At 41.3% G+C, this 1153433-nt stretch overlaps 12 protein-coding genes and 1 long non-coding RNA gene across 21 annotated transcripts; 7 read left to right on the top strand and 6 right to left on the bottom strand.

The window, feature by feature from the left end:
- Window positions 1-57016: 57016 nt before the first annotated feature.
- Window positions 57017-160408, top strand: KNDC1 (kinase non-catalytic C-lobe domain containing 1). Its single transcript, XM_050959785.1, has 30 exons — window positions 57017-57235; window positions 61972-62170; window positions 71077-71135; window positions 90730-90876; window positions 92216-92333; window positions 92768-93783; window positions 101539-101653; window positions 110779-110850; window positions 110949-111010; window positions 119535-119693; window positions 120043-120120; window positions 123086-123179; window positions 123376-123538; window positions 123633-124510; window positions 124596-124740; window positions 127279-127370; window positions 129871-130265; window positions 143275-143368; window positions 143480-143577; window positions 143876-144087; window positions 146488-146601; window positions 147311-147458; window positions 147731-147910; window positions 152003-152215; window positions 152535-152617; window positions 153950-154100; window positions 156133-156255; window positions 156379-156438; window positions 158279-158436; window positions 158978-160408. The coding sequence occupies exons 1-30, from the start codon at window positions 57137-57139 to the stop codon at window positions 159207-159209; spliced, it is 5757 nt and encodes a 1918-aa protein (XP_050815742.1). The 5' UTR covers window positions 57017-57136; the 3' UTR covers window positions 159210-160408.
- Window positions 160409-175997: 15589 nt separating this feature from the next.
- LOC127054048 (homeobox protein vent1-like) lies at window positions 175998-182593 on the top strand. The gene is made up of 4 exons (XM_050959701.1): window positions 175998-176058; window positions 180424-180675; window positions 181276-181517; window positions 181599-182593. Exons 1-4 carry the CDS (start codon window positions 175998-176000, stop codon window positions 181905-181907), a joined length of 864 nt encoding a protein of 287 aa, XP_050815658.1. The 3' UTR covers window positions 181908-182593.
- Window positions 182594-196676: 14083 nt separating this feature from the next.
- Window positions 196677-198662, top strand: LOC127054047 (homeobox protein vent1-like). Its single transcript, XM_050959700.1, has 3 exons — window positions 196677-196932; window positions 197186-197418; window positions 198303-198662. The coding sequence occupies exons 1-3, from the start codon at window positions 196677-196679 to the stop codon at window positions 198660-198662; spliced, it is 849 nt and encodes a 282-aa protein (XP_050815657.1).
- A 5204-nt stretch (window positions 198663-203866) lies between these two features.
- Window positions 203867-207902, bottom strand: LOC127054034 (homeobox protein vex1-like). Its single transcript, XM_050959679.1, has 3 exons — window positions 207548-207902; window positions 206805-207046; window positions 203867-204238 (listed from the first exon to the last, which is right to left on the bottom strand). Exons 1-3 carry the CDS (start codon window positions 207900-207902, stop codon window positions 203867-203869), a joined length of 969 nt encoding a protein of 322 aa, XP_050815636.1.
- Window positions 207903-289562: 81660 nt separating this feature from the next.
- Window positions 289563-292676, top strand: LOC127054107 (uncharacterized). Its single transcript, XR_007775184.1, has 3 exons — window positions 289563-289726; window positions 291231-291448; window positions 292589-292676. It is a non-coding gene; the product is annotated as an uncharacterized LOC127054107 (long non-coding RNA).
- Window positions 292677-295780: 3104 nt separating this feature from the next.
- On the bottom strand, window positions 295781-299783 carry LOC127054525 (40S ribosomal protein S15-like). The gene is made up of 2 exons (XM_050960762.1): window positions 299668-299783; window positions 295781-296218 (listed from the first exon to the last, which is right to left on the bottom strand). Exons 1-2 carry the CDS (start codon window positions 299781-299783, stop codon window positions 295849-295851), a joined length of 486 nt encoding a protein of 161 aa, XP_050816719.1. The 3' UTR covers window positions 295781-295848.
- Window positions 299784-308638: 8855 nt separating this feature from the next.
- LOC127054033 (heparan sulfate glucosamine 3-O-sulfotransferase 1-like) lies at window positions 308639-423790 on the bottom strand. 3 transcript variants are annotated; one of them, XM_050959675.1, is made up of 2 exons: window positions 423554-423790; window positions 308639-311059 (listed from the first exon to the last, which is right to left on the bottom strand). In XM_050959675.1, the coding sequence occupies exon 2, from the start codon at window positions 310954-310956 to the stop codon at window positions 310027-310029; it is 930 nt and encodes a 309-aa protein (XP_050815632.1). In that variant the 5' UTR covers window positions 310957-311059; window positions 423554-423790; the 3' UTR covers window positions 308639-310026. The 3 variants fall into 3 exon arrangements, with proteins under 3 accessions (XP_050815632.1, XP_050815633.1, XP_050815634.1); XM_050959676.1 differs by lacking the exon at window positions 423554-423790 and adding an exon at window positions 422945-423037; XM_050959677.1 differs by lacking the exon at window positions 423554-423790 and adding an exon at window positions 422847-422910.
- A 3280-nt stretch (window positions 423791-427070) lies between these two features.
- LOC127054524 (uncharacterized) lies at window positions 427071-693908 on the bottom strand. The gene is made up of 4 exons (XM_050960761.1): window positions 693776-693908; window positions 440545-441859; window positions 429394-429551; window positions 427071-427133 (listed from the first exon to the last, which is right to left on the bottom strand). Exons 2-4 carry the CDS (start codon window positions 441428-441430, stop codon window positions 427071-427073), a joined length of 1107 nt encoding a protein of 368 aa, XP_050816718.1. The 5' UTR covers window positions 441431-441859; window positions 693776-693908.
- LOC127054065 (uncharacterized) lies at window positions 502599-696163 on the top strand. The gene is made up of 2 exons (XM_050959750.1): window positions 502599-502794; window positions 695616-696163. The coding sequence occupies exons 1-2, from the start codon at window positions 502661-502663 to the stop codon at window positions 696109-696111; spliced, it is 630 nt and encodes a 209-aa protein (XP_050815707.1). The 5' UTR covers window positions 502599-502660; the 3' UTR covers window positions 696112-696163.
- Window positions 665658-823978, bottom strand: DNTT (DNA nucleotidylexotransferase). The gene is made up of 11 exons (XM_050959508.1): window positions 823776-823978; window positions 814426-814600; window positions 804153-804281; window positions 778122-778292; window positions 776801-776872; window positions 770328-770451; window positions 767127-767259; window positions 713879-713981; window positions 708130-708393; window positions 704280-704363; window positions 665658-667385 (listed from the first exon to the last, which is right to left on the bottom strand). The coding sequence occupies exons 1-11, from the start codon at window positions 823976-823978 to the stop codon at window positions 667299-667301; spliced, it is 1545 nt and encodes a 514-aa protein (XP_050815465.1). The 3' UTR covers window positions 665658-667298.
- Window positions 823979-882090: 58112 nt separating this feature from the next.
- Window positions 882091-1044618, top strand: BLNK (B cell linker). 6 transcript variants are annotated; one of them, XM_050959463.1, is made up of 26 exons: window positions 882091-882179; window positions 883635-883785; window positions 892591-892653; window positions 930451-930497; window positions 999821-999886; window positions 1005654-1005710; window positions 1008243-1008292; window positions 1009518-1009558; window positions 1011151-1011307; window positions 1012851-1013002; window positions 1013536-1013614; window positions 1016845-1016934; window positions 1020249-1020274; window positions 1020906-1020931; window positions 1021233-1021331; window positions 1022400-1022442; window positions 1025172-1025202; window positions 1026223-1026295; window positions 1026921-1026951; window positions 1028524-1028566; window positions 1029161-1029239; window positions 1029538-1029569; window positions 1030387-1030466; window positions 1037262-1037345; window positions 1038411-1038566; window positions 1042231-1044618. In XM_050959463.1, the coding sequence occupies exons 2-26, from the start codon at window positions 883711-883713 to the stop codon at window positions 1042348-1042350; spliced, it is 1800 nt and encodes a 599-aa protein (XP_050815420.1). In that variant the 5' UTR covers window positions 882091-882179; window positions 883635-883710; the 3' UTR covers window positions 1042351-1044618. The 6 variants fall into 6 exon arrangements, with proteins under 6 accessions (XP_050815420.1, XP_050815422.1, XP_050815421.1 ...); XM_050959464.1 differs by having other exon boundaries at window positions 882120-882179; window positions 883638-883785; XM_050959465.1 differs by lacking the exon at window positions 1005654-1005710.
- A 2524-nt stretch (window positions 1044619-1047142) lies between these two features.
- ZNF518A (zinc finger protein 518A) lies at window positions 1047143-1059906 on the bottom strand. Of its 2 annotated transcripts, none has more exons than XM_050959283.1 (3): window positions 1059675-1059906; window positions 1057080-1057208; window positions 1047143-1054586 (listed from the first exon to the last, which is right to left on the bottom strand). In XM_050959283.1, exon 3 carries the CDS (start codon window positions 1054459-1054461, stop codon window positions 1049803-1049805), a length of 4659 nt encoding a protein of 1552 aa, XP_050815240.1. In that variant the 5' UTR covers window positions 1054462-1054586; window positions 1057080-1057208; window positions 1059675-1059906; the 3' UTR covers window positions 1047143-1049802. The 2 variants fall into 2 exon arrangements, with proteins under 2 accessions (XP_050815240.1, XP_050815241.1); XM_050959284.1 differs by lacking the exon at window positions 1059675-1059906 and adding an exon at window positions 1059081-1059422.
- Window positions 1059907-1130223: 70317 nt separating this feature from the next.
- CCNJ (cyclin J) lies at window positions 1130224-1139342 on the top strand. The gene is made up of 6 exons (XM_050959597.1): window positions 1130224-1130334; window positions 1130937-1131060; window positions 1133550-1133760; window positions 1136126-1136425; window positions 1136513-1136672; window positions 1138235-1139342. Exons 2-6 carry the CDS (start codon window positions 1130992-1130994, stop codon window positions 1138644-1138646), a joined length of 1152 nt encoding a protein of 383 aa, XP_050815554.1. The 5' UTR covers window positions 1130224-1130334; window positions 1130937-1130991; the 3' UTR covers window positions 1138647-1139342.
- Window positions 1139343-1153433: the final 14091 nt, after the last annotated feature.

Raw genomic sequence — 1153433 nt, 5'->3', positions numbered from 1 at the left:
CTCATTTCACCTATATAGTTGTTGTTAGGGCATTTAGCACACTGGGTGAGGTACATTACATGTTGTGATAGGCATGTTTAGTACCCAAGGATCTTTAAAGGTGTAGCGAGGGGGAGAAGGGGACAGTGGCAGTGGAGGGGTGGTGATCCAGGCAGTTTCTTGTATGTAGTTGTCTGTAGGCTTCCATTACTGAAGCTGATCACTGTGTCCCAGAAATTGATCCTAGTGTGAGAGTGTTCTAGAAAGAGTTTAATGGATAGGTGGTGAGTTTGCTTGACAAGGTCATCTGTCCACATGATGAAAATATCATCGATATATCTCTGCTATATCATTGGTTGCATGATGCATTTATCTAGAAATTCTTCCTCATGGTGGCTTGTGAAGACATAGGCCATACTAACACCCAAGGCTGTTGCTATGGTTTGAACAAAACATTTGTTGTAGGTGAGAATGAAATGGATGAGTTTGGAGATGTGTTTGGGGTGGATGGCTGAGTGTTGTCCATTTTCTTGTAGATATTTGAGCCAGGTGACAAAGCCATCATTGTGAGAGATGTTGCCATTATGGATGTCACTTCCCTGTATACGAACACCCCTCACAATGACTGCATCACCGCCTGCCTTGAATATCTCTAAGAGAATGCACAACATGCATATATTTACCCCACCAACAATAAACACATTGTTCAAGCCATTGGAATAGCCATGGGTACTCAGACGGCTTCCCAATATGCCAACCTTGTGGTCCAGTAAAAGATATTACCTCACAGATCTTTTATTTATGTATGTGACCTCCATCAAACTGACATTTTATGAATGTTCATCTGAAATAATTCTTTGTTAGCTGAACAATACCATTTTCGCACCTGGGATGATGGGTATTATTGACAAGATCTATTTTCTCCCACAATTTGCCATTCATTAGGGGGAAAATGAAACATTATTTTGACACTCTGAATTGCAACTATCTGTGCCCCTGCATCACAACATTTTTAATGTTCTATTTTAGCTGTTACAGTTGGCCTCAAAAGAGATTAAAATCTGGCAAAAGAAGTACAAATATTTAACTATGAACAGAACATATTATTTGCATGTTAATAGCACATTGCTTGCTCTCTAGGTCTTTAACAGCTGCATATAATGACATGACCATTTGTACACACAAATTTTCATAAAATAGGTAACATGGTTATTACGTAGCAAAACAAATGCTTCGATTCGAGGGTTGCTGAATAATTTTAAAATTTTTCTTGTTTTTGCAAAGACCACACATTGCCATTGCATGGACCTGCAGTATAAGGCAGATACTATATTAATGCATCCAATATAATGATGCATTTTATGGCATTTGCAAAAACATTGATTTGATTTCGTTAATCTGAATCTTTTCTCACAATGCTGAGTTAAGAGTTCCATTTTAGTCGTTTTGTACAGAAATATCTGGTATGTAATAACAACAGCAATACCCTTTAGGCAAGAGTGAGGAATTGGCTTTCAGATGACCTATTTCAGAGAGAGACAATAAGATTACTAAATTGAGGTGCAGCTGATATCAGTGCCCAAAGCCACTCCTAAGCTTCTTTGCAGTCTATGTGATGAAAGGTCACCTTGCTTCATTTTTGTTTTGTTTTGTTTTGTTTTGTAAATGATGGAAAAAACAGAGGCAAAATTCAATAGTGTAATAGGCCTCATAGAAGTGTCTGTCTGTCATAGCATTCCCTCTCAGATCTGAACCTTCGAGTTCAGAAAATGAGATACTAGCACCTGAATCCTCTAAGCTTAATTACCAGTTTAGATCTGATAGCACTGCCACCACCCAAAAATATAGTGTTTTGGGGCACTCTGACCGCCGCAACCTTCCCTGGGGACCCCAAGAACCCAGATCCCTTGGGTTCTTAAAACAAGGAGAAATAAACCATTCCCCCACCTTTCCCCCTCCCAGAATTTCCCTCCCTGGGCTATCCTGAGAGATACTGATCCAACCTCTAAAATCACCATACAGAGAAGCATCTCCCTTCCCTTCCACAAAGAGGCAAACAGATTCAAGGAAAACAGAGAGAGATTCTATCTCTCTTCCCCCCTCCCGTCTCCCTCACCCGTCCTGGTGAGTTATCCCAATCCTCTGGAATAAAACAAGGGAAACAAGGGAAGAAAAATCAATCAGGTTCTCTAAAAAGAAATCTTTTAATAAAAGAAAGGAAAAAATAAAGAATTATCTCTGTAACTTCAAGATGTAAATATTACAGGGTCCTATAGCTTACAGACACCAGAAAGAGACTTTCCCCCCAGTACCAATACAAATCAAAATATTCCCAGCAACTACACATATAAAAGTTAACCAGCCAGATCCACAATTGCAAATAGAGTAAAACAATCAAAAAGCCTAAACCGCCTGTTTTTACTTACTATTTGAAAAGAAACTTAAAGAGCCTGTAGTAATGTCTGGTCTCTCTCAGACCCTCCGAGAGAAAAACACACAACACACAAAGAACACACACAAAAGCTTCCCTCCACCTAAATTTAAAAATATCTTGTCTTCTGATTGGTCTTCTGGTCAGGTGTCCAGTTCCCTGCTTGTAACCCTTTAGAGGTACAAGAGACATTAACGCTTAACAACCTGTTTATGACACTGTCAATGAGACATTTTGGTGTCAGTCTGTTATTAAAGAGGTCATATATTCTATCTAATTTTCCATTCAATGCTAATGAATATTGGACACATGGTCTGGACATGTGATTTTTCTACAGACTGATGCTAAATATGCGATTTAATAATACAATTGTCATAAACAGATGGTTAAGGGTTAATGTCTCTTTTACCTGTAAAGAGCTAAGAAGCTCATTAAACCTGGCTGACACCTGACCAGAGGACCAATCGGGGGACAAGATACTTTAAAATCTCGGTGGAGGGAAGTCTTTGTTTGTGTTGTTTGTTTTGTTCTTTGTTCGCTTTTGGGGCTAAGAGGGACCAGACGTGCACCCCAGGTTTCCCCAATCTTTCTGAAACAGTCTCTCATGTTCAAAATAGTAAGTACTAGCTAGAAAAGGTGGATTAGTCTTATGTTTGTTTTCTTAACTTGCAAATGTGTATTTTGCTGGAAGTATTTTTACCTCTGTTTGCTGTAACTAGAATTTCAGGCTAAGGAGGGGGAAGTTGCTCTAGTCTATATGAGCTGAATACCCTGTAAACATTTTCCATCCTAATTTTACAGAGATCATTTTTACTTTTTCTTTCTTTCTTTTTTAAGAACCTGATTGATTTTTTTCCCCTTAAGACCCAAGGGGATTGGATCTGAACTCACCAGGGATTGATGGGGGGAAAGGAGGGGTGGGAAGGTTAATTCCTCTCTGTTTTAAGATCCAAGGAGTTTGGATCAATGGAGCCTCTCAGGGTAGCCCAGGGAGGGGAAAGTCTGGGAGGGGGAAAGGAGGGGGGATGGTTTATTTCTCCTGGTTTTAAGACCCAAGAGGTTTGGGTCTTGGGTTCCCCAGGGAAGGTTTTGGGAGAACAGAAAGTGTGCCAAACACTATATTTTGGCTGGTGGCGGTGCTATCACATCTAAGCTAGGAATTAAGCTTAGAAGTGTCCATGCAGGTCCCCACTTTTGGACACTAAAGTTCAAACTGGGGGAGAAATACCTTGACAACAACCATGTGGATGCTGAACTTAAAAACATTACAGAAATAAAAGTAATCAGAGTGCTTCTAAATACAGAGACTACAGTGGTGTAGTTGAGTTGACATAGCTATTTTCTGTCGGTGTAGTTAAGTTGACGGAAGCTCTGTTCTGTAGCTTTGTCTACACTGGGGGGTGATGCTGGCATAACTACGTTGGTCAGGGGTATATTTTTTTCACGCCCTTGACCAATGTAGCTCAGCCAATGGAACTTTTCTGTGGAAACCAGGCTTCAATCTACTGGGTGAGCAGCTTGAGAAAGAAAAATAACTTCTATGCTCAGCTCTTCTATATTATCAGAGTATTGTTATCCTAGGAAAGTTACCAAGTGCATTCAGCATTATCCCAATTACCAGGCAATGTCTAAGCTTTCTACTCAATAAGAAATTATGTATTAAAGAGAGTCTTTTCAAACTTATTTAAACTACACTCTGTATTTAAGAGATTATACTCTACCACATTGTTTGAAATTACAGAAACTGTCATATGAATGTGAGGGGCTCATTTGGTCCTTTTGGTACAAATGTGAGTTCTTTGCAACTAAGAATTGCTGAAGTTATTGTAAAAGGGGCTCATTTATTAGAAGATTTCTTCATCACCACCATCAATTTCTATTTCAAGGGATTGTTGAGAACTGATTGGTATTCATTGCTGTCAGCTGAAAGGTGCATTTAATGGAATTTTCCAAGGCTCTGAGATAGGAAGAAGAATGGATTGCTTTATTTCTGTGGAACAACAGAGACTTTAGAAATCTTCTAATATAATTCCTAACATTTCAGTAACTGCACCACAATCCACACACACACACCAGTCCTGCAGTAGGTACAGTTGGACTACAGTTTCCTGTTACACAATGAGCACCAGTTAGTTTTGAAATGCAGCAAAATCTGGTAAGTAATTTCTGAAACAAGAACTAGACTCCATTAGACTTGTTTTGTTAGTGCCTTTGGGAACTCAGAAAGGGTTCTCAAAATCCAATTCTGAAGAAAATACTGGCTGCCGACCTTCTCAGTACAGGAAAATAATGGCAGGCCGAGGTACCTGCCTCACATAAAACAAAGGCGCAGATGTCACTTCCTGCCTTTCTCTTAGACTTAGACTCAGTGGGCACACGTGCGGCCTGGTGAATAATTTTTGTTTTTACTGCTTCCTGGTGCCAGGCCGCATTACCATGAGCTTGCCCCTGAACCTTCCTGAACAGGCTGACAAAAAAGTTGGTGCTGGTGAAGCTGAAATTGGGGGTGGAGTACAATGGCTACCTGGTGTCTGTTGACAGCTCCATGAACATGTAGTTTGCAAACACAGAAGAATACATAGATGGTACATTGTCAGGACACCTTGGTGAAGTTTTGATAAGGTATAACAACGTCCTCTACATCAGTGGTTCTCAAAGCCGGTTCGCTGCTTGTTCAGGGGAAACCCCTGGCGGACCAGGCCGGTTTGTTTACCTGCCAAGTCTGCAGGTTTAGCCGATTGTGGCTCCCACTGGCCACAGTTTGCTGCTCTAGGCCAATGGAGGCTGCGGGAAGTGGCCCAGGTCGAGGGATGTGCTGGCTGCCCTTCCTGCGGCGAACTGTGGCCAGTGGGAGCTGCAATCAGCCGAACCTGCGGACGCGGCAGGTAAACAAATTGGCCAGGCCCACCATGGGCTTTCCCTGAACAAGCTGCGGACAGGCTTTGAGAACTACTGCTGCACATCAGAGGAGTAGGAGAAGAAGATGGAGAAATAAGAGAATACGTTTATCTGTTTCTGGAAAATAAAGATCAGTTTTTCACAACTTTAAAAAAAAAAAAGGACAGCAGCTCATTGAATTCAATGGGAGTTGAGGAACAGAGGAAACGTTCAGACCATTGCATGATGAGTACCTATGTTTTGATAGAATAAATCCAACAGAGCCCCAGGTCAAGCCTCTGAGAAGTTACTGTCTGGATGAAAGGGTGCTGTCATGCTTCCTGAAGTGGCTCATGACAGAGAGCTCCAGCCTCAAGGCTGACTGTCAAAAGCAAGGCAGATACCCCAAATTGGTGGTATGTTCTATAATTAGATTTCACCAATCAGTAACAAATGTGAACTCTTACATCACTGTAAGTCACAAGGCGTCACAGGCAGTTCCCTTGGGCACTCCAATCTATCTTTTCACCCAGGCAAGCTGGATTTAGGAATAAATGGTCACTTATATAAAAAAATCACAAAATGTTCAGGTTGCTTCTAGGCCCAAGAGACCAAATTAATTTGTACCTTAGATCTCACTCCGAAGATAATGGTTGTTGTCAATCCTGTAATAAATTAACTAAGGGTTTATTAACTGGGGGAAAATAAGGGTTATTTACAGGTTATAGCAAGCAAGTATATATACACAAATGAGCTTCAGTCTGTGATTCAAAAGTTGACAGAAATGGAATGATCTGTCTGCACTGAATGTCTTTTTAGGGCTTAACCCAGGTCAACCCTGGATATCTTTGCTTTTTGTTTCTTAGCTCTAGCCCTTGTAAAAATCCAAAAAAAAGAGATGAAAAATCTTTGTTGTCTATTTTTATTTCCCTCTTCCAGCATTCAAACTAATGGGACAAAGCCTTCTGCATGTTTTCCCCATGGATGGATGGTGCAATTAACAAAGCTGTTGTCCTATGATGGCCCACTTAATGTTGATAGTCATCCCAGGTAGGCAAGGGGGAGCCACCCTTCCTGTTTAACTTCATGAGTTCAGAGCAGGCATTTTTACAATTATAAAACAAATTCATACTGTACCTTGTAACATGTAATACAGACTTTACAAGTGAGATTAATGCATGCAGCAATTTGCAAGCAGTTTATAGAGTCTAAGCATTAAACACATCCTTACAAATCTAACGCCGATTTTGAACAATATCAGCATATAGGTGAGCTGGTCTGGTTTCCAGCTATGAATTTGTCAGCTCAGCTGATGCCTACAAACTTGGCAAGACCTGGCACCTGATTTACCAGAGTCAAAAGTATACAACCCTAACTGCTTGACAATATTGTGCACCTTCAAATGGAGCTAAAATGAAAGCAAGCCTTTCCCCTGTGCAAAGTAATTTCCAAAACACATTTAAACTATGCTAAAGTCAAAGGCAAAACAGTACAAACGAGGTTTATCTGCCTCTTCTTTTAGTGTCATGACTAGAAGTAAGTCAACATAGCAGATTTTAATAATTAAGACCAAAGCCAGATCTGTCTGTCTGAACAAAATATTGCCAGCCTTTTTAATCCCATAAGCCCAAATCAGGAATACACTGAACAGGTTCTTAAATCCATCCCCTATTCAGGAAAGCACTTAGAGCCCCTTCAAATGCCACAAAAGTAACTTCAGTTAGATTTCAGCGCATGCTTAAAGTTAAACACATGCTTAAGTACTTTCCTGACTATGAATGCTGTCTTGAATCAGACCTTAATTTTGAAAAGCTAGTAACATGACACATTTTTCCTGAGGTTGCCAGTGATTAAGGCATGGCAGGGAGATGGGCTGTGGATTGAGAAGGTTATTTTTGAGTTATGTTCTGGGTGTTATGATGAGTTTGTACTTTGATCATTCATAGATGAGTCAGCATGTCATCATCACTGAGAGTCTAGATGTAAGGTGGGTATATATTCAGCCCCATGCTAGTCACGACTCTGAAGCTAATGTCCTTTATTGGAGCAGTGAGAAAAAACATTCAGCTTAGGAATCAGATTTGGGCTCTAAGGCAGTCAAACAAGCAGCTCAGCCAAGGCTCTGGGGAAGGAAAGTAAATGCTGGCCTGAAAAATTATGAAATATAAATAACAAAAACATTTCATGTTGGATAAACATCACACATGAGCATATGCTGAATGGCATGTGAAAAATACACCCTATGAAAGCAAAAGGATACATTTCCCTAAGGCAAAGCCATTTATGACCATTTGAGATCTATCTTGTCTTTCACAAGACTCTGAAATACCTGTAAATGCTATCTTTGCTGACAAACGCTCATTGCATCCGTGCTGCCAGGACAGAGGGACATGATTGTCCAGTCTATTTGTTTAGTCAGCAGCTTTTAGTTTTATTTTTTTCAGTAAATATCTACCTACATTACCAGTGTAAAAACTGAAAGCTCACTAGGGATGGTAGTAATGCAAATTTTATAACTGAACTCAGATGTCAGCTAAAGACTGACTTATTTACAGTTCTTCAAGGTTCTGCAGAGCAGTCATTTCACTGTAAAGGAGCTTTCCACAGCAATTTGCAGACTTTGCAAACATACCCTGCAAGATTTTTTTGGAGGGAAAATAATGTTTTAGCTGCTGTGATCGTAATGGGAATCCCTGAAGTGTTACCTAACCTACAGTCATATTTGTCCAGTTAATATTTCAGAGTTGGAAGTTTCTTCTCAGTGAAAACAGTAGTATTTTGACAAACTGTAATGAGTGCCATGACTGAGGCATTGCAGAGAAGGAATCCCACTGAAGTCACAGCAGCTGTGGCTGAGTAGGGATTGCAGGACTATAAGATGATATACACAGAATGAGGCATTTCTCAACAAAATATTGTATTTTATCAAAAACAGAAGAATACTTTTAAATACTGTAAAAATTGAAAAGGATCCAGTTACAGAAATTATGAATTTACAGATAGCTTTATTTTAATTAAATTCCTGGGGTGCGAGGAAGAGTTCTGTGATTGATATGAGATACTGTACATGGCAAACCTACAAATCTCATTTGCTTACAAAAGGTCTGACACTACAAGTAAAACTCCCATGGCCTTCTCTGTCTGTGAAATGTCCTCCGGGTTGACTTCAGTGATGGATTTGCCTGTATAAGGATTCCAGGCGCTGCATCTTGGAATTTTTAGGTTGCATATAGACATAACATTTTTGAAAGATTGAGATACTATTCTGTATTATTTAAATGTGTAAAAGGTGCCTTCATTGTGATTACAGCACATTAAAACAAATGGAACTATGGTAAAACAATGTTGAGGGTCTGATGCAAATCTGACACCTGCGGAAAATTAAAGTTAAGGATAAACTCTGTGCCGAAGCTCAATCCTTAACCTTGGCCAAGAAAATACATGAGCTGGTACTTAAACAAAATAAATCAGTTTGAGTAAATGACAGTGTCACATGATTTTTTCTGGTTTCTTTATCAAGGTTCTCTTTTGATGGTAAGATTCTTATAAGAATGGATAAAGATTATGGACTATTTAGAGTGATCCCAAGCACAAACAGCCACAAATGTACATGCACAGTTATTGGGATCCAAGCAGCAGTAATGATCATTCTTTCAACACAGTATAAATCTGCCTAGTCAAAATCTAAATAAATCTAAAAAGTCAGCATGAATTTTTAAACAAATCTTTGACTATTTTTGCTTTGGGAAGTATTGGGAGATTATAAACATTATTTTAACCTAGTTTTTATTTGGTTTAGTGTGCTTTGTTGTTCCATGAGGTTCTTTAAAAATGTCTGTTTATGCAAAAAAAAAAATGGAAAATTGGTTTTACAACTACATGACAGCTGATAACTGTTTTGGAATTTCTAAAGCATAGAATATTTACTCTGTAGTATAATTCAAACAATTCTGATTCTCATGCATAGTAAATATATAATAATAGCCATTTTAATTAATAGTTTCTTAGGGCTGGATCTTGGTCCCTGCTAAGGCTCCTTTATTCCACTCCAGTGGCACAGAGTAGCCTTAGTACTTATTCTAATTCTAATCCTGGCAAAACTCTCTGAATAATAAGCAGAGAAGCCTAAATAAGGATGGCCAGATTTGGCCAATTCATTCTCTACCAAAACAACATTTCTTGTTTCACTGTCTGCACAGAGAACAGTAAATCTTCCCAGGGTGATTCTCACTATCATTTACAGCTTCTCTTTACTTGACTTCCAATTCTTCTCTTTTGCCTGTTTAATTAAACAGATAAAATAAAAATTCTACTCCCATGTCAATCTTCCAGTTTTCCTATGCACAATTATCAACCTAGCAACTTGTCTGCAGGACAGCACTTAGTGCCTACTCTTTCTCCCATTGATAACATAAAGAGTTTTGTCATTGACATCTGCCAGATCAAGAGGGACTCCCTAACCCTAGCACACCTACAGGTAACCTATAAATGTATCTCACAACCTACTTGTAGTACATGGAAATCTAGAAGCTGTATATGAAAAAGCCCTATTTACTCATCTAGTCCAGCATCCTGCCACTGCAGGATTGTCCCCTATGGACCAAAGATCTGGGTCCTAAGTGGCACATTAGACCTAAATTATGCAGTAGGGATCCTGGAACTATGTAGTATTATCCTTCCTCAACCTTCCCACTTTCTTTCCTACTTCCAGTTCTATCCAGTACAATCAGCACACTATCCCTTGAGTTAATCCGTTTGCTATTAAATTCAGTTTATTTTACTCTGCCCCTAAATGATCAGTGTGCAACAAACAGTTGTACAACACTACATAAGTGCAATATAGAAGCTATCGAAGTAAAGCTGTAGCTTTTGACAGCTGGGATAGCAGATATTTAGGGCTTTTGGCATCCAGGAGGGCATGGGATTGTAATGAAAGCTGCGATTCTGAAGCACAATTATCTAGCAATTTCCAAAAAATGGTAAATTAAGTAGTCACATAACTGCATTTTAGACACTGAGTGCAGTGCCAGTGATCCTTGAGGCACTGAAGTGTCCAAGGATTCATTAGTATAAACAATGCAATACAAAAAATAACTTCTACTATGTTATATATCAAGGGCTTTAAACTCTGATAAACCTTTAATGCTCTATACCTGGATTAGCTCTGCTATTAGAGTTTGTCCAGTTAGTGATAGAGATGGGCAATCCTTAGGCAAAATAATAACCTAACCACTCTTTCCAGGTACAAGCTTGGTACTTCTTTATCCCAGTGCAGTTCTTGGTATGCAACCTGGTGACTTTATAACCTCCTCCTCTTGAAAAATCATGTAGGTATGGGAAAGGTTCCCATGTTTCCTGGATGCCAAAAGGTTTCTGGTTTCCTCCACACCTTTTGGAAGGTCTTCCCTAGTCCAGGATCAGGATCCATGGATGCCAGGTTTGTATAATTTTTGGTGGTGCCCAGAACGGGTCCAAGCAGAGCCGTCCTGTCCATCGGACGGACCAGGACAACCACTCCGAACCCTGCGTTTTCAGGGGCCCTGCACTTCAGGGGGATGTGGAGTTCAGGGCAGCATGGAGGTTAGCGGGGGGCCTGGCACTGGCCCACCCCTCCCCACCAGCTCCTGGAATTGCTTGAGAGAGGGAGTGGAACCCAGAATGAAGCAGGGCAGGGGCGGGAGCTTGGAGGAAGGAGTGGAATGGGGGCAGGGAGGAGGTGGAGCAGGGGTGGGAAGAGGCGGTGTGGGGCAGAGCAGGGGTGGGAAGAAGTAGAGTGGAGCTGCCCTGGACCCCGGGTCCCCCTGCAGTGTGGGGTCCCCCAAAGTGTGAGGCCTGGGGTGATTGCCCCAGTCCATACTATAGACAAGATGGCTCTGAAAATATAAGCCCAAACATTGGTGGTGTCGGGACCATGTTTCTGAATATTGGTGGAGCACAGGCACCACCTATGTCGGAACCCATAACCCTTCTATCATGGCTTCGTTCACTCTCTCTGCACCATTTGGGGTTTTCCAGTATTTATACCACGAGAGTGCACTACACTTCTCAAACCCCAGAGCTAATGGTGCCAGCTTCCAACTGGGCTGTCCTGCTCTGAGAGCCCACCTTGATCTTCCAAAAGCCAGGCATTCAGAATTCATTGGGAAAGCTTCAAAACTAAGAAACTGATGGCTGGAGAGAGAAGTTGTATTTCTTGGACACCCGCCAGTAAATCATCAGTGAAAGCACCAACAGAACCTATTGTGCTGTGTTTTGGAGGGTTGTTTTCTGCTATGCACATAAAGTGGGTTCAGTATTTGTGACCATAAGGGATCGTCTATGACAGCATATGAGGTACAGGCTCTGCATTGCTGTGGCATGCCACACAGAAGACAAAATAATTTTTTCAACTTTGGGATCTTAAATCTTACTCTGTCATTTGGTAGGGATTTATTTGCCAAGAAATTCTAATTCAGGTTGTATTGATAGCGAAACTAAAAAGAAAGGCCTTTTCTAAGTTGCCCCAGCTGAATAGTAAGATATAATTTAATATGCAATAACATCTGTTTCATAAAACTACAGGGAGGGTTGAATGTGTGCTTTTATTGATGCTTTAGTAGTGATGTGATCAATGGTATTTTGTTAAGTGCAAAGTGGTAGAGAAGAATAATTAACATTATGTGTTCAACTTCTCTCTCTCTCTCTCCCCATCCCCCCTTCCTGCTTTAAATCTAATTTAATAGTCTGGCTACTGAAGGAAAAAGAGAGATCCCTTTTCTGGTGCCCTGGATGTGCGGATTTTTTTTCTTTTTATTTGTTTCCTGGATGTGAATTTGGACGTGCAGAAGCAGTGTTTTGACAGAACCATTTTCAATACTTGGTTTAAACTACAAACACCAGAAGAGGAATGTAATAACAATTTGGCTCACAGGACTGCTGCTAAGAGACAATGGAACTTTATGTCCTGGTCTCAGTTACTTGATCTGGGTCAGGATTACTAAGGCCAATAGCCCTGTAATATAACAGAGGTCAGTATTCACTAGCACCGCTGGTTCCTGTTACAGGGAATAATGCATGTGGGTGTGGAGTGTGGTAAATAAAATACCTAATAAAATTGTATATTCATTTGTTCCTACTTAATCATTTTGTAAAATGGCTGGCATTGGCCAATTTTTGGCTGTCTTTCATCTATTAGGATCGTCTCTGTAAGTCACCCAAACCCTCTCTTGCTGCTTGTTGCTATTCTGCAGTAGACTGCTACCATTTCTGTCTTCATCTTCTCTTTCTCCAGTAACTAAGGGCTTGTTTATGCTTAAAATGTTACAGCCATGCCACTGCAGTTGTGCTATTATAGCATTTCTGTGTAGACACTACCAATGCCGATGGAAGGAATTCTTCCATCAGTGTAGGTAATCCACCTCCCCAAGAGGCAGAAACTAGATTGATGGAAGAATTCTTCCATTGACCTAACACTGTCTACACAAGGACTCAGGAGGATTTTTCACACCCCTGACAGATGTAGTTAAACCAATCTTATTTTCTAGTGTAGACCAAGCCTCAGTAAGAAAAATCCAGGAAGTGGTTAACAACAAAGGAGACCAGTGCTGCAACCCTAATGGAGGCAAAACTCTGATTGTCTGAAATGGGAGCATGTCTTTGCAAGGACTGAAGTATTGGGTTCATTGGTGAAAAGACACAATTAATATGAATGATCTGGAAAAAGGGGTAAAGAGTGAGGTGGCAAAAATTTGCAGATGATACAAAACTACTCAAGATAGTTAAGTCCCAGGCAGACTGCGAAGAGCTACAAAAGGATCTCTCAAAACTGGGTGAGTGGGCAACAAAATGGCAGATGAAATTCAGTGTTGATAAATGCAAAGTAAAGCACACTGGAAAACATAATCCCAATGATGGAGTCTAAATTATCTGTTACCGCTCAAGAAAGAGATCTTGGAGTCAGCGTGGATAGTTATCTGAAAACATCCACTCAATGTGCAGCAGCAGTCAAAAAAGTGAACAGAATGTTAGGAATCATTAAGAAAGGGATAGATAAGAGAGAAAATATCATATTGCCTCTATATAAATCCTTGGTACGCCGATATCTTGAATACTGCGTGCAGATGTGATCGCCCCATCTCAAAAAAAGATATGTTGGAATTGGAAAAGGTTCAGAAAAGGGCAGCAAAACTGATTGGGGCTGCCATATGAGAAGAGATTAGTAAGACTGGGACTTTTCAGAAGAGACGACTAAGGTGAGGGATATGATAGAGATCTATAAAATTATAACTGGTGTGGCGAAAGTAAATAAGGAAGTGTTATTTACTCCTTCTCATAACAAGAACTAAGGTCACCAAATGATATTAATAGGCAGCAGGTTTAAAACAAAGAAAAGGAAGTATGTTTTTCCACACAGTGCACAGTTAACCTGTAGAACTTCTTGCCAGAGGATGTTGTGAAGGTGAAGACTATAATGAGGATCAAAAAAGAACTAGATAAATTCATGGAGGATAGCTCCATCAATGGCTATTAGCCAGTATGGGCCGGCATGGTGTCCCTAGCCTCTCTTTGCCAGAAGCTGAGAATGGGCGACAAGGAATGTATCACTTGCTGATTACTTGTTCTGTTCATTCCCTCTGGGGCACTTGGGATTGGCCACTGTTGGAAGACAGGATACTGCGCTACATGAACCTTAAGTCTGACCCACTATGGCCGTTCTTATGTTCTGCAATAGAAAGTTGAAGGACTATTAGTCATTTGTAACACACTGGAAGGTCACGTTCATGGTGATGCACGAAAAGTTCAAACTTTTGACAGGAGGCTTCAGAAGATGGTGAGCAGAGTTTAAAACAAAAGTGGCTTTCTGGGGTTGGCTGAAAGGGCCTAGTGTAGCAGCCAGGAGGCTGGGTCATTTCAAAAGTTGAGTGAATTTCAAGAATAACACTGCACTGCTGGCTCACAGAGACTTGGTTACATGTGTGGAAGATCTTGTTCCTAAAGCTGCTAGAGTTACCCTAAGTTCCTCTTGCACTTATCTTTTCTAGATCTCAGTCTAAAGAAACAGGCTGGACAAGTTTGATACAAATGGGTCAGTTATGTAACTGGTGTCTGGGACCCCCCTCCCCCATGTTAAGGACTCTATGTAAGAAAAAAGAAAGAATGTTCTTATGCCAATAGCAGAGTGCTGTTGTTTCTCTCTCTTCCCCCAACATGCACAGGCTCATGCCTGACAACTTAGAGGCAAAAACAGGATGAAGAAATTTTTTGGAAGGACAGGCTAGAGATTTGCTTATTTTACCCAACAGAAGAGTATAAGTAATGGCACAACTTTAATCCTTCAGCACTGTAAATAATTTTCCCAAGAATGTCAAGTGAGATAAATTGTATAGGGAATCAGATACAGTATGGACAGAAATATGGATACCAGAAGGAGAGATATTTTCTAACTTGTTTACACTTTAAACTTGAGCCATACCATTAAGTGGGAGATTTATTCTGTAGTTTTCCTACTGATATTATAAATAGAGTTGGTCAAAACTTTTCATTAAAAAATTCCTAATAAAAAGTAACTTTTTGACAAAATGGAAATTTTTGCCAAAAAAAGGCGAACTTTTTTTGGTATTAGGGTTTTCAATGAAAACAACAAGTTTAGAAGAAAAATTTTTGTTTTCATTGAAAGGTTTCACAGAAAAAAATATAATTTCCATGCAGCTCTACTTCTGAAAGATAGGGGGCACTCCTCTCTCACTGAAGTTTTTGATTATTATAAGATCATTTTTGTAGAGCACAAAAGAGGTTTTGCATCAAGAAAGTCATTGTTCTAGAAATAATTAAATCTCTGATTGATTGAAGGTAAATGTGGGCCACTGTGTCAGTGCAATGGTGCCCCCCTTTAGCCAGGCAGAGCATTGCAACTGATTCCACTCAGTCTGGTGGGCCTATCCATCAATTCCTGGTGCCAAGAGGGATCTGAAATCCCCTTCTGTTCTTAAGTTCCTCGGTGGGTTGGTCGGCAAAACCAGGCTCACCCACTCCACTGGGTTCCAGTTCAGTTCAATAACATTATTCTTCCTCGCATTTTCAAAGATCCTAGGAAGGTCCCAAATTTAGTTTATTATGGGCCTAATATTCAGAGATCCTGAGCAAAACCAACTCCAGAGGAAGTCCATAGGCATTGTATGTGCTGAACCCCTCTGAAAAATCAAACCCTCTGTTTTCCAGCATTAAAAGATGCCTCCATTCTGTTGGTCCATGTTTCTTAAAGGTGGGCAAAGTCCTTGTTGGAGTGGTACATAATATAAATGCTATGGTCTAATTATCTTTATTGACATAGAAAGGTGCAAATTATCCTGATTGCTTCCTTAAATTACAAACCCAGGATGTTTTTTTAATCAGAGGAGTAAAAGAAATCATGTAAAACAAATTTTGGAAATGGAAATATAGAAACTTTCATTAAATGGCACCTGTCCCCCCCAAAAAGCATAACCAAATTCTGCTTACTCTTCCTTTAACACTGTGTGCTGTACAATTAAAAAATAGTCATCAGGCTTTTCCAAATATCTTGTGGATAACAGCATTTCCTCTGAGGCTCAGAGCATTTTATGATCAATCTTAGCAAACTGTAAACTACTTGTACAGACCAATTGTTACTTCCTGAGAACAGCAATTTATAATGGCATGTGATCTCATTGCAATCTAAATCCTAGTTTCTCCATCATCCAAATGATCAAATGGCTTGATAAGGTTTTGGTTTGTAGAACTTCCAGACAGTTTCTCTTGGGCATTTTGGCTGTTTTGGGCAGTTCTGTTGATGCTAGTTGCAGTATACAAAGCCAGGACATCAGTTATAATTTGAACACACAGTCAACATATTTCTTGGGGAGGAAATTACATCTTAGATTTTCTTATTTGCAATTTGTCTTCATTTTTCAATGAGATAGGGAGAAGCTTTTGATACTAGGGTGGGGACTCAGAAAAAGATAAACAGCTACACATGAGCTCCCAAAGCAATGCTGTGGCCAAAAGGGCTAATAAGATCTTTGGCTGTATAAACAGGGATGTACCAAGTAGGGAAGAGAGGGAGGTTTATTGTTGCTTCCTTTTGACCCAAGAGGGAAGTCAAAGTTTGAGGGCCTGGGGATGTTCCAGTTGCAAGTAGAAATTGATGGAGTCTGGGGTTTTTGTATGCAGTTTTATTTATTTACAAAGGAAGTGTGAAGTCCTGCTCCTCCCAATGCAGAAGGAAACAAGGATAAAAGGAACACTTTCATAGGGCATGTCTACACTTAAAATGCTACAGCGGCACAATTGCAGTGCTGCAGCTGTAGCACTTCTATGTAGATACTCACTATAGCGACAGGAAGGGTTCTCCCATCACTGTAGTTAATCCACCCCTGTGAGAGGTGATAGCTAGGTCAACGGAAGAATTCTTCCATCAGACTAGCACTGTCTACGCCGGGGGTTAGGTTGGCATGGCTATGTCTCTCAGGCATGTGGATTTTCTGCACTCCCAAGAGACCATTTTGCCAACGTACTTTCCCAGTGTAGACCAGCCCTTAGCTTACACCCCCTAAATCTCTTTAGCTTACAGACCAAAAACTTTCTCTCAAGCTTTTTCCAGGGTCACACTGGGCTCACTGGCTACTGCCATCTTTCTTGCTTTTTGCCTCTGCCTCTGTTCTGGCCACATACACATCTATTCAAAACAATACTCAGCAAAAACTCTTGAGTTGCATGACAGGGCTCCCTTCTCCACTCTTTGAATTCCTACAAACAGGCTGAATGCTTTTGAATTTATAAATACCAGTGTGTTATTTATGGGACTTTCCTCCCCTGTTCAGGAGTAGAGCCTTGTGCAGCCATATACAATTGGAAGTAAACTTTCTCCAAACCTATTCTCTAGAAAGGCAGAGGGTAAGATCTCTTCATCTTGAGACCCTCATATCCTCTAATCCCTGCCAGCCTCCCCTGTGCATCTCCTTCCTGTCTTTTAACTGGTCCCAGAAGATGGATTGATTGCATTTATTAACTCTGTGATAAATGGTGTGGGGGGAGGGTAGTTCCCTTTTATGGATACCCAGCTAGCCAGTAGCTATAAAAATCCTTCTTAGTAGCTGTTCTCTAATTGCTCTACTTGTAAACAGTTAAAAAGTCTCACTGCTATGCATAGATAAAAAGAGGTGATTGGGCACCTAGCCAAAAGAGCCAATGGGAAGGCTAGAACTTTTTAAAATTGAAATGACTCCCCTTTCTTCTGTCTGTTGTTGTTCTTGGGGAGAGGCAGACAGGGAGCAGTTATGCTGTGAGAAGCTTGGGCCAGGTATGAAAAATCATCAGTATCATGCGTAGAAACCACTCATCTAAAACCCCAGATATGCAAGATCAGGAAATGTTTAGGAAGACGTAATTAGGTTTATCTCTTTTATTTCTTTATGGCTTGTGGGTTCCTCTGTGCTAACCCCAGGAGCTTTTGTTTTGCTTGTAACCTTTAAGCTGGACCTCAAGAGAGCTATTTTTGATGCTTAATACTTGTAGTTTTTTTTAATCTAGCAAAAGCCTAAATTCCCAGATGTATTTTTTCCTTTTTTATGAATAAAATTTACCTTTTTTAAGAACAGAATTGGATTTTTGTGTCTTAAGAGGTTTGTGCACGTATTATTTAATTAGCTGGTGACAACAGCTGATTTCCTCCCCCCCTTTTTTTCCTCTCTCAGCTCTTCCCTGGGTGCAGGGGGGTGAAAGGGCTTGAGGGTACCCCATAAGAAGGAATTCCCCAGTGCACCTTCCTCGGTTCTCAAAGGGGTTTTGCACTTGGGTGGTGGCAGCATCTACCCATCCAAGGTCAGAGAAAAACTGTAACCTTGAGAGTTCAATACACACCTGAAGTGTCCAGTGTTAATTTTTAGAATCCTTGTGGGTTGCCACATTCTGCACTCAAAGTTCCAGAGTGGGGAATCAACTTTGACAAGTTCATCAGCCTGCTGCCCAATTAATCCATTAAGAGCCATCCCCCAGTTATGTCCACTCCATAGTGGAAATAGTGTAGTACCTTATTGACCATGACCTAAGTACCGGGTCAGCTCTAGGCTCCTAGCACTCTGTCACAAGTGGGATCATTTATTCCTTTTTCACTTAGGTGGGGGCTTATCTTTAAAACGATGTTAATTAAGGTGAGTTCACACTTCTCCGTCTCAATGAGGTTTTACCGTAACTTATAACGAGGTTTAACCCCGCTCATAGCACTATATTAACTCTGCATTTGGTATTTGAATACCCATGTCCAGTTCTGGTGTCCATAGTTCAAAATGGATGTTGACAAATTGGAGAGGGTTCTGAGACCAGCCACAAGAATGATTAGAGGATTGTAAAACATGCCTTATAGTGAAAGATTCAAAGAGCTCTATCTATTTATCTTATCAAGGAAAAGGTGAAGGGGTAACTTGATTACAATCTATAAAGATTTACATGGAAAACAGATATCTGATAATTGAGGGCTCTTCAATCTATCAGACAATGCTATAACAAGATCCAATGATTGGAAATTGAAGCTAGACAATTTAGAATAGAAATTAGATATATATATTTTTAACAGTGAGGGTAAATAACCATTGGAACAACTTACCAAGTACTGAGGTAGATTCTTCATCACTGGAAATTTTTAAATCTAGACTGGATATTTTCCTAAAATATATGCTCTAGTTCAAACAGGAATTAATTCAGGGAAATCTTATAGCCTGTGTTATGCTGGAGAGCAGACTCAATGATCACAGTGGTCTTTTCTGGCTTTATAATCTATGCACCTTTTCCTTTCCTCCCCTGTTTGAGTAAAGGTGGAGATAACTTCACATTTGGAGAGGAGTGGGATTGAATTCTTCATTCCATACCCTTATTATAACTCAGATAAACTAGCTACCCCATTGCACCTCACCCCTCTATCTGTCCCATCAAACAACAATATATGGGCATATTCAAAAGATACTTCTGCCAAAATTATTACTAGTGAAACAGTTAACAATTCTAATATTTGTATTTCATTTTCAAGTCTCACAGTTAACACTCCATTAAGATGAATTGGAGCAAGTTACTTTTCTTTCACAGCTGTTTTTCCAGTCTGCCTGCATGCTCAGCAGCTATAAGTGCATCATTTATGTTTTGAATCAATTCCATTTTCAAGGTTATCATCACAACAATAAGGACTTGAGACTTTTTAAAATGGAAAGCCTTTTAGATACTGGAGCATAATTAAGTAGCTGTTCCCAAATATCAGGAATTACATGGACGATTATATGGCCATCTAATTATGTCATGCATTAGACCATGATGATTTATAACTACTCATTACATAGAATTATATTTGTAAATGTTAAATATACAAAGACACTACTGGCTAGATTTTCAGCAGGGCAGATTCTCAGAGTCCTTTACAAAACCAAGAGTGAATTTCTGTGCCCAGTTTGCACACTCCAGTCATTGTGTGTGCAGGCTGGATACTTCAATATGCAAGTGGGCCTGTAGAAGCCTAACTGGGCACTTACATGCATAAATACTTGTATTGTATGCACAGTTGTTATCCCTGAACAAATTAGATACGTTTTATATGAGGCCCAGAGCCTCTCTTCTTTTTTAAAATCTGAACTTTCAAACATTATTTGCATATGTAGCAATTATTAACACTATCTTGCACATGTTTGAATATTGAGCATTTTTCTTTTTCATACACATTACATCCCTTTCCACTATATCTTTATATATAAATACACACACTCGCTGTATTTTTTGAAAAAAATAAACATTCTGAGCTACACTGTGTCAAGTACTTTTGCTCTTACATGTATTTCTGACCTTCATGGTAGTCAATGGGATTGTTTCTTTTTGCAAATTTTTGTGGTGTTCAGGGAAAAGAAAAAAAATCTAAATTATTCCACTTCATACTTTTCAAAAGCAAAAATTCTGTCTTCAGTTAAAGCCTATATTTTAAATCAGGCAGGATTTTGGCCTCTGGTGTATTTTGTCAACATAATTCCCTTTTAACTTTTATTATTTTCAGAGGGGATCTGGAACGAATACATGCTGATACACATTTGAAATTCTTCTAATCAAAATAAACACATCTAACATTTGATCTTGCACTTGAGACATTACATTTTCTGAGTTTGCAAACTTTTTTTGCCAAAATTAAATGTTTCAGTCCATTAGTTGCTCACTTCAGTTTGACCCAGCTTTAACTGGATTGAAAATTATGCTAATGAGCTGGATTGGAAATGGCCTTCAGTAGAATGAGCAATTTGATGATCACCACTAATTTACTATAGGACAATGGACACATTAGGGAGATTTATTTCTTTTGCCTTAGAAAAGACTTGAGGCTAGATGATGATAATTTTTTTTAAAATGGAACTGACTGTTGTTCCTACTTGAGCTCTTTAATCCAACTATGTTGCTAAAACATGTGAGGAGAGTTCTTTATGGGCACAAAGGTAACGCGCCATACTGATTTATATCACATATACATATCTCCGCTCTCTCTGTCTCCAGCTTTCTAGCTACTTATTGCTGTAGGATAGAGGTGAGCAAATGTTTTGGCCCGAGGGTCACATCTGGGAATAGAAATTGTAGGGTGGGCCATGAATGCTCATGAAATTGGGTTTAGGGTGCTCTGGTTGGGGGTGCGGACTCTAGAGTGGAGTCAGAAATGAAGAGTTGAGAGTGCAGGAGGGGGTTCCAGGCTGGGGCAGGGGAGTATGGTGTGTGGGGGGGAGTGAAGGCACTATCTGGGGCTGCAGGCTCTGGGATGGGGCTGGGGATGAGGGGTTTGGAAGGAGGAGGGGGATCATGGCTGAGGCAGGGGTTTGGGATGTGGGAAGAGATCCAGGCTCCAGCTGGGGGTACAGGCTCTGGGCTGGGTCTGCGGATGAGAGGTTTGGGGTGCAGGAGGGTGCTTTGGGCTGAGATTGAGGGGTTTGGCGGGCAGGAGGGGGATCAGGGCCGGGGCAGGGGGTTGGAGCACAGGGAGAGGCTCAGGGGTGCAAACTCCAGGCAGTGCTTACCCTAAGTGGCTTCCAAAAGCAGCAGCCATGTCCCCAGCTCTGCGCACTGCCCCATCTGCAGGCGCCACCCCTGCAGCTCCCAGCCAATTGGAGCAGCGGGGGTGGCGCTTGGGGCGGGGGCAGCATGCAGAGCAGAGCCCCCTGGCTGCCCCTACACATAGGAGCCGGAGCAGGACCATGCTGATGCTTCTGGGAGCAGTGTGGAGCAGCCCCCATCCCTGCTCCCTGGCTGAAGCACCGGAGCAGGACAAGTGCCAGACCCCGCTCCCCACCGGGCACTCAAGGGCTGGGTTAAAACAAGTGGTGAGCTGGATTTGGCCCGCGGGCCATAGTTTGCCCACCCCTGCTGTAGGAGAACCTGCACATTAGATTTTCATTTCAAAACCTCCTTTGGAAAATTAAATTTTAGATCCATCTCTCTAATATTCTGACCCCACCAGAGCTGCACATGTGTCTGTGCAACAACACTACTTGGCCAGGAACCCTCCTGCTGCCTCACAGTGGTACAGACTCCTTAGGTTTCCAGCCTATTCATGATCCAGTTCTTCCCCAAACCTTGTTCCAGCCTTGCCTGAGCCCTATTCTGACCATGCTCCAGCCCAGCACTTGCTTCCTGACACCCCTGGCCCTTGGACTGACTCCCACCAGTTTTGACCTTTGGCCTGCATCTGGACTCTATGCTCCTGATTTGGCTTGTCTATGGATGGTAACCCACAGCTTGTCACCAACCTCAGTTTCAGTGCTGCCCTTGGCCTGGTCCTGACTCTACAGCCAGCTTTGACCCTTGTACCTGTTTTTGACTGTAACTCAAACCACCAGGCCTTACATCAACTGTCATAGAGCAGAACTAGACAGCACAGTGATTAAAATTCTGATGCCCTAGGCAGCTCCCCTACCAGGGTTGCCCAGAGGATTTAGGGGGCCTGGGGCAAAGCAATTTCTGGGGCCTCTTCCATTAAAAAAAAAAGTTGCAATACTATAGAATACTATATTCTCATGGGGGCCCCTGGTGGGCCTGGGCCCTGGGGCAAATTGCCCCACTTGCCCCCCCCCTCTGAGCAGCCCTGGGTCCTACCACTGATGAAGCCACACCAATTGATAGCAATAGTGGGAAATGTTAGGAGGAAAGTCTAGTGTGGACAACACTCCAAGTGACTTTACCCCAAAATACTCCCAACCGGCTCCTAGTAACAATCTCCCAACAAACAGATTTGCAGTAACACCCTCCCTCCACAGAAAGCTTCCAGTAACTGAATACACCTCCCTGTCCTCCACTAACATGCTCAGCACAACTCCTAGTGACACTCAAAGTCCCCTTACATTTGGGATTTATTTGTGGAGATTAGCATCAACGTCAGCAAGATTGCTCCCGAATTAAAGCATAATGCATCTGAAGGCATCCCTTTATGGAATGTTTTGCAATTCAGGACACACAAGCATTCCAGTCATTGGTATTCATATCCAGCAGAGTGTCTGACATTGCTGTAAACAAATAATTGGTGATGATGGGGGTGGGGGGAGGAAAGGGACTCTTGAGAGGGGCGCTACACTTACCCAGATTCATCGGGACCATTACAGAGAGTTTGGTTCAGTTGAGATCAGGGTTGAACTGATAGGGAAGAAAGGGGAATGCAGTTCTGCTTAAATAAAATCAATACATTAGTGTAATCTGGTGATAGGATAGAAGGGATGGGATATTCCCCTTATTTGAGCACTGGGAATGAGCAGGTGCTTGAACTGGTTCTTATCTGGTTCATGCTGCCATTGCTTGTAACCATAAAATTATGGAATAATCTTCTAAGAAAAGTGATATAAGCCCCATCCCTGGAGATAGTTGTAAAGGAGAATGGACAAAGCATTAAAAAAATGTCTGATAGGGACAATCCTGAACTGACAGGGGGATAGACTAGACAGAAGACCCCTCAACAGGGTTTTTCCTCCCTCTCTAATGTCTCAGTCTATATCAACTGAGAACTTTTGAAATCTTTATTGTTAAATTGTCACAATGTAGTGATTTGGTGAATTCAGCCAGAACAAATTAGGTCTAATTTGTCCCTCTCTTATGGGCTCATAAATCCACACATAAATAGGAGTCATGAATTGATGAAGAAAAATCAAGTAACCCTTTATTGTGTCTTGGTTAACTTAACAATTCAAGAAGCTAACAAAACATTTCTAACTTGCTTTTAACCTAGTTTTATAGGCACCGTATCACTTTTTTCAGGAATGAATTCTTCTTTTTCTTTTTGGATTTTTTTTTTAAAAAGTCTGGACTGTTTTGGAGTCAGATTTTCATTTTTGAAAAATTGAAGTTCTTGCTGCTGGTATTTTGGTAGGAAATATTTCAAATTAATTTAAAAAAAACAACAAAGTGGAAGTTACAAAACACTTTAGCACATTTTCCTTAGAGTCCATATTTTTATTCAGAAAGCCATAAATCTGACCAGGATATTTTTCAAGCACAGTTGTTTTCACTCTTTCTAATTTCATCTGATGTTTAGACCAGGGTTTCTTCATTCTTGGGACCATGTCACACCAAAGAGATCCTCCCACAGACCTACTTTCTGCCATTGTTATAGAAACAACAGTTGTAAACTTCTGTGGCTTTTCCTCTGAGCCATGTTGTCCCACAATTCTGTCTAGGAGATTTAATTGTGAAAATGTATTTCTTTTCTGGGTGCTCTACTCTCACTGTAACATTCTGCTGTATTCAGGAGCCTGCCATGTTGCAGCTTTCTATGTTATGTAGCATTTCAATTTACACAGCTGTTCGATATTTAGAAAAGCACTTGAGAGAAGTCAGGTTGGTGGAGAGAAGGCACTCCACTTGATTAATGGTGTGACTACCAGGAGCAATCTGACTCTGCTCAAGCTTCTAGAAATGTCTAATTTACAGAAGATAATGCTCAGATGCCTGATGCAGGTATTAGAATAGTTATCTCCACAGAAACATGCCATTATTTGCATTGCCCCTTCCATGCTAGTGGTAACATTATACCCAACTTTACAAGTAACTCAGCATTATCACCACTAGCATGAGCCTTTGTTTTAAAACATTAGACTATTGATTTGTATCACTGATATATCATTAACTAGACTAATGGACATACTATATTTCCTTAGTAGGCTTATCCATTTTAAAAATGTTTTCCTCATCATTCTCAGAAACGACATTAATTTCTATTTGTGACTAAAAAGTCACTTTTAGATTTCCCTGTGCTGTTAACCAAAGTCTTTTAGCCTATTGGATGCCATGTTTGGCTTATATTTCAAAGCCATTTTCATATGCCTTGGGAGCTGTGCTTGGAGTTGCCATTCAAGCTTTGCAAAGTCCCAGAGGGTGCACATTGGAACTGCCAGGAATGGGATCACCTTTTAGCTCTTCTCCTCATTTCAATAAGAAATTGAGGTTGCAGATGTTTAAACTAGTGCTCGTGGTCTTCCTCATCTGTTCTATTTATTTATTATTGCACTGCTGCACTAATGCCTATGGGATGGGCTCCATTTGTTTTGCATTTTCTGGCACTTTGTAATAGCAGCTTTCCTCTCTCACAGATGCTATTCTTGTAAATTTTCTGCATTTTTGGTAAAATATTTAGAGACACAATTCTTCATAGCTTCCTCCTCCCCCCACCCCCCGCCAACTGCATCATAATATTTCAACAGCTTGTTTGCTCCTGTAAACAATTTTAGTTAGTCTGTGTCTTTGTCAAAGTAACAGTTGCCACTGAGCATATTGGATCAAATGAGCGTTTTTTGGTGGCTAATTTCAGCTTTATAATATCTCATCACTTTTGCTCATGTTGTTTCTTCATTTTAAAAAGTTCTGTTAACTTTTTTCCCTCATTGTTGCCATTATCGATTATCACTTTTCTGAAGCAAAAGCAAATCTCTGATTTTTTTTTATTTTTATTTTTTTAATTCAAGTATAAAAGTCATGGCCCCTAACGCTTCCCTCTGCCGGTGTTAGCTGAGATGCAGATGATGGGAGTGGGGAAGACAAAAGAGGAATGGTGCTTCCATACCATGCTTACCATTTCCCCAACCTCATGGAACTTCTTCTGTGGGTGCTCCCTGGTGAGTGGGTAGGTGTGAATGGTATGGGGAGGAGTAGGCTGGCAGGTGTCCACTGTGCCCTTCCCTCATCTCAAGCCTGCAGGGATATATGCACTGCCTCCCCTTCCATGCCATGAACTTCAGTCCATGGGTTCCTACAGTAGCTATATTAGGGAACCCTGGCACTGTGGCTCCGTGATGGGATGTACAAATCCCACCCTGGAAAGGAAGGGCCCTACCCCGGGCTCTCGTGGCCTTGCTCCATTGCACCAGAAAAGCCTGCACAGGCCAGAGGAGATACTTAAAAGGGGGACCAGAGTAGTGGAAGGCAGATAGTGGAGGTGAGCTGACCTACACAATAAGCTCATGAGGAAGAACCCCGCAGTAGCTCTTGCTGCCTGTGGCCTGGCTACAGTGACCTGACCAAGCCTAACCTGTGGCTTTCTGAAGGTTAGAGACTTTACCCTTGTGTTTTAGTTGTTTATTTCACTGTGTGGGAGGAGCAGGGACTGGTATCCAGGGAAGCAGCCATATAGTACCCCAGAATGCAGGACATTGGGCCCTGGATTGGATTCTAGTGGAGTGGTGGGGAGAGGCTTCCTTACCAACCCCTAAACATGGACAGCTATAGAGGCCTATCCCTGATGCAGGGAATGTAGTTGAGGGGACAAGATAAAAGGGTCTGGGCTGTGAGATCTTGCCCCAAAGAGGAAGGGGTGCCCTGAAGCCTCCTGCTTAATCCCAAAGGCTCCCCCATTGTTGGACTCTTGATACATCCCCTGAAAGGGATAAACTTGAACATGTGACCTGGCTGAAGGGCAGAGGCATTGGAAAGAGAGACCAACGTAGGGCAGAGTCACAGTAAGAAAAGGGTGATGCTTGGGAAGACAACCTGCCACCCTCACCACCACTAGGGGGTGACAGTGGTGAGCATCCTCCTTCACAGACTCCTATAGCAGCTGTGCTGTCAACAGGCTGCAGGGAGCTGGGAGGGCAGTGGCCAGGGAGCATCTGTGAAGGATGGGCAGGGTGTTGAACCTCACATCTGGTTAGAAGAATCAGAAGGGAACTTTGCAAGTTGATACTTGCACTAAGCCATCTCTTCCTCCCATGTTTGGCAGTTGGGAAAGCTGCATGGTAAGTTTCACATTTTTGTCTCAAGGCCTCACAAAGATCATGCCAAGGGCTCTAAGAAAAGGGGTGGGGAAAGTGAAAAATCTGCAGCCCTCTCACTACATCTTGTAGAAGCATGAAAGGGTGAAAACAATGCTTTTGCTCTCCATTTCACCTTTAATGAAATGTGTGAGTGAATTGGTACCTAGATTAGCCCCAAAGTGAACATCAGAGAGCCTGCATTGATGACAATGGGGTAATGGCCAATATGGGGCATGTCCTGCTGAATATCTCCCCTTGAGCCTGGACACTGGCATTCAACACATGCTCTTTTCCCGGTGCCCACAATGTAGACTGAACAGGGGTTGAACAAATCATATAGCACCTTGAATTGCACCTGTTCCACTGGGTAGTCACTGGACAGCCAGAGGCAGTGAGCAAGGGCTCTGTTGCTGGGAACTTGCATAAGGTACCACTGCATATATCAGATGAGGCCTTAAGGGACAGTGATGATTTTCCCTTAGTAAATTGGTTCAGAGAATCTACATGTGTTTGGATCAAGCCCCAGCCCTTAAGTATGATGTGATATAAAATATTTTAACCTTGCTTAATAAATCAATGTCAGAACATCATGACACTTGTGAGAGCATCTACTTTATCTTTATCTTCCCTACACTACACTGACCAGTGAATGCCTTGTAAAGTCTACCTGAAATGCTCAGGAAATGTTTGGAGAGAATTCTGAATGGAGAGTTTTGACAGGAGAAGGCTTCTTAGGGTAGGAGGGAAAGAAATGGAGACTGAAGTATCACACAGGAGTATGAATGCTTCCAGTGTCTGTGCATAAAATAACATAGATTCAGGTAGAGAGACCCAAAATGTGTTTTGTTTGTTTCTATGTGTTTGAGCTGGCAGAGAATGTTAAAGGGAGCATAGCTGATCTCTGGGTATGACTGTGAAAAAGGTAAGTATTATATATTTCTACATCGTCTGTCTACATATAATAGTGTACGTTTAACATTCTTTATTCAAATATTTCTCTTTGCATCATATTGTTGTGGTTCTTTACAAAGATTGTCAAATGTTCAAATATTGCATTTGAAAAGCTAATTCATGAATTGAGAACTGACCCCTTATCCACCTCTAAAGAGCTGGACACAAATGTCAAAGGGCTAAGAGCTAGAGTTTCACTCTTACATGAAATAAAGACCTTTTAAATTGAAAGTTAAGAAACTAGGGTGTGAAGGGATACACCCTCACTTTGGTGGAGAGACTAACAAGCTCTTTTGGGCCTATTCACCTCTAATGTGGTGCCTCTGGAAGGCTTGTTCTGCCTAGATGGGGAGGAGCTTAAAAGGAATTCTATCTGCCACTGGAATGGGTGGTAAACAGGAGGAGAGTTACTCCACCTCAGAGGCTGCTGACAACAGAGATGGGTCAGCTGAGAAGGAGACAGTTGCAAGGCTCACTACCAGTGCTTAATTTGTAATGAGAGAGGTGCTGGGAGTCAAGCAATTTTGTTACTTTCATAACTGATGTGATAAGACCAGAGGGGCTGAGGCTATAAACTGCCAAGCTTAGAACTGCCGGTGCTCAGTCTTGGCAAATCCTGGCATAAATTAAGCACTGCTCCCCAAGCTGCACGGCCCAGCAGCAAAGAACTATTCTCCAAGAGGATGGTAAACCCCACTCAGGGGCAATAGACCTTGATTGACCAAGCTCAAAGAACTGAATCCAGAAAGACTGCCTAAGAGACAGACCACCTTTGCCTTTCTTTGTTTTCATTCAGATTCCACTTGCATAAGAAAAGAAAGGTTCTCTCCCCTTTCTGTTTGCTTGACTCGGAGAACCCCTCATGTGCTGAGAACTGGGGGAAAGGACAGTATAAAGGGCTGCCAGTGAGGTCTGGAGAGGGTTTGAGGGAGCCCTCCTTGTGTATTGGGCTAGCTCAAGGCACAACTTAAATCCACTTACACACTATTTGGAGGTTTTAGGTAAGACTTAAGTGATGCATAGGTCTTGAACTGAATTTTCCTCTCAGAGAGGAATTCTATATTCAGAGAGGAGAGTAGGGGTTCGCTTATTTATTTAAAATAAAGCTTGAGTGGGAAATATTTTCCTCTACATTTTGTGACTTGAACCACCTATATTGAGATCAGAAACAGGGTAGATTGATTTAAATCAATTTAATCATAATTTAAGTTGGCAAGCAGGAAATCTTTATTTAAATCATCGTGGGAGGTTTTCCTAAAAAAAGATTGAATCTCATTGATTTGGTAACTATTGAAACATATTGATTTGCAACTAAATATAGCCTTCATGCTAAATTGGTGCTTCTTTTTTTCTAACCAGAAGGATATATGAGATCTATACACTTACTTAAGCAATTATATAGCTTAATTTATATTTATTCTTATTCTTAATTTTCACATTTTTATGTTAGAAAACATAATGATGCATTTCTTTTTTAATAGATGATTAGTTCTTTACTTGTAACTTATCTCAAGCTCTATTTAGATGTATATTAAATTAAAAATGCAGAAACAACATTTTAAAGAAATTAAATAAAACTACATCCAGACACAAAGAAAAAAAAATGATCAAAACGTGCACATAAAACTAACTGATTTATTAAAACAAAGGATGTATTATCTGTAGGTGGGGGATTGAACTGATTGAATTTGTTTCGAGTTGCCATGTCTTTCCAGATTTTAGAGCTAGTAGACTTCATCCTCACACACCTAGTTTTTATTCATAGATTAGAAGAAAACAAGTTTTCCTGCTTTTTAGCTCCCAGTAGGTGTACTAAACTTCGAATAAACTAGGCATTGAAGTGAACTAGCTGAATAAAGTGAAATACTACATCAAAAGCTGGTTTAACACTTCAACAAATTCTGGGTCCAGGTGCTTAGCCAGTGACTTCCACCCATTCAGTGGTCTGACTCTCTTTAAAATTTAGCAGCAAACACGTACTGCTTAATGTTATTTGTATATTTAATTTAAATGATTTTTATAGAATATAGCAAGTTTAGGCCTTAATGTAGGTTGTCAATTTCAAAATTATTTTAAAATACATTTTTAAAAATAAATCTGTATTAAATTTAATTTTTTAATCTGATTTTTAAAAAAATCAACTTCTAAAGTTTTCTCTTCTAACTTTTTTCTCCACCTGATCAGAAATCACAGTGAGTAATTGAGAGTGCCATCTCAACTCCTATGGATGAAGGTAATGCTATGTGACACTAATGCATCTGCTTTTTCAGACAATAATCCTCCAAAGAATTCATTTATTTTGTATGATTATACTTTTCATGCAAAATATATAAATATTCTAATTTATTTCTCTTGGATAACATCAAGGAATGTATATATTTTCATTTACAAACGAGCTTAGATTCATTTTGAATAACAATCAATGAGGTCAAAGCAGTATATCCAAACGGAGATATTTTAGTTGTGCAGAATTATTTTTAAGTAGACTTTTCCACATAAGTTATTCCTGATATATACAAATCCTTTCTTTTCTTTTTTTAAGGTATTACATTATTCAATATGTTTTTCTTGTAACATTTTGATAAGAGGTTAGAAAGTGCTCAATGTTCCTGTTTCTGGGAATTTCATAATGAAGTAAAAGAGCAGGACAGGCTGACAAAAATAATATTTTTTTTAAGATATGGAATATTGACATCTAACGGTAACCTAATGTTGAAAGAGCTATTCTGATAACAGCCCATGTAGATGGAGAGGGAGAAGGAGGAGGACTAAAGAGTTATTCATGGAGATGTTGTCTTTTCAGTTATACATTAGAATTCCTAAGTTTTGTGTCACCTGCCAATTGTCTTTTGAAACTAAAACAAGCACCAAGTCATTTTAAAATATATTAACATAATCTTATATTAGTAAGAGCTATGGAAGATTGCTTTCTTCCTCCACCTGTTTCTGACAGGAAGTGTGTGCAGTCTTTTCTCACTAAGGTGGGTCTTGCCAGTTTTGCCTTTGACACATGAGGTTATGCTACTGTAAAGTGCTCCACATGATGCTATGCATTGAAACCACTCAGAAACTAAAGCTAGTGCAGAAAGCTGCAGCCCTGTGTAAGTGGATTTTCATGTTGGCAATCTATTAAGATATTTATTGTGAATAGTAAATTATGTAGGTGCTCCCAGAACATTGGGCAGGCACTTATTTATGAATCTCAATGAATAAATAACTACTGGAACATCTAGTAACTGTTTATACATCTGCACATAAGTTTAATCTATGCCACTGCAACACTGAGCCTTGGGAAGTGTCCTGTGTACAGATTTGAATGTATCCAAGGGAATGCATTTTGCATGGTAAAGATTAAGAAAGACACCAGAGGAGCTACTGTGTAATATAAACAGACAGAGCAAAAGGGCTACATGATAGTCCAGGGAGAGAGAGAGGGAGAATTTTGGATTGTGTTTAACTGTTTTGGTGCCATGGCAGGTGGCTGGAGGTGAGGAAGCTTGGGGGTGTACATAGCTTACTTCAGGTTTACTGCAGTGTGCAACCATGGTTATGATATTATACTAGCTTTTGTTAATAAAAGTACTGTTCACAGGATCATAGAGGTAGCCTTTCTAGGAATATATACTTTACACACATATGCAATCGGAATTAAAGTAGAGAGACGGAAAAAAAACTGGGGATGGAGAGGAATTAGGATGTGTATTGTGTCTTTATATCAACCATCTTTTCCAGAAGACAGAAATTAAAAATTCATTAAAAGGGTGTGTTATAAATTGCACTCTGTTTCTGTGCTGGCCTCTATTTCACAAGCTACATTTAAAGGTTTTCCTGCTGAGAAATAGTCATGCAAGAGGGCATGTTAATGAAATATGTTTTGGATTTCTTGATCTCATGTGTAGCTGATACCCTTGCTGATCTTTATCAAACTATGCTAGAAAACTGGCAAATGGGCTGCCAAAAGGGAGATGAAAGAGCACTACAGAGACTGCAGAGTATGGTAGCTGCAATCTAATCCCAGCCACGATTATATTGTTGTTTTATTTATTATTTGTTATGCGCTGAGGTGTGCCTTGCACTTTACAAGACAAAACATAAGATACTATCTGTACCCTGAATGCATTTTGCTATGAAGCACACACCCTGCAGCTGTGCCTTTTGGAAACACAAAGAGAGGCTGTCTCTTGCGTCTGTGTAGCATAAGCACTTCAGAATCAAGGAGAAATCTCCAGAATTTCAGTGATGTTACCTGGAAGACAGATGGCTTATTTTATAGGGCTGAGTGAAGATTTTCAGTCAGTACTGTTTGACAGCAAACTGGATTTTCAATTAAATAATTTTTTGCAAAAATTGTCTGCCTTCCATGGAAAATTTTGACTTGTTGTGGCAGGGGCTATGGGTGAGTGTGCTTCCTCCAGTGTTCTGGAGATTAATTTCTTCTTCTGCTCTATGCAGCTAGAGACTACCTCAGCTCTGGCGTCACATTTTTTCTTCCTCTTCTTCACAAGCTATAATTCCTGGAGCAATAATAAGAGCCCTACCAAATTCACAGTCCATTTTGGTCAATTTCACGGACATAAGTTTTTTTTTTTAAATCATAAATTTCATGATTTCACCTATTAAAATCTGACATTTTATGGTGTTGTAATTTAGGGCTCCTGACCAATAAAGGAGTTGTGTGTGTTGGGGGAGTTGGGTTTGCAATTTTATAGTGGGGCAGGTTGCGGTACCTCTACCCTTACTTCTGTGCTGCTGCTGGTGGTGGCACTATCGTCAGAGCTAGGCAGCTGGAGAGTGATGGCTGCTGGCCGGGAACCAAACTCTGAAGGCAGAGCCATCACCAGCAGCAGCACAGAAACAAGGATGTCATGGTGTGGCAGTGCCACCCTTACTTCTTTGCTGCTGCCTGCAGAACTGGGCCCTCAGTCAGCAGCTGCCACTATCCAGCCACTCAGCTCTGAAGGCAGCAGCACAGAAGTAAGGGTGCCATGGTATGGTATTGCTACCCTTACTTTTGCACTGTTGCTGGCAGGGTGCCACCTTCAGAGCTAGGTGCTGGAGTAACAGCTGCCACTCTCCAGCTGCCCAGAGCTGAAGGCAACGCAGAAGTAATTGTGGCAATACCGTGAATCCCCCTAAAACAGTGGTTCCCAAATTGAGGTTTGCAAAATGTTACAGGGGGCTCTCGGGGAAAAAAAACCCTAATGGCGGACAGAGCTGTCCGTAGGGACCCCGGACAGCACGGGGCCAGCAGCCTGGAGCCCCTGGACTTCCAAGAGCTAAGCAGATCAAAGCAAGCATATCTATCACACTGAGGAGATTTAAACTTCAAGACTCCTTACAAGAAATGGAAAGGAAGGTAGATATTTTTTGCTGTTTTTAAAATTAAATAGGCAGCTAGTATTTTTTTTTAATTATTATAAAGAACAAGTTTAAGCTTTGTTGTAATGTGCATTGTTTGCCAGGACTGCTCAAGACCTGAATGCTTGTGTAGGAGGAACTCTTTGAGTTGGCTTCTTAAATACTCTCATGCTGTTTCACATCCTTGATGAAACATAGGAGCCTTGTCTTATAACAGGCTTGTTCAAAGTAATACAAGCTCTGAAAGTGAGATCTTGGAAGAGTGTTGCTGTTTTCATAATGTAATAAAAATACAGTAATGATAAATAATAATTAATAATAAATAGTGTGTAATAAGCATGTCATAAAAACAACTTTTATATTTCCAAGATCACTGCTTTTATAATTTATACTCAAGTAAAGGAAAAAATCCCTGGAAAAACTCATTTTTAGGAGCGGGTTTGCAGGACTTGACATTTTAGTGAAAGGGGTTCACAGGTTGTTAAAGTTTGGGAACCATTGCCCTAAAATAACCTTGTGACTCCTGTGCAACTCCCTTTTGGGTCAGGCCCCTCAATTTGAGAAACGCTGGTCTCCCCTGTGAAATCTGTATGGCATAGGGTAAAACCGCACAAAAGATCAGATTTTAGGTGGGAGAGACCTGATTTCATGGTCTGTGATGCATTTTTCATGGCTGTGAATTTTGTAGGGCCACAGCCATAATAGAGCCTTTAAAGTCCTGATTTTCACCCTCTATCCAGGCTAGTTTTTTAACTAAACTGGTCTGTAGATTATAAGGCCAGAAGGGACCACTGTAGTCATCCTGTCTGACCTCCTGTATAACACAGACCTGAATTAATTCCTGTTTGAACTAGAGCATATCTTTTAGAAAAACAGTCAATCTTGATTTTAAAACGTCCAGTGATGGAAACTCCACCACAACCCGTGGTAAATTGTACCAATGGTTAATTACCCTTGCTGTTAAAAATGTGCTCCTTATTTCTAGTCTGAATGTGTCCAGGTAACTTCTTTTGGAGCAAAATTAATCTGAATTGCAATAAAATGACAAAATTAGTAACCTAAAAGTGAGATAAACTTACTTACATTCAAGTATCAGAGGGGTAGCCGTGTTAGTCTGGATCTGTAAAAGCAGCAAAGAATCCTGTGGCACCTTATAGACTAACAGACGTTTTGGAGCATGAGCTTTCGTGGGTGAATATCCACTGTTGCATCTGAAGAAGTGGGTATTCACCCACGAAAGCTCATGCTCCAAAACGTCTGTTAGTCTATAAGGTGCCACAGGATTCTTTGCTGCTTTTATTACATTGTAATCTTTTCAGTTCAGGGATGTCTTTTTGTTGTTTGTACAGTACCTTGCACAATGAAACTCTAATTCATGGCTGTGGCCTTACCTGCTACTGCAATACAAATAAATAAGGTAACTTATGGCAGTGACTTACTAATGGGTTTTGAGGGATAAAATAAAATAATGACCCACATAGGCTATGATTATTGTGCCTTTGAAACCCATTAACATTAAAGATCACATGAAAAGCAAAATGGTCCCTCCTGAGAAAACACTTCAGTAGGTAAGTAAGTAAGTAGACCCAGGCAGAGAAGGAAGCACCAGACACAGCCAAAGAAGCACTTGTAGCATGACCCTCAGAGCAAACCTAAAGTGTGTTTTTGGGCACAGTGTTGGCTGAAAGAGGCTTGGAACTGTGAGCAAAGAAACTGCCTCCGGCTTGAGTCTTACTGTGTTTAGGGAAGCGTGGCTTTGTACATTCTTTGTAAATAAACAGGATTGCAGCAAAGAAATACCTGAATCAATCATCAGTTTTTTTTATCCCTGTGGAAACGACCCACAAGACTCCAAAATATTGGCTAACTGCTTGGGTCAAAAAGGAGTAACAAGGCATTAAGGTAAGTGAAAAATTTGAAAGAGAACTCAGTGAGTAGTGAACCTTGAAAAAAGCCTTCATGAGTTTTGTAAAGCTCATTTTTAAGTGATTGCTAAACCTCTAGCTTAGAGGCAGACGACTGATGGTACATATTTATATTAAAGCCTCAGATGAGACTATTGCTATGCTTCCCCAATCCTTCTGTTACATGTTAATATTTGGGATTTTTCAAAGAAAGGCTCTGTTAAATAGATGCATTAAGTTAAGCACTGAACAGCTAGCATGACATTGTTAAATTATCTTTATAAATATATTATTATATGTTATGTCTTTTAAGATGGACCTGTGAATTTAAAGTTTTGTTGATATTAAGAGTCATCAGATTACATTCTAGGGAATCACAGCCAAACAGCTTGTATTTTGCATATCCAGATAAGCATTAGCAGAATCCTCAGGTTTAGTGGGAAGAAATGAATGAGTGGGCAACTTACTTATCTTCCCAGGTTCCAGTAATGATATTTGAACCCCCACTTTCTCTCAGAGGGAGATATCATTAACTTACACCTGTGGCTCCATAGCAGATTTGCTGGTGGAGGGTGTCTACCAAATGTGCTGAGTCATTGCATCCCAAGGAGCCCTGACCAGGACCTCTTCTTGGCAAATACTACCCCTCTTCCCTTTTTTTTAATTGCAGTGGGGGGAAATACACCCAAAGGCCTTTCTTGAGTCAGTTTTACCTTGCTCCATCCACCTCCTTCATCAAAATGGTTTCAGCGATAGTAAAACCTGACATAAAGGTAACACTTCCTTGTTCCTATTTGGGAAGATGAGCCTCTTACCATTGTTAATGTTGCTTGTTTGTCTCTTTCATAAAGAGGCCCTGGGGGGTTTTCACCTTCCTCTGCAGCATAGGGCACGGGTCACTTGCTGGAGTCTTTAAACCACAAATTAAGCTCTTCAATAGCTCAGACATAGGTCAGGAGTTTTTTACAGAAGTGGGTGGATGAGATTCTGTGGCCTGCATTGTGCAGGAGGTCAGACTAGAGATCATAATGGTCCCTTCTGACCTTAAAGTCTATGACTCTAAAATAAGAGTGGTTGTTAATCTGACAGATTGTGTGCAGCCAACAGTGTACTTTGGGAGACACCACTGTGTTCATTCCACTCTTTAAAAAATATTTGAAGGCTAATTCATAAGGTCCAATTTGGCCCTCAGTTACACCAGTGTAAATCCAAAGAAGCCAATAGTTTAGGTTCTCACCTGGTATAAATCAGCTTTAGTTTCACTGGTTTCAGTGGAGCTACAACAAATTACAAGAGCTGAAGATTTGGCCCATGAAAATGGGTTAATTTTGGTGTTAATGAGAGCAGAAGTTGGCGGTCAGATGTGGTGTGAACAGAGGCCATAGAGATGTCACCACATATAGTGGCCCTGCTAAAGGACATCTATCCTGACTTGCAATGTTCTAGTCCACTCCTGGATCCCTTCTGCGCAGACTGATAGTCATGTAGTGCTTTTGTGGCATATGAAAGGGGATGAGAATGAGATCTCCAAACTTATTCATAATGCAACTTAGTACTTCGATGGCTTTTCTATATTTGCAGACCTTAATGTGCTATAAAGAGGTAGATAAACATTATCCGTTTTACGGATGGGATAATTGATAATCATGGTCTTTTGACTACCAGCTCCATGCTTAATGCATTACATCCTAGCTGCCTAATGTGCACTGGGGACTTAGGATCTGGTCCTACTCCCATTGAAGTCAATGACAAAACTCCTATTGACTTCAGTAGGGCAGGATCAAGCCCACAGTGAACATGTAAAATCAGGTTTCCAGAAAGGAATGTGGTTGCTCTGCTCCACGATTTATGTGAATTTTGCCAGGATGCTGCTAGATAACCACACTGAAACGGAGACTGCTGTACTGTATGCCTTCTTGTTCTAGTCTTCTGGATCATCTAATTCTACTTATGCTTAAATTTTCTCTCCCATATCTCAGTTTTTATTGATTGTTGCTTATGATTGCTCAAGTCATAATATGGCTCTCAGAAAATGTTTGTTGATATATTAGGATACTGACCTTTTCTATGTGTTAAATGTAGCTTGTCTGGCCTTTTTGATATTCACAAGAATTTAATATTGTTATACTGAGAGGTACTAGTGACCGCATCAGTCACAGACTCTCTGAGATTGGCCATGAACACACATTTCAATTAACATAACTTTCTGGATAAGTTAATCATGGGCCCCTCACTTATGATGAAAGGGATTGTGAACCGACCCAAGAGTTTTGGACTAAATGAGTGGAGGGTGGGTTTTGCTGAGTGGTGGGTTGTGGGGGCACAGAATAAGGGAGACTCAGGACCAGAGTGAGAGATCCAAGCTGCAGCCTGTACGTGTGATGTGACCCAGGAGAAGCCTAGAAAGAAATGTGAATGCAGGCTGAACAAAGCTTGGGGCCGTAAGCGAAGAAACTGCACATTTTGGTTTTGGTCCTTCCTGCATTCAGAGGAACAGGACCTTGTACATTCCTTATAAATAAACAAGGTTGCATCAAGGAAAACATGAGACTCCATTGTCCAGTTTCTACTGCTACCTGGAATGTCACCAGAGTCCTCAATTTTGGCTAGCTGCTTGGGTCAAAAAGGGTAACAATATTCTTACCTAGTACAGTACTATTTTTCCAGTTGCTCTGTGAACACACAACATGGACAGCATATTATGTGTGGCTCTGTAATATCTCTGCTATGGAGCAATACTTAGACTCATAGAATATCAGGGTTGGAAGGGACCTCAGGAGGTCATCTAGTCTAACCCCCTGCTCAAAGCAAGACCACTCCCCAGACAGATTTTTGCCCCAAATACCTAAATGGCCCCCTCATGGATTGAATTTATAACCCTGGGTTTAGCAGGCAAATGCTCAAACCACTGAGCTATCCCCCCCATGCTGTAGTAGAATTGGGGTAGGGCAGGGGCCACAAATGAATGAGCCACTGATTAAAACCATGACATTTACAGCCCGTGCACTTCAGCAGCAGCCATATAGCTCTGAATGCCTTGGGGACTTGGGGTGGATCAGAAAGGATTCCATCCTCCCCAATTCTGTGGTTCTTGCCTATAAAAAACCTGTATACCTTGACTTTGAACAGAGGAAATATGAACAGAAGAGCTGTTGTGGAGTAAGCTATTCTGAATTGCTGTTCAGAATAGCTTTCATTGTGTCCCATGTAGATATTCTATTTCTGAATACAAATTACTTTTTCCCAGAATAATTTGTGTGCTCTCACAGTGCACTAATTATTCTGGGAAAAGTTATTTTTATTCTGAAATGGAGTGCCCACGAAGGGAGGTATAGCTTGTTTTGCAATAGCTGTTTGGGTCAATTTGCCCTTGTAGACAAGCCAAGACAGGAATTTTTGCCTTACATTAATATTCTTATTTCAGTAAGAACTTATTTCCCTCACACTTCTCAAGCAATGTTTTTTTTGCATAGAACCTTGCTCTATGACTTTGATTATATGTCAAGTGCCTTTGCTCCTTTTTTAAAGTGGAAATTTGTACTAAGTGCTGTAGTTTATGAATAAAAATTATTTCACTGTCTCCAAAACAACTGATGTAAACTCTGATTGTAACTTTTTGAAGAGCAGAAGAAAGTAAAAGAATACACATGTATTAAGGCTGATGTGGCAAATTTTATAACCAGATAAAGTATAGTTTTGTAAGGAATAAAACATACATTTTTCATAACCTTGAAGATGCCAGAAGGTTTTTAGAAGCAAATTTATCACCATATCAAGCAGCAACCAGTGCAGAAGAGGACAGCCTATTAGGTGATAAAGCAAAAAAAGAACTCCATTATATGAGATGTCTAAAATCTTTGCTATAGATTTGACATGGCGAGGAATCTAATTGGAATTTCTGATTGACCTTTTTTTCTTATTTAAGCTTTAAAACTTTAAGTATAAAAAGAACATTTGATTAAATTCATGGAAAGTTGCAAACTCTCTATTTCATATTCGACATCAGTGAATAAAATTATTGATGGATAATATGTAATTTGTTGGTGTATATCAAGAAACTCATGCATGTTTTCTCTACTTATATACCTGATTCATTGAATAAATTAATTTTCTTTATTTAATAAGGCAATGAAGAGAAAAATAGAGGACTGAATACAAATAGACAAAAGGAGCTATACTATTTGCAGGGTAATATTTATATTTTCTAATTTTTGAACAGCAGTGATTGATGTAATTATGTAAAATTGATATAAAAATGTGATAGAAGACTACAGTGAAACAAGATAGCATGCTAACTGATTCAAAATAACTTCTCCAAAATAGAAGCATGATGAATAATGTGTCCAAAACATAAGCATGGAATACCTTAGAGGTTACTGAAATCAATTTTCAAATAAAGAACAACTCATCCATCTTTTCGCTTTAGTAAGAAGAAATAAAGGTAGAGTGTACATTCTTAGATGCTGTAGAGCAGTTTTAGAAGTAACAAACTTCAAGAGAAGTTTTGTGTCTCAAATCAATTCTAAATTACTAGCACTACAACCTGGACTGTCAAGTTTATGCTTTAGGAGGTTGCATTAGCAATAATTTTTCACTGGGCTTTTGTATGTATGGCATTTTGGTTGTTTATAACTATTGCAGTAATTAACTTTTATTTACTTTGATTAAAACATAAACTGGAGACAATGACTTCGACTAAGATAACACCTAAGTTATTAAATTCCTATTCCATACAAACATCTGTTGATAATATATTTCAAATCTCAATAATTGTAAGTTGTAGCTGAGATACTTCAGGCAGCTTTAAGCTGTTTTTCACAGAACATATTTTTCTTATTGGTGATGCCAAGGTTTCATGGGTAATGGGGATGCTATGAGTCAGCTGAGTATATATGGAGAGGGATAGCTTAGTGGTTTGAGCACTAGCCTGCTTGAACCCAGGGTTGTTAGCTCAATCCTTGAGGGTCCCTCTTAGGGATCTGGGGCAAAATTAGTACTTGGTCGAGTTACTAAAAGTGGGGGGCTGGACTCAGTGATCTTTTAGGGTCCCTTCCAGTTCTATGAGATAGGTATATCTTCCTACATTTTTGGGTGAAGGATAGCTCAGTGGTTTACACATTGGCCTGCTAAACTCAGAGTTGTGAGTTCAATCCTTGACAGGGCCATTTCAGGATCTGGGGCAAAAATCTGTCTGGGGATTGGTTCTGTTTTGAGCAGAGGGTTGGACTAGGTGATCTCCTGAGGTCCAATCCAAGCCAGAGATTATATGATTCTATAAAAAACAAGAGTTGGAGGTAAGCTGTTAAGTTTGAAGTTGTTCAGATTCAAGGGTTTGGTTCTGAAGATGGGGGGGTTGCTGTAAAGTTTGGATGCCAAGCTGAATCCAGTTCCAACATCTCCAAAGTTTGGGGTTGGTAAAAATCTGGGCATTTAGCCCACATTTTAAAAAAATACAGTAGTCTAACAAGCGAGAAGGTGACACGTGCTACCAGCCCATTCTAAAAAAACCCAACCCCACAATAATAACATAGAAGCCATAATGATACTTTGCCTTGCTTTAGCATATTTACAGCCATAGATCTTTAGTGCTGTAAAAAGGTTGGGGAGCCTTTTCATACCATTTTACAACTGAGGCACAGAGTGCATGACTTACCCAAGATTACATCACAATTCAAAGGTACAGTCCCTAATAGGATAACTCTGTTCAGTTCACAAGACAGCAGCAAGGGGGGTTACCATACATCCCATTTTGGCCAGGACAGTCCCTTTTGTAAGCCCTGTCCCAGTCATCCCAACTTTTTTGATGAAAGTGGGCATTTGTCCCATTTGTTCTTGCCAACTGAATCAGTTGGCAAGAGCAAATGGGACAAATGTCCACTTTCATCAAAAAAGTGAGGTGCGGTGCAGAGGAATGCTGTGGAGTGGGGAGGCTGGCATGGTTTGAGTGACAGCCTCGAGTAGGGGGCTGGCAAGGCTTGGGTGGGCAGCTGGAGCCAGCCCTGTGGGGAGTGGGGGGGACACAACTGCAGGTGGCTGGTGGGAGGGGCTTGGGCCAGCCCCACATGGTGTCCTGTTTTCCCTTTGGGAAATATGGTCACCCTAAAAGGAGTCTCTTAAAAGTGAGACAGGTGAAGTGAGACACAATAAAACTAGGTGGGAAATGGCTTTCCCCTCCCACAAACATTTAAAAAATTCTGTTCCACAACAGGATGAAACTGATGTGCTTTTTTGGATGGAAGAGGGAGAGAGGGGGTTGGATGAAAGTGTCTCCCTCAAAATAGCCAATTGCCTGCTGGTGAGGGTACTCACCTGAGCAATAGAAGAGTTAAGTTCAAGCTGAATCAGGTCTGCCCTATCCCAGGTTACTGCCCTCAGCACCAGACTATTCTGGGGTAGGAGTCACTCTCTGGTTTGATTTGTTTCTTTTTAACCAGAAATTCCATCCTGGACATGAGAAACCTTCTTGTTCGAAACGGATCCTTTCTTGAGGGGAAAAAATCTATTTCAATCATCGCTTTTTGATTTAAAAAGAAGGCGAAAAAAAATCTTTGTCAACAAATTCTTGACTCTTTCTAATCCTCAGCCTACTCCACACAGTGGTGTCATAAACAGATAGTTAAGGGTTAATGTCTCTTTTACCTGTAAAGGGTTACAAGCAGTGAACCTGGACCACCTGACCAGAGGACCAATCAGGAGACAAGATACTTTCAAATCTTGGTGGAGGGAAGTCTTTGTTTGTGTGTTTTCTTTGTCTGTTGTTCTCTCTAGGTTCTGAAAGTAACCAGACGTACCTACAGACAGGCTCTCTAATTTTCTGTTCAAATAGTGAGTACAAGTAGAAAGGTGGTTTAGTCTTTTTGATTGTTTTCTTTATTTGCAAATGTGTATTTTGCTGGAAGGATTTTAATTTGTATTTGTGCTGGGGGGAAGGCTTCTCTCTAGTGTCTATAAGCTAAAAGACCCTGTAACATTTACCATCTAAATTACAGAGACAACTTTTACTTTTTTCTTTCTTTTATTAAAAGTTTTTCTTTTTAAGACCTGATTGATTTTTTCCCCTTGTTGAGGCTCAAGGGAATTGAGTCTGTACTCACCAGGGAATTGGTGGGAGACAGGGAGAGAGAAGGGAGGGGGGAAGGTGGAATCCCTCTGTTTTAGATTCACAGAGCTTGAATCTGTATTACCTCTTGGGGAGGGGGAAAGAGGAGGGGGCAAGGTGCACTCCTCTCTGTTTTTAGATTCAAGGAGTTTGAATCACAGTAATCTTCCAGGGTAACCCAGGGAGGGAAAGCCTGGGAGAGGCAACGGTGGGGGAAAGGGTTTACTTTCCTTGTGTAAGATCCAGGGGGTCTGGGTCTTGGGGTCCCCTAGGAAGGTTTTGGGGGGACAAGAGTGACCAGGCACTGCAAGTCCTGGCTGGTGGCAGCACTACAAGATCTAAGCTGGTAATTAAGCTTAGGGAGATTCATGCTGGTACCCCATCTTTTGGACGCTAAGGTTCAGAGTGGGGATTTATACCATGACAAGTGGTAAAGATAAAATAATGTTCTGCACTGAATAACAATGTTCAGAGGAGGTATATGTTTCCGCTAACCCACAAGACTGTTTTTAGCCAGGGTTGCGTTGTGGGACCTGCCATCTCAAAAGTTCATCAGAGATATGGGGGTAAATTGGCTCTGCTAAAGTGAGGTGTGGCCTACATGATCTGAAAAATGCCCAAGACCAGGTGCCAGACCTTTATGTTGCAGTCCTGCACCTACACCGGCCCTTCAAGAGGTTTACACAGATATAATTTAGATTAGATTGGAACTGAGTAAACAACTCAGTCAATGATGCATAAGGAATAGAATTCAGCTCCCTCCCTCATAATTCATTTGGCTCTGCAGAACTAAAAGGAGTAAAAAGCAGTAAACATATTTTAATTACTAAAATAAGCATAAATGGTTCATTATTAGATAACCACTTTTTCAGGGCTGATCAATGCTTTTTGAAATCCTAATGGAAAAAGCAAATGACAAAGGATTCCTTTTAACAGCCATGGATGTTCTGGTGGCAGCCTTTTCAGCTGTTCTTGTATCATAGCATCTTGTGTGACTCTGTGCTGCACCACTGAAAGCACAGACTCATTTCATATGCAGATGTAGACTAGGCAGGATGTATCATTACTGAAGTACAGGTTAGGGCCCTATGTCTCCAATCACCCTATGTCCAAAATCTCTTGGAATACTGTCCCACCTCATGGTGGCCTGCCTTTTGGTAGGCGTTGACTCAACCTTCTGGTTAGGTCACCAGTTAGCCTTCTATCTCTCTGGGATAACAGAGCTTTAAGGAAGATATTGAGTTCCCCACCCTCATGATTGTGGGGAACCTGTCATCCATCTATCAATCCTGAGGGTGTCTAATCCCAGCTGCAGAGTTTCCAATGTCTATCCTCATGTCGCTTGCCGAAAGGTTGGTGGGGATGTGTGGAAACAAGGGTTTTCATGCACTTCATAATAAGGGTGCGTGACAGCAGAGTCTGGGCTCTCCCATTATGGTTTTGTAATATACAAAGCAATAAAGGCTACTGAGAATGATTAATAGCCAAAGCAAAGCTGAGACATTTTATTGATTGCAAAAGCCATTTGTTGCAAGTATACGAAAGCAATAGAGATTATTGCTATTATAAAACAAATGAGAAAATCAAAAATGAGAAAACAAGAAAAAGACATCTTTTACTTCTCTTTGGAGGGTGGCAAAGTGCTTTGTACTCTTTCTTAGACTTTCCAGTGACATACACCTTGGAGGTATAATTAGGTTCAATGACTCAGCAGACACAGCTTTAAATACTGATTGAGTGATGAGAGGCAGATACTGTTCAATGGTGAGACTTTAAGGTGAATTGTTGGTGTGGAATAGGAGTGATATGACTGGACGATGACTGTTTCATGTGCTAATACTGTTTAATTTTCCTGGCTGAAATTCTTTGCTTGTTGCATACTCTGTAATGATTAAGTGGTATTTGCTAGGTCTATGTCTGCAGCTCAGATATACTTGGCAGAGCTGAGGAGGATTAGGGTATCAAGTTGGCTTTAGGCATCAATACCCCAATCCTATACCAGTCTGTTCCCTGGGTCAAGTTAATGGGCTTCTCTAACTGTGACGGCTGCCCAGATTATTGCAGCCAGGGATCACTAGGGCATGGAGATGCCTCTGCCATACTTTCTTACCCATCGTGTTTGCCCCAGGAAGGGATAATTTAGGCATCACTACAGTGGCTCTGTGACACCTGAAGTTCCCTTTATACCAGGGGAATCCTTCTGGTGGGCATCTTTGCATTGATAGAGCCACCTTGACGTTACTCCCATCTTAGGCCTTGGCTACACTCACACTTTACAGCGCTGCAACTGGGGTGTGAAAAAACACCCCCCTGAGCGCTGCAAGATACAGCGCTGTAAAGAGTCAGTGTAATTAGGGCAGCAGTGCTGCACGCTACACCCGTAAGGGATGTGGTTTACATGCAGCGCTGGGAGAGCTCTCTCCCAGCGCTGCTGCTCTGACTACACTCACACTTCAAAGCGCTGCCGGGGCAGCGCTCTGAAATTCCAAATGTAGAAGGCTGCTCCAGCAGTCAAGAGTTAGGAGCATGTTCCTTGGTTGTTCTCCCTTTTTTCTTCAGCTGTCCTCCTACACAAGGGGGACTTGTGTATGGGAGCCACTTCACTGACCCTGTGCCACTCAGATTCTCTCACGTCAGGGGAATCCCCAGGTTAAGCTGGTGTAATAGCTCTACAGGAACAACACAACACAGAACTAATTGCCCAGTGAATTTGGTCATATATTTATGGATCTTAAAATAAGGCTATCTTTACATGGGTGTGAAAGGGGGAGAAATGGTAAAAGGAGCCTTTCCCCTGGCCATGTGAAAACAATGACTTCCTATGATTCTTTAATGCTGCTGTGAACTACATGGGAGGTATCTGTATTAAGTTTATGGCTGTCATATAGATGAATAGATCTCTGAGGGTTTGATTGTTATTGTGTTGCTGGCTAAGATTAGCTAAGGGTTAAATCAGTTAAATTAGTCTAGGTTAGCCATGTATCTGCAGGAACCAAAGTCAATGGCTGTAGACAGCCCCAATGGCCAGTATACAAACAGAAAATGTATGTATGTGGAATCAGAGGTCTGGTTGATCCCATGAGCACTGGGGACGGTTTGAGCTTGAAATCTCAGGGGCCTTTAGGCAGGAAATTTTAAAGAGCTTGAAAGTGGTTAAAAACTGAGCATTTGTGACACAAGACACACGGTCAGCAAAAAGTAGCAGACTGTAATGTCCCCAGGAGTACAAGGTAGGGACTACTGAGGTAAGTTGGGCATACCTAAGTTGTGAGAGGAATGCTAGCTTAATATACATATAATTTTTTTCCTTTGCTATGCTCATTTGGATAAATAATCTTTTGTTTTGATGGAGCTGTGTTGAATCCTTGCATTTACCTACTGGCTCTATAGCCTGGTGACCCTGCCTAAAAGTGAAGTGACTCTCAGGATTCCATTCCGAGAGAAGTGCAGATTGGCTTGTCACCTGAAGAAGGTGCCCCCAGAGAAGCTGCTTGTGGGTCAGAAGCACACCTCACCCTAGAACCACGACAGCTTCTTTCAAATGCTAAAAAGCTATTAGGAAAGCAGGGTTTGGTGGGATTCACATTAAATGGGAGCTAGGTGCTTGAAAACATTTGTGAATCTCATCCATTGTGTCTACATTTATTTTGGCTTTTTCTTTCTATGTAGGCTCCTGCCTAGGACATTCCCCAGTCCTCATTTTCCCACCTGCCTGCTATAGACTTAAACAATATATCTTTTCTCCTTTTTTCCTTTATATAAAACAAACTTTAGCAAGAATTAATATTTAACACCACATTAAAGGTCCAAATGAGTCCCTGGCTTCTACAGATCTGGGCAACTTCTAGATTTAAGGAGGCTTTTATCCAGCTGACTCATTTAGATTATCAAATTCCTAAGGCGTAGACTGATTCAGTAGATTTTATGGGGTCTGGAATGGCTGTAGTTTTATCCAAGAGATAATTGCCATTGCCTAATTAATGACAAATATCTGAAACACGTCTCCTCTGTGCAGTTGATAACCTCCCCTGCTAGAAGGGAGAACTGCACATTTCCCTCCTGCTGCAAGGATAAGGGTTTAGTCTCTTCTCTGTATTTGCTTATTTTATTTATATGGTGCACACAGCTAAATTCTCTCCCTTGATTTTTTCCCCTATAATGTGTCACTCTAGCAGCACAGTGGGGTCAGCACTGATCTCATCTCCTCACTGGAGGGAAGTCCCCAGCGGCATAGAGCATAGGCGTATAACTGATGCATCCATTACCAAATTATCAATGTGCCAATACAAAATGAAGACTTGCATTTAGTTTATAAAAGACCCTGCTCTTCGCCTTTTGCAAGGCCAACTGATTTCGGGGGAGCGGGCAAGGGTTGACCCTCTTTTGCTTCTTTGTTGTTGACTAAAGGTTTCTGTAGAAAGGTGGTTTTTTTGTATCATTCCCTGACAATGATCAGGCTCATTCTAATCACCTCTGGAAAAGAGTCCCACAGTCTAGGATCTTTGCTGAGAACATTCTGACACCTGCTTCTGAGAATTTCACACTGGACTCCAGCAACCATTGAGCTTTCACTGATAACAGTGGCATTGAGAGAAGACAGATGAAGAATCAATCTCTGAAATAGCCATGTACTTATGGGGCCTTAAAGATTACAGCCAGGCATTGCATTATAATCAGTAACGAATGGAGAGGCAAGGAATGTGGAGAGCACCCATTTGGCATGAACGCAACATTTTTCCCTTACTCAAGAAGTGAGCTGCTGCATATTGCGCAAGCTGGAATTTCTCTACACCTTTTGGCTTTAGTTTCAGGTAGGGGAAGTTACATGAAGCACAGTAGCTAAGTCCTCACTGGAAAGACATTAGCATAATATCCTGGGAAGCTGAAGGTGCGAGACATCATATCTTGTCTCTGTTGATAGCAAGTTATAGTTTTCTAGTCATCGTCTTAATGTGCGCACAACATGCCTCAGGTGGCTCATGACCAGTATTCATCACCAACTTTGGTCCACTGGTTGGATCATTAGCTTTCCTAGCCTGGGCCAGGCACTGGTGAGGAGTGCAATGTGAATGCTTATCCATGCCTCCCAGTTTGCTAATGAACTATAGGCATCTGTGCTATTGGGGAGGAGGGGATTGGAAGAAGGTTGGGGGATTTATATCAATTGTTGAGGACACCAGATAATTGCATAGTTCCACCAGACTATCCATTCATTGGTCTTGTAGCAGAAGGACATTCTAGCAGCTCACCAACTTTGTGAGCCTTGGGGATAAACCAATGTAGTTGGTTTCATTCTCACATGTGTGGGGGAAGCCTTTGGTTTACCAGTCTTTATGTGATTGTGCTCTAATTGTAGTGACACCATAAATCTCTGTAGAAAGTATATTAAGGAAATAGTTTAATGTGTGAGATATACAAGTATTTTCAAAATAACTATTGTGCCTGCACATCAGTTACTTTTGCTTTTTAAAATTGAGCTTTAAGATGCAGACAAATTACTGTGAGATGCTATTTTGATGGCAGGCCAGTTACTAAACTGTGAACATATTTTACAATGTGAAATTGCAAAGGGTATCTTATTATACAAAAGCATGCTGTTTTAAAATAATCATGTGCATCCTTTTTTCAATGCTCTCAAGTGAACACTATTAAAATGGGTTATAAAGGAAAAGAAATTTATATGTGATCTTACAAATATCCAATTACAAACTAATTGAGGCAGGATGGTTTGGTGGATAAAGCACTGGACTGGGATTCAAGATACAAGTTAAATTCCCATTTCAGTCACAGAATTCCTGTATGACCTTGCAAGTCACTTGATCTTATAGTGTTTCTCTTCCCTATCAGTAAAATGTGAAGAGTGACACTTCCCTGCCTCACCAGGCTGTTATGAAGATAAATCCATAAATACTGGGGAGGCATTCAGGTACTGTGGTGATGGAGGGCATATAAGAACCCAGGAAGATAGAAGTTATGGATCTCTTTAAAAAGCAAACGATATTAACCAGACTTATGACAAGCAGGATGGTCTAGTGGACTTACAGTGGGAGAGAGAGCCCGGGGCTCCTGAGTACCAAACTTGGCTCTGCCAAGGACTTGCTTTCTGGACTCAGGCAAATCATTTCTCCTCTCTAGGACTAATTCTTCACTGGAGTAAAGGGGACTGTACACTGTTTTGAATTCCCATTGGTAGATTACTTGATAATCTGTACACAAACAGAAAGACTATTGTGCTGGCTCTGTGTATTTGCAACTGAGGCATCAGGCATTCTCCTTCCAATCACAGTCTTGTGTCAATGGGGCCTCTTCTGAGGCAACACGGATGTCAAGCGGGATTTCACCTTTGATTTCAGAGGTTACTTGATCAGGTCCATGCTACTGTACTGCTTGAGTGGTAGAGTCTTCAACACCTCGCCCCCCAGCCAGGAATAGTCTTCTTCATACTATGTGCGGAAGGTAATCATGAACAGAATTTTCCGATGCTTTTCAGAAAAGCCCAGTCCATCAAGGCTAGCACAGCCTCAGTTCACCAACCTCTTCAGACCAACAAATAGATGGTTATATACAATTAGTAACAATAATGGGGTAGGTTTAAAAATTCTAGTGTCCTTCATTCTGAATTTGATGGCAGAATGCTAATGTCCAGCAACACTATTTACCTTTTTCTAAGATGCATTTTCATTGCTGCCATATAGGCAGTTTAGTCAGCTGTTAGCAGAATGCTTTCCCTTGTCTTAAAGGCTATAATTGCTATAAAGGAGCAGTAATTTCATAGACAGAAACCGTATTAGAGCACATGTAATTAGAAAAAGCTCTGTTTAATAAAAGCAATGTGAATAGGGTATAAATAGTAGAAACACATGCAATGACTAGTTATTTACAGTGACCCCTCCCACCTGCCTTGGATCCTGCAGTATCACCCAAACTAAATTGAAATGAGATCTTTCAGACAAACTGCCAGTAAACAAAGCTTTTAAAAACAGAATGCATCATCTAATGCTGTAACAATATATGCTTTTATCTACTATGCTGATGTTCCTAAATTTTAATACAGTCAATTATAATTATGTACTCTATAAAGAATAATAACCAAACAGCTATAATGAAAAGGAAAAAAAAGTTAGTAATTTACATGAAATACATAACTAGTGACACAATGTGCCATAAAGGTAATATATCGGATTTCGCTCCTCCAGCTATTTGTGTTCAGATTATAACTTTTGACAGTGTTCTGCAAGTCCAGGCGTTTGAAAGGATGAAGATGTGAGCCCCATGATGACTAAATAAAAAAGGCTTAATGAAGTAATGGTAATCAGAATGGCTTCTTTTTGAATTTGCAGATAATTAATAACATCCAAAGGGCGGAGGGGAAAGTTTGAAAATCAGTTTCTCCATTTACTTATCACTATCTTAGTTCAAGGTTCTGGTTGTTTTTTTGTTTTTGTTTTTTTTTTGGGGGGGGCAGGAGGAAGGGGTTCCCTATACTATTTAATGGTGCAATCACTAATGCCTAAAACACTGCAGAGGATTCTTGTGACAGAATGGCAGAGTATACAACACATAGGGCTGTATGGTTCTTCTTTTGATCCTACTTAGAGCTATTTTCCCCTGGGAAAAAATGATATGCTCTAAACCCATTTAGCTAACTCAAGGTAAAATCCTCATGAAGAAAAGGAGAGAAAGTAGTTAAGGACATAGAGGTCAATGGTAATTGTGACGAATTGCAACACGGATTTACTAAAGGTAGATCGTGCCAAACCAATCTGATCTCCTTCTTTGAGAAGGTGACGGATTACTTAGATAAAGGAAATGCGGTAGATATATTTACCTAGATTTCAGTAAGGCGTTTGACACGGTTCCGCACAGGGAGCTGTTAGTTAAATTGGAAAAGATGGGGATGAATATGAAAGTTGTAAGGTGGATAAGGAACTGGTTAAAGGGGAGACTCCAGAGGGTCGTATTGAAAGGTGAACTGTCAGGCTGGAAGGAAGTCACCAGTGGAGTCCCTCAAGGATCGGTTTTGGGACCGATCTTATTTAACCTTTTTATTACTGACCTTGGCACAAAGAGCGGGAATGTGCTAATAAAGTTTGCGGATGACACAAAGCTGGGGGGTATTGCTAACACGGAGAAGGACAGGGATACTATTCAGGAAGATCTGAACCACCTTGTAAACTGGAGTAATAGAAATAGGATGAAATACAATAGTGAAAAGTGCAAGGTCATGCATTTAGGAATTAATAATAAAAGTTTTGGATATACGTTGGGGGTGCATCAGTTGGAAGTGACGGAGGAGGAGAAGGACCTTGGGGTACTGGTTGATAGCAGGATGACTATGAGTCGCCAATGTGATACTGCTGTTAAAAAAGCAAATGCGATTTTGGGATGCATCAGGCGGGGTATTTCCTGCAAGGATAAGGATGTGTTAGTACCGTTATATAAGGCGTTGGTGAGACCCCATCTGGAATACTGTGTGCAGTTCTGGTGTCCCATGTTCAAGAAGGATGAATTCAAACTGGAACAGGTTCAGAGACGGGCTACAAGGATGATCCGAGGAATGGAAAAACTGCCTTATGAAAGGAGACTCAAAGAGCTTGGCTTGTTTAGCCTGGCCAAAAGAAGGCTGAGGGGGGATATGCTCGCTCTGTATAAATATATCAAGGGGGTTAACGTTAGGGAGGGAGAGGAATTATTTAAGTTTAGTACTAATGTAGACACGAGGACGAATGGGTATAAACTGGATATTAGGAAGTTTAGACTTGAAATTAGATGAAGGTTTCTGACCATTAGGGGAGTGAAGTTCTGGAATAGCCTTCCGAGGGAAGTAGTAGGGGCAAAAGACTTTCCTGTCTCTAAGACAAAGCTTGATAAGTATATGGAGGGGATGTTATGATAGGATCGTTAATTTGGGCAATTGATCTTGAATTACCACCAGACAGGTCTGCTCAATGGTCTGCGGGGAGATGTTGGATGCGATGGGTACTGAGTTGCTGCAGAGAATTCCTTCTTGGGTGCTAGCTGGTGACTCTTGCCCACATGCTCAGGGTTTAGCTGATCGCCATATTTGGGGTCGGGAAGGAATTTTCCTCCAGGGCGGATTGGCAGGTGCCCTGGAGGTTTTTCGCCTTCCCCTGCAGTGTGGGGCACGGGTCACTTGCTGGTGGTTTCTCTGCAGCTTGAGGTCTTCAAACCATTTTTGAGGATTTCAATAACTCAGTCCTGGGATAGGGGTTGTTATAAAATTGGATGGGTGGGGTTCTGTGGCCTGCCTTGTGCAGGAGGTCAGACTAGATGATCAGATTGGTCCCTTCTGACCTATGAGTCTATGAGTCTATGAATCTAAAAGGCACTTTCTGGTTTTCACAGGAGTTAGCAGGTTGAGTTAAAGACTGTGGAGGATCCAAGCTTACTCTTTAACCTGGACTATATGATGAGATAACACACTCAAGTGAGTTCCCACTATAAAAACACACTATAACCTGCCTTGTCTTCGCTAGGATTTCACTTTTAGTGGTTAATTCAAACTGAGAATGCACCTTTTTTCCTAGGGAAGACACAACCTAAGGGCTATATGATACACTTTCACAGGTGAAACAAAAAAAAAGTGCACCTAATAATGGTAACTTTTGTTGCAGCATGTCACCAAACCAGTTTGTTGCAGATTGAAGTGTATATGTCATTTTCTAAGACCAAAATCAAGATAATCTGCATCAGTGACATGCATCCAAGGAAGCATATGTCTTTAAGACTTTGGTCCAGTTCCTCAGCCTTGGAGCAGAGCAAAGGAGACTTAAAGTTACCTCAAGCAAGGAACGGGGCTTGGGAGACCAAGACATAAAGCTGCATATCTGGGACTTTCTGTCACCTGCACCCCACCTAGGACATAAAGCCCAGAAGCTGCAGGGTAGGGATAGTAGGCCCATCTTCCCAGTTCCTCATTCTCAGCTGCACATCTCTGTGTACCTATTGAGTTCTTGGGGGGTTGGGTGTTTGTGTCTGTAAGCCCACCAACATTTAATGCCCCCTCCCCCAGCCTAAGGGGAGGAGCCACTGAGCCCAGGGCTCAAATGAGGTTGGAGAACAACTAATGAAAAACAGACTTGAGTGAGGTCATAGGGTTAAAATCAGGGTGCTAAGGGGGGACACCAAGCAGATAACCCTAAACAGCACCCACTGCTCCTCAAAGGCATGCAGGGCAGTGGATGCATCCCAGAGGAACTCTGCCCAGATATGTAACCTGAAGAAGGAGCAGAAATAGGTCCCACAGTCACAGCGCACCTCCCCCTCCAGCATCCTCCTTCTGGTATGATGGATGGCTGCCTTGGCAAACTTCAGGATGCGGTGAGTGTAGATCAGGAGGTGCAGGGAAAAGTGCAGCCAGAACCTAAGAAGAAGGTTCTGGAGAAGCCGGAAAAGAGGCTGCAACCTGGTGCACTCAATGTAAATTTGCACCAGAGTCCCCCTCACTCTGCAAAATGGGCGAGTGTCAGGGAAGGCAGGGTGAACCACTCCAGGTACATGCCTGTGCTCATGTGTCCATGAAGGAGTCACCAACTAAGATCCTTGGCAGGCCATGGGACCAAGGCAGAATACAGACTGGCCCACCAGGGTGCAAAGTGTGTAGCTGAGGAGGCAGCCCACCATCTAAAAAGAACATTTAGAATTTTCCTGTGACAGGGTAGTTTGTTCTTTAAGTAGGGCCTCAGAGGCATCCCAGTCCCTGTCCAGTGGTGTGTCCCTTTTAAGATTTGGTAACCCAGCAGTCTAGAAAAATGAAAGGCAGATATTGGAAGATTGGAAGCAGTCTTGGGAGAATAGTTTGTGCTCTCCTAGCCATTTCCTGTGTTTGGTGGCGATCTCTCTCTCTCCCTCCCTTCCTGCCCCCTGACTGGGATAGCTTCAGCCTGCCTTCACTATGTTATTCCCAGCAAAGAATGGGGTCCCTAAGCAAGCTTCTCTTCAGAATAGAGTAATTGCCCACCATTATAAGGTACAACACAGCACTTCTTATCCAAGTCTATTTTTTTTTAAGGTAAAAGTGCTACAGAGAAAACATTTAAAACAATAGAAGAAGCTACATGTATGCTAATAAGCTTACCAGAGATCAATCCACCCCTAACATGGGCTCTGGCAGGTGCAGTCCTTCAAAACCACTCCTGGAGTTTCCTTGTGGTGTCAGATTCATCACTGCTTCAGCTCAGACCAAGAACACAATCTCATGGGGCCTCAGTAAACCAAATCCTTCCAACCCTTCCCTAAGGATGGGGGCCCTCCATGGACCTAAGGTCCTGTCCATTTGCTGGATCAGGAAGAAGGCAGGGAACTGTTCAGCCTAGTGATGCTCCGGTCAGAAGGGAGAGCGATGTAGGCCTCCAACCCAGAGAGATGGCAGACAGGGGAAGATGGAGAGTGGATGCCCTTGCTGTATCATAGAGGGACAGTATAGATACAATTACCCTGAACTCTGATATGGGTCTTCAATGGATATGTCACATTAAAGTACGGAGCTACTCTAAAAAGAGACTATCAATGACACCTTGACTCTCAATTAGTTTGGAACAGAGTGAGCATATGGAATAATACTTCCACTTGGTGAGGTTGAATGCTTTCTCAACAGCTAAAGATAATCCAGTAGTAACACTATGTTATCCATTTGACATGTAAGTAATATTATGTGGGCAGTATCAGTACCAAATTGGTTCTTAATAAATCCAGCCCAGTGCTCAGACCCTACGTACAGAATGACTAAAGCTTGTTCCAAATGGATAGTCAGAACCTTTGGCAATCCTTCTGAGGCAGCTCTGGTCAGTGAAAGTAAAATGTGTTGAGCTGGTCTAGGCCTGGATTTTCTAATGAGTCAGTGAAATTGTATCTACTTTCATCAGATCTGAATTTGGATATTAAATTTAGTGGGACTATTCCCAGGACTAAGGGCTGCAGGATCAGACTTCTGTGGGCTTGGCTACACTTGAGAGTTACAGCACTGGTGGTGGCTTTACAGCGCTGTAACTTACTCCCCATCCACACTGGCAAGGCACATACAGCGCTGTATCTCCCTAGCTACAGCACTGGTTGTACTCCACATGGACGAGAGGAATAAAGAGAACAGCACTGGTGCTGCAGCACTGGAGTGCCAGTGTAAACAGTGATTAATCTTATTACACTGTAACTGACCTCTGGAACCTTCCCATAATGCTTTTTAAGTAAAGATAACATTCAGGATTATTTCAAACTGTGCCATGTTGAATGAGGGAAATTTGTGTAAATCTTTAAATCTAATTCAAATACATTGCAAATCATTTGTAATGGGAGTGTAAAAACTGCCTTAATATTGATCCAAAGTGAGGAATTCTTCCTCCAACTAAGAATTGGTACAACTTACAATTGGTTGGATTATTTGCTTAACAATCACATTAGACAATCTAAATAATGTAAGTAGAAGATTCCACACATATAAGAAACTTGTTACATAACAACAGAAGTAACCTATTTTGGAGTGCGATCTTCTATGCTCCTGACTTTCTCAGGGTTTCTGGTTTTTATCTTGCTGCTGCACTCCAACAGCTGCTTGTGTAGATTGTCCAACGCTTCTCTTATTTGGCTCTGGTTTTTTTCAACCTGTGCAAGTTAGAGCAAGGAAATCAAGAGGCAGCACAGGTGAACAAAGGTTGCCTGCGTTTCCACATAGCTGCTTGAAGTCAGGAAGATTCCCCAGTCCTTACTGTAGTACTAAGGATGCAGAACTGTTGTAGTGTGGTGAGGAAAGGAGTGAAATCACAGCAGAAAGCAGGCTTCCAATAATCATGTAAAGGGGAAGTGAGAGAGAAAACAGAACCCATAAGAAAGCATCCTTCTTTCCACCTTTTAAAGCTTAAATGGTATGAGGTCAATTTATATGTTATGTAGGAAGATATACTAACATTTCTATGATTCCCCATTACCACTATCTTAGGGCATTTCTACATAAGCACTTACTGCCCACCAAAGTGGGGTGTAAATCCAAGTATTTGTGTAGACATGCCCTAAGCTTAGCCCCCATTACTATAATACTGTGATGCTTCTTGGGTTGTGAGGCACCTTGCTACTGCCTGCCCTTAGTGTGAGGAAGCCTTGTCTTGCCTGCCATGAGTCAGATCCCTACCTCCACAGGCAATACAAGCACTTCCCTCTCAAACTACCTGAATCTGATGTCCCTCTGCAGGTTAGCAATAGGCCACTAAGCCCCCTGGAGCATCCCCTCAAGTGTCCAGTCCCTGCCCTGTTTCATTGAACATGCTCACTATTCACAGATTGACTGCTCCCAAAGGGATAATACACTCCAGTTTATCAGTTACACCTCAGATCACTGTTCCTCGTAACACACAACACTTAGAGATAAATGTATAGTGGTAAAAAAGTAAAAGTTTATTTAACACAGAGTTTCAAGTGATAGCAAGTAAAAATATTGGAAACGAATGGTTACTTATAAAATCATAACATGCATGCTGGAGCGTAGACTTGTTTGTTACTGTCATGAGTTATAGGACAAAGCTCAACCCAAATCCCTGCAGCACATTACAGCCAGGCTTGGCTGTGATCTTCCATTCATGAGACAAACCACACTGTCTGCTTGCCTCCTCAGTGGAAAAAATTCAGGGTGTCTCCCTGCACCCCTATTTATACTCCCCAGATCTGTTGTCTTTACCATAAACAGGAGTACCTGGCTGCTTGTTTTTTCCTGTGTGCTTTCTTGTCAATTTCACAAACTCTTGATTAGCATTTGGCTCAGTCTGTACAGTGGCCTCCATCCTTAAGCAGACACTTCACAATAAACCCATGACCACCCAGATGGAGAAAAGCATCTCTTCCCTCCTGCTTGCCAGGAGCATGTTTATCACCTTCTGCTGACCTGCCTTAACTCACATACCTTGAGAACACCATTTTCAGTTCAGATATATAATTCCTTAAACATTATCCAAACATACATTTCACAATTATCATGGTAAGTGGGTTATTGATTCTTGGTAGAGATCTTCCCATGCTACCCTTTAGCATATCATTATGCATATATCTGACCCAGGGGAGTCTTATAAAACTCTAAGCACCCAATCTGCCAGTTGGCATCAAGAGGTCCCTGGGTCACAAGTACCTGGACACCACAATCTGTAATGTATTTAGCCTCACAACACCTGTGAGGTTGGGCAGTCCTCTTCTCCCATTTTATAGACAGGGAATTGAGGCATAAAGAGGCTAAGTCAAACAGGAAGTCTGTAGCATGACAGGGATTTGAACCCTGCTGTCCCAACTTGTAGCCTAGTGTCCCAACCACTTTCTCTCAAGGTGAAGAGTCCCTGCTGGTAGATCAAATTGCAGCAAGGTGTGTGCATATGGGGGGGATGGGACAAAATTAAACTAAATTTAATTGAATGTCCAAGTCGAGTGAAAGCAAACAGAAAATGTTGTCAGTGTTAAGGCCCTGATCCCGAAATCCATTCCCCGATCGCACATCCTTGCAGCCCCACTGAAGTCATTAGGGCTCCACGCTCCACTTCCATGAAGCTCATTGCAGGACTGGAGCGCTCGGTTTGATTGATAACATTCAGTTTCGATCATCAATATCAGAGGTGAAGGTTTTGGAAAGCCCTGGCAAAGGGCCACTCTGCCAGTGCATGCGCCAGGCTTCGCTCGCTGAGCCCGGCAGATCAGACACAAACCAACCCTGGTGCATCAATCAGCCTACGCGCTGACAACCGCCCCGAGCCACGCCGCTCTCCGGCGGTGCAGAGGGAGCATTGCGGCAGCGGCGCGGCTGGCGTGGGGTGGGGGCTGCGCTGGCGGCAAGTTGCTGCCTGAAGTTTGCTCCGCGGTAGTTCGGAGAACCAGGGATGAAGGCGGATTAGCGGGGGGTGGGAGTGAGTCTCAGGGCAGGCACCTGGCTGCGCCGGGAGGGCGCTAGGGCTCAGTAACCAGGCCGGAGCGAGCGGGCCGAGGCCCCTGCAGTGGCGGAGCTGGGCTGTGCGGGGAAGGAGGCGCTCAGGCGGAGCTGCAGTCCGGCCTGCGTCGCTCAGGCAAGGCGCGGCCGCCGTGCCCGTTACTATGCGATCGCTTCTTTAGCGAAGGGGCAGGGCGTGCCCCGGGCAGGGATTGCAGGGCGCGGGAAGCGAGCGGGCCGGGGGAGGAGGGCTCGAGGCGCTGCGGGGTACAGCCAGGGGCCGCTCCGGAGGCACGAGCAGGCGTCGGGAATGAGCCGCAGAGGGCTGGGCTTGGAGCACGCAGCCAGGCTACTGGGGTGAAGCCTTCGCCTGCCACTTCCTCCCCAGGCGGCATGGAGGCTGTGGACGCCGCGGTGGCTGGGTTTCCCGAGGAGGAGGAGGAGGTGGGTTGCTATGACTTCGAGCCGCTGCCGACGCTGCTGGAGGATGAGGTGAGTGTGCCAAAGTGCAGCCTCCCCCACCCCTCCTTGGCAAGAGCACCCGCTCGTCCCTGAAGAGCTCTGGCTCCTGCGTGCACCTGTGGGCGAGAGCGACCCTTCCCAGCTGCGGAGAGTGGCTTCTCTGGATGAACTTGTTTTGTGTCAGCAACTCAGCTGCTAGTTCTCTGGTCGCTGTGCTGCTCGCCTGTGCTCCCAGTTCCTGGCCTGCCCTTCCCGGCCTTCGCTTTGTTTGCAGCGGTGCGGTGCGCTGCGCTGCGCAAACTAGGGGAGAGCGGAAAGTGTTGACTTAACGGGGAACTAACCCTGTGGTGAAGGCGAACTGGCCAGTCAAAGGGATATAAATCAACTTTCACAGGGACCCGATCGTCTTAGTTCGGTTGTAGGGAAAGGGGCGGATTCTCCTACCATTTAAAACAGGGGTCAGCAACCTTTCAGAAGTGGTGTGGAGTCTTCATTTATTTACTCTAATTTAAGGTTTCTTGTGCCAGTAATACATTTTTGCTTTTTTAGAAGTTCTCTTTCTAAAGTCTATAATATATAACTAAAGTATTGTGGTATGTAAAGTAAATAAGGTTTTAAACTTGTTTAAGAAGCTTCATTTAAAATTAAGTTAAAATGCAGAGCCCCCCTCCCCGTGCCCCTGGACCGGTGGCCAAGACCCGGGCAGTGTGAGTGCCACTGAAAATCAGCTCACGTGCTGCCTTCGGCACATGTGCCATAGGCAGGGGCTGCTCCAGGCACCAGCACGCCAAGTGCGTGACTGGGGTGGCAAGCCACGGGGGGCGCTCTGCTGGTCATCGCTAGAGCAGCAGGCAGATTACCTTCGGCGGCATGCCTGTGGAGAGTCCGCTGGTCCTGTGGCTTCGGCGGACCTCCCACAGGCTTGCCGCCGAATCCGCAGGACTGGGGACCTCTTGCAGGCAAGCTGCCAAAGGCAGCCTGCCTGCCATGCTTGGGGCAGCAAAATACCTAGAGCTGCCCCTGGCGATAGGTTGCCTACACCTGATTTAAAAGCTGTGGGGGCAAATTGCTTTTGCTCTTCAAAGCAGTAAGTTATAAAGGAAGTGTTCTGAATGTCTTCTTCCTGCAAAACTGTAGCATGCAAACATCTCTGGGTAAGGATTTAAGATTAGCAGCTATCAATAGTCTTGGAAGTCTTATTACATAGGAACTGGGGGACCATACAAAGAAGCATTTTTCATGTCAATAAGATTCTCTTGCTCTCCTTTTCTTAATAATCCCAGAAACCTGTGTTCCTAATGGATTTACTCCCTCACACCCCACTTCTTAATACCCCATATTCATTAATATGATTTAACTGTTGTATCATAATTATTATCATGTCTGCAGACTAATGTCACAAATGTTGGACTATGAGTTTGTTGTAGCATTTAATAACAATGACTCTTAATCAGACAAAATCACATAAATCAAACAAAATCCCCTTTGGTAATAAGCAAATCTTTTTTTCTTCTGTAAAAGTTTTGTTGCTGCCACGTAAAAGGCCTTTAACAGGCAGCAGGAAAGGCTGCTAAGTCTGTTTATACTGTTATATGTTTAAATTAGTCATTAGTTGTGCTAAACAAACACATAAAGATGGAGCTGACTCTAGTTCTGAGTTGTTTTGTCATAGATAGTTCTACTCTTGCATTATTGATCTCTTCCTTCATAACTCAAGGAATGATTTGGAGAGTGTTGCTTGCCTGGTTAGTTAGCATTTGGATAACATGAAATATTTTAACTAGCAGTTTAGTGATGGATACATTTCACATATTGGGTTCAGTTGTTAAATAGCACCGTCTCTTTCTTCTTACATCTCTGCCAGTTTCAGGGGTAGACTCCATCAAGTGGTAACAGTGAAAAGGGAGTACCCATAGAGAGAGCTCCTAGCAATGTAAATAATTTGGAGGAGGGACTGGCTACAGTTCTTTTCACAAACTCAAGTAGGATCAGATAATCCATTTGTGGACGTTGTCCGGTGACCTCTGTTTCCTGTAGCCTGTCACATGGTGGAGAAGATCTGGTACAATCATTTTTGCTCTCAAGAGAGTTAAGCGTGAATCAAAATCCTTTAGCAATTTGGAAACCAGTTGGGGATACCTTTTTATTCCTCAGACTGAACAAGATTATTGTGGGCTGCTGATGTATGAGTCATGATTCAATAAGTTTTCCATGCCTACCCTTTGGAAGATCTCCCAGACTGCTCTCGGGATATTAAAGGTGCTTACTGACACATTTATAGCATTCTTAGGAATATTCAAGAAAAGTGATTAAAAGTTGGAGACCTAAAAGTATGGGTGGTGGAGGGGAAAACAATCTCTTAAAGCACCGTAGAAGAGCTGGGTATTTATTAAATGGAGCTTGACTGCCATTCCTGGCAAGCTCCTAAAAGTCCCCATTTGAATAGATACTCTATAGTCTTGTTTTGAGAAATGGCTTTTTTGCTGTCTGGTTTGTCTAGGAATATTTTATTAATTCTTCACTGCTCATTCTGTCAGATGCCTCTTTATATTTAAAATGCTATCTTTCACATTTAAGTGTGTTTTATGGTATTGTTTACTGGTGACAAACATCCAGGTTGGCCCTGGACCACAAAGCATGTGCAGAGTCTGCAGAATCTAAGCTTTCATTTATCTCCCTCAAAGGCTTTCTAACCTTGTGATAAAGATCTTCCAAATAGGATCTATGTGATAACACAAGCAATGAGTCTACAAATGACCATAAGAAATAGCTCTAAGAGTCTGAGCTCTCCTTGACCCTTTCATTTCATTAAGATGTTAACTTGAAAGCCTGATGAGCCTTGAACTTGAAGGAAAGATTTTTCAAAAATGCCTAAGAGATCTAAGAATGCAAATCCCACTAAAAGCAACGGGGACATGTGCTCCTAAATCCCTTAAACTTTTAGAAAATCTCTTCAAGATTTAGCATTAACTATTTGATTTCTAGTATCAAAGGGGTAGCCGTGTTAATCTGGATCTGTAAAAAGCGACGAAGAGTCCTGTGGCACCTTATAGCCTAACGGACGTACTGGAGCATAAGATTTCGTGGGTGAATACCCACTTCGTCTGTAAGGTGCCATAGGACTCTGTCGCTTTTTATTTGATTCCTGATCCTTTTAAGAGAAGGGAACGTGGGGGTGGAAGAGGAGCCCAATAACATGGAATTGGGAGTTGTTACAGAGAGGGAGATGCTGAAGGAGGAAGTAGAAGAGACCGACTGGGAAGAAGAGAAAGGAGACTCAGAAGACCAAAATGGTGGTGCTTCTAATGTTGGGAATACTTTTCCCATTAAGTGATGCTGAATGCAGTGATAAGTAACAAATATTAACGACTATGTTAACAAATTTGCTTTTACTCCATCCCAAAAGAAAAACAAACAAAAATCAATTTAGGTATTTGTAAAACACATATTCTGTAACCCAAAACGCTTTGGTTACTTTTTATAGCTAAACTCCGTTCTAAATATCTGGAATTTTGGAGGTCTGAGAAATGTCAACTACTTATTAGAGCTTTGAGAAAATTGCTATTATGGCCTTTTCTTGACTAAATTGTAATCAGTATGTATCCAGCTTGAAATTTTGCCCGAATTGTTTCCATTTTTTTAGAGTTGCTTGGAAAAGGCAAATACATTTCTTGTGTTTACTGCCCTTATCTTGGGATCATTATGTTGTGTAGGATTGTCAGTTTTGATTGGACATATTCCTGGAGGTTTCATCACAGGACACAATCTTTAATTAAAGACTAATCTTTAATTCCTGGAGATTCCAAGACAATCCTGGAAGGTTGGCAACAGTAATTGTTGTGTGATAATACCTCTACTAGGCATGTCACTTCTAACCGTAATCTTTTTATCCAAGCAGCTTCCTAAAGCATACAGTCATAGAAGTTAGAAAATGAAAGAGCCTGTCAGATCTTCCAGTGCATCATCCTTCCAATGTAAAGTTATTCTCTAGTCTAAACTAGACTGAGCAAAGCAATACTAACTTCTAAATGTCTCCAACAGAGCTTTTGCCATGTTTCTTGGAATTCTCACATGTGCCTAATAAATATCACAGCTGTGAAGACAGCCTTTAGCTGTAAGTCATATGTTACCTTGACCATTGGGGAGCACTGGATAAACAAAAACCCGAGGCAACCATCAGGCACCTGGAGCTGTTTATCTAAAATTTTGACTTATTTCCAGCCCCCCCCCCCCCCCAAAAAAAAAGAGAGGCCATAACATGTGTTGCGCTACCTGAGGCTCACAAAGAAGTTACAAACACTAATCAAACCTTGCAACGACCCCTTTCAAGAGACAGGTGCGGGAAACTGAGGCAAAAAGAGCTTAAAGTGACTTCCCCAAGGTCACACAGAAAACTTGTGGCAGAGTCAGAAAATTAATCCATCTCATGTGACCCAGTCTCTGTGCCTTTACCTCATGATTATCCTTTCATTTTAGTGTGGTGCGGGAGTGTCTCAATTTAAATATATCACAGAAATACCTGTTTTCTGATGTTAATATGAGATCTTTGCACACGTTGACTGTTTCCCCTAAGGCACTCTTTGTGCTGAAAGTTCTTTACATTAAATACTTGGGGGGTAGAAGTTGGAGGTTAAATTCTTTGTCCTAGGAAGTCTGAGAACTTGCTGGAATCACATCAGGTTGTGTCTTGTAGATGACATTTGACACAATTGTCTACAAGTAATGTCATCAAATGCAAAGTAATTTCTGAATTCATGTCTTGGCAGGAGAATGTGTCCCTTGCTGATATTCTTTCACTGCGGGATAGCTGTCTTACCGAGCAAGATATCTGGGCAATTTGCCTGGAGTGTAGCCATTCTATGAAGAGCATCTCCCATTCAGCAATCTTCCAGACACTTTGCATTACTCCTGACACTTTGGCTTTTAACACCAATGGCAATGTGTGCTTCATGGAACAGCTCAGTGGTAAGTATTTATGCTTCTAGGCAATTTGTTAAGAAGTATGCAAAGTCATGCTGAGAGAATGTAATAAAACATTATATTCTTCAAACTTTTACGTAGATTTAATTAGACTGCAAAGCAGAATTTCTTGATAAATGGATGAATTGCGGTCCATATGAAACTAAATTAGATTCAGGAGCACTGTACATTCACTAGTTATACTAATACTGAATAAAGATTTCCGATTGAATTTAGTAAGATCTTGGATCCACTTGTTTTCACATATTTTTTTTCCACATGAATCTGTTGCACTTACATTTTAAACATAGTAAGTTATGGACTTGTGCAGATATGCGTTTGCATGTCTGAAAGTATGGGCAAAGCATAATCATGGTGCTGCTTCTCTCACCACTTAAAATATGTCCGTGAAATTACAGGTATGGCTAAAGAAGATGGCTGTTTGGCTGTAGATCTAGCAGTAGAATAGATGTGACCTGATAAAGCTTTCCCAAAATGGAGGACTGAATGGTGTCTGCATATGGCAGAATGTAAGATCTTTATGTATCATTGGAGACATGGGGATGCTGACATTCACAGAAGGACTTCTGATTTCATTGTGAACGAAAGTTTATTATTGGATAAGATGAAATCAGCAAAAATCTCAAGAGCCTTAGTCCCTCACATTGCAAGAAATGACAGCTGAGAAAATTGCAGTAGGGAATGAGGAAGAAGGAACCTAGTGCCAAGCTGTAGAAGCCTCAGAGATCAGTTCTGTGCCATGCCTATTCTCTTTAGGCTTTTTATTATGTCTTTTAATTTTAATTTATTTTTAAAACAACGTCAGAATAACTACATCTGTCAGTTTGCTTCCAGATTGCATTAAATGAACCGTGTGTGTGTGTGTGTGTGTGTGTGTGTGTGTGTGTGTTTGTGTGTTAGCCATAATTTTGGTCCATCTGTTGAAATGAAACTATATCAGGTTAAAAATCAGAGTTTTAAATCAAATGTCCTTACTTGAGAGGTCATAAAACATGACATAAACTGAAAGTATATTTTAAAATGTATTCATTATTTGTTTATTTCTCATCATGAACAACTTCAAAATAGATTTGACAGATTTGTGTTTGTTTTTAAGTATAATACATTTTCAGATTCCCATGTACTAATCCTGTGCTGCCGTAGTTGGTTTAACACTGCAGGGGAAATTGGTTTTTGTGTTAAAAGAATTGTTTGTATTATAACTTCAGGAAAGAAACACTTTTCTTCAGTTTTGTAAAAGTTGACTCTTACAAAATCTAAATCTTGGATCGAATTTGACCTGATGTTTCTTAAAGAAACATCCAGGAGCCTCGCTAAAGGAGAATATGTTGACTGGACAGAAGTTCTTTGTACTGCCAAAAATTAAGATCTTGGGGAAAGAAAGGAAGTGCTCACAAGAGGTAAAAAAATCTAAGCTTAGTTCCTGATTGTCAGCCATCAGTTAAATATGGCCTTATGCAAATAACGGAGTATGGGTTTTTAGTGAAGCAAATTATGTGCATGGACATAATTCATATTATTGGAAAGTCTTGATTAGGATGTTTCAAAATTCAATTATAGTTAAAGAAACATTGCCTGTGTCTAGAAAACTCTAAGAGAAACTTCATAATGAAAGAACTTGGTATGCAGATGCATATTTTTTAATGATTTTTTTCCCCACAATTCTCTGTGCTTCTCCCACTTTGTCCCTATTTTTTTGTCCTGTGCAACTCAGTCAAAATCAGACAACACGTTTTTTTTACTATCTTGTCATTTCTGGAACTTTATCACGGTCATATTTACTCTGCTAGAAAAGGTGACTGTCTCTTTTTTTAAATAAGAGGAAATGACTTGTAAGCAATTCAGGTTGTTACATTGGGCCTTTCCTTTCCTTCTAAAGAAATGACACTGTGGACTCCATGCAGCAGGAAGCAAGAATACAAAAATTGTATTGCACCATGTGCCAGTAACTGCAAATTGCCCACTGTCTCTTGGAGAGCTTCATGATTTGAAAAAGTATAAACTATAGGATTACCGAATCTAAAATAATACTCCTCTGTGACCTTCAAATGCTCTGAGACTGGTGGAGTAGGAGGAGGAGGAAGAAAGAGCATAATAGAAAGAGTGGAAGCTGGTTCCTGCAGAAAGCCACACTATTTTGTAAACTAGTTAAAAGGATTCTGTGACCAAAGGCGGCAACAGCCTGTGTAGCCGGAGCCAGCTGTTGATGATGAATAAATATATGTGAACCAGACTACTTAGCAGCTTTAGAGCACAAGAGCCATTGCTTCAGCCCTCTACTCAAGATCTAAGAGAGAGAATTTAGTATCTGCTTCTGTAATAGAGGAGTTTTGTGTGTCTGCTCACTACCAAAGCAATTTTTCCTCTCTTGGGATTGACACTTCCTCATCAATTATTGGGAGTGGACCACATCCACCCTGATTTAATTGGCCCTGTCAACACTGGTTCTCCACTTGTAACTCCCTTCTCTTCATGTGTCAGTATATTTATGCCTGCATCTGTAATTTTCACTCCATGCATCTGAAGAAGTGGGTTTTTTACCCATGAAAGCTTATGTCCAAATAAATCTGTTAGTCTTTACAGTGCCACCGGACTCCTCGTTTTTGTTATGCTATGCCTTTGCCTCTTCCATATTAGAGTAGTCTACCTGGAGATGCTCTGGAAGGCAGTCCAAAAGCTTCAGCTCATGTAGACTGCTTGTTTCACAGTGTTTCTCACAAGGCATGAATTACATCAGTACTTCATGATCTGTACTGCTGAATACAGTACAGCTACTAGATACATATTAGTTTTCTGGTGCAAGTAAAGGTGATGGTTGCTTTGTTCCCCAACAGCTTAGATCAGCTGAGATGTTCAAGGTATCACCTAGACAACTGGAGGAAGAAAGAGCTCTTAAAATTCTTAGGCTCTAGAATTTTGCTTTCCTCTGCCTCCCACTGCTCTGATAGAACTTCAGCTTGACATATTGGACTCCTGTTCACCCAGTCATTTGCCTGGAAGGATGGGTTGGAGAAAGAGATCTTTGGGGTGAGGATTTATAGCTTTTAACATCTGTCTGATTTGAAGTCTTCATTTAACATTGGGTGTGAGGCATTAAATTTGTTATATATGTGATCAACTCTAAGAGCATTTTGTGAGTCTAAAAATTAACAGTTCTCCACTTCTAAGGATATGTCTACACTACAAAATTAGGTCGAATTTATAGAAGTCGATTTTTAGGAAGCGATTTTATACAGTTGATTGTGTGTGTCCGCACTAAGCGCATTAAGTCAGTGGAGTGCATCCACAGTACCGTGGCTAGCAGCGACTTTTGGAGTGTTGCACTGTGGGTAGCTATCCCACAGTTCCCACAGTCTCCACTGCCCATTGGAATTCTGGGTTGAGCTCCAGAGGCATTGTTGCGGGTGGTTTTGGGTACATGTCATCAGTCGCCCTTCTCTCCGTGAAAGCAAAGGCAGACAATCGTTACGCGCCTTTTTTCCGTGCAGATGCCATACTGCTTTCAGCAGACGATGCAGTAGGACTGCTAACCATCGTCATCCAACCACTGATTTCACTGCAGCTCGGCTCTCCTGGTGCCATGAATTGACCTCGCAGATCCTCTCGTTGTTCTTTATAAATATCTATTCTAGTGGCATCCCGTCATCATCCACCTCTTCCGCTGCAACTCTGCTCTCCTGCTCATGTCTTGATTGCGAATTTCTCCATGTTGTCTGTCATGGGCTCCTGGGAACATGTGTTCTTCCTTGGGAAATGTGCGTGGTGCTAACCGTCGTCCTCCACCACTTCTGCTGCAAATCTGCTCTCCTGGTGCCATGAATCCATCTCGCAGGTTGTCTCATCATTTGGTATAAATATCTATTCTCGTGGCATCCATCGTCATCCACTGCTTCCGCTGCAACTCTGCTCTCCAGCAGACGCCATACCACAGCAAGCATGGAGCCCACTCAGCTCACCGCTGCTGTTGTGAGCATTGTAAACAGCTTGCGTGTTATCCTGCAGTATGTGCAGAACCAGAACCTGCAAAATCAGGTGAGGAGGCGATGACAGCATGATCACAATAGTGATGAGGACATGGACACAGACTTCTCTTAAAGCATGGGCCCTGGCAATTTGGACATCATGGTGGTAATGGGGCAGGTTCATGCTGTGGAATGCCGATTCTGGGCCCAGGAAAAAACCACAGACTGGTGGACAACATAGTGTTGCAGGTCTGGGATGATTCCCAGTGGCTGTGAACCTTTTGAATGTGTAAGGGCGCTTACCAAGATGAGAGCAGCCTTCACAGTTGAGAAGCAAGTGGTGATAGCCCTCTGGAAGCTTGCAGTGCCAGACAGCTATTGGTCAGTCGGGAATCAATTTGGAGTGGGTAAATCTATAGTGGAGGCTGCTGTGATCCAAGTAGCCAATGCAATCACTGAGCTACTGCTATCAAGGGTAGTTACTCTGGGAAATGTGCAGGTTATAGTGGATGGCTTTGCTGCAATGGGATTCCCTAACTGTGGTGGGGCGATAGACGGAATGCATATCCCTATCTTGGGACCAGACCACCTTGGCAGCCAGTACATAAACCGCAAGGAGTACTTTTCAATGGTGCTGCAAGCATTGGTGGATCACAAGGGACGTTTCACAGACATCAACGTGAAATCACCGGAAAAGGTGCATGACGCTCGCATCTTCATGATCTCTGGTCTGTTTGAACAGTGCAGGAAGAAACTTACTTCCCAGACCAGAAAATAACTGTTGGGAACATTGAAATGCCTATAGTTATCCTTGGGGACCTCTTAATGCTATGGCTCATGAAGCCATACACAGGCACCCTGGACAGTAATAAGGAGCCGTTCAACTATAGGCTGAACAAGTGCAGAATAGTGGTAGAATGTGCATTTGGATGTTTAAAAGCGCACTAGCGCAGTTTACTGACTCTGTTAGACCTCAGTAAAACCAATATTCCAATTGTTATTGCTGCTTGCTGTCAGCTCCACAATATCTGTGAGAGTACGTGGGAGACGTTTATGGCAGGGTGGGAAGTTGATGCAAATCGCCTCTCCGCTGATTATGCACAGCTAGACATCCGGGAGATTAGAAGAGCACAGCAGGGCACGCTGCGCATCAGAGAAGGTTTGAAAACCAGTTTCATGACTGGCCAGGCTATGGTGTGACAGTTTTTTTTCCCCTCCTAGATGAAAACCACCCCCTGTGGTTCACTCTACTTCCCTGTAAGCCAACTACCCTCCCCCCTTCAATCACCACTTGCAGAGGCAAGGAAGTCATTTATTGTTTCAAAATCATGCATTCTTTATTAATTCATCACACAAATAGGGGGATAACTGCCAAGGTAGCCTGGGAGGGGTGGGGGGAGAAGTAGAGGAGGGAAGGCCAAGGCCACACTGCGCTTCAAAACTTATTGAATGCCAGCCTTCTGTGCTTGTGCAGTCCTCTGGGGTGGAGTATTTGGGTGCCCAGAGTGCACCCTTTTTCCCCTCCCTGGGGTTCTTGGGCATCTGGGTGAGCAGGCTATGGAACTTGGGGAGGAGGGCAGGTGGCTATTCAGGGGCAGCAGTGGTGGTCTGTGCTCCTGCTGCCTTTCCTGCAGCTCCATCAGACGCTGGAGCATATCAGTTTGATCCCCCCGTAGCCTCAGCATTGCATCCTGCCTATCTCATCTTGCTCCCGCCATTTCTCATCTCATTCGTCCCTCCTGTCCTCGTGTTCATTTTCTGCTTTCTTGGACTTTGGCATTGTTTGCCTTCACGCATTCAGTGTGGAAGGACTGCATGAGCTCAGAGAACATTTCATCACGAGTGTGGTTTTTTTCACCTTATTATCTGCACTAGTCTCTGGGATGCAGATGATAGGGGGAGCGTAGAAACATTTGCAGCTGCGGGAGGAAAAAAAAGGAGAGTAGTATTTAAAGACACATTTTAGAGAACAATGGATAGACTCTTTCACGGTGAACAAAGCTTTTAACATTACGTAGCACATGTGCTTTTGGTATAAGGTCGCATTTTGCCTCTTATATTGAGGGCCTGTCAGTTTGGTGTGAGAGATCACACATGCAGGACCGGGCAACAGGATTCAGCTTGCAGGCAGCCATGGTAAGTCACAGTCTTTCAGCTTCTTCAACCTTCATAACATGTGGGAATGGTTTCAAACAGCCGTGCCCTCCTTTCCCATACCAAGCACCCATTGCGTTGGCCATTTGAAAGGAGAGGCTGTACTGGCCGCGAATGCAGCCCAAGTCTTCAGGGCAAATTAATCATTAAATACTCTTGCTTTTAAACCATGCATTATATTTACAAAGGTACACGCACCAGAGGTGCCATCTCTGGTTTCATGGTCTGTGAGCTCGCCTTGGAAAGATATTGGCTCCAGGGTGATAAACAGTTCCTGGCTGTCAGGGAGAATGGTTTCTCCGCTTCCATGCTGTGTGCTATCCTCATCCTCCTCCAACTCCTCATCTTTCTCATCCCCAAAATCCTCATCCCTGTTGTATGAGACTCCCCCCTTGCAGGTGTCCACGGACAGGGGTGGGGTATAGGTAGAGGCTCCCCCTAGAATTACATGCGGCTCATCATAGAAATGGCATGTCTGGAGCTCTGACCTGGAGTGGCCGTTTGCCTGTTTGGTTTTTTGGTAGGCTTGCCTGAGCGCCTTAATTTTCACACTGCACTGCTGTGGGTCCCTGTTTTAGCCTCTGTCCATCATGCCCTTGGAGATTTTTTTCAAATGTTTTGGCATTTCGTCTTTTGTAACGGAGTTCTGATAACACGGATTCGTCTCCCCAAACAGTGATCAGATCCAGTAACTCCTGTTCAGACCATGCTGGAGCTCTTTAGAGATTCTGGGACTGCATGGTCACGTGTGCTGATGAGCGCACCACGCTGGCCAAACAGGAAATTAAATTCAAAAGTTCCCGAGGCTTCTTCTGTGTACCTTGCTAGTGCATCTGAGTTGAAAGTGCTGTCCAGAGTGGTCACAATGGAGCACGCTGGGATAGCTCCCGGAAGCCAATACCGTCATATTGGATCCGTACTATCCCAAATTTGACCCAGCAATGTTGATTTCATCACTAATCCCCTCATTGGGGAGGAGTACAGAAATTGATTTTAAGAGCCCTTTAATTCGACAAAAATGGCTTCATCTTATGGACAGGTGCAGGGTTAAATCGATCTAACGCTATTAAATTCAGCCTAAACTCGTAGTGTAGACCAGGGCTAAGGGAAATTACCCAACCTTTGGAGCCAGATCCCTCAGGCAAATGGTGCAACACCACCAAAACACCACCATAGTTATACCTCCAATGACTGGGTTGCCAGATAGGCATTAATACAGCATCATGCAGCATTGCTGCTGAAGTAGTCCACTTATAAGCTGTCGTCCAGGCCCAACTCCTCTAATGAAGAGCTTCTCTCCTGATCTCTCCATATGGATTTGATTGGAAAGTGGAGTGAGCAGCTATGTTGGCCTGCTGGTTGGAGAGGCCCACAAGGGCATCAGTCATATTTGTGGTGTGAGCAGGTCAGCCGTCAACTAGGTTGCGTACCTTGGAGATGGAGATTTGGTTCTTCCTCATCTCAGAAGATGGTAGTTAGAGGTGGTGGCTGTGGAGACTTATCTACATGTACTTGTTTTGTAACTTCTAAAAAGTAATACAAGGCAAACTCCTATAAGCTTTCATTAGCTGGCCCTGGGAAATCTCCCTCCTTTGGTTACTGGCTTGGAGTTTTGATTCAGAGCTTCCAAGGCCAGAAGGGACCATTGTGATCATGTAGTCTGACCTCCTGTATAACACGAGCCATGGAACTTCCTCAAAATAATTCCTAGAGCACATCTTTTAGAAAAATATCCAATTTTGATTTAAAAATGGTTGGTGTTGGAGAAACCCCACCACAACCCTTGGCAAATTGTTCTAATAGTTGTATCCTTGCTGTCAAAAATGTGCACCTTATTGTCAGTTTGAATTTGTCTAACTTCAGCTTCCAGCCATAGGTTTGTGTCTATAGCTTTCTCTGCTATACTGACTGTGTATTAATAAATATTTGTTTCCCCATGCAGGGACTTACATGTGTAGTCAAGTTATCTCTTATGTTTCTCTTTGTTAAGATAAATAGATTGAGCTCTTTGAGCCTTTCACTATAAGGCAGTGGTCCCCAGACTGTGGGGTGCCCCCCGCTAGTGAGGCATGGAGGAATCTTTGGGGGGATGTGGTGGGGCCAAAGTCAGCCCTCATTGGGGGTGGGGAGGGAGCACCACCCAGCCCCACCCTACTCTAGCCCCAGCTGTGCTCCGGCCGTGCGCCCAACCGCAGCTTCTGGCCTCGGTTTCTGGCCCCGGCCCCAGCTCCTGACTCCACTCCCGGCTCCACTCCTGGCCACAGCCCTAGCTGCAGCCCCGTTCCCAGCTCCCACTCCCAGCCACAGCCCTGGCCTTCTCCTCCGGCTCTGTTCCTGGCCCCAGTTGCAGCCCTGGCCTCAGCTCCTAGCCCCAGCTGTAGCCCTGACCTGAAAAGTTTCAGGTTCACAGAAGGAAGGGGATTAAAAATATTAAGTTGGTAGTTTGGTGTCTCAAATGGTGGTTGTTTCTTTCTCTGAATTTAATCTTTTTGTTTCTTAGTGGGGAGAGTGATAGTTTGCTTCTTCAGGATGGTTAGAAATAAGGTACAGAAAGGCACATTTCCATATGTAATCATTAAGGGTCCTTTGGTAAGAGTTAATAGTTCCCTTACAGCACTGGAACAATCAGCTTTGTCCAGAGTTTTCTTTGTAGCTTGGAGGTGTGAGAACCAACAGGCTTGTCAATTAGATTTCATTTTGTAACATCAAACTGTCAAAACGTGCTATATGCATATATAATTGTCAATTTCTTAATCTGGCATTCTTTTTTTATAGACGATCCAGAAGGTGCCTTTGTCCCACCAGAATTTGATATCACTGGTAACACATTTGAGGCAAGTAACAGATAAAGATATAGATCTTGTTGTTGTTGTTGTTGGTATTTTTACAATACTGAATGCTTATAGTTTTTCTTCAGCATACAGTTTTAGTTTGTATTTAATGCTCATGAAGGAGTATAGTGTTTTGGGAATGCAGACTATGTATTAAATAGAAATTTCTAATGAAGTAAAATGGTATGTTTATAACAATTTTCTATATAAACAATTCTTCACTAACTGAAAACATGTAAACCCTTTTTTGCAAGAATGGTATATTGGTCTGCCTTAAACCACAGCTGGTCTGAATTGTTTTATGTATCCTTCATTGGTTACATTTGTTTGTTCAGAGACTAGCCTTGAATTTTTATACTAAATATAACATTTGTTTGCTATCTTCTTCAATAAAATAATTCATGGTGGGGCAATCAACAATTTTATCTTTGGCTTAATGAAGAAACAAATGGATGTCTGTTGCCTTGCAATCCACAAATGCTCTACATTGTTAAATTAAATTAGTGCTAAATTGTTTACGCTAATTCATTAGTCTCCCAAATCAGCCATCCCATTGCTGTATTACAACAATGTTTGGTTTTGTTCCTTTCTATTGAAATTCTTGGATACACTATTTAATGTTGTTATTGGCTTGTATTCTAGGTAATACCTAAATTGGTTTAATGGGAAGCATGTTTTGTTGTCAGTCAAGATACAAGAGAATCTATTTTGTTTCTGCATAATCTAATATAAATAATTTTATTTTGATGCTTGCTTATCTTTTGTATAATCTGGTTTATAATTATCTCTTGTTCAGCAAATATATATGTATGTGTATGTGTATATGTGTGTGTGTGTGTGTGTGTGTGTGTGTATATATATATATATATATATATATGTATGTATGTGTCTGGTATAGTACAGTTTTGGAAGCTTTAGGGACAGGAGTTCCTATTCATCTCTACCCACCACCATGAACACTTGGCAGTCATTACAATTATGTAGGCAATCAGAGCTCAAATGGCTTGACAGTCTCTACTTTCAGTTTTTGGCACACACTGCTTTAGGAGGGCAGTGATAATGTTCTTTATATTCTGACTTGTTTTGGTTGAGCAACATATACTTGGTGGCTATTCCTTCCTGAGAGGCACTGAAACTTTTAGTTTTCTCCTTTAGATTGATGTCCCTGCAAGCTCCTTCAAGTCTGGAGTGATAAATATTTTCTCTACTCCTGATGCCCAGATAGGCCTCCTGCATCTGATCAAGTCTTACTCAAGTCTTGCATTCTCATTCCAGCTCTTTGAGATCTACATCCTTTTTCCTTTCCTACACAAGCCTGTCTTCTCTCCATGAGTCCAAAGGCCTTTACCTCTGGTGAGCGTGGTCTTGTATGCCATCATGTGTAAGCCTCTGGCTGGCCAGTAGTTTGGAAGTGAAAGATTTTGAGCTTTTCTGGCCCAGAGGTACTCCAGAATGCATTATGGATATTGAACAGGTACTCCAGCCTAAAGACCTACCCCCAAAATGTCAAACATACGTTTTACAAGGACACTGCTCTGGTTCTAGTGGACAGTAGCATTTCTGGAAAAGAAAGTATCAAGTGCACATTATTATAAAAAAGGCTGAAAAATAAACTAATTTCAAGGGACTTATTACTTACAAGTATTGTTTATATTCCTGATCTGGTCTTTTGCTGTCTTTCAATATTTACCTGCTTTTGTATTAAAAAAAATGCAGGTTTACTCAGCACGATAAAAAAGACAGTTTAGATTCTATATGAACTAATATTGAGACACATTTCTTTTCTCTAAATCAAAAGTTTGACCTACTGTACATTTTCCCAGCTCCCCCTATCCCTCCTCCCCTTCCCTTGTATCACAGTTTGCTAGCATGGTGATTAGTGAATTTTGACCGATAAGAGAAGCACAACAGAAATAGTTGAGTGTTACTGAGAGTTCTTCAATAGATTTGTTTCCATCACCAACTCAATATAATAGGAGTTTGCCTTGGGTTAAAAATGTTGCTAGTTTCAGCCAAGTTTCAAATGGCTGTTTGTCCATATCACAAAACTACCCTTCAGTCTGGGGCAGTGGATCACTGAAGCACAGCCCCACATTTCTAGCATATGATCTTGCATTTAGATGCAAGAGTTAGATGTCTGCTATGTGTGAACATGGTTTATAATTTTTTAATAGCACAGCTGTTCATTTCACCTATGTGCCAACTAACTGATCTGTTTAATCCAAATCTACATGTGTGTTTGGGACTTCTTGATGTTTTTTTTTCTGCCTATAGCAGATTTAACATTTAGCACAAATATTGATGATAACTCTGTGATCTCTTCCTTTTTAAGAGACGGAAACAAAGTGTAGTCGTTTATATTTTATTTTTTACTCTACCACACTTTGTAACTATAGTGAAGTCTTGAGAATAAAATCCCCAGTAGGGTAGAGGGCACAATGTGATGGCAGAGGTAGGAAGAGGGTAGGGGGAGAGTTCAAGGTCTGTGTGCTGGGTCTTCCAGTGTGGTCTCAGACAATATCCTGATGATGTTGTGGCTTCTACCAGGCTGCTCTCCCTAGACCTTGCTTGGGGCTCTAGCTTTTGTGTCAGCCTGAATGTAGGTGTCTCTCTAAATTTGAAATTCTACCCAGTGACGCTTTGGGATTGAATCCAGACAAGGTTGTGACATCACCTTCCCTGCAACTCTGAGTGTCTTAAATGCTATGGTGCTGTGGCTCACAGCCCTGACACCTACACCCAGAATATAGGCATGTAAGTCACACCCCAGCTTTCACTGCCTACTTACTTTTTGCAGGGTGATCCCAACACCTCCTCTGTCCTAAATTTTCCCCAAACTGTCTGCTCTGTAGTGTTCAGCGAGAGAGCTGAACACAGAGACAGTATGCAGCTTATTAACTTAACTGGCATCGATGAACCCTCCACTTCAGTCAGAGCATTTGGCTTATGATAAAAATGTAGCAAGTTTATTAACAAAAGGATATAGGGTTAAGTGATGCTAAGTATAAGGAATAAGGATAGAAATGACTACAAACAAATAAAAGTTAAATATGCTGCTAAAACCAAAACTCAATTTAGCAAACTAGAGTCTTTTGTTCAAAGAAGTTTTTCTCACCTATATTCAGTTTTCAGAGACTTTCAACCCCCTTGGCTGAAAGGTTCCACTTTTCTCAGGTGTAAAAGAGCCCTGGTCTCTTGTATCTGCCCTATAATGGATGCCAAAATGGCTTTCTGTGCTTGGTTATATCTTCCAAAGTTCAGTGACTTTGCTTCAGTAGGCAGGAAGGTTTTCTGCAACTGTGACTTCCATCCTCTGCCAAGAGTGGCCATCCTCCATTCTAGTTTGCCTTGCATGTAACTGTGCCTTTGTTTGTCTCTGCCTGACAACCAGACTGATCAGACAATTAGATACATATTCCTTTGTCTAGGGCAGATTTGGCTTATACATTGCTAGCCAAATACATTTTAAGAACATAGCTCTAGCACAGAGTTGCAACTCATCATATACATCCTGTACATACACCATGCAATGATTTGGGGACCAGAGTGTTTCCAATTTGCATATGATACCATAGGTGACTCCTTTTAGATACAGATTATAACAGGAGTGAGTTAGTTGTAGTGAGTATGTCATGCCTGACAAAAGTTGCTGACAGAGTAATGAACCATCAATGGGCCTCTGTCACATTCACCCTCCCACCCCCCATAACTACTGAAAGTGTGAAGAAGCTTTGTCTTGTTACTTCCCTGTCCTCTCCAAAGCCACCTCCTTTGACTGCTGTGACATGTAGGATATCTCTTTCCTTCCAAGCTGCATGTGTGTGTGGCGGGGGCACTGGAAGGAAGAGGCAGAAGTTATTTTGTTCATTCTGTGGAACACTTTTTCTGATAGAAGGTAAAGCAAGGAATTTTTCTGATACTCTAGCCCTCTGACAGTTCCTTGTGGGTTCTCTTCCACAGTGGTTAAATGCAGTATGCTTCCTGGTGAGGCTCCTCCAGCAGTAACAGGAAATTCACATGATCCTTGGTAGTTGACTGCTGTCCAGAAATCTTGAATAATATAAGTGAAACTGATCAGTCTTGTTAAATTCATTCTGCTGCTTGGTGAAGAGAAGTATTGTAGCTGTCTGTCTCCATTCTCCACAGTTCAGTTTCCTGTATTTTATTCAGAGTTGTGTCTGCTTCCCTCCCTGACAAAAATAACTTGCAACTTTTGTTTTGGTTCACTATAATAGCTCTGCAATGCTGTGGAAGAGGGAGTTAGATTGTGTTCATGCATAAGATTGTTAACAAAGTTCCAGTAACCAACTCTTCTTACTAACATATTCTGTCATTGTTTTTGTGTTGGTTTTGCACAAATATAACTGAAGGCAGAATACAAGGCCAGCAAAATAACAGATTTGTAATAAAGTACATCTTGGTGTTTCACTTCCCAAATTGAGATTGTACGGCTGTTGAATTTGGATTTTCAAACTGGCCTTTAAGCATATTACATGGTAGTTTACTGTATATGTCTACATGTGAGATTTGGCTGTTAAGGGAGTCATGTTCAAATATTAGGCTATTCATATTTATCAGTCTGTATCTTTTTCTTTTTGCAGAGAAATGCCATCAAAAGGCAGAAAACTGCATGATCAGATTTTCTTAACCCTTTTTGACAGCCTCTTAATCTGTCGGGAGAGCTCTTTCTGTGCAGTAGTAGTTCTGTTTGTGCAGTGAGGTCTAGAAGAAATTAGTTTCTCTTGGTTATCTGTTGACTGGAAGAGACTGAACCTTGCCCTGGGTCTGAGAAGCTTTTCTCAAGCTCTGTTTTAATGTGAAACTTCCATCTGTTTGGTGAACCATATGTGAGGGTAACACCTCAGAGCTTGAGTTGATGGACAGTTCAAGAAATGTGGGAAATGTAGCTGGAGCTTTAACATCAAATTTTTATAGAAAAGGACAAATGTATCCTATATCTGGGATGAGAGACATTGTATGGCCGTCTCTCTTTTCATATCCAATGACAAAATGTAAGGTTGCAATCCTTAATGCTGGATTTTGGCTACTGGGATCCCTTAAAAATGCACTATTTAATACTATGGCTAGGTCAAATTTGAAACGTTTATTTTCCCTAAGAATCAAAAAGTGTGTGTGTGTGTGTGTGTACACATGCACACATACACGTGTGTATGTTCAAAAATATTTTTCTTTCTTGAGGGTTTTATTTATAATGTGGAGGGATATGTGAGGGGTTAGATGGAGAGGATTTCTTAATTCACTTGCTTAAAATAGAACACTAATCTTAATGTAGGTTGCACAAAGAAACTTGTCAATATTAATCATTTTTCTTTTATCATTTCAGTGGTGTGTCTCCTACGTAAAGGAATTCAGGTTTTATTAAATCAAGCTTGAAATAGGCTACTTGTCAACACAGATAAATTTAACTTTTCCCTGTTTCAGGGTTGTCTTTGCACCACATGGACCTTGGTGGGATTTTTTTTGTATTGATAAATGTGTTGTGTAGGTGTTTTCTTAATATTTTTTGTAGATAGCTCTAATTTTAACTTTTCCTTGCACAATAAAAAAAATCTAATTCAGGTATGAATTTGAGAGGTAATATAAATATTTTCTGCTCAACAGTTGTAGAACTGCTTTCTAGGTCCCATTCTTACTATGTCAATTGGGAACAAATTGTGTTTGTTTGTTAATTAAGTGATAACAGTTTCACACTGTAAGAGTCACCTTGAAAGTAGAGAGGAAGTATTCTGAGTAATTATTGATACATCTAAAGAAGTAGATGTGAAGCTCACAATTTCAGAGTGAGTTTAAAGTTTGAATGTAAGAAGCTTCTAAAATGAGTTTTCTAATTTTTCCTGTTTGGTCTTTCAGGCATCCAGATGTTTTATTGTAATGCTATTCCCAGCAGTTTCTTAATTACTCCTTGGATTACTCTTTCAAATCCTTAGCAGGGAAATCGATAGGGACCTTATTCATCATAATTTGAGGTGTATACACAATTTTTGCTGGCTGGAAGGGTACAGTCAGAATGGTGGCATAGGTAGCTTTTTCTACACTTTGGCCCCAAATGTGCAAATACATGAGTGAGTAACTTTACATAGCTGAGTAGTGCCATTAAGTCAGTGCATCTAGTTAGTAGCATATGTAAAATTATTCAAGCTTAAGTATTTGCAGGCTGAGGACCTCTCTTGTGTGTATACCCTTCACAAGAGGGTTTTAAAGTGAAGTGAATGCTTTGGAAAGTGACTAATAGCCATGCCCTGAGCCTGCTTGGACCTATGCACAAATTTTGACTTGTAACAGTTGGGTTTTATTCAGTCGTCTGTCTCTCCTAAGCAAAAACTGTCAAGCACACTGAATTGTGTGGTGGCTTTTTTGTGCGCTAATGGCAACTGTAGAATGGCATCAAACTAATATTCATTTTGACTTGAGGCAGGATTAGAACTCTAATTACTGGAGATGAAAGGCTGGCAGATTTACCGTAAACTAAGCTAAAGCTGTTTAGTGGCTATGTCCCTCCAGTAAACCGTGTTGAATAGTTTGAAAGAATACCTTTTTTTTTTTTTTTTTTTTTTTTTTTTTTTTTTTTTTGGTAAGTAGTAAGACATGTCAGTCTCCCAATAAATGAAAAAAGTGAACTAACTTTTATGTGTTTGACCTTTCAGCCAGCTGTCAATATGGCTTCCATTTTTATGGGTGCAGTTCTGAGCCCACAATAGCTGTTTTACTAATTCACTATTGTCACTAAATTAGTAGTTAGTCTGTGGCTTTCAGGCCCAAACTATGAAGAAGTCTCTGTGGTATGTAACGTTATAACTTTTGGTGACATTTTAGTGTACCACAGCTTTTAGTCTTTAGGGCTTTGCCCATCAGTGAGGTCAGCTACCATTGGGTGAGGCAGAGTTGATTCAGCACGTTAAGAGGAAAAACACTCTGCTCTGTAATGGAGGTTTACTTTTGTTCTTGGTTTTATTTCCATAATGTAAAGTAAATCATTAGAACTGAAGATACATAGTGGCTCTTTATGCCTGGAAAGCATAAGTCCAGGGTTTCTCAAACAGGGATCACTGCTTGTGTAGGGAAAGTCCCTGGCAGGCTGGGTTGGTGTGTTTACCTGCCCCGTCAGCAGGTCCAGCCGATCGCAGATCGCTGCTCCGGGCCAATGGGAGCTGCTGGAAGCGGCGTGGGCCGAGAGACTTACTGAGAGGAAGAGGTCAGAGAGACCAGGGGACCCAGTGGTGACAGTTCCAACATCCTTCATCTGTCCGTGATCCCCTTTCCTCCCTCTCCCCCTACTCCATGTTCTGCTATGTGGGGTGCTCCCTGTGAAACTTCAGTCCATACTGCAGGTATCTAAGCTATAAAGAGGTCCCTCTTGAAATATTTATTGCCTTTCTCCCTCATTGGTTCTGTTACCAAGAGGTCCTTTGTACCCCATTTGCCCCTGAGAGAATATGGCAGTCTGTGTGATTATTGTAGGGACTTAGTGGGTTAATGATGGGCACCCACAGTTATTAATGTTTGCAACGCTTTTTTTCTTTTAAAATCCTATTGCTGTTGTTCATGCGTGACTCCTAATGTTAATGGTGGAAGATCTGCCTCACTGAACAGAATAGCATTTTGAAATGTGACAACCATAATTTTGTATAACTGAGTCTGCTTAAAATGAACGTGTGTATAGACTAGCCTGGATCTTATAAATCAAGACAGAAATGTCTGGCACTTCATTGTACTCCAGATGGAAAATCTGAATAAGGTGTATTGGAAAAGAGTTGGCACATTGAAACATCTTAGTTTTCATTTGTAGATATCACTTTCTGTCCTTCCGTATCAGTCTACCCACTGCATCCAATCTTCTTGTTCTTCCCCTGCCCAGGGTTGCCAACTTTGTCATATTTAAAAACTAGAGACTCCAACAGTGCTGCCTCTTCCCCTCTTTTCCCCCGTCACTGGCTGCTAATGCCTGTCTCTCCCCTCCCCCTGCCCCAGGTCAGGAGGGTCTCATCCGTGGAGCCAGCCAGGGCTTTGAGCCGCAGCTGCCTGACACAGGTAGGTGGCGGCCCTGGCTGAGTAGGGGCTGGTGGAAGTGATAACCCGGCGCCTCCACCACCTGCAGTAACCGGACTTTGGGTGTCTGATCAGTACATCTGACTGGACAGAGTCAGGTCCCCATCTCAACCAGACTTTTCAATTGAAAACTGGGCACCTGGCCACCCTGCCCCTGCCTCCAGACTTATTTAGATTTTTTTGTTATACTCCTGACTTTCAGATAAAGTTATTGAAATTAAAGAAATCTTTAAAAATAGACCGCTTTGTAAATGCATAGGACAATAGAAGTATTAATAGTGAAAAGTGTCAGAACCTTTTATAAGGCCTTAAAACCAAAGGAGCTTGACTCATCAGCTATGATATTGAGTGAATACGCAGGGACTACTTAGTTTAGGGGCAATTGAAACACAACAGTATTATGTGCCTAGAGATCATGGTATGCACTATGTAATTCACAAATATATACCATATATGTTCTATAACTTGTCAGTTAAACTAGGTTGTCTCATTTCTCTTTATTTTGTTCCAGCTCTGTTTTTAGACTTTAATGACTGCAAAGAGTTACTAATGTTGTGCAATGCAAATTGATTGCTTGACATTTCACAAAAGAACAAGTTAAGACTTGCAAGCTTTCATTTAGATGTTAGGCCAATAAAAAAGTCAATCTGAGTAGTGAAATAAATTGCCTGTAAATTTCAACCACTAGTGGATTATTTGATTAATCCTAGGCTGTAATTCCATATTTTCCCCCTGCAGAAATATTTTTTGAGTAAATAGCTTTCAAATACTTTTTGGACACTTCAGCTTTTTGCAAACAAATTAAATCTGAATGATTACCAGAGTAAATTTTTAAAAAAACACAACCCTGAATATAGGTATACAATTATCCTACAGTTTGTTTCAGCAATTCAATAACTAGAAAGTAGTTTGAGTATTCTACTGTTTAGGATTTTTATTTGCAGACTAATTTTGTATCACATCTAAGGTGCAAAATATATGATTTTTTTTTATTCATAATACAATATTTCAAAGTAATTACATTTTGCTTATGCAGGAAGCCTTTTGTTCTCTCTGTTATGAAACAAGACTTAAAAATAATGGGACTATTACATTACGTATGATGCTGAGGGACTCTGTATTTCTTCTCTTCTAAATTCATTGTAGGTGGCCTTATTTCTAAGTTCCTTTTCTTGTAGAATTTGTTGCGGTTCTAAAGAAAGTATGTATGCAGGGAGGAGCAGGGCAGTGGAGACAACTGGTGGAGCAATGACCAGGACCTGCTAAAAGTGTCTGGATAAGGCAGGCCAACTGGAGAAACAGGCCCTCTGCCCGACAGATGTGTAGATGAACATAAGAATGGCCATACTGGGTCAGACCAAAGGTCCATCAAGCCTGGTATTCTGTCCTCTGACAGTGGCAGGTGCACCAAAGGGAATGAACAGACAGGTTATCATCAAGTGATCCATGCTCTGTTACCCAATCCCAGCTTCTGGCAAACAGAGGGCTAGGGACACCATTCCTGCCCATCTTGGCTAATAGCCATTGATGGACCTATCTTATTTATTTTTATTTATTTATAGTTGGAGATATACCAGTCTCCTAGAACTGGAAGAGACCTTGAAAGGTCATTGAGTCTAGCCCCCTGCCTTCACTAGCAGGACCAATTTTTGTCCCAGATCCCTAAGTGGCCCCCTCAAGGATTGAACTCACAACCCTGGGTTTAGTAGGCTAATGCTCAAACCACTGAGCTATCCCTTCCCCCATTCATCTTCCATGAATCTAACTAGATCCCTTTTGAACCCTATTATAGTATTGGCCTTCACAACACCCTCTGGCAAGGAGTTCCAGAGCTTGACAGTGTGTTACGTGAAAAAATAACTTCCTTGTGTTTGTTTTAAATCTGCTACCTATTAATTTCATTTGGTGGCCCCTTGTTCTTGTATTATGAGGAGGAGTAAATAACACTTACTTACTTTCTCTATGCCACTCATGATTTTATAGACCTCTATCATATCCCCCCTTAGATGCCTCTTTTCCAAGCTGAAAAGTCCCAGTCTTACTAATTGTTTTTCTTGAGTGGTAACAGCTAATTTAGACCCAATCATTGTAAATTCGACCTAAACTTGTAGTGTAGACCAGGGCTAAGTTCCTTTCCTTGTAGAATTTGTTGCGCTTCTAAGGAAAGTATGTATGCGGGGAGGGGCAAGGTGGTCGTTTGTTGTTCACAGCTGGGATGGAAACAATGTTCATCTATTGGGCATTTTTAATGCTGTCTTGTATCCTTCCTTCTCCCTTATTCCCACCCTATTTATTTATTTCTATTTCAGTAGTGCCTAAAGCCCCAATTGTGATTGGGGGCCTATAGTATTAGATGCCATACAAACACATAGTAAAAGATGGTCCTTGCCTCAAAGAACTTACATACAAACTTCAGACAAGCTGCAACAAGTGAGTCTGACATGCAAAAGGGTCAATAGGTCTCTTTCAACTCTAGGTTTCATGAATCCGATGTTACAGAAATTTTCTTTTTGAGACTGGGATTTTTCTCACCGTCCTAGAAGAGCTGAAGTATCTGAATGAGTGACTGTTAATCTGTTTTCACGACCAAGAGTCATTGTTCAAAGCTGAAGCAGTGACCGAAGTGTGGTATGCCTAATTGCCATTCCATAGTGATTATACTGTACCATGTTGCCACCACTGGCTGGACACAATTTAATACAGGGTTTTGAGACTTCCAGTGAAACTTGCAAAGCAATTCCTACTGCAGGCAGTTTATGTTGAGGTTTTTGTTAAAATAATGCATGCATGATGACTAGTAGATTAAGATTTTTCAGTGTCCTGTGATGAAAGATATGTGATCAATGCTTTACATACCTGTGGTGATGTGAATCTGATGTCACTTACTTGCATTCACAAATATTTTTTCACAAACAGCTTCAAAAAGCTGTTGAATGGTCATTTTCAAGAAATGTGTCAGAGAAGAGCTGAAACTTCATGGATCAACTGGAATTTGATTTAATTTGATTAAAAGTTTGCCGGACATCTCATTAAACTCTAAAAGTCCACACTAACACTTTTAATCTTCTAGAGCTACACCATTGGTAATATGTAGCATGCTTAGTCCATATAAGTCCATATTGCCAAATGACATTTTGCACACCTACTGTATTTTTGTTTGTTAATTCAACCTCAAATGTAATCTCTCTCTCTAAGACAACAGGCAGTCTTTCACCATGTGTAACTGAACAGGATTATGTTATGTTCTGAAAAGGAAACTGAGTGCACAGATTTTTAGTTATCGTGACAATGCTGTTATGGTACTCCTCGTTTCATGTCATCTTAAGCAGGTAGTGAGTTTACTAAATGCTAATATCCATACTCATTCTGGGTAGAAGTTAGTGACATACTCTTTTATATCTATTTTAATCTCGGAACCAAATAGCTAGTCTTCAGAAAAGAAATGTACCATATTCATATCCTATAATAATTGTTTATGTTCATAAATCAGTCTCTGCATTTACCTATAAAACTTTTGTTAAGAAAAATCTTCAGTGAAAGTTCTTAAAGCCAGTAAACTCCCAAAGTATAAACTAGGGGCCTAAATTTGCCCCCAAAGCACCAAATCTTCTGTCCATATCCTTTATGAGAGTGGTTCTTATAAACTTGGGGAAAACTCCATCAAGTGGATGGATGTAAAAATGCATTCTATTACCATTTTACCCCAGATCTATTTCCAAAAAGAAGTGGTACGCTTAATATGTGTGAGTGACAGTCTGGCATATGTACTCTGACAAAGTAGACACTAGGTTTTAGATCCTTCCTTTGCAAACCAAGTAGGATCTTTAAAGATATTTTATAAATACAAATGGAGCATACCAACATTTGCTAATATCTCAAACTTATGGAAAAACTTTACAATGGAGTTCTGTGAAAGGGGGTGTGATACACAATACATGCAATTCATTCAAACTAAATACCAAATACAGAGTAGTATAGTATTAAGGCTTTATTGACAATTTTGCATTTGGAACAACAGATGCCTTGTTAAGGACCCAACAACCCCTTACTCTTCAATTAAAGTGTCAGAGTTCACAATAAATGTCTGAAGTCCCCAGTAAGGCCTTCACCAAAATCAGGGAAAACCAGACTTGATGCTTCTAAGGTGAAACATGAGATTGTTTATAAAGAATGAAGGCGGGTGGGAGGACAGTTCTAACTGGTAGATTTTTAAATCCTTTGCAGATTACCTCTTAAACCTGCAGCTTAGTGCTTGACTGATGATTGCTTACCCCAACCTTTGGCCCAGGATAACTTATTTCTGGGGGCAGAAAGGAAAGGGTGGTCTCGCATTTGTGGGTCAACACTTTTGTGGATGGTTGTTCTTAAACCAACTTTAATCCTGGAGTACAGGCAGAGTACAGGTGATATGGCTGAAGATGCAAGATAAATGCAGTTTCATTTGCCTCTGCAACTTAATTCCTGGATGATAATGCTTCCACATATGTGATGCAATACATGTTTTCACTTCCCCTGAGATTTTCTTATGAAGGTCCTTTTTATAGACTGTATATTAAGCATTTGTCAGATACAGCTGCCTATTCCTTGTTCGGTGTTTGAATTCTATGAATGCGGACACATAGACACAGCAGTATGGGTTAAATGCAGTGGCTGCAACTTCTTCATTTAACTAACCATTAAGTTAATTTACAGTCACAGCACCCCAGTGCATAAGTACTTAGCTGGACACTTCCAGTATAGATTTCAAGCAGAGGGATCAAGATACCCAAATATGGAGAAAGGTCTTATTCCTCCTTGATGCATTTCTTTATCGTCGTTACCTCTGGATAGCTAAAGTGTCTGCCCTGTTTCTGGTGTTAGATAGGAATTTTAAGATGAGAAGAGCCTCAAAATGCACAAGACAGAATGGCACCCACACTGTTCTAAATTAATGCCCAAACGAACGCCTTTGAAAAATCCCTACATGGAGTGAAAGGCCCCAGACTGACTTATGTTAGGTTGCAATTGGCACAGGAAACTCACCACAATTTGCAACAATTAAAACTGATGTTTTAAAAACCAGACTCCTGTGGGTGGTGGGGAGCAGCACAGCTGTGCCAATTGTAATATGTGGAGGGGAAATCCCTTCCTGACCCCAGAGGGCGATTAGCCCAGCCCTGCCACTAGAGGACATGCAGCACACCTATGTAAAGGGAGGAAGAGGGAAAACTGTCTGAAGGGATGGAGCCAAAAGGATGCCAAATACTGGCCATCCACATCTAGAAGGTACCCATTATGCACTTTAAAGGAGAAGCCAATGGGTATCCTCTGTGAATCCCTCAATGATGAGTTGGTGGAGGTGAGGCTGATGGCCTACCCCTACACCCACCTTGTGCTCCCCCATCTTTCCCATCCCCACCAGACACAGGAGAGGCTTCAGGTGGGAAAAAAGCCACAAGAATATCTTCACTTTGTACCTACTACAGTAACTCCTCACTTAAAGTCATCCCGGTTAAGTTGCTTTGTTGTTACGTTGCTGATCAATTAGGGGACATGCTCATTTAAAGTTGTGCAGTGCTCTCTTATTACGTTGTTTGGCAGCCGCCTTCTTTGTCCATTGCTTGCAGGAAGACCAGCCGTTGGAGCTAGCAGGTGGGGGCTTGGAAACACGGTGGACCGGCAGCCCCCATATCAGCTCCGCTCCCCTAAGTTCCCTGTGCAGCAGCTGCCCAGCAGGCTACCACTTGCCAGCAGTTCAGCTGTCCCTCCCCCTACTGCCATGTGCTGCTCCTGCCCTCTGCCTTAAAGCTGCTCCCAAGAGCCTCCTGTGCAGGGGAGGTGGGAAGACACGGGCTAATGTCAGGTTGTCCCCCTCTCCCCTACTCCTGCCCTCCGCTTACCCTTTCTCCATATAGAGCAGGGTGGGGACATAGACTCATAGACTCTAGGACTGGAAGGGACCTCGAGAGGTCATCGAGTCCAGTCCCCTGCCCTCATGGCAGGACCAAATACTGTCTAGACCATCCCTAATAGACATTTATCTAACCTACTCTTAAATATCTCCAGAGATGGAGATTCCACAACTTCCCTAGGCAATCTATTCCAGTGTTTAACTACCCTGACAGTTAGGAACTTTTTCCTAATGTCCAACCTAAATCTCCCTTGCTGCAGTTTAAGCCCATTGCTTCTTGTTCTATCATTGGAGGCTAAGGTGAACAAGTTTTCTCCCTCCTCCTGATGACACCCTTTTAGATACCTGAAAACTGCTATCATATCCCCTCTCAGTCTTCTCTTTTCCAAACTAAACAAACCCAATTCTTTCAGCCTTCCTTCATAGGTCATGTTCTCAAGACCTTTAATCATTCTTGTTGCTCTTCTCTATACCCTCTCCAATTTCTCCACATCTTTCTTGAAATGCGATGCCCAGAACTGGACACAATACTCCAGTTGAGGCCTAACCAGCACAGAGTAAATTGGAAGAATGACTTCTCGTGTCTTGTTTACAACACACCTGTTAATGCATCCCAGAATCACGTTTGCTTTTTTTGCAACAGTATCACACTGTTGACTCATATTAAGCTTGTGGTCCACTATGACCCCTAGATCTCTTTCTGCCATACTCCTTCCTAGACAGTCTCTTCCCATTCTGTATGTGTGAAACTGATTGTTCCTTCCTAAGTGGAGCACTTTGCATTTATCTTTATTGAACTTCATCCTGTTTACCTCAGACCATTTCTCCAATTTGTCCAGATCATTTTGAATTTTGACCCTATCCTCCAAAGCAGTTGCAATCCCTCCCAGTTTGGTATCATCCGCAAACTTAATAAGCGTACTTTCTATGCCAACATCTAAGTCGTTGATGAAGATATTGAACAGAGCCGGTCCCAAAACAGACCCCTGCGGAACCCCACTTGTTATACCTTTCCAGCAGGATTGGGAGCCATTAATAACTACTCTCTGAGTACGGTTATCCAGCCAGTTATGCACCCACCTTATAGTAGCCCCATCTAAATTGTACTTTCCTAGTTTATCTGTAAGAATATCATGCGAGACCGTATCAAATGCCTTACTAAAGTCTAGGTATATCACCGCTTCTCCCTTATCCACAAGGCTCGTTATCCTATCAAAGAATGCTATCAGATTAGTTTGACACGATTTGTTCTTTACAAATCCATGCTGGCTATTCCCTATCACCTTACCACCTTCCAAGTGTTTGCAGATGATTTCTTTAATTACCTGCTCCATTATCTTCCCTGGCACAGAAGTTAAACTAACTGGTCTGTAGTTTCCTGGGTTGTTTTTATTTCCCTTTTTATAGATGGGCACTATATTTGCCCCCTTCCAGGACATGACAGGGCTCAGGATGGAGAGAGTTGCTGGCCGCAGCTGCTGTCTCAACTTCCTGATCTTTTAAAGGCAATGTACTTAGAGTGGTGTCAGCAAACTTAAAGGGGCAATGCACCTCTCTCTCTCTCTTCCACACACAGGGTGTGTGTCTCTGTCTCTGTCAGCCATGCTGTCTCCCCTTCCTCCATTCGTGCTGCCTTGTAGAGTGTGAGGCTACATTAACAACAATGTATTAACCCTTGAGGGCTCAGCCAAATGCTAGTTCATCATTTAGCAATAAGGCATTCCCTGAGAAATATCCCACCCTCTTCCGCCTTCAAACTTTACCACCTCAGCCAAGCTTCACAATCATCATTGCTATGTACAGTATTAAATTGTTTAAAACTTATAGTGCATGTGTGTGTGTGTGTGTGTGTGTGTGTGTGTGTATAGATATATAAAAATATATAGTTTTTTGTCTGGTGAAAAAAATTTCCTTGGTATCTAACCCCCCGCCCATTTACATTAATTCTTATGGGGAAATTGTATTTGCTTAAAGTCGCATTTTTCAGGAACATAACTACAACGTTAAGCGAGGAGTTACTGTACAGCAAACTTGAAAGGAAACACTGTAGTTGAAAAGTAATGTTCTTGACCAGTTTTTTTTAGTGTTCAGTTTAATACTGAAAATATTTGCTTTATTAAAGGCAAATCTTCTACTCAGTCGACCGCTTCCTCATTCTTGATCCTGAAGTGGAATCTTGTGGGTATGTCAGTCTGCTTCTATGGATACCGTTATGGTATAACACTTGTGGTTTGTTTGGTTTTTTTTATTTGAATGTAACCTGGGCATTCATTTCTTTACAAAAGACATGCATGAACACACTCACCCAAGGACTTTATGTTCTAAATTAGACAGACAATCTAGTGCATTGTGTATTTAAATTTCTTTAATAGGAAATGATCTAGACTCCTCTCTGTGGCCTATTAACTTGGTTACTGTGCTGAAAGGCACTGTAGTTTAAATGTGGCGGGAGAGGGTTCTCGGAGCTTTCTAAGAGGGCTTTGCTTATGTGTTTATTGGGCTGAACAGCTAATCCAAAGACGCAAACCTTTCTGGCAGTGTGGGTTGAAGACTTAGTGTAAATAAATTGTCCTTCCATAGCTGTAGCTCTGAAATAAGTTTCTTTTTTTTTAAAGAACGTACTGAGTGCTACAGATTCAGGTAATTTTAGAATATTGTTACTATTGTAGCTTATTCATTATTTACAGGATGAGTAAGTAAGTGCCCAAGTTATTTCCGCAAGTGCTCTCCATATGAAGCTTTCCCCTAACCATTGCTGCATTAATGAGCCTTAAAACTTATATAAATTGTTAGAACTATATTAAATTAATTCCATTCCAGGATCTCTTGAAATGTGTTGAGCAAAATATGTTGTGTTAAAATTGACTTTCACTAGGTAGAGGAACTTAAAATGCCATTTGGGGGGTGGGTTTGTTTGTTTTTGTTTTTTAAATCTTGCTTCATAGAATTTTTTCATTGGTTGTCCCAGTTGCTAGTGCTTCCTGAATGATAGGGCTTCCTGCCCTACACACATTAGTATCAGTTTCTCTAATATTCTGACACACTCACTTTAGAGTGACAGTAACTTGCTTTTATTGAGATTCCGTAATTGCACAATTAAATCAAAGTCCATTGAATGTAAATATGCGTATGTTAAAGACTTTCCAAATTTTAGAGCATAACTAAGCTGTTCTTGTAAAACTGCTAATTTTGAGGAAGGCCATACTGAGACATGCATTATGAAACACAATGGTGCATTGTGTTACCAATTGTTTGGTATTCATGCATACAGAAATGTATAGAATAACTTTTTTATACTTGTGATTATTTACTGGGTATTAATCTGCCATTGTATATTGAATGTTCAGGATATCCAAAAAGACCAATCTATTGCTATGTTCCAAACATAACAATATAAAAAGGTGAAGGATTTACCTCAGTATTTTCTTGTTCCTTTTTGGTGGTATTTGTTCAGTTTCAGGTGTTCTGTTTTCCAAAGAGAAACATAAAATCATTTTTACTTTCAGAAATGAAACATCCAACCTCAAAGTAAAGGAATAAGTTTTACAGCTTGATATATCTTATGCTGTTCACTGGTTTGTAATTCAGTCTACAAAACTGGCTATAAAACCAAATTCTAGGCTAGTAGAAAAAATACTTTTTTCAGTGGAAAAAATACTTTCTTCAGAAGACTGTTGTTCCTTGTTTCTTCTACAGCTATTTTGACTTCTAAGAATGCTACTAAGAGCCTGATCCTGTAAACATTTACTAAAGGATATATCACTTATACTGGGGGTAGTCCTATTAGTGTTAGCGGGGGATTCATCCTCATGTTTGGAAGTGGAGTAGTGGTATGGCTGGGAGACTCGTGAGAGTTCAGAAATGATTGCTCCCATCATCTTGCTATTCATGTTTTAGGCACCCAGACTTCTTGTTTGCGTAACTTTTTACCAGTGTTGTCAGTGTTTCCCATCTTATCACAGGGATTCTACCAAACTATCAATGATCCTTAGTACACATTGTGCTTTTTCTTGGTTACCTAGCACTAACTTTAGTCCGTGCCAACTTGAGTTAAGTGGCAGAAGGAGAGTGAATAGAGCCAGTTCTTTGTGTTTAGCTGCAGCTTCTCCCTCCATTCAAAACTGTAAATATTTTCTAATATTCTTATGTCTGAGCTGTTCAAAGCATTGTTTTAGGCTGACGTTATTCTCATCCATTTAATAGTGCAGTGGTGGATTCAGGGGGAAAAAGGTGTGATGTTTCTAGGTGTGATGGAAAAGATAGCTAATTGAGGCAATCTTCTGCAAAACAGTGGAGTAAATTCTAAGGAATGTTCAGTTCTCTTAGGTCAGTGAATTGCATATGATCTAACTTTTGTCACAACTATAATGTTTGCTTACAAAAGGGGATGGTACCTCTCAGTTAAGCAAACAGATCAAGCCCCGTCCATACAAGTCTGCAGCCCTTATGCACAGTCAGGCAAGCAGTCCTCTGGTTTGTACTTGCATGAGTTCGGCTGGAGGAGCCAGGCCTGTTCTAGCTGAACTACCTTGGCTCAGGTTTGACTCTGCCTTCTGTTAGAGTAGCTCCTTCCTCGCTTGCCTAAAATGAAGGCAATTCTGCCATTTAGGAAGATCAGAAAAATGACTTGCCTAGAGGACTGGCTGAATTGTAAAACATGGTTAACTTGGTCAAAACAAGGCAGTTAGGACAAGCTCCTAGTCTGTAGCTTCACTGTATAGTGTACAATTTGGTCATGCTTTTTAACCCATGAAGGCAATATTCAGCACCAGCAAATGCCTGTCTACATAACTTCCTCCTCCAAAGCTATACTCACAGTCAATTGTGTACTTGGTTAGAAATGTTACTATATTAGAATAGTGTGCTCTAAACAGAATTTGAAAATATAGTACAGTCTAAATCAAATCTGAAAGTGCTGGCTTACTGTTTCTGGTTCCTTTTTTTTTTTCTTTTTATTTTAACTAGAAAAATTAAAAGGTTTCTATTTTCTGGATTATATGACAAATTCAGTAACTTTCAAGTCAGATTTTCAAAAGTACTCAGCATTGGCCTAGCTCTACTGTTACTGAAATCAGTGGGATTTTGCCATTGACTGAAGTAGGAGCAGAGTTAGGCCAGCACTGAGCACTTTTCAAAATCCTACTCTAAAATTCTCATGAGACCATAAAATGAGGATATCACATTCCTGGTGTATGGCTTGTGTCCATTTATCTGAGGTGAATTACACCTTTTACCACATTACCAAGGCCTGTGTCAGAAATCAACTTGGGCACCATAAAATCTTCCCATAGTCTTCTGTTTTGTTAGGTTTCATACACAAAGGAGGGTACAAAGCTTTTGTGTACAAAATGTATCTGATCTAAACTTGACTCTTAACCATGAAAGGTCATAAAAGAAAAGCTTATAAGCATGAAACTTGATATTTCTTTTTTATTTTTGTTATAAACATGTTCTTCCATAATATTGCTAAAATAATAGTTCAACTTTTGGACACTATAAAAATAACACTAAAATACGTTTTTCACTTTCAGCTTCTGCTAGGATAGAAGTTGTTCACATAAAATGAATGGGGATATGGCTCGTTTTCTTAATGGTTAATTGATAAGATATTATATAACGTTTATTCTGAACTTCATGCAGGCACATATCTATTCTTTGGGTGCAACACTGAAAGCAACAATTGAGTATGTGACAGAGCCTGAGATGGAGTCAGAGTTTGGGCAGGATCTACAGACTCTGCTGGAACAAATGCAAGAAGAGAATCCTGACGATAGGCCAGATATTGAGGTAAAGTATCCAGCTATGATTTTTTAATTTTTTTAGTAAGCTAACATTTATCTTACATATGTATAAGACATAGAAGATTTTTTTTTAATTTCATATGTCCAGGTTGTATAATTGACCTGAAATGTCTTCTGAGTTAGAAAAAATTTTTCATTTCCTTCATCTCCAAAGCCTGAGCTATAAATGTAGAGAAGAGAGGAGAAATTACTTTATGGTAATTGTAGTTCCCAGAAGGTTGTACATGGAAGATGTGGATCCAAAGTCTCCCATATGCACTATTCCTTGAGACATATGATTAGTTTCTTGAGACATCTACTTTTGAAAATGTTAGAAATAAGTAAGAAAAGAGGGTATTATACTACAAAGGAACCCATATTGTGGCTCTCAAATGTTACTTTGAGTGTATACAACAGGAGGATGAGAGAATCAAGCTTAGGGTCATTCTACTTCTGGACATTTCTGGAGCATTCTTTACTAAAGTACTAAGTACTAAATAAATAAATCTGTATTTGATTACCGATGATTTTTTCTGTAATTGTACAGCTGTTTTGGCAAACTGTCTCTGATTAGATGCCTTTTTAACATTCTAAATGTTTGTTTTACCATATCTGTTTGTTTCTAATTGTTTACCAAAGCAATTCATAGATGTGGCTCTCAACCTTTCCAGACACCTGTTCACTTTCAGGAGTCCGATTTGTCTTGGGTACCCCAAGTTTCACCTCACTTAAAAACAGCTTGCTTACAAAATCGGACATAAAAATACACAAGTGTCACAGCACACTATTACTGAAAAATTGCTTACTTTCTCATTTATACCATATAATTATAAAATAAATAAATTGGAATATAAATATTGTACTTACATTTCAGTGTATAGTATATAGAGCAGTATAAACAAGTCGTCTGTATGTAATTTTAGTTTGTACTGACTTTTTTCTAGTGCTTTTAATGTATGCTGTTGTAAAACACAGGCCACAATTTAGAGCCATTACAAAATAGCATACTTATTTTTATTTTGAACATACAGAGTAAATTATTTATAGAAATTAAATTTTAAAATAGTTATCTTTACCAGTCATTACTAATATCTCCTATGTCTAAAACTGTTATATGTAACTTGAAACGTGACTTTAAGTATTCTATAGTAGCCCATGCTAGAAATAAATTATAGTTAACAATGTAATATACATACAAGATATTGCAAAATGTAGGTCCTATATACTAATATCTCGTTAAAGAATTCCAATGTGCTATGTATGATAACATGATCATTTTAAGCCAAAACTTGGAGAATGTATTTACCTTAAGTAACCAGTAAAGTTTTAACTTTAATTGTCTATAGAGTATCATCTCATTATGTGAAGAAAAATTGAAGTTTGCTTCCTCAAGTAATATTTGTCGAAATCTATCCGCTGTTGGAAGAAGGGTGCTTTCAATAGAATCATTTGGTACTTTTCAAGGTAAACTTAATGTATTTCAGATTAAAATAACATATTTCAGACAGTCCTAACATGTGAATAGTGAAATCCAAGAACATGATATGCAAGTCTTATATTCTGTTGCTGTACTCATTTTCTTTTGTTTAAAAATAAAATATAACCTATTAATAACACTTGGATTAGAATATATGTGAATTCTCTTTTATTAAGAAAAAGCTAAACATTCAGTGACAATAATAAACTTACACTGAACAATTTTCCATTATGATTTATGGTGACTCTCTCTAAAATTTTGTCCTTTCTGATAAAAATGACATGCTCAGAGAATCTTGTTTCTATAATGTACTTTAAAATGTACTATGAGGGCAAAAAACTGCAAAGCATAAAAGAAAAGTCTTAGAAAAGATGAACGATTTTAAACACTTTTTAATGTGAACATCTGTTTTTGCATCTAGACAACTGTGATAACATGTGGAAGGGAAAAGTGTGCCAGACAAGTGTGGGATTTAAATTATATACAAATGAAAAAAACAACATAGAAGGTGATTCCTCTACAATTGAAGACATGACAACAAGCTATCACGGAGACTCTTCTGTAGCCAACGTGGCCTTGAATGCAAGAGAATGTGGTTTAAAGGAAATGCAAATTGATCTGAATAATGAAAGATCTCAACATTCACAACTTGCAACTGAGGTTAGAAAGAGCAAAGAGGAGGACAAGCATGTAATATATAATGAAAGATTTGCTAACATTGTTTTGGAGCCAAAACCATTTACTAATGACAGAGAGAGAGATGTTTTTAAGAAAAGTTGTTTGAGAAAAATGAAAACTTTTCCAAAGCTACCACTTGACGTTACAGATACAAGTAATGTTTTCACATCTCTAACTAACAGTGGACTACTGGCTCGTAAAAAACAATCACTAACATATGAATCAGTACCTCTAGACAATAATCAGGTTGCTGCTTCAGAGGGAAAACGTAGTCCATTCAATGTTAATAATCCACCAGGAATAAAACCAAAGAATTACCAGGTCTCTGATCTTCAGGTAGATGCGTCTTGTGTGTGTACGCAGGTCTCTGGCATGTATTTAGAGGAATATATGCCATCTTTTAGTGGTAAAAAGAAAGCTGCTCTTTCATGTAATCGTATAGAAGAATCTTCCCATGCTACCTCCGAAACTCGACATATCACTAATACATTAAAAAACCCAGATCAATCAGCTGCTGGAGCAGAAGTGGTAAATAACTATATGGCACTGGAGGACTCTACTGAAACTTCTCAAAGATCAAGTGAAAATTGTTTAGCACATTTTAATAAGATGGCTTCAGTGTTGTCAACAAAAACCAATAGGAATGGATATGGGTCAAGCCTAATTAGTTCTCCAGAATTACTTACTGGTGTGATGAGTACAAACAATAATGAAAATCACTGTGGAAGCAGAGAATCAGAAGTCAAAAGTAATGAGCAGGTAGTAAAAACAAAATCTTCATTATATAGTTGCTGTAGTCATTTATGTGGAGAGGAAATGACTTGAATACCATGTGTTATCCACGTTTTCCCCCATATTAACATAGCTATATAGAGTAGAACCTCACTAATCTGCATGCTTTAAAATTCACATGAATTTGATCTGTCCCCTTTTCTCACCAAAGGTTTATAAGTAAGGCCTGAAGTAAGGTGTCTTGATTGCTAAGCCTTCATCATTTTAACATTTTTTCAGGCTGTACTTGTGTATGCTGGTATATTACAAAGTGGCAGCATATAATTTAAATTAAACTCCATTTGTTGGGATAAAGCACAAAGTGTATTTTGATGGATTTTCTTTGGGTGTTTGTTTTGGGGTAGGGTTGTTTTTAGGAGATTCATATGTTTTGCTGACTCACAAAATTTGCTAAGTTGTAGTGGACCTTCCAGGCATTAATAAGAATTAGAGTACTTGGGTGAGCGCCTGGCTTTACTGAAATCTCTGACAAACATGCCATTGACTTCAGTAGGACCAAGATTTCACTCCTTTTTGTCTTCTAAAGCCACAGACATATTTAAGTTTATTTCAGAATTGTATAAAAATTCTTGTATTCATCTTTTATTCTAAAAGGCCCTTCTATATATGTGCTACGTTACATTTCATAATATGCATGTATTATATGTGTACATTGACCAAAAATGTTTTGCTTCTATGAACAGCCAAATAAAAGAGGAGGGAGAGGAGTCGTAGATTCCATCAATGTACTCTGCTAGACAGTTGGGGCAACGTTGCCTCCTTCCCCTCAAAGTTCTCAGGGTGGACAAGTTTGATCTCTGACTAGATGGTTTTCTCTTGTGTCACACTTTAACAATCATGAGCAATCCATGGAATAGGAGAATTTGTGAATACCTACTCTTGTTGTTTAAGCTTCTCAAGTTATGCTGTGACTTGTACAGAGTGAGCATCATGAATGTTCAGGTCTCATGCTTGATTTGCATAATTTTGCCTAGGCTCTTTTTTTATTATTATTATAAATAAAATTATTCTCTAAAGGAAAGATTGATCAACCTGCCCTCTGTAACAGAGTGTCTGCTGCATATCAGGTCTCAATTCTGAGGTGTCTACCCCCTCAGCCTGAATAATAGCAAATAACTAACAGATATCTAACTGAAGAGCTTGTGATGCAGGTAGGCTCCTGAATTATCAAAAAGGAATTCCATGTTGGAGATTTTATACCCTCACTTCCACCCCCACATTGTTCCTGCCTATCAAGATCACAGTGCAAGCTCCATAGGGTTCACTTTGCAGGGAATTCTTCTGACTATAAACACAGTGTCCCCTGTGTTTTATTCAAACCCCATTAATTTTCATATTCTTGGACTCTTGGAAAAGGTATGTTTGTTGCAGGTAATTTATTTCAGTTTCTTCTGATCTTCTGTTCTCACCCATTTATTCTACATACTCTTTAGGGGATGGGGAAGGTCGGATTGAAAATCCATCTTGTATCTTTTTTTCCATGATGAAGTGATTATCAGTTCCTCTGATGAGTTTCCATGTGCCTACTTTATTTCATAGTCACATTTGTGTGTGTATGAGAATGTATAGCCTGCTCATTCTGGACACAGATTTAATAAGTGTTTATTACTTTTCACCTCCTCTCTTCTGGGTGATGAGTAGAATCCTTCCCCCCTTGAATTCAGTGACAAAACTCTCATTAACTCTCATAGGGTAAGGATTTCACCCTGGATGTTGCTCCAGTTATTCTAATCCTCAGAGGGTAGTAAATATGATCTGAGCAGAAATGACAGACACCAAGCTTGTGACAAAGAAGGCCATGGATCATAGAGACGTACTGTAAGTAGAAGGAAGGGTTCTATTGACTCAGGTTCTCAACTTCCTGTCTTAGTGAACAGTCCTACTTAAAACTTCAGGCTCCAACGCACAAACAGTTAATGCTGAAGAGACCCTTTTAAAATCCAGAAGCTCTTCTAGGTCTTTGTCTAACATAGGGTCTAGAAGAAATTTTACTATTTAAGGAGAGGGCCATTAAAACCTACCAAATTATTTCTCATCAAGTTCTAGGTTTTTTTACAAACAAGCTGTTGACAAAGGCGTTGCCATATGTTCTCTAAGGCATTGTGGCACAGCTCTGGTGACAGTTAAAGGGAGCCATTGACAACAACCTCTGTCCAAACAGTTCCTTTAAGTTCTAGAGTTAAGCTGCCTTCTTAAGCAAATGTTTTCCCACCTACAGACTAAACACAGAGTTGAGGGCTCTTCGTAAATCCTCCTTTTGAAGGAAGTTCTTTTAAAGCTTCTAGCAACTGTTTTTTTGCTTCTAACAGCAAATGATTTTTCTCCTCCAGTTTCTGGCACATGGTAGCCTTTGTCTACAGGCTCTCCTCCCCATTTTAAAAACTCTGTTCTTACAGAGTAGCCTGAAGTTCTGTGACATACTTTGTGCGCATGTGCCACGCCTGATTTCCCCAGTGTCAGAATTCTTATGTCCTTTTTCCAGCGGGGCCAAAAGAAACTTCCAGGTTTCTATATAACATTTTTGTCTTGGTATTGAACACAAAATTTGAGTCAAAGTTTTTTCATTTACTGCAAGGGAACAAAGAGGATGTGATTCCGGTAAGAATGTACTTTGCCAGTTTTTCCCCTGAATAGGTAATGCTTATGTGAACAGATCTGCAAAGCTACTATATACCAGGCATTATATAATAGATATGCATATGTCTTCAAATGCAGTTTTCAACAGAACTGTTCTAGCATCTCCAAGTATTCTCTAATTAGAAAGAATACTATATAAGTCCCATCTAGTTAGTGATTAACCTTGTCCACTCTGGAGAATAGACAGGTTTTTTTTTCTTACTTGTCAATAGTATTTTTCCAGAGGACATCATCTGTCTGTCTAATACCCTAACACTGCTTCCTATGTGCTTTATAGCCAATTGGCGGTACTAAAGATGCTCATTTGCTGTTGTCCTGCTTCTCCAATGTATCTTGTCAGGGCACTTAGTGATAGCTTGCTGTTCCATAAATAAACATTTATCACTTCAAGGTTGAGTGGGGATCCTTTATTTCTCTAATCAATTTCATTCCAATCAGGTGTCTCATATCTGTGCTTTTAAATATTTTTTTCTACAAATATTATGGCTTTCACACCAGAGAGCCACTAACAGGCACCTGGAGGTAGACTGTTTTAGTGCTCAAACATCTGTGTTCTGTTGGTCACTCATATCTAATCAAGTGTGACAGAAGTGAAAACCCACCTAGGTAGAGAATGACATTGACCATTGGTGAAATATCATTTACAGGTAAGGAAAATTGTGTATTCCCAGAATGGTGTTCCCTAAGAGAGGACTAATGTGTTATTTATTGCCTCATTATGGCTGTTCATAAGATGCCAGTGTATGTTCGCATAATATAGTACTATTCTTGGCCTAAAAGGCAGGCATAGTTCAGATATTTATTATTCCCAGATGTTTGGGTATATAAAACTGGTATCAACAGTGAATTATAAGAATATTGCTAAACATTTTTACTTTAGTCCTTTTACCAACATCATTCTCCTTAGTAGCGAGAAGGAGCATACAATACATACTAAAGAATTTTCACATTAAAGTGAAAGTCATTAATGCCTACAATATATATTAATCTATAGTATATAGTAAAAGCTGTTTTATCTGGCACTTCACCAACCGGAAAGCTCTATAAACCAGCATTTCTGATCTTCATTGAAATGCTGGTTTATAGTCTGGTTGGCACAGGGCCAACGTGGGGGTTGGGCACGGGAGTGGGTGTGGACTGTGGGCTCTGGGATGGAGTTTGTGTGCAGGAGGGGGCCTGGGATACAGGAGGGGGTGCCGGATCTGGGGGCCACTCACCTTGGGTAGCTCCCTGCAAGTGGCAACCTGTCCCGGCTGCTCCTAGGCAGAGGCGTGGCAGGCGGCTCTGCGCACTCTTCCCCTGCCCTGAGTGCTGGCTGCACAGGTCCCATTGGCTGGGAACTGCGGGCAATGGAAGTCGCGGGGGCTGCGCCTGTGGGTGTAGTCAGTGTGCAGAGCTGCCTGCCATGCCTCTGTCCGGGAGCAGGCGGAACAGGTCGCTGCTTGTGGGGAGCTGCCAGAAGTGAGCACCCCCTGGATCTGGCACCCTAAACCTCCTTCTGCGCCCCAACTCACTGCCCCGAGCCCCCACCCACATCCAAACTCTCTCCCAGAGCCTGTGTTCTGCACTCCCCCTCCCACACCCAAACTCCCTCCCCATAGTTAACCAGCATTTTCTACTTAGCAGCACCCTCACTTCCCCCAACATGCTGGATAAAACAACTTCTACTATACCTTCATATTTCTCATCAAAGCTACTCTGATTAAGAAAGTGTTTTCTTAAAAACTGAGCTCTTAAACCATTTCTAATATGAAAAGGATACATTTCCAAAAAATTGATACAATTTGAGAATTTCAGAAATAAATAGAGAAAATGAGGATTTGCACAGACTTATGCATATAAGTATATTGCTGATGGTGCAGTACTAAAGAAGTAGGGATGTTGGATAAAGTTGATATCAACAGCCTAGAGGATTCAAAACTTCTGAAACTTGCATTGCTGGAAGTCTCTAGTGCTATTTCTGAAAAGCTTAAATAGGCTTTTAAACTTTTTTTTAAAATGTCCCACTGAATTCAGTGGAACATAAGTATGTGCCTAAAGTTAAAACATGCTTAAATTATTTGGGGAATTGGAGCCTTAAGTAAAAAAGTTGCCTCATAGCCATAACTAAGGAAAGCAACACTGCTTACCAAGTAAACTTCATTTAATTGGACTTGGTGCAATTATTTTGCTTAAACAAGAGTATTGAGTATTTACTGATAATATGCATAGTGCTCATACTTAAGAATTTGCACAAGGAGTAGGGCAAATAAAGCCCTGATAGTGGACTCTGGAGGGGCCTTCCTTTTCTTTCCTGTTTCCCCTCTCTCCATAATGACAACATTTAGGCATTGCGTACCATCTGGAATAAAAGTAATCTTTGTCTAGCAATATCTGGACAACAGCCACCCAGAAGAAGTAATAGCAATATAGGTAGAAACCAAGGTAACCTCATTATGGAACTACAGGATCCTCTATAGCCAGTGAAACTAATACTTCTAAATGACTATAGTACTTATTTCATCCCTCTTTCCAAAACAGATCTAGGACATTTGCCAGGGAAGTGTCACTCAAAAGAATACCAATTAAATAAAATTAAGTAACCTGTAACTTGCCTGCATCTTTTCTTTTCTTTCCCCATCCCTCCCACTTCTATTTTTTTCTTATTCTCCCCTTGTGCTTATCTGATTCACTCAGTCACAGATAATGGTGGTATTTCTCTTGTCTAGTATTTACTTTGTTACATCCTTGTCTTTGCTGCCTTTCTCTGAAACAGCATTTCCATTCCTATGATTCTTCTCACCTCTTCATCCATTCTGTTGTCCACCATTGCTTGCACACACTCTCCTGTGGTAAGCCTTTCCCCTTTGCTACCCTTCTTAAATTCTGTCAACTTTCCTGCTCCAGTCAATGTTCCTTTCTTTCCTTCCTCTCTCTCCTTCTCCCTGCACGTAATGAGAAAGTACAGGATGTCTCTTTCTGCTCCCCTACTAACTTGTGTGTTTCATATTTACTCTCCACATCACTGGAGCCTTAAGGGTGAATGCTATTGCTAAAGATGAACATGGGGGACTGGGCCATCTTCTTCCTCCTTCCCTTGCCAGCTATTCATTAGCTCCTCGCTGTGGTCAGAAGCACCTGATATGTGGAGCAGAGAAAGCAGTCAGGTGAACAAAAGGAGAGGAGGTAGCATCAGCTTTCTGTGCAGATCTTTGAGTTCCTCTAGAGGCAGCAGACTGCAAGTATCAGTGAGGAAGGTTTCCTCTCTGCCCTAGTAGCTGTTCTGATGTAGAACAGAGTAGCATGGCCTCAGAGGGAAATGTGGGGAAGTTGGCATCACAGTATTTGTTGACTTGAAAGACTCTCTGAGACCAAGCATCACTCTCAGACTGTCTGAGAGTTTCTCCAGCTCTGGCAGTTTTATCCCATGGCTGAATTTGAACTGTTAACACCTGTTTTCGTTTTGAAGCCTCTCCAGGAGGAGGTCATAGGCACAGCTCAGAGACTTGTCAGAAGTATCATTGTATGAAGAGGGTAACAAAAAGGGTAGCCAAAAGGGACATCAAAAATCCTTCATACCAAATGTTGACCACTTTTCAAGTGAGGGTCCTGTAGCTCAGTTAGTGTCTTGTTTTTGCTGTCTGGCAAACTTTGAGAAGTTGGCTCCTTTTAAAAATTATTTTTAAAGAGTCATGTTTTTATGCAGCTGACTTCTCTTAACTATTTAAATAGCTTTCATCAGCTTTTTTTTTTTTTTAAACAAGATCAAGAAACAGAATTGTGGTTGAGCTCTTGAGCTCTGTGTCAGGCGCAAGAATGCTGGTGATGGCAAAATTTGAAAATGAAACTTAATCTGATCAGGTTGGATGACATTTACCCGTAGTGAAGTTAGCGATGCTTTTTTTTATGCAACATGCTACACGCAGTGTTTGGTAGAGAGAATCTAACACAAGGAAATGTATGTTAAGAGCAGACTACAAAAACATAGCACTTTAAAAAGTTATTGTTGACTGTACTTCTTAACAGTTAATACAAAGTTTATACAGTTCACTTTTTAAAAGGATGTTTAAAAGGCATTAGGCCGAAGTATTTACCTACCTTGATTGCTACCTTATGGTGAAAGTCAGTGTACCTGCAGGATTCCAGGTATGAATATAATATGGCTTCTTCCCCCAAGGCTACTGATCCTTGGTCTGATGAGAATGTTGTTTTTAGCATCCGTGACTTGCATCAAACTGTTGTGACTGAAGGTAATAAACCTCTGTTATAGTTATGAAACTCCAAAGCAAATATTCATAAATTATAGCCTAGAAAGCCCCTATGAAGAACAGTAAATATTCTCTTGCATTTGTACAATAACACTTCTTTATACTAGGGTGATGGTCAAGTGTAAACATCTAGCTTGATAAACAAGCTACAACTTTTAGTGATACAACATGCCACTCGTGTAAATTAAATTGTCAACAATTATTAAAAACAAAATAATGTTTTTACTTCAAAATAATTCTGACATTTCTGTTGTCGATGTTATGTAACTTGTTTCACAGAAGTACAAGAAACTTTGATGCAATCTTTAAGGTAAGACCTATAATGCTGCTGTCAAGATAGATCAGGATTTCTGCTCTTTGTAGGCTAGGCAATAGAGCCCTTGATGGAACTATTCTTTTAAACTATTCTATTATGCCAGTGGTCCTGTGGGACCCACAGGATCCCAGTCCTACTGCAGGGCTCTGCTAGGCAATGTCTCTTTTAATTATTTCTGTCATACTGCAAAGAATCTTTGTATTGTGATAAGCAAAAAGATTTTGAACAGATCAGCTCTCCAGAGATACTTTTTTCCCCTTCCTGTGAAAGCTAATTTGAATTACAATTTTTTCTGTATATTTCAGAAGTTTAGAATTAATTCATCTTGTTGTTGTGCAAAGATTTTTCTATGAGAAGTTACCAGTGACATTTATTAACATTAACTGGAATAAAATGCCTAAGCCCCAATGCCTTTAAAATGTGTGCATTTAGTTTAAGGTACTTTTGTCAAAACATCAGTAGATATTTTATTTTTAGAAATGTATTGTCTCATAACTTTTTTTTCTTTGATTTTATTTTCAGGGGGTCTCTCTGAAACATCTTTTGTCTTGGTATGGTAAGCCATTGAAAGACTATGAACTCTGGGCATTATGTCATGAATGCTTGTTTACTCTACAGACTTGCATAGATTATCCAGGTAGTGCCTTCATGACTTCTAAATAGTCTATATGTATATTCACTTGCATAGATTATTGTTGTATATCAGGATTTTTCACTGCATATACCTATTTAAATGTTTCTTCTGCAACTCAAATGAAAACTGAAATTTTAAAATACTGTGATTAACTTCAGTTATAGAGACTCTGATTGAAAAATTTTAGTACACTTCGAATTAAGTTTCATACATTTCATGGGAAGACTATATCTCTTTTTTATTGAACTTTTGGTATGGCTGAGGAAGTGTATAAAGTAAAGAGATTGATTTCCCTGGATGAGAGTCTGTGTGTTACCTTTAACAAGCCCATGGGGACCTCTGCAAGTTCCAGCAGCCTATAGGATTTCATAGTGTTCAGGATCTACACAGAACTGTGTGCTGAGGCTGTTCCCCCAACCATGTCCCCATACCCGAGGATCTGACACGGGGGGGAGGGAGGGAAGGGAATCCTTTCCAAAGCTGGAACTTGAGCATTTAAGGCCTCTTTGTACTGCTGTGCCCTCTAGCATAAAAAGGTGAGGTGGGGGGTGAGGATTTCATGTGTATCCTGAATTTTAGTAGGAATCTTGAACATGATTGGTCCAGCTTACGCTAATGATAAACCTGAAGAAGCTCTAATATAAAGAGAGCTGTTTTTGGTTTGGGTTGGTTTGTTTTTGCTTTCTGTTTGTTTAAAAATTCTGCCTAAGGATATTTGGTTAAATCAGTAGCGAATGAATATAAACAAATCACTACTAAAATACAATAATTTCATAGCATTTTTTAGGATTGTGTTGATTCAGCCATTTTTATCTTTTTATAGTATAAAAATATTACAAAGAAAATTAGCTATAAAAGTAGATTTTTGTGCACTTAAGCTATGCTGCTCTATGTGATTTCAGAACCATGGTGCATGTCCCTAATGTTTGGAAAAACTCCAAATTACTGCATATAATGAGCTAGATTCTAATTTAATATGCCCAACAAACCTCTGCTACTGTGCATATACATGTGTCCAAAGCAGCTGAGTTTCAACATACTGATGCAATCTGAGATCTGAACTTTGTCTAGCATTTGAAAATTAAAAACTGTTTAAATAAATATTAAGGTTGTGACACAAACCAGTAAATGGGAGGATATCCTTTCTAGCATCTTCATTTTGGGTCTTCTGCCTTTCAGCGTGAAACTTTTGAGCTGAATATTGTTCACTTTAGAACCGTTCTGATAAGGGGGTGTGTGTGTGTGTGTGTGTGTGTGTGTGTGTGTACCTCTTCCCCGATATAACGCTGTCCTTGGGAGCCAAAAAATCTTACTGCGTTATTGGTGAAACCGCGTTATATTGAACTTGCTTTGATCCGCCAGAGTACGCAGCCCCGCCCCCCCGGAGCACTGCTTTACCGCGTTATATTCGAATTTGTGTTATATCGGGTCGCGTTATATTGGGGTACAGGTGTATATGTACTCATTATAAAACAGTTTTACTGTTCATTTGCTACTTAAGGAAAAACTCTTTATCTTACTGATTTTTTTTTGAATACCCCCTTCCCAGCACAATCTTAAGAATGATTGATTCATTTTACCCATTCTTGAGTCTTTTTTTTAAAAAATGTGTATTTTTTTAACCTACTTTGTCTTAATTATGGCAGTGAAAGACTGATAAAGTGAGGAATGATGACTGTTTAAATGGCAATAGGAATCTGTCTGGCTTGATTAACTGTTCATTTCCAGACTTTTTAAAAAACAGGGTTTCTGTAATTAAATTCATTTTAACCAAAGCTTGCTTTTTTTCCTTTTCAAATTTGGAAATGTTTTTTAAGTACAGGATCACATTTCAAATTAAGCTTATCAGATGTATGCCAGACAGTACATGAAATCATTATGTGAAAAACTATATAGTAAATAGTACTTGCACAGTGTACTTCATTTTGGTATTAGTATGTCAAATGAGGGAGTTAGGTATGTTAGATTTCTATACATATTATATGCCCCCTCATCAGGTAATCTATTTTGATGTTAACCTGCCTGACTGCCAGAAGTTCAAAAGAGACCATTGACGAGAAACTGCAGGAAATGAAACAATGACACAGATAAGAGCTCTTTGATGAAACAATGGATGGGCTTTTAATGGGGATGAAACTACCTGACTTTCTCCATCCAGGCTAGAATGGTTTACTGTTCCCAAGGGTGAAGCCTGGGATAAAAGTGTATCTAAGGCCATGTCTACACTACTATTTATGTCACTCAGGGGTGTGGTATCGCATCGGTGGCAGTGTGCACAGCACTGTGTCGGCAGGAGAGAGCTCCCGCTGTCATAGTTACCAGCACTTGTTGGAGGTGGTTTAATTTTGTCAACGGGAGAGCTCTCTCCCGTCAGCATAGAGCGACTACGCAAGCGATCTTACAGCGGTGCAGCTGCATCAGTCCAGCTGTGCTGCTCTAAGGTCTCTTGTGTAGACATAGCCTAAATCTCAAAGATCCTAGAAAAGGGAGGTGTTTTGGATAGCTAGAGGAGACGCCGAGGGTGTCAGTGGAAGCTGACAGATTGATAGACATGCATGTGCTGTGAGCAAGCCAGGTTGTTTTCTGCCTGCCAGGAATGGAGTTAGCTGGGCTGAGGGGAATTTACAGTGGTTAATACCCTTGTGGGTTGGCCTCTTGTTGTTTTTTATTCTTTTCTCTATCTGTTTTGTACCTTTGGTGAAAGAATAAATAAAGCTTTGTTTTCAAGACATTGTTTGTGTCACTGCACACGTCACAGGCTTCTGAAGGGAAACTCTTACAGTTGCCAAAACAGAGTTGGGGCTGTGTCAACACAGTGGAGAACCAGCAGGGCTGCAGCCAGAGATCCAATCTGAGTGTTTGGTCTGTGTGGTTCTATCCAAAGTGAGGTGCTGGAAGCCAGACTTGTCATCTAAGGTGTGCACTTGAGAGGCACAGTTTGCCCTGTAACCATGACAGTTACATAGAAGAAGAATAAACTTTTTGTTGGCATGTGTAGGCCCACCTAAATTTGCAGCTTAGGCCTGGTCTACACTACGCGTTTAAACCGAATTTATCAGCGTTAAACTGATTTAACCCTGCACCCGTCCACACAATAAGGCCCTTTATATCAATATAAAGGGCTCTTTAAACCGGTTTCTGTACTCCTCCCCGACGAGAAGAGTAGCGCTGAAATCGGTATCGCCATGTCGGATTAGGTTAGTGTGGCCGCAAATCGACAGTATTGGCCTCCAGGCAGTATCCCACAGTGTACCATTGTGACTGCTCTGGAAAGCAATCTGAACTTGGATGCACTGGCCAGGTAGACAGGAAAAGCCCCGCGAACTTTTGAATTTCATTTCCTGTTTGCCCAGCATGGAGCTCTGATGAGCACGGGTAGCGATGCAGTCCCAAATCCAAAAAGAGCTCCAGCATGGACCATACAGAAGATACTGGATCAGATCGCTGTATGGGGAGAGAAATCTGTTCTATCACAGCTCCGTTACAGAAGATGAAATGACAAGCATTTGAAAATATCTCCAGGCTATGATAGACAGAGGCCACAGCACAGTGCTGTGTGACAAGCGTAATGGAAAGCCAAAGAATCAAATGAACGCTCATGGAGGGAGGGAGGAGGTACTGAGGACTCCAGCTATACCACAGTCCCCGCAGTTTCCGAAAAGCATTTGCATTCTTGGCTGAGCTCCCAATGCCTGTAGGGTCAAACACATTGTCCGGGGTGGTTCAGGGTATATCTCGTCAATTTACCACCCTTCCTCCCCCATGAAAGAAAAGGGAAAAAAATTGTTTCTTGACTTTTTTCAATGTCACCGTATGTCTACTGCATGCTGCTGGTAGATGCAGTGCTGTGGCACTGAATAGCAGCATCCTCTCACCTCCCCTGCCCTGTGGCAGACGGTACAATATGACTGCTATCCATTGTCATCATCAGCCCGTGAGTGCTCCTGGCTGGCCTCGGTGAGGTCGGCCGGGGGCACCTGGGTAAAAATAGGAATGACTCCCGGTCATTCCTGGCAGATGGTACAGAACAGCTGGTAACCGTCTTCATCATAGCAACTGGGGGCTGAGCTCCATCAGCCCCCCACCCCTTTCATGTCTAAAGAAAAGATTCTGTACTGCCTGGACTATCATAGCAGCTGGAGGCTTCCTCCCCCTCATTTTATCTCACTAAAAACTCAGTGTTTCTTATTTCTGCATTCTTTGTTACTTCATCACACAAATGGGGGGACACTGCAATGGTAACCCAGGAGGGTTGGGGGAGGAGGGAAGCAACGGGTGGGGTTGTTGCAGGGGCACCCCTTAGAATGGCATACAGCTCATCATTTCTGCGGGATCTGACACGGAGCAGCTGTGCTCTCTGGTTCTCTGGTACACTGGTTCTCTAGTACACTTGCCCCATATTCTAGGCAGGACTGACTCTATTTTTAGATAAAACATAAAGGAGGAAATGACCCGGGGAGTCATGCCCATTTTTGTCTTTGCGCCCCCGGCTGACCTCAGCGAAGGCCAGCCAGGAGCACCCATGACAGCAGCAGATGGTACGGAACGACTGATAATTGTCATCTCATCGCCAATTTACAATGGCACGGCAGGCGGTACAATAGGGATGGTAACCGTCGCTGCTACCTTGCAAAGGCAAATGAATGGTGCTGTGTAGCACTGCAGTACCGCGTCTGTCAGCAGCATCCAGTACACATACGATGACAATGACAAAAGGCAAAACGGGCTCCCTGGTTGTCATGCTATGGCATCTGCCAAGGCAATCCAGGGAAAAAGGACGCGAAATGATTGTCTGCCGTTGCTTTCACGGAGGAAGGATTGAGTGACAACATTTACCCAGAATCACCCGCAACACCGTTTTTGCACCATCATGCATTGTGATCTCAACCCAGAATTCCAATGGGTGGGGGAGACTGCGAGAACTATGGGATAGCTACGGGATAGCTACCCACAGTGCAATGCTCCAGAAATCAACGCTAGCCTCGATACATGGACGCACACCACCGAATTATTGTGCTTTGTGTGGCTGCATGCACTCGACTTTATACAATCTGTTTTACGAAACCAGTTTATGTAAAATCGGAATAATCCTGTAGTGTAGACATACCCTTAGTTGCTTAACTGACTTAGTCCTAAAGTGCAGTGGAAGAAAGCTGTGTTGCTGGTTGAAAATAAATGCTAGGTCATGGGTGTTCGCAATTATTAAAATACATACCTTAGAACTTACCATGTAAATAGCCTAAGGCCATGATCCCGCAAGGTACTTCACGTTTGTAGACCCCCATTGACTGCAGTGGAGACTTGCATGGGGGTGGGGCGGCCCACACAGCAGCTTGCAGGATTGGGTCCAGAGTTAATAAAAAGATGTACCTCTGGACCACTGTGATAAAATAAATAGCATATGTGTAAAGTACTATATGTGGTTGTGACACCAAAGTGTTAAAGTCTGTGTTGTAATTCAGACAAGGAAAGAGTGAATTTGCACATGCAGCTGGAAAAGGGCACTACCAACCTGAAAATCACATTTCCATATGAAAATGTTGAACCAGTAACCCTTAAGGCTACTATAACTGAAAAAAATTACAACAAAAAGTTAGTGTGTTTTTCCTCTGTGTTTACTTTGACAGCACATTCAGTATAATCGACTTCACTGGTTTTTTGGTCAGTTTCACTTCTTGTCTCTTGCATGAAAGCGATTATATCACTTACATACTGCTCTAGGGCAGCTTGTATGGCTCTTCCTGTAGTCCTGCAAGAAGGTGTTTAGCACCAGAGCAGAAGTCAATCTGAAACAAAAGAGACTGCAGGCAGCTGTGTTCATAGGGAGCGAGAGCAATAGTGAACTGAGTTTGTTTGATAGGGACCTTCTTGAGTTTATCCAAAAGACTGTTCTAAACATACGTGATTCTGCTGTGTTACTAATACAGTAAAAGTTGTGTTTTCTGGCACTTTATAAACAGGAAAACTCTAGAAACTACCATTTCAAGGTACTAGATCTGGGTGGTGCTCACCTCGGTGGCTCCCCACAAGCAGCAACATGTCCCTGCCACTCCTAGGCGGAGGCATGGGCAGGCAGCTTTGCATACTGCCTCTGCCCCAGGCACCACCTCCGCAGCTCCCATAGGCTGCGGTCCCTGGTCAATGGGAGCTGCACAGCCAGTGGGCGGGACAGGGCAGTGCACACAGCCGCCTGGCTGTGCCTCTGCTTAGAAGCAGCAGGGACATGTTGCCGCTTGCAGGGAGCTGCCCGAGGTCAGTGCTGCCTGGATCTGGCACCCCAAAACCTCTCTGCACCCCAGCCTCCTGCCCCGAGCTCCTTCCCACATCCAAACTCCCTCCCTGAGCCCCCTTAGTTATCTGGAATTTTTGCCTAGCCGGCAACCCCCATTCCTCCAACATGCTGGATAGCATGTCTTTTACTGTACTTAATATACAGATATAGATATAAAGTTAATGACACACTGTATACAGGATACTCCTGTTATAAAATTGATTTTTAATTATTTTTTTAAATATCAGTATCCCTTTTAATTTTAATGCTTCCTGCCTTTCCCAATGCTGTCCTATGTGTAGGCTGCCCTTCTTGAGCATATTTATAAAGACATCTTTTCCTCCTTCTGAATCATTCTCAAACCCACTTTCCAAATAATTAGCTAACTAAGAATTTTTGAGGTAGCTCAAGTGCATTTAAAACACCTTCTAAATGTATGTATTTTGAATCTTACCCACACTGCATTCTAGTACTATGGATCCCTACATGCACACTGAGTCCTTTATTGGGACTTTGATTATTTCCTATCCTCTTATCCTTTATATATTGTTTCTGGGCTTTGGCCCAGATCTTATGACTGGATACATGCAGGAAGTTCCTTCCACTCTTGCAGTGAGGCTCCAGGGTTGCCGTGCATGGATCCAGTTGGAGGTTCAGGGTCTTAAAATCTAGACTCGTTGGGGCAAGGACAACATCTTATTTGTTTGTAAAGCACCTAAAACAATGAGGTCCTAGTCCTGATGGTGCTTCTGGGCACTGCCTCAGTTGATATAATAAGTAATGCCCCCCCCGCACCTGCCACTCCAGGAAAGCATCCCTCTTCAGAACAGTACCAAAGAATTTGATTTATATCTTATTGAAGACAATGGGACTTAAGCATGTACTTACAGTTAGGCACAGTTTAAGTGCTCTTCTGAATTGTGGCCAATAACTTTTAATTTCCTCGCTGTTCTTCTTAACCTGCTCTTCATGGATTTGTTGTTAACTAAAGAAGGACTTTTTCACCATTTTCTCAGAACATATTCGAACTTCTCTCTCTTTTTTTTAGAATTTATATAATGTAAAATTATTACTCTAATACTTTTTTCATAGGAAAAGGGTTTATTTGATGCTTGCCCACTGAGAAAGAACCACATTAATCAGATGGCTTATCATATCAAAGCGCATTAAGTCAGTCTGTGCTTTTAAGATATCTAATGGAGAGAGTCTTACTCATCTGTTTTGCATGGTTGAATTTTTATAAAATGATCTTACATTCTTAATGTTAAATACAGGAAAATTAGTTTCTTGAGATTTCACGTCAGTTAAAATATTTATACAACTCAAGTATTTTCTTAAACAGAGTAGGGCTGAGGGTCTGAGCCAGCAAATGCTTATGCAAGTGAGGATCTTCTTCAGTGAGCCTACTTAGGTAAGTAAAGCTACTTGTGCACAAGTGTTTGCAGGATTGGGCTCTGAATATTAAAATTCCCAGAGGGTCCTGCATCTGGCTTGCTGCCAAACATGTCAAGGTGTCAACCCCACTCTGAACTTTAGGGTACAGATATGGGGACCTGCATGAGATAACCCCTAAGCTTATTAACCAGCTTTTATCTAGTAGCTGCCACCACCAAATAGTTTAAACAAACGTTTATGGGAGAATTATTTGGAAACTCTGTCTTCCACCCAAATATTTCCCGTCTTTATCCCCCTTTTCCTGGCAAGATTGAGACTGATTCACCTCCCACCAACTGCTGGTGAGCCCAGATCCAAAATACCCTTGGATTTTAAAACAAGGAAAAATCAATTAGGTTCTTGAAAGAAGATTTTTAATTAAAGAAAAAGGGTGAAAGGAATACCTCTGTAAGATTAGTATGCAAGCTACTCTCACAGACAACAGATTCAAAACACAGAGGATGTTCCTCTGGGCAAAACCTTAGTTACACAGAGAAACCCTATTTGATTCTCCCTCTATGCAAAAACAAAGTCACAAAAGAAAATAAACATAATCTAATACATTCCGTCTCTAAACACTTGCTACTTTTAAGAAATGTTAGATGGCTGATTCCTGGATTCTTCACTCCAGCACAAAACTTTTATGAACAGACAAAAGACTGATTTCCCTCCTCCCTCTTTGAAAACATCTTGTCCCTGCATTGGTTCCTCTGGCCAGGTATCAGCTTCTTAACCCTTTACAGGTAAAAGAGGAATTAACCCTTAACTGTATGTTTATGACACATGCCTTCAATTCCTTTCCAGATAATGGCCCTTCTAGCTCTGTGTTCTATCTCCTTGACGATATTCCCTCTGCAATTATGGTCAGCAGTCCCAGTTAATTTCACTTTAGAAGGACCTTAGCTGAGCGTTTCTTACATTTAATCTCCATGGTATTGTCACTTCAAGGTTTGGAAGAAAAAAATTCTCTTAGGTTAGTAATTTCATACCTTCATGTTTACCTTGTGAGGAGACTAGGGCAGATCCAGCCAGAGCTGCTGCTTTTGTTCTCATCTGACATCACTCTTCTGCACTACATGAAAAGAGACGTTACATAAAGTATTGTGATGTTATTACGAAGTCCTTTCTATTCCTAAAGGTCCAACTTTGTCTTTCTTGCTTGTTTTTATTCTGCAGTAATAGGACATCTTTACCTGCAGGTCTGGGTAATTTTATCTTCTTAATTTTTATTAGCCAGTTTGTGTCTCAACTTTAGTTTTTATTTAACTATATCACACACAAACTTAATTGGTTACATGATTCATGAGACTGTTAATATTAAATATTTTTCAAACAAATTCAGTCATAATTATTCATGTTAGAATTCATTCTTCAAAGGATGCACTTTGATATAGCTATGATTCTCTTGTAACCTATTTTGCAGTGTTTTTATGTTTGGATTGTGTGCTGATTGACTGCCATGGAAATGTTCTCTTTGCTGCTCCAAAAGATGAAGGTAAAATAATAATAAAAGCAATGTTTCCTCCTTGTTGTGGAAGTGAGGAAAGCAAATATGTTACCTCTTTGGTTTTGGTTTCTCTTCTCTTTTTTCAGGATGTTATGATACATTTTATCTGGCTCCTGAAATTGAAGAAATGGATTTTGTTACTGAGAAGGTAATGTCATATGATTTGAGGCATGTCTGTGAGTCTCTTACATGTGAGTAGTTATTCATTTTATTTAGGGGGGGGAAAGACTGCTGCATACTTCTGCTGTTCAGTGAGGCTTGAGGCGGAAGGCTAAATATTTTCAAGATTCAATGAGTACATCTATCATCCATCAAATGTTTGATGTTGCTCTCATGAATAAATAGTTGCTTCTTATGAAGCACTTCTCATTTTTCCCAAGTATTGAAGTGTGAACCCAAAAATCTATTTTCAAAAGCACTTTCATAAAGTTTGATTTCTTTTAATCCATTTACAATGGAAATGGCACTGGAGGCTACAGCATTCTGAATTATTCATTTGATGCAGAAACAAGCACTTCAAAGCTTGGGCTTCAGCCTAGAGTCTCTATGCGAGTAATCTACTGGCAGAACTGTGCTGGTATAATTATACTGCTCTGCTTACACTGGTATAACTCTGCATATGGACATTTACTCTAGAATAAGTGTCCAGGTGGGGAGTTATATCAGTACAATGACAGTAGTATAATTATACCAGTATAGTTCTGTGGATAAATTTCTCCATATAAAGAAGTCCTAAGGAACTCTCAACCCAAAGATGATGATAGTAATGAAGAGCACTATGAGTGCTACTTATTATCTTCATAATAGTTGGAAACAACTAAGTACTGTATTTTCTGAGAGATTGGTCATCATCTTGTGTCCTTCCACCACAATCATAAGTTCATCCAATGTTGGGCACAATATATGGCTTGGTCTGTACCCCTGGCGAGATCTTTGATGGTGTGCAGTTCCTCTAGGAGCCAGCAGACGAATAGATGTTCCACGGTTTATTTTTCTCTTCCGTCACATGTTTTCTGGGTTACTGGAATAGCCTCACTTCCCCATATTGACTTTTGACCCACCAGTTCTTGTTCGGATGCTTTGATAAACAAAATGGGGGGATAGCTCCTTTGATGGACACACAAGCCAGCCAGTTAGCTGTAAAATTCCTTTTGGTAGCTGTTCTTTACTTGCTTTACCTGTAAAGGGTTAAAAAGTCCCCCAGGTAAAGGGGGGAAAAGAGTGAACACCTGACCAAAAAGAGCCAATGGGAAGATAGAACTTTTTAAAATGGGGAAGGAAACTTTCCCTTTGTCTGTTGTTCTCTGGGCTGGAGGGACAGAGCAGCCATGCTATAAGCAGCTTTAAGCCAGGTATGATCATAAATCATTAGATCATGCCTAGAACTACTTATCTGAACTCCAAATGTGTAAGTAGATCAGAATGTTTAGCTAAACGTGATCAGGTTTATGTCTGTTTATTTTTTAAGACTTGTGGATCTCCCCTGTGCTAACCCCAGATGCTTTTTGTTTGCTTGTAACCTTTAAGCTGAACCCCCAAGAAAACTGTTTTGGGTGCTAAAATTTTGTAATTTGTTTATTTTAAGACCTAGCAAAAAGCCTGAGTTCCAAATGTATTTTTACCCTTTTTGTTTTTAATAAAATTTACCATTTTTAAGAACAGGGTTGCATTTTTGGTGTCCTAAAAAGTTTGTGCATATTGTTTGATTAGCTGATAGCCACAGCTAATTTAATTTGTTTTCTTTCCCAGCTCTTCCACCATGGGGCGGCGGTGAAAGGGCTTGAAGGTACCCCACAGGGAGAAATTCCCAAGTGCTCCTTCCTGGGTTCAAAGTGGGTTTTTTGCATTTGGGTAGTGGCAGCGTTTACCAAGCCAAGGTCAGAGAAAAGCTATAACCTTGAGAGTTTAATACAAGTCTGGAGTGGCATGTATTAATTTTTAGAATCCTTGCAGGCCCCACCCTTAAATTCTGCACTTGGAGTGACAGAGTGGGGATTCAGCCTTGACAGAGGCGATTTAAACATCTCCAAGTTGACCAATCCTTTTCCACGCCCGTGGGAAGGTGTTTAGCAAGATTGATGTGCATTTTGACATCCTTCATGAGTATTTTGAGCCCTGTACACTACCTTTCCAGTCATGTTGCTGTCAGTGATTTTGTTTTATAAGCAGTTCTGTTGCAGCTAGGAAGTTTTTTCCATGACTTCAGGTGGATAACTGCTGCATAGTGGCCCTACAGCAGAAGTCCAGTATCTTCAGCCTGACAATTGTGCCATTTTGATTGTTACCACTCTCTTAATATCTGATGGAGTGATTGTGGCAAGCACATAAAGGCTGTTCGTGTTTGTTGGTTTTAGACTCCTGTGATGTAGTGGCAGCTTGTGACGCTCTATACCTCGGGGGAACACCCTACATCCCCATGTTCATACTTGTAAAATGATTGTGTAGTATCCAGTGCAAAGTTTGTCATGTCGGGTGTCTTTGGAAGGCTGATGCACTGAGCATTGTTGTTACAGTAATGTTATAGGTTATAATTTCATGTGTGTAGTTATGAGGCTGTAAATGTATCCTCGGGGCTTAAAATAAGTCCAGTCAAAAACCCAGCCCAGTCTCACAGGAACAAAGGACACTGACCTAGTCAGCAACAAAAGAATCTGTTGGATTTTTGAGTGAGTCACCCTTCTTCCTTTGGCCAGTTTGGGACTGCGATGAGGTAATGCTCACCTGACTCTGAAGAGTGAGGGGGGCAAAGCCAAGAGGGAAGAAAGAACATGATAAAAGGGAGAGACATTTGCCATGCTCTCTCTCTCTCTTCCACCTGCATCTACAGACACCACCACACCAAGCGTCTGAAGCGCTGATCAAAAGGGAGAAGCTGGCTGAAGGGCAACCAGCCAGCCTGTGGTGAGAAGCATCTACGTTTGTAAGGGCATTGAAAGTGTTAAGATCAGCTTAGAACGCTCTTTGCTTTTATTTCATTTGACCAGATCAAACTTCTTATGCTTTGACTTATAATCACTTAAAATCTATTTTTATAGTTAATAAATTTGTTTGTTTGTTCTACCTGAAGCAGTTCATTTGGTTTGAAGCGAGTCAAAGACTCTCCTTGGGAAAACAAGCCTGGTACATATCAATTTCTTTGTTAAATTGATTAACTCATATAAGCTTGCAGCATCCAGTGGGTACAACTGGACTCTGCAAGATGGAGGTTCCTAGGGTTGTGTGTGGGACTGGAGATATCAGCTAGTGTCATTCGGTTGCACAGTCTAAGAAGCAGCTTAAAGGCTAGAGGCTGTGTGTGGACAGCCCAGGAGTGGCGGTTCTCACAGCAGATCAGGGTAAGGCTGGCTCCCAGAGTCAAGGATTGGAGTGACCTAGAAGATCACCGGTATGGATAACACCACAGGGGAACTTCACACAGCTGTTATTCAACACAGGGTCCAGCTTCTTTGTATGAACCAATCTTTCCTACACCAGACATGCATATTTGGCCATCGATGGCCAAAGTGCAAGTGCAGTGGCTGTTAGTGTTGGGTTGGTTCCCCATTTTTAACTTCTAAACTTCCTGTGTAAGTTGTTCTAGATCAGTGGTTCCCAAACGGGGGTTCATGAACCCCTGGGGGTTTGCAAAATGTTACAGGGGGTTCTCAGGGGAAAAAATCTCTAATGGCAGACAGAGCTGTCCCTAGGGACCCCAGGCAGCAGGATGGGGCCAGCAGCTCGGAGCCCCTGGACTTCCAAGAGCTACGCAGATCAAAGCAAGCATATCTATCACACTGAGGAGATTTAAACTTCAAGACTCCTTATAAGAAATGGAAAAGAAGGTGAATATTTTCTGCTGTTTTTAAAATTAAATAGGCAGCTAGTATTGTTTTTAAAATTATTTTAAAGAACAATTTAAGCTTTGTTGTAACATGCATTGTTTGCCAGGACTGCTTAAAACCTGAATGCTTATGTAGGAGGAACTCTGAGTTGGCTTCTTAAATACCTTAATGCTCTTTCACATCTGATAGTCCTTGATGAAACGTAGGAGCCTTGTCTTATAACAGGCTTATTCAAAGTAATACAAGCTCCGAAAGTGAGATCTTGGAAGAGTATTGCTGTTTTCATAATGTAATAAAAATACAGTAATGATAATAATAATAAATAGTGTGTAATAAGCATGTCATAAAATCAACTTCTATATTTCCAAGATCACTGCTTTTATAACTTATACTCAGGTAAAGGAGAAAATCCCTGGAAATATTCATTTTTAGGAGGGGGTTCGTGAGACTTGTCATTTTAGTGATAGGGGTTCACAGGTTGTTAAAGTTTGGGAACCATTGTTCTAGGTGCTAACTTTGCATTTTGTCTTTTCCATGTGTACCTTAAAAGAGAGAGTGTGGTCTAGCATTATTCCAAGATAGACAAGATTCTAGCAATGGGCAAGTGATACCCAATTCCAGATGATGATAACTTTTCCATTGGCCTCACAATTGTGATGATGGAAAAGTCACTTGCTTTTTAGCTGGGTTAGCAAGCAATTGGTTCTTCTTGTGATAAACTGAGAGCCTAGATAGCACCAATATTAACATAGGTTCGATCTGGGCCAAATCCTTGGCCTGAGCAGCAAAGCATAGGTCATTGACATAGATAAAACTTCTTGTGCTGAGATGGATTGGTTGATCATTGATGCAGATGTTGAAAAGTATTGGCGAGAGTACTTCCCTTGTGGTACAGCATTTGGTACCACATGCCTTGTGATATGCCTGTTTTTTGTTGCCACCATTGGCTCCACTTCCCACATAGTTTGACATACAATCTGTACTAAAAACAACATTTTTATCAGTCATCATGAGGTGATGATCTTTCATCATGTTATTTATTTTAGTGAGGAGGCTACAATGATTCACTGTGTCATATGCTGCTGATAGGTCGGCAACATTGATGTTGGAACTATTTTTATAGTGGGAGTGCTCAAAGTCATTGAACAAAACTGTAAACCTGTATATCACAGAAACCACTTCAAGTCAGGGGGTGTTACTGCACTTCCAGCACCCCTAGTTCCAACACGGCCCATTTTCAAAGCCGTCTTTAATATATTGAGTGATGTCCAGCACTTGATTGGTGCATGACTTGCCTGGGTGGAATTCAGCTTGCTCTGGAATTAGGTGCTTTTCAACAAGTCATGATAGATGGTTTACAATTAGTTGCTCGTATGGTTTGTAGAAATGACTTAGTAGTGATACAGGCCTAAAGTTCTTCAGCTCCATTGCATTCTTTCAGGAATGCCACAATACGTGCTTGTCACCAGATCTTGGGTACTTAATATGAGGCTGAGCATGTGCTAAACAACTTGATTAACTAGTTCTTTGCTGCTGGTCTGAAGTGTTTGGTTTGTTCTGTACAGATGTCACCTAGATTGGTGGCTTTGCCATTCTTGAGGGCATTAATTCTGGAGATTAATTCACTCATGTGCCCTAAAATTATAATTGTATTATCACCTTATGTTCTTGCCACTCAAACCACATCTTGGATTGTTTGTTTGGCAATCTGTAATTCTCTGGGAGTTGATGTGTATGAACTGGTCTGCAATTACATTGTAGTGCTGTTCTGCTTCCTTTGATCATTAGTTATTCATGCTTTCTTGCTGCTTTGGGTCATGTTCACACACTCTGTGAGATTCTGCCATGACTTTTGCTTTTCATCCTTTAGTACAGAGACCAGTTCTTTGTTAGCTGTGATGATATCCTCAGCAAATGAGTCGGCTTCAAACTTCTGTTTATATTTTGTATACCGATCCAATAACTCAGATATTAATCCTGGCACATAATTTGTAATGCAGTCTTGTAGAATATGTTTCCTTGAGACAGTATGCACCACACTGACAAACTGATGAGAATTTTCTGGTATTGGGGTCTATCTTTCTAACAGTGGCATTGAAGTAGTTGGTGAAGACCTTCTATTCAGCTTTCTTTAAGTTAAAGCTGTGCTGGAATGGTACTGAGTTAGGTGTTATGGCTACATTGATCTGGATGGTGATAGGCTGGTGTTGTGAATGTGGAACCAGACCCATATTAAGTTTGTTACACAAACCAGCTATGTTGTTGCATGATAAATACCAGATTAGGGAGGTGTCCCCATTTCCATTATCTGCTGTTGAAAGAACTGGAAGGCGTGGAGTCATGAATTAAGTTCAAATTGAGTGCATCTGCCCACAGTTCAACTAATTCACTATTTTATCAGTTACACTATAGCCCTGTTTAACTCTGTGATTGTTGATCACTGATGATCACCCATGTTTTGTAATGTTTGAGGTGACATGGGCTAGCAACCATGAATTGTTTGCATGGCAGTTTGTAACCAGACATGATGGAAATGCCACCACTGTCTACAATCAGGACATCAATGTCATTGGTGAGGCAGGTAAATAAGTAGCACTGTGGTATTCTTCTGTGAGGTAAGTAAGTAAATGGGGGTAGATGTAAGAAACAGACTACACATAAGAAGTCAGTGGCAAGACTCCCACTCCCAGTCCCATGCACTTCAGATTATGACCTATTGTTTTAACGTGCTGATCTACTCTGAAAAGTGATTGTAAAAATAGCACAGTGGATTTGTTTTATTGTTTTCAATAATATCTGTAATCCATGAGCTCAGATAACAAGTGAGGTGTGTGTTTGTAACTGTAATACTGCACACTCTTACCTGGCTCTGAGAATCAAAATTACTTTCTTCTATATTATGGATCAACAGTAATAAAAGGTGATGCAGTTCAAATTATGCTTTCACTGACACCTGTGCAAACCCATTGCTTTCAATTCTGATGTGCAAGGTGGCATAGAATCTGCAGTTCGTACTGTTTTGTCTCTACCATTCTAAGAGATGTAAAATACATAATTTTATCATTAGTCAGCATACATGACTGATACCCAACAAATCTTTTCTGTGTGTATAAGAAAATGCGCACTTTTCGGAATAGACCCACACTCTGAGGATGAAAAATTGATGCCTCGCAATCTAAAGGAAAATCTGGTTTTCAAATCTACTTCAAGCCAATTTTGACTTGCTGTGGATTTGGCTGTGAGTAGAAAATGGCAGTTTTAGCATAAACTGGAAATTTTAAGCATCCCAAGACCTGCAATCTTCTTATTGATTTTTAGATTGTTTGAAATTAACTATGTAATGTGTATAAAAGTTTTAAAAATTGGAGAGCAATCAGCATGTCTAACAAACTCCAGATTGTGATGGTGTTTTCTCAGTATTCACGCAGCTATTTCACTGATAGAATTTTAGGGCGCATTATCATTTCCCACCTTGTTTGTTGATCACAGAAAACCTCTCTTTAGGGAACTGGAAAATGCAACCCCTGCAATCTCAAATGCAGGGGGGCTTTGTTTGAACGGGTGAAGGAAAAAAGGATAGTGACTCCTTTATAGGTCCTCCCTTTCCTCAGGAGCTGGGGGCAGAGGGTACAGCTGGGGTGAGGGAGGCATCACCTGAGCATGAGAGAGAACCGGTGGGTCCTGTGCATGTGTGGGAGGGAACATAAACTCTGTCCCTCCAGCCTGAGCCCTCTTTTATGAGTGAAGTGGAGGATGTCTATCAGCTTTGGTATGTGTATGTAATATAACAGATGCTTATCACCTTGATATCTGTGTTCCTAGCCTTATTATAAGAGTAGCTTCTTGACATATTCCCTTGAGGATACTGATTTTCCCCCGTTCAGTACATTTCCTTATTTCAGCAGCTAGCTTAAAAAAAATATCTAAAAGGACAATGCTTTCTTCATCCATGAATCCTTGGCATGACTGTGTTTTTGTAAATAATCTATACTACTTTTGTAACTTGCTTCTTTTTTTAGACTATTTCCAGGAACTTCTGCTCTAGAGAGAAGGCTTGTTGTTTTCCTTTAGGTCCAGTATCCCGGAATCTTAAGGATGTTGATTTTTCTCTGTGCTTATAGTTAAGTCATCCTGGAAGTAGATAAACTCTCTGTTAGAACAGTTCAGGACAAAATGGAAACATTTTCTCTGTGCTATAAAATTCTGCTGCATTAGTATTGCCAGAGTTCTAACAACACTGGCAAGGTAGGTATATTCTGCTAAGTGAGCAGAATTTGTCTCTCTGTTTTAAAATATGAACATACTTTAACCAAAAATGAAAATCATTTTAGGTCTTTTTAAGGTTCCTCACTGTGGCAACTTCAAGTGGTCTAACTGCAGTAAGCACAATTCCTAGAACAAATTTTCAGTACTTAGTTTTTCTAATTAAATCTATCATCTCTCTAAACGTAGGATTCATAATGGAAGGCTGTAATAGTTTCTGACAATCAGCTTGTTGATTAAGTAAGTAAGCCTGTTCTTAAGTAAGTTGCTACTGGCAGGGTTTTGGGGCAGGATCCCAAAGCCTGCAATTACTTTAGAATTATTTTTATATGAAAGACCTGCTACAAAATAATGAGAACATTTTGGTTTTTTCGCCCCTAAATCCTCTTGCATATATTAAGAGGAAAATAAGGAGTGTTGACCCTGGCTTGAAAACCAGCTGCTATTCTCATGCATAAAAGCTACTTTCTGCAATATGCTGGGGTGTACAACAGCATATTTGAGGGTAGGATGCAGTCAGTTCTTTGGAAGTTCATGTTTCTTTACAGCTTTCCTTGCCTTTACATTATATATTTGCTTTTTCAACAGGTCTGTATTTACTGTGTTGCTGCAATTTTGTGGACAGCAGCCAAATACAATTATCCACCTGATCACAAACTAGTGTTGCCAAGGAAACTAAAGACCCTTCTTCTGGATATGGCAAAAAGAAACTCTGAAGAAAGGCCTTCTATAACTGATGCAATTAAGGTGACTTGATGAACCTGTTTGATAATATTAAGTGTTCAGTCATAGCTAGAAACCTATTTAATAATGAATTTGAATATCAAAATATTAATTAATTTTTGGTTATGGCCTGATAGCTCACTAAATGGTAGCCAATCACTTTTCTGGTTTTGCGCTTTAATGGTGTCCTTTAAGGTTAATGGGTGTGTTTTAATCAATATTGAAGTTGTCAACCAGAGAGTTGGAACAAGTTAATAAGACTTCCTGAATTGGATTTAAAAAAATGTAAATACTTTATCTTGACAGTGCTCCTCTATTACGTATCTTAAGTGAGTGGAAATTTGTCTTAATTCAAAATGTTTAATACTTTTAGATATGCAGTAGTTATCTACTTGAACAAAGTATAAACAGCAAAAAGATTCTGGCATTTTTGAGTAAATCTGCCTTCAAGGTAAGAGGAAATTTTTTCCAATGTATTACATTTTTTCCAATTATCTCCGTACAACTTGTTCCAGTAAGATTTTTTTATGCTGGCTGTGTAATTCTTTTGTTCTTTCAATTTTGTAAATTCTTGTAAATGATTAGGTGGTTACTCCTGTGGGGATATCATTAATATAAAAGTATTTAAGTATTGCTGAGAGTGAATATTTTTCATTCCATGTAGGCATATGAAATAGATATGAAAATTGTATTCTGTTTTTAGAAAGCTTTGCTGATTTCTAATGCCTGCTTGTAGCTATATATTCTAGCAGCTACATTTAAGTTCACTGTATGTGAATAATTGACTTCCAGATTCTCTAAGTCTTCAAAGCAATGTTGTTAAAATCAGTTCTAAATAGAGCACAGCTTGCCGAGAAGTTGGGTATTCTAATTTAAGACATTGGAGGAGTCTAATGTAGAATCCCTAAAACCCAGTTTAGGAGAGAGCATTTTTTTACGCTTTTGTTGTAGTTGTTGCAATGGAGCAATAAATTTGTATGAAGAAAAATATTTTGAGCCAGTGAAATATACCAGTGTGTCAAACTTCAGCAAGAATTATATAAAGCTAAAAATTCAAGGAAAAGAGAGAATGGTGAATCAAATATAAAGTTTCTCTTTTCTTTTTGGGTGCCTCTCTGCAGACTTAAGTTCTCCCCTCTTCCTGTGCATACCAGTACAAGAAACATTTGATTTGAATACTAAAAATATTGGAATTGCAAAGTAGTTTTAAAGCATCTAAAAATGGCCTGGGATCTCCATGTCATACATGTTGTAATTGTGCTCACTCTCATGGTAACCCCTGTTAAATAGAGAAATCTGGTTAGTATATTCTTGTAAATATCTCTGTGAATGAAAACTCACTATTCTAATGATTGTTTTGTTTCAGATATTTACATGGCAAGGATTTGTAAACCTCTTAGTACTTCCTAAAACCACAAAACAAACACATACACAACTCCCTGCAAAATATCTAGTTAGGATCTCAAAATATGGTGATCTACATCAGTCTTCATCATCAGAAATGAAAGAATAGTAGTTCTCTGTAGTTCTGTGTTTGATTATACAGCTTTAGATCAATTTGCTTTCTATTTAACACAAATATTCTGAAGTGCCCTCTTAAATATAGATTTTTAACATAAAAATATAATGAAATATAATCATTAAAATATTGCTTAAATGAATGTTGTAACAAAAAAGCTTATGCTAAAAATATTAAATAATGTTTTCTATTTGCATGTAAATATACCAATTAACAGATTACAATTTTCAGTTATCCCATAGCTATTATCAGGAGTGCTAGCATTTTGTACCTAATAATTTTTCTCTGCAAGACTTCACATAGCTCTAAAGCTGCTTCTTATTACTGCAAAGAATTGTAATGTAACAAAATTGCTTAACCATTGCTAAGTTCCTACCCACTTAAAGATATCTGCAGCCTTCCAAGTCATGCAGGATATGGAAGACTGTAAACCTGCACCTGTATTCTCCTTCTGTGATCCAACAAGGGCACCCACACTCGGCCTTCTAGCTCCCCAGCTATCACTTCTTGGGCAGAGACATGCATCTTTCTCCCTCCTGACCAGGATATTTCCACACTGCACAGTTCCCTGCCTAAACTGCGAATTCCCCAGTAGTGCCAACTGTCTCTGCAGGCCTGCTCTGTTTTTCTCCTCAGAGGCTATAAACAGTTTAATTACCCACATTATGTTTCCATACAGTTCTTTCCAAGCAAGTACATTTATTCTTAGGGTACAATCATTACAAAGAAAACATATTAAAAACAATAAAAGAACCTATACAAATGCTAATAAGTTTATCAGAGATTACCCCCACCATCACCATAAGGGTTCTGGTCAGTGTCAATCCTTCCAACCCTTCTCTGAGGACTGGGGTCTCCCCTGTGAAGGAAGATCCTGTCTGTTTGCTGGATAAGAATGAAGGCCCTGAATCAGATCAAACTCAGATTATTTATCCAAGAGTCCTTTCTTTGTCTGCTGGTCTCTAGAGAATCCAGTTTGAACCAGTATATGAAAGTCTGTCCAGGTGATGGTGCCTCTCTGGGAGGTATTATAATCTGAGTGAATTTGCCTAATCAGTCCCCACTGTTTTAGTTCCTGAAGGGCTGTGGTTCTCTTTCCCCCCCCCCCCAAATACAGTTCCTGGCTTACAGTGATACATTTCGTACAGTACACATTAACTAGGATATTGTAGCAAATTGCCATATCTGTCATACTGGACCATGCAAGAGCCCTGGCCACCAGGCAATTTTCTAAGACAAAGCAGAATCTGTCCCATTCTTTCTGGCTAGCACTGAGCATGTATGTGCCCGATACACTTATCTTGTGTGCAAATTACAAGAAAAATCATTTTAAATCTAAGCCCCATCTAGAGTATTCCGATAACCTAATCTTTCTAGCAGTGGTGTCTCAGGCAATGCCTGGCTTCCATGGCCCAGAAAAGAAAAGATTTAGAATGTCCTAAAATTCCTAAATCCTAATAGCCTGCCTCCACAATCTACTGCCATCATTGCCCAGAAATTCAAAGGGCTATTGACTTTTCAGACTTTCCTTCTTTATTTCACTTATCCTCATCCTTTCAGGGAACAGAAAACAATACTAACATGACTGTCACAGGGCATGAGTGTGGAATACTGACAATAGAATTTTCAAACAATCCATAGTCTTGAATTTGTTTCGATAAAGTGCTCAGTTTGTATGAGCTTGGTACAAATAGTTTTACCAATCACAGGAGTTCTGCAACCCCTCCACCTTTACCCCTCAACCCCCACACAGCTGGGTCCTCCTTTGGAGATTACAGGTATGCAGAGCAATGAAACACTGTATTAAAGATAATTTTAGTAATAACTTGCTGAGGACTGTTGGAGTAAAGTACATGCATTATTTGTTCAAACTCTGGAACTCACTTTTTACTCTTAGGCTTTCAAGGAAGAAATAAACTCTTCTCAAGATAATGTTCCTTTTGAGTTTAAAAATAAAAGAAACAAAATAGATGCTTCAGAGTCTAGTGTAGGTAAGTAATTCAGTTGTTACATGGTTATTATTTTGTTCCAGTGTCAGAATTTACGTTATCGCATGAGACTGGCCAAGTAAAGTGCAACAAAACTCTGGAAAAAATGTCATCATCTTTTATTTAAACAGATGATTTACTTTGTCTTTGTATTTTCTGGGTATTGCTTATCTTTGACCTAATCCTGTTTGTCTTTCAGGATTTATGCCCATTACTAGTGAAAGTAAGCTGATAGCAGTTAAAGGACCAGTGCCTTCTCAGACTTCTTTAAACACTGAGACATGTACATTGCCTGTTGCATTCACCTCTTCTGCAACTCACTTTAAGCCTATTATACTGCAGCAAAACACAGAGCTAACAAAGTATGTATGTCCTAATACAGCGCAAGTTAAAATTGAAACTTCAAACTTAAATCTAATATAGATGTCCTTACAAAATGCTTTTGCTTTTTTTCAGAGGGACACATGCATCCACTCCTGAGCAATTTGATAGATATGTACAAAAAGAAATGCATATGGATGGTAACAACAAATCAGTATTTGTAGATGATATTGAAAACCTTGCTGATGAGGAAGTTGTAGCTGCACCTGAGATACCCAAGCATGATTTAGACATACAAAACCATTCATCCCAAATACCTTCAAAGGAACAAAATCCAAGCAATATGGTTACATCCACAGTTGAATCGCCATCGCCATCCGATTCCTTATGCAATTTACATGAAAAGAACATGTTATCTGCAATTTATTCAAGCTCCTTAGCTTGTTCTACACCACAGAGGCTGCCTCTTATAAATAACTCCCTTCTCAAACAGGACCCAGAGACAAGAGTGTTGACACTTGTACCAATACAGCTAGCTGTATCAGAGCCAATACCAAATAAACCTCTTGAGTCAAAAATGGCTTATGATTGCTATGATCATTTGCCTGTACTCCTTTCAAATAAAATAGCAAATTATAACAGTGAGATAAATCTACAAAATAATTCCTTCCTTGGCCAGCTACAGAATTATGAGCCCACTAAGGTACAGACCAAACATGATAAAATGAAAGCCAAATTTTTCAATGTATCATTGTCTTCACCTAATCAAATTATTCAGACCAGCTATCTAGAAAACAAAGAATGTAATAGTGACATAGGCAGTAGTTCACCTTTAGCAGGACTCACATCACATTCATCAGTGAATCAAAATGCATCTTCTCCCTTCAGTGTAGAAATTTTATCCCAGCAGCATCAGACAAATGACACTTTATTACAGAAAGCAGTGCATCTTATACAAGAAGAGTTTGCATTTGATGGCTATCTGGAGTATGGGGTTGAAGTTCTTGCTATGGGTATGTATACATTTATCTTTATATAGAAATATATTCTTATATACAAAAAAAATCCTAAATAATCATATTTTATTTTTTTAACAAGGTAACTATATTTTCACCTTAAAGGATCTTAAGTTTGACGCTTTCTGTGATGCAGTCTCTGAGAAGTTTTGTGACCTTTATTGGGATGAAAAATTACTAGAGAATCTTTACAAGGTACTAAGTGGGAAAACGACTCCACAAATAGGGTAAGTGTATACTTCCATTCCTCAAGCTTGAGGTCTCATTTAGTGCTTTTTCTGCGTCCAAAGTCCACCAGCTTGCCTCATAGTCTGCAGCTAAAAATGGGACAGAATACATCCTCTATCCATTTGTACTTTTACTTACTTCTTTCCCTTTGCATTATATAATCTTCTCCCATTTTATAAGACTCTCCCCACATCAAACACATCAATCATCTGTCTCAACAGGGGGAGCTCTTGACTTCCCCTCCAGCTCTATATTTGTATGACTCTGTAAATGCTCTGATGTATAGTGGTAGACTTAAGCAAATCCGTGAAGTTAAGCATGTGCTTCAGTGTTTTGCTGAAATGTTACTAATTTAAACTGTCCCTCATCTCCGCTCTTACATAGCTGCAGAATTTCTCTGTATTGCATTGTCACCTAAATACTTTTCCCTGTTTGCATAAATTGACTTGAATGGCCTGTGGAGTACTCAGTGCTTCTGTTTGAAAGATGCTGTACAGTTAAAATTCAATTGTATTGTTCCTACAGTGCAACTTGCACATTTTAGTTTAGTTGTGCACATTTTAACGTGCAAGCTCAAACTTCTGGCTTCTCCTTCTTGTTTTAGGCACAAGAAATCCATTGCAACATGGTTTAGATTCCTCTGCACAACCTTCTATACTTTACAGGAGATTGTAAACTGAGAAAACACAATATTGATATATTTCATGTGGTATTTCATCTCCAATATCTGTCTTAAACGATCAAACCATTCGTGTTTATTGCATCTTTTAAAAGAGACATGTTTGTTTGTAAAAAATCTATATTGAGGATCACTGCAGGCAGCATTTAGTGCATTCACATCAATAACGTTTTTCCCTTGTGGTAGGGTTTTGGATTTTTCGTGTTCCATGCCTATGGATTAGACATTTGATCAAGAAGTTTACATACCTTTTATAGCTGGACTCTAGAACCTTGTATCCTTGAAAGACTTTAGTTCTGGAAGGCCTTGGCTCAGAGAGAGAGAGGATTTGAAGACCTCTAGAGTTGAGGTCTATAAGACATGCTGGTCTGATTGTCTGCTTGGGCTAGGATTTTCAAAGGTATCTAAGGTAACTATGCACCCAGAAACCACTGAAAATCCATAGGAGTTGCATTCCAAATTCCCATGGTGTCTTTGAAAATCCCAGCCTTGAATGTTGTGGAGGCAGCATACTGATCCATTGTGAGTGGATTCTTGAGGTATCTGAATCAGTCATCCTCAGCATGAAGTGTTGATGTGATGTGTAAGGCTTTGGAAGAGGAAGGAGAACAGAACAAGCATCATCCCCTTCACCCAATAGAAAAAGATAAGCTCACATTTTGGACCCCAGTGAAGAACTGCCTACAATCTCTTCCTAAGATACTGCATTTCCAATAAAAGACCTTCAGCTGCAGAGCATGGCAATTCTGAATTAATGGTTTAGGCATTCCTGTGAGTAGTGATACCTTTTCCAATACATTTTAGCAGATTTCATAATTGAAATGTATGGTAAGATCCTCCCTTGTGGATAGGGTGGTGACATGTCCTAGCTTACTGGAATATTTCCTATTTCATATAACCGTTCTGATATCGTAATTTTCAATATATTCCTTAGATGATTTTCATTTCTGTGTCTCCTATAACTGCTAGGCAGCTGGTCCAACCATTCATTGGCCATGCCTTAGCAGTTCAACAGGTAGCAAAATATAAATTCTCTCCTAGCTGAATTGCTGAAAGGCATGCAGATGATGCCATCAATGTATTAAGTTGCTGTAGAAGACAAACTGAAGCGGGAAAGAGAGTGAGGAGGCAGATGAATAGAGGAAGGCAGGAGGGCAGATAAAAGTGGACCTGCCAAGTCTGTCTTTCAAACCTTGTTGGGTGAGACAGAAACGTGCAGTTTGGAAAAGAAGAGTGAGTAGTAGTGGTACAGTGAGAAAAAGAAACAGTAAGCAAAAGACTAGAACTCTGATAGGGGATAGAGAATACGCATAGAAGAAAGAAGAAAAATATAGTAAGAACTGAAGGTGTGTGTGTTGGAGGTTAAAATGAATAAAAACAGCCACACCTGCATGGTATAAGGTAGAAAATACGCTGGAGGATGAGAAGCAGAATGTGTGGTTTGTTTTGTTTTAACAATACCGTGTTTAATTCATCTCAGAATCATGGTTATCCTAAATAGGAATGACTTGGAGTCAGACTGCTGCCCAAAGTATGACACTATGATCCTGATTGAATCCTGAGTGGAGGACTGCATTGATACAGTTTGCCGTTTAGTGTAATACTTGGTTTAAACACAATCTGATGTTCTTCGGATTCTGTTAACCGTTGTGCAGCACAATTGGTCCTAAAATAATTACTGCATCTTACCCAGCATAGTTTAATGCCCATAAAGCCTTCAAAGTAGATAAATGTGACAAAGTTCTAGCACACACCGTGGTTTGATCTGTAAGATCTCAGTTTTATATTTAAGCTTTTCCAGACATCAATATTTAAGAATATGAAATGTTAATTGTTCCCTGTCCCATTTTATTTTCAGCGTAACTGAACCAGATGGATCAAAACCTGGCAGCATTTTCCATAGTTTGAAGACATCTGACAGTTTTTTGGTCAGCAGCAAACAGACAAAGGGTGAGAGAAGAACTTATGTTATTAGGTGTTTGTGTGAGTTGAGACTCCACAAAGGACTACAGCCTGTAGGGATTGGTGTTTATAGAGTGCCTGCAGGACACTTGCCTCTGAACTTGTGACAAAGCAAACTACAAAGTATCTGAAAACATGCTACTGTATGGTGACACCCTGCAGGGCTCTTGTCTACAATATCTAGCCTACATCACACCAAATGTCATTTAGCGGGTTACCAAATTTAATTTCATTACTTACTGAAGCATGTTATGAATGTTGAAAAACTCTCGAAGTTCCAATTACTATATGTGCTTATATGCTTGTTCTTTTAATAGGTGCTCTAGTGGTGTACTTTGATGGGGGAGGGAATCTGTGAGTTAGAATAGTTTCACTGAATCAGTTCAACTCAGTGTGTCAAGCAGGAGCGATTCTAGGTATTTTGCCACCTCAAGCATGGCAGGCAGGCTGCCTTCAGCGGCTTGCCTGCAGGAGGTCCGGTCCTGCGGATTCGAGGGCACGCCTGCAGGAGGTCCGCCGAAGCCGCGGCACCAGCAGACCCTCCGCAGGCATGCCACTGAAGGCAACCTGCCTGCCGCCCTCTCGGCAACCGGCAGAGCGCCCCCTGTGGCTTGCTGCCCCAGGCACACGCTTGGCGTGCTGGTGCCTGGAGCCGCCCCTGGTGTCAAGTTTAGTTCCAAGGAGAGCTGAGAGCCTTAGTAAATGCGTGAACTAACGCTGATTCTTCTCTAAAGTCTCTGATCCTGTTATTGGCTTGTCTGCTCAGCATGACTTATCAGAATTAAATGTGTTGTTCTGAATAGTAAAATAAGTGGCCTAGCAAGGAACATTTCAGTTTAAAAACACAAAACAAAACCCCAACCTTTTTACAAGGTAATCTAGGGGGTTTTTGTGCATAATTTATAACCAGCACTACCTAATATATCAGACTTAAAATGGCCATTTCTTACACTTTGGGTAAAGGGCCACGTTCATGAAAATACCAGTTAGAAAGCAAATGTGTAAATTAGAGAGGAGCTACAGATGTTGATGATTACATACACTGTGTGTGTGTATCACATGCCTTCTTCTGTGGGTTGAACCACAGAGGGTCCTTGGACTATGGAGCGCCATTTAAAGTATGCGTGGGGACATAGATTTGCCACACACCTGACCTCCTCTTCCCCTTTTCAAGTGTCCCCGTTAGCAGCCTGACCCCAGTCCCCAATCCCATGAGTTCCTTACCCAGTGGCTCCAGATTTGAGTTAGTGGCATTGTGACTTGGCACAATGCCACTTGGTGTCGCAGTGCCACAATGGCAGGTCTGAGTGGCACTGCGACACCCCTTTTCCCCCATCATGACAGAGGGGCAGGTGTGCTAAATTTGAGTCAGTGGTGTTGCGACCTGGCATATGGGGTTGCAGCACCACTCGGGATTGGGCCAGCCAAAATATGGTCAAGCTGTGACATGGGTGCACTAGAGCCTATGGGTCTATTACTAGTGTCAGCTAAGGGAGGTGTCCTCAGCTCAGGTGGTTATGGAACTGTTTTCTGGAGTCCAACATCCATTTCTGCAGGTCAGGTGATTGTCTTCAGCACATGGATTCACTGAATTGACTTTTTGAGAGAACATTGGCCTGCTGCAGAAGCCACAGCCTCACTCCTACAAACTCCATTCTTCATGGTCTCAAGTTGGGAAACCTCCCAGACTTCAGTACTCCTAAATGTCTGTTCTTCCAAAACAGTGTGCAACTGCACACTGGGATTGCAAAGCATCCACAAACTAATCTAATCATTGACTGTCATTTCAGTCTCTTGAGGCTGTTAACAGCTGTTGTAAGGCCCAACACGGTTTAGGGGATTGGTCCTGTGTCCAACATCAGTAAGACCTGCTGAATGCTAAAGTAAGTTTGGTGCCCAAAAATCCCCTTTGTCAACTTGCTCTGTGTTCAGTTTGGCTCTAGCAGAGGACGTGGCCTGCTATGTATGGCCTCTGTGTCCTTTGTAAAAAGCTATTGGACTTATAGATGAAAAAGCATTATATAAAAGCTAAGCACTTATTTATTAGTGGGTGCATATGTTTATGAGCCACATTTATTTTTGTGTGCAGCCTCTATCCCAGCCTATATATTTTAGAGCTGCTGTACATGTTCAGCGTTCATGTTTATTGCATTTTACAGAAACTCTTGAAGTGAGGTTTAATAGTTCCACACTTTGACAATATTTTTGACCTTGGGCATTTAAAAGTATAGTTACATAATGTTAGTCTTATGCCCTTTAAACTTATGAGTCACCTGTTTTTTGTCACTCTATTTGCCAGCAAAGTGCTAGTAGCCTTAGATTACTAAGTGGTGGTGGTTGTCATGACAACTGTCAGTGCCACAGTCACAGGGCATAGGTGGCTTGACAACTGCTTTTCATATGCCTGGCATTTAAATCTAAAAAAATAAACCGAAATTTAGATATGCTCCTATGTATGACTGTTTTGTTTCTTTGTTCTCTTTAAAAGGGAAAGAGAGACAGGTGGCCTCTGACACCAAAGCAATGCCCACTACAGATATATCTTGGGCTGAAATGGACTTGGATGAGCTTCCACGAGATAATTTTGAAAAAGAATTGAGGCTGCAGAAGGTTATATTAAGAACAGAAAAGGGTGGAAGTTGTTTACAAAGTAATGATTGTCTCAGTCCTGACTTCACAGAAGAGAATAGAGAACAAGAAGAGGAGACTTCTGAAAATAATTACCCTGTCTCCCCCAGCTCATCTGACTTTCAAAGTTGCAGGCCTGGTTGGAGCAGTGCATTCTACGGGGGAGAATGCTTTAGTTCAGAAGTTTACAATTATATGAAAAAACTTGGAAAGCAGGAAGTAAATAAGTCACAAAATATAGATTCAAAAAGAGTGGTAAGTACTTTGATTTATGAAAATTCAAGATGTATTGTAATGCTTATTGATAAAGGTGGGATATTTAACAATAAAAACCAGGAGGTGATGGTCCTCTTTTTCCTCAATGTTAAATTAATATACAATCCTTTATCCTGCTTACAGCAGGTCTGAATTGGGCCTAAGTGTCTTCGGGCATTAATGTCCAATCATTGGCAGACCCTGGATCTCCATTTGGTTATACAAGATTCTGCAGTTCTCTTTGAGACAAGGAAAAAGAAATTGTAAAGGTTTATAGACCTCAGGTATAAGTTGTAGTATAGTGTGACTCTCCCCCTTGCCATATGAGGTTATGAACATAATGAAATTGCATCGGCCTATTGAAGTCTTTGCCTCTTGTTGATTCTTAAATCATAATCCAAAATGCTGCATTATTATATAAATGGTATAATAGCTTGGTCGTTTAAAGGGAGTTGTACCGAGGGGGAGGGGAGGATGGCGTACATACGTAAATTAAATGCCACGCTGAAAGCTCTGACCTCAAAGCAGGGATGCCTTTAATATGGAATGAGTTACATGGTCTTTATGTTAACACAGGCTTCCCTAAATGGCTTGCAACCTAGTTTTACGAGTAGCATCCCTGACACCTAGGGATTCAGGGCTTATCTTCACAGTAAAGTTAACTCAAGTTTTAACTTGAGTTTTTGGCCTTAACCCCAGTTATTTCCATACCAAAAGATCTTTATTCAAGTGTCATGCAGCTTTTAACTCGAGTTGGCTGGCTGGTATAGGCTAAACCTCAAGTCAGCATAACTCATCAGCTGCTAACACAACCATTCTGTAGTGTGGATACAAACTAGCTCTGCTTGAACCCTGCTGTGGGAAAGCAGTGAAGGAGCACAATGCCTTCCTGTGCCCAGAAAGGACCAAACTAGCTCTCCCACACAAAATTCACTTTGAAAGAGTTCACAGAGAAACCTTGCTTATTGCAGCACAAAACCATGGGATATGCCTCCTGAAGTCTTAGCGACAGACAGAAGTGGTTGAGGTACCATTGTGGATAGAGCAGTTTGAGTGTTATTTTGCTGTGTGGCCACTCTCACTTGAGAGATGTAATTCGAATATAAACAATTCTAGTAAACTCATCAGTGAAGACATACTCTGTGGTCTGAAAATGGGTCTACCCATCTAGAAAGTGCTATTAATCCTGCTGTCTGATTTATCTTTGTATCAGTTCACCGTGAACAATCTATTGGATTTGTCAATATATTTCTAAATAAATGTAATGAAGTGCAACCAAGTAATCAGAAATAACAGATATAGACCCTTTTGCTTCCAAGTAATTAGTTGAAATACCACTTGGACCACTCTCATTGATGGTTTGGTGTATGTGAAACAAATAATAATCTCATTCCAGTTCATTACAATTGGCACCTTTGTTTGCAGTCTCGGCAGGGAGGTTAAAGATTGGATGAGTATGGAGGTTCAGTTGTCCTCCTTAGCCTTGATGTCAAGTGCAGGTACATTACTGAAGCAGCATGGGAATCTTGACTTATGATTGTTGTGTGTCAAAAAAGAGAACAGACTTCTTCAGGGCTGTCAATCTAGCAATTTGGGCATATAATTCTATAGCAGCATAGAATTATATATGGTCAGTTAAATACTGCTTGGGCATATCAAGTACAAAAAGAAGAAAAGGATTACATACTCTCCATTGCTCAAAGGACTATTTCCTGACTGCAAAATTGTAAGGAGTTATTTTGAGTATCTCCAGTGTTTTTTTTTCCCCCCACCCCTACCCTACTCTGACATCCACTTTTTTTTTCTGGGGCTTTATAGATTATTAAATGATTTAGTTTGATCCTAAAAGATATTTCTGCTCTTTGGCAGCGATTTTATTATTATTATTATTATTATTATTATTATTTATTATATAACTTGCTAGAGTACAGTATAAATGAAGCAAGGTTTAAAGTAATTTTGAGTGTGTCCCTTTTGATTTTACTTGGAAAATTAGTGCATATTAGTGTATGTTGCTGCTGTTTGCACTACCTACATAACTGGTAGACTTACACAAACACCTTCTAACTTGCATTTTCCTTATAATGTATGTGGTAACATTTATCATGAGTTAGAAAAGAATATGGGAGGAAGAAGTTAGTTTTGTGAGGAATCCTTACAGAAAGTGATACTTTGGTGCCTAAGACATTCTTTTTTTAACTCTGTTATACTCCATGTGTATTGTGAAAAGTATAACAAACATCCTGTACCGAGTGTAGGTACAGTTTAAAATTGAGCAAATGCGTCGGGAATGCACATGCTTACCTCACTGAGAATCTGTGCATTATATTGATACTTTTATTAATTATAAGTAGCTTCAAAAGTCTTTGTGGACAGAAGTGAGCCTGATTCCGATCTTGCTCTGTCGACTCAGTGAAGTTACATGGATGTCCAGCTGATGCAAATGAGATCTGAATTGGGAACTATTATATGTTTGGGCCATATTTACACAACCAACTTTGCTCGATGGAAGTTACATTGGCATAAAATTTGTATATTGCTTGTGCACATGCATGCTCAGTGGCTTGCGTCGTCACTTTGTGTATTCACCATGTGTGCTTGTACCAATCCAAAGTGCAGTGTCCCATGGGTAGGTATCTCAGTGTGCCAGGCACCACCCTCTGTCGCAATGAGTTTTGGGGGATTTTTGCAATGTGTACAGGGTAGAAATGAGCTGCTCTGGGAGCTGAGTGTCAAGTTCCCATCAAGCAACTTTCTCTATCCCATAACGCCATCCCTATCCCATGACTTTCTCACCTTTTTAAAAATCCCCCAAACCACATGGCTTTTCTACACTAACTTTGTACTGTAGACTAGATCTAAATGTATAAGCAGGGGTAAGATAATGAATTACAGATAATAGAAACACGCAGTAGATTACAATGAAAGTCCTGTATAATATTGTTGTGGAAAAATTCACCCACGCATCATTTTGATCAGAGACTCAGCCTGAGGCCCGTTTATTGACGAACACACCAACGCGTTGGGGGTAGCAGTTGTCGGAACTGCTCCCCCAATGTTAAGCACACAGCAGCTTTTAAAGCTTCAAACCACAAACAATTACACACAGTTAAGTAATAAGTGACCGTATTCGGAATCAAATTGCACATACTTGAGTAACAGTGACCTTATTAGGAAAAATAGAGTTAGGTTCTTTTGGTACTTTCCAGCCATCTGTTGCAACCTTGCCTAGGATGGGTGCAATGTGAGTAGAGGGCTTTTTGGTGGTTACAATCTTGCCTTTTATGGGGTTCTTATTACACAATTGTCCTTTTACAGGGTCCAGTTGCACAAATGGGGTAGGGGAAGGCATGGTTACACACATGGAGTAGGGGGAGGTATGGTCTATGATTGATTCACATCTATAGGTTACCTTATTTCTTCACACAAGCGGCTATTCTATTTTAATAGCAGTAGGCACATATTGCAAATTGTTCCTGTTTTGGGGGCTTTACATCGCCTGCCCTCTGGCCCCGCGTCCGAACCCCTGACTGTCCTTGTCAGGGAGCACAATACTTAGCTTAGCTCAGGTTTTGGTTCTGTTGGCCGGGCCCAGGGCAAGCAAAAAAGCCTAGACCCATAATTTTCCCCCACAATTTCTAAAGTCTATTTGTAAATAATTTAAAAAAAATTAAACTCAATGTGGACTTTTCCAAATAAGGAATAATGTAACCTGATGTGTTGTGATAGATACAGGGTCAAACTGAGTTCTAGTGTACGTTCTGTTCACTTCTTGTACGATATAAATACCCTTTGAATGCACTGCAAAAGAAAAATCCATTTTCTAAGTAATGCATACATAATTTAAGACAATACATCCTGCCAGATAATATTTATGTACAGACAATCTCTAATATATTTTGAAAAGTATAGAATCTTAGATTAATTATTAAAAAGACTCCATTTGAATCTTTGTTGTCCTGCTGTTTTTTCTATTTTTTACATATTTTTGTTGTTAATACCCAACAGGATATTGGATTAAAGCCTTGAGCAGTTTTCAGTCTAGTGCCTTTTTTCCCCTTAATGCCATGCTGTAGTGTACCAGCAGAATGATTGATTGATGCTGTTGCATTGACTTTCTGTAAAGCCTGGCATCTTCCAAAGGTCACAAAATAAGGACCTAAAAAGTTGGCTCTAAATATAAAATTATTAATTTAAATCTTTAAAATTTGCTACAGTATAGAGAAGGTTCTTTCCTAAAATGCTGACTTTCCATGTACTCCGTGAGAAACATCAATGTCAGAAAATTAACCATTAGAGTCCTTGTAGATAAAGTTACTGAAACTGCTACAGAATTTTAGTTTTATATATGTAAAATATTAAATTAGACTTCCTCTGTTTCTTTTTACATTTTTTGTGAGTTATATCAGTATTCTGGAGTGTGTGATACTTAGCTCTGAATCAGTCAATTGCAGATGTGTAAAGCTGTCCAACACTTACATCTCCCATCCTTTACTTTTTATTAACAGTCAGGAGAAAGATAATATAACAAAAGCAATTGTGTAATAACATAGCATAATTTTAATTTCAGTATCAGCTACTGACAAGGGAGCCAATCCTTCCCTATTGTGATCAGTGTGGATTTTGTTGTTAATTTAAAATCCAGAGATTTGTGCCTTGCTTCTTAACAGTCTGCCCTGTTAGGAGCAGGATTGGGGTTAAATTTTTCATTTTAATGTTATCTACAGTACCGTTTTATTTCAACACAGCAAAAAACTTTATTTGTGTCATCTGAAAAATGTAGGGCCCGATCCTTTGATTTAAACGTTAGTGTAAGTTACACATGGAGGGCATGTTGTTTAGGCAATAGGTGTAAGTGGGGAAAATGTAGTGCAAGTTGACATTAATTATGTGTGCAAAATGGGTGTAACTTACTAGTGATGAGCTAAAATGCTGAAAGTGTAGGGTTCCCTCCCCACCTCCTGTGGAGGCTTGCTCCAGCCCCGCTGCATGTCCCGAACATTCCTATGTGACCCCAGAGGGGCGCGCCTCACTGTTTGAGATCCATTGTGTTACCATGAGTTAACTATTTATGCTAAATAATCTGTTCTACCTTGTATTGTGCTGTGACACTTTGAATCCCTTTCCTAGAGCTGAAGAAGAGCTCTATGTAGCTTGAAGGATTGTCTCCTTCATCAACAGAAGCTGGTCCAATAAAAAATATTACCTCACCCACCTTGTCTCTCTAGAAATCTAAATACTAAGATGAGTGAACTTCTGTGCCTACTATTAAATGAGGATATTGATATAATAGGCATCACAGAAACTTGGTGGAAGATTGATAATGGGACACAGTAATACCAGGATACAAAATAGTTAAATGGAAACTAAGAAGAATAATGTCAAGAGTGAAATGTCTGCAAGTTGCATGGAAACTGTTTTAAAAACACTATAATATTTGCTCGAACTAAATCTGGTGGTGAGGGCTCTGCTTGAAGCCATTTGAATCTCTCCTTCTCCATTGTTTAAAGATAGAGCTGATTAGACTCAATTGAGAGTCTTTGTTCTGTTAAGTAATCACTACAGCTGAAATCACAGATAACCAGGTCTAGCTGCTGTATGTGGGACAATGCTGCAGTGAAAGAATGCTCGGCCTGCAGTGATGTTACTCACTACCTGCTGATATCACTGAGAGCTGGTTTGAGTGGTAGAACCTCAGAATGTAACGTGGGAGTGAATAGAGGTGTAGCAACACCGGAGTGAACAGCACCAGGCAGTGGCACCAAAATGAGCAGTGGCAATCGTGAGTCAGTTGCAGAGGTGACAGACGAGCTTGATGACTCACTTCCCTCCAACTCCCCACCACCTCTCCGGCTGGGTGGCGAACTCACCTCTGAACTCTAGACCTTCGCTGACCAAGTCCAGCAACTATTGAGTGGGATGCAGTGGAGGGAAAAAGCAATAGCAGGTTGAAGGAATATTTTTTTGGACTTTCACACTGCAAAGTGAGAAACTGAGGCAAAGGACATTGCCCAACATACTCTGGGGTGGTGGTTGTTTATGGTCACATGCTTTCGAATCACGGTGATGGTGTTTTCCCAAATAAATGCCATGTCCCTTTTTCCTCTTTATTAAGTTTTCTTCTGTTATACACAGACTCATTGCTTGCGAGTGGGGAAGTATTCTTTGAGGGAGTCAACAAGCATGTGGATAACTATATCCAGTTGACATAGTGTACTCAAACTTTCAAAAAACCTTTGACAACGTCCCACACTGGTGGATCTTGAGCAAAGTAAGGAATCATGGCATGTGAGGGAAGGTTATCTCATGGATCAGTAACTGGTTAAAGGAAGCAAAAGATAGGAATAAATGGTCAGTTTTCACAATGAGGAGAAGCAAATAGCGGGGTCCCCCGTTTCTGTAGTGGGACCTGTGCTATTCAACATATTCAAAAATGATCTGGGAAGGTTATGAAGGGTGAGGTGGTAAAATTAGGAGATGATACAAAATTACTCAAGATAGTTAAGTCCAAAGCTGACTGAAGTGCTACAACAGGATCTCACAAAACAGTGTGAATGTGCAACAAAATGGCAGATGAAATTTAATGTTTATAAATGCAAAGTAATGCACATTAGAAAACATATTCCCAGCTATACTTACAAAATAATGGGGTCCAAATTAGCTGTTACTGCTCAAGAAAAAGGTCTTGGAATCATTATGGATTGTTCTCTGAAAACATCTGCTGAAGATGCAGCAGCGGTCAAAAAAGTTAACAACGTTATGAACCATTAGGAAAGGGCTAGATAAGACAAAATTTCATAATACCACTGTATAAATCTGTGGTATGCCCACCCCTTGAATACTGAATGCAGTTTTGGTTGCCCCATCTCAAAAAAGATTCACTAAAATTAGAAAAGGTACAGAGAAGGACAACAAAAATGTTTAGGGGTCTGAAACAACTTCTGTATGAAGAGAGATTAAAAAGACTGGGACTGTTCAACTTGGAAAAGAGACTGCTAAAGAGGAATTGATAGAGGTCTATAAAATCATGAATGATGAGGGGAAATTGAATAGGGAAGTGTTATTTACGCCTTCACATACTGCAAGAATCAAGGGTTAGCCAATGTAATTAATAAGCAGCAGGCTTAAAATAAACATAAGGAAGTACTTCTTCACACAATGCAGTCAACTTTTGGAACTCATAGCCTGAGGGATCTTGTGAAGGCCAAAAGTGTAACTGGGTTTAAAAAAGAATTAAGTAAGTTCATGGAGGATAGGTCCATCAATGGCTATTAGCCAAGATGGTCAAGCACACAACCCCTATGATCTGGGTATCCTTAGCCTCTGACTGCCAGGGGCTGGGACTGGACAATAGGGGCTGTGTCACTCGATAAGTGCCTTGTTCTGTTCATTCTCTTTGAAGCTTCTTGCACTGGCCACTGTTGGAAGACTGGGTATAGGGCTAGTTGGACCATTAGTCTGTCCCAGTATGACTGTTCTTAAAAAGGTCTTGATGAAAAATAAGTGTAAATTTGGTTTCTCCATGCAAGAACTGAACAAGTTCTTTATCTCAATTTTTTACTTGTATACTAGACACAACAGGATAAAATGTTAAGTGTCAGCTAAAATAGTGGTAGTGTCATTATCTGTTATTCATCTGCTTCATTTGAACTGATTGCTATTTATCCCAGTTATTTGTTCAAGATCAGAAGTCTTCTTAAATTATCCTATAGTTTCTAAACACCAAAAGTGATTCTTTTTCTTTTTCTGACAGTGATTGTATACTGGTCATCAACTTTCTTTCACTTAGGCACTTGGTTTTTTTATTTAATCAGGTAATTTTCAAATTGATAAATTAGCTGGATACTGGTTTTCCCATTTGTCCGTCACTCTGAATCTGATGAATATGTAGTTATAAATCTTCAGCTAAGTGCACAGAAATTTAGTTGTGTGACTCCTATTAATGCTAATGAGCTAAACCTTTGTACACTTGTCAAAAACATACCCCTTAGTGATAGGATTTTTTGCTCAAACTCAACTTCTAGTAAATCTTTCCCATTAAAAGTGAATCTATTTACCAGGAACTTGTTTGATATATTAGCTGTGAACGATGTGTTTGCTGATCCTGCTTGCTCTCCTCACGGGAGTTCTGTCTAATGCTTTCAGTGAACTTGTCCCATTTAAAATGCTTTCTACTTCATATAACTGGGTCACCAATGATTAGCTTTGGACCCAAGTGCAAAAGCCACCACTTTGAAAAACTGTGTCACACTTCATGCTTTAACATTCTTCTTTCCTAATGTCTCAGCAGATCTCCTTTTGTGATTCTCTTTGGTTTGCAAGTTTTAAATTGTATGTATCAGATTGTAATTACTGTTTCTCTTTCTGCTATGAATTACTTTTCTCTAGTCTACTAATTGCACTTGTACTGTTCCCATTTTGATCATTAAATGTAAAAATGTGCTCTAACTTTAATATTCTTGTACTTTTCTGTGACTTGTTCAGCTGTACCACGCTGCTTTTGGGAAGTGTACTCTGTAACCATAGCATATATAACATATTTTTGAAGTGTCATTCCACATTTTTAATTTCGTATATGGCCCATAACTGTGATATATGAATATCTTATGGAAAAATCCTGTGGTATTTAATAGGAAATGGTCACTTTTTTATAGGTGTGTTTGAAGTCTATTGAACTCTGTTGGTTTAATCCTTATAAAATTCTATGAGACTTTCCCATAAGCATTCTTGACAGTCCACTTCTTTTGAGAAATGGCCAGGCCACCCATTCAGTCTTCCCTTTTGGTCTGTAATTCATCTGGGGATGACGCCTACCTTCTCAGGTATGTGAGGTGGGAGCTACTATTGTTGCCTCATTTGCCTTCATTTTTACGGTGGGTAAGGTTGGAGGTCAGACTTCACCTTGAGGAGGAGGTATTTGAATGCATGCATACGCCGTGAAATCAAATTCCCTTCACGAGCCAAGTAATGGTCAATAGAATATAGCCAGATTAAGCATCTTTCACACGAATAACATAAAAAAAATTGTAAATAAAAAATGTCACACTCATATTCTAACATAATATAATGTAAAAGTTAAGAATCTGAAGAGCTTCTCCTGTCAGTGTAGTTAATCCACGTCTGTGAGAGGTGGTAGCTATGTCTATAGGAAACGCTCTCCTGTTGTCAAAGCTCAGTCTACACCAGGGGTAGGTTGGTATAACTTTGTCACTCAGGGATGGGGATTTTTTACACACCTGAGCTGCATAGTTATACTGTAAACTTGCATTAGTATATCATAGAATATCAGGGTTGGAAGGGACCTCAGGAGGTCACCTAGTCCAACCCCCTGCAGGACCAATCCCCAGACAGATTTTTGCCCCAGATCCCTAAATGACCCCCTCAAGGATTGAACTCACAACACTGGGTTTAGCAGGCTCAAACCACTGAGCTATTCCTTCTCGCCCAATGACCTAAAGACCTGGCCTTAATATGGCAGATACTTTTTGTTAAATTTGCAGAGTGCAAAGCCCAAGAAAACCTATATTGCTCTTCAGGGATTTCAGTTAACCTGTATGTATTTTAAATAATGGCTAATAAAGCCCCTGATTCTACTACTTTTCCTCTTACTGCTTTGAAATTTTTCTCAAATACTAGAAGAGGATCATTGCACACAGTGAAAGATACTAGGATTGCAAAAGAGTTTATATTTTTTAAAGAAACATGAACATATGTATACTTAGATGTATAAAAATTCAATAGCACCTTTTTTTTCATTTACAAGACCATTCTAGACAGTATGGAAAATGTATCTATCATGTTCTTCCTCATCTTATTCTAAAGTGCTTTCTAGTGTTTCATTGTCCCCTGGTGGCATGAAGAATTTCGGATATCCTTGTAGCTATGCCCCAACAATGTAAGTACGATTTCAGTAGTTTGATATCCCTGTACGTTAAACTAACATTCTCTTCCTGAAGCACATAATGACCTATTAGGACAGGTCTCGTGGTTAATAGTGCTGTCCTCTGGGGCACCTCTTGGCTTCAAAACCTTTTACTTCTGATTTTGAATGGCTTCTGAGTTATGTGCTTAAAGTCAAATGCATCGTGTCACGAACAGCAGGATTAGTGCACTTGCAACTTAGTGTCACTATCAGAAATCTGAAAAATAGCTTGAAGGGGGCTCTTGCTTCAAGAAGGACTAGTTGGCTTAAAGTAAGGACCATATTCTTTTGTCTATGAGGCACTTTTATTGAATTAAACTATAGTTTGATTTTTTCACCAAAGAAGAATACAAGTTATTGTATTCTTAGAAATGCTGTATCTTACCAATGTTATTTTTGTTCAGTATTTAAATTAATTTATGTACTTACCATAGCATTTCCTCTAAATATACCACTTTTAAAATGTAAGGCAGTGTCTCAAAGAAAAACCCAGTGTCTTAATTATTTTAGGTTAAACAAGTTATAGTATTTCCTATTCCCCTTTTTTAAAGTAATCTCTCTCCCTTCTCTCTCTGATAAAATTGCTACTTGCAATTGTGCTCTTTCATGTCACTTAGGAGAATTCAAACTATCATGTTTTATTAATAATCTGAGATAGTCCTACTGGTATAATAGGTGAATGTGGTATTTTTCCAGGAGCCCCCTTTAATATCTCTGTTCAGTAGCGTATCAGTCTAGGACTTTTACTATCATACTCATTGCTGTAATTTGGACCTGATCCAAAGCTCAGTGAATCCCAAGGAAAGATTTCCACTGACTTCGGTAGGGTTTGGATCCAAGCCTTTATTATGGTGAAGTCAGTGAGTGTCTTTCTATTTACTTAACTGAGATTGGATTGGGTGTTATCTGAGCAGTTTACAAATTTAAAACAAAAAGCATGCAAATACATGAGTCCCACTTCTTGGTTGGCAAAGCTGAGATGTGGTGCAGAGCCTGTGGGTGGTGCCACTTTTGCACTTTGCCCAATACTGCTACCATTTGGCTTAATTTGGAGGAGCTTTACAGATGCTTTATGTCAGCTGGTAATCATCCAAAAAGAGCCATTATACCAGCTAGGAAACAGCTGGAGTACAGCAGTGGTTGAGTTAGGTTCCCTTCTCTCTGACATGCTCATTACCTGGGACAGGGTGGAAGTCGGAGTGGTGAGTGTCTTGGAGACAGCTACCCTGCCCAGGAAGGAATCACTATGTAGCCAGTTACTCTGGCTTTAAAGATGTGGCCCATGTTTCTAATCACTGGGCACCTTTTGCATAAAATGTATAGGAAAAAAAGTAATGGTGAAATTGACCACTTCATGCCCATAGAAATGAAGATCATAAATACATCTAGCACAAGGGTGGGCAAACCTTTTGGCCCGAGGGCCACATCTAGGTATGGAAATTGTATTGCGGGCCATAAATGCTCACGACATTGGGGGTTGGGTGTGGGCTCTTTTAGAATGGGGCCAGAAATGAGTTCAGGGTGAGGAAGAGGGCTCAAGGCTGGGGCAGGGGGTTGGGGAATGGGCTCCAGCTGGGGGTGCAGCTCTGGGGTGCAGGAGGGTGCTCTATGCTGGAACCGAGGGGTTTGGAGGGCGAGACAGGGATCAGGGCTGGGACGGGGTTGCGGTGCAGGAGGGGGTCAGTGGTGCTTACCTCAAGCAGCTTCTGGAAGCAGTGGCATGTCCCGTCTCCAACTCCTATGCAGAGGCGCAACCAGGCGGCTCTACATGCTGCTCCATCTGCAGGCACCGCCCCTGCAGCTCCTATTGGCCATAGTTGCTGGCCAATGGGAGCTGTGGGGGTGGCGTGGGGAGCCCCCTGGCTGCCCCTCCACGTAGGAGCTTGAAGAGCAACATGCTGCTGCTTCTGGGAGCCACGCAGAGCCATGGCACGCATGGAGCGAGGCAAGGCCTGGACCTCACTCCCCAGCAGGAGCTCAAGGGCCAGATTAAAACATCTGAAGGGCTGGATGCAGCCTCTGGATAGTTTCACACTCCTGATCTAGCATTACAGCATTTGGATAGTTTTGCTCAGGTTGAGCTATATATCTTGTTTCATTGACCTTCACGGAATTGTGGTAGACTATGGGTGTTCACAATATACCAGTGTGTAAGAAATTAATTTAAAGGATAGTATGTTTATTATTTGTACACAAGGAAGAATGCAACATGACAAATCATTAGGCAAAAAAATGTGTTGAAGTAGAAACCCTGCACACCTTTCTGTATATACCACTGGGGTGCAGCATCTGACCACTGTAAAATCTTATATACTGATTTTAAGCGAACCACAAATTGAACTTTAGTGTAAGATCAAAAACACATAGGGACTGTTCTGTAGTATTACACAAATCCACTATTTTAAAGAATGTACATGCTGCATGCAGGTTAATAGATGGAATTATATCTTTGTTTTTAAAATATTCTAAATAACTTGAACAAAACTTAGATCTGGCATAAATGGATTCAACTTCCACTGGTTTTCAATGAGCATTATTTCTACATATTGTAAGGCTGAGTGCAGCCACCTAATTTTTTTTGGTTTTTATTATTATTATTATTATTTATTTTATTAACTATTTGTATTGCTTTAGGGCCCAAGAGCCCAAGTCAGGGATAAGACCTCTGTACAAAACAGAGTGCTGTTTAAAACAGTAAGACAGTCCCTGCTCCAAAAACCTTACAATCCAAGTATGAGACAGGAGACAACAAATGGATACAGACAGACCAGAGAGAGCAAGTAAACAATGAGACAATAGAGTCAACACGATAAGCAGTGGTCTTCGTGGTTTCTGAATATTCAGTTTTAATTTTACATCAGCCCTCTTTGCACAGAAGTACAAAGAGGCTTGGTGTAACTTTCTCGTCTAGCAAAGATAAGTGTTAATATTTTTTCTTGGTGAATTTCCTGTTCCTATCTGTTGGATGTTCTTGCCTTTGTGTTATGTGAACCAACCTTTTTATTTAATATAATCAAACTGCTTATCAGAACTGCCCAGTAGTATAGTTTTTAACATTCAAATCAGAATGTTTTCCTTTTTTGATAGGAACTTGAACAAATACTAATGATTGAGACAAAAAATTATAGGAAAACTATAAAATTCTATCAGAAGCTTTTACAGAATGAGAGAAGAAACAAAGGTAAAAGTACAACTGATATGCTAATAAAGGGATTTGCCTTAAGTCATTTCATATAAATCTCACAACTGCATCAAAATGTGCTTTTGTGCTAAATGTATTTTACATCTTAAGGTTCCGAGGTTAAAAGTATGTTGCCCAAATTGAGGGGACAGCTACAAGAAATGAAATCCAAGGTGCAATTTCTTGAATTGGTGAAGAAGTATCTACAGGCAAGTCAGCTTTGAATTCACGTTATTTGTTTGTTATACAGGTGGCTATAATAGTGTAACTGGATGCCCAAGTCAGTATATTAAATTTAAAAAGTTTTAAACAAAAGTCATAATTTTATAAAGAACTTTTAAGAATTACTGACTGAAATTCAAGTAACTGTTAACTAGTCTTGTTAAAAAGAATGACTTTAAATGTGATTGTGGTTTTAAGTTGAATTGACTTTATTTCCTCCGATTTTTCATTTTCATCATTTTTCAGTTATTTCCTTTTACATTGCTTTGACTCTTCTTCACACAGATCATGTATGCAGAGCAGTGGGGAGTGGAATCATGTGCACTTCCTACAGTAGTTAACATTACAAGAACTGATGTGTTGGACGTCAGCCCTTTGGATGAGTCGTCATTGCTCATTTTCTATAATATGATAAAGCACCAATGTAATAATCAAAACAGGTCAAGGATTCTACAAGCTGGGACGCCACTTGGGTTAATGGCATATCTATACTCTAGGTATGCTGTATTCTATAAATCCCTAATCTACAGGGCAGAACAAACATAATTCTGTTTAAAAATACAGGATTCATACAAATCTAGCTTCCATAAATAATGTTTGTCAGCATTGTATAACTACTCCTTTGCTTGTATTAACTTAACAGTATGCAGAAATAGTATTTAATTGCAGTCATCAGCGTCCAAATGGCAAAAAAGGAAGCCAGGTAATAATAGGCCTGGTGGAAGGCCTGAGACCTGATCCAACCCCTCCCCACCATATTAAACCAGATTTCCCTCTTTCCCACCCTAATTAGATGGGGGCAACATGATTCCTCCCCTCACACTTCTTCCTGGCACTCTGCCCAGGTTCTTGAACTAGGCACTAGATTTGGGTCTGAGGCCTAGTATGCACCTAAAAATTAGATCAACCAAGCTACATGACTCAGGGCTGTGAAAAATTTTGCATCCTGTATGCCGTAGTTAGATCGACCTGACCCCCACTGTAGATGCAGCTAGATTGAATAGCTGCTACATCTTGCAGAGGTGGATTAATTACATTGATGGAAAAACGCCCTCCACTGGTGTAAGAAGCATCTATGCTACAGCAGCGTAACTGTGCGACTTTCACCACTGTAGTGTTTGAACAGATGTACTGTCATGATGGTATGTAAACTCATGTCTTGGCCCCTGAAAACTCTCAGAGGCATCATAGTCTAGCGGATGTGGCGCTGGATTGGGACTTAAGAAACTTGGGTTTTGTTCCCAGTCCTGCCAATGACTTGTTTAGGACTCCTTTTCCCCATCTGTAAAATTAGGATAATAATGATGCATATCTCCTTTTTGAAGTGTGTTTGCAATTTATTGGTGAAAAATGCTACATAAGAGGTAGGAACTATCACCATCTTCCTCTCCAGCACTGGATGAATATCAATATACTTGCACATTTCATCAGCTTCTCTCACAGAGTTTACTCCTGGAGGAATTTTGCACCACTGTGGAATGCAGAATTTTACAGACTTCCCTGTTTCCCACCCAGAATTTCTGCCCTTCATTATGGACCACTGGATTCTGCAAAGCCCAGCTCACAGTCACAGGCTGGGCTGGAGGCTGCATGCCTTTTTGATCCTCATTCTCCCAGGGAAGGGAGAGGGCCTGGGAGACCCAGCCAGCTCTGGCAAAGGATGAAGAAGGACAGAGCCTCACCACACTATGTCCCCCAGTGGGATAGTAAAGAAGTTGGGCAGAGTAAAGGCTCTGGGGGTGCCGGTGTCTGGGCAGGGGGCTGCCTCATGGCTGGGTTCTGTGAGGAAGAGGGTCTGGTGTCTGGGCTGGGGGCTGCCGCATGGCTGGACTCTGGGGGGATGGAAGTGCAGGTGTCTGGGCTCTGGGGGTCCCATACAGCCCCCTCCAATACCCCCCCCCAATTGTAACTGGGTTGTTGTAGATGTTTCTTTAACTCTCTACTCCTGGAGGCATCTTTTTTGCTGTTGTCTGTATTGTTGACAGGTATTTTGAAATAAATTACCAAAATAATTGAAACTGGAGTGATTATATTGCATTGTATTGACAAATAAAATATGCAGAATTTTGCAGAATTTTAAAATATTCTGCACTGAATTTTTAATTTTTTGGTGCAAAATTCCACCAGAAGTAAGAGTTTTAGCTGATTTCAGTAGCATTGTCCAGAATATTGTTTCTAGGGTTTGTTTCTAGCCATGGTACACATAATATTTTAACAATAGATGAGCTAAAGTTTTTAATAAAGAAACATGAAGTTCAGGAATTGAAGTTACTGCTTCTTAACAAATAAAAATATGAAGAATAAGAATATTTCAGTTGTAACTAGATCAGGCTGGAAACTTTCCAGAAGAACAGTTCCATCACAAACTGTTGTTTTGAGAGAGGTGAAATGTTCTACAGGAAATTAAAATGTTGATGAGCCCCATGCAGGATTCCAGTTGAAACCAGTCTGGTTTCTTGCCAGCTCCCCAGCCTGCCTCTCTATCATCCTGACTGCACCAGACAGAAAATATCAGTACTTTGAACAAGAAAATAAGATCCCTCAAGCCGTACAAATTAGAGTAGCAGCTTTTAAAATCATTCTAAAACCACAGAATACATTGTATACAAATTAAATTTAAAAATAGGAATGTGGAAATTGAGATGGTTAATTTGGAAATTTTCTAATTTTGAAAAGTCAGATAGTTTAATGTTTAGAATTCCCATTCATGGGAAATTCCAAATTTTATTTTTTTATTCCAAAATTGAACTTTTTTTTTTTTACTTAAGAATTTTCCATGGAATGGGAATTCAGACTTTCAATCTGCTCTAGTTGTAACTTTTTTTGTTGCTATGTTTTAATACAAGAAAAAAACTATACCATTGCTTATCTGAAGCTTTTTTTCTTATATCCCACAGAAATGCATTTTTAGAAGGTTATGTACAGCAGTTCCTCTACACATTTCGTTATTTCTGCACACAAGAAGAATTGTTGAAGTTTCTTCTTGATAGAATCAGCAGCACTTTATCCAGGTACAGTAAGTTCCTGTGAGCAAAACTGTCCAAGTTCTAGAGACTTTTCTCCCCAATGTGAAAGAAGTATTTCTAAAAAGAAGCCCCTAATTGAATTGAATTTTGTTACTTTTTTTTTTAAAAGAGATTTTCTTGTGAATAAAGGAATGTCTGCACTACAAGCGCTGCAGAGGCACAGACACTTTCTACATCGACAGAAGGGGTTTCTCCATCACAATAGTAAATCCACCCCTTCCAGGGGTGGTAGCTAGGTCGATGGAAAAAATCTTCCATCAACCAAGCTGCATCTGCAGCGGGGGTTGGTTCAACCTAACTACATTGCACAGAGCACAACATTTTCCACTGCTTTGAGTTATGTAGGTAGGGGTCGACTTAAGTGTGAAGTGTAGACCAGGCACAAGAGTGGAACACAGTGAAAACAGAGTAAGTTCTGTACTGGACAATATGCTTTCTTCCTACTTCCACTCTGAACTGCTATTGACTTCAGTGGGCGTTTTGTCTCAATAAGTAGCTGGGTATTGGGACATTTTTATAAATGAAACTTTTGTTCCTCTAGAGGTGTAGATGCCAAAGAAAGGGAGACTTGGGGTTTTTTTGTTTAAGTAATACAACTGGCAGAAAATTCTTGCACTTTTCTCTCTCAGCCTCTTTTTAAGATTAGACTAAAATGACAGTTTCAGTGCACTCACTGCCTTTCTCATATTACCAGTGCAAATGGGGATCCCGCCTCTCTGCTTATCAAAATATACAATCGGAGTTTCTACATTCTGCAGGCTTGGATTGAAGACTGTTATATTGTAGACTTTGCAATAAAAACTGATCTTTTGTGCATGCTACAAGACATTATTTCTTCCAAGGTAACTTATTATAACTTGTTGTTATTTTGGTGAAAGCTTTAAGTAAAATGTCATTTAAATCAAATGTAGTTATGGTATATACGCAAACCCTATTATTAGGAGCCTTGTCTTTCTGAGTAAAATTAGTGTGAAAAAATTATGCCTAGTGACACTTTCTTGTTACATGGCTGTAATAAAATATGTGAATTTTCTTATAAATGCTCTTTACTTCATCACTAATCTTTTAAAGAAAAATCAATAGAATTGCCTACTAAAACCTACTTTCCATTTAGATTGCTCCATTAAATGGCTATGGTGAACGTTTGCTGGCAGTGCTTCAAAATGCTACTGGCGGGAAACATGGCAGTGCTTTCCAGTGCTATAACTGGGATGAGTGGAAGGAGGAAGAAGAGGATGATACAAAATCTTTACATTCATTATGCAAAAAGCTCTCTGAAGATGTCAACCAAAAGGCATGTAGTTTCTTTAGCTTACTTTATATAGAGAGCTGTCTTGTATATTTTTCTTGCAAAAATAAAGGAATTTTTAATTTAACACTTTAGGCCCCAATTCAGCAAACCTCTTATATATGTGCTTAAGTCCCATTGACTTAAAGTTTAGCATGTGCTTATGTGATTTGCTGATTCAGTACTGATTTGCTACAGTCATACTAATTTTAGAGGCTGTAAAATGTTTACTTCTGTTCCATTTTGAGACTCATAATTGCTGAAAATATTTTTCCCTATGAAATTTGCTACTATTGTAAATAACTTATTGTGATGCTCAGTACCTCGGGGGAACACCATGCACCCCCCTGTTCATCCTTATAATATGATTGTGTGGTATCCAATGCAAAGTTTGTCATGTTGGGTGTCTTCAGAAGGCTCATGATACACTGTGTATTGTTGTTATAGTAATGTTATATGTTAAAGGCTGTAATTTCATGTATATAGTTATGAGGCTGAAAATGTGTTCTCATGGCTTAAAACAAGCTCAGGAAGACTCCCCAGGAGCAGAGTGGCAGTTCACACCTCATCAGGGCATGTATGGGACAAACCCAGCCCAGCCTCACAGGAACAAAGGACACTGGCCTAGGCAGCAACAAAGGATCTGTTGGACTCTCAAATCAGTTATCCCCTTCCCTTGGTCAGTTTGGGACTATGATGAGGTAATGCTCACCTGACTCTGAAGGGGCGGGGCGGCAAAGCCAAGATGGAAGAAAGAACACGATAAAGGGAGAGATGTTTGCTATGCTCTCTCTCCTCCATCTACAGACACCACCACAAAGCGAGTGAAGCACTGATCAAAGGGGAGAGCTTGGCTGAAGAGCAACCAGCCAGCCTGTGGTGAGAAGCATCTAAGTTTGTAAGGGCAGTGAAAGTGTTAAGATCAGCCTAGAATGTGTTTTGCTTTTATTTCATTTCACCAAATCTGACTTCTTGTGCTTTGACTTATAATCACTTAAAATCTGTCTTTTGTAGTTAATAAATTTCTTTGTTTATTCTACCTGAAGCACATCAGAGACTCCCCTTGGGATAAGAAGCCTGGTACATATCAATTTCTTTGTTAAATTGATGAACCCATATAAGCTTGCAGCATCCAGTGGGCATAACTGAACACTGCAAAATGGAGGTTCCTAGGGTTGTGTCTGGGACTAGAGATATTAGCTAGTGTCATTCAGTTGCGCCATCCAAGCAGTGGCTGGCCAAAAGTGCTCACTCATGTAACTGCGAGCAGTTTACATGCTAGAGGTTGTGGGAGAACAGGGGTTCTCAGAGCAGAGCAGGGTAAGGCTGGCTCCCAGAGTTGAGGATTGGAGTGACCTAGCAGATCACCAGTCCAGATAACACCAAGGAAATCTGTATAAAAAAGTTTAAAATGAACAGAAGAAAAAGTGCTTTTTGCCTACAGAATTTCAAAACTTTACTGCACCTTCCTCTTACACTACTGACTCTCATAAATCAGAATTAGAAGACATCAGCTGGTACAAAGTAACTTCGGAGTCCTGAGAATCCAATAGACTTTGCTTGAAAAAAAGCATCCTCACAAGAAAGAGTCCAAAGTGCTTCACAGATCAAATATGCTAGTTGAATAGCAGGATCCCTGTCCCAATGAGCTTACAGAATGTTACTGCCTTTATACAAAAATCCCATAGAATTTAATGGGGTTAAATCAACAGAGCTCTATGGAAACTCTGGATAGTTTATAGCAAAGATGGGGCATGAAGAAGAGAGGAAGGGAGACTTGGATAAAGGAGCAGGAAAATAAGTGGATTTTTTTATGTACTCAGAGGAGGAAAAGAAATGGAAATGAACAAGGCTACAGACCAGGCAGTTATAGTCATCAACTCATTACGTAACTAGAGGCTGAACTAATATCACAACAATGAAGTTCATGAAGAAGGGACAATAACTCAAGATACCGAAGGGGAGAAGAGGCAAAAGTATGCCTGCCACACACACACACACGAAAGCAGGAGTCTAGGATGAGAGCCAGGATGGGAACTCTGGAACAAGAAAGATACTGTTGACAGTGACATGGTGAAGGTTTAACTATGCAGTGCGTTTTGAACATAGACGACATACAGTAGGTCTAAATGTCCAAAACAGTAAGTGAGTACAGCTCCATGAAGGTCCTTGGCGACACACCCCGTGACACAAGGCCTGATTGGGATGTTTTGAAGTGGACATGTCAGAGGCAGAAATTCACGACTAGTTAGTGAGAAGTTATCCATGTAGAGGGGAGAACTCAGCCTGTGAGAATGTATAGAGGGAGAAAAGGAGGAAGTGAAAGACTGAGCCCTAGTGGGGCCACCAGCTGTGTGGGAGAGGAAGAAATGAGAGTTCCCAAGAGCAAGGCAGAAGCTGAATCCATCATAGGACAAAATAAACCTCCATATGTATTTTATAAACTCAAACTATCTCTATATCTTTTTTAGGCTACCTAGAAATAAATAAAATGGTTCCATTTATAGGTTTAGTTTTCTTGTTTTTATACCTACATTCTCAATGCTGTGTACATGCACACTAACAAATTAGGTTTGTTTATATTACTGGCAGTTAAATGGCAGAGCAAGCCTAACATAAATTGGGTGTTCTCTCCCGTCTCCACTCAATAGTTTGTCAGCTTGGACAGCATGGGGCAAGGGACAGTGATTATTATAAAAAAAAAAATTGAAGTCTAGGGTATGTATTCTCCTTTACCAGTTCATACAGTGTTATGGTAGCCTAAATCTGGGGCCCTAAATTCATTCAGTTTCTTCTTAAATGAATTAAGTTCAAGAGAAGAATTGGATAGTCCGAAGAGACAAGAATGATTATTTAACACAAATAACATGATGTAATGTTAAATTAGCTGTAAACTTATTACTGGCAACTGTAATCCTGTATAAGTTGATCAATTATATGATGCATTTATTGGAATGTCTAATTTTTATATCCTCAGGCACTGACGTGGTAGAGTAGCAAAGATATTTTAATGAACAAATAACAACAAGGGCACATTGTTGACTCATATCCAGCTTCTCGTCCACTGTAAGCCCTAAGTCCTTTGCTGCAAATCTATCTGCTATGTCCTTCATGTTTGCATGACAACAGTTCCCAAAGTGGATGTCCAACTCCAAAATGATTTCCCATTGACTGGTAGCAATCCAGCATTGCAAGTTGCAAGATAGTGAGTGCAATTGCCACTCGCTTCTCCACTGTCAGTGCAGCTCTCAGTCTGGTGTCCTTGCACTTGAGGGTTCGGGCAAGCTCAGCACACCGATCCAGGATTGTGGCTTTGCACATCTGAAAGCTCTGCAGCCATTGCTCATCATCCAAAGTCTGCATTACAATGAAATCCCACCAGTTAATGATCGTTTCTCAGGCTCAGAGGCAGCATTCTACCATCTGCAAATGCTTCATGAATGCCACCATCAACCTTGAACTGTTCTTTGCTATGTCCCACAGAAATCTATCCTCCACAAAACCATCATGTTCCCTGATGATTTGGTGGTTCTTGGAGCTCTGCAAATACTGGAGGATTGTGTGTCTTGTGCTTGCAACACTCATCACAATAGTCCAGTGCTGTGCAGGCTCTATGCTTCTGTCAAATGGCAGACAGTGAAGAATGCTACATGGGTGCTGGGAGATTTTTTTTTTAAAAGGTGAAAATTATGGGATATAATTGACATTATGGGATGGAGAAAGTTGCATGCTGGGAAGTTGACCCCTTGCTCCCAGTCACCCTTGGATGACTTGTTTCTACTCCATCATGTATTATCCAAACTTCCCAAAACAGAGTGCTCTGAATGGTGGCAAGTTGCACTCTGGGATATCTACTGATGATGTACAGCGTGGTGCACCAACACAAGCACTACTGGTACGTATTCGCAACACCAATATAAGGAGCCAAGTATGCCTGCACAGAAGCAATATACTAACTGTGGTGGCTCTATGCCTACATAACTTGCATTAGCAAAAGTTTGCAGAATAGATGTTCCCTCAGTAAGTTATATTGAGAAGAGACATCATGTAGGCTTTAGAAAAGTTACAGCTGTAATAAGCTACTTTTTTCTTGTATAGAGCTTTAACTGGAAACTCGCCAAAGGAAATGGCCCTATTACACATCATCAGAAACAAAGACCATACACAGTTGGGTCAGCTTTACCGAAGCCATGCTATTACAGTTCTACAGAAAAATTCTCTGGCTCTTATGCTAAAGCAAATGAAGGAGGATCTCTCTTAACTGAATATAGTGCACAAGAGCTTTGCTGTCAACTGACACTGTTACAACAGGTAAAAAGACTGGATTCTATTGAGAGTGGGGACAAATCAGTGTAAATGTTTGTTGTGTAGTCATCCTTCTTCCTTCCCTCCCTCACCTCATGTGTTGATTGCTGTTTATTCTGAGGTTCACAACACCTATGGAAAAATAGGCCAGTTTCCTCCCCAAGTCCCTGCAATGTCTGGAGTCACTAGTATCAGGAGTTCTGGTAATGGTTTCTCCTGAGAACCTTAGAGAAGAGAAAATAGAGGAAGAAAAAGTATTTCTTGTGATACCTAAAATAATTGCCAAGCCTAATGATCACTATGATTTAAATTTTTGTCTGTGCAGGAAATGTTTCATAAATGCCATCCAGTACACTTCCTAAATTCAAGAGCACTTGGTGTCAAAGATAAGTGTACCACTGTACAAAAGTAAGTGGGTTACTTTTCCTGTCCCCCACATCCCTGCTGATGCATTGTTGATTTTTGTATTACACCCTATGTATATAAGGAAAGTGGGAAATGGAGAATCTACATTGTCTTTCAATGTAAAAAAAAAAAAAAATTCACAGTAAGGAGTAATGGAGTTTTATCCTTCCAATGACTTGTAAAATGAAGTTCAGCAGACCAAAAAATTTTCTTTAGGCCACATTGTCCAGGTGACTTGAAATCCAGAGTAGAGCAGGTCAAAAAATATTTGCTGAATGTTTTTGAAAAATATCACAATGTTTTTCAAGTATATTATGTTGTACTTATATCCATATAGATGGAAAAATAATGAAATTCTATCTTTTAGTACTGATTTGAATAATTCTTATATATTTGTAAACATATAGGAATTTTATTGCAGATTTTAAAGAAAAGTGATTTCAATTTTTATTACTTGCTCAGCTCTAATCCAGAATAAATATTAACATTATCACCAGTTCACACACAATCTTCATTATCCTTTTTTTTTGTTTTAATTCATCTTAATTGGTATGTGGATTCAGGGGGCCTGATGTCTTTGGCGGGGTGGGGAATTGCCGCAGGTCTTCGGGGACCCACCGCCGCAGATCTTCGGGGCAGTCGGCTTCGGGTCCCAGCGTGGAAGGACTCCCCCACCGCCGAATTGCTGTGGAAGATGCTCCAGGGCTGGCGAGAGTTTTCCAGGGCCCCTGGAGCAAGTGAAGGACCCCGCTCCAGGGGCCCTGAAAAACTCTTATGAGGGTCCCTGCGGGGCCCGAGGACTGGGACAAATTGCCCCACTTGCTTCTCCCCCCTCCTGGCGGCCCTGCAAGCTGGATCTTTTGCCCTACCATTTAAAATCCAATAAAAATGCCATCTAGCTCCTACTGTGTTGTAGTGCAGACAGGACTCTGTCTTTTAGAATCTCACTTTTTTGTGTTCGTGTTCATATTCCACAAAATAAAAGACGGACTAACTTTTCGGTGAGTGTGGCCCTTTGACCACTGTTTATGAGGGGAGAAAATGCTTTGTTATTGTTAGTCAAACTAAAGAGATGGCTCAAGTTGCAAAACTTGGGACTACTTAAAAAAAAAATCACATCTGCAGATGTATGTTTGTACTGGAATTATAAAGTCTACACAAAGAAGAGAAATTAATATAGGATAGAATCCAAGCACATGCCCTTTTAAAATGTATTCATCAAGATTGTAACTAAATAACATATTGTACATTTTTAAAATGATTAGAATGTTAACATCTTTTCCTTCAAGTTTTGTAGCTGTAAGGTCTAAATTCCCTATTGTTTGTGTTTCACAGAGCTGTTCCCACTGAATCACTGTCACTTAAAGTCTGTAACCTCTTTCTGCCAAATTGCATACAAGACAAGTACCTCTTACAGCTTTTGAGAAATGCAGACGATATCAGCACCTGGGTTGCTGCTGAAATTGTGACAAGTCATACTTCCAAGGTTTGCTATAATTTTTATTTGGTTATTAAATTAGGAAGTAGTTAGTTATTTGCTATTGTTTACTGTTTCTGGATAGCAAAGCTACACAAAATGCCTGAAATATGCCTGCCACTGTGTTGGCAACAGTTTGTTGCACTGTTGTTGGCAGATCCGCTTAGTGTTTTGGATCTGTTCTGGTGGTGGGGTTAAAGACTTAATAGAATATAAGAATTAATTTACCATGAGACTGCGGATGTCTGACTTTCTGCTATTAAAATGGCCTTCTTACCACTGAAAGATTTTCTACCTAGAACTTTGAGAGGCAGGGTGCTGCAGTCCTGCTGCTGTTTTAGCTCAAGTAACAAATCCTAAAACAAAATGTACCTTTTTTTTCTCTCTTCTAATTTCATTTTCTCACATTTCTAGTCTACTTTTATGGTCAATTTAACTAATACTTTCCTCAGAATTAAAAATAAAGCTTGATGGTTATTAAACATGAAGTCATTTTGTGCATTGGTATATGCATTCTGAATGACTTCATCTGAAATCTTTCCATTAACTTATTAATACAACATTTTCTAAATTAATCATGATAAAGTCAACAGAATCCAGTGGTCCCATAACAACTCATAGTGGGTGTTGATAACAACTTTTGTATAAAAATTTGTGGTGACAACAGAGTTCAAGTTCCCAAACCCTGAGTCGTTATCTGCCAAGTAAATAGCATCACCACTGGCAGTGCAAGAAGTACTTAGGCTGCTCCCAATGCTTTAATGGTCAATTCCTTTCTGACCATGATTCTAGACCTGGACCTGAATCTGCCCATGCAGATTAAACCAGTCTAATCCAAATCCAAATGGTCACCATACATTTAGTGACCATCACTGTGTGCACAATTTCTTTTCTTTTTATATTAGAGACCTCCCTGGAGCATGTCTCCATAAGTGAGAATCATTAAGATAATATCTTCAGATAAGAGCCAGTTGCTCATTTGTTGGTTTTCTGAAACGGTCATCTCAGTGAATTACCCCTCACCCTCTTAACTTCTGAACAGAATATTTCTGTTTTGTCTATCATTGGCTATTATGGGAGTATTTTTACTTCCCACATGAAGAGAGATGAGCACTGATACCTCAGTAGGGGTAGTGTGTAATGTGTCTTAGAATAAGAAGTTATGGGAGCTCCATCCAAGTCTGCAAATCCACCCCAAAGTGGTAATCCATAAAAATGGGTACCTTCAAAGAACAACAATTACAGGTGACTGATTACCTCATATTCCTCTGTGTTCAGTCAGAATATTTGTGCAATAAAGAACTCTAGTATAACAACTTTATTATGGACTTTTGATATTTTCACTAACCTTAAGAGAGTATGAAAGGTTTGTCACCAAACACCCAAATTGGAATTGCCTTAAACTGTTGCTGTTGTTTTTGTTTGTCTGTCGCACTTCTCAGAAACATACAAATTGGAGAGCAGCTTTTACTGCTTTTGAAAACAAAGCTTAAGATGGGGTAATTTATCAGAATATGGCAGCCATAACATACAGTTCTCTAATCCTCTGTCAATTTTGAGCGTAGCATTATTCAGTTAGTTGTAACTTAGCCAATCAGAATGTAACAAAGTCAATTTATTTTGCCAACTTTAAAAATGCCGGTTTATACAACTGGTACTACACTTTTAGATGAGTGATTTTCATTTAGTGATTTTCAAGTCCCTCACTTGTTCCTGGTTGTTTCTGTCCTTTCGCCTCCTTAGAATTAATTACTGTGTGTCTTCCCAACCAGTTAAGAGTTTTAGGATCAATTGTTTTACTGGCAGTAGAGTTGCAATTTGGCCTTTGGACTATGCCCTCAAATGGAAATAAAATGGTATCCAGCTTAAGTTTCTTCATAGCAATTGGCTTCATGTGATGACTCTCAAACATATTATTTGTTTTAGCTCCAGCAAATTACTATTAGTTATTATTTGTATTACTGTAATGCCTAAGAGCCCTCGTCATGGACCAGACCAGTGTGATGTAGTAGATTTTAATATTTAACTGTATTTTTTCCAGTTGCAGGTGAATTTACTATCAAAATTTCTCCTTATAGCAAAATTTTGCTATGAACAAAGAAATTTTGATACCGCAATGCAAATCTTAAGAGGGCTGGAAAATCTTGTAGTACGACAGCTACCAGTAAGTGAAGACTTTTAGACTTTTTTCCCCCATGTAGCTATTTTGTTTTTAGCAAAAGTAAGTCTGTTCCATTACGAAGATTGATATCTTTTCAGATTAAAGTATTTTATTTACTTTTTTAAGGCTTGGAAAATTTTACCATCAAAAGTGTCTGAAATAATGGAAGAACTCAAGGCTGTTGAGGTACAGTATGAGTCTCTCATGTGAAATACTTATGTGACACTTCATTGGTTCTCTTTGCAGGATTGAAGCCAAAATACAGTTTATACTGTATAAAAAAATTGTTCCATGTTTAATGACTCCCACATAAACCTGATTACTTTACACTTGACTGTTTGGGTTTTTCGACCTTCCAAGACCAAATGCCAACCTGGGCTCTGAAAGTCAAGTTGCATTTTTTTCTGGCTTGCATCTAATTGCCAGAAATTAATATTGTGAAACTAGCACTTAATTAATAATTATTTTGATGATAGTCAAGACAGAACAGTTCACTGTCCCATAAGTGGTTGATAACAATAAGAGCTGTTTAGAATTTTATAATGAAATTTTGTCTAAATTTGGCCTATTGGAAAATGGTTAGGGTTTTTTTGTGTGAAAAGACTACAGTTTTCTTCAATTTCCTTTTTTCAATAAAAAGGAAAATTAGAGCATTACAAAACATAACAGACAAATGCTTTTGAATTTGCCAAAAGCTTTTGCAGAACTTTCCTTTTTTCAACCAGATCCATTAACCATTTATTTTAGTTAATAAATCAGCAGTTATGACCAAATGCACACAGGGAGCAAATATTTTGTGTGGGAAAGCTGCTGTTTTAACAATGACTTTTCTGATCATAAATCTTTAAGAATACAAAGAGCCCAAATTATCAGATAAACCCAAAAGAAAACTAAATAAATTGAGCCTTGCAGTGTGCAAGATCTCCAAGCCCATGGTGAGCAACCTGTGGCCCATCAGGGCAAGCTGCTGGTGGGCTGCCAGACCATTCCAGTGGATAACCCACTGCTGCTCTAAGCTCAAGCTTTAGCTGACTGCCAAGGGAGAAGAATGCGAAGGCAGGGATACTTAATTCAGTCTTACCAAACAACACCTGGGACTATTTAGCCCAAAACAAAGGCCAGTCTGCTTAGCCACCAACAGACTCAGTAATACCTCAGTTGTCAGCAGTACCCCAGACTGCTGGTAATGCTAATAAGACCATCTTGGACATCTCATCTTGCTCCATTATTTAGGCTTTTGATGCAATACCTAACCCACTGCCACTTTTTAAAGATGCCACATACCAAGAGTTAAATGTTAACACTTTCACTCTAGTATTTTGTAAAACTCTATTTTGAATTACTGAAAAACAAGGGCGGAGATTTTCAGAGCCTGCTAGGAGATTGGCACCCAGCTCCTATTAATTTCAAAAGGAATTACATGGCTGTATCCCCTTGTAACCTTTGAAAATCTCAAACAATATCTCTCTGTAAAAAGAACAGGAGTTTTTATGGCACCTTAGAAACTAACATATTTATTTGAGCATAAGCTTTTGTGCATCCAAAGAAGCGGGCTGTAGCCCACGAAAGCTTATGCTCAAATAAGTTTGTTAGTCTTTAAGGTGCCACAAGTACTCTTGTTCTTTTTGCGGATACAGACTAACACGGCTGCTACTCTGAAATCTCTCAGTAATTGTCATAACATTTCATCACTAACTTTATGTACTTGTGAAACTGAGTTTGCTTAGACCTAAGGTGCATTCTGTGATTCCAGCTACAACATGGTTGTAAATTAGAAATGTTTATTAAGAACTCCATCTGGGCTATCTTCTAATTGAAGTAACTTTTGTTCCATACTCTACCTCAATTGAGCTGCCACCAGGTTGATCAAATGCATTATCTCCTTCATCTCCATTTTAACTTCTATACTGTACATGAAAAAATTACTGTAAAACAAAAATGTTTGTTAAAGACATAAAACCAAGGACTACTTTATGAAGCCTGCTCTGACATTTCTCATGGGCTTTCCTTGTGTAAATTATACCAGGTGTTTTTAAAAAGTGACAGTTTGTGTTTGATGGAAGGAGAGAGATTCAAAACACTCCCTACAATTCCATCAGCCTATGTTCTGGCCATGCACGTCCAGCAGCTTGAAACTGGAGGATTTACTATGACAAACGGAGCTCATAAGTGGACTAAACTTAGGTAATTATTTTAATTATACATGTGTCACCTATATTGTCTAGTGCAGGGGTAGGTAACCTATGGAACATGTGCCGAAGGCAGCACACGAGCTGATTTTCAGTGGCACTCACACTGCCTGGGTCCTGGCCACCAGTCCGGGGAGATCTGCATTTTAATTTAATTTTAAATGAAGCTTCTTAAAGATTTTTAAAACCTTATTTACTTTACATACAACAATAGTTTAGTTATATATTATAGACTTATAGAAAGAGACCTTCTGAAAACATTAAAATGTATTACTGGCATGCAAAACTTTAAATTAGAATGAATAAATGAAGACTAGGCACACCACTTCTGAAAGGTTGCCGACCCCTGGTCTAGTGAGTCATAAGAAGTAACGCATCAGTGCACTTTTGACAGTTTAAAACACTTCAGTCGTTTTGGCAACTTATTAAAGAGACAAATACTGTACAAATAGATGCTGCGTGCCTTTGAATTTCCTTTTAACATTTTATCATCAGCACTAAAAGCAGACTAATGTTTTTCTCTATTTTCTTTAAAGAAACATTGCAAAAGTTGTGAGCCAAGTTCATGCATTTCAAGAAAATCCCTATACCTTTACTACAGATTTCAAGCTCCAATCTTACCTCAAACAAAGAATAGCTCATTTTAATGATGCAGACATTTCTGCTTTAGCAGCTGACAACTGTGCCAACTTCCATCAGATACGAACTGAAAAACATTCCCGAAAAATTCAGGACACATTGCGCAGAATGAAGGCAACATTTCAATAAATGTTTACATCTTACCTGCTTGTTTAATTCTAACTCCAGAGTATAAAACTGTGGATGAAAATGGCTTCGACTCCTGTATCAATTCCCAAGCAAACACTCGAGTGAAAGTAGTTTTAAAACATTAGCTCTATCTGAAATGGATATATTTCTTATCACAGAATCATAAAATGCTAGCTAATGAAAAATCTTAGACCTGAGCAACGGGAAAAAAGGATGACTAGTCTCTAGTATGAAAATAGTCCTTAGATGATATCACAAGAGAAGTAATGTGTAAAGAAGCTAATGTTTCAACTTTCAGTGCTGTTTTGGCCTAAGAGAATTCAGATTATAATTGACAACGTATAGATTATATTTTTTATGTAATCACTGTACATTTGTATCCTGTCACTATGTATTTGAATTTATGGCTATAGATCATCTGCTAGCCTTACATTTTTGATGGGTTTTGCTTTCGTCTTAGTTTTAAATTATAAATGTCAACACTACACTCTTGATTTTGAGTGATGGAGAATCTTCCCATTGGACATCAAGACAGAATAAGTAAAAAGGGAAACACTGCACTGTGTATTTTTAATGCCCTTGAGCCAGCCTATCTCCATATAAAACTCAGATCTGAATCAACATTTTACCACTGTGTTGACCTGCTTCTGCCTTCATGGCCTAAAGAAAAGAGTAATTTTTAAGGCTTGCTTGCTTCGTCTCCAGTTGTGATAAGCAATAGTTGTAAAATTTGCATGTGAGTTTACATAAACATGATTATGCCTTGTGCTGAGGTTACTTTCCTAGTATTGTAGTGTTCAAAAATATGATCAACACAAAATAACTTTGCATCAAATTTGTAACTACATCATGCCAAAAGTTGGTATTTATAATATTTTTACAGTGAGCTGTGCTTATAAAACACTGACTGGCAATGAAATGTGGTGTGATAGCTAGAAAGTTCAGTAAGGTACCTCAGGCTTATGCAAGATTTCTAAAACGTTGTCTGTATCTTGTTGATAAAGTTAAGTATTTCTATATTGTTTTCAGAGGGGTAGGGTCTTAATGTTACCAAAAAAAAACCAGCTAAAATAAACAAGTAAAATGCATTTCTCAAATCAAAGTGGTGGTGTCGGAACTGTGTTTCAAAACCGAGAAGCATCCTGTTGAAATCCCAGGTATGAATTGATTGCATGGAAATATTCTTGTAATTGGAGTGTTCTCATAAATAGTGTTTAAGAGAAAAAGATCCCAATCTGATGGCAATATATGATCACCAACTTCCTGCTCCCCTTTTCCTCAGAGTGTGCTAATTCTTTTCATTAACTACTACAATTATTTTTTCACACTGTGATGTATTTTCAACACAAGGCCAAATATTGTGCTCTGTTACTGGTGTAACTGAGAACAGATCTGTCTGTGATCAGGGAGTTTTTGCATAAATCTTTGTCATTTAAGAAACAGTTCTGTGAATCCTGAATCACAACTAAGGAATTTGTTGCTATCTTTTGATTGTGTTCATAGAATATTTTTGCAACATAAAAAGTACTGTAGTTTGAAGTATTCTTACATTACTACAGTATATGACGCAAGATGGCAATGACATATGTAGAATTGCCAGACAAATCTTTTTATAATAGGTTATCTATCTTATTTTAACCTGTTCTTAATTATCTTTAGTTGTTGGCTTTTTCTCAATCACAAAATATTGTGTTTGTTCCATGAAAATGACTGATACTATTCAAGCATCTAAAACTCATTTCATACCTTCTATATATTGCTTCAATATATTACACTTTGTATTGCTATAAATGTATAGAATTACTCTTGCAGTACTTTTATATGGTGGAAAGTTATGTTCTTGCCAATCAGATATTAAACTTTTAGATTTTGTATTTAATAAAGATACCATCATCCCAAAATCAGAAATAAAATATTTAATGTAAATAAAAATTGCTGAAAATAATTGTTTCACAGGCAAACCACTCTTTGGCATTACTATAAGCAAGTTGATTATATGTTGCATGACAGTTTTTTAAATAAAACTGTTTCTAGACAGGTTTCATTTAGTTGTATGCTAGTTGTTGACACAAATACATGACCGATTTGTGGGCGGGGTCCTGGGGAAGCTAGAGGATCCTGCATGCATCCCCACTTTGCAGTCAGACGTGACTCTCAGCCAGCCTGTAAAACAGAGGTTTATTAGATGACAGGAACATGGTCCAAAACAGAACTCATAGGTACAGAGAACGGGACCCCTCAGCCAGGTCCATTCTGGGGCCCAGCAAGCCAGACAACCCCGTCTGCCCTCACTTCCCATCCCCAGCCTGCTCCCAACTGAAAATCCCCCTCCAGCCCCTCCTTTCGGGCCTTTGTCTCTTTCCCAGGCCAGGAGGTCACCTGATCTTTTTGTTCATCTTTAGCTATTCCCTTGCAGGGGGAAGGGCCCTGGACATTTGTTGCCAAGATACAGAGTGTCGACCATTTAGCACACTGGAGACTTAAGAAATGCATAGGGGAAACTGAGGCACCCACACAGTATTCAGAGGAAACATTAAGAACAGTCTCATTATATCACACCTGCATCCTCAGTTGTGTTTTCAGCCCTTTGTGGCTGTTACATAGGGAATGTCTACATTACAGAAACACCCATGGCTGGCCTGTGTCAGCTGATTCTAGCTTGTGGGGCTACAGAGCTGTTGAATTACAGCGGCATTTCGGTGGGGACGCCTCTCGATGATGTCGCTTGTCGATGGCAAGTGATGTCATCGAGAGGCGGTGCCGCCAAAATTTGGTGGCATTTCAGCGGGTGCTCCACCGCCGCAGTGGTCCTTTGGCTGGCGCTCGCTAGCCGAAAAGGTTGGGGACTACTGGTGTAGATGGTCCTGCCAGAGCCCACAAGTGGAAAGAGTCCCAGAATCCAGGCTCCAGCCTGAGCCTGACAATCTACACACAATTACACAGCCCCAGAGCCTGATCAGCCACAGGTGTTTAATTACATTGTAGACTTATGCATATGTTACAGCAGCCTTCAGGCTATCTGTGTGCTAGTGCACTTCCCTTGATTTCTGAGTAGTTACTCCAGACTTATTCCAGTGTAAGTGAGAGGTAGATTAAGCCCCAGAAACCCATGAACAAACTGCATTTGTGCAATAAAAACTGAAAAATAGGACACATTAAATATTGAACCCAAAGTCTGTGTGGTCTGAGGTTGTTTAATAAAAACACTAGAAAAATCATTTGAAATCTATGCCTGGGAATTTCCAACTTGTGTGTGTATAGAAAGACACAAATTGCAGGTAGTCTCCTGCAGGATTTTGTGATTCTTAAAGGGAGCAAATTCTGTATATAACCCGGCTGAGATCTTTGCTTTTCTGGTTTTTCTACTTTGTTCCTCCCGTTTTGAATTGATTTCAGGGGTCTCATTGAGACATTTTGGCTCCTGTTTTTGAGTTTTGTATATAATGTACAGGCTTAATGCAATATGGGACCCTTTTCTGAATGTCACATTGAAAAATCTACAATTATTTGTGGAAAACTCATAATAATTTTGCAGTGCTGAATATGCACTTTAAACATACACATGGATATATGCATTGACTATAATGGTGGTGGGATCAGGGTCAAGGAGTATTCTTCCTATATTTGCACAATTATAGCAATTTGTAATGTGTGGAATGCTCTGTCTGAGGGTATGTCTACATCTACAATTTTGCAGCGCTGGTTGTTACAGCTGTATTAGTACAGCTGTATAGGGCCAGCGCTGCAGAGTGGCCACACTTACAGCAACCAGCGCTGCAAGTGGTGTTAGATGTGGCCACACTGCAGCGCTCTTGGGCGGCTTCAAGGGGGGTTCGGGGAAAGTGAGAGCAAACCGCGGGGAAGGAGACCTGCTTGCTCGGGGGTTCGGGGAACGCGAGAGCAAACCGGGGGGAAGGAGACCTGCTTGCACGGGGGTTCGGGGAACGCGAGAGCAAACCACGGGGAAGCAGGTCTCCTTCCCCGGTTTGCTCTCGCGTTCCCCGAACCCCCGAGCAAGCAGGTCTCCTTCCCCGCGGTTTGCGGGGGGGTTCGGGGAACGCGAGAGCAAACCGCGGGGAAGGAGACCTGCTTGCTCGGGGGTTCGGGGAACGCGAGAGCAAACCGGGGAAGGAGACCTGCTTGATTACCAGAGAGGCTTCCTCAGGTATGCTGGGATACCTGCTTATTCCACGGAGGTCAAGAAAAGCGCTGGTAAGTGTCTACACTTGATTACCAGCGCTGGATCACCAGCGCTGGATCCTCTACACCCGAGACAAAACGGGAGTACGGCCAGCGCTGCAAACAGGGAGTTGCAGCGCTGGTGATGCCCTGCAGATGTGTACACCTCCTAAGTTGCAGCGCTGTAACCCCCTCACCAGCGCTGCAACTTTGTGATGTAGACAAGCCCTAAGGAACTTTTCCATCACATTTTTTTTCAGTTGAAGGGATTAGTCCGTAACTTGTGTTCTTGAGATTAAAACAATAATGAAACACTTTTAAAGGCCAATTTTACTTTAAAGGACTCTCCAGGCTTTTGGAAATGAAGTTAATGGCAGAAATATATCAATCTTGGGATTAATAGGACACTAATATCCAAGCACAAGTTGTCTCCCAACCCCTGCAAAAGGGGATGAGAAGCATAACTTTTAAAAACAGATCAAAAATGTAGCTTTTGTAAGGGAAAAATCCCTTCAGCGTTCAAAGGAAGTAATTTCATTGTATTGCATTTATGCTGTGAACAGGTATCTCTCTACCACTGCTAGGAGGCTGTGCTGGATATCTTGGGATGGAGTTTGGTTAGGACTAGCAGAGTGATAGGTTTAAGAGAGAGAGTTTTACATATTTCTCCATGTAAATGACTTTTTTTCATGAACATGAATGCAAATATGAAAAACTTAAGAAATTCTCAATTATACCTCTACCCCAAATAACATGACCCGATATAAGGCAGGTTTGCATACAAGGTGGTAAAGTCTGACACGCTGCTCTGAGCAGCATGTTAAGGGTGCCGGGCCAGGCCAGGGCCGAGGGGTTTGATAAGAGGCAGAGGGTCTCAGAGGGCAGTCAGGGGCTTCCCCCCCCCAGGATCCAGGGGGCAGGAGCTGTGGGAGGGCACTTTTGGGGATCCCACAGTCCCAGACTGGCCTGGGGGATTAGTGGGGGGGCTAGGAGCAGCCCGCTCTGCTTCCCTTTCCCTGACCCCAGCCATGTCACTCGGGGAGAGGGCTTTGGGGAAGGGATCGCCCTCGCCCTCACCAGAAGCAGCAGAAGTGGAGCAGCCAAGTCCCAGCCACAGTGCTCCGCTTCCCACCGCAGGCGAGTACAGGGGCCGTCCTTTCCCCAACCTACCGGCACTCACCGACAGCAGGAAGCGGAGTGCTGTGGCTGGGAGCTGGCAGAATGGAGCGAAGTGGGCTGGGGCCAGGCTGCTCCGCTTCTTGCCGCTGCCGGTGAGTCCCTGTCAGGGAGCGGAGTGGGGGGGATGGATAGGGGTTGGCGCAGTCAGGGGACAGGGTGTTGGTCCTGGGGGTGATTAGGGAGTGGGGTCTCTGGAGGGGGCAGTCAGGGAACCAGGAACGAACAAGGGCCAAAGCAAGTTAGATATAACACAGTCTCACCTATAACGTGGTGAGATTTTGTTTTTTGTCTCCTGAGAACCGCGTTTGTCTCCTGAGGATCCGGGTAGAGGTGTAGTTGTCTACAGTCTACTTAATTTGCTCACTAACATCTGCATTACAATGGTCTTTATTTACATGATGACAACATACACACAGTGATACACAAATCTCTGTTTTCCTGGATTTAATTGTATTGCTTGCTAAATAAATAAATGTCACTTTACCCAGTGCTAAGGGATCTTGTAATGAAAGACCATATTATAAGTACTCGTGGGTGAACCTCTTCTATTAAGGGCGGGAGGCTTCATTTCGTTTAGAAGTGATTTCATTTTCACCCACATTCAGATTAACTCACTCTTGTGTACTGTGTCTTTTGTGGTTCATCCTAGTCAGCCTCCTGTTGGGAGGTCCTGAATCAGAGGGGCTGAAGAGCTTGTCTTCTTTTAGCCTGGCTGCCTTTATTCTGGCATCCTCCACCTCATTAAACCTTGACATCTGTCATCCACAGGAATTTTCTAGAGAGAGAAAAGTTGGTAAGGTAATATATTTTATTGGACCAACTTCTCACCCACCTTGTCTCGGTAATATCCTAGAACCAGCACGGCTACAATGCCACTGCGTACAACAATGGGGTTTTCATGAGGCAAGGTCTTTAGCTTCTCATGCCGTTGCTTTTGGAAAAGGCTATATGCTTTCCAACTGCTGTTGGATGACAGTCCTCTTCTATAAGCTGCAGTGGGCTCTCACCTGCTGCTGCCCAGTTGCGGATGTCATACAAAGTACACCAAATTCATAAGCACTGGATGGACTGATACGCAAGCACATATGGTAAGCGGGAAATCCTAGAAACATAGGAATTGCATGCTGTATCAGGCCAGTAATATATCTTTTATAGTACATTGTCTAACTACTGCACCAGTCCCCTTGCCCACACCCCCCAAAAATGTAGATAAAGCCTTAGTAATTTGTCCGCCAAGCATTGTAGCAGAACAGGTAATTGAACCCTGTTATCTAAATCTGTTCAGTGCATTAGGCACATGTCTATCCTTTTATTCTAATTTTCCTCTTTCATGTTTTAATGCTGGCTTCACTAGTGTGAGGGTACCATTGTGTAAGCTAACTTGATTTTTCACAGCTTAGTACCAACACAATGAAATGTAGTAAGGAAACATAGGTTACAATTCTTGAGCAGGGACAAGGAGGGACTGTGAGCCTGAACATTGTAGTTTCTGGAAAATGTGTATTCTCTCATGGCTTGCCTACACTGAAAATGCTATATGTGCCTCTGCAGAGCTTCAGTGTAGACTCAATTTACTCCAACGGGAAGGATTCTTCTGTCAGCATAGATAATCCACCTCCACAAGAGGCCATAGCTAGGCCAATGGAAGAACTTGTCTATTGACCTACTGCTGTCTACATGGGGATTTAGGTTGTCTACCCAGCTCAGGAGTATGGATTTTTCACACCCTTGAGCAACTTTGCTATGCTGACCTAGTTTTCTAGTGTAGGCCAAACCCTAAAGTCCATTGCTAAAAGCCTTCACAGAACAAATCAATGTAAGGTCTTGCAAATAACATCAAAGATGTAAACTCTACTCCTGATGCACATGGTCTCCATAACAATGAGAACAGGAAACTTTGCTTTGTCCATCCTATTCAGCTTGCTTAGGAGTAAGTTTAAAAGTGTAGTTGGACTATTTGTATGGTAATAGTAAACACAGCCAATTTAAAGTCCTATCCACAAATAAATAGCACTGCCTGGCCGTAGGTTACAATATAGTAAAAGAATAGCATTGTTTTTGCAGTGATCTTGGCATCAAACCTTATGTTAATGCCTTATCTCAGTAATGCGATGTCTCTAGAAAGTCCATCATATTTAACAGTGCTCTCAGTGCGTTCCCTGATACCATGTTCTCTACAGTGTAGGTAGGACCCAAGAAGCATTCAGATGCAGTCATGAGATTTTTTTAATTTCATTTTCTTCTAACCTTTTCAATTTCAAAGAGGGCTTTTGCTGTGCATTTTTTCCATTGTTGCCTAGAATTTAGTCTCGTGTAATGTAATTAAAATATTAGGAAAAAGGAGCTGTGGTTGGATCTTTGGGTCTGTGGATGTTGTGCCTATGCAACGGATGGGATATGTGAGTCCCTGACCTCTAATCTAAAAACACAAGTATCAGAGGGGTAGCTGTGTTAGTCTGGATCTGTAAAAGCAGCAAAGAGTCCTGTGGCACCTTGCAGACTAACAGATGTATTGGAGCATGAGCTTTCATGGGTGAATACCCACTTTGTTGCAAAACACAATAAAAACACAACAATTTCCTGTGGATAAAGTGTTTGAGCAGAACACAGTAGAAAACAGGGCACACGCATGCAGACAGGATGCTGGAATGGGGTGAGACCTATGAAAAGAAGGGAGGGATTGAATTTAGGATCTCTCTGGAGAGAAAATGCTGAATTCCTTATACCTCCTACAACTTGTCAACCCAGGGTTAAAGAAAAACTTAACCCAGTTGTTGAATGCCTTTGTTCAATATTTAGTTCCTCCCCCTATGCTCAGTTTTTTCTTATTATGAATTTCCTTCAAAATATTCTGTTATACAAGCAGTTGGAAAAGGTGAATTTTTTTGAAGTCCCCTATTCTTGCAGTAGGTACTGAAGAACTGAATATATTTACTAGCCAGTTTCACAGTGGTTATAGCTGCAGCACATTTTCACCCCCACATCCTGCTCTGTGTGGCAATATTTTCTGTATGTGATCATGTATTCTAGTCAGAAGGTGTCACCAGAGAGCCTTGCCGTGTAGCTTTTTCAAAACTTAAAACGCAATACAGGACTCCATAACAAGTATGGAACAAAAAGTGTTTGACCTTCCCAGTGTCAGGCTAAAATCCCTCCATGTAAAAAGAAAACCTGCTGCTGTCTAATTTTGTTAATTTCCATTTTAAAATGAAATATTAAATACAGTTCTAATCATGGGCACTTTAATGTTTAGAGGGACATGCCACATAATTGCACAGTTAAAAGTGTGCAAATTACCTCCCTGCCTATTGCTTTTTAAAGCACTTGTTTCCATATATGAAGGTGTTGAGAGCAGTCAAGATAAGGAGGCAATGAGAACTTTTGGGGAAACACTGGAACAAGATGGCAAATTATAGGTATAGCGTATAGTCGTGGGCATAGTTAAGTCACTTCTCACTCCCTATTATCACTTTTTCTCTTAGTTTGGCTGTACCTTTCTTAGACCATGTCTATGGCACACACTTCTGCCAGCAGACCTATATCAGTCAGGATCCCTGACTGACCTAGCTATGCTGGCAAAATTCTTAGTGTAGGTACAGATATATCAGCAACGGCCCCCTCCATGGTGTAATGCAAAGGTAACACTGTGTCTTCACCAGCGGTTGTCACTGAGGCTTCCCACAGGTGCAGCAATTAGGGTTGCCAACCCTCCAGAATTGTCCTGGAGTCTCCAGGAATTAAAGATTAATTTTATTTAAAGATTAATGTCATGTGTTTAAACCTCCAGGAATACATCCAACCAAAATTGGCAACCCTAGGCGCAATCTACCGCTACACTAAAAATGTAGGCCTTAATGTGTACTGGCTTGTGCTGAAATGTGACATGCTGCGGGCCTGTCAGGGGGCTAGATTTGGCTGACAAAAAGAGTCATTTTTCCAGAGCTACTTGATTGTAAAATAGTGGGTTGTTTCCCTGTATAAAAAAGTATATATATGCAACAATGTGTGCACATACATGAGCTGTGGAAGTGTTTGAAGCACAAAAGGCTGGCTCCATTAGTCACATAACATTTTTTTCACATTCTTTACCAGCTTCTGCAAGCAAATGCTGTCACTTGCCTGCTGCTGTAAATTAACTTTTGCTGCCTTCAAAATAAAATACTCAAAGTGTTTGCAGATAACAGCAGCAAATTTACACCTATTTTTAGCAATTCCCTAACACATACTGTAATGCAAAGCAAGCATTGTTGGTAGGTGCTTTTTGTGTATCTGACTTGAAAGAAAATATATATAGGTTAGGTTTGTTCTCTTTTCTTTTCCCACTCTTCACTCCTTTTTCCTTTCCCTCTTTTAGATCTGTTCCCCCCCCCCCCTTGTCCCTCACTGGCTGCAGTTGTTTGGTGATTGTTGTTGCATGTTTTTGCTGCTCTCTCTAACACTGCCCCTGGATATTTCCATTACATGCATCTGAGGAAGTGGGTATTCACCCACGAAAGCTCATGCTCCAAAACGTCTGTTAGTCTATAAGGTGCCACAGGATTCTTTGCTGCTTTTATAAATTATTGGTCTCCCGCACTATTACCTGCTCCCAGACACCCCTTCTTCCTTCATTAAGTATTTTTTTCCTCTTCACTACAGAAGCCTAGGAGCTCATGTGTGGTTCCTCTTCAGCCATCACCGAACTGCAGGTATCCATGCCTTTCCTTCTCCTGAACCCAAGGTGCTTCTGATGTTCCCTTCAGCCCCTATAATCTAATCTTGCTATAGAAGGGAGATTCTCTTCAGACCTAGAGATTTTGTGGGTCTGAAACCCCTATGCATACCAGACTTTCCTCAGAAGGCGGGGCTATAGGGCTGCAAGAGGAGACTCCCAGAGCTTCAGGTTTTCTATTGCTACTGGGAGATGAGTGTGGAGTGACCAGGAGGGTCAACAATAGTGAGAAACTGAGAAATGTCCCTAGTGCAGACAAGGCAGTTGAGCAGGGTTGTAGCAACCAACAGAAGTGTGTAACAAGGTTGAAGGTGACCCACAAAGTAAAACAAAATCAGGCTGTATTCCTTTATACAATATCAGAACGAGGGGAAGATCAGTGGCTGAAAGGTTTTCTTTCCCCTCACCCCAGAACAGGGTGACCAAATGTCCTGATTCTATAGGGACAGTCCCCATTTTTGGGTCTCTCTTATATAGGCTATTACCCTCCACCCCGTCCCGATTTTTCACGTTTGCTGTCTGGTCACCCTACCCTAGAAAAAGAGAAAGAGGGCAGAGATGCTTTAAAATGCATGCACTAGAGTCTCAGTCTTGAAGACCTTGACACTGCTGTACTGAGTAGTTAAATGTTTGGCGTTGCAAGAGATGAAAACCTGAGCACTGTGGGGTTTGGTCAGCCTGTATATAATTTTTGAGGGGCTTGGAGGAGGTTAATGCCTATTTAATTCAAATGCCTAAAAAACACTTGGATGAAAAGATAGGTCAAAGTTCCAACACCTCTGCCCATTCATTTCAGGTGTGGGTGGTTGCCAGAAATGCCCTTGAGGCTACCCAAGAGTTTTCCCCCAACAATTCCAAGTATGGGTAGTTTTGCCATTGCTCATATCAAAAGGTTAAAAAAACAACAACGAGGAAGAAATTAAACCAAACGAACAATAATAACTTTGTTCAGGTTGCCTTGAGACAGGGACTGTGTATGGATAACTTGAATAAGTTTAATTTATTTGTGTGTGTGAACTGTCTGATCAGTTTAAAGCTAGTTGTATCAACTTAGCAGGCACCTGTAAATTTTCCTGAGACAAGCTAAACCAATATAAGTATGTCCACACACAAAGTGGGACCTCTAACCAAATTGGTATAATATCATAACTTTAATTAAGCCAGTACAACTTTGAGCATCACCCAGGCTTTAGTATATGTTTGCATAATGTTCAGTTCAATGAGGACTTTGGCTACTACTTTAAACACACACAAAAATAATAAATTTGTCAAAGAAGCAAAAAAGGCAGAAATCCAGTGTTTTAAACATTCATTGCAGGTCACCTCTAAGATAAAGCATCCCTGCTTCAACCTCAATCTTCTAACTCATAAACACATCAGTTACACCATTTATGCTTATTTACATCTGTAAACATCCACTGTTGGGGTTTCACCCCTCCCCGGGGCGGCTAGAAGCCAGGCCGCCTCACTACACGAGTCCAGTGCATTAGTGAATTAGCTAGGTGGGTCAGGAAACAGCCAGGAGCTCAGGCTCTCAGGCAGGGGCTGAGCAAACAGTTCAGTAGTTTAAGAAGCCCAGGCTCCTGGGTCTGAGTGTCGGGGCAAGGGGGAGACTGCTACCCAGGAGTGAGGTGGCAGGGGGTATGCAGGCCCACCCACTCCTCTGCATCCCAGCCTGGGGCCCTAACAGCAGCAGGCAGCCTGTTGCTGTGTCAGTAGGGATCCTGGCCACAACATATTGACATTGGCTGCAGCACACCCAGAGCCAGACTAGGGTCGGCTCTCCCCAGGCTACTTCCAACCTCCCCCTCTACCAGTACCAGCGTCTCAGCAGCATCTTCCACAGTGTCCCACACCATGGCTCATCAGGATACTGAGCAAGGGGTAAGCTGGGCAGATCCTCTTGGTCCCTTTGCACCGGTCAACTTACTGGCTTTTCCAGCATCTGGTCAGCATCCTGCCTCCACAGGTAGGGCCAGTCCTTGGGTCGGTCACAGGTGGCAGGAGTCTCCCCAGTGGGAGCTGGGGCATCAGCATCTGGCCTCTCCAGCAGCCAGGCCCCTTCTGAGCCCTAGGGTTGGGCTCTTATACTTCCTGCCCTGCGCCTTGACCTCTGGGGGGCGGGTGCAGGCTCCAGTGACTCTGCCCACTTTGGCATCCGTAAGGGCTTGTCCCTCTCTGGGGCAGCTGGGAGCCAGGCTGCCTCACTACAACATCATTTATGTTGCCTCTGAATTTGGCATTGAGAGCAGAGTGCACCCAGGAAGATTGAGAGTGGATGAGTGGGAGGAGATAATTGGAAGAGGAAATAGAAACAGAATATGGTAAGAAAGAGAAAAGAATGGGTGGGAGGTGGGGAACCAGAAAAAAAAAATGGAATGAAGACAAGTGAAAGCAAGAAAGATGAGAAAAATGAACTAGAAAGATAACTGGAAGATAAAAATGTATTTTCGTTTCATATGGCTATATGCTAGCCTATGATTTAGGGGCAGCTCAAGGATAAGATTTATCATTGGGGAGAGAAGAGAAGAGTCAATAAAATGTTTTAATCTATAGGACCAATGCAATTTAAAAGAGCACTGGCTGATATTGGCCAGCATGGGCACAGGGAGTGATAAATGACCTAAGCAGTGCCAGATCTGGCTGCATGCTCTGTGGCTGACTTCCTGTTGCTCAAATGCTAGTTCTAAACTCAAGACAAATGAAAATTAGTACTGAAAGTGGAAAGTTACTTTCAGGGCTGACAAATGTGTTACTAACTGCACAGCTATATTTCTGTGTAATATTCTCTTCTTAAAAGGCAATTGGGTGAGTAACTAAAGAATATATTTAATCTTATTCAAGCCACCAGGTGGATCTATCTTAAGGTACTTTGCTAAATGTAATTTTGGAAGAATTTGTCATGGAAACTTTGATCCTTCAGCAAATACTGGCAAAACAAAGCAACCAACCACCACCTTGATTTAACACATTAGCTGAAGGAAGACTCTTTTTGTTATCCCTTATAAAAGATGTCAGAGGATGAAAGTGAAATTTGTGGTCTCTCATTCACATTCCTAGTCCATGTCCTCTGAATTGTTAATAGACTGGGTGGGATTTTTGTGTGTAAATTTCCCTTTGTAGATACATCTGATATCACCATCTGGAAACCAATCAAGGTACAACCCAGTTCCTAATGCATGGACGTGCACACAACAATTAAACCTCATGTGTATTAGGAAATGGATCAATTTCTGACAATTGTTTTCTTGCTGAGCCAGTGCCAGTTCCCCCTGAGCCAGTGCTGAAATTGTTTAATTGATAGTCTAGACACACAGAAACTAACTCCATGATTTTGACAGCATATGGAAAACAGGTGTGTCCTGGCTGTGTGCTAGCATAGAAGCTCTGTCTGCTCCTGCCCTCCACCCCCAACTACACAACAATAACTGTGTTTAAATACAGTCTTAGCCCTAGCATGTTATAGCTTTTCTTCTTCCTTTAAAAAGAACAGGAGTACTTGTGGCACCTTAGAGACTAACAAATTTATTTGAGCATAAGCTTTTGTGGGCTACAGCCCACTTCTTTGGATGCTGTAGCCCACAAAAGCTTATGCTCAAATAAATTTGTTTGTCTCTAAGGTGCCACAAGTACTCCTGTTCTTTTTGTGGATACAGACTAACACGGCTGCTACTCTGAAACCTTCTTTGTTTGCAGTTTAAACAGAAAAAAAATGCCTGCTACTTTAAACCAAGGAGGTAGTGGATTCTCTGTCTTCTGATGTCTTCAAATCAAGAGTGGATATCTTTCTGGAATTTGGGTTTAGCTAAACCCAAGTTTCTGTGTTCAGTGCAGGAGCAACTGGGTAAAATTTAATGGCCTGTGATATATATGAGGTCAGACTAGATCAATGGTTCTCAACCAGGGGTACATGTACTCCTAGGGGTACTTAGAGGTCTTCCAGGAGGTACATCAACTCATCTAGTTATTTGCTTAGTTTACAACAGGCTACATAAAAACCACTAGCAAAGTCAGTACAAACTAAAATTTCATAGACAATTTGTTTATACTGCTCTATATACTGTACACTGATTTATTTTATAATTATATGGTATAAATTAGAAAGTAAGCAGTTGTTCAGCAATAATGTGTTGTGACACTTTTGTATTTTTATGTCTGATTTTGTAAGTTTTTAAGTGAGGTAAAACTTAGAGTACACCAGACAAATCAGACTCTTGCAAGTGGTACAGTAGTAATATAGGAAGGTTGAGAGCCACTGGACTAGATGATCTAATGGTCCCTTCTGGCCTTCAACTCTATGTAAAATCATGTTTGAATCAGGGATTAGCACCACCATGTTGTGTGATGGACACTTGGCAAAATTACTGGGCTTAGTGACAGACAGTGGTGGGGGAGCAAGAGGGGGCTCCTGGCTCAGGCAGGGGGATGGCGTGTGGGAAGGGGTATGGGCTCTGGGCTGGGGGGCTGGGTTCTAGGGAGGGGCCATAAATGAGGGTTCAGAGTGCAGGAGGAGGGGGCTCTGGGCTGGAGCAGGAGGTTGGGGGTGTAAGGGTTCCAGCTGGGGATGCAGGCTCTGAGGTGAAGCTGGAGATGAGGGGTTTAGGGTGCAAGCAGGTGCAGGCTGGGAGCTGAGGAGTCAGTGCTTGGGAAAGGTGCCTACAGAGTCTCCTGTCCACGCCGCCGGCTGCTGTAGCAGGGACGGGGAGCCATCTGAGGTGAGTGCCCCCACGGACCTCACATTTTTTACCATGCACATTTGTGTCCATGTACAGACACGTTGCCAACCCCTGGTTTGAATCTTGGTAAATGACTAGGTCCAAACACACGCCCATGTTGGTTGTTATATTTACAGTGTCCCTGGAGGAAATTTTCCCACAGGTTCCCCTTAACCCCTGGAAGCAACACCAAGAACCTTACAATAGAGAGCCCATTGGAGCTGATGACATTTTAAGTAGGATTTTGATATAGATCAGTTACAGTCACAGTGAAGTATCAGGGGTAGCCATGTTAGTCTGTATCCCCCAAAACAACAAGAAGGCGGGTGGCACCTTAAAGACTAACAGATTTATTTGGGTATAAGCTTTTGTGGGTAAAAAAACCTCACTTCTTCAGATGCACCTGAAGAAGTGAGGTACGGTGAGACATTTTAATTATCATCTCTCCATTGGCATTTGGTTTGTCTCCTGGTATTTCTGTCAGCATTTGGTCTGTCCAATGCCCTATGGAAAACTCATTCTCTTTTTGTTCAGGAGGAGAGATCAGACAAGTGACTGGTGAAGGGGAGGTCAGTTCAAGGCCCCCTTGTCCCCTTTAGTGACATTCAAATCTTTTCACCATACTTATTTCCTATGGGGCTAGTCCTCAGAACTAAGTGGGGCTGGAGAATGATTCCAGGTCAGAAGCCGCAGCGATTTACTAGCGACCTTAACCCTGCAGCCCCATGTAGTCAGGCTGCAGAGGGGAAGATTTTTCCACCCACTGCCCACCATGCTTGGCCGTACGCCCTACGCCTGCACCACGCCCATGGATTTGCCGGGGAGAGGCACAAAAGAAGGCGAACGCCTCGCACTGGGCCTGAACGTGCCCCTGTATCTGCATCGTTGCAGCTCTGAGCAGCGCTGCCCGGAGGGGGCCCAGGGTTTAGCTGTTGCCCCAGGGATTACACGCCGCCGGTGGTGGGCAGCGGGTGAGGAAATCGCTGCTCCCCTCTGCAGCCTGACTGCGGGGAAACCTGGCACAGCCGAGCTGGTCCCAGCGGCCCCGGGCCCTTTGCGGGTCTCTTTGCAAGGGGCGGTCCTGGGACTGCTCGCGGTACTGGCCGAGGGGAGGTTTCCCCGGCTCCGGATCTGGCCGGCGTAGCGCTTTGTTGCTCCGAGGAGGAGGCTTTTCACGCTCCCTCCCTCCCTCCAGTCCTGGCTGCGGCTGGAAGACCGGGGGGTGGGGAGGGTCGGCTCCTTCAAAGCTGCAGCCCAAGCCGAGATCAAAGAGGTCAGCCTCGCACCTCAGCCGGGCCGGGGGTAGCCCGTGAAGTGCCCTGGTGGGGCGGGGACCTGTGGGCTGGAAGCTGGGGAGCCCATTAGCTAACAAAGGCCGAAGCTCTTGTCCTTGGGCCTATCATATTATCAGCCGATTAGTAGGAGGCCCAGGGAATAGCCACTGCCAGGGAGCCTCGGGGTAATGGCGTTGGAAAGACAAAGGGGGGCCCAGGTGCCCTGTGCTCAGACGGGGCGGTGGTATAGCAATTAAACAGCTTTATCCTCTCAGTAACCCTGCAGCAAGCGTCCCCCAGAGGGGGATCTGGCTAATCTCACCTATAACTGTCCGCCTCTAGCACAGCCGCTGCTCCCAGTCTCAGATCCCACAGACCTCTGAGGCCAGAGAATGGGGCACCCAACGTCCTAGGTAGTAAAGTTAAAGATGCTGCGAGGCTCCCCATTTACCCCCAGACAAAAGGGCCCTTGGTTTGGCTTTGCATTGCGGATCCCAATCAGTGCCTTTGATCTGTGGGGCTAAAAGGAAGTTGGCTGTTAATATTTTTCAGCAGCGGCGGCGCCGACGTCCCGGAGAGAGCTGTGGGCTATTACATGACCATCTGCATAAAATATTGGAATCGTAGCCATGAAAATGAGCCGCTCTTTCGTTCCTGTACTCCGGAGAATGACCATGCAGCTTGGAGACGAGCATAAAGGAGGGACCCAGTCCTGCCCTCATTCAAAGACATGGCAGAACTTCCATGGGAGCAGGATCAAGCCCCAAGAATGATTCTGAGTGTAAAGATAAGTCAATTGATGGAAAACATCTCGTGTAGCGTCATAAAAGCCACCAGTTAAATATTCAAAACAGGTTGCATTTGAATGTTGCCAACTGGTACACACACAAAAAGAGCTAAACGTGCCAAATAATAAATAAAAATAGAACCAAGGTGATTTTTAATAAATTACACAGTATAAGCAACAAGTTCAGCAGGTGGCCGTTAACTGTTGTAATATTCATTATACCTGGAAGTCATCCAAACTGTAACTAGGATAAGTAAGCACCCTTCCTGTAGGATGTGCATTACAATGTATTTAATATTATACCTTTGTTCCAATTGACTAGTTTGTGCCCCTTTGCACACTCTGCATTTAACACACAATCTTTTGGCTGAAACAGTTGCTTTAATAGATTTAAACTGCATTTATAAATGTAACTGGTGTTAAAATTTGTAAACAAAACAAACCAGATACATCTGGGGATGCTAAAAGTCTCACTCAACTGTCATTTTAAATTCCATATAATATACAATATGTTGTGTGCTCTCCAACAACTTACCATTGTAATTATGATTTGACAATGGGCAGGTTAAAAAGAAAAAGGCTTGCATATAAAACACATGCAGTGTCTGGAGAATGGAAATATTTCTCTTATGGGGCCAGGGATTAAATAGCTTCATGTCCTAACTTGCCCCATTTGTGAGGCACAATGAGGGTGAATCACTCAAAGCGGGGGGGGGGGGGGGAAGAGAAGAGAGAGATTTAAAATGAAAAGTAATGCCAGAAAAAAATACAACACTTTCCTTTTTAATTTTCAGGTGAATTTTGTCGGAGTGAAAGAAGGTGTCCTACTGAGACTCTCAAAGAAAACTAATTATCCCCAGGACAGGTACACAATACACAGTAACAGTCCAGGCTTTCCCAACCCTCACTTCCAGAGGCCACCTCTGGTCCACATGAATTATTAAAACTTAATGAAGGGACTCAATTTCAATACTATCATATATAGCTCGGTTGGCACCTCATATTCTTATCTGTACTAGCCTCCACCTCTGCTTAAAATTTCCTTACATTCATACTCTGAGCGGGTTCATGTAATACCATGGTGAAATGTTGGCACTAGAGCTGGTTGAAAAATAAGTATGTCTTGTGAAAAATGTTAGCATGACAAGGTTGATGAGGCAATAGCTTTTATTGGGCCACCTTCTGTTGGTGAGAGAGAAGGAACAGTTGGTACAATACAAAATCCATCACTCATCCACCTAGGCTCTCTTAACATCCTGGGACCAACATGGCTGCAACAACACTTCATACAACAGTGAAAAATGACATTTTCTGATTTTTTGATTGAAAAATCTCTTAATTTTTTGGTTTTTGCTTTTCCCCATTGAAAAGGGGGATGGAAAGGAAAAAAGGGGGATGGTGAGATCTGAAATGTGAGGAAGGGGGGAAAGGAGGCAAAAAGAGGGAGGCAAAAATTTGCAGATGAGGGTGTTTTTTCTTTTAAAGAATAGTTATGTGAAGATATTTGGTTTGTGAAAAAGGCCATTTCTCACTGAACTGGATTTCAAGGAATTTTGGCCAGCTGTAGCTGGCACCCAGTCTCACAATTGCTGTCACAAGTTGAGAAATTTAGGTCTGGAGAAAACTAATGTAGACACACGCTAAAGCCCTGTCTATAACAGAAATGTTCATAATCATCTTTAGTATGTATGTAATAGGGGGGTGCCATTGTTACCTATGTTTGAAGCTGTAACGTAGGCTGGGTTTAAGCATTTGAATACTGTTCCAGTTAGCCTTTCTTAGGAGGCAGATTCAGTCTATCTAGTTTTAAATATGGATTGAGTGGAGATTAAGGAAGATGGTAAATGATGCTTACATAGATCCCTACCTAAGCTGGAGCACAGGCTGTTGTTTGCCCTGAAGGTTTTGTGGAAAACCTCCCACTTATTTTTCTTCTTTTTTTTGGTCATTTTCACAATAATTTTACATTTGCCATTATGCACATCGTGTATCCATTTAATCAAGAAAAATGCTAATTAATTCAACCCTCAGTAGAATATTTGCTATCAAAATGCCCTTGCTGTGGTCTGGTATCCACTTCTCTGCCTACATTGTGTTTGATACACCTAGCCAAGCAAGTTTTGTGTTCCCATCTTTGTTGTAGCACTGGTAGATTTTAAAGTGAGAGATGGGATAAATATTATCCAGGCTGTACAAAGATGGGAGAATCCAAGGCATAGAAAAGTTTGAGGGCTAGATTGAAGAACTTGGCCACAGAAGCCACAATTAAAATCTGGCCCCAGTGCACTAGATGGTCTAAAAAATGTACAAAGACACAGTTCCTGCTCCAGTGAGTTTATCGTTTAAGTAGATAAGTGACCAAGGGATAATGATGCAATCAAGTAGAGAAAGTATTTTAAATTTTAAATATATATGTAAATTATGTATATAGCATATTAAATAGATAAAGTGTCAATGATCCTCATGTAGCCAGCATTGATTGGTACAATTAACATAGGCAACTTAGCAGAGGTGAGTCTTGAAGAGTTATTTGAAGGAGAGTGTACAGGCCTTAAAGAGTGGTGCAGGATAGGAATTCCTTGCATAAGGAGCAGTGTGGAAGAAAACAGAGATTTGTGTGAAATGCTGACAAACCAGCAGAGCAGAGTAGGACAATGTGAACAAGTAGGGAGGGGCAGAGCTGTGAAGGGTCTTAAAAGTCAAGTTTGAACTTCATGCAGTGAGTTAAGTGGAGGGATTCAAAAAGGGGGGTGAAGTGCCAGGAGCACTGGGAAAGGAGAATGCTTTTACCAGCTGTTCTGAATGGACTGGAAGGTGTGCTGTAGATTTCAGGGAGGTTGCAGTAAATAAGATATAAGATGATGGTCTGGGCAGGAGTCACTGAAGATAAACCCTTCCCTTACAGATTTGTTTGGCGGAGATGGTGGCATTGTCAACAGTGACAGAAATGACAGATCAGGAGATGTTAAACTGAAGTGAATAAAGAGAAATCCAGCAAGTGTGTCAGAGTAACAGGCCAAGTTTCAGGATTTAATGTAGAAATTGGAAGTGGAAAGATACATTGGAGTGAGGGTAGCTATTGAAATTGAGCAGTCAGAGGAGAGCCCACAGAAGAAGGGTATAGACAGAAGAGCAAGAAAACAAGGACAGTGGGGGAGGGGGAGGTACAGAGGTCCTTCCCAAGGAGTATCTGAAGGGACAGGTAAGAACAGAAGGAGGAGATGAAGCTTCTTAAATGTTTTAAAAACCTTATTTACTTTACATACAACAACAGTTTAGTTATATCTTATAGAAAGAGACCTTCTAAAAACATTAAAATGTATTACTGGCATGCGCAACCTTAAATTAGAGTGAATAAATGAAGACTCGGCACACCACTTCTGAAAGATTGCCGACCCCTGTGGTAGACCATAGAAGTCAAAAGGAATGAAAAGGAGTTCTGTGCATGAAGAGTGTGTAGAATTGGATTTAATCCCGCAGCTAAATACTAATGGCTGTTGTAGCAAACAAGCACTATGCCCAGCAATAAGATGTGTGTACTGGGCCCACCCTAAAGCCCCAGCCCTGCAATTTCTTGTGTGTGTGAGCAAATCCCATATTGAAGTCAATAGGGCTCTGTGAGAGTGCAGCAGTCTGACTGCACAGAGTCAAATCCAGGATCAAGTGTTTAGATTGCCAGCCCTTTAGGGCAGGGACTTTTTCTTATATATCCATAAAGCAGTGTGTTCCCCTCCACCCTGTCAAAACAGTCCAGGTAAAACAATGGCTCATAATTAGCTGTTAAAACATATACGCATAAAACTTAACAGACCTAATTTCTGGACTTGTAAAATCTCAAACTTAAATTAGACCTGTGGAAACCTTAATTGGTACTCCGTTGTCTGCAGAAAGTAGAAATTACCAATTCACTCAAGTATAGTTTTCTTAAAATATGAATTGAATAAAGTACATTTCTAAACACCCGATACGTTTAGAGAAAAGCTCTTTAAATTCCCGATTGTCTTTTGAAGCTTCTGTGAGTTCAAGCAATAAGTGCCATTTACATAGGGATAGGATGTAACAAGTATTGTAAATCACTTACAACAGAGTTCACTAATCTATTGGCAGACATTGTGGAGCCAACCCTAACCGAGCTTTGGAAAATGTGTGAACAACATCTTTTGTGGGGGAGACCTGATGGCAATTAGACGATACTTATCTGGGCCTTTGATGTTTGTTTACATAAACAACATTTTCCTTGAGACTCCCTTTATAAAAGAAGCAACCCAGAGAGAGGAATTCTCTGACTCTGCTGCTCAAAAATCCATCATCTCCTAGCTTGTGTTGAAATAGAAGACTGCCAGGATGACCAAGGCTCCTTTCTCTGTAGAGTGGCTTTCCCAGAGCAGCCAGGACACCTATGAACCACAGCAGAGGCCCGGTAGCTACGCAGAAGACACTCGGGGCAGGACTTTTGCATCACATGGATTGCTCATCCGGGTCGGAAATCCAGTCTGCAACTCCAGAACAAACCCACAACCGCACCAAACAGGGAAGAAGGATGAACGTATAAAGACCTTGGACACCTCTTCTAAGAACGACCCCAGGAGTGAGAAGCTTTTGGATTCTTCCTCCTCTATAGGTGATTATAATTGCATCTAGTATTGTGCTTTAAAGACCATCCCAATGAATGCTTGCCCTTGTTATCTGTTCAGTGAGTAGAGGGAGGGAGGAGAATTGTGCATTATTTTTTGCTAAGTGTATTGGGACACAAAGGGTGAAATCCTGGCCCCACTGAAGCCCGTGGGAGTTTTGTCGCTGACTTCAGTAGAGTTCGGATTTGACCCAGGGGATGGTTTTAAGTGACCGAGCATAGGACAGGGAGTCGGGACTCTTGAGTTCAGTTTCCCCGACTACCACAGGTTCCATATCTGACAGTGGGCAAGTCATCTGATCTCCCTATGCCAGCCTCCAAGGGGAGGTTTTTGGTTTGACCGTGGTAACACGCTTGGGGGCCTATGGGGCCAGGAGATACGTGGGTGCAAGGCACTAGCTGAGCCCTTCCATTTAGGAGATAAGAATCGCCCCGGAAAACTGCTGATTTCCGTGCCAGGAAAAGCCTTTGTCATCTGCCTGCAGCTGCGTCCTTCAGTGGTGTATAATGGCCGAGGGATGCGTGAGCCCTGCAGCCCCCCACTGGAGTGCTCTGAGCGGGGCTGACCTGGTTCCTCTCTGTGCCCAGCAGCAGCACCAGCCGCAGCCAAGCGGGCGTGGAGCGCCGCGGAGTCCGGTTCCGACTGGGAGAGCGGCCGCTCGGAGTGCCTGTCCCCCGAGGAGCCCGGCGGCAGGGGCAGCCGCCGCTTGCGCACCGCCTTCAGCGTGGAGCAGATCAGCACCCTGGAGAGCTCCTTTAAGCGCCACAAGTACCTGGGCTCCGCCGAGCGCCGCAAGCTGGCCGCCAAGATGCAGCTGTCCGAAGTGCAGGTGAGCGGGCCGGGCGGCTGGCTAGAGGCTGGGCCGGGCTCTCCGGGGGCGCCTGGGTGACACTCTTTCTTCTCCCCACAGATCAAGACCTGGTTCCAGAACCGGCGCATGAAGCTGAAGCGGCAGCTTCAGGAGATGAGGCCCGAGCCCTTCTACAGCCCCGTACCCTTCGGAGCGCGGCCCCTGCCCCTGCACTACGTCTACCCGGCTCAGCAGCAGCTCCTGGCTCACCTCCCCAGGCAGGAGGCCGTTCCCGCCAGCTTCGCCTTCCCAGCGCTGCCAGCCTCTGCCTTGAGCCCCGCCAGCACCTTCCGGGCGGAGCCAGGCTTTTGGCAGGCGCCCTGCTTTGTGGGGTACAGAGACTCCAGGGCTTTCTTGCTGCCCATTTGAACCCGCTGAGCTGGCCTGTGACTTAGAAAAGGATTTGCACTAACTCTGGCTCTGCGGGGTCGCCTAGACCTGTACCTGCCTGCTGTGTTTATGATGCGATCCTCTGGTACATAAGGACAATATTTTATATGGACACTTACATGAGGCTAATGAGGCCGAGTATTAATATAATGTGGAACCATCCAAAAAAACCAAACACTTGCCAGCTTTCACTCTACTTCCTTGCACAAGACCTCCGGAGCCCTTACTTACCATAACCCTGAACACGGCCTCTTTCTTTCCTTCCTTCCGCCCTGCCTCCTAAATTCAGGATATCAACTAATCTGCAAAGCCCTGACCCAAACCCAACTCTTCCCTTCCATGGGCCCAGAATAGGCTTCTGTATAGATTTGCAATTTGAGCTGGTTTAATAGTCTCTGCCTGGATACCACCTTTTAAGGAAGTGGGTTGAGAGTTTAAGAATAATAACCTGGAGAAACTCAATACCCTGCCAAACCACCCAGCAGCCAGCAGAGTGTTGAATCTTGCAATATGCACACAATGGGTGAAATCATGTGCTCATGGCAAAATTCCCATTGACTGCAATGGACTTGGCCAGGATTTCACACTATGTTGAGTTTTAGTGCTGCTGCCCGATCCTTGTTACAGAGGCACCTATACTTGCCCTGTTCTGGTTAAAACTGTTAGTATTCTAAACACTCCATCATTATCCAATTTAAATCACTAGGAGTGAAATCCTACGTCCATTGAAGTCAATGGCAAAACTCCTACTGAGTGACTTCAGTGGGGCCAGGTTTTCACCACAGGGAAGTTTGCTACTGACACAAACGGGAACAAGATTGGGCCCTGTGTCTTCAACTGCTCCCTGGGTGGCTCTGCTTCTATTTTATTTAATCTGACAGCACTAATATGTAATGACTATAGGATTCATTTTCAGATTTATTAATGCATGTAAAATAAGGTGTTAATATTTGGGAAATCAGCTTCCTACATTTAAGCATACATTGATAAGTCTAAGAGATCTGTCCAGAATCGGGCCTGCAGCTGTTATTCACATGAAAAGCAAATAGCTACATCAGTAGGATTACTGTTGTAACCTTGAGCAAGGCCTGTCAGGATCAGGCCAATTACAGTAGTGACTGACCTGGAGGAACTGATATGTTTTACAAGATCAGAAAGGAATGGAAGACATATTTACATGAGAGGCCCTGACAGTCTGTGGTGGAACAAATATGACACAGACAAAAGTACATATATGTGTGCAAAGCAGACTGCCTAGTGCACATTAATTTTTAATATTTATACACTAGTGCTACATTTTAAATGTATTTTTGTGCTAGCCAATCAGTTACTGGGGAATACCTTTTAAAAGACACAGAGTGTATAGACAAATTAGATAAGCAATTAGTAGGAATTTTAAAAAATATATATAAAATTTTAACTCCTCACCCTGAAAAACACCACCCAGCCCTTTGAGATTTCTTTGATACCAAATACCATGAAAGGGTAGAGTATTTGTCTTTTTGTTTGTTTTTGTTTTAACAAATGAATATGCAAGAATAAATAATCCCTAGCTCAACCAAGTGTGGTTAAATGACAAATGTTCAAATTATAGGTGTTCCTGGAAATGTTGTGCCTCTGGGAAGCCTTCTGAAAAAAACACCATACTCACCTGAACTCATCCCACCCAGATTAATCCAGATTTACTTTTCTATTTACTCTTATCATTGATCCAGCCTTGCAACTTCGTCAGCTTAGACTCCTGTCAGTCTCCTGTCAGTCGGTGGTCCCACCATAAATGATATTCAGAAACTCCATGGTATCAATCAGGTGTAAGGTTGCCTTCAATAAAATCCAAAGATAAAACATTGGTTAGTCTGTCCCATTTATATTTTGCTGTGAGATTCACTGTTGGTTTTTTTACATTTAAATAATACCTTAAATAAGAAATTTACACTCAGCAAGGGCCCATTGGCAGCCCAAGGAAATCAATGGAAATGGGGATGGGAGGACAGGGGTGATAAACTGGAAAGGATTATTCTGGTTTCATTGACTTCAACTGAGCTATACAAAGTTACACCAACTGAGGATCTACCCCAAGATATTTGAAACACTTCCATTGGTTTCAGATCAGGTCTCCTACACTGCATGCTTTTAAGCTGCTCTGACCCCTTGGCCCAGGCATATGCCTTTGTTTTGCTTTCTCCCTTGTGCACTCCAAAATAGGCTGGACTGGTGCTGAGCTAGAATGTATGCAAGAGACTGTAAACTTGGTCTTCTGAACAGGGTCCCTAGTATGGAAGCTAAACCCATATTTCGAGGGGTTTTTTTTAAATATGGCTCTTAATATTCTCTGTAATGTTCAGCTCAGGGAACATGTCAACATTTCAAGTTTAAAACTCCATCTTAATATTTGCTGGGGGGGTTCAAAATAGATGTGCAGGAAAAATAGAGGTTTGTGGTTTTAAATATACTTCTGGGCCATAAGAAATAAGCCTAGGGGTTTGCCTGCTATTAGTGTGACCTTTTAAGAAATCAAAAGCAAAATGAGTGGATTTGATTGAGGAAAGTGTTTTGAATGCAACCTAAATTAGTTGTAGATTTAAACATTATTTCTGAAATGCAAAATTTGTCCTCCTGAAGTAGCTACATTGACTTTCATCTTCCTTCTGTTGATCAATCTTCTGGGATTATGAATTGTACCTCTTAAATGCCTGAATGTATTAAGATATCTCCAAGGAGCTCTCATATGGTAGATTTCTTATCAGGGCTAAAGCGGCCAAATTTTAAGGAGGGTCAAACAGTCAATGTCTATAAATATGTATGTTTACATGAAAGCCTCTAAATTTATCTGCTTTATTGTGTCTGTTATATATGTCATGGGATTATTGCTTTACAGGCAAAGATTGGAGTAACTCACTAAAAGCCATACACTATAAAACGGGGCATGGAACTCAGCTTCCAAATGCTTTTTTTGGACGGGGGTGAGTGGTTTCTGCTTTTCCTGCCTGGAAAAGAACTGAAGTTTGAAGGTGTTAGTGAATGGCATAATTCGCCTGCCCTCTGCCCTCAAGATGCACTCACCTAGTAATTATTTCCCCAGTCTCATCTGAAGGATGGGGAGCCTCCTGGCTGTTGGTCTGACTGGCAGAGAGGAGATAAAGCATCGTTGAAAGAAGAGGGAAAGGGGAAACAACTGAAAGGAAAAAAACATGAGAGGAGAAGGTGATGAAGCAAAGATGAGTCAGAAAACCTGACTGGAGAGGGAGAGCAGGCAGCCTGCCCTAAACAGGTAGTGCTGCTAGGGGAGGGGAAGACATGGGAGTGGTAATCAGGAAAGTCCATCACCAGGGCCCATAACACAAGTTTACAAGGCCCTTGGGAAGAAGTGACTGCGAGGGTCTCAGATTTCTTATTTTATGAAAATGCCCCCAGGCTGTCTGGCTATCACAAAACGTCTTATGAAGAAACAAGACTCATGGAAGCTCCCCTAGAAATTCAAAACCTGGAGCAAATCCTCCTTCCCATAGCATCTCCCTCCCCATCCCTTCCCTTCCCCCACCCCAATTTCACTCAGAAATAGCTGCCCTGTTCACAGCTCCTCCCATGTACTTTGTCCCTAGGGTTCCATCCCTGGGGTTTGGGAAGGCACCTCAGGCACAGGGCAAGACGCAAAGGAGGAACCTGCACTGCCTCTATCACTTCCTTCTAGTTGGGCTCCTATTTAAGACTCTTTATTTCAATAACTGGGCTTAGGACTTTCCACTTCCAAGACAACTGCTGAGTTAGCCATTGCAGTAGCTACTGGTTGCAATGGCTTCTGAAGAGCAATACAATAATTGCAAGGTCCTAGCTATTCAGTAGCTGTGGAATCTGACTGCTTATAAAGGTATTACACTTTGTATGTTATCTTCCTCATCTCCAACATTTCACATACAGGGCAGTAAAGCTACTTCTTCAAACAGCTCCTAGTTAGCTGCCTCTACAGCGCCTGAGGCCAGAGATGCTGGAACAATTTCTGTAGTGGGGGTGCTGAAAGCCATTAAACCAAACTGTAAACCCTGTGTATGATGGAAACCACCTGAAGTCATGGGGTGCCGGAGCAGCCCAGTGCCAGCACCTATGCCTAAGGCCTCCTTTTACTGTGTAATGGGCTTTTGACCTTTGTCTTCCTAGGAGGGCCCCTTTAGAAGTAGGCTTGAGTTAGAAACTCAGGAGAGTTTGATCATAGTGCAAATAATCACATACAACCATATCTGGTTTTATAATGAACGCACAATTCTTCACAAACTAATTAGTAACAACTGCTCAGTCCCAGTTTCTCTGCCCCTACCAGGACCTAAGACTATATCATGCAGTAATATAACCCCAAGCATATTGCCTTGCTATGGGGTGCATACATATAATTACATTCCCAGCGTTCTCCCTTCAACGACAAAATCATACAGTTGGGATAACACCCCATTGTTCTCGATTCCCTGTGTGTGTGTTGCATAAACGCACATTGTTTGCGCTTGTGGTAATTACATCCAGGAAGCTGGAAATATTCATATTTAATAGATACGTTTCAAAGTTTAGCTGTAAGGGTTAGGCCTGGGTGCGTGAAAACAACGCAGCATATCATTGTGCGCTGCAATGATTCCTGAACGAGAGTCCTTTTGTCGTTGTTCTGGGGCACTGGGAGGGAACTACCGCGGAAAAGAAAGGGCAGAAACACCCTGTCACCAGTTAAAAAGGTGCTAATGAGCACTTTGCATAATAACTATTCAACAACCGCCTTGAAATCTTCTAGCATTTGGCAACATTAACTAGAAACGGTGACCCGATTTATGCCAAAATCTGCCCGTATGAGTATGTGAGATATTTTTACCGGGTTAAACTTCCAAGGGTAATATAGTAGCTCTGGCATCCACCTGACAAATACCGGTTGTATCTGGCAACATCTGTTTTGACTAAACATCTCGAGAAAGAGTGAGTTTACGTGAAACAGAACGGTGCAAATAAGTTTTATTAAACGTGATTATATGGTATATGTTGCATCTGCAAAAACATATACCGCTCTCCTTTGTTTTTGCAAGTTTTTTTTCCCAGTCATAGTGTAGTTTGATAGTAACACGTTTAACGTGTAGTATACGCTGTAGCGAATTCCATCCCCAAAGAACCCACCGCGCTTAATAATTATATATAAGCTTGGGTTGGGACACTGAAGTGCAACAACTTCGGGGATGGAGGGAGATGATCAATTGCTATGCAGCACACTGGACACCAAGTAGACAGAGTCCGCAGCAAACTTTGGGTCCGGACTTCCAAGCGGCCAGAGAGATAGAGAAGTTGAGGTCACGCCTTAATACACAAAAACAACTAAAATGTGTCTGAATTACGCTGCAGAGGAGGGTTGGGTGGGTTTTTTCCACCAGCAGATTTGAGCAAGTCCCTTATTTCAACATCTCCTTTTGCCTCTTTAATCGCAGGTGGGGGTCAGGCACAATAAGCGATCAGTCCTTCCTGAGGACAGCGTGATGCCAGTGAGTCAAGTTTTCCGTTTGTACTTTAGAAAGTAACCTATTTGGGGAGTGGAAGCGAGTTTGCTACTTGTTCCCTTGAAAAAGCAACCCAGTGAAACTGCTATTATAGTTCCGCCGTCGGCTTTTTACCCCACATCTGATGGGTAGTGGGATCTGCGCGGAGAGATTCGATACTATGGAGAAAAAGCGCTCGAGCAGTGACTTCAAAGTTCCCCTGCCAATCATCTCTGCCCCTGCAGACTGGGGAACATGATTTAATTAGCAAGGCAATAATGTCAGAGATGTCTGCAGCCTGCGCTTGCTTAATCGCCTTTATCCAATTTGGCCAGAATAGTTTGCCAGGATAGTAGCGGTTTGGCGAGAATATTTGGACCCCTGCTGCTCGCAGACTCTGTGGAGCCACTCAAGGGACCTGTTTTCAAACCAGGTGAAGCAATTCCTTGCTGTGTGCTAATCGGGAGAGAGCTCACACTGCAGGGCCATTAGAGCTAATTGCTGCCCATTATCTCTCTCTTTGATAGGCAATTAGATGACAATTAACTTGGAAAAGCCCTGAGGGCTTGGAGTAGAGAAGGGGGAAGGAGAGTCCTTCAGGTTTCAGTACATGCTCTGTGCAAAGTCTGTTAACTTTTCCTTTCAGCTGCATACAAACAAACCTCGTGGGGGAAAAGGATTTCTTCTCCTCCCCCCGAAAAAAATTCTGTGCCGTGATTTTAATGAACCCCAAAGCAAAATATTTCTGTAATCAAAAAGACAAGTTTCAGCCTTTCCCTTTTGCAAAGATCTATTTCTAACCCAGGTAACTTCGTATTTATTATTTATAGTAACTATGTTTTCACATTTGAACAACATACTGTAAAGGTGTCGGAGTTCTTTGGACATTCCTCAGCTGTTTTGAGAAGGATAGACTTTAGGTTCATTACATTTTCTTGCTTTATTTGGTCATCCTTTGGTATTAATTTTCGAAGAGCAAAATGAGATTTTTCAAAATCCGGTTTTAAAATGATTAATCCCACAACTGTGATGTAATTGTCCAGATCGTTTTCAAAGTAGAAGACCTGTTAGTTTGTAAATTTATTTATAATTTGTTAGTCTTTAAGATGCCACAAGTACTCCTGTTCTTTTAGTTCAAAAAGGAAAATTGACATATTGCAACATGCAATCGAATTTTAAAATTGTATTTTAAAACTGGGGATATTTTAAAACGGTTCTGCAATATCCCCATAATTGTTACCAGAACTCTGCCTCCAGCTGCAACCAAAGGAGTGAGGGGGCAATGGAGAGGTTAGTGTTCACGGGTACTTCAAGTAAAAAGGCATTTACTCTTAAACAAGTAATCTCGTTGATGCCTAATTGACTATCTAATAGCATGTATCAGTACATCAAAGCCTCGCTGAATAAACTTGTTAGCATTTCTAAGGGGGTCAGTGAGCGTTACAAACAGTGATCAATTCTCTTATCAACCATACTTAAAAGGAAGCTGTCCCTCTGAGCAGATAACGATGTGTGTGCCTAAGTGAAGTATTGGGATTCATTGTCTCCTATGGAAAGTCTGAGAACAATAAAAGCTGAAGAGGCTGACGACAGTGAGAGTTTCCCCAGTTTGGGTCCCTTTGATCAGCAAAACCGGCCGCGTGAGATGCTCCTAGACTCCTGGCGCCTTCCAGTGGGAGGGGTATGGTTTGTGCCCGGGCAAAGGTCTATGGGTGGAAATATAACAGTTCTCTCCAATAAAACTATTATGCCCTTGCATCAGTAGAGTGAATCTTGGTGTGCATTTAAATAACATACATGGATCTTATCCAAAATATATACCCTCCTTCGGGTATATGTCATTTAATCAATCCCCTTTCACTTCAGTGGCCTTGGGTATTGGTGCACCTTAGTCCTTCTTGTTCTCTGCCTGTTACAGACAATAATTTAATCATCGAAAGGTTGTAATACTGTGGCTAGTTCTGGTTGTTGGTTAGGTGTTGGGGTGACTGGGTGGCAGTTAGTGGCCTGTGATATACAGAAGGACAGACTAGATGATCTGATGGTCTCTTCCTGCCGTGCGTCTAATGAACCTAGTAGCAAAGCACCCGTGAGAGCAGCATGAGGCCCAATTTCTCGAAGGCTGACTCAGCCCTTCCACCCTTGAAAAAGAAAGTATCACAGAGTGTGTGTGTGACCTTTCCTTAACATAGCCCTGTCTGTGTGAACTTTGGATGCCAAGGTATATGGAGATCAGCTGCTGCTGCAGCTCCTGGACATATTCTGGTTGCCTCAGACACTGCTACCCTGGGTTCAGTGTACCATGCAGCAGCTGTGATCAGACAACTGATGCAGAAAAAGGAACCAAACAGAGGTTTATTTCTTTCATTACATGGTTCCACCATATAATGTCCTTCTGGGGGATCTTATTAGTACCGAGACCCCCAAACTAGGGGTTTGCCCCAGAGTTCTTGGTCAAAATTTCCCTTCCTGTTGTTGCACTATTTGCCTCTTGGCTAGTGTCCTCCACCCCAGATATGATTGATTTTTCTGTAGTGTTGTTTGCCTCTAACTGAGGACATCATTATGGAACCCTGGGAGCTGAAACATGTTTTATATTTGTAAGGTATTACACCTTATGAGAGAGAGCAGAACCTCTGAAGCAGAACTTACAGTGACTTAATTTCTTCATCATAAATATTGATAACATGGAAAATAGTAGGGAAATATTTAGTGTCAGTAAGATATTTACATTTTCTGTGTATGCCGAGGTTATATGAAAGTTTTGGATTCTCTTTTTCAAAAATGAAATTAATCAAATTATCATAGTTTATTTTATATTTATGAATAAAAATGGAAAAGTTACAACAAAAATCATGGAATTCAGAAAATGGGTACATCCCGTCCCATCCTATTGGCTTTAGTTACAAACAGATGATTCTAAGCATAAGTGGACTAAACAATTGCTTAGGCCCCTGAGCTGCTCAAGAGGGTCCCTTATTAATTAGTATGTGTTGGGTGGGGGATATTCCTGCTTAGGGTGCACAATGGGGTAGCACTGGCACTGGTCTGGTTATAAATTCTATCCCTTGTATGTATTGTAAGCTCCTCAGGACTAAGATCTCACTCCTATTACACATGTGTACTATTAGTAGTAATGGGACAGGTGGGGGTAGGCCCTCCTCCTCAGCTAAGATGGTAGAACCCCTGAACCCAAACTACTGTTGAATTCTGGGAATGACAAATGAAAAAAACAAGCAAGGGAATGAGGTCAAAGGTTAATGACAAGGGATCTGGGGGGACACCAAGCAGAGAATCCAAGACAATGTCCAAAGCTCCTCAAAGGCATCTAAGATGTCAGTGGACACTGCCCTCAGGAACTCTGTCCAGAGGCATGAACGTATAAGGTGCCAGAAGTCCAGAGTATCCCATATCCAGCTTCCTCCTCCTGGTATGAGGAATGGCTGACTTGGCCATCCCCAGGAGGCGATTCATGAGGAGGTCTTGTGACTTTGTGGGGCCATGGATGAGGGGTGCACAGAGCAGGAGACATGAGGAAAAGTGATGGTGTATTTGGAGGGTTCAGTGATGGTGTTGGGGGGGTTCTGGAGGTCTGTGTGTGTACTGGGAGGGGTACCCTGGGGGTGTTGAAGAGGATACCGGAGGGGTATGGCAGAGGTACGAGCATATTGGGGGGGGGTATCTGGGGAGTGATAGAGGGGTTATCTGTGGCAGACATAATCACTGGAGGTGGTGGGCAGTGTTGCTCCCTATCATGATGGCAGGGTGGCTGGCGCAAGCTCAGGGCATAGTGCCAGCCATCCATCAGTGCCTTCCTCTGGGACCTCCCACCCCAGACCTGGGATCCAGCCACTGTGACTGCAGGGAAATGGACCAGTCATCTGCAGATGTAGGGAGGGACCAGTCAGGCAGCGGACCAGTCAGGGCTCTTTCTGAGCTGCAATGACTACTCTTCAAAAATCCCAGACATTGCCTGTTATTTGAAAAAATCTGCCCAGACAGCAGGCAGATGATCCAAAAACAGAGCAATGCCTGGGAAAACCCAGATATATGGTAACTCTAACTGAACACCAGCCAGACTGACTGACTCCAGACCATACCCAGGAAATGCCTGTCTATGCTCATGCTTCATGCCATCCACTTCCTCACCCACATGTCCTACCTTGACACCCAGAGGCAGGACAGGTTGCTACCAAAGAGGGTGAGGAAGTCCCATTGGCTAGTTGGTACTCCACTCAGGTCTCATGGTCCACCAGAGATATTAGCTGGTGGCTCCTTCATGATTCATGAACTCCAGACACCCGTATTTTCTACATCCAGAGGGAGATCCTCACACACAAATATATAGAATGCATCAAGCTGCTGCTGCTCCTCTTGTGGGTCCTCCAGAACCTCTTACTGGGCCATGGGAGCATGGGTCATGGCCCTCCCACTTTCTGAAAGTGGATGAGCCTAGCCTGTCTGCTTTTCACCACAGGTCTCTCTGCCCGTCCTTTTCCCCTTGAGACTCCACCCCTCGGGCAAGGACAGGGGCCAGAGCCTGGCTGGGGAGCCCAGGCAGCATGAGGTGCTGAGCTGTGGACCCTCCACCTGCCCAGGGTGGGGGTTGGGGAGAGAGCAGTCCCCAGCCTGTGTCCCTGTCCCCCAGACCCTCCTCCCAGGGCAGGTGGAGGGTCCATGCCTCCTGGCAGCTGCACAGCTCTTACTATGGTTGGGCTCTGGCTCTGAGGCCCTGTCTCCTGGCCAGAACTGGGTGGGGGAGCTGCAAACCCCCTACCTACCATGGGAATAGGTAGCAGGAAACCCTTTGCAAACCCTCTACCTGCCACTGAGAACAGGGGTGGGAACACAGGTGGGGACTGCTCTTGGCCTCCCCACCCAGGCAGGTGGAGGGTCTGCTGCTCCTGGCCTGCCGTGGCTTGTCCGGGAGCAGGGCCTCGGATGGAAGTGGCAGAATGGGGCCATGGAGGGGGCAGGGGTCCCTACTGGCCCCCACACTTTTGGGAAGGCTCTGTCACCCTGTCCTGGGCCCCGAGTCAGAAGGAGCACATCAAGAATATGCCAACAGGCCCACCCACAAATCCAGCTATGACATGTCTGTAGAGCAGTGGTTTTCAATTAAGGGTACCTAGGGGGTGGGGGTGGGATACGCAGAGGTTTTCCAGGGGGTATATCAACTCATCTAGATATATGCCTAGTTTTACAGCAGGCTACATAAAAAGTACTAGGGAAGTCAGTACAGACTAAAATTTCATACAGACAATGACTTGTTTGAACTGTTCTATATGCTATATGCTGAATTCTAAGTACAATATTTATATTCCAATTGATTTATTTTATAATTATATGGTAAAAATAAAAAAGTCGTGATTGTGGCTGTGACACCTTTGTATTTTTATGTCTAATTTTGTAAGAGAATAGTTTTTAAGTGCAATGGAACTTGGGGGTATGCAGGACAAATCAGTCTCCTGAAAGGGGTACAATAGTCCGGAAAGGTGGAGAGACACTGAAGAGCATCTAGCACTCTGTTCTACTCAATTAGCCTCTGCGACAGTTTCACCTGCTTATTGCTGATGCAGAAGTGAATGGAGCGGCCCAGGACTTTCCCTTTTTATTCTGTGCAGCTCCCCGGGTTATATGTGTGTCTCTTTGGAGGGACTTCAGGGACTCTAAGATCGGAATTACCTGCCCAGCTGGTATTTCTTATTGCAAGCATCACTTCCGTCAGCCACTGACCCCTCCGTGCGGAGAGCCTTGAAATGGGCATGGGGCCTCTGCAGAGTTAAAGCATCAGCCTCGCAGAGCAGTGCCACTTCGCACGGGCGGCCCTTCGGGATTTAGAGCTGTCTGAGCCCAGCCTGCCTTGTACGCTTGTGTAGGGGTTGCTCTCTTGTCTCAGGGCCGTGCAGGAGCTTCGCGAAATCTCTCCCTTGCTCAGTGCCCCTAAAGCTCGGCCATGGAAAGCCCCAGGCAGCCCTCATTGTTTAAACCGTCAGAGACGGGGTCCGGGTGTTTCCGAACAGGCCACCCGCAGTGGAGCCGAGTTCGTTGTGGAGGTTTCCAGCTTAGAGGTAACAGCAGCTGCTCCAACGTCCTCTGGAAGAGGAAACGCCGCGAGCAGGCAGGTGTGAGGAAGCGGCGTGTAAGGCTCGGAGGGAACCAGCTGGAGCCTGTTCCCCTGTGATAACGTTGGGGGTGAAGAGCGTCACAAAGGCACAGATGTGAGCGATCGCAGCACAGCGCTGGGAAGAAGAAACGCCAAGAGTCAGGGAGCTCGGGGAGACGGGGGGTCAAGCACTCCTGGGGCGGAGCGGAAAGGGACAGCAGGCGTAACCCCGCCCAGCAGCAGCAGCAGCAGCAGCAGCAGAGGCTGGTCTGGATGTGTTCAGGGCTAACAAATAGAACAAGCCCCAGTCTGGGAGCTGTGGATGAGAACGAAATAGCTGGATGAGTGCCTGGCATGGTACAATCACGATTGTAGCTAACCTGTTTTCTTACCGCGACGCTGCCCGGTCATGTCATGCCAAGGACAGGGTGTGTGCCATGATAGCTGGTGTGTTGAATCACAATACTTTACTTGTAATACAGCAAAGGGGTGGGCACAGAGAGCCTTTTAAGCCTACTTCTATCTGGGACTGGAAAATAAATAGAACAAAAACAAGTGTCTTGTTAAGTATGAGTTACAGGGAGAAAGGAAAGATGAGGAAAAACAGCATCCTAAGGGCTGCTGCTGCTTTATTTCCACACACAGTGGAGCCAGAACCTGTAAGTTCTACTGAGCCCACCACTCCCATGCCAGCTCAGCCAGCGTTTCTCAGAAGGCCTCTTAAGAAATTAGGTTCATGTGGCCTGATGTTCAGCCGTGTTCAGCATATGCAGCTCTCCCGAAATGCGGGTGCTGAGTAAAACCTGTTCCTAAGGGCCTGCTGCCCTCCTACTTGGATGTAATGGGGCAGGTTGCAACTTTAGTAGATTCTCCGAGCTTTGGTAGGATTAGGAAAGACTCTTACACTTTTCCTGGAAAGTTCTGTGCTTAAATGGCCCCTTGCATCAATTAAAACAACTGATTGGCTACTGTTTCTAAGATATTTAAGTTTTTACATTTTATGTCTATGTATATTGTGTAGATAGTAGAGTTTTAATCATAAATTGTAAACCCAGGTCTTTTCATGTGTTTATGGTTGCTTTACATGATATTTCACCTGTCCTGTTTATGTAACACTTTAAAAATCAGCAAAAGGGTTATATACATAAAATTTATTATGGAAAAAAAATTAGGTAGTATAACTCTGTGATACAGATCAGTACAAGTTCATAATCTGCTGCAGCTCCCTGTGTTAAGACATCGGTAGCAGAGGATGAGGGTGGAATTGGAAACCAAAAAAAGCAGCCTCACTCACATACCATTGCATTTTCAGTGAAACTTGCCTTTGGGGAAAGGAGGCATTTATGTTTTTTCCTTCTGGAAAGAAAGATCAATAATCTAATTATAGGAAGAAGAAGAAACAAATATGCTACTCATTAGATCCGAGTTAGAGTCAAATCCTTCAGTTCTGGCTGGTTTCATCGGGGGCTCAGCGAGTTCACTAAAAGTTTAGCCCCTGTGAGCACTGTAAGAACAAGACCCTGGTAACAAGGTTCAGGGTTAGAGAGGGAATATTTCAGTTTTTTCTCCCAGTTAGGAACAATTTTAATATATGGTGTCCCGGTGACTTTTGTAGCCGATTCATTTGTGCTTTGTGCTAGCTGTGTGTTTTTCCACTGGCTTATCTAAACGCAGAAAATGCTTGAAACCTCAGCGATAGGTTTTCTAATAACGTTTATTACACTTGCAGTGATTAAACCTCTGGGCGGGTCTTAGCATTATCTGCCCCTTGCATCACAAAGGCGAAGCTATGCTTTATAAATAACGTGTAAATTGGGGTAGTCTGAAGTTGATGAGGTGTGAGCTTTCTGGTCCTGTATTGCTTTGATCGCTAAACTTCCAGGAGTTGGTTGGAGATTGGCTATATTTCTGGCTAGACAACTGGAGCCAAATTCAAGCTGAGAGGAGTGCAGGGTTGAATTTGTACCCATTAAACCAGAAACAGAGCAATAATGCAGCCAGGAGCTGGGAAATCCAAGCCAACCCACACTTTTGTCGTCTCCGTATGACCTTTACAATGGACTTGGATTTCTTCCGCTCATTAGTTTACAGTAGAAGGGATTCTGATGTTGACAGGGAACATAGACGGAATTCTATAGGAAATCGATCGTGACTTTTATTGACCATGTAGTACCGTTTTGTGTTACATGATTGCTAGACTATCCCTCCTTCTCCCCTTCAGCGGGAGTCCCTTACGTCTTTTGACGACTTGAAATATACAGTTTGCAGTGTTGTAGCCTGGTGGGCTCAGGATATTGGACAGACAAGGTGGGTGAGGTCATATCTTTTATTCGGCCAGCTAGAGAAATTGGTCCAGTACAAGCTATGACCTCACCCACCTTGCCTCTGAAATATATACTGCCAGTCTAAAGAGGACATTTCAAAGGATTACCTGGTAGCGTCATTTAGATCTGCATTTTGAAAGGTAAGGATTGGTGTAAAAATCTCTGTTATAACAGAGTTCTGAATTGTGTTAAGCGGGGATAAATGTTCTCATACATAGAACCGGAACCTCGCATGTTAAAGATACTAAAATCCTGTTCCATTCACGTCCCTGCCCTAAGGAGCTCCCTGATTATGGCTGTAATGAGATGCGGTTGCTACTGCTTGGAGATCTATGCGATTTAAAATATGTCGTATGTGCCTTTTGTGTTAGTCCATCGACGTTTGGAAGGGACACGATTGAACCCCATCGTTGTGCCATTATCTGGCGTGTAACTGTCTTTAAAAGCCCTTTTGCTGGTCTTTTGTTTGGTGTGGCTGGAATTGTCCGTGCCGCCCCTCCAGGGGAGAATCAGGAGGGGCCCAGAGCAGGTTTGCACTTCAAGGGGGTAGAAACAATCCTGCAGACTCTCCGGAGCCAGGAGCTGCAGACATTTGCCAGACGTGTGAACTCTACTCCTAACTGACAGCTGTTATCTCTTTTCTCTTCGTACTTTGATGAGGATTCACACTTGCAAACGAGCCCGCGAGGGAGGGCCCCCTATAAATAAATGGAGGCACCCACCCACCCGCTTGCCCTCCCTTCCAGCCGAGCAGCGCTAACTAAGCCGAGGGAGCTGCAGACAGCTCCTGTGAGTCCCGCTCCTTCAGCCGCCACTCGCCATGGGTGAGGCCGCCTTCTCCGTGGACTTGCCGGCCCAGCCTGCCAGCGAGGAGCAAAGGCCAGCGGGCAGGCCGCACATCTGCTGCGTCCCTCCTCCGCGGGCCCCCACCTGCTTCAGCCGGAGTCCCCACCTGGCCAAAGCAAAGCCCAGAGAGGGAGCCGCTGCCGGGGGCCAGCTCCACCCCAGCAGCCTGGGCCGAGAGGAGCTGGAAGACACCAAACCCCAGAAGCTGCCCAACGACCGAGCAAGTCCCGGTAAGTCAGAGGCGGGCCCAGGGGGAGGTGGTGGCTGGTGCTGGAGCGGGAACTAGGGCCCTGATCCGGCCCCGAGGAAGAGCCTCCTGCTGGCTGGGGGTGCGGCAGCGGGTGCTGTGGGGTGACCCCTGCTGTTGCCCTGGCTGGGGGAGCAGGCGAGGGCTGGCTCGCAAGCCAGTGGGCCGCAGGGCCCGATCTGGCTGCTTTGCCCCCGCTGGGCACCCGAGCCCTAACCCACCCTCCGCCTTTGCAGCTCCCGAGGGCGGCTGGGTGAGCGCGGACGAGTCCTCCGGGTACGAGAGCGAAAGCGCTTCCTCCTGCATCCCATTCTCGCCGGGGGAGGACGAGCACCAGCAGCGCAGGGCGCGGACCGCCTTCACCCAGGAGCAGGTCGGCAAGCTGGAGAAAACCTTCAAGCGGCAGAAGTACGTGGGGGCGGCGGAGAGGAGGAAGCTGGCGGCCGCTCTTCAGCTGTCCGAGATTCAGGTCAGTCCCGCGGCGCAGACACAGCCGGGCTGGGGGGCTTTGGGCCGCTCGCTGGTCCCCTAGCTGCAGGGGCGTGTGCAGGGACGCCGAGAGCCTCCAGCTGCCCCTTGGCTTCAGTCAGGCCCAGCGCGTGCATCGGTCTTCCCGGACGGAATTCACTTGAGCAAAGAGAGCGCTGAGCGCTGCCCGCGTAAACCGCACGGGTCCTGAGCATAACGATAACTGGTTATGATTTCTTGTTGATGGGAACTGGTATTCAAATTGCTTCCTACAGACTATAAACCCAGGGCACGGCATGTTGTCCATTAAAGAAAGTGCCTAAGCCCATGCTTCCATGCGTCCGAAGAGTATCTTTAAACACTCTTAAACATTTGTACTTAATATTTTTTTAACTTAAAAATACAACCGGGATCTGATGCTGATAAATGTTAGTTTATCTGATATTCACTTGGTCAGTAAAATTATTTAGAGTTAGTAAATAAGGCCCCTATCCTGCAAGCTTTTGCTATTCACTGGTTAACACCTTGAGTAGAATCAGTCAAGGGCTGCTCACAATTAATGGAGTTAAGATTTGGGTCCCTAACATGCTTCCGTTGCGATCAGTGACTTCCCATTGACTGAAATGGAAGCTGGATGAAGCCCCTGATTAGGTCTTTACAGTTGCTATCGCTGGCAAATGCTAACAGTAAATAATAAATTATGCGCTTACGCAATCTGGAAACTTTCCCGCTGATCAGATCAATGCTTTAATTCAAATTATTTTAACTCCGACTATACTGTATGGATCACAAGTGAGTTCAGTTACAGATGCTCTGAATACATGATAGTTTCTAAATTATTCTGTTAGGACCCTGATTTCTTTAACATTACTTTTTTTTTCCTAGGTCAAAACCTGGTTCCAGAATCGCAGGATGAAACTTAAGAGGCAAATACAAGACCACCATCATAATCTCATATCTTCAGATCCCTTCTATGGCTATAAGCAAGGGACCCCACCAAATATGTTACAGGATTATTCCCGCTATCCTAGTCCACAGCAACAAAGACTTCTGCCTTTTACTCCTAATTGTGCTTTACAATTCAATTCTTCCTTTCAAATATATGAGGCCCAAAACCCATCATACCCCATTAGGGCACGTGATCTGCCTTTTTTCCACCAACACTTTCTACCACAATTCTCTGTCCATCCATTTATACAGAACAAAATGGAAAACAAACAATTTAATCCTCTTCAAACATTATAACTAAAGCAAAGTGGAAGATATGAGGTATAATATTAATACGCTATATATGATTCAACTGTACATAAAATGTTTGTCTGTAGAAGTGTCTATTTTTAATATAAAGTTTAAATATAAAGATTCATACCTAAATTAAGTATAATTGTATTTAATTGAGTTTGAATGCTGTTAGAGGCACTTTAGTCCTAATTCTTGGGTTTATGCTCAACCTATGTAATTCGAAGCTTACTGATCTAAAGGATTCTGACAGACTATCTTCCTTTAGTGTGTGGATGCTTAAAAGGATTTTTAGCTATAAATTCCCTACTGACAATTAGTCTGTCCACCGGAGGAGAATTCCACTGGAACTACTGCTGGCACTGGTGAGAACCCTAATGTAGATGTCCTGAAAGCAAATTGTGTACAGGTTTAGTCACTCAGCCTTGTCTGCACTAGGATTCCCACCATGTAGGCAAGGCTATGAGATAAAATTAATTGTTGTAGAGGGGCACAACCAACCCCTGGAGTCCTATACTTTAAAATATTATGCAAACATTTAACCTATAGCAAAATCTTATCAACAATGAAGAAACCATCCTTCTAGAGGCATTGTTATAGTAATGTTATTAATCTAATAGTTTTTCCTGTGTATATGCACCACAGAAACCAGACACAATTAGGTTTCAAGTTTGCTTATTGTTGGTTGGGGTAGTAACACTCTGCTTATAATCAGAAAGCTGGCAACCGGCTTCTGATGAGATGATACACATAGAATGTCCAGTTAGGAGCAGGAAAGGATGACAAGACAATTTATAAACTCTTAGTTCCAATGTACCACATAATCCTGAGTTGGCAGTTATGCAATTTGTGACTTTTGACCATGTTCACTTTTCCTATTCTCATCCAAGTGTTTGCTGGCCTTTTTACACCAGTGAATTAAAACTTTTACACTATTTATTTAAAGAGAATCATAAAATGTACTTGTTTTGTGACCTCAGTACTGCATAGTGCTTCTATAATAGGATTCTGTGTAAATTAAGGGGGGTAGGAGGGAACAAAGTGTGGTCATTGAATTGTTTTGTGAACATAAATTACCATTTTACACTTCCATTGCATCTTCCTCCCAAGAACCTCAAAATGTTCTGCAAATGTAGAACATAGAATAGCTGCACTGATCAATTGATTTATATTGATTTAACTAAATTGGTAATTTACTGAATTAAACTATATTGCTATAAACAACTTCTAAATAAATGTGTATGTGCTCACGCAGGCTTTATCAATTTAAATCAATTACAAAACTTACAGTGGAAATGATGCAACTTTTCATGTACCTACAAGCTCATGAGATAGGTAAATATTTGTTACTATTTCTCCTATGGAGGAAAAATGAGATAGATGCTGGGATTTGCTTCCAATTGACTTCAGTGGAAATTGCTCAGTACTTAGCCTATTTAGGAACTAAATTGGGATTTTGGAGCATAACATATATTCCTGAAAGTCTTTGCCTTAAAGTATGACTAAAATCCCTTTTTAAATGAATTTTAATTTAAAAATCTGGCACAAGGACTTGACAGAGCACTATTGCATGTTCCATGTAACTTTTAATGGCTGTACTCATTTCTTCCTGAAATAAGGTTTTGAACTGACTAATCTTGGTTGTATGGGGGAAATTGGAGACAAGAGCCCCCTGTGTCTGTGCTAAGGCATCAGTAGAGCCACAATGAGTGTGTCTCTGCCTGTAGCATGAAATAGTTTAATCTCAGGCCTGTAATACTTAGTCTAATTCTGGCTGTTGGGCTTGGTGTGGAGGTAGCTGGGTTGTGTTTAGTGACCTCTGATAGACAGGAGGGCAATCTAGGGGTCCCTACTCTCCTTAAACTCTATGACTACAATGAGCAAAGGGTGTAACACAACTGGAAAGCCTTGTTAAGATACAGGCTACATTAATTGAACCTCTGTTGCTTAGGCATATTAGACTCTCCTCCTGCCTCCCTGTTCTACTGCAGCTAGTTAACATGGCTTTATATGTTAGAGTGGGGTTGGGTCACAAGGCTGTTACATGGGGGTGAGGGTTGATTTGCAAGCTGTCAGCCTCCACCCCAAACCCTGCTTTACCTCCAGCATTTCATAGAATATTAGGGTTGGAAGGGACCTCAGGAGGTCATCTAGTCCAACCCCCTGCTCAAAGCAGGACCAATCCACAGACAGATTTTTATGCCAGTTCCCTAAATGGCCCCGTTAAGGGTAGAGCTCACAACCCTGGATTTAACAGGCCAATGCTCAAACCACTTAGCTATCCATCCCTTCCTATTTATAATGGTGTTACAAATTTTAAAACACATTTTAATATATTTAATGGGGAGTCTCACTCAGGAGCTTGCTATGTGAAAGGGGTCACCAATAAAAAAAGTTTGAGAACAACTGTGTTAGATCTTAATAGGGCTTTTCAATTGTTTGAACTAACTTGATTAGAAAACTGGCCCTATATCAATGCACAAAAAGGTGTGTATTTTTAATCAAGTTAAATACAATTGAAAAAGCCCATTGAAGCATGTCCATATACAGCTGCCATATGAATCAGTGGTGCAGGAACTAAGGGTGCTGCTGCATCCCCTTGCTTAAAGTAGTAAAAACAGACACCAAATATATGGTTTCCATCATCAGCACCTCACTATAAAAATTGTTCCAGAACCCATGACAGCACAATGGGTAGGAAGCCCAGCATGCCACAGGTGCCTCTGTCTGTTGTTAGATTGGGCCTTAATAGGGCTTTTTTTAAGTGTGCTTAACATAATTGAAAAACACACCCTTTTGACCCTTGAGACAAGGCCACTGTGTTGCTGCTTTAGCTCCCCAGACACATGGTATCTGTATCAATGGCTACCCCCAAATATTGCTGCAGACAGAGGAGCAAAACATTCAATTTCTTGTGCAGATGCCTGAGCATGGAGACACTGAGTTCACCCCAAGCCAACCCTTTTCTCTCCCTCCACTTCCCTGAAAGTAAAGACTGCATTTGTTTGTGTCAAAAGTCTCTCTGAACCAAAAATAACATTTCATTTTAAAAACTGAGCAAATAGAGTTGTCCATACTGTTACCATAGGCAAAACAAAAAAGGAAAGAAGTGTTGTGAGCCATAGGTGACCTCTAATGTCAGAATGCTGGTACTTCACAGTCATGACCCTGGATGAAAAGAATTGCACTTTGCAGCTTCCCTAGGCTGAGGGTATTCATGCAAGAGAGAATCCTTTCATCCCACACAAGCTCCCTATGTGCTACCCTCCCATACTCTATTTCAGGGACTTTATGTAAGCCTCCCTCCCCCTTGGTCATGACACGTTCTGTGTGTTTGCCATGGTCCTCTCCATCACATGCCAGAGACAGGTCCATGTTTTTCACTCCCAATCTCTATCTCCTCCACTCTGGGTCCTTTCTTACTCAGCAGCCCCATTTTTTCACCTACTTGGGTCCCTGCTTCCCTCACCACTCCCACTTTCTCCTCCCTCCATTATCTTTCCTCTGTCCCACCCATCCACTTTCTGTCTCTAGTCCCCACTGCTTCCCTACAAATCTGCATTCTTGCCCCTCTCCCAACCTCACCAGCCCTCCTTGTAGGTCTCTCATTTCAGTCCCCAGGCAGAGAGTGAAGCTGGCTCTCACTGATAGGTGCAGGTAGCAGTACCTATTGAGTGTCTGGGAAGTAGGCGGGCGAAGCCCGCCCACTGCTAAAGGATCCTCCCCCAGCCTAAGGGGAGGAACCACAGGGCCACAGAACCCACTGAGTGCGGGGGACAACTAATAAAAGAACAGGGACAGGAGTGAGGTTAAAGGGTCAGAAGGAGAGAACCTAGGGGTGAAGCTCCTTTGCCTGCATCACCAGCGTGTCTTTGTTAATCAGGTTTTTCTGGGTGTTCCATTTTGCACCACAATCAATAGTTTTGTGCATATCGATGTCCAGACCATTCCTTGAAATTGATCACATCCAGCCTTCTAAAGTTATATTACAAAACACCTGCCATGAAGTTGAGAGTAATAAAACAAATCACCTTTTATTTTAAACGCTCATGCTGAGTCAGTTTATATTTATCACATACACAGATAAAATTTGTGAGTAACATCCTGAAGTTAACTGGTCTTGAATGACACTTATACAGGACTAGATATCTATGGAATTTGAATATTAAAATTAGTGTAAAATGTAAATTTTGCAACGCTCAGAAATCTTAAAATTCACAAGGCAACAGGCAATTATCTGTGATTACATTGCAGAACACATCCTGCAGCCCTTATTTAGGAAAGGATCCCTGAAATAGGAGTTTTGAGTACAAGATTTCATTCCATGAAATATAAGAAAACAAGTATTAATTACATGAGACATTTCTGGCTTGCCTACTGGTAGCTATTTCACAGAAAATGGATGTTAGTTCTGACAGTTTTCTTCCTCCCCTCAAAAGATTTAATCACAAGGTGCCTCTACCCACAAACGAACTTGTGAAAGCCATGATGGTCCCTAGTCCCATATAGTTGTTTAAACTTCTGTGTTACCATTCACAAGCACACACCCTTGTTCAATCAAGTGTTCCCATTACTATATTTTACTGTAGTTATTACAAGAGTTTCCTTAGAGGTAGTTTGACAATGTTTGTAAAGGGACATTGTCAAGTGTTAGTATTAAATTCTGGTAAAGTTATTAGTCTTAGAAACTAAAAACACCCTATTGTCCACCCCCCCCATGCACTTGTTAAACAATTCTGCCACCACCCCTGCCACACACTCTTATGAACTACATGAGCTATTATAATAGATTAGTACTTCTGCAGATAGGATTCAGTAGATAAGTTGGACAGTTAACATTTATTGATAAAGTGTTGGGTTATTATAAATTAATAATCAGCAAAAATCACTCCTATAGTCCCACACCATTATTCCCAGTTATGAGTTTTCATTGAAGTTTTGATGGCAATATGTCTGCAGTTGGAGGAAGGGAGTAGAATTTTTGCAATATCAACTTGCTCTACCATTTGTCAGCCTATTCTAATTACCATTTTGAGCCTGTTCTTGATTGTGTCCCTTTAACAACACTGCTTTAAAGACAAAATAACAAAAAAAAATAAAGTTTTTTAAATACTGAATTAATATATTTAATAACTAATAAAAATAAGTTAAATAAGTACTCCATGATTTCAGGTAGTTCATTTTGCAGCTCAGAGCACTTATATGCATGTTTAAGAGGGAGGAAGATATGGTTGGAATCTCAGTCGATTATGATCCTGGGTTAGAGGGACCGTTGGAATTGTAGACTGATAAGAAAATCCTGGAGCAGCAGACACCAGCAGAGCTGGCGTTGGCACAACTGGCTGAAGAGATTGAGTTGGAGCAGGAGGTAGCAGCAGGGCTGGGTTTGGCATAGCTGGGTGAAGGGAAAAGGTCACAGCAGCAGCGGAGGAGACATTCAACTCCATCCCAGGGGGATAATTGGGTGTCTGGATCTCTGGGTAACGATAAGGTAGAAGTAAGCCTGAAAAGAGAGCTTCAACCCTGGCATCTTGGGTCTGTCGTTTGAACTTCATACGACGGTTCTGGAACCAGGTTTTTATCTGAAAAATAAACATCCAAGAGGTTATTACTAATTCATTTGCCAAATAAAGATGTGCACATGGTTCTACAAGTTTTAGAAATGCATTAAGTGTTGGTGATTATTGGCCAAATTCTGCTGTTACAAATTATATGAATCTGGAGCATTTTCCCTGACTTCAACGATCCTCATACAACAGTCAATGTTCCCCCAAGGATGCAGTTTCATACACAATGTCCAAAAGGGAGTGATGTGGCCAGAGCATCATGTCAGATCACCTTTGACTGCCCAATGTAGCAGGTAACCATTTTTCAGCTGAATGCACTGGAGGTGGCCTTTCAGTATGAGATCAAGATAGACTCGGACCCAGACCTTCAGGATTGTAGCCGAGTGCCTTAACCACTCACTCAGTCACTGCACCTCCTTCATACTATATAAGTACCAAGAGAGAGAGGACAGCAGAATTTGGCCCCTATTTTTCCAGGTAACTTAATTCAAATTTAATGCTGAAAGAAACCACTTTACTTCAGAGGAAACACACTAAGGGTATTAAATTGTGCAATCTTTTTTAGCTTGGAAATTCAGTTAAGGTTCCACTGTAAAAAAAACAACCACCAAAATTAGATAGTATGGCAGTGTGCAGGAAGCTTACTCAAACCTTAACTCTGTTCCATGCTACTCTCTTTCCCTTCCCATGTTTCAGCTATCACATTTCCTATATTGATCTTTTGACCCTTCACTACACTATGCTTCTACCATTAAGAGATTTGGGGTTGCAGGAGGTTTGCATTTGTAGATAGGGTAACTGTGTCCAGCAGCACTTGCATTTGGCAGCATATCTTTGGTGATTAGTACATTAATGTTTTTCCCCAGTACACTCTTGAATAATGAAGTGGCCAGATATTTTTAATAGACCGTATGTAATCCTACATAGTCATTAGTTATGTGCATTTGAAAACTCTGGTGGACCTTTGATTCAATAAGACTTTAGTGTCATTAATTTTAAAATTCAAACTAAAGTTCCAGTCCTGCATATATTTAGGCATAGGATCAACTTTAAACACAACTACTCCTGCTGGCTTAACTGGCCCTAGAGTAGTCTAGTAAAATAGGTTTTGGGAGTCATTGATCATATAAGCATGCAATGTTATTTGCTGTTCATATTGGGCCAGAGTAGACACAATACAATAGATTTTAGTAGACTTATACCCACTGCAAGCCAGGAATAAATCTGGCTCATTGTGTAAGTGTTGTCACACTGATGTAAGAGAACATGGAGTGATCTTAGATATGCATTTCTGTGTTATAAAAATATTAGTTATGGTATTTCCAGTTACTCTGATGTAATTTGTTTAATTTCCATTGTCTCTTTTTGGGGGAGGGGGGAAAATGATCTTGTTTTAAGGCTTATTTTTCAGTGTGGTGATATAGGGTTCACCCCTATCTCCTATTTAACAAAGTTTGTATCTGATTTTTTTTTTTACAGTTCAGAATTACTAAATGTCAGACATGTATTTTTAGCACTATAGTGCAAGCCCTAGTCTGTAGACTCCCAGCTCTGAGATTTGCTACAGTGGGTTTTTGTTTGTTTTTGTCATTTAGACATATCAAAGGCATTCTTGGTAAGTTCCAAACTCTGCTTATATTGATGTGTTTTAGACCCAATTTCTGTATCTTGGCAAGGGTTAGACTAGATGCCTCTTGTGGGCCATTCTAACCATATGGTTCTATCATTCTAGGTGGGGCTCAGAAATTGCAGAGCCTACCAGTGTTGTGCAGGGACTCCTAGCTTGCAAGCTGATGATCCATGGACTTCCTTTGCATTCCCTTCTCCTTCCTTCCTGCCTGCTGCTCAGCCCTCTTCCTTTCTTACAGAGGAGCTTCTCACTGGTTCCCCATGTGATTTCTTGGCTGCTACTTTCTCTGTTGCGGCCACCTCATGACAGTCATGAGGTGGGTAGATGGCCCATGGGGATTGCGGATATCTATTAATCTAAAAACACTTGAAACTATCAAATTGTGCCCACAGCTAGCCTACATAAGTATGTCTTCCTATCACGGATGCTTGTCCTCTGTCCCATTCACTTTTTGTAACGTCCATTCGTAACATCGTGTCAAATTCGATTCTGATCTTTTCGGGACAACCTATCCGCTGGTGCGGTGACTAGTACTCTGCACCCCCACCCACTCCTTTAGGATCTGTGGGAATTAATAATAGCAATGCTGTGGAGCAAGCATTGACACGATGAGGACTCCATATTACACATGAGGCGCTGCATAGGAGACACCTACTCCCAGACAAGATCAGGCGGATTGAATTAAGCTGGGAGAAGGCTGAGGGTAGAATCAATGTAGGGCTAGTACCTGCCTTAACTAGGGCTCGCGGAGCTCCAGTCCCGGGACTAGAAAAGGGTTTACAGAAGATACGAGCCCATGACTCTCTCTCGCACACTCTTGGCCTCTTTCACAATAGAGGGGCGGCTTCACGTGAATATATTTCCCCCCCCCCCATGGAGAACAGGTGATCTCGCGTGGAGTGTAATCCTGAGCGGCTGGGCACCCCCAGTTCCTCCTGGCGTGTCCCTCACCTGGGTCTGGGAGAGCTTCAGCACCTTGGACAGCCGCCGCTTCTCGCTGGCCCCAATATAGCGCTGCTCCCGGAAGCTCCTCTCCAGCTCTTGCAGCTGTGAGGCTGAAAACTTGGTGCGGGGCCGCCCCGGCTGGCTGCAGCTGGCGCTCTCCGAGCCGCTGCCTTCCCCGCCCGCCTCCTCCTCCTTCGGGCTGGACGCGGCGCTGCTTGGGCCAGTTTCCTGCAGCTCCCTCGGGGCAGCTGGAATAACGGGAGCAAGGCGTGAGAAGAGAGACCCCCGCAGCCCCACCCGCAGCCAGGAGGGGGCAGCCTCATGCCCCAGCCGGCCCTGGGCACGTGGCATTACATGCTGAATTCAGCGGGCCAGGCGGCACCCACATGGGGCCTCCATGTCCCACCAGGGCCCTTCTTCCCACGCCTGGCCTCTGTCAGGGAGGATTCATAGTGGCCTCACCACCGGCAGGCCGGATCAGCCCAGCCAGTGGGTGGGAAGGCCAGGGCAGCATCTCTCAGCCAGCTCTGGCACAAGCGTCCACATTACCTGGAGTTTTGGGCTCAGCTTCTTAAAAGGTCTCTGCCCCAGCGGTGGGGTCCCCCTAGCCTGGCCCCCCTTCCATAAACTGCGACTGTCCCCCAGACTCGGGGACCCTTTTCTCGCGGGCTGGGACAGACCAGGATCCCGCCCCGAGGACTCTGTCTCTTGCCCCACTCCACATGTGGGTGGGAAGGGCTGGCACTCACCTTGGTCTCCCGGGCTCCGCCGGGTGCCCTCAGGCGGCCTCTCCCGGCTCCTAGTGCTTGGCTTGGTAAGCGCTGGGTTTTCCTTCTCCTGATCGCTGCTGGCACTGGCTGCATTCTTGGGCAGGGACTGGTGGCCCCGCGTGGGGTGGTGGGTGGAAGACACCCCGCTTGCAGGTTGGGCTTTCTCGTGGCTGCTCTGAGCGAGCCACTCCACCGAGAAAGACCCCTTCTCCATCCTCCGTGCCCTTTGCCCCTTTGAGCCCTTCCTCGCCCCAGCAGGCCGACTAACCATCCCCCTGGGCCTCCAAATATTTAAAGCTCCTCTGCGATGTGATTTGAAAAGGCCCCAAAGCATCAAATGAGACCGAGAACAAAGGATCCCATTGAGACCCTTTAATCTCCCCTTTCAGGTGATTGTTACATCCGACTAATCTCTGAACACAGTTGTTAACAGAACTCAAGGCTACCTGACCTGGCGCCAAGTTCATCTCGGAATGATACAGCTGGTAATAATTACATCAGGGCCTGCACTTTTGTTTTACTCACCCCAGCTACTGCAGCGTTTGAGCCATCCGAGGAGTTTAAATCTTTATCTTGGACGATCAAGAACAAAGATTCAGAACGTGGCTGTCAGAAAAAAAAAAGCTCCCAAGATTCTGCCTGATGGCTTGCCACCGAGCTGGAAACACCCACCCTGGCTGCTCCAGCGCTTGCAAAAGTTCCCCAGCCGTTCTAACCAGGTAAGGTAATCCTGGGGAAGGGTTAGAGCAAAGCAGACTCACGGGCCTGGGGCGTAGGTAAACTTCATCAGGAAATTAAAGTTGCAATATTCTTCCCATTATGTAGACAGGCTGTTGGGATATGCCTGGCCAGAGGGGGATAAAAGCGTCAGTGTTTGTTGTTTGAACTAGGCGGTGTGGGGAACGTAGTAGAATGCAGTTTTCTGTATTCTTACTGCTCTTAAAGTATGGTTAACTATATGGCAAATAAACCTGTCTTGCCTACACATTTAAGGCTTTTTCCTGCTTCCAGAAAAATCCATCCCAGAAGTCGTATTGACCTTAGTATGCAGAGTAAGTTCCTTCATTAACAGAAGGTCAGAAACTATATCACGTTTTCTCCTTTGTTTGGCAACATGAGCTAATCCTTTTGATCCTCTAGTAGGCAGAGACAATTAATTTATCGTGATTTTATTTTAGAATTAAACTGGTCAGTGGGGGAATATGTGTCAGGGCCTTGGGCAGAAAAGAAAGGAAAACCCCGAGGAAATAGCTGCTGGTTTCGAATGTAACCGTTAATGTCTGGAAGAAAACAAAAAAATAGAGAGAAAAGAAACGAGGCTGGTGCATTTCAAAGTAAACAGCCCTAATGTTTTTATAAAGTAGATCAAAGACGAGGAGTGTAAACTTCTGTTAAAGAGGCAAAGTCTGTTAAGGGAGGATTCAGATAAGAGTGAGAAAAAAGCCACTTTTACAGTCTGAAGTGCGTCTGGGACAGCAGAGTCCTTAGCCTCCGCAAATACTAGCTAACACTTTTACAGGTTGTTTCAGTAAACAGTCGCCAACTGTATGAGTTTATACAGCCCAGAGATAATGAACTAGCTTATGTTCTTCCACTTCTCCATGCTGATCTGAACATGTTTGAGATATGTTAATTCTTAGACTTGAAAGGATTCTTGTCAGCCTATTATGAACTGTGCTATATTTGCAGTGAGATGGTGAGTGTCAGATAACTCCACTCTCTGAGATGTCTGTTCCCTCGCGGCTTTATGCAATTTCCCAGCAAAGCAATGGAGTTCCCCATCATATAATATAACGCGCTTTACATAATTTTGTGCTTAATGCATTACAGCATGACATGAGTCAGCAACTTTGAGACCTCTATGTGACTGTCCACCCGGAATAAATTTCACAGGTAAATCTCTAGTTATTTTTCCACGTTTTAGTAATTTGGAGAAAACCCTGTCTAATTATCTAATTACTGAATCTGCATATCTTTCTCATCAGCACTGCATATTTTGAGGTAATATTCATGCTGTAAAAGAAAACAAAAGATCAGCCTTTTTAAAATTTGTACGCATTTTACAAAAATGTTAAATGAGCAAAATGGCTCGGAACTGAAGTTCCATTATTGTAGCAGAATATTCCTTTCCCATTGCACTGAAACTGCAGGGTGTAGTGATATATGGTAATATTCGTTTGGCCAGTGTAGACAAAGGAAGGGAACAACCATGTTATAATAAACTGTTCTACAGAACTAACCAAAGCCCTCATCTGTAAATAATCCCTAAGTGGAAAAGGCCTCAAAGTCTATAAACATATATCTATATTAGACCTGGCCAGCAGTTTTTTTTGTATTTGTTTAATTTTAATGTAAAACAATATTAATTTTAATGAAACTGGTGAAATATTAATTTTAATGAAATTATTCCCATTTGTAACAATCTCTTCTATAGATATGTTTAAAAAGAAAGGGAAAATATGACTGACCAAACAGCATGTTTTTGTTAGTGACAAGGGGTGATCTTGATCCTAGTATGATGATATGGAGTAATGGCTATGGGGGAAAGATTTTTGTGAGTGATTTTTTCCACAAAATAAATGTTAAAAATATATTTTAAAATAACATAGATCCCAGTCCTGCAAGCATTTACACTTGCTTAATTTTGCACCTGTGTGTAGTCGCATTCAACTCAATCCACTACTCTGATGAATAACTGTTTGCAAGGTTAAGACCTTGTGGCTCATTAATCAGAAAAAAGTTGATGTACAGAGAATGTAAAATAATTTATAAACTGAAGCAAGTTTTGAAAACATCAGTGGTTGATTAGAGAAAATGATATAATCCAATAATAACACAATCATTTTCTTAATGAAAATCCAACAATTTACTTAGCATGGGATCCACAAAGGATTCAGGTGCTGCAACTTTTCCTCATAGCTACTCCTGTTGTATTCCGGTAAATTCATTGACTTCAAAATCCTCCCAATTTACACAAGTGTAAGAAAGTCACTTAACTAAACTGTGCCATTTCTATTGCACTCATATTTCTAAGCACACGTGAACATATACTGCACAATGCCTAGTGCTACTCAAAGCACACATTACTTGTAATGAAATAGAAAATAAAATCTTATCAATACGGTGTACTAATAGTATCTTTGTTTTGTTGTATGCACACATGCTTGCTGTATAAAATGCTCTACTCTGCTATTACCTTATTATTAGCTTTTTTAAAAAAAATGCTTTGGTAGTCTGAATACCCAAAATGAATTCTTTCCTTAAGATTTTGTTCTAATATTTCATCTGTATTGGTTTATATATTTCACAATACAAATGAATTTGGGGGCTTTTTCTGTTCATGTTACAAACTTTGACTCACAAATTAAATAACATTGCTTCAGGCTGATACTATATGAACTTTATTTCTGGTAAGCAAGTCAAAGGAAGCCATAATAATAACTACCATGCACAAACTGGAAGGTGGGGGCAGGGAAATCTATGGAATCGACTATGTCCACTGCTTTGGGGTAGATACTCAAAAACCTAGAAGAAAGGAGGAAATATACATAAAATGCTTTGTACATTATAAAAAGGCTGAATTTAAAATACAGAACCAAGCTTAAGACAAAACTCCACATTTTGAAACCAAAACTACTTTGATCAGTAAACTGCTAGGGTGCTTTAAGTATACACCTCATGAAAGCAATCCTAGTCGAAGAAGTCATTGCTACTTTGTGTATTTAACAATTAACAGTTGTCAAGTGCTGTGATGAAACAATGTCCACCTCCAGTATTCAGTATCATCTGCTTATACATAAACATATTAACAACAAAAGTAAATAGCACAAACTGAGCAAGTGTGTGTCATGTACACCACTGGCTAGGTGAGCTCCCAGAGGCAATGCAACTGAGAGATTACTACTGTGATCTAAGGATACCCTTTTATAATGGAGATCTCATTAAGGTGCTTTGTACTAAGTATAGCTCTGCTTCCTTCGTGCTATTTCAACTTCTCTTAATGCATGATATATATTCTGATAGTAGTAAGCATTGGTTTTGGTCATTGCTTTATTGCATCGTTTGGTACAGTTGCTCTTTGGGCGTTGCTCCTGGTATGGAACATAGCCAAGATCCCAGCTGAACACTAAATTGTGACTATATTCTAACAGAGTTCTCTGATTTAGATATATTTGTATCATAGATGGGCCCTCGCCTTGCAGATCATGAGAATGGCATTTTGAAGCCATGTCACTGTATAGCAAGAATACTTTCTATCTTCATAACAGTTTTCAAAGGTGGGAATTAATTTAATTAAATTTCACAATTGCAAAATGTGTCCTACAGAAATGAATCAAGCGGCTAATTTTCCATTGCCATCCACCTTGTGTAGTCATTTGGATCACTGTAAAATGCTGCGTCTGTTAGTCTATAAGGTGCCACAGGACTCTTTGCTGCTTTTACTTTACATTGGTGTAAATGACTACATAGTTGCAGAGCAATGGGGAATCAGGACCAGAGAGGATTTTTAAGTGGTTAACATAGAGGAGGCTATGTATGACCATTTAAAGATGTACTCCTAAGAGGACTGCTAATACCAGCCAATTTCTGGCCCTGATTCTTTTAATCTTCTACCCTGGTGTAACTTGATGGAGTCAGTGAAAATCAAATCAGTTGAGCAAAATCAAATAAAGAAATCAATGAAGTTACTCTGGAATGAAATTGATGTAATGAAGTGGAGAATCAGGCCTCCGACCCTAGTTGTGCTGCAGCATGCTGTGCAATGTAGGTTAAATGTACATTGTGAGACATAGTGCCTTTATGGAGATAGGAAAAAAAGATGCTTGGGTTGCAGAAGCAAAATTGCTGTTATTAAGGCCTTGCCTACACTAAAAATGCTTTGCTAGTATAGTTACTTTGACAGAACCCCCTAGTGTAGATACCACATACCCTGACAGAAAGTGGTTTTTTATAAAGAGTGTGCATTCCAGGAAGTGATGGACAAATAATTCATTATAAATAACTTATCTGATGAATTTTGACTCTCCTATTTGCAGAGTGTCTCTCAGCAGATCACAATATTCTTGAATTTATTGATTATTCCAAATCACTTTCAAAAAATTGACAATAATTCTTGACCTGTAGCAGGGCTAGATAAAACTTGATCCCATTTGAGCCAGGTTTACATTATAAGTTCGACTGGAGCTAAATCTGATGGCATCTACAGGTCCAACAATTCCTAGAGCTGACAAGGCCTACCTTAATTTAGTAGGCATTTTGCATTAATAAGGACAGTAGAATTGGTCCCAGACCATAATTACCATAAATGATAATAGATGTTTAGTGTGTAAGGTCCTGTGTAGAGAAAGTTTGTCTCTGGGCAAGCTGTTGTCAAACAAATAATAGCACCAGCAAATAGTGTGAATTCTTCCTCCCACCTCAATTTATCTTAGTGAGATTAGGACTGTTCTAATGCTGTTGTTCAACAAGATAGTTTGAGGTCTGGTCTACACTAAAAAGTTAGGTCGACCCAGCTAAATCACTGAGGGGTATGAAAAATAACTCCCCTGAGTGATGTAGCCAGTGTAACCCTTTGTGTAGACAGCGGAAGAATTCTTTTGTCGGCCTAGCCACCGCTTCTCAGGGAGGTGGATTACCTGTGCTGATGGGAAAAGCCCTCCTTTAGGTGTAGGTAGTGTGATGTGTCTACACTGAAGTACTACAGCCATGCAGCTGCAGTGCTGCAGCTGTGCCACTGTAGCTTTCAAGTGTAGACAAGCCCTGAGAAACAAAACCCAACAGTAATGAGTTACAGAACATTTCACTGTTAATGGGCCATACATGTGTTACTTTTAACAGCATGCCCATTCAGACTGATAGAATGTCAGATCATAGCATATTATTTGGGAACAATAGAGGGGAGTACTTCTCACATTCCTGGTACATTCCCATACTTGCAGAACTGCGGAAGAGCAAAAGCAGATCACTGGGCCTTCATGTATGCAATAATCAGGAAACAGCTCTCTTGTCTCTATCCTATATCGTTTTAAAAAATGTTGCCAAGAGGACTGGGGATCAGTGTGGGATTGTATTGCTGATGGCCCTGACCTCTGTAGAGTCACACAAATCTCAAGTTTGGGACCCTAGATTCCCTGTCACTTGGATGAAAAGCAAACCCTGCACTCAAAAGAAGACTTCATTAGAAAACCAGCAGGCTAGATCCTGGCCCTCAATATGGCTGCTTTGCACCAATCTGCTGATACAAAGGTGCTGCCAAGCCATTTTAGCCAGCTACCTGAATAGGGCTAGCACTTCTCACCTGCGCACAGGACATGGCTAAGGAAAGAGTGTGTGGCTGTGCTTTTGTGGCCCTATGAAAATTTGAGCATCTCTGGGACTGCTTTACCTAGTACTTGACCAATACACTTATTTTAAAAGCCCACTATTTTCATATTCGGAAGTCTCAGAAGTCACCTTTTAAATAGATAAGAAATGAAATGCGCTACAGCTGGCTTAAGGCGACTCACCGAATAAGCAATCGGAAAGCGTTTGAGACAGCATGAATTACTATGTATTTGAGAGTAAAAGCAAAATCCTTAAAGTCAATCAAATTGCCACCTATTGGATGAACACATATTTGTGATGGGTGTGAGGGTGAGAAATGAAGTCTAATTTACAAAGGAATGCTAGCTTCATCAATAATGCTTTGGTTGGTTGTAAAAGTCACATCCACAAAAGTGTTGATCATGATGATAATGGAAAACACTTGGCTTTTAGAATGATGGATTGTGTTCATTGTTAGATTAATGCTGCATACTTTTGAACTTTTTCCAAATGTCCCCTCAGGACCTAGGCTTGCCTCTATTGAAGTCAATGGCAAAACTGTCATTGGGCTATTCTCTCTATCCTGTTTACAATGCAGGGGCAGTGCAGAATGTAGGCCTGACTCCCCTACTAAGAGTATCTCCAGATTCAGGAGGAATTTATCAATGGGCTCAGAGCCAAGGTAGCACAAGGAGTATGATGCAGATGTGGAAGGGCAGCAAGGAGGTAGTGTGTGCTGCACTCTGGCTATCCTTATCTGGCAAATGATCATTGGAAACTTGCCAACTCGTGCAGGCTTGAGAGTGCTGAGGTTCCTCTAACCAGTACCAGACGGACAGAGAATCAGGGAACTGTAACTAGTGCTCTGATGATGGCCCCCACTTTACTGTGCCAAGTGTAAAGCCAGTGCAGCAAAGAAACTAAGACATTGCCTTAATTGGAGCAGGATCTGGTCCTTGGAGACAGCTTAGAGAGACACTTAGATTTTATTTTCCAAAATGTAAGTTTTCATTTTTAAATAGCATTGTAAATCCCTCTGGATAGGAAGCTTGGTATCACAGTGGTGGGCATACTGAAGATACCTGTGTACAGGGATCATGTTTCCCTTTAAATCTGTACTGTGCCAAGCGCCCTGCCCATGATCAATAAATAATATATTTGTTAATTTGTATTACGGTAACTTCCATAGGCTCTGAAAAAGATCCTTGCCCCATTGTGGTAGGCATTGTAATGAATAATAAATGGAAGTTGCTAGCTCTTCTAATTGCAAAAAGAGCTGTTATAATGTAACAGTTTGGTTTTCTTTTCTTTTAGTACACAGCCAAACAAATCAAGCTGAAATAACAGCTGCAAGAGAGGTGTGAGCTTCCATTCACATGTTAACATTGTGGCTATTTAGCACTTGTCTAGATTAGTGGAATCTGTACCACTATAATAATCTATATAGATATACACATAAATCAGTGCAAACCCGTAGTGTAAACATATTATGCTGGTGCAAAACAAGTTTGCCCCAGATTTCTCTAATCTAGACAGTCCCTTAGATGCCCTGACTTCTAATAGCTTATTTGCTGAAGGAAATATCAGGACATGCCAGAAACTACCAGCAAATGAACTTGCTTGGTGCAGCTCAATGAATGTGCTCTAGTATGGCACTAATTAGAATAGATCTGCAAAGGAAAGGGATGAGTACCATATGTATTCCGTAAGCAGTGGAGGAGCAGTTAACTCCTTTTTAACAATGAAACATAGTGGGACTGCGGGATTCTATCTTTACATCAACTTTGAGGAGTTATGCAAAATAGAAGTAAAATAAATAGTGATGAGCCAATTTAATACATTTAAGTAAAATAATAATTAAAACTACTTCTGTTTTTATCTATGTTAAACTGTATAGATGTCAATTCCGTAAGAAGGTATGTAATTACATATTCTTGATGGGAATGTATATGTATTTTAGCCATACATCTTTGATATCAAGAAAAGGGAATGCAGAAAAATATTGGTCATGTACATTTTTTGTCAGTTTTTTCTTGTTCTTCTCCCAGCCCCATCCTGTTTTCTCCAAACTTAACATTTTTCTTTAAAGCAAAACTTTTCTCACAACAATAAAATGATGAATATAGAAATGTTTAGCAAAGCCTTTCAAACCCACCTTCTCATGCTAATTTCTACTGAATGTATGTTTTTTCTTGTCCCCTTTTCCTGGATTATTATTATTATCAGCCATTAATAATAATAATAATAATAATAATATTTATTAGTACTTTTAAGACACAAGGCCAGATTATGATCCCTTTACTCTTGATGTGGCATCAGGTCCTTTTTCAAGCAGTGCCAGTCAGTGGAACTACTGGTAGAATAAGGTGTTATTAAGCACTGAGGCATTAGTCTGCCCTCTTGTGCTGCACTAATCCACCTCCAGCAGCCATATTACGTTGACTATTTTCCCTCGTAGATGGCAGTATTTTGAAGCTGATTTTACATTATGAAATCTAAATCAGAAGTTTGCTGGTATTTGATTCCACTTTCCCCATATGGAATCATGCCTGGAGCCTCACTTAAGGGAAAGGTTAAATATGTAACATGCCAAACTGAACCATAGTCTGTCATCAGTGTAGCTAAGAGTCTCACTTAAGAACACAGGCAGCCAGTGTTCTATCTAGCCTATGTCTACACTTAAAACGCTACACCAACACAGCTGCAGCTGTGCCACTGCAGCGGTTCAATGTAGACATAAGAACATAAGAATGGCCATGCTGGATCAGATCAGTGGTCCATGTAGCCCAGTACCCTGTCTTCTGACAGTGGCCAATGTCAGATGCTTCAGAAGGAATGGACTTAACAGGGCAATCATCAAGTGATTCATTGCCTGTCATCCAGTCCCAGCATCTGACAATCCGAGGCCTAGGAACATCCAGAGAATGGAGTTGCATGCATCCCTGACCATCTTGGTTAATAGCCATTGATGAACTCTGTGAACTTATCTAATTGTTTTTTGAATGCAGTTATAGTTTTGGCCTTCACAACATCCAGTGGCAATGATTTCCACAGGTTGACTGTGTTGTGTGAAGAAGTACTTCTTTATGTTTGTTTTACACCTGCTGCCTATTAATTTCGTTGGCTGACTCCTGGTTCTTGTGTTACCTAAAGGGCTAAATAAGACTTCCTTATTCGCTTTCTCCAGACCATTCATGATTTTATTGACTTCTATCTTATCCCCACCATAGTTGTTTCTTTTCCAAACTGAATAACCCCAGTCTTTTTAATCTTTCCTTATATGGAATCTATCCATTCCCTTAATAATTTTTGTTAACCTTCTTTGTACCTTTTCAATTTCTAATATATCTTTTTGGAGAAATGGCAACCAGAACTGCACACAGTATTCCAGGCCTGAGTGCACTATAGATTTAAATAGTGGCATGATATTTTTTGTCTTATTATCTATCCCTTTCCTAAAGGCACCTAACATTCTATTAGCTTTTTTGACTTTCACTGTACATGCTTTTAGAGAATGATCCACAGTGACTCAAGATCTGTCTTGAGTGGTAACAGCTAATATAGACCTCATCATTTTGTATGTATAGTTGAGATTGTTTTCCAATATGCATTACTTTGCATTTATCAACACTGAATTTCATTGGCCATTTTGTTGCCCAGTCACCCAGTTTTGTGAGATCCCTTTGTAACTCTTCACAGTCTACTTTGGACTTAACTATCTTGAGTAATTTTGTATCATCTGCAAAAATTGCCACCTCACTGTTTTACCTATTTTTCCAGATCATTTATGAATATGTTGAACAACACTGGTTCCAGTACAAACCACTGGGGGACACCACTATTTACCTTTCTTCATTCTGAAAACTGACCATTTATTCCTACCCTTTGTTTCCTGTCTTTTAACCAGATATTGATCCATGAGAGGACCTTCCTGCTTATCCTGTGACTGCTTACTTTGTTTTATGAACCTTTGGTGAGAGACCTTGTCCAACGCTTTCTGAAAATCCAGCTGCACTACATCCACTGGATCACCCTCATCCACGTGTTTGTTGACCCCCCTCAAAGAATTCTAATAGATTGGTGAGGCATGATTTCCCTTTCCAAAATCCGTGTTGACTCTTCCCCAATAAACAGTGTTCATCTGTTCTTTATTAGTTTCAAATGGTTTGCCTGGAACTGAAGTTAGACGTATGGGCCTGTAGTTGCCAGGATCATCTCTAGAGCTTTTTTAAAAAATTGACACTACATTAGCTATACTCCAGTCATCTGGTACAGAAGCTGATTTAAGTGATAAGTTACATACCACAGTTAGTTGTTCTGCAGTTTCATATTTGAGTTCCTTCAGAACTCTTGGGTGAATACTATTTGGTCCTGGTGATTTGTTACTGTTTAATTTGTCAATTTTTTCCAAAACCTCCTCTACTGACATCTCAATCTGGGAGAGTTCCTCAGATCTGTCACGTAAAAATAATGTCTCAGATGTGGGAATCTCCCTCTCATCCTCTGCAGCGAAGAACAATGCAACGAATACATTTAGCATCTCCACAATGGCCTTGTCTTCCTTGAGTGCTCCTTTAGCATCTTGACCATCCAGTGACCCCACTGATTGTTTGTTTGGCAGGCTTCCTACTTCTGATGTACTTACAAAATGTTTTGGTGTAAATTTTTGTCTTTTGCTAGTTGCTTTTAAAATTCTTTTTTGACCTGTCGTCTTATACTTTTTCACTTAAACTTGCTAGAATTTATGCTGCTTTCAATTTTCCTCAGCAGGTTTTGACTTCCAATTTTTAAAGGATGCCCTTTTGTCTCTAATTGCTTCTTTTACTCTGTTTAGCTATGGTGGCATTTTTTTTTTGTTATCTTACTATTCTTTTAATTTGGGGTACACATTTCATTTGAGCCTCTATTATGGTGCTTCTTTGGTATTTCACCACCTACAAGAATGTTGTATTTTAATTAGGGTTGCTATTAGTGAGCAGTTCTGCTATATTCACCTTTTGGACCAGATCCTGTATTCCACTTATGACTTAATGCCTCTTTCCTTGTGAGTTCTAGGACTAGCTTCTTCAAGAAGTAGTCATTAATGGTGTCTGGAAACATTATTTCTGCATCCAGTCCTGAGATGATGTGAGGAATGAAGCTAGTTCATATGGGGGCAGTTGAAATCCCCCATTTTTATAGTTTTCTATTTTTCTTGGCTCTCTAATGTCCCTGCGCATTTCACAATCACCATCCTAGTCAGGTAGCTGGTAGTGTATTCACTGCTATACTCTTATGATTCAAGTATGTAATTTCTATCCAGGTCAATTTCTCACATCAAAGACAATGCTTGTAGGCAGTGAACTACGGGTTTATTATCTAGGAAAAAGAAGTGAGTTATTTACAAGTTAAAGTGGGCAATATATATAATCAAATGAGTTAGTCTATCATTCCAAAAGGTGACAGAGTTGTAGTAATGTGTCAGCAGTAAACATCTTTTACAGCTAATTCAGGTTGACCCTGGGGATCGCTGTTTCTGATTCTTAGCTCCCCAGCCCTGTGAGATTCCAAAGAGCGAAAGAGAGAGAGAGAGATTTTTCTTGAGTCCATGTTTTATCACCTTCTTCCAGAATTCAAGCTGATGGGATGGGCTTTCCCTCAGGTAGCAGCTTCATGTCTTTGAGAGGACCATAAGCCAAGTAATTGTATCGTGATGTTCCGCAATGATACATTTAGTTTTGATAGTCTGCCTTGGTGGGCAGTGGATCATTCCTCCTGTCTGGTTCAGGGAAAGAATTTTTACAGATATAAAGCAAAACTTACACATCACCTTATGGCATAGAATACAGACATTACAAGTGAAATTAATGCATGCAGCAGCTTACTTATCTTGCAAAATACTAACGTACAGGTGAGCTGGTCTGGTTTCCAGCTATGAATCTTGTCAGTGCTCAGCTGAGGCCTACAGCCTTGGCAAGAACTGGCACTGGTCTGTCAGCATCATATGCCTAACTATGGCTTCATTCCTTAATGTACATAGATATGCTGATGTAACTTTTCCAGGTGGACCAGCCCCTAATGTATGTTAGCTTGTCTTCACAGGTGACAGTGATCTATTAAAAATACTCAGGGGAAGGCAGTATTCCAATACCCCTCTCCCCATGTTTAAGGCTATATCTTCACTGCCAAAAAATAGTGTGTGTGTGTGTGTGTGTGTGTGTGTGTGTGTGTGTGTGTGTGTGTGTGTGTGTGTGTGTGTGTTTACAGCAAGACAATGAACAGAAATTAGTTATCTTGCCGTAAAATACTAGTGGAGACAAAGCTGTGTAGTTTTTACCATAATGTAGCCAGGTGAGGTCAACCCCAGGAGTGGGGTATTACATTCCCATTGCTGCTACTGCCAGCTCAGGTCCACCATGGTAGCAAGAGCGGGAAAGCTAATGTAAACAAGGTGTCGCTGTCTGCCAGCATGTTACCCACGTGCTGTTTGGAGCCACTCTAATAATTAATGGATTCTTTAAAAATAATATTAAAATCCATTCTGAAAATGTGCCAACATATTCTCAAGCATATGTAAGTAATGCCCACCGCACCCCATTGAGATACACTGAGAGCATTTCTTTAAGAAATTACTCTGTGGCTGAACAGATACAGTATAACTTGATGTGGCAGTTTCTATGGTAACTGTACTTTACTGGGGTAATGTGCAAAAACCTATGTAAGTTACTGGGAAATCAAACAAGACTTCTGCATTTTCATGGCTTCCTCTTTGTCAGCTTTTGTAGATGTCTTGATTGGAAGAGTTTGACCTTGCAGTGTGTCCCTTTCGCTTTGCTCCAATGCTTTATTGAATTGAATCTGGTTTATTTTTGCTGCGTAAAGGTTTTTGTAACAGTGCTGAGTTATGTCACTGAGACATGGGTAGTGATCTGCAGCAGAGAAGCTATTAATGGACTGAAAATGTGCCCTGTGGTTTGTGAAGCACCTATGGCTCAACAGAAATAAAAAGAATGTGTGCACAAACAGTGCATTTTGCTTCACTAAGGGCAAACCCTGCTTTTGCTTGCATTGTTTTAGCGCTTCTCTGAATAGAGAACCAGTGTCATTCTGCTGTGCAAATGAGTATCATGATAACGGGAAAGGAAGGGTTTTTCCTAACACTAAATAATTGATTTTATTAGAATTACATTTAACACCCCCTCCAAATAAAGTGAAATCTAAACTCAACCCTCTTGTGTGTCTTCATTTTGATGTCATTAACTAATTGATCACATACTATTTTTTCCCCCACAGATCTCCTGCCTTCTTCAGTGAATAAGTAGTTAACCAACATTTCTTTTCATTCAGTGTGTGCCCCTACCTAGTTAAGAGACACCATCCAAAGTGTGCACTGAATACAAATTAATTTCCTAATGGTCATTTGGCTCCAGGTGTCTTACATTGGGCCCCTGTCACCCACAAGTGAGGAACACACAATTAGTGGCCAAATGTGAGCATTTTGATTTTAAGTGACTTGCCCAGCATCAGGAAGGAACTCTGTGGCAGAGGCAGGGATTGGCTCCAGGGCAGCATTCAACTGCCTTAAACACTGAACCCTCCTTTCTCTTCTTACTATCCCCCTACTCATTTGCTGCACATCTGTGGCTCTGGGTGGGGTTTCCAGTACTGTTGGGGCTGCTGCTGGGGCTGCACCACCCCTGCTGCTTTGCTGTTGTTGCTGCTCGGGAGGAGGGAAGTGGTGTGGAGCCCTCTGCTTCCAAAGACCACCTGTGGACTGCCTCCACTTGGTTGCCTCCCTCCATCTCTCCAGCCTGGGAGTATAGCAGCAGAGACTCTGCAGTCTCACAAGCACATGTGGGTACCCGTGCTGCCCCTTCCCAGACTTTCCTTTCCTGCTGTCCTTCAGTTTGCAGTGGGCTGATGGGCCTCTCCCTCCCTTCCCCCACCCCCACTTCGCTGCTTGCTACTTGTCCTGCCCAGCCCCCATTTCATTGTTTGCAACCTGCCCAGCCTCCCCCCCCCTCCGCACCCATTCCTGTTTGTTGCCTGCCCAGGATGTCCCAGGATGTGGTATCTGCTTTCTCCAGCCTCCCCTGGCTGCTTCCCTCCTGCCTTTGTGTACCTGTGCATCTCTGTGCGGGTGAGACTCCTCACCCCCAACTTTTGTTTGTTATCCCATTCAGAGCACACACACCACCCCACTTACATCTGCCCTTCACTCCCAGTGCAGCTGGGTTCCCCCCACATGTGACTCCCTTTCTTTTTTTCTTGTTTGACTAATCCTCCGGTTTCTGTTTGCACCCTCCTCCCGTCACATGCAGCTCAGTGGGGTGGTGGTGAGGAACCATTAGCCTCCGTCCTCCCCACCTCCATGTTTCTATTTATTATTGCTATTCTGCTCCCTGGTGGCTGATCCCATCACCTGACCTTGATAGTGGACCATGACATGGCTGTGCACGGAGCTTCCGCTCCAATGGCTTTGTCTATGTGAGATGGAGGGATACTGAAGGGGGAGACCCTTGGCCACCATTGTTGCCCCACCTCAGGTTTCTCCCCCATCCACCCCCACAGCTACCAGCACCTCCGCTAATACCATCAACGCAGTCTCCTGGTGGCTGCCTTGCTCTACGACAAAACCTACATGCAGCTGTTGGCCCAGGTGGTGGAGTCCTTGGCCATTGTGGCAATTCCAAGCTGTACAAGAAGGTTGTCTTCTGGGATCAGAGGCTTTGCCCAGGAGGTAATGGAAAAAGGCATCTCGGTGGAGAGGTCAGCTCTACATCCCCTTTGAGTGCTTGAAGGACTTGGGGCTATGGGTGGTCCTCACCTTCATCGTGCCCTTCCTCCTAAAACTGCCATTCTACTTCCCCACTCCACCCTGGGGAAGCTGGTGCCAATCATCAGCCCTCTCCTGCTGAGCTGTAAGGACCCTACCCTCTGTCACATCCCCTTGTTCCTCCAGCAAGTTACCATTCAGCTGCCAGTGGTGCTCTATAGTGGAGGGAGCTTGGAGAGATCCTTCCAGGTGCCCCTCAGGGAGCCTTATGCCAGGTCCACTACTCATCAGGGGAGGCTCAGTGCTTCCCCTGCAAGGCTTCAGGGCAACCGATGATCCCATTTGGGTGCCAGGGGTGGTCTTCCATCACACCCATATGAGTGAGTGGGCCCCTGCTGCTGATAAAAGCTGTCGGGTGAGGTCCCTGGAGGAGGGGGTAGCCAGGGCCGGCTTTAGGCCAATTTGCCTGATTCCGCCGAATCGGGCCCCGCGCCTGAAGGGGCCCTGCGCTCGCTGTCTCCCGGAAGCAAAGTTCTGCGTCTCCTGGAAGCAGCAGCTGTTGCTGCTAGGCAACGAGAGATGCTGGCCGGCAGAGGGCTGAGGCAGAGGTGGCTGTTGCAGGTCAGGAAGGGGAAGAGGAAGGGGAAGGGGGAGGGGGGAGAAGGCACATGTGCTTTGCAGCCTTCCTTCCCCTCCCCTCCCCCCAGCACTTACCTGGAGGAGAGGCCAAGGGAGCTTCGCTTCTAGTCTGGTGGGAGGCAGGAATCTCTGCAGTGGACCTCACCTACCTGAGCAGCTGCTAGGGCTCCCAGCGATGAGTGTTTGACCCTGTGATTCCTCGTAGGTTTGTAATATTGGGTTGGTGTTGTGGTTTTCGTGGTGTTGCTGTTTGAGGGTGAGTTTGTGCCTGCCTGTATCTGTTTTGAAACTAAAATTGGGATCATGTAATGTAACCCAGGAAAAAAGCCCCCAGCCAGTACTTAGTGCTGTGAACTCCAGGTGAGAGAGAGAGAGAGGGAGGTTTGGAGGAGAAAATCAAATACAGCAAGAGAGAATGCGAAAGGTCTGCAACATGGCACGGCAAGCTGAGACTTTTATCTCCCTCCTACCCCACCGCAGAAGGGGAAACTGAGGCACGGTGTGTTCTGATTCCCTCTCCAAATTATTTTGCACAGGAAGGGGACTAGGGCTCCTATCCAAACCAGTTCCCTTCCCATCAACTCTGCTTTCCCTGCTGCAAGACCACTGTAGGGGCTGAATATTTCCATTAAATTATGGCTTCTTCATTTGCCCTGCAACAATAAAATAGACCGGCTTTTGGGGGGGGTGAATAGCCCCCCCCAAAGCTGTGTGGATATTAAGGTGTTTTTGAGGAGGGGCATGATAATATTCTAGATCAATCAAATGCCCAGCTCAGCTTTCTAGCCATCCAGCAGCTCTAGGGCAGGGAAGGAAGGTGCTCTTGGTGCAGAGTGGTAGCAAAACAGGTGAATTTAGCCGGAGGTTGGCGGGGGTCCGCTTTAAATCCCACCCAATGCAGCCACACACAATCACTGGCAGCACTGGGAGAGGCCAGGAGTGGAAGCTGGGGGTGAGGGGACATTGCTCTCAGTCCTGGGCTCTGGGATGGACTACTAGGCTGGATGGTGGGTTCAGTCTAGTCTTCCAGCCTGTTGCTGTCACTGGAGTTTGTGGTTTTCATCTGGCTCCACCGAAAAGATCAAACAAGCCCAGTAGAAAAGGGGAGTGAGAGAGGCGGGAAGGAGTTTGTAAGGGGTTTAAGTGACCCATCAGCGAAAGAGTAAAACCAGAGTTTGACTGGGTTTCCCCCCAGCCACCACTCCTGCAAACACTGGGGAAGGGGCAGCTCCATCCCCCACTGAGGCTACGGTGAGGGGCATCAGGGGAGGAAGGAAGCCACATGGCAGTCCCCTTCCCCCAGCACACCCCTCCAGACCCCAAACTCTGTCCCAAAGCCTGCACCCACCCCTCCACACTCCCTCCCAGAGCCTGCACCCCTCCACCCTTCCTGCACCCCACCCCGGAGCCTGCACCCAGCACCCAAATTCCATCCCACTCAGCCCTGGGCAAAGCTCCTTGGTCTGGCTCCCAGCCCCTCTCCAAGGGTTGCAGTTGTCTGGAGGTGCCTGCCTTCCACACCTTCCTCATTCACACCTCATTCATTCAATAGGGCAATTGATTACAAAGTGGAGGAAAGATCTTATTCTACTTCTAGCAAAAAGACATTTTTCTTTTACCTTATATACTACCTTAGGGGCCCGCTATACCATATTACCAAGGTTCATGGTACAAAGTCATGTAAAAGTTATACAAAAATGCATAATGCAGAGATTTATCTACAACTGCATTGACCTGTGTGCAGTAATATAGTGACCCCTGGATCTCTGAATGAGGCTATATACTCGGGGGAGGGGGGGCGGTGCAGTGGCGAGTCGGGGGCGAGCGAGTGGGCAAGTGGCAGATGGGCAAAGAGGCAAGCAGTGAGCCAGCAGGGATTCTAGGGGCAGGCATGGGGGTTTCTGGCAGGGGAGGGAGAAAGTGAAAGGAGGCGAGTGGTGGGTGGGGGACTGACTAGGAGGAATGCAGCAAGTCAGTGAGGACTAGGAGGTGAAGAGGGGTGTGATGGTGGGGCTGAGCGGGGAGGGGGAGGGTCCTATTTTACTGCTGTGATCTGGTCACCCTGTGTGTGCCAGGTTTCAGAGTAGCAGCCGTGTTAGTCTGTATCTGCAAAAAGAACAGGAGTAATTGTGGCACGGTAGGCCTGGTCCACACTACAGCGTTAAATCAATTTAAACAGCGTTAAATCGATTTAACGCTGTACCCGTCCACACTACAAGGCACTTCAAATCGATTTTAAGGGGTCTTAAAATCGATTTCTGTACTCCTGCTGAACGAGAGGAGTAACCCTAAAATCGATATTACTATATCGATTTAGGGTTAGTGTGGATGGAAATCGAAGTTATTGGTCCCATTCTTTTACTGAGCTACCCAGAGTGCACCGCTCCGGAAATCGATGGTAGCCTGGGACCATGGACGCACACCACCGAAGTAATGTGCCCTAGTGTGGACGCGTAAAATCGATTTTATAAAACCTGTTTTATAAAATCGATTTTATTAATTTCGATTTTACTCTGTAGTGTGGACGTGGCCTTAGAGACTAACAAATTTATTTCAACATAAGCTTTCATGGGCTACAGCCCACTTCTTCGGATGAATAGAATGGAATACTTCTTTTTGTCTATGTGTGCCGTTTCTCTCCCCCACCCCCACCTTCCTCTTTGGCCCACAGCTGTTTCGACAGGGTGGCGCTGAGGAAGGAGGGTTTGTTTCTGCGAGGTGGGCAGTGCTGGGGAGAAGGAGGGGGCATAACAGCCAGGGTCAGAGCCTTCCAGGGCACATGTCCCCATCTTCCAAGACAGGACAGTTGCTCCCAGATCAGCTGAGGGGCCCTGACTCAGTCTTAAATCTGATGCCAAGGCTGCAGGTGTCAAACCCATCCTGGCACCCAGGCCCAGTGTCATAGAAGAGCCCCCTACATCTGCCCCAATGACTTCTGTGCCTAGAGAGCTGATGCTGCACCCTGGTGGCTCAGCTGCCAAGGACCTTTATTCACCTTCCACCTCCCATGCTGTGGCTGCCCCGGAGGTTGTCCTCTTTCCTTTTTCAGGAGGTCATCCTTGGAAGGTGGTTGTATTCCCTTTCCTTGCTCCACTGGGGGCTGATGTACTCCCTCCACCGCTCCTGTGTTGGGAGCTCAGGTGGACAATGCAGTGTGGGTGATGCTGTTCAGGGTTCAGCTACCATTGAGGTAGGGGTATGTATAGTCATGCTGTCTGGCACTCAGTTGTGAGCCGCTCCAATCTCAGGTCAGACTGTCAGAAACTTGTCAGGGCAGGCACCCCAAACTGGTGGTATATTCTACAATTAGGTTCCACCAAGCCAGTACCAATTGTGCACTCCTGGATCACTATACCAGTCTTAGCATGGAGTCCCAGACAGTCCTGTTCGGCGCTCCAGCCTATCTTGCCATGCAGACATGTGGAACTTTGTGATTAAAAAGATTATTAAAACACAAAATCGCACCACATCAGGTTACTTCCAGTCCCAAAGGATCAGTCATTTACCCCAGATCAATTGGTGCTCCGGATCTCACAGCAAAGACAGTGCTGACAGCCAGTTCTATAAACTAACAATAAGTTTATTAGCTAAGAATGAGAATTATTGAGAAGTTAAAGCAGGTACAATATAATAAAAGTTTGTAGGTCCAAAATCTTAGTGGTTGATATAATACACTGCTAGTTTCCCAAGTCTTTTCAGGGTCCCTAGATGTTTCTGGGGTGCTCCACTTTGCATTTGGTATCTTCCTTGTAAGAGTCCAAACAGTCAGAGAGATACAGGATCATCCCTTGAAATCTATTTGATAGCTTCTCTAGAAGATAATCTGAACACTGTCTTTAACCATGTGGGTTTTGATTATTAGGAAATGCAGACTGAGTCTGTGAATTCCCATTGTTGAACACAAGAACCCTTGCTTTGAAGTTCGCACTCTTCTTCATTTACATTTCCAAGGCACCACTCCCGATTGATGAATAACTTAATTACATGGATATACACAATGTAAAAGGTAATGTAATTGCAAACAACAATCCTTCATTAATTTTCATGAAATTTACACATCAGGTACGTTCTCAGCTGAACACTACCATACACTTTTGATCTAGGGATACCTAGTTACAGGGATATACAAAATGTAATGCAATAGCAATCAACAGGTTATAGATAAGTGAAGACAATACCATTAACATTTCCTTCTAACAAAACAACATACAAGTGAATTGGCCTGATTACCTTTTGACACTCCTGTGGTTTCTATTAGCATGTGAGTTAATTAGCCTGCAGCCCTGTCCTGAGCTGACACTTGGGCAGGGACACATGTCCCAGCATGTCCCTGTTAGGCTGCAGGGCTGCTAAGGAGACCCAGATGAAGTACAGCTGGGAGTCTTTGGGCTTCATTGAGGCTACGGAGCTCTCTGCCTCAGATGCTTTGTGGGATGAGCAGTGCCAGTTCCTGGCAGACACGTAGCTCTAGGGGAAGGTGCAGTTTGCTCTCCAGTGGTGGGGAGACTTCAATTTCATCCTCCAAACTGTGAGGGCCTTGATGGGGGAAAGCAAGAGGGCCAGGAAACAGGATGCCAGGTCACAGTCTACCAGTGGGCCTGCAGCTTCCACGATTACCTGATTACTTTTGGGATCAAATCAACTATGGATTGCTGTGTGGCTCAGTGAGGGCAGGTGGCACTCCTGGCAATGAAACTCACCACCTTTGCATCATCACTTAACATCAGAGGCTGCAGGGCGAGTTTCCACAGGAGCCAGGTACTCTGTGATCTTCTTGCAGGAGACTTTCACCAATCCAGCTACCAAAGCCAGCTGGAGGCTGAAAAGGGGAGATGGGATGTACTGCAAACACCTCACTGAGGTTTTGGTATAGGGGTTAGCCACCCTGTTTTCCCCAGACCTACAGCCCAAGGTGCAGGGTGCTGCCAAGGCCATGCCAGGATGCCTGCTTCACCTCCGGGTCTGTGTGGAGGGGCTGACTCTTGACCTGGTTACCCTGATATCAGGCCTGGAGTAGGTGCACTTCCATGGGTAGATGTCTGCCTTCCTTGTCACTTTGGATCAGTCCCACCTGAACAGATTTGGCCCCTTAATAGGTTTGGTGGAGGGGTGGCTGGGCCAAATTTGAGTGGTGGTGGGGGTAGCACACTGAAGTTTTGCCCTGTCTGCATGCTGGAGTGACAGCCAACAGGCCAGGGCAAGGAGCAGACTCGCTTTCCAACCTCACCCTCCAGGCATTCCCCTCCAGGAGGCAGATCTCAACCCTCACCCCACCGGAGCCACCCACACTGCAGACAGGGCCCGACCTCCCATCCAGGGCCTCTCACCCTAAGGAAGGTTTGGGGGGGCAATCTCCATAGTGCACAGGGCCCCAAAATTCTTTAATTTGATGCTTGACCTTATGCTTCTCCAGTTGAAAACTTGGCCATGATATGTTGTTTCTGCATGTGATCTTGCATACAACATAATGCAGTTGTTAGAATTACAGGGCCTGGCTCATTGTTTACACCAGTGCAAAGTGGGTAATGTTTTGAGTGAATTGGCTGTACAGTGCATGTAGTGGCTGAGGGGTGAAAAAATTATCTAAAGTTGTATCTGTCCTGTCTATTTAACTTGAAGGATACTGAATGTTAATTAAGATATGAATGTTTCAGGAGCTCCTCTGGGATCTCTCCACTTTTCTCTTTATTCCCCTCCACTTCAAAGACAATTCTTTTCTTTGGAGTGAGTCTGTCGCTGCTCCTCCTGGGTAGGAGAGAGAGAGTAACTACAGAGAAAAGTGAGCCTCCTCCTTCCCCAGAAGAGGAATGTGCCCAGCATGCTGTAAGAAAATAAAGGACTGAACTATGTGATGTGGTTGGTTTGGCTGGCTTCTACTGGTATTGCTTGTTAGGTTTTTTTTTTTTTAAAAGTGCTCCTAGCATAGTTGAAAAACAGAGGAGTTATTGCCTTTCACCCCAGTTATATGAAAACTAGTACAGGCACACATGGAAAAATGTGTTTACAACTGTGAAAATGTGCTAAGAGGAGAAAGCTGCATTCAAGTAATCAGTTAGAGTTACCACTGTTTCTGAGAAGGCAACACCATTAAAATCAAGATATTCACTTTGAATTAATAGTATCAGTAGCATTCAATTCCTTAGGCAGCATTTTTGCATCAGAAAATTGTATTATCTGTTTTGTTTTCCAGTTATTTGACTAAGCTGTGTATGGCAACTGCTAGATTATTTTCATAAAGCTGAATTTATGTAATTGACTGTGATTTTCAAGACATGCAGGACACCATCAGTGTTGTAATTTTGTGTGTGTGTTTGTATGCAGTGTTGTCGTAGCCATGAGAGTCCCAGGATATTAGAGAGACAAGGTGGGTGAGGTAATATCTTTTATTGGACCATCTGCTGTTGGTGAGAGAGACAAGCTTACAAGCCGCACAGTGCATGTGTGTGAGAGAGATATACACACATGCCCTCCTCTGGATGGAACTGGAAATACTCAACTGTGTGGCACCGATACTGGTAGAGTTACAGCCCCATAAGCCTGGTCTACACTTAAAAAATTATCAACTCAACTATGTTGCTCAGACCTATGAAAAATTTTGCCTCCTGAGTACGGTAGTCAGGTCAACCCAACCCCTGATATAGATGTGGTTAGCTCAACGGAAGCATTCTTCCATTGACCTAGATACTGCCTCTTGGAGAGGTGAATTAACTGCATTGATGGAAAAACCCTTTCCATCGATGTAAGAAGCGTCTACACTACAGCAGCACAGCTGCAGTGACATAACTGTGCCTTAACAGAAGTGCCTATGGATGTGCTTTTTGAATAGAAGTGTCTGTTTTATCCTTGCTGTTACTTTAATGTCCCAGGTGGCAGAGGTGGATTACGGTTTTGTAGGGCCCTGGGCCAGAGCAAGTGGGGGCCCCTCACCACCCCTTCTGCCTGCAGTCCCCCCAACTCTCCACCTGGCGCTTCTGCCGAGGAGCAGGGTAAGAGTGCGGAGACTTCTCCTGCTCCCTGTCAGGTGCACCGGGCCAGTAGAGCAGGGCAAGCCCCCGCACACTGACCCTGCTCCTCGGTAGAGCACCGAGTGGGTGGGAACAGGTCGGTATGCAGGGGCACTCATTTTTCCAAAGCCCCCCAGTTGGCCAGGGCCCTGTTGGGCATGGACTCTGTTGGCCCAGTGGCTAATCCGCCACTGCTAGGTGGTAACAATGTTGAGCATCATGACAATTATGAAGTACTAAGTGACCAAACATTTGGGAAAGTGTCAGACACTCTGCCTTAGATTCAATTCATTTGCTTGCCCAGTTCTATGAAAATTCTCCATTGTTTGTGAAAGCAGCTATTTAGCATTTAAAATATTTGACATTAAAATTAAACACTAAATTATATTTCTTAGCATTCTGTCTTGTAAATGGACTTGTCAAGCTTTGGTATCTGGGTTGGTTTGTTGTTTTGTTTGTTGAAACCCAGAAATATTCATGGAGTATAAAAAATTATGTTGCTAGGTTTTTTTCATGGTGTCAACTGAATGTCCAAAGCTCCAAATAATTTTGTAGCTATATATAATTATGACTATATTTTTTAGAATGGTTTGAATTTCAAAAATGGTACGATTTTAGTCCTTTTTTTCTGTTTGGAAGATGGTTTATGAAACAGTTTTGTGTTATGAAATGTATTAATTTATGTTATGAAATGTATTAATTATTCAAATGTGTGTTCTAAACAGCATAGAATGACCCTTTTCACCTTTAGGTTGCTCATGAATTGATCACTTTAGTTATTTGCTTTTTGTGGTGTATGATTGATCATCACCTAAATCATATGAACTTGTTTCTGCTCCCTGATTGGACTACTGAAGGTTTTTTTGTTTTGTTTGTTTTTTTTAACAAAAAAATATATGTGCAAGTAATACATAGCTAATGCTCTTTTTTGGATGAGAATATCCAGGGTCTCTTGTGGTTATGGACATTCATGTGGGGTGAGATTGGTTTGTTGTGGTCTGCAGGATCAGAGTAAGTCTCTCCACTCTACTTAAGCCCCTGTATAGACTGTACAGAGGAAGAAGAATGGATGAATGAAGATGAATGCTGGAGAGAAGGCCACAGTAGGGATAACCCAGGTGACCCAATCCTCAAGTGACTTGAGCAGAGCAGCTGTGGCTAGTGTAGTAGCCTTGCACATTGGCCTTGGGTTGTGAGGTGAATTTAATCTCTTCCACATGCCACTTGCATAGAGGCTAATGCTTGGGCTTTGTGTGGATGGAGTGGATTTCACCCACTGGTTTCCATTGGGCAGCATGTGAGTGCAATGATTTGCTCAGGTAGATCTGATTGCCAAATCGGGAATAAAGTTTGTAAAAATATCTTGCATAAAATATTTTATATAAATGTAAGGCATTAATGCATAGATCATACAATATATTCCAATTAGACAAAAGAGGTATCAATAAATGAAAGGGGATTCATGTAACAAAGTTAGGTTTAGATGAGCTACAATGGCTTAGAAAATAGATTTTAATATCTTCTTAATTACATACCATACAATGCTTTTACAGGGGAGCTATTGCTTAAGTACACAATGATATTAACTGCATTCCTGCAATTGTAATGCAAAACATCAGTCCCAAACCTTGTTATGAATGACCTCTCTTTTCTTTTAGAGAGATAATGGTCTCATCATGTCCCTGGTGCTGCAAGGAGAGAAACTCCATCTGTTAAAGGGAAAGTTGGACTGAAGATTAGCAGCAGGCCTTGAACTAGCAGACTTCACTAGTCTGCTTGATTTATTAAGGCAGAATTTAGGATCATCTACAGTAAGAAAAATCAGATAAAAGTAAGTACAGTTACAAAATGGGAGCATATACAAGTCTTAAGAATTAGGCTTAAGATGCTTGGCATTTCAGGGTCTGGTAACAATGAGCTGTATTTTGGCTGCACTGTGAAGATTGATACTGGTAGGACAGGAGGGGTCATGGTTCAAAACAAATATTTAGATACTGTGTTTTCTAAACAAAATATAAATACAGAGCTCGCAGTGAGCAAACTCCCCACATCACAAAGCAGTGTGTATGCACCTGAGAGCAGGAAAAGTTATGTCAGTCAGGGATCGAGTTTCCTTTTAAAGTTTCCAAGAGGGTTATTTACAAATAATGAGAAAAATGATTATGAAAAATTCCTTTGTCATTTAAAGTAGGGGCTGATCTATTGGGAGACCATAGTTCAGATTTAACAGTGAATATGATTTTTGTATATATATGCTTGACCTGGCCTACATTTTATTGTAGCGCGGCAGCTTATGTTGTTCTTATGAGTTTCCATTTCTATATTTTGTTTCTGAAAAATGTCCATCAGAGTGAAATTAGGACTCAAACTGTGTTCACTCCTCATTGCTGTTACATCCACATTAGGTATCAAAACTAGGCCCTGATCCTAATGTAATAATGTGGAAAAATCATGACCTGTTACTTTTTCAGATTTTATTATGAAAAAGTATTAAAAAAACAAGATTCTGTGCAAAATTCTAGAATCACCCTGGTTTGTAATCTTGAGACCCAATGCAAATTAATTTTTCTCCACAAAATTGTTTAACAGGACACAGAATCATAGAAGAATAGAACTAGAAGTGATCAGCCATTCAAAACTGTGGGGTACGAGGAAATAAAAGCTGAGTGTATAATTTATAGTGAATGATTTATTAGATAAATTGAACTTCTCTTGCTTTTGTGAACTGCAGGTAACGTACTTTTTGAAAAATGATTCATTATTTAGAATTGCATAGTTTCTATGAAAAATTGTTGGTGTGTAGTTTTGACTGAGCAGTTGACTAAGAGTGCTAGGCATCTAAAATTCAGGCTGTATTGGTTAATTTTTTTATTATGATTTTCCCTGATATTGTTTCTGTTCATTTTATAAAGTCCTGATTCAGTGTTTAAAATTAAGCACCTGCCTGTGTATTCTTTTGAATCGTGGCATGAATGAGCAGAACCTTTTACAACTGGTCTTAGGAAAAGTGTAAGCAAAGAGAGCAGTCTTGGGGAATCAATGGAATTACTCTTGTGAGTAATGTCAAATGCATAAGTAAAGATTTGCTGGATCTGCCCTGTAGCTGTTCAAAAAATAGCAGCATATAATCAAGATGAGTGCTGTTCACGAAGCAATGCTTCCACTTTTCTCTCCTTTACTTTCCCTTTTTGAATGGGATGGGATGTAGGTGGGTAAAATGATGTTTTTTGGCAAAGGGAATAAGAAACTTGACACTGATGATTCTGAGTAAGCACTACTCACAAGAGGAGGAGAAACCTGTAAGAATTGCCCCATCCCCAACTAAAAAGCAGCAGGTTCCAGGGAGGAAGAGAGAAATACCTTGAGGACATGGTGATGAGAGTTAGGGATACTGGGTGGGGGTGGGGGAGGGAGAAGTAGGGAATAAAATGGACAAGAGGGAAAATAGGAAGAGAGAAGACAATTAACTGAGACAAGAGAATAGAGAGGAAGGGCAGAGGAATGGGGAAAATCCTCCTTGATGGAAGCAGTCCTTGTCAGTCACTGTGAGAGGAAGAAAACAGCAGAGGTCTGAGTCACCTCAGCTAGGACAGCCAAGGTAGGAAATACATTGGAGCAGACTGGTTCCACCTAGGATACTAGGGGGCACTGCCTCAATATAGCCAAACCATAGCTTTTGCTTTATTTTTGTTTGTGGTAAACTTAAAATACAGACGATTTTGTTTTACTCCCTTGTTCCCCTCATGGACAAAACAGGAGTGAGTAGTTTATGATCATTACTTACTGAGCTCCTTGGCAAATTAGAAGCAGCTTTGGAAAGGGGGTTTTAGTGGAGGAAAATTTCCCCAGCTCTTTCTTCACCTGATATGTACTGTATGACAGAGAGACTGGTGCAATGTGTTCTTTAGGACTGAGAAGCCCAAGAAAGAGACTGATTATAAGGTTTACAGGGACAGGCATCTGCAGGTACATTTCAGGAATTGGGGTTATGTAATAGAACAGTTTTTCCCTCTGTGCAGCTCCGGAGTGGTTCTTTCTGCTTCTTTCTTCCTTTCTTTTTTTCTGGGTCTAAGATAAAATCTTTGAATAGCCCTGATCTATGCTATCTGTTGCTTGGAGATTAATGATTCCACAGAGTACATGGTAATGCAGATGAAGATAACATACACTGTATGGTATCTTTAAACTGCAGTAACTGGCTGTGATGCAGGTGATCAGTGTCTTGTATCTATAGAAGTAGGCATCATAAAAGTCTTTCCTTTCCCTAACAATTGCCCTTAAAATGACAAATTAAATGAGCTCTGTGAGTATAGTCTTGCAAAGGAATTTTGCTAAAGGCTTCTACTTCATCTTTAAGTCAGAACATTGTGCTAAAGTATTTCAACACTCTGAACTCTGCAGTGCTGATTCATAATAGGACAGTAAAAGACTTAACACTGAATTTCCTTTCCTTTGTATTTTTCAATCAGACCCTTAATATTGCCTTAATGTGTGTTTAAATATTTGGCTAAGTAGCATATGCCTCTATGCACGTTGTATTCCTCACATTCGTTTATCAGTTTCCCTCAATCTGTCTTTCTGGAGATGAGTGTAGGGGGGTTTCATGAGAAGTTTTTGCACCCCTTCCCCCCGTTCCCCCATTTTTTTTAAGGTTGGGGATGGCTGAATTTTCTCATCCCCCTCCCCCACTAATCCCAACGGAAAAGCTTCCATTTCACTTGGCAAAAACAGATTAGTTTAACTCTTGCATTAACCCCATTAACAAAGTCTTTTTCTAATTAGAGTTGATTAGCTGGAGTAAAGTTTGGATTTAGTAAGGTCATGAAGAGACAGGGAATTTACTGCAGCTTCTTGCCTGCACCTATCTCCTTCTCCAGCCACTATACTCTGCTCCTCCCTCTTCTTGCTCAGGCCCCCATCCAGCCAAGCAGGTAAGCACAGTAATATGTAATGGCTTGTGAAGCTTAATTTTGGCCCCATGACTGGAATGCTAGTCAATGATATTTGGAATGGTGAGTTAGACTGACACAAACAGAGGGATTTTCTAAAACATCTAAATGACTTTCAATGAAACTTGTGCTCCTAAGTCACTTAAGTGATTTTGAAAATTCCACCCTGTATTCTTAGATACCAGCCTGTTTAATGATTTCCTTAGCCTCTAAGGCCTGATCCTGTGAGATGCTGAGGAGTGATAGCTTCCACTGACTCTGAATTGGGAGTACTTAGCTCCTCTCAGGAGTGGAGCCCTTACACTCTGCCTCTTATTTCCTAGCAGGATAAATGCCTTTGAATGGATATGTATGAATGAACTGAACTCCCCTGCTCTGATGACCCCATAAAATGTCAGTGAGTGAAACACATTCATTTTTTGCTGCAGGGAGTGCATTACATTGGTTTTTTGACTTTCAAGCTATTACCAAAATCTCAACTGTTCTAATTTGCTTTTTTTTGAAAGCTGTTAATCTGAATTTCAAAAGAAAAGAGAGACTATTCCTGTTTTGGGCCCCAAGGTTTGGATTTCTCTCCCTGTTGACATGCACTTCAGTGCTTCACACTCTACCTTTTAATCTTCTCCCCGTACAAAATTTTTAGTATGACTGCTCTTGGGCCCCATATTTATTACTGGTCCCTTCCCCCACACTTTTGTCTCTATATCCTTTAATGGGCTAACAGTTCACACACACCCATGTCTGATTCACTTTGACTTTTAAGATGGTGTTCGTTTAAACTTTGGATTTACTTGTATTTTTTGTATGTGGTTTTAATTATATTGAACATGTGTTTCTGAGCACCCTGGTGGGATGCACTTTGGATATAAAAATAGATAATAATTCTTACACAAGGGAGCTTTCTACAAGCATCATACCAATTCCATAGTCTATTTAATTGCATTTTTATATTTTGATTTCTAATACAAAATCTCCTCCTGATTTGAGTAGCCCATATGTTGTATGGAGTTTCCCCTCTCAGCAACAAGATTGTCTTGCATTCCAGATTTGTTTCCCTTTTGTTCTTTAATTGTGGTGGTGCATTTTGGTTTAATTAAAGTGTTATGAAAAACATAATTCAATTATTTTATTCCATTCAAACACCCTTCAAGCATCTTGCAAACAGATAAGAAAATGCATTGTTACTAAAATATAGTGTTTAAATTACCTCTGACTCTCCCCTCCACCCAGCCTCAATATGAAATAAATGAATAATACACAGAGTTGTGGGTAGAATATTTTTATTATACTTTAATATATGGAAAACAATTACTCACAAGTAAAATGAAAGTTCTCCAAAACTCTACATGCTAAAGGCAATAGAAAATATGGCATTTTATCTCTATATTGACTTAGTTTGTCTTATTTTAAATTAGCCTGTATTGTGTGGCATAATAACAGTATACGTTAGAAACTGAATGCCATGTAATATGACATGATCCTGCTTTATATAAACATTTAGCAATAAACGAAGTAGTGTTATTAGAATTTGTGATACAGTATTAGGCAATTTTCAGATTTATGAGTAAAATATTAGATTTCTGTTTCACTTGTAGCACATATAATTCAAATTTATTTCATTTTCTATGGACCCTTTTCCCAGAAATCACATATCTGTATCAAAACTAAATAAAATGAATCAGACATAAAAGCACTGCAATGAATGGCTATTTTCCTGTTGAGTGAAAAATTGGAGTCAGGTTACAGGTCGTACTTCCCAAATACCTGTGGATGAAACAAAGGAAAAACTGAGTCTTATCTTTCTTTACTTGTTTCAGACTAATGGCCTGATCCTGCAAGATGACTTCAGTGGGAGCTGAGAGTCCTCAGCACCACACAAGAGACTCGGCATTTTGCAGCATCGGGCCCTAAGAAGCCTGTGATCCTTATTCCCACGAATAGTCCCACCAGCATTCGTAACAGTGGCATGACTGTTCTATGGGCCTCATCCAGGGTTCACTGAATGCATTAAAAAGAATCTCTCACTGATTTCAACAGGTTCTGGATTTGATCCAAAGTGCCCACTTTTGCGGTCTTATTGCAGCAAAACTCCCATTAATTTAATGGTAGCTTTGCTTGAGTGAGGACTACAGGAGTGAGCCCTAAGCAATGCATTTCTTTAAGAAGGAACCTCTAACAAATTAGTATTGATTCTTCTAATTGAATAAATAGGCGTGTGCTAAATATTGTTACTCCCATGACAAGACATTAAAATAAATGTATTAACATGAGACAAACATTCAGCTACTGTATCTGAGTAAATATTATGTAAATTATTACACATTACTATTAAAAAACATTTTTCTACCCTTAGAATATCACAATTAACCTGTTTGTTAATACCAGGTACTTACTATGCTTTCATGTTTTCCCCCACATGCCTCCCAATGATGCTTTGTAGAGTGAGTGGTGGAGTACCTCAGTCGCCCCATTTTCCCATGCCCTATGCCTCTTTAGTTCCAATTCTCAAAGAAGTATATGCATAGGAAAAAGGAACAACGAGCAGAATCAAAAGAAATCCAACAGTTGGCAAGGAAACCTAAAGTGTAAACATATATGTTAATGAGAATAAAAATCAGTAATTATCCTTGAAACAGTATGTTTTCTTGAAATATCCCCCAGTGGATACAGGTTAGAACAGTGGTTAAAACACAAGAAAGTGGTGACTAAATATATCAAGCATCAATATTGTTTTAATAGTATTCAGTATATAGAAAATGAATCAATTTAAGTTAGCTATCTTTAAAAACAAATAAGGTATGGAGTCTGCAGAAGGAAAAAGTCAATAACAATTTCTCCACAAATCATCTAAAGATGAATTTCAGGTCATTAACAAGATAGCATTCTGATTAGCACGAAGTCAGAATTATTGTACAATACTAAAGTTTTGTTTGATTTTACAAAGCCATTAGACCAGTATCACAAACACAAGAGAGTTAGAAAAAACATTGTATGTAAACTGCAAAGTACTGTAAAGCCTTCTCTGCAAACAACAAATAAGACTTACCTGATTAGCCCTCTGAAGCTCTGCCTGCATCAACTTCTTTTTCATCAGCATTTATGCCTTGCTCAAGACCTTGAAGAAGTATGGACAATACAGTGTAGCTGTTTTCATAAGTGATAATCAGCTTGCCCCTTGCCAAGGACTCTGGTGCACCTGCAGGTGGGGTGCACAAAAGCATTGCTTAGTAAAAGTGCTGAAAACTTGGAAAGGATGACTTGTGGGCCAGGGGAGGTATGTAAGGGAGTGCAACTGACAAAAGGAATGATTAGAAGATATGGCCTGAAATGTGCTGTGAGGATGAGAAGTTTATCGCCTGTTTTTTTTTCTTTCACATACGTCAATGGGTTGGAAAATGTAAACCTGAGAGAGAACTTCTCGTTCTGGAAAGTTGCACTTCATTTTTTTCCCCGTGTCTTTTTTTTTAAATCTCTATCAATGTCCTTCACTGCAAACATGGCTTTAGTGAGGAGATATCAAGGTCTGTGTACAAGGCTTTTCCCTGCTTATCCAGGCACCAGCGAGGCTCCCCTACTGGGTACCAAGGCTGAGAATTCTCTTTCACCATATTTAATCCTTATTGCTAACAAATGCTTTAACCATTTGTTTTCTAGCTGCTGCTTTTCCTTCAGCATGTTCCAACACTTTCCTGAACTTTTTACTCCATCAACTCTTTCCTAAATGTGCCATATTATGGACATATGATGAAATAGATCTTCTTGCAGTTAGAGGAAGGCTGGGTGAACTACTGTAATTCAAAATGGATCAGAATGCTACAGCATCTGCAGTTTTCCTCATATACTAAGTAACCACAATGCTAATTGTTATGTGCTGCTGAGGATTGACTGCTGTAGCTCACTGAGAGGCACTGTTTCAGCTGCTGAGGATTTGTTGGTGTTCATAACAGAGCGGGACTTTTCACTTGTGCACATGAATAACAATTCAGATGAAAGGTCCACAGTGAAGTCAATAGGTCTGCTCACTTTTGAGTAGAGTTATTCATGTGCCTAAGTGTTTGCAGGATCAGGACCTTAAGCTTGCAATTTATAAAAGGTACTGGATGTTTGTGTAACCCACACACCTCTTGGGTGCGGTGTTCTGTCACCTCTAGTGGCACCAAGACCACTTAGAGAGAGAAAGTTAAATGAGTCTGCTCTAGAGCCGTAGCTAAGAGCCACCTTGTTTTTAGTTCATGCTGTATAGGCTCATGCACTAAGCTCCAGAGGTCCCAGGTTCAATCCCGCCCTCTGATGAACAGGGTCTGTGGGCATTACACTTGTATATCAGGGAAATACCTAATGCATCTAACCTATAGCTCTTTTCTCTTTGGGTCAGATTCTGCAATTTTTGCTCAAACCAAGCTCCCATTACTTCAGTTGCAAAGCACTAGGCCCTTTGTTAGTGTGTTTTGCCCAGGAAGGTAAGTATATTTTACAACTTGAAGCAATTTTTAAGCATGAGCCACTATTTTTTTCCACCCCAGAAATATTAAAAAGTCCCAATCTTTTGTGATTTCTGGGCTCAGTTACTGCATAGCACTCTGGTCGGGCTTTCCCTTGAAAGCTACACAGAGTCTGCAGCTAGTGCAGCATAACTCTCTAATGTCTCTAAGGACTAATTATGTGAGTGCTTTATGAGCAGCTTGGTGGTCTCCAATTCAGTGAGTGCACTTCAAAGTCCTGCAAGCCACATGCATGTACTTAGCTTCATGCACACAAGTAGACCTGTAAGGTTAAGCATGTGCATAAGTCTTTGTAGGATCATAGCCTCAAGCTGTTGTTTAAAAACGAAAAACCTACTATCTAGGATCAGTATATCTGAGGGGAATGTCTGCTGTTCTAACCCTCATCATGGCACCTACAGTCAGTGAGGCTAGAATTGCTGATGATCCCATGATATATTCTCCAGAGGGCAGAAGGCAGAGCACATATAGCTTTGGAATGCTCATCTGTGAGCTGAGGTCTTTCATGGCAAAGAAGAAGACACTTTTATTTCACTTCTGGGGTGTGTGTTGATAAGGGTTTATTTATGGGTAAAGGGACATTTTTTGCTTGGGAAGTGTGTTTTATTTTTATTATGACGTGCTTTACACTGTCCTGCTGTAGATTTTGTCTGAAACCACATTGCCATGTAAACCTTGTGGTTTTAAGGTGTTTTGGAGGGTTATCAGCATGAGTGCACATAAATACAATGTTGTGTATGTTATGAGGGAAAAAGAGCTTTTGTTTTTTTGTTTTCCAAATCCATGTTCAATGTTGCTGTGCTGCTTTCCAAATAGTTGATGAGACATTCATCGCTAGGTTATTGGTTCTAGCTTCAGGAAATACTGCACAATCACAAGTGCAGGTAACAATTTCTAACACAAGTACATGAATGGATTGTGCTTTGAGGGTATGGAGGCCTGACACAAGCCTCTGCACCACATAAGCCCTGCAGTGAGGTTGTGCTGGAGAGGAATAGGCAAACTGTCTATGATGTGACTGTTTCCTGTATGCCGTGGAGGGGAATTCCATGCCAATTTCAAATAAGCTGGTGCATAGAGGATATTGTAGGGCAGGCTGGGGCAATACTGTGGGATCTGCAGTTACACAGACCTAATAACTCTGTCTGGAGGGTATAGAATGGCAATACCTATTATTCCACCTATATTCTAGAACAGTGAAGAGCAGAACAACATTTTCCCTGGCCTTATTGAATGTGTGAATCCTGTCTCCCTCAGTCCCCATGGAGATCCCCTTACATAGCCCAATTACTAGGAGGTTCATTGAGCGGGAGGGTACATTTCACCTTAATGAAACTATCCTTTAAAAATAACCTGTATTGCCTTATTTATCAAGAGATTATTCAGGAGCTTACCATATTCTCATACTGGTAGGCTCATGATAAATTCCAATCTAATCTCCAGCATTATCTTTGAATAGTCCGATGTTCTAAATAGCTGCAAATGGGGAACAGGAATTATTCCTTAGTTAATATGTGAACTCTCCGTTTTGATGTTGCTTGATAGCAGTTGTTAAATGTATTTATTTGCAATGCATTCAAATGCCGTCAATGAGTGGATTATTGCTGGCTATCTTAAATATTTGGTGCTCCATAAAACTGAAGAGATTAGGTTTCCAAAAATGGATACTGATCCTGCTCCCATTGAAGTCAATGACCAAACACCCATTGACTTCAGTGGAAACAGGATTGGGCCCAGTATGTCCAAACTGGGTCAGAGATTGAATCCCCAATTGTCAAGGAGGCACTTTGGAAAACCTATAGGTCTTCTCAACTGTCTGCCATTCTGTATGGTATGCACAGTGGAGCACACTTTATTTTTAGATAGAAGTGAGTCAGTTTGCTGCTGAAAAAAGTTGGCTAAGGTGACTATTTATTTACTTTTAAAGATAACTTTTTGGTTTTCCAGTTACTGGAAATGAAAATATGATCATTATACAGGACTTGTATTGAATCTGCCAAGGCTAATGAACCTGGCAAGTTCAGCTTAAAAATTGTAGAATTCTTTATACATTTCATTTTACTCCCCAGAGATGATCTCTTGATTGCAAGTATTAATGTTCTCTCTGTGACTAATTTACAGGCCAGTAACAATGTATATAACAAGGGAGCTTGTGTGGAAAAAACCTTCCACAGGTTTAAAGGGACAGTTGAGGATGGCCATCCAAACTAAGCATATAATTCATTGTGTCCTTCTGTCAGTCCCTTTGAGCTTCCAACCATTTGACCAACCCTTTTTTAATGTTAACCAGATAAATTGCTCTATTCTGGGTTGCCTATCTAAAACAAACACTTGTGCCCTGTCCCTCTATGCATGGATGTTCATGAACAGCTGCAGCAGAGAGAGGGAGTGCTCCCAGGGAAATAACTCTTGCAGCTGACATAGACGTCCTGGACTGATCCTCCACCAACCACATGATTTATAGGGGTTGAGGCCATAATTGTGGTTGGGATATGATTCAATGGGGCCAGGAGGCCAGCTGGAGGAGGGTAATTAGGCTGGAGGTATAGTTCTTAGAAACTGGGAATAAAGCAGCTGTTGGGGTGCTTGGGTCAATATATGATTTATGGACCCTGAGAGGAGGCAGCTGGGAAATCAAGTAGAGGCCAGGTTTCTAGAAGAATATTTTTCAGAAAACTCCATTTTGTAAAGACCATGTGGTCAGGCATTGTGCTTCTCTAATGAATATCCCTAATACATTCTTGACACAGTGGTGATATTGAAGCTTCTAGTGTCCCACATGAGATTAGATTAAGGTCTCCAGTTGAGTTAAAGGTTGGGAGAGTATTCACCCATGAGTGCCCTTTCCATGTTGGTGCCCGGGTGGAGAAGGATGATAGATTAGCTTGTTCTTTTAAAAGGTGTATATGATCATCTTCCTCTGATGTTTCTCACTCCTGGGCTCCTTTTCTGAGTGCTCACTGAAGAGGACTATTAACAGAAAAAGGGTATCTATGTGTCCCAGAGTGGATGCAGTTGCATCATACAATGTCCCTCTTCTCTGTCATATTCGTTTTTCGTTCCCTAAATGTGTAATGGAATGAATTATCATTCCTCTTAATGCAGGTGTTTTTCTGAGAGGGATTGAAAATGTTAGTGGAATGATCTCTTAGTGATCTTTTCTCTTTGATGCTAGTCTTTACTTTGACTAACTTAACACCTGTTAAAAGTAGTGTTGTTTGTCTACACTGGACTTTAAAATTGTGTTAGCTAATACATGCAAATATCACAACTTGAAAGCAATAGTCATTCTCCATCCCTCTGCTGCCTTCAACAGGGTGGTTCACCCTCTCTCCTTGGACATCCAAAATTCTGTCCTCTCCTCCTACTTGGGCGATCATACTTTCAGCATTGTCTTCAGTGGTTCCTCTCCCTCTTTCTGTAGGTGTCCCTCAGCATTCTGTTCTTGGTCCCTCCATTTCTCCCCCTAAATTTATTTCCTTCATGAGCTGTTTTTTTTTTTTTTGTGTTTTCAGTTATGTATATGCTGACAATTCTTGAAACTACAATATATGATGCCTCAGTACACACCCTAACTCCGTATTTATATGCACATTGTAAATTAGAGTTGTACCTATGCACACTCTTTCAAATCTGGTCATATATATTATTTTGAACTTTATGCACAGAACAGACCTACAAAGGCAGAGAGGTGGTGGTGGAATGAGGCAGGCATGAAAGACAAATCATCTAATTAAAATTGTTTAGGTTTGCCTTGATGCTCATAGGCTCCAGTTGTATTGTCCAGCTTAGATTGTAAACACCTTGTGGCAGGAACTTTTTGTCGCTTTTTATTTCCATTTGGCAACATTCTGCCAAGTTCTTAAATAGATGCTTAACTTTTTAAGAATAAGTCCCACTGAAGTCATTGGGGCTACTCACATGCTTATGCCAGTGAATGGGGGCTTTGCTAGATTAGGATCTGTGAGAATTTATGCCAGTGAAAAATGCATTGAATGTAAAAGGATTTATATTTGTATTATTTCTGAAAAAAGGACATCATAATACCAGTGTATTTGCATAAAATTTTTCCATGTTTTAAAAACAAGGAGGAGTAGGATGTTCACCTTGCAAGTGGATTCTGATAACGGGTACAAGCCACACAGTTTTCCCATTCTTCTTTCCTATTAAATCGTCTTAAATTGCAGCTATACAAAATGTACCCAAATATTTGAAACATAAACAGAAAAATATGCCAGTGACATAAATGCTGAGAGTCTAAAGGTCTGGAAGAAGAGTCAGTGTATTGTGTATCTGAAATAACAAAGTTGGCAGACATTTTCAGTGTGAAAAGAATGCAAGATAAAGTGGGTGTCCTTCAAGTCTGTATCTTTCTCGACCAAACAGGGTGAACAAAGTTGACTGTGTGCAAGCTGCAGGAAGCAGCTTGTTACAAAGTGAACTGGAATGAACAAATATGCAGGGGCCTGATTCAAAGTCCATTTTAATCATAGAAGGAGTCCTATTGATTACAATGGACTTCAGATCAGGCCCCAAACCCTTATTATACTTGTTCATTTTCCACTGTTAGTGAGAACACTGGTTGCTGTACCAGTGTTTTAGGTAACATAACTCAACAGTTAGCAATTAGTACAAACTCAACATAGCTACAAGATTTGATGTCCTAAAACATGAATTAGGAGGCAAATTAGCACCTCTGTTTCTGTTTGGTTTTATACAATGCCTGTCACAGTGGAATCTAAGCATTGCACAAAACTAAAGAGCATAAATGGCCAGAAGAAAAGGGTGGATTTCTCTGTTTCTCTTTGCAGGGGAGTTGGGCTTTCTTTTAAAGACCATCTGCTCTGGTATATGTTTTTATTTGAAAGGGGTGTTTTTACTAAACACAGCCAGCTTGGGCTCAGTCTAATCTCTTTTGGCAAAAAGCCCCACAGCTATGGTTCTCTATTCCCAGCGCACAGTAGTAGGAAACTTTGTTCTATGCAGGAGCTGGGTCCCTGTGGAGCAGAGTTGTCTTGAGGGATGCAGAGGATAAGTGGTCTGTGGGGCACTTATCATAGAACTGGAAGGGACCTCAAGAGGTCATTTAGTCCAGTCTCATGCACTCAACGCATGACTGAGTATTATCTAGACCATCCCTACGTCTCAGCCTATTAAATATCTTGAAGATTGTCTAAAGGAGAACATGGAAGAAATTAGGCCCCAATCCTGCAAACATCTAAGGTTTAACTCCACAGTGAAGACAACCTGGGCTGTTACTTGGGAGTCGCCCTTCACCCTGCTCCAATCACCCAGACAAACCACTCAGCTGGGCTAGTTGGCCTGTTCTGGACTATCAGCTAAATCCCAAGTGCTGCTTACACTTGAGCTGGTAGCCTGTCCATTTTGCAGCAAAGGCTTAGCTTAAACCACTTGAGAGCTGATAGTCCTCCATTGTCTTCCGCCAGTTCCTCCCATTGCCCAGAAGAACAAATGAGTTCTCCCACTATTCTCTGTGAAAGAATCATAGAGCAGCTCGCTTACTGCAGTGCTAAGGCCCACAGGATATGGTTCCAGATAGACGAGTGACTACAGCATCAGTGTGGATGCACTGGAGTCTGACTTTGGAGTGTGGCTGGTCTCACTGAGAGAGGCCAATCTTAGTGCTCTCACTCAAGTGCCAATCATCCAGGCTAATTCAGTAGTGAAGACCCTTACATATATGTAACTTTATAAACTTGAGTAGTCCCATGACTTCAATGAGACTACTCACATGTTTAAAATTAAGCATGTGTGTAAGTATTTGCCAGATTGGGGCCTTATATTTCAGTTCTTTTAAAAGGTCCATGTGTAATCAATTAAGTTATTTAGCACATACCTTTCATTTTGGCTGTAAGTTTTCAGTTACTTTGTACTGGGATTCATCACCTAAATGTGACCATGGTGGCACAGGGTGGGGGAGGTCCCAAGTGTCCAGAATTAAAGCTCACCCTCTGAGTTTATGGAAATATTAAAGACAGAAACTGGCAGACCCTCAGCTGGTGTAAATTGTCATGACTCTATTGAATTCAGTGGAGCTCTGGCAATTTGCAACAGGTGAGACTACATTTCTTCCCCCTCCTCCAATGGTATTTTGGCCCTCTTAATTGAACTCCAGGACAGACAGACATGGCAAGTGTGGATGTGTGTCAAAAATGAAAAATATTGGGAAAATTGTAATGAATCATTTCCATAACCTTCCAGAAAGATTCCCTTTGAGCTTATACCTAAAAATGAATAACATTTTGGGAGCCAGGGCTTCCATATTTTTTATGTACCAATTTGCTAAATCCTTAATAAGCATAAACAAATTCATGCACTTCAAAGATAGGTCAGAAGAAAATGTATTCAACAAGCCAAAAGTCCCAAGCAAATCATTGGCATCTGAATAATATGAGAACTTCAAAGGCCTGTCCATATCTGTGTTACAGGCCAGATCCCCAACTGATGTAAATCAGCAAACCTCACCTGGCCTCACTATGCCTACGCTGATTTATAGCAGCTGAAGATCCACCCCTGCAACTTCCATACTGTGTTGAGGAAAGAACCACTTTTGGACTCTGCTATTCATGGCTTAAATGTATTCTACAGACTTTTAGAACTGTTTGGAAATTTGTGCAAATCCTGACAGTGGGTATTTCCAACATAGGTTTGTTGACAGGGCTTTACAAAGCCATTGCCTACAGTAAACAATGTGGATAAGGTAATGTCTTTTATTGGAAGTTGGTCCAGTAAAATATACTATCTCACCCACCTTATCTCTATAATATCCTGGGACTGACACAGCTACAACTACATTGCCTACAGTAGGTCTTTTTAGAAAAAAATCTCATAAATGCTAAATCAGTTCCACTTATCTTTTGTTAACAGTTAAATAGGCTGGGTGCAGACTCCAGATGAAAATTGTGTAGCTGCCACAAACTGGCATGACTTATAGCTCACTGCCATCCTTGTATCCTTATGGTTTTCTTTATGGTTTTCGTTTGCATTAGTGGTAAAATTATTATCATCATAGAGGCAAATTCTGTATCTAATTCCATGAATGGACCCACTGATTTTAATAAGAGTGTTTGAGGAGTAAAGTAATGCTCAGCATTAATAAAGGTGGCAGAATTTGGCCCTTTGTTATTTCTCTGTTCTTGACAGAAATATCTTATCTTATCCTAAAGAGTTTTTATCCTAAAGTTTCTATCCTAAAGAATTCACAGATCCTCAGTTGGTGTATATTTGCATACCTCCATGACATCAGTGGAGCTACACCTATTTACAGCTGCTGAGGATTGGGCCTTAAAGTCCCAATCCTGTAAAAAATTATTTATGCATGACATTTTAAAAGAGAATAAAAGAGAATAGTCTATCTATTGCAATGAATATTCTGTTGATTTCAATGGGACTACTCAGATGAGTAAAGCTAAGAATTGCATATTTTCTGCTAGATAAAATCTGTAAATGAAACATACTGGTTTATTCTGTGTCAACAGACATCAAAATATAACCCAAGGAGAATTTTCTTCAATCCTCTTTATATGACCGTTACAGCATATGAACATTTTTGATCAATGGCTTATGCAAAACCACTTCAATTTTAATTAGTCAGAAATGAACACTGCCTAAAGAGATATTTAAGATATTACTCTTCACAACAATCTGACTAGCTTTGATGAAGTAACCTACAGGTTTTCTACAAGTGATCTTTCTTTGAAATGTTACAGTTACCTTTAGAAATACTGTAGACAGAAAAATCCGAACTGGTGGCCTTGAAGAGAGATGAAAAGTTCACATAGTGTTGGTGCATGTTACTGATATCAAACAAGCTGAGAGAGAAATTAATAAGGAGACAGAATTATCTTCTGATTTTGCAAGAGGGAGTGGCAGCAAAATGAACCTTGAGAAATGTTTGGAGAATTGTGGGTGTCTGCCTTTCATGTACTGCATTTTCATAGCATGATACTACAGATTTTCAAAATGCAAAAGCTTCCCACTTTCTATAACTTAGACACTGTGTTGTTTAAAATTTCAGGGACAAGTATCATGCCACATAAGTTTTGTCTGTGAATACTGTGTTGGTAACCCTCCTTTTGAAAATCGGGCCTTTTTAAGGTATCTCAAATTGGGCACCCTAAACATGAGGAATCTCAAATCACTGGTCACATTCTAAACTGCCACATTTTTTTCCCTCTGTGCAACCCAGAGCAGTACCAGGTTTACAGTGGGCCAGGTTTATTATGGGCTACTTCTAAGCCACCACTGACTACATGCAGCCCAGAGGGGTAAGGGTACGAGGGCTCTTTGCTTGCCCCCCTCAGTCCCGAGCTCCCTCCCTTGCTCTCCTGGGACAGCAGCAGCTCTGTGTCTCCTGGCATGCAACCCCCCGGAAACCCTGATGCCTGGTTCAGGGCTTTTGGGCATTATGTCAATCCTGCAGCTTTGCACCGACAGGGGGTGTGAGTGTGTGTGTGTGTGTATCCTCAGCTACCATCAGGCCAGCGCAGGAGAAGCTGGTTGTCTGAGGCCCCTGGGGCTGGGTGGGGGGCAGTGACAGTGGGGCTGGCTGCCGCACCCCCTGCAAGTGGCAATGCCTAGAAACTTTGCCACATACTCTGTGGAGTGGAGGAGGCAAAGCGCGGTTTGGGGGACGGGGCATTGTGGGGCAAGTCCGGGTGTGATGGGGGAGCTGGCAGTGACTGTGTGTGTGTGTCTGTGTGGGGAGTAGGAGAAGCAGGGTGTGGGGGTAGAGGGAGGAGGGAGAGTCTGGGTTGAAGGTGGGGGTTGGCTCTGTGTGTGAGGGGGGCAGAAAAAAGGAGGGAGGTGACAACCCTGGGGTGAAAGTGGGTGGGGGTGGGCAGTAGCAGGGAGAATGAGGAGAGCCCTTGTGTAAAGGTGCAGGATAATTGTGGGGGGGGGGGGGAGATGAGGGGCAGGACAGGAGGATGGGCAGAAGGAGAAGAGCCCAGGTGTGAAGGTTGAGGTAGGGGCTTGAGGTGGATTGTGGTAGCCTTGATGGTAAAGTGTGTGTGTCTCAGTGGCCTTTTCTCCCTGCAAAAGATGGGCACCAGCAATTTTCCTCCCCACGTTTCTCCCCAGTAACTTTATTGTTTCACTTGAAGTCATGGGGGGGAGAGGGGAGGACAAAAGGAGAAACCAGCTAAAGAAAGTAACGTTTAAAAAAGTTTAGTAAATATTATTGCACCAAAGTAGAAAATCCAGCATTCAAAAAATGTATTTATGAATGTAACTTTGGGTGGAGGAGGTGGTGGTGCGGAGATGCAGGTGCAACTCGACTGAATCTAGCAGTCAGTGTTAAGATGGCTTATAAATGTGCTAGTTAAGCACTTGTGTTCAGGGACCCAAGCAGGCCCTGAGTGCTTACACAAAAAAGACAAAACTAACAACCAACCCCCTCCCAAATAAACAACCAACCCCACACAAATAAACCAAATTCAAGAATATTCTGGATATATTGATGCTAGCCCAGTTTGTTCTCTAGGGGCTGAGTGGAGGTCTAAATCAAGCGTGGCTTCAAATATCTTATTTTGTTTTTGAATAAAGGTTTTCATCCCCATCCCAGCAGTACCGGGTATGCTATGGTGTCCTCGTGCGGGCCCACATTCGGAAGCGGCCCATAACGACTACATGGGGGACCACAGATATGCTTTTTACATCTTAGTAGGTCTAGATAAACATAAAGTGAACGCCAAATTTTTAAAAAATCATGTGACAGTGACCTGGCAGAGCCTTTACTTAAATGTTAAAAACAGTGCACCTTTTTGGTCATTATGCATGTTTTCTCAATTTTTAAAAAATGGTTTTTAAAGTGTGTCTTCTGTGTGTTTAGCAGCTAAATTCTCTTCAAATATTGGGTGCTCCTAATTTCCAGTTGAAAAGCAATGAGTTATGGAATAACTTGGCATGTAATTACAATCAGTGTTCTGCAGAGCAGGAAATTCTAGGATAATTAACCAATAATTATTTGGTGAAAGCAAAAGCTGAAATCTCTTTATTTAAAAAAAAAATGAGGATTTTATGTTAAGTACGTTGGGGAAAGAAAACAAGCACTTGCTTTCTCCCCTAATACACAATTCTTCTTCTACAAATTATTGGTATGTTTACATTGAATATTAAGTTGTGCTTTCACATGTTTTAGTTAATTATAACAACTATAAATTCAGCTGTAAGCAGGATAGTAGAATACTTCAGCCTACGGTTAAACACAACTGGGATAAATATCTATGTAGGGCCTATGTTAGAATCTGCAAACATTAAAATGCAACTAAGGCAAAGACATTAAAAAGTGGCTAGTGATTTTAGAAGCCTCAACTGCAGATATCTTCTGAAAATCAGAACCTTTTAAGGTGCTGGTCCAGCATTTTCTGAAAATCTGGTCTCATTAAGGAGTTTCTAGGTGAAAATTCGAAAAGTGAGACACCCAAAATCATGAACTTTTATTCAAGTGGGTACATGTGCTAGGAGAAGCTAATGCAAGTTATAGCCATCCTGTGGCAGCTGAAATAGAACTCAGCAAAATGACTAAGGTCCAGTGTTTGTGTTTTCTCTTTCCTAGACTCCTCCTTCAAAGACATCCCCAAACTTCAAGTTCAGCTCTGTTTGTCTGAATTTTGGATTAAAATATTATTCTGGGCAGAGCTCTGGTTCAGGCCAGATAGCTGGATTTGAAGAAAACCCCTCCAATTTATTGAATAAACTAGAATAGTCTTAAATCCAGAAGCTACCACACTTGGCAGTCAAAAACACGTGCTTTATATAGATCTGTGATTTCACCAGTTGTTTCCAGGTTAATTTTCTTTCTTCCGGGACCTTTAAAGAAAACCTTTGTCAATGAAGTACAGTGAGAACCTTTCCCCTTTTGAGGACGAGGGAGGAAAGTTGATAATAAAGATTGGACTCTGAACACTCCCCTCAGTCCATCTGGTAAGTGGTGAGGAATTTTACCACTCAAATGAAAAAAAAGAGGTTTTGTTGTTTTTTTTTTTTTTTTTTTGTTTGTTTGTTTTCTCACAGCACTTGCCAGGCTTCTACACATTATTAAAACACATGGAGAATGTTACAGTGATGAGGAGTTTGTGTAAGGAGGAGAAAGGGCAGTAGGGGACAACAGGTGGGACAAGTTAGGGCAGCAATATGTTTAACAATAAAGATTAGATATTACAACCCATCTGGGAGATGCATAATATCTAGAAGCTGCTCAGTATCACTTTGAGAACTAGGATCTAAAAGATATAGAAGAATGAATGACACTAGGGAACTTCAGTGAGAGCTAAATTCCTTCTCCTGGAATAGATGTACTCTGGAAACAATTCAGTTCTCACTGTAATTCCCTGTGACATCCCTCTACTTCATTTTGTAGATCCTCTCCCTCAAACCAATACTGGGTAGTTTCACAGCACTCTGACATCTCCTAAGGTAGATATTAGGTCTAATATTTACTTACAAAGATCATGGTTCTGTTCTCTATTTCGTCCATGGAATAAATCTTAAAAGACGCTCCCATCTAAGTGCTGTCTGCATCCTTCTAATGAGACAATTGTGTGGTCACCTAACTTCTCACAAGAGACAAAACTGATCTCACATATGTTTCTGCTAGCTTATTTGCTGCATGGTAACATGCAAAAATACACCACATAAGTGTTACTAATGTTTATTGATGGCAGCTGGGAATGGATGGCCACAGGGGTGAAATCCTGGCTCCTCTGAAATCAAAGGTAAAACTTCACTGACCTCAATGGATCAGGATTTCACTCCAGGTTTTCACATTAATTCATTAAAATATTTCAACTGTGTTTCATACCATTGCCCACAAGCAGTTTCTGATTCTCCTGCAAACCTAAGCAGGGGTAGATGGAGTTTGCTGCTTTCCCTCATAGGGCCCTAACTGGTAGTATTAGGTAAGTACTCAGATGTTCTATGGGAGTCTGTTCTTCCATAACTAGTTCAATGGTAACAAAGCTATGCCCTTCCCTAATTTTTAAGTAAGCAAAGAGAGAGAAACAAGCAAGCTTCAATTTGTTTTCCACAGCTTTGGAATGAAAAAAATCCCATGCCTGGCACTACCAATGGCTGAGAATATACCTAGATGGCTGATATATCAGCCGCAGAAACCCTTTTCTGGAAAGAGAGAGAAAAGGAATAGTTTAAAGAAAAATATTTCCTAATTGTACTATGAACATTTTTTTTAACTGCTTTCATTCTTAACTCGCTGCATCAGCTGCCTGGCATGTGGTTTGTCCGCCAGATATAACAATAAACCACATCAACAGTGCTTCAACTATTTGATTTTAAAGTAGGTTGCAAATCTACAAACAATTTGGCAAATAATTTTGAATTTTCAAAGTAATTTTCCCATTTTTCAGGGTTTGAAATTGACCTGTATCCCATTTTTTCATAACGTTTTCCACAACATTTTTACTTAATTCTTCAGCCAAATCATTTTTGAAATGTTTCATGAGGAGAAAACCACATTTTCTTATTGAAATCAGATTTTCTGCAAATGGAAAAAATGTTGAATAAAATTTTGGTCAAATTTCACACACAAAGGAAAACCTGGATAATGTCGACTATTTGTTATTAAAAATTTAATTTTTGCAACAAAAAAGCACTTCATTTTAAACAAAAAAAATAATTGAAGAAAATGTAAACTAGCTCCATTAATAATCTTACATCACATATATTTAGTTCCCTTCTTGCTGAAGGATTCCAGAACACTTCTCAAACCAGATGTAAGAATCCCTTTCCCACTATTGAAATACAGGAGCTGTTTAAAACTGAACAACTAAATTACTGTCCAACAATTTCCCCTCTGCGTGGGTTGAGGAGCCTCTGAAGGACTTCTCTTTGGCCTTGTCTATTCTAGGAAAATTCATTGTATAAATGTGTTAAACACCCTTAATGTTAGCTGATCAGAGTTAACCTTTGGAGAAGGGGATCCTATGGTGAGTCCTCCCTCCTTTTCCTCTTTTATCAGGTGAAGTTTGAGGTCTCATTTCCTTCATATGAGGAGATATCCCCTCTTTGTCTCTTCCTCCCACATTATAGTTACAATGGATGGATTCAAAGCTGCATGATTTTGTTTTGATGCAGATTATTGTAAAATTATAAAGGAGTGGACACTCATAGAGTTCAAGACCTGAGGGTATCATTAAAGTAGATCATCTTTCTGGCCTCTTGTATAACACAACCCATTACATTTAATCCAGTAGATCTTGCACTGAGCTCAATTACTTGTGTTTGATTAAAGTGTAACTTCCAGAAAGGCACCCTGTCTTGACTTTAAAAATATCAAGAGATGGATTATCCATCACTTCCCCTGGTTTGTTCCAGTGGTTAATCATCCTCGCTGTTAACAATGTGTTCCTAATTTCTAATTTCAATTTGTCTGGCTTCAGCTTCCAGCCATTGGTTCCTGTTATGTTTTTTTGTGCTAAAACAAGAGCCCTGTAGTTCTCAGTATTTTCTTCCCATGAGAGAGTGTACTGCGTGAAGCCCAGACTGGGAGTGATGAATGCCTCACTTTAGTATTTGTCTGAATATTAAATAACTGTTAATATATCAGTCTGCGGGTGTTAGAAGTTAGAGTAACAAAGAATAGTCATGTCCCATTTGATCATTGGTAGCAGAACAGAGTTAGCAATCAGAACCAATATCAATACTAAACTCTTAACCTCAAATTTCAGAATATTACTTTTCCTGTTTTGTCAATAACTTGCTTTTGATTAAAAGGTGCATTGGAATTTCAGTACAGAATCCCTATTCATCATTAAAGGTCCTGTTTCCATAAACATCTTGTCAATTTTCTTCTATAGTATCATTTTTTTGTTTTAATTTCTATGAGTAAAAGTGGACTAATGTATCAGAAATGAGATCAGTCGCCTCACTGAGGTCTGTGGCTCTGATTTTAGGTAGGCCTTTACCTGGTCTTCAATATTGTAGATGCTGTTTTGTGTGCATAACTAAATGCAGGTGAAAAATTGAAAGCGTAGCTGTTTCATCATGCAGTTGCACCTACTTATCTATCCATTTTGCACGTGCAGTCAGACAGGTAGGGTGATATTGCTGACAAATAGGTGAGTTTTCAACTTTGCACCTTATATTTAATTTCATCCATCGCTTTAGAAGCCTTTTGAGAAAAATCAGACTGGTGGGTGTTCCCTGAACCTGCATTACTCAGAAGCTCCTCAGTTCACTTCCGAGCAAGTGGGGCCAGGTCTGATAACAAAGATATCAGTAGGAAAGGAACATTAGTAAAAGGGTCTGATGTAAACTGGCTGTAGGAGGAGTGGAGCCAAAGAAGTGATCAGTGATGCACATTGTAACCAGCTGTGCTTCCACTTAACTTCTGCCCCTGCCATAACTATTCTGGCTCACCATCCCAACAAGTTCTGGGGATGAGAGAAAAAGACGCATCTTAAATATGTCACTTTGAATATTTTTGGCCAAAAGTCAAATAAAATCAGAATTTTGACTAGAAATTGGCTTTTCTAAATTTCAGTGCAGCCCTTAATAATTACAGAAAGTTGTTAACGCCTGACTGCTGCTTGGTGGTGAATGTAAAATAATTTGGTGGTATCTGTCCAGTACCAACTGGATGCAACCACTAAGCACTAACTGACAACTTTGTTAGCAATCTCAGCAGAGATCTGAGAAATTAATGGTCATATAGTTTGAATGAGCCTTCTCACCTCTAAAGATGGATGCTGCAGGGCAGGGTTGATGCTCATTGGTGGAACAGTAGGGCAATTTGTTGCTCCATGCCCTGTACTTGTTCTGTAGCTAAACAGAAGTATGAAGTTTCCAGGATTGTCAGTTCAACACTTTTCCTGAACATTTTCACAGAATGAAACGACCAGTAATTTACCATGTCTCTGTCTCCTAGCGCATAATTTTTAAAGTCTATCAGATGCACCACACTAAATCCTTTCTCTTTTCAGACTTGTTAGTATGTATGTTTTTTTGTGAATTATTCACAAATATTCAAGCTTTTCCCAAGTTGCCAATTATTCCTGTATGTTTCTGCAATTTTGTCCTTTATGATATAGGGAGATTGACAGACAAAAAAACTTAGCTATATGATGATGAGGGTTTTTTTTAGTTCTCATGGATATTTTTAAAATAGATTTTAGCTGAGGATAATTTTAGCTCTGTGTTTAATTGCTGGATTCCATATTTTAGGAAACAATTATTTATAATTAATGGCATATTAGTTATAAAGGGCTTCCATGATTCATTATTTGTTGCACTGAGGAGTTTCATTGAATTATAATATCTTGGAACCTTACACTTAGCTCCTATCTTGTTTTCAATTAGCCATGTTGAAGAAACTTGACTGGAAAAGTTTTCTATAACAGTCTTCGAAAGCAAAATGATTTGAGACACTTATGAAGTACTGCTACTGAGGAGATCAAACTTCAGGCCTCTGATCGTTTTCCAGCTGTAATAAACCTCTGAGATACAGAAATGGGTAATAGACACTAGGCTGGTATGCCGTCCAGTAGCTTCTGGGCAGGGTCGGTGCAAGCATATTTCACGCCCTAGGTGAAACTTCCACCTTGCGCCCCCACCTCTGGCGTGGGGATTCAGGGCTGTCCCTAGCTATTTTGGTGCCCTATGCAGCCCCCCCATAGGGGGGCTGTGAGGTGCCCCAGGCCTCCACAGGAGAGCTGTGTGGGGCCCTGCCCAAGGCCTCTGCGGGGTGTAGGGGGTGACCCAAGACCTATGGGGGTGAAGAAGGGGGGGAGGGGGAAAGGCCACTTCTTGTAGGAAGTGGAGTGACTCGGCCCCAGCCTGCTCTGCTCCCCTGGCTCCCAGCTGCGCCCCAGCAGGTACTGGGGTGCGGTTCCCCCCTCTCTCCCCAAGCCTGGGAGCCAGGGAAGCAGAGCAGGCTGGGGCCGGGTCACTCCACTTCCGCAGGAAGTAGCCAGCCCCCTCGTCCCCCACAGAGGCCTGGGGCCAGTCCCCCCCTTTCCCTCCTGCAGAGGCCTGGGGCCCCAGCCTGTTCTGCTCCTCTGGCTCCCGGGCTTGGGGGGAAGAGGAAGGGGGAACCAGGGCCAGTGCAAAGATGTTTCACGCCCTAGGTGAAACTTCCACCTTGCACCCTCCCGCATCCCCGAGCCCTGTGGCAGCTTCCTGCTCTCCCTCTACCCTGAGACGCCCCCCCCAGCAGATCCTCCCCCGCCCTGAGGTGCCCCCCGCCATGGCAGCTCCCCTCCCCCGCCGGCCCGGGGAGCCATGTGGCAGCTGCCCACCTCAGCTCACCCCTGCTTCGCCTCCTCCCACAAGCCTGGGAGGCAGGAGAAGTGAAGTAGCCACAGCATTCTCAGGGAGGAGGCAGAGCAGGGGTGAGCTGGGGTGGGGAGTTCCCCTGCGTGCCCCCCCCTTTACTTGCTGCAGGGGGCCCTCCCTGCATCCCCCTGCCCCAGCTCCCTCCGCCTAAATGCCGGTGGTGACTGGAGTGGCTGAAGATCCAGCTGCCACGGTCACTGCCAAAGAAAATGCCGCCCCTCAAATCCTAGGCAACTGCCTAGGTCGCCTAATAGGTTGCACCGGCTCTGCTTCTGGGAGTGTGGGAAGATGGAAGCTGTTGGGAACGAGAAAGTGGAGAGCAACTGCTATTACTTCCTAGTGATTCCTTCTGCAGAAAATGGTGATTCCGTCTGGCCCCTGTATCCAACTAGTGTTGAAAGGTTGAAACTGGAGAAGAGATTGCATGGTACAAGACCTCTGTATGCAGGCATTGGAGTGAAAAAGAAAAATGGTATATGGGGGAAATCCTTCAGGTTTCCTCTGAGAAAACAAGTATATCGATAGAGATCTTAAAATTGCAAAGCAAACACATACATGTGGAATCTGATTTCTCTCTGTGAAAGACCTCGGAAAATATTTTGGATTCCACCTGTTGTGCTCAGATTTCATGCTCCAGAGGCTCTTCTGACTTTTGTAAGCTTCAGTCATCCCTCTTACTTCATAACATTTTGACAACTATTTTCTGGTAAAGTTTCTGAGCTACTTTATTTATTTAATTATCAGGCTAAACATTTGCCTTTGTTTGTTGATCTTGAACCAATGCTGAGAAATGTGCTCTGGCCCTGGGACCATATGTACTGTCAAACTGCTGCAAATTCTGGTAGTCTCCAGTGAGCCTTCAAGTACCATTGTCTGAGCGCCATCTTGCACTTCATTCTCTGCTTCAGTTTGTGATTTTATTACCAGATGGCACAGCAGAAACGGATAGCTTGAAATTAATGATTGCTACCATTTGAAAGCTCTTATACCACTGGAAAGCTGGTAATAAAGTATTTATGTTTAGCTCTATTGGGTTTAAAAAAATACCAGACCTTACAACTGTCATTAGTTGCTCTGACTAGCCAAAAAAAAAGAAAGGGCAGGAGGGCATTGTCTGTGACTCAGGACTGAATATAGTAAGTCGCAGACCTCCAAGATGTATAACCTGAAAGTGTTGTGTGTTTAATTAACAATATCTAACCCTCTGTGACTCTAGCACTAGTTTTTACTTCATCATTTTCACTGAAGTGGCAGTGACATCAATCTTGAATTTTTGCCCACATACTTGTGTGAGCTGTAGATGTGCAAAACATGTCAGTCTGAAGACATTGCCTGAGGGACCCAGTATGCAGGACAGGACAAGAAATCTGCGCATACATTTCCTCCTTGATGATTTCAGTAGTCGATATTATTCTCAGAGGGTCCATGAGGGGTGTGATGATATTCATCTGGGGATGTTCAAGATGAATATTTAGAAACAGAGCCTCTTCAGGATTGCAGCATTTAGCAGGTTTCATGGAGCACTCTGAGGTAATTTTATCTCTATGACAATAGAATTAGCTTAGTGTGCAAAATTATCATGTTTTATATTGTGTATATAGGGTCATTTAAGTACCAGGTCGGCCTAATTGGTTAGACCTGTTTTAGCTTTAATTGTAATAAATTAAATTAAAAAAAAAATGAAATGGAGGGATTCATTGTGTTCATTAGGAAATGTACTGTTAATAGGGCTATAACTTGTCAATCTGAGTATTCATCTGCTCATGAACCCATAGATATTCAAGGACACTTCCTGTATTAGGCCCTGATTGAATGAAGTACCTAAGCACATGGTTACCTTTAAGAGTATTAATAGTCCCATTTGAAGAGCAGTGTGGTTATTCACGTGCTTAAAGTTAAGTATGTGCATAAGCTAAATACTTTGCTGGATTGGTACTGGTCACAGAGGTGGGAGGGATGGATCTTAAAGGAAGTTGGGCTCAGTGTCACCTGTGCCTTGTCAGCTTCCTCCCTAGAGGAATGACTTTGAGACAGATAAAGTAGAGCCTGCTCAGCTTAACTGGGGAGAAAGATTCGTAGGGAGCAGGAAGGTTTTCTCTAGTAGAGCTATTTGGGTTGTAGACGGTGCAAGGAAACTCTGCAGTGAGCCCAGGAATGAGGCTTAGAAACAGAGAACCTAAGAAAGGCCTATGTAGGAAGTGCTCCAGGAAAGTGAAGTGGGAGGAGGTCAGAGTGAATGGACCTTCTTTGTTTTCTATAAGGTCCCTGGATTGGAACCCAGAATTGAAGGAGGGTCTCGGTTCCCCTACAAGGCTACTAAGGAAGGTGGTGTGAAAACCCCCGGTCATGAGGGACAGAAGAATTCCCCCCCACCCTTTTTCAGGGTTGGAAGGGACCTCAGGAGGTCATCTAGTCTAACCTCCTGCTCAAAGCAGGACCAGTCCCCAGACAGATTTATATCCCAGTTCCCTAAATGGAACACTCAAGGATTGAACTCACAACCCTGGGTTTAGCAGGCCAGTGCTCAAACCACTGAGCTATCCTTTTCCCCTGAAGTTGGGCTGAAGACCGACTCGGTGTGAGTTTTCTGGATATATGTTTGCTTATGATGGACCTCTGTTAACTTGGAAGGAGTGGACTCTGGTGATACAGCTTGAGGTCTAAATCACCTCTGTGATCCAACAATGCTGCAAATTACAGGACTACCTGGGGGACAGAGTGAGTTGACTTAGGGAAATTGAGACACATACATCTCTGGAAGCACAGGGAGATATGACTTGTTGCACCCTTTATTGACTTGCCAGTTTGTAAAGCAACATCCATGTTGCAGCTTGTAATTATTTAGCAAGACAGTTAGGGCTACATTTTGAATGTGTTGACTCTGAATATGTGTATGCAAGATTATGAGCACAACAACGTCTGTGCACACAAATGCATTAGATTAATAGATTTTTAAGACCAGAGGGACCATTATGATCATCTAGGTCAAACTTCCTTCATAAACAGACCATAGAACTTCACCAGTAATTTCTGCATTCAACCCATAATTACTATTGAGTTAGAACATATCTTTTATAAAGAGATCCAGTGTCAATGTAAAGACTTAATTTGAAGAATCCACAACGTCCCCAGGCTAAGTTGTTCCAAGGGCTAGGTACAATCCATGTTTGAAAATTTGTGCCTTTATTAGAATTAGTCTAACTTCAGTTTCCAGTAACGCTCCAGAAACTCCCCAGCCAGGATCCTGTTGTTCTACTGTTCAGTTTTTTGCCTGGTGAGTCCATCACTTCACCAGTCAGAGAAGAGAGATATGAAGAGGGGGGGAGCCCCTCCTCCACTATGCTCCACATGTGCCACTGCTGTCCCCTGTCCCCTGCAGCCCTCTGATCATCCCTGGAGTCACCCTGACCACTCCAGACTGGAAGCATCCGCCTGACTGATTTGCAAAGGGTGGGGGCAGATTAATGGCGGGGTGTCCCCTCCTCCCCACCACTCGTGTACCAGATTTCCACTATCTGGGATGATGGGACAGGGGGAACCTATGTGTGCTGCTGCCTCTCTGGGTCCAGAGTTGCTGGCAGCTGCTTGTGTCTGAACCAGACATAGCTTTATCTGAGCTAATAAGTTCTAAAACTTCTACTCTAAGAGTATTAGAATTTAGAGCAAGAAATGATTTTTTCGTGTTTTTTCACTCTAAACTCTGCTATAGCATTATGCATTCTTTTAACATTACCAGTATCAGTGTTTGCAGTTGTGATTTTGTTAAAATTAAATGAGTACACGAGTAGGAAATTGTTTTATTTCACTATCTACAAATTTTGTTTCATTTACATTTTTTTTAAACAGTCAAAAAACAAATTGCAAAGTGTAAACATGTAAAAGCCAAAAAAGGGGGAGGGGTGGCCAGATATTTTTTTTGCTTGGAGTGGCAAAAAACTAGAGCTGGCCCTGAGTCCAGGAGAGGGAGAGGTAACAGAACTTTGTCTCTGCAAAAAGCAGAGGAGAGGACCCTGAATTCCCTTTTACTTTAAACTTGGTTGCTTCCATTATTTACACTGATTGTAAGTATGAACTGTGAATTGTAATTTGATCATACTTACTGTTCGAACAATACTTGGACCAAGCATTACTCATTTAAGAAATTAATGAATAATTTCAAACAATCAATACAGTCAAGAATTTCATGACTTCTTTGTGGGAGATTTGTCAACAGGAGGTGTATATGGGAGAGCTAAATCTATTAAAACCATTGTGAATTACTTGGCTCTGAAGGCCAATTCCTTTCCAAACAGCTACACGTAGGTGTTCGCAAGACCAGGGTCCAAGTGAGTGCTTCTAATGACGCCAGTGGGACTACTCATGTATCTAAATTTACATGCATCAGTGTTTACAGGAATGGGGCATTAAACTATAAGCTAAAACAGGGCAGGGATACTGGTGATAGTGGTATGTGTGCTGCAAATTCCATGCACGTTTGTGGAGCTATATAAATGTTAAAAGCACACAAGTAGAAATTTATTTTGAAGTTTCTGATGTAACTATATTATTTCAACACTAGATGGCAGTAGTAGCTAAGTAAAATGGAAAATATGATTTTTAACACACAGTCTACAGTATTCCTAGAGACTTTATATTCTCATAATTATCTTTTATTGTAGGCCCTAGAAATAAACTTGACCGTAGAGTTCTGAAGTGTCCAGATCCAGGGATAGGGCTTAGACCCATCTCTTGCTATAGAGTGACTACATAGTTAATATTAATACTCTTCCACTAACACAAGAAAAATCTCAGATTTGTGTGACTTTCAGAAAGCTTGATTATGAGCCAGGTAGAGCATTTTGCATGTAGAAGTGTAGGACAGGGAATACAGAGTAACCTTATCCTGCAGGAGTAATGTCAAAGCGGGGAGTCCAGAGCTAAACATCCTATTTGCATGCTGGTGATCATGCTTAAACTTACCTCTTCTCACACATGTCCTTTCTCTGCCATGCACCAGTCTTATTCTGACCCTGAACTTTTGAGACATCTATCTTTTTACTTATATGGACAAACATCACTGAAGTATCTGTGTACCTCCCAAGCATTTAACAGATTTACCTCATAATTCTTCTGTGAGGTGGGAAAGTGTTATCCTCGTTTACAGGTGGGGCACAGAGGAGATTGATTACCCCAGATCTCTTAGGAACTTTGGGGCAGAGCTAAGAATTAAACTCAGATCTCCAAAGTCCTATTCAGTGCCTTCATGACATGATATCATTATTCCACACTAGGTAGGAAATAAACACTAGTGCTTAAGACAGTGTGCAGGAGGGAGTGGGGTAGGTGCTCCTGCTGTACACTGCAACAGAGTTGTACAAATGAAGTTAACTAGTTCAGAATCATCCAGTAAAGTGGAAGGAGGCATTATTGTGCAGACTGAGATTTTGTCGTTTATTTAGAAGTCCATTCAATTTTTGCTTAATCCAGACCATAAGGGACGAACATTTTGGGTTCCTTCCCACTCCCACCAAAATAAGCTTTTGAGATTCTTCCAGAGAGACACCATCTTTCAGTCACACTCCTTTCAGAGACTATTTCTCTCAGCTCCCCCTTTTTTAATCTCTTTATTATCTTTTACCCTCTAGGAATATCCATGCCAAGATGGCAATATTTGAACTTGCCTCCAGGGAGAACTGATTGATTATGGTCACCCACTATAGTGTGAGTGTGTAAGATCACTGTGCTGAGTAGGAGGAAAAGTGAACTATCTTCTATCCTTGTTGGTCTCTATGGGACTACGTCCAGACTACCCGCCGTATCGGCGGGTTAAAATCGATTGCTCGGGGATCGATATATCGCGTCTAATCTAGACGCGATATATCGATTCCGGAACTCCATCAACCCCAACGGAGTTCCGGAATCGACAGGGAGAGCCGTGAACATTGATCCCACGTGGTGTGGACGGGTGAGTAATCCGATCTTAGATATTCGACTTCAGCTACGTTATTCACGTAGCTGAAGTTGCATATTTAAGATCGATTTCCCCCCCGTAGTGTGGACCAGCCCCAAGTATTTGCAAAGACTTTCCATTTGATTTGGAGTTTGAGAAGTTGTCAAACTCATCCTGATAAATATGGTTACATTTTTAATAGTAGTTTCCGCTCTTTCAACTAGAACTTGGTATTTACTCGCCATACTAATTATGTGGCTGGGATGAGCATGAAGTAATCAAGTGCATTTCTTCTTTATGGGGGGAGAAGAGGAAATGATTTTAAAAAACGTTCACATATATTTCAAGGGATACAGGCTGAAACAAAAGGCCATTAGGAACTCTGTTTAGAGCCCCGAGGAGCCTCTTGAAGAATATTCAGATTGTTTTTGTGACTGGCCTGAATAAAATGTGAAAGGCCAGAGGGTTAGATCACCATCTGCCTATTGTTTTAAATGACTGGTCTTTATCAGTATCAGATCGCACAAGTCAGGAGCTGGACTAGTGGATATAAAGGAGATAAAGGTCAGTATTATGAGGGGGAGAGAAATTGCACTGCTCTGGATTCTTAATGAACAGCATATAAATTAACACATCTGAAGGAGTCAGTACAAACCTGTGAACATCAAATGATGTCAGTGCAAGAGAACTGCGATGCTAATTTCTGCTGCAAAGAAATGGTAAATGTGGTAATTGTGGAAAACAGTATACTGGAGGGAAAGGGAGCCTGAAATCATGAGATGAGGCAACATCCGATGTGATTGCAGGGGAACTGGTATTTGTACATGTTTATTAATCAGTAGTCATGCTGCATAATTGCTGTTAAGGGAAATAAAATTTCAAAGGTGTCTGCTATTGCAATCATCCAATGGCATAAAATGGGTTGTACTGCTAAAGGGGGCATAATGTGTCCACCAATCCACAGCAGAGGTCCCGTGTAATTGTACTGGATCTGGTTTGTGGCCCTGTTTCCCTGCTTCCCTAACAGAGAGATGTCGCAGAAATCACATGCTAAAGGGAAACACAGAGAGGGTAGGGGAAAGGGCATAACACAAGTGTGGTTAAGGTGGTGATGGGCACTGTAATGTTACAGAACACAAATGTAACTAATACCACCTATACACACAATCTTCAAAACATTCCCAGTTATTACTGGAAGTTACAATTAATATTGTTAGAAATGTGCTTTATATAATTTACTGATTCATTATTACTATTTTTTGATTTTTAGTATTTCCAGCTTTCAGTAGTTAGCACTCTAGGAGCTCTGCCCTATGCTCATCTCATTTTTGTTTTAATGTTTTTTTTATCTCTTCTGCCCACTTTTCCTTATTTTTTTAATGGAACATCCCTATAAAAACAAACACAAAAACTCTGGATCCTCCCAAACTCCTCCTCCTCCTCCTTCTCTACCAAGCCAAGAGGTATGTTATCTCCTTGTCAGAAAGGGCAAAGACCCACATTTTAGGCTTCATTTACATCCTTCTGTATTGGGGAAACTGTCTTAATGCGGTTTTGGACCTTGGCAGCTTCGAAGGGGTCAAGAGGCTACTGGCCCTAAATTAACATCTTGATTTATTAAAAAACACATAAACTTTTTTTTTTTTTGCTGTAGAACTCCTTATGTCCGCTATTCAACACTTCACTGAGGAGTCTCCCATGTCCTCATTGTGTAACAACCACAGCGGTTCCCAAATTTTTCGTCTGGCAGGTGCCAGATGATGAGCCATGGAGGACCGTAGTAGCAGACAAGCACCTGCCAAAATGCCTCCAACAAATGGCAATGTCAATAGGCATCACCACCACCAAGCAGCGTCATCCAGAGGGGTCACCACTGAAATGCCGCCGAAAATAGGTGGCATTTCAGCAGCAATGCCTATGGATGAGGCTGCTTGTCAGCAGCATTTTGGCAGTTGCTCATCCGCCAGCCAGTATGCAGGTGCACTTAGATGCCCCGGCGGGTGCCATGGCGCCTGCGGGCACCACTTTGGGGACCCCTGCTCCAAGCACTTTCCTTTTGCGGTAATAATGATTGGCACATAGATAACACTCTTTTATGCACAGATCTCAAGCATCCTCAAGGATGTGGGGGAGGGAGATGATCAGATAGGTCATTGTAATCCTTACTGTATAGATGGGGTAACTGAGGCACAGTGGGATTAGGAGCCAGATTTTGTTCCCCTTGCTCACATTTGAGTAGTACTTACTTCATAAAAAGCCTCAGTGAAAGGTTTTACTCAACATGAATAAAGGAGGCAGAAGAATCAAGTTTCAGATAACGTAGCCAACATGCCACAGGTCTAGACTCTACCCTTCTTTCTCCCCTCACTTGACCACACAGTGTGTGTGTGTAAGAATAAGTGACCCTCATAGGAACCAGGCAGAACTTTGTGTAGGATTTGAGCCGAAGTTCTTCTAGAAGAAGCTGAGAGTGATGAACTACAGGCTTCCTGCTGTGGGAATTCCATAGAGTGAATAGCTGTATAAGTGAGCTTTGAGATAGATGCACTGATGTAAAAAGTCAGCAATATACTGCTAACTCGTCCTCCTGGAAAACGTTCTGCTGATGCTACACTAAATGTTCAGTTTGTGGGTTAATTCAACTACTGTTCTTTGCTCAAGTGAATTCAGAATCTGCAAAAGAAGAACAAACATTGCATGCTAAACCTTTGGTACTGAAATAATAAAAATACTCAGTCCTGCACCTCTAGTTTTCCATCTTCTCAAAGTAGCAGCTGAGTGGAAGTCAGAAGTTAAAAGGATGTTGGGCATTCTCTCCAGAGATTCCTCTTTACATGTGGGTGTGCTCCCATAGGTTTACACTTGAGAAGATGAAAGCTGAAAGCTAGAGGCTGTTCTTATTGGTAATGCACAGCTTTTCAACTCCCTTCCCTTTGAAATCTCCCAGCCCCATGCTGTGGGACCCAGGGGATTCTCAGGCTTTTAGACCATGTCTTAAAGAGCTGGCTCCCCACACACACTTGCAATCTTACAACAGCCTTGCAGTACCTATAAAGCTCAGTTACACAAAAAGTTATTAGGACAGCTTTAGGGACATAAACTGAAAATAAAACTGGTTTAATAAGATGAGTGCAGCTGCTTGGTTAAATTCCTCTTTGTTCTGTTTGGAATTTGGGTTTTGTTTTTAATGAGTTGGTCTAGAAATCTTTGGGAAGCCTAAGAAAGAGTCTTTGATTAGGCTACAACTAGGAGGAGGTGGAGGATGGAGAAGTTTCCTATTGTGACGCAAGTAGCTCTATGGAATACAGTTTAAAAGTCCTGGGCTAGATTCCAGAGTACACAGCTGTACCTTTAATTTGCAAGTTAATATCCTGATAGTTCATCTTGTTCTACCTGGGCAAATGTCCATGCCTGGCTGGGAATGCTATTGAAGTCAAATTGCAACAGGGGAAGGGGGGCGATAACATGTTATCTGTGAATAAATAATTATATATTTGTTTGAATTGTCACTTCTATTGTACTTTTCTTTGGAATCTGTTGATGGTTTTTATGTAGCACCATTCACTGTTCTATGTAGGCACTAATAGAGTCACACTTCAGAATAACTGTCCTTTTTCTGAGAATGCCAACAACCAAATAGAGCAGAGTGTGAGGAGAAGCGGCTGGTTTGTTTTTGTTTCCAAAAAGCAAATTCTTCCTGGCAATACTATTTTAGTTTCTCCCTATGGAGGGATCCATTAGTTTGAACTGACTAAATCATCATCCTATCTGAATATTGCCTTTTATTTGGTACTGAAGCTTTAGATTACAATGGATCATGTTTCCTGAAATACATTACAAATTAATTTTACACTTTATGAAATCTGGCTACTTTAATATCATATCTTCAGAACATGAAGCTAATCAATTTTTTAAAGAAATAGTTCTTTTGCTTCTGATGCCTTGTGTATATTTTCAGAGTCTAACAAAACTTCATGGAAAAGATCTGAACTCATCCAGTGAATCTGCTTTGATGCCAATAAAATGACCTTAAGAAAAATGAAAGTGCTGCAAAGCAAGCTTTTTAGAGGGCATTTTTCGAGTAAAAAGGCATCTTGCCAATTTTAGATAAGAAGGCTAAGCACTGTCAAGATATCCCTCCTAAAAAAGCAGTCAGTAATTACCAGCCCTGAACCTAGCAGCAGGAAGTAACATTTCACAGATTTTCAAAATGCAACTTGATTAGCCTTTCAGTGTTAAAATTAAAGCTGTGAGAGCTCAGGAAAATCTGCCTGCTCAGCAAACTTCAGTTTTTGTTTGCTTAAAAACCAGGAAAAATATTGCTTCTACTCCTACAAGCCTAAGGAGAACTTAACTAAAGACAATGGAAGAAATAAAAACGGCTGGTTCTAGGGGAGCAAGCAGGTATTTTGGGGCTCCTGCATGTCACTATTTAATAAAGAAAGAAACCAAATTCAGGAGCTAGATAGATCCCTGGAAAAGCTTGGATTTTAAAATAAGAACGGCCATGCCAGGTCAGACCAAAGGTCCATCTAGCCCAGTATCTGTCTACCGAGTTTAAGAGTTTTTAAAATAACAAAATTTGGCAACTGTCAGTAATTTGCTGTGATTTATAATTTCTATAAAGGATGAAGACTCTAATCTGCTGCTGTTCCACTGCTTAAAGTTGGATAACTTTGTATATATTTTTCCTTTCTGACAATCTGGGGTCCCTTGAAAATCATTTGGGAGGGCAAATGTCCCCTTTTGCTCCCCTGGTAGCACTGGGCCTGATTAAAAATAGACAAAATTAGGACAGTTTGGATTGTGCCTGTGTAACATTGACAGACCCTACGTGTTGGCTGGCAGGATGGAACCAGGGCACTCTGGAGTTAGATGCATGAGCCTTTACTGCATGAGCTAAAAGCTTCATGCCCATTAGCAAAGGCTGTAGTGTAAGGTTCATTAATCTCTCTTGAAATGGTCTCTGTGCCACTAGATGGGATAGAACACCACACCCAGCAGGCGTGTGCGTTACACCTGCATGAACTAGAGCAGCCGGAGAAGAGTGAGAAGAAAAACAGGTTTCTTAACATGCTTGAGCAAAGTTTGCTGAGGGCTCTCTCCCTAGTAAATCAGCCTCTGCAGCAGAATGATATAAAATTGGAAGAGCAGGGGTGCACATCCAGGTCTCTATATGGGATATATAGATTGCTGCATAGAGGCATTAGCTCACAGGCACTCATCTCACTCCACAACAGGCTGAGTGTCTGAGGCATAGCCAGTAGTACTCCCACTTCTATTCACCTTGACTGTCGGCCAGTACCAGATTCTTTGTCATTCGTTACAGCTGGGCAGAAGACTGTTTTGGCTATGTCTAGACATAACTGAATCTCAACCTATGTGTTTCATTGTAATGCCTGCTGTGCAGAGTCTTTCATGGTTTTACTTTTTCAGAGAAGCTGAGCGAGAGAGAGAGCCCAGTCTGAGCATTATGTTGCACATTTTCTCACCTTTCCAAGGCAGTGATCTTGGCCAATCCAAGCAGCATTATGAAGTTTTCTGGAAAATCATATTCTCCAGCTGCCACCCCACTTTCTGTTCATATACCATGGACCGGATCCTGGAATCCCATACTCCCATGGGGTTAGGCTGTGATATACTCTCAGCCCCGAATAGGGTTCAGTACAAAGCCAATTGGTTCAGGGGAGCTATGTGAGAAATTGTGACTGGTGTGCACCATCCATGTGACAGGTTCTGCTCCATCTATGAGGATGGGGTTGACTTGTTCCCCCAAGTGCTCCTGTTCTGTGAGTATAGGAGCACAGGAGATGGGGCTAATCTGATCCATGAAGTGAGTCCTGAAAGTTTTCACACTGGAGTACGACTCCCTCAGCTAGATTGCGGGTAAAATTCTGGCTTAATTGAAATCAATAGCAGAATTCCCTTTGACTTTAGTGGGGCTAGGATTTCAGTGGTGCTGGAACAATTTTTGGAATGGGGGTGCTGAGCTGCACCCCTCTTGCCCCTGTCCGTGCCCCTCACCACTCCCTAGCTGGGGCCAGGATCAGGGCCATGTCTCCAAGAGGGGGGGATGCAGACAGGGGTAAGGTGGCAGAGACTGGGGCCACAGCTAGGAGTAGGTGCGAAGCCCCAGGTGTTGGGCTGGCAGCAGAATCCCTGGGCGTGAGGCTGTCAGCTGGGCAGGACCTTGGGGCCAGTAGCAGAGCCCCCAAGGCTGACAGCTGAGCAGGATCCTGGCTGGCAGCGGAAACCGCAGCCATGGGGCCGGTGTCCAGGACCCCAGGTGGCAGGGGTTTGGGACCGGCAGCTGGGACCCTTGGGTCGGCAGTGGAGCCTCCAGCGCTAATGGCTGAGCAGGACACCGAGCCAGCAGTGGAGACCCCGGGTGTGGGGCTGGTGGCTGGGACCCTGGGCAGCAGGGGTCAGAGCCAGCAGCTGGGATGCCGTGCACAAAACCTGGGGGTGCTGCAGCACCCCCTGCACTTATACTTCCCACGCTTACGTAGGATTTCAAGTCTAGATCTTAGTTCTTTAGACTCTAGATTTCATTTCACTGAGGCCTGGTCTACATCTAAAAATTAGACTGATCTAGGTGCATCACTCAGGGCTATGAAAAATGTCATGCCCTCTGCACCATAGTTAGGTTACCCCCGACCCCTGGTGTAGATGCAGCTCACTTCTCGAATAAGTGGATTAACTACAGTGATGGAAAAAACTCTTCCTTTAATGCTGAAAGTGTCTCCCATGATCCTGTGGCATAGCCCTCAGCTGGTGAAGATGAAGGGAAAATGAGTCAGCCCTGATGGTACTGCCATTAATTTTTTCAGGATGGAAATTGGAAATAATTGCATCTTTTTTTTTTCTTCCCTTTTTCTGGACAGCTGAAAACATACACCAATACACTCATATTAGGTATCCAGTTTCTAAGACAACCTTCCAGATAATATAAAAACACACGTCATTTTCATATGTAGGTGGAAGACATAGCTCTTTCACTGCAGCAAGTTATGAATGTTGAATTAAATAGAAATCTCTTGCCTGTTGGATGTTGAATACAGATATAAGACAATAAAGTATATCTTAAGGGAAATAAATGCATTTTAAATATGCTCCTCTTATATATTTTCCCATGTGTGCAGAGATGAGCCCTTGATTGACTGATCATTGACTAACAATATAATCATGTCTCCTCCTTCCAGAACCTCCCACAGACACACACAAAAGCAATAGGAAGCCAGTCCTACATGCCTGGCACACCCCAATTTCCCAATCACTTAACAGGAGTGTAGGCACACAAAGAGCACACTATCAGACTCCCAGGGTCCTTATCTCACATCTTGACCAGTGTTTCCTCTAATTTCTCCCACACATGAATTTTGTTATGTGCACCAATATGGAGGTAATGTGTGACACATCACCTCCAATTGGTGCACATAACAAAATTCATGGGGTGGGGGTGGGGTTGAAGGGTTTGGAGTGTAGGAGTTTGGAGGGGGCTCAGGGCTGGGCAGAGGGTTGGGGTGCAGGGGGTGAGGACTCCAGCGGGAGGTGCAAGCACTGGAGTGAGGCCAGGAATGAGGGGTTTGGGGTGCAGGCTGCCCTGGGCTATAGCAGGGAGAGAGGACTCCCCCCAGCTCTCTCCCCACCATGGCAACTCTGTGGCTGGGGCTTCAGGATAGACACCTCTCCACCAGCTGCAGCATGTCTGGGCTGGGGCTGAGTTGGGGCTGCCCCTCCCTCAGCGGTGGCAGGTCTGGAGCTGAGTTGGGTCTGGGAGAAGGTCTCCCCAGCCATGGCAGGGCTGGGCCAGGGCTGGGTTCAGGCCACCCCCTCCCTCGTCAGGTCCGAGGCTGAGCTGAGACCCCCCCTTTCCCTGGCCATGGCAGGTTGGAGGTTAGGCTGCAGCAGTTTCCAGCTGAGCGGGTTCCCTGAGTGCCTCTGCAGTGCTTAATAGGCTGCTGCATGGCCATGCAGCTTACAGGGAACTTAGATCTGGACTCCTGTTGTCTCCTGCTCTCTGGCCTTCCCAACACCCATCTCAGTCCCTTCAGTTCATACATAATGCCAGGGCCGCCCGGGGGGGGGCAAGAGGGGCAATTTGCCCCAGGCCCCGGGCTCCGCAGGGGCCCCCACGAGAGTTTTTCTGGGCCCCTGGAGCAAGGTCCTTCACTTGCTCCGGGGGGCCAGGAAAACTCTTGCAGGGCTGGGCCCCAGAGCTTCTTCCGCTCCTGGTCTTTGCCGGCGGGGGGGACCTTCCGCTCTGGGGGGAAGAACCCCTGTCAGCGAATTACCGCCGAAGCGGGACCTGCCGTCGAAGTGCAACCCGGTCTTTGGTGGTAATTTGGCAGTGGGGGGCTCTTCCGTTCCAGGATCCGCCGCCAAAGTGCCCCGAAGACCCGCGGCAGGGGTCCCCCGCCACCGAATTACCACCGAAGAGCGGGCTGCACTTCGGCGGCAGGTCCCACTTCGGCGGTAATTCGCCAGCGGAGGGCCCCCGCCACGGGTCTTCGGGGCCCTTCGGCGGCAGGCCCCCCGCCACCAAACCGGGCCGGCTCTAGACATTTCACCACGTGGGGGGCACCCTGCTGCTTGCCGGTCCCGCGGCTCCGGTGGACCTCCCGCAGGCATGCCTGCGGATGCTCCACCAGAGCCGCAGGACCAGCGGACCCTCCGCAGGCACGCCTGTGGGAGGTCCACCGGAGCTGCCTGCTACCGACGGCCCCAGGCCCCTGGAATCCTCTGGATGGCCCTGCATAATGCAGCTGCTAATGTCATTCTTGCTCATCATTCTGGCCACATTACATTCTTATTTGAATCCTTCCTCTGGATCCTCCTTAACAATAGCCAACTCAAGCATTTTTGTCCTACCTTTTAAGAGCCTTCACAATACTACTTCTCCCAGTCTTGTCTCTTATTATGTTGTACTGCTTTTCCTTGCCCCTTTTCACTGCCATTGATGCCAGTCTTGAATGTTCACTTCTCTCGCAAAAGCCTCTGTGCTTTCCTACACATTTCCCTTTGTGTATGGAACAACCCTCATATGTCTAATTCTTCTCCTTCAAATCCCTCCATAAGATGCAGATACAAGAAATCAGCAACTGGAGACAGCTGATATTGTTAATTTCTTTTTACCAGTAAATAATGGTTCAAATTTGGAAGCAGCAACTTGTGTTTCTAGCAGGGGCGGCTCCAGGCCCCAGCATGCCAAGCGTGTGCTTGGGGCGGCATGCCACAGCAGGTGCTCTGCCGGTGCCGCGGGGGTGGCCGGTAGGGTGCCTTTGGCAGCATGCCTGCAGGAGGTCCGCTGGTCCTGCGGCTTATGGACCTCCTGCAGGCACGGCTGCAGGAGATCCGCTGAAGCCGCAGGACCAGCGGACCTCCCGCAGGCAAGCTGCTGAATGCAGCCTGCCTGCCGTGCTTGGGGCGGCAAAATGCCTAGAGCGGCCCCTGGTTTCTAGGTAGCCTGTGCAACCAGTTGATCTTACTGCTACCATATTTGCCCTCTTTCCTGTATTCCTGTCCATTGTTTATTATGTTTGCTTATGATGCCTTGTTTCAGTTTATATGGTTACCTTTTGGGGTTTGGGCTTGTCTTCCTATATGCTTGTACAGCACTAGCATAGTAGGGTCCTGGTCCTGTTTGGGTCTCTGAGGACTGCAATGTAAATAATAATAATATTACCACAGAACAAGGTGGAAGAGAAACTCCCCAGATTTCGCTGTGAAAGAGCAAGTTCATTTTCTTACTTGGTGCTTCTCTTTCTTGCAACTTTTCCCACTGTAACAGGAACACCTCAACAGTCAGATTGCAGAGTTCCTTCTGCTTTTCTGTGTACAAACACATGGCGTTTTCCCACAAATATTTTTAAAGATTTCTGTATGTTTCCACATTTCGTGTTACAATTGTACGCTTAGAAATCAGTTTAGGTCACTTTCGTCATGGATGGTTTTCATGTGCCAATTGTCCTATGAAATTGTAATCTTTGTAATCTCAACACCAAGACCTGAGTCCTAGTTCTCCACTGGTTTGCACCGTGTGTAGTCACTTGCACATCCGCAGACTGCAAGCAGGTGCGGAATGAAACTATTCTGCTTTGGTAGCACATCACACACACTTTCAATAGGTGTAAATGACTGCACAACCTGCAAGGCAGTTAAGAAACTAGCTCTCTCTATCACAGTCAAATCACTTGTCCGCTCATTTCCTCATCAAATAGAATATCTAATACATTGTACTTAGCATATGTTTATTGCTTTCTGTCTTTATATATCTAAATGAATCTGTGTACACCTTAGATGGCACTGACAAAAAACAACAATAAAACAGAACAAAAATACCCACGCATTTTGGGCCTTGGAGTCTCCTCTTTCCCCTACTATAACTTCAACCCCCTTCCATTTTTTATAAGCCTCTTAAAAACTAAACGAACAGCATTGGAATGGGGTTTACCCCTCACTTGCTGTGAAAAGGTTAAGATGAACCTGAGAAGCCCATGAACCAGACTGGGTATACCTGAGGGTTGGCCAGGCCTAATTAAAGATAAAGCCCAGCTGGAGGGGAAGGAAGGAGAGGAAGCTGTTTTTGTTTGTTTGTTTTGTTTCCTCATAAAGAGCTGGGTGAGCTCAGTTGGAGCAGGGAGACCCACAGGAAAGTTCCCTCTCTCTGGCAAGCAACCTGAAAGAAGGTTGAGAATGAGAGAGTGCAAACAGGCTTCTGCAGGAGTGAGCAGGAAGCATGACTAGATACAGGGACCCTGAGGAGCTGTAGCCAACCTGAACCCCTGTGTGAGGGGAGGAGTGTTGGGGTTGATGAAAGCATGGAAACCTATGGCTAGGCAGGACAGACTAGAGCAGCAGGGGCATGCCTGTGTGAGATGGCTGCCAGCTGAGTCCAGCCAGGCTGAAGGTTTGCTTATGTACACATTACATTAGGACTCTGGTAAAGGACTCTGTAAAGCAGCCTGGCTGGAAGGCTGTGGCAGGAGTAGGCTGACGGGCAATGTGTGTAAGTGTGTGGGTGCACATGTGACCACAAGGAGATGTATTGGGGCAGCAACTTTGCTACAAGCATAATAATATTGTGTCAGAGGCAATATTTCCACTCAAATGTTAACAGTTCAATAAAAGTTCCACTAGTCAGACAGAATTCTCATCACATTTATTTTCTTTCTTTGAAATAATTAACCTTAATCACCAAACAGAAGTGGGCTCAATCTGACTAAAATGTAAACATATGAAGGAATTTTTGTGGTTCTTAATTGTTACAATTCCTCCCAAGCACCCTAAGGCATTAAATTGGGCTGAATTCCCCAGTGATGTAAATTATTCACCAGATGTGCCACGTGGCAAAAAGTTGCTTTCTTCTAACATTGAAGAAGGAACTTCATTAAAATAAGGAAAACAATATTACCCCTAAAGCTCCTCTGCATTTCTCTTTGCTTCACAGCAGTGCATCTGCCTACTCTCTTCCTGATACAATTTTAAAGAGACATTTTCACAGTATGCAAGTTAGAAACTGGATGTAAGTCTCAAAGGAATCTAACTTTCATTAATTTGGAATTCATTAGTAGTACAAAAGGAGCATCACTCCTCTCAGGGCCAGCCTACACACAGTTTTTTGTACCACTCTGACTATATTGGTTGAGAAACTCACACATTTACAGGAATAAGTTGTACCCAGACATAGACTTTGATATTAGTCTTGAGAGTTATTCTGCTTTAATCAGTTTAGAAACAGTTAGAAATATACTTAAAATGGTACATCTCCAAAGCCTAGATGCAGTTACACCAGTATGAAGGTGTATATCTCTGTAAAGCTTATCACTGTAAATGTGTTAGTTTCTAAACCAAAACAGTAATTTAAAAACTGGGTAGAAAACCCTTTAATTCTAATCAGATAAGAGGGAGTGTAGGTGGAAAAGGGGTGTGGTGATTCAAAATAAGGTGTTCCAGGAGTGTCCAGGGGAAGACATAGTAGGGAAATTCATTGGTGGTGCAAGCAGTTGACTGGTGTGACATTGCACTTCATGCCATTTTATGAACATATTCTAGTGAGTGTGAATATAATGTAACTGGAATATGCTTCAAGCAAAAGGTCTCTTGTAACGTATCATTACAAATCTTATTATCTACTGACTGTGTTCATCCTATTTGTATAAATGTATCATTCTTGTATCTGAAACTAGAAATATGAAACAGAACTTTGAGATCCTATTGTAATTATGCAAAGTGTGGGCCACTAATGGTGGTTTGGAATCTTGATGGCTCCCATCAACTAGGACAATTGGTTGTAAATGGCTCTGTTTACTTGCGAGACTTCCTGTGAGTCAGGCCAGGAAGAATGAAGGCCTGGGGCTCTCACAGGACATGTGACCATGTCACCTGGTACTGGAATCCATCTTAAACCTGGTGCTTTTCCATTTAGAAGGAGGGGTGGGGACCTAGAGAGACAAAGATTTCCACCATGTGCCAAAGCTATCTAAGTGGGTGGAACAGAACAAAGAAGGCTGCAGTCATGAAAAATACCCTAGCTACCACCTGAGCTGGAACAAGGACTGTACCGGGGAAAGGATTGGGCCCAGACTAGGAGGGAGTCTAGTCTGTGAATGAAGCTTGTTGGAACATCTCTGAGGGTGAGATTTATCTGCATTTAGTTTCCTAATGTATTAGGCTTAGACTTGTGTGTTTTTGTTTTATTTTGCTTGGTAATTTACTTTGCTCTGTCTGTTATTACTTGGAACCACTTAAATCCTACTTTTTATACTTAATAAAATCACTTTTTGCTTATTATTGAACTCAGAGTTAATGACTAATACCTGGGGGAGCAAATAGCTGTGCATATCTCTCTATCAGTGTTATAGAGGGCAGACAATTTATGAGTTTACCCTATATAAGCTTTATAGGGAGTAAAATGGATTTTTTTAGGGTTTGGGTAGCATTGGGAACTGGGTATATGGGTGCTAGAGACAGGAGCACTTTCTAAGCCGTCTTCAGTTAAGTCTGCAGCTTTGGGGGGATGTGGTTCAGACCTGGGTCTGTGTTTGTAGCAGGCTAGCGTGTCTGGCTCAACAAGACAGGGTACTGAAGTCCCTAGATGGCAGGGAAAACGGGCTTAGAGGTAGTCTCAGCACATCAAGTGGCTGTCCCATGGGGGTTTCTGTAACCCAACCTGTCACAAATAGTATCTAACAGGATAAAGTAACTCTTCTCCTCCCCACACACTTTTTAATGAGTTGTACCAAGATTATGGGAAACATCCTTACTACTCCTGGCAGAATAAAGAAGGTACCATATGAGATTCCACCTTTGTGGGCGAGGAGCTGTTGGAACAACGAGCATTTCAACATGATAATATATGTTTTAAACACTAAATAGCCTTTTTATAAAACTTACATAATGCATGTTTAATATCATTATAAGAATCTTATTTTATAAGATGCATGTTCATATATAACTGAAGGAATGTTTAACATTATAATTTTTAGCATGGATTTTATCCAATAATTGTCTTAATATGCTGGAAAAACAATCTGTATAATATTTTTAGATCAGGTTAATATGTAAATATTCTACTATTGATGTATTGTACAAAATATATGGTTCCATAGAAATTTTTTTCAATAATAGTCCTTTATATTTAAAGTATTATAAAGGTTTTTATTTTGTAATATTTAAAATATGATTTTAATATCCCCAAATATTTGTAACATTAGTTGATACCTACTAAAATTTTGTTTAGTTTTCCCATATGAGGACTGTAAGCAAGTATTATTCCCACTTTGTGTTTCTCTAATATAGTTCTTCTTTTTGACTGCTCATGGAGGGCCCTTCCAGATGTTCAAGAAAAAGAAGGTGCTGAGATGTGCTCTTTGGTACTCAGATCACACTCCCTCTTTCTTAGTGTTTCTGGTGCTCAAGCAAAGGCATGGGGGACAAATCCCTTTGGAATTTGGGAAGAGATTATAGTGTAATGACTCCATTTTTGAACACTACACTCTGATTCAGCAGCTCCTTTAACTTCTGTATGTGGGGTGGTTTGAATTTCCCAGTGGTGTGAGTTTTGGCAAATGTGTACAGTAACTGTTAATAGTGAAGCCTAGTAGACGTTAGGAGGCGGCATAAGTTTAATCTGCAGTGTGACATTTAATAGACAAAGGATATTGAGCTCACAGGGTAAAGTCTGCAAGATCAAGTGTAGGCATAGAAGGGCTTATTCTTCATGGCTCACCCCTTGGGAAATAGCTTGTAGCAGCTTCTGTGCAAATTCATTGTAGAAAAGTTGAAATTGGAAAGCTGTGTGATTAACTAGTGAAAGATCAGGCTTCCCAACCTGGTATGGATGACTATGGTACATCCAGCTCCATACAGTAAGGACTCCTCCTGAATAGGGGGCTGTGCTGAGCTCCACTGGAGAGCAAAGTTCCAGAAGAAGCTTTGCTGCTGTTAAGCAAGTTCAGCTTCAGCTAGGGCATCTATTCAGATAATCAGTGTGCTCTGCTTGGGACTGTGGGGTGGAGTTCAGCCACTTCCCCTTTCTACCTCTCCCCACCACCAAAAACCTTGCAGAGAGGCTTGTGCATGGTGCAGCAATGAAGGGGAGGGTGCCAAGGGGACAGGATGGGGCAGAAAGGGACACTTGCATCCCACTCACTGAAGTAGAGGAGGTGATGTAACCCAGGTGTTTTATGTTTGATTATCTACAGTGAAGTCAGTGCAGAAAGGATCAGAGAGACATGACCCTCACCCCCACAGAGCTTACATTCATATGAATCCATTACAGTGTTGCCAACTCGCATGATATTTGGTACTTTTCTTAGAGCTCCAGCTCCTGTCCTTGTGTGAGAATCTCAGCTTTCATTTAAAATAAAAATTAAAAAAGAAAAATTTTAACCCTCTTCCTTGCAGAGGAAAGTTTGCAAATGCTTCAAAAGCCAAAGGACAATTAAAAAGAACTCAAGAAATATTTTTAAATCTTATGATTCTAGGGGGCCTGGAGTCATAATTTTCCTGCCCTTGGGGTTAATAATACTGATGTAGCTACAAGGGTCTGCCTAGGCAGATACAGTGACAGGATCAGGGCTATTTTAGATTATCTATTTCTGACTCATAAACACCCAGTAGAAGTCAGCCTTAATATAGCACACTCTTAAAACAAACAAGCAAGCAAAACCATATGGCTTTCTTTGCTAGAGTATCATTGAAATGTGTCATGAAAAGAGTACATTTTGCTGTGTGATTTGGAGGAGGACAAAATGTTTATTTGGCATGAATACAATGTGATTTTAATAGTAAGATTATTTTTTATTCATGCTGCTGTATTAATTTCTGGTCTCCAGTGTTCTTCAGATCCACTCATGTGGAGTTTGCAAGCACAACAATACAAACATTTTTGTTTCTGTTTTAGCAACAGTGAAATGTCATAAGATGGCACAATGAAAGATTTTACAATATTTCTTTAACTACACACTATATGGCATGGCTCAGGTTAAATACACCAAGTCAAAGATGGAATAGAAGGCCACTGTGTTTGTATGCAATACTGTTAAGAAGGACATAGTACAATAATTCTATTTTATTAGGATATGCTTTCTGAGATTTAAGACTAAAAGGTACTAGATGAATTGCAACACTGACTGCACACAAGAAATTCTGTAGCCAGAGCACCAGCGTGGAAGGGATGCTTTTCTACAGTAATGCTGCAGATGAAAGCAAGCTCAAAGTAGGAATGTATTGTTTGCTCCATTCTACCTTTATTCTGTTTTGTAATATATTTTTCATTATTATTTTATTTATATCGTCATACAATGAAATTGCTAACATGGGACCATTCTTAAGACAGCAGCATTTAAATGTCATGACTCTTTATTGTTCAGGTTTTCTGAGTGACAATGTTGTTATAATTTTGGGGATGTTAGTGTCCAATGTACACATTTAATGTACTGTACACACTGCTTTGGATGCACTTCCTTTGCCTTCATCTTCCTGCCCTATGTTTTTACTGGTCAGGTGCCTCCAGGCTGTGCTTCATTTTTGTTTTTTACTTCCAGTCCATTAAAAAAAGGGCTGATGTCTCACTCATGCAACATGAAGATAGACAATCACATCTTGGAATTGTGCAATTCACCCAGTAGCTTGCCCCAAAAATAGAAGAGCAAAGCTATTCTGAAGATAATGGAGAGCCAATAGATTGTCAAGAAAGAGCTGCACTGGCAATGGTGAAAGCAAGGAAGGTGGTGGAGCCACCAAGAATGAGACAAGAACTAGGATACTTTGTAACAAAAGGAATTAGTGGATTATTCATTGGAGGTACGTGGAATCTTACAGGATTGAGACATTAGCTATGACTTGACTTCCTTCAAAGGAATAAGGGGCCCACCATAGTTCACAGTTGCCTATTATTAGGGTATTTCCTTTTTCTGAAAGGAAGTAATGACCAATGTAAAATCCTTAATACTGCTCCTATTGAAATCAATGGGGTTTTGCTCTGGATTTCAGTGGGACCCCGCTCAGACCTTTCATTTGTAATTAAATCTCAGTCTTTATTGATCTTTATTGTTAATATTGTAACACTCTAACATGTCATATGGAGAACCGTGCTGTAATTAGGGTCACCAGATGTCCCAATATTATCAGGACCATCCTGATATTCGGGGCTTTGTCTTATATACAAAACTATACTCCCCCTACCCTCCTGAAAAAAAAAATAAGTGTCCCAGTTTTTCACAACTGCTATCTGGTCAGCCTAGCTGTATTGTATATCTTTAATTATTTTAAGACCCTGAGCTAAATTCATCCCCGATTAATGCCAAATAATATGTCATCTAAATAATTTTAACACTCTTCCTATGTGAACAAGTGGTTGGATTGAAAACTTTACAATAAATTGGAATATAAGTACAATTTTCATGTGTCTCCTTAATACTGTTAATATCACAGATTTAAATGAAGCAGGGTTTCATGCCTACCATCTAGATGACATTCATTAATTCCAGGGTCCTTGTCATTCCGAATCAAGTTCAGTGCTGAAACCCCAGAGCTCAAGAAAAGCAAGGTGACTGTCTTGTTAGAAAAATCGCTCGGGGCATGAGAGTGATGATCAACCTTTGAAGGGCAGCCTAGTTCCTCAGAGAATCTAGAAGAGTATCATGCTTAGGGCCTTACCGAACTTCTTCAGGAATTAGCCACAAATGTGCCTTTGCAAGCTTCATAGCCAATGTAAACATCTTTCTAAGAGCTGATCAGAGCTTTCAAATCAAAACATGACAAGATCTCTTAGTGCAGTTCTTGATAGAGAGTGACAGCTTCATGTTATTTGATTATTCTGCTGAAGGTATTAGTTGACAAGCACACAGGGTAGAATCTGCTACCAAGGCAGAGCTTAGAAGCAATCCTGTTAAGTTTTATGAGGCATCTTCAGGCTGCTTAACCTTTTGTAGGATATTTAGGGTGGGCACGGGGGAAAGAGGCTTACATTTATCATCCAATGCACTTATATGGACATTACCTTGGGGAAGCAAGGGAAGGTATGGATGCAACTGGCAGGGCTATGACCCATATTATTGTCCATACTAATGTTGTAGAATCTATTAACATTAAGCATCTAGGTCAAGGGCAACATTTTCAAAAATCAATGAGAGCAGCTCAGTGTTCAGCACCTTTTGGAAAATACGCTATTTAGATGCCTACATATAGATTGAGGAGCCTGGCATTAGCTTTGAAAATCTTTGCCAGAAGGCCTGAAAAAATTAATATCAGGAATGTGACATTGCTTCTTTTTACTCTAAGAAGCTTTACTGTGATTAATAATACAGAATTAGAGAAAGGTGGAACCATATAGGTCTATATTCTTCACTGTCATTGTGTGTGTGTGTGTGTGTGGGTGTGTGCGGGGGCAAGAGCTGCAATCAATGAGATTGCAAAGTGTGTAAATTAGTGGAGAATTGGTCCACAAATCAGATCGGGCAAACAGTAGTAATGCTCTCCTGAATTGTCCCAAAATTCATCTCTAGACTGTAATTTTTGCTGTTTTGTATTTGGAGATAAATGGAGAGGCCTTGGAAGAGAAATCTTACTTCCATATAATTTTGAGAAATATAAACTTCAATAAATTAGACTATTTCTAAAGATGAAAGCTAGTTAACATGTTTTTCCTGTCCAGCCATTTAAACATTTCCAAGCTAAATACCACATTTCTGTAACTCTTTTCCAAGATCAAGCTTCAGTTCAACTTTCTTCTTGCCTTCTTCTGTAAGAGCCACTGCTGCCTTATTGTCTCTAAAATCCATAGTATGAGTGTTCTTTTTAGCTGCTGTAATCTTGATTATGTGCCAACAAGACTCTTTTAGTGTATGTTAGTATCAGAGAAATATTTCTCTCCTGCCAATGAAAATTTGAAGAGCTAAGTCTAATTCTTCAGATGAACCAATGCAGTTGAAAGAAAACTATAGATGAATTCCAGAAGTGAGACATTGTTTTCAGAGCATTAGATTTCCTTAATGTGTATATATAACCTTACATCCATCTTGGGTTCTAAGTAGAGAGTTGTTTTGTTTTGTGTTTTTGGTGGTGGTGATCTTCCTCACCATTAAACACACAGCTGCATGTACAATTCTTGGGTAAGATCATGGAAACATACTGCTTAATAAATACTTTGTGTAGTAATGATTTTCCTTTATCTCTTTCAAGCAACAGTGAAGAGAGAAACTGCAATGTGCTAAAGAGTTTTCCATTTCATAGGCTTGCTTGCTGTATTACTTAAGGAGATTATTCTATAACCAGAGTGCTACATCAGTTCCTCACATATAATCATGCCTAGGAGATTTGTCTAACTGAATTTTTTTATCAAATTGTGTGTGTCTCTGCCTTTACACTGACCTTCCACAAGAGCTAATCTGTATCAAGTTAAGACAGGGTCCCACAGGGTCAAAAAGAATCTCCTGTGTTTCAGATTGGTTTTGAAAATTACTTGAAAGATAAACATTAAGGACAACATTCTGCAGTAGATTTGGAAGGAGCTAAGCAAATGTTATGTCCTTCAGGTGACTTTTTTTTTTTTTTTTGGGTGGAGGGAATGGGTAGAGAGAGGAAGTTCTTCCAAAAAAAAGTATTGAAACTGACACTTTAGTCAAAACTGAGTTTAAAATAGAGGAACAAGCAAAAAATTATCCCTTTAACATATTGGAATAACTTACTAGAGAAGATCTTATGACTGCTCACAGAAAAAATAGAGTAATTGGCCTGAGTAACCACTTGGTGTCATCTAGGAGCTACAAAATTCAGCTAAAAGGCATTTATAAAACCTTGTCTCTTAAAGAAAGTGATTTAGAGATAACAAGTCCAGAGAGTTTGACACATTTTTATTCTTAAGGGTTTTTTCTTCAGTGCTCTACAAAACTTTGCTAGTTTTTTTTTTTTCCTAGGGTCATGCATCATCTGTTTAAAGAAATTTTCTGACAGAATACTTAAGCTGATCTCTCTTCCTCCTTGACTGAAACAGAGAGCTGCAAATGTCACTAGAAATTGAACCATATTCATCCCTGGTGTGACTGTATTAATTTCAATGGAGTTACATAGAGATTAATTTGACTCAAAGTCTTTCTCAGTATTATACATGAAAACGTGAGATTTTTTTTTATATGTTTGACCATTGGTTTTACTTGTAAGATCATTTATCTGAGTTATGCTGACTTTGCAGTTTGTTTTTTCTGTCAATATCAAAATTTTACACAGACCCTTAAATTGGAATTTAACTCTATTTTTCTGCAGTCCTCAAGAAAGCAGAAAAAGATCCCCTCTGGACCAGAGATTTGTGTTAGCAGAAGTTTCAGTTTTGCTGACAGATACTGACTAGAAGAAAATATACCCTCACCTCTACTGCTGAGCATGGTTCACTCATTGTGAATCAGTCTGAAAAGGGATTGAAATGTGATCCAATCTTGAAAGAAATAAGGGAACTTTTTAAGTTAATCCTGATTCTGTAACACTGAACAACTATGAATAGTGGAGCAAAAATGACTTTAACCCAGCTCTAGAGCAGAATAATTTTTGTCATCCATTATCACTGGTTGTTAATAAGATAAAGGGCGTCAAGCATATCTGTGGGCATTTCGTGAGTCCTTTATAAAAGGATGGGTTCCAGGTTGCAATCTACTATGCCCTTTCAGAAAGGAGAGTCACATTTTTTTGCTACCGGTATGTCACAGGTGGGGCTTTTCCTGTGGAGTCAAGCAGGGCTGGCTCTAGGTTTTTTGCCGCCCCAAGCAAAAACAAACAAACAAACAAAAAAACCCTCCCTGAATGCCGCCCCTGGAATTGTGCCTCCCCAAGCACTCCTTGCCTTAGTCCCCAAGTCATGGCTGCCTCCTTGCAGCAGAATGGCTAACAAATCTCAGAATGTGTGTGTTTAAAGGCACATACATCCTGATAAAACTCAAAAGCAGGTTCATAGTTGCAGCACTTCAGGCAAGGCCCTGACCTGGCCCTGGAGTTCTGGGCTGGCATTCAGCTGCTCTTCCTCTAACCCAGCCTCACCCTGCACTGCCCCTGCAAGGACACAGACATGTCTGTTGGCTCCTGACTGGTCAGTGTTTCCTCTAGCCTCTGAAAGACTCTCTTTAGTAGTGGTCTGAGTGGCTTTTCCTTGAGCAGCAGGGGAAGAGTCAGGGTGCCCTAGTAGGGGACAGAGAAGGCAGATAGACTCTATCACATAGTGCAGAAGTTTTCAAATTGTGGGGCACCCCTTCCGAAGGAATATTTGAATGGATGAACGACAATGCCAGGCAGATCAGACCAGCCATACAAAGTGAGACTTGGGGAGGGACCATCCCCTCCACGCCCGACTCACCTCAGCAGCGCCTCCTCCCCCAAGCCATGGGTCAGTGTCTGATTTCTGCTCCTGGCAGCCTCCATGCCCAGTGCAGGCTCCGCCTCCAGAGACCATCGCACACATCTTTCCTCACCTTGAAAACAGGAGGGGGGAGGGCTCTGCCCTAACGGTGCAGCCTGCCTGCAAGGCAGAAACAGCCATCTGCTGAGGTAATTTAATTTAATTTGAGGTAATTTAATTAAAAGTTGTGTTAAGTCTATGAGTAGGCTGTCAAGCATACTTTTGCATGTGTCTATTTTTGTCTGGGCATGGGGGGGCGCAACCAAAAATTGTAACTCAAACTCGGGGACTCAGCTCAAGAAGTTTGAAAACCACTGACGTAGTGTAATTCCCCCTGCCCAAAATAGTTATGCCAGTACAACAACTTATGTGGATGCAGTTATGCTGGTATAAAGCTGCCTTATACTGGTACAGCTTATTTCTCTTCCAGTATGGGAATAGCTATACTGTTCTAAAGCATCTTTGTACTGATATAACTGTACTCACATTGGGGGTTGTAGAAAATTAAAGCAATACAATTTATGTCCGTAGACAAGTCCTAAAAAGTGGATGTCGGTAGAAGGCATGGAAATCTCAGCTGAACAAAAGCTCTGTTCACCACCGGCAGTTTTACAAACAGCCTTCTGTTTGTATATGTGTGTCTGATGCCTTTATCAAATACAGCCATGATCCAAAGTCGTGCAGGAGAAAGGCAAGACCAAAGCAATTCTGCAAAAAATATACAACTCAGAACTGTGGAATGAAAATGAAGAAGGACTAAATTCCTTTAGAGGAAAGGGAGCGCTTTAATATTTACTCATTGATATAGCATGGCTTAAGCTCTAGTAGAGGAGTCAAATGCTTTATTTGATCATTGTCTACTTTCTTTTGTGAAGGAAATATGGTTTCAAGAATTCTGTCTCATGTGTCAAACTTCACAGGGACTAGATTGATGAAACTTGAAGGAACCTTCAGTGTGCCAGTGACTAAAGCTGGGTATTTTATATGGATGGTGCAAAAATGCTGTCATTTCTCTTCACTCTTTAGATGAATTCCAGCTATGTCTAGTTAAAATACTTCTCACCTGCAAAAACCCCTGGAAACACCTGTTCCTCCTGGAGTGGCATCTCCTACCAGCCTTCCCTACTTCTTGCTGGACCAATTCCTTGTTACCATGCCCCAGGCTCCTTCCCATTGGATTGGCTTCCCCTGGGCTCTTGATTTTCCCTCCTTCATCTGTCCCACTGGGCCATCCTCATGTGGCTACTTCTCTTTGATCCTGGCTCCCCCTCCTGGCAGGCCCACATCATTACCATGTAATGCATAATATTTTTCCACAGCATGTCCATGAAATTGGAGAATATTTGCTGTGAAAAATACTTTGCCTCTGTGTCTATAGGTTCCTGCACCTGAAATATATTTACAACAGGCTGCAAGTTTGGGCTGTTTTGTAATCTGAAACTTTCACAGATTCCACCTTGCATAAAACCTATAAAAAAGAAGAGCATGTACAGAGCATATAAATTAAGAGGAGAACACATTGGGTTTAAATTCAAGGATTTTGCACTTACTTGGTCCATCTCACGAGTATGCTGAGAGACCCATTGTGAAGCACTGTCATTTGTATTTCCATCTTTATGCACAATTTCCCCAAGCAAATATGATCCCAATGGTTTCTAACAGCTGCTCAAGCAAGATAGAGCTGAGACTGAAAGGGTCTAGAGAAGGGTACAGAAAATGGTTAGTGGTGTGGCAGGATAGCCATAGGAACATGGAGTGATTGAAAACACTGGGATAATTTAGTGTGAAAGGTGAATCAGAAGGATTTGATAAAGGGCTTAGTTAGAACTGCTTAGTATCTTCCTTTTAACCCTATCTTAAAATAGAAAACTAAGAGGACAAGATGAAATTAAAGCACATGACATTTTAACAAATATAGGGATTCTTCCCCACCCCCCAGAGTATAATCATTTGGTGGCATTTACTGCTGCAAGAAGTCATTGAGACAAATAAGTCGGTGGCTGGCGTTAAAATCTCTGTTCTAACCCTTCCTCCCCCGAATAGTACTGAACAAATTAATTAGGTGGAATTACAGCATTTTCATTATCTTCTGAAGAATGCTATATTGGCTGCTAGCTGGGAAGAAAACACTGGCCTAGACAGAACTACAATTTGTCTGATCCAGCGCAGAAACTTTTCTGATCTTATGTTTTATTCTAAAAGAGGCTAATTTCATCTGCTGGAAACAAGGTATCTGCTGGAATTGAACCTGATTATTGAGGTTCATGTCCCAAGAAGCACCAGTTAACTGTCCCCTCGTTTCTCTTAGGTAGTTTGTAGAACATCTTTGAGTAGGTCAAATATATCTTAAGAAACAAGGACCACCAATATGAGCAAGGCAAGGTATAAAGCATAAGAAAGAAATTAAATTAAGGGCAAGATTTTTTTAGAAACTGGATTCTCTTTCTGCACCTGCAATTATTTATTGCTTGAATGCCTAAAATGGTGCTGAATATGATTGTACTTGCCCATGCTTCCAGCTCAAAGTGTGCTCAGAACAACTTCAATAGCAGCCATTGCTGACACTCATTGCTAGTATTGTTTTCTGTTTTTGTAATTGGGCCCTAAGGAGGGAGAGTTAAAAGATTATCTACAACCTCTTCTTATCTGGATTCTTGGTCAAAAGAGGATAGAGTAGGGGGTCCTCGCCCATTATGTGTCTTTCTTACAGGCCTGTGGACAATAGAGACAGAGGAAACACCTAGTAACCATGGACAAAAAGCAATTTTCAGTGAAAAAGGTGACAAATGTCCTTTCAGAGCAGATTTTGGGGGCTTTGTAGTGGGTCTGTTTCTTATTAGAGGAGAAAGCAGTGAAACAGACTGGGCTAGTCTACACTGGCAATGCTAAAGTGCTGCTACAGCTGCACTTTAACATGTCTTGTGTGGTCGTGGTGCAGCACTGGGAGAGAGCTCTCCCAGCGCTCTAAAAAAACCACCTCAATGAGGGGTGGAGCTCCCAGCGCTGGGGTACTGTTTATACTGGCGCTTTACAACACTGCAGCTTGCTGCGCTTAGGGGGGTGTTTTTTCACCCCCCTGAGCAAGAAAGTTGCAGCACTGTTAATTGCTAGTGTAGACAAGCCCTCAGGGTATTTTCTCATAATCTATTTTTATTTAGAAGATGCACACAATTCATGCTTACCGACCAGAGATGGAAACAACAGCAAAACTATATACAAAGAATTCCACTTGCAGAAACTCCAGCTAACATTTCATTGGCTTTGTCTTTGTTGAGAGAGAGAGATGTGTGTCCTTAATTTAAAATAGTTAATTTGAGGTAACATCCTAGTAAAGACAATGCAGTTTGTCAAGTATCAGAGGGGTAGCCATGTTAGTCTGGATCTGTAAAAGCAGCAAAGAGTCCTGTGGCCCAATGCAGTTTGTAGTTTTCATGAGTTAGCACAGGTTTAGGCAACCTATGGCACGCGTGCCAAAGATGGCACTCAAGCTGATTTTCATTAAATTAAAATGCAGAGCCCCATGGTTCTGGCCACCGGTCTATGGGGCTCTGCATTTTAATTTAATTTTAAATGAAGCTTCTTAAATATTTTAAAAACCTTATTTACTTTATATACAACAATAGTTTAGTTGTATATTATAGACTTATAGAAAGAGACCTTCTAAAAATGTTAAAATGTATTACTGGCACGCAAAACCTTAAATTAGAGTGAATAAATGAAGACCCAGCACACCACTTCTGAAAGCTTGCCAACCCCAGAGTTAGCAGGTTGAGTCAAAGCCAATGATCTTCATGTCAACCTACACATTTGTGTGAAAATTACAAACTGCCTTATCTAGGATTTTACCTTGAGTTAGTTAACTCATTAGCTAACTTGAGTTAAGAACACAACTTTTTTTTTTAATACAGCGTGGACAAGGCCACTGTAACAAGAAAAGCTGCTCCTAATCTGATCCTTGGTTTCTGTCCTGCAATCAGCCTATTAGCTATTCCACTACACTCTTGCCTGAGGACATCCCTGTTTCAGAGTCACCTGGCTTTTATTAGTCTCAGTAGGAAGCACAGACTAGGTCAGATGCACTTGGGCATCAGCCCTCCTTTTCTGTTGCAGAGCAGATGCATAAAGGAACTTCTCAAAAGGAGTCTGCTATAACTAGTGTCGAGTCTAAGGCCATGGCTACACTGGTGCTTTACAGCGCTGCAACTTTCGCGCTCAGGGGTGTGAAAAAACACCCCCCTGAGCGCTGTAAGATACAGCGCTCTAAAGCCTCAGTGTAATCAGTGCCACAGCTACACCCGTAAGGGATGTGGTTTACGTGCAGCGCTGGGAGAGCTCTCTCCCAGCGCTGGCGCTCCGACCACACTCACACTTCCAGCGCTTTGAAATGTCAAGTGTAGCCATACCCTTAAGGGGCTGTTTGGTTGTGGTGTAGACATTCGGGCTCTAGGAACCTCCCACCTCACAGAGTAATTTACTACTTACACTGCCAGAGTGGTATAAAGAAGCTTTAGTGAAAATGAGAATCTGACCCTTAATGTGGACAGGCTACTAGCTGCCAAGGGCCTTTTAAGGACCAACTTGGTCAGACCTGAGCAGGATTGGATGACACAGTGCTTAACACACTGGCAGCTGCTTATGTGTCTAATCTTAGGTTTTGTATGTATCTGAGAACCTCACAATCTTTAATATATTTACCTTCACCACACCCGTGTGAAAGGGATCTGGGAGTCACAGTGGCTCACAAATTAAATATGAGTCAACAGTGTAACACTGTTGCAAAAAAAAGCAAACATTCTGGAAGGTATTAGCAGGAGTGTTGTAAGCAAGCCACAAGAATGAATTATTCTTCTCTACTCTGCTCTGATTAGGCCTCAGCTGGAGTATTGTGTCCAGTTCTGGGAGCCACATTTCAGGAAAGATGTGGACAAATTGGAGAAAGTCGAGAGAAGAGCAACAAAAATGATTAAAGGTCTAGAAAACGTGATCTTTGAGGAAAGATGGAAAATATTGGATTGTTTAGTTTGGAGACCAGAAGACTGAGGGTGGACATGATAGTTTTCTAGTACATAAAAGGTTGTTAAAAAATGTTCTCGTTAACCTCTGAGAATAGGACAAGAAGCAATGGGCTTAAATGGGTGATTTAGGTTGGACATTAGGAAAAACTTCCTGTCAGGGTTGTTAAAAACACTGGAATAAATTGTGTAGGGAGGTTGCAGAATCTCTGGTATTGGAGATTGGACAAACACCTGTCAGGGATGGTCTAGATAATATTTAGTCCTGTTTTGTGTGCAGGGGACTGGACTAGAAGAGGTCTTCTAGTGCTATGATTCTATGATTGTGGAAAATTTTTGCAAAAGTTTGCTAGTGTAGGAAAGGCTTAAGCTTACCCCCTTTTATGAAGAGTTTTATATCACACAAAAATGCACAATACATAAAAATATTTATATAAAAATTCAACCAGATGCGTTTCATTACTAGCATTGCCATTACAACAAAGATTATTAAAAAAGATTTAAAGTATGTTTTAATTCATCAAATGAAAAAGGTAAAGAAAAGGGCACATTTTTAACTTAGTTAATTTAAGCTTTTGGATGAGTTAAAACAGTTAAAATATACACCGATGTCCTCATTAATACAAATTTGAAATAAGATAAGAATTCCTTAGGTTCTACAAAAGGAGAACGAAGGCAGAAAAATGACAAACTGATATATGAAAAGCAATATATGAGATGTGACTGATAAATTATCTTCTGATATTTTAATGAGTTTCAGTTAAAGAAGATGGCAATATGATGATTTGTTGAGATTTTAATAAAGTAAATTGAAAACTGAAAGGTGATCTGAATGAAAGAATCCTTATGAAGAGTTTGAACATTTAGAGGAACACTAACACACACACATATATAATATAAAATTTGAAAAGCCTACAGAGGTACAATAGCAGCTCTCTGTTCATCTGAACTTTGTTCACAATTCTTAAGACTTCCCCCATTCGGGGAAGAGGGTGGGGCGGGAAAGAAGTGCTCCTGGTACATACTTGTACCAAATATAATTTGATTCCCTTCTTCCAACCCCATGGGTTAAATATTTAAAAGCTAGACTCAGTAAATGCACACACAAACATTTTCACTTGCATTTTTAAGTACTAAAAGCACAAATCTATTTAAACAAATTGGATCTTCATGATTAAGACCCACTTTGCATTTGCCATATAGCTAAATGGTTCAAGCCTGGATATTTTCCAAGAGTAACAATGTTGGACTCTAATGTTGTGTTGTCTGCAATAAAAGAGGAAACGATTTTCTTTTCCTGCATCTTAAGATAGCGACTTTAGAGAAAATGAGGAAGTTATTACCATAGCAGTCTAGGCATTTGTAAAGAAAATACAATTGCTACAGTATTTGTTTGGACTAGTTGAGTGTAACTGAGACATATCTTTAGAGACAAAGAAACTGCATCATATTGTTCAATATCTGAAAATTACTGTGATTTGCTCAGCTCCAAAAGGTAAACAAGACTGGGTTCATTATTGTTATAATCATAGTGGTATTTGGTATTATAAGAAAGCACACTACAGAAGATAATTGATATCCATGTGGTACTGGGGACTCTCTGACACTAATGTTGCTCAGCATAAATTAGGTATACCATCATGTAAGAGAATGTCTGAACTACTCTTTTGTTGTTCTACTACAGTGATGGGGAGATCCTCTCAGGTTAAAAAGATATGTCCAATTCAACTGCTGCCGAAGAAGGTCACTAGCTAAGTAGTTGGTCTGAGATTCCAGAGTCCTGAAGGAAAAGTCTGCTTCCTTTCCCTACAAAATGGTTTGGAAGATGATCCTGTTGTCCTTCAATGACAGGGATACAGTGAATGAGGTATGGATGAACTGAAATATGTCTTTCGTGGGAGGGGGAAAGGATTAGAAATCAACATGCTGTGAGGTACTGAACAATATGCTACATTTTCCAGTGAAAAGAGGAAATCTCTGAAGTTGGGATTGCTTAATATGTGCCCCAGTACCTGTGTTTGGCTCAGGATAGTAATGCAAGTACACAAGCATCCACAAATTCTTGCCTCTCAGGACCTTTTTAAAAAACAAACAAACAGTTCCTCTATGTGAATTGAGTTTGCATTGATTAGTGAAATTTCTTTAATGAAAGCAAACTTGACATCATTTCCATTGATAATAAACCTATTAAAAAGAAGCTAACTTTTGAGACTAATGATTGAGAGTGTTCAAGAAAGTGCCCATGTACTGAATTTAGAATAAGGCTTCCAAGAGATTAATAATTTGGTGCTTAATGCCAAATTGGTGCAACATTGCAAGCTATTTACGTATGTCATAACCACACCTTTGTACATAATTATGTGGAAATGTTTCCTTGTGAATGAATAGCAAAATCTCCAAGAGCCATTAAAATTTCTAATTGCCAAGGAGCTATCTGTTATCAACAAAATAATTTATGCCAAACATCACAAATAATAGCCTTACACAAAATTTGCTTTGACCATTTCACACTTCTGATCTGATCCAAACACCGTTGAAGTCAGTAGAAGCCTTCCTATTGCCTTCTGAAGGCTTTGGATCAGTCTTTACACATTTAAATTCCTTCAGAACACTTGGATGAATATCATTTGGTGACTTGTTGCTGTTCAGTTTATCGTTTTGTTGCAACACCTCCTGGATACTTCAGTCTTAGACAGTCCCTCATCCTAATGAACTGAAAAGAGTAGGTTTGTGATAAATACTCCCAACATTCTCTGTGGTGAAGACTAACAGTGTTGCCAGCTCTTGTGTTTTAAGTACAAGTCTCAAGATAATTGCTTTTAAAGTCCAAGTTGCTGGAATTGGTAAATATATGAGAATCTCTGCTTATGTTTTTTGTTTTTAAGGAAAATATATAGACCTCATTGTTAGAGAAAAATGTGAAAATATAACCTGAGTGTGCCATAAAGGTTTAAATACCAGAAGGCAAATAAAAAGACCCAAATATATTTTTGTTTTTTAAAATCTCATTATTTTTTAAACCAATCTTGATTCTTTGGGGAATGACTCACAATTTGTTTACTGTCTGGGGTAGTAGAAGAGCTCTGTGTGAGCTCAGAAGCTTGTCTCTCTCTCCAACCGAAGTTGAACCAATAAAAGATATTACCTCACCCACCATGTCTCCCTAATATCCTGGGACCAACATGGCTACACCAACACTGCAAACACCTTCATATGAATGCAGATAGATAGATAGATTCTATGCATGGAATGCATTAGCAGAAAATTTGTGTGTGTATGCATTGATTTAGAGTTAGATGGTATTTAACATGAAAGGAGGCAAAATAGAATTGTGATCAATGGGCTAAATCTTGAGGAGGTCCTTTATTCAGTTTTTAGGGGAACTCCTACAGTTTAGGGGAAGAGTTTCAGTCCCTCAGGAACCACACATGGAGCGTCCTTTCTCTGCACTTGAGTGGCAGAAAATGAGGAAGGACTGAGAGGAGGTAGCAGTTGCCTCTACAAAACCATGTCCCCACGTGCCCTGAACTCAGTGAAAGACCGTCCACTTGTGTAAGAAGGTAAAGGAGCTGAGTCCAGCAGTGACAAGGTCAGTGATACTTCCCCCATGACCAGCATTAAATCTGCAGATAAGTATCAGGGTGTCAGTTATTTTTCTGTTCTCCTCCATGTGGGAGGAGGGAAGCGTCATGCTGTCAGAGTCTGAAAGGGCAGGAGTCTTGGAGTTGTGCTCAGAAGCACAAGGTCTCTGCACAGATGGTTCTGTGCCTCTGCAATATTCAATACTATGTATCATTGAACCTTTTCTCATTCTGCAGTGAGAAGAGACATTCCTGTCCTGTCCTTTCCCAGCTTCATAATCCAGGGGGAAACATCTGTATCGAGCCTCAGAAACCCCTCCCTCCACCCCACTACACTCCCCGGTCTCTTCCCATTTTTTTCTCATGGGGGATGAGGGCAATTTTGTCTGTGTTAGGACCTTAGACTTTGGCCCACAGTAAACTGTTGGGAATTAGACATGAATCAGGCTTGTGTATTGACACTAGAGTTTTATTTTATGCTCTGTATTTCAGCACTGGGCATTTCATCCTTCTATGACAAAGTTACATATTTACAGCCAAAGAATTTACTGGATGCAAGACATTCTAGGAAGATACTAAGGGAAAGTAATCTCTACCTTTCCATCACAAAGATGCTAAAAGAACAGTGGACATTTATAATAATGTGCTAGCTACTGTGTTAACTCCATTTGTGCCCTAGTTTGATTTTGTTCTACACAATGTAAACAGTGCTGGTGTAGGCCCATGCATTTGGGGCAAGACAATCTAAATCTACAGCAAGCTTTTCATTTTTGGTATAACTGAATGCAAATGCTGTGCTGGGGGCAATAGAGGCAGATTTGGTATGGTCTCACTGGTACAGCAGTGGATTCAGGCATCCCAGCCAACGACAGGAGAATTCTAGGCTTATGTATGGTGTGTCTCCCCAGATCGGTTTGAGCACGAATACATGTAGCTGTAGTCTGTCTTTTCAAGAAGCTTTTCAGAAGGATGGCCTGGACTCCCATGTACAGGAGATAAACGGCTGTGTGCTTTTGTTGTAAGGGGATATGCAGTATCTGAATAATTTAATTTACTGACCAGAGATTGGCTAAAATTGAACTGCTGCATAAATGAGATTATGCAGATTGGTTCAGGCAGGAAATGTGAAGAAAGTGTCATTTCCCTAGGCCTTCTGAATTGTAATGAGGAGCTGCTTCTCCGGACCAGCATAGTGTGATCATTGACCTAAGGCTGAATTGAGGACATCTGGATTCAGCTATGGTAAGGGCTGTTACTTTATGATGTTAAGAATGCCCCCCAGACTGTGGTATTCCCTGGTGGTAACCATGATCCATATCTTTGTGATTTGATGGTAGTACTGCTGTAACGTGCTATATGCTGGGCAACCTTAGTAAGAGATCTGCTGCCTGCAGCTGGTTCAGAATACAGTGTCTGATTGTCACAGGGGACGATTAACAGAGGTCAGTCTGACTGCTCACTGTCTTGCTATCTAGTTCAGCTGCCTGTTAGCCCAAGTATCAAGGTTAAAGTTTTTAATTTTAATATTTAAAGCTCCAAATGGATTCTATCCCAAGTGTCTTTCTGAACTTCTGATGTCCTGTATTCCATCCCAGCCTCAAAAGTTGGAGAGAAAGACAGCTTTTTGACCTGAGGGCTTTTAGTGATGGACTAAGCATAGGTTGTACTTTTGCCTGTGGAGCTCTAAGTCTGTGGGAATGCTTTCCTTCCAGAGCTGAGAACAATCATATATTTGGTATTTCTAAGAGGTCTATACACCAGCATTCAGAAATGTGAGAACCCCTGCACTGTAACTGTTTAAACTGTTTCTAGATATGCTCTGATTGAAGTGTGCACTTGTGCATTGCACACTGATTGTGTGAACCCTGCTGGTGCTCACTAAAAGTTCTCTAGTGTGCACTGACTCAGTCCTGTTTCAAAGACAGTTGGTGCATGACACACTGGGACAAACTAGAATTTACACCCCCGTTGGTGCGCACTTATGCAGCATGTAGATAAGCCCTTGGCTCAGGCAGAACACCCATTACATTCAGTAGGAGTTTGATGGGCTCCAGAATCTGTCATTTAGTTCATACTGTCTATTTTGATCTACCCATCAACAGGATTCATACTGTAAAGGCGACAATATTTATTCAGGCATTCTGTATTTTTAACATGAAAAGCATGGGATAGAATTTAATACACACAGATTATTTGAATATATTCTTTTCATCCATAAAGTTCTACAAATGAGCAAATAAAGGAAGTAAAGAACACTACACTTAAAATGAATTGTGTTAACTTTGGCAGACACTCTGTTGCTGAGTTCATTGCAGTAGCATTTGCAAAAATGATACTAGATTTTCAGTCCTATGAGCTTTATATTAAAAGTAAATTATCACTATTAAGCAACAAAGGAATTGCCACAGAGCATAATTTTGAAACAACAGCTACAATAAGTTACTTTGATAGCTCAGATAACATGTTATCTAAAGTAAAACTAAATAGCTATTTAAAAGAATTCCTCAGTGTGACTGCTAGTGTTGCAAATACTATATTTCTATTTTATACACTGGTGGCTTATCATCTTTGAAGGCATGCTGGAGAGTGTTAGAGTTTATTCTATCATTTAGATCAGCTTTAGGCAATTATATATGTAAACATAATGACATTCTTACTCTTTTTTAAATGGATTGATCTCAAGTCTGTGATGAATGAATCTGCAATGTGTTTTCCTGAAATCTTGTTTGAATTGAATTAATCCAATATTAATTTATTTTACATGTGCCAGAAGCATCATCCTATTATTAATAAGTTGAAACAGACAGCAGCAAAAGGAGGTCCCTCCTTAGCATTGCCAGAGTGCATCTCTGTGTGTATCCAGCAATCTGTGTGATATGTTGACAGAATGAGGCCAGGGATGCAAATAAAGGAAACTTTTCCCCCACTCCTAGCAGTAAATATATTTATTTATATATGAAGTTAGAAAACACAGTTTATTGCTTGTCATTGATTAACGTACTGAATGGTAGTTCTACTGATAAATTAAATTGAGAGAGAAATGGTTTACATATTATTATTATTAACATTACTACCATATGTTTAATTCATACATTAAGAGATACTGTATTTGTATTTTAGCAAGTACAGTCATTCTAGCTGGCTTATCAACCACCAAAGACTGAAAGAACATTTTTTGCACACACTGATGTATCAGTGATTGTAATGTAGCTCTTCATTCTCAACATTCCATAAAATCTCTGCCAGAGCTATAATAAATATTTGGGGGAACATTCACTGAAGATGGATGTTATGGCTGGAAATGGAAACTACGCCAATTTCAGCAGCTGAAGTTCTGTCTCTATGTAATTTTGCTAAATTATTTATATATATATATATATATTCAGTTGAAGATTAATTGGTTTTTCTACTTTTTAAAAAATAGCAACCCAATCACTTTGTTTGATATGACTGTTAGGGAAGGGTATTTTGGTTTTGTTTTAATTGTTTTCAGGGTTGCATGTCTGGTCTCCGGAGACACTAATGGAACATAGCGATAAAACTGTTCAGTTGTGAAAGCCACAGAAAAGGGAAATGATTCTGTTTTTACTTCTCTCAGTCCAGGGAGGTGCAATTTAAGGTCAAAACTATTTACTCCATGAATTAGTAAAATCAGGACTCATTCAAAATTTAAAAACACAGAGGAGAATCTACAAAAAGAGAAGGAAATCAAAGACGGCTTGTGAGTGATAGTGAAGATGGGCTTATGTAAAATAAACACCTTGGGCTTTAGTGTTAAACCTGGGTAATGCATTCCTCCTCCCTATGATCATAATATACAGGTAATCAAGAGAGGGGTTCATAAAAACTAGAACATGTGGAACCCAGACAATACCCAGTTCTTATTTGTTTAAAAAAAGACTAATGCACTAAGGGCCTTATCAAGGTAAGAGGTGCCTCTGCAGTTGCTGGCCCATTGAAACTAGAAGTTGCAGAAAGCTGATTAGACACTCTGGGCTAGCTCTTCAAAGGGGACTTAGGCAGTGCAATTCTGAGCCTGACTTCAGGTGCCCTACTGCCTAGTGGAATCCAGAAGCCTGAGTTAGATGCCCAGGCTCCCTATGCAATGGCCAGGGAGAGTTAGGCACCTAAGAATGGGATTCCCAAATACTAGCAGGCTGAGCAGACAGCCACCTAAACTAGTCAGTAGGAAAGGTTTACAGGTGTTAGCTACATAACTCTCCCCCTATAATGCATGGGGAGCCTGGGCACTTAACGCAGGACAGCAGGGTGCCGAGGAGCGAGGCACTGCAATGTCTTAGTGCCTTTGTGAATCTAGTCCTAAGTGACTTAAGCTTGGATTTTTTTTTTCCCCAGGCAGGAGCATTTTCTTTATTTACATATAGAAAACATTTTCCCAAAGCATGATTTACTTCAGAGGAATAAACCTAGATGAGTGGGTGGCACCGATACCAGGTCTGCCGTGTTTCACTGGCTTGTAGGTGATGGAAAACTCGCCCAGGCAGTGGCCAATCATCTCGGGCTTGATTTCCACCTGGTTGAAGGTTTTGCCGTTGTATATGCCGATCATGCTGCCCGCCATCTCAGGGAGGATGATCATGTCGCGCAGGTGAGTTTTGACCACCTCTGGCTTCTCCATGGGAGGGGCCTCCTTCTTGGTCTTGCGAAGGCGGTTCAAGAGGGAATGCTGCTTACGATGCAGGCCGCAGTTCAGACGCCTGTGCTGGCAAGCACTGTACAGCTGCATCAGCTGCTCGTAGCCAGTTAGACTCCTGTCCCTATGAGAAAAGGTAGGTAATTGTTATATAGGCCATTGATGGAGGGGAGGAAGTATCTCGAGTTAAGAGCCTGTAGCAATGAATTAGTTGGGTGTAAAGCAGTTACAGTTCACCAAAACATCAGTCCCACAACACTCGCAGCCCAAGGGGAATCACAGATTAAATCCTTCTTGTGTGTAATAATTACTTCAATGGAAGGAAAATGTCCTAGCAGAGAATAAAATAAAAACTTACTGCCTCATCCAGCATCATATGATGGGAGGGGGGAAGATTGGCAACTCAATGAACCCTGCAACAATAACAAAAAGGCTCACCTCTGTAGATGGCAGTTGCAGAGTTGCCTGTGAGAGGACAGCCCGTACCAATGAGCTCTGCCTGCTGTGTTGCTTTACAGAATAGGATGGATGGCTGTGGTCCTGCTGTATAGACTGGGATTTTTTTTAATGACTACCTGCAGTCCTTTCACCGTGTAATGGGCAGGGTAGTCACCTTTCCAGCAAACTGGAGCCCACCCATCATTATGGGAGCGGCCTCAGGAGGCTTCCTCCAGTTATTGGTTTTATGTGCAGCGAGGGACTGAACTTCTGGTCACATGGCATTCCCCCCTTTCCCCGGTGTGACCTCCAGAATAGAGCTACACAGGCAGAAACTCCTTTCAGGCTCTTCTGTACCTGATTGACATGCAATCCCTCATTAATTCCTCCACAGAGCCTGATTGCTATAGCTGTTAATTGGGCTAAGTGGGGGTCACAGACAGAGCCTCTCAGAAAAGTACGGATACAGAAAGCTAGTTCCACAAAGGGAGTTATGCACCTAACTGCCATGTTAGGCACCTAAATAAAAAATTTAGATCCTCAAAACCCCCCACTGAGCTGCCTAAGTTCCTTCCCAGATTTCCTGGTGCCCTACACAGCTGTGTACTTTGCATATGGGTAAGGACAACCCTGCCTGTCAGAGTTCACAAACTAGGAGTTTGCCCTGCCTAGCTCACTTGTGGGGCCCAATCCAATTGATGAGCTCTGAGTTAGATGCCTAACTCCCATTGATCTGGGTCTTGGGCCCCCCTCCCCCAGATTGATGGGTGCTGCATCCTTCTGTTTGGGATGCTCAGCCATGAACCATCTTGTGGAGTTAGGCACCAAAGCCAACAGACCTTTCTCATTAGACGCACTCTAATAGCCCTTTTGGTTAGAGCACTCAGCTCTGATGGAAAAGCCTTGTTTTCAGTTCCCGCTCATTTGGAACAGAGACATCAATCCAGGTCTCCCACAGCCCACATGAGTGCCCTAACCACCAGGCTATTTGGGGTGGGCAATAGTTATTAGGCTAGAGAGAAACAATGTGTGATGCTATAGCCCTGCCATTAGGGCAGTATAGAATCAGACCCCCACTTGTAAACTTGGAGTTTGGGACCTCTACCAGGGCTAGGACTCTGAACAGCTCATCAGATGGGAGTCCTCCTGGCAGAAACATAGGTATCTACAGGTAGCTCCACAAAGGCCCTTAGGATATGTCTACACTGTGATTAAACACTTGAGGCTGGCCTGTATCAGCTAGTTTGGGCTATTTAATTGCAGCATCTAGGTTTGGGCTTGGGCTGGAGCCCAGGCTGTGGAACCTTCTTGCAGTTTTACAGCCCGAGCCTTGTGTCAGTGGATGCAGGCCAGCCCTACACTTACATGACTAAGTCCAACTAAGTGCCACTGACAGTCATAAAACCACCACTCAGCTGCTGCCTAAGTTTCTGCCACTACATATGCACAAAAGCCACCTAAGTCTTGAAACTGCTTAGCTACTCACAGCGAAGCTGCTTGAAGCCTTGGGTTCAAGTCTCTACTCCTCTCAGTCAATGTGATGATTTGCACTGCATCCCAGATGAGTGCCCTCCTAACCACTGGATAATAAACGCTAATTCTCATTATTATTATTATTATTTATTTTTGTGGTGAGAAAGGGTTGCTCGGGCTTAGGCACCGAACTTAGGGTTCATAGTTGTGAATCAGTATAGGCAATAGGTGCCTTCCTCCCATGTGTCAGCTAGGTATCCAATGGGAGTTAAGCATCCTTAGGTGCTGGACCCTAAGCACCTGTCATTCTTTTGCATTGCCTACAGGCTAGCTTAGGCAGCACCCTACTTCACTTGCTGACTGAGCATCCATTTTGGGGCTGTGACTTCCACTGTCCAGAAAGAGACCCAAGTCCCCCTTGTGAATTTAGCCTTAAGATGGCTTTTCAGAACTTTACCTCTAATCCTTTTCTGGCATGCCTCATGCCCTGGAAGCAGAGGGTGGGATTTTCAGTCATGGAGGTGCTTTTGAAACCCTCCATCTGTAGAGAACAGATTGATTCACCTTATGTGTATTTCAGAGCTTGATTGACAACAATCAAGTTGGAGTTGGTCCTGCTTTCAGCAGGGGGTTGGACTAGCTGATCTCCTGAGGTCTCTTCCAACCCTGATATTCTATGATTCTATGATCATATATTGATATGGTTTTCCTAATATGCCTGATACCCCTTCACCCTCCTCCCCTCAATGCACCACCTAAGAGTGGAAGGTATCAGCTGGCAGCGAGCTTAGTATTTGCCTCACATTGTTTAATTCAGTCAGTGACTAACATGAGCTATTGGTTGCCTGCTTCCTCCTAGCACAGGGCATTTATTATTCAGGCAATCAGTGGAATTACACTGATAGCATGCTTTGGGCTCTTCGGCTTATAGAGGAGATTTGGGATGAGGGTTAGAGGAATGGTTTTGGGGAGGTGAGTGCCCAGCCTCCCACCCCCTTGCTAGTGATAAAATGGGATCCCCTCCCTTCCCACCAGTTTTAAACACCTCTTTTGGTGGTTTATTTTCAGTAGATGCCTGGGTCTGTTCGAAGGCATCAGCAAGAGACGCCATCTCATCCACAGACTTTACATCTTTGTCCCATAGACTCTGCTTTACATCAGCCTTACATATGCCTAGGAAATGCTCGAGCCACAAGACCAAACATTCCCCTCAAAGCTTGTAACACCTTTGCCCCTCACCCACTTTCTCATCAGATCTTTCAGTTTGTTCACGTATTCCCCGTTAACTCATACAAATATCTCTCTTACGATTCCTAAATTTAACTCTCTGTGTTTCAAGAGTAATCTGAAACCTTTGTAAAACAGTGCTTTTGAATTTGCAGTAGTCTAAAGCATCCTCAATGGGCATTTCATTGAATACACTTAGAGCTTTACCAGTTAATTATGAAATCAGGAACCCTCTTGGCATCAGCGTTCTCATGCCCTGCATGCAGCCTTTCAAGGGTAGTCAGATATTCAGCAATATCATCTGTCTCTTTGTATGCAGGACATACATGGTCCCAACTGTGGATTTCTGGCATGATGGGAATCTCTGGGGTTCTGGTTCTGCTTCTCTAGCAGGTCCAGTTGGTAGTTTTGCTCTTTCTCTCTCTTTCTTCCCACTTCTCCTTTATCTCCAGTTCTTTCAGTTGCAGTAGTCTCTGGTGCTCCCACTCCTTTTCTACAACCTGCAGCCTAAAAAGCTCCAACTTCTCAATTGCTTCACTGCTTTCAGTCATTGTCCTGATTTTCTGTTCCTACTGCCCTTTTCCGAAACAAGCAAAGAGAAAATAACAAACTGGAAGCCTCCTCCTGATTGTCATTAGCCACCACACTTAAAATCTTTACACCAGTCTATGAAGTGCAAATCTTGCTCAGTACAACAAACTGTGCATTTCACCCTGCTCTCTGGACCACTGTGACGAGATCCCCACAGGGTGCAGCCTGGGACTGAGGGACCGCTGTGCCCCCTTAATTATCTTCAGCCTGGGCTGTCTCTCACAATGCCTTGCTAGTGACCAACAGCAAGCCCCTCCAGGGGCTGTGATCACTCAGCACAATGGCACGTGGAGCCCCACACCCAGCTAGATTGCATGAATGCTTCCAGAGCCACTCATGAATCACACAGAGAAAGGCATCAGAGCCAAATCCCCCTAGCTCCCCGCATTGTACCTCAGGAATATACCGTCTTGCACTGCTCAAGGTGGGCAGTGAAAATGTATTAATTGCTTCACCACTTCAACAATGGAAAGTGGACATACATCAGCCTTTGTCAAACCAGAGCAGATTTGCCCCACACTTCATGTAAACTCACTGGTAAAGATGAACAATAAAATGTATTGACTATAAAAGGTAGATTTTTTAAGTGACATTAAGTCACTTAAAAATTCAGAGTTAGTTACCAAAAAAATAAAATATAAGCATGCAGTCTAAACTCTCAACCCTATTAGACTGGGCAACAACTAGATTAGGCAGTTTTTCTCACCTCACTGGATATTGCAGGCTTTAATATACAGGTTTGTTCCTTAAACTTGGGCCAATCTCCTCTGTTGGAGTCTTGTCTTCTTCTCAGTGTCTTGGTTGCTTGCAGTGTAGATGGAGGCAGGAGAAGAGCCAAGCATGGGGCCCCTGTGGTCTCTTTTATACTCTCAGACCCATGTGTTTGGAGAATGCAAGTCCAGGCATGTCTGGGGGCATTGATGAATCCCTAAGCAAGGTTGAGCAATTCCCCTGGTGCGGCCTCATGCAAGTGAGTCACTGAATTTGTAGCTTCCCTGCTAGACAATGGCTGGTGATTTCCGTTCAACAGCACCAACCCTGGTGTTGGTTACCCCCTTTGTCATTGTCTCTGTAGAGCCAGTATCTGGGTGCCTCCCAAACCCACAGCATATTTTAGTGACAACCATACAACACAATTCTCTTAACTTCATATGCGTTAATGATACACATAGTTAGATAGAACAATGACTTTCAGCAGATCATAACCTTTCTCCTGACACCTTACAAGGCATATTTTTATATACAATTATATGAAAATGAGGAATGGGGGGTTCCATGATGTTCCCCCAAGGTATAGAATGTCACACTAGGAAAGATTAATCAGGAGGGATGAAAGGTGTTTGCTCATGAGGAACTCACTGGAGCATAGCCCTAGAATGACTGAAGTATGTGAACGTAACAGTAAATTAGAAACATTTCAATAGCTGCCCATGCTACAGTCCACCCCCAACAGGATATTCATTTTAGTGCAGAGCTTTGGATACAATCTTGTTTTGTATTGGAGCAGGGTAATTTCCAAACAGTGCAAGATGATTTTTTTGCACAGCTATAGCAGACCTCCTTTGAATCTTAACTATTTTTTCAGTCGTCTTACAAACCAATCAAGACAAAAATTCATCCACCATTCAGTCTGTGATGGTCTTTGTGAGACTTGCTTTTTGTTGTACTAGTGCAGGTGTGTGTGTGTGGGGGGCACGGATATATATGAAAGAGGGCATTTTAGTGTTTACAGGGCATGGTTTTTCAGGAGAGATAAAAAGAGCCACTTCAGTAGGAAGGTGTTTTACTTCTCAGATCAGGCAACTCAGAATTTTTGCCTGACTCAGACTTAGATCATGTTGCTCAAGGCCATATGTCAACAGAGTCTAAGGTCACTGTGCTTCCCTCACATCCTTCCTATTTCATTTGAAGCCAGAGATCTGTGCTTTACTAAAAGTTTACAGCAGTATATGCCTGTGCAGGACAAAAATACTTGATTACTTAGCTGTATTTCTGAGTAGAGAAAGAAAAATGAGGCGAATTCTATTCTAAAACTACTTTCAATCCATGACTAAAGAGAACCATCAGAATTCTTGCCATTTAATCCCAGCATGTTTCATGTCCTTCTGCTCCATTGTAGCAACATTTGAACTACCGTTAAGAAAAACTGTTCATTCTCTTCTGCCAAAAACACCTCTGCATTTCTTCTAAAGAGTGTGCAGTAAGACAGTTTTTTCTTCAGAAAGCTGGTGGTCGTTATTTGTACTAAGAATAAAAGGACAGACAGGATAAAAGTGCGAGTCAAACCCGCATCAAAAGTATAACACAAAAACATACTAAATGATATTTGCTACACATTTGTTATTTTACTAGATACTATACATTTGACATGACATGCCCTTAGAGGACTACAGTATGTTCATAATACAATGTGCTATTTTTACCTGTATGGAGACAAAAATCACAGAAGATTTGAATAAGGCACTAGCGTGAAATTCATAGTCCTGAATCCAACTATTTTCTCTCTTTCCATTAATTTGTCTATATGATAGTGCAGACGCATTTTTAGCCACTACTCAAGATTACCTTGGCATTTGGTTTATGAAATAGTAACTGAAATTTCATGTCACTTACACTAAAATCCCATATAACCAGGGGGCAAAGTATTTGGCCAGTAACAAACATTGGTCATTTAACTATTGGTTTAATAGGCTAGTTACTATTGATTTTAATTCCAATGTGTCTGCATTTTTTCCTCCTGATGCAATTCAAACTTTGGACTCAGGGATCAAATTTACAACTGCAGGAAAAAGTCTAACCTTCATCTTCATAATTTAAAGGCTTAGTTCCCTGCACATTAGTCATATTTTTCAAGCCTTGGTGTTTGGATGCCAGTTTCTCTTTTGTTATATTTTTAAAGTGTAATTGAGTAAGGGCTGGAGTTTCTGTGGCTGCATGTAGGGTTAGGAAAACATTTCTAACTAGAAGAGTAGTTAACCTCCAAGGGCGGGTGTGAAATCATCCTCACTGGAAATTTTTAAGAACACCATGTTGGTCAAATATCTGTCAGGGATGGTGGAGGTTTACTTGATCAAGATCTTGATCTTGCCACAGTGCAGGTGTAACCAACACACCTCGTGGGTGTGGTGTTCTGTCCCATTTAGTGGCACCCAGACCCCTGAGAGAGAGAAAGAGAGAGAAATTTGTCTGCTCTACAGTCTTAGCTAATACCCAGTTGCCTTTTAGCTCATGCTGTAGCCCTAGAGTGACGAGTGTGAAAAATTGGGCTGGGGGGAACTAAGCGCCTATAGAAGAAAAAGCCGCAAATATCCGGACTGGCCCTATAAAATAGGGACATCTGGTCACTCTATGTAGCGCAGAGGTGGGCAAACTGTGGCTGGCGGGCCACATCCAGCCCATGGGACTGTCCTGCCTGGCCCTTGAGCTCCAGGCCAAGGCGGCTAGTCCCCTGGGCCCTCCCTGCTGCCCCCTCTCCCCCACAGCCTCATCTCACCATGTTGCAAGCGCCTGCCCTGGTGCTCTAGACTGCGCAGCAGTGTGGTTGGCTCCGGCCAGGAGGCATGGTTGCCAGCCCTGGGCTCTGTGCGGCATGGTAAGGGGGCTGGGAGCGGGGTGGTTAGATAAGGAGCAGGAGGGCCCAAGAGGCAGTCAGGAGACAGGGAGGAGCAGGGGGTGTTGGGAGGGAGTGGGATCCGGGGAGTGTGTGATTAGGGGGTGTGGTGGTTCTGGGAGGGGGTGGTCAGGTGACAAGGAGTGGTGGTGGATGAGGCGAGTTCTCAGGGGGACAGTCGGCGCAGGAAGTGGGAGGGGGTGGATAGGGGCCAGGGGCCAGGCTGTTTGGGGAGGCACAGTCTTCCCTACCTGGCCCGCCATACAGGTTCAGAACCCCAGTGTAGCCTCTGCCAAAAAGTTTGCTCACCCCTGCTGTAGAGGTTCATGCTCTAAGCTCCAGAGGTCCCCAGTTTGATCCTGCCTGCTGACAACCGGGGGTCTGTTAGTGTCACACAGGGACCTGGCCCTGATGTCTTTGTGAGGTCACTTCCAGCCTTATGTTTCATCCATGACCTTAATACATTTTGTAAAATAGTCAAATTATTGTTTTGAAGGCTAGAACACAGGCAATCCCTGCCTGCACCCAAATCAGTTCATCTTTCTGTCTGTGTCTCTCACAGGAGTAACACATAAGCTATTTGTGAGTTTTTTTGAGTTTGTAAACTGGAATAGACTGCCAAAGCAGATTCAGTATTTTGAACAAGATACAATGTAGTATCGTGACACTACTCAAACTTTTATGCATCAACTGAAAGTGGCAAAGATCTTGTAGTGGTCAGGGGGGTAATTATGAATTAAAGTTGCTGTGGGAACCTTTTGAATTTTTGCATTTTTTTCTTGTTTACGCATGCCCCTGAAATATGTGAATGTTCCCCCCCTCCTTCACTTGCAAGGATGGTTCAGCCTAATCATAACCATTTCCCAGGACCCTGTTTTGGGAGCTGCATGGGTTTGGGATCTACATGGAGGGGAGGAGGAGTGGAAAGATGTAGCCCTGCTGTGGGGGTGTGTGCAGTATTTTGTGGGGATGGGAGGGTGATGTGATATGCACCCTCTAGGATTTGGGGCTCTGAAGACTCACATGGGAAGGAGCTGCATCCTAGGGAGGGTCCACAGAGAGTCTTCCTATGCAAGGAATCCCCCCTTAAGGGAGATGGTGGGGGGAGCCCTCTCATGTGGCTCCATCAAAGCCAAGCTATCAGTGAGTGCATTCTACCACAGGAGGCCACTATGCAGCCCATAATGAAACTCAACTGGAAAATTATTAGTGTGTGTGAGACACCAAGCGCACCTTAGCAGAATAACTTCAGGACCTTTCAGTGTTAGGCTGTAAAGTAAAATCTTTCATTTGAGGTGCATGGGGGCACAAATGGGGACAACACAAAAAGAATTCACACTGTTGTGGCTGCTGCTGTTTGACTGGTGACAGTTCTCTGCAAGGCTGAATTAATAAAAGGCAACAGCACAGCTGTTTCTAGTTTGACAGCTGTATCTTGCCAACTGAAAAAGGAGGGAAACTATAGTTAAAGTGAAAGCTTAAAATGTACAGGATGTTGCAGAATGCTGGAGAGCTTCTGAAATCCTCAATCTCTGCAATACAGAATTTTTGTTTTTGATGTTAGTGGCAGGGCTTAAAACAATCTCCCCTGTGAAAATGGCCTCTGAAGCATTTTCTCTGGCTGGCAGAGCATGTCAGAAGAATGAGCATTTGGATGATCCAAAAGTTGGGGGGTTTTGGGGGGGAGGGAAGGGAACGGGAGTGATGATATTTGTCACTCCTGCCCTTTAAGAATTCCTTGGATAATAGTTTCTCCCACTTGATGGTACACATACTCCTCAATGAGCATTATTTAAATAGCAGGTTTCAAATTCAACCATTTTTGAGTTGTGTATATAAAATAAATTGGATTATGTCACCAGGGGAAATTATTATGTTTAGTTTCATATGGCTAAAAGAGAGCTGCATGGATTTTCTATTATACGTATGGGGAAAAGTCGCCTTTCACTTGAGCCCATGTATGGAACATTTCAGTCCTGCAGGAGACGGAAATGGGGTCTGTCATTGAAATTACAGTTGCAATCTCTACTACAGCCTTTTCTGCCCCGGGAATACTGAAATGCAAAGGTTAAACTGGCTCTTTTAAAATGGATTCCTCAATCCAAACTTCGGAGGGGTTTAGATAAATGAAAAAAGATGATCAACAAAGTTAAACTATGCATAATATATTTCTCCTGCTTCTAGTAAATTGTAAGGAGTTCATTGAATTCATTCCCTTAGCTGTTTTTCCCAGAACTGCTGAACAGAAATGGATGAACACTTTGCTGACAAATCAGGTAGATTTATGCATCACTAATCCATATAGATCAGCACTCCTTGAAATGTAAATTTCAGAAACATTTTCACAGATGCACACAGGTTTCTGCCAACTGGTGTGCCTGCATACTAGTCACTTAAACCTCAGAGAAAAAACAAAACAAAAAACCTGTATCGATGCCTACAGGCAAATGTATAGAAAGATACTTGCTTTCTTTCAGAAGCCTAAAGGAATTTGATGCAGCCTTGTGAAATCAGCTGTTATTGGCAACTACTATAAATAAGCCTTTGTGTTCAACTTACATTTTTCACCAAGGAAAAACATTACACTTGCTTGATACAAGTAAATAGAACTACCCTCAGTCAAAACCTTGCCAAAAGAAAAACAAAATGTGAAAAATGGTACAACTAAAGTATTAGAACGCATAAGTAATAGAAAATAATACTGGGGAAAAATGAATGCTATAAGTTAATGGTATGTACTCTTCTGGAATACAGTTTTCACTTCTGGTTTGACTTTAGTGGGACACTCTAACCAGACCCTTACTCCAGTGAGGCCTTTCATTATAAGAAGCTACAACTCTGACTTTGGTAAAAATGTTGGACCATAATTATTTATTCCTCTATAACAGAGATGGGCAAACTACGGCCTGTGGGCCACGTCTGACCCATAGGACCATCCTACCCAGCCCTTGAACTCCCAGCCAGGGAGGCTGGCCCCTCCCCTGCTTTCCTCCCCCAGCCACACTACCTGGCTTGCAATCGCCCATCTCCCAGGCTGTCCAATAAGCCTGTCCTGCTGCTCTGAATGGCATGGTAAGGGGAAGGAAGCCCCAGGGGGTGGTCAGGGGACAGGGAGGGTATGGAGGTTCAGGGTGGGGGGGTAGGGTGACTAGATGTCCCAATTTTATAGGGACAGTCCTGATTTTTGGGCCTTTTCCTTATATAGGCTCCTATTACCCACTTCTTGTCCCAATTTTTCACACTTGCTGTCTGGTCACCCTGGGGGAAGGGGAGGGGGTCGGTCAGGCGACAAGGAGCAAGGGGGTTGGGGTCCCAGGGGGTGGTCAGGGGACAAGGAGCAGGGGGCGTTGGATGGGGTGGGGGTCCCGGGAGGGGACATTCAGGGGACAAGGAGCGGGGGGGGGGGGTTTGGATGGGTGCGGGACAGCCAGGTGGTGGGAAGTAGGCAGGGGTGGATGGGGGTGGGGCCAGGCTGTTTAGGGAGGCATAACCTTCCCTACCCGGCCCACCCTACTGTTTCACAACCCCAATGTAGCCCTCGGGCCAAAAAGTTTGCCCACCCCTGCTCTATAAGTACATTTCAGATGTAGTTACCTACTTTTACAAATCAGAGATTTACTAAGTGATTGATACGCCAGAAAACTAAAATAATTGGAAAATCTCAGAATGATGAATGAGCAAGTGGCTCTTAATACAGAAATTATTATATGTACACACACACAAAAATAGCAAAAGTAGGTAATTTAAATATTAGTCTGAAAATACAAGCTGCTCTGCACAATTTTTAACCGTCTGCTTTTTTATTGGAGAGGTTTTGACTAAGGATATATTTCCTTTTAACTTTGTTTGGGGATGATTCTATTTAACCTCAAGAGGAGTTGGCCGTGGATGTAAAGAACACACTAACTGACTGCAGAAGGATTGAATAACTTCAGTTCCCATTTACTTTAGTAGGATTTCAAGGCACACACAATCTCGGTGCAGAAAGCACTAGATTCATCGATGTTAGGGCCAGAAGTGACTATAAGATCATTACTCTGACCTGCTGTACAACAGACTACAGAATTTCATTCATTAAAACTAAACTATGTCTTCCAGAAAGGCATCCCCTGTTATTGCTCAGTAGTCAACATGTCTCGTAGAGTGGAGGTTTGTGGTCACTAGGGAACAGGCTGCAATGTGGTACTAGGAACATCTAAGGGATAACATTTCAAAGTAATACTGGATGAGTAGCAGAACTCCCATTCATACCAATGTGACCTGTGTGCAGGGGTGGGAGTAACTTGATGGACTTGCAGGGCAGCCGGGATCCTGGGCAAGGTGGGGTGGCTCTGGGCCCCCAGAAGGGGTGGGGCCTTGGGCAGAAAGGGCAGGGATGGCACCGATTTAAAGGGCCTGGGGCTCTGGCCGCTGGCGTGGTACCAGTGGTTGGGAGCCCTGGGCCCTTTAAATCACCACTGGAGACCCAGGGCTCCTGGCCGCCGCTACCCTGGGGCTCCAGCAGCGATTTAAAGGGCCAGGGGCTCCAGCTGCTGTCGGAAGCCCTGGGCCCTTTTGTTGGGCCCCAGGGCAGCTCCCCTTTTGCACCCTCCACCCCCATCAGCAGCTCTGCTGGTACGGTCGGCTTTCTTACTGGTATGCCATACTGGACCGTAGAAGCTTACGTTCACCTCCACCTGTGTGCCTGAATCACCACTTATCACTATGAAACTGGAGTTCCTGAGTAGCAACATTGCACCTGATCATGAAGATATTTTCTTCTTCTCTCCTGCCTGCCTGGAACCATGGTTGTTGATGGATATAGAAAGTATTTTTAAAATCCCACTATAGGATCTTATTTGTACACTGGTGGGTGATTATTAAGAGATTTTTCATATTATGATAATTAAGACCAAAACCCAAATGCAACTGCTAGTACATTTCTCAGGATACCTGTAACTGGCAAAATAACTCCTGTCAGAATGATTAAAGTAGGGTTTCTTTTTCACTATTGATACACCTGAGAAGGCTTAGAACCTAAAAAAGACTAGCATGATGCTGTCAAAATTATAATGAACAAACAATTCCTAAAAAGAGCAACAAAGAGTCCCGTGGCACCTTACAGACTAACAGATGTATTGGAGCATAAGCTTTTGTGGGTGAATACCCACTTCATCAGACGCATGACTAAACAATTCCTAGTACATGAATATGGATTGACATGATTTTATAGAAAATCTGAGTAAATCATACTTGATATCCTGAATCTGATAACTTGTGACTGATATACAATATTATATACATGTTACATGAAATTTCTTTAAACTCTGAGTACATCTCATGATTTGCAAATAGAAATTACAAAAAAAAAAAAGTTATTCCATGCTTTGGAGAGCAGGCAATTAATTTTTTTTCAGTAAACAATGTGTCAACTTAGATACGTGAACTAAATCTAAGAGAGCAATAGAACAATTAGTCACAGAAATACAAACAATAAGGTAGTATTGATGAAAAATTGTTTTCCATTCAAGAGGAAAGTGACAATTTATGTAATTAAATAAACATTTGTACAATTGCTGACATCTAATGACTTTGTTTACAGATTTACTTTTTATTAAGCAGATCAATTTTGCTATGTAAACCAAGGGTGTTTTGGATCCTTGTCGGTTTGCCTCCTGAACCCCAACATTTTAAGTTTCTCCAAATAGTTAATTTTCTCCACCAGTTTGAAGATTTTGCACCAAGTAATAAGTGTGTTGTTTAGTACTAACATTCTATATAGAAGGAGCCTCATCACAGAGCAAGCTGGTAGGTATTCAAAACCATAGTTGGACTGGAGCCCCTTTATCATATGTTAGTTATTTAAGTAGGAAGTACTTTACAATAATAGCTACTTTCACAAATTTTGAATTGTTTAAAGGAAGCATGTTTGAAATCCTCTGTATTAACATATGTCATTATTCTACTGTATGAAAGTTCTAGAAATCAATGTCATTATCATAGCGCATGACATAAAAAAAATACTACGAACAAACATTACAGAACAGTTAGAATGATACCATTTAAGCTATCTACATTTTGTACACTGCTTAAAGCAGTCTCATTTTTCCAAAGAGACTTAACTCTGATCTCAAGTATCAGAGGGGTAGCCATGTTAGTCTGGATCTGTAAAAGCAGCAAAGAGTCCTGTGGCACCTTATAGACTAACAGACGTTTTGCAGCATGAGTGGGTATTCACCCACGAAAGCTCATGCTCCAAAACGTCTGTTAGTCTATAAGGTGCCACAGGACTCTTTGCTGCTTTTACAATTCTGATCTCAGTCATACAGGTGTAAATCTCAAGTTTCTCCACTGAAATTAATGGATTTGGAGCAGTGAAACTGAAATCAAATTCTGGCCCACAGTAGTTAGTTATACATAAATATAGCAAACTTATTTCTCCAATGTTTAAAGGGTACTGCTAATGGATAACTATCCCCAATGAAGGCTTTGTTTTCAATATAACAACAACTTCTGAAGTTTTCAGTCTGAGCTACCTCAGATTGCTTACAAAGGTAACTTTGAAAATAGTTTATTTCAGGACATTTTAAGAAACATTTATTTCAACTGTATTATTAATGCCAGTCAAACGAATGATTAACCATTCTGTAAAATTTTGCATTGTGCTCTCTGAAGTAGGAGTAAAGTTGCTCTAAAACAGTGATGTTGACAACAGGGTGGGGACGCCCTTTGGACTCATGTAAACATCTCTCTCTTCCATCACTTCTAATGCAATAGAACCCCTTGGTTTGGTTAAAATAAAAATTTGAAGACATAATTCTGGAAGGAAGATTAAGAAATGTTTCCACTTTTTGTAACTCAGGAAGAGGGTCTTTGATTAAAGTATTGCCATCCACTATGTGAATCTGATCTAAGTTGAAATGCTTAAGCCACTTTTCCATATGGAGATCATAGAGACTTCTCTGAATAGCTTTGTATTTGGTATTAAGTGCTCCATTTTTAATAACAATTTCTTCAAAGGGCTGAACACGCTTGTGACTTTCTAGTCTGTTGTAATATACTTGGGTATAATCAGATATTACTCTCTCAGTGGGGTCTCTTAGAATGAGCAGCAGTTTAATAGAGCTATTCATGTCATGAATTCTTTCTGGAGCCTGTGGTGAGGTAAAATAGCCTGGTGTTTTCTCAATAGTAATTTGATTTTCATAAGAAAATGGCATCAGACGCCTATACCAGTCTATTCCTTTAACATAATTTTCATCCCAGTCAAAGAAGTGGACTTCTGTAGTTGCTACCACAATATTAGGATGAATATCCAACATTTCCAATAAGGCTCTGGTCCCTCCTTTGCGAACTCCTATAATGATCGTCTGAGGTATTCGTCGGTTTGTGCCAGGAGGTCTCACCTGTGCAGAATAGTGTTCACTTTTATTACTGAAAAATCCTACTTGCGACTTCAGCGTCTCCAGCAGTGCCTCATTCTGAACAAGAGCACCCTGAGTGTGAGTCAGCAAAAGATAAGCTGACACCAGGAGGAAGGCCATGTGGAGAATAATTAGTTCAAAAAATTAGTTCAATAATACGTGATTCTCCACTTGAGGAGCTGGTTGACAGAACTGGGGGCGAGCAAACAACTTTCTGAAGCATCTGCAAAATAAAGTGAGATTAATCATTATCTCTGTGTATATGCATGAATGCATCATAGATAAAGTCTGACTTCTCTGTAATTAGTACCATATAGAAAAATTATCTAAAGCAGTTTACTTCCTCTCCCCAACCCCTCCGCCACTCTGTTTCAGGAGAGAAAAATGGTGAATTGACATTTTCTTGCTCAGTGCTGTGATTAATGGTGGATACTAAATCAGCGAGAACATTTGCTAACTCAAAACACTGGACTAGGCTATGAAGAAAGAAGAGGAGGATCTACCTAGTTCTATATTCCTAGCTATCATTTCCTTCCTTTTACCTTTTGCTATTTAGCACATGCCATTAATAGGGCTGTCAAGCAATTTAAATAATTAATCATGATTAATTGCGCAATTTAAAAAAAATGAAGCATATCATCTGGAATGGTGGCCAAAGCATGAAGGAGCATACGAATGTTTAGCATATCTGGCATGTAAATACCTTGCAATGATGGCTATAAAAGTCCCATGTGAATGCCTGTTCTTACTTTCTGGTGACATTGCAAATAAGAAGAGGGCAGCATTATCTCCTGTAAATGTAAACAAACTTGTTTCTCTTAGCCATTGGCTGAATGAGAAGTAGGACTGAATGGACTTATAGGCTCTAAAGTTTTACATTGTTTTGTTTTTGAATGCAGTTATGTAACCAAAAAAAGTCTACATTTGTAAGCTGTGCTTTCATGATAAAGAGATTGCACTATGGTACTTGTATGAGGTGAATTGAAAAATACTATTTCTTTTGTTTATCATTTTTACAATGCAAATATCTGTAATAAAAATAATATAAAGTGAGTACTGTACACTTTGTATTCTGTGTTGTAAATGAAATTAATATATTTGAAAATGTAGAAAAACATCCAAAATATGTAATAAATTTCAATTGGTATTCTATTGTTTAACAGTATGATTAAAAGTGCGATTAATAGCTATTAATTATTTGAGTTAACTGCGATTAATCAACAACCCTAGCCATTAATAATGATTCCATGACATTTTGGAGTATCAATTCACCTCCTCAAATTCACTGCTAGAATCTAAATGGCAAGTGTCATTTAGTTGATGCCTTAATTCGGTCTCCAATGGGCTGTGGGTTGAGAGTCCTGACTTGTAGCAAAGAAAAGATGTGTCTAGCAAGAGCAGGAGTGAAATAAGGCCAAATCATTGGATTGCAAGCCATTTGGATCAGTAAAGAGACAGACAGAAACAACAATGCATCAGAGCAGGAAAAATGGAATCTGCATCAATTGAATGTGGAATGAGAGGATAAACTAGTCTGGGTGGATTAGTTGTGGAAGATCAAGGAGCTAGGGTGTGTGCATGCATACATGTGTAGCTGGGGTGGTTGCTGCAAGGGCAGAGCTTTAGAATTAGAGCAGAGAACATTAGTCTTTCCAAGGAGTGGCTAATGGTTGTCTTCAAGAGATACCTAGAATACATTCAGGGGATCCTAAAAGTTTTTGTTGCGGGGGTGAGGTAGGGGAGCAGGGGGTAAGATTGGATGGATCTGGGCTCTATTTACTATTCATTCATTCTCAAACAGAAGAAAAAGAGCTATTAAAGGAGAGTAGAGGTTCTCAATCTGACAGTTGCAACTATCCCGCCCTCCCATATTGCTAAACGGAATGCAGGTCCCAGCTAGATGGGACAGGACTCCTGGGGATGGGGAAGGGATATATATATATATATATATATATATATATATATATATACACACACATTCCTACTGTTTTACTAATATTTAAAATGGACTTTGTGTGAGGCCCCTCTATATACTATTTGGAGATTTAGCTACAACGGAGCTGGCATCACAGAACCACTGATAAAAATAATCTAGAAAAATACAACATCTGCACCCGGATAATCATGCTAAGTGCTCTGGACTGGATGTTTCAATCCTTTAAGTCCTTACTCAGGAAAAATTTCCATGGGAAAGACTTTAGGATTTTGCCCTATTTCTGGGCAGCTAGAAGATTTCAATTGGTAATAAGCATGTGTAATATATACACCATATTTTTCTTAACGTGATTTATTTTTTAATCCTAATAAAATGTAGTGTGAAAACTAGTTCATTTGACAAGCTCTGCCTATAAATAGTGAAGTTATCTTATACAATGAAGCAAGTCACTTAAAACAAGAACTACCTATTTAGATATAGATTATCTCTATCTCATTCTCCAATTTTAAAATGATCTCGGTTACTGCTACAATAGCTCCTTTTTCAGATTCTAGTTTCAGTGATTTGCTGGGCTTTTTTTGAACATTCATCACATTAGTTCAGTAATAACTTCTCTTACATAGTACCTTAAAGAAAGCAGACACTTTCTATTTGTCATGGCTCTGAAGAGGATTCACAGCTTCCCTTTCTTATATTTCTTTTGGTAATTGTTTAGTATGAGTTATTGGCAGCTTACAGGCTTCAGTTATCACAGTAATATTGTCAAAATTTGATGGTAGTTCCTAATACTGTATAAGTAAAGCAGCAGATTCACTAAATGACAATTCTAAATCTAATAATTAAGGGTCAAATCCAACTGCCTTGGAAGTCAATTTAAAGACTCCCATTGACTCTAATGGGAATTTGATCGGGCCCTAAATTATAGGTAGCATTCATCAGCAAGATTTTTGGACTGACTGAATATATCTAAAACTTTAATTTTACTTATGAACAGTGCCTCCTGTTGTGGAACTAACTTCACTCAAGACTTGATCCACATTAAAGCATGCCCCAGAACTCCCAGCGGAAGACCCCAGGGGCAGCAGCCTATTCAAAAGGAGCAATAGATACATAAATATATACATATATGTCCATATTTAAATACTAGAAAAATCCAATCTTTAATCTAGTCTGAAATTTTAAGCCAAATCAAACCCAAGCTAAAAGTCCAAAGCAGAATGCCGCTGTATTCGCAACTAGACTAAATATTGTTATAGTTTTACCACTGGAAAGAAAACTTCTATTTAAAGGGTTCATATGAGTTTTCCATTCAAGTTTTATTTTAAATTCTCAAAGACAACACAGGGGACACCAAAGGCAAGTTTTTATATTAGGACATTATGGCAGACTATATATATTCATACCAGGAGTCATTTGCTTGCAACCACATTTTCAAAAAAATGGCTATTATTTTTTGGGTGTCCATCTTGAGAAACCTTGGACCTAATATTCAGCTGTGCTGAGCACCGAAAACTGCAATGGAAGCTGAAGGTGCACAGCGCTTTCTAAAGATGGCTTAAAACACCCTAAGTACCTAAAAACAGTGGCTCTTTGTGAAAATTTTGGCCATAGGATTTGAATGCAAGTCAGATGCTATAGTCTGAGAATTTCCAACACAATTTTACCTCTGTGGCTCTTGATATTTCAAAATGGTTTGCACAGTGTTATGAATCAGATTTAAGGACACATTAAAAAAGGTATTTTAAAAAATCCCCTTTTTTATGAAAACCATAACAAACATAGAAGCACTATGAAGTCTATATACCTTAAATACCATTTTTTGTTTAAAGATGTAGTGGGAACAAGAACACATTAAAAGAATTACAGTATTTATAAATGAAAATGTGATTAGAATGTAAATCCACCCTGTAATAGCTAGGCCCAGACTTGCCTTTAGAACTAGGTATAAAAGATGAAATACTGCTTTCTTCTGGCTTTCTGCCTACAGGCACTGCAGGCAAGGAGTATAGCAGAAATCCCACACGCCATTGCACAGGACAATGTTGGCCTACAGAGAGACTCCACAAACACCCAGTGTACTGTGGAATCTAGTTACACCATGGGTCCATCAGAACCAAGTAAGAAAGGGATCTGAGACTCATAAGGACACTTACTGATTAGGACAGTGGATATTTCTATATTTATTTAGCGCCAGTGAGAATATTGCTTCTCATGAAAAATTCAGCTCATATTTAAGTTATCCTATGCTCTTGCTTATCTCTGACCTTTTTATTTGAGATCCCAAAATTCTGAGAGGTTTTCTTAAGCTTTTCATTTAGCTCCAGTGGAAAAGATTTCTACTCATATGTCAGCAGAGAAGAAAGGCAAATTAAGAGGTTTATCAGTTGTAGTCTCCTAGGTTGCATAATCAGCCAATTACCTCTTTGAATAATTAATAGTATAAAATGATTCTTTTCTGATATTCTTTACAAAAACATTGTTAGGATATTTAATCTATTATTGAAATGCACTTCATTTTTTCCCTCTTCTTCAGGTAAGCCATATGAAGAATGAAATAGGCTGTTACCCAAAAGTGAAAATTTACTTATCAGGGAAAATTATACTGATATACTGTTTCAGCAACATAGAAACAAACTGTTAAAAAAAAGTGTTTAAATCCCCACCAACTTTGGTGAATTAAAATACAAATGCTTTGGTTCATGCTGTAACATCTAGAATCCTGATTCTGCAAACAGACATGCACAAGTGAACTTCTCTGCACACATATTCAGATGCAGAACTAGGGTCCATAGTGTGGGGTTTTCAATTAATTACAATGCGAGTTGTCCATCTATCCCTCATAGGTTCCACTGAAAAATCCCAGCCTTGATTTAAAACACAGTTTGACTATTAAATATTATTTCTTTATATTACGATGTTCCCAATAACTTTGACCAAGATTGAGAAACCACTGTGCTAGGCATGGAACCAACACATACTTAGCTCTTTAAATTTTGTAGATATAAGAACAAAACACTGTAGATGAACTATTACACAAGCTGTTTATTTATTATGCCCAAGCCCTGAGAGACTTGTTTTGTTTGGTCTTGTAGTTACTTTGTTTCAAAATGTGGAAACAAAGCTAAAAATGAGGTTAAACTGTCAAGAAGTCACATTATGGACAATTAGGTGCATTCTGTTGTTCATTCGTCCTATTATTTACAACCTCTATGATCATTAAAGTTAACATACACAGTGAAGTTCAACTGATGTACGCCTCTTAGGAGGCGGCCATAAGTATAGTAAGCTGGTAGTTTAGATGTTTCTCATGCTTTAGGTCACAGATTCCCAGACTCAGGCTCATACAAAATGTCAGCGCAAAGAATCTCTCATCTGTTATTTTGGGAAGGTTACATTTTCAATTTCAGCAGGTCAGGTTGAAACTATCTCTGAAGGTGTGAGACAAATGACAAGACAGCTGTAAGTAAGAGCTGACTAGGTTTCAACCATGTGAACAACAGTGCACAGAGAATGCCACGCTGTCATGGAGAGAATCATCAAGGTGTGCTTGAAGTTTATATATTCATGTTGAAAAAGGAAAAACAAACAAACAAAACAAACTTTGAAATGGAAATAAATGGATTTTTAAAAAAAAAAAAGAAAAAAAAAAGGCCAAAATATCCAAATGCATGTTCATTGACTGAGCTGACTTTAAAAGAAAACATGGAGAAAAGCATGCAGGTAGTTCACAAAGTGCTAATTAACACTATGTAAAGGCAAATCATTACAGAAGAGAAAACATTTGACTATCTGGATTTGCCATTCCAGAAAAATTCAGAGTAACTTAAAATCTGGGCTATTTTAGTCATATGCTGACAGTCCTAAAACAAGTTTTGGGAAACATTCAAACATATCTACATTTTCTTTTTACTAATGATGATTGCTCATTTATTACATACATGCTACTAGAAAACAAAGTCCCAAGTAACATCTGCAAAGAGACAGGGCAGTGCTTATTTTTATATAAGTATTTAATATTTCAACTGAGCAGAGTTTAGAGTTATTACATCTGTTTTGATACACAGGTTTTTACAGCAAACTCAGGTAAGAACACTTAAAGCTTAATTCTGCTGCGCTACATCTACAATCTGTGCTTTCATTTGTGACTGGAGAAAACTGTAAGCTGTTTTAAAAACATCAGAAACAGTGAAAAAGTTTTTTTTTTTTTTAAATGGCTAGCTAATGATCTCAGCTACATCAGAGTAAGTCTGGAATAACTATTACTTCAATGGAGTTATTTTGGATTTAAACCAGTGTAACAGAATTCAGAGTCTGGCCCAAAGTCTTTTACTACAATCAGGCAACAATCTGTGTTGTACATCTGTCAAAGTATTTCTAGTCACAATAGTCATATAGGGCCCTGTACCTCAGTCATTAAGCTTAGCATTCTTTGCAATGTAGTATCATGCACAGGGCCCTTTGAATCTGAGATTTCACAGCTGCTGTATTTAGGGCATCTATTTCTTGTGACAGTTTTGCAATCAACTGCTATTTTTGCTACCTGCATCTCCATCTGCCCCCTTTGATCTAAATATTGTTAGGTGGGACAGGCATCCTTCATAGCTGGGTGATTTAGCATGAGAAATGCTCCCAGAGAGGTAGGCTTCTGACTGGGATGCTGAGACCAGGGTCCTGCACACCACAATCAACCATCCCCAAGGGCCTTGGGTTAAGTTTATGCTTCTCCTTCTCATGGGGCTGGCCAAGGTGTAACCTGGAGCCTCAGGACTGACCTAAGTTGCTCATAGCTGCAACAGCTACTTCCAGCAGCTTCAAACCACTTGAGTGCAGCAGTATTCTGGCCACATCCCCTCTCTCTTAGCCATACTCCCGATGTAGCACTGATGGCTAAATCACCTGGAGCTCTCTCTTAGAAAGTGCTTAGATTGCACTTTCTTTCTGGGTGCTTTGTTTTAGCAAGCAGGCAGAGCTGGGGATGAGAATGTGCTTCATAACCTTAAAGATGCTGTGACTTGTCATCTCTAATCTAACCCACCCTAAGTAAAGCAATTGGATGTGTCTTTCTGCAGAACAAAACACATTCCAATATCACATAACCTTTGTGTAGCTTGTTGAAGGGTTTGACCAGGCCTGGGGAAGAGAACACATGGGTCTGGAACTAGTAAAGTAACATGAGACTGTTCTTGCAAGATTTTCTGCCCAAGTTTGCAAACAATTGCTTGTGGTAGCTTGAGTAAGCTTTGTGTAGCTTCTAAAACACATCAGGTTTTCCCATTGCTAACTTTTCAAGTTGTGTTTTTTCCTGCAGAGTTCCCCAAGTACCAGTTAATGCAGCAGCAGCCACAACAGTATCAGAAACCACCTTGATTTATGTTCTAGAACATGTAGTGTAGGACCATGGCAATAACCATAGCTACTGATTCTCTCCTTAGTGATTTCTCCACTATAAGAAGTCTAAATCTATTTTTAATTGCCTGGGGAAACTATCATGTGCCCTAAAAGAGTTTTGCACTATTGCCAAGACATCACAGGCAGTTACTCATAATACATTACTAGTGTATGTGCTCAGTTATGTGGCATCAGGTATTTTCTCTTAAAGACTGCAAATACATTTACATATGTGAAGAACTCTACTTTGCTTGGACTCTGCACTGGATATTCCTGTGGCAGGAAGGGTAGGGTGCAAGGAATATCCTTCCTAACTCATACACACAGCCTAGCACAATCACGATTCCTCTCAGCACAAGGCTTACCAAGTTTATCACTGTTGCAAAACTGGACTCTTCAAAAGATTAGAGAGGGTCTATGACCCAGCCAGTCTTCCACAAAAGGTCATCAGGATTGGCACAACATAAGGCAAAAGAAACAGCATAAATTAACCCTTTCCAAGACCACAGAGGGGTGCAGGAGCTATACTCTCCTAACTTTGGAAGCCCCATTCCTGCCTGTGGCGCAATCCCTTAGAAGCTACTGCTGGGGTAATGTCCACATCATTTCCTACCACGGGTCATGTCTTAATTCAGAGCACAATTAGGCCCTTATGCTATGTATCTGGGAACTTGAACACTTAAAAAACAGTATTTGCCAGAGCTATTCTGGCTCACCTTCAAAGAACATTATAAGTGTTAGAATAATTATGAAAAGATGCTCAGCGTATCCAGTCTATTTTTCTTACCAACCTCACAACCAAATAATTTCATCAGGCCATCATTATATCCCACATTGACTATTGCCTCCTCTGTGGCCTCCCAAAAAAAACAACAAAAAACCCCCACACGTTTCTCCCTTTAGCCACTTTAAAAAAATCCACCTGCTAAAGCCATCTGCTTTACCTGCTGATTTGATCATGCTTCTACCCTCTTCAAATCCCTCCTTTGGCTTTCACATCTGCTATAGCATCAAATTTAAGCTTCTTTGCACAACATTCAGAGTTCTTTATAACTCTTCCTTCCTACTTATCCTCACCTGTTGAGCTTCATGTTGCCCTAGTTCAGGGGTTCTCAAACTAGGGGTCAGGACCCCTCAGGGGGTCACGAGATTATTACACAGGGGATTGCGAGCTGTCAATTTCCACCCCAAACCCTGCTTTGCCTCCAGCATTTATAATGGTGTTAAATATATTAAAAAGTGTTTTTAATTTATAAGGGGGGAGTGGAGGGTGTCGCACTCAGAGGCTTCGTATGTGAAAGGAGTCACCAGTACAAACGCTTGAGAACTACTGCCCTAGCTCCTTCTGCTCCATGCAGTGTTGCCATCCTCCATCCCCTATGTGTCACCTTCTTGAATCGTCATCTCCATGCTTCTTCTACGTGGTCTCATATGCATGGCCTGACTCCAATTACAAGGCCCCTACCCTGTCCATGTTTAACTCTCCCCTTAAAGACCTACTTTTGCCATCCTGCCTAGAGTGAATCAGATTGTTGCAGTTGTTAGTTACATTGCTTATTACTATTACTGGAAGGCATTCATATACTACAGTGATGAGGGCAGTATAAAACACTCATACAGAATAGCAGTTGACTTGTCACTTAAAAGAAAATCCATATTGATTTCCTTTCCTCAACCTCTGTCTACCTGTCTGTACATCCTTAGACTCTGAGCTCCATGGAACAGGGACTGTCCTTTCTTTAATATATTGGGGTGCTACCATAAACAAAAATTAATAAATGATGATGCAATTTATTTTGAAAAAAATCCCCAAGCTTGAAAGAGTTTATAGACTGGTTCCTAAAAATTATGTCAGGTAACATGGTTTAACCAGCAGGAACCATCATCTTGTGTTAGAAGGGTTTCTGGAAACAACCCATAAGACTAGCTAAGTTAGCACCCTAAACAACTTTTTGGAAGTTTTTCTCATTTGGCATAGTTTTGCTTCTTGGTTCCAGTCTGTTTCTAAAAACCTAGAAAAGTGTTTCAGATTAGGGATAGTTTTGTAATGTAGACAGATCATAAGATCATAAAAACGGTCATACTGGGTCAGACCAAAGGTCCATCTAGTCCAGTATCATGTCTTCCGACAGTGGCCAATACCAGGTGCCCCAGATGGAATGAACAGAACAGGTAATCATCAAGTGATCATTAGAATCTGAATCCTGATTAGGTTCTTCCCAGCTCTGGCCACAGGCACGGAGAAGACCAAATTGTCCCCACTCAATGTTTTATTTATTTATTTAATTTAGTTGCCTTTTTATCCCATGAGTAAGTGACAGATATGGTTTCATTCACTCATAGATTCAGTCACATGTATTGTGATTCAAGGGAGCCCAGAAATTGAAAGACAAATACATGATCAGTCGTACAGAAAGCTTGTACCCCTTTTAAGCAGGTCCACACCAAAGGATTCTCAGGGTCTGGTTTGCCTATTGTTTGAGATCAAGAGTTGTTACAATTACATACAAAACAAAACTGGTTCTGCACTTTCTAACAGTATTAATAATGTCTCTGAGTACAAATACTCCAGTTTAGCTAGTTTACAATTCATTTATTATTTTACACGATGGAAATTTCTTAGACTTATTGCCAGAATAAAACATTACCTTGAAAATATTACCAGGGATAATCTAATTCAGAATATGCTGTAAAACTGATGCCTAAATAGATCAAAATTGCCTTTGGGAGCAATTCCATCAGAACAACATTCCAGGTTCAGCCTAAGAAATTTGATTGATTTTGATGAAGCTCTATGATGTTAGATCCTGTGGTTAGGCTATAATTGCTACATAAATGTGAAAAGGATTTAAAGGATTTAAATTGGAATACATTATTTCAAAAATTTGTATTTTGTTGTCTTTATGCAGTTAAATGCACATTTTTAGAAGACAATATGAACTGTTCTGCATAATGAAAACACTAGATTTTAAATTGCAGCATCCTGCACTTCCTGAATCTCAGCACATTCCTATTAGCTTTATGGTACATAATTAAAAAATTAACCCCATGATACAGCGTCAAAATTATAGCACCATTACATGTTATGTTTTCTACTATTTGGTAATGTTGGCGTTGCTTAGTAACATCAGTAGACTTGGTATATATTCGACAGAAGTGAGGGTTAGACGGAAATTCATGCTGCAGAGAAAACCAGGGTATTTTTTAATTTTTGAAAATCTTAGTGATGACATTTTCAGCCAATTTATTAGACCCTTTAGTAAATCATTTTAATTTAGTTGAGTGTGTAGCAGTTAAGGGTCTATTTGAACTCTTATAAAACCTATTTCTGAGGGAGTTTATAATTTATCTCGCTTCAGTCTTAAATAAAGCATTATAGGGTCAATTTAACCAGAGTAATGACATTATAATGAATACTACTACTTTCCACTTCTGTAGTGCTTTCTGCATGAGGATTTCAAAGTACAAAGTGAGAGGCATGAATTAACTCACCGCACCCCAGTGAGGTGCAGTAGGTATATCATTCCCATTTTACACAGGGAAATTGAGGCACATGCTTAAATGCTTGGATGAATCCAGGCTTATGTGACCTTCCCCAGGCTGTATAGCAAGTCTGTGGCAGAACCAGAACCTAGGGCTTCTGATTACGACTTTCATGCTGTTACATGACAATTGCTCCGTCTCTCATGGCAACAGAAGATTTATGTTGATCTTGAGAGAAAAGACTCAGTATCTCAGGCTAACAGCCAATTCTTCTACAACATTTGGCTACATAGTTAAGTTGGAAAGGCAATAAAATAGTAATATTTGGCTTCAAGCTTTCACAGTCTGTAACACAGCTCTGCAAAAATAGTCCCTTCACTGGGGAATCTGGAAAAAAAAACAGCAGCAAAACCAAACATTTTCATGGGGGTTGGACTGGGACCAGAGGAAGGAAACTGTACTTTGTTCCTTCCTTAACAATTTTCTTGTAAATCAAATGCCTTTTTTTGGAAGTGAACAAATATTATTTCACTGTGAAATTCTGTTACACTAAGGATACCAGCCCATTCCAACACAGGCTACCAAGCAGCCTTAAGATGATATCTTTCAGACATTACTAAGGGCTTGTCTACACACACAAGTTGTTTCACTTTAGCTATACTGGTATAGTTGAAGTGGTACAACCTTCCTAGTATGGGTGCATTTATATGGGTATCAAGGTTCCTTATACTGGTATTGCTTATACCTAGGTATGGAAGGCAAGTAAGCTATACCACCAGAACAGTTTTCACACTACAGGTTGTAGTTGTATAACGATTTCAGTAAAGAAATCACTCTCCTAACTGAAACAGTTATATCGATACAAAAACTGCATAGACAAGGCCTTACCTGGGCTGGATTTGAACTGGTGAACTCCCTTTGCCAAGCACCTAGAGGCCCCAGTGAAGGCCAGAGCTCCACTGTGCCAGGAACCCCACAATCAAAAACCAGTCCCTGTCCTAAAGAACTTGCAGTCTAAGTATGTGACATGAGACATCAGGTGGACACCACAAACAGACTTGCAGGCTAGGGTTGCCAGGTGTTCAGTTTTCGATTGGAACACCCAGTCAAAAAGGGACCCTGGGGGCTCTGGTCAGGGCCGCTGACTGGGCCATTAAAGATCCAGTCAACGGTGCAGCTGGGCTAAGGCAGACTCCCAGCCTGCTGTGGCTCCACATGGCTCCCAGAAGCAGCGACATGTTCCTGTGGCCCCTAGGGAACTGCGGCCAATGGGCGGTGCCTGTGGGTGAGGCAGTGCATGGAGTCACCTGGCCCCTCCACTTAGGAGCTGCAGGGACATGCTGGCTGCTTCTGAGAGATGCCTGAGATAAGTGCCACTTGAAGCCCGCACCCCAAATACTCTCACACACCAACCCCTGCCCCAGCCCTGAGCCCCCTCCTGGAGCTCTCCTCTCAAACCTCAGCTCCAGCCCTGAGCCCCCTCCTGCACCCTGAACCTCCCAGCCCCACCTCAGAGCCTGCACCCCCAGCCAGAGCCCTCACCCCCTGCCGCACTCCCACCCTCCCCGTCCCAGCCCAGTGAAAATGAGCGAGTGAGTGAGGGTGAGGGAGGGCAAGTGATGGAGGGAGGGGGGATGGAGTGAGTGAGGGGCAGGACTTTGGAGAAGGGATGAGGCATTCAGTTTTCGGTAATCAGAAAGTTGGGAACCCCACTGGGGGCACAAGGTGACAGTGAGACAATTACGATTAGTCAAACAGGCAGTGGTCACAGCACATCAGATGTCTAGCCATTGCCTAGTGTTTCACAGGCATCCTGGTGGAAGTGAGTTTTGGAGAGCTTTGAAGCAAGATAATCTATTAGCTTTGCAGATTTTTATAGGGGCTCCTCTAATGCCTAAGGGTTGGTTTGGGAGAAAGTGCAAAGGAGTTTGCAGGAAAAGTACCCAGTAACATCTGATATCACTGGCAAAGTAGAGAACCTAGTTCTTAGGGGAAAATAAACCAAAACATTTTCTTGTCTTTAAATTAAAAAACACAACACAAGACACAACAAAGGTGTCTGACAAAACTGAAGTGGACAAACTTTGTAGAATGCACAAGTTATCATAGATGCTGGTATGCTAGGTGGTGAAAGTGGAGCTAGTCACATTAGGTAATAAATGCAAATCTGTTTTCACTTAATATTTTTTATCCATTTCAACAAAACAGGCAACCCAATAATCCAATGCATATAAGACCCATTGCTTAGTATAATTAAATATGAATTTATTCAAATCCAAAAAAGGGAGGAATAAATCTTTTAATTCTTAGCAATGAGATGTAAAAGTAATGGGACCATCCAACGTCATCATTGCAATGCCTTAATCTCTCTCTGTAGAATAATCTGAGAAACTTCTGAACTAGTCAGCATGTGTGCAAGTGTTACAGCAAAGAGTGCCTATCTTTGGTTGATTCCTTCCATTCTTAAATTCAGCTACCCTTATGTGCACAGCTCAGAGATGTCGAGTTCAGTCATTCAGGAGGAATGAAAGGCAGCATTAAAGAAATAGATTCTTAGTGTGAAAAAGCAAATGCTGCATAGAAAGAGAGAAAGAAAGAAAGAATCACAATGCTTCTAGTCAAACTTTCACAAAATTTTCCAGATCAAAAAAGGTGAGTAAACTTTAACTCCAGTGAAACCAATGGAATTACTGCAGCTTTATACTGACAAAACTGAAATCTGAATTTGGTCCGTGCTCTTCAGTTTTAATAACTGTAAATTTTTGTCTTAACAGTTTCACTGAGATTTGGATTCAGATACAATTTAAATGGAGTAGAAACTTTCACCAGGTTTTACAACACAACCTTATGTGCAACTGCAAATATCACATGATTTCAGTTCAAATACATAGCACGTAGGTGTTCTTTGAAAACTTTACCCCTAAAATAAGTAGTTATACATAAGTGAATCAAATAAAAATCCTATAAAAACAATAATAAACAACATATCACAAGGAGAAAAATATGAAATGTGATTTGCTCAAGTATCTCAGTGGTACTAGATCTAGGGGTGTTGCCGGCTTGAAGTAGTAATAGAAAACTTATCCATAGTTTCCAACATCAGCACCCCTGAAGTATCTTTAGATTTTAAGATACAAATCTTCTTGCTTTACTTGGGCAAGATTCCCATTGGATCACTGAGAGTTTTGCCTGAATAAAGAAGGTGCTGAATAGTCCCTAGAAAGAAAATCCTGCGAGTTGCTGGCTTTTTTTTTTTTTTTTTTGGCATAGTGAAAATTAAATGCCCAGTATGACAGTTATGGGTTTTGCGGAAGCAGAGGAAAAACTATTAGAGGGATGTAATTGTGTAAGAACTAATTGTGCTCACTGATACAACCAGCTGTGTATTCACCCATATTATGAAAAATAAACATAGCAGGATATATTTAGGCAAAGAAAGTTTTAGGAATGGAGGGTAAGTAGCAGGACAGAGCAATAAATGCTGCAGAGTAATTTGAGCAGTGACAGGAAGTGGACTGGGAAAATAAATGAATAACATGGAAGCTCTAAAGAGAGTCTCAAAACAGAGTTTCAGTAAGGAACACATGAAGGAGCTAGACAGGTGAAGCTGAAGTCAGTGCTGCAACATTCTAAGCAGAGCATAATTTCTCTGGAAGAATGAATGAGAAAATGGTCAATATTACTAACTTTTTAAACCCAACTATTCCACGAAGCTAAAAAGAGGGACAGAGTACTCATAACAGCACATCTTTCTGAAAGAACTGGTAATTATGGCCAAGATCCTCAAAGGTATATAAGCACCTAGCATCCACTGAAATCAATGAGAGTTAGGTGCCTTAATACCTCCTAGGATCTGGGCCTATAATCCCACGTGTTTGCTCAATACTCCATCACCATCTTAATCATAATGCTACTCCCATTCAATTCAATGGGAAAACCCATTGATCTCAAATGGTGCAGACTCAAGTCCTTAACTCCCATCAACGCTGATAGGATCTTCGAGAATCAGACCCAAAAGGAAAGAAGCATTTGTATGGTACAAGTACGGTACTTTCTATCATAGATTTCATTGCTTTTTTCTAACTATGTTATGGCAGAGATTTATCATAATTCTGAGGTTATTCTTGTTTCCATGTGCACTCAAAAACTAGACAGATAGTGGATGGGAAAAAGCCTTATATGCACGATTTTTGGAATTCCTATTCCCTCAGTATCAATGTCAGTTACGGAATGTATGAAAGCACTGACCAGGAAAAAAGGGCTAGTACTACTTGCTAAAGGGAGTAATTCTCTAATTTTGGACCTGAGGCTGCTTTCCTGGACTGTCACTCAGTTTGGGTTATGCAAGGAATACAGGACAAGGTGAGGACTGAGGACTACAGATCCCTGTGATATTCAGAGTAACAGACAGAGATAGCAGAAGGTCACACCATTGCTAGTGTTAATCTTGACTACAACTGCACATCATCAATTCCATTCTACTTAAATTAGAACATGTGTGTACTTAAATTAAGGGGTGATGGGGGGAAGCATTAATAAAACATTTTCTTAAATGATGCATTTCCAATAAATATGGCATAAAAGAACCCACTAAAATGCTTATCAGGAGCCATAAGCCATCTTAACACATCTCCTGAGAACGAAAAAAAGTCAAAAGGTAAATATTTAAACACAAATTACTGGACATAATATATATTTAACCCAGAGCAGGGTGAAGAAGTAAACTTTTACAAGTTCTAACATTAGCAGTGAATTTATTTGGTTGGATCATTTGTTAATGAGGCCGCATTTCCATAACATCCCACAATCACCAACTTCCAGAAATAAAAAAGAAAATAGCTATTTTGTGGCTACAGATAGGCGCTGCAAAGTAATTGCAATTGGCTGCAGGCTTCCCTCTTACCAGGTACACAGACTATAATGAATTTTTAAAAAAAGCTATAGAAGGTTAGCATGAACTATAAATATATTAAATAGCTGGCAGGTGATACTAGCAGATTGGAGTTCTACAAAGTTTACTTCCCTGAGACTAGAATTATCTTTTTCTAATTCCTTTTTCTGATAATTTAAGATGCAAAATTACCTGATATTATAACTGCAAATTTTATATATATATACACACTGCAATAGGTTTCTGGGCTAAGTGTATCTTTTATAACCTAGTCATTTTTATATCACTATGGTATTTTGAAGATGAAAAACAAAATCTTCCATGTATGTATTGTTGTATTCTAGTCTTGGTAAATTCCATTAATGTGCTTAATTCCACATAACCATGCAAGTACAAAACAAGTCTTCATTGCCTCTAAGTGGGGATGAAAAAATCTCTTAATATGCTATAGCCTGTGGTCAGACTAATACAAACTGACAAGGTCAGTTTGAAATGTTGGTCTAAACCAGAATGGGCATATTTCAAGTAGAATTATAGTCTTGTTTAAGTTTACACCTGTAACTGTCAATTACGCTTCAGGACGAATGCTTTAATTAAGCAATAAAACATGTCAGGCAATGCTTTCAGCAATATAGTAGTACACATCAAGTGGAAGATGTGACCATGTTCAGCTATACACTGGCTGTGGTTTTAGGGCCCAGTCCTGCAGTTCTCACTCAGGAAACCTCCCTCTGAGTAAAGATTGCAGGATCAGGTCATTCTACCACTGGCATGATTAATTATATTCACCCACCCTCATTCTGAATTAATACAAAGGGCACTTTGACATTACCCAGTTTTGGAGGAGAGAAGATATCATGTGGGAATCACGTGATATACTCTGCAAATCAAAGTATAAATAATTATTAGAATCACAAAAGGGTGTCAGTCACTGAAGGCTCACAAGAAGAGGCCAGATGGGCTCCAGAGAACTACAGGACACCAAGAACCCAATGCGCCTCCTCCCCAAACCTATGAAACTGAAGACCTCCAAGGTTTCCCACAGAGGCTTTTAAAAAGGCCTCAGCTCCCAGGGAAGGAAGAATAGAGCACAAACTTTCACTGCTCCAAACTGCTGGGAGTCCTGACACATCATTGGGCAAAGGTTCAGAGAAGTTTCTGGAAGGGAGGTCCTGGACTCTCCAGGAATGGGGAGGAGTTGGCTGTAGGCAGGGCTGGGTAGAATGGAATAAACACTTCTACTAGGGCAATTACAAAAAGAGATGGGTAGAAACTTGTAAGAAAATAATTGCTTGTTAATGTTTCTACCCCTTCACTTTGTATGCTATGTGCTTTCAGCAATAAAAACCTAATTTACAGATTTATAGTTGAAATCACAGTCTCAGGACAATTGCTTTCCTTCTCCTTTCCATCTAATATTGATCCCAATTTATGCAGTCCTGCTGGCCTAATTCCAGAACTTAGTGTGCCAAGTAGGAAGAGGCAAATCAAATAATTAATGTGTTAATTAAATATGAATCAGCCATATTAACTGAACCAAGTACTTCAGAATATGGCTAATATTTGTGTGAGTAGTATCCAAGAGCAGCAGACAGAAACAGCAGATAGCACTCTTAGTTCTGCCTGGCTCAGCCTGGCCAGCAGTTCCTATCTGAGCTGACATTGGCTGGACAATCTCTCTCCCCTGGCCTCCTTGGCTTCCTTCCCCTGGAAGCTCCCTTCCCTAAGGACTTTGGGAGTAAAGATCACCCAGTGCTCCAGGAGGGACATGAAGGACCCTGTCAAGAAAAGAAGTAGGTCAGGCCAGACTGGACTCTTTCTTCCCTCCACATAAACCATCTCATCCTCTCAACAGGTTCCAAGTATCCCAGTGCCAACACAATACCTCTCTCTCATACACACAGACTCATCTTTAGTTATCTTCTTAGGGGATGCCGGATGCCTTGATGCTTTTCACCCCCACTCTGTTTGGCAGCCATCTGCCCCCTTTTTAACTCAGAATATTGTGGTACTCTCATCCACCCTGCATCTTTGGGTTAGCAAGGTAGGCTGCTTTCCCCAATCCACTAGGTAAATATTTTTAAGTTACTCATAGCAAGACCTATATAATCACTACTGGATCCAGCTGCTATCTTTGTCCCTTTATACCTCATCTCATTAGTCCATAGAGTGCATCAATGCAATTTGGGACATCTCTCAGGTATAAAGTTGAGAGTCAGTAGCAACAAATTCCTAGGTCCTGCTGCTGAAAATGGGGAACAATTGGATGCTCTGAATTAGAGATTTTTTCTTTGTATGTTGGCATCTGTGCTCTCTTTGTAACCCAACAAGACGAGTCAACATCATATCCTTGGTGTAACCCATCTTCAGTATGTGGCAACTGATGGATGGCTCATTTCTTGCCTTCTACAAGTCAAGGGAGTATAGCCCAGAGTCTGAACTCCATGGAATTACTGTGGAAAAACATCTGGCTCCTGAACTGGACTTGAAGCCCCACAGAGGCTGTGCTGATTGGATTTTTGTGCAGCACTGGCCCATCTGTCAGTTTTAACTGAATAAGATGAAGGAGATGCTGATACATACCTTGTAGACTAGTGTGAGCAAACAGACAAGAGAATATACAGGACTTTTCAAACTTTAAAGAAAAAAAGATCAATATTTCAAATGCTGGGCTGTATTCAGAAAACAGCTCTACTGCTGGAAAAATAAAGTAAGTTAAACACAAAAACCAGAGGCTTTGATGCCCCATCTTTTCCCAGAAATATTTTGCATTACTGCTGCTCCCTTTATTTCTTTTAAAAGTCCTAGCAGATGAATTAATTTATCTGGTTAATTATAATGTTATGCATATATAAGAAAAAAAAGATAGCAAGGAACACCACATAATATAATATAATTTGTGCAGGATAAATATGTCTCATGTATTGTAAGACATGATGTTGAAGACAAAGTGTTCCTACCATCAAAGTTATACAGTCACATAATCAGTTAAAAAAATCCTAAAATGATTTTTATAAGATTTCTAGACTATATCTTAGTATAAATTATTTCACAGGCTTTAAGGCACTCAAACAACCTAAATCCTGCAACACCTTTAAGTATATTGGCTACTTCAGGTATTCTTGAAGTATGTACACACAGGTTCACACGTTATTTTAGGCAGTATAGGCAGTGACACAAATAATCAAGGCTGCCTGACACTTCCTATTATAAAACCCTATTTTCAGTTGCTTATAACTTTGCCAAACTTTAACTGTTCATGCTGAAGTTTTCCATGCTCAGTGTCTGCTTCAGGCTGAATTTTTGGGTAAGTTTAAGCAAAAATAGTTTAATAGTTTTTCAGAAGAAGACTAAAGAAATGTATCAGTTTTGCACACGTTGATGAACGGGTGGTGATGGTATTACTTAGAAGCTCTAGCACCTCTCTGGCTTAGCACAGGGACTTGAAATTTGGTGGCGGGGAGGGGCTGCCCTGGTGTCAGGGATGTGTCTATTGTCATTCCTGTGAAATAGTATCCATATATGGCCAAGTTACGAGAGCCTTTGAACTCTCAAAGATCATTCATGCTCAGTAGGGAGTTGTAGGTTTTGGCAAAGAAATTCTGTCTGCACGGGTATGCCCCTACAGGGCTCCTTCATGTGACTGCACTGCACATGTACCATCCCCACACAGTGACTCGAATGCTCCATCTTGGGTATGGGCAGGATTTCCCCCTGTAATTACTCTGGGCTGCTGTGGCTCCAGGCACCAGAACTGAGGGCAGGGAGACTGTCTCTCTTGCATTCTCAATGCTGTCCCTGCTGATTCCCAGGCAGTGAGGAGAAGATTGCAGCCAGATTTAGAATCCAGGGCAGTGAGGGGGATAGAGAAAGAGCCAGAGGGGATGTGGACAAAAGGAAAACAGTGAGTGCCAGTAGTGCTGGGAGCAGAGGGGGAGAAAGACGTGGCAGGGAGGTTTAATAGGAGCAAAGGAAGGAATTAGGCAGGAGCAGGGATGTTGGGGGCAAAGAGAGGTCTGGAGGGGCAAGAGGTTAGACTTGACACTTGATACACTCCCCTCCAGATCCTGGAATTAAACTGAGGAGTCTTACTGCTGAGTGTCAATATTCCTCTATGAGCAAACAGCTAAGAAAGTGTATGTCTGATACCCTTCTATCTGCTCCACATACTCAGCCTGCTACTACTACTATCCACATGCTCAGCCTCCTCCACTCTCTCAAGGTCTGTGCCATGGATCTAGAGGTCCAAACCCTGTTGGTCAGTATATGTCTCAACATGGTGGAATTTCTATTTTTTTCAGTTTTTGTAGAAAAGTAAGAAATTTACATTAAAGAAATGGTAACAGAATGTTAAGGTTGCAAAGTCAATGATTCAAAAGTTAGGAAGTGTCAATATTAAGGTTGCCTGTGCAATGTTAACCCGTACCCCATATGAGAGTACATTATGAGATAGTTTTATTTGTTTTTTTACACAGGGTCCCTATCACAAAACAGGATAAATCACCATCTTTCCATGGACATATTATCTTGAGGCTACAGGATGTAGCTCAATGGTTCTGAACAGGGAAAACAGATTTTTTTCTTAACTTGAAATTTATTTGCTTTTGTTGCTTTATCAAACCAGATTATTATAGTAAGGTTACCAATCTAGCATTTACACTGAAATGGGGGTGGAGGCATTAGCCATCACTCAATAACACTAATAAGAGCCCAATTAATTAATTTGGTGTTAGGCATGCATGCTTAAATTCCTGTTCTTCCATTCTCTGTGACAGAGGTTGCAGCTAACTCCTTGCTTATCTCATGCAGTTTAACTACAGGGACTCTGGCACACATGTTTGGGAAAGCAGAGTTTTCCCTTTGGGTACATCTACACAGCAATTAAACACCTGCAGCTGGCTTGAGTTAGCGGTCTTGGGCTCACAGGCCTCGGGCTGCAGGGAGTAAAATTGCGATGTAGATTTTTGGGCTCTGGGACTCCATGAGAGAGAAAGGTCCCTGAGCCCAGGCTCCAGTCTGAGCCTGCATGTTAACACAGCAGTCTTTAACCTCACAGCCCAAGCCCCATGATCCCAAGTCAGAGGATACAGGCCAGCTGTGGCTGTGCCTGAGGTCTTTACTTCCAGTGTAGATGTACAGTTTGATTTGCAGCATGTATTGAAAGATGGACCAGCGTGATAGCCTACAACTTGGGAGAGACAGATTGCCTGCTCCATCACATACTTCCTGTGTGGCTTTGGGAAAATCACTTAGTTTCTCGGTGCCTCAATTTCCCATCTGCAAAACAGGGATAATAGCTCCGTTGCTATAATGTCTGAGGCCCATATAAGTAAGTATCTAAGGTAATAAAAGTTATCTAACTAGCATGCAAGCCAGATGCACTTTGTAGTCTTAAGTTAGATATTATAAAATGATCAGAAAAGTAAATGACCTCTGGAATTGAAAAAATAGTTTTATTTCAAAAGGATATCATCAACTTGATCTAGAGAATTACACTCTGAACAGTTAAAGTAATTTCAAGTACTATTTCTGTCTCTGAGTCCCCGCTAAATATTGTGGTATTACAATCACATTTTCCTTTTTTTTTTTTAATCCCACACAACAAGAGGAAGATGACTGATCTTTTCCTCAGGAGAAACAGTAGGATCAAGTATATATCAAGCATTGTCAAATGCACAAAGGAAACACATCTAAAAACATATTTCTCTCTCATCTTACAGTTTTAGTAGTTGCAGAAACAAATATGAAGTAAAAAAAAATAATAAAAAAAGATGGAAGGAAGGAAATTTGGACAGAAAAAACAGTTACCCACCTTTTAGTAACTGTTGTTCTTTGAGATGTGTTGCTCATGTCCATTCCAAGCAGGTGCGTGCGCGCCGCGTGCATGCCAGCCGGAAGATTTTCCCCTAGCAGCGTCCGTAGGGTCAGCCCTGGTGCCCCCTGGAGTGGCGCAACTATGGCGCCCTATAAAGGGGCCCGCCGACCCTCCACTCCCTCAGTTCCTTCTTGCCGGCACTCTGACAGAGGGGCAGGAGGGTGGGTATTGGAATGGACATGAACAACACATCTCGAAGAACAACAGTTACTAAAAGGTGGGTAACCGTTTTTTCTTCTTCGAATGGTTGTTCATGTCCATTCCAAGCAGGTGACTCACAAGCCTGAACCTAGGTGGTGGGGTCGGAGTTCACTGCTGACTGGAGTACTGCACGACTGAAGGCTGCATCACCTCCAGCCTGGTGCGTGATGGCATAGTGCAACGTGAACATGTGGATGAAGGACCATGTGGCCGCTCTACAAATCTCCCGAGTCGAGATCTGAGCCAAGAATGCCGCAGAGGAGGCCTGCACCCTAGTGGAGTGGGCTGTGACCGGAGGGACAGGGGTCTTAGCTATGCGGTAACATTCCCGGATGCAGGCCGTGATCCACGAAGATTCGCTGAGAGAAGACCGGGAGCCCTTTCATCCTATCCGCCACCGCAGTGAAGAACTGAGTCGAGCGTCTGAATGGCTTGGTACGTTCAATGTAAAAGGCTAAGGCCCTTAAACTAACTATATACATGGACTATACACGCGAGGATAGGACACTGCTAACTTGCTATCCGCAAGAGAAGTTCCAGCTAGCCGTCACCGGCAGTAAGAAGCAACTGAGCGGGTGGAGGATTGGCGGGCCCCTTTATAGGGCGCCGTAGTGGTGCTACTCCAGCGGGCGCCAGGGCCGACCCTACGGACGCTGCTAGGGGAAAATCTTCCGGCTGGCGTGCACGTGGCGCGCACACACCTGCTTGGAATGGACATGAACAAACACTCAAAGAAGTCACAGTTTTAAATTTGAGGAAAGGAAGTCAGGATCTAATACCACTGAAGTATGTTGCTGTTGCTGCATTTAGAATTTTAAATTTTGTTTAACACAATTGACATCTGGGCTATTTTTCGTGCAAAAGTTCAGCCAAGTTTGAATTAAAATATCGGCATTCCAAACCCCTCCAAAGCAGTTTTATTAATGGAGACATTGATGGACCAGTAGCTGTAGCAACACTGCTGGATGCCAAATAATTAGAGCTTGTAAAGTCAGAGCTTTGACAAACCTTTCTGCTGACTCTTACTTCTCAACTTTTGTGGGGTGGGGAGGAGAAGAATATGCTATTAAACTGTGAATTAGGTAAGAAAGTTTCTTAGCTACTCTTAGCTTCACAGTACATCTAAGGCTTGTTATTTAGGAAAAATTTCTCTATCACATCGTCAGGGTGCAGTTAGTTGTTTTGCTTGTTATTGAATTTGATGGGGGTTGAGCACATGTATGCAATATGATATACCTTTTACAGTTAAATAAGAACTTAAAGATAGAATTGTATGCTATGCAAGCTAAAAACAAAATTAAATCAGAATTAACTGTTTTTCCTGTGGATTACATTTGACTTCTTTTTTTAAATGTTATAGTTTTAAACAGAGGATTAAGAGTAAACCAAAGCACATTTGATGAGAAACCTCCAAATTATCCAATGATGGTTTTAGTTTTCCACTTGAGATGCATGCGTATATAGAAAGGAAAGGTTCACTTCACTGCAATGTGAATCAAAAGTGGCAAAGAATACATCTATACTCATAAATGGCAAAGAATACATGCTTGATATCCAGGTGATGTAAAACATAGCTCCATCCCTGGGTCTTTTTGAATGATAAATTCACTGCACCTTGCATAGGGCAGAACAATTTGGTGGGAAATGTTACCTTTTTCCACTGGCTTTTTATACATTTCTGTGAGGGAAAAAAATAGAATTTAGAAAAAAACTCTTTCTGGGCTCAGATCCTGCAAATATTTAAGTACATGCTTAACTTTAAGCATATAAATAGTCCATTGAAGTCAATGGTATGCACACATGCTTAAATTAAGAATGTACAAAAATGTTTGCAGACTCAACACATAGTGATCAAGCTTTCCTTTAAAAACAAATCCAAGATTTTAAACTGGGATTTTCAAGAGTCTGAGGGAGGTAGGATCCCAAGTTGAATTTACTTTCAATGGTAATTAGGTGTATAACTCACCTAGGTTCCTTTAAAAATCCCACCCTAAAGTCCTCTGGACTATACCCAGAAGAGCCAAGGTATTCTTTTGTAAGACAAAATAATGAACTGAGTCCTAGGAAGAAAGCAGGTAACTGTCAGAACTTAATTTTTCCTTGGTGGTTTTTTTTGTTTGTTTGTTTTTTTGATAACTTGAGAGGAAGGATGGTAACCTTACTAATTGATACTCTGAATATGCTTGGAGGTCACTGAAATCTGGAAGGAGCCTCTGAAGTGTGCTACTGTCTATCACAAACTTCCTGGCAATACTGGAGGATTGTAAATAAAACAATGACTTGGGTGTTACTAGTACATTTTGCCTTGTGCCAAACATGTTTATGTTCATAAACTGAAGGTTTCTCAATAGCTGAACATGAAATGTTTAATATATGTTCTATAATTTATGAGCACTAATGCCCAGATCCTAAAAGGTATGTCAAGTGGGTTGGGTTAGACCTCATCTAAACTGTTGACCTCCACCCCTCTTAAACCAATAGTGAGATCAAGCTAAACAGACCCACTTAAACAAAGAGGGTATGTGACCCCATACAAGAATTTGGACTTTGTGCTCCATATTGTATGTGTCTGTATGTGTACACACATATATCAGAGACAGAAACAGAGACACAGCCAGGCAGGCAGCCTAGAAGCACAGTAACATGGTCCCGTGACAAAGGAAAGAGAAAAAGCTTTTGGGGGTGTAGAGTGTTGGCTGGAAAGACAGGCTTGGAATGGTGAACAAAGCAACAGTCTCCTACTATTTGATTCCTACACTGTTCAGAGGAACAGAACCTTGTACATTCCTGATAAATAAACAAGACTGCATCAAAGAAAGTACCCAATTCCATCATCAATTTCTACACCAACTGCAACAATGCACGTTTGACTAATTGCTTGGGTAAAAAGGAGTAATGAGTAGTTAGGCACCTGAAGTCCACAGAAATCAATGGGTATTAGGGGCCTAAATATCATTGGGGATCTGGGCCTAAGCCTCTTTAGGTGACAATTACCTGTACCATCATGCCTGGTCAGGTCAGGTCAGGATTTAAAACCTGCTACCACTATGACCTTAAGTGGTACAATCTGATTTGGTCAATGCCAAGTGCTGGGTGGCAATTAATTAACCCCGAAACCTCAGGAAGCACCAATGGCTTTGGGCTGATGAGCGCTAAGGAGTTTAGTGAAATCCTTGCTGGAGGAAACACCATCAAAAGGCAGATGAGCAAATTCACTCAGTGTTTTTGCCAATAACATCCATGCAGGACAGATTAGGTCCTTCAGCTGTGGCTGATAACCAATCTAGGAGTGGAGCCCCGAAAGGCAAGCAAATGGAAGATCTCCTTTGCTCTGGCAACTCCGGCAGCATAGCTGGTTCCAAATGTATCGACTCCCATCCTTCCTTTGGTCCAAATCAGTAAAGTCAAGAGGAAGATGCTGACACTTGGGCACCGCCTCCATATCAACTGCCCAGGCTATTCCAGCCACATCACATGGAGAGGATACTCCATCCTTGCTGGCAATGTGGACACAACACGGAAGGTGGCAGCTACAAGTTATAAGCTCTCACTTAATTGGAGTAGAGGGCACCATGGGTCACGTTCAACAGTGGGAGGAATCACTGCATTCCATTGGTCAGCACCACCCACCACAAAGACGGGCAGCCCTCAGACAATTTGGTGCTGACCCACCACAATCTGCCTGCCTCATGGGATTTGTGGGGCTAGACCAAAATTTGAATGTCAGATGGAAACCTTGCACCTGGTAAAAGTAAGAAACCAAGAACTTTCCGGCTTGGCAGCAGGAATATCAGGACCAATAGACTATGACGACCTACAATACACAAGCAGAACATGGAAGTCAGCTTTGATAGACAGTAAGCTGTACAAACTCAATGTTGACATTGCAGCATTTCAGGAAACAAGACTTGCAGATGCTGGTTCTGTCTAAGAGGCCAATTACACCTTCTTTTGGCAAGGTGTGTTTACAACAGCTGACAATCACATCTACCCTGAATCACAGTGCAGATTCAGGGCTGGAAGATCAACTGTAGACATGATATTTTCTCATCAACTCCAAGAAAAGGGCAAAGAGCAAAACCAACCATTGTACATTGCCTTTGTGGACCTAACCAAAGCATTCAACACAGTCAGCAGAGCAGGTCTAATTGCAATACTAGAAAAGATAGGATGCCACCAACCCTGCTAAGTCTTATATGTTCATTCCACAACAACATGAGAGCAACTGACCAGTTTGATGGGTCCGCTTTGGACAGCTTTGAGACGAAAAGCAAAGTGAAGCAAAGATGTGTTCTTGTCCCTACACTCTTTGGAATCTTCTTCTCAGTACTCTTAAACTGTGCATTTAAGGACATGAAAGATGGAGTGTATCTCCACACAAGATCAGATGGGAAACTCTTCATCCTGTTTTGACTTAAATCAAAGACCAAAAAGGTGCAATCAGGGAACTTCCATTCGCTGATGTTGCTGTCCTCATAGCCCTCAATGAAGATCTATTACAAGAACTCATGGACAGCCTTTCAAGTACCTGTCAGGCATTTGCTCTCACCATCAGCATCAAGAAAACAGTTTTATTAGGATAGGGGGTTCCACAAGATCCTTCAATTACCTTAAATGCAAACCAGTTAGGAGTAGTCCAATAGTTCAGCTATTTAGGTTCTACAGTGACTACCAACCTCTCACTGGATGAAGAACTAAATGTTCGCATTGGAAAGGCTGCCACCACCTTTAGCAGACTAAAAGAGCATGGAACAACTCAAAGCTTACCATCAAGACCAAAATGCTAGTGTACCAAGTTTGTGACCTCAGTATTCTCATGTATGGTGAGGAAACAACTAATGCTCATCAGGAGAAAAGGTTGAACAGTTTCCACCTACACTGTTTATGCCGCATACTCAACACTAAATGGCAAGATAAAGTCACCAACGCAGAGGTTTTTCAAAGGGCAAATTTACCAACTGTGACAGACTTACTCAAGCAAAGATGAGTGCGCTGGCTGGGCCATCTGAATTGGTTGGAAGATGGACGCATACCCAAGAGCTCCCCGTATAGCATGTTATCAGAATGAACAAGAACAACAGGCCATCCCAAGCTTCTTTATAAAGACACATGCAAGTGAGATAGGAAGGAATTTTGAATTGATCCTGATCAATGGGAAATCTTGGCAAGTGATCGTAACAAGTGGTGCGATTGTCTCCATCAGGGTATCAAAGTCCATGAGAGGAGCTGGCTCCTACAGCTTGAAGAGAAAAGAGCTCGTAGGAAGCAAGCATTTCCCAACCAAGATACATCATTTGTAATAACTGCCAAAGATCATGCAAATCTCAAATTGGCCTATTCAGTCACATGAGACATTGCAGAATATTTACATCATAGGCTGCAATTCCCACCATCTCTCACAGACGAAAGGATGCCAAGATCATGCCTACAAAGTCCAACAGTATGTTTAATTTCCTTTAGCACATCTTCACTTCCCTCAGTAAATCTTTTCTGCCTTAACAGATAAAAATAATTTATGTTTATGGCTCAAATCCATCCCCTAATATAGTCTGCCCCTTCAAATTTATTTAGTACTGCTTCCCTCCAAATCAATTAATGCTGCCACTCAAATCAGTTACTTTCCCTCTACTTTTTAGAAGGGCTGAAGAAAGAAGAACCTTTCTTTCATTGCTCTTTTGGGTAAGTTTGAGGCCTTTGGCCAGTTCCTCCTCTTCATCTTAGCCCTTTGCTTTTAAGTCCCTGTACCCCTGATCTTAAAGAAACAGCTTTTCAGATGCAATCCTATTCCTATTTCTCATCCTGTGAGAAATGTAGCAGACTCCAATACTCTGCTCCTCTTCTCATTTCATCAAAAAAGAACTAGTGACACTTAAATCTCTCTCTGCCCTGTTTCCCCACTTCTCTTCTGTTCAAGAAGTAACAATACTATAGCTGCTCTGCTCTTGTCTTCTCCAGAGGAGCAGGTTGAGTGTCAGAACTTCAGTTCCACAGAAAATTCTCAAACACACTCTCACTTCACTCTGGAACAAAAAGTAGATTTTTCAAAGTTTCCTATGGAAGGAGAAAGCCAATTATTTTTGCTTTTGTTTCGAAACAATCAAAATGTTTCAATTCAAATTTTGAAAAGAAATAGAGCCTGGGAGTCCAAGATCCAAGACTCCCAGCTCAGTCATGGCTCCTAGGGATATTAGGCTCCCAGATCCTCATCAGCCATAGTGGACAGATTAGCAGAATCTATCGCATTGAGGGGAACTGAGTGCCTAGAAGCCCTGGGAGCCATGGCTGAGCCAGGAGCATAAACTTGGGAGATCAGGCTCCCAGATCCATGGCAGGAAATCTGGAAGCCCTGAAAGCCCTGACCTCAGGCAAGATTCTCAGAGCTTTAAGGCTCACTGCTGTCCCCAACCTGGAGCTGCAGACTCTGGGAAGCCTGGTGTTCCCAGCAGCTTGCCAGGAAAGTGGGAACCTGCCTATGGTTTGTCAGAAGTTTGTGTCAAATACACTTCCGAAAAACATTTCTGGTTAGAGGAATTGGCATTTTCCAAGGAGCCCCATTTGGTTGGAAAATTCCTGGTCAGCTCTATTCTCCAGAAGAGCCTGAGCCTGCCTCTCAGCATTCTTGCCTGGGTAAAATTTCTTACCTATGTGAGCAAGTGGACAAATGGGGCCAAATTCTCAACTAGTGTAAATCATCACTTCAATGGAGTAATGCCATTTACACTAACTGAGGACCTGACCCATGATCTTTTCAATACTCCTCGTTCTTTAGGCTATGATTTACGAGCCTCTTTGAGTGGGCTGTGAGAAGGGATGCAGTATTGCAAAGCCCAAGCATTGAAAAATGACGAGATTTTAAAAAAAGGGTCTTCTGGTTTCTGAGGTTTAACTGTGCATTTTGAGTTGAGATTTTAAGCTTTCCTTTGCAACTATGAGGAATAGGAATATTTTTTTAAAATGAAATCTGGGATTCTCCCCTAATCACATGAATGCAGGAGCTGGGGCTTTCAGAAAAATCTCAAATATGGTGAGACTCAATAAAAATCACAAGAGCTGGCAATGGATGTCAAGGAGGAAAGGGATGAGGCATAGCAGATGGGAATATGTGGGCATCACAAGATAACCTCCTGCATTGAAAAAGCTGCAATAAATATACTGAAAATGATATTGGGTTAGGGTGACCAGACAGCAAGTGTGAAAAATCAGGACAGGAGGTGGAGGGTAATAGGATCCTATATAAGAAAAAGACCCAAAAAATCAGGACTGTCCCTATAAAATCGTGACATCTGGTCACCTTATATTGGGGAATGTGTCTTTCACAACAATTTCACATTATACTTCTTGCTTCAAATGTGAAATTACATGCTACTTTGGCTATACGTGGCACAGTGAACTTTAACTCATTACTTTTCTTTAAACAAAGTAGTCTGGGAGATGGAGACCAGGTGCTATATTATAGACTTGATTAACAGCGGGAGTGGGGGGGAGGGAATGAGTGCTTTGGATTGGTCATGGGTGAACAAGGTTTGATAAATACCACTGTAATTAATCTGCAAAAACGTGGCTGTCATGTTTGTTGTTCTGTTACCAGCAGTTTACAGAGTACATAAATCTGTTCTTGAACCCATAGAGAACTTAGAATTTTCATGCACACGTTCAACAACTACAAAGTGGTACCATAATAAAACATCAGACGGACATCATATTGATGTGACATCCAAAAAATGCCCAAATAACAAACCTTAGACATGATGTAATGTTATAGAAGTATTCATGCTTCTTAGGTAACACAGAATTTTATAGCATATTTTTTTTCCATAGTGAAGTAACAGAGTTGGCAAAACTGTCAAAGCAAAAACAAACGAAAAAAAATCAAAGCACTAAAATGTTTTATTTCTGTTTCAAGCTAACAAAAGACTGTTGCTCTCCATGACTGGCATTATATGCAACAATGTCTGGGGCCGAGGGAGAAGAGAGAGAAAAGCACACTTGAAAGTGCTGTTCTATTTTGGTCCTGTCCTTCTAATCCAGCATCTCCTCTACTTTTCCCCTCAGTTTTCAAATAAAATGGAAATTAAACTATTAGAAAAGGTTGAAGTGTAGGTTTGTGATCAATCATTCTTTCCATTTTTCATTAGGTATTTAATAAGGAATGGAACTCCATTTTTTTTTATTGTATGGATCTCAAGCCAAGCATTTCCTCCCCATTTTGGTCTCTTTTTTAGGTTGCTCAAGAACAAGAAAATTAAAAGATTGATTTTGAAGATCAGCCCCTGCTTCTCTTTGTAGCCATTTTTTTCTGTTGACTATTGAAGCCTTGTCATGTGAAATGGAAAAAAGGTCATGGTTTTAAATGTACAACCTTCCTGTACCTCTCACTCCTTATCTCTCCCTCTCCATAATCACAACAACATGCCCCCATGTTAATGCCATCCTTGTAGTGTGCCATCTCATTCTACATGTTACCTTTGAGCAGGTCATTTTCCTCATGTTCTCAAAGCAATCTGAGTTTTCCTGAAGGGTTGACGCGGCAGAGCTATTTTCACCATGGTTGTGGTGTCAAGTATCAGAGGGGTAGCTGTGTTAGTCTGGATCTGTAAAAGCAGCAAAGAATCCTGTGGCACCTTATAGACTAACAGACGTTTTGAAGCATGAGCTTTCGTGGGTGAATACCCACTTCCTCAGATGCATGTAGTTGAATTTTCCAGGGGCAGGTATATATATGCTAGCAAGCAAGCTAGAGATAACGAGGTCAGTTCAATCAGGGAGGATGAGGCCCTGTTCTAGCAGTTGAGGTGTGAAAACCAAGAGAGGAGAAACTGGTTCTGTAGTTGGCAAGCCATTCACAGTCTTTGTTCAATCCTGAGCTGATGGTGTCAAATTTGCAGATGAACTGAAGCTCAGCAGTTTCTCTTTGAAGTCTGGTCCTGAAGTTTTTTTGCTGCAGGATGGCCACCTTAAGGTCTGCTATAGTGTGGCCAGGGAGGTTGAAGTGCTCTCCTACAAGTTATTGTATATTGCCATTCCTAATGTCTGATTTGTGTCCATTTATCCTTTTCCGTAGAGACTGTCCAGTTTGGCCGATGTACATAGCAGAGGGTCATTGCTGGCATATGATGGCGTATATTACATTGGTGGACGTGCAAGTGAATGAACCAGTGATGGTGTGGCTGATCTGGTTAGGTCCTGTGATGGTGTCGCTGGTGTAGATATGTGGGCAGAGTTGGCATCGAGGTTTGTTGCATGGATTGGTTCCTGAGCTAGAGTTATTATGGTGCGGTGTGCAGTTACTGGTGAGAATATGTTTCAGGTTGGCAGGTTGTCTGTGGGCAAGAACTGGCCTGCCACCCAAGGCCTGTGAAAGTGTGGGATCATTGTCCAGGATGGGTTGTAGATCCTTGATGATGCGTTGGAGGGGTTTTAGTGGGGGCTGTATGTGATGGTCAGTGGAGTCCTGTTGGTTTCTTTCTTGGGTTTGTCTTGCAGTAGGAGGCTTCTGGGTACACGTCTGGCTCTGCTGATCTGTTTCCTTATTTCCTCGTGCGGGTATTGTAGTTTTGAGAATGCTTGGTGGAGATTTTGTAGGTGTTGGTCTCTGTCTGAGGGGTTAGAGCAGATGCGGTTGTACCTCAGTGCTTGGCTGTAGACAATGGATCGTGTGATGTGTCCGGGATGGAAGGTGGAGGCATGAAGGTAGGCATAGCAGTCGGTAGGTTTTCGATATAGAGTGGTGTTAATGTGACCATCACTTATTTGCACCGTGGTATCAAGAAAGTGGACCTCCCGTGTAGATTGGTCCAGGTTGATGGTGGGGTGGAAGCTGTTGAAATCGTGGTGGAATTTTTCCAGAGTCTCCTTCCCATGGGTCCAGATGATGAAGATGTCATCAATGTAGCGTAGGTAGAGAAGGGGCGTGAGTGGACAAGAGCTGAGGAAGCGTTGTTCCAGGTCGGCCATAAAGATATTGGCATATTGTGGGGCCATGCAGGTGCCCATAGCAGTGCCACTGATCTGGAGATATATATTGTCATCAAATTTGAAATAGTTGTGTGTAAGGATAAAGGCACAGAGCTCAGCAGCCAGTTGTGGTGTGGCATCATCAGGGATAGTGTTCCTGACAGCTTGTATTCCATTTGTGTGTGGGATGTTTGTGTAGAGAGCCTCTACATCCATGGTGGCTAGGATGGTGTTTTCTGGGAGGTGACCAATGCATTGTAGTTTCCTCAGGAAATCAGTGGTGTCACGGAGATAGCTGGGAGTGCTGGTGGCATAGGGTCTGAGCAGAGAGTCCATATATCCAGACAGTCCTTCAGTGAGAGTGCCAATGCCCGAGATGATGGGGTGTTCAGGATTTCCAGGTTTGTGGATCTTGGGTAGTAGATAGAATAACCCTGGTTGGGGCTCTAGGGGTATGTTGATTTCTTCTGGTGTTAGTGTAGGGAGTGTCCTGAGTAGATGCTGTAGTTTCTTAGTGCATTCCTCAGTGGGATCTGAGGGAAGTGGCCTGTAGAATTTGGTATTGGAGAGTTGTCTGGCGGCCTCCTTTTGGTAGTCAGACCTGTTCATGATGACAACGGCACCTCCTTTATCAGCCTCTTTGATGATAATGTCAGGGTGGTTTCTGAGGCTGTGGATGGCATTGCGTTCTGCACGACTTAGGTTCTGAGGCAAGCGATGTTGTTGTTCCACGATTTCTGCCTGTGCACGCCGGCGGAAGCATTCAATGTATAGGTCCAGACTGTCATTTCGACCCTCAGGAGGAGTCCATGTGGAGTTCTTCTTGTGCTGTTGGTGGGAGGGCACCTGTGTATCAGTGCACTGGTTGTGGTGTCACTCTTCATCACCTGCCTAATAGTTACTTTCAGACTTATAAAGAGCAAAGGCCAACAGGTGAATGGCAGTTAATTTCAAAGCTTGGTGAGACAGAGAGAAAAGCACAAGGCCAACATTTTCAAAGTTGGCCACTTAAACCAATAGGGAGAAATTCTGCCTTCCTTAGTCACGCTGAGTAGTGCCTTATGCCAGAAGTAGTCCCATTAAAGAAAATGGAGTTAGGTAAGAGAAGCAGAAGCTAGTCCATATTTAAAAGCTCCTGTATAAAAGTGGCTGGCTTTTATAGATGCTGAGCACCTGCAGCTTTGATGGCCTAAGTATGGAGGTAGCTGTCTGACTTTAGGCATCCACATTTGAAAATAGTGACCCAATCTTTACACTGACCATTTCAAACAAGTGTATTCAATTTGACTCTTTGGGAAATCCTTTGCAAAAAGTCAAAGTTTCATTAGGTTTAGGTAACTCTTCATTAAACAGTTATGGCTGCTGAGATTAGTAATACCTGCTCACTGGGAAAAGCTCGCCATCACTGCATGCTGGTATAGATAAGTAAAGATTTCTGTGGGAAGTGTTATCAGTGGGAACATTAATCTATAGAAAATGGCAGAGGTCAAAGAACTACTATACAATTCCTGTTCAGGTAATTCTCGAGCAAACAGAATTTTCAAGTATTGTTAGATTAAAAAAAAAACCTAACCCTTCAGATGGCTACCTATCAGTGTAAGAGAAATCAGACTGTCAACTGGTGGGGAGTATTTTTGATTAATGTTGAACCTGAAATAATGTGTTTACTTGTGTTTGTGAACCTCTTAAATATGGATTCAAGGACTGAGTACATACCAGTATTGGACTTTGCAGTGTGCCACCAGGAGGGGGCAGTGGTTTGCTACAAGTGCAGTTCCCTGCTATTAAAGCTTTTAAAGAGTGCTTCCTTCTTTCTGTCTCTGGTGGCTACCCAGGTGGAAGTTGCATTAATTTCAAAAGGGTTAGATAACCTTGGTTTCCTCACAGTTCACATTCTCTCCTTCATTAAAACAGGTTCCAATATCTCAGATGTCATGTGAGCTACTTGCTGAGGGTGAGCTGCTGCGTTTGTCTGCACAATTATTGCATATTAACTCCCTATTGGTAGCTAACTCATTATTGCAAAGTGCTTTCCCATACGGGCAATATGAAGAATTTTTTAATAATTTCCAACACAAACATTTTTCTTTGGGTGGGTTTTAAAAGCACCATCCCAAACTCAAGGCCCAAATTCCATGAGGTGCTCAGGGAACTGAGAGTGCTGAGCATTTTTCAGGAGACATTGAGCACATCACAGGATTGCACCTGGGGTGCAGAGAACAGGTGATCAATCAAATTCTGTGTAGGTTTGATCATTTTTTGCTTTGCATAATATTCTCCTCTTGAACTGCATTGACTCCCATTAATGACTAGAAGAGGAATGTCCGTGCACTGAAAAGAATATTCCTTATAAGCAGCAACTGCACCATATGTTTTAATCTAAGACAGTCACCCAATATTTCAGAAAATTCTGCTGTGTTCTGCTCTTTTAGAGATAATAAAGGAAAATTTAGCTTTCCATTTTTTGCTTTGCTCTATATCTGAATATTCTTTGTTTGCGTTGAGCTGAAATTCAATTTACAAATCAGAGAGCTATATTTTTAAATACTTGTTATTTTATTAATTGGTGCTGCAGATTTCCCCTCTCAGTGGGAGGAAGTATGGCCCTGTTATTAAGGCACTGGATTGGGAATTGGGAGACATGGGCTCATTTGTCAACTCTACCACAAATTTCCTGTGTGACTTTGAAAAAGTCACTTAATCATCTTTGTGCCTCAGTTACCCACCTGTAAAATGGGAATAATACTATTTCCCTACCTGTCAGGGATGGTGAAAGGATAAATTCATTGTTTGTGAAGTGCTTAGATATTGTGGCCATGAGCAGACAGAAACAGGCTATAAACCAATGATTGCTCTCCATATGACCATTTCTTGAAGTTCATTACAAATGGCGTTTTACCTTACAAAGCTTTACAGCAATATATTTTTAGATGCCTGCTCAGCAGTCACTGTTTCAGTTTGTGAATTGGATCTAGCTCTGAAACTGCTCTCCAGTTACATTTTAAGAAGTACTTACTACTTCACCACAGCCAGGGTGTGGATGGGACATTTTAAAATGCTAACATTTCCTCCTCTCCAACTGACCCAAAGATTCTTTCCCCATCCTAGCAATGTGGCAGATCTCACAAGATATTTTGGCGCATTTCTAATGAGTCCTGCAGAGGAGCTGAATGTCATGGTACAAACTGGTATCAACTGGTAACAATGAAAGGCACAAAAGAGTGGTGTCTTGGAAGCTAAATTTAGAGGGTCAGGAAAAGGATTTAAGACAAGGGCCTCATATATTCTCTGCAAGGCTCCTCATCCTACACTCAGGCCAGCTAGGCAGGGGAAACTCAGGGGCTCTCAATGCCTGGATGGAAAGGCAGTGTAAAGAGGAAGGGTTGAAGTTCATTCAGCACTGGGAAAGGAAAATCTGTACAGAAGGGATGAGCTCCACCTTAACTGAAGTGGGACCCGGCTGCCAGAAGAAAAAATTAACAAGTTTTAGATCAACTATTTAATATAGGAACTAGAGGGAAAGCTGACAAGTGGAGAAGAGCAGTCAGGTCAAAGACATCTGCCAGTTAAGTGAAAGCAATATTATATCTGTTAATAAAAGGCACGACAAATCAAAGCCGAACTGGAGGAGGGAACAGGTTGAGATCACAGAGATATTTGCTAGAAAAATAATGGGGTCAGTTAAGGAGTTAACTAAAAAGAGGCAACTGCCAAATAAAACAAATAAATAAATATGACTAGAAAAGTCTGTGTAGCAAAGTGACAAATATAAAAGCAGAAAAGGAGAAGGGTAAGCGTTCTTGATTTATGTATGTTTTGGGAATACATGAATCCTTGTAACAAACCACAGTCTTATTACCTCCTGTAAATTCACTTAGCTTCTACCTAACCCCTACCAGGGACACTGGTCTTTCTACCACCTCCCAGGAAGAGTTCATGGATGGTTTGTTTTAAATTCAGAGAGATGACATTCCATGTATTCATATGTTTAAAAAAATTCAAACCAAAGTCATTTAGCAGTGGATGTGCTTCTGCATCCCTTTGGATGGTGTGATACATGAAGGGGGGTGGGGGAGTAGCTCTCTTTGATGGACACCCAGCCAGCCAGTTAGCTGTAAAATCCCTTTTGGTCAGGTGCCCACTCCTTTTCTTTTACCTATGGGAGCTACTTCTCCTCTTCCCCCCTCAAAAAAAAATGTATCACAGATGGCCAAATGCCTTACTGCATGCAGTATGTTCGTACAGTTGGATGAAGCATAGTTGTAACTGTGTTGATCCCAGGAGACAAGGTGGTGAGGTAATATCTTTTACTGGATCAACTTCTGTTGTTGAGAGACGCAAGATATGCCCTGAGGAGGAAGTCCAGGATATGCACCTCAGCACACTTAAAACCACCTTCACCAAACAAGGACACTCCACCAGTGAAGTGGATCGCATCAGGGAACAAGCCACCCAAATACCCCGAGAGAACCTGCTTTAATAAAGAAATAAAAACCCTTCCAACTGCACACCCGTTTGTCACCTACCATCCCACACTGGAACCCATATGGGGTATCATCAAACAATTATAACCCATGCTCGATGGGTACCCCATCCTGAACTGCAAACCCTGCAGATATATCTCCACTGCTACAATGATCCAACATCCTCCACAACACACCTTTCAAGATCCATGGATTCTACACATGCCTATTACAACATGTTGTATACCACATCCAGTGCACTAACTGCCCCAGTAACAATTGTGTGGGTGAAACCAGACAATCACTACCCTCTCCAATGAACTCAGACAGGATAATGATAAAAGACAAAAACACCATATCACCTATGGGTGAACACTTTTCACAAAGTGATCATTCTATATCTGATTTATCAGTCCTCACCCTCAAAGGAAACCTGCACAACACTTTCAAAAGATGAGCCTGGAAGCTTAAATTCACAACTCTGCTAGACACTAAAAATCAGGGACTGAGCAGACACACTGAATTTCTGGTTTATTATAACAAATTGTAAGCCACTAACCCACCTTTTTGTTCTATGACTGCAAAGGTATTAACACACCAGTGTACCTTGAATGGTCCCTTCCAATATTTGCCAACTACTTATTGTGCTAAACAATTTTTTCCATCTTGCATTTAGCTGTGATGCTTAGAATACCTCCTCCAGACTTCAAGAATCACTCCTTGTGGCTCAAAAGCTTCCCTCTCTCTCAACAAAAGAAGTTGATCCAATAAAAGACATTACCTCACCCACCTTGTCTTGATAGTTGGAGACCTACTCGCCAGTGTAGTTCTCACACTTACCAAGATGTGTGTAACACAGAGCATGTGCACTGATGCTATAGGTGAAAAAAAACCTGAGAACTAATTTTTTGCAGCTGGTGACATATTTCAAAATATTGCTGTGCTCTGTAAGAGCCTTATTTATATTTTTAGACAACAAGGAAACATTCACTTGTTTGGAAAGATTAATGTGAAATCTATTTAGGTAAAAAAAGTATCTGCACTGAAATCCTAGTATCATTGATCATATCGTGTCTGCTCTTCTTACTTTTAATGAGTTTTTAGTCCCTCACTGTTTAGTCATTTATACACAAAGTGCTTTGTAAACCCCGCAGAATACTATTTCAACATTTCAGTCAAGTCTGGTGAGAAAAGCATTTACTCATTACAGTGATGTCAGGTTTAATTTTGCAGCTACAAATAATAACCTTTTCTGAATTATTGATTATAAATGTTTAGTTCTTTTACCTAAAAAAAAAATGTATCCCAGGGGATAATAAATCTAGATTTGAAATTTAATTGGGAACTATACAAATATGGAAGAGTTATTTCTGTTTATAACATACTTTAAAAAAAAAAAAGGAATGAAAGAGTATGTAAGCTATCAATTACTGATGCCAGCACTTTTCTCTTGGAAAAACGGTAATAGCTTATCCTCTTGAGAGAGGACAGTATTTTATATAGAAAACATAAATCCTATACTTTCCTTTCTATTTTCTAATGCTGTATTTTCATTTTAGACACATACCCTAGCATTATGCTTTTTTCAGCTAAAATATTTTCATGCTCATGTCCTACTTATTTCTCTGGGTTTCTATCTACATAAATGCAAATGTTTAAGCCAAAAGCAACTTTAATGTTAAGAACAGGTTAAATTTTCTTCAGAACTTTTTGGTCAAGGGGGAAAGTCTGACCTGAGTGTACTTGGAAAATACTTGTCACACCTACAAACTCCTTAGTTGCTATACGGAATCTCACATATCTGATGTATTTGTTTAGATTACAGAGGTTGAGGATAGGTCTCATCCCTCCAGGGGTGAAAGTAACTTAAAGGACATACCAGTATGCCAGAGTCCTCAACTAGAAGAGGCTGGGCCTTTAAATCAAGATTTAAAGGCCCCAGGGCTCTGGCTGCAGCTGGGAGCACTGGGCCCTTTAAATCACCCCTGGAGTTACCAGCTGCAGAGGCAGCTGGGAGCCCCGAGGCTCAGGGGTGATCTAAAGGGTCTGGGGCTTCATCTGCCGCTACTGCAGCAGAGCCCCGGGTCCTTTAAAGCGCCGCCCAAACCCTGCTGCCAGTATGCTGGGGCTCTGGCAGCCAGGCTCGGGCAGCACTTTAAAAAGCCCTGGGCTCCCTGCAGTGGCCAGAGCCCCAGGACCTTTAAATCACCACCGGAGCCCTGCAGCCGCTACCCTGGGGCTCTGGCAGCAGGGCTCTGGAGGTGATTTAAAGGGCCTGGGGTTCCGGCCGCTGCAGGGAGCCCTGCGCCCTTTAAATCACCAGCCTGGGGAAGCTGATCCGGCACGGCATACTGGACCGTACTGGCTTACTTTCACCTCTGCATCCCTCCCTTGGTCCTGGGAACCAGGAAATACTGGGAGTAGAATCCCGGTCTCCGATGCTGCAGGGTGACCTCCTCTACAGCCTCCAAAGCCAGCAGAGACTGAACTTGCTCAAGGAGCAGGTTCTCCTGTGAGGGGCGGGGTGAGGATGGAGAGGGACTGAATGGCATAACCTGACCTGAGGGTGTTCAGGACCCAGTTGTCTGTGGTAATCAAGTCTTAAACATTAGGAAAACAAGCCAGCCTGTCCCCGAACAGAGGGAACAAAGAGGAGGTTACCACTGGGTCATTGTCCTGGACACACAAGTCAATATAAGCACTTGCTGGATGCCGTTGTGTGTAGGGGGATAGGAGGCAGGGGAGAGATGATCTGGCTGGGTAACCCCAGAACTGGAGGATCTCCTCCTTTTGGATCTGTGGTCCTTCCAGGAGTAGTCCTGCTGCCTTAAAGGAAAGGAGGAGGACTGTCCAAAAAAATGCTGAGAGGGGTATTGCTGTGTTGCTGCTGAGTGTTATAGTGGCATCTCTTCATGATCCGAGTATATACTCCCAAAGAATGTAAAGTAGCTCAGGAGTCTTTAAAAGAGTGCAGGATTTCATGTTCTGGAAACAAAACCTGGCCATCAAAACAGTAAATCCTCAAGGGTTTGTTGCATATTGGGAAAAATGCCCAAATTCTGCAGCCATGGGGCCCTCGTCATGGTCATAGCAGGCACCATAATTCTAGTCATGGCATCCCCCATGTCCAGAGCTGAAGTCTTGGCCACCATATAGCCTTCCACAACGAATGCCATAAACTCTTCCCTGGAGGGCTCTAGCAATTTGTCTGAGAACTCAGACACAGTCATTCAATTGACAAATTCATTTGTAGAAAGAGCAACACCTGCTAGTTCGCGATGCACATTTATAGAGAAGAGAAGGTATAAAATTTCCTCCCCATTAAGTCCATTCTTTTGTACTCTTTGTCGTTTGAGGTGGACTTACACCTGTCCTGTGAAGCCCTGTCATTTGCTACAGTCACAATCAGGGAGTTTGAGGCCAGATGGGAGTACAAACCCTCAAAAACCCTGCATAAGGACAAAGTACCACTTCTCCAAATGTTTTGCCATGGGGGACATCAAAGCTACAGTATTCTAGAGAACCTTTGTATAATTAGCAGTGCGAAACTGCAATGTGGAAGAAGTGTATACCTTACGTGCAAGTAGATAAGAACATAAGCACGGCCGTACCGGGTCAGACCAAAGGTCCATCTAGCCCAGTATCTGTCTACCGACAGTGGCCAATGCCAGGTGCTCCAGAGGGAGTGAACCTAACAGGCAATGATCAAGTGATCTCTCTCCTGCCATCCATCTCCATCCTCTGACAAACAGAGGCTTACTGTCCTTGTCGGAAGGGGTGGAGCAGGGAAACTGGTGTTTGTTCTTTTGGTTAACTGCGTCTACTACCAGCGAGTTTGGCACTGGGTGAGTAAACAGGAATTCCAAGCCCTTGGAAGGTATAAGGTACTTATGGTCCGCTCTCTTACAGGTAGGCAGGCTTGCAGCCAGGGTTTGCCAAATGGCCTTGGCAGGTTCTAAAAGGGCTGCTTTGATAGGTAATGCAATTCTAGAAGAAGAAGAGGGCTGCAGGATGTATGTTAGCTCATGCTGCTGTTCAGGGACTTCCTCCAGGTTAATTCGTGGCTCATTGGCAACTCTTTTAAACAGATCTTGAAATTTTGAGAAGTCGTCCAAAGACTTCAGGGGAGGAGGAAGCAATGCTTCATCAGGCAGAACAACTGGTTCTACTGGGTTAGAGGCAGGCCGTGCTTGCTCTTGCGGTTGTGACAGGGCTGTCTGGGGTCTGGAGTCAGTGGCAGGGTTGCCAGCTGGTGGTACCAAGCTGGTCTCACATCTAGCTGCAGTGGTATAACGAGTGTGCTATAAGGAGTCCATGAAGCCTAATATTGCCACTGTGGTGGGAAGGGCATGGGCGCTGCCATCCACGGGTTCGTGCATCATGGGATAGGACACTTGGAGTAGGACAAGGCAGCTTTTCTATGACTTCTCTTGATTGGGGTCTGTGGACGGGAGATCTGATAAGGTGAAAATTCTCCCTGCAGCCCAGATTCCTCATCACTGGAGGAAAGCTGTGCGGATCTTGTCTGAGTGTCTGGAGAGAAGTAGGCGTTAAGTAGGGGTAACACCAGAAGCTCCCTTGACTGTGTGAATTGCCTGCTGTAGTGCCTCTGTGAGGGGAAGGCTGAACGAGAGGAATTCCTCTGCACTAGTGTCCTGAGTGTTCTGTCACTGCTGGCTAGTGCCGGAGAGTGAGAGGAGCCTGCGCGGGGTCAGACAGACTAGTATGCATCGGCACTGCTTCGATTGTGGTGCTGAACGTGTCCTGTGAGAGGCAGGCAACTGAAATCCTGAAGCCTCGGCACTGGAGGTTAGCACGACCAGGGCCGATGAGGGGGCGGGGTGAAAGCCGGTACAAATTACCAGGGCCTGGCTTCCCCCACTTCGTTGGCCCTGTTTAGCCTGTCCACCCTTGCTGAGGGGCCCGAAAAAAAATTTTCACCGGGGCCCAAACCTGCTCTCGGCGGCCCTGAGCACGACTGCTGCAGCCGCAGGTGGGTTTCACGTGGTACCAAAGGAGCCTGGCGCATCAAAGGTACTCAGCCAAGGGAGTGCAGGGAGGGAAGCAATACCCGTAGAAGGCATGTCCCTGCGAATACCCTTTGCGAGTGAAAGAGACAGATTTTTTTTTTTTAAGTTTTGTCTCTTTGATGTGAGGGGGCTGCGGTGTACAGCAGAGTCAGAGCCCGGGTCTGAGGCTGGTCCAAGAGATTTTTGCAGCAGGAGTAGTTTTAACCGCAGCTCCCTGTCTTTGCATGCCCTGGATTTCAACTTGCTGAAGTGGGCACATTTTTGAGGGATGTGGGACTCCCCCAAACATTTAATACATTTAGAGTGGCCATCTGAAAGAGGAATGCCATCTTTACAGTTAGAGCAGTGCTTAAAACCTGGAGAGCCAGGCATGCCAGAAGCTGCTGTCGTGACAGGAACAAAAAGGCTTTTTTTGATTTCCTTTCTCTTTAAAAAAACAAAACAAAACAAAACAAAAAACAGAGAAGGGAAAAGGCTACCTAACTAATACTGGTAAGCTAAACTAAGAGGGGAAAAAGGTTGAACACGGAAAGAAGAAATTCTCTAATGAGTCTGCTGAGCTCTGTCTCAGGCCGGGGACAGTAGAGAAGGAACTGAGGAGACTGGTCACTCACGTGCACTATTAAGGTACACTCGGAGTTTGGGCGGGGAGTGTGTGTGGCAGGCTCTGCGCATGCACGACCGGTACAAGTACTGCTGTAAAAATCTCTGAGCGAAGGCACAGGGACACACCAACACCTGGAGTGGAGCACCCAAAGGGACATCTCTCAAAGAAGAACCTAATGGTACGTCTACATTGCAAAAAAGACCCGCAGCAGCAGGTCTCAGAGCCTGGGTCGTCTGACTTGGGCTTGCACTGAAGAACTGAAAATAGCTTTGTTGTCTCAGACTGGAGCCCAGGCTCAAGATCCACTCTCTTCACTGGGTTTCAGAGCCCATGCTCTGAAACCTGGAGAGGGGAGTGGGTCTCAGATCCAGGTCCAGCCTGAGCCTTAATGTTTACACTGCTCTTTTTAGCCCCTTAGCGTGAGCCTTCTGAGCCCGTCTGCTGACCTGGGCTCTGAAGCTCGCTGTCACGGATCTTCTTTTGAAATGTAGACATACCCTAATGGAAGATTCTGTGCCTAATTCCTACTGAATGTGAATTTGAATAGGAGATGGCACCTAATTCCCTTTGGCTCCTTAGAGAGTCCCAACGATAAGTTTCTTTGGGGAAAGTTCAATGAAAACTTCAGCTCAATGCACAGTGGTGGTCAAAAGGCAAACAAATCATTAGTATGCAAAAGCAATCGGACAGAAAATATCAGAGCTATTATGTCATTTTGTAAGTTAACAGTCCAGACTGACTGAGAATAGTGTGCTCAGTTCTGGTCAATTTATCTCAAGAAAATATAGTAGAAATAGAAGAGGTTCAGAAGTAGGTGACAAAGATTACAGGCACAGAGACATTTTCATGTCAGGAGAGATTCAAATGACTGGTACTGCTTAGTTTAGAAAAGAGAGACAAAATAATCTATGTCAGTGAGAGAAAATCGGTACACCTATTACCCTCTTACAAGTCCTGAAAAAAAGGACACTCTCGGTGAAATGGAAAGGTAACAAAATAAAAATAAAAAATGATAAAATTAAATGCTTCTTTAGTGATGCTCAATTAATTTGTGGAACTCAGTGACACAGAATATCATTGAGGATTTATCCAAAAGCAAAAAACAAAACAAAAACACAACACAAAAAAATCACCAAAGCTAAAAAAAAACCAAAAAACAAACCACCAACAAAAAAACCCACCAAGTAATAGATAAGGCAGTAAAGGATTTTGGAATACAAGAAAGTAAAAATTTTCTTAAGCAAACAAGTATCCATTATAATAATAAAGTAGATTTATAAGAAGTTGAAGTGAAATTGAATTGAATGTACAAGACTATTTCTCTGATCACAATACTTGGGAATGGCATATATGAACATTAATTTTCCATCAGTGGCTCAATACCCTCTTCATAATTTTTTTTTAATTCAGTGCTCTTTTATTTAAAACAAGATATCAGCAACTAAAGCATGAATTTCTTAATAGGTTAGGATTTATTTGTTCCTTATTGTCCTCTCAGGGGTCTCTGTTTCTGAACAGCTTAGCAGAGCTTTCATATCACCGCTCAATGCAAAGCTTTTCATATTTCACTAAATAGTCATAAATATTGGGAAGACCAGAAACTTTATTATTAAAACATATAGTTCATGATTTATAGTGAAAGCATAAGCAAGATCTACAGACTTTTAGAAGGCCTCAAAAGGACACTAAAAGAGCCTGCCGTGATGAATGTGGTTCACAGACTAAAGATGTAGTGAGGAGACAGAAGGTATAAAGTAGCAGCAAATTAATGGAGAAAGTTAAAGTATTGCATGCCCTTTAAAGAAACCAAGACATTAATATCAAGGCCAATGGGAAATAAGATAAGTAAATCATGCATCCCGGAATATGGGTCCTTTCTGCATTTGATTAAAAAAAATGATGCTATATGAAAAAGCAAACAAAGTTTTCATTTAGAGAAAACAAAACCCATGGGTAATTAGAACTGATCAGAAAAAATGGAGTTTTGCTTCCATGGAAAATTCTGAATTTTCATCAAAATAATGAAAACTGAGGTTTCATTTTTTTTGAGCAAAATGCTTTCCAGGTAAAATTCTGATATTTCATCAAAAAAATTAGACACTTTTCATTTAGTTGAAAACTCAATTTTTTTTGGTCAAGAAGCAGTTTTGATGAAATTTTTGTGACCAGCCCTATTTGTAGTTATTCCTGCTGTCCAAGTAGACTTCTCTATAGTAGCCATTGCAGCACTGTCCCAGTAAGTCAGATAGTGATATGTACAACTCTTCTTTATAGTCTCTTATACAAACTACATTCCAAAATATTTATTACAATTTAACAACAAATGACAGCAGTTGGTATTTGACAAACTATAGAAAACAGTCGTGTGAAAAGATACAGGGAATAATTAAAGCATGACCAGTCATAAAAATTGACAGCAATAGTAATGGTTTCCATTCACCTAAATGGAGGTGTTAATTTCAAAGCATTTCAAAGGAACTTTTTAGATACCCTCACATCAGTTGAAACATACAAGTTCTTTAGCAGTAGTTTTCAAGGGAACTTTCATTAACTTTCTTGAGATGTTGGCTGCACTTCAGAAGCAAGTTTCTCAGACATACTAGATATATTGTTGAGCATTAAAGAGATAAAAGATTATTTACATCTATCATCACTTTCAGGTTTTCTAGAATGGAATCTATTTCACCAACCTTTTCCTTATGCCATACATTTCTGACACATACCATAGGTGAAAGCTGGAAAGGAATATCAATATTTTCTATCCTTCATTTTGCAAGGCCAATAACTTTTCTGCAGCATTAAACAAACCCATGGTATAACTAAACAATATAGCCGATAGGGAGAACAAGCGACTATTGGCTGTGCTCATGTAAAGTAAAGGAGAAAAGCCTGGATCTAGAGCAGGTGTAGGCAACCTATGGCACGTGTGCCAAAGGCAGCACACGAGCTGATTTTCAGTGGCACTCACACTGCCCAGGTCCAGGCCACCAGTCTGGGGGGCTCTATATTTTAATTTAATTTTAAATGAAGCTTATTAAACATTTTAAAAACCTAATTTACTTTACATACAATAATAGTTGTTATATATTATAGACTTATAGAAAGAGACCTTCTAAAAATGTTAAAATGTATTATTGGCATGTGGATCCTTAAATTAGGAGTGAATAAATGAAGACTCGGCACACCATTTCTGAAAGGTTGCCGACCCCTGCTCTAGAGGAGAGAGTCACCTCCTTTATACTGATCCAGCCTGTTTGGGAGGAAAACCAGTTTACAGTGGTTAATTAGTTCAACAAGGTTTGTAGGAAAAGCAGCTGCATTTCCCTATACTGATTGGTTGAAGCCTTCTTGTTAATCAAAGCAGTGGAGGTTTTGGCTGAAATTTACAAACCGTTTCAGGAAGATCATCATCATTTGAGGTATTCAAGACTGGCCGAAACGGCCATCTATTAGGGATATTTCAGAACTAATGAAATCAGTCCCTCTATGATACAGGGAAATGGACTAGCATAATTCCCTAGGGGTCTCTTCCATCTTAAATGATTTCATGGTGAAAGATGAGCAAAGTGGTTCCATTTAACTGCTGCTATGCCTGATAGGTACCACAGACTGAAAAGGTATGCTCTTGTTGAGATTAAGCAGTATTTCTGCAGAGCCTAAAAGTTTCTGATACAAGATTAATAAACCCAAAAACTTCATGAATCTGAGGCTACAGAGTGAGCCATGGCTGGCAGAGACTGAGGTGGGTGATAGCCTCTTCAGCACTCCCTGTGCGTGCAAGGCCTGCCCAGGCAGTCTTTCTAGCCACACAGATCTGGTGGCCTTGCTGCCTCCCAAAGTGAGTGAGCCAGGTCTGTGGCAGCCAGGGCATCCTGCTCCCTAGTTCCCTGATGCCAGATGTCAGGTCCCACCAGCTGCCTGGTAAGGGCTGTCTTCTGGGGCAAACTCCAACACCTCATGTGAGTGGTGAGCTACAGTGTCCCAGCTGCATTGGTGGCCAAGGACTGGGGACTCAAAGGATTCAGGACCCTTTCTCCAAAGGGGAAAGACCCACTTCCACCACCAAGGAAGGGGGCAGGGAGGACTGCTCTCAGAGGGCCCCCCAGCGCTACAGTACAGCGAAAAGTATTCTGACTAGAACCTTCAACCACCCATTGCCTCAGGGGACCCAATTACAAGTGTTGGGTTTGGATGGATTGTGTCAGATATGTTTTTTCTTAACACTCTTGGGCAAAAGTTCAGCTTCAAAAATGCTGATTTGACACTTTTGACAGACACCTCATGGGGAATCAGGCAGCTTGGGGAGGCAGCTACCTGGGAAGTATGGTGACCAGAAACAAGCTAAATAATTCTGTTTTTGTTCACCTGAAAGAATTTTTTAGAGTGTTTCCTCTGGTTAAATTTTTTACTTTACCTTTTACTTTTGTCCCATTTTGCAATGAAAATGTTACCAAAAAAAACCCACAATTTTTCATGGGAGGGAAACTGTGTTAGAACTGGGCAGAAAACAGAAACACTGAAGTGTCATCATTGAGTTAACACTCCAATGAGATTAACAGGGTACAGAAGAGCTCACATCTCTGCCACTGTTTGAAGCTGGCCACTTCTGACTCTGGAAACATCACTGAATCAGTTTACTCTCGGTTCACATGTGAAAGATATTGTTCTCAACCACAAGGGCTAAGAACGTCAAAATACTCTTTGTGGGCCAAATAAATGTACCAAGTGAGCCAGATCCAGTTCACGGTCCACACGGTTGACTTCCCTGACTCACAGGCTTCACTAGCCAGCCCCTATAAGAAGTAATGATGTAGTTATGCAGTCTCCTGATGCCCAAGGCTGCAACAACCACCCCAGAGCACGAGAGGTTTTATCCCCTCCTGTGCCCCCCAGACACCATAGAACTTTGCTTCACACTGTCTTTGCTTCACACTGCACCAAAATTAATGGAAGCTTTGCCATTGACTTCATTGAGGCCAAGGTTTCACCTCAGAATTAGACCCACTATAGAGGATTTGAATGTTAGTCTTTAACAAAGTGAATTTACTTTTGCTTCTGTCCTCTACTCATCCAAGGTATAGAACTTTCCTTATATTCAACCCCTCGTTTGATGTTCCATTCTTACTCAGAACTTTTGTATAATGTTCCCAATACTGTAAGATACTTTATGAATTTATGTTCTGATCATTTTGTTTCTGTATGAATTCTATAATGTACAGGACTTTTCAGACAATGAACCTTGCTTTTCATAAAGCTGAAACTACTGTATTAGCATAAGAATATTGAAACTGATCTCTGGATTTTGAATCACAAATCATAAAGACCTGAAGACAAATAGTACAGAAAATAGTTGTATGTGTAGTTTTCTTTAGACTCCCAGCGGCATACTATACTTTTTGCTACACCAACCGTATAGTTGGGAAGCAGATTTGCTCTAATTCAGTAACTGGATTTTCCTGGTTGCAGGGGAGGGAGAAAGGATTAAATAGCATGTCTTTAAACATCATCTGGGAAATTGTATAATAAATCCCCACAGGGATTTCTGTAATCCTCCTGCCCAAACTCAGATACTTTCTTCAGTTCTGAATCACTTTAAACCTGCTCAACATTTCTGCCAAATATAAATGGGACACTTGGAAGGTTCAACCTTTATTCACTCTATAATTAACATTAAGAAAAACAAATCTTTGTAGATTGCTTCTTCACTTATCCTATGCAAAAAATCCTCACCTCCATTGAGAAAAAACACCCTAATCAAAGTTCATTTTCTGTTAATTAAATAGGATTACACAGTTCCCTAAATTAAACTATTGTATTATTTCAAGCAATGCAATTCAAATTTTGCATCTAAGTAGCAGTAAATTACTGAACATGGTTCATTGGTAAATTTGACTAAATTTACCAGCTATAAAAGATTGAGATGCACCAAGTAAATACAACTAGAGAAAAGAGCTATTAAATACAGTAGTCTATCATAAAAATAAAGCTTGCCTAAAATGAAGGCCATCTCTAATAATAATAAAAGATTCAATGTACTTTAGTCAGTAGAAACAATACAGTATTCATTGGCTTCCCTCCTAAAATGTCAGAATGTAGTCTGTTTGATAGTATTAAAAGGTCAGTAGTTTGCATCTTTATCAAGAACATCATACTGCTTATGGGACTGTTCATGCTGTTTAAACTACACTATAATATACTCTTGCAGGATGTTGATGGTCAGAATGTAGAAGAGGGTGTTGAACTGAAAATGTTATTCAGCATGAATAATTATTACCTAATATTATGAGAGGTACAAAAAAAAGAAAAAAGACTAAAACGCATAACATGAATTTAAAACACATATCCCTGAATACTGCTGTTTTGACATAGTAACCTAAAGCAATTAAAAAAAGCACACTTCTCACTTTTTAGATCCATATTTCTGTTTCTACCTAACTTTGAACCACAGTTAGGCAAACATTCAGGAGGACAGCTCTTATGCATGTACTTAAAATTAAGTATATGCTTAAGTTCTATTGAGGTCAGAAGCAAGTACTTAAGTCCTGAAGTGATTTCCTGAGTTGGGACATTATTTTGTTCCAGTAAAATTAATCTGTTAAGAAGCTGTCATATGAAAAAACATACAAAGATATTTCTACATCACAGTGTATTTCCTGACATCTCTTCTTTGGATTGTGTATCTTCTGAAATCAAGGGTTAGAATATTTTGGCCTAGAAAAAGTTATGTCTGACATTTGGGGCTGGATCCTGCAAGTTCTAAGCACTATGGCCTCATGCTTAACTTTACATGTGCTGGTGGTCCAATGAACTTAAAAAGTTATAGACTGTTAGGAACCTCAGGGGGTCATCTAGTCCAACCCCCTGCTCAAAGCAGGATCAATCCCCAGACAGATTTTTGTCCCAGATCCCTAAATGGCCCCCTCAAGGATTGAACTTACAACCCTGAGTTTAGCAAGCCAATGCTGAAGCCACTGAGCTATCACTCTCCCCTCTTGTATGTATGTTTCAAGTTAAGCACATATTTAAATACTTGCTTAATGAGCTAGAGTGCTTAGTACCATGAAGGAGCAAGACCATAGTCTTCTTTAAGAGCATTTAGAAACACCTTTGAATTAGATTTTAAGACTCTGATAAGATGGAAATTTAGGCCAACTTTTTCAGAAGTGTCGAATAATTTTGGCTACTTCCTTTTGTAAGGGCCAAACCTGAAACACCTAGTGCCTGTTTCTTCAAATCAGGCCCACAGCTCTGCAGCCTCATCACTCACAGAATTTTGTCTCCAACAAAAATTAAGATGTAAGAAGGTACAGAACAAGACTCTATCTTAATAAACACAGTTTGGAAATATAAGATGTGTTCCTTTTTGTCTGTCATTAGTATGTAGATTTTATTCTGTACAAACCACATAAAAATCAGCATAATTTTACATTTAGCCGCTGAAGTTTATTTAGAGGCACAGTTCATTCTTTTTAATCACTATTGGATTCTAGTGCTTCTATCATAAGAAACAAGATTTTTTTGTCTCTCTGAGAAAGTTTTAACAGGCCAGTTGAAATTTCAATAGTGGTAGGCAGTGAAGAATCTTGCTGTTATGGGAAAGTGACTGTTCCAAGGCTTCAGTGCTAATGTCAAAGATGAAAAATTACCTGATGATCAGAAAATGTTTAAATGGACAATTCTTTATATTTTTAGGGTTCTTGCTAAGAAATTATTTTTAATCCATATAGTGTTGACTATACAGCACTGATATGATTTTCTTGTTAAAAAACAGCTAGAGCATTAGCAATAGATTTTAGCACACTCACCAGTCCTATACCCACATCTCCAGTAAAAGCTGTTGTCCAATATATAAAGCTGAATAATTCTGGGATACTGAGCACATTTTTTTCGTGGCTGTTTTAAGCACACTAGTTGACGTTTGTAGCGTTTACATAGCTTTCTTGTCTATACCTGCTGGTCACAGTTGGTGGAGAAGCAGTTTCTCTCAAGAGGTACTTGTTAATTAAGCATGGCAGAAGCCATTCAAGGTGAAAATTTCAACTCTATGCACAAAAGAGAAAAAAAAATAAGATGTATCCTCGGAAGGCCCCAGTCTGTAAATAGATTGTTTGGATTCTACAGTGACTGCAACTCATGAAAATCTGTAACAGCTTAATGCACACATTGGGTGACTTTTTTTTCTGAACTGTAACATAGTACAAGGAAGGAATTTTTTCTCCTGGAACGTTAGTGTTAACACAGTCAATTCTGTAAAGAAAGAAAAGTTCAAAGATTTTGAAGCTATCAAACAACTTTCAGCCAAAGGCCTGCTCTGTCTTCACTTGCTTGTCTTAATTTTCAAGACCCTTGAAAGCCTATCCCTGCCTTATCATCTCACATTCACTAATGAAATGTTGACTCTTACCAGCCCATGATACCAGCCTCCACTTTCTCTCGTGCTGCCCCTCATGCTTGGGAAGAGCTCCCCACAAATATCCGCAAAGCAACCTTATTATCCTGCTTCAACACCCTCCTTAAAACTCTCCTTTGCTGTGATGCTTAGAAAAAGCTTGACAGCAGATAAGCTGCAGATGTGTTGAGATCCCTGCCTATCATCAAAACCACAACTAGGCATTTTAGCACCTGGAGCGAGCAAGCATAATTGCACCCTGTACTGTTTTTTCCCCATAAATTTTCTGCCCCATTCAGAAGTGACACAATTGTTAATAGTGGGTTGGGGCACAATGTAAAGGTTCTGGGGGGCATGTGACCACCCCACAAAGGTTTTCCAACTGTGGAATGCACCCCAGAGTAACGTTTAGGAAGGCTTGGTCCAGCCACCCCCACACAGTGGGACTCAGGAAGGGAGTGCCATCTCCACCCCCTGACTTACGTCAGTGGGCCACCCAGCCTGTTTGGGTTAGGGGTGAGGACGCAACAAAAAAAAAAATCAGGGTGGTGGTAATGTGACCCACCCCCCATGCCCTTCCCCAGCATCACCTCTGGCCCCCTTTTTCCACTCCTGTGGCTTTGTGTCCTGGGTGGCTGCCCCACTTGCCCCGCTCTGGTTAGAGCCCTGCCTATCATGCTGACCAATATTGTCTCATTGTTTCCTTATACTCCTTTCTTTGTCTATATGTATCTGTTGTCTCTTGGCCTATACTTGGTTGTAAACTCTCTGGGGCAGGAACTGTCTTTGTTATTTATTTATCTATTCATTCATTCATACATACATACAGCACCTACACAAAGGGATCCTGGTCCATGACTGAGGCTCCCAGATGACAAAATAATATAAACAGACAACAATAACTGCAGGTTTTGCACAGCCATTACTATTCACATAAAGAAATAGAAACAAAAGCCATGCCCAGTGAATCCCAACTGAAACATAATATCCAAGGTTGCCTGAGCCAGGAGTCTACAGTATCTGACAGCTGAGAAGGATCATTTGTTTCATTTGTGAAGGTAAACTGAAGATTAAACTATTAGCAGAATCCTTTTCAGGAAAGGCTGGTTAAGCTGTAGCAATAGGACAGACAACTGTAAGGCAGCTACTTATTTAATGCCAATCCCATTCCTCACAGGGAAGGATTCCCTAGAAACAGCATGGCATCATCAGATGCGTGTGGGTGGGAGGAACTTGAAGTTGACAGAAAAAGAGGCCTTTAAAAAACACCCTCATCCACTAAACCCCAATGTTCATAAATCAGGCCCAACAGTAATCAAGAGAATAAAATAACAAATCATTATTTTTACACATACACACGCACATCCCACAATGCCTCAGCATTTTAGATTCTTTTTATATGCCTTCCAGTTCTTAATATTCGGGTTCACAATTTCAAAAACTTTTTCTGCAATAAGTACTTGTAACTGTCTCTCCCTAGGCACCCTGGGCCTAAGCTGTATCAATGCAAATATGCTAATAATGAGAGCAGCATCCATTCGCTGTAAGTGATGAAGGGGTACACACCAAAACTAATAAAGTGTTATCAAATAGCAAGTCAATGAATAGCAAACAGAACTTGACTTACTGTAGCAAATTGTTTTAAGAAAGCAACTGCTTTACAACACACTGGCTTAATTAGTCTTGATTTTTAGTTTGGATACTAGAGATGCAAGATAATTTTTTAGCTTTTCTGTTCAGATGTCATCAGCTGGTATTAAAATTTACAATTCCTAGAGTGTTTTATGGTACACTTCTGCAGGAAAATATTTATTGTAAGCCTGCTTTTGCAATAAAGAAATTATTTAAAATATTTTATTTTAAAGCTTGAATTAGTAACAAAATAAAGATCCACTGGACAGACTATATAGCAATAAGATACACCTCTACCTCGATATAACGTTGTCCTCAGGAGCCAAAAAATCTTACCACGTTATAGGTGAAACCGCGTTATATCGAACTTGCTTTGATCCACCGGAGTGCGCAACCCTGCCCCCCCCCGAGCGCTGCTTTACCGCATTATATCCGAATTTGTGTTATATCAGGTCACGTTATATTGAGGTAGAGGTGTAATTAGAAAAAAATATGAAAGATTTAATTTTAAATTTAGTTCTTTCCTTATCCTTTGGCTTATTTTTTTAAAAAAAACAGTATATGAGGTTAAGCTGCTAAAAATGTGTGGAGAGGCCAGGGGATATAGTTAAATGAAGAATTACGGTCTGGATCTCATGATAAAAAGACAGTCAAGACCTGGCATGAAAAGTCTTGCGAAATGAATTAGAGTGTATTAAAAAGTTTCATCTGATACAACTAACCAAAGAGAGCCACAAAAGCTCATCTGCTTTGGTACTACTAGATTTAATATATCCATTGTGAACTATTGCTTTGAAATTCTTAAATACAGATATATAATTCATGTCATTGTTATTTTTAAAAATGTACCAGGCTGAGCCTCTGTGTGTATTTACAATTAATAAAACATTAATTGACCTGGAACATTGATGGCATGCTTCCAGTGATTGGCATATAGAAAGAATCTGTAGTCTTCACCTGCCACCATGGCATAGTACAAGGAAAGTGCAGACTTGAAACATCCCCAGACAGTTGCCTCACTAATTCCCTAGGCAATACCCCCAAATATATGTAGCCTCAGGCAAACACTGAGCAGACATGAACATGGAGACTAAATAAACTCTTTTCTTTCAGGAATAAAACAATTGAAATGCTGTATAAATGGTCAGTCATAGCAATGGGTACTGAAATCACTGGAAGTCTCTGCCCTATGGCCTCAGAGGTCTGCACGATCAGAGGAAAGAAAACACTTGGTCCCTTTTAAAGGAGTACACCCCCCTGAACACTTCTTTTTGGGCATTCAGCCTCCCTCGTGGTTATGACTCTGAGCTGATAGGTAGGGGACAAAGCTGCAGCAAAGCCTAGCGGCTCCCACTGCACTTAGTGGAAGAGTTTGTAATACCTTCCTCAAAGTCTGGGGGCCATTTCACACAGGAAGAAAAGCTCCCCCCTTGGGTTTATAATGGGACCAGGTTTTGGGGCCTTGCAGTGGGTATCGTGCTCGTTGCCTGTTGGGGCTAGGAAGGAATTTTTCCTCACTGCCAGACTGGCCAGGGTGAGGTGGGGTTTTAAACTTTCCTCGCAGCAGGCCAGGGACCTGGTGGGTAAGTTACGCTGTAAAATTATTTTTTGTTGCAATTTAGCAGGTACCCAGGGCAGGTAATCGATTAACAGGAGGTCTGGTTCCCTGAGAAACCATAATTGGAAGTGGATCAGGAGACTGCATCTCTGAAAGAGTGGAGAATGGAGCTGGAAGTAATGTGGAAATCTCAGTTTCAATATGAAACCAGTGGAAGGTAGGTGGCTTTAGCAAAACTTTACTTTGTTTTTTCTTTGAAAAATAATCTCAAACAAACAATGATTGTTCAATGGATATTGGGCTTTAAATATTCACCATTGTGTATGCACAGTATCCTTTTTCCAACCAAAAAGGTAGATTTGGAGAGTTGGTTTTTTCATTTGTTTTTATGAGTATGTGATAAATCATGAAGATGGTAAAGTTCACACATCATTTGCATTCAACCAGTTCTCCATTCTAGTATGTTTCCTGCTTAATTATCAAGCTGGAAATTTAGGGCATGTGGGACATCATGTCACATACTGTAGTTAGCTAATTAGTTTCTTCAGTAAAGTATGATTAATCAAGAACAAGTGTCACAAAAATTATAAATATGTCATTCTGTCTCTGAAAAGTATTTAGTTAATTTTATATGCTGCATTTGTAGCATCCCATGATTGCTTATAGCAATTTTGCATATTTTGTTGATTATAACTGTTGTCGTCCATGGAATGTGTATTAAAACAAATGAATATAAATGAAACAAAAACTATTATATGCTGTTACTATTTGTATTTATATTGCATGAACATAGCTAATAATCAGAAACAACATAGTATGTATTTAACTAACAAAATTACAAAGATCCAGGGTAAACTGCTTGTATACTACAGTTTTAGCAAAAATAATTCATACTTGGCATTTTAAAAGAAAAAAGTTAAATTAATTCATTATGGACTTTTGGTCAATAGTTCCTGCTATCAAGATGGCCTGGACCAAGGAAAAGTCTGCACTAGAGTTCACTTGTTGATAGGAGTTAGTTCACAAACACACTATCATCAGGGAGAAGGAATAATAAACACTGTTTATTTACTCAGAGGAGGGGGAAAGAAGAGACATCAGTGGAAGGGCTGAATTTGCTGGAAGTTCAAGTCCCATATGTAGGTGTGAAATGGAGGGTTCTCAGAGCCCCCTGAAAAGTCTGAAATATAAATTCATGTTGAAAGTATTTCTAATAGCCCTGTGCTAAATATTTGACTTACCATCATTGAAGGCCTAAAAATAAGCCTGTAGAACATTTGTTTTAGTCCATAAAATTACCAAAGCTTTTTGTGAAACTGCTTGCAGTATCTGATTATCTGTGAACTGCTGGAGTTTTGACTGTGTTGGATTTGGTGCATTTAGCACTAAAGCATACATCTTAGGGAATAGCACATGGTATTCCTTCAGTATCTCTGTCTGCCAAAAAACTGCTCCCAGGGGAACAAGAAGATCTACTCAGCAGAAGCCATTTTAATTTGATTTCTCAGAAATAAGAAATAGGATGGATATGGTGAGGAATGCATGATAACTGATCCCAGTTGGAAGGAGGGTCTATCAAAATGTAAGAAGTAGTGTGGCCTAGAACATAAAAACCTTCTTTAATTCTCCTAGTTAAGCAGGAACTGGCATCATTAAATTTTGACTTGTATAATAAAATCATGGGGATTTTCTCTAGTTTTCACTAACATCAGAGTTTCCTGGTTGAATCAGAGCTAAGGTCTATTCCCACTTCCAGCAAACCCATGTGAGTAAAGCAAACTCCTCCACCACAAGCCTTGCCTACGTGTTTGCAATCAGATTAGGATATTGGAAAACCTGGTTGAAACCTTAAAGCCTGTAAATTCAGTTCTGACCAAAAACAAACAACTAAACATCAAAAACTCACAGCCAACATGGAGATAACACAAACAGGTTTGCACAGCTCTAACTTTAATCATGTTACTCTTACTTTTCACCACTGTCATCTTTAAATCCCCTCCAACCTACTTTTCCCTAAATCAGGTGAGTTAGGGTTCCCTATTGTTCCAGCCATTTCACAATACCTTAATTGGCTTTTCTGGAAGCACTATTTTCATGCCTACCACTGACAAATATTTCTCACATTATAAACTTTCTGTCTCTGCTTCTCCTCCTCTGTGCTCTTATCCCTTTATTTTCAGCTATTTGTTATCCTCTTCCCCTGTCACAAAATCTCACCCCATTTTCTGGTTTCTCTTTCCTTACCCCCATTTTCTTTCTTCTCCAATCAAACATCATGTTGTCCTTGTCATAAACAGATAGCTAAGGGTTAATGTCTCTTTCACCTGAAGCACCTGACCAGAGGACCAATCAGGAAACCGGATTTTTTCAACTTTGGGTGGAGGGAATTGAGTGTCTAAGGTCTTTGTTTTTCTGGCTGCCTGCTTTTCTCTGAGCTTTGGAGAAGTAGTTCTACTTTCTAGTCTTCTGTTTCTAAGTGTAAGGACTAAGAGATCAGATAGTAAGTTCTATGGTTTCTTTTCTTTGGTATTTGCATGAATATAAGTGCTGGAGTGCTTTGATTTGTATTCTTTTTGAATAAGGCTGTTTATTCAATATTCTTTTAAGCAATCGACCCTGTGTTGTATCATCTAATACAGAGAGAACATTTGTACTTATTTTTCTTTCTTTTTATATAAAGCTTTCTTTTAAGACCTGTTGGAGTTTTTCTTTACTTCAGGGAAATTGAGTCTGTACTCACCAGGGAATTGGTGGGAGGAAGGAATCGGGGAGATTTGTGTGTTGGATTGCTAGCCTGACTTTGCATTCCCTCTGGGGGAATAGGAAAGTACTTTTTGTTTCCAGGATTGGGAACAGAGAGGGAGATTCACTCTGTTTGGATTCACAGAGCTTGTGTCTGTGTATCTCTCCAGGAGCACCTGGAGGGGGGAAGGGAAAAAGGATTATTTCCCTTTGTTGTGAGACTCAAGGGATTTGGGTCTTGGGGTCCCCAGGGAAGGTTTTTCAGAGGGACCAGAGTGCCCCAAAACACTCTAATTTTTTGGGTGGTGGCAGCAGGTACCAGGTCCAAGCTGGTAACTAAGCTTGGAGGTTTTCATGCTAACCCCCATATTTTGGACGCTAAGGTCCAAATCTGGGACTAAGGTTATTACATGGTGGCAGCTGGTGGGAGATAGACAGAACCCAGAAGCCAGTAGAAATATTATATTTTTCTTTTCTCTGCTAAGGGCTTTTTAGCAGAGAGAAACAGTTTGGTTTTAAAAGGGAACCAGAGAGAAATTTTTTTTTTCTGCTCTCTCTGGCAGTTTGTGGCTTGCATGTTAAGCAGAAGTCGTTAAGGACTATTAACAGTCTTTTGTCACACAATAGCACTCCCATTGAGAGTCATACCAGCACTATATGAATGCAAATAAAGTGGTTTTTCAGGTTTACTTGACATTGAAGATTAGCTAAAGGCACTGTTGCTAGGCAGACTTCAGGAGGCAACAGAGAACCTGCAGTTCAGAAGATAAACACCGGAGGGCACCCCAACACAAGAAAACAGGAATCATGACTTCTAAGGCAAAAATTGAGGCCCAAGAGCAAGTCAGAGAAGCTGAACACAGGCGACAACTGGAAATAAAACAAACAGAGATGGAAATAAGAGAAAGAGAAAGAGAGGCGGCCCACCGCCGAGAAATGGAAAAGCACCAAAAAGAAATGGAAAAACAACAAAAAGAGAATGAAGAGAAGGAAAATCAGAGAAAACATGAACTGGAGTTGGCAAAAGCTGGGCTGCATGTGCCAGCCAACCCTAACAACCCGGCGCCAAATATTGCTCCACAGCACAGGAAATTTCCCACCTACAAGGCAGGTGATGACACCGAGGCCTTCTTGGAAAATTTTGAAAGAGCCTGTCTTGGGTACAGCATTCCCGAAGACCAGTACATGGTAGAATTGAGGTCACAGCTCAGTGGACCTTTAGCAGAGGTGGCAGCTGAAATGCCTAAGCACCAAATGAATGACTATAAACTTTTCCTAACCAAGGCCAGATACAGGATGGGGATAACCCCAGATCATGCCCGTCGGCGTTTCAGAAACCAAAAGTGGAAACCAGAGGAGTCATTTCCCAAACACGCCTACTACATTGCAAAAAACTATGAGGCCTGGCTAACAGGAAACAACATTCAAACCTTGGAAGAACTGAACCTCCTCATACAAATGGAGCAGTTCTTGGATGGTGTTCCTGAAGACATCACGCGGTACATACAAGATGGAAACCCCAAGAATATCGCTGAGGCGGGGGAGATTGGAGCCAAATGGATGGAACTGGCAGAAAGCAAAAAAGCTACTGTCAAGGGGAACGATTACCCCAGGGGGCACACAGACCATAAACCCTACCACCGAGGACAGCCAAAGACCCCACATACCACCCAAGTAAAGCCACAGATACCCTACCCTTCAACCTCACCAGTCTCCAGTAACTCACCTCGGCCCAGTGACCCATCAGATGGAAGATGCTTTAAGTGTAATGAACTGGGACATATCAAGGCCAACTGTCCCAAGAAAACCATGCGAGTGCAATTCATTACACCACCATCACACCAAAGATCCCCAGGCCCGGATGCCTCTCAAATACCCTTGGAGCGAAGGGAAAATTTGAGAGTGGGCGGAAAGAAGGTTACTGCGTGGAGAGACACGGGGGCACAAGTGTCAGCTATCCACCAATCCTTCGTTGACCCCAAATTCATCAACCCAAAGGCCAAAGTTACAATTTACCCCTTCATGTCACAAGCTGTAGACTTGCCTACAGCTCAACTGCCAGTCCAGTACAAAGGCTGGTCAGGAATGTGGACTTTTGCAGTCTATGACAATTATCCTATCCCCATGCTACTGGGGGAAGACTTGGCCAACCAGGTGAGGCGGGCCAAGAGAGTGGGAATGGTTACACGTAGCCAAACCAGGCAAGCTTCCAGACCCATTCCTGTTCCTGAGCCGTCCACAGAGGCCCCGTCTGTGTTACCAGAGACCCAGACAGAGGTAGTGGACCCGGATTTCATGCCTACCACTGAAACAGCCACAGCATCTCCAGTCCCAGGCCCAGAACTGGAACAACAATCAGCACCAGCAAGGGCAACTACATCTTCAAACTCAACGCCCGAGGGCGCCAGCGAGCCAAAACTGGCAGAAGCAACAGACAGCCATACCCAAAAGGCTCAGCCAGAGCCTGAAATACCCTCAGGTGCACCAGCGGAGAGCGGTTCACCAGCAACGGAAACAACCCCATCACCTACATCGCTTCCAGAGGGACCAAACCCAAGTCCACAGTCTGAGGAAGAACTGGTGACCCCAGCCTCAAGGGAACAGTTCCAGGCTGAGCAGGAAGCAGATGACAGCCTTCAGAAAGCTTGGGCGGCGGCACGGAGCACCCCACCGCCTCTCAGCTCTTCTAATCGATCCCGGTTTGTTATAGACCAAGGACTTTTATACAAGGAAATTCTTTCTGGTGGACACCGGGAAGAATGGCAGCCGCAAAAACAGTTGGTGGTTCCAACTAAGTACCGGGGGAAGCTCTTAAGCTTAGCCCATGATCATCCCAGTGGCCATGCTGGGGTGAACAGAACCAAGGACCGGTTGGGGAAGTCCTTCCACTGGGAGGGGATGGGCAAGGACGTTGCCAAGTATGTCCGGTCTTGTGAGGTATGCCAAAGAGTGGGAAAGCCTCAAGACCAGGTCAAGGCCCCTCTCCAGCCACTCCCCATAATTGAGGTCCCATTTCAGCGAGTAGCTGTGGATATTCTGGGTCCTTTCCCAAAAAAGACACCCAGAGGAAAGCAGTACGTACTGACTTTAGTGGACTTTGCTACCCGATGGCCAGAAGCAGTAGCTCTAGGTAACACCCGGGCTAACACTGTGTGCCTGGCTTTAACAGACATCTTTGCCAGGGTAGGTTGGCCCTCCGACATCCTTACAGATTCAGGGTCTAATTTCCTGGCAGGGACCATGGAAAAACTGTGGGAAACTCATGGGGTGAATCACTTGGTTGCCACCCCGTACCACCATCAAACCAATGGCCTGGTGGAAAGGTTCAATGGAACTTTGGGGGCCATGATACGAAAATTCATCAACGAATTCTCTAATAATTGGGACCTAGTGTTGCAGCAGTTGCTGTTTGCCTACAGGGCTGTACCACATCCCAGTTTAGGGTTTTCACCATTTGAACTTGTGTATGGTCACGAGGTTAAGGGGCCATTACAGTTGGTGAAGCAGCAATGGGAGGGGTTTACGCCTTCTCCAGGAACTAACATTCTGGACTTTGTAAGCAACCTACAAAGCACCCTCCGACACTCTTTAGCCCTTGCTAAAGAGAACCTAAAGGATGCTCAAGAAGAGCAAAAGGCCTGGTATGACAGACATGCCAGAGATCGGTCCTTCAAGGTAGGAGACCAGGTTATGGTCTTGAAGGCGCAACAGGCCCATAAGATGGAAGCATCATGGGAAGGGCCCTTCACGGTCCAAGAGCGCCTGGGAGCTGTAAACTACCTCATAGCATTTCCCAATTCCTCACTAAAGCCTAAAGTGTACCATGTTAATTCTCTCAAGCCTTTCTATTCCAGAGACTTACAGGTTTGTCAGTTTACAGTCCAGGGAGAGGATGCTGAGTGGCCTGACGGTGTCTACTACGACGGGAAAAAAGACGGTGGCGTGGAAGAGGTGAACCTCTCAACCACCCTGGAACGTCTGCAGCGGCAACAAATCAAGGAGCTGTGCACTAGCTTCGCCCCATTGTTCTCAGCCACCCCAGGACGGACTGAACGGGCATACCACTCCATTGATACAGGTAATGCTCACCCAATCAGAACCCCACCCTACCGAGTGTCTCCTCATGCCCAAGCTGCTATAGAACGGGAGATCCAGAACATGCTACAGATGGGTATAATCCGCTCATCTACCAGTGCATGGGCATCTCCAGTGGTTCTGGTACCCAAACCAGATGGGGAAATACGCTTTTGCGTGGACTACCGTAAGCTAAATGCTGTAACTCGTCCGGACAACTATCCAATGCCACGTACCGATGAGCTATTGGAGAAGTTGGGACGTGCCCAGTTCATCTCTACAATAGACTTAACCAAGGGGTACTGGCAAGTACCGCTAGATGAACCTGCCAAGGAGAGGTCAGCATTCGTCACCCATGCGGGGGTGTATGAATTCAATGTCCTTCCTTTCGGCCTTCAAAATGCACCCGCCACCTTCCAGAGGCTGGTAGATGGTCTACTAGCTGGACTGGGAGAATCTGCAGTTGCCTACCTCGATGATGTGGCCATTTTTTCAGACTCCTGGCCCGAACACCTACTACACCTGGAAAAGGTCTTTGAGCGCATCAGGCAGGCAGGACTAACTGTTAAGGCCAAAAAGTGTCAAATAGGCCAAAACAGAGTGACTTACCTGGGGCACCAGGTGGGTCGAGGAACCATAAACCCCCTACAGGCCAAGGTGGATGCTATCCAAAAGTGGCCTGTCCCAAAGTCAAAGAAGCAGGTCCAATCCTTCTTAGGCTTGGCCGGATACTACAGGCGATTTGTACCACACTACAGCCAAATCGCTGCCCCATTGACTGACCTGACCAAAAAGACCCAGCCAAATGCCGTTAAGTGGACTGATGAGTGTCAAAAGGCCTTTACCCAGCTTAAGGCGATGCTCATGTCTGACCCTGTGCTCAGGGCCCCGGACTTTGACAAGCCATTCCTAGTAACCACCGATGCATCTGAGCGTGGTATAGGAGCAGTGCTCATGCAGGAAGCAACAGATCACAACTTCCATCCTGTCGTGTTTCTCAGCAAGAAACTGTCTGAGAGGGAAAGTCACTGGTCAGTCAGTGAAAAGGAATGCTATGCCATTGTGTACGCCCTGGAAAAGCTACGCCCATATGTTTGGGGCTGGCGGTTCCAACTACAAACTGACCATGCTGCACTAAAGTGGCTTCATACTGCCAAGGGGAACAACAAGAAACTTCTTCGTTGGAGTTTAGCTCTCCAAGATTTTGATTTTGAAATTCAACACATCACAGGAGCTTCTAACAAAGTAGCTGATGCACTCTCCCGTGAGAGTTTCCCAGAATTCAGTAGTTAAAAAGTGTTCTTAAAATGTAGAAGTCTGTTAGTTATATACTTAGGAGTATATGTAAGGGTGTATGTGTTGTATTAATCTGTTTATTTTCAAGTTCTAGAAGGAAATCGCCGCCAGTGAGCTTCCCCACTGTCTGCAATTTGGGGGGCGTGTCATAAACAGATAGCTAAGGGTTAATGTCTCTTTCACCTGAAGCACCTGACCAGAGGACCAATCAGGAAACCGGATTTTTTCAACTTTGGGTGGAGGGAATTGAGTGTCTAAGGTCTTTGTTTTTCTGGCTGCCTGCTTTTCTCTGAGCTTTGGAGAAGTAGTTCTACTTTCTAGTCTTCTGTTTCTAAGTGTAAGGACTAAGAGATCAGATAGTAAGTTCTATGGTTTCTTTTCTTTGGTATTTGCATGAATATAAGTGCTGGAGTGCTTTGATTTGTATTCTTTTTGAATAAGGCTGTTTATTCAATATTCTTTTAAGCAATCGACCCTGTGTTGTATCATCTAATACAGAGAGAACATTTGTACTTATTTTTCTTTCTTTTTATATAAAGCTTTCTTTTAAGACCTGTTGGAGTTTTTCTTTACTTCAGGGAAATTGAGTCTGTACTCACCAGGGAATTGGTGGGAGGAAGGAATCGGGGAGATTTGTGTGTTGGATTGCTAGCCTGACTTTGCATTCCCTCTGGGGGAATAGGAAAGTACTTTTTGTTTCCAGGATTGGGAACAGAGAGGGAGATTCACTCTGTTTGGATTCACAGAGCTTGTGTCTGTGTATCTCTCCAGGAGCACCTGGAGGGGGGAAGGGAAAAAGGATTATTTCCCTTTGTTGTGAGACTCAAGGGATTTGGGTCTTGGGGTCCCCAGGGAAGGTTTTTCAGAGGGACCAGAGTGCCCCAAAACACTCTAATTTTTTGGGTGGTGGCAGCAGGTACCAGGTCCAAGCTGGTAACTAAGCTTGGAGGTTTTCATGCTAACCCCCATATTTTGGACGCTAAGGTCCAAATCTGGGACTAAGGTTATTACAGTCCTATCCCAAGATTTGTTCTGAAGTGGCTGCACTGGGAATAGTGTCATCTGCACAGGAAGAGAAAGTTTTGGATCTGGAGGTTCCCTTTATTTCTGGACTTCTGTGGCAGAAGAAGTTCCCTTCTATTCAAGTAGTGCCCTGTATAGTTGAGCAGCATTGAGTGTGTCCTCACAAATGTGATTAGATATTTTTAGAGAGGAAAGGAGCGAGTAGGGCTCATCCAGAGACAGATTAAGGTTTCTCGGGGCCCTGGGTCAGAGCAAGTGGGGGGGCATTTCCCATCCCTCCTGTCTGCAGTCCTGCCCCGTTCTTCTCCTCCCCGCTGCAGCCCCGGTTCCAGCCATGGTCCCACCCCATTCCACCCCCCACCACTGTGGCTCCAAGACCAGAGAAGCTTTGTCTCATCGCCATGGCCGCAGTGGGGAGTGAGAGCTCGTCCAACCTGGGGCCACAGCAGGGGTCTGGGCTCTGGGGCTTTCCCCCCTTCTCCCAGCATTTCTGCTAGGGAACAGAGTCAGGGTGCAGGGGCACCCATTTTTCTGGGGCCCCTCAATTGGCTGGGGCCCCTGGGCACACGCCCTGTCAACTCAATGGCTAATCCGCCACTAAGTTAAGGTTACCATATTTGAACATTGAAAAAAAAAAAAAAAAAAAAAGGACACTCCACAGGGGCCCTCAGCCTCGCCCCAACTCGGCACCTTCCCTGCTCCATTGGATCCCTTCCCCAAATCCCCACCTCCTCCCCTGAGCGTGCCTCATTCTCCCCTCCTCCCACCTGAAATAGCTGCCTTCTCCCTAGGCTCCAACTTTCCCAGCTCCCGCCACTCTCCAGCCTGTGTGCCCTCAGCTGGGCGCTTCCCCCGCACAGCAGCAGCCGGAGCCGGGGGGGGGGCAAGAAGTTGCTTCGGGCCCCAGGCCTGCCTCCGAGCTGGACATCCCAGCCCCAATGCGCTCCCACCTGCAAGGCTGCATCCGAGCCACAGGCTCCCTCTCTGGCCAGGCTGGAGCAGAGAAGTGCTCTTTGCGTGGCCTGGGCCTTGCCCCTGGGCTCGGGGGTCCTCCACCCCATTTCCAGCTGGAGCCAGCCAGGCTGCAGCAGCTCATGCAGCTGCGGAAGGCGCTGCAGCGTGGGTTCTTCGGGGCGGGGGGGTGGGGAGGGGAAGCTTGGGCTCCCGGGAGCCGCCACCGCACACTGAGAAACTTTCCCCTGTACCGGGACCCTTCCCTCAGGCAGCAGCTCCGCAGGCCGAGTAGGCAGCCCCGGCTGCATGGACCTCTGGTGGGGGTGGGGTGCTCCTTGCATGGCTGGGGGGAGGGGGAGACTGAGGCTCTGCCAGAGCCGCAGGGGATGCTTGGAGAAGTGGCCGCGGGTCCCCCCACAGCTGGCTGCAGAGACGCCACCACTCCTAGCCGTGGAGCCGGCAGCAGCATTGGGGGGAAAGGGAGGTTGCAATCCGCAGGCTGCAGCGAGCTGACACCCCAAGAGGAGAGAGGGGCAGTGGGTAAGGTTATCATCTGTCCATATTTTCTGGACGTTTTTATATATTTAAAAAAATGCTCCCGGACGGTGATTAACAAAAAGTCAGACATGTCTGGGAAAATACAGACATATGGTAACCCTACACTAGGCCCATCCCTCCAATATCTGCAAACACAAGTGTCTGGAGTGGCAGAGTCTGGGTCAAGGCAAGATGACCCTGAAGCCTGGGTACAGCGCTAATTCACTGTCTAATTTAACCCTCTCCTATTTAAAGACCCATGTCCCAGCGACACTACAATGTTTGCAATCCTGGGGAGTCACTCATATCTTCCAGCCCTAATGACATGGCTAGGGTAATTCCCTTATTAATCCATTCACCCCAAATACTTTAATATGATCTTCCGTGAATGGTATGTCAAGCTACACGTTTTATCTTCGGGCATTTCAGAGAGTTGGTCTATGCTATACCATGGACAAAAATTAATAAAAGGTGGCAAGTTTTATAGCAATTTTGCTTAAACACTAGTCTTTCACATGTGTAATAAATACTACATTAACACAGAATGAAGAAAGAACATACAGATGGTGAGTTCTTTGCAGCAGGGACTGTCACTTCTAATATTTGTGCCTAGCACGTTGTGGGCTGTATAGAAAACATGCAAAAAAAATAACAGGAAAACCACAGGAAAGCCATCTGTGAACTGCAGTTTTCTCTGTTCACGTTTTTATGTACTTTTGTTTATAAAACTGACACATAAAAGGCAAATTTCATCTGTGAGCACAGAACAGCACCTATTGGTGAGGACCTGAGTAGTATCGAGTCCTTGGCACAGAAGTGAATTTCACTCAAAATGAGAAATTTATAACATAAAACTAAATTTAAAAGCACAGCTGTTTGCAGGAATAGCAAGAGAAACACTGAAATCAAAAGCATGTACTCTTTTCTTTCTGCACTTATACTTGCTTTGAAAGAGGAGATACAGGCACTTTTACAATTTTCAGATTGCCTAATTCTCATGTGATCCAGGTCTAACTCCAAGAACTTTCCGTACTAAGGCACCAGCTGTGCAACATGGGCTATTTTAGAGCAGTTAAGTGGACACAGCTATTGAAGAATGCAGTTAGATGGACAAGATCTTTATCTGAAAGTATTTTTACTGTGCACAGTTCATCTTCAATACTTACAGCTAAACTTAATGTTTATTTGCCGCTTTCTCACCCATAGTGAAGTCACTCTACACTGTTGGTATTTATTTGCCTATAAAATATTCCTAGAAGCATTCAAAAAGTGAAAAATTTGGCTACTGCTGTGTAAGACAAGAGAAGCAGGTGTAACTGTGTGCCTGTAAATAAAGATATTATCTTTAAACATCAGATTCATTACCCATGGTAAATGCAAAAACAGCCTCTATCTAGTTCTCAAACACTGTTGTCTTTGGAGAGGCTATTTAGTCATGGAATTACATTTGTATTCCACATCTATGTTTTCAGAAAACTGCAATCTTGTATCAGCATAAGGTACAATCTATTTGTAATGAAATGAAACACCTCTCCCTTTCTAACCCTGTCAACATGCACTGGACCAGATTCTCTAGTGCGATCAAGGGGTGCAAAGGGGCTGGATTTTGGCCATCAAGGGCCAGTGGAGAATTCACTTTGTGGAGGGAGAAGTGTTCTGTAGGTGTAATCCCAGTAGAGGTGTCTCCTTCACCAGCTACCACCTCCCACACAATGTAAGGGGTGGGTCAGGTTGGGGTAACAGAACCAACACAGAATCCTCCTGTGCCATCCAACTGTCCCCCTCCCTCATTGTCTCTTCACCTCTGCTTCACTCTACACCTGCCTTTCTTACGTTGTTCTCCCCTACCCTGTTCCCTTCTGTTTTCTTTCCATTTAGCTGATCCCTTCCTAACTAAATCCCACCCCCCAAAAACTGTGCAACTAATATGATTTTTGCTTCCATCACATTGTTCACTCTGCTTATGCGTTCTATCCCTTCCCCGACTGTGTCAGTCTTGTCAAATAGACTGTAAGCTCTTCAGGTCAGGGGATTTCTACTACTCTGTAAAGTGCCTAGCACAATGAGGACCCATTCTTGATTGGGCCGGAGGCACTACTGTAATAAATATGAATAATAATAAAAACCACGCAGGGCCTCCACTAAAGAAAATGCACCAGATATCCTCTTTATAAATATAGTTTATTTGCAAACTGAGAATTTAGCAAAATTGTGCAGAAGTCCAGTAACATGAAGGCCCAAATCCGGCACCCACACACTGGGGCTCCATGTAGACACAGGAATCTACCACTTGCATCTATTCCAGGATTGAGGTCTAACATTGCAAAAATTATCCATGAACATTGTGAATATTTTCAGGTTGGAGTGAAAGACAAGTTGAGGAAGAAAGCATGGAAAAACACTCTCTGTTGGGAGACTTTGGCAAAATAGCTAGATTGGAGTTTGGACTTCAACTTGGAAATTCTGTGCTTTGGTAGGTTTGGCTTAGGTCCTTAGTATTATTTGAACAGATTTTTTGTGCTGTCTGTTAAGTTCTGTTTCACAAGTATAGCTTCATAATGGATGGTACACTTAGTATTCTGCAATGAAACTAACAGTATTTTCATAAGGTTATATGAATACTGATTTCCTTTCAGCCTTTAATACTTCTGCTTGGGAAGAAGTATAAAGCAGAAAGAAATTCAGAAAATAATTGTTAATATAAGTTAGTTTCATCAGAGATCAAAGTTATGAGAAGAGGTAAAAACAGAGGCTTCTCAGAGCAGCTTTTAACAAGACCCTTGTTGTATATATTATTCATATCATTGTACTGAATTAAAAAGTCTTTAAATTAAATTTAAAATTAAAAATTGCTAACCTTATAGATTACTGTATTAAGGATAGCCCATTTATCATTGATATAGTATAAAGATATGCATGCATATTTTGTAAGGTTTCAAAATTACAAGAGAATCATATGCAATTTTGGTCCCAGGAGATGAGAGATGCAAGGTGAGTGAGACCAACTTCTGTTAGTCTCTTTCAAGCTTCTCTCTTTCACTAAACAGATGTTGGTCCAATAAAAGATATTACCTCACCTCACATTGTCTGTCTAGCAGTTACAGTTGTGAGTTAGTGTATCCTTACAGTTGTGCCTGGTTTTCTGTGTGGGATTCTACATAAGTCTCTCAAGAACACTTTCACACCCTAGCAATAACTGTATATGTAATCACAGGCTAGATGAGACAAAAAGATAACTTAAGAGAGTACATGGAATCCAAGGAATGAGCATATATAATCAGGTAAAGTTTTTATAATTTCATGTCAAAAAGTCATGTTTTCCTACCTTGTCCTACATTGAACCATCACAAAATAAGTTACTGTATACTAGAAGTGATACATTCACCTAGCTTTATCTAGTATACTATAATTTAATTTGAAAGTTTTAAAGTATGGATGTCTATATAAATAAAATTACTATGTAGTATCTAGAGTCTAGCTATTAGGTTTATTGACCTAAAATCTTATGCTTTACCAACATTAATATCAGTGAATCATTTTAGAAGCAAATTTTGTAATCAAAATTAGTCATTTGCTTGGGTTTATGAATTCTACCGCCTTTGTATGTCATGATTCAAATCATATCATTAATATAAGCAGCACAGGGTAAACAGGTCAGCGCAAAAGGCCTGTAATTAAGTGATAAATAAATCTTTATAAATAAGTGATAAAAATATGAAAATACCTGATGAGATTTTAAGAGATTCTGGGTGAAAATTAGAGAAAATAGGTGATACTCTGATGTTTTTAACGCAAGGCAACAAATCATCAGATTTGCGGGAAAGTTTATCTAAAGTCTTCTACCAGCAAGATATTTCTCACATAGATGCTTAAATTCTGGAGTTATGACCAAAGAACCTTAACACATACTATATTTTAGCTTTTCAAAAGGTCACTCCAAGAAACTTTCATTTTTTCCTGCTCTTTCCTTGGATGAATAGCAGGTAAGGATTATTGGCTGTCACAGTTACTGCCAGAGCTCTTCATTTCAAACAAAGCTCTATCAATGTCTATGTTAGTCACTAGCAAGGAGCACAAGACTCATTGTTATCACATTAATGGATCTCAATATGTCATGTCAGTTTTCAACATCATCTGCTCATGTAACTCACACTCTTGTAGCACAGGGTAAACAGGTCAGCGCAAAAGGCCTGTACTGCACTGATTGATTTTCTTTAGTCTAAAGAGGGGAGAAAGGCAGTTGGGAGAAGACATGGATTTTCAATTAATCATCTTGTCTCTGCACACATGCAGAGAGGAAAGTCTCTCAAGAGGGAGGGCACTTACAACGGCCCAGAGGCATCTGAATGACATAGTTACTGGTTTGTTCAGTAGCTGTCTCTGAAGCAGTGCAAAGGATTTCCTTTAAGGGCAAGCAGTCTAGCAGGTTACACACACCCACCATCAGAGAACTGAGACAGCTGGACCTCATTAGGATCAAAGTTACAATAGGAAGAGCTGAAGACAGTTCTGTGGACTCAGGGGCTGAACAAATACAGGACTAAGATGTGTCTGCTGTGAGGACTACGTCCCAGAGCCTGTGCCTCTGGATCCAGATTGCAGGCTACCTATCTCACTGGAAGCTCAGGATACAGCCAGCAATTGGCTATGGGACTAAAACTGCATCTGGTGAAGATGTGCTATGTCAACAGGAGAGCACTCTCCCATCAATGTCATGACTGCACCTCAATGAGAGGAGGAAGCTATGTGGGCGGGCAAGCATCTACTGCTGACATAAAGCACTGTCTACACTGCGCTAAGTCAATGTAACTTATGTTTTTGGTTTTTTCACATCCCTGAGCAACATAAGTTACATCAACATAAGTTACATCAACTTAAGCGGTAGTGTAGACAAGCCCTTCATTTCCCAGACCTGAAGAAGAACTCTGCGTAAGCTCGAAAGCTTGTCTCTCTCACCAACAGAAGCTGGTCTAATAAAAGATATTACCTCATCCACCTTGCCTCCCTGAGGAAAACATTACTAGTTGTGAGCATTTTTCACAACTATTATGCCATAAGTATTCCAAATCCTGGTTGCAGATGTTCATCTATATTAAACGTTATTCCTTCAGAAATGGTGTGGCATGCTCTCTTGGTGCTTTAACCCTGTCATACTTTTTATTTATTTATTTTTTAAGTCCTGTAAAAACTGAGCTATGGCCTGTACTTCAGCAAAGAAGTAGGCAGAGCTGCAGGAAAAAAAAGGAGTGTATATTAGAGTTATACAGAATACAACACCCTCCAACACGTTACACTCAAGCACATCTGTATCAAACAGATGCAGGATACAGGTGTAAGTATCCTTATGCATATGTCTTTACATACTCCTTTCTGATGTTCATTTTAAAAAATAGATTGCATTCTCTGTTTTGTTTTTTGTCACCAACTTGCTAATACAGTACTGGGAAGATGCTTCCTGAAGCAAAACCCAGAATACCAAAACGTTAATCAAAAAAAAAATAGAGGAGAAGATTAAAAAAAATAAATCTATAGAGAATGTGTCAGTTGGCTTTCTGTGGAATAGGAGGCATTCTAGTGAGACTATCTAATGTTAATGGAGCACATTATGTCCAAATGATTAGCTTGAAGATGTAAAATTTTTAATTAAAATAGCTTAGACTAAAAAGCCTAAGCTATTTTTGTAAAAACAAATTTTAAGAGATAAAGGGACCCTATTATTTAAAAAAAAAAGAAATAATTTTATTTTTAAAGTGGGGAAAAGGGAACAGAAGAAACATTCCCAGTAACACGTGCTATCCAAACATTACATCATTCTGATACTGTAGAAGAACCAGAAAGAGAAACTTACTAGAAACAAAAAATGTCACTCATCTGTTTTAGTGGTCTAAAATGGGGCAAATGCATAGCATAAATTAACAGTATAAAAAGATTAAATTTGATTATTACAACGGTAATTTGGTTAATTAGAGAGGAAAGATGTATTTCTCTGGAAGGTAATCACCTAGAGTAAAATTTTCTAAAATGTGTATGTGATTCAGGAGCCTAAGTCCCATAGACTGTAAGTGACATATGCGCTTGTGAAAAATGGGACTCAGGCTGCTAAGTCACTTAGACACTTTAGAAAATTTTACTCTTACCCTTTAAGACATTGGATGAGGGCTAAAAGTTCACTCGCAGCCAATTATGAACTAGATGCATGTAAGAAAATGACAGATCAGGGACACCATCAGATATAACAGACCAGATCTAGTCATGATGTACCTTTATAACAACATTGAGGTAAACTTTGTTGCCTCAGTCAACACATCTGACTACAAGAGAAATAAGGTTTTGAAATGCCAAGTCCCAAAGCAAATGTTCAGCAAGTGTCATCATATTGGGTCTTATTAAGATAGAAAGACTGTCACATTGGATTCATGCCTCTCAGGTAAGAAAAGAATAATGGAAACTTACTGTCTCCTAAACAACTGCTGCTAAAAATTAAGAAGTAGTTTATTTTTATACATCAGGAAGTGATTCTATTTTTCCACTGATGGGAGATTCCACCTTCTAGTAACACAGATGCACAGGTGTAACCCCGTGTTTCACATCTGGAATATAACCTAGTCCATTACTGTACATACACTTCAGCCTTACAGGAATTTTGCTGCACTCACAGCTCAGATCAATGTATTTCTGAAGAAACACGGGAACACAGACTCTATCTTGTCATCTATGACAAGACAAAGCAAAGCAGGGTTACAATTTTGCTGATTTTTTTAGTCTTCCCAGAGATGAGGTGTTTGTACCCTACCAGATTTTTCTTCAGCTAGGGATTACTTGTTTTTAGTAGAGGCAATTCACATATCATGGTGGACCCAAGTAAGGCTAAGAGACAAGCCAATTTAGCAGCTATATACTTGTTGGAGGCCAACAGTAACATTTTAGTTAAATGATTCTGGGGTCCCATTGTTGTATGCAGTATTGGTGTAGCCGTATTGGTCTCAGGATATTAGAGAGACAAGGTGGGTGAAATAATATCTTTTATTGGACCAACTTCTGTTGGGGAGAGAGACAAGCTTTTGAGCTTACGCAGAGCTCTTCCTCAGGTCTGGGAAATATACTCTGAGCGTCACAGCTAAAAACAAGGTGGAACTGATTGTTTAGCATAAGTAATTAACACATATTTTGAGGGCCCATTCAAGGACAGGTGGCCCATTATCCACCCAGTCATAGGGGAGAAAGGAAGGAGAAGACTGGGGTGTTATTAGTGGGTTATAGATTGCTGTAATAAGCCATAAATCCAGCGTCTCTATTCAGTCCATGATTTTTAGTGTCTAGCAAAGTTATGAATGCTCCCAGGCTTGTCTTTTGAAAGTGTTGTGTGGGTTTCCTTTAAAGATGAGGACCAATAGGTTAGATGTAGAGTGATTGCTTGTCTCACTCACCAACAGAAGTTGGTCATATAAAAGATATTACAAATCACCCATCTTGTCTCTTTGGAGTCCCACTGACTTTCAAGACAATATCATTTAGGCACTTTTTGGAAAAAAAAATGTATTTAATCTCTGGTCCTTTTAGTGTAACTGGCTCCATTTTGTACACAATTGTGAAGTATATGCTATTTACTTGCAATTTGCCCCTGAGCTAGATGATGAAATCTGCAAACAGATATTATTGTTTTCTTTAGTGATTACAAACACATCACTTAGGGTATGTCTACATTATAGGATTACTCCAATTTTACATAAACCGGTTTTGTAAAACAGATTGTATAAAGTCGAGTGCACGCGGCCACACAAAGCACAATAATTCGGCGGTGTGCGTCCATGTACCGAGGCTAGCGTCGATTTCTGGAGCGTTGCACTGTGGGTAGCTATCCTGTAGCTATCCTATAGTTCTCGCAGTCTCCCCCACCCATTGGAATTCTGGGTTGAGATCCCAATGCAGGATGGTGCAAAAACAGTGTCGCGGGTGATTCTGGGTAAATGTTGTCACTCAATTCTTCCTCTGTGAAAGCAATGGCAGACAATCATTTCGTGCCCTTTTTCCCTGGATTGCCCTGGAAGACGCCATAGCATGGCAACCATGGAGCCTGTTTTGCCTTTTGTCACTGTCACCGTATGTGTACTGGATGTTGCTGACAGAGGTGGTACTGCAGTGCTACACAGCAGCATTCATTTGCCTTTGCAAGGTAGCAGAGATGGTTACCATCCCTATTGCACTGTCTGCCATTGTAATTTGGCGATGAGATGACAGTTTTCAATCATTTTGTACCATTTGCAATTGGGAATTGGTGATGACGGTTATCAAGCATTTTGTACCGTCTGCTGCTGTCATGGGTGCTCCTGGCGGGCCTCGCTGAGGTCGGCCAGGGGCGCATGGACAAAAATGGGAATGACTCCCCAGGTCATTCCCTTCTTTATGTTTTGTCTAAAAATAGGGTCAGTCCTGCCTAGAATATGGGGCAAGTCTACTAAAGAGCCAGAGAGCACAGCCGCTCCAGGTCAGAGCCCCAGGGATCCCGCCGAAATGATGAGCTGCATGCCATTCTAAGGGGTGCCCCTGCAACAACCCCACTCGTTGCTTCCCTCCTCCCACACCCCTCCTGGGCTACCGTGGCAGTGTCCCCCCATTTGTGTGATGAAATAATAAAGAATGCAGGAATAAAAAACACTGACTTTTTAGTGAGATAAAGTGAGGGGGAGGCAGCCTCCAGCTGCTATGATAGTCCAGGCCGGAGATTAAAGAGTAGGGGAGAGAGGAACGCAGCCTCCCACTGCTATGATAGTCCAGGGAGTACAGAATCTTTTCTTTAGACACAAAAGGGGGAGTGGGGGCTGATGGAGCTCAGGCTCCAGCTGCTATGATGAGGACGGTTACCCAGCATTTTGTACCGTCTGCCAGGAATGACAGGGAGTCATTCCCATTTTTACCGAGGCCAGCCAGGAACACTCACAGGATGATGATGAGAACGGCTATCAGTCATTTTGTACTGTACTGTCTGCCACCAGGGAAGGGAGGGGAGAGGATGCTGCTGTTTAGCGCTGCAGCACCCCATCTACCAGCAGCATCCAGTAGACATACGGTGACATTGAAAAGTGACAAGAAACTATTTTTTTCCCTTTTCTTTGAGGAGGCGAAGGGGGGGGGGTAAATTGATGACATATTCCCTGAACTACTGGCGACAACGTTTTTGACCCTTCAGCCATTGGGAGCTCAGCCAAGAATGCAAATGCTTTTTGGAGAGTGCAGGAACTGTGGGATAGCTGGAGTCCTCAGTCCCCGCCCCCCTCCATGAGCATCCATCTGATTCTTTGGCTTTCCATTACGCTTGTCACGCAGCACTGTGCTGAGTCCCTGCTGTGGCCTCTGTCTATCATAGCCTGGAGATTTTTTCAAATGCTTTGTCATTTCGTCTTCTGTAACTGAGCTCTGATAGAACAAATTTGTCTCCCCATACAGCGATCAGATCCAGTATCTCCCATACGGTCCAAGATGGAGCTCTTTTTGGATTTGGGACTGCATCGCCACCCGTGCTGATCAGAGCTCCACGCTGGGCATACAGGAAATGAAATTCAAAAGTTCGCGGGGCTTTTCCTGTGTACCTGGCCAGTGCATCTGAGTTCAGATTGCTTTCCAGAGTGGTCACAATGGTGCACTGTGGGATACCGCCCGGAGGCCAAAACCGTCGATTTGCGGCCACACTAACCCTAATCCGACATGGCAATACCGATTTCAGCGCTACTCCTCTCGTCGGGGAGAAGTACAGAAACCGGTTTAAAGAGCCCTTTATATCAATATAAAGGGCTTGTTGTGTGGACAGGTGCAGGGTTAAATAGGTTTAACGCTGCTAAATTCAGTTTAAACGCGTCATGTAGACCAGGCCTTAGTGCTGAACATACACAAAACACAATCCTTGCCTCAAAGAAATTACAACCTACAAAAAAACAATAAACCTCTATGGTGATGGAGAGTTTACAGATCTATGTAACAAAAACTAAATGATTTAGCAAAACATTAATAGCCCTAAAGGAGTCATACTGGGCATTACATTATTTTGGCTAGGGAGGGAGATCTGACTAGCATGCCAAATTCTCTGGTCCTTTTCGCCCTAAAGGAAAACAAAAGCCAGAGCAGAGATATAATTCTTAATGGTGGCAGTAGATTAACCATCTGCCACCTTGCTCGCCAAGTAATCAAGGATTATAAGCTTAACTTCTGAAAGGGAATTTTTTATTACCTGGCTTTGACTATGCCCCCAAAACAAAGTCCCTATAAAGCCTATTGCATGCTCTACTGGAGGCATAGTTTGCAAACTTAAAGCAGGAGCCTGACAATTTGTTCTCAAAAACCTGCATTTTGTAAGGAATCCCAATAGCATAAGTGTTATCATCAGAAAATCCTTCAATGCAGAGTTTTCCCTCTTTCCCCACTGCATCTGGGTTGTGATGCCTAGTTTTGCTCAAGACTATGCAGAAATCTATCAAGAATTGTAGAACTGAGCTGAACCATGACTTGACAGGAACTGGGGTAAGATCAGAAGGCTTCACACTGAATGACTCTTGATTACATTTGCTAACACCTGCCCAAGGGGAGAAGTGATGCTCAGGCATTGACGGCATGCCCAGTGGCTTGAGAAGACATCTCTCACTACAGCCATTTTGCACAGGAATCTCAGAAGTTTTTTTTAGGTTTTCTTTTTAGGATTGTTGTTTTTTAAAGAAGTGAAACAAATCTGTCTCTTATGGGGAACCCTGCGGATAGTCTGTGAAAGACTCTGATCTGAGGGAGAATTCCTTGCAATCAGATTGTCAGCCAGTCTGACTCCCTCCCTCCCTATACCTAGAGCAAATAAAACAGTAGAGTGCTAACATCTTTGTGGGTGTTCCAAGTTATCACGAAGTTGTGAACTTTCCTGACTGAAAAGAGATCTAATTTGTTTATGCTTATTGGGGCCTCTCATATAACTATTCCATGACTCACTTTTTGGTAACAGAATGAGGCTTCAAGCCTGTTTGCAAGAAAGTGTGCCTTGAAAGGCTGTGATGGCTAAATATGTAATATGGAAGCCTGAAACTGAAAACTGCTTCTCTCTGACAGGGCTCTGTGGGGGTGACATTCTCCTGCCTCAGGAAGATGCAGTGGATGCTCTTTGGAGCTGGTAACTATGAGTTTTTATTCTTTCTTCCTGTGCTTGAGGGGAGACTGCTTCCTATATCCCTGCTTTAGATTTACAGCTGTTGCTCCACTTCATCTTGTCAACGGAATTTTGGCCAAGGAAGTCACAAGTGACCAAACTGAGGATGTCCAGGGAACTTGAGGACATCCCAAGTACTTTAAAGAACCTAGTCTATGCTGTTAATCCACAAATGAATCAGAGCTGCTAACAGAATAGATGTTCTTACCCTGCCGTGTAAGAGACTTCCTCCTTCAGCTGGGATTCAATAAGAGTAGCTCACACGACAAATCAAAACAATCTAGGAGCCTCACAAACAGCCCAATCTATCTACCACCTTCCATTTTGACCTGAGAGGAGGAAGGAGCACCTCAATGCATCCACACAGCAATTGGCATCAGTTGGAAAAAAACTGCCAATTCCTAATTAAAATTGGGATGTCATCATTCACACTAAACAGCAATACTAGCGTTCCCTATATTATATATAAGCAAAGGATTTTTACAGGGCTCTCATCTTACATGTCAATAACTATATTCTCTCAATGACTAGAGTCAGGTGAGGGCCTACATGACAGGAATTACTAAGGTCATGTTCCAGTTCTGACATGGATTCTTATTATCTTCACAGATCCTGTACTAACGTACTAAAACGGATAGGCAACCTATGGCATGCATGCCGAAGGTGGTACGTGAGCTGATTTTCAGTGGCACTCACACTGCCCGTGTCCTGGCCACTGGTCTAGGGGGCTCTGCATTTTAATTTTAAATGAAGCTTCTTAAACATTTTAAAAACCTTATTTACTTTACATACAAAAATAATTTAGTTATATATTATAGACTTATAGAAAGAGACCTTCTAAAAAAGTTAAGATGCATTACTGGCACGCAAAACCTTAAATTACAGTGAATAAATGAAGACTTGGCACACCACTTCTGAAAGGTTGCAAACTCCTGTACTAAAATAAAGTACTAAGAGCATGGCTTCACTCTTAGAATGAAGGAAGAGAAAAGATCTTGGTTTTGTTCTTCATATTTAATGTTACTATCTAGAACACAACACACATTGTGGAAGGTTGTAATGTAGCACCATTTTATTTCTTAAAATCTAGACCACCACAAAACCCTGAAATAGCAAGAGACAAAGCAGGAATCTCCCTAAGACAGAGGCACAACTCACCCCCATCTTACTGTAAGCTTGCTTGCTGCAGACTGACTGCTGGTAGGCCCAGATCACACGCTTCCCTACGGGGCTCCCTAATCTGCAAGCAGGACCACAAAAAGACACTGAAATTTAAAGTGGCAACCTACACCTTTAAAAGATTGTTCAGTACACCATAATTCCCTTTGTGGCTTTGGATTAGTCCCAAACACTCTGCCTCCATTTTCTAATATTTAGAATGGGATTAAACTCTATTATAGGCGTATTGTAGGATTAAATGAGCCAATATTTCTAAAGCTAACTGAAGATAAAAAGTTTCTGTTCACAAGATCATTATTATTTAGATTGCAGTAGTGCTCCACAGTGCACCAGATCTACACAAACTCAGCCATTGTTCTTGTCTTTAAGTCTACATTTTAAAACAGCAAAGGCAGACAAGGGCTGGGGCAAAGTAAATACAGCCTATAAGCAAATGAGAGCCACATAGGGTATGTTTACATTGAAATTAAACGCCTGCTGCTGTTAGCTGACCCCAGCTCATGGGGCTCAGGCTTAGGAGCTGTTTAACTGTGGTGTACACGTTCAACCTTCGGGTACAGCCCGAGCTCTGGGATCCTTTCCCCTTCGCAGGGTCCCAGAGCCTGGGCTTCAGCCTGAGCCTAAATACCTACACTACAATTAAACAGCCCCTTAGCCCGAGCTCAAGTCATCTGACATGAGCCAGCCAGGGGGTTTTAATTACAGTGTAGACATAGCCATAACCTGCTAGATAGATGGACGGTGATCAGGGTGACGACAAGCACACATCTTAGTTATAGGTTTGTTTGTTTATGTTGTTGGTGTGGCTAACTTCTCCAATCCAGTCTCCGTTATTCATCCCGTTCATATTTCCCCAAAGCAACTCCCAACTTCAAGTCAATTTATCCTATGCCTTCCTTCTCAACACTTGTCCCCTTGCCTCCACATAAATGAGAGATCAGCAATGAATAAAGGAGAAGTACAGTCAGCAAAAGCATCAAAGTAGTCTCTTCTAAAAGTATATGAAAGATGACTAGAAACATACAAGAATCCTGCCCATCTTGAAATGCTGACTGAAAGAACTGACTTAGAAGTCAGGAATTAACCTAAGAAGGGAATTACCCAAAACACCAGGGAATTTAGGATTCGGTGTATTGGAATACAATACAAGAGTGGTTTCACTCCGATTGAAGAAAGAAAAAAAAGATCTTGATTTTGTTATTCCCATGCAGTATGACTAGTACCTTAAACAAATAAAATGTGACCAAAAAAATTAAACCCTACAAATATTGTAGAAATCTTTTGCTTCCTTTTACTATTGCTGCTTTTGCAATTAATCTATAATTCTACTTATCTTGTATTCCAGACTACAGATATGTTTTATAGGAGGACTGGATTTTCTGGGCTGCCAGGTTCACATTGACTTTTTCAAAAACTGACTGTTTATAAGCATTGAATTTAGTAGATAGAATGACATTTCTGTAATGTCAAATGAGGTTTTATCCATATAGGGTTGGAAATTCCAACTAGGTTATCACTGAATGGATACTTTATAATGAGAATTGAATAAGGGAAGATTAAAACTTTAAACAAACTTTAAATTTATCTTCCCTAGTTGCTTTTAAAAATTATGGACCTTATCTAAAATCATAGCCAAAATTTCTACAGAAGCCCATGTTTCACATTTTTAAATAATTTGAATTAAAAAGGAATAATGCATTATGTGTCACACATCCAGTGAAATCTATAAGTAAATAGATCTATTACCACAAGTAAGAGGAAATGTAGAATTAAGGCCTTTTATTCTTGTTATCCTGGATACATGCAGATAGTGAGTAAACGGCCTTGAGTATGAATGCATAGCTGAAACAACATAACACTTCCAACATTGCTTTAGGTACCACTCAGTCAGGGTACATTCATCTGTATCACATTTCTTTGTCACCTGGGAAAGCCATAATGTATTTCAGTGCTAGATGCACATTAATTGTTTAGCTTGTAGGTGAAATCTTGGCCCTTTTGAAATTAGTGTAACCCCCCTCCTAAAATTTCAGTGATGTGCGGGCTAAGGGACTCACCTCTCCAAAAAGATAATGTGTTTCCTTTATTTCTTTCAGAATAGATAGTTATTAAAAGGGTAATCTCCTACTGGCTGGCTGATTACATAATTTTAGACATTGGCATTTTATATTTACAGGCAAAAATTCAAGTCTAGGGCCATGTCTACACTAGCACTTATGTGGGTAAAAACTTTTATCACTCAGGGATGTGAAAAACGCACACACCCCAGAGTGACATAAGTTTTGCCGGCATAAGCACTCATGTGCACAGTGCTACATCACAGAAACATTTTCCCACCAACATAGCTACTGCCACTTGTTGAGCTGGTTTTATTATATCGACGGGAACACTTTCTCTCATCAGCATAACACAGCTACACAAGCGTTCTTACAATGGCACAGCTGTATTGATACAACTGTCTTGCTGTAAGCTTGTAAGTGTTAACATGGCCTAGATCAGCTAGAAATCATTCCTATTTGAGCTCAGATTTCACCTGTTGTAAATATCCCATTTTTTTTCTGTTGAGACTTGCGAAGAGTTTTCTTGTACTATACACAAGATTCAGGTTGACACAAAGTCACAATATAAAAATGTTCAGCATTGTAGTATCATTGGGTTGGATTTTGTCATTTTGCAGCATGTCATCTTTTATTAAGTCAAACTGTAGAAAGACTTCACAGCCTTGCAGCAAAATCTATGAGGTACAAAAAGCTGTCACATTGGTTGTTACTAAGTAAAGGTTGCTCTAAAATAGAAGTTGGGAGCCAAACAGATTGCATATTGAGGCACCTACATTCTGCACTGCAAAGCACAAGTGGTTGGTGGAATGTCACACTCTGCCCCACTGTTTATGATGAGCATGTAAATGACATAAAAAACCAAGCAGAAATCATCATTTCCAAGACAAGACTTTTTATAACATTCTTGTATTTGTTATTTGATATGTAAACTGCTGATCTTCCTAAAACAGACTTGTGGGTTAGGGTTGCCAGGTGTCTGGTTTTCAACCGGAAAATCCAGTCAAAAACAGGACCTGGGAGTGTCTGGTCAGTCAGAGTAACTGCAGTCAGCCTCCCCTCTGAGAGGGCAGGAAAAGCAGCAGTTGCTGCCTGGAGGAGCTGCTCAGCTCCTCACAGAGAGAATTGGCTCGCAGACCCGCAACTTAAGCCTCCAGGGACCATCCACCCCACTGTGCCCTGATTGCCCTCACTCTAACCCCTTGCTCCATGGACCAACCCCATGCTGGCCCCTCGCTCCATGGCCAACACCCTGTCTCTGCCCCGCAGTGCCCTGATTTCCCCCAGCCCCTCGCTCCGGGATCCAACACCTCCTTCTGCCCCACTATGCCCCAACTGCCCCCAGCCCCTCATTCTGGGGACTGACCTTTCCTGAACCAGAGCCCAACTGCTGTACCCTGATTGGGCAGGGAGGCTCCACATCAGCTCCTCCCAGCTCAGCTCTCCAGGGGGAAGCAACTGATGGGGGTAGGGAGGAGAGAAGGAAGCGGAGCAGAGGAAGAGATGAGCTGGAGTTTCCAGTTTTCAGCAATTAGAGTGTTAGCAACCCTATTTTGAGTTGATAGGTCAATTGTCTTTATGCTTTCAACATATTACAGCACCTCCATATGGGGAAGATGACAGCACTTTCACTAGTCAAAACTGTTTTCCGGTTATGGTGAAAGCAAGTGAAACTGCGACAGTGGAAAACGACTTTCCTCACTAAGCTAAATTTGTGACTGCTTCTTTGTATACAAGAGAGACAAGGTGGGTGAGGTAATATCTTCTATTGGACCCAGAGGCGGATTACAGTTTTGCTGGGCCAGAGCAAGTGGTCAGTTTTGTGGGGCCCTGGGCCCTCCCCATCCCTTCCACCTGCCATTTCCCCAACCCCAGGTGATCTTGCTGGGGAGCAGGGTCGGGACGCTGGGGTTTTCCCCACTCCATTCATCTGGCACTCCTGCTGGGGAGTGACGTCAGGGTGTGGGGGCTTACCCTGCTCCACCTGCCTGGCATTCCTGCTAGAGAGTGGAGTCGGAGCGTGGGGGCTTACCCCGCTCCATGTACTCATCGTTCCTGCAGGGGAGCGGGGTCAGAGCGCAGGGGGCTTGTCCCGCTCCCCAGCAGAAGTTCCAGGCAGGTGGAACAGGGCAAGCCCCTGCACGCTGACCCTGTTCCTCAGTACGAGTGCCAGACGGAGCGAGGCAAGCCCTGTGCCCTGACCTCGCTCCCCGGCCAGAGTGCTGGCAGGCAGAGCGGGACAAGTCCCAGTGCCCTGACCCCACTCCTTAGCAAGAGCACCAAGGTGGGGTGGAACAGAGCAGGTAGGAGCCTGTCATAGTATAATTCCCCACTCTGAACCTTAGCGTCCAAAAGATGGGGTACCAGCATGAATTCCTCTAAGCTCAATTACCAGCTTAGTACTTGTAACCTGCCACCAACCAGGAATTCCAGTGCCTGGTACACTCTGGTCCCCCCAAAACCTTGCCCGGGGACCCTCAAGACCCAGTCCCTCTGGATCTTAACACAAGGAAAGTAAACCCTTTCTCCCACCGTTGCCTCTCCCAGGCTTCCCCTCCCTGGGTTACCCTGGAAGATCACTGTGATTCAAACTCCTTGAATCTTAAACAGAGAGGAAAATGCACCTTCCCCTCATCCTTCTCTCTCCCCCTCCCAGACTCTCCCTGAGAGAGGAAGTAATCCTAACACAGAGAGAAACTAGCTTCTCTCTCCCCCTTCCCTCCTTTCTCCCCACCAATTCCCTGGTGAATCCAGACACCGTCCCCTGGGGTCTCACACCAGAATAAAAAAAAACAAACAATCAGGTTCTTAAACAAGAAAAGCTTTTAATTAAAGAAAGAAAAAACAGTAAAAATTATCTTTGTAAATTTAAGATGGAATATGTTACAGGGTTTTTCAGCTATAGACACTGGGAATACCCTCTCAGCCTAAGTATACAAGTACAAATTAAAATCCTTTCAGGAAAATACAAATTGGAACTCCTTCCAGCCAAATAAACATTTGCAAATAAAGAAAACAACCATAAGCCTAACTCGCCTTATCTACCTAGTACTCACTATTCTGGACATATAAGAGCCTGTATCAGAGAGATTGGAGAGAAACCTGGTTACATGTCTGGTCACTCTTAGAACCCAGAGAGAACAAGAACCAAAAACTAACAGCACACACAAAAACTTCCCTCCCTCAAGATTTGAAAGTATCCTGTCCCTCGATTGGTCCTCTGGTCAGGTGACAGCCAGGCTCACTGAACTTGTTAACCCTTTACAGTCAAAAGAGGCAAGAAGTACTCCTGTTCTATTAACCCTTAACTATCTGTTTATGACATCTTGTCTCCTCCACTTGTGAAAGGAAGCTACCTGTATACCTCCCCCATATATTGTGTGAATAACTCCTGAATTAGGTAAACCAATTTTTTTCTCAAAACACTCACCCTTTTATTATTTTCTTTTAGACTTTTCTTCAAAAATTATGGAGGATACAATATGAAGGAGCTTACTAGCTACTAGCAGATTAAAAAAAAAACAACCAAAAACATGACACTAATTCAAATATTGGTTCCATTTGGTCCTTTCCTGGTGCTGAATTACACTGCATACACCACGGTGCCCTTATGCATATGATCACACTATGCTACGTAAAAGTAAACTCCATGGTTGAAAGCAACTTCCAAATAAAATGAGAAGCTATTTCATGCTGCAACTATATACATACTTTTCATGTAGATGTAAATGAAAGCCAGCAGGAGGAATATTCTGAAGGACCAATAGTTAAGCTAAGTAATAGTTTGTGAAAGAGAACAATCTCTAAGCTTGGACCAGCCAATGCAAAGGTTCTATAAAACAGGTCATATTCCACCCAAAACAACATCTGCTGCTGTAAGATTTCATTAAAGAGTCCAGGAGGAGCTAACAAAATATTGTGCGAACTTCAGTCCTTAGAGTAAAAGAATTGAATACATGCGGAAATCTAATACATTCAATAGAGTTATTATAGCCACTTATATCAGTCCTGGATTTGACACACTCTTTCTGTCCTAGATTTTTGGGAACTAGCAAAGTAGTTCTTTAAACAAAATGGGTGCACACAGAGACACTAAAGCAAAGAGGATTAAATGTAGAGTTTTGCTGTCTTTACAGTGTCAGAACCACAAAAAAAATGCAAAGGTGAAATGTATATTTTTTGTAAGAGAGTTAGAGTACTTAAATGTCTATGGTGTTAAACAGGCTTCCTGCTATTAGTGACAGGAGTTCCTGGTATTGATGCTTGCTCATCAATGAACCAGGATAGAAATATTTCTTCTGAACATTTAATTCCTCAGAAATTAATTAAATCTGAATAAGCCCTTTTGGAGTTATGTTGTGAAAAGTTTTCTGTTTACTAGAATTGTTCTTCAGAAACTAAAGCTATGGGATTCCCGTTTTTACATATGTAAAACTTGTTCCCAGTGAAGGCACCTAAAGTGATTGATCTTTAAATTAACATATACACCTCTACCTCGATATAATGCTGTCCTCGGGAGCCAAAAAATCTTACCGTGTTATAGGTGAAACTGTGTTATATCAAACTTGCTTTGATCCATCAGAGTGCACAACCCCTCCGGTCCCCCCACAGAGCGCTGCTTTACCGCATTATATCTGAATTCGTGTTATATCAAGTCGCATTATATCAGGGTAGAGGTGTATTCCTAAAATAATTGTTTGGGTGTAGGGAAAAGGAAATTAATACAACTAGAGAAAAAGACAAGATAGAGGTGCTTTATCAGGCTAATTTTAAAACTAATTTTACCCACCCACATGTACAGAAAGCAGAATGAAAATGGCATGGATCACAACACAGGTTTGGTTGCTACACATTATTATTATGCACACCACCTACAGAACAGATTTGAAAAATCTTTCACTTGTTACCAAGATCAGCTAAAATCCATTCCCTCTATGCCTTCATTATAGCTATCTGAGCCATGCACAGAACACATGCCAAAGTAGCATCCAGTTTGAAAAAAGTCATTTCTTAACATTTCAACATGTGTTGGGTTTCCTTGGCTGGTTATAATTCCTGCTGCACCAGTGTGTGGCAACAAATCAGGTGCAAGGGGCTCAGTCCTGCTCCCATTCAAGTGCCTGGCTAGACTCCCATTGATTTCAATGGGAACAGGTCCTTCAAAGACTACTAAGATTGCTGTGACTAGTTTTAACATAACCTTCTTCCCAATAAGCTACCGTTGTCCTTGGGCCCTAAGGATGCCTCCTAAACTGTTCTTTGTAGATATGTTGTAGGTTCTCTAGAGACAATTGCTTATGTAAGCAGAATCAGGATGAGCTCTACCCTGACATCTGGTGGTGAATTATGGGGAAAGTGGAAAGGAATTTCAGGTATTTGCACTGGCACACCCACCCAACCTAGCATAGCCCAGGGCAGCCTGGGATGGTTATTTTGACAGCTCTGGGATCCCCAATTTCTTTGATTATTGGGGCAGGAGGAATAAAGTGTTGTCACCCTGATTATGTGAATGAGGAACTATGAGACTGCTTTATGACAGAGATGTCTCACTATCCATTAAGGAGCACTTGCTAGACAAGGGACATGGGTGCTAACTCCCAGTGAATGGAGAGAGGTTGGAGACTGGTATGTGTACCTGATGGTATGGGCCCCTTTTGAGGGCCTGGAACACCAATTGCACATCCTTCTCTCTACAATGTTGAAGTGCAGAGCTAATTTTGAATCCTTTAGGAGTCCATCTAGAGGCTGCTGACCTGAATTCACGTTGGGCCAATGGTGCACCAGCACCAGGGCTCCCCTACTACAAGCTGAAATCACCAAGAGCTGAAATCACTAAAAGAGCTAAGCTTATTGAGCTGAGAACACCAAGTGCTGTGTTAACTAGTGGGGGAGCCTGAAGATCTATTGCTATGCGGCTGGCAGAGTGGAGCAGTTGGCAACATGTTGGAACAGCCCATGGAACAGTGAGTGGAGTGGAGTGGAGCGGTTTGAGGGGACGGTTGAAGCAGTTCACAGGTTGGCTGGAGGACCAGCACAGCTGGTGGAGTGGAGCCAGTTGTGGTGAAGGCTGCAGCAGAACTCCACGGAGAGGCACAGCAGTTGGCCCCAGCCCATGTAAGATGTCCCTTAACACCCTATGTGCACCCCCCCCATTTCCACCCAGGTTGTGGGGGTAAAACTCTGTAGATAAACTTTTGAACTCCGGGGTGGCACTGACCAGAGACAGAGACTTTGGGGTTGTTGGACTTTGGGGTGATTAGACTTAAGATCCTAAGGGGGAAAGGACATTGCCAAATGTACTTGGGGGTGGATTGCTTTTTTTATGGTTTGTGTTATAATCCGGTTTGTGCTGTTTCTCCAATGTGATGCCGCATTGTTTCCCCTTCTTTATTAAAAGGATTTTGCTACACTCGGACTCCGTGCTTGCGAGTGGGGAAGTATTGCCTCCTAGAGGCGCCCGGGGGGGGTGGTATGTAATTGACCCAGGTCACTGGGTGGGGGCTGGAGCCGGTTTTGTATTGTGTTATTGAAATGGAACCTCTGGATACTGAACTTGTTGCTGCCAACTCAGAGGGGCAGAAGGGTTACACTTAGATCCTCACTTCTTTGAAATGTTCCAGCTCTGACCTTGTTTCTTCAGTTATCATCTTGCTTATTGTAGCATGAAAAAACTGGTACAGTAACTCCTCACTTAATGTTGTAGTTATGTTCCTGGAAAATGCAACTTTAAGTGAAACGATTTTAAGCGAATCCAATTTCCCCATAAGACTGAATGTAAACAGCAGGGGGGGAGGGAGGTTAGGTTCCAGGGAAATTTTTTTTGCCATACAGTACAGTACTATAGTAGGGAAGTGTCCTTGCCTTACCCCACACAGGCACAGCCCACTGGCACTGGAGACAATGAGGCAGGCATGGGAGATGAAGGTGCTGTAGGCTAGGAGAAGCATGTTACACAGCAGCAGCAGCTTCCCCTACTCTGCAAGCACCAGGGGCAGGAGGCTCAACCTTCGGCCCGCCAACGCTACCCTTCCCCCAAGCTCCCACCCTTAACCCGCCTCTTCTTCCTCCTCCCGCCCCTTTACTCCGCATGCTGCATCCTCCCCCCTCCCTTCCCTGCCTCCTGCCCGCAGCAATCAGCTGGTCTGCAGTGTTCAGGAGGCAGGAGTGAGGACATTGCTGCAGGCAGGAGGCAGGGGAGGAAGGGGGAGCCTGCGCGCCGAGTCCTCGCTCTTCCCCCGCCCCAAATGCTGCAAGCCAGCTGATTGCCGCGGGCAGGAGAGGAGGAGAGGTGGGGGAGGCGCTGATCTGCGGGGTCTGCCAGAAGGCAGGAGGCGCTGTGGGGGGCATACCGGAGCTGATGGGGGGCTGCCAGCTGTGGACAAAGCAGGCAGCCAAATCATGTTATAGTGAAGCATTGCACAACTTTAAATGGAGCATGTTCTGTACTTGTTATTTTCTCCAGCCCATCTACAATTTGAGATCTTCCCCACTCACATGAACTTGCTCAGATACTGGGTCTGCAAATCCCCCAATATAAAAGTTTGCATTCATTCAAGAGCTGCTGTATCTTTAACTCAATCTAGTGGAAGAGAGACATCTATTTTATCAGAAAGATGCACCATATCTTTGAAATATCATCTGTTGTTTAAGATACTTTTCAGTATCATCGAGATGTGAACCAGATTGCATTCTGGTTTAATGCAGGCTATACATAGCAAAATTACACAGAATGGGGAAAGTCTCAAGGGAGTAAAATACTAGATCAAGATTCTGTTACAATTAGATTTTGATTAGAGTGAATATCATTGTGCCTGTCTATATTAGCACTTGAAAAAAAGTTTTACTCAGTACTTCACCCCATTAAAACTTTAAACAATTTACAACTTTGATGACTACAGTAAGGATTACTGTAGGAGTCCATCTAGAGGCTGCTGACCTGAATTCACGTTGGGCCAATGGTGCACCAGCACCAGGGCTCCCCTACTACAAGCTGAAATCACCAAGAGCTGAAATCACTAAAAGAGTGTCTATCCATCTGTCTATCCATCTAGCTACTTATTTTGCCCTCCATCACCACAATACGTGAATACGCAATACTACTGTAGTGCTTGGTGACATAAATGACTGTCGGTTTTGGCCTTTTACTGCTGATACGCATACAGCGAAAAGCTGATGCCATTCATTTTGTGAAACTATTTTTTTCCTCTTCACCATTAGCTTTTTGAAGAAGTGCAGTTTTCCCTTTGTTAGGGTTAGGTTGCTTCATTTAAAAATGAAGAACAGAAGCTTCAAGGCCATGGAGATACATTGCTTCCCCTAACCAGCATTAGAGTGCTAAATACAGAAATTATTCAAGATACCAACAAGCCCAGAGCAGAGACAGAGGGGACAAACAATAACATCAGTGAGCTCTGATGAGAGAATCTACCATAAAACACTGAAAACCAATTCCAGGGTTAAAATAAAAATAGTGCATAGATGAAGCAGGATCAACTTTATTGCTTTAGGTTTTGTTTTTATTATTAATAGTAATAATACTGAGGTAGAATTGCTTCTGTGTGCCCTGTGCAGCTGGCAATTTCCTTTCTCCTTCTACCCAATTTAACTGAATACAGAAACACACAGCAGTTTAGGTAGGCAGAATATAATTACCTAAACCAAAACTTAGCCAGAGCACTGCGGTTAACACTTGAGCTATGAAACCCCCAGAGCACACTGACCTCTAACATCCTGCTAAGGCATTCGTTCAGTACTGAGTCAGGCAGAGATAATCCATCACTACCACCACCACTACTTCACTCCTACATGCTGCCTTCCTGTCCAGCATGTCCAATCCAAGTATTGTCCATGCCTGACCCTGCTTTGCTTCTGCAATTGTCGAACTAGTCCTAGCTATGGCTATTGCAGATGTGTGACTTCAGACTGATTTCAGCAATCAAGCATGGAAGAATTAGATTGTGAAATCTATGTTTACCAACATTTACCACAGAGCAACAAAAAATATTGTCGTCATTAATAAAAATCAAAATATACAGACAGGAAAAGAAAGATGCTGCTTGAGAATGTTAGAGTTTGACTTGATATATAAACTTTGTATATTTTGACTTGTAATATAGACAATTTGTGTTTTAATGGTTATAAAACTACCTTTTTGAATCTCAGCCTCTACTGTCATTAAATAATTATTGTCTGACCACCTATAATTCCCCCAACTGTGAAAATTTGATAAAATTTGAAAAAAATGTTTAAAACCCATAATTTTGTACAACTGTGAAAATTTTAAAATCAGTAGAAATAAAAATATTGCTTAAGATAAATATTGATATTATCCATTGCAATTTTACAAAGTATCAAATTCTGCCCCGCTTAATTATACTGATAACAGTAACAGGATGGCAAGGCTCTTCTGTCGATCCATGCTGTGATGGAATCCTGCATAAAACTGCCAGCTAATTCCTGATTACTCAATATGGAAGATCTAGCTCGTTAAATCACCATATGGAGGAGGTGGGAGCAGCCCTTTAGGCAGATTCTTTCCAAAGAACCGGCCAAGTTTTGGGCATATGTTTTCATTTGAGTTACCAGTAAGTGCCAGTGAGTTTCTCTCAATACAGAGGCCCTGATTCTCAATTGTTCCATTTCTGTGCACAGAAATGTGGGGAGAGTAAAGGAGTCCATAGGCACCTTAGAACAGAAGGAGTGCAGCGTCCTCTGGCCCCTCTTCCTATGCTGAGGGCTGTTGGGGAACAGATGCAGTCCTTACGCCTGCTATGTGCCAAGCACAAAGGGTATGTCTCCACTTCAGCTGATTGCAAGCTTCCCAGCCCAGTAAGCAGACTTCTGCACTAGTGAAGCTTGAGGTAGCTCACTAAAAAATAGCAGTGCATTGCAGCTCCAGCACAAACTCAGGCTACCCACCTGAGCTCAGATCTTGGGAGTGGGGTGGGCTTAAGAATGCAAGCTGGCAGCTCCAGCACAAACTCAGGCTACCCACCTGAGCTCAGATCTTGGGAGTGGGGTGGGCTTAAGAATGCAAGCTGCCACCCAAGCCACAACTTCCACACTGCTATTCTTAGCATGCTAGGTCAAGCCCCACTAGCATGAGTCTCTCTACCTGGTCTGAGCATCACTCCCTCACCTGCCATGCAGACATACCCAAAGGTCCTCTACATTGGTATGGCATAAAGCAGCTGGATTGCTAAGGAAAAATCAAGCTCACTGTGCTTATACTTTGGTCAGAGCAGGGTCAGAACATATATAACCAGACATTCCGGGTTAATTCTTGTCACTCATCTTAGCTAGACCTATTAAAACACCAAAACTTAACCCAGGAAGATGGATGATTATTTGTTCTGTATCTTTTGCTGTGAAATAGCAGAGAAAGTGTCACCTACCAGAGAGGCCAGTACACTCTTTTTGTATTATATGTATTATTTGATTTACTCTCCATCTCACCTCTTGAAAAGGAATTACACACAATGGGCCAAATTCACCTTTGGGTTAAGGGGGTACTGTCTCACTAAGTTATCTCCTCTTGCATCAGCAGTGAATTGAATTGACTAATTACTCAAACATACAATAGTACACAGTTTCTAGCACTGTAGGGGGCTAGGTAAGGCCTGAGGGCATGTACAGGCAGGGACACTCAAGAAAGTTAAGTTGAGGTGCATTGGTTAAAGTGCATTAAATCCATGTGCGGATGCTCCAATTCAGAAGTAAAGTGGCCACTTTGTAAATTAAGCTAGTGAACTACAGCCACTTTATTTCTGAATGTGCGAGAGTCCACACAGGGGGTTAATTAGCTGTATATTCCACTTTCAGTAAATTTGGTGCAACTTTCCTGAGCATCCCCATATAGACATGTCCTGGTTATCACCGTAATAGCCACTTATCACTTCCAACATACTCTTCGAGGCATTTCTCTGCCCCCACCACCATAGAGCTGTAGTGAAATAATGCTTAATACATTAGAGATTTTTCTACCGAGCCTTCACATCCTTCTTCTGGTTAGTATGCTCTAATATTTTCCATTTAGATATTTTTAATCTTTGACCCAAGAGTCATTCTATTCCATATCTGCATCTGACAGCTCTTAGCCTGTATATTTAACTGGCCTAAAATCTTTTGTTCAAAATGTGACCACATTGTTTCTCCTAATTTCTTTCAATTCTACAATCCAAGCTTCTTCTAAAAGTTATTAAAAGCTGATAGATTGTTCCCAACCTGAAAAGATTTTGGAGATGCTGATTTTCTGCCACTAACTTCTTTTTAATTTGATGTGCCATCCTTCTATTTTTCCACAGGTTTAGATTTTCCCCTTAGCTCTTTATACAGGGGTGAAAGTAACTTAAAGGACTTACCGGTAAGCCGGAGTCCTGGGCAGGGGCTGTGGCCTCAACCCGAAGAGGCGTGTTTTTTTAAGATTTAAAGGCCCTGGGGCTCTGGGCTTTGGCTAGGAGCCCCAGGGCCTTTAAATCACCCCAGAGATACCAGCTGCAGAGGCGGCTGGGAGCCCCAGGGCTCAGGGGCAAATTAAAGAGTCTGGGGCTTTGGCCGCCACAGAGGGCTCCCGCAGTGATTTAAGGGGCCCAGGGCTCCCTGCAGTGTCCGGAGCACCAGGCCCTTTAAATCCCCGCCCGAGCCTGGCTGCTGGAGCTCTGGCAGTTATTTAAAGGGCCTGGAGTGCTGGCCCCTGTGGGGAGTCCCGGACCCTTTAAATCACTGCCAGAGAAGCCGGTCTAGTCTGGCACAGCGTACCAGCTCTTGCTGGTATGCTGGACCGGACCAGCTTACTTTCACCTCTGCCTTTATAGAAGACATCACATTTTGTTTAATACAGTTTTGGCATCAATTCCATGAACTGTATAAATTTAATCACATGAATAATTCTACTTACTTATATGGGCCTATTTACATGCATAAAATTATGCACATGCTTAAGTATCTCAAAAGGAATCAGGTGCTTTATTAATTAGCAATGATTGCACCTCAATTATAAATCTAAAGAGGGGTTTAAGCAATCAATTAGCATTGCCTTACTTCAATGAAAGGTAGAACAGGGGTACAACATTCCAGTAAAATAATTTCTGCTATTTACATGTAGCTGATCAAGTCTATGAAAACATGTTAGAAAATGCAAAAAGTCCAATATTAATTAAAAAAGATTTAAAATGTATAGTTATATACATTGTGCAAAGTGCAAAAGTACATAGTTCAAAGCGCTCCACTTAGGAAGGAACAATCAGTTTCACACATACAGAATGGGAAGAGACTGTCTAGGAAGGAGTATGGCAGAAAGGGATCTAGGGGTTATAGTGGACCACAAGCTAAATATGAGTCAACAGTGTGATGCTGTTGCAAAAAAAAGCAAACGTGATTCTGGGATGCATTAACAGGGTGTTGTAAACAAGACATGAGAAGTCATTCTTCCACTCTATTCTGCGCTGGTTAGGCCTCAATTGGAGTATTGTGTCCAGTTCTGGGCACCGCATTTCAAGAAAGATGTGAAGAAATTGGAGAGAGTACAGAGAAGAGCAACAAGAATGATTAAAAGGTCTAGAGAACATGACCTATGAAGGAAGGCTGAAACAATTGGGTTTGTTTAGTTTGGAAAAGAGAAGACTGAGAGGGGACATGATAGCAGTTTTCAGGTATCTAAAAGGGTGTGATAAGGAGGAGGGAGAAAACTTGTTCACCTTAGCCTCTAAGGATCGAACAAGAAGCAATGGGCTTAAACTGCAGCAAGGGAGGCTTAGGTTGGACATCAGGAAAAAGGTTCCTAACTGTCAGGGTGGTTAAACACTGGAATAAATTGCCTAGAGAGGTTGTGAAATCTCCATCTCTGGAGATATTTAAGAGTGGATTAGATAAATGTGTATCAGGGATGGTCTAGACAGTACTTGATCCTGCCGTGAGGGCATGGGATTGGACTCTATGATCTCTCCAGGTCCTTTCCAGCCCTAGAATCTATGAATCTATAGGGCTACATTTTAAAAAAAAATTGATAATTTTGGGTTCCCAACTTGAGACACCTTAAAGAGACCTGATTTGCAGGGGGATAGTGCTGAATACTTCAGCAGGCCAGGCCCCTTTAAGGTGGCAGTTGGCACCCTAAAACTGAAGCATCCAAAAAAATCAGTAGTCACTTTTGAAAATGTAGACCAAGATATCTAAGTCTTGTTCTTTTCCAGTGACAATACTGTCAGGCAATCCAAATAATTAGTCTGACCTTTCTTTGACAGTTCTCACATTGCTTTTCCAAATGTCCAATTCTACTTTTGTCAAGTCTTTCCCCAAAGTCAATGTTAAATTACTTGTTCTGTAAAAGAAGTAGACCTAGGCCCAGATCCACAAAAAGACACAACTCCCATTTCAGGCACAACTGAGATCCTCAAAACTCCTGCTTGGTTGCCCCCTAAATCTGGAGGTGCCTTAAGTCCCTCAGCACCTCCAGTGCCAGTGAAGTCCCTTATGTGCCTATGTTTCTGCTGCTGCCATTGGGCTCACAATGTCTCAGTCTAGCCACCTAGGCATCTCTCTCTCTCACCTAAGCCCCAATGGGATCCTCAGACAAGGTGAAAATAGCTGTTCCCGCTGGAGATCGGTGTCTCCCTCCAGCCTAGGCTTACTCACCGACTCACAGAGGGAGGGGTGGTGGGGTGACTTAGGATACACCTCTTTCCTCAGCATCTGCTACTGGCTAGCTTTTGTGATCCCTCCTCCTACACACTAGTTTTTGTGGATCCCATTCTTAGCACATCTCTTCCCCGCAACCCCCCCCCCCCCGGTGTTGTATAGGGAGCCTAGGCCCCTTAGGGTTTGTGGATTCTATCAGGTAGTTAGGTGCCCAAAAGTTCAGTATCACAACAGTGAGCGTTGCAACACCTAAATCCCTTTGTGAATCTGGGCCCATCTGCCTCCCCACTATATCCAGCAAGTCCACTGAAAATGGACAAGAAACTGCCTTCTTTGTTTGCTTTTCACTGTGTGTGCATCTTCTGGAATGGCCTGCAACACCAGTAGTTTTGTACTTTGGAGTCTCCTGATAGAAGACTGGAAAAGCCTATGGTGGTATTTTCACAAATTACTGCAAGAACGTATTGATTTTATAGTTTAAAGTTGTTCTTATACAGTTGAAAACCCCAGGTGGAATTAAACTGAGACACGAGAGTAGGAAGCGATCTAACAACCAGATTTTTAAAAGGTATTTAGGAGCCTAAAGATTATTATGAAGCCAGAAGGGACTGAGCTCCTGTATAATGCAAGCTGGGAGACTGGAAGATAGTGAAGGATGGCAACAGGGAATCAAAAGAGGAAATGGATTGTAAAGCGTCGAGAGAAATAGAAATGCAAGGGAAATAGAAAAGCACAAATAGGTATCAAGTGACTGAAGAAATAAGGACAAAAAACAAACAAACAAACAAACAAACGGTGACAGTGTGTAAGTACACCAAAATGGTGATCTGGAAAAAATTTCAGCTATAAATAATAGAAAAACAGCAAATAAGCAAGAAAGAAAAACATGTCTTAGAAAAATGTCAAAACAATACAATTGTACAATATTATGATTAACTTATTACACTTTCCCTCAATATATTTACACCATGCAACATCTACTAAAATGTAACTACATATTTAAATGCATGGGAATTAAACAAAAGTATTATATTTAAACTACAAAACCATCCCTCCTCTCCTGTAAAGAACAGAACTGGAAGCTCTGAAATCGTTACTCTATTCCTGGTTTTGCCATAAATTCCAGTGTGAAGTTGGTCAAGTCACTTAAAGGTTTTTTTTTTTTGTTTGTTTGTTTTAAATTGGGCTTCTCTCCTCCCCCTTTTGCTTCTTTTTTTCTGATTTATAAACACAGCCTGAGCTTCCTCTCCTCCCTATTCTCTTACTTTAGAAAAAGTCGCATCAAGTCTGGTCTTCCTTGGTTTTTCTTGTGGGATCATAGTGCGGTCTGAAAATATGTTTATTAAGAGCTCTAACACCTTAGCTGAAGATATGCACGTGTTGAATCTTTAACAGACTTCCTTTTATTCGGTATCAGTCACTGAAGGGCTAGACAGGTGTTTAATTCCCTCTCCCCAACATACACCATAACAGTCTTAAACAGTTGAAAACTGCCTCTTTTTTCAATTAACTTTCAGCTCTCTTGCTAACACGATGTCACTATCGCACTTGTTCTCCAATCTTCACGTCTACTGCCTCAACAAGAGCTGAATTTCTAATGTAACCAAAAAAAACAAAAAAACAAAACAAAACAAAACAAAACAAAAAAAAAACAAAAACCAACTAGCAGAAATTTAAAAAAAAATTAAAAAACAGAACCACCTCTCAGGCCATCTTTATCCATTGCAAAGTGGCAAAAAGGACAAGCACAGGTTTTTCCTATGCAGGCCACCTTCAATCTCAGCACTATCCTTTCCCCATCTATAAATTAGAAAGAATATTTTTTTTTTCCTCTCTCAGGGTGCTATGAAGCTTAACTAATCAACATTTGCAAAGCTCTTTGTGTTTCCATAGTACTTTCCATGGAGGGGGTCACAAAGTATTAGTTTACTATTTAGTCTCCTCTTTTCTGAAACTGGATTTCACATTTAAAACTTTCAATAGCAGGATCCAAATCTTTTGAGAGAGTCTACGCAGAGACAATATCCACATAATATTACGCTTCACACTTCTTCCAACCCATCCCAGGGTGCTTTCTTATAAGTATTTCTTTAGGCACTGAAAATCTGAAGCTCCCATTCCATTAGCTCTACCTCATTATGCATATGCATTATAATTCAGCCTTAATATACTGTACATGGTCACATATTATACTTTCCCCCAAAGGACCCCTGCTAACTTCAAGTGCACTGGCTGGATAGTGAATAAAGCAAGGCTTGTGTAGTAACGAGGCCCACAACCACTCATTTAACAATAAAGATGAAAGTACTGAACAGCTGCCACATTCATTGTGAATAGAGCACTATACTTGGGTTCTGTTACCTGTCTTGTCTCCAATCTGCCATGAGACCTTGCACTGCTTGCTTCCCCTGTCTGTAAAAGGGGAGTTCCTAAAGCATTTTAAAATCTACATTGAAGCATGCTATATAAGAGCCAACCATTTGTTGTAATTATTATATATGCACAACAACTGAGGTAGGAGTCCTGTGGGAAAATATAGTATGTAGGAGTTAAGTTAAAGATTGCATCATAATATCAAGACACCAGGAGTTGTGCGGACAAACTTAATCTGGCATTTCCTGACTAATTTTTATTCTCATTGAAACCTAAACATTCTTTTTATATAGGCTTCTGTATAACTGATTTGCGTGTGGAATACTTTATAAATAGAGGAAAATATCTCTGAAAGAAACAGAACTTAAATAGTGTTTGATATACTTATCCTCCGAACATCCCTGTTATGGAGGCAAAACTGATAATCCCCATTTTACAGATGAGGACAAGCTCCTTTGGTGCTCTATAAAACCACAAAACAAGTTGATAGCAGAGCAGGCACTAGGAACTCCTGAGCTCAGATTCCCAGTCTCTGATTTTTCATGCACACTATAGAAAAAAAAATCATCAGTAGTACAAATGAGTGGATTAGAAGAATGTGGTTTTTGTACTGGAATGTCAATAGATTATCTGAACACTAAAATGTAATATAGAATATGATCTAACATTTTAGAAACACAACAACAAGTATACAGTAACTGCTGGAGTGGGATGAGAACATTGTATTTTTCCTTTTTTGGGGAGGGGGTAAAAATGCTTTTACTGCATTTCCTTCTAGTGCAAGCCAGCACTAATCCAAATATCTCCCAGTGGGCAAAATAAAACCACGTTAGATGTTTGTGTATCCCCATTGGCTTTCACTTGATTAAAGGAAACTGATTCATTATAGAAGCAAAGTAGAACAATTCCTTGGAGTATTAAAGCACAATTTTCTATGTGTATTACCATGCAGGAATGAAAAAAAGATGCTGTACTCTTTTCTGAATACCCTGGCATCAGGATTGGATTTTATTGATATTTTGATGAGATTTAGAATGCCTGACTCTTCATCCAGCAAAGATTCACATTACAGGCAGTTCTATAAAAACAGAACTGTAATCTTAACCCCCCCCCCATCCCTTTTCTCAAGGAAAAAAAATCTAGTCTGAAATTTTCCATTTTGTATCACTGAGATATTGTTTGAACTATCATTATTTTACATAGTCTATAAAGCAGGAGCTCATGAGAAGATGTATATATTAACTTTTGCTAGCTATATTCAACTTCTATAATTTGAATAAAAGATGGAGGGAAAAAGGGAGTTGGAAACACAGTGAAAACTCAGACATCTGGCCTGTTATCCTGACTCAATTTCTTGTTTTTTGCTGGATACACACCTGGGTCTAACTTTAAGATCCAGAAACTTAGCGCTACCATGAGGATGCAGTAGAGTATGAAAATAATAAGCCTTTTCTTTTTCTTCATTCTCCAGTGCACATGTCAGTTTCTGAATTTAGAAACCCCTAGAAGTACACAGGAGGCTATACATTGCAGAGAGACTTCATTAATGTTGTATCCCTGGGAACAAAAAAAAAAATATTACAACCAGAAAGTATCAGTAATGCATAGATTATCAAAAGTAGGGCCAAGACAGAAGCCTCAGCATTTAATAATGTGGTGCAAAACCAAAGCAGTAAAAATGGAATTCTGTAAATATAAATGAATATACAAAAAAATTCAAGTAACTAGATTTAAAATTATTTTTCTTCTATTCCACCTTTGTGAAGTCCAGAAATAGGATGCAAAGTCAGATCAATCCTGCAGAGGTTCACACACTCTGGCTTGATTCAGGAAAGAACTTAAACACATGCTTAGATTTAAGCATGACAGTAGTCTCACTGAAGACTATGGAGTCTTTTCGATGGCTTCACTGGACACTGGATAGAGAGAGATGGCAGCCACATCAGAATTAAAGATTGCAAATGAGTTTCCATTTTAAGCATGACATTGGCTCCACCATACCATGCCCAAATCAAAAGGCAAATTTTTATAGTTTTTTTTTTTAAAAGTAAATCAGTAGACCTTTTCCTTGCAGAGTTGGACTTCAATATGTCAATTGAACACGAGGGACTTATCAACAGAAAAATAAATTGATGTTAAATTGGACAAGCTGTTTGTAAATTAAGAAACATTTTTTTAAAAATTGGCATTCAGCACAGACAACCAACTCTAACCTTTGTTCACCAACTCTCAGCTTGTGAACACAGATGGGAGACAATGAAATGTAAGTTTACGGGACTCATCTAATACTTGGATAGGAGTGGAGGAGAATAAGGAAAGGAATACCAAATCACACTGCTAGTCCCACCATCCCCTGTCATGAGGACTCCTCAACTGCTCACTTCCTAAAGAAGGCTGCAGAAGTCGTGCCTTTGGAAAGGCTGGAAAATGAGGATGAGGATGAAAACAGAACAGGGGCATTGTCAGAGAGGGAAGGAGGTTGCTGTCAGAGTGGGACAGATAATGGATAAGGGCAGTATGAGAGGCAGAGCATACCAACCCAACCCATTATCACTGGGGGGCAGGAAGGGGGAAATCAAACCTAACTTTAAAGGTCCCAGGTCTAAAAATTGTTGGCTTTAAACTGTCCATCTGTAAAACAAATATATCTACATGCTTTGCAGGGATGTTAAGATTATTAATGTTTGCAAAGTTATTTGAACACACAAAGCACTATATATAAATGCTAAGTTATTAGGATAGGGAACATAACTAGTCCAATTTCTCTCAGCCTCAGAGGGTAAATATTTCTTCAGCTCTGCTCAGAGAACTCTGATTGCCTTAAACTTTAGGCACTCAAGTTTGAAAAAACTGACTGTATTTTTTAATTTTGCTATTAAATAAGACCCACACAGCTTCCTAGCTTCCATTTTTCTTTATACTTTGTAAAGTGCTTTGGGATATCACGACTGGGCAGCTGTAATAGCTGCCATTTCAGTTACACACTGTGCAAAGTTCCATTACAAACCAAAGCTGTATAAAAAATATTTTTGGGTCTAAAGCTTTGGTTGGTCTCATGCCAGAAGGAAATTATGTTAGTTTGTGTTTTATTTAAAGTTGGAGAAAAAATATTTTTTTAAAAGGAGCTAAATACTAAGATGAAAAAAGCAAAAGACTTCTTTGATCCCAAATATTATAAAGATGATATACGAATAAATCCTGCCCACCCTCCAAAGTTAACCAGTGGTTAACCTCTATGAATAAAACCTTTTTGGTTAAATTTGGTGATAGGGAATGAAAAGAAATGAAAAGAAATTAAATAATCAAAAAATCATAACTGAGCGTGCTTTGTAGTTATCTGCTGAAATGTTTGCAGAGTGCAATGGCTCTCCACCCTTTTGTGATAACAATGAAAAAACAAATGCATGCTCTCCCTTCTTAGCCTCACCAGTTGCCCAGCCAAGACAGAGGCTTCTGATCTAAAGCAGCAGGGACAATTCACAAGAGAGAGATTGCAAATGCCTCATTAAAACATATGGTCATTCCCTGTTATTGGCAGTCTCTGCACACTACTAGCCATGAGAGTTTATTTTATGTGTAAGGGGACTGTTGCCCCCTTACTAACATTCAGTGGGGGGGTTTTGGTTGGCTAGCTCTCAGCACTAAAAGACTGGGGAGAGGCCAATGCTCCAGGTCAGCCTTAGCCTCTGAGCCTGATTGACAGGATGGGCAGGCTAATCAGGGAGTCAGGAGGCCAAGGAGGTCCCGTCCTCCCTGTGAGCTAGAATTGCCTGGGTCAGATAGAGTGGGGCCGAACTAAGGAGAAAGCAGGGGCCCAAGCTGAGCTGGGGAGCAGAGCTGTGCCAGATCCAGAGAGGCCAGAAAAGCAGTTCAGGAAACAAGTCAGACTTGGGAGCAGAGCCAGACATAGCCCAGGGAGAGAGTAGATCCTGTGCTGGGAGCAGAGCTGCAGCCACAAAGCCAGGTGTGGTGAGCAACTGGGGCAAGCCAAGGGGGGACCTTGGGCAAAGGGCCCAGCGCAGAAAGACACCCCCAGCCAAGGGTCCCTGCAGGGGGATCTTAACCCGACGGGGGGCTGATGCTGGGAAGAAGAGTCTCACAACCCAAAGCCCAGAGGTGTGTGGCCACCACCATTGCAAGTGTTGTCATAATATAATTCCCAATTCTGAACCTTAGCGTCCAAAATATGGGTACTAGCATGAATTCCCCTAGGCTTAATTACCAGCTTAGATCCTGTAGTGCTGACACCAATCAGGACTTAGAGTGCCTGATAAACTCTGGTCTCCCCCAAAACCTTCCCTGGGGACCCCCAAGACCCAAATTCCTTGAGTCTCACAACAAAGGGGAATAAACCATTTTCCTTCCCCCTCCTCCCTTCCAGGTGTTCCCTCCCTAGGCTCCTGGAGGGATATACAGATTCAAGCTCCGTGAATCTAAACAAAGGGATTCCACCCTTCTCCTTCCCTGTTAAGTACAGACTCAATTCCCTTGAGCCTTAACAAGGGAAAAAATCAGAGAGGTCATAAAAAGCAAAACTTTTAATAAAAGAAAAAAGAATAAAGAAAGTCACTGTAAATTCAAGATGGAATATTACAGGGTCTGTCAGCTTATAGACACTAGAAAGAAGCCTCCCCCCAGCAAAATATAAATTAAAATACTTCCAGCAAACTACACATTTGCAAATAAAGGAAAACAAATAAAAAGACTATACCGCCTTTCTATACTCACAAAATTGGAATAGAAGATTAGAGAGCCTGTAGGTACGTATGGTCACTCTCAGAGCCCAGAGAGAACAAAGCAAAACCCAAAAAACACAAACAAAGGCTTCCCTCCACCGAGATTTGAAAGTATCTTGTCTCCTGATTGGTCCCCTGGTCAGGTGGTTGGTTCCCTGTTTGTTAACCCTTTACAGGTAAAAGAGACATTAATCCTTAACTATCTGTTTATGACAAGTGTCCAACCAGCAGCATCCCTGCAGCAGAGCCAGGGCCTGAGAAGGAGACCTGGGACCTACAATGAATAGAATGTGAAGTGCCCTGATATCCAGAGAAACTTTGTAATGTTCCCTGCCATTTTTCCTTATTATTTTTTTAAATTAATTGTTAATTAAACAACTTGTATTTGCTTTGAACTGTACTGTAAGCCGGTCGTGGTGGGGCTCGTCCCTCTCAGGCGCGGCGGGGAGCCAGGGCGCCTCCTAGCACGCCGCAGTCCGGGTAGGCTTAGCCCCTCCGCAGGTGTGGAGGGGGGTACAGGGTCTGCAAACAAGGTAGAGCCCCGGCCCTCTAGCCGGGGTCGGGGCTCTCAAAGTAAATAAGCCCCAGCCCTTGGGCAGGGCGGGGCAGTAGCAGTTCAAGCTCAGGCCTCTAGCAGGGGCTGAGCAAACACAGTATCAGCCCAGGCCCTTGGCAGGGCGGGGAAGTAAAAGTTCTAGTTAACCCTGGCCCTTTGGATTGGGGCAGAGCAGTGGCAAAGCCAAAGGGGCCCAGCCCTTGGTCCGGGCGGGGCACCAAACACAAGTCTAATTAGCTCTGGCCCTCTGAATCAGGACAGAGCAGTGGCAATAGGCGGGAAGAGGGGGAGTCTGCCACTCGGTTACAGGTGGCAGGGGGAACGCAGGCCCTCCCACTCCACTGCGTTCCAGCCTGGGGCCCTAGCAGCGGTCAAGACCCGCTGCGGTCAGTGGGGATCCTGGCTGCAACACACTGACATGGGTTCGGGCTCTTCAGGAGCCAAACCAGGGTCGGCTACCCCCGGGCCACTTCCAACCTCCCCCTCTCTGGGTACCTGGTCCTTGCCGGCATCGTCTAGGGGGTCCCAGACCATGGGCTCCTCCGGGTACCGGTCATGGGGAAGCTCAGGCCACTCCTCGGGGTATCAGGCACACGGCAGGTCAGGCCGACGTTCCTCCGGGTACCGGGTCTGAGGCAAGTCCAGCCAGCGCTCCTCTGGGTAGTGGGCGCGGGGCAGGTCCGGCCAGCGCTCCTCTGGATATTGGGCGTGGGGCAGGTCCGGCCAGCGCTCCTCTGGATAGTGGGCACGGGGCAGGCTGGGCCCGGCGGGAGCCCAGGCACCAGCGTCTGTCCTCTCCAGCAGCCTGCTCCCAACTGAGCACTGGGGCCGGGCTTTTATACTTCCTGTCCCGCCCCTTGACTTCCAGGGGGCGGGGACAGGGAGTGCTGACTCCGCCCACTGAGGCACCTGCTCTGGCTCATCCCTCTCAGGCGCGGCGGGGAGCCAGGGCGCCTCCTTACATGTACGTAATGATCAGTGGGTCAGGGAGATGCCCAGTGCAGAGAGAGTACCCCGGAGTGGGGACACCCTAGCCCCTGTCCCAGGCAACCACAGCAGGATTGGGGGTTGAGCCCCACAGGAATCCTGGGCCCAGACTTGTTGGGGTTACGAGGACTCTGCCAGACTTGAGAGTGGAAGGGGAGTCCTCGAGGACAGGGAGGCCTCTGGGTAAAGGAAGTGGGAGCGAGGACTCAGATCCTTTCGCTCGCCCTCTTCACCGGGGTACTGCAAAAGCCAGGAAAGTTTCCCACAATGGTGGGACCATGCCCCAGCTTACATAAGCCACCTTTGTGGTCCACCCTACTCAGTCCCCAAGAGCAAAGGAGCCTCTGTTCCCAGGGACACACAGATAACAATCAGATCCCAATTATAACTACATTTAAACAAGATGATGTTAGTTTAAGAAAGCAAGAAGAGAAACAGATTAAAAACCGAAGTCATTTACTCTCACCAGTGTTAAATTCAGACTATAAGATGATGCATCCAGGTCTGGAGGGGGAGGAGGGGAGAAATCAAGAAAAAGGCCAAAGACTGGAAATTGTATTGTTATATGATTCGCAGTGTTTCAGCTCATGGCTGTTGCTTGCAGCTGACAACCTCTCAGTCATTCTCCCAAACATCTGCATGTCTCTGCCTTCTAGAGAGGGACTGACTGCCATACAGAGAAAGCCCTTTATTTTTTTCTAGAAGGCACCTCATGTGTAGGCTAATGGATGTGAATTGTGAGTTGATGGGCCTTAGGCAGCATTACAGTATAGTCATACAGAGATTCCACAGACTGAGTAATACTATACCAAATTATGAACTTCAGGTACATATATCTTCGGACCTCCAGAAACCTATGTCTTCACATCGGGGGCAAGAAAAAAAAAATCATGGATGTGAGAAAATTGTGGATCCCATCAATTTATGATTTCTCTGCATTTTGCAAGATTCTGTAAAATGTTAACCTTTCATTTTAGTGATAAGTTCCCAACCCCCTCCATTGTGAAGGTACAGCTGTCCATTTGGAAATGGATGCACCGCTGGCCTAATAACCCAACCTTGCAGACAGCTGTCTCCAGCCAAGCAGTAGTTAAGATATTGAAACAGATTTCCTGGCACACAGCAATCTGGCCCTTAAACAAGGTTACCCAGTGCATGGACTATCAATGCAGCATACAAGCCATCCTCCCACGGTGCGGTGCCAATGTAGGTACTCAGATGCCATTCCCGTTCTCTGCTACTGGAATAGCAGATAAAAGGGGCATGGCCAAAAGAATAGGGGTGTGCGCGCCACAACGGTCATTGGCATTTTCAGTCTCTTATGAACATTTGGAGCCTAAGTAAATGACAAGAGCCTTTAGGCTGTTCTAACATGGTAAAAGAGGTAGTTACCTACATACAACTGTATCGAGGAGTGCTAATGTGAGCTTTGTCATCTTTGCACCCACCTACCCTGACCTATGCATTGTGCAGTTCATCTATGCCTCAAGATCTGACTCATTAGCTCCTCCCTTCCCACAATCCATTCACTTCAAAGAGCTATACATTTCAAACCCTCCACTCTAAACTTTAAGCCTGGGTAGGGTTTCTCCCCAACTTTAAAGGGGAAAATGGAAAATTACATGCATACAGACAATATAGATGTAGTGTTTAGATCATACATATTATTTCACACAAGTAACATTAACTTTCCCACTTCACAAGTACTGTATGGGCCAGACTGGGATCAGATTATACTCAGGAACATGATGTGACTATGTGTGTTCAGGCACTCCTGCCTCTGCCTCTGCCTCCCCTGGCCCCACTATTGTGTTGCCTGTACAAGGAGGGAGAAGTTTTTTTCCAAAGGGCAGGACAGCTCCCCACAGGGAAGTGTGTTGAGCATCTAAACAAGGGAAATGTTGTGTGTGTAAGACAGGGGTGGGCAAACTTTTTGGCCCAAAAGCCACATCTGGGTATGGAAATCGTATGGCAGGCTATGAATGCTCATGAAATTAGGGGTTGGGGTGCAGGAGGGGGTGAGGGCTCCAGCTGGGGGTGCAGGCTCTGGAGTGAGGCCAGAAATGGGGAGTTCAGAGTGTGGGAGGGCTGAGGAAGATGGTTGGGATGTGTGAGGGGAGGGCTCAGGCTGGGGGTGCAAGTTCGGAATGGGGCTGGGGATAAAGGGTTGGGGATGCAGGAGGATGTTCTGGGCTGGGACAGAGGGGGATGAGGGCTGGGGCAGGGGGTTGGGGCATGGGAGGGGGTCAGGAGTGCAGGCTCTCGGTGGCGCTTACCTCAAACAAGCTCCTGGAAGCAGAGGCAAGTCTCCTCTCTGGCTCCTATGTGAAGGCACGGCCAGGCACCTCTGTGCACTGCCCAGTCCGCAGGCACCACCCCTGCAGCTCCCATTGGCCGCAGTTCCTAGCCACTAGGAGCTGTAGCGGCGTCGCTTGGGGCGGGGGCAGCGTGCAGAATCCCCTGCTGCCCCTACACGTAGGAGCTGGAGGAGGGACATGCTGCTGCTTCCAGGAGCCCCAGAACCCGCTCCCCAGCAGGAGCTCAAGGACTGGATTAAAACATCTGAAGGGCTGGCCAATAGTTTGCCCACCCTAGTGTAAGAGTAAGCTAGTGCTACTTAGGATAAGAATCTGTACGTCTTGTCTTTATTTTTCAATGTGTCGTTCACACAGGGTTTTTGTATTGTTCTCTTGATGTTTACATTCTAATTTTAAGCCACTAGCAAAACTGTAAGCGTGCAATTCCACGAAGATCATGTTACAATGTCAAGATGAAACAAATCAACACCAGAACAACTCTTTACAAATCTAATTATGATGTCAACATGAACTAAAATAAGGTCAATCCACTAATATAACTGGTCAATGTACTAACCAAACTCAAAAGTACATTAAAATACTACATTTGAAAAAAAATATGTTAAATGCATGGATATTTTTATTTGAGTTCCATTTATCCAAGCCTTTATAGTTCTTATGGTTTTCTATTAGTGTTCCCAACTCTTTTGTTTACCACTTGAACATATACATTTCATAAATACGGACTACATATATTTGTTGTCTGGGCTTGGGGAAAAAAACCTTACCACTAAGAGTAGATGAGTAGCCAATGGGGCCTAAATCCTTCTATTTTGTACAGAAGTTAGGCCTTTATTTTAAAAGAATTTAAGTTCTTGGTTGTAGAGGTAACCTCCTAAATGTGCACTGAAGGGACAGGATTTTTTTGAGCCCACAGACTAACAGTTCTTTACTGTTCATGCAGTCCCTTTACAGGAGACTTTCATTCAGAACTTCTTGGGCAGCAGTGAAATGGACAACATTTATGTCAATTTCACTTTGCTAGGGAAAGCTGCAAACAGCACTTGAGTTTCTCACACAGGTGAGGAAGACTGACAAAACAGCAACCGAGTGTGTACACATATAGGGCCAATTCTAAGGGTGGGCAACCCGGTTGGTCACCTTGGGCACGCCCGTACAGGGAGTGCTCGACCGCTGTGCTGCTTGGCTTTTTGGGGAGAGAAGGGCAGCTGGTTTTGATCAGCTGATTGGCCAGCCCCCTCTTCATAATTGTGTGAATATTTTTTTTGCTCGCCCACTCATGGGTGGGGATGCCTAAAATGTTTTCCACCCTGGCCAACACAACAGCTAGGGTTGCTTCTGTGTGTGAGTGTCACAGAGAGCACTTTTACTTTAGCAGCAACCAAGGGCCTGGGGAAGGGAGAGTAGCAGAAATATTTCCTCTTTTCCCCTTAACAGTCAGGATACTCTGACAGGGGAGTGGGAGAAAGAAAGCTCTTTTTCATTCCCGTGGATAGGTGCCTGGGCTACTAATTTATCCAACATCTACTGGCTAAAGTTTGATACAAAAGATGACATCCAACACTAATGCCGTTCAGGAGCCACTAAAATCATAGGCACCGACGCTGTGAGTACTCTGGGTCTGGAGCACCCACGTGGGGCTGGGGGGGGGGGGGGAGAACCAAACCAGTGGGTGCTCAATAGCCCCCCGATCAGCTCCTCCCCCTCTCCCCAGCACCCATATGTCAGCGCCTCCTCTTCCCTCTCCAGCGCCTCCCGCCTGCCACAATCAGCTGTTACACGACGTACAGGAGGCGCTGGGGAGGAGGGGGGAGGAGTGAGTGAGGGGTTGGAGCAGGGGCAGGAACAGGCAGGGTGAGGGCAGGTCAGGATAAGGCAGACCAGGGTGGGGTCTTGGGGGAAGGGATGGAGTGGTGGCAGGACTTGGGGTAAAGCAGGGGTCAAGCACCCCATGGCACATTAGAAAGTCGGCGCCTCTGACCAAAATTACTGACTGCTGTTCTGTTCCCCACAAAAAGCAAACAAAAATAACTCTGACTGTCCATCATGATCACAGCCATTCTTCATTAATATAAATGACCAGCACAATTTCAGGTTTTACAAATAATAAAAGCTTGTCATGTGAACTCCAAATACTAGCATTGCCATATCAGATAAGTCAAGTGGTCATTCTACTCCAGTATCCTGTCTCTGATAGTGGTCAGTACACTTATTCAGATTCTTAATTTTTACATTTTTATTAAGTTAGAAAATGGTGAATGATGCATTTCTCACTTGTGATTTGTGTCAAGCTCTTTTCTGATGAAAAGTTGAATTAATTAAAAATGCACAAAACCAACATTTTAAAAAAACAGTTAAATAAAACTACTGTAAATATGCTGGATACATAAGAAAAAGGGTTTATCAAAACATGCTTTGTATTTAAATCTGACTGATTGATTAAACAAATGAAGTATTATCTGTAGGTTAGTGAACTGAATTGATTGTTTCCAGCCACAATTGTCATTCAGAACTGGCCAAAATTATAACAGGGTTCAAAAAAGAACAAGATAAGTTCATGGAGGATAGGTCCATCAACGGCTATTAGCCAAGATGGTCAGTGATGCACCACCATGCTCTGAATGTCCTTAGGCTCTATTTGCCAGAAACTGGGAGTGGACGACAGGATGGATCACCTGTTGATTGCCTGTTCTGTACATTCCCTTTGAAACACCTGGCATTGGCCACAGGATTCTGGGCTAGATGGACCATTGGTCTAACCAAGTATGACCATTCTTATGTTCAAAGTTTTAGAACTTGTAGATCTCAGCCTCTCACATGTATTTTTCTTTCATAGATAGGAAAAGGAAAACAAGCTTTCCTGCATTTTCAACTCCCACTTGACTTCTTAACTATGAATGAACTAGTCATTGAACTGAACTAGTTGAATAAACTGAAGAAAATATTCTCTCTGTACCCTGCAGAAAATGCTACTGACATTGACAATTGATTATAGTAAGTTCAGGCCTTAACACAGGCTGCCATAATTTCAAGTTTAATTAAAAAAAAAAACCTATATTTAATATAAATGTAAGTAATTTTTTTAAGTTGTAAATTTTTATCCACCCTAATATTTGTTATTGTAACTATGGATACTCCTTTTACTACTGAAAACATCAAGTCCTACCATCAGTGGGTACATCTACACTCTGATTTAAAAAAAAAAAAAAAAATACACCCGTAGTACTGAGTCTCAGAGTCCAGGTCAGCTAACTCGGCTCATATAACTTGGCTGGCTATAAAATTGCAGCATAGACATTCGGGCTTCAGCTGGAGCCCCGACTCTGAGACCAGTCCTGGTACAGAATCTTGTAAGCACCCCACCGTTTACCTTTAGCATGATGAAAACTGACCTTTATAGTATAAAGGAGCCCCCTCCCTACCTGACAGACCTTTATTCCTATTCTTTGTTTTCTGTCCGTTGCCAGTTTCTGATCCATGATAGCATTTTACCTCTGCCTCACAACTACTTCATTTCTTTAATAGCTTCTCATGAGGGACTTTGTCAAAGGCCTTTTAAAAAAGTCCAAACAAATATCAACTGGCTCTTTTTTAGCCACTATTTTATTAATCTGTTCAAGGAATTCTAAGAGATTGCTAAGGGAAAATTTTCTTTTGCAGAAGCCATGCTTGTTAATTGCTATGATATCATGATATTCTAGGTATCATTCTATTTTTAATTATTGTTTCAGCCAATTTACCGGGTACAAATGTAAGGCTTACTGGGCTGTAATTTCCCCGAGCTCCTCATGTAGTATCCTGTATAGTAGCAGATTTTCATGACAGACAGACAGAGACAATCTGTTTTTTGCTAGAAGCTCAACTACTTCATTTTCAGGGCCTGTCCCTGTCAGTTTAAAAACAAAAAAACAGAATATTGTCTCATGGTTTTTGTCAGCCCTAGGAGAATTGTCACCTGAAGTAGCCACTGGCCAGCTGAGCTGGTAAGACAGACAACAGGATGGATCAGTACATATGCACCTCAAGGAGCACTGCAGTTCTGACATAAATTGTGCTGCCTTCCTGTCCCCAGGAAGCCTCACAACAAGCAACCTCTTCATGATAATACTCTTCCACACAAAGTACTGTCTACATTAGGAAAGCTTTGCTGGTATCAGTATCTGCACTGGACAGGGTTTGCCGGAATAGCCCTACTGGCAAACACTCCTAGTGGAGGCATAGCTTATACCGACAAAAAGTTCTTTCACTGGTATAGCTTATAACAGTTCCCAAATGAAATAAGCTACACTAGCTAACAGACTTCGACAGTACAACTCCATCTATATTAGGGCTTATGCTGGCATAGGTCTGTCAGGTAGGGAGGGGTGAGATTTTTTTTTGCACACTCTTAACCAACATGCCAGCAAAACATTTAAGTGTAGACCTGGCTGAATGGACATAAGCTGTACTGGTATAAACTGGTAAAACTGCACTTATACGCCTCTACCTCGTTATAATGCAGTCCTTGGGAGCCAAAAAATCTTACCGTGTTATAGGTGAAACCGCATTATATCGAACTTGCTTTGATCCACCAGAGTGGGCAGCCCTGCCATCTCGGAGCGCTGCTTTAATGCGTTATATCCAAATTCATGTTATATTGGGTCGTATTATATTGAGGTAGCAGTGTACTAGGACTTTTGCAGTCACAGCTATGTCAGTAAAAAACAAACATATCGTTAAGCAACACAGCTATGCTGGTAAGAGTTTCTAATGTAGACAAGGCCACAGTCAGATCCATGCAAAGTGCAAGACTCTGGACACTCTGCAAATGGTGAGCCTATGAGCAGTGCAGTCGCACTAACACATGCAGGCAACCACTGATGAAAAAACTGTGGGCTGGTGTTAGAACACAAGAACAGCCATACTGGGTCAGCCCAAAGGTCCATCTAGCCCAGTATCCTGTCTTCCAACAGTGGCCAATGCCAGGTGCTCCTGTTTCTCCTCACAGCTTCTGGGCCAAAGGCAAGTACAGAGAGTGTAGTATGATGCTGGCAAATGAACAAAGGGAATAAGAAGGACTGATTAGAGCAGGTCAAAATCTTCCATTCAATTTTTTTTAATTAAAAATGGCTTTTTCATCAACTTGGAAATTTGTTTTCAATTAATTTTTGGCCAAAAAATAACAAGCTATTTGGGGTTCTCAATAAAAACCTGACAAACTTCTGAAGAAAAATCTTCTAAAGTAAAATTTTCATCTTTTTTTCATAGGAACAAAACATATTTCCCAGCCAGCTTCAGCATGACTAGTGAATGTGACAGAAAAACACTGGAGAGAGAGAAGAAAAAGACACAAGGGTGAACTAGGGTATTCCACCTCTGTCTTTGGGTGCATAACTTTAGGCACACAGGTTTAAAATATCTGGCTTACGTAACTTAACAAAGGCCACAGATAGAGTCAGTGCCTGAGCTGGGATTAGTCCCTTGTTCTCAGGCCTTTGATTAGTCGACTAGACCACATTGACTTTCTTACTACCTAGTTGCCCTTCCTTATGGTCACAAGTCGTGCAGGGTGCTCAGCAAAGGCACTGACACAAGCCCAGGCAGCTAGCTATTAGGGAGCTTACAGTGGCTCTAGTGCCTTCAGCAGTAGTTTACGTGACACTGATTACAACCATAAACTCAGTATGCAGTCTTCACCACCACTCTAACCCCTCCTCCCCCACAAAAATACACCAACCCACAACCCCAAAGACCTGGAGTTATTCTTTTTTCTGAACACCAAATCCTAAACCAGGTTGACTGTTAATAACCCACAATGCTTAGGAAAAAATCGGCTCCAAGCTTTAACCCCTAGTGATTGGTTCATATCCTTTTACATTTTCCAGGCTATCTTTGCATGGAAGAAGACTAGAAACTTACTTTTTTCTTCAAATCAAGAGATTCAAGCAGAGACTGGGAATTTTAACAAACAGACTGATGGTTTGGAATGGTATTCTCTCTCATACAGGCTCATAAGAAAATTAACATTCCACCACTCACCAGCTACCAAGTTTGTAATTACTTGTCTTTGTGCGTGCCTGCCAATTCTCAGTGTGGTTTTATTTCCCTAGATTACTGCCACCCACTGCTAGCCTGTAACTGACCACACCTATGAGTCCACTCTCAAAGACTATGGAACTCCATCCAGTTTTGCTGAAGTGAACAACTTGTTTTGAACCCTGAAAGCACCACCACCTTTTGAAGCACAAGTTGAAGAGACATGTTCAAGAAAAGTGACAATGTATAAAACAAGAATAGTGACTGGATAGTGAATTGCTCATGCATACAGGCCTATGCTGTCAGCATTGCACTCTCTAGACTTCTACTGCCATCTAAATATTTCATACCAACCACTCTTAAAATGTACGGCTGCAGCTAATGCCCAGGTAATATCCCTCTGGTATCTCCAGACATTCTGTTAAATAGTTTTATGATGCTAAGCACCAGAGACTACCATGTGATTGAAAAACAAGCTATAGACAGTAAGGAAGGCATGCTCACATTATCACAGATATGGACCGATTGTCAAATAGTGAACTATAGGTCATTTATAGCATGCTGAGTAAATGCTGCGGTCAGCCCACTCTGCTCTGCCCTGCTCCTTTTAAACCACATGTCACCAAGAGGCATGGAGCACTACACTTTTAAGAAAAGTAACACTCAACCAGTTGCAGCAGTTGAAAAACCAGAGGGGATGGTCACTTACTCAAGTTATTGAGCTCTGGATTCATTGTATCAACCAATGGTGTCAGTATAGTCTGAGACGTAAAGCATGATGATTGTACGTGCACATTCCTTCCTTGCTGCTGGCTGACCATTCTGATTAAAATGGAAACAAATGATTTCGAACATAATTTGATCCAGGCTTCAGTGGCCAAACATATTATACTTCAGCCTTATATGCATACTAATCTCAAACTATTGATGGTGGTTCTGGTATCATCTTTTTTTTCCAGAGTTTCCATGCCACCTGTAGCAATGTATTCAGGCAGAACACCAGCCAGAGTGACAGCAAGAGGACTACTAAAAGTAGCAGTAGAACATCATGTCCCTGCCATCTCAGACTACTACAGAGCATGTAGAACACTTTACTTTCTCTTATCAATCTATACAGGTTCAGGACTTGCAATCCAAATTCAATCAGCTTCTAGATCAGTGAAAAAAATTTATTGCTAAATAGTTTTTCTTTTAAAAAAAGCCAACACATAAGAGAAGACATTTTGATATATCCAAAAATAAAAAGTTAACTATGGTACTAATCTCCCCATTCCCATCCCCCTCCAGCCTCCAGTCAAATATCCAATATGTTATTCTCTGAGTTGCTCACCACTCAGTGAATACTTTGAACACCCTGAATGTTCCAATGTTACTGACAGTTCTAAGTATGCCATTGATAGTGATAGCAGAATGATATTTAGCAAACACTATGCTTTTAAAGAAAAGCAACTGCCCTCCAATTGCAACAGCAAATATTCAAGCCAACTAAGAAGCCAATAAAGAAGACCCCATTGTTCACAGTGATTTGACCTGTTGTTTCCTTTTTTCACCCACATCTACACTTAATGGCCCACCTTTTTGACTGGCTTATTCTCACACACACACACACACACACACACACACACCTGTATATTTGATGAACTATCTACTGTGTTCTGTCAATCCTTAAGTAACTGAGTTTGACAGAAAGACCACAACTCACAAATATATTTTCCTCCTCAATAAATTTCTTTTTATATTTTGTCCTTTTTGTACATCTTGGTTGTTTGTTTTTGACTCCTTCATGCTTCAGTTGTAGTGCTGAATTTCGATGAGACAATTAGTATAATCATTTTTGTTTTTAACACTAGATGTGTCCAGTAGTAAGATCACTTGTGATTATTTTTGTTACTTTTGAGCTTATCACATATTTTCATAGAAGCCTCCCTTACACTAATTGACAACAATCTCTCTTCATTAAACCTGCAAGTTATGAAAGGTCAAACCAGATACACCACTTCTATTATAACAACAGCACCCTTCATTTTCTTCAGTCATCATGCCTCAAATAAACTTGCAAAACATAACAATTAGTCTTTTTAGTCCGGACATCAGTATTTTTGCACAATTGGAAGAATGAAACTTATGTAGTTTTTGCAACTTTCACTGTTTCCTGCCAGAAGATTTACATATAGGAATAACAATTATTAAAAATATTATAGATTGCTAATATTAATCCAACATAAATAGTATTTGCATATGTACAGACACAAGCCATCTGTTCAAATCTGCAAGTATGACTAATAAAATATAGGCAAGTTTAACTCATGTCACAACAAAAAAATCTAATTTTTTATCTCAAAGATACTATAACATGAAACAAACGATTTTATAGAACTAAACCGGTCTATAATCAAATTGCCCAATTAGTGAACCAATATCAACCATACTGATAAGAGATTCCTATAAATAGCGGTCACATGCAATCGCTTTTTAGGAAAAAAAGTAACAGAATATTAGCTAATCTCATTTCATTCTCATGAACCAAAAACTATTTAAAAGTGTTTTACTTGGAGAAGTAGTAAAAACCCTACAGAGAATGAAGTTTACTACAATTTTAAAAGGGTGATTCAGAGGGTCAATGCAGTCCATGTACCTTTGGCATAGATTTTCTTTTGTAAAGAGAAAGAGAAAATGAATCATACTGGGAGTTGCAGCTTTTCCAGTCAAATTTTCAGCCATGTTATAAATTGGAGAACATGATCTTTCATGCCTACTCTCCAGAATTTTGACAGTGAAATTTAACATAGCCCAACGAGTCTCATTTTATCATTGACAGGTGTCAAAATAAAGGGATGCATTTAAGTCTATAACATAATCCTGATATTAGTCACCCATTTTTGAGACTGAGAAATATCACAATTCAACAATGTACCCAATATTATGTACTCTAAAAGGATTACCTGTATTTGTATCAGAACAAGACAAGAGTGCTCTCTTCAGCATTACAATAAATAACTGCAGCTTAGCTTTAAATGAAATGAAGTACTTTGGATCTGACCTGAGTTTAAATGGTGCCTGTCTTTTCCTAGTGGAAAATTTAAATTCAGCACTTGGATTCATAATTCCACAGATCTCACAAGCATAATCTAAGGCAACCACTTTACATGATTTATGGCTGTTCTCTAGATTCAGATGACAAATCTCTATGGAGCAGGTGCAATGGGGTGTGGTTCCCCCCACGAGATAATTTCCTAGTATGTAAATTAATTAGCAAATCTTCATTCCTATGGTGTAACCAGGGCACTATGAATGTACTTGCTGTGTTTATTATTTCATATGTTTTCAAGTGACTTGGAAGTCCGGAGGTTTAAGTCACAATGTTTTTGACATCATCCGTAGCTGCAAAAGTAGGAATGAATCATGCAGAGTTATGCAGGGAGAGCCGATTCTTAACTATTGAAAGGATTAAGGACATCAGGCTACTTGCGCGTCTGTTTACTCGTCTTCCTGGGCTACCAAGGGATCTCTAGCAATAAAAGCAAGAGTTACTCATGCACAACCTTACGCTGCCCCCCAAATCCAGCCCTGTTTCCTGCCTGCTGCTGGAAACAGGAGCCAGGGATGAAGCCAGTCCCTGGCTCCTATGGCAAGTCCTTACTCTCATTACCTCCTCCGGAGCCATAGAGAGCGACGCTTCCTCGGCGTCAGGGTATGCCGGGCTGGGAGCTGGAGCAGATGCAGGAGGGCGCAGGCGAGCGCTCGCTTCACCCCACAGTGCTGCGGCTGGAGCCGGTGGCCCCGTCCGCCCCAGATAAATGCAGGCACAGCAGCAGCCCCATCATGATTAATTAATCAGCGCGGGTGACCAGAGCAGGAGACGCGGCGCGGCGCGAGGGGAGCAGGGGCTGGGCTGGCGGCTCGCGCGGTCACTCCGGAGTTGCTGGACTGACGCATGGCTCCCCGGCCGGCCGGGCACGGAGCGGAGGGGGCCCGCTCAGCTGGGAGCGCGGCGCTGGCTCCGAGAGAGGGGAGGAGTCTGGGCAGGTGACTAGACACCCGCTGTGAGATCGAGCCCGGCTCCTCCTTACCCTGCCTCAGGAGGTACCGCTCCCGCGCCGGGGTGGGCTCGGGCGGGCTCCTGGCGCCGCTCTCGGGGAGCGGGCTGCGGTGTGAGGGGGCGGGGGCGTCCAGCGCGGTACCTAAGCCCCTGCTCCAGCAGAGCGGGGCTAGCGCGCGGTCAGGCTCGCTCGTGGAGAGGGACTCTGCAGAGGGGCCGGCTGAGCGGCTTCCAGCAGCGTGCGCTTTGAACGGTGAGGTTTGGGGGTGTTGGCCCAAACCCGCAGGAAAGCCTGGTGGAGCCAATAGTGTCTAGCGGCCAAAGCCTCCGGGCAAACCCCCATTGACTTCAAAGGCACCACCCGTGGCTAGTCCTTTGCCCCACATGGTGCCTTGCTTCCTGCCAATAAAGAGACAGGCCCCGTGTCCCAAGAAGCTTACAGACGAGGGTCCGACTCCCACACATTAGTGGCGCTCCAGGTATGGTGACCAGATGTCCCAATTTTATAGGGACAGTCCCAGTATTTGGGTCTTTTTCTTATATAGGCGCCTGTTAAACTCCTACCCCCATCCTGATTTTTCACACTTACTGTGTGGTAACCCTAGCTCCAGGTGGGAACAGAGTGCTCCCCAGGATTTGCAGAATCAGAACCTAAGGACCAATTGCCCCTTGGTTACACCAAGTGGATGGGGAGCAATAGGGTCACATTGGTAATTGAGAATATAGCCCACATCATGCCAAATGCGGACAAAGTCTGAGAAAAGAGAACAAAAGACAAGAGGAAAGGAGAAAACTGCTCCTAGAGGGATTTAATTTACATGGCACTGTGTTGTTTTATGTTTTCTTTCTTTCCTTTTTTGTTGTCGATTTTTAAATGGTGGCTATATTCAAAGGAATAAGCACTAACAATTCCATAGCTCAGGTTGGATTGTGGTTTGTGCTTAAAGCAGCCTATTTCATACCTGACTGAATGAATTTAGTCTACAAGTTTGACACAGTAATACTTCAGTACTTGTCCCTTCAGAGGACAATTGCATTTTCTCCAAAAATTTATATAAAATGGAAAAACATTTTCAAATTCTTCTTTTCTGAAATGTTACCATTTTCCTCATGATTGGGATTGCTGTAATTCTAACTACCAGTCTTCCAATAACTGCATACATGCTGTGATAACTCAGGCAAAAGCCTGTTATAAACTTTTAAGCACACACAGTTATTCTATTAGTTGTCACAACCTAATTCAGTTTGACCAAGGTGATTCAAATAGATGACTGCTTCTGTTTCTGCCTTCAGAAACTGCCAGCCTGGCTCTGTAACATTTTAATGAAACATTTAGGTTCTCTTTTTCATACAAATTTAATTTTCCATGTAACTTTCTGACCAGTTCTAACCCTGACTTACCAGTCATGCTTTGCACATATTCCTAGGCTTCAGGGAAGAGTGGGTGGACATTTTTTTGAGAGAGAAATTTCACATCTGAAAATGCAGTTTCATCAAAATTGAAATATTTCTTGGGAGTATGTCAATTTCAACACATTCTTTTTGATTCATTTCCTTTTGACTTTTGTTATATCAATGTTAATTGTCATATTTATATAAATGTTATGTGGAATATATATTTAATTTTTAATAAGTTTAAAGTGTTTTGACACTTTTGGGACCATTAGCCCAAGGTTTTATTACTTATCTTAGAAATTTTCTTCACAGTAGTATAATAAAGTGAGTTTATTCAGACAGATATGGATTTAAATTTGCATAAAACTCACAGGAACTTCATTGTATTAAACCTCAGGGCTTGACATCTGCAGCATCTGGTATTCATACAGTGCTAACCTTTGAAAGACTCCAGAGAAGTGCATTTTCTCGAATATTTATTTGGTAATTGGGTATTGTAATCCATGACCTCTTAATTATCATGAAATGACTTTTCTCACTGAAGTCATAAGACAGTTAGAAATTCTTATTAATATTAAAGTGACAGACAAGTTAGTTGGAGTATGTCAGTGTTATTCTATGAATATTGGAATTTCTTTTCATAAAATGGGGTGATCATATCACTCTTCAGTGGCTAATGAGGATATTCCTATTGAGAACAGATAATTTCTAAAACTGCCACACATATTACTTATTCTATTTCCCATTTTAAATCTACTCACTCTTGCATCCACTGCACTATATTGAGTTGGTCTTTCTGAGAGACTGAATTAAAGAAGGGAGAAGAGAAAATGGCAGGGGTGGATGATTGGAGTGGGTATCGACTAATGAAAGATTATATATAAAAAAGGAGACATTTCTCCAGATCCTTGGGTCTCACTGAGCTGTGCAGGACCAGGGCAGAGGGTGAATAAAGGATTAGAGCCAGCACTGCACTCCCCTGCTCATGCAGGCAGCCACGGCCCAGTCCTAGCCCCTGGCATAAATTAGAGTAGCCATAAATCTGTTATAAATTACACAGCCTCAGGAAGCTGTTAAGAGTCAATTACAATAGCCAAGAATCTTTGGTGTGCAATGTGCTACAGCCCGTGTGCCTTCTAACCAGCACCGGTACTGGACAGGGAAGATGATAGTCTAGAAGATTTCCCTGTGCCACTCTGCAGCACAAAACAGACTTATTGGAGACTGGATAGCTGGCTCAGAGTCTTTAACTGAACTATGGTTTGTTACAATATTTATGGTGGCAGTGATAATATTCAGTTATATGGATATACACACAGTCTCACTTCCTGCATTCCAAACATCTCAAGTTATTTTGCAAAAGTGAACCTTAGAATAATATTATATATCCAGGTATCTGATGATCCTAGTGCAAAAAGGGAATATTCTCAGTGTGTAAACAGCAAGACGTACATCTGTTAAATCATTGCAGAGTGCACTAGGGCAACAGTACTTGTTCTCGCTCTCTCTCTCGCCCCCTCCATTGTCTCTCACTTGTACCCTCATTTCTCTCCCTGCTCCCCTCTTCTCCACTTTTGCCAGACAGATCTAAATACAACTAATTAGCTAACTTATATAATGACAAAGTCTGCTTCTACTACCAGGAAATGTAATAGTTTGGCAATACATTTACTAGGGGATCACAAGGTGGGCAATGTTGGCTAATTAATAGTGCCAGAGTTCTATAGTAAATTTACTGCAGCACAACTGGTGGCTTTACTGTTAATTGGTCATACTTTTTTGCAGCTGGAAAAACCTGAAATCACCAAAATGTAATGTAAAGCACACTCATGAATTAAAACATTTGCCTTGCTAAAAAGGAGACCCCTCTAAACTTTCTACCTCTTACAATGTACGAATCATTTACACAACATGATGGCTGCTTTAATAATACTGCATACTTATAGTTCATAAGGATTCTAAATCATTTAATATATTAACATATTTATATAACTAAATAGATAAACAACTGTGGAGCATAGACTGTCTTTTATTATATGTCTGTTGAATACTTTGCACAAATGGGGTCTCAACCCTGTTGGGGCCTCTAAGCACTACTATAATACAAGTAATAATTACATATATACACACATCTTTATAAAGTAATTTTGTTCAGCACTGAAAAGCAGACATCACTGAGATGGATGGTGGCAGTTGTTCAACAGCTCACAGAAACACTACACAATAATTTAGAATAGTGAATAAAGATGACTTATATGCAGTGGTTTAATATGATTCAGAAAGAAGGAAGAGGGGCAACTACTGAATCTCCAGCACCATTTCAAGCAGTATCCTGGGTTTTCCTTGGAGATCTAACCAATGCCAACCTGTTTAGTTTGTGAGATCTGACAAGATCACAGCCTGAGGTTGTATGGCTGCTGGGATTTAACTTTTATCTAGAAAATTTAATTAGGAGTGGGTTTTTTTCTGCTCCTGATTACTAAAAAAAAACCCACATACACAAAACAAAGAATAAAAGTGAACCAATAACAGCCAGCAAAGTTAAATGCTACAGAAACATCAGTGCTGGCATTAGCACTTCAAAAGAAAAAAGCTATTGTAAAATTTAACTGCTTGGCAGATACAGCAGACAGAGCAAGAATGAAAGGGAGGTAAGGAGAATTAAAGGAAGGCAGAGTAGGGAGAGGAGAAAAGTAACTGGGAGGAGGGATAGGAAACTAGATGAACATTACATTATTCAAAATTTTAAAAAAGCCAATCTATGTGCACTGAGGGTGAAATCCTGACTCCATTGAAGTCAATGGCAAAACTCCTATTGACTTTAGTGATGCAAGATTTTCCACACTTTATGGATAACAATGTATCAACACAACCCCTCAACATATTTATTTCTTTTTTTAGCTCACAGTTGCCTATCATTTATAATGCCAGAATTGTAGGAAGATTCTTCAGATGAGGAAGAAATTGACTCTTACTTCTGTTTTCAGTACTCAGGAAAATGACCCAAAGCTGAGCAAATTTTTTTCAGACAAATAGATTATTCACTGAAAAATATAGTTTCAGGTCAATCAAAACAATTTGCAAATTTAGACAAAAATAAGTTTTGGGCTAGATTCACAAGAAGGTTTAGCAGCCATTCACAAAACAAACAGTGATGGTGCCGCTACCCCATATAACATTTAGCCTGAAGGTTACGTTACTCGCCTGGGATATGGGACACCCAAACTCAAATCCCTACCCCAAGGATTATTTTATTATTGATACAAAGTGAAATAGCTTCAACAGAAGAGACTGAGAGTAACCCACTCCAGATTACTCTATAGCCTGGTGGTTAGAGCACTCATTAAGGAGAGGTGCAGACTCTGGGTTCAAGTCTCTGTTCCAGAGTGAGGATTCAGATCTAGGTATCCCAGCTGAACCACTGGGTAAAGTTTATTGGGGGCAGAGGGCACCAACATCTCCTCTGTTTTGTAAATCTACCCTATCATTTTCTTTGCTTTTATTTAAGAGGGGGGGGGGGGAAGGGAGGGAGGGAGAGAGAGAGAGAGAGAGAGGGGTTCAAAATGCCCAGAAACAAAATGAAACGTTAGCTTTGGATCAGATAAAATGTTTCATTTGACCCAGAATGAAATTAATCAACTTTCTGGGTTATCAAACATGCTGAAAAGTTTTGGCTTTGGTTTTGACTGAACTGAAGGGTTATATTGGTTATTTCATACAAGGACCTAGTCTAAGCCGCTATTCACAACTGTGGTGCTATACAAACATTAAATAACAATTAATAATATATTAAACTCATACATTTTCAAGAAATCACAGAGTTCTAGCTACCTAATTAATGCATTGACATTATCAGGCATCCCAGCACAATGATTGCAACACATAGGGAATTAAGACAGAATGCTCAGTGAATGAGTTTGTCATGCAAGATGTATGGCAGACAGTTTGCCAATCTATACTATTGCATAACTGAGCATTCTTCAAGGTGAAAAATATATTGGGTCTGATTGGCATGATAACACTGACCAATTAACTTTATGTTTGAATAATCTTACCTGGCTCATTAAGTCCTTGTCCATGGTAAACATTTTCTTAAACAATCTACTGTTGATACCAGTTGTACAGTTCAACTGGTAGTAGTAATGATAGAAACCCTTGTGCAGATAAACCAGGAGTGTTTTATCCACCATGGCATCTACTGGCAGACCTTCTTCTGAGCAGGATTAGATGATATGGTTAAAAGGCCAATCACCTGTCTATGCTGGCATTATCATTGTTGCTACTCCTGGGTTTGCACAGGTGGAAGTACAATGGTGGGAAGTTTCAGATACATCTTAAGGATCAAACTATGCCTTGATGACGCTGGCCCCACTTGGGGGCATTGCAGAACCTCATTATCCAGGGCAGTTGTGACAGGAATTCTGTTCCAGGAAAAAACAGTCTCCCCTGGATTTCCAAAGATCACCATGGAAGATGAACACACACTATCATCCATTAGGTCCCTATACCAGAACAACTCCATCTCCTCCATTCCCCATTGGGGTGGCTAGAGACCCACGGTGTGCTGAAAAAGGAGCAGTCCCTAAACTGAGTGGAGCACAGAGTCTGCAACTGTGCCTGGCTCTTGTGCAAGGGTGGTAAAGGGAGTAAGGCTCTTGGCAACTTTATCACAAAAGGGCCAATCACAAAGTGGGCCTAAATGTAAATATATCCCTTGGCACTGGACAAACAATTTTCTCACCTTTCTTTTATGAAGGAGAAATAGGGACCAGAGTTTGCTGGGCAAGAATTACTTAAAAAAATATTTCCTCCAGTTTTTGAGAGTTGCAGCTAATCTCAGCTTTATTCATCTAGGTGCTGAGAAAATCTGAGACGGATTTTATTTATCCAGACATTGGGGAATGATCATTATCCTCTTTATCAAGTAAAATATTCATTATGGTTTAACAGATGACAGTGAGATACAGAAGAGAGAAATGGAGAGAACAGGCAAAACCCCACTATTTTCCAAGGAGAATGTGAAGTCATATCAATCAGCATAATGAAACAGAGGTTAACTGATAAATGATTACATTCACAATGAAAGAATCACATTACATACCTTTAACTTATTCACTAATGTTTTTATGTTCCTCCATCTATTTATCCCTGCATGTATGTAAAGTTTCAGGCCATAAAAGCATTTCAATTTCCCCCTTTATCTGCATGGTTGGGTTAACAGTTATTTAATTAAATTTTTAAAAATGGTTTTGATCCACAGGCTTAAAACTTGAACTTTTCTGATGAAAGAAAGGGCTTGGAAGCAGGATCCGACTCAAAAAGAAAAATATTTCAAATAAAATGCTTGAGGTTAAAAAGAAAGAAATATGTCTAAAATACAAATGAATTAATGTAATATATAAAGCCAGTTTGGCTTCTATTCCTTCTTGTGTAGACAGAGTAATTTTAATTTAATGAATGGGAGGAAATGTGAAGGGTTCTAAATACAATATTATGAAACAAATAACCCCCCTTAATGGGTTGGTTAAATGTTATTGAACTCTGGGTTAAAATATCTGATGGACTTACTGTAGTTTTCTACTTGCACCTGGGAGACCAGGCCTGTCAAAGTTCTCTTTATAAACTGCAGTTTTCAGAGTTGGTAATTAGGCTGCATGTTCCCAGATCCTCAAAGTCCCAGACCACTGGGGAAATTATATTCATTTGTTTAAATAACTGTTGAGCACCTATCATGGAAAGGGCACCTAGCACCCAGTCCTACATCTGTACAAATCATTCAAGGTTTGTCATTGACTCCAGTGGGAGCAGAATAAAGCCACTAGGTGAAGAACATAAATGTTTAATATTGGCATCATGATACTGATTAGAGACCCGAATCAAAGTTGGGGTGCCATTGGGTTAGGCACTTTACAAACACAGTAAAAACACAGTATTTGCCCTGAGGAGCTTACAATCTAACTGGACAAGACTGACTAAGGAAATATTATTAATCCCATGTTACAAATGGGGAACTAAGGATCCAAAGACATTGGAGATGGAAAAGTGCAGTCTTTGGGTTATTCAGTTCATCCTCCTGCCTGTGCAGGATTGTATTTGACAGTATATAAATATTAAATAATTTAGGGGGTTTTTTGGTAAACACATTAGTTAGGTCATTTTAATGAATTAGTATACTATGGAACATGGTTAGATACCCAGAATCTATTTCTCACTGGACTTTAACTCATGGGTTAATCCCAGAAAATAATAACAGGAGACACACCTATCTCCTAGAACTGGAAGGGACTTTGAAAGATCATTGAGTCCAGACCCCTGCCTTCACTAGCAGGACCAAGTACTGATTTTTGCCCCAGATCCCTAAGTGGCCCACCTCAAGGATTGAACTCATACCCCTAGGTTTAGCAGGCCAATGCTCAAACCACTGAGCTATCCCTCCCCCATAATGCTTATGCTGTGAGAAAATGTTTAAAAGAATGAGTTAACACACTCATCACAGGAGAAATACTAAAACGAGAAAATGAAATGGTATCCATACTCTTGTAATCATAATACTTTATTGTTATGGGTACCACTGTGAGATAATAAACTAGACTTCTACTGCACAATCTCATTTTTGGCTTAGGATGCATAACTCATGTCACATTCAGTTCTCTCACAGCACTGGCTGCAACTATGGTTTAATTAGACACCTCCGCCCTCTCTCACCCCCCCCCCCCCCAAAAATAACCCTCAATAATCATCATCGTATTCCTGTTGTTTCAGACTTCACATAGTGTTCCAAAAAGTGAAAACACAGGAAAAAAATAAACCTTCTGACACAGACATTTTATAGGCTAAGGCTATAGTGTGGAATAATACTTAAATAATGGAGCTTTTTGGATCAGGATTTTTGGTCGGTAGCCTTACTAGTCTACTAAGTCTATGGTTAATGGATAATTGCCAACATTTTCAAAAACATGCCTCAGTTTTGACAGCTGTGGACAACTTCGGCCTGACCTTCAGAGTTGCTAAGCAATAAGAGTTCCAGCTGAATCCAATGGGAACTTTGGATGCTCAACCATTCTGAAAAGTGACCCTCAAGTTCTCTCAATCTGGACACCGAAAAATGGAGGCATCCCAAATCAGAGGTCACTTGTAAACATTTTGTTCTATAAAACAATTAAAAAAAATCTTTTTATGACATAATATTCCCAGTCCAAACCATTGGTCTTTTGATACACTGTGGAACAAAAGCATCACATATTGCTTAGTCCAGTTTTGTTCCTTGTGAATAGCATGCAAAGGGACAATAGTGCAGGTACGTTCAAATCACATTGGCTTCCTAGAAGAAACGCTCACAGTCATTCGGATCAAACCTCTACAGAATGTATCATAAAAATTTCAAAATTAATGTGGAGTTACTTTGTCAGTGAAGACTCAAAATGGAGGCATGGAATCATCAATCAAGTTCAAGATGCACCTTATTAAAATTGCAATAACATCAACTTCTACTAAACCCATGGTTTCTGTAGGAGAACTTGAGGGCAAACAAATTAGATCTATGGGCTTTCTATGTGGTATTGATTTTGTGCAGAACTGCCACTGAAGTCAATGGAAGTTTTGCCTGTGAATCAATTACAGCATAAGCCTTGTGTTCAAACAACGTTAAGGATCAGACAAATCCACAAAAGTAAGGCAATTTGAAGTAAAGGCTTAATTCATATTGCTGTGCATAGATATTTTAGGAGTTTGAGAACATTGACTTATTCTGTGTACCATAGGGAGCACAACCTTGTAGTCCTTCCACATGCAAAAGTCTCATGGACCGGAGTGGGAATTTAGTAAACGCACAATAAGATTTGGCACAGGCAGTCTGAATGTATCACAAAGCCAAATAGTGCAATTTAAAAGAAGAGTGAAAATTTAACTCAGACTTTAATAACAATAGCCATGTTTGTCAGGAGCCCAAGGTCTTATTTTGCTGTGTGCTGCGAGACAGTCATCTGGGCACCTTTTGTAGAAGTAGAGATATTCACTCCAATGTCCTGGCCAAATTTCAACTTGTGTAATTAAAATGCTCATAACTAATTTATTCCTGTAGTTTCAAATGGATAAAATATTCTTCACTTTCTGTCCTAAATGGCTATGAATGTTATTTTGTGCTATATCGCAGTGGCTATTTTCACCCCAGAGATGGATACATTCCAGCAGTGGAAGAGGTGATCCTTGTATATCCCATGGTTTGTGTATTTCAGTCTAGTAAGGGCCAGAGTCTCATACCCTTTCTTTTGTGGAATATACATTACTCTGAGAAGTCCTGTTCTCTGCAATGAGACTATTCAAGGATACAGGCACTACTCAGTGTAAGTATATAAAAATCTAGCCCTAAATTTGTAAAATACTTTGCAAATTCTTCTAGATATAAGGAGCCATGCAAATATGCTATACCTATTCAACTCATTCACATTCACTACCTTCATAATCTAAACAAATGTCATAGTCTAAATAAATATTGAAAACAGATTTTTAAAAATAAAATGTTCTGTTAAGATAGCATGAGGTAAAGCTATAGGTTCTCTTTTGATACGACATGCCCGTTATCATGCAAAACACATGCACTCTCCATTGACTTTTACACAATGCCTAGAAATATGACATTTTCAGCAAAACATTGGTTATTAGACTATTAATATAATGCATTGAATACAATAAGCAATTATGGTAATTGCATGGATAATCACAGAAAACAAGGAGTGCAGAAAATGCCTTGGTTTATTTGATTTAGGACTTCAAAACCTGCATAATTAGCAAGGGCTCTTGTCTATTTACAGAATCTGAAAAGAGCCTTTTATCATTGACACAACTCAAAGCAAATTTTATACATTTTATACCAGTGTTCAAATTGTGTTTGAGCAGGTAGGGGAAAATGAAGCAATTCCAAAAAACTACAGCCCAGATCGTTCCCTGGAGACACCTATGTCATGTGGGCCATTTATGAACTGACTTTCTCTGGTCTGCTTAGGAGCAGGGTATCCCTGGACACTGCAAAAAATGATCCATGGAGTTGTGGTCCACATGTTGTGGAGAAAGCTAAGATGTGGGGCTGTCACTTCAATGGACACAGCATCCCACCCTTTGTCACCCCAGGAATACGGTCAGGAATTGCCTCAACAACTAATTAATCTTCAAGCTGTTTTTGACAGAGAAATCTTAATATGAGCCCCGTGGGCAAAAATTTAAAAGAGAGCACTTTTCTAAGGGAAATGTTTAGTCCCAAGCTCTTTCCACGGGGAAAACTTTGCATGCCAGCAAGTTTAAACAAGGTGAATTGACTCCTGCAATCCCCAGACTTCAGCACTTCAGAAAAAAGTAAAAAGCATGAAAAATACCCATGGAACAAGTTAGACAAACATCTGTCAAGGATGGCCTAACAGGATGTACTTCTTGAGGTCTGTTTCAGCCCTGCATTTCAATGATTCTCCCCTCACTTCATGCTAACTCCTATTTCCCTAGAGCAAACTATGTCTGTAGGCCTTGGTCCACAGTTCACTCCCAGCTGATTCAATCCATGTAACTCCTCAACATCAGTTCTGGGACTCAGACACATTTTGGCCATGGAGTGTATCTAACAGAGGAAACAGTTATTTACCGGTACTGTAACTATTTTTCTTTGCAAAGAGCCAACTTCCACTGTTCCTGGTGAGTGCTCGACCCCCACCTTTGGCCTGCCCCTACACCACTCTCACTTCACCCTCATTCCACCCTTCTCCCTTCACCTTTTCTCCACCCCCTCCCCTGAGCAGGCCGCATCCCCGCTTCTCCCCCCCCCTCCTGGGAAGTCCTAAGCTTTTGGCGGCGGGAAGAGCTGGGAGGTAGGCAGAGGAGCAGGGTCACAGCACGCTGGTGGGGTGGGGTGGAGTGGGGGGAGGGGAGTTGCCTATGGAGTCAGCGCCTATGGTTATTTGAGATGTAGGTGCAAGTGTGCATTCCATTCAGGTGTGCGCAGACCGAGCACATCAAAGATGGAGAACTTTGCAGAGCAGTACTCATCAGGATGATACATGCACCTTATGCCTCCACTCATGGCCCCCTCCCAAGACTATTTAGGACCAGCACCATCCTGAGCCCCCTCAGTTCCTTCACACTGTAATCCATGTCTGAAGACTCCAACACTGAGGGGACAGATGGTGTTTTCTGGAATACATGTCTGCATCCACATCTCAAACAACAACAGTTACAGTACAGGTTAGTAATCATTTCATCTTCTTTCAGTGGTTAGTAACCTCTTTACAGGTTAATAACCATTTCATCTTCTTTGAGTGGTTGCAGGTGAGTATCCACTCGCTTAATTCATGAGCAGTAGCAGAAAGAGGTGGGGTTCAGAGTCTATTTAAATAGTGACTGCAGAACTGCTCTTCCAAAGCTTGCATCCGGACCTAGAAGCAGTCATGATAGCCCAATGCTTGGTAGAGGAATGCATATGTCCAATAGGGGAACATCCCTGAGAAACACAACTGAAGCATCATAGGCCCTTATCAAATGAGCCAATAGCCTTTGTGGAAGTGTGGCTTTTGCTGCATCATATGCTGTCATAGTGCAGAAAGTAGTCCATCTGGAAGTTGTCTATGCTGAAATCATTTGACCCCTCATCTACTCCACATAGGGGCGATAAATGAAATGGTTTAGTCCTGTCCAGGTAGAATACCAGGGATCATCATACAACCAGTGTATGCAGGTGCTGTTCATCTGAATCAGAGTGTGAAAGACAGACATAAGTGGCGAATTGTCTGAAACTGCTCATGTGGGAGAAAGGCCCTTGAACTTCAGAGGTTAACAGTGCCCCCAATGAACTTGATTTTTTGTGTTGGAATTAATGTGGACTTTCCTTTGTTTAAAATCAGCCCAAGGTGATGGAAGAGACGTAGAGTGAACGGGATGTGGTGGAGGACTTGGTCTTTGGACTTTCTCCTCCCTAGTCAATCATTCAGGTATGGGAAGATATGAATCCCCATTCTCCTTTCAATGACATCAGTAAGCTTTTATTTTAAAGATTAATCCCAGTCCTAGTTCTTGGGAGTTAAGGCTCTGCACTATACAGAGTAACAAACAAATATCAATATAATCTGAGTACCTAAAGAACTGTCAGCTTTGACCTCTTCACTTAGCCAAAACATAGACACGTTTTTCAGTATTGCTAGGTTGACTGTATTATAGGGAAAACTCTACAAATCCTGTAGTCAAGGTTCTGTCAGTATTTATATTACAATAATTTTTTTTTCCTCCTAAGGGTCTTAGCTTGGTGAAAATTGCTCTGGGATGAGACTTGTTATATTTAGTACACTACAAGTTCCCAGCTCAGGGACAATGTTTTTCTTGTAAATTTTTGAAGATCAATTCTGCAGCTGGTTAATTACTGAAGGACAAAATACAGGCATTTTTACCATTTCCATTAACATGTTTTTGAAAACCTGTATTCAATTTTAAATTAAAAAGTGCAGAATCATGGACTGGGCATCTTGGCTTTTAAACAACATAATTTAACATCTCTGTGTTTTATACAATTAGACAGATGTACTTTTGTATTTTTTCATAACATTGGTGATTTACATGTTTGAGTTAGCACCACAATAGTGCCATACTATGGATTATTGACATGATACACTTTAACAGCTCTTTTATAGTTACTATAGGATATGCTTAAGAGCCTGGTATGAATTGTTCTACAGTGAAGTTATGTTGTTTGAGCTGAAAATTGTGGATTAGACTCATTTTGGTAAGAGAAGTCTAAATTTGGGAGGAGGGGATGGTAACTGGCCACTTGAAAGCATTTTGGAAGAGGAGGGACTCCTCTTATCTATTGATTCCTGAAAGTAGTTCAAGGAACAAATATAATTCATGTTTGCAGCTTCAGTCTGAGTCTTTATCAGCCCCACAGGGGTTCAGCTGACTGCAGGACTCAAACTCCATCACTCACTACGACTGTATACCTTAACCTGGGTTTTATTTCATTCCCCTCGAAGGGTTCTTCCACCACCAACCAGAGAATGCTACAAGTCAGAGTTCACAAAAAGTCCAAGCTCAGAGCCTCTTTCTCCCTGCATACTGATCAGTTCCAGTTCCTAGAAGAAAGGGGGCCTCCCTGATTGAACTAACCTCGTTATCTGTAGCCTGCTTCTTACTTGCATATATTTACCTGCCCCTGGAAATTTCCACTACATGCATCCGACGAAGTGCGTATTCACCCATGAAAGCTCATGCTAAAATACATCTGTTAATCTATAAGATGCCATAGGACTCTTTGCTTGATTTCTTTGGTATTAAGGTGTATGACACTGATGCTGCCGAAATGGCTGCCAGGACCATCTCTATGAACAGCATCATGGCTTCACCTCTCGGGATTCCCAAAGGATGTGCAGACCATGGTGGAGGACCTCTCCTTTGAGGGGGTGAAGCTCTTCACTAAGACGACCCATGCCTCTCTTTATTCCTTGAAGGATTCCAGGGTCACTCAGATCACTGGGAATCTACACAGTAGGGCAAAAGAGATGCTTTAGCCTTCAATACCAACAGAGTAGTCATCCCAATTTCTGCCACAGAGGCACCATGAGCCCCAGAGGAAAAAGAGAAAGTTCTCAAAACAAAATCCTTCAGGTTCCCAGTCCTTGAACCAACTGCCTGCCCTTAAACATCACTATTGACAAGCAGGTCAAGACACCACAAAACCACTCCCCACTACTACCTGTGACTGCGCACCCATTTAGCCACCATTTAGCAGCTTTCCACAGTGTCTGGGAGTGCATAATGTTGGACAGATGGGTCCTAGAGATCATTAGATCCAAATATTCCATCCACTTCACCTCCCTACCCCCTTCACAACACCCTTCCCCGTTCCTCTTCAGGAACCCTTCTCATGAGAGTTTACTACGGCAGGAGATAGATCGACTCCTGCAGTTAGGAGCCATAGAAACAGAACCTCAACACCTAGGGGTTTTACTCTGATTATTTCCTAATACCCCAAAGGAAGGGAGGTTAGAGACCCATCCTGGACCTCAGCACTCTCAACAAGTTTGTCAAAGCTCAAAAGTTCAAGATCTAAACCTAGTCCTGAACGGATTGACTAGGCTCCACTTTGAACCTATGACTACCTGTTCACTAGCACACCTATCGATGAGGTTTTTTTAATTGCAATTCCTCGTCTAGAAGAATAGGGGAAATAGCAGCTCTGATGGCACATCCCCCATACACAGTGTTCTTCCCAGATAAGGTTACACTCAGGCCATATCCCTAAAATGACCCCCTAATGGCACATGACTCAGTCTATTTACTTTCCTGTCTTCTACCCAAAGCATCACCGAGACAATAGGGAGGCCATACTGCATACACTAGACATTAGGAGAGCCCTTGCATTCTACCACAATAGGACAAAGGCTTTCAGGATGCCCATAGACTATGTGTCTCTATAGCAGAAAGGTCTGAGGGCTCAGCGATATCAGTCCAAAGATTCTCCAAGTAGATCTTAAATTGCATCAAACAGTGCTACCAGATTTGTAACATAAGCACTCCAGACTTGATCCATACACATTCCACAAGCTCTATCTAATCTGTCACCTTCTTTAAGGATGTCCCTATCTCAGAGATCTGCAAAGTGGCAATGCGAGCATCAGTCCACATCTTTGCAGAACATTATGTGATCACTGGAAACTCTGCTTCTGATGCCATCTTTGGCAGCCCAGTGACTATCACCTGTGACTAACCAGATTCCAAAGCCCCTGTCCTCCAAGAGGGGTACTGCTCGGGAGTCACCTACAGTGGAGCACCCATAGGGACACTACTCGAAGAGAAAGAAGTTATTCACCTTGTACAGTAATGATGGTTCTTCGAGATGTGTCCCCGTATGGGTGCTCCGCTACCCACTTTCCTCCCTTCTACTTCAGAGTTCTTGCTATGACTCATAGACTCATAGACTCTAGGACTGGAAGGGACCTCGAGAGGTCATCAAGTCCATTCCCCTGCCCTCATGGCAGGACCAAATACTGTCTAGACCATCCCTAATAGACATTTATCTAACCTACTCTTAAATATCTCCAGAGATGGAGATTCCACAACTTCCCTAGGCAATCTATTCCAGTGTTTAACTACCCTGACAGTTAGGAACTTTTTCCTAATGTCCAACCTAAATCTCCCTTGCTGCAGTTTAAGCCCATTGCTTCTTGTTCTATCATTGAAGGCTAAGGTGAACAAGTTTTCTCCCTTCTCCTGATGACACCCTTTTAGATACCTGAAAACTGCTATCATGTCCCCTCTCAGTCTTCTCTTTTCCAAACTAAACAAACCCAATTGTTTCAGCCTTCCTTCATAGGTCATGTTCTCAAGACCTTTAATCATTCTTGTTGCTCTTCTCTGGACCCTCTCCAATTTCTCCACATCTTTCTTGAAATGCGGTGCCCAGAACTGGACACAATACTCCAGTTGAGGCCTAACCAGCGCAGAGTAAAGCGGACGAATGACTTCTCGTGTCTTGTTTACAACACACCTGTTAATGCATCCCAGAATCACGTTTGCTTTTTTTGCAACAGTATCACACTGTTGACTCATATTAAGCTTGTGGTCCACTATGACCCCTAGATCTCTTTCTGCCATACTCCTTCCTAGACAGTCTCTTCCTATTCTGTATGTGTGAAACTGATTGTTCCTTCCTAAGTGGAGCACTTTGCATTTATCTTTATTGAACTTCATCCTGTTTACCTCAGACCATTTCTCCAATTTGTCCATATCATTTTGAATTTTGACGCTTTCCTCCAAAGCAGTTGCAATCCCTCCCAGTTTGGTATCGTCTGCAAACTTAATAAGCGTACTTTCTATGCCAACATCTAAATCGTTGATGAAGATATTGAACAGAGCCGGTCCCAAAACAGACCCCTGCGGAACCCCACTTGTTATACCTTTCCAGCAGGATTGGGAGCCATTAATAACTACTCTCTGAGTACGGTTATCCAGCCAGTTATGCACCCACCTTATAGTAGCCCCATCTAAATTGTACTTTCCTAGTTTATCTATAAGAATATCATGCGAGACCGTATCAAATGCCTTACTAAAGTCTAGGTATATCACATCCACCGCTTCTCCCTTATCCACAAGGCTCGTTATCCTATCAAAGAATGCTATCAGATTAGTTTGACATGATTTGTTCTTTACAAATCCATGCTGGATAGTCCCTATCACCTTACCACCTTCCAAGTGTTTGCAGATGATTTCTTTAATTACTTGCTCCATTATCTTCCCTGGCACAGAAGTTAAACTAACTGGTCTGTAGTTTCCTGGGTTGTTTTTATTTCCCTTTTTATAGATGGGCACTATATTTGCCCCCTTCCAGTCTTCTGGAATCTCCCCCGTCTCCCATGATTTCCCAAAGATAATAGCTAGAGGCTCAGATACCTCCTCTATTAACTCCTTGAGTATTCTAGGATGCATTTCATCAGGACCTGGTGACTTGCAGGCATCTAACTTTTCTAAGTGATTTTTTACTTGCTCTTTTTTTATTTTATCTTCTAAACCTACCCTCTTTCCGTAAGCATTCACTATATTAGACATTCCTTCAGACTTCTCAGTGAAGACCAAAACAAAGAAGTCATTAAGCATCTCTGCCATTTCCAAGTCTCCCGTTACTGTTTCCCCCTCCTCACTGAGCAGTGGGCCTACCCTGTCCTTGGTCTTCCTCTTGCTTCTAATGTATTGATTAAAAGTCTTCTTGTTTCCCTTTATTCCCATAGCTAGTTTGAGCTCATTTTGTGCCTTTGCCTTTCTAATCTTGCCTCTGCATTCCTGTGTTATTTGCCTATATTCGTCCTTTGTAATCTGACCTAGTTTCCATTTTTTATATGACGCCTTTTTATTTTGTAGGTCACGCAAGATCTCGTGGTTAAGCCAAGGTGGTCTTTTGCCACATTTTCTATCTTTCCTAATGATCGGAATAGCTTGCTTTTGGGCCCTTAATAGTGTCCCTTTGAAAAACTGCCAACTCTCCTCAGTTGTTTTTCCCCTCAGTCTTGATTCCCATGGGACCTTACCTATCAGCTCTCTGAGCTTACCAAAATCCGCCTTCCTGAAATCCATTGTCTCTATTTTGCTGTACTCCCTTCTACCCTTCCTTAGAATTGCAAACTCTATGATTTCATGATCACTTTCACCCAAGCTTCCTTCTACTTTCAAATTCTCAACGAGTTCCTCCCTATTTGTTAAAATCAAATCTAGAACAGCTTCCCCCCAGTAGCTTTTTCAACTTTCTGAAATAAAAATTTGTCTGCAATGCAGTCCAGGAACTTATTGGATAGTCTATGCCCCGCGGTGTTATTTTCCCAACATATATCTGGATAGTTGAAGTCCCGCATCACCACCAAATCTTGGGCTTTGGATGATTTTGTTAGTTGTTTGAAAAAAGCCTCATCCACCTCTTCCACCTGATTAGGTGGCCTGTAGTAGACTCCCAGCACGACATCACCCATGTTTTTTACCCCTTTTAGCCTAACCCAGAGACTCTCAACACTTCCATCTCCTATGTCCATCTCCACCTCAGTCCAAGTGTGTACATTTTTAATATATAAGGCAACACCTCCTCCCTTTTTCCCCTGTCTATCCTTCCTGAGCAAACTATACCCATCCACATCAACATTCCAGTCGTGTGTATTATCCCACCAAGTTTCAGTAATGCCAACGTCATAGTTGTATTTATTTATTTATTATTATTAGCACTCTGTGGTAGAGAAGGAACTGGGGATGGTTGGCCCACCTGCTGGCTAGCCTCGTGGCACAGCATGAGGAGAGACAGCGCACGTGTGGGCCCAATGGACGCTGCTACTGAAGTTCTCCATTCAGCAGCACAGGAACACAGACACACCTACAGTGGAGCACCCACAGAGACACACATCTGAAAGAGCCATTACTGCACAAGGTGAGTAACTTCTTATGAAGAAGCTCAATTCTATCCCCAAAACTTTTATGTTGTATCATGTCAAAGATCCATTCTTGTAGCATCTCAGGGATCTGTCACAAAGCCCTGGACCTCTGCAGGTTTTGATGTACACCTTGAGGCATCGACCTAGCAACAAAGCATACAGCGAAACAGAACTTCTTAACAGCAATTATTTTCAACTTTTTAGATATAACACATCATGGTGGCTACCCAGGGTGAGCTGAGAATTGTGTGGCCTCTCTCTTGTTCGAATCAAAACCTTAACATTTTAAAGTATTTAATAAGCATTTTAGTATAGCTTGCTAGCATGGAGGCTGCTCATTATGAGCTAATTGTTCAAAGAGCTGCTGAACGTGCTTAAATGTTAAATACATGCTACTGTAAGCAAATATTCGCAAGCCTTTCAAAACAGATGTTTGAAAAATGGGAGGCTGTCTGCTAATGGTAGCAGTACACAAAAGACAAGCAGCAGCAAATTTGAATTGAAATATGCTCACAATAAATTGATGCCATGCCACAATTTAATTTTTATTTGCATTTAAATACATTAATTTATTTTACTGATTCATTTTTATTTTATATTCTTGTGGGTTTTGTTGGCTTTTATGCTACATATTAGCAATTGGCTATATAAACAAAGACCCAGGTATGTGCATTTCGTTTGCTTATAGTTGTCACCTTTGTTTATTTATTTCTCTGACTCCCAGTAGCACTTCACAGACATGCAGGAGAAGGGTCTGTTCCCTAAGGAGCTTATAGAGCCTTCACACAGACCCACACTCACAGAACCTTACTCCCATAAAGACTCCTATTGAAGGATTGGACCATAATCAGACAGACTTTTTTTTCCGTGTAAATCAATATGAGTTCCAATGCTACTTCTAAGGCATCTGACACACAATGGATTATAGTCCAAACTAACCCTATTCTTGGAGCTCCTCTTTACCCTTACTTTATATCACAAATCACTGAGATAGGAGTCTAGTTTGAATCCACTTTTCATTCACTTCCTGAATTGGAGTGAATGAGACCCCTTTGGTCTGGCTAGCAAAGCCAGCAGAATAACTCTGCACATGATAGACATACAAAAAAAAGTAGCTAAATGTGGCTTCATTTTTTTAAATTATACTATTTACCTTACACATGTGAACCCTTGCCTTTTATTCATTGTAACTCATTACTTCCTTCTCACTTCCTGTCACATTTGGCCCATCACTACCAGGGCCAGCTCTACAGTTTTCGTCGCCCCAAGCAGTGCACAGAATTGTCGCCGCAGGCAGCGGGAGCAGTCCGTGCACCCTTAGGACGGCAGGCGCATTTCCGTGGCGGCGGCAATTCGGCAGCAGCTGCTATGTTTAGCTGAAGCCACCACGGACAGCTAAACATAGAAGCTGCAATAGAATTGCCGCCACCGTGGAAACACACCTGCTGCCCTAACGGTGCACTGACTGTCCCCGCTGTCCATGGCGGCAATTCGGCTTGCTGCTTGGGGGCAAAACAAAAGGGACAGCCGCCCCTCGCAGATTGCAACCCCAAGCATCAGCTTGGAATGCTGGTGCCTGGAGCTGGCCCTGTTCATGACATGGCATGTTAGCCTTCCTCCATATTATTCTCTTGACCTCCTGCTGATAGTCATTTCCACTCCTGCTCTTTTTTCTCTTCACAGTGTGCCCATTCACCTGATTTGTCAGAAGCTCAAAAGAGGTAGCTAATCAATGAGTGCCTGGAAAGTTGTCATTGTAATGTATCCTGATGCTGGCGCAATAGAAAGGGAGGGAAAAAGCATCTCCTATGCCAGGATGTTGATTCCCATTGCGCTGTCCATATATTTATAAGTTAGTTTTATTTTGTAATATTTAAAACTGCAGTACACCCCAATCAGGATCTAATGTCCCTTTACTTAATTTTTTTGGGCACCTCCAGAAGAGGAGGACTGAACAGTGAGGTCTTAATCCTGCATCCAACATGCAGGTTGATTTCAGTGGGTGCAGGCGTGAGCCCTTAATACCTTGCATCATTTATAATAATGCCAGGCTGTTGCAGTTAATGAAAAGAAAACATTCCCCAATAATTATCTAACTTTGCCAGCCTGATCTGCCACAAGAGGGCAGAGACTTGTGTCACTCAGCTACAAGTACTGTGATATAGTGAATGCATGTCACTGATTTTTAAATGGGCAATTTATAGTGGAATAAAGAGAGGGTTGAAAAATGAACATCCATTGTCATATCTATTTTTAAAACTGCTTCAGGCTAAAACGCCAAATGCAGAAATGTGAGCTCCTCAGCCTCCTCTGCAGTGAGTAAGATGATGCTATACTTCTATATAAAGGCAGTAATTAGTACATAATTAAGCAAGGGAGGATGCTAGAATAGAAATGTATTGTATATAGAGTAATACTTCATTAGTTTGAAAAAGGTGTGAAGCCAAGATAGTTTAGCCACAATATAGACAATGTCAATTGTTTCTTCTTTAATTTCTCTATTTTTAAAAGGGTGGATTTTAGGGGTAAAGGTGTTTGGAAATCAAAGGACATTATTCTAATTTCATGGCAAGTCACATGTTTGGTGTGAACGACTTGACAGTCTCTCTAATTATGCTGTTTGCTAGTTTAAGTTGGTGATAGAGCTACGTAAAATCCCCTGGGTTTGCTACACAGATTTTTTTCATAGTGAGAACTGATGTTTGCAGCCATGAGCAAATTTTGCCCTGTATAAAACTTTGCACCAGCAAGCTCCCAATCTACACTCTGCTCAGCATAAGGACCAGGATTGACCTTTGTACCCTCAGATCAGCAAAACCCCCAACAGTCTTCATGAAGGAATACTGCCCTAGAGTAATGTCAGCCCGGCCCATGCTCTGACCTTTCCCAAAACAGTAGTGTGGCCACAGTGGCATAGGCAGAGGTTCGGGCTAGCCACTCAAGTATGTAGCTGTACTGAAGATCTCAGACAGGATTGTACTCAGGTAGCTACTCAGTGTACTTGGATAAGACACTGCCAGTGCTGTTGCAGCAACACTGCTGAGTGTGCTAGCTCAGTCAGAGCATCTGTGTTTAGATCTACCTGAGCTGCAGTGTAGATATAGCCTAATGGAATGACTCAGGGTGTCCTTCTGCTAACTGGTGCACTCTGAACAGAACTGAGTAATATCACCCAGTCAGGGCCGGCTCTAGCCATTTCGCTGCCCCAAGCACGGTGGCACGCCGCGGGGGGCGCTCTGCCACTCGCCTGCCCTGCGGCTCCGGTGGACCTCCCGCAGGCGTCCCTGCGGAGGGTCCGCTGGTCCCGCGGCTCCGGTGGACCTCCCGCAGGCGTGCCTGTGGATGCTCCACCGGAGCCACGGGACCAGTGGACCCTCCACAGGCACGCCTGTGGGAGGTCCACCGGAGCCGCCTGCCACCCTCCCGGCAACCGGCAGAGCGCCCCCTGTGGCATGCTGCCCCAAGCACGCACTTGGCACACTGGGGCCTGGAGCCGGCCCTACACCCAGTTCAATCTCTCCCTCTCCTGTCAAACATGTTTAATATTATTCATAATTATACTGCACACTTATTGAAGGCTTTATGTTATTCAAACTACTGTACAAACATCCTCACACCACCAGTGTTAGGCAGCTTCATATTATTACATAGGTTTTTATGTGGTACCAGTGGGGTAGCCAGGTTTTAAGTGTAGGAGGAGCAAACATAAAAAAGGCACCCTCCCTTGGCTCCTCCTCTGGCCATGCCCCCCCTTGGAGGCTCCTCTGACCACGCCGCCCGACTCCTCCCGTTCCTCCTCCCGAATAACCCCAGGGTCGGCTCAGGACTCCTGCGGGCTTCGCGGGGGTGCGGATACCCCCCTGTCCCCAGGAGAGTCTCTCCTGCCCAGCGTGCTCTGCAGGTGTCCCCTGCCGGGCTGTGCCACCCAGCCCCACACACGGGGTCTCGTCCCCCCCACCCCAGGCTTCTGCACCGCATCAGGGCCCCCCGTCCAGACACCATGGCCTGTGCCCCTGCCCTGTGGGCCTGGCCATGGGGAGCCCCTTGCACGGACCCCCCTGTGCAAGGCACCAGAACCCCACTGCTCACCTTAGGTCCTGCACCGCCACCTGTCCCTGCCTGCTCCTGGCACTCAGTGCGCTCCACCTGGGGCTCGCCAGCCAGGAGGCCTTAAAGGCACAGGGGCCCTTTTGTCTCCCCCCGCCACATTAGCAAGGGGCGGGGCGTGCTTGGCTGCCAAGCCCTGAGTTGCCGCCACAGAAGGTGGCTACAGCTATATTGGGGCCGCGCTGAGCATGGGGCATGATGGCTGAGGAGCCGGCCCCCTCAATCCTCCAGCCGCGCCTGCCGCCACCTCATGGCTCCTCCATCTGTGCTGCCACCAGCGCCGGCCTAGCAGGTGCCACTTTTTGAAACTTGCTGAGGGGAAGTAGCTGCTTCCCCTGAACCCCGCTAGCTATGCTACTGTGTGGTACCACTAACTGTGTTAACTGGGAAGTTATATGGGGACAGGGCTGTCCCTAGCTATTTTGGTGCCCTAGGCAGGGGGGACCTGGCCCCAGGCCTCCACTGGGGGGAAGTGGAGGAAGGGCTGCCCCAGAGCTCCGCGGGGGGGCTGTGTGGGGCCCTGCCCCAGGCCTCCATGGAAGATGTCGGGGGGAAAGGGGGATGGCCACTTCCTGCAGGAAGTGTAGTGACCCGGCCCCAGCCTGCTCTGCTCGCCTGGCTCCCAGGCTTGGAGGGAGGGGGGAACTGCCTCCCAGCACTTGCCAGGGGAATGGAGCAGGCTGAGCCCGGATCGCTCTACGTACCAGTGAGCGCAGGTCTGACCACTTCTGGGGTCCTCAGGGGAGTGATGGTGGGGCGGGGAAGAGGCTGGAGCTCTGGGGAAGAGCCAGAGCAGGGACTGGAGCAGCTGTGCAGGGTACCAGGAAATTTGGTGCCCCAAATCTCTTGGTGCCTTATGCAGCTGCGTACTTTGCATATGGGGTAAGGACAGCCCTGTATGGGGAAAGTAAAAACAAGAGAGATGCAGATGAGTGGCTAGTAGGATATTCCAAATCAATGGGAGTTAGGCACATATGAGTTTTGGAATATCCTAATAGGCAATTACCTGCATCTTTAGGCACCTTTACAAATCTGGTCCAAAGTGACTTGCCCAAGAGCAAACAGCAAATTAGTGGCAGAGATGGGATTAGAAACCATGAATTTTTGACTCTCAGATCTCACTCCAATAGATTGTGCTGGCTGGTGGACCAACTCAGATCAGAACAATAGCATTTAACACTCACATTGCATTGGTGTGACTGGCTGTATGAGGAGAAAAGCAATGGAAAACCAGGGTCAAAGTTTTTCCACTGGGAATTTTTCAGCTGCATACACTGATTATCGCCATATCAAAGTTTATTATAAATGTGAAACTGTTTAAATCATTACCTGTTTTGTCTGACTTTTCATCAATGGTTCATGAAGAAAGCATGAGCAAATACTTTTCCAGTTTAACAGCCTCTATTTGTGCACTTTTTATTCTTGGTATAATTAAACTTGGTATAAAGTTGAAAAGAGAATAGATTTTTTCCTAGTGAATGTCAGATAATTATTGAAATGAAACCTTCAAATTTACACACAGCAAATTTGTCAACACATATAGTTTCAACAAAGCAGGAAGGCTTTCAAGGCTTTCCCCCTCCCCCATCCCCTGCAGTGGATACTGCAGCTATAAAATAAGAACTATTCTTGAGGCAGCATAACTCAGACACAGTTTACTCATAAGCATCAACTTAGTGAATGAGTATTCTCTAGAGGCAAGTGAAACAGGAACAGATAATGCTGTTTGCAAAGTTTGGAAAAGTACAGATTTTTACCTGGGGAGATCAGTGCCACATAGTTTCTCCAATGCCTTTTTAAAGAGATTGAAAGGGAAAGGAGCTAAGGGTGTGAGGAAACATGACACATAGCCCTGTTCATTTACAAGCTGACAAACCCCATGACAATAATTGCAATAAGCAAGACAGCATAAATTAAATGGTTATAAAATTTCATAAGTAACATTATTGAGTTAATGCAGTATTCATTTAAAAATATCAGTTTATTCAAGGAAAAAACAGCCTTTTCTTTATATTTCTGAATTTATAATGCAGACTAGGAAAAAAAGTTCTTCCTTTGCTGTAGGTATGCAGAATTCATATCCCAGAAGCTGGTATTACAAGTCTCCCCATAGGTGAGGATATGGGAATACATACAGTCTTTAGGCTGGATATTAGGAAAAACTTTTTCACTCAGAGAGTGGTGAAGCACTGGAATGGGTTACCTAGGGAGGTGGTGGAATCTCCTTCCTTAAAGGTTTTTAAGGTCAGGCTTGACAAAGCCCTGGCTGGGATGATTTAGTTGAGAATTGGTCCTGCTTTGAGCAGGGGGTTGGACTAGATGACCTCCTGAGGTCCCTTCCAACCCTGGTATTCTATGATCTCTGGAAAAGAAAGCTAAATATAGCTGTCATGCTGATACAATCAATTGAAGTGATTCTAATATGGAAGTGATTCACATTATGCCACTAAAATATCAGATTGAATGAATGCCAAATTAAACACATTGACATTTAACACATTGTGGTTATATGACTGCAACTTTACCAACTTCAACTGGCAACAGTAAACTGAGTGTAAACAACACATATTTGCATATCTCATTTACCTTAGTGCACACATGACTAATTATGTTATATCAAAAATCAGTTCTTTGGAAAAAATGCTTGAAGAGATTGAATCCAACTTTCAGAGAAATGACATTTTCACAATTGCAAGCACCTAGGATTTCTTACCTACATAGTTAAAAACAGATACTGAATGGTGCATTTTAAATGCAATGCACAGGAGTAATATAAATCTTATTGTTTGTTAACAGGATTTCTGAACGTACCCACCCTCCCTGCCCCACTTCTATGAAATATTACTGACTTGGTTTCATAACTTTCTTGAAGACACAGTCTTCAAGTCACTGAGGCCTGAACAGTGCAAAATCTTTCCAATAAAAACCTTAAAATAACAAGAAACTCACTTATTTTCTAGTTTTATAACCACCTTTAAAATCAGGCCAGCCAGGCTTACTAGAGCTTATGAACCTTTCCTGAGAACCTGGGTTGATTTAGGAGTTAACACAGAAATCACAAAGGTTGATCTTCCCAGGCGCAAGCTGAAAACATTCCAAGGTTCAAGTAAGAGGGAATGCAAGGGAAGACAGAGGATCAGAAGGAGAGCAGCTATCTGGCTTGAGGTAGTGCTGGTTCTCCAGAGCTCTTCGTCCTCTCTGGTGGAAAATGAAAACCTGATGGGAATCTGAACTGGGAGCTCTGACTTTAGCTAGATTGTGTGTGCATAAGGTCTGCCAATACAACTCTGACTGTAGGATTAGGGCCTTGTTATTCCTTAAGCAGGCACCTTATTATAGGAGGATCTCTTCTACTCATCTGATCTGAAAGGAAAATGGAAGTTTGTTAGTAACAGCAGTAAAATTTTCTATGTATGTACAGACACAATGTAACGAGTTAAAAATGTATCAGTTTATTGTCAGGTGACTATGGGTACCTCCACACCACAGGGTGTAGTTACACAACTCAATGAAAAGCTGCGGTGGGGAGGCAACAGGGAAAACCTTCAGCAATGGGGAGCTGCCGGAGCCTTTCCCCAGTGGCTTCCCGGTGCCGAAGCCCATGGAAAGTCTCCAGAAGCAGGGAGGCAGCAGGACACTACACTGCTAAAAACTGCAGTATAGATGGGGAAGGTTCCGCTTGAGCATGTAGAAAGCCACGTAGGGTACATATCCAAAAGGTTAAGGTGCGTCTTTACTCACCTAAGCAATGCCTCACCATCTACACTGCTGTTTGTACACCTAGTAGGGGGTGTACAGAGTATACGCTCTACATGCCACCTTAAGGAGTGTGCAGTGTAGACATACCCTAGGAAATACCCATCACCATAGGCGTGTCTGTAAGTACAACTGTTGCTTAGATGGCAGGAAGCAGGTGAAAAGCTCTGCCTTACTCAGAGCTATCCAGACCTGGCAGAGTCTTGTTTGCAGCATATCTACATCATAGGGAGACCAAAGAAGTGGAAACCACGTGACTCATTTAGCAAAAATCATATAGTAAAAATTATACACAAGAGCTTGTCAAAAACCACAAATAAAGTGCATTCACATGGTATAGTGACTTCCCTCCAAGAATCTCAAGGTACTTGACAAACATTAAGGAATTAAGACATAAAGGAAGCTTTATTAGCACCATTTTACAGATGGGAAAATGGAGGCACACACTAGATAACTTTATTGAGCCTTTAAGACAGCCACATGTGGGGGCTGTACAGAGAAGATCTCTTCCTGTGGGAGCTCCTGGAGGGATTGTGCTAGCATGGAACCAATATTTCTTGACTTCTAGCCTCTGTTCTCATTACTCCCTCCCAAAAATAAATATGTAATTTAATTTCTAAATAACTTAGTTCTGCAACTGGTCACCGTGAAGTATTTTGGGAATCATCACCCCTCCCTGCATTGGCTTTTGCTGTGTTGGATGAGTTATGAAAGGTACAGAAGATATTCCCCACCTTCCCCCAGGATAGAATATTCCTGGTGCCATATGTAAACAGTACACTTTTTCAAATACTCTGTGTCATGACCTTTCCCACAGAGTTATATGTAATGTCGGATTAAATTTAAAGCCTAATCTATGGTAATCAAGATTTTAAAAAAGTAGTTGATTGGCCACATCTCTAACAGAGATTCCTACGAATTACATTCTTTGCCCAAGCCTAATTTAAAAAAAAAATAAAAAAATCTGAAATTTGAATTAAACCACTGAAAGTTTTTATTTGTTTGTTTGTGTTTGTTTTTTTAATTGTGAGGCATTTTATTTCAATTGTGGCATCACCATGTGCCTATCATTTTTAACTCTTCATTTATTTATTTTATCCCATCATATAGCTGTGCAGCCTGTTAGTTTGTGAAGTTAATCTTTTGTGATCCAGCATTGACAAATTTGTCTATTCTGGTATAGCAACTCAACAAACGCACTGCCTTGCATTAAGACCGAAGCAGTGGGAGAAGTTCAGCTGCGTTGCTGAAGATGGCAGCTGTGTGGCGAATTGCAACTCTGGTGTGTGAAGTTCAGAAAAAAAAAATCTCTTCTCCCCTCATTTTTATCTCCTTCTCATCGGCTTTCACTCAGATCTGATTATATTTCTTCAACCTTTTCCACTGAGAATTCAATCTTCTAGTCACCAGAATACAGAGCCCTCTAAAAGTGTCCACAAAGAGGTATTCTGGTATATATTTGCTAAATATAGTCACATCACTTTTAGGCCATGTCTACAATATGGGTACTACAGCTGCAGCTATGCCACTGTAATGTAGACTTCCCACATTGGTAATCCACCTCTCCAAGTGCCAGTAGCTTGATCAATAGAAGAATTGTTCCCTCAGCTGAGCCACATCTACGCTGGGGGTGAAGGAGGGCTAGATCAGCTTAATTACAGTGCACAGGAGTGTGAATTTTTTACACCCGAGTGATGTAGCTAAGTCAATCTAAATTTTAAGTGTAGACCAGGCCTGAGTCTCTCAATAAAATATCTTGATTTTCAAAGGGTCAGATAGGAAGAAGAAAAACCATCTGAAAATTGAGAAAATTATTAGTCTAACTTCTTTCTTAGCAAGAGGGGAAAAAAATCAATTTTTCTCTTGGGGAATGAAGCCCCACTGTGCATTAAGTCCTTGCTTGTTATTCTCTGCCCTACCTGCAGACATCTATTCTGAGGGAGACATAACCAGCATCATGGACCCAAGATACATTCATGGCTCACACTTCTTGTTGAGATGCACCAATTATGTCTCAGGGTACCCAAAGGGTGCAATTAGTAAAAATGAATCTTTTTGAGCTTTCACAGGAGGTCTCAGAGTTCTAGACAAGATAAGAATGCATTACAGCTCAAGCATTTACTGGTATCGCCAATAGATGCAGGGGGAAAATCTATTTTCTAACTCTGTGCAGACTGATTATGAACACAGCTAATTTGTGCAAACCCTGACACCCCGCTTCTCCATTATCTCATTCAGAGTCCTTGTTACTGCCCGCCCCCTCCACTGTTTGTTGGTTACATCAATCTACTAAATCCAAGACTGTCTTTCCTCTACGTGTGTGTACAGCACCTAACACAATGAGGGCCCAATCATTGATCTCAGTCTCTCTCTCTGGCTCAATGAATATTTATTTATTTATAAAAAATGGAATAGCTCCGACAGGCAGGACAGAGACAAAGACAGAGACAGGAATGAACTCTGAGACCCAAGTTCAAGTCCCTAATTGGAGGCCTAGGTGTCCCACATCCCAGGTGAGTGCTCTAACCACTAGGTTATTGGTGCAGCTCTCTCCCTCAGCTTTTGACTAGAAATTCCATCCTGGATCAGACAAACCTTCCAAACAAATTTGAGTCAAATCTGGCAGATTCCCGTGAAAAGTTTTGATCTTGACAAAAAACTGTTCTGTCAAAAATTTCATGACCAGGGTCTAATCTTAACCACACTCCAAAGGAGGGAAACCCTCTGAATGTCGGAGATCAAGGATGAAAGCCTGGCTCCATTGAAATCAATGGCAAAACTCACATAGACTTCAATGGACTCAGGATTTTGCTCCAAGTAATAATGAAAACAAGAAGTACCTTACACTATTATTTTTTGAGAATAAGCAGACTAATTTTTTATTGCATTTATATTTTTAAAATGTCATTTTGAATCCAGAAGGTCAATTATCATCCTCACACCCTTTGACTAGGACAGCTGTGAAGGGGGAAAAAGGCCTGGGCTAAATCATTTTAATGAAGTCTCCATTCTTGAATAGTTTTCTCCAGGAACCCTGCACACACAGAAGACCTCAGATAGGCTTTTTGCAGCCACGTCTGGCTCCTACTCATTAGTTCTGCCAAAAAGCCAAATCCATAACCCTCCACAACAATACAGAGGGCATCTGTCTGCTGGATAAAGCGTGACAGTTTTATTAATCTTATTTGCCATTTAATTTTCCTTTATATTAAATACTCTACTGCTCTTGGGCTTTTGGATTTTTTTTGGACCACTTACAAAAACTCAAATTGGAATCCTTCTTCCTCAAAGATTTCATATAATTGAAGTCATGGATAGCAAAGTGGGGAATCTGAAAATCCCCACTTGATAGAAAGTTTAGGAGTGTTTTTCATAAGCCCTAAAGCAATTATTTCAGAGTGAATTAAGAAGAAAATATATAGAAAAAAATAATAGTTCCAAAGCTTTGATTTAAATTGGAATAAAGGGAATTTCATGAGGTGAAGTGTTCCACCAAAGCAGTGGGGAAAAGCTGGATAATCAGAGTTGGGAAATGTTGCAACTTTAGATAGTAGAGATGAGTCTGAAACTGGCCTAACTTCAGACACCCAGGAGAACATTTTCAAATATAACCAAGTGATTTAGTCTCTCGAGTCCCATTTTCAAAAGTGATGTGGCTCTTAGGTCCCACTGACTTTCAGTCTGACTCAGGACACATCTACACAAAAAACACCCAACCAACCAACAAACAAAAAACAACCCACCCCACAATAAAAACGAGGAGTCCCTGTGGCACTTTAGAGACTAACAGATTTATTTGGGCATAAGCTTTCATGGGCTATAACCCACTTCATCAGATGCATGGAGTGAAAAATTCAGTAGGCAGGTATAAATGTACAGCACATGAAAAGATGGGAGTTGCCTTACCAAGTGGGGGGTCAGAGCTAACGAGGCTAATTCAATTAGGGTGGATGTGATCCATTCCAAACAGTTGACATGAAAGGGTGAATATCAACAGAGGGAAAATTACTTTTTGTAGTGCTAATGAGGCCAATTCAATCAGGAGGGATGTGGCCCATTCCCAACAGTTGACAAGAAGGTGAAAGTATCAACAGAGGGAAAATTATTTTTTGTAGCCACTCCCAGTCTTTATTCAGGCCTAATTTGATGGTGTCAAGTTTGAAAATTAATTCCAGCTCTGCAGTTTCTTGTTGAAGTCTGTTTTTAAAGTTTTTTTGTTGACAAATGGCCACTTTTAAGTCTGTTTTTGAGTGCCCAGGGAGATTGAAGTGCTCTCCCACTGGTTTTTTAATATTACAATTTTTGTGTCCATTGATTCTTTTCCGTAGAGACTGTCTGGTTTGGTCAATGTACATGGCAGAGGGGCATTGCTGGCACATGATGGCATATATCACATTGGTAGATGTGCAGGTGAATGAGCCCCTGATGGTGCGGCTGATGTGGTTAGGTCCTATGATGCTGTCCCTTGAATAAATATGCAGACAGAGTTGGCAATGGAGTCTTTTTCAGAGATTGGTTCCTGGGTTAGTGTTTCGGTTGTGTGCTGTGTAGTTGTCGGTGAGTATTTGCTTCAGGTTGGGGGGCTGTCTGTAGGTGAGCACTGGCCTGTCTCCTAAGCTCTATGAGAGTGAAGGATCTTCCTTTAGGATAGGTTGTAGATCCTTGATGATGCGCTGGAGAGGTTTTAGTTGGGGGGGCTGAAGGTGATGGCTAGTGGTGTTCTGTTACTTTCTTTGTAGGGCCTGTCCTGTAGTAGGTGACTTCTGGGTACCCTTCTGGCTCTGTCAATCTGTTTCTTCACTTCCCCAGGTGGGTACTGTAGTTTTAAGAACACTTGTTAGAGATCCTGTAGGTGTTTGTCTCTGCCTGAGGAATTGGAGCAAATGCGGTTGTATCTTAGGGCTTGGCTGTAGACAACGGATTCTGTGATGTGATCTGGATGAAAGCTGGAGGCTTGTAGGTAAGTATAGAGGTCTGTAGGTTTCCAGTACAGTGTGGTGTTTATGTGACCATCACTTATTTGCACTGTAGTGTCCAGGAAGTGGGTCTCTTGTGTGGACTCATCCAGCACACGGAAGCTTAAGTCCAAATAAATTTGTTACTCTCTAAGGTGCCACAAGGATTCCTTGTTGTTTTTGCTGATACAGACTAACATGGTTACCCCTCTGAAACCCCATGATAGTGAGTCTCAGAGATGGGGTCAACTGACTAGCACTTGCTGGGCTTGCGCTACAGGGCTAAAAATAGCAGTATAGATATTCCTGCTCAGACTGGAGCCCAGGCTCTGAGATCCTTCCCCGTCACTGGGTTTCAGAGGCCAGGCTCCTGTCTGAGTGGAAACATTAACACTATTTTTAGCCCCATAGCACAAGCCCCATGAACCTGAGTCAGTTGACCTGGGCTCTGAGACTCACTGCCAAGGGGTATTTTTGCAGTGTAGACATATTCTTAGGCTTCCACTTGAAAATGGAACTTAGGCTCCTAAGCGTAGATGCTTTTGAAAATTTTACCTGTTGTCTATACTAGCAATGACTTTCCTTCTGCTAATGGGTCCACAAGCAGTCAACAGAAACCAAACAATGGCAGTGCCGGTTGGGGAAGGAGCATGACTTGAGTTGTCAAAGAATGTCATGTATTAGCACTTTTCTAAAGCAGTCTCCATTGGTTAGGTTCCTTGTACACTCCTGGGTGAACTAGAAGCTAACTCCCCTAGTAGAATCCCACAAATGAAAAACGAACATGGAAGCACCAACTGCCCTGCCCTGTGGATGTGTCCTTCTGTGTATGGTGACACAGGGAGATGAGTTACTTGTGCATCCTTGCATCAACAGAGTTGAGTCTTGTCCATTAAAAGCAAGGGCCAAGTAGGTGAAGAGGCTGTTCGTGGATTACTTTGGTTATAAGCTGTCCCTTCATCCACTCTCTGATAGTTACTCTATTGATCTCCAAGCTCTCGCATTGCAAAACTGATCTCAAATATGTAACACGAACAGTCACTGTTTCCTGGCTCTCTCTTTGTCAAGTCCACTTCAAGTCTGCTTCTTGTCATGTCCTCATGCTGTTTCCTACCACTTCCAGGCATATGTGATTACCCAATCATTGCACTCTGCAAGAACACTGGAAAAGCATTCATGCTCAAGCAGCTGGCATAGCAGGAGATGCTTCATATTTTGAGGGTCTCTGCCGCAGTCACAAGTATTGGGACTACTGATGTAGCCCATTTGATTATCGTGTCTCTAAATTGTCAACTCCAGTGAAGAGTCTTTGTCAGGTAAAACCTACAAATACTGCTTCAGAATTTAACACTGACATTAACTAAAATTTTTGTAAGGCAGAAATCAGCTTGTTAGGGAATTTATGGCCCAGTCAGAAATGTGTGAATTCATAATTCTCCCATATAATGACTTCAGTCAAGTGCCTCGTGAAATGGTAAAAAGAAAGCTATTTTAACCTTTTTGTAAGTTTTAGACATTGTTTATGATACAACACTAAAACACACAGTTGAAATTATCTAATTTTGACAAGATCTTTTCATGCCTGTTGGGTCTGTGCACTTTCAAATTCTGACCTGGTATCACTTTCTTTCTTTCTTATTATGCAGTTAGTCCCACTGACAGGACTATATTTTTATTCTTCTATGTTGCATGAATCTTAACATTAATTTTCAGGGTTTTTTAATTTTCTTTTCATTTTTAACGCCTTCACAGCTAAGTGTAGTTGTTATCTTCTGCATTGCATGAATATTATTGCATAGTGCACTAAATCATCTCAAGCCACACACATTTTATGTTTCCTGTGGGATGTACTATGCAAAATATATATTGATTTTTATCAGCACATTCTATACATTTCACTAAAGACGAGTTTGGTGTGTTTGAGTTGATACACTACTGAAATGCTACCCAGAATAAACAAAATCTAAATATGAAATATAATTAGGCCAGTATAAACTACCAGGACTCATGCTGTTCTGTGTAGCAGTATAGAAACTTATATTGCTTGAATCATCATTGAGAGACCTTTCTAAAATTACCAGAAATGGTATTATATATCAAAGTTATGTGACTGAAAAATATATCTAACATGTTAATTTAAGCTAAGTACAGCCAATAAGAATGCTGAGAGTAGAATTTGCATTTTATAACTGGAACAAATGTAATTTCATATAGATATAATAAAAATTAGATAAAAATGAGATAAGTTGATGCACATTATACTGAACATTTTAGAAAACTAGACAACATGAAAATTTCAGGTAATTGGTCAGCTTCCAAATGCAAGATCTTTTTATATCATACTCCTTTTTATTATTTTTAAATTAATTCATTTTAAACTATAGGGATGCAGATGTAAGACACTTCCATTTCAATGTAATGTGCCCCTCCCCCCAAAAAACCAATCTTTTTTATATATGTATGTACAAGCTCTTGTACACGATATGGTTCGAGCAATTTATGTCAAACTCTAAAAATCATCTACTCTTCCTTGAGACTAACCAAAAATATTTATGCCTGAATCATTTTCCCTTTCTGAAGTTCCCAGGGAGAAGGTAACTTTAACTCATAATGGAACTCTGGTTGGAACCTTAATTTGCAAGAGGCTTTTGGTTTGTCTCCGAGAGACACAATTTGGAAAATGCCAATCTATTACAGATTGAAGCCTTTGGTTTTACCTTAGATGCCCATATGCTTTTTTCTGCAATAGTGTGATCTATATTGTTAAAGAACCAGTCATAATTCCAGACGGTAACAAAGAAGAGTGTTCTGTTAACAACAAAGAGCAGCCAGGAGATTCTATGAAACATTGACTGAAGAAAATGATTTAATGTCATAAAAAGACAATAGGGGAAAGTCATATTAGATTTATTCCATCATGGAACTAATTTTAAAAAACAGTAATTAGACTTCCATACAGTATAGTTCAGAGGTTCTTGTTGCAGCAGTGCAAGCACTCATCACTTTCATTATAAGTCTCCTTGTAATGATATGCCCTTTGTTTAAAGCTCCTGTAGTTCTCCCAATTACAAAAATCCACATTTGCACTCATAGCTAGTTGTGATAGCATTTCTTAGCTTTGCAGAGGATATTCCAAGGAGAATGAAATACTGGTGGCAGCGCGGTCACTTCAGTGGAGGCTGGCAGAGACTCTGATCTTGCAAACACATGCACACAAGTAACTTTACTCAAGAGAGGCTACGTCTAGACTACCTGCCGTATTGGCCGGTTAAAATCGATTGCTTGGGGATCGATATATCGTGTCTCATCTGGACACGATATATCAATCCACGAGCGCGCTTATATCGATTCTGGAACTCCACCAACCCCAACGGAGTTGCGGAATCGACAGGGGGAGCCGCGGACATCAATCCCACGTGGTGAGGTCAGGTGAGTAATCCGATCTTAGATATTCGACTTCAGCTACGTTATTCACGTAGCTGAAGTTGCGTATCTAAGATCGATTTCCCCCCGTAGTGTAGACCAGCCCAGAGTCCCCACTGGCTCAGAGCACATCTACACTTAAAATGCTGCATCGACGCAACTGTGTTGCTGTAGCGCTTTAAATGAAGACATTCTATGCCAATGGGAGAGAACTATCCTGTCGGTATTGTTAATCCACCTCCCTGGGAGGCGAGAGCCATGTTGGCAGGAAAAGCTCTCCCGCTAACAGCACTATCTACAAGGTTAGTATAATTACATTACTCGGGGGTGTGGATTTTTCACACCCCTGAGTGATGTGTATACCTCTGTAATGTAGACCAGACCCCAGAGGGCCTGATTCTATGTTGCCCTGCATGGTTTGAAGTCATTTACACCAGTGCAAAGTGGATATAAGACACACTCAGATCAGAAAGTCAGTCTTTTAACACCCACATCACGCTAGTGTAAACTACTTCAAACCATGCAGGCAGAGACAAAGGCTTAAGTCCCGTGGAACTACACGTGCATAAAGTTACTCACTTGCATTTGCAAGATTGGGGCCTTAAATTTTTCACCGTAAACCCAACTTTTGAATGTTGTACAATAGAAAAAAACAAACAATTTAACACACAAACAACGACAAATGCCACCCTCTGAAAACAGGGAACACAGGAAAACAACGAGGGGCCAGGGAGGAATTTTTGAAAGAGAGAAAGGTGATCAGAATGGAAGGCAGCTAATGCATTATCTCATTCTCTTTAAGCTTCCTGGGACCCTCTCAACTAGTTTGATTTCTGCCTGAGCTACAATTTCCTGATGAACTAATTCAAACCACACAATGTCTCCTAATCTAACTAGACAGACACTACTTGCTTTGAAGCTCAGTTCTTCTACAGCAAGCAAGAATTAACTATCCTAAGTACTTTGACAGTGTTGTGAACACAATGCAGTCTCACCACTGAGTGATCTGTACAGCTGGCTGGGGTATCTCGAAAGATCTGGGGCCAGGTTCCAGATCTGGCTGAGCTGCACTCAGTGCAAGACCCAGGGTGGATCAGCTTTCTATTCTGCTGACCAGGGACCAAACCATTCCCGAGCGCAAGTTTGCTCTCAATTATGCCAACCAGCGCAGTTCCCTAGGACCACACTACCAAGTGGAGATAGCCAGAATGCAGTGCTGCACACCTGCCCCAGCTGCCTTAGGAATGCTACCTTTACCTGTTAGAGTGACTCTCCAGTTCCTATGTGCTACCAGAACAATTCAAAGAGATAGATCCAGTCCTGGTTCCTTTACTGTGGAAAGGTTTGTTCTGGAAAGGTTTTTCCACTTTTCCTGAAGGGGCTTCAGGCACTGGCTAGACACTATTCAGGAGGCCCCTTATAAACCAGATGGGTGTGGGCCTGGTTGCCAGTGGAGACCCTTCTGAAACATCCAAACCTCAGCATCACACCCAGCATGGGTGTGATGGCTGACCAGAGGCTCACTTCAAACCTACCTCTTCCTGTTTCTCCTCCCTCCACCTACAAAGAGCACTCAAAGGGAATGGGGAGGAGGCAGAGCTGAACTCTGCTCCCTCACTCAGGTGACTCTTTCCCTGCCTTGTCAGGCTAAAGCCCAATCCCAGCAAACAAGGGGGACATTGTTCTATATGTAACTGATTTGCTAACAGAAATGTTCCCAGGAAATGCGTACGAAATGCAAAAGTGGTTTCACATCCAACAAATTATTCATGAATAATTTTAGGCTAGCTCTACACACAATATTATATTATATTGCTGTTAACATTCATTTATATACCACAGTCATTGGTCTTTTCATTTTGAAAGATTAACAGCATATATGAGATGAGATTTAAAATTCAAAGTTGTGCTCAATATCATTATAGTGCATGTAAATGAAGACACAACAACAATAGCATGTTATGATAATAGATATATCTATTATAATTTTAGAGAAAATAAAGTCTAAGTTACCGAGGTGCAATCATTTTTTCTTCAGCTACAACATTAACTTGCAATATGAACCACTATTTCATATTGCAAGTTAAAATCAAAATACATTTATTTGCATTTTTATTAGTAGTGAAGATTTTACCAATTTCTATAAAATAAGACAAGCTCTTGTACATTTCAATTGAAACTTTTAGTGAGAGTCAGGCACCTACTGCCATTTGTGCCTTTGAAAATCTCCCCCTTAATCCTTACACTTAAGCAGACTATCTAGTTGTAGTGTATGAAAAGATAACAGACAGAGAAAGGCACCTACATTGTGCCCTAGGCTGTTTGTGTTTGAGAGTCAGAGCATCCTTGGAAAAAGAAATCAAATCAAGACAGCAGAATCAGACTTTATTACAATTTGACTGTAGTGTTATTTCTGGACACAAGCTTATATTTCACAGTTAGCGTTACAAAACTTAGCCAAGTCTCAGGAAGGAAACTGGTCTGTTAGGGGTTTCAGCAGCTGACAATAGTGTTTGAGGTTTTGAATCCCATTCATTGTAGTTTTCATAACATATGGTAACAGTTTTAAGGTGAATAAAGAAAAATCCTCATATTCCAATTAAAAGTTAAACTATTCCGAGCATAGTTATATCTTTGAAAGAAAGGTTTCCCCCAAAGATATTTTAGGACCTAACCCAGACCATAGTCAAAATATAATGTGACACAGCCAATCACACTGAGAAGCACACAGACTTCACCCAGACTGCTCACAGGATAGGGGAGGCCGGAAGAAGAAAGAGCAAGAATAAGAGAACAAAAATAGTTCTCACTAATATTACTTACCTCTGAGTATGGGGAGAGAAACAAAGAAACAAAAAATCAACTCTAAATAGATCACTCACATAGAATATTTAATTCTGCAAGGTGCTCTGAAAGCTCCCTACCCCAGTGCTGCATGTAGTATATAAACCTGGTTAGCTAGACAGACCAAGCCAAAACACGACTAATCAAAATGTATATGTGTAAACTTCACACTCTCTTAGAAAGAATGATGTAACATTCCACTTTTACATAAAGTTACACTCCCTTTTACTGATTAGAGAAAAGCATTTTATTCAAATGATGTTATCTAGGAATATGAAATAGTTAATAAACCTCCTGAGCTAGGAATTGGGGACTTTAGAAGACAATAGGCCAGATTCTCACCTGGTGTTAATGGACAAGCTCCATTGACTTCATTGGCCCAGTAGACTTAAACAGTTTTGAAACAGGAAGGATCTAGAACACTGATACTTTCTAATAGCCCTAACAAAGCTCCCATAAAGCCTATTGTTCTGCATATGTGCAAATCCAAATTCAGCTACTGATACAACAAAAACAGGGCTAATATTTTTCATTAACATTTTGGTCAGGTCTACACTACAGACCTATAATCAGTATAACAACATTACTCTGAGGTGTGAAAAACCCACACCTCAGAGTGAAGTAGTTATACTGGCCTAATACCCTCTCTAACCTGCCACTCACCATTCCCCGTGTACAGTGCTATGTCAATGGGAGAGCTTCTCCTGTCAACTTAACTACTGCCTCTTGGGGAGGTGGATTAACTAGGCCAATGGGAGAAGCTTTCCCATTGGTGTAGTAGCATCTTCACTGAACTGCTAACTGGCGCAGCTGCACTGCTGTAGTGCTGGACATGAAGGCAGTTTTTCCACCTTCTGGATTTCTTCAAACTAGTTTAGAGTCATGGATTTCTAGAAGTCAAGGAACTCTTCAACTTTGATGTGTGGGAATGCTAGGGTTCATAGGAAACCTCTCATATATACAAGCTAGAAATACGTACACGTGACACTGCCAGTGCCGACCCAAAAAGCCCAAACAAAAATACATTTTAAACTCCATCAAGGCACATTACTGGTACATTTGATTAACCAGATATCGAACAGTGAATAGTTATTTGGTTTCTCTTGTTCACAATCACAACAAAATAAAACAAAGCCGGAAAGGAAACTGTCACTTCCCCTCCCACCTCAGACATTCGAAAGCAATAAATTAACAAAAAACAAACAAACAAACAAACAAAAAAACACTCATGCAAAGAGACACTCTCTAATTACCTGATCCAATGCCCATTAAAGTCAGTGCGAGTTGCATGAGGCCCTAATGCCTCATTAAAAATCAACACACAGACTGATCTCTCCACAGACTTATAGTATAATTATTAAGAAAAACAAACACCTAAATGAGACACAAAAATGCTCCAAAAACACAGCCACAGATAGTGGAGGAGGGAAAAGAATAAAGAAGGGGAAAGGATATAAAATAAACCTGCCTACCACAGCCACCAGCTCCCTGCAGTGAATGGCTGCAATAATTAGTGACCTTAGTCACCATCCTTCAGTCACTGATCCAGACAGGAGCCTATTTTGTGGGATTGGCTCCTTCGTAGCCCGCAGCTACAGCAGCCCAGGGAACTACACAGATGGTGCATCCAAATGGTGGAATATATCAAGATTATTCTTAGAGGCAGTTTAACAGCACAATATTAATTCTAATAAAAGAAAGCTTATTTCATATTTCAATGCATTGTATGAAGTGTATATTGTACCTTGATTTTACCATGTCAGAACCACTCAGCAACAGTTCAGGCTCCCATTGCATCAAGTAGAAGTATATTAGGAAACACACTTTAATACACATTTAGGCATCTGTCATGGCAACGTAAATAAAGGATGAGTTAGCACTACTGGAGCTGAGATTGACAACTGAACATAGCTCAGCAGTGGCTAAGGAACAGAAAAGAAAAGGGTAAACCTGGTTAGCACTTGAGCTTGAAGGGGCTGGGGTATGTTATGCAGGAATATACAGTACCTGCTGTCAGTGCTGATTCAGTTCTTCCAGTTCCAAGTTCCCTCTACTGCACTACATAATTGGGTTAATTTCAATCCTTCTTCCTTTATGGGCAGCCAATGATGATGCTGTCCCCTGCTGTCCCCAGTTGAAAGCACTAGAAGTAGTGCCTATGGGAGAGTTGACAGCATTGTGAGGGATGATAATTTGTGACAGTTTTCAGTGAGATTAAAAGCATTTTAAATAACGTTACAATAACTTGAACATCTCTTCTTTCTCCCTCTTTTCTATAGTTTTATATGAGTTAGTAAATTGGCACTTATCTGCTAAGTCATTTATAGAGCTGGGTGAAATTTTTTTTAGATAATAGTAAATTCACTAAAAAAAATGCATTTTTCAGGGCTGCAAAATTATTTACAAATTTGGGTCAAATTCGGCCAATAGTTTTGGCCAAAAACTCCCCACAAAAACTAATTTATGCCCCTCCCCAAGAAATGTCAAAATACTTTGTGTTGGCATTTTCAAATGAACTATTTTGACATTTCATGTAAAAAATATCAATTTGAAACAACATTTGAAATGTTTTGTTCAACCTGAACAATTTTTTTTGTTTTTTCATTTGAGCAAGATTTTCCTACTCTTCGCCCCCCCCAAAAAAGTTCTCGCTTAAAGAGTCTTTTTTAAAATTATTTTTTCAATTCAGCCACTGAATCAGAAAAATCAATTATTTGCTCAGGTCTATTAATTAGACATGCTATAAATCATTAAAATAAAGGAAATCTTTCTTTGGCCCTTGAAATTGGGAGAGGTACCATTCCCACTCTCTGTTCAAAGGTTTCTAAAACTCTTTTTGTATCCAGACCTGAAGAACTAGGTGTAGGGGACAATTTCCTGGTGCAAGTGCTGGAGGAACCAACCAGGGGCAGAGCTCTTCTTGACCTGCTGCTCACAAACAGGGAAGAATTAGTAGAGGAAGCAAAAGTGGCTGGGAACCTGAGAGGCAGTGACTGTGAGATGGTCAAGTTCAGGATCCTGACACAAGGAAGAAAGGAGAGCAGCAGAATACGGACCCTGGACTTCAGAAAAACAGACTTTGACTCCCTCAGGGAACTGCTGGGCAGGAACCCCTGGGAGAATAACATGAGGGGGAAAGGAGTGCAGGAGAGCTGGCTGTATTTTGAAGAATCCTTATTGAGGTTGCAGGAACAAACCATCCCGATGTGTAGAAAGAATAGTAAATATGGCAGGCGACCAACTTGGCTTAACAGTGTAATCCTTGCTGATCTTAAACACAAAAAAGAAGCTAACAAGAAGTGGAAGCTTGGACAAACGACCAGGGAGGAGTATAAAAATATTGTTCAAGCATGCAGGAGTGAAATCAGGAAGGCCAAATCACACTTGGAGTTGCAGCTAGCAAGAGATGTTAGGAGTAACAAGAAGGGTTTTTTTCAGGTATGTTAGCAACAAGAAGGAAGTCAGGGAAAGTGTGGGCCCCTTACTGAATGCGGGAGGCAACCTAGTGACAGAGGATGTGGAAAAAGCTAATGATCTCAATGCTGTTTTTGCCTCCGTCTTCACAAACAAGGCCAGCTCACAGACTACTGCACTGGGCAGCACGGCATGGGTAGGAGGTGACCAGCCCTCTGTGGACAAAGAAGTGGTTCAGGACTATTTAGAAAAGCTGGATGAGCACAAGTCCATGCGCAGCATCCGAGGGCGCTAAAGGAGTTGGTGGTTGTGATTGCAGAGACATTGGCCATTATCTTTGAAAATTCCTGGCGATTGGGGGAGGTCCCGGATGACTGGAAAAAGGCTAATGTAGTGCTCATCTTTAAAAAAGGGAAGGAGGAGGATCTGGGGAACTATAGGCCAGTCAGCTTCACCTCAGTCCCTGGAAAAATCATGGAGAAGGTCCTCAAGGAATCAATTCTGAAGCACTTAGAGGAAAGGAAAGTGATCAGGAACAATGGATTCACCAAGGGCAGGTCATGCCTGACTAACATAATTGCCTTTTATGAGGAGATGACTGGTTCTGTGGATGAGGGGAAAGCAGTGGATGTGTTATGCCTTGACTTTAATAAAGCTTTTAATATGGTCTCCCACAGTATTCTTGCCACCAAGTTAAAGAAGTGTGGGCTGGATGAATGGATGATAAGGTGGATAGAAAGCTGGCTAAATCATCTGGCTCAGTGGGTACTGATCAACGGCTCCATGTCTAGTTGGCAGCCGGTATCAAGCGGAGTGCTCCAATGGTTGGTCCTGGGTCCGGTTTTGTTCAATATCTAAATTAATGATCTACGGGATGGTGTGGACTGCACCCTCAGCAAGTTTGCAGATGACACTGAACTGGGAGGAGTGGTAGATACGCTGGAGGATAAGAATAGGATACAGAGGGACCTAGACAAATTAGAGGATTGATCCAAAAGAAATCTGATGAGGTTCAACAAGGACAAGTGCAGAGTCTTGCACTTGGGATGGAAGAATCCCATGCACTGCTACAGAATAGGGACCGAATGGCTAGGCAGCAGTTCTGCAGAAAAGGACCTAGGGGTTACAGTGGACGAGAAGCTGGATATGAGTCAACAGTGTGCCCTTGTTGCAAAGAAGGCTGACGACATTTTGGGCTGTATAAGTTGGACCGTTGCCAGCAGATCGAGGGATGTGATTATTCCCCTCTATTTGACATTGTTGAGGCCTCATCTGGAGTTCTATGTCCAGTTTTGGGCCCCACACTACAAGGAGGATGTGGAAAAATTGGAAAGAGTCCAGCGGAAGGCAACAAAAACGTTGAGGGGGCTGGAGCACATGACTTATGAGGAGAGGCTGAGGGAACTGGGATTGTTTAGTCTGCAGGAGAGAAGAATGAGGGAGGATTTGATCGCTGTTTTCAACTACCTGAAAAGGAGTTCCAAAGAGGATGGATCTACACTGTTCTCAGTGGTAGCAGATGACAGAACAAGGAGTAATGGTCTCAAGTTGCAGTGGGAGAGGGTTAGGTTGGATATTAGGAAAAACTTTTTCATTAGGAGGGTGGTGAAGCGCTGAAATGGGTTACCTAGGGAGGTGGTGGAATCTCCTTCCTTCGAGGTTTTTAAGGTCAGGCTGGACAAGGCCCTGGCTGGGATGATTTAGTTGGGGACTGCCTATAGCCTGCTTTTAAATAAGTGTCAAGGAGCTTATCTTTTTGTTCGTCTGTATAAAAATAAATAAATATATCAATACATTATACAAGTGTTGTGTCTTTGTGCTCTCCTGAGATTCTCTCGCTCTCTGCGAAATGTGTGCTCTTGTAACCCTTACCTCAGAAGGATTCTGCTTGTGTGTATTTGCCTCCTGCAGGAATATGTTAATACAGCTCACTTGTGGTTTTAAGAAACGACGTATGACAAAGAAACTATTATTTATACAGTGCCACAGGAAAGGCCATTGCCCTGCAAGAGCTTATAATCTAAGGGCTCATAGCCTAGCCACGTCACAGTTCATTGTAGACCAGCTCTAACACTGCACCTAGGAAATTCCTACCCATTCCTTTACTGAAGCTTTCTGGTGCTCTGTATCGATGTATAACTGAAGTCCTCAGAATATGTCCTGTGCTGGCCCTGCATATGGGTGAATGTCAATCTAAGGTCCTGCTCCTACTGAAGTAAACGGGGAAACTCCTATTGACTTTCCTAGGAATAGGAATGGGCCCATGATGCAATAAAAAGATCATGCTGACTGCTTGAGTTTGCTCTGTGCATATATCTTTTTTTATGGTAAGAGTAATTCCTAAATAGGCATATAGCATTTCCTGGGCTTCAGATGCCCATGGAAAACCTGAGGATATGATATTTTCAGAGCAGAAAATGGACATTTTTAGACAATCTAATTTGTAATATTTGCAGTGAACCATACAGACATTCCTAGTTGTTTACAGTCTGAAAAGGCTCCATCTAGCATGCTGCTGAATGCTGCTGAGAGGTGTATGGAGAGGCAGAGTGCTATTGATCAGTAGTGCATGCTTCTTGTGATCAATGGCCATGAAAGAGTCCTCCCTATTTTAGAAATGTGTCCAGCATATGACCGCATGAGTAAACCTCTAAAACGAGCACTCAGGATTAGTGGGGCTGGGTCAGGCTGAGATAGGGTCTGCTCATTGGTTTATGGCCAATCACAGGCATGCAAAAAAGGTGCATAGCTGCCATTGTCACTATGTTAAGTTATTCCTGCCACCATGCTGAAGTGCTACTTCATTTGAAGATGCAGAAGGACTCCTGCTGGGGAAAGTTGGAAACAGGACAGCCACGAGGGACAGCCACTGACAGAAATACTGCCAAAGGTTCCCATAAAACGATATCTTTCAGAGCCAGCCCCTCGGTGCGCCCTATAATATGTTGGGCACCACGATCTTGCTGCCCCATCCATACTGAGCACGTGCTCCCCTTGGCTGACTTCAACTGAGTGGATTGCAACAAAGCATTACGTTCAGCAGCTTTGGTGGTGGCTCAGTGTTAGCGATGGGGAAATAGCACTGAGGTAGTGCCTTTTCCTGTTTTCACTGAAATTTCAAACCAATTTTGATCACCTCTGCTCTTTCACGACCCTCACTGATGCCACAGCAAGATCCCAAATGGCACAAATAGTTTGGTGCAATAGGACTTTTGCGCAGCCAGCCAATTCATAACAGACCACTGCAATACAAAGCAGCAAATATTGATGCCAAACAATCAATCAGAAGTATCAATTTTCTTATTGTAGCAAACTACAATGGTGAGAACGGCTTAAATACAAGAGTAAAAAGCTTAAAAGGTCACATCAGTGGAAATTAATGTCTGTGATCAGCATAGATAATGAAATTTTGTTTCTGGTTAGTTTTAATATAGGTCAAGTAAATGAGCTGGAAAAGATAATTAAATAGTGTGGTAGTTTATTTAAAGAAATAATATTAAACATTTTAAAATTTAGGCAGCCTGTGGTTGTGAAGTCAGATATTTCATAATGGTTGCCTTTCTTTGGGGACTTAAGCCGAAGAGTGTCACCTTAGCGTTGTGCAGTAAGGCCTAGAGCAATAAATGGAAAGATAAATCATCCATCAAGAAAAGACTGCAGCTAATAAATATTTGATCAGATACACAAATTCACAAAATTTGATTATGCCCTAAGAAATTTGCCATCATTTATTAACTCCTGCCATGTAAATGTACAGCACTATGTTTCTTAAGAAACAGCAAGCCAATATAAAGCGACTACTTTTTTCTATCAAATATTTTGCCAAATGTGTATACATCTGAAATGCTGTTGGACATAACTTGTGTGGGTGAAACTGAAAAATGCAGTGACGCCTCTGCAACACAGCAGCTGCAGAATCTCTATGCTGTTCTGAAGAGCTAAGCAGTTTACACATAGAATTATAGATGCTTCTCACAAAACAAACCACTTTATTTCAAGCAAAATAATATTTTGGGACCTAAAAATAGAAAAATTCAGCACCTTGGACTAAATCACAATGCATTTGCCTCTGGAGACTGACATTTGATTTCTCCAGATATACAGCCACTACTTCAAAACTGAACAAAAATATCACATTTTACCAAAATGTCCTGAAAGTTACTGAAGTCAATGGGAGTTGTAGAAGCAACATATCTCAGGATCAGGCCCTATGCTAGCAGATATGTTTTCTATAGTTCCCTTCCTAATGCTGTTAAGAACTAAGATATTCCTGTGGACATAGAATATGTTTCTAATCAATCTCCATTGTAGGCCAGATTCTAGCGCTCTTGCTCACTACCCCACTGAAATCAAAGAGCTGCTCAGAGAATAAAGCACTACTCAGTTTAAGAGCATTAGAATCTGATTTCTAGAGATGTAACAATTCATTGTTTGTGATACCCGAATTCACTACCATGTTAATGAAAGAGAATGAAATCCCTTAAGGGATCAGAAGCTTGTATTACCTTTGTGAGAAAAGACTGTTCAACAAAAGGAGTTAAGAGTTAAAGGAAATTATGCTTCTGTATATTATATACAGTTCTTTCCCCCAACAAAACTTGCATGAGTGTGGCTTTGGCTTTTCAAAAGTAGGGTAAATGTCCTTTCTTTGTCTCTGAGCAGGCAGGTTTTGGCAGAGGTGACTTTCCTCAAAAGGAAAGGAGTAGCTTGCTTTCATCAGTTAAGGAGTCTCATTGACAAGTTTTGAAACAATTGGCATTTAGTCCTCTATAGTTGGACTGACAGAGGAGTGAAGACAGAATTTAGAGTAAGAACCATTCTGAAAAGATCATCAGGACTTCAGAACCTAGAGTGCATGGACTAGGACTTCCCTGGAGAGAATATGGAGAGAAAATCCTTTCCAAGAGTCTAACAAATCTTTAAGCTGCAGAAGGAACTTCACTGCATCTGGCCCAGGAAAGATCACCCCATTGCAAAAGTGCTCCTGCAATGATACAGAACTGACTTCAGGATTCCCTGCTGCTAGTGTAATGGAGGAAGGTAGGCATGGATGGGACACCCTTATGCCATACTGATCCTGCACTGCATTTTTGGTCCCCTTTGACCATAAAAGGCTAGTGCAAGAAAAAAGAACTCTAAGACAGGACAAGTGGAATAGCCACATACACAGCAGACCCAGGAGGAGTGAAAGTGTACAGAAAAGCCCTGAGCTACTTTCTGAGACCTGCCACTAACTTGCCGTTTGTATACCTGCTTACACAATGTTTTTACTTTTATTCACTTTGGAATTTTAGGGACTAGGTTAATTATCTTAAAAAAAAAAGAAGAGTTAAAATAGGATATCAACTATCCATGAATACTGCTACATTACTTTACATGTAAACAGGTAACCAAACTGGTATCCAAACGTCTTTGGCAACAATAGACAAGCCACATTAAAATGAACAGGAATGGATCAAATAATATGTCTTCCAAATAATGCACATTTGTGCCCATGGCCAGACACTTATCTGTAGACTCCAGGGGAAGGCTTAAGAAATATCCATTCACATCCATCCAGCTTTCTCCATCCCGGATCCCTTTAGGTAAGCAGATTATGGATCTCTCCTAGATTGCCTGCCTCCCTCCACTTCTGAAAGCCATCTTTGGGACGAGCAAGTATCAAAAAGCCTATCTTCTTCCCTCCAAGGTTCTTCTGGTGGAACTGACAGGCACACTACCCCATCCTGGGATCTTTGAGGGTGGTCAGCTAGCATGGTCCTTAATCTTATATCTGTAGGAACATTGCTAAGGTTTGGGCAGACTTTCCGTAGACCCTCTGGAATACTGCGGAGTGGGGAACAGCAGAGGAAGCTTCTGGGGAGGTGGAAAGGAAAGGCACCACTGCTCACTATTCCTGGCTATGGACTGGAGCCGAAGACATCCCAAATTACCACATATAGCAACTGGGGAAACCATGGGATAGGGGTCCTGAAGTTTATCATGGACCCTCCTATATATCTTCTATTATGTTCCCCAGTCATGCACATAGTGAGATACACTGCCTTTGTCACACCAGTTTTATTTGCCCCTTACATGGTCTTTAAAGGGGAAAGGTATTTGTTTTACATTTCCAAAATACTGGTATATATATCTAAATAACAGCATATGGAACAAGTGCACCTTGGGATGAGTATGAAACACACTTATAAAACTCTTCTCATCCCCACCCTCCTCAAAAGGAGAGTTATTTCATCTGGACCTCCGGTGTGCACCTGCATAATGCAAAGTGCCAAAACTAGAATTGCTATACCTGGCCAAGTTTCTTTTTATAACTGTAAAAATATTTAAAAAAAACAAAAAAGAACTTCCCACAGGTCTTGGCCTAACGAATGTTCAAATGTGTTTTTTTTAACTACAGCCTATGTGCTAACACTAGATAACATTGCATTTTAGGAGGAAAAGTTTACTTGGTTATCCCTAGTGTGTATGAGTTACTGAAACACATTTATTTTGCTCCTTCATAATATTAAAAACAACAATAACAACAAAACCACCTTTACCTGAATCTTCAATACCCCTCACATCTCATCCTTTTCCCCTGGGCAGTGGGATAGCTTCATGGTTTAGGTATAAACAGGGAAAGTATTTTAGGTTAAAATCCACAAAAATACATTACAGCTTCTCTTAAGTATTTAAATTCCTGTTAAAACTGAATGTAAGAATCTATGACTCCCATGCAGTAAAAAGAAACAGAATTAAGTTCTATTGATCCTAATGCACAAGAGTAAGGGAGAATTATTGTAGATTAAGCATTTTTAGGGATTATGGTTTGAGCTGTCAAACTTTGTAGCTTCCAATTCTCACAGCATTCTGCAGATTTTCCAGGGACCAAATACCAAGTTATATATTCAAAAATAGTTTCTTGGATGCATTTGAGTTTGGGAGGGGAATTCTTGCAATTGTGCCCCATGTGATTGATAGGTTTGCCTGTGAGAGTTTTTCAGGATTCCATTGTTAACAATACATAGCTACAGCATTACTGAATCTGATCTGTGCACAGCACACTACCCACAGGGCTGAAGAGGAACAAATCAAAGTTTGACAGAATAATGAAACGAAACAGCAGCAGGTTAAATTAGTTGGAAAAATAAATGACTTTTTCAGTTGACCCTGGACATTTTATTTCTACAAATATGTTTCACATTTCAATAAAATAAAGTCAATTGTTGAGGTTCCAGAGTGTGGCAAAATAATTTTAATTTCTAGATATAAAAATAGAAAGTTGGGGCAGCACTCTTATCCTAACACAAAAACAAGGTAGGGGCAATGGACGGGATTCATAGTTATGAACTCAATTCCTATTGAAACTTATCAGTTAGGGCACTTAGAAAACCCCATTCAATGATTTTATGCTTATTAAAGGGTTTTTATTTCCACTACATACTTCCTTAAATCTCAGTGCATTTATTTTCATAGGTGCATTTATATTTAGCACTTTTTAAATGGTGGCAAAATAGATATGTGGATGATGCTGAATATTTATATAAGCCCCAATCCTGCAAGCTGATTTCTGTGAGTGTAAGAGTCCACCGATCCAGTGAAGCTATGTATTGGTCAGAAGAAAAACTGAGAAGAAAGTCTCATATGAAGGAACAAAATGGCTAACTTTAACCATAGATATTTTCCAAACCGTTGTCCAGCCAGATGCGCCGACTTCCTGAGTTCCTGGGTGGTGCTTGATCCTCCACTCTGCTTTGCTCCAGGCCCCACCCCCACTCTGCCCCTTCCCATAACCCCCCTTTCCTTCCCCACCTTGTCCCATCCCCATTTTGTCCCTCCCCCCTCCCCCACCTCCTGCACAGCTGATCACCAGTGGGCAGGAGGTGCTGGCAAAGGGTGGGGGAGGAGAGGGAGGAGCTGATAGGTGGGACTAGCAGTGGGTGCCGAGCACCCACTATATTTTTTCCTTGGGTGCTCCAACCCTGGAGCAACCATGGAGTCGGTGTCTGAGTCCAGTGTACTCTCATGAAGCCACAGGTGCGCATTGCACCAGCCACTGCCAATGTGATTGTTCGGCCTGTGAGTCTGTATCTTAAGATGGACTTGTGCATCTGTTTATATACTTAGCATACATAGTAAACAGCCAAGCTTTTTCTCCTTAAAGGCCAGAAGACAAAAAATTAAACAGGTGATGGCACCGCAAGTGGATTGAGCACTTTTTTAAAAGGTTAATAAGACTCACAGGGCCTAAAAATACTTTTAAAAAGTCACTGTACATGATATGCAATTACATGGAGGAGATTCTGTATAATTTGGTGTACATCAGAGATAAGATTCCCCACAGAGCTGCCTTGACTGCAGAACAGAATGGATGTGATCTTTTAAGGTTGTAAAGATACAAGCACAGTTAAAAATCACAGATTCCCAATTATTACAAAAAAGACCTAAATATTTTCCAATGTAAGAAATACTGTTGGAATAACAAACAAGTATTCAAGGCGAAATTAGGACCTAATCCACTTATCCTCTATGGGCTCAGTTTTGCAAGGTGCTGAAGACACTGACTTCAGTTCAGCAAGTCATTTAAGCCCAATGCTTAACTCTAAGCATATGAATAGTCCCATTGCATTTAGTCAAACAGTTCCCATGCTCAAGAACTTTGATGGATTAGGACCGGAGTGCACAGCACCTTGCAGAATTCAGTCCTATTTGAATAGCACAATTCCTTCTGGCCTGATGGAGCCTAAAGACTGTTTAAACATGGTCCACTTGACACTTAGTACATCCCTACCATGTGTTCTGTACATGAACAAGGGTCATGGATAATGTGGCTCTAAATTACACTTATACACATACACACACATGCTAAGTTAACTCTCTTGTCTTGACTTGCCTGTCTTGCAGAGAGGACGTTTCTCAGGGCAGAGACTGTATCTTCATTGTTGACACCAAAGAATAGCAGAATGAGGTTTCGTCAGAGTTTTAGCAGGCTCTTCACCCCCAGACGTTTCTATCAGGGAAACGGTCTGGCTACTAAGGAATTTCTTGCCACTGACAGGCTGTCCCTAAAGTATTCTTGGTATCTGATGAGGATACCCTAAGCCTGAGGTAAAAGCTTCTCACTGAACATCCTGCTCCTCTAGGACTTGATACAAACCCCACTGGTTTCAATGGGAGTCTTTCCACTGACTTCATGGGCTTTAGATCAGGTCCCTAGAGATGAAGCACAGTGAAACTCACTGCAGACATCCTACGCTGGCAATCCTGGAGTGTCTCAGAAATGGGACATAAGCGGGTAAGAAAGTGCGACTGGAGCTTGGAGAGAAATCTGAACTGGGGATGGTGGATAAGGTGTTGGACTTGGTGTGAACACTGGAAGGCTGACAAGGGAAAATATGAATTTTAAGAACTGTTTAACACAAAAAAGTTACATACTGTAAATGGAGAACATCAAGTTCAGTCTGAAATTAGATTTCATTTACCAGATTCTATGGTCTTATTAATTACACAGCTAAACAAGTTGAAAAATATGATTTTTAAAATTAATGCAATGTTGTTTTAAGAATGATGGTGACTTTGTCATACAATTCCACTAATTCTTGGCACCAAAACAGACTGAGAACTATTTGCAGTAATTTCTAATGAATAAAATTCACTGCTTTCCCCAAACTCTAAATGAAGTCTGAAATTATTGTGAAGAGAAAAGAAGTGTGATAAGATGGACACATTGATCATGTGTCTACTCAAGGCCGCATTCCATAAAATACAAGTGCTGGAAAGGACATTTGCACAGCCATGGGAGCTGGGCAGTCATGAACAATGGATTAACCTCTTCTCTGCTGAGATCTTAAAATGTATAATGGAATGTCAGGACATGTTAGGTATGTTTGGCCAGAAAGGAGGTATATACCAGTCAGTCATAGCTAGTATGTTTGGAAGGAACACAAAGCAGTTAAAAAAGGTAGCATTCTGGAACTGAACGTTGTAATAAGAAAAGTTGTAATACATTATACGACAGAGTCAAAGAGTGAAGAACTTTAGATTTTTTGTTTTAAACAATGTGTACATTTTTAAAAGGTCAGTACATGTTTTTCAAATATCACTGCACATCTGTGCATCAGTGCATTATTTTTAAGTTCTGGTCTCTCTGTCTGTCTCAGTGACCTATCAATGCTGGGTACCTCCACATTCAAAGATTTCCAAACCAGGCTGGCCTATCTGTAATTTAAATGGTTTTGAAGGAGTTGTTATGAAGTGAATAGATTTGTGTTTCACATTATGAGAGGTAATGAAAATACTAGCAGTAGGTCTAAAGGGGTCTGCCTGCCACCGGAAGTACATGAGCTTCACCAATGGCTGTGTGACTGGTGTGTAGCTGAAGGCTTTGGGTGTATGACTGTAGGCTTTGGTTTGTGGAGTACTGGGTCATGTTCCAGTGGGAAAGAGGCTTGTATGAATGGGACAGCCTGCATTTCACAGGAAGGGGAGCTAATCTTCTCTGTTAAAGGCTAGCTGGAGCAGCCAGGAGGGCATTAGTGCAAGGGGAGGTTGCTAAGAAGGCAAATGCATTACAGACTCAAACTCAGCACATCATGAACAAATTGAACCAATATGAAAAAGAATGTAAAGAACAACATTTTCAAATTACTTATATAGCAATGCTAGGAGTCTGAATACCAAGTAGGAGGAATTGGAAATTCTCAGAGTGAGAGTAATTAACCACTGGAACAGACTTTTAATGGAAGTGATGGAGTCTACATCTTCAATGTCTTCATAACAAGACTGGATCTCTGGAGGATGTGCTTTAGCCACACATAAGTTATGCTTTAGTCAAATATACAAGTTATTGGGCTCAATATAGAGGCAGCTGCATGAAATGTAATAGACTGTGATGTACAGGAGATCTGACTAGATGAATCTAATGGTCCCTTCTGGCCTTAAACTCTATGAAACTCTTCTCAGTTGTTTCCAATATTCTAAGGACGTGTCTACACTTGCAAGTTTTGTCACCAAGAACTGGCTTTTGGCAACAAAACAGCAATAGCGTACACACTGCAAGGTCACTTTTTTCAGAAAAAAAGGCCAAGTTTTGGCAGAAATAACTTCCACCCCTGCGAGAGACTTTTGCCTTTCCCCCCTCCCTTTATTGTCAACAAATAGCCAATATAGACACCACAGTTTTCCCCTGCCCCGATTTTATTGGCCTCCAGAAAGTATCCCACAATTCCCCTGCTGTCCCTCTGGTCAGCAGTTTGAACTACGCTGCCCTGAAGCCAATGCACCCCTCCCCCTTGCAACCCCCGGGACTTTTAAATCTCATTTTCTGTTTGCTGGCTTCCCAGAGGAGCTTCCCAGGTGAACATGGCTGGCTACCACCCCAAATGCACTCCCACTTGGACTACCGCTGAGTTGTTGGATCTGATCAGTATATTGAGAGAGGAGTCTGTTCTCTCGCAACTGCGAGTGACCCACAGGAATCGGGACACATATGGGCAAATTTCTCGAGGCTTGTGTGAAAAGGGCTATGATTGGGACATGCAACAGTGCAGAGTAAAGATAAAGGAGCTGAGGCAGGCGTACCATAAGGAGTGGGAGGCAAACCATCGTTCCGGTGGTGCACGTAAGACCTGCTGCTTCTATAAGGAGCTGAATGCTATCCTCGGTGGTGACCCCACCTCCATCGCCAATTGCCCCATGGATACTTCAAAGGCTGCTGAAAGAAGGGGTAACCCTGAGACTGAAACTGTGGATGAAGAAGTAGAGCTAGAAGAAGCTGTGGTGCTCCCAGTGGGGTTGCCTGGTGGGGCATGCAGCCAGGAACTTTTCTCAATTCCAGAAGTGCTCAACGGGAAGCAGGAAACAGATGAGATGCCAGGTAAGTTGCTATGGCTTGTGTAGGGAATCGAAAAGTGGGAGGCAGGTAGTCTGTAGCTAATCTGCATGGCCATGCAGAGTGTCGATGCACATCGAGACCTGCAGGGAATCCTCCAGAGAGAGGCTCTGGAAAGTTTCCAAGAGGTACTTGTTAATCCTCTGCCACAGATTCCAAAGGATTGCAGCCTTGTTAGGACCCCCATTGTAGGAAACTGTACCATGCCATTTAGCAATCACTGGAGCTGGGACCAAAGCAGCGCATAGCTGAGTTGCATATAGACTGGGGTGAAAGCCACAAGCATTCAGAAGCTGAGCCCTGGTTTCAGTGAGATGTCAGCCAGCAGGTTGGCTGCCTGTGAAACATGTGGGATAATTTAATGAGTTCCCTGCAAAGCTCCCCTGCAAGCCAAGACCTTTTTGTCCATACACACAGCTGCCTTTCCCCCTTCCCGAAACTCACCATAATTGGGGTGCTCGTGGAGCTGTGGGCCTGCATAGAGTCTCAGAGAGAAAGTGATTGCTACTCGCAAAATTTCCTTTTCACTAAAATGTTTCAATATTTTGCTGGAATGTAACAATCCCTCTTCCATTCAGCACAGACTTTGAAGAACACATCACGCACCTCCGTGTACCAGCTGCGACAGATAAGAAAAAATCCTAGGTGCAGCAAAGAGATGTTCCGCGAGGTACTGGAGCATGATGAGAGACAGACCAGGGCACAGAAAGAGTGCTGGGAAGGCGAAAGGCAGGACAGAAAAGAGAATGCTGCTTTTGCTAGGCAAGCATCAGAGCAGATGATAAAAAGTTATGGAGGATCAGAGAGAGATGCTCAAGTCCTTAATACAGCTGCAGACTGAGCAGATCCGAGTTTGAGCGCCTCTGCAGCAGATGCACAATTCTTTGCCAACCTCACCCCCCTCTATGCCCTCCTGAGTTTCCCCATCACTCCATCCCATCTCACAGTTTGCACAATGATAGCTGGAGCTACACACAGTTGTGAGGTTTTACCCTTTTTAACAATAAATAAAGGCTAAGGTATTTAATGGTACAACGTTTTTATTCTGTGTTCTACAAAAGCGTATAGCAATCAATTCACTCTTGGGTACAGGCTTCAAAAGCATTGTGTTGCATGGATCTTGGGCCCCAAAATTGTACATAGATGCAACAGGGAAGCAACTCCAAAGCAGACACGTGTTACTGCCCCTTATTGTCAAAATGGTTCCTCAAAAGGTGCCCCAAATGTGGACATGATGTGTCAACAGAGGGAGCAAATGTAGACACGCTTTGGTGACTTTGCTTTTGTCGATTTTTCCTTGTTGACATTAGTTTCATTGACAAAATTTGCCAGTGTAGATAAGCCCCTAAGTAAGATGATGTTCAGCTTCTGTAATAAACAGATAGCTAAGGGTTAATGTTCTTTTATCTGTAAAGGGTTAACAAAGGGAACCAAACACCTGACCAGAGGACCAATCAGGAAACAAGACTTTTTCAAATCTGGGTGGAGAGAAGTTTTGGGTATGAGTTCTTTGTTCTTTGTCTTGGTTTGGTGACCTTCTCGGCTCTGAGAGTGATCTTTCTATCTCCAGGCTTTCTAATCTTCTGTTTCCAAGTTGTAAGTACAAGGATAGTAAGACAATAGGTTTATATTGTTTTTTTGTATTTACATGTGTGTAGTTGCTGAAATGTGTTAAATTGTATTCTTTTTGGATAAGGCTGTTTATTCATTTTTTCCTTTAAGCAATTGACCCTGTATATTGTCACCTTGATACAGAGACCATTTTATGTCCTTTTTCTTTCTTTTTATATAAAGCTTTCTTTTTAAGACCTGTTTGAGTGTTTTTCACTGGTTAAGGCTAAGAAACGAAGGGAGGGGGAACATCTCTTTGAGTTAGAGTTACAAAGCATGACTTTGCATACCCTCTGGGTGAGGGGAGAGAGAGATTTGATCTCCCGGTACTTGTGTTTCAAGGACTTGAAGCAGGGAGTATCCTAGGGTCCGCAGGGCGGGGAAACCTGGGAGGAGGTAAAGAGGGGGAAGGGAAATGGTTTATTCCCCTTTGTTGTGAGACTCAAGGAATCTGGGTCTTGGGGTCCGCTGGGAAGGTTTGGGGGGACCAGAGGATATCAGGCCCTAAAATTCCTGATTGGTGGCAGCGCTATCAGATCTAAACTGGTAATTAAGCTTCGGTGGTTTCATGCTAGCTTCTCATGTTCTGAACTCTAAGGTTCAGATCTGAGTAGGACAGTTATGACATGAGTGGCAGTGGTGGGAGAAAGATAAGATCCAGAAGCCAGTAGGAATATTATTTTCTTTTTCTCTGCTAGGGCTTTTATGCAGAGAGAAAGGGTGGTTTTAAACAGAGCCAGAGAGAATTTTTTTTTCTCTGTTCTCTGGTTGCAGTTTGGCTTGCATATTAAGCAAGGAACTATTGTTATACTATAGCACTCTGATTGAGAGTTAAGTACCCAGCACAACACACATGCAAATAAAGTGGTTTTTCTGGTTTACTTTACATTTAAAAGATTAGCTAGAAAAAAAAAGGCACTGTTGCTAGGCAAACCCCAGGAGACAACAGAGCCAGCAGTTCAGACAATAAACACCGGAGGGCACCCCAACACAAGAAAACAGGAACCATGACTTCCAAGGCAAAATGGAATGCAGAGAAACAAATCAAAGAGGCAGACCACAGGCGACATATGGAAAAAAAACTACAAGAGATGGAGCTGAGAGAAAGAGAAAGAGAGGCAGCTTACAAAAGAGAACAAGAAGACAGAGAGGCAGCCTACAAAAGAGAACAAGACGACAAAGAGGCAGCCTACAAAAGAGAGCAAGCAGCCAAAGATGCAGACCACCAAAGATAGCTGGAACTCCAGAGGGAGACCTACCAGCAGGCCCTGGAATTAGAAAAGGCTAAGCAACAGAACACAGCGAATCCTAACAACCCTACGCTAATGATTGTTCCAAATCACAGGAAATTTCCCACCTACAAGGCAGGTGATGACACTGAGGCCTTCTTAGAAAATTTTGAAAGAGCCTGTCTTGGGTGCAGCATCCCTGAAGACCAGTACATGGTAGAGCTGAGGTCACAGCTCAGTGGACCCTTAGCAGAGGTGGCGGCTGAAATGCCAAAGGACAGAATGAATGATTATAAATTGTTTCAAACCAAGGCCAGATTCAGAATGGGGATAACCCCAGATCATGCCCGTTGGTGTTTCAGAACCCAAAAGTGGAAACCAGATGTATCATTTCCCCGACACGCCTACTACTTTGGAAAAAATTATGAGGCCTGGATATCAGGAAACATTGTTAAATCCTTGGACGAACTGCATCTCCTCATACAAATGGAGCAGATCTTGGATGGTGTTCCTGAGGACATAACAGGGTACATACAAGATGGAAAACCCAAAAATCTCACCGAGGCAGGGGAGATTGGAGCCAAATGGATGGAAGTAGCAGAAAGCAAGAAAGCTACTGTCAAGGGGAATGAATACCCCAGGGGGCACACCGACAATAAACCCTACAACCGAGGGCAACCCAACACCCCTCCTACAACCCAAGGAAAGCCACAGACACCCTATTCTTCCACCTTACCAGTCTCCAGTAACCCACCTCGACCCAGTAACCAATCAGCTGGAAGATGCTTTAAGCGTAATGAACTGGGACATATAAAGGCCAACTGCCCAAAGAACCCCAACCGAGTGCAGTTCATTACACCACCCTCACACCAAAGATCCCCAGGCCCAGATGCCTCTCAAATACCCTTGGAGCGAAGGGAAATTTTGAGAGTGGGCGGAAAGAAGGTTACTGCGTGGAGAGACACGGGGGCACAAGTGTCAGCTATCCACCAATCCTTCGTCGACCCCAAATTCATCAACCCAAAGGCCCAAGTGACAATTTACCCCTTCGTTATGACAGCTTCCCGGTGAAATAACTTACCCAGCTATAGATTTACTATCGTACAGCTGCTCTAGCTACATATTTTATATTTCTCTCCCATTTCCAGTCCTAATTACTTTAACAATGGGAACAACTTAAACAACCGGATAGTTCCTTCTTGAAATGACTTTTCTTAAAAGAAATGGAGGTTCTTACATTCACTGCTCATTATGAATCCTTAACCTGTAAAGGACCAAATAATTGCCAATCAGAGGGACGATAATTCCATTGAAATGTTCTGGTGCTGACCATTCATGAGATTGAAGCTTGAATAATTTTTGTAATTACCACAGTTCTAAGAAAGAGTTATATACCTCATATTCAAAAATGGGTTTGCTTTTAGTATTATAGAGCACTTTATTATGGATTCAACTCCATTCTTCCTCCACAAATTATGGCTTATAACAAAACCTGTAAAAAGTGGAGAAAATTATACAGATAACTATCCTATAAATACCTATTATAGCTATTGATGTTTTAAAAGTATTCTAAAGCCAATGGAATGTTAAGGAGAACTTGCTCTCTGACTGTTTTTTGTACTGGGGCCAGATCCAGCAAATCTTTGCTCATCCCTATCATCATTGTGCTGGGTTGATGGCAACAGAGATACTTGCATGAGTAACAATTTGCAGGATTGGGCCCTTGGACCACAATGTGACTACTCATGTATTAAAGTTGAGCATGTATAGAAGTCTTTCCATGATCAGGGCCTTGAAAACACAACACAGTATTTATTGAAATGTGTGGTTCAACTTTTACACCCAAAAAGTTACTTTTTTCTTTACATTTTAACATCTTTACTGTTCATTATAGCAATCATGAGCTTCAGAGTTGAGAACTGTATGTAAACTAATGACAGGATACTATTGTGCAGAAATTACAAGAGCCTTTTCCCACTGACTTAGAAATTTGGTGAGAATATGTTTGCCTTTTGGTTCTTGCCCCAGCATTTTTTTACATTTAAAAAAAAAAAAAGTCAATTTCACATTGAACTATAAGAAATGTCAAAAGTTTTGATGCAAAACTGTTTTGTTGAACCAAGAACTCAACATTTAAATTGTAAAGGTTTGGACTCAAAATGGGATCCATGTTTGAATGAAAACTTATTAAATAATAATAATAATTAAAAAAATAGCCCTGTTACTGAGGAAAAATTGCCAGATTTTACAAAATAGATTCAAATGTCCCAAAATTGCAAAGCTGAGAAAATGCAAAACCCTGAGTTGAAGGTTCTCCACTTCTTGTTACCTGAATCCATCAGGTTCATGTAATCTCCACCTGCAGAGGAGACGAGAGTAATGTAGTCCTGTTTGTACACAAGGTCTTTCCCAGTCTTCCTCTCTGTTCCTTTCCTTTCTCACATCCATATAAGATATTCTTAGCCACTGCCTAGACAGATGTGCAGATAAAACCCAGTCATCCTCAAACAGAGAATTCTGTAAATCCTATTAAGAAAATAAACATAAGGCTTGAAATTAATTGGAAGTGTTTGCTTTTCACATGGGGCAGTAGGAGATGGAGATGGAGGAACAAATTAAGCCACTTTTAATTCTGAAAAACAGAGTTGACAAGTAGGCCTTGAATATGGTTATGTATTAAAGAGACATATTTTCTTCTGTTTACTAATAAAACTACACTGATAATGACATCATTTTTATTAATTTAAATCATTCTGACACACTAAGACACTCTTTTTACCCCACCCCAACAGGCTCTCTCTACACCCTCTCTGTCACCCTCACTGCCTCCTGTTTCTGCAGCTCCCTCTCCTTTGTTTAATCCAAACACAATGCACAATACTGTAGCTACACACCTTCAAAAAGCCTTTCAGATGTGTATTTGCAATTTTTCCTATATTCTGCTAGATAAATGAATGACAAGAGCTATGAAATGAAAGGATATTGTATTTGCACTCATCCCTTGAAGAATTCAAAAACCCACCAGTTTAAACTGGGAATGCATCTTAATTGGGTGCTTTCAGAAATTATGTAATTTCAATTGAAAAAGAAGTGAGAAGTTTCCTAAAGTGTCTCATGGCACTATTATCATGGAACGATCACCTAATTAGGAGACACTTTTCTAAGCATTCTCCTTAGTGAGCTTCTAAAGTGCAGAGAGATGCAAAACAATAAAAAAGGCTATTTCCCACATGTAAATTAGCACATGGTGCACAATAGAGGATTAAGGATGGATCCATGGATCTGCACATGAAGGGATCCCAGAGTACAATGTTTTATTGTGTAAAAGACTACCATGAAGCACATTAGGATGCTGAATATCTGATATATATTTATCCAAATATCCAAACTCCAAAAACCTAATGTGAATAATCAGAGGAAAGGGTCAGATCAGGCTTCATGTAAGGAGCAAGTAGTCATTTTTAGGTACCAGCTGCATACCATGAATAGGTACCATGTATAACAGAGAACAACAAGTATTTGTTTCTGGTTTCAGATAATCAAAAAGAATACCCAGTAAAGCCATTCGGAAAAATGTTTCCCCTGCCAAAAAATTAGATAGAAACCACTTTCTTTCCTTTTTGAAAAATTTTTTTTTTTTGAGTTTTCAATCGAAAACCTGGAAAGAACATTTTTTGGATGCTGAGAACCAAAACATTTTCTTTTCTTTTCCCTTTTCTTTTTTTTGTCAAAAACCAAAACATTTTTGACATTAATGGTGATTTTTTGGTGAAAATTTCTGTTTTGTTGACAAGATCATTTCCATCTACAACCACTTTGATAGAAAATTTTCAACCAGCTTTAATATTCAGAAATAGGCATTCTGTATGGGACAAACAGAAAATAAATTATGATTTAACTCCTTTTTTTTTAAATTAAATCAGTCCTACTCAATAATACATCTATTTTAAGTTGGCCTAAATGAACACAAACTTATGTTGTGTCACCATTTGCTTGGCAAATTGAATTGTTCCACTCTAAACTCAGATTAAGCTTCTAAATACCATTAACTTCTCTGTCTGGCATAACAGTAACATATAACTGCTGACTGGTCAATAACTTACCCTGTGAGGACATCAGATTTGTTGTTGTTCATCATGTAATAATCTATAGTCGGTTATATGGATCTGATAATAAGTACTATAGACGTGGGTATAAAATTGCTACTCATCTTTGGGCTGTAATCTGATGATCTGTGGTGCCAGGTGTTTGAGTCCCTTAGTTTGAGACCCTTCCTTATGACATTGTCTGCCAGGATCAGTGGCGGATTAGCCACTGGGCCAACAGGGCCCGTGCCCAGGGGCCCCAGCCAATTAGAAGGCTCAGGGTCAAAATGGGCGCCCTCATTGCCCAATCTGCTCCACCTGCCCAGCACTCCTGCAGGGGACAGGGGTCAGAGGGCTTGCCCTGTTCAGCCTACCCAATGCCCCTGCCAGGGAGTGAGGAAAGTCCCCCACCCCAACACCGCTCCCCTGCAGGAATGCCAGGCGGGCAGAGAGGGACAAGCTCCCATGCTCTGACCCCATTTCCCCAGCATGAGCGCTGGGGTTCAGGGGGATTGCAGCCAGAAGGGGTGAGGAGGGACCTCCACTTGTTCTGACCCATGGCCCCACAAAACCACAATCCACCTCTGGCCAGGATGTTAAAGCTAATAAAAGACAGTTTATACATATGCATGGTGACGAGCAGTCATGAGATACCAACTTCTCATAGGCCAGCTTGTTTGGTAATTACCCACAAAGTTTCAAACAACAGTATTTGCTCATTTCCCAAATCTAAATACCTGAGGGATAACACCTGCATGAGAAGCAGGAACAGTTTTCTTCAGGTTAAATGTGACACTTAGTGTGAAACTTGCTCTTGTCTATCTCTAGCTTTTTTGACTTAAGGTTGCTGGGCTGTCTATCCCAACATCACAGCTACACAAAGCAAGGAAATAAGCAGTTAAGTCATTCAGCATCTCCACATATCACTTCCCCTCCTCATCCTCAAATACCTCTCATCCCATACTCACATCCAACGTATCTCCACTTTTGTCCTATACAACAAATCTACTCGGACTAGATGCACCATGTTCATGTGCTTTATAGAGGGCTACTGTGCATTCGTAGTATTTAGTTCTATGCATGGATTTGTATCAGCATGTGTAGGTGAACTGGACATTGGCATTGTGGATGTGTGGAGTCTATACCCTTCTGTACAGTTGTTTCATCCAGCAGCAAAATATAGGCTTTGCAGCTCATATTAATGAATGAAACTCTACAGACTTGTTTCAGTCATGATTTTGTAATCAGTCCCACTGTCTGTACATACCTCTATTTTGAGTCCCACATTTAATTAACATGCTCTTACCTGGGCTTCTCACTCCTGGTCCATCTACAGCCTCTCTTTTCTGAATTGCTGATACACTTGTAAACATATAAGGTCATACAGAAAATGACAACTCAAAACCACATACAGCTCGCCAAATAATTTCTAAATAAATTAGGCCCTGAATAATTTGTGTGTGTTTATCTCCATGGTTGAGGATGAAAGTGTTGACATGCCTGAATTGCATGCTTAATAGTAATTTTATGGGGAATAATAACTGGTATGAGAGTAAGCAATCACTGGCATATATGAGGAGTGCTGTATTAATAGCTTATAATGCCACCGTTAACCCCTGTCATTACTGTACTGTGTATAATTCATATTAAGCACACAGGATCTACTAAAATGCAACCAACTTGAAGTCCAAATTGTAAGTAAGACTGCAATCTATACAGAAGCATCATCTCTTTTAACTTTCAGTTATTGGGCTAAATTATGCTCTCTCATTACAACACTGCAGCCCCAGTTGACCAATGTAAAAGAGGAGAATTTGGCTGATAAAATTACTTTAAGGTGATTCATTTTGTATGTTATTGTAGGCTTATGTGCTACGACAAAGCATGATGGAGAATAATGAAATGGTAACTCGGTGTTAGCTGTGTGTTCCCTGACACTAATTTGGATAGCAAATTCTGAACACAATCCACAGCAATTATGGGGCTGAAAGCACTCAAACAGTAAAATGTTTGTAATGCAGTGTGCTGCATTTTGCACATTACTTAAATTGTATTCACTTAGTTTGGAATCTGAGATGCCAACAACAACCAATTTACAATCCATTTCCTCCCTGATGTTTGGTTTGATAGATGGTTCAGAAAAATGGTCTTCAAGTAGAGGTGTGTTTAGATACCTACCACTATACCACTGTGTATTTGACATCTGCTGACTTTACACTACTTCTATAAACTTGGTTTATATTAGAGGACTTGCTTTGATGTAACCAAATTGATTTAAAACTGACGCAGTTGCACTAGTGTAAATCTCTAATGGCTTTAATTACCAAGCTGAACTAAAATTGTTTAAACCCTACTTTGCATAAGTGCAGCACATCTTCATCGGGAGTTTGTACCTGTAAAATCAGTTTAGTTACAGCAGTGGCAGTGCACATTTTCTAACATAGTCAAGGCCTCTGTTTGGAAGATCTTATCTGGAATAGGAATCAGTGATATCCAGACATATAGAAGGAGCAGGAGGCTCTTTGCTTAAGAATTGGACTTTATAAGAGAATTAATGAAATATGGTCACCTTTCCTTATAAAAGATGTGAGAATCTCCCCCAAATCTGGCTGATACTGATAAAAATTTCACCAAACATGTATAGTTTGCCATATACAGCTTATTGACTCTGTCTTCTGCGCTTTAAAGCATGGCCTGACTGTTTCAGATAAGCTGGGTTGTACACTTGATCCATTAGAGTGAGAAGATTTGCAACAAATGGCCATTTTTTTCCTTCACTTGGTTCTTACTTTATCTTATCACCTTCTGTTCTTTGGAGGCTGAAGGGAACCACTTGCTCTTTAGCTTCATGACTATGTGGCTGAATGATGCTCCTTAGTAGGACCCCAGCAAAGTTACATAAAATAGATACCGAATGGCTGACGAGAATGTGTAGGTAACTGGCATCTTGAATCCTGATGACATATGTTTCATTCCTTCCCCCTATCCTGTGGCTAAATGTTATGTACCCTGTAGAGTCCTGTTTTTCTACACTCTGTTTATTTTCTAATGCCATACTGTGGAGTAAGATTTTGTGTTATGATGCCACTTCATCGTTGATAGAGTTTATCAATTATGAAATCATCATTTCAGAGGAGCCATCACAGGTAACCCAGTGAAGAAATACACTGCCTTAAAGTCAATTTTGTATTCCCATTGCAATTAATTGAAAACTAGGTCAACAGTCACTCCAGACAGATGATATTAAATTGTGTGTGGGGGGAGGGGACTTAAAGAAATAATTAAGCACTTTTTCTATTAAAATGTGATAATAGTCTTTCAGCTGTGTCAACTGACAAACTTGAAAGCAGATTTTCCTACATATTGTATCCAGTTTCAGGACTGCAACACAATGAAAGCATCACTTTTCTTTGGAGCTTCAGTAATTGCCATGTGATAAACATGCAGGCATACTGCATGCTAATGAGAGGACTTAATTACTAGTTTCTATATTTATTTTTTCTTTTTTTACTGCTCTAATTGGTAGTTAATTTATGCACCTGATTTTTAGGTGCTCTATGCACTCATTAAAAGTGACCTCCAAGAAAAGTAGGAATGCTGAAAAAAAGGCAAAATGACAGGTCTCCTGCAGCTAAGTTTAGCCTTTTTTCTATGTTGGGAAATGCTTTTGTAAGTACTGTAATTACACAAGATGGAAATAGTAGGGCAGTTTTAGAAACGTCTCACAGTTGGCACTATTACAGCAGTGCAAGTTACCACCAGCATAGTAGCAGACCTGTCACTGTCAGTATTTCTTTTCTAACCCCTCGTTAACCACTTGGTTACAAAATTCCCTTTATGCTGAAATTTGGTGTGCACTGGATTAGCTTAGCCCTACAAGAAACAGTTTTGCAATTAAAACAAATTGCATTTTTTCAGTAAGAATGTTAAGAAAACAGTTTATTGCATTCTAATTTTATGAGGAAAGGAAGTAAATTAAAAGTTTTGTTATATTAATTGAAAAATATGCAGATTAAATGAATTAGAGAATTTAGAATTATCATAAAACTGTCAAGCTATATACAACTGGTTACAGCATATGTACAATGATTTTATCTTATATCTTTTTAAATTCACATTCCTATACTATAACATCCCAATGGCTTCATGCAGACATGAACAAGTTGTTAGGCACTTATGTGCTACTAAATTCTGCAGGTAAATAATGCCCTGGGAGTGGGGACAGACAGAGAGACTTGCCCTGTCGATCTGCCTCTTGGCAGATGATAACCACCCCTTAAACATTACAGATTTTAAAAATATAATATATTTTTGCATTGTAGACTACATTGGCTTCAAAGAAAACAATCTAAAAGGAGTCAGTATTGTTTTCTGGCACAAGCTTGGAAAACATGGATCATGATGCTTTCAAAATTTATATATATGAAATTACAAAATTCTTGTGCTTCCGATGTGAGGAGCAAGTGCTTTGTTCATTTCTCTGGGACCCTTCAAGCAGTAAAAGAGAAGCACCAATAGGACTCTCACCTACTCTCCTTTGGCCAGGAAGAAAGTACCCCATAAAGTCAAGAGTGAGAGAAGAAAGAGACAATCAGGGGAATTAATTCAACACATGGGGGCAACGTCAGTCTATTCAGAAGCACATGTCCAAATCTGAATGCAGTCTGATGTTATTTTTGTGGATGAAGCTACTTACAATGATCTACCAAACTGATCTGGCAATTGAAGCATGCAATTCTACACTTCATGTTGAGAGGGATAACACTGAAAGTCTTATCAGTGACATTCAACAGATTTGTGACCAGTTGGATGCAATTCTATCTGAGTCCAAATTAGTAACACAGAATATTGGCATTTCATCTGAGTTCTCCACCAATAACAACTTACCTACTGAATCTGATGCCGAGCAGCATTATAAGGTCAATGTCTTCCTTGTCATCATTGACTCTGTTCAATCAGGTCTTACACATCTATTTGAGTCACTGCGACTAATTTGTACCCCTTTTGGGTTTCTTTGGCAGTTCAATAGACTGAGTAATGAAGATCTACTTTGTGCAGCTGAAGAATTTCAGCAACACCACAACAAAGAAATCTCAAAAGATCTCAGTGAAAAGGTGATCTTCCTCAAACAAATATATTCCACGAACTTTGAATTGGATTGCAAGTCAAATGAATTGCTTCAAGAAATACTCGAACTTGGACTCTCTGGTGTATTTCCTAATATCACAATTGCATTGTGTATTTTTGTCAGTTTGCCAGCATCAGTGGCTTCAGGTGAACGCACCTTCAACACGTTGAAGCAGGTAAAGAACTATCACCGTTAAACTATGGGACAAGAGCATTTGAATGGACTTGCCATGCTTAATATCAACTGTGACATTGCACGAAAGCTAGATTTTTCCTCAATAATTAGTACATTTGCACAGAAAAAAAGCTAGAAAAGCATTTGTTAAATAAAAATATTGAAATCATGTCTCATTCTTTTTTTGGTGCTTTATTTTGTTTTCCATGTGTTGTCATTTTTTATTTTTATTATGCCTAAGGGCCTCAAAAGTTGGAAGTGGCCCGGGCCTCTCTGGACTGCTGAGAGGGCCTGAGTAGATTAGATATAATTTCTCATTCATGCTGCAAATAACAGGAGGTAAATATCTGAGGAAAGAAATTAATCTTATTAAATAATTAGGGACATTATCTTTTTTATTTTTCAATTATTCAGATGACGTTCCTTTTGGGAGTAGGAGTAAAGTTTTAAAAACTGTTCGACTTGGGAGCCTATTTTCCATTGAAAACAATAGTAGTGAGATTCCTAAGTCACTTAGCAACTTTTGAAATATTTTCTTTTTATCTTATGTCCCTGCGTCTTGTACAGAATTTTCCACAAACTTTATAAAGCGAATCAATTGCATCTTAATTCACCCACTGACAAACAAGCCCTTCTTAAAGAAATAGAGATACTCGTTATTGTAATATCTCTCTTCCTTTCATTGCATTTAAAGGGCTAAATATTCCACTCCACTGTATTACCCTTGAATTTCCTGACTTTTCAGCATTTAAATTTTCAATCTCTGTCCTGATCCTGCAAAAAGACCTGTATGGGCAAGCACTACATGGGTGCAGGGTCTACCCATGCCATTCTCTTTACAGCATAATTACCGTAATATTTATTATGATTTTTTTTGCATTTGTGTGTCAATAAGTGCAGCTGTGGGGCTTATTTCTCCCCATGCTATTACTCACAGGAGCAGTTTGAATTAAACTGAAAACTGAGGCTCACTCTATTAGCAAAAAATACATGCAGCAGCTATATATTAATAATACATTGTGAAGAATACTCAAGGATTTTGTATAACTTAATTTTGGTTTAAAAATAAAATATTAATGTCGTAATTAAAAGGAAAGTCCCCTACCCCTCCATCCCCCAAGCCCTTTAACTAGCTAGGTTCTGTAAGAGGAGACCTGGGATTTATTCATGGCTCTGTCAAAGCTTTCTTATGTAATCTAGGACAAGTAATCAATTTTAAAGAATAATTCAGATTAATGTTCCTGTGTATCTCCAAGTAGATAAGCCCTAATATGTTAACATTTTAGAATTTTGGGTGGCTGTTTTTGTTTGTCCAACATAAGACACCTGTATCTCAATTTGGGCTCCCAAAGCTAGTAACCGCTTTTGAGGATGTTGGTTTACTGTAGCTGTGTCTGGGTTCCCCGTTTGTAAAATGAGGATCATACCTCTCGGGGTGTCATGAGGATGAAGTCAACAATGTATGTGAAGCCATCAGATGTTATGGGGGTGCTGAGCACATTGAAGTCTCTCTAAATAGAATGCAGTTTAAAAACAAAAACAAAGGAATAATCCCTTAACTGTTCCACTGCATGAATTGAGACCAAGAGCAATGGAGCGAACTGAATTGCTGCATATTCTTGGATGTTTTATAATTAAGAATTAACGCATGAAGAACAGTTCAACTTCTAGACAGCTCTAACAGGTTTTGTCTGACTTTAAGGCACAGGACCAAAGATCTGGTAATTTAAACTTAGACTGTGAACTCTTTAGATCAGGAATCATGTCTTCCTTCAGTGGCTAACACAATAGGACTACAGTCCAGGCAAAACTATGAGGTAGATATTAAATAGCAGCAAGCATTCAAGTAGCATTATAATATCTCTAAAGTGCACAGCCTAAAGTGTCTTAAATTATTTTACAAAATAGAATTTGTAATAAAAATCAGAAATAGTAAAAAGAGCATTGATTGAATATTAAATATAGTCTGATATCACTTTCAGCACACTTCCAATTTTGTGAAAGGTCCAAAAATCATTTAAAAAGAGAAAACATATGGTAATATCTAGGGCTTGTGCTAGAAACATATAGTTTCCTTTTCCATTTTAACAGATGCTCGATGTTTCATTTTAACATACACATTGAATCCTACTGTGTGTTGTAATGGAATGCTCTGGGCCAAATAAATCCCTAATGTAATGTAGAGTGTTCATATCATACTACTGTTACAACTTCTAATAGCATGAGTTCAGGGTGACTGCATTATTCATGTATGGCATAGCTAAGCATGGGTTATTCAGTTCACCTCAAACATTTAGAATATTCTTCAGTCTGGGATTGTACTTTTTACATATGTACTTTTCAAATGTGTGTTTATTGGTAATACTTTTTAATGATTGGTACAATTTTTTCCTCATACCCCTCTATCCTAGTTACCATTTACAGGTTCCAGAGTGACATGTATACTAAAATAAATTTTAAATTAGAAATGCCCAAAAGAAAAATGCAACGTCATAGCAGATTCCCACTGTTAAAAGTTTAAGGGAACACGTTTAATGTGTTTTCTGTGTCCTGTGGCTATTCATTTTACATATTCATTATGTTGGATATCAAGTCATGTTCAGGCTTCACAAGACCCTGTTCTAATTTTTAGCAACAAAACTTTTGCTTAGTTCTGTTCACAGTCAAAATTCTGTTGTGTACAACACCAGCAAATCTGTAAGAAATATTTGTGTGTGTATATTACTTGACAGTGTTTAACAATAGCCTTGATGGTGTTTTACCTGGAACTGCCCTGGGGGTATAAAACTACTACAGTGGCTCTGTGCCATCCCCTCTTCCTACTTATGGCATAAGGGATGCGGCCAAAGCAAAGTGGCAACACAAGTACTGCATGCCCGCTATTCTGGCTTCTAGGGCTGTGGTCACCTGGCTACGAATTGCAGGACCCAAAAGAGTCCATGTAACAGGGTGCATCAATTCCCTAGCACCCCCATGTGGCCTGGGTTGGCTCTGCAGAGAAGTGTTATGGTTTCCCCTTCTCTTAGGGTTCTGGCAGCAAACTCCATGCAGGTTTTGTTGTGCTTACTAGCACCCAGGCCTGGGACTGGTTTAACAACAAACAGTTCAAAACAATCCTCAACAACCCAAAATAAAGTCCATCACCACAACATAAAAGCTCATACTCAGCTCTGCCATCTTCAGCCAGTCTGGAGATGATCTTCTTCTGACCCAATCTGCCTTTGCCAAGCAGCCTCTCTCAGCCTTTCCCAGCTAGAGCTCAGCCTTCTTCAGCTCTCCCCCACCTCTGGAGCAAGCCTCCCAACTCGGGTCCCAGACTTGTGCTAGTGGGGCTTGCACTAGCTTAATAAATATGGTGAGTAGACTTTCCTTTGATATTGCGGCTCCGGCTGGAGCTTGGGCTTTCAAGGCCACCCCCAGCTTGAGAACCCAACCTGCGACATCTATGCAGCTATTTTTAATCACGCTAGCCCAAGCCCCAAGTCTGTGGACTCAGGCTGGGAACCTTGGTCCCAGATGCAGTGTAGACATACCCTCTCTGTCTCAGGGAGGTCAGCAGGCAAAACCCCTCTGCTCCTCTCCTGGTCTTCCCCCCATTACTCAAGGTGATCTTCAGAAGCCTCCTGCTCTCTTTGGTCTCTACCACAGCTTCCTCTAGTCTAAAAGCACCTTTACCTCTCTGGGTTGGAAGAGGTCAGAGAGTAGCCTACCTCACCTGCTGCTGACTCCCTCTTTTTAAGATCCAAGTACCTTCCACTAAGATCAACTGAGCACTGGACCCCCATTTCCTCATAAAGGGGCATCACCCCGTGACAATCCTCTAATTTATAATATGAACTAAACAATCTTTAGCATCTCAAGAATCTGGGGTCCATAAAAGTGGGGTAGAGAGACCTCCCAGAGTTACACAAACTGGATCTTTCTCTCTCCTGACATCCCTTCCAGCAGATAAAAATAAATGCCTAGTTCAGAAGAAGGTACATAAAAATTGTCCCTCATTTGCTTCATCTTCCACGTTTGTAATATTCAAGCACAGAATGTGTAAAGTTGCTTTGAAATCACATTTTAAAAAGCATTGACTAACCCCTTCTTATCCCCCAAGTCTATTTTCAATCTATCCATTTAAGTGATGGTGAGAGAAGTGTCCTGACACTGGAAGGCCACAAATATCCCTTGAGAGGACTGGGGAAGTGTCTGAGTGAGCTTTGAGTTGGAGGGCACTATGACTTTTAAAAACATGGAGAATAGCATCATTCAAAAGTGAGGCACCAAGCTGAGGCTTGAAATCGCCAAGAGAGCTGCAGAACCTAATACAGACAGCATATTAGCAAAGAACAAGCATTGTTCATGTTCTGCTTTGAAAAGTCCCCCTGATTTCTGAGCATACAAAACTAGCTGGCCAAATTCTTTTTATTCAGGAAAAAAAAAAAGGCCATGCTGATCTTGCTTTTCAAGTAGTTATCCTGCGTTAATTATTGAAAAGATAAGTCACTATTTCTACAATTTCCAGCAAACACACAAATATCTCATACTTCCTGATGGGAAAAGAATTTTTTAGAACCATAAAATCATAAACTTATATTTAACTTCTATAATTCCTGAGTATCTGACACATAGGTCAAAATTTTTTCTTGAATTAAAAAGATTTACATTTGATTTCACAGGAAATCAAAGGTTTTTATTTCATAGCATTACTTTTTAGCCATTATTTATTTAACTTTGCTTACTCTCAGCATATTACCGAACATTTGCAACCCGTGGAGTATGGTATGCAAAGACACTGAATTGTCACATGCCTTCCTGCTTTCTCCTCTAAATACCCCTGTATGCTCTGAGCATTAACCATGAAAAAAATAGATATTGTCTCTTGTGAAATATGTAATTCAAGGACTCAGTAATGGCCTTTTACATCTAGACCCTGATTTAAGAGCCAACGCAGCTAAAAGCATAAGATAATATGCTGCTGTAACACATTAAAAAGGTCAAATTTAAATGAGCTCATGTTGAGATGTCATTTTTTATCTAAGTGAGGACTCAATTATGAACTCTACTTCTAACATCATTGTATGCACTTCCCAATGAAGGAGGCCTCCTGCTCACTTCACCCCCATTAGCAAGTGGAGGACCTTGTTCCCAGCACCTTAGAGTGAAGCAGCAGCTGAAATACCAGGGGCAGGAGAGGTACTTGTATCAAGTGCTTCTGATGTGGGCAGGGGACCTATCTTCTGAGGTGGGGTTCACAGTCTGTTTGCCTTTCCTTTTCCTCAGTTTGTTTATACGATGTAACTGCTTTAACTAGGGAACTCAGGGAAAGGGAATAAATGAAGATGGACAACATCTTCAAGGGAAAGGGATCATGAATACATCAGGACAATACTAAACCAATAAAAATCGGGACATAAGGAAGAGAGAGATGGGGAGGGAAAAAAAGAGGCTGGGTGGGAAAAATGAGAAAATGCTCCCAAACCCCATAAACATACATTTAAAAACTTTTTATAGTTATAAATAACAAAGTCTTTAAAAAGGCACCTCAAGATGCAAAGAGGAATCCTCCAATTACTCCTGCCCCTCCTACTCTCCCCTACTGCCATTACTTCATTGTATAACATCAAATTTAGGTCCTTAACCTGAAATGGGATCTATTGTGCCTGTATAAAACCCCAGTGAGGTCAATGGGTCTCCCTAAGGGTCTGTAAGAGTGCATCTTCATGCAGGACTGGTGCAGAGACAGTAAGTCTTAAGAAATATGCAGTCTGCCCCATTTGTCTGCAAAGAATCATGCATATGCATTGTGCTATGTAAATAATAATTATGAAAGAAGTCCAGACTTGGGTTTATTCCTGTTTGTACATCCTGCTTCATAGGAGTCAATAGGACTTTTGCCATTGACTTCAATGGGATCAGATTCAAGCATTTGGAAGGAACTATATTTAAAATCAATAGTATTTAAAATGGTTCAGAAATTCAAGATTTGAATTTCAGGATGAGAAGCTCAGAGTTTATGCTCCCCTACACGAAAATAACCTGAAGAGGGAATAGAAAGCCTTTGGATGATAATGTATTCAATAATATTTAGCATACTGATGACACTTTTCATCTTCAAAGTGCTTTGCAAACATTAACTAATCCTCACAAGCACCCTACAAATATGGGTGATTTTGTATTAATTATCCCTATGAGGAGTTGCTATGCATTCACCAACATAACTAGGAAGTGGTGTAAAATAGGACTTTGTAGTTTCATTTCTGTAAATAGCATTAGGAAAAAATGCAGTCTCAGGGCCTGTATTCACTATACACTAAACTTGCAGCAGTGAGGGTTCGATAGTGCAAAAAAGGACACATCTTGCTCAGCACAACTTGGCCCATGGACTGGGAAGGGAAACCTGCTGTACAGAGCAGCTGGCCCTGAAGCCTAACTGCTCCTTCCCAAATAATGTTTCTATATGTCAGCTGGAGTTCCCACGGAGGGGCTTCTGCATAAGCAGGCATGGAAAGGAGCGCATACTGCAAAGGCAGCATGCCCCACTTCCATGACTTGCCAAATCAGATCTGTGGGTACAGACACATCTGTTTGAAGTGAATGGGAACATAAGGCCCTATTTTATTTATCACTCTTGCTGTGTCCTTCTAATTCCCAGCCAATAGGAGTTATGCACAGAGATTGATCAGAGAAGCAGCTTTTTTTTTGCAGTATTTCAGTGCTTAGTAGCATTTCTCAATGGAGTAGCTCACTAAGTTTCCTACTATGCTTTTCAAGCCAAGAGTATTTTCTTTACACTCACTCGACATTCCAGAAAAAAGCCATAAATGTTCCAGTATATTATAAGCCATGGGAAAGAATGTATGGTAAAAACCTCAAATTTTAGCATATATAACTGCATTAGGGAAGCTTCAGCCTCACTTTAATACATAAATTTTGCACCCTCCTACTCAAAACTGGACGCATAATATCAAAATGACAGCTAATGCAGTTCCAGTGTATAGCTTAAATCAAGATTAGGATAGCTGGTCTCAGGCTATGGGGAAATAAAAGTAATAAAAAGGCAAGATGGTATTGGGGACTTGGATGCAACTTTCAACATTATAGGCAAATATAGTTTTCGGAAGAGTTACAACCATGTATGTAAGTATAACACACTCTATCTCTAAACATATTTATTTCCATTTTCATAAATGGAACAAACCAAACACTGAACCTTTTTATAGTATGTTTGTTTATTCTTACAAAGTTATATCTGCAGTGAAAAAAATTTAAACATGGAAAAATTACTTCATAGAATTTTTTCTAACTTCTCTTTAAACTTGTGAGTGAATTTAGTGCTCATGCTCACATAGTACTTAGAGCTGGGGGCACAAGGCTGGCAAAGTCTGGACAATTTCTTTGATATTATGTACCTCAGTCCTGACTTGCAACAGCTGCAGGCCCTTCCACAGTAGAGATTACTTGTCCTGAATGATGCCAAATTATAAAGCAGTTTGGTAATATGGATAAATGGAGACTGGAACAAGACCAAAAAGTGATTTCTACTTGTAAATTCAGACAGTGATTGAACTCATCTAGCCCAAGAATAAAATTACTGCATGGTTTTGTAGAAGCATTTTAAATTATGTAGAAATTTGCTTGTGTGAAATAGCAGAAAACTACCAAAATAAAAAGGATTTTTTGGTAAGTACCAGAAGTACATAACTTGCTAAGAAACTTTTTCCAACGGTATTATGGTTCTTTAATTAATCACTCTGACCTAAAATTCCCCCTCCTTTAAGGCAAGTGGTTGAGTCTGCAACAGAAGCAACCCTAGAGCCCTTGGAGGACCTTGCCACCTGGCTATGCAGCAAGGAGTCTGGATGCCTTGAGAACCCTATCTTGACTCAGACTTTCAGGTCTTCCAGTCTCCTGACCGTGGAGATGGCAGCATGGAAGCTCTAAAGACCCAGCTCTGGCCAGTGCTGTCAGAGTCTAGGTGTATAGCTCTACAACAGTTAGCCTGGAAATCCTAGGAGCTATCAGGACTTGCAGGCTCAGCACTGTGGGGATGGTAGTCTACAAGTCCTGGGATGGGCTTCCAGGATCAGTTAAATCCTGAAATTTCTCGTGAAATCCCAAGTTTTGCTGAGCTCTATATCCAGTATTGCAGTCTTTGCATTCCAAAACTACAGATCCAAACACCTCAATCACTGAGGAACCAAACTTTGCCTCCAAGTTCCCGCTCCAGCAGATGTGCATATACAACAGTAGAGAAATTCAGCATAACTATTGATATGTTATGTTATATGGAGGTTGTGGAATCTCCATCATTAGAGAGTTTTAAGAACAGGTTAGACAAAAATCTGCCAGGGATGGTCTACATAATACTTAATTCTGCCTTGAGTGCAGGTGACTGGACTAGATGACCTCTTGAGGTCTCTTCCAGTCCTACAATTCTATGATATTGTAATTAAAATTGAGGGTCAGACCTAGTGGAACTATTGATAACAGTCAGGTGAACTTAGCAACAGTGCTGCAGCTTCCTGAACAATAGTACAACTTATTCCCCATGGAATAGAGATATGAAATCTACACTTTAGGAGGACCTACCATGAACTGAGTTATAAAATATTCATGGGTCCCCTCTTCACCCAGCTTGGAACTATGATGTTACTTCTGGGGATGCTCCTACAGAAGTACAATATTCAAAAATCAAGCATCTGTTAATCAAATGCATGTTACTGTAGCAGTTACATGAGAAACATGATTTATTCCCAAGGAAGGGTATTAATTCTGAGTATAGGGCTTCAGGATTTTCTGGAAGACAAAAGTACAAGAGAGAGAGGGAGAAGTGGCACTGTGTGTATCAGGAGAAAAAATCAGAACTGAAAAATTGCAACAGTGAACCTCAGAGAAATATAATGAATCAATCTGGGATTAAGCTACCAGATAGAGCTAAAAATAAGGATAGCACTAGGGACATTGTACAGACCTCTAGGGCAAAGAAAAGACATGAGAATAAAATTCTACTCAAAGATGAGATGAGAGAAGGAAGGTAAAAAATAATAAGACTACAAGAGTGGGTAATTCCAATCCTCTAATTAACAAAAAACCTCTGAGACAGAGGAGAGATACAGATATGAAGATGTAGTGAATATCATCATCTGAATTAATTAGAAACTCAAAACTCTAGTGCTAATAGGTTCTATATTGGTGTGGTATTAACCAATGACAAGGAGGGCATTAGTGCTTTCAAAATAGCTGAGATAATACTATAAAATAAGCAAATTATCCGGTGTTAATGAAGCCTCTGTACCTCAGTGCATTACTAAATAGGATAAAAAGTTGGAAGTAAAGCCATATTTTATATATAAATAAATAAAAAACTTTATATAGACCAACTTTAAAAATAGGCAATAGAGTTGCAATAGAGAGTTTGAACTTGGTATATCACAGATCATTAAATTTAACCCAGTTATCCCTATATTAAGCCCATTAAATTTGTGTGTGACTAAAGCATAACTTGTGCTTGGTTAAAGCTTCTCTTCCTGAAAGGTATGCAGACTTGATGTGAAGACATCAAGAGATGGCAAATCTACCAGTTTCCTTGGTAGTTTGTTCCAATGATTACTCACTGTCCTTGTTTAAAAAAAACCAAACATCTGTACCTTTTCTAATCTGAATTTGTCTGGCTTCAGCTTTCAGCCATTGGCTCTTGGTAGGCTCTCTTTGCTAGATTAAAACTCCCTTTAGTGTTCAGTGTTTTCTCACAGAAGGTACTTAATAAATTGTAATCAAGTAGCTCTCTTCTTTCTGATAAGTTAAACAGATTGAGCTCTTTAAGGGCTTGTCTTCAGTACAGGGGTAAGTCGACCTAAGTTACGCTACTCCAGCTATGTGCATAATGTAGCTGGAGTCGAAGTAGCTTAGGTCAAATTACCCCAGTGTCTTCACTGTGTTGTATTGATGGGAGATACTCTCTGGTCGATTTCACTTACTCTTCTCGGGGAGCTGGAGTACTGGAGTTGACCAGAGCATCTGCCATCGATTTAGCAGGTCTTCACTAGACCTGCTAAATCAACACCCGCTGCATCGATTGCAGCAGTGTAGATCTCCCCGGTAGTGAAGTCAAGTCTTCAGTCTGTCACTACAAGGCATTTTCTCCAGTCCTCAAATTACTTTGTGGCTTTTTTCTGCACTGTCTCCAATTTTTCAACATCCTTTAAAAAATGTTGACACCAGAACTGTACGTAGTATTACAGTTTCAGCCTCACCAATGCCAGATACAGAGGTAAAATTGCCTTGCTATGTCTACTCACTACTCCCCTGTTTATATATTCCAAGATCAATTTGGCTCTTATTGTCACAGCATAGGACTGGGAACTAATTGTAAGGCGACTATTATCCCCTTACTAACGTTCAGTGGGGGTGTTTGGTTGCCAGCTCCCAGTACCAAAAGGGGAAGGATCGATGGGAAATCAGGACCCTGAGACTGACAGTCCTCAGGGGCAATGGGGAGAGGCCAACGCTCCAGGTCAGCCTGATTGATAGGGCGGGCAGGCTAATCAAGGAGTCAGGAGGCCCGGGGGGGTCCCATCCTCCGTGTGAGCTGGAATTGCCTGCATCAGACAGAGTGAGGCCAAGCTAAGGGGAGAGCAGGGGCCCAAGCTAAGCTGCTGGGGGCAGAGCTGCAGCCCCAAAGCCAGAGCACAGCCCAAAGAGAGCAGACCTGTCTTGGGAGCAGAGCTGCAGCAACCAGAGCCAGAGGGGCCAGAGAAGCAGCCCAGGGAGCTGGAGGCAGAGTGGAGCAATCTGGAGCCAGGTATGGTGAGCAGCTGGGGAGAGCAAGGGGTACCCTGGGCAGCGGGCCCAGCACAGGGAGATCCCTCAGCCAAGAAACTCTGCAGGCCAGACCTGGAGGGGGATCGTAACCCTGACAGGGCGGGGGTGATGCTGGGAAGAAGGGTTCTGCCTGAGAGCATGTGGCCACCGCCAGAGCAAGTGTCCAACCCACAGCATCCCTGCAGTACAGCCAGAGCCTGAGAAGGCAGCCTGGGACCTACAAGAAACAGACTGTGAACTGCCCTGACGTTCCAGAGACAATGTTTGTGATATTCCCTGCCACAGAGCGGTGTGATGTGTTTCCTTTAACCTTTCCCACTTTTCCTTATTCCTTTTTAAACTAATTGTTAATTAAGTAAACTGTATTGCTTTAAATCATATGTAATGATCAGTGGATCAGGAAAGCATCCAGTGCAGAGAGAGTACCCCGGAGTGGGAACACCCTAGCTCCTGACCTAGGTGACCACAGCAGGGTTGGGGGAATCCTGGGCCCAGCCTTGTTGGGGTTACGAGGACTCTGCCAGACAGGAGAGTGGAAAGGGAGTCCTCGAGGGCAGGGAGGTCTCTGGGTAAAGGAAGTGGGAACAAGAACTCAGATCCTTCCAGCTAGCCCATTTCACTGGGGTAGTGCAGAAGCCAGGAAAGTTCCCCACAATAGCGGGACCATTCCCCCGCTTACATAATGTTGAGTTGCTTCTCCACTATAACCCCTGAATCCTTTTCAGAAGTCCAATGGAATTTTGCCTGTTTACCTAGCAGACTATTGGCACAGAAAAACATGATAAGCACAGGAAAGATTTGCCACTGTAATATGAAAGACATGTACAAATGCATGTCTGAATCCCTTGGTGTGCCTCAAACTGTATTCCTTTTCCAGGTAATTTCCGTTAGAGGTGCAAAAATAGGAATTGTCAGGCATTTCCAGGTCTCACCACTCCTCCTGCCTTGCCACCTCGCCATCTCCTCCGTTTAATATCACAGTCCCCAGATCACACAGAGAGATCTTTGCAAGTTCTGGAATGGGAGACAGTTCCCAAGTCCTCTCCTAAGCAAAGCAGTTAAGATTCATGTGTGGAGGGTCCCCACATGTGTGGATCCTGGGCGCATGACTTGATCTATTGAATTTACCCTCAATTTAAAAAAAAAATCTGCTAACTGCCTTCCTGTGATCCTGTCACTATCGCCTCTTCTCTTGTATCAGCACTGGAAGGTTCAGTGGCAATGGCTGCTCTTGTGATATAGTCCACTACTTTACATGCTTGCACATTTCCTACTTTCAAAAACATCAGCAATGCAACCAGTCATGCACATTGCGACCAAGACACACATGGTGCTCCAGCACTTAATGTAAACTATTATAGTCCAACAGTGCAGATTGCAGCTAAAATTGGTGTTGCATAAACAGAACTTCAGGAGGGGGCTGATTCTGAATACACCATTTATTTCTACTGATGACCTTTTATAACGCACTTCCAGCTCTGCTTTGCTCCATCGCTCATAAGTTATGAGGTCATCTATAACTCACAAAAATAAATGATGGATCCAGAGTTATCCTTTTATAAAATGTTGTGTTAAATATATTTAACTGGCATCATTTGGATTTTTCCATAGAAGAGGATATAAATATGGTCATAACATAATATATTTCATTCTTGTAGTGCGTATTACAGCAATAGAATCAGGCAGTCCCATTCATACCTATCCCTAACACTACACATGATTGTGAAAAGTATTTTTAGGCTTGTCTGTTTCAATTATTTTAATTCCAATACAATGTGCATCAAGTAACATCTCATTGAGCTGGAAAAAATAGGTCCCCCAAGGCATCTTCCCCAAACCACCATCCATTATTCCCTGAGTCCTCTAACATTTTGTTTTTGTCATTTAGAACATTTTCCTCTTTCTCAAACAGTTCCATCCTCCCAAGTACTGAACTAAATGGTGTCTGGAAATAAATAAAGAGACAGAGAGCACAATTTTTCATCATTTTGTTTTTGCCGGCTCAGATGATCAGGGGCTATTTGTTTACATTGTGTCCAGCATGTGCCCAGGATGAATATGTTACAAACAAAACTACAATGTATGTACCTGACCCACAATCAGCCCCTTGCCCCATTCAGGCAAAAGGCTTTGTAAATACAAGGGGCCTAATCTTTCATCTACAGCTATGGCACTGCATGGCACTGGTCAAGAAGAGGAATGCAAAGTTTAACTTTGTACCCCTCAAGATCATGGGGCAGCTGAGGTATGTCTCCTGGTCCCCCAATGCAACTCAGAGCAGCCTTTGCCTGATAACAGCCAATAAAAAAAGAGAACAGCAGAGTGTAAGGCCACCTGATAAGTAGGAGAGCAGTTTAGGAGATGATACAGGAGAGAAGGAATCACCCCCAACAGTTAAGGAGGGATCACCCCCAACACACACACTGCAGACAGTCTCTTACCCCACAGATGCTGTATTTGCTCCTCCTTCACCTGGAGAACTCCCTTGCGAAACTCCCTGTTAGCAGCTCCTGTTCGCTAAGCTCCCTGGTTGCTTGTGCAGCTTTATAAAGCCCTGGCCTGAGTGAATGCCCAGCCCACTGGTTAAGGCTCAGCCAATTACCAGAGGCTTCTAGCTTTCAAACCTTCCTTGGTAGCTCAGCCTCCAACTGCCAGCTACAGCACACAGTCCTTCAAACAAACAAACCACCACAACAACCAAACAGACTGACAAACACAAGCTGAGCACACAGCAAGTAACCCCCAAACACAAACACACACACTGCAGACAGTCACTTACCCCACAGATGCTGTATTTGCTCCTCCTTCACCTGGAGAACTCAAACAAACTGGGATGGATTGCAACTGCTTTGGAGGACAGGGTCAAAATTCAAAATGATCTGGACAAATTGGAGAAATGGTCTGAGGTAAACAGGATGAAGTTCAATAAAGATAAATGCAAAGTGCTCCACTTAGGAAGGAACAATCAGTTTCACACATACAGAATGGGAAGAGACTGTCTAGGAAGGAGTATGGCAGAAAGAGATCTAGGGGTCATAGTGGACCACAAGCTTAATATGAGTCAACAGTGTGATACTGTTGCAAAAAAAGTAAACGTGATTCTGGGATGCATTAACAGGTATGTTGTAAACAAGACACGAGAAGTCATTCTTCCGCTTTATTCTGCGCTGGTTAGGCCTCAACTGGAGTATTGTGTCCAGTTCTGGACACCGCATTTCAAGAAAGATGTGGAGAAATTGGAGAGGGTCCAGAGAAGAGCAACAAGAATGATTAAAGGTCTTGAGAACATGATCTATGAAGGAAGGCTGAAACAATTGGGTTTGTTTAGTTTGGAAAAGAGAAGACTGAGAGGGGACATGATAGCAGTTTTCAGGTATCTAAAAGGGTGTCATCAGGAGGAGGGAGAAAACTTGTTCACCTTAGCCTCCAATGATAGAACAAGAAGCAATGGGCTTAAACTGCAGCAAGGGAGATTTAGGTTGGACATTAGGAAAAAGTTCCTAACTGTCAGGGTAGTTAAACACTGGAATAGATTGCCTAGGGAAGTTGTGGAATCTCCATCTCTGGAGATATTTAAGAGTAGGTTAGATAAATGTCTATTAGGGATGGTCTAGACAGTATTTGGTCCTGCCATAAGGGCAGGGGACTGGACTCGATGACCTCTCGAGGTCCCTTCCAGTCCTAGAGTCTATGATACTTGAGCTCCATGACATTGCAGGATCCACCTACATTGAAGGAATCCTCCCATGGCCAACCCACAATTCCACCAGTGTGGCAGCACCATAGAACAGTGGGCTGATGGGCCATACGTTTTGCCAGAAAATCAACAGAGCGTGGCTAAGTTGGAGCTCTGAGATCTGATATCTCTTTACTGATAATGATTTACCTCCATTCCCAGACAATCTATGGAATGTTAGCAAGAAACTCCTTCTGCGCTCGCCATCTCAACTGTTGTGATTGTCTTTGAAGTGGCCAAGGTCCAAACCAGACACAGAAAATGTAATCAAGTAATGTTATCACTAGTTTTCTTGCATAAGAATGAGAGGGAAAGCTATTACACACAAGATATGCAAAGGTAGGAAGATACCCACGTTTGCAATGGCACCACTTATGTATCTGAACAGTCACGCGTATCTCCGATTAGACAGGAAGGAAGAAAGATGATAGATGATAAAATAGCTGAAATATACAATATAGTTGCTTGCTCTCAAATTTGTGTAAGAATTTAAAATATAAAAGTAGTGCTTTCTTCTTAAATGGCTACCAAAATCACTATTACCCAGTTTTGTTACAACAATTGATTTTGCATCAACGATTCATATACACATGTGTTTTATTGAGCTGGTGTATTTTTTTAAAAAGCTTTACAAATATTAAATGTTATATAAAAATTGCTTTTCAAGAATAGAAGTTCATAATAGCACAGAGAAGCATAATAAGTGTTAATGTTTTCATTCTTCTAATTTTTTACAGTTAATCATACAGTAGACTTTTAGAGAGTACTTAGACATCCCTGCTCCCTTCACTAGATAACATCTTAATTTTAGAAAATGATTATTCCACATTGGCACTGAAAACAGAGAGCCTAGATTCTCAGTACACTGACCACTAACTCTGGCCACCGTTTCAGCTTTCCTTCCCCCAAACAATTACAGTTCAACATTGTCTGGAGCAACTCAGCAAGATATTTATAGAAATCTAAAATTAGGCTTTTGGAATCATTAAAATGCTCAAATAGAAAGTATTAATTTTCATAATGCCTAGAAAATTCTTCCTTCTGAAACGAACATCTGAAATGGACCACTCCCATTTTTCAATATAAGAAGGTGTTTGCTAATGTAGGTATGGACAGAGCAGAGACTTTCACTCCCAGGAGTGAGCTTCCAGTTTTCATCATTTACACATGGAGCCAGATCCCTTTCCCCTGCCTCTGTCCTTTTTGCATTAAGGGACAGAGCTGCTTTGACAGGGCAGCTGGGGATTCCCCCGAAGTAAAAGGATTTCTGAGCAGTATTATGCTGGTGTACCTGGGTCTACGGAATATGTTCACCTCCTCTATGTGTGGTGCAATAGAATCATAGGACTGGAAAGGACCTTGGGAGGTCCTTCTGGTCCAGTCCCCTGCACGCAGCAGAGGGCTAAGTATTATCTACACCATCCCTGACAGGTGTTTGTCTAACCTGCTCTTAAAAATCTTCAGTGATGGAGATTCCAAAACCTCCCTAGGCGATTTATTCTAGTGTTTAACCACTCTAACAGTTAGGAAGTTTTTCCTAATGTCCAACCTAAACCACCCTTGCTGCAATTTAAGCCCATTGCCTTTTGTCCTATCCTCAGAGGTTAGAGAGAACAATTTTTCTCCATCTTCCTTGTAGCAACCTTTTATGTTCTTGAAAACTGGTATGTCCCTCTCAGTCTTCTCTTTCCAGACTACACAAACCCAATTTTTTCAATCTTTTCTCATAGGTCATGTTTTCTAGATCTTTAATCATTTTTGTTGTTTCTCTTTGGACTTTCTCCACTTTGTCTACCTCTTTCCTGAAGTGTGGTGCCCAGAACTGGACACAATACTCCAGCTGAGGCCTAATCAGTGTGGAGTAGAGCAGAAGAATTACTTCGTGTGTCTTGCTTACACCATTCCTGCTAATACATCCCAGAATGATGTTTGCTCCCCCCGAACAGCATTACACTATTCACTTATATTTAGCTCGTGATCCACTGTATGTCCCAGACCCCTTTCTGCAGTACTCTTTTCTAAGCAGTCATTTCCCATTTTGTATGAGTGCAACTGATTACTCCAGTTAGGAAGGAATACTTTGCATTTCTCCTTATTGAATTTCATCCTATTTACTTCAAACCATTTCTCCGGTTTGTCCAGATCATTTTGAATTTTAATGCTATCCTCCAAAGCACTTGCAACCCCTCCCAGCTTGGTATCATTCACAGGCTTTATAAGTGTATTCTCTCCGTCATTATCCAAATCATTGATGAAGATATTGAACAGAACGGGACTCAGCACTGATCCCTGCAGTACCCCAACTTGATATGCCCTTCCAGCTTGACTGTGAACCACTGATAACCACTCTCCAGAAATTATTTGCCAACCAGTTATACACCTACCTCATAGAAGCTCCATCTAGGGCACATTTCCCTAGTTTGTTTAGAGAAGGGAGCAAGAGTGCACTGTACTTGGGTGATCCATGGTCATCCAAACTGGACCTTTAGCTCTGCTAAGTTGTGCTGGGAGCTGGCTTTGACCTTGATTAGGCAGTGGGCCAGGGGAGCAAGACGCTGTCTCTGAGTCCTACACTGACAATAGCCCAAGCAACTCTGGCCCATGGTCTGTATAGCCTTTTAGCCAGCTCATCACATGCAAAAAAATGAGACTCTACAACAATCAAAAGAAAATTACCAGTTACTTTTTAAAAACTAGAAAAACATCTCTGCTATTCATAAGATTTGGGTCAGATGTCACCTAACTTTTTCCAGGTAATTAGCAATCAGAAATAGTATTGAAAGAATAAGTAGGTAGAAGATATTTCAGAACTAGCATGTCTCTAAGGAAAAGCAATAATTTAATAAAATATAACTAGCATAGTATAGAATGTGATAAATTCTGCCAGTCTAACTTCCTTGATATTTTAGGGGAGGTTACAAAAAGTTCTGTAATGGCAGATGACATTATTTATTTATATTTTCTGAAAGCCTTTGATGAAATTCCTAATGGCAAACTTCTAATAACTACAAGAATCCTGGGTCAAACAAGGGGGTGGATTAAAAATTGGTTAAGAAATACCAAAGAGGAGAGTGGTAATGGGAGCTGGAAAGTATTATTGCTCCAAAGAGGTTAGTGTTCAGGCCTTTGCTTCTTATCTGTACAAAAGTTCATAAATCCTATAAGCCCTGCAAACCCTTACTGGGTAGTCTTTATTTATGTGAGCAGTCCCATTAAAATCAATAGGACTACTTGCCTGAGAAATAGTTTCTATAATCAACCCTATAAACTTGAAATTTCAGATGTCATAGTTGTGTGGAAGAAGTTAATATAAAGCAAATAGGAAGCTGAAGTCAAGTGGAGCTGTAGTCTAGTTAACACCTAGAACTACACGTTGCTGGAACAATTTATAGTCAAAGTGTTGATGATGGAAACCATGTATTTGGTGTTTATTATTACTTCAAGCCAGGGGATGTGGCAACACCCCTAGTTCCAGCATCACTGTACTACTATGCATTTGATAAATCTTTGCTAGGGTACCTGTCATTTGGTACCTCTGTACATAAAGGAGGAATATGGACAGAGGGATTTTGCTATACACAGAACTACTTTCCAACACTAGTGACCCATTTCGCCTGAAATTTGGTCTCCATGAGATGGTTGTTCTAGGAATGACTTGTGCCGTACATGCTGCTCAAGTACTGATGTAATGGGATTACAGGAACTTCCTGAAGAACAAAACTTGCTTTGAGAAATGAACTCTTCACGTCAGAATCTTGTGTTGCAATATCCATACATAGCAGTGCAATGTCCTTAGTAAATGCATTGTACAGATGGGAAAAATGGTTCAGAAAAACCTGGGAACTAACCTGGACCACAGCTGAAGTACAGAATTGAAAATAGTCCTGAGAGATGAAATTCAGATCCAGATTTGCTACAAAGTTTTGATGGGAAAGGACTCTTATTTGGTGTTATGTTCAGCCCCACCTCTACACTGAACCAGACAATCTTTTTGGAGATTTGGATAAATATCCTCTTTACTTGAGTCAATATGTATTCTGATTCCAACAGCTTCTAGTGCTTGCATGCTCTAGAACTTCCCCAGAATCAAAGACTCACAATTAGAGGTAGGCAAAATATTCTATTGGACCTTTGACCATTCAAAACTGGAGGTAAGAAAAATTATCTTTTTCAGGATTGTAATGATGCATACATCTTTCAGGGAGCAAGCAAGTAAGGCAGACAGACTGACTTTTACTGCTTCAAACAAATTTATGATTGGAGAATCGGGGATGGTCCCAGACTAGAACATCATATCAAAACACTACTGAAGTTTGGATTTGAATCTGTATCAAGTCATTAGAATAGAGAACACTGTATTGGGACATGCTAGATGATCCAATCAAACCACTCCCAAATGTAAAGGCATTTGAATTAGAATCCAAACTGGGAGCCTAACTTCACAACCCAGACCCATTTCTACCCAGAACCTGTACAAGAGTTAAGTCTAATTACTCTGGAGTCCCCTCACTCAAAAAGAAAATTGTTGTTTTGGAAGGAAAGGAGGGACAAGCAGAGTTGTAATGGAATATTACTCTTTCCGTTTCTTCCCTCATGCTCCTGAGCCCAAGTTATTCTAAAGCAGCAGTAAAACAGAGAGCAGGAAGCTAACAGCATAAGAAACATGCTGTTTTTTAAAGTCAGAGTAATTATATGGTGACATTACTGTGGTCACAAACCATGAGTTGTGCAGAAAACTGTAGTTTTCATCACAAGCAAAGTTCCATACAGAATCCTGATGCAAGAGGAATTACAGCTGCTCCTCATTTTGGCTTTAATATGAATGTCAAAAAAAATCAAGTTAAGTAGCACATTATAGAGAGCAACTGGTTTAACAGCACAACCTGGAGCAATTGCAGTCTTTCAGTTACTTGAAGTCGTTGATGAATGAGAACTATAACATCTCAGGAGTCTTGTTATAACTTTACTGATTATTGGTGACAACAGTTTTCACATTCAACATACGAGGAGAAAAAACACCAAATCACTGAATGAGATTATCAGCATAAGGCCCGTTATTTCACCTGGCTCAATATAGGAATCATGAAAATTGAGAGAAACCTGTGGAATTGAAGTAAATTTAGGAAGAAAGGAAAAGAGTCCCAAATATGTCCTGTCGTATACCCATGGCATATCCAACTTCCATCTTTGCTTCTAGTCCATTTTCACAGATTCGCAGATTCCAGGAACAAAAGGGACCCTTGTGATCATCTAGTCTGATCTCCTGTATAACAAAGGCCATAGAACGTCCCCAAAATAATTCTTAGATCATATTTAGAAAAGCTTCCGATCTTGATTTTAAAATGGTCAGTAATGGAGAATTCACCACAACCCTTGGTAAGTTGTTCCAAAGGTTAATTACTCTCATATTTTTCTTTCTTTTGTAGGTTTCATGATGATCAAGGTGGAAACTGGACAGATCAGTGTCACTCAGCTGTAATTCAAAGACAGAGCCTGAAATTTCAACTGTATTTTCTGGAAAACCTTCTTTTCCAGAACTAGTTCAAAGTTCTGTCACAGAGCCAATCACTCTGACAATCTAGCATCTCTGAGTGGTCCTATGAGGGTAGCACCAGTGATCACAAGTCTCAAAATGTCCATGAATAGACAGTAATGTGACAGTGTTTGGATATATCGTACAGGTATCTGCATTCTAATAGTTTTCACTAAAATAAATCATTTCTCTCTCTTCCTATATGCAGCTAAGCAATTCACTAGCAACAAAATAAATGCATTTTTTAGGATTTCTTTACCTAACCTTTATTTAAGGCTCGCCACTCCTGCCACAGGGATTGATCCTTCTAGGTGCTAAGTGCCTCTTGAGAACTCCCACTGAGCACCTTTCAACTCCCACTGAAGTCAATGGAAGATGAAGGAACTCAATACCTCACATTCTTATTCAGACAAACCTCCAATTCAGTCAAATCCTGAGAGCTCCTGAGCATATGCAATTCCCACTGCAGTCCATCAGCGTTGCAAGTGTAGCACTCCTCAGGCTTTTCCTGCATTGATTTCATTTGGAGTGTTGTCTGAGTAAGGGATAATGGTCAGATCCTGTGAGTTACTGAGCACATCCGGAGATATATTGATAATCTGCACCTTCCTGTACTCCTTATAAGACCAGACCCCAAGTATGAACTTCAAGATTGGACCCTTAGAAAATGCTATTAGTTCTTTCCCCAAGATTAATTCATTCATAAGTGAAAAGGAGATAATAGCCACCTAGGCTATGTCCACACTTGAAATGCTACAATGGTACTGCTGTAGTTCTTCAGGATAGACACTACAGTGACAGGAACATCACTGTCATAATCGACCTCCACAAGAGGCGCTGTCAACACCAGGACTTAGGCTGGCTTAACTACATCTCTCAAGAGTGTTGATTTTTCACACCTCTGAGAGAAATAGCTATGCTGATGTAACTCTTCAGTGTAGAACACTCCTCAGGCCCTGATCCCGCACTGATTTCTATATGGGCAGGCTCCTGTGTCTTAGGATTTGTGTAACACTACAGCTGACATCAGCATAAGTGGTATTATTATGCCGACGGAAGTGCTCTTTCCCGTCGGCATAGAGCATCTTCACCAGACACGCTGCAGCAGGGCAGCGGAGTGGCTACATCTATGCAGCAGTGTGTGTGTGAGGGGGTTAGTGGAAATAATTTTGGTTTGTTATTAAGCTTAGTCAAACTCACGCTGTCAACTGTATCAAAATACCACATCTAAAAACACATTAGATCCAGGCATATTGTTATACAGCACCTTACCACTGCTGGCACTTTCCAAAACAAACAAGAATTTACAATGTAATTTTAGAGGTGACACAATGAGTGAGAGTAACATACAATAAGGAGGGAGAGAAACAGGTAAAGTGTGATGAGGGTTAGATTGTAGGTCACTGTATGTATGTCTTAACAGCCATGCTATATATTTTTAATAAAACTATTTTCTTTCTCCTCCAGCTCTTACCACTTTTCCTTTTCTCTGACTACTGTGGGTTAGAGTGCAAATACATCTGAAACAGAAGTTCCGCACACCACATGACCAAACAGGCAAGCCATTTGTCTTCTGTCTCATTATTTTTTGATGTCCTGTTCACCTTCCTTCAAAATTAGGATGGATGGATTTATACAAAAACTCCAGCATCAGCTGCTTCTGCCAATCTTATTGCAACCCACTTCAATTTAATTTTCCAAAGGTGTCCAAATCTATGCTCCAGACAAAGTAGAGAACCATAGGAAAACTACTGCTGCACCTAATAAGCTGCAGGAAGCCACAGCAATTTAACAAAACAACAGCCAAAATATTCTGAATGCAGTAACTGCTGAGTACGAGGCACCAAGAATATTTTCATCATTTTCACACATCAGCCCCCTGTTAAACAATTGTAATCAGTTTCCTCAAAGAATAACCATCTTTCCTTGTGTGTAATAACTTGGCTTTTAAATTGCAATGTAAAGCAGTCTTTCTCCCTTGCCTTTTCCTACCAGTTTCTTCCCTCTCCTTGCTTGTAATGTAATAGACTATCACCACACCATGCTTTTTGATCACTTATATTGTGTGAGCTTATTTTTATCTCCAGATTCTCTTCTCTTGTTCCTCACAGTTGATGTGGTGTCTTGTCTCTTCCATTAAGCTTGGGAGCTTTTCAGGGCAGGGACCATGTTTTCCTAACTGACTGTATACAGCACCTAGCACAACCAGGCCCAATCCTGAGTGGGGTTTTGGTGAACTACTGCAATGCAAACAACATTAATAAAGCTTGAACTCAAAAAAACTGTTTTCATGATTTATTCAAAATAGAGTTTTTAAAGCTATATTAACTGTAATCCATGCTAACCAGGAGTAATTAGACTGTGCCATTAATGTGTTAGATATATATGCTTTAAACTTAAATGTGTGGCTTGCTCCCCCATTGGTGTGAGGAGCACGATATCAGATGTTGGAAGAAGCAGCATTACCTTCTGGCCAGAACTCAGAGCCCTGTTGAAGAACACCAGAGAGTATAGGATTAGCCTTTCTAAACCAGAGGGAACACCTTGATGATGCACAGCCTACAGAACAACTTGGAAATGTTCAGTTTTCTGTCAGAAAATACTGATTCGTTGACAGTGAAACTCTTTTTTTTTTGACATTTCATTCAGAAAGAAAATGGAGAATGTTTCAGTAAGGTCAATATGTTCTGTTTCAACTTTTTTCTGAATGGAAGGTTTCAATTTTCTATTTTGAAATGTCTGTTTGTTTCAATTATTTTATTTTATGGTGTATAATACACATTAATATTTAAAAAAAAATCAAAATCAGAACAATTTGACCCCCAAAATTTTTTTTCCTGAACTTAGTTTTGCAGGAAATGTTGAAAATTTTTGGTTGAACTTCAGAACAGAAACAAAAACAAGATGTCTGCAAGATTTGTAGTAGATGCTGAGGTAGGAAAGATTGCTTGGGTTGCAGATGTGTTACAAAATGAGACCAAAGTTTGCTGAAATTTTTTTTAAAAAAATATTATATTTATATTCCTTATATCTACATGGGCCAATTCCAAATTTTGCATTGAAATCACATAAAGCTCATGCTTTCACATGGTTATGATGTGAATCTTAATATTTTGAGGTCTGTTGAACTCAAAATTCAAAGTGAAACTTTGGCTTATGAACCCATCCCGTATGAACCAAAATCAAGGAAAAGTTTTGCACCTCTGCCAAGAGAAATGGCTGAATTTCTTAACACCTCTAGTCACAGCATCTGTTTACCTTTGCATCTTGCCCACAGAATTTGTAAGTTACATATATAAATGGCTACATTTATAGGGAACCAGCATTAGAAATCACCTTCAAAAGGAACGTAAAAATATAGTCTAGCAGTAGGAACAGGTCCCAGTGATTTCACTGGACATCTAGCAGGCATCCTTAAAAAAGTACAACTGATCTGAAAGAGTCTGCAAGTTGCAGGTATATTACCCGTCTTAAAAATACAGAATTTTATTATACCTGGTAGAATCTTTCAAGCCAGTGGGACAATTTCAAGGAGCCCACTCTAAATGAGATTTACTTCTTTGCCACCCAACAAGGATGGTATCATCTTGTGGAAATTCCTATAGTCTGGTTTTGCTAGCGATTTTTAAGAGACATTATCCCCTTCCCCAGAGGTAGGATATTTCCAAAAAAGGATTTCCAGCCATTGCCAGCAGTTGAGATGCTTTATGTGTACTTATATTAAAACCGACATTTTTAGATGAAATTTTTTAAGAGGGATTTTAGAGCAATGCTTTAGACAACGGCTTAGGCATGGTCCATGCCACTACAGTTGTACTTTACTTCAACATGCCACTAAGCAAGGTCTTAAACTATGAAAGATGGATATTCAGTTAATGAGTTCCCTGATTTTGTGTTCTTACAGAATGAAGATTTATTTATTTAGACTTTTATTGTATTTCTCTCGAACTCTAGATGGATTACACAGATTTAAAATGGCACAATATTTTACAGATCTATAAATAAGCCTTCATATAAAGTGAAAGAAAACCTTCCCAATCTCAACCATCATCAACCTCAACCAACTTCTTAAAACTCTTTCCCCAGGAAACATCTGCAAAACAAGTGAGTTTTGCAGAGTATGCAAAACATCAATCCAGAGCTGCTAACTTCTCACTGAAAATGCCCTGCCACCATCCATCTCCTTGTTACAGCAGACAGTTACTCATCCTCCTCAGATGATCACAATTGCCATGGTATCATGCAAGACAGCCTCAGATATACAGGCTCCAAACTATTTGGGGATTTATAGGACAAACCAACATCTGGAATTTCACCAGGAAATTAACTGGTAGATGCTGTTGTTTATAGAAGAAAGGTAGTATGTGCTCCTGGTGGGAAAGGCTACTTAAATAGGCTGCTGCATTCTGCACTTTCTGAATAGTGTTAGTATGTAGCTGCATATACTGCACATTACAATAGCCTAACCTAGAGGTAGCAAAACTATGAGTGACTATAGTGAGATCTGTCGCTGAAAGAGAAGGACACCACCTTTTTGCAAAGTACAGAGGCTAAGCAGCACACCTTACCGGATACCCAGTCATAGTTGGGGATCCGACATGACTATTAGAAACAAAATCCGGCATCAGACAGGCAGATGTATCTTCTACTATTTCCTCTGGCTGCTTCCCCCATCCAATAAGTAGGATCTCAGTTTTGTCTGGGTTGAGTCTCAAGCAGCTAGCTCTGATGGCTAGACATTGGAGAAGTTGCTTCTCCGCTACCTGTCATGGGAGAGGAGTGTATGAAGCTGGGTGTCATCAGCACACTGAAACCATCGTGACCCCAGATAGAGATGGAGCCAAATCAAAATCCTGGATCTGTTCAAAATCTGAAACCATGTTGGGATCCCAGTGTTGAAAATAACCCCTATCTTGAGGAGAACTAAAACTTCAGAAGCAAAACACCACCAAAAAGCTTCAGAGTATTTAATGTCTGGATCCAGAGCCTATTTTTACAATGTTAGCCTATATTTTCTATAAAGATGTCATCATAGTGCCACCAGCATTTGATGCTACCGTAATGGGGTCATCCGAGTTCCCATTACAGAGGGGCAATTTCAGGCATTTGTAACTCAGCTCTAAACATTTTCTCCAGGATGAAACTTGGCATACAATGGTTCAGAAAAGACTGGATGTTTTCAGAAATGTGTTTAAAATATACATTGCAAAGTTTTATTTTTAATATCCAAGTCTAAGTTCCTAACAGTCATGTCATAGACTTTAAGGTCATGTCACTTTAAACAGTTTTGTGTTGTAAAATTGAAAGGTCCAAACTAGTAATCTATAGTGGACTTGGCAGCTTTGGTATTTAGGAAAAACGTAAATAGTTGAAGTATAAGAAGAGCTACCTTGTCTGTGTGTAGTAACTATTTTTCATAAAGACTTATTGCATATTTCATGTGATAGATCTATATTTTAGAAAAACTCATAGATCCATAATCCACAAATGTGTCTGAGAGTTAAAATGAATTAGCAGCATATTGTATTTTATTTCAAAACCGCTGGAGTGATTGCAAGATATGTGCTCTAAATACATACTTTAATAATATGCCAATATACACAATATTTAAAGTTTTTTTCGTCTTTCCCACGAAACTCCCAATAAAACAGAGATGAATCCTTACTGGGATCTGAGTCTGAACAGAGCTGAACTTTGAGGTAGATGAAGGGAGAGCTTAAAAGTTTAGACTCTGGTCCAAACTTGGTTATTAGCATCTCTCTCTATTATGGGCCAAACCTGAGTAATTGGAACATGCCCAAGTTTTAGTTGTGTCTGAAATCTGGAACAAAACAGATACATTCATTTTCCTTTCTATTATCAAATATTTGCCTTTTTTTTTTAAAAAGGCACAACATGTATTTTGGGGTGTTGGATGCAATGGATAGCAAGGGTAAATGGGTCTTTCAGCACACAACTACACTTTTTGCTTCATTTCAGCCAACTATACCTCCTTCTGTACCAAGATTCCCCAATACCATATGATGCACCATGTTTAGACATCACAACTATCACCAGATTTCCCAGAAAGCGTCATCAAGGAGGGAAATTGTGAGACCCGATCAAGCGCCCCCCCCCGCCTCATATTAAACCAGCCTTGGGTGAAACTTAGGGAGGTCACCACTAAAATTGAAAATAAGAATTTTCTGCTGCTGACAAAGCACCCCCATCTCAAGAATGTCCTTAACAAGAGTTATAACCACCAAGGTTGTAAAGTAGAGACAACCAGGCGCTGGAAAATTAGGGAGGATATGGAGAGAGAGAGAGAGACTCAATAAATGGTAAAATAAGCTCTAACCTGTGTTTTTATGCTGACTATCTGCATAAACAGAGGTCACAACTAAGTTACAATTTAGGCATGAAAGATAAAATGTAAAAAAGCTTGGGCAGGAAGGAGGACACATAGGTGCCAGTATACAATTGGTTAAAATTGTTATTTAGGAGTGTGGGAAAATGTGATAGGTTTAGTAAATTTAACTAGTTTTACCTATATAATGTAAATGAAAGATAATGCTCTTTGGGAACCATTTTCGAACTGCAGTGCAAGGTCAAGCTGTTGGAACGCTGACCCCTCTGAATGAACGAGACGTGCAGAGGTATTGCTGCCAGGAATCCCCAGATGAATGAATCCTAACTGGCCATTGGGTGAAATATGTCTGTATATTGGGAGTGGTTAGCATAAGAGATTTGCTTGGTGTACGTATTCTGTGTGTGTTACTAATAAATAGATGTTTAGAGCCCAACTGTGCAAGGCTCTGTCATTGTGAAAAGGTAGAGCCCTGAGTCCAGAGGGAAAGGGTGGGTACTTAAATTGATCAGGTTTCTTCCTGAGCACCATGGGTAAGGATAGATGCCTTACACCCTGAGCCTGCAGAAGGAAAGGCTGGGGTTGCCTAAATTGATTGGTCACACCTTGAGGCCTCGGTAGGGTATAGGCAGGGTGCCCTAAATTTAGCAGGTGCTAAGACATCTGCTGGTTTTAATTATTTTGTAGATTTCCTTTCTGCTGGTGACCCCACAATTATGTATGTAATAATTATTTATTCATGCTAATTTGACTTATTATAATATATTATGCCAATTGCTAGGTGAAAGTGGAATCTCATTGGATGCAGCAAGATTTATTTGTGAGACCACAATGGCACCCCTCTGAAATTCTGTTACTTACTAGTAGTATCTTTACATATCATTCACACCAAGATTAGCCTTGGTACAGAACCAAGATTAATCAAGAGGATGCTCTCCATCAGGAGAGATGTGATACTGAGCCAATCCAAAATCCACTGAAGCTAATGGGATTCCTTCGAGAGGGATCAAGCAGAAGATTATTAAAAGGGGGCTCAGGAGTAAAAGTCCTCCAAATCATATATATGTAATGATCACAAAAGTGGTTAAATGTGTCCACAGATTAAAATGTTAGAAAATAATGAAAGTAGGGAACTATAGCTCAAAAATGTGTATGCAACCATAACTCAAGATCATAGGGACTAGACCACTTTTAGCATAAGTAACATCTTATCTTTGAAAATTGCTTGTTGGTTACAAAAATTGCCTATAAATATCTCCCCCCCCCAAAAAAAAAAATCACTAATTTTAGCCCCAATCCTACAAGGCTTATTCACATACTTATATTTAAGTGTGTTAGTATTCCCATTAGCTTCAGTGGCACTATTTATATGCATAAAATTAGGCACATGTCTAAATCTTTGCAGGAGCAGGGCCTAACCAAGCTATACCACTCTGTTTTAAGAAAAGCATGAAACTTGCCCTCCTAAAACTTTGAGAAGTACTGTCCATCTAAAATAAATGTAGGCATCTCCCATTTACCGATATCTGCTTTTCTGAATTCACACTTGACTTTGTCTAGTCCCAATTTAGCTTCCTTCAGTTGTTAAATTATGTATAAAGATATTTCCATCTGTGTTTAACGCAATCTCCCAAAATGAAAAGAATATATTTTTTGTGATAAAGGTGACAAATAGAAGTCTAATTTATATTGATAGGCTTGTCCTGGATTTTATAGCGATAAAATGTGAGCGTCTTTAATACATTTCCTTTAGTCCTACTTTTTGTTTCTAGGTGTGTTTGAAATTGGTGACATGACTGACAGATCAAATAAGCAATCACCGGCAAAAAAAAGAGGAAGCAATTGTGCCTATTTTGGATATTAATTCTCTCATTGTTGGCTGTGCCAATAAAAGAAAGGCAAAAATTTCTTACCGTTTAAACATAGAAGAAAGACAAAGAAGATAGCAGATCAATAACAAAATCCAGTAACAGTATCCAAATGAGAATATTAGACCTTTGAATGCTGAAACACATCAGAAGAAAACATTTTTAGGTATTGTACAAAAAGAGCTGTAGATGGTAAAGAGAAAATAAAAAGATAAGGGAATATTATTGAATTGAAAATCTCTCAAAATAAATACATGTTCCATATAACAAAAAGGAAAAAGAAACCAGAAAAGAAAAAGCTCATCTGCAAAGAACTTTTCTTTAAAAATGAGAGAGAAGTGCCCAAGCAGAGGGGCTAGGTGGAACTTATTTAAAGTATATTAGAAATACTATGTTAAAAGAGTCAAGCACTCAAAAGTTAGTAAATGTCAAAGTTAAGGCAGCCAGTGCAACTTTAATTTAGTCCCTTTCTGCATATTCATTATGATCCAGTCTTTACTTACATGATCACTTACTATTCTTTTTCACAGGATGCCTGGACAAATCAATAGGACTTGTGTTCATAAATTGCTCAGCTGCTTTTGATAAATGTACACTTCATAGAATATCAGGGCTGGAAGGGGCCTCAGGATGTCATCTAGTCCAGCCCTCTGCTCAAAGCAGCCCCAGTCCCCAGACAGATTTTTGCCCCAGATCCTTAAATGGCCCCCTCAAAGATTGAGCTCACAACCCTGGGTTTAGTAAGCCAGTGCTCAAACCACTGAGCTATCCTCCCCCAACTTAAATATTTATCAAGCCTCCTCACTGCTCCTGGATACTTAGGCAGATAAGGCCATGAATAATGCACTTTTCTGTTTATGGCTAGGAAGAAGAGTGCTCTTTGTTCTTGGATTTGAACTTAGCCATGGTGGATCCACACATTCTTACTTTCCAGGCTTGATTATTGTAGCTAGGAATGAAATCACTGACCTTAACAAAGCTATAATTGGTTCAGAACCCAGTAGTTCAACAACATAGGACATGAAGAGTACATCATCCAAATGCTCTGCTCTTTTCACCAGCTCCTCATAGAAAACTAGGTCAAACTCAAGGTTTCAGTGCTCATCTTCCAAGTCCTACCTATGTTTGACCCAAGTTACTTGAGACACCCCCTCTTCCCTGGACAGAGTACTAGGAACCCATAGCTGAGCGGGTACTCTAGTCACTTGAATACCACTTATACATGTGCTTAAAGTAAAGCATGTACTTCCTGAATAGGGATACTTTTGTGAATCAAGTCTATAGTGCTTAATACCATGAGTAACACATTGACATCACAGTAGTAAGTATTACACCTGGTGTTAAGTGTTTGCAGGATCAGGCCACTATGCAGAATCTATAAGCCGTAAGGAAGCTTTTTGTCCCCTTAATACATTGAGCATTTGCAATTTTTCCACAACCAGCACTAAATCAAAATTATTGACAGGAAAAGCTATATTTAAACAAAAAAAAAACTGTTTTGTTAAAAGGAGTGAAAGAAATTAGTCCTTATTCTGGTGAAATTACATACTGAATTTCCACTTGTAGGAAAAAAGTCATCATTCATCTGGACACCATAATATAGTTATTTGTATTTTTTTAAAATTGTCACTTTTTAAAAGGCCAGAATTTAAAACTATAAAATAAATACATTGGCTCAGACCTTCTGTCTGTCTGTCTCAGTTTTGAGCAGGGCCTGATTTTTTATGGCTAAACTAACACCTTAAAAATATAGATTTAACATGAAAATACTAGCTGAGTCTTAAACATAATGGTGTGAATAGTGCCAGTGTAATTACACTATAAAATGCATGCCATCAACATGCTACTCAACTAAAAAATACGCAGAGGGCACAAGATACAAAAAATAAATCTAATATTTATAGCACAGTGTATATGGAGTAAGATTTAAAATGCCTGATTTCATTCACGATTCACAATTGCAATTCCGGGCAAACATGAATGGGAATGCAGATAACTTGTCTTCCACTAGTGTGGGCTAAATATCTCAGAGAATTTTCAAACTAAGAACTTCACAGATCTATAAAAGCTACAGATGCTCAAAACTAAGCAACATTAATTTATAAACCGTGTAAATAAGCTTAGCTCAGCAAACAGAAAAGACAGGTGTAAATGTGGCTCCTACTCAAATCAAATGGCGTTTCTTTCAACTGCTGTGCTGAAAAAAGGTTATTTGCAGTAAACCTATCTTTCTGGCTCTGCTCTGCAATAGCAGCCTCAATATTTTTATATTCTCAGTTATTTATATATTGCAGGATAGCTTAAGTTTAAGTCTATTTCTCCTCTATTGCTACCTCAGATAGATATAAACTCTTGCATATTCCTGAGCAGCAATTAATAATATCCACCTGTTCTCGCTGCCAGATTGAGTCAGCAAAATAGCTCTGCATCTACTTGTAAGGTTCCTTAGAGCGGGACATCCCATCACACTGTGAATATAAGGATTCAGGGAAGGATACCCAACAAGAAGATTAATTGTCCATTATAGATGTAGAATAATGTTCTATATGAAACTAAAAATATAAAACAATGTGAGGAAAGAAAATATAAATACGTAGGACATTTTTCACTAACATTGATCCAAGATTTCAGCTGAGATAGAGCCCAACCTCTAGAGCTCAACTATAGGTTCAGAGGCCACGTAACCCCGTAAAGCAAAAGAGATGGCTTAGCAGAGATTTACTGAGGCCATATTCAATTTAAGGTTAATGCAAAAGAAAAAAAGAAATAAAACATAGGGCCAGATCCTCAAATGCTGTAAATCAGCATAGTTATATCAAATAGGGCTATGACAATTTAACCAATCTGGGGATCTAGCTCACCACTTTATTAATATATTAGGGAATTTTTTTCCCCACTATACACCTTAACAGCTTTGTACTTTGACACACAGTATTATACCCTAACCCTCAACACAGTAAAGCTAGAAATTGGAGGTGGGTGGGGAGGGAATAGCTTCCTACTGCTACTAGTGTTATACTTGCTGTCATTTCAAATTGCAAACGACAGTGAATTTTCACAGGCAATTAATTGTTAGAAATACTTGTGATAGCATGAATACTCCCAGTGTCGCTAAGTAATTTAGACTAGCAGGTGCTGAAGTACTAGTACTTCTCCAATAATACATAAACAAATTCCACCACTTCAGTGGTAAGTTCAAAGAAAATTAGATTCAAGAGGACAAAGCAGCCTAAATTGTCTGTCTGTTTTAAGCTTAACCATAAAACAAGGATCTACAAAAGCCACTAACACAACTGTCTAGGGAGCTTGGCACAAAGCCAGACTCAGCTGTGGAAGAGTATCTTTGACAGCAGTGCTGAGGCAATTAATTACACTGTGCAAGGGGAGTAATCCAATATAGAAAATGTCATTGTTGCAACACACACAAAGCACAGAAATGTTGAAAACTAAGGACAGCATAGCAAAAATAGTACAGGGGTATTCTTCTATTAAGTGGAGAAAAAGTATATAGAAATGTACAGTTTTCAATACATGTTCACATTTGGAAAATTCTTGTATGTGTTTGTACATACTAAACATTATGTACCTTTTCAGAGTTCTGGCTACTAATGACTTCAATTGTCAATATACGATTCATACCAATAGTACCCATAAAATGCAACTTTCATCCTCATTTCAGCTATATTTTCTATTTCATAGTAGTAATAATATCTGTGTGTCATTTTAGGAAACATTTGTAATTCTTGGATGGTTAAAGTCAATCAAGCTTCAGTACTGTGCCCTGGAAATCCTCTAGCTCCCTGTGTTTATGTGTAGGGAAACACTATAGTATCTAAAATTAGCTTTCTAATATCATCCACCCTCCATCAGTGACAGTGCTTTACAGAGAAATAAATTCAGTGAGGGATTCTTGAGCTTTATATCACAGCCTTATCTAGCTGAGTAATCTCCGTCAAATCAGTATAGGACAAATTTTGTGATAATTAAAAAAAAATTAACAAACGATATTTGTTACTCATCATAATTTGTGAATATATAAAGATTTCATAAAATGTTCCAAACAAAATATTCCGAAATAATATTATATCACACCTATATCTAACGATTTCAACAAGAAAGTGTGGTGTTTCCTCTGGAAAGGTCTGAGAGGAATAGCCTCTGTGGTTTAACCCAAACACATCAGAACCATTTTATCTGGATGAAAAAAAAAACTTAAATTGTTATGAAAGTAAGTCTGCAGGTTTCAGCTGCGGTCCAGAGATAAAAGTTATGAATATGGACTGGTCTTTTTCCACTGAGCAGAAATTAAAATACAAAGCCCTCTAATTGCAGTTTTGATACAATGATTTAAAAGGAAACTACAACAACACTGCAGTACACTTTGAGAACATGACTTTGAAGTTCCTGTGTAATTTAATTATGCAATATGGCCCTGGTGTGGTGTCAATACGGCATCAACTAAAATTTTAAATTATGTAAATAGTGTGAGATGTATGGCTACTGAAACAAAGGGATTTTGCTCAGTGATTACAATATTCAAACTCTGCATGATTACTTCAAGAAGAATGTAGGAATCTGTAAGAAAACTGAAGGATCTAACTCACCCTGTTGGCTAGGGAACACTACACTTGTTAAATCCTGCTGTTAGACTGCACCAGATGAACTGCGGAGATTGTACAGAGGGGTTGCTGCAGAGGGCAGCTGGCTGGTGGGCCAGAAGATGGGCCATGGGGTCTGCAATCAGATCTTTGTATTGCAGATGCAGTGTCCTTAACACCCTAAGAAAATGGCACAGAAGGGCTGAGGCTGATTTTCAAGCTTTATGCAGGTGAAGCAAATTCCACTGTAAAAATGGGAATTGGAAAGCTTACTGGAGGGACAACCAAAGTGAAAAAGGGCTGATTATTCTCCCACACTACTTGATATTGTTATTGGCTGGTGATTGCTTGAATAACAAACCTCTTGGAGACTGAGTGTCAACTAACATAACTGTCAGGATGAGTTAATTAGAAGTCCTCCCCTGAGACAAAAAGTCACAACCCCATCCAGGAGTTTGGACTGGGGAGAGAGGGATTTTGCTGTGTGTGTGCGCGTGCACAGAACATTCATTCATTCAGAGAACAAGAGATAGAGGCAAAGGCAAGAAAGCCAAGCAGTAGCTGATGGGCACAGTGTGATCCTGGAAAAAGCTAGAGAGCTTTTGGGTCTGTTAACTAAGGGATAGTCTACACTAGAAGCACCACATTGGCACAGCTGCAGCGATTCAGCTATGCCCGCTGTAGAATGTCTGATGAAGACATTCTATGCCGATGGGAGAGAGCTCTCCCATCAGCATAATTACTCCACTTCCATCAGAGGTGGAAGCTATGTTGGTGGGAGACAGTGCTTAGGACCCAAGCTATGTTGCTTGGGTGTGTGTGTGTGGCAGAGCCAGAAACAGAACCCATGTCTCCCGAGTCCCAGTCCAATGCTCCAACAGGAAACTCTGGCCCCAATTCTCTGGAGGGCTAGTCCCATGTTTTCTGCGAAGGGAATTTCTCAAGTGGCATACAGCCACCCCAAGCTCCCAGAAGAGAATATGTTAAAGGAGGGGAGCCCAGGCCACCTCTGTGTCCATTTGATCTGGCTCATGGAATGGCCCCTGGAGCAATTGGCACCCTATGCAAAACAGCCATTTTCCTTGTGCTGGGCACCATACTGGGGAGTCCAACAATGGTTAAAAACAAACAACGAGGAATCTGGTGGCACCTTAAAGACTAACTAACATTTATTTGGGCACAAGCTTTCATGGGTAAAAAACCCACTTCTTCAGATTCATTGAATGAAAATTACAGATACAGGCATAAATATATATTGGGACATGAAGAGAAGGAAGTTCTACCTTACAAGTGGAGAACCAGTGTTGACAAGGCCAATCCAATCAGGGTGGATGTGATCCACTCCCAATAATTGATGAGGAGGTGTCAATCCCAAGAGAGGGAAAAATGCTTTTATAGTGAGCCAACCACTCCCAGTACCTCTTCAAGGCCAAATTAATGGTGTTAAGATTGCAAATGAATTGTTTCTCTTCAGTTTCTCTTTGAAGTCTGTTTTTGAAGTATTTTTGTTGAAGGATGGCTACTTTTAAATCTGCTATTGAATGTCCAGGGAGACTGAAGTGTTCTCCTGTTGGCTTTTGTATATTACCATTCCAGATGTCTGATTTGTGTCCATTTATCCTTTTACGTAGAGACTGTCCGGTTTGGCCAATGTACATGGCAGGGGGCACTGCTGGCACATTATGGCATATATCACATTAGTAGGTGTGCAGGTGAATGAGCCCCTGATAGTGCGGCTGATGTTGCTGGGTCCTCTGATGGTGTCGCTACAGTAGATATGGGGACAGAGTAGGCAATGAGGTTTGTTACAGGGATTGGTTCCTGGGTTAGTGTTTCTGTGGTGTGGTGTGTAGTTGCTGGTGAGTATTTGCTTCAGGGTGGGGGGCTGTCTGTAAGCAAGGACTGGCCTGCTTCCCAAAGTCTGTCAGAGTGAAGGATCATTTTCCATGATAGGTTGTAGATCATTGATGATGTGCTGGAGAGGTTTTAGCTGGGGGCTGTACGCCGGTGTTCTGTTATTTTCCTTGTTGGGCCTCTCCTGCAGTAGGTGACTTCTGGGTACCCGTCTCGCTCTGTCAGTCTGTTTTCTCACTTCCCCAGGTGGGTATTGTAGTTTTAAGAATGCATGATAAAGAGCTTGTAGGTGTTTGTCTCTGTCTGAGGGACTGGAGCAAATTCGGTTGCATCTTAGGGCTTGGCTGTAGACAGTGGATCGTGTGATATGGCCTCGGTGGAAGCTGGAGGCATGTAGGTAAGTATAGCAGTCAGTAGGCTTCTGGTATAGGATGGTGTTTATGTGACCATCACTTTTTTGTACTGTAGTGTCCAGGAAGTGGATCTCGTGGGGACTGGTCCAGGCTAAAAGATATCTTTGGACTGTGTCTTTCCCACCCTCGCCCCATAGCTCAGCAAGCCTGAAGATGTGGCCCTTCACAAATTATTGTATGACAGTAACAAACAAGAAATCAAACCCCGTAAGAAGTAGAGTGAGGAGACACCCGTTTATTCATTCCCTGCTAATGTAGAAATCTGCCTTGTTACATTTTCTGAGTTCTCTGTATAATTTGACACCTTTCTGATATTGGGTACCTGGAACTCTGTGCAGGGTTCTACCAGTAGGAGTGGTCTCACCAGTGAAGAACTATTTGCCTCCTTGCCTGTGATGTTTTGCCTCTGCATAAGCCCTGCCCCAAAAGAGAAAACCAACCACATATTTTGCCAACATAACACATTGCAAGTTCATATCTAATCTGCTGTTTATTAGGTGTCTTTTCGCAGAACCTTTTGAGTATAACAGCCTTCCCACCACCTTCCTCTGCTTGACCATCAGCATTTTGGATTAATTTTCTTCAGAAGTTTAGTTTGCATTTCTTATAGTGCCTTTCATTTTATTTCCTGTCCATATTTCTACTTTTTTTAGGTCACAAAATTGATGTGCCTTTCCCCAGGAAAACAGCAAAACAGGCTTTTTTCCTAAATATTTACATATATCATAATAACTGAGATTTGATAAATAAGAATGTGCATGATGCATGTGTTTATATAAACTGAACAGACTCAGTGGCAGGAGGGAGAAAGGATGTTTTGGCTGACCCTGCAGAAATTCAATGGAAGTTGAGAGACTTTCACTGTATAGAAAGTGGATTGCTAAGGCAACAGAGTTTATTCTATGAAATGTAGAATAGAAAATAGAAAAAATGTGTGACAAAGCAAGATGAATATATAGAGTTGAACAAAATTCCCATGCAATGATAAACATGGCAAATTTTATGCTTTAAGACATTTTCTTTGAGTTATTTAAGCTTTGCAAGATCAAAATTTAAAGTGGGTCACTTCTTTACCACGTTACAGCACTTTGTCACATGACATCTGGAAAACTTTTAGAAGCATATTCTAACACTTCAGAGTAGTATTTGGTCCACTTTATATTTTTCATATAAACTAGCATTCCTTTCTATTTCAAAAGTATTAAAATATGCACACTAATTACTCTGGGTCAAAGTTGGCAAGTGTCTTTTGATAGTGTCTGACAAAAACAACAAACATATATCCATGTACAATTGTAGTGTTTTACCTATGTTCTGTGTGCACAGCCCCTCACTTATCTGACTAGTCAAGTCACAGATACATAAATCCAGGGCCATTCTTACCCATACGCAAAGTACGCAGCTGCGTAGGGCACCAGAATATTTGAGGCCCCAAATTTCCTGCTGGCCAAAGCAGCTACATGCTGCTCCAACCCCTGCCCCAGCTCTTCCCCAGGGTTCCCCCCCAGCTCCGCCCTGCCCCTTCCACACCCCAGCCCTGCCTCTTCTTGTCTCTCCTTACCCCAGCCCTGCCCCCACTCCCCTGAGGACTCCAGAAGTGGTCAGGCCTGCACTCACCGGTAAGGAGAGCGACCCGGCCCCTGGCTCCCAGCCATGCCGCCGGTGAGTGCTGGGGGGCTGTTCCCCCTCCCTCCAAGCCTGGGAGCCAGGGGAACAGAGCAGGCTGGGGCCGGGTCACTCCACTTCCCACAGGAAATGGCCAGCCCCACCCCGGCAGAGGCCTGGGGCAGGGCCCCACCCAGTCCCCCCATGGAGACTGGGGCTGCATAAGGCACCAAAATAGCTAGGAACAGCCCTGCATGAATCCAAAATAACATTTCTAAGAAAAAAGCAGACTAAGCAGACCTTTGGGAATTCATTAATCCCTCCTCTTTTCCTTTCTTTCTGATGGTGAAACCTCACTTCACCTCAAAATACACACAAAGGAGATGAGGGTGAAGCAATCACACGATCTGCACCAGATGGGCTCAGCAGCTTCAGTAGCTGCTGTATAAAAGAGAAGTTTGAAATTTTCTGGCAGTTTTGTGACTCAGATAGGGTCTGTGTTTCACATATGGACTTTGATTCTTTCTATCAGATTGTGTAGTTAGTTAAAAGGTTTACTACTGATTCGGGACCCAGTCCAATGTCTGTTGAAGTCAGTGTGATCTTTCCATTGACTACTATCAGTGTTGGATTGAGTCCTTAAAAGGAGATTATACTAGGAGGGGAATACCCAGTCACGGTTTAGTTTCTCTGTGAGGACAGACTAGAATGGTGCCAGTAATGATGATTTTAACAGGATATATTCTTTCCCATTTGCAGATGGACCAAGACTGCCAGCTTAGTTCACATAAGCCACAAATCAATGCAGTTGGCTTTAATAGCATTTCTCCAGATTTACATTTTTGTAACTGAGATCAGAATATCGTCTATATTAAAGTCAAGAGTACATTTTGCATTGTTAGCATACTTTAAAACTTTGTCCTAAGTAAATCTGAGTACCGATACCATGGTAAGGCACATGTCAAAAATCTGTGAATTAGACATGCAAATAGAAAAAGAAGCCAAAAAGACATTTAGCAGGCTTATCCTTCTGAATATACAACTGTCATTTTAGTGTTGCAGTTTATCATTTCTTGAAGCAATTCTGGATGCTGAGTTAAGAAACCATAAAATGTAATAGACTTTTTTTTTTAAACTATAGGGCTCAATGAAGAGGGTGTTTCAAGTCCTAAACCAAGATTTTAGGGGATCGTTATCAGTTTCTCTACAAAGTAAGTATTAAAATCAAGATCTCAGGTTTTAAATATTTTTGGATGAACTGTGAATTACTATTTCATTTTCAGCCACAACTGTATTACTATAAGATATAGCCACAAGGCAACCAGGCACCCATACAAAATTAAGCTATTAATGATTATTTCGTTTTGATCAGTAGAGATTTTGTTATTAAATTTAATTATAATAAACTCTGGCTTTTTACTACAAAAGACATACTGATACCTTCTGTAGACAAATTGCTTTTGTACTTTGCTTTGGAATTGTTACATGTACTTTGATCCCAATTGTTTGAACCATAAGAATTTTTGGTTATTTGAATAAAAAAAGTTAATTGCATGTTATTCCCAAAAGGTTTTTAAAAGACCTATTTTCTATATTTCTTGATATAAGTGCACATATCTGATATCCAGAGAGGTGGAAGAATGACAAGATACTATAATATGTAGATTATAAATGGCATGAATGTGTTTTTACTTTGAAACAACAGTTCCTCCAGTGTTGAGGGTTTTGTCCCCCAAATCGGCTGGAAAATTACTCATTGCCATTGAGCGATTGGAAATAAATTGTGTAAATTCACAAGAGATGTGTAAGGAGATGCAAGCCTGAATTCCTTTTATAAACATAGGATTCTTTATACTCTCAGGCTCCCGTAGACCTTCTTACTCGCATTTACCAAGGTGTGTGTGTGCACACATGCAAGAGAGTCTAAACTGGGTTAGTTAGCAAAATGTAAGTTAAAGTAAGGCGAGGGTATCCCAATTTAAACCTTCTAGTTCAGCTGCACACGTTACACCAACTTTGACTCCCATACTTCTCAGCAGTGTCTGTAAGTAGGATAAAATGAGTCTTGAGTGTAAGATATTGTAAGGTGGTGTAAAGACGTCTAATTTGCACCATTTTACACATCAGCTATGAACTTTACCCAAAGATAAATTCATGGAGGCTATTGGCTCTTAGTCAAAATGTAACCCATTCTCTGGGTGTCCCTAAACCTTGGGCTGCTAGAAGCTGGGACTGGATGTCAGGGGATGGATCACTCACTAAATTGCCCTCTGTTCACTGCCTCTGATGCATCTGGCACTGGTCACTACTGGAAGACAGAAAATGGGCTAGATGAACCATTGCTCTGACTCAGTATAGCCATTCTTAGGTTCTTAAATGTCTTTAGTCCAGGGCCGGTGCAAGGATGTTTTGCGCCCTAGGTGAAACTTCCATCTTGTGCCCTCCCCCATCCCCGAGCCCCCACCCTGAGGCACCCCACCCCCGCGGCAGCTCCCCCCTCTGCCCTGAGGTGCCCCTCCCATGCCCCAGCTCACCCCTGCTCCGCCTCCACCCTGAACATGCCGTCATTGCTTCACTTCTCCCGCCTCCCAGGCTTCCGGCGCCAATCAGCTTAGGCGCTGCAAGCCTGGGAGGTGGGAGAAGTGAAGCAGCCATGGCGTGCTCAGGGAGGAGGTGAAGCAAGGGTGAGCTGGGGCGAGGAGTTCCCCTGCGTGCCGCCCCCCCTTACTTACTGCATGTGGCCCTCCCCACGCCCCCCTGCCCCAGCTCCCTCCGCCTAAATGCCGGCGGCGACTGGGGCGGCCGAAGATCCAGCCGCCATGGTTGCTGCTGAAGAAAATGCCACCTCCCGAATCCTAGTGGCCTAGGTGACTGCCTAGGTCACCTAATAGGTTGCACTGGCCCTGCTTTAGTCAGCAGCGCATCAAGCCCATCCTGCCCTACACACAGGAATGTTTATTGTCTGACCGGCTGGACTGCAGAGGACAATGAAAAAAATGTGCATTTATATAAAGTAAACAAAGCCATCAAACTAGCACATGGGGGAAATTACTATTTAACGATCATGACGGGGGATGGAGTCAGCAGGAAGCCTTCCTGGCTCTTGAAACAGAAACAGTGAACTTTGGGGTAATATAAAGAGGGCAAAGAGACATGAGTCATACATCACTTAGGGGACTAAGAGGAGCAGCAGCCTTTGAGTTCATGAAAAGTGGACCCTCTGGGCCATAGAGGCAAGAGTAGCTGGAGATTGACTATAGGTGAGAAACCTGCTTAGACAAAGCTTATAACTTGCTAACATTTAGTTTTAGTCCCTAGAGAGGGAGATTTGCTTTGTTTTACTTGTAACCATACCTGTATCTTTCATTCTTACCTATTGCCACTTATCTCTCTTCTTTGTTAATAAACTTATTCTTGGTTTTACTGCAACAGTTCTCAGTGCTGTGTATTGAAGCATATAACCCCAGTTTTGCTAACAAGCCATTGTGTGTATTGGCTGTTTGGAGGTAGCAAACTTGGTGTGACTTCTGTGTCCAGTATGACAGAACCCTGCAGAGGAGATGGTTTTGAGGAACGTTGGGATAAGAAGCGTTGTTGGGTTCATCTGCAAGGAGTAATTGGGCTGGTGGAAGCCAGGGTGAGACTACTGTGCTGTGAGCATGCTGCTAGCGTCAGGGCGCTGAGCCAAAGCTGCACAGAACTGAGGCATCCAGGGTTACTAGGCAGCAGCATGTGGTTACCAAATCCCTTACTCGTCTGGGTGAATCCTCAAAGCATCACATATGGACTTTTGTCTTAAGAATAAAAAAATCCACATCACTCAATTAAAAATATTTAAGCATAAGAAGAGTCTCCCTGTAAATGCACTAGTATTTCTTAATCGTGCAGCTGTGAGCAATAGGTGAAGACATCAGTTTATTAGAAGAGAGGAGGAAAAAGTGGTTAATTCTTAGATTGTAAACTCTTTGGAAAAGGAACTATGTCTTTCTTTATCTATTGCACTCATCTCACAACTTTAATTTCATTCTTGTTCATGAATTTTGGTTTTAGTTGCCTTTTTTTTTTAAATAGTATTTTATACTGAAAAGGATTTTTTCCTTCTCAGGCAATCTAGTTTCAAAAACAATGTACCTGAAATTAAGAGACTCCATAGACCCTGGTCTAGGTTTGTTCATGTCAGATTCCTAGAAGGGAGTTTGCATACTGAAATGAAGAACCTAAAGTGCAATTTATTCAGGCATTTCAAACGTAAATTGAATGATGAACAGGATTCAAAATTCTTTTTCACTAGTGGATTGACAAAGGCTGATTCCTACTGAAACATCACCTTGCACTCTGCTTGATGTTTAAGATCATTTGAGATGTTTGAATAAATTACACTTTACAAATATTATTATGGTGTGTAAAGAGTCGCCTTCTAGGATCTTCCTGGCAAGGATTAATTTAGCTCTACCACCAGCAGTGTTATTAAGCCAGCTCTAGCATCTTTGGGATCCTGTTACTAACCTTACATGGTAGTTTGCAACTAATAAGAATTTAACAAATAAAAGAACTCAATTGAAGGGATTGTTCCATAAATTTAGATTGTTACAAATACTACATTACAGTAATTTGCTCATATTGACTAAATACATTTAACCATAAAAACTTTGGGTCATCCCCACAGAAGAAGCTGTCCCTGGACTCATTTATGCCAAATTATATACTTTTGATGCATCTTACATCAGGCAAAATAGGCATCCACATGCTTCTTCATCGTTGATGCCATTTATTGAAGGGCCTGGAGCACCTTGTTTACTACTCAATTCGAATATTAAATTATCTCTGGGACTTCCCTTTTGACTTAGTTTCTTTTGATAATGCAGTTTTCTGCCATGAAATTGGCCTCACATACACATTACATGGGGGTGGGATGGAAAGGATGAAGACTTTCCTTACACTGGGCTTCATAACACTAATTGTCTTCATAGGTTACTGAGGCCATTAATACGATGCAGGTTTGTCTAGGTGACAGATATCCAGAAATGTAGCAGATAATTTTAGCATAGGCTTCAACTTATTTAAAAATGTACTTCTCTGTTTTGACATATTTACACTATGTTTCCTAAGAATAGTTATCAATTAAATTTGAAATTCAAATAAAAAATATACGGATACATTAAACTACCTTGGAAAAACAAGTCTTTGAAAGTTTATAGAGGTTTCATTAATTCAATTTCTTCCATGATTAGTAATGCTGGACTTCTTTCTTCTGTTTGATGTTACCACAAATAGATCAAAACAAATTTTAGTGGGTTGAGATTCTCACCTGGTGTAAATTGGCATTATTCCACTGAAGTCAATGGAGTGACACCAGTTCATGTGAGGTGAAGATCTGTCCCAAGATCAGTGGGCTAAATCTCTTCTGAAAATTAGATTTAGGCTCCTAAATCAGTTAAGCACTGCAACACTGAGCACAGCAAAGCCGAAAATACCTTTACAAATTTGGGTGTAAGTATTTTGTAAGAGTAGATCAATATGGTGAAGGATTGTGGAATATTTACTGTGAATAATGCACCACGTTGTTTTACTTAGAGTCTATTGAGATTAAGGGCTTTATGCAGTGGGAGCTCAGAACTATGATTTCACACCATGTGATTGATGGTAGACCTCCACTGCATTTTCTAAATAGGCAGATCAATAGAACAATGTACTAAATGAGTACAATAATTTTATTAGGCAACACAGCATTGTTTGCAGGAACATTAAGCATACAAACAAAGCAGGTGTGGAAAATATAGTTCATTATATGACAGTGACATAACAGCCATGTTGGATCACCATAAAGAACTGCAGTGTATCTAGAATATCAATAGAAGTGCTTTATTCACTTTCCCTTCAGAACGAATACAATATAGGCTTATTTCGTTAAGCTACCCTACATTTGAATATGCATAGTCATATTCATTATATTTCATGTTCACAAGGCAAGAATTTTTGTTGGCAATAATTGTTTATTCTCTAAGCCTTCTATCATAAGGCATTTGATTCTAATATTTATAATTTAGCAAATCAATATCTGATAATAAATTCAGGGAAATTACTGCAGGAATATAAAAAGGTTGCGCTAGTTAATATAGATGACATTTTTAGTAGAGAATTACCTAGCATTTCATTAAAAAGGGAGTTATAAATAATCACTCTAGTCAAGGTATATGTCAGTTCTCATTTTATACCTGTAGCTCCATCCATTCTGTTATGGAGTTTGTGTTTTCTCCTCACTCTATTTTACCTGTTGATTAGAATTTCACCGTTAGCCTTCATTATGTTTGTTAATGTCTCTCATTCAATTCACTCATCATAGCATTTTAATATTGTAATTTGCAACACGGATCTGTCTTTTCCCCCTACTTAAATATGGTTCTCTGTAAAACAAAAAAACCACACACACACACACACACAAAACACTCCTGTCTATGCTTTGGGGAAAAATTTGCTCTTAGATACGTATGTTCAACATGCATTGGCATCTGTGAAAGTTATACATGCATTTTATAGTTGTACCTTATACTTCTTGTCTTTCATGTTCACAGTGGCCTTTCATCAGTTCTTGTGTGGAACTGTTTAAGGAGGACAATCATTTTGCGCCTTTTTTCCCCGTGAAGATGCCATACCATGGCAAGCGTGCAGCCCGCTCAGCTCAGCCGCTGCTGTTGTGTCCTGGATACTGCTGGCAGCAGACAGTGCAGTAGGGCTGCAAACCATCATCATCGAATGACCGCCTCCACTGCCACTCTGCTGTCCTGCAGACGCCATACCACAGAAAGCATGGAGCCTACTCAGATCACTGCGACAGTTATGAGCACTGTAAACACCAAATGCATTATCCTGCAGTATATGCAGCACTGGAAAATTCAAAAGCAGGCAAGGAGGTGACAGCAGCACGGTGACAAGAGTGATGAGGACATGGACACAGATTTCTCTCAAAGCACGGGCCCTGGCAGTTTGGACATCCTGGTGGCAATGGGGCAGGTTCATGCCCTGGTAAGCCGATTCTGGACCCGGGAAACAAGCACATATTGGTGGGACCGCATAGTGTTGTGGGTCTGGGATGATTCCCAGTGGCTGCAAAACTTTTGCTTGCATAAGGGCACTTTCATAGAACTTTGTGACTTGCTTTCCCCTGCCCTGAAGCGCCGGAATACCAAGATGAGAGCAGCCCTCACAGTTCACAAGCAAGTGGCAATAGCCCTGTGGAAGCTTGCAATGCCGGACAGCTACCGGTCAGTCAGGAATTAATTTGGAGTGGGCAAATGTACTGTAGGGGCTGCTGTGATCCAAGTTACCAACACGATCACTGAGCTGCTGCTATCAAGGGTAGTGACTTTGGGAAATGTGCAGGTCATAGTGGATGGTTTTCCTGCAATGGGATTCCCTAACTGTGGTGGGGCGATAGACGGAACGCATATCCCTATCTTGGGACCAGACCACCAAGACAGCCAGTACATAAACTGAAAGGGGTACTTTTCAATGGTGCTGCAAACACTGGTGGATCAGAAGGGACGTTTCACCAACATCAACGTGGGATGGCCGGGAAACGTACATGATGCCCACATCTTTAGGAACTTTGGTCAGTGTCAATGGCTGCAGCAAGTGACTTACTTCCCAGACCAGAAAATAACTGTTGGGGATGTTGAAATGCCTGTAGTTATCCTTAGGGGACCCAACCTCCCCTTAATGCCGTGGCTCATGAAGCCATATACAGGCAGCCTGGACAGTATTCAAAAGTTGTTCAGCTATAGGCTGAGAAAGTGCAGGATGGTGGTAGAATGTGCATTTGGATGTTTAAAAGCACTGGTGCAGTTTACTGACTCGGTTAGACCTCAGCGAAACCAATATCCCCTTGTTATTACTGCTTGGGAGATACTGGATCTGATCTCTGTATAGGGAGAGGAATCCATGCTATCAGAACTCCGTTCCAAAAGACAAAATGCCCAAATATTTGAAAAAATCTCCAAGGGCATGAAGGACAGAGGCTATAACAGGGACCCACAGCAGTGCCGTGTGAAACTTAAGGAGCTGAGGCAAGCCTACCAAAAAACCAAAGAGGCAAACAGCTGCACCGGGTCAGAGCCCCAGACATGCTGCTATGATGAACTGCATGCCATTCTAGAGAGTGCCCCTACAACTACCCCACCCCTGTGCGTGGACTCCGTCAATGGATTCTCACACAACAGGGATGCAGATTTTGGGGACAAGGAAGAGGAGGAGAAGGAGGTTGAAAGCGTACAGCAAGCAAGTGGAGAAACCATTTTCCCTGACAGCCAGGAACTGTTTATTACCCTGGAGCCAGTACCTTCCCAACCCGCCCAAGGCGGGCTCCCAGACCCTGAAGGCAGAGAAGAGACCTCTGGTGAATGTACCTTTGTAAATACAATACATGGTTTAAAAGCAAGCATGCTTAATGATTGATTTGCCCTGAAGATTTGGGATTCATTTGCGGCCAGTACAACTACTGGAAAAGTCTGTAAACATGTATGGGGATGGAATCAGGGCCGGCACTACCATTTAGGCAGCCTAGGCAATCACCTAGGGTGCCAGAATAATTAGTGGGCATCATTTTGCCGGAGGGGGCGGCAGGCAGCTCTGGTGGAGCCGCTGCAGTGGTGCCTGCGGACGGTCGGCTCCTCGCACGGCTCCAGTGGACCTCCCGCAAGCACGACTGCAGCAGCTCCACCGGAGCCGCAGAGCACCGGACCCTCCGCAGGCACCACTGTGGCAGCTCCACCGGAGCTGTGGGACCAGCGCGCTGGGCGCCAAAATTGCCGGCCGCCTAGGGCGCTCAAACCCCTAGCGTCGGTCCTGGATGGAATGGAAATCCTCCAGGCAGTGGTGAGCTGGAGCCGGTTCCCACCGGTTCGCGGGAACCAGTTAAATTTAGAAGCACCTTTAGAACCGGTTGTCCCGCAAGAGAGAACTGGTCTGAAAACGGCTTTTAAATTTAACAAAAGCTCCAGCAGCTCCCTGCCCTTCCCCCAGCCCCAGCCCACCTCACTCCACCTCTGCCTCCTCCCCGAATGCTTCCCTGGCTTCTTCTCCCCCTCCCTAGCTTCCTGTGAATCAGCTGTTCACATAGGAAGCCTGGGAGAGCTGAGAAGGAAGCAGCAGCTTCCTGCAGGTGAACTGGGGCAGGCGGCTGGGGGCGTGAGTGTGAGGAGGGCTCCAGGCGCCGCACAGCTCCAGCCTGGCCCCCAACCCCAACCCCAGGCAGCATGTGTCTGGCCCCAGCTCTGACTGTGGCCTGCTGGGCGGCGCAGCTCTGGCCCAGCCCCGACCTCCGTCGGGCGGCGCAGCTCCAGCCTGGCCCCCGGCCCCAACCTTGGCCAGGCAATGCGGCTCCGGCCTGGGCCCCAGGCCCAGCCCCAACCTCCACCGGGTGGCACAGCTCTGGCCTGGCCACTAGGCCCGGCTCTGGTGCAGCTCCTGCCCAGCTCCGACCTCCGCCGGGCAGCGCAGCTCCAGCCTGGCCGCTAGGCCCGGTCCCAACCTCAGCTGGATGACGCAGCTCCGGCCTGACCCTCTGACCTTGGCCGGGAGGCGTGGCTCCAACCCAGCCCCCGGGCCTGGCCAACTAGACGCCTCAGCTCTGGGTGCCCCGGCTCCGGACCCTGGGCCTGGCCCCAGCCAAGCACCCAGGCTCTGGCCGAGCGGCTCCGATCCAAACCACAGGCCCGGCCCCCACCTTCAGGCAGCACTGTAAGGGGGCAGGGAAAGGGTGTTGGATAGAGGGCAGGGGAGTTGGGGGAGTGGATTAGTGTCGGGGCAGTCAGAGGGCAGGGAACAGGAGAATTGAATGGGGGCAAGGGCCCTGGGGGGCAGTCAGGAAGGAGCAGGGGTTGGATGGGGCACTGGAGGGCAATCAGGGGTAGGGATACCAGGGACAGTGAGAAGGGGTGGTTGGATGGGGCAGGGGTCCCTGGGGGGGCTGTCAAGGAACATGGGGGGTTGGATGGGGCAGGAGTCCAGGGGGGGCACAACTCCTTCATGGGGTGAGGAGGAGGGAACCATTTGTTAATATGTTGGCAGCTCATCACTGCCTCCAGGGACATCTCAATGAAGCTCTCCTGAATGTACTCCCAAAGCCTTTGCGAAATGTTTCTGGGGAAAGCAGCCTTGTTTGGTCCTCCATGGTAGGACACTTGACCATGCAAGGCTAGTAGCACATAGTCTGGAATCATTGCATAACACAGCATATGGTCCTGGTGTTTGCTGGCATTCAGGCAACATCCATTCTTAATATCTCTGTGTTATCCTCAGGAGAGTGGTGATATTCATGGGGACGTTCAGAGGGGGCCATTCCTGCTGGGCTGTTTGCCTGTGGCTGAACAGAAATCATCCCCACTGTTAGCCATGCGGTAGGGGGAGGGGTGAAATGATCATTCCAGAGATTTGTGGGTGTGTGGGGCAGAGTGGTGTAGTTGGGTTTGTGCTGCATATTAACCTGAAAACCACAGCCCCTCCTTTTAAATGTCCAACCCAACAGGTGCTTGGATGAGAAATGAGGGCACTGCTGTTTGAAACCATTCCCACATATTACGAAGGTTAAAGAAGCCAAAACTGTGGCTTACCAGGTCTGCCTGCAAGCTGAATTCTGTTGCCTGCTGGCCCTGCATGTGAGATCTCACACTAAACCAGCAGGCCCTCAATATAAGAGTCTATGTAATGTCAACAGCTTGATTCACCGTGAAAGAGTCTACCCATTGTTCTTTAAAATGTGTCTTTCTAAATACTGCTCTCCCTTTTTTCCTCCTGGAGCTGTAAATGTTTCAACACTTCCCCTATCATCTCCATCCCAGATGCTAGTGAAGATTAGAAGGCAAAAAACCACATTCGCAATGAAATGTTCTTTGAGCTCATGCAGTCCTCCCACATTGAAAGAGCCCAGCAGAATGTGTGGAGGCAGACAGTGTCAGAGTGCAGGAAAGCACAAAATGAATGTAAGGACAGGTGGTGGGAGCAAGAGAGGTGGTGGGATCAAGATGATAGGTGACATCAGCATGATGAGGTGGCAGGAAGCAGTGCTGAGGCTACTTGGAGGATCAAACTGATAAGCTCCAGCATATGGTTGAGCTGTAGGAAAGGCAGCAGAAGCACAGACTGCCGCTGCAGCCCCTGTGTAACCAACCACCCTCCTCCCCAGTTCCATAACCTCCTCACCCAGACACTCAAGAACATGGTGGGGGAGCCTCTGGGCACCCAACCACTCCACCCTAGGGGACTGCCCAAGCAACAGAAAACTGGTATTCATCAAGTTTTGAAGTGCAGTGTGTCCTTGTCCTTCCCTCCTCCCCCACCCCACTCAGTGCTTCCCTCCTCCCCCACCCATCCCAGACTACCTTGGCAGTTATCCCCCCATTTGTGTGATGAATTAATAAAGAATGCATTAATTTGAAACAATGACTTTATTGCCTCTGCAAGTGGTGATCAAAGGGGGGAGGGGAGGTCGGTTTGCTTACAGGGAAGTAGAGTGAACCAAGGGGGTGGGTTTTCATCAAGGAGAAAAACAGAACTTTCACACCATAGCCTGGCGAGTCATGAAACTGGTTTTCAAAGCTTCTCTGATGTGCAGCGTGCCCTGCTGTGCTCTTCTAACTGCCCTGGTGTCTGGCTGTGCATAATCAGCGGCCCGGCAATTTGCCTCAATCCAGCAACGTCAATTTCAGCGCTAATTCCCTCTGTCATAAACAGATAGCTAAGGGTTAATGTCTCTTTCACCTGAAGCACCTGACCAGAGGACCAATCAGGAAACCGGATTTTTTCAACTCTGGGTGGAGGGAAGTGTGTGTCTGAGTCTTTGTTTTTCTGGGTGCCTGCTTTCTCTGAGCTTTGGAGAAGTAGTTCTACTTTCTAGTCTTCTGTTTCTAAGTGTAAGGACAAAGAGATCAGCTAGTAAGTTATATGGTTTCTTTTCTTTGGTATTTGCATGAATATAAGTGCTGGAGTGCTTTGATTTGTATTCGTTTGGAATAAGGCTGTTTATTCAATATTCTTTTAAGCAATTGACCCTGTGTTGTATCATCTTAATACAGAGAGAACATTTGTACTTATTTTTCTTTCTTTTTATATAAAGCTTTCTTTTAAGACCTGTTGGAGTTTTTCTTTACTTCAGGGAAATTGAGTCTGTACTCACCAGGGAATTGGTGGGAGGAAGAAATCAAGGGGAGATTTGTGTGTTGGATCACTAGCCTGATTTTGCATTCCCTCTGGGGAAATAGGAAAGTACTTTTGTTTCCAGGATTGGGAACGGAGAGGGGGAGTCCCTCTGTGTAGTTTCACAGAGCTTGTGTCTGTGTATCTCTCCAGGAGCACCTGGAGGGGGGAAGGGAAAAAGGATTATTTCCCTTGGTTGTGAGACTCAAGGGATTTGGGTCTTGGGGTCCCCAGGGAAGGTTTTTCAGAGGGACCAGAGTGCCCCAAAACACTCTAATTTTTTGGGTGGTGGCAGCAGGTACCAGGTCCAGGCTGGTGGCTAAGCTTGGAGGTTTTCATGCTAACCCCCATATTTTGGACGCTAAGGTCCAAAACTGGGACTAAGGTTATTACACCCTCGTGGGGGAGGAGTACAGAAATAGATTTTAAGAGCCCTTTAAGTCAACAAAAATAGCTTTGTCGTGTGGACAGATGCAGAGTTAAATCGATCTAATGCTCCTAAATTCGACCTAAACTCGTAGTGTAGCCCAGGGCTTAGAATCATAAAATAAAATCATAGAATATTAGGGTTGGAAGAGACCTTAGAAGGTCATCAGTCCAATCCCCTGCTCAAAGGAGGACCAACACCACTTAAATCATCCCAGCCAATGTGTTTTCCCAAGCTGGGCCTTAAAAGCCTCTAAGGATGGAGATTCCATCACCTCCCTAGGTAACCCATTCCAGTGTTTCACCACCCTCCTAATGAAATAGCGTTTCCTAATATCAACTTGAGACCATTGCTTCTTGTTCTATCATCTGTCACCACTGAACAGCCTAGCGCCATCCTCTATGGAACCCCCCTTCAGGTAGTTGAAGGCTGCTATCAAATTCCCCTTCACTCTTCTCTTCTGCAGACTAAATAACCCCAGTTCTCTCAGCCTCTCCTCATAAGTCATATGCCCCAAGAATACCGTGGGAGACCATATCAAAAGCTTTGCTAAAGTCTAGATATATCACATCCAATGCTTTCCACATATCCACAGAGCCAGTTCTCTCATTATAGAAGGCAATCAGGTTGGTCAGGCATGACTTGCTTTCCTCCAAGTGCTTCAAAATGCATTCCCTGAGTACCTGCTCCATGATTTTGCGGGGGGACTGAAGTGAGGCTTACCGGTCTGTAGTTCCCAAGGTTCTCTCTTTCCTTTTTTAAAGGTACTTTGAATAAATATAACTATTTTTGAGTAAGGATAGTCAAAAGCAGAAGTATATCATCCACTTTTGCTTTAATGCTAAAAAGTGTATATGTAACCTGATAGAGTTCTTTATGGAAGGATCTTATCAACTGCAGATGATCTTGCCTGGTAGTACAGGTCTCCACAAAGAGTAATGTTCTGCATTTTATCCAGGCCTCATTTCATTACATGTATCAGATTGCCTTCATCTGACCCCATCACATAATCTGTCTCTTTTAATCCAACTCACAGGTCTTTGCGAACTTGAAAATCCGAGTTGATTTTAACAGTATTATTTAATCTCTTTGGAACCCAGAGAAATCATACAAAGAGTAATAAAGCTTAGAGAATAATTTATGATCATATTTCTGTGCTCTGTCTTTTTCACCAGTCTTTTTGTAACAATTTCAGCAAAACATAAGAAATGCTGTTACAAAAATGGTTTTGTAACTTGGTCTCCTAGAAAATACATTGAGTAATTAAAGGAGAAGGATGATGATAGCTACATGCTACCCAGGTAAATTAGAAAATGATTATGTTGTTCCTGCTTTATGAATTAGCGTTTCAATACTTAGGTGTTAAGTTTCCCTATGAAATGTTTTTTATAATCATAACCATTCTAAACCTATCAATGATTAAACCTACAATTTATTTAAGCCATGCTTCCACTGAACACCGTACTAGCCTGGTCTTTTAACTAAGTGGTCAGCAGTACATGGTTCTTATTGTGCTTATATCTCAGTGGGTCAGAAGCAATGAGAAGACAAATCTTGAAGTCAGAGTGAATGGGAAGATAGACATATCCACCAATGCCACATCCTCACCAAGCATCAAACCCTTTTATTTAGAAAGCAAAACAGCTTGTGTAGAAGAGGAATTTGATTATACTATAAAGGCACAATGGAAATATTTGTTGCTGTCCACACATTAGCAGACAGCGTTAAAGTTGATCCTTCTTATTTGCTTTAAATGGGTTAGTAGTGTACATTAGAAAATATAGTTAGTGAGACTTTTGAGTGACAATTTGTGGAAGCCTTCATATTTACAGCTAAAACCACATCCAGTTCTTAGAGTCATAGTTTAAAACTAAGTGTATGTTTTCATGGTCTCCCATATTACTGTTACTATCATGGACTAAATTAGACTGCAGCAAGTTCAGAACTTTCTATCCGGATGTATAAGTAAACTTTCCTCCAAGTTAATTACCAAGTGTACCGGTTGTAAATGCATTGGTTGGGAGCCTGAGCAAAGGATCCCTGGTTTGGATTTAATATGGATCCTGTTTTATAGTGAAAGAAGAAAAATTCTTGTTTTAAAGACCTGAAAATCCAGGACATTATGCCAATGTTTGCTTACCTAACCTTGGGATTGTACACAGCACGGAGGGATGGACTGACAAGTCTGCCTAATTTCAAACCCACTTTAACAACATACCTACGAATTTCAGCGTTATTTGATTCACATGCCATATGGGAAAGGCTGGGAGAAAAAAAAAGCAGAAAAATACTGGGTCACCTTTCCTGCCACTATTCCCCAGTTCTCTCCTACTGGTAGCAGTGGGATTTGCATGTTGGGGAGGAAAAGTCTCAACTCTACTCCTGGTATGAAGGGTGAAGGCATGGTTGGGTAGATACAGCATTTCTGTAAACACAGAGATTCCTACTCTTCCCCCCTTCTCCCACCCCACATAGTACTGTTGTAGGATTTTGTGGCATGGCCATGCAACTGAGCTGCGGCACTCTGCACTGGCACTTCGAAAGATCTGCAAAACCTCACTCATGAGGTTTACTATCCTTAGCTGTTTTAGGAAGCAGCATTTTATATGTGTGTGTGTGTGTATGTATATTTCTCTCTCTCTCTCTCATAGATTTTATAGATAGATAGATATACACACACACAAGCTGCCAAGTGATTAAAAAAGTTAATCATGATTAATCACACTGTTAAACAATAATAGAACACCATTTATTTATTTAAATATTTTTGGATTTTTCCTACATTTTCAAATATATTGATTTCAATTACAACCCAGAATACCAAGTTTACATTGGTCAATTTATATTTATTTTTTATTACAAATATTACCACTGTGAAAAAACAAAAGAAATAAGTGGAAACTTTTTAAAGACATTATAATAAAGGCTCAACTTAACTGTATACCCCAATTTAAAAAACATAGTAAGAGAACCAAAAAGGAGCCACCATGGTTAAACAACAAAGTAAAAAGCAGTGAGAGGCAAAAAGGCATCCGTTAAAAACTGGAAGATAAACAGAAAAGAGCATAAACTCTGGCAAATTAAGTGTAAAAATATAATTAGAAAGACCAAAAAAGAATTTGAAGAACAACTAGCCAAAAGACTCCAAAAGTAACAGCAATTTTTTTTTAAATACATCAGAAGCAGAAAGCCTGCTAAACAACCAGTGGGCCCACTGTATGATCAAGATGCTAAAGGAACACTCAAAGATAAGGCCATTCTAGAGAAACTAAATGAATTATTTGCAGCGGTCTTCACTGTTGAGGAAGTGAAGGAGATTTCCAAACCTGAGACATTCTTTTTGGGTGACAGATCTGAGGGACTGTCCCAAATTGAGGTGTCATTAGAGGATGTTTTGGAACAAATTGATAAACTAAATAGTAACAAGTTTCCAGGACCTGATGAGATTCACCCAAGAGTTCTGAAGAAACTCAAATGTGAAATTGCAGGACTACTAACTGTCATCTGTAACCTATTATTTAAATCAGCTTCTGTACCAAATGACTGGAGGATAGCTTATGTGACCCCAATTTTTAAAAAGGGCTCCAGAGGTGACCCTGGCAACTACAGGTCAGTAAGCCTCACTTCAGTACCGGTCAAATTGGTTGAAACTATCATAAAGAACAAAATTATCAGGCACATAGATGAACATAATTTGTTGGGAAATAGCCAATATGGTTTTTGTAAAGGAAAATCATGTCTCAATCTACTAGAATTCTTTGAGGGGATCAACAAGCATGCGGACAAAGGCGATCCAGTGTATTTAGATTTTCAGAAAGCCTTTGACAAGGTCCCTCAAAAGCTCTTAAGCAAAATAAGCAGTCATGGAATAAGAAGGAAGGTTCTCTCATGGACTGGTAACTGGTTAAAAAAATAGGAAACAAAGGGTAGGAATAAATGCTCAGTTTTCAGAACAGAGAGAAGTAAACAGTGGTGTCCCCCAGGGATCTGTACTGGGCCCAGTCCTATTTAACATTCATAAACAATCTGGAAAAAGGGGTAAACAGTGAGGTGGCAATTTGCAGATGATACAAAGATAGTTAAGTCCTAGGCAAACTGTGAAGAGCTACAAAAGGGTCTCACAAAACTGGGTGACTGAGCAACAAAATAGCAGACAAAGTTTAATGTTGATAAATGCAAAGTAATGCACATTGGAAAAAATAATCTTAACTATACACATACAATTATGGGGTCTAAATTAACTGTTACCACTCAAGAAAGAGTATCTTGGAGTCTGTCATGGTACTCTGAACCTTAGAGTCCAAAAGATGGGGTACTAGCATTAATTCCTCTAAGCTCAATTACCAGCTTAGTACTTGTAGCGCTGCCACCAACCAGGAATTCCAGTGCCTGGTACACTCTGGTCCCCCCAAAACCTTGCCGGGGGACCCCCAAGACCAAGATCCTCTGGATCTTAACACAAGGAAAGTAAACCCTTTCCCCCACTGTTGCCTCTCCCAGGCTTCCCCTCCCTGGGTTACCCTGGAAGATCACTGTGATTCAAACTCCTTGAATCTTTAAACAGAGAGGAAAATTCACCTTCCCCTCTCCTTCTCTCTCCCCCTCCCAGACTCTCCCTGAGAGAGAAAGTAATCCTAACACAGAGAGAAAATTAACCTCTCTCTCCCCCTTCCCTCCTTTCTCCCCACCAATTCCCTGGTGAATCCAGACCCAGTCCCCTGGGGTCTCACCAGAATAAAAAAAAAAAATCAGGTTCTTAAACAAGAAAAGCTTTTAATTAAAGAAAGAAAAAACAGTAAAATGTATCTTTGTAAATTTAAGATGGAATATGTTACAGGGTCTTTCAGCTATAGACAGTGGGAATACCCTCCCAGCCTAAGTATACAAGTACAAATTAAAATCCTTTCAGCAAAATACACATTTGCAAATAAGGAAAACAAACCTAAGCCTAACTCGCCTTATCTACCTAGTACTCACTAGTCTGCACTTATAAGAGCCTGTATCGGAGAGATTGGAGAGAAACCTGGTTACACGTCTGGTCCCTCTGGGCCCCCAGAGTGAACAACCAAATCTAACAGCACACACAGAAACTTCCCTCCCTCAAGATTTGAAAGTATCCTGTCCCCTGATTGGTCCTCTGGTCAGGTGACAGCCTGTCTCACTGATCTCGTTAACCCTTTACAGGCAAAAGAGATATGAAGTACTTCTGTTCTATTAACTCTTAACTATCCGTTTATGACAGAGTCATTGTGGATAGTTCTCTGAAATCATCCACTCAATGTGCAGCCAGAGTCAAAAAAAGCAAACAGAACGTTGGGAATCATCAAGAAAGGGATAGATAATAAGACAGAAAATATCATATTGCCTCTATATAAATCTATGTTATGCCCACACCTTGAATACTGCGTGCAGATGTGATCGCCCCAGCTCAAAATAGATATATTGGAACTGGAAAAGGTTCAGAAAAGGGCAACAAAAATGATTAGGGGTATAGAACATCTTCCATATTGGGAGAGATTAATACTGACTTTTCAGCTTGGAAAAGAGGCAACTAAAAGGGGGGATATGATAGAGGTCTATAAAATCATGAGTGGCATAGAGAAAATAAATAAGGAAGTTTTATTTACTTCTCATAATACAAGAACAAGGGGCCACCAAATGAAATTAATAGGTAGCAGGTTTAAAACAAACACAAGAAAGTATTTTTCCTCACAATGCATTGTCAACCTCTGGAACTTCTTGCCAGAGGGTTTTGTGATGGCCAATACTATAACGAGGTCCAAAAGGGAGTTAGATTCATGGAAGATAGGTCCATCAATGGCTATTAACCAGGATGGGCAGGAATGGTGTCCCTAGCCTCCGTTTGCTAGAAGTTGGGACTGGGTGACAGGGCATGGATCACTTGATAACCTGTCTGTTCATGGCACCTACCATTGGCCACTGTCAGAACAGGATACTGGGCTTGACAGACCTTTGGTCTGTACCAGTATGGCCCTTCTTATGTTAAGTATTTTTCAATTCACCTAATACAAGTACTGTAGTTCAATCTCTATCATGAAAGTTGATCTTGCAAATGTAGTATTATGTACAAACATAACTGCATTCAAATATAAAATGTAAAATTTCAGGGACTACAAGTCCACTCAGTCCTATTTCTTGTTCAGTCAATCGCTCAAACAAGTTTGTTTACATTTGCAGAAGATAATGCTGCCCGCTTCTTGTTCACAATGTCACCTGAAAGTAAGAACAGGTGTTCTCATTGCACTGTTGTAGCTGGTGTCGCAAGATATTTATGTGCCAGATGCACTAAAGATTCACATGTCCCTTCATGCTTCAATGAAAGGACATGTCCTTGCTGATGACGGGTTCTGCTCGATAACAATCCAAAACAGTGCGGACCAGTGCATGTTCATTTTCATCATTTGAGTCATATGCCATCAGCAGAAGGTTGATTTTCTTTTTTGGTGGTTCCAGTTCTAGAGTTTCTGTATTGGAGCATTGCTCTTTTAAGACTTCTGAAAGCATGCGCCACATCTCATCCCCCTCAGATTTTGGAAGGCACGTCAGATACTTAAATCCTGAGTCGAGTGCTGTAGCTACCTTTAGAAATCTCACATTGATACCTTCTTTCCATTTTGTCAAATCTGCAGCGAAAGTATTCTTAAAATGAACAACATGTGCTGAGTTATCATCCCAGACTTCTAACACATGCAATGTATGGCAGAATGTGGGTAAAATAGAGCAAGACATATGCAAGTCTCCCCCAAGGAGTTCAACCACAAATTTACTGAACACACTATTTTTTAAATGAGAGTCATTAGCATGGAAGTATGTCCTCTGGACTGGTGGCTGAAGCATGAAAGGGCATATAAATGTTAGGCATATGAGGCACATAGATACTTTGCAATGCTGGCTACAAAAGTCCCATGTGAATGCCTGTTCTTACTTTCTGGTGACATTGTAAATAAGAAGTGGGCAACATTATCTCCTGTAAATGTAAACAGTCGTGTTTGTCTTAGTGATTGGTCGAATGAGAAGTAGGACTGAGTAGACTTATAGGCTCCAAAGTTTTGCATGGTTTTGTTTTTGAGTGCAGTTATGTAACAAAAATAATTTGCATTTGTAAATTGCACTTTCATGATAAAGAGATTGCACTACAGTACTTGTACGAGGTGAACTGAAAAATACTACTGTATTTTTTATTTTTACAGTGCAAATATTTAATCTAAAATATAAAAAGTGAGCAGTGTACACTTTGTATTCTGTGTTGTAATTGAAATCAATACATTTGAAAATGTAGAAAAACATCCAACAATATTTAATACATTTCAACTGGTATTCTAGTGTTTAACAGTGTGATTAAAACTGATTAATTGCAATTAATATTTCTAATCATGATTTTTCTGAGTTAATCCGGTGAGTTAAATGTGATTAATCAATAGCCCTTGTATATAAAAATAGATGTACTACAAATTAGGACACCAAAATGAAAGTGGCACAAAAATCATATATAGGCACACATATTAATGTATGTATATAATTATATAGATACAAGTATAGACACAGTAGCCAGTTGTACCTCCCAATTTATGACATTTACAGTATTTCCCTACTCTCAGTTTATTGATACTGTATTGCTATTAAATAGTATGTAAAAAAGGAACGTTCTACCTAATCAGTGACTGTGTGTAGATAACTATAACTGGGATTTGGAATTTATCATAAACACATTTGATTTATATTGATGACCGCATTAAAGACTTGTAGGAAAATCTATGGGATTCTGAGTCTCCCATTTATTTTCAATGAGATCTGACAACTGTCTGCAAGCTTTCCTATAATTAGATCTGTGTGACCAACTCATAACAAATCTCAAAACCTGGTCAAACTAAACTTTTCTTCCTCACAACAGACCTTACATGTCTTCCTACATTTTGTCAACTGCAAATAGCACCCTCCCACTCACCCTCTCTTTTCCGGTAATGCCAAGATCAGCCAGTAGGACCAGGTGAAACATTTTGATTACTTCGATGTAGACTAGGGAAATGAGCAGAGAGCCTGCTCGCTTGACTGGGAGAGTATGGTGTACTTTGCTGGCTTTTATACCCAAAAACAGCAAAAAGAGAAGCAGCCTAGAGAACTGCCTTAGTGGTGGAGGGTACCACTAGCCATTCTATGAAGAAATCAAAAGCTTTATGGAAAATAAGTGAAAAGTATTAAAAAAGGTCAGTTAGCAAATATTGGAATACAATTTAGCCCTCATGGATCCCAATCCTGTGTTCAATCCAGATATAAAAGATCATGTGACTCTTTCAGGGGGAGGGGAGTGTCTTCCTCCTTCTCCTGCAGGCTCTTCTTAAGTACGAGTTTTCATGTTAAAATGGCTTTTTCACAAACTTCCAGATAATGACAACTATTTTGCAGTAAATGTTGAACATTTTACAAAATTTGAGCCTTTTTAGAACATTTAAAAACTCAAACTTTTCAATAGTCATATTTCATTGAAAAAATAAACAATGAATATTTTGCAAACCAGTTAAGTTAAAAAACTGCTTTTTCCAACTTTTACCAGTTCATACAGCAGTTTTGTAGCTAGGGACATTATGTGAAAATTCACTGACATCAGGGCTAAATTTGAATGCAATCAGGCCAACAGGAGTCCACATTTTTTTTTTCAATATTCCATTAGCACAAAAACCTAGTGCCCCTAAGGTTAATGTTGTCAGAACCCTTTAAAGGATTTCTAATCTGACAATCAACCTAGCCCCAGTTATTATCCTTAACATTGGTAGATGTAACTGTCAGAACCACTGATAGAAGCCTAGGGGGTTAGAATGAGATAATTACATGGCATACATGCATCTTTGTAATAAGGAAAATATGCCTGAGGTTGCAAATAAATGGAAACCTTCTGCACTGACAGGAAGATGGTGACCTAATAGGTCTTTTCCAGCTCTAATTTCTGTAAGTGTATGAAAAAGCTGTTTTTCCATAATAGAGAATATGTCATTGATAATACTAGTTACAATGAAACACAAGATTCCTTTTATACTGGAGCAGAAGAACTGCTTGTCAGTGCAGTTTCTATTGTATTTAAAATTCAAACTGCACCTACTGCATTTTTCTTTTTACAATAGCTGTAAGATGATGGTCAATGTATGAGTAGATCCAGTCAGAGTTAGTGATTTCTTTCTCCTTAAATTATTCTTATTCCCAGGACTTTTTATTGTGCCAGGTGAGAGAAGAAGAGTGGTCCTGTGAATAAGGCTTGGGATATAGGAGACCAGATTTCAGTTCCGAGTTTGCTACAGACTCAGAGACCTTGGGGGAAATGTATTAATCTGACTCAGTTCCCCATCAGTAAGTAGGGATAACATACCTTCTCCACCTGACGGGGGGCTATGAGCACCAATTATCTTCAGAAATTTCATTTGGACAAAATTTAAGTAATGGAGACAAATTTGGGGTGTTTACAGAGGAATGGCACAAAGCTTATGCATTGTTTCACCCCGTGTCATGGTTACAGGGTGCGCCATATCTAAGACGAGACCCCTTGCTCTTCATGAGTATATCTGACTTCTTATACCACAGTCTGGGTGGAACCATAGGGATCCTGGGTGGCAGCACCCCATTTCCTAACCATGTTAATGTGACCAGCCCAACTGGGTTTGGCACCTGTAAGAACTTCCTTTTGTGAAATGACACAGCAACAGCATCTTAAAAAAAAAATCCTTATTTAGTGTTTTACCTAGAGGTATGTAGCACACAAAGCAAAGGGCTAACACAACAAAGCCCTACCCACCTAAATTTTAAACTTTTCCTTGCAAGCATTTGTAAGCTGCCCTCAGCCCAACCAAACTCCAGCATGCTGTCAAGGAGAGACACAGACAATCAGCTCTCAGCTTCTCACTGACACCCATATGCAGAATCTTAAAGGTTTAGAATTCCCTTTGATCCTAGGCTTTCTAGCCAGCCCTGCAGGAGCCATCCAGGTAACTTCTTCCCAATTGAGAGCCCAGCCATTGTTATCTTTAAGCTGTCTATCCAGATGTGCCAAGGCACAAAACCAGGTCAAACTAGCTAGAGACATAAAAGGTAACAACAATACATTCTACAAATACATTAGAAGCAAGAGGAAGACCAAGGATGGGGTACGTCCATTAATGAATGAGGGGGGAAAAAAGAAAATGTGAAAATGACAGAGGTGCTTAATGACTTGGGTTTTGGTTTTCTCCAAGAAGGTTGGTGGTGATTGGACATCCTACAGTGAATGCCAGTGAAAAATGGAGGTAGGTTTGGAAGAGGCTAAAATAGGGAAAGTTAAAAATTATGTAGACAAATTAGATGTTTCAAGTGACCAGGGCCTGTTTAAATGCATCCTAGGATACTCAAGGAGCTGACTGAGGAGATATCAGAGCCATTAGCAATCATCTTTGAAAGAGTCATGGAAGACGGGAGAGATTCCAGAAGACTGGAAAAGGGACAAATATAGTGCCAATCTATAAAAAAGGGAAGTAAAGACAACCCAAGGAATTACACACCAGTCAGCTTAACTTCTGTACCCAGAAAGATAATGGAGAATATAACCAAGCAATCTGCAAACGTCTAGAAGATAATAAGGCAATAAGTAACAGCCAGCATAGATTTGTCAAGAACAAATAGTGTCAAACCAACCTGACAGCTTTCTTTGACAGAGTAACAAGCCTTGTGGACAGAGAGGGAAGCAGTAGATATAGTATATCTTGAGTTTAGTAAAGCTTTTGATATGGTCTCACATGACCTTCTCATAAACTAGGGAAATGCAACCTAGATGGAGCTAGTGTAAGGTGGGTGTAACTGGTTGGAAAACACCATTCACAGAGAGTAGTTTTCAGTGGTTCACAGTCATGCTGGAAGGGCATAATGAGTGGGGTCCCGCATGGATCAGTTTTGGGTCTGGTTCTGTCCAATATCTTCATCAGTGATTTAGATAATGGCATAGAGAGTACACTTGTAAAGTTTGAGGATGATACCAAGCTGGCAGGGGTTGTAAGTGCTTTGGAGGAAAGGATTAAAATTCAAAATGATCTGGACAAACTGGAGAAATGAACTGAAGTAAATAGGATGAAATTCAATAAGGAGAAATGCAAAGTACTCCACTTAGGAAGGAACAATCACCTGCACACATACAAAATAGGCAATGACTGCCTGGGAAGGAGTACTGGGGAAAGGGATCTGGGGGTCATAGTGGACCACAAGCTAAATATAAAAGTCAATAGTGTAACACTGTTGCAAAAAAAAAAAAATCATCATTCTGGGATGTATTAGCAGGAGTGTTTAAGCAAGACACAAGTAGTAATTCTTCTGCTCTACTCTACACAGATTAGGTCTCAACTGGAATATTGTGTTCAGTTCTGGGTGCCACATTTCAGGAAGAATGTGGATAAATTGGAGAAAGTCCAGAGAAGAGTGACAAAAATGATTAAAGGTCTAGAAAACATGACCTATGAGGAAAGACTGAAAAAAGTGAGTTTGTTTAGTCTGGAAAAGAGAAGACTGAGGGGGGCATGAAGACAGTTTTCAAGTATATAAAAGTTTTTCTTCCTCCTCCTTGTAACAGTTTCTCTTAACCTCTTGAGGATAGGACAAGAAGCAATGGGCTTAAGTTGCAGTAAGGGAGGTTTAGGTTGGACATTAAGAAAAAAAAACCTCTGTCAGGATGGTTAAGAACTGGAATAAATTGCTTAGGGAGGTTGTGGAGTCTCCATCTTTGGAGATTTTTAAGAGCAGGTTAGACAAACATCAGTTAGGAATGGTGTAAATAATACTTAGTCCTGCCATGAGTGCAGGGGACTGGACTAGATGACCTCTCAAGGTCCCTTCCAGTTCCATGATTCTATCTTTGGCATCTGTTTTCCCTTTACAGCCTCTTTTGATTTAACTCCTCACAGTCAAGCAGTTTAATATCAAACTGATAAGCCCCTCAAGGTTACAATATTTATTAAAAAAACCAATATGCAACTCCCTCATTCTCCACACCTTTGAAATGGGACTCAAATGAGATTTAAATGGAGCATAAATCTTTTGCAGTGGGTGGATTTCATCACTGATGAACTGTACTGTTTCTTTATCCTATAGAAACCATAAAACAGCATCACTATTTAATAAAGAAGAGTAGTAGCGGTCACCTAATGGCGTTTTTATTTGCATATTACAGAGGTGGTATTTAAGGAACTGAAACGAATCATCTTTAGTTCACCTGAGAAACCATAGAACACATTAAGCAGATTCACACTACTGTCAGAAGACTCATCATTAAGATTTATATGATAAGTTAAACTATTTCAGTATCAGCATTATGAAAACACGACTGCTTGTTTTCAGATGTAAATGAGTTGAATGTCCTTGTTATTTTCAGTAAGCATCTAACAAGACAAGCTTTATTCACATGTTGTGGTATGGAACAGGTGTAGGTCTGACTAGGGATAGGAAGCTAGGTGTCATGGTGGGTTAGTGCATTCTCCATTTACCTCTGGAAACCTGGGCTCAATCATGTTTGGAATCAAGAGGAATGAGTTTTGTGACCTCATTCTGGCTTCTGTTTGTGTATATAACAAAACTATCACACAACTGATTTCATAGTCGCTATTCATCAGAGTCAATTACTTGAATATTAGGGATGCCCTAGAGCAAGGGTATAACATTAGCAGAGCTGCTTGATGGAAGTGGCTACAGAATTTGCTGGCTATATTGGCATGCCTGGTGTTAGCCTAATCTTTAAATTTGTATGCAAGCTTCCAAGCTGAGGAAAAAATAGTTCTGGGTAAACAATTCCAGAAACATCAAACCTACCAGTCCTATTAAGTGAGAACATTCTGCAATTAACCTGAATGCAAAAAGAAACAGTTCAGTGTTGCACTGACAGGAGCTCCTATAGTCTTAAGTGTGTGCATGTGTAGTTTTTTTTAAAATCACTCTGATCTAGGCAATTCAGATGCCTGCTACAACTACCCCTCCTTGCAGATGGAACTGTCAGAGCTACAGACTAGAACACTCATCTCATCTGTCTCCACAGATAAGTGGTTTGCTAAAATTTCAGACATGCATGAGCCCCTCTACAATATTTAACTGAATTCATGGCACCTGGTCATTAATCATCACTTAGACTGCAAGTTTGTGGGAGTAGGGACAATGCTTTCATTGTGTGTGTACACAGTACCTAGCATGATGAAGCTCCAAACCTAACCATGTCCTGTAGGGGCTCCAGTAACAAAAATCAATGAATCTATTATTTGCAAGGCCAGAAGGAACTTGTCACTATTTAGGGCAATTGTACCTGTAGTCCCATTTCGTCGTCCCTCAAGGGCACCACTCTGTGGTCCCAGCTCCTCAGCTGTCACCTCTTTTGGGTAGAGACCTGTGTGTGTCTCTCTCTCCTGACCAGGGTTTTTCCCCAGTCTGCACAGTTCCCCACCTACGCTATAATATCCCCAGCAAGCCAGTCCGCATAAATAGGACATTATTTCCACTTTGTTCTCTCCCAGAAGGCTATAAACAGCCTAACTGCCAGCAGTTACAAGCTACCACACATCTTTATAAGCAAGCACATTTATTCTTAAGGTAAAAGTGTTACACAAAAACTTATTATAAAACAGTAAGAACCTATATGTATACTAAAAAGCTTACTAGTAAACACCGCAGCTCCCATCTCAACCTCACCTGGGTTTTCCCCTTGATAACATGTTCATAATGGTCTCAGATTCAGAACCAAAACAATCATGCATAGTTCAGTCTTTCCTTTATACAGCTTGGGTCTTTGATCTTGGCCTCAAGTAACAGGTGATCAGCAGACAATGGCATGCATCTCAGCATGTAGCTTCAAAGGGCTGGATTTTTGCATAATGGGAGATGAGGAATTTGCAAGTACCTCCCCCTTGATAATCCGTAGGAAAACCACTTCACATGTTCTGTTTTAAGAGTCCATTCTTGTCTGACACATTGTTCAATATAGTCTTTTGAACCCCAGGTCTCACATGTCCCCTTGCCACCACCCCCAAAGGAGTTACATACAGTCCTGGCCCACAATAACACACAAATTAGATGTTTAATACAATGGACCTCAAAGATCCATTATGATTATCTAGTCTGACTTGCATCATACAGGCCTTAGAATTTCACCCAGCAATTCCTGCATCAAGCTCATTATTTCTGGTCAAGCTAAAGTATAGAAAACATCCAATCTTGATTTAAAGACTTCAAGTGATGGAGAACCCACCATATCCCTAGGTAAGTTTTTCCAATGATTCACTGAAAAAAGTGTATACCTAATTTGTGAGCTGAATTTGTCTAATTTTAACTTTCAATTATTAGACCTTGTTTTGTCTATCTCAGGTAGATAGAAGAGCTCTCAGCAGAAGAGGCAGATACTAATAGACTGATCAAGTCACCTCACTCTCTTTAGTTTATCAAAGAGAAAGTTAAGCTTCTTCTCTCACTATAAAGCAGGTTTTATAGACTTGAACCACTCTTTTTGGCTCTTTTCTGAGCCCTTTCCAATTTTTCACTATCCCTTATGAAGTGTAGGCACCAGAGGTAGACACAGCATTCCAGTGATGATCTCACGTTGTTAAACTAATTCAATAGAATACCATTTACTATTTCCTTTTTTATATATCCAAAGGTCATGTTAGCCCTCTTAGCTCTTGTCCAACTGGCTATCAACTACGATCCCTATGTCCTTCTCAGCTCACAGCTCCCCATCCTATAAATGAGGCCTACATTCTTTTTGCCAACAATAATATGCAGAAAAAGCAGAAGCTCAAAAGAAGCATGATTAAGTAGGTAGGCATTAGCCTAGGAAATGGAGACCACGGGTTCATATTCTTGCTCTTCCACTGTCTGCCTGAGTGACCTTGGGGAAAAAAAATCTCAGTTTGCCAACTGTAAAATGAGGATTGCACTTCTCTACCTCACAGGGGTGTTAGAATAGTTGCATTTAAATTTAAAAAATTGTGATGTATTGTGGTAATGGGGGCCATATAAGTGCCTAATATGTGGAAACAACATTTAAATGCTGCCTATGAACTAAAAATGTGAAATTCTACCCCATATTGACGTATAATGCCACTGATGTGTATTGAACTTTACCAGATCTCTGGGTTATTGTGTTAATTGTTCCTTTCACTGTGACCTACAGTAATAAAAAGCTGTATACATATACATTGCATCTTATGAATTTATCAGCACCTTGAAGTGTTCCCTCCATTATTAAAAGTTCTCCTCTTTCCTTCTCAACTTTAGTTCATTCTCTCTCACCCACCCATCCTCTAAAATATAAAAAGAAGAAGAAAAGCTTAACATGCCAGTTTTTAGGATACCAGTGATTTATTGTTCTAATACTGTACACTATCAGAGAACAATTGCTGTGATAATAGATTGTTGTAATATATCATCAGAATGGCACCATCAAGAATATCCTGGAGACAAACATTCTTTACATTTATTTAGCTTAAATTAGATTTTTATAAAAACAAAATAAAGCTTTTGCATCAGCAGATGCAACAACAAAACTACAAAATTAGATCAAGTGAAAGATTTAAAGATGTTTTGATCTGGGATTTTTCTAATAAATCAAGAATGGTTACCTAGCATTCTATTAAAAAAGTAGTCATCTAATGTTTATATTTTAGATTAAATGTGTGTAATGCAGATCCTTAAGTATCTGGAATATGGTTCTTAAGGCCTTTTGATGAATGTGGTAGGTGTTACTGGTCAATTAAAGAATAATTCATACGTTATAAATCCCAGAAGAAACCATTGTGATCATCTAGTTTGACCCTCTGCATAACATAGGCTAGCTAGATCTTTCCTAAATTAACTCCTCTGTGCATTAAAGCTTTTTTTTTTTTTAATATATATATATTTTTAGGATATAGATATTCAGGCTGTCTGCAAAGGCCTATACTTTAAGAATTTAGGGGTATTCTTATCACTTAGCTAGTTATAGAGGTATAAAAGAAAGAATCAAAGATCACTGTCTGTGTAATGGCCTTTTCTTACTGTGACAGGCTAAGGCCTTCAGCTAAGATGTAGTTAGGCAGCTATAAGCTGGGAAGTGTATGGTCACATCCTCACATCCCAAACTAGTCACATTGAAATAAGGTGCTATTAGGAATACAATCCTGTCCTGATATTCCTATCACCTCCAGAGAAACGGAAGAGCCTAGAAGATGTAAAAGGAAACTTAATTTGATCGCATCCTGTCTGGCAAGAACTCACTTATCAATAGACACAGCTGGAGAACCCTTATGTCTGTATAGATGTAGTTGTGAAATCCTCACTTCTGTATTGTTTTGTATGTTTATTTGCATGGTTTCTGTCTGGTTCTGTAATTGTTTCGGTCTGCTGTATAATTAATTTTGTTGGGTGTAAACCAATTAAGGTGGTGGGGTATAATTGGTTAAATAACCATGTTACAATATGTTAGGATTGGTTAGTTAAATTTCAGTAAAATGATTGGTTAAGGAATAACTAAGCAAAACTCAGGTTTTGCTATATAGTCTGAAGTCAATCAGGAAGTGAGGTGGGGTGGGAAATGGGAACAGGGACTGGGAATAGGAACAGGGACACAGGCAAGGGTCTGTGGTGTCAGAGATGGGAAGGGGGACACTAAGGAAGGAAACTGGACTCATGCTTGCTGGAAGTTCACCCCAATAAACATCGAATTGTTTGTGCCTTTGGACTTCGGGTATTGTTGCTCTCTGTTCATGCGAGAAGGACCAGGGAAGTAAGAGGGTGAAGGAATAAGCCCCCGAACATATAAAAGCAGCAAAACATCTCATCTTGATTTAAAAATACCCAGTGATTGAGAATTCACCACAACTCTTGGTAAACTGATCTAATGCGTAATTACACTCACTGAAAAATGTGCCTTATTTCCATTCTGAATTTGTTTGGCTTCAAAGTCTAGCCATTTGATCTCTTTGGATCTTTTCATATAAAGTCTGTTCCCTGTCTCGATAGTGGCAGACTGATCAAGTCACCCAGTCTTTTCTTTGTTAAACTAAATAAATCAAGGTCATTGGAGTCTTTCACTATAAGGCATGTTTTTAATGCTGTAATCATTCCCAAGACTTTTCTCTGAAACCTCTCCAGTTTTTCAACATCCTTCTTAAATTGATGACATCAGAATTGGGGACAGTATTACAGTATCAGTTACACCAGTATCGAATACACAGAAACATAACCTTTCTACTCCTACCCGATATTCGCGTGTGTGTGTGTGTGTGTGTGTGTGTGTGTGTGTGTGTGTGTGTGTATATATATTCAAGAATCGCTAGACCTTTTGGTTAATGTCATAATGGGAGTTACGTTCAGCTGATTAAAAACAAACTTGAAGGTCATGGTGGATAGAAAGAGTGTCTCTCAGGATAGCATCCCCCCTATCCTGTAAGGATAGCCAACATTTTTTGTTCCTCATTTTTGTGTAACTTGATACTGGGCCCCATTTAAATGCATTGTCACCCTTTAGCCCCAAGCAGTTTTTCATTTTTACATTAGACTATATTAAAATACGTATTTGTTTGTGCCCAGCTTATCAAATAATCCAGATCATTGTGTATCAATGACTTGTTCTCTTCATTTTTCACCACTCCCCCAATCTTTGGGTTATCTGAAGTTTTATCAGTGCTGGTTTTAGGTTTTCTTCTAGGTCATTGATGGGGGAAAAATAAAAAGTCAAATAGGATAGGGTAAAGAACCAATCCAGGCAGGACCCCACTAGAAATAAAACTGCTTGATGAGGATTCCCCATTTACAATTACACTTTAAAAACTGGCTAAATGGTGCCTCTCAATCCGTTTACTGTGTGCCATTTGAATGTGTCATTCTAATTTCTTAATCAAAATCTCATGCAATACCAAGTCTAATACTTTACAGCCATCTAAGTTTATTATAACACCACTATTTCCATTATCAACCAAACCTATTTATATAAAATGTTAATGATAAGTTTTACAAGATCGATTTTCCATAGAACCATGCTGAGTGGTATTAATCCTATTACCATTCCTTAATTCTTTAAGGAATAAGTCCTGCATCAGACATTTCGTTATTATGTCCAGGATTTAAGTCAGGTTGACAAGCCTATAAGTTATCTAGATTGTTCCATTTGCCCCTTTAAAATGTTAAATTTCTTCCAGTCCTCTGGAACTTCAAAAGTGTTCAAAAACTTATTGAAAAGTAATATTAGTGGTCCAGAGACCTTCTCAGCCATATCTTTTAAAAATCTTGGGTGCAAGTTATCTTGACCTGAGGATTTAAAAAAATGTCTAACATTACTAACTACTGATTAACATGAATGGCAGCTTTTTTTTCAGTTCTCTGTATCAGACAGGGACTGTTTGGTTTATTTTACTGACATCAGGGGAGACCGTTGGAAAATTTTGCCCTGTTTACTGACACGTGGGCATGTTGCACCCTCTTCAAAACCCAGGAAGTATCCGCTATGCTTCTCTTATCATATACGCCTGTTTATTATAATCTAACATTGAATTACTACTGATTTACACTAGAGTAAATAAGCAGCAAAATCAGGTGCACTGTACACAATCATTCCATGGACAAAGCTTTTTCTGTACCATCCCTTACTGCAGGGCTGTGCAATAATGGCACAATCGGGCTATAAAACTGAGCTTTTCCAAGCTGTCTAAGGGAACTGGATGCTCAAGTCCCTTTGATGCTAATGGCTGCACTGCACTGGCTGTAACTGATGCATAGCAGTTCAAGAGGGAGAGCTGCCTTTACAGGGCCACTTCTCCCCATCCTAGGCAAGTAGGTTGGGATAGGAAGGAAGCACTTAAAATGAAGATTTTAAGATAATCGCTGCAGGGACTTTCACATAATGTGTTTGTACAGTGCCTAGCATAACGTGACAGAGTCAGAAGTGAGGACTCAAAGGGACCTCCAGTCCCCTGCATGCAAGCCAGGACTAAGTAATAGCCAGAGGCGGCTCCAGGTACCAGTGCAGCGTTTGCTTGGGGTGGCAAGCCGCAGGGTGCAGCCTGCCGGTCGCTGTGAGGGTGGCAGTCAGGCAGCCTTCAACCGCGTTTCTGCGGGAGGTCCACCAGTCCTGTGGTTTTGGAGGTAATTCAGCAGCGGGTATGTTGAAGGTGAGGGACCGGCAGATCACCTTCAGAGCTGCTGCCGAATCTGCATGACTGGCGGGACTCCCACAGAAACGCCACCGAAGGCTGCCTGACTGCCGTGCTTGGGGAGGCAAAAAACAGAGCTGCCCCTGGTCATAGCTAGACCATTCCTGACAGGTTTTTGTCAAACCTGTTCTTAAAAACCTCCAGTGGTGGAATGTCCACAACCTCCCTAGGCAAATTTGTTCCAGTGCTTAATTACCCTGACAGTTAGGACGTTTTTCCTAATGTCCAACTGAAAACACCCTTGCTACAATTTAAACCCATTGCTTCTTGTCTTATCATCAGAGGTTAAGAACAATGTTGCTCCCTCCTCTTTGTAACAACCTTTTATGTACTTGAAGACTATTACTATGCCCTGGCTCAGTCTTCTCTTCTCCAGGCTAAACAAACCAATTTTTTCAATCTTTCCTCATAGGTCATGTTTTTTTAGACCTTTAAACATTTTTGTTGCTCTCTTCTGGACTGTCTCCAAAATTTCCCTGAAATGTGGTGCCAAGAACTGGACACAATACTCTAGCTGAGGAGCTCTACATCCACTACGTTGTCTTTCTGTCTCTGTGATATGCATCCTCTTAATGAAACCGAGAGCCTCATATATATGTAGGCCCAAGACTTGTAGCTTGCCTCTGTCCCACCAGAAATTCATTTTTCCTTTTTTGTATAAAGTGTCCGTGTGCACTCTCCCAACACTGGACTTGCTCCTTCATTATAGTCTTTTCCAGACATTTCTGATTCATCCACTTCTGTGCTTACCACCTCTTTAGCACATTATTACATTTACTTGTGTCTCAAGGTCCTTTTTGTTGGTCATACAAAAGCCATTTGTGCACATTTTAATTAGTTCAGGCTATACAACTTTTTTTTGTTTTTGCTGTGCCTGCAATTCCTTTAGTTCAGGGTGCACCTGAATCACTGTTTCCACAGTTTAAACTGTTAATGCTATCTTGTCATAGGCGTTCCAGAGAGCTGCAGAGGGATGTTGGGCAAGAAGGGTAGCAGACAACTACTGGACTCAGCAACACTGGCTGCAGTTTGGAATGTTACCATCACCACACTATAAAGGAAGCACCCTTTAAAATGTTTTGATTCCTTAAATAGTGTTTAAAAGCGGCCTGATGTAGACAGAGCATAGCAGGAGGGAAAAATGCTGACATTCATGGGAATGAGAGGTATTCATTTAAACTTAACTCCTATCTCACCCTCTCTCCCAATACACCAGTTAAACGCAACAGGAAAAATGAAACAATGGTAGATAACTAAAACTTACAACAAATATCCATAGATCTACAATATAAAGTTCTCGGCAGGATCTTAGAAACACAGCTGAGCATTCAAAGTTTGTTTTATAGTTATTTAATGAGAATTTCAGACTAAAAATAAGGACTCTAATAAAAAAGGAAGCTTTTAAAGTTTGCTTTGTTTTTTTAAACTTAAAACCTGCAATTTATCAATTGAATATGTAAATAGTTTAAACAAACATGATCTAGATTTTTGCTTTACAGTGATTGTGTTATGGATGTTACCTAAAATGATGAATTATGGTCAAAGCAACCTGCTGAGCAGTTATCATTTGTTTCCCTTTGTAATTCATAACAAACCCTGATAACATTATATCCCTCAACAGCCTGGGTAAATGTAACAGATTGATTTAGGATTCCTAGTACAATCTGATTCAATTTATTTAAACAAGACAAAAACCATAAGGAGATCTTCATGCATTCATTTAAATGACAACTTCAAAAGTTAAGGCCCAAGATAAGCAGTAAAAATAGATCTGAAAGTTTAAAAAGCAAATCCATTGAGCAAATATTTTATGTCCAGTTCAGTACAGCCAGGTCTTCATAAAAGAAAAAAATAAGACGAAGCTCTCTATCAGTGAAATAGAGTTTTTAATTAGGACTTTATCTGACTAGATTTGCATTTTGACTATTTCAGTGCACCAGTATCAATAAGATGCAGTGTTTCAGATTCTAGACTTTAGATTCTGACATAAGTAGGCATGTTTCCATAAGACACATTTAGGAATAAGTGTTAGCTAATGCAGGAAGAATTTTTCATTTCAGCACAATCAGTTCATGTATATGTCCCTGTGAGTTTCCCCAAGGGATCTGAGGAAAATGAATTTAACAGAACTATGGCACATTCTTGTTGGTTTTACCTTAAATTCAAACAAAGTCCCATTGTACATATAATCACTGTAATGAATTTGTAGCAATGCAAAACAGGAAACTAATGTCAAGTACCTTTCCCAAGCACAGCATTTTAAATTAATTTAGAGGAATCCTAACGCAACAGTCACTGATAAGGTAATCAAAAAAAGGTACAAGTTAAAAATTAATCTGTCCAGAGGCTGGCTATATATATTTCAAAAGGAGTATGCTCATACAGTGGATATTTCACAAGACTCATCCAGTAATTCAGATTAGGAAGGAGAGATAAGGGAACAGGTTGTTTTTTTTTTTTTTTTGGAGGGGCGAGGGTAGGGAATCAGTTGCACAGAGCTCAAAATGTACTGTACTTCAGTCTTAAGGTTTGTGACAGATGGCCTATTAATGCACGTAACATCATCATCTGCATAAAACAGTACTGGAATCTACAAGAAGTCACTGGGGCTACTAAAATATATCAAGAGAAAAGAATAATCAATCCTTAGAGCCCTCTGGGGCATCTTTTAAATTATTACTGGTTCATGTTTTAGGATAAGATTTTGTTCATTACTGGAGAATGAATCTGATACTTAGTTTAGTGTTCTCACTGTCAATGCCCAAGACCAAAAGAAAATTACAGTATAAACTTGTGAACGGCTGCCAAGAAGTTCAGTATTATTGTAATATCAAAGTATCAAGTCATGTCTCAATTGAAAGCTAGTGACTCACTGGTTAGGTTTTGGGGACAGACTCCATAAACAAGTTTGTCCTAGACAAAAGAATGTTGCTTTGCCTGTATCACTAATGTAAATTCAGCAAGGTAATGTCAGAGATAACGGGAAGTACACTTGCATCTAAGGTAAACAAAGTAATTAAGCCAAATCAAGAAAGCAAACTGTCCAGAAGATGAACAGTGGGGTTGGTGCCTGCACCCTAAAGGATGAGCAGCTAGAGAAAAAGAACTTTGTCGGGGTTTATTTTTCTAAAAAGAGTTGAGAACATTTATACATCACTTTGTGGACAAAGGGGACAGTGGATGTTATGAAATGACAGTGAAACTATTTAGGAAAAGACACATGCTTGCTAGAATTAAGTTTTAGGCACTAGAAAGTATGTTTAATTTTGTTTTGTTTGTAACCATTTTCTGTTTCAGTTCTCTCTACTTAAAGTCACATAAATCTCTGTTCTCTGTTAATAAACCTATTCGTAGTTTTACTATAAATCTCCTCAGTGCTGTTATATTAAAGTAAAGTAAGAGTCCTCAGCTAATCTAACAGGATCACGTGTACGCTCTTTGGAAGCAGTGAACTTACATTTCTACGAGTGTCCAGTGAGAGGGACTGGATGCTGCAGAGAGATGGATTTGGGGAACTGTGGTTCACTGATGGTTACCTGGAAGCTGGGCCGTCCTTAGGATTTATGGGGCCCTATGCAGTATTATTAAACTGGTGCCCCTATGCCGGATGGCAGCCCAAGCTCACAGCCTGGTGGGGGAGGGGGAGGAGGGACTTGACAGCAAAGGATAATGAGATGCCCAGCCTGCCTCATGGTGGCGGAGAGTCACAGTTCCCCGCAGAGACTTCCATGCACTCTCCCTCATGCAGAATGGACATGAAGAAAGTACCTAATTAAAAGCACTAAAATTTGGGAATAAAAAATGTCAGTCACAGGTTTTTTGATATGCCCTGAAGTTTGTCAGAGATTTATTTGCAAAAACTTCATAGTAAGGGTGAGTCAGCTGTCCTGCTGAATACAACATTACATATAATGGAATACATGATGCAGCTCTTCTCTGTTTTACATTTTCTTCATCAGTATTTCTAAGTTGAATTTATATTTTAAATGTACTCAAATCTTAAGCCAGCATTCCTGATTACTACATATTTAACTCACTGAAACAAAGACATTCTTTTAAATTAATCAGAGAGGTTTAGTGTGTTCATAACAATGTTCATTGCTTTTAGAAAAAGGGAACAGTAATTTACTTTGTGTGATCTCCATAACAAGAGACATGGTTATGAAATTTCACCAACTTTAAAAAAATATGTTTCCAAAGATTTTAGGTATAACAAGGATTTTGTCTTACTAAGGTACTGATTTTGCTGGAGGCTTCTTTTTAAAACTAGTTTGTCAGATAGTCAGAAGTAAAGAAAGGGAACTCTTTGTCCAGCTATCTGGAAGGGAAGGACTGTTGTCCCTTTAAGGGCTCTCTTCAGTGGGGAGTGGGGGGAGAGGTGGTGAAGGGATGGACAGAAAGGACAGGAAGCCTTGGAAGCACTTTTTTTTTTTAAACTATAGTAATTAAAATGTGTATTTTAGATGAGAGGTCTTTTGAAGTTTTTTAAATAAATCCTATGTGTGAAGATCCACACATTTAAGGCTAAAGATGATTGTGCATCTAAAACTCTGTGCAAGCATTTTTTAGAAATGTGATTTTATAATCTTCACCAGCTCACTAATGAAATATTTTTAAAGCAAATTTTAAACTAAGGTCCTGTAGACTGACATGTTCTGTGTAAATATTACATTAATGCACAACTGTTTGTGTCAGTAAAGTCAGAAACTGACAGTATAAAAATTTATTTGGGCATAAGCTTTCGTGGACATCTGATGAAATGGGTTCTAGTCCACAAAAGCTTATGCCCAAATAATTTGTTAGTCTTTGAGGTGACACAAGGACTCGTCCTTGTTTTTGCTGATACAGACTAACAGGACTACCACTCTGAAACCTGTCAGTATATACCTTGGGGTTGGCAAATGCCTGTTAAATGGCTTAATTACCCCTTGAATGTCTCTTTAACAGTTTCAGTGTTGTGCTAATAGGTCTGGCAGGCTGGAGGTTTTTTCACTTAACTACTAGATTCCCTCCCAAGGAAGACTCACCAGGCTAGAGCAGCCATCTGTGGGAGCCTGCAGGAAGGGTCAGAACAGGGATAGGAAAACAAGCGGGTGGACACTAAGACCCAGCGGTGCCCCAAATTTTCAGGTGCCCTACGCAGCTGCCTATGTTGCCTATGCCTAAGGACGGCCCTGCCTGGAAGGCAAGGTTAAGACCGGCAGAGCCTCAAAGGCCAGGTCCAGACTAGAGCTTTAAATCGATTTTAAGAGCTCTAAATCGATTTAAAGCTGTAACCGTCCACACTACAGAGTGCATAAAATCGATTTTAAGGGTCCCTAAAATCGATTTTGGAACTCCATCAAAACGAGAGGAGTAACCCCAAAATCGATTTTTTAAAATCGATTTTATGATAGTGTGGACGGCCATCGAAGTTAATGGCCTCCGGGACGTATCCCACAGTGCTCTAGTGGCCGCTCTACACAGGTAAAGGTACTCTTCTGCTGGCCAGGTAAACAGGAAAAGCCCCGGGAAGTTTGAAATTCCATTTCCTGCTTGCACAGCGTGGAGCTCTCAGCAGCAGAGAGAAGAATGCAGTCTCCTGAAAATAGGAAAAGAGCTCCAGCATGGAGCACACAGGAGTTACTCGATCTGATAGCTGTATGGGGAGAAGAGTCAGTGCTTTCAGAACTGCGCTCGAGCAGACGAAATGAGAAAACCTTTGAAAAAATTTCTAATGCCATGCGGGAGAGGGGACATACCAGGGACTCGTTACAGTGCCGAGTGAAAGTGAAAGAGCTCAGACAGGCGTATCAGAAGACCAAAGCAGCAAAGGGCAGGTCAGGCTCTGCCCCCAAAACATGCCGGTTCTACGACGAGCTTAACGCAATATTGGGGAACAGCGCAACGACGAACCCCCCCTTGTCTGTTGATTCAGAGGTGGGCGTTGTGATTCCTGCAACTACGGAAGATTTATTTGATGGCGATGATCAGTATGATGAGGAACAAGAGGAGGAGGCTCCAGCAGAGAGCACAGAGCATTTTATCCCCCCAAACAGCCAGGATCTTTTCCTCACCCTTACTGAGGTTCCCTGCCAGCCATCTCAAGGCAGTACTCCAGAAAATGAAGCTGAGGGACCATCCTCTGGTGAGTGTAATTTTTTTTACTAAAAGCTTCAGTTTAATGTAAGCCTTTTTTACTGGGTGCTTCAAATCACTACCTGTACTTAGAGTCACTGACCAAGTAGATTAAAAACCTTTCCTAAAACAGTGACCCATGAGGTGGTTTTTAGAAAAGTCTCCATTGTTACAGGGCGGATTCATCCTGCTTGTTCGGGGACCGCGAGAGCAAACCGCGGGAAGCTACTCTTCTTCCCTGCTTTGCTCTCGCGTTCCCCGAACAAGCAGGGCTCCTTGCCTGCGGTTTGCTGGGTGGTTCGGGGACCGCGAGAGCAAACCGCGGGAAGCTACTCTTCTTCCCTGCTTTGCTCTCGCGTTCCCCGAACAAGCAGGGCTCCTTGCCTGCGGTTTGCTGGGTGGTTCGGGGACCGCGAGAGCAAACCGCGGGAAGCTACTCTTCTTCCCTGCTTTGCTCTCGCGTTCCCCGAACAAGCAGGGCTCCTTGCCTGCGGTTTGCTGGGTGGTTCGGGGAACGCGAGAGCAAACCAGGGAAGGAGAGTAGCTTGATTACCAGTACAATCTACTACAGGGATTACTAGCCATTATTAACTTACCATTTTCTCCGGACATGGTCTGTGTGCTCCCCTGACCTGCGTCTGAGCAGAACTCTCTGTCCTCAGCCACAAGCAATAAGTATTAAAGGAATCCTAAGGTGACCTTTTGGTAAAGTAAAATGTTCAAGGTTCGGTAACAGGCACAGGTCAGTGAGGGGAGAGACTGTATGCATGGTTGTGTGAAATGTGTCTCTTATGATTCTTTTATCACTCTTTCCAAACCCCACCCCCCCACACACAGCTGCACATTTCTCCAGCCTCCCTCTCGCTTCTCATCTACGTGGGGGGGGTATCATAAGAAGACTGAGGAAAAGGAGGACGCGTGAGGACATGTTCACCGAAATTATGGCAGTAACCCGTACAGAGAGAGCTCAGCAGGGAGAATGGAAGCAATTGGTCGCAAAGTACAGGGAGGCTGCCAGTGAACGCGAAGACAGGAGGGACCAACGCGAAGACAGGAGGGACCAACGCGAAGACAGGAGGGACGCCAAAAATGATGTCAGGTGGCAGGAAGATCAGCGCTGGCGAGCAGCAACTCTGGATCTTCTTCGTGATCAGACTGACATCCTCCGCGATATGCTGCAAGAGCTCCGTGGTTTCAGAATGCCCCTACAGCCCGTGTATAACCTCCCTCAGTACTCACCCTGTCCCACACCTTCCAGAACCAGGCGTGTAAGAACGCGTGGGGGAAGGCTCTCTGCACCAGCCCCCTCCACTGCTGCGGACACTCCAACCAGAAGGCTTTCATTAGATTGAAAAGCCCTTTGTGTCCTGTTTTTTCCCTCCTCTAATGATCCAAACTTCTACCATGGCACCTTTGCCTATTTTTTACTCTCAGGTCATGCTATTAAGGCAGTGTGACTGTAGATTGGTAATGAACTAAAGCAAGCAGCTTTGGAAAGCTGCACGGAAGCTAGTTATCAGCATCAGGATTTGACAATTGGGGATATGGGCAATACAGGGAAAACAAAGAAAGCAGCCATACCGTAACCTGGTCCATGAGAATTCTTGTTCTGTCTTCTCTGATGCACTTTCTTCTTTCAAACCTCCCTCCCCCTTCCTCCAAACCTCCCTCGCTCCGTCCCCCATAGAACAATGAGTTATGAAATTTCATGCACAGTATTGTAACAACAAGCATTATGCTTGATTGATGAAAGGGTCTGATTTTAAATAAAGAACACAATTCTTGTAACAAATAGTAGTAACTTTATTTTCAATAAAAAAGCAGTTAAGGAAGGTTGCAGGTACTGTGCCTAGCAGCAGACGGAAGCAGCTAATGGTGGAGGTAGGTAATAATTGGGAAATACAGAAGTATATGTTTTCCAATGGACAGCTCTTGCAAGTAACCTAAGCAAGCAATTGAGGAATGCTGCAGGCAAAGTATCTTGCAGCAGCAACACCGCATAGACGGGGAGGGCAGCAATCAATTGAAAGGAAAATCAGCATTCAAACTGTACCCTGGCCCATGAGGAAGCTACTTTTCAGTGCTTCTCTGATGCGCACAGCATCCTGGTGAGATCTTCTAATTGCCCTGGTGTCCGGCTGCGCATAATCAGCGGCCAGGTGGTTTACCTCAGTCTCCCACCCCGCTATAAAGGCCTCCCCTTTGCTCTCACAGAGATTGTGGAGCACACAGCAAGCAGCAATGACAAAGGGGATATTGGTTTGGCTAAGATCTGAGCGAGTAAGAAGCGTTCGCCATCTCGCCTTAAGCCTGCCAAATGCACATTCTACCACCATTCTGCACTTGCTCAGCCTGTAATTAAACAACTCCTGAGCACTGTCAAGGCTGCCTGTGTATGGCTTCATTAGCCAGGGCATCAAGGGGTAGGCTGGGTCCCCAAGGATAACAATAGGCATTTGGACATCTCCAACTGTTATTCTCTGATCAGGGAAGTAGGTCCCTTGCTGCAGCCGTTTAAACAGTGTAGTGCTCCTGAAGACACGTGCGTCGTGAACCCTTCCTGGCCATCCCACGTGGATGTTGGTGAAACGTCCCTTGTGATCCACCAGGGCTTGCAGAACCATCGAAAAGTACCCCTTGCGGTTAATGTACTGGGCACCCTGGTGTTCCGGTGCCAAAATAGGGATGTGGGTTCCATCTATGGCCCCCCCACAGTTAGGGAATCCCATTGCAGCAAAGCCATCCACAATGGCCTGCACGTTTCCCAGAGTCACAACCTTTCGAAGCAGCAGCTTAATGATTGCTTTGGATACTTCCAGCACAGCAGCCCCCACAGTAGATTTGCCCACTCCAAATTGATTACCGACTGACCGGTAGCTGTCTGGCGTTGCAAGCTTCCATATGGCTATTGCCACTCGCTTTTCCACTGTGAGGGCTGCTCTCATCCTGGTATTATGCCACTTCAGGACAGGAGAAAGCGAGTCACAAAGTTCAAAGAAAGTGCTCTTACGCATGCGAAAGTTCCGCAGCCACTGCGAATCGTCCCACACCTGCAGGACTATGCGGTCCCACCAGTCAGTGCTTGTTTCCCGTGCCCAAAAGCGGCGCGGAACGGGTAGAACCTCACCCATAACCGTCAGGAGCTCCAACGTGCAGGGGCCCGGGGAGTCAGAAAACTCGTTCTCCAGTTCGTCATCGCTGTCGTCCCCGCATCCAAGCATTCTCTCTTGCATTTCTGCATCATGGGTCAGCAGTGATAGAACGAGAATGCGTGAATTATTTACAGCATTCGCGATCAAGGACAAGAGCAGACCTGGATCCATGCTTGCTGCAAAATGGCGTTTCCCTCACTGCAGCCAGTAAAAACAGCGCGAACTGACTGTGTGCCGTTTACAGGAAGGGGGGGGGGGGCTGTACCCAGAACCACCCAGGACGGGGACTTTGATCCCATCATGCACTGGGCTAGTAACCCATAATTCCAAAGGGCAGGGACCCGTGCAGGAACTGTGGGATAGGTACCCAGAGTGCAACGCTCAGGGAAAAGATGGACGCCAGGGAACATGGACGCTCAACATCGATGTAAGTAGCCCTAGTGTGGACGCGCAAAATCGATTTTATAAAGCCTGCTTTATAAAATCGATTTTATTAACATCGATTTTACCCTGTAGTGTGGACGTGGGCAAAGAGTTTTCTGGTGAGATGGACAGACTAGGGTGCCAGGGAGCTGACACAGTAAGCCCCAGCAAAGCTCTCCCTTTGATGCAGAAGGGTAACAATGGTTTATGGTTCTGGATGTACTGTGGAGAGGGTCACACATCCCCACTCTCCCAGCCCTCTCCATTTCTTTTGGAAGGCTGGTGCCAGTCCCATGCAGTCTTTATATCCCCTGACCACAAAGGACTGTCATGCCTGATCCCACACAGGTGTACAAGAGAAGGAGTCTCCTTGTATACTCTTCCTCAACAACCTAAGGGCTGTATACCAGCTACCTAAAGAATACCAAGGGCTGGATACCAAGCTGCCCCCAAAGAGCTTACATTCTCACAGCACAGTCAGGAAGAGTATGAAACTATACAGAAAAAAAAAAAAAACCCACACACACACAGACTGGTGATTTATATCAAGAAAGCTGCATGGAACAGGTGATGCTTCTAACGTTGAAGATGAAGAGGGAGAATAATGAACCCTAATTGGGATGCTGTTCCAAGCATTCTGAAAGAATGTTTTGATATACTTCTGTTACTCTGATCCATGGATGGAAGCATATAGCAACACTTTCTTCTCCACTAGACAGTGTCACATTTTATATCAACAAGGCAATCAGAAGCTCTAGTTGAGCCTGTGTTTCCTCCATAGCACCAGGCACAGAGGTAAGTGGTTTGCCAATGATGAAGGCAAGCAAAGGATGAATTTACCTCTGTGAGCGTAACCTTTTACATCATCAACTATTGCCCAATCTTTCTCACCATTAAATCAATGAAAGTTTACCATTAACTTTGTTGAGAGCAGGATCAGGCATTTAAATCTAGTTTTACCAAAGTTTTCATAATTTCTTCAACTGAATCTAACAATCATAACAGTGAGTGACACAGAATTATGTAGGGACTCTTCCTAAGCTCCCCTTTCCTCAGTTTCCTGAAGTGATTTGATGGTCTCCCTGGCTGAATTTACTATTTTAAAAAATAAGTTATGGCCTCCATGATGCAGCAATCCAACATAAGATTGAGACCAAACTATACTCCTTCTGAATGTTCTACCTGTTAATCATTATATTCATTTTCTCCTGTCTTGAAGCCCGTTTCTTCTTATTGGTAATATCAAAACTGATCCTATTCCCACAACTTGTTCTCTAGAACTACTTCCTTTTATTACTTTTTATAAAAATAGGACTAGCATTATTCCCCCCTCCACATACACTCCTATATTGTATTATTAAATGTGCATTGGTAAGTTTGATTTGGAAAAGCTAACTTTAAATCAAGTGAGAAGCAAATTTCACCGTTTCTTCATTTCCTTTTGTGGTTGAACTTTGGTGCATGTTTTTGTAAACATCAGATTTTTGATCTTGTCAATAAAGTTGTAGTGTACAAATATGGCATTTTTCTAAGGAAACAGAAGATTTGAAGTTTGTGCTAGCAGGCCAGCATCACCCTCTGAAGTGCAGACATATGCCAAATTGCTGTTAATGGCAGACTTCCCAACATAGTCAAGTGGGCATCTCCTGCATAAAGTAGTACTGGAATTAGAAATAGAAGGCATTTAAATATTTTGGGGCATAAGATCACCTCAGTTTTTATGTGTGGAAGGAAGTAGAAACCCCTGGATCCCAATTCAGAAGCTCAACCTACAACCCCAGAGTTGCTGGATGTTTCTGGTAAAGCGATCACCATTAAAATAGTTAATAAAGAAACCATTTAAAATTATCAGTATTAGGACTTCAGAGTTAATTTATCATGAAATTCATTGGGGGAACCTCCCCAGGTTATTTCTGGCTCTGTCTGCAAACTCAGGAAGACAACACTGTACTGATTTCCATATAGACCCCAATCTTAGCCCACCTATGCATATCCAAAGGCAGGATTGGAGTCTTGGAATATTTTTCTTTTCCACCTTAAAAGTTAGAAGAGATATATGTTAATGGGCTTTGATTTGGCAGAGTCTGACCCCTGTTGTCAGTTGACAAATGTAATCTGAACTGCAGCTGTCTTACCAACTGAAGTGGGCTGGGATACTGACTCTTAGCAGCATAAAAACTTGCTTCAAAATGAAGAAATGTGAAGGGGGGTAAGTTGTGCTATTAGTATTAACAGTTGAATTACAAATTAAAAATAAAATAAAACCAGACTACTCCCACTCATCTTTAGCAACTAAAAAGTTTCTTAATGGAGGAGGGAAAAACCTAATTAAATGTCTATTATGCTAGGTAAAATGTAGCAATGGCTAATGAGCAGCTTTGCTGCTCTTTTATGATAAAGGAGACGGACTCAAGCCTTTTAAAGTGAAAATATTGTGCTTGAGCTTTTCTTTAAAAAAAATATTTGAAATATCAGGTTTTCACTTGCTTTTCTGTGCTTGAGGACTTGGGCAAGATATTTGGCATTCCCAAATAGTAATGTCACATAAGGCTTATGATTGCTCAGATTACATACCTTTAAAAAAAAAAAAAAAAAAAACCATCCACAACTTGGTTTATCTTTTATGTTATCGGCTTTGCTTCAAGTAGACTTTTCTACAGGCATAGAAGTAATGGTCCAGATTCACAATTATGAGAACTTTTTAGTTTAATAAATATAGCCAAGTGCACCTTGGAATGTGTTTAAAAATTCTTCTACAGTCACGTGGCTAGCAGTCCAGAGAGGAGAATGTCTAGAAAGATTTCATGTGAAATAAGTGTCATCTTAATTCAGGAAACCTAAGAACTTTTTACAAGATGTATTCAAAAGACTAAAGACCTTTTGCCTCAATATATTTTGAAGGTGAACTATTTGAACAGTTCATGGAATTACTCTTCTCTTGTAAACATTTTTAATGGAATGCTGAAAATAGAAAGTATTAGACACATCTGCGGCCAAAGCACTAGCTCTTCATGCATAGATAATATACAGTTTGTTGGTGTTGGGAAAAGTCAAATCATCCTCTTTATTCTCTTTTTTCAAACAATGTGCATTGCAGCATTAATTGTTATGGAGATAGAAAATAGGCTGTTACTATTGATAGAGATTTTATTGAAGGACTGTACATGGTGTGGAAGGAGGGATTCTCTGAGAAATTGTCATGCACTGATAGGTAATAGCAATCACAATTTTAACGTGAAAGAGGAATGCTAAGAAAGTAGGAGATGTGGGTTATTAATTGGTAGGTGGGGAAAAGGCTTTGAAAGGGTTAACCTTCTTTTGATTGAATAGCTATCCAATAAAACTAATCAAAGAGAAAGTCTGAGAAGATTATATGCGCATGAGCCTCAAAATAAAACCTGATTGTAGTTGACTTAGAATATTGAACTACCATACCCACGATAGCTGATGGGCTTTATCTTTAAGTTATTTAAAAGTCTAAGCTTGATCGACGAATCCAAGTTGAAGGATAAAAATAGTCTTATGAAAATATGGGAGTTATACCATTCTTTGTGAACTACCTCCTACAATCCTTACTGAGACTTCTCCACCACCCCCAGGAATTACATGCAAAACCACCCCTGCCAGGGGCTTAATACAGTGGATACTGCACTAATTGCTCCGGGGTCTCTTCCATGGCTGAGTGGCTGTGGGGGTACTCAGTCAACGGCAACACAGCTCCTGAAAAAGATATGCTACCAGACAGCAGGGCCAAGTGGAGCAGCTATTCATACAAACAGCTCTGCCCTCTGCAGATCTGGGTTCCTCCCAGCTCATGCCTTTGATCCACAAGCGTAAGAGGTTTCATACCTCCATACCTAACACCCAAAAACTTAAGGAATGATTTGTTTGGAAAGCTTGAGATGAAAGTTTCTCTGATCCTCGTGCCCTTTCCTATGGGGTTCAACAGGGGACAGGGCAACTATAGGACTGGAAGGGACCTCGGAAGGTCATCTAGTCCAGTCCCCTGCACTCATGGCAGGACTAAGTTTCTAGACGATCCCTGACAGGCGTTTGTCTAGCCTGTTCTTAATCTCCAAGGAGGAAGATTCTACAGCCTTCCTAGACAATTTATTCCAGTGCTTAACCACCCTGACCGTTAGGACGTTTTTCCTAATGGCCAGCCTTGACCTCCCTTGCTGCAGTATAAACCCATTGCCTCTTGTCCCATCAGACATTAAGAATTTTTCTCCCTCCTCTTTGTAAGAACCTTTTATGTCCCCTCTCAGTCCTCTCTTTTTCAGACTAAACAAACCCAATTTTTTCAGTCTTCTCTCATAGGTCATTTTTTTCTAGACCCTTAATTTTTGCTGCTCTTTTCGGACTTTCTCCAATTTGTCCATATCTTTCCTGAAATCATGCCCAGAACTGGACACAGTACTCCAGTTGAAGCCTAATTAGCGTGGAATAGAGCAGAAATATAGTTCTCAGCTTTTTCACAGCCTCTACTCAAATAAGCGGGATTGTTGCCCATGTAAAAATTGAGCAAGGACATCAGGAGCTGGCACTGTAATTGTAGTCCTTGTTATAAATAGAAGACAGAATGAGGCAGATTCAAAGAGCATCAGGCAATAGTACAAGATTTTTTGGTTGCTATGAAATTAGGACTTGGCTGCACATAGGGTTACAGGCAAAAGGATGAAATATATGCTTTGAAAGAGTATTCAGGTCTCTTAGAGCTATCATTGGAATTTTTATGGAAAAAGTACTTAGAAGCAATTTGTATAGTTTAAAAAATAAATGGTTGCATTGAGGCAACTGTAAAGGGCCCATACATTTACAAGGTTGTAGTACACCACTTATTTGAAACACTCTGGTTTTTACCAGAAGGTGCCTGTGAGAAGGTTATAACAGAGGTAGTCACTAGGTGTTCAAAACAAACCTGTTGGGATATTGGATGGCTCCATACATATAGGTTTAATTCCCATAATCATTCTCCTCTTGGATACAGTAACTGGAGGTTTTCAGAATCCAACCTCTGTTATGTAGTCTTTGTAAAATGAGTTACTAGACTTACTCCAGTTAAGCTAGAACCTAGTGGAGATATAGAAATACCTTGTCATTTCTGCAGGTGGCTGCTCCAGGCCAGGTTAGAAGAACATGGGTCAGAACGTCAATAACTTGCAATGATGTGCCTGTTCTATAGTGAATTAGAGAACTCTCCATTTAGCCCAACCATGAGCACTCATGACTTGTTACAGTTTGGTATGGATATCCACCCTCCTCCCCCCCCAAAATTTCTTTGCTGGCAGTTTTCTGCTCTTTATTTTGCTGTTTTCTATGGAATCTCTTCTCCGCCCTTTGCCCTAAAGTAAGGGTTTCCTGCAAGCATAGCACCTCAGAGCTCATAGCATACACAACATTAAACCTAGTCAGAACTTGCTGTAGAAAGTGGTGGTAATGATTTAAAACAGGTAACACTCCTCACTGTGCGACAGTAATAAAACAATGACCCATCCTAGAATTGGAGTCATTATGCCACTGGAGGTGTTGTTTTTCAGGTTAGATGTGAAATTGAGGTCTGGCCAATTGTGCTTATTGAAAATCCAGTGCCATTCCCCCCGACCCAAGGGTAGCCATGTCACCATTTGGTTATCACCACTAATTTTAATAGTATTATGCCTACCTAAAATTCGCCAGCTGTTTGAAGTAGTAAGGATTTTTTTCTATTTCTGTTCTGAACAATTATGAAGGGATAGTGTGTGCTGCTTAAAGGCTACCACTTTACACCTCAGAGCCAGTTGTCTTTCTGTGATGTGTGAACTGTTCCCTGTGGAGGCTTGTAATCCGGCTACAAATTTTAGGTGCTCTGTAAATGCTAGCCATTATTTTCAATCACACTTTAAACAAAACCAAGGAGAGATGAATGACAATATTCAAAAAAAGTTATATTATTTCATATTAGAATTGTTAAAAAAATAGAGGCCACTGCAAGTCGAAAAGTTTTTGCTCTATCCTATTAAATTCACTGGCAGTGTATGAGTAGTTTAAAGACTTCCCTGAAGGCACAGGCCCATCCCTCCTCTACTCTTTTAAAAGACAAGTCAAAAGAAGTTTTTTCCCCCTCTTGGGTGTGTTTGGCCTAAATGTCTTTAATAGTATTGAGTTCCACCGCAGTTCTCATAAAAAGAGAAATTGGATTCTTTTTGTTCCCACAACAGGAAAAAAAACCCATAGGTTTGTTTGATTTCAACTACAGCCTTGATGTATATGAAGTATTTTAAGCCTGGGTATTGGGAAGCAGTCCAAACAATGGACCTTTACTTCCACAGAATCATACTGACTTCACTTTGACTCTGTGTTGGTGTGAAGGTCTGAGCAAATAGCTTTGCAGAACTGGAATCTTAGCTGGGGCAGCACAAGAATGTGCTGCCTTTTGAGAGTAAGCTGTAGAATAGCTAGTGGTAAAGGTAATCATTGCTAACACCACTTGTCTTTCTTTAAGACTGATGGAAGTTGTACTAATGAATTAAAGTTTTAAAGGTGTAACCAACTGGCCAACCCTATATATTTTTAGGCAGGGTATGATGAACTAGGAAATGTCTATATTCTCTAAACAGGATGAATGCCTGTGTTTTTGACAACAAGTAGCCTATGAAGTTCACTCCAATAGGGTAGTATCAGGCAGGAAAGGCAAAACAATGGCCTGGATCAAGAGTTCTCAAATTGGAGGTCAGGACCCCTCAAGGGGTTTCAAGGTTATTACATAGGGGGGGTCATGAGCTGTCAGCTTCCACCCCAAACCCTGCTTTGCTTCCAGCATTTTTAATGGTGTTTATATATAAACAAGTATTTTTAATCAGGGAGGGGTCACACTCAGACTTGCTATGCGAAAGGGGACACCAGTACAATAGTTTGAGAACCACTGGCTTAAATAACAAGCATTCCAACACACACAATAGCTAGGTTTGCAGCCATGAAGAGGCAACTCAGACCCCAAGCTTGGTGACATACATCTTTTGCCAAGTCTGAGGGGGAGAGAGAGAGAGAGAGAGAGATCAAAAGGATCACTAAACCATTACACAGCTCCACACTTATAAAGGGAGCTGATTTGGGTGAAGAGAGGCTGCCTAGGGACAACAGTGAAAGCTACCCATCTGGCAAGCAAACATACGGAGACCGAGCATGATGTGAGCTGGACAGTTTGCTTCTCCCAACCAGAGCTAGCTGAGCTGATGGAAACTTACTAAAGTTGTTCAGGAAAGAGTAAGGCACAATACCCATGCATGGGGGCCTTATTTTTACATTGTGCTCTAGATGCTTTGCACCTTTGGGAAAAAATGGAAAAAATAGTGCTTTGCTTTGAAGACATTGGTTTTGAATCACTTAAATTAACTTGCTGGTTACAGGTTCCCAGAGAAAGAGCTTACAACACAGATGGGCCTGTTGAATTAACATGGTGAAGAGGAAGCTGCAGCCTACAGCTCCAGTTGCAAAGTGGTTGGACCATTCACCCAGAGAGAGGGGTACGAAGCCAGGCCTGCCACCCAAGGTTGCACCCAAGAGGGATTGAAGGGATCCAACGCACAGTTTGCCCTGTATCCATGACATATGAAATATGGTCACCAACAATGAAGTTACCAGTTTAATTGTATGGAATTTCCTGGCCTGTGATGGAGTTTAAAGACCTCTACATTAATTTTAACACATATAGGCACCCTCTATTAGAAGGGCCTTTGCCCTTAATTGGGAGTGTTCTGGTCAGGAAGAGCCCAAAGTGCTGCAATTCATAAAACATAATGGCCACACTGGGTCAGACCAAAGGTCCATCCAGCCCAGTATCCTGTTGACAGTGGCCAATGCCAGGTGCCCCAGAGGGAGTGAATCTAACCGGTAATGATCAAGTGATCTCTCTCCTGCCATCCATCTCCACCCTCTGACAAACATGGACTTAACCTCCATGAATTTATCTAGTTCTCTTTTAAAACCCTGCTATAGTCCTAGCCTTCACAACCTCCTCAGGTAAGAAGTTCCATAAGTTGACTGTGTGCAGCGTGAAGAACTTTTTATTTGTTTTAAACCTGCTGGCCCTTAGTTCTTATATTATGAGAAGTAAACTTTTCCTTATTCACTTATTCCACACCACTCATGATTTTAATATACGCCTGTCATATTCCCCTTAGTCTCCTCTTTTCCAAGCTGAAAAGTCCGTGTGTTTTTAATCTCTCTTCACATGGAACCTGTTTCCAAGCCCCTAATCATTTTAGTTGCCCTCTCTGAACCTTTTCTAATGCCAGTATATCTTTTTTGATATGAGACCACCACATCTGTATGCAGTATTCAAGATGGGGGCATACCATGGATTTATATAAGGGCAATAAGATATTCCCTGTTTTATTCTCTATCCCTTTAATGATTCCCAACATCCTGTTCGCTTTTTTGTCTGCCACCACACACTGCATGGATGTCTTCAGAGAACTATCCACGATGACTCCAAGATCTTTCCTGATTAGTTGTAGCTAAATTAACCCCCCCATCATATTGTATGTATAGTTGCAGTTATTCCCCCCCCCCATGTGCATTACTTTACATTTATCCACATTAAAATTTCATTTGCCATTTTGTTGCCCAATCACTTAGTTTTGAGAAATTTTTGAAGTTCTTCACAGTCTGCTTTGGTCTTAACTGTCTTGAGCAGTTTAGTATCATCTGCAAGCTTTGCCACCTCACTGTTTACCCCTTTCTCCAGATCATTTATGAATAAGTTGAAAAGATTGGTCCTAGAACTGACCCTTGGGGGGAACATCACTAGTTATCCCTCTCCATTCTGAAAATTTACCATTTATTCCTACGCTTTGTTCCCTGTCTTTTAACCTGTTCAATCCATGAAAAGATCTTCCCTCATCCCATGAGAGCTTAATTTACATAAGAGCTTGTGGTGAGGGACCTTGTCAAAGGCTTTCTGGAAATTTAAGTACACTATGTCCACTGGATCCCCTTGTCCACATTTTTGTTGACCCCCTTCAAAGAACAATAGATTAGTAAGACATGATTTCCCTTTACAGAAATCATGTTGATTTTGCCCAATTTATGTTCTTCTGTGTGTCTGACAATTTTATTCTTTACTACTGTTTCAACTAATTTGCCCAGTGCTGACGTTAGATTTACTGGTCTGTAATTGCCAGGATCACCTCTACAGCCCTTTTTAAACATTGGTGTTACATTAGCTATCTTCCACTCATTGAGTACTGATGCTGATTTAAAAGACAGGTTACAAACCATAGTTAATAGTTCCACAATTTTACATTTGAGTTTTCAGAACTCTTGGGAGAATGCCATCTGGTCCCGGTGACTTGTTGCTGTTAAGTTTATCAATTAATTCCAAAACCTTCTCTAGTGACACTTCAATCTATGACAATTCCTTATATTTGTCACCTACAATGGATGGCTTAAGTTTGGGAATCTCCCTAACATCCTCAGCCGTGAAGATTGAAGCAAAGAATTCATTTCGTTTCTCTGCAATGACTATCATCTTTAAGTGATCCTTTTGTATCTTGATCATCCAGGGGCCCCACTGGTTGTTTAGCAGGCTTCCAGGTTCTGATATACTTAAACATTATTACCTTTTGAGTTTCTAGCTAGCTGTTCAAACTCATTTTTTGCTTTTCTTATTAAATTTTTACACTTAATTTGGTAGTGTTCATGTTTTCTATTTACCTCACTAGGATTTGACTTCTACTTTTTTAAAAATGCCTTTTTCTCTCACTGCTTCTTTTACATGGTTGTAAAGCCATGGTGGCTTTTTATAGTTTTTACTGTGTTTTTTAATTTGGGGTATACATTTAAGTTGGGCCTCTATTATGGCATCTTTGAAAAGTGTCCAGGCAGCTTGCAGAGATTTCACTCTAGTCACTGTACCTTTTAATTTCTGTTTTAAGGTATCTTCCTCATTTTTGCATAGTTCCCCTTTCTGAAATTAAATGCCACAGTTTTTCGGCTGTTGAAGTGTTCTTCCCACCACAGGAATGTTAAATGTTGTTATATTATGGTCACTATTTCCAAGGCGTCTTGTTTTAGTTACCTCTTGGATCAGATCAGCCTTGGAGACCACAAGTCCCAGGAAGTCTTTGAGAAGAGAGCCTTCCAATTCCAGGGAGCCTCATTTGCTGGCTGCAGCCACCAACGTGGAGGGGTCCGTTTTGTGAGGAGCTGAAATCCTGGTCAGGAAATGGAAGATTTCCTTGTGGGCTCTGTCCAAGGCAGAAGTTGCTGCTGAGAAACTGCTGGGGCTTTGCCCAAGCAGGGAGCTAGGGAGTCTATTGCTGGCTTTCACTGGAGCCAGAGTAGACACACTTCTTGTTCCCAGAACTGACTGAAGTTGGCCTGCAGTGTGGGCAGTGTAACCACCACCTTTGTTGTTTGGGAAATGGGGATATCAAAGAGACTTTAGGGGAGAAGATCCCAAACATTTTCCCTGCATGACCCCATTTCAACATGGATTGCCTCTGGCAACCCCAAACAGTAGAGAGGTTGCCATTCTCCATGCAGTGTGACTTCACATGCATCATATGTGCAAGGTCATGTCACGTGGAGGATGGAATTTTGCTTTATATAATGGGATCCTCTGCACATTCAGAATTGCTGCAATTCCATTTGCTGATGAAGCAACCCCAGTTAGGATTGCAACCCACAGTTTAAGCAACAGTTTCCAAAGGGGTTTCCCCAGAGTCTGAGAAAGGAAGCAGCGGCAGTCTCATCCAAGCAGGATCCAGGGTTCCTGACCTCTGGTTTTAACAACTCCCATCTTCATAGGGGTTATGTAGCTTGGAACAATCCCACATTACAATTGCTCTACCTTGGCTGGTCTGCTTTACTGGACCAACAGTGTTGCCTCAGCTTCAAGATCTTCAGGCACACCCAAGCAAGCATCTAGAACTCAAATTCAGAGGAGTGCATGCTCAGGGGTGGGGTAAATGGTGCCAATGTAAACAAGTTTAATTTTGTTACTGTAAACTGAATTAATTGATTTACTGAAGCCCCCCATTGATTTAAAGCGGTTGAGACATTTTAATCTCACTCTTATATGATGTTTTTCTAAATTAGTGATGGATGCACCACCAAAATTAATTTCCTTTATAAGTAAAAGGATTCCAGAAAGGGGGTGGCTAGAGGTTTCCCACCTATCCATCACCACCACTGGGATACTCAGGATCTCCTTTACTGTTGACAGCATCAGACACCTGGGCATCCAGGTGAGTGTTGTCTGAGGAGTAATCTGAAAAAGAAAGGGAGTGGGAGGGGGTTTACATGTAATAATGCTTTGAATCAGTCCATAAAGATTTTAAAAAAATATTTCAGTACTTCTTGTATGGTTGATTGTAGGAAGCAGGTGAGCAGGGCTGTTCTGGACATCAGCTTCCAGGGCACCTTGCTGCTTGGTGCTGTGCCACCCAGCTCTTCTTTGCTCTGCTGAGTGGTTGATTTATTATTATTGCTTGATCACTCCAGTGAAGCATCAGAAAACATTTTCACCCTAGCCAGCAATCCTTAGGGCCATTCAGGACTTCTTGCCTACTCACTGTCCCAGATGAGGAGACTAGTCACCAGGTCTACAGAAGGCTTTTGGGACGAGTTTCCCCAATACTCTAAGTCAATATTTTTAAAAAAATATGTATTAGTCACTAAATTTCACAAAACTCTAACCTATTTTGTTCATTTTATTAGAAGCCAAATATTCAAGTTACAGAATTTCTGTAATGATGACAGTGTAATACGCAAAGCGTAAATCTGCCTTCTTGATTTAAAGCAATGCAAGTATTTAAAGGAGCATTGGCTCTTCACAGACCACCACTCATCTTTGAGGATCTTCAAATATGTTTTACTAAGACAATGAAAGAGCTATTAAACAACAATACTAGAAGAAATATATCCATTCCACACTACAGACTGTGCATTCTCAGCTCTAAACACAGTGTTGGAAAAATGTTTTCGGAATAGCTCTCTGGTTTGACAATGCTTTTACCCCCTTTCTATTCACTATTCAGAAATGATTTTTGTTCACCCAAATGATCACAAAAGGCTGTTTTGTACAAGTATTTTTGGAACACATCTATTCATGCAAAAGGAAGAGCATTTGCTATTCACTAGTCATTCTTCTGCTTGAAGAGTTTCATCCAACTAGAGAACAGAAACACCACCATGGGAGTTAAGTGACCAGACTTCATGTGTAGTGAATATTCAAAGTGAACAATTTGAATTATCCATTGGCTGAAAATTGTTAATCAAAACTGTATGGTGATTACATGTGACTAATGAATATAAATCACAATGGGATTGCACAGAATACTGAACACGGAAAAAAGGGCTAACTAATAACTTAGCCAGCTCAGTTGCTGCTTCTGCCAGGCAGTTGGCACTTGGAGACAGAATCACATGAATAAAGTAGGAAAATTAAAATGATTTTGTAAAAGGGAATTTGAACCATCTAATGAAGTGTAGGTGTAATAGATTCAGAGAGCATTTGCTATTTTTAATCTATGGGAAAGAATCATTAATATTTGTGCAATGTAAAAAGCCTCCAGACTTAAACATGCAGTAGTACACAGATCACGTTAACAGAAAACAAAAATATCAATATCCATGGTAGACACCAAACTATTAAAATGTATAGCTTATTGAGAATAAGGAGTATGTATAATCATTTTTTTAAAAAAAAAGTCTTACCAAATGAATAAACAGAACAGATACATCAATGACTGAGTAGGTTGCAAAGTGGAAGCACAAAGAATCTTCAGAAACATATTGAGACTCTAACACTCAAAAGAAAACTAATCTACACACATCATAGATTGCTGGCATCAGTGAACCATACAACAGCACTTGGGGGAAAAAAAGCAGCACAAAAAATCTTTTGCAAATGACAAATCCTCCGTGACGTACCTAATAAAGCAAAAGAGAAATTTCTTCCTGGTCATATTAAAAAATTTAAAAAAAAGACAGTGTCAATGATGATGATGAAGAGTAGGTTCTTGCTAGCTATGAAAAAACAAAGTATATATGGTAGGAATTGAGATACTTTCCTCTGAATTTTTATACGACAACTGTACCCCTTTCAGAAGATTCTTCTAAGGGTACGTCTACACTACCCGCTGGATCAGTAGGTAATGATCAATCAGGGATCGATTTATCACGGCTAATCTAGATGCGATAAATTGATCCCCGAACATGCTCCCCGTTCACTCTGGAACTCCACCGCTGTGAGAGGCGGAGTTGACTGGGGAGCGGCAGCCATCAATCCTGCTCTGGGAGGACACAAAGTTAGTCAGTCAGTCTAAGTTGATCTAAGATCTCGTAGCTGAAGTTGTATCTTAGATTGACCCTCCCCCCCACAGTGTAGACCAGGCCTTTGAGTGTATTATTACACTATATGAACTGACTTCTTCTTTGGATAGTTCCCCTTTTAGGAAAAAAAACAGGTCTTCACCTTTGCCAGGCATGTGATGACCTAAAGCTGAAGTAATTAAACATAATGGCTACAAAATTAAAGCACTGAAAGGTGATTTTTTAAGATTTTGGAGCACACAGAAAATGAGTCAAGATATGAAGTATCCCTTTGTAGGTTGCAGTGTTAGTGAACATTTATTTGTTTAAGCCACTATTCTTCCCTGCTCCTTTCTGATGTCATATGGAAAAAAAATGTACTGTGGGAATAGCATGCCCATCTGAGGTTCAATGTCCAGGAGGGGACAAAATACAGAAAAAAAGGACCATTTTTAAAAATTACCATTGTGTACTGCAGCATGCCTTTCAACAGGCAAAAAATGTTAGAAGAACGAGCAGGTTGACCCAGAGGCAGATTGAGTAGATGGGCTTCTTTATTGTGGTATTTGTTCCCCTTGACCAAATTGTGGAGTAAGCACTGAATTAGTTACAGGACACTCTTTATTTTAGTATGTAAATGCCTACATTTACTACTACACCCCCCCAAACCCTTAAGTAATATGAACGCCCACACTACGATTATACCTCCCCTATTTATTATCTAAAGCATTATTATACAGACCTTTTTATCTTTAACATACATTTTTTTTGCAGTAATTGTAGCCACAAGTCCACAGTAATTCACAGGGGAGGGAGGAAGAGGCCATGACCCCAAACTTATTTGTGTAGCTGAGAAAGAAAGGGTGGTGAGGGAGAAGATAACAGTGCTCTACACAGAGTGTCTTTTAGATCCACAAGCATTGCAGCTGCATAAGGAATTTATTAATCCTTAACAAGGAGAAGGGAAGGGAGAGGGGTAGCACTTTATCAAGCACAGAAACTGCCTGTGCTTCTATTCCCTAATACCATGTCAGCACATCAGCTGTTTCCCCGGTCTTTAACTTAACCCTTTCATATCCTAAGGAAAAAATGATGTATTAGAAACAGTGAGCATAGCTAAAAAGTCAGCATGGAACATAGTCTCGTTTGGAATCTTGCACTGGACAATGCTAATTTGCACAGAATGGATGTAAGAACCTCGTGCTCTCTCCCCACAACACAATGCATTGGAAGGCCATCCACACCACAGACAATTCAGCAGTCCACAGAAAGTTCTACACACCTGTCAGCAGTATCTAATGCTGGCACCAGATTCTGGGAGCTTCCATTAGTGTCAGACCATGACAGTGCCCAGGTCCCCAACTCCCAGGGACATGTTCAGTTTATCAGACCACTTAGTCAAAACTCCCAATGAAGTCTTTCTGAACCCCCTCGAGACCAGCAAGCAATCCAGCAGTCTCTCAAATATAATATGAGCTTACAAGGAGGATTTCAACTTGGTCCAAGACTTTGACAACTGTCAGAACAGAGAATCAGTTAATTGTTTGTCAGATATCTCCCCTGAATCTCATGCCTGAAGTTGACTACTGTTGTGAATATATAGGGTAGGACATGAGGTGTAAGATACAGCCTGCTTGGAGTGCACGTTTCAACACATACAAGACTAAGTGGCAAAAATGTCTATCCACCTATATGCTCAAGTGTCCAACTGTAGGCACAAATTTCAGGGAGAGGAATGGACTAATATTGTACACAAGTATGGTGTACAATAAGTACACAGCCTAGTTAGTCACTAAAAGTTACAAGATGACCCAATAATAAATGCATAAAAATACTACCAGATAGAATAATTAGTTAAAATTCAGCCATGCTGGAGTGAAGACTGGGGTCAAGCAATCAATAGAAATAATACTGAACAGGACAAAATACCACCAGCTGAAACTATGAACCTATTTAGAAAACCAATTTACAGTTGCATAGGCTGCTCTTGACAATGAAAGTAGAGTAGAACTGGAGAAAAAAATATCAAATTCTTATGTCATCTCACAGTCTCTTTCTATAACCAGGCATTACAGGACCTAGGACAAAAACCTGACCAGAACCCCCTGAACATACTGCACTCCTCCAGATCAACTATTCCAAGCCATGTGACCATGGACTGTTAAGCACAAGCCACGAACATGCCAGCTGGAAAATCCATAGGAAGCTCTGCTCAAACTTCACTCAGAATCCCAAAGTAGCCAGATCATTCTGTTAAACTCATTAATAGTAAAAGGTTTTAAGATACCCATACTACTGAGATGATTGCAAGCAGTTCACATCTTTCATATAGCTATTGTTTCTGTCTATTTATAGGTTCAGTAAGGCATCTATCATAAGGTGGCCCTTCCTGGAGAGCCATCTTGCAGGATGTAGCATGATAGATGCTGGTGGCCTCTGGTTTCTTTGGTCCAGTCTCTCTCAAGTCAAATTTTTTAAAAAAGCACATACAAAACCACTCCTCTAACCATAATTTATTCCTGTACACGTTCAGCAGTCCTGTCAAAATAAAACCCTTCTTCCAAACAAGTTCACAGCACTTTGCCATGTTTCCTCCTGGAACATCATTTCCTGATCACCCCCCTCAGAGACCCTCTCCAGTCTGCCTTTGTTGCAGGACTCCACTCTCCAGGCCATCCACCCAAAAGCTCCCACATTCACTCCTTTCATGACTCTTCTCTGGTAGCCCCAAATGAGGTCTCCCATGAGAGAACTCCCTGCAGCACTCTTACCCCTGCTCAGGGAGCATCACTTCAGAACCAGCCCCTTGTTCTGGGATCAGCATCCCACAGCCATCCACTCAGGCCTGCTGCAGGGATGCTTCCATCACAGTTCCATTCACCCAGGCTTCCCTGCCTGTAATTCCTACCCTGGCTCCTGGGAGCCACCCTCTGGCATCAACCCTTTCGTTCTCAGCTCTGCCTAACCAGGCTGGTTCTTCCCCTTGTCGCCACCTGTGACTCTGCATTGGTTTCCCAGCTCTGACCAGTCCTCACTATTAACATTCTTCAGCTTTTGGTCTTCCCAAAAGCTTTCTAGCCCAGCTCTTCTCTGCTGCTCCTGTTTCTTCATGAGTCTCCTTTCCTCCTCAGGCAGCTCTGACCTGCTCTTCCTGGCTTTCTCAGGCAACTCTCACCTGCCCTTTTCTTAAAGACTCCTCTCAGGAAGACTCACCCTGTCTCCTTCCCTCTAGGGCTCAGTTGCCCTCTCAAGCCCAATTGGGGTCAGCTGACCAGTCACAGGGGCATTGGACCCTGCTTCCTCTCACAGGGCCAGTCACTGACAGCATCAAGTCACATGAATGTTTACATTATGCAGAAACAATGACTGGCTTATCAGAAGTATTCAGCCCTCCCTTTGAGTTCTTAAGGCACAATAGCAGGGGCAGGCAATCTATGGCACAGGTGCCGAAGGCGGCACGCAATTTGATTTTCAGTGGCACTCTCGCTGCTTCGGTCCTGGCCACCAGTTCGGGGGCTCTGCATTTTAGATTTAATTTTAAATAAAGGTTTCAAAATGTTTAAGAGGCTTATTTACTTTACATACAACAAATAGTTTAACTATATATTATAGACTTCTAGAAAGAGACCTTTCCAAAAACGTTAAAATGTATTACTGGCATGCAAAGCCTTAAATTAGAGTGAATAAATGAAGACTCGGCACACCGCTTCTGAAAGGTTGCTGACCCCTGGACTATAGAATAAATCCTAGAAATTCAGTCTTCTCCACAATGGAGGGAGCAAATTAAGCAACATATAAGAAACTCTAGCTCCTCAAACAGCCACAATAGCTCAGGTGAGTACTTCATGATAGTGACAATACAGGCAGGCCTTCGCTATGTGCAAAAACAACAAGGAGTCTGATGGCCCCTTAAAGAGAGGTTTTAGCCTCTCATCATATACAGCCTGCAGCTAAAACCTCTCCCACACATCAACGATCTATAACCTATCCTGGGAAATGATTCCTCACTCACAGACCTCAGGAGGCAGGCCAGTCCTCGCTTACAGACTGCTTCAGGTTGGGGAGCTAATACTCACCAGCAACTATACACCACACCACAGAAACACTAACCCAGGAACCACTCTGTCCCCATATCTACTCTGGCAACACCATCAGAGGATCCAACCACATCAGCCACACCATCAAAGGCTCATTCACCTGCACGTCTACTAGTGTTATATATGCCATCATGTGCCAGCAATGCCCCTCTGCCATGTACATTAGCCAAACCAGAAAGTCCCCATGTAAAAATAGATGGGCACAAATCAGACATCAGGAATGGTAACATAGAAAAGCCAGTAGGCGAACACTTCAATCTTCTTGGACATTCTATAACAGATTTTAAAAGTAGCTATACTTGAACAAAAAAAAAAAAACTTCAGAAACAGACTTCAGAGAAACAGCAGAACTAAAATTCATTTGCATGTTTAATATCATTAATTTGGGCTTGAACAGGGACTGGAAGTGGCTGGCTCATTACAAAAGCAGCTTTGCCTCTCCTGAAACAGACTTCCTCATCTATTATTAGGAGCGGACTACATCCACCCTGATCGAATTGGCCCTGTCACAACTGTTACTTGTGAGTGTTGGACCCCCAAGTTGGGCCCTAGGGCCAGGCAGCTAGTGCCCCGGCCTCCACCCCCAACGGATTTTTCCCCCAGCCCCCATAGCTGCCACTGATCATGTAGCTGCTTGGAAAGCAGAACTTGTAACAGGAAAAGCAGCCTTGTGGTCAGCCGGTCTGAAGGGACGAAGTTCCCCTCACGACGGTTGCTACCTGGGTAAGGATGTAGGGGCCCGACTGCCTCCCTTGTATGGGCATAAGCCACTCGCGACCCCACAATTGGCTTATCACAAATTATGACGAAAAATTCGCTATATATTCCTGACCCCCTCCTGGGGACGGGGGGAGAGAGAACTCGAATTCCCGTCGAACCGTATCCAGGATTGATCAACCTGGCTCTCTCCTGGCTCACGCATTCCCCAGAGCCTGACTGCTTGCCGGCCGTAATGAAACTTTTGTGGTTTGTATGTGTAAGTATAATTAGTTGTTAAGGATATCTGTACATCTGTATTGTTAGATAAGAGGCAGAGACTGGTTCCAGCCGCCCCAAGGCTCCTGCTAGGGGAAACCCGTTGACCAGGAAACCTTGAACGCAAGGGGGACCAGTTGAGCCTAGCAATTTGTGTCTACTAAGATTAGTTGCTGCATTTATGAGTACTAACAGCACCAATATCACTTTTATTAACCCCTGGGACGACCTGAATAATTACTGGGACTTAGAAAAATACCAGGGCCAACTTCTATTTGTAATTGTAGTGTTTGTGTTATTTGTTCTAGTATTATATTGTAAGCCCAAGCTGTAACTAATTGTGTTATCCCTTATCCTTATCTGTGACTCCTTTAATAAATCCTTAATTTTTAACACTACGCCTGATTGCTTGCGTTATCCCCGTCACTGCCCTTGGGCACTTGTCACCCCCCCCCGGGGCATCCAGTGATCGAACCTCCGCCCTATTCCAACGCTCATTACCCGGTAGATAACGGGCACCTGGTGGCCATATCGGTGGAGCAAGGGGCGAGAGCAATCTGTAATCAACATGGCGTCACGAACAGGATGCCTTCGGGAGGGTCAGTGCCCGTGGTGTAGTGGGGACCGTGAGCAATCTGAGCTCGAGCAATTTCAACACCTGCAATTTCACCAAGTGGCCAGCAGACAGTCTGCGAAGCCCACCCTAGACTGGGTTTGTATTATAGAGTCAGGGTCAGGGTCAAAAAGCTATACGACCTCATTAACCCTGCCCGCCGTAGGATGTCTCCTCCACTGCCATCCCACCTTTAAATGTCAGCCGGCCGATAGCTCCCTGCAGCCCCAGTGCACGGGGGTTGCGGAGACTAGTCGGACCGAGACACCGTCTGGCATTTGGAAGGAGTGTAGCCGTATCATAAAAAAATCCGGGGCCACCGTTTCCAAACTCATACCCCCGCCCCGGGTACAGCCGGGTGATCCTGCCCATGGGTTGCTAGCCCAGTTAGTGCAGGAATTAGAACAGACCAGGCGAACAAAGAAACTTAGACCAGACGAGTATAAGTCAGAGGACGTGTCCACGGTCTTGTTCAGCGCACTGAACAAGGCGCTGGACCTCTGTGCGGTCCTTCATGGAAGCACTATGTTTGCTGCTAAACAAGCCGCTGTTAACAGCACCGACAGCGCAGAATGTGAGATAAGTGAAAAGGAGCAGGAGGACGGGAGTCAGAATAGTAAAAGCCCACCCCCCTATGAAGACCCCCCTTCCCCTTTAATTTACCCCGCACTCCCCTCAGCCCCACCTGCGCCTGAGAAGGAGGGGCAGATAGAGGCAATGCCCGTTGTTCTCACCAAAAGTAAGTTGGATTCTAATATAGGCCAGACGGTTACGACCACCGAGCTTCGAACTCGCACTAAGGCGGAGTTGAAGGAATTCTTAGCAGACACGAGGCGCAGGGAGGGCGAGGCACCCCTAATATGGCTGGGTCGTCTGGCTCTGGATTATGGGGCGGAGGTAGTAGATAAGGAGGAGGCCGCTGTTCTGGCCAAAACGTCTAATTGGTCGTCGGGGTTCCCGGGTCATCACCTCTTAGGAAATGGGGTCTGGCCGCTTACCATACCAGCCGCGGCCGCCCTAGCAATGAAGGGAAGTTTTAAGGGCATGTATATTCCCCCTGGCAGCATAAACACCCCCCACGAAGTTATATGGGCCATTGCCGGAGCGTCCATTTTAACGTGGGATCCACAAGCGACGCCGTTAAATTTAAACCCGCAACAGCTCCAGTCGGGCTTCCCCTTTATTTTTGTCGCAGACCCCACTCAAATTCCGGTCAACCGGGACGCAGTGGACATGGCCGTAGAAGGCGCCCCACCGATTGACACAGGGGGGACCCTGCTGCTCCATGGTTGGGTTGGGCAACCCCTTATTATCTTATATGAAGTCATGTCCCGGCTTCGAATGCCACCAGCCTCGAAGGACCCCATTTCAGCCCTTCCAGCTGAGAGCCCTGTTAACAAGGGTCAGTCTAAACACCCTGAACGAACTAAGGCTGAAAGAGCACTTTTTGGGTTCCTGTTACATAAGGGGATCCCCAAGGAGGCACTGCGGAAAATGTCTGATACCCAGCAGCTAGATTTGGGGAGACAGTTAGGATGGAGGGACTGGGACGACTATTTGAGAACAAAAAACGAGTAGAGGCCGGGTGCGCCCCGGCCTCCACAGAGACTTGGGATGATCGACCATATCACACCCTATTGGTAGCCGGTCCCAAACCCCCTTATACCCCTGTATCTTTTTTGTTGGACACCGGAGCTCAAATCTCCGTTATAAAATCCGATGTACCCCATGTATCCACAAGTTCTACTATGTTTATTCAGGGTCTTAACAGTATTGAAGAAAAGCCTGTAGTCACCTTTACTCTGATTCATAAGGGGTATAAGCGAAAAGTTAAGGCTTTGTTGGGGGGAACAAATTTGCTGGGGGTTGGGGATATAAAACGACTGCGATTACAAAAACAAGTCTGTCAGGCTCTGCCTGTCACCCTGTCGCCCGAAGCCCCCCCCCCTTATTGCCCCGAGCTTGTTAATGACAGTTCATGGAAATTTTCCCCCATTCCCACGAAGCCTGAAGGCATCCCCCTCATTAAGCAACTGCTCGCCCAGTTGTTAAAGGAGGGACGGATATCACAGGCGATCGCGTCAAACTATCTATCTCCCGGCTGGGGTATCCCCAAGCCCGGCAACCCCTCTGAATTTCGATTGGTAATTGACTATAGGCAGGCAAATAGCCGAGTCCGACACCTCCCATTCGCAGGCCCAGCCACCATTCCAGAAATACGGCAACAGCTAAGCGATGCCAGTGGAAGGTGGGCCTGCACCCTAGATTTAAAGGATATGTTCTATCAAATCCCATTGGAGGACAAACCCCAAATCCTAAATTTCGCTTTTCAGGGCGCACAGTACCAGTGGAAGGTGTGCCCTCAAGGATTCTGTAATTCCCCCACCTTGGCCACGTCCGCTCTTGCAAAAACCTTAAAGGGGGTAGAAGCCACTGGGGGCACCACTATTTTGGCCTATGTGGACGACATAATTATAATTGGACCCAACGAACACATAGTCCAACACGTAACTAATACCGTGGTAGCCGAACTAAAGGCCAATGGGTGGCGAATTAATGAGGCAAAAAGCCACCTCGTGCCCTCTCAAAGCTTCTCCTTCTTAGGCCAACATTATGACCCTTATAACTGTGGCCAACCCACCTCGGGAATTTTAGACCCTTGGGTTAAAGACCCACCCGAGAATAAAAAGCAACTGCAGAGACTTTTAGGCTTGATTAATTATCACCGACACTTCATCCCAGATAAACACCTTGTAGACCTGGAAACAATCCAGGAACCCCTCTCGTCCAAACGGAAACGGGAAATATGGAGTCCTGAGGCCCAAAAAAGCTTGGAACACATAGCCACCTGGTTTGCCTCCAACCCACGGCTAGCGCGATATAAAAGGGATTCACCTTTTACCATTACCCTTTTCTTTACACAACATCACTATGGGTACTCGGTATCACAAGATGGGCAACCGGTTTATAACTGGGCCCGACGGCTCAAGGGTCCTCAGTATCGATATGGACCCATAGGACTTATGTTACTAGCCGCAGGCGAGGCACGCATTTGGGCCCCGCTATCTAGTAAAGGGACCCTGATAGGCCCCGAGGTACACCTTATTCCTTGGCTCACGCGCCTGCCCCCCCCCAGTTTTCACGGGACCAGCCTAACTTGGCAACAGCTGTGTTATTTGGGGGAAATCACGTGGCGGGAATGGACGCTTAAATCGCTGCCAAACGATGTCCGATTCCCAGCAGCCTCGGAGCCCTTGTGTATAGAAACAAAATATGACCCCTGGATTGTGTCCGACGGGGGCACTTCCCCGACCCCCCGGGCAGGAGTCCTCTGTGCTAAATGCGACCACTTTCAGGTTGATCTCCTTCCCCCGGGTTCATCGGCCCAGCAGAGCGAAGTTCATGGGGTCCTTCTCGCTGCCCAGCATGTTACCCAGGCCCATTCTGTTTCTGATCAGGTTGTATTGGGTATAGACTCACAATTTTGTCTCAGCATCCTCACGGGAGAGGCTAACCCCACAGCGTTTATGCCCCTGTGGGAGACTATTTTTGACCTCATACGTAAGTTCTCCCGGCCCTGGTTTATAACCCATTGCCCATCACATCGTCCTGACTCTAACCCCCTCCACTCTGAATTGGATCACAAAATGAGGGAAATTCAAGCACCCCAAGTGTGCCTGGGGCAGCAGCCCCAGCTTAACACCGACCCATTCCTCCAATGGCTTCATGAGGATTGGGGGCATTTGCCTAGCGGCCGCCTATATAATCAGTTAGCCCTAGGTGCTCAGGGAAAACCTGAGGTACGGCGGCAGGACTGTGAAAGAATCGTGCAGTCCTGCCTTAAGTGTGCACAAATCAAGTCCCAAAACCGCCCACGTTATGAGCGGTGGGCGTACGCTGCGGAGTATTTCCCTCCTGGCGCGGTGTGGCAAATAGATTTAATGGGACCCCTGCCTGGAGCCCGTCGCCACCCAAAGGCTCTGGTAGTGGTAGATTTGGGCTCCCGTCAAACTCACTGTATCCCTTTAAATACCACCACGGCTGCGGCTGTGGCTGGGGCACTGCAACAGGTAGCCGCAGCATGGGGTGTGCCCTCCGAAGTTCAAGCAGATGGAGGACCCCCGTTTACCAGCAAACGTTTTGAAGCATTAGTGCTGGGATGGGGGGCTTCCCTCCATATTCACTTAAAGTATCACCCCGAAAGTAATGGTGTTGTAGAGCGGAAAATCGGGGTTCTGAAAACCATGATTCGTTCAGTTAATCCCAACGCTGACTATAAGGGTTGGAGTGCACTATTACCACAGGTTCTAATCTCTCTCAATGCAAACTATTCTCGTTGGCCTGAAATCAGCCCCAGACCTAGAGGCCCCTGGACACCCGTATATCAGCCTGACCAACTAGTCTGGGTGGCTGAGCCACAGGCCTCAGGTCACCGAGAACCCTACGCTGCACAAATTGTAAGTATAGGTAAATATCCTAATACCTACACGATTGTGGATGCCCGGGGCACCCACACCTTGGTCCATCATAACTGGATAAGCAAGCGTTCCGAGTCAGGAACGAACTAACGGGGCCAATAAGGCCGCCTTCTGTTTGTCTTGCAGCTCGCAATGGCAGCAGGAAAACGGGACGACAACCAGAAGGGCCCCGATCCGCGGAACCTAGGACAGCCGTATCTTGTAGATGAGAACGCCCATAAGCTTATGTTCGCGGCCTATTGGATCCAAGAAGTCCTGGGAGGAAACATCGACTTATCCTCACTGACACCTGACAACTGTCTTGCATGTTCCAATAGGCTGTCTGTAAATAGGCCTTTGTTTGATTTATTGCCATTAGTGTTTAACTTTAGTAGTATTAATAGTCCCCTTAATTGTTCTTCCTCCTTTGCTCAGTGGCTCCCTATCGTGCAGTGGACAGGTTGTATAAATGATTATTTTAACCCCATCTCCCCCCGTGTCTTTCCTATTTTTAATAAAACTTCGGCACGTTATCTAGGCCCACTCCCCTTGTCACCCGGACAGAGACCCATGGCGTCCCACTGTTGGGTGTTTTATGGCAATAAGGGACGACGAGGCCGGTCAAACTTACCCTACTGGGTAGGCACGTATCCAAACTGTTCCCAAACCCTTATCTATGACAACGTATCCCACGGCAACGCTGTTATGAATCGGGACACCCCCCTGCCGATAACCAATAAAACTGTCGTGGAAATAAATGTCATGGACCCACCCTTTAGTGACTTCTTTAACCCTCTTAGGCACACCTATTTTTATTTTAGTTGGGTTTTAAATAAGTTAAGACCCGGTCACTTTTGGCTATGTGGCGAGACGGCCTTTGCAGCACTCCCCCCCAATCCCAAAGGTATATGTACCATCGGGTCTATCCTAATAAAAGGGGGTGGTCTTTATGTCAAGACCCGGCAGCCCAGTTCGGCCGGGCGGGTTCGACGTTCTTGGGGATGGTGGGAGAGGGCAAAGGGTGCGTTATCCTCTGTAGTATCTTCAGCGGTTTCATTCAACCCCGTGGGATATATGTTATTGCGTGAGCAAGTATTATTCCAATCATTGGCTATTGAAACGCTAGCTAACACCACTGCACGGGGCTTCAGCTTAGTTAATCAGCGGTTAGATGAATTAGCAGAGTATTCTTTTCAAAATCGCTTAATGATACAATTTTTGTTACAATCACGAGATTTTTGTGAAACCCTCATATCTATGTATCCGCAGTTTAAAGATAAGTGCTGTATCTCTCTTTCTTCTATCTCTGGAAACTTAAGTGAAGTGATTGATGACCTTCAGGCCTTGGGAACTGCTGTGCGTGAGTCCAGAGAGACCTTCCGCTTCTGGTCATGGCTGGAGTGGCTGGGCCTTGGTGCCTATAAGGCTTATTTTCAGTCCCTTTTGGTGTCGCTCGTGGTGGGCCTCTGCCTCCTCTGCCTCGGGTGTGCTTTTGTTAAGGCCTGTGTTCGGCGGATGGTGGGAAGTGCCCTTATTGCCTCGGCCACTGAGACGCATCCGCTCGTAGGAGCGGACGCTGACTCGGACACTGAGGTTTAGGTACGTTGGGTGTTGTCGGCCGGAGCATGGGGGCATGTTGGACCCCCAAGTTGGGCCCTAGGGCCAGGCAGCTAGTGCCCCGGCCTCCACCCCCAACGGATTTTTCCCCCAGCCCCCATAGCTGCCACTGATCATGTAGCTGCTTGGAAAGCAGAACTTGTAACAGGAAAAGCAGCCTTGTGGTCAGCCGGTCTGAAGGGACGAAGTTCCCCTCACGACGGTTGCTACCTGGGTAAGGATGTAGGGGCCCGACTGCCTCCCTTGTATGGGCATAAGCCACTCGCGACCCCACAATTGGCTTATCACAAATTATGACGAAAAATTCGCTATATATTCCTGACCCCCTCCTGGGGACGGGGGGAGAGAGAACTCGAATTCCCGTCGAACCGTATCCAGGATTGATCAACCTGGCTCTCTCCTGGCTCACGCATTCCCCAGAGCCTGACTGCTTGCCGGCCGTAATGAAACTTTTGTGGTTTGTATGTGTAAGTATAATTAGTTGTTAAGGATATCTGTACATCTGTATTGTTAGATAAGAGGCAGAGACTGGTTCCAGCCGCCCCAAGGCTCCTGCTAGGGGAAACCCGTTGACCAGGAAACCTTGAACGCAAGGGGGACCAGTTGAGCCTAGCAATTTGTGTCTACTAAGATTAGTTGCTGCATTTATGAGTACTAACAGCACCAATATCACTTTTATTAACCCCTGGGACGACCTGAATAATTACTGGGACTTAGAAAAATACCAGGGCCAACTTCTATTTGTAATTGTAGTGTTTGTGTTATTTGTTCTAGTATTATATTGTAAGCCCAAGCTGTAACTAATTGTGTTATCCCTTATCCTTATCTGTGACTCCTTTAATAAATCCTTAATTTTTAACACTACGCCTGATTGCTTGCGTTATCCCCGTCACTGCCCTTGGGCACTTGTCACCCCCCCCCGGGGCATCCAGTGATCGAACCTCCGCCCTATTCCAACGCTCATTACCCGGTAGATAACGGGCACCTGGTGGCCATATCGGTGGAGCAAGGGGCGAGAGCAATCTGTAATCAACAGTGAGGTAACTCCCTTCTCTTCATGTGTCATTGTATAATGTCTGCAGCTGTCATTTTCACTCCATGGATCTGAAGTAGTGGTTTTTGACCCAGGAAAGCTTATGCCCAAATAAATGTTAGGTCTTTAAGGTGCACCTGGACTCCTTGTTGTTTTTGTGGGTACAGACTAACACGGCTACCCTCTGATACGTGACACTATGTGCAAAATTACTGTCAATCACTTTAAGACCGAAGCTGGCAGACAAATTAAGAGTGCCTTCCTGCATACACTTACTTCACAATAGAAAAAGCTGCATTGACAATAGTCCCATTACTGGGACTCCAGTTTTAGCCCAGTGTAACTCCAGTGAAGAGTCAGGCCTTCTGTTTCCAGGAGTGGGCCCGAAACGCAAAAAAAAAAAAAAAATCACACACTAGGCTTTGCAGGCAATGAGAGTGGAAAAAATGAAGACATGGGCATTCTACTCTCAACCATACAAAAGGAAAGGACATTAGCTGGAAATACATCAAGTTATCTGAAATAAAAGATTTATGCTGAAGGAGTAAAGAGGTTAAATTGTTCATTACTCTAACTAAAATGAAAAACAGATAGGTTCAGATTAGAGTTTGCCTTTCCACCAGTTGAGAAATATACTAATACCATAAATAAATGAGATTTATTTTCAAGCTCCTGCTCTATTTATATAATCAAAATATATTGCTACACAAATATGGCCATAGTTAGTATAATTTATTTCATTAGAGTTATTTGAACCTGAAAATTTTAGGAGTAAAGCAATGTAAATATTGAAAATACTCAGTTCTGAATACAATGTTCTTACCATTTAAGAGACAAAAGTACAACTAAAATGTCTTTGGCATGGTCCAACAATAGCTAGTTTGAAATAAGCTAGTTTGTCCTGAACCACTAAGCAAAGTACACAGGAGAAAATAAAATCGAGAAGTCAATTTAAAACATCACTGAGGAATGGGTGTGGAAAACCTTTCATCTTTTTTCTCATTCTCTTATTGCTCTCTAATTTCAGACAGCACCTAAATAACTTAAAAATTGCTTTATTAAAATACATTGGGAGCACCCTGAAAAAATCTATTGTTATACATTCTCGTTTTGATCTGATCAATCAAGAATTTAGTCTATCACCTACTTTTAATTGCTTTCAGGAAGTGCACCAGGAGAGTATATTCATTATACTACAGTTTGGTTTAATTTTCTTCAGAATCTGACAAATGATTTCTCCTGGAACACCCAATCATGTTGAAGTAGGTCTTTGAGCCTGAAAAATAGGTTATTAAGCCACTGAAAAACTTGCTGTAATTCTTTCTGAAATGTACATACTCTATTAGAGATGAATTGAACTGTGTCACTTTCCATTTTAGTCTATTGACCATTGTCAGCTATTTCGTCCTGATATTTGTGTGTTCTGAAACTGCATTTACTTTGCAGTGTAGTCATTTTGATTTGTTCTTCACACTGGTTAAGAAAAATCATAGGTTTTTTACCTAATCAGAATTGTTACTTAATGCTCGCTAAAAATATTGCATAAATACAAGACTTGTCTGGGTGTACTTTTCAGATAGGTTTTTTTTTTTTGGAGGGGAGGATGGAGGTGAACTTTCAAAGACAAAGGGTTTGTTACCTGATCCATATGTAATTGCATATTCTAAATGAATGCTAATAAACTAAGTCGGGAGAGTAAATGGTATTACCTACACTGGGTGAGAAAGGCAATTTAGAGATCTGCACAAGTGTGTCTAAATCTGTTTGCTTCAACTAGAGAAAGCTTGCATAGATTCCTGCTGAGCAACAAAATAAAATCTGACAAGATAAAAAATTTGTAGCTGAAAACTCATTGGATTGCTTTAATTATATAAAAGCGGCATATGGTGATAGAAGAGCAGAAATAGACTGAAGCATTCTTTAGTCATGGCATTCATCCACACCTTTTAAATCCTGCACATTAATCACTCACAGCTATGGACTGGGAAATGAAAGGTATATCTTTCTTCACAATTAAAAAAAAGCAAGATTGAGGAAGCAAATGAGTTGCTAATGAGGTTTCTAAAACCTGAGAAACACTATTTAATCAAGCCTGCACTCAGGACTTGATTTCCCTCACTCTCCCACTACTGTAAATCTCGAGTAGCTTCACTGAAGTCAGTGGAGTGAAAAAACTGGTGAGAGTATAATCAAGCCCTGCAGATGTTTTGACACTAGTGAACAGTGTTGGTAACTAGACAGATAGGACTGCACTGGTGCAAAAAAGCAGCAGCGCAGAGAATCCAAAGTAGGCTTCCCATTTCAAAGTTAGTTCTGCTCAGTATCGATGCACCTAAGGGAATTGTGGGAGAACTGGTCAAACTTCCATAACTCCCAAGGGAAGTTCATTTATTTCTTGGCAGAAAACTCAAAATGGAGGCCAGGATGGAGGCCTGTGCTTGCTGTAATGTGCAGTTTTCTTCTGGAGCTCGTGAAAAATAATTGCCAATCATTTCAGGTGGCCCAGGAGAGGTGATGAAGGATGTTCCTGCAACATCTGCAGACAGCCAAAGAACCAGCAGTTAATGCAGTTTATGCTGTTACTCAGTGAGCAAGGCACATGATCTCACACCCATGGAGTGACTGGATCCATCCACTACTTCTGAAGTAAGTTTACTAAGTAGAAAGATGTTTTTGGTCTACGACTGGACAAGTTCTTTTCAAGACCTGGTATGGCAAACAGCAAGAGCTACAGATCTTCAGAAGGGCGGTGGGGAGGGCAGGAGGAGGAAGGGAAGAAAACGTCTGGAAAGTGGGACTCAGACTGCTAGGATGAGAGCAGGGCCGCCCAGGGCAGGGGGGACAAGTGGGACAATTTGCCCCAGGCCCCCATGAGACTTTTTTGGGGCTCCTGGAGTGGGCTCCTGCCGCTGAGTTACCACAGAAGCGGGACCCACCACCAAAGTGCTGGGTCTCACTTTGGGGGTAATTCAGCAGCGGGGGGCCCCTGCCATGGGTCTTCGGGGCACTTCGGTGGTGGTGGGGTCCTTCCGCTCCAGGACCCACTGCCAAATTACCACTGAAGTGGAGGCCCCTTGCTGCCAAAGACCCCAGGCCTCCTGAATCCTCTGGGCGGCCCTAGATAAGAGCTCTCTATTCACCACAGGAGAGAGCAAGGCAATTGCCCTGTGGAAGCTCACCACCCCAGATAATCATCAGTCAGTTGGACACCAATTTGGGGTTGGGAAGCCCCTGGTGGGTGGTGTTCTGGTGGAGATTAGTGCATCAAGTTTCTCAGGCATATGTGATCAAGATGGCAAATGTGCTAGAAATCAATGAGGAATTTGAAAAGTTGAGTTTCCCAACTGTGCTTGAACCCATGACCCTGTTCTGTGGCCTCCCCATCAATCCAGCAGTCCTTTAAATAGGAAAACTTACCATGTTGGCGTGATACCAGCCTTAGGAGATCATAACAACTAGTTCCAAGAGGGTAGCCAGGCAAAGTGCATAATGCAAACTTTTTTTAAAACTTAGGACTTCTCTGGGGCAGACATTTAATGACAGATGAACCAGCAAAGTGGGTACCCTAGTACCTGCCTGATCATACTTTGCACAGCCTTTGTGAGAATTAAGGATTTGAGAGACTGTGTGGTATGAAGAGACCACAGACCTTGTAGCAAGTTACACAACTGGATCAACAGTCTTACCTGAAGTGTAACTTATGTAAATGCCACCCATATTAGACATGGAAACAAAATCAGAGACATATGCATGTATTTTGCCAGCACAGAGAAGAATGTAAGGATGGATAGTTTAAGGACTGAAATAGGCAGAAATCCATGTTAGAACTTGCTTCTAGAAAACATTGTTTTGTTAGTGGTGGGTTTCAGCTTCTGTACTAGGTATATTTTTTTTTGTAGCAGCTCTGAGTTTATATGAGGCAGTGCAGGGGTGATGTATTGAGAGCAAATTAAAACACAGTATGATGGGTGGACTCACAAATACTTCAACTTATTACACAAAAAAGCAAGTTACCCCTAATAAGGAACAAGTGCAAAAACAAGACATTTAAAATGGTTTCATATCTATGGGGATAGGATATCCTGCGGATTTCAATTTTTGTCCTGCTTACAACCAAGGCAGGAGTGTCAAGGGAATGCATGAGAAGCAGCAGGTAAGTATGGGACAGTCCAACAAGACCTGCCATTGTGCTATATTATATGGAGGACTTGATTCTCTCAGGGACCTAGTGCATGGAGATAAGTACTAAGGGTAGGGTTAATGGGTGCACTTATGGCACAGGCAATCCTTGGAATACCAATAAAAGCAATAAAAGTAAACACTAAGTTTCACTGCACTTATCCACAGGATGAATTTGGCCCAGTCTCCACTTGTCAGGAGAAAGGCAAATAACCAATCCCTATGAATCCCAGTATGCCACTGATGTGGTCTAGATGCAAGGGTGATTATTTCCCTTAAATCCAGATGAAATTTAAGTATACAGAAGCACGATAGGCATACATTAGCAATCTCTCTTTCAGCATTAATAGGTATGTTCATCAACCAAAAGCAACTTTACTAAAATTCAAAATTTTCCAATGAATGATCATATAAATTTTCTTTTATCATTAGGCAAATACAGCTCAGAGAAGGAGAAAGAGAATAAAAATCCCTAACAAGGATAAACTCTTTATACCGTTTGGACTCTCAAGGACAAGTTTTTCCTAGCATAAGCAAGAGATCCCCAGTGTTCAGCCTGGTTTAGCCCTAAGGGACATATACATTTTGCTTATTATAAAAGTTTTCCACCACCTTTTGAAAACTTAAGACAATGCAAATGAGTTAAAGGTTAAGGCAAGTAAACATAACATTTCTTCCCTTAAAATTATAAAATAAATTAATGGAGAGATCCTATTTTCTAGAACTGGAAGGGACCTTGAAAGGTCATTGAGTCCAGCCCCCTGCCTTCACTAGCAGGACCAAGTACTGATTTTGCCCCAGATCCGTAAGTGGTCCCCTCAAAGATTGAACTCACATCCCTAGGTTTAGCAGGCCAATGCTCAAACCACTGAGCTATCCCTTCTGCCCAGTTAGCCATAACTAACTTGAGTTGAGTTACCATCAAGAAGCAAAAGGCTCCTATTGTCATCTTTTGCTTATATGCATTCTCTGCTTGGAAGAACTGAGACAAAGGGGAAGAAAAGGAGATAAATACATACTATAAAAACTGAAATGACCATAGGGAAAAGAAAGAGAGACAGTCAATTGATATACTTAGGGCTGGGCAGAAAATAATAAATTCCATTTCATAGAAGGTTTAAAGGTTCTGACGTGTGTTTTTGTTCTAGACTTTTTGAAATATTTCATGGAAAATTTGCAGAAGAGAGGGAGAGAGAAATAAACCATTAGCCTAGTGGTCAAGGGCACTCACTTGACAGATTCCTAAATTCTAGTCCTTGCTCTGAATCACCCAGAGCAGGGATTTGGGTGTCCCACATCCTACATGAACACCCTAACTAGCAAGCTATATAGAGTCAGTGTCAGACTGATATACAGAGATTGACTCTAGAGTGTAATAGGCTGCCTGAGTCAGTTCTGCTCTCTCTCATTTTGAGCAGAGATTCCATTGTGGACCTGAGAATTCTCTCAAAGGATAATTTCATCAAAACCAATTCCACAAACTTGGTTGAAACTGAAATCAGCATTTTCTGACAAACGTAGTTGAAGAATTTCCACTCAGCTCTATGCATACTGCTGCAGACGTTGGTATATTAATGAACACATTTATAACAAAAAAATTGACACATGCTTCTTGTTGCATTCTCAATCTTGAAATAAAGGGCAAGTTTCTTTGAAGTGTTATTAGTCATGAGCTGACGACTGCTTTTTATTATTGTCGCATAAGAAGCCTATATTGCTTTATTATATCAGTGACTGTGCACCCAGAAGACTGGGAGCGAAGACAGATAAATCTAAACATATATCTGGAATTTAGCATACACCTCTTTAAAAATAGTGTAGTGGATATTTTCTTTTTCCAGGACAAAAACACTAAGAAAAGGTAGAATTTTTTTGATGTTTTAAAACCATGCATTATTTGTACTTCAAGACCACTTATTACTGAACAGTGAAATAGTGACATCAAAGGATAATCCAGACTAGTTTTTGTTCATTGCAATTCTTTGGTTAAAATACTCTAACTATAGTTCTGAGTTTGTTACACACATTTCATGGCTATGACAGTACAGCTGTCAAGAATACATTATATAATGTTCCATGTTCAAAGCTCTGTACACACTTTAATTAGCCTCACCACCTTTGTGAGGTACAGGTATCCGTGTTATTTACGATGAACAGATGGGCAAGCAGAGCCAGAGACAAAGCGTCTTGCCCAACATAAGAAACTAAGTGAGTAGCAGAGCCAAGGTTATAAGTCAGGACATTCTGAATTGTACTTCTGCAGTCACGTTGCAAGCTAGTGTGGTCAGCTGGAATAGGACTCTTCCCACTGCAGCCTAGAAAGGATCTTACGTCTATTTTTTATATAGAGAACCGATGTAGATGAAAAAATCCTGTTAGTTTTTCCTTTAAAAAAGAAAAACAACTCTTCCATAAACTAAAAACTTTTCATAAAACGATGCCGTCATCACTGAAAGTGCTGGGGCTTTCACACAAAAATTGCAGAAGTTTGGGTTTGGGTTTTTACAATAAAACCAGGAAAATTTTCAAAAAACACAAATTAGGTTTCCAACCAGCTCTAAATAACCCATAAATATGTAAATACTATGAACCAAATTATGCCTTCATATAGCACAGTAATTTTGACTGCCTTTAATGAGAGAGGAATACTTGGACTCGAGGGCAGAGGTTTTAAGGTCTCTATTCGAAATAGAGATGGCTAAAGTACTGCGAGATACTAAAACATTCATACTCCATACCTATGAAATCTCCAGGTAACTGACATTTGTTAGCTTCTGAAGTAGAACTATTCCTTTATTTTTTCTGACTAACTCCCTTTACATTACTGTCCCTTGAAATACTTAGATACCCAGCTTTTATGCAAGTGCCATTCCATGTGGCCATCTTGGAAGAGGACAGTTTTCATAAGGAAGAAGTGCCCATGGTGATTTTTAAACCTTAATAAAGTATAAGAGACTCAGTTGTAGGCTTTTGATTCAAGCAAAACTTCCATTGAGGTCAATGGGAGTTGAGATGTCATCATCAGGGTCTTAGTTTTCCCTAGAAAAAGCCAATGATCCAATATACATATAGTACAATCATATATACAGTAGGAGTCTGAGGCACAGTTCAATGAAGTGACTTGAATGAGTTTTAGATCAGTACTAGCTGATCAGTTCTGCTCCCAGTTTAAAAAACCCACAATGGCGAAAGCTCCATTAGTTTCAGTGTGTAGAGTGCAAGTACTGTATGAACACACACCATCTTCTTACAGTCTATTTTTCCACTACTAGAAAAAATAACTCAATAAACATGATTAAAAAGGTATAAAAAGTCTATATAGATGTTAATCCAGTGTTCTAGCTGCCCATTATGTAAAGTAAACATATATAGTACAAATGACCAATACAAAGGAGTAAGGACATCATAATCATGATACAGTTTCTAAGTCCTCAGTATTCTAGTACACCATCTCAAATTATACAGAAAAATATTGGAGTTTAATTATAATAAGTACTTGTAGAAACCACACATATAGCTAAAGAGGTGCAACATACACAGAAGTCTGCCCCCACCCCATCCCACACACACTCACCCACCCCTCTTTCCATCGTAACTATTTTCACAGGCATAAAAATTTCTGAAGCTTTCCTCTTTTGGAATGATATTTTTTCCCTCTGTACTACTTCAGAAGAATCCCTTTAGCCATTTTTGAATGATAAGAGACTGAAAGACTTTCCCATTGCCAAAGTGACAGTTCCAACAGCAATGTTAACCTGACCAATTTGAACGTACGTTTAATAAAAAAAAGTATCAATATATTGCTATTTTTGTCATTAAAAATATATAGGATGGGAACTTTAAGGCTGCTGCTGGCAATTGTGCCTTTTCATTTCCTAACCTTTAGCTTTACAGTTTTGTTAAATGAATGGAATTTTTTTGCATATGAATGATTTAATGTGTTAATAAGGAACTCACTAAAGGCAGAATAAATGCATTAAAATCAATACACCAACTAGCCAAATATACAGCTAATCTGAAACAAAGGTCTGATACAGCTGAGCCATCCCACCAGTCAAAAGCAATCAGTTCCCAGTTAAAGCAAGAGAGGAGAGAAAAGATTAGAAGAAAACAAGAGAACAGGGGCAGAAGTCCATAGATCCAGTGTATAATTGCAGAGTACCTACCACACTGGGGGCTAGCTCTGACTGACTTTAGATACTATCATAATAGAAGTATTAAATAACTAATACACAGGTCTTAAACGCAGCTTGAGAGTGACGCAGGGACATGTACTCCAGGACAGAGTTGAACAGCTCAGAAATCTGGTCTTAACAGAGACCAACCCAGTGACAGAAGAGCATGTTTACAATCTGCTCAAATACCAGCAGCAGGTACCTACAAAGATTTCAACATCTCTTAAAATTGTATGAATGTACAGGGTTAGACTAGTACTGAGGAAGTACTACAGCTACCTTATTTTCCTTCCAGATAATTCATTCTGCATTCCTCCTCAAGTCAGGCACCAGCGTGCATTGGCTACCCCATGCTTGCATTAGAACATGACATGATCAAAGCCCTGCAGTCTTGGTGCTCATCAGCACAGCATACCCAAAGGTAAAAAGTGCCCCTTTAGCTGACCAGATTTAGTGATAAATCCCTGCTGTGAAATTATATATATAAAAAAGCCTTCTACACAATGGTTCGCTTGGCATTAAAATCTAGTGGGACTCAGCACAGCTGTCAGAACACTTTAGACAGTAGCCAGAAGCCTAGGTTTTATCCCCAGGTATGTCATGACTCATTTTCTATAGCTTTCTCCTGCTAAAAAAGGGACCAAAGAAAAAGTATCCACTGCATCCATATAGTTAACATATCAAATAGGTGTCTATTTTAATAGTTTCCTCCTATTTATCCTTTGCACAGCTGATGGACATGTGGAGTTGAATTCATCTATGGTGTAACTCCACTGATCTCACATGGCTAGGCTAGGCACATTCAGAACTAATGCAAGATATTATGAAATGCTTGGGTATGTATTTAAATTCAGGACTGTCAGCTTTAAGAGAACACAGGGAGCTTCAGAGCACTCATTCCCAACAGCAGAAAGCAAGGATATTTATCATGGGCCAACCAACCACTGCTTCATAACAATAAAGGCAATTTTCAAAGACTATGAGCAAGTGCCACTGAGTTAGCACAGTGCCGTATATACAAAAGGTGTTAACAACAAACACTGAATCCCTGTAAATCCTTAAGAATTAAGGTTGCATGCAACAATTTCAGAACATGTTCCTATTTGCAAACATTAACTTTTTTAGATGTGTGTCATTGGTACAGTCTCACATTGGTATTTTGCTGTTTTCACTGGTTTTGGTGCATTCAATATGCCACTTAGGTAGCAGATTGCAATTCAACCCCCCTTATTTGCCAGTATCCCACAATTTACCATCAGTAGGGCAAATTCAGATTTCTCCTGAATTCTATTACCTATTTATGCTGCTTGAGTGGCATAAGTTACACAGGTGTCAGGTTTACTGTACTTTATCACTGCACATGGACTTCAGTGCAATCTAAAAATTAGCTGGCAACTTCCACTGGGAGTGAGAGGAGGGAAGATTCCAGTAAGAGTCTTATTACTGTCTGGATTTTAAAAAAAATCCACACACCCTGCTCATCATTGTAGTACCTAAGCATGGATCAGGACACTGGATTTTTTTCCCCCTCCCCATGAGGAGGGTATAAGAAATAGGCGTTTCACATCAGCAATACCTATGGTACACAACCAACTTTGCTAAAAAGGTCCTTGCAACAAAGAAAGAAGAAAAAAAAAAAGGAGGCAGCAGGGGGTGTAGGGAGAGGGAAAGAGTGGCCTGTCCTTCTAACTTGAGGGATTTTCTGTTTTCAGTAGGAAGGTGGAATAGGGACAGCCAAGTGAGTGGTATAAGAAAAGGGAGAGTGCTCTGCTACTTGCAGTTCAGTCATGAGTCGGAAACCATTTGACAAGAGATTATTCCCGGGGGACCCTACTTTGTGCATACGCTGTCTTAGTTTCTTTGCTTCTGTAAAGAAATAAAAGGAGGGAAGGTACTGTATCTCTAACCTCCATATCTGGCCTTAAAAATCCATTCATTAGACTCCCGACAGATTGAGAAAATGTCTGTCGACAGCTGCAGGAGGGCTTAGAACTCAGAACTAGATCATGCTTTAACTGCAGGGGTTTAAAAACTTAGAAGGTTTGCAATGCTAGTTGAAGTCCCCACTGCAAATGCCTTCGTTTTTAATTTCCCTCAGCCATATTGTGTATAAGGGAACACAATTGTTAATATTGTATGCTCATGAAATAGAAATGACTGATGGTTCTTGCTATAGGAATGGTAGCAATTGCAATGCCACCTATTGGTAAGATTGAAGAGTTGAAAATATTTCTTGCTAATTTGCAAAAACGAAAGAAGGTTGAAATGGTCAAGAACACCAGGTGGTTTTGATCTGTTTATATCAATGATTGCAATAAAGATGCTTATGAATGATTTTATATTGTAGTTTATTTCTTTGGAATAAATAAATATACTCAGGTTAAAAATGAAAAACATTAGTATCAAATATTGACTACTTAGGTAATATGAAGAGACTGAGTAGGGCTGGCCAAGATGACTACTGGTGATTATTCCCTCACCTCAGATTGGAAAGAAAGGGATCCACATTCCATCATATTATGATTGCATCCGACCCCTTCCCGTGCCCCACATTCCTCAGCCCCAGCCCAGAGCACTCCCCTTTACCCTATACTGCTCATCCTGGCCCACTCCAGAGCCTGAACCCCCAACTGCAGCCTGCACCCCCTCCTGTACCCCAACCCTCTGAGCCAGCCCTGTGAAAATAAGCAATTGAGTGAGGGAGTGGGGCCTTGGAGAAGGGGCAGGACAAAGGGGTTCAGTTTTTGCCAGCTTTCTACTTGCACAGCCTAATGACTTGGAGTTTTTGGAGCACTCCTTGAACACTATTGATGAGCATGTAGTGGGACTCTCTTCTATAGGCTAGCTGTATGCCAAGCAATTCCAATCTAGGAAACAGGGTGAACTTCAGTGCACTAACTCTCCAGCAATTTGTAATTTGCATATGTTTATACTCTACTTAACGAGAAGCTCCAGAATGACCTAAAGACCATTCACATACCCCCCTTTAAAAAAAAAGTTAAATCTGCACCACTGTCCACAAAAAGAATGAATTGTACTAACATCCAGTTTTTGGTAAGGGAAAGGAATGTGCAATTCATAAAGAATCCTGCTAAAAGTGCCAAACTGGTCATACTTAAGACCCTTCATTGCCATTTGCATCTCCCTAAGAGTGACTGATACTTCTCCAATGTTGAAAAACAAACAGTTTATTTCCAATGTAGTTCAAAGCACCTATGTAAATCTCTATTGGGGCTGATTGTCACAGCCCTTACTTCACTGCACAGGGGGAGAAGCTAGGAGCAAGACATCCATCCCGGGTAGACAAATGACCACCTGCTATGGGGAGTTCAGGGTAGGTAGACCACAGCAGCAAGTGGGCAAGGAGCCAACTCAGGGGAGCCCTGGCTCCAGACGCACAAGCACAGCAGGGCGCAAGCCATTCCACAAAAAGGGATGATGTAACTTATTTTGCTGTGCAAGAGGCATTAACTGAGTCACAAATTGTACTCTACTCTCAACCAGGAGCTATGCAACTACTTCCCCCCTGACTCCGGGCAGACTATAAAGTTTAAAAACAAAAATCCTAGCCCTGGGTGCATATGTAGCCCACACACCTTCTGGGTGTGATGTTCTGTCCTTGTCATAACATTTTTCCCAGATTTGGACCTCAGCGTCCAAAATATGGGTGTTCGCATGAAAACCTCCAAGCTTAGTTACCAGCTTCGACCTGGTAAAGCTGCCACCAGCCAGGAATCTATACAGTGCCTGGTGCACTGTGGTCTCCCCAAAACCTTCCCTGGGGGACCCCCAGACTCAGATTTCTTGAGTCTCACAACAAAGGGGAATAAACCATTTCCCTTCCCACCTCCGGGTGTTCCCTCCCTGGGTTCCTGGAGAGATATACAGAAGCAAGCTCCGTGAATCTAAACAGAGGGACTCCACCCTTCCTGTTTCCAGGACTGGAAACACAAGTACTTCCCCCCTCACCCAGAGGGTATGCAAAGTTAGGTTAATAAATTTAACACAAAGAGATTTCCCCCCCTGACTTCTTCCTCCCACCAATTTCCTGGTGAGCTGCAGACTCAATTCCCTGGAGTCCCCACTAAAGAAAAAAACTCCAACAAGTCTTAAAAAGAAGGCTTTATATAAAAAAGAAAAAAGGACATAAAAATGGTCTCTCTGTATTAAGGTGACAAATACAGGGTTATTTGCTTAAAAGAAAAAAAAAAATGAACAAACAGCCTTATCCAAAATGAATACAATTTAACACATTCCAGCAATTATACACATGTAAATACAAAAAAACAATATAAACCTTATTGTCTTACTATCTTTGTACTTACAACTTGGAAACAGAAGATTAGAAAGCTGGAGATAGAAAAATCACTCACAGCCAAGAGGGCACAGACACAAGACAAAGAACAAGGAACTCACACCCAAAACTTCCCTCCACCCAGATTTGAAAAAGTCTTGTTTCCTGATTGGTCCTCTGGTCAGGTGTTTTAGGTTACTCCTTTCCAAGTGAAAGAGACATTAACCCTTAGCTGTTTATAACAGTCCCATCTGGGGAGAGGGGAGAGAGACAGCAATGAATCTGCTCTATAGCCTTAGCTAAGTCAGTTTGCTTTTCGCTCATGCACTAAGCTCCAGAGGTCCCAGGTTCAATCCTGCCTGCTGACGACCAGGGCCTGTTGACATTACGACAGCATTTGATCCTCCAAATAGTTACTCCTGCACTGATCTCAGCGCAAGTAAGAGCTCTACAGCTAGTTCTAAAGCTCCAAGCTATTGGCTCTTATGATGTTTTGGTTAAGTTTAAGAGTCATGTGCTCAGACTGTTCAAAGCATAGCAGTTTGAGGGTAACAGAAGAGTAAGAAAGCTATATCTAGGCTGGCCATTGACCTTACAGCCTTCAGTTAATTTCATGGTATTCCTGGAATTAGGAGCCCATCTCAGTTATTTAGAGCAATGCATTTTAGCTAGTGTTGCTCAGCCCTAGGACAGAGGAGCCAGGCATTAGAAGGGGAACTATAGCCTCTGACAGACCTGGTTTTATGAGGCATTACTTTTGCACATTTGTTTTCTGCCTTTGAGAGATATTTCCTATGTTAGCCAATGTGTGAAATTTTCTTCACTGCTGCCAAGCATAGCAGGAGATTCTTAACAAGTGAACATATTTGGTGCCTTTGTGTATTAAGCAGCACAAAACTAACTTCACTCAAATGAAGTAGCAGGGATTTCAAATGCAGCCCTAAAATAAGCTTTTCAGTTATTCTCAGTCTAGAGAGTGAGTGAAGATTCAAACACTCATCCCTGTTGAATACTGTGATTTATAGTTACTGGCCCCTTGGTGCGAACCTCCAACCACTAAATCCCTTTCATTGACAAATTAAGCTATGTTTAAATCCATGAATTTTATAATTTGAAGTTTCCTCAATAGACTGTTTTTCCTTGTGCAGGTGTTTAGCACAGGTAAGGTCATCCATGCCAATGATTATCTGACCTCAATTCAAATCCCATAGTATTTTAAGGTCTTATAGCTAAAATTCATTTTGTTTGCAACTTTAATTGCATTGAAAGCAAGACAGAGCTAGACTGTCCCTCAATATGGTAGAGCCCAAAAAGGGGACAGGAAAAAGGAGTTGCCATCAGATTACCCACAGGATTCAGCTCCCCAGAACCTGGAGATGAGATCCACCGAAGGCCTGCAACTCTCCTCCAGTCTTCTGCAAGTACAGCACTACTGTACTGATGGGCTGCCACTGGCCCTGCCAGCCCTTAAAGTGGGAGTCTATGACACAAAGGAGTTCTATACAAAGAGTAAATGCCACCTTGTAACAGGGCATAGCAGGATCCCCTTGGTCCTGCTTCTGCTCCAAAAACCACTCCGAGACCCTCAGGCTCAGCAATCACCGGTGCAGTTTATATACAGCACGCAATCTCACCACTGTCTCACCACATACAGTTGGTGGGTTTCAACCTTAGGGATTTCAGTCTCTACAGCCAGAAAGGAAGAGCTTCCACTCTGGCTTCCCCCACTTCTTTCCTTCAGACCTGTATATAGCCCCAGGCTAATTGGGCTGGCAGCTGTTTCCCCTTTGTCAATCAAGTGCAGGTTTCCTTAGCCAGCTTCAATTTACCTCCCTTAATTGGAGCTGGCATAACACAGGACTGGCTCAGGTGTTTCTGCCCAGCACCCGGTCACATACCTGAAGCTGTGTTAATTTTTGGGCAGCTAGAGCACAGGAAAGATATGCAGACCTATTATACTGACCATACTCCTTCACTCATTTTTCCCCAGATATTGGTCCAGGACCCAATGGAGCACCCTTTGTGACACCTGAGGATAAGCTAGCATGATGCCTCTCTCTTCTCCAAGCAAGGGGAGATCTGCTCCTGAAAGGGCTTCCTCTTCAACCCAATCTTTAGGCAATGTGCAGGGTCACTGAAGGGTATAGAACAGCAACTTTACTGAGAAGCCAGCAGCAGACCTCCAGCTATCAAACTACATGCTGCTGAAACTCTTTGCAGGTGCAACAGGAACAAAGCTAAAAAGGAAAAATGCCAACAGATTTTTATATATAAAGTCAAAATATATGCAGCATTGCTCTCACCCACTCAGTAAAGTTTCTGGCTTAGTAACAGCCAAATGAAGATAACACCATAAAAATGGGCTCACCAAAACTGAGGAAATCCCCACAGAGCACATAACAAGGAAAGAGCAGATATTGCATTACAAAAGTATTTCACTGTTACTATGTTTGGTGAAGAATGTAACGCAATAGGCGTAAAGCTGCTGAATGTTAAAGGAACACTGTTTATACACAATACATCGGATAAATTGTTCAAGAAGAGTTCATCTCTGTGGAACTGTCCCCTGTAAATTGCTATCAATATCTGTCAGACATTCACTGATTACACTGAAAAAGTGCCACACAAGTAAAAACTGCCTTTGCATTGTTTTAAATAGCTATTTTTCTGTCATTTTAAAAAGTGTGCTATGTGCGCACATACACACAGTACAATTGGCTTATTTGCAATCAGATCCTCCCCGTTTTTCATTTCCTCCATGTCTAATTGAATGATATGGTTAATTGCTGGGATATATTCTGATGACACAGCAAAGCTATAAGCAAATGAACATTGTTGTTTGAGATATGCCCATCAAATCTAAACAAACAAAAAGTGTTTATTTGAAAATCAGACTTGTCAAACAAAAGAAACCTCTACAAAACATCCTCTGCCTACCAAAGAAAGATACGAATAGTCTCAATCCAATTTATGAAGATGCAAGGCTCATACACTACAATGTATTGAATTGATAAGACCCAGGTTTTAGTGCATTGAATACATAGGCTAGAATCAGTGACACACCAGGCCCCTGGAACTATCACCATACTTATGACTTCTCTGGCTGCCTTACATTCCTTACAATGGATTCCATTATCCTGAGATTGAACATGACAAATATTACAAAAATGTGAATCAAAGCCAAGGAAAACATGCTGCTTGCACCTGTCGGCCAGCTTTGTTTCATGTATTACATTTCATATATTTGTTTCAGGTATTACAGCAAGCAGAAATCTGGTTCACGAAATGAATGCCAAGGGTATGTCTACACTACCTGCCGGATCGGCGGGCAACGATTGATCCAGTGGGTGTGTGTGTGTGCGGATTTATAGTGTCTAGTCTAGATGCGATAAATCCATCCCCTATTGCTCTCCCATCAACTCTTGTACTCCAGCTCAGCAAGAGGCTCAAGTGGAGCCGACAGGAGAGCAGCAGCAGTCGTCTCACCGCAGTGAAGACACTACAGTAAGTTGATCTAAGTACGTTGACTTCAGCTACATTATTCATGTAACTGAAGTTGCTTAACTTAGATCGATCCCCCAACTCGCAGTGTAGACAAGGCCTAAGATACCTTTGCTGCTCTTTGAGCCAGTAGTCAGTCTAGTTTAGCCAACATCCAAATTGCTTCCAGGTATCTCAGCATTTCTCAGAATTTGAGATTCTTCCAGTACAGTAACTCCTCACTTAACGTTGTAGTTATGTTCCTGAAAAATGAGACTTTAAGCGAAACGATGTTAAGCGAATCCAATTTCCCTGTATGAATTAATGTAAATGGGGGGGAGGTTCCCAGGAATTTTTTTTCACCAGATATAAAACTATGTACCTTGCCCCTTTAAGTAAGCTCACCCACTCCTAAATGCATTGTCTTTTTAAGTGGATCAGGAAGTTGAGACTGCAGCTGCTGCCCCAGGCTCTGTCTCTCTGTCAATCCACGTCCCCACCCTGCTCTATGTGGAGAAGGGGTAAGCAGGGTGTAGGAGCAAGGAGGAGGGGAGCACCCTGACATTAGCCCCCCCTCTCCTTTCATCCCCACCCCTCAGCAAGCAGGAGGCTCGAGGAGCAGCTCCAAGGCAGAGGGTAGGAGCAGCACACGGCAGTAGAGGGAGGGACAGCTGCACAGGGAACTTAGGGGAGCTGATGGGGGCTGCCGGTCCACCCTGGCTCCAAGTCCCCACCAGTTAGCTTCAACAGGCTGCTCTTCCTGCAGGCAGTGGACAAAGCAGGTGGCTGCCAGATGACGTTAGAAGGGAGCATTGCACAACTTTAAATGAGCATGTTCCCTAATTGATCAGCAACGTAACAAAACAATGTTAACCAGGACAACTTTAAGTGAGGAGTTACTGTATAAACCAGGGGTGAGCAACTTTTCAGCAGTGGTGTGCTGAGTCTTCATGTGTACGCTCTAATTTAAGGCTTCGTGTGTCGGTAATACATTTTAATGTTTTGTAGAAAGTCTCTCTATAACTCTAGAATATATAACCAAACTACTGTTATAAGTAAACAAGGTTTTCAAAATCTTTCAGAAGATTTAAAATTAAATTAAAATGCTGATCTTATTAGTTTAGTGTGATCGTTGCCCTTGATTTTCCTTGTTGAGTTTTCCAAATGTCTAGTGGTACATATTTGGATACTTTAACAACTGATCACTCAAACCTGTGTGCAGCTTAACCAGCTGGAACCCCAGATCGGCAGCTGAGGTGAGTGAAACTGGCAGCTGGTAGGGCTGGAGGCCTGCACCCTGTCTGACAGGGGGCCTGCGCTGGAATTATATTCGGAAGCAAGGTGAGTGGAGCTGTGGCGGGGACCCCGGCTGGCAAGGGACCAGCAGCTGGAACCCCAGAGTGGGGCGGGTTTTGGCCACTGGCTCCTGCCAGCCGGGGTCTCAGCCCACTGCCAGCCTGGGGTTCCTTCCCTCAGGCCAGCAGCAGGCGCTGAGAGGGACCAGCGGTGGGACTTTGGATGGCAAGGGGCCAGCAGCTGGAACCCCAGAGCCGCCCAGGCCGCCAACAACAAAAATCGGCTCGTGTGCCACCTTTGGCATGTGTGCCGTAGGTTGCCAACCCCTGGTATAAACTGTTGACTTATGGATGTCTCTGAACTTTATCATTAAGTAGCCCATTCAGAAAACTTTGTCTTTAATGTAAGACTACTGCAGTGAGATTTCACAAGTCACAATGAGACAGCTAAATGGATAGATTTAGCATTTTTGATATTGTTGGGGAAGAGGGAGGAGAATCTATTGCTCAGAGCTCTTCCTGACTGACTATCAATGGGAACAATTCTTACTGACCACATCATAATAAAAACACCTTTGGCAGCTGTGTGGACATAAGACCAATATGGAGATAGAAAATGCAACTGAGCCTAAAAGGTTGCCATTAAAAGAAAGATTGTCAATTAAAAAGCACTTCCTGAAAATGAGCTAACAGAACTGATTACACACTAAACAGTAACTGGAAGCTGTGATCTGGTTCCTCATCTGGAAAGTAACAGCCATTTATCCAGATATCTGAAATTGATTTTAAGTGTTACCAGCTCAAAGTCATTTGGTGATATGTTCAGATTGTGCCCTTCTTGTCTCTCTCTATTTTGACTGAAAAATCACCACGTTTGTAAGGTCACTTACTTCTGATCCCTAAATTAAGTGTCTGAAGACAAATGTCCTGTATCTTGTTTAGAGTCGTCTTCCACAAGACTAAGGATGTATGTATTTGGCCCTTCAAACAGCAAGACTATGCAGTTAAATAGGAAAATGAACTTGCATCTGTTGTGGAAAATTGACCACGTGGTTGATTTTGGATCAGACAGCCTGAGGCTCCTTTATCAGTCAAACATGCATGCATGGGGGAGTCAGCCAAGCTCTCTCTCCCCCCCCGCCCCTCTGAGAGATAAAATGCAAGAGCTTGTATAGGATAAAACCACAAAAGTTATATACTTTCTTAAAGTTTTACATCCATATAAGGAATAAAGCCAAGCAAGCCTTTCCTGTCTTTCCTTACTTTTGCCCTTTGCGGTTTCTTGCTCTGTCACTTGGCAGCTATTAATCATAAGCTGTTACAAAAAGGTTTATTCTACTTTTATAATTTTTACAATTAATTCTGCTTTTATAATTTCTCTTTACCCTTCTTTTTTCTATTCTCTCTCCTGGCTTTCTACCTTTAGGCCATATTATACAGATTGCTTAACCAAAGTTTAGGCCCTTACCATTTTTCCCCCCACACATCCCCAGCAATTTTAAAAAAAAGAGACATTGATTACAAAAGGTATGTCACATTAACGACCTGTGTGGTTCTTGCCACTTGCATAGAAACAGTATCAGCAACAGAAATTCTGCAGGGCCTCAAAAGTGGCTATCATTTTCTGAATGTTTTATATAGAATCAAATTAGCAAAGAGATGATCAAGCAATGAGATTCAGTACAGTTTTTAACATCTCAGATTAAGATTAATTCAAGCCAAGCAAGGAGTTTTGGAGGAGTTGGAAGCAATTTCCTTTCACATCATGGCCACATGCTGCTGACATGGATGGCTGGAGAAACAGCAAGAGCACTAGAGTTGCCAGAGCACAAGGTTTTACCATGGGTGAGAAACTATATCATGTCCTTGTAAATATACTTAAAGAAGAGCACCAGAATGAATGTACAGAATATTCATAATGCATCATTAAGACTGGACTTTGCCAATGGGACATTTCAAATATCAATTACATTTCAAAGCTGTTTTGTGGCATCACCTTTTAAAGGTGAGCCTTTTCAAAAGGAATTTGTTGGAAGACTAAGATTTAATCTACTGCCATTTTAGAAAAAATGATAGCAGTGCTCAAATTATTAGTGTATGGAAAGCATTTAGCATCTAAATCCTTCACTACCTCCGTTTTATGATGTTGAAAAGGTTATCCTTCAAAAACTGTCAACCAATTCATATAAAAGATTTAATGTCTTAAGGACAGATAAGAGGAAAACATGTCATTACATCTTTGAAAGAAGATGGATTCTAACATCTATAAAGTTATTTTTCAGAGGGGAGAAAGAATACAAGAGCTTTTCACTTCATCCTCAACTCTATACAACTCATCAAGAATGTTGTAATTATTTTCTAGACAGACAAGTTAGGGAAAGCCAGCCTGTCAAGATAATTTGTTTCCAAGTTGGCCAATCTTGTGATCTTAAAAAAAAATATCTAGTTTTATAAAAAGCCAAAGGATGGGAAAAGAAACTAATGCAAACAAGATGCCAGCCTGGCTCTGCAGCCCGTGTAAGATTATGTAGCTCCATGGAAGCCATAGGTATGGGAACTGCCTAGGACCTGGAGCGGTGCCAGTTTATATCAGCTGGGCCTCTAGGCCCAAGTGTTTCAGCCTCTGAAAATACATCCAGGTCCTACTGCAATGTAGATGTAAGCCATGAAATAATCCAGGTTTTATTTCTGTAGAATTTATTTGGTTGTCAAATATACAGCCTATCCTCCTTCTCTACCTTAATCACTTGTCTGAAAATAGAAACGCTTAAAGGGGCTTGTCATGGCCTAATATATATATATATATATATATATAATTATACACACACACACACACACACACACACACACACACAAAGCAGGCCCAGCAATCAACGGGTTAATGAAGGTACAGCCGAAGTCACTGAGTCCTGATTCTACCTGGCTGGCTTAAGGGCCTTTAGCCATACCCCAGTGGAGTGAGAAGACTCAAGTTCCCTACCAACCTCCTCAGAGACTTAGTTAAGGAGGTTTCCAGACTCCACTGGGCACCAGAGCGAGCAGACCCCACCAGGAATAAGGAGGAAATCCTCATGTGTCAATGGGACTTGAGAAGAGGAACTGACTGCCCACTCCAGACCAAGTGAACTCTGGTGCAATGCTCCATTTTTGAGGGGGAAATGGGGTAGTGCTGTTGCATTGACACACCAGCTCACACCATGAGTTTAAACTACTCTTTTGGTGCATTACTTGATCATTCAGGCAAAGCGTTCCTAGAAGTATTATCTTGATACGTTCATTTCTTGAGGTAATTCACCTCCCCTTAGAAACATTAAAAAAAAGTTTAAATGAAAGCTGATGGGGATCATCAGCATCTTGAAGGGAGTACATGCACAATCAGACAAACAGAGAAGATGTCATTTTTATTGCCATTTGACTGTCTGAGGATGTGTTTTTCCAAATGAAGGCGTGAAAGAGTGGCTGTGTGCACGGATGGGTCGGATGGGTGGATCAAACTGAAGGGAAAAGGAGAATCATAACTAAAAAGCCAAAGAAATATGAAACTCAGACTGGATTGAATAAAACAAGTAAACACCTCTCCAAAAAAAAAAAGCATCCCTAGGAAAACAAACTCAAAGCAAAATTACAAATCATACAGCCAAGAGATTAAATTTATCAAGACAACAAAACAGAAGCAGCAAAACAAAAATGTGCAGCCTGCATAAGGAAATCACGCAAATGCTACTTTTGGGGCTAGCTGTAATTGTAGGTAAAGCATATTTGGAACATTTCTTTACCATGGAAAGGGCATGAGGGATTTGTTCTTTGCTCCAATTTCAAATGGTTGACAAATGAAAATATTCAGGTGAAGACTGGAGCTCTTTCATCAACCTCCTCCCTACAGGGAAAATTAAAGTGAAAGAAGATGACTACCAGTGATTATTCCCTCACCTCAGATTGGAAAGGAAAGGGATCCACATTCCATCATATTGTGATTGTATGTCATACCCAAAAAGGTAACTGTATGAGGGTCTACTCAACACTAGATGGTTGAACTTGTGTGAAATGATGAATGTGGATCCCTTGTGGGCATGACTGGTGTAACTACTAGGTGAACTAGGCAGCCGCCTAGGGCACCAAGATTTACGGGTGCCAAAAAGCCCCCAAAAATTTTTACACACACACACACACACACACACACACACACACACACACACACACACTATTGCTTCCGGCAGGGGGGATGGTCTGCTCGCAGCTGAGTTAGCACCTACCTCTGTAGGCGTCCTCTGCAACCGCAGGCCCCGCTGCCTCCCTCCGCCTTGCCCCCTCTGCCAGCCTGGAGCCACCTCCTCCCCGAGCTGCTGCATCGCTCCCTAGCCTGCTCCCTCCAGCTCTGGCAGTTCCAGACCCCCTACCGCAGCAGTGGCTGCTGCCCAAAGGCTGCTGGCTGCAGGTGACATCAGCCCACCTGTAGCTGGCTCTATTGACAGCAGTGCAGTGGCAGGAGGAGGGGCAGGGGTGAGGGAAAAGGAAAAGGAGACCATGGCCACTGGTCCACCTGCGGGGGTGGATCATGGCCCTGCCAGAGGATACAGGGTTAAAGAGCTGTTAAAGTGTAACTATCCTCAGCACATGCCATCTTCCAAGGCTTCATCCCCATCCCTCCCTGCAGCCCTGTGGAGAAGGTAAATAAAGCCTCATTTCGGGAGAAACTGAGGCGGAGAACAGGGACCTGACCTGCCCAAGGTTACCTGGAGAGTCATTGTCAGAGTCCTGCTTTGAACACAGGAGATTGAGGCTCCTAGTTCTGCACTGGCTCAGGCGATTAGACCAGAGGCCTTTGAGCCCTGATCTCTGCACCTGCCCATACAAGGTATTAATCTGGGATTCAGATGCAGCACACTGCAAGTTTTCAGTGAAGAAACATGGCTGTCAAGCCCTTATGGCTACAAAGAAAATCTTCCAAAGGTGATGAGTGTCTAGGCAACACAGTTCTGTCTGTCTGAGTCTGCAGCCAGCCTGGAACAACAGCTCTAGGAAATGCAGCAGTAACTTAAGTCTAAGTATGACACCATTAGAGCCAGATTTTCATGTAACATGGGTGACCAGTTGCATGGTGCACAACCACTGCAAGTGTGCTAGCAACTCAGGTTAAGTGCAGCTGAACCCTGGGCAGGGTACAGCACCCCAGAGATTTTTGTTCTCCCACTGAATGACAGCAGATGCACCAGTAACTTTACTAGGTAGAAGTTTTACTGACCACATTAGAGCCATATCCTCCCCATTCCCAGCATTGGGCCAACTGCCCCTCATCATTCTCCTGATTTCTTGTATTATTGATGGGAGATCTGCTGTGGATTGAGGGGTGTATATGGACCTGCCTTTGCAGGCTCAGTCCTGGCCCAGCATTCAAAATAAATTGCCCTGAGTTTCAGAAGTACTGAGAACCCTGGAGTACCCACAGACATCAGCGGAACTGCAGGTGCTCAACATCTCTGAAAATCAGGCCCAGAATGACACTGATGCCCTGGGCCAGAGCTCTCTGAGTAAGGGGCTTGAGCAGTGATTGGTGTGGGGCAGAGTAAAGCAACCAGGATGGTCATGATGGAGGCTGGAACTCTGTCCTTGCCTTATACCTGTGGGGAAGATAGGCCTTCAGACACCCCCTCCCACCTGCATTGCACTTTTCAGCCCAGGAGCAAGGAACCATTCACACCTTAGGGCTGGGCTGGTGGGGGGGGGGGGGGGGGGAAGAGCTGAAGCCCAGAACAGGGAAATAACTTGCCTGAAGTCATCCAGTAAGTTGATGTCAAGGTGGAGAATAGAAGCCAGATCCTGACTCCCAGCTCTGTGCTCTGATCCCCAAAACACCCCTTTCCAAATCCACGGTGGGTGGGGGCAGGGAGGACTCTAGCCATGTGCAGGAGACCCAAGGCCATTTATTTTCATTAAATATGTAGAATGAAATTAATACATTTTCAAGCCAAATGCGTATTAAGTCTAATAAACAATGCCACATTATACACTATTCGTTTTTGAAAGTTTATAATAAGCAATGCTCTGGCGGGGGGGTGCAAGGTGGAAGTTTCACCTAAGGTGCAAAATATCCTTGCTTGTGGGCGCTAGTTTAAAAAGCTTGCAACACTGCTGAAATTCTTCTAGCTATCTACAAATGCACCATTATAATTATTCACGTAATTTAACATAACCCATGAGAATGACTTGTACTGCTGTAACTTATTTCTCAAAGGTTGGCATTGCCATCCAACTCTACTGCTTCAAATCCCCCTACCCTTTAAACATGTTCAATGGTCTGGGATGGGGGGCGCGAGACACCCCCCAGGATTTTGATGTGTTTTTCAACCTGTCAGAAAGTTATCAAGTACCTGAGCTGGAGAGCAGGCGTAACTTAGAACCAGTTTGATGTAAGCTGCAGTCTTCAAAAAGATGCTCAAAATACATTTATTAATGAGTAGCACTGATCCCAGACCCTTTTGGTGAAGGTACAATATTATAGTACAGCTTTATTTTGCACAGTATCGTCCATTCAAACTGTATCCAAAAATGTCTCAACAGCAGAGAGTATATGGCACAAACTACAGAAAGAGGAAGGAAGGATACTGCTTAGTGAATTCATTGAAGTATTCAGTCATAAGGCGGACAGAAATTAAAAAAAAGTTATAGCCAAGGGATAAAGCTATTTAAGCTAAAATTTGAAGGGAGATGGAAAGTTACTTTACCTGTATCTCCACTACAATCTCTCTCAGGTAGCAGGCACTACAAAGGAAAAGCCTGTCAAACATTGGCAAGATTCTGGGGAGGGGCAGAGAACATAGCAGGGGTAGGTGAGTGAATGGAGAATAGAGGAGAGCAGAAAGACAAAATGTCAAACAGATAGTTAAGGGTTAATGTCTTTTACCGGTAAAGGGTTACAAGCAGTGAACCTGGACCACCTGACCAGAGGACCAATCAGAAGACAAGATACTTTCAAATCTCGGTGGAGGGAAGTCTTTGTTTTGTGTTTGTTTGTCTGTTGTTCTCTCTGGGTTCTGAGAGTGACCAGACGTACCTAGAGGCTCTCTAATTTTCTGTTCTAGTAGTAAGTACAAGTAGAAAGGCGGTTTAGTCTTTTTGATTGTTTTCTTTATTTGCAAATGTGTATTTTGCTGGAAGGATTTTAATTTGTATTTGTGCTGGGGGGAAGGCTTTTCTCTAGTGTCTATAAGCTGAAAGACCCTGTAACCTTTACCATCTTAATTACAGAGACATTACTTTTTCCTTTCTTTTATTAAAAGCTTTTCTTTAAGACCTGATTGATTTTTTCCCCTTGTTGAGGCTCAAGGGAATTGAGTCTGTACTCACCAGGGAATTGGTGGGAGACAGGAAGAAAGAAGGAAGGGGGGGAAGGTGGAATCCCTCTGTTTTAGATTCACGGAACTTGAATCTGTATTACCTCTTCAGGAGGGGGGAAGGTGCATTCCTCTCTGTTTTAAGATTCAAGGCATTTGAATCACAGTGATCTTCCAGGGTAACCCAGGGAGGGAAAGCCTGGGAGAGACAATGGTGGGGGAAAGGGTTTACTTTCCTTGTGTTGAGATCCAGAGGGACTGGGTCTTGGGGTCCTCTGAGAAGGTTTTGGGGGGACCAGAGTGTACCAGGCACTGCAAGTCCTGGTTGGTGGCAGCACTACAAGATCTAAGCTGGTAATTAAGCTTAGGGGGATTCATGCTGGTACCCCATCTTTTGGACGCTAAGGTTCAGAGTAGGGGTTATACCATGACACAAGGTTTATGAAAAGAGGTTGAAGCAAGTCAGTGAAGAGCTTTATAAAATGAAGGGAGCAGTTCTGAAGTAGATCACGGAATGAATGAGACCACCACACAGAATCTTCAGCAAAGGGCATAACCTCCTGTGATGAATTGGGTTGCAGCATTCTGCATCTCCTAGAGTCTGGAGAGCTGGAACCCTGGGAGACTATAGAAACTAAATTTTGGTGGGGAAAATTTATCAGAGTAAAGCAAGAGTTCAGTAAATGGCTGACATGGGCAGAGTTAGTCATAAGAGATGTGGGAGTAGGAAAGTTCAGGGCCATGGCAGCCAATTCATAGTTCTTACTCATGTCTTATCTACTCCATTTCAGCTTTGACAAAGGCCTTTTGCTTGTACTCTGTTCTCTTCATTTCCCTCCCCTTTATATTCTCAAATTATTTGAACATCTTTCAGTCACACATTACCTTCTCTGTACCTATTCTCCCTCCTCCCTTTCATTTCCACAAAGAAAAGCAGCAAAATATTTAAAATGTTAGAGCATTTGGAGCACAAACACCAAAGAAACTAAATATGTTTAACTTGGCTAAGCAACAGCAAACATGAATGATAACCATCTACAAACATTTGAAGGTTGTGAACACCTGGCAGCGAGATTCATTAGATGGGAATACTCTCCAAAGGGAAGCAGTGGTCATCAGTAGCCAGAATATTTAAGAGGACACTAGAAAATTCATTGTTCTCTTCAGAGTAGGTCTAATGTAAGAGGAAAGGAGGTGGATGAACTAGACTCAAATTTTAAAGACCAGAAGGGACCATCGTGATCATCTAAGTTTGACTTCTTGCAGATCACAGGTCACCAAACCTCATCCAGTCACTCCCACAGTAGGCACAAAATCTCTGGCTGATTTGCTTCAAGTTACAGAGAATCTACCATTTGCTCTAGTTCAAACCAGCAAGTGACCCATGCCTCACGATAAAGAGGAAGACAAACTCCCCAGAGTTTCTACCAATCTGACCTAGGAGAAAAATTCCTCCCTGGCCCCAAATAATTGTGACCAGGTAGACCTGAGCATGTGAGGGACCCACTAGACAGACATCTGCGCAAGAATTCTCTGGAGTAACTCAGAGCTCTCCCATCTAGTGTCCCGTCTCCAATGGCTGGAGATATTTGCTAACAGCAGTCATGAATAGGCCATATGCTATAGTCACCAACCTCATCTTACCATCCCCTCCATAAAAACTTAAGTTCAGTCTTGAAGTCAGTTAGGTTCTCTGCCCCATAGCTCCCTTGGAAGGCTGTTCCAGAATTTCACTCCTCTGATGGTTAGAAGCCTCATCGAATTTCAAGCCTAAACTTGTTGATGGCCAGTTTGTATCCATTTGTTCTTGTGCCCTCACTGGTGTTGATCCCTCTGATGTATTTAGAGAAGGAATTATGTAGACCAAAGGCTGAGGGGAAAGATAAGCAAGCCAATCTCCTTAAGTTCGTCATTCCTCTGATCATCTTAATAGCCCTTCTCTGCACTCATTCCAGTTTGAATTCATCTCTCTTAAACATGAGAGACCAGAATTACACACAGTATTCCAGATGAGGGCTCACCAGTGCCTTGTATAATTGTAACAACACTCCCTATTTCTACTAGAAATAGAACCCTAGCATGCATCGGGTCGTTATTAGCCTTTTTCCACAGCCACATCACATTGACAGCTCAGCTATCCTGTAATCTACCAATACACTCAGGTCTGTCTCCTCCAAGCTTATAGTAAAAATTCATAATATTAGTCTCTAAGTGCATAACTTTGCACTATTAAATTTCATCCTATTTCTATTACTCCAGTTTTCAAGGTCATCCAAATTTTCTTGGGAGATATTGCCAATATGGAGGGAGACCAGAATATCATACAATGTTGTGTCAACTGCAAATTTAATTAGCATGTTCCCACTTTTTGTGCCAAATTCATTAATGAAAATATTAAATAAGCATGGTCTCAAGACCTATCCTTGAGGAACACCACTAGTTCCTACAATTGGTTCAGAATACTGCAATCAATGTGCTCAGCAACACAGGGCACATCATCCTAGTATTCCACTCTCTTCACTGGCTTTCTATCAAATGCAGCCAGTCAGAAAATGGGTGTTTTTTCAGTGCCATGGATGCTTTTCCTTGTTAAAAACAACTCCCTACCAAACAAGAATTTTCAGGAGAAAACAACTGAAAACCAAAAACTTTTTAGTTTAACAGCAAGTTCTAAAGTTTGAGGAAAGCAGACGCTTTACAAAATTTTTAGTTTAATCCAAAATGCCACTTTCTATTTAAAATGACAGAAAATTTTCAACCAGCTCTGCCATCCAATGTTGATCAACCTGACTGACCGACTACTACATTTCAGAATAAAACTGTGTAGCTAGAGCCAGAACACCAACAATCCGTTTAAACGTTACATAACATGGGAGTGAAGGGTTCAATGTAAAATGGTCATTCACAAGGGGTACAAGAAATTGAAGTATTTATGTCAACATAAAGGTGTACTCTAAGGAATCCATTTGTGTGTAAATATCATACCTGATGCAAACTGATTTTTTTTTCCCATTCTGTCCCTTCAGTTTCAAGACATCTTGCCCTTTATACAGGTTCTGTGGTGTGGAAAAATGGCTAATACATGATTTTGAGATGTCTGGCCCTGTCAAAATAGCAGACTAGTTACATGCATAAAGCATCTGAGATTATTTAGAGGCAGAAAGTAAGAGGCACTGAATAATCTTATGAGATAAATGGTATGCAGCATGTGACAGGAATCCCATTCCATTTGGAAACGTGAAGAGAAATCTGCATGAACATCACTTTTCTAATCATGCAAAATTGTCAGGTTGATTTTTTTAAGTCATTATCCCTGTAGTCAAATAAAAAAAGTTTTAAAAAATACAAATTGTTCCCGTACACAGTCTGTTGATCATAGCCTGGCTAGACTGTTATAATAAAGCATTCTATTTAAATTAAATGCATGCAACACCTGCACTCTAAATGCGGGGGAGGGGGAAGGAGTAGAATACTGCTTTTTCCCATGCCCTGACAGTAATCTGCTGAGGGCTCAACTTGGCTACAAACAAACTGATACAGGAAAACATCCTGCAATGAATCAAAAAATCATTTTACTTATTTATAGTTGAGGTATAGAAGTTCCTTATCACCATCTCCTACTTTTATACCAGGAGAATTTGGTTTCTTTCCAACACATGGAGATTCCCAAACTGGAAAGAAAATCCCCTGTCATTTTTGTTCCTCAGATGGTTTTTAAAATGATCCCAGACCAGTGACTTCTGATTGTAGCTTGGGGGGAACTGGCCACCATGCCACCTTTGACCTCAGTAAATTGTTATGGTAACATGGAAAATGATGAAAAGGAAGTGAGGAGTCTCTTTAAAGGATCAAGTTTGATTTCAATATATACTTGACTTAGTTATGCAAGTGCTATATTCAACCCTTCCCCTCCCCTCTTCCCGTCATGCTGTAGTGGTGATAGTATTCAAGTACTTCATTCTTATTTTTAAAACTAAAATACAAATACATTCCTACAAATAAGCAGGTACTTTGTAATTGAGGCTGGAAGTGCATGGAGGGGAATGCAACTTTTGACAGACCACTGAAATTGCTAAATTATAAGACTGACAGGAAAGCAAAGGGAATTTCATTGTCAATTTCTCTGGTAGAACATTGACAGATACCAGCTAGAGGGTGCACTGGATAAGTCAACAAAAGAATTATAAAAGCAGTCAAATACTCAAGGTACATTATATACCAATGTCTATAAAAGAATCAAATATAGACAGCTACACTTTTCCATTGCAGCCTTTTGTAAAATGATCATTTAAGTGAATTTATAAGAAAGGCTAAACGGACTAATGAATAAATTAGATAAATGGTAAATGAAATAATCTCAATGGTGCTATATATGGGATCTACCCAGGAACAAATTATAGCACATGGCTTTGGGGTGCATGCTAGCTATGCTCTTGACTAACCTATCCAGAGGTCTTAATTCTAGCAACTGTTCTCCCTCATCTGTGGGCCAAACAGGGCCATTGAGTTCTCACAGCCTTAAAGGTTGTGATAATCCTTATATTAGACTCCAGTAAGGGCTGCAGGTAGGGGAAAGAAGTGGCACATTAGGCTGAACATGTGTTTCTTTGATCTGAGTGATGTTTTGGCTACCTAATCTAATATACCTATCTGTGGCATAGAAGCGCTAGCATAAAGCATTAGCATTGAAGTAGAGGGCTTTGAGCTACATTGTTCTTGAGCTGGAGGATATCATATATGACAGTCAAGAAATTTTAAAGGGACAATCTAGCAACTCAGTGTCAGGGGCGGCTCTAGACATTTTGCCGCCCCAAGCACAGAGGGTCTGCTGGTCCCGTGGCTTTGGCGGACCTCTCGCAGGCACGTCTGCGGGAGGTCCACTGAAGCTGCGGGACCAGCAGACCCCCCGCAGGGATGCCGCTGAAGGCACCCTGCCTGCCACCCTAGCGGCGACTGGCAGAGCCCCCCCAGTGGCTTGCCGCCCCAGGCACGTGCTTGGAGCGCTAGTGCCGCCCCTGCTCAGTGTTCAGACATTCAGGGTATGCTCTGTTCCTGTCCACCATCATTCCTAAGACTCTGATCTGAATCCCAATATTAGCAAGCACAGGCCAGGAGGAAAGAAGAGCCTCGGAGATGCTCTGATTTGGGGCAATTTCAGCTCTCCCTCCACCTGCAGGGCTTTTATAAAGGCTCATTTGTAGCTTAGAGCGGGTATTTCTGGCAGAACTCCTCCTGCTGTACTAATATCACCTCCTCTCTATGTGACTTCACCCCATTCACTCCTGCTCCCAACGACTAACATGAGGGAAAACGAGCCCATAATTATTACATTAGGCACACAAGAGATGGGACTCTAGTAAAACTCTGGGATGATCAAAAATCATGACTAAAAGACTCAATCCTGCCAGGTGCTCAGTGCTCTGGCCTCAACTGAGTAAAACATGTGCAACTTTAGAAATGCAAACAGAAGCTAAGCATGTATCTGGACTGAGGCTAGAATGCTCAGCACTTTGCTGGAGGAGCCTTAATTTAGTAAAAATATTCAGAGGTATTTGATAGGAAAACAATTCTCAAATTCTTTCTTGGCCTGCCATATTTTAATATATGCAGTTCATCAGAAAAGCCCCTTGATGAACTCCACTGAATTTCAGGGTAGGAGGGGCTATATTAATTCAGTTCTCCAGATGTGAACCTGACCTTATGGTTTGGTTCTGGACTGGACCCAAAACAGAAGAGGTCTATATTCAGTTCTGTTTCAGAAGTGACTAAAAATCTTAGAAGACATCTGATTTCTGCCATTTGGGGATGTAATCTCATGAAACCAGTGCATGTGCTTTTAGCTCCTGAACTTTAGCCCTGATTCAGCCTTGAACTCAAATCCCACCTACTTGATCTACCTCAGTATAAAAATAAGCAGGGATTGTCAGATATTCAAACTCTTTTTACTCTCCTGAAGGACAACAATTTATAAATAGGTAATTTAATACTCCACATGGATATACAAGTCTCTGCTCAGACCCTATGCCACCAGCACTCCCAGCTATCTCCGTGACACCACTGATTTCTTGAGAAAAACTACAATGCATTGTGACCTTCCAGAAAACACCATCCTAGATACCATGGATGTAGAGGCTCTCTACACAAATATTCCACACACAGATGGAATACAAGCTGTCAGGAACAGTATCCCTGATGATGCCACAGCACAACTCGTTGCTGAGCTCTGTGCCTTTATCCTCATAAACAACTATTTCAAATTTGATGATAATATATACTTCCAGACCAGTGGCACCGCTACGGGCACCCGCATGGCCCCACAATATGCCAACATTTTTATGTCTGACCTGGAACAACGCTTCCTCAGCTCCCGTCCACTCACACCCCTTCTCTACCTACGCTACATTGAGGACATCATCTGGACCCATGGGAAGGAGACTCTGGAAAAATTCCACCACGATTTCAACAGCTTCCACCCCACCATCAACCTCAGCCTGGACCAATCTACATGGGAGGTCCACTTCCTAGACACCACGGTGCAAATAAGTGATGGTCACATTAACACCACCCTATACCAAAAACCTAACAACCGCTATGCCTACCTTCATGCCTCCAGCATCCATCCGAGGCACACCACGTGATCCATTGTCTACAGCCAAGCACTGAGGTACAACTGCATCTGCTCCAACCCCTCAGACAGAGACCAACACCTACAAGATCTTCACCAAGCATTCTCAAAACTACAATACCCACAAGTGGAAGTAAGGAAACAGATCAACAGCCAGACATGTACCCAGAAGCCTCCTACTACAAGACAAACCCAAAAAAGAAACCAACAGAACTCCACTGGCTATCACATACAGTCCCCAGCTAAAATTCTCCAACACATCATCAGGGATCTACAATCCATCTTGGACAATGATCCCTCACTTTCACAGGCCTTGGGTGGCAGGCCAGTCCTCACCCATAGACAATCTGAAGCATATTCTTACCAGTAAGTGCACACTGCACCATAGTAACTCTAACTCAGGAACCAATCCATGCAACAAACCTCAATGCCAACTCTGCCCACATATCTGCACCATCACAGGATGTAACCAGATCAGCCACACCATCACCAGTTCATTCACCTGCACCGTCCACCAATGTAATATATGCCATCATATGCCAGCAATGTCCCTCTGCTATGTACATTAGCCAAACTAGACAGTCCCTACAGAAAAGGATAAATGGACACAAATCAGACATTAGGAATGGCAATATACAAAAACCTGTAGGAGAACACTTCAACCTCCCTGGACACACAATAGCAGATTTAAAGGTAGCCATTCTGCAGCAAAAAAAACTTCAGGACCAGACTTCAAAGAGAAATTGCTGAGCTCCAGTTCATCTGCAAATTTGACACCATCAGCTCAGGATTAAACAAAGATTGTGAATGGCTTGCCAAACTACAAAAGCAATTTCTCCTCCCTTGGTTTTCACTTCTCAACTGCTAGAATAGGGCCTCATCCTCCCTTATTGAACTAACCTCGTTCTCTAGTCTGCTTCTTGCTTGCATATATATATACACACACATATACATATACATACACATACACATACACACACACCTCTGCCCCTGGAAATTTCCACTACATGCATCCGATGAAGTGGGTATTAACCCACGAAAGCTCATGCTCCAGTATGTCTGTTAGTCTATAAGGTGCCACAGGATTCTTTGCTGCTTTTACAGATCCAGACTAACATGGCTACCCCTCTGATAATGGATATACAAGGGATGCATAAAAGTTATCTATTCAGAATTACTAGTATTAGCATAAAAATTATTTAAAAACTGCAGTGTGAAAGTATTTAGCCACATAAAACTATATATGTTACTGAAAGTTGCAGCATTTGCCTTGCTATAACATCTTTCATGTTCAAAGCTGTGATTTTCTCAGCATGTTCAGCAGCAAATTGCCGTGTTTTGAAACTTTAGTCAGTAACCCTTTGCTATCTATGGATATTATGAAAAGAACCTAGAGGATTATTTTTTTATTAAACGATAAGCAAACTCAGAGACATCTGTCCAAGTATCAGCTATTTTCTTCATTATATCTGCCATTTCCTAAAAGCAGCATTAATCCTTAAAGATTTTGAACAACATGGACTGAATTTTATGGAGCACCTACATATTTCAAAGAATATATCTAATTAAATAAATTAGATATATTATATCATTTATGAAGCCAAAGGTAAAATATTTATTCCCAGAATTAGTAGCTCTATACTCTAAAGCAGAATCAAGAACAAAACTTTTAAGAAATAGAGGCATGAAAAAATGTCTCTGAATCATACTTCTAAGATGGTGAAAGAAGGCTTGATTAAATTCAAACTTTTTCCATCCAAGTTTTTAAGTACTTACAAAAGGAATCAGTGGGAATATTTTAGTACCCATTGACAGTTTTGTTAGGCTTGTGTTTTTAAGGTCAATGGCCTGCCTCTTTGTGAATCAAGTATCTGAGTAATAGGCTTGAGTATTTCAGAGAAAAGTAAATATTACTTAGTTTTATTGTCCTAGCATTTCAGAAGCATGTACTATATATCCAGGAGATGCTTGGTTTCATCATCAAACAATTCATACCATCCTGCCATTTGTCAAATCAAGCTTTGTTACTCCTGGTACCTCACTGAAGAGAATATCAGATACTCTTTGGAAGCAAAATATACATCTTCCCCACCTCTGGCTCTGACCCACACTTGACGTGAAAGAACAGAATGGCATAAAACATTATAGTCTCTTTATCACGAGAGTGGCTTTATGTTACTGTACAATAGGACACCCAAATTTTAATGGTTCTTTTATCTAGCAAAAGGGAAATTATACATGTTTAAATTCAAATGTATCCCAACTTCGTAAGCTCCAGGGTCATCCCTGAACCTGCAAGAAGTATTCTAAAGAGACAGCTAGGTGGTACATTTTGCTTATCACATGCTGAAGTCTATGAGTGTCTTATCATCCCGGAATGATTAACATAGCACTGTTTGCTCCTAAGAGTATTTGATTTGTTTAATACTTGATTATTACAAAGTGAATTAATCAGAGATACAGACGTCACTCTAGGAGAAGGCCACATGGCATCCTTTAAGGATAGAGCTATTCCCATATGTAAGAATTCTCTGCCACATAGGTACTGACTTCTGCTGGTGACGGTGGGTGCTCAAACCCACTTTGCGCCCAGCCCCACCCTGTCTCCAACCCCTTCCCCAAAGTCCCCACCCCAACTCTGGCCCTTCCCCGCCGCATTCCAACTCCTTCCCCAAATCCCCGCCGTGGCACCACCTCCTCCCCTGAGTGCGTTGCATTCCTGCTCCTCCCCCCTCCCTCTCAGAGCTTGTTACACTGCAAAACAGCTGTTCTGCGGTAGCAAGTGCTGGGAGATAGGCGGAGAAGCGGCGTGCTCAGGAGAGGAGGCAGAAGCAAGGAGTTTGGTTGCCGGTGGGTACAGAGCACCCACTGATTTCCCCCCCCCCCCCATGGGTGCTCCGGGGCTGGAGCATCCATGGAGTTGGCACCTATGCTCTGCCATGGAACACTGAATACAGGACAGAGATGCAGTATCCATTCTAGCCTCCCTCTTCAGCTGCTTATGACTTTCTCAGATGTGTTTTAGAGCCAAATCTTGTCCTTTTGAGTTAATATGCAAGTCCTGAAAAGCTGCAGCACTGCAGAGGAGATTGACTCCTGCAGATGCCACAGAGAAAAGCTTTGCAACATTTTTGTGCTGAGCATGATACAGAGTTGCTCAGCTCTGCAATACCATGCAGTGTCTGTTGATGACAAGGTGGGGGCAAATGTGTCTTACAGTTATGCAAAACTATTGTCTGAAACTATTATGGGAGGGGTAAAAGCAGCAGGCTTGGAAGCTATTGCAACTCATGGATGCTCCAAGCCATACTGCCATTTACTTGGGTTTCACAAAAGGGACTAGGATCTGGCCCTTCATTATCTTTGTGAAGATGCATCCTCCTCCTCCTTTCCTACAGATTCAGAGGCACTCAGCTGAGGGCAAGCTTTTCCCTTTCCCCTCCCTCAAAAAAGGTGTATGCAGCCAGCTTGCTCAATGGAGAAGTAGATTCTCTTCACTTGGATTGACCTCTGTCTGATCACTCTAAGAGATGTGATAGACAGAGCCAGGGAACGTAGCTGTGTAAAGTGAATTTAGAGTGGAATAATTAAATATCTTTTACCAAAAAAGTAGGTATGAAAAAAAAATCTATTCACGGTATATTTAAAAAGTGAATCTAGAAGAGAATCCATTAGTCCATGCAGCTTTACAGCAAGCTCTGCTTATTTTATGAACAGATTTGAATGACCCCTTTTAGTTGCCTTAAAGCAAATTAGATCCTCCAAGCCATAAAACTGTGGTGGCTGAGTTGAGGTGGTATTTCGTAGATCTCCTACAGGAAAGGATAAGTGTCACACAGTGCCATGGCAATTGCACCGAACAGGACCAACAGTGACTCCAAAATGAGTTGTTCTATCCCTTCTAGAAGAGGTTCCACAATCTCAAATTCAGTGATAACAAGACAATGTGCTGGGCATAATATGTTCATTTTGAGGGCTTTGTCAAGAGTGCAAACAATAAAATGCGATTTGAGATTTTTAATTCCAGTGAATTTACTACTTATTGCTGACTACATTAAAATCATTCCCTTGCATTGACAATGGTAAGAGTTTTAAAATCAGAACTACTTTAAATAAAAATCCTTCAAAAAAGAGACACAACTTACAGTAAGGATAGTTGTTAGTAGAGAAGTATTTGTACTTTTCACTGGTCAGGTATTAATCAACTGGAGGGCACTCCAGTATGCCCTTGGCTGTGCCTCAGGGTTATCACACAAACATCTATTTAGTAATGAATTATAGGATCTGATCACACATTATTGTGAAGCAAAATGCAGATCAAAGACTGAATGCATCCAAGCACAAGGAGAAGCATGTGCTTAAACCACAATCAGCTACCAAATTAGCCTTGATAAAATGATTTAATGAATCCTAAACCAAAGATTCTCTAAATATTTTTGTAGCCTGAAGCAGGGAGACACATGAACTCACAGGCTATAGAGTATTTAAAGCTGTAAATACCAATTTAGAATGAACTGGAAGGTACATACATATTTGCAAAAAAGCCTTTTTTATGAAATGTTTAAGGGAGAGGACAGTGTTTCCTAATTGTGTATAACCAAAAATTCTGTAGGACATATTGAAGTGTACATTTAAAAATTAGTAAGAACAATATACATTTAGTTAAAAGCAGCTAAAAATCAAATGTTCACATCAATGAAGAGAATTTATGTCCTCATTGTCATCTTTTATGAAGATTTTATTGTTGTTTTATTCAATTTGCATTCAAAATGAGCTTTAAGGTTATTTAAAAGGCATTATTGGGCTAATTGGTCTATATTGTCATGTTAATAAAGTTACTACTTTTCCTATAGTATTACCATGATGCATGTCTCATTAGCATCATAATTGTCCTTAAAAGAAAATACTCTAAAATGAAGATGAAGAAATATGGAACAAGAAAAGCTTCAGGACTGCATAACTATAATTCTCTCTTAAACTGTAATAACCAGATGGAGAAGTCTACCACTTAATATTCTGTAAGTAAACTTTAAAAAGGGCAACAACCAAGGAGCCTTTTGAGTCTGGACTTTAAAACAAACAAAACAAAAAACTCGAACACCCCCCCCCCCACACACACACACCTCCACCACAGAAAAGTTCTGAAAAAGCTGGTTAGAAATGTTGGTCAAAAGCACCAGATCATCTCAGTTCCAGCCAAAAGCCAGTTATAGCAGAAATGGGAAAAGAACAAAAACTTCAGAACCATGGAAGGACATTGAAAAGATTGGGACTACCTTAACTGAGAGGAGAGGAGAGGTAAGAGGAAATGTGATAGAGCATGGGTTCTCTCCAGGTGGATCATTGGGCACTGTAATAAACTTCCCTTTTTATGGATGGAGGGAAAAAATACCCACCCCACCAAAAGTACAGGAGTGGGAGAGCATGGAAATTTTCCGTTTTAAAAGGGAGGGTCATGGTATGGAAAAGGTAGTGAAAAGGCACGGATACTGATTTCCGCCCCCCTTCCCTAAAAATAAGGGAAGACAAAAGAACAAAAAGTAAAAAGGACTAGAAAGGGAAAGAAGGGGGACAGAGAACAGAAATGAGTGACATCTTGGTTTCTATCCACTGGGAACTAATCAATGATTTCTAAAGTGTCAACCAAATCTATTCAAAATTTATCAGAAGTCTCTTCACTGAAAGATTACCTGCTCTTTAGCTGGCATGTCAGCAAAGTCTCTGTGCCACATTTCTATCCCTGGAGGCAGTCTGCTCTTCCATAAACAATATGGTTTATTTGGCTACAAGCACTACTCTAGAGAATACACTTTTGTGAGGTGGACAATTTCCAAGATGGGATAGATCCAAAACAGAGTTCTTGGAAGCAAAATTTTGAGAGAGGTATCTATTATCATATTAATCCCCCTGCCTGCATCTAGCCAAATGGATTGGCTGCAAACATGTGAGCCAGTGTGGCTCTGGGAGACCCATCCATTGTAACCTATGCAAGGATGAAATGCGAACAAAGTTTTCAACTGAATAAGCCTTAGTCATAGTTCAATAGTAGAGAGGCACTTCCCCACTGACTTAATGACATTGGAAGGTGACAAATTTAAAGCTGTTAAAACTTTGCACAGTGCATAATTAACCTGTGGAACACATTCCCACTAGATATAAATTAAACAAAAACATAGCATGATTAAAGAGCATCTAGAACTAGCTTCTGTCAGCACCAAGATATTGGAAAAGATGGGCTACTGGAATAAGTGACAGTACAAAGTTAAAACAGATGGCAGAGGAAACAAACTGCTTGTGCAATGTCTGGTACAATGAGGTATGACTGGAGCTCTTAGATCACATAAGGAGGCGTTATTGTAGTGCCTGACAATAAAACACATTGAGATCTCCACTATTCAGCTCTGTTTGGAATCCTGTAAGCCCTAGCCAATCAGCCTGAAAGTGGGATGATCTCACTAAACAAATCAGAAGAGCTCATTGAACATTCTATGTAGAAACAAGTGTTCTTAATGAACTAGTAGTTGTGCTCACTTGCTCTTTTATCATTCTAATGGTAGGATTTTATATTTTCTCCCCTTTGTTTTCTGACAGCTCCTATATTTCCCTTGATTTTTGCAGAAAACTATCAAGTTAATGTCTGCATATGCCTAGAGGGCTCTTTTACAATACTTTTGTTTTTAACTTTCTTCCTTTCATTTTTAGCCTACTACTAGACTTTGCTTATTCACATTCCAAAATACTCTATTGTCTACCAGTCCAACCCATACCCAACTAAAACTTATGCCCCTTTGAAATTGTGTGTGAGAAAGGCATTAAGATGTGCACCTGCCAGCATAATGCTTTAGGAGAGGCAAGGTAAAGTAATATCTTGTATGGGACCAACTTCGGGTTGTGAGAGAGAGAGAGAGAGACAAGCTTTCGAGCCACACAGAGCTCTTCTGGTGGTGAGAGAGAGAACAGACTTAAGAGCTCTGCAAGTTGGTCCGATATTACCTCACCCATCTTGTTTCTAACATCCTGGGACCAACACAGCTACAACTACATTGCATATAGCAATGTAATGCTTTGTCAGTCATTTGCTGAGCACCAGTGACAGTTTTCTTGTCTGATCCAATTTGCCAAAAAAAGGACAACTTTTGTCATGTTGCCTAATTAATTATTTCCCCCCTCAAATTGAGCACTTTAACAGAACGACAGTGGAAAACCTTGAAGTGAGTCAAGTGTAAGAGTGTATCAGAGGTTCATTCTGGTTTTGTTTCCAGCAAGCAACTCTGACTGCATAAAGATATGCTGTTACAAGTACAGCATTTACTCTACACTCTTTTTATTCATATGGGGCCAGACGACAGCACCTTCCTCACATTGGTAAGTGGTCTCATTTTCCTCCTCAGACTGAGGAGAATAGTATATTACTATTCACTTTGGGATTCTCCAGATGGAAAACACCAGGTAAGCACGGAGCATTGTTACTGGTATTTAATGGACAGAGGAAGCACTCTAGGCACTCTTACCTGACAGCAGGGAGACCCCTGTTCAGATCCCTCCTCCCCCTCTACAGGAGGTGATACTTAACTTGTGACAAAATCATGGGTGCCCTATTTGCTATGCCAAAGGAGATCTGGCCTGCACCCCATATTTTGTGGTTTTAAGCAGCCTCTGAGAACTCCTACCAAATTGGGCCCTGTACACAACAGGCGTTTGGTTACTTCAATCTTCTTCCAGTTTGTGGATCACTAGCAGTGTAGGTGGCTCCCTGCAACCCAGCTTTAGGTGCCTAGCTCCACAAAAGGGGTGGAGCTTAGCATTACCTCCTCTGGTCAGTGCCTCATTGTCTTAGTCAGACAACTAGGCGAGGAGCTGATTATGTGGATTTCTAGATACCTTTCTCTCCTTATTCATTGTCTAGGGTGCCTAGGATTTGTGAATTGCAGCAGGGATGCTGGAACAATTTTTATAGTGCGGGTGCTGAGAGTCACTGAACCAAACTGTAAACTCTGTATATAACCAGGAAACCACTTCAAGCCAGGGGGTATGGCAGCACCCCCAGTTCCAGTATGTACGAATTGCAGTGTTTGTGAATTTCTAGTCCCCACAATGCTCAGGATTGTAATGCCTAAATTCCTTTATGGATCTGAGCCATAATATCACTTACATTTATTGCATATTGTAAAAACCTTCAAAAACGTTTTTTCTATAAACTATGCAGCATAAGCTAGCTGTGCCATTTTGTGGTGCCATGTGAAAGTATGTTTTGGCACTTGTTCAGGATGACTTGCATGAGACTCATGACTTGTGCACTAATGAGTAATATCAATATTTCATACCACATTAGTCAGATAGGGGTGGTGGGTGGGTGCAGTGTATATTGCTAGAGTATTGTACAGTTTTCTCATCATGCTTCAAGCTTCTTGTGCAACTACATATATTTGTACTTATATACATACCTGAAACACACACTTCATATGATCCCTGTGACATGATCCTTATCAAAACAGACCAGTTTTGAGTATTATAGAGAGCATCTCAGGTGTGTGTGTGTGTGTGTGTGTGTGTGTGTGTGTGTGTGTGTGTGTGTGAGTAAGTAACGTAATGGCATCTCATGCAAATGTATCTTTGAAAAGCAGTGTGTCATAAAAGTTTTACACTTGGCACATCAAGTGTCAAGCAGGTGAATTTCCACAGAAGGATTTTATTACTCTCTTCATTTATATCTGGAGTCATAGAGGTGCCCTCTCTCATGTCTTTCACAAAAGAATTAACCTTTTGCCATATTTGCAATTAGTTGGAAGCAGTCCTATGAGGTTCAGAATTTAATTTCCAAGAGAAACTGTACATAGTTAATTAATATTAGTACAATAAGGTAATTTCTATATTATCAAGCCCAGCAGCTGGTCAGTATAGCTAGCACAGAACTTTATTCAAGTACCAATTTATGCTGATTTTTCTCATGTATAAAATAAATACTTTGACACCTTTCATATCCATACAGATATTTTAAGGTCTGCCACACTGCATGGGATGAAAGATAAGCAAGAATGGATATACAGTGGGGGACTGTATAGAAAAGAATGATACTAGATCATCCACTATTTACATAAAAGAAAAGGAAATATTTTTCTATTTTTTTTACATCTACATTTCTTGCACTCTTCCCTTTTTCTGATTCCATTGCATTCATATTTCAGTTTTTACAGATTCTGCCCTCCTAAAAATAATGGTTTTAATAAATTATATATACAGCTTGGGGAATAACCTGTAACAAGGCAGGGTGACAGATTTAGAACCACTGGTGCTCACTCATACCATGTGAGCTTCTCTAACCCATAAATTTCAAGTTACCTACACTGATATCAGTTTGATATCACTGTATGGTAACTGACAAGAGTCACTATTGATAACCATTCTAAATTAGGAGTGGAGGTCTATTTCTGCAGTTGTGTCTTATGCACTTGCTTAAGTTTATACATTCATTGGGACTACTGAACTAGATATGGTCCTAATTCAGCACAGTATGTTACCATGTGCTTAGCTTTAAGTTTACCTGACAACTTGGAAGCAGATTATCTTGAATGTTTATGGGTCAGTGTTCTAATAGTGAAAGCACAAGATGGGGTACTAGTTGGTGTTGACTAGAGACCATCCAATCATACTAGAGAACAGGATAACCTATTTTGTGTACGGAAAAACTACATCATGGGGGACTTTAATCTGAGTTACATATGATTGAGGTCTCATGCTGTCAGTCCCAAAACTTCCTTGTATTGTATCCAATATTATAGCTGACAATTTCCTAACTCAACGAGTATTGCATTCAACATAGAATTTTGCATTATGCTAACTGATAAAGAAGATTTGTTGCTGCTTTGGTGCAAGTGATCATGACTTGATTATATGTGCAAAGAGAATAAAAACGTAACCAGTTATATTTTTATTATATACATACACAGCTTTAAAAAAGCCAATTCCAAAAGAAGTTGAGTGCCAAATCAGCTGTGGGAGAGAACTTAAGAATAAAGAGTGAATGACAACTGGATACTGTTTAAGAATATTTTACTGCTAAATGCCCCTCCACCTGCTTCCCTCCCCTTAAAAAAAAAAAGTCACAAATTGAGGAAGACGACTACACTGTTTAAAAAACCACCACTGTTAGGAACAAAGGGAATCCTAACAAGGGTATTGGCACATTACTGATGGAAGTAGTAGAATTATCAATAATGCAGATGAGGGAGAAGTGTTCAATAAATATTTCTGTTCTGTGTTTGGGAAAAAGCCATGATATAAACACATCTGATTATGATTACATATTTTTCTATTCCAACAGTACCTTAGAAGCATGTTAAACAGCAGCTACTAATGCTAGCCTTTTTTAAAATCAGCAGCTCCAGATAACTTGGATCTAAGAGTTATAAAAAAAGCTGACCAAGAAGCTCATTAGACCATTAAGTCTTGGAACACTGAGGAAGTTCCAGAGGCTGGAAGAATGCAATTGTGCCAATATTTTTAAAAGGTAAATGGGATGATGCAAGTAATTTTTGCCCTGTCAGCCTCTTGCTGATCCTGGGCAAAATAAATAGTGGAGCAACTGATAGTTATTGGCCCTACACTATTTAATTTTATCAATCAATGACCTGGAAGAAAACTAAATTACTCATCAAGTTTGCAGATGACAAAAATTGGATCATTTGGTGATCTGAGCACAAGCAAATGATATGCCACTGTGGGCTAAGTTAAACCTTGCTGTTACTGTTTGGGTGTAACCACCACCACCTTTCCTTCAGGACAAATAAAAAACCACACCATACACACACACACACACCACACCCTCACCCCCACCTACCCACACTGAAATAATCTCAAAACAAAGCATAGGCATGTCTCCATCCAAAACAGAGGCACCCAGAAATTTGAACATGAGCAGCAGTGTTCTCTGGGTATTGTCTGCCCAGATGTGAGGTAAGATAAGAAAAGCAGGAGACAGCAGCACACAGGGACTCAGAGTGTGTGGAGGAAGAGAGATACAGACAGATGCTTGGGGCTGTGAAGAAAGAAGCTATCTTGTTTGGTTCCTCCAGTTTAAATAAAGACAATACAACCAGGCATTATCTGATGCAATCATCAATTTCTTCTCCTAACTGGAGCAACTTGCAACATCCCCAATTTGGCTAACACCTCAGGTCAAAAGGGTAACAGTGCATGTCAACATGGCCAAAGTTAAAATTACATGTAAGCAGAGTCAGGATGAGCTCTACCCCATCTGGTGGTGACTTATGGGAAGTGTGGAAAGAATTTCAGAAAGTGTGGAATCTCTGGTATTTGCATGGGCACGCCCAGCATAGCCCAAGGCAGCCTGGGATGGTTATTTTGACAGCTCTGGGATCCCCAATTTCTTTGTTATTGGGGCAGGATAAATAAAGTGTTGCCACCCGATTATGTGAATGAGGAACTAAGAGACTGCTTTATGACAGAGATGTCTCAATATAAATTGACACTTGCTAGACAAGGGACATGGGTTCCAAAACCCTGTGAAGGTGAAGACCTATCACTAAGCGGCTGGCAGAGTGGAGCAGTTTGCAGCATGTTGGAGCAGCCCATGGAACAGTAAGCAGAGTGGAGCGGTTTGCGGGGATGGCTGGAGTGGCTCACGGGTCAGCTGGAGGAGCGGCACAGCTGGTGAGGTGGAGCTGGTCGTGGTGAAGGCTGCAGCAGAACTCCACGGAGAGGTGGAGCAGTTGGCCTTGGCCCACGTAAGGTGCCCCTTATCTGTGTGGGCCCCACCACCCTGTGTGGGCCCCCCGCCATTTCCACTCAGGCTGACGGGGGGTAAAACTCTGCAAATAAACTTTTGAACTCTGGGGTGGTACTGCCCAGAGACTTGTGGGTTGTTGGACTTTCAGGTGATTGGACTTAAGACCCTAAGGGGAAAAGGACATTGCCAAATGTACTTGGAGGTGGGTTTTTTGCTTATGGTTTGTGTTATAATCCTGTTTGTGGTGTTTCTCCAATGCGATGCCACATTGTTTCCCTCCTTTATTAAAAAGGATTTTGCTACACTCAGACTCCGTGCTGGTGAGAGGGGAAGTATTGCCTCCTAGAGGCGCCTGGGGGAGTGGTATGTATGTGTCCCAGGTCACTGGGTGGGGGCTCGAGTTGCTTATACATTGTGTTATTGAAACAAAACACCTGGATACTGAACCCAGCCCTTGTTGCAGCCAACTCAGAGGGGCAGAAGGGTTACATATATATGTAGACACAAAACATCTGCCATATTCACTGTATCCAATTCTCTAATTCTGAAAGACTCCAGGTTCATGCTATTCAGTCAGCTGAACATAAGCTCCCAGTGTGACACTGTGTCCAGAAAGGGACAATGATCCTTGGATATTATATATCTATACACATACACACACGGAAATCATCAGTAGGTATACAGTGGTTATATTACCTGTGTATTTATCACTGGTAAAACCACTGCTTGAACTGAGACCAGTTTGGCATACACAATTCAAGAAGGATCTTGATAAGCTAGGGAAGGTACAGAGGAAAGCCACAAGAATCATTAACAGATTGAGAAACAAGCCCTACAGTGAATGGCTCAAAGAGCTCAACCTATTTAGCTTAACAGAAAGAAGGTTAAAGGGTGACTTGATCATAGCCTGCAAGTACATACATGGGGAACTGAAATGTATACAAGATCCAATGGCCAGAAGCTGAAGCTAGACACATTCTGCCTGGAAATAAAAGTGCATATTTTTAAATAGTGATGATAATTAGCAATGGGAACAACTTACTAAGGATTGTTGTAGATTGACCATCACTGAAAGTTAAACCAAGGCTGGCTTTTGGACACGTATCCAGGCATCTCTCAAATAATCAATTCCTTGCCATTGCAGGGGCCTCCAGCATTGGTTGCACCTTGGTGTCCTGTTCTGTGCCTGTGGCAAAGAGTTTAGTTTCCTGAGGAATGAAGTACTTTAGCCTATACCAAGTTTTAGTTTAATATATGGGTGAAATTTAATTGTCCATGATATACAGGAGGTCAAACTAGATAATCTAAACATCCCTTCTGACCTTAAAGACTATTAAGCGATCAATGTTTTTCCTAAAAGATAAATTTCTGTTTGAACTAGAGCTTAATTCAAGAAAGTCCTATGGCCTGTGTCATACAGGAAGGCAGAATATATGATCACAGTCCCTTCTGGCCTTATAGTCTATCAATCTATGAAGTTTCATTAAAGCAAATCATGTGATTAAGTGATTGGGGCCTGGTTGGAGTAGTCTTCTTTTGCAGATAGCAATATAAATTATAGAGGAGTTATCAGTGATGAGATATTCTTCAGTGGATAAGAAAGCGTCTTATACTCTTTGGGTCACTGACCTATTAAGTCATTTTAAATATTTCCTACTATAAACAAACAATTTAAGAATGAGCCAGTATCCCTACTTTGTGGTTGATCTACTGAAAAGTAGTCTGATCTGTGGTCACAGGAAAAAAAGAAGTCTTTAAATCATGCTGAGATATACAAATAGAATTAAATTTCATTTGAAATAAATATTCCTTGAGATAAAAAAATTCTTTCAGGTTATAGACCTGTCATTAAAAAAAAAAACTTATGTTTAGAGTAATTTATTTTGGCTAAATTTCAGAAGTGTAGAAAAACATGGGTTTGAACATTAATCTCAGATTCCAGTTAGGGTTTGCAATTTACCGAAGTTGGGGGGGGGGGGGAAAAAAAAAAAAGACACACGAGGGGAAAGAAAACCCAATGAAAAAAATATATGTAAAACAATGTCAATAGCCAGGTAGAGTAAAATAGTTAAATACAAAAATTGTGTGACAGGAGCAGAGAGAAAATAATTCTAATGGAAAAGTAAATACATTAGGATTGGCATATACAGGCACCAACTAGCTTTGGGAGCAGTTTATCTCAGCTATTTCAGTATAGCTCACAGGTTTCCCTTTAGCTAGGGAAGTGCTTGTTTGTGACCCTTGGAGAAATATGTATTTCAACAACAGGAATAAGTTTCCTCAATTTGGATTAGTTTAAACAAAGCTTTTTTTTTTCTTTTTTAAAGGATTCCCTAGTTTTAATCCATAAGAGATTTCTGCTGTGAGTGAGTATTCTCTTGCCAAGATAGCAATCCTGAAGAAACAAATAGGCATAATTTTGACATATTTTGCTGGTATACCACTCTCAGCCAACTGGCCAGTCACAACAACAGATCAACGTAATAGGTTACATGACAAAAAGTTTCTGTTCACCTTTTGGAATAAGCAACTAAGGATCTGATCCAACACATTAAGAGTCAATGGAAAAAACCTCCCATTGATTCAAAGGATTTTGGATCAGACTCTAAAGGTCAAATCCTGATTTTACAATGTACAGCCCCACTGAAGTTAGTGAGACTGCATGTTGGTCCAGGAGTCTGCTCATACTTTGTAAACTGAAGGAGCAGGGCCTAACTAATTAATTTTGTTTACATAGGTGAAGTGTTTGTAACTTGCCTGGGATATTGGTCATTCCAAGTGACAGCAGTGCATTCATATGCAATGATGATACTGTTTTGGTATATACCTCTTTAGTGCTTTTCATTTTTAGATCCCAAAGCGCTTTACAGAGGAGCTTACTATCATTATCCTCATTTTACAGATGGAGAAATGGAGGCACACTGTAACAAGTGACTTGCTCAAAGTCATCCAGCAGGCCAGTAGCAGAGCTGGGAACAAAACAGGCCTCCTGAATCCCAGGCCAGTGCACTTGCTAGTAGCCCTTGTTAATGTAAGTACCATGTTGACAAATATCCTGTATTTTTAGGTTTGTTTTTCCTGGATTAGTTTTTAAAAACTAAAAAGAATCTGTACATTGCATCTCCAAACTACCCTAGGATGGAAAATTATATCTAAACAGTAGAAAAATGCATTTAAAAAACCAAGAGAATTTGAAAAAATATTCATAATTATTTTGCTTAAAGGATGGAAATGTTGATTCTCTACATAATTGTATTGCCATGACTGCGTATATTCTTGACTAGTAGAAATATTTTTAAATATAGGTATCAGTGCCCAAACATGCACCCAAACAGTTAACAATTGTGTCCCCGCCCCGCCCAATTACCTCTCTTGCCCTCAAACTGCATTCTCTCTCACTCCCTTCACCAACCCATGGAATCAGATGCATGGAAGCCTGCCACGCACCTTTCTAAAATTACCTGTCAAAATGAGGGAAGGAGACATTATAGCAAGAGCAAAAGACATGACATAGCACTACTAGGGTGTATTGTAGTTCTTGGAAGAAGATTGAGGCCAAAACAGCAGAAGTGGTGATCTGGGTTATATATATTAGTGTCACAAAGTACCTATGAACCTCCTTAAGATTGCAGAACCAAAAAAACAAACAAACAAACGGAAGAGCCACTGGGAAAGGGAAGCTAGAAATGCTTAATGACCACAAAAGGTAGAATACAAGTGCAATGAGAACTTCATCTCCTACAAAATTAGGGATTGACAAAATTTGTCCTGCTTAATTTCAAGCCCCCTTGACTGCTGTCAGTTTAAAATTTTGGGCCAAACCTAAACATGTTTAGGTGTGTAATCTGCCAGACCATTATACTTTGGTACACTTTTTATCAAAGTGTTATGTTACACTGTAAGTACATTGCAATGTCCACAAATATTAATTCTAGTTACATTAATTGAACATTGTGCCCAGTGACTAATGTGATAAGTACATTTCCAAAAGGGTGACAAGGAGGGATCGTGCAGTCATTTAGGGGTTTCTAGAAGGCACTTCAAACTATTGCTTCACCATGCCCCAGCAGTGTCTGGAGGCCTCACCAATCCAGACAGAAACCTGGGACTGCGAGGGTTAACTCCCAGCCTGGGTTCAATGAGTTCAAGTAACACCTCTCCTGTGAGACAGTGATATACTGTTGAGCTTACTTATGCTGACACCTTTAAAAGAAGGAAGGTGTGTTATGTACAGGCAAGTATGCCTCGATAAAGGCTAGAGGTACAGTATAGATGGGGTTGTGTTTGTTTTAATACAGAAAAGTGTGATAAACATTTTCCTAGCTGCTGGTTCTGGTAACTTCAAGTATTTGTCTCTGCTATTCTGTAGGCAATCTGTCCTTCTCACACAGCCCACCCTCTTTTAGCATCTGACACTGGCTGAAATAGACCTTAGCACCTAAAAAAATGTTAGGACCTCTAGAAATAAGCTACTTGGGAAATTCCATCACTATCCCTTTATACAGAGATTTCAATGTGCTTTACAAAGGAGATCAGCACCACATTCTTGCACCTCCCCCCAAATACAGTAGAATTAATCTCTTGCTTGTTTGCCATGAAGGAGTCCCCACACAAATAGGGAAATGCAGTGTATTAAATAAAAAGGAAAATAGAGGCACTGAATAACCAAACACACAATACAGAGATATCAGTTATATTTTCCTCTTATGATACATTCTGCATGGCTACTACTCCCCCTCCCATAGATGTAGGTGGAGAGTGTGTTTTGCATGTATAATTAGAAGCCAGGACAGATAGTGAAAGTTTAAAGGAATCCATCTAATAACCAGCACTGCCAAGTGATCATTCAGTATAACAGGATTCCCTCCCTCCTTCCCCCGCCCCCATTGAGCTATGTGTTTACTACCCTCCAACATGCTGGGTAGTACTGAGACCATAAAAACATTACTGTCAGGGGATTCGCTGTAACAGGGTTCACTGTAATGGAATGTGAAGTGGGGTTGGATGACAGGGGTGGCATCACTGACCACTGTCATCTCATTTAAGTGTACCCCAAGAGCCACCACTGCAAATAGTCAACAGGATTATCTCTAAAAAGGCCAGCATCTTGTTAATATTCACAGAAGAGAAAAAGATGTAGTATACACACAATTACTGATTTAGATAAGTTTCATGCTCATATTCATTCTTCATCTTTGAAGATCACACCATGTGTTCTGACACTGGAAACACTTTGCTTTTAAAAAAAAAAAAGTGCCTTGTTCTTGTAAATGCCACTTAAGTTGATCCTGTGAGCTTTTTAAAATCTCAGTTTTCCATGGAAAGCAGCTGTATTGAATTGAATAATAGACATGTTTCCAGGTTGCCTATTTGTGCTGCATACATTCACCCATACCCAGTCAGAAGAGGATGAAGGATTGTATGGCAAGCAAGGATGGATGAGCTAGCATTTGATGTAGCAAACTACCCAGTTTGTTCTTGCTCTGGGAAAATAAAAGTGGTCGTTTGTTCCATTATGCTCCCTCACTCCCTTGTACTTGCATGTAAGTTTGTTTTGGCAATTGAAGTTTCAGTCAGTTTTCTACCCAGAGACCACTGGAGGGTAAAAACTGAATGTTTGTAACCTGGACCAAGAGTGCAGGAACTATCCATACTAGCCTTTGCCAGTTAACAGGTTTATTACAAACATGAAGTACAAAATTCTAATGAAAATAAGCACTATGGCATCCCCCACTCTCTTTTGCCTGCATCACAGAAGACCAATCTCTGCATGGCTACTACTCCCCCTCCCATAGATGTAAGTGGAGAGTGTGTGGGCATGGGGGCAGATTACTTCACCACTACCCTGAGAGCCAGGGACAGAGGAGGGGAGAGGAGAGCTATGAACCAGGCTGATTCTGAGTCAGATTCCCAAGCAATGCTGATCCAGAAGCAAACATTCTACTGCTTGCTCACGGGTTGGAGGACAGCCAGATTTGAGACTTCGGAAAGTTCAGTATAAATTCCAGATGTTGACCATCTGATCAGTTTGTGTCAATTGTGTTCCTTTTCAATGGAAATTACTAATTACCAAGCCAAAAAAATGTACAAAACCCTTCACATTTGCTTAAATTCTCTGTGGTACATGTCTGCAAAAAAGAAAAAAAAAAAGACTTTTACAAGTGCATTAGAAAGCAACCAATTGCTATGAAAACACCACAATTCACTTGGGTGAATCTTTTAAGATAGCCCATTAGAGCTCTACTTTGATTACAGAACTGAGTAAATGGCCCATTAGAGCTCTACTTTGATTACAGAACTGAGTAAATGACACTTACAGAGCTATAATCCTCACCTGTTTGCTGAACCATTTATTGTACAAAATTTGAAAGGTTATTTTAATGTTTAAATATTTACAAAGAAATGTCTCCTTAAATTTATACAGTTGCCAGTAGTTCACTTCGCTTAAATGCTTCCTGTTGTAATTGGAGCAGACAATCAGCAGACTATCCATGCAGCAGCCAAATTATTTTGTTATTTTTAGGACTATGTCGATGAAGTGATTTTAATAATCCACAGTATCCAAGAGTGGGCCACAAAATAACTGTACCTCCTGATAAAGTTAATGGACCCTGCCATGCTGTGGTTGTCTGCCCATGTCAAGGTACTTTTCCCACTTTGAACTTTAGCATCCAAAAAGTGGGGACCTGCATGTACCCTTCTAAGCTTAATTCCTAGCTTAGATTTGGTAGTGCTGCCACCAACCAGAAATTCCAGTGTCTGGTACACTCCCTGTCCCCCCAAAACCTTCCTTGGGGGACCCAGGACCCAAACCCCTTGGGTCTTAAAACAAGGAGAAATAAACCATTCCCCCTCCTTCCCCCTCCCAGACTTTCCCCTCCCTGGGTTACCCTGAGAGGCTACACTAATCCAAACTCCTTGGCTCTTAAAACAGAGAGGAATTAACCTTCCCACCCCTCCTTTCCCCCCATCAATCCCCTGGTGAGTTTAGACCCAATCCCCTTGGGTCTTAAACAAGGGGGGAAAAATCAATCAGGTTCTTAAAAAAGAAAAGAAAGCTTTTAATTAAAGAAAGAGAAAGTAAAAATTATCTCTGTAAAACCAGGATGGAAAATGTTTACAGGGTCTTCAGCTTATATAAACCAGAGGGACTCCCTCCCCCTTAGCCTAAGATACAAGTTACAGCAAACAGAGGTAAAAATTCTTCCAGCAAAATACACATTCACAAGTTAAGAAAACAACCATAAGACTAATCTGCCTTTTCTAGCTAGTATTTTGAACATGAGATACTATTTTAAAAAGACTGGAGAAAGACCTGGTTGCACGTCTGTCCTCTCTTAGCCCCAAGAGCGAACAACCAACAAAACAAACAGCACAAACAAAGACTTCCCTCCACCGAGATTTAAAAATATCTTGTCCCCCGATTGGTCCTCTGGTCAGGTGTCAGCCAGGTTCACTGAGCTTCTTAACCCTTTACAGGTAAAAGAGACATTAACCCTTAACTATCTGTTTATGACAGCCCATGACAAGTCAGAGGCTTTCAATGACTTGAAGTGACCCAAACACATGAATCAGGAAGTCTATCCCCTGCAGCTCTCTGTGCAACTTCGTACTTAATAGAACTTAATTTACCCCCATGTGCTATGCCCCACAACAGAGGCCAGATATAGATGGCCAGTGACAAGACCCAGATCATGATTCAAAAAGTGGGAGAAATGCCAGATTTGACTAAAAATACATTTGACGAATGTCCTGTTTAAAGGGTAATAAATACAAATCAAAGACAAAAGAGCTCCCACAGTCAATAAATTGTTGTATTATTCTACATGATGTATATCCAAGACACCCATCCACACAGCCGGTTGTCATATTACACATTTCTATAATATAATGCAAACATCCTCACCTGATCCCCATTCCCCCAGATCTATGTGGTTAGTTTCCCAAAGCAGGCAGCTGGGGTCATTTTGCAACTTTATGAAAGAGATGATCTCCAATAGAGGTGAATTTCACAACAGGGAGACCAGCTGTATGTACAGGGTCAAAGAGCCCTACCTCCAGTCCTAGCCCTGAGCAGGGAGTGAACAATGGATCAAGGAAATCAATGGGAAATCATTTGTTCTATTAGAGAAAGTCCCTATCTATGCAAGTTGGGAATCACATCACCCCCCTAGCTCCAATGTAGATGTAGCCTTAGGTGAGTGGAGTAGGTCATCCACATGACGAGGCTGGAAATTTGTAGACTCGGAAGCCCATCTGAGTGGCTTTTTACACAACCAGAGGGCTAAGAAGTTTTGGTACTTTAAAGGAGAGGAACAAAAAAAAAAAAAAAAAAAAAAAAAGAAAAGCTTCAATAGAGCACAATTTTGCAGCAGTGGAAAGTTTGTGACTAATTCACTTTTTAAAAGATACATATTTGGAAGAACTGCTTTTAAAAAAGATTTTTAAAAAATGTTCCAGTATTATTTTTCATATCCCTTCATCTGTAAAACCACATTGTTTGTACTATAAATCCAGTCATACAGGCCTTGAAGGGAAGAAAAACCATAATACTTTAAGTATCAAGGGGTAGCCGTGTTTGCTGCTTTTACAGATCTAGACTAAGAGTCCTGTGGCACCTTATAGACTAACAGACGTATTGGAGCATGAGCTTTCGTGGGTGAATACCCACCAGCGAAGTGGGTATTCACCCACGAAAGCTCATGCTCCAATATGTCTGTTAGTCTATAAGGTGCCACAGGACTCTTTGCTGCTTTTACATAACACTTTAGAGATTTCAGAAATCCTTTTTGTATACCCACCACCACCAAGTTGGATACAGTACCTTGCTATTGTCAAGAGTTAGAAATGAAAGCTGAGAGCCACTGAAAATGGGAGAGTCCAGGCATTCCAGTGGGACAAAATCATCCATTTCTAATCCTGACAGTTTAATTGAAGTTGTCACAAACCTTAAACCAATCGAGGTCTGAAAATTCACTTGCCACATCTCAGACCAATGTCGTTTGAGTGGAACTGATGAAAGGGAAACGTTATTGTGGGAAGTTGAAGAGGTGACAACTGTTGGAAGCTACTCAGTTTTGGAAGGTCAGTCATCCCAGCAGAAGTGGACTAATGAGCAAGTGAGGAGACCAAAATTGCCCTTGTCATGGCTTATCATCCTTTGTACACAATGAGAACTTTGGAGGGGAAAAAGCTATAATCAGTTTATACTTCACAAGAAACTCCAATGAGAGATTTGCTTGTGGTGGCTTATTCAGGAGAGAAGTGGTAATGAACACTGCTGCACTTTTATAAACAAAGAGCCTGTTCATTTCTTGAGACTAATGTTAGCTAACCTTCTTCACCTGTGAAAATCACAAGTATACCCCAGACAGAGTTTCATCTTTCCTTGACTTAAGCAAATCTAGTTACCTTACATTCCTGGAGTCATTTCTACAAATGAGATACCATAGGATGAACAAACAAAAAAACAAACACACTCATGCTGCTCATAACTTCAATCTCTTAACCCATTCAAAATGTTAGGGAACAAATTCCTTAATTGTACAGTAGAAGAATCAGCAAATTCAGAGCTTTCCACTAAGGCAAAATTTGGCTCTTTACTCCTTCAGTAGACATTGTGGCATACCAGTAACAAGCTCCTTGAAGCAATTTGTATGGTGTATTTTGTAGTACTCAAGAACCCCACATTTCCATTAAGATGCACTGGGGGCCCAAATTCTCTACTGATTTCAATACTTATGCCAGCAAAGAAATTGGTCCTGTATTTCTAAAGGTTTAACTTCCAGCTGCATTCTATGAGACAACAAGTCATCTTCTCTTACATGAGAGACGACAAACAGAGATGAAATGAATAGATCACTTCAGCAGAATTTTTGAACCAGAATTTTTTTAGCTGCACAAATCTCATGCTGCCTCCTGAGCCTTTGTATACTTAAAACACAAAAAAGAAATCGTCCACTTACTGTATGTACTTATCACTTTTGTATTCAAGGAGCTCTACAAACTTTTATATACCTTTTATTATCTAATGCAGATTGAAATCTAATCTAAAGAACCTCTAAAGCAGGGCTGGGGGGGGGGGGGAAGCGTCTTCCTACAGCACTGAGCTTTTATAAAGATTCCAGTTAGGATCCTTCATTCAGGAATCACTTTCATACACATAAAGCACAAAAGAAAAGATGGAGGAGAGAGAGGGAGAAAAATTAAGGGCATTGTTTCACTTAGAAGAAGGGGATCATTATCCTCCATGATATATGTTCTTGGAACACTAATTCCCAAAAGGATATGACAACATTTTTCTAGGTCCTGGGACCTATGAGATTCTTCCCTACTTAGTTTTAGTAACTAATATAAGCCTTGGATGAAAGCCTGATTCTGCTGAGTGAATGGCAATTGATTAGAGCCAGATTTTCACCCCAAGTCACCTAAACTTTTCTTAGATGGAAAAAAAAAATCCTTAAAAAATAGTAACAGAGCCCTGTGGCACCTTATCGACTAACAAATGTATTATGTCAGTCTATAAGGTGCCACAGGACTCTGTTGCTTTTTACAGATCCAGACTAACATGGCTACCCCTCTGATACTTTTGAAAATTACTATTTTTAAATGTTTATGGTTCTCCAAATTGGGCTTTAAATTATGCTTTAGAAAATAAGTCATAGGTACTGCTTTCCCTATTACTTTAAATTTGTAAAGAATCTTATACTCTACAAGAGTCTGCATGTTTAATTTAATTCCTTGACAACTCAAAAAGTCACTGCAACTCTTAAAACTTTAAGAACTCAGCACATTATGTATAGAAAGTTTTAATTTACAGAGTGCTTTACAACATAAGAAATCATGCCCCTAAGGAGCTTACTATCAAACAAACAATTATGAAACCTGTGAAAGTGATGGAAGAATTTGAAAGGAGGTAAGGGAGGGCATTGGTAGACAAGCAGTAGGACACTGTTCCAGGGTAGCTTAAGCATATTGCCAAGAGTGGGACAAAGAGATAGAGGAAACAGATAGGAGAGAAGATTAGGAGGATCATAGGTATTATTTATTTCCTCCATCTCTCTATTTCTCATATAGCACTTCTAATCAGTAGATCTCAAAGCCCTTCACACTCTTAGTGTATTCATTTTCACACTACGTGAGATAGGGAAGCACAGAAGAAAAGGAACAGGAGAGAGCTGAGGCAGAGAGAAAGTGACTTGCTCCACATCATAGGAAGCCCATGGTAGAGCAGAGAATTGAACCCGGGTTTCCTAAACCAATGCTTTAATCACTGGACCATCCAGATATAGATTGGGGTGAATTTGTGAAGGTTTTATAAGCACAAAACTGATGTGATAAAACAAAGCCTATGAAGTATCAGTGGGGTAGCCGTGTTAGTCTGGATCTGTAAAAGCAGCAAAGAATCCTGTGGCACCTAATAAACTAACAGACGTTTTGGAGCATGAGCTTTCATGGGTGAATACCCACTTCGTCAGATGCATGCATCACCCACGAAAGCTCATGCTCCAAAACGTCTGTTAGTCTATAAGGTACCACAGGATTCTTCGCTGCTTTTACAAAGCCTATGAAGGGAGCCAAGGAGGTGGTTGGCACAGACCAGGATAAGCCACTTGTAGCAAACTATTGCAATTATCAAAGCAAAAAAAAAAAAAAGGGGGGGGGTTGTTATTAGAAACTGGAAGAGTTTATAATCTGAAATGATGGTGAAGGCAATTGACTCTGATACAGGGACTGGTAGAAAGAACAGAAACATTGGCAGATTGAGAAGGGGCAGAGAAGGAAATAAGAGCAGGGAGGTAGGTAGTAGCAGAGAGAAGTCTATATTATCGACACTACTTGAAAATGTACCATTTACCACACTACAGTATTTACTAGAACCACAATCTTCTGGTTTCTAGCAGTAAAGTAACTGCAGTATTTTCCATATTCAGGATGGAAAGTAACTAATACACATAGAAGTTAAATTCATCAGGGTATGAAGTGTCCAGTCTTTACTGTTACCCACAGTATATGTATTCTTGCCACAGTGACATAATGCTTCCAAAACTTTGAAGGAATGATCAGTGGTTAATGCTACTGTACCAGGTATTTCTAAAAAATATATATATATTTTCATATACACCATGATTTATGTAGCATTTTCATCTTAAAAATTTTTACAAGAAATTAATTATCCAGTCATTTTCCTTGTTTTAATTTCTAACAAACTCTGATTATTTGAAAATCAGAGATACAGTCTTGGTACAAACAGAATAGGTAGGGGCACTCACAACTGCAGATCTTGCTGTTAGCATGTTACTGAGAAATGAAATGTACTGGTGGCTTTTTAAAAAAAATAAAAATAAAAAAAAAGCCCTTCATAAACCTTAGAGAATCCAGTTCCATGCATACTATAAATAATGAAACATTTTCAGCAGCAAATTGAAACTAATATGAAAGCTACAGAAAATCCTCCTCAATAACTAGAGTGTAGAACACTTATTAATTTCACTCAGCATATTTTAATGGCTGAAATTTGCCTTTGCTAAGGAGTGCTCTGGTACATTTACAAAAGGGTTCACTCACCTGAGGTGGCACCTTCTTGTAGCTGCTCTGAGGATCAGCACTTACCTGGTCTAGCATCCCCTTCCGTCCTCTTGCTCTGTGAGCTCAGCATACTCCCTCTTCATGTCTTGGCCCTCCAGCCAGGTCACTATGCATGTTTCCCCCTTCCAATGTATCAAGCAGTGTCCAATTCCACTGCCATGACTGAACCACTTCCCCAGCAGCTGGTAGAAGAACACAGGCCTGCCTGCTCACCCACCCCTCCAGGGTCCAGCACAAGGACATTCAGTCCAGCAACCACAACCCGCTTACTCCCAGACCCTACTGCCATTTCCCTATGCTCCCTCCTATTTTTTCCCACTAGGTATACTCTTCCCTCAGGACCAAGGACTTCTCCTCTCTCAGCAAGTTTCCTCCTTTCACTCTATATAACTACAGACTTCCTCCTACTGCTAACTTCCTGGCTGTATCATAGTCTAGCCTGTTCCTTCTCAGCTGGGCTCTGTTTCCAATAGGGGCTGCTTATCTAGCCTAATTAACCTCAGGTGTGGCTATCAAGTTAATTGGCCCCCTTCTCAGCCTCATTAATCCTTTCAAGGCTGGTGTGGGATGAACTCCCTATCACAGCATTCCAGATGTATTTTGACTTTGCTGTGTCACATCATCAGATCCTTCTCTTTTCTGATTCTGGTGATCACAATAGGGGCTTAGTTAATAGACACAAACTCCAGCCTTAATCTAACCCTTTTCCTATAATGGGAAGAAAAATCTTTCCTGGATATCCACCCCATGTCCTTTTCATATTAGCCCTGCGTGGATCAACTCATTCCTCCTTGGATTGAGATCTGGAAAAATCACTGTCACTGCTATGATTCCTGACATGCCTTTCATTTACTTAACACTTTTTTTCCTTTTATGTATAATTTAACTTTACACTCACTTCCTCTTTTCAGGCCTTATGCACCAGAGTGTTATTTTTCAAACCCATGTTCCTCCAGCTTTCCCATGTCCTTGTTTCCACTGCTGTCAGGCATGTAAGACAGCCCTTTATCTTAGTCTGTCAATTGCCAGCACCTCCACTCTCTCCCAGAGGAAACTAGCTTCTTCTGAATTCTATTCTTGTCTCTCTCTCCCTCAAATCTCTCTCGCCACTTCAATTCCATTCCTTTGCCTGTTTTCTCAGTGTACGCTTCTTTATTTTAATGGCCATCACACAAGATTTCTAACAGATGATACAAATTTACAATGATCTGACTTTATTTTGCATCTCCAGTGTGGGGACTGGACTGGTATATACTAGGACTGCTTCCACGTTTGCTGTGAAATGCAAACAATTATTTAAGGTCCACGAATTCACAGTATGCACAATATATTAAAAGATGTAAAACCATTTATGCCTGCTTTTATCTTAGAACTACAATTTTAATTTCTTTATCTGATCCTCAGCAATAATCCCAAATGCCTCAAAGGTCTTTCACTCTCCTTCTATTTAGATTTTGGTTTCTTTGCAGAATCACAGAATGGCAGGACTGGAAGGGACCTCAAGAGGTCTTCTAGTCCAGTCCCCTGCACTCAAGGCAGAACTAAGTAATATCTAGACTATCCCTAACAAGTGTTTGTCCAACCTGCTCTTAAAAATCCCCAGTGATGGAGATTCCATAACCTCCCTAGGCAATTTATTCCAGTGCTTAACCACCCTGACAGTTAGGAAGTATTTCCTAATGTCCAACCTAAACTGCCATTTCTGCAGTTTAAGCCCACTGCTTCGTGTCCTATCCTCAGAGGTTAAGGAGAACAATTTTTCTCCCTCTTCCTTGTAACAACCTTTTATGTATTTGAAAACTGTTATCGTGTCCCATCCCCCCCTCAGGCTTCTCTTCTCCAGACTAACAAACCCAATTTTTTCAATCTTCCCTCATAGGTCATGTTTTCTAGAACTTTAATCATTTTTGTTGCTCTTCTCTGGACTTTCTCCAATTTGTCCACACCTTTCCTGAAATGTGGTGCCTAGAACTGGCCACAATACTCCAGATGAGGCCTAATCAGTGCGGAATAGAGCAGAAGAATTACTTCTCGTTTCTTGCTTAAAACATTTCTGCTAATACATTCCAGAATGATGATTGAGTTTTCTGCAACAATGTTACACTGTTGACTCATATTTAATTTGTGACAATAACTGAAGGTAACTGGCATTTTGAATTGGCTTTCAAGGCTTCTGCAGTTTCACTTTTATTGCACTTTCTTGTCCTTTTCAAGGACCAGGACTGAGTTATGGTCACTTCTCACCGAGCTCTGCTATAAACTTTTTATTCTCTTTGCGCCACTGTACAAGCCATATATTTTAATTACAAGAGATGTGTTGATTCCTATTACACTTCGTCATGACTTAGCATTTCTCTCTCTGACCCTCATTGTGTGTGTTCTTCTAGACATCACTGCTGCTTTTGATCATAGGACCCTATCAAACAGATTAAAATTCTTGGGTTTTTTTGCCCTGGTTGTTACACTAGCCTTGTTTAGCTTCAGTCTGAAAGCATAGTGGGGTCAGTTTCTGACGTTGGGCTGTTTTCTTCTTCTTCTGCAGATGTCCCCCAAAGGGTTCCATTCTTGGCCCAGCAATATTCCTAATCTATATGCTGGCACTGTGAGGCCTAATTCCCTGGCATTGTGTGATGCCTACATGGATGCTGTTACCCAGCTATATCTTTCTTCAACACTTTCTGTCTCTGAGGCATTTTCATTGTTGTTGCATTGTTTGTCGGATCTCTGCTGCTGGATGAGTTGCAATATTTTGCATCTAAACTTGACAGAAAAAGCAAAAGCTATCCTTATGGGCTCCTGGTGATGTTTAGCTATATTACCTTTTTGTTCTTCGGCGTGTGGTCAGTGGTATATCTTTCACGAAGTCCAAGCATTAAAGCAGAGGAGAACTTTTGGATTTAGGATTGATAGTTGAGGCTCTATTACCCACCTATTTTACCTAGGAAAAAGAGTTCACTTTTTCTGTTATCTGGATATTATCTATTGATACCTTGAGTCTATGCTTGTATTACTTCCAAGATCATTGTAAAGCTGGCTGCATTTCCTAAGCTCATTACTGGCAAATTGCAGCTAATCTAAAATTCCGCTGTTTATATCATCCCTGGTATTTTGTATTCTATTTATGTTCAACAATGTAGTTTATCAGTATTTGTTCAGCAGAGAGATAAATATATTTTTAAGCTTATAATGCTTTTAGACAGACTATATGGTCAAGCACATGCCCCAGTCAGCTCCAAAGCGTGCAAAACCTTATTTTAGCAATACGCAAAATACACAATTGAAGCTTCAGGAAAAGACATATGGCACAACAGTACTGACAGAGCAGTGGGCTCCTGGAGGACTCACAGCTTACGAGGAAGGAGCCAGGTCCTAGGAAAGGATTGTGGCTAGAGGTAGGTGAACTATATATAACAAACAATTTATTCCATCTATTCAGCCTTTTTCTGTTTTCTAATTATTCACAGAGTACATTTTTACAAGTATGCTAGTCATATGACAAATGTGTTATATGAAAAATTTGATCTTGTGTATTTCACACAACTATTCACTGCATCAACTGCTTTGAGTATTTGTTATTAATTATTTGTTGTTCATGTCATGTGATCAGTCACTTAAGTCATATATTATCATGTCTGTTCTCTGACCAGATACTGATACTTTTATTATCTGATGCAAACACATTGCCACAGTGTTTGGGAGACTTTCACTTTCCACCAACATTCTTGTGAACAACCCCACCAAAAAAGTTTTGCTCACACAAATGTGAGAGAAAAATGTTTGAAGAGGGTTGCAAATAGCACTGATGGGAATTCATGTTTTTTATTTGCAAATACAGTTTTTGCAGACTCTGCCCCACTCTAGATATGAGCTGAAAGTGAACAAGAACATATTGGAGGGCTGAAGAAAAAGAACAGTGAACTGAGAGGAGTGGGAAAGGCTACTGAAATGCCATGTGGAGACTTGACCTGCAGGCTACTGAAGTGCTCCAGTGAGAGAGCCTTAGGGAAACACAAAACCTTTCGTGAGATTAAAAATAAGCATTAACAATTTTAAATGCTTACTCAAACTGAACCTCCAAACCACCACTAGTGGTAACAGTTTGTCTTTGATTAGATAGAGATTATATGTTTTTTTCCTTTCTAATAGTACTAAAAAGTAACTACTCCTCTTTCCAATTTAAAGCCAAACTAAAATCCTCAATTTTTACAGGAACTTTCTATTTTAGAGATTTGATTTTAACAGCTGGATTGTTACCCTGTTTCCCCTTTGTGTTGTGTAGATTCCACAAGATACGCAGGGATGGGCTGTATGTCATACAAAAGAATGCATATATGGTCCAGAAAATGATGTCACTGACACTCTTCTCTTTGAGAAAGTATGAGAACTGTAGCCCCAGCTTGAAGCTTGAACTGCAAGCCAAAAGCAAAATCCATTCTTTGCTGAAGAGACCAGGTAGTTATAAGACTTTAAAGATTTCATAGATTATAAGGGCCAGATGGTACCATTGTGATCATCTGGTCTGGTCTGGTCATAGAAATTAATTCAGGGAAGTCCATTGACTGTTTGAACAGGATCTGGATACTCTAGATAAAAAAGCATTAAATTCAAGATGTTTTGCAAGGTCTTTTTCATTCAAAATCATCAATTTGTTTACCAAAATTGCATTAATGTACAACTTTGAAAATATAAAGTTCTATATACATTTAAGTATTCACAGTAATTGGGATGTAAAGATCTTTTATATCATTCATACATATGAAATTTAATGTTTCATGATCATGATATTGGCAATATAAACAGGAAAGTAATGACTAGTTCAGATGTTGCCACTTTCGCAAGTGGCACATGACATTGCCTTTCTTGAATCATTTATTGAAGTATTTAAACACAGGAAAGCAAAAATACCTTCCTTACTCTTATTTAGTCCCACTCTACTCCCACAAATTATAGCATTTCTGTGATCTACTCTTAAAATTACTCATTACCCTACAGACTTCCATCATACTAGCTTTGACAAAATCAGAGCTCAGAAGTGTGCAATCAAAAATTCAGCAAATATTTAAGCAACGTTTTTCAAGCAATTTCATTAATGTCAACACAAAATGCAGTGTCATCAGAATCATGACGATTCAAGCACAGAACCCCCTACCATAGAACAGCACATTCATCTATGTCCATGCTTCTGAAGCATCTCATAACTACAGATGATGACTGCAGCAATCTGTCAATGGCTGGCTTCAGCAAAAGCCATCTGGATGGGACATGGCATAATAATTTTCTCCATCATCTCAAAAATACTTGCAGCTGAGCTCTTCCTTTTGCAGACTTAAGAAAGTAGTTGAATACTTTTAACACAATAAATTGACAACATCCAATTTACTTATTCCATATAGCATTTGAACATATTGCGTACCACGTAAGCTCTGCAGTTTACATTTACTAACAGCTGTTTTTCTTTGTGGAGCAGATGGTATACTGAGTGTACCATGACATAATTCACGTTTGCATTATCAGTCATGAATGCTAATGCATTCAGTAAACTGAGTTTTGTGTTTTGCTAAGACATTTTTAATAGCAATAGCAATGGAAGTATCATCCTTTTTAGCATCTTCATAAAACTAAGTTAATTTGTTAATGCAGTCATTGGATCAAGTTCTGCTCTCGGTTGCCTAGGCATAATCGAATGTAGAATTTAGCCCAATACCTGCAGTAAAACAATGGAGAATAAAAGGGAGCATTTTTGTTTCCACCTTCATTTAACATATGTGTGATTATTCTGTTTGCATTTATTAAGTAGTCAACACCCTTAACAATTTAGAAGACAGGAATTGCTTTCAAAAGACGTTCCAGAAGCCAGTCTTGTGTTGTTATTAGGGCTGGCCAAAAACCGAGAATTCTGTTTTGTGAAAAACATTGATGTTTTTTCATTTGTTTTTGTTCTGCATTGGAAATTTTTCACAAAAAAAGAAAGTCCCCCCCCCTACTTTAGGAAGACCAATAGCCCAGTGGTTAGAGCACTCAGCTGGGATGTGAAAAACCTAGGTTCAAGTCTCTGAGAGCCCTAACCATCAGGCTATTGACTCAGTCTCTCCTTGGCCCAATGAATATTTAATTATTTATACAAAATAGAAAAGCCCCAACAGAAGAGATTGACTCTGCAGTGCTTGCGAAACATGTCTGAGATGTGAAAGATCCACATTCAAATCTCTGCTCTGACTTGGCAGAGTAGTGACTTGAATTTGGATCTCATAGGTGAATGCTACTGTTATTCTGGGTGGGTCTACCCTCTTTAGCTTTGACCTGACATTGCATCTGGGACCTGAGGAACCTTCCCAACTAAAGTTTAGGCCAAGCCAGTATGTCTCCACAAAAAGTTTCCATTTCAATGAAGCTGCATTTTCTGCTGAAAAAATGTTTTGTCAAAAAATTCCCTGTCAAGTCTAGTTCTTCTCAGAGAAGAGCAATGATGATAATTTTCCCATGCAGCGCATACCAGCATAAGTGCAATGATGTCTGACAGTGTGCTACCTTACTGTCAGTTATAAAGCCAATACCTTGACTGTTTCTGATCTGGATCACTTTTGAACAAAGAATTACTCTGTTGTTTCAGAGTGAGACCACAGCTTTTATTAACTTGTTCATTAGTTTGGTATTTTAAAATCCAAAAGCCCATACAAAGTATTCAGAATTCCTGTAAAATATGCACTCTGTTCTATGCAGGGTTTTGTACCTTGCCCATCCCTAGGGTATTCCAGTGCCCACTCGTTTTCATATAACTGAATTCTCTGCCCAAGTTTCTTTGCTGATCTTTTGTAGTTCCCTTGCATACTTTTGTACATCCCTTGCATAGTTTTCAGAGAAACTAGATAACTGCAGGTTATTTCCTGTATTGTATTCACTCCCACACAGGCATTCTGGGTCTCATTTGGCTCTTCCCCTGGCAAAAGTGAGGAAATACTCCACTGAAGACAATGGAGTTCTGCTGGTGAAATGGCAGCATAAATTAGAACAGAATCAGGCCTTCTGTCTCACAAGCATAATGTTTGCATCATGCTGTGTAAATGAGAACAAAAACCTCATCATACAAACGAATCAATCATAGCTAGGGTGACCAGATGTCCCAATGTTGTAGGGACAGTCCCGATTTTGGGGTCTTTTTCTTATATAGGCTCCTATTACCTCCCCACCCTCGGTCCTGATTTTTCACACTTGCTATCTAGTCACCCTAATCACAGTCCAATACCAGGCAGCGGCTAGGTGACATGAAACTGCAAATCATGGAATTACTACTCTCCCCTCCCATCCACCCACCATTAGCAACTTTTCTAAGGGCAAGTATTACTTACCTAAGCCATTATTCTTTTGAAAGTGTATGGGGTAAGCCTCTGCCAGACTCCTAGACTTTAGAAAATTGTCTTGTTATGACAATACCTCTTTCTAAACTTTCAGCTATGTTAAGAACAACTTTAATTATGTCTCTTTCTTTGTATTACAACTAGTGCTGAAGTAGTTATATCAGCTACAAAGTAGATGTTTATGAAGCATCAGTTCTCTCATAGTGGTGATTTGTCACTAATGGCCCTGTTAGAGTTCTGGTAAATCTACCCTTGGGGTATCACAAGATTGTGTACTCACTCCAGCTCCAGTCGCTCTGATGGGAACACCCAGTAGTCCTGCCACAGGAGCAGAGTCTCAGCCCTCCCACCCCAGTCTCTCTGCATATTTACCTCTTCCAGGGTTCCAGCAGAGGAATGAACAAACAAAGTAGGAGCAGAAAAACAAACAAAGGAAAAGGAAATATGCAGTCAATGCCAGCGTCTTTTCCTTCAGAGAGGCCTTGAACAAGCCTAGTCTTTCTCAAAGTCTACTGATTAGCTACCAGAAGGAATATGGTCCAGCCCACTTTTGCCTCAGGGAACCTGGACCTTTTTTCGGGCAAGGGAGCAGGCTCTGTCCTCTATCAGGCTTCTCCTGGGAGCTGGGATGACTAGGAGTCTATTTTCCCTGCGTGACTGACTGCCTCTGAGTTGAGCTTCTCCCTTGTTTGAATTCCTCCTCCACTTCTGACATGACTTGCAGGTGCAGTACAGTGGGGCCATTCCAATCCAGAGCAACTCCTTAACCCTTCCTTCCTGCCTGCCTGGTACATCACAGGCCCATTGAGATAGCTTTTTCATCATGCAGTGGGATTTTATTCCATTTATTTTTCTTGAACTCCATTAATGTAATGCAGTTTATTTGAACTCCCAAATCTGCTTTAAAATTACACATCTTGCAGACCTCAGTTATTGTTTTACAAATATTACACCCTGATCTTTGACACATGTAGCTAATAATAGTTCATCATCATCTGTCTTCACTATTCTCATCCATTTGTGTGTGGCTAATTTGTCCAATCCTTTACATCACTGCTGATCAGATTTTCCAGGCTCTAGCACAGTGGCTTCATGTGCCAAAAACTAAGCTCATGTTGCTGAGCACAGGACACTGCCTACTCTTACCAAGTGACTTACCACATTTCTCAGAGGCTCTTGCTCTAATTTCTCTTGGACAGGTATCACTGCAATATTCGTTGCACTGTTGATAGGTTTCATGCATGGGTTTGGTTTGTTCTCTTATTTCTAAAGAATATTTCTTTTTGGTTTGTCCTTCTTTTTTAACATATTGTAATTCTTTGTTTGATAATAATTTCATATGACCTTTGAAGCTGAGTCTAAATCTAAAGTGTCTTCTTGGAGGCACTTTTCTTGCACTTATTTGGGTTGTGTAGGTATTTAAATTCACTCCTTTATCATGTCATCCCGATTGTCAAAGCAGCCATCTGTTGCTAACAGTCTTAGTTAAGAGGCCCACTTATCCACAGAGTCTGTCTCATTTTGGTGCCTTTCATAGAGGATTTCCCTAAACACAGTCATGTGACAGAGTAGTTTGCAGTATTTTCAAAAAGCTCAACTTGTTGATGATATCCATGACCTATATACAACCCTGGTTCATATTTTCACCATCAAAAAAACTAAGCTTCCTTCTCTGCATCTCACCCTTTTGAGGTAGTAGGTCTTATGCTAATAGTTATGTGCCATGTTTCATTATGTTATTTGCTGACTAGCTCTATACTAGAAGAAAAACAGAATGAACAATATCTGCCCCCAGGAACATAGGATCTCAGGAATCTGACCCCGCAGTAGGACCTGTGTAGGTGGACTTTTGTATCCATGTGGAGTCCAACTAAAGTCAACAGGGCTCCATCCAGGGTCAAAGCTCAGACTATGTTGATCAGATTGAAGGCTGGGGCCTAAATTTAATACAGGATTCTACTTTTGCTTACAATGGTGTAAATGAAGAATAACGTCTTTGAACTTGGTATTGGTATACAAGCATAAAACCAGTGCAGGATAGGAAGCAGTCTTACAGAATGTATACTTCAAATGTTAACATACATGCTATAAAGGTTGATAGTTGACCTTCCAAACAGTTGGCATCATTTTTTTTCTATATTATACATCATCCAATTTACAATCAAGAGCTGACATTGAACCAGTAGTATTGAGACCCATTGCAACAGGAATACAGCCTGCATTACTTGTATTCATTTGAAATTACCTTGTCTGCTATTTTATTTCTTTTTGGTGTTAATGAATAATGTCCTAGCAAGGAAAAGTCATTGCAGATGAGAGAAACTCAGTACAGAAGAGATGTCAGATATGTGCATGTATACCAATGGGTGAATTAGGGGGTCCTCCACTCCTCCTAACACCTGCTGTAAGTGGGTTTTTGTTTGCTTGTCGTAATGAATGGCCTTGAGTTGCCTTTAGATGAAAGTTTGTCCCATATGATATGAAAGCATAATGGAAAAGGAGTTGTAAAGCTTATTCCTTCAAGAAGTCCTTTTGAACCCTCATGTTGTTTTGAGCAGACCAGTCTGCAAAGGGGTAATTTATAAATAAAGCTTGTGCTGACTACCCCTGGGAGAGCCAGGTTCTAGTTTATGCAACATTTAAAAGGTAACTTCGTTATGGTTTTCTTTGTAACTACTTTGTTTGCTTAAATACCTACATGAGCAAGTGAAACTAGTAACCTTAGTACTCACCCATGGTGTCTTCACAGCTAGACTTCTCTTACTAATGACAACACTTGGCTGCAAACAGTAGTGGTTTTAGCTGGAGAGTATTCTGACCTTTGACTTCCACTCAATGAACTCCTGGGACATGTAGTTTATTAGTCAGGTAATGTAGATTGTCCATGTAACCAGTTAAAATTTAAAACATCTTAATTTATTGGGGAATATTGAATTAAAGGATGGAGTTAGATTTTCTGCATTGTCTTTTACACTTACGGACAGAAGATAGATTTTTTTTATTTTTTTTAAATGAGGGATTTTCAAGAGGACTGAATGAAGTAGAACTTTTTCTAGTAGTGCTTTGACATTGAGTGAGGTGATATTGGAACAGAAATAATTTGACTTTAGTAGATAGCCTTAGGCCAAAAAGTATTCTGGATTGATCTGTGTTGTGAGTGATTAGGAAACTCCTTGAGCAGGAGCTGAGAGGATGGTGGTAGAAGGATGTTGTTTGTTTTATATAATAAAGGATTTCTTATTAACCCTTGCTCATCCACCAGGCAATACTGGCCTCTTGTGTACAATATAGCAATCCATAACTGGATTGGAAGATTATGGAGGGGAGACTGTTGTGCAGGATGGGGGACAGTTACCTTTTTTCTCAAGAGTCAGGTATTAGTTACAGCCAAAGACAGGTTCTTCTTAACTGCTGAGGATAGGATAACAAGCAATGGGCTTAAATTGCAGCTAGGGAGGTTTAGGTTGGACATTAGGAAAAACTTCCTGTCAGGGTGGTTAAGCACTGGAATAAATTGTCTAGGGAGTTTGTGGAATCTCCATCACTGGAGATCTTTTTTAAGAGCAGGTTAGACAAACACCTGTCAGGAATGGTCTAGATCCGGGGTTCTCAAAGTGGGGGTCAGGACCCCTCTGGGGGTGTGAGGTTATTACATAGGGGGTCAAAAGCTGTCAGCCTCCACCCCAAACCCTGCTTTGCCTCCAGCGTTTATAATGATGTTAAATATATCAAAAAGTGTATTTAATTTATAAGGGGGGTTGCACTCAGATTCTTACTATGTGAAAGGTGTCACTGATACTAAAGTTTGAGAATCCCTGGTCTAGATAATATTTAGTCCTTCCATGAGAGCAGGAGACTGGACTAGATGTCCTCTCAAGGTCCCTTCCCAGTTCTATGATTCTATAGAGGGTTCTTGAGGCCCCTACAATTCCACACTGCAACGGTTAAACCTTCCGTTAAAAAAATGGAACTGATCAAACTGGGAATCTGATAAGGGGAAAGGGTACGATTTACCCAGTGTGATTATCCAGTTTGTATGCACGTATCATTTCTGTATCTGAAGTTAGGAATATTGACCATGTATCTACTACTTTGGGTGACAACCACAACTAGCCTTTCAGGTACAACAATGAAAAAGCCAGACAGGGCTGATGGCCCATCAGAAAGACAATGGACTGTGAACAAGTTTAGTATTTCTGTGGATGCTCCAAACAGCCTGCAACTAATGGCTGTTATGACTCTGCAGAGACATGTGACTGTCACCTGTTACTGGACCCCACCTTGGAATGCCAGTGTTTTTCCACTGGAAGGCAAAGGGTTCCCACCACATACAAATATTATATAAGGCAGAGGAGTGACATCATCATGGTTCTCTTCTGCCTCCTTGCCCAAAGAGTAACTGGGAAACACCTGGAAACAAGAACTGAACTGGGAAGAGTTGAGCCCAGGCTGGAAGGATGTCTAACCTGTTAGTAATAATACCTGAAGTTTCAAGCTGCAGGCCAGTGCAGTTGGCTTTCAAGAATCTCTGTAATCTGCCTGTGACAACATTTAGGGTGAGAAATTACTATCTGTAGTCAATTTCTTTAGTGAATCCAGCTTAGTTTGCATGCTTTAATTTGCTTAGTAATCTGCTTTGTTCTGTTTGCTATCCATTATAATCACTTAAACTCTGCCTTTTATAGTTAATACATTTGTTTGGTTTATTATTAAACCCAGTTTGTGCAATTTCTAACTGGGGCAGGGGTCAAGAAGGTATGCATATCTCTTTTCATATTGAGGAAGAGAGTGAATTTTTAGGGGCTTGCACTGTGTAGATTTTTCTATATAGTGCAAGACAATAAACCTTTGGTTCTGCACTCCAAGGGAGGAGGGCATCTGAGTGCTGGGGCAAGTCCTTAAGCTTAGGTTTCCCAGAGTTGTTATCAGAGTCTGTGTCTTTCTGCAGGTAGGTATGGCCTTGCCTGTGTGTGTGCAAGAGGAGGCTTAAGAGCCTGGCTCAGCAAGTCAGGTTAAAGGGGGCCCACGCTGGCAGAACAGGCAGCCTCAGTGGCATCTCTGCATGCCAAATGGCACCTTGAAGGGGGGCAACCCATCACAGAGCTGAATGGTGCTGTTCCTGAGGAACTACCTGATTAGCTAAGACATACTGTATCTATGCAAGCTGATCAAAATAAAAGGTGCCTGATGCACAAATGCAGCCAGGCAATCACTAGTTAGTCCATCTTATTAGAATGATTTATAGTAAAAAAAACTACACCTCAGCTAATTAGCTGCCCTGCACTCGAATTACAAGTTATTTACTGCCAGTGAGCAAAACCAGTAGCAGTGGCTGATTTTGGAATATTATTGTACCAACAGCCATTCAGACAGGAATTTGTCCTTGCAAAGCTGTTCAATGCCTCAGTCTTTATTTCTTTATGGGATTCTTCATTGTCCTCACTGAACATTTTTGCCCCAGGAGTATATTAATTTAACTGCAGCTGATGGAACAAAGTATGCCATGGGGAGAACAGCCCATATACTCTAGGTGGGAGATTCCATTTCACATGCGTACAGAACTCTGTGAATAAGAGGAAAACCTCCCGTAACCTAAAAGTATTATATTATCCAGCAGTTCTGACAGAAATGAAATCAGGGTTTGAGTACAATGTAAAACACAGCTTTACAGAGCTCAGGAAGCTGAGGCATGGGACTATGCAGATTTTTATTTAAAAAAAAATAGTGTGTGTGTGTGTATCCATTCACACACAAATTATGGATAGTTTACAGGATTCTGACAAGTTAGCAGAACAGTCTCAGCATCAGAAAGCTTGTGCACTGCTGAGTTTATTTATATATAATGTAATCTGTACAAAGAGCTACGTCGTCTGTTTTCAAGATTCTGTGGAGAGTCATTGAGACAGCCAAGCTCCTCCTACATCACCATAGATTGCTCATTCTGGTTCACTGGTGCTGTTACCTATAACCTAAGTAAGACATCCCCTGACATTGGTCATTGCTATTAGGATAGCTTTAAAAGGATTGAAAGAGACAATTTGGAGCAATAATTTACTTTACAAATATTTTTTCTTCATATATCTGTCATTATAACAGAACAATGCCTAAAGAATGTGGGAAATGAAACTATGTTTATTGCTGGTAAACATTACATCAGATATTTCTGGATATTTGACAGCATTAAAAATTATCTGAATTATATGAAAATGATTAAATGTATAATGATTTTACTCTTATTTTAACTTTGCTTTGTAAATCTTTTGGTTTTCCCAGAGGCAGAGTCACTGATCAACTGTTAAACCTCAGAAGCTTATAAAAATTACTATCCTTCTCCTTTCCCACACAGCCTCCCTGCCCCTTGCCAAATTGCTTTGGCATGGAAGCAAGGACAGACATTTGTAAAACAACCGCCAGGGACTCTAACACTTGATTAGTGTGGTATGATTTGTTTTTGATGAACCTAAGTTACCCATGATTTATCACTTTATTTTTTTCTAGGTGCTTAAAAAAATAAAGTCTATTAATCATCCTAGCAATTTATTACATATTACGATTACTGATCTGAAATTCTGTCTTCCCCGCCTCCCTTCATAAACACAGGTCTACCTTTTTAAAAGCGTTTCTCCTTTTCCAATCCCCTGGACCTCCCCTGTCCATCATGAGTTCACATGAATTATTACCAATGGCTCCAACAGTTCCACTAGCAGGGAGATGGCAGCAGCTGTCTTGATCAGAATATGCAATCTAGATTTTGTTTTCTTTAACCTGTTCCATTGTGATTCTCCCTCTTGACCTCTCCCTTTCTTAATTAAGGGCCCAATCTTATAAGGTGCTGAGCATGGGTGGTGGGTGAAACTTCCCCTGGAGGAGGCTAGCTTCTTGTCCCACCTCTTCCGCTCACAGCCCCGCTCACACTCCACCCTTGCTCTGTCCCAGGCCCTGCCCTTGCCTGCAGCTGACTCACCACTCACCTTTTCACACCCTGGCTGCAAGGTTCCCCCCCTCCACTGACCTCCTCCCCTGCTTGCCTCCTCATCCCCCCACCAGGCCCCCCCATCTGCCATGCAGCTGGCTCGCTGCTCACATCCTCACCCTGCTGCTGCCCTCCCCCATGAAACCCTCCCCCCTTTTCACCTTAAAGCACTAATAACATTCCCCAAGGGAACGGAACAGGCAACAGCTAGAGATCAATTGCCAGATGGATTTTCCTCTGTGTGGCAGGGAGTTTGGTGTATACAGTATAGAGAGAGGAAAAACCAGGGTACCTGCGCTAAACTGAAGCCTAATCTCTCCTTTTGAAAAAATGTTTGTCACTGACAGCCTGCATTAGGGCAGTAGTTTAATAACTTTTCTTACACAGAATTTCCTGCCAGAGTTGTTTACTTAAAGTGGGTTTGAATAAAACCACTAGATCAAGAAATAAACTCACTGGCTATGTCAGCTCCTCCTTGAGCGAGGTTAGACAAAAATACTTCTGCTGGGTACAGAGAATAACTGATGGTCCTTTGGAAACTGTTTTTAACCCCAATAACACATTTTCCTACAAAATAAAACCAGCTGAATGTGGCCAAAGACTTCCTGGGCATTGGCAAATGCCTGTTAAATGGCTTCATTACAACTTTAATGGCCCTTGAACAGTTTCAGTGATCTGCTACTACTGGTCTGGAAAACTTTTTCACTTGTGTAAAGTTTCTCAAGGATGAGGGACCCTCTCTCCTCACCCCCCCACCTGCAGCTCATGCACACACAACACCCTGTAGGGATGGGGGGCTGAGGAGGAGCACTGCCGGCAGCTGCCGAGACCTCCGAAGGGGGGACGGAGTGAAGTGGAGTGGAGAAAAGGAAAGGTGAAATAGATTCAATGTGTGTAATGGCTGAGCCATTGAACTTCCCCATGTTAAGTATTCTCAAACCTCTTGTCAAACTCTCTGTAATGGGCTATCTTGATTACAAAAGTTTTTTTTCTTAATTAATTAGCCTCTTAAAGTTGGTAGGACAACTCCCATCTTTTCATGTTCTCTGTGTGTGTATACATATCTCCTCACTATATGTCTCATTCTATGCATCCGATGAAGTGGGCTGTAGCCCACGAAAGCTTATGCTCAAATAAATTTATTAGTCTCTAAGGTGCCACAAGTACTTCTGTTCTTTTTGCGGATACAGACTAACACAGCTGCTACTCTGAAACCTAACAGCACATACTTCATCTTCTGACTTCACCCCCACTTCTCCTACTAGTTGGGCCCAGTCACAGCCTGAGGTCCATTGTAACTCACCTTTTCTGGGCCTCATCCTTCTGCCATTGCAACCATTCAATGTACGGTACCACCTTAAATGTTCTAGCTCACTCCCTAATTTATGTTGTCCTGTGTTACAAGAAGGTGGACGCTATGGTAGTAATTAGGATAGCTGCTCCTCATATACAAGTGTGAATAGCAGGTATTACCTTCTTCATATATCTGAAGGCCAGAAGGGACCATCATGATCATCGAGTCTGACTCCTGTATAACTGAAATCAGAGAACCTCACCAAAGAATTAGAACCTCATTCACTAATAGTAATTTTTGTAACTCTCAAATTCACTGTGAATCTCAGTTATTTCAGCTAGTCATTTTTTGCAAGAAATATATTCATTTTCCATGTACCAAATGATAAAACGTCTCAGAAAAAGGGAACCAAACTGATGCTATGTTTTCTTCAATGTTAGGGGAGCTGCAGTGTTGCCAACCTCACCATTGGAAAATCATGAGTCAGACCCCCCAAAAATCATGACGTTAAAAAAAATCCTTTTGATTTTTAAACCAATAAAATATGGGGTCTATTTCCCTTCTGGTTTCTGAGCCTTTAAGATGTTCTCAGGTCACACATGTGGCTGACAGCGGGAGCCCCAGTATCCTAGTGTCCCCTTGAGGAGGGTCTCTTGCTGTCAGCCCTGTCAGCTCCAGAGCTGACTGATAACGGGAGCCCCAGCCACTAGGGCTGGCAGTGATTTCTCAGTAAAATTATTAAGCCTGACTCATGATCTCAGGATAGAACTCTCAAATGTCAGGATTCTTTTTTCAGCATGGCTGGGGAAAAAATCCTGACATTTCAGAGTTCTATAGCAAGATAATGACTCTGTTACCCGGGGTGCTTTCAACCCAAAGCTCTTGGTAACTTTTACTCTGTGCAAGGTGGTGTCAGGAAATAAATCAGGGGAGACACGGCTGTCTGACCGATAGATGGCTGGCACAAACAGGACAACACAAGAGTGCTTTCACGTAAAGCTAAAATTTACTTAGTCTCAAGCACTTACACACATCCGCAACAGGTTAGTAAAACACCTCCAACTCTTGATAATTACCAAAGCTATGTGTGGCTCTCGAGTGACACAGTGGCAGGCTTCCTGTGGCCAAATCTTCCATCTGCAGGTGGGGACCGCAAGATGTATCCAGAGGGAGAGTCCAAACGAGTCCAAAAAGAGTCCAACTGCCTCAAACTTTTTCTCCTTATTTATACAATAGTAATAGAATGACATGTCCCTTAAAGAAAGCTTGTTAAGTAGGCAGTTTCAATGGTCAAGCAAGAGGCTCCTTCTGATTATTGATTAACCGGGTGTGGGTTTTTCCAGAGTTTGCAGCCTTGAGGCCCCACTAGACATTCCTGGGGCACATCCTGCTCTTCAAAAATGCATGTATCAGCCACTTCAACACAATTCTTACCAGGAAGGATGCAGAGTCATGCTGCCCTTTCTGTGGCACCCCAAACCTCCTCCCCTCCTGCCTTGGTCAAGATGAGACAGCTGACTAGGCTGCTTTTAGCAATAAGCCGTAGTCGTTTCAGGCACTTTACTGGTTTGCCAAAATCTCCTTGTACAACTCAGGCTTAATTTTCTTTGAAATCACAAGAGTTGGCATGTCTGCTATAACTCCATTTGACATACATGCTCCTCCAGGTGACATAACTGAGAGAAATGCATATGCAGGCAAGATGGGAGTTATCAGTTGCAAACACTTCTTTATGCAGAAACCAGGATGTTAAATAATTCCTCTTGTGGTATGAAGTATGCAGAAATGGCACAATCCTAAAGTATAATTTCTGATTAATTTTGCCCTGAATTAAGAATTGTATTTAGATGAGCAACTGTAGCTTTTATTCTCTTGCACTAGGATTGAAAAATCCCATTGCTGTTTAAGTGTCAGCATCATGATGCAAAACACAATGGAAGGTGTTTCATGTATCAGCATAGTAATGCAGAAAGCAGACTTGTCTAGGAGAAAGCAGACTTGTCTGGCAGAAAAGTAATTTTGGGTGTCAATATGTTAAACTCTGTTGGGAGGATAGGCAGAAATGAGATGGACTGTTGTCATGCTGGAAGATGTTGACAGGTGTTAAGATGGAAGGTGCTAATTGGTGCTATCAAACTTGTTGCTTGATCCATAAACAATTGCAGAGATGCTTGAAGTGGTAACTGTACTAATCACATGGCAGAAGCTCCATGTGTCCACGCTTTTGGTTTTCTGATTTCCCCCCAAAATCAATAGGGTTGAAGCCATTAGTACCTAGAACATTGCCTGGAATGTTGGAATTGAGTGGATGTGGCAGTCAAAAGATATTGTTTCACAAACAGACAGACAGCAAAGAGTAGTTGAGTTGACTGTAAGTCCACCACGAGCTCGGTCAAGTGTATATTTACACTCTGACTCACTACTGCAATACTTTATAGTTTTATTCCAGTGGTTATAGTGCAAATCCATCAGCATAAAATTGGAGTAACACTGGTAACTCAAGCTCTGCCTACTGCACAGCTCAGGAACAGAAGCTTTTGGGGCTTAAACAGGTATTCTTTCTAGGAGCACAAAAAACATCAGTATCTATAATGAATTCTAACTAATAATTTAATCACTAATAAAGACACATTTACACTTGTCACATAGATAGCTAATTCAGAAAGATACTACAATGATGAGCACTAATAAAAACTGTAAGATTACCACAGCTGTGAACTGATGAAAGAACATTGGCAAATCTTTTTACGCATTCCTTTCCCATGGTTCAAGGTAATCCAAGCCAAGATGTGCAAAAATTTCTTCCTCACTTTTGGCTTTGAGAAATATCCTCTGTAAAGGGAGGGGGGAAAGGTTAGTATGATCATTTTTGATTATTTAAATTAATGTGTTTGCTTTTTGAAACTTAGGTTAGTCATTTTTTGCCTTCTCCACCCTCACTCCCACCCATAAGCAACTCTTTTTTCTATTACCACATCAATCTGCACAGTGATGACCTCAGAATGTGGGAGACGGTAAGCAGATTGATTCCTTATCCTGCAAAAGTGGAGCCAAACTGCTTGTTGCTTTCAACCCCAGTGACTAGTTTACATCTTTTTGTGCTGATTTACATTTCAAGGCTAACTGCATAAGGATTAGGACTTCATTTTTTAAATGAAAGTTAAGGTTTTCCTCCAGGTTCGACTTTCCTAATAAGCTCATCAGTGTCATATATATGAAAATAGCACTATTCTCAAAAGATGTGTTCAAGCCAATTCCACACAGTTACACTAATTATGGGCAAAACTCAGCATGTCAGAGCCTTCCTAATTCCCATTACTTATACAAAGAAATGTCATGTGCCTGGAAAACTGGGCTGGAAATTTTGTGGGACTAGGCAGCTCCAGTTAGAATTTTTCCCCAGTAAAGTTGTTACCATAAAATTCACATTTGCTTTCACATATGGGTATTTTATATTGTATTGTAACATGCTGGCACAGAAACCAGGAGTAAGCATTTACTCTTTAAAGAAAGAAAACTAGAAAATCTGACAGCTAAGTGGTATGGACAGCTAAGTGGTAGTTGTGTATTGTTTTCATAACTGTGGTGCTGTATCAGTTAAAGATACAAAGCTTGCAGTGCAGATGAACATTAAAATATAGTGTGGACCCCATCTTTGAAGAAGTTACCACTATCACCTGGGAGTGCTGTATAGTTCAGATGTGCTTTAATCAGAACCCCAGATCTGAACCTCAAACTTTGGGTCCATTAAGAATCCAGGGCCAGAGTCTCTGGTCCACCAAGTTCATTTTGCAAGGGCAAAATGAACTTAACCTGGCTGGAGAACACAATGGGGGGAAGGGGCACACAGGGGGGTAGGGATGAAAGACTAGGACGAGATCTGGGGAAGAGAAGGAAGGGTAGGGAGTGTGGAAGAGCAAGATTTCTCCACACCTGGATTCTTTGCTCATAAAAGGTTTACACCATCAGCACAGTTTAAAGTTAGGCCTATGCAACTTTCAGTCATGCCAGGGCCAGGTAAAACAGAATCAGGGAGCTACAATAGGGTCCCTGTCAGCCCCACCCTTTCTGGTGCCCAAGCTTTGCTCATTGGAGAATTGAGCACCCAAACTTGAATGTGTTCCATATTTCAGTTGGGTCCTACCTTCAGCATAGATCCAACTGAATCAAAGTCTAAGTGCAACACTTTCATTGTTGGGGTGTTTGAAATTAAGATCTGGATCCAATTTTTGCAGCTTGGGCCCATATTTCTTTGACACAGATCAGCTTCAACAGCCAGGTCAGTCAAACTAGCAACTTTCTTAACAGCTGTTTTGCAGGACTATAGAACAGAATGAGACAGTTCAATGTTCTAGAAAGGTTGTGAGGGCTAAATCAAATGGCAGAAGTTAGACACTTAAGAATGAAACTATAATCCTTTAAAGTTTCAGTGAACTCAAAAGGGGAAAAGATATGTGGTTCCCATTTCACCATTTCAAAATTATCAACCTACTAACAAGGTATTTATGTAAAGTTCTCTCAGTTTGCAGTTGAACCTATTCAAGGAACCTAAGTCATTTCTCTCTCAGCAAATTACTGTCACATTGTGTAACAGTGTGTAACATGTGTTTAACATTTTTCTGAACTGGAAACATAAACTTATCTTAATGTGCAAACATCCAGACAGTCTAATTAACACTCATTTATGCTCTATTAAATAAATAGTAAGTATTTATTCTATATTAACTGTATATAATTTTGAATATATAGATATTTTTAGAAACTGTGCACAAAATTTTATAGCCAGATCTCTTTAAACCCATTTACTTTTTGTTGGTCTCTATTTTCCTGGTGCAGCCTGTCTACACTGGTTCCTACCAGGCATGGGATCTACTTGGTTAAGTCATGTAATCCAATTATTTGGTCTTTATTCCACAGTTTTGTTACTGGGAATGTTTGTGTACCAATTGCACTGCACTATGGGCCTGATCCAAAGCCCATTGAAGACAGTGGCAGCCTTTCCACTGGCTTTACATTTGGCCCTGGTGTAAACAGATGTAGATCCATTGATTTCAATAACGCTTTCCCCGGTTTAGACCTAGTACTATGTATATTGATGGTTCATGATTTGTACATAATGGTAACAAAACTTCACAAGGTATGTAGAATTGTTTACCTCATAACATAACTATGTCTGTATGTCTAAGGAGATATCCTTTGCAAGTAAGTTACAGGGGAGGAGGGATAGGTCAGCGGTTTGAGCATTGGCCTACTAAACCCAGGGTTGTGAGCTCATGCTTGAGGGGGCACTTAGAAATATGAGGCAAAAACCTGTCTGGGGATTAGCCCTGCTTTGAGTAGAGGGTTGGATTAGATGATCTCCTGAGGTCCCTTCCAACCCTGATACTCTATGTTAAAACTCAAGGGAAGGATTTGGCCCACTGGTTCAGAGATTTCTTTTGCTCCAAATGGAAGAAGCTTGATACTCATTTTTGTTTTAATAAGAAGAAGAAGCATGGAGTCCTGATTTTTAATGGGGGAGGAGGACTGTCCAACCTCCAATTTTTGCATGTGAAGTTTATAGCATATAAAACATCCAAACACTGGCAAGGTGCCCACAGGCACAGAGTTGGAAATCTATTTTCTACAGTATAAATATGCAGCAATTATCAAGCATCAATTTTAATTATAAGTTAAAAATTATATCTGCAATAACAGAGGCTACTTTTCAAACACAAGCCCATTGCTTCTAATGGAAGAAGCTTGACACTTGTTTTTGTTTTAATAAGAAGAAGAAGCATGGAGTCCTGATTTTTAATGGGGGAGGGGGATTGTCCAACCTCCAATTTTTGCATGTGAAGTTTATAGCATATAAAACATCCAAACACTGGCAAGGTGCCCACAGGCACAGAGTTGGAAATCTATTTTCTACAGTATAAATATGCAGCAATTATCAAGCATCAATTTTAATTATATTAAAAATTGTATCTGCGATAACAGAGGCTACTTTTCAAACACAAGCCCATTACATTCCATTACTTTTTAAATTTAGTTTAAATCTTATGTTCTGAAATATGCGAGAGAGATACAAAAAAACCTCATTAGAAAAAGATATTCTTTCCCATATGGGGGAAATGTAGAAATGACAGAAAAGACAAAATCTAAGAAGACAACAAAATGAGAACACCTTAAGTATCCCTTAAATCTTCGCCCAATACTATAATGGCATCCCAAATATTTCTTCTCCAGAAAATGATATATTACAACTGAGTTACAAAACATCAGGTGTGCAGCCTTCCAAAACTGCAACACATTTCCAAGCAACAGCACTACTTTCTGGGCTGCTGCAGTACTTCTGGGAATAACGTCAAAAACCTAGTGGCACCTACCATCCACTATTATTTGAAATGTGGGAGGGTAACCAACTAGGTATGCTGATGATCGTGGTAATTGGAGGAATGCACATTTTCCTAAGCCTACTTGTCTCCTTTCTCTCTTTATTGAGTTATTTCTAAAAGGCAGGATTTTGTCACTCACTTGTGGATAATGGAAGAGAGGAAAACATGAATGGATCACAGCATATCTGCAGCACTGTCTCACAATAGATTAAGATGATCAAATATTAATTTTTACATAAATGCTGAGTGCACTGTGTTTTGACTGTATAATAAAGATTTTTCAGTTTAACAAACTGATAAAATCATCCAATTAAAAAATCAAAAAGCAGGCAAAATAATGATATTTTTCCGCCTCCATGTGGGAGGATGGGACTTGGATGATTTTTTTTTAAACATCCATGAATAATTGCAGAAACCCGAGATGTGTTCTTAAAATGTGTGGCCATCTGTTATGGATGGTCTTTAGTGGAAGCACTTCATGTCTTCTGGACCTCAAACTACTTGCCATTTCTGTTGCACAATAGAATTGCACTTTTAAGTTTGTTCTCTCACCCTACTTACAGAAATAGCATGTTTATGAGTACTACTCATCTCATTTGCTTGACAGGAATTTTTTAATACAAGAAGTTGATGCTGACAACTGTTCTTAGTAGCTACAGCCCATGTCTCTAAATGAATCTCTAGTTGGTACCTGCCAACTACTTTAGCTGTTTGAGTGGTATTAATGTAAATCATAACCTATTATGCTGCCTCTTTGTCAATCTGTACTGAACTAATACAATGATACATATTTGATTATTACAATCAGCAATCAACCCTGTTCTTTTCCTTTTTGTTTTTCCCCTACCCCTGGGTCTCCCCCCAGCTCCCTCACACACTCCTTTTTGCTCAGAAGTAGTAAATAATGAACTGCCTGTCTTCTTATGAATTTTTTGCAGCTTTTTACCAAAGTTCAACAGAACCAAGCTGCATTCCCAATCATCATAATCATCATCAATTAAACTTACAAAAAACAATGGGTTGTAGCAGCTGATATCTCTTGCCTCTTATCCCATTTGATCAATTCTGTTATTCCAGTGGATGGAAAATATTAAAATTGTGGTTGCAAACATGACCATTAACTACACTTAATGCAGATTAATCTACCTTCCAAATGTTTTCTTGTGTGAATTGCTACTTCTTATTTTTCATTTTGGCATTAATGATCAATAAGATCTTTTATAAATTGTGAAGCACTATTTGATGATTTCCTAATTCCTGATTCCCAAAGTTCAATCAGATGTCATGCTATTTTTATTATTACCTTTTTAAAACTCATTTAATTCTATGAAACCAGCTAGACAAAAACATCAATATCTAAATAAGAATTATAGTATTAGTTAAATAAATCATATGGGTGTGCTGCTTTTGGGAATGAGAGGCAATTTTTGCAGGGGGTTATAGATATCATTTAAATAACATGAAGAGTTATAAAGCATTCTGGTTCTTTCCATATCTGTGGCTCACAACTTCCTTCTTCCATTTTATAGAGAACTTTTGTATGTAATATTAACCTTTTTTTGTCCAGTCTCTTGGCTAGGCCAACACATATACAGACCTACTAGTTCCTCAGCTGGGGTGACCAGACAGCAAATGCGAAAAATCGGGATGGGAGGGATAGGAGCCTATATAAGAAAAGACCCAACAATCGGGATTGTCCCTATACAATTGGGACATCTGGCCACCCTATCGTCAGCATGTAAGGGGGAATTCATCCAATACAATACAGGTAGAAGGGTAAGATGGTCCAAAGAAAGCAGAGATTGGTGAAGATCACCATGTGGAAAATAGTTTTTATACAAATAGAAAGCAAAGGACTTTCTAAAATATTCAAATTAAAACCTGCCTGTAGATACTGTCCAATAGGTCTAGCTTATAAGAAACCCACAATTTCAGTTATACTAAGCTAGTTAGATGCTTGTATGAGTTACTTTTTAAGAGTGCAAGTTTTGTAAAAGGGTTTAAGGCACAAACATACAGTGTTGTCCTTGAATATCTGGCATGAGATTATGATTCTTTACCTGGTCTTCTATTTCTAATAGGTTGTAGTCATTGCAAAGACACCCTGACCTGTCAACTGCGTTCACTCAGGTAGCATTCAAAATAGACACAAATTCACATCTGTTCCATGCAAACCTACCAGTACATCTCACTATTATTATAAATAACATAGAGTAAAAATACTGAGCAAAAGAGGTACTAGAAAATGTTACATAAGATAAACATCCCTCACTATAGGACTTTACCTCAGATTGTTTCCCATCTCAGCAGTTCAGAAGTGAGCTTGTATGCCACGACTTAACTCATAAAATACCCACCTAGCACTTACAATTTCATAGCACCCAACACACATCATCCAATTAATAAAAGTGGATTTAGTTCTTGCAAAAGATGTCAAACTAACAGCACTGGAAAGTGAGGTCCTCAGAGTAAGCTCTCACACATTCCTCACTTGCTTTCCTTAATCCTGAACAGGAGTCATCTGGTGGAAGGATCAGATGTTCATTTTTTCTGTACCCATTATTTAACTAATTGGCTTATCAGAGGTACTGCTAATTAAGATGATAATACCATCCATGATGAGGATTAGACCCTAGTTCCTTAGAAAACAGTAGACTAAGACCACCAGCTTGGTTCACATAGGCCACCAAAAAGCCATCAGCTCTTATTTTAAACTACACATACTGCCCCTCACCATTACCCTTCAATATATTTGGGAGTCTCATACTTGATCTTGCTTGGCTTATACAGCCAAGATCTTTCTCAGAGTGAAGCATCTGGTCCCATACCTCATTTTTCCTACAATTAAGGTAGCATTGGCTCTATAGCTGCTGAAACTATTAGTCCTGTAAAAATGCAATGGGCACAGTATTGGGTTACATTATCCCATGGAACCTATAAAATATGGAGAAGGTGGAGGCAGAATGCCAACTGGGATACAAGACCCCTTGAGGCCCTAGGCTTTGAGGTCTATGAAAGATCTGGTTCTCACATACTTTTTTTTACTGAGCAGATTGTGGAGGAAAAACAGAAGAAATATTTTTGAGAATAGTGTAGCAAATTGCAAAGAAAATATGCAGTGTTTAGCCTAGCTTTGACTTTTAGGTGTGCATCAGAGAATATCATGCATTTACTCATTCCAGTCTTCCCTTTGTATCCCAAAATGCTTACATATTCTGAAATGAGAAACTCTTGCGTATAGCGTTCTTAGTGATTTTCTCATTTAAACCTGATTTACACTCAGTAATTTTCATGTACAAGGTGGTATGTGACATCTACCTACATTAACTTAATTAGTACACATTTCCATTCATTTTAAAAATTAAAAAGTTAAATTTAATTGGCAGCATAATTATTACTATTTTTACAGTATTTTCAATATATTGGATAAATACCAGGCAGACAATATACTCATAACAGCTCCAGCACTACTTGAGTCATCACAGTGGGAGTAAGCAAGACAGTAACAAATGAATAGATAGAAAAATGTAGATGGACTGCCATTTACAAACCTGGGAGTCTACTGCTCAGTGTGCTTGGAAATGAGCTATTTTCAAACCAGTTTTGTCCCATTTTCCCCTTTGGGTATGTCTACACTACGAAATTAGGTCGATGCTATAGAAGTCGATTTTTAGAAATTGATTTTACACAGTCGATTGCATATGTCCCCCCTAAGCGCATTAAGTTGGTGGAGTGTGTTCTCACTACCATGGCTAGCATTGACATACGGAGTGGTGCACAGTGGGTAGCTATTCCACAGTTCCCGTAGTCTCCACTACCCATTAGAATGCTGGGTTAAGCTCCCAATGCCTGATGGGGCAAAAACATTGTTGCGGGTGGTTTTGTACATGTTGTCAGTCGCCTCTCCCTCTGCGAAAGCAACGGCAGACAATCATTTTGTGCCTTTTTTCCTGGGTTACCTGTGCAGACGCCATACCATGGCAAGCATTGAGCTCGCTCAGCTCACCGTCACCACTGTTATGGGCAAGTCTACTGTGGGGGTTGCTGTGATCCAAGTAGCCAGCAATCATTGATGTTCTGTTATCAAGGGTAGTGACTCTGGGAAATGTACGGGTCTTTTTAGATTTTAGGTGCATTATATTCCTGTCCTTTGTCGCTGGTGAAGAAGTCCTGCAGCCGTACATTCCAGTCCGGTTGGTGCTGTAACACCCCATAGCTCTTCTGTGGTTGACATATGTAACAGCTCCAGGGCTCTTGCTCTTTTGCCTTGGCCAAGGTACCTTGCCCTACCAGGACCTCCAAGCATTTGACACAGAAGCACCTGCAGCAGCTCCTTGCCTTTGCAGCAGTAGGACTGGTACCTGTCCTCGTCAGACATGTAGCTTGGCAGAGGGTTCTGGGAATGTCTTCCCTGCCTGGCTCCTAGCAGCCTCCAGGGCATGGTGTATGGCTCCACCACCTCCCCTCCAACTCTGCTCTCCTGCTCCCCAGCGATGAGCTCAGGGGATCTGTTCTGGTCCTCCTGGGTGCTGCTGGCAGACATGGTACTGCTGTTCTGGGAGGGCTCCTTGGAATCCTCCTCAGTGAAGTCGATCAGGGGCACAAGGACAGACATGGCCATCCTCCTCTTAGAGCACTGAATGGGAGCCAGAGACTCCAGGTCATTCTCTTTAAGTTTCATCTCATGGAGATTCAGTCCTGCCTGGAATATCATGCAAGCTAGAGCCTTTTGCCTCAGGCTGCTCTCCTGGCAGTACCACGTGGTTGCACCTACCCCAGCCTACCCATTGCTCCCATGGCTCATGAAGCCTGGACAATAGTAAGGAGCAGTTCAACTATAGGCTGAGCAAGTGCAGAATGGTGGTAGAATGTGCCTTTGGACATCGGTGCTGTTGGTCAGACCTCAGTGCAACCAACATTCCCATTGCTATTGCCGCTTGCTGTGTGTTCCATAAGATCTGTGAGAGTAAGGGGAGATGTTTATGGCGGGGTGGGAGGTTGAGGCAAATCACCTGGCATCCAATTTTGAGCAGCCAGACACCAGGGCAATTAGAAGAGCACAGCAAGGCACGCTGAGCATCAGAGAGGCTTTGAAAACCAGTTTCATGACTGGCCAGCCTTTGGTATGACAGTTGTATGTGTTTCTGCTTGATGCAAACCCGCCCCCTTTGTTGATTTTAATTTCCTGTAAGCCAACCAACCTCCCCCCTTTCAAAATAAAGTAACTATTGTTTTGAAACTATGCATTCTTTCTTTCTTAATTAAAAAGAAAAATGAGATAACGGACAAGGTAACCTGGTTGTGAGGGGGGAGGAGAGAAGGACAAGGCCACATTGATTATTGTAGCCACACTAAAAATCAAACTGTTTGAATGACAGCCTTCTGTTGCTTGGGCCATCCTCTGGAATGGAGTGGCTGTGGAACATGGGGAGGAGGGTAGGCGGTTATACAGCGGATGCAGCGGGGGTCTGTGCTCTTTTTGGCTTTCCTGCAGCTCCAACAGACACTTCATCATGTCCATTTGCTCCCCCAACAAATGCTTCATCATGTCCATTTGCTCCCACAACAGCCTCAGCATCATGTCCTGCCTCCTCACTTCCTGCTCACTTAATTCTTTCCTGGCCTCTGCCACTGAATGCCTCCATGCATTAAGCTGTGTCCTATCAGTGCAGAAGGACTGCATGAGCTCAGAAAACATGTCATCGTGAGTGCTTTTTTTCACCTTCTAATCTACAATAACCTCAGGGACGGAGATGATAGGGGGAGCGTAGAAACGTTCTACAGCCTACGATTCTGGGGGGATGGCATGGTCACCTGTGCTGCTGAGTTCGCCATGCTGACCAAACAGGAAATTACATTAAAAAGTTCCCGGGGCTTTTCCTGTGTACCTGTCTAGTGCACTGGAGTTCAAAGTGCTATCCAGAGCGGTCACAATGGAGCACTCTGGGATAGCTCCCAGAGGGTAATACCGTTGATTTGCGTCCGCACTACCCCAAATTTGACCCAGCAAGGTCGATTTTAGCACTACTCCCCTCATTGGGGAGGAGTACAGAAGTCAATTTTAAGAGCCCTTTAGGTCGATGGAACAGGGTTGGTTGTGCTGATGCAGTCATTTTTAAATCGATCTAAGACAGCTAAATTCGACCTAACCCAGTAGTGTAGACCAGGCCTTTGGGAAAACATGGTCTCCCTAGGATACTATAATGCAGCTCAAATGTATCTTGCACAGCAATTTGCACACCCTCTGTCACTTTACTATGAATATATCTTCCAAGATATGTCAGTTTGATCCCTTTACAATATCTATTCAGAACTAAACAAAGACCTTGCAGTCTTTGAGATTTGAAACTACTTATCCAGATGTGAAAGGCCAGTGCATTAAATGGCAAGTTACAGGAGTAACACACTGACATCTTCAAAGATCTACAATTTAAACATTAGACCATGAGTGATTGGTTAGAGCAAAAGTGCAAGGCTGTTCGGTTATTTGTTCTCTATCTGCCCTCCCTTGTCCAAATAGCATCCTCACCACTGACAGAAATATAAATATCTATAAATTATCTATTCACTCACTGCAATTCTCATTTAAGGGTAGCAGGGCTACATGAACCAAAGCACAGTCATCCGGTGGAATCAATCAAGATGTCCTAATAAAAACCGGAGTCTGGGAATTGGAGTAACTGTAGATTGTTATCTGAAAACATCAGCTCAGTGTGCAGCGGCAGTCAAAAAAGCTAACAGAATGTTAGGAATCATTAGGAAAGAGAGAGATAATAATACAGAAAATATCATAAAGCCACTGTATAAAGTCCATGGTACGCCCACACCTTGAATACTGTATGCAGTTCTGGTCACCCTATCTCAAAAAAAGATATATTAGAAATGGAAAAAGTACAGAGAAGGGCAACAAAAATGATTAGGGAGTATGGAACAGCTTCCATCTGAGGAAAGACTAAAAAGAGTGGGACTATTCAGCTTAGAAAAGAGACAACTAATAGCAGATATGATAGAGGTCTATAAAATCATGAATGGTATGGAGGAAGTGAATAAGGAAGTGTTGTTTACCCCTTTATATAACACAAAAACCAGTCACCCAATGAAATCAACGGGCAGCAGGTTTAAACAAACATAAGGAAGTACTTCTTCACATATCACACAGTCAACTTGTGGAACCCATTGCCGTGGGATGTTGTGAAGGCAAAAGTATAATGGCTTAAAAAAAATTAGATATGTTCATGAAGGATAGATCCATCAATGGCTATTAGCCCACATGGTCAGGGATGCAACCTCATGCTCTTGGAGTCCCTAAACCTCTGACTTCCAGAAGCTGGGACTGGACACTTAGGCTTGGATCGCTCAATAATTGCCCTGTTCTGTTCATTCCCTCTGAAGCATGTGGCACTGTACACTGTCATAAGACAAGTATCAGAGGGGTAGCCGTGTTAGTCTGGATCTGCAAAAGCAGCAAAGAGTCCTGTGGCACATTATAGACTAACAGACGTTTTGGAGCATGAGCTTTCGTGAGTGAATACCCACTTCGTCAGATGCATGTGACGTCATAAGACAGAATAAATGGACCATTGGTCTGACCCAGTATGGCCATTTTTATGTTCTTATGACTATGGATGCAGAAAAACAAGTGGAGCATTATTATTATACTAATCAAATGGAAACCTAAGTAATTGCCAAGGGTAAACAAAGCTAACTAGAGAGCTGAAATGGCTAGTTTCCTACAATCATAGTCTAACTGGCAAAATAATATACGTAACTCACTTTGGCACCTACCAAATTAAGCATTCAAATGTGAGATGTATTTGCTGTAGAAAGAATCACAGTAAAAACAAACAACTTGTTAGGGCACCAGCTTATTTCTCATCTGAATGTTCTTTTTTTACTTTTTAAATAAATTAGGATGTAAGATCAAACTTTTCAGTCAGAAAAAAAAAAAAAACTTTGAAGGTCCCAGTCAAACTATATGAAGTCTGACTGGTAGGCATTTCTGACCTGACCAAATGTTCATTGTAACAGGCAAGTATTTATAGGCTGAAGTTTTTTTTAAGGTAAGTAAGATGAACTAAGGGAAACATGGCAAATGAGAAACATAAGTACCGTGGATGCAGTATCGATGTTATAAATAATATTGATAGTGTTTAACTGACTTCCGTTGCCTCTGCCAACTAAGCCATCTTCACCAAGACTACTGATGAAACACACCGGCGAGTGTAGATTACACTAACATTCTAGGACTCTGAGGAGCCATTTTTAATTAAATCAGCCTTTTACAAAGGGCTTCCCTTTTGCTCCAAAATATGGCATTTTCCTAAAATCATTCTGGTCCCAGGATGAAGATTACTCCATCTCGAATTTTCCCCTTGTTGCATCTCTTTCTATTTCCTGTTGGTTTTTGTTTGCCCCTTCCCCACTCTCATCCCAGTATCTCCTTCCCTCTCCTGCCTTCGGAGAGTCTCTCATTTCCTAGATCCTGTTATTTCTATCTTTCTATCTCTCCAGCACTTCCACAGTTCTTCTTTCTCCTCTGCAAGGCTCCCATATATATATATATATATATATATATATATATATATATATATATATATATATATATATCCCTTTCAGTGTTGCAGTTCGTTTTATTTCCAAATTAAAATGTACTTAGATATATTTGTATTAGTAGGGAAAGAATCATCTGCCTTCCCAATAAAGATCTTTCACTTGCTCGTGTGTTCATCTATGTTAATATGCAAACACTCTTGATGAGCTAAGGCACTGAACAGTGTAGAAGGGCTGATGATTTTTGCACAGGATAAAATTTATTTTCTTTAACTTATGCTTAAAAAGAAATCCTCCTGATGAAAGACTCACTTGATACTTGAACAGCATGTGCAAGCCTCAGACTGCACCCATGATTTCTTTACCTGCTTCGGAGATTTTTAAAAACATTATGTAATTATTTTCAGACTCACACCCCTGTGTATCACCTCAAAGGAATTTAGATATTCGACTAAAAAAAGATTCTATTTTATTGCAGGAAAAATATTTGGAAAACACCTTGTCTTCAACAAAAAGCACTGAAGTTTTTATATTCTGTTATAGCTTTTCTAGTATTTTTTTAAAACTGCTGCAGCTCTCTTCAGCATATCCAGTAATTACACTTTACAAGAGTAGGGTTATGGCAACAATAAAGTGGCTGCCTCAGACCACATAACATCTGTGAAAATCTTAGAGACATCAATAATGGACATAAGAAAGTAAGCTTCAACAGGTGCAAGAGTCACCATTATCAGTGTGCTTATCTGAAAGAACAGAGAAGACAGGCACTGTCAACGTCTTTCTAAAAGGTAACTGCAGTTCACAGATTTTTTGCTTGATGTATTGTTATTAAATGTAATATGTGACATTAGCCTAAAGCAATTTCTTCTAACCCACAAAGGAGTGAGAAAGAAAGAAAGAAAGAAAGAAACAGTCTCTCAAAAGCCTGAACTTAGTCCCTTTTTCAGTTATCAGACTTTTAAGGAAGAGGGAGTATTGGGCTTACACATCAAATTCTGCAAAAGCACAGATGAGATTTGCTGGAGGGTAAAAGTTAAAAACAGACCAAGAAACAGACACTTTTCAATTATCGTAGCAGTTAACAAAATTGGGTGAAAAGTTTCACATATAAAATTAAACCAGCATCCTTTTGGCCCCCTTTGTAGGGGGAAAAATCATTTGAGGGTTACATTTTGTTGCGAGGATTTTTGCCTACCAGAAATTAGAAACAGTTCTTGGGTACAAACCTATTATGTGTGTGTGTGCACGCACACCAGTTATACTAATGCAATTCCAGTTATTTCATATTTTGAGAGCCAAATGAATGTTCCCAGGATTGACAATATACAAATCCACTAGACAGAGAGAAATAGAGTACAGTAAAAACAATATGCCACAGAGCAGTGAAAAATGCTCTCTCATGTAGAAGTTATGTTTTGGGAGCTGGAAGGCAAAATATCTTGATTTCCGTGTCTTTCTTTTTGGAGAAAGAATCACAAATGGAGCACAATGAAGGATAGCTTCAAGAACAACAGTGAGAATGGAACTGTTATAATAATTTAGTTGCCTACCATAGACAACACTGTAACAAGGGGTATATAAGGGGAGATCGGACAAGAAAATAAGAAGTTTGTACATGCATTTGGCTTTACAAAACTGTAGATATGGGGTAGTCAATTATTTTTTTTTGCCAAGGTCCAAATTTCTTGGTCAAGGCATAGTCAAGGTCCAGACTCCAGGGAAGAAAATAAAAACAAAACAGCAAGTAGTAAATAAAAAGATTTTGTGGTCCATTCAAAAGCATCTGGTGGTCTGGATTTGGCCCACGATCTGCCTGTTGATTACCCCTCGCTTGGAACAACTGAATAAAAAAAATGATATTTTCAACATTTCTTGCTTTAAACTATATATGAATATTTTTTAATTCCTGTTCCAATTTTTTAAAGAAAATACAATCAGGCTGCTTTTCTAGTCATACAAACTTGGTCAGCCTAAAAAATTACAGCAAAAAAGAACAAAATGACCCACGAGATAAGGTATCAATACTTGCCATTGTGTTGAGTGGTGAAAAAATTCCCAGAAGAGATGCAGATAGCAGCAAACTGTTACAACTATATGACATGATATAATCACAGATTGCTGTAGTCCTTGTAAACACTTGTCAAAGGGAAGCCAAAAATTACACTGCCACCCATGTTTTGTCATTGCAAAATAAATAAAAGTCAATTAACTAGGGAAAATGTGAAAGCCTTTTTCTTTAGACTGCAGTGAACTGCATGGCCTTTTTGTGAACCCTAGCAAATAAGACTCCTGAAAGCCTGTAAGCAGACTTCTGCTGTTCACCTCAGAGGCCTGTTCTGCATCACAAGCCCCCATTAGGCTCCCAACCAAAAGCAAGCATGAAAACCATTAAACACTGAGGTGACAGAAAAGTCAACCTCTGGCAAGAACAGTGTTCCTTCAAAAAAAGGTAATGTTCCAAGCCAGACCAAAGCATAGAGCTGACTAGGAGGTTTTAGATATGAGGAGGCAAGCACTACTGTCAAACAGATTGACTCTGAAGGAGTACCTGAGAGAGAAAAGGAAGGGTGAAGAGAACATATGTTCAATATCTGCTGCACACACTTCCCGTTCCCAGATAAGGGTCACTTGGAACAGAGGCAATCAGGCTATATGGACCAAGTGATAAAACATTAACCAAAGTTCACGGCACAAATAATTGGACATTCCATTTATTGACATTCAAGTTTTATGAGTTTCAAAATAGCACTTTGAAATGATTATTTTCTTGTTCAATATTGATTTCAATTAAACTTATCCTAGAGTTAGGAGCCTGAGGAACTGGGGTCCCCCACCATCACCAAAAAAAGCACTTACGAAAGAATAACATTAATGAAAAGTTCAAAACGGGAGAATGTTAGTAAGAGAATACAATAGGAAAAAATTTGGACTGAGGAGGGCAATACTGGGGGACAGATTAAATATAAACTCATAGTACACAGCTGTGGCAAAAAAAGTAAACTATATGTAACTATACACACATAGACACAGCCCAGTAAAGCAATCATAAAGAAGTAGTATTTTTTCTATATATAGTGGATTTTATTTTACTGGGGACAATTATTGGCCTCTAGTGTGTTGCTATGTCATTTCACAAGCAAGTGAAACACCGATAATGAGCTGGGAAGGTAAGACTAAAGAAAGTAGAGAAGATAGCCTAATTTCAGAAGGTTTAGAGGTTCAGTTAGATGCTTCCCAACTCCTTGGCTCAGCTATCTATAAGACCAGACTAGAATCTCATGAAGCTGGACATTCAGAGTATTTTAGCATATCTACCTCGGCTTCCAGATGAAATCAAGAAATGAAGGGGTGCACACCAGAAATGATGGAGAGGGAAGTGGAAGAAATTTCTTCACATCCCAGGAAGGGTTCTGTTACAGATTGGACACAATATGCACATTCTATCTGATTGTCAAGTATCAAAGGGGTAGCCGTGTTAGTCTGTATCCATAAAGTCCAGTCTTTAAGGTGCCATCGGACTCTTCGTTGATTCTATCTGACTGGGTTCATTAGCCCTAGAAGAAAGGGTTATATGCATGATTCAACTCTGCAAGGTGACTCTGTAAAAATAGCATTGTGGGGTTGTAAATTTATCATGTCTCAATCTCTTCCAGCTCCAATATGCTCACTTCACAAGACTTTTTCGCTTACTTCCCAGACCTGAAGCAGAGCTCTGTGTAAGCCCCAACACCAGTCTCTATCTCCACAGAAGTTGGTCCAATAAAAGACATTACCTCACCTCATCTCTCTATTATCCTGGGACCAACGCAGTTACAGCAACACCGCATATATCCCTACAAAGTCATTCTGGGATCCAAAAGTCAAGCTGAGTTTTGCTTCTTGCATGTCATCACTAGTAATATCCTGCAGACCAAACAGTGCCCTTGCTGACACCTGTGAATTGTTAACTAAGCCATGAACTGCAACTGTGCAATAGCTCTGAAAGTTCTAACCTACATAGCTTAAAGAAACCACATGACAGCACTGTATGAAAACTGTAAAATACTAGAAAGTAAATGATATCAAGAAGGGGAAGACTGTGTTGATCAAACATGCATCTCAGCAAATTTATATTTTCCTAATCCAAAGGACAGTACATTTGGGTAAGAATAAGGATACATTTCCTGATGGTATTATGAAGAACATTTGTTTATGGCTCCCTCATGTATAACCGAAGAGCTCTTTCCACTGCTTCCCTGGATATGCAGCTTCATGCTGCCTTCTACTTAAACCAGAGCCGATCAGGCATAACTTGAACCCTAGACTATAATGCTCTTTGAGGCAGAGACTAGGATTTCATTTTATGTTAAGGTGCTAGGTACAAACCTTAAATAATAATATACTGAAGAGGGGTGTAATCCTACCATCCAAAATCAGATAACATTCCCACTGACTTCTATGGCAGGTTTTGGTCATAGAAATATATGGTTGGTCATGATGACCTACAAAGTTCCTTCATGTCTATGACTCCATTTTCTTCCAGATGATGGATGTGAGATCTCCTCTAGTTCTACTGTTCAGATATCCTTAGAGTTGAAGGTTAAACTTTGGAAACATGACTCATGTAACCAGCTACCATCTCTCCTTTTACTTTTAAGATATTGTAGTTTTGTGGTAGAAAACAATCAAGTCAGAGCTCCAACAAAGTTAAGTTTGACAGTTTTACTCTAGTTGCAAATGACATAAAATTATGTAAAGCAATTATAGAAAAGTGCCTTTCAACTTTCCATGAAGTGCAAGTTTTAACAGCACTTTCTGCAAGTCTTTATTGTTTTTCTAAAATGGTGGTTAAAGCTTTGTAACAATTGGCTAAATCCTCCTCTTCAGGTGTGACTGTAACAAATACCTTCATAATCAGAACCTTCTTCAGCAAACTAAATGACTCATTCCTTTATAAAACTGTAGCTATGTTGGCAATACCAGAAAAAAAACCCTAGGAATTAAAAATAAAGCTCAGTAAAATGATTATCATTGAAAACTAGACACAATGCTGACATTCATAGTAAATATCAGTTAATTTTATGCAGCAATTATCTCCCATGGTAGAAAAACTGGAATTAATAAAATGAAAAGCAAACCTCTCTAAGAACTAGAGTTGGTTGGGAAATTTTCATATATATATATTTATCAAAAATGTGGATTTGTCTGAAACAAATCTTTTCAGAGAAACACACAGTTTTCTGAAAAACTTTAGTTAGGAAGGTTTTTCAGGTCCAGGATGGACGAGCTGGTCAAAACCCCAGAACAGCCAATAGCCCAGTGGCTAGGGCACTCACCCAGGTTCTCGGAACTCTGCTTCAAGTCCTTGGTTTGTATTAGGAAGAGCAGAGCAGGTTTCCCACATCCCAGGTGAGTGCTCTAACCACTGGACTATTAAACTGTTCTGAAATATTTATCTTGCTCTCTCATTTTTTCATGAAAAATTTCAGAAGGTGTCAATTTTGTCCTGCCCTGGAATGAAAACAAATACTGAAAGCTCAAAATGTTTTATGAAACATTAATTCTGGTTTCCTGGCCAGTCCTACTAAGGACCTGAGTTTGCCACCCTTACTCACCCTGAGTAGTACAAAACCATACTCCACTTCGCAGTAAGATATTACTTGATGAGAAAAATGTGCCAAGATCAGGCCCTAAACAATTATTAAATGGGAATTTCCATTAAGAAACATCTTTAATTCTGAATCTTGCATACCTTTATGAATAATGAGGCCCTCATGAGTACAATTCCATGATAATTATAGACTATCACAGTACTAATTGTGTTATGTGAAGTATTTCCTTAAGTGCAATAGTAATATCCCACAGCACTGAGCATGTGCTGTGCATTCTCTCTTTGATAATATCATAACAACTTTCATTGGCAAATCATTAGAAGTGCCTTTGACATTATGTTATGCTAGGAATGTAAATTTCATGTTTAACTGATATTTTTGTAGTAATATTCACATCACTGTGCCTGCTTAAATAAGAACCAATCTATTTCTAATCTAGGTACAAATAAGATGACAAATAAGTCAGAGGGGAAAAATGACTCTTTGAAATGACATTATAACAAACCATGACTGAAAAAGCAGTATTGCAAGCATTACCCATTGACTCAATGCCCACAGGCAAAATCATGCAGAATGGTATTGATGCAAAATACTGCAGTGGAAGTTATTCTTATAATTCTAGGCATGAATAAATTTTGAAAGTCAGAGACGCCAGTATGATAAATTCTCATTTCATTCTACAGTTGGATATGTCCTCTATTCTTAATCAGAAATACTACAGCTGAAAGTTTTTGTCCAGGGCTATAGTAACAGATTTGTTAGTATTATATCTCTGAATAATCACAGGAAGTAGTTTCACTGTGTAAAATAGATTAATTATGCTAATATTGGAACGTACCAGGTACTTGTCCTGTTACTGTATCTTAAAACCGAGATTAACAAAACATCTGCAGGCCTAAGGTATCAGCTCTCCTCCCCTTCATATGTGTGCACACGGTACATATTATTTATGCCTACATATAATACTATTGTATGTACTTGTAGTGAAGGAGGAATAAACACTGAACACCAGTTTAAAATATTGTTGAACACTCTTGGCATTTAACATTTTGAAAAATAATATATCAAGAGTAAATTCATACTATCCATAGAATGTCCACGACATTTTGTTTGAAAACAATCAAGTGTTATGTATTAAATAAAAAAAATCCTGCATAAAATCAAAATATCGATGCAATATATAAGGCTAGTTTTAACATAAGGAACAAAAATTAATATCCACCTCTCAGTGCTTTCATAATTAAAAACCCTGTATGACAAGTGCAGAAAGCCAATTATGAATTAGCACCAGGAGGAGGAGGAGAACTTTTTAAAGTTTTATTTGTGGGCATACTAAGGGGAAGGGGAAATTTCAGATTCCCAGCGAACACCCACGGATAAGTTTTAGCATGTTCAATAAAGAACTGTTATACAGGAGAAATATAATTTCCATTAAAAATATCAGGACTTGCGCACTTACATCCCCATATATTTTTCTGACAATCTATTCTTTGTCACAAAGGCACTGAAATTTATTATTAAGGATTAGCTGGTCTTTCAATTTAATTTTATTCTTGTTTTGCCTGAAGAACATAATATTTACAGTAGCCCTGCTTTGTCAAATACTGTTAGGCTGACCTATTCTGTTTGCTTTAATAAAGTCTCATCTGAATGACTAACAGCAGAAAGGTACGTGGAGCTCTGGATTTTATGCAGTATAGCTCTGCTCGGTTTATATTATTATACATTTAAGTAATCATACAAATTACCAAGTAATAATTGAAGAGAGGTACCACAAAATTAGCACTAGAAGTTGGCATTAGTAAAGAAAAATAGTCAAAATGTTTGGGATGAGCAGATATTTGCACGACTTGAAAGCCATTTCCTTTCAGTATTAACCCAGAAGTCATTGTGCTATTCAGAAAACACACCAAGCAAAGGAGACCAAGGTTAGGTTGCACATTTGTATTTTGTGTTGGACATGAAGTCAGTTGTTTGTTATAAAGGGCTAAATGCCTAAAATACTGTTTACACAATTACTTGATTAGTTTTGTATGTAAGTGGATTTACAAATTGGCTTTGTAAATGTGACTCATCGCATGTAATTTACTAGACATTTAAGATAACAAGAGAACATTATTTAAATGGCACTTATATGGAAGAAAATGCAAGATCTTTTTTTTATCTATCAGGAAAAAAAATCAGATTATTTTAGTTCCTAATTTCTAAAACATACCAGGTGCAAAGAAAACTAATCCCCAGAGTCACATGTGTAATTGCTATTTTTCCAAAAGTGATAAGAGAATTGGAAGCATTTAGTAAATGAAAGTATGTGGATCTGTTTACAATGATTCAGTGTTCAATTGCAGCAATGACTATGTGAACAACACTGATCACATTGGAAATCAATATAAACTCTGGATCTTTATGTTTACTTTATCTTTAATCCAGTCATTATTGCAAAATCTAAAGCTAACTTTGCAGCTGTAGCATGTTTAATTCATCAGGATGTTCTCCAGGCTGACTGTCTCACTGTTATATCCTCATAATTTTAACATAGCATCTGCCAACATAAGACTAACATCCAGTTTTTAAAGAATCTGTTTAACTCTGCAAGTAAACTACTGCAGACATTCCCTATAATAAAAGATGACATGAAATAAACATTCTCAGATGCTGCACCAAGAAAACTGACTTTAAAATATAGCTGTATAACATTATAGCTAAACACACATATATGAATGCTGTAGATATTTATGTAATAAAATGAATATATAATAGCATTAACATCTTTCTTCTGAGCTCTTTCCAATGATACATATGATTAAGGTTATTTGGTATCTTGCCAAAGAACAAGTATAGCTAATGTATCCTGTGTTTTCCAGAAATACAGGGATAGTATGGCATCAATTTAATCTCTCTCTTTTTTTTCCAATAACTATAGAACCTGCTCAATATTCCCAGATCATTCAGATGGGTGATTCTTTTCCTAACACTGAGCTAAACTGTCCTCTAAGTTACACACTGCATCTCCCTTGGAAGCTTCCAAAAGGTGTCCTTAATTTTCCCCAAATGTAGTGACAGGCAGATATATTGAAAAAGGAAAGACGAGATTTGGGATGAAATCCTGGCCCAGTTGAAATCAGTGGCAAAACTCCCATTGACTTCAAATGGGACAGTATTTTACCCTACTAAACATAAACCCAGAAGGAAAAAATATCTTCTCACCCACTTCATCTCAAGTAATCATGACATCCAAAGAAAAAAAAAATACAGGAGGAGAAAAGCTGAAAAGGGGAAATATTTGCACTGGGAATTTGAACATAAGAATGGCCATACTGGGTCAGACCAAAGGTCCATCCAGCCCAGTATCCTGTCTATCGACAGTGGCCAATGCTAGGTGCCCCAGAGGGAGTGAACCTAATAAGTAATGATCAAGTGATCTCTCACCTGCCATCCATCTCCACCCTCTGACAAACAGAGGCTAGGAACACCGTTCCTTACCCATCCTGACTAATAGCCATTAATGGACTTAACTTCCATGAATTTATCTAGTTCTTTTTTAAATGCTGTTATAGTCCTAGATTCACAACCTCCTCAGGCAAGGAGTTCCACAGGTTGACTGTGTGAAGAAGAAATTTCTTTTATTTGTTCTAAACCTCTATCATATCCTCTCCTTAGTCTCCTCTTTTCCAAGCAGAAAAGTCCTAGCCCTCTTAATCTCTCCTCATATGGGACCCATTCCAAACCCCTAATCATTTTAGTTGCCCTTTTCTGAACTTTTTCTAATGCAAGAATATCTTTTTTGGATGAAGAGACCACATCTATATGCTGTATTCAAGATGTGGGCATACCATGGATTTCTATAAGGGCAATAAGATATTCTCCGTCTTATTCGGTATCCCTTTTTTAATGATTCTTAACATACTGTTTGCTTTTTTGACTGCCGCCGCACATTGTGTGGACGTCTTCAGAGAACTATCCACGATGACTCCAAGATCTCTTTCCTGATTAGTTGTAGCTAAATTAGCCCCCATCATATTGTGTGTATAGTTGGGATTATTTTTTCCAATGTGCATTATTTTACATTTATCCACATTAAATTTCATTTGCCATTTTGTTGCCCAATCACTTAGTTTTGTGAGATCTTTTTGAAGTTCTTCACAGTCTGCTTTGGTTTTAACTGTCTTGAGCAGGTTAGTATCATCTACAAAACTTTGCTACCTCACTTTTTACCCCTTTCTCCAGATCATTTATGAATACCTTGAATAGGATTGGTCCTAGGACAGACCCTTGGGGAACACCAGTAGTTACCCTTCTCCATTCTGAAAATGTACCATTTATTCCTACCCTTTGTTCCCTGTCTTTTAACCAGTTCTCAGTCCATGAAAGGATCTTCCCTCTTATCCCATGACAACTTAATTTACGTAAGAGCCTTTAGTGAGGGACCTTGTCAAAGGCTTTCTGGAAATCTAAGTACATTATGTCCACTGGATCCCCCTTCTCCACATGTTTGTAGACCCCTTCAAAGAACTCTAATAGATTGTAAGACATTATTTCCCTTTACAGAAACCATGTTGACTTTTGCCCAACAATTTATGTTCTTCTATGTGTCTGACAATTTTAGTCTTTACTATTGTTTCAACTAATTTGCCCGGTACTGACGTTAGACTTATTGGTCTGTAATTGCCGGGATCACCTGTAGAGCCCTTTTTTTTTTAAAAAAAAACATTGGTGTTACATTACTTGTCTTCCAGTGATTGGGTACAGAAGCCAATTTAAATGACAGATTACAAACCATAGTTAATCATTCCGCAATTTCACATTTGAGTTCTTCAGAACTCTTGGGCGAATGCCATCTGGTCCCGGTGACTTGTTGCTGTTAAGTTTATCAATTAATTCCAAAACCTCCTCTAGTGACACTTCAATCTGTGACAATTCCTCATATCTGTCACCTGAAATGGACAGCTCAAGTTTGGGAATCTCCCTAATGTCCTCAGCTGTGAAGACTGAAGCAAAGAATTCATTTAGTTTCTCTGCAATGACTTTTTCGTCTTTAAGTGCTTCTTTTGTATCTCAATCATCCAGGGGCCCCACTGGTTGTTTAGCAGGCTTCCTGCTTCTGATGTACTTAAAAAACATTTTGCTATTACCTTTTGAGTTTTTAGCTAGTTGTTCTTCAGACTCCTTTATCACATTTCTTATTACCATTTTACACTTAAATTGGCAGTGTTTATGCTCCTTTCTATTTACCTCACTAGGATCTAACTTCTACTTCTTAAAAGATGCCTTTTTATCTCTCACTGTTTCTTTTACATGGTGGTTAAGCCACAGGGGCTCTTTTTTAGTTTTTTTACTGTGTTTTTTAATTTGGGGTATACAGTTAAGTTGGGCCTCTATTATGGTATCTTTAAAAAGTGTCCATGCAGCTTGCAGGGATTTCACTAGTCACCGTACCTTTTAATTTCTGTTTAACTAACCTCCTCATTTTTTCATAGTTCCCCTTTCTGAAATGAAATGACACAGTGTTGGGCTGTTGAGGTGTTCTTCCCACCACAGGAATGTGAAATGTTATTATATTATGGTCACTATTTCCAAGTGATCCTGTTATAGTTACTTCTTGGACCAGATTCTGCATTCCACTCAGGACTAAACTGAGAATTGCCTCTCCCTTTGTGGGTTCCTGTATCAGCTACTCCAAGAAGCAGTCATTTAAAGTATTGGGAAATTTTGTCTCTGCATTTCATCCTGAGGTGACAGTCAATACGGGGATAATTGAAATCCCCCACTATTACTGAGTTCTTTATTTTGATAGCCTCTCTAATCTCCCTTAGCATTTCATTGTCACTATCATTGTCCTGGTCAGGTGGTCAATAATAGATCCCTACTGTTTGGCTTTAGAAAGCAGAAAGAAAGTAACTAGAAATGCTTCTGACAGCCTTCTGTCGTGTTCATCAGCTGCAAAAAATTGAGGTTAATCAGATATCATGCCAGGAACATACTATTACTATCTACTATGCTGTGTTTTTCATTCTTGCCTTTTACATAAACCCAGACTGAAAAGCATGAAGATTTAATACTAAGATATAATATTTTAAAAATTCAGTTGGACAAAGTTATGCAGTCAACAATACTGCCCTACACAATATAGCAGGCACACAACAGTATCCAGACCTCCATTCCTTAACCATCATTATGGACAGTTTGGGAATCATCAACAATGTTAAATGAAATGTTACAGCTTTCTATGTGCAAACTTTTAGCATGCACGGCTATTACAAGGCTATTATTTCTCTTCTAAGTTGTATTCTTAAAGAGGAAATAATAATTTTAATAGCTTTAAAGTCACCCTCAAAAGTTAAGAAGAGCTCACTTGCAGGATTAGGCCAATAATGTGCATCAGTCACTACTATTTGACAATGCAGTGGTCACATATGGCACTCATGTTTTTACAACTTTTCCTAGTAGAGGAACATTGAATCTAGTGTAAGATAGAAAGTATTTTATTTAGGTGGGTTATACCAACCACATAACTGTTTGCGGTTTCTATCATAAACAGGAGCTGCTAACAGGGAGTTTTGCAAGGGAGTTCTCCAGGTGAAGGAGGAGCACATACAGCATCTGTGGGGTAAGTGACTGTCTGCAGTGTTTGGGGGTTACTTGCTGTGTGCTGAGCTTGTGTTTGTCAGTCTGTTTGGTTTGTTTGTTTGAAGGACCATGTGCTGTAGCTGGCAGTTGGAGGTGGAGCTACTAGGAAGGTTTGAAAGCTAGAAGCCTCTGGTAATTGGCTGAGCCTTAACCAGTGGGCGGGGCATTCACTCAGGCCAGGGCTTTATATAGCTGCGCACAAGCGACCAGGGAGCTTAGCGAACAGGAGCTGCTAACAGGGAGTTTGGAAGGGGAGTAGGAAGGGAGGGGGGGTCCCTTGTCGGTCTCATCTGTGACCCATTGGTCCCCTGAACCTGTAAACTAAGCCACATCGAAAACCTTTCTGTTTACAGCAGAGAGGAGTGGACAGGGAGCTGTGGACAGGAATTTGAGAGGGTTTGACAGAGGGAGGCTTACAATGGTGAGGAGGACCTGCAACACCTGTGCCAGCACTGCTTCTGTCTCCTCCACCTGCGCCTGTAGCCAGACAGAGCACCAAAGCATGGATGCTTTTACCCAGATTCTGATGTGGGCTTGCAAAGACTGTAATTTGCAATTTCCACTTACTGATATCCAGGCTGGGGGTGGCATCCAATGTGAAAGGTGCCTACTGGTGGATCTCAGGCAGCAGGTGGGAGAGCTACAGGAGGAGGTGGCCAGGCTGAGGAACATCCATGTCCATGAGCAATTCCTGGACAGTATCCATGTGGAGACAGCTGATGGTGCTGTCCCAGTTGACAGGACTACCGACACTCCAGTGGAGGAGGAGATACCTCAGGGTGTATCTGACACACCAGTGGAGGAGGAGGCTCAGGGTGGACACAGCCAGCTGGTTACTTCTAGCAGCAGGCAGTGCTCCACCGCTGCTGCGAACCCTCCTGTTGTGGTAAAAGATAACCATTATGCTCTTCTTGATACAGAAGAGAAGAAATCACCCCCAACAGTTAAGGGGGTGAAGCCTCGTACCCCTAAGGCTGGGAGGTCTGCTGCCACCACTGATAAGAAACGTAGGGTAGTGGTGGTTGGAGACTCTCTGCTGAGGGGGACGGAGACACCCATCTGTCGCCCTGACCGTTCATCCCGGGAGGTATGCTGCCTGCCAGGGGCCCGTATCCGAGATGTTACAGAGGCTTTGTCGAGGATTATCCGGCCTTCTGACTACTATCCCATGCTACTCATCCATGTGGGCACAAATGATACTGTGAGGTGTAACGCTGAGCAGATCAAGAATGACTACAGGGCTCTGGGAGTACAGGTTAAGGAGTTTGGAGCGCAGGTGGTATTCTCTTCGATTCTTCCTGTTGAAGGTAGGGGTCCGGGCAGAGACAGATGCATCGTGGAGGTGAATGCCTGGCTGCGAAGATGATGTCGCCAGGAGGGCTTTGGCTTCCTCGACCACGGGATGCTATTTGAGGAAGGACTGCTAGGAACAGATGGCGTTCACCTTTCGAAGAGGGGAATTTGCGCACAGACTGGCTAACCTAGTAAGGAGGGCTTTAAACTAGGTTCGACGGGGACAGGTGAGCAAAGCCCACAGGTAAGTGGGGAACAAGACCTGGGAGATGGGTTGGAAACAGGAGAGAGCACAGGCTATAATGGCAGAGAGGAAGGAGGGTCAGGGCAAAGCTGGGAGGCAAGATCAAACCAGTATCTTAGATGCCTATATACAAATGCAAGAAGTATGGGTAATAAGCAGGAAGAACTGGAAGTGCTAATAAATAAATACAACTATGACATTATTGGCATTACTGAAACTTGGTGGGATAATACACACGACTGGAATGTTGGTGTGGATGGGTATAGTTTGCTCAGGAAGGATAGACAGGGGAAAAAGGGAGGAGGTGTTGCCTTATATATTAAAAATGTACACACTTGGACTGAGGTGGAGATGGACATAGGAGACGGAAGTGTGGAGAGTCTCTGGGTTAGGCTAAAAGGGGTAAAAAACACAGATGATGCCATGCTGGGAGTCTACTACAGGCCACCTAATCAGGCGGAAGAGGTGGATGAAGCTTTTTTCAAACAACTAACAAAATCATCCAAAGCCCAAGATTTGGTGGTGATGGGGGACTTCAACTATCCAGATATATGTTGGGAAAATAACACCGCAGGGCACAGACTATCCAATAAGTTCCTGGACTGCATTGCAGACAACTTTTTATTGCAGAAAGTTGAAAAAGCTACTGGGGGGAAGCTGTTCTAGACTTGATTTTAACAAATAGGGAGGAACTTGTTGACAATTTGAAAGTAGAAGGAAGCTTGGGTGAAAGTGATCATGAAATCATAGAATTTGCAATTCTAAGGAAGGGTAGAAGGGAGTACAGCAGAATAGAGACAATGGATTTCAGGAAGGCGGATTTTGGTAAGCTCAGAGAGCTGATAGGCAAGGTCCCGTGGGAATTAAGACTAAGAGGAAAAACAACTGAGGAAAGTTGGCAGTTTTTCAAAGGGACGCTATTAAGGGCCCAAAAGCAAGTTATTCCGATGGTTAGGAAAGATAGAAAATGTGGCAAAAGACCACCTTGGCTTACCCTTGAGATCTTGCGTGACCTACAAAATAAAAAGGCGTCATATAAAAAATGGAAACTAGGTCAGATCACGAAGGATGAATATAGGCAAATAACACAGGAATGCAGAGCCAAGATTAGAAAAGCAAAGGCACAAAATGAACTCAAACTAGCTATGGGAATAAAGGGAAACAAGAAGACTTTTTATCAATACATTAGAAGCAAGAGGAAGACTAAGGACAGGGTAGGCCCACTGCTCAATGAGGAGGGGGAAACAGTAACGGGAGACTTGGAAATGGCAGAGATGCTTAATGACTTCTTTGTTTCGGTCTTCACTGAGAAGTCTGAAGGAATGTCTAGTATAGTGAATGCTTACGGGAAGAGGGTAGGTTTAGAAGAGAAAATAAGGAAAGAGCAAGTAAAAAATCACTTAGAAAAGTTAGATGCCTGCAAGTCACCAGGGCCTGATGAAATGCATCCTAGAATACTCAAGGAGTTAATGGAAGAGGTATCTGAGCCTCTAGCTATTATCTTTGGGAAATCATGGGAGACGGGGGAGATTCCAGAAGACTGGAAGGGGGCAAATATAGTGCCCATCTATAAAAAGGGAAATAAAAACAACCCAGGAAACTACAGACCAGTTAGTTTAACTTCTGTGCCAGGGAAGATAATGGAGCAGGTAATCAAAGAAATCATCTGCAAACACCTGGAAGGTGGTAAGGTGATAGGGAATAGCCAGCATGGATTTGTAAAGAACAAATCGTGCCAAACTAATCTGATAGCGTTCTTTGATAGGATAACGAGGCTTGTGGATAAGGGAGAAGCGGTGGATGTGATATACCTAGACTTTAGTAAGGCATTTGATACAGTCTCTCATGATATTCTTATAGATAAGCTAGGAAAGTACAATTTAGATGGGGCTACTATAAGGTGGGTGCATAACTGGCTGGATAACCGTACTCAGAGAGTAGTTGTTAATGGCTCCCAATCCTGCTGGAAAGGTATAACAAGTGGGGTTCCACAAGGTTCTGTTTTGGGACCGGTTCTGTTCAATATCTTCATCAACGATTTAGATGTTGGCATAGAAAGTACGCTTATTAAGTTTGCGGACGATACCAAACTGGGAGGGATTGCAACTGCTTTGGAGGACAGGGTCAAAATTCAAAATGATCTGGACAAGTTGGAGAAATGGTCTGAGGTAAACAGGATGAAGTTCAATAAAGATAAATGCAAAGTGCTCCACTTAGGAAGGAACAATCAGTTTCACACATACAGAATGGGAAGAGACTGTCTAGGAAGGAGTATGGCAGAAAGAGATCTAGGGGTCATAGTAGACCACAAGCTTAATATGAGTCAACAGTGTGATACTGTTGCAAAAAAAGCAAACATGATTCTGGGATGCATTAACAGGTGTGTTGTAAACAAGACACGAGAAGTCATTCTTCCGCTTTACTCTGCGCTGGTTAGGCCTCAACTGGAGTATTGTGTCCAGTTCTGGGCACCGCATTTCAAGAAAGATGTGGAGAAATTGGAGAGGGTCCAGAGAAGAGCAACAAGAATGATTAAAGGTCTTGAGAACATGACCTATGAAGGAAGGCTGAAGGAATTGGGTTTGTTTAGTTTGGAAAAGAGAAGACTGAGAGGGGACATGACAGCAGTTTTCAGGTATCTAAAAGGGTGTCATCAGGAGGAGGGAGAAAACTTGTTCACCTTAGCCTCCAATGATAGAACAAGAAGCAATGGGCTTAAACTGCAGCAAGGGAGATTTAGGTTGGACATTAGGAAAAAGTTCCTAACTGTCAGGGTAGTTAAACACTGGAATAGATTGCCTAGGGAAGTTGTGGAATCTCCATCTCTGGAGATATTTAAGAGTAGGTTAGATAAATGTCTATCAGGGATGGTCTAGACAGTATTTGGTCCTGCCATGAGGGCAGGGGACTGGACTCGATGACCTCTCGAGGTCCCTTCCAGTCCTAGAGTCTATGAGTCTATGAGTCTTAGGGAGAGGACTAAAATGAAGAAAAAAAAAGATTGTTTAGGCCTTATTCAAGAAAGCAATTAAGCACTTTCCTGAATAGGGATACATTCTGAAATTGAGGATTTCATGAATAAAGTCATGTGCAATATTCATAGCAGTTACTAAATGTACTAACTTGGCAATTTGGAAGAAAAAAGCCCACATTCCCCTCTTTCATATTTATATTAGTTTGCCACTTAGCCGCAAGTCATTCCTACTGCAGATAGTTCTCTCTGAAAATGCTTAGCATCTCATCAGATTGGACCCCATGAAAGAGTTCTCAGGACATCTTAGGAATTTGCTATTTGTGGTAGTTATGTACACCTCCTCCTTGTTATTCAGAAACTAATAACATTTTATGTAATTCAGAATCACACAATAGTTTTGAAATACAAAACTGTCATCAATCGTATCCAGTACTCTGCATGGTGTGTCATTTTCCCCCAATGTTTCTTTAACAATAGACATCATTAAGGCTGCTATTCCACATCTTAAATTTTCACAGGACATAAAACTAATAACTGATTTCTACTTCAGTGACTTTTGAAAACAGCTCTGAGCTTGGAAAAAAACCTCTACAATGTTAGCTACAGGAACATTAATATGATGATAATTTAATCCATTTATTGTACACTATAAATTAAGAATCCCATCTGTTCTCTTAGCAAAAAAAGCAATTCTAATTATTTACAGTATTATACTGCACTTTATCTAATTGCAGAAAGTAATGAATGGAATGATAGATGATTGTCAGAGAAGTAATTTTGACAATACTGGGAAATATCTGAGTCCAAATGTAAATGCTACAGGGTGAATCCAGTCCTCATCACCAAGCTTGAGGATCTTGGCTGGGCGCAGAGGATCACTGTGGGTGGAGAGGAGGAATCCTTCTCCCCTAACCAGATCACAATGAATCAGTGGAACTGTTCAACACAAGTTATTCCAGCCCTATTGTGCTTTCTCTATGAGCCAGGGAGGAAAGGGTTGGAGAATCCATGCAGCAGTGAATTTTCTTGCCCCATTCCTTGGTCTCATCCTGCCCAAATGGTACATGCCCCTTAGCCACTGCGACACAGGTGGCCTTTGTGGAGCTGGACTATGCACTGTACAGTGGATGCATTACTCCTGTCCCCCAAATCCTACACCTTATGCAGTGGAATGGCATCAGTTACACTTCTAAGGATCCCTCTGCAGCTTTAGATGTTGGGTACAATCAGGGCCGGATTTCCATTTAGGCACAGTAGGCATGTGCCTAGGTGCACCAGCATTCTAGGAGGGCACCTAAAAGTTAAAAGTGGGTTAAAAGTAAAAAAATGAATACAGTAGAACCTCAGAGTTCAGGACACCTCGGGAATGGAGGTTGTCCATAACTGAAATGTTCCGTAACTCTGAAGAAGAGGTTACAGACTTCAGCCACATGGGGAGCTGGGGCTGCCACCGCAAGGTGGAGTAGGATGGTCAGGGTTCCGGGCTGGGGTCAGGGAGCCAGGGCCCCAGATGCAGGGCTCAGGGCTTCTGCCTTGTGGAGCACTGGAGCTCAGGGTAGACCTGGTGGGGAAGCACTGGGGTTGGGGCTTCAGCCCCAGAGCGCCACTCCCAGTTTCAGCCTTGCTCGGGGCACTAGGGCTTGGGGATCCCCACAGCTCCACTCCCTGCTTCAGCACAGAGGGGTGGGGGTGGAATGCAAGGGCTTGGGGCTTTAGCTATGGAGGAATGCTGGGGCTGAGACCAGTGCCCCTCCCTGGGGCTGAAACTGGGAGCAAAGCCACAGCACTCCTCTGACCTCTCCGTCTAAAGCCCGGAGCTCCAGTGCTCCTGAGGGTCAGAAGCCTCAGGACCCCACCCCACCTCCATCCTGTGGCTGCACACCCACAGGGCAATAGAGTATTTGGAGTGGGGGTTGTCTGTTTCTTTGTCTGCAGTGCTGCCTGATTGAGGACTTCTGGTTCCACAGGGTGTCCCCTTGATTGGGAAGTCCTTAACTCTGATGTTCATATCTTTGAGGTTCTACTGTATTTAAATTATGATTTATATTTCTTTTTGTTTCACTGTTTATGGAAAACATGAAGGTCAGCTGTAGGTGGAGAAAGGAATCTGGAAGATTCTGTGCTTAGGGGCACACAAGGTATAAATCTGGCCATAGGCACAATTTGTTCCTAGCACCTGTCTCCACAGAAGGACATGGAATATGGTTTCCATCCGCTGAACTTTACAGTGAAGAGACCATTGGAATGTAATTCGACATTACACCCAGAGTGGAGAAAATGTAGGGGGACAATCCATGTTAGGTACATGGCCCCCCATTACTATAGCATGGGGACAACTCCGAATCTCAAATATAGTTATTAGAGCTGTCTGGAAATTTTTTCTCAAAACAGTTTTCTATAAGTCATGTATCTTCTTTCCTCTTTATGCTGCTCTTTTTAAGAGTTAATCCAATCTAGAGATTGATCAGAAGACTGGTGGCACATCCTATGAATTACAGTTAATTAAGATGAACCCTCACAGTGATTTGACTGTTCCCACCTGGGATTGCTGCCTGCAGTGCCACACACCTGACGCACATGCATGATCTTTTGGTTGCCTACTCATCCCAATCTGTCAGCATGGCATTGTGCCCACTTACAAATTGATCAGACATCAAAAACATGTACAGAGCAATGATGAATTTAGAGCAGAACGAAAGCAGGAGCAAGTAAAGTTGATCTCCAGAGATTTTGCCAGTCTGCATATGAAAGCCCTCCCCACACGTCAACAGCTGTTCTCTTTGCTGACCACTGCCAGTATAGAAGCATTATCCACAAAACCTTCCACATATGGACATGAGGTTGTAAGTTGTTTTGCTGCGCATTTCTGGGGATGTTTCCAAAGTTTATGACATAGTCCTTAGGGCTGAAAAAAGTAGTACACATGACATCCTTTTTTTTTAAGCAGAAGAGCACCCTTTGCACAAATTTTATTGTTGATTGTGCCTAAATGTATGAGCTTTTCTGTAAATACTTAAGATTATCTATACTATATTTCCTTCACATAAGAATGAAAACATGCCAGGATTGCCTACAGGTAAAGTAACTATCTATGGCCACATACATACACAGACTATTTCCACACTGCAAGTTAGGCATGTGATTCCCCTGCTCATGTACACCTACTTGCCATAGCTCGATGAGAGCTAGCCTGAATACAAATAGCACTGTAGCTGTGGTAACACCAGTAGGGGCAGCAGAGGGACGGCTGAGACATACCAAGTACTTATCCACTAGCATTAGGTGGGTTTATACTTGGCCCGCTTAGCCATTCCTCCACTGGTGCTACACATGCTACTGTGCTAAACTGCTATTTATACGCATGCTAGCCCTCATTGAGCTACTGCAAGCATGTGTATATGAGCAGGGGAAATCATATGTCTAGCTGTAGCCACAGCCATTAGTACAAATATATATCAGATTATACTAATAACAGAAATGTGTCATCATCTAAAACAATCATACACGTCAGCCAAGAGTAGAAACAATGGGGAAGGCCCTTGCACCCCAATGATCACATGATGAGGCAGCACACAGAGGAAGCTACTGAGTGGAGGAAGCAGAAGTAGGGCGAAACAAGTCCTTGAACTGGTTTAAAACATAGTAAGGAGGCTTTAAATTGGATCTTAAAATGAATGGGGAGTTAGTGGGGTAGCATTATATCACACAATAGTCTGACAAGTGTGAATCGTGGATTTTAGACCCAGCTACCGTAAAAGAGAAAAGGGACAGGAAAAAACTCTGGAACATTAAATATATAAGAAAAATATACTTTTACTTTTAGGTCCTAGCAAAACTGAAGTAAGTTATAAAAAGTTCCTATAGCAACTTGATAATAATGTAGCTCCCAACTAATGTAAATGCTCCCAGAGTTAGAACAAGACTTTGTCCAGATTCAACAAAATCTTTAGGCTGGTATGTCTCTCTGCTCAATCAGTCTTTCAAGGATAGAATAGACCCTTGTTTAGACCAGGCTTCTAGGCGAACTTTAATCCCAGGCTGACTAAGTCTTCCAAAACTGGAGCAGTCCTCTAGCTAAACTAAACCCAGGCCAGACCAATTCTTCCAAAGCTAAGGTAAGCATTATAGCTCCTGAACCCTGCTCCCACTAAACTCCAGCCAATCAACACTCAGCAGTGGTATTACTATATATGAGAAGGTGGACAGCAGCCTTGTGCTCATGCTGGAGCCCACTGAACTGAGCCTTTGAGATGCAGAAGTCAAGGTGATGGGAAATGAAGGCATGGATGAGAACTACCAAGCCAAAGCAGTATTGTTAAGATGACCGAGACAAGAGATAAACAAGGAGGTGGAGATCTGAAGACACAAAATATATGAGGAGGAGAAAGAATTGAGTGTTACAGATAATGCTAGCGTTATAGACAGAGGCAAAGGAGTTATGATTCCAGCAGAGAGAGAAGATGGAACTGTTCTTGGGAATGGACCTTTTGCCCAAGAGAAGCATTTCTTTGGGTATGTCGACAGTGGCACTAGAAGTGTAATTTCCAACTCAGGCAGACATCCCTGAACTATCTCTGATTGAGCTAACACCCAGGGTGCTGGAACTAAGGGTGGTGGGGGTGTGGCAGCACCCTCTGGCTTGAAGTGGTTTCCATCATACACAGGGTTTACAGTTTTGTTTAATGGCTTTCAGCACCCCCACTATACAATTTGTTCCAACACCACTGGCTAATGCACTAAAAATAGCACTGTAGCCACAGCTTGACAGGCAGCGGGACAGCCTACCTGCCTGATCACATTTTGGCTTGCCCGTTCATGATTGTTGTGCTCAGCAGGGCCGGCACTACCATTTAGGCGACCTAGGCAATGGCCTAGGGTCCCAGAATTTTAGGGGGCGCTATTTTGTTGGGTTGTGTGGCATGCGGGTCCGGTGGACCTACCGCAGTCATGCCGGCGGACGGTCCGCGGTTGGAAAGGCTCTGGTGGACCTACCGCAATCATGCCTGCGGCAGGTTCACCAGAGCCTTTAGATCAGCGGACCGGCCGCCAGCATCACTGCTGCAGCTCCACCGGAGCCTTTCCAGCAGCGGACCATCCGCCGGCATGACTGCTGTTGGTCCACCGGACCCGCGGGGGGTGGCGAAATGGCTGTCCGCCTAGGGCGTCAGAAACCCTGGTGCCGCTCCTGGCGCTCAGCCACACCTGTGTCAGATTACCTACTTCTTCTCGTCCACAAACTGGTTCTGATCATCATGGTTCTGTGGAGGACCCTGAGCAAGATCTGCAGGAGATTGAGAAGGCACTCCAGAGAAGGAGCCCAGAAGTTAGGGCTCTATCCCAGAGCCACAGATAGACTGAAAAATAATCCAGAAGGGATTGGAAACTGAGCCCAAATGTTGAGCTGAAGTGCAGCAAAAACATTTTTGGTTTTATTTGGACTTTTGTTACCACTAAAGCATCGCAGCTGTAAGGTTGAGCGTGTGAATCTCCAGGAGAGACGAAACCCAAGTGAAGGGGAAGATGAGGCAGGGAGCTCCTGCAATGCCACACTCAGTCAGAAGGGGGCTTGCAGATGCTCATTATTTGAAAAAAATCACAGCTACAACAGCTACTTTCATATTCATTGCCACTTAAACATAAAGGTTCATTGGCATGCCCCAGGTACATATGTAAGATTTCAGATGGGATTGTACTCTGCGTGGATGGCCTGTCTTGCCACCCATGTAGCCTCAGCTACACGGCTATCTTTAGCATATTAGCTCAATAAGAACTAGCACAGGTATGTCTACCTGCACTGGAAATTACACCTTCAGTTCAACTGTAGACATACCCATAGAGACATTAAGCGATAGGAACATGAGATAAAGTTAGGAGTTTCCCAGATCAGTACAGACAGACAGCAGTCACTGAAGATGTCTAAAAGGTATATTGATAAGCATCTACAATTTAACAAGAAAGTTAAGGTTAAAGGTGCAGCTATGATTGCAAAGAGAAAATAAGCAGAAAAGGCATCAGTCATAGGCGTATAGGACTTTACAACTGGCGCACCCCAGTCTGTAGGAGTGGTTTTAAGTAAGCAGAGCATTGCCAGTGCCATAATCATCCATTTTACTGCAAAATGCAAAAGTCCAACAATACCACATTTTACCAAGTTCATTTCAGCCTAAACTTTTCTGAAGAATGAGATATGGAGTAGGTAACCTGAGCTGTGATTTATATAAGTAAATGAAACTAAGTTAAAACATGATCAAAATGGATGTGCTACCAAGCACCAATTTACTAATCCACCATACACACTGTATCAAAATACAGAGGAAGGATTTGTAAATCTGTAGTTTTACACTTAGGATGTTATCGGCCCAGTTTATAACTGCGTGTGCAATTTGTAACTGATGCAGCAACCGTAGATATATTGTAAGACTTTGAGCATATGTTACATCTTGTCCTCCCTGGTTGTGCGCCACAGAAACTCTTGCTTCCCTGAGGCTGAGAATGGAACCTCAACAGTGTAGGCTCAATTCTCCACTAGTGAAAATCGCTATAGCTCCAGAAATCAAAGTGGAGTATAGAAGTCAATGAAGTTAAATCCATTTACAACCATTTAGGATCTGTCCCTATAGATGGTTTAATTGGGGAATTTGAATATTTGCTCATCTTCTTCCTAGGTTACCATTTTAAAATCCTTTTCCCTTCCATAGCCTTTTTTTCCCTGATCCTATAGAGGAGGGTTTTCAGTAAAGTTGTATGGAATTCTCGTTTTTCAATTTGGGAATTTCTCACATCCATGAAAGATTAATGAAATGCTCCCCCCCCAATTGCAGAACTCAAAAAATACAGTAATTTTAAAATTGTACGATATCTCCCAATTGACATATACAATGATTCATAGACTATGTACATGCATACACTTGAAAAATCAAGGCTGAGGAATAATTTCACAGTGTAATTTTGTAATGAGTCCCCAGAGGAAATATCTCTACTTTTTGTTCCCATCTGCAAAGCTATGTAATTGATTCATGACCTATGTGTTAATGCTGCCTTTTCCTGTCAAAGTCTCTTTGGAAATATATTAAAGTATCCAGGGTTCTCCCCTGACATAACCCCTTGATATTGAAAAATAGGATTCTCTGACATGCATCACATTTCAGGCAATGGGCCACAATAAAACCTCCAGTGCCAAAGTGTTCATGAATATTAATATAAAAAGAATAAAACAGTGATCTCAAACAGTATGCAGAATAGAGTGGGAAAATACTGCCTTTTAAAACAAAAATGATTCAAATGCTCTCAGTCTCTTCTAAGCTCTCTTGTGTTTAATTAGAAATCACAGTATATTTGCTATAGGGTATATTTGCAATAGTGTATGAAGAGCTTTAAACAAATTATCATGGGCAAGTATTTTCAAAGAAAGGGATTTTGTTTGTTTGATAATAAAAATAGAGATTCATTATTAGCTTGACTCTCTATGGCCCTTCCACCCTCTCTATTCCCCCCACATGCTACAGGCATAACAATCAGAAGAAATTATTTTGATTCTAGTCTACGCTGTGTCTGCTTTGTGTCACAGCACTGCTGGAAAGTGGCACTGTACCTGAGAGCTCCTCTACTGAAGTAAAGCAGCTATGATAGTGACTTTGACTCCAGACATCCACTTTGATCTGCATAAGGGGACATAGCAGGGAAGAGGATGTATGGCTGGGGGCCTCCACTGTGATCCTTAGCTAGTGTATGTGCTTTTGGGGGCATTGAGAAGCCTGTGCAAGTTAAAGCAGCTTTAAGGCTGCTTTAACTTGTGACAGGAGAGCGGCCCAGGATCAGAAAATTGCAAATGTGCTTAAAACCACCTTTGAATATCTCAAAATCTTGAACTGAGCCATGCACAATTTGGCCATAGTCAAGGAAAATTTATGTTTCAGTGGCAATGAATATGAAAAACGATTCTGTGGAAGGGGATTTATTCTTCAAATAATGGATATCGGCAAGCTGAATACACTGCACTTGGGTAGCAAACTGAAAATACATCCTTATAAATTATGACACGGTAGCTTCATTTCAAAGAGTAAACAGTACCTTTGTCTTATCATATAAGGCATGGTTATCCAACATCATCTTCCTTTCATGAGTGGCATATCTTCGTAGGTCACGCTCAAATTGCTGTACAATACACAAGTTACATTACTATACCAAACCAAATTGAGTACTCACTTTGCTGCTTAATATGCATAAGTGTTAGAATACCAATCCAAATGATAAATGAATGGATTTTAAAATGGCATGATTAACAAACTTCTTCTGCTAAGAGACATATTCTGGACAAATTCAGTACAGCTAAACAAGACCTTCATAAAATGAATGTTTTCAGAGGCTGCACAAAGATTTATATTCTCACCAATTGAAGTACCAGGTAAGTTAGATCAATTTAAAACTACTTTAAAAATGTGTGTGTATGAAAAAGCCTACTCACTGTTTATCAGGAAGTTTATCAGGTCAACATTATTGTACATATAACATGCAGAAATATGAACTGGCATTCATTCGTACATTACCTGTTTCATTTAATGGATCTAACTTAAGTCTCATGGCAGTCCCATAATGAACAAACACTCACGAGGATATTATTTTGACATACAATACTACATATTAGCTTTGCCTGATACTAGCTGCTTTACTAATGGTATAACATTGTAACAAGAAATAGTTTAAATTAAGCATATACTAGACTCCCACTGTTTGCTTGCTAATCAACCCATTTTTCTAAATCAAGAAAGGCTTGGTTATTTTAGGCTTTTTCAGTGGTGCAGACACATTTAGAGAGCACTGGGTACCTGCCTAAGGTCATTTATGGTGATTGACAAAGGCACACTGTCATAAACAGATAGTTAAGGGTTAATAGAACAGGAGTACTTCATGTCTCTTTTGCCTGTAAAGGGTTAACAAGTTCAGTGAGCCTGGCTGTCACCTGACCAGAGGACCAATCAGGGGACAGGATACTTTCAAATCTTGAGGGAGGGAAGTTTTTGTGTGTGCTGTTAGTTTTTGGTTCTTGTTCACTCTGGGGGCTCAGAGGGACCAGACATGCAACCAGGTTTCTCTCCAATCTCTTTGATACAGTCTCTTATATGTTCAGAATAGTGAGTACTAGGTAGATAAGGCGAGTTAGGCTTATGTTTGTTTTCTTTATTTGCAAATGTGTATTTGGCTGGAAGGAGTTCAAATTTGTATTTTGCTGAAAGGATTTTAATTTGTACTTGTATACTTAGGCTGGGAGGGTATTCCCAGTGTCTATAGCTGAAAGACCCTGTAACATATTCCATCTTAAATTTACAAAAATAATTTTTACTGTTTTTTTTTTCTCTCTTTAATTAAAAGCTTTTCTTGTTTAAGAACCTGATTGTTTTTTTATTCTGGTGAGACCCCAGGGGACTGTGTCTGGATTCACCAGGGAATTGGTGGGGAGAAAGGTTAATTTTCTCTCTGTGTTAGGATTACTTTCTCTCTCAGGGAGAGTATGGGAGGGGGAGAGAGAAGGAGAGGGGAAGGTAACTTTTCCTCTCTGTTTTAAGATTCAAGGAGTTTGAATCACAGTGATCTTCCAGGGTAACCCAGGGAGGGTAAGCCTGGGAGAGGCAACGGTGAGGGAAAGGGTTTACTTTCCTTGTGTTAAGATCCAGAGGGTCTGGATCTTGGGGTCCCCGGGCAAGGTTTTGGGGGGGGCCGCAGTGTACTAGGCACTGGAATTCCTGGTTGGTGGCAGCACTACAAGTACTAAGCTGGTAATTGAGCTTAGAGGAATTCATGCTGGTACCTCATCTTTTGGACGCTAAGGTTGAGAGTGGGGAATTATACCATGACACACACATTTGGTGCAATGTGGTGTAGGAGCATGATCCCTGGGGAGGGAAGGCAAAGAGACCCTTCCCACATTGCAAATACTCCCAGAACGGGAGGGTGTCTGAGTCTGCAGGACCTGACAAGTTCAGAAAGACAAGGTTAAGGGGTCACTTGATTACAGTCTATAAGTATTTACATGGGGGATAAATACTTAATAATGAGCTTTTCAGTTGAGTAGAGAAAGGTATAACATGATCCAATGGCTAGAAGCTGAAGCTAGACAAATTCAGACTGGAAATGATGCATAAATTTTTAACAGTGAGGGTAATTAACCACTGGAACAATTTACCAAGGGGCATGGTGGATTCTCCATCACTGACAATTTTTAAATCAAGGTTTTAAGGTCTGCTCTAGGAATTATTTTGGGGAAGTTCTATGGCCTGTGTTATACTCAAGGTCAGACTATTTAATCCCACTGGTTCCTTCCAGCCCTGGAATCTATGAAACTATGAAATACAAACTATAAACTCAAAACAGAGGGTTAATTTAAGATCTCAAGGATTGGCTACAGGAGGTTAGGAGATTAGAAATAGGATTTACAAGTGAGCAAGAGAAATAATTTGATGTTTCAATTGCCTTTTCTGAAAAAGTTTGTAAAATGGTTAATTAAAGGGGAATCCAACAGTCAATCTTCTCTTTCTTTAATGAACAACTGCATTTCTTTTTATGTTTTACATAGGAGCAAAATAGGCTTTTGAGTTTAAAATGTTGACCATGGAAGGGAAAAGTAGGTATTTTCGATGGTAAAATTCTGTCTGCACTGAATTTCTACTAGACAGAAGTTAGCACAGCACATCTCACTATAGAATTCCTGAACACCCTTAATCCTGCTTAGCACTTCCTGCATGGACACAGCTACAGAAGTAAAATTGAGATGATATAAAGATTGCCTCCTGTGTTACAGCCCTTTTTCACTGCTCCCATCCATAGAAGCCATAATGGGGCCACAAAAGCCCAGCACAGAATTCATCTGTCAGAGGGGAACTCTTTGCTGATACAAGTGTACTGCAGTTGGCTCCTGTACTAGTGCATCCCCACTACTGGCCTGCTGTAAGAGGTGTGTCCAGGGAAGGAGGCCAGGGACCTCTCAGAGATGGGGAGGGGATGGAGAGCAGTGGAGCTTCATTTGAGGACCATTAAAGGACCTTATATCAGCGGCACTTAGAGAAGTCCAGTAGCTGCTCTAAATCATGTGGCCAGCCCTGAAAATTGACTTTATAAGCAGCTCCCGTCCCAGATGCGTCTCCCCATCCCCACATGTTGAATTGGGCTATTTATTCTAGTATAAGTGGCATCAGAGGACAGTGATTAGAGCAGAGCTAATCAAATACTCTCCAGTGGAACACTTTTACATCACAAAATGACATTATGTTGGAATGTGTTAATTTTGGCAAAAATTCTTATGGAAAATCTAAATAAAATATTTGGAATCCTTTTCAGAATGTAACATTTTAATTTTTAGTTTTGAAATTGCCTTTTTCATTTTGAAATTTATAGTTATTTTATTTCATTATTTTTGTATTTTTTAATTTTTATATTATACCGATTATAGCACCAATTACAGTACCAGCTACCAATTAGCAAAGTAACTATCAATCACAAGATCAACTACCAGTGTCAATAATAAATTATTTTACTTTAAAGTTATAAAATAGTTATTAAACCCTAAAGTCTCTGCTACCTGGGGAATTCCCCTTTGCCCTAATGGCCAGTTAAACCCTTTGCAGTGCTGGAGTGGCAGAAGGTTGTAGGTGCACCAAAGATCGGGCTTATGGTTCCTAGAAATTAAACTTCAAGGAAAATAGATGTTAACTCTTTTAGAAGACAAATAACATATAAGTGTTAGTGATGCCTCTGTCACCATAAGCTAGGATAATGGGTTGCTTAATAACTGGTTAAGAAGAAGATAATAGAAAAATATGAAGAAAGGAACATTTTTAAAAAAGTCAACCAACTGTGAATAGTCCAGCAACAACAAAAATAGGTTAGTAGCTCAAAGAAAAAAATGTAGGCTCTTAAAGTTACTTACCCTGGAGCCAGTCCAACCTAACAGAGCATATGCATATTGTTCAAAGGGGCTTACAACCAGATCTACACGGATTGCCTTCCAGTCTTTGACTTCTGTCTTATCTGATTCTTTTGATATATCACAACTGCTGGTGTCCACTCTTTGCAGATGTAATTTTAAAATCGCAAAGCATTTCTGGAAGTGATCAAAAGCATCAACTTTTCTGCTTGGTAGTTTTGCCTGCTCAAGTGTTGATTCAATGAGATCATAGTATAAAAGCAAGCCCTAAAATTTAAAAAAAAAAAAAAAAAAAAAAAAAAAGCACTGCTTACTGCTTTTGATTTTGCTAGAAATTCAGAATTTCCAGATAGTCTTACATTAACATAAACTCACACCTATGTAGTTGTTACAGTTCTCACAGTACTGTATACCAGAGGCCAAATCCCAGCATATTGACAACATGAAGCCTAGCAGACCAGCTCTTGTTGACTGGACTGCGTAGCTGTTGGGGAGAGCTTAGCAGATCATGAGAGGAAGATAATCAGAGACAGGCATGCCTCTGATCAGGAGCCAATATTTGCTACTCTGCTCCCCCTAATCCCGAACCCAAACATTTTGTGGTTGACGTCAGGCAGTCTCTCCTAGGTGGGGATTGTTGGTGCATCCCCATATGTCATACATCTGGGAAGACTGAATAAGTCTGTGTTGTTTAGGATATAGTCCTGGCTGACAAATTCCAAACAGAGCTGTCAGTTTAGGAGATGGACAGTGCCCATACCTGTCAGTTTTCAGACAGGAGATGGTGCAAGACCTATGCTACTATAGCAATGCATTATACACATCAGGTCATCTTTCACTGTCAGGCCCAGTTAGTATCTGAGACACCTTCCACGACCTGAAAACACTTAGACAAACGCCCAGAATTCTGGTGTTCTTGGCACTAGTCTGGTTTTTAAGTTGCTTTGTCCTGTGATCATCCCATATCCCCCACTTCATCATTATTTTCTTTCTAGCAGTGACCTCCATTGTCATATTATTTCTGTCCTTCTCCATAGATTTTCATTTAGTTTTAGTTTCCATTAATCCCTATTTATTATCCATCATAGTGAGTTTATTTGCTATGGTTTCAACTTTGCTTTCTAGGTTCTCAAATGTGAGTTCTAACCTGCATCCTATTTGTTTTCTTGGGAAGAACTAATAGAGAGTTCCCAAGTGGTTTTGAAAGATGGGAAACGTACTGTGAGTACAGCTACTGCCTGTAATTTAAGGGAGGGATGTTTCTTGTCTGATCTTCTGCTCCCTATTTTCATGTTAGACATTTCAAGAAAACATTTCTTAGCTCACTTTGGTTTCCATCATGCAATTGTAGAGCTGTTATTCAGCATTGGAGCACTGCTACGGAGCACCCTGGCCTTTTCCCTTGTTGATTGGGCTATGTCCTCCAGTGATTATATATTAAGTATCCACAGATAGTTTTGGGTAGTAAGTGTGACTAGGAGGCCATTTCAGGACTATACATCTATAGATTATTTATTGCTTTTCCATAGTTAAATGGCTTGGCAATTTGTAAAAGTTAAAAGGAAGAAAATGTAAAGATGTATCATGCTGCAAATAGCTACTTTAACATAAATAAAAGGGGGAATAAGGCAACAATTACACAAGGGCTGACTTCCGCAAGCAGCTGAAATCTGACTTAAAAGCCAGAATGCCACTTTTAAATAGGAATCAAGGCCCAGGACACATCCACTGGCATAATGTTTCTGATTAACTTAATTTGATTAGGTGCTGGACATTGCCATTGTTCCATAAAATGTAGCTGAAACAGCACTTCTCTAGGTTCAAACAAACTGACCAAAAAAAAAAAAAAAGACAGTTAGAGAGTACAGTCAGCTATGAAGATCTAGTAGAGCTCTGGATATTGCTGGTTTAAAACAGCACATTTATATTACACCATGTAAATTAGTGCATCTGCAGCCTTCCGCAAACTTTAGTTCTTTGACCTACATTCTGTACATTTCTTTAGTCCTTATTTACAGATTTAGATTTTTAAATGAAGATTAACATACACATTTTATCACACAGATTTGCAGCACTGTCGAAACCAAGTGAGGATTTTGTGGACGGTTGGAGTTGGAGGACAGGTAGAACAATTTTTCTACTTAAAAAAATACCACACTTTAAAAAAAAACAGGTTTTTTGGCACCTCAAAAGAAATACTCATTTTGGAGTAAATCCATAACCACATTCAGGGTGCTAGAAGTTTGGGGACAATAATAAATTTATCACTTCTGTAAATTAATTTTCAGCAGGGCCAAATGAAGTCCAACCCCATTAGTGACATCACATAGACATGATTCTCAGATGGTGGAAATTGGCATCATTCTATTGAAGATAAACTAGGCCAGTCTTAGAGAGTACAGTCAGCTATGAAGATCTAGTAGAGCTCTGGATATTGCTGGTTTAAAACAGCACATTTATATTACATAATTGAAAATACGTTCTACCTTCCAAGCCTGAAAGGCACAAGTGCTTTAGTCTGCTGCTAAAACAGTTTGCATGACAGAGACTGTAATTGTCTCAGGTGCGCGCGCGCACGCACACACACACACACACACACACACACACACCAAAAATCCACAGCCTTATCTTCAAGAGATGGAGAAAATTATTGGTATGGGAAAGTTACACATTGTTTTCGCAAATTCTGAACTTTCATTTCAACCAAACTATTTTTTCCCATTGCCAGGATACAGCCATCACAGGTAATAAATGTGTTGCTGCCCTTTTAAATCAGATCTGCATAGATCAGTCTCCAGTACTGAGCTTAGCCCTGTTATTTAGCTCCCTGCCATTCGCCTCAGTGAGACCTCTCCTCTCCCGTCCATTCCCCTCAATGGAGGTATGAATGGCAGAGTCTAATTTGGACCATTTAAATGCTAAGATTATTCATCACAGGCTGGTTATTCTTTGTCTGTCTTTCTTAAAAAAACCCACAAGGAAATTAATGCCAAGCTGTGCTAATGCAGTGTTACGTGTGTGCAGTTAAAAATGTTAAGTGAGAGAATGCAAAAGTTAAAATCCTTACAGCAATGTTATCTCTGCTGTGTCACAGGTATATATTTAACAACATAAAGAGAAATATATATTAGATAGGCTTCTAACAAAAAATAAAAATAGAACACACTACACACTGTAGATGCATTAAAAAGTTGTATTGACACATACGGCTAAGAAACTACTGGCCAGGAGACTTCCAAACTGCAGCCCACAGGGGAAGTCATTTTACATGGCCTTTGAAGCACACTTATTTCATTTTTAAAGCATTACTGAACTATTAAAAGATAACTTGTCTACCGCATTGCAGCTTTTCCATTTTACCATTCCATTTTGAAGCTCAGAAGAGACATATCTTCTGTTTCTAGACTCACTTATCCTTGATGCTTCTGCATCAAAGAGCAATATGGTGTTGTTGACTTACCCACTTAGTTTTTCTATCAGCTTTCACTAGAAAGAGTGTGCAACACTAAACTTTTCAATGAAGAAAAAGCTCCTTCTAAACTATTTAAATTCGTTTTCCCACAGTTTACACGTTAAACATTGCAGAATCTTTTGCTAAAAGCAGTTGAAAGAAAGTCAACATCGTGACCTTAGTGACGTTCTTTGATGCATCTGAGCTTTGAAGCAGTAGCACAAAAGTGGGAAAGCAGCAAGGAGGCAGACAGGTTTACTGTCAAAAAGTATAAAAGTGCTTTACAATTTTTTTAAAAAAAATAAATCTAAGGTAATAAAAAAGGCAGGAGGCGTATAATTCCTCTTTGTTTTTGCATTTTGATTTTGTTGGCAGCCAATTTCTCAGCATTGACAGTAGGAAGATGCATATTAGAAGTGACATAGCACTGAGTTCAAGCAGCATAACCAGCAATGTGAGCAGCAGATTTATATATTATAAACAGGGATTCTTTGTTGGGGGGAAGGGGACTCTGCCTATCACTTACATCGATCCCCAGTATATTTAGGCTTGGGTCTTTTTGCCACCTTACACCCTTCCTCCACCATCACCTCTATCTGCCGTTCCTCCATTTCTTTGCTCTCATGTCTTCTCCAACTGAAACTTGATCCATTTATCAACCCCTTCTCCTTTCTTTACTTACCATCCTCTCTCTTCTTCCCACTGCTTCATCTGCCTAGTTTTAGCTCTCTCTTTTAAACAGCTTTCTATTTTCAGTTCTCTATCCCTTAAATAAAGCAGCACAAGGTGAACTGCACTGCCTGCTTGTGTGGCTGACTGATTCCTTTGATTATAAGCATTGCTCTCACCAGTATAAAAGGGGTACTGTGGGAAGTTTCCTGGGAGGATGAAGTGCTGCACTCACAGTGTGCAGACTCTTACCCCAGCTGGAGGCACAGCACATTTTTCAATCTGCCATTAGCTATATCAGGGGTCGGCAACCTTTCAAAACTGGTGTGCCAAGTCTTCATTTATTCACTCTAATTTAAGGTTTCGCATGCCAGTAAGACATTTTAATGTTTTTAGAAGGTTTCTTTCTACAAGTCCATAATATATAACTAAACTATTGTTGTATGTAAAGTAAATAAAGTTTCAAAATGTTTAGAAGCTTCATTTAAAATTAAATTAAAATGCAGAGCCCCCCAGACCGGTGGCCAGAGCCTGGGCCGTGTCAGTGCCACTGAAAATCAGCTCACGTGCTGCCTTCAGCACACATGCCATAGGTTGCCTACCCCTGAGCTATGTAGTCCTGGAGAGCCCTCGTACTGTTCCTATTTGAAGGATAAAGACAGCTGCCCAGAAGACAGTGTACTTTGCCCTGTATAAAGTGAGTGGGGTCCCCATGAAAGAAGCTTCAAATAAATAACATCAATAATAACAGCACAGATCCTCAGCAGATCCTCACAGATTTTCAATGGACTTCAGTGGAGTTGTGGCAATTTACACTTGCTGAGGATCTGTCCCAATCAGTATACTGTGCATAAGTAAGGTGAAAGCCCAGGACTCAGAAGGAGGCTTGGAACTTCTTCAGAGATTGGAAGCTGACTGAGAGGGAGGAAGGGAGCTATGGCTCTGTTGTGTGACCACGGAGAAGGATCCAGGATCTACTGAGAAAGTTGGTAGAATAGCGTTTGATTGGCTCAAAAGCTCTGGACCACCTTCACAGGTATCTGTCTGGAGGCATTTCCAAACCATTGAATCATTTGATGTCTGTTCCTCATTAACATACTGAAAAATACATATAATTCCAGAACTAATTTAAAATTACCCTCTCTCTACCACTTGAACTGAAAGCTAATCTTACTTAGCTTCTGGGCTTTTGACAATTCACCTCAAAAAGAGAGCTTCCTTTTTACACGAAGCAAAATGATTTCCAATTTAATGCCAAGAAAAGTGACTCTGAAAGCAATATATCCTCCAAATACAAGTACTCTTACATTTCATATAAAAGACAACAAAGAATGTGCCTGACTTGTAATCAATCCCTTTGAACAGTACAGAAATTAAATGTATAGTGATATTTTTACTAGTAATGAATGTAAGGAGAAGTAGCAGATTGATTATTCCCAAGGGGCCATATTTATTGAGCTAAAATAGTTTGAGGCACCTGTACCATCTACTATTCAAATACTTCCTGGAGAGTTAAATATTAGTAACAATCATTTCTAAGGCACTCATCACCTATCTCTACATCAGCTTACAGTGATGAATCCAGTGCAGTTAACAGAATTCTTTTGTATCCAAATATTGTTTGCTTCATACCTGCTTTTTCCATAAGTCAATCACTTTATGTAAAACTTCTTCCTCTTGTCCTAGCTCTGGACTGGTGATCAGAAAATCGACATCATGTCCAATCTTCTTACCTCTAGCAATAATACATAGGAAGAATAAAACAGTAAAGTTCCTGTTGAATTTCAGCCTTACTTTCAAAGAGAATATTTTTGCTGCATTATAAGAAGAGTTTGCAGGATAAAATGATAGCAATGTTTCTTCAAATATAAGAAAAATGGAATCTATTTCTTTTATCAGACCTGTCACTGTTCTTTGTTAAGCAATAATTTACAGTATTTGATGTACATTTCTTCTGTTGTTCAAAGTAGATAATACAGATTCTTTTGGTAACTTGAGATGTTAAATCTCTCTCTTCAAATCTTAGAAAAGGAGGAAATCATAATCAGGATATAATAGTATATATTACGAATCCAGAGCTGTAACAGCTGATAAACTTGCCAATCTAACTGCTGTAGACTCTAACATTCTTTAGATTTTGATGGAACATTTTGAACTAACAAAAAGTGTGATTACAGGTAATTGTATTCCTCCCTATTATGAGAGACATAAAATATCTGTATGTAGGACATTTCTTCTATTTAAAATGTTTGTTTTGTTTCAACAGAATAGTTCAACTTTAATGAGACTACTCATATGATTGTTTACCATGGTGAATAGAGATTCTAGAGTCAAGTCCCGACTCCCATGTTAATCAATTTAACTGGAAATGTTATTTGGAGAAAAAAGAATTATTTTCTTGTGATGGTCTCTTGTCTTTCTTTACTTGGATTTAAGTGTCCAGCTTGCCCTGTACACCCTCAAGACTGATTCATTTTGACAAGTTCATACTATGGTGTAAATCTTCAAGGCCAACGTATCAAAGTAATTCAGCATAATAGGGATTAATTATCATGAACTAGAACTAGAATAATCACGACACCTCTCTCTTGGTCTTTTGGGAGGATTAACGAATTAATATTTATAAATTAGTTTTGGAGATTAAAAGAATTATATTTGTGCTAAGTAAGGGCCCAGTAATGTTCCTGTTGAAGTCAGAGCTTGACTGGTGTTAGCAAGTAAAGAACAAAATATAATGGGGATCATTTTTAGATTTTTGAAGCATTTGAGGTGCAGTGACTTATGTGAGGGTGAAGTTCACCTGTGGAGCATAGAACCAGCATGAAGTGTTCATCCCAGTTTAAACACTGCCACCAGGCTTGCTTGCACATCTCTACATAGTTGCTGTCCAGGCCATCTCAAAGATCTGTGATTGGGCAGGTAAGGCATCAGAAGTCATGCAACCTGTATTAGCAGCAAAGAATCCTGTGGCACCTTATAAACTAACAGACGTTTTGGAGCATGAGCTTTCGTGGGTGAATACCCACTTCCTCAGATGCATGTAATGGAAATTGTAATGTAATTGGCAACAGATCTAGTGGCCCCCAGACCAGTGCATTTAGTACAGAGGAGCTGGAATCACTGCTCCAGCTCATCACTGCTCAGCTGGATGGAATGCAATTTACTGCAGCCCTGACTCCTGGCCATGTTGCAGGAGTAGATTTTACCTCCCATTTCTTCCAGAGAGAGTCTTATTACTTAATCATTATGCAAGATAAGCGAATTACACTCGTGGTGCATTCATAGTCCATGTTCTATATGTCATACAGTGTATAGTATAGAACTTCCACATATTATGATATAATTCAGGTGTGAGTTTCAGTCTTGCATTATTCCCAGCTGTGGTCCAAGTTCCTCTGGCACAGAGCAAAGAGAATTTTTCCTCCTAAATCACATTTAAGCTTCAAGGCAATCAAGTCAATGAAACTGTGGGGAAATGACCCATTCAAAAGTAAGTGACAGAGCTCTAGGAAACAAACAATGTGAAATAATTGTTGCACAATGAGTCCGAAAATTGGAAATATCCAAGCCAAAAGATTTTCATTTTAAATGTATGGGAGATAGTGTTATGATTTAACCAAATATTCCTTTCTCCTACAGTGTTTCGTAAAGCTGAATCAGATTTCCTCAAACCTGGAATATTTTAAGAATTGACATGGCTGACAGGCATGTCAACTGGCATCCATATGACAGGAAATCATATGACTGACAGGCAAGATGCTAGATTAGATGCAGCAGAGACACTATAAGGAAATGAAAATCAGTTTTACATTTGACAAGCAGACTAACTTACAGTAATGCAACTATTGTGCAGTGACTGCACAAACTAAGTCAAAATCTCTTAAGAAGGTGGAAATGATTTTAAAAGAAATTTCAAATAAAGCATGAGTCTAGGCACAAAGTCAGAACAGTACTTCAAACTTTGAGAAGTTAAAATTATTAAAAAATATTCCATGCAACAGATTTTCACTTATGCTGTAAGATGGAATCCATTATATTGTAAATTATAATAATTACACAGAGAGAGACAGTGGGAGAGGTAATATTGGACCAACTTCTCTTGGCGAAAGAGACAAGCTTTCGAGCTCCACAAAGCTCATTTTCAGGTCACACCAACTCTGTGGAGCTTGAAGGCTTGTCTCTTTCACCAACAGAAGTTGGTCCAATAAAAGATATTACCTCACCCACCTTGTCTCTCTTGTATCATGGGACCAACATAATTTCAACACTGCAAACTATAATTCTATACAGAGCTTTTATATAGCAATTTTCATTTAAATGTCTCAAAATGCTTTTCAGAGGAGGCAATTACTTTCCCAATTTTAGAGAAATGGAAAGTGAGACAGAGAGATAAGATGACTTGCCCAATGTCATACATACCAGCCAGTGAAGAGCCAGAAATAAAGAGGACATCTCCTTACTCCCCATCCAGTGTCCTAGCCACCAGTCCATATTGTCTCCCTAAGAGTGTCATTCAAGGAAAATCATTCATGCACAACAAAATAATCATGTTTTGTGCAGGAAATTGAGAGGGTAAGAACCTTATTCCTTTCCTCAGCTACAGACAGGCCTTGGGGCAGAAACCATTTCTCCATTACTGTCATTCTGACCTATACACTGGCACAGTAATCTCTGCCCCTCCACACCTCCATGCAGCAATTTGGGTTAGGGTTACCAACCCTGCAGGAATCTGGCTTGGAATCTCCTGGAATTGGCATCTATCTCCGGGACACCACTGAAAGCAATCCAGGAGATTTTAATAGGATATTTTAAGAAAATGACATTATGTCATGTTTGGGGGTGGAGGAGGAGGAAATCTCCCAGAATAGCTTCAATTAGAGTTGGCAACCCTAATTTGGGCTAATAGCTCAACATGCTCAGGGAACTATACTGGACTTGTCTCTAAAGTTCCATGAGCACATTTATTTTTTCTGCTGTTTGGCCAAGCATAGGGCACTTATTAAAATGCTTTATCATACATGATGTTAGAGTGTTTAGGTCTAATATAAAAGCACTATATAAAAAGAATATAATTATTATGATTGTTATTAGGGAGACAAGATAGGAAAGATAACATATTTTATTGGACCAACTTCTGTTGTGGTAGGTACAAGTTATTGTCATACCAGTGTTCCAGATTTCCCTTCAAATGAACTCTCATTGGATTTATCCTCTTTACTGGGAGACTCTCAGCCTAATTTCCCTCTACAATATTTACCAAAGAGTTTATTTCATTCTACACTTGTGGGCTGTTCCCTCCTCATCAGGGCTGGCTCCAGGCACCAGCCAAGCAAGCTCATGCTTGGGGTGGCAGATTCTAAGAGGCGGCATTTCATCCAATCCTAGGGCGGAACGGCCACCCTTTTTTCCCCCTTTTTTTTGTTTGCTGCTCTGGCCGCCCTGTAGAGGGCGGCGGCATGGAGGAGAGCCCTGCTAGGAGCCGGCTGTGTGCTCCATCTGCCCCAGCCGATGCCAGGTCTGCAGCAAGCCCAGCAGCCTGCGTTCTTCCCTACCCGCAGACCAGAGCAGCGCGGAGCCCTCCTGGCAGGCGGCGCGGAGGGAGGGGCCTAGTGGTGAGCGCCCTGGCTGAAGGAAGCCCTGGCCACCCTCCTTCTCTCTCTTCCACTCACTCCCTCCCCCTCCCCCCTGCTATCCAGGGCACGCACTCCACTGCTCGGAATGGGGAGCGGGGCAGGGAGAGAGTAAAAGTGGAAAACATAATGGAGTATATAGATCTGTGAAAAAAGTCTGTGGAAGGAGCATACCAAAGTCTAGGAGTGGAGGGGGCAACTGCCTCCTTTGCTCAACAGTGAATGACATCGCTGCTGGTGAGCACTCTGGTCCCAACCCCGCAGAGCACTTATGCGCCGCTTAATTTTATGCATGCGCATAGTCCCATTGAGACTTGAAGGTTTAAAGTGAAGCATGTGCTCAAGTGCTTTTCTAGATTGAGGCCAGAGTGCACAGCACCTTGCAGGATTGAGCACACAGTAATAGGGACTGTCCTAATCATGTGTGCTGATATGGAGGCAAGCCTTAAAAATATGAAAGGCAGAATGCTTAAATATGTATTCAATTCTTGTTAAACTAGTCTTGTATAAAGTTGGTAAGTTTTTCTTACTATTTAATTAATCTTATGTTATTGGGGTTTGCTTATTTAAAAAAAAAATCTAAATTCCAAGTCACCACACCGGGATAGCATTATTATGGAACATGAATAATATTGATTAAAGGATAATGTAATTGACAACTTAGATGATATTTTTCCATAAGGACAACACATGCAATACTTTGAGTTACATGTAGAGTATATTTTTGGGACCTCTTGATTTTACTTTAATGACTATGTCATATCATCACTGATCTTGACAACTAGTTGCTTTTAATTCAATTCAAAGAATGGAGCAGGCTGCCACTGAATTTTGTTAAGGTTAGATGGAGTGGCATTTTGCTAACACACAAAAGGTTCACTATTGGAATGCCTTGAACAACCTTTTTGCAGAGAACAGTAATGTGTCAAAACCCTGAAAACCATTTAGTATACCATGCTTATATAGAGTTCAAATGGATATGGAGGAAGATACTGGATTTCCATTTATATGCTCCCATTTAGATCAAATGTAATGTTATCTTAACCTTCCATGCCCTTGTAGTGTAAGAAATACAGAACAAAGTCCAACATCTTATGTTTGTCAGAATAATTGCTTATAGTATCCAAACATATAATAGGAAAGTAAAATAAAATACTATACAATACCTTCAGATATATCTGATGCAGTTTTAAATGGCTTTAGACTAGAACCATTTCATAGCCGTTACGAGTGATATTTTGTCGTGCTTAATTATTATTTATTGTTTGCATCTCACTAGAACCCACAGTGTGCTACGCCCTGTTCACAAAAAAGAGGAAGACATAGATCCTGCCTTGAAAATCTTACTTCTAAGTGATATATTCTTCAATCACCACCACCATCACCATCTCCTCCTTGATGCCCCTGTTAGTTATCAAGTCTCTTGTTGACATTTTCTGATATCATCTAGGTCTTTCTTTCATTATTCTTGTACTGGGTTGGTAGTCATCCTTTCCCATCTGGCTCAGAGGGAGGCCACTCTGCCTCACTATGTCACAGTGATCACAGTCAAGTAGCCGGGGAATTAGCAAATCACTGGGCTAGGGCCCTGGCCCTTTGGGTGGGGTAAGACACTAAGCAGTTTAAAGGCTCTGGCACTCTGTTTGTCACTCTGCCCTGTCCAGTCTATGGGGATCTGGCTCTCTGGGCAGCACAGAACAGTGAACAGTAAACAGTCTCGGGGCCTCTGGTCCACAGGCAGGGAAGAGCGGTAAGCAGTCTAGGTCTCAGCTCTCTGGCTGGGCAGACCGCAGGCAAACAGGCCATTCAGCCTCAGGTGGGGAGGCTGCCACTCCATGCAGGGAGGGGAAGAGGAAGGTTGGAAGCAGGAGTAGGGGATCTGGGTCCACCCTACTCCATCGGGTCCCAGCCCACAGCCCTGACAGTGATGGAGGACTCCACCACTGGGTCAGCAGGGACCCCACTGAAATACACTGACTCGTGTTCTGACAGCAAAGTCTGGTTTCCCTGGGCTACTTCCTACTACAGTCTGGGGACGGGGCTCCATGGTCCAAGGGTCCTCCATCTCTGCTTGGGGTATTCGGCTGCTAGAAATCCTAGCAGCTCTTCTCCACACTCAGTCTTCTCTGGGTAAATGGCAGCTGACAGTCCCAGCAGCTCCTCTCTGCACTCAGTCTCCACTAGGGTCAGGGTGCTACCTGACTCGGTAGCACAGCGGGAGGCCTACAGCAGACCAGAGACATCGGGCTGTCTCCTTTACTGGCTTTGGTCCAACTAAGCCGGAGGCCCTTCTTCTTATACTTCCTGTCCCATCTCTCAGTTTCTGGTGCAAGGGGCAGGCCCAGCCCGGCTCTGTTCACCAGGGAGCAGAGGGTGATTTCTTCCCCTTTGGCTTGGAAGGAGGCCAGTCTCATAGATTTTTCATAAACACAGTCCAATGATTTCCACCTCTCTCTTACTGGCTTCACCCACCTTTACTTTTCTATTAGGCATTATTGCATCAGATATGGTGCTTTCCTTTTTTGCACAACATTTTATCTGCTAATCACTTTGTATTTTGAACCATTCTGTGCTCTATTACTGTGGAAAAACAGACGTTTTCTCCATTGTATTTTTTCTTTAAGTTAATGCTGTAGTATCCTTTCTACTTGTGCCACAAGGACTCCTCCTTGTTTTTGCTGATACAGACTAACACGGCTAACACTCTGAAACCTTTCTACTTGTATATTTCTTCTTAGCCCTAGCTCTCTCTTTGTTTCCCCCGACAGTCTTTCAAAATGTACATATTTGTTTTGATATTTCTAGAAGCTTGTTCTGGTCTCCATAAAATTTTTCTGCTTGGTCAACACATGTTGTATGTTGTGGAATAAACCTGAATGATATATGCTGTCAATCTAAGCAGTATTAGTACTGATCAGGACTTGGATAAGAGACTATTATGGAAAACATAGTAACCTTAAGAGCTTTACTGGACCAGGGACTACATACAAACTTCTGCCCCAATCACAACTCAGTGTTTTAGGAACTATCAATAATGTTCAAAAAGCGCACTTAAGAATCATTTTAAAGAGTTAAGAATAGTTTAGGAATGAGGAAACCAAATCAGTCCTGCCTTGAAGCTGAAAAAATCAACGAGATTACCTACTAAAAGTTTCTTTAAACCCATGAGTCCTCCTGCATACCAAGAATATCTGAATTAACAAGTAGTTCTATTTAGTTTTACAAAGAGGACACTTGATCATAGTCTACAAGTACCTATGGGGGATGGTAGGCGAGAATTCTCTTAATACAAAGCTATTTAATCTAGCAGATAAAGGCATAATACACAGCTTCAAACTGAAACTAAAGCGAATTCAGATGAAAAATAAAGCATTTTTTAAAAACACACACACACACACACACACACACACACAGTCAAGGTAATTAACCACTGGAACAATTTAGCTAGGAGCATATGGATTCGCAATCACCTGAAGTCTTTAAACCAAGATTGGCTATATTTCTAAAAATTATTCTCTGGCTCAACCAGAAGTTATGAGCTTGATGCAAGTACCACTGAGTAAAATTCTATGGCCGCTGTTATAGATGAGGTCAGACTAGAATATCACAAAGATCCCTTCGGGCTTTAAAATCTATGATTCTGTGAGCAATAGGTATTCCATTTATTTAAGTTATATGATAGCAGCACTTGGTGATTCTTCTTTACAGCCAACATTTTAAAAATAATCTTACAGGCTCATATTAAATTGATAATGGGATTATTACAGTTTTTACAAATCCTTGTTAATCAAGATTCTGCTTGATTTTATTTGTGTGAAGAAAGTGTATACAAGTTGAATCATTCATCTCAGACCTGTCCTTCTCTACTAAAGAGCAAATTGTTTGGCTGATTTATAATTAGAAACCCAGTGAATATTGTTCTGCTGTTTGGAAGTTCTTGAGCAGGAATGTGATTTACTAATAGTGTTTTCAGGCCAGTCAAAGAAATCTTTCCTCAGAGCTGCCATATACTGTAATTTAACCAGCCCTCAAATGCATCTTGCAAAGGGCACTAGAATGTTCTCACTAGGGGGAAAAAGGCACTCAATATTTAAAAGGAGAAAAATGGTTTTCAGGCAGTTACTGAGACAAATCACCAGCGATGAATTTGGCCCACTGGCTCTAAATTCTCAATGCCTAGATTAAAAGCAGGCCAGCCAATTTCTATTTGTGTTTCTCAGAGAAACAGATGGAACATTTCCATTTTAAAAATTGTTCAGTTTGCAACATTCATAGCACAGCCAAGCCACTATCTATTCAGCAAGCTTACCTACTCCACACTCAAGCAAAACTCATTGACAGCATGGGAGCATAATAAATGCTGAATGTGATCTGTGAGGGCGCAATCTTGCATACACCTACACACGTTTTACTTTACGCATGAGTATTCCAACTGAGTTCAAAGGGACTATTCATCTGCATATAATTAAGCATGTACATAAGAACTTCCAGAATCACAGCCTACAAAAACAGCTAACCATTGTCAATATCTGGTAAACAGCAGTACATGATAAAGGTCATAAACTGATCAATGTCCCAGTGAATGAACTAAGAGTTCATTACATAACAGACCATCAAGCATCAAGTATCACATTAATTCAACAATATAAGACACCATTAACATGTCCGAGAGACCTTGTCTACAATGTATGTCATAATAATGTTTTATAGGAAGGAATAATAGAAAATAGAAAGACTCTAGAAATATTTAGAAAGTACAATGTCAGGTTTCTTGCTCTTTTAGATTTTTCTTTCTCAGCTAAAATTAAGAAAGGAGAGTGTGGAGGAAAGTACATGAACTAATAAGCACTGGATATGAGATAATGTTCTGAGTTTACAGTGTGAGGGAACTGGGCTGTACTTACCAAAATAGTAAAGTCACGTTTACAATATATTCTCATTTCACACATTTAAACTGTATAAATAATGCTAATAGATATTTTTACCCATACCATTTCCCTGCCTTTTCACTGAGTAAGAAGAAACCTCAGCTGTGAAACAGCTGTCAGAGAATGATGGCTATCAGGAAAGACAGCAAAACAATCAGCCCATCAGGAATTGTTGCACAACCAATATGCACTATATATAACATAGCTCTTAAGGCCTCCAGTCCTTTTCTTGTTGAATCTTTTTCTGACAGGGAAAGCTAGGATAACTAGTATAGAAGAATCCCAGTTCAGAATTGCATGGAGCATGGGTTTAAGATATCATATGGAGAGTGTGAACAAAGCATAACGAGATAAAAAAATCCCCCAAAGAACTTAGATTTGTAGAGTGGGCTGAACACCAACTGAGATACTGGAAGCTAATATAAAAGAAAATGGTAAGTCCTTTAATTGCAGGAAGAAATATGAGAATTTACAACATGTTAAATTAAGTGCATATCCCACAACATACTTTTTTGGGGAAAAGCAAGGAAGAGAGCTTATAGACAGATACATCCTCAAGTGATCTGAAAATTTATGATGCCACCTAAATAATCCCTTGAATATAGATAACCACACGTATAACTGTCTATGAAAACCAAATGCAATTGCTAAAGTGATGACAATCTGATAATGGAAAAGGGAATAAATGTTGCAGAACGATACACAGAGTTAATTGAACTAACAAATAGATGTACAGCAAAATTACCTTTTGTTTAAGTTGCAAACAGATTTTGTAGGCAGGAGGATAGTTATTTTTAGATATGACAACTGAATCATTTACTGATGCTATACAATACATATTACTGTTGTCAAATTAGACATACACATTCAAATGAGAGTATCTTCAATGTGCAGGGTAGGCATACACATGTAATTTCACATATATACATTCAAACCCTTTTAAACCTCCCCCCTTCCCATAAGCCTTCTTCAATGCCCCCTCAATATTTGTTGTGGGGATGGTTCTCCCCCTTCAGTATGGATCTGATCCAAATCCTATTGCAGTCAATGAGAGTTTATCAGGCCCTACACCAACAGCACCCAGTAGAGGAGGCCAAGAAATCTTGACTTTTAATGCATAGAGAAACATTGGTGGGGGCAGCTGATATCACCCCAATATTTTCAGGTAATGTGGGGATAGTGGAAGGTTAGCCTGCCTTGTGAGAAACTAGGCCCAGAAATGATCACTCTTCCACACCCTGGTCTGGAAAGGATTTTTACAATAATTAGGACTATAGCTTTTGCAGACTTAATAGACAAATATAGGAAGAGAAGGTCCTTGAATTGTTTGTACTGAAGTGTGGGAGCTAGGGAACTCAGAGGGAAATCCAGGCCCCAGTGAAGTTAATGACAAACTCCGTTTGAACTGAATGTGGACAGGATTTCACACCCATGAATTTCTCATTCACTGCAGTAATGCCACAGATTACCAGGAGCTTCTTGAATTAAAAACAATAGGACTATATTAAATTAAGTAATTACTAGTTTTATGAATGTGTCCACACCACATGAGCATCTAAATTATATACCACCAGCTAACTATAAGTGAAACCCATAACTGAAACTCCAACTAGAGTATTATCTCAATGAATGCACTGGAACCAATATATAGTCTAAAATTGATTATCTGAAGGTAGACTCTGTTTTTTTTTCAAAATCCTGGTCTGAACTCTGGACCTGAGACAATGGTTATGTATTAGGGTTTCAGTGACAGGCTGACTTACCTGGCCACCAACATCTGTGCTCTTCCTAGGCTTCAGGCCCAGATTTTTTAAAAAGATGTTTTGGTGTTGCTCTGCTCAGAAGCCAAAATCCCATTGACAGCTGATGAGATTTAGGCTCCTACATGCCTAAATCCCTTTTGAACATGAGATTTAGATGCCTAAATCAGCCGGGTATTGCAACACTAACTGCAGCAACTCCAAAAAATTTGGGCCCCAAGAGACTAGAAAGATTATTGATTCTGCTGGATATTATTGTGATGGGTTCAGTCACAGAGACCCCATTCAGACTGTCACCTGATGTGCTGAAATTACCTCTGAGCCTCTTTTCCCTGCCAGCTTGGGACTCTAGAACCCTGCCTTGTTGAGCCAGACATGCTAGCCTGCTGCAACACTGACTCGGATTCTGGGCCACACCCCCAAAGCTGCAGACTTTAACCAAAAACTGCTCAACAGGTTACCACTCCAGCACCCAGACACCCAGTTCCCAGTGGGATCCAAACCCCAAATACATCTGTTTTACTCTGTAAAAAGCTTATACAGGGTAAATTCATAAATTGTCCACCCTCTATAACACTGATAGAAAGATATACATAGCTGTTTGCTCCCCCAGGTATTAATCACTTACCCTGGGTTTATTAATAACCGAAAGTGATTTTATTAAGTATAAAAATTAGGATTTAAGTGGTTTCAAGTAATAACAGACAAAACAAAGTAAGTCACCAAGAAAAATGAAGCAAAAACACACAAGTCTAAGCCTAATACATTAGGAATTGATTACAGGTAATATCTCATCCTCAGAGATGTTCCAATAAGCTCCTTTCACAGACTAGACTCCTTCCTAGTCTGGGCCCAATCCTTTCTCCTGGTACAGTCCATGTTAGTTTCAGCAGACATCTCAGGTGGTAAGCAGGGGCTTTCTCATAACTGCCCCCCTTGTCCAGATCCACTCCCTTTTATAGCTTTGGCACAAGGCAGGAATCTTTTGTCTCTCTAGGTCCCCACCCCTCCTTCTAAATGGAAAAGTACCAGATTTAAGATGGATTCCAGTATCACGTGACATGGTCACATGTCCTGTGAGACCCCAGCCTCCATTCTTTCTGGGCTAGCCCACAAATATACAGGAAGGTTTGCAAGTAAACAGAGCCATTTACAGTTCATTGATTCTGAAGCACCCTTAATGGCTTCCACTTAATATGTTTACATCAGTAATGCAAGTTTATATCTTATTCTCCTAACTCCAGACACAGAACTAATACATACAAACAAATAAGATGAACATACTCAGTAGATTATAAGGTTTGTAATGATACCATACAAGAGACCTTTTGCATAAAGCATATTCCAGTTACATTCATAAGCATATTTTCATAAAGCATATGGAGTGCAACATCACAATTATTATTATAAGTAGTTCAGTGCCAACTGTGAACTAGGTGCTTTCCAGACAGAGTCAAAAGTGTGAGGATGCGTTCATGATGGAAGCTTTATGCCAAAGAGCTTTATTAAATGAAAAGAGTAAGTGTTTTTCTCAGCAGTTACAATGATGGAAACTGGAAAATGCACAAAAATTAGAAAAATAGCAAAAATAAAATACTTGTTATTTTCTCTGAGATTTTGTGCAGAAAAGGTCATTTAATCAAATATGTAAATTGGATACTCTGATCAACCCTATACTAAATGTTAACAGCCTTAGTGGCAGCATAATTATTATACCAGTACACTGCTATCACAAATGCCCAGCTAAACCCTAGATACCAAACATAAGCCATTCTTCAAATCCGTGTCAGTTTTAGCTCAGCAGTTCCCATTAATATTCAAGTCAGCTCTGCATTTTTCAAAACAGTATGTAGTTTCAACAGTGTCAATGCAATGTTGGTTCACATACATACAGAAAGGTAGTAGGAAAATAAAGGCTCATTGAAGTAAACTGAAGTTAATGGCCCAAAAAACACCGACATAGGGAAAACACGAAAATAAAGAAAGCAAAAAGTTACCATTTTCAGGTTTGACTTATGCTGTGCACCTTCTGTTTGCTTTGTTAAGAAAGTGAAAGGAGGACGTATTCAACAAGAAGAAATCCCAGGTACTCAATCAAATAAGCTGTGCATCACTAGCTGTACAATCTTTACACCTTCATCTGCCAACAGGGACAAAGATGCAAGAGGGACAAGGAAGCCAGATGCAAGACTTTCCTTTATAACTCATCATGTCATATGGTCAGAAGGCATATCTAGACAGTTCATCATGTCAAATGTATAGTAAAACAAACATTTCAAGTGTTGCAGCTACCCTAATCACATAGAGCCCATCCTGGAGCCCTAACTCAGGGAAGACTTCCATGGCAGTATTGGAAATGTAAATAGGAAGTCACAGAGACAAGTAACTCAGTGCAACTTATATTTGTATATGCAAGCACCTAATTTGGCCCAAAGATGTGTCAACCCTCCCAAGCTTAAGGTCCTGTTCATCATACATTTTCTGTTTGGCTAACGCAGGTGGTATTTGTTGCTTTACAAAAAAAAAATAACTTTTTATCCCCCTTCCCAGTATTTAGTCTTTAATTTTCAAGAATCAAAATCAAATAACATACTTATGGGAAATGAGGAAAAGAATAATTCCTGCTTTGTCTCATCAAGGTAGAGAAAAGTTCTTCGGCTCATTTTCTGACCCCTAAACTTGCTTTGAGCACTAGGGTCCCAACTGTCCTGATTGGATGATTCACTGCTGGGCACGCTGACGGGTCACTGCCTCCCTCCAGCATGGGGGTAATGATGACATTAAACATAATGTCTGCTGAAGTAGGAAATGTTATTTTAAGCATGATACTTAGGACAAAATTTTGAAAGTGACCTCTGATTTTGGGTGCTTCAGGTTTCAGTTTTTCAGATTGGGCTTGATTTTCAGAAGTGTGCATCAGTCATAACTACAGCTGAAGTCAACAGGAGATGTGAGAGCTTTCTGAAAAGCCAAACTCAACAAGAAGTTTTAGACCCAAAATCAGAGGCCACATTTGGACATTTTGGCCTCAGTCATTTATAAGATGGGGAAAATTCTTCCATAACTGCATATCACAGGTCTGTTGTGAGCAGGGGTGGCTATAGGTTTTTTTGCTGCCCCAAGCACGGCAGGCTGCCTTCAGCAGCTTGCGTGCAGGAGGTCCCCGGTCCCCGGTCCCGCGAATTCCCATCGGACTACCTGCAGGCAAGACACTGAAGGCTGCCTGACTGCCACCCTTGCAGGGACCGGCAGGGCATCCCCCGCAGTTTGCCCCCTCCAGGCACATGCTTGGCGCGCTGGTGCCTGGAGCCGCTGCTGGTTGTGAGACTTAATTTTTTATTTCTGAAATGCTGATAGGATGCCAATGAACGTCTGAAAAGGCACTAATCAAACCAAATTTAAGTAAAATAAATTTTGCCAGTGGCAAAAAAAAATAATTTAAATTGACTATTGACTATTATGAACAGATAACATGCAGTTGTGATAGGGATTCAGACTCATTTTGAGGAAATTTGCAGTTGAAATACAGAATAGATGGAAATTTGTCTGCAGCATTAGTTTTCACCAATTTACCACAAAATACTTTTAAATCAGAATGTATCCAAAAAGAATACAAGGAAAAACTTGAGCCAGTGTTCTCATAGGTGACTATAAGTTAGATCTTAATGGTACTAAATAGCAGCTTCTGCACCCAGCCAAGCTATTCAACAGAAACTTGGCAGGACCACGTAAGTATTTTGATTAAGATTCACAGGTGTCTTCTCCAAAGAGCTACATGAGGGTGGAGGCTTCATGAAAAATGCCAATTTTCTCATCTAGTGGAACACTAATTCTGATTCACCAGAGGCAGAACTCATTTTACATAGTCGTGGAAACTATTTATTTTATTTTTGAAGTTAATCCAGCTCTAAGCTGGAGTATCAATGGAAAATCCCTTTTGCCTTAGGAACAGAAATTTTACTTATACTGCATATGGGAATATAGCCTTTTAAAACTGGATACACAAAACTTAGCATGCTGTAGCATATGTCATGCTGTAATGGGATGCACTCGCCTCTCATGAGAACTCCCTTGGCCCAGTGTGTGTGCCTGCAAGCTGTCTCTCAACTTGTCCCTGCTCCCGGACAGAGCAGTGCCCCAAGGCCCCTCTCTGGTGACAATGTCTTCGCCCTCTTGGGCTTTCTGGTTGCAGCTCTCCAGCTGGGCCACTATGGTTCAGTCCCCTCTCTGGGGTGCCTCAATGTCCCAGCCACTTCCCCTCCAGTGGCTCAAGGGGGGTGACAGAGACCCAGACCCGCCCACTACTCCAGGTCCCAGCTCAGGGACCTTGTATATAGCAACCATCTGCTGGGTCCCTTTAACTATGAAACAGTTTCTTTAATTCCCTGGGCCATTTCCCTGTGGCCCCATGCCATCTTCACCCTTACCTCAGGGCCTTGCCCTAATGGAGTCCCAGCAACCAGCTCAGGGCTCCTTCTCGCTCTGCCTGTCTTCTCGTAACACTGCCCTTCTGCAGCTCCATCAGCTAGCCACACACCATACACATTCATTCAATTCCAGCAAGGAACTGAACTCAATTTGGCCCTGCAGCTCTTCTTATACTAGCGTGCTGGGCCCTGACTGGCTGCTTCCCACACAGCCATTCTAAGCAGCTTGAAGGACCTCTCTACTGCCCTTTTCTGGTACGAGGTATGGCAGGGCCACAAGGCCTCTAGCAGGGGGCCTTCAGTCCTAGTCCACCCCATCACACATGCCCATCCAGTGCAGGATATCAGTCATTTCAGAACATGACTGCTGACCAAAGAGAAGTTTAGAAAAACGGAGTAATGCTTTTGAATACTAGAATGCAGAGTAATACATTATTTAAAATATGGTCTTCATGTTGTCAAGCCAGGATAAATAGGTGCCACCGGATATAGCAGAAAAGATCAGACTGCTGGTTATTTTTGTGAATTATATTATCAGGATGAAATTTAACCTAGACTTCTACAGCACCACTTACATCCCAGGTAAACCCTAATTTCACCCTCACTGATTACCCTTGCTCCAAATCATACAGTGGTTCGTATTATTCCACCTAGTCAGTCACTACATACACTTTCCAGAATGAAGTAAATGGTATGCTGTGCCTGAGTATGTCTATGTCCTTTACATGCCAGACATAAATGGAATCCAAATCTCATTTCCTAGAGTAGTAGACACTTGATTACTCTTCTTCAGTTCCTGATGATGTCTCTTTTGCAAATATTTAACCTTTGAACCCTGACTTTAGCAATATTTTTAGTAGCAAAGAATTCTTTAGCACCTTATAGACTAACAGACGTTTTGGAGCATGAGCTTTCGTGGGTGAATACCCACTTCGTCAGATGCATGCAGTGGAAATTTCCAGGGGCAGGTATATCTATGCAAGCAAGCTAGAGATAATGAGGTTAGTTTAATTAGGGAGGATGAGGCCCTGTTCTAGCAGTTGAGGTGTGAAAACCAAGGGAGGAGCAACTGGTTTTGTAGTTGGCAAGCCATTCACAGTCTTTGTTTAATCCTGAGCTGATGGTGTCAAATTTGCAGATGAGCTGAAGCTCAGCAGTTTCTCTTTGAAGTCTGGTCCTGAAGTTTTTTCGCTGCAGGATGGCCACCTTAAGGTCTGCTATAGTGTGGCAGGGAGGTTGAAGTGTTCTCCTACAGGTTTTTGTATATTGCCATTCCTGATAGCTGATTTGTGTCCATTTATCCTTTTCCATAGAGACTGTCCAGTTTGGCCGATGGGGCCACAACCGTGGTACCCCTAATACACCCAGCAATATCATCAATCTATCCAACTACACACTCAGCTTAGAAGAAAAGTCTGTCCTATCTCAGGGACTCTCTTTTTGCCCTGCCACTCCTATCAACATGATACAGTTCTGCAGCAATCTGGAAGCCTACTTTCGCCATCTCCGACTCAAAGAATACTTTCAGGACAACACTGAACAGCGCACTGAGACACAGGTACCCTCCCACCAACAGCACAAGAAGAACAACTCCACATGGAGTCCTCCTGAGGGTCGAAATGACAGTCTGAACCTATATATTGAATGCTTCCGCCGACGTGCACAGGCAGAAATAATGGAAAAACAACTTTGCTTGCCTCATAACCTAAGTCGTGCAGAACGCAATGCCATCCACAGCCTCAGAAACCACTCAGACATCATCATCAAAGAGGCTGATAAATGAGATGCTGTTGTCATCATAAACAGGCCTGAACTACCAAAAGGAGGCCGCCAGACAACTCTCCAATACCAAATTCTACAGGCCACTTCCCTCAGATCCCACTGAGGAATACACTAAGAAACTGCACCATCTACTCAGGACACTCCCTACACTAACACCGGAACAAATCAACATACCCTTAGAGCCCCGACCAGGGTTATTCTATCTACTACCCAAGATCCACAAACCTGGCAATCCTGGACACCCCATCATCTCGGGCATTGGCACTCTCACTGAAGGACTGTCTGGATATGTGGACTCGCTACTCAGATCCTATGCCACCAGCACTCCCAGCTATCTTTGTGACACCACTGATTTCCTGAGGAAACTACAATGCATTGGTGACCTTCCAGAAAACACCATCCTAGCCACCATGGATGTAGAGGCTCTCTACACAAACATCCCACACACAGATGGAATACAAGCTGTCAGGAACAATATCCCTGATGATGCCACAGAATAACTGGCTGCTGATCTCTGTGCCTTTATCATCACACACAACTATTTCAAATTTGATGACAATATATATCTCCAGATCAGTGGCACCGCTATGGGCACCTGCATGGCCCCACAATATGCCAATATTTTTATGGCTCACCTGGAACAACGCTTCCTCAGCTCTCGTCCACTCACGCCCCTTCTCTACCTATGCTACATTGATGACATCTTCATCATCTGGACCCACAGGAAGGAGACTGGAAAAATTCCACCACGATTTCAACAGCTTCCACCCCACCATCAACCTCAGCCTGGACTAATCTACACGGGAGGTCCACTTCCTAGACACCACGGTGCAAATAAGTGATGGTCACATTAACACCACCCTATACCAAAAACCTACCGACCGCTATGCCTACCTTCATGCCTCCAGCTTCCATCCCGGGCACATCACACGATCTATAGTTTACAGCCAAACACTGAGGTACAACTGCATCTGCTCTAACCCCTCAGATAGAGACCAACACCTACAAAATCTCCACCAAGCATTCTCAAAACTACAATACCCACACAAGGAAATAAGGAAACAGATCAACAGAGCCAGACGTGTACCCAGAAGCCTCCTACTGCAAGATAAACCCAAGAAAGAAACCAACAGGACTCCACTGGCCATCACATACAGTCCCCAGCTAAAACCCCTCCAACGCATCATCAGGGATCTACAACCCATCCTGGACAATGATCCCACACTTTCACAGGCCTTGGATGGCAGGCCAGTCCTCGCCCACAGACAACCTGCCAATCTGAAACATATTCTCACCAGTAACTGCACACCGCACCATAGTAACTCTAGCTCAGGAACCAATCCATGCAACAAACCTCGATGCCAGCTCTACCCACATATCTACACCAGCGACACCATCACAGGACCTAACCAGATCAGCCACACCATCACCGGTTCATTCACCTGCATGTCCACCAATGTAATATACGCCATCATCTGCCAGCAATGCCCTCTGCTATGTACATCGGCCAAACTGGACAGTCTCTATGGAAAAGGATAAATGGACACAAATCAGCTATCAGGAATGGCAATATACAAAAACCTATAGGAGAACACTTCAACCTTCCTGGCCACACTATAGCAGACCTTAAGGTGGCCATCCTGCAGCGAAAAAACTTCAGGACCAGACTTCAAAGAGAAATTGCTGAGCTTTAGCTCATCTGCAAATTTGACACCATCAGCTCAGGATTAAACAAAGACTGTGAATGGCTTGCCAACTACAAAACTAGTTGCTCCTCCCTTGGTTTTCACACCTCAACTGCTAGAACAGGGCCTCATCCTCCCTGATTAAACTAACCTCATTATCTCTAGCTTGCTTGCATATATATACCTGCCCCTGGAAATTTCCACTGCATGCATCTGACGAAGTGGGTATTCACCCACGAAAGCTCATGCTCCAAAACGTCTGTTAGTCTATAAGGTGCCACAGGATTCTTTGCTGCTTTTACAGATCCAGACTAACATGGCTACCCCTCTGATACCACTGGTCTACAATTTTTGAGAAGTTGTCTGCTTCAGAGATAAAATGTGACATTTATTATGTATTTTGATGTGCTGAATTCAAATATGACAATTAAAATGACTGATTGGCTACTGTTTCTAAGATATTTAAGTTTTTACATTTTATGTCTATGTACATTGTGTAGATAGTAGAGTTTTAATCATAAATTGTAAACCTAGGTCTTTTCATGTGTTTTTGGTTGCTTTACATGATAATATTTCACCTGTTCTGTTTATGTAACACTTTAAAAATCAGCAAAAGGGTTATATAAATAAAATTTATTATGAAACAAAAGGCAAAAAACTATTATGTACATAGTTTAGTCCTATTCAGTGTCTACTCGGCGCTTCTTGGCTTGTCTCTTGTATTCATTAAATGGAGCATCTCTTGTCACTGTCCAGCAATAGTCTGCAAGCATTGATGGGCTCCATTTGCCCTGATAGCCTGCCAGGAGATTCCACTGCTGTAGTCTGGAGCCCAACATGTCTGCCTTACTCTTGGGTAGTTCCAAATCCCTGACAAGGTCATTCAGTTCACCTTGTGTTAGGAGGTGTGCTTCAGAGGAGGAGGATAGGAGAAAATGTGGGTCCTGTGACATTGATGGTTCAGGACCAGAAGTTTCATCCTCTTCCTCTTCCTCGTCTGACTCAAGTGAGAATGATTCTGCTGCATCAGGAACTGGCAGTCCTTCTCTGTGGGATACTGGGCGTATAGCTGATGGAATGTTTGGATAATGCACAGTCCACTTTTTCTTCTTTGACACACCTTTCCCAACTGGAGGCACCATGCAGAAGTAACAATTGCTGGTATGATCTGTTGGCTCTCTCCAAATCATTGGCACTGAAAAAGGCATAGATTTCCTTTTCCTGTTCAACCACTGGCGAAGATTTGTTGCACAAGTGTTGCAGCATATGTGTGGGGCCCACCACTTGTCCTGATCTCCAATTTTGCAGGCAAAATAAAGATGATAGGCTTTCTTAACCATAGTGGTTATACTGCGCTTTTGTGATGCAAAAGTCACTTCACCACAAACATAGCAGAAGTTATCTGCACTGGTCACACAAGTACGAGGCATCTCTGCTCACTTTGGCTAAACAGAAATGTGTCCCTTTGCAAAATCAAACCCTGACAAATAAGAGAGCACGACACTGTATGATTTCTAGAGCTGATATAGGGCAATTTGTTCAGCAGAGTGATGTAAGCTTCATTATGATTGCATCATCCATGACTTCTAGGAATAACATGATGCAATTCAGATCATGTATGACGCAATACCAGCTTCAGATTGCAGCATTCATTGTTTTGCCTAAAAAGCAAGTCCAAACCCAGTCATAGATTTATTCATAGATCCAGTCAAAGATGTATTTTAGTCATTTCTGGTTTAAATTGAGATCCCTTCCCTTTATAACTCACTTATCCTCCGCCATTCTCACGTCAAGGGTTGTATATACTGACCCAACAGCATATCTTGAAAACTAGAGCCAATCAACAATTTTAAGCATCATTTTTGTTCTCAGTGACCCAGAATTAGTAAAGTTGGACTACATTTATTTCAGAAGCATTTTGGCTGTAGAGCAGTGTACTTAATATTTTTAGTATTTCTTAAGATGGACAGACGTTTCATGCAAGGAGAAGAAAATGTCAGGAAGTCATTATTAATGGTGGATCAGAAATCACAAGTAGCAAAGAGTTGAAAGTAAACTTGTCCATTCATCTCTAAAATCCATGTCAGATCAGCTGCACAAACTTTTATGTAACTGTTTGAAAATACTATAATGTAGAATCTTGACACACTTATTTACATAGCTCTTTGCAGAAAGAATGAACTGACAAATGGTAATTTTGCCTTTAAGGGCTCTTGTCCATATCGGCTTTGTGTGTCAGTTTTTGTGAACCTTTACCCATGTGTTTATATCACTCTTTTTTCAGAGCATGCTCAGTTAAGGTTTGAAAACATAAATCAACGTGAGGCCTCTTTTATGCATGGGTAGAGTGAAAAGCATGCTGTTGTCAATAATCTGGGGAATTGAACCAAAATCAAGGAAAGAAGATCTGTGGCCAAAAAACACCCCAAAACTTCTCTCTCCTGAATCAGAAAACAGAAAGTCATTCTAACGATAATATAACCAATACATTTTAATAGAGTCTGGTGCGTTTTTCTGTGGTTTCTTGCGGGCCTTTTTGTTTTTTGGGGTGGTTTTTTGTTTGTTTGGTTTGGTTTTGGTTTTGGAGAGGAAGAGCCTTATGCAAGGTAAATATTGAAGTTAACTGTTCTCTACCTTTGCTTAAAAGTTCAGTGGTATTAAACAGCATATTAGATTATCGGTGTTCATTTCCTGTACATGTCTTATTCAATATATGTTTTATCACGTGTATCACAGAACTATATTCTGCATTAGTTTGTATTGCCAAAGAAAATATTAACGTTCCCTGTCATTAAATACCTATAGTAATGAGTCATTTATAGTAGTACAAAAGGTAACCTACCTTAGTGAAAAAAGAAACACCTGGATTAACCTCACGGTAATTTTTTTGCAAAAAGGAAAAAAGTTAAATTCCCACATAAATTCAGATTTATTAAGCTCTGATGGAAACAAATCGTTACAGTGAATTAATTTAAAATTAATGGTACAAGAGATACTTAAAAATGTTTGTAAACCAAGTTCTGTGTAAGAGTCAATTGCAAAGTGGAGGTGGGCTTACACATGAGTGCTCTTATAATCATTACATTTTTATGGAACATTTTCTTTTTTTTTTTTTGTTAAAAAAACCCCATAGACATCTGTATGTAGTTCAGTAGTTCTCTTGCCTGTAAAATATTATAGTCTCCTAACTTTCAGGTATTTAGCTGTCTTTAACTACATCCTGATGCTGAAGATTACTCCTGTCTTGGCTTTGGTACAAAAAGATTTTCTAGTACTAATAGCTCTAAACTCAGTGAATTCCATGTCTGAAATAAATCCACTACTTCAGCATCAAAACAAAACTATGCTTAAGCTTCGAATCACTGATAACTCAGCCTTAATTTCATGTAAATAATGCAACTCTACCTGGAAGTTGTCCATATAATTTCAAGCTTTTAAAGCTTATGAAATGTACCATACCAATCTGTCACAGTTTTATTTAGTCATAAAATACATTGCTCAAGGTTTCCTTTTGCTGTCTTGGCAAATCTCGTAAATTCTATTCCATTCCTATCAAGCATTTCAAATGACATCATATCAACTTCCTGCATGCATAAATTTCCTTGAGTGCCAATCAATGCTGAAGCAAAAACCCTTCTACGCTGTTCAAAAAAGATATGCACTCCAATGAGTATTGATGTGGATTTGGGATCTGATGTACTCAGCTGAAATGTAAGAATATGCAGATGATGATACTTTAGTCTTAAAACATCTATCTGGTTTTGCCTGCACAAACTCGACTGTCAGCATATTTTACAAAAACATGCAGCAAACTTTTTCACTACTGAGAAATATTCTGCATGACAATGGCACTATAGGTTTGGTTATCCAGAATTATAAAGTTTTACATATACCGATACCTGCAAAAAAAGAATATGTTAGTATAATAGTAAGCACTCAAGAGTCAGGTTCTTCAGGAGAGAAGGCACAAGATTTTTACTAATTGCAAGAGCACTAATCTCAGACAAAGTCTGTTCAGAAGTCTGGAAACACTCAGTTTGCACTGGCCTAGATCAGAGGCCTAATGCAGGCATTAGCAAAGTCACTTTCATATTAATAGTATTATGCCAACTTGTGCTTGCAAAGAACACTGGAAAGAACCCAGCATGCCCAAAAATTCTCTCACTCTGTTAAGTGACTCCCATAGTTTATTCCTGAATGAGTCATACATAAGATAATGAAGTAATTTATATATTTTCGGTAAAAAGAAGCTGAAGCAGGATTATGAAAATGTAGGATGAAATGCTGAAAAAAAAACCTTAATTCAGTCCTTACCCAGGAAAACCTCCCATTAGACCCAATCCTGAGTGTTCTGAGCCCTAACAACTCCTCGCTGACTTCCATGGGAGTTGCAGGTGATCAGCACTTCTCAGGAAGGGATCCAGTAGAGATTTGCCTGCATAAAGAAGAGAATAAGGACACATCAGGGTTTGGTGAAGAGATTATATCAACATTCCTCTGACTCTAAATAGACTGAAGAGGTACACAGGTCTTGTGCTGGTGATCTGCTCAAGGGTAAATTTTACCCACTGTGAACTATTTTTAAATATCTGTTTAATTTAAATGCAGATAATCAACACCTCGTTCCAAGAGATACTTTTGTCCAAAATGTCAGAGATTTGAGCTGAACTTGTGAAATGCCTTGACATTCCAAGTTTGTGAAGACAAACACTTTTCTGTTTATTTCTCCCATCCTTGCTGGTACATAAACTAGCCAGGTGCCACATCTAAAAAGGCATTAGCGGAAAACCCAAGCCACAGCTAAGCTAGATATATTTGCTAGAACAATAACCCAGTGATCTCTTCAGCTTCATTAATAATGTAGCAGGGGAAAATAGAAAGGTCAGCTGCATTCAAATTATTTACTGAAAGAAGTAGACAAGAGTCTAGGTTATTAATTATGAAAGCTTTATATTTCAAAAAATGCCATTATTAAGCTATTTGTTGCACTTATACTTTTTTAACTGGAATAAAAGATTTGGTAGCTCTGGCAATTTCCATTTACTAATTTAGATTTTTATTATCCAAAAGAGGGTTGTTTAGTTTCGAATTATATTTCTATTCTACTTGCTCAGAATCTCATTAATATATATACACTAATATGTTAGAGAGACTATATTTTATTTTGAAGGAAGTGAGAGGACAATATTTTTCTTTACTGAAGCTATAATAAAATTTAAAAATAGCTTAATGGCAGCAAATTTGTTGGGCAAAAGCCTTCTGGTAGCACAGCTGAAATGTGCATTTAATCCCAACCCATTTTAATTCTCTCTAGCTAACTCCTCTGAGAGTTTAAAATGTATTATTTCTTTGCCACATTTAGTGCTGAAACTTCTAACAAAATGTTCTTTTCCAATGTTTCATCATTTTGAAATCAAAACACTCACTTTGAGCAATTTAAAAGGAAAGATAAATAACTGGTAGGAAAGGAACCATGCACATTTGCAAAAGTGTCTGAGAGATGTGAAATATTCAGGTTGGGGTTTCACTTACTTGGGCAGCAATGGGACAATCTGCAGAATTAAACCACCACAAACAGAAAGGTTGCTACTGGCTTCCTGCTCAGCTGTGCTGGAAGTTACATACACATGACAGCTTTCCCACTAATATTTCTTGAACTGAGAAATGGATTACTTAGATTCAACCAAATGAAGAAGGGGGAGAAAAGACCTGTTGGACAGTCTTTTAACATTAAATAGTATCGAGTGTCTTCCACGAGAGCTAGTGCAGCAATAGCTGAGAGGAGCAGACAGCTGTTTATATATATGGTGAAGTCAGGAAGATATTAAATGAATGTGTTTTGGAAAGCTAATCTGTCTACAGTTTTTCTAGTTTGTTTCAGAGTTAAAGTTTGGTTAACAGAAATATTATCCCTCCTTTTTTATTTAGAGATAAAAAGATCTTTCTGTCTTAAGTGACTTCAAGATGATTATTTCTTTGACAAATGGTCTTGTATATCGATAGATGCTTGAATTCAGTGACTATTCAGGGATTATCAAAACCCAACTTCACATGGCCAGTAGTGTATGCCAGTACTTCCCATGAACTTGAAGTGAACTCTCCTACAGTTGTATTCCTAGTAAATCTTTTAGGTGTGATGTTGCCATTTACCCATCTATCTAATCTATCTATCTATGTGGTCTCTGCTGTACGTAGGAAAATTCAAAGATCTAAATTGTAGTTCTACTCCAAAAAAAGACTATGTAAAAATGACATGTTCTTACTCAACTTTCCTCTGTAGGTATCAGAGCAATATCTGCTTAATTTCTAGATTTTACCATTGTTTTCATCTTGATATAATTACAGAAACAATGCAGCTCTAGGGTAGTGAGCTTAGATCTATTCCTTCTTGGACATCATCAGAATAAAAGTTCCTAAGGCTCTGTTTAAGCAAACACTTATGCGCTTGCTTATCTTTAAGCATGTGTGTAATGCCATTAAAGTCAATAGTAATACTCACATGATTGAAATTGAGCATAGGTGTAAGTGTTTACAGGACTGGTGCAAATCAGCTCTAATCAGCTATGTCTATATACATCTACTGAAAATAACAGGTATGAAAAGGTGTCACTGAAGCAAGTCTGAAGAAAATGAAATTGTTGTATGTTTATGAGATCTAATTTGTTCTGTAGAATCTAGCAAATTTGTATCAGAGCAGACCCCACTTTGGCTCTCAGAACCCAGACTATGTCTGCAAGTCTAGGCTGTCACTAAGGAGAAACAGCCTTTACTTTTAAACTGAGCATATTTGATATGGAAATTACTGACACACAACAAACATGGAACCCCACAATGCCATTTTTACAGTTGTTTTTCAGATAAGAACTGCACTGTAAATTGTCCTTAAGCTTATCTTCCATCCATTGGCGTCATAAACAGATAAGTAAGAGTTAATAGAACAGAAGTACTTCATCTCTCTTTTGCCTGTAAAGGGTTAACAAGATCAGTGAGCCAGCCTGTCACCTGACCAGAGGACCAATCAGGGGACAAGATACTTTCAAATCTTGAGGGAGGGAAGTTTTTGTGTGTGCTGTTAGTTTTTGGTTCTTGTTCACTCTGGGGGCTCAGAGGAACCGTACGTGCAACCAGGTTTCTCTCCAATCTCTCCGATACAGGCTCTTATAAGTTCAGAATAGTGAGTACTAGGTAGATAAGGAAAGTTAGGTTATGTTTGTTTTCTTTATTTGCAAATGTGTATTTGGCTGGGAGGAGTTCAAATTTGTATTTTGCTGAAAGGATTTTAATTTGTACTTGTATACTTAGGCTGGGAGGGTATTCCCAGTGTCTATAGCTGAAAGACCCTGTAACATATTCCATCTTAAATTTACAAAGATAATTTTTACTGTTTTTTTTCTCTCTTTAATAAAAAGCTTTTCTTGTTTAAGAACCTGATTGTTTTTTTATTCTGGTGAGATCCCATGGGACGGGGTCTGGATCCACCAGGGAATTGGTGGGGAGAAAGGAGGGAAGGGGGGAGAGAAAGGTTAATTTTCTCTCTGTGTTAGGATTACTTTCTCTCTCAGGGAGAGTCTGGGAGGGGGAGAGTCTGGGAGGGGGAGAGAGAAGGATGGGGGAAGGTAACTTTTCCTCTCTGTTTTAAGATTCAAGGAGTTTGAATCACAGTGATCTTCCAGGGTAACCCAGAGAGGGGAAGTCTGGGAGAGACAAAGGTGAGGGAAAGGGTTTACTTTCCTTGTGTTAAGATCCAGAGGGACTGGGTCTTGGGGGTCCCCGGGCAAGGTTTTGGGGGGACCGGAGTGTACCAGGCACTGGAATTCCTGGTTGATGGCAGCGCTACAAGTACTAAGCTGGTAATTGAGCTTAGAGGAATTCATGCTGGTACCTCATCTTTTGGACGCTAAGGTTCAGAGTGGGGAATTATACCATGACAATTGGTCTTAAGTAAATCCCTCCAAAGAGGTCCAGTAGTCAACTGGCTTTGCTGAAATCTTGTTGGTCTCCTTTACAAAACTGCCTTTGGCGTCAAGGCATGATCTTCAGTAAATCTAAGGAGCTCATCAGGTAGACTTAGTTGATTTAATCCTAAATTGAAAAGTTCTGAAGTTAGTAATTGACTTTTTAAATCCCAGAGTGTGGCAAAAGGGATGTTCTGTTGAGAATTATACTCTTGAGTGTTCCCTATTTGTTTTTTTTTTCTACTTTAGTGTAGAGTCCTAGCTATTTATTTTCAGAGAATTTCTCAAAAGGTCAGTCATATCATATTTCCCTAAACAGTAAAGTCTTGGTTTGGCTTCTTCCCCATTATTACCTGTTTTTTAACTCTGCATTGTTGTGTAGCTCCTAATAATTCTTTCCTCAAATTTTATGAGCATTTTATTTAGAGGCTAAAAATCTGTCTTCATTTCTTTTGCTTTAGCCCTGCTGTTGGTTTCCTTGGCCAACATCTGGAGACATGTGTAATTGTAGCATCAGAAGGTGCACACAAATTTTTTTGCATACACAGATGGGAATATACCCCTTCTATGTGGTCATGCTCCTACTGAAATCATTGACAGGACTCTCATTGACTTTAAGCCTGTTAGCCAGAATGTACCAGTAAGCTACTGATCAATGCTTCCCTCTTTGATTTTCCTGTCAACTTTCATTAAGGATACTCAGCCTACCTTTACTAATGCTAGCAATGTAATGGCATGCAATGTACTACTACAACAGATGCAGATTCTTAGATCAACAAAGGGAAACTTCACAAGCACCAGTCTCTAATAAAGAATAATTAACACAGACAAAGTACATGCAACTGAACACCATAACCTCTGCAGTAGAAATAGATAACTAAGACTTATGCTCCATTTATTGGACCAGGACGCTATATTAGATTTTCATAATTAAATGACCTTAATATGGAGCTAGATAAATGACAGATTTCTCACATTATCAGTATATGCCATGAAGTTAATATAGTCCATAGGAACAGATTAATAGAACTCTTTCTTGATGAGAAGTGGTAATCCATATAGTTTTAAAAGCTTTATTTTTGTTTCAAACCAGTCCTTGGCATTGTAAACTACCTATAAAAGGTGGCGGCTGTAACTGCTGTCTATCATAGCAGTTTCCAGTGTTCAATGGTGATTTTCTATTATTCATCAGGCACAATCCTCCATAGCATTTATTCTTACCTTTTTACCATTTCTGTCTTATCTGACTTGTGCAGAAGCGTCTTTTGTGATTCACAACCACTATCACGTCAGAATTACATGGGGTTGAAAATGCCTACAATTCTTCTCCACTCCTTCCTGACCATGGCGTGGGGTCACAGGTCTTGGAGTTCCAGTCCTTTTAAACTTCTTTTGACAGAGTCTTTCTATTGTATCCCTGTCTTCCACATTCTCTCTTATTGTCCTCTTCCTCCCATGCTTTCTTTTCTCCATCTCTTTCTAAACTCATGTTGCTCCTCTCCTATATTTTCTCCCACCTTTGCACCTCAACCTTGCCTCCAAATCTCTCTCTCCAGGACTTTAAGAGACTGACTAAACAGGGTGATGCACTGTTACATCATTCTCACCCTTCCAAAAAGGAGCAATCATCTCCATTCTTCAGTCATCTGGTATCCTAGAAAATATATAGTAATCTATGAAGCCATTTTACTTCAATATCTCAAATTGCCTTGATCATATCAGCAGTTATCTCTTCTTCACCAGCTGATTTAGTTTTCTTCATATTCTTCAGAGTTTCTTTTACTTCCTCTAGAGATAGTGATACCTTCTGAGGCTTCCCCATAACTGCAGCAGTGTTTGCACTTGCAACTCTCTCATATCATTAACAGCCTTTGGGAATATTTTTCCATACTGCTACCATCGCTTAGGGTTAGTCACCACTCAGTTCCTGTCCTTCACACAAAGATTTCTTCATCATCATTCTGATGATGTCAAACTTAATTATGTAATGGTCACTCTTACTTATGAGGATCTACAACACATATTCTGAACCAAACTGTGTTACTCTGGGCTAAGCATGATCACAAGATCATTAGTGCTTACAAGTTTCTCTCCTCATGATTTTTCTGCCACACAGTCATAATTCTCAGCTTGTGACATCAAACCATCTTTACAGCAACTAACTGTCAGATAATAAACCCAACTTCTAGTGAGGAGTAAATAGCAGTGATAGGTTAATTATGCCACAGAGACACTTTTTCAGACCAATATTCTAATAATAAATATAGTAAGGGAAAGGCAGAAAATACAATAGAATTTTATCTAAGTCACTTAACTCTAAACCACAATTATGCTAACGATATAAATAATATGAAATAGTAAAAGCTATTTTTAAACATTTCTAAGGCACCAGCAGGTTTTGATAGGGAGCAATTAAAAAACATCAGTGGAGCTTTACTGGCAAGACAATATACAATGACTTTTAATCCAGTATTGATTAAGGATAGGGTGAGCAATATAGTTTTCAGGTGAAAGAGATGGTGAAGGGTTGGATGCTGGTTTGTTGGTACTCTTAGACACGTCATACTGAGAGCTGACTCAGAGCCAATAACTTTGTTCTTTCTTGACAAACTAATTAAATCTCTTAATCAGTCCTAGTCACTATGCACTGCAGTAAGGCCACTGCAGCTCTGCTTCTAGGTGCTCAATCTACTACTCCTGGCAGTGTTCTGACACCAATACCTTAGACAAGGTGATATTTTCTGTTGCAACTGCTCCATGTGCCAAGACTCCAGGCCACAAGGACAGAGTTAAGAAGGAACCCCTAGGGGGTCTTGTGGCTGCTATGTACCTGTACACATCTATTTGACCATAGCCCATGCATACCAAGCGTACTCTCTGGAGAAGGCATGGAGAAGAATATGTTCTCATTTGGAATATGATAGGCTGGTGTTTGGTTGCCACTAATTCTTCCTTTAAGTGCCTGAGTAGGATCTAGAAATTAACACAACCTCTGCTAGAAAGATGCTGGGGCTGCTCTTCCACTCCTTCATAGGGAGCAGCACATCTTCTTGTAAATGCATAAAGAGAGGAATTCCATTTTCTCGGTGGTATCCGTGGTGGCTAAATGACCATGTTCTCATCTCCATCCTACTTTGAATTTTTCATACTTTAAAGATGAATTTCTCTTCTCTCTCTTTCTCTACCACAGCCCTCAAATGTGTGTCTTTGCCTCTGCAGCCAAATTATTGAAAAAAATGTCTAAAAATGTTAAACTTCAAGTTAAGTATGCAATGAAATATTGTGGAACCTTTACTACTTATAGATTTGTGTGGCTCTCCAGAGACATCAAACCCTGTGAGATTCTTCCCTCCCTTTCAAGTTTTCCCTCCTACAAACAATCATGAAAATACAGAGTGGAAACTTTGCCTGAAGAAGTGTGTGTGTGCGCGTGTGTGTCTGGAGCAGGGCAGTTTAGATTTTGTGGAATGCTTACTCTTCACTCCAACTCCACCAAATCCATGCCATCTGAGCTCCATGCTCTGCAGAATTGGAAGGCATAAAAGTGGGATGGGATGGGGAAGCACTTTGCTCTTACAAACTCTGCCCTTCCATAATTCACAGAGGGACTCAGTAGAAGTTAACACTATCCAATGTTGTATTCATTTTTGATGCTTTTACCTCCTCACTAGACACACACACACACACACACATATCCCTTAAGGCTTCCAGGAAGAGCCACAGGGGAGCCATGCTGCATAGGGGCAGGCAACAGCTGGTGGGGGTAGGTAGCAGAGTGGACCAAAGAGGCATCTGTTGGTCAAGGATGGAACTCCTGGCTTCTCCACAGTGGCCACACCAAAGCCACATCATCTCCCCCTGGAAAAAGGGGAAAGAAAACTTCAGGATAAAACCAATGGCTATTGTCAAAGAGGGCACTCAGTTAAAAAGTGTTTCCACAAGAGAAGTGTACTTTGTAGCTTTCACCTCCACTCTGACACCCCTACTAGACTATTTTTAGAACTACATATAGCCTTTTGAAAGAGTTGGGAAGAATTTAAATTGTTCTAAACAACAATTTTCTTCTATTCCATTCCTACTTTGAGTTACTGTGATACTTTAGGATTCATATTTTCAGCTGGTGAACCCTGAGGAGGCTGTTTTATGGCTTTAATGCTGCCTTGGATTTTCTCTATATAATAAATAATCCTTCCCGTCTTTTCAAGGCCACACTGTCTCCTTTATTTGCCCTCTTGTTCCTTATGTTCTTGTATCGTGTCACCATACCTGAAATCTTCCATCTACTCTTCATTTTTCTTCAATTATCTGTTTTATACTTTCCCCCTATATTCTGTTATCATTATAATTGTCCTGGTTACCTAATATTTTAGAACATGTTTAAGACTTTTATTTACATTTGTTCCATACCATAGTGGATATATTTGACTCTTCATCTATTTATTGCAAGATGGCACACATAACCCTCAGGCACACATCAATTTATCTCCTCTATGTCTTTAAACTCCTCTCCCACCTCCCACCCCAGTCTTGCTTCAGATTCCTGAATCTCCATGTATTTTTCTAAAATCTGTTCTGCTGAAATTCAGTGACTGAGATTCTCCAATTTAATGAATGATTGGTGGGGGAGGCTCAATTTCTGGGTGTCAGCTTAAACAAACCTTAAAGAGATCTGATTTTTAAGGTTGCTCAGCATTAACTGTAAATCATGCCCCTGCAAGGTGCATCACACTGGATACCCAAGCACAAAATTACTAGTTACATTTGAAAACATTTGTTTAAACTCTAGCACTTATTGCAAACCCTAAATGAAAATTGTGATCCATATTGTTTACAGTCTCATTTCTCTCACTAATCACGTTCTACCGTGTGTGTTACTCACAGTGAAGCTATGAAGAGAGCTGGTCAGAAAATGGGATGAATATTTCCATAGAGAATTTCAACAAAATGAAAAAAAATGTTTTCCACAAGAAATTTTGTAAAAAACTGAACTGAAATTTTTCAGTTCTGAAATGTCACTGTTGTTCCTAATGAGAATTGTACTTTGGATTTCTCATAGTCCCATTCTTCCGCATACACTGCACTCTCTCATCAAACTACATGTCCTGTGATGCACCATGGTCTCCTTTTTTAGTGAGGTGAGGTGGTTCATCATGGTAGCTGTATGGAAGATTTGCATCACAAGAAATGAAGTCTATGCAGGTAGCTCAGCTCAGAATATAGAACGGGAGCATAAGGCACTTGAGCTACAATTCCTGTGTGGTACCCTAGTGACATTTCAGAATCTAAATAATTCAATTTTTCAATGAAAATGTTAAGTTTTCCACAGAAAACTGACACTTAGCAAAAATATTAGTCAGATAAAACTCAAATTTTTGTCAATAAGCAAATTCATCGAGAAATGGGGAAAGGATTTCAGAAGTGAAGTGAAGTAGTTTCAATACAAAGTTTTCAACCAGTCTCAGTTATTTGTTCACTCACTATTTTATTCCCTGGTTTACTTGTTGTACATGAAAACTTTATTATGCTACTTATGATTGATTTGTTTTTTCCACTTACTATGAGCCACTTATGTCATAGAACTGGGAGACAGGGGAAGGGAACAATGGGACTGAAAATTATTATTACCAGTGCTTTGTTCTTTCCACAAATAATTTTAATTGCCCTCATCATGCCCTTCCTACAAAATGGTATAGACAGCTGCTTTTTTTCCCCTATTCATGACAATCATCCAAAAAAAGAAAAAAGGCCAATGATCAGAAAAATCCTAGGTACAATTAATCAAAACCTTGCTGATTTTCAACTTTCTTCCAGATAGTGAAACATATGATAAAATCCAAGAATCTCAGTGAAAATTAAACAAATAAGTGTCTATATTCATTTGGGGAAGCCAAAGTAACTTCTTATACCACATTTTTATTAAACAATAGTATACCAGATACAGCAGCAGGCAAAGGAAAGTATCCACAAATAACTGTAGACTAACACACACTACTTTGTGCTCTTCCAATTACCAGCAAACCACATCCCACAACTGTGCTACAAAACAGTTCTATTGTTATCATCATTGATCTTGCCTGAGGTTTTCTTGTAAAGAATTATTTGACATTCTTTCTATAGATTTTGAAAATGTAATTTATTTGGTGTATGCATCCTTCTGAGTTAACATCAGACACCAATTACTTGTACAATTTCCTTTTAATAACGAAGGCTTTTATATTCTTGTGATGTCTGTCATGTAGTCACATGCTCAAAAATTACCAAAACATTTAAAGAGCAGTGGATCACCACTACTGTAGGAAATAGATTTTCCAGTTCATAAAATCATCAGGATAGTTCAATTTCAGTGCTATTTGCATGTAATGTGGTTGTAAAATCCTCAGATTGCTAGTGCAACATATTCTACTACTAAGGCAACTGGGTTTCACTGACAGTAGAAAAAAAATAAAACTTTTAGATGAAATTCATCCCTGTCCAGAGAGCCAGCACAAGCCCTATGCACCAGGCCTTACGTGGAATATACACAGTGCACAGATCTTTTGCTGTACCTCTACACGAGGGTGAATTTCACTCTTTGAGAAAGTATTTTCTAGAGTAGGTCAAAAATTAGTGATGGCTCCCCCTTCCTATAGAATGGATACTGGAATTGTTTGAGAGGATTCACAATTTCACTTCACTCCCTTTGGTCTGGACCACCACCAAGCTTGATGTTGATGCTCAGAATGTTTTAAGAAAACAACTGAATAATACATAGGCACTAAGCAGTACTGTATAAGTTAGCTGTTTTACGATATAGCCCTGAATTAATCTAGCACAGTGGAATTGCTAAATCTTCCAGGTCCAAATGTACCAAGAGAAGGATTAGAAGAATATAGTAATGAATGCATTAACTTACTAAATGGGTCCCTGGCTGCACATGATACAGTTAAGGGTATGCCACTTCCTGAGCACCCTTTTGTTGCCAAGGGTGGCTCGTGGTGCCCTGCCTCGGTTTCCTCTTTTCAGGGTTTCTCAAGAAAAACCAACCCACCTTCACCAGAGTCTGCTGCTCCAGTTACTTGGTCCTCCGACTAAGTCATTGAACAAAAGCCCACCCCTTCTTGGGTATACCAGTCCAAAAAGAGAAACATAAAATCCTCACAGCCTACATCCTAGCCTCAAACAGGGCCCAGCCCCTCTGTCCCGAGGGTCTGGTTTGTCTTACTGCTCTTTTACTGAGCAGCAACTCCCAGGACTTCCTTCCTTCTTCCCTGCCTGCAGAGAAAGACCCTTTGCCTTTCCCTAAACTCTCTTGTTTTTTCCCTAAGGGTATGTCTACTCTACAGCTAGGAGCAAGCCTCCCAGCATGAGCAGGCAGACTCATACCAGCAGGCTGGAGCTAGCATGCTAAAAATAGCAGCATGGACAGTGCGGGTTGAGCAGCAGCTTAGGTTCTCAAGCCCATCCAACTTTCAAGGTCTGAGTTTGACTAGCCAAGTCCCTTTTGGACTTGCTACGTCCACACTGTTATTTTTAACACACTAGCTCAAGCCCTGCTAACACAAGTCTGCCTACCAAGGCAGAGAGGCTTGCTCCTAGCTGCAGTGTAGACATACTTATGAGGGAAAGCCATAAGCCACACGACACACAAATCAAGTGACTTTATTGCTTCTCACCACTGGGGAAGTGAGTTAATAATGCCACAAGTAGGGCTGAGCCTCTCTCTCCTTAAAGGGAGCAACCACTCTGTGACATTGCAGAAGGTTTTCATCAGAATCCCTGGTTTTCATCTTTCTGAATCATTCACATTTGGGTTAGATTTTCTAGACCCTGTCTTTGCTTTAAAATAAACAAAATCCCCTCTAACACTTTGAGAACCAGATGAGTAGAAAAATACATTTTCCCCATTGCTAACAATACCATACCATACATTTTTAAAAGGGTATTTACAGCATAAACAGCTGAATTTTCAAATTTGGGATGATGCAATTCAAAATGGTGGCTGCCACAATGTCTTTCTATCTAGCTATTTCTGAGCTTATCAGCATGGTACATGGGCACCTGTTTCAGAGGTAGGTCATACATCTAAAGTAAACACTCTTACTACCTGGCACTCCTCTAAAAAAACTAGAGTGGAAAAATGGAGTCAATCTTGAAAACATCCCTAACTAATAAAGACAATACGAATTTTTTAAACACGTTAATGACCAAAGCAATAGGAAACTATTCTCTTCCCATCTTTTCTGTAGCAAACTATTCTTAACCCATCTTTCCAGTATGCCTACATGGTAAACACAGTGACGCAGGCTTTGGCTGAATCTCATGCTGAGTATTCAGCTCAGAGGGTATTTTCCCACATTCATCCCCAGGTCCAGTAGAGGTTTTATTTCAGTAGGGGTCTATGATTTGTGGAGAAAGTTCTGAGAAACAGTCATCCAAAATTTAAAATAAACATCAAACAACTTTATTATGGAAACATCAAAGATGCTTTTGCATGCACTAAAGTTGTACAGCAGCGCTCTAAAACTATAATCATAATTCTATTACCTTTCATAAGTAATAAGCATATAATTTTATAAGCACTTAAATTGGACATGAAAAGATTAAATTTCATCAAATTATATCATCATAGAATAAATGGATTTAAAGACCACAGGGGACATTCTAACACTGTTTTGAGATCAGACCATATGCAAGGTGTGAAAATAAACTCATGAGAACTCTGCATTGTTAACTTGCTACTTTTCCCCACTTAATACTTCTTAAAATGGTTTTAATTTATATAATTTCTCTGCAAATCATTTTCCTTTCACATTACTTAACAACATATCTGTCTCTTTTGAATTTTTAAATAGAACAGTTGGAGTTTCTTCTTCTTAAATTCTGTTCACTTGTAAAGCAACAGAGAGCCAGGATTATTTCTGTCCTATCTCTGTGCATCCTGTTGTTCTTTTGACATCGCTTCTCAATAAATGGACTAAATGAGCTGTAAATATCAGCATTTAACCAAACAAAAAGATCTTTATTTATTTAAAATGTATTAGATTTGCTTAATCTAGAAAGCCTAATTGTAAAGGCTATTCAGGTCAGCTGAGATATTAGAAGACTACTGAATCACATTTAATGCTATTTAAAAGGATGTGAACAGGCTAGAGGAAAAATTAAACCAAGGTCATTAAAATTTAATTTGACTTAGTAAAGCCATTAACAGTTCAGTTTTATGCACGGGCAGGCATTCTAAAAATATAACCATATAATTCAGAAGCCCAGAGTTGTCAAGTGTATGCCCCTAATGTAGCAAAAATTACAAAAAAAATGACCGTAAGGGGCAAATCATAGAACGAATCAAAGGTAAAGAACTTTTGAATCCCATGGCTATCCGCTGGTTTGTATACATGCACATGCTTTTCTCTCTCTTGCTCTCTCTTTCTCTCTATAGATATAGACATATATTATATTACCTATTCACAAACCAATCAGCCTTTTCCTTTTAGCCCTACTTGCTCCACTCTTATTCCTTGAAGCAATCTCTTAACAAACTTTTACATTTCACCACCACTAGCAGCGCTCCGAGATACTGCATGAAAACTCTACCAAGGCAATTCTGCATCTGATAATTGCCAAAATAGTAGTATGTGTTTAACTTAAAAGTATATGGTTAATCAAAAACTCCCTCTCCTATATTATTTCAGGATAATTGTGTGGAGAAGTAGACAACCCACCTGTTGTACATGATCAAGAACAATTGCAATGCCATGAATTTTAGGCTTGTTATTATACCAGAAATTGTGGTATCTTCATTAAAAAACTCTAGGTATTCTATACTAATTGAGCACAGGCTGTCTTTCACTTTAACCTTGTCTGTAGTTTTGATTATACAATGTGGTCCAGATGGTAGAATAATATTTTTATTTGTGTACAACTCTTGCCAACTACCACTAACATACAGCTGAACTCTGAATTAAAGTTGTAGGATTCTATTCAAACCAGATTGATTAAATGTAGACAATTTTTCTGCATATGAATTTTTGATTTAATAATTTATTTAATTTCTAAAGAAATAATGCATTAAGGCAGTACATAATGTTACTCCTAGCAAGTCACCTGTACTATACTACTGTCTTTACAATTTTGCCTTTGCAAGTTGAAAACATTACTGCAATATTTCCTGTATTCACTTTAGAAATATTTAGAGAATATTTCAAATACTATAACAGTTACATGCACAGGCATTTGTTAAGATTTTAATTTACTGTATTTTTCATGTGTTTACAATATAATAAAAAATGTAGGATTAAACTGAGAATACAGTGGGTTACATGTCAATGGACAACTAAGACTTCATATTGCACTGTCTGAAAAGAAAAGCTGGCTGTTCCAATTTTGGGGTTGTATAGTCATTCTTTCAAGTGAATTAAAATAAAATATTGTTGCAGCTATGATTGTATAAAAGGTGTCCAGCTGATGTACAAAACCTGGAATTGCCTAACGTTGGGTTTAATTGTGTTGCTACATAAATTCCTCCACTACACCACAGAGCCTCTGACTGAGTTTCTCATGTTCCTCACTGTGGTGGTGGAGATACCAAGGATGATAGTGATCAGTGACTTTAAGGTGCATGTCAATGCTCCTTCTGGACTGACTCGGGAGGTCAAGGCTATAATAGCAACCATAGGGTTATCCCGCATGATTTCTGGCTCTTTACATAAAGAGTGAAATGCTGGTCCCATTGCTTCATCGCTCTGGATTTAGTGTTCAGAATAGCTTTGGAGAATATGGAGATTATAACTAGATAACACTGTTACGGACTGGTCACCTCCAGTCTAAGGCTTTGACATTCTTATGCTGTTGGAGTGAAGGACCTATTTAATAGTCCACTTAGTATACTGGTAAAACTGGATAGGTTCCAGAAAGCTTTGAGGGAATGGTGTCTATGGTTCCAACTGACCACCTTCTGAATTGTCTGATGGGATAGTAAGAACATATTTTGTCCATAGTGATACTGTGGCTCCGAAATACTTTCTTCCACACCTTCACCCTCACAGTTCACCATGGCTTACATCTGATTTGTGATGGATGCCATGAAAAGGAAAAAAACAGTCAAAGCTCTGATAGCAGAGGTCACTCTCTGAATGAGACGATTGGAGACACCAAGATTGCCTTTAAACTTATTCCACTAATCATGTAGTTACCCAGGAAAGGACTTTCTTCCTTTCCTGACTGGTGATTTAAGTGTTAGGGAAGCTTTTGAAGAAGAAAGGGAGTGGTAACCTCTACTATCTTATTAAGGAGTTCTGTAAGCTAACGGTATTTCATTAGTATGGATTGGATCACATCTAGTTGGAAACCTCATCCACAGTGGAATAAAGTTTACTAGAGGCAAATCTGAGTTTGTTGATGATGTCCAAATGCTCTCTTCAGTATGTTGCTTACAGAACTGCCAAATCCATCTAGGATATGTTTAAACTACAGAATGTGCAAACAGTTTGGTCAACTCAAATGTTCAGTGAGCAGATTGCCTCAAAGCTACCCTAAAGCAGATTTGTCCTTGACAAAATGAGAAATAGCAGCAGATAAAACAGTTGCCCTCCCTGTAACTGCACTGGGAGAAAGTAAGCAGAAACTAACATAATTGGACTTGAGCATCTGCGTACAGGTTACATCTTTCTGATTTATACCTAATGTTTTAAACTGAAAAGTCATACAGAAATGTGTATGTCCAATGTATAATGTTACTGCCAAGAAATTGTATAATGCTAAGATTTGAGAAGAATAAGGAACTTCCGCTGAGGAACTTGACTGAAAACTTAATGAAAGCAGATGTCCCTCCTTAGTTGTATCAGTCCAAAATCTAATACTATTGTATTCTTACACATCTCCAGAGCAGGAAGAAAATCATTTGTATGGTGTACAAACAGCAGTTAGAATAACACGGCATATTAAAAATTTAACCAGGATTTGAACACTTACAGCTCCCACTAAAGCGTGCATTTATCAACTACACAAAGTATTAAACAGAGCTTCCTTCTTATCAGGCCTTATCAAGGAATTTACTTTGAGACCCAATGAGTGGTTCAGTTCAGCCAACCATAAATGTTTTCAAAATATTCAAATAGATTGGAAAGCATTTGTATATTTCATATATTCTCTCTCTCTCTCTCTCTCATACAAAATAAATTAGAAAATACGTAGTTTCATTTATGAGGAACCACCACCAATGTAACATGATTGTGATTACAGAACCCTCCTAGCAGAACCTTTCTAAAAGGTCATGGGCAACATTACCACAAAAGCAGTAGCTAAATCAACAACATTATACAATGGTGTGACACCATTAATGAAAGTGTTTTTGGCACAACTATTCCATCTTATTTGTGGCCAAAAAATCAGAAATATCTGACTTTTTAAAAAATCCCTCAAAATATTTCCTTCTTATTCAGCAAATACTATCACAGTCCCAGGCTATGTAGGCCTATTATCCTTTTTTTCCCCCCTTAGGTCTGTTGAAATGCATCAAAAACTTAAGTGAAGCTGAAGGATCCCTTAAATTCAGATGATACACACCAATAGATTTGTTCACTAGGTTTATACCATTTTATTTGAGCTCCTTGCTTAGGCACAGGGCCTAAACTGAATATGTCAGAAGAGAGTCACTTTAAGATAAGAAACAAAGAAAAATTTCTAGCAGAAAGCCAAAATACTTACATTAACATAGATTTAAAGTATTATTGTCTTGATTTCACATGATTTAAAAAAAAAAAAAAAAAACCTTGTTTGCACAGCATTGATAAGACTGTTTCTAGGAGTACATCCATTCTTTTGGTAATGGTGATGAGGATGGGGTGGTGTACTTTTTTGGATGTGGATCATGTAGGTAAAAGTACTGATATTGTAGGTTTTCACAAACAAAGATCATGAAAGAGGTTGGTGCAGCCTCTCAAACAAGGTTTTCTTTAATGCTTTCTCCTGCATTGAAAAGAATGCTGCCAAATTATTCAGTTCCTTAGAGGATAAAGGAGGATATTGATATAATAGGCGTCACAGAAACCTGGTGGACTGAGAGCAATCAGTGGGACACATTCATTCCGGGGTACAAAATATATTGGAAGGACAGAACAGGTCGTGCAGGGGGAGGAGTGGCACTACATGTGAAAGAAAATGCAGATTCAAATGAAGTAAAAATCTTAAGCAAATCCAAATGTTCCATAGAATTACTATGGATAGAAATTTCATGCTCTAATAAAAATATAACATTAGGGATCTATTATCAACCACATGACCAGGACAGTAATAGTGATGATGAAATGCTAAGGGAAATTAGAGAGGCTATCAAAATTAAGAACCTAGTAATAGTGGGGGATTTCAATTATCCCCATATTGACTGGGAACATTTCACTTCAGGACGAAATGCAGAGAGAAAATTTCTCGATACTTTAAATGACTGCTTCATGGAGCAGCTGGTACAGGAACCCACAAGGAGAGAGGAAAATCTAGATTTAATCCTAAGTGGAGTGCAGGAGCTGGTCCAAGAAGTAACTACAGCAGGACCGCTTGGAAATAGTGACCATAATACAATAGCATTCAACATCCCTGTGGGGAGAAGAACACCTCAACAGCCCAACATTGTGGCATTTAATTTCAAAAGAGGGAACTATACAAAAATGAGAGGGTTAGTTAAACAAAAGTTAAAAGGTACAGTGACTAAAGTGAAATCCCTGCAAGTTGCATGGGCCCTTTTTAAAGACACCATAATAGATGCCCTACTTCAATGTATACCCCAAATTAAGAAATACAGTAAAAGAACTAAAAAAGAGCCACCGTGGCTGAACAACCATGTAAAAGAAGCAGTGAGAGATAAAAAGACTTCCTTTAAAAAGTGGAAGTCAAATCCTAGTGAGGCAAATAGAAAGGAGCACAAACACTGCCAGCTTAAGTGCAAGAGTGTAATAAGAAAAGCCAAAGAGGAGTTTGAAGAACGGCTAGCCAAAAACTCCAAAGGTAATAACAAAATGTTTTTAAGTACATCAGAAGCAGGAAGCCTGCTAAACAACCAGTGGGGCCCCTTGACGATCGACATACAAAAGGAGTGCTTAAAGACGATAAAGTCATTGCAGAGAAACTAAATGGATTCGTTGCTTCAGTCTTCACGGCTGAGGATGTTAGGGAGATTCCCAAACCTGACCCGGCTTTTGTAGGTGACAAATCTGAGGAACTGTCACAGAATGAAGTGTCACTGGAGGAGGTTTTGGAATTAATTGATAAACTCAACATTAACAAGTCACTGGGACCAGATGGCATTCACCCAAGAGTTCTGAAAGAATTCAAATGTGAAGTTGCGGAACTATTAACGAAGGTTTGTAACCTGTCCTTTAAATCGGCTTCGGTACCCAATGACTGGAAGTTAGCTAATGTAACGCCAATATTTAAAAAGGGCTCTAGAGGTGATCCCGGCAATTACAGAGTGGTAAGTCTAACGTCGGTACCGGGCAAATTAGTCGAAACAATAGTTAAGAATAAAATTGTCAGACACATAGAAAAACAAACTGTTGCGTAATAGTCAACATGGTTTCTGTAAAGGGAAATCGTGTCTTACTAATCTATTAGAGTTCTTTGAAGGAGTCAACAAACATGTGGACAAGGGGGATCCAGTGGGCATAGTGTATTAGATTTCCAGAAAGCCTTTGACAAGGTCCCTCACTAAAGGCTCTTATGTAAATTAAGCTGTCTTGGGATAAAAGGGACGGCCCTTTCATGGACTGAGAACTGGTTAAAAGACAGGGAACAAAGGGTAGGAATTAATGGTAAATTCTCAGAATGGAGAGGGGTAACTAGTGGTGTTCCCCAAGGGTCTGTCCTAGGACCAATCCTATTCAATTTATTCATAAATGATCTGGAGAAAGGGGTAAATAGTGAGGTGGCAAAGTTTGCAGATGATACTAAACTATTCAAGATAGTTAAGACCCAAGCAGATTGTGAAGAACTTCAAAAAGATCTCACAAAACTAAGTGATTGGGCAACAAAATGGCAAATGAAATTTAATGTGGATAAATGTAAAGTAATGCACATTGGAAAAAATAACCTCAACTATATGTACAATATAATGGGGGTTAATTTAGCTACAACGAGTCAGGAAAAAGATCTTGGCGTCATTGTGGACAGTTCTCTGAAGATGTCCACGCAGTGCGCAGAGGCGGTCAAAAAAGCAAACAGGATGTTAGGAATCATTAAAAAGGGGATAGAGAGTAAGACTGAGAATATATTATTGCCCTTATATAAATCCATGGTACGCTCATATCTCGAGTACCGTGTACAGATGTGGTCTCCTCACCTCAAAAAAGATATTCTAGCACTAGAAAAGGTTCAGAAAAGGGCAACAAAAATGATTAGGGGTTTGGTGAGGGTCCCATATGAGGAAGGATTAAAGAGGCTAGGTCTCTTCAGCTTGGAAAAGAGGAGACTAAGGGGGGATATGATAGAGGTATATAAAATCATGAGTGATGTGGAGAAAGTGGATAAGGAAAAGTTATTTACTTATTCCCATAATACAAGAACTAGGGGTCACCAAATGAAATTAATAAGTAGCAGGTTTAAAACAAATAAAAGGAAGTTCTTCTTCACACAGCACATAGTCAACTTGTGGAACTCCTTACCTGAGGAGGTTGTGAAGGCTGGGACTATAACAATGTTTAAAAGGGAACTGGATAAATTCATGGTGGCTAAGTCCATAAATGGCTATTAGCCAGGAAGGGTAAAGAATGGTGTCCCTAGCCTCTATTCATCAGAAGATGGAGACGGATGGCAGGAGAGAGATCACTTGATCATTGCCTGTTAGCTTCACTCCCTCTGGGGCACCTGGCATTTGCCACTGTCAGTAGACAGATACTGGGCTAGATGGACCTTTGGTCTGATCCGGTACTGCCATTCTTATGTTCTTAGAGGGTTCCCAGATAGCTTTTCAGGAGCTATATCACCAGGCTTATATAGGTCTTATTAAGATAAGGTATTAACAGCTTCATAATTTAGATTTCATAGAAATGTTTCTGTCATGGGGTTCTCTCACTGCTAGGATACCTTTTCCTGGCTGCTCAGAGGATTAGCTCTCTCCAGGTCTGACACCTGCTTCCATTGTTTGCTCTCGCCACAACCCCTCCCGCTCTCTGGGATTCAGTGGGCTCCCTCTTCGTGACTTGGCCTTCCAGCCAGGTCACTGTCTGTTTCTCTCCCTCTGGGGGCATTAAAGTCCAACTGGATCAGTTGTCAGAATGCTTCTCCAGACAGTCTTCCAATCCAAGGCCAGGTCCTATGCTACTTCCCCAGCAGCTAGTAGAGAAACTTGGGCCTACCCACTATTCCGAATTCCAGTCCAGGGACGCTATGTCTAGCAAATATGGTCTGTTACCTCCCAGACTCTGTTGCTATTTACCTGGACTCCTACCTACCTCTCTGCTTTATCTTATGTCACGCTACTCATCTCCATACACACATACACCAGGATTTCCAGCCCATACACCCTTCTTCCAGGGAATGACTGCAGACTACTTCTGCTGCAGCCCCCTTCTGTTCTCAGCTTGCCAGCTTTATACTGGCCCAGCCTACACTTGCTCAGCTGAGCTTCATCTTCTATTAGGGCACCTAATTCTCCCCCAAGTGCAGCCTGTTCAGTTACTTAGCCTCCTCCCAGCTACCTGAACCTTTTCAGGTGATTTGTGGCATGAACATAGCATCACAGTATCACAGAAATGTAGGGTTGGAAGGGACCTTGAGAAGTAATCAGGTCCAGCTCCAAATAAACTTTGACCATCCCTGTCAGCTGTTTGTCCAACCTATTCTTAAAAAGCTTCAGTGATGAGGATTTCATAACCTCCCTTGGAACGTAACTATCCTTATAGTTAGAAAGTTTTTCCTAATACCTAAACTAAATCTCCCTTGCTGCAGATTAAGCTCATTATTTTCTGTCCTTCCTTCAGTGGACATGGAGAACAATTGATCACAGTCCTCTTAACAGCCCTTAACATATTTGAAGACTATTATCAGGTCTTGCCTTGGTCTTCTTTTCTCACGAATAAGCGCAACCAGTTTTTTTAACTTTTCCTCATAGGTCAGATTTTCTAAACCTTTTTTCATTTTTGTTGCCCTCCTCTGCATTGTCTCCAGTTTATCCACACCTTTTCTAAAAATTGGGCATGCAGAACTGAACACATTACTCTAGCTGAGGCCTCACCAGAGCCAAGCAGAGCAGGACAATGACCTTCTCTATTTTATATCAGACACTCCTGTTAATACAGCCAGAAAGATATTAGCCTTTTTCACAACTGCATCATATTGTTGACTCATTCAATTTCTGATCTACTACAATCCCCAGATCCTTTTCAGCAGTACTGCTATGATCTACTTATTTTGTTTTAGGGCATTTAATTTTTCTTTCTTAAGTGTAGGACTTTGCACTTTTCTTTATTGAATTTCATTTTGTTGACATCAGACCAATTCTCTCAACTGACAAGGATGTTTAAAAATATAATCCTATCCCTCAAAGTGCTTGCAACCCCTCCCAGCTTGATGTTATCCACAACTTTAATAAGCATACTTTCCACTCCACTATCCAAGTCATTAAGGAAAATATTGAATCGTATGAGACCCAAGATAGCTTCCTGCAGGACTCCAGTACATGTACCCTCCCAGTTTGACAGTGAACCATTAATAACTGTTCTTTGAGCATGTTCTTTCAACCAGCTGTACACCCACTTTATAGCACTTCCATCTAGACTTTATTCCTAGCTTGCTTATGAGAATGACCTGTGGGACTGTGTCAAAAGCCTTCCTAAAATCAAGATCTATTATGTCTACAGTTACCCCCCATCCACTAGGCCACCAATCCTGTTGAAGAAGGAAATTAGGCTTGGAATGATATTTTCTTGACAAATCCAGTTTGGCTATTACTTATAACCTGTTATATTCTTGGTACATAAGAACGGCCATACTGGGTCAGACCAATGGTCCATCTAACCCAATATCTTTTCTTCTGACAGTGGCCAATGGCAGGTGCTTCAGAGTGATCCGTCCCATTGTCCATTCCCAAATTCTGGCAAAGAGAGGCCAGGGACACTTCAGAGAATAGTTCTGCATCCCTGCCCACCCCAGCTAATAGCCATTGATGGACCTATCCTCCATGAACTTATCTAATTCTTTTTTAACCCTATTATACTCTTGGCCTTCACAATATCCTCTAGCAAAGAGTTCCAGGGGTTGACTGTGTGTTGTGTGAAGAAATATTTCCTTTTGTTTGTTTTAAACCTTCTGCCTATTAACTTCATTTGGTGACCCCTAAATCTTGTGGTTTGGGAAGGAGTAAGTAACACTTCCTTATTTACTTTCTCCACACCAGTCATGATTTTATAGACCTTTATCATATGCCCCCTCTTAGTCATCTTTTTTCTAAACTGAAAAGTCCCAATCTTGTTAATCTCTCCTCAGATGAAAGCTGTTCCCTACTCCTAATCATTTTCTTGCCCTTTTCTGTACCTTCCCTCTTATCCCATGACAGTGTACTTTGCTTAAGAGCCTTTGTTTATGTAACATAAACATCAGGTAGATGTTTATGTTAATAATACATTAGTTTCTGTTAAATTATGGTAATGTAGTAGAAGATCCACACACACAAAAACATATATGTGCCTATGTGTATGTACTGTTCAGCATTAAACTGCTTTTACCTTCTATTTGTTGTTTTTCTCAGTTCTCTCACCTTCCAATATTAACCTCAATATTTACCCAAAAACTGTGAAGTTAATTTATTTGCATTGATTTTTCAGCTGCTTAAGAGCCTTTGGTGAAGGACCTTGTCAAAGGTTTTCTGAAAAACCTAAGTACATTATATGCACTGGATCACCTTTGTCCACATGCTTTTTGACCCCCTTAAATAATTCTAGTAGATTGGTGAGGCATGATTTCCCTTTACAAAAAACATGTTGACTCTTTCCCAACAAATCATGTTCATCTGTGTGTGTAATAATTCTATAGTTTCAACCAATTTGCCTGCTATTGAAGTTAGGCTTACTGGCCTGCAATTGCTTACAAATTGGTTGTTTAATAATTGGTTCCAGTATCTTTCCAGGTATCGAAGTTAGGCTGACTGGTCTATAAATCTCTGGGTTTCTCTGGGTCTTCTTTGTTCCCATTTTTAAAGATAGGTTCTACATATGTCCTTGTCCAGTCCTTTGGGACCTCACTCATCCTTCATGAATTCTTGAAGAGAATTGCTAACAGTTCCAAGACTGCTTCAGTTAATTCCTTAAATAGCTTAGGATGAATTTTGTCAGGCCCTGCAGACTTGAATCCATCTAACTTATCTAAATATCCTTTAACACGTTCGCTTTCTATTTTGGCTTGAATTCCTTCCCCTTTGTTGTTAATTTTAATTTTGCTGCTTATCTGGTCACAATTAATCTTTTTCATGAAAACTGAAGCAAAATAGGCATTCAATATCTCAGCCTTCCTGATATCATGTGTTATTAGCTCATCTTCCCTGTTAAGTAGAGGAGCTACACTTCCTTTGTCTTTCCCTTGTTCCAAACATATTTAAAGAACCTTCTTATTGCCTTTTATGTCCTTTGGTAGATTTAACTTATTTTGGGCCTTAGCCTTTCTGATTTTATCCCTGTATACTTGTGGTAGTCTTTTGTACTCCTCCTTGGCAATTCATCCATGTTTTGTAGGATTCCTTTTTGGATTTGCAGCTAATTAAAGAGCTGCTGAGGAAACCATATTGGCCCCTTAACAAATCTTCCTATCTTCCTGTCTCATTGGGATAGTTTGCAGTTGTGGCTTTAATATTGTAATGCCAGCACTCCTCAACTCCTTTATCCCTTAGATTTTCATCCCATGGGACCTTACCTACCAATTCTCTAAATTTGTTAAAATCTGCTTTTTCCCCCCATCTAGTACTTGTATAATTTCTTTTATCACAGAGTTGAGCACCTCACAATCTTTAATGTATTTATGATAGTAACTCCCTTGTGAGGTACAGAAGTGCTGTTATTCTCATGGGCTTTAAGGCTAAGAAAGATTAAGTGGTTTATCCCAGTCTGTAGCAGACAAGGGAAGGTCTCCCAGCTCTCAGGCTGCCCCCCTAACCACTGAACCATCCTTTTCAAACTTTATCTCAACTCCTGAGGCCTTTAGTCCATTTTTACTCAGTCCACATTCAGGCAAACTCCAGTCAATGCAAATTTGACTGAATAATGTCTGAGTAAAAACAGAATAAGGATTTGGACCCTAATGCGAATGGGGCAGGGGGAGGAACAGGAACTATTTTTTTAAAATTACAATATAATATTCCTTTACTAAGCACTATATGCTAATGTCTATGCGGTCTGGCATTAAAATATCAGTCTAAAAACAAAATGCCAGAATTGTAACTTTTGTACAGACCTTTAGAAGCAATAAGCTGACTGATTTTTACACAATGACACAACCACTTATATCATGATGGGAGGAAGTAAGCCTGAATTCTTCTCAGCTGTAAATGCTTGGTTTTGTTGTGGTGGGTTGGGTTTTTTTCGGGTGGGGGGGGGGCAGTTTTTTGGTTTTTTTTACTGTCAGTGATAGGAATGAGCGTAACAGAGACATCTACAGACAAAACTAGTAAAGCTGTCTTGTAGCTCCGCTAGTGGAGCCTTGCTTTCTAAAATTTGATTCTTAATATTTTCCCTTTCTGTGCTAATTTCTTTGCTGTCTTCTAATGGAGTCTTCCTCTGGGTCTAGGCACTTGGAGTTACTTGTATCAAAGCAGAGGATAAAATGTATCTCAAACTAATTCCATGCTCTGAGCTGGTGTGAGAAGAGCACATGTTGGTAGTATGGTAGTAGACAGGTGGGAAATCATTCTGATTCTATGGATATACTGTACAGCATCTGCATTTACAATGTACAAAGCACCCATCTACTGTGTGAAGAGCAGTAATGTTCTGAAACCAAAGTGTCTTCATTTAAGAACTACATTATAACTAAATTATATAATAACAAAAAGTCACTTGCTTAACCCAGATGCCAGATCTTTAAACACACACACACACACACACACACACACACACACACACACACACACACACACACAATCAGTCCTAATATTCAAAATCTGATTTTACAGTGGGTTGAATCCAATCTCAAAATAGGTGTTTTAAATTTCACTTTTTCTACATATTTTTTGTTTACTGGACTTTTTTTAGATTTTTACAATAATTAAAAGGGATGCCTACCCAGAGCTCCAGGCACTACCCCGACATGTTATATAAACAAAAATACAATTAAACTGCAGTTTACTGCCTTCTTTTCAACAGCCATCAGAACTGAATCCCCTATAAAACAAAACACAAAAACTCCCTTTGCCCATGCACACCTAACCCTCACATAACCCCACCCTCTAAGCATACCACACAGAATGAATGACAACTGAAGCCCTATCTCAAGTCATTTACAGTCATTTAATCAGCTAAACCAAATCAATGGAAGTCCAGGATGCTGCTGTATGTGGTGTTAGTGATTCACCAAGTGACAACTATCTCTCTGAGTCTTTGTTGAACAAATGTTGCAACATGGTGTTAGGGGCACTGTGCTGCTGGAATTTTTGTTTGAGACCTAGATCTGAGTTTCTTGTGTTCATTAAAAATCTCATTTTTTATTAATAGTCTTGTGTTCATAATAGCATTAGCTCATAATAATAGCACTAACACCTATACTGCCAATAGTAGCATCTCATACTTGAGAAATAACATCTCATTTTATACATGAGATACGCTATTACTAACAAAAGTCTCTTAATAAGGAGAAGTGGGATTTTTAATGACCACAGAAATTATAAGGAACTCAGTTATAGGCCTCACTTAAAAGATGTGTGACAAGATATACCCACCCAGCTTATATACTGCTCTATTCTTAACAGGTACTCAAGACATGCACACTATTAACTAAATCAGTCTAACAATATCATTTTACTGTAACTTGTCTTCCCTGTCCCCACCCCAATATCACATGATGTTTTAACTTACAGTCAAATTCTGAGATGAGTTGCATACTTTCAACTCCCACTGCAACTAATGAGAACTGAGGGTGCCTAGTTCCTCTCAGTATTTGGCCCCTAGATTTCAAGACAGTAGGGCAATAAAATTGTTTTATACATGTGTAGAACATTTAATCAGAATTATATTATTCATGACCATTTTCTTATTATTTTAATGTTATGCTACTTCAAGTATGTTGCACCACAGACCCAAGTCCTTCCTGTAACACATTCTGTCATGATGTAACACATTCTTTATATGATGTTATCAGCTTCCTCAATGCTTCTCTGTCCAGCATGGAGCTGCTCAGCACTCACTAGATAGACAACAAAATGCATTCCTATGGACGGCGTATGTATTCATTCTTTAAGTACAGCTCTTCCATTTCTAAATTTACCCTTACATTTCAGCACTGCAATTTGTTTTTCAATCTTACCTAGAAAAAAGTGTCATAGCGGAAAAGAATTTGTAGCTTCTCCCACATGGCTTGATTTTGCTCAGGCTGACCTGTGCCATGAGCATGTGGTATATCATGTACTATGTCTTTAAAATTAGTCATGCATAGTCATCAGGCGCTTCCCATTGCAAGGGAATGTACATGATGCAGACACATTTAGGGTCTGCACAGAGTCTGTAAGAGCCATCTTGTCATGTAACTAATGAAGAGTGTTGTGGTTTAAACCTTATATCCCTGATCTCACTCTGGGTTCCTAAAGTACAAAGCATATTTACATACAAAGCTGCCTGACCCCGTAAGAAAGCACCATGGGGAAGTGGCTTCTATTGTTTCAGCTATCATCACACAAAGGGGGATTTAATTGCTCTTTCATTTAGCCTGAATGAATGGTGCTTCTTATACCCATAGCCTTTACCCAGGCCTGCAATTGATGGCAGTCAACATAACAAAATGCACACTGTAAGGATGTGCAAACTGGTTCCAGTAAAATAAGTTGAAATGAGTTGAAGCTGAATATTAGCTCAAACATGAAACAAAGCTTTTATAATGTTTGAAAAAACATGCTAAATTGATTTCCACATGTCTCTGCTGTCTATTTTTGGCTAGGACAAATACTGAAATACCTGATTACATGGCATCTGCAAACTAGCTGAAACCAAAAAATATCAGAAATCTAACAAAAAAGGCAGCTCATTAAATAACCCAGCCTTAGGTCAGTCAAATGTTTATATCCCCCGTTGAACCTCCAAACAATGTAATTGCTCATTACTAAAGGATTCCAGTGATTTTGTGTTATGTATCTTGTACTCTCCTCTCCATGTTTACTTGTGATGAACAGGGCTTGCCATTTCAGAAACCCTTGGCCTCTATACTGTGATAAAACACTTGCAGCACAGAATCTCAGAGACCACATGATCTGACTCCAACAGAGGGGTTGGGCTTCAGGGCTCAAATTAGCAGTATAGATGTTCCAGCTGGAGCTGGAGCTCAGGTTCTGAGACCCTGTGAGGGGGAAGGGTCTCAGAATCCAGACTCCAGTCTGAGCCTGATTAACTACACTTCTAATTTTAGTCCCATAGCCCCAGCCCATGTCAGCTGCCCTGAGTCAGCCACAGCCATGTCTCAGGTCTTTTATTGCAATGTAGACATACCCTATTTCTCCTCCCCCTTCCCCACCCCCCGCCCCCCCAACTGCACACCACACATACACCTGGAGCAAGATACTTATCTGCTTCTTGTCTCCAACACTATAAATCTAACATACATAGCTACACAGTAAGAGGAAGCAGTGCACTATGGGATGAATCTGTTATTCAGAACTTTCAGACCTCATGCAGTCATGTTTTTGTGGTATGTTTGTAATATACTTGCTGTATTATGGGAGAATCCCAGGCACAAAGCGAGATGATTAATAAAACCTGTCTACCTTTTTAAAATGTGCTAAATCTATACATACAGAACAAAGAAACCCAAACAAATAAGGTGTCACAAACTGAAATTGTCCTGTAGGAGGTCTTGAGCTATTGGTTCTTATTTCTTACTACAACCTAGTGCAATACATTTGACCATTACCACCTCATATAGATAAAAGAAAGGGTTTGGGGGAAAACTCACTATTATACAGCCATCGTGATATCTCAGTTACCAAAATATATATGTGCTAAATACATTTATGTCAGCCCAATTTAAAAATGAACAGTGTTCAAACATCCTACAATCTATCATTTATTCCCTGCAGTTTGGTAAGCTGTTTAGGGGGGGAGATTTTGTGCTCCTGAATCCTTTAGGCTTTGTTGATACATAGGATCACTCTCTTAAGACTTCACCACAAACTTTTCTGTATAATTCACCTGCACATCTTTATAAAACCATTTAAAGATATAAAGTCTAATGACAATTACAAAAGCACAAAGGAGCCATGTAAAGAATGAAGAGCACAACAGGCCTATATCTGAACCGAGACTCACACATTGCAAACATCATGTTACCAACAAGCCCCACGCATACATCACATCAGAAGAAACCGTGATTATTACGACTATGATGACAGTTCTATATCCATAACTCTGCCATAACAAGGTGCACATGTTACTCAGTTTATACCTAAAATAGCAAATCTTACCAGGAACAAGATCCATGACTAATTAGCATCAAACTGAGCGGACTGCAGTCACAATCATCTTAAACATGGGGTGCATTATGCAAATACCAGAATCCCAGAATGTAATACTCCATCTTGTTGCAGTATCTCTGATCACATATGGGCCATAAGCCACACTTTGGCCATCTCTCCATTATATACAATGTATCTACGTACTGTGTAGTGTATATTTTTACTATTAGCATTATAGATTTAGGGAATAATTATAAAAAGGATCAGGAGATGGCACAAGGGTGATGGCACCAGTAACTTGTAAGCTATTTTAGGCCCTGATCCTGTAACTGATAACATGCAGGTGCACATGTGGAGCCCTACGAGGACTCCCAACGTGCTCTGTATGCTATCAGTTGCATGTTTCTGGCTTCTACGATTAATACAATTTAATTTCTTTCTTTCTCCTCTCCTTTCCTCGCATGGCAGCTTTACTTGTAGTTGTAAAGAAAAAAGATCGAGAGAAGTACAGAACATGTTTTAAGGCCCAGAAGAGCATTTTAATTACCATTTTTCTAGAAGGTACTCTTATACTGCTAGCCAATCAGAAAGAAAGAATTGAAAAACAGACAAACAACACAATAGATTTAAATAATTTCTGGTGCTAGTGAATATTCACTTGTATAACTAAACTTAGTTTTATAACAATACTTTAAGGAACAGCATCCATTGGTGGACTGAGCATGGGGCTGGGAGCAGGGAACTCCTGCATTATAGTCCTAATACTGCCACTAACTTGCTGTGTGGCTTTAGGAAAGTCACTTAACTTACCTGTACTTCCATCTGCCACAACTGCAAATTGAGACTACACCTATCTTAAAGGAGAGTTGTGCGGATTAATTATGTAAGCCTAGAATAACATTTTGTTTGGGATTTGGATTTTTGTTTTTTCAAGGGTTGCTTGATTGGTATAGCAATTTGCAGCTCTACATACATTACATACCAAGTATTTTTAGTGCTTGGGAAGAGATTTGGGTGAAGTACTGGCTCCCTCAAAGCCAATAGGACTTTAACTTCAGTAGGGCCAGGATTTCACTCAAGATTGTGATGTTACAGAAAATATTTAGGTACTAATTTTGATTTACTGGGATGGTGAGATTTTTTTTCATTTACTTCACATATGTTCTCCCTAAATTAAAAAACTTAAAAGAAAATAACCAGGCAGGTAGGAAATTCCAAGATCATCTAGCTACGCAGAAATTACTGGTCTCTCAGGTCAACCAATAAACCATGTCTACCTCTGCAGATACTGGGCTCTTTTCTGCCACCTTTTCTTCTCCCGACCAAGTTTCTAAGAATGAAGGTATGTCTACACTACCCACCGGATCAGCGGGTAGCGATCCATCTTTTGGGAATCGATTTATCATGTGTAGTGTAGACGCGATAAATCAATCTCCAATCACTCTCCTGTTTACCGTTGAACTCCAGCTCGGCAAGAGGTGGAAGCAAAGTCAACAGGAAAAGGGTGGCCGTCGATCCTGCACAGCGAGGACGTGAAGTAAGTGATTCTAAGTTGATCTAAGATACGTCAACTTCAGCTACTCTAGTCTCGTAGCTGAAGTTGTGTATCTTAGATCGATCCCCTCCACCCTCCCAATGTAGACTAGGCCTGAGTATCAAGAAGGAAAACTCATTGCCTTCAACCACACATTAACGCTTTTTTTAAAGCATAAAACTTCTATCATTGTATTGTACCATTTTTAGGTATGGGAATTTAGTTTCAACAATAAAAAGCATGGAAAATCCTCTGTGATATCACAATGTGCAATACAAACATATCAGTTCATCTTTTTTGTATGAGGTTTGTTTGTCAGCTAATTGATTTTTATAATGCTAAACCAAGAATCTGTATTTTTCAGAATCAAAACCCTTGGGAATCTGGTCGAAAAAGTCTTTCTTCCTAGGATTTGTTCATATAAGTTTTCTTACAGTTTGAATAACTATTAGGAACAAACTTCCATACTCTCCCATTTAGTTTCTTTGCTTGCTCTCTATAGCTCAGAAATCAGCATTTTGAATATGTCTGGGGGAGGGGAGGGGAAAGTGAAGTCACACAATATTTATTCTATTTACCTTCTGAAACCACCAGTTATAGTCACTAAAGCATCTGGCAAAAATGTCCGTACAGCATCTTTAACAATCAAGCTTACTGCATCTGCTTCTGCCTCAGATACACGGCTAAGGAGGTCTTCATAGTAGAGAAACCCTAAAAGTAATTTTACATGAGTAAAAAAATGTTGATCTAAATGAAATATTAAAATATACATATTATTAAGCAAGCTAAAGATAAGGCTGATAATAATCTGTTCAGCAGGGAGTCAAAAACACTCAAGTTGCATGATGGGCATGTGATTCCTAAGCTGACCCCAATTAAGACTAGATGTCTTTCTAAAATATATGTTTTACTTCAAACAGAACTTATGAGCTTGATGTAGGAAGTACTGGATAAAATGTCATGGCCTGTGTTATACAATGAATTCAGACTAATCATAATGGTGCCTTCTGGCCTTAAAATCTATGACCAACTTGTTTTATTTCAACATTACTTCCAAATATGGCTCTACCGCTTCAGAGTCATCTCAAGAAATTTCTGCTTTTCACAAGAACAAACCAGGGAAAACTTATTGATACATTTATTGAGTCTATTATTAATGTTCCCCAAAAGAAAAATGTCACTGGCAGATTTCCTTAGAAGCTCCAAGTCCTTGATGGGGATAACTCTCTGGCTTCACCAAAGAAGTTCAGTTGCTGAGGACTGGGAGGTGAACGGAGACTAGCAAGGGTCGTAGGAGATAAGTGCCAACAAGAACAGAAAAGGTTCTGGTCTTTCTTGGGGAGCTAGGAGGAAAGTGTCACTAGGACATGAGAAGAGGCAGCATTGTTTTTTTTAGGTCAAAAAAGAAGTGGTAGTTAGGAATGGTTGATATGAGATCAGGTGTCTTCAAAGGTTCTGTAAGCTGGGCTGATCTAAGGCTTTCAGCATTATAAGGGATTGAGAGTTGATCAACTGCTACAAAGACTACAGCAGCCTCTGGTGTTAGTGAAAGTTAAGATCTGATACTGGTGAAATCCTGGCCCCAGTGAAAGAAAATGGGAGAGCTCCCATTGAGTGACTTCACCCTTCATGTTTTAGAGGCTTAGGAAAGGAGAGGACTGGACTGGAGCCTTGGCAGTGGGGACCACTTATGTCTGGACAGAATTTGGAGGGGATTGGACCTTTGGACCCATGCAGACTTTATTGTAATAATGACTATATTAACAATGACATTTAAATCACATAAAATAATCAATAGCATTAGTGTGTCTGAAAGTAATAGGTGAGCTTTAAAGAATGATAGAAAAAGTGCACCTGGCACAGGGCACATGCATGTGAAGGTCACCATATTATGTATGTGGGGGTTTGTCTATATAGTACATTAGTGAGCACCAGCTGGGGGGTAACTTCTAGCACACAATACCATGTTGTACACTAACTCTGTGTGGACGCTTCTCTCCCCCCTCACTCCTTGGTACAAACTGAAAGTTTCCTAAATAGCCAGTAGGTGACAAACCTGGGACCTTTGGCAGTGAAAGCAGAGGCTTTTACCACTTGAGATAAAAGGTGTGTGTGTGTGTGGAGAAAAAGCTCCTCACTTCACCTGGAATTGAAAAAAAATGTATATCCAGGTAAATAATAAATTTATGCCAGTTGGAAAAAAAAAAGTTTTGTTGTGTTTTTAAGAAGAATTTTAAAGCATCCTGCATTCCCCAGTCAGAGCATTTCAACAACCAGTTTTAAAGGAGAACATAGTTTAGCTTTCTCAAAAATTGTTACCGTGTATCATGAACTGGGGCCAACATCACAATCATCAGTGAGGAGGAGTCAAACTCAGAACCTAGAGCAACAAAAGCTCAGGTCTCTGCCACTCAAGCTAAAGGAGAGCTGGTTACAGAGGTGTTAATGACCGGAATATACAGTGTATTTTAAAACCAAACCAAAATTTATTTTAAAATCCCAGAGGCTACACCTCTGGCATAAATACAGTTGGGCCTACATTTTTCCATTTCAAGGGGAATTCAGGAGCTTTTCTTCAGAAACAAACAAAAACAATGTTAAAATTGGCTTGACTGAGTTTGGCAACAACCTTCGAATGAGGAAGTTCCCTTAAAAAAGTTACTTAGCAAACTCACCACCCAAGTAAAGTTTAGTTACAGTCTATAAGGAACAGACATACTAAAAACATTTTCTATTTTAGTTAGAAAATTTAAATAACTCAAAGTTAGAGGTATTGAAATTGCCACCGAATCCAAGAACAGAGATCCACAAACAGAATGAGAATGGAAGGCAAATTAATATAGTCTGGAGGAAAAATGACACACTTGTGTGCATTAAGAAAAGGGGTATTTGTGTATGGATCATGTAGCAGTCCCAGAGGATGCTCCCTTTTGGTGCACCAGGAAACCGCAATCACCCTGCCTCAGTTTCCCCTCATCTGTGATGGTTCTCTCAGCCTTCAGCACAGACTGGTTGCTGTAAAGATTCAGCACTCTGCCCCGCTTATAAAAAAATGATGCACAACCCTTCCTATGAACATCTGTCCTGTTGCACAAAGTCTTGACCCTTCTTTTCCTGGGCTTAATTTCCAACCATCCCTTGGATCCAGTCAGTGTCTTCTTCCTATCATTAACAGCAGGAGTCGCTGTACACTTTACTAGGTTGGTTACATGTGGGGGAACCCACATGCACCTTCAGCTAAGGGCTCCCAACCCTGGGAACCCTGAACAACTGGGCTATCTGTACCATAACTCAAACTCACTCTCTTTCGTTCCCAGAGCCTCCTCCTATGTATCAGCCTGACCTGTCTAGAAAGTCCTTTCCACCATATCTTCCCAAATGCCAATCCTGGGCTCAAACTTCTTTTCCTGTGGGGCAGGGTTCCACAGCCCTCCTTTCCTGGAGCTGTGCTTTGATTCTAGCAGGCTTCCTTCAGCCCTCCTGTTCTTCCCACCGTACATCCTGGACCTCTCTGAGTCCTTTTCCCTCAGGATTCTTCCTTGCCCTCAGTCCTGGACTCAAGCTCCTGCCCTGAGACAGGGTGATCACAGCCATCCTCCCTAAGGCTGTGCTTCACTTCTGGCAGATGTTTATAGAGCACCAACACCTTGGGATACACAAGACAAATCAGACTCCTGCAGTCTTGAAAGTTGAGAACCACTGCTGCAGCCTACACTAATTAATGCAGTTTTAAAGGCATTGAAGTACTTAATCACAGATCTTTTAGTGAGGGGGTTTACCTGCTTTCTGCATCCTTGATAGCTTCAGAGTCTTGTCAGCTTTTACTTCTTCCAGCGTTCGAAAACCCATTCTGTACCATTTTTCTGATGTCTTCAATCCCACTCCAAAGACAGAAATAAATAGCTAAAGTAAACAGAACAATGCAGATTTCAATGTAACTGCAGACATCTGCTGAGACAACACAGTGCTGCTTTCAAAAGGAACAATGGATTAACATAAAGTAAAAAACAAACAGGTTTGTGTGTACAACTAAAACATAGGGCAAAATTCAACCTCTTAGGATTTGTTGTACGGGTGTACCTTCCTTTCTTTTTCGGTTTGGTTTTTTTGCATGATTACCCTGTGCAGCCAAATGGCTATCATACCTGAACAGTTTTAATTAACATGAAATCTAAAAAAAATACAGCAGCATCTCAGCATCTTGGCATGATTTTGCTAAATATCTAGGATTTTCAGTAGTACTAAGCAACTATACTTACTCTTTCACCATTCAAAGTAACTGTTTAAGTAAGACAAGCAGTAACCTTATATATCAATTTAAAAAAAAAAAAACAACCCTCTTCTAAGCCAGCACTACATTGACTTTCTAGCATAAAGGAGAACTGCCTCTACATTGTCTGTTTAGCCTCAGTGACATCCTGATTTTACTGTTTCTGAACTACAAGCTGTTGCTTGTACATCTCCTGATGTTGATGCCACTGCACTCCCATGAGATGGGGTCAGCATGAACATTTTGGCTGTTAAGGACTAAGTTGATAGAAATGAATCTCGATGCCCACAAGACAGAACTGTGGATATGGATGGTAAGTACACAGAGCAGTTATCTAGATCCGAAAAAGTGTCCTACAGAAACATAAGGATTTGCACTTGATGCTGAACACTTTCTAAGAAGGAACTCAAACACAAACGGAGAGGCATATTGTTGCTTTGCCCATTGTAAATACAGTTCCAGTCCTGCAGCCCTCACATGAGTCATCCCATATTTCACAAATATTTCTTCTAGTAAAAATGCCAGAATGTGCTGTCTACCAAGTCAAGCTGCATCTCATATTATACCTAACTCAGCTCAGCTGACCCTCTTCTCCTTCATCCATTTACCCTTCATGCAGACAAAAGACAGTGATCATCTGGAAAAGGATTGATGGGGTTGGTCCCCTGGATTGATGCCAGATGTTTCTTACCCCTCCTGAACAATCATAGCCCAGCTTTATTCATAGATTCATAGATTCTAGGGCTGGTAGGGACCTCGAGAGGTCACTCATGGCAGGACCAAATAATGTCTAGACCATCCCTGATAAACATTTATCTAAACCTACTCTTAAATATCTCCACAGATGGAGATTCCACAACCTCCCTAAGCAGTTTATTCCAGTGTTTAACCACCCTGACAGTTAGGAACTTTTTCCTAATGTCCAATCTAAGCCTCCTTTGTTGCAGTTTAAGCCCATTGCTTCTTGTTCGATCCTTAGAAGCTACAAGATGAATACACTTTCTCCCTCCTCCTTATGACACCCTTTTAGATACCTGAAAACTGCTATCGTGTCTCCTCTCCGTCTTCTCTTTTCCAAACTAAACAAACCCAGTTCTTTCAGCCTTCCTTCATAGGTCATGTTCTCTAGACCTTTACTCATTCTTGTTGCTCTTCTCTGGACCCTCTCCAATTTCTCCACATCTTTCTTGAAATGCAGTGCCCAGAACTGGACACAATACTCCAGTTGAGGCCTAACCAGCACAGAGTAGAGTGGAAGAATGACTTCTCATGTCTTGCTCACAACAACCTGTTAATGCATCCCAGAATCATGTTTGCTTTTTTTGCAACAGCATCACACTGTTGACTCATATTTAGCTTGTGGTCAACTATAACCCCTAGATCCCTTTCTGCCATACTTCTTCCTAGACAGTCTCTTCCCATTCTGTATGCATGAAACTGATTGTTCCTTGCTAAGTGGAGCACTTTGCATTTGTCTTTATTAAACTTCATTCTATTTACCTCAGACCATTTCTCCAATTTGTCCAGATCATTTTGAATTATGACCCTATCCTCCAAAGCAGTTGCAATCCTTCCCAGTTTGGTATCATCTGTAAATTTAATAAGTGTACTTTCTATGCCAATATCTAAGTCGTTGATGAAGATATTGAATAGAGCCCATCCCAAAACAGACCCCTGCAGAACCCCACTTTGATTCAGGCTATGCAATTGGTTGCTCCTCCAGCTCTAAGCAGCCCTTTCTTTTTGGCAAGGAAGGAGGAGACTGACGCTCCACCCCTTTAGCTGAGCTGAGGGAGAAACAAAGGGTCATTGAGGTTCTCCTGCTGCTACAGCAAGGCCTTTCATCCCATTCACCCTCATGCAGTGGGAGTGGGGGCTTTGGGCAAGTGGATGATCTTTAAACCTTCGGATACTGTAACTGATAAGCATATAATGTTCTTACATTGTTAAATCATTGTTAAATCATTGTATTTTTCCATTCACATCCATGTACCCCTACATTTTACTATGTCATGTCACAACTTTGGGGGCAGACGGAATCTTTGCAGAAAAAGAAATATATTTGGTGGTTTGGGCTGAGATGGTAGATAGGAGAGGGTTTTATGTATCTCCCAGAAAGATGGTATTCAGTATGTAGCTGGGACCATAAGATTAACCAGAAATGATGGACTGGAGTCTGTTTCAGTGGTGACTCTATCCCTCTCTACAAGGGTAAAGTATAGCTTAGTGCAAGCTATTTGTCCAGAGCAGGATGCTTTCTCCATCAGTTTTGACTTTGGGATCTACCAGTCAGGATAAGAGCTGCTCAAGGTCAGTCTGAGTGCTATAGCCACACTTTGGCGCAAAGACTATGTTCATTCCCCTCCTCCATTTGCTTACATTCTTGTTGGTTACTTGGTTATTAAATAAAGTTGCTGCCATTGTGCCAGAAATTATCCACTTTTTGGAAGTACATTTTTGGGAATCCCCTGGGCCATGCTATTACAGGAATATTAAATCCATATGATTAAAAACACAATATGAACATAAACAAAAACAAAAGAAAAGTATGTAATGTGTTAAATGTCATATGAAATACAAACACTTTATGGCTACTTCAAATATTACTCAGCATAGTCAATGTCAATTGATTTCATCAAGGCAGAACTACAAAAACAAGTTAGACCAGCTTGCAGGTTCAACTGAAGCATCTGATTTTTCAAGATACATGCTGAATATTTTCATTCATGAATCAGTGTTCTCTGTTTGTCTATTTATGCTAATTCTGACATTTAACTCTTTGTTTCTGCTCCCAGTTTAAGTCAATATCCTCTTTTACTACAAACCAGCCAGTTATATCAAGATGCTCAAAGAAACCTACATTTATACATAACAGTAGTAAGATGCACAAGAGAAACATGTCTTACGACTTTGTTGTGCCACTTACAACATCAATATTTGTATCAGTCATTCTTGAGTAAGGCCTGTAAATCTATAAATAAGGCAAGTCAATGGAATTTTAGTATGTTTCACTTCCATCCATTGCTAAGTAATTTTGTACATCAATTTTGTTTCAAGAGAAGAATGTAGAGCAAAATTCTAAAATATAAACAATATTCAGTGGATCAATCTCTCAAATGGATTGTGATATGAAAGTGGAGAAGAAAACATCCCTGCTTTTCCCAGAGCATATGTTCTTTATACTTACTTTGTCAATATTGTATCTCTGAGTGATTTCATTGCCCGTTCATATATGTGATGAGTGGCTGCACAATTTTCTTTTTCTATTGAATCTACAACCTTTGAATTCAGACCATGCTAATTTTATCTGGTGTTTTTCTAATGAGATTAATTCTTTGAAAGTAATTAAGATAAAGAAAAGGGAAGGATGAAAATCTGTATAATTTTAAATAGGAATTACCCTACATGTTGTATATAATAGATAAGATTATCTATTCTTTGTTTGGAACATGGGTGATTGTAAGAGAATATGATTACATTTTCAATCTTATTTTAAAAAATCATTTAGATTCTTATCTTTTAATGTTTTTGCTAGTGTTGCATTTTCAAAAGGGTCTGTTATTGGTTGTAGAATGATTCCAAGAAACTTTATTAATGCTTAGCAATGGTTAGAGAGCAGTAGTAAATGGACTCTATTGTTAGTGAAGGAAAACAAAATTAACTTTGTATTCTCTACAAACTGCAGTTCTTTAGCATTCACTGAAGTTAGATCCATGAAGTTCTCTGCCGAAGGGTCTTTTGGGTTATAAATATTCCATTTTCATTATTGTATATGTGGTCAGGACTGAGCTTGTGCTGGTAAAAGTCATTGTACATTTACTCCCACTGTACCACAGTTCCTTTCAGTATTGACAAGAATTAATGTCAATAAAATACATTGTCATTCATATTGTGTAAAGCTAAACACATGCTATACAGTCTGAGTTGCTCAAAGAATAACCACATAACATTGTTGCAATTTGATAACTAAAAAAAAATCATATTTATATATTGCTTGGTTTGTTGATAATTAAAAAACCCATAGCACAATAGGTAGCCTATTGGCTTAGTGTGCACCAGTTTTCACCTCTGCAGACCTAGCTTAAAATACAGGATTCAGTCACACAAATTTGGAATCAGATTTTGGCCAGGAGTTTTGTAGTCTCATCCTATTTTTCAGTGCACATTTGCATGCATCACAAAACTACCACACAGGTTGGAAACATTCAGAATGATTGATAATCTATGTGCAAGAGAGGTCTAGCATTACTGTTGTAGTGGGGTTGCAGGGCAGGCCTGTGGTGCATTGGCAGAACAGAGCAGGCTGGGAAGTTTGCACAGCAGCCCACTCTCCCACTGGCCATAGTCCTTTAGACAGGACTATATTAACACAAACTGGGAACTTTTTAGTTCGCACCGTCAGCAACCACATGGGCGAGTTACAGTGTAGCAATTTAATGTACACTGCTGTAGTTCAAACTACAGTGGGGCAGTGCAGACGTAGCCAAGTTAAAGAATCACACCTTTTTCAATTTCTCTTCAAATGAGAGTTTTTCCATGCCCCTAATCATTCTCGCTACCCTTCTCTGGTCAAATGCAACAAGACCTTTATTCAGTATATTAAGGATATGTCTACCCTGCAGCTGGCCCAGGCCATCTGACTCTGGCTCAAGGAACTTGGGCTATGGGACTGTTTAATTGAGATGTACACATTTGGGCTTGGGCTGGAGCCCAGACTCTAGGACCCTGTGTGGTGGGAGGTTCCCATGGTTTGAGCTGCAGCCCAAGCCCAAACATCTAAACCACAATTAAATAGCCCCACAACACGAGCCTTGCAAGCTTGAGTCAGCTGGCATGGGCCAGCCATGGGTAGGGCCAGCTCCAGCTTTTCTGCCACCCCAAGCGGCAAAAAAAAAAAAGACGCGCGTCGGCACTTGGGCGGCAGCTCAATCGCACCGCTTCTTAGCGGCAATTCAGTGGCAGCTCAAAGAGGAAGAGAGGGAATGAGGGACCCACCACTGAATTGCCGCCGAAGACCCAGACGTTCCGCCCCAATATCAGATGGAGTGCTGCCCCTTCGAATTGCCCGCCCCAAACGCCAGCTTCCTATGCTGGTGCCTGGAGCCAGCCCTGGCCGTGGGTGTCTAATTGCAGTGTAGATATAACCTATGTGACCAGTACTGGCCCCATAAGTACAGCTTATCTTCTTCACTTGTGTCCTTATATCATCACAGTTTTTGGCAACAAGCTGAGGTGGGTGTTAGCAAAAGAACACGACTCCCTTGTTTATAGTATATGTGATACCAAAGACTGCTATGCCTGGAAAGACACACTCATCAAATTAAAATGTTCTCAGGGATAAACTTCTGAAACAGAGAGCCTCTCTGGTGGAGAATATATTGAATGTTCACTAAATGGGAACTGTTCTACTACCTCATCTGATTCTGAACTACTTTTTATTCAAGCTGAATTCTCATGTACTTCTAAATCTAAAAGTAGCCAGCTAACAAAGCCTTCCCTCCATCCCTGCCTGCCTCCTCTCCCTGAGAGGCATGTTTCAGCAGAATGAAAGATAGATCTTAGTCATTATCCCGAACCTGACATTTTTATAAGATCAGAATAAGGCTGTGCTGCGCCATAGTCATGACTAATGAACCAAAAATATATTGGGTTAAGCCTAAGGCAAAAAAGGGTATATGTTACATCAATTTTGGGGAGAAAATTACCCTTTAATTGAAGTTCAACAGCAAATTACATTGTATCACATTAATTAGAAGATGAAGGGTAACTGATTCAAAATTATTCTCTTACTCTATCACAGTCCCTATTTTTAAGTGCTGCTCTTTCTCTGAATTCAATAAAATTCAGTACTTGTGATGCTCCTTTATTTTAAAGTCTAACTAGATTCTTAGACATGTTGAGTGAGAACCCAAGATCTCATGAAAAAAAGTGATCTTAAACACTTTTAAGCAACTACAACAAAACTAAGACAAATATACTTACTTTAAATGATTGGTATCGTTCATCAGTTAACACGTCGTTAGCTCGAGAACTCTCTCCTTCTTCAATAATCTCCTGTATATACAGTAATAGGTTACTTCTTACTTCTGAAATTATTCAACTGTAATATAATAGTCCAGTGGGAATTCTTATCAGCAGAGAGAGAGAGAGAGAGAGGGCACCCTTGTTTTATTCCTAAAGATCAAATCCTGAAATCCTTACTTAAGCAAAACTTCCATTAACTCAAGAATGGAGTAAAGGTTTGGTCCACAAAAAATATTGCACATTATCAAGCAGCTGGGCGTCAAGTTATTTTCCAGTTGTCAATCGGATTGCAATTACTTCACATGTTTTACTGAGCTGTTCTGAAAATCATATTTCAGCATTTGATTGAGTTTATTACAAACAAACCCAGAAGCACTGTGACAATGGATATATTTTTGCTCTGTGTAAAAAAAAAAAAAAAAAAATCTCCATTCTATTGTGCAGGAGATCTGAATCGAATTCCCAGTCCCCAGGCCAGCAGAGGCTAAGAGCATTGTAAAGGCAGTATTCTCACCCTATGAAGGAAAGGGGAAAAGGGAAACACAGTGAATCAAAACATTCAGCAGTGACCTCTCCAGATAACTAAGGCATTCTGCTCTATTGTCTCCTGAAATAATAGTGGCTGAGACACGGGGTCCTGAAAGGACCAAAAACTAAAGCAAGGAAAAATTTAGGGGGATTCGCAAGGGCCCAACAGGAATGTGGAGTTTACCCCTCACCTGGATGAAAGGCTTTTCTGTAAGTAGGCAAGAGGGCGAAATTAACACTAAGGCCTAGATTCACAAAGGTATTTAGGTATCAGTGGGATTTAGGCACCAAAGTACCTCTGTGAATCTGTGCCTAAATTACTAAAATATGTACAGGTTTTGCCAAAACAATATTTTCAAAAAAGCATTAAACTAACAAAATGATTTTGCCATTCACTGTGCAGAACAAGTCATATATGAAGAGGTATTAAGTCATCTAAATGAGAGAATGTAGTTTAAAGCAAATACTACACATGGTATCTCATTATTTATTCTTCAATTACCTGAATTCATTAGGAATGTTTCTGTGACAAGTAATGTTTATTGTAAATTTAAGGAATGCACAAAAAGTCAGATTATTATAAAAGATACACAGAAGTTACTGACTCTTTAATAATAGAGGATAACCTAATTCTAATACAGGAGAAACACAAAGTTATCCCCACTGACACACATCTTGCCCCCCCCCCTTTGGCCTCTAAAATTTAGAGCTGTAAAATAAACATCTAGCAGGGAATTCACTGTAACATTACCTCAATGACATTTCTGATTTCACTTCCCATGCAAGGCAGTCCTTCTAGATCGTCCATTCTGACTATAGTAAATGGAAGGAATTTCAGCACAGAGGCTGCTCTCATAAATGCAAGGCAAGATACTGCATTTTCTCTGAACTCATAATTTTCAACAAGTATCTCAAAAGCATCCTGGGATAAAAAACAAAAACAAAAAGGAACCAAAGTTAATAAAAGCTGAAATATTCTATATGCCCCTTAGAAAGCTTAGAGTTTGCAAACTGATTCACAGACTATTTCTTTCTACTATGGCACACAAACAGTAAAGCTGGCTGGAAACATTTTGACAGAACCATTTTCTGTTGGAATGTGCAGTTCTGCCAAAATCAAAAACACTTCAAGAAAATGTCAATTTTGTAAAAATTTCATTGAGGAGGAAAAAAAGAAAGGTCTGACAGTGACAAAATGTCCTATTTTGACATTTTTAAACCAAACATTTTGACATTTTTGGATACATTTTTATTTTGCATAATATTATATAATATAAAATAAAAGTTAAGACAAAGTGTTTTGATTGGTCCAAGACTAATTTTTTTTTAACATTTTCCTTCACAGAGAATTTTGAAATGTTTTGGTTTCATTCCAATTTGGAGTGAAGCTGAATTTCAAAATCCTTGACTAAATGGAATTTCTGTCCTCCACACAGCTCTAACCGGAAGTGAATGACCCACAGGCACATGTTTTCATATGAGTGCTTAATTAGCAGCCTGGTACTTGAGCACTAGAGATGATTTAACCACCTCCATGTATTTAAGAAAACTCTCCAGAGCCTGACAAGGTGAAATAGCTTCTGCAAGTTTTCAAAATCTGCTCAAATGTACTTTATTCAGCATGTCACTACATGACATCTGTGTTTCTCAAATACAGTCAAAGAAAAGTATGTGGCAGGCCCAGCAGCCCCAAGAGTTTGTTCTCTTCTTTCAACTTACAGCCATGTTTCTAGTCAGCCAGCTCAAGTGACAGCACTTGCCCCTCCCCTCAACTTTTCAGCCTATACAAAGGGGAAAAGGCATTCTTCGATGACTCTTCACTTATCCTTGGCTTGGTTTATTGAAGCTCCTGCACTCACAAACTGCTTGACAGAGCAGTAGTATTTACTATCCACATTAACAAAGGTCCAGACTGACCCTTTATGATCAGCCCTGTGTAAAGAGTAGTGAGGAACTCTCACGGAAGTTCTGACTCAGAATTCCTTTCCTGCTTCCCATCTGACCCCCACATCTCCTTGGTCTCCGGGAAAGTAACTTATTTCAGCCCTCATTGTGTATTTACTTTCTTTTTAACGCTAGTTTAATTCTATTGGCTGCCAGGCTGTGGAGGCTGGTGGGACAGGCTTCATCCACTCCCTGTTTCTCTCCAACCCCTTCCTGGCCATCTACTCAGCAGGGTAGGTAGTACTGGGCATCATGAGATATGCACTAATATGTAGAGGCTGGGAGAAAGTCTTACTCTTCCTTATTCCCAATGTGCTTCCCACCCTGTGAAGACCCTTTGGATTAGAGAACAGTGGGGTTTAATTGGCAGCCCCCTGAATCTAGATGATGTCAGCCACCCCTTCATTGTTCCCTGAAGAACTTAGTGGCTCATGGATTAAAGGAGGGAGCAGAAGGGAAGGAGTTACATTACTGCTACACGAAGACAAGAAACATAAGCAATGAGGGTTTCTGACAGTTGAGGGATTATGGGTTGTTCAATTAGCATTAACACAAAGTATCCAAATTCTTCCTCGTCACACTAGATCTCCCCAAACACCCTGCTTTCTGGTATATTCTCTTCAAACATTTTGCACAGCTCTGATCAAGTACGCGAAATCTCACAAAAACCCAGTTGGTTTTGTAGACATAGGAAGTTCTGTGATTTTGTGTAGATCTTCAAAAAGCACTCACGTTTTTGGCTGCTAATCTGCACCAAGTCTTTGTTAATGTATAGGTATGGTGAGAACAGAGCAAGTGTAATACAGGCAGAGTGAGCCAACACCAGAGCAGATACAGCAGCTGATGTTACCTAGAGGAAAGACAGCAAGACTACCCAACTCTGACTGAGCAGTGTTTCTCTTTTATCCTCTAATATTGAGGGCTTGTTATGCATGTTTCAAGGTTAGATTTAAATTTATTTGTAATTAATTTATTTATTATTCATTAGGTCTGAAAGATTTAGATTTTGCTTTGAGTTTTAATTTTAGATTATGTTGTTCCTCAAAATATATTAGAGACAAAAATCAAGTTAAAGCATAATGACTCGTACATCTCAAATTCTACCTGCTTAATATTTCTAGACATACTGTGCCTGGTCCCAGCCCCACTGATTTACATCACGATAGATTCTGTAGAGTTAATCTTAATTTACACCAGTGTAAAGGAAAACAGAATTTGGCCCAGTAGATTGAAAGGGCACAGTATGTCTGGAAGTTTTTTTAAAAATGTCCTTAGCTGGGTTCTAATCATTTAGTTTATTAAAACTGAAAAAATTTTTCAAAATTAATTTTTAATTTTTGCTATGAATATTGATTACATTTCACATTTCAGTCAGCTTGGACAATACAAATAAGCCAGTTAGAATGCCATGGTGTTAGGGTTGTAAACAATGCAGGGTTGTGTTTAATGTGAAAGAAAATAATTGTTTTCATGGAAATATTTCTATTGACTTTAGAATTTGTGAAACATCATTTTCAACAAAATGTAAATGTTAAAAGAGGTACCTTTTATTGAGTAAAAGCTTTTTTTCTTTTGCCTCGCTTTTTCTACATTCTCACCTGAAATGCTCTATTCCTCTCTGTTCATTGAACATCTGTTCACCTTTTCTAACTCGGAGACTATTGTGGCAGATGTTTTGCTAGGGGGTGCATTCTGATTTAGGAATATTTGCTTTACTATTTCTAGTTTTTTCCATCCTTTCATTTAATCAGGAATTGGTTTCACTCCAGTTAGACCCAGTCAGGAATTCATAAATAATAAGGCCAGAAGGGACCATACTGATCATCTTGTCTGACCTTCTGTATAATACAGGACTTCATTGAAATAGTCACGATGTTCAAGCCATAAACGGCTTTGTGTAGTGTCCAGCCTCCTTCACTTGCATTAAATGAAATGATGATCTAATTTAGGAGAGGACCACTTGCAACTGTTCTACCTTCTTTTCCTTCCCTGGACTCAAGACGATCCCAACCAAATTGATTTACCTTCTAAGACTCCAATCATGCATTCAGTTGTCTATGATTGGACCTACATGCTCATACATATTCTGGGGAAGTCAATGGGGTTCTGCATTCTGCATGGGCATGACCTGTGTGCAAGATCAGGACCCAAGATCCTTTGTTCCATCAGTAGACAATGTTTAACCTTATTATAGATACATGTCACTGATTCTACCACTAAGCAAAACTATATGAAGTGCATTGTAGCCTTTTTGTGTGTCTTATATGCTGAATTGAATGTTAACATTCTGCCTGCTTTCCTGCAATCTTCTTTATATAGCTAATAGCATTCTCACACAATAGGTCCAGAACCAATTCACTCTTGAATCTCTTATGGTTTCCCCTGTTGTTTTCAAGCACAAGCTTCTTATAACACAAACTCATCAGGGCATCATCTTGTTACAAAGAATTTTGTTTGCTATATATCTTTTCTGCAGGGTAACCTTATTCCTTGCTTTCCCCAAAGCTTAGTCACCTTTAATCCATCTCACTAGAGGAATCCTATTTCTAGCTATATATTTATTTACCAGCTCCTGCTACCAGACTAATAAGTGCTGCACTCTTCTGTTTTCAGAACATCTCATGTAAGACCTCTTGAGATAGGGAGCTGTTTAGGAAGATGTTTGATTTGGTAGCCTCTGTAGCTATTTATACTCAGTTAACCCTTGGGTATAAAAATTTACAGGGAGGGGAGAAGATTTTTTTCTGAGACAAGACTGTCTACTAAAGCAATCCATAAAATCATAGGTTCTCATTAGCCTTCTCTAAAGCTGTGAAGCTAATTTCTAATTATAGATATAGATTCATTCATTACACTTTCATTCATTCATTTGCCTCATTTTTTAAAATATTCAATTTCTTAATTTATTCATTTCTTTATATACATTTTTAACAAGGGTTTGTGTGTGAAAATTATATACATGATTTTTTAAAGGAAGCTATAGACAGCAACAGAAAACTAACTTAGAAAAGGGGACACATCCCATTTGTGCACATCGAAGGATGGGAGATCGCACTCCACAGAGATTCACCCAGTTATTGGGGGTGGGAGGGAAGGGCATATATAGCACCTTCACACACCAGTGCAGTATGGCAGCCGAAGGGAGATTCATCCCAAATTGGGGTTAGGTGGCCAGAAGGTGTTTTCATTAGACTGGCTGGAAAACAAGAATTCTTTTTCATGAAAAATGTTGAGGTTTTGGGATGAGAGAGAGAATTAGTTAATACCTTTGTGATTACAGCAATAATGTGGGATGTGGTAAATCCAGTTCAGGTCCTTGACCAAATCAGGCAGAGCACCCCACATAAAACCCTTCTATCCATGTTGACAAAATTTTCATTGGAAAGTTTTCAAAGGTCCAGGAGGGAATTTCTCATCAAAACCAGAGAGATCCTCACACTAGAATAGCCCAGTGATTAGGATATTGATCTGGATGTGACAGATCCCAGTGCAAATCACTGTTAAAAATCAGGCAGAGTAGGGACTTGAATCCAGGTCTCCAATATGAGTGCCCTAATTTTTAGGCTATTGGCTATTCTTAGTTAATTCTCTCTTACCAGGAAGTGCATTCTGGACCTGAGAAACCTTCCCAACAAAACTTCAGTTAAAAGTGGTTTCGCTAAATCAACAGTTCTCAACAAAATAGTTTTGCTAAAAATTCCCAACCAGTTCTAGTTTCCACCACTAGTTTCACATCAAGAGAAAAGAGTTTTAACCTCTTCTGGGAGCTCCATGGCAGGCCACTGAATCAGTGCATCCTTAGCCAAACCTCTCGCTAGCCAACCCTAACCGTTTTACAGTTTTACTAGCTGCCTGCAGGTCCTTGTGTGGAAGAAGGACAATGAAGCAGGGGTGTTACGCCATTGCAACTTCTTTCTGGGTGAAGTTTCTATAGCAGGGAGCGTGTTGAGAATGAGGTCAAAAGAGTTGCTGCCAATACTTTTTCTTACTTGGTATAAACTATAAAACAAAGTGGTAAACTAAGCTCACACAAAAAATCAACATTAAACTCAGAATTAACACACTAAACAATAGTGGAATTATGACCTTTTAATGGCAGAAAGTGGAAGTGGTTAGGTAAAGTAGCTTAGATTTAAGACAGTCTCTCCGTCTGTCACCTAGGGCAGAATCTTGCCTTTTTTCCCACAAATACAGCAGCTGGCCAAGAATGGAATTTAAATCTGAGGGTTGCACTGGTTGGGAAACTAGCCACTGTGAGGCAGGGTATTACAGTATTGCCACCCCCAACCATTCAAAACTCATGCCTCAGGCACCAGAAAGTTATGAATTTGGCTTAAAATTCATGAGATTAAAAAAATACATTTGTGCTTCTTTTTTTTTTTAATTTGCCCTTTTTAGGATATCCTCATTTCACATTTTCAGTCTTTTTCCTCATCCCTGAGAGCTAAGAACTAGAGCTAGTAGAAAAATTTCAATCAAACCAGTTTTTCAGAAGAAAATTGAGTTTTTGACTAAATGAAAATTTTTGTGAAGAGTGTTTTCTTGTTTTGACAAAAAGTCTAAAATTTCCATTCTGTCCTACAGCCAGCTCCACTAAAATCCTACTATTTTATTTTTAATGAAAGCTGAGTGTATCATGTAATCACTTCACTGAAGGACCAGAGCTTTAAGAAAAACAACAAGTATCATGAAACTCACAATAAAATCACAAGAATTGGCAACACTGGAATTGTCATGTTGGGAATAGGGCAGGGGCAAGGAAAACACAGAGGCAAGTGGGGTTTCAGTGTTTTTTTACAGGTAACCTGGCAGTGATGTAGACAGCACTGCTTCCAGATTAATCCCTATAGTGCTGTTCAAATGGGACGGTCTAACAGTCAAGCAACTGTGGAAAGACCCAGACACAAAAGTTAAAATAACGCTCAGCTTCAGCAGCCAATCTGAAGCCAAAAATAATATGCTAGGAAATTATTTACCTGTTAAGATGGGTTTAACTCCCCCACAAAGATGTTCGTTCTCAAAGGCTGCAATGGTCACCAAACATGTGCTCTTATAAAAATGGAAGAGTAGGCTTATGCTCAAAATAGGCAGTGAATTCAGAACTGTCTGAATTAGCCACCAAGGAAAGAATATTTTATCACTGAAGATAGCAATTATATGAATTTGAAGAAATTGGGATCTCATTTCTAGATATATTTGCATAAAGATGTTGAGATAGCTCAAAGAATGTCAGAGCTCCATTCCACCTAGCCTCTTCCCTCCCCCTCCACAATCCTCTCCTTTCTTCCTCTCCTTATTCGTGTATGTCTTCTATTTTATTATTTTTACCCAAACCCTCATATATTATGTCTATGTAGTATTGTCTGGGTTTGTATTGCCTGGTCTTGCAGCTTTGACAAGGTGTAAAATTGCATAATTCCATAATTCTACTGGACAGCCCGTGAAATGTGCAGTATGTGGAAACATATAAATAGTAAAAACCAAACAAAACAACAACAAAACTAACAAAAAGCAAAGGAAAAAGGACCAGAGAAAAGTCTGCAGTGATACAGAAAGAGGCAGAGCATCTTTGGGGACAAAACAGGTTTCCTTGTTCTAGTATAATTGCTTGTTCGGTGTTAAAAGAAAGGGATTCTTTCTCCAGTTCTTCATGAGAATGACACCCACCACTCCAGCAAGGGCAATTTAGGAGTAAGAGATTATGGTCCAGGTTATGGTGACATTATCAGGCCTCCGCCCCACCCCCATGTTGTTACTCTCAGTACAGCCTGCGCACTTTAAAACTCCAGAATAAAGCTCACAGAAAGCCTCAGTTGTGAGAGACTTTTCTTTTGCAGATGGTTGGCCCCAGCAGGTTTACACAGAGAACAGAACCTAAAAGTATGGCTTCCTGCCTGCTTGTAAAGGTAAACTAGACAGACAGAATATATGTAGAAAACAATTTCAGCAGGTAATTGCTATCATCATCATCATCATCATATTCTTATTATGCCTCTAGTGTTTAGGGCAGTGACGAAGCTTCTCCACTCCTATCTGTTTCTGGCAAGTCTTTCAATGGCTCCCCAGCTGTGCCTCAGGTTTTTCAGCTTGGCTTCCACAGCTCTTCACAATGTGGTTTTCTAGTGGCCTCATTTTCTCTTGCCTTCAGGTGTTCATCTTATTGCTACTCTGGTGATGGAATCAGTTTCCATCCGAAGCACATGATCAATCCATCTCCAATGTCTCCTGGCAGTGATGGTGCTCAGATCCTCTTGGCTGCACTGTGTCAATAGATCTTGGTTTGAGATTGTTCTGGGTCAAAAGATACGGAGGATTTTTCTAAGGCAGTTTGTATGGAATGAAGACAGTTTGGACATGTCATACTTTCTCATTCCCCAGCATTCAGCACTATAAAGTAGCGTTGAAAATACGCAGCTCTGATAAATCTTGAGCTTGCATCTTGTGTGCTCTAATGATCCCCAGAATCTGTGTTGGTGGGGGCTTTTTGCTTCTGGTAGATTCAACCATGCCCCGCCCCACAGACCAATCTGGCCAGAAAAAACAGATACTCTCATCCTCCAGGTTGGGGGTTAGGCACAGGGTTAACAATCCCATCCCATAAAAAACAAAATATGTTATGGAAACAGCGACAGAGAAATCGACCATTACTGTGTGTGATGGCCTTTAGGAGTCAATGTCCCATATGGCTGCCAGTGGTGAAAGCCGAAAGGAAGCCACTGGCATGAAGACTGAAGAGCTCAACACCAGGACAAAACTGTCCTCTGGTGTTTGTGCCTTGTCGTGGCGGGATAGCTTGTGTAATTGCTATACAGTATGTAATAATGATACATGATTGTGACGGGGTGTACTTGGCATTTGCAGCTCCCTATAGGAGGCCCCATGGTCCAACTACAACCTGCCCCATGAAGCAGCAAAGTGGTAGGAAAGGAGCATTGAAGGAGGGTGTCATAAACAGATAGCTAAGGGTTAATGTCTCTTTCACCTGTAAAGGGTTAACAAACAGTGACCTGCAACACCTGACCAGAGGACCAATCAGGAGACAAGATACTTTCAAATCTCTTGTGGAGGGAAGCTTTTGTGTGTGTTTTTGGGTTTGGCTTTGTTCTCTCGGGGTCCTAGAGGGACTAGAGGTGCAACCAGGTTTCTGCCAATCTCCCTGCTACAGTCTATTATCTATTCAGAATAGTAAGTAAGTACCAAAGGCGGTCATAGTCTTTTAACTTGTTTTTTTCCATTTGCAGATGTGTACTTGCTGGAAGTAGCTAAAATTGTGTTTCTGCTGGAGAAAGCTTCTTTCTATTGTCTATAAGCTAAAAACCCCTGTATATTTACCATCTTGATTACAGAGACAATTTTTATGTTTTTCCTTCTTTATTAAAGTTTTCCTCTTTTTTTTAGAATCTAATTGATTTTTTTGGGTTATCTTTTGTAAGACTCCAGGGAAGGGAGTCTGCACTCACCAGGGAATGGGTGGGAGAAAGGAAAGGGAAGAGGGAAGAAAAACCTGCTCTCGGCGTTTATCTCTGTATCTCTCCCGGGGAAGAAGGGGAGGGGGAAGGGGTGATTCAAGGAATTGAATCACGGTGGTGTCCTAGTGTACCCAGGGCGGGAAAGAGCTGGGAGAAAGAAAGGAGGGGGAAGGAAAATGGTTTATTCCCCTTTATTTTGAGACTCAAGGAATCTGGGTCTTGGAGGTCCCCAGGGAAGGGTTTGGGGGGACCAGGGGGTATCAGGCCCCGAAATTCCTGATTGGTGGCAGTGCTACAGAATCTAAGCTGGTAATTAAGCTTAGGGGAATTCGTGCTAGTACCCATATTTTGGACGCTAAGGTCCAGATTTGGGAATTATACTATGACATGTTGGCAGCGTGTGGGAAAGATAAGAATCCAAAAGCCAGCAAGATTATAAATTTTCTTTTCTCTGCTAGCTGCTTGTAAGCAGAGAGAAGGGTTTTGTTTTTTTTAAACTACAGCCAGAGAATTTTTTTTTCTTTCCTTGCTCCGTTCTGGCTGTGCATAGATACTGCCTCAGGCAAAAGCCATTACGTTTAACAAGGGTCTTTTGTTAGACAATAGAACTCCAGCTGTGAGTCAACTACACCAGCATAACAGATATGCAAATTAAAAGTTTTTTTTTTGTTTCTAAGTTATCAAGAAAGGACTTTAAAGAAAAAGAGACTCTGTTGCTAAGCCAACCCCAGGAGACATCAGAGAGCCAGCAGTTCAGACAATAAACACCAGAGGGCACCCCAACACAAGAAAACAGGAACCATGACTTCCAGGACAAAACTGGGTGCAGAGGGACAAATCAAAGAAGCAGACCACAGGCGACAAATGGGAAAAAGAGGTGGAGCTGAAAGAAAGGGAAGAAAACATCAAACTGGCAGCCTACAAAAGAGAACAAGCAGCCAAAGATGCAGCCCACCAACGAGAGAGGGAGAAACACCAACAAGAAATGGAAAAACAACAAAAACAGAGTGAAGAGAGGGAAAAAGAGAGAAAGCATGAAATGGACTTGGCGCGGGCAAGGCAGGATGCTCCAGCCAGTCCTAACAACCCTGCGCCAATGATTGTTCCACATCACAAGAAATTTCCTACCTACAAGGCAGGTGATGACACTGAGGCCTTCTTAGAAAATTTTGAAATGGCCTGCCTTGGGTACAGCATCTCTGAAGACCAGTACATGGTAGAACTGAGGCCACAGCTCAGTGGACCCTTAGCAGAGGTGGTGGCTGAAATGCCTAAGGAGAACATGAACGATTATAAACTTTTTCAAACCAAGGCCAGATACAGAATGGGGATAACACCTGAACATGCCCGTCAGCGGTTCACTAAAATGGAAACCAGATGTGTCATTCCCCCGACATGCCTACCACATTGCAAAGAATTATGAGGCCTGGATATCAGGAACAAAGGTTAACAATATGGATGAGCTGCACCTCCTGATATAAATGGAGCAGTTCTTAGATGGTGTTCCTGAGGAAATAGAAAGGTACATCTTAGATGGGAAACCCAAAACGGTAATCGAGGCTGGGGAGATCGGAGCCAAATGGATGGAAGTGGCAGAAAAGAAAAAAACTACTGTCAAGGGGAGCGAATACAGTAAACCCTATAACCAAGGACCCCACCTACAACCCAAGGAAAGCCACAGACTACCTATTCTCCCACCTCACCAGTCTCCAGTAACCCACCTCGACCCAGTGACCAGTCAGCTGGAAGATGCTTTAAGTGTAATGAACTGGGACATATAAAGGCCAACTGCCCAAAGAACCCCAACCGAGTGCAGTTCATTTCACTACCATCACAACAAAGATCCCCAGGCCCAGATGCCTCTCAAATACCCTTGGAGCGAAGGGAAAATTTGAGAGTGGGAGGAAAGAAGGTTACCGCGTGGAAAGATACGGGGGCACAAGTGTCAGCTATCCACCAATCCTTCGTCGACCCCAAATTCATCAACCCAAAGGCCCAAGTGACAATTTACCCCTTCATGTCACAAGCTGTAGACTTGCCTACAGCTGAACTGCCTGTCCAGTACAAAGGCTGGTCAGGAATGTGGACTTTTGCAGTCTATGACAATTATTCCATCCCCATGCTACTGGGGGAAAACTTGGCCAACCAGGTGAAGCGGGCCAAGAGAGTGGGAATGGTTACACGCAGCCAAACCAGGCAAGCTTCCTGACCCATTCCTGTTGCTGAGCTGTCCACAGAGGCCTCGTCTGTGTTACCAGACAGAGGTAGTGGACCCGGATCCCATGCCAACAACTGAAACAGCCACAGTGCTTCCAGTCCCAGACCAGGAACTGGAAAAGCAACCAGCACCAGACCGTTGCCAGCACTGACACCAGCGCTTGCAAATCCATTTTCAACCCCAACGCCAGAGGGTGCCAGCGAGCCTGAACTGGCAGAAGCAGCAGACAACCACACCCAAGAGGCTCAGCCAGAGCCTGAAATACCCTCTGGTGCTCCAGCGGGGAGCGGTTCACCAGCAACGGAAACAACCCCATCACCTACATCGCTTCCAGAGGGACCAAGCCCAAGTCCACAGTCTAAGGAAGAACTGGTGTCTCCAGCTTCAAGGGAACAGTTCCAGACTGAGCAGGAAACAGATGCCAGCCTTCAGAAAGCTTGGGTTGCAGCACGGAGCACCCCACCACCTCTCAGCTTTTCTAACCGATCCCGGTTTGTTGTAGAACAAGGACTTTTATACAAGGAGACTCTTTCTGGTGGACACCAGGAAGACTGGCATCCGCAAAAACAGTTGGTTGTTCCAACTAAGTACCAGGAGAAGCTCTTAAGCTTAGCCCATGATCATCCTACTGGCCATGCTGGGATGAACAGAACCAAAGACCGGTTGGGGAAGTCCTTCCACTGGAAGTGGATAGGCAAGGACGTTGCCAAGTATGTCCGGTCTTGTGAGGTGTGCCAAAAAGTGGGGAAGCCCCAAGACCAGGTCAAGGCCCCTCTCCAGCCACTCCCCATATTTGAGGTCCCATTTCAGCAAGTAGCTGTGGATATTCTGGGTCCTTTCCCAAAAAAGACACCCAGAGGAAAGCAGTACATACTGACTTTCGTGGACTTTCCTACCCGATGGCCTGAAGCAGTAGCTCTAGGCAACACCAGGGCTAACGCTGTGTGCCAGGCCCTAACAGACATTTTTGCCAGGGTAGGTTGGCCCTCACACATCCTTACAGATTCAGGATCTAATTTCCTGGCAGGAACCATGAAAGAACTGTGGGAAACTCATGGGGTGAATCACTTGGTTGCCACCCGTTACCACCATCAAACCAATAGCCTGGTCGAAAGGTTTAATGGAACTTTGGGGGCCATGATACGTAAATTCGTCAATGAACACTCCAATAATTAGGACGTAGTGTTGCAACAGTTGCTTTTTGCCTACAGGGCTGTACCACATCCCAGTTTAGAGTTTTCACCGTTTGAACTTGTGTATGGTCACGAGGTTAAGGGGCCATTACAGTTGGTGAAGCAGCAATGGGAGGGGTTTACGCCTTCTCCAGGGACTAATATTCTGGACTTTGTAAGCAACCTACAAAGCATCCTCCGACACTCTTTAGCCCTTGCTAAAGAAAACCTAAAGGATGCTCAAAAAGAGCAAAAGGCCTGGTATGATAAACATACCAGGGAGCGTTCCTTCAAGGTAGGAGACCAGGTTATGGTCTTGAAGGCGCAACAGGCTCATAAGATAGAAGCATCATGGGAAGGGCTATTCACGGTCCAAGAGCGCCTGGGAGCTGTTAACTACCTCAAAGCATTTCCCAATTCCTCCCTAAAGCCCAGAGTGTACCATGTTAATTCTCTCAAGCCCTTTTATTCCAGAGACTTACAGGTTTGTCAGTTTACAGTCCAGGGAGGAGATGACGCTGAGTGGCCTGACGGTGTCTATTACGAAGGGAAAAAAAGACGGTGGCGTGGAAGAGGTGAACCTCTCCACCACCCTGGAACATCTGCAGCGGCAACAAATCAAGGAGCTGTGCACTAGCTTCGCCCCATTGTTCTCAGCCACCCCAGGATGGACTGAACGGGCATACCACTCCATTGCCACAGGTAATGCTCACCCAATTAGAACCCCACCCTACCAGCTGTCTCCTCATGCCCAAGCTGCTATAGAACAGGAGATCCAGAACATGCTACAGATGGGTATAATCCGCTCATCTACCAGTGCATGGGCATCTCCAGTGGTTCTGGTACCCAAACCAGATGGGGAAATACGCTTTTGCGTGGACTACCGTAAGCTAAATGCGGTAACTCGTCCAGACAACTATCCAATGCCACGCACCGATGAGCTATTGGAGAAGTTGGGACGTGCCCCATTCATATCTACAATAGACTTAACCAAGGGGTACTGACAAGTACCGCTAGATAAACCTGCCAAGGAAAGGTCAGCATTCGTCACCCATGCAGGGGTGTATGAATTTAATGTACTTCCTTTCGGGCTGCGAAATGCACCTGCCACCTTCCAGAGGCTTGGAGATGGTCTACTAGCAGGACTGGGCGAATATGCAGTTGCCTACCTCGATGATGTGTCTATCTTTTCTGACTCCTGGCCCGAACACCTAGAACACCTGGAAAAGGTCTTTGAGCGCATCAGGCAGGCCGGACTAACTGTTAAGGCCAAAAAGTGTCAAATAGGCCAAAACAGAGTGACTTACCTGGGACGCCAGGTGGGTCGAGGAACCATAAACCCCCTACAGGCCAAAGTGGATGCTATCCAAAAGTGGCCTGTCCCAAAGTCAAAGAAACAGGTCCAATCCTTCTTAGGCTTGGCCGGGTACTACAGGCGATTTGTACCACACTACAGGCAAATCGCTGCCCCACTGACCGACCTGACCATAAAGACTCAGCCGAATGCAGTTAAGTGGACTGATGAGTGTCAGAAGGCCTTTACCCAGCTTAAGGCCACACTCATGTCTGACCCTGTGCTAAGGGCCCCGGTCTTTGACAAACCATTCCTAGTAACCACAGATGCATCTGAGCGTGGTATAGGAGCAGTTCTCATGCAGGAAGGACCGGATCACAACTTCCATCCTGTCGTGTTTCTCAGCAAGAAACTGTCTGAGAGGGAAAGTCACTGGTCAGACAGTGAAAAGGAATGCTACGCCATTGTGTACGCCCTGGAAAAGCTACGCCCATATGTTTAGGGACGGCGGTTCCAGCTACAAACCGACCATGCTGCGCTGAAGTGGCTTCATACTGCCAAGGGAAACAACAAAAAACTTCTTTGATGGAGTTTAGCTCTCCAAGATTTTGATTTTGAAATTCCACACATTTCAGGAGCTTCTAACAAAGTAGCTGATGCACTCTCTCGTGAAAGTTTCCCAGAATCCACTGGTTGAAATTTGTCCTTGAAATGTAGAAAGTCTTGTAGTTTACATACTTAGTAGTATATGTAAAGGTGCATGTGTTGTACTAATCTGTTTATTCTAAAGTTATAGGAAGAAATCACCGCCGGTGAGGTTCCCCACTGTCTGCGATTTGGGGGGCGTTATTAAAGTTTTCCTCTTTTTTTTTTAGAATCTAATTGATTTTTTTGGGTTATCTTTTGTAAGACTCCAGGGAAGGGAGTCTGCACTCACCAGGGAATGGGTGGGAGAAAGGAAAGGGAAGAGGGAAGAAAAACCTGCTCTCGGCGTTTATCTCTGTATCTCTCCCGGGGAAGAAGGGGAGGGGGAAGGAGTGATTCAAGGAATTGAATCACAGTGGTCTCCTAGTGTACCCAGGGCAGGAAAGAGCTGGGAGAAAGAAAGGAGGGTGAAGGAAAATGGTTTATTCCCCTTTGTTTTGAGACTCAAGGAATCTGGGTCTTGGGAGTCCCCAGGGAAGGGTTTGGGGGGACCAGGGGGTATCAGGCCCCAAAATTCCTGATTGGTGGCAGCGCTACAGAATCTAAGCTGGTAATTAAGCTTAGGGGAATTCGTGCTAGTACCCATATTTTGCACGCTAAGGTCCAGATTTGGGAATTATACTATGACAGAGGGTCCTTGAGATGTGGCTAGAGAGGCCTACAGAGGCCTCACAGCAGTTCAAGCAGCCAATCAGCACCCAGCAGGGTCAGAAAAAAGGAGCTGCAGGGCCTGAGAGATCAATCCGTGGTTGAGACTGTAGGGGCAAGGGAGGGTGCTCCTCTCTGGCCAAAGGCCCTTAAGGAATAACCCAAGTTTGGTTCTGGCTACATTTGCTGGGTTTGCAGGCAGAGAGAGGACCTAAGAAATCTAACCTTAAGGTAAAGGGTGAAGCAAAAAGGGGCCAAGTAGGAAGTGGCCCAGGGAGAAAGCAGCAATGAACTGAAATCAAGCAGTATGTAGCAATTGTTTATAAGGTCCCTGGGTTGGAACCCAGCATAGAGGTGGGCCTGTGTTCCCCTACCAGTCACAGTGGCATAAACCTCAAGAGTGAGGGGGGACAGAGCTTATTTGAGAGTCCAAGCAAAGGACTGAATTTAAAGGGTCTAGAGCTGAGGCTGAAGACCCTAGTGAGGGCAAGAGAACTGATAATTTATTGGACTCTATTACCCTGGAATGAATTCATTTGGACTTTGTGACTTGGCTGGAGGGCCAAGCCACTGAAGACCTACCAGTGTCAGCTGGCAGCCTGCAAGGCACACCAGGAGTATGAAAAAACCCTGCAATACTACACCTAGCCACCAAAAGGCACTTAGAGGTGAGTGTCCACATTGCAATGACTAAAGGAGTCTTCTTCCTCATTTGACTTACAAACTAATGAAGTCTAAGGATATTTCTTTTCAATCCAAATAACAAGCTTTCACCTGAACACTTAAATAGATGCATTTTCCACAGAAGTTCAAGTTGAGCTGGCATTAGCTATCATGATAAATGTAGCTATATATAATACAATAGCACTGCTATTTTAAGTAGTTACTGCTTTCTGCTTAGGGTAGACAGATCTTGGAAAAGCTGTTTCACTACCTTTATTTAAGAAGACAATCAGATGTAGCATTTTAGTCAGGGGTTGTTGACAGTCAACGAGAAAAGATTATCAAAGCACTTTCTTTCAGTCTAGTTTGCATTACTCAGTGTTTTCCTACCTTTGCAGAGCTCATTAAGCCCTTTTAAATAAACATTTAAACTAGTGTTGAATATGCATTATTCGCTGTAGAAAATATTGCCTGCAAATACTTCAATTAATTATAGATCTGTCTTCTTACATTAAGCAAGTTTTGACTTTTTTTATAAAATTGTTCTACTTTTTTAATAAGCAACTTATTTCCAAGAATAGTAGCTACCTGTTCAATGCCATAGTAGTGCATTGGATAACATTCTGCAGAGGTGGGGTGGGGGGAAGGCACATGAAACAGTTCTAAATTAAGAGATTTTAATTTTCTGAAATTGAATCAAAAGAAGCTTGCAGCCTAGTAGGGTATCACTGATGAAATCTGTGTGCAGTGATATAATCAGGAAAATGTTACTGGCCACTGACCAATTCTAACCCTTCAGGGCTTCTTAACTTAAAAGGTTGATGTATCCTACCCTGCTTATTGATGAAAAACAATACAGCTTGATAGTTTAAATGAAAATAGTTCAGTGGAAAACCAAATTTCTAGAGATCTCTAACAGATTTAAGAGTTTCATCATCTCCAGAGTATTCTCCAGAGGATGAGGCTTTAATTAAATGTGAAAGAAAGCTGGGCAAAATTTCAGCTCTTCACTTTCTGAAATGCTTTTATTGCAAAATTTCCTTTCCTTGCCCAGTCCTCTATCTAGCACATGCTGGTGACATGGCTAAAATTCAGATGCTGAAAGAATGTTGTTGCAAGTGGATTTCACTGTTTGACTTTCAGGACCAACTGTGCTCTGACACAAAAGCATACAAATTTCACTGTGCTAAGTGAAAAGGTATGGGGGGTGTATTGGGGAGAAGCTTTGAAGTTTAGTTCAAACTAATAAAAATACAAGTTGGTCCTCTTTTGCATTATATGTAAAATTTGTGTGAAGCTCTTGCATGACCTCTCTGTAAGCAACGAAGTAATTTAGTTACAGTGGTGCTTGGAACGTTTTGAATCTGTATGATCTATGAACCTTTGCCAGGATGGAACTGGATTCTTCTCAAAATTCTAATGTAGAAATAACATACCAAAACCTATTTCACTGTGTCAAGACACAGACTGGCCTGAGACCACTGTGTCATTCTTGGTGGCTTTTCCACCTGAAGAAAAGACTTAGTAGTCAAGATGGAACTCACTTCATTTGGCCGAACATTACATTCATTTTTATCTCCTGTCCTATAGTATTCAGTTCTTAAATCCCCAGCTGTGTAGCTACCACTCCAAATAGTCAGACTGAATGTTACCCACAAGCACAACTGCACAGAATTTGTAGCCACCTAGTAGCTTTGTAATTCCATTAAATATTTTCTCGAGTCTTTTAGAAACAGCTCCTTCTGTCAGCTTTCTTGGGTTTTAAATATCACTTTGCTCTAGATTTCTAAATTCTAGCATTATTTGCTGCCTGAATTTTCAGTCTTCGGATTACAACCAGTGTATTAGAATGGCCTACTCACCTCCTGGTTCTCTTGGCAATCACCGGTCATTAGAGTTTATCTATTTGCTTCTATCATAGGTTCTTTATGCTGGCCTAAAATCAGAGATTCACTTTTCTTCAAGGGCAGTTCCCCAGCAGTCTCTTCTTCTTTTAGTAATACACAATAATAGTTTCTCTTAGAGTGTGCTGTTTTTAACACAATCCATCCTTCAGTTAAAACCAAAAAAATTAATATCCCATGAGAAGGCACAGGGTCTTCTACTTTCCTCTTCCTAGATGAACAGGAGCTGTGTAAAGTCTCCACAATAGCCCTCACCTCTCTCTTCCTCTCAGTCCATCAGACTAGATTAAAATAAAACCAAGGTTCAGGAACTAAACAGAATAGAAATTCACAACACCATTCACAGTGATGCTATTGGTACTCGTGCATGGTCTTACATCAAAGGAAACTTTGTTTCTCATGAACCACAGTAACAAAGCACCTTAATGAGCTTGATGCATGGAACTCTAGATATGGGCACTGAAAAGATATGGACCTTCAAGTCAGGGGTATGGTGTATGATTAAGAGGTTATTATCTTAGTTGAATGACCAACATCGTTTGAAAGATTGCACTAAATGGCAGCAGAACAATCATTTGACTACTCTTATAAGTCAGCTGTTATGAAGAGTCATTATTATTTAAGGGCAATAAATAAATATCACTTTAGCCACAACTCCTATGACTTGATAGCTTGTGGAGAGGATGGACTTATTACGTATCCCCATGCTCCAGGTGTCCCTAAACCTTCAGCTGCCAGAAGCTATGACTGGACAGCAGGGGATGGATCATTTGATAAATGGCCCCGTTCTGTTCATTCCCTCTGAAGCATCTGGCCCCTGCCACTTTCTGAAGACAGGATATTGAGCAAGATGGACCATCTGAGCTAGATGGACCATTGGTCTGATCCAGTATGGCCACTCTTATGTTTTTATCCATTCAAAATAGACACAAGTTAATTTAAATAGGATTCTTAATGAATAAACAGCTTAAGTACAGTGGGCATATTGGAACTGGACAAGGTTCACAAAAGGGCAACAAAATGTAGGGGTATAGAATGGCTTCTATATGAGGAGAGATTAATAAGACTGGGACTTTTCAGCTTGGAAAAGAGACACCTAATGGGGGATATGATAGAGGTCTATAAAATCATGAGTGGCATAGAGTGTAAATAAGGAAGTGTTATTTACTCCTTCTCATTATACAAGAACAAGGAGCCACCAAATGAAATTAATAGGTAGCAGGTTTTAAGCAAACACAAGAAAGTATTTTTTCACACTGTCAACCTCTGAAACTCCTTGGGTGTTGTGAAGGCCAATACTATAACAGGGTTTAAAAGGGAGCAAGATAGATTCATGGAAGATAGGTCCATTAGTGGCTATTAGCCAGGAAGGGCAGGAATGGTTTCCCTAGGCTCTCTTTGCCAGAAGCTGGGATTGGGTGACAGAGCATGGATCACTTGATGATAACCTGTCTGTTCATTCCCTTTGGGGCACCTGCCACTGTCCACTGTCAGAGGACAGGATACTGGGCTTGATGGACCTTTGGTCTGACTCAGTATAGCCGGTCTTATGTTCTTTTGATCTGATTCTCCTTTCACTGTCATTAATGTAAATCTTGCCTTATATCATGAGTCAATTAGGAGACTCAGGCAAAATATATATTATATATAAATCCTAACAAGTAAATTTGAATTTACTAAATAGTCATATTCGATCAAGCCCCATAATTCTGAGTGGCCAAGAATAATTCATTGATATTCACAGTAAACAAACCAGGATTATTATTGTTATTTTATTTAGTTGTATCATGGTAGTACTCAAAAGCCTCAGCCATCAGCAGGGCCCCATTGTACCAGGCCTTGTACAAACACCTAGGAAGAGCTCCAAAGACCTTACAACCTAATTTTAAGACAATAAGTGAAGGGGGTCGGGGAAGATGATGAGGGAGCAGTAATAAGATTCTAAGTGCAACCAGATGGATCTGAATCATTTGTGTATAATAAAAATATAAATATCAGCTAACACCAACTGCCCTCAGAGAAGTCAAAAGTAGATGCTTGGTTTCCTGTAGATATAACAGTAGAAGTAGATCTTGAGGAAAATTTGAAGGACACAACAACAGTATTCCATATAGTATGGAAGAACGTGTGAAGGCAGTTGTGGAAGAAGAGGAAAAACAGGCACTCAAGGTTGGCACCGTTGATAGAGAATGACAATGCTGTAAGAGCATCAGCACTGTTGTATTGATTCTAGTTATTAACTGTGCAGCTGAAAGTGTATAGTATAATGTTAAAACACAAAATGCTAAAAGGAAATCACTTACACTAAGGAAATCACGTGTACTAAGTATATTGCCAAAGGAAGTAGCATAATTTCAAAAATAGGGTGTAAATTGTGATTGCTGCAGGGTCTAAAAGTATTTTATATCCTAGCTGTGTTCTAGATAGGATTCTGAGCAAGCCACCTACTCCTTTTGGTTAGGTACACATAGAGCATAACTTATGTTGCTATTTTGACACATCATCTAGAAATTTTCTTATAAAAATATTATGTCTTGAGGAGCTAGAGGATGTTGTGGGGCATATGTTTAGTTTAATGTATTTCCGCCTACAAGAACCCAAAGTTGATTGTAAAATTAAAGCTAGGGCCTTGTTAGTCTGATTTAAAATAATAAAAATAAATTTATTAAGTTACTGGAGTCACTGAGACAGCTGACTTTTGTAACATATTTCTTTAGGTTCAATAATCACATGCAAAATGAACAGAAAAGAAAATTAAACAACCATTGTTTTTTCCACTAACAAAATGGAAAGACAGACAATAAGGTGTCCTTGGACAGGTGAGGTTCTGTGGCATGCAATGTGCAGGACATCAGACTAGATGATCCCTTCTGGCCTTAAAGTCCGAGTCTTATCCATGCTAAACATTCTCATTTTTATTACCATGAGTAACAGCCAGAGTAGAGTAATGTTCAATAACATTGGTAATAAGCCTCAGAAGCACAGAACTATTTGCCTCTGACTTAATTAGCTTCTTCTGTAAGAATTAAACTGTATTATTCACTAAGAAAAATGTCTGTCTTGAGTTTTATTGCAAGCCAGTATTAATATTCAAATCAACTCTCCCTCTTAGGCAAAGCCGAATGACAATGTTTATTTTATCACATAAAAACAAGATGCAGCTTCCCATGTGCACTTTTTGAGGGGAGAGAAAGGTAACTCGCTATTCATACATTAATTTTAGAACATTACTTTGCTATTATATTCTATCATAATATTAATGTTTAAGACAGATGCGAAGAAAATGTATTAAACAACCATCTCTGGTCCAACATATCTTGCTATGATCCTGCAACCTTGCTCATCTGAATTATCCATATTCACACAATTAGACAACAGGACTGCTGATGGCGTCAGGGTTACAGGATCAGGCCTTTAGTTGTTTGAATAAGGAAATCATGGTGCTCTCTACTAATCTATGGTATATATACAGCTTTTATAACTCCATCTCAGCTCTTACGATTGTGTGTGTTAATCACTTCATTTCATGGATTCAACAGTCATAGGTTTTTAAAGTATATTCCCCCTTCTTTTTCTTCCCTGTTTTCTGCAAATTAAGAAACTTTCATGTATTCTGTCTGTTACATACTATGCGATAGTTTGTGTCATTAGGCACAGATTTCAACAACAGATGGTAATTAAACTGGCCAGGGGCAGTAGTACAAGGCATTTTGCCTCACACGCCGCTTGTACCCAGCTCCTGAGGAAGTAGTAGTGTGCTGCTAGCATAAGATAACAGCAAAACACAACACCCATCACTGGGCTCATGTATGCAAAACCAAGACTCTCATCATATCCCACTCCTCACCTTTCTTTCTCCTCCCCTACACCTGCTTGATGGTAGGGTAATAGGACAAAATAAGTGCTTTATCTATACATCTGGCCCCAAAATCTGGATAGCCTATGCAGAGGTCTAAGGGGAACTCTTAAATCCCTTTACTCCCTCAAGGAGGGGAGGAGGCATGCTGGGCAATAATTAAAGCTGCTCTCCTGCAGCTGTAACTTGTGCTGAGGATGGGCAGCTGAAAATCATGGTACTGCAGCCTCTCCTTTCTATGGTGTATCAAAGAATCAAGCCTAATATGTAAATCAAGCCTAAATGGGTTGATTGGGGTGGTTGAGAGTTGCTGGTATGAAAGACCATGCAAGGTGATGAGATTAAAAAGTCATTGGCTCATACAATAACATGGAAATATGAGATAATCGAGCATATCTATTACACGTGGCCTACACTAGTCCACAGGTTGTCATCACATGATCTATTCAAATATCGTTGCCATTCTAATGAGATCTAGGTTGCCAAGTGCATATGGGTTGAGATTCAGTATACAAACTGATAACTAAAGTTTTATTACCTGAAAGTAGTCACCAAGGACCATATCTCCCAAGAAAGCATAATCTAAGCTTTGTCACTCTCACATCACTGCCATGTTAACAAAATGCCTGTTTTCTTGTTCTGATAGGTAGTATAGGAGATGTCACATTTAATTGCCTCTACTCAGCAACTGCTCTTCCAAAAGAAGAACTTAAAATGGGATGCCAGGGCCTCAAGGGTCAGTGGTAAAGGAAGAATTCCAGAGCTCATTCAAGAATGCAGAAGCAAATAATTCTTTCATCCTATGCCATCTAGTAATAGGAAAAGCCAAAAATCATTAGCACCAAGAAAAGCAATCACTGGTTGCCTAAAATATGAGAGCAAAGGGAACATGTTTGTCTCTCAGAATACAACTGTTATAAAGAGATTCTATCACCAACACATAATTCAAGAGAGTTTGGACCTATATGTAAGCGAGCCAGAGACAGTTTGTCATTTAATGATTGGCTGCCCATAACTTGCACAACTGAATTATACAGCTGCTTCATTGTAGTTAAGTACTTGCACTGAAAAATCTGTTGGAATACTTTTATTCAAGTATATGAATTATGATTTTAATACAAGACTGACATCACAACACAACTCAACACTGAAAATCAAACTTCTGTGACATTAGGCAAAGTGACCTCTATTGCTCCAGATAAGGGAATCTACTCCTGCATTCCTTGCAATGCAAGGCCCCAGCTGACGTCATTGCAACTCTTGGGTGTGAAAGGAAAGCAGCCCTAACAAGCAGGTCTATTTTGTAGCTTTGAGATGGAAATGTTTGATAGGTTCATAAGCTCTGTCATCTAGTTAGATGGCACCATCAAGAAGGAAATACACAACAAACTCACAACAAACCATTTTATCTGAAAGTGAAGCCGATGAAAAAGTAAATAGTTTAATGGGGACAAGGGTGACTAATTGCCACACAATCTCTCAAATAGTTGATCTATACAGTGACTAAGGGCAGGTCTACACTATGGAGCTAAGTCGACCTAAGTTACTCAACTCCAGCTACATGAAAAATGTAGATGGGAACCACCATTGTTCCCAATACCCTTAAGGGAGATTACAGGTCCTGACAAGATAGAGGTCCACAAACCTTCCTTTGCATGGCTTGGCCTCACTCCTTTTAGGGACAGTGGAAGACAGTGACCATTTTGAAAGAGGGTGTCTGCTTATGGGTAGCATGTAGCCTCAATTTCACTGTGGGTCAAAATAGATGGCAGGTTTTTTAAAATTCTCCAGGGCAAAATGTTGTTCACCAATTCCTGCTCAAGTAGTATATTTCAGTTATGAAGAACAACAACAAAGACCATTAATCCAAATGCCACATAGTAATGATGCCATGAGAGGAAAAAAATGAAAAAAAAATAATCTAATGTATTCTTAAAATCAGTTTAATCTCATCTAGGACCACAAACACTATTATGCACAAATCATAGTCACATGATTATTACATAGCATCGCTACAGGAAGGATATAAAGTTGTTAGGGTGACTTAACTGCATTTCCAGACATGAAAATATTTAGGTTTCTTTTAAATTCAACATTAATTCCGACTTTCAAGGGTTTGTAATACTTGGTTTTGGATTAAGTACAACCGCTACAGTGTTTCTACTCTTAAATTATGAGTATATATTCTCAACTTTAGTTCCATTTTAACATATTTTTATGTGGATCTTATAAATAAAATTTTATTTATATATATATATATATATATATATATACACACACACACAGTGTACATGTCAAGTATTACTATTAATAAACAGAACTGTAGTTAGAGATGTGTTTTATAGTTACACATATGTAAACACATGAAGTACACAGGAAGGGTGTACAAATCTATAATATTAGGAAAGTAAGTACAGCATATGACAATTTTTGAGATGCCTATTTAACTAGAAAGTAATTACATTTTTCTTTTTATCCTAAAATGCTTAAATAAATTAAGATATGTTTGAATAATTATTCATATCTAAAATTATTATTAAAATAAGAGCTTCACAACCAGAATTCATGGAATTGCATAATGGAAAAAATTCAAAATTGTACTATATCTTTGCATTCTGATTGGCCAAGACCAATCCATTTTAGATAAAATGTTCTAACAACTCATTGTATAGCTGGGCCCTCATTCTATCAGGTGATATTGTAATGAAAGGTCAAAAGATATTTTTAAACATACTATAAGAACAGTATATTGAAAGTAATATATTTAAAATTAGCAATTGAAAGCTATTAATACAGCATTTAAATATCCACCAAGCTAACTTTTCAATAGCAACATTTAAAAGACATAATTACACTTAAGTAGGGCTGTCAATTAAACACAGTTAACTCACACGATTAACTCAAAAAAAATCATAATAAAAAAATTAATCATGATTAATCACAGTTTTAATCACACTGTTAAACAATAGAATACTAATTGAAATTTAATAAATATTTTGGATGTTTTTCTACATTTTCAAATATACTGATTTCAATTACAACACAGAATACAAAGTGTACAGTGCTCACTTTATATTATTTTTATTACAAATATTTGCAGTGTAAAAATGATAAAAGAAATAGTATTTTTCAATTCACCTCATACAAGTACCATAGTGCAATCTCTTTATCATGAAATGTGAACTTACAAATGTAGATTTTTTTTGTTACATAACTGCACTCAAAAACAAAACAATGTAAAACTTTAGAGCCTACATGTCCACTCAGTCCTACTTTTTGTGCAGCCAAATGCTAAGAGAAACAAGTTTGTTTACATTTACAGGAGGTAATGCTGCCCACTTCTTATTTACAATGTCACCTGAAAGTGAGAACAGGCATTCGCAAGGAACTTTTGTAGCTGACGTTGCAAGGTATTAATGTGTGACCCTTCATGCTCTGGGAAGCATTCCAGAGGACATGCTTCCATGCTGATATCACTTGTTAAAAAAAATAATGCGTTAATAAAATTTGTGACTGAACTCCTTGGGGGAGAATTGTATGTCTCCTGCTCTGTGTTTTACCCACATTCTGCTATATATTTCATGTTATAGCAGTCTCGGACGATGACTCAGTATGTTGTTCGTTTTAAGAACATTTTCACTGCAGATTTGACAAAACACAAAGAAGGTACCAATGTGACATTTTTAAAGATAGCTACAGCACTCAACACAACATTTAAGAATCTGAAGTGCCTTCCAAAATCTGAGAAGGATGAGATTTGGAGCATGCTTTCAGAAGTCTTAAACGAGCAACATTCCAATGCGGAAACTACAGAACCCAAACCACAAAAAAAAAAAAAAAAAAAATCAACCTTCTGCTGGTGGCATCTAACTCAGATAATGAAAATGAAAGTGTGTTGGTTTGCACTTCTTTGGATCATTATCAAGCACAATCCATCATCAGCATGGACACATGTCCTCTGGAATGGTGGTCGAATCATGAAGGGACATATGAATCTTTAACATATCTGGCACGTAAATATCTTGCAATGCCAGCTACAACAGTCCCAGGCGAACACCTGTTCTCACTTTCAGGTGACATTGTGAACAAGAAGTGGGCAGCATTATCTCCTGCAAATGTAAACAAACTTGTTTGTCTGAGCGACTGGCTGAACAAGAAGTAGGACTGAATGGACTTGTAGGCTCTAAAGTTTTACATTGCTTTGTTTTTGAGTGCAGTTATTTTTTGTACATAATTCTACATTTGTAAGTTCAACTTTCATGATAAAGAGATTGCACTACAGTACTTGTATTAAGTGAATTGAAAAATACTATTTCTTTTATTTTTACAGTGCAAATATTTATAATAAAAAATAAATATAAAGTGAGCACTGTATACTTTATATTCTGTGTTGTAAGTGAAATCAATATATTTTAACATGTAGAAAAACATCCACAAATATTTATGAGGAGGAGTCTGGTGGCATCTTAAAGACTAACAGATTTATTTGGGCATAAGCTTTCATGGATTAACATGTACCCCTCGCCCGACTTCTTCAGATGCAGTGAGGATTTTTAGCCACAAAAGCTTATGCCCAAATAAGTCTGTTAGGCTTTAAGGTACCACCAGATGCCTCGTTGTTTTTGTGGACACAGACTACCATGGCTACCCTTCTGATACTTGACAAATATTTATATAAATGGAATTCTATTTTTGTTTAACAGCTCGATTAATCACAATTAAGTTTTTTAATCGTTTGACAGCCCTACACTTAAGATCAATTTAAGTTTAGATTCTTCAGGTTCATAAATTCCACTCCTCATGGTGCACATTTCATTGTGAATTTGTCAACTGTAATGTGGATGACATTGACACAAGAACTATATTAGTTTACTTTCCTCAGCTGTAGGTTTCATGGAAAATCTATTACCGTGAACTTTTTGTTGCAGTTATTTAAAGTGGTCCTCCTTTGACATGCATACTGGGAGACTGTGCCTGCAACAAATGATGACGTTTCTGATTCAGGTGTATCCGAAGTAGCAGGATAAGCTTGTTGCATCTGAACAGAGAGGAGGAAAAAAGTACTGAGTCTGTCAAATAGTCTGGAACACCAAAAATATGCTCTCAAAACAACAGAATAGTGAAATCATCCATTAATTTCATTTGCAATACCTTAACTTAACATTTTTCTGGGAAAACAAATAACTTTCCTACAATCCATTGAGAAAACTGATTTCTGCGGCAATTACCATGCATGCTCTATTTCTCCAGAAACACCATGCATGTAGATTTCTATTGGCTGTACCAATTACTTAAAAACTCTATGGATCATTCGAATCAACCAACGCTGGATTACAAGGACATTGTAGAGAAGACAAATAACGACGAGCCATTAAGCAACTGCTTAAATCAAACATTTGCTTATATTCTAGTTGCTGCCATAAATATATTTTTATTATTACTTTACATTTACCTATGATTTATGTCCAAGGATCTCGAAATACTTTACACAAAAGTCAGTGCCTGAACTGGAAAAATGTCATGGTCCTCCCTCCATCCCATGAAACTTTTCCCCACTTTTTCATCCCCAACAGAAGTGCGAGGTATAAAATACCTGCATAGATCTCTCTACCCCTATTGAAATATTACCAAGAATAAGTAAATATTATTACCCCTAGTTTCCAAAAGGGAAAATGAGGCAGAGAGAAGTTAAGCAACTTTCACAAGGGTACGCAGGAGGTCAGTGGTAGAGTTGGAAGAAACTATACCCATGCAGTGTAAACATCAAGGCCTTGGTCTTTGTTTAACATTTAGATTGACCTAGCTATGTTGCTGAAGGGTATGAAAAATTCACACCCTTGTCCACTGTAGTTGCACCAACATAACCCCCAAAGTAGATGCAGCAAGGTTGATGAAAGAATTCTTTGACCTACCTACCACCACTCAGGACAGTAGATTATCTACAGGGACAGAGAAACCCATTCCATCAGTGTAGGAAACATCTATACTGTGGTGCTAACACCAGTAGGTATGACCTAAATAACACTGCTTTAGTGAAGCAAGATTCCCAAACTAGAATAGTTAAGGTTGAAAGAACATAAATTGTCATTACACATACTCCAGTTGAACTGGTTTAATTCTCGTGAAGTCAGAGAGGAAGACAAAAAATCAGGCTTATAATGGGAAGCTTGCTTCCACCTCAACAATGGAAAGATGACCACTTTCTCTATAATATGTATGCAAAGAGACAATTACAACCACACTAAATAAGCTCTTATGTTTATATTATTTCATTTAAAACTGCCATTGGATATGAGCCAGTGGAGAACAGAAGAATATATCCAGTTATGTAATGGTACTCTCAGAAACTCAAGGTAATTTTTATGCTGCTGAAGAAAGAGAATTTACTGACAATTTTGAAAGGAAGGAACTTATTGCCTGTCTGTTTAAGGCTGTTATAGTGAATAGCCAAAGAGTGTTTCAGCGAGGGTCAGCAGCATTACTCTGCCACTCTTGTATACTTTCATGAATGAGACTTTTAAACTGACTTTAAATCATAAGCACTATGACTGATTATAGGTAACGTACAATGCCACTGGGAAGATGGTGAACAAAAAGAATGTTACTGAATGGAATATATAGTAAGGCATTATTTTCATTAGGCTGCAAAGGCAGCTATCCAAGAACTAGAGTCCTGCGAAGAATAATCCATGGTGGAATTGAATGCAGGTATCAGGCAGGTAGGCTGAGAACATATCAAGAGCAATAATAAAGCAGAAACTCTTCCTATGTGTCCAAGAGAATGGTAAGATGGCACATTCACATCCTGCCTTTGGAAAATTATATGAGCTTTTTCCCATCAATAGTATCCACAAAGGTTATGTTTTTAATTAACAAGACCTGATTATATAATTAACAGAACAAACTTGGGACAGAAATCAGTAGAAAAAAGTATGCAAACTATAATTACTGTAGTCTGATTTGTAGGGCCCGTTAAGGTGCCAGCATGAACACTAAAGAAATTGTCTTTCTATCATCAACAAAACATAAGAGCAAGGTTTATTTTGCTTTTTAGTGAGGAGAACAGATGGGAGATTATTGTTTGTATAGATTATGGGACAAATCCAAATATCTCTGTCCAGCAAGAATTACACTGCAGCCAGGACGGCTCTAGACATTTCGCTGCCCCAAACACGGTGGCATGCTGCAGGGGGCGCTCTGCCGGTGGCCGGTCCCGCAGCTCCGGTGGACCTCCCACAGGCATGCCTGCAGAGGGTCTTCTGGTCCCACAGCTCCACTGAAGCTGCGGGACCAGTGGACCTCCGCAGGCACTCCTGCGGGAGGTCCACCAGAGCCGCAGGACCAGCGGACCCTCCGCAGGCATGCCGCCGAAGGCAACCTGCCTGCTGCCCTTCTGGCGACCGGCAGAGCGCCCCCTGCGGCATACCGCCCCAAGCACGCGCTTGGCGTGCTGGGGCCTGGAGCCGCCCCTGACTGCAGCTCTCCAACTCCAACCACACATTTTGCCATGCCACTTCCAGCCAATTTACTGCACTGTATAGAAACAGCTACTAATAGGATTGAAAAGGATGTATTAATCTCTCTCTTCCATAGCTCTAGATCGCTCTTGCCTATAAAATGCAGATTATGATCAATTAAACAAGGGCCAAAGCAATTTGAAAATGCCCTGTGTGACAGACCCAGGCCAGTGGGGTGCAGGAGTCTGGTAGAGGGCAAATATATTGGTCACTGGGTGAGTAGTTTTCTGTTCCCTGAGTGATCAGAGCAGAGTCTGCACTAGAGTAGTCAGGAACTTGCTAGAACCAATTAAGGCAGACAGGCTGATTAGAACACCTGCAGCCAATCAAAGCAGGCTAATCAGGGCACCTGGGTTTTAAAAGGAGCTCTCTCCAATCAGATGGGGGAGTAGCCAGAGGAGAGGAAGTGTGTGTGAGGAGCTGGGAGCAAGAGACACAAGGAGCTGAGACTGAGAGGGTGTGCTGCTGGAGGACTAAGGAGTACAAGTGTTATCAGACACCAGGAGGAAGGTCCTGTGGTGAGGATAAAGAAGGTGTTTGGAGGAGGCCTTGGGGAAGTAGCTCAGAGAGGTGTAACTGTCACATAGCTGTTACAAGAGGCACTATATACAGCTGCAAATCCATAGGGCCGTGGGCTGGAACCCGGAGTAGAGGGCGGGCCCAGGTTCCCCCCAAACCTCCCAACTCCTGATCAGACACAGGAGGAGTTGATCCAGACTGTGGGATAGATCACTGAGGTGAGCAAATCTGCCAATAAGCACAGGACCCACCAAGGTAGAGGAGGAACTTTGTCACACCTGGTATGTAGGTATCCTAGTTACTTTGACAAGTAGCTCATAATATCTACACAACTGCTACAGAACATCTACACATTTTCCATTAGGGTGCATGTGAGTAAAGAGTTTTAAACCTTTCAAAAGCTCTGTTTCTCTGTATAAATTTCCCTGCCATAGTGCTTGTTACTTCCATCTATGGGAAGAATGCCAACCTCTTAGTCATGTCTGCATTTCCTTTCCCCTTTTATAGAAGTATAAGTACTGAACTCCTGATTCTTTAATGCTAGAAATATAAAATATCTAATTGGATAAGACCAAATCTCTGGGTTTTCCCCAAAATAGGTGCAAATGAATGCTGCTCTCATTTCCATCTCTTTTTTCTGAATGTGAGATAAATTCAGCCAAATGGAGCCCATATAGTAGAAGTGAACCATTAAGATGGCAGTATTCTGAACAGAAAAGCTCACTGTTATTCCTTGTACAATGATACTTTCAGTGCTTCATGAGCCAGACAATATCTTAGTCTCACTGCAGTTGGTTACAGTGTAAGAGAGTCCCAGGTTCGTGGCTAACCTTGGAAAGGCCTACTTTGCTCTATTTTAATTTTTTTAATCAATGCAGACACAAAGACATATATGAGAGGAACAAAGAAAAGTATAATGTTAAAGAGAGAATGAACAAGATTTAATGTTTTTTAAACACAGTATATTGTGTGAGCACAAGCCAAGCTGTGCTAAAACAGTGGTGAGAGTGCGCTGCAGAATGGGGAATACGTTAATAGATAAACCACAACTGGCTTATCTATGAACGTATAGATAGAAGGAATGCAACTTGTTCACTGATTTAATAAAAGAGCGCTTTTTATGTATTATCCATGAATGTTTTTATTTCAGTGAAGATAGCCACTAGACACTTACTACCACAGCCGCAAGCTCTATTGATCTGTATATTTAAACTGAGGTGTGACCATACTCACTTGGATGCCTTCCATCACTCCCTTAACTTTCTATCTTCTGTCTTTAAATCTTGGGTTATCTGAAGTTTGGATACTTCACAGTCAGTTACTGACCTGCACCAGTGCCTGGGTTCTGCATACAATATGGATAATATGGCTGAAATTTTCCAGATCCACCCAAGAGATTTAGATACTCCATCATTTTAATGAGATAAGGGCATTCAAATCCCAATGGTGATTTGGAAAATCCCCCACTTCCTCTGGCTGACCTTCTCAGATTCAACATATTTATTGTTCAAAACAGCATTTACCTCATTTGTGCAAAGTTAGTGCCATACTAGAGATCTTACAATATTGGCTCAAAAAGGGGAGACAGAGTAAAACTGATGGGTAAAGCTGCAATTTACGGTGTGCTGTAAAGGGTATGGTAGCTTCTTAGAGGTTAAATCTCTCTCTAACTTTACCCTGATTTGTGAATAGCGTCCATGTTTTGTTCTCAGACTTCAAGGTCAAAAGGCACCATTATGATCTTCTAGTCTGACTTCCTGCACAACGCAGGCCACAGAATCTCATCCACCCACTCCTGCAACAAACCCCTGACCAATGGCTGAGCTACTCAAGTCATCAGCTTGTGGTTTAAAGACTTCAAGGTGCAGAGAATCCTCCAGCAAATGACCCATGCCCCATGCTGCAGAGGAAGGCAAAAAAAAAAAACCCAGGGCCTCTGCCTCTGCCCTGGAGGAAAATTCCTTCCCAACCCCAGATATGGCGATCAGCTAAACCCTGAGCATGTGGGCAAGACTCACCAGCCAGACACCCAGGAAAGAATTCTCTGTAGTAACTCAGATCCCACCCTATCTAGTGTCCCATCACAGGCCATTGGGCATATTTACCGCTAATAATCAAAGATCAATTAATTGCCAGAATTAGGCTATCCCATCATACCATCCCTTTCAAAAATTTATCAAGCTTAGTCTTGAAGCCAGATATGTCTTTTGCCTCCACCACTTCCCTTGGAAGGCTGTTCCAGAACTTCACTCCTCTGATGGTTAGAAACCTTCTTCTAATTTCAAGTCTAAACTTCCTGATGGCCAGTTTATATCCATTTGTTCTTCTGTCCACATAGGTATTGAGCTTAAATAATTCCTCTCCCTCCCTGGTATTTATCCCTCTGATATATTTATAGAGGGCAATCATATCTCCCCGCAGCCTTCTTTTGGTTAGGCTAAACAAGCCAAGCTCTTTGAGTCTCCTTTCATAAAGACAGGTTTTTCATTCCTCAGATCATCCTAGTACCCCTTCTTTGTACCTGTTCCAGTTTGAATTCATCCTTCTTAAATATGGGAGACCAGAACTGCACACAATATTTTAGATGAGGTCTCATGAGTGCCTTGTATAACAGTACTAACATCTCCTTATCTCTACTGGAAATACCTTGCCTGATGCATCCCAAGACTGCATTAGCTTTTTTCACAGCCATATCACATTGGCAGCTCATAGTCATCCTGTGATCAACCAATCCTCTGAGGTCCTTCTCCTCCTCTGTTACTTTCAAGTGATGTGTCCCCAGTGTGACTTAGCTTAACCACAGATACTTTTGTGCTATTTTTGAGAGTATGCTAGTATCTTTCTTTTGTAAAGGAACTACTCAGTGCATAACACACTCAGAAGTGGATGGCAGCCCAGGAATCTGTTGCTTTATTGAACAACATAGCAACAGAGAGAGTGAAAACAGACATTACCTAAACAGTAAGTAGCGGAAGAGTGGAGCATGGCTCCAAACCACAATAATCTGAGTAACCCAGTTAATCCCTTTATGACCACATTACTACTTTCCATCTTTACAGGACTGCAATACACCACGATATCTACCACAGTCCAAACTAAATCTTTCAAATTTAATTACTGCATATAAGTGCTGAAACCTAACCCCTTGCCAGCTAAAGACTAAATTCCCCCACAAAAAATAATCAGCAGTTATGGATATTATTGACCCTATCGTAGACCAATTCATTCAGCAGCAAGGTCAGCCTGACACATTTTTATTAGCTACGTGGATCCAGCTGCATAGATAAAGAAGATGGAAAACTCATACTAGCAAGCCATGCTCACTTCCAGAACTGTATGAGTGGGGAGAAGAGGACAGGGTGGGGATGGGTTTATCAGGCTCGTTTCCTGTTTTCATTTTATTTCTGGGGGTGTCAGCACCATATGAAATATTTCTCCCATTCTGTTCCTCATGACTTAATCTTTTTTTTCTTATTATCCCCTTTCTCTTTAAAGCTTCCTTGTTGTCTTATATTTTTTATTGACATTAGCCAGGAAACATCACTGCATCCCAACATTTGAGGACCTCCATTGCATTACAACATCTGCGAAGGCTACTTGACCATGTCATTGCTGTCACTGTCAACAAAACTGATTCAAATATGATGATCAGGCTAGGTGCATTGAGGGATTCTTTGTTGTAGGTGGGGCAGAAGCCCTAATAAGTAGTCTGTAAAACAGAGAAATATTTTGATTTTCCTTTAAAGATGAGGCTTAATCACCACATCTGAAGAGCCTAGGAAATGTAACAGCAGCTGGCAGCCACAAAGGCTAATTATTACAGTATGAATAGTAAGATGTTACAGTAAGAACTCCTATCAGCTTAGTTCTGTTTTTTATATTGTGTCCATCACTTCAGTATTAGAGTACCTCACAAGGTATTCACAATCAGAGAAAACTGTATTTTAAAGAGGTTTTAATTAATTTATTACATAATGGTCTGTAAGCCTGTTTTTATTCCCCTTGTTATGCACGGCCATGGACATGGACATTACCTTCTAGTAATGCATTAAAACAGAAGTCCTGGAGGAACCCCAGCATCCCAAATAGACCAATAAAACCAGAAGGGTGAAATATTGATGCTATGAAGTAAATGGGAATTTTTCCATTGACTTCAGTGGGACCAGGATTTCCCACAAAGTTTTTACCCACTGCCATCCATTCTTTTTAGAAAAGGACCCTTTGTGATACAGCCTGAGCTTAGATTTTTCAAATTCACATTCATTTTACATTTAACAAGACTATTATAATGGGCCAAATTTGTACATGGTGTAACTCCAATTACATGAGACATGGATTTGGCCTAGTATTTTAATAAACAGTTAACCTGGATTTCATGACTCTCTCATTCCTTGACGCAGAAGCAATTCTGTACAGAGCCTTTCCTGGTAACACAGTCATGATGAGACTGTTTTAAATTCACTGAACTTCTACATTGTCTTTTCTTTCCTATATTTAAAATATTTTATTGTACAACAGTATTTATTACTTTAAGCTCTGTCTAAACAATGCATATTTTAAGTTAACTATTACACACATTTATAACTATGTGGTACTGTGCTTATTAGGCTCTGCATTTATTTGTATGAAATATTTATACCCTGATATAAGTGGAAGATCTCACTTGCAGAATTGGTCTCATAGTTACATAATGATCATACCTTAGTATTACTTGCTTTTTCAGTAAGGCTAGCTCTTCCAGAAATCCAGATAGAACCTCTTACTGTACATGCAAGAAAACTAATGCAGATTACTGTTCACTAGGGTTTTTATTGATATCCGGATAAGAAATTAAACTTTACCAAGATTTATTTGAACTCGCTCCCTTAAAAAAAAAACACAGTCTATATTAGCATATTTTCTTGAAAATTTGAAGCTGTGGGAATTTAGATGTTGCCAACATTAAATTGAAAGTAAATAATGGGGCATTTGGTTTAACTCTGCATCTGAAAGTTAAATACTCAACAAAGTTTAAAGGTTCGGTTTAGTTTTGCTTTTTTGAACATTTTCAGTCACTTAAGTTTGAAAGTAATCCAGAATTCATACCTTCATGACCTCTGTCTCTAAGAGATTGCATAATGTAATAATTATATGGTTTTTGTTTTAATTTATGATCTGCTTGAATTTATTTAGAGCATTATCCCTTCAGCAGGTTCAGTGGAAAATGAGCAATAAAAATATAAACACATGCTGCCATATTATTCTGAGCCTGAGAGCAATAGTGCCACCTGGTGTACTCATTTTTTAAAATCTTACTGAACAGGCATTCTCCATCTTAAATTTCAGAGACTAGATTCCATATCAGGATTTGGTTTCTGGCACTGGAAAGTGACCCAGGAACCACAGTATTTCAGGGGTATTTAATAGGAAGATCATTCTTCATATATTAATGAAGAAGAGGAATAAAAAGAAAAAAATGACATTGCTGGATCATTTGTACATATTATACACAACACTAAACTATACACGGCAAATTTTGTAGGATCCTATTGTCTATCACTTTCTACAATATAGCTCTACAGCGGTACTAGAGTTACCTAATCCTAGCCCTTTGAAAGTCAATAGACATCTTCTCATTGATTTCAAAGGGCTCTGGATCAGGCCCCTATCTCTGCCAACATACGTTTGGTTTTTACTACATTATTAACCAATTGTACTCAGTATAATACTTGGTCAGTCATTTTGCTGTGAGAATATATATATATATATATATATATATATATGTGTGTGTGTGTGTGTGTGTGTATATGTGTACCCAAACACAAACAAAATATTTCTTCTTTCATACTGTTTCAGTATGAATATATAGTACTATAGTAAATGAAACAATGAATTCACACTACTGTGGCTCTTTTGGGTAATGTTTCTCACTAATTTGGCTGCTGAACCATGTAGGCCTGAGTATCACTGCTGTAAATCGTCCAGTGGTACTAAGTCACCATCGACAGTACACAGCTTGTAGGGATATTGTCAGGGATATTGTCACTGTATATCACACTCCACAGTGTGCAGCCTGCAGCGGTACTACAGAACACCATTTATTACTAAAACCCTGACTGCAGTATTACCTTATCAGCTACAGTGCAGTTCCAAGAGCGGTTTACTATGTCACAATCCACAACACAAGGGGTCCTGCACTATTCACAAAATAGGGAAAAAATACTATAGTCTAGTATCCTCTTCACTACAGATCTTTCTGTGACACAATACAATAAAGCAACCCCTGTATTCCTTACCATATTTTTCCTCACTAGTACCAATTCTATAATATTAAATTCCAATGACTACTCCTTTACACACAGGTTACATCACCAGTCCTTTCACAGATTCTCAGGGGCACATAGATCAATTCTAAACAGTACAGGTTTAAATGTTTGTCCATTGTTTTGAAAATGCAAAATATTACAGTGGGAGTTATTAAAATGGGACATGTACCACCCAGCATAGTTACATTTACCACACTGTCTGAGGTACTTACCATTTTAAGTATTTATGGGAATATCACAAATACCATAGCAAAGGTAAATTCTCGGGAGAGGTAATTTTTTACTTTAATGGCACCAAATTTATATGAATGATGAATAGTATTATTTCAGTACTAATACACCAGATCATGGTAACTATGACTATCTAAAAGGATTTTCCTTCAAATTTATTAAAACAATATGAATTTTTCAACCAGTATTTAAATGCAAATGCACAACAGCAAGGCCTGGTCTGCACTGAGGGGATCGATCTAAGATACGCAACTTCAGAGACAAGAATAGCGTAGCTGAAGTCGACGTATCTTAGATTGACTTAGAATCACTTACTTTGTGTCCTTGTGGTGCAGGATCAACGACTGCTGCTCCCCCGTCGACTCTGCTTCCGCCTCTCACTGTGGTGGCGTTTCAGAGTCGACGGCAGAGTGATCAAAGATAGATTTATCTGCATCTACACTAGAAGCAATAAACTGATCGCCAATAGATCGATTACTACCCTCTGATCCAGCAGGTAGTGTAGACATACCCAAAGTTTACACTGAAGGAAAGTGAGAGTTGCTTGATTAGCCTAACTTTTAAGCTTATTGTCAAAAAACCTGCATTCACACTGAAGTATCTGACTTACCATGAGTCGATGTTTCTTCTCTGAATCCACTGGTTTTCCAGCTTCCATGCAAGCTGTGAACCAAGAGATATCAAGAAGTTCGAACCTTGAACTGTCCCTCATCTTGTGTCCTCTCAGCCATTCCAAAACTTCGGCACAAGAATTGTTCTCTGCCACAATGTGAGTGACAGAATCACTATAAAGAGAAAAATTAAGATGAGGTTTTCTTTTTTCTGAATCCAATTGTAGATAGCTACAATGCTGCTATTTCAATATCGACATGCACTCCCTGAAAAATGTCTTATATAGCATATGACAGGATGCAGGAAGTGTATCGTGTTTTCATATCACAATATTTGTTTTCCCTTCAGTGAATCTAGTTCCAAGAAAATTTTTTTTAGCATGACATATTTTATAAGTGCAGCATTTTCATCCTTTCAGCATCATTTAACTTCTGTAAGACACTGTTCTATTACACTTATTTTTGCAACTTGGACGATATTACACAAGCAATATTATAATGAAGAAACTGTTTTTTGTTACCTGCCAGCCCCGAGAAAAATACAATTCCCGGTCAAAGATAAGAGCTTCATAATACTTCAAAATCTACCAAACAGAATCCTTTAAAGTTCCGCAATTGCTAATATTTTTAATAAACTTAAATCTTCTGTACCTAAATAAAGTACTTAAATGGCAGTAGCAAGTATGCACATGATAGAAACCGTAGGGATGGTATGATGAGATAGCTTAATTTTGGCAATTGATCTTTGATTATCAGCAGATAAGTATGCCCAGTGGTCTGTGATGGGATGTGGGATGGGATGGGATCTGAGTTACTGCAGAGAATTCTTTCCTGAGTGCTGGCTGGTGAGTCTTGCCCACATGCTCAGGGTTTAGCTGATTGCCATATTTGGAGTCGGGAAGGAATTTTCCTCTGGGGCAGATTGGCAGAAGCCCTGGAGGTTTTTCGCCTTCCTCTGGAGCGTGGGGCACGGGTCACTTGCTAGTGGATTCTCTGCAGCTTGAGGTCTTCAAACCACAATTTGAAGACTTCAGTAACTCGAACATAGGTTAGGGGTTTGTTATAGAAGTGGATGGGTAGGGTTCTGTGGCCTGCTTTGTGCAGGAGATCAGACTAGATGATCATATTGGTCCCTTCTGAGTCTATGAGTCTATGAATTATAAATCTTGTCTGAAGACCACCTACTGGCTGTTTTGATGTCCAGATTTAGTTTAGCTTAAAACTGTGAGTTTAAGGTAAGAGAGACAAGGCGGGTGAGGTGATATCTTTTATTAGATCAAGTTCTGTTGGTGAGAGAGAGAGGCTACACTGTGTAGCTCGAACGCTTGTCTCTCTCACTAACAGAAGTTGGTCCAGTAAAAGGTGTTATCTCACCCACCTGGTCTCTCTAATATCCTGGAACTGACACGGCTACAACTACGCTACAGACATGCCAAACCCATGGGAAAAACACAGACATTGGGCTTGTTTTTGGCTTAACTGGCATGAGTTGCTTGTTGGCTAGTTTTTAGCCTGTCACATCCCTTTTTTTTTTTTTTTTTTTTGATTGGCTCCCAGCAAGCAGGGGCGGGGGGGGGAGGGGTGCAAGCAGGAGCAAAGTGGAGAGAGAGTCAGGGATGCACAATGGGCCCACCAGTCCCAGACTGCATGCTAGGGTGATCTAGTCACAGAGAGTGTTGGGATTCTTAGGAATTGGCTTGTTTTTTGGCTTACTGTTTTGGAATGGAATTAGCTTATTTTTTGGCTTATTGTGAAAATCAGGGTGCTCATTTACCACGTGAAAGTTGGCAACTGTGCTACACTGCATATCACATGATGTAAGTTGCTTACTATTTAATATACCAGATGATAGATAGTTTTAGAACGTAATAAAAATAGGGGACCAGAAAAGTCACTACAATAAAATTTTACTTGCTGTATCTGAAGTACATGATAAAGAATTATTAGACGTAGTATGACGAATGACTATACCTCAGCTTCTAGAGATTGTGTGTTCTATTCAGTCATTCCATCCTTACACAGATATGTCTTTGCTGTATGTGAAGCAACAAAAAGACCAAAACACGCTTATGATTGATTTCTAAAAATTTAACAGGGTTTAGCCAACTGTATTTCTGAGTATGGTTCTGAGCACGTGAGAAAGATACCACATTTTTCATCACATAAGGAACTATCATAGGTACTCATCAAAATGTAATGCATAGATGCTAACAGAGTCTTCAATTGTCCCTTCTGTTCCCATAAGTGGAGAGGACTCAAATAAGTGCAGCCCAGGAGAAAATTTCTCCACCAGAACGTGACACTGAGAGAGCTCCAAAGGATTTAAACATTAAGACCCGGTGGTCAGTGGACTGCCATCCATATATGCAATGCAGGTATTGCATGCCCCATAATTCACAAAAAAATGTTTTATGCTAGAAGCATTCCAAAGCTCTGTATGTAATCAATCCGTTCGTGTTGGCTGTCTTTTTGTTTCGTTGGGAAGGCACACAATACTCCAAGTTGCATCATGTTGCCTAGGCAACATGAATATTCAGGCAGCTGATTTCCTGGCTGACTGTGCATCAGAAAAAAGTAGCTATGGCATGCAAGTGTACAACTGAATCATCCATGATAGGACAGAGCTAGCAGCACAAACTTTTCTTGCTAGTTTGCTTGATGAAACCTCAGATACTGTATTGCCAATAAGTCTCAGCTTTCGATTGTGCTGCATTACATGACCAAGAATGGTGGTGATGTAGAATGCTTGATTACTTTTACTGATGTTAGTAACAATCAAACTGCAGCAGGCCTTTGGCAGCATGTTGAGACCGTGTGCCAGAACTTTAAATTTGGAGACAAGTTGGTAGGTCAGACATATGATGGTGCAGCAGTAATTGCAAGTGACATAAGTGGGCTTTGGAAACTGTGCTTGTGAGATGTCCCCCCATGTACTTTTTGTTCATTGCTCCACTCATGTTTTAAATCTTGGTCTCAGTTTTGCTCCAAACAATATCACAGAATATCAGATTTTCTTCAAAAATTTAGAAGGAATATCTGCATTTTTCTCTCCAACTTCAAAGCAGGCTAAAATTCTTCAAAACATAGTTCAATGGAGGCTGCCTTCTGTTTGTACCACAAGGTGGAATTTTCACTAAGGCTTGTACAAACTGTTAAGCAGAGCAGAGAAGCTCTGACTGAACTCTTCAAAAACGTGGTGCAAAATCCAGCAGGTTGGGATGCTCAGTCTTCTTCCTCAGCCAGGGTTTTCTGACTCTCCTCAAAGATTTTCACTTTCTGTTTCTCCTTTGCTTCTACAGTGATATATTTGAAGGGAAATTTGACGTTCTTCAAACCAAGATGTATAATATTGAATTTTGTATCAAGCAGATTTGTGAGACATTACAGCGAATTCGACAAAGGAGAAAATCTTTTGGCGAGTTTTGGAAAGAGGTGTTGGAGCTAGTTGCACATGAAGCTCAGGAAAAAATGAGCTAGAGAAAGCCAGGCTACATATAAGTGTCTCTTCTTTGAAGTTATTGATAATGTCTGCAAACAGTTAGTCCAGTTGCTGAAACCAACAAGATTCATGAGAGTTCCAGACACATTTTGGAGTTGATGTTCTCGAATCTCGAGAAGCATCTTATTTGACTTTTTGATATTAATTAATTGCATTTCAAGCTGTGTGCTGCATACAACTCAGAACAACTGCAAGGAGACGGTGAATTTGACTCGTATAGAATTATTTATATGCTGAATTTACATACTTGCTTCTCTGAGGTCAGCAAATTGTCTGCCATAATTCTGACTATTCCCTACTTTGCAGCCATGGGAGAAAGATCTTTTTCAACTTTAAAGAGTATTAAGATATTTACATGCAACACCCAGGGGTGGCAAATGCTTGTTCAGATTGGCTTTCCTGGACATTGAAAAAGAACTGATTATGTATCTGCACAGCTTACCAAATTCCTAGGACTTGATTACCAAGAAATTTCTTTAAAAAAAAAAGTAAGAATGGAATCGCATATTTGTATATTCTCAGCTTTCATTATATTTGACTACTAGTATTTGCCAAAACAAATATATTTTGTTTATTAACTGTTATGTATGTTAGATAAAAGCCTTTTTATCTGGGTGAGGTAATATCTTTTATTGGACCCACTTTGTTGGTGAGAGAGAGACAAGCTTTCGAGCTACACAGAGCTCTGCTTCAGATCTGGGAAAGGTATTCAGAGTGTCACTGCTAAATACACGATTGAACAGATAGTTTAGCAGAAGGAGTTAGCACATAATATTTGCAATCAAGATGTGTACAAACTTGTAAGCAGATCAGAGAAACTCTGACTGAATTTGTTAAAAATGTGGTGCAAAATCCAACAGATTGAGACACTCCGTTGTTTTCTTCAGCAAAGGGTTTTCTGACTGTGCCCGTATACACCCCTGTATTCACACCTACACACCATTGTAATAGTCTTTATACAAGCTATGCCTTGTAATGTATCATTTGAAAACTCATAATTTGTGGTCAGTATTATCCCGATAAAATATGTGTGGCAACATTGTATGCGAAGGTATAAGATTTGCTGTATGATGTTATTAACGCATGTTCCAAACCCCACAGCCCTGCTAAAAGAGGTCCTCAACAAAGGAATGCGTGCTTGCCTTAATTTGCATTTATGCACTAAACAAGATCATCAAGCAGGAAGGGAAACAAAGGAAGCTCAAACAAGTGAAGAAAAAGAGCAAGGAACATCCTTCCATACAGATTCTTTGTCTCTTGGTTCTCTGTTGGAAATGTTTGGAATGGGGCTGGAACTATAAAAAGCAGAGGCAAACACCCCAAGATACTCCTCTCTCTCTATCCCTGCCCACCTCATTTTCCATACCCTGAAAAGACAAAAGGAAACAGCTGTTGAACTCTGGAGCAGGGATCCCAATCTGAAAGTCAGTAATCTGCTAGAGCATGAGGTGAGAAAGTTTACTTTGCAACTAATTTAGTTTCTTAAGTTAGGCACTAGTAAGCATTTTATCTTTATTTTTCTTGTAACAATGTCTGATTTTTATGCCTCATTACTTGTACTCACTTAAAATCTCTCTTCGCAGTTAATAAACTTGTTTTACTATTTTATCTAATCCAGTCTATTTAAATTGAAGTGTCTGGGTAACTATTTAAGGTAATAAACTGGCATATTATTCCCTTAAAGGAATAATGGACTTAACATATTTGTACTGTCCAGGAGAAGGGGGAGCAGTACAGAACATACATTTCTGAGGGAAGATCTGGGACTGGAGGTATGTTGGGGTCACCCTGCAGTATAACCTAGGCTGGTGAGAGCCAGTGTGTGGCTGGCAGGCTGCAGTTACACACACACACACACGCGCGCTCAGGGTGTGGCCTACATACTGGAAGGTGGTTTGTGAGTAGCTCAGATGGAAAATACTACAGCAAGGCATATAAGGCACCCAAGGTTGCAGGGGCAGGGTGACACAGTGCTTGATGACTTTCTATTTGTGTTTCTCCTTTGCCTGTAAAGCAACATTTATGAAGACATATTAGCAGTTCTTTTAGCTGTGACACCCTGAGTATCTTTCCCAGCCAGACCTGAAGAAAAGTTCTATGTAGCCCAAAAGTTTGTCTCTCTCACCAATAGATGATGTTCCAATAAAAGATATTACCTCACCCATCTTGTGTCTCTAATATCCTGAGACCGACATGATTATAAAACCACTGCTTACAATCTATTTATCTGTAATCTAAAATCTTGTTTCATGCCATACTAAAAATGTCATAGCATGCCACTGCTGAAGGTCAGAGCAGGGAAGTCATCACTCTCTGCAACATATTTCCCTGCTGATCCACTGGATATCCAAACAGGTAGCCAACTATGATTATTTGTATAGCAGCAGTGCGCTAAGCACTTTAAACACAGCCCTGAAGAACTCACAATCAAAATGAAAACTAGCAAAAGCGAAGGTAAGGAGAGCAATACGAAATTGAATGATGAAGTTAGGCACCTGTCTTGTTAATTCTCTGGTTTTTGGTTTAATCACTTTCTCTCTTTCCCTCCTCCCCCAGTTCCCAGCCATTTCCTGATATTTTATTGAAGTTCCCATCTCTCACAAACAGCAATAAAAGTATGTTCACATCTTCTCTGATCTACTGGGAGTCAGAAATAATGGGTACTAATAATAAAAAGGCAAAGGGCTATGCAAATTATTCAAAAGTCACAAAGACATTGGATGTTGGATGCTTTGAGCACTTTAGCACTTGTCACTATTCAAGAAAGAGGATACTGATGGAGGATACTCTACATCAGGTAGAGTAAGACAGCCTGATTTGATCCTTTTGAACAGGGATGAACAAGGGAAGGTTCAGCAATGCCTTGGAGGAGGACCCAAATATGATCTCTGGTTCCTTGAAAAAAAAAGCTTTACAAACTATTTACACCCTGAGCACATAAACTGCCAGCAGTCAAAGTCTGTACCAGGTCTGCTGGCATTCTCTAGTATATAGAGGAAATATTTATCAAACTAGCAGGAAATTGTAAGTGTAACCACTCTAAAAGCTCCACTGAAATACAATCACCTTGGAGTGAACATAGCAATTAACAAGTTAGTAAAATGCACAGCCATGGGTTGGAGACTGAAACCTGAAACCTCTAAGACAATGGAAAAATAGAACATAACTCTCTCCAGTTCAAGCAGGCATCTTTACACTAGTCCTAACTCCACTGACCTCTCAAGGAAGGGTATAGAGTACACACTTCCAGCTCAAAACTTCATATGTTTCAGCACAGAGCAAGATTCCATGACAGATTTTTAAGACATTAACATGCCACATCCCTAAGTATGGTTCAAGTCCTGGGGCCCTTATTCACATCAATAACCCATTGACTTCACTATGTTCAGTTGGCTAGTCCTGTCCATAAGGCCTGCAGTTACACCTCCTAAGGTACTGTTATTATGTGATCTTCCAATGTACTAAATGTACCGTGAGCTGTATTTTGAAAAGGTACATTTAAAAAATTCCACTGTGGAAGAAAATCCCTTTTCTCATATCATAAAACTTGTAGAGCAGAGCATCAGAAAAGTTGCCTATCTCAGATTAGTTTAAAAGATGACAAATCTAGGTGAGTCCATTGAGTGGGCAATATTATGTTTATTGTTATTTAACCCTGTTAGGTTCTCCTTTAATTAAAACTGTTATGTTTTTACTTGTGTACAAAAATTCAGTTAGAGACATAGAGCTTCTGTTTCCTGTGGTTTATTTCACCTTATATAAAATATTCATATTTAATGTATTTATACCAAGCTGCAGATCTGGGAACTCTGCCATCGTCATACTCACAGCAGCAGTTTAGTTGCTGTGCACCAGTTTCCTCTGGTACCTCTACAGCTGTGCTTGATTCTTGGCAGAAAATGTAACACATTTAGAGTTTCCTCTAGCATTCTTGACAACAACAAAAATCAACAGTTATAGTTCTGTTTTTTCTAGTTGCAACTAGACTGAATTTAATCATACTGGCCCACTCTTGACAAACAAAAGTTGTATAATCTGTGTCTTCTCAGAAAGTTTGAAATTTTGGCAAGAAACCTCCGTCTCAGAAACCCACATAGACCCAAAGCTTTTAAGATACACCTCAACGGAGTCCTGATCCAAAGCCCTTTGAAGTGAAAGGAAGTTTTTCTACTTCAATGGGTTTTGGATCAGACATTAACTGCCTAATTCTATGCCAAACCTCCCTATATTTTGTTTTGTAAACTGTTTACATCCTCTAGTTTTCTCCTTTTCTGATTCTGCCTTTCAAGGTCACAAGATCTGGACAAAAACAACAAGGAGTCCGATGGCACCTTAAAGACTAACAGATTTATTTGGGCATGAGCTTTCATGGGTAAAAAACCTCATTTCTTCAGATGCATGGAGTGAAAATTACAGATGCAGGCATTATATAATGACACATGAAGAGAAGGGAGTTACCTCACAAGTGGCCTGCATCTGTAATTTTCACTCCATACATCTGAAGAAGTGAGGTTTTTTACCCATGAAATCTTATGCCCAAGTAAATCTGTTAGTCTTTAAGGTGCCACCGGACTCCTTGTTGTTTTTGTAGATACAGACTAACATGGCTACCCCCGATACTTAAGCTCTGGATAGTTTACAAGAATGGGTGTGACATGGGGTATTTAGGAGCTGAGATTGGGAAGCCCTAGTCATGTTTTTCATACATATTCTGTTTAGCAGGCATTTTATACAGACATGAACAAAAATTGATTTTCTTTAACTTAAATGTTCATGAAATTGGAGGCTGACTGCACTAAGTAAAACCAGGCATAGTGCAGGTAGAACAGATGCTGTGTCAGCACCCATATATAAATTTATCATTGACAGTACACCTTAATCCTCCGATGCAACATCCCTGCTACTCCAGTACTGGGCCTTTCTACACAGAGATGGCAGATTGTCCCAAAGCCTACGCCAATGTCTAACATTTCCCAAGTGTGTTACTCAGTAGGACAGTTCAAGTGAGGAAGAATTACTTAATGGAATACCAGAGATACTGGAAAGAAATATTTCCCTATCAATCTTTCATGGTTTCTATAGAGGCAAATTCAATGTTTCCCTTTTCTTTTCAGGAATAGGCCACTACATTTAGATTCGTTCCAACTATAACTGAATTTCAATGGGCCAAAGTATTCCAGCAAAGCATTGGCTGGTATAAATCAGCATAGCTCAGTTGGCTTCAATGGAGCTTTGCAAAAAGCATCCGCTGAATATCTGGTTCACTGATTCCAATGAAACTATACAAATGAGTAAGAGTAAATCAAGTGAGTAACACTTGCAGGATCAGACTCTAAATTTATTTGATATTCCATAGTAGAGAAGTCCATTGAGAAGTTCAAACTCATTAAATTTGACAGACTAAGACACATTTGAACCATGGATCTCAGAGGTCAAAGATTAGAATATTTGCTTATGCCTGCATGCAGCCTATTGTCTTTTAGGATTTTCTTTTCTTAAGATAAATTCATGTTATCTACTAAATATGAAATAATCACTTAGTAGAAAGAATAAAGATTATACACCAAATACATAAATAAATAAAATGTTTATCAGTCACTTGAACAAGTGCGTTTATCAATATCTTTATTGTGTAGAGAGCTGTTACTAAAAAACATGACTATTTTACCTGATTACCTCAGAACTGCAGTATTCCCGTGTACCTCAGCAAGTTTTGTTAGAGTAAATACCTTGAATACAGCACATACTAAGGTTAGCTGTCAGCATATCTTATTTAGTTATCTAACGTAATCAGCAAGTTTTTAAGTCATCACTGCATATGATTTTCCGCTTACATAAAGATTTTCCTACCTTAACTCATTTTCTACCCTGAAACCTTTTCTTCTTGCCAGCTCCATCAGGAATGTCCTTCTAGTCACCCCCATTTTCCTTTCCATAATAAAAATTACTAATTCACTGAACTTTACTTCACAACTGCTGAGAGAAATTGGAGGATGCATCCTTTTCTGCTTTTTCCTCTTAGGGAACAGGCTTGGAGTTCTGATCTTATCCATGATGCAAGATAGTATTTTTTCAACTAGACTGTGTAAATGTGTATTTACATTCACACTGCCAGCCAATAGCTGTATCTGATGTCACCACCCATTGATGTTATTTTCTTCTGTTTCTCTTCTGAAATCAGAAACAGAAGCTACATGAACAAAAACATTAGTTGCTTTGCACTATGAATACTTCTTTGAACTTACATGTGGGAAGAATTTTAACTACTCCAGACAGGTGCATATGTATTGAAATTCAATGGTATTGAATGTGGCCACTGCCTCTAGAGACTTAATCCAGATAATATTGTCATAGCAAATTATTTAAATATATTGTGCCAGAACTTCAGCTGGTAGAAACTGGTGTAGCTCCATTGACTTTCATTTACTTTTTTTTTTTCAATCATTTTGTGGAAAAATGTATCATTTTTTCATACATTTTCTCCAACTCAAAAATAAAATTTAAAATAATCATTACTCTTGTTTTTACTTAAAAACTGCTTCTGAGGAAAGGTTTAACTAATATCTCATGATTATGGCTTATATTGTTTGGTACTCTTGTTATTTCTATTCAATTAGCTTTGGGGCATGTTCTGCTTTATGTATTTTTGCACAATTGTTTCCTGTTTTTAACTTCATAAAACTTTGACATAAAAGGAGTATATTTAAAAAAAAAGCAAACAAAAAAAGCACTTCTAAACAATATCATAATAAAATTAATCCCTTGGTAATTTAATTTAAAGGAAATGAATAGCAAAACATTAGAGAACAGTTTTATAGACGCTTTAAATGTGCCAGTAAACTGCTAGTGCAAGACTCTCTGCAGTATTTACACTGGGGTGCTACACTGGAGCGCAGAACTGTCTCTGCGCTTTCTATCAACTCTGTGCCGAGTTGGGCTACTGCATTCCAGTAGCCCCAGTAAACTATGTTATGGACACAGAGGGCCTGTACTGTAGCCGCTATTCCCCATTTCCCTGCACCTTGTGCAGTCATCTATACCAGTGCAAACTGAGGGTACATCTACACTAGAAGCTAGGTGTGTGATTCCTAGCCTGTGTATGCAAACTCACACTACTGCTCATCTGAGTTAGCAACTAAAAATAGCAGTGTAGCTGTGCTAGCACAGGCAGCATCAGCAGCACAGACTAGCTACCTCGAGTATGCACCCAGGGAGTTCAGGTGGGTTTGTACTCGAGGTGGCTAGCCTGTGCCATAACTGTTGCTGCCAATGCTATCGTGGCTACACTATTTTTAGTGCTCTAGCTTGCCACTAGCACAAGAACGTATACATGAGCTGGGAATCACACCCCTAGCTCCTAGTGTAGACAGGCTGTGAGTGAAGAATCAGGTTCATAGTATAGACGTTATTTCAATACGGCAAATTGCATCCTCATTACACTGTGGAGCATGTCAACTGGGCTTTTTGATTTGAGCTATGCTGAAATATAAAGTCTATTGTAGGAAGGAAATTAAATAAAGTACATACCTGACGTTTTCCTAACTTCCTGTGAAACATCATGAAAACATTTGGGTAAAAAGACAACACTTTTTGCATAATTGAAAACTCTAATTTCACCAGTTCAGCAGGAAATGTTAAAAATGTCCCAGCTTTAGTATCTCAGCAATCATACCAGTGAGAAAAAGCAAGCAGGAAAATTCTGCTTATGTCATACCTGATTTTTACAATCCCCTAAGTGTGATTTGAATGATCACTTTGTCATCATGTATATATAAAAATGTGTTACAGAATAAAGACTGTTTTCAGCAGTTATTGCCATTATTTTAAAGTTTAATTATGAAAAATATTGACACTTTTCCCAGCATTGCCCCACCTTGCTGTATCAACTGAGTTGTCACCAGTATTAAAAAAGAGTTATTATTAAAATAGAAATGAGACATCAAAAAATTAAACTAGATGGCTTTTTCAGCTCTGGCCCTTCCTTGGGCCATGATAAAAATACATATTTTAGTTCATAAACTAAACTACGTTCATTCCTTTCATAGCCTGAGGATAACCCAATGGCCAAAATAGCAGATCTACTCCCGTTTACTGTTTGTCACATAAATGTTACCAAAAACAAATGATTTTCGTTATTTTTAAACAAATTTTAATGTTTCAAATAGGGATAGATAAGTGGAAAAATAGACTGTAAAGGTTATATGTAAAAGAATTGCAGCAAGGGGGGGGAAATTACAATGATCATGGCAGTAAGATTCTAGGCAATCTGCTATGGTGGCGTCACTTCTCTTTGCCAGCCTGCTGATCAACCTTAAAGCACTGGAAATCTTCCTCTTTACCACCTTCCCAATCTCGGTACTTTACTTATCTCAATTTCCTACAAAGAATAATTATTTGAGAACAGGTTCTCATCTAAGTTAAAGTCTTCTTTTATGTTGTAATTAATTCAGTGTGCTTGAACATGCAAAGATAATTTCCCTCAACGTAATATCAAGATGCCCAATGCCAGTAAACAACTCTTCTGGCACAAAGATCCCCCTTAATATACCTTGGGCCAGATTTTCAAAGGTATTTAGCATGCTTAAAGATTCAGTGAGATTTTCAAAAGTGCCTAAGTATAGAGTTACCAGATAGCAACTGTGAAAAAACAGGACGGGGGTGGGGAGGGTAATAGGTACCTATATAAGAAAAAGTCCCCCAAAACAGGACTGTCCCTTTAAAAAGGGGACATCTTGTCACCCTACCTAAGTTAGTGAGTCCCTACCTCCCCTTGCAGTTAATTTCTGGTTTTTGTGCAGATCTTCTTTAAGCCTAATGCAAACAGATTTATTTTCTTCTTTGTCTAATAAACACAGCATCAATGTCCTTCAAAGGTCTGTCAATGATCCAATTTTACCAGAAATAACTTTTGAATTTAACTGGATTTTCACCTCCCACTTGAATAATCCACTCCCCTACAATTTTACTATATAAATATTTCTTGACAAGAACTCACGAGGTGGAATATGTACTTGGAGTAAGCAAAACACAATCCAGGTGGCAGTCGCATTCATGGTTACTTTGCCAAAAAAGAATAAGCAAGGATTTAATCTCATGAGTTGCTAAATCAAATTTAAAGTTAAATGTCACCCCCCTAAAATAGACATTTCCAGACTACATGTTTGAATTATTTTGGTCTTACCAGTTATTATTTACATCTAAGTAGATTAAGAAATAATTGTCAACTCTAGTGGTTCTCAGCCTTTTGACATCCAAAAATTCATCCCTTGAGCCGTGATAGATCCCACAATCCATTGTGGCCCCCAAAAATTGTAGAATTGAGGAAACAGAAAGAAACAATGAGAGGAATTGGGAGCTATGTGGCTGTGATGGTGAGGAATATTGAAGTTGGATTGGGCTTCTGGGATTTGCTTTATTCATTGGTGGTGAAATATCATTTCCAGAATTCCTGCCTATCAAATTTTGTAAATTATTCTGAGCATGACATCATAGATCAATGAACTGGATAATACATTCATGTAATTTTTGTCCTGTATATCTTTATGGCCATTAGTTGGTTATGCTGCATATGTTCTGTTTATTTTACAAGGTACCATCATTTCAATTGTTCTAGTCCGGAGGTCGGCAACCTTTCGGAAGTGGTGTGCCAAGTCTTCATTTATTCACTCTAATTTAAGGTTTCGCATGCCAGTAATATATTTTAATGTTTTTAGCCGGTCTCTTTCTATAAGTCTAAAATATATAACTAAACTATTCTTGTATATAAAGTATATAAAAGGTTTTTTTAAATGTTTAAGAAGCTTCATTTAAAATTAAATTAAAATGCAGAGCCCCCCTGGACCAGTGGCCAGGACCTGGGCAGTGTGAGTGCCACTGAAAATCAGCTCGCGTGCCATCTTCGGCATGCGTGCCCTGTTCGAGTCTTTCTATATTCTAAAATATAGCTTATCACCTTGCAAACCTTGGGTTCATGCTGTGTCTCTGCGAGGAAGCAACTAGATTATTTTTAATGGTTTTCAGAAAATACAAAATACAATTAAATAAGCATGTATGCAAGTTGATGGGCCTCTCTCACTGAAACAGTGCCTGCAAGTCACCATCTTCCTCAAAGCTATACAGCTAAAATCAATGTGAAACCAGGCAGTGAAAGTAGGGGAAATGTCAATACAATGGGAGACAAACCACAAGGTTTCTTTCAAGGATTGAAATAATCAGACGCATGCATCCATCCACCAAGAAACCTTCTCGGGGCTTCTCTACACTTAAAACACTGCAGCGGTGCAGCTGCGCCACTGAAGCACTTCAGGGTCGACACTACCCACACTAGTGGAAGGGCTTCTCCACTAGTGTAAGTAGTCCACGTCCCTGAGAGGTGGTAGCTAGGTTTATAGTAAAATTCTTTCTACACCGGGGTTGAGAACAAGCTAACTCTCTGCCTTGCTCAAGGATGTGGATTTTGCACACACCTGAGTGACACAGCTATATTGACCTAATTTCCTAGTATAGAGCAGGCCTCAGATTCAACAGGATTCTTTCATATTGTTTGCAATGAACTAACAATTCACATGAACTGGTAAAACACCTATGTTAGTAAAGATGCCAATCAGGGAACTGGCCAAATCTTGGACACTTAAGTGTAGCAAAGGAATTGCTGATCTTTTCATGGTCTAGGTTAGAGATGGTCAGAAAATGTCCTCCCATTTTCCTCCTCTCCCCCACCTCTACATTGAAAATTTTCATGAAAACAAATTCAATATAATATAAAATCATTTTTGTCTAAATTTTCTACTGAAACATTTGAATTTTGGCAAAAAATTGAACCAGGCCTAGCTGGATCGGATGCCTGTTGCAAATATAATATGTCCCTGAAGTTAAACAGCAGTTTGGGTATTTTCACATTACTGAAGGTCCAGTTTCAGGTCAGCATGCTGAATACAAATTAGGCAAAGGAGTAACTTACTATGTTGCTCTAGTGGAGGTTATACATGAACATTCATGTCAAAAGAAACTATTCAATTTTTAACTTCCTTTTGCACTTGACTCAGGATACTTTGGAAAGTGACTGGTCCACTGACAATCCAAAAGGCATAACCACAAACCATACTGTACCTAATTAACTATGTGTTCAATAAAAAAGAATGGGTGATTCACAACTGCATTCACTTGGTGAAAAATCCCCACAGACGTTAGTTTGTCATGTTTTATTCTTCACCAGAACAATGGACAATTGCTGCATGGCTGTTACTGTGGCAGAAAGCCACCTTCCTAGAGACTTAATTTGGATTATAAGTAGCCATCATTTCAGAAGAAGGTTGTCCCGTTACCTGAGTCATGATACCATATGTGACTTCTTACTCTTCACCACCCATGGTTAGTGGCATAAAAACCACACAGACCACAGCACTGTTTGCAACTAAGTGCAATTCCTCTTTATGGACAGTTCCCCAAAAGCATGGCATACTGTACTTGCAAACCTGTGTGGCAAGTTGACTACAGAAACACAATCGTAGGATTTTTAGAATAACATTTCCCTCTTTGATGCTGTTCCTGTAGAAAAAGATGATCAAGGCAACAGAGTGTGAATGATACATCTATAAACATTGTTGATGATTTAAATGATTATCCTACAAGTGTCAATGTGCTGCAGTGTTTGTATCAATCACAGTAACAGAAATAGTCTGCAAGCAGTACCCAGTATGGGCCTAATCCTGCACTACTTATGCAAGTATGAAAGTTTTAACTCAATGGGAGTTAGACCTGAAGCAGGAGTGCAGGAGCAGCCTGCCTCTGTAAAGCATAGACATGCTTGTTCAGTTACACTTCATGTCTGTATTAATGTATGTTTTCATTGTGCCTTACCTGGTATTTTCAGCAGTTTGCTTGCACATAAACTAGACATTAAAATATTTTATTAACTGTTTTTGTTACATTCCATCTGGCTTTCTTGTGTAAAGACAAGAAAATGCTGTGAGATGATTTTACTGAAGCGTTGCAGTATGTTAGTCTTCAAAGTACAGAGGGAAGAAATGCAGATGGGCAGCATCTTAACTATTAACTATCAACAGAATCTGTAGAGTGATTTTTATTCCTCTTTTTTTTTCCCAGCTGCAATAGATATATACAATGACCTTTCCACCATAGTTAAGTACAAAACCCATGGATTCATTTTGCATAGATTCTTTGAAAAGTGGCATAAGGAAGCATTTAAAATTTGTTTTTGCTAGATGATGAAACTTGGACAGAAATTCAGCATTTTTTAGTCCCAATGATACCTCTGTCTTCTTTTTAAGCCCTTTTTGTCTTTATTTTTCTTAAGATGCTTCTGTGACTTCTTGTTTGTTTGAGTTCTGGTGCTTATTTACTGCTGAGTATTCTATCTTTTGTCCACACAGGTTCTAAATGTCTAGAAATAATAGGTCAAGTTATTTTAGAAATAATAGGGAAGGTTTTTCCTCCTTCTTCTAATAAAGTTTCTGTGGAATAGATTTAAAACAGCAAACAAATTCTGAAATGCATTTGTGATATGGTTCTTTTTTTCTATTTACATTGCACAGTACAAAAGCATAAAAGGGCACATATATAACCAAAGTGTAAGACCTAAATAAGATGTGCGTTTAAATTTTACTTTTCCCTTATTTTGCTACTAAGAACATAAAATGACAAAATCAAGGTTTTTAAAAAAATATTTGTCTATTTTACTACACTTCAGTCATCTGCTTTGATTGCCATCAGGGAACAATACAGCATTCACTATAGCTTCACACTTCTGTTGTTAATCCAGCTCTATCTAAATAGGTTGTTAATTAGTTGTAGTTGGTGTCATTATTAAGTAGGCAGCCTCAGACTGCAGCAAAATATTTCCATTGCATTAGAACCAAAGGGTAAGGTATCTGGAAGGTACATATCTCACTTCATCATTTACCTGGCATTGTGCAGGCCTCAGACACTGGGGTAACTTGGTCCCTCTTATTCGCTGCCTGTGGCACACAATATTCTCGTCTCACGTGGGCTGTAATTCTTTGGTCTAATTTTCATTTTTAGATATAGTGTGCAGTTGCTGGGTGGTGTCCCTGGCCTCTGATATACAGGAGGTCAGACTGGATGTTCTGGTGCTCCCTTCTGGCCTTGAACTCTATATGACAAATTACATGAGTTAGAGCTCTGATGAGAGATTCTGAACAGTACTAGCCAAATCAGCAGCCATTGTTTAAATGTACTTCATGTGAAGCTATTTCTGAAGCTAATGTCTTTCTCCATTTTCTGCCATAACTCTGGCTAAATTTATACAGTAAAATAATTCAACCTGTCTGCAAACAGAGAAGCAGTTACTCATGCTATCATGTTAGAGACCAGGGTTTGAAATAATGGGATAGTATTAGAGATGGGCAAATCTTGCAAAATACATTCCAGGTGTAGTGATCCCTCAGTCTCAGGCTCAGAGGGAGGCTGCTATGACTTGCTGCATTAGGCAATAAACAAAAGCTATTTAGCAGTCCCTGTCCCAGTCCTCTTTACTAGGGCAGACAGTAATTCAAGTCTGGGCTCTAACCCTCTGAGCGGGCAGAGCAATAAGCAGTCTTTGGGCCCAAGCCTCCTGGCTAAGGCAGACAGTAAACATAGTCTAGGCTCTGAGTCCCTGGGCACAGCAGAGCAACAAGCAGTCTTTAGTCTGAGATTTCTGAATAAGGCAGGCAGTAACTACAGTCTGGTCTCTAACCCTTTGGGAGGGGCAGAGCAGTAAGCAATTAAGAAATGTTTTGCCTAGCCTCCTGGTTAAGGCAGACAGCAAACAGTCCAGGGGTGTGCAGCTTTCTGGCTGGGGTAAGCCACAAATAAGCCTCAGGCTTTCTGGCTTAGGGTGAGTAGGCTGCCATCCTAGGGTTGGAGTTGGCAGCAGGGGGAGTTGGAGGACCTGGGTCCACCCTACTCCACTGGATCCCAGCCCAGGGCCCTAACAGTGACAGGGCATCCCGCCACTGGGTATAGGGAATACTGACTTGTATTGCAATAGCACAACCTGACTAATGTCTGGTTCCCCTGGGCTGCTTCCTACCACAGGCCATTGGTAGGACTCCATAGTCTGCATCTCCTCCATCTCCTCGGGATAAGTGGCGGGCGGCAGTCCCAGGAACTCTTCCCCACCCTTGGTCTTCTTTAGGAGCAGGGCCCCATACAGCTTGGGATCTGGTCCAAAGTACTGCAGAGGGATAGAGATGTCTGCCTCCTTCGCTGGCTCTGGCCCAACTGTGCTGAAGGGCCCAACTCTTATGCTTCCTGTCCTTCCCCTCTGCTTCTCGCACAGGGGATGGGGCAGGCTTGGCTCTGCCCACCAGGTAGAGTGTAGTGGTCCCTCCGTCTCAGGCTCTGAAGGAGGCCACTCTGCCTTGGATTACTTGTGCATACTTATACATCAGTTCACTTTCAGCAATATTTGTGCCCCTTTAGTGTTGACTTGCACCAGCAACTGAATTTACTTATTTATTTATACGTTTGTGGAAAGCTCTTTGAAGTGTGCATGCTCAAGTTTTCACATAAGAAATGTGAGACTTTATCAAGTAACCTAGGTATCCAGAATATCAATAATTTTGGAAAAAGAGAGACTACAATTTATGGAGAAACTGATGAATTGATAGTATGCCTTGACTGTGCTTACTTAGCTATATCGTGGTATTTAGACTGTAAGATAAGGAAGGCTTACAAAGGAGACAAAAATCTTATAATTGCTGTCATTAAGTGCCTAAAACCTTTGTGGTACATGACTAGGAAGAGCTGTTAATAAGAATGTTAACACAGGAAAAACAGAAAACGGCATAATGAGAATGGATTCATCAACCTCTCATCTCTGATACTCAGAAATCATACAAGAAGAATTAGACCAACAACTGAAAAAAATCCAATCCATTCTGAGGATTTGTCTGAGGATTCTTTACACAGACTGCTTTCTTCATAGTTCAGAAAACCCCTTTTATTTTAAGTCCACTCCCCGGGAATTTATAAAAGACTGGGACCATAAGGTGATTCAGAGAGAATGACAATATGGTCACTGGTACTCCATTTGCACCAGGGGAAAATTAATCAGCACCGGTCCTATAACTGGAAGAGATTACTTCCCTTTCCATGCTGACTCAGCTGTACCCCATAGACACCTCTTTTCCCATGCCACCCCCAACTCCTACAAGGCTGTCCCTTGTGTGGGTGTAGAGTGATCAGATGTCCCAATTTTATAGGTACAGTCCCAATTTTGGGGTCTTTTTCTTATATAGGCTCCTATTCCCCCCCACCCCTGTCCCAATTTCTCACATTTGCTGTCTGGTCGCCCTATATGGGTGCATGATAAAGTTTAGAATTCTAAAAGCTCTAAAGTTTGTTTTCACATACACAGTAACTATATATATTGCAAATGATTGCTCTGCTGCTTCTGGATGCGATTAGAACTGGATGAATAATTGACTTTTTGGTTCAGGCAGCAAACCAAGAAGTCACTGGAAATTTTTGGTTCATTTCCAAAAGCGTTCAGAATTTGTCAGCAAATTGGAAATGTTCATTTCAGGCAAGTGACTTGTGTGTGGGTGCCTCTTTAAAACCTTTAGCCCTGACACTTGCCTGGCTTGTAGGAGACTCAGGTTTGAATTCCTCCAGAGGAGCAATGACTTGAAGTCAAATATCCTCCCTGTCTCTGTTCCCCACACCCCACACACACACGTGAATATTGTAACAACTAGACTATTAGCTATTCTGGGGTGGATTACTCTCAGTCTTTCCTGCTGAAGCTGTTCCATTTAGCATCAATAATTAAATATTCATTACGTCAAAGAGATAGCGAGTGAGGAGGACTCTAACCTAGTGATTAACGCACTCACCTTGGGGGCAGGACATTAAATCCCTCTTCTGAATCAGACAGAGAGAAAATAACCACTGTGCCAAAGGACATGCACACACAGAAAGTTTGCTGAACCTGAAAAACTTTTGCCCAAGCCAAAATTATCCATTCAAATTCACAGATCGTTCCAGGTCAACCAAAACTGCATTTCTGGGCAAATAAACTATGACACAAAAGTGTTCGCTCAACTCTAGTTCTAATATGTTATTGGACTGATTTGTGTCTGCTGTGCTGCTGCTTCAATGATTTTGGTTATTTTACATTTGTGCAAGTTAAAAAGACATTACAATGGATCCTTTCCTACCCCCAGTACAATTTCCGTGGACTTTGTGAGAGCTGGATCAGACTCTCAGGGTATGTCTACACTGTCAGCTAATTCAGGCTTGGGATAAGGGGCTATTTAGTTGCAGTATAGACATTTGGACTCAAGCTGCAAGGAGGGAGGGTCCCGGAGCTCGGGCTGCAGCCCAAGCCCAAATGTCTACACCACAATTAAGCAGCCCCTTAACATGAGCCCAGTAAGACCATGTCAGCTGGAACAGGCCAGCCAGAGATGTCTAATTGCAGTCTAGACATAGCCTTACATGCAGTTAGCTAAATGTTGCTGAACATGCAGAAGGATCTTCTGAGAAAAATTAACGTTAATTACTTGTCTTAAATATACTGAACATCTGAGTAATTTATTAGACAACTAATAAAAGCTTTTCAAACTAAAAAACATCATGTAATTTGTATAAGTTATTGCAACAAGTAGACTGGAATCTAATAGGTATACAAAAGGGATTTCCATATTCTTGTGTTAAGTAATCATAGAATATCAGGGTTGGAAGGGACCTCAGAAGGTCATCTAGTCCAACCCCTGCTCAAAGGGGAACCAATCCCCAGATAATTTTTTACCCCACTTCCCTAAATGGCCCCATCAAGGATTGAGCTTATAACCCTGAGTTTAGCAGGCCAATGCGCAAACCACTGAGCTAGCCTTCCCTTAATAAAGTAAAATAAAAAGAAAGAGTACCTGGCCATTTGCACATGGAGACTGGCCGAGAGTCCACTGTAATCAATGTCAGGATCAGGCCCATGGTGCTGGAGGTTTCTGCTGTATCTGCTATGAACCTGAATAAGCACCAAGAGAAATTTGTTAGACCAACTTTACTTGTTGCCAGAGATATAATGCTACATTGAACAGAGAATTGACACTCTCTGAAAAAGAATGGATCGACGGGCTTTCTGTACAAGCACCTCTCAACAAAACAGTCAGAGATCCTAGGATATTCAATATGGAGTAGGACTTATCTGAACACTGGCTAGGACACAAACATAAATACCCTCAATGCCAATCCTAGTGCCAACATGTTAAGCTACAACAGTCCGAGATCTCGCAAGGGAGTGAGGCTACACAAAGGTTTTACAGTATGGCCCATACCTGAATGGAGAGATGGTCTCATGGACCATTTCCCTGTGTGAATGACAATCACATAACATTTCTGTGGCCACTCTAGAAAATTCTTACACAGAAAAATTAATCTGTGATAGTCAATGCTCCTGCTGGTGGCTCCAGTCCCTGAGCAAGACTCCTTGTTTCCTCCCCTCGTTCTCTTGTATAGTAATGGCTACTAATGCAGGCAGCTAGATTGAGTCCACCTACTTGTTACGTTCTGCTTTCAAAGGCATCCTGCACACATGAGTTTAATCTGGCTCAGTATCTTTAAGCTAACAAGATAGAATACTTAACAATGGACCAAACCCTACAATCCTCACTCAAGCAAAATTTCCTTTGGGATAAATGGAAGTTTTGACTGAGTGAAGACATCAGGATTTAGCCCCCAGTACACCACAAAACTCCCCCTCTGTTTGAATGGTTAGTAAAAGTAGTGATTAATATTATCTCCTTTCCCAGGCCTCAAATCTATCTCCAAACATGCCAGTCACCAGCACCATCTCCAAAGGTTGTGAGAAGTGTTTTGCTAATTATTAAATCTTGCTACTTAGAAGTTTTATATAGCTGGTACAGTACAGTCTGCACATTACAGTAATACTGTAAATAATGTAGTTCTACAGCTACTCATTAAAAAATTTGCAAGCCAAAATGATGTATGATTAATGTATTCTACATTGTAGGTGGTAAAAGCATGCTTCATTTAATAAAAATGAGATGCAAATTAATTATCCAAAACCAGTGACAAATAGAAACAGGCTGGCATTTCTATATTCAACTTAATTGGGGAAATATGTGAAATTCATAGAAAAGGAAAACAGGATTGCATTTACAGTACATCTTTCAAATATACTTAAGTTGCAGTAGCGGAGGAAGGTTTCATTTTGCTTGCAGCTTCCACTTCTCTAAACTGAAGATATCATCAAATCAGATATTATGGGAAGAGGAGATATATATAGTAATTGCTATAGTTAATACCAAGATTATCTACATAAGGGGGTTAGTCCAGACTAACTCGAGTTAGTCTGGTGTGAAGATGCCTGCATACACACTGTGCAATTCATTAGAGCACACTAACTCCACATTTATCATGAACTCTGGAGTACACTTTCAAAGTATTCTAAATTTAATGTGAATTGAGTTAGTACAGTCTATTGTTTGTGTGCAGACAATGCTGCTCTGAACTACTTTGGCAGTCCTCCACTTGCTACCCCACACTGCTTTGTGAGTATCTGGGACACTACGCCCCATATTCTTCATAGAAATATTGTTATGATATGAATATGGCATAACTAAATATGTTTTATGCAAGATGGGTCATGTGAGATATCAATGGAAAGGTTATGGTTTGCTGAATGTGATTATCCAATTTCTATGCATGTATCATTTCTGTATCTGAAGTTAGGAATATTGACTATATAACAATTACAGCTGTGTGTGTACATGGGAAGCACCTACAAGACAGTATGCAATCAGCCTCTGTAGGGGAAAAACTACAAGTTTCATTTTGTTTAGGCACTTCGCCATTTTGTTTGTAAGAAGTTGTTGTTTGTCCACTATGTTGGTGACCTCCTTCTTGAGACAACTGGTGCCTTTTTCTCTCTAAGGTGGTATAGAGCAAGGGTCACATGCCCTGCGTTCTGCCTAGTAACAGAGAGCATAAAAGACTGCTGCACCCGAGAGGAGAGGCTGTCCTTCCTGGTGGCAGTGCAGTACATGTCCTAGCCAAGACTTCGAGGGATCTACAGAAGAAAATCCAACCTCCATAGGACTCAATCAGGAACTGATAGCTGGAACATCTTGCCAGTATCCTGAACTCCTGTGTTCTCACCTTGCTGTCCTGGTGTATTCTATCTCTGATGTCCTCTGTCGTGGGTACATTCCTCTGAACCTGGTGTAGTATGCTGTGTACCTCTGTACCTTATTTGTAGTAAATTCCCCTTTGTCCTCATGGGTTTGGGATCTTGACTTTATGTCAGTTTGTTGTGCCAACCTGTACATATATGCCCTTTGTGTATTGTTTTGCTGAGGGTCCTATAGGTTACTGTTTCCTGTTTGAGTCACTGTTTAACAAACCAGTTTGCTTTATAGTTAATCTTGTCTTTAGTTTTCTCTCCATTCAGGGGCGGCTCTAGGCATTTTGCCGCCCCAAGCATGGGAGGTCTGCCGAAGCTGCAGAACCAGCGGACCCTCTGCAGCCAAGCCGCTGAAGGCAGCCTGCCTGCCACCCTCGTGGCACCAGCAAAGCGCCCCCTGCGGTTTGCTGCCCCAAGCATGCACTTGGCGTGCTGGGGCCTGGAGTCACCCATCTCCATTGATAGATGCGGTTTGGGGGAATGAGTCTGCTGGGTGGGGACTCTGAGGTGTAGAACCTACAGCACATCCAGTTAACCATAGGCAAGATCTGAGTTCCTGGTTAATACCTGGATGGGTGATTAGGAAGGACAATAGGTCTTTAAAGATACTAATCTCCCTTCTTCCTGAGAAGTTTCCCGGGATGCTGCTTTGACACTGAAGGATTAGGTGATCACGTCACTGGTACTAGACCCCTTCTTGGGCTGCTAGTGTTTTTCTATAAAAAGAAGGTGGGGGGTCATACTAGGAAACAAAGCATTCCTGCCATATGCAAATCCTATTTAAGGCTGGGGATTGAATTAATCTAGGTTCTTCTCCACTGTCTCCCCACCCAAGAAGGAAGACTGCTGAAAACACCTGAAGAAACAAAGGAACTAAGCTGTGGGAGGTAGAGGCTGAGTCCATGGGAGACAGATCAGCCTGTAGAAGGAATCCCTGGAGATTTAAGCTGCAAACAGTACAGTTTACCTTCAAGAAACTCTGCAAGATGCTTGAAACAACATTTAGGGTGAGAAATTATTATTTGTAGCCAGTATTCCTTAGTGCATTAAGCTTAGTTTGCATGTTCTGTTTTATTTGCTTAGTAATCTGCTTTGTTCTGTTTGCGATGCCTTGTGATCACTATTCCAAAACTCATTTTGTGCAATTCATAACTGGGGTAGGGGGGAGCAAAAAGCTGTGCATATCTTCCTCCACATTGAAGAAGGGAGTGAATTTCATGAGCTTACATTGTATAATCTCTATACAGCATAAGACAAAATAATTTGGGGTTTACACTCCAGAGGGTGTGTGGACCACAGTGCTGGGCAATTTCCCGAGCTGAGTCTTCCCACACAGAGCTGATTGAAGAGTGTGTGTGATTCCACAGCTGGGTTTGTCCCTACCTGTATGTGTGCTGGAAGGGGTCTTGAGGGCCTGTCACAGCAGCACAGAGTAAGGGGAACCCAGGCTGGTGGAACAGGTAGGCTCAGTGGAACACGAGCACATCAGGCGGTACGCCAGAAGGGGGGTCTAACCCATCACTGCATCCATGACCAATCTGTCTATTTACCTGTGTACCTTCTATTGCTCTGGGATCAAGTCGACCAGATGGTCCCTCCCACATTTAAAAGACAGGCACAGAGCCAGAATCAGCCCATTTGCTCCTGGATTCAAATATATTACATATTGCATGACCCCCCGCCTAAGGATAAGTTGCAAGAGTCTTTAGAGGAGGAATACAAGCAGAGCAATGAGGAGCTCTTCCGGGAAAGCCAGGATCTCTTCTGGACTCAGTACACTATGCTTTTCATTCATTCAGTCCCTTTACACACACACACACACACCCCAAAATAGCAGCTGGACTGGCTGGGCAATTGCTTTGTTTCATGCTAAAGTCCCGACCACTGACTGTTTACAAGCCCATACCACAGAGGGCACATGCCCATCTACCTATTTTCCTTTTCTGCTCCCTGCATCAGTCCTGTCAAAGGAATGAGCTTTCTCCAGAAAAATATCTCCATGGCTGCTCAAAATGGTGGCCAGCAGCACTGGACAGCCACAACCTCTACCCCACATTCCCTCTCACAGAATATTTGAATACTGAAAACATTCAATTGTGTGTGCAATTCAACAGTTTGTTGAGACAGCGGTTACAGGAAAATAAGTTTAGTTAGTGTTCTCAGTTTACAGGAGGTAGACATGGGCACTACATTCCATAAAGGTAGTAAGACTACAGCTCCTTGCTGAGGTATCTATGTCCTGTTACACACATTTGTACAGGAAAATAAGTTTGCTTGAGGGATAGCATACCTATACAGCTCTTAATGGCTTTTCACAGGCTTATGTACAGAAAGACTGGGCACAGTTAAGGCTTCAAACAATCTTTGCAGAACCCAAACTATTTCTCTCTGCACTCTCAGCAGTCTGCAGGGGAGATAAAGCAGAATCGAAGACTGAGAAATTGCTCAGTTGTATTCCAGAGGGATAGTTGCTGCAATATAGCTTGCAACTCACTTCCTTTCCTGCAGCACTTTTCGGGGGACCATCTTGGTGAATAACTTCACAGTGTATCTTGCTGGTCTGCCTTTGCCTTTTTGAATAAAGCCATTCTCTGCCTCCTAGTAACCCATCTCTGTGTAATATCATCAAGAGTCAGGGTAGCCTAAAGGGGATGCAGAGGGAATTACTATCCACCTCACCCCAGATGACCTCCCCTAACTCCTCTTACCCTAGATAAGCACCTCCAAGCCACAGCTTACACGGCAAAGCTAAACTGGGAACATAATTCCTAGGACTTCCCCCACTAGCCTCCAACGCACAGCTGCAAACCCTAACAGCAAATCCTGCACACCCAAAAATCCCAAGCATACACCACTAGTTCCCATGCATACATCACTTACCATTTGTGAGATCTCCCCAAGACTGGGAACAGTCTCCAGGAGGGGAAATCAGAAACATGTTAAAAATTCTATTATAGCCTCTTTGGAATATGAATAATAACTGCTTGGTTTTTTTTTCCATACTCCCACAACTATGATACCTGCAGTGGCCAGACCCTCAAGGACTAGGGCCTTTACCAAAGACTGAGTGGCTGGCTCATCTGAGGGGGAAGAAACGGAGAACTTGGGATGAGATGTTTGAGGACTTCATTGCAGATTCCTTCCAAAAACAAAACCAAGAGAGAACTTGAGATTGTTTTTTAGGTCAGACAGGGAAAAAGACAGGAAATTATCCCGAGAGAGCTCAGATAACCCAAATAGCCTCTGCATATTTGCAGATGCCATATAGCAGTGCAAAGCATTGCAGGGTCCACACTGTCTGATAGCAATTCAAAAATGGCACTAGCCCACCCAGAAAGAGAGGAACCATGTGATGGTGAGAGTAGAATCATGTGATTTTGATGGTTTGACCCCAGGTTCCAGAATTCATCTGGCTTCTGCCTGGTTTCTGCTATGCATCCCACAAGCCACAGCAAGAGAAATCCCAGAATTCACACAGATCAGCAGCAAAGCAAAGGACTGTAGAATACTCTCCCAGAATGCCATGCATTTACTGTGCACCAAGCTCCTGCTGTGTGTACACAATGATGTGAATGGAAAGAGGCACAATTTGTCCCATTTGCACACTATTAATGAGGTTTATGTTTTGTACACTAACTAGTGCATGTCAACTCACTGTGAATTAAACCACCAGGTAGCCAAGAGACTAGTTGAAAGGGAAAGAGAAACTTATGCATATTACACTGTTTTTAAAATAATTTTTCCTAGAATATCAGTAACTAATGAATAGGACGCAAGACTCTTTCTTATTCTTTTTTCCGCTAGCAGGTTACACCAATTACATAAAGATTATATATTTTATCTTTCTGGCTACTAAGCAAAAGTGATAATTTCTGGTTAACATCACCATGATTTATGAGGAATAGTGCTTGTTCTGCACTCTCCATTGACACAAGCAGCAGAAAAAGACTGAAACTAGCAACAAAGAAGTTGAAAGAACTTTTGCAAAGGGAATTACACATGCCTTTCCACTACCTCAGGAGAGAAAACATGACAGCTGTTCATCTGAACAATGCAATGTGAGGTTTCCAGGTGGATGAAAAAATCAATTAGATGCCTTTTTCATTCTGTAAATATAATGAACAAAAGGAACTCAGAGAATACAGTATAGGACAAAAACAACCAACCTTCCAAAATAACTCTCAGAAAATGAGCTATTATGTAGGGTCATAGTCCTAATTTCTATGGTTTATTCAACTGCTATTGCTCAGAATTCTTGGTCCTTTGATTTAGCGAAGTACTGAATTCAGTTATTTCAGAACTAACTGTCAAGTAACAGAAAAATAGCTGTGCGAGTATCCAGAGTGAGAAAGTGTTTGATTTATTCAGCTGGATATTTTTGAACCCAAAGCCATTCTTGCCTTATATTGAGAGAGCACACAATCTCTAAAGAGCCATTACTTTCTGGTTTCTATCCAACTTCACCTTTCATTTATAACTGCTATGGCATTATGAAATATTTTTAAATCATTTATTTTGCCATGCAGCTCTTTTAGTTCTACCTTTTGCTACACTGAAAACTCTTTTTTTTAAAATGACTCATTAAATATCAATTTCTCAAAGCCACTGAAAATTCCTCTCCCATGCTAACTCAAATTTTGTTCCACAGTTTCATTTTACCCCAAGTTGAGTATTAAATCAGTTCAGAATTATAAATAGTCTTTCTTCCTTCATTTATTTTGAAGGTTCCTTAAAAACATAAGAATGGCCATATTGGATCAGATCAAAGGTCCATATAGCCCAGTATCCTGTCTTCCGACAGTGGCCAATGCCAGGTATCCCAGAGGGAATGAACAAAACTGTTAAGTACCAAGTGATCCATCTCCTGTCCCCCATTCCCAGCTTCTGGCAAAGAGAGGCTAGGGACACCATCCCTGTCCATCCTGGCTAATAGCCATTGATGGACCTATCCACCATGAACGTATCTAGTTCTTTTTTGAACCCTGTTATAGTCCTGGCCTCTCTAAAATGTAGAACATGAACTAACATTCCAAACTTTAAATTACATACTCCATTTACCAGAGACAGGAACTTACATCAGCACTGTCCTGCAACACTTATAAAAAAGTATCACGTTTGTGTTTTAAGTCCCTTTCTCCAGGAATGTTATTTGCTCCTTCTTACCCTGGCCAAATATTAGGTTGCTACCACCAGCACATATAGTCTGTTTCATTGCTATTAGAAGACCGCTTCTGTTTTAAAGCAACCAACTTTGGTGGGGCCTTTCTGTGGTAACTTTACACTGCACTTTCATTCACTCCATGGCAAACATCAGTAAAGTTAATCTGGGCCACAGTTTTCAAATACAGCATTATTTATTTATCATAAAATACCTGCTGTAATTGAGACATCTATTAGGTTCAATCATTTTCTGCAGGTCTTTTCCAGAAAGTATCCTTCATACTCATCTTTTCTATTCCCCACAGCACAGATTAGAGTCCTTGGATGGAGGTCATGTGTCTTTTTTTAATCTTATAAACACACACCTCTTCATTCCCATAAGGGGAACCCCATTGCAAGTCCAAGGAGTTCATTATATGATTCAAGGGAACAATGTAAATCTACATAATGAAATCCACTGTGTACTGTTATTTTTCACGTTTACAAACAGAAAGCTAATTTTGTACCATGCCATAGTTCAGTTTATAGCCATGTGGCTATTGAGAGGGTCTCTATTCAATAGTCAAGAATCAATAAGAATACTGGAGACAATGCTCAGCTGAAAAATTTGGTTTATTGTCCCATTTTGACTTTTCTCCTAGCGTTAAAGTTTCCCATGTCCCTCGTTACAATGATTGTTAACATCTTTCAAAGACTGTGAGAGCAGGAGTGATCTATCTGTTGGAACTCAAATAATTCACTAAAGTACTTGCTGCTTATGATTTAGAGACATTTTGATTTAGCCATTTTGCACAACATGTTTTTATGGTGTTAATATGGATACACTCATAATTCAGTAAAGTGATTTTCCTTTGCTGCTGGTTGAAATATCATGAGGCATACAATATACTGAAATTACCAACTGACATCAAGAGGAGCTCTATATGCAGAAATATATCAGTGATGTCAATCATGAATAACTGTTTAAATCTCTGGCATTACATTAGTTCAGAATCAGGCTAAGTTAGAAGATAATCCTGTCCCTGAGACTGTTATAATGGTTGTGGAGTGAAAATCCTATTGAACACAAAAGCTGAGAGCTCCTATGTAGAAGAAATTTTGTTTTCATTCATATTTTCTGTCCCAGGGTATGTCTACACTGCAATCAGGGGTGGGATTACAGCACATGTACACATATCTGACCTAGCTTTGAACTAGCTATCTTCAATAACAATAGTAGTACAGCAGCACAGGCAGCATCAGAGATTGTATAGCCCCAGTTTTGACCCTGGGCACATACTCAAGCAGCAAACCTATGCTGCCACCTGTGCTGCTGCAGCTTCACTACTATTATTCCAGCTAACTAGATCAAAGGTAGTTTGGGTGTATCTACACATGCTGTTGTCACACTGCTCTGTAGACATAACTCCAGACAACTCATTTCCAATCACTCTAAGCAAGCCCTTTCTGCCTTTCAGGCAAGTATACTAGAAATGATTATACCCAGCTTTCACTGTCCAACACAACTCATCCACTGTAACTCACAATGGTGGGGGATTTCAGGGGAATTATCCTTCAGATGCAATGCTGGCACGTGTTCCTTGCTAGTTATCCAAAGACTGAGATTGTACTCTCTGCTATTAATTTACTCCACACGCTATAGAGGAAGAGCAGAAAGTTCTCCATTATAATCTACCATTAATCAGTCAACCTGCTATATGGAGATTCACTACACAGCCCATTATTGTTTAAGAAGGTCGAACATAACATACAGGGCAACGAAATGATAGGCTTCAAAGGATGGGGATGACATGTTCATAACAATGTCCAATAACTATAATTTTGGCAACAGCATTTGGATGGCCAGGTGAGGGACAAAAATGGGTGTCAAGAACAGCAAGGAGGAGGAGTTTAGCCATAGAGACAGAAAATTTTAGAAGTAGTGATGCAAGATCTAGTCTCAGTTTAGAAGTGGGAGGAGAAGAGGAAGAGCTAAAGCATCACCAATGGCTCATAGGTTGTGGTCAGAAAAATCCTATTAATGTCATAAGAACAGCTGGCTCAAACAGATTAAATCAAACATTAGCCAATAAGATTTTAGTTCATATATAAATACAAGACCAGTTCTGACCTCAGCCACAGAGAACACTATTCAATAAAGCAAGGCTGATTCTCCACTCTGGCACTTCAAGTGCAGAAGGTGGAAGCCTGCAAGGATTCTAAAAATTAATACTGGCCACTCCAGCCTGGTATTAAACTCCCAAGGTACAGCTTCTCTCTGACCTTGGATGGGTAGATGCTGCCACCACCCAAGTGCAAAAAAACGCTTTGGACCCAGAAAGGCGCATGTGGGAATTCCTCCCTGTGGGGTACGCTCAAGCCCTTTCACTCCCCCCTCGGGGAAAAGCTGAGAAAGAAAACAAAGGAAATCGGCTGTTGCCACCAGCTAATTAAAAAACATATGCACAACCTCTTAGGACACAAAAACCCAATCCTGTTCTTTAAAAAGGTAAATTTTATTAAAAAACAAAAAGAAAGAAAATACATCTGGAACATAGATTTAAAAAAGAGCAAATAATTCAGCATCAAGAATGGTTTTCTTGAGGTCCATCTTAAAGGTTACAAGCAAAACAAAAGCACCTGGGGTTAGCACAGAGGAGTCCATAAGCCATAAAGAAAGAAAAGAGATAAACCTAATCACATCTTCCTAGACATTCCCTGATCTATTTATATATCTGGGGTTTCAGATAAGTAGTTTCAAAGTATGATTTGATGATTTTTCATACCTAGTTTAAAGCTTCTTACAGCATTGCTGCTCTGTGTCTCCTCTCTCTGGAGAACAACAGACAGACAAAGGCAAAGTTTTTTCCCAATTTTAAAAAGTTCTAGCCTTCCCATTGGCTCTTTTGGTCAGGTGCCCACTCCCTTCCTTTTACCTATGGGCTTTTTTAACCCTTTGCAGGTAAAGCAAGTAGAGAACAGCTACTAACAGGGATTTTGTAGCCAACTAGCTGGCTCCAGAAAAGGAGCTACTTTCTCCCCGCCCCCTTCATTTATCACAGTTTCAGACAACAACTTTTTTGAGGGGGTGGATTTTTAGTTCTTTTTGTTAGCAATAAGAAAAGCCTGAAAGTTTGACTAGTGTATTATGGACTAGGATAAAATATCGTCTTGGTCTTTTGAAAAATCATACTTCCCTTCATCAAGCTGATTTCTGTTATTAGTTCTGGTAGCTATACTGGTTATTTTCAGACAATAGAAAGAAGCTGCTCCCCTTTCTTAAGAGGATTGGTTTCCTGAAATGCTGAATGCCTCCTTGAATGAGAAAATTGCTTTTAGTATATCCCTTTGCTCAAATGTAGAACTATATAGAGTGTTTGACCATTCAATTTTAAACTATGCTTATTCCCATGTGGATTGTTGCCCCAGTGCTGTAGTGGTTTCATAAATGTGATATGTAGAGAAATGGCCTATAGAATTTAATAATAGAAAATAATAAGCTTTCCACAGGATGTTTAAACTAACCTAGACAAGCCTAATAGCAGAGATATAGACTGGGGTTTTCAAAGATGCTCAGCTCTTTTCCTTGAAAAGCCCAGAGATAACTCTCCAATCAATTCTTTGGGAAAGCTTATAGCCTAGGAGACAGATATCATTCTCCATTAAGTACAAGTTTGTAGAGTCTTCTTTATAGAACCCTCTTGGTTTGTCCCTATTGCACTGTACTAGACTATTCCTACACGGTTAGTATTACCTTTCAGATATTTTCAGTACTTTTGGCAGTGTTTTTTGTTTTTATTTTGGTGGCATTTGAATTTTGCTCATTTGTATTGATATTTTTTAACAAATGGGCCATTATAATAATTCTTAATTTGGAAATTTAAAAAATTCTCAAAAAAAACAAAAATAACCTCAAACCAAATAAAACCCTAAACACACAGAAATCCTGTATCACTGTTCTGAATTGGTTTATAGAATGGAAGATGAAATAGAAAACACATACAACCTAAACCACCTACCCTAGGAACTCCATTTGACTGAATAATTAAATATTTGTTATAATTACTATATTATGTAATCCATTTTAATTAGATTATAATCTATACTATGATTTGCTGGCTAGTGGAAGATTTGGAATAACTGACCAATCTATTATATTGTGTAGCTGTCTTAATAGAATTCCTAAGTAAACCAGTTGCACCTCCTGCAGAGGAGGGATAGTGGGAGTATTAATTCTCTAAGGAATATTTTCATGCATCATTAAAAGTAAAGCTAAAAGTTCTCTGCCACAAGTAATGTTTATTACATGCATATGCCCTTTTTCAGACCTGGTGGTTTACCAATAATGTCTTCTCTGCAATGTGAGTCAAAATGCCTCCGGGATCACTTGCTCCTCAATACTCCAGGTGGCAAAGCACCACTCGGAAGGTTGTGCGGGCCTTACACTCAGTTCAGAGGACTGGAGGAGAATGCTCCAGACCTATATTATAGTAGCCTCTATTGCATAAATTGAATGCTGTGCTCTACATGAAAAAGCTGAAGAAAAATCTCTACTAATAAATAATGAATATTTGTAGAAGGAGGTTAAAGAAACTTTCTAAATCAGTTTGAGAGAGTTTTTTCTGGTGTTTCTGAGGGGGAAAGTAAAGGGCTGGTATATGTTTGAGGGAAAGCAGGTGTGTGAGGAAGAACAAGTGTGTAAATCAAAAGCTGAGGAGGCAGGCATGTGTTTGAGAAGGGCAAGTCTAGGGAATGGATCTCAGAGTGGGAAGGATTTGCATGTCTGAAGGTGAGGAGGCTAAACAGACATTTCTACAAAGGCAAAAATAGTTTCACCATCTAACACAGGCAACTAGAGAAGCACCTTAAACAGCTCATCTAGACATTCTCAACTAGTTAAATAGTACCAAAAATATCATTAGAGCATGCTGCAAACAATTGTATATTTATTGTACATATTATTCCTCTCTCCATTGGGTATATTATCAGGAATTATTTTAAAAAAATAATTTAACTTACTGTTCATCAGGATTGTATAGAACCATTTATAATTTAAAACTTTGTAGTCTGATGGGGGATGTATTCTAACTTTTAAAAGGACATTTATTATGTTCATTCTCTCTTGAAGGGCTGGGTTGGGGAGAAAAAAAAATCAGCCATAGCTACCATTTTGGTGAGATACACATATAGTGTGGGAGCTCCCCCTCCTGGTCTGCACCAAGCCAGCACTTGACTGTCAAATTGTATTTCTCGAAATGTTCCATCCATTGAAATGCTAATTAACAGACAAAGGGAAACAAAAGGCAATGAAAGATAGAAAGAGGGGGAGTTGGAAATTAAGGATTTATTTGAAAAGGGGAGGCTAACATCATACAGGGTATTCTGATGTTGGTAGGTTGGATGCCAGCTCTTGCCATGGCTGCAGGCATTAGCTAAGAACTGACAACCTCATAGCTGGAAATCAGACCAGGTCACTTGTATGTTAGTTTTGCTCAAAATAGGAATCAGTCTTACAAGAATGTATTTAGTGTTTAGACTATGAAATCTTGCAAATTGCTGCATGCATTAATCTCACCTATATTATCTGTATTCCAGGTTATATGAAAATATGTATGTTTTGCATTATAAATTTGAAAATGTTAACTCTAAACTTGTGAATTCAGGCACAGGAATCATCCCACCCACCCAGAAGGACTATCAAAATCAGATGGAGCATCATGGATCATAACAAAAAAAAGGACTGGCACTGTCAGATGTGAGAAATGCTACAAGCAAGGAAATGCATCCTGTGGCTTGGAAGTTGAATGAGGGAAATAAAACAAAGCCACAGGAAATTTTTCTGTCATTTTGACTGTTTGAACTCTAAAGGGCCAGAGACTCTAAACTGAAGCCAGAGATCCCCAAGGGCTGCTTCCTGGGTCTGCTTCTCTGAAAGACACTTTGAACTGACAGATCACTACAACCCTGTCACTCTTAGGATTTAGATGGTAATTCATTTGTGTGTATATTTTGCTTGCTTTTTCCTAGTTAATAAACTTTTAGAGAGTTTATTACAGGATTGGCTACAGGCATTATCTTTCATATAGGATCTAGTGTACCAGCTGATCTGGGGTAAGTGACTGGTCTTTTGGGACTAGAAGAAACCTGAATGTGGTGTGATTTATGGTGTAAGTGATCATTTGTCACCAAGTCCAGTTTGTGTGGGTGGCAAGATAGACTAGAGAGTCTAAGGGGATCGTCTATAACTCATGATGAGACTGTTATAGTGATCGAGGAGTTCACATTTGGTACTGGCTTGGTGAAATCTAATTATAGAACAAATCCCAGTTTGGGATGTCTGCCCCTGTCTTTGACAGCCTGCTCTAGGATAGGCACTCACGGTCGTGAGCTACTCTAGACAATATGACAGGTATGAAAAAGTAGTCGACATTATCCCTTTAAATATATTCAACCGGGTTAAATTTGTTTTGGTTGATCAAATGTTCTTCATTTATTTTACATTGCCAGGTAATGTTACTGAACAACGTATGCATTATGAAAATACACAGCATTATTAAAATTAAACTCCTAAGAATGCGCTATGTATGTGTATGAGATTCAGTTACAAGCAATTTATTACAGCCTTGTCAAGCAGGGAGCAATTTTATGCTGTACATATGACAGAGCTTGTACTGTCTTGAATTTATAATTGCAGCTCAGCTTCTCTCAGTAAACTGTCTAAGCTAAACGGAACTCACCACTGCCCCAGGCTCACTGAACCCATGGGGAAAACCTGCCAAGCCTGCTGCACTTGCAAAGCTTGAATGATCTGAGGGTAGTCAGAAGAATCAGCTGAGAAAGCATTTTATTAATAGGATGATATTGCCTATTGCTTTATGACTTACTTTTAAAAAAAAAAAGATAAGCAGCCTACTAAGTCAACCCCAGTGCAGGCAACAGAGAATTCAGCAATATATTAAAAGAATAACTTCCCAGATTTTCTTAACTTCATTGATATTTGAGACTATTTTCTCCTTCTATTGATGACTGGGAGTTATTTCCCTGCCCTTTTATTTTGTCTCCTCAGAACCCACCTCATTCCAGATACTATCAGATCTGCTTAATTTTAGGCCGTTGACTTTTGAGTGGTCGTTTCAGTCCCATTTTCTCAATTTTCTGCCATAAATGTTCTAGCTATATAGTGTGCATTTCTCCATGCAGCACTACGCCATTTAGTATCTTATTAATATATGAGAACACTGAGCAGTGCTCCGTTTAATGCAGCTCTTTCCCCGATCAAAATAGCATTGAAACAATGAGAGAGGAATATATCGTCCCTAGAGACTGAAAAGACTATAGAGATCTAGAATATCCCAGTTGTACACATTTAGGACCTTGCTTTGATACTTTGATCTCATATATATTATAATGGTATAATGGGTAACACTCAATACTGATATGCCACTTTTCCATTTTAAAACACTTTTCAACATAATTATTTCTTAACATGCCTGCAAGGAGGGTGAATTATCCCTATTTCACAGATCGCAAACTGACACACAGAGGTTAACATAAGTGAATGCCCAAAGTTACACAGCATGTCAGTTTCAGAGCTGGGTTCAACAGTCCTAGTTCCCATACCATGCTCATTTCCCTTAAACCAAACTGCATCATTCTCATATGAACCTGCTATAGAGATCAAGTTTGCATACTTCTAGGCAACCTCTTTCTCAGATGACCTGAGTCAAATGAAGCTGGAGGGAAAGTGGCTAGAACACAAAAGCTGGAAGCCTTGGGCTGAATCTGTTTGTATTTGACTTGCACAAGATGCAATTTCCTCAAAAGGTTGTTATGGCACCCAGGGAGGCCTGGTCTACACTGGGGGGGCGGGATCAATGTAAGTTGAATAACACAGCTGAAGTCGACGTATTTAGATCGACTCCACTGCACCTCTTACAGCGGTGGAGTACAGGAGTCGATGGGAGAGCACTCGGGGATCGATTTATAGCATCTAGACTAGATGCAATAAATCAACCCGCACTGGATCGACCATTGCTTGTAATCTGCAGCGTAGTGTAGACATACCCTGAGAGTAAGAGAGACCTAGCTACTGCCCTTTTCTCCAAGCATGCCCTCTGCATCAGCTGCAGGGTCAGATGCGTGTGGCATTGGAACAATTAAGAAATGTTATGTCATCCAAAGATTCCCACTAAGGAAACTCTCTCAGGACTGACTAGGCTGAATTTAGGGACATGTTGCATTTCTAGAGAAGTGCAAAGTAGATCAAACGCAAGAGAGAAAGTGGCCCTATATCTTTATTTCATCTGACACTGCTAGTGTTGTACAATGCCTTTCCCAATCTTTGGTAAAGATTGAGCCATTTATGAGACTCAGTGTGGTTAATAAGATAAAAGTAATAGTAGTAGGATGGGGACGTGACCAGAAGTCACAGTGAGCAATACATCTGTCACTTTAATTACGGGTGGATGTGCACTATTTGTAACTTGAGTTTGCAATCTGGGGTTACTGTTGAATTCCCAGCTTCTGTTAGATGATCATAGCAGTGGCCAGGATGGATTTTTTTTCCAATTTGTTCTTGGTTAGGAGGTCGCCACAATTTATTTTAGATGTGAACCTTGCTACTGGGCTTCATACATTTGTCACATCAAGATTAGACTATCTCAGTGCACTCTGAAATGGGCTACACTAACTCATCTTGAAAACTGTACTGGGTGCAATATTTAATATTTTTATCAGTGAACTGGAAGAAAATAGTAAAAGTTTGCAGATGACACAAATATTGGAGGAGTGGTAAATAATGAAGAGGAGAGGTTACTGGTATAGAGTGATCCAGGTCACTTGTAGGCTGGACTCAATACAGCCAAATTTAAGGTCATAGGAACAGCTAACACAGGTCATACTTAAAGGATGGGGGACATTATCCTGGGAAGTAGTAACTTTGAAAAGGGATAAGGGGTCATGGTGGATAATGAGCTGAATCTGAACTCCCACTGTGACACTGTAGCCAAAAGAGCTAATGCAATCCTTGAATGTTAAACAGGAAAACTTCAAAAAGGAGCAGAGAGGTTATAGTCTCTGTATTTGGCTCTTGTATAGCCATTACTGCAGTACTGTGTCCAGTTCTGGTGTTCACAATTCACAAAGGATGTTGAAAAATTGGTGAGCATTCAGAGAAGAGCCACAGGAATGATTAGAAGATTGGAAAATACACCTTATAGTGAGACTCAAGGAGTTCAATCTAGTTAGCTTCTCAAAGAGGTTAGGGGGTGATTTGCTCAGTCTGTTTACACCTACATGAGGAATGGAAATTTGGTAATAGAGGATCTTCAATCTACCAGACAAAGGTATACCACAATCCAATGGTTGGAAATTGACATCTGACAAATTTAAACCACAAAAAAAAATAGACAGGGTAATTAACCATTGAAAAAATCTGACAAGGGTTGTCATGGATTGTCTCTCACTGGAAATTTTTAAATCAAGATTGGATTTTTTTTTCTTTAGAGATATGCTCTGGTGCAACCACAGCTATTGAACTTCAAGCAGGAGTTAATTCAGGAAAATCCTTCATCCTGTGTTATGCAGAAGGTCACAATAGATTATCACAATGATCCCTTCTAGTCTTAGAATCGATTAGTCTCTTTTCTTAGGCTTTGGGGAAGCAAGGGATGATGTGCATGCTGGGATTTCTGCACTGGAGTCATTTCCTCCCTTCCTAGTTTTAAGGAGGCTGCTGCATTTATTTCTCCTTTTATCAGTATAACTGCATTTTTGATATATGGCAAAAGATACCTAGAGCCCTGGAGAGGAGCATTTTATGTTTTGTATAAATCTAAATAAATATATAACCAAGTAATAAATACTCTGGTAGGCATGCAGCTCTTCCACTATGCAAGTTGCACAGAAAGGTTTATGCTTTGTGCATGTACATTGCATTATTCCTATCAAACAATATGGCTATAAGACGACATACCACCTAGTACTGGGTAGTTTAAATGCTTAAAGTTGCATAATTGTGGTACAGCTAATTCTGCATCCTAGAAGGCCAGAAAGGCAGCTTTAACACATGTTCTGCAGGGCACTGAAACCGCAATGCTTTGTTAATTTAGAGCACATGCAGCTTTCAATCCAGGTACTTTATCTAGCCCTCATTACCATAATATTTTCCCTGGCAGATAGATTGTTCCAGTGAAGGCTCTTGAAGTAACTGTAATGTTTCTGATTTCAAGGATAAATCAGTTTAATCGTTATATTGTTCATTATTTCCATCACAGTTGAGAATAATTTGGTACTATTCAGACATATGTTTGATTTTTTACTTCCACAGATTTGCTTTGCTGTCAATTCTTCTTGAGCCAATTTCATACCATTAACTGGAGGTCTTATATGCCTGATGAGTTTGTCCATAAGATGTGTAGAATCGGGTAAGGACTCATCATATTTTTGTTTAAGTTTTAGCAATGTTTTATCCAGAAAGACATTGAAACAATGAACTGAAACAAACAGAATTGTTTGGTGTAAGCTTCAACTGGATTATTTCAACATGAAGTGCTAGGCAGGAATTTAAGGACAAGTAATTCCTAAGGACAGCCCAGTTAACTTTCTACATTTTAGCAACTACCTACTTTGGGAGAGGGAAGGGAATAGCTACAGCAAAAATGATTCATCAGAATTAGTAGCACCTAATACCCCATTAGTTGGATAAATACTTGTTGGCCTAAAAGCCAAATTCAGCAGGATGCAATTCCAAAGGATCAAGGGTAATATTTTGAAAATCACCTAATAGATTTAGGAGCTTACATTCAATTTTCAAGAGACACTAAGAACCCTAAATTCCATGCCACATAAGTCTCCAAAGTGGCACAGTCTCTCTTGCAAAATGGAACTTTGGCTTCTAAGTCACTTAGGCACTTTTGAAAATGTTATCCCAAAATAATCTTTTCCTGTAAACCATATGATGGACCTAGCCATGAAAATCACCTCAGTTTTTAAAAGGCAAAAACCTGGATTATTGATTTACATATGAGTTTAGATCTGTTTTCTCTTAAGCCCCACTCAGCAAGATACTTAAGTACATGGTTATCCTAATGAACAAGTAGTCCCAGTGATTTCGCATAAGCAGACCCATTAAAATCAATGGAACTGCTCATCATGCATTGAAAATTAAGCACATGTTTAGATACTTTACTGAATTTGGACATAATGGGTGTCATCAGCCCACTTGACCAGGTTGAAAGTGGAGGTGGCCCAGGAAAAGGAATGACTGTGGGTAAATGTTGACTTTTTCATGACAACCACTGTAAAGTGGAGAATTTAAATGTGTTCTGGAGAAATGTAATAGATTAACATGACTCAGCAGCTTGGAGGAAGAGCCAAAATGTTCCTAATAAATAGGGCAGTACAAGTGAGAGACAATATTCTCACTCTGCAGCTATGATTTTTAAGTTTGTATTTTATAATATCAAAATCTATATCTTTACCCTGGTGACTTCTAATAATTAAATATAGTATGACACAAACAGAAACCTGGTATTAAGAGCCTGATCCAAAGCCTGCTGACCTCAATGAAAGACTCGCATTGATTTCAATGGGCATTGGCTCAGACACTAATTGCATATCCCTAAGTGACATTGTACTTAAATGCTTCCTCAAAACTTACAGGCAAGCACGTGGAAGAACACAGAAGATCACAGAAACATTTGGTTTGATCTTGTTAAACTGATATTGGAATTGTCATATGTAGGATGAAGCTGTAGTATCTTGTGCTATGCTGAAATTATCCTGTACTACCCACAGCTCTTAGTTGCTTTGACTGAATGGTAGAAGTATTCACAGACCTTAAGCTACCTGGGATGAATGTGAGAATTTCTGTGATATTTTTATGATCCATGCATTTGCCTCAGTTTACCTGTGCACTGCTATATTTTGAGTGTAGAACGGAATAAGGGCTGGCAGAATATCACATAGCTTGCCTCAGTTGGTATGAATGTGCCATCAAGGACTGAAGAGAACCAACACATTAATGGAGAATCAGGAAAACACAATGGGCGCCCTGCTGACCAAATATTATTGTGAAAGACTGGGAAGCCAAAGCAGGCTGAACATGAGAAGACTGAATGGTTGAAGTGAGGAACAAAGAGAGAGGGGTGTCTGGAAAGAGACACAGAGGACCATCAGGGAATCATAATAAAGTGAACCCATTGCTTCTAGCAATATGAACTCTGATTTAAGCCCGGCTTTCCCATAACTTTCTCATGCTTTATTCCAGATGATTAATAAATGCCACCTTGCTTCAAAAATGCTGCCCTGTTACACTGCAAATATCTTGCTAGTTGCATGGCTCCTTCAGAAGGTAAAGTCTCTCTCAGTAGTCTGATCTCAGTTGGACTTGCTGTTGAGATCCAGGGTGAGAAACAGCAGGTGCTGGAGCCCGAAGGTTCCATTTTGGAGTCAGGGAAGCCACATGGCCTGCCTTTGTGGCCTGGTATACTAAAGAAATTACCCCCCAGGAACCTTTTTAAAGGCCAGGGCATAGCAAAGACACTGTAAATCCCTGATATTACCCATCTTCTAGTCTTGTGCCCAGCACATCATCCAGATTGTTCAATATGTTTAAGGATAAATGGCCTGTTGAAGAGTCATATTAAGAAGGGCTGACACACAGAACTAGCTGGAGAGCTAGCAAAGCTGCAGAAAGAGATTGATGTGGCAATAAGTGAGCTGGTAATAACAGTGCCAGAAGAGCAAAAGCAGATCGCCAGCATACTCTCAAGGACAGATAGGTATGTATGTGCTGGTCTAGATACCATCCAGAGTCACTGACATTTGGAAACTTTTTTTCAGCTGTGATGATAGGTACCTAACAGCATTGTTTCAGAAAAAAAGTGAGCATCAATGGAATGTCATATCCTGAATGCAAAAACCCATCAGATACAGACAGCCAGTGTTGCCCTGTATTGAAAAAAGCTGCAGATCTATTGCTATCATCTCCCTGGTTAGCTGTAGGAGCCAACACTTATGAACAATGTTCTCTCTCCAGCCCAGTCCCCAAGCAATCATAGCAATGTTGCATTTGGTTCTACATGTTGAACCTTGAGTTACTGTAACCATTAGAAATTCAGGTCTCTCAGAACCATTAAAAACTGACCATTAAACAGATAAGAATAAATAGGGATCCATTTTGCTATTATTGATTTTCCCCCAGAAAACTAGAATCAATATTTTTAAGTGTTCTGTCACTAGTTATTCACTGATTATTATCTAGTGCATTTCAAATCTAACAATTGGACTCAATAGGAAGGAAATATACCATCTTTTGAACCTGAGTTGCTGAAGCACGAAAAAAGTATAGGAGTGACTATGTTTAGGGCTCATTTATTCCCAATTCCCTGGCTCAAAATCACTGTTTAATCAATCAAACCACAGAGTTAGATTCCATTAGGTTTATAATCAATGGCTATATGTTGTCTTCAAATAAATCCATCAGAAAGAGAGTTTCAAACCCCAAATTTGGCATATTATAGTATGGTTTCCATGTAAAAAGTGATGCAGGTTTACAGTGAATTTAGTCCTGGCAGAGGAACCAAAATGCAAAAGTCTGTGCTTTTTAACTACTGAATTGTCTTTTCATATCCAGGAAGTAACAGAAGTCACAAGAACCTGTTAGAACAGTTACAGTATTTTGCTTACCTAACCCCAGAGGTTGCAAGTCTAATTGTTACCGTGACCAACAGAGGGCCTGCAGATCAGAGTTGTATTCTTATCTCTACCACTGATTAGCTGGGGAGCCTTTGGAAATTCACAACCCCTGCATGCCTCAGTATAACCTCTGTAAAATGGGCATATAGTAATTATTACCAACCTCAAAGAGTTTGTAGAAATCGTGAAGAACTTGCAGCTACTCAGATGAAATGCAAAGAATATACATTGTAAGAAAATATTAATATAATAATTATTTATTTATAATTCTAGAATTCTCTTTCATTACAAATTTGTCAAGATAAAATAATACTCAACATATTCTGTTAAGCTATCTTAAAGCTATGGCTATTTTATAAACAAGCCCCAGTGAGCATGTAGATAATATCTAATATTGTGGGAGGAAAGCCGGGAGTGACTAAATACCATTTTTAAATGTACACATCACACCTATTTACCCAGGGTAAAATTCCAGACAGAATCTGTATTCAGTATGCAGATACTTACAATTATATCTCCATCAGGTTAAAGTTAATTCCTTATTAACTCTCCAGGCAAGCAATAATCAAACTTTTTTGTAAGCAAACAAAACTCCATACTCTTCCTCAAAACTAAGTTTAATTCCTAAGACTCTGATTCAGCAAAGCACTTAGGCATGTGTTTAATTGTGTCTTCAATGGGATTTAAATGCTTTATGCCTAAATATCTTAAGAAATCTTATGCTTGCCCTAGCAATATAAAACAAAGAACAAAGTTATGTTCAAAAATATACCAAGTCTATGCTAAAGCTGTTTAGTGTCTTTATACTCAAGGTTTAACAATTTAATGAAGTTATGTTCTCCCTCTGGTGGTCTGTTACAATATGACATTATAATATGTTTCATTTATGATTAAATTATAGCATATTCTGTATGTACTACACACCACACACACACCATTAAAGTTACTTTAGTTTAACTATTGTAAACAAGATTATAACTTGGTCTACAAAGTATATTTGTGATAAGGGACATTTGCAATTGTCAGATTACTCACTGGCTTGCTTTGAGATCTATGGATAAAAATGACCATGAGAGAGCAAGGTATTGATATTAATTTTTTTAATGTAATTTTCTGCAGTGCTCAAATACCAATTATATGCAAGGCAACAAATATATGTTGTAGTAAGATATTAATATTAGTATCTTATTAATATTGTTTATATATATATATATATATATATATATATATATATATATATTAGGAAAATAATAGAATAAAATAATTAATTAAAGAGGGTTGGTTGGGTCTTTTTTTGTTTGTTTGTTTTCAGCCCTTCATGAAATTAATAAGAACTTCACAGCTGAGATGAATTATTCCAAATTTGATTTAGTCAATTCCTGTAAGCAAAGAGTGTAGTGAAATGGAATGCCCCTAAAAGTGTTTCTTTGGATGGCTCAGGCTAGTTGAACAAAGTCTTTGTTGCTACTAACAACACGTGGCAGAAGATCATGAGATGTGGCAACACTACAGTGTCCGCACAGGGTACGAAGTGACACTAGTGTCCTTGAGAGGGGCAAGACGTTTCTCAGAATTTTGCAATATTACACCTATGGACATCACTCTTGGCACCTGCTTATTCTCACTAATATGTGAACCCACGGTCAGATGGTTCAGCATCTGCTCCACACCTATGATCTGTAGGCAAACACATGCAGAAAAATATGCTCAGTATATTTTACTCCGATAACATCAGTCAGATTCTTGATTATTTCTGCTGCTCTAATCTCACGAGATTATACCACATATAGTGTATGCCTGAATGCATTTATGTGCCTGAGTCATACAAAGATACAAGTACATTCATCTTCCAGGCAAAAAGAACTGATATAAGTCAACGATTTCCACCAACTTTACTCTCTTCTTTGGTGAACAGTAGCATACAACCTTCAAACTGCAAATAAAAACAAAGTATACTGTAAAGCTCATTGAATTTGATTTACATAGTTCAATACTAAAATATTCATAGCAATCATCTTACATGATATTTCTAATCACATCAAACTCCCTCTTTTCACTGAAGAAAGATTCCCCTCAGCCAGAAGATGCATGTTCTAATGGCCTGCAGAAAACCAGAAACTGATAAATGCTGATTGTTGTCTCATTGTTCCAAATGGGGTGGGCAAACAGAGATAGGCAGCTTTGCCATACCTCCTCTGCTCATTAGTGCTATTATTAGTTTGTTTGATGTATTAGGTGCACTCTTGACATTCACCCTCTCTCCCCTAAAGAGTTTACAATTTAAGGACAGTGAGACAAGTTGACAGAGTAGAAGGGAATCAAACAGGGAATTGTAAAAGCAGCAAAGAGTCCTGTGGCACCTTATAGACTAACAGACATATTGGAGCATGAGCTTTCATAGGTGACTACCCACTTCGTCGTCATGCATCCGACAAAGTGGGTATTCACCCACGAAAGCTCATGCTGCAATATGTCTGTTAGTCTATAAGGTGCCACAGAACTCTTTGCTGCTTTTACAGATCCAGACTAACATGGCAACCCCTTTGATACTAAACAGGGAATTGTTATACAGATGACCTAGATTCAACAATCATTTTTATATGTGGGTTATTGAGATTTTCTATAAGTGGCATGGTAGCAGTAGGCCTTTAAGAGGGACTTAAAATGAAGACATTTTAAAAATCTCACTTCTGTTACTTAAAAAAAAAAAGGATGTGAGTGCAAAGATTGGGGAAAGAATGGAGGAAGCTGAGGAAAAGCACAGAATCATCACTTTGATCATAGTTCACTCTCATGTAACCACAGCAAATTCATCTGCTATGCAGCAAAAATCCTCAATTTGAACATTGCTTTTGCCTCTATTTATCATGCTTACTCAGTTTTTTCTTTAGAAGATGTCATCTGGAGAAAAGTTCTGTGAGGAAGTGAAACAAGGAAGTTATCTGATGACAATGTATGTGACTGTGTTGTCTGCAAAATGTAATCCATTGAGCCATTACGGATGTTTTCATTTCATTCTATACGGTTTTTGCTAAAAATGAGAAAGATAGTACTCTCCGCCACATAGCGTGAGAAGGTCTACAAACTTTTAGCTGCAAGTCATCAAACTGGGCTAGAGAGATAAGTGACATTAATTGGGGTATCTCAAAGAGTAACTAGGTAACAACATAACATTCTATAAAACCATCACACCCCCTTCTATGCAGTCCTAGTCAGTCAATGTTAGGTAACAAATGTCATGCCCTTAAATAACATTAAACTAATTCCAGCTACCACAGTAGATTGAAAAGGCCACAGTATTAGGAGTGAAGAGCAGATGATGCGCAAAATGTTGAATCAGAATGCATGTGTGTGTCATGGGGTGCTATATAAATTGCACAGGTCACATAGGCCTAAAGCCACCACTGCTTCATACGACTGCTGAGGTGAAAAGTTGTTAGATAGCCATCTGAGCCAAATCTCACAATCAGTTCTTAAGGTCAATGGAAGGTCTTGATCAGCTTGACATTTATTGTGAAAAAGGAATTTTTATTTTTTAAGATGTCTCTTTTTTCCCCCCAATAACAAAGGGCTGCGGATAGAAAGGATATGCATACACAATTTCCAATGACTTTTCAAAACATACTTGGATCAAACAAGAGTCATACACAGATATACTTTGATTTATCAATCATGTAAATGATATTATCAAAGTCTCATTCACACCACACATCCATTCAGCTTTTAAAGACAGGCACAGTCTTATAATTATCTGGAGCTGTTTTTAAGAAGTTTTTGAAAATGTGAAACTATTTGAAAAAAATACTACCAGAATATAAAATGTTCACATAATATATTTCCTTTCTTTGTGACACTATATGCTCCAAACTTACCTAGAACTTCTGTACCAGTGATAGAGAACGGAAACATCTGCTTCTGAAACAAAACAAGAAGCTACTCTGTTTTCATTGCTACTTTAGTTTAATGTTTTGCAAAGTCCAGTTATGTAGTGTTGTGCACAACAATTGAGATCAACGGAGGAAAAATTGGGCTGGAATTCCACTTGAGATACGCATGAAAACACAGTTCTACCAGTACTCACCTTTATCAGTTCACCTTTCTGTATACTGTCTAGTAAACAATATAAGATACACTGGGGTTTCTTAAATTGATTGTCAAGTATCAGAGGGGTAGTCATGTTAGTCTGGATCTGTAAAAGCAGCAAAGAGTCCTGTGGCACCTTATAGACTAACAGACGTATTGGAGCATGAGCTTTCGTGGATGAATACCCACTTCGTCAGAGGCACGTCATCCGACGAAGTGGGTATTCACCCATGAAAGTTCATGCTCCAATACATCTGTTAGTCTATAAGGTGCCACAGGACTCTTTGCTGCTTAAATTGATTGTGCATTTTGCAATAAAAAGTTTTGTTGTAGATGAAAATTTTAGTTTAGTTCTCATGTTACTACTCCAGCCAAAATTTCACTACCATTCTGTACTGCTTTGTATGATGGACCAATGGAACACAAAACATCACAGTATAACAGACTGGCAAAAGAATAATTTAACCACAGTCCAAGTGAGAAAATGTTCAGTCAGTTATTAATATTATAATGGCACGTGTATGCATGCATATTGACCAATATACATACACACACACACACATCATTAAAAAAGTTTACTGGATTAATTTAATGTATGTAAAAGTCAAACCCCAGATTCTTAAGTGGTCGCATATTTACAACAAAGAATACAAGCTGCTACTGTAGTTTTCTGGTTTAGGCTGAGAGATAATATCTACCACATGTAGCATGTAGCAAATAGATTAACAGATTCAAGACCTGAAGGGATCACTGTGATCATCTAGTCTGACCTCCTGTGTAACACATACCATAAAACTTCCCCCAAATAATTCCTTGGGCAGATCTTTTAGGAAAAAAATAATTTAAAAATTATCAGAGATGGAGAATCCACGACAATGCTTGGTAAATTGTTCCAATGGTTAATTACTCTGCCTTATTTCTAGTCTGAATTTGTCTACCTTCAACTTCCAGACATTGGGTCACATTTCTCTACTAGACTGAAGAGCTCCATCAAATATTTGTTCTCCAGGCGATTACAGACTGTAACAAAGTCACCTCTTAACCTTCTTTTTATTAAACTAAATAGATTGAGTTCCTGGAGTCTCTCCCTACAAGGCATGAGAATATACAAATGACCATACTGGGTCAGCCCAAAGGTCCATCTAGCCTCCAAGGATTGTATTAGCCCTCTTGGCCAGTGTCACACTGGGACCTCGTGTTCAGCTCATTATCTGTCATGACCACTAAGTCTTTTTCAGAATCGGTGCTTCCCAGGATAGAGTCCCCATCCTTTAAGTAGGGCCTTCATTCTTTGTTCCCAAAGGTATACAGTTACATTTTGCTTCATTTATCATTCATATTGTTTACTTGCCCCCATTTTACCAAGCAATCCAGATTGCTCTGTATCAGTGACCTGTCCTCTTCATTATTTATCACTCGCCCAATTTTAGTGCCATTGGCAAACTTCTTCAGTGATGATTTTATGTTTTCTTCCAAAGCATTGACAAGAAACATTGGCTTAGGGCCAAGAATCAATCACTTCAGGACTTCACTAGAAACATCCCCACTTGGTGATTCCTCATTTACAATTACATTTTGAGACCTATCGGTTAGGCATTTTTAATCCATTTAATGGGTGCCGTGTTAATTTTATACCATTCTAGTTTTATAATTGAAATGTCATGTGGTACCAAGTCATACACCTTACAGAAATCCTAGCATATTACACCAACGCTATTATCTTTACGAACCAAACTTATAATCTCATTAAAAAAAAAGATAGTCTGATATGATCTGTCTTCCATAAACCCATGTTAATTGGAATTAGTTATATTACCCTCCTTTCATTCTTTATTAATCGAGTTCTGTATCAGCCGCTACATAATTTGACATTGATCCCAGGGAAAACAAACAGGCCTATAACTACTCAGATCATCCCAGTTATCTTTTCAAAATATTGATACATTAGCTTTCTTCCAGACTTCCAGAACTTCCTCAGTATTCCAAGAGCTATTAAAGATCAACATTAATGGTGCAGCGAGTACCTCCGAGAATTCTTTTACAACTCTTGGGTGGCAAGTTATCTGGATCTGCTAATTTTAAAATGTCTAACTTTAGTAGCTGCTGTTTAACATCCTCCTGAGATACTAGTTAATGGAAGGCGTCCTATAATCATCATCTGATGATATGATTTCTATCATGCTATCTGGAATGGCTCACGACCAGGAGTGTCAAAGCAAGGTAGAAACTCCAAACTGGTTGAATGTTCTAAAATTAGTTTTCACCAACCCAGTGATAGTAAACCCTGAAGCACTATAACAATTTTACCATGGAGTCACAGGCAGTCCCCTTAGGCATTACTGTCTATCTTGCCAACAATGTCACAGATGGTCACTTTAGACCAAAAGTCACAACAGTATTCAGGTTACCCATGGTCCCAAAGGACAAGTCACTTACCCTAGGTCAATGGTATTCAGATCTCAAATCAGAGTCAATGCCTGTAGCCATTCCTATTATAAACTAACTAAAGATTTATTACCTAAGGAAAAATAAAGTTATTTACAAGTTTAAAAGAGGAAACATACATACAGAAATGAGTTACATTCTTAGATTTATGATAAGCTGCTCTGTCTTTCAGTGCTGACTCAAGCCAAGCAGCATGGGGATCTCTTGCTTATGTTTAGGAATCTTCGCCTCTCAGAGTCCAAAGAGCATAAACATCCCAGTTTCTCCTTTTCAGGGATTTTTATCCCTCCTTACATCAGAAACCAAGTTCCTGGGATAAGTTTATGTATAGGTTTCCCCTTCCTGGAAGGAGTGAGGAATGCAATCAACAAGCTCTCTGTCCTTTGATGCGACACAATGCCTCATCTGCCTTCAATGGGCCATATTCTGTGCAGGATGAGCACTTCAACTTAATTACAAACAACGAGGAGTCCTTGTGGCACTTTAGAGACTAACAGATTTATTTGGGTATAAGCTTTCATGGACTATAACCCACTTCATCAGATGCATGGAGTGAAAAATACAGTGAGCAGGTATAAATACACAGCACATGAAAAGATGGGAGTTGCTTCACCAAGTGGAGGGTCAGTGCTAACGAGGCCAATTCAATTCAGTTGGTGGGATGAGGGGGATTAGAAATAATCTGTACCCTACAAAAACCCAGAGGTACTAAGAGCACTATAGACATGCTTCTCTGATTCTGACTGTGATCATTAGAGACTATAATTGTCCTTTCTATTCTTTCGTGTTGTTTTTAAAAACTTGGGCCAGAGACCACTTTTATTTAGGACCACTCTGATTGAGGCCTGTAGTCACTATCAAAATGTTACATAATAACAATGTGTTAATAAAGAGGAGTGAGAAGAAAGAGGTAGCAAATTATTGTAGTTATGATGGCTGGTGGTGCTATTCAAAGGCATCATTATTCTTCTCAGGCTGAGATTCAGCAAGCACAATACACTAGGTTTCTGGATACATCCTCCATGATTTGGAATGTAATAGCAATAGAAAGCATATTAGCAACATAATGCCTCTTGAATTGACCTTTGGTTGAACCTCTACAGATTGTGTAGAGGGGACCAAGAGAAGCTGTAGTGGTAATTTATTCATTGAGATTTTATCATTTTGTTGACTTTGTCAACTGAGCCTTGTTCATAAAATCCTATAGCTCTGGGTTAAGGAAAAGGTCTTCCAAAATTACTCAAAGCTTCTAGAACCAAATTCCTAGACTTCCTCTTTAAAAGAGCCTTCAGAAAACAAGTGTGGAAGAAAGCAGAGAGATAGCAGCCTGAAATTCACATGGGACAGTTAAGGATATGGGAGAAGGCTTAGCAAACAAGCCCCCTGCTGATCACCCTGTTTATGCTGTGCTAGTCCCTCAAGCCATCTCTTGCACACATACACAGGTAAGGCCACACCCAGCTACAGACACAGACTGAGATCAGCTCTGTCTGAGAGGATCCAGCTCAGAGATTCACCTTGCACTCACATGCACACCTCCTTTGGGGATTAAACTCAAAAAAATATGGTCTTGTGCAGTATAGAAAAATCTGCGTAGTGCAAGCCCATAAAAATCAGCCTCTCCCTCAATGTGGAGAGAGATATGCAAAGTTTCTTGCCCCCCTCCCTGCCCCCCGATACAAATTGCACAAACTGGATTATGTTATAAATAATAAATACATTTATTAACTACAAAAGGTAAATTTTAAGTGATTATAAGGGATAGCAAACAGAACAAAGCAGATTACTGAGCAAGTGAAACAAAACACGCAAACTAAGCTTAATACGCTAAAGAAACAGGTTACAAAATGTAATTTCTCACCCTAAATGTTGTTTAAGTCAAGTGGCAGAGTTTCTGTAGCTTAGAGTTCCAGTTATTTCTCTTTACAGACAGCCCTTGCCTTTCCCTCAGCTCAGTTCCTTTGTCTCTTCAGGTACTTTCAGCAGTCTTTCTTCTTGGGCAGGAAGGCAATGGAGAAGAGTCCTGTTTGCCTTACTCCTCAGCCTTAAATAGAATTTACATAAGGTGAAAAGCCTTTGTTTCCAGTGGAAAAGTACCAGCAGTGTCCAAGGTGGTACTTTGAAACAGGTGACATTATCCCCTGACCTTGCAGTGTCAAAGCAACCATGAAATCAGGTTTATTTGCAATGTCCACAGGAAGGAGCTCCTGGAAGATAGGAGATCCACATCTTTAAAGACTCACCATCTTTTCCTAATGGCTCATCAAGGCTGATTACTCACTGTCTGGTGGGCATCTCCAAGTATAATCACAGTTGTAATTGTTGCATAGTCAATATTCCTAACTCCAGATACAGAAATGATACATGCATACAAATGGGTTAATTACATTCAGTAAATCATACTCTTTCCAATGATATCTTACATGAGCCATCTTGCATAAAATATATCTTAGTTATACCATATTTATATCATAAGCATATTTCTATAAAGATTATGGCGCATCACATCACACCATCCACTAACTCACATGCTACAAACACTCTCCTCAGTTTCTGCCCTCCTCTATCCCAGTTATTTGCTTACAGAGAAGCTGCATAAACTCTCTGATTTCACCCCTTCTTTTCCCCTCCCAATTCTCCCTTAATGCTTTTCTCAGTTCTAAATATGTGCATGAGATAATGTTGTGACCTACTGGTATTACTGCAGCCCATTGCTAATACATTTTAGAATGACAAACTTTATCAGAAGCACAGAAGATGAGATAACACCAGACAATCACTGATGTTTCCCTCTCTGAGGTTCCTAGCTGGCAGGTTCATGCACCCTCTCTCACCACATGTAATAAACAATAAAAGATATATATCTGAAAAGAAATCAGTTCTAGTTTCCACCTGATCTTTTAACTTTCTTAAGGTCATGCAAATCTTTCTCCTTTGTTTGCAATATGAAAATCAAATAAAATAACCTTCCTTGCCCCTCAAAAATCCACACATTATTTTTTAAGTGCAGTATTGGTTTATTTCCATAGTCTGATTTTTACCTGACTGCTTACACATGTAAAACTCAATGGGCACATTCTTCATGCAATTCCCAATGAAGCAGTCCTACGACTACAACTGTCACAAAACACTTATATCTGGTTTTGTTGCTCTACCCAAGCTGCAGCCTCTGCTCGTCTCTTCTTTCATTATCTCTGATGTACTGGCTCCAATTTGTATTTGAATCATTTCTGTTTTCATAAATGAACTGTCAGGTACTTTCTTTATTTTGTATGTATACACACACACACACACACACACACACCTTTAAGTTTATTTTTATGCAAAAGAGGAATAAGCAAACAGATGCAGCTCAAAAGAATCAGCAGCTCAAAGGAACTTGTTTTACAAGTTCATGCTTCAAAATAGGAAACATCTTCTGGTGACCCATTTAATTTCTACTTAGAATCGGTACTAATCCTTAGTGTAACACTTTTGATATTAGAATTTTTAAAAATAAAAATAAAGTAATGTAACCTTAATGTAAGCCTTCTGCTAGGTATCATTTGTGGTACGAAGGTTTAGATTCAATGACACCTAGAAGTCCCATTTAAAATAAATAAAATGACTGGCTCGAGCTCTCACTTAAAACCTCATCCTCTCCCAGGTTTAAGGAACTTAAAATTTAAATATCCTAGTCACCTCTACAAGTGCTTCTTTCCCCTCATAGGCAGAGACAGGAATCTTCAGGACTATGAAACCACAGATATCTTTTATTTTGAGGAAAAACAATAAACCATAAATGTACATAAAAGTGAATGAGCAAAACCCCCAGCATTGTATGGGAGGTACAGTTGACTCCATAAACCCAAATATTAATTGTTGAGACCCAGAACTATTACTCACCAAACAATGCCCAACCACCAAAAACACTCACTAATCCAATTAGAGTGACTCTGCAAGTGGTTCTCCTCAGCCTGTCCACTGCAATCCCGAGAAGGCCACACCATCAGTTCCAACTCTGATCTGTGTATTCTCAGCTCAGTCTACAAAGTCAGCTCCACTAGCTTGGCTCCTGCTTGACCCAGTCAAATTAAATCAACTCCACCTCTGTCAGAGCCAGACAAAGTCAGCTCCACTGTACGGCCAGCACTATACAAGAAACAAAATTTCCCAGCAGGAAACCCAGAGCAAATGAAGACACCCCTGACCATAGCCCTTCTAATCCCCTTGTTGAATTTGGGCTCATTACTCAATCAGAATCCACTGTCATCTCTGGGTGGCTCACTTTCCCCCAGCTGTCACAATTTCTCCCCACTTCCATACATATATTTATATTCACTATTTAATGTCACTTCCAGAAAACACAATTTTTTGTGGGAAATTCAAAAATTCAGTTGTGTTTGTATATAATATTCACTATCTATTGCACTTGCTGGCTTCATTTAAGACTAGATGCAGAAATACTGAAATATCACCAAAAATGTTAGGGCCAAATATTCAGCTGCTCTAAGTCGGGATACCCAATAGAGCTATGACAATTTATACCATATCCTTGGTACTTCCAACTACTATAGGATAAAACAAGGAAGTAAGGGATATCACTTGAGAGTTCTTGTGCCTGTGAGATCCCAGCTCAGTTTCCCTACCCAAAGAGATTAGGATACTTTTGGATAAACTCTAAACAGACATTCATGCTTTTACATCTGTGATAAATGAAGGGAAGGTAGCGCCCTTTTATGGACACCCAACCAGCCAGTTAGCTATAAAGTCCTCTTGGTGGCTGCTTGCTTTACCTGTAAAGGGTTAAAAAATCCACAGAAGAAAAGAAAGGGGAGTGGGCACCTGATCAAAAGAGCCAATGGGAAGACTAGACCTTTTAAAAATGGGAAAAAAGCTTTCCCTTTATCTCTCTGTTGTTCTCTTTGGGCTGAAGAGAACAGGACAGCTGAAATGCTGTGTAAAATTTGGACCAGGTATGAAAATTCATCAACCATGCCTAGAAGAATTCATTGAGACAGAGAATGTTTAAATAGACACAATTAGGTTTATTTCTTTTATTTTCTGTAAGGCTTGTGGATTCCTCTGTGCCAACCTCAGATGATTTTGTTTGCTTGTTACCCTTAAACTGAACACCCTAGAAAGCTATTCTGGGTGCTTAATTTTTGGAATTGCTCTTTTAAAATCTAGCATAAGCCTAAGTTCCAGATGTATTTTCTTTCTTTTTGTTTTTAATAAAATTTACCTTTTTTAAGAACCCAATTGATTTTGTGTCTTGAAAGATCTGTGCATATGTTTTTCAATTAGCTGGTGGCAACAGCTGGGTTTTCCTTTTGCTGTTTTCTTTCTCGGCTTCCATGAGGGAGGGGTGGAAAAGCCGAGGGACCTCAGGGAAAACTTCCCAAATGAGTTTTGCCAGGATTTGCAAGAGGCAGTTTTTCACTTGGGTGGTGGCAGCGTTTACCAAGCCAAGGTCAGAGAAAAGCTGTAATCGTGGGAGTTTAATACCAGCCTGGAGTGGCTAGTATTAATTTTTTAAATCTTTGCGGGTCCCCACCTTCTGCACTCAAAGTGCCAGAATGGGCAAATCAGCCTTGACAACATCTTTAACTAAACTAAACCCCTGAGCTTCTTTCATCTTCACCCTTTATTAGTAATATGCCAAACATTGCCGTCCATAGCTGAGCAAACAACCTGGAGTACAGAAATTTTGCCTGACTACGGGCTTCAGGAGTTGGCCAGTTAGTCACAGTGACTCAGTATTTATATCCAGGAATTCTGTCTTGATGCAACATAAGTGACCCATTGCAGTTCTTGCACTAATATCAGAAAGGCCCTGAACACTTAAAATGTCAACCTGCAGAATACTATGCACTGATGTGTTGTTACAGTCGCTGAGACTTTGGGTAGTAATTTTATGTTGTTCTTCCAAGTATAACAAATTGGGTGTCATGTGAATTGAGAAACTTTATGTAAATATTAATGCTTAAATCAATAGGGTTTAACCAAGACTGTCAACAAAAATTATGTGCGCACAAACAAAACCTTTATTTAAAAAGGAATTAATGAGCCACAGAGCTGATTTTCAAATTTCAGCAACACAGGAATTTTATTTAAATGATAAAGCAAGAGAAATAATTCGATTATAAGGATATAATACTATTTATCATATGCAAAAGTAGTTAATATTGTTCATGTATGTTTTGATTAACCCATGCAGATTTTTATACATAAAAAGTAAAATTTTAAAGCAATTGTATAGAGTTCCAAGTTGGCAAATCAGTTTCTTATATTTAACTGAGAGTTTGAAGGTGCGTTTTGAGTGGTTATATTTTTCTACAAAGAAACAGCATACACTATATGTGCAAACTCGGACTATAAAAGGCTAATGTATAATTGCAGCTCAATAGCTCTGATTGCAACCTCTACCAAGCTGTTCAAACAAATATAATTCAAAAAAGTGGCTCATTTAAATTCCAAAGAACATTAGAACACACACAAAAAAAGATACCACAACTAAGCATTTCATCATCAATTGTAGCCTTCAAAGATCAAAGAGAATTTCAGGTGAATGGATGTCACAAGTGTGGCAGGTATTTTTTATCTTCTTTTCAATACCAGTTAAGAACAAGAATTTCTGACAGGATGAAGAAAACTAAGTACTGAATGTAGATTCCAAACAGATGTGCAGGAGAGCAAAGTCTTTTTCAGTGCAGAAGAAGGAAAAATTAAAGAGAGGATAAGAAAGCATTAAAAGCCTCTGAGATATGTCTCCTTAGGACAATTGATTACATCTATTGCCCACCAGGAAGATAAGGTGAAGGCCACTATGATGAAGAGATAGAGGAGAATTTGGAAGGTTAAACGCTAATATTAAAGAATAAGTCTTTTTGAGACTTTGTATCCAGGGCCAGGTCAGGCTTTTTTGCCACCCCAAGCGGCAAAAGGAAAAAAAAAAAAGCCGCGATCGGCGGCAGCTCAACCACGTTGCTTCATTCCTCAGTAGCAATTCGGCAGCGGGACCTTCACTCCGAGAGGGACTGAGGGACCTGCCCCTTCCCATTGGCCGCCCCAAGCACCTGCTTTGTTCGCTGGTGTCTGGAGCCGGCCCTGTTTGTATCAACCCACTGCGGCATATAGTACAGAAAAACAAGCAATCAGACAAGAGACAGATTAAAATTTAACTGAAAAGTGAAGAATAGGAAGGTGTACATTTCCATGAGAACATAGAGAACAAGGGAGACAAAGAAAATAAAGGATACATTGAAGGCTGTAAAGCAGCTAAAATAGAAATGATCTAGACATGACAAAATAAAAGAATGGTCTGCACTTATGGATGGAAGGATAAACAAATGTAGATCTGCGATTAGGGTTTTTGACTTCTCGAGGGCTAATTTTAAAGAGTTAAGGAAATTAGTTAGGGAAGTGGATTGGACGGAGGAATTAGTGGATTTAAATGTGGAGGAGGCCTGGAATTACTTTAAGTCGCAGCTGCGGAGACTGTCGGAAGCCTGCATCCCGAGAAAGGGGAAAAGAACCATGGGCAGGAGTTGCAGGCCAAACTGGATGAGCAAGCAACTCAGAGAGGGGATTAGACAAAAGCGGAAAGCTTACAGGGAGTGGAAGGAAGGCAGGATCAGTAAAGAAAGCTACCTTGCTGAGGTCAGAACATGTAGGGATAAGGTGAGGAAGGCTAAAAGCCACATTGAACTGGAACTTGCAAAGGGAATCAAAACCAATAGTAAAAGGTTCTACAGCCACATAAATAAGAAGAAAACAAAGAAAGAAGAAGTGGGGCCGCTATACACTGAGGATGGAATGGAGGTTAAGGATAACCTAGGCATGGCCCAACATCTAAACAAGTACTTTGCCTCGGTTTTTAATAAGACTAGTGAGGAACCTTGCGATGATGGAGGGATGATAACCGGGAATGTGGATATGGAAGTGGATATTACTGCAACTGAGGTAGAGGCCGTACTTGAACAGCTCGATGGGTCGAAGTCGGAGGGCCCGGACAATCTCCACCCGAGGATATTAAAGGAACTGGCGCGTGAAATTGCGAGCCCGTTAGCGAGAATTTTTAAGCGATCGATAATCTCGGGTGTTGTGCCGTATGACTGGAGGATTGCTAATGTAGTTCCTATTTTTAAGAAAGGGAAAAAGAGTGATCCGGGTAATTATAGGCCTGTTAGCTTGACGTCTGTAGTATGTAAGGTCTTGGAAAAAATTTTAAGAGAGAAAGTAGTTAAGGACATAGAGGTCAATGGTAATTGTGACGAATTGCAACACGGATTTACTAAAGGTAGATCGTGCCAAACCAATCTGATCTCCTTCTTTGAGAAGGTGACGGATTACTTAGATAAAGGAAATGCGGTAGATATAATTTACCTAGATTTCAGTAAGGCGTTCGACACGGTTCCGCACGGGGAGCTGTTAGTTAAATTGGAAAAGCTGGGAGTGAATATGAAAGTTGTAAGGTGGATAAGGAACTGGTTAAAGGGGAGACTCCAGAGGGTCGTATTGAAAGGTGAACTGTCGGACTGGAAGGAGGTCACCAGTGGAGTCCCTCAAGGATCGGTTTTGGGACCGATCTTATTTAACCTTTTTATTACTGACCTTGGTACAAAGAGCGGGAATGTGCTAATAAAGTTCGCGGATGACACGAAGCTGGGGGGTATTGCTAACACGGAGAAGGACAGGGATGCTATTCAGGAAGATCTGAACCACCTTGTAAACTGGAGTAATAGAAATAGGATGAAATACAATAGTGAAAAGTGCAAGGTCATGCATTTAGGAACTAATAATAAGAATTTTGGATATACGTTGGGGGCGCATCAGTTGGAAGCGACGGAAGAAGAGAAGGACCTTGGGGTACTGGTTGATAGCAGGATGACTATGAGTCGCCAATGTGATACGGCTGTTAAAAAAGCAAATGCGATTTTGGGATGCATCAGGCGGGGTATTTCCTGCAAGGATAAGGAGGTGTTAGTACCGTTGTATACGGCGTTGGTGAGACCCCATCTGGAATACTGTGTGCAGTTCTGGTGTCCCATGTTCAAGAAGGATGAATTCAAACTGGAACAGGTTCAGAGACGGGCTACGAGGATGATCCGAGGAATGGAAAAACTGCCTTATGAAAGGAGACTCAAAGAGCTTGGCTTGTTTAGCCTGGCCAATAGAAGGCTGAGGGGGGATATGCTCGCCCTATATAAATATATCAAGGGGGTTAACGTTAGGGAGGGAGAGGAATTATTTAAGTTTAGTACTAATGTAGCCACGAGGACGAATGGATATAAACTGGATATTAGGAAGTTTAGGCTTGAAATTAGACGAAGGTTTCTGACCATTAGGGGAGTGAAGTTCTGGAATAGCCTTCCGAGGGAAGTAGTAGGGGCAAAAGACTTTCCTGGCTTTAAGACAAAGCTTGATAAGTATATGGAGGGGATGTTATGATAGGATCGTTAATTTGGGCAATTGATCTTGAATTACCACCAGACAGGTCTGCTCAATGGTCTGCGGGGAGATGTTGCATGCGATGGGTACTGAGTTGCTGCGGAGAACTCCTTCTTGGGTGCTGGCTGGTGACTCTTGCCCACATGCTCAGGGTTTAGCTGATCGCCATATTTGGGGTCGGGAAGGAATTTTCCTCCAGGGCGGATTGGCAGGTGCCCTGGAGGTTTTTCGCCTTCCCCTGCAGCGTGGGGCACGGGTCGCTTGCTGGTGGTGTCTCTGCAGCTTGAGGTCTTCAAACCATTTTTGAGGATTTCAAAAACTCGGTCCTGGGATAGGGGTTGTATAAAATTGGATGGGTGGGGTTCTGTGGCCTGCCTTGTGCAGGAGGTCAGACTAGATGATCAGATTGGTCCCTTCTGACCTATGAGACTATGAGACTATGAGACTTATGACTGGATAGAAGACTAGGAAATGTTCTTTACCTTTGTCACAAAAAGCAAGAGATGAGGCTGAGCCAATGCTCCGGAATCAAACTCTGTGGAAGTTCAGATACAAATCTGAACTTTGAGGCTCAGACCTTTCTCAACTGGAAACTTTTGCCCTTGTTCCACTCTTCAGACTTGAGGTTGCACTTAGAGCTGATTGAAAAAGTAAAAGTATCAAAAAAAGTGGCCAGCTCTAGTTTTCCTACAGTTGGACCCAGGGTCCATATTAGGGGGTAAGACATGTCCTACTGCTTTGTAGGTATATGTGCACTGGGAAAACCCTTGAGTGAAATCCTGGCCCTATTGGAAATCAACAGGAGTTTCACCATTGACTTCAACAGAGCCAGGATTTCAGCTCTTGGTTGGGTCACTGCAGATGAAAACTGTGTGTTTAGTGGGGAGGTGGGGTCCATTATGAAATTATTAAGGGGAGATGTCATGTAATTAAAACATCCTTATGCAATGGTGGATGTAATGTCGTTACTTTTTCTGAGGGAAACATTTTGGAGTTATATTTGGAGCTAAGCAGGTTGACTGTCCATTTAAATTGAATTACATTTACCACCAATTAAACAGCATAAAACAGATTTTTCTTCAATTTTTAAAATCAATAGCTAAACTTATTTTTGCAATTATTAACTGAGAGTCAAAGTCCTTACAGAAATTTTCCAATGATGTCACAGAGAGATTTGCTGAATAGGGACTAGGGAATACCTCTTTATTACTACTTAGAATGAACTGAGTACTCGGGTAATAGAGTGGTTAATTCCAGTTAACTTTTCCATCACAAAAAACTTCCTCATGCCAGGGGGGACGACTCTTCAAAATGGTATACCCAGTCCACAATACTAGACAAAACCACATCTAATTTTTTTCAAATGCCAGACAGAGGACAAAAACAGAAAAAAGGACTGTCTGTCTTAAAACCAGACAAATGGCCTGCTTAAGCCTGGTGATATGTTTGCCCTGAACAAGAGCAAGCTCAGGCTCTACAGCATTCAAGAAGTAAAGAGCTCTATTGCTGAGACACCAAAGGTTGATGCCGCTGTAGCATCCCTCATCAAGGAGATGATCATTCCCTTAGAAGAGGAGTTCTACTCTAAGAAACCTACAGATAGAAAGATGGAGGCCACCCTCAAAAAGGGCTTTGAAGCCTCCTCCACAACCCTCTGAGCATCTCTCACAGCTACCTGCTTTGTGGGAGCATATCTTTCCTGGCTGGAAGATCTCAAAGCCTTTTGAAGGATAGAGATCACCCTGACTTTGACTCCACTTTGAAGAAAGTATCTGTAAGTAGGGTCAGAATGAGCTCTCCTCTGATATCCAGTGATGAGCTAGGGAAGAGGACTTCAGGAACTAACCTTGTTTGCATGGACACACCCACTCTGACCAGGTCACTTTTGATGAGTGTTGGATTGCAAGTCACTTTGTTATTGGGTGCAGTGGTAATAAAGTATTATCATTGTGTGAATCAAGGAGAGCAAAACTGTGCTTAGCATGCCCTGATTGATGGGTTCGCCCTCAACTGAACTGCACTTGCTGAGCAGTGAGGTAGGAGTGCCGAAGCCCAGTGGAAATGAGAGAGAGGATGGGGACTGGTGTTTCTGTCTGGTGCTGTGGACTCTGCCTAAGGGTCCTAGACACCATTTGACCCTCACCCTCCCACTCTTCACTGAGAGTCTTCTTGTGGATCACTAGAGCTGAAATCACTGATAACCAGGCCTAAGTGTCAGATTTGTAATGAGACTGTGTCTCTGGTGAAAGAAAGACTGCCCAGTCTCCACCAGCAGTGAGGCTCCCTCACTAACAGTTAAAATCACTGAGAGCTGTGTTAAGTGGTGGGCAATGCTCCCTCTAATTTTTTCCCATCCATGTACGGAATGAATTTTGTTATGTGCACCAAATTATAAAGGTAATGTGTGGATGTGCACCACCAAAGAAACAAAAAACCTAGATATAATATATATTTTTAAAAAGTTACCACAGGAATAATTACTTCAGCCAGGACAGGTTAGGCATTTTAGAACTCACCCCTCAAAGAATTAAATTTAAGCATAAGAGAGAAATAAAAATTATGAAATGCATAGACCAGTCAAAAAACTCAAATAACAGCACTTTGAATGAATAAAATTACAAAGAATATATGTGCATGTGCATTGCAGTAAGTATCAAGAAGTAACAACAACAGGAACTCTACAGGTATGTGCTGGGAAGTGTGTGTGTGTGACAGAGAGAGAGAGAGAGAGAGAGACACACATGCATTGCCCCTTTAAGTACATTCACAAGCTGGCAAGACTCCCCAATGGACTGCAGCTGCCCTGGGGCATCCTTCAGGTAATCAATATTGCTAACTCTCACACTATATGGTGCTTTTCCTTAAAGCCCCAGGCCCCCAGTGTATATATATATGGGCACAGGAGGATGATATTGAGGAAGAAGTGTACATATACAGCATCTCCTTGAGTTCTGGGAGAAGTGGAGCAGCTTCCTTCCATTCTGAGTTACAGCCAGGGGACTGAAACTTAAAGTATCCGTACATCCAAAGTGTGGAGTCCTGGTTGACAGCTCTGACATGGAGCTGCACGGCAATAGAGAAGTCAGGCCATCGCCTCAGTCTTGGGCAACATGGATCCAGGATGGGAGAATACATCTCCCAAACCAGATTCCTCACTGAAAGGGGCTTTTTCGTTTCTTATTCTACAGAGGACCCAGCCCTATCTCTCCACCAGAGGCACCTCTGTGGAGGTTACTGTCATTCTAGCATTTACACATCAATTTACAGTGTTATGACTCTATGTTCACAGAGGAAAATGATAGAAACTCAGGGACTGTTTTAATTAAAGCACAGGATTTCAGATGATGGCAAAATGCAGCCCAAACGGTGGAGCCTCATTAAAATCCTGAGCGCTACTGCTTCTTTTCAGCCCTATGATTTGCTGCTGTATATTGCTCTTTTAAGTAGATAGGCACTCAAAGCAGACAGCAGCAGCAGCCACCAGCAAGCTCCCTTTGTCCCACTCCTGAGCCCTGTCAAGTACCACCCCTCCTGCTCTGCGGATATGGGGTACAGGAGCGGGGGAGGGGGACACCCTGACATCAGCAGCCCCATTACCCGCTGCTCTGCATAGTAAACAGGAGGCTCCCAGGAGCAATCCAGGGCAGAAGGAAGGAGCAGTACGGCAGTGGGTGGAGGGACACCTGAAGTGCAGAGCACTTGATATCTTGCTGGGCGGCCACCCAGCGATGCAGCTTACAGGGAACTTAGGTGGTTGCAGGGACAGTTCTACTGTTTTCGCCACCCCAAGCAGGGTGCCGAATTGCAGCCGCGGACGGCATCCGTGTGCCATTAAGGCGGCATGCGTGCAACTCTACTTTACCCTTGGCCCCGACCTGCTCCTGCCACCTGCACGCCTCTGCTCTCCCAGGCCAGCCAGGGCACTTAGCGGGGCGACGCACGGATCCCAGTGCATGCCACTGACTTTCCAGGACTGAGCTCAAGCCTCCCGTGACAAACTCTCAGAAACCCCCCACCCCACCCGCTCAGTGCCATTGCAACTCATCCAACCAGCGCACCTGGCCGCAGGAGGAACGTTCCAGCTTCAGGAAGGGCCGGCCTGGAATGGAGCAGGGAGTGGTACCCAGCCCCCAGGGGGAGCTACACGGGGGTAACACATGTCCCCTGCCCCTCCTCCCATCAGGCCCAGGCTGCCCAAAGGGACATCTCTCCCTCCAGCCATGCCCGGGCCAGGCTAACCCTTTACTCTGTGAGGCTGCCGTGGGTCGGCCCCAGCCGGCCACCCACAGGCGCTGCCCAAGTTACACAGGACCCCGTCACTCTCCCGACTGAGCTGTGGCCCAGCGCTGGTGCATGTGGAGTGTCTGTGCTCCTATCTCCATAGGCCCTGCTTGGCCTGCTAGGGACGGCTTGGGAGGAGCCGGCTCTGAACCTGGCCCCAGATCCCACTGGGCTGGACGCTTGCAACTGGCTATGGCAGGGGTATTGTGCTAGGCTCTGCAGCCTCCACTGCTGGCTGCCAGGGCTGGCTCTACTGTTTTTGCCCCCAAGCAGTGCGCCAAATTACCGCCATGGATGGCGGGGACAGTCCAGGTGCTCTTAGGGCGGCATGAGTGTTTCCGCGGTGGTGGCAATTCGGCGGCAGCTTCTGTCTTCATCCAGAAGACAGAAGCTGCGCCGCTGCAGATAGCTGAACATAGAAGCTGCTGCCGAACTGCTGCCACTGCGGAAATGTCCATGCCATCCTAACGGTACATGGACTGCCCTCGCCATCCGGCGGCAATTCGGCACGCTGCTTGGAGGCAAAAACACAGGGCCTGCCACCCCTTGTAGATTGCCGCCCCAAGCTCCTGCTTGGGATGCTGGTGCCTGGAGCCAGCCCTGGGTGGTTGGACTTCAAGACATCCCAGTGGTGGCAGTAGACAGGGAAGTTGTAGAGTGAGCAACAGTGGCGCAGCTGACAGCAGAGCAAGTGGCCAACGGTGGAGCAGTGAATGAGCGGTGGCTAAGTGAGAATCTTGATCTGCCTTTCAGACTCCTTAGTCCTCGCAACTGATGCCAGCCAAACTGTCCAGTGCCACCAGAGCAAGGAGGAAAAGGCTTACAGCACAAAACTCCTAGAGCTGAGAGTAGTCCAACTCGCTCTGCAAAGGTTCCAGCCCACTCTAAGGGGAAACCATGACCTGGTTCAATCAGACAATACAACTATGGTCACATATTTAAACATTTGTGTGGAGGACAAGGAGTCCAACACTACACACAGAAGCAATAGAAATAATGAGGTTGGCGGAAGAGTTCTTCCTTTCCCTCAGAGTGATCCACATCAAAGAGGACCAGAGCTAAATGGCAAACTGGCTCAGCGGGTGCAGGGACAAAAAGTAGTGCCTGAATCAGGAGGTTTTAGGTCTCATCATTCAGACATCTGGCCTCTCTTCAACCAGCCTGTCCACATATCCTATGAATGCAAAGAGGCCAAAATAATTCACAAGGGAGGCAGACCTCAACTCCATGGGGACAGATGGCTTATCTCACAGTTGGTGGCAGGGCCTGCTTTATGCTTTTCCACCCCTTCCACTACTTGGAAAGGTGGTCCAGAAAATAAAATGAGAACAGGCAACAGTAATACTGGTAACTCCTCATTGGTCGAAGCTACCTTGCTTCTCAGAGCTGAAACTGGAGTCCCCACTCCAGCTTTGGTAGAGACCAAACAATCTTTCATAGAGTTCTTTTCTTCATCCAGACCTGAAACAGCTTCAGCTGATAGCCTGGCTGTTGAGAGGGAAGCACTAGAAATTCTTGATCTGTCCTACAGAGTCATTGCTTCAGTCTAGAGAGTATCCACACTAAAAATGTACTCCTCTCTGGTCCAGATTCAACTGCTGGTGCCAAGAACACAATGCAAATCCCAGAAATCCAGAAATTCCAACCATTTGGGACTTTCTCTGAGGATGCAAGGACAGAGGCCTTAAGTCCAGTAACATTGCACATCAGTTGCCTGCAATTAGAACTATGCTTTTTGCAGGATCCTTTGACTCCCTGGTGGACAATTCACAGGTAGCCAGAGTTCTTCGAGCAGTCTGATTAGCCACACCAGCAGTCAGGCCATTCTTCCCAGAATGGGATCTTCTGGAATTTTGAGGACTCTGACAAGCCATCCTTTTGAGCCTCTGATTTCAGTGTTGGCCTTTTATTTATCCATTAAGATTTGTTTCTTACTAGTTACGTCTGCCAGACAAATGTGAGAGCTGGCAGCCTTATCTGTATAGGAGCTCTACTGTTGTTTCACGAGGATGGAGTGGCACTCAGGACACCAGAATCCTTTCCTCCCAAGGTAAATTCCTCCTTTCACACTTCCCAAGAAGTTGTATTGCCTTCATTATGTCCAAAATCACAACATCAAACTGAAAAGGTACGGCACACAGCAATTCGGCATACAAACTCCACACTCGAGAACAAGGGTTAAGAAGCCACTCTGGGCCCAGGTGGCCACACGCAGCCCCACCTGCAAAGCCTGCATAAGATGGAAGCAGGGCTTAAAAGGGGAAGCAAAGCAGCTCAAAAGAGGACAGGCAGTGGAAGAGAGCAGACTTCTGTGCCAACTCTGGGGACGTTTGAGGTGGTGAAACAAGCAGGACCTGTTGACTATGAAATCTGACAGCCAGGGAAGAAAAAGAAAATGCAGGTGTACCATGTTAACCTTCCAAAGGCCTGGAAAGACCAAGAAGGACTCTTCATAACACCCTATCCACCTGAACCCAGTCTAGGCCCTCAAGCACCAGTGACCCCAGAAACCCAAGCAGTACCAGTGGGAGAGGAGCTTCAACTAGTGCAGAAAGCTCAAATGCAGCAACTGATTGAATCCTTCCCTGAAATATTTTCAACCTTACTGGATCAGACACACCTGAGGTATCAACACAGCCACTGAACCAGGACAACAGGTCTGCAAAAATCCCACAATCCCTTCCATGAAAGAGGTGAGATATTGTGCAACAAGAGCTACAAGCCATGTTAGACCTTCAGGTAGTGGAAGAGTTTCACCATGAGTGGAGAAGTCCCATTGTGCTGGTACCAGAATCAGATGGGACAACCCATATCTGTATTGATTTAGGAAAAATAAATGGGATCTCGAGGTCTGATGCCAATCTATGCCCAGGGTATGCTTTACTCAAAAGGCTGGCAATTGTCAAGTATATATCCCCACCATCGACCTCACAAAGGGGTACTGGCAGAGCTCTCTGACCTTAAAATCTCAGGAAAAGACAGCTTTCTCCATCCCATTTCTGAACTATACCATTAGGCCTCCACAGGGAAGTGGCCACTTTCCAATGACTCATGGACCAAGGGCTGTGACTGCATGGCCATAATGCTACAGCCTACATAGATGACATGGTGATATGCAGCAGTAATTGGACTGACCTGATGTAACATCACCTCTGTCTTACAGCCCTCTAGAGTGCAGGACTCACCGCAAACCCAGCCAAGTGCATAATAGTGAACCAGGAAGTTACATACCTTGGCCCAAGACTTGGAGAAACTGACCTGATAGTATCTACAAAGGCGAGACTGTTGACTGATTGGGAAGGTCAGAGATTTTATTTGCAATTCCAAATTGAAAATAAATTTGGGTAGGAAGTTCTTGGGGGGAGGGGAGGCAGCTGCATACCATTCTCCAGGTGCAGAACACAGCTGCCCACTATCAGACCATGGATCAAAGCCCAGTGGAGAGCGTGGTCCCAAACTAACCTATCCACTCTCAAAAGATGGGACATCAACAGAAGCCTTTACCTCAGTAGAGAATCTAGCAGGGGAAGACTCTGATTGTTTGAGATCTGAGCCCCCCAAAGTCCCCATACTAAAGAAAAAGCCCTGAAGCCTTTGGGGAAGCTGAAAGACAGGACTCTAAGACAAAACGGGCAATCACCTGCTGCACCCCTGCCTGACCCCCTAGGTGGCACTGATAATGAGCATTCCCCTTTTACACACCTTAGAGGTCTGAAAATCTCTCTCAGGCATACAGAATCCATGAGAAGATCAAGCTCCCTATTCATGTCTTTCCACACAAAATGCCAGGGACTCAGAGCTTCCAAGTCCTCCATCACTGGTTGAATTAGACTATCATTGTGGGAAACTACAAATCATCAGAGACTCCTGTCCCAAAAGAGATCTAGGTACACTCCAAGAGATCCTTAGTAACATCGTGAAATGAGCAAATGTCTCCACTTCACAAATTTGCAAAGCAGTCTACAGTTAAAACCCTCATTAATCATTACAAACTGGACTTTCTATCTTCTGCAGAGGCCTCCTTTGGCAGGAAGGTGATGGACTAGAAATAATACAAACTTTTGAGCGAGCTCGGGAAAAGGTGGCTATTTCTTTCCGACCAAACTTTTGTTTCGTAACCTTCCTACATCTGTTCACAGCTTGCTATTTCCCAGACATCCAGAATTGTGGGACATGCTGGGCTGCAGAATGGAAAATATTCTTACTGATAATTTCCTTTCTGCTAGTAGCGTATCCCACGATTCTATCCACCCTGCATGGCTCATGAGTCAAGGTCAGATATTAAGTAGAATCGTTACCATATGACCATCTTCCTTGGTCTCATGTGCACACTTATTTCATTATAACTGGAATATTTGTTAATGATGAGATGCAAGTTTCACAGCTTGGGAATAATTTATCTGGCAGCAAACTGGAGCAGAGGGGGGCCTAGCCAGACCATGCAGCTCCAAAACACTTATCTGCCACCACAAGCTTGAAAGAGGGGAGAGTAGCTCAGATGTCCAGAATTGTGGGAGATGTTGCTAGCAGAAAAAAACATTATTAGTAAGAAATTTTCTGTTCCTAAATCACACAGGAAGTCTGATAGAGTCAGGAATGGAACCCAGATCTGTTGATTTGCAATCCAGTGGCTAGCAAGACCATCTTTTTATCATGACAACAGGAAATATGCAAGAACATCTCAAAATCCCACAATACACATTACCATTAGAATACATGTTACTGTCTAATTCCCACTGTTTGCACAAACCCAAAATGGTCTTGCTGTCCCCCTGCCACAGCTTTGAGTCATTAGCTACTAAAGCACAAGTGAAATTGGCAAAAAAATATTATACTAAAAAGAACATGGCATGTATTCTTCTTATGCAAGTGAAGCAGTTTTAATCTTACTGCATAAATACCGGAAATTATCAGGGTTTTGCAAAAAACACGAAGTGCCCGGAAAATGAAGGCAAATCAAAATTTGCAAAGTGTGACTGAAGCTTATCTATTGCAGTTATGCAATGATGTTTTTGCAAAAACAAACGTGTGTGAAACTCATTCACCCATGGCTACTTTCTGGATCCAGTCATTCCCCTCAATTACAGCCTGATCCCAAGCCCATTTAAGTACTTAGAAAACTTTCCAGTGATTTCAATGGCCTTTAGAGCAAGCCCATACACATGAGCTGTTCCACAGACCATTCTCCATGTGATTTTAATAGCACTTTCTATTTTCAGGCTATCCTATTGACAATATCGCTTTTTTGCTTTTCCCCACCATCCTCAAACAAAACTGAAATTTACTCATTTGTGTTATTTTCCACTGAGGTATTGTCTTTAAAGCTGAATTCTTGATTCACAATGTATTTGGTTCCTCTTTTTGTACTGATGCCCATGTTTTCTTTGTCCATAAAAGATGTTATAGAACATTAAAACATCATTTTGAAAGAGAACAAAGATACAGCCATGTGTTACTGCTTTGTTTCCCATCGTCTCCTTGTTCATGTCAAACCTACCTTAGTCTAACAGCTGGAGAGAATGTACAAAGGTTTGTTAACTAGATTTCAAATCTTAGCCCAACTACTTTGTAGCAGTTCTACCAAGAGCATCTTCAGAAGAAAGTCCACACGGATATAAAAATGTCAGTGATAGATTGTCTTGGTGAATCTAGTGCTCCAAAAATAATGTAACTTCACCTCTTAAGTATTATTTTTAGATACTGTTAGCGGCTGAAGTGTGAATTGGCAAAGTTTCATCAAACTTTTAGAAAGAATTGTATGCTCCCTTTCCTTTTTCATTTCGATCTATTTCTTTATACTAAATATGAAATCACTAGGTTATGACTTTAAGGATCCCTTTTCTCCCTCTCACCAGAGATGGCAAGCCTGTCAATCATTCCAACATCAACAGTAACCACAAGGGACTGTTTGCAGGAGGATAGCTGATACAAGAAACAGCTCTTACTTTAGTTTACTTGGAATCGGCTCTAATATGCATGTCTGGAGAAAAAATTATCTGTGTTTGGTAAGCCATTTTCTTTTTACTGTTTTGGTATCTACTGGACACAAAATCATCAGTGCTAAGTGTTTATATTTTGTATTAAAGTAATGCCTTAAAGATCTAAGATGTTAGCATTTAAATTATTAAAATGATGTTTCACTATTAATATTAGTCAAGGAAACAGAAGTTGAGATAGTTGCTGCTTTTTGTAAAGCTGAGTTTGATTTAAAGTTTTCAATAAATTTTATATGTTAAATGATTACATAAATGATAGAATGTAAGTATTAGTGTTTGTATTAGTAAGTATTTTAGCAAGAAAGATTGTGACATTCTCTGAGATAAATTTGTTCTGCTTAATGCAATGACTTCCAATAAACTGAAAATTGAATGTTTACTAAATGGAACTCCAAAGAATTATACCACATAAAAATGCAGTTGGCACTTTCAAAGTGGTGCATATATACTTGTATGGAGTAAATTGCTAAAGTTTTACAGTCATCAGGTTTTCAATAATATGTTGGTTGTTAGGAAATCTGTCAATCATTTTGCAACAGCCACAACATATAGCAGAATTTGAAAAAGCGTAACAGTCGAAACATTTTAAAACTTAGTTAGAATCAGTTCCAATCCTTGAAAATGTGCCCAAAAACTGTTTGCACTGGGAAATCAAACAGGAAGAGCAACTAGAAAGCAGAACATTCCTTGCTTTCCAGCCTTTTATGGAAGACTTCACATTACTTCTGTTACAGTGACTCAGAGCTGCAATGCACAATAAGCTGGTTTTATTGGAAGTGCATCTCTGCAATTCTATTTCCTGATGTATATGATGCACTTATCTATTAGTCTAATGTTTCCATTAATTTTATTGAAGATATGAATATTAAGAATTTGAAGCCAATTTTTTTCTTTCAAAAGCTCATTATGCATACAGTATTTAATCAAAAGATTTATTTTACCCTGAGAGTACTGTGCCAACACCTTAAACAAAGAGTCAGGTTAAGTAATTTCACCGTCTGGAAATACAAATGCTGTATCTGAGCTCTGCTCGTGCTCTCTCTCTCTCTCCACAGCATCATAGTGTGTCAAAACATAGAAGTGTGTCAAACACAATCTAAGAGCTGATCAGAGTGAAAAGGAGTTAAAAGGTGTGAAAGAGGCAGTTGTCACTAACACTAACATATTTTACACCATGTGAAAAATGAAGCAGGTGGCACTAAAATGCCTATAAATGTGGCGACAGCGTCATTAATTATCAAGCACAAGTATCCTTATTGCAATTCACTTCAATGGGTATTTCTGCCTGTATAAGGATGATATGATATGACATGATCCTATTACTGAGTACCTTCTTATATTCAAAATCATGGTCCTGAAATAATGAGTGTAACAGTAGTTTCCAAATTACTTGAAAAGGCGTGTACTTTAAGCAATCAAGCAGGAAAAAGTTGCAAAAGGGACTTCCTCTTTCAATTTCCACAGCAGATGGTGAATATCAGTAAAGCAAAGCATTTACTGTCACCAGAAACATATCAAATCTTCCTCACCGGATAACAAAATGGCCACAAAGCTACCCCTTCGAGAGGAATGTGAGAATTGGACAACTCTTCAAGTTGCAGATCTCCTAAGACAGGTACTGAACCTAGAGCTCAGACTGCAGACAGTACAGTATATTATACTCCTTTCAGTTCAGCTAGCAAAATAGGTTGCTGGGCTTATCTACTCTTTGTGTACAGTGTTATAGCTGTGTTGGTCCTGGGATATTAGAGACACAATATATTACCTCACCCACTATATCTGCTCTTTGTAATATGTATGATTACTCCCTCCTGAATATAAACAGAGATTCTAAAATGAGTTTAAAGCTGTCTAGTCAGCAATTGTGACTACCAAGGACTTATGTGTACTGACGTTCCATAAATTTCTCGGTGTTCTCTCAGTTTTTACTGAAATTCAGTCCATGACAGAAGTTGCTTGTTAAGATAAGAGTATCCTGCACAAGACAAAGAACCACACTAATTTGTGCACACAGGGCTATATTGAGAAGTATCTACACAAAAAAATTATGTCACCTTTTATTTCCTTCTGGCGCTAAGTAACAATTTTATTGGAAGTTTGTGTATATTATTTTAGAGCAAGAGATCACTACTAAGATTTGCAGGATTTCAACATGAATTTGCTCATCACCTTTTCTTTTCAATGATTATAGACCTATTGTACTTTTTAAATGCTCCTTTAAAGTTAAATCTTTGAGTTCTTTTATCATTCTGTTGCACCTTTCCTATTTCTGTAATAACCTTTTTATTATAATAATGTAACCTGAAGTGCACACAGTATTCTGAACTTGTCTTCAGTAATCCCCTGCTGAATAGTTTCCACTAAGATATATTCAAGTGCTTCTTTTTACACATGCCAGACTTTTCTTCCTTGCAACTGTTGAATATTGTGGCTTATGCTTTAGGGTTTTACCTGCCATTCATCTAGGCATTGGAGCCCATTGTTTCACAGAATTTGACTATATTAAAGTATATCCTCTTTGTTTCCCAAATGTGTAATTCTTTGTTGTTCTATATATGGCTCTCATCTGCCCTGTGCTTATAACCCATCCAAATTCTAAATATTATGGCCAGAGTCACCATCTTCCTTCATTGATTACTCTCCTGGATTTGTCTTACTTGTGAGAATTACTGTACTGGACTAGACTCTTGAGGTCCCTTTCAGCTCTACATTTCTATAGTTACCCGTCCTCTTATAGTAACAAACACTACAGCAATAATTTCTCAGATAGGGTCAGGTTATGAATTCTTTACTCCCATTGGTGGGCCCTTACTCATGTGAGTAAGGAATTCAAAACCTGGTCCATGAAGTCTCTCTCAACTGATATAAGAGTGCTTTAAAAATAAACACACATACTATTAATAGAGATTACTTTCCCCAGTGCTGGTATGACATACACCACCTATTTAACAATATTCACTAATCCTACACAAGAATTTAGGACAGGACATTAACAGCAGCACCAAAATCACACAGAAACTACAGGGAAATTTAGATAGGCAAGATGTTTACATTCGGGTTTGCATTAGGCTGTCAAGCAATTAAAAAAATGAATTGTGATTAATCACACTGCAAAACAATAATAGAATTCCATTTATTTAAATATTTTGGATGTTTTCTACATTTTCAAATATATTGATTTTAATTATCACAGAATACAAAGAGTATAGTGCTCACTTTATATTTACTTTTTATTACAAATATTTGCACTGTGAAAAACAATAGTATTTCTCAATTCACCAAATATGAGTACTGTACTGCAATCTCTTTATCACAAAAGTTAAACTTACAAATGTAGAATTACATACAAGAAAATAACTCCATTAAAAAAAATGTAAAAATGTAGTCTAAAAGTCCACTCAGTCCTATTTCTTGTTCAGCCAATTGCTCAGACAAATAAGTTTGTTTACATTTGAAGGAGATGATGCTGCCTGCTTCTTGCTCACAATGCCATCTGAAAGTGAAAACAGGCATTCTCATAGCACTGTTGTAGCTGATGTAACAAGATATTTACATGCCATGTATGCTAAAGATTCATACATCCTTCATGCTTCATCCACCATTCCAGAGGACATGTCCATGCAGATAATGGGTTCGGCTTGATAACCATCCAAAGCAGTACGGACCGAAGCATGTTCAGATGCCACCAGCAGAAGCTTGATTTTCTTTTTTGGTGGTTAGGGTTCTGTAGTTTCCGCATCAGAGTGTTGCTCTATTAAGACTTCTGAAAGCGTGCTCCACGCTTCTCAGATTTTGGAAGGCACTTCAGATTCAGGGTTGAGTGCTGTAGATAATTTTTAAAAATCTCACATTGGTACCTTCTTTGCGTTTTGTAAAATCTGCAGTGAAAGTGTTCTTAAAATGAAATATATGGCAGAATGCACGTAAAATAGAGCCGGAGACATACAATTCTCCCCTAAGGAGTTCAGTCACAAATTTAATTAATGTATTTTTTTTAAACGAGCATCATCAGCATGGAAGTACGTCCTCTGGAATGATGGCTGAAGCATGAAGGGGCATATGAATGTTTAGCATATCTGGCATGTAAATTCCTTGCAATGTCAGCTACAAAAGTCCCATGCGAATGCCTGTTCTCACTTTCTGGTGATATTGCAAATAGGAAGAGGGCAGCATTATTTCCTGTAAATGTCAACAAATTTGTTTGTCTTAGCAAATGGCTAAATGAGAAATAGAACTGAGTGGACTTGTAGGCTATAAAGTTTTGCATTGTTTTGTTTTTGAGTGCAGTTATGTTACAAAAATAATCATTTGTAAATTGCACTTTCACGATAAAGAAATTGCCCTACCATACTTGCATGAAAACTGAAAAAATACTGTTTCTTTTATTTATAATTTTACAGTGCAAATATTTGCAATAAAAATAATTTGAAGTGAGCAGTTTACACTTTGTATTCTGTAAAGGCAGCAAGGAGTGCTGTGGTACCTTATAGACTAACTTATGTCTGTTAGTGCCACAGGACTTTTTGCTGCTTTTAACAGATCCAGACTAACACAGCTACCCCTCTGATACTTTGTATTCTGTGTTGTAATTGAAATCAATATATTTGAAAATGTAGAAAAATATTCAAAATATTTAATAAATTTCAATGGGTATTCTATTGTTTAACAGTGCAATTAAAACTGCAATTAATTTTTTTAATCGCAATTAATTTTTTTGAGTTAATTGCGTGAGCTAGTTGCAATTAATCGGCAGCCCTAGTTTGCAGGGCCTGAAAGACCAGGAAAGTAGGGCTAACCAATTTACACACACACTTTATTGATCAGGACATGCAAGCCAATAACGACAGACAAAGGGATGGATTTTAAGCAGCAGGCCACAACAGTGTCACACATCACCTCCATATTGGTGCACATAACAAGTTCATTCTGCATACGTGGGGGAAAAATTAGAGGAACACTGCCCCAAAGGGGAAAAATTTCTCCCTGACCCTTAAAACAGATCAAACCCAAAGCAAGAGCCAATTGATTCACATCTCTCTGGCTGGCTAATGGACCGTTGGGCAGTGGAGCATCCAGTGGAGGATGATCCTCTTTTTATTCAAAAGTTGGCTACTGCCTTGTTGCTCCAATCAAGGTGCTGAATGGCAATGTTTACATCATGAGTTTATATAGTTGCAAGCTGACATATAAACTAAGCAAAAAAAGTTCTAATACTCATTTTTTTGCATTCTACTAGTTACTGCCCAGTGCCCAACATTCCAATGTGATAAGTAGCTTAACTCCTGATCACTTCCCATTGATTTCTAGATATCCTGTGTGGTGCTATATCAAAGCCTTCCTCTAATCTATATAGATTTGCACAACTCCATTTTAATTAGCTAAAAAATTTAAAAGAAGTAATCTACTATTTTTAATTCAGTCAGAGGGATTTCTCCTGTCTGTCTCTGATAAAGTATTTCCAATATATTCTCTTGACACATACAGATCCTCCTTAGTTTGGTTGTAAAATATTTTACATTAGCTGTGTGGTGGATCTGGTTCCAATCCTGCTGATGTAGGTGACAATATGCTAATACATGATTGAAGTTTTGTTGTTTCAGTTTGCTTTTTTAAGGTCTAGGCAATTACACACAAAAACTATGTTAGAAGAACATTTTTATGGTTGCAAAGTCAAGCACTTCAGTGGCACCTTAATTCAGATTCCTTGTGCATACAGGAGTTACATAACTACATATTTTCCCTGCCTCATTCAGTGCACAGAGTGGACCTGCTCGAGCGCTTTGGGGATGAATCCAAATTGTGTAGTTGTCATAACCTATTCCCAGATTTGGACCTTAGCGTCCAAAATATGGGGGTTAGCATGAAAACCTCCAAGCTTAGTTACCAGCTTGGATCTGGTAAAGCTGCCACCACCCAAAAAATTAGAGTGTTTTGGGGCACTCTGGTCCCCCCAAAAACCTTCCCTAGGGACCCCAAGACCCAAATCCCTTGAGTCTCACAACAAAGGGAAATAAACCTTTTCCCTTCCCCCCTCCAGGTGTTCCTGGAGAAATACACAGAAGCAAGCTCCATGAATCTAAACAGAGGGATTCCACCCTCTCTATTTCCAGTCCTGGAAACAGAAGTACTTCCCTCTTCACCCAGAGGGTATGCAAAGTCAGGCTAATAAATCTAACACACACAGATTTCCCCCTGACTTCTTCCTCCCACCAATTCCCTGGTGAGCACAGACTCAATTCCCTGGAGTCCCCCACTAAAGAAAAACTCCAACAGGTCTTAAAAAGAAAGCTTTATGTAAAAAGAAAGAAAAATACATAAAAATGGTCTCTCTGTATTAAGGTGACAAATACAGGGTCAATTGCTTAAAAGAAATATGAATAAACAGCCTTATTCAAAAAGAATACAATTCAAAGCACTCTAGCAACTACACACGTAACTACAAAAAAACAAACCTATCTTTTTGTACTTACAACTGGGAAACAGAAGATTAGAAAGCAGGAAATAGAAAAATCCTTCCCATAGCCGAGAGGGACAGATACAAGACAAAGGACTCAGACACAAACTTCCCTCCACCCAGATTTGAAAAAGTCTTGTTTCCTGATTGGTCCTCTGGTCAGGCATTTCAGGTTACTTCTTTCCAGGTGAAAGAGACATTAACCCTTAGCTATCTGTTTATGACAGTAGTCAAAAATTGTTTGTAAAGTTCCTGCTTCATTTATTGCAGAAGTTGGCAAGTATAGGAAGAGAAAGGTCTCATGGTTAAAGCAGTTTAATGCTGCCCTGGAGATTTTGATTCTATCCCTGCCTCTGCTAGAGTTCCTCTGTGATGCTGGGTAACTCACTTAAACCATCTTTTCACAGGTGGTCACTACTAGCGTATTCCATATTGTCTTCCAATGAATCAGTCCTACGAGTACAACTGCCGCAAAACACTTATATCTGGTTTTGTTGCTCTACCCAATCTGCAGCCTCTGCTCGTCTCTTCTTTCATTATCTCTGATGTACTTGAAATCCTGGGGTCTGATTTACAGAAGTGCCAAGCACTCACAGCTGCAATTGCAGTCAGTGGGAGCTGTGCTTTTTGAACATATGAAGTGCTATATAATGCTAAATTTTCTGAAAGAAATCAGATCCCTAGGCTCCACTGGATGCTCAGTTTGGGCATCTAGAATTAGTGGACACTTTTGAAATTAGCTTTTTTGTGCCTCAGTCCCCCCTCTATGCAAAATAGAAATACCACCACTCCATCCCCTCACAGGGGTGTTGTGAAAATAAATTCATTAATGCTTGTGAAACACTCATAGTAGACAGCATCGTAGAAAAGCCTATGAGGATATTAATAATTCTGTCTGTAGCGTTTGAATTCTGTATTAGAAGACCTAGGACCAGAAATTGATCAATGAGGAGAAAAGAAAATATTGAATATCTGCTTATTAAGTGAGAACTATCCACCTTGTGCACCGAATGAGGCAAGGGTCCTGTGGAAAAAATGGTGTGCGATCATGCAGTAAAGGCAGTATTATAATGCATACACACAAGGCTGGCATTGGCAACTTTAATTCTGGTATTTCCTAACATTTTGGTGCTTGACCCTACTACCTTAGTAATGTTCTTTTAATATAGACTTTGTGTGTGATAAGTGCAGAGGCTATTAGTTTGTCATTCTGCAGAATGTTGTAAGGCATTATATAGAAACCAATATTGTAATAAAATAATTAGCCTTATTGATTTTGCTTTCTTTCCCATGACTGAGTGAAGCCCATAAAGTAAAAACTCTAGCTATGTGCATGTAATAGTTCTCCTATTCTCTTGCATGTACTGTATATTTAGAGAACACAGAAATGTTGCATTCCTCTGCTCAAGTTTTTCTTCCCTCCTCCTTTCCTTGCCATTTACAAATGAGTCCATATATCCTTCCTCAATTTTAAGTGGTGGTATTATTATACTGGAAATGTAGTGAAAGGTTTGGTGTTCATTATATAACAAAGGGCAAGATGGCTTCTTGCCTTACACATGTCACAGAAAAGTAAGAGAGCACAGGGGACCCACCAATTATTCCCCATTACTGGCCACATATCCCATGATTCACAGCATGGGGAAGGGAAAGAGGAGGGAAGAGCCTGCAAGGTCAGTACTCCTACTCCTATGCAGGTGGGTGGGTAGTGGACAATTTGGCAGAGAAAATATAGATAAGAGAAAATATAATGCCTCCATATAAATCCATGGTACTCCCACATCTTGAATACCGAGTGCAGATCTGGTTGCCCCATCTCAAAAAAATATATACTGAAACTGGAAAAGGTACAGAGAAGAGCAACAAAAATGATCACGAGTATGGAACAACTTCTGTATGAGGAAAGAGTAAAAAGGCTGGGATTTTTCAGCTTGGAAAAGAGACAACTAAAGGGGTATACGATAAAGGTCTATACAATCTTGACTGGTGTGGAGAAAGTGAATAAGGAAGTGTTATTTACTCCTTCACATAGCACGAGAACTAGGAGTCACCAAATGAAATTAATAAGCAGCAGGTTTAAAACAATGACAAGGTTAAAAAAAGAACTAGATAAGTGCATGAAGACGAGGTCCATCAATGGCTATTAGCCAGGATGGGCAGGGATACTACACCATCATCTGAGTGTCCCTAGCTTCTGTGTGCCAGAAGCTGGGAATGGACAAAAGGGACGGATCACTTGATTACCTGTTCTGTTCATTCCCTCTGAAGCATCTGGCATTGGCCACTGGCGAAAGAGTACTGATCTAGCTGGACCATTGGTCTGACCCAGTACAGCTGTTCTTATGTTCTTAGGCAGACAGGGAGGCAGAGTAGATGGTACCTTCACTCCACACTCTCTTCATTCCACCACAGCTATATCAATGGCAAATTATTTCACCTTGGAAAGATGGAAGTTCCTGGCATACTCCAGCAACAGTGTGCTACACATTGTCCTTTATTCCAGGAGCTTGTGAAGTCACAATCTTGTTCTGTTTTGGAAAGAACTAATTATTTAGAACATGAGAGCAGTTTACTAAATCTCATTAGAAATACAGGTTTAGACATTGATCTGGCTAAATGGGTCCGCAACCCTAACATTAAAAACCAACCCAGACTTGTATTTCCTTTCTTCATCAAGGTTTTCCAACATAAATACTTTAAGAAAAAACAAAGAAAATATACTTAGATGGATGAGAAAAGTGCTATAGAAAAAAGCATCAGCTTAAAAAAAAATCCAGTATCATTTTACAGCTTTGTTTCTGTACTACACTTTTTTTCCGGTTAATCTTTCAAACAAAATTGTTCTTTACAGTGTAGCTGTAACCATCAGCAAACACTGAATAAACACTTGACAAATGTACCCTAGAGTTTACAATCCCTGCCATACAAATATGTTTTTCAAATTTCAAGTTTACCTTCTTAGCATTGTCAAATGCTTAAACCATTAAGGGTGCTAGCCTGGAATGTGCTGAGCTGCTATGTGCCTTCAATTCCCATTGACTCTAACTGCAGGCAGTTCTGACACATCCATTGGAAGCCAAAATTGTCTTTTCTGCACATCGAGACCGGTAAACATATAATTTTACTGAGTTCAGTGGCTCACCTCTAAGCAAATGAAATGAATTTATATGACCCCGATTTTAAATTCACACTGTTAATAGAGCTTAAGACAGATTTGATGGTTAAACTAAACTACTTGAATTCACTTTTTTAATGAAAAAAAAAAAGTCCTGCAGTTTTTCTCCTGAAGTTCTCAAGCCCTCGGTTGTGTACACAACAAAATAGTTCTTTTAAAAAGCCATGTCAAAGCGCTAAAGCTCATCAGCCAGAAACAATCAGGGTGTTTACCTAACCAGGTCTATTCCTTGCCATCCTTTAAAATGAAAACCTATTGAGTCTCTGTGATGGGATCCCCAAGTACAACCTGGAACTATGGGACTGCTGTGCTCCCTTAACTCTCCAGCCTGAGCAAACATTTAACTTTCTTTTGTCAAGGAACAGGCTTCTTGGGAGTGGCAGGTTAGAACCCTGCACAGGACTAGTGTAAAACCCTTCAGCAGGATTGAGTCTCACCAGTCCCGCAGGACCCTCTGCCCTAAAAGCAGAAGTTTGTTTCATTTTCCTTTACAACTGATCCACTTAGATATATAAAGAATTTTTAAAAAATGATATCAGTATCTGTTTTCTAAGTGTGATTTTGAAAGTTGATGTTTTCTGAGCCCCATTCTCTAGGAATGCCTGTCAGTCACACACTGCAATATTATTTACCTAGTTATCCACTTCAAATGAAATATACACAGACTCCTGCAACTACCACATGCAGTTCAATTTCAACATAAAATATTTCTTTCTATAAACTTATCTGTGATTTAGATTGTCATGTATAGTTTTCAATTTCTTTTTGTAATCCTCTCCCCCCGCCCCCAGATTCGAATGCCTGAATCTGCAGCAGTAGTGGAAAAATTGGACATTAATGGAGCTAAATTTTTGGTAAGTAATTAAAATATTTTCTCTGTTAGAAAATCTTTCACAAGATGTGTCTATGTGACACTTGTATTCACAACTGCAGGATCTGTTATGCTGGCTTCTTTCATGACTAATGGCAAGTTAGTCATTCGTTCTGATCCTGACCTTTGAGACATTTTCAAGGCTTGCTACTGTGAACAAGCAAAGCTCAACCCTGCTACACATCCTAGCATAGGTGGAACAAATGCCTAGATACCATCCAAGCATCTGGCTGTTGGAAGAGAGGCCACTTATGGAAAGAAACACTTTCCTTTCAATTCTGTAGGACATTTTCTATAGGGATTTTTAAACATCTGATAGAATTAATGCAAATTTATTCTCCTGCTACAGAATTCTAGAGGCTAGTTTTACCTCTGATGAACTATTTTCCCATCAGGCTGTGGTCAGACCTCTGAAGGAAGGTAAGCAGGAGGGGAAGAAAAGCACTAGAGGCACTGCTCCTTCCATCCGAGCAGTTATTGAGGTAAAGGCCTCCAAACCCCATGCTGGCTCCTTGAAACACAGAAATGAGGCCATTTTGTGGAAAATGGGGAGAAAGCTTCTAAAAAAAATATTTAAAGTATATTTCTACTCTGCAAAGAAACTGTGTCTATATGGCCCTATCTTAGAAAACTGTTCCTCAGTATCTTAGGTGTGATAGCTGCTCACTCTCCTGATAAGGCTCTGATCCTGTAATGTTACCTGCATAATTGGACCCCTGTAGAGTGCCACTGACTCCAGTGGGATTGGAACTAACTCCATCTGGACATAAAAAATCCCCTGTAAGATCAAGAAGTTATTACCAGTTTCTATTAGCACTGTGGAGCAAATACAGCTATGGGGAAGGGAGACTGAGTCTTGGCCAGCTCATGCATTATCAGCAAAATTGTAAAAGAAGTTCTGTTTGCAGTCTTTGTTGCTTGAAGAGTGACAGTGTTGGGTAGAATCTAAGTGACAAATAAGCTTTGTGTTGATTCTTTGCACCCGAATGAATTTTATCCATAGCAAGAAAAAGAAACATGCATATTGCATAGCGTTGGTGGAACGGGACATGAGAAATCTTTTCACAACTTAATGGTAAACTAATAGGACAAGTTGCAAAAAAGAAAAAGGAACCATGGGTGAGTTCTGTAAGATCATCCATGAGCAAAAGTGAAACAAAAGTGAAATGAATGAAAGTGAACACCTGCTACTATGTTATGCACATTATGTTTTTTCTTTAAAACTTTTAATAGTTGCCCAGTTTTAAGATTACCTTATTCTGCATTGTAGAAAACATAGCAATATGTGAAATGTCCTGTGGAGTGCCACTAGCAACATGCATTTCTAATGTTATACAACAAAAAAGAGGGGCAGATTTCACACCTGACAGAAGATTCTTAGTGCTTTCATGTGCTCTTTAATTGAATTGTTCCACAGCACTGTCAACATGATAGGAAACCTGTAATAAATTATGCTTGAAACAGAATGAATTATGCCAATACTGTAAAAAATGAAGTACAATAGCTTACAATAGCTTGTTACTAGTGACAACAGCTGTTGATCTAGTGGTTCGTATATGTGACGAGTAATCAGAATTCTTATATCCTGGATCTGTCACCGTCTTCCTCGGTGATCTTTGGCAAGTCCCTTAACCTTTGAGCCTCAATTTATTGGTCTGTAAAATAGGGATATTACTACCACACACGGGATTGTGGAGCCTTAATGAATGTTTAAACTACTTCAAGCTCCTCAGCTGAAAGGCACTATAGAAATGCAGGCCTCTAGTGGCTAGAGAGCAAGAAAAAGCACTCAAGCAAGTGTGATTCCACCTAGCAGGTAGCAGGGGAGGGCATACACACAAGATAAATTACACTCAACACTTCTGTGCATTAAGACAGATATAGCTTTTTCTGAGATATATTGCATCACATGGGACCATGTGTCAACAGTATTCAGACCTCAATTTTCATTTTTGCTGTGAGGTATATCAGGGATCTCTGGACATTAGACTTCATCTAAAGTCAGAGGAGTTAGGAGGAGGATGGCAACCATTTATTGGTGCCTTCACTGTGACTTAAATATATGTTTTTCTTTCATCCATCATGCTAGGCACTGCATGCATGCAGTCTTTAGAAACAGGAGGTGTACCACCCCTCTGTTGTATGGTTGGAACTGCAGTGTATGGAGTATTGTCTGTGAAACTGCCGATAGAGCCTGAAAGAAGCATGCTAGATAGGCAGATATACAAGCAAATAGGAGTGCCAGTGAAAACTTATAGGCAGGCAATAGGGAACAAGACAAATAATCTGCCAGAGAAATCTTGCCCAAAATAAAGCAAGCCAGCCTGCCATAAGTGGCCTGTCGTGATTCTTTATTCAGCTCTTGTTGAATATCATAACTCATGCACCCAATTATGAAACTTAATACACCTCCATGAAGATACACCACCTAATTATTGCAGAAAGCAACTTATTCACTAATTTATTGTAAAGCAACATTTCCTAAGATGTATAGCATGCCTCCTTTTGGGGCATGAAGGAATAGCAAAGGGGCCATGGTGAGACTTGTTAGTTGTTCTCCATAGTATCAGATTTCATTTCAAACTTTGACCAGCGTAACCAATAACATGATGTCTGCCTGAATTTGCAAGGAGCCTAAAATAATAGCTGATGTCTGAAATGAATGGAGCAATGGGTGCTGACTTAGATGCCAAACTGTCAGCGTTAACGATTTCAACATGCAAGACATGCAGGAATGAAGCAGTAATATCATATTATAGAGATATACGCCAAAGAAGGGAAAGATATACAAGATGTGAAGGCCTTTAACAAACATGGTGGGGTTTCAGTGGTGTCATCATTGGTTTAATTTTTTTGAAGAGGTGCTCAGCTTCAAAAATTTGTGAATTGGTGGAGGAAATGATTACATAACAAAACAAAGTGTGTGGTTCAGGCCATGTGTATTTCAGGCCACATGTCAAATATTACATTGTAATTGAAAATGAGCTGAATGAACTTGGCAAGGCCTATTTGAAGTTTAGAATGCTAGAAGTCTGGCTGTAAATGCAGTCATAGAACTGGAAGGGACCTTGGAAGGTCATCTAGTCCAGTCCCCTGTACTCAAGGCAGGACTAAGTATAATCTAGAACATCCCTGACAGGTGTTTGGGAATTTTTAAGAGCAGTTTGGACAATGATGGAGATTCCACAACCACCCTGGGCAATTTATTCCAGTGCTTAACCACTCTGACAGTTAGGAAGTTTTCCCTAATGTGCAACCTAAACTGCCCTTGCTGCAATTTAAGCCCTTTGCTTCTTGTCCTAGCCTCAGAAGTTAAGAACAATTTTTCTCCCTCCTCCTCGTGACAACCTTTTATGTACTTGAAAACTGTTATGTTCCTCACTCAGTCTTCTCTTCTCTAGAAGAAACAAACCTCTTAGGTCATGGTTTCTAGACTTTTACTCATTTTTGTTGCTCTTCTCTGGACTTTCTCCAATTTGTCCACATCTTTCCTGAAATGTGGCACCCAGAACTGGACACGATACTCCAGTTGAAGCCTAAACGCAGGGTGTAGAGCAGAAGAATTACTTCATGTCTTGCTTACAATACTACTGCTAATACACCCCAGAATGATGTTTGCTTTTTTTTGCAACAATGTTACACTGTTGACTTATTTAGCTTGTGATCCACTACGACCCTAGATCCCTTTCTGCAGTACTCCTTCCTAGGCAGTTATTTCCACTTTGTATGTGTGCAAATGACTGTTCCTTCCTAAGTGGAGTACTTTGCATTTTTCCTTATTGAATTTCATCCTATTTACTTCAAACCGTTTCTTCAGTTTGTCCAGATCATTTTGAATTTTAATCTATCCTACAAAGCACTTGCAACCCCTTGGTATTGTCTGCCAACTTTATAAAAGTTGCCATTACCTAAATCACTGAAGATATTGAACAGAACCAGACCCAGAACCAATCTCTGTTGGACCCCACTTGTTATGTCCTTCCAGCATGACTGTGAACCACTGATAATTACTCTCTGGGAATGATTTTCCAACCTGTTATGCACCCACCTTATAGTAGCTCCATCTAGGTTGTATTTCCCTAGTTTGTTTATGAGAAGGTCATACAAGATAGTATCAAAAGCCTTACTAAAGTCAAGATATACCACATCTACCACTTTCCCTCATCCTCAAGGCTTGTTACCCTATCAAAGAAAGTTATCAGGTTAGTTTGACATGATTTGTTCTTGATAAATCCATGCTGACTGTTACTTATCGCCTTATCTTCTAGATGTTTGCAAATTGCTTGATTATTTTCTCCATTATCTTTCCAGGTACAGAAGTTAAGCTGGCTGGTCTGTAAATCCCTGGGTTGTCCTTATTTCCCTTTTTATAGATGGGCACTATATTTGCCTTTTATCTCTCGTCTTCCATAACTTTTCAAAGATAATTGCTAATGGCTCAGATATCTCATCAGTCAGCTTCTTGAGTATTCTAGGATGCATTTCATCAGGCCCTGGTGATTTGAAGACATCTAATTTATCGAAGTAATTTTTTACTTGTTCTTTCCCTATTTTAAACTCTGATCCTACCTCATTTTCACTGGCATTCACTATGTTAGATGTCCAATCCCCACCAACCTTTTTGGTGAAAACCAAAACAAAGAAGTTATTAAGCACCTCTGCCATTTCCAAATTTTCTGTTATTGTTTTTTTCAATATAATCACATAACATGCTAGAAAGTGGCCACATCCCCTTAAATTAATTTCTTCTGGTTTCAGACAGGGAATTTAGCAGTATAATTGACATTCAGATTCATCAGATATGTTTACTACTTTGAACATTTTTCACCCATTTTGGTTTTAAATAGTAACAAGAATCATTTTTATAGCAATACTCATTTCTATTCTACAAACAAACACATACTATATTTCAGACTACTCTTAATAGGAAACAATATTAAATGGATTTTTAAGAAATTTAGAAATAAAACTGCCCTTACACTTCTGTGAAATTGTAATATAACAACATATGGTATATTAGAATGAAAGAACACTGTGCAGTTTACTTTTCTTTATTACCACTGGCATTATATTTGTTATTGTTATTCCACATGCATGTCACATCCAAATGATACTAATCTGGTGCTAATGTGCAGACCAGCATTTAGCAACAGCTGAATTGCACAGGGTGTATTATATTTTCTCTCCCATTGGTATTTAATGGCTCAGTATTTGCTGCATTATGCTCTGCTTTTCAGTTCTCTTAAAGTGCTTAGCCTCTCTGGTGCGGTTTTCTAATGTAATGTTGATTTTCAAGTGAAGGGTTGAAAAAGTAGTAGGGATCTCAGAACTGTGAGTTGGGTTTAATAACTGCATTCTAAAGTAAATTGATTTAAGGTGCTACTATTGTCACAATAAAGTAGATATTTACTAGAGATAGGCTAGAAAATCTGAAACAAACAAAGAGGTTCTATTGATTCTGGACATGTTTCACATTAAATACTATCACGTTTCTCTTTCAGGGCTGTTTTGGATGGCATATTTAGAACCTGCATTTACTTTTTGAAAAATAAATTTTAAAGGATAGATCCTTGGCCCCATTATGGCTCCTTTGTGCTTCTCTAGCAGGACAGAGCAGCTGGAAAGCTGGTGAATTCAACTCTGATGATTCCCTTTGCATAAGTAGAATCCCAAGGTGACATAGAACCATTCTTGCTTTACATCCTGCCCCCTCCCCTCAGTTCTCAATAAAGTGTGTTCCTCAGTGATCCCAGCTGCTAGAATGGCTTTGGAGCCAATGACAGCTGGAATGTAAATTACTGTGGCCCTGAGGTAGCTATAATTTGGGGTAGGGCTATGAAGTTGAGAAACACTCACACTCCCAGCTCAAGTGTCAAGCACAGTTCAGCTGGACCTGAACATTTAGTCCTGAGTGTTGAATACTGGAAATAGAATGTAGATCATGAGTGCCCCACCTGCACTTGAGAAAACAATTATAGGGAGGGTACTATCTTAAAAGAACAAGAGGCAGGCTAACCACTCAACTGTGACTGAATACCCCGATACATTAGACAAAAACTCTTCCAGTGCTTCCCCATGTGTTAAATACCACCATGTATCAATTTTACTACTGAATGAAGGCTGCACCCAGAAGCCAGAAAAGAAGGGCTAAAGATAACTGTGGGCTATTTTGACCTGTTAGTTATCACACTATCTCCAGTTTTTACTAGTGAGCTGTTTTCTCAGACTGCCTTGTCAAGTACTTAAAATGTTGCAAACCACATTTTTAAGCCCATATTATTTACTAGTGCTTTTCTTGATCAAAAGGTTATAGTGCATAAGGTAAACTGAAAAATCTTCTTTGCTACATTTCAGGGGCATTCAGGCTTTTCCTATAACATTGACCATATTTTAATAGAGATTGTCTGATGGACTCAGATCTGCCCTCCCTTTTGCAATTGCACAATTTCCAAGTGGCAACTGCAGCAATTGCGCACATGGAAAAATATCATTTATAAAGCATTTATCTTTGGCTTCATAATGTGATGGATGAAGTTCCGCTGGAAGAAAGTCCGTTCATTTCACTGTTATGTTGCTCTCTCATGGCTCCCATGCACATTCCACTGCCACCTAGATCCCCTCTCTGCACATGCTTCCCCATGGCTTGGTCCTCTTTTTGCCTCCTCCAACTTACACATGTGTCTCTGGAAATGCTGCCCAGTCACTTGGTGCTCTTTTTCCCTTGGGCATGCAACCCAGTCATCGCCTTCTCTTCACTCTCCACCACCACGCATGACTCTCCTGCTGGTGGCTTATCCCATTGGTGGTTCCAGTCTTTGAGGGTAACTTGTTTCAAATGTTAGACCTTTTAATAGATTCTTTAACTTTACTCTGACAGCTACTGTGCAAGGGTAAGACAAAGGGAAGGGGTTGGTTTAAAAGGGTTGGTTAAAAATAGACAACAAAAGTGGAAAATAAGACATGACAATCTTGCACAATTGTTAGCCATTAACTGAATGGTTTATTAAATCTTTCAGCCTCCAATGTCAGTGTTTCTTCTGTAGCAATGGCCAACATGAGTAATACCTAACAGAGCAGAGTGCTGCATTCCTAATGTTCAGTAGGAGATACTAAGGACAACTGTAGCATAGCTCTCTGGACTATCAGCATGGTAAATGTTGGAGGTAGAGGAAATTATGATCCTGATCCTCAGTGGAGCAACACCGATTTACATCAGCTGAGGATGTAAATGGTGAAGTGTTTAAATCTACACCTATATTCCGTTGAGGATTGGCATCTTTGTTTATCTGTTTAAAAATTTTTCAGGTCACCTTGGAATATCAATATCCATTAAGTGAGACATTTTTACTGTTTCCAGCCAAACATGAACCCAGCTCTGAAAGCAGTAACATGCACTCTCATGATCAGTTCAGAAAGAGGGAAGTGACTGGGGAAACTTAATCAGGAAAAAAGCAACATGTTGTAGTACTATACTGTAACTGAAGCATGGAGAATGATTTTTAAAGTGATTTTAGGGCCTGGGTTAAAAGGAAAACATTTTATAGCTGAATGCATTTGCTACCATCAATCATCTTCAATTAAATAAGAGGGAGAAAGGGCAATACATATTCATATTTCTTCAACAAAGCATAAGGAATGTGTACAAGAGTAAACTGCATATTTATCTTCATTCTTCTCCAAAAGGCAGAAACAGAAGATAGGTTACGTGCTGAAATCTACAATACCATCAACTTACACACCATTTAACTGTGCCATTCAAGAACACAGTAATAAACTGATGGCAGAAAATTAACCTAATTTCTTAAGATTATCAAGAAAATAGATTAACATACAACTCAAGCATTATTAGCGCCAAAAGCCCATAACATTTTAATTAGAGATTGAAATTGTATCAGATTATTTTGATTTATTTTCCTGCTAGGTACTTGCAAATATCCCGTGTAGCTATTTAGTGCATTGCCTAATGCCTTAATCTTGCAATGCAATCCAGTAACGACAAATCCTGAGACAATGCTGAAGTATCCATTGAAGGACTGGGACCTTAATTTTTACTGTGACAGCAACAAACTTCTGCTATTATTCTAAATATTGCTACCAGAAATGGTTTAAACATTAACTTTGTTTATTCTTATGCAGTGGCTGTGAATTATGGGAAGTGCTTGTCTGCATTCCAGTCCTTGAAATCTGACACAAAATAATCCAAGCAAATTCTGTCAAATCATTCATAATTACATTAAATATGGATTAGAGAAATATTCTTTGAAGCTGAATCCTTTGTTCTTAAAGCTAACATACTTTTTTAGATCATGTTGGAAATTAAAATATTTTTAAAAGTCCTTCAAGTTTTATGGAGGTGTCAAATTCAGGGAATGTGCAAGGGACTGTGAGGAGTGGTGGGAATTTTAAAGGTCATGGTGTCACAGATTCCAACTTTAACTTTCTGAGAACTGAACTCCACAGTGGAAAAGCCCCACACATTCTCAGTATTTCAAGTTTTGAACCAACTCCTCCTTATTTCTTTACCCAGACAGTCTTGCCTGGTTAACAGTACAAAACATTAGTCATATGAATGCACCAACTCAGAACCTATTAAAGGAAGATGCCAAGAGTGACTTTAGATTTGGGGCACCTCTATTTTTGGCACTTGATGCTCATCCCTTTCTGAAAATCAGGCTACATTAAATGTCCCAGGTTGGGCACCCAAAAACGGAATTGTCCCAAATCACTCGTCACTTTTGAAACCTCATCCAGAAACTTTCATCACTATTCTATTGTCACACCTCAGCTTCTACCCATTTCAGAAATCTTCCCTGTGAGTCCCTGTATTACATCATTTCAGTCATCCTATATCAATCTAAGCTTCTTCCAGTGCAAGGCTATATATTTCTAATTGTCTGGTTTTTCTTTGTGCTTGAAGAGGCAGAGGAATACAGGAAACCGATAATGCAAGTCTTTTAAGAGACTAAAGATATTTTTTCATTTTCCATTTATTTTGATTATTGTCTATGCAATATTTGTTATCTTAAATAACAAATGATGGAAAGCAGGGGCATCTCACGCTGAGTTATGTTGTCTGATAGGTTATTTGAGGAACTGATGTGGAAGTTTTCAGTTCCATTGGGCAACTTCTTTGGGAGGTCAGCAAACACTCCACAAAATTGTCACCCAACCATAGGGCAATTTGAGAAAGACAGCTTCTCTTTTCTGCCAATCACTTTCTTTCCTATGAGGAATAGTGGGTGAGATTACCTGGTACATTCCGGTTGCTTTGTGCTGTTCTGGTAACAACAGCTAAAATGGGCAGTTAAGCCAGGTTTATGGTTCATTTTCATCACAAGAGACAAAGCAGCCAGAATGCAGTAGCCTGTCTGGTCAGCCAATGGTGATTTTTCAGAAGCATTTAAGGAAGTTACCTTTCATCCTTTTTGACTAATGAAGAAATAAACTGGAATGATACGGAAGAATTTGCTAAATATTTACATTTGGATGATGACAGTTTGAAATGGCTATGCCACTCATCTTCTGGATGAGCAGATAAAGCAAATGCTCAGGAATCCAGATCCCAATTTGCTTTGGCAGGAAATCAGTTACCTTGTAGAACACTCTCCAACTTCTAGGTAATAATGGTATGTTTGCATTAGGAAATTATCAAATTGCAGGACCAGTATGGGTTTTTATAGGCAGATGTGTGACAACAGAACTAAATTTAAGTGATTCGATCAACATTAAAATTACATTTTCATTTTAAAATGTTGTGCCCAGTATTTTTTCAAGCAACCACAAAATGACTAACTAAAGGAAATCTTAGTTTGTTTACTTTGTATATTTCATAGCACTTAGTAGAAGTCAGGTGTCCCATTTCCTTGACAGTGTACACCCTTCCACAGGCTCTGCATACCAGTTCCTGCAGCAGCAGAGCTGAGACAGAAGCTAAAAATGAACCAGCTGCAAACAGGAGTGTGCACAGAGAGAAGGGGATGGGGCCTGAGCATACTTCATTTTGTTTCTCTCAGACTCACACAGAAAATACTTCTAAATAGGAAAGCAGAAAGTGCCTTAACATTATTGTTTAATATGAAGTTGCTCTTTCAGGAAATCTATCTTTTAAAATGAGTCAAAAATTTAAGTTGCCAGTGTGCCTTTAAAAAGACAGTTTCCACTAGATGACACATTTTGAGAACCCAAAGGAGAGATGTAATTAGCGTGGCTTGTAAGGGTAGCAATGTGAGCATACAAGACATACATACCTCGCTGATAAGGTACTAGTTTAGGCAGCCAGAAAAAGTAATATTGTGGTTACATAGCATCAGAATAAATTGAGAGAATGAAGTGGTATATCCCAAGCCAAGAATCCCCAGTCTAATCAAATACTTAGCAGAGCTCCCAGAAACAGTGCAGCTATCCTTAGTGTAACTGTCTTGCAGATGGGCCTGTAGAGACCACTGCAACGTAATATGCAGGACTGTCTTCTAGGAGACTCACACTGCTCTCAACAAGCCAGGGCTGCATGGCAGAGAGTGGTGAGACAAGGGCTGGAATGCTTAGGGAGACTGCATCTTTGGCTTCTTATTAACCAGTGTGGTGAGAGAAGTTTACACCACGCCAGTAACAAAAGTAATCTGATAGAATAACCACCAGTTTGTGGTGAGTTTGCCCTTTTTCTCAGCAGTTTGTCCTGAGTTTGGCATCCTCAGATGTGACCCACTGAGGCACGGTAGCACCTCCCAGAGGAACCTAACCTGCTTCCCATATTTCCTGCAGGTGCTTCCCCTCAAGCTTTAGTCCCAAATGTTCCTTTGGACCATGTTTCGCTCTGCTTTTAGCTCAAGAGAGAACTCCCAGACTTTCCTGGATCTGCTCCCTGCCTTGTTCCTTCCTTTATGAATGTTCAGATCCTTGTTAACTGTTTTTAATCACAAAATTATGTCTACAGTCCCTCCAAATATAACTCAGTGGCCTAATTTGTCTCAGACTCCCATTAACCCCTGGTTAACAAGTGTGGGGTTTATTGCCCTGTGATGTGGTATACAATGATGTAAACAGGAGGATACAGTTTCCAACGAGATATATTATGAACTGGTATTCATATTGGACCACAATGATACAAATAATGGAGATGCTCACAGAACTCAAAGATGGCCAAAAGGAATTAAAATAAGGCCTAAAACAAGAGTTGGTGACTTCTCAAAAGGAATTAAGGCAACAAAGGGTTTCCCAGAAAGGACCTGTGGTCAGAGATAAAATATTTGTTGTGGGAACAGCCATAGAGTGTCTGGGTAGATTTTGAAGCACTATAAAGTTACAAACTACAAACTAATATAAACTTAGCCAAAAAGGCCACTGTTGTTCTGAGTAAGAGAGTGTCCAGATGGGGAGTCTAACTAGTATAATTATAGTAGTATAGTTATATCAGCATAATAAAGCCAGTATATTTCCCTATGGGGACCACCCCATAGCCTAAGAGTTGAATATGGACCACAGTTATCTAAGCATACCCTTCATTCAAGGGGGGTGGGATAGCTCAGTGGTTTGCGCATGAGCCTGCTAAGCTCAGCATTGTGAGTTCAACCCTTGAGAGGGCAATTTAGAGATCTGGGGCAAAAATCTGTCTGAGGATTAGTCCTGCTTTGGGCAAGGGGTTAGACTAGATGACCTCCTGAGGTCCCTTCCAACCCTGATATTCTACACTGATCAGACCTGTTTATCTTAAAGTTTAGCATAGCTGAAATGAAAAATCCACAAAGTCTGCAATACAAATTTTACAAAAAAAGTAATAATCAAAGATTGATGAATACTAAGTTACTAAACAATAGGGATTTTCCACTAGTAAAATGAAACCATCCTGTTTTCTGTAAATGACACCATCTGCTCTAAATAAACATGAAGCCAGAGAGACACACACAGAACAAGAACCTGTAAGAGATCAGTATAAGCTTAGTAACTGATTAGTTTCAATGTGAGGGGAAAGAATGACTTTTGTAATCAGTCATCAACAAACTGTGCAGAACACCACAATCTTACAAATTGGCTGCAAGGAGTTTATTTAAATATTAAATATTTATAAACTTTAAGGAGTTTGCCCACATAATTGTAACCACATACAAAAACAACTGCCAAGATATGTCATTAATGACTTTCCCAATTGCCTGTCCTGTTTGTACACTCAAAATTTAATGTTAAGGCATCTGGCTTAAAGTTCTAGTTACATTGCTAATAAACCACATTACACATTAGCAAAGTTTGGAAAGAGGCATGCTGGAAAGAATTCTCTGTGTGCTCACAAAACCAGTGCTTAGAAGAATAAGAATTTGAAACATTTCATTCATTTTAGGCCTCTTGCAAGAGCTGTGCAAAATTCCCATTTCTATGGCTTCTACATGTAGGAAACATGGACTTTATGTAGCTAACATAACCTGTAGTGTCTCGATTTGCATGTTAAATTCAGTAGCCACAAAACTTCCACTAAAGACATCTGAGAGAGGTATCCATTTATTAATCTCCATGGGAGTTGCATGGAGGGATACTTTAAATAGGTTTCTTAAGCTTTTCCTGGGGTGTTCTCAGTTATTTTGTCTTGACATTTAAAAACAAAAAACCAAAAAACTTGTGTCTGTCTTTGGAAGTGTGCTCAAGTTCCATCTGTATGTGTAATAGTGCATAATCCATATTCTTTTCCCCATAGGGTAGTTTCAAAAGTACAGGACCCATGGCTTAAAAAAAAAAAAAAAAAAAAAAAGTCTTGCAACTGCTCTGGGGTGATGTTAGAACTGTCCTACTGCTAAAATAAAACCTTAAGATTACAACACAGCTTTCTTAAAAGCCGCTTATACAAAAACAGGGTCTGATCACAATAACGGATGTAACCACCATGCAATCTACAGAGAATATAGGTATACAAATTCAGAAACAAATCTAAATAAAGAAGTACAGACGATAGATTAAAAAAATCTTTAGCCAACAACTTGCTCTACCTGCTTTACATTATCTGAGGAAAAAAGTTGAGGTACACACCGAACAAGGAGACTTGCTAAGTATAGAATCTCTCTAGCTCCCTCTATATGTAAAAAGGGGAAGTGTGTGTGATTGTATCCCCAGGATCTGTGGAACTGCTGTGCTCTCTTAACTCTCCAGTCTGGGCTGTCTGACACAATGTTATGCCAGTGACAAGCAGGAAAACCTCTCCAGGCATTATGATCACTAAGCCATCAGCATGTGCAGCCCCACGCCCAGCTAAATTGCACAAATGCTCCTGGAACCTCTCATGAATTGTACAGAGGGAGGCACCAGCCAATCACCCCAGACCCCAGCCTTGTGCCCCAGAAATATACCATCTTACACTGCTCAAGAACCCCTTGGATAGTGCAAGCTCATTAATTCGTTTGTCATTCCAACAAAAGGGTTGTGGACATGCAACAGTCCTTGTTAATCTGAGCCGAGATTCCCCAAGCTAAATCGCAAGTGGATCACATGCTAAATATGAGTGAATAATGTAACAGTTGCAAAACACAGATCATTCTGGGATGTATTAGCAGGAAGATTGTACACAAGTAGTAATTCTTCCATTCTACTCTGCGCTGAGCAGGCCGCAGCTGGAGTATTGAGTCCAGTTTTGGGCACCACATTTCAGGAAAGATGTGGACAAATTGGAGAAACTCCAGAGAAGAGCAACAAAAATTATTAAAAGTTTAGAAAACATGACCTATGAGGGAAGTTTGAAAAAAAATGGTTTTTTTTTAGTCTGAAGAAGAGAATACTAAGAGGGGACCTGATAACAGTTTTCAAGTACATAAAGGTTGTTACAAAGAAGAGGGAGAAAAATTTCTCTTTAACCTCTGAGGATAGGACAAGAAGCAATGGTCTTAAATTGCAGCAAGGGCAGTTTAGGTTGGACATTAGGAAAAAGGGTGCTTAAGCACTGGAATAAATTCCCTAGGGAGGCTATGGAATCTCCATCATTGGAGATTTTTAAGAGCAAGTTAGACAAATACCTGATGGGGTGACAGATAATACTCAGTCCTGCCAAGAGTGCAGGGAAGGTACTAGAAGACCTCTCGTGGTCCCATTCAGTCCTACAATTCTGTGATTCTATGTGTTCTTTAAGTAGAGTCTTATTTGATTTGTTTAGCTTTATATGCCATGACCACGCCACTATGAGTTCTTTCAGTCATTTATAAAGAGGAGTTTGCAAATACATTGTTTAATCAACTGTATGTAGGAGTGAAATGGCTGTAACTTTTTCTTTAGAAAAAGATGTATTGAAAAGTGAATGAAGATTTTAAAAAATGTAATTTAACAATTAGTGTCTATTTCTATTGTCATCAATACAGCTCATTTAAGAGACTGGTTTAATTCCTGATCTTTTTATTGCTCTTCAGAGCAGTAACACAAGAAAAGCTGACATTTATAGTTAAGCTCTGAAGAAGTGAAACGCTATAGGTAAAGCAATGAGATCATTGCTAGTGGCTAGAAGCCACTAATGAGTGAGGAAATGTGTGTGTATGTACTTAATATTTAATAATCTATTAACTAATTCAGTAAAGGAATGGCTCCAATTAAAATTGAGTGGACTTCTCCAATTAACATTTTTCCCTTGTGATTGCTTAGATTGTGTTCATGTCGATAGGCATGGCTGCGTATGAAAATTCTTACCTAGACTTAACATAATAGGCACACATGGTCAATATTTATCAACATTTGATTAGCTCACCCTTATCTAGGTCTGATTACCTTTCTAGCCCTGCTCTGTTTTATAAATATGTTTATCTAGTCTTTCAGGATGAATATTACACAGAATACAATCTAATTTTCTATTATTGCCTATTTGTTTTATTGAATACACCAACATCATTTGGAATGAGGAGTGTATATTTTATATTAGTATGCAGTGGTCATTAAAATCTTTACTTTGCCTTTGGAAGTAGATAATGCTACTGTGGCATTCACACTGTACTTTTAATTGCCTGAAAAATATTAGGATTCTAATAGCACCCATTGTATACATAACAGAACTTTAGATAGATATTCACTATGCATTATATTGCACAGTAGTCGCTGTTCAGAAAATAACCAAAATGTTGATTATTTGTCCTAGAAAAGTCAAGTAGCATTACCCCCAAGCACAAATCAGCTGAGACTGTGAAAATAATTTAAGACAAACATGCAAATAGTCTCTTTTGTACTAAAATTAATTTACAGGCATTCAGATACCATAGTGATGATCACAGTATAAATAGAATAGATCTTATCACACATGTACATTGTACCCATGGAAAATGTTTCTTTATGTTTGCAACTATGTGAATTCCCCAAAACTACTAGTGTGTGGAATATTTGCTTATGCAACTTTGACCTCTTCTCTTGCACTTTGCTCATTAATGCATCTCAGCTGGATCATCTTGTAACATTCCAAAATCTTAACCAGCTTTTCAACAGTGAGCAAGAGCCATGAAAAGAACATGCCTTCCCCACGACCCCCACCCCTGCCAAACAAATAATATAAAAACAGATTTAGAATTATACTGTTCCAAAGCCACAACTAAGAGATTTAACTTCCAATACCCATGAACTGCCACCTCAGCACTCTGGACAATACAGCTCTAGATCCAAATTTTTTTGCTTGGACCCATGTCTAACATAAATGCACATGTTTACATTTTGCAGACTCCTATAGTAGTGGTGATTTTAAATATAAGTTGAGGGTATCCTAGAGCTTTAGACAGCTGCTTTTTGCTTTGGCGTTTCTTTTAGACTAAAATCCAAATAAATAAGGTGTGTCTGTGTACACATATAATATCTATATTTTCTCACTTTGTCCCTATAACTTATGCATTAATGTTTCAAAAAACAAATATACACTTATATAGTGGAAGCCCCTTTTGTTCAGGTTTATACAGGGCCTAGTATAGCGAGGTCCTAGTCCATGACTCCTAGGGTATGTCTACCCTGCATTTTATACCTCAGACTGTGGCACCAGGTTGTGGAGTTGGTGTTTTCAAGCCCACGTCTGAGCATCCACACTGCATTGTAAAACTGGTTTACAATTGCTAGAGCCAGGTCTCACAGCCATGCTAACATGTCCACACTGCACTACATAGACCTTCTGATTCAGGTCTGCGGCTTGAGCTGCGTCCACACTGCAGAATGACAGGGCTTGGACCAGGGGTGAAAGTAACTTAAAAGATTTGCCGGTACTCCAGAATCCTGCAGAGGGGGAGGGGCCTCAACCAGAAGAGGCGTGGCCTCTAAATCCCAGGGCTTTTAAATCAAGATTTAAAGGGCTCAGAGATTCAGCTGAAGCTAGGAGCCGGGCCCTTTAAATCACCCCCAGAGCTACCAGCTGCAGAGGTGGCTGGGAGCCCTGGGGTTTGGGCAGGGGTGAAAGTAATTCACATTTCTTACCCATATGGTCCAATCACAAGCAACTCACCTCTCCTACCTATTTCATGGATCCCTCCCACTACATGACATAGATAGAGAAAATAAAGCTACTATTACTACTACCAGTACTGTCTGTAATACAACTTTACTATTGGAATAAGCCTGAAAAAGTGAAAACTCAGTCACATTTTTCTCCGTGTCCTCCTTCCTCCTCCAGCCAGGCTACTGACACTAGGCTGTGTGCTTTCTCCTGGCCTGGCACTGAGCAGCAGCTGCAGGGGCTTCACTCTAGCTTGCAGCAGGGAGACTGGCTGAGAGAAGGAGAAGCCTGCCCCCTGCATAAGAATAGTTTAAACTCAGCTGTTCCCTGTGTGGTTCAGTAACATTTCAAAGAGGATCTGCAAGCAGTTTGGACATCACAACCATGATCCTCTGCTGGGGAGAGAATGGGATAGATTTGAACTTGGAATGATTCCTGATTTTGACTGTGTTTTTTGTGTATAGAAGATCCCCTCATCCCGGGGGCAGAAAAGAACTGCCCCCACCATGGTCACACACACTCTCCCCACCAACAACAACTGGGAGTGAAATTAACAAGGATGCCAGAAATGTCTTCTAACCCTGAGGGCCGAACTTCACAGGGAACAGCTGAGTTTAAACTGTTCTTATGTAGGCAGCAGCAGCAGGCGGCATCTCAGCCAGTGTCCCTAGTGCAAGCTAGAGCCTAGAGGAGAACCCCTGCTGGGAGGGGGTGAGGGGAAAGGAATGCAGAGCCTTGTCTGCAGCCTGGCTGGAGGAGGGGGAGGGAGGAGATGAGAAACCAATGTGACAGTGAGTTTTCCTCTTCCACCTGCTTTTATTAGCTCTGGATTTAAGCAGTGCAGCCAAATGCTTATATTTGTTGTGTATATTAGTATTGGAGACAAGATCCCCTCATCCCCGGGGGCAGATGAGGATTGCCCCTGTCATGGTCAAACACACCCTCCCCCTAACTACCGTGAGTGAAATTAACAAGGATGCCAGAAACCACTCCTAACCACAAGGGCTGAACCACTCAGGGAACAGCTGAGTTTCAACTATTCTTACACAGGGGCCAGGCTTCTCCCTCCCTCAGTCTCCTTTTCTTACTGGTCCTCCATACCAGCCCGTACCCTTCTTACTTTCACCTCTGGCTTGGACCCAAATTACAGCAGGAGTCTGAGCTCTGACCCACCTCCTTCCAGTGGCCTAGGACCTGAGTCCTGGATGCTTGCTGACCAAATCAGACTGATTTATAGGAGAACAGAAGCGGGGCTTGAACTCAAACCTGAGTCAGAATCTGGGCTTAGTGTACAGTATTGACCTACCCCTAGGCAGTACCACAATGCATACAAAAAAATAACTCTACATAGAGCTGACAAATGGTTATACTGTTCTCAGGTGAAAGAGGTAGGGTCAAATCTTCCAAGGCACCCGACTCTTTTCTAACTGGCATTGCTTTTTATTTCACTGTAACCAAGCAAAGAGAAACCCAGCCTCCCAAATGAACTTTTTTCCTCTGCCGTTTTTTCTATAACAATCTGCCATCTATCAGCAGCCGCAGCCGCCGCCGCCTCAGAAATATTATACTGACATGACACATCAGTTATCACATTGGACATACTGGTCTAGCGGCACAGGCAGCAGGTTATATATGTTTGCGGTGCTTGAGCACCAGGAATATTCCGGGCTGGGAGCTCTGCTCCAGCAATATTTGGAGCTGGGTTTCTCCCCCCGGCCCTGCCTGGATTGGGCCCCAGCCCCCGCGGGTCTCCCCCCCTACCCCGCCGTGTCCCTGCCTGACAGAAAGCAGTGTGACACCTCTCCCCTGCCTGCTTGTGCTGCCGGAGTAGAACGGCTCCTGGTAGAACTGCTGTCTGCTGCCCCAGGGTCCTAGTGCCCCCTATCCACTAACGGCAAGGCAGGCTGCCCTTACCCTGCCCTTTCACCCTAGCCCTGAGCCTCTCTAATGCCCCAAACCCCTCATCCCTAGCCAGAACCCTCATCCCCCTGCACTCTAATCCTCTGCCCCAGCCCTGATCCCCCCTAGCATGAACCCCTCATCCTTAACCCCAACCCTCATCCCCCCCACCCTGATCCTCTATCCCAGCCCTGAGCCCCCGCACAGCATGAACCCCTCATCCTCAGCCCCACAGCCCTCACCCCACACCCCAACCATCTGTCCTAGCCCTGAGCCCCCCCACATCATGAACCCCTCATCCTCAGCCCCACAACCCTCACCCCTGCACTCCCTCCTATCCCCAAACTCCCTCCCAGAGCATGCACCCCACTCCCAGAGCGTGCACCACCTCCCCTTTCCCACACATCCCTTCCCACCCCCAAACTCCCTCCCACAGCCTGCACCCCTCACCCCTTCCTACACCCCCACCCCCAGCCCAGAGCCTGCACCCAAACTCCGTCCCAAAGCCTGCACCCCTCACCCTCTCCTGCACACCCACCCCCTGCCCCAGCCCGGAGCCTGAACCCAGCACCCAAACTCCATCCCAAAGCCTGCACCCTGCACCCTAATCCCCAGCCCAGGACCTGTACCCTAGACTTCCCCCCCAAACCCCTCCCAGAGCCTTAGGCAGGTGGGGGTGGAGTTGGGGGGGGCAGGTTCTGGGCATCACCAACATTTCTACAAACTTGCCACTCATGTCTAGTGGTGATTTTAATTAAAATTAAAATTTAACAAAAAAGGGGACATTTAGAAGACAACCACCAATACATGGTAGACAATCATCTAGAACAGAATGGCTACCTACCAGTCACATTTGTGTAACTGTAAACTGGAGGAAGCCACATGATGCTTTTATATTTGTACTGAAAACAAAAATAGTACTGCATGCACACACAGACCAATTAGCCTCTTAACTACACAAGAATCGAAGTTCAAGTTCTCACAGCAATTTGTTTCTTGCATGTGTGCTTTACAATAGGCTCTTCATTTCACCTCAGCATAATAAATACAGTTGCTTCCATGTATAGCTCCTTCCATTTGGAAGAATTCAAAAGTATTTTTAAAACCTACCTATTTGCAGGAATTGCTTCACCCATCCTTGAAATGCAGCCTCTAGGATGCTGGCCTGGTTGGCCTCTGGGGGCTACCACAAGATAGTGTTAAATAATAATAATACTAGATGAACAGAATGCAGAGTCTTTTTAACATTGCATTGCTATGCTAAACAACAGTCTAGGGATGAAGAGAAGAATACTATTCTAATCAATTGGTAGTGCATATGGAATTTAAGTAAACATAATGCAGTTACCCAAACTAAAACATATAAAAGACTTTGGGAGTATTTGGAGGAGGCAGATTTTCAATTGGACAAGACTTTTGATCTTGCATCTCAAAACAATATCTCTTATTGCACCCTAAAATGAGGCTTAGGTGTTGGTTCAGCACTGACTTAGATAGGAGAGAGTCAAAGTTTCAATAAATTTGGTAACAATCTACTTTTACCTTGATCATCATCTCTCCTCCAACTACAGTACTAATGAGACCTGATCCTGCTGAGCTTGTGAACACTCAGAAGACCTCTGCTGAGTAATAGGGTCACAGCGATCATCAAACACTATGCCATGTTGCATACTATTTGGCAAATTCAATGTGGCCCAAGGAAAGGAAATGTGCTTTTGCAATAAACCTAGAGACACACACACAGCATTTTTATGATGATGTTACATAAGATGACTTTGTGGACAGCACTGGTGAAAGATTGGGGTGGATGTGAGGACTATTTCACCATAACCAATTAGTATAATGTAGTATTACTAAAATTAACATAAACATTAATGGACTGTGAGCAGCACACAACAAAAAAGACAGACCATTAGAATGACTGGCACTATCAGGTACCTAAAGATCCACCATTTTAAGCCCTGATTCAGCAAGGGCACTGAAGCATATGCTTAACTTTAAGCACTTGTAGTCCCATTGCTTAAAGCTGGGATTACTCATATTATGTAACTATGCACATGCTTAAGAAATTTGCAGAACTGGCGCCATAAAGATTAAGTGAATTGTAATACATGGATTTTGGATTTAAGACTTTTATTATGTTTTTAAGATAGCTAATGATTTATGGCATATTCGGTTTGGGAAATGAGACAGTTCTCACACCCATATACACAATTTTTTCCTGCTTAGCTATTTCCCAGCATGGATTTCTTATTATTTTCGTACAGATGCAGGATAGCATAAAGGAGCTGTTTTTGCAAGTAGCGTCAGTAGGGAGTACTTTTGTACAGTTCCCAGGCCCTTGGCCAGCAAGGGCTCACTCACTGCGTTAAGGGGTGACTGAAATCCTCATTTTCTAGGATGTTATGAGGTTGATCGGACTGCTCTTACTGGACAGGGATCATTGCAGGACCTCTCTATTAAACAGTTTGCCTTATGTAACAGTGTTTGAGGAGGACCTTGACATAGTTTCCTGCAAGTACTAGAGTCAGTCTGTCTCATCAAACATTGACGAGAATTGATTCATACTGTGCTATATCCTGTTACCATTTCAGCCTCCCCCATGAGAGCAAAATGCAAAACATTAGTGCTCAAGGAACACAGAGGAGCACTTGGCTGCAGAGTGGTGCACATGGCTTCTTCAAATGAGGCACTGCAGTTCACAATGGTGCTCGCAGAGTCAGTGGGAGCAGGAGCAGCTGTTATCTATAATCTCCACTTTTGTTTTTCTCTGGCACCTCAGCATGCAAGTTAGACCAATTTAGATTCAATGCGAGTGCACTCACCTAAGGCAAACCCCTTCACAGTTGTGCATGGCATAGCATTTCTTTCCTCATCAATGCCCCTTGATGATAACAGCTTCAGACCTGTGGTGGTCTCTCTTCATGTGACTGAAACCTCCAGCCAGATCGCTTTAAAGTCTTTCCCCTTTAAAGGTAACAGTGTCCCACTCAAACAATACCCCACTTGACACTGGTCAGCAATATGACATCTTCTGCCCCTCCAGGGCTCCTCTTCTGTTCTACCCTCTCATCAGAATAGTGACCCCAGAGATTCTTTCTGGAGTCATTTAAAAAAAAATTAAAAGCAACTGTAGCCCCTTCCTCAGACTCAAGCTTAGGCTTAGGTTTTCAGTCTATCCTGAGTCCTCCCTGTCTCTCCATTCTACTGAAGAACACTAACTCTCAGGAGACTTGCTCCTAGTCTGGATCCTCACAACTACAGTCTGCCTGTCAGCCTTCCCTCCAGCCCACCTCAGGCATTTTCTGCTACCATCTTAAATCAGAACTAGGGTATAAACTCCTCCCCCAGTTCCTTTGTAATTATCCAGTAAAAGACTCTTTTCCTTCTCACTCTGCAGCCTCCTTCTACCCTCAGTTTCCTCCTTTCATAGAAATTGCCTAGCTCTTCCCCCAGCTGAGACTCATCATTAATTGGGCCTGGCCCATCCTCTGGGTGCAAACAGATGTGTCAATTAGCTGCTCAGGCCCACATTAACCATTTCAACATCAGTGCCCCATCACACTCTACTACACATGTGGGGGGCCAAGAGCCATTGAACCAAATTGCAAACCCTGTATATGATAGAAACCACTTCAAGTCAGGGGGTGCAGCAATACCCATAGCACCCGCAGTTCCCCCACCCATGTACACATGGCTACAGCAAGTGTTTGTGGTATAGGAGGGTGTCTCAGGGTGGGCTGACCCTTTAAGGGAGGTGGACTCAGTCTACCAGTGCCTTCGCAGGTGCCTGCCCAGGTGATGGCTTTGGAAGCAGATAAAAGAGAACCTGCTCATCTTAGCTGGGGGATTTGGTGTCACAGAGATATCCCTGTAGGCATGCAGGGTCAGAAAGGATTGAACCAAAACCTTTCTAGCTCAGCTGCCAACGTTCAGACAATAAATAAGCACCTCGACTTTCACAATAAGCCAAAAATCAAACTAATCTCATTTCAAAACAAGGCCAAAACAAGCTAATCCCTAAGAACCCCAACACTCTTTGTGACTAGATTCCCCCTAGCATGCAGTCTGGGACTGTGGTGGGCCTGTTGTTCACCCCTGACTCTCTCCCTTGCTTGCCCCCTGCTTGCTGGGAGGTGATAAAAAAGGTACAAGCCAAACAAGCAAAAGGGCAAAAACTAGCCAGCAAGCAACTCACAAGCCAATTAAGTCAAAAACAAGCCCAATTTCTGTGTTTTTTTTCATGGGTTTGGCGCGTCTGCTTTCTTCTGGCCACACTAGATAGAAGAACCTGGCTGGAGCTACTTGCAGTGAGAGGCAAGAGCAGACACCTTAAGGTGAAGATGTTTGAGGAAATGCCAGGCAGCAAAACCTGGATTTTGAGAAGGAGCTGTTGAGCCCAGCAGAGGCTAAAGACACTCTGAAGTCAGGGAAAGACTTGTTTTGATTTTAAGTTGACATTTGACCTGTGAAGTAGTTTTAATACAACAGACAAGAGAGTCTGGGTGCAGTTATCGGGAAGACCAAGAAAGGGAAACTGAGGTAATGGCTGAGTGTGACACCGATCAGGTAAGGTCCTTTTACAGAGTCTGTGTAAGAGGCTCTAACAGAATATACATCATGTTAGGTATCTCTAATTTGGGAGCAATACTTTAAGCAGTTGGGTGCCCCCAATGCCCCTACCAATTCCTGCAGAAGTTGGGTTTCTTTTAGTCAAGTACTAAGGGAGCCAAATACTTCTTATCTGAGGCGATCATAGCTCCTGGTGTTTATAGCTGAAGACTGTGAATCAACAAAACAACAACATTTCTCCCAATTGCTCAGTTCTAGAGCTGGTTGAAACTTAGAATTTAAGTTCAATAGGAAATTCCAATATTAAGAAATTTCCTGTTGTCCCATATTAGAATAAAAAGTTGACATTTCCAATCCTTTGCACCATCCCCCCAAAATGAAAAGGTTTTTTTTTTAAATTATTCTGAAAGGATTGAAAGAGCTTATCAGAAGACTACTCTCAGAATTTTATATTATATTACATACTAATATAATGATGAAAAATGAGTACTTCAACCTTGTTGAAACAGAGCATTTGGGTAATCTTTTGTCAAAAACTTCAATAAAATAAATACATTCTCTCAAAATGTTTTGATTTTGTTGTATCAGCTCTTTCAGATAGAGAAGGGTTCTGTCAGAATATTTGCAACCAACTCCACTAGCTTCTCTGTTTTTTGAAAAGCCTGTGTAATCCTTCTCTCCACAGCAGCAGGCTGTGCTGATCTTTTTCCAATGTTTTAATTCTGTTGGCCACGGTTGCTATTCCTGTACTTGGTTACTTGTTTCCTTTTTCAAATACCAAAAATATTTCAGTTTGCTTATATGTACAGTAGTATATTGGTATGAACATTTGGGAACTTCCTTTTCAGAGTTTTGTGGTACAACACTTGTTCCAAAAGCAGCATCCTTCCAGTAAGAGCATGCAAACAGGCACCAGCCCAAAAACATCACATTGTCACGTGTGAAAATAACATGAGTTTGAAGAGTCCTTGGGATTCCTTTCTTACTCCTGTATCTGGAGTGCAGCTAAAAGAGGCACCATATATCCCAGTTTAAAGTATGAACCCTTCCCCATTTCACACACTCAAAAGACAGATTTATGCAGCAGATTAATCTTCTGTCTCCTTTTAGGCCAGTTTTGTTCTTGCTGCCCAACCTGGAGGGGCAATGAGCTGTTGTCTGTAGGGTTGGACAGAAAAGACACAAGAAAGACAGTCTAGGATAGCTGAGTGTGTACTGACAGCTTTTGTGATACAGGAAAGTGGAACCTGGCTTTTGCACATCTGCTCACAAATGAATAAATCACTGCCCAACACCCAACAGTGCCAGTGGCATATGAAAGAAGAGGACTTGGTTTAAATTAGTTCAATCTTTGTTTTGCTGCTAGGTTTGCTATCTCGAGGAGGTCACTCAAAGTCCAAGTGATAAATTAAAATACACAATTTAAGAGTTTGAGATTCTGAACTAGACTTCAGAGGCACAGCGGAGGGAATTTACCTCTAAATAACATACACCCAAGGGTATTAATAGAGAAACTATGATAACTAGGTAACTTTCTCTGGAAAAGAAAGTTATTTCCTGACACTCCACCAAAATCATATCAGCAGGAAATGCATTAGTGTTTCACTTTAAAGAATGATATATGATTCTGATAAACAGTGTGGTGGCTCAAAATCTATTAAAAATCACATGGAATTACCTGTGTAAAAATGAAGTCAGCCATCCAGAAAGATCTTGCGTCCCAATGGGGAAAATGAGAAATATGCTTTTGCAAGACTACCAATACATCTCCCTAAACGTGACAAAAATAGACATGGCTGTTCCCATAAAAACAATGTTCCATCTTCCAGTACAAATGGAAATTTAATTAGGACCCCAAGTCCTGTGCTGCCTTGGACGCAGCCCTCAAAAAAGTATCAGACCATTAGATAACCTAAGTCACTTTTACTGAGAGTGAACTCTTCCTGAAAACAAAACAGCAGCAGCGATTCCTGCTGATTGATGTGTTCACAGCAAGCTCAGGAGGCCCCAGGCACTGCCAGGATTTTTCATACTTTTGGTCTCATACCAGTTTAGCAACAATCAGAGCCCTAATGCAAGTCAGGTACAGACATTGTTATGATCATGTCTTAGAGCCGCAGGCGGGATATATGCCACAGTGGTAAGAACACCTGAACACAGTCTACACCAGTGCTTCTACCATTGTAAGCACTAGTGAAGCTGAAGTATTAGACCAAGTGTGGGAGTTCAGTCTACAATGAACAGTTGCGGACAAGGCTAGTATGGTTGGTGATTATGTTTGGAATAATTCTTCAATATGGCTACAGGCCTTGTACCAATGGAACATGTTTTGCGTCCAAACTTGAGATGTTTAAAACTGAGGAAACAGTGCTAGACCACTATGGTATGGGAGACTAAAGTGAGCCTATGGCAGAGTTTTGTTAACAATATAATCCTATCCATACTGGACAGAGAAATTCTGCAACAAACAGGATTGTTGTTCGCAAGTAGTTATATGTTCAAGCAGTAGCTAGAGTTACACAAGCACTAATACAGACTTAACCACTCAGGCCTGGTCTACATTACACGTTTAAACTGATTTTAGCAGCGTTAAACCGATTTAACGCTGCACCCATCCACACAACGAAGCCCTTTATATCGATATAAAGGGCTCTTTAAACCAGTTTCTGTACTCCTCCCCTACGAGAGGAGTAGCGCTGAAATCAGTATAACCATATCAGATTAAGGTTAACGTGGCCGCAAATGGACGGTATTGGCCTCCAGGCGGTATCCCACAGTGCACCATTGTGACCGCTCTGGACAGCAATCTGAACTCGGATGCAGTGGCCGGGTAGACAGGAAAAGCCCCGCGAACTTTTGAATTTCATTTCCTGTTTGCCCAGCGTGGAGCTCTGATCAGCACGGGTGGCGATGCAGTCCCAAATCCAAAAAGAGCTCCAGCATGGACCATACGGGAGATACTGGATCTGACCGCTCTATGGGGAGACAAATCTGTTCTATCAGAGTTCCGTTACAGAAGACGTAATGCCAAAGCATTTGAAAAAAATCTCCAGGCTATGATACGGAGTCCACAGCACAGTGCTGCGTGACAAGCGTAACGGAAAGCCAAAGAATCAAATGGACGCTCATGGAGGGAGGGAGGGGGTACTGAGGACTCCAGCTATCTCACAGTCCCCAGCAGTGCCGGAAAAGTATTTGCATTCTTGGCTGAGCTCCCAATGCCTGTAGGGTCAAACACATTGTCCAGTGTGGTTCAGGGTATAGCTCGTTAATTCACCCCCCTTCCCCCCGTGAAAGAAAAGGGGAAAAAAATCGTTTGTTGACTTTTTTCAATGTCACCGTATGTCTACTGCATGCTGCTGGTAGACACGGTGCTGGGGCAATGAACAGCAGCATCCTTTCTCCTCCCTTCCCCGGTGGCAGACGGTACAGTGCAAAAGTACTGGTAACAGTCCTTGTCATCAACCCGTGAGTGCTCCTGGCTGGCCTCAGGTGAGGTTGGCCGGAGGCGCCTGGGTAAAAATAGGAATGACTCCCAGTCATTCCCAGTAGATGGTACAGAACGGCTGGTAACTGTCTTCATCATAGCAACTGGGGGCTGAGCTCCATCAGCCCCCTCCCTTTCATGTGTAAAGAAAAGATTCTGTACTGCCTGGACTATCATAGCAGCGGGATGCTGGGCTCCTCTCCCCTCCCACCGTTTAATGTCCTGCCTGGACTATCATAGCAGCTGGAGGCTGCCTCCCCCTCATTTTATCTCACTAACAAGTCAGTGTTTCTTATTCCTGCATTCTTTATTACTTCATCACACAAATGGGGGGATACTGCAATGGTAGCCGAGGAGGGTTGGGGGAGCAGGGAAGCAATGGGTGAGGTTGTTGCAGGGGCACCCCCTAGAATGGCATGTAGCTTATCATTTCTGCGGGATCTGACACGGAGCGGCTGTGGTCTCTGGTTCTCTGGTACACTGGCTCTCTAGTACACTTGCCCCATAGTCTAGACAAGACTGACTCTATTTTTAGATACCATAAAGGAAGGATTGACTCAGGGAGTCATTCCCATTTTTGTCTTTGCGCCCCCAGCCAACCTCAGCCAGGGGCACTCATGACAGCAGCAGACAGTACAGAACGACTGATAACCGCCATCTCATCGCCAATTTACAATGGCACAGCAGACGATACAGAACGACTGATAATCGTCTCTGCTATCTTGCAAAGGCAAATGAATGCTGCTGTGTAGCGCTGCAGTACCGCATCTGTTAGCAACATCCAGTAGACATACGGTGACAGTAAAAAAAAGCTGAATGGGCTCCATGGTTGCCGTGCTATGGCGTCTGCCAGGGCAATCCAGGGAAAAAGGGTGCGAAATGATTGTCTGCCATTGCTTTCACGGAGGAAGGAATGAGTGATGACATTTACCCAGAATCACCCGTGACACTGTTTTTGCACCATCATGCATTGGGGTCTCAACCCAGAATTCCAATTGTCGGGGGAGACTGCAGGAACTATGGGATAGCTACGGGATAGTTACCCACAGTGCAACGCTCCAGAAATTGACACTAGCCTCGGACCATGGACGCACACCACCGAATTAATGTGCTTAGTGTGGCCGCGTGCACTCGACTTTATACAGTCTGTTTTACAAAACCGGTTTATGTAAAATCGGAATAATCCCGTAGTGTAGACTTACCCCTCAGTCTTATGTCATCCTTCAAAATGACCAGGAGCTACACGAAATGGAAGTATTTAACCAAAACTATGCCACCAATTTTTTGTTTCCTTTGAAAATATGCCACTTTCAAAAATCATTGTTATCAACTGAGTTGAATGGACCTGTTCAATAAAGTTTTCAAAATATAAATCCCAACAAATACATGTTAATGCTTTTTGCAACAAAGTTCCAATCTTGAAACTAAAACTATGAAATTCAGCTTTGCTGATACTGCCCACTTCCAACTACATCTCCAAGGAAGTAATTTTCCTTTTCTTCCTCTTTTAAATTCATCAGTTCTTTCATCCAGCCTTCTCTTGCTGGTGTCCTACAATTTAGGCTAGCTAGTCTCTCTTCAGATACTGTTTTTCAACAACTTCCCTTCCATTAATTGTATGTTGTTCATCCTTTACAAGTAAATATAGTATCCCAGAGCTTAATTATCTAATAATATTTCATTTGCCATTGATTATTATTAAAGTGTTATTGGTATTGTGGTAGCACCTAGCAGCCCCAACTAGAATCAAGTGCTTAACTTTACTTGAGCACATGCTTAAATGTTTTGTTTGAATGCCTTGTCTAAATTTCCACAGGAAGTCTGCAGCAGATCCTAATCTCCTGAGTGCTAGTCCAGCCCTTAACCGCAAGGCTGTCTTTCCCCTCCTAAGGATTCTTACACATTTTGAATGGAGACTAGATTTCTCTGTTTATTCACAAAGCAGCTGCATTGTTCCTGTAAGCTATCATGCTGACCCTGACGTATGGAGGTGGGGATCACCTCTTGGGGTGAGAGTATAGTTCTCTTCATGTTCATTTTGTCCTTTTCCCTTCCAATGAATCTCCCAATAAGGGTGACAGTACCTTTGTGATATGAGCATCTGCTCACTAGACTCCAGCTGACACCACGACTCATTTCACATAGGTCACATATTGATAAGTGGGGCTAGATTTAATTTGCTGAACTGAAGGTAAAAGACTGTAATACAAGTATAGGGGGGTTTGTTAGTCCATACGTGATATTACAGTCTTAATGGGGCCAGACTGCAATTATAATCTTCTGTAGTATAGTAACAGCTGATAAATCTGCTTTGCAACCTGGGATTGCAACAGAGCTACCTTTCAAGTACATTTCCTATTACCACCACTAGATGTCATATTTTTATATATTTTAAAGTGGATGATTACATTAAAAAAATTCCCTCACACTTTTACAACACAAATACATTCCTTTGATCTCCCATCTTTGGAGGCAAAAAATTTTGTGCACTTGAATATAAACTATAATGCCTAGGTCTTAATTCCAAGGTTGCCAGGTTTTTATTTTCCTTCCTCTGCTCTGCCATTTTCCCTGTGTTGCACCATTTTACCATTGCCTGAGGAAGATACCAAGAAGTTCCCACTCCAAATTTTATTTCATGAACCAGCCAGTATAAAATACATTGACATCATTCACCACAAATCATTGCCAAATCACTGTTGCCTTGCATTTATTCCTGGTGGAGAATACTGAGATCTCACTCAATGAGAACACTGAATAATATGCCATTTTTGACTAAAGAAAGGCCATGTCTCCCCCTGACAGAGTCCAACACACAATTCTGTTCCAGATGTGGAAGCTGTGGAATGTACATGATGCTGGAGCAGGTACCTGAAAAGAGCTTTGTTTGTATGAAGTGGTGATTGATAGAGCTGAGGGAAGAGAAGATCTGAGGTTTGGAGATGCAGATGGAAACTATAGTTGAGTTTCAAAGGGAATTTGTGCAGATGATGGAAGGAAGGAAAGAGGAGGCTGAAGGGAAAAGTCAAGACTCGCAGATGCAAACTGGACTGAAGAACTCTGAGGAGAGAGATTCCTGGGTGAGGAAAGTGACCAGTGGAAACATGCGCTACAAGAACCAGGCAGAGGAAAAGTCTGGATAGTGAAGAAGAAATAGAGCTCTGGAAGAGGTCTGCTGAGTTGGAAAATCAAGAAGGGGCCCACAGCAGGCAGTAACTGAAGGTGGAAGGGCAAGGAAGTGAAGAGTAGCTAATCCTATAAGAAGAGGTGAAGAGCCAAAAAGAAGGAAGGCCGAAGAATCACACCATCACCAGGAAAAAAGGCAGATCTATGTAAGATCTATTAAGAAGAACAGACAGGCCTGTCACCAAAGCTAATCCAGAGAACAGAAGGGTGTGCTGTCTGCCAAGCTAAGATACGGGATGTGGACCTGTGACTGAAGAGGATCCATAGGAGCAGGAAAGAATCCACGGATTGGCCTTCACATGGGAACAAATAATACAGCTAGATTCTTGTTGGAACCTATCAAGGGAGACTAAGCCAGGCTGGGGAAGACACTTAAGGAAATGGAGATAAAACAAGATTATGATGATCAACATATGGCTCAGGCAGTGGTATTAAAAGGGGAGCTTTGGAATGTTTGTCCTCTGGGAGGCATTCATGGACAGAAGACTGTTCTCATGGGATGGAATCCACTTGAGTAGGGAGGAAAATAAACTTCTGGGATGGAGGTTGGCACAACTGATTTAAAAAGTTTTAAACTAGGACCTTGGGGGAGATGGTTGGGAGATGCTCATGTAATCTCCAATGATTCTAACATTGAGTGGGAGGAAAATCAAAGAAAGAAAGGATACAGCAATGGAGAAAGGAATAGCAGTGGGTAGGAGCATGGACATTAAGAGGAAAGATAGTTTCATTGGTATCAACACTAACAATCAGGTAAGCGATACTGGCAATAGAATGATTATGCCCAATTAGGTGAGGAATCTGGGCAAAGCCAATGCAAGGAGTCTGGGTAACAAAATGGAGGAACTAGAACTACAGATCAGGGATAACAGAAACATGGTGGAATAGTAGCCATGACTGAAATACGGGTATTGAAGGATGTGCTGTTCAGGAAAGACAGAAATAAAGTGCTGGTGTAGCAGCACTGTATGTGAAGACATGCCCTTGGTGTGCATGTGGCATTTGGGTTATGAAGACTTCTCACTTCCTCAGTATATCAGACCAATGTTTATACCACATCCTGCTACGCCTTCATCACTAAAATATCCTGAACTAGAACTTGTCATATTTTTCATTGTGAATCATTCTTCTGATGAATTTAGTCCCATTTTCTGTTTGCTTGTATTATTGTTCATAATTTCCCAACTATCCCTTTATGGAAACAAATTATAGCCAATAGGTTCTTTGAGAACTGCTCTTGTTCACACACAATCATCTTTGTCTGCATGCAAATGAAGGTATTTGTACAAAGGATAGCCCATTCCCCAATCATTTGTGTCAACAGAAATGTGTGTGTGAATGTTTGTGAATAGCAAGTCAAAAGGGAATGTGGCTGAAGCTGTTCAGAATCAGAAAGACCCTTCACAAACACTATTTCACAGAATTTGCCACCCAGCTCTAAGCTGAAGATGTACACCTGCTAAATCAGAGAAATTAGTTGAGTTTATCAGCCTCAGAATAACTGGTTTCTAGGATCTAATATTCAGAGAATCCTCATTCTTCTCATAACAGAGTCTACCACCCAACTTTTTTGTATCTAAGATAGTTGTATATGGTCCTGTTATAACATCTGAACACCTCACAGTCTTCAGTCCTCACAACACACCTGCAAATTAGGGAAGTCCTCTTACCCCCATTTTACAGATGGGAGATTGAAGCACAAAGAGACTAAGTGACGTGCCCAAGGTCCCTTGTGACAGAGTGCTGAGAACCAGCAGCTGAACCAGCACTCAGGTCACTGTAAATCCAATTAGTTTCCCTGGAGATGCCTGATTGAAAGAAGAAATGGCTAAATACTAGTTCTGCTTGAGCTGAGGAGAGATAATGAGCCTTTTAAAAGAGCACAAGAAGGAAGTGCAGGAGGAGGAGAGGAGGGAAGGAAGGGGAGGGCAGGACTGCAGAGCTGGGCCAGAATAAAGGGAGATCTCTGCCTGGTGATATCTCGTCCCCCACTTATGATTGTACACCATTGTAAATAGGAATTGCTGCATGGGACCATAAGAGGGTGATGTTAGTGAAACACAAATAAAACATACCATATAGGTGTTAGAGCCCTTTATACAAGAAGATAGGAGTGAAGGGCTGCATGCTGTCATGGTCCTACAGAAAGTCTATGATAGAACAAAGACTTGAACCAAGTCACCAGAGTCCCAGACTAATGCTCTATCAATTAAGAACCCATCATTCATAGACATGGTGACCTCTTACCTCCTTTTTATCCTGGTAGGTACCAACATCAACACTCCACTGTGGGCACTATAGCTGTATGAAGTGGTCTGGATCTAGATATCCAGTGTGAAGATTGATCCACTCCCTCAAAAAATGCTTTTACATCTCTTCTGGTATTGACCATTTTCCCTTCCCAGCATCACAGGTGAACCATGCATCAGCTACAGCTTCTACTGTAGAACAAGTACAGAGACCAAGTGCTTTGAGATCTGGAGTCTTGACATCTGCTAAGCAGCAATATTCTGTCAGAGAATTAGAGACTGATACATATATATGGATACCTGAAAAAGAGCACATCTACTATGCAGAGTAACAATTTACTTTCACATCTATCGAGTCTTATCAATCCTTTTGAACCCTAGCCCTTGAGAATATTATGTTGGGCTGACCATTTGAACCAGTACAATTTTCTGGTGCACAGTTTACACCAGGGAAGAACACCACATGACTGGCTCTCTCTCTTAACATTTGGTAGTCGCTTTTGATTCCATCAGCATAGTACATGCATTTTTGGAGGCAGATATTCCAAAGTTCCTATGTGGTCCCATGAAACTTTGGTGTGGAGTTGTCCAGTCATGTCAGGCATCCCACCAAAGCCCATAGTTTGCTTCCCTATATCTGGACTCACCAAATCAATGAAGCCTTAGGCCTATGATTGTCATCGAGAAATAGAACAGAAAATAACTCTCAGTATTGGACATTAGGAAAAACTTCCTGTCAGGGTGGTTAAGCACTGGAACAAATTGCCTAAGGAGGTTGTGGAATCTCCATCATTGGAGATTTTTAAGAGCAGGTTAGACAAACACCTGTCAGAGATGGTCTAGATAATACTTAGTCCTGCCATGTGTGCAGGGGGGCTGGACTAGATCACCTCTCAAGGTCCCTTCCAGTTCTACGATTTTATTGTCAGGTGATGACAAGGTCAGCAATAAAATACATCACTTTCTGGTCAGATTCTGAGAATCTTAACAAGCAATATGGTATGTGTGCAAAATGAAAAGTCCAGAAAATCCCCAGTATTATCAGGTAGTGACAAGGTCAGCAATATAAATATATCATTTTCTGATCACATACTGAGAACCTTATCAAGCAATATGGCATGTTTGCAAAGCAAACAATCCAGAGGATCCCCACTATCTCTATTTGAGCTAAAGTCTGAGCCTTTTCAGATTTCTAGTGGTCTTCTATAGAGTTATCATATTTCAAGTTCCCAAATAAAGGACACTGCCAAGAGGAGGGTGTGGGAGATCAGGTGCTGGAGGGGACATTTTGGGGGTGCTGGAAGGGTGTACTGGGAGGTGTATTGGAGGTGCTGGAGGGGTGTGTGTGCTGGGTAGGGTACTTGGATGGTTCTGGAGGGGTGTGTGTTTATTGGGAGTATTGGAGGGTTAATTTGGGGGGGGCTGGAAGGATGTGTACACTGGTAAAAGGTATTTGGGGTGCTGGATGGGTGTGTATGTACTGGGAGGAGAATTTGGGGGAGGCGCTGGAGGGGTGTGTATGTATGTACTGGGAGGGTGTATTTGGGGGATGCCGGAGGGTATATTTGGGGGTGCTGGAGACTGTATACATACGGGGAGGAGTACTTGGGGATTCTAGAGGTGTGTGAAGGGAGAGGTATTGGGGGGTTCTAGAGAGGTGTGCATGAAGGGAGGGGTATTTGGGGGTGCTAGACAGGTATTTGGGGATGGTGCTGGAGGGGGCATTTGAGGGGTACTGGAGTGGTGTGTGTACTGGGAGTGAGTATTTGGGGGTGCTGGAAGAGTGTGTATTTGTACTGGGAGGAGTATTTCGGAGGGCTGGGGGGATGTTGGAGTGGTGCGTGTGTACTGGGAGGGGGTATTTAGGAGTGTAAGAGGGGGTACTTGAGTGGTGCTGGGTGTGTGTGTGTGCTGGGAGAGGGTATTAGGAGGTGCTGGAAGGGTTTTGGGTACTGGGTGGGGGTATTTGATGTGGTGCTGGAGTAGATGGGGTACTGGGAGGGATATCTGAGGGGTGCTGGAAGGAGTGACTTCCAGCAACCTCTGTGACTTCAGCCAGTGGTGTCCAGGAGCTGCAGGGTCCATTGCGGGTACCCTGGCGCTCCTGGCTGCCACAGGCAACAGGGGCCTCCCAAAGCTGCATCTGCCTAGCCACTGCAGGTGGTGTGGGGACCACACAGCTGAGCTCCCCATTTTGTGATGGATATTTTTAGTAAAAGTCACAGACAGGTCACAGGCTTCCATGAATTTTTCTTTATTACCCATGACCTGTCTGTGACTTTTACTAAAAATATCCATGACAAAATATTAGCTTTATTCATAGCTACCCACTTTAAACCATAATGGGGAAAAAAATAACCATGAGAGGAATCAATACTAAAACTGGCAAAGAGTCCTGTGGCACCTTATAGACTAACAGACGTATTGTAGCATGAGCTTTTGTGGGTGAATACCCACATCGTTGGATGCATGATACTAAAACTATCCTTTTTCAGGGACACCTGGGAGGCTCTTCTATCAACTCCCATTAATACAATCTCAGCTAGGAATTTCTGAACACTTAGCAGAAACTCTGGACCAAATGTTTAGGGTAAAACATGCCAGATCCCTGTACAGAGAACTTTTGAACCTTCTATCAGGAGAAGAAAAATGTGTTGCCTGCTCCAAGTGGCTAGAGGGAGCTTGTGCTCCTTTGGATAGTCTGTGTTTTTGTTTTAGCCAATTAAATGTGTTATTGTAACCTTCCCTGCTACCTCATAGGTGGAAAACTAGAGGTCAGGGGACTGAAGAAGCAAGGAGCAGATAGGAAAGTAGTTGTCAGTTGTTAGCTAAAACAGAATTATTAAGAATTCTCCACAGTCACTGTGGCTGGCTAATTACTTTGAAAGGGAGATATACCAAAGGCATAAAGAAGCCATCATATAGAGAGTAAAGAAAAAGGAAAGCATATTATGGTGACTAATTCGCTGAACATTAAAGTGGATTGTTTCTACAGTATCAAAGTTGCTAAACATAACATTGCTCTAGCTCTGGCAAAAAAAAAAAACAGAAATTAGTGAGGTCCTGTTGTGAATATTTAAAGACTGGACACCAATCTCATCAGTTCCAATTTATTTCAACTTATTTTAAAGCATATTTAAAGGACAATATGGCATGTGTATATCTTTAATGTACAGTACATAACTATTAGGTTCTCTTTCAGTTTAACACAGGAAGCCCTAGACAACAGAAACTCTCTCATCTGCCCCATTAGTTGCTCATTATGTGTCTTGTAGCTGAATTCCCTCCAGAGAAGAAAAAATTTTAATGTCTTTGTCATTTACATTCATATGTAACATATTCCAAGTCTTGCCAGTATGAGTCACATGCAGTACATATTATAACCTCCAAAATGGGCAACAATAGAAGTAGTGAATGATGAAAACGTAAGAGAATGAGTCACCTCTCTCAAGCCATCATGTAATATCCTGAATGCTGATTTTACATGATATCTTTGTACTCTGTTTTAAGCCATGATTTTTCTTGCCACACAGCTATGATCAAGGATACAATCTGCTGCAAAAGTGAATATGTTAAACAAGACAAGAAGAGATGGGCCTCACCTAAAGCCATGGATTCCAATCCTCTCAGTTCAGATATGAACTTCACAGCTCAGGGCTAGCTCTAATAAAGGAGCCAAAACTAGAACTCTGAATCCAAACATTCCCCAGGGTAGGGAAAAGGGATTCAAATGTGAGCCTAATATTGCTAGGAAAATGTCTATTAATTGTGTGTGTGTGCAGGCACGCACCTGAGACAGAGAACTTTAGAGCCAGAGTGAGACAGCTCACATGATTACTTCATTGAGCCAGTACTTCAATTGTACTACCAGCTGGCATCAGTGTAGACAGGGTTAGATTCCATCCTGGCGGCTTCATGCAGCCTTTTGGGGCACTAATATGATTCCAGATTAAATAATCCCTCTGGAGACTGTTGCAGTAGAAAACAGCAGAATATTAGTTGCAATTCACAGAGCGGTTTTGTCTTAGGAATCTTAATATTCATTTCATTGAACTTAAGTGAGAGGATGACCAAAACTGCTGGTAAAGAAATGAAAATGAGCTGCTACTTTTATGGTGAAAGGGGAGTGATCAAAAACTAAAGGCATCTAATAACATGTGTGGGGTTCTGTCTCCTCAGGACTAAAATGATTTAATGATAGCATATAATGACATTAATATAACTGGTCACTTTTCTACAATGGGGATTTGGGTCCTTGTTAGTTGCGGACTGTACTTAAACACACAAATGTGCCTTATGTCAATAAGACAGCTAGATATACTTTTAAACGCTCCAAAGGAATTTGCGGATTTCCAGATGTGGCAAATCATCCACTAATTATTGTGCACACTATGTGCAGTTCAGCAGCTGCTTTGTGTTACAGTATAATTATAGGATAAGTATTAAATATGGCGGGTTTTCTAGTGTCTGAAATTACATATTTTCCAACAAATATCAAATAATGAAATGCAGAGATACACTTGAATTTAAATATAGGCTGAAGAGAGATGCATTGACTCACATCTTCCATGTGCACCACTTAATGTGTTCAATTCATCTGATTGTTGTTGCTCTAGTTTCTCATTTTAATTGTGTGTGTTTCGCATCAACTTATCTGTAATGCCAAGGGAAAAGTGAGTGAGGAAAACAAATGGGACAGCTTGTTTTTTTAAAAGTCAAATGGGCACACTGAGAATTGATGTAAGCAAGTCAATTGTGTTACAATGAATTCAGTATTACCGAAGTCACTGGAGAGCATCAGCTTACACCAAAGCCTCAACTTCAAAGACTTCACATCCATCAGTCCTGTGCTTAGGGAACTTCAAGCAACAAGCAGGAAACCAATCCACTCTGCGCAATTTGTAAATTGAAATTGGGCTACAGTCCCTTCCATTATAGGGGCACTCTGCTGCTTCTGTTGAAAGCGTGGGGGAAGCACCTCCCTCCCATTCCGCAAGAGTCCAAAGGTAGAGTGCAGTTGTCGTTACCACAAATGATTTTCATCACAAGATGGCCACATCCAACATTGGGCTCAGAAATATAATTAGCAACTATCAATTTTCAAAATACATTTCAGAGTGCATGTATATTGAGTTTAATTCTCTCCTGTACATAGATGAATACTTCAACTGTTTTTCAAAAGGCAATTTCTAAACAATATATAAACTATATTTTAGCTTCCTTCTTCCAGGTCATGCATTACGTATATAGCTTGATTTTCCATCAAGCGGCTTCCACTATTGCAAGTACATATAATTGTGAGTGTTATTTTTCACTTGCCCTTTAGTTCACTTACCTGTGTAAGTCTAGGTGCAAATAACAGCAAGTGCAAAGATTATGCCTGCACCTTTGCACTCAAAAAAATCCTTTTAAAAAATCTATAACAAAAAACAGAATCCTATTTAAAGCCAGGCTGAAAGTTTGACTTGTATTGTGCTGTTCATTTCCTAAAATTGCAGATGACGAGTGATACAAAATCTAGTCAAGTAACAGACCAAACTCTGACATGTGTTAGTACCTCCCACCGGTTTTTACCCAAACCTCTCTGATTTCAATGAAAGCTCCTGAAGAGAGGCGAATATAGTGATAGAACAAAACAGGAGATATATCATGCAAGAAGGCTTATCACTGGTTTGTTTGTTTTTTAAATACTCCATTAGTCTGTGCTTGTTAATCTGTGACATTCTAGGTTAAATTCATAACTGCATGGTATGTCTGAGCTACCTTCCAGAAATGTTACCAAATGCTAGTCATAAAAAGTTAAGCTTTAACTAAGGCTAGATAGCCATGTGACTTCAGAAACAAAGGACAAATTTTAAAAAATAATTACTTAATTCAGACAATACACTGGTCTCAATCTAGACTGACCCTTTAATTTGTTTTTAAAAAACATATTTTCTTGATAAATCCTCTTTTTTTCTCTCTTTTCAGAATATATCAGACTATGAGTTGAACAAATTCAATATAATGCACCAGCCGTAAGTCTCTTGTTCCTTTCTGCTTTCCCATTAAATAACCATTGTTCCTTTGCATATTGTCACTCTTTTTGTTGGTAAATAGGTTGACACTGAGAACTGTAAGCTCCTATTCACTGCATAGTAAAGACTTTAAGTCATCTGGGTTGAATTTTCCAAAAAGAAAGGTGATAAAATATTTTCAAGAATACTGACCCAGATCAGCTGACAAAATAGTCTCTTCATGTGCAACAGAATGCTATCAGGAAGAACCACAACAGGAGGAAAAGTACAAAGTTCAACTTTAACATTCAGCTTTTTGGGTACACCAAGCAGATTTCATTTTGCACTGATTTTCAGCTGAGCTCAGCTCCCAGATAGGCACTTTAGTAAGTGGCCAGGTTTTCAGCTGAGCTCTGCAAATAACATGATATTTGGAAAATCTTGCACGTCACTGGTTGCTGCTGTGTGAGGAGCCCTTTTGAAAATGTGTCCTTTATTTAAGTACGTGAATAGGAGCAGAGTTCTTTTGAAAATCTGGGTTGAAATCTTCTGAAAAGCATATGAACTCTGCAAGAGCAACATTGCTATGATAAGCCACAATGTGCATAGACTGCAGATAGAGAATCAGTTCATTGAGGTAGAGGTGATAGCATGGAAACCACCATGTCTATTGCTGTATATTATACAGAACAGAGCCCAAACAAGAAACATTTATCCAAACACCAAAATCAGGTCCAAATCCAAGCCATTCAAGTTTTATTTTCGGCAATCTCTATTTTGCAGTTAATTTAAAATCTACCTTCCTGTGGTACAAGATGGCTCAGAGGACTGGTAATGAGCTTATAGGGGCTAGGTCACACAATCATATCTAGCACAGGCTGCAAATGACCAGAAGTTATTACTATTCAACAGCCTATTTGAAACAAATGTGTGGGTGATCTCCATACAGCTCCTAATGAGCAAATGGCATACACATATAATTTGGTACAACATTTATAGGCAACGCCCCATGGTAACATTTTATATTTAAATATCCTTTAGAATACCAGTAGTATTGTAAAATTATGAAACAAGAAATTTTGATTCTAAGGGTATGAAATGCTTACACACAATTTGTGGCCACTCGAATATGTTTACAGTGAAATATTTTTAATATTTTGGGATATTCTTTCTCTTGGATGTCTTTGGACACATAGAAATATCAGTGTGTTTTCTCTGTGAAGCGAAAGCAGTAAGACGTGGATATTAACTGATAAAACGTATACTGTCAGCTATGATTAAACATATATTTTACCTCCTGGCTTTTTATCCTGTGTTACCTTAAAGATTAACAGACTTATTGGGCATAAGCTTTTGTGGGTAAAAAACCTCACTTCTTCAGATACGTGGAGTCCATGGAGTCCATGTATCTGAAGAAGTGAGGTTTTTTACCCACAAAAGCTTATGCCCAAATAAATCTGTTAGTCTTTAAGGTGCCACCCGACTCCTTGTTGTTTTTGTGGATACAGACTAACACGACTACCTCCTCATACTATCCTGTGTTATATCTTTTTCCTATCTCTGATAAAACACTATCTCTGGTTTAAGAACAGAGCTGTCCAATGTCTCTCTCCCTGTCAATAAGAAGCTTGTTTTCCCTCCATCATACCTGCATTCCTGCTGATAAACTTTAAAGACTAAGAAAGTTAATATTTTCCTGGACTTGTTTTAATAATTAACTAAACGAATAAGGAAATGTCAGGAGGACCTTTGTGCAAAGTAATTAAAATCTAATGGGATGTCATTTCAATAGGAAAATCAGAGAACATTAATAATAAGTTGACTAAAGCTGCAACCTTTGTTTCTGTGATACTTTTGGGCCTAATCCAAGATGCACCTGAAGTCAATAGAATCCCATTGATTTGGGATCAGACATTGGACTTCCATAGACATAGGCATTTTCTCAGGCCCTGTGTGTTAAACTTAATAGGAGTAAGCACATGCTCTTCTGTAATATGAACACTGTTGGCAAACCTAAAGCACAAACTCAAAAAGTGGGCCCAATTTTCTATGAAAAAGTTTCACATGCAAAAAAAAAAGCAAAGAAAATGAATGGTGGAAGATATGTAAGGGTTTGTTTGTTTGTAGCATTTTCTGGTTTTTCATATGAAATGGCTTGAAGAATATTTGTTTTTAAGTATGAGCTATTTAAACCAAAATGTTGTTATTTGCTTTTTTAGCAGTTTAAAATGAAAGGGAGACACCCCTTGAAATTTGCTGAGGGGAGAAGCAAAAGAGAACAAGTGATTTTTTACATAGAAAGTTGGCCAAAAAATGTGCAACTTTAATGAAGGTAACGTAACAATCTAATGCTTGGTGAACAATACTCCAAGCAGTGGATAAAAGATTGGGAGAACCATGGTGGCCCCATTCCATTACTGGAATCCCAGTTTTCAGAACTCATATAGTACTGCATTCTTGAATGTACAGGGCCTAAAACTGGCTCAACTAACCCCAAAGCCCATATGAGCTTTTCTAATTAAGTCTGTATCATAGAAGATATTCCCCAACTGATTTATTCCTAATAGTAGAATATAGGAACACAAACTGCCATACAAGATCAGACTAGTAGTCCAGTTAGCCATATATTCTCTCTCCGGCCAGTACTAGATGCCTCAGTAGAAGGTGCAAGAAACCCTGCAGCAGACAGCTATAAAATAACCTACCCATAGAGAAAGTTTTCTTCCTCCATTAGTTAGAGGTTGGTTTATGGCCTTGGACACCCATACACATAGGAACCCTTTCCAGACTCTTGGCCTTTACTTTGTGTGTGTTTTTAAATCCTTTTTACTGTAGCTCTAGATGTAACTCTAGATCAGTAGAAAGAACAGGAGTACTCATGGCACTTTAAAGACTAACAAATTTATTTGAGCATAAGCTTTCGTGGGCTAAAACCCACTTTATCGGATGCATGGAGTGGAAAATACAGTAGGAAGATATATATATATATACACAGAGAACATAAAACAATGAGTGTTACCAAACACACTATAATGAGAGTTATCAGTTAAGGTGAGCTATTACCAGCAGGAGAGAAAAAAAACTTTTTGTAGTGGTAATCAAATTATCAACTACTGGAAATGGGCCATTTTGATTACCACTACAAAAATGTTTTTTTTTCTCTTCTGCTGGTAAATTTGTTAGTCTCTAAGGTGCCACAAGTACTCCTGTCCTTTTTGCGGATACAGACTAACACGGCTGCTACTCTAAAACCTCTAGATCAATGGTTCTCAATCAGGGGTCTGGGGCCCGTGGGGGAGGGGACCCCAAGCAGGTTTCAAGGGGTCCACCAAGCAGGAACAGTGTTAGATTTTCTGGGGCCCAGGGCAGAAAGCCAAAGTCTCACTGCATGGGGCTAAAGCCTGGGGCCCTGAGCCCACCACTTGGGGCTGAAGCAGAAGCCTGAGCAACTTAGCTTCACGGTGCCCCCTGTGGCATGGGGCCCTGGGCAATTGCCCTGCTTGCTACCCCGTAACGCAGACCCTGGCTTTTATATGCAGAAAACCAGTTGTTGTGGCACAGGTGGGCTGTGAAGTCTTTATAGCATGTTTGGGGGGGGGAGCTCAAAAAGGAAAATGTTGGGAACCCTTGCTCTAGATAACCATAAAACTAGAAAGATGCTGAGGCTAGAAAGCTAAGAGCAGTCTGAGGGCTAAACTTGCATTCATTCTATTTTACTGTGCGATCCTGCAAGATCTCACCAAGTAACCAAGGGCAGGCTGCATCAGTGTATAGGTGGGAGCCCAAGGGCACATCTATACTACCCGCCGGATCAGCGGGTAGTGTTCAATGTATCGAGGATCGATTTATCACGTCTCATCTGGATGTGACAAATCGATCCGCTAATCGACGCCCATAATCCACCTCGGCAGGAGCAGTAAGCAGAGTCGATGGGGGAGCCACAGAATCAACTCACCACCATGAGGATGGCCAGGTAAATCGAACTAAGATACTTTGACTTCAGCTATGCGAGTAACCCCGCTAGTGTAGCCCAGGCCTAGGGTGACCAAATGTCCTGATTTTATAGGGATAGTATTGATATTTGGGGCTTTTTTTTATATAGTTCCCTATTACCCTCCACTCCCTGTCCTGATTTTTCACACTTGCTTTCTGGTCACCCTACCCAAGCCCAAGTAATCACCCGGGAGGGCTGCAGTAAGTGGTGTTGATGATTCAGTAGAAGACTCTCCTTCCCTCCCAGTTAGTACTGAAGATACACCCCAAAAGGAAAAGATAAAGCAAAAATTACAAACTTTATGCTGTGGGAAAGATTGGTCGTACCATTCTGCTTCTAGCTGACACTCTGAAACAGACCTTGTCTACATTAGACTTCTCTGGGAAACCTTCCAGTGTGTATTCCACTAGCAGAGCTCTGCTCACATTGGCAACATTGGCAGTGCTGGTGTGGAGCTGCGTTCACCAAGACTTACAATCACGTCATCTAGACCTAAGCACAGTTAGTGGATACAGTAGTAAAATCACCAATTACCTGTCTACACTAGCACTCCGACCAGTGGTTATAAAATAATGAGAAATATCCCCAATAACACAGAGGCCCCTTGGCAAAGACTCCCTTGTTCTTTACAAACAACTCTTGCCTCAGCCCTGACAAACTCTGCACTAAACACGTCTTACAGGATATTTATCCATAAAGAATAACATGCAAGGTATTGTTGCCCCCCTGCAACAGTTAGCATGAGTACATGTAATCATTTATCATTTTCTTGTGTTCTTTTGTTTATGGTACAAGATGTAATCGATCAAAAGGGGGAGGTCAGTAGTATGGGTTAAGGATATAGTTAATTAAAAGATCCGGTAGTTAATGAATTGTAAATGATGAATTGTAGCACCTGTGAACATCTTTGTAAACAAGTAAGGTATATAAGACATGGCAACGGATAGTGATTCGTGCATGATCTGAGATTTTATATCTCCTTGCACCTTATTTGACTCAAATAAAGATACTTGCTTCTCCACTCCGGTGTGGTCATTGGGGATACGCACACCGAGCAAACGAACCCCAACTGTTGCCCCCCTGCAACAGTATCGACAGAAAACTTGTAACTTGTCAAGATTCATAATCCTTGAGAGACATATATATGGGTAATATTAAGAAATAATGTATTTATATTGAAAGTAAGCTTTATATGGACTTGGAGTAAAAAGTTAGTTACCAGGGGACAATACATGAGTGAGTAATTCCCCATTCAGGCAAGGGGGATTGTCTGCTCACTCTGGTGAGCCCATGAAATTGCATGGCTCAATTGTATAGCCTTGTTCCATCCCAAGACTTTCAATGGAAAGCCACCAGAGACAATTGCCAACAACTGAAACCACTTGGGGTTAAAAAAGGAAGATTACATCAGACAGGAAATCACTCTGCCTATGAATAAAGACAGAAGACTGTTTCAGTACAACACAGAGTGTGGGGGAAGGCACTCTGGATCCTTGTACTGAGCAGACATCTTAGGGAACAAGGATGTTCTCATGAAAAATGGGATCCTGGTTCCTGTGAAGCCCGCCAACTCTACAACAGACTGAACTTTGAAGGAAATCCTTTATTAGATAGGAAAGTTAATTATTGCTGAGTGTAGATCCAGGTCCACTTTTTATTATTTCATTTTCTATTGCAACCATTTGTTTCCATCACTTTCTTGTGTTTCTAGTAGAATTTCTATTCTTTCTTAAGGAAACCTTTTGTTTCATTACAAGTACTCAGTTATACAGGATCAGGGAGTTTAAAGTAAAACTGGTAAAATGGGGTACAACTGCTCTTTTGTGGGGGGAAGGGGATTTGATATTTCTGTGAGTAGCCAGTGTCAGGGATTGGAGAACCAGAGTGGTAACCTGCAAGACAAAGACAGTCCTTGAGTGGCTGAAAGGCTGGTGATGTTAGGGACCTAACACCCAGGTAGGCAGACACAGGGAAAACTCTCACTCCAGAAGCAGAGGGTAGCAAGGTGACTCTCAGTGCTGGGTGCCCTGAGAACTGTCGCACCCCACTCCCCCAACAAAAAAAAAAAGTCTAATGGAGACGCAGCCTCTGAGCACTGCAGAAGCAGTCCTAAGGGGCATATACTCATCCCCTGGGTTGAGGCTCCTGAGGTAGCACTTTGATTTGCTCTCCAGTTATGCATTCCAGTCAGACCTGGCTACAGGTTTAAATTCTCTGGGAGGAGTTCTGCAGAGTCCACTCTTCTGGGAGTCTGGTGAAATATTTTTTCAGACAGTGGGACATTTCTATTTTTCACTCTGCAAATCAGACTTTAGATCAGACACTGTCACTCCGATACCCTGGAGTCCTCCTGAAATTCTCAGGTATTTGACAGCACTCTGAAGAGCTGATGAGAGGTAGCATTCCCAGCTGTTGTGGTCAGAAGCAGCTTTATTCAGGGTTGAAATTCATTGCAGAAACAAGGATATGCAGAATAGTACATTACTTTCAAGAATGTTGTCTAAGACATCAATTTCCACTCTTGGGGAAACTCATCAAAAAGCCTCACACACAAGTACCAGTGTTCTGAAATAGTCTTTCCAAAGATGCTCACTTATGTCTTTAATGGAAAGTGTAAGGCTGACTGTGAAATTTGCAACTGAGTATGCTGCAAAACTGACATAAAAGTCAGAGATATAATTGAATGGTACATATCCATAATTTAGAAATAAATATATATAGAGAGATATAATTATAGCTTAGTCTCTTAAGTGTATAATTCAAGATTTCTAAAGTTAGGTGTTTACACAGACAGGATTTCAGAATACTCTGTTCACTCATGTTAGGGACAATGAAATTAAAAGGCCTTTCTAAACATGATTAGAGATACGTCCCAGACCAGAACATGAAATGACATGAACTCCCCAACCCCAAACACTAGGGTGGGGTTTTCAAAACTGGGACATATATTTAGGGAACATCTCTCTGTAATAGGCAAAACAGACACCACCACTCCCTGTCACTGAATTTGCACATGCCACGTTGTTATGTAAGTAACAGACTCCAAAGCTGATTTGAACTGTCAGTGACTTGGGCCTATCTTATTTATATATGGTAGCACTGCAAATACCTAAGATGCTGTGCAGTAGGTGAACCGTGATGACCAGCCTATAATTACAGGCCTTTTATAATCATCATGTGGGCAGGAACTGGATTCCTTGTTTTGAAATCTACCACTTTTCACTGTGGTTCTATATAGTGGTTGTCGGTTTACACTATAACCAGGAATATTATGGTATTCATGAAGCACAGATTCAATAGTTGAAATTGATCTCTGGATCCTTTTCTAACATCTTTTTCAGCTTTTTGTGGGGGAAAATTGGGCTGAAATTTTCCATAGTTGGTCTCCAAGCAAAGGAGGCTCCCTACACTCTGGGGACCTTAAGAGCAAAATTCGTTGAGGTATTAGAGAGAGTTATATCTGCATTAACAAAAAGATATGTTCCCCATATATTCCAGCTGACATGTTTGCACTTGTATAACTCAAACTGTTAGCGACAGAACCTTTAGATTTAGCTGCTTCTCTCCCCTCCCTCACCATTTTTAATTCCTTTTCAGGAAAGGCAAAACAATCCAAAAATGTCTTTTCAGCATTTTTTATCATGTCCATGGAGCTTAATTCATGCTTGCTCCAGCTTCTTTATGCTGGGAAAAAGGGATGGAGTGGTGTCAAGGGGCTCTGAACACCTGTATCTGGCCACAACAAGGTTCTCTTTGCACAGGCACTGTGGACACCAGCTGCAAGACTGCCTTCCCAGCACCACCTCACGAGGCTGGAAACAGTCAAAGAAAGGTTACAGTTTTATTATTTTCTGTTTATTTCAAGCAAGGGAAATAGAAGAAAGGAAAGTGTAACAATGAGTAAGAAGCAGAAAAGGCAGGAGGAGCAAAGAAGCAGATACTGAGCTCACCAAGAAGCAGTTAGAAGAGCTGTGTGCACCATGAGATCTGTCAGCAGCTGATTAGAAGTCCGAGCTAGTGACCATGCTGCATTCATATGCCATGAGGCAGGATGAGGCACCTGCTCCATATGAGGCCAGAGAAGGTCCCTTTTTCTCCCACAGGGCTGCCTGGCACATAGACATTCAGGGTGTGACCTGCATGCTGTTAGGCTGGGAGCTACAACAGCAGAGAATTCTAAGGCATCTAAGGTTACAGGGCAAGTGGTGACACAACCCCTCGGTGGTCTGGTCTGGATTTGCACCCCTGAACCATGACATCCTGTGACACTACGCTTTTACCTAGAATAATTTAAAATATTGAACACTTGCAGTCAAGGAACCATTTGTTTTTATAGGTTGTTTTCGTCTTCTTTTTAAAAAAACATGGAAATTTAATTCAAACATTAATGAAACACTAAGGTTGGGGAATCTAGGATGAAAAAGTCAGGAAATATAGAACAGTCTGTTTCCAGCAAAGTGTTACTTATTTCTGCCAATTTGTACAAAGATAGCATTTTCTAATCCTGTTATCTCTCTGTATGTGGGTCAGTCATAGTTATTAAATGTATATCAAAGTACACAGCATGTGCAACATGATTCAATTAAGGCTGAACTAGGAAACTTGCCTTTTAGAATTCTTGATTGTGTGCTTGATTGCTGTAGCCTAATTTTATCTTAATATTAGGGTTGAAGATTGGTCCACTGAAATCAACAGAATTTTTAACATAGACTTCAGTGGGCACAGGGACTCAAGCCCTTACCAAATAATGTAGGTTGAAAATTTGTTTTAAATGTCTGGACTTCTGATTACTGCCTCTTTAAATGAGAAGCTACAGTCTTGAAAGCTTGTAACTTTCTTCATTTGCACTTTCACCCCCAATAAAGCTGAAAAACGTACTGTAGGTGGTGCTTTCTATCCTGATAATTAGAAACTAGGCAAAGTTTTTCCTTCTCATTAGTGTATATGTTGTTATGGATAAGAACATAGGAACAGGCATACTGGGTCAGACCAAAGATCCGTCTAGCCCAGTATCCTGTCTTCCGACAGTGGCCAATGCCAGGTGCCCCAGAGGGAATGAACAGAACAGGTAATCATCAAGTGATCCATCCCCTGTAGGCCATTCCCAGCTTCTGGCAAACAAAATATTAAATTACATTCTTGTCTCCTGATACCCAGTACTGACTCAGGCATGCGGCTTTAAATATTCAGAGATTTTGTTCTCTTGCTTTTTCTTAGTTTCCTGGTATGCTTTAAATTATCCCTTTTAAATCTTTTTTTCTAGGCTGAAAATGGACACTACCATGATGAATTGTATGTTTAGATTTTTCTCTCTTAATGCAATACCCTCCCAAACAGTAAAAATGACACCTAAACATGGACTGAAAAAGGCTTCTGTCCCCCACCACGTTAGTATTATGTAAATATTTCACAGGGCACCTTTTCAGCTGCCGGGTTGAAATGTGCAGCAATATAAATACTCCACAGAAAAGGCTTTAATCACATTAAACTTGAAAAAAACACTTTTAAAGTATTTATTCATTCATTTTTGGCAAGCAGAGCAGAATTTAAATCTTTGACAGAAGAGTCTCATCCACCAATCACAGGGCAGAATATTCGTAAACGCAGTCATTGCCTGTTTATAAGAAATAACTCAGAATGGTTTCCTGTTCCTTTAAAAAAAATAGTTTAACTTCTTAGGCCATTTTTAAGTATTATTGAACTGTACTGTGAGCCTTTCAAAAAGTATGACAAACTCACAAATATGCTCTCTCTAAGATGGCTATATATTAATGTAAACTACAAATGTGTAGACATGCTAAATGAAGTGGACATGAAACAACTGTGGAAACAACCATGTATTTGTCTTTCTTTCTCAACAAAAATAAAGATGCTAGCCTGTAACTATTACAGTTGGAAGAGCGTGCAGAGAAAAAATAGCTAACAATGGATACTAATTATTGGGGATCACCGGAGGAGGCTATTGCACATAATTGTACAAGCTTTGTTTGTAAATGATTTAGCAGTCAGGTTTTTAAGAAATGTGAATTGTTAGGTGTGAGGCAGTTCTCTTTCTAAAAGCTGAGAAGACACATATAAAGTCTGTACTTTCTGTCCAAGTCTCTATGACTGAATCCTTACTTAGAGAGCTACTACTTTTCACATTACCAATGCAAGCAAACAAAAATATTACAGCCAGTTATGAGATTCAATGACTGTTGCAGCGGGGGCTCAAAGTGGAAATGTATTATTATATGGGTAGTATTTTCATTGTATGGCTTCTCATTGTTTAGTTGAGCACACCCTTACCTCTAGGCCAGAATGGCAGGACTTCAAGTCCCAAACAAGGACCTTGCTGATGCATAATATTGTGTCAGGATTGCCACCATTGCAGTACTAGGGAATGCTGTACTAGTTGAGATATATTTGACAGTTAACTTTTCCAGTGGGGGCAAAGGAGGGGGGAAAATGGTATGAAATCAAGTTCAAATTTCTCAGTTTGATGAGAAATTCTGTGAAAAATGTCCAATGAGACAAAAATTGTCCAATTGCTTTCCAAATTTTTCTCTGAAACCAATTGTCATTTTTCAGCCAATTAAATTAAATTAAACTATTGGGGAATCCTGACTGATATCACCTGACTTAACTGGAGCTACTGGAGAAAATTGAGGGTGTATCAGAGGATTTAAGCAGACAAGTCTTATGTGTGTGTGCGTGCGTGCATGCTTGTTTGCGTGCTCGCTCTCAGCTTGTAACTGCATGGCCTCCTGAATCACAAGAGTCAGGCAGAGATCTCAAAGAAATGAGCTCTCAATATCTTTTACCTCTCCAGAGCTGCCCAGGATCTAGCATTTAACATGCATTTGGCAGCTATGTCATACAGCCCTGCAGTCCTGCTGGATCCTCACACCACCATCCAGATTGGCTGCAGTTCTTCCTCCCAGCCACCCACAGGGGACTACTGCAGTAATAAGTCAGAGGCTACCTGATCAACTCTCTTCACTAGCACAACTCCCCCTGCCACAAGGAAAAAGCAGCAGCTGAAAACAGGGTTGAGAGTGGGAGTAGGTACCAGTGGGCTGGTAGTGGTCAGTCTAGAAGGTGGTGCGGGGGGGAAGTTGCTGGCCCAAGGTTTTCCATAAACTTCCTTTTCTGCCACAGATTCTCCCTTATATCCTTGTCTCCCCAATAATGCTGCTCTCCTAAGACCTCCCATCTAAAATTCTCCCATGCTCTTCCCCAAACTACTGTCTCCATCTCTTGCCTACAGTGACAGAGAAATCTGTTCTTGCCTTCTTCTCCCACCCATGCCAGCTGCCCCTAGAGTGACGAGACAGCAAGTGTGAAAAATCAGAATAGGGGGTGGGGGGTAATAGGATCCCATATAAGAAAAAGACCCCAAAATCAGGACTGTCCCTATAAAATCAGGACATCTGGTCACCCTAGCTGCCCCTGCTTGGGAAGTGGGAATCAGCAAGAAATGCCACACAGGATGGAGCTTTGCCTCTCTGGTATCATAATTCCAAAAATGTTTTAGCTAATTGTCAGCAATGCACTCCCTGGGAAATCAACACAGCAGGTTTCCTCTATGGTGTATGCTTTTGTCCATAGTGTACATAAATCCTATCAGTTATTACACACAAAACACTATGTTAAAAGAATGGTAAGAATACAAAAATCACATTAGGAAAATCTAGAATCAAGGTTGCTTATGTTCTAACAGCTCCACCTAAAAAAATTTTCCTTGACTACATTGCTTATGCTTTGGGGCGTGTTATCTAGGTGCATCTATTAAGAGGAGGGTCTGTTTATTCCCCGTTAACAAGGATAGCTAGGAAGGCGAATCGCAGACCCTTATTTCTCTAAGTCTCACAGATTCTTAAGCAGAGACAAGTTGGGTTACGTAGTATCTTGTATTAGATCAACTTCTGTTGGTGAGAGAGACAAGCTTTCGAGCTTATACAGAGCTCTTATTCAAGAACGCTTGTCTCTCTCTCACCAACAGAAGTTGGTCCAATAAAAGATATTACCTCACCCATCTTCTCTCTCTAAAATCCCTAGGCCCAACAATGCTATAACAACACTGCATAGACCTGTAAGCAGGCAGTTTGGGCTGCTCTGGTATAACATTAACATTCCAACTGTCTCGTAACAGTGAGTGTTTTCTTTAGCACTCCGTACCATCCCAAATAGTGAAACTGTGCATGTTGTTCTATCCAATCCCAATATGCAGGGGGAGGCACCTTTCACTTATTTTAATGAGGATTGTCTCCATCTGTTAATAATAATAATAATTTGAACTTAGATGGTATCTTCTAGCCAAGGAGTTTGAAGCTTTTTGCAAACATTAGTAAGTACTGCCTTACAAATACGCCAATGAGATGGTTGAACATTACTACCGCCATTTCATAGCTGGGAGAAACTGAAGCACAAGAGATGAAGACCAGATTTGCCCAAACTGAGATGCTTTGGGCCTGATTTTAGAGGTACTGAGCACTCACATTTCTCATTCACTTCATTTGCACTTAGAGATGATCACCTCTGAAAATCAGGCCCAAGATGACTCAAACTGGGCTCTCAAAAACTGAGACAAACAAAATTAGAGGCCATTTTTGAAAGTGTAGGCCCATATGACATGCTCATGTTCACACATTGAGTCTGAAGCAGAGCCAGGAATAGTACCTAAATTTCCTGACTTACAAAATAATAGCTTCCCCCCACAGTCCTCTGCCTCCACAGGATCTTTCACCACCCCATCAATTGATTTGCTTTGCTTTCCTCTATCTATTGTAAGAAGGCATTTAGACAACAGAAAACAGGATGTTGTAGTTTCAAATTAATGGTCTTTCTTCCCTTTTAAAAAGTTATATTTGGTAAACCAGAAAGCGCTGCACCTGGCACTCACAACTCAGAAGAAAAAACTTCTGGTTCACTCGAGCATTGAAGTGTGAAGAATTGTTAATTTATAAATCTCCTTTGAGCTGATTTCCACATGTGCAGTGGCTCAAGAGCACACAGCACAGGAAACAGAACAGATGTCTTAGCTCATTTCACTCCAAGCCTGAGAACTTGAGTCTTCCCATTTAAAAAAAATATATTCTTTATTTACAATATGTTATCACCACATACTTATCTAATATGCAGGAGAGTATTCCATCCTTCTCTTCTTTAGGCGGACCACTATGATAAACAGTAAAAATAGCAATCCTCTTCGGCTTTTATGTAACAGTACAATAGTTAATGTACAATATTAAATGTTTGTGCTGTGGTGGGGGGGTGTCTATATTAACCTCTTAAATAAATAAATATATGGAGATATAACTATCTCCTAGAACTGGGAGGGACCTTGAAAGGACATCGAGTCCAGCCCCCTGCCTTCCCTAGCAGGACCATGTACTGTCCCTCTTCATTTCTGACTTTTTAAGCTCAGGAATGAGAGGAGGACAACGACGACGCCGCCTGGACATAAATAACGCAGGGTGATGAAGTATCTGGGGAGAAAGTGAGAAATATCGAGGGCATGAAGGAAATGGAGTAGTTTTGGGTGAAGCTGGAGGGATGAGCAGTGCATGAGAGATGCTGGAAGTGAGGCATGCTTCTAGAAAAGAAGCAGCAAAGTGACTGGGGAAGGACTTAGTAGCAGCTGCCGACAGACAGCAGCTACGTGGAGCATTCAGTCACCTGGGGGAGTAGCAGCAGAATGCGCTCAGGACAGCTGGCCCTGCACATACTTCAGGGAAGTCAGAGAGCTCCTGTGCAGCCCTCTGTCATGCCCACTTGTCCCTGCCATGCCATTTTAATGGCACATTAGAATTAGAGAGCTAAAACTGAACAGACCCAACATCCACAAGTCAGCAACCCATAAAATCATTAAACATACCATATAAATATAGTATATTTGTGTATGTAAGTATATATAGAGAGTTTTACCTGAGCTAGGGATAGAATTCACATCACCCCATGCAAATGAGCACCACTCTAATTGCACTGTCCCAGTACACAGCACCAACTCATAATTCCTCCTTTCCAGGAGCAACTCAAATGTGAAGAGACAAGAAACCACAAGGATACCAGCACTTGTGTTGGTATCATGGTACCTGTACATGTGGGGTGTTATACATTTGATTTAGAGTCCTATCTCTGGGGGTCCTGTGGGGAAAAATACTATCTGATTATGTAAATACAGACGGTATCATAATGCATAAGGCAGCTGGATTAAGGTTGCCCAGACATTTCCTAACTTTGGAGTGTCTGACTTTGCAACCTTAACATTCTTTTTATAGTTTTTTTTAATATATAAAAGATTCTTATATGTAGAGAACTCTTGAAATGTTACAATATTGTAATGCCAGAACGTGATCCTATTTTTATTTTAAATCACTTTTTTAAAATAAATTTTGTGCTTAGGCTAAGTGTTGGTTTTAAACTCCTGAATATTTTCAATAGACTAGAGATGGCTAAGGCAGCAGCAGTACAAGCTTCCCCACAGTATGGTACAACTTGGACCTGGTGGACCTAACTGTCAGAGTGAAAAGGCAATTCATTCCCTCTGCCAGTTCAATCCTTGGTCTTTGTTGAAGCGTTCATTAGAAGTGCAAATTGAACAGCTTTGCTTGAAGCTGGTTTGAAAAAATTGGAACTTTTAGTTCCAAACCCCTCAAGTCTGATCTGTTTAGCCCTGCTAACTTTTTTATTTTTCCCTTAGTAAGAAATTCCGGGGGGAGGGGGGTAAAATTTAATGTATTCCCCCCCCGACATTCTTACTGTTTTCTGTTCACCCTGTTCTCTTATTTTTGCCAAGCCCTTGTCACTCTTCTATATCAGTTTCCTATATTACTCTCAGTGGAATTTTAACTCTTAATTTTTCCTTTATGTTTCTAATGTCTCATTTCTTCAAGGCAGCTGTTACCACAGCATCTATCATTTTTCCTATTTAGTTCCTTAATGTCCACTTTCATAGCTTTTTATTATTTCTGTAAGTTGACTCAGAACACTGGCAATGGTCTAAAAATATCTTCTCACATTAACATCTCAATGTAGTTTTGATATCAATCAGATCATTAACTAGTTTTCAAATTTATCAGATATAATTAGCCAAATTTATCAAGTATTCTCATCCATCCCTGACCCATCTGATTTTAACAGTAATATCTGGGGAATATTAGGATCTCTGGCATATCCATAAACTTGCTTTAGTGAATAGATAATGTTCTTCAGGACCATAGAACAACTAGGATTATTTGTATTTCCTGAAATAGCCACATTAATGATTATATAAGTTGCTTTTAAAATATTTATTCATTGAATATCACCTCTTTTTCTGTTTCCATGTTGCCCGCAAACAGATTACAATTTTCTCAAATGCATTCATTATTTGAAATTAGTTTCTGAATAACTTCTGCAACTAAATATTGCTCTATATTTATTTATTTATTTTCTCAATTTAGAACTATAAAAAAGTACAAACACATAAGCTCTGAGTGCCCTTGCCAATTATTTAAAAATTATAGATCAAATTGAAATTTCAATCTGCTCCCTCATTCTACTAAACAGGAGATCTCTCTCCTAATTCTCCTCAGGGGTCAGGTGAAATAAATTGGCCCTACCCCATGCCCTGAACATCAGCAAACCCAGCCTGTTTCAGACCAGAGGCAAAAGAGCATTCCAGAGCTCCAGGACTCTTACTGAGAATGTCCTGTCGGCAACCTGATGTCTATTATATCCAGACCAGGGGATGTAACATCAGTGCCACAGCTAATCAGAAGCATGGCAGTGAATAGGGGGAAACAGATGGTCTTTCAAGTAGGCTGGTTCCAGGCCATTTAGACCTCTTCAGGCCAAAAACAACACCTCAAAAATCTATCCAGACTCTACTAGGTATCCTGTAGCACAGCTGCCAGGTGTTCCATACAGAACCCCTCCTTATCAAGCAGGTAATCCCATCTTTGAATAGATTTATGTTGTTGCCCTTCAAGCGCAATTCTGAAGAGCATTTGGACACATTGCTCATACGGTATAATTCTGTTTCTTAGCTGGACAGGCATCTGTCTTATAATCAGTTATGAATTTGACATTCAGTGCCACCAGAACATTCACCAATATTCACTTGCAATTCAAGGAACTTCCCTGCCAACAAGTTCATCTACATAAATAGCTGGTATGCCATGCCCTGCTGGACACTGTGAAGTGATTTCATTTTCACTTCAAACAAAGATTCATGGGAAAGTTTTGTTGCTGTGAGCCTGTATTCAGGACAAAGAGTTTCTGCAGACCAACATTTCTTCAGAAGCTGATGAGGCTGTGAGTTTCTTTTAAAGTGTAAAAAGGGAAATATAACTTTCAGTACTGAATTCGCAGGTAACTGGCAGACAAAGTTTGAGGCTAAAGCTGGATGGAAATGTTTTGGAGCCCACACCCCCTGGGGAAAAAGCACTTTAAAAACTAAGTTTCCTATAGTGTGCTCTCTAAAACTACTCCCAGACTTGTTTTATTACTTATTAAATGATGGGAACATTTTAGAACTCACAGACGTTATACCAGAAATACACAAATGTTTTACAGTTAATATTAGTAGTACAATACTTACTGGAATACTGTTTTCAGTACACAACTTCTGCCTGACAACAAAGCACACTCTATTGTTAATATTGTGTCAGTAAGAAATAGGGTAGCTTAAAAAATATTACATCCTAAAATTCCTGTCAGATCCCCACAACATGAAATAATAGGAGGAAATTTTAATTGCCCGTGTCCATGCTGTAGCAGTCTGTGAATAAATCAGATGCTGCCCAGATACCACTGACAACCATTTTAGAAATATATAGACAGATATTAATCACTAGGACTGTCAACCCAGAAACTCTCCTTAGCTGTACTACTTACTTAGATTCTAAACGCTTTGGGCAAAACTCTTTGTTCCATTGTTTTTCTTGATGTTTAGGATAATGGAGTCCAGGTCCAGTGGGGCTCCTAGATGCTATGGCAATATAATAGAAATATTCAGTCAATAAATAACAACATTTACTCTCAAATTTTTCAGTTTAAAAATATTTGGGAACCTGTCAAATCTGGATAGTGTTCCTTTAAAATATAGACTTTCATAAACTGCTTCTTCCTCAACCCCACCCCTACCCGCACTGGGCTGCCTTTTTATTTTAAATCAGCGAGGCAGGGGAACAAACTGCTATTTTTAAAAAAAGTCTTTATTATTAAATGTAAATTTGTTCTTTTCCTACTGTCCCTCTAGAGTATAAAGTTGCACACTTTTATGTCCTTAAACATACCAAACAACAGTTTCAAATGCTGTACTTCAACAATAAATGCTGCACAGGAGGAAACATAAAAAATAATAACCAACTCTAATATAGCGATGTACTTCTATTAAATAACTATGGTTTTGTAGTTTTAACTCAAAGTTTCCAATTGTGTAAACATATATATATATCTGCAAAATTCACAAAATCTGCAATCTTAGATAACAGACAAATGTCATGGCCATAGTTATAATTCTAAGCTGTTGTTCTCCAGAGATGAGTGTCTTATGGTAGGCTAATTATCTTGCATCATATCTAAGTCATAGCCAAGTTGATGAAGCATCTTCACTTATATCATTACCTATGGTTTTTACTTTGTCTATTGCTTTGGTACACTAACACTAACATAGACCCCTCCTCTCCTAACACACCCACATGGCTATTTCACAGCCATCACCCTTTCCACCAAAGAAGCCTTGCTGTGTCTTTCCTTGCCACTTCCTAATGCTGCTACTAAATGACATGGTTAGGCCACTTCATGTAACTGAGGACCGGGAACGGTCTCAAGTTGCAGTGAAGGAGATTTAGGTTGGATATTAGGAAAAACTTTTTCACTAGGAGGGTGGTGAAGCACTGGAATGGGTTACCTAGGGAGGTGGTGGAATCTCCTTCCTTAGAGGTTTTTAAGGTCAGGCTTGACAAAGCCCTGGCTGGGATGATTTAGTTGGGAATTGGACCTGCTTTGAGCAAGGGGTTGGACTAGATGACCTCCTGAGGTCCCTTCCAACCCTGATATTCTATGATTCTATGAAAGGAGCAGGATGAGAAAGCAAAAGATAGGAAATGAGACAGGCTTCACACTAGTAATTGCCTATTCCTAAACACTGAGATGGTCTGGGATGTTCTACTTTGCCTAAACTGCCAATGGCCTCCAGGGGCCACTGCAGCAGCTGGGGATTATCAGGGCATATACCAGGACAAAGCAACATTCCAGCCACACATGCTTTCCTTGGCCATACCAGAGAGCTTGTCCACACAGAGCATGGCAAGCCAGGGTGTAAATCTACAGTGGACTAGCATGCTGTAACTAAGTCACTGAGTGGGCCATGCTACCACGCACAAAATGTCTGTAGTGCACTTTGACGTATTGCTGTTTGCAGTACATCGAGTGCACTATGGACTTTAGAGCATGGTAGCAGGGTCCACATCGCCAGTTAGTGTGCAGTAGGCTACTACTCTGTAGATTTGCACCCTAGCTTTCTGTGCACAAAAGATGTATCTACACTGGGGCTGGAAGGTTTAATTTCCAACTTGAGTAGACATACTCATGCTAGCTCTGACCGAGCTAGTGTGCTAAAAATAAAAAAGTGTAGGCACAGTGGCACGAGCACAGGATGAGCCAGCTGCCCGAGATCATGCTTACAGTCTCAAATAGGATCATACTTTGGACAACTAGCCCCTCCCCTGTTGCTTGTGCTGCCACAGCTACACTCCTATTTTTAGCATACTAGCTCAATCAGAGCTAGTGCAGATATATTGATTCAAGCTGTAAATTACACCTCTAGCTCCAGTATAGACATATCCTAAGTTTCCATGCAGATGAGACAAGAGATTAGGGCAAAGAGAAGGGAGCATAGGAGTCATTGGCTTTCCACCTTCTTTGCCCTGCTTGACTCATAAAGAAGAGACAGCAGTATCTGGCCCATTATGTATGTAAACAACATTCGTATCATGCAAAATATTTCATATCTTAGGACACCCCTTCCTTTCTGAAACCTGCAGAACTAATGTCTTTGTTTGACTCCTTTTTCTGGCCATCGCAGCACTGTTCAAATAATGAAAATTTGGGTCACTCACAATCACTCTCCCTGCACCTGGCCAAATCTCTCACGGTGTACTAACTATTTAGAAGGGGGGCAGGAAGGAGGCAGGGCCCAAGCGATGCTGCCTTGGTGTGGAGAGAGGAGCAGCACTCAGATACTCTTCTCAACTGTGCTCCAGGCAGGTGGATGCCTCTCGTTGGCACAATCATGCCTGAAGTCTCCCTTTGGGAGGAGTGGTTCCACGTGGCCCCCACATGGCCCCGTTTGGCCCCAAACATTTAAAATTCAGCATTTGATCATACAGCAACATTTTAGTCAAACTTTCTTTTTTTATTGTGAAGAACTGCTGATAGTAAAACTAAAAAGCAGAAGTATAACTGTAGACAGTGGGTTTTGTTCTCAGGGGAAATAAAACACATTGCCTGTGCAGGTGTTACAATGAGTTTGTTCCAGTACGAGAAACTCAAACTGCATAGTGTTGTAATGATACTGCCTAAATACAGAACTCTTGTTCTTTCTGTATTGAAGCTAGAGATGTACCCCAATTCCTATCAGATTTTATTTTAGATACTAAAAATAGATCCCCCTTCTCCTAGTCTTGCTATTTGCCTGCTACTTACCCCACTTTGAATGAGATATTCACCATGCAAAGTCATAACCAATTTAGGCTTTTATGACAACTAATGCAAGTTTCCAAGTTTCTTCCAAAGTTAACATAGGATTGTAGTACTGTAGCATAGAGCAATTTGACCCACAGCTATGAAATACATTGTGTGAAAAAGAACACATTTAAAGCATTCATTTAATTTATTTGGCACAGAAAAATATGATGTAAATGAAAAAGGCCTATCTTCTCTAGGGCTGGTGATTAAGTCACTGTACTTCTAACTTATACTTCTTTCTGTGCAAGAAGTTAGTGTTTTCCAGTTTAAAACATGCCACTTAGGGTTTGTATACATGGTGACTTATTGTGTGGGAAGCCAGGGTGTGAATATACAGTGCACCAGCTTGCTGCATACTAACTTGCCATGTGGACACTGCTACAGCGCAGTAAAAGTCTAAGCTGCACTGCAGGAAATAGTGATGTCTCTCAGGAAACATGCTAATAGACTCAGACTGAGTCATGTGACTTATATACAATCCTTTTGGGTGTTGGCTGGAAGAGCTTTGTTGTGCTCCAGTCAGTGTTTCCTAGAGAAGAAGCCAAACAAAAATTATTTGCCAAGCAAAAAAATCATGAAGCATCCCTTACAAGTAAAATCTTCATCATCTTCTGCTTTGGCACAGGAGTAGGGAAGTTCACTAATAAGCAAAATACACCACAAAACAGATTGTGCATGAAATCAATTTTAAAACTCTCTGGTAGCACAGTTACACCTTTAGTGTGGGCAGGGCATAGTGTGGCTAACACTTTTTTTGAAAATCATTTTCACAAGTAGGCAGAAACTGATTCTTGAATATTTCTGAAAACCATTTTAGCTACAATATGTTCTGTTCATGTTGGGGATAAAACGGCACTAACTGAAATCAATTTTAAAAGGGGGATTTCTAGCATAGTGAAGAAAGAGAATGCCAGGTTCCAAATATGAATATAATTGGAACCTGAATCATATTCTAATCATCTATTCCTAATCAAGATTCTTAGTTAAAACTATATTGAAGTTGTAAAGTAACACTAGAGTGTAAATCAGAGCATTAATGTAATGTGTAAATTAGCTTCTTCCTGAAACAGAGCAGTGCATGATTCCTGGGTATTCTCTGTGGCAATACTGTCAACCCCAAGCGTTCAGAAATCACAATACTGGCTTAAAAATCATGAGATTTTTCAAAGTAATAAATTGGGAGTTCTTTTTAATTATCTTCTAGTTTCTAAACTTTTAGGGTATGCTTGGTTCACATTATCCAATGAAAACTGAGACTTTCACCTTATATTACTCCAGGAGCCAGGGCTTTAAGAAAAACACCAAATATTGTGAGATTCATGTGAGTTAGCAATACTCATTTGTTTATAATTATCTGGGTTACAACAATAATTTATAGTATTTTGTATCACTGCAGAGCTACTCATGAAACTGTAGTGAAGGTCCTAACATACAAAACCAGTTAATTTAAGGAGTTTTATTATACAATGTATTGACAAAGCCGCAAAATTTATTACTGAGTAACAAACCTTGTTTATGAACTGTGCATTGTAAGGTATTATTAACTTCAATGGAAAGCAAAGGAAATAAAATACACATCCAGTGTAGACAGTCAGATACAAAATGTAGAATCAAGGAAATTCTTAAATCTTAATCCATCCTTTTGTGCCTGATGCTAATCAGCATCTGAAATTTATCCAAGGAAAATAACTATGAGCCAAATCAATTGAGAGGAAGATTTAATCACAAAAATGTTCATGATAATTTAGAAATCATTTAAGAACGCCTTACTAGATGCCTAAAAAACCCAAAATCCCATAAATGAGGACGAAGGCAATGCTGGTTAAAAAAACTGACCTGGTTTAGAGGAGAAGAGAAGGTGGCTATAAAAAAGTAAAAAATAGTATATAACAAATGTAAGAAAGGGAAAATTAATAGTAATGAATATAAATAAGAAGTTAGGAAGTATAGAAAATCAATAAGGGACACAAGGAGATATATGTGGCCAGCAGAATGAAAGATAATAAGAAGGAGGTTCTTAAACATAAAGAATCCTGACAATGATATTGGTCCATTACTTGATGTAAATAGTAGAATTATCAATAATAATGAAAGAAGGCAGAATTGTTCAATAAATATTTCTGTTCTGTATTTGGAGAAAACAGCAGATGACACAATTTCATCATGTGGTGATAACACGCTTTCCAGTCACTAGTGTTCTCTTAAGCAGTGTCTCTCAAACTTTTTTTTACTGGTGACCCCTTTCACATAGCAAGCCTCTGAGGACAACCTCCCCCCTTATAAATTAAAAACACTTTTTTATATATTGAACACCATTATAAATGCTGGAGGCAAAGCGGAATTTGGGGTGGAGGTTGACAGCTCGTGACCCCCCATGTTATAACATCACAACCCCCTGAGGGGGTCCCGACCCCCAGTTTTAGAACCCCTGCTGTAGAGGATGGTAAACAGAAGATACTAGAGGTAGATATTTTAAAGCAGGTCCAGATAACTTGCATCCAAGAGTTTTAAAAGAGCTGGCCAAGGAGCTCGCTGGACCATTAATGTTGATATTCAATAAGTCTAGAAACACTGGGGAAGTTCCAGAACACTAATATTATGCCAATTTTTAAAAGGGGTAAAAAGTATGACCTGGGTAATTATAGGCCTGTCAGCCTGAAATCGATTCCAGGCAAGATAATGGAGTGGCTGATACAGGACTCAATTAATAAAGAATTAAAGGAGGGTAGTGTAATTAATACAAATCAAATGGGTTTATGGAAAATAGATCCTAACATGATTTTTTTATGAGATTACAAGTTTGGTAAATAATAGTGTAGATATAAAAAAGAACAGGAGTACTTACGGCACCTTAGAGACTAACAAATTTATTTCAGCATGAGCTTTCGTGAGCTACAGCTCACTTCTTCGGATGCATAGAATGGAACACACAGAAAGGAGATATTTAGACCTCTGTATGATGTTTGACTTGGTAATGGATGACATTTTGATTAAAGATCCAGAATGACATAAAATTAACATGGTACACGTTAAATGGATTAAGAGCTGGCTAACTGCTAGGTCTCAAAATGTGATTGTAAACAGGGAAGCATCATCATTAAGTGGGCGTGTTTCCAGTAGAGACCTATAGGCATTGTACACTACTTAACATTTTTATCAAGGACCTTGAAGAAAAACATATAATCGTCCCTGATGACGTTTACAAATTATGCAAAATTGGCAGAATGGTAAATAATGAAGAGGATGGGTCACTGATTCAGAGTGATTTAGATTGCTTGGTAAACTGGGTGAAAGCAAACTCTATGTGTTGTAATATGGCTAAATGTAAGTGTATAAATCTAGGAACAAAGAATGTAGGCCAAAGAATGTAGGATGGGGGATTCTACCCTTGGAAGCAGTGATTCTAAAAGGGATTTGGGGGTCATGGTGGATAATCTGAACATGAGCTCCCAGTGCAACCACTGTTGCCAAAAGGGCTAATGGGATCCTGGGATTCATAAACAGGGGAATCTCAGGTGGAAGGAGAGAGGTTATTTTACCTCTTTATTTGGCACTGGTGCAACTGCTGCTGGAATACTGAGTCTAGTTCTGGTGCCCACAATTCAAGAAGGATGTTGATAAATTCAAGAGGGTTTAGCAAAGAGCCAAGAAAACAAAGGATTAGAAAATATCCCTTATGGAGACAGACTCAAAAAGCTTGATTTAATTTAAAATAGAGAAGATTAAGAGGTGAATTGATTACAGTCTGTAAGTATCTACATGGGGAATAAGTATTTAATAATGGGCTTTTCACCCTAACAGAGAAAAGTATAACATGACACAATGAGGGGAAGCAGGATAGTTCAGTGGTTTGAGCATTCACCCATCAAAACACAGGGTTGTGAGTTCAATTCTCAAGGAGGCCATTTAGGGATCTGAGGGACAGTACTTGGTCCTGCTAGTGAAGGCAGGGGGCTGGACTCAATGACTTTTCAGAGTCCCTTCCAATTCTATGAGATGGGTATAATGCATGGAAACTGAAGCCAGACAAATTCAGACCGGAAATAAGGCATACGCTTTTAACATTGAGAATAATTAACAATTGGAACAATTTACCAAGTGTCATGGTGGATTCTCCATCACTGACAATTTTTAACTAAAGACTGAATGTTTTTATAAAAGATTTGCTCTAGGAATTATTTTGGGGAAATTCTATGGCCTGTTCTACTCAGGAGATCAGACTAGATAAACCCTTCTTGGCTTGGAATCTATGAATCATATAAACAGGCAAACTAATTATTGTGTCCAAAGCTATGCAAAGAGTCACACTCTCACAGAAACACCAAAGCCACACTAAGATAGACCAGCCTGGGTCTAGCATTGAAGTAACCCTGTTTATGCATCATGAAGAAGCAAGAGGTTTTGTTTGTTTGTTGTTTACCTAGAAATATCAGGAATATCATGTTGAGCCTTCCTTGGTTTTGTTGGAGAAGCTTTTGGGAGGGTGAAGGCTGGGCATCCTCAGAGATGTTCATTAAGAGCTCTCCCACCTCCATAGAAGGGATGGGGAGACTGGATCTTTAATACAAAATATAAACTCTTTGGGGTTGTCAAGGTTCCTTCCCCACTCTGAACTTTAGGACACAAATGTGGGGACCTGCATGGACATTTCTAAGCTTAATTACTAGCTTAGATCTGGTACATTGCCACCATCCAGAATTTCAGTGTCTGGAGCACTTTCTGTCCCCCAAAAACTTTCCCCTCCCTGGGTTGCGTTGAGGGACTTCACCAGTTCCCTGGTGAACACAGATCTAAACCCTTTGGATCTTAAAACAAGGAGAAATTAACCATCCCCTCTTTTTTCCCCCCCACTAATCCCTGGTGAGTCCAGATCCAATCTCCTTGGATCTTAAAACAAGAAAAAATCAATCAGGTTCTTAAAAAGAAAGCTTTTAATTAAAGAAAGAAAAGTAAAAAAAATCATCTCTGTAAAATCAGAATGGAAAATACTTTACAGGGTAATCAGATTCATATAGCCCAGAGGAACCCCCTCTAGCCTTAGGTTCAAAGTTACAGCAAACAGAGGTCAAATCCTCTTAGCAAAAAAGGAACATTTACAAGTTGAGAAAACAAAAATAAGACTAACATGCCTTGCCTGGCTATTATTTACAAGTTTGAAACATGAGAGACTGATTCAGAAAGATTTGGAGAGCCTGGATTGATGTCTGGTCCCTCTTAGTCCCAAGAGCGAACAACCCCCAAAACAAAGAGCACAAACAAAAGACTTCCCTCCACCAAGATTTGAAAGTATCTTGTCCCGCCATTGGTCCTCTGGTCAGGTGTCAGCCAGGTTTACTGAGCTTCTTAACCCTTTACAGGTAAAAGAGACATTACCCTTAAGTATCTGTTTATGACAGGGGCAGAGATGGTCTCTTTGTTCTGTGTTTGTACAGCACCTAGCACAATGGAGTCCCTGTGCATGACTAGAGCTCCGACCTATGCGCTGTGGTCATACAAATAATAAAAATAATTAAAAAGGCAATAGGATAGTCTACAAAAGTAGTACTGATTTAATTAAAGGTGTGATGTTGCATCAATTCAATTAATCCAGTGCAACTTTGTGTATGACCTCTACAGGTATATCTACCCTAGGAGACCATAGTGGCCCAGCTCTGTCAGCATAGCCCTGTAGCGTAGACACAGCCTACACCAACGGAAGGAATTTTTCTGTCAGTGTAGGAAAACCGCCTCAACATAGCTGCATCTGCACCAGGGCTTTTGTCAGCATAACTATGTCGATCAAGAGGGTGGTTTGTACACATCCATTACCTATGTAGCTATGCCAATATAATTTTTCAGTGTAGCTCAAGTCTGAAACAGGCTAACTCTGGTTTTCAGAGGTTTATCCTGCCCCATCTGGTTTAAGAGTGCTAAATCAGAGTTTCCTTAGTTTAATTAAATCATTGCAACACCCCACCTCTAGTTAAATAGTCACAACTTCTCCCATGCCAAGTCATCTCTTCCCCCAAACACTCATTAGGTACTGAAATGGTGTTTTAAACAGTTTGATTCAGGTCTGCACCTAAAATTTAAGTCCACCTAAGTGAAAATGGGACAGCGCACAGGGCTAGCCCCAGTCTTCCCACCCGCCACCTCATGCAGGGCTGGCATTGCTGCTTGCCCAAGCCACCCTCTGCACAAAGCTGGCAGTGCCAAGCATCTCCCCTCCCAGCCTCCTGAGTGGGGCTGGCCTGAGCTCCTTGCCCAAGCCCACATGAGGGTGGCTCAAGCCACTTATCCCAGCCCACTCCACTCACCCCCTTCAAAGTTCCCCTGCACCCCACTGGGGGGCATGCCTCACTTTTTTTTGGCAAAACTGGGCATTTGTCCTGTTTGGTTTTGCCATCTGATCATCAGTTGGCAAGGGAAAACGGAACAAATCCCGGTTCTGTCACAAAAAATGGTTGGGATGTCCAGGTAGGGTGACCAGATAGCAAGTGTGAAAAAAATCGGGATAAGGACTAGGGGGTAATAGGAGCCTATATAAGAAAAAGCCCCAAATATCATGAATGTCCCTATAAAATCGGGACATCTGGTCATCCTATGTCCAGAATAGGGCTTAAAAATGGGACTGTCCTGGCCAAAATGGGACATATGGCCACCCTACCCCTAAAAGATGTAGCTAAACTGACCAAACCCTTGATGTAGACCAGGGGTCTCAAACACACTGCCTGCGAGCCACATGCAGCCCACGAAGTTATTTTCTTCGGCCCACAAGCTCCTCGCAGCCCCCACCCTCCCACAGCGTTTACCTAGAGCGGCTCTGGCCTGATGTGCTGGCTCCCTGCCTGCCTGCCTGCATGCCCTGGAAGTGGACGGAACCTGGGGGAGGACAGGCACAGGGGTGTGTGTGTTGCTGTTAGGGTGACCAGACAGCAAATGTGAAAAACCAGGACAGGGCACGGGGGGGTGATAGGAGCCTATGTAAGAAAGAGACCCCAAAATCAGGACTGTCTCTATAAAATTGGGACATCTGGTCACCCTAGTTGCTGTTGCTTCAGGCACCGCCCCCAGCGGCTCCCATTGGCCATGGTTCCCGGCCAAAGAGAGATGCTGGGGGCAATGCCTGAAGCAACAGCAACAACCTCCCTCCCCATGCCCTTGCTCCCCCATGTTCCAGCTCCTTCCCGGAGCAGCGCGGGGGCAGAGCAGGCAGGCAGGGAGCCTGTCCTGCTCCCGATGTGCTTCGGGCCAGAGCCCAGCCCGACCCCCTCCTGCACCCTAACTCATTGCCCTAAGCCCCCTGCCGCACCGCACCCCCTGCCATATCCTGCACCCTGCACCCCTCCTGCACCCCAACCCCCTGCCCTGAAACCCCTGACGCAGCCCGCACCTCTCCTGCACCCCAACCCACTGCCCTGAGCCCCCTGCCTCACCCCTCCTGCACCCTGATCCCCTGCCCTGACCCCCTGCCACACCTCTCACCCTTCCTGGACCCCACACACCAACCCACTGCCCTGAGCCCCCTGCGGCACCCCTCCAGCACCCTGATCCTCTGCCCAGACTCCCTGCCGCACTCCTCCTGTACCCCACACCCCAACTCCCTGCCCTGAGCCCCACCACACCCCACACCCCTCCTGCCCCCCCCCGGGGGCAGAGCTGGGGTGGGGATTTCAGGGAAGGGGTTGGAATGGGGGCAGGGAAGGAGTGGGAAGAGGCGGGATGGGATGGAGTGGGGGGCGGGGCCCAGAGCAGCGAGGGAGGGGAGGTGTCAGTAATGCGGCCCTTGGGCCAATGTACTAGTCCTCATGTCGCCCTCATGGTAATTTGAGTTTGAGACCCCTGATGTAGACGCTGCTGGGTTAATGGAAGAATTCTTCCATTGACTTGCTACCACCTGTCAAGGGGGTGGATTTACTACAGTAATGGAATAAGGCCTTTGTCTGTAGCAAGTGTCTCCGCTGCAGCACCACAGCCGTGCCACTGTAGCGCTTGTAATGTAGACATACCTTTGGGAAAGGGAATTTTAGGGTAACTGTTTAATTTCCAGTCTCTTGCCTCTAGTCCTCCAGTCACCTGAGAGTCTTCCAGGTTAGACAACACTTTCCTTCCCATTATACCTCCTAGTAAGATCCTCCCCACTTCTCTGAGCTTTTAACAACCATGTTGCTGCACTCGGTCTTCACAGGGCAGCCCCCAACTCTGAATTCCATTGTTTGCCTGTGGCGATGTTGACACTTAGCATTGTTTTGGAATGGAATGGAGTTGTGAAACACCAATTTAACAGTTGGCAGCTGCAGGCTACTCTGGAAACGTCACCACCTTCTCCTGAAAGGGGGGCAAATAGTTTCAGACATATCTCTATGGCTGTTTGGGGTAGAGTCATTAAAGGAAGCTACAGTGATGCCAAACCGAAGCAGCGGCACATGGATAATTTCTCAGGACACTGAACAGGATCATTCCTTCCGATAGCTCTCCTGCACTTTTCTGCTACCAGGAAGTAGCCAGAGAGCAGGCGTCTGTGGTGCAAGTGTTATATTTTCCAGTCATGCCATCTGATTAAAACACCAGCTGCATGTAAGACACAAAGAGGAAGTAATAGAGAAAGACTTGAGACACATTCAATTTCAGGGGAATTTTCACGCCCAAGAGGTGTGGGCCATCAAGTTTGCATAGTATTCAGGAGTCAAAGCAAGCCGCCTGGCTGGCTGTGCGTGTCACATGATGAACTAGAAACATGAAACTCAAATATGTGCTCGGGCAAGTTTTCAGGTCTCGTAATAAATGAGTATTCTACTTCTCACAACGTAGAAATCAGGCAGAGACAACCCGTGGGATTCTGTCTCAGGTCAACTGCTCCGTATAGCATTCCTTTTTACGATCATAGGAAACAGCACATGTTCTCATTAAATGGTCACTAGTTTACCTGATACTATCAACACGGAACATGGACAAGTTAAATAAGATCACTGAGCCAGCTGGTCAGAAGCTAAGGTACGATTTTTTTTCCCTTTTACATGTCGTTTGTTATGACTTTCTGTGTTCCTTTAGTGCTGTGCCAAGTCAGAGGACAGAGTGGGTTTGGAAATGGGAAATGCACGCTGTTACAGACGTTGTTAGTACAAGGACTATGCAATTCCAAAAATACCTGTTGTGTCGAATGCACCTGCCATCACTGGGGCTAAAATGCTAACAACTGAAAACGAGTACAACTGATCAAGTGTAGTGTATGAAGGGAAGTTTAGATATAATTCATGAGCATTTTCTTCCTCAGTAAAATTAAAATCTATTTCAGCATGTTGCGGGCACAAGAAGTTAAACAGAATATTGAGTATAAAAGAGGATCATTATCTGTATACATAGCTGCAAAAAGAGTCAATAAAATAAACACAAAACAATGTGACTAACACTCTGATACAACTCAACTGTTTGCACAGCAGACTCTGTCCATGCTACTTTTATTCTCTGTGAGAAAGCAAACTGCTTGATATATTTTTGTTTTAAAGGTTTTGTTTAAAAAATCATTAATTCACAATGAGCCTTAAACACATTAGTAAGATTTGATCAGGAGTTTATTTATGCACAGTAGATTTTGAATTAAGAGGACTCCCCGGTTTAACTTCTTTGGTTATCTCCAAATCTTCAAATGGGACAGTGTCATGTAGATAAACAGGAAGCATAAAACACTCTGAAAATAGCACACTTTTAAGTGCAGGGTGTTGGGGAAGAAGTAGGACTACACTATTACAAAGTAGTATTTATAGGGTGACTGGATTTGTATACTGGAAATGGTGTCTAGAGATAGGCGGGAAATAGTTTTCCCATCCTATGAACATTTTGAAATTTCAAAACATTTTCCTATTCTGGGGAAGAGAAAATAAGAGACCCCAGAATAGCCAATAGCCTGATGGTTGCCAGGGCACTCATCTTTTACTCATGTGAGGGAGTCAGGCTTAAGTTCCTATGTCTCCAACATCCCAGGGGAATGCACTAGCACCAAGTTAGAGTTAGCCTCTCTCTGACCCAATGAATATTTAGTTATTGAAACAAAGGTGAACAGTTCCAAGACGAGGCATTAAGCGAGACTCATCCACCAATAGCCTGGTGGTTAGGAATCTCACCTTGGAGAGAAGAGACCCAGGTTTAAGTCGCTGCTCTGAATTAGGCAGTATCCTTACCAGCTATTGGCTATCCTGGGAATGGCTGTCTCTCTTTCTTGAGAAGTTTTTGTTGAAACTCATACGCTTCTGTGAAAACTTTTAGTTTTGACTAACTAGTATTTTCAGACAAAAAACATTATGTTGAAACATTTCTAAATGGACTAGAATGGAGTTTTAGCTTTTAGACCAGCTCTTTGAATACAGCCCAGTTAGCTAGCTCCTGCTCCCCATTCTGTTGGTGGAAGAGCTGGTGAGCCTAAAAGAAGGACACAGGCTACATCTTCACTGCCAAAAAAGGAGTGTTTTTACATGGAGCTAGCTAGCTTAAGATAGCTATCACAATGTAAAATCCTGGTGGACACAAGGCACAACAGTTTTTACTTCCAAGTAGTTAGACAAGACCATTTCCAGGTGGGGGGGAAGGCATTGACCTCAACTAGTTATGCTGAGCTAAAAATTAGCTGTGCCGTGTCACCATAAGGATTTCACAGCAAATTAGCTCTCTCAATGTAAAAACCAATTTTTTGTAGCAAAGACATAGTCATAGAGGTTCACACACACACCATTATATAAGATTAAAGTAGAATTTCCTTCAAGCACTAGGAGGAGGTGCCAGCTGCCATACTAACCTGGGCATGATGGCAAGTTAATTATTTATGTATCTATTCAAAGCCCATTTCCTCCCTACTGTAGCTTTAGCCAGTCTGGCTCAGCTCCTGTTCCTCCCTCTTCAGCATGTCTAGTTCTAGTGATGTCTTAGCACAGATAGTGGAAGGAGACTCTGCTCCCTTCTGATACCACACAGTATTAAGGCTGCTGCTTCTCCCCTCCTCCTCCTTATGGCCAGTACATGTCTGACCAAAACCTTAACTCAAGGAACGTCAGTATATATCTACCTTTAAGCATGTGAGTAGTCCCATTCTAAATGCACATGCTTAAAGTATCCTGTTGGATATGGGTCCAGATAGTTGACCATATGGTTTTAATGAAACTTCAGGCTTTGTTGATTTTTTAGCAATGGTTTCTATAATTGCATGGCCTGCTTAGAAAGAGAAACCTGCCCAGATTTAAGAGGGATGCACAAGCACAACAAAGGATGAACATAATGGAGGTGCAGTCATTGCCACCCAGGAGTAGTCAATTTTTTTTTCAGGGTCCAGATTTCTTGGTCAAGGTCTAGACTTCAGAGAAATATCTTTCACACCACACTAACAACAATAAAATAAAATAATAATAATAATAAGTAAATAAAAAGATTTTGCAATCCATACAAAAACATCTAGCAGTCCAGATTTAGCCTGCAGTTCACCTATTGACTACCTCTGTCCTACAGTGACCAGATAGCAAATGAGAAAAATCAGGATGGGATAGGGGTTAATAAGTGCCTATATAAGAAAAAGCCCCAAATACCAGGACTGTCCCTATAAAATCAGAACATCTGGTCATCCTACTCTGGCCTCACCCCTTGACATAATCACCCATTTACCTATTTTGTCACCAGCTCATACTACATGGTAGTGTCCCAGGTGTGTTGGCAAGGCAGTTGATTATATAGTAGGCTCTCTCTTGGTTTCTCCTTTACAAAAAATATTTGCCCCAGTGTTTGCACTGAATGTTACATTGGGGAGATATTTGCATTTGAAGTCTAATTTTCTTCATGGGCCTATGATTGCAGAGACAAAAAAATCCTACTGAAACAAAGTACCACTTGTGTTATTATAGTCCATTTTCTAAGGCAGTTTTCTTAAAAATTCATTCAATAACTGCAAGAATCAAAGTGGCTTTAGTGCTGTATCAGCATTTGTTTGTGCCTAAAGCTTCAAGCTTATCAATGCAAGTCTGAAAGGTTTGATTCTGTGAACTGGGTTTGATAAGCTCATGTTGATATTTATCAGCTTCTCTCCTCTGGTGTATTTTTTATTATATCTGATGAATCTCTTTGTTAACATAATTGCATCAGCATCTCTGAGTCTGTATTTTTAGCTCACTCATCTGCTTCAATTATCTGGGTAAGATGGGAAGTAAGGGAGAGCCATCACATGTCTTCACCCAGCATGTTGTGAATTGGACATGGCGCTTGCAATTTTGAGAGTCATTCCCTTTGTCATCTGTTTAATATCACTTGGGTCTGAATGCAGACACCTTGCAGAATTCTACCTTTATTATTTTTATAAAGTGTATTGTGCATGCATGGAATTATATCATATACCATGCATGGGATTATACTTTGATAAACTGTCTGCATGTATTGGCATTGTCTGAGTTGCCAGGAAACCTTGGACTCCAGAGAGAGTACATTTTTGTCAGGAGAGAAATGAATTATGTGGCATAGACAAAGGATCTGATATTTTTTACAGCAGCATTTCCCAAAGTGTGGGGCACAAAAGACCAGCTAGAGGGACATGAAACAGTATCAGTGCAAGTGTCTGCATGCTGCCCTGCTAACGTGGTGGGTAGTGTATCTGGACTCAGCTTTCAAAAGTTAAGGTATTGCTGCTGCATAATCAAATTGGTCCATAAGCAGATATACTGATAAAAATGGAGAAGAGTCAGCAAAGCTTAAGTGCAATTAGCATCAAACTTTCAGAACCACAGCAATAGCTTTTTGGTTCAAGTTCTTTAGAGAGACAGTGATTCTGCAACTTCTGCTCCTACAAACTGTTTCCAACTGCTGTGTGACTGTGTGCTAACTTGGCAAATATATTACGAGCACAAAACTTAAGAACGGCACCTTGACATTTAGGCCAGATTTAAATGTAACAATTAGATCAACCTGTTTATATCACTTATGGTTGTGAAAAATTTTGCACCCTGTGCAATGTAGTTAGGTCGACCTAACCCCCACTGTAGATGCAAAGCTAGCTACTCAGAGAGGTAGATTACCTATATCAACAGAAAAAAACCTTCCATCAATATAGAAGGCGTCTAAACTGCAGTGCCATAACTGTGCCACTCTAGTGCAGATATACCCTCAGCCCCATGATGTCTTCATCTTTACCCCCTTTTTTGCTCCTCCAAATGCCTTGCAATGTAACTTAAAATCACCACCTCTAACCACTGCTCCCAGGTATTATTTGAAACCACCGTGAAAAGTATTTCACTTTGTTCTGGGGTTGGGTTTACAGTTGCTTTGCAATACAAAAGATAACCTTATTGGATTCCCACTTTAACACGCTGGATAAAATTCTGACCTTATTGAAGTCAGTGGGAGGTCACATAAGAGCTTGAGTGCTCACTTAAGTGCTGTTAATGGCTCATTAAGTATAAAAGTATTTGTAGTCCTCACCAGTTTTGTACTGACCTAGAAGCCTTGGAAGTGGCTTAGATTAGAGTATTTCAATAAAGTATTAGTTTTATAGCTTTCCCTCCTCTGCTTCACCAAGTTATTCCTCTTGAACATGCAGAGCAGAAAATGAACTCATTTGGGAATGAAGTGACATTTTATTGTAAATCAGCACCTACTATGTTATCCTATAAAGGATACTTTATTACAGGGAGCAGTTTTCTTTTCTGAGAAAAAATTAGTTGGGAATATTAGGATATGTCTACACTACAGTTTATGTTGGCAACATTTATGTCACTCAGGGGTATGAATACACCACCCTTCCCCCAACCAACTTAAGTTACACCAGCATAAGCGCCAGTGTGGACAGTGCTATGTTAATGGGACAGCTCCCACCTCTCACAGAGGCTGGACTAGTTAAGTCAATGGGAGAGCTCTCTCCCTTCATCTTGGGGTGGCTACATTAGAGAGCTTACAGCAGTGCACTTTGAGAAAGTGATGGAAATTTCACTAGTTAAGTTCCTGTTAATATTAATAATAGTCATTTAATCAAGTTTTGTAATCAAACTTTGACACACAATATTTCATATTTAGAAAAAAATACCTGGAAAGGTTGCAAACAGGGATAGAACTGTTGATCTGCCAAGCTGCTTATTATGTACATGGTCCTATGTAGTCCACAGATTCAGAACGTGCTACAAAACATACACCACCAGAGATTTCAGCAGCAGGTTCTAAGCCTCCACTCATCTCATTTCTAGCCATTATGGTTGCAAAGACAACCTTCCAAATGGAGCAAAGAATCCTGTGGCACCTTATAGACTAACAGACGTTTTGGAGCATGAGCTTTCGTGGGTGAATACCCACTTCGTCAGATGCATGTAGTGGAAATTTCCAGGGGCAGGTATATATATGCAGGCAAGCTAGAGATAATGAGGTAGTTCAATCAGGGAGGATGAGGCCCTGTTCTAGCAGTTGAGGTGTGAAAACCAAGGGAGGAGAAACTGGTTTTGTAATTGGCAAGCCATTCACAGTCTTTGTTTAATCCTGAGCTGATGGTGTCAAATTTGCAGATGAAGTGAAGCTCAGCAGTTTCTCTTTGAAGTCTGGTCCAGAAGTTTTTTTGCTGCAGGATGGCCACCTTAAGGTCTGCTGTAGTGTGGCCAGGGAGGTTGAAGTGCTCTCCTACAGGTTTTTTGTATATTGCCATTCCTAATATCTGATTTGTGTCCGTTTATCCTTTTCCGTAGCGACTGTCCAGTTTGGCCGATGTACATAGCAGAGCGGCATTGCTGGCATATGATGGTGTATATTACATTGGTGGACGTGCAGGTGAATGAACCGGTGATGGTGTGGCTGATCTGGTTAGGTCCTGTGATGGTGTCGCTGGTGTAGATATGTGGGCAGAGTTGGCATCGAGGTTTGTTGCATGGATTGGTTCCTGAGCTAGAGGTGCAGTGTGCAGTTACTGGTGAGAATATGTTTCAGGTTGGCAGGTTGCCTGTGGGCGAGGACTGGCCTGCCACCCAAGGCCTGTGAAAGTGTGGGATCATTGTCCAGGATGGGTTGTAGATCCCTGATGATACGTTGGAGAGGTTTTAGCTGGGGACTGCATGTGATGGCCAGTGGAGTCCTGTTGGTTTCTTTCTTGGGTTTTCTTGCTTTTACAGATCCAGACTAACACGGCTACCCTTCTGATACTTGATAACCTTCCAAATGTAATCAATGTTTGTTGCCCAAGTCTGCAGAAAGCATAAAACATCAGCTCTAAAAGAAGCATGGATTGCATTATCCATCTGAAATGTGTAATAACTCTGAAACCTAAGGCTTGCTTTGTCAGCATTAACTGTTTCATTGCTGATAATTTTAGGGGAAACACCCAGAAATTGTGCTTATCTACTGTTGTCACATGCATCAGCTGATATTAAAGCAGTGATACAGCTAGTTCAGGGGTTCTCAGACTGGTGGTCAGGACCCCTTAGGTGGTTACAAGTTTATTCTAAGCTGTCAGCCTCCACTCCAAACCCCGCTTTGCCTCCAGCATTTATAATGGTGTTAAAAATATTAAAAAGTGTTTTTAATGTATATGGGGGTGGGTCACAATCAGAGGCTTGCTATGTGAAAGGGGTCACCAGTACAAAAGTTTGAGAACCACTGAGCTAGTTGCTATCAAGGGTTGCTGGGGCAGGGAAACTAGTTCAACCTCTCTCCACCCCCACGCCACCCACAAAAAAGTCTCAAGTCTCTTCTGACCCTTACCACCGTGATGAGGGGAGAAAAAGAGATTCATTTCCCTACCACCCATCTCACCTCCTCCACTGCCAAAAGCCTCAACTGCCTCCTGAGTTCCCAAACTATTTCTATGCCTTCCTGGGTACCAAAAGCCCCAGCACCCACTCCCATTCCTGCTTTCCCCGGCCGTGTCCACCAGACATTGACATGTCAATACAAAAAAATGCTGTGGCCTGTTGAAAATTGTAATGCAGCCAGAGCTGTCCCTAGGGTACAGTGAATGGGGGCGACCATCCTGGGTCACACGCTTTGTAAGGAAGGGGCAGGGAGGTGATGCAGGAGGCAGGTGGGTGGGGTGAGGAGGAGCCCCCCCCCCATCAACCTCCTCCTTCCCCCCAGCACCTCCTGCCCAAAGCACCTCCGCTTTCCTCCCAGAACCTACTGCCGATTAGTTGTTTCACGGTGTCTGGAGACGCTGTGGTGGGAGGGGAGAGAAGTGAGGACCCAGCGCACTCGGGGGAGGGGATGGAACTGGACGGGAGTAGGGCAGGAAGAGGTGGGGCGGGGCCTGCACGGAGCTTGGTGGCGGGGGGGAGCATCCCCTGCAGATAGAAACTTGGCACCTATGTCTCGGGCCCTGCACCCCCCTAGGGATGGCCCTGTGTGCAGCATAATATAAACTGACTCTAATATTATAATAAATCACATGGGGACAGCATAGAAATCTTTTTTTTTTTAATTCACTCAAAGCTCCTGAATATTTCCCAGGCTGCCTCACTAGAGGTGTTCACAGGATGTAGGCTCAGTTTGCCACGGAGTAGACAGAACTCTGATTATTTAACTTCTGTTTCCTGCAGTTCTTTGTAATTTCTAATCAGCTACTGAAACTTCCTCGTATTTGGCCTCCATGCATCTTATCTCACCCCACTTCAGCCTCTATAAAATACTGTTGTAAAAATCAATTTTCTCTCCAAGTGCAAGATGTCACAGAGTCCCTGGGCGATGCTTTGGAACTGCTCCCCACAAAGCCAGGCAGGACTTTGGGGAGCCTCCTCTCCCTTGGAGCAGACTGTCTCCAGGGCAACAAGCTCACACAGCTTCACCTCCTGGGTCTCTCCTTGGAGCATTCAGCATCCTCTGCCCTTCCGTGAGCTTCCCACAGCGAGTCCGCACAGGCGGAGTTCTGGGGGAGCCAGAGGGTCCTGCACCCCCACTCCGCAGTCAGACGTGACACTTAGCCAGCCAGTAAAACAGAGGTTTATTCAATGACAGGAACACGGTCTAAAACAGAGCTTGTAGGTACAGAGAACTGTACTCCTCAGCCGGGTCCATTCTGGTGCCCAGCGAGGCAGACCCCCATGTCTGCCCTCACTCCTCGTCCCCAGCCAGCTCCCAAACTGAAAACCCCCTCCAACTCCTCCTTCTCTGCTGAGTTCCTTTCCCAGGCCAGGAGGTCACCTGACCGCTTTGTTCTCCCACACCTTTAGCTACCATCTTGCAGGGGGGAACGGCCTGGCCATTAGTTGCTAGGCGACAGAGGGCCGGCCAGAAACTGAGGCACCTACACATTATTCAGGGGAAACATTAAAAACAGTCCCACTTCGTCACACAAGAACTGTGTGACCTTCATATGTAACTCTTCTGCCAGATGGAGTTGGCAGCACCAAGGGGCAGGTTCAATATCTAGGGATTCCTCTTAAAAATACAAAACAGAACCAGTTCAAGCCCCCATCCAGTAGTCTGGGAAAATCTAACACCACTCCCAGGAGCCTGTAAGAGGCATACTTCCCACACCTAGGCACTGAGTCTGAGTATAACAAAAGAGAATTTTTATTAAAAGAGAAAGGGAACCACCCTAATCACATTCAAAAGCATGTGACCATAGCCAAACCCAATCCCGCTGCCTATTGGACAGTATCTTTTGCCTCAGTGTCCCACCATGCAGTGGAAAGTCAAGGAACGAAGGTCCCTTTAAACATATCATTCCCCTTTCCCTCCACTTCACCCAACTCACAACTGGCTGTCCTTGGTTAGGGAAAACCTGGAGTTTAGAGGTGCATTCACAGGGTTCACCTCCTACCCTAAGGTAAGGGGGCGGGAGGTTGAGCAATGCCTCCGCGGCTACTTCTGCAACTGTGTCTCTGCCACCACTGACCACAATTTCTCTGCTGACACCACTTGCTGCTCCCACAATGTTACATTCTGAGGTTTCACCTCTTAGCCCAGCTCTTAGTGATTTCAGCTCTCAGTTCTTTCAGCAGGTAGTGAGGAATCTGTCAGGTCAGGCTGTGCCTGCTACTGTTGTGACAGTAGATGATACTACCTGCGGCTCATCAAACCACTGCTTTCTAAGTAGCCCGGGAAGGTGTAAGGCTAAGGGAGCAACCCCTGACAGAAGAGCCTCACTGCCTTGTGGGTGGGTTTGGGAGAATGTAAGGCTATGAGGGTAAACTCAGACAGAAAATCTGGAGTGGAGCCCCAAAGGCAATCAGGCACTAACATTTTAGTATTTTTCCACAACACCTGCAGCGGATTGGGTACCAGATGTATTGGTTCTTCCTCTCCTCTGGATTTAATTGGTGATGCCAAGAGGGACGTCCTGATGCATGGGCAACTCAGGGCCTCCATATCATCTGCCCAGGCTTGCACCTTGGGGAGGTACTCGAACTTCACTTCGAGCGTCGACACAACATGGGAGGCAGCAGTAACCAGTTCTGAGCTCTAACTCGATTGGCATAGAGGTGAGTGCCAGGGGCTGTCTCCGACAGTGGGAAAGATCATCATATTGTATCTCACTGGACAACCATCGCCCACCATAAAATTGGGCAGCTCCAATGGGTGCTTGGGTCTTAGAGATTATAACTTGACAAGTGAATTTAAAGATAGGGTGCTGGAACATTCACACCATGACAACTGGATTATCTGAGGACCTTCAACAGATCAATGGTGCACACAAAACTAACATTATCAATGATGAGCTGAAAAGGCTCAATGTGAATATCGCATCCCTCCAAGAAACACAGCTAGCATCAAGCGGATCGCTCAAAGGGAAAAAAGACTACATATTTTTCTGGCAGTAGAAAAGTGCAGAAGAAATGCGAGAGCACGGAGTGGAATTTGCCATTGAGAACTCACTTCTGGAGATGAGTGAGCTGCCTACAAATGGATCCAAGAGAATTTTGGCACTATTCTTGTTTACAACTGAGGGTCCAGTCAATCTTGTGAGCTCCAACACTTTCCTCATCTTCTGACATCAGGGATCAGTTCTATGACCAGTTGAACACGACCATCAACAAGATTCCAAAACATGAATATGTTTTCCTGCTAGGGGACTGCAAGAGTGGGAGCTGTTCATGAAGTATGGACCAACTGTCTTGATCAAAATAGAACTAGTACGATGAATGGAAACAGTCAAAGACTGCTAGAATTTTGTTCCTATTGTGACCTCTGTGTAACAAACTCATTCTTCCAGACAAAGCCGCAACACACAGTATCTTGGAAACATCCCAGATCTGGCCACTGGCACCAACTGGATCTTATCACAAGGCATACCAACCTGAATGCGACCCAGACCTCTCTGGTATGCAACAAAGTCAGACTTAAACCAAAGAAAATACATAGATCTAAAGTAAAAAGATGTCCTTGTATTAACATCAGTGCCATAACAGACCAAAAAAAGTCACAGCAGTACAAGAACATACTATAACAAGCCCTTGACACCAGTTATTGTGCCACAAGCACCCAGCTGAAGTGGCAGCAACTGAAGAACACAATCTAGGGGCTTGTCTACATCACAAAGTTGCAGCGCTGGTGAGGGGGTTACAGTGCTGCAACTTAGGAGGTGTACACATCTGCAGGGCATCACCAGCGCTGCAACTCCCTGTTTGCAGCGCTGGCCGTACTCCCGTTTTGTCTCGGGTGTAGAGGATCCAGCGCTGGTGATCCAGCGCTGGTAATCAAGTGTAGACACTTACCAGCGCTTTTCTTGACCTCCGTGGAATAAGCAGGTATCCCAGCATACCTGAGGAAGCCTCTCTGGTAATCAAGCAGGTCTCCTTCCCTGCGGTTTGCTCCGGTGTTCTCCGAATCCCCCCCCAAGCGGGTCTCCTTCCCCGCGGTTTGCAGGGGGGCTCGGGGAACACGAGAGCAAACCGCGGGGAAGCAGGTCTCCTTCCCCGGTTTGCTGTCGCGTTCCCCGAACCCCCGTGCAAGCAGGTCTCCTTCCCCGGTTTGCTCTCGCGTTCCCCGAACCCCCGAGCAAGCAGGTCTCCTTCCCCGCGGTTTGCAGGGGGGTTCGGGGAACACGAGAGCAAACCGCGGGGAAGCAGGTCTCCTTCCCCGGTTTGCTCTCGCATTCCCCGAACCCCCGTGCAAGCAGGTCTCCTTCCCCGGTTTGCTCTCGCGTTCCCCGAACCCCCGAGCAAGCAGGTCTCCTTCCCCGCGGTTTGCAGGGGGGTTAGGGGAACGCGAGAGCAAACCGCGGGGAAGGAGACCTGCTTGCTCGGGGGTTCGGGGAACACTGGAGCAAACCGGGGAAGGAGACCTGCTTCCCCGCGGTTTGCTCTCGCGTTCCCCGAACCCCCCTTGAAGCCACCCAACAGCGCTGCAGTGTGGCCACATCTAACACCACTTGCAGCGCTGGTTGCTGTAAGTGTGGCCACTCTGCAGCGCTGGCCCTATACAGCTGTACTAATACAGCTGTAACAACCAGCGCTGCAAAATTGTAGATGTAGACATACCCTAGGATGCAGGTCTGTCAGTCTTTGGGAAGAAGGAAAACAAGACCAATGACTGGTTTGACGCATATTCCAGTGTGTTGAAACCAGTCATAGAGGCCAAATGCCCAGCCCAAACCAACTACAAGAGAGACCCAAATGAAAAAAAAAAACTTACAAGCATTGAGAGTGGCAAAACTGCTCTATGCTGCGCCAATAACTATTGGCTGCACTTACGTGAAAGCATCCAAGTTGGAGCTGATGCAGGCAACATTAGAAACATGTACGATGGGATCAAGAAAGCCTTGGGTCCAACTTAAAGAAGACAGCCCCATTGAAATCAACAACAGGGGAAACAATCAATAACCACACCAAGCAGATGAATCTCTGTGTAGAACACTACTCTGAGCTTTATTCTCGTGAAAAATATTATTAGGAATGCAGTCATCAGTGCCACCAAAAGCCTGCCTTTTATGAACCAACTTGATGATAAACCAACTGTTGAGGAGCTTAGCCTTGCCATAGATGGCCTCCCCGACGGAAAGGCCCCTGGAAAAGACTGCATATCCTCTGAGGTCATAAAATGTGGAAAACCTATTCTACTGCAACATCTTCATGAGGTGCTCTGGCTGTGCTGGAAAGGAGGTGAAGTACCAGAAGAAATAAAACAAGGGTGACAGGGGCAACTGCAACAACTATCATGCAATTATTGTGCAACAACTATCATATAATTTCCCTTCTTAGTAGTATGGGAAAAGCCTTTGCCCAAGTTGTCCTGAACAGACTTCAGACCCTTGCAGACAGAATCTATCCCGAATCACAGGCTTCAGAGTGAAATGTCTACTATCAACATGATCTTCTCGCTGAGATAACTACAAGAGAAATGCAGAGAACAAAAAAAGCCCCTCCACATAACCTTCATCGATCTCACAAAGGCTTTTGACTTTGTCAGTAGAAGTGGACTATTCACACTTCTAGAAAAGACTGGATGTCCCCCCAAACTATTAAGCATAATTCAATCCTTATATGAAAACATGTACAACACAGTCCAGTACGACAGCTCAGTCTCTGAAGCTTTCCAGATTCATAGAGGAGTTAAGCAAGGTTGTTTTGGATCATCTTCTCTCTGCTACTGAAACAAGCTTTTGGTTCCTCAACTGAGGGAATCTACTTTCACACAAGATCTGATGGAAAAGTTGTCAGGGTTCCCTCCCCACTTGGAACTCCGGGGTACAGATGTGGGGACCCACATGAAAGACCCCCTAAGCTTATAAGTACCAGCTTAGATTAAAAACTTCCCCAAGGCACAAATCCTTTCCTCATCCTTGGACAGTATTGCTGCCACCACCAAGTGATTTAGACAAAGTATTCAGAAAAAAGACCACTTGGAGTCCCTATTTCCTCAAAATATTCCCCCCAAGCCCTTTCACCCCCTTTCCTGGGGGGACTGGGGAATAATATACCAACCAATTGCCTATAATAAAAGTACAGCCCAGACCCTTTTTTTTTTCTAGGACACTAAAAATCAATCAGATTTTTAAATGAAGAACTTTATTATAAAGAAAAAAAGTAAAAGAATCACACCTGCAAAACCAAGATGGAAGGTAACTTTACAGGGTAATAAAAGATTTAAAACACAGAGGACTCCCTTCTGGACTCAACTTTACAGTTACAAAACACAGGAATAAAACTACCTCTTAGCACAGGAAAAATTCACAAGCTAAAACAAAAGATAATCTAATGCATTCCCTTGCTATTGCTTACTATGTTTCATTTCAGGAGCTGGTTTACTTGCTTGGTCGCTTTCTTTGTCCCAAGAGGGAACCAACAAAGAAAGCACAAACAAAACCTTCCCTCCTTCCCCCCCCCCCCCCCCCCGCACTCCAGATTTGAAAGTATCTTCTTTCCCTATTGGTCCTTCTGGTCAGGTGCCAACTAGGTTAATTGAACTGATTGACCCTTTACAGGTAAGTGATTCTGTACCTCTGGCCAGGGTGGATATTATGTTACTGCATACATCAAGGTTGTTACCCTTCCCTTTATATTTATGACAAAAGCTGTTCAATCTTATAAGACAGATCTAAAACCAATACTCAGGAGGCCCTTATCCAACACTTCCTCTTTTCTGATAACACAGCAGTGACAATCCACACAGAAGTCATTTTCAAAGCCTTATGGACAGTTTTACCAAAGCCTTCCAAGACTTCAGGCTTACTATAAGCTTAAAAAAGGATCAACATAATGTGCCAAAGAGTTGAGGAAGCACCCTCCATCAAGATCAACAACTATAAACTTGAAGTGGTGAACGAGTTCATATACCTGGGGTTCAAGACTGTTGTCTGCAATAGGTCACAGTACTGGTGTAGACAGATCTTATCTAGCATGATTTGTGCAACATATATGCAAAGGCAGTTAGTTGCTACACTTCCGTTGCTAAAGGGTGAAAGACCCAAGAGAAGCAGTGTGACAAGAAAGTGTTGTTTGAAGAATAAGGGCTTGTCTACATCAGAAAGTTGCAGCGCTGGTGAGGGAGTTACAGCGCTGCAACTTAGGAGGTGTACACATCTGCAGGGCACCACCAGCGCTGCAACTCCCTGTTTGCAGCGCTGGCCGTACTCCCGTTTTGTCTCGGGTGTAGAGGATCCAGCGCTGGTGATCCAGCGCTGGTAATCAAATATAGACACTTACCAGCGCTTTTCTTGACCTCCGTGGAATAAGCAGGTATCCCAGCATACCTGAGGAAGCCTCTGGTAATCAAGCTGGTCTCCTTCCCCGGTTTGCTCTCGCGTTCCCCGAACCCCGAGCAAGCAGGTCTCCTTCCCTGCGGTTTGCTGGGTGGTTCCGGGAACGCGAGAGCAAACCGGGAAAGGAGACCAGCTTCGCCGCGGTTTGCTCTTGCGTTCCCCGAACCCCGAGCAAGCAGGTCTCCTTCCCTGCGGTTTGCAGGGTGGTTCCGGGAAACGCGAGAGCAAACCGCGGCGAAGCTGGTCTCCTTCCCCGGTTTGCTCTCGCGTTCCCCGAACCCCCGAGCAAGCAGGTCTCCTTCCCCGCGGTTTGCTGGGTGGTTCCGGGAACGCGAGAGCAAACCGCGGCGAAGCTGGTCTCCTTTCTCGGTTTGCTCTCGCGTTCCCCGAACCCCGAGCAAGCAGGTCTCCTTCCCTGCGGTTTGCAGGGTGGTTCGGGAACGCGAGAGCAAACCGGGAAAGGAGACCAGCTTCGCCGCGGTTTGCTCTCACGTTCCCCGAACAAGCAGGTCTTCTTCCCTGCGGTTTGCAGGGTGGTTCGGGAACGCGAGAGCAAACCAGGAAAGGAGACCAGCTTCGCCGCGGTTTGCTCTCGCGTTCCCCGAACAAGCAGGTCTTCTTCCCTGCGGTTTGCAGGGTGGTTCCGGAATGCGAGAGCAAACCGGGGAAGGAGACCAGCTTCACCGCGGTTTGCTCTCACGTTCCCCGAACCACCCTGCAAACCGCAGGGAAGGAGACCTGCTTGCTCGGGGTTCGGGGAACGAGAGAGCAAACCGGGAAAGGAGACCAGCTTCGCCGCGGTTTGCTCTCGCGTTCCCCGAACCTCCCTTGAAGCCGCCCAACAGCGCTGCAGTGTGGCCACATCTAACACCACTTGCAGCGCTGGTTGCTGTAAGTGTGGCCACTCTGCAGCGCTGGCCCTATACAGCTGTACTAATACAGCTGTAACAACCAGCGCTGCAAAATTTTAGATGTAGACATGGCCTAAGATGGAGAATCCATCTGAGAGACAGAGGGATCAGACCATAAAAGACAAAACAATACCTAAACTCCATCTAAGTATTTGTTTCTTAGATATATAAGGCTCTTGCTGAATCAGGACCAAGACCATCAGACAAGTCAAGATAGATTTTTAGTTGCTGCTCAACAGATGTCCAGGGAATGGAAAAACAAGTCAGATCTGAGGTGCAGCGGAAAATCTATACAAGGGGACTTGCCATGTAACTGTCCATGGTATGCTAATCTCAAACCTATGATACCAGTCCTTCATCCTTCTGTATACAACTGACACATAAAATATACAAAATAGAAATGATTTCCATCAGTCAGTTTGCTCTTTGCATCATCTTTAGTGGAGCAAGATAGTGGTTTCAGCCCACGTGCCTGTAGGAATGTTATCTCATCTTTCAAAAATTCTTCTAGGATCTTGATTAATAGTGACATCAGACTCAATGGGTTATAATTCCCTGGTGCCACATTATGCATTTTCTTTATTGGTTTCCCTCCAGTGATTTCATACTTCCCTTTGAAGAGCAATAAAAACTCTTTGGAACCCACTATCCGTGCTCTGCCATCCCCTTCAGGAATTTAGTGGGTTTGTAATTTGTATAGGCCTAGAGGTCAGTGAGTCTGGGTGTGTATAGTATTTATTTTAAGGTGACTGTTAATGCCGTTGGTTTCAAAGCATACAAATGAAAAACTATTCAGAAGAATACAATAGGCTTCATTAAAAAAACTGCAGTTATGGATCAGCTGTTTACTGACTGACTGATGCATAGAAAAAGTCTATCTGCCAAATCAATCAATCAAAACATAGGAAACCAGGATCAGAACAACAAGTATCTCAAATTGTTACATCCACAGATGAAAATTAAAACTGCATCAGTTACTTGGTGTACATAATAAAAATGAAAATAATAACTAGCTCTTATTCATGGCACTGTAATATAGCATTGGCACAAGAGATCAATGTTTTCCTGTTTGAAAATGAAGTTTCGGGGTCACTTTAGCAGCAAGACACCATTAGCTGTTGGCCATATTTGATGGTATTGGCATTACCTCTGAACTTGTCATCATGCTGAAACTAGAGCCCAAATTTTCAAAATATTCAAAACAACAACCTCACCATCTATTATTACTGAGTGCGATATATCACCTTTCTCACCTATCAGCATGCTTTACAATGTAGCAGTGAACACTATAATCAGAAACAGCTCAGCCACAAGTTCTCAGGCTTGATGCAGGAATAAGTGGTGAAATTCCTTTGGACATTAAAAATCTATCAACTTATGAAACAAACATTGAAATGAATCCCCTTCCTCCACGATTGCAGGAGGTCCACTGGTAACAGAATCCATGCAGTTCTGAATCCAGGCTGTATTTTATGAATGCCAGTTCATTTCAGGCTCCTTACATGGCAGCATAGGCCAAGTGAAGGGTCCAAATCTTAAAGTAAAGGTTGTATACTGCTTGCAAGCAAAAGAATCAGAAAGGTTGCTTGGTCATCCCTCTCTTTGGGCATCCAGAAGAGCCACCAGAGGACCCCAAGACTGTAAACACAGATAAGAGAAAGCAGACCTATCACCCCCATCCAGACCAGAGAGACAGAAACGTTGTATTGCATAAAATATAATGAGAGAAACACAAAGTTATTACAGATATAATATACTGTTTGTACATCTAATATATTGGTCTATTAAAACCAAGAAAGGTGGCTGTCTCAATTTGCACCATTCCCACTGTAGAATTCCATATCACACCACTAGTTAGTTTCCACTCAACACTTAATTCCATTTTTGGACTAATTTACAGCAAAGGTATAGTTTATACTGCCCTTGACTGTGCCACAGATTTTAATGCACTCTGCCTATGCAAAGTAAACCTTCCCATACAGAAAGGAAAGAATGACACCTTTTTTGTCAAGAGTACCTAGAGGACACACAGAGATGGAAAATAGGCTAAATATTTATTATTTCTGGACCACTGTGTACTATGTAAACAAACACCTGCTCTAAATCTAATTCCGCTTTTAGTCTTCAAATGGAATAGAGAATTATTGAAAAATCAGCAAAATAAAATAGTCTCACGGATTAAAAAAAATTAAAAATCAGATTGAGGAAAAAGGATATTCTTCCACTTTCTTTGGCTTATCCCTTTATAGAAGTGGAGGAAAGAAATATGGTTAGTTCTGCCTGCCCTGTCCTAAGTGTTGAAAGTGCTAGGTGCTTGGAATTGATTTCTCCCTATAAGCCAATCAAAACTCTATTTTATTTATTCACAGCTTTCAGATATCTTCAAAGGGATAAAATAGGTCTTATAAAATATAAAACCAGATGCACACATGATATATATGCCAACATTCTGGCATTCTTTGACAGTCACACACAGGGATCACAATGAAATAGTGGGATAATAGCAACCTGAATCTAAAATGAGGCAAACTACAGTCCACGTTTCCTGTTCTGGATATGTTAAAGTAGGTACACTGTTGTATCAGAATTGGAGGAAGAGATTTTCAAAGGCTTGTAACTTCCAAAAGATTCCATTCATGGGGAGACTTGGTGCTCTTGAAGTAAAGCAGAGAGAAACTGGTGTCAGATATATATGGAAAGTTTAACTTGGCTAATATTGTATTACAGGAATGGGGTGAGACGGGGGGAATATGGTGTTTGATGATTAATTTACACACTTCTATCCTTTTAAAATGGGATTGTTTTAGAAACTGAAAACAGGCAAGTAATGAGGACTTTGCCTCCTTTTGTGAAAGAAAGATAGATGAAGATAATCCTCAGAAATATTACACTACAAACAGAGCACTTCTAGAGAGCACTGCTCCTGACCACTATTTTGAACTGCACATACTCAGACAAAGATGGTAAATCATTATTCCATTATTTAAATTTCTGAAGGTGGAGACAGGAGAGATTTTTGAACTTTTCTAAGCCTCAGGCAGCACATTTACAAACCCTCTTCAGATCTTGCAAGCTTTATTTATGGCAAGCCTTGCTCTGCACCTTTGTCCAGAAACAATAAACCTCTTCCTTACCTTCTTGCTTGCAGACCTGTTTATAAAATTACAAAGCTAATAGAGAAACCAATCAAAATAAACAGATAAATACCAGGTGGAGGAGACCATTTTGGAATGTGTGTGTGTGTATGAGAGAGAGTGTCACCATGAGGAACAACAACAGAGAGGGCTGGATGTGTGTTTTCGTTTGCATCATTTCACATTTCAGTCTCTGTATTTAAGTTTCCATCGTTACAGTACAGTTGTCTGTTTGGTTTCTTTAAAATGTTCCTGTGACATACGTTTTTACCCCTACTGCTTCCTTTATATTTTCCCTTCTTTTCTGTTTTCCATATAACATTTTCTATAGTACCTTTATGGCGATGACAGTGTCAAGCTGTAATTCTCAACTTGAATTTATTAAAATATCCCTTCTTATTCAAAGTTCCCACTGGGACCACTATCAGAGGAAGCATTTGCTATCACAGAACAAGATTGTGGTGGGCTCTTATGGAGAGCTGAGGGAACATATAAGATGCTTCCTCTGCACATCCTGTCACAATACACCATCTGCACAAGGGGGAATGAAGGCACTCCTCTTTCCATGTGTATCTCCCCAAAAAGGGGCTCTGGCACCACCTTCTCCATGTGTAGAGGCTACTCTCCACTTTAGAGAGCAGGATTCTGGACTACAGAGGGGAGATCAGTTAGGGGCAGCTCTGATTTTTGTGTTATGTCATGTTTGAATATAATATATAATTGTTAAATACAAATTCTCATTACTCTAATGCAAAAACTAGCATACTCCACAGCAGCTCATGGAATGAGCTTGTGCACTAGGAGTCTATGACCTCCTGAACACTTCCCTTACATGCCAGAGAGCTCTGGGTAGAATTCTGGAGAATTACTTGCACAGCTCCCAGTAGGGCAGTGTCCCTCTGAGCGACCACAATGCCAGGCTCTGCCTAACTGGCACAACTGAATCAGTAGTGCACAAGGTTTCTGGGGGGCCTTACCTCATGTTCCAAATTATGGGATTTGCCTCCTCCACCCCAAAAAAAATTATTATTGGTGGTCACTCAGAGAACCCAAATGAGGGCCAGACCTGTTGTGTGGTGTATGACATTTTAAAGTGACTGTGAGTGGTTATTATACACTTAAGCTATGGAACATTCTAGATCCAGAATTCAGAGAAGCCTTGTCAGCTAGAAGCAGTTACAGATGGAGATGTGATGGCACTGAACCCAAGAATGAAAATATGTGAATTAGTAATTAAGGGACCCACTCACTTTGCTAACTAACTTTATTTTATTTGTGGTGTTATTTTGAATCAGTTAAAGTCATTGCTGTTAAATTAAAGGCATGACTGAATTTAGGAGACAGAGCATGTAGGTCACTTGATAGTTTATAGATTTAAACCCAACTCACTACTGCTTCCACAGGTTCCCTTTTTGCCTTTAACAGGTTCCTAATCCTGCTGCAAGAGCAAACCCTCTCCAGTGTGGAGTCCTTGATAACTGGAAAATCTGGACCTCTAGCACAAACTTAGCTGAGTGTTTCTCCTTTTGCCTAGTTTAAGGCTAGAACTCTTTCCTGAGGTGCAAAAGACAATTTAGCAAGAACTGCAGATGGCAGAAGTTCTAGGGGGCAGGCATTCCTTATTCCTGGAATTCCCCCAAAACTCTAGATAGAAAGCTGTGTGCCTGTTAGACATCTGTACAACTTCCTGGGTCAGCAATTCATTTCCAACTTCTAGAGCTTTGCTTAGTTTCATTGCCACCACTCCCCTCACTGTCTTTGCTGTTGGCATTGTGCCTAAAACTATTTATATTATTAGCACCACACCTAGTTCTGACTACTTCTCTGCTCAGAGTATGGATTCTCCTACAACACTACTAAAACTCTGCACAGAGCTAGAGGATTTCTTAAAGAACAATTGCTCAGAAACTCAACCCAGCCCCCCTCTCTCTAAGCACCATTTTTTTAGTGTCCTCACAAATATATAATATTGATAGATACAGGATCAATCATTCATGTGTCTGGAGAGAGAATCTCCTTATTACAAAGATCTCTCTGAAAATAAAATAGACTTTTCTCTCTCTCAACCTGGTGTAACTGAACATCTTAGTTGAAAGCATATAAACACACTTTGTAAAGTTGTTTGCTGATCTTTAAACATGCTCTTTGAGTGGCTAACGTGTCACATGAAAGAATTATGATGAGCCACAGATAGGGTGACCATATTTCTCCAAGGAAAAATAGGACACCAATGTGAGGCTAGCCTGAGCCCTCCTGCCCATGCCCCTGCAGGGCTTGCCCAAGCTGCTCGCCTGAGTTCTTCTCCCCACCCCGATCCCGCCTTCGAGGCTGGGGCTAGCATCGCTGCTCGCCTGAGCCCTGCCTCCACCCCTGTGTGGAGCTGGCATTACCACTTTCCCCACACACACACACACCGCATGTTCCTCCACACCCCATTTTTGCCAAAAAAAAGTGAGGACGGCCGGGATAGGGCTTAAAAAAGGGACAGTTATGGCCAAAACAGGATGTATGGTCACCCCAGCACAAGATAAATCATTTCCTTTCTATTTCACGTACACTCATCCCATGCTCAGCCATCTATGGGGCAGCCCAGCTGGTCCTGAGGCACAGTCAGACATTTAGGGCATGTCTACACTTACCTCCGGAGCAATCGATCCAGCGGGGGTCGATTTATCACGTCCAGTGAAAACGCAATAAATCAACAGCCGAGCACTCTCCCATCAACTCCAGTACTCCACTGGAGCAAGAAGCATAGGCAGAGTCGACGGGGGAGTGTCAGCAGTCAACCTACCGCAGTGAAGATACCACAGTAAGTAGCTCTAAATAAGTCAACTTCAGCTACGCTGTTTTTGTAGCTGAAGTTGCTTAACTTAGACCGACTTAACTCACCCCACCCCCCACCCCGCAGTGTAGACCAAGCCTTACAGAGCACAAACAAGTTCCTCTTTCTTGATCTACTGCATTTGCTATCATCAGCATTTCCAATCTGTGTCATATTCATCCTAGTTTTCCTCTCACCAACCATTTCGAAAGAACAACCCTGCTGTGCTGAGGATACAGAAAATGGGTTACTTATCACTTCTTTTAGAAACAAATATACAGGAAAAGTTGTAGGACATTAAAGACACTGGTTTTCAAAAATACTTTTTGTGTGCACATAGTCCTTGCCCAAACATTCAAGGAAAATGTCCCCCTTCCTATGATCATTCTTACACCTATTTCCTATAAGTGTACAATTTTCAAGTACTGGGACAAGCAGGTCTAGGCCTGCCCAAAGCTAGATGTCCACCCCCTCCACTGAGGGGGAGGAGTCATTGGACCCAGGCTGCAAGTCAGTACTGGAGACAACAAATGAAAAAACAGGGACTGGAATGAAGGTTAAAACTTGGTATCCAGCAGGGGACACCCTGCAGAAAACCCCTGACAGCACCCACTGCTCCTCAAAGTGTCTAAGGAATCAGTGGACAACACCCAGAGGAACTCTGTCGGAGGTGTGATCAGATAAGGGACTGAAATTAGGCCCCTGTAACAAGGCAGTGAGATCCCCCACAGCCCCGCTGAGGGACAGCCCTTCTTCAACCCCGCTGTGGGCGGAGCCACAAGGTCCTGCGCCCGCCCCTCAGAGGTCACGACGCAGACTCGGAAGTATAAAAGCAGACCAGAAGAGCTCAATAGGAGCCCAGCCACCACCGGGACCAGACGTCTGCAGTTGCTGCCAGTTGGAGCTCACACCTGGCCAGCCGAGCCTGCCCCGGGCCCGCTACCCCAAGGACAACTGGCCAAGCCTGCCCCAGGCCCGCTACCCCAAGGACAACTGGCCGAGCCTGCCCTAGGCCCGCTACCCCAAGGACGACTGGCCGAGCCTGCCCCAGGCCCGCTACCCCGAGGAAGGGCCGAGCCTGCCTCTGGCCGGCTACCCGGAGGAGCCGCTGAACCCACCCTTGCATCCTTACCCAGAGGAGCCGATGGTGCTTGAGACCGCTGGTGACGCCTCGACGACTCAGGTACCTGACGAGGGGGAGAGTGGAAGTAGCCCGGGGGTAGCCGACCCCAGTCTGGCTGCAGCACCGCCAGAACCAATGTCAGTGTGTTGCAGCCAGGATCCCACTGAGAGCAGCGAGTTTCTGCCGCTGCTAGGGCCCCGGGCTGGGACACAGTGGAGTGGGAGGGCCTGCGTCCCCACAGCCACCCTTGCAAGAGTGGCAGACTCCCCCTTTTTCTGGCCTGAGGAGGCCGAAACTGGCTATAGCTGCTCAGCCCTGCCTGAGGGCCAGAGCATACTAACTCTGTGTTTGCTGCCCCGCCCTGACCTAGGGCTGGGGTTAAGACTATTGCTGCTCTGCCCTGCCTGAGGGCCTGAGCCTACTAACTCTGTGTTTGCTGCCCCGCCCTGACCTAAGGCTGGGGTTAAGACTATTGCTGCTCAGCCCTGCCTGAGGGCCTGAGCGCACTAACTCTGCATTTGCTGCCCCGCCCTGACTTAGGGCTGGGGATAGGACTACTGCTGCTCAGCCCTGCCTGAGGGCCTGAGCCTACTGATACTGTGTCTGTTGCCCCGCCCTGACCGAGAGCTGGGCTGGAGACTATTGGCAGCGAGACGGTGGGATTCCCCACAGCCCCGCTGAGGGACAAGGCGCGGCCAGGCCGCACTACAGCCCCCCACTGACAGAAGACCCCCCAACCCATCCAGCTTCCTCTTCCTGGTGTGAAGGATGGGCTCTTGGCCAGCCCCAGGTGGAGGCTAACAAGGAGTCTTGCGACTTTGTGGGGCCACAGGTGGGGTGTGCATAAATTAGGGGATGAAGGGAGAAGTGCAGCCAGAACCTTAGTAAAAGGTTCGGAAGGAGCTGGAAGAGGAGCTGTAACCTGACACATCTTACATAGATGTGCCCCAGAGTCTCCCTCTCACCACAGAAAGAACTGGTGTCAGAGGAGTTTGTGAATCATGCCAGGTACAAACGTGCTTATGTCTCCATGAAGGAGCTACCCACTGATATCCCCAGTGGGCCATGGAACCAGAGTGGAGTACAGTGGAAATGCAAAGCCTCTGCCTTCAAGATGCCTACAATCTAAAGATGCACAATAGGTCTCACTGGAGAAGCTCAAGAATATCCATTTATCAGGAAGATTATAAGGAGTACAGAATCAATCCTGCCACTATGCCAGGGTATGTGATCTGGGCTATCCTTTGGATGGATTAATTGGATAGCTACCTCAAGTACATGAGGCACTGTGAAATAAGTACAAAATGGGGAGTGGAGACAAAGGGATCAATCTATGAAGAATCTTTGAGGAGTATTCCCCTCCTCCCCCACACAGGGGGAGAGGAGAGAGAAAAAAAAACCCTTTCTGACCCTACCAGGTGACCAGCTGAAGCCCTCAAGCATGAGCTTATAGGAACATAAAACATAAACCAGAAGTGAACCCGAGGGCTGCTGAGCCTTACCCTCTGTCATCACAAGTTGCACTCATAAGTTTGTCCACCTCTTTCCTAAAACTTATTACGTTGTTTGGCCCCAGAACTCCTATTGGGAAGCTGTTTCAGAACCTCACTTCTCTGATGGTTAGAAATCTTCTTCTAATTTCCAGCCTGAATTTGTTCCTAGCCAGTTTATTTGTTCTGGCACCAACACTGTCCTTTAGTTTAAATAGCTCTTCACCCTTCCTGATGTATTTATAGAAAGCAACCATATCCCCTTTCAGCCTTCTTTTTGCTAGGCTAAACAAGCATAGTTATTCCAGTCTCCTGTCATAAGATAGGCCATCCATACCCCTGATCATCCTATCTAGTAGTTCTTCTCAACACCTGTTTCAATTTGAATTCGTCTTTCTTGAAGATGAGTGACCAGAATTGTAACAGTATTCCAAATGCCTTGTACAATGGTCATAATACTTCTGTCTCTCCTGGAAATGCCTTGCCTGATGCAACTGTGTTATATGGATGTCTTTTTCACAGCCTCCTCACCCTGGTGGTGGCTCATAGTTGACCTGTGATCAACCCACAGACCCAGGTCACTCTCCTTCTCTGTGACTTCCAACTGATGAGACCCCTGCTTGTAGAAGAAATTCTTATTATTAGATCTAAGTGCATGATCTTGCACTTTGTACTAGTGAATTTCATCCCTTACTGGCATTCCAGTGTTTAAGGTCATCCAGATCTTCCTGTACAATATTACGATCCTCCTCTGTATTGATGATGCCTCCCAACTTTGCATCATCAGCAAATTTCTTTAGCACACTCTGACTTATTGTGCCAAGTTCATTAATAAAATTATTGAAAGAGATTGGTCTCAAGACTGCCACCTGAATAATTCCACTAGTAACCTCCCTCCAGTCTGATAGTTCACCTTTCAACACAACCCACTGTCTTCTCCACTTTATCCAGTTCCTTATCTATTTTACAATCTTGTACTAATTCCTATCTTCTCTAATTTAACTAATAATATCCCATGTGGCATTGTGTCAAATGCTTTACAGAAGTCAAAGTAGATTAGTCCATTTCCCTTCTCTAAGAAACCAGTTATCTTCTCAAAGAAGAATGTCAGGTTAATCTGACGTGATCTATCTTTGCTAAACCCATGTTGCATTGCATCCCCCTTTCCACTTATCTCCATGATTTTAATTATTCTTGTTCCAAAATCTTGCATAATACTATTGAGGTCAGACTAACAGGCATGTAACTGCCTGCATTAGCCCGCCAGCATTAGCCCCCCTCCCCCTTTCTTAAATATAGGAATGAAGTTAGCTATTCTCCAGTCATATAGTACCACCCCTGACTAGATGGATTTATTAAAAATCCTTGCTACTGGACCAGCAATCTCAGATGCCAGTTCTTTCAATATTCTGTGATGCACATTACCTGGTCCCCCCTTTTAAGTGCATTAATCTCTAAGTTTTTCTTCTACTTTAGATATGGTAGTTTCCATTTCTATACAGTCATTTCAATCAGCCATCCTGCCGTCCGCCCCATGTTCCATAACATCATCCTTATTGAAAACCAAGGCAAAGTATGCATTTAGTTTTTGGGCCATACCTCGATTATTTTCAATGTCCTCCCTAACCACACTGTATAGCGGCCTAATCTCATCCTTCCTTATTCTCTTCTCTTGGCAAAAATATTAATTCAGCTTGATTTTTAACAATTCTCATTTATTCCTACTTTTTCTGACTTCTAAGTGGCAGCTTTCTTTGCTGAGGTTTCCCTTTTCCATTCCCTGTAATTTCTCTGCTTATTTCTAATAACCTTTTTGGGGTGATTATTCATCCAACTGGGAGTGAAACCTTTCCCTACAATTTCCCCCCTTATTTGGATGCAAAATTGTAACTAGTTTTTGTATTACATCTCCTCTTGGTAGTTGAGAGACTCTTTGATGAAGAAAACAATCATCTATCACACCCAGGAATGATTATGCCCTACCATTATTAGTAGCATTTATTCTCCAATCTGTATCTGGGCAGTTAGTCTTCCATTATAACACAATTCCCAATAGTATTTCTCTTTCTACTAATAGCAAAGACATTTCTATCCATGTAAGAGTTGCTTGGGGGTCTATAACAGACCCCTAATACTTTCCCAATAACACTTGTCTTACAGTCCTTCCCCAAAGTGATTTTAGCCCCCCAAAATTCTCTTTTTTCCATACTATCACTTATTTCTTTCATGACATCACTGATGTACAATGTTACCCCATAACCTTTATTTCTCTCTCCCCTAAACAGTAGTTGTATTCCAATAGTGAGTGCTATTCTTCCATGTTCCTGAAAACCCTATTACAGTAGATTTCATTTGTGGACTCCTAAAATATTTCAAATAGAGTTGCAGACCCCTTTGGAAATCTTAAACAGTCTGTGGAGCCCCAGAGGTCCACAGATTGAAAATCATTGCCCTATAATAATATCCAGTTTAACCTCCTGTACCAGCAGTTCCACTACCTCCATTTCATTGCCCAGAGTCCTTGCATTCATGTGCAAGCATCTCAGTTGTTTCCCTCAGACTTCTCCCAGTTTTCTAGTTGGATTAGTTATAGTCCCTTCCCTAACTTTATCACCTACTTTACTACTACTCCAGTCAATATTTGTACTTTCTTTCTCCCTGCTGTCCATACACTGACCTGCTAGTGTTTCTTTATCCCTTCCTAGATCTTCATTTAGCTGATTTTCCTCCTCTTGTGTATTGAAGCCAAGTGTGGAAATTACCTTCTGGCATCAAGGCTGGCATAGCTGATAAGAATGGCTTTAAACTAGGATATGATGGGAGAAACCTGGAAGATACTTGTATAAATGCCCCAGGGGCTCATCACTCAAGATGCGTCTTCTTTCTGTGAACACCTCCCAATAGTTCATCATACCAAAACCTTCCTCAGAACACCAATCCTCAAGCAATCTGTTGATCTTCATTATCTTGTCATGTCTTCAGTCTCCGTTTCTAGGGTCTGGAAGTATTCCACCTAAGATCACCTGAGCTTCCACTTCTTTAAGCATCTTACCCAGCCAAGCATAGTTGTCCTGACCCACACCAGTGGAAATCTAGCAGTGTCATTCATCCCATCATGCAGCACAATCACTGTGTTTTTCCCCACTCCCATCTGGATCCTTTTCAGCTTCGCATCCACATCTCAGATACTTGCTCCTGGCAGACAGCACACTATTCTGTTCTCTGGATCTGGTCTCATGACAGGCCTGTTGAGTCTTCTGAGTATGGAGTCCCCAGTCACATAGACCAGTTTCTTTCTGGTGTTGGTATGAATCCATCTTAAGTTGTTTCTCTCAGTCCCCTGTACCCTGTACATCATCATTATCTTTCCTTGGGCTCTGGTCCCTGGCTATCTACATCATCTCTTTCTCACTTCTGCAGGGACTGGTTTCCCTTCCTCACCACCCCATATCCTACCTGTTTCTCCTCCTCATTCACCAGTGCAGCAAACCTATTGCTCAACTTGATTTCACATCACTAACTGGTCTCATCCTCTGCCTCAGAATTCTTTAGACCATAGCTCCAAGTCTAGTCTTTTAATGAAACTTTAGCTAATTGCAGTGCAATGTATAGTTGACATGACTGTGATCACTGTCCCGTATAACGTTAGCTATCCTGATGTATACAATAGGTATTAAAACACACATGCAGTATTCTCAAAGAAAGCAATCAGTGAATGTGACTGGGACTAGGGCAGCGGTTCTCAAATTGGGGTCTGCAGACCCTGGGGGGGTCCGTGAAGGTACTCCAGGAGGTCATGAGTCATGTCCAGGGCCACTAGCTCTACTGATAAACTCCTCCCTCTCCCACCCAGTGCCTCCTGCATGCTGTGGAACAGCTGTTCAGCAGCAAGCAGGAAGTGCTGAGCGGGAGAGGAGCAGGGATGTGGCACACTCATGGCAGGGTGCAGAAAGAAAGAGGCAGGGAAGAGGAGGGGAAGGGGTGGAGCGGGCAGGAAGAGGTGGTGTGGGGCCTTGGGTGAAGGGCTGGAGCCGGGCCAGGGCCTGAGCAGGGGTCAGGGGGAGGAGGCAAGAAGGGTCACAAACAATTCAATGAAACCTATTAAAATTCATGAAATATTTTGGTGGTCACCAAATCTCCAATTTTTTGTTGCAATATGTTTTGCCCAAAAAATTTCACCCAGCTCTGTGAAACAGGAGACTGAAGTTATGTACCTAAAGCAAACAGAGCACTTTCATAACCTCCCTTTGTAAGTGCATTAACCAATCAGGTAGAGCGAATGTGCTCAGATACTGTGGTGATGTGCACTGTATGAGAACTTCAGTTAACAGAAACGCAAACATTGCTAAGAACTGAACACCCTTGAAAATTATACCTCAGAAAATCTTAACTCTAATAAAATAGTACTTAGAGAATGAAAACCATGGCTTCAAACTGAGATGAAGATGAAGAGAAACCATGTGTGAATTCTGTGAAAACTAATTATATGAAATTCTTAAATTAAAAAAAAAATGAAAATTTTTAAGGCACTGTTTCACTGGCTGAAGTTCATCTGTATAGCAAGAATAACAGATTTCACTAGTGGCATCACATTCAGTTATCTTCTAAAATAAATGTAATCTACTTATTTCTACTATAATTTGTAATTAATTAAATTCCCCTTTGGTTCTTTAATTGAGCAGGAAATAAATAGCAAAAAATGCTCATTTCAGTATCAATCAGTACAAATACAATATCACAGTGATCAACTTTAGTCACTTCACAACAATAAATATCAGAGGGGTAGCCGTGTTAGTCTGGATCTGTAAAAACAGCAGAGTCCTGTGGCACCTTATAGACTAACAGATGTATTGGAGCATGAGCTTTCGTGGGTGAATACCCACTTTGCTGGATGCATCCGACAAAGTGGGTATTCACCCACGAAAGCTCATGCTCCAATACATCTGTTAGTCTATAAGGTGCCACAGGACTCTTTGATGCTTTCACAACAACAATTATCACATAAAAAGCAACCACACCTAGGAGCTGATATTTTAAGTAATTTTGTTCATAGTCAAAGGAAGTGTTTCGTATAAAAAGTAAACAGCTTTTCAAAATAAAGCCATAGTTTTACCATCACAAAGATTCACAAGTGGATCCATGTGCAATGTTCGGATCTAGAACTCAGCAACAAGGTTTGGGATGTTTTCATCTGGGATTTGGGTCCATCTCTAAACAACAATAAATGTTGGGAACAAAAATACCTGATGCCCAACTGCAATTCTGATTAAGGCTGGCAAGCCTGTTTGGATAGAACGCAAGCTTCTGTTGCACACTAACTAAGCCATTTAATTCTCTTCTGATTATTCGTATTCCCTATTACTTTTCATTTACAGACACATCAGCCCAGATTCCTCAAGGATATTTAAGTATCTAACTCCCACTAATTTCAGTGAGAGCAAGGCACCTAAATACCTTTGAGGATCTGGGCTGACAGATTCCAGCAGGCACTGGAAGCAGAAATGCCAAAACTCTACAAAAATGGCTATTTATGGTGTTTCAACCCTGACCAGAAGCTGAATTTACCAAAGCCTCACAAAAGAATCTGTTCTTGTGAAATGTGGAGCCTACTTTTATAAATCCAAATGCACTGATTTATTTAGATAAGAATCCAAACTTTTGAGGTTCACTCATTACTAGTTTCTCTCATGGGTTGCTGTTTTAACACCTATAATTTATATTATGATGTTTTAAATGTGATTAGTGGCAGGAGGGTTATTCCACGGATTTCCTGTTCAAATGAAAACCTAAAAAGCCAGTGTGGATTAGGCTCTAAATAGAAGTAAGAATATAAATTAAGGCAAAGATTTAAGAACATAGGAATTGCCATGCTGGATCAGACCTCAAGTCCATCTAAACAACTATTCTGTCTCAGATGCACAGTGGGATGTATGCCTACGTTAGCCACCTACGGCCATATTTAAAATCTTAAACACATAGCCTAATTTCCAAAGTGCTAAACACCTAACAGTTCCTATTGACTTCAGTGGAAATAAGTTTAGGGTCTCTGTTTAAGCAGCAAAGAGTCCTGTGGCACCTTATAGACTAACAGACGTACTGGGGCATGAGCTTTCGCGGGTGAATACGCACTTCGTCGGATGCACGTCTCTGTTTAGTTATCAAGAAAGCCTTGTTAATATACAAATAAAACGTGCTCTTTTATAGTGCTTTCCACCCAAGAATCCCAAAGTGCTTAAACAATATTATTCAGTTAAGCTCTGAACACTCCTATTAAACAAGTACCATAAGTAGGAGTATTCTCATTTCACAGATAAGGAAATGAAAGCACCGAAAAATTAGCTGTCACTCATTTGAGAAAATCACTTCTAATCAATAGCAGAGCTTGGGAGAAAACTCAATAAAACTAAGTCCTGTCCTCTAACCACTACACAACGCACATGCTAATTACACACAAACTCAGGGCCTGAGCCATTGATTTCAGGCCCACACATATGTAATTACACACCTGGTAGGCAAAATATGTTATTTTCCAATTTGGTTTTATTGATTCTCAAATAACTCCAATTTCCTTTGAAAATGATTTTAATTAGTTTAAAGAGACACCCAAAATTACTGAGGATAAAGCTGGAAGTTACGTTTTGTTTTGGCAAGTCTCACCTATCACTCTGCCCTTTCAATATTTCTGTGCATTAAGACTTTCAGATTATTAAGATTCTAAAAACATACAGTTGTATCTTGAGGATTTTACTGGTCTATGTAGGCAAACCCTCCAACAACTTCCTAATGGACTTCTCCTTTGGAAATATAACAAAGTGAAAATAAAATATGGAATGAGATAACTTCTAATGATTGTAGGCAGGCTTTCAAAAAGACCATTTTTTAAAATCACATTTATTCTTCCTGTTAGTCATGATTTGATCTGAAGATTTTATCTAGTATAGTGCAATTTTTCTCTTAGAGTATCCTGAGGAGAAAACAAAGAAAACTAAATAAAATGGTCTCTCTGTAGAAGTTTGTATTAGGCTGTACTCTCCCTATTAAAATTTTAACTCATTTTTCCTTATAAAATGAGTATGTTTACAAAGAGGTTACTTTGTGTCATTGGAGTCACTTTGAGTACCTAATTCATTTTCTTTTTTGTTAAGAACTCAGCTTTATTTCATTTAAGTGGTACTCAAATTACCTTACTCACAGGAGTATTCCTCCTGAAGCCAATGGCACTAACTGACATTCAGATAAATTGGCTTTAGCCCTAAATATCAGATCATGTAACCATAGTCTTGAACAGGGGTCAGCAACCTTTCAGAAGTGGTGTGCCGAGTTTTCATTTAGTCACTTTAATTTAAGGTTTTGGTGCCAGTAATACGTTTTAAAGTTTTTAGAAGGTCTATAATATATAACTAAACTATTGTTGTATGTAAAGTAAGTAAGGTTTTTAAAATGTTCAAGAAACTTCATTTAAAATTAAATTAAAATGCAGAGTCCCCTGGACCAGTGGCCAGGATCCGGCCAGTGTGAGTGCCTCTGAAAATGAGCTTGCATGCCACCTTCGACATGCATGCCATACAGGGCCGCCCAGAGGATTCAGGGGGTCTGGGGTCTTCGGCGGCAGGAGCCCCTTGCCGCCTAATACCCAGCACTTTGGCGGCGGGTCCCCGGGCGGAAGGACCCCCCGCTGCTGAATTGCCGCCAAAGACCTGCTCCGGGACCTGCCGCCGAAGTGCCAGAAGGACCCCCCGCCGCAGGTCTTCAGGGCACTTCAGCAGTGGGTCCTGGGGTGGAAGGACTCCCTCTGCGGGTCTTCGAGGCACTTTGGCAGCGGGTCCCAGAGCGGAAGGACCCCGCACCGCCAAATTGCTGATGACGACCTGGAGCGGAAGAAGCTCCGGGGGCCCGGGCCCCGTGAGAGTTTTCCGGGGCCCCCAGAGCAAGTGAAGGACCCTGCTCCAGGACCCCTGAAAAACTATTGTGGGGGCCTGGGGCAAATTGCCCCTCTTGGCCCTCCCCCCGGGCAGCCCTGGCGCCATAGCTTGCCTACCCCTAGTCTAGAAGATCATGGGCTCTCAGCCTACCAGTCATGGCTAGAGTAGGGCAAAGATTTTTGAACAAATCTTTTATTCTCCAAAAATGCAGTTTGGGTCAATCTGAAACATTTGACACGAATTTCACAAACAGCTTTGGCAATTTTTTTTTCTTGACTTTGGCACCATTCACAAAATAGCTGGAGGAGAAAGAGGTAATGGTGGTCCCCATTTATATCTTTTAACTCATAGTTGGACATTCAACCAGCATGTTGGGGATTCAGGTCCAGATCCCCCCTCTGCCTGACAAAGCAGCAGAGAGAGAGAGTGAAAATGGCTCTGTAGCCTGGTGATTATCGCACTCTTTTGGGTGGAGGTCACCCAGTTAAAGTCCCTGCTCCAATGACTATTCAAATTTTTATACAAAATGAAACAGCTTCAAAAGAAGAGAGACCTGGCTTAGAATACTCTCTAGCCCTGTGGTTAGGGTGCTCTATTTGGAGGTGGAAGACCCAAGTTCAGATTCCTGCTCCATATCAGACAAAAGAGGGAATTGAAACTGGGCATCCCACATCCTGAATGAGTACCCTAACCACTGGGCTAAATAAGGGGGACCCCCACCTACTCCTCCATCTGAACTGGACTATTTTGATTTGCCTACATTTGTCAGGAATTTTCTGATTCAATTTGGGTCACATAAAAATAATGGGGCAGGGAGGAGAAACTGCTTGCAAACAGAAAAAAAAAATCAATTATTTGCCCAGCTCTAGTCATGACTACACAAGGGGATTGTTAGATGAGATAGGAGGCAAGGTTGGAAGAAAATTGTTTTTCTGTTGTAACATAGGGAGTGTGGTATGGAGGAGATTGAGAAGCACTGATCTAGATGATTCATATAGATTAGAAACCAGAGAGAATTCCCACCACACATATAGAAAACTGTCGATCCATTTTCTGAAAACATTGCAAAACAGATTCCAGTTTCTCACTTTAATCTAGGTAGTGATGCATCTTGATTGCTTTTTTGCTTCAGCCATTTGCTTGGACTTAGAATGCTGTTTAAACTTCACCAAACTTTGGGCTCTAGAGCAGAGGCAGGCAAACTTTTTGGCCTGAGGGCCACATTGGGTTTCATAAATTCTATGGAGGGCCAGTTGGGGAGGGGGTCGTGGCCCGGCCCCACCTCCTATCTGCCTCACCTGGGACTTCTGCCCCATCCAACGCCCCCTGTTCCCTGACTGCCCCTCTGGGACCCCTCCCTCATCCACACACCCCCGCTCCCTGTCCCCTGACTGCCCCCGGACCCCTGCCACCCCATCCAACCTTTCCTCTCATTCCTGATGTCCCCCCAGACTCCTGCCCCATCTAACCACGCCTTCTCCCTGTCCCCTGACTGCCCCAGAACCCTACCCCTGACTGCCCCCTGCTGCCGCATCCATTCCCCCCCTCCTTCCTGACTGCCTGTAATAACCTTAGTCCCAGATTTGGACCTTAGCGTCCAAAATATGGGGGTTAGCATGAAAACCTCCAAGCTTAGTTACCAGCTTGGACCTGGTACCTGCTGCCACCACCCAAAAAATTAGAGTGTTTTGGGGCACTCTGGTCCCTCTGAAAAACCTTCCCTGGGGACCCCAAGACCCAAATCCCTTGAGTCTCACAACCAAGGGAAATAATCCTTTTTCCCTTCCCCCCTCCAGGTGCTCCTGGAGAGATACACAGACACAAGCTCTGTGAAACTACACAGAGAGACTCCCCCTCTCTGTTCCCAATCCTGAAAACAAAAAGTACTTTCCTATTCCCCCAGAGGGAATGCAAAGTCAGGCTAGCAATCCAACACACAGATCTCCCCTTGATTTCTTCCTCCCACCAATTCCCTGGTGAGTACAGACTCAATTTCCCTGAAGTAAAGAAAACTCCAACAGGTCTTAAAAGAAAGCTTTATATAAAAAGAAAGAAAAATAAGTACAAATAATCTCTCTGTATTAAGATGATACAATACAGGGTCGATTGCTTAAAAGAATATTGAATAAACAGCCTTATTCAAAAAGAATACAAATCAAAGCACTCCAGCACTTATATTCATGCAAATACCAAAGAAAAGAAACCATATAACTTACTATCTGATCTCTTTGTCCTTACACTTAGAAACAGAAGATTAGAAAGTAGAACTACTTCTCCAAAGCTCAGAGAAAGCAGGCAGGCAGACAAAAGACAAAAGACAAAAGACCTCAGACACAAAATTCCCTCCACCCAAAGTTGAAAAAATCCGGTTTCCTGATTGGTCCTCTGGTCAGGTGCTTCAGGTGAAAGAGACATTAACCCTTAGCTATCTGTTTATGACACGCCCCCCAAATTGCAGACAGTGGGGAAGCTCACTGGCGGCGATTTCCTTCTTGAACTTGAAAATAAACAGATTAATACAACACATACACCTTTACCTATACTCCTAAGTATATAACTAACAGACTTCTACATTTTAAGAACACTTTTTAACTACTGAATTCTGGGAAACTCTCACGGGAGAGTGCATCAGCTACTTTGTTAGAAGCTCCTGTGATGTGTTGAATTTCAAAATCAAAATCTTGGAGAGCTAAACTCCAACGAAGAAGTTTCTTGTTGTTCCCCTTGGCAGTATGAAGCCACTTTAGTGCAGCATGGTCAGTTTGTAGTTGGAACCGCCGTCCCCAAACATATGGGCGTAGCTTTTCCAGGGCGTACACAATGGCATAGCATTCCTTTTCACTGACTGACCAGTGACTTTCCCTATCAGACAGTTTCTTGCTGAGAAACACGACAGAATGGAAGTTGTGATCTGTTGCTTCCTGCATGAGCACTGCTCCTATACCACGCTCAGATGCATCCGTGGTTACTAGGAATGGCTTGTCAAAGTCCGGGGCCCTGAGCACAGGGTCAGACATGAGCGTTGCCTTAAGTTGGGTAAAGGCCTTTTGACACTCATCAGTCCACTTAACTGCATTTGGCTGGGTCTTTTTGGTCAGGTCGGTCAGTGGGGCAGCGATTTGGCTGTAGTGTGGTACAAATCGCCTGTAGTATCCGGCCAAGCCTAAGAAGGATTGGACCTGCTTCTTGGACCGTGGGACAGGCCACTTTTGGATAGCATCCACCTTGGCCTGTAGGGGGTTTATGGTTCCTCGACCCACCTGGTGCCCCAGGTAAGTCACTCTGTTTTGGCCTATTTGACACTTTTTGGCCTTAACAGTTAGTCCTGCCTGCCTGATGCGCTCAAAGACCTTTTCCAGGTGTAGTAGGTGTTCGGGCCAGGAGTCTGAAAAAATGGCCACATCATCGAGGTAGGCAACTGCAAATTCTCCCAGTCCAGCTAGTAGACCATCTACCAGCCTCTGGAAGGTGGCGGGTGCATTTCGAAGGCCGAAAGGAAGGACATTGAATTCATACACCCCCGCATGGGTGACGAATGCTGACCTCTCCTTGGCAGGTTCATCTAGCGGTACTTGCCAGTACCCCTTGGTTAAGCCTATTGTAGAGATGAACTGGGCACGTCCCAACTTTTCCAATAGCTCATCGGTACGTGGCATTGGATAGTTGTCCGGACGAGTTACAGCATTTAGCTTACGGTAGTCCACGCAAAAGCGTATTTCCCCATCTGGTTTGGGTACCAGAACCACTGGAGATGCCCATGCACTGGTAGATGAGCGGATTATACCCATCTGTAGCATGTTCTGGATCTCCCATTCTATAGCAGCTTGGGCATGAGGAGACACTCGGTAGGGTGGGGTTCTGATTGGGTGAGCATTACCTGTATCAATGGAGTGGTATGCCCGTTCAGTCCGTCCTGGGGTGGCTGAGAACAATGGGGCGAAGCTAGTGCACAGCTCCTTGATTTGTTGCCGCTGCAGACGTTCCAGGGTGGTTGAGAGATTCACCTCTTCCACGCCACCGTCTTTTTTTCCGTCGTAGTAGACACCGTCAGGCCACTCAGCATCATCTCCCTGGACTGTAAACTGACAAACCCGTAAATCTCTGGAATAGAAAGGCTTGAGAGAATTAACATGGTACACTTTAGGCTTTAGTGAGGAATTGGGAAATGCTATGAGGTAGTTTACAGCTCCCAGGCGCTCTTGGACCGTGAATGGCCCTTCCCATGATGCTTCCATCTTATGGGCCTGTTGCGCCTTCAAGACCATAACCTGGTCTCCTACCTTGAAGGACCGATCTCTGGCATGTCTGTCATACCAGGCCTTTTGCTCTTCTTGAGCATCCTTTAGGTTCTCTTTAGCAAGGGCTAAAGAGTGTCGGAGGGTGCTTTGTAGGTTGCTTACAAAGTCCAGAATGTTAGTTCCTGGAGAAGGCGTAAACCCCTCCCATTGCTGCTTCACCAACTGTAATGGCCCCTTAACCTCGTGACCATACACCAGTTCAAATGGTGAAAACCCTAAACTGGGATGTGGTACAGCCCTGTAGGCAAACAGCAACTGCTGCAACACTAGGTCCCAATTATTGGAGAATTCGTTGATGAATTTTCGTATCATGGCCCCCAAAGTTCCATTGAACCTTTCCACCAGGCCATTGGTTTGATGGTGGTACGGGGTGGCAACCAAGTGATTCACCCCATGAGTTTCCCACAGTTTTTCCATGGTCCCTGCCAGGAAATTAGACCCTGAATCTGTAAGGATGTCAGAGGGCCAACCTACCCTGGCAAAGATGTCTGTTAAGGCCAGGCACACCGTGTTAGCCCTGGTGTTGCCTAGAGCTACTGCTTCTGGCCATCGGGTAGCAAAGTCCACTAAAGTCAGTACATACTGCTTTCCTCTGGGCGTCTTTTTTGGGAAAGGGCCCAGAATATCCACAGCTACTCGCTGAAATGGGACCTCAATTATGGGGAGTGGCTGGAGAGGGGCCTTGACCTGGTCTTGAGGTTTTCCCACTGTTTGGCATACCTTACAAGACCGGACATACTTGGCAACGTCCTTGCCCATCCCCTCCCAGTGGAAGGACTTCCCCAACCGGTCCTTGGTTCTGTTCACCCCAGCATGGCCACTGGGATGATCATGGGCTAAGCTTAAGAGCTTCTCCCGGTACTTAGTTGGAACCACCAACTGTTTTTGCGGCTGCCATTCTTCCCGGTGTCCACCAGAAAGAATTTCCTTGTATAAAAGTCCTTGGTCTATAACAAACCGGGATCGATTAGAAGAGCTGAGAGGCGGTGGGGTGCTCCGTGCCGCCGCCCAAGCTTTCTGAAGGCTGTCATCTGCTTCCTGCTCAGTCTGGAACTGTTCCCTTGAGGCTGGGGTCACCAGTTCTTCCTCAGACTGTGGACTTGGGCTTGGTCCCTCTGGAAGCGATGTAGGTGATGGGGTTGTTTCCGTTGCTGGTGAACCGCTCTCCGCTGGTGCACCTGAGGGTATTTCAGGCTCTGGCTGAGCCTTTTGGGTATGGCTGTCTGTTGCTTCTGCCAGTTGTGGCTCGCTGGCGCCCACTGGCGTTGAGTTTGAAGATGGGGTTGCAATTGCTGGTGCTGGTTGCTGTTCCAGTTCCGGGCCTGGGACTGGAGGTGCTGTGGCTGTTTCAGTGGTTGGCATGGAATCTGGGCCCACTACCTCTGTCTGGGTCTCTGGTAACACAGACGGGGCCTCTGTGGACGGCTCAGGAACAGGAATGGGTCTGGAAGCTTGCCTGGTTTGGCTACGTGTAACCATTCCCACTCTCTTGGCCCGCCTCACCTGGTTGGCCAAGTCTTCCCCCAGTAGCATGGGGATAGGATAATTGTCATAGACTGCAAAAGTCCACATTCCTGACCAGCCTTTGTACTGGACTGGCAGTTGAGCTGTAGGCAAGTCTACAGCTTGTGACATGAAGGGGTAAATTGTAACTTTGGCCTTTGGGTTGATGAATTTGGGGTCAACGAAGGATTGGTGGATAGCTGACACTTGTGCCCCCGTGTCTCTCCACGCAGTAACCTTCTTTCCGCCCACTCTCAAATTTTCCCTTCGCTCCAAGGGTATTTGAGAGGCATCCGGGCCTGGGGATCTTTGGTGTGATGGTGGTGTAATGAATTGCACTCGCATGGTGTTCTTGGGACACTTGGCCTTGATATGTCCCAGTTCATTACACTTAAAGCATCTTCCATCTGATGGGTCACTGGGCCGAGGTGAGTTACTGGAGACTGGTGAGGTTGAAGGGTAGGGTATCTGTGGCTTTACTTGGGTGGTATGTGGGGTCTTTGGCTGTCCTCGGTTGTAGGGTTTATGGTCTGTGTGCCCCCTGGGGTAATCGTTCCCCTTGACAGTAGCTTTCTTGCTTTCTGCCAGTTCCATCCATTTGGCTCCAATCTCCCCCGCCTCAGCGATATCTTTGGGATTTCCATCTTGTATGTACCGTGTGATGTCTTCAGGAACACCATCCAAGAACTGCTCCATTTGTATGAGGAGGTTCAGTTCTTCCAAGGTTTGAATGTTGTTTCCTGTTATCCAGGCCTCACAGTTTTTTGCAATGTAGTAGGCGTGTTTGGGAAATGACACCTCGGGTTTCCACTTTTGGGTTCTGAAGCGCCGACGGGCATGATCTGGGGTTATCCCCATCCTGTATCTGGCCTTGGTTTGAAAAAGTTTATAGTCATTCATTTGGTGCTTAGGCATTTCAGCTGCCACCTCTGCTAAAGGTCCACTGAGCTGTGACCTCAATTCTACCATGTACTGGTCTTCGGGAATGCTGTACCCAAGACAGGCTCTTTCAAAATTTTCCAAGAAGGCCTCGGTGTCATCACCTGCCTTGTAGGTGGGAAATTTCCTGTGCTGTGGAGCAATAATGGGCGCTGGGTTGTTAGGGTTGGCTGGCACATGCAGCCCAGCTTTTGCCAACTCCAGTTCATGTTTTCTCTGTTTTTCCTTCTCTTCATTCTCTTTTTGTTGTTTTTCCATTTCTCGGCGGTGGGCCAACTCTTCTTCTGCTTGTTTCCTTCAGTAGGCCACCTCTTCTTCTTCTAGTTTTCTTTTGTGTGCTGCCTCTTGGGCTGCCTGTTCTCTTTGGAAGGCTGCCAGTTTCATGCTTTCTTCCTTTTCTTTCATCTCCATCTGTCGCCTGTGTTCAGCTTCTTTGATTTGTTCTTCGGCGTCAATTTTTGCCTTAGAAGTCATGGTGCCTGTTTTCTTGTGTTGGGGTGCCCTCCGGTGTTTATCTTCTGAACTGCAGGTTCTCTGTTGCCTCCTGAAGTCTGCCTAGCAACAGTGCTTTTTTCCCTTTCTCTCTCTAGCTAATGTTCAATGAAGGGAAACCAGAAAAACCACTTTATTTGCATGCATATAAGTGCTGGTACTTGCCTCCTAATGGGAGGGCTATTGCATGACAAAAGACCCTCAACAGTTTCTTAATGGCTTCTCGCTTAACATGCAAGCCACAAACTGCCAGAGAGAGCAGAAAAAAAAATTCTCTCTGGTTCCCTTTTAAAACCAACTGTTTCTCTCTGCTAAAAAGCCCTTAGCAGAGAAAAGAAAAATATAATATTCCTACTGGCTTCTGGATTCTGTCTATATCCCACCAGCTGCCACTCATGTAATAACCTTAGTCCCAGATTTGGACCTTAGCATCCAAAATATGGGGGTTAGCATGAAAACCTCCAAGCTTAGTTACCAGCTTGGACCTGGTACCTGCTGCCACCACCCAAAAAATTAGAGTGTTTTGGGGCACTCTGGTCCCTCTGAAAAACCTTCCCTGGGGACCCCAAGACCCAAATCCCTTGAGTCTCACAACCAAGGGAAATAATCCTTTTTCCCTTCCCCCCTCCAGGTGCTCCTGGAGAGATACACAGACACAAGCTCTGTGAAACTACACAGAGAGACTCCCCCTCTCTGTTCCCAATCCTGAAAACAAAAAGTACTTTCCTATTCCCCCAGAGGGAATGCAAAGTCAGGCTAGCAATCCAACACACAGATCTCCCCTTGATTTCTTCCTCCCACCAATTCCCTGGTGAGTACAGACTCAATTTCCCTGAAGTTAAGAAAACTCCAACAGGTCTTAAAAGAAAGCTTTATATAAAAAGAAAGAAAAATAAGTACAAATAATCTCTCTGTATTAAGATGATACAATACAGGGTCGATTGCTTAAAAGAATATTGAATAAACAGCCTTATTCAAAAAGAATACAAATCAAAGCACTCCAGCACTTATATTCATGCAAATACCAAAGAAAAGAAACCATATAACTTACTATCTGATCTCTTTGTCCTTACACTTAGAAACAGAAGATTAGAAAGTAGAACTACTTCTCCAAAGCTCAGAGAAAGCAGGCAGGCAGACAAAAGACAAAAGACAAAAGACCTCAGACACAAAATTCCCTCCACCCAAAGTTGAAAAAATCCGGTTTCCTGATTGGTCCTCTGGTCAGGTGCTTCAGGTGAAAGAGACATTAACCCTTAGCTATCTGTTTATGACACTGCCCCCCCAGGACCCCCGCCCCCATACAACCCCCTGTTCCTCCCCCGACCACCTCAACCCCTATCCACACCTCCGCCCCCTGACCACCACCCCAAACTCCCCTACCCTCTATCCAACCCCCCCCCCCGCCCCCCGCTCCCTCTCCCCTTACTGCGCTCCCTGGAGCACTGGGTCAGGCCAGGCTCTGCAGCTGCACTGCCCCAGGAGCTCACAGCCCCACCGCCCAGAGCATTGTGCCAGTGGCGCAGCAAGCAAGCTGAGGTTGCAGGGGAGGGGGAACAGCAGGGGAGAGGCCGGGGGTAGCCTCCAGGGCCAGGAGCCCGGGGTCCAGGCTGGATGTGGCCTGCGGGCCATAGATTGCCCACCTCTGCTCTAGAAGGATAATCTTTCTTTCCCCAAATGTAGAGCTTGCCAAAGGGTTCTGATGAAAGGTGGAAAAATATTGCATATGTACAAGTGATTGTAGCAAGTGAAATACTTAATAGTGAACAAACTCTTTTTGATGTGTCAATTACACTGAAAGGAAAATAATTGTAATACTTTAAAAAAAATAGCCTTATCAGCCACACACTATACGATTTTCATGATGTTTTGTCCAATATCTTACAGGCAGCTTCAAAAGATGGTACATGATATCAAGAAAAATGAAACTGGAATAATGAGCAAATTCAAAAAGTAAGTTATAGATGCTGATATAATTGTACCTTGTTTAAAGCTCAGAATATCTAGCATTTTGTATGACCACTTTGAGAGTAGGAGTGTGTGTTTCTGGATAGACATATACTAATAACAGCTTTATTCCAGAGCTGCTCCACATGCAGGATTGTCATTAATATCAATGGAAGCGGCTGCAGAATCAAGCCCAAAATTATTCTAGAGTGTAATCTGCTGACGGATCAGTTTGAACAATATCTATATATAATGTATTAATTGAAATTGATTCTCCCAGGCATGTTTGTGTGTCCCCTTTCTCTTTAGGCCTATGTTCAGGCTACCCCCTACAATTTAATTTTAATTTGAACTCCTACCTTCATGCAACTAATCAGCCATAATATTCAAAACTCAATCCTGAACATTCCATACATAATAAGAAGTTTTAAAAGAAAACCATAACACTAAAACCCTAACCTAAAATTCTTAGTCCAGCAGTAAATTGCAGAATGATTTATCATTAAATAATCACAATGTACGTGTAGCTTTAAAACCCGGTTTTTCTTCATGCGTGGTTATATGAATAAGACATCCTTTATTTCCAAAGTCAGACTCATCTTTTAGCACAAGAGCTATTCAGCATGCAAACTAATTTTTAATACAACATATCTTTCACATGGGATTAACATATATATGTGACATTCTCATTGATAATCCATGGATCATTTACTATAGGTGTAAGAAAGATGTACACAAGATATATTAATGAACTTTAAAAAAAATGTTATTTACCAGGTTTTCAGGAAGTATTTGCAATGATAGGACAACACCACACAGAATAACTCAATATAGTCTATTGATGCAGCTCTCATACACAGTGGAAACATAGAAGCACACAGAACACTGTGCTTAAGTAACAGCAACCATGATGGATAAATTCGAGATTGGAAAGTATTATTTTAGTATCTGCTAAGTAGGGAGTGTCTTCCCTATGTGGGGAAAATGGACTCAGTTGTGTAATAGCGCTCTCCCTCACTTTGACCTGGTGATACATATGAGAGTGAAGCAGGGAAATTCAAAACTAACCATTACACTTTTTCCTTCACTCACCCTGTTGTGATTAAGTATTGCTTCAGCTTGCAGAAAATCTCATATTCAGATGTTACATAGGATCTATACCTATTCATTGCCTACACGTGGGCACAACAGCACAAATGAAGGGCTAAACATCTCTTACCTTTGACTGGCACTTCTTCTGTCAGTTTGGTAGAGCCTTCAGTAACTCAAACATACTTTGCCTTTGCAGCAGGTTTAACATAGTGTATGTACAAAGTGCAGAGCTCTGGACCTTGATATAATGAGGAGGCTGCCCTCACGGAGCAGAATCAAAACCCTAACTTTTATAAAGAAAAATATCACAGTAACAGCTTTAGAGCAGTTAGACTTAATAACATCACAGTGCATCAGCAGCAAATGTCTCAAAGATGAAAGCACATAACAAAAACAAGAGAAGGATCTCAGAGTTATAATTTACAGAGACAAATCATTTTACCATGGCTGCTTTCACCTGGAGGTGTATGGCTTTGATGATGTGCCCCTCTTTATGAAGAAGAGGGAAAGAATAAAATCTAAATGTACTTACAAGCTGAAAGGATGGGAGGTGCAGCCTACATCAGTCAGATACAAAATGGCCATTCTAGGACTGCAGCTGCCCAGTGCTCCCAGATTTAAAGAACCAGTTACCAGAAGAGCAGGCTGGAGAAGGGTTCTATTAAATGGTGAACCCAGCATAGAGCTCAATAGTAACCAGGAAACTATGAAATAAGCAGCTTCCTCATGGAGTAGGGAAGTATTGCCAGAAACAAGTATTCAAAATCACAGGTCTAGCTTCCAACAATCATGTGATAGCTTTAAAATAACATTTTTTTAAAATTGCCTTTTTATTTGCCTTTGAGATGCACTGGGGTCACGTTTTCATGCTTTTCTCTTAAACCCTCAGGGCTAGAAACTTACTGGGTTTTTTTAAAGCTGAGATTCTCATATTCACATGGAGCTAGGGCCTCAAGAAAAACACCAAATATCATTAGATGATAAAATGGCAGGAGTTGTAATAATAGTAGGAATAGAAGATTCCAAGGTTCAGAGACAGGACCTGGTGGAAATGAGTTAATGTCTCATTATGTTTTTAGACTATATCCTTGCAGTCCCTTCCAACCCTATGATTGATTCTTTTTGTGGACTGTGGCTGCTTTCTCTGCATAGAGGTGACACAAGTCTTCTAGAATGTCAAGATTTTGTGGAAAGACAAGGCTTCAAAGATATGGATACATGATAGGACAAAAACTGAATTTGTTTGATGCAGCATATGTTTTCTGTGGACACCTGTCTTTACAAAGAGAAATGAAAAATATGTTGGCTCAAATGCAGGTCAACTATAAGTGGGATCCAATTTCACTGACATCAGTATAAGTGCACATGCTTACACCAGGTCTGAATTCATCCCATATATTATTCATAGAACATTTATACTGCAAGCCTTAAAGACTGACCGAGTGCTCCTGTAATACATTCTGTTTATTATTAATTTGTATTAAAACAGTGTCTACTGACCCCAGTCATAATTGGGGTCCCATTGGGATAGGTGCTTTATAGATAAGTAAACAAATGAACAGTTCCAGCCTCAGAGAGCTCATATTCTAGGCTACTTAAAATTATTTGTTGAGAAGAAATCAGAATATATTTGATTGTTCCTTGTGTGTGTGTTTGTAAGTCCTGTTGTATGACTATAAGTAACTATAGAGAAGAGAATCAGGGACCAGACTTTTTGTTTCTTAAAAGCTTATCTGCTCTTCTTGTTTATTCCCCAACCTAGGTCACAATCTTCCTGTGAAACCAAAAATTTGGCCCCATATCTTGCTAACATGCCCATGTTTACCTTTAATCATGTGCATAACTGGTTATAGGCTGGGAGCTTTAGGTCCTGTGGAGATCGTGATTTCGGGGGGGTTATAAATTCAATTATAGAACAAGTAATGGGTATAGTAGGATTTGTAAGCAAAAGAGAGCCTGTTCCTATGTCTATGTCCTTCATATTTCAAAACAGGGAAATAAAAAACAGAAGTTATGGGCTTTATGCCACAGGGTGCTGAGTGCCCTCAACTCCCATTGTATTCAGTTGGCCCTGATTCAGCATACAATTGGGTAAATCCTGGCCCCATGAGATTCAATAGCAAAATTCCCATTGACTTCAGCAGAGTCAAGATTTCACCCTTAATGCTTAAGTAGTTCACTGAGGCAGTGTGTGGGAGCTCAGGACACTCAGCACATTGCAGATCAAGCCTTAGATGAAGTATCTGATGAACTGTCTCTACATAAAAAAAGATTTTCCAAAATTTCCTGGGGACATAAGTGACACTTCACTGACAAAGCCAGCAGCAGTAAGTGAAATAAAGAGGCTGCCAATAACCAGAATCTGTCCATTCCTTGAGATGCCATTTGTGCCCACATGGTCAGCTACTGAGATGACGCAACACCTGAGATCCTGCATGCCTTACACAAGCAAAACACCCATAGACTTCAGATCTCTTCTGCTCCATAACTTTGTAGCACTTACTGTGCCTCCTGTTTTCATACAATCCTGCAGATGGCAACTGGAACTGTGGTATCTTACACACTGTGCATTGAGTATATAATATTGCAAACTAGTCAGGGAAACAAACTGAAGCACATGAAGAAAGAGGTAACAAAACAGAAACAGTATAATCATACATGTATCTTAGCTGAACCAATAGGAAACTTGTGTTTCCATTTATGTACCAATGTAATGTGTTTCAGATTTCTTATTATTGATGCTCAAGGCCTTTTGTTAATAAATGGGACAGTCCATTAAAGTCAACAGTATTATATCATGTAACCATAAACATTACAGTACCACTGTTTTATGCAAAGAAAATATGTAAAACCGTACTAAGAACATTCATAACACTCATGGGCAGCTTCATAAATATTTTAAAGAATTTCTTTATCACCAGACACTTCCAAAGCAGCAATGAAACATTCCACTCTATCATGAGATTCCAATTTGGGATCAGTTTATTATCAATCAGTTTAACAGCACTAGTTCAGAGTTTTGACAAAGTTTTGACAGGTTCAATTAATTTAATTTTTTAATAATAGTTGGATTTATGTAGTGCACCCAGGGCACTGCACAACAATAAATGCAGTAAAAACATAACATCAACTAAAGAAAGCAATATAATAAAAAAATCACCCTGTAAGCAAAAATGGACCAGAAGAAAAGGACACATCCTGTATGAAAGGGCCAACAATAGTAAAATTAAAGAACATTTTTGAAAACAATTTTTTTTTCAGCTGTTTCTTAAAAGCTGGGAGAGGTAGGCTGAAATGCAGAGTATAGAGGAGCAAGTGCCAGTCTCTAGCACAAGTGGTGGACTCTCTAAAAACAAGTATTCTAGGAACACAGTGTCAGGACAAGGCTCAGGGGGTCAGTCCTTCAGTTCATTAAACACCCTGTCTGCAAAGCACTTACACTTACACCCTGTCCGCAAAGCACCCTTCAACGTCAAGTAACTGAGTAGTACCTCTGATTTCAGTGGGAGTATTCCTATGCTTAAAGTTCAGGACATGCCAAAGAGCTTTGCTGCATCAGCCTCAGAGTGCTCAGCACATTGCAGAGAGCAAGATTCAGACCATGGTACTTTTTAAAATTGAAGTCATTCATTCACTTAACTGCCTGCTAGCTGCTATCTACTGTATGGTGTGCAAAGCTGCTAAAGCAGTGCTGGTCTCATATTAAACGAAATGCCTCAAATACCAGCTGATTATTTAGTGAAACTAATGATGCAGAAAGATGTGATATGTTATTTTTTAAACAGCTGTAAACATTCTCAAAAACCTGTTTGGATTTATTTTTCTTTTGGATGAGTCTTATAGAATTGAAAATTATATCTCAGCTATGGAATTCTGTAGGATGTTTCACAAACCTCCACAAAAGAAAAAATCATTCTCTAAGAAACTTATGGGTGAAGCCTGGCCCCACTGAAGTGAATGGGAGCTTTGCCATTGACTTTAGGGAGGTCAGGATTTCAGCCTGTATATTTCAGAGTTGAGTAATTTCTGTAAATCCCTATTCAGGTCTATAGGACTTTTCCAGAAGGATTAACTCACAACTCTATCAAATGTAACTTAAATACGGAACAGATTATATTTATGGCACCTTCAAAGTGGGTGAAATTGTTTACCACTGTGATTTTTTTTGGAATCACTTCTGATGTAATTGCCAATTTTGCAGATAAAAGATATGCTAAAGAACAACTATAATCTCTCCCTTGAAGAACAGGACTTGATCCTCTTCTACTGAAGTCATTTGGAGTTTTGCTATTAACTTCAACAGGAGCAGGATCATGCCCATTGCCATTGCTTACAAAAAGAAGCCCTAAAGAATAAAAGTATTATAAATGTACTGTAACTAGACAGTAAGCTCCCAGGAACGGGAATCATGTCATTTATGTTTGCATATTGCAAAAACAGTGGGTGAAATCACGACCCCATTCCAGTCAATGGCAAAATTCCCACTGACATCAATGGGACCAGGATTCCACAGTGTTGACACTCACTAAATAATATTAATACGGTGCAGTAACTTTTCTGTGGGTTTGTGTTTGAATTTTAGAATAACTAACATATTTGAAGAGACTAACAAATACAGATGTGGCCATAAATTGTTTCATTTCTGTGACAGAAACATAATTTCTTTTCTATTGCTATTTAGGTTCCAAAATGAACAAGTGGCCTTAATTTGCAAAACTGGGAAAAATACTTGGGATCGGTATGCTATTTCAGAACCACACAAGGCATGATAGATGGCTCAGATACAGAGCTCTTCTGTGCTTCACATTCTTTTGTTATAACATATTTACATATTCTGCCAGGGCCACAGCCAGGATTTACAGTGTCAGTCAAAATACTGAGGCAAGCCTTCCTAATTTATTGTCCGAACACCTACAGTATGGGCCAAGCCACGCATCCCTCTCCCTCAGAAGGGTCCCTATTGGCTTCCTATCCACCCTTTTCCTTTGTCTCTGGTGTCCTTGTGCACCTCAGCCCAAATCCAGCATGGAGCAGCCTGCTGAATTTGAGGCCACCCTCTCCATCAAACCTAGACCTGAGACAAAGCATCAGCCATTTCCCCTGGCAGTGGCCCTGGTTTCTTCTTTTTAACATGCCTGTGCTAACCTGGATGAGATACTGGAATAATGCTGTTAAGAATGCTTAATAACATACTGCCTGCAGGATAAGTTATACTCATGTTGTCAGGCACTAGTATAACCATTCAGCAAGGAAGAACTACCTATACTTTTTTCTGACACCACTAATGAAGAGAGCTGGGCAAACTCTGTGAAAAATGTTCCATAGACAGGACCGGCGCAAGTGTTTTTAGCACCCTAGGCGCACAGCCATTTCGTCGCCCCGCGCTTTGGTCCCGCGGCTCCGGTGAAGCTGCCACAGCTGTGCCTGCGGGAGGTCCACCGGAGCCGAGGGAGCAGCGGACCATCCTCAGGAATGCCTGCGGCAGCTCCACTGGAGCTGCGGGACCAGGGGATCCTCTGCAGGCACGACTGCGGCAGGTCCACCAGAGCCGCCTGCCGCCTCCCCCACCCCCTTCAAAATGCCGCCCCCCAATAATCCTGGCGCCCTAGGCGATTGCCTAGACCGCCTAAATGGAAGCGCCAGACCTGTCCATAGATATTTTTTTGAGCTTGGTAATGAATGTATTTTGGCCATGCCTGCACCATGCATACATGTATGTTCACTTTTTACAACTATATGAGCAGTAGAGTTTCTCTAGCACAAACTGTGGAAGAAATCATTTGCAGAAACCAAATCTTAACATTTGCACATCTGGGTATTCAGTCAGATGCAGGGAACAGAAACAACATTTAGCTATGGGTCTTAGCTGAACAGTCACAAGTAAGCAGCATGCCCAAGTCTTGAATATTGAGTATCAAATTATTGCAGCAAACTGTTAAGAAAAACAAAAATAAGAGAAAAAATTGAAGGAAAACACAATGGCTCAGAAACCTTCAAGAGCACAAGAAAAAGTTACAGTCATTGTGGACATTATTCCTGGTGAATTATACACTCAGCTCTGCAAACAAACATAACATCCCAAGAAGCACTTCTTTTGGGACCTGACTGAAAGCCCATTGCAGTCAATGGGAGTCTCTCCATTGACTTGGGCATTGGCTCAAACCCAGGGTGCGGTTTCATCAGTGCTAAGGAAAATTGTTGGATTATATATTAAGAATGAGTATAAAAGGGCATTTTAATGCAAATGGTATTAATGCTTTATATTAATACAAAAAGCAAAACATTACTAGCTTCAGCTACTTCCGCTCAAGCATGTAATAGCCCAGATGCACCATTGGATCTGACTTAAATAACTTCACAGAAATGTCTCTCTTCTTATGAGGTACTATCAGATCATTAATGGAATAATAAACAGATCACTACACTAAGCTCCTGGGGGTGCTCTCCCCGGGCTTATAATTAAACAAACAGGAACCTGCATGATTTTAAATTCTAGGTAAGCATAGCACAGTTGCAAATAAAGACAAGCCTATGAAGAATTTTCAGTCTTTCTATAAATAATTTTTTGGTTCACTCAATACTACGGAATCAAAGCTATTCAAATTGTATTCCCTTATGAAAAATAATTGGTGTGAGACTTTCTTTGTTAGTACTTCCATTATTGTACCAAACATGCAGTACCTCATACATGTGACAAATGCAAAGGTTGAGAGCCCAGATCTGATCTGATACCAATGTAAATCAGTAACTCCATTGACTGCAGGAGCTATACATGTACAAAATCGTTGTAAGTGAGATCAGAATCTGGCTGAGAGACAGCCTGGGAAAACTTTTAAGCCTCAATTGGAATTTAAAGTGTATGCAAATCTAAAGTTGTAAATTAGAACCAGAGAGCACTGTACTCTTTTATCACCTCACATATAAACCTCTTACTAGGATTTTTATGAGCCTCAATCAGCTTTACTTCTTTAAACAGATGTGCACATATCTATAATGTATAATGCTGCCTGTAGCTTCTGCTCCTCTGTATGTGTGTTTCTTTAAAAAAAAAAAAGTTCTTAACAAAAAACTCGGATTGCATTCTATATTCTTGGCTGTTTCCAAAAAGTGCTCTCTTTTCAGAGCATTTGCCTGCAGCAATTGGCTGAATATCTGTGACAATGACCTGTGTCTTCAGTTGCAGATATCTTTTGTCATCAGCTTTTTTTATGTGTTGCCTTCCTGCAACGATTACTTATTGGATCATAAATGTAAAAATTATTGTTTACAGGCTAAAAAATAAACCCCCGCCAAGTGTACCACAAAGGGATTATGCTTCAGGTAAGGATGGCTTAATGGAACTTTAAACTGTATATTTTTTCTAAGAGTGTTACAACTACATATTTGCTCACATTTATCTTCTAGGTGAGGTGAATCCTGAACCATGACCAATAACTTATAGTGCAATTCTCTGTGGTAAAATGATGGACAGCAAACTGTGGAGGGCTTCCCCAAAAGGAAGAATAAAGACTAAGAAGTAGTTGATAGCCAGCTCAGTGGTTTGCGCATTGGCTTCCTAAACCCAGGGTTGTGAGTTCAATTCTTGGGGGGGGATCTGAGGCAAAAATCAGTATTTGGTCACTGCTAGTGAAGGTAGGGACTGGACTTGATGACTTTCTAGGGTCCCATCCAATTCTATGAGATAGGTATATCTCCATATTTTTAAGTGCCCCTGCTAGCTGACTCTCAGAAGCAGCTTTCACCTATTCTATGGGATCCGGCCATTCTCAAGGGGGAGAAGGCTCCATATCCAGCCATGCTGGATGGAGTGCCAGCCCAGTTCAGGACTTGTGAAGTGAAAGTAAAGAAAGAAATATGGGCAAATAGGTTTCCTTCCCACAAAAATGGAATCTGATGTTGGTGCTAATATAATGATGGCATCAAACATTATCTTCAAGTGTGAGTGGAGATATATTTGCTCATTTTACACCTTCATTGTTTTACCTTTGTTTTGAAGTGTTAAGAATGGTTTTGTTAAGGAGAAAAAGTAAAACAGCAGCAGACTAGGTGGGGAGTGACTAGGAGTTGTCAATCTAATAATTGTTCAGTGATTTTTATAGCCATAGTTAATTGGCATCCAATTTGGAACTTCACTAGAGAGACCAAGAACTGAATTGTCAAGAGGGCTGAATGAGCTCTTCCTCTCTCTTCATTTCCTTTAAAAAGGGGATTCATGGGCATGGCAGTATGGGGAAGCTTGCATTGCTACTATTCAGACTGGGGATAAGTAGAGGACTGTGTTGTCCAGCACATCAGCCTGGGACTCTTTCATGAGCACTCCCAATTAATTTCTAAAACCAAATTAGCAAAAGAAGCAGAATTCTAATTACTAACACTATTCAGCCAAAACCAAGTGTGTTTGGCACAAACTTTCAGGAATGTGTGTGTGTGTGTGTGTGTGTGAGAGAGAGAGAGTGGAATGCAATAGAGCCATTCAATTAGTGGCGAAGATGAATGTTTGTGATCACTATTCCATTCCCTTAAATAACTCAAATGTTTGGTTTAGAACATGCAGAGGATGAAGATGAACAATGGTCTGATGATTTTGTAAGTATATTTTCCTGGGGTCATAAAACAGTTACTCTTTCAATTAGGACCACACATGAGATGATAATGAAAGTTTAGATCTGAATCAGATACTTTCAGTCAAATCTACATTTCCACTATTAAAATCCTACTATATTCATGAGGTTGAAAATTTTCTAAAGTAGCTACTGATTTAGGTTCCCTCGATTTTGAGTACCCAGCTTATAAATACCTTAGCCCAACATTCAGAAGCATTGTTAAAGGTAGCTGTAGATGATCAGCATCTTGGAAATTAGGATTATGGTATCTCAACTTGAGCACCCAAAAAACGGGGCACGCAAAATTAGTGGCCACTTTTGAAAAAACACTGGACTATTCTTGTTTAGAAGATTTACAGATACTTTTAGATTTCACTTATTTCTCAGTGTTGTCAAATTTGTGGTTAGTGACTTATTTTTTGACATCACTTATTTAGACAGTGGTAGCACCCACAACGTGTTAGGCATTTTCCAAACACTAGAAAAAACACAGGGTGAAATTTTGCCCCATTGAAGACAATGGCAAAAGTCCCGTTGATTTCAATAAGTCCAGGATTTCACCTACAGTTCCTGCCCCTAGAGACCATACAATCTATATAAATTCACTGACCTCTGTTATAAGAGTTGGTCTCCATTTTCTGACATTTCAAATATATTTAATGTTTATCCATTTTCCTTTATTCCATGCTACTTGAGGTGGACCTGCTATAGAATCCCAGGTCTAAACTCCCCTAAATTGGGGTAAATTTGAGGAAAGTTCAGATCCAAACTCTGTAGCTCAGGACAATCTCTAATTGTTTTATGTTTGAGATGCCCAGATTTTCTTTGCATAAAGCGTGTGAAGATTATTCATTAGCTCATAGAAAACTAGCTAATTCCCAGGTAGATGCAAACTGGTGAATGGCTATCTTCTTGGGCTTTAGTGGCAAAGCCCCAACAGGTAGCGTTGGGGATGGTAAGGTCTCCTCAGGACTTTAGAGTGAAGCAAATCATGACCTATCCTGCCACAGGGCGAAGAACATGCTTTATTCTACAACTTGCTTCCCTAAAGCCAGCTGTTTCCTCCTGGTGCTAGTTCCTGACCTCTCTCTCAAGACCAGAAACCAGAAAGGGGAGATAGAGGTCACATCAGCAGCTGAGGTTGAGACTAGGAAGGAACTGGTTCCCAGGGTAGTGGGTTGGTGGAGAAGCATAAGGTTGTTGACTCACAGATGTGGGGGAATGCAGTCCCAGCTTAGCGGAGGGCCTGTGGCGGTGGGAGGGAGAAGGCAGAAATAGGAAGTGAGAGGTTGGTGGTTTCCAGTGGTGATAAGATGAAGGCATAGGGGTACTGAAAATCAGGGTGTTAGCACTTTGTTAAATCCTTTTTCTCCGGAGCAAAAATATTTTAAATATGTTTTATGCTGAAATAGAGTAACACTAATGAAGCTGACCATGTTCATAACTGTCATATGACAAGCAAGTGTTTTTGTAGGTTAGCAAATAATGCAACTGGTGAGATGTTTGAGTATTACTTCCACGAATGAATCCACAAATGTTTTACAAAGTAAGAAATGGGAAGCTGTGTGTTTCTAGGACAGCGATTATGAAAATCCAGATGCCCACTCTGATTCAGAGATGTATGTGGTTCCGAGTGAAGAGAACTGTGATGACAGTTATGAGCCCCCTCCAACTGAGCAAGAGAAAAAGAAGATTCCCTCGTCATTTTCATTTTCAAGGGGAGAATACGCAGGTACCTATGAAATCTTTGGCTACGCAAGCCTGTCAGCCCCTCAGCTATTTATACCAGTGGCACCATTAACAAATTGAAAAACAAGAAAAGAATTTCAGATGTTGTCAATGTGGTGTGAAGCCCGTCCTTTTCTCAGGAGTTAGCCTCAAAAGGAGGAGGGGCTGTTTGTTCCCGACCCCAAGTATCAGGGTGCCTACTTTCTGGAAGGATTCATGGATTTGCTGGCAGGTGAGACACCCCCTTAGCATTGTCGCTGTCTCCCAAGTTTTTGTTAGTATATTTTGTAGAAGGCCTACAGGCTTTGTGATGAGCAGTTATAAACCAAATAATAAAACAATATGCATGGGAACATTGGGGAGAAATTTCACTGAGCATGCCCCAGAAATCACCCAGTTAGCCTAATCTGGGGATTGGTTCTTCCCTAGCTGATTTAAGGTCAAGCAGGAAGGGCAAAACATTAAAGGACCACTGTTTTCTATCTTGTTTATACCCTAACTTGTTAGCCAAGCAAGTGCAAAACAGGGGCCATAACAGCATAGGTGCCAACTTCCCCTCAGGTGCTCGACCTCCCCCTGTGCCCCAGCCCCGCCCCCACTCCACTCCTTCCATGAGGCCCTGCCCCCATTCCAATCCAAAGTCCCCACTCCAACTCTGCCCCCTCCCTGCCCCAATTCCAACTCTTTCCCCAAATCCCCGCCCCAGCCCCGCCTCCTCCCCTGAATGTGCCACATTCACACTCCTCCCCCGACCTCCTGGAGCATGCTAACGCTGCCAAACAGGCTGCCAGTGGGTGCAGAGCACCCAGTAATTTTCCCCCATGAGTGCTCCAGCCAGAGCACCCACAGAGTCATTGCCTCTGCATAACAGTCCCAAAGATCTAAGCCTAAACTGCCCTTAACAATTGGGAGTAGGAAGCAGGTAGACTTAAAAACAGGACTGGAAGGAGATGACTCTGCTTATATTGCTCCAACAAACAGACCCTTCTCTTCCCTTCAACATTATATTCTGAGCTGAATACTGTTCCCATTGAAGTTAATGGAAGTTTTTATATTGACTTCAGATGGACCAAGATTTGGGACATTGGGAAAAGGAATATCAACATAACCATCCCGTCACTGCACACCTCTTCCCCCATCTCTTTCAGTTTCATTATATGAGGCTCGGGTACTGGATATATATAAGGCACTTAACTACTATAGTGCCAGACAAGTGGCTGGATAGGTAATAAACACATTATTTGCACACTTCAAATAATGAGGAATTGTATTACCCATTCCTTGTAGGTATTTTGGTGGTACCCCAGAGAAGCTGGCCATATCATCTATTTCAGTCTCACCCACCTTGCTGCATGGGAACTTATATGCTACAGTACTTAAGGACTATAGAACATAATAGATTCTCATCATTTCCAGTCACAGAACATTCTATATGACTTACGCTACAGGCAGAGTAAAGATGCTCAGTTTGCATAGATATTAAAACAACTCTTCGCAGTTAGTGAGTAATTATATACTAAACTTCTCATTTCCCCCCTCATTTAAAGACAATCGCACAACCCAGCAGGAGCCACTGCCAAGCAGGCCAAGTCAGTCTTTAATTAAATCCAAGACACCATCTAAACCATCTCTGCCATCATCGTCTGTCCCGCTGAAACCAAAAGTGCCACCCAAGACCAAAGAGTTCAATGGGGATGAGGTAATATTCACAGATACATAAGTCTTTATAGTACAGATGAATTATGGCCCCATAAGTATCATGAACTATATGCTGCACTTGTTTAATATGCTAGCCTTTCACATCTGACTGCTGTGGTTCAAATCATTACATAGGTCATAAAAATAAATGCATACTCTCACACTAGTTTCTAGTGGACATTTACCCACATCGTAAATCTGTGGAGCCATTCAGCCCACTTAGCATTCTCTGTTCACCAGAGACAGATTGCTGACAGGTGGGGATGAAACGGAAATATTGAGCACCAGGGCAGGGCTACAGAGGACTGAGACAGTAAGTGATCAATCAGATGTGCCACAATTGGAGCTGTCTGGTGAAGGGGAAAAGTCCATGGAAAAGCACAGCCTTATCCAGCCACAGAGGGAGTTTAGATGTCTGAGACAACCATTGGCGTTAGTGCATCTTGTCCATCCCTGCCAAAACAGGCTTGTGCCATGTGGTGTATTTGACATAATTCATGCTTAACTTGTAGCTTTTCTCTGCATTTTTCTCAGGATGATTATATCGTGCCTGTAGATGATGAAGATAACTACATTGAACCTACGGAAGGCAGTACTTCACAATCTACAAAACGTGAGCTTTAATCTTTTAAGCACATGATAATTTTACTCTAGGGTAAACACAGTGCCACTGGATGTCTGTTGCTAGGGTTCATAGTACGGCTGTCAAGCTATTAAAAAAATTAATTGTCATTAATCGAACTACTGAACAATAATAGAATATCATTTATTTAAATGTTTTTAGATGTTTTCCACATTTTCAAATCTATTGATTTCAATTATACAAAGTGTACAATGCTCACTTTATATTTATTTTTTATTACAAATGTTTACACTGTAAAAAAGAAACAGAAGAAATGGTATTTTTCAATTCCCCCATTACAAGTACTGTAGTGCAATCTCTATCATGAACATTGAATTTACAAATGTAGAATTATGTACAAAAAATAACTGCACTCAAAAACAAAAAAAATATAAAACTTTAGCACCTACAAGTCCACTCAGTCCTACTTGTTCAGCCAATCGCTAAGACAAACAAGTTTGTTTACATTTGCAGGAGATACTGCTGCCCAAGTTTGCTTACAATTTCACCTGAAAGTGAGAACAGGCATTCCCATGGCACAGTTGTAGCTGGCGGCACAACATATTTACGTTGTGCACTAAAAATTCATATGTCCCTTCATGCTTTAACCACCATTCCAGAGGACATGTCCATGCTGATGACGGGTCCTGCTTGATAACGATCCAAAGCAGTGAGGACCACCACATGTTCATTTTCATCATCTGAGTCAGATGCCACCAGCAGAAGGTTGATTTTTGTTTGTTTGTTTGTGGTTCAGTGTAGAGGTCCGCTGTTGGGGTTCACCCCTCTCTGGGGCAGCTGGGGGCCAGGCCACCTCACTACCTGGGGCAACAACGGCAGCTAAGGGCTCAGACCCTCAGGCAGGGGCTGAGCAACCAGCTCAGTCTATTAAACCCATGCCTTCGGTCAGGGTGAGGCAACAAACAATGGTTCAGGGCTCAGGCCCTCAGGCAGGGGCTCAGCAAACAGCTCTGCAAGGTAAGAAGCCCAGGCTCCTGGGCCTGAGTGTCGGGGCGAGGGGGAGACTGCCACCTGGGAGTGGGATGGCAAGGGGGGACGCAGGCCCGCCCACTCCTCTGCGTCCCAGCCCGGGGCCCTAACAGCAGCAGGCAGCCTGTTGCTGTGTCAGTAGGGATCCTCGCCGTAACATACTGACATTGGCTCTGGTTGTGCTGCAGCCAGACTAGGGTCAGCTGCCCCAGGCTACTTCCAGACTCCCGCTCAGAGCTTACCTGGATCCTGGGGTCATCCTCCGCAGGGTCCAGGTGCATGGGTTCGTCTCGGCTGGGGCTGGGTGGTTGGTCCGGCAACTCCTCCAGAAAGTCGGCCCAGGGTAGCTCCGGCAGCTCCTCCGGATAGCAGGCCCAGGGTAGCTCCGGCGGCTCTTCCGGGTAGCGGGTGTGGGGGAGCTCCGGTAACTCCTCTAGGTAGCGGGCATGGGGGAGCTTGGGCCACTCTGGGCGGCTACCCTGGGTCGCAGGAGTCTCCCAGTCCCAAGCTCCCTGAAGGACGTCTGCTTGCTCCGGCTGCTGGGGCTTAACTGAGCACTGAGGGCCCGCCTTTATAGTTCCGGGTCAGCGCCTGACCCTTTGCGGACGGGCTCAGAGCTCTTTAGCTCCACCCAGTCCAGCCTCTGGCTGGGCTTTTCGTCCTCTGAGGCAGCTGGGAGCCAGGCAGCCTCACTACATTCAGGTTTTGTAGTTTCGGCATCAGAGTGTTGCTCTTTTAAGACTTCTGAAAGCATGCTCCACACCTCATCCCTCTCAGATTTTGGAAGGCACTTCAGATTCTTAAACCTTGGGTTGAGTGCTGTAGCTATCTTTAAAAATTTCATATTGGTATCTTCTTCGAATTTTGTCAAATCTGCAGTGAAAGTGTTCTTAAAGTGAGCAACGTGCTGGGTCATCATCCGAGCCTGCTATAACATGAAATAGATGGCAGAAGGCGGGTAAAACAGAGCAGGAGACATACAATTCTTCCTCGAGTTCAGTCACAAATATAATTAATGCATTATTTTTTAATGAGTGTCATCAGCATGGAAGCATGTTCTTTGGAATGGTGGCCAAAGCATGAAGAGGTATATGAATGTTTAGCATATCTGGCACATAAGTATCTTGCAGTGCTGGCTACAGAAATGCCATGTGAATGCCTGTTCTCACTTTTAATTAAGAAGCAGGCAGAATTATCTCCCATAAATGTAAACAAACTTGTTTCTCTTAGCAATTGGCTGAACAAGAAGTAGGACTGAGTGGATTTGTAGGTGCTGAAGTTTTACATTTTTTTGTTTTTGAATGCAGTTCTGCAACAAAATAAATCTACCTTTGTAAGTTGTACTTTCATGATAAAGAGATTGCACTACAGTACTTGTATGAGGTGAATTGAAAAATATTATTTCTTTTATCATTTTTACAGTGCAAATATTTGTAATAAAAAATAATATAAAGTGATCACTGCATACTTCGTATTCTGTGTTGTAATTGAAAATGATATATTTGAAAATTTAGAAAAACATATTTAATAAATTTCAATTGGTATTCTCTTAACAGTGCGATTAAAACTGTGATTAATCATGATTAATTTTTTAAATTATGATTAATTTTTGTGAATTAATTGTGTTAAGTAACTGTGATTAATCAACAGCCCTAGTTCATAAAGAAGAAGTGAAAGTACTAAAGAGACTGCAGTCAAGTGAAGGGCAGTGTGGGTCCCATAGCTAGGACAGTCCCAGGGCAAAAGTTAGGGTTGTCTTTCCCAACTGCCATGTTTGGCTCCTACCTCTCTTTCCATGACCTTTCACAGCCCTACAACTGAGAATCTTGGCTTGGTTTGCCATGCCTCTCTTCTCGTCCAAGAGTACTGCTTCATTAAAATTCTCCACATGCTGAGGTGTCCAGGCAGATTTTTAACAAAGAGATGTGGGGCTTCATTTTTTACTTCAATTGCACCAGGGGTTTACTTAGCTGGGAATTAAACTTACAGTGCTAAAGTGAAAAGTTAATTGAATAGTTTGCAACTCTTCACTTTCACATGGTTGACAATCTTGGATATTTATGGCAAGGTGGAAGCACTGAGAATAAGGTTACTCACATGAGTCAGAGGCTCTTTTTCTGCCACAAATGAATTTCTCAAGGTCTCTTGACTAGCCCTCAGACCTTCTTTGTATTTGTTCTCATTTCATAGATGTGACATTGGTATGTTTTTGTCTCCTTTTTTGCTTTAAGCTCCTATAAACAGATCTACTAAACCAACAAAGCCAGTTCTTCCTAGCTCTGCCAAGTCCTCTCCTGCTCCTGTGTCTCCTTTCGTGCAAGGTATGCAACGTTTATATTGGTGTAAGAGGATCATCTTGCAGACACCCTGTTTTGACAAAGGGGTTTGGAAATGCAATAGTATGATTTTGGGATGGAAAAGGTATTAATATGTTGCACATAATTAGGGATGGCTGAAGCAGCTCAGACATTTGCTCATCCCTGGAAACAGCCAACTATTTGTCATTTATTTCCTCCAGTGGCACTTGGTGTGGGGGCAGGTGGATAATCTTGCTCCCTATCTCTAAAAGTCGGAAGTCTGAAAACTAGCTATTCCCTCCAGTGGCAGGTATTCTTTGGAGTGTGGCCCATGCACCGCGGGTTCATCCTCATGCCTCACTTTCATCTTCAGTGAAAAGATAGGCTGTCTCTACATTGTCGCTTTCAGCGCTAAAACTTTAGTGATTGAGGGGTGTGAAAAAACACCCCCCTGAGCGACAAAAGTTTTAGCACTGAAAAGCACCGGTATAGACGGCCATACTCCCGGCGATAAAGCTACCAGCGCTCATTCGGGGTGGTTATTTTTTAATTGCTAGGAGAGCTCTTCCCCAACGATAAAGCATGACTATACTGCCCACGTCACAACGCTGCCCTGGCCATGCTGTAACATTGGCAGTGTAGACATACCCATAGATAGCATTCTGCTTAGCTGAAATGAGAGCCAGTAATCCTTCCTAACTGGGTATTCCCACTGATCTTGTTGCTTGGTAATGTAAAAGGAAATTCTGGAGCATTCAAGATCCTTCCCTACATTCCCACAATCACCACCCATCTACTTGCTCGGAGGTTTTCCAACACTAGGGGGCATTCTAGTGCATAAATTCCAGAGTGCTTGCATGGTTGGTTTTTTTGTTTGTTTTTAAATTTAAAGCAAGGAGATCAACTCATCCCAATGTAGGGCTTGCTGGGTCATGTTGCTCCAGAGCTGTTGAAGAGGTTGCCCAATAACCCCACTTGATGGTGAGTTAGCACCACACTTTGATCAGGAGGAGAATGCTGAATAGGACTTGATGATGAAAAGAGAGGAGAGCTATCACAAGGGGTAATAAGCACATGTAGGGAGAAACACAGCTCTTTTGACAACAAGGTAATTATGTAGTGAGGATTGGTCACAAAGCTGGCAAGGGACTTAAAGAACTTCAAGTTACTTGTATAAACACACACACTCTCTCTCCCTCTCCCTCTCTCCCCATCTCCCCTGCTGCCTGCCTCCCTCTCCACACGGAACCTGACAATTCTGACCTAAACCTCTTGTGACTGTCTCATTGCTACAAATAAAAGTACTATTCTATAAACGTTTTTCTGTATTCTCCAAGTCCTATTAAAAACCTAGCATTAGCCCAAAGCAATTTACTGGGTGTTTTATTTCAAAGATCCATCTGCTCATCTCTTCTATTGCAAGATATTAAGTTACACCTGATGTGTTCAAAACATAAACCTATCACACATGTCTGTAAAATAAAAGCAAGTTCCCCTTCAGGTATTTCTAGTTTATAACAGCCATTTTGCCTATATTGTGTTTGAAATAGATCCCTGCACTATAAATCTGTTTTAAGAATGAATAAAACTGGAATAAGCTACTTGTCTTGAATTCATTTCTGCTTTTTATTATTTTGCTTTAGTAAAAGTCAGACTCCAAATGGATCAACATAAGCTAAAAACACTTACCAGAACTAATAAATCATTGCTCAATTATCTCATTTCAGCATAGGATACCAAGATGAGTTTTTAAAATACTGAATCAAGACTCAATCTTACTGAGATTATGTGGATTCTGATCACTTTGTATATGCTTCTTTTGTTGTCATGTACTCAGGACTGGCGCCAGGGTTTCTCGTGCCCTAGGCGCACGGCCACTTCGCCGCTGCCCCCCCGCGCTGATCCCGCGGCTCCGGGCCAACCATCCGCAGGCATGAGTGTGGCAGCTCCACCGGAGCCGCGGACCAGCGGACCATCCGCAGGAACGCCTGTGGCAGGTCAACCGGAGCCGCCTGCCGCCCCCCTGGCAAAATGCCGCCCCCTCAATAATCCTGGCACCCTTGGCAATTGCCTAGGCTGCCTAAATGGTAGCGCCAGCCCTGCATGTACTGTAAAAGGAAATTTATTTGGAAAGAGAAAATAAAGCAAATAAAAGGGTGGGATATTTTCTTCTGTAATTGCAAACGTGTTTAATCCTCTTTAGCTGAGTAGTGCCAATTCTATGCTGTATTGCTTTCTAGTCATGGCATTAATTGCCCAGACTGTAACCTTTACAAACTAGTTACACAATTCTTACCAAGCATTACACATGTTCATTTTCATTAGGAATTTGTTTAATTTCCAAGCCATAGTTACAAAAGTTTTCTGTGATTTGCAGTTTTATCACATAACTTTTCAGACATCTTTAAACACCTTTTCAGTGTTGTGATTTCCTGTTAATCACAGTTTCTAAGAAACAATTTTCTTGATGATTTTAAACAGATAAAAAGCTCCCTCTAGTGGGTATTAGAGCACTTGCCCGATTACAGTTCTTACTTTGCTAAAGTTAAAATATAATACAACCTAGCGTCACTACCCTCAGTGAAGTTGGATTTAGATTATGGCATTAATTATTTTAATATTTGTTTTTTAATATTCAGGATTTACCATCTGTTGGGATTTTTGTGAGCAAGTAAAAACCCTGCAATAGTGAGCAGGAGCTCAGGGCTAACAGTGTGGCAATACAAAGGACTCAGCCCAGTGGATTCTCACTGAAAGTTCAGGGTTTACAATTCATTAGGTCCCTTCTTCACCAAGGTTAGAGGAAAGTTCAAAGGTCATCCAAATGTGATAACGTTAAAAACTATTCCTAGTTCAGGCTCTTTTCTTGCCTCTTGCACTAAAAATGGTACAAAAATAAAGCAACAGAGTCCTGTGGCACCTTATAGACTAACAGATGTATTGGAGCATGAGCTTTCGTGGGTAAATGCCCACTTCGTCAGACGGTGCTTTGTTGCTTTTTAGAGATCCAGACTAATACAACTACCCTCTAATATTGGACAAAAATAAAGGCTATTTGGGTGCAATGTAATTCCTGTAATTGTTGACTGTGAATATGGATTTTTGTCCTTTTCATCATGTTTACAGTTAAAAAGGAGTAAGGCACAGTTTATTATGAATAAGACAAGACGAATCAGTCCCTAAGTGAGAACAATCACATCTCAGAAAATTACCTTTTCTCCAGAAGAATCTTAGTTTCTTTTTAAAAGCAGAACTTTGATGTAAATTCCAGACTGTATTTCTGTCAAAAGAGACCTGTGATCCGCTTTTGTAACTACAGAATATTCTTTTTCCTTCAGACGTGTATGAGGTTCCCGAAGAAGAGGTAAGACCTTACATACATTTTATGGGTCATAGTTCCTGCACTATACATGCATGCTGCAACTTGAAAGCACTGTATCCTGTGGTGCAAAATCATTCAGAACAAATGTGAGAGTAAATTATTGTATCAACTCTTTAATAGAGAGGAAATTGGAACAAACCTTTGCCACTGCGAATGGTGCCCCATTCCCCTGGTAACTTCATAACTCCATGTCTCTCCACCAAATGGCAGTGAAAACTTGTTCTACCTACTACAAGTTGTTAGGTGGGGTAAGGCTTTCAGCTCTGCTTAATGTGATCCAGCCTTACAAGCACAGGCCTACTGGAGCATTTTCTAGAAGTGATGCCCCAGCGAAGGAATCATGAACTGTTTTGATATGATCATTTCCTTCCCACCTCCCAGTACTGACATGGCACATAACTTAGTAGCATGCTTGGGGCTACACTGATATAGCAGTGGTCATTTTCTGGCTACCCCATCTTTACGCATATTCCCAAAAGGCAATGTTTTGCTGGAGATACATGCTCCAATAAATAAGATATCACAAAGGCAGCTTAAAATCCTATATTAGCACAGATGCATTTTATTAAATACAGATATGACCAAGTTATTAACAGTGCATTTTCTCTTAAAGGAAAAACCGTCACCACCAACAAGCAGGTAATGCATTACCATGAAATTCTGTCCATTATTAAAAGTTTCTTAGACCTTGTCAAGAAATATACTTTGATAACATGTGAGCATTGTCTAAATATCTATATATTTAATACCTATGTATCGCAATAGAAGAGATACCAAATTAATAAAATATTGTAATATTTCTTGATGAACTTTGAGAATGAAGACACACAATACATACACTCAAATACATTGTGTTGTCTAGGATTACAGAGACTTTTTTCTTTTTTAATTCAGTGTTTTTTGTACAATGTTTCTAACTTCACCTATGTTGTCTTATTAGGATAACTAAACCTCTTCCACCCAAGCCTGTCCAGAGTACAGGAGGACATTCCCACATGCTCAGCCCAGCCAAAGAATCCTCTAAACCAGACACTTCTAGGTTAGTTAAAATCAGTTTACGTCTCCTCAAGTGTAGAGCAAACACTGGAGGAAGCAGATTCTTCACCTCGCCTCAGAGTGCCTAGCTATTGCATGGTCTTTAGACAATGAATGATTATTAGGCCATATGTATAAATTACCTAGGCAAAAGGGGGGTGAGTTAAGAATGAAATAACTCTCAGTATCCTGGTTTTAATGGATTTGCCAGAGGTGTAATACTTCCTTAATGTATTTTTTGCTGTTTAACGTAACATGAAGCAGGAGATTGCAGTAGCTGATCCCTGACAACACAAATGATTTGAGAAGTAGGCAAGGTTAGGACGCTTATTATCAAAACCAAACCCACATACCCATTTTGAAAATAAGTGTTAGAGCAAGATAGAGGGGTAGCCCTGTCCTCTCCCTTACCAAGGCATGGAGGGTCAGGACAGTGGTGGAACAAATGGAATTCCACCCACTGGAGTGGGGACACAATTATGGGACCCAATAATGGAAGTGAGAACCCCCTGCGTGCCAGAGCCAAGCTCTACAAGGGGTCTCTGTGCCCAAGCAAATATGGAGTTTTTAGGTTGGGTGCAGATTGAGGGGTAGGGCAGGACTACATGACCCCCACCCATGGATCAGGTGCATAGGAGCAAAGCTACCTCTTGCCTATAATCTCTTCCTTCCATGTGTCTCCAGGAACATACAGTGCCCATAAGGGAGTGTGGAGGGGCTGCAAGGAGACAGGGGCTCATCCCCACCCATTGCTCTTACAGAGTAAGCCAGGGTCACCAGGAAAATCAGGCTGCCCTCACTCCATGTGTAAGAAGGAGCATGGGGAGTGAAATTGCAGAGCTGCACCAGGCCTCCCCGTGGGATAGCACAGCTTCACCCAGTCTCCAACTCAGGGCTGTGTGTTAAGGAACAAACTTACCCGAAGCAAACTGCAGCAGAACACAGTTATAACTAACAACCTATTTACTAAGGAATACTATGTATCTTGAAACTGAAGAGAACTTACACCTTTGGGCTCAGCAATTTTAAATGAAATCAGAAAAATATTTAAATCATTTTGTATGTTTTCCAGAAATATTCTTCCTCTTCCCAGAAATCATCCTCAGCAAAAAGCAGTGAGTAGCTAAACACCATTAGAAAAGAATGCATTTAAATGGTGAAGGGCAGTGCTGGTATCTGCATTATATTGTTATAAACTGCTATTTGTTGTTATCTGTATTAGAGACAAGTATAGAATTGTAGATTACTCTGGAATGTAAACAGCTCCAAAGCATCAAAGAGCTGCAGACTCATGTCATAATATTATAATTGTGGAATTAAAATTCCAAATGTATCCTTTGTGTTCAAAATATTAACATGATTTCTTACAAGTCCTGATGGTATGAAAGGAATAGCTGACATATACAACCAAGATGCTGACGCTTTTACATCCATGAGTAAGCCCTGTGTAGCCCTGTTAAACTGAGTAGATGTATTTGCATGAGAGAGAAAATGGACCTTATTTCTGTATTTTCCACCCTTTGGAGTCTAATATCTTCCATGCATTAATGGAGAATACATTCATAATCCCCATTACATCCCCAGTCTACAAATAAAGCCTTTTCAATGGAAAAATTCCAGTGCCTGCACCCATGACCTTGATTTTCAAAAGCGACTAGTGATTTTTGGTGCCCAACCTGAAGCACCTTCAAGGATCCTGATTTTCAGAGGGTGGATGATCAATGCTTTCTGAAAATCAGGCCTCTTTTGAGGTGCTCACTTTATATTATTATAAAAATGATAAAAAAGACAGTTCAATCTACAAGTTGAAGCATGAAGGGACATATGAATGTTTAGTATATCTGGCATGTGAATACCTTGCATCACCACCTACAACAGTGCCATGCAAATGCCTGTTCTCACTTTCAGGTGACAGTGTAATTAAGAAGCGGGCAGCATTATCTCTCATATACGTAAACAAACTTGTTTGCTTTAGCAATTGGCTGAAGAAGAAGTAGGACTGAATGGACTTGTAGGCCCTAAAGTTTTACAGTGTTTTGTTTTTGAGTGCAGTTATATGGGGGAAAAAAATCAACATTTATAAATTGCACTTTCATGATAAAGAGATTGCACCACAGTATTTATATGAGGTGAATTAAAAAATACTACTTCTTTTATTTTTTTACAGTGCAAATATTTGTAATAAATGTAAAATGAGCACTGAACTTTGTATTCTGTTTCAGAGGGGTAGCTGTGTTAGTCTGTATCACCAAAAACAATGAGGAGTCCTTGTGGCACCTTAGAGACTAACAATTTTATTTGGGCATACGCTTTCATGGGCTATAATCCACTTCGTCAGATGCATCAATCTGATGAAGTGGGTTATAGCCCATGAAAACTTATGCTCAAATAACTTTGGTAGTCTCTAAGGTGCCACAAGAACTCCTCGTTGTTTTTGTATTCTGTGTTGTAATTGAAATAAATATATTTGAAAATTTAGAAAAAACATCCAAAGATATGTATAATATATTTAAATTGGTATTCTATTATTTAACAGTTTGATTAAAACTGCAATTAATCGCAACTTTTTGAAATCTTACAATTAATTGTGATTATTTTTAATCATTTGACAGACCTATAAATAATTAAGTTATATTTAATAACCAGACAATTCATTAAGAGCTAAAAAAATTAAAAGTTAAAACAATAGTCAGAACAAAGTACTTTTATTTCTATTTTGAATCTTTATAAAATCTTGGTCACATTTATCAAAATCAACAAATTCCCATTAAACTTCTTGATTTTGAAGAAACAGCATTTTCTGATGGAGGAAAAGTGTTCCACTGAAAATTTTTCAGCCAGCTGTAGGTTTTATATTATCATTTCTGAGGCACAGAATCAGTAGCAGAGGTGGGAACTGAACAGTTCTGACTCCTCAGAATCTACTCTAATCATTATGCCAAACACACATAATGACTCTTATGATAGCAAAAGTCATAACTAAAATTAAGTTGGGACCTTGATTATAACCCTACGTTCTCAGATGCTCACATCTGAGAGACATTCTTCTTAGAGACATTCTTCTTTGGTGTTTAACCTTTTCATGCTTGATGATGAATTTTTTGGAAAAGTATGAACATGATCCTGTCAACATTTTTGAGTTATTAGAAAATTAAAAAAACATAACTTTCATGCATGGCACATCTTGGAGTTGGTTGCTCACAAGAGTTGCTGTGGAGGAGGGACCCCTAAAAGTTACCTCTGTTTACAAGAAGAAAGGAAAGATTAAATGAATCTCCTTCCCGCTGCCAAAGTCATCAACTGTGTTTTGGGAAACAGAAACCCAATACATTTCCTTGTTATCAAGTGCCCCAATGGGTCTCCAGATGTCAATGCCTCTGACTGCTTCTAAAATGTAGTGTTTTCAGTGATAAAAATAACTATAGCACACTGAAAATTTGGGGACAGAGTGAAAAACACAGTTGATGCTCTACTGATTGTATTAGTGAAATTTTTGTTCCCTGGTCTGGCATGCTATGTGAACTAGGGTATCTTACTGCTGAATTTAGCTCCAGTTTACTATGGAGTAGTTGGAGCCTGAGGTTCAGTTACATCCACTATGCTGGGGTGTTAAGAGTTAAGGAATTGTTTGTTAAGTGATTTCAAATAGCTGGATGAAATGTACTAGAGAGGCTTAATATAATATACACTCTATACAAACATTTTAGACATTGGTGCAATTCTATATGGCCCATGCCAGAACATCTTAGTCCCTTCCCCATAGATTCTACTTACATATTTATCATTTTTTACAATTGCTGCATTGTAAGTGTGAGCTGACAAATACTGTGTATTTCAATTTCAGGAGCATGATAGGAATGAAGAACATGATGAAAGTAAGTATTTTGCACTGAAGACATGGTGATTGCTAGAAAAATTTTTGGTCAATATAGTATTGATGACCTCAAATGCAGTAGCACGTTCCTTTAAGTTTAAACTACAACCATCAGTGTTAAGAAAAGGAGTTTAATGAACAGCTAAAGAGCTTAGTCAGTGTAAAGACAAGTCAGTAAACAACTTGCTTTAAACTTGAGTTGTTTTTGCACTCAGTGTAGACCAGGAGTTCTCAACCTTTGTGTGGCATCCCCCAAGCCCAACATGCTATAAAAAGTCCATAACTCACCTGTGCCATGATAAATTGTTTTCTGCATATAAAAGCCAGAGCTGGCATTAAGGGGTGGCAAGCAGGGCAATTGCCTGGGACTCCATGCCACAGGGGCTCCCGCAAAGCTACATTGATCACATTTTGGCTTCAGCCCCGGGTGGTGGGGCTCAGGGCCCCAGGCTTCAGCCCCATGCTGGGGGGCTTTGGCTTTCTGCTCTGGGCCCCAGCGAGTATAATGCTGGCCCTGCTTGGCAGACCCTCTGAAACCTGCTCACGGCCCCCTAGGAACCCTAGGGGTCCCCCTGGGCCCCTGGTTGAGAACCGCTGGTGTAGACTATATACAGAGATGCTCTGTACTAATTGAAGTAGTGCTTTCACCAATGTGACTTACCCTGGAGAGTTACAGAATGAAGACATACTGTACTGCATTGCATTAAGGGTTTGCACTGGTGTAGTTACACCAATGCAAGTTTCCCAAATCTAGAAAGCTCTTAATCATGAATTCCCCTCCACAGTTATTGATGCTCAGTGTCCCCTTACCACAGTCCTTGATGGCAGCAATGTAGTGGAAGCACTCACCACCACCAAGGGAGTATCTCTCCACTCAGAGTATGAAAATAGAGTGATGCATAATCTTTTCTTCAGGGACTACAAGTGCCACCTAAGCACATTTCAGTATGATTATTAAAGAAAAAAACAATGCTCAGATATGTTAAATATTATATACTAAATATGTTGTGTGGGTATTTAGATCACAGCAGCAGTGGAGCTCAGGAATCCAAATTTCCCTCTGTTGCAACTCCATCACCATTACCAAGGGCAATGTGAGTAACAAAATATCACTGCTTCTCTTTCATTGTTAATTGCTAGATTTAGTAATAACTAAATCCTGCTCTCACTGGAGGCATCCATCGAAGCAAGAGTTGTCTGTCCATGAACCATGAGTCCAGAGCAAGAGGCATCCTGCCCTGGCAAGAACAAGGTGGGATTGTTAGTTGCAGGCCACTCTACTATTTCTCCAAGCTGGGCCGGTTTGCATGCTGGAATTGTTTCCAATTACTATTTGCTGCTGCTGACAGAAAACCTGCTGACCTGCTTGAGACAATCAAATGCTGCAGTGATGAGATCTTCAGCAATACCTGTGCATGTATAAAGCCATACTCCTTTTCTTACAAACCACCCTCCTACTAGCCATGACCTGGTTCTTTGCAGGACATAGCTTTCTCAGACACCTTGGTATGGTTCCCACCGCTATCTTTGAAACCTATATTAAATGCAACATAGCCTCTCCCCTTTTCTCTCTATTGCATCAGCCCAAGGAAGGGCAGGAGTCAACCCAAAATCCCACCTCTGCCAATAATATTATGAGTAACAGTTAACTATATATACTGGATTGTTCAATGCACTGCATGTGTCTTTTAAATAATCACTTACTTTTTCTATCCTCAGAAAGAAGACACCTAATCCAGTAAAACCACCAGTAAGTGGACTTTGTATTTTTATAATGATACTGTAATATGCTTGTAAAACTGAACTTGGTCATAAATACAGTTTCCTTAATGGGAAGTAAGGAAAGAATTAAGAGTATTTTTGCCCCTTGATTAATTAACATTAATAGAAGTTACATACAGAATTGGAAAAAGGAAGATATACTCCAGAGTCTGTTAGCACAAGAATGGCAGAAAATCCTCTGGCCTGCCACAGAGACTATTCTAACCATTGAAAAATGTTTTGGGGCCATCATGAAGGTTTTAATATATAAAATGTGTGGTGGCAAGAAGGGTGGAAATCATTCATGATAGCATATATGCAATTAAAGGAGGTCACAAGGACTTGGCTATGGAATGTACATTAACTCAGCAGCAAAGGGAAAAACACATGGGCATCGCTGGAAACTAACTTAGATTAAATACACCTGGGGTAGTCTTTTTCCCCCAGAGAGTTATCAGTATATGAATTCTCTTCCCTAGGAGATAGTGGTAGAATCCACATTAGTGAGACTCAAGAAAACAAATGAAAGTTATTTGGAACCATGTTCTGCCTTCAGATTGCGTCCAGAAATTCCCACTGATGTGTGTAGGAGTATCCCCTAGGGAATGAGAATAAAATATCACCCTAGAACAAGAATCATATCTCAAGGTAAAAATGGGCTTTTACCTTGGTCTCTCTTGCTCACATAAACAGGATTGGAGTCTTTCCAAGTTTATGTTATAAAATCTATTTGATCATATTTACACACTCATCCATCTGAATTCTTTGTATGAGAAGATAATGCCCTTCTCTCCCCACGCACAATATCCCTGTCAATTTCAAGTGTAAATAACAAGTGAAAAAATCTTTTCTTCAAAGTAAACACACACACCCTTTTGCCAACATGTCATATTGCTTTGCATGACTATTTACTGTTGCAATGTTGCTAAAGAATGCATTAATTGGGATACTGTTAACTTAATCATATTTTAAACAAGTTCCTATACCTACCAACAACTTGGATTATTAAAACTGGAAAAAAAAAATTAAAAACAAGTTCATTTCCAACTCTTTTTATTCTGTACTTATTTCTTGTATTTCTTCCAGCTTGGACAATGAACTATGCAAAATTTAGCTTGCAAATATTACACAGGAGCATTGGTTTCAAAATGTGAACACTATTTTTATAATAAAAATATGTTATGGAAACATTTTTATTGGGCTTAAGCTTTTGGAAAACCCTCTTAAAAATCTAAATTTTGATCCAAATTTAAGTGGCTAGCATCCTTTTAACGTGGTAGAGAACTAAGTCTACATTGTGTAGCATGTTTAAGATGCAAACAGAAAACCAATAACCTCTTAATCTAACTTTTGTATGCTGTTATTTTATAATGGTTGTTTAGGGGTTCGTGCATGTTTTGAGCTGTGTAATATACATGTAATTGTTCTCCACTACAGGTATCGGGGCGTTTTGTATAATACTGAAACAAAGATCCTCTATAGCAATGTCTATTTTACAAAATATTAACTGGATGTCATTTAAAGTATACAAACGTTTTGATTGACATTTGTTTTATTGTAGAAACCAAGTTTACCACACAAAGAGAATTTAAGTGTTGCTGAAGGTAAATTATTTCTGTTACACTGAAAAAAGTTCACATTCACAAGAATTGAACTTTTGCTTTTAGTGATTTAGAACATGAATCAGCCCCCGTTACTTGCACTGAGTAGCATTTTTCTCTGCAAACAGTCCCATTGAAATCAGCGGGGTCGTAGGCAGAGTAATAGACTACTCAAAGGGTGAAAGTCACACCACAAGAGAGCCATTTGGAGGACGTAAATGGGCCTCCGGGGCAGAGGAGAATGCCACCGAAAGTGAGTAAGGGTGGAGGAATCTGGCCCTCCTTGTTTCAGTTTTTCATTTGCTATTGTTATTAGTTAAACGTCCTGTGCTTTAATTCACTAGCATTAAGGGGCAATATCACACCACTCATTTGTAAACAGTCCCCGTTTAAATCAACAGGGAGCACTGCCTGAAAATCTGTGGTACAATATGGCCCAGTGTGCGTGAGAATTTCACTTAGTATGTGAGTTAGGGAAAAGGCACAGTCTAAATAATGTTTATTCTACAAATTAAAACAATGAATTAAAGTTATCTCCCACTTGAGGTGATTATTTTTAAAGCTAATCCTGAATTTACAATTTTTTCCATATTACAGAGAAACCTACAGCCGCTGAACGGCGACGAGGTCCCAGCCAAGAGCTCCCACTTCCACCCCTACCAACGACAGCCCAAAAGTAAAAACTAGTTTCATTTCCTTTCTTATAGCTATAGACATGAGACTCACTACTAAGTTTGAACAAAATGATGTGAGAGATTCAGAGGGAAGCATTCTTCTCTCTGTAGCTTTTACTTCCCTTTTAAAGTTCTATTTCCTGAGACTTTTTACTTCAGTCCTCAACCTCATGGGGGAACATATACATCACCGCATACACTCTGTTATTGCTTTCTTCCATACACATGCTCAGTTATTCAAACATAGGTGTTAGGTAGACATCCTCATACCTTTCGGTAATCTCTAAATATTTATTTCAGGCCATTACTTCAAAAGCCACCAGCCCTACCAAGTAAGCACAATTTATCTTTTATAGTAAGTCTGGGTTTATTTCAGTTGCCACATATATATTCATTGGATTCTGAATATGTTGGTCTCTGTAACACATACAAGAATGAGATTAAAATACCCAGCTGGTTGTATGGTATTAGCTTAATTAGTACAATTAAGGAAGACCAGTGGAACTTACTGGGAAAGTCAATGGGAGTGGGGCACCTAACTCCCCTTTGTGCCTCTGAAAGTCAAAACCTAAGCCAGTTGGGGCTGAATTCTATAAAATTCCATCTGGCTTCTACACCACACGAGACCCCAAATATAACATTTTTCTGGGCCGGTTCAGTCTGCAACTTGGAAGCCAGATGACGTTTTTATTGAATCCAGCCATTTGGTTCTTGCACTACAGAAAAAAATGGAATACTTTCATTATGACTAATGCTTAAATTCTGCTGTAAATAATACTTTTAAGAGGCAGTTGGACATATTTCAATTTACAGTTTCAGATTTAGGGCAAGATTTCTTATATGCAGTTCATTATTTTTACACAGATAGAATTGTAAATTAGATAAAATGATAATTTATATCAGAAAGATTTCAGCATTTCCATTATATGGTTATAAATTATCCAGAGAATTTTAATAGGCTGCAGAATTTACTTTTATGAAGATATTGGTCACTCTCTTAAAGTGAGATGGATTGTTCTCCTTATTCCTTTAGCCAACAGAGTTGTGACAATCTACTGCATTATTGTTTCCTTCTACCTCTGCCCCCAACAAAAATAACAGGAATAGTTACATTGGACACTTACACGTGTTACACCTTGTTCTTCCCAGAACCGCTAGACACTGCAAACCGCACAATGGGCACTCTTCCACGCAGCAGCATTTCAGCTAGTTTGGATACTACAGACCAGGTATGAAATTAGCTAAGGGTTAAAAGAGACACATGAGGAAGCATGTGCCGTCAGGCTCTGTTGTAAGAGAAGTCTTACAGAGAGACCCCTGGCTCTCTGATCCTACACTTCTTCACAGAACCTACTCTCCAAGAAAGCATAATCCTGTGCTGAGGGAGCTTGTGGTCCATTTCCTTCCTTATGATAACAACTTTGGCCCTGTCTACAGTGAAATCTTTTGTCAGGGTATAAGTCATCTAGTTGCCAGTTCCAGCCCCAAATAGGTGGAACACACAGGATGTTAAAGCCATGCTAAACTGTAGAATTATGATTAGATAGAGCTATACAAAACCTAGGCAGGAAAAGTTTTCTTGCGCAATGTAAACAGGAACTGAAAAGCAGCTTAGTCAAACTTCTGTTTCAGGTCTTCACTTTACTAGCTATGGGATTGTTTGATGCAAACAGAAAATGCCTTATTGATATATTTAGCCCAGTCCTGGGTGCAGATAGATATAGAGTGCACTTCATTGCCCTTTTCCTTTTTGTATTTCATAGCTGAACTCAACTGCTCACTAGCCTTTCTGAAAGTATGTGTCCACATGTTTAGTCCAAAGCCGTGCAAACTGTCTGCAGTTGTTGTGTCAGTGGATAAATAATGAGAGATCCAAGAATACACTAGTAGGAACACACACGCACACACCTGTGAACCATGCTAGGTAGAGATGCTCCAACCTTGTTGGAGCATGAAACTGCCAGAGATAGTACAACACAGAAGCACAGGAATGCACAAGACAGAGTCATATTTAAAAACATTGCCCTGTTTAATGCAGTTTGGTTCATCAGCAGAGATGGGATCTAAGAGTAAGTGAGAGGCCACTGGTTGCTCACACCCTTCTCTGTGAAAACTATGATTCTTCCACCTGACAAATAGTCTTAGTCCCTCCCTATCAGCCTTGTGCCCTGCTGCTCCCTAAAACAGATTTCCTTTCACTATAAGCCCCTTTTGGAACTACTGCCAAGTTATCTTTGTGAATAACTGGAAAACTTTTTCTATTTTGTATTTCAAACATAATAGGTTTGAAAAAAATCTAAGAAAATATGCTACTTTTATTTCAATATGTCCCTTTCCATCTCCCTTTGGAAGATGGCAGAAGACAAAATGCAGGAAACTGTCCTGTCTAGTAATCACAGACAAAGTAGAAATAGTTCTGTTGAGGGCCTAACAAAGGCTCTATTATTGCAGAATCAGTAACACTAAATGTTCTAAAGGCTGATATGACAAAGATAATACAGCAGCAAGGGAAACACAAAGAACTTGCAATTGTGGAACAATTTTAACAGTCGGTCATAGTGGATATTATGAAAAATCTTTTTTCATAAAAAGAATCCAGCAGACACAAAAGCAAACGGCTTGTAACAATTATATTTGGAGCTTTTAATATAGCAGCTATGCACAAAACCAGAAGATTGACTGACTAAAAGATCCATTTCACTAGAAAAAGTGAAACATTGCTGATGAAATCAATGATATTTTCCCCAAAATTATAATGTACACTGGTATTATCAAATTGTACAGCATAAGTGCTCTTTGATTTGTTTGGTTCATGAAGGCAACACCTTCATTAAGTGGTTGACTTTCACTGTACAGCTGGCATGAGCTCTCTGTTCACCTAGGTTATTCCCAACAGTTTATGTGACAGGAAGAAGGAAGGTTTCAGGGAGAAGCTGTTTTTGTCTATTCTATATAGGTTCTTACACAGCACTAATCACGACAGCATGAGTGCATTCCAGATTTGCCATTGCTCCCCCTGCTCCATTACAGTTAACATAACAGTTCCAGTCACACTGTATTGTGTTTGAAGGACTCTTGGACCCCTTGCACTATGAAGAGGAGAGGAGTGGGTTGTTGTTAAAACGTCCTGTGAAAGCAACAACTTTATTGTAATGCAGTTAAGATGATGTATGAAAATAAATGACATACTCGTCCCCTCAAGGAAAAGTGACATCATATGTACACTCATGGAACTCAGAAATGATTAAGTTTAAATTTAAAATGGAGACAGGGTGTCACGGAGTTCCTAGGTGATGCTCTGGAACTGCTCCCTACAAAGCCAGTCAGGACTCTGGTGAAGTCTCCTCTCTGTGAGCAGACTGTCTTCAGGGCAAGAAACTCATATGGCTTCTACCACCCTGGGTCTGACCTCAGAGCATTCAGCATCCTCTGCCACAGCGAGTCCGCCTGGGCGGGGTCCTGCACCCCAACTTTGCTGTCAGACATGACTCTCAGCCAGCCAGTAAAACAGAGGTTTATTAGATGACAGGAACATGGTCTAAAACAGAGCTTGTAGGTACAGAGAACAGGACCCCTCAGCCAGGTCCATCCTGGGGGCAGCGAGCCAGACACCCACGTCTGCACTCACTCCTGGTCCCCAGCTAGCTTCAAACTGATGTACTCTCCAGCCCCTCCTCCTCTGGGCTTTGTTCCTATCCTGGGCCAGGAGGTCACCTCATCTCTTTGTTCCCCAACACCTTTAGCTATCTCCTTGCTGAGGGGAAGGGTCCCAACCATTAGTTGCCAGAGATAAGAGTGACAGCTATTTATGTGCACTGGCCCTTTGCTCTGCAACACTCTCACCCCCTAGAGACTTAAGAAATGCATAGGGGAAAATGAGGCACCCACACAGTATTCAGAGGAAACATTAAGAACAGTCCCACTTCATCACCCAGGGTATATTCTAGCAAATTCTATAAAGATATTAATAGTCTTATGAGGTGGTTGTATGCATGACACGCACGGAACAGCACTAACTATACAATGATCATTTATTGTGACAATTCCAGCTATTTACAGTAATAATTGCTAACTTAGCAGCCACTTGACATACACATTATAAACTCACAAGTCTGCATACACACCTTTAAAGGCAAAAAAAAAGCCCCAGACCATTCTCCCACTTAATTTTTTTTATGAAAATCCAATAGGAAGGAATGATGGGAGAGCTACAGGAAGTATAGTGAAAACATTAAGATTTGCTAAGCTTACCTGCACCTTCCCTTACTTCATTCTGAACGACTCCATATGCCTAACCATTGAATGCTTTCAGAGCCAGGGGCAATCTGGAGTCCAGTAAGTCATTACAGACTTATATCCAGATTCTGTCATCCTATATTTCACTTTTAATTCTGCTCACACATACAACTGATGTCTTGCAAATATACTTGCACTCCTGCATTAACCGCTTTTATAGGGAAATGGGAGAGGCTTTTAACACATAGGGCCCATGGTAATGGCATTTATATCAAAATGATGGATGCATTATAAGAAGTTAGATGGATTAGAACTATCATCCACAGAGAATGAAAGGCAGTCAAGAATAATTGTTACTTCCAGGGGGAGAGATAAATGACTATTTTAGGCATATTTGGAGGCAGAAATTCCCAATCAACAGTTAGCACAAGCAACCCTTAAAAATAATAACTCATTATCAAAAGGAAGCTTCACTCTGGAAACACCCTACCACAAAGAATTGAGTAACAATCTCTCCTTTTAAAAATAAAAATAAAAGATAGAATAAAGATTCACTTCCCCAAAATCTGGAGCAGTTAGGGAGAAAGTATTTTGACTGTAGTATTTAGGCCAGCCCTCTTTCTTTCTTTTCTTCCAGGGACATGTGGGGGAAGGTCAAAGATAGCAGAGAAGTGCTGAGAGTCAAGGATGTGCTGAACTCTCTCTTTCAGCCTAAGTATTAGCTCTATAACAAACTTTAGCTCACTTCAACCATACTTTGACCGTAAGCTCTCACATATATGAAGAGGCCCTGTTTTATTCCCCGTTGTCTTTGCTGCTACACCTTAGTACCTTAATCCAGTCCTTTACAGACAGAGGCTGCCTGGAAGGTTTCATATCTTTTCAGAGGTCCTAGTTTTAGTTTGTTTTACTTTTTACCTGGTTCTAATTAAATGATTGAAACCACTTTAATGCCAATGCTATTCAAACCCATACAGTCTGGCGTTCCTGAAGTCCTGGTTATTTCCCCCACTCATGACTCTTCCCTTAGGACAGTACTCTTTTGTTTAATAAAATGCATGTTTCTAGTGAAGGGTCAGCAGGTCTGGCGGACCCTTGCATCCCAGTCCATCTGTGTGTACGATATGCACCGCATATCATCATATGATAGAATAAAATAAAGCACATTTTAAAAACATTACAATAATTCCCCTTCCTGTACAGTTAGTACCACTGTTCCCCAACTGCAAGAAAAAATTTAATCTCCCCTCTGAATTACCGGAAAGTAAATCTGAGCAAAAATATGTGCTTCCAGATATGCAATTAGGGTAATTTTTTCTAAAGCACCTGAGTGACTTAGGAGCCTATAGGACCAAGTAATTTTGGAAAATGGGAATTAGGTGATTTTGAAATTTTTATCCTTACTATTTTTCTATACAGAAGATCCCAGCTTTTAATGATAACACTCTGCCCTTTTAAACTGAGGTTTCAAAACATTTCACAGATATTAATTAAATAAGCCTCAGAACACTCCAAGAATTAGAAAAGTATTGTACCTATTTATAACTGGGAGAACTAATGCAGAGAGGTTTAGTGGCTTGCCTAAGATTATATGGCCAAGTCAATGGCAGATCCAGGGCCTGACCCCAGGAACTTTGATTCCTCCAGAAGGATCCTTTCAATAAATGATCAAAAACTATCAGTACTCACTGGGGAGGGTGGCTTGTTCAATACAGAGTCCTGCTGTATGAGAAATGTTTGGAGGTATAAAAGCAGCCATCACCTCTAGCATCTAGGAGTATCCACTGGATGACAGAATCCAACTGGAGTGGAAGAAAGAAATGGGGAGAGTATAGTTTGCAGGATGCTTTTATAACCAGTTTTGAAAACTCTGTCAATTTGGAGGAGAATGTGGTATGAATAGAATTAATGGCTGTTGCTTTGAGGAGCATGGGAAATTGATAGAGCAAAGGGCAGATGAGAGTGAAGTTTCCACATACAAGCTAAAGTTACTGTTACCTCTTTTTGAGCATCTAGTGAAAATATGAGTCCCTGCAGATTGTTTCAGCTGGGAGGCAAAATGGAAGTTGGAGTCTGGTACCTCTGATGCAATCTTATTTACAGAAAACATACAAAATTCTATTTCCCCAAACATGGGAGGAACCCTATAACAGGAGACCGTGTTCTCACTCGCAGCACTAAAAACTTTCTCTCTAGGCTTTCTGCAGTGTAATGCTCCCAGGTGCTTGTTCAGGCTGTCTCTATCTCACTCTCTGTCCTGCTTCTCTACTCACTCATACACTCTCTGTCTCTCCCCCGACCTCTCTGATTAAGTCTACACTACGAGCTAGGGGCATGATTCCCAGCTTGCATACACATACTCTCAGAAGCTATCATCGAGCTAGCACATGTATAAATGGTAGTGGATCTGCAATAGCACATGTCAAGTACAAACCTATCCGAACCCCACGGGTATGTACTTGGCTAAGCTATGCCGCTGTTGCAGCTCGTGTTACTGCAGCTACACTACTATTGATACTTGTGCTCAGTCTCATTGAGCTGGTGAGTATGTTACATGAGCTGGGATTCACACCCTTAGTTCATAGTGAGACATAACCTTACACACACATACACACACACCCATACCCAAAGACAATAACCTATGGAGCCTTCTACCCACATAGTCAAAATGACTGGATAGGTTCATATACCCTTGGTCTTAGGGCATGTCTACACTACAAAATTAAGTTGACATAACTTAGGTGGGCATATAGGCACCGCACTAATTACATCACTTGTGTGTGTCTACACTTTGCTTCTTATGCCAGCAGTGCACATCCTCACCAGGAGCACTTGTACTGTCAGCATGAGGCATTGTTGGATAGCTTCTGAAAGCCAGTCAATGTCAGCAACACAGTGGCTACACTGATACTGCCTCAACCTATTTCCATCGACATTGATTCTATGCCTCTCCTGGAGGTGGAGTCAAATTATTAAGTCAGCGTAGCAGAGCAGTTACGTCAGTGGGAGTGAAAATTTAGTGTAGACACTTACATAGTTAGGTCTATGTAAACTGCCTTGCATCACCCTAACTCTGTAGACATCATGTGGGGCTGCTTAGCTGTCTCACTCACCTATCTTAAATGAGGGGATGGAGGTCACTACAGTTTAAATGGGGTTTAACCCCACCCACAACGATATATGCAGAACTGAGAACAACCTTAGGTAGGGTGAAGTCACCATGTTCTACAACTTGCTTGATTTGGAGGGTGTAAAAGAAACCTGGCATCCTGTAGCCAACACCCACTGCAACACACAAAAATATATGCTAAATCCGTATGTAAATATCAGCAGAAAATATTTAATTATTAATAGTGAAAATGACTCACAAGGCTCTCTCTTAATCCCTCCTCTTTCCACTGGAACAGTCTTATGCTATACAAATGCCAACTATCCTCCATCTCCACATGCATACGTCTCCTTAAGATCTCCTCTCTTAGCATTCACTGACTGGTTTCAACTCATCCTTCATTTGAACTGCATCTGTCCAGTTAAGACCATGAGCTCCTGACAGAGGCCTGTCTTAACTATGTATTTTCTAAAGTGCTCTGCACACTTATGGTTCTCTATAATCATCATCATTTGGCAATGGATAAACTACAGTATGTGTTCATATTTTATGACCCCTATCTTATAGCTGTGTAGTACATAATATCTAATGAAGAAACAATCATTATATTTTGTTGTAAGTTATAGAAGAAAACCAGGCTTTTCCACTGCATTGACAAAGGTCTCTCTCTCTCTCACAGGATGCTGGTGTTCATGATAAAGCATGGTATGCAGCTTATTGTGATCGAAAAACTGCAGAAGATGCATTATACAAATCAAATAAGGTAAAGCAGGGAATTAACATTTGCAGTATGCCTCTTTTAAGAAAATTTTAGACACGTGGAATGGGGAATATAACATGAATTGTTCCCAGACAGTTTGGACCCCACCCTGAACAGGTTAGAGTAGTGTTGGCTGAAGTGTGTCTACACAGTTTAGATTTGGTTGAAATGGTGGTCTCTAAAGCCAATTAAAATTGCACCTGTGTAACTCAGTACAGATTTTTGGCCCACTGGAGGCAATAGCAGCTAGAGATGGAAAAGATCTATTAACTCAGATACATCCCTTACAAGGCAAGAAACAGGCCACAGATACTAAACAAGCTCCATCACTGCCCACTGTCTCATACTCAGATGCTGGTATCTGTAAAATTGGTCCTACCATTTTATTTCAAAATGATAACTTAACAACCCCCAAACACACCACTGAGCCCTCTGACCTGGGCTTTAGCCTTTGTCTGAACTTCCTGACTGAGACTAGATCAGCCTGCACAAAGCTCTAATGCCACAGGGAGCATCACAGTTAGGGCAGCACCCTATGTGCCAGGCAAAGGCACAATCTTTCAGAGGCCTTTCTTTCCCCCAACAAACATTTCTTTTTTTTATGGCTCCACCATGTGGGACAGAGGGCCAGAAGAGTGGGGTAATCTTTAGGATAGGATAGCGCTGGCTAGGAAGCATTACGGTGACCCCAACAGTGGCTCTCAGTGTTCGTTTGCTGCTTGTGTAAAGCTGTTGAGAGCATTTCATCTGCTCAGGTTCTCTCTCCTTCCTTGCCTACCTACTGCCACTGGTGGCAGCTTGTATAGTCTTCACTTCCTAATGTCCTGTGATCCCCAGGAAGCAGTTATTACCTGCTTATTTGTTCCTTTCCTTTCTCAAGCTGAGAGGGAACATGCAGCAAGCAGCCATTGGGACTTAGGAGAGCAGAGAATGCTACTAAATGACACCTGTATAAGCTAATATTGGGGGGAAGCTCCCCCATTTCTCCCAGTGAATTTTGATACATCCTCACTGATAGCAACAAAATAAACTAATAAAATATTATTGCATTTCCTTTCCTTGATATAGGATGGATCTTTTCTGATAAGGAAGAGTTCTGGTCAAGATTCAAAGCAGCCGTACACACTGGTTGTGTTTTACAACAAAAAGGTGTATAATATCCCTGTACGATTTATTGAATCAACTAAACGATATGCACTGGGCAGAGAAAAAACTGGCGAGGAGGTGAGTGATTTTTCCTTTTTCAGTTTTATGCCCTAATAAGTAAAAATGAAGGGGTCTATTTTAATTCCATTGTTAGGATGTAAATCTTCATTCACCAAGATAAAAATATACCTCATGAAATAATTGATTTATCCTTCAGACTGAAAAATCCAATGAAACAAATATAAAATAAGGTACTTTAAATCAGTGGCTCTCAACCTTTCCAGACTACCATACCCTTTCAGGAGTCTGATTTGTCCTGTGTACCCCCCAAGTTTCACCTCACTTAAAAACTACTTGCTTACAAAATCAGATGACATACAAATTCAAAAGTGTCACAGTACACTATTACTGAAAAAATTGCTTATTTTCTCATTTATACCATATAATTATAAAATAAATCAACTGGAACATAGTGTTCTTACATTTCAGCATATAGTATATAGAGCAGTTTAAATAAGTCGTTGTCTGTAGGAACTTTTAGTCTGTACTGACATCGCTAGCGCTCTTTATGTAGCCTGTTGCAAAACTAGGCATATATCTAGATGAGCTGATGTATCCCTTGGAGACCTCTGTGTACCCTGATTGAGAACCACTGCTTTAAATCCACCTCAGAAGGTAACTTAGGTTACTGCAAACTGGGACTTCAAAGTCACAGATTAGTTTAAAATATACAAATATGTTTTATCATTTTGGACAGTCATCAGGATCAGAACTTCAGTTACTAAATGTAAATTCTCCATCCTTTCTTGAAGACCAATCTTCTAAACACCCTTCATGCAACAGCTCCCATTGAACTCAATCGGCTCTTTGAAAAAAGAACAATTACATTTAAATACTTAGGGAGAAAATTAATCTAAACTTCTCCCTCTGTCTCCCCACCACTTACCAAAAAGAGAGAGTTGATCTCTTGGGTTGCATTTGCATAACTGTTAAAACTCTTCTGGAGTGTAATCATAGAATCATAGAACTGGAAAGGACCTCAAGAGGTCATCTGGTCCAGTCCCCTGCATGCGTGGCAGGACTAAAACTCCTGCCAGGAATGGTCTAGGTAATCTAACATGCTCTTAAAAATCTCCCATGACAGAGACTTCACAGCCTCCCTAGGCAATTTATTCCAGTGCTTAACCACCCTGACAGTTAGGAAGTTTTTCCTAATGTACAACCTAAACTTCTCTTGCTGCAATTTAAGCCCATTGCTTCTTGTCCTATCCTGAAAGATTAAGAAAAATAATTTTTCTTCCTCTTCCTTGTAACAACCCTTTACATACTTAAAAACTGCTATAGTGTCCCCTCCCAGTCTTCTCTTTTCCAGACTAAACAAACCCACTTTTTTCAATCTTCCCTCATAGGTCATGTTTTCTAGACCTTTAATCATTCATGTTGCTTTTCTCTGGTCTCTCCAATTTGCCCACATCTTTCCTGAAATGTGGAGCCCACAACTGAACACAGTACTCCAGTTGAGGCCTAATCAGCATGGAGTAGAGTGAAAGAATTACTTCTCATGTCTTGCTTACAACACTCCCGCTAAAACTTTTTGCCCGAGGGCCACATCTAGGTATAGAAATTGTATGGCAGGCCATGAATGCTCACAAAATTGGGGTTGGGGTTTGGGAGGGGGTGAAGGCTCTGGGGTGGGTCCAGAAATGAGGAGTTTGGATGCAGGAGGGGGCTCCAGGCTTGAGGGTGAGAGGTTTGGGGTATAGGAAAGTGCTCCGGGCTAGGACCAAGGGGTTCAGAGGATGGGAGGGGGATCAGGGCTGGGGCAAGACATTGGGGTATGGGGGAGGAAAAGGGCTCCGGCTAGGAATGCAGGCTCTGGGGTGGGGCTGCGGATGAGGGGGTTGAGGTGGAGAGTGCTCCTGGCTGGGACTGAGGGGTTCAAAGGGCGGGAGGGGGATCAGGGCTGAGGCAGGGGGGGTGGGGCACCAGGGGGTGGCTCAGGAGTGCAGGCTCAGGGTAGCGCTTATCTCAAGCGGCTCCCGGAAGCAGCAGCATGTCCCCTCTCCAGCTTCAATGCTGAGGTGCAGCCAGGCAGCTCTGCTACGCACTGCCCCATCCGCAGATGCTACTCCTGCAGCTCCCACTGGCTGTGGTTCCTGGCCCGTGAGAACTGCAGGGGCAGTACTTGGGGTGGGGGCAGCATGAGGAGTGGAGCCCCCTGACTGACCCTACACGCAGGAGCCACAGGGGGGACATGCCGCTGCTTCTGGGAGCCGCGTGGAGCAGCCTCAACCCTGCTTCCCAGCTGCAGCAGGGCAAGCCCCAGACCTCACTTACCAGCAGAAGCTCGAGGGCCAGATTAAAACAGCTGGCAGGCTGGATGCAGCCCGCAGGCCATAGTTTGCCCACCCGTGTGCTAATACATACCAGAATGACGTTCGCTTTTTTTGCAACAGCATTACACCATTGACTGATATTTAGCTTGTGGTCCACTATGACCCGAAATCCCTTTCCGCAGTTCTCTTTCCTGGGCAGTCATTTCCCATTTTGTATTTGTGCAGCTGATTGTTCCTTTCTAAACGGAATATTTTGTATTTGTCCTTTTGAATTTCATCCTATTTACTTCAGACCATTTCTCCAGTTTGTCCAAGTCATTTTGAATTTTAATCCTGTCCTCCAGCACTTGCAACCCCTCCCAGCTTGGTATCATCCACAAACTTTATAAGTATACTCTGTATGCCACTATCTATATCATTGATGAAGATATTGAACAGAACCAGACCCAGAACTGATCCCTGCAGGACCCCACTGTGTCAATGTTATGCTACATGGATAATCAGGCTATTTCTAAAGCAGTATGGAGATTTGGAGGCTCAAATACCATTCTCACATGGTAGGAGGCCATGAGGGAATTAGGCTTAGCCCTACCTGAGCTTCATTATCTGCCTCCCAGGGGATGGGTTTCAGGCCAGAGATGAGGTAATAGCCTGAAGACCACCTTTTCTTCAGATAAAAGGCTGGCAAGGAGGTCAGGGAGACCTGCAGGAGGGATAGCTCAGTGCTTTGAACATTGGCCTGCTAAACCCAGAGTTGTGAGCTCACTCCTTCAGGGGACCATTTAGGAATCTGGGGCAAAAATCTGTCTGGGGAGCAGTCCTGCGTTGAGCAGGGGGGGTTAGACTAGATGATCTCCTAAGGTCCCTTCCAACCCTGATAGTCTATGATTCTGGGAAAGGGGACAACCAACACCACCTTCTTTATGTAGGACTGTTGATTTTGAGAAATAAACCAACCCTCAAGTAAAAGGGAATGAAATTTTACTACTGTTTGGAGCTTTATTTGACACACTGGCTAGGGATTGGCTCCTGCAACCAGCTTCCAGATCACCTAGATCATCACCTTTGAATAGCTCAACCTCAGTGGCCTGTCCCAAAACCTTCCTCCTAAAATGAGCAATCGGAGAACTGAAACGTAATTATCATTACCATATATTTGTTCAAATTTCTCTATTCTACTGCCTCCTTCAACTGTTAGAGGACACAAAGTACACAGTGGAGGCAACATACTTAGGCACAGGGGATGGGAGACACACCTATTTGATAACATGATCTCAGAAGATCCTGTAGTTCCAAAGATGACCACGATAGAGAGAAAGATGATGAGGTAGTGATTCTTGTGATTTTCATTTTGTTAGCCAATTAATCGATGAGACTTCTAACTGATTTCTGTTTTCTCAATCCAGCGCTTCACAAGTGTTGCTGAAATAATAGAAAATCATCAGCATACACCCCTTGTTTTAATCGACAGCCAAAACAACACAAAAGATTCCACCAAACTGAAACATATTGTTAGAGTTTCATAATTACACTGAACTGTAACAAGATAAGATTTTTATATGTATTTTTCCAACTTCCCAAAGTTTCTGGAACAAGTATTTTAAACAAATTTTTTTTTAAAATTCAATGTTCAAAGAACTACATCTACCACAGCTCGCTGTTTTCAAGAAAGTAATTCCTTTGCAAGATCAGGACTCTTGAAAGTAGAATGACTGTAACTAAGAAATGGACTGCTGTATGCAACCCAACAAGGATAGTATTTTACACCATATCTGGGATTTCGAGATATGAATGGATTAGCACTGCCTAGAGTTCTACTCCGACTGTCTGATTCATGAGGTTTCTGGTTGTATTTTTAAATGTGCAAATAAAATGTAAAAATTCTGTAAAATGAATAATGTACAGTAATATTACTGGTTGATATTTATTGTTGTGCTTTTAACTGCTGTCAGAGTACTTTAGTATAGCTTGAGTTTATCTTAGTGTGAATATTATCTTTGCATGAGCTGCTTCATACCTTCTATTGTTACAAAAAATATCAATGTACAGTTGCTCATATGCCTGTATTTTTTCTCCCATGTATATTTTTGGCTAGACAGTTTTCTCAAATGCCTGTCTGCAAATTGTTACCTGTAGGATTTAGTGCTTAATGTAGGAACACCAGATTCCTTCATTGCTAAATATTACTTCAACACTACATTCTTGGGCAATCAAGAGGGAAATTGAGGCAGGATTACTACAGTGCCATGCCGCAGGTTGGCATGTTCCAGGATCACCACCTGTGCAATTCCAGCATCTGCCACTAGTAGATACAAGAGACAAGGTGGGTGAGGTAATATCGTTTATTGGACCAACTTCTTTAGGTGAAAGGTACAAGCTTCCAAGCTACACCGAGCTCTTCTTCAGGTCTGGAAAAGATAATCAGCGTCCCAGCCAAAAACAAGGTGGGACAGATTTTTTTTAGCGTAAGGGATAAGCAGCTGTTGCAGGAGATCCTTTAAGATGAAGTGAGCAATTAACACCTCTGCAGTCGTAGGACAAAGGGAGAGCTAGTGGGTTACAAATTGTTGTCATGAGTAAAATAAGTATCTCTGTTGAGTCCATGATTTTTTTAATCTAGCCAAGTTATGAGTTCAAGCTCCCAGTCATGACATGACTAGGAGATATGTCAGCTGTTTTCATCAGATACCAAGTCAAGTGGGTTCTAAATATATTAAGTTGTTTTTAGTCTGACAGCTGAGGACATAGTAATTATTTGTTCAGATATCTTTCATATTACAATGCAATACAAAAAAAGTACTCCAGTTGACTTTAAGAATAATTAATGCATAGATAAATGTTGAATCAGTGAACAATAATTTTAGGGCTAAAAGTAAGGCTTAAGTGTAAGGAAGACAAAATGTAGTTCTCAAACTCCTTTTAGTTCCAAACCTCAGCGAGAATGCGGAACCATCTCACTTACTTATTCATATTAACATGCAAGAATTAGAGTACTTGATGTCCGCCTGGTACTAAAATTGCAGCATAATGACCAAGTAGTGTAATTTATTCCTGCCAGTACTGTTCTTTGAAAGACATGGGAGCTCACATTCTCAAAATTCAAAAGCTGAGACAAAACTACATTCTTTTCTCTCTCTAAAACCACCCCTAGTAGGCAAGTTGTAAAAAGACAGAAAAACTGGGTGCTGATGTCACAATAGCTCTGGAACAAAGTGATACTTAAACTTGTTACAGAAGTTGTTTGTCATACTTTGTGTATTGCTATTGTAACAAAGAATACACAATGGGCCAAATTCTAGGCCCACTAAGGTCACTATGCACATCTGGAATGGCAGGAGCACAGCGCTGTTAATATTTTAGCCCAAAGCATTTAGTTATTCTTCAGATTTTCCTAACAGGAGAAATGCTAGCCCCATACCTTAAACAATTACTATCCACTCCCAATAAGTGTGCTAGAATTTTAATATCTGTCCCTTTATATACATATACACACTATATGCAAATTACATTAAGAATATTAAAGTTACTAAGCACTCAGACATTAGGAAATGTCAACAATGTGCAACCTTAATTTGGCATACTTGTGCACATGCATTATGATATAGTCTTTAATTACATGATCAACTACTATTTTTCCACACAACCACCGCTTCATTCAGTACACATGATGGTGTGTGCTCACCTGAGTAGCTATTCAGTATTTTGTTTTCTATATATGGCCCCATACCTTATTTACTGCATAATATTCAAACCTACTCTGAAAAGAGAATTATTTCCTCACGGGCTTTTCTATGATGCTCATCACTATAGTATCTGATTGTTGTGAAAATAAATAAATACACGAGAAGCATTCACAAAGTGAACGGTGGTATTATCCCCATTTTACAGCTGGGGAACAGAGACAAAGAGGTTAAGGTCAAAAGGCTCCAATAATTTTTGGTGCCCAATGTAGGACCTTACTTTTTAAAATTTTTATTATATAGCACTTATGTTCAAAGCACAGCTCCCTCAATTATAGTTCCCACTGTAAGTGCTCAGCACTTCTGTAACTCAGACTCCAAATCAGACACTCAGAAAACAGTGAACACACAATTAGTGACCATCTGTGAAATTCTGGTTTAAGTGACTTGCCCAGCATCACAGAGGAACTCTGTGGCAGAGGCAGGGATAGAATCCAGTTCTCCAGGACAGCACTCAACTGTCTAAACCATGAGACCATCTTTTCTCTTCTTGCAATCTTCTACCTCACTAACCTCACAACTTCCAACGTCTGCAACAAATGAAATGGACCCTACAAACAACAGCCCCTTTTACTACACCACACTGATTATCCCTAGAGTACCATACCCCTAAACCACTAAATGAAAAGGGGGTCCTGTAGGGAAAAAAAAAAAGTATGTGGTCATGTAAATAAAGACTTATAATACATATGCATGCATTGGGGTGTAAAATTAACGTTGCATAGGTAACCTTACATCTGACATTTCCCAACTTTTAAGTGCTTGACTTTGCAACTTTATTCATGTTCTTTTAACATAGTTTTTTGCGTAATATCCTAGGTTTTTAAGAATGCAAGTTGGAAAAAATAATTCTATCGTGGCAGCATATTGGTACCTATATGGAGCCACAGCACAGAACTCTGCGTTTGAGTTAACAGACTAACTGATAGCAGCAGTAAGTTGTCATCCTCAATATGGACCAGCCACTAGAGGGGAAGACACTTTGCCGGTGCGTTTCCAGATTTTTGCTGCCAGCAGAGGAATGATTGAAATCTTGAATTCAATTACAGGTTCTGGAAGGAAGTGTGCTCTAGTAGACACAGACCAATCAGCCCCTGTTCCTTCCTCCTCCACCCAAAAAAAAAACCACATTGATCCCTTCTGCTCCTGTCCTAGTCCTATCTCTCCCCAGCCAGCCTCCTCATCCTAGTCCCATTCTTCTCGGACATGCTCCCTAAGTACCAATTTTCCTTCCAACACAGCTCACAGTCCCAGTATCCCCACCCATTTCCTTGTGCAGCCAGTTCCCGACTCCAGGCCTTTCATCCAACCTCAGTCTTCCTCCTTCACTTGTTCTCATTTTCCATTGTGCCCATTTCCCCTTCCCATACTCCTTGTCCCAGTCTACTCCCACAGTTGCTGTCAGCCTGGTTCTTGTCCCCACTGCAATCAAATCAGGCTGTTGCTCTTTCACACTACCAAGGCACCAGCAGAAATGCCAGGACTGGACAACAGGATGGATTACTTGATAAATTCTGCTCTTCTGTTCATTCCCTCTAAAGCATCTGGCACCGGCCATTATCTGAAGACAGGATACTGGGCTGGGTGGAATCTTACAACTCTCAGTTCCTGTGCCTAGTACCGCAGCAACCTGCATGGAAATTCCTGCTCAGTCCCTGCACTCCAGGCTGTAGCATACTCAGTGGAGACAAAAATCCTCAATTTTGTTGCTCAACTTCAAGTATCTATGCAACGTGAATGAACAAATCTTTCAAAGGCTTAAAATTTGGCCAAATTTGGGTGGTTTTACACAAGAGAAAAAGGCACAAATCTGACACAAAGATCGTGCCATGTCTCTGCCAAATTTCAAATCTCTGCTCCTTCACATAAAGGCACAAGAGCACAACTAAACTACTTCCCCCAAATGTTGTTGTTGAAAGTTTCAGCAAAATGGTTCAGCCACTTCCAAGAACAGCCAGAAGTAGAATCCCAGCATGCAAAATTTCAACCCAAACAGTTAAAAGTTTGGCAAAATAATAAGCAACTAAAGACAAGGTCTTATAATGGGAAATGTCAGACAACCTCAACAGCAGGCAGCACTACCAACTGCATCTATGTTAATAAAAAGTTTCTGGTGTGTGGGCTATTTATATGATCTTTACTTTGATGTTAGCAATAACCAATTCTAAAAAGTGTTTCCAAATGAACCAACTTTTTTTTTTTAAAATCAATGAAATTTGGTAACTGTGTGGCTGCAACCCTTGCCAGTAGGTTTTCAGAAAGATATTTACAAATGCATTTTATGTACCTCTTAACAGGATCCTTCATCTATAACACAAAGATGCACAATGAATGCTTTAACTCTGAAGAAGCTGATATTTTCCAGACTATCAGCCACACAATACTTATGAAAAATGTATACGTGTGTGTATAAATATAGTTCCCCAAAAAATCTGGACTGATACCATATTACAAAGTCAATCACTGCATCCATATAATTCTGGATGGTGCAGCAGAATGTGCCAAGGTACAATTAAATCCTCGAGTCTTTTGTAACCGGCTCATTAGTAGTTAGAGATATAAAATTGATAATTCATACTGAGTTTTATAAAGGATCAAAATTTAATGTCAATATTACAGGAATGAATTTCAAAAGCAACATAATTTTAGATTTACAACAAACATCCATATACCCACTCAGTCTGCTTAAGAGTTGCTTTGCTGCAGCAGGGGGCTAAAATCGCCATTACCATGTATGCTCTCATTTAGCTGCACTGCAGCACAAGCCACACAGAAGTAGCCCAAGTAGTAGATTCTTCATAAATTAGCATTAAAAAGCCAGGCAAGAGCCTCAGAACATTTCTTTTCTCCCCACTATATTAAAAGCTTTGCAAAATTAACAAATTGTGTGACAAATTCATTATGAGGCTTAAATTTCATCATGAAAGGAAAATATTTCAGACAATGAAATATTTGATCTGAAATGCTGCTCCATATGTGAATGCAAATATACATGTTTCAATCTAAATCCACTTATATACCCATTTATTACAGAGCTGAAGTAAAAACACCTCAAGAATAACGCAAGTCATTAATTACAACGTTTTCTACCACCAAATTGCTTATTTTCATTTCCAGTAAAGACTGCTGCTTTGCTTCTACATAACAAAGCAACACACTCTTAAACACCTTCAAAACACATACCAACGCATTTTTTTCATACTTCCTCTCTCCCCCACCAATGTAGGTGTCGGCATTATTCATGCGCAAAAAACACCTGCACTGTACACCAAAAAAACAAACAAACCAAAAAGTCACAATGAACAATAGTTTTAGCAGTCACTAGGAGCCACTGTGTGCTCAGCACTTTCTGGAGGAAAAACAAATAAACAAAAAGGGATGTTATTTTCGGACCTAAATATAAGTTTGGAGCTTAACTTTAGGCACCCATTTTTGAAAAATCTTGGCCAAAGAAAATATAAGTTAAGACAGTTCTAAAACTATTTGCATCTAACAACCTGGCGATGCTAAACTTTTTTGCAGGGAGAGTTTAAGAGGAAATTTCTAAGTTTAAACGTTGAAAGCACATACTTTTCCAGATATAAAGTACCAAGCCCTATTGAAACATTAAAACCATTCGAGACATTTTAAAACAGAAAACACACTTATTACACCTTATGAAATAGAAGTTTAATCTAGTCTAGTTTTGCTCCCATTGGGACTATGTTCACTGGACACAGGATCAAGCTCCATATTCATGTCAGAGTGACATTCATCCTTCTACAGAGAACCAGCCCAGAGAACCTATGTTCAGTTTAAGACCTCACAATGTTTTGAATGTGCAGAACCTTTGTTGAGAGCACAGAGCTGAATTTCATTCATTTAAGATTTCCAGCAACATTTCAAAAGTGAGTCAGATATTTATAGTACAATCCTGCAGTTCCTATGCAAGACTCCCAGTGATTCCCTAAGGACTGCAGGATACAGCCCTAAATGTAGTAATCTCTGTGGTTCAGATTGTGATCCTGGCTGTGTGTCCACATAGGAAAGTAAGGGAGCATAAACTCTTTTATTCCCTTGCATGAGCCACTCCTATTTACCAGTGGCAACAGGAGGTAGAGCAGCCTCTGCAAGGCTGTTAGTCCCCGTACAGATGGGTGGGCAGTGGGTAAAGTTTAGGCCTCCCCAAATACCAGACAGTGCAGTTGAGGAAGCAGAAAGGGAGAGTAATCTGCACTAGCTATAGGAACTGATTGTTTTCCCTGGAGCAAAGTCCTAGGACAGTGCAACTACATGCTGCCACTTACCTGGGATTTGTGATGGGGGTAGTACATACTGGGGCTAGAAAACACACATTTCTATAAACTCTCACAATCATTTTGTAAACACAGTTATAGCAAATTTAATATTGATGAGAATCAATACAGATTAGGAATGTTCACCGTTTTTAAACACCATATACATTATGAATATATACTGTATCTTTCCAACTGATTCCATTCTCAGGCTCAATGTATTAACCACAATTGTAACATGTTTTATTAATTTATATGAAAAATACTTCACTAAGAAAGTAGACAAACTGCACAGAAATAGTACAAGTGTCATGTGCATAGCAATACAGCTTAAAGCATTCACATATGGCTTTGTTTAAATGAAACTATTGGGGAAATGGTCCTATTTGGACCTATGGTTATACAGTTGACATAATGTAAACTGTTTCACATCTTTTAGGCACTTGCTAACAATAGTGTTCAATCCCTGAAAAAGCAAAATCAAAAACAATTCAAATTGAAAACAAAAACAAAAAAAAACCATGGGTAATAGCTGTGTGTAGTTGAAAAACCTTTAAATCAGTTTTAGTAGTGCATGCACAGAACTGAAAAAGGAAAGAAATTCTGTGCAAGATTTACAGCAAGTAACTGAGCAGTACAAAAATATTTACATGTTTAGGTTTTTAAATATGTACAGAACAAAAATCCTGCGAACTCATTCTATAGAATAATAAAAATATAGGACATGATAGTAATGAAAAATATATGCAGTTTTATGGTACTGTAATTGCAATTAGTTATACAACATCTAACCCACAAAGTTCTTTGTTGTATCTCAACATTTGATGCTATTATTTTGCATTATTTTAAAATTGTTTTATATTTATATACCATACCTAAGTAACCTGTGTATCATAATTCAACTTGGTTCTTTTTAAAACGAGTACTGTAAGGTATTTATTTTTGCTTTCTTCGCTAATCAAGATTATACTAATGAATTCCAGTCTCGGGTAGCTTCCATCAAATGTCTCTGTCCATGCCCTACCCAATTATCTTGATTGTCAAATACCCTACCACAAAACCAGCAACTAAAGTTAGCTTTCAGGGTATTATCAGAGGTAGTTTTCACAATCTGATAATTGTTTTTGCTTGTCTTTTTCAGTGTTAATTTTAACACAAATCTTTCTTTTACAGGACTAACAGGTTTTATCATCCTGTGCCTCCTTTGAGAGAGATCCTCAGTAGTAATGTCCAAAGTATTGCAATATGCTGGTTCCAGAAGAGCATCAATAGTTCTTTTTGACAATGAGACCTTAAGAACATGTCCTTTAAATTTAGTAATAGTTTTCATTACATTTACAACTTCTGGAACATCTGCATCAGGATGGTTCAGCACTACAACTGGCTGATTTCTCCGAGGACATTTTACAAGTTGTTTAGAATTAAAAGGAAGTAGTTTCAAAGTCCTCACAGTTTCCTTTGATGCCCTTGGTCTGTAAGGGCCACTTGATTCGCTAACAACTTCCGTTTGATTCTTTTCTTTGCACTTCCTGTGCAACATTATTTTCTTTCTAGGGGGTTCTTGGAAATCATCCTTAGTTTTTCGTTTGGAATTCTTGTTTCTTTGTGAAACCACAGTTTCAGAACTTTTATGACCAGTTTGTTTCAAGCAAGGTTTGACTTTTGAAAGTTTGTTTCTGGTGTTCCACGTGGACCTTTGGCTACCATAACTATTCCCTTTGTTAGCAATTACTGCTTGTGTAGAATTAATTGAATACTTTTGTGACCATGCCCCTGTAGGCTTGGTGGAACATATAGGTTCTACAGGAAGTACACAATTAGAGCTTGCCAAAGAGGGATTTGCTGGCATCAATCTACCTGGTAAGAATAAGGCATCACTAGAAGTAAGAATAGTCTGTTTCTGCCCTATAGCAGGACTTTTAAAGGACTGCATGTTATCCAATTGTAGTGAGGGCACTGAGTTGCTAACTGATTGTTTTAGATCAGTAGCTGCATCAGAAGTAGAGGTCTTAATTTTCAGCAAAAGCTTTTGTTGCATGGCTCCAGTTTTCTTTGGCTGACAATTTTGATTATAAGCATTTTCTTGAACATTATGTTTCTGTACCACAGGCTTGTTTGGTGTCATACATTTCAGAAAAACTGCCTGTCGTCCATCAGGCAAAAGCGCATAAACAGGCTGCTTCTGTGGAATCTCCTGTTGTTTTACTGACTCCAAGGAACCAAACACAGTGCCGTGATGTTCTGGTAACATTTTTTCAGAAGAAATTCCTTTCATAGAAGAATCAACTGAATTTGTAATTACAAGAGGTGCTTTGAATGGCACGCTATTTGACAAATCACTTACTGCCCCATCAGACACAATGCTAACACCAGAGGAATTATTTACACTTCTAACACTGTCATTTTTCAACTCGGTCTTTGAAGTTGGTACTGTTATTTTACGATACTCTTTAGATGTAACTCTCCCTAAAATCTGAGAGCTATCACCAGTGACATTTGCAACTGTGCCAAGTGTCCCACTACTAAATGTCAATATCATTCCAGGTCTTTTATTTAAAAGGAAGGATGCAGGTATGCTTTTAGTCAAATGAACCTCTGATGAACTTGCTGATGGAAGAGGTTTTCCTGAAACAACTTGTAAGCTTGGTTGGTTAGCAAGATGCAAAGGTACAAGAAACCCTGGTGGAGGTGTCTGAACTAAAAGTGTTTTCTTCTGTTCTGGAAGAACTGGTGAGAAGCCGCTAGGATTCTGGGTTGCAGATCGCATCCTATCTTTTACCAACTGCTGTGTTATGATTGCATCTGTGTGAGTTTTAAGCAATGTACCAACACCCGCAGTTCTAGATAACTTATCCGTTTCTTCTGCATCAAGTGATGTCATTGGTGCCTGTCTTTCTTTCCCAAAACATATACCTTCATTTATTGTGCTACATTTCATGTTCAACTCTCTCTTAGACATATAAACACCTACATTAGAAGAACTGGCTAAACCACGTGCAGTGGAGTCTTTTAAGTGTGTAAAAGTTTTACTGTCTGTCTGATGACATGAAAATGACTGATCACAATGAAGTTTTACGCATGTATTTAACTTATTGTGAGATTCTTGCGGAGTAGTTGATTTTACTCTTAGCACATCTTGAAGTAATTGGTTTACTTCAGGTGACAAATAATTGGATGCCTGTTTACTATGTAACGAGAAAACTGATGTGATTTTAGGCATAAGGGATGAATTAGCACAATCTGAAATATTTTCTGCTTTAGATTTCTCAGCTACATTTTCAAACACTTGATTTATATTAGTGTCCAAATACTGTTTGCTACCACCATGCCATTTTTCCATAAAACACTGTCTGTCAATAACACATTTAGATTGGTTTCTTGAAGAGACAGAATTATTCTTAGTGTTTACATGTCCATAAACTGAATTAATATTTAACTGGGATGATACACATTTTTCGGGATTTAAACCTCTCACTGACTGTGAAAATGAGGCTGTAGAGTCACTTCTCAAGCTGTTTTGAAGAAACATTTTGCTGGACATAAAGTCTTTAGGTTTGTCATCTGTTGGCATCCAAATGCTACATGGATTATCAGAAGAGTCTATTTTAGAGTAATTATGAAAAGGCAGTAGTCCCTGGCTAGATGAATCAACTGATGGATAGTAGACATGATTAGGTCCACCGTTATTGCTCACTCCACCATTTTGTATTTTAGGGAAGGGCATTTTCATGGGGTCATAATGAAGTGTATTTGTAACTGTGGGAGATAATACCTGAGGACGACTATGAGCAATACAACTTTCCCATGAGAGAACATTACTCCTAGTTCCAACCTTTGTCACCAAGTCACATGGAGGTGCAGTTGATCCAGGCTTCATTGGCAAATGAGTTGCATTCTTTCCTATAACTACAGTGGGAGATTCTATAGTCTGAGAAATAGTCTTACCACGTGATAAAGCATTATTTTGTTTTTCTGCTTTTGTTTTTCCTAAACAAGGAGTAGAAAATGAAAATGGAGTGGAGGTTAATGAGTGAAGAGAATTATTCTTCAGAGTTTGCTGATTAGTTACATGTGATGTAGCACTTGAAGATAAGCCAAAAGTATCAGCAGTTTGTAGCAAAGAATCAGCTGAGGCATCTTTAACACCATCAGATTTTTGTCCCGACAAATACACATTCTGTTTATTTGTAGGCAACAATTTTATTACAATATGCTGTTTTCCATCCACCATCTTAAATCCCATAAATTTAGCACTGTAGTTTGCTGGAACAGATATTTTATTATTTTTCACCATCAGAACTGTAGGTCCATGAACAGCATTTTTCAATAATCCCAAACCAAAACTTGACCCATCTTCTGCTTTATTGTATTGCATGGTAGTAGGAGACACTGTTCCACCTTGGAGATTATGCTTTTCATTATGTATAATTTGATCTTTTTCTTCATTCATATGCAGCTCCTTTACAGACTGGTTTAGCTCTTCAGATTTGGGTTGAATTTTATTCAAATTCCTAAGCACTTGTGCATTTTGCTCTTCAGTTTTGTCATTTCCATTGTTAATTCTTTTCCGTCTCCAAAGTGCTTTCCTCGATGCTCCTGTTTTGTACCTTCTCAAAATAAGCTTGAGCCCTGCTGGAGTCTTTACTATTCTTTTTTCACATTTATCCTTCTCCAGTTTATCTTTTGCATATAAGTGATCTCTATGCAAAGCTATTACATGCTTTAAAAGGTAATCCTTCCGTGGTGCACTATAGTTGCAATACTGACAACTGAAAGGAAATGCACCAGTGTGAACAAGAAGATGCTCCTGAAACTCCCCTTTTGTAAAGCTGACATGATGGCATTTGCCACATTTATACTGGATTTCGTTATGTCTATGAATGTGCTGAACAAATGTGCCCACATCTCGGGTAGAAAACCCACACTTTTCACATTGAAAATGACCATTTATACAATGCTTTGATGTGAAGTGTTTTGTCAAGTCCAACAGGGTATATATATGTTCATCATTACAAATCTCACATTTTACTAAAGTGCTGCGATGGATGCGGCGATGTTGTTTAAACAACTGGAAGTCATTGGCTGAAAAATTGCACATTTCACAAGGATATGAAGGCAACTCTCCATAGTGTAACAGTTGAAAGTGTTTCTGCAGATCATTCGGGCTATATCTAATTTTGTCTCTACATTTTGTACAGGTGAAATTCAGTATCTTTGCTGAAGTTTTCAAACCCTCTTCTTCAAACTGCACTTCTGGTTTGCTTTGCAAACTGTAGCTCTCTGAACAATTTAGATGACTTCCATTTACTTTCTCTTGACTTAAAGATTTTCTTGCAGTTTGCTGTTTACACTGAAATAATTTTCTGAATCTATCAACTTCATTTTTCAATACCACTTCATTTGGAATGTTCACTTTGGGCAAATCAATTTTCACATTTTTCAGTCCACAAGAAAGACTGACATCTAAAATCAGTGGTGGAGGCATTACACTTATAGTATCATTCACCAATGCTTTTTCCACAGCATTATCTGGAATACAAACACAAAGTTTCTTTGCAGCAGCATCTTGTAATAAAGTGGTCGGCTTTTTATCACAAAAAGTTTGTTCCTTTTCAGATGGCATGGTTTTAAAAATATTCTTTATTTTGTTTCAGGGAGATCTTGTGAGTTTTTGTAATTTTTGCAGCAGACAAGCCTGTTATGCAGAAATATCTTCAGAGTTCCAGGACTTTCTCCATTTTAATTTCCCTGAAATTAAAAATAGCACAGTGAATGCTACTTTTTAAAAGCTGATTCAATTGTAACATACTCCTTACAAAATTATTTAAGTATAGTTTATGAGCCAGCATTTTAAATATATTTTAAACTGTTTATTACTTTTATATATTTGCATTGCATGGTACCCAGGAGAAACAGCACCAATACAAAAACCGAAGTCTCCCTCCAACAATTAAATTAACTTTATTTTTATGAAACTTTTTTGGATCATTTGGGCATTATATTTTGAAAAATATATTAAAATATTTTTAAAGTTGTACGTGCTATACCTATTGACAAAAGAGAAGAATACACTTTAACAGTTCACAGCTACATCTTTATGGTTTTTGTTTTCCTCACAACATAGCTTTTTGTAAACAGAAGTCTTCAATATATGTTCATATTGTGTAAGCATCAGAACTTCTGAGTGCCTTTTTTATTAAGTCAGATTTTATTATTTACTCAGGAACAGATAAACTTTGGATTCAATCCATATAAAAATAATTAACTTTACTATGACATGGGTCATGAAAAGGCATCTACTGTATTATGAATTAATTCCTAAAGTACGCAGTGAAATTTGACATCATTAAAATATGAAAATGCCCCTACTTTTGTTAAGTTTTCACTACTCATACTAGTAGCTAAACATTGTGCAACAGAAACCAGTATCATCTAATCTTGGAGAATAGCCAGATTTAAGTTTTACTTTACAAATGATGTGGACAAAAAATCTGTATCAATACAAAGCAGCACAAGAGGCTTCACTGGCATAAGGTCTGGAAGCTCAAGTCCATGTTTGGAATCAAGGTTCCCACATGGCAACATAGTATCAGGTCCAATAGATTGTCACAGGAAACCATTTTCACTCCTTAAAGGTAAACTGTAAAAAAAAAAAAAAAAAAAAAAAGGGGGTTGCCCTTCCCTGCTTCTTCAAAATCTATAAAATTCTCTTTCCTGCTTAGTTTTTTTAACGTTAGAAAAAATGATGATATCTTCACGTCCCTCTTTTCTGGAGTGTTTTAGCAAAATTTTTGGAGATGTTGATTGAGTAGTAGAGTCACAAAATACTGTAACATGAGCAGCAGCCTCCACACACACATGCATAACGACACAAGGTGATGAGGATACTGAATCACAGATCATTTCATTGATTAACGTTCAAACTGCAAGAATGAGTTTTTTCATCCTCTCTTGGTTAGGGGTATGCAAAAGCTACAGTATAGGTAACAGGCTCTGACAACAGCACAACTGAGGTTCTCCAAATATTTTATCATAGTCCTCTAGCAAGAGAAGACCCAATATTAAACACGTTAAAATCAAGCATCAAGATAGAAGCTGAAGAAAATTCCAAGGCTCTATTTACACATCAGAGGAGCAAGAAAGGCAAAAAAACATGTTTACACATATTCTTTATTGCACACCTATAAAAAAATATTATTAGGATTACTAAACAAGTCTTCCAAATAATAAAGAGCAAAACATTTTCCAGTATTTTATACAACTTTTCAATAGTAATATATTATATGCTCTTATAGTATAGTAATAGCAGTATTTTAGACTGAATTAAAATTCAACTAACAGCGTTCCTCAGTTAAGTGAATCACAGAGTTTTAAATTACACATTTGGTGTTCTTAAAACCAATAAAAATACCCAACACACACACTTAGAAGTCTTTGGTAATGAAGACCAATGACCTAGCATACAGAAAAGAGGAATTTTATTTTTAGATAAGCTACTGTACATTTCCTGTTTATACTCACAAATGTGAGATTAGTCCATCTGATATTACTCTGTTTTGTGCCATCACAGAAGCACTGCATATACACTTCATTGTTACTAAAATAAAAATATACTAATGTTTCCTCTTGTCAACACTAAGATCCACTGATGTACTGCTATATAAGTAGAGAAAATAATCTAGCTCCCAAACAAAGCATGGGTGACAAATTATGGCTCAGAATTCTTCACTGTAGCTGGATATTATTAATAGACAAGATGCAACCCATTCAAATTATTATGTCCCAGCATGCCATGCTCCATCCTGATGCTAGTAGCCAGCTGCTCAGATGATGATGGAGCATTATACTGAACACTGAGACCAGTAATAACTACAGACTGCATTTTGCATTAAAAATGAAGGCAGTATGCTGTATTTTATGCAAAGGTGAACTTCAGGTTCCTATTATGGCACCAGTGTGGTCCTGAGTTGGGCAACCTTTCATTATCTGGATAAAACACAGATGCTCTTGGCAAAGTGTTTGCCAGATATATCCAACCAAGGTAAATTCTACTTAACTTGTAACTTGTGTGGTTAATTAGTTTAACATTCATATGCTAATATAAAACTGCCTCACTGTATAATAGGAAATTTTTTCTAAGTGTAGCTCTCCACACAACAAACAAAATTCTTAACTAGTAAACTTACAAAATAGAAGCCCAGTGAAATTTTTGTCTTTTAGCTAGCCATACATTGAACTTACTCAGTACGGAAAGATGAGATTTCAAATCTTCATTTGCCTTTTCAACATTTTTCTTCCACAAGAATGAAAGGCATAAAAATACAATGATCAGAAAAGGCCACAGTCAGGAGAAATACTTAAGAGAAGGATCTAGAAATAAAAGGACAGAGATTTTAAAGCTGTTAATACAAGAATTTCAAAAACAAGCATAAATTCTTCACAATCTGACATTGTGTGTGTTTTTAGCCAAATGAAGGATGGGACAAACTCTTACATAACAAACATGGTTCTGTCAAGAAGAATGGAGTAATTTGTGATATGACCTATAAATCTATGAGTGGAATTAACATAGTTGGGAGAGTACATTTTTGTTTTTTGATTGCCATCGATTTCTTGGGTACTTCTAAGGTGCCTATAACTTTGGTAACCAAGTAGCCAGACATGATAGTTATCAACAAACCACAGAAAGAGAACACTACGTGGCACCACAGGGCTTGTATACATTTACAACGATGCAGCTGCAGCACTTTGTGAAGATGCTACCTAGGCCAACAGGACAGCTTCCACCTTCCCAAGAAGGAAGAAGCCCTCCCATCAACATAGTGCTCTCTACATCAGGAGTTCAGTCAGTATAACTCCGCTATTACACCAACATAAGTTTGTAGTGTAGACCAGGGCTCAGTCCATTGATTTCTGAATCTGCACCAACACCACCACAAAGTTTAACTTTGGCCAAGCCATACAACTATTTCTGGAGGATTTTGAAAAAATGTTTTTTAAAAAGAAAAGGGGGGGACATGAAAGGAATGGGAATTAGTCTACCCACCACCATTTGAAAATAAAACTGGATTGACATGTCTTATATTTTATACCATGAGTAAGGATCCAATCTTGAAAACATTATGGATATGCTTAACTTTACTCAGATAAGTAAGCAGTTTCTAGATTTTTCTAGGCCCCAATCTTGTTTTGAAGGACTTCCAGCTTGCCAATATGTTGTTAAAACATGATGTAGGTGAAAACAAAAGCAAGCCATTGAATACAAAGAAGAAATGACCCAGTTTAATCTGATGATAATCAAGTATTCTTATTTTTAACATAAAAAACAAACATTAGTCCTTTGTACACAAATTTAACTCCATGTCCATTGAAGTTCAAAAAAAAAAAACTATTATACATTTTCATCAAATAGTAAGGAAAAAAAATAAATTTGAAATATAATAAGGTTACAGCCAATTAATATTGTCAAAGTCTTGCATAAATTTTGTTTCCACTATCTTAAATTTTCTAGTTTAAAAATAACTTTCACATTTTTGGTCAAATCTGCAAACTTTCACTTATTTAAGCAGATCTTTGACTTCAACGGGAATATGCACGTTTAAGAGCTTACAGAAATAGGGTCTGATGTTAAAGTATATTTGAGCTCTCATATCTTTATTTTATGAAAACAAAGTGAAACTTGTTAAATTTGAACAAAAATCTGAGACTAAATTATGATGGACATTAACTGAGAAAGGTTTATTGTTTATAAAAGCATCTTATGTTAGAAATACAGTGCTATGCAATCACCATAAAATACCTACAATTGCTTTCTTGAGCTATATTTCTAACAGTCTATAAAAAGCTTTATTAAATATATTATTAGCACAGCACAGTGTACACATTTTAGACACTCTAAGCACCACAATTAAGTAGCTCTTTCTAAAGGCTACCAGCTGACTACTCTACTCATGGTAAGACATAAAACCATTGTGAACAGTTTTCTAGTCTTGGGTATAAGCTCTCAGGGAAAAAAATGTAATGTGTGAGAGTGCATACACATATATGGTAGACAAACAGGGCTGAAATACAAACCCCAAGGTGTAAAAACGTGTTTAGCTACCTTTATGAACACTTCTGAAGTAGTACATTTTAAACTATTACCAGCCATTACTACAAGACACTCTAAGCAAAAGTGGGCTGGGGGTGGGGGGACCCCCTTTTCTGAGGCACTGAGACGAGAATCCCTCCTTGTAGACTTACTCAAGCTTCTCAGGCAACTCAGGCTCTGCTGAGACCCAGGGCACCTAATGGGCAGTGAGTGGTCTCCCCCCGCAGCCAGTCAGCTATCCTCAGCCTGATCCCCATCAGGGTAGGCAGTGCTGGGCAGCCCCCCACACCTGGCTGCCCCGCTTCGGGGTCCCAGGGAGCGGGGAGTTCCCGGGGACGCTGAACTTCCGCTGCTGCCCACGGAGATGGCAGAGTTGCCAGGCGGGGACTCTACTGGCCCCTCAGCCAGGCGGAAGGATACACGGGCACAGACGATGGGAGCCCTGCCATGCGGCAAAAGGAAACACTTAGTGCCCGAGGAAGGGGGCTCAGCCGCCTTCCTTCTTGCTTCCCCCTCGCCTTCCGCCACCCACCCGGAGCCTGGGGCCACCCCACAAACTTTCATGGCGGAAGGCGCACGGAACTATTTGATGGCTCAGCCCTACAGCAGGACGGCTTCCTGCCCCCCCAGGGAGTCGCCTCCTGCTTTCCGCAACCCCCTCCCCGTGCACGGGGCCGCAGCCCCCTCCTTGGGGGCCGCACAAGAGCCCGTCCGCCCGCTGGGGACCGTGCCCTGCGCCCACTTACCTTGCCCGTCTCCATAGCCCGCCGAGTCACAATTGGCGGCCATAACAGTTTCCATCCGGGGACTGTGGGGCTGCCGAGCTGAGCCCAGCCCAGCAATAGGGGGTGGGGGTGGCGGCGGAGGGATACGCGCTTCACCTGGGACAGACGGACGGAGGCCGAGGAGGCCCAAAGGGGGAGTGTGTTTTGATGACCCTCCAGGCCCCCAGTTGAGGGGAGTGGGAGGTCGCCTGGCTGCCCCCCGTGCCCTTGTGCTGGCAGCTCTATGTTGACTGAAGTAGCTGCACGGCTGAGATCCTGCTATATATGAGGCAGCAGCATTGAAAGCCCCATACACCCTCCCTCCTCCTCCTCCTCTTAGGGTGACAGATAGCAAGTGTGAAAAATCAAGGCACTTTTTGGAGTGGGCTATAGTTGCATATATAAGACAAAAACCTAATATTGGAATGTCTGGTCACCCTGTTATCCTTGTCTATGAGTGGAGGGGCTGAGATGAGGGGGGCATGGCACAGGAACATAATACATGACCCACAGTTGCAGGGCACCAACCTTCCACACATCCTCTGACAGCCAAGTACATACCCCTCACCCTACACACAGACACACACAACCCCTTCAAAGCCGCAGACTGCACCCTTTTGAAATGGGGCCCTAACCCTGATGGATTATATGCGCACTAACCCCTGACCTATCCACTGCCCTTATCCAAACTAAGGTCACCTTCCTTCCCCTCCCCACAATACACGCCAACCAATTCTGTTTTTAGCAACAGTTTGCCATTCACCAAAATGAACCTTTTCTGTGGCCAGTGTACTTCAGTGGAGTAAAAAGTTGTATCTCCATTTTCCTCACCAAGTATTGCTATTTATTTAGCAAGTTTATAATACCTTCACAGAAACACACATGCACCCCATTTCATTCAGATTCATTGAACAATGACAGGGTACTCATTTTCATGCAGACATAGATGAAGATATGGTTTCTGCTTCAAGGAGCCCAGTGCAGATACAGACTATGCAGCTCACACGCATTAGCACATTAGAAATACCTGGCATAGATAAGATATTTTTACACACTCAAGGTAATGTAGCAACCAAAGCTGAAAGGTTCTGTGGAAGAAATGTGTCTTCAGAGAGTTGTTTACTTCACTAGAAAAGGGAGACTGTTCCATGTATAAGGGTTAAACTACAGTTGCCATTTTCATAACAATTATTGTTAGTAGAGTGTTGTGTTTGTGGTGCTTTAAAAGACATAAAAAGGGAAGATCCCTGTCTGAAGAATTTGCAATCTCAGACACATACAATACAATAAATTCAAATGCAAGAAGGCGAAGAGGTGTGATCAATGACAAGATCAATATAGGAAAGATTAGCGGAAGAAATGAAATTTGAAGGAAGAAAGGGCATGGGAAAAGGGATGCTGTTCCAAACAGAGGAGGCCACGAAAGAGGGGGCAAAGGCAAGAGGAAGGAGTGAAAAGGACTGATGGTGTTTCCAGTTGCCTTCGGTGAGAACAGAATTGGACCCAAAGGGAACTATTCAATTAAAAATATGACTACACTAAAATCAGTACAGTGGCACAGCTTTTGTAGTGTAGACGCTTTCTACATTGATGAAAGGTGTATTTCCATCTATGTAGGTCAGTGGTTCTCAAACTTTTTTTCGTGGACTACTTGAAAATTGCTAATGATCTTTCCAAATGTTGTTTGTACCATTAGGTATCTATTGTAAAGTGCTTTGGATAAAAGCACTATATTAAAAAAACCTTAATAATAATTAACTTTTTTTGTTCTACAAATAAAAGCATACAACTCATATTTTAATATCAGTAGTCTTATCTTTCTAATGCAATGGATGTGCCCTCCCCTGCTGCGGCAGCCCCTGAGCTAGGGCTGGGAAGGAGGGCCTTCCCCCCCCCCCCCGGCAGCCACAGCCCTGGAGCTGGGGAAAGTTGCCTCTTTCTCTAGCCACCACAACCCTGCACATCTTAAATTCCACCGCCCCCTCTTCTGACCTCACTCCCTCCTTCCACCTATCTCCTATTCCCCCCAAGGCCTCCACCGCACTTACATGTGCATCTTCTCCTGCACGGCTTCATTAATTAGGTGGATGGCCCTTTGTTCTCTCATGTGCGGCTGCCCAGGCATGCACCTTAGAGGGAACTATCTGCGGACCACCTGAATGGAGCTCACAGACCACTGGTGGTCCACGGACCACAGTTTGAGAACATCTGATGTAGGTAATTCACCCTTCTGAGAAAGCAAATTTTTCACAGCCCTGAGCGATGTAGCTAGGTCAATCTAATTTTTAAGTGTAGACCAGGCCTAAGTTCTCCATACTTGTTATTAAGTCTCATTAATTGAAAGGAGGAAAACTTCCTCTGAGGATTGAATTTAAGTGAATGTTTAAAGTTTCTCCCTTTGGAGATGAAGGATTATATTGTGTGTGGTTCATGTGTTAAAAGGAGCCATAACAAATTTCCATAATTTTTTTATATTTCCCTCATTCAGATTGTCATCACAGCTTGAGATATTGCCCCTGTATTTCTGATTTTAAAATAAGAATGAGAGGAAGCCATGTCAAGTTTGTGATGTGCCAATTTAACACGTCAAAAGATGCATATTCCTACAAACCCTCAGATGAAAAATCTTTCATATATGTTATATTAACTATAGTTCTGTAACGCCAAAAGCAGGTCCATTTATCTCTGGATTATTTTGCTGCCATCATGTTCTTATTCACTTTATGTGTTTTTCCACCTGCGCTAAATGTGGTACTTCAAATAAGCATTATGCAGTTAAAATGTTACAACCATGAATTTCCACAAAAATATGCATCAAAATACACAATCGATTAGAATCCAAAAATGGAGATTTTCTTTCATTTTATGTTGGAAGATCTATGTTTGCTATTTGCCATTTGTGAAAGACTAGGGCTTTACTTTTAGGCGTAGTATTTACCATATATACTAGTTCATTAACCCTTTCATTTATAAGCCAGCCCCCCCAAGATGATTAGGTAAAAATAGCAAAATCTGTATGACCCTTTCATAAGCTGACCCTATATTTCAGGGGTTGGCAAACTTTGGCTCCCGGACATCAGGGTAAGCCACTGGCGGGTCAGGACATTTTGTTTATTTGAAGCGTCTTCAGGCATGGAACCCCTCAGCTCCCTGTGGCTGCAGTTTGCCGTTCCCAGCCAATGGGAGCTGCAGGAAGTGGCGGGAGCTGAGGGGCTCCGTGCCTGCAGACGCTCCACTAAACAAAATGACAATGTATTAGATATTCAATTCAATGATTCCACAGAGTTGAAAATCATCAGATTTTGGTGTAGACCCATTTATAAGCTGACCCCTACTCTTTGATGCGTCACTTTTTTACCAAAAATATTTTGCTTATGAACGAGTATATACGGTATACACACATGCACACACAAACACATATGCACTCAGTTTTGCATTTGCACATTATTCAATTTTCATGCACAAATCCAAATTTAGGAGGGCATAAAAATTGAACTTCAGATTCCCCATTTGTAGAACACTGATAATGATGCTGTACTTCTATATGTCAAATACATGTTATGAGCCTTACATTATTAAAGCTTGCGAAATGCTTTAAGAGTCTCAGATGGATGGTGCTTTACAATTGCAAACCATTAGAATATATGAAGTATTTCATAGACTTATGGTGTGAAGGAGAGCCTACTGATTCCTACTGTATATCATTTTTTCAGACTTGGTTTACAAAATATTTACAGTTCAATACTACAGTCCTTATTCAACCTAAATTCTCACTGACTTTTTGTTTCATTAATAGTAGCAGTCTTTTGTGATATACTGTTGCTCCTCTGCATTGCTTAATTGACTGCTTCAGAGTGGGACCAGAGCAGAGCCCTCAGTAATAAAAGAATGCCATCGGTGTCTCTAGAGTCCATCTTTTATTGGACCAGCTTCTGTTGGTGAGAGAGACAAGCTTTCGAGTTACACAGAGCTCTTCTTCAGGTCTGGGAAATGTATTCAGAGAGTCATAGCTAAGTACAAGCTGGGAATGGGCAACAGAGGATGGATCACTTGATTACCTGTTGTGTTTATTCCCTCTGGGGCATCTGGCATTGGTCACTGTCAGAAGACAGGATACTGTGCTAGATAGACTTTTGGTCTGACCCAGTATGGAGGTTCTTATGTTCTTAAGATCAAACAGATAATTTATCATAAGCAGTTACCACATATTTTAAGAGACCACTCAAGGTGAAGTGCCCCATTAACACCCCTGTAGTCATAGGACAAAAAGGGGGGCTAGTGGGCTAGAGATTGTTGTAATAAACCATAAATCCAGTGTCTTTATTAAGACCACGATTTTTAGTGTGAAGCAACATTATAAATTTAAGCTCCTGGGCTTGTCTTTTGAAAGTGTTGTGCAGGTTTCCTTTAAGGATGAGGACTCAGATATAGAGTGATCAGTTTGTGAAAAGGATTTATCCACAGGTGAGGTGGTGTTTTTGTCTTTTATTTTTTGTATTTTCTGCGTGAGTTCATTTGAGAGCTGAATGATTGTGTGGTTTCACACCATGTAGTTTTTATTGGGGCATTTAATCCACTGGATGAGGTACACCACATGTTGTGATAGGCCTGTGTAGGACTCACAGATCTTGAAAGTTGTGTTATGGGAGGTGTTGATTATAGTAGCCGTAGGTTTTGCATCTGTTGTTCTGGCAGGGTCTGGTACCACTTTGAGTTGGTGTGTCCTGGTCTGTGGAGAGCTCACTTCTGATGATGATGATGAGCTTGGAGAAGTTGGAGAGTTGTTTGAAGGGGGTCTCTGTCACAGCCAGATAAATCAATTAGAAAAACTAAGTGAAAAGTGAGGTAGGTAGTAGCCTACTAACGAAGAGAGGTGTATCCAACATTTTGTATGCATGCCATCAGATTGTTGTTCTGGTCAAGAAATAGTTCACTACAACTCTAAAACAAATTCATTAGTTGTGACTAGGAGACATTAGTCTTTATTAATAAAAGATAGCATAATATTCACAAAACCCAAGAGAATAGTAGGAGATATCATTCTATATCAGAATATAAAGTGGAGAAGAAACAAAGGTAAAATATTCATTGTGTAAATCTGAAGACAGACAAATAAGGACTCTATGATAAGCTAAACAAACTGCTCTAAGAAGAACTAAATTTTCGTAAGTGGTCAGGGATTATCAATGTTTGAATTGCAACTGCTGTTTTTTGGGTCAGAAAACTGTCTGTATTTTGAAAACAGAAAAAACAAACAACACCCCAGGATGTATATACATTGTTTTGTTTGCTTCCTCAGTGTGAATACTTGTCAGAAAAATCATCATGAAAGAATTATCTATGCATATCAGAGTGTGGTTCACATCTATAGTACTATGTCACATTCATGTTTGTACTTTTTTGGAAGGGGGGCATGAAAATATAAATTGCATTGTCAAATATGTTCCCATGCAGATTCTACAGAATATTAACATTTGAGTTTTATATATATATATATGAGGGCTGAAGGACCAATCGATCAAGGTGAGATTACATAGATAGATAGATGGATAGATAGATAGATATGCTGGAGATTCAATATAATGGCAAAGAAAAACCAGGAACATAACTGATACATATTACACAGGCGTATACTAATAACAGTGACTTTACAGTGAAGTCAAGATTCATATAAGAACGTATGTATAAAGAAATATATTTTGTTACATTTAATACTAAAGTTCCTATTTTAAAAGTTGTAATTATTTTATAATTGTTCTCACCAAAAAATAATTATATAAGGGTATATCTACACAGCAAAGAAAAGCCTGTGGCTGGCCTGTGCCAGATGACTTGGGCTCTCAGGGCTCAGGCTGGAGGGCTATTTCATTGCTGTGTAGACTTCTGGGCTTGGCAGGAGCCCAAGCTCTGGTACCCTCTGATCTGGCAGGGTTCTAGAGCGTGGGTTCCAGCCTGAGCCTGGAAGTCTACACAGCAATGAAACAGCCCTACAGCCCAAGCCCCACGAGCCCAAGTTGGCTGGCCAGCCCAGCCATGGGTTTTTCTTTGCTGTGTAGACATACCTTAGACTAAGTCCTTAAGATATTTGAGTCATTACCCAAAAGTACACTCTGAGATTTACCAAGTGACACCATCCACTCCCTCCAGGTCTGCAGAGGTGTCAAAAACACCTCAGAGACAATGGTTTCAAAGGCTGACTAAAAAACTAATTGAATCAGAATAGACATTTGATCACTGCCCATCACTAGGAGATCATCAACCAACGGGACCAGATCTGAAACTAAACTGAAAGGGATCAAGGAAATTTAAGGACTACAGATGAGTCCAATGTCTCACTAAAACCTTTTCACCAACCAATATTCAGAGTGTATCCGGCTGAATGAAATAATACATATTCCTCATATATATTGATGTTAACATCACACTATGATTGTTCTAATGTAGTATCAACACCATAATGTTTTGGTTAGGGTTTGGCAAATGCTGCTTCTGAACCAGAGCCTCTTAGTGTTCTCCTACCCAAGAGTGACAACACATAATATAGCTGGAGGATCTAGAGATTTAAATATCACACTTAAAATGCCTAGATTCCTAGGGATCTCAGGTTAAATCCAAGCAGAGCCAACTAAGTTCTTCATTCTTCTTTACCAGATAAGTTGAATTTGATCCACTTTACTGTGTGGGATCTTTCAGATGAGATATTAAAATCCAAAGTGCTCTATGTAGGCATGAAAGATCCCATAGGATTTTTTATAAGAAAATATTTGTTCCAGTCTCCTGGGCCAATATTTCCATTCTTCCAGTGTTCTGCAATGTTCTGTGGGCTGGCAGGTTGACACCTTCTTCTGCAGAAGTGGCTACATTTATGTGGTGCAGAGCATTTATTCCTTTTACAGTGATTTAGAATAAAGGTACTATGTAAATAAAACATTTTAATTATATTATGATATTAGATTAATAAATATCTGTGATCCAGACTGTCCCTGTTTTCAGATAATGCAAAATGAGGCCCACAGCTAAGAGTCAATGACTTATTTAAAGATTTCCTCAGAAACTCTGAAAAGAGAACATTGAATTATAAGGTCAATTTTGGGGTAAGAGGTCAACACAAATCACGTTGGAGGACTCCACATTTTCATAAGAAAGCGACTTATCCCCATTAATGACACCGCCTGTGGGTCTGCCTGACATACACTTGCCTAATTCTGAAATAGCTTCTTTTTGAGGAATCTTAGAAGAAATGCATTATTGTTATTGATAGCATGCTCCGTACTTGAATTAATAAAGTGAATATATCTGGCTAAAACTGATCGTGTCATTTCACGTCTTCTGCTGTGCTTTCATTCCATAGCTAACCTTCTAGATAATTTGGGGCATGTTATATTTCTTCAAAGACACTGTTTATCTGGAGTTGATTTATGGTATCACATTAGCTAAGACTAAATTCAACACTGAGATTTGAAATGGTTGGGAATTTTAGATTTTTTAAAGAACTCGATCTATAAATATACATATAAATAACTACTGATGTGAGTATTAACATTGACATGGAGAAGTAAAAGGGACTACTCATATGAGTAAAAAGGTACTCCCATGTGTAAGTATCTCCAAGATCAGGCCCAAATGACTGGGTCACAAATGCTCTTTGGATCCACTTCTGTTCTTAGACATGGTCGAACCTCTAGTTTGTGTTGAGTCTAACATAGTTTTAAGTCAAATTTACTTTCTACAAACTATGACAATATTGTGGTTGTCTTCTGTAGTGCTTCAAACCTATTATCTACACTCCTGCAACATTAAAGGAGTTGGCTTAGATGGGTCTAATGCTGACTGGCACCATGAAAACTACAAAGAAAGTTAAAATATCAGCGACTTTTCTATTACAGTGTCATTGCATGAGCAATGCGAGCAAGACCACTCTGAGAATGCAATGACATCCTGATATTAACAAAGACATCCTTGGGTGTAGGCATTAATACTGGTATATTTAAGAGATAACAAATCAGTGAGGTAGAACAGCATTGCCATTTGATTATGGTCTCCTGCTATTTTAACTGTTGAGGCATTTATCAAAAATAAATACGAGGCCAAAGCAAGATGTTTATTTTTATATCGGTGACAGTTGTTCACTGTATCATTGTGCATTCTGATTGGCTCAGTCAACAAACAGGCTACTGTTTGTCTTAGAGAAATTATTTATTGGGTGTTCCTAATAATTGCAGCTCATCCACAAAAGTGCAGTAGTTAAAAATGTACACTGTACTTCATAAAGAAACTGATCTCTGAGTGGCTCATCTTTTTAGTTTGTTTTAATTATTAGCATAAATTGAGGCTATCTGAAAAAAAAATGAAATGTGAAATTAATGGATAAGTACTCAGCAGACCCTAATGAAAGGTTTTAATAAAGGACTGTTTATTATGAGGAAGACAGTGAGCATCTTGTAAAGTATGACCTTGTAAGGTGACTACATAGAGTAGAATGATGACACAAATGTGTGTTTTCTTTGTATTCTGCAGTTACATTGCATTGTATACCTATAATATTACATTCTTTATTTAAAAAAGTAATTTTAAAACAATTGAAACCAGCCATCTAACAATCTGACTACTTGGTACAGATTCCATGTTCTACATAAATCACCTTTGAATGTTTTGGAGCCATCTTTTTAAATACATATACTCTGGTTAAAATTTTTAGATAAAATTATTGTTGAAACTCTTTCTACCCCAACAATAACAATGAAATTTTCTATTAGCCATTTACAACATAAAACATAAAACATAACATAACAAACTCTCTCTCTCTTGCTCTCTATTTATAGATATGCATATATATAAAAGAGCACCCAGACTGTCTCCTCTGGAAATAAAAATGCTCCCTTGAGCAAGCAAAATTCTCCATGAGATGTATGGCAGAAATGTCACTTCTTCAAATGCTTCTATGTGTCAAATGGGGATTTGTAACTATTTCCTAAGATGAAATCCTGGCCCCATTTAAGTCAATGCCCAAAATCACATTGATATCAATGGGGCCAGGGGAGAAGCCTAACTTTGTGGAGTCCTATGTATGCCTGGCTCATGCAAATGAGTGTTTCACAATGTGTTTGTCCAACGATTATATTCTTTATATAGTATATTCAGCAGAAGGATGTGCATACCAATTCCATGTGCTTGTGGCAGCCAGGGGGAACCAAGACCAAATGGATAGCTGTATTTCATTTGAACACTGATTATCTGCAGGTCAAATCTTGGTCTCCAAACTTTTCCATCCCCAACAGATCTGCCTACAGTGATGGGTATCCTACAAATGCTGTAAATAATAATGAGAATAGTCTTTAAAACCCAGATTTCAGGGGCAACCAGAGAAGGTTTGAAATGAGTTCCACGGGTCTGCTTGTGCACAGCGATCCTTAAACTATGAGACAATCTACAACTCTAGGAGGAGAATTTTACCCTTAGCAGACTAAAGAACAAGAAACCACACACAATTGACAAATGTCTTCCTGATGCAACATTTCAAAATACATCCTGAGTACTGGTCTTATTTTCTTTAGCAAGGCTGGCATTAATTCTCTCCACTAAAATTTAATGGCGTAGAATTACAGACATACAAACAGGAAAAACTAAAATCAGCAGGTTATTTTAAATCATAACTGATGAAATTACAAAACTGCATGCAGCTTTTGTCACTGCAGAATGTATAATTTGAGCCTGCTGACAGTTTCTGGTTTAGCTAATGGCTGCATTCTAGCTTCTCCCTCTATAACAACTCTCTGCTGTACCAACCTGAATAGGCATCTTTTGAGTACTGTCATAAGTCATTGCCATCCAAGTGTTCATTTGAATAATGAAGACCCCATCCTGGTTTTGGGCAAGTTGTTGAACCTCTCTGTGCTTCAGTTTACCCATCTGAATAACCTAATGCACTTACACCTCACAGAGATGTTGTAAGACTTTAGTAGCTGTAAAGTACTTTGAGATCCTTCAATGAAAAGTATTGTATGCACTTAAAAGTATTTCTAAGCGCTGCATACAGACCAAAAGACTGATATTCATGTGAGTATTTGACATACGTGACCACATTTTATCCTCAGATATGCACATACAACTTTGCAAACCAAGTAGATGATTCTGGTTAGAAGGACAGAAAATCCAGTAGGTAGTGGACATCATGGATACATTTTTGCCTTCAGGACTGAATGAACAATTCCTGTTGACCTCAGTGGGAACTAGCTGTGCATATTTGTGTGCAGAATTTGGCACTACTTGTTTCCTCTGTCTTCTATTTTCGCCCTTTTAACACCAATCACTTATATTCTGGTCACTGCTCATTGTAATCTTGGTTCCTGTACCATCCTTTGAATGACACTTAAATCTAATATTGAAAATGTATTTTCACTACCAGGAGAATGCAGATTGACTAATATACTTTCTTTCCCCTCACATACCATTATGCTTCTCCAGACTTTTGTTACATACCACATACTGAATTTTAGTTAAGTCTCCCACAACATTCCCTGAAAAACCTCTAGATTGTTCATCATACCAAAGGTATTAATCAACACAACACAACAAAAACTTTGCCTTCTTATTTCAGACATTTGTTATTTATTGCACTGCTTCCCAATAAAATTGCAAATGGATTTTTAAAGTGATATTTTCTCAGTCTACAAGAGCATTTAATAGTCTATTGCTCTGACACAGTCATATGATCTTTCTCACCCTTTTGTGTCATCTCACACCTTGTGTCTTTGGTTTAGTATTTAAATCCTCTCCATAGAACAAGTTTGGCAGAGGCAGCAGCACAGTTTGAGCTTCCCCTGCCATCCTGCAATTTACCTTTGTCCTTGAGTTAGAATAACCACTCACCAAGGCAATGGCCATTTCCATGTCCATTCACTGCTTGGCATCTCTAGTATCAATTGTGATGGTGCGTTTTGTGATGATAGGGACATTTTGTCCCCAAGGAACTAGACGGAGATTAAACTCTTTTCATATAGCCATCAGTTGATTACAATTTCCAGTCACTATCAATCTGGGCTAAATTTGATCTAGGAACCTAAAGGGGAAAAAAACTCTATATCCCATTACCAATCCCTTGATGAGACTCATAGTCCCCCTACTAGTTATTTCAAAAGATTCATCTGAGATATCAGGTGCCAGGCTGGCTGTTAATTGTGCCCCTAGGCTTTAAAATTCACTGCCTAATGACAGCAGCTCAGTTACTCTGTGTTTACTTCATTTGAAAACAGACTGAATAATGACATTTTTGTTTTGCAAACTTTTTAATTAATCTGAGCTATATAGGCTATTATTTTAATTCTGTGCCCTAGGAGGCTTCCTATGCAGTATTCCAGACATGCATATTGTATCAGTTCCTGTTTAAAAATAAACTTAGTTGAATAGGATATTGGCTTGATTGTTGTTTTTTAGTGAAGTACATTTGCGTGGGGAAAAATAATCCTATAAGTGAAATCAACTGGTAGTATACGCCGCCACGTACTCAGTGATACTGAGCGTAGTTTTCCATTTGAAAAATATGGAGCAAGAGAGAACTGATGGATTTCTTTTAACTAAAAACTCTGCAGCTGATTTTCCTCTTAAATATGAAATACCCAATCATGTAAAAGAGATCAGTAAAAACTATTACATAGTAACAATCACAGGCAGCAATGTTGGTTATATCAAAGAGATTTTTACATATAGACAGTTAATTGCCAGATGACAGCAACCTTGTTAAGATTCATCTATCTATAGCCAGCCAATTCCCTTGAAAGAATAAATTCATGAAGAAAAATAGTTCAGGAAATATCAAGCTTCTGACACAACAGAATGTGCATTTGAGGAATAACAAAGACGTACATAATACTAAGAAAATATAAGGGTTTGGCTACACTTGCAGCTGTACAGCGCTGGGAGTTAAAGCTGTCTTCGTACAGCTGTGTAGGGAAAGCGCTGCTGTGTGGCCACACTTGCAGCATTTGCAGCGGTGTTGGGAGTGGTGCATTATGGGCAGCTATCCCAGCGTTCAAGTGGCTGCAACATGCTTTTCAAAAGACGGGGGTGGGGTAGAGTGTGATAGGGAGAGTGGGGGAGAGAGAGAAAGAGTGGATTTTTCGAGCCGACACTGTGTCAACTCCCTGCCTTGCAAATTCCGACCACTTCCCCCACCCCTCTCTCATTCACTCTTAAATGCAAATAGCCTTCAGACCAGATAAGCAGCTGCAAGGGCGGACTCCCCCCACCCCCCTCCCCCCGCTGTGCTGTTTCTCTTCTCAGGCAAACACTAGCTGTGGACATTCCCTGCCTGCCTCTGCTCGAGCAAACAATTGGTGTTTTTTTTTTTAGATAAGCAGCTCCGGGATCCCCGAGTTCACAACAAAACAAAGAGAGGCATCATAACAAAACAAAGAGAGTTCTTTAGTTAAAAGCATTATGGGAAAATTCCGGAGGTCAGTTACAGTGTAGTAAGATTAATCACTGTTTACACTGGCACTCCAGCACTGCAGCACCAGCGCTGTTCTCTTTATTCCTCTCGTCCATGTGGAGTACAACCGGCGCTGTAGCCAGGGAGATACAGCGCTGTATGTGCCTTGCCAGTGTGGACAGGGAGTAAGTTACAGTGCTGTAAAGCCACCACCAGTGCTGTAACTCTCAAGTGTAGCTAAGCCTTAAGAGTTAAATATGACAGGCTCCACATTATCTTAAAATTAATTGTGTTTGCCTTCAGCTACAATTCAGCTTTCTATTGCCATTTCTCAACACTCCTAGTGGAACATCTATGCAAGAGTCAAGATGGATTTTACCCATGATAATATTTTTTGATTTTACAAATACACCTCTACCCCAATATAACGTGGTCCTCGGGAGACAAAAAATCTCACCGTGTTATAGGTGAGACCGAGTTGTATCAAACTTGCTTTGCCCCCCAGTTCCTTGTTCCCTGACCGCCCCCTCCAGAGACCCCCATCCCTAATCACCCCCAGGATCCCACTCCCTACCCAACCTCCGGTCCCCTGACTGCTCCGACACCTATCCACCCCTCCCCTCCCCCTGATAGGCACTCACCGGCAGTGGTGGGAAGCGGAGCAACCCAGCCCCAGTCCACTCCACCTTGCCAGCTCCCAGCCACGGCGCTCCGCTTCCCGCCGTCGGTGAGTGCAGGGAGGTTGGGGAAAGGATGCCCCCCCATATTCACCTGCGGCAGGAAGTGGAGCGACATGGCCCCAGCCTGCTCCACTCTGCCACCTCCCAGCCATGGTGTTCTGCTTACCGCCGCAGGTGAGTGCAGGGAGGTTGGGGAAAGGATGCCCCCCGTATTCACCTGTGGTGGGAAGCAGAACACTGCGGCTGGGAGCTGGCAGAGTGGAGCAGCTGTGGCCAGGCTGCTCCACTTCCGCCGCTGCTGGTGAATGCGGGAGGAATCTCTTCCCTCAAGCCCCCTCCCCTTAGCCACATAGCTGGGGTGGGTCAAGGGAAGCAGAGCGGGCTGCTCCCGGCCCCCTGCTAATCCCCCGGGCCACTCTGGGACTGTGGGGCCCCCAAAAGTGCCCTCCCACAGCTCCTGCCCCTCAGACCTTGGAGGGGAAGCCCCTGACTACCCCCCAAGACCCTCTGCCCCTTATCAAACCCCTTAGCCCCGGCCTGGCCCGGCCCCGTTGACATGCTGCTCAGAGCAGCTTGTCAGAGCTTTACCGTGTTGCATGCGAACCCGCATTCTATCGGGTCGCATTCTATCGGGGTAGAGGTGTCTGAACTTGTTATGTATGTGTAGGAGGAGCAAAGGATTAGGAGCAAGGAGAATCTGGAGTTCTAATCCCATCTGAATCATTTACAGTATAACTTTGGGGAAGTCACTTGACCTACCTGTTGTTACTCAGTAAACTCAGCTGGAAATTGGATACAAACTGGACCTCTGAGAATATCAGATGCTTCTCCTGAGCTTCTCTGAATTAATAAATTACAATAAAATAATGGTTTACATGTACAATGGTGATATGCACAAGAATCAAATAAAAGTATAAGAGAAATCCCTCTTTTAATGGCAGAGCTTAACTGATGCTAATAGATGGACTGTGTGCCCCAAAGTAAATAAACTAACAAAAAATATTGTAGGTACTGTTGTTGTAGCCAAGTTGGCCCCAGAATATTAGCGAGACAAGGTAGGTGAGGTAACATCTTTTATTGGACCAACTTCTGTTGGTGAGAGAGACAAGCTTTCAAGCTTACATAGAGTACATTTCTCAGCCCTGAAAAAGACCTCTGTGGAAACTTGAAAGCTTGTCTCTCTTGCCAACAGAAGTTGGTCCAATAAAAGATATTACCTCACCCACCTTGTCGCTAAGAAAATATGACTATCTTACTGTAGAAGAAAATAGCGGCACACAGGGGTAACTAAATATGAGACACATTCCAGCTGTTCCTTTGTATTCCAGCATTCATCATCTTAGCGTATTCGAGAGATTGGATTTGTATGGCCAGATTTTCAGTTGCATCCCATATAAGTTACTGAGGGGGGGAGCTACAAGGAAGCTAGTTGCAGCTCTCTGATTCTGGGGCTAGTTCTGCTGCTTTCAAGGGACAGTCTGGCATCTGAGGATGACTAGACTGAAGAAGCACTCCAGCCACTTCCTCTCCTGCCCCTGAACATGCCTGACACTCCTCCTAACCAGAAGCTCATATTTCAGCAGCACTACACCCACGACTCCCCTGAGCCAGGGGAATCCCCAGCTAGGGAGATCTGCAGGCTTTCTATCCCCTTTGTGTTACCAGAGTGCTTTGTTCAGTCAAAGCCTAAAGTTTCTTGAAGTATTTTCTACATAGATTCCCATGTGTTCCTTATTAGAAAAAGTGGAGAGAGAAGGGCTAAATTATCAATGCTTAATAATGTTAGCAAGAAAAGTATATGAGTCCAACTAGTTTTTGAAGCTCATACCTCATTGAGGTGAATGCAGTAGAAGGGAAAATGAGTTCACTCATTTACTACAGCTGTGTTTTGTGTGGAGACAGTTTCATGCAAGGCTGGGTTGAACACATTAAATAAGAAATCTGATAAAATTATCTTGGCTGTATCCTGACAACTGACAAAGATACAAATCTGATATTTTCAAATGTAGCCTTACTTATAAAAGTGAATTTAGAAATATCTGTATTCTCAATATAGTGCAGAATATTACAGAATGTACACATTGTGGAGGAGCTATAAATCATAGACACCACAATATTTTCATGGCCCTGTTTCTGTTCTGTATCTGATGAGAAGGCACAGGATCATGCCATGGTTTGAAGTGGAAAACATAATATCTTTCATGCAAAATTTCCCTGACATACCCTGAAAGCAGCAGCCCATGTTCAAAGGTGCAAAGTTTCTTCAAGCTCAAAAGTAAGGAAAGGGGAAAAGAAGGAAACAAAGGAAGAAACAAAGAAAGAAATCCTGGCAGGGGTTAGACTAGATGACCCTTTCAGTTCCTTCTAATCTTATGGTTTTATGATTTTAGGAAAGAAAGAATCTTACCAGGTAACTCCTGGGCATGCTCCGACGTGATTTTTCAGTTAATAACTTTAACGTTTTCCAACAAATTTATTTTTCAACATACTCACTGATGTACACCTCAGTGATGATTGGGCAGAGTCTTGGTGCTCCCACCTCCCCTCATCCCATAAGTTGACCAGCACAGCTGAGCCAGCTTGGATGGTGTCATAGTTTGCCACTAGTATAGACCAGTTGCCACAACAGCCACCACCTCCCCAGAGCAAGGGGGAAGCTGGGACGGAATTATGCCTCAGAGACTCTCTGCAGCACATTGTCTCTTAGGGCTAATGCTATGTTGGTGTAGCTTATGCATCACTCTTTGTTCAGAGTTGTGTCAAGCGGTACAATCTAGCCAATAGCACATTTCAGCCACTACTGTACTGTGTCAGAAAAGGTTTGACAATAATTTATTATGGTGTGAAGGTGTATGTTTTTCAGCCACACAGAACTCAGTAATGGCTGGATGGCTTTTCCCCCAAACTTTCTTATAACAGTCATCTTTGAGCAAAGACAAAGGATGAAAAATTTAGTCCAAAAGGAGAATTATTTTAGAAAATTCTGAATAAATGAAAGAAGGGAGCATAATTGAAACTGTTTTACAACCTCAGCTACTACATAGTATTTGCTACCAAGCAGACATTATAATATATATAATGGAAAGCACTTTAATTTCCTTGTGGACTAATGGCACTACATATGGAGGTATATAAATATGGCATACAAGTGCTAATGGTAAACTTGTGTATTGTATAGATAGAATAATCAGACATGTTAAAACATATAGTAAGTCAGAGCTAGTGTTAACTTCAGTTTTAACACAATACTTCTGGATTTAGCCAAATGGAAGCAAAGCAGTTGTAGCTCTGTTTTTAAGAATCTCCCTTTCTCTCCTTTTAGATGGGTACTTTCCCACCTGACTCTAGGTGCCTGAACCTTGTTTATAATAAATATCCCTGATTAAAGCTGGGATAATCTGAATCTTGGGCAATAAAGCAGGAAAAATAAAACATATAGGATGAAATCCTGACTCCGTTAAAGTAAATGGGAGTTTTGCTGTTGACTTTAACAGGACACGATTTCACCCATAGTACAAGGAAAACAACGTAGAGGACTAGAAAGCATCCCATCAAGTTATCATTCTCTAGGACACTAAATAGTTTTAAAAGCAGCAAAGAATCCTGTGGCACCTTATAGACAAACAGACGTTTTGGAGCATGAGCTTTCGTGGGTGAATACCCACTTCCTCAGAGGCATGTATTCACCCACGAAAGCTCATGCTCCAAAACGTCTGTTAGTCTATAAGGTGCCACAGGATTCTTTGCTGCTTTTACAGATCCAGACTAACACGGCTACCCTCTGATACTAAATAGTTTTAATAAACTTTATCATATATATTAAAGTTGGTTGAACTGGTAGCACCAACTATTTTGAAGGTAACCCAACACTGCCCATTATAATACCCTGTTTTTAGTTGTTTATAACTTTAACTGGGCTGAAATTTTCCCATGCTTGGAGTTAGACTTAAGTGATGGTGTTTTTTAATTTCAGCCAAAATGGTTTAGCCATTTACAAGAACGAGACCCAGTAAAAAATATATTGTTCTTTCCATTTTAAAAGATAATAATGACCTTTTATTTAAAAATCTCTAGCACCCCAGGTTTGGGAATTGTGATGTGAAATTTTGACATGGGGATGGCCTTTGTGTCAGGGATGTGTGCCTTTTGAAAATCTCCCTAAATTTTGCCAAGTTATAAGCCTTTGAAAATTGTAATTCACATATGTTCAGTAGAGACTTGCTAGAATGTAACAGCTAAAATCGCTGAAGATTCTATTCCATCCTTCCTAAAAATGCTCCCACATCACAAGCACCATCCCCATCGAGCAACTGAGCAAACTCCAGGCCAGGGTTACAGGGTTGAAATTAGACTTTCCCTGTAATTGCTGCTCCCAGTTGCTCCAAGCGTGGTAGGGGCAGGGCTCTGGAACTGAGAGCTGGAAGCTCTCTCCTGTGCTGTCAAAGACCCTGCTGCTGGCACCCAAGCAGCATGGAAGCTCTAGAGGAGAGAAAAGACAGACTGAGAGAAGGGAAAGAAGTACATTGGGACTGGAGATGGGGAAGAGAAACTGATTCTAACTGGCTGGGCAAAAAGAGTGAGTGTGGGAGGTGGGGGTGGGGAAGGAAGGAGAGGCTGGAACTGGTTGGACAAGGAGACTGGGAATTGGTGTGGGAATGTAGAGGTGTGGAGGACTATGAGTCAGTTGGCTGAGTAGGGAAACATTGGTGAAGAGTTGGGGGAAGAGGGGTGACTGGGCTTGGTTGGCCTAGGAGACTGTGAGTAGGAACCAGTGGGGATGGGGGAAACATGGCCAGAGGGGAAGAGGTGGGGAAGGGAGACCGATCTGACTAGGAGCTGTGGTATGAGGAGAGAACTGGGACTGGCTGGGCAAAGAGATTGGGACAAGGAGCCAGAAAGGAGGTGAGATAGAAATTACATGAGGACTCTGGGCTAATGTCAGTGCATCCTTAATTCAGCCTCCTGGTGTACGCATTATGACAGTCTTTAATTACATGATCACATACTACCCTTTCCACAGGACCTTTGCCTCCTTCAGTGCACCAGGATAGGTCCTGATCTGGGGAGAATCAGGGTTGTGAAGTGAAAGAGGATATTGTCGATAGGATGCCTGCTCGTTTGTTGCAGAAGTTGGAAGATGTATAGTGAATGAGGCAGAGGATTGCAGGAAGAGAACAGATGGTCTCATGCCCTGGATTCTATCCCTGCCTCTCCCACAGAATTTCTCAGGTGGTCACTAATTGTGAGCACCTCATTTTCTGAGTCCTCAATTTGAGGTCCTGGGATCTGATTTACAAAAGTGCTGAGCACTCACAGCTGCACCTGAAGTCAGTGGGAGCTGTGCTTGAACATATGAAGTGCTATATTATACAAAGTACTCTAAAAAGTCACGTCCTAGGCATCTCAAATTGGACACTGAAAATTAGTGGAAACTTGTGACCTTAACCTCTCTCTGCCTCAGTTCCCTATCTGTGAAATGGAGATAATACCACCCCATCCCCTCTGAGGCATCTGAAAATGAATGTATTATTTTTGTAGAGTGCTCAGATACTCTAGTGATAAGTGTTATAGAAAAGGTGATGAAGAAATTAATAATTCTGTCTTCAGAGTAGGGTTTGAATATTGTTCCATAAATAATTCCTGTAGCCACACATTGAACAATGAGGAGAAAACAAAATATTGAATAGCTGCTCATTAAATGAGCATAATCTATTCTGTGCACTGAATGACACTGGGGACTTGTGAAAAGAAAAAGAATGTGATCATGTAGTTAAAATTGTATCATAATACATATGCACAAAGAACTGAATTAAAGCTGCAGAGGCAACCTTAATTCTGGCATTTTTAAAACTTTTGAGTGTTTGACTTTGTAAACTTAATGATCTTTTAATGCAGTTATGTGTGTGTAATTATCCATATCTCTCTCTCACACACACACACACACACACACACCCCTGCTAATTTAAGTAAGTATTTCCCCCAAAGATTTACCACGTTTGTCTCCCATTTGCACTCCACCACAGAAAGGGTTAATTTTAAGTGATGTTCATAAATTTTCCCTGCAGAAAGGGGTCAGGACCTTACTCCACTGAAGGAAAATTAGTAAACTTGCTGACTAAGAAGTTCAGGGTCAGGCCTTTCCTTTGTTACTCCCCATTTTAAACATTTCTCTTTCACTTTTGCTTCTCTCCCATATCTCCCTTTCCTCTACTTAGAGCTCACAACATCCTTTTTGCTCCTTGTTGCATTTTTCCCATATATATATTGTTTTCAGGGATTTTTCCCTTCTTCTCAATTATTTTTATTCTGGATCTTAATTTTCTGTGTTTTACTCATAGACTCATAGGTCAGAAGGGACCAATCTGATCATCTAGTCTGACCTCCTGCACAAGGCAGGCCACAGAACCCCACCCATCCAATTTTGTACAACCCCTATCCCAGGACCGAGTTATTGAAATCCTCAAAAATGGTTTGAAGACCTCAAGCTGCAGAGACACCACCAGCAAGCGACCCGTGCCCCACGCTGCAGGGGAAGGCGAAAAACCTCCAGGGCACCTGCCAATCCGCCCTGGAGGAAAATTCCTTCCCGACCCCAAATATGGCGATCAGCTAAACCCTGAGCATGTGGGCAAGAGTCACCAGCCAGCACCCAAGAAGGAGTTCTCCGCAGCAACTCAGTACCCATCGCATGCAACATCACCCCGCAGACCATTGAGCAGACCTGTCTGGTGGTAATTCAAGATCAATTGCCCAAATTAACGATCCTATCATAACATCCCCTCCATATACTTATCAAGCTTTGTCTTAAAGCCAGGAAAGTCTTTTGCCCCTACTACTTCCCTCGGAAGGCTATTCCAGAACTTCACTCCCCTAATGGTCAGAAACCTTCGTCTAATTTCAAGTCTAAACTTCCTAATATCCAGTTTATACCCATTCGTCCTCGTGGCTACATTAGTACTAAACTTAAATAATTCCTCTCCCTCCCTAACGTTAACCCCCTTGATATATTTATATAGGGCGAGCATATCCCCCCTCAGCCTTCTTTTGGCCAGGCTAAACAAGCCAAGCTCTTTGAGTCTCCTTTCATAAGGCAGTTTTTCCATTCCTCGGATCATCCTCGTAGCCCGTCTCTGAACCTGTTCCAGTTGGAATTCATCCTTCTTGAACATGGGACACCAGAACTGCACACAGTATTCCAGATGGGGTCTCACCAACGCCGTATACAATGGTACTAACACCTCCTTATCCTTGCAGGAAATACCCCGCCTGATGCATCCCAAAATCGCATTTGCTTTTTTAACAGCCGTATCACATTGGCGACTCATAGTCATCCTGCTATCAACCAGTACCCCAAGGTCCTTCTCTTCCTCCGTCGCTTCCAACTGATGCGCCCCCAACGTATATCCAAAATTCTTATTATTAATTCCTAAATGCATGACCTTGCACTTTTCACTATTGTATTTCATCCTATTTCTATTACTCCAGTTTACAAGGTGGTTCAGATCTTCTTGAATAGTATCCCTGTCCTTCTCCGTGTTAGCAATACCCCCCAGCTTCGTGTCATCCGCGAACTTTATTAGCACATTCCCGCTCTTTGTGCCAAGGTCAGTAATAAAAAGGTTAAATAAGATCGGTCCCAAAACCGATCCTTGAGGGACTCCACTGGTGACCTCCTTCCAGTCCGACAGTTCACCTTTCAATACGACCCTCTGGAGTCTCCCCTTTAACCAGTTCCTTATCCACCTTACAACTTTCATATTCACTCCCAGCTTTTCCAATTTAACTAACAGCTCCCCGTGCGGAACCGTGTCGAACGCCTTACTGAAATCTAGGTAAATTATATCTACCGCATTTCCTTTATCTAAGTAATCCGTCACCTTCTCAAAGAAGGAGATCAGATTGGTTTGGCACGATCTACCTTTAGTAAATCCGTGTTGCAATTCGTCCCAATTACCATTGACCTCTATGTCCTTAACTACTTTCTCCCTTAAAATTTTTTCCAAGACCTTACATACTACAGACGTCAAGCTAACAGGCCTATAATTACCCGGATCACTCTTTTTCCCTTTCTTAAAAATAGGAACTACATTAGCAATCCGCCAGTCATACGGCACAACACCCGAGATTATCGATTGCTTAAAAATTCTCGCTAACGGGCTCGCAATTTCACGCGCCAGTTCCTTTAATATCCTCGGGTGGAGATTGTCCGGGCCCTCCGACTTCGACCCATCGAGCTGTTCAAGTGCGGCCTCTACCTCAGTTGCAGTAATATCCACTTCCATATCCACATTCCCGTTTATCATCCCTCCATCATCGCAAGGTTCCTCACTAGTCTTATTAAAAACCGAGGCAAAGTACTTGTTTAGATGTTGGGCCATGCCTAGGTTATCCTTAACCTCCATTCCATCCTCAGTGTATAGCGGCCCCACTTCTTCTTTCTTTGTTTTCTTCTTATTTATGTGGCTGTAGAACCTTTTACTATTGGTTTTGATTCCCTTTGCAAGTTCCAGTTCAATGCGGCTTTTAGCCTTCCTCACTTTATCCCTACATGTTCTGACCTCAGCAAGGTAGCTTTCTTTACTGATCCTGCCTTCCTTCCACTCCCTGTAAGCTTTCTGCTTTTGTCTAATCCCCTCTCTGAGTTGCTTGCTCATCCAGTTTGGCCTGCAACTCCTGCCCATGGTTCTTTTCCCCTTTCTCGGGATGCAGGCTTCCGACAGTCTCCGCAGCTGTGACTTAAAGTAATTCCAGGCCTCCTCCACATTTAAATCCACTAATTCCTCCGTCCAATCCACTTCCCTAACTAATTTCCTTAACTCTTTAAAATTAGCCCTCGAGAAGTCGAAAACCCTAATCGCAGATCTACATTTGTTTATCCTTCCATCTAGTTTGAACTGAATCAGCTCATGATCACTCGAACCAAGGTTGTCCCCTACCACCATTTCTTCTACGAGGTCCTCACTGCTCACCAACACCAAGTCTAAAATGGCATCCCCTCTCGTAGGTGCTTCAACTACTTGATGAAGAAATCCATCCGCTATCACATCCAGAAAAATCTGACCCCTATTATTTGTGCAAGTACTCGTCCTAGTCTATATCCGGGAAGTTGAAGTCCCCCATAATCACACATTTCCCCTTTGTGTTTACTTCATTAAAGACATTAAAGAGGTCTCTATCCATATCCCACTCTGATCCCGGCGGTCTGTAGCACACCCCAAGCACTATCTCAGGTGAAGCTCTAGTTGCTTTTTTACCCAGCGTGATTTTTGCCCAGACGGACTCCGTCTTATCCATTCCATCGCATCTTATTTCGCTACATTTAATTTCATCATTGATGTACAAGGCTACTCCCCCACCTTTGCCTTTCTTCCTGTCTTTTCTGAACAGCACATAGCCTTCAATACCCGTGCTCCAGTCATGAGTACTATTCCACCAGGTTTCGGTAATCCCTATAATATCCGGCTTCACTTCCTGCACGAGTAACTCCAGTTCCTCCATCTTGTTACCTAGGCTCCTCGCATTAGTGTACAAACCTTTTAATTTTCGGCGTTTGGCGTCAGTGACATTCTTTCCCCCGTCGTGCACAAACTGTCTGCCACCAGCATCACCCGTTACTCTGGTTTCTACTCCACTATTCCTCCTTGGATCAAATCTTGGGGCCGCAAGGGTATCCCCGCTCACTTTGTTTACTTCCCTCTCCAGGTTATGTTCTGGCGTGGAGATCTCCCAAACATTTCCCAACCATCTCCCCCAACTTTCTAGTTTAAAGCCCTCTTGATGAGGTCGGCGAGCCTCCATCCTAGAATCCTATTTCCCTCCTTGCTGAGATGAAGTCCATCCTGAGCAAACAGTTGTCTATCCGTAAATGTGTCCCAGTGACCGTACATCCCAAAGCCCTCCTTATAACACCACTCCCTGAGCCATCTGTTGATCGTCATAATCTTGTCCCTCCTTCGTCGCCCCGCTCTAGGAACCGGCAGAATCCCACTGAAGATCACCTGAGCCTCGATGTCTTTAAGCCTCTTCCCCAGTCTGAAATAGTCCTCCTTGATACAGTCCAGTGAGTAACTAGCTGTATCGTTCGTTCCCACATGAAGGATAATCAACGGATTTTTTCCCGCTCCCGCTAAGATCGTATTCAGGCTCAAGTCCACATCCTGTATCTTAGCCCCCAGCAGACAGCACACTCTTCTGTTCTCCCGATCCGGTCTAGTTACAGGCCTGTCTACTCTTCTCAGTAGAGAGTCTCCAATCACGTAGACTTGCCTTTTCCTGGTGACAATGCGATTCTCCGGTCTATCCCCCACAGCAGCTGGCCGTGATTCCTCCTGATTTGTATTTGACCTCACAATCCTCCTAGGGCTCGTACTTGATGTCGCCTCCACTGACTGCTCCCCTCCATCTGCAGGACTAGCTGCTTGCCTCTTCTTCCTTGCCGTTACTCCTTCAGCAGCCCGCTGTGTTCCATCTTCATTTCCCAACTCAGCAAACCTATTCCTGAGTTCTATTTGTCCATCGCTGGCCCGTCTTATCCTCTGTCTGGTTCTCCTAGTGACATGCTTCCACCGTCCACTTTCCTCACCCAGCAGTCCCTCCTCAGAGTCCTTAGGTCCTGCTTTTGTCCGCTCGCCTGAGCTTGTCCCCTGTGCCTCATCATGTCTGTGTTCCATCATCTGCTCAAATCCCCTTCTAAACTCAGCCAGAGTTTCCACTTGCATCTCCAGTCCCCTTACCTTTTCCTCCAGCAGCTCTATCAGACGACACTTCATGCAGATGAAACTCCTTTCAGGTGCTCCCTCTAGGACCATGCACATGCCGCAGCTACCGCACCCAGTCATCCTCAGTGTGTCTGCACCTGCTGCCTCTGCCTCCATCGTAGCGCTGCAACTCTGTGCCTGGCAATCCACAGCTCACACCGCACCACAGGCCACCGACCAGCGCAGGGCTGCCTCTTCCCTGGTCTGCCTTCCCGGTTCCTCTGTCTCCCCTGCAACCTCCCCCTGGAAACTCCCACTGAAACTCCCCTGTTAGCCGCTCTGTTCGCCGCCTCCTGTGCCGCTGCCTGAATGCCTGGCTCCTTATATAGGACCCCTAATCAGGTAAGCCCCGCCCCCAACTCAGGGCTCAGCCTCGCTCTCAGCACACAGCCCCTAGCAGCCTGCACTCACACACAAACACCACAAACTACAAAAACCACAAAAACCTGCTCCTCCAACAGCACTCCCACTCAAACTCCCCTGTTAGCCGCTCTGTTCGCCGCTGCAGCTGACTGTGCTGCTGCCTGAGTGCCTGGCTCCTTATATAGGACCCCTAATCAGGTAAGCCCCTGTGTTTTGTTAAATTATTTTCTTCTCCATCAGTCTCTCTCTGTTTATCTATCTTGTTTCTGACAGTCATTTTAGAGTTGATTCTGACTAACAGGGAGGTTATGAATCTGAGAGGTGAAGGCAATGTGGGTGAAAGTGATCATGCAATGATATGTTTCGTGATTCCAAGGTAAGAAAGAAATGATAGAAGCAGAATAAGGACAATGGACTTCGCAAAAGGCAGACTTAAACTCAGAGAACTGGTAGGTAAGGTCCCATGAGAAGAAAATCTAAGGGAAAAGGGAGTTTAGGAGAGCTGGCTGTTTCTCAAAGAGACAATATTGTTATGACCTGGATGGGTGTTATGGTAAATATTAGCCCTATCTAAGACCAAAGAGTGTGATTGAATATTGTTTTGAGTAGGTATGGGTGGGCCTGTGAGAGAACACATAGATACTGAGGTCACTGACAACTACAGGGAAAGAGGCAGGCAGAGGCAAAGAGGCAAGAAAAGTCAAGCAGGGCAGGAGTCTGTAAGCACAGTGTTAGGCCTGGTCTACACTAGGGTGCGGGGATCGATCTAAGATACACAACCTCAGCTATGAGAATAGCGTAGCTGAAGTTGATGTATCTTTGATCGACTTAGATTGACTTACTTCGCGTCCTCACGGCGCAGGATTAATGACCACTGCTTCTCCATTGACTCTGCTTCCGCCTCTCGCCCTGGTGGAGATCCAGAGTCGACGGGGAATGCATTCGGGGATCGATGTATCGCGTCTAGACGAGACGCGATACATCAATCCCTGATACATAGATCACTACCCGCCGATCTGGGGGGCAGTGTTGACATACCCTTAGCCTAGAAAAAGCTAATAAACTCCTCCTTTGTTCTTGGTTCCTTCTACATTCACATTCGGAGATACATCACTTTGTACATTCTTTGTAACTAAACAAAACTGCATCTAAGAAATACCTGATTATCACCAATTTCTACCTGGAACATCCCCAGGTCCCCAAACATCATTTAACTGCTCAGGTCAAAAGGGGCAACAATATGAAAAGGCACAACAGCAAGCTATCCCAATGCAGAAGAAAGATAGGAAGAATAAGAAGAGGACAACGTGGCTCCAACAGAAGTGCTTTAGTGACCTGAAAATCAAAAAGGAATCCTATATGAAACTGGAAACATGGACAAATTTCTAAGGAGTACAAAAGACTAGCACAAGCATGCAGGGACAAAGACAGAAAAGCTAAGGCACCAAATAAATTATACCTAGCAAGGAGCATAAAAGACAATAAGAAGTTCTATAAATACATTAGGAGCAAGGAAAGGATGAAGGAAGGCATAAGTCCCCTGCTTAGCAGGGAAGGACAGCTAATAAGAGATGACATCAAGAAGGCTGAAGTGTTATTTTGCTTAGTTTGCTTCAGTCTTCACTAAAAAGGTTAATAGTGACCAGATACTCCAGAGAATTAACTACAAGCGGGGAAGGAACATAAGACAAAATAGGGAAAGAACAGATTAAAATATTTTGATAAGTGAGACATATTCAAGTCAGGAGAGCCTGATGAAATGCACCCTAAAGTACTTAAGGAACTAGATGAAGCATCTCAGAACCTTCAGCAATTATCTTTGAAAACTCACGGATGATGGATGAGGTCCCAGAGAACTGGAGAAGGGCACATGTAGTACCTATCTTTTAAAAAAGAACAAAGAGGACCCAGGGAATTATGGACCATTCAGCCTAACTTTGATACCAGGAAAGATCCTGGATAAATTATTAATCAGTTTGTAAGCATCTAGAGAATAATAGCCAGCATGGATGTGTCAAGGACAAATCATGTCAAACCTACTTAATTTCCTTCTTTGACAGGGTTACGGGGTTGAGCAGATGGGGGAAGCTGCAGACATGGATATATCTTGATTTTTAATGCTTTTCACACAGTCACTCAGGATATTTGCATAAGTAAACTAAGGAATTGTAGTCTAGATTAAATTACTACAAGGTGGGTGCACAACTGGTTGAAAGACCTCAAACAAAGAATAGTTAGCAATGGTTTGCTGTCAAACTGCATGCAGATATGTAGAGGGATCCTCCAGGGATCTATCCTCCAGGGATCTATCTTGGGTCCAGTACTAGTCAATGTTATCATTAATAACTTGGGCAATGGCATGAAGGGTGTGCTTATAAAATTTATGCATGACTCCAACCTTGGAGGGGTTGTTAGCACTTTTGGAGGGCAGGATTAGATTTCAAAATGACCTTTTCAAATTGGAGATTTGGTCTGAATCAAAAAGATGGATAGACAAGTGCAAAGTACAACACTTAGTAAGACCAAAAATCAAATACACAACTACAGCTTGGGGAATAACTAGCTAGGTGGTAGTACTGCTGAAAAAATTCTGGGGATTACAGTGTATCACAAACTAAATATAAATCAAATTTGATGCAGTTGTGTAAAAGGCTAGTATAATTAACAGGACTGTCGTATGTCAAACATGAGAGAGAGTCGCCCCACTCTGCTCAGCCCAGGTGCGGCTTCAGCAGGAGTACCATGCCCAGACATGGACAAATTGGAGACAGTCCACAGAAGAACAACCAGAATGATAAAGGGTTTAGAAAACTATCTATGAGGGAAGGTTAAAAAAAAACAGGCATGTTTATTCTTGAAATAAAAGACTGAGGAGGGATCTGATAGTCTTCAAATACATCAAGGGCTGTTATAAAGAGGATGGTGAACAATTATTTTCTGTGTCCACTGAAGGCAGGACAAGAAATAATGGGCTTAATATGCAGCAAGGGAGATTTAGGTTAGATATTAAGAACTTTCTAACCATAAGGATAGTTAAGCTCTTGAATAGGCTTCCAAGGGATGTTGTGACATCCCTATCACTGAAGGCTTTTAAGATCAGGTTAGACAAACACCTGTCAGAGATGGCCTGGGTATACATGGTCCTGCCTCAGAGCAGTGGGGTGGACTAGATGACCACTTGAGGTACCTTCCAGCCCTACACTTCTATATTCTATGGGGAACTTGCAGGCAGCACTTGGAAAATAAACAGGCTCAAGAACACTGTGAACAATAGCAGTTGCAGGGCCAGCAGGAAGCATCAAAAAATGTGGTTTCCTCTGTGGAAAATATATTTGCTTTGACTATTTCAGCCTTGGCTAGGAGGAGGGATAAACAAGTCTGGAGTCTGGAGAGTTGCTCTCCCTTTCCCCTGCAGATATTGCTTCCACATATTTAATCAACTAAAAATATAATCGGAATCAGAGATTGTGCTTTCAGCAATGGCAACAGGAAGAGAAAGTTGCATATACTGTAAGCTCTTTGGGGTACAGACTGCCTTTTTGTTCTGTTTTCGCACAGCACCTATCACAATGAAGTCCTGGTGCAAGACATGCGATCCTAGGTGCTACCACAATACAGATAAAAAGATAGGGCCTCTCTGAAACCTAAACTGAAATGGAGGGTAACATTTTCAAAAGCTCCAAAATGACTAAAGAGTTTAAAATTCATTTTCCTAAGTGACTTGGTCACTTAGGACTCTGAGTTCCACTGATTTTTCAGTGGGACATTGTTCACTCAGGCTCTTTTGAAATATTTATCCAAAGTCTGAAACCATAAGATGTTTCAGGTCTGATGCGTGGCAGAGTTCTTGTTTGTTTCGAGCAACTCTCCGACTCCTATTCCCAGCTCCTTTTGGACTTGGATTTCTTCAGGAGTACAGCAGAATGTTGGTCATGTCTGAAGTCCAGGTTGTTAATCCTCTTTCTTTCAGCACCCTTGGACATTAATTTCTCATAACACATGGCTTGTGCACTCCTACCTCTTAGAGGGCTTTCAATGAACTATTAAAAAAGCAGTGGCATTTCCTCAAAAAGTGCTTATATGTTTCAGAAAAGAGTCAAAGCTTACGGCTTGAATTGTCAAGAGAGTCTAAGGAAGTTAAGTGTTCAACTCCAATAGAGCTTCAGTGGAAGTTGGATGCCTAACTTCCTTAAGCTCCTTTGAAAAGCCAGGATGGAACCATGATCCAGTGGAAGTCAATGGGAGTTTTGCCATTGACTTCAGGAGAGACAGGATTTCTCCCCAGTCTACACTGACCCATTGAAGGGGAAGTGAATGTGAAAAGCACACAGACTGAAAATCTGAATCTAACGGAAATGTTTCATTAAAACAAATACAAACAACAGGAGGTGGTCTAAACAACCTAGAGAAAAATGTTTTGCAATTGTTCTCTCAAGGAGCAACAACTTTGAACACATGCTAAAAAATAAAATACATGTATAGAAAGGATTATTTCTAAGGACAGGAGGAGTTCTCTTCTGGGTTAAAAATCTCATTTCCTGACTGGGGATTTACCATACAATGGGAATTAAGAGAAAGGAAGAATATAAAATGTAGGCCACAGTGGATTAGTTAAAACAGATTTAAGTAAATTTGACATGTTTTACAAAACTATTACTAATCCCAAGTGCTCATCGTAGTAAAAAAACATTAATATGATATAAATGGACACTAGACATGCTGGACCAACTATATCTCTGATGCAAGTGTACTGAATACAAAATGGGGTAAAATGCTATTACTGGTGTAAATGAGTGGAGAATTTTGATTTGGTAACCTTTTGCACCCAGCTGTTGATGACTGCATAAGGCAATGTAAAGTCAGGCCCAGGAAAACAAATTCATCTCATTTAAATCAATGGGGTTACAGCGATTAATTTGGTTCAGAGAGTCTTAAACAGAGTATCCTCAGATTTAGGAAAGCCAGACATCTAAATATACTAGAAAGGTCACCACTGGTCCAGTACAGTATCCAGACAATTCTGTAGGCTACCTATATTATAGGAAGATGCATGGTCTTGTGGTTAAGGCCCTGGTTGAATCTAGCTCTGCCACAGGTTTCCTTTGTGATCTTGGGCAAGGCACTTAGTCTCATTCTACCTCATTTCAATAGTGTTGGGATAATGTTTGGGAGGCACTCAGCTCTGAAGATTATGGGAGCCATATAAATACCTAGACAGAAATCTTAACAGAGTCTTGAGTTACATGTGAAGACAGTGGTCACAGTACATAGCCTATGGGATGATCTATAGATCTCTTTGGTAGAAGATAGGTGTTCTTAACCACTGAACTAAGCTACAAAGTGCATAAAGGGAAGGACCAAACTGCCACTGTAATGCCCTCCCTGTATAGCTGGGCAGGGCACTAAGCAGATTCACAGTGGGAAAGTGAAGAGACAGGAATGCTCCACACAATCCACAGAACAGATGTAGAACTACTCCATCAAGGATAGCTCAGCCCTACATGTCCCCAAGGAACCCCTGCTGTAGATGAGCAGAGTAACTATACAGTGATTGATCCTTGAATTCACAATCCCCTTCTCCCCGAAACACGCACCAACTCACCCTTGCACTGCTCCACCCATCATTTGCATGCCACCATGCGGTAGCCCCAGAAAGTTAGGCTCCAAAGAGTCCAGACCATACAGGGAACAGGGAAAACCCGGCATGACATCTCCAAAGACTTCCCACCAGTTGCACAGTGAAACCAAAGCAAAATCATAAATATCCACTGCATTTTCCATCCTTAGATCTCCCAGGATTTCACAAAGGAAAGTGAAGTACCATTACCATTCTCAAGTCTATTTAGATGCTTAAATACAGCTTCAGGTCCCAAACTTTAAGTTGCCAAGTCTGAAAATTTTGTCCTACATGATGCGCCCAAGGTGTCCCAGTGACAAACCCAGGAACAGAACCCAGCTTTCATTACTTCCAGCCTACTGGATTATGCTGTCGTCCTTTTAAAGAGACCACGGCATCTTTTCAGATCCCCATTTTTGGTTCTTTGCTCTCTAAGGGATGCCTCCGAATGGTGCCATCTTCTAGGGGAAGGAAAGTTTTATTGGAATAGGAGGCTATATCAGCATCTACCTTTGATAGCTTGGGGCCATAGTTTTGCTTTATTGGCAGAAAGCTTGTGGTATTTAGCAGGAAGGAATGGCAAACAATATCTGGGGCCAACCACATTGTTAAGGAGAGCATTATCTGATTGGTGAACGTATATAGGGTTGTCAGCTCTTCTTGCTACTGCTCTCAGTAGGAGCTCCCCAGAGTAACAGCTGAAGGGAGTGAGTTTTACAATTTAGTGATATGCCTGCACAAAAAAGTCAAACTCAGTAAATGATGAGAAGAATCAGATGATTCATCTCAGACAGACATACCAATGTGATAGCCAGTAGTAAGGTGTGGGGAGCAGGGACCACTGAGAGGAGGGGAAAAGAAAGCAAGGATCTGGCAAATAAACCCTCCTGGATGACAACTGGTTCATCACCTTATCCAAAAGATTATGACTGGCCTTATCAGAAGCAGCATGAGTTATAGACACAGGTCTGACCTTGAGCAGCAGTGTAACAATGGAGGCCTTCTTTGCTGCAGTAACAGGTCTTATCTTAGGAGAGGGAGGGATGTTTGCAGGACCAGTTTGTACTCTAACAGCAGCAAATACTTTATCAAGCAGGGAAGTCAAGTCAAGCATGGAGGAAGGAGAAAAAGGCAGCAACCACTACTGAGAAATCAGTCATAGATTAGGAATTCCCTACCTCCTCTAGAGACTTCTGTGCACCCAAACAGGTTTGTCAAAATTGCTGGAGGTAGAAGGCCCAAGTAAACAAGCATCATTTAGATCACAGGTCTGGAGTCCTGAAAAATAGAAAGGAAAAGAAGTCAACCTCCTTGTGGTGGTTTGAACAGCTTTACCTTAAGAGGCACATTTAAATGGTCTTTTTCTGACTTTATGTCTTCTCAGCATTCTTACAAGTGTGTCCTTGATGTTTTTTCACTCACATAAGGAGTTGGTGGGTGTTACTCTGATTTATTCTCTGTACTGAGACAGAGTAAGAGTTTGGGAGTTGCAGGCTGGAATCGAAATTCCTCAACACCAACATTTTATCTGCATTTCAGTTGTTGATACTGCCTCCTACCCTCCTGACATTGTGGAGCCTCCCAGCATTCCTGAACCAGTTACAGGAATTGTGGAAAGTGAATAAAATAAAGAGATGTCTGTTCCATGTCATCTTAAGGATTACCAGAGTAGTGATCTTATAAAACTAGATGTTGAGCTAATAAAAGTCAAAACATCTGTAAAAGACTAGGATATTATTCTTTGGCAGTGGCAATAAAGCATATTTCTTTGTCTGTATATAATGTAGCCTTCTTAAGAGCTGTGAACCCTGAAAGTGAGTAATACTATTCCTCACTCAGGAGCAAAGGTTTGCATGCATTGCTGTTCTGCAGTGCAGGTAGCAAAACCCATGTATTGTAATTGAGATTTCAGTCCTCTTAGGGAACACAGCAGATCCTTTAAACACCACTGGTGTTTATACACTTGAGCCATACTTACTATATTGTTATCCATGGGGATGGGCAAGCACAGCACCATCACTGAAGCCCTTAAGTGTGATAGGCACCTTCCATTCAGGCTAAATAAGGAAAGAAAGAAAGAAATGGTCGTAGGCTGCTGTCCTGTTCCCCCTACTGAAGAAGCAATGTAACAGAGGACAGAGCACTGGACTGGGACTCTGAGATCTGGGATCTATTCCTGGCTCTACCATTGACCTGCTGGGTGACCTTGGGCAAGTCCCTTTACCTCTCTGTGCCTTGATTGCCTCATCTGTAAAATGGGAATAATGATACCTCCTTTGTGAAGCATTTTGAGAGTAGATAAAAGTGCAATATAAGGGTTAGGTGTTATTAATTAAAAACCACATCCAAAATATGTTGAAACCTTTTCTTCATGGAAATAGTAGTAACTGGTTCTAACAAAACTGGTGTTAGACCAGACATGCTAAAAAAGCTGGAGAATATAGGGAATCCAAAACTGGTCTCAAATGGAGACCATGATGGGGAATGTGCATCTGTTCAAAAATGGGAAAACTGGTTTTGAAAACTGGACCTCTGGAATTCAAACAAGATGTTTGGGTAGCTGAGATAGCCAGCCAGCTAATAGTCAGTTTGGATTTCCTTATGGCTAAAAAAAGGTGTAAATAAAATGGCAGAAAAGTTGTCCTACAAATTCAACCTGTGAAAATTCCTGTGAAAATTCCAGGTCTCAGGCAACAGGAGGCATTGGTGAAGGGGTCTACAATGACCAAACAGTAGACATGGCCTCTACCTGTTCTCGACAGTTGTCCTATGTAATCCACTTGTATCCTCTGTCAAGGTCCATCCGCCAGCTGGTGCTGGACTGGACCCCTTCTCACCCGATGGTCGGAGTTGTTTTCAGCACATCTAAGACAGTTGCCAATCAATTCCTCTGCATCCTTTGTGATGGTGGGCCACCATCCAACAGTGAGTACCCTCTGGACCATTTCCTCCGGCCCAAAGTGTCCTTCTTAGTGTGACAGAGCTAGCAGTGCCTTCCTCAGACATTAGGGCATCACCAGCACTGGTATCCCATCACCACTGTCCTTTTTTCTACCCATCATCAGGCTGCTTTCATGCTGAAAGATGTTATAGGTTCTGCAGTTTTGCTTCTGCAGAAGCTCCTTTATTTCACAGTCCTTGAGTTGCAATTGCCAGATGTCCAGTTGTTCTTGGACATCAGCTGGGTTGAGCTGGCTGATTACACTGTTTGTGTTATCCCAGAGTCTGTCAGGCCCCAATAAAGCTGCCTTTTTGGCTAGTTTGATTACGCCAATGCGCTCTCACTTTGAACATGAAAGTGCTTCCAGTGTGTTTTTCAGCCAAGTCCCAGTAAGTAACCAGTGTAGGCTATGGGCTTGTTGTCTGATGACATCACGCCCCACTCCTTCCACCTGACCATCCAGTCCACAAGGGCACGAAGCACCCAGTCTGAATCTGTGCAAATCATTATGTTGGTGGCTGGCTCAGCAGACTTGAGAGCCACGATCTTGGCGGCCTGTGCTGAATGATCCTTCATAGTGCCTGGGATGATTCTGTCCGTGGCAATCTGCTGTGCTGCAAAGCCAGTTACCGGCTTTTCATCTAGATGGTAACTCCTGCCATCTACCACCCACAGGTTTCGTGCTGCTTGTTTCGCCGACTCGTACCGCATTTCCAAAGTAAAAGGGGACTTGACTGATGGAATACTGATGTCTAGTAGTGAACATTCATGACGTTGCAACAGAGATGTTAAAAGCTGCTATTTTTTTCTTGCCACCTAGTCCAGGGTAAGCTTTTTTGTTTGGCTCATAGGCCTCATGGGCCTTGTCCTCTAGTTCTTTAAGACCCACATGGGTTTACTGGACCCATTGATAGTCTCAAAGCAGGTAGCAGTCCCTGCATATATATTTCTCTAAACTCAGAAGTGTCATGAGTCACCACCCAGTTTACTATGGGGACCAGTCCAGTAAGTCAATACAAGAGTCTTTTTCTGGATAGATATCTTTCTGGACATTCAGAGGGCTTTCCCCTCTCCGAATACAGTTTCACCATCAAATTCTTGTGGGAGAAGTATAGTCTGAATATGCCCAAGTAAATGTCCACCATCTCAGTTACATTGCCCATTGGTATCTCATGAGGATGTGCATTAAAGTCCTCACTTCCAATACACTCCTTACAATGGTGACCACCTCCTCTTTACTGAGACTCGGTGTGTGTCTCAGCTGGGCAAGCCAGTTGAGTTCACTTTCTCTGAGAGGGTCCAGCTGCTTCCCAATCACTCTTGCTTGTTCAGGAGACAGCAGTTTAATTTCGTACCTAGTTTCAGGTAGCCAGTTTGGGCCAAATTGCACTACCATGGTAGTGATTAGGGCAAACAGAGGGCATTGCCTCCCATCCTGGCTTTCCTCATGGCTAAGAGGGGCTGATGGATAGGTGGTGATCTTTCACTCTGAGTCCTCTCCCTCTGACTCCAAACCATCTTTGGTGAACCTGGCTAAAGGACTAGCCTTGATAGCATGGATCACTCTGTGATCTCTGAAGCTGCTCTTTCAGCTTGTGTAGCCTTTTCAGGCAGGCATCATGGTTGGTGGTGCCTTCCCCAAACCACTTAGTTTCCTTAAATAGCTGTTTTACAGGGGCTTGTGACTCCTCCGTTTCTTGCTGATAATGAAACCTTCCCATATCTCTCATTCAATTCACACAGCTGCTCTTCTAGCTGTGTCAGCTGCACAGTCTGATTGGTAATCCGTGCAGCTGCTGCACTATACTTTACTGACAGCTTCTCTAGTTCTAGATCTTTACCTTGTAATTAGGATTGGGTAGCTGACTCTAAGCAGCTTCACCTGCTTGTCTAGCTCCTTCCCAGTCATAGCGAGCCCATATAACAGCTCTTTTCTGATCACTTCCATGCCCTTCCCAGTTTATGAAGTGCATCCTCCCCAGAAAATAACCCATCCTTCTGGGGGTTGTACCCTATACCAAACAAAGAGACACATACGCTAAAGATGTTTTATTGAGCTGCTGTGTCCAACCCAATAGTCTGAAGACCTTCTCCAATGCTGGTGCTTGACTCACCATCAACCAGTACAGTCCCAAATAGGTAGCATCCTAGCTGGTGAGCCTATCAGCCCACCACACTGTTTATGGTCAGGGCTTTCGCTGCCCACTCTGAGCTCTGTTGAGCACCCCTGTTGCAGCAACGTCCCTCGGACCACTTTCAGCCAAAATGCATTAACAGCCCTAAGTGGGGGCCTCACTTAATCTGTGCCACTGCGGGCAAGTTCCTACAGGTAGACAGGCCAGCCGTGCCTTCTCCCTGAAACCCGAACCTTCACTTAAAAAAAAAAAAAAAAGAAGGACCACTGCCCTCTTGTCAGCCACTGAGGCCCACAGGAGTGCTTCCTCAACACCTTGTGAGGTTAGACAGATCCGAGGGACTAATCCCCAGTCAAGGGAATCACAGACTTCAGTTGCCAGACCATAGGTGGGTGGCAATAACCTTAGACATGCAGCAGTCTGTCTCTGACTGCTGATCCCACCTTAGGATTTCCCTTCCTGAGTCACTGGACTGATGCGACCACACAGCAAATAATAAAGGGACAAAACAAAACCGAGCCGACTGGAAGATGCTAGGACTTGCTCCTCTGCCAGACTTGCTGCAGTCACCACAACTGTAATACGGTCTCAGACAAACGGGGCCAGCTTCTTTGACTGGCAATACCAGTATCTAATCACCAGAGGAGTAAATTAACTAAAATGTTCCCACTGCCCACCAGGTAGATAACAAAAGACTAGAGAGGGAAAATTTTGAAAACAAACAGGAAATTTATTAAAAGGATTACTAACAACGTCAGGGAGAAAAGGGGAGAATAAAACAGAGTAAAACCATAAAACAGCTAGAGAACAAGTTGAAGAGAGAAACAGACCCCATGTACAGCCTGTGAGGTTACTGAAACACAGAGTTCCATTAGCTCTCGTGGAGCCACTGAAGAAGAAAATGGCAAGCCTGCAAAGAAGACGCATCATTACACATACTGAAAAGACCTAAGAAAGGATCCACAGCTTAGTAGTGGTGAGAAAACGTTCAGGTAAATTCAAAATATGCATTGACCCAAGACCATGTAACAGAGCATTGAAAATAAGTCATTGCATATTACCAATTATTGAGGATATACTACTCGATCTATCTAGGGCAAAAGCATTCACTGTTTGTAATGTCAAGAATGGGTTCTGGCGTAGTGAGCTAGATTAGCCATCTAACCACCTGACAAACTTTGCCAAACTTTTTGGCAGGTACCACTAGGTATGAATGTCTGCGGACATCGACTTGGTCCCAGAATGTTCCAATGTAAACTGAACCAGGCACTAGAGGGACTTTCCAGGCATCAAGATCGTAGCTGATGACATTCTTATTGCAGAGGAAGATGTCAAGAAGAGGCAATCTAAGACCATGACACCAAGCTGTGACAACTCCTAGGCAGGAATATTAGGCTGAATGCAAACAAGCTGAGGCTGAGGAAAATGAAGGTCCCCTACACTGGACATCTGTTGACTTTTGAGGGACTCTACTTGGACTCTGAGAAACTCAGAGCCATAAAGGAAATGCCCAGACCAAAGGATGTGATGGGAATTCAGTGATTTATAGGGCTGGCCAGCTGCACACAGATTCTGCACACACCTATCAGAAGCCTGTGAACCCTTGAGATAGTTAACATACCATGATGCAGAACTGGTATGTGCAGAGACCCCTCCAAGAACAGGCATTTGATAGGAGAGAGAAAATTGTAAGTGAGGCACCAGTCCTGAAGCACTACACCTCTCTGGTACAGCTAGAGCTACAATGTGATGCCTCAGGAGTGGTCCTAGGAGCAGCACTGATACAAAGCCAGCAGTCCATAGCATTTCCTGTTAGAGCCCTGACAGACACAGAAAGGAAATATGCTCTGATAGAAAAGTGGCTACTGATAGTGCTCCTCAAAATGGAACAATTCCATTGGGTCACCTTTGCGCACAGGTGGAAAAGCAGTCTCATCACAAGCCATTAAAAAACATCAGGAAGAAGCCACTACAGAGTGCACCCAACAACTATGATGAATGTTCAGACTGCGTCACTGTGAGATGAAGAAAAGGGAGGTCCCTACTGGTGGCAGACACACTGAGCAGGGCATGCCTTCCAGAGCACAAACACCAATGGCTCTGTAGAAGCAGAAGGTAGAGTCTGTCAATATGCAACTATATCTTCACATCCCTGATGAGAGGCTCTAAGCAATCCAACAAAGCACTCCTGCCTGCAGCACTAAGCAGGATGTAAAACAGTTCATATTCCAGGGTTGGCCAGACTGGGAGGATCATGTGCCCCAGGAGCATGTGCACCTACTACTAGGTGAGGGATGACTCATGTGTATAAAACGGGATTTGTTTAAAGGGGACCAAGCAGTAATTCCAGCAAATTTGAGCTGACAACAAAAGATGGATGTACACTTCACAGAGATAGAGGCAGGCTTCAGATGAACCAGGGAGTGTGTCTAGCATTTGGCATGGATGCCCACTTGAGAGAATATGTGGAACAGTGTGAAGTGTGCAAAGAGAATAGTGACTGACAACAGAAGCAGATCCCACAGTGTCATGAAATCCCATCCTGACTCTGGAAAAAGGGTGGAATAAGCTAGTTAATTTTTAAATGCCAGGAACTACATGGTCACAGTAGATTACTACTCCAATTTCTGAGGTGTGGACTCTTTGGAGGGCACTGAGGAAAGCACTGATCAGAAACTGAAGGTTCATTTCCCAAATATTATATGTTCAGATAATATGCCACAGTACACTGCGGCAGAATTCAAGTGATACAGTGCCAAATGAAAATCTGAGCACAAGGCATATTCCCCTGTGTTCCCACAAAGCAACAGACAGGAAGAAGAGTCAGCAGTAAAGAGAGCCAAGAGACCTGATGGCAGAGACAAAAGAGACAGTCAAGGATCCCTACCTGGCAATGTTGGACCATCACTGTACCATTCCAGGGATGAGATAGTTGCCCAGCACAGAGCATGATGCTTCCCAGGAGGTGTAGTCTGCTGCAGCCCAGCAGAGGAACAAGAGACAGTACATAGAAACATTTAAGAGAATGCCAGGCTAAGCAGGCAGCCTGCTAATACAAAAGAGCTGAGGACCTAGGGCCACTATGCACAGATGGCAGGTCCGGGGTCAACCCCATCAAATAACCACACAAAGCAATCACAAAAGGCAACAGTCCAAGCTGCAGTGGGACCTGGATTATGTGAGGTAGTTACAGCTATGAGGTAACTCAGGACAGCGGTAGAGACAATACCAAAGACAATTGTGGAGTAGCAGCAGACAGACAGCACACCCAGACAGACAGGTCCAAAGGCAGGACTAGGTGGACTTAGAAAGGACCTCAGCCATCAGCTGGCCTGATGTAGGAGAGTCAGAAGAAACGAGGAATACAGAATACCAAGAGGACACCACCCAATAGAATAAAGGCAGCAATGCCCCCACCAACAGCAACAAAGCAATGAAGAAGTGGGAAACAGGTTTGAAGACCAGTATGCTTGAAGACTATGAGGCCTAACAAGATACATGTCCCTAGAGTGGGCTATGTACTAGTAATCTCTGGCCCCAGGAAGTCAGCAAATGCACAAAATAAAAAAAGGTGAAAATGACAGATGTAGCAACCTGCATGGAACTTGGAGGGAGAAGCATAAGCTGCAGAAGGGAAGAGTCTGGAGGAGGCACCAGGATCTCAGTTTGTACTGTATGCACATGGCTAGAATGCTAGCTGCAGCTGCAACGTATCTGTTCTCTTAATAAAGAGACAGCTTAGTTTTACAAGCATGGAGTCCTTTCACATTATTACCAAGCATGCTTACATTAACAATGCATAGGGTTTGTGAGAAAGGGAAATATTTTCACTGCTCAGAGTGTAAATTGGCATTTTTAGAGTTGGAAAAGGCTCTTGTGACAGTCCTTTTCTTGTTTCAAAACCCTTTCATAGTGGATACAGATGCTAGTGCTTACAGTTTGGGTGTAACATTGACACAGGAACACAAAAGACATGAGAATAAAAGTCTAAGCTCTCTAGAGAGAAACTATTATACTACCTGGAAAAAAAAAAAAAAACCTCCTGGAAATGGCTAGATCTATAGAATATTTTCTCCACTATTTGTCTGGAAGGAAGTTTGTGGTCAAGACAGACCATACTTCCCTTCAATGTCTCTTACAGCAGTTTTATGAGATTCTAGGGACACCCAGAACTCGCCACTCAGTGCAATCTGACAGGATGGTTTAATCAGACTCTTGAGACTCAGCTAGCTACCTTGTCAAACAGTACCAAAGGGACTAGGACCAGCAGCTCCCATTCTTTTTGATGGTTCACAGCCCAGTAGTCAATAAGAATGCAAAATGTACCCAGAACTCCTCATGTTTGGACATCCGGTAAGCATTCCAGTCAACCTCTTGTATGATGTCTCTGAAGAGGAACAAAGGGATTTGAACTATGTAGAAACCCTACAATCCAAACTTATAAAAGTTCACACTTTTGCCAGGGAATATTTGATAGCCTCTGAAAAAATGAAAAGCCTTTACAATGCAAGGTCATATGCAAAAAAATTTAAAAGAAGGGATCTGGTATGGTGCCAGAATCCTAGGAGCTGTAAGCTGGATAAAACTTGGGAGTGACTTTACACAGTACTGACACAAATGAATGAAATGGCATGGAGGATACACTCGGGTCCCAGAACTAAACCCAAAATTATCCATAAGGACCACCTAAGATGGTATCAGGGGGACAGAATTGTAGCATGGCTGACCCCAGAACCTGAGAACGTAGCTGTAAAAACTGAGGCTCGAAAAGTTATCACTGTAAACAGTTCCCCAATAGAATAAATGAGAAGGGTCTGTCTCAAACACCAATTTTCACAGAAAGTGGACATTCCTTAGGGGCTCTGTCATGGGGTTCACTCACCACTAGGGCATCTCCTCCTAGTTGCTCTGGGGATTAGATCTTTTCAGGTCTGTCATTCTCTTCTGTTCTTTCAGTTTCTGGGACTCAGCACACTCTTTTTTGTGACTTGGCCCTTCAGCTAGATCACTATTCATGTTTCCCCCTTCTGGGATATCAAAGGTCCACAGGATAGACTGGCCCAGGCGGTCTCTAATTCCACTTCCCTGACTGCCACTTCACCAACTCTTGCTGGTGGCCACTATGACAATTTTTTCTAAAATGCTTAACTTTAGGAAAAACATAAATATGCACATACACATGTCCAAATCATAGTAATTTATTTATGTAGGGTTGTGGGTTTTTTGCAGTTTCAATAATAAAAATAATGGACAGTTTTGTCTATTCTTTACTGGACCTAAACAGAATAGAAACACACATAAGGCGCTTTGCATGTTCTTGTCCTTTGTTGTTGTTTCTTTTGCTTTGGGGTTTTTTTTTCAGACTTGCTAGCTAGTAAGTTTGCTGTGAAAAGTGATATTTGTATATTTGTTAATGTCACTTTTCACAGCAGGAGACTTGCTAGCTAGCTGGAAGGCGGTGAAAAGTGATATTAACAAACATATAAATATCACTTTTCACAGAAGACTTACTCAGGCCTGGCAAGCCAGGGGACAAATTAAGCCTTGGTCAGATGGGGAGGTGGGAAGGGAGGCAGTGGGAGCCAGAGGTGATAGGGTGGATGGGTGAGGGACCGTGGAATGGAGCCTGCCAGGCCCTGACGCTGAAGGATGCAGCTCAGGGCTGGAACCTGCCACCACATGCCAGAGCCCATGTCCAGAGCCCACTGCTGCACAGCCGGAGCCTGCCTCCTACCACCCCAGCACTGAAGCTAGAAGCCTGAGCTCCACCACCCCCGAGAAGGTGGGGAACACACATCAGCTCTCTGCTCCTCCAGCATTTGTGCTTCCAGAGGAGGACAGGGCCCAACCCCTCTGGTGGCTTAGCTCCTCCTCCCCCCCAATCACTGCCCATGAGGCTGTGGCCACAAGAAAAGCCCTTGGTGGTCACATGCAGCCACGGTGGTCATATTTGAAAAACGCTGCCCTAGGTTGTGGGGTTGATGGGGATGGGGGTCAATAATCCTTCAGAAACCCCACTTCTAGTGTTACCCACAACTCTCTCCCTTTGACAGTTTCCCTCAGCCTCCCCAGGTTGGGGCACCTCCTCTTCTTACTTTCCCCTGTAAGACACCTCTGGTCTGGTTTAGTTCCTTCAGTCTCTAAGTATGCCTCCACTCTCTCTAATACCTCACCCATGGATGAAAACACCATACTCAGCTTTGGGCTCCCATGGCAGGACCTACAAAAATTGTTCCAGAACCACCAGGTCCACAAGCCTTTCCTCACAAAGCTCATCCCTGGACACAAACAGAGGAGTGAGAATCCACAACCATTGGGCCACTACATACTGGCATGCTCCCTGTGTAAATGGCTCTACCCAGAACCAGTAATATTATGCCTCTGGCATCAGTCCCAGGATAAGAGCCAGACTGCTTGTTGCCCGGGGCTCATTATGCTACCTAGGCTTCTTCCATCAGAAATGGTGCCACCTTCACCACCCAAGTCAACTCCTCCCAGCGGGAAGCACAGGTCACTTGATCAGAGGAAGACCTCAGGGTCATCTTCTGGCCCTATCTTCACCAATCCAGGGCCAGGCCAGCCTAAGCTACCTTCTGCAGGAAAAAACAAGACTTCCTGCTGCCCATTTGTTTCAAGAATGGCTCCTGCTGCTGGTTTGGGGCCTCCTGCCACCACAGTTGAGCAGCAACCCATGTCTCTTGCTCTTTCTGCAAAGCCTGAGGCTGCTTCTACTGTTCCTGTTGTTACCGGTGAGACACCACCGCCAGGTATAAATTTTTTCTGCCTTTTCCCTTAGCAAAAAACAAAAAACAAAACACCAAGGGGATGGAGGCCACTAGAGAGACAGTGTCTGCTATTCTGTCAGCCTCTGTCTTTTCTGTAGCTGCTGTTGTTTTTAATTCTACTGCTGCAATTCCCCTTCAATTCCACCCCAGCTCTACCACATGTAGGGCTGCTGGCCTGCCTCCCCAGCCCAGGAAGACTAACATCATGCCAAAGTCTCTTTCAGACCCTTCCCTCAGGGCCTGCTTTATTAATTCAAACACAACCCCTCCCCCCCTCAGAATAAGACAAAATAAAGCTGTTCCCCTGACAAACACAGGCTGCAGGAACCCAGAGGTCTTTCACTCTGCTGCTAACTGCTCTAGGATCAGTCTGAGGAGCCAACTTCCCTCCTTTAGCTCTCCTCCAACTGGGTTTCTCAGCCATTTATAGACATTATCTGACCCCTTCCCAGCTGGGTCTGGAAATCAAATAAGTCTGGCTGACCCCAGCCCTTAGAAGAGTCAGACCACCCTGTTACAGGGAGGGTTGTTATGCTTGTTGAAGCTGTTGGGCATGATAACCACCTTCCCACTCAGGCTAAATGAAGGAAGAATTAATGCCCCTGTGTTAAGTGATAGCTGAAACAATGGACTAAACTACATTGGAGCCTGGGCAATAGCTGGGCCATGCAATCAAAGAGGTTTCCTTGGGGTTTGATAACAGACATATGGGTAGAGGATTAATTAGACTGCAGCTCTGCATCTTTATGTGTGAGAAAAGGAAGAGAAACACCACAGAAGCCCACATAAAAGGCAGCAAGGAGCCCCAAAGACAGACCGGGAGGCACTTTTAGGGTGACCCTGAATAAAAACTATGAGAGAGTTTTTGGATAGAATGCTGGCTAGAAAGAGGCTTGAAACTGAGAGCAAAGAAACTGTCTCCTACTGTTTAATTACTACTGTGTTTGGGAAAACAAGATTTTATGTACAGTCTTTGTAAATAAACAAGACTTCATCAAAGAAATACATGTATCATTTTCTCATCCTAATGGAAACAACCTGTAAAACCCAAAAATCAGCTAACTACTCAGGCCAAAATGCACAACAATATATTATTTGTAATGTGTACATGTATGAAGGCATATTGTTTTTATATCCCAATATGAAAAATAGGTTTGGGGAAAGTCTTACATAAATGGCCAAAGAAGTTTAATGTACAAGATATTAATTTAATAATAAAAAAATAAGCTACAAATATAGTTTAAAAAGAAAAACAATTTGTCAAATTGTTCATTCAAAAAATGGCACATGCAAGGTTCTTTGGAAATGCAGAAAAAAATGTAGGAACAAATATTCTTTGTTGTAAAGAGCAATAAAAACATGCATACAATAAATTATGCTGAATTATCCCTCTTAACTGTGACTGACTTCTTGTTTTGAGACTATCGCTATTTATTGTTATGAAGCAGAACTGTTTCTTCCATTATCTTTGCAAACTAGCAGCATCTCTTAATAAAATCTTCATGATAGAAAACTGTAAAGTTCTAATGTTTAATAAATGCACTGTTGTTAGCATTGCTTTTCCAGGTTCTTTTTGTTCTTGGAGGATCAAGTCAATTCCTCCTGTCATCACCAAATAATCAGTGAAGGGTGTTTTCAATCTTCAATATCTGTCATTAGGCAGTATGACTTGCTTGTGCACTTAGCATCTTTTGCAAAACTAAACTAATGAGGGGAAAATGGAAAGGCAACTTATAATAGCTGCATTGTTACTACTGGAATAGGACTATGGAGATGCAAAATGGCTGTTCAGCCAAGTGTTTACCGAACATAAGAATTAAATAGTAGGCTTGATTACCAGAGGTGCTGAGTAACTACAGTGCCTATGATTTTCAGGGGCAACTGTGGTTGCTCAGTACCTCTGAAAATCAGATTGAACCATGTTAGAAAAAGAGCATAGTTATCATTGTCTACACAGGACCAAACATGTTGGAGAACCTGGGATTAGAGCTCATTTATGGAGTTCACAAAACCTGTGGCTATGGGTTCTGCAAATTTATGATGGGCCTTGGATGATTTGAGGTTGCTGGGTTTCTGTTCTGACCCTCAACTGCCAATCAGCAGGTGATGCCGGACCCCTAAAAGCCAGCAGCCTACTCTGCTGCACTGAGTTGTTCCTGCACAAATTTAGTTTGAGCATCATCCCTCTTTACCCATCCACAGAATAGGAGAAGATTAAAAATATGCCAGTCACCCCTTTGCACAAGACATTGCAGTGAGGGCACTCTAAATGGGATGGATCTCACCAATGAGCCCCCAAAAAATCCTGGCCTAAATTGTGCATGGCTCTTTAAATATGCCTAGTAAGAGACAGTGCCTCCCATGAAAACCATAAAGTCTAAACAGACAGGATAGAAAAGTAGTATTTTTATTGTCTCTGTTGTATAAATGGGGAACAGCAGCACAGAGAGAATAAATGACTTGTCCTGTGGCAGAGGTTGGATTTGCACCCAGATCACCTGAGTATCAGCCCAATGCCTTAACCAGAAGACCATCCCTCCTCTGCACTCTTTCGGTAGGCCATCCTTGAAAGCATGGAGCTACAGTGGTAGGAAGTCTGTGTATCTAGGCCTGAAGAGGCCTCTCTCCACCACAAGATATTTTAATCCATAATAGAGACACTGTGGGAAAGGAAGACTAGTATGAGAACTTGCAGGTATACATTTTGGCACAAACTAAAGGAGAATAGATATATCTAACCAGAGCATTTCACATGTAAATCTAATAGAAAATAAAAGGAGCAGTTCAGCCATCTAAAACTTTTGTGATAGCTACAAATACAACAGTCATGTTAGAAAGCTGTTAGCTGCTTAAAGAGTCAGATTAAAGAATACACAAATGGGGGAATTTCATACAGGTCAAGGGGTCATCTACAGGTCTCAGCTGAGGAGCAGGGACTAAGTTAGCCCCATATGTATCTTGTTTAACTTGACCATCTAAATGAATAGACAATATTTTATATGGCTGCTGTTATACATATATCACCACTTTACACAGCTGAACCATTCGTCTAGCTTTTTTTTCCATTGGAATATTTGAGATTAGAGAGGAAGCTGGGAACGAAGCCACATTTCACTCTGTTTGAGTTTGTTTTTTCTCATTAAAACCGATTTGAAAATTGTAACAAAAAGTTAAAAAACCCTAGCATAGATTTACAGAATATTAAAAAACAAATCAGGAAGTTAAAGAAGATATATTTGGCTACGAGTAGGAGGAAACGATGCAGACTTTACTTTGAGCGGAAGGAGTGTGGTATTGCTGAAGAACAAGTTCAGATTAGTTTGGGGATAAGAAATAAAGGTGACTTGAAGACTTTGATTTATGCTGAATATGAAGCAAGTCACTTATTTCTCCTGTAAAAGAGCTAAATCCTCTTGTCCAACTCTGGCACTGGAAGATCCTAAAGGCAACAGAGCAACTGCAGTTCCACTGCTCAGTGCAGGAGCATAGATGTAGGGACCACAAAGCGGGTGTTGACATCCTGCACATTCCACAAGGGCTCCTTCTGACTTGACTCGGGTTCGGGGGGTGGAAGAATTTCAGGTGGGAGGGAGGCAGGCCAGGGAATGATGACTGTATGATCTGCAACTATGTGACTCCACCAGCCAACCCCCTTTCATAATGGATTACAGGAGCAACAGCCCTCAAAGAGCATCCTGGGGAAGGATTTCTGACTCACCCCTGTACACAGCCCATTTACTCAAGCTGAGCAGAGGGAGCAGGGTTTGCTTTGTAGTGTACTGTATACACAACTCTATTCAAGATGCTGCTGAAAGTTTCCCCTTCACTTTAGTATTTTATCTCAATACTTCATTGATTTTAAGTGAAGTTAGTGATCCTGTGAGCCCAGCAGACTGATGTCCCCTACCTGCTCACAGAACAGCTAAACAGGAAGCTGTAACAGTGCAAGTTTCCATACCCCAGCCTCATTTCTGATCCTGGTGGTCCCTCTAGAGGTAAGAAAATATTTCAGTCTCCAAACCTATTCAGTCTTTGGCTTCTCTGCTAATTAATGGCATGTAGGAGGATGGATTATGAGTTGTAGACACATGTCCTGCAGGAACTGCATAGAGACCACCAACTCATTTACCCATAGGCCCCTGAACAAGCATCAAATAATTATAGTCACTGTCATTACTAACCTAGGCCAAACCTTGCTCTGTGACTTAATCCTGACCCCATGAGCATTTTAGTCCAAGGATTTTTATATATTTTCAAGAATATATAAATATAAAGTATAATAAATATAAAATAAAAATAAATAAAAAGGTGTCTTTCCTCTACAATATTTTTGTTTTCATTTTCAAGCACAGGGTCAAAAAAGTCAAGGCAGTTATGGTAGCTTTGTCATCTGGATAAACAACTTGACAATATTAATGTTTATTGATTAGATTTTTTTCAAATCATGCTACTTAACTTGCTATAACTTTCACTCACTGCCAAGCACATTGCTTGATTCTGTTAGTAACCCCAGTAGTGATTTCCAATGAGTGCTGTGAGTGTCTTCCAGTCAAGTTCTTTACCTAAATCTTTCCATACTGATCACTGTAGAATGAAGATAAATGGGATAGTATCCAATGCTTTTTGCTTGATCTCTCTTTCTCTCTCATTGATTGGCAGCATTTACTGCCCACTGTAACAACAACAACAACAACAAATACATTTGTTTTCTGCTCAACAGAAAGGCTATGGAACCGCTCAATAACCTGCTTCTGTGTCTTTGCAGTTTGGAAGCAGGATAGACTTAGGATCCAGTCTCGCTTTCACTGAAGTAAAAGGTGAGGCTGCCACTCAGTTCAGTGGGAGCAGGACTGGGCCCTTAGATCTGGGATAGTGAGAAAGAGGTGTACACAGGAATGGGAACCAGGAGCTCCTAAATACCAATCCTGGCTCGGATACCAAATCCGTCTGAGGATCCAAATCCTGGCCTTTCTGCCTCAGTTTTCCTATTTGCAAATTGGAGTATTAATTAATTCGATCAGCATTTTGAAGATGACAGATCAGTTAATGTTTTTAAAGTGTGATGAAGATGAAGAGTGTTCTAAGTGTGCTGACAGTTCTTAGATATTTTAACATCAGTAAGGGATGTGCGGTCTTGTCTTGCTTTAATTTGCTCTGAAGAAAATCCATGATAAACTTGCCTTCAAAATCAAGCTTGATGAATTGTACAAAGTGCCCTTAATGCAGTATGATGCTGCTAGCTACCAAGTACTAAGGGGTACATACAGCCTGAAATATAGCTTCACCACTGGCTGACAAGAGTGTCAAGAAGACAGATGATTAATGCATGTGCTAAAGAAATTAATACAAAACAAAATGACCTACAATACCCTGTAGTTCAGTCCGATATTCATAATGACACTCAAAACTCCCACGGACTTCAGTGGGAATTCTGCAGGCAGAACAATCAGGCATTTATTTAGTACCAAACAACTATAATATCTTGCTTACCAAAAAAAAAAAAAAACCTAGCTGATTTTGCTTCTGTCATTCTGTGTAGCTACTTAGTAGAGATTTATCTCTTGGTTTGCATGGTTCTGATAACTGAGAGTCCCTCTGGAGACTTTTCTGTATAGACTTTTTTTAAAATTTATTTATTGAACATGTCACACACATACACAATGGAGAAATTAGTTTAAAGCTCTCAGATTTCTACTAAGAATATCCCAATATTATCTTTTAAATGTGTGGAAAATGGCAAAATGCTTGGACAGAGAATAGTCACACAGATTGGGTCAAATCCTGAAGTCTTTATTAAGGGACAGATCATGAGCCTGGAATAGATTATGCACCAGGACGGCGGGAGAGGGGCTTTTTTGGTGAGGGTATGTCCCTGGCCACATGGTGATGGCATGTGCAGCTTTATCCCCTACCTGTGGTTAAGCCACTTCTGCGCTGGGGAAACCATTTTTTAAAAATGGATCCTGGGAACACAACTGCCAAGGAGTTGGAGGAGGCTCTGGAGATGGTAATTAGGAGTCCATGCATATGGCCCTTCTCTCCTAGTAAATTCCCCAGTGGTCTGGGAAGAGACAGAGATAGAGAACCCCAGCTTCTTCCCAGCAGAACAATTTGGGGGAAAAGCCCAAGAGAACTGCTGAGTCCCCCCCACCCACCATCTCCTCAACCCATTCTCCTGGTTTTCCTTTAGTGAGGGTCTTACTAGTAAAAATTTATAACAGATTTCAAGATGTGACCCATTAATTAGTTTCACTTAGCAAAGTGTTAGTTAGTGTTCCCCTTTTAGTTACAAAGTAGCACAATACCTTTCTTCCTGCATCTATGCTGTAATACCTGCAAAAGAAAAGAAGGGGGCAGTTAATGTGTCCTTTCTTTGTTTTTGTTGTTTGTTTGTTTTTAGTTTTTTAAATGATGGATAAAGATGGCCTAGAAGATTTTTTCAAAATAAAAATATTTTCTTCTGTTTAGACTGGAAAATTGTATGTTGACCAAAGAATAGTGAAAGAGTGACATCACAAGAGCCAAGACAGTGAAAGTAGAGGGCTGGTCTGTTAAGAAGGGAAGGGATTTTTGTTTAAAATTATTTCGATTTTAGTTTGATTTTATTAACTATTATTTAATTTAAATGACTAATTACCTTTTTGGATAAAGGAAGCCTTAAGCATTCTTGTCCCTTCTATTAAGATGTTAGAAAGTTCACAACAGACATCCTTAAAACTTCCCTGAGGTTCTCCAGCAAAATTTATTTGGTTTATATGCATGTGTTGGATTATTTCAGTTTAGCTTAATCCATTTTTTTTCTACAGGATTAAACTAAATTAAAATAAGAGTCTACACACAAACTTGTACAACTTTAAGTAAATCGGTTCAAATACACGTTAGTTAAACTAGTATAAGGCTGTGTGTAGACAAGACAGAAGGAAGAAAATTAAAATATTAGGAATGTTAATTAAGTGAAAAACCACTGAGGGGGAAAAAATTTTTTTTTTTGGTTCTTTATGATGGATAAAAGACAAGCCCAGTTTTCATAACTTCCTTTTCAGGCCATGTTTAAGTAATGCAAAAATAGACAACAGAACTTTTTGATAAATATAAAAATGAATAGGTGCCACCAGGTACAAGGAGCCAGACTGAAGTCCTCCATTTATCTGAGAAATGCTTGCAGCATGTATAGCAGCAGTGCACATTTCCCATCAGCGCCCCACCAATCAGTCCCAATCAAAGGGATCACCTTTCACAATTCAGTTTCACTACCGCTCAGTTTTTGGCTTCTGAAGAGATTGCCATCAAAAGTACCAATTAGGGTCAAATAGTGATGAATTTTGTGATGTAGACTGTAGACATTTGTTCACTGGGACTTAGAAGCTCTGTTTTCTGGGAACTGGACTGATACTAAACTGATGCTGTTTCTGATGTATTTGGCAGTAAGATTAATAAATTCTTCACTGAATGTTGTACAGATGCTATTCTAGCAAAGGAATCGTAAACTTTCTCCTCCAGTTGACACCAAAACTCCTGCTGACATCATCAAGAACTGAACTAGGCCATTACAGTAATTAGGATTTGGTTTTTAAAAAGTGGGTTATTGGTAGTTGTAAATTAAATCTTGATGATGGTATGCTTGTGACACTTCTAAAGCATGGCATTGATATGCTAATATAGCCTTTGAATTCTGTGTTAACTTCACCCAACAATGCGGCAGCTTTCCAGCATGTTGGAAGCAGGTTGAAGTTAGGCAATTCTTTCAGGGTGGATCTGTGACAGACAAGACATTCTCACACACGCCTGCTTCTGATTAATCTTTCTCATCTACTTGACAGATAAACCATATTGCAAAGAGTTGCCAAAACTAATATTTTTTGTCTATCAGGCTAGTAGTGTGTTCACCAGCATAATCAGAATTATGATACTGTATTTATCCCCCACTTCAGAAAGGGGCTATGGCCTTGTCTACAGTGGCAAATTTCTGTGCAGTAAAGCAGCTTTCTGCACTGTGACTCCCAAGGTGTACACACTGCCAAGACACTTAGTGCGCAGAAACTGTGCAGTTGCAGCACTGTAAAAATACCACCACTGCGAGAGGTGTACAGCTTTCTGCGCCAGGATTACAGCGCTGCGGTGCCAGTGTAGATACTCTGGTCAATTACAGAGCTGCAATTGGCCTCCGGGAGGTGTCCCACAATGCCTGTTCTCGCCTGTCTGGTCATCGGTTTGAACGCTACTTCTCTGCCCTCAAGTGACCGTGAGCCCCGCCCCTTAAGTTCCTTAGGAATTTTGAAAGTCCAGTTCCTGTTTGCTCAGTGACACGTGCAGTGGTCTCAGCGCATCTTTCCAGGTGACGATGCCTCCTCCATGCATCAGGCAATTCCCCTCTTGGAGCAATACTGAAATGCTGGACCTCATCAGCATTTGGGGAGAGGAGGCTGTCCAGTCCCAGCTGCGCTCCAGCCATAGGAATTATGATACCTACAGACAGATTTCACAATGCATGACAGAAAGGGGCCATGACTGAGTCACACTGCAGTATAGGGTCAAAGCGAAGGAGCTGTGGAACGCCTACCACAAGGCATGGGAGGTAAACCTCTGCTCCGATGCTGCACCCTCAAGCTGTCGGTTCTACAAAGATCTGGATGCGATACTCAGCTGCTACCCCACCTCCACTGCGAAGACCACTGTGGATACTTCGGTGGCTTGCCTGCCAGTCGAGAGTGGACTGAGCCAGGAGGAGGAAATCTTGGATGAGGATGGGGAGCGGGAGGGGGACCCAGAGGCAGAGGATGACTTGGAGGTCAGAGATGCATGCAGCCAGAAGCTCTTCTCTACCGCAGAGGAAGCTAGCCAGTCACAGCTATTGGAGCTTGGTGAAGTGCAAACAGGAGAGGAGGCCCCTGGTAAGTGGCTTTGATTTTGGGAATTGCTGAAACAAGTTGTTGGGGGCAGGAGGGTTGCAGAAAGCAGGCTTGTGTCTGTGTGATGCACGTATCACCACATGCCTAGTCTGAGCGTGGAACAGGGTGTTGATTGACTCCCTCACTTCATGGGAATCTGCCTCAGAGATCCCCACAAGATATCTCATGGAGATACTGGGCAATCTGCTGCTGCAGGTTCTTTGGCAGAGCTTCTGTGTTTTTTGCCCCATTAAAGGTAACTTTCCCATGCCACTGTCCCATCACCTGGAGGTGGAGGGAACCATTGCTGCACACAGGAGAGCCACAAAAGGGCCAGGGCGGAAGTCGCAGTCTTGGAGAAGACTCTCCCTTGATTCTCTGCTCACCCTCAGCAGCGAGGTATCTTCCATAATGAACAGAGCCTGTGGAAAATGTGGGGACAGGAATGATTATAAGCGCCTCCCTCCCCCTCCCCCCCGACACTGCTGCCTTTCCCCAAGAGCTATGTGCCCAGTGTACAGCACGGTCCTGGAACACTGATTTCGCCTGCCCCTGTAGTTACTCACCATTTTGGGGGTCCTGTGGGTCATGTATGCTTGCCTGGGATCAGCCAGTTAGTGACAGGTATGTGAAGAGTGGCTGTGTTTCAAATCACTGAATCAGTGGTCTCTGTGTTAATATGAAAAAATAAATATATGGAGATATACCTATCTCATAGAACTGAAAGGTCATCAGATCCAGCCCCCTACATTCACTAGTAGACTCAAGTACTAATGTTACCCCAGAACCCTAAGTGGCCCCCTCAAGGATTGAGCTCACAACCCTAGGCTTAGCAGACCAATACTCAAACCACTGAGCTAAACCACTTTTGTAAAATGTTGCCTTTTAGCTTCACAGATATGACCTTGGGAGCCCAGCCTCTCTCTTTGTTATTGCCGGCTGAACGGCTGCGCAGAATTAAAAAGTGGCCACAAAGAACTAAAGAGGACTTTCTGCGTGATGTCATGATACATTCCGCGGCTGAAAAACAAGAATTGAATGAGTGGCGGGACAGCGAGAAGAGGGACCAAAAGGAGAATGCGGCACACCAGAATGAAGCCATGAAGCGGCTCTTAAATGTTATGGAGCGCCAAGCAGACACACTCCAGGCAATACTAGCACTGCAAACTGAGCAGCTCCGCGCCCGCCCTCCCCTGCAGCCGCTGTAGCAAAACTCTTTCCCATGCGCTGACACCACCAACACACTCTTATCAACCTCCTGGCTCCAGTCTGTGCCGGCTGCATTCCACTACTGCCCCATCACAGTCCAGCCCTGTGGACTCCCTCTACCCACTGCACTCAACACCTGTCCCTCTGCAGTTTAGCTCTGCTGAAGAACAGTACCCACTGCACTGTACTCCAAAGAACAGGTTTGCATATGATACCTGGACATACACAAATCTTTAACCATTCCAGGACCCCATCTCCTCCTGGGACCCTCCCTCTCCCTATCTCCCACAGTGCTGATGTGTTTTTTTGTTTGTTTGTCTGTCTGTCTCTCTCCTCTGGTTGGTGTTTTTTAATAAAAGGATTGTGTTGGTTTGAAAGCAATCTTTATTCCATTAATTGAAAGCAAATAGAGCCCTGCAAAGCAACTGGCAATTTTCTTAAACCTTCACAGCGCATCGTCTGCACCAATCACAATCATCTCCTAACATTACAAGCACTGCACTCCCGAGCATAGCAACAAATATTAGCGGCTTTCAGCTTCAAATTGCTGCCTCAAGGCATCCCTGATCCTTATGGCCCTGCACTGCACCGCTCTAATAGCCCGGGTCTCTGGCTGTTCAAATTTAGCCTCCAGCTACTGAGCCTCAGTGGTCCAGCCCTGAGTGAAGCTTTCAGCCTTCCATTCACAAATATTATGGAGTGTGCAGCACGCAGCTATAAGCATAGGAATATTATCATCATCAGCCAGCTCCAGCCTCCCATATAGGCAGCACCAGCAGGCCTTTAAATGGCCAACAGCACACTCAACAGTCATTCTGCACTTGCTCGGCCTGTTGTTGAACCGCTCCTTGCTGCTGTCAAGGTTCCCTGTGTATGGCTTCATAAACCGCAGTGCTAAGGGATAGCCAGGGTCTCCCAGGATCACAATGGGCATTTCAACTTCCTCTACAGTGATCTTCTGGTCCAGGAAGAAAGTCCCTGCTTGTAGCTTCCTGAACAGGTCAGTGTTCCAAAAGATGCATGCATCATGCACCTTTCCAGACCAGCCTGCGTTAAGGTCCGTGAAATGCCCACGGTGATCCACAAGCACCTGGAGAACCATTGAGAAATATCCCTTCCAATTAATGTACTCAGTGGCTAGGTTGGCACACATATTCTAATTCTGGCACCAGACATCTATCGCCCCTCCGCAGTTAGAAAAACCCATTTATGCAACGCCATCCACAATGTCACGCACGTTGCCCAGAGTCATGGTCTTTTGGAGCAGGATGTGATTAATGGCCCTGCCCGCTTCTATCAACATGAGTCCAACAGTCGACTTTCCTACTCTGAACTGGTTAGCAACTGATCTGTAGCAGTCTGAAGCAGCCAGCTTCCACAGTGCAATTGCCACACGCTTCTCCAACAGGGCGGCTCTCAATCTCATGTCTTTGCAATGCAGGGCTGAGGCGAGCTCATCATACAGTCCCATGAATGTGGCTTTCCTCATCCGAAAGTTCTGCAGCCACTGCTCGTCATCCCAGACATGCATAATGATGTGATCCCACCATTCAGTGCTTGTTTCCCGAGCCCAAGCATGCACCTCTGTGAATCCAACAAACAATCTCATGTCACAGCTACTACGTGTGGCAAGATCAATGTCGAACTCCTCTTGCCTTTGTAGTTTAAGGAATAACTCCACTGCCACTCATGACGTGTTAGTGAGAGCGAGCAGCATATTGGTCAGCAATGCGGGACCCATTCCTGCAGACTGAAGAGGCAGAGCTCACAGTACACAAACTGTTGAAAGTTGGCACCAAATGTGGATGTAAGCACAGGGATTGCTGGGATGTGAAGCAATACTTCACAGGGCATTGCGACAGGACCCAGGATGCCCCCGACTCCCTCCACCTTCCCACAACTCTTAGCGGCAGAAGAAGAAGAGATGCTCTGTGCAATAGCTGCCCAGAGTGCACTGCTTCGAATATCGATGCAAGTGCCGCAAGTGTGAACATGCTATTGCGCAGGCAGCTGACAGTGTGAACACACAATAGCGGTTTCCCTTCAGTGCTCTCTGAGCAGCGATGTAGCTCTGCCAGTATAGACATACCCTAAGGATAGTAGGGAGGGACAAATCCTCTAACCACTGGCAGTATTTTTCAGCTCATTTAGCTGCTGATGCTATTTAGTATACCAGTGTTTCTTCTCTTCCAGCATAGAATTAAATTAATTGCTCTTCTATTTATCTAATTTTTAGATAAGCTAAGGCTGAAAATCCTCGCTGGATCCATGCTCAGTACATGTTTTGCTACACCAGATTGGGATCCATGGGCCACAGGTGATCCATAGAGACTGGGCTAGTCATATGTTGCTGGCTCTCATCCTTCTTCCCTCCTGCTAAAATTAATTAAAAGAGGCTAAACACACATTAAATTTCACATAGGCTGTAGTTGCCTTGGGGCTGATGTATATTCCCTAATGAAGGGTAAGAGGTCACTGAGACAAATATTTCTATTAAGACATGGTCCACACTAGAAAAAAGTTTGAGAACCCCTTCCTGGACAGCTCTACAATGCACCTCTAGCCTGCTCTGCAGCTGTCTGCTGTTCTACTATTCATAGACTGTCAGGGTTGGAAGGGACCTGAGGAGGTCATCTAGTCCAACCCCCTGCTCAATGTAGGACTGATCCCCAACTAAATCCCCAAATGGCCCCCTCAAGGGTTGAATTCACAATGCTCAAATCACTGAGCTATCCCTCCCTCATCCTCTTCTAAGGGCAGAGGTGTAATTGCCCACAGCTGCATAGTTTGGCTTTGTAATGTGGATAAATGCCCACTGAAGTCTAGATAAAGGCCATCAAAATCATTTTCATTGTGACCTAATTTGAGCTCAGATCTCCAGAGGGTGAAATATCAGTGGATTCATTCACTGATTTGCCCCTGCATTTCCTCAGAATTCAATCAGTCCGCTTTACGGTTCAAGACGATTTAATTAAGAACAAGCTTGTTCATTTGTTTGAATGTAATGACTGCTTTCTGTATTTTCCCTTGACTGTGAAAATTAAAGTTGTTATTGTCTGTTGTATGTAACAATGATAGTAAAAGTAGAGCCATCTTACTTACAGTGTGTGTGAGCCAAATCCCGTAACTCCTACTTACGAAGTAGTCATTACTCACGTTTTCCCAATGATTTCAATGGGAGTGCCTGGATAAGTAAGGTTTGCAGAGTTGTTTGAATGCAGTGGTTAAACTGAGCCTTTACTGTCATTCAGAAATTTGGATTTAAGCTGGTTTCTTTATGGAACTAAAAGGTGGGGCTGAAAAACACTGGTGATAAAAATGTAATAGGCTGCAAATGATTAGTTATGTTGATTTGGTTTATACTAATAAATGTCTAACAATTTTATCTAAGTTGGTTAGTCTGGATCTGTAAAAGCAGCAGAGCTGGTTCCCTTCCCAACTACATCTATAAACTCATCATTCTGATCTGTCTAGTAAAATAAATTATTTAAATCGTGTAATGTGTATTTTGTCATTTCATCTACTGGTCTTTGCCATGAATATATTTATCTGCCATATTCCTTAGTAAATATATCAGTTCCTGCAGGAAAGTCTAATTATGTACCTGTTTTAAAGGTTCTGGACTCTAATCTGGTGGCTCTTTTCCATCTCTAATAACTATAATCCTATGATCCTAAACACAACAAGACTTCTGGGTCCAAAATCATTTGCATATCCAATGTCCATTTTCTCTGAATTTGCTTCTATTGCTACCTCCTTCAGAACCGTCAATTTTTAAAGACGTATGCCTGAATGGCTACCTTGATTATCTGTCACACAAGCAGATTTGAAATATCTGAACCCTCTAGAGCCACAGGTTAAAATCCTGTCAAACATAGTTAACCATGTTGCTTACTATATGTAGGTCTTTCACGTGAGATCAGAAAAACCAAGACCATACGTGGACAACAAAATTATCCTGATACTTCTTGCTATTGTGTCCTTCCCCTTCCTCCTCATCACTCATGCAGTGCTGAGCACTTGTTCGCAGCATTGTCCACCCCAGAGGTAGCTACACTTTAATGGCACTGTATGGCCATTCGGAATCCTTTGTCATTCGGAATCCTTTGGGATGACAAGCTTTAACATAACCACAAAACATTAAAGGCTGAATTATGTTCTCTGCATAGGTATGAGGAACAAAAACAACCATGGCATAAGGGGAGAGCCCTGCCTCTCAAGAAGCCTATTTGGAAGACAAAGGGGTACTGTGGGGTGAGAGTTTCATATTGTGAGAGATGGTGGGACTCTCTCTATGTCTATGGCATTGTTTCTCCACCAAATCTATGGGGATTCCTCATCTAAGTTAATGCTGAATCCTCTCCCCGGACAATGGAGATGAAGCAGAACCAATCCACAGAGCTACTCTAGCAGAATTGCTAGAATAGTCTCCCTAGTCATACAACATTCCCTGAGTAGGATGGTGGGACTGGAAGATTCACACATTCCTCTGGACCCTACCCTCAGTCCAGTCCTGCACTGCCACCAGACACCCTTTGCACACTTCATCCAGGTAGCTGCTGTGGATCTGGGTCACAGCACTTCACAGACACCAAATCCTGCCCCCTGCCCCTTTGGGTAGCAGAACAGTATCCGACGAAGTGGGTATTCACTCACGAAAGCTCATGTTCCAATACGTCTGTTAGTCTATAAGGTGTCACAGGACTCTCTGCTGCTTTTACAGATCCAGACTAACACGGCTACCTCTCTGATACAGAACAGCATTGTTTCTGCTATCAGGAGGCCCTGCTCACCCACAGGAGTGAGGGCAGGGTTTTCTCCTCAGTGAACTAATGCAATAAAATAGGCAAAGGAAATGCATCCGGCCATGCACTTTGTTTATGTATTTTGAAAATGACAGCTTCATATTAATTACTTCTAAGATTTCACAACATACTAGTAAATGTGTGCTAACAGATTGCATAAAAAGCACAGTTTCAGTAAACGGAGATTTCACTATAGCATTCACTCATTAAGTGTTCGCTGAGAGCTGCGGAGAGACCACCAATATTATTAATTTTAATGAATAAATTAGAAAATGTAATCTTTTGGGGAACAAAAAAATAGGCAATATTCATCAAGTATTTTTTCTTGCAGATTATTCTCTCTGTTCTAACTACAGCCTCATATTTAAAGTTATGACTCAACTACAAAAATTATATTTGCCATGTTTTGAAAGTCTTATTTCACTTTTCTTGCCAAAGATAATCTTGAACAAATATAAAATATTACTGTAATTCTTGAGTGTTTTATTCACATTGTTGGGTTTAGTTTCTATATTGCCATCTCTTATTTCAGATTGCTATTAAATAAATAAGATGCTTTCTATGTAGTATCATGCATAATGTTAAGTGAATTGGACCTAATTTTGTAAACACAAAAGATGCTTCTTAAAGTTCATCCCCTAAGCACTTGTTAAAGGGTCAGGAAAACTACAGCTGGAGTTAACTCTTTATCTACTAGAGACTAGGGTAGTGCTCCTGAAACCTCTCATGGTAAGTAGGTGGCAACATAAATGCAGCCTCTTCATTAGACCTCCTCTTTCTTTATATTCAATTCCCTTCTAAAGACTAAGTTCTTTGGCCAGACCAACACTAACCTTAATCAAACTCCTCTATCTCAACATCATGCAAGAGATGAAGAGAGAGATTTTTTTAAAAAGTACGTCTATTTTTATACCTTCTTCTGGATCTAATGGAGGGACACAGGTACCTGGAGCTGTTTGTATATTTGTATCTTCCACAGGACTAAGCGCATAACTGGCTCTTAACTAATAAAGAATCATCATAGACTGCCCACATGTCTATTTTGAACATTTAGCTCTTAAAAGGGTTTTATGTCTGCCTGGAGTTCTGTGATTAGTTCCTAGCTTGTGGCCAGATCGTGTGGCAGCCATCATGCCATGCAGAATTTTCATAAACCTGAAATGGGCTTTCTGGGGATCACAGTGGAGCCACTGTGCCATTCATACTTCAGGTTTGCCGCAGCCCCAGGTTGCCCCTTTCCTAAGATCATTGAGACCAAACCCTGAGGATGTTTTCACTCCTAGGCTGCAAAATTCCTATGTCTGTGCCACATACCACTTTGGATGTCCAGTTTACAATCTGGCTTTGAACAACTCTGTCCAGTCATCAGTCTATCACAAGTGGACCCAATCATTGGGTCCCAGATGCTTCCAAGTCAACAGGGAGTATAGTCACTGTTTCTAACTCTAGGTCTATAGGGTGTACCACCAAGCTTAGATCTCTACACTGACACCTTTCCTTGGGACATGGGATATCACAGCCCAGCCACCCTACCCTCTGAAACTAGTGCCTCAGACTCCCCTCTCTGACGTTCCCAGTCACTTATACATGTTCCCCCACAGTTTCCCTTAGGCTGTGGGCAACCTGGGCTTCTAATTTAACCCCTTCAGGGACAACATGACAGGAAAGCAAGGCACACAGGCTTAGCCAGGGAATTTCTTAACCACAACCACTTTTACTCTTAAAGTACTCAAGAGTTACAGATCTTCGAAAACAATAAACAGCCCTGAGATTCACCCTGCCTTAGCCTGAGCTCACCCCTTCTGGCAATGCATGGCTTGTCAGTGTTTCAGGTGGGGGGAAGAGACCTCCACCCTCCTGCTCTCTCTCTCTCTCTCTCTCGCTCGCATGTAGGGTGACCAGATGTCCCGATTTTATAGGGACAGTCCCGATTTTGGGGTCTTTTTCTTATATAGCCTCCTATAACCCCCCCGTCTCCTGTCCTGATTTTTCACGCTTGCTGTCTGGTCACCCTACTTGCATGTCAGGTTTACATGTGGCAATGTTATACCCACTCCTCAGAGCAGCACCCCTTCTTAAATAAGTCTATCTTCTTTTTCCACGTGCCCAGGCTGACCAGCAGCAGATCTATCAGCCTTGTTAGCACCAAATGTAGAAAATCCATTTTTCCCCGGGGGCAGGCCAGTAGTTGAGAGAAAATCAAAGTAAATGGCTCCAGACTGCTCTGTGATGGCTTCTCAGTGATGGTCCTTCAATGAAGTGTCAAACACCTTTCCTGGGAAGGGCAACACTCTGAAATACAATTCAGTAGCCCTGCCTTGGGCAAAGTTTAAAATGTGTTCAGTACACATTACCAAATGGAGAACCTAATAAAATAAGAGGTTACAATACAAAATTGGCTAACAGTTCCATACACATATATTCCACACCATCTCGGGGAGAACATGTGACTGCGTGCTCGCAAGCCAAGTGCCCCTGTTCGGCTCCTATTTCCACTCCTCAGTTTTGGTTTCGTTTCAAATGGATCACTCACCTGTCATCATAGTGCTTTTAATGTCATCCAAGGGGACATTCATTCATACACTGTAATAATACACCATACATAATGAGTCACTGAACTGAGTCTGAGATTAAGTGAGAATACTGACTACTGACTCATCTCTGCTAAAAACATGTCTCAACTAGATGCGGTGCAACAAGGTAATTATATACTGAGTAATACAACAGGACAATCCCCATTAGGAACCTGGGATGGAAAATATATTTGCCACTATAGTTTGAGAAAGGTACACCCAAGCACTAAACTGAGACGGTCAAATTCCTTGTGAAGAATCTTTCCAAAAAGTTGTTAGAATCTTGAATTCTTGAAATTCTGGTTTGGTTACTTTGTGCTCTGCTTTGTAATGCTAAATTCATAGCCGCCAACTTTTCTGCAGCTCCATGGGTTATGTTTCTTAACAGAGCAAGGCACTATTTATCATGCAGGTGTCTATTCAGGTCCCTTGCAGAAGAGGCAGACGTGGAGTGAAGCAGCAGCCTATCTGCTGCATTACACAGAAGCTGGTGGCAGATGGGCCAGCGGAACTAGGGTGAGAGGGGCAACGAGTTGGAAGAGCAAGCTGGACAGGGCTTGGCAGGGGTGAGAGATGTGAAGTGACACTAAGGCCTGGACTACCCTAGCAGGGTGGTTTGAACTAAGATACGCAACTTTAGCTACGCTATTCTCACTTTGACTTCAGCTACGCATCTTAGTTCGAGTTACCTGGCCGTCCTCACGGCGGCGAGTCGACTGCCGCGGCTCTCCCGTCGACTCCGCTTACTTCTCCTGCCGAGGTGGAGTGCAGGCGTCAATTAGCGGATTGATTTATCGCATCCAGACGAGATGTGATAAATCTATCCCCAGCGGGTAGTAAAGACGTACCCTGAGAGAGTCGCCCCCCTCTGCCACAGCTTCCTCCTGTTAATGTCCTCAACCTCCAGCTCACTGAAAGGGGGTGGAAGAATGTGTTCCAAAGTCTCAGTATACACTTTACTAGTCTAACTCCCCATCATTACATCAACTGCATGGCAAATAACACACATGGTGACTGATTCACTTGAGAAGGCTTTTTAAGCAACTTAGAGTGCTCCAGACTTTAAAGGTGCACCAGCCACCGCAAATAGTGCAACTGCTATATAAATATATTGAGCTTTAAGAACTGTTGTACTCTATAGTTACTGTACCTCCCTTATTTAAAACGAAAAACAAACCCAAAAACCAACACTGCCCTTACATTAAAAATAGGAGAAAGTCACTGATGCGGAAAAATGGTAGATCTCAAGAGACCCTGAAATATTTGCTACATTCTGCAATATCCTGCAAAATTTTCATTTATATTTTTAAAAGTTACATTTTCTCTTTTTCTACAAGACACAAAAAAACCAAAAATTTGGAAAAGCAGTAACTCAACCAAACAAACAGAAGGAGAAAATACCCAAGATTCAAATATAGAAACATAAAAAGCAAGTGTCCAAGTAACTGCAGGATTCTAGTCCTAAAGGGCTGGTCAGAACACTCAGCATGTTTGAAACTGTGGCCTTGGCTACACTCACACTTTACAGCGCTGCAACTGGGGTGTGAAAAAACACCCCCCTGGTTGCTGCAAGATACAGCGCTGTAAAGCCTCAGTGTAATCAGGGCAGCAGCGCTGGGAGCACGGCTCCCAGCGCTGCACGCTACACCCGTAAGGGATGTGGTTTACATGCAGCGCTGGGAGAGCTCTCTCCCAGCGCTGCTGCTCTGACTACACTAACACTTCAAAGCGCTGCCGGGGCAGCGCTTTGAAATTCCAGATGTAGCCATACCCTGTGTTGAGACTATAATCCTGTGAATTACAGGGCCATAAATCCTAGAGACTTCAGCATTGTGCATTTTGATGATTCCACAAACAGATAGGAAGAATTTAGGGGCAGATTTCACAAATTACAAACTCCAGTGGAGACAGCACTGAGTTGCACCATCCGAAGAGGAACTCCAAGAGGGATTGTGCTTCATAGAGCTCCCCAGTGCACAATGAACAGTTTTCATAGCCCTTGAGAGGCACAATTATGCATATCTGATTCAAGCTGTGCACAAGATCAGACCCTACATTTCAAAATATTTGTCTTCTCTTTCCCCCCATGCCTACTGTGTACATATGAGATCTGTTATCTGGTCTCTCACTGAAATGTCCCAGGTTTTTAGGTACGTAAGTAGCTCAAAGTGTCTATTTAAAGTTTCTTACTAATATAAACCTAGCTGATACCATTAAATGTAATATTAACATGTTCACTATTTATTCTGAGCATTTACTGAGTTTGATTTTATTCTGATTTACAGTACTGAGCAAGGTTGCTGAACCACAATAGAGTATTGTCTATAAATATCCATACACATCTAGTGTTAGTAAACTTCGCACCAGTTTAAAAAGTAGTGTGTTGTAGCTACACTGGACATGGGTTTTATATAATGTGGTATTTAAAGGCATAGAAGTAGTGATATTAAACTAACCACTGCAGGCAAACCCCAAGGTAAGTCAAGTGGACCATTCAGAAGGTTCAGAAGGAGTTATTACTCAACCGTGTAATTACAGGGGCACACCCTTCAGATAAGAAAGCTCCCAGTTTTCTCTCTGGTATAAATTATTGATGATCTTATAGTTTTGATTAATCTGATAGAACAAATATACATCTTTAAAAGTAGTATTCTGCTATATTATATTACTATGTAGGTAGGAGTGTAGTCCCCGTTTCAGATTTGGATCTGCTCTTCTTGTTGTATGTCTCTTCTCCACCCCTTTCCCACTTATTCATATTTTTTCCTTTCACATCCATTATCCTCAGGACCTTGTAAATATTCACGATTAGTCCTTTACTTGATGACCAGTATTCCCTTGACTTCAGTGGGACTACTCACATCGCAAACAGTTACATATATGGGCCCCTATTCTGCAAACTTGCATGCACATTCTTAATTTAAATCAATGAAACTACTCAAGGTAGAAAAGTTATACATGGATAAGTGGATGGAACAGTCTGAAGGAATGGGGAGAGGAGGAGGAAGGTAACAATGTCAATTTGGGGTGGAGGCTGACAGCTCGCAACCCCCCATGTAATAACCTTGCAACCCGCTGAGGGGTCCCGACTCCCAGTTTGAGAAACCCTTATATAGATAAATTAGCCCTCAGATGTCCCTTTTGTCCATGTGCCTAGTCTTTATCAGCTAACAGTTTCCCTTATCATCAAAGGAAGAGTGCATTTGCCACATAAGCCATATACTATCTATTCTTTTTTTTCTTTTTTCACTAACTGTTCAGCAACTGAATGATCCACCTGGTGTTTATGAACATCCAAAATGGACATAGTCACTTCCTCCAATGCGGGAGCATGTGGTGCTAATGATAGTAATTTCTCCCAGTATGTAAGAGTGAGAGTGGCACTTCTCTATTTGGAACCACAGAAGCATGTTGTTAGCACTGGGGTGTTCATTAACTTCCTCTGCTTCAAGTATGCACATTTCTTGCAGGTTGTAAAAACACTGTCAAAGAAAACGTTCCTGTTAGGATCCTGTTTACTGGACTTTTTAACAGTATGATTAGCCTTTGGAACTCAACGGCTATTCCTTGTGATTTAAATTATTTCTTTCTTTAGAGATAACAAAATTATTTCACTATCTTAAAAAGTGAGGCTGGTGTAAATAGCTCAACCTTTAAAAAAAGTTTTTAAATATTTTAGGAGATATTTGCCCATCAAGCCATGTGTAGAAGCTGGATAAAAAGTTATTAGAAAATTGAAAAACACGAAATCTAAAATGTTTAATTCAACTATTCTAAAAGTTCCCTGAAATATACTTATCTGTGCAGAGATTCAGACAGGAAAAAGGTTTGGGGTTTTCCACAAAAACTTAGAGGTAACATTTTAAAAAATCATGTTTATAGTAGAAACTCTCTTAGGACCCCACTCTGCAAACTCTTATGCACATGGATTCATTTACTGAAGTCAATGGAACTTCTTACCTGCATAAAGTCACTCATGTATAAAGACTTGTCTACACTAACAAGTTTTGTTGACAAAACTTATGTTGACAACCAAAAGTCAACAAAACAAAAATCATCAAAGGGTGTTCACACTTGCTTCCTCTGTCAACAGATCATGTCCACATTGGGGACATCATTATCGACAGGGTGAGCAATGCACTGTGGGTATGTATCCCAGAGTGCAGTGTTGTGGGTAAGAAGAGCTGATTGCTGTGCATCTTGGGATTCTCTCCAAGTTCTCCCACAGCCCCCTGAGCTGCGGAAAGCAGCATCATGAGTAGCTCTGTGAGCTCTCCCTGCTGAGGAATGGCAAAGCAGCACAGCAGCCTGTCCTCTCCCCCTTCAGTAGCAGTCTGCCTGCTGCTGTGTTCCTAGCGCCCGGCAGAACAGGAGCATTCCAATGATTTGCTCTTTGTTTGTTCCCCTACGGAGCAGCATACAGATACTTCTAGGAGCTTTGAAAGGGGAGGGGAACATGCCTGCAGGGCAGCAGAGATCAAAACACTGAGCAGAGCAATCAGGGTAGGCATTGTGGGATACTGGCAGATGCCAGTTCTGTCGACAAAACAATCAGCAGTGTCTACACTGGCTCTTTGTCAACAATAAAGGGAGGGGAAAAGACAAGTCTCTTGCGGGGATGGAAGTTTTTTGTCACAAAAACTAGGCATTTTTTGCAACAAAAGTCCCACCGTAGTGTGTACGCTCTTGCTGTTTTGTCGTCAAAAGGCAGTTTTTGGCCACAAAACTTGCCATTGTAGATAAGTGTATCCAGGATCAGGCCTTTACAGGCCTAGCCAAGGAATCATCACGCTGGTTACGCAAAAAAAAATCCAACAAACAAACATGGTTTCATTTTTAAAGAGTAAATCATGCCTGAGCATGTATTAAGATGATGAATTACAATATGTTCCTCTTAAAGTAAGCTGTATCCACATCACTTCTTCTTCATGGCTTTTCATCATACGTCATTCTAGATTTTGCATTCTCAGTAACTCACTGAATTTTGACCAGCTTTTTGAAGAGGTAAAGCATTATAAAGTGCTAAGTATTGTTCCTGAGGGCATTCTGCACCAAAAACTTAAAAATTCGGCACAAAAATAAAATAAAAATTCTGTGCATAATATTTTAAAATTCTGCACACAATATTTTAAAATTCTGCAAATTTTGTTAAATAAATGTGGAGGCTCCAGCATGGCATTGGGGAGCACAAGCCACTGGCTGCACAGAGGTGGGAGATCACTGTGCAGCTTTCCCCGGGACACAGACTCAGTGGTGAGGCTGCATCCAACGCTAACACAGCGCAAGGGCCGGGCCTGCCCCAGAAACACCCCAGGGCCTTGCCCATCTGTGCCAGGTTTACCAGATGTGGGCAGGCAGGCTCAGCAAGGCAGGATCCAAGTGTGGAGGGGCTTAGTGCGGGGGGGGGGAGATCCAGATGTGGGTTGAGGAGATTCTGTGTGGGGCAATCCGGGTGCAGATGGCTCAGTGGGGGATCTGAGTGTGGAGGGGCTTGTTGCGGGGTTCCGGGTGCCACAGTAATGGGACTCTGCAGGGGAGTCTAGATGAACATGGTTGGGGCTCAGCAGGGGTGGGGTCTGGATGTGGGGGAGATAGAGATCAGCGGGCAGAGGGCGTAGTGGAGGGGGTCCAGATGCTGCGGGAGTGGGGCTCAGTGCGGTGGGGATCCAGGTGCAGCTGGTTGAGGCTCGGTGGGATAGGGATCTGGGTACAGATGGTTCATCGGGGTGTCCAGGTGCAGGGGGAATGGGGCTCGGCAAGGGGGTTTCTGAGTGTGGTGGGTAAGGATTGGCAGGAAGATCTGGCAGGACAGGGGATCAGCTCCTTGAACAGGGATCACTCCCTCTGCAGCTGAGGTGCGATGAGTGCAGGAAGCGGGGGATAGGGTGGGGGCAGGAGGAATTTGCAGAGTTTCCTGCAGCCAGGGGAGAAATCTGAGAGTGGGTCTGACCCAGCCCTGGATGCTGTGCAGGGAAAGAGGAAGTCCCATTCTCCCCAGTCCAGCTGGGACTAGCAGCTGAGCCCAGTGCAAGATAGAAGCCACCAGCCAGGTCTTTCCCAGTCATGCCTTTTGCCCCATAGTAATTTACCTCTCTCCCAGCTGCCCTGGGCACCCAAAACATACTGCTGGTAAGGGCTGCATGACCACTTGCTTCCCCATTAGAAAGTCATTTTTCTGTGAGGAAGCAAAGAAATCTGTGGGGGACATAAATACTGTGCATGAGCAGTGGCGCAGAATTCCCTCAGGAGTATCTGGTAGATGATTTCTGTAGCAAGTAGTAAGTACTGACAACAAATTGCTGATGGAAAAATGTCTAGGAAAAGATAGGTGCAGAATGCCTACTGCAAGATCAGAAACACAAATACTTGTCCTATAATAACTCTTTAGAAATGACTGAAGTCAATTCATTCAACCTGCAGGTCTGCAGACTATTGGCCTGATTTATACTGCCACTTAAATCGATGTAAGTTACGCTGCTCAGAGGATGTGAAAAAAATCACCCAAGTGACATAGCTTACATTGACCCTAACACGGTGTCTAAACCACACTGTCGGTGGGAGACGCTCTTCTGCTGACTTACCTTCTGCCTCTCAGGGAGGTGGAGTACTGAAGTCTACAGGAGAGAGGTCTGCCATTGACTTATTGCGTCTTCACCAGACCAGCTAAATCAATGCCACTGCATCGAACACAACTGCACCAATTTAGCATGCCAGTGTAGACAAGCCCTCAGTGTGTAAATTACTATTACACATTTTCTGCCTGGTCCTTATATATTTCACAGCATACAAGAACTGACAAGTAGTTCTAAAAGCTGAGTCTTTTTTTCCTGTTGTATGCCCTTTTTTGCAACCCGAGGGCTGGGTGCTCCTATCCTCTTATCCCAGGATGGGCAGCTAATATGTGAGAATGTGAGCTGGAGGTGATGCTTTCCAGTACTGTCAACCTCAAGTGTACATGAATAAGGCTCACCGAAATAATGAGATTTGCTTAAAATCACGAGTTTTTAAAAACAATAATGAAATTTGGGATCTTTTTCTTTACCTCTTGGTTTCTGAACTTTTAGGGTGCACTTACATCATGTTTTCTCTTAAACCATTAGCTAGAAAATTGCTTTTTTATTTTAAATGAAAGCTGATATTCTCATGCAAATTCCTGACACCGCCAGCTGGGACTTTAAGAAAAACACCAAATATCACAAGACTCATGATAAAATTGTGAGAGTTGGTAACATTGCTTCTTGCTCTTCCTGAACCTATGGAACTCCCTATACCCTCCCTCCATCACTTGGATGAACATCAGGCAGTTGGTCCTCCACACGTTCATGTGGGAGCATAACTAGCTGGAGGTGGAACCAGGTAACAGTTTCTCTATGCAGCATATTTGCCTTGGAAGGGGGCCTAAAAGCTGTGCAAATTGCCAGTCTTTATTGTAGTCAGACTAGCATTAGCTCCTCAACGTGAGATTTGGAATGTGCAACCATGTCAGCTGGGCTTCCCAGGGAGTGCACCAAGGAGCAACTTCTTCATGTGTGGGTAGGTGTCATGGATCTCCAGTCTCAGTGGGCCCTTCTCTTTCTACGAGGCTGCCATACATATGGAGAAAAGGATAATGAAATCAGGAGAGAGTGATTAGGCCCCAGCCTGGAACTCCACATGAAAGCACAAGACTCACCAGCGTCAAGGCTGGGCATTCATTTAAGAGTGAACCACTGTCTGCTTGAAAGAATGGAAACATCATCAGATGTTTCGCTTGTTGGCAGAATTTTGTGAGTTTATATGAAGGTTAAAGTGTATTCTGCCTAAAAGCCTAGTAGCATGAAGTCCAGTCCTGCAAGTGCTGTGTGCCTAGTGAGAGATGATAAGCACCCTTCAAGACCGAATGAAGGCATTCACAGAAGAAGGTGCTCAACACAGGTCAAAAGGACTTCAAGTGTTCAGCATCTAGCAAGATCAGACTCTTGTATTCAACACTGGTCATTCTAGATTCAAAACTCTGAAGTTTGGTCTTCACTGGAAGTTTGGGGTGCTCATTATTAATTATCATCATTAAGGTATGTGTTATTTGCATTGAGGCCTCACTCAGGATTGAAGATCTGTTTTACTAGCCATTGTACAAACACAGAATAAATAACCATCCCTGACCCAAAGACAAACAGAAACAGACAAAAAGTAATGACTTCCTAGAGTTTTGTAATAAGAGTATCTTGTCTGCTTCTAAATCCAGTGTGCTTCTATATTTTGCAACAGGGTTTTGCAGGAGTACGTATTTTGTTGCTACATAAAATTCTCCCTATAAATTGGCTTTGCATCTGAACAGTGTTTATTAATGTTATCTAACCCATAAGTATCTGTTAGAATTAACACAGGAAATTGAAGAATTTGGAAAAGCAGCTAGTTTTAAGGTGAATTACATTGTATCAAAACTCTAGCCACTAATGTTACACAGAAAGAGCTTGTCTCTTTCTTTATATTTAAATAGGCACCTAATTCTGTGCAGTACTTACTAGGAATGAATATTCCATACATAAACGGTTAATGTCAATTATGGTATCTATCTTCCAGTGATACTACAATTTAATGAAGACTTGAAAAAAACTGAATAAACCAATAATTTCATGGTTGGGGAGCATGGCTATGATTCAAAATAAACAAGTTCCCTCGAACTGCGTTTCTGATTTGAACTTTCCCTACAGAAAAAACAAGCACTTTTCTGCAATATCTGTATAATAAAAATACCTAAATGTATATGGAAAAAAAGTTAAAAAAAAAAAAAAAAAAAAAAGGTTACCAACATCTTTTATATAGAACAACAGAGTAGGAAGAAAAAATTCTCCCAAATAATTGTAAAAATAAAAAGTAAAAACAACGATTAACCAAAATATATTAGCTAAGGGAAGACAAAGTACTGGTCTGATTGATGTCTTTCTTTAGCCCGCATGATAGATTATGCAAAACACAAATTTCCATTTTATAAAATACATTTCTAGCCCATATGATTGCAGTGAAAAACTTCTGAATGTAAACAGATCTAGCACGGTGTCCCATATCCAAAATGCCATACCAAATTAGATCAATGATCCATCAAGCCCAGTATCTGTTTCCAAAAGTGACAAATATTGTGTGTTTTAGAGGAAGGTGCAAGAAACTGAAACATTCAAGTACCTAACTACTATCAAATCACAAGATTGTCTTCAAAACTGAGATTTTAAAATTTTTTATATTTTTGATTTTTTTTTGGTTTGCTTTCTTGTTGTTGAGCCTTTAGGTTTTCCAGATTTTCTCAACATCCATGAAGGCTAGAAACTTACATTTAAAAAAAAAAAAAAAAAGGAGGAGATTCTCACCTAAACATAGGTCTGCAGGAGCTGGGGCCTTAGGTCAAACACCAAATATTGAGCAACTTGCAATAAAATCATGTGAGAAAAGTTTTGCCTTTTAATTTCATTGAATTCTCCCCTGTTCTAGTGCTATCCAAAATAAACAGTAACGGAAGTAAATAAACAGGTGAAAAGAAAGTGCATCATAGCAGTCCAAGTTCCAAAAAATCATGGAAGACCATGGTAATACAAGGAAAAAACCTTCCAATTATAGAAGAAAGCATTCTTGGAACTCCTCTGCTTAATGAGAATTCAGAATCAAACCAAGGTCTAAATAGGGTGACCATATTTCCCAAAGGGAAAATGGGATACTGCACAGGACTGATTCAAGCCCTCCTCCCACTGCACAGGGCTGGCCCACGCCGCTCGCCTGAGCCCCTTTCTCCCACTACCACATGAGGCTAAGGTAACTGGTCACTCAAACCCTGCCTGCCCCCCCCAGATGCTGGGGTCATTGGAACTCCCCTGTTCCCCCTGCAAGAGGTTGTTGCTGGAACCCTCCTTATCCCCTTGCATGAGCCCTTTCTCCCCGCCCCCAAGGAGGAGCCATTCCCCCCACACTTTTCTCTGCAACACACCACACTTTTGTCAAAAAATTTGCTCCATTTGCTCTTGCCAACTGATCAAGTTGGCAAGAGCACACAGGACAACTGCCTACTTTTGCCAAAAAAGTCAGGATGGCAGAGACAGGGCTTAAAAAAGAGACTGTCCTGGACAAAATGGGATGTATGGTCACCCCAGATCATGGATCATGAGATGCTTTAGCAAAAGGGCAGTACACCACATCCAGCCTTGTCTGGAGGAGTCTCAACCACTCACTCTCATCAAAGCCTCTTCTTTGATCAGACACCAGGAGAGCCAAGGGGCTGCATCTCTAGGTCTGGTGAAAAAGACACGGATAAGCTATTTCAGCATAGCCCCTTCTCCCCCCAAAGTGTCTCCCAATCTGTCCCAGTGGCTCGTATGTGAGAGCTCGCCTCGAAAATGAACAATTGCATACTATCACCTTCTGTATCTTCTTTGGTTTTTCTGATACAAAGGCTTTAGTGCATAATGGGTAGCATCTATTCTCACTTGCATTACCATCTACCTTTTAAAAAACTACTCTTCTCTAAGTAAAGTAATTATTTCTATCCACACAGCTGTGTGTGACACATCACAAGTTTAAGTCTCTCTTTAATCACGTTTTTGGCATACAAGTCATTTTGTATGGTATTTCAGTTGTAAGGCTTAATTAATGTTTCCAGAATGCTTGGATCAAAGGGGTGATTGTTAAGTTTTCAGGTGAAATGATAGAACAAATGTAGGCGACAATTAAACAGAAACGTATTTTAAGGCGTTGGAACTGCAGTGTTTCTGAAGCGGAAACCCAGCATTTTCCAGCCAGCTCAGAATTCCTCCAGTTTAAAGCGCAAGGTCCTCAGGGCGCTTCTCCCTGAAACCTGAGCCTACCTTCTCTTTCGCACCACACTGCATGCAGAGACCCGCACATCGCAATCTGCAGATTACTCTCATGCCAAGAAAAACACACACTCTTATCGTCTCCCCCTTGCAGCCCTTGCTGAGGCTCTGTACACTCGGGTGCGTACTTGGATACAGACATACGTGACTTATATGCAGCACAAAGGCAGCGTGTAGCCACAGAGGGAGACACTCGCAGCCCCTACGCGGCTGGAAAAGGAAAAGCAACCTGGGCAAAGCCCCGGCCCGCGGTTCTCCCCTTCCCACGCTTCCTCCCCCCCAAATCTTTCAGTCTGGGCGGCTACGGCAGCTCAAGCGGTCCAAAGGCTCCTTGCATGTGGCAGTAGAGTGGAGAGCTTGTGCGCCCGTGAATGCCGGGCCGTGATTGGAGCTCTTGGGCCAGACCCCGATGTAAAACGAAAGTAGATTGGCAGAGGCCCAGCGGCATGTGCTGCTCCCTGGCTTTGTATACACACTTGCCTGCTTAGCCCTTTAACAATGGGCGAGGGGAGCTGCTCAGCCCCGTGGCAGCGCTGAGCTCCAGGGAAGCGCTGCGGTGAGATGGCCGGGGACATGCCTGTGGCTCTCGTGCCGCCGGGGCTGTGAGCGGGGCTGCTGCTCGGGGTAAGAGGCGGCTGCGCTGCGAGTTGCGGGGAAGTTCCTGCCGGAGCAGCCGGCGGAGGTTGCATGCCAAGCCCTTTGTTGTGTCGGGAGCCAGGGAGGCGGCTGCTGCTGCCGCTGCCGGGACCCCAGCTGCACCAGCAAACTGCTCAGCGCCTCCTCTGCTGCCGTCCCCTCCGCTCTCCCCGCTGCCGGGTTTTCTCCGAGCAGTGTCGGGAAATGCACCCGCCCGGGGGAGCCTGTGCCCCATACAGGCGGCGTCGATGGAAAAGGGGGAGCAGCTTCCGTGCGAGGCTGGAGCGGAGCCCAGCCGGGATCCGGGGGGACACGATGCTGCGCTTTAACAAGCAGAGCCCCGGGGTCTCCGCACTCAGCTCCCCCCGCCCCGCGACGTGCACGGCTATCAGCTGTGGCGGGGGAGCGGGGCTGCCGGTGCCTCCCCGGGGGAAGGGCGAGAGAGCTGAGCGTGCGCTGGGGGGAGAGGAGTAACTGGCTGCTTTTAATTGGGTGCAAATGAAGAGGGGCTAAGGGTGGGGAGGTGGACGAGAATTAAACGGCTCTGCGGCTGGACTGAGTGGGCGCCGCTTCTTTCCCCCTTTGCGCAGGCTTCGGCTGCTGCCTTTCGCCGTGTGCCGCTGTGACTCTCTGCCGTCCCGTCCCATGGAGCTGGAGGGGCAGTGGTGGAAAGGACAGCTGGCTGCCGACATCCACCAAGCGCTTCGCTACAAGGTACCGTGAGCAGGGTTCTGCGGGGACTTTGCGGCAGAGGGAGCCGGGCCCCTTACTCGGCTGCAGACTGCGGGCTGAGCAGGGCAGAAGGCTCAGCTCTTCCCTTCCTGAGTGAGCCCGTCCCCCTCTCCTGCCAGACAGTCCCTAGAAGGGAGTGAGGGGCAGTACCCCGGACAGGTCAAAGGGCAAGGCGACTTGCTGTTCCTTTTGTCTCAAGCCTGTATCGCTAGGTTCTTAGAGGATTTAGCCACGGGGGGATCCGGTTTGTGGGCCTTTTAAATTCACATGTCCTGAAATCTTAAAACTGGCTTCTCCATCTGCAACATGGGCTAAGATCCTCCTGTGGTGCTGGAAGGATGGATTAATTCACTGCGTTTTTGCAAGATCTTTGGGCTCCTCAGCTGCAAGGGTTTGCGTGTGTTCCCACTGGCATTAAAGTCAGACAAAGTAAATTGACACTTGAGCTGCAGCACTTGCTTGCACTGCGTTTCAGGCCTCTCAGTACATAAAGGCATTGATTAGCATGTGATAGTGAAGCTGTTTGGCTCCTTGCAGGCAAGGGGGGAGGAGGAGAAGGAGTTAAAAGGCTATCAGAGGGAGGCTAGTGCTACAGGTCTTGACAGAAAGTTCCCCATCTTGTTAAGAATGCTGGACCCTAATTTTTCGGGTACCCTCCCTGGGTAAAAAGTATGGTAACCTCCAACAAAATTACTATGTCAGTGCTAAATTTTGTTGTAAATCTATTTATAACAGTCATTTTTTCTAAATCTGCTGTATAAAAGGAGAATAAATGCGCTAGTTTGAAGTCAGGTTAATTGAAAACTGCACAGAAAAAGACAGCTCCAGCAGAATATGTGGTAACAACTGAACTGCTGAGATCTGTAATGTCTCTAAGTATATACTGTCCTGATTATCTGTACTGAATCCTGAGTATTTACACAGGTATTCCTCTACCTCTGCCCTTTGGCCTTGGTGCATTTGGCCCTTTTTTGGAAGTATGAATAGATCCAAGTTTAAACTGTATTTAAAAAAAAAAGAGCTACTATGTAGAAGAGTGCTCTATAAGTGGGTGCATTAACAATAATACATTTTAGGGCAATTCTGTTTTGAAACTCCTCTTAGCTCTGAGCTGACTCATGTCCATGTTTGTGGATATTGCTTTTGATGATAAGGCTTACCTTATCTCCAAACTGTTGTAAATAGGGTAACAATCATTTAACCTAGTAAAAATGTGACTAAGTAGTTTTGGTGATTGCATTAACTTTCTTCATGGCCAGATCACTTAAGCAATGCACATTGCTGGGCCCATGTACAAGAAACAACAAGTACAACAGATTCTAATTGTGAAGGAAAGTAAATAACTTCTGACAACTTTAATAATCTTACAGTTTGAAACTATTTAAAGAGGTGGTTATTTTAAAGATAATCATAGGATTTTAAGTCTTGAATGTACCTTACACTCGTGATGTGCAGGAGGTTAGATTAAAGGATCATAATGGTCCATTCTTTCCTGAAAAGTCTATGGATCTGTAAACTTTTGAGTTATCTCAACTCTACCTGATGTATCAAAATAGGCCCCCTGCTGGGAAATGTTATTACAATAAGCATTATAATCCCAAACCATATCAAATCTGAGTTCCAGAGTGTAGCTCTTTCTCTCTGTTCATTTGTGATAGTGAAGATCAGCTGTGTTGTTTGGTTGCAGCTGCCTGGAATTCTGCCTTCCACAGTGCAGAACACCGTGCTAGCAGTTAAGGCTCTTGTCCTTGGAACATTCAGCCTTTCAGAGTCTGAATTTTTTTATAGTCGGACCATGCCACAAGGGTTTTTCTTTGTCAGTCCGTCATTATGTTCAGTCAAACCTTATTTGGCTTGTTTGTTTTTAAGTTTGGGGCCAAGTGCGCTTTATAAGAGTGTTCTATTTTAAATAATTGTTCTGTAGAATCTAGATCGGGGTAGGCAACCTATGGCACGCGTGCCGAAGGCGGCACACAAGCTGATTTTCAGTGGCACTCACACTGTCTGGGTCCTGGCCACCGGTCCAGGGGGCTCTGCATTTTAATCTAATTTTAATGAAGCTTCTTAAGTATTTTAAAAACCTTATTTACTTTACATACAACAACAGGTTAGTTATATATTATAGACTTATAGAAAGAGATCTTCTAAAAATGTTAATGTATTGCTGACACACGAAACCTTAAATTAGAGTGAATAAATGAAGACTCGGCATACCGCTTCTGAAAGGTTGCTGACCCCTGATCTAGACACACCTTCTATAGGTGTCATAAGATAATAAATAGGCATCCCCAGCAAGAGAACAGTTCCACTCTGTGAAAATAAATAGCAAAATCATGACTGTGCCTCCTTTAAAGTGCTTTGAAAATTTCTTTATGTATTAACCCAGTCAATTTTCTTATGTATTTTTCACAAGTATATTTGAATAAAAATAATAGCGGTTGTACTACAACTATATGCTGCTCTCTGTCTAGGAGCTGAAGCTTCCCTCATACAAAGGCCAGTCTCCCCAGTTAAATCTGAGAAGATATTTTGCAGACCTGATTGCCATTGTGAGCAATCGTTTCAGACTCTGTCCTGCTGCGCGACATCTTGCTGTCTATCTACTGGACCTCTTCATGGACCGCTATGATATATCCATTCAGCAGCTACACGTGGTTGCTCTTTCCTGTTTACTTTTAGCAAGTAAGTAATATGCACTAATCTGACAAAGTAAGTATTCACCCACAAAAGCTTATGTTCCAATACATCTGTTAGTCTATAAGGTGCCACAGGACTCTGTTGCTTTTTACAGATCCAGACTAACATGGCTACCCCTCTGATACTTAGCCCTAATTTAACTAATGTAGTTTCTTGTACCAACTAAAGGATCATTCTTAGGTGATCAAGTTGATTTAGAAGGAAAATTATGTATAAAAGATTAGCACAGCTGAATTTGGTCCAATATGTGAGCCTCTCTCAGGACCTTCAAATTCTGGGTTTTTTTTAAGGTGAATGGGGGGAAGGACACTAAAAGCTGCAATCGCAGATCTTGTAGCTTTGTGATGGTGTTGCTGGTGTAGATCTGCCCACATAACTACACCAGCGACACCATCACAGGACCTAACCAGATCAGCGACACCATCACCGGTTCATTCACCTGCACGTCCACCAATGTAATATACGCCATCATATGCCAGCAATGCCCCTCTGCTATGTACATCGGCCAAACTGGACAGTTGCTACGGAAAAGGATAAACGGACACAAATCAGATATTAGGAATGGCAATATACAAAAACCTGTAGGAGAATACTTCAACCTCCCTGGACACACTATAGCAGACCTTAAGGTGGCCATCCTGCAGCAAAAAAAACTTCAGGACCAGACTTCAAAGAGAAACTGCTGAGCTTCAGTTCATCTGCAAATTCGACACCATCAGCTCAGGATTAAACAAAGACTGTGAATGGCTAGCCAACTACAAAACCAGTTTCTCCTCCCTTGGTTTTCACACCTCAACTGCTAGAACAGGGCCTCATCCTCCCTGATTGAACTAACCTCATTATCTCTAGCTTGCCTGCATATATATACCTGCCCCTGGAAATTTCCACTACATGCATCTGATGAAGTGGGTATTCACCCACGAAAGCTCATGCTCCAAAACGTCTGTTAGTCTATAAGGTGCCACAGGATTCTTTGCTGCAATCACAGATCTGTATTTACATCACAAATAAATTGACTGAAGTTTTTAAAATAAAATTTAAGAAGGAATTACAAGAAAATGAACCCTCTTTTAAAAGCAGTCACCTGCCATCTCCCAAGTTGCCAAATTACACACAGAAAAAGAAGAAAAGTCTCCTCTGTTGTAGGTGCTGAAAAGAAATTTTGAATGTCACTTTTGGATTTTTATCCTCTTGTGAGAACTAAAATATGAACAAAGTGGTTAGAGTAAACAGGTACCTTCCACAACTGGAAAAACCAAAAGAATTAATTTGGTGGACTGAGTCCCACTGCTACTGAAGAGTCCTTATTTACTAACAAAACATAACTCCAGCTTCCGTAGAAAGAGTGTAAGAAAGGAGGAAAGTGGGGTGAAACTGAGGTCGCAAAACAGTGGCGAGTTCTGTAGAAATGTTTCACTTGCATCCATTATTGCTGGGCTTTTACACGTATAACTTTACGTTAGACTAAAACATGCATGTATGACAAGGCAAAGTCCAGGACAGGGTGGAGCTACTACTATTACTTATATTACTGCAGCACCTAGATGTTTGAGTGTGGAGCAGGATCCCATTGTGCTCGGTACTGTACAAACACAGAACAAAAAGATAGTCCCTGTCCCCTGGGACTTGCAATCTAAGTACTGATGAACTTAAAAGAAGGGACAGTTGTGGAAGTCTACATAAATGACAATATGCATTTCCAGATACGTGTTACTGAAGCTCACTTGATTTAGACCGAAGGGCTCAATTTCTGCTTGTCTGTTTTTTGAATTTAAACGTACCTGTAAACACTGAAATCATTAGAGCCTCTATACCAAGCTGATTCCTCCTACTACACTTTGAACAGGGAAAGACTTTTTTTTCTTTAAAGCTAAAAACCAAAGGTGGACTCTTGCACTTTTTTTAAGGCTAGTCTCAATGGTACTTCAGCAGTTACCAGGATAGGTTTTAGGATAACTTAATGAATAACAAGAAGTCATTTATGAAATACAGTCAGGCTACACCATACCATCATCGGTATTCTCTCTTTGCAACTGGCTCTTGTTTTTGTGAGAGAATCTGTAAAGAGACAACAGGAAGTGTGACACTGCTGTAATATCCTATAGGTTACATAGCAACTATCTGCTGAAGCTTAACCCTTGACAGTATGCCTCGCCTCTCCTCTCCTCTCCTCAGCAGAATCGTCCCATTGAGTTTTGCATGCAGGAGCCTATTTGACATGGCAAAACAATTGTATAGCAAGTGTTCACATTGAAAAATACCCTAATGTTAAAGATACACCAAACTGCATTTGCTGCTATGTTTTATTCATGTTTCTAATTATATTTTTCTTCCTCTCCCCCACCCTAAGGTAAATTTGAAGAAAAGGAAGACAGTGTCCCTAAGCTTGAACAATTGAACAGCTTGGGTTGTATGACTAACATGAATCTGGTATTAACAAAACAGAACTTGCTACACATGGAGCTGTTGTTGCTAGAAACATTTCAGTGGAACTTGTGCCTCCCAACTGCTGCTCACTTCATTGAATACTACCTTTCAATTGCCGTCCATGAGACAGATCTCCACGATGGCTGGCCAATGGTTTCCTTAGAGAAGACCAAGTTATACATGGCAAAATATGCGGATTACTTTCTGGAAGTATCTCTGCAAGGTGTGTTGCATGGTTTAGTTAATGCAACCTTATTTCTTAAATAATATTTGTGTCTGACTCATCTAAACAATTTTTTTGTCTATCCAGATCATGCGTTTTTAAATTATGCTCCTTCGTTAGTGGCTACTGCATGTGTGGCTTCTTCAAGGATTATCCTACGTCTCTCTCCAACATGGCCAACTCGACTGCATCGTCTTACTGCATACTCCTGGGACTTCCTGGTTCCGTGTATTGAACGACTGTTAATGTAAGCTTATGCTGGCTTCTCATTTGTAAAGGCTTTGTCTCTGTAACAGCATGGTATATTTCAAGGGCATTTACTCTAAAAAACAATATTTACAAAAACAGTAGTTTAGTAGTGAGTTTGTGCAGCATCTATGTCAAAAGTACCCAGGTACTATACAATATTTATTAAGCCAACCTAAAGTCAGTCCCTCTCTGCTTTTCAAAAAACCTCACCTGACCTAACTCCCTTCATCTCTACTCCTCCCAGCAAATAAAATACTCAGACAAAAGCACAACAGAGGGAAAAAAAAGACATGCAGCATGATCTGAACGTCATCAAACTTGGGCTGCAGCAGGCAGTCAAATAACAAGTTCAAAAGATTGGAGTATGGGGAAGCAAGGGGAAGACTTTCACCTGAGTGCCTCTGGGGTGCTGTAGCAGATCTCAGCTGTTCCAAATGAACCTGTGAAAGCAGATTCCTTAAATAACTGGCTCCCAATCTGCATAGAGCTTTAGAGAATTGAATTTAATAGGTATCCAATGAATTGTACTAAGCACACAGGAGGTCTACCTAAGCTTCTGGAATTTAGAGCTTTCTGAGTAGAGGATGCTCCCAATGGAGCATGTTAGAAAAGTGTGGATCGTTATCAAGGGGCCCACAACTAAGAGGGGGAAACTTGCCTTCTCATTATTTATTTATAAATGGAAAAACTGCAGGCCAGTGTTATCTACATATCAGATGTGCCATGGGATCCAATGGGACCACAAGACTGAACCATACTAGAAAAGGATGAAAGTACATCCCCAAGTAATCAATTCCATTCTTCTGGATGAATCCCTAGGCCACCAGCCTCACTTCCATCTTGTTGACAGTTGCTCCCATCCACATCCAAACTTTGGTTAGCACATAAGGAACAGAAAAATCTGAATCCAGACTTGATGAGAAACTGTCCTCTGCATGCAGGTGTCACTCTAGCCCATAACTATATCCCTTGATGCCCTCGCATACTGTACACAGTAATCATGAGGCATTACAGACTCAAACCTTGTGGCAGAACAAGGACACCCAAGAATGCTATTGGGGTGGGAAGGAAAGTTCTCAACACCTTTCTGGAAGGCCTAAGAGGAAGGGGAAGAACGACTGCAGGGTTACTCCAGCAAGGCACCACTGATCCCTCATGATCAGTAGTATCAATGACTCAGAAGTTGAGATGGTCACAATACAATCATTCATTGCTAGGAGCACATTAGCCACCAAAAATGTCACTTTCAGATTCTCACACACTGATGTCACTGTAATGTTGTACTAGCAAATGTTACTGCTCTGACCTCTTTATATCCAAGCAGACTACTTTCATTAACTCTTAAATGCAAATGCTTCTATTAACATTGTAGCCTTTTAAAAAGTTGTTGGTCCTAACCTTTAAAATCATTTAAACTTTAAAGAATATGAATTGCTTCTTAAATGGCCTTTTCAAAATAGTTTTTGATATTTAAAGACTGTTAGAGTTTTACAGTTAGGATACTCTTAAAACTGTACATAAAGTTGACTAAAATGGTCTTATTTTCTCTTTGTATTATAGTGCTCATGATAATGATGTAAAAGAAGCAAACAAGCAAAAAGGACAACATGCCCAGCCTGCCCAACACAGTGCGTTTCCCACCCAGACTCCAACTCCACAGCAGGCTCATGTTCAACAACATGTTTCACAGTATCTCCAGGCACATCAAGCTCCGTTACAGTATCACCATCAAACCTCACAACAGCAAAACTGTCAGCAGATGGTGTCAACTAGTCACACGTCCTCTTACCCACTGCAGACTTGCCCAGCTGGCTTACAATCCAGCGTTCAGGCTCGAGGTCACATACAGACTGGTGCTAGTATGTCACTAGCAGTTCCAATAGAAGTGAAGCCATGTATCAATGTCTCCTACAACCGGAGTTACCAGATCAATGGACGGTATCCTTGTATTACTCCCTGCTTTGAGAGGTGATGAATACAAATTTAGATACCCTAATTTTTGTCAAACCTCAAACTTATTTGAGGGCAACATTCTAAATAAAAGTAGCACTCTTTCCAGAAGGAAAACCGCTGGATTGGCAACCGATTAGCTCAAGTACAGAATCTGCAAAGAATGAGCATGTAGTATGTTTTCTAAAAGGAATGTGTGCGTGGCAGTCATGTGCTAATACTTTTGACACTTCAGTGCACTGTGTGCTCTAACAGCCACCTTTGAAATACAGGTCAAGAGAAAAATGGCTGTGGACTGGCTAGAGGCATATCTTTTAATGAAGGAGATATACAGTATTACTTTGAAGAGGCCGTGTTTATGCAATACTTCCATACAGTACTGAATAAGATTTACTTTCGGTAAATTGAAACATAAGAATCCACTGAGAAATGATGGGCTTCCCCAGAAATACTGGGGCCACGTAGAGAGAAACAAACTTTCACTGACTAAATCAGTAATGCAATTACTTGTCTTTTTTTTTTTTTCTTTTTTTTTTTTCTCATGCTCTTACAATGTAAAATGTATGTCCAATTTAAGGCACTTGAGTTAACCGACTTTTTGTTTGTTTGTTTTTTAAAGCTTGTGCCTCACAGGCCAGATGTTACTCTAAACATCCAAATCAAAAGGGGGAAAAAAAGTAACACTTTCTCACTAACTCAGGGAATTATCTATTCAGAATGACTCTGTGCTGCTTGTGTGTACACTTAACTGGGTGTAATCCAGGGTGGTATTTCTTTCAGGGCATCTACAGTGCAGAGTACCAAAGGGATTTGTAAGTGTATAAAGTATAAGTGTAGTCCTAACTACTCCCTGCCACCCAACACTCTCGTTATCAAATGATTACAGAGTAGTAGTAGTTTAAGCTGAACTAATACTGTACCAGAACTCATGTAATAGTGGTTGTGATTTTTTTTATATTTTTTTTTTTAACACAACCAATACAAAATATCCTCTAGTTTTTCAGTCTATAAATTCTCTACCCTGTTAAATGCTTACAAAAATTCAGTATTTCATATGTCAGGCTTGGTGGAGGGGGAATAAGTTTTCAGGTAATGCTGTGGCAGCTCATTCTTCTGCTTCACAGAAGTCTCACACTGAAGAGCAATGTCGGCATTCTCGCTGCTGGAACAAAAGTGTATTGCTAGGTCACAGGCAGGATGCTTATTACATAGCTGTCTGAGCTTCAATATTACCCACAAATCAGATGGTCTGAGAGTAGAAATTTCACTCATCCAGCCCCAGAGGATGAAGATGGTGTTGTGGATAGTATATTAATGGAGAAGTTCCTTGTTTACAAAATCAGGCAGTTGACTCTCCCCCTGATCTTGTACGGGAATGGGAATTGATGGAGAGAGCCCTACTGGCTTAAATGTATGTATGTTTGTTTGTTTTAATTTCTAATGGCAGCACTTAAAAGCATGGTTAAATGGCAGACATGAGGCCAGACCTTCTATTACTATATGATCAGTGGAAGTTCACGCACACTGTATGTTGCAAAGAATATTGGCAGTGGGGAAGAAGGGGTGTTTGACATCAATATTAATATGGAAGATTAACTTGGGAGAGGGGGCCATCCCAAAATACTCAGTAGTTGAGGAAGATACTTCTGCTTGTTCTGATGGCTCTTCCTGGATCTGAACCATAATATGTTGCAAAAACCCATCCTTTATTATGGAGGAGAAGAAATCCTCTGTGTCTATAGTTATTTTAACACACATTTCAAATTGTCCTTTTTTCATGGGGAGAGAGGTGGAGTGAAGGATTGGGAGAAGGTGTAAGGGGAAATTGAGCCTCTCTACTTCATGCTAGAGAATAAACTTCCAGGTGAGCACAATATCAACTATTTTTACCTCCTCAAAGAGCCACCTTTTTTTTTTTTTTTTTTTTTTTTTTCCCCCTCCATCCCTCACCCAAAATGATTTCTTTTTTGGTGGGATGGGACAAGCAAGTTTCCTACCTCCTAAAATGCCTGAACTGTTTTTCATTTAAGTTTGGAGAGATGGGGAATAGATCCAAAAGGGAAACTGTCTTCCATCTTCAGATTTCAGTTTGTTGCAATGCTAAGTCCAAGTTTTCAGTGCTCTAACTACCTCATTTATGTGAATGTACATTGTTCTGATGGACCATGACTTGAAATAACAGCAGATGCCTGTAGCAATTTGTCTGTAAAATGCCTATCTTGGCTAAATGTCATCTTTAATTGTGATGGAGCAGTATAGATTCTTTTGAAATATTAGTAAATCTATCAAGTATTTTATATATAAAATTAGGTAATTAACACTGGAATTATAGGGGTGATTATTCAGTTAGATAATACTGCAAAGTCTACATATAGTAGGGTATTTTGATTGTGTTTTTAAGGCATTAGGCTTAACTAAAAGGATCCACTACATGCTTTTTTGTTTTTTTTTTAATTTATTATTTAGTGTCTGACATTACAGTATAAATGAAAATAGAGAAAGCGTGCACTGTGAACAATTTCAATGTGTTACTGAAAAAGGGCTTTACCAGTGTCCATTAAATACACTATTTCAAGGTCTTACTGTGTGAACCAGAATGTGCATTTTATGGCATAATTAAAAATCCATAAATGCAAAACATCCACAACAATGGAATCTAGATGAGTGCTATGCACTTGGATTTTTTTAAAAAATAAAACTAGTTTTGAGTAAATCGTCTGTCTGTGTCTGGTTTGTTTTATTTTATTTAAATCCCTGAATTAACAGTTGTATAACTTCATTCCTACCACAGCTCTTGAACTTGAAGGTTTAATCCACCGTTATCCTGTGGCAGGAGTCCATGTATTCCTAAGTCTATTTATAACAACAAAACAGGAAGGAAATTGTGCAGGGAGGGTTTTAGAATATTGTATCCAGTGTATAGCTGCATCTGAGAAAGAAATACAAAAACTGGTTCTGAAATAGGATTTTTTTTTTTTAATGAGTCTTAGTGGCAACTCATTCTTTCTACAGTAGAACTGTATGGAAAAAGTCAGAATTGAATGGGAAGAGGAACAGCCCAGATTTTGGTGCACAGAACCCTGAGAAATCCAGAATTTTGGATCCTGAACTGTAGTTACTCTTGCTGCCAGAGCTTACCTGGGGCGGCAGGCAGCACAAGAAGAAGTGATGTTTGAAATTTCTTATAGTTGCTGTTACAGAAAGAATGGGTACATGTATGGATCTATTTAAAATGAGACCCCATTAGTCACTGGACCCCAAATATTAAACCACTGTAGCAGAATGAGTTTCTCAGGTCATACAGTACAGGCCATGCTTCACTCTACTTCAGTGTTTTTTCCTGTTGATACCTATGTACAGCTGTAACTTTACTCACATGAATTTCTGAGGCCAACAGGACTACTCAGCTGATTAAAGTTATGCTCAGGCATAAGTGTTTGCAAGAGAAGGCCTTTAATTGTACAAATACAAATGGCTTTTAGTATAATGCAGATGGAAACCAATTACTGACAAACTATCAAACTGAAAGATTCTTGGTTTTGGATCACTGAATCATTCTATTCTTCAGTTGTGTAAATCTAAAAGGACTTATGCTTCCAGCTACAATAAAATAGAATCCTGCTGACAGAAACCCATGCTAATTAACATAACTAAAACATAGCAGCAGTCAGAGTCAGGGCAGCACCATAAGGAATGCTACCTCTCCTGGCCCAAAGGATCACATGTGAGTGTCCAACTTCAATTCCTGCACTGTTTTACAATGTGGTGTTTGTAATACACTGGAAGTTTGGCTTCATTTTTTCATCACAATTTTTTTTTGTGTGTCTGTAAGTGAATATGCAATAATATGTTTGCTTTTAGAAGGCAATGTTCCCTTAATGAAGTCAGTTGCAAGGGAGTTGAAGGTAGATTCATGTAATATCTTTACTGGTGTTTCCCTGCCATTGTTAAAAAAACAAACAAAAAAATCCCACATTTTCCAGTTTTGTACATGTGAAAGTAAAGAAAGGGAGCTGAGTAAATGACTGACTAAGCACAATGCTATCAAATACACAAAGCAAAACTATACAGAGCAATCTTTTCTCTACATTTCCAGTAATAATCACCTTGCTTGTAGTAAAGGTATGTGTATATTTGAAAGCATACAATTAAGCTGACATTGTATCTTTTAAATGTAGTCTAACAATAAAGATGCTCTGAGTCATGGACTGCAAAATTAAGGTCCCATGGCATGGCAGGTTTCCTTATGGGAGGGATGGTTTTGCCTAGACCCTTTAGAAAATGTACAGTCACTGGATGGGTGAAAAGTCAGTGGTTGTCAATTGGAGGGTGACAGGCGCATCACTACCAAGTGTACCCACAGAGAGCTAAAGGAGACCTGAGGTCTTCAAGAAGAGCAGATAGATAGACAGTCCCACCATTTTAGACTGATTCTTCTGGGGACATTTGGTGATGTGAACCCAAATAGAAAATTTCTTGCATTTAGCTAGGTAACATTTTCTTGTAGATTTCTTCCTGCTATTGTTAAAGATAGTTTGAATAGCTACTGAACATGTCTGCTCTAGGTTCAACTCCAAATACCAAGCTGTGAGGCAGAGGAAGCCTGGGTTGAAATGTCTGATCTTACCTGTGTTCTGTGTCAAGAAGCATGGAAAGGTTGGATGCTGATGGGTGAAGCGTCTGACAGCTGGAGAAGGCTGAGGAACCAAAACTATCTGGGCTAGCTGGGAGCAATGAAGATGATCATTGCCCTGTCCTGCTGGATCATCCTGAGGGCTCAAGGTAATTCTTGCTGATAGGTGGGGCAGTGGGAAGGAGGTGAAAGCATATTGTAAGAATAAGAGAGCATCTCCCCTGGATCCTGAACTTGAGCTCCCCCCCCCCCCAAGTAGCATAGCTTGCATTTCCTGTTTTCTTGTGATGCAAACAGATCCCAGGAGGAAGATCCCTATTATCTGAATATGCTCTTCACCACAGAATCATATAGTTCTCGTTAGTGGTCAAGGGAGAAATGCCTGCTGAGGCTGGTGCTAGTGTGTTGTATATTGCTGGGAGGTGTACTGCTGATAGGGTGATCTGGTGTTGAATACACTAGTCCCACAGATTGACTGCCTTTATGCAAAAAAGAGGTGAATCATGTTACCCCTTGTTTGTTGATGTAGAACAATGTGGTCATGTTATCTGACATTACCTGGATGTAGAAGGAGTGTATGACCAATAAGAACTGTTTGCAGGCTTCTAAGACAGCTCTCAGTTCCAGTAGTTTTACGTGCATCCTTGATTCCTGTGGAGTCCATGTTCCTTGTGCTGTATACCCATTCAGATGGGTGCCCCACCGTACTGGGAAGGCATATATGATCAATGTCTTCTGGGGTGGAGACAGTGAGAAGGGGACTCCCATGCACTGGAGAGCGTCTTGCACCCGGGGGGTATCTTTGGAGTCAATTGTGTTAAATGCAAAAGTTATGTATAATTGTAGGGTTGGATGATCAAAGGACTATATTGAGTACTGCAGCAGACAAAAATGATCTTTTGGGACACTATACGTGAAGTAGAATTCCTGGGAAACAAATAAGGGGAAGTGAATGCAAATACCCTACGTAAATTATTCAGAAAACCCAACCTATTGACCCTATGCCCTAAGAAGAGAACCGTTGTCTGCTGATTACCTGTTTTCAAAGGCTGAAGTCCAAAAGGCCAAGATGTATACAGAAAGAGGCTGATCTGTGCAGTAAGTGTGCTTGTTCTGCACTGAGGCTATTATGAACTTGTAACCACAGCAAAAAACCCTTGCTGGAGTTTGAAGGATTGACTCCTAGCCGAGTCCCTGCTGGTGTTGGAGGGGTGATCGCTAGTAAGCTTATGAGCATGTGCATAGGTTTTTTTGTTTTCTCTCTAATGTTTTCACCTTGAGAATAAATGTGCTTGCTTAGAAAGAGCTGTGTGGTGACATAACTGTCGGCAACTTAATTATTCACAGCCTTCAAAGAGTAAGCAAAGTGCAGATGATGGCCTGATTAGGTAGTTTAACTTGCTTTGAATAATAAAGTGTAGGGTATTGACTGAGCATCCTGAAAAAAGTCAGGTCAGGAGGGAGTGAAATGACTACTGAGGAGCTTGAAGCCTATAAGCCGGTGTGCCCTTGCTGGGCCATAGAGAGGGAATACAGGTACAGTTGCCCTGAATTGTGACACTAGACGACTGAGCAGAATTGCTCTTCCATCTTAGATCCTTTGAAGGGTCAGAGCTATAGACAGTAGTGCTCTTACAATTGGAGCTGTGCTTCAGAGTCCGGACTTGGGATGGACATTCTTTTTACATATTAAAATAATTACTTATCAACTTTAGGGGTAGTTTTATCCCTTTGGTTTTCTGTTTTATTTACTTTGTAACCAATCAGGGACATATCCTGACACTAGTGATTGTGGGAGAGGAAAAAGAGTAATCAATTTCTGTAACATATTAGGATTAAAAGTGTTGAGTGGTACAGAGAAATCCAGCCAGATGTCCCTGTTTACATTTTTCTATTTGATGAAAGTAAAAGCAAACAAATTTAAAGAAAATACTTTTTCACATAATGTATTGTTAACCTCTGGAACTCAGTGCGACTGGGTACTTGTTAGTAGTAGTCAAATAAAAAAACGATTAGATGCCTACATGAATAAAAACACTATTTGCTGTTATTTTAACTATAAATGAATTTCAAGGACTTGCAGGGATTTTACTTGATCCTGTAAAGCATCCGGCTTTGACCCAGGATATCAAACTAGATAGATGAATGGTTTGCTCAGCAATTGCAATTCTCCATAATTCCTACAAGGTGGAGGCATGGGACAGCTTGAGGAGGTGGCTTTACTCTTCTGTTATTTGAATAAACAGCACTTCAGTCTACAGTGCTGTCAAGGAGACAACTTTCACAAGCATTACATCCCTTGTACTTTTTTTTAATTAAATTTAGTTTCCCTTCAAGTTTCACTACTGTAAATTTACTGAGGTCAAATTTGAAGAATTAGTTTCTGATTAGTATATGATGAAGGACCATCTAAATCTTTGTACTAAAAGTCTGCTCTTAAAAAGACTGAAAATGGTTCTGCACGTCATTTAAATGAGTCACTTACCAACTGTGGTCTAGCTTCTAGTACAATAAATAGAATGATCTGACATTCTCCAGCTACTCCCACAGTACCACCTTCAAACTGAACAAAATGCCTTTAAAACAGTTGTTCTATTCTACTCGAGTAGTCTCAAAGCAAGGGCTGGGCAAAATTTTTCAACAAACTTTTTTCAGTGAAAAATGTAGGTTCGTCAACATCAATTTGTGTTGATTTTGCTTTGTTTAGAAAAAACCTAAAAGCTTCTGAAAAACAAACATTTTGTTTTGACATTTTTTGAAATGAAATGTTTTTAGGGGTTTTTTTGTTTAGAAATGATTTTTGTGACGGGTTAGATCATAGAAACCCTCTTGGGAGCTGCCATCTGATGTGCCAAGACTACTTCTGCCCCTGCTCTCCCTGCCAGCTTGGGACGGCAGCACCTTGTCTTACTGAGCCAGACACGCTAGTCTGCTCCAACAAAGTCCCAGGATCTGAATTACTTGCCTCAAAGCTGCAGTCTTAACTGAAAGCATCTTACAGAAGTGTTCCTATCTTTAACACTCAGATGCCCAACTCCCAGTGGGGTCCAAACTCTGAATAAATCCGTTTTACAGGGTAAACTCAAAAATTGTCCGCCCTCAATAACACTGATAGAGAGATATGCACAGCTGTTTGCTTCCCCAGGTATTAATACATACTCTGGGTTAATTAATAAGTAAAAAGTGATTTTATTAAATACAGAAAGTAGGATTTAAGCAGTTCTAAGTAGTAACAGACAGAACAAAGTGAATTCCCAAGTAAAATAAAATAAAACATACACATCTAAACCTAATACAGATCAATACAGGTAAAATCTCACCCTTAGAGATGTTTCAGTAAGTTTCTTTTCTCAGACTCAGAGGGGTAGCCGTGTTAGTTTGGATCTGTAAAAAGCAACATGGAGTCCTGTGGCACCTTATAGACTAACAAACGTATTGGAGCATAAGCTTTTGTAGGTGAATACTCACTTCGTCAGATGCATGTAGTGGAAATTTCCACAGACAGGTATAAATATGCAGGCATATCTTCTCTGTTAGTCTATAAGGTGCCACAGTACTCTTTGTCACTTTTCTCAGACTGGACACTTCCTAGTCTGGGCACAATCCTTTCCCCGGGTACAGCTCTTCTTCCAGCTCAGGTGGTAGCTAGGGGATTCCTCATGATGGCTCCTCTCCAATCTTTGTTCTGTTCCACCCCTTTATATATCTTTTGCATAAGGCAGGTATCCTTTGTCCCTCTGGGTTCTCACCTCTCCTCACTGGAAAAGCACCAGGTTAAAGATGGATTCCAGTTCAGGTGACATGATCACATGTCATTGTAATACCCCAAGCCTTCATTCCTCCCAGCGTGACTCACAGGAAGGCCTGCCTGCCAACAGAGCTATCCATAGTCAACTAACCTGGTTGATGGGAGCCATCAAGATTCCAAACCACCATTAATTGCCCACACTTTGCATACTTACAATAGGCCCTCAGACTTATATTTCATATTTCTAGTTGTAGCTACAAGAGTGATACATTTATAGAAATAGGATGATCACACTCAGTAGATTATAAGATGTGTAATGATACCTTACAAGAGACTTTTGCATGAAGCATATTCCAGTTACATTATATTCACTCGTTAGGATATTTTTATAAAATCATATAGACTGCAACATCACAATTGTGTTTCAAAATTTCCTTTAATTCTATTTTTATTTAAATTCTTGAAATTGAAATTAAACATTTTATTTTGGCTTGAATGAAACAGTTCCCGCATGGCCTCACAATATGCCAACATTTTTATGGCTGACCTGGAACAATGCTTCCTCAGCTCTAGTCCACTCATACCCCTTCTCTACCTACATTGATGACATCTTCATCATCTAGACCCATGGGAAGGAGACTCTGGAAAAATTCCACCACAATTTCAACAGCTTCCACCCCACCATCAATCTCAGCCTGGACCAATCTACATGGGAGGTCCACTTCCTAGACACCATGGTACAAATAAGCAATGGTTACATTAACACCACCCTATACCGAAAACCTACCGACCGCTATGCCTACCTTCATGCCTCCAGCTTCCATCCCAGACATACCACACGATCCATCATCTACAGCCAACCGCTGAGGTACAAACGCATTTGCTCCAACCCCTCAGAGAGAGAACAGCACCTACAAGATCTTCACCAAGCATTCTCAAAACTACGATACCCACATGAGGAAATAAAGAAACAAATCAACAGAGCCAGAAGTGTACCCAGAAGCCTCCTGCTGCAAGACAAGCCCAAGAAAGAAATCAACAGGACTCCACTGGCCATCACCTACAGTCCTCAGCTAAAACCTCTCCAATGCATCATCAGTGATATGCTCGCCCTATATAAATATATCAAGGGGGTTAACGTTAGGGAGGGAGAGGAATTATTTAAGTTTAGTACTAATGTAGCCACGAGGACGAATGGGTATAAACTGGATATTAGGAAGTTTAGACTTGAAATTAGACGAAGGTTTCTGACCATTAGGGGAGTGAAGTTCTGGAATAGCCTTCCGAGGGAAGTAGTGGGGGCAAAAGACTTTCCTGGCTTTAAGACAAAGCTTGATAAGTATATGGAGGGGATGTTATGATAGGATCGTTAATTTGGCCAATTGATCTTGAATTACCACCACACAGGACTGCTCAATGGTCTGCGGGGAGATGTTGGATGCGATGGGTACTGAGTTGCTGCGGAGAATTCCTTCTTGGGTGCTGGCTGGTGACTCTTGCCCACATGCTCAGGGTTTAGCTGATCGCCATATTTGGGGTCGGGAAGGAATTTTCCTCCAGGGCGGATTGGCAGGTGCCCTGGAGGTTTTTCGCCTTCCCCTGCAGCGTGGGGCACGGGTCGCTTGCTGGTGGTTTCCCTGCAGCTTGAGGTCTTCAAACCATTTTTGAGGATTTCAATAACTCGGTCCTGGGATAGGGGTTGTTATAAAATTGGATGGGTGGGGTTCTGTGGCCTGCCTTGTGCAGGAGGTCAGACTAGATGATCAGATTGGTCCCTTCTGACCTATGAGTCTATGAGTCTATGAGTGATCTACAATACAACCCATCCTGGACAATGATCCCACACTTTCACAGGCCTTGAGAGGCAGGCCAGTCCTCACCCACAGACAACCCACCAACCTTAAGCATATTCTCACCAGAAACCACACTGCACCACAGTAACTCTAACTCAGGAACCAATCCATGCAACAAACCTCAATGCCAACTTTGCCCAAATAACTACACCAGCGACACCCATCACAGGACCCAACCAGATCAGCCACAACATCACCGGTTCATTCACCTGCACATCCACCAATGTAACATATGCCATCATGTGCCAGCAATGCCCCTCTGCTATGTACATCAGCTATACTAGACAGTCCCTACGTAAAAGGATAAATGGACACAAATCAGACATTAGGAATGGCAATATACAAAAACCTGTAGGAGAACACTTCAACCTCCCTGGACACACAATAGCAGATTTAAAGGTAGCCATCCTGCAGCAAAAAAACTTCAGGACCAGAAGTATTTTAGTGTATGCTGAGCTTCAGTTCATTTGCAAATTTGACACCATCAGCTCAGGATTAAACAAAGACTGTGAATAGCTAGCCAACTACAAAAGCAGTTTCTCCTCCTTTGGTGTTCACATTTCAACTGCTAGAAGAGAGCCTCATCTTCCCTGATTGAACTAACCTTGTTATCTCTAGAGTGATTCTTGCCTGCCTCTAGAAATTTCCACTACATTCATCTGATGAAGTGGGTATTCACCCATGAAAGCTTACGCTCCAATGTCTGTTAATCTATAAGGTGCCACAGGACTCTTTGTCACTTGAAATAAAATAGTAGTATTAAGATTTCTTTGTACATTTCTGACTTGGAAAAAGTAATTGCATGTAGACTGTAAATATACTGTATATTCAAAACTGTGCCGCCTTCTTACATTTGACTTTGCTGAATGCTCCCAGTCTCAATTTTTGCTTGTGTTAAGTTTACCTTCTCCACTGTGCAGAGGAAATTTTTACATGATGTCCTGAACAGAACACAATACCATAAGAGGGGAAGATACCACCTCTCAATAAACCAAAGAAAATTACCTCCCTTAAAAGCAGCGTTTATTTTGAATTTTGCAGCATCTATCATTTCAGCAAGGCTTCTCTACTCTTGCCATCCAGTCCTTTAGATATTATTTTGATATTCAATTGGTCTTTTAAAAAACACACACGTTTGCCTTTATCCTAGACTCTGCTAAATGCCAGCAAAACTTTTTCTTTAAGAATGTGATTATACACAGAAAATTCAACTGGTTCATTAGGCACTGAACTTTTTCCTCAAACCTCAAACTCAGTTAGTTAACGTGCTGTAGTTTATCCTATAAAATTAAAATTATTTTGATATGGAATCTAATATGACTGACACATAAAGCCCATTGATATACCTTCTATTCCAGAGGTTCTCAGGACAAATTTTTTGGCGGCCTCATACTTTTTCCTAAAATACTTAATTACTTTTAGGAAAAACAAATAAATATGCACATATACACGTCCAAATCATTGTAATTTATTTATTGCTAGCTAGTAAATCTGCTGTTAAAAGTGGTATTAACAAATATACAAATATCTCTTTTCACGGCATACTTATTCAGCCTGAGCAAGCCTGGGGACAAATTAAGCAGGGGCTAGGGGCAATTGGGGGGGGATGCTGGGGGAGATATCAGGGGTCAGACTTGAAGCCCCATAGCCAGAGCCTGCTTCCCCACAACCCCAGGGCTGAAGCCCAAAACCTGAGCTCCATCGACCCTGGGAAGGTGGGGAACTCACCAGGTGCCTGCTCTGGTGGTGTGCCCCAGTTGTCTCCAGAGGGGGCATGGCCCAACCCCTGCTTGCAGCCCTAGCAGCCAACACGAAGGCAGTGCAGCCAGGAGCAACAGGGAGGGCAAGAGGGCGCTGCTTCCCCACCGCCTCTCTTCCCGCCCCTGAAATCACAGCCCAGGAGACTATGGCCACAAGAAAAGCCCCTGGACACATTAATTCCATCTTCTTCATTAAACTATCTCTCTGCTCTTTTCTAATTTATTCAACTGTCTAAAAGAAACTCTTGTATATGCCTGTGTACTTGAGCTGACAATGAAAAGCAGATAGGTAAGTTCTGAAAACTGAACTATTGTATTACATGTACACAGAAAAATAAAGCAGTGAGTGAATTGTAGTTCTTGCATAATAATCAGAAAAATACCTTAAAATCAAAATGATTATTATTTGATTACTTACATTTATAAGGTACCCATCATCACGGTATTATATGTTAGTTTTGTGATAGGTCAAGCATGTACAATACAATGTGGAATTAAAGGTACATAAAAGACCACACAAAGGATGGGTCATTAAAATCATAGACAAATAATGTACCTCAATCCCTTGACCTGCAAATACCATTACTAAATATGAATTACACCTATTGCTTAGAATACCCAATTTTTCGGACATGCTTCTCAATTGATATTGGAATAGTTAGGGACTGGGAACTGCATCTTGGCCCTGGTCTACACTACGAGTTTAGGTCGAATTTAGCATCGTTAGATCGATTTAACCCTGCACCTGTCCACAAGACGAAGCCATTTTTGTCGCCTTAAAGAGCTCTTAAAATCGATTTCTGTACTCCTCTGTGACAAGGGGATTAGTGCAGAAATCGACCCTGCTGGGTCGAATTTGGGGTAATGTGGACACAATTCGACAGTACTGGCCTCCGGGAGCTATCCCAGAGTGCTCCATTGTGACCATTCTGGACAACACTCTCAACTCAGATGCACTAGCCAGGTAGACAGGAAAAGCCCCGCGAACTTTTAAATTTCATTTCCTGTTTGGCCTGGAGTCCCAGAATTGCAAAAAAGCTCCAGCATGGAACAAACAGGAAGTACTGGATCTGATCACTGTATGGGGAGATGAATCCGTGCTATGCAAACTCCGTTCCAGAAGATGAAATGCCGGAATATTTGAAAAAAATCTCCAAGGGCATGAAGGACAGAGGACCTGCAGCAGTGCTGCGTGAAGCCTACCAAAGAACCAGTGAGGCAAATGGCCGCTCCTGGTCAGAGCCCCAGACATGCCGCTTCTATGATGAGCTGCATGCCATTCTAGGGGATGCCCCTACAATTACCCCACCCCTGTGCTTCCCTCTTCCCTCACCCCTCCCGGGCTACCTTGGCAGTTATCCCCCCATTTGTGTGATGAATTAATAAAGAATGCATGAATTTGAAACAACAATGACTTTATTGCCTTTGCAAGCAGTGATCAAAGGGGGTGGGGAGGGCGGTTAGCTTACAGGGAAGTAGAGTGAACCAAGGGGGCAGGTTTTCATCGAGGAGAAACAAACAGAACTTTCACACAGTAGTCTGGCCAGTCATGAAACTGGTTTTCAAAGCTTCTCTGATGCATAGAGCACCCAGCTGTGCTCTTCTAACCGCCCTGGTGTCTGGCTGTGCGTAATCAGCGGCCAAGCAATGTCTCAACCTCCCACCCCACCATAAACATTTCCCCCTTACTCTCACAGATATTGTGAAGCACACAGCAAGCAGTAATAACGAAGGGAATATTGGTTTCACTGAGGTCTAACCGAGTCAGTGAACTGCACCAGCATGCTTTTAAACATCCAAATGCACATTCTACCTCCATTATGCACTTGTTCAGCTTATAGTTGAACTGCTCCTTACTACTGTTCAGGCTTCATGAGCCATGGGAGCAAGGGATATGCTGAGGTAGGTGCGACTGTCCAGTGCTGCCGGCTGTGAGAGCAGCCTGAGGCAGAAGCCTCCAGCTGGCATGGTATTCAGGCAGGACTGAATCTCCGTTAGACAAAACTTAAAGAAGAGAATGACCTGGAGTCATTCCCATTTTTGTCCAGGCACCCCAACCGACCTCGCCGAGGCCGGCCAGGAGCACCTATGTCTGCCCAGGCACCCCCGACCAACCTAATCGAGGGTGGCCAGGAGCACCCACGGGACCACGACAACAGCTAGCAGTCGTATTGTACTGTCTGCTGTCCACAAGGCAAGGCAAGGAGATGCTGCTGTGTAGCACTGCAGTACCGCATCTGTCAGCAGCACCCAGGAGACATACGGTGACAGTGAGCTGAGCGGGTTCCATGCTTGCCAGGGTATGTCATCTGCACAGGTAACCCAGGAAAAAAGGCTAGAAATAATTTTTTGCCATTGCTTTCACGGAGGGAGGCCTGGTGACATGTACCCAGAACCACCCACGACAATGTTTTTGCCCCATCAGGCATTGGGAGCTCAACCTAGAATTCCAGTGGGTGGCAGGGACTGCAGGAACTGCGGGATAGCTACCACAGTGCAATGCTCCAAAAGTCGACACTAGCCTCAGTACTGTGGATGCACACCGTTGACTTAATGCACTTAGTGGGGAGACACACAATTAATTGTATCAAATCAATTTCTAAAAAAATCGACATCTGTTAAATTGACCTAATTTCATAGTATAGACATACCCTTGGTCTCAAGGGCACAAGGTTTCATCAAGCCTTGTGATTATTTAGGACCACAGAGAGTCTGAGACAGTTAGTTGCAAGATAACGCTGCAGTTTGAATTATTTCATCCAAAGTTTCAGCCTCTCTCTTTAAATTGCAGTTCAACTCAAGAATTTTAGTGTAT

This window comes from Gopherus flavomarginatus, chromosome 6, assembly GCF_025201925.1.
Source record: "Gopherus flavomarginatus isolate rGopFla2 chromosome 6, rGopFla2.mat.asm, whole genome shotgun sequence".
Lineage (NCBI taxonomy): Eukaryota > Metazoa > Chordata > Testudines > Testudinidae > Gopherus > Gopherus flavomarginatus.
This window is presented reverse-complemented; position numbering and strand designations above follow the sequence as displayed.

Excerpts from the sequence above, each read along its gene's own strand:
- KNDC1 (XM_050959785.1), top strand. The coding sequence starts at position 57,137 with ATGGAGGCTGTGGACGCCGCGGTGGCTGGGTTTCCCGAGGAGGAGGAG. Across the intron at positions 119,694-120,042 it reads CTATAACTGATGCAATTAAG|ATATGCAGTAGTTATCTACT; the intron begins GTGACTTGATGA and ends TAATACTTTTAG. Across the intron at positions 124,511-124,595 it reads GGTTGAAGTTCTTGCTATGG|GTAACTATATTTTCACCTTA; the intron begins GTATGTATACAT and ends TTTTTTAACAAG.
- LOC127054048 (XM_050959701.1), top strand. The coding sequence starts at position 175,998 with ATGGCAGAACTTCCATGGGAGCAGGATCAAGCCCCAAGAATGATTCTG. Across the intron at positions 176,059-180,423 it reads GATTCTGAGTGTAAAGATAA|AGTGGCTTTCCCAGAGCAGC; the intron begins GTCAATTGATGG and ends CTTTCTCTGTAG. Across the intron at positions 180,676-181,275 it reads GGATTCTTCCTCCTCTATAG|CAGCAGCACCAGCCGCAGCC; the intron begins GTGATTATAATT and ends CTCTGTGCCCAG.
- LOC127054047 (XM_050959700.1), top strand. The coding sequence starts at position 196,677 with ATGGGTGAGGCCGCCTTCTCCGTGGACTTGCCGGCCCAGCCTGCCAGC. Across the intron at positions 196,933-197,185 it reads CAACGACCGAGCAAGTCCCG|CTCCCGAGGGCGGCTGGGTG; the intron begins GTAAGTCAGAGG and ends CCGCCTTTGCAG. Across the intron at positions 197,419-198,302 it reads TTCAGCTGTCCGAGATTCAG|GTCAAAACCTGGTTCCAGAA; the intron begins GTCAGTCCCGCG and ends TTTTTTTCCTAG.
- LOC127054034 (XM_050959679.1), bottom strand. The coding sequence starts at position 207,902 with ATGCTTTGGGGCCTTTTCAAATCACATCGCAGAGGAGCTTTAAATATT. Across the intron at positions 207,047-207,547 it reads GCGGAGCCCGGGAGACCAAG|CTGCCCCGAGGGAGCTGCAG; the intron begins GTGAGTGCCAGC and ends CCGTTATTCCAG. Across the intron at positions 204,239-206,804 it reads TGAAGCTCTCCCAGACCCAG|ATAAAAACCTGGTTCCAGAA; the intron begins GTGAGGGACACG and ends TTTATTTTTCAG.
- LOC127054525 (XM_050960762.1), bottom strand. The coding sequence starts at position 299,783 with ATGACTGAAAGCAGTGAAGCAATTGAGAAGTTGGAGCTTTTTAGGCTG. Across the intron at positions 296,219-299,667 it reads GAACTGGAGATAAAGGAGAA|GGACAGGAGTCTAACTGGCT; the intron begins GTGGGAAGAAAG and ends CTTTTCTCATAG.
- LOC127054033 (XM_050959675.1), bottom strand. The coding sequence starts at position 310,956 with ATGGCCTTCCTCCTGGTGTCAGCTTATCTTTTGCTGACTCACACTCAG.
- LOC127054524 (XM_050960761.1), bottom strand. The coding sequence starts at position 441,430 with ATGGATTTCAGGAAGGCGGATTTTGGTAAGCTCAGAGAGCTGATAGGT. Across the intron at positions 429,552-440,544 it reads CTGCAAACACTTGGAAGGTG|AAGAAGGTCTGCCAGTAGAT; the intron begins GTAAGGTGATAG and ends AATCCTGCTCAG. Across the intron at positions 427,134-429,393 it reads ACAAGGACTTAATGAGCCAG|GTTTTTCCAGCTGCAAAAAA; the intron begins GTAAGATTATTC and ends TGGTGATTTCAG.
- LOC127054065 (XM_050959750.1), top strand. The coding sequence starts at position 502,661 with ATGGGAAGAGACTGTCTAGGAAGGAGTATGGCAGAAAGAGATCTAGGG. Across the intron at positions 502,795-695,615 it reads ATTCTGGGATGCATTAACAG|GTGTGTTGTAAACAAGACAC; the intron begins GTATGTTGTAAA and ends ATGCATTAACAG.
- DNTT (XM_050959508.1), bottom strand. The coding sequence starts at position 823,978 with ATGGATAAGATCAGAACTCCAAGCCTGTTCCCTAAGAGGAAAAAGCAG. Across the intron at positions 814,601-823,775 it reads AGGGTAGAAAATGAGTTAAG|TGATTCTGTCACTCACATTG; the intron begins GTAGGAAAATCT and ends TTCTCTTTATAG. Across the intron at positions 804,282-814,425 it reads AGAAGAAACATCGACTCATG|ATGCAACAAGCTTATCCTGC; the intron begins GTAAGTCAGATA and ends CTCTCTGTTCAG.
- BLNK (XM_050959463.1), top strand. The coding sequence starts at position 883,711 with ATGGCCACAAAGCTACCCCTTCGAGAGGAATGTGAGAATTGGACAACT. Across the intron at positions 1,009,559-1,011,150 it reads AACAATGGTCTGATGATTTT|GACAGCGATTATGAAAATCC; the intron begins GTAAGTATATTT and ends GTGTGTTTCTAG. Across the intron at positions 1,020,275-1,020,905 it reads ATGAGGTTCCCGAAGAAGAG|GAAAAACCGTCACCACCAAC; the intron begins GTAAGACCTTAC and ends TTTCTCTTAAAG.
- ZNF518A (XM_050959283.1), bottom strand. The coding sequence starts at position 1,054,461 with ATGCCATCTGAAAAGGAACAAACTTTTTGTGATAAAAAGCCGACCACT.
- CCNJ (XM_050959597.1), top strand. The coding sequence starts at position 1,130,992 with ATGGAGCTGGAGGGGCAGTGGTGGAAAGGACAGCTGGCTGCCGACATC. Across the intron at positions 1,131,061-1,133,549 it reads ACCAAGCGCTTCGCTACAAG|GAGCTGAAGCTTCCCTCATA; the intron begins GTACCGTGAGCA and ends CTCTCTGTCTAG. Across the intron at positions 1,136,426-1,136,512 it reads TCTGGAAGTATCTCTGCAAG|ATCATGCGTTTTTAAATTAT; the intron begins GTGTGTTGCATG and ends TTGTCTATCCAG.